Here is a 912,280-nt window from a genome sequence, read left to right on the forward strand (position 1 = left end):
TGGAGGCTGATTCTCCAGCTCCAACTGCAACGGGGTGTGTGTGTGTGTGTGTGTGTGTGTGTGTGTGTGTGTGAGAGAGAGAGAGAGAGAGAGAGAGAGAGAGAGAGAGAGAGAGAGAGAGAGACAGAGGGATGGGGTGGGGGGACAACGACGGACAGCGCAGGGCCTGGTCGTCCAGGTTTCTCGCATGTCCCTGCAGTCACACGGCCTTCTGCCGACACGCTCTTCCTTTGTGCAGTGCCAGGCTAATATATTAATAGGGCGGATCACCCAGATCCCTCGGGGAGCAGGGTGGGGGCTGCGGATGGGGAGAGGGGTGGAGGGAACCCACAAGCTCTGCATGGTGGCCCTTGGGCCATAGAGCTCCCCAGGCGAGGTACGGGGAAGCACACCGCGGTGGGGAAAGTTCATGTTGGGACACCAAAAGTAAATGTAAACCGCTGCAACAGGTTTTAGAAAAGGTGAACGGGTGCAGGAGCCCTGTGCTATAGGCTCAGATCGGCGGCCAGGCGCCCGGACACCGGCGTGGGCCGCGCGCCCCCCTCCCTCCCACCGCTGCCGGGAGCCCCATGGCGGTGAGTGGTGGCTCGAGCGATCCACAGGTGAAAAGTTCCCCACTGTGGGACGACAGATGCCCCTCCTAGAGGCGCACACCTTCAGGCTCGGCCTCAGCCAGCCACCTTCGATTCTGGGTCCCAGGGTTGAAAAGAGAGACTTCCAACCATCCCGGCTTGCTGCCCTCACCCCCAAAGGGCTTTCCGTCCCCCCCTCCCGTGTGTCCACCACACGTGGAAGGAAGCTCTGCGCTATTCCAGACCCCAGCCTGCACCCAAGGCCCCGAGGGTCCCTGCCCCTGGGTGCCAGCCTGCTGTCCGTCCAGGCCCGGCCTCCCGGGCCAAGTCCCCTCCCCGCCAGGCCCGCGGTTCCGCCCGCCAGACGGTGCCGGGCGCCCCGAGACATATGCTGCCCGCAGGCCGCGCGGCCCGACGTGGGGCTCACTGCCGAGGCGGTTCTCAGCCCATCAAAGCCCGGGCAGCCTTATGGGCCGCGAGGTGAACAACAATGCCCGGGCCCCTTCACTTCAAAAGCGGCGATCAGGGGCAAGGCTCCCCCAGAGAATTTTTTTCTCTCTCTCTTCAGCCTTTCATTTCTAGTTAAAAAAAAAGGCATCAGCAACTGCAGGGCCCGGGCGAGCCTAATGCCCTTTGATGGGGATTGAATTCATTATCTCCAATAACACAATTGTGCTTGGCCAACGAAAAGAGCAAAGCAGGGCTCCAGCCCGCCCGAGGGGCCCGGCCAGGCGGGGCGGGCCAGGCCAGCGAGCCGCGCTCCGAGGGCCCCGCACGGCGGCGCAGTCCCAGCCCGGGCGCCGGGGGCGTGGGCCGCAGCCAGGCCGCAGGAGCCGTGGCACCGCCCGCCGGGGCCGCGCGCGCGGAGGGGGTGGGGCGGCGCTGCGCTTCGATGTATTTCTCGTTCCCCCCGCGGCCGCCATCCCCCGAGGGCGGCCCCGCAGGCTGAGTGTTTACTCTGCTCCTTCCCGGGCTCCCGCTGCGAGGCGGTTCCCGGCGCTCGGGGCCGAAGGCGGCCCCGAGCCCCAGGCCCCGCGCACCGGGCGCTCTGCAGCCCTCAGCGCCCTCCCAGCTGAAGTCGCAGCCAGCACTGCTCAGGCTCCCGCGTGCACGTCCACGCCAGCTACGGCGGGACACCGCGTCCCGCATCCGGATGCAGACGTCCGGGCTCGGGCGCTGTGCACCGCCCCCAGGACACGGCCTGGACCTGCCTCCGGGTTGCACGGCCATCCCGCCGGTTCAAGCACCTCCAGCCCCAGCTTCTCTGCTTTCCTCAGTGCACGAAAGAGTGCAAGAAGGTTAGCACAGGCATGCGTTGTCACGTGTCTTGACCTCGGCGCGCGCGTGTGTGTGTGTGTGTGTGAGAGAGAGAGAGAGAGAGGGAGGGAGAGAGAGAGAGAGAGGTTTTTGAATTGATACACATACCACATACCAGTTCAGGTCATTACCGAGCTTCCTACACAACCCTAGTCTTCCCTTCACCCATTACCTGTGACAGTATTATTGCAGTTTTAGCTCAGATCAATAACAATAATAACTGAATCTAAAGGTTTTTTCCTAAAGGAGCGCACTTCTAAGAATGTTCCGTAGTGCCTGCAGATTGCTTGCTCCTCACTCATCAGTTATGACTATCCAGATCTTCAAGCAATCCACCTTTAAGAGAACTAGAGCCACTTCCCATGTTATAGGCGACGTCTGTATCTATCCATCTTTCCACCCATATTCACTCACACTCACCAGTGGACGTGAGGACTCAGAGGAGTCCAGAAGACCGTCCCATCTACAAGACAGTGCTCACAGCAAGGCAGCAATAAATTAAGTAATCTGCTGGGCTGGAGTAAACCAAGAAAAGTGTTTTGTAGTTAAGACTTTCAGTAGGCATTGTTCTCATAAGGAAAAATAAGAGATTTGATATTTAATTCCTTTCCATATAAAGTAGTGTCACCTTTACAAATTTATTCTCATGGAATTAGGACCACCCTTCAATTTTTACACCTCCACACCTGGAGGAAGGGAGAGAAAACGCCATTGTGGGAGTTAAGATCAGAGAAAGGTTTCAATTCCTTCTTCCCTTCTTTTTCTTTCCTTTTGTCTTATAGAGCAGCATCCGATATAGTTCACATTAAAACATGCATTTACTTCTGTGGTCTTTATGGTTTTCATTTACCTCAAAAATATGTAAAACATTTACCTTGGAGATACTCTGAGTGTCTAAAGACTACAGAATTTTTTCTTTTCGTGGCAGGAGATAGAGTCTTACATAGCTCAGCCTGGCCCCAAACTCATAGTCTTTGTGCCTCAGCCTCCTGACTGCTGGGATTACAGGTGTGTAACACCATGTCCAGCTGAACTTCTATTCTTTAGATGAGTTTTAAAGTCCAGATATTACAGGTTATCAAAAAAATGAGTGACTTCTGGACACTTGCCTGATTTTTATTAACTTTTTAAATGAGGTTTGAATCTTGGTGACAAGTTCATTTAGAGTGTAGTGACTTACTTCAGTCACCTTTCATAAAACATCTTTTGCAACATTAAGTGGAGGTTTAATTTTTGTTTTGAATTGTGGCACACATTTTCCACACCTGGTGCAACTGCTGTGCCTCCTTTACATATCCATTACACATGCGTAGAAATACTGGAGAGAGAAAGGCAGTGATTTCCATTTTACATACTAACACCTTGAAAAACAGTTGAATGTAATATGTATGATCAGAATAACTTATATGCAGGTATAGGTATAGCTTTGGGGAATTAATATTCATGATATTTTGAGGACTTCAGAATAACCACATTCTGGACTAAGTATAGAATCAGCCCTTGGTAGTTCAAAACTACCAAAAGAGCTTTAATTCTGACATATCCACCAGACCACAGAAGTTACAGGACAGTCCTGTGGTTTATCACATAAACAACTGGTCTAGTGCCAGAGCACACATATAGGGTTACATGACTTCAGGTGAGCCAGGCACCATATGATAGACGAAGTACTAAACAAAAGGTACTTCGATTTTCATGCTGATGTCTGGCATTGGAACAGAATTAGGAGGGAAAGAGATGTAAAGCATTTCAATAGACATGAGAATTCGCTATTAACTAAAGTGCAATCCCAAAACATGCTTTAGCCTTCAGATTCACTGAATCATGGGGCATTAGACTACAGTGACAGAAAAGACCCAGTGTGTCATCTAGCTCAATGAAGACTACTCCCTTCAGATTTTCCCAAACCAGATCCAGAATATATCTAAATGTCTAGAATGGAAGGAGTCTCATTTCTTGAGTTTATCTATGTATAAAAAGCTCTGTATTCATGGTGTAAAATATTTTGCCAATTGAATAGTTTTTTCTGATAATAAAGTAAAATTGTCTTGTATGTCAAGAATGCCTTTTGTTGTTGTTTTTGTTGTTGTTGGCAGTACTAAGGTTTGAACTCAGGGCCTTGAACTTAGGTAGGTGCTCTACCACTTGAGCCACACCCCAGCCCAAGTATGCTTCTTTGAGTATCTATTTTTATTTTCTCAAACTTATTTCAGACACCTGAAGGTTTGTCTTTCCAGCTGTTTATTTAGGCAATCTATATACACTCTCTTAGTTCTCACCTAAGACTGATCCAAATAAAGTGCCCCAGGTAGGAAAACAACCTTAACATGTATACGTGTTTTATTATTCTTTAAAAAGTTATACTTCACATTCTTTTGAATAATACCCTCATAAATAAGGCACTTCGTTCCAGGTGAGACATCACCCCAAAGCTGGTCATAGAGCCTTAAAAGGTAGAGATCTATTAAGAGTGATTTATACTAAGAAGTTATGGGACTTCAACTTCTAAAAATGTAGCAGATTCTTAAATAATAGGAAGCAAATGTAGAAGCCAGTTGGTGGGTTTGTTCATTTAGAAGAAACACTTTCTATGTGGAGAGATTTCAGAGTATTTGTTACTTGTGGCCCAAGTTTTATACTTGCCTTATTAGGAATATAATATGTAAGAGTGTTATACAGTAAGTAGTCCAAGGAAGTTCATTATAAAACTTCTTGAAGCAAGTAAAATGTCTACACTTCAATTCTAGAGATTCACAGCTGGAACTGGAAAGCTATATTTATGACTGAGAGTCTTAGAAAGGACTCTGGGCTCCCAGTACATGGAAGGATTCACCTACCCTCTGTATAATGACTGTCGTGCCATGCTATTCCAAAGACCAACCCCTCAGACTACACCTGGCTCTTAAGTTACGACACCGAATCAGGGAATTAGGAAGGAGATGCTTAATTCTCTTAACAAATAATTCACTATGGAAGTTATAGTCATAGCAAGAACAGGTTGTGAGTTAAGCTGGGAGAGGAAATGAGAGATATTGAGAAATGAACTTTGCTGCATTCCATTCGCATAATTCATCACATAAAATAGAGTAGGTGAAAGGTAAAATCAGAATTATAATCAAAATGAAAGGTTGTAAGGCCTCAGATGGTTCAAAGAGGAACATTAAGAAGTTGTATATCAGCATTACACTCTGTAAGTCCATTGAATATAAGATTGCAAACCTATTGGCATCCCTCATTTGCTGCTGAGTCCTGAGAGGGGCAAGCTCTACCAATTCTTAATTCATATGAAGTAACAACTGATAGTATTGAGTGCTATTGTATTCTCTATGTAGTGACTACTACTTTAAAAATGTTCAGTCTTCTTAAATAAAGGTCTGCTTTTTTTCAGGATTTGTATCACACATACATATATTTATTTTTAATTGTTTATACATTTATTCCTATGTGTATACACTGTTTGGGCCACACCACCCCTCCCCCACCTTCTCCCTCCCCCCCATATATTTTAAAATCTAGTAATTATTCCTAGGTGGTAAAGAATAAAGTGAGACTTTAAGCGTAAGCACAAATTGATTTTAACAGAGTAAAGCAGAGCCTTTACTCTTTTAATCATCCTTAGCAACAGGAAGAATGGTGTTTTAGTCAATGTTCAACCTGAAATATAAAAACTGCCGAACAAAGTCAGAGTCTTCTCGACTACTACCCTCAAGATTTTTCTAAAATTGGATTTTTCACAAGGGGTAATAAACAGTTATTAGTGTGATTCAACAAAAACTAAATAAATTATTTTTAACTCAGGAGAAACTTGTTTTCAAAAATAGTAGAATACAGAGATCACCAAGGAAATGTGAGGGACAAAACGATGAAAGAATCCAGCAAGGGGGATGTCTCCTAGCAGAAGCAGCAGAAGATGTTGGCTCAGGAGACCAAGGGAGTGAGAGATGGTACAGAGGCAAATTAGTGGGGGGAGAGATAGAGTGTGCAGAGGAAGGGCCAGGCGTGAAAAGATTTGGTGTAGTCATAGCAACGGGCTCAGCCTTGCTCCCCCTGAAGCCCATTCAGCTCTGAGCTGCCGGAACACGTTTTTAATTAAAGCGTATAAAAGTTGTTTTGTAAGGACTTCTCCTCATCCGATAGATTTCAAAATGGTTAATCAGGCTTCATCTCCTTTTGATGCTCACAAGAGCATGGCTACAGCATGCACAGAAAGTGCTGTGACTGCCACTGCCGCTGAGTGAGTTATCTCTATCACACCTAATGCCAGGAATGAGCAAGGCATTCAGTTCTTTAGATACACATAAACAGGCTTCAGGCGGGCAGGGATTCATGATGGTGGGTGCAAGTGTTCACTGTCTTTGCTTTGTATACCACAGAACCTTGGATGACTGTTGTCTCTCTTGATGTTCTATTTAGCTTCGGAAAATGGCAAGGTTTTTTTCCTCTGACAGATGCAGTCCAAAAGCCAAAATAAAAGTTACAAATTATTTGTATCAAACACTATTTAACCTAACATGGGTATTTCAATAAAAACATTTGTTTGTACCACTCATATAAAAAGATGGCAACACATTCCATTTTTAAAAAAAAGAGACTAAAAGAGCTCAATTCCAAATCCACTGTCAATTCATGATACACAGCATTTAATACTACAGATGACTTAACAGAAAACACACCTTTTGTGGATTCACGAAACAACTTCTTAGCTGACTTATGCCTTCTCCAGGCTTTTTCTTCTCCCTTTCTCTTAAACCTTGGAGGATGATCTTTTTTCTAACTTCACTGAGAGAAACGAAGGTGCAAACGAAGGTGCAGAGAAAAACCTTACCTATCAGCTTTTCATACAATTACTCTACATTCCAACTTGCCATTCCTATTTCTGTGCCAGTACATACCCCCCTCCATTGGATCCAGACGGAGAGGTCCTGCCTCCTCTCCAGGGCAAACATAATCCACCGAACAATTTTACCAAGCCTGGCATTAAATGAGGCCACTCTATAAGCCATGAAGGAGCGAGACAAAAATAAGATTATTTTGTAATTTTTTTTCTGTCCACAGATAAGAACAAGGTAATTGTAAAACACAAAAATAGCAAACAGTCCTCTACTGCTAACAGAATTATTGCTTCTTTGCAAATTTTACTTTCAGTTTTGTTCTAATAGTCATTTTTTAGTTATGAGTAATGAAGATACCCTTCCTAGAAATTCCCCTGATCCTGACAGCTTCCAGTTCAAAAGTTCTACTTTCTGAACCCTTCTGCCAAATTGCCTAACACAAGCCAGCCCTGTAATAACTCCTTTGTAGCCTTCTTTTAAGTGAGTGCACAGTTCCCCATGGTGTGTGGTCTCCCTTATTTGCAACAAGCAATAAATCCAACTAGCTCAAATACACATATGCACCTGATAGTTTTTGGCTAGAGTTTTTGACAGACTTGTCATTCCTTTGTTTCAGGCTTGAACAAACATAGTCAGCTGAAAGTTCATCTCTGTTTTCTAACAAAAACTCCCATCTTACTTCTATACCTGACTACAAGGTATTCCTTTAATATTCAACATATTTAAATTAAAACAACACATTTCCTTCAGCAACGAGGTACTCCTGCTAACTTCCACATATTTCTCATTCTCATAGTCATTCAGATTTTAAGTCATAATTGCCATTGATTCATCCCTCTTATTGCCCATACATCTGAAAATAATTAATGTACCCTATCAGTAATCTCACTTACACCACCTACAACCTCTCCTTCCTTCCTATTAAAAAGGTCACAATTTCAGTCCATATTACTGTCCACTGTCTGTTAAAACAGCCTACAGACTTTTTGGCAAATTCTTGTCTGTACACCACTTCTAGCCTAATATTCTGAATAGAAGCTTTTAGTGAATGCAGATAAATCCTATCCTCTTGAGACTTGAGTTTTCACAGGGGCAAAATTAGCAATTTCATGTGAATAAATAGCAGGAGTTTCCTCCAGTAGAAAAGAAAAATGCCATCTTAGGTCGTGTACACGGCACAGGGAAAGCAAAAATGCACCACCTCAGGATCTTGTTTCATGTGTTGGGTTGTTTAGAAACACGGAGAAAGTCAGGTGCATTTAGAAGATTTTGGATATTGATGAGAACTAAACAATGTCTTGCAAAGGATGGCTTAGGCTGGGGATAGTTGGGCACAGAATAAAACGTATCTGTTAAAATGGGAAGATATTATGGTTATTTCAAGCATGTGTGAGAGAATAGCATTATTTATTGCACGTATTTGTAGAGGACACAATGAGGGCCAGAGTGTAGAAATGAGAAGATTACAGATTACAGACTATATGAACACATTTGGTTGTGGAGTGAGTAGGTTATCTGAAGAAATAGTGAGCTTCTTAACACTGAATGCTTGGGTACAGACTAGACCATTTGAATGAGCGTTTTTCTCATGTTTGTGCTTTATTTACTTATGTATGATCATTTGACTTTCTGTTGTAGTGGAGGTTTGTTTTGAACAAAATGAGCTTTTTATTTCATGTATTCTTTTTTTTTCTTTTGGCAGCACCAGGATTTGAACTCAGGGCCTCAATCTTGCTAGGCAGGCACTCTTCCACTTGAGCCACTTTGCCAGCCCTTATTTCATGTATTCTATGGAAAACAGTCAATATTCATTTGTCTTATCTCACATATTTACCTCTCTCATTCCTTCCTCTACCATCATGATTCCCTCTGGGGTCCCTTTTCTGTCTCCTATCCACTTCCTCTAGTATTTCTTTTGTTAGAGTTCTGTAAGTGATGTTCTCTCACATTTTCCTGGGCATTTAATTCCATTTTTTTAAATTCACAAAATCTTAAAGATGTTATTTTATTGTTTTTAGTTTCTGTTTCTATGAGAAGTCAGCTGTCAGGATTATTCTTACTATTGTGACAGTAGTAAATCTTTTTAATGTGTCTCTTTTTTTTAAGTCTCTGGTAGTTTCAACGTCTGGGTCATCACTGGGTCTGTTTTTATTGACTATATTATCTTTTCACATGGAACTTTTTTCTTTCTTTTTAATCTCTCTCTTTTTTTTCAATGTCAGGTGTCGTATATAAAAAACAGTAGACTGCGGTAAATGTCTAAAATGTCGTCTTCTGTTAGGTTGTTAGTGTGGGATTTGGGCCAATTCAGTCAGCATTTGAGGTGAGCTGGTGTTTGTTATTTCCATAGTTGTCTTCAGTTGACAACAGACTAGAAATTCTTCCAGTGGTGGGATGGATTGCCATTTTGTGCTTAGTGTGAGGCCTGGAGGTTTTTACCCCTGCTCTTCCCTCAGATTTTAGGTTCTTTATGCTCTATGTTCTTCTCCCAACGTGTAACCTATTGTTAGATACAAGCCTCCTATTAAGCAACAGAAGTATTTCTCAGCTATCCTGCTCCCATTTCAGTCTTCAGCAAGTGCTGGGCACCTGAGCCTGCTCCAGTGGCAAATAGTTTCTGCTTCCTTGTCAGTGCAATGCAGTCTTAAGCACAGACAGGTTCCCTGTCCCTTTCTCCAAATTCTACCTTGTACTGAAGGGGTATCAGGTGTGAGATTTGTATTTTTGTATCTGTGTTTTTAAAGTAGTTTTACTGTGGCCTGTATGTGTTCTTTCTAGTTTTGTAGAGTCTCTTCTCCCTCTCCCTCCCTCCCGCTCTCTCTCTCTTTCTGTCTCTGTCTTCCCCCCACCCCCCTAGCATGTAGCCCAGACTAGCCTGGAAATCACTTGCTATTTAGTCCAGCTTGGCCTCTAACTCGTGACCCTCCTGCCTCTTCCTCCTCAATGCTGCCTGGGGAGTCTCTTTGTAGTGGCATGATATCTTCCATTAGTTTTGGAAAATTCATAAGCAATATCTCTTCAAACATTGGTGCTACCCCATATTTTTCTGATTTGGGACTCTAAGACACACACAGTAAACCTTACACCATAGCCACATGTCTTTTACTATATTTCACAGAGTTTCCATACTTTTTCTTTCTCTTCTTCCAATTCGATATGTTCCTCTGGCTTCTCTTTCAGTTTCTGAGTCTATTTTTCTGTTGGGTTTAATTTGCTACTAAAACTATTAAATCCCTAAAAAAATTTTTTTGAGACAGGGTCTCAGGCTGCTCAGCCTCCTGAGTGCTGGGATCACAGAAGTTTGTCACCATACCCACCTGGATTCATAATTTTTAATTCATTTATTCACTGGCATATTGGATTCTGAACTCAGGTTCTTGAACTTGCTAGGCAGGTGCTTTACCACTTTAATACTTGAGCCATGTCCCATGTTTTTATTTATTGCTTTATTTTCTAGATAGAGTCTTTGGTTTTTTCTTTTCTTTTCTTTTCTTTTCAGTACTAGGGTTTGGACTCCGGGCCTCACACTTGCTTGGCAGGCATTCCAGAGTCTCATTTTTATGCCACAGGTCAACTTGGATCTCAAGCCTCCAGTTTATGCTTCCGACATAGCTGAGATGACAGGCGAGCACCATGTCCAGCTTTTTATTCGTTGAAATGGAGTCTCAGTACTTTTTGCCTGTGATCCTCCCAATCTCCACCTTCTGAGTAAGATTACAGAAGCAATCCATCTTATTTTAGTTTATATTTTTCAGTTCTAGGATTCTCAATAACGTTTGTGTGTGATAACTACAATATCTGTATCACTTGTGTGTTTTTATTTTCTATTTTTTTCTTGATTTTTAGTTATTTAGCTTTTATTTCCTGGCATGCCTGTTTATTTTTAATTGAATGATAAACATTGACAATGGAAAAGAGTAGGGGCTCCAGCTGATATTGAACTGATAATCAAAAACATTCATAATGCAAAAGTGTAGATGTAACCTCCTTCAAGTGCTTAAGAGCTTTCTGGAAGAATTCTTGTCATTGACATTGTATAACTAGAATACAATTATTCACTGACACCTACAGAAAGAGATCCATTGCTACCATCAGCATGCAACTGTCTATGCAATATGAATGATATTGATTATTAAATCTCTTTAGAGTAGCAATTAAAAACAGGTTAGAAAGCAATTTCCTGGGGAAAGTATTCTATATTCACTGTTATGGTTTGAATATGAAATGTCTCCCTCAGTCTTATGTGTTGAATGCTTGGTCCCCAGCTGGTGGCACTATTTTGGGAGGTTGCAGAAACCTTTGAAGGTAGAGACCTGGCCTGAAGAATAGGTTCCAGGGGGCAAGACTTTGAAGGTGATCCCTGGTCCACTAGCCCTTGCTTTCTCTCTACTATGAGGTAAGCAGCCTCCTTCTCCACATGCTTGACTGCCATGGTGTTCTGCTCACACTCGCAGGGTTAACCAACTGTGTGCTGAACCCTCTGAAACTGTAAGCCAAAACAAATTATTTCCTCCTTTAAGTTGCTTTTCTCAGGTATTTGGTCAAAGCAATTTAAAGCTAATTAATATATCCACTGCCTCCATTTCTACATTCACCTCTTTGTTCAGTGAAATCTGGATTTTGTCTTTAATTTCAACAGAAATCATTCTGATTAAAGCCACCAAGGACTTTGTAATTGCCTTTCCCAATGGCACTTCTCTTATACACCATCTCCTCTGGTGATGTCTCCCAAAGGGCAAGATCCCCTTTCACCTGTTCTGCCAAAACATTCTGAGCCTCTCTCTATTTTGGTATTACTTATCGCACTGTATTATAATTATTTACAGCTATGTTATTCATTCTAGACTGTGATTTTTACAAAGTCAGAAACACTCTTACTCAACTTTTTATGCCTGGCATGAGGTAAGGTTTGGACTACTGCATTAGAAACAGCACCCCACATTATCTCTTTTAATCCTCTCTCCAAGATAGAGCTATAGAAAAAATACTGAAGACATCTATTACGAAAATAAAAGCTGTCCTCAGGACTTCTAAATCTAACCAGAATAAAACCATTTTCTCTGAGAGCATTGCATTTATATTTCCTTTTATTGTACACTGCTTGTATTTATAAATCACTAAATGATTAATATATAATTAAGGAAGGCTTATATGTTTTACAACTGGTCCTCTTATGCTCTAACCCTCACCCATTGTCATAGTTTATTAACCATATGTTCTTGTGGCTATCATATTGTGATTTCATTGAGTAAGGACTATATTGACTTAGGATTTTTAAGTGTTTCCTATGAGATTCTATGTAATGATACATAAGAACCAATTAAAATAACCATCTTATATGAACAAACTTATTTACAATTTTATCTAACATGGTATTGCCTGGTAACATAGCTCAAGGTTTCTTAATATTGCTAATGGTCAGTAAGGAAGCTCAGTATTTTATTATCCTAATTGTTTTGCCACACCCCTAAACCTTTAAAATCTAGTATGCAAGGGCTACTGTTGTCTACATTTTTATGAACACATGCATATTCTTTTTTTTTCTTTCTGTGCTGCTAGGGATTGAATCCAGGGCCTGGTGCATGCTAGGCAAGTGCCGTACCACTGAGCTATACAACCCCATGCTCCCACAAACTCTTGGTTTTTCTTTTAAATACAATTTTGCCAATAATTTAGGATTTGCTAACATTAATAAACATGGAAATTTGGAGTTATTTTTGGCTCTTTCTCTTCCTTTTGTTCCCTTGTTTCAGCTACTGCCAAACTTTCTTCCCACCATCTACAAAGTTCATAATTTTCTTCAATACTGTTTAACATCTGCCTTTTCAACATTATACTCAACTATCTTACCTCTCCCACTATCTTGTTCATCTATTATTTTAATAATTCCACTCCCGCAAAAGATATTTTTATTACTATCTTATGGTAGAACCACTAATAATACAAGCATTTGCATATGCCATGAAGATATTCACTCAAAATCATCCTTGGAAGAAACTGAGAGCAGCATTCAGTAAGGCAACAAAAGGTATAAAGCTGTTATCTGTTGGGAAACTTTGCATTAACTATGTCTCTAATGTAGTGCAAAATCCAAGAAAACGGAGAATGTAGAATCTAAGAGATAAAAGCAACTCATTATTGTCCTATATGAATATGCAGTTTTCATGAAGAAACTGGTACATATTATGCATTTAAATAACAAGGACAACATATAATCAAGTGCTAACAAGTGATAGAGATGAGTGTCAATGACTGTCATGAGAGTTGGGTTACAGTGGAACCAGTCAGGGCTGAGATGGGAAACAATGGTATTCTGACTTGAGATTACTTGTGATAAATGTCTTAAATGTATTAGCTTGTTATTCTATATTTAAAAAAATCCCTTTTTATCAATATAATTTCAGTATTACCAGTTAAATAAAATATACTATGAGATAATAAAGTATGTGATCAAAGGGTCCTGTAAATTTTTTCTTCCTTCCTTCCTTTCTTCCTTTTTTCTTTCATTCATTCTTTTCCTTTTTCCTAAAAAATGTTCAATTTAATAATATTGAAGCTAATTATTTTGAGAATTTAATATGCCTATATTTAAGTTCATGTTCTTTTTAAAGCATAAATTAATAGCTTATATTAGAATTTAGTTTGACTTTCCTTTAATGTGACAAAAGTTAAGAAAGTAAAATCATTTGAATAACTGAAGTTTGATGAAATGCAGAACTAGAGAAACTAATCATTTAAGCAATATTTTAAAAATGTCAAATATTTTCCTTTTGAAGTTTATAAGAAACTGCTATTATGTTGGGATAGCAGTAATGGAGGTTTTGCTTTGGCCTCTGAAAAGCAGTGCTGTAGTATTTATGGATTCTTAGATTCATAGGAAACATCACAAAGACTTTGAAAACAGACTGAAAAAAACCAAGAGGTCAAAATTATTCTTTCAAATAGTTCCTCACCATCACTCCTAATGTAAACTTTTCTTCTAATTATACTCTCCTTCTACTAAGGTGTAAACTGTAATATATAAAAATGCTTGCTAGAAAGGGAACCTTAGAAAAGATTTGCAGGAAATAAGTTTGGGGGAAATTAAATATTCTTTATAGTGTACCTTAAAATGACAAAATGAACACTGAAGATGTATTAATATAACTGGCTATGCATTTATGTAACTTTAAGGATATCAGAATTAATATATTACACAAAACTACTTGCTAAAGCAAATTATAGGTTGCCACAATTGTTTTAATAATTTAATAATTTTAACAATTATTTTAATAATTATTTTAATATACTCTTCTAAGATAAATTTTAAACTCAGGAAAGAAAGGCTTGGAATTGGGAGAGTTAAAAAAAATCTGAAGCAAAAGTAGCTCTCTTCAGATAAGGGGACAGAAGGGTGGAGCGGGGGAACAATACACTAACGTGCTTTTCTTTCACAGAGCTTGGTTCAAATTAAGGTTAAATTCCAAAGGAGGATGTGTTTTCCCCATATGGAGTCCTAAAGGACATGCCTTTGTTTCCATCTTCCCAGAGAAGATATATGTTAGCACAAACAAAGCATTTCATAATAAATTTAAGTTTTATAGAGTGACTAATGCCCTGTGGAGATAAGGCAGACTCGAAGTCACCTGTGCCTAATCCAGGCAGAAAAAATTATGCCAAGGGCACACTGACAAACTTTATTCCTTTGGAGACGATGGCAGCAACTTGATAGAGAGCAGAAAGGGTCTTAGTTTTTAAAGTCTCCTTGGAATGAGTCTCCCTTCCTCCTTGTGAACACAGTTTAGCACTTATGTACTTTGGAAGGACAAAGAGGTGAGGTAAGCCTGCCAAAATCTGAACCTGTTTCTGGGATCCTGTTAGTAGGTCAACTGTTATAAATGTAAGAGAAACTTCAAAGCAGTGATAGATACTAGAAATTTAGGAGTTGGCCTACAAATAACTGTACTAAAACACGAATATTGTTTCTTCTTTTAGTTCTCAGGTGAGGTGATGTGATGTTTAAAATGCCACAGAGTATCAAGATTACTCAATCAACCAGGCTTGGATGAGTGTTGTGAGTTGGAGGCAGAATGGTATGGAAAGAGGTAATTCTTTCCTGTTAGAAATATTCTAGTTAACAGAAAAACAGATCTTTAAGATTTTACTTGGAGTCTTGCTAGTAATAATAATTTACTAATCTATCATCCCTTTCCAAGAAAGACAAATAGTTCATCTATATAAATAGTACTTTATATTCCCTTTTATTTTTGTATTAGTATTTATTAACTAGAGGCCTAATTCAGCAAAATGTCCTTAATCAGCAAAGTGTCTCTAAATTTGTGGCTTTGTGAAGTCACTCACTGAACATACACAGCCCTTTTCCATGTGTAAATCTTATTGACTCCTAATGAAGGGGTCAAAATTAGTTCTGTGGCATGTGAAGAAGGAATTCCTTTCTGAGAGAGGTTAAGAAAAATGTATTTTCTTTAAGTATATCAAACACATTTGACTATACATTATATAATATTTATTTTTATATTTATAAATTCATTCTGATGAAAGATTTAGGAAATCTACTTAAAATTTAAATAAGATAGAATAGCAGTTTCCCCTCTTTCACACAAAAAAGGAGATAATGACATGGAATAAAAGTGATTTTAAGTTGCTTTTTGAGACTTTCGAAAAACCTTCTTTAGTTTATCAGTCTGCAGGTCACTCATACACAATTATGCTGCTCCAAGCTGTCTAAGATACTCCTTTCTTTAGAGTGACCAACTTCCTTCTTGGGCTCTGAACTAAGTTAAAAAATTAAATAAATGCCTTTCATTTTATTTTGTGGCCAGTGACTAGTAGAGGAGAACATCTCTGACTCTGAACTACTCAGCAAGGGTGATAAGGTTTCTCCTCTTCAGGTTATGTTAATACCAAACCCAAATTTAAAAAATTAATTAACTTTTTGGATAAGAACACCACAAGGGGGCAGGTGAATCCAGGCTAGGTCATAGGTGAAAGGGTCTCAATACAGAGGAATTCTGGTCAAAAGAGGGTGGAAGAGGAGGTAAGAATTAGAAACAACTCTAAACATAATATTCCTTTGTGAACATAAACATTCAATCTGGATCACCCATGTGAAATTTTATTTAAAATGTGCCAAAGACATTAATTACAATATATGAAGAACATAAATGAGAAAGCTACCAAAGCAATGTAATGGTCACATATTGAAAGTGCTTATTATGTTTAAGAAGGGAAATGAGATGGTTTTGCCAGAAGAGACTGACTATATGTGAGAAGAAATCCAAAATTACCATAGAGCAATGAAGGTATGTTTTAAAATAATATAATCAGATAGGCAAAGTGTCAAATAATTAAAAAGAAATATGAAAAGATACCTTTGTTTCAAGTTAGTCTTAATAATGAACAATTTTATAAGAGAAATATAAATTTAGAATAGAACATCCTAGTATATTTTCCCATACAAAAATTGAGAAATTAATTTCAGACATTTTAGGAAAGAAAAGCTTTTGCTGAAAAATGTTATTTGGAGAGTCATTTTGATTTTCATTAGAACTTAGATTTAGCCTACCAATATGAGGCAAAAACTGACATTTAAAAATCAGCCTCTTAAAAAGCAAAGTATTTTTAAGTTGACACCAGATAGTTGACCTGTAAGAATGTCAATGATAATATCTTCTATGGCCAATATGTATATATTCCTTCTATATAAAGTAGCTAGAATTAATTCCATTTGACAAAGCTGGAAATCATCATCAGCCTTTTATATCTCACTAAGAAAATATATTTAGTTATTTGATGCAGGTAGATAGTACATTATTTTACCTTTTATAGGTTAACAAAATGAAACGCACAATACAGTAGAGGTAAATAAAATACACAAGTCTTGTCTCTTACTGGTAGTTTTTATTTGTTCCTTATATCAATTAGAATCTTTAAAATGAACTTTTTGGTAGCTTCTCTTATTCATGATAAAGTTAACTTCTTATTTAGGCCTCTTCAATAACTTTCTTTAGTAACAATGTAGAAATCACTTCTTTCATTATAAATCTATTTATTGATGAAGTCATCTCATACTTAGATTGTAGGGCAAGCCGGTTTATAGAACAGGGAGCTCTAGGTTGAATACTTTTTCTGTCACACCATGAAATATCTAGGTTTTGTGGTACCCTAAGACTTAACACTAACCAAACTATTAACCCTATTTTTAAAGCAAAGCACTAGATTCAAATGTGAATGCCTGTTCTTATGTTACCTTACCAAAGGCTATTTCTCTCAAATTCACTCATTCTTTTCTGTGTGGATATAGGTGCATATGCACAGACCCACACATAAATAATATACATGCATCCACACAAACTCATCCACACATACATACATGATGCAGTCCTTTGGTGGTAACATTCCAGGGTACTTTCTCCTCTTGTCAGTGTGAATTAACCTTCACTTTCTTGTCTTCTTTACCCAGTAATTGCAGGGGCCTCATAGGTTTGCCACCAGAAGGACATGGAAGCAGGTTCTGCAATGCTTGAAATAATAATGCTTTGATTTGTCAATGTAAAAAGTTGAGTGGCTTTTAAAAGTTGACCAGTCCGGGGCTATTTGCACATAGTAGACATTCAATAAATATTTGTTGATTTGATTTATTCTAGGGTAAAGAACTGAGTAATAACTCTTTTTGTATTCACTAATGTGTTATGGTTGGGCCTGTGTACAAATGCATTTATGAGTAAATATTAATGGTCATGGTCACTGAAGATGTTTTAAAGAGAAAAAAATCTAAATCTAGAGGCTGTTAGGAATGGCAATGATTAGGAATATGTTTAATAAAATACTCTGGGTAGCTATAAAAGAATAGATGAAAGACATTTTAAATAAGGTCTCACTAAGAGCATTCTGATAAGCTACATGGTTTTTGAATCACTTAATCACATATTAAGGAGTTACTTTTAAAATTCACATACTAAGGCAAAGGAACTTTTTAAAAAAATTAAGATATTAGAAAATTTACTGAGCAATTATAAATCACATTTCTTTTTGTGTCTTCTCCCTTGCAAGGGTCACAAAAATGTTTATGAATGGTTTTACTGATAGTTTAGAGACCTTGAATATAGAGAATGAGAATTTCTCCCAAATCTCAAGCAATCTGTAACTTGTAAAGAGTTAAACTGTACACACCTATCATTCAAAAGAGCATATCTGATTTATTTCCTTTTCTAGATCACCAACAGTAAAAACTGTTTCTGAGCTTACAACATGTTAAATTTTGGCTCAAGGTGAATTTACAACAGCAAGGTTTATGATAAAATCTGTCAAAACATTAACCATGACAGTACAAGTTTCAGCTCTTAACAGCAGATAGAGAGGCAGTATGGCTGATGACGTGAAGAGTTTAGGGATGGATAGACTTGTACTTCCAGCTCTGAAAATGCCTGCAGATGACACATTATAAAGTTCTTCAGTGCCTCTTCCCATTTTACCCACATGTGACAAGAGAACTGAGTTTTAAAAATAGGTGGTTTCAAAGAGGTGAAACATTCCAGAATTAAAGATAAAATTCTAAGTAAAAAAATTATTAACCAAGAGAACTTTAGATATTCAAGACAAAAGCAAAGAATCTACAGCATTTTCACTTATCTGAAGAATTTTAAGAAAAATTAAGTGTGAACACAGCTAGTGTCTTAACCTTTTTGCTACATTAAGACAAATAGGATTCATTTGGCCATGTGCCAGTCTTTGCAAACCATTTATTAAGATAATTATAATTTTTCAACACAGTAAACAATGCTGGCATTTCTGATTTGCCACTCCTTGATAAGAAGCAGTATTTCCTAGAAAATTACAAACAAAACACTGTTATTGAAAGTGAATCACTCTGCTGGCAGTCAATCATGATCCAGATAGCTAACTTTCTAAGGTATATACTACAAACAGTTTCAGAAAAGGACATATGAGGTTGAGGAATGTAATTTGGTTAGAAACAGGGCAGATTTATGAGAAGAAAATCTTAAGGAACTTAAAAGGTTTTCATTGTGTTATGTCATGGCTATATAAGTAAAATGCAGTGAATAATCTTTGCTTCCATGTTTCAAAAAGCCTTTGGTGTAACTGACCTACTTATTGAAGAATGGTATGCATTTCCTAAGCTTTAGGATCTTCATTTAACAAGTGACGTGAAGAAAACTGGTGGAAACTGAAGTAGAAACAAAATAAAGTAACTATTAATTTTTGAAGTAGTGGCATGGAGGGTAATACACAATTTATTGTTTGCTCTCAAATACCTTCAGCTATGGCTCAGCTTTACAAAGAATAATATATAACTAGAAGGTTAAAACCTCAAGAAAATATATCAAAGTAATCAGAATTCAGAAAACTTTGAATTTTTAGGAAATTCAGGGAGTACTGAATTTTCAACTAAAATTTAAACGAGATGCAGCCAGCAACAGAAAGCATCCAAAAACATCACACTGGTTGACATGCGGCTACATTCTCTTCTTCTTGAATTTAGACAGACTTGGTTTCAGAAATCACTATTACTACTCTTGTTCAATAAAGATTTAATTGGCCTATTTGGTGGTCTGGAAAGTTTGTGTAAACTTTGTAGCCAAGAAAATAAAATCAGGTCTTTATCACAGGGCGAAATTTCAAACTTTTGATTGTATGCGATCACAATCTAACAGCTACACAAGAAATTCTGATTTGAGGAACCAAATTAAACCAAAAACCAAACAACCACAACAAAATCTCTCAGTAAGTTTTTACATGAAATTGAGTGTAGTTAAAAATACAGCGTCTGGCTTGGTAATATGCCAGGTGCTAGATAATTTACATAGTAGTATATCTTAATACTAGCAAAGGATATTCAATTTTGATTTTAATGTGATTTTTAAAGAACGGCATGACAAATGTTTGAAAATTGAAATAGTTTAGAAATTTAGGTTTCATCATTGAATAAGGATGATTATTCATCAAGTATTTACTGTGCAAAGAGATATGAACAAGAAATATCTCTGACTTTTAGAAGCTTGTATTCTAGTGGGAGATGGGACAGAAAAGAGAAAACTTAGTAAGTGACCTGCCATGGAGCTGTGGAAAGAGCCCCAAGGCCCTGGGAACACAGATAACTATAACCTGGCTGTGGGATGGGGGAAGGGAGTTAGGGAATTGCCTCCTATAGGAGGTGGCATGTGAGTGTTCTTGAAGGATGAACTGGATTTAAACAAGTGGTGTGAAGGTAGATTTGAGTAAAGGATTAAAAACAGCAAATGAATTAATAATGGAAATACAGGGTAGGAACTGAAATGGAGTATATGCTTAGAGCAAGCATAGGGTCTAATTTTTATTAATTTTCTTGCCATCTACCATAAAATAAAAATAATGTGGCATAGAACTTCTACATACGATTTAGGCAACTGGCTCTTAAAAATATCCACAATAACCCAATTTTTCTAAAATTTAAACCTAGTAATACCTACAATATTTAAACTTTCAGCCTATAATATGTTGTTTCAGTATTTATAACAGCAGAAAGTGATATTATTATTGAGACTTTAAATGAAAGAAAATGTCTGATTTCAAGTTTTTCTTCACTTCTATTTGACAAACAACACTGTATATTCACATTCCTTTATATAAAAGTATACAATTATCCTTTATAGTATCATCACATTTAAGCAAAGATGCATAAAGCAAGTGTAATTTTGCAAAGTGATAAGACTATGACATGATAATTAATCAGGAATTAGTGTACACATTTAAGTAAAGTGCAGTTCTTCAAAGCAACAACTCTGAGATGCTTTATGTCAGATTGTTGTTCCAAGGAATACCTGCATTTTCTTCCCCAGAATTATCTTTGGAACTAGCTTATGAGTTAGACGAGAATTTATCTTCTTTCAGTCACTTGGTTTTTAGATTCAAAGTAGTATGTTTAGAAGCAAAATGAAGCTTACAGATTTTTAAAACAGAACTTGTCCTTAGCAAGTCAATATGTACACAATCCATATGGGTCTGAGAGACATTCTTTGTGACATTATCAGGAGTATGTCCCTAAGCAACAAAAAACATTGGCATGGAAGAAAAGGGCCACAAGAGATAAAGTATGCATGACTGGTGCATCTGGCAGTTCTCACCTTTCAAATATATAGTTTTTGTTGCTGTACTTCAGAAAAGTTCTTATGTTTTAAAACAGATATATATTTTGAAGTTTCTGCTACAGTAGCTGTGATTTTTTTTAACATGAAAGCCACTACTTAATTTAAACTTTCTTAGGTACACCTTTGTTTGTTTCTTTATTTTTCATACATTTTATGAAGGTTATGCTTTACAGAGCAGTTGTATTAGGCAGGCAGAGCATCTAAGTGCATAAAGACATATAAATCATATAATTTTAATTATAAAATCAGGAATGTTGATTGGTGCTGTTTTCTAAGTCTTGCATTACTGGAGCCAGTGTTAAAAGTTCGTTAGCTAGAGCTTAACAACACAATGGCTGAAGGAATGGAGTTACCACACAAGTGTTTAAATTCCATGCTGGATCCCTAGCTACAACAGAGAAGAAAGTTCAAACAACAAAAACAGAGTTGCAAGGTCTGAACTTGTGTGTCACGGATACCTCTTACTCATCACCAGGCAGCTCTTATTCAGGGCAACCAGGCTCTCCCCAGCAACATGGCTAATTGAATAAGGATTCTGAACCTTTTGGCTGTAGATAAACCAAAGTGGCACATGGCTCATAACTCAAAACATTTCATTTTAGGCAGCTGTTAGTTTTGTTGTCTAGGCTAATTTGGATTATTCAATCATTTTCTCTTCTTTAATGAAAAACACCTATAGTTTCTGGTAGGGACAGAGCTGTAATTATGGTTGTTGGAAGATAAATTTTTTATCTGCTCATTTTTCTCATGTATACAAGTGATACTAAATTCAAAACATTAGTTGTACAATTCTTTCTCTTCTCTCTCTCAGTCTAATAACATTCAACCCTTACTATTTTGATTTATCTAACACCTCCTACAGTCGGGAACCGAAAGTGTTGGTAGAGAATGACAAACCTCTTTTTGAATGCTTCGATGTGTTGGTAGTCAAAAAGAATATTTAGAGGCCCAAATCTAAGTAAAAGTGAGAAGTCTCAGTAGTAAGAGATGCAAAAAGGGCAGAGTTTTTTAACTATGAAAGCATTTGCCTTATAATAAAGGTAAAATTGAGCTCTGGTTTTCATGGCTTTCTAATGATACAGGGGATAGGAGACAAAGCCCAAGAGCCATCCAAGAACAGAAATGCAGAATTCAGGTTATGAATGGAGGGCAAAAGAATATTTACCCTACACATTTTATAACCACAAGTCAGTATAGAATAAGTGTTTTATTTAAATATATATTGCAAAATAAGAAAGGGATTGAAAATATGAGATAGAAATAAAGACTTATAAAAATGACCAAGTATATTTGGGAATGAACAGAATATAACTTCCAGAAATGAAAACTACAATAACAGAAATTAAAAACTCGCTGGATTTCTGCTTTCAGACAGAATAGTTTGTAGTGGACCAATGCTTCTACCAATAACAACTAGAAAAGCTGGCTAAACTAAAAAAGTATTTGTTTAAAAGTATTGGAGAGGGACTTAAATAAAGATAATTAAAGGGACTAAGGTTCTAGAAAGGAGAGAAAACAGAGAGGAGAACTGGTTATTTGCAGCCCCTTTTCCCCCGGAGGCATTTGTTGGTTCTGGGTGGAGATGAGAGAACTGGTAATCTACTATAAGGGACAGAAACCTGAAGAGCTTTTGGCAGTCTTCTAGGGCTTAAGTGACAGAACTAGAGACTCACAGAGCTTGAGATGGATGCCTCATTTTCCCTTCAAAAAACCTGGTAAATTTTGAGCAGTCCTAAGTGGGAGATTAAAACAGCCAAAATGAGACTAATATCAGCACTGAAAGCCCTAGAGACCTAAGCCACAGGAAAAGAGGCAAGCCCACAGTAACAGAACCTTACTCAAACTGCAGCTCAGCTTCAGGTCAGCATAGTACTTGCCTGGACAAGGGTGACTAGCTTCTAATCTTCCCAGCAGAGTGAAGGATAGACCCTCTGATTATCATCTGGAAGTTCAGCATGTCTTACATTCAATCAAAAATTAATAGGCAAGAGGAAAAACAGGCAATAGAAACAGACTCACAGGTGATTCAGATGCTGAAGTACACAGACTTGGATTTTAAAGTAACTACTAGTATTTTCAAGAAAACTGAGGCAAAGGGAGAGTAAGTATACATAGAAAGATGAGCATTTCACCAGAAAACTGGAATGTACCAAAAAATCAATAGGAAGTTGTGGCTTTGAAAAAAATATGTAGTCTGAAATTAGGAATTCAATAGATGATTTCATACAAAAAGACAGTATCAGGGAAATAAAAGGCAGGTAGTTTTAAAAATTGAAAACTAATACACATAGAGTAAAAGCATAGAATGGAAAATGCCAAAGAAGGTGGAAGAAATATGTGGGAACTCAGTGAAAAGGTTAACATATATATAAATTTGGGGTCTCAGAGGGAAAGAGAATTAACTAACAATTTCCTAAAACTGACAAATGATATCAAGTCAGAGATTTAATTAGGTCTCTAAACTCAAGCAAGAAATTTATGAAGACGACCACATCTAGGCACAAAATAAAACTATCCAAAACAATGTAAATGAATAATATGTAAAAAGCAGTCAGGGAAAGACAAAGATGTTTCAGGAGAACAAGACTGTCAACTGATTGCCCAACCAGGAATATGGACGCTAGACACTAACAGAATGTATTAAAAAAGTTATAGGAAGATTTATACTTTTGGCTATGGTGGAGCAACAGGGACTAGATTTATTCAAACACCTTAAAAATTTGAAAAAAACCCCCACCAAACAAATAAAAAACAATGGCGAAATACATGAAATAATGTTTTTGGACTTTGAACAGGAAGCACAGTGCTCTGATAGAAGGGAAACAAGAAGTGAGTCCTACAATTGTCTGGGTTTATGGTCTGGAGAGTTCACAGTGCAGTGAAGGGAAGGGAGGAGGAACTGAAACAGAGGAAGACAGGGAGGGAAGGGGGTGAAGAGAGAGAGAGAGAGAGAGAGAGAGAGATGCAGAGCATCCAATGAGTTTTCCTCTGAGCATTGTTCAGCCCTTGTATCTGAGCAAAGTACCAATGTCAGGGTAAAACCCACCATAATGGAGTAGGCAGCACAGTGACATAAACACACATGGCTAGAAATAATTTCTGCTGTGACCACAGTAGAAACATAATAGATAATAGGACGTAAGTGTATTCAGAAGGGAACTGCCTTGACTGTGGGGGAAAAAAGCCTACCCTGGTCCTGCTTATCAAAGTTTGAAATAGCTTTAAAAGTATCAAACTGTTTCCAAGTGATGTAAATGTACCCCTGAGCAAAGCTCAAAACATGTTTAAAGGAATATAAAAATATCCATCACTCAATAAGATAAAACCCACAAAAACTGGTGTCTAATAAAAGTTACCTTGTGTGCAAAGCAAGAGCTATAACTTGTTGTAAGAGAAAAAAACATGAAAACAGACCTGGAAATTGAAGAGGTTATAGAATTAATAAATATGGGCTAAAAGGTATTATAACTGTGTTTTTATATTCTTGAAGATAATGTAAACTATGATACAAGCTAAGAAAAGTAATGAAAAAAGTTAAAAAGACCCATTTCTAACTTTTAGCACGGGGTGAGAATAACAGTACATCAGACACTGCAAAAGAAAGCAGAATTAAATTTGAAGACAAAGCAACAGAAGCTGTCCAAAAAGAAACACATAGAGAAAAAAAGGACTAAAAAAAAAAAAAAAAAAAAAGAAGAGGAATGAAGCACGAATGAGCCATGGAACAAGTTTAAGTGGGTTAATGTGCATCAAGTAGTTCCAAAGGGAGAAGAAAGAATTGGGGTACCAAAATACTGTGAAAAGTAATAGCTGAAATTTTTCTAGTTATAAAGAGACTACGGACTCACAGACCCATGAAGCTCAACAAATCATAAGTCCAGTAATATCCAGAAATCCATTCTATAACATCATTATCAAACTGGTTAAAATAAGTAACAACAGGGAAAAATTTAAAGCAGCTAAAGTATACATTATGTACAGAGAACAAGAATAAGAACGATAGCAATAACAAAGCAAGTCAGAGCTATTATAATCAGCAACACACTGAAAGAAAAAATACCCTGCCAACCTAAAATTCTATATCCAACCAATTATTTTTCCATAAAATGAAGGTAGAAAAGGACATTTTCAGTCACACAAAAGCTGGTAAGTAGGTGGAAGGAAATGATAACAGGTGGAAACTTGTGCACTGGCCATGGTAAACACAAGAGTAAATATAAAGTAATTTCTTATTTTTATTTTTGGTGGTTCTGGAGCTTGAACTCAGAGCCTTGTATTTCCTAGGCAAGTTCTCTACTACTTGAGGCACACCTCCAGGCCTTATTCTTATTTTTAAAAAATCACCTTAGGATAATTACTTAAAGTAAAAATAGTAACAATGTGGCCAAGTGCCATGGTATATGTCCATAATCCCAGCTACTCAGGAGGTGGAGATTAGGACACCAGCACGGGCATAACAGATAGTGAGATCCCATCTCAGCCAACAAGGTGGGCATAGTGGTGTGTACCTATGATCCCAGTTACTCAGCAAGGTAGGAGGGTCAAGATCTGAGGCTGGCCCTGGGCAAAAACTTGAGACCCTACCTGAAAAATAACTGGAGCAAAAAAGGGCAAAGGGTGTGGTTCCCGTGGTAAAACACCTACAGAGCAAGTGTGAAGTCCTGATTTCAAACCCAGTACCACCAAACCCCCACCAGCACTACCAGTGTGATCACTGCATACACGTGCAGAGTTAAAATGTATCATAAGGCCTGGATGAGACCACATAGCCTCATGGTTAAATAACAGCCTTTTCACACAATATTACAGTTTAGGTATTACCCATCTATAGGATCTTTGTCCCAAAGACTCCTACTGACCATCCCTGCCCCAGTCTTTTTTGTCTTGTGCCTAAGCTTTAAATTCTAAGTTCACCACATGGCCTGTCTATTCATGTCTTCACAATTCAACAATCAATCACAACAGAAGCAGCATTCTTACATTTCAGCTTTTGGTTCCAGCAAATGTCTACTACTTCCTCCAACATCAGTAAAGGTGTTTGTAGTAGATTTGAATTGATACATTGTTACTATTTATCATTATTACTGTTTAGTGGTACCCTGGGCTGAACGCAGGTCCTCATGCTCACTAGGCAGGGGCTCTCCCACTGGAGCCAGGACCCCAGCCCTCTGCATGTTGTTTATTTTTGAGACAGTGTCTTGCTTTATGCCAGGACTGGTCTGGATCATGATCCCCCAATTTATGTTTCCTGGAAGAGGTGGGATGACAGATGTGTGCTACTTTGCCCAACCACTGGTTGAGATGTGGTCTTGAGAACTTACTGCCATCCCCTTGAGTAGTTGGAGTTACAGACTTGAATCACCAAATCCAGGTATTAATTTTGTTTTTTTGAGACAAGATCTCACTATGTAGCCCAGGTTGGCTTGAAACTTAAGATCCTTTTGCCTCAGCTTCCTGAGTGCTGGGGAAACAGGCATGCACCCCATGCCCAGCTAACCTATTATTTTTTAATTAAAATAATTTCAACTCCTCTCTTAGGTTATTTCTATCCATGTTTACTAAAAACAATATCTCTCTTTAGTATTTCATTACTGTATGTTTATATCTAAATAGTTTTGAGAGGTTCCTAAGGTGCCTAACAAATTTGTTCACAGCAACTTTTATCTTTATTAAGAAAGTCATACATAGTTTGATGGGAACTTCATGTTTTTCCTCACTGCAGTATGTCTTGCAGTACATATCCAGTACAGTGTCTTCAGTATTTTACACTTAAAAATTTGATTAAGATTGATGTATGAGAATTGCATTAAAATGTGTAGGATTTGCAATAGAAAATTTTGTGACTAAAATGTAAATACATGTTTTAGCTATTTGAGTTTCTGCATTAATAAATAGAAAGCTAAGAAACTGATGGCTTCTAATGTTCTAGCATATTCTGAAATGATATTTAGAAAGCAATAAAATTAAAAGTAAGCATATTAAAACTTCTCCAAAGGAATAACAATAGCACACACTATTTTAACAATTCTCAAAAATACATGTTTATCATGTCAAGTTGTATTTATGAAATCTTACATAAAAAATAGTGTACCTTTATAAACTTAACCTGTTACAGTAAAGTACATAACAAAAAGTACAAAACCTTTTCAATAAAGGCTATTCTAGTTAAAAGGATTACAAAAAGTTTGGTAACTTGAGATGCTGTTCTGAGATCTATGCTACTAGTTCAAATGTGCAAGCTCCAACTTAACAAATGTTTAAAATATTTGAGTTTTTAAAACAGTGCCAAAATAAACCACATCTTTTCTAGAGATGACATATTTAGCTAAGCACAAGCAATATAAACCTTTCAACCATTTCATGTATTTGTTTAAAAGCCTTAGAAACCACGTGCATTTCCAATAAAACACAAAATGCTGAAATCACTGGAGCCTAGCACTTACAAATTGATTTTTCAAAAGGAAAACGTAATTTTGTGTGTGTCTGTGTGGGTATGCATGTCATACATGAATAGATAGGTTAGTTGTAGATAACAGTTACCAAGAACACAGTAAAATTTGTGAAAAATCTGCATTCTATACAAGCCATATGTGATAAAACAAAATGCATGTCATGACTATTTTATCATATAATGCCTTGTTAATTATGACCATTTGAAAATGGAAACTTTAAAAAATAATTAGGATCTTTAAAAATCCTACATATAAAATGCTTTTCTATGAAACTCTATTCAACATTACAGTACAAATCTTTAATATTCTAACTTTTTTGTGAAATCTACTAATTTTATGTGGGTAAGGTAATATACAAAGGACCAACTTTATCACTGAAAAAGCATATAAAATATTTATTTATAAAGTATTTAAACCATTTAATGCTTTGAAAATAATGTTTTATTTATAAAAGTAGAATTAAAATGATCATATATTAATAGGTAACTAATAACTCTGCTATAACTGCCTATCTGTTGCTTACAATCAACCACTTGGCTTGTAACTGGTTTTATGTCTAACATTTGCTTTGAGAGGCAGAGTCAGCCTTGAAGTTTAGACTACTACTTTATAAGGTTGCACGGCTAGATTTTACCATCAGGCCAAATTAAAAGTAGCTCGTAATAACTCAAGGTTAAGTTTTTGTGAGGGCTGGGGTGCAGCACCCTGCTACAGTGGCACTGCAGAGGTGGAAGAATGTGATGGTGTTTAAGCATGCAGTTTACAGTGTCGTACTTGGCAGATGAACTGCGTATAGTCTTCAGATTGTATGAATGTATATGAATTCATGTAAGTGTATAAAAGAAATGGCACAATAATAACAGAAATTACAAGGGTTAAAATCTTTACTACAAAATTTTTTCTTACAGAAAGCTTAGGAGATCTATAGTTGCATGGAGTGCAGTTATAAGACCTTAGTTGTAAGTCCTAGCCAGTTGTTGGAAGTTCCAAAATGCTCTGAGTCTGTTTCCTCATCTATAAAATGAATGAATGTAATAATAAATAATACTAATACTAAAATACATATAATCATCTTTATTATATGACCAGTATATAATTTATTACTATTACATGGTTATTGATAGGATAAAACAAAAAAAATATGTGAAAGGACTTTATAAATCATCAAGTGTTATAAGTATTAGTACTGTCTTTTCTGCTTTTTCTCTGAACTACTTAATTTTACAAGATGTGAATTCTTGTAAAATAATTAGACTTGTTGATATTTAAAGCAAACTCAAAAAACATTTCTGAGTAGAGGGGAAAACTTTTGAAGTTCCAGTATTTGTGGACATTTTTAAGTGTAAGAAATAAGACAATATTTAGCTGAGATACTTTGCATTTGTAATTCTGTAGACAACTCAACTTCAAAGGGATCAGATATTTTTGGGAGACTGCTCATACTGAATAATAGTGAATGCTGGAACTATTTTGGAAATTTCACTTTATAAGGTTATTTCTATAAAACTACTCAATAGTGAGTATAGGAATTGGTTGCTCTAATCTGGTCAATTAGGAAGAGATGTTTGGAAGTTGTAAAACGTCCTTACACTGAACTCTGTGTATTCTAAAAGTCCAGACAAAATAGCTCAAGAGAAGTTTGTCTGTTCTTCAAGACCAAAATGAAAATTCAACTTTATTTGTGATTTGTTTTAAGAGGATTTAGGAATGGACGATTTTTTGATAAGAACTGCTTCTCTTTACTTACCTTCACCTGCTGCATGGCTGAAAAGGTGCTGTTAGGTTTCAGTTAGAGCCCAGAGACAAGTCTATGCACAGTGAAAGTATTATAAATTTCTATGTTTATGGAGTCACTGGTGTATGAGAGGGAAATTCTCTTTAGGATTATAGAGCAATTCCAGCTAGCTTATTTTTAGCCCCTGTTGTCCCTTATTTTCTAATTCTCATAGTTTAAAATAATCGTAAGAGCAGACAACATGAGTAAATTCCAAATTTGAATGCAATGGGATGATTCTAATAGCCAGTTAATTTAATGGATACAGATTCAGTAAGGAAGAAATAATGTTTACTGGCATTATGGTTCTTTTTTCTGCCTATGGTAAAGCACCAAAAATTTTTCTGCAGAGTAAAAAACAAAAAAGGATGATCTCTAATGGCATATGAAAGAATGATACAATAAACTGCCCTCAATATACGTATCCTAAAAATAGTCAATGGTAGATAATTTAGTTCAATCTTAAAGATGAATTAAAAATTCATTAATTTAGAAAAATTAGTGAAATTTTTTTCACTAATTTCAATGTCTTCTTGTTTATTTCATCCTGTTTCAGGTATAGTCATTTCCTCTCATTTGTTCAATCTAAAAAATGATGACATTTTTCACACAGCCAAATACATATAATCTCACTTTTATTCACAACATCACAAGATTAGAAGTAACTGCTATGCTTTAGCTATTTTATGATAATTCTTAAGCAAAATAAAAAGTAATTAACTTGGACCAAATTGCAGGCTTATTTTATTCTGAGTCCACATAGTTGTACATTATAATTTATGGTATGTTATATATTGGATTCCCTTCTTCCACAATAAAAAATCAAAATAACCTAAAAAATGAAAATCAATAAGAATACTTAACATGTTTGGCGGCTTCTTGCCTTTTAGGATGTACACATGCCGGAACATGCTAATTTACTAGCTGAAAGTGTCCCAGCCTATTAGGCAGAAACTTGGCAATTTCTATAACTTAAGTGGTGCTTAGATAATTATCCACACTAAATATTAAAATAAATATTAAAATACTGACAATATTTGTTAGTATGCATTAGCAATTCTTTTAATTGAAAACAGTCTGCATTTTGAAGTACTAAACTCTTATTAAAGCAAATCATTCACTTAATTCATAGTGTCTATGCTAACATTCTTTAATAGTAACAAATATAACATACATGCATTACAGGAAGACTACACACTGTCAGTCTGATCTTCTCTCATCGGTTAAGAAATATACTCTATATTAGAAAATGCATTATTTGAAGTTTTGACCTAACACAATGGATTAAGGCTTAGACAATATTTACTTTGCTGCACTTTGATTCAGAACAGGCCATATGTGAAGACATGATCCTGACCAACTTTGCAATGTTTCTATAGTGGTATCCCAGTAAAACGATTTATATTTAAGATACTGAAATATAAAAGTTACAAAATAAACTGTAACCATATAGCTACCCATTGGCAAAAATCTGTATTTAATATATTTGGATGAATAACTCAAGTCAGCAGCAAAGTGGTTAAACATTTGTGATTTGATTTTATCTGGGTTTGGAATGTGGTTGGAGTGTCCCACTTCTAACAACTGTTTGCTAAGTTAAGGCTTTTAGTGTTTACACAGTGTTGAATGAAGCAGCCTGGTCACCAGATGTGATCGCTTCCCTCAGACTCTCATTTTTTTTTTTTCCAGTCAGATCACTGTCCTCATGGTTCCTGCTCCAACCTTCTTCCTCAGGACATCCACCAGCCTTTCTAACCTAAGTTGGGGGCAGGGGGAGAGGAAAGGGTAAAAAAAGAAAATGAAAAAGGTGCAATTATTGTCAGGATTGTTTTGGCTGAAAAAAGGACAGTATTTACCTGTGACCAAGTAGTCCTGATAGTCATGTTAAGAAACAAAGCATTACCGTGAGACACTTGTGCAGGGTGGTAAGAATTTGGGGTTGAAAAACAGCAACAACACAAACTTTAATTCAGATCCTTTACATAAATGTCAGAGATGTCGCACAAAATATATAGGATATACATTTCAATGTATTTACCTACTTGCATTAAGGTTGTATATGAACCATTTACTATGTAATGACAAGATGACACATTAAGTAAAGCAGTTTCACACTGATTCTCACCTAAGAGAAACATATTTTAATACAGAAGTACTAGCAATCTTACACTGTCACTTAGCTAAATAAGCAAAATACTGGTTGGTATACTGTACGACTCTTAGGCATGAAATTTCTTTCTTTTCCATAGACTCAGCTGATGAAAATAGGCATGAATAGGTAAGAAAATTTTCATGTCCCAGTAGTATGGAAATAATTTAAATATAAAAAAATGATTTGACAATAATATAGCCAGACTGTCTGTACTACATTAAAAAAAGTTTCTATTTCTGATTAGTACAGGCTAGCAATGACCTCTAAAGTCTTTTTAGTCAAAGAAAACCCCACCAATTACAGGGAAAACAGAGTCAAAAGTTCAGAAGTCCATTCTGCAGTGCTCTTAGGCTACTCTATGGGTGGGAGATCAATTCATGTGGATCAGTGAGTTTTGTTTAACAAAAGATGGTTGGATCAGACCATTAATTGGTTTTCTTTTTTTAATTTTCTTTACTGGAAGCATAAAACCTCAACCAAAAATCTCATTTGATACTATACAAAGACAAATCTTCATTATATGTGAAAATCATGCCCAGCAGTTTTCATATACACAATCTCCCCTCCACAAAGACTAGTGAGAGACAGAGTCTGGTTTGTCCCAGTTTGCCTCATTTATATGGATCCATGCATGAGGGTCTTTCACAAATAAACACAGCACCGAGCTAGACACTAAAGGAATGAGGGTGTTCTTAGTGCCATACACAATTGTTTAGACTACTTGACAGTTTCAGTAAGGAAAGGACAAATCAGCTACATACAAGTATGAAAACGAACTCAAGTTCTTGGATGATTCTGCATATAACAAGAATTCTGTTATAACAGAAAACAGGATTATGAAACAAAATATTTTAGCGTATGAAAACCTTCACTTTAAGAAATGCAGTACTGGAGGGGGGAAGGAGAATGGTGAGGGGGTGAATTCAAGTATGATATATAATAAGAACTTTTGTAAATGCTACAATGTACCTCCACCCAGCACAATTTAAAAAAAAGTAAAAAAAAGTGCAATAATAACCTTAGAGTAAAAAAGTAAATATTGCCTAATTTTGTTTCTACAAATGGGGTATAGATATCTGAGTCAGAAGACTCACGGGAAAATTCAATATATTCATAGATTGGTCTGGGTTAGTTGGACTTTCCTTAGTGGTAAAGACCAGCGCTATATTATATACTCAGAATATTGTGATTCATGGGCCTACCTAAACTTTGAGTTGTAGAGGAGGAAGGATGAAAATTTTAGTATGAATTATAAAGTTACACTGTAAGTTTATTGTTAAAATCTGATAGTAACTTGAATTAACTCTTTTTTTCCCCTGGTTCTGGGGATCAAACCCAGAGCCTGTGCATTCTACGCATGTACTATACCACTGAGCTACATCTCCAGTCCTTGAATTAACTCTTAAATGGTTCTCAGTGGAAATGTTAACAAGTAATAAATAACAGTTATTTGCATATATTGTTAAATGCAGGAAAATACTGTTTTCCAGTTTGTTAAATATATCCCTCCCCTACAAAATAATTTGCACTACTAACTAGTAAAGAAAAAACTTCCTCATAATATAAAAGTAGGTTCTATATCATGTAGTTATTATTATTACTAAAAATTCAGTCTCAGTGGAATACCGAATTACAGTCATGGATCTGTGTTGTATTACTTTTAGCTTCTCCTTTATAGATACAGGCTTGCCGTACATTAGGACATCTTTTAGTTTAGAACTCATATCTTGCTAAGGTGAAAGGCTAGGAGGAAATACTTACAAATCATGTTTTGCAATGTCTGCTCTATATTTCAACAATTACTAGGTCAACCATATTTTCAGTTTATCCAGGTTGAATAAATTATGAAAATTAGATCTCAGAAATGAGAAAAATGTCAATTACTTAGTTTTGTAAAAATTTACTGACTTCTGAAACACAATGAAGCACTTATTCCTTCCCATAAGGAATGGGATACACCTGCCAAACATAGTCCGTGCCAACAGAAAGGTAGGTATGTGTGTCTGTTGAAGCACCTTGCAGGATTTGCCTTGAGGCTATTCTTCACTGTCTAAATCAATAATGTTCTCCAACATTACTTAATGATATATTCACAAGGGACTCATGAGTTAGGAAAAGGGCCGGAACTAAGACTAGGATTTTCCCATTCTGAATATGAAGAAACTGAAGCACAGACAAGTAAGCTCTTTTACAAGGTTATAAGGTAAAAAATGACAAATCTAAACTTGGTTTACTTGTGATTAGTTTAGAGCTATTTCCATTAGTGTGTAGGTTACCAGACACCTACAGATTTAGGAGTACAGTTAACAGATTTCTGTCTTTATATAGTTTCATTAATTTTTTTTCTCTCAAATTCTTAGGTCAAATTGGAAAAAATATTTTATGGTGTTTTTAATTTGCTGTAATAGTAACAACACAGTGTAAGAAAGTAAATTCATGATATCACATACAGTTAGGGAATAGTAAACAGCTACAATCCATTATTTATACTAATATAATTTCTATTCAACTTGAAAACTAAATGGTAGCTATATTTAAGGTAAAAATCCTGTTTTCCTCAATTATCACTTTGATATTTTCTATGTAACTACACTATATATAATATTTTGAAACGACTAATTTTCCATCAAGTAAATAAACCATAAGAAAAATAAGCCATTTTTCCAAAGTGGCTTACTTCCATTTTTCACTCAATCTTGTGGTATATTTTGAAAGGTATGTAATACTTAATGAGTACTGTCTGTGTGACAGGAACGAAGAGAAGTCATTTACAGATTTATTTAAAAATTCATTGTAGGTGTTGGTGATGTAGTTCAGTGGCGGAGTGCTTGCTGAGCATTGACGAGGTCCTGGGTTCAATCCTTAGTACTTCAAAAAAAAAAGTCATTGTTAACACTGTGACAGATGTCATCTGTGATTAGATTAAAAAAAAAAAACAATGCAGACAGTGGGTTTTGGAGCTGGGAGGTGATGTTAGTTCTAACTTTATGTCTCAAATGTGCCATACTGCTTGAAAAGCACTAAGATCTTTAAAACTTTTTTTTCTGAATTTTTGAAGACTTGAATATGCTTATTAACTGGATACTTTTAGATATAAACACTTTTTTAAAATTTGTTTTTGGTGGGACTGGAGTTTGAACTCAGGGCTTTGTGCTTGCAAAGCAGGCATTTGAGGCATCTACCATTTGAGCCACACCTCCACTCCCTTAACTGAATACTTTTTATTGCAAAGGGGCAGAAATGAGTGAAAAAAAAAAGTGAATTTCTCACCATCATTTAAACTGTACCAAAGTAAACATCATACCACAGGTTCCACTTGTGAAAACAATTTTTCTATTTGTCAGTGTGAGAGCAGGGAAATTCTAACTGGCTAGATAACTTTCTCACCAGGAAAAGCATTCCTATCATATAGGCAATGAAGATGCTCCATCAAACATATTTAGCTCTCACCCCCCAGGGAGAAAGAATCAGGGAAATCTAAGAGAAATGGACAGAACCATCCTTCCAGCAGAGGAGAAAATGTCATTAAACATACTGCACTTAAAGTAGAAGGATAAAGAGATTTTAAACATGATTTTTTTCTCTACCACTATGACCTTTCTTCTGTTGGTCTTTTTAATGTTGATGTATTTTATCACCTTTTCTTTCCATTCTTCATACCTTCCTCAGGCGGTATTATTAGCTCCTTTGTTGCCACTTAAATGTTCATGTCTTCCAAATGCATACCCCTATCCCAAAATGCTCTTTTGAGTTTCAGACTCACATATCCAACTCCCTTCAAGACATCTCCTCTTATTTATACTAACATATGATACTTAGCATAGCTAAAACAAAACTTACTATTTTACCTCCCATGCATGTTTCTGAATTTCTTTTTCTTTTAATGAGAACATAAAATCACTTTGTTTTTCATAAATTTAAATCCTTGTGTGGTACAGCATCACATAGATTCTGTGTCCAATGGCCTTAGCAGGAAGGTTGCTTCAGAATTTAGCCCAAACCATGCCACTGTTTTGATGGTGTTACCTTTCCCCAGATTACTCTGGTTTTGTTTGGCTTGCTGCTGGGAGTCACTGCGTTGTTCTTGAGACCCAGCTCATAGCCAGCAAAAATTGCCTTGCATCATGGCCTTCCAGACAATTTGTCTTTTAGAATCCTGTTCTATGCAGGCTTCCACAGGCCCCAAGATAGTGGAAAGACTTTCTGAACTTCTTAATTTTTTTGGTGGTACTGGGGTTTGTGAATTTCTTATCTTAATTAATATTATTCACTCATTTACTCAACTTTTAGGCTGGAAAAATTTAGATAAACTTGCCATAATGCATTTTTTCACTTCAGCTTTGATCTATGAAAGCTTTGTGATGACACCAGTAAGGTAGACAGTGGCAAGCAGTGAAAGGTTCCAATTTACCTAGTGATATAATTTGTGTTTTAGAAGGATCACACTGGCAAGAATGTAAAGATAGGAAGGAGGCTTATCTTAGTCTGTAGGTAAGAAGACCTGATGGCCCCTTATCTAAAAATCCTGGACAGTATGATGTAAATGTACTTAATGCCAATTAACTGTGCACTTAAAATGGTTAAAATGGTAAATCTTATGTTATGAATATTTTCTTACAAAAAAAGACTTTAAGGCCCAAATTAGAGTTATAAAAATACAGATGAGAAAGGGATGGATTTGGAAAATATATAGGATATATGACCAAAAAGACCTAGGGACTTCTGAATGGGGAGAAATAAGTTAGAAAGGTTGACTCAGTGTGTCTGGTCTTCATAACTGCCCTAACCAAGACAATGGAGAGAAAACAGCAGATTTGTACTGGGGAGTATGTGTGTGTGAGGATGGGTTCAGAATCACACTTGCATATTTGAGGTGTTGGTGAGACATGTAAGTGGGGATGTTAAGTAGGTGCTTAGATATGAGAGTTTATGTTAAAGGGACGATTTTAGAAAGATCTTTGTTCAGTCAATGGTTGAGTAATTAGGAGCAAGGTAGGAAAGTAGATTTTTATATGATTAACTTCAATAAGTTATTGGCAAATGCTGTTATAAAAGTATCAACACAGGCATTAAACACCTGTTAAGCACCTAGTTTGGGAATGGAAGCAGAGGACAGTCTAGTCTGCAAAGGCATCCTGATATTGCTGAGTTAAATATTAAAGAATGAGAAGCAAATAATCACCTCATAAGGGGTGGGAGTGGACACAGGGAAAGGATGGAAATAGGCAGAGAAAATAATATGGAAGGCACAGAGGTAGAAAAACTTCTATGTATCAAGTTGTACCAATAGTATGGTTTCTCAGGACGATGAAGTAAGAGGCGTAGAGTGGAAGGAAATCAGACCAGACAGATGGATCATGACTAGGTCTTACCTTAGGTTATAATAGGAGCCACAGGAGTAGATAGAAATGGTTAGAGAGAAAACTAGAAAAGAAGGTGGGAAGAGGACAGAAACAAAATGAAACAAATATGTAAAAGAAAGAAACTGGCAAAAGAGTTTGAGGAGAAATAAAAGATGGACCAAGAATAGGTGCTGTCGCAGAATCCAAAGATGAGAACCTTTTTTCAGTGCAGTTTAATGGTTTTTCAGAAGTAGGATAAAACACAAGTGGATGTGAAGAAGTGAAGACTAAGGACAGGATGTTTTATAAGTGCTTGGCTAGAAAGTAAAGGCTGAGGGAGGTTTTTAAAAATGGAAGGCACAAATATATTTATGGATTATAGAAAAGGATACTTATGGAAAGAAACTAGTATAAAAGGGAGAAAGATAAGTAGGGTCTCAGAAGGTGGAGTCATAAGCATGATTTGTAGGATAATACTTGAAAATATGACTAGTCAACTTTTCCTGGGAGACTAAAAGGAAAGAGGTGGGATGAATCAGCTGTGCATGATTCTGTAGGTGTGGAGGAAAGAAATTGACAGGAATCATGCCTGCTGGATTTAATTTTCCCCATGATGTAGGAAACACAGATCTTTCCTGAAAGCAGGGAGGAAAAAGACTAGAGATTAGTGAGGATGTAATAGGATAGGAAAGGGAGATGATCAGGACTATGTAAAAGGACTGTTAAATGGGATTGATGACTCAGCTATAGTAAGAGATTACAATTTTATAGAAAACAATGACCATTATAGTAGTATATTTTATTTCCTCATCAGCTTTGTATATTGGGAGTAGAAATGGGGAGGGGTAATTACAGAAGTAATTCAGAGTTTATAACTTATTACGGCAAGTGGGCTGAGAAAGACAGGGTATAAGGAGAATGAGAGTCCTGGGGAGACTCCTGATTGTATAGATAAGAAGGCAAATCCATAAAGGACTGCTAGTCTAAGGGAAATGGAGGGAGCAATTGACTGGATGTTTTCAAATGTGCTGAGGCTAAAAAGCAAGAGAAGTTGGAATAAGACTCTCTGAGTATCAGAAAGGCAACTTTGATCTTAGGATCTTTCAGATGTAGGAAACTGCTGACAAAAAGATCCAGTAGGAGCATCTAAAATGGAGAAGCGGTAAAGGCCATTAGCATTTAGGAGACAGAAGAATAAGGAAGATTATTAGTGTGCTAAAGTTTCTTGCCATGAGTTGCAGAAGTTGAGATAGGGAGGCGGTTACTGAACCAGCTGCTTAAAATCCACATTAAATGAGTGGTATTGGTTAGGAGCTTAGTAGAAATCACTGAAGAAGAGGGATAGAGAGCAATAAAGCTGGATGGGTTAAACCTCAAAGGAGACAGGTTTTTTAGATGGATGCAGAAGGTATGTAGTTACTAACGAGGAGCCAGAAGAAGCCTTTCTTATATGTGGCATAAGAGAAAGGTTAGTGTCTAGTAGGCAGCTTGTAAAGAGATGTCCTTGGTCAGTTCAAGTTTCAGGTAAAAAATGGAAAGGAGGTTCCAAAGGTACACAGAAAAGGGCTGAGATCAGAGGGAAAAAACGAGGAGGGAAAGAGTGGGAGAAAAAGCATGGAACTATAATGGAAGAAGATAGATTACTGATGGAGCTTGTCCACATAGCTCTAGCTGAGTAGACAAAGTTAACAGATTCATGTAAGTATGTAAACACACATATTTATAAATATAAAAAGACATGGCCACATGAAGATGAATATACACATATATGCTCAAAAAAGTACATCTAAGAAATAAAGGAATATCAAATGAGAAAAAAACCATATTTGAGAAGAGAAAAGAAGACTTCAAAATTGAATCAGACTGGAGTGAGAAGGTGAAGGTAGAGGTGGATGAGAGGTAGGTTGAAAAATCATAGTAAATAAGTGGAAATGACAATTGACAGAAAGTGGAAGAATGAGGAGTAGAATACTAATTACATAGCCATAAAATTCTTTATTATAACAGAAAATCTTCCTTCTTGGATCTTTCACCATTGCTCTAAATAATTACACTATTGATTTTCTTTACTTTCTTTTTTTGGTGGTACTGGGATTTGAACTCAGGGTCTACCTTGAGCCACTCCTCCAGGCCTTTTCTGCTATGTGAGATAGGGTCTTGTGAACTATTTGCCTGGGCTGGCTTCGAACTGCAATCCTCCTGATCCTAAGTAGCTCCTCCTCCTAAGTAGTTAGGATTATAGGCATGAGCCACCAGTGCCTGGGTATTTCCTATATGAGGTACTGTCAAAATGTTAAAGGAGAGTTATCATGTCTTTACTATGTTTTATTTTTTCCAGACTAACACTTCTAGTCTTCAAATGGCTTTCTTTGTATATTAAAGTTAATAGCTCCCTCACCATTACTGGCTATTCTCTGTGTACACTCTCTAGCCTGCCTAGTATCTTTAAAACATTGAACCTTATATAATAATCTAGTTTGATCAGTACAAAAGAAATTGGAGCGTGTATCTTTGTGATCTGGACATTTACTTCTTCGTGCTGTTGTGTTTCACTACTGGCTTATACTGAATTTTGTGGGAAATGATTTACCCACTCTAACCTGCTTTGCCAGCAAAGCCTCTCCCTGTTTGGACATATACTACATGTATGTGTCTATGTAAGTTATATACAAAACACATATAAAGCATATATATTATATGTACATATATCTGGGGATTTTCAAGTTTCATTGTCCTATTTTCATACATGGGTACAAAGTACATTGACCATATTTACCCTCCCACTCACATTGGTATACGCTCCCCAACTGGACCTGTTTTATCTTCCTATGCTTCATTTATTTAAGGGTATATTAATTATTCAATGGGATTTTGCCATGGCTATTTTACACATGCATATATTGTATTTTAATCAGATTAACCTCCTCTATTACTACCCTATGTCCTCTGCTCCCCTATTAGTCAACTGCTTTTGGTACATTTCATTCTAGCATCTTTGTATACGGATATAATGTATTTTAATACTGTTCACTCTCTATCATTCTCTTGTCCTCTTCCACCTTCTTCTGGTTCATTGAATAGTCCCACTATCACAATCATGTTCACTATGTACAGAAGATCATATATGTATTTACCTATATATTTATCTTTTAGGTCTAGCTTTCTCATATGAGAGCAAACATGGGACCTTTGTCTTTATGAACCTGGCTTGCTTTGCTTAGCATGACGATCTCTAGTTCCATACATTTACTTGCAAACAACATAATTGTATTCTTCTTTACAGCTTAATAATCTTTCTATACCACAAACACTCAATGTGTTTGTTTACCACATTTTCTTAATCTATTCGTCAGGTGTGAGCATCTGAGCTGTTTCCATAGCTCAGCTATTATGAATAGTACTTCAACAAATATGGGTGTGCAAGTGTCTCTATTGTATTCTTTATTCCTTTATATCTATCTATATTCCTTCAGACATATGCCCAGGAGCAGTATTACTGGATTGCATGGTAGATTCATTTTTATTTTTTTTAAGGACTCTCCATGCTACTTTCCATAGCAGTTGTACTGATTTACATTCCTACCAACTGTGTATAAGGGTTCCTTCCCCCTGATCCTTGCCAGCATTCCTTGCTTGTTTTTGATGACAGCTATTCTGACTGGAGTGAGGTGAAATCTCAATGTAATTTTGATTTGCATTCCTTTATAGTCATGAGCATTTCTTCATGTGTTTATGGGTCATTTGCATCTCTTCTTTTGAGAACTGTCTGTTCAGTTCTTGCCCATTTAGTCAGTTGGTTGTTGATTCTTTGGGAGGTTAGTTTTTTGAGCTCCCTGTAGATGGTTATCAATCCCTTGTTTGATGTGTAAGTTGGCAAAGATTTTCTCCCATTGTATAGGCTGTTTCTTCAGTATAGTGACTGTCTCCTTTGCAGTAAGAAGATTTTTAGTTTGATGCAGTTACATTTGTCAATCTTTCCTCTTAATTGCTGATCCTCCAGTGGATGTTTACATGTTCCATTGTTTTCCCTATTCTTTCTGGAATCTAGCTTCAATCTTCTACGTGTGGATATCCAGGTTTTTTTTTTTTTTTGTTAGCACCATTTATTGAAGAGGCTTTTTTCCAATGTACAATTTTGGCTCCTTGTCAAAAAAACCCCATATGGCTGTAGCTGTATGGATTCATATCTGGGTCTTCTGTTCCACTGGTTTTCATGTCTGTTTTTGTGCTAGTACCATGCTGTTTATTACTATGGCTCTGTAGTATAGTTTGAAGTTAGGCATTGTGATACCTCCAGCATTGCTCTTTTGCTCAGGATTGCTTTGGCTATTCAAGGTCTTTTGTGCTTCCATATGAATTTAGGATTGATTAAAAAAAATCTCTATGAAGACTGTCATTTTGATAGGGATTGAACTGAATCTATAGATTGCTTTCAGTAGTATAGTCATTTTCACAGTATTGATTCTGCTGACCCATGAGCATGTGAGGTCATTCTATCTTCTAATGTCTTCTCTAACTTCTTTCTTCTGTGACTTAAAGTTTTCATCATGTACCTCTTTCCCTTCCTTTGTTAAATCTATTCCAAGGTTTTTTATTTTTGTCAATCCTATTGTGAATGACATTGTTTTCCTGATTTCTTCTTTAGTCTGCTCATTGTTGGTATACAGAAATACTACTGAGGGGGGTGGAGGAATGGGGGTAAGGGGTGAAGGGGTAGGGGGCAGGGGGGAGAGGTGGTCCAAACAATGTATACACATATGAATAAATATAAAAACAATAAAAAAGAAACACTACTGATTTTTATATATTGATTTTGTATTCTGCTACTTTGCTGAACATGTTTATGAAATCCAAGAGTTTGTCTAGTTTTTAGAATGTTTTAGGTATAAGATCTTATCATCTGCAGTAGGAATAATCTGACTTGTAATATTCTAACCTGTGTTGTCAGCAAAGCCAAATCAAATCCATCTTTTTTATGGACATATACTGTATATTTCATACACACACACACACACACACACACACACAGGTTTTTGTTGCTGTTGATATTTTGAGACAGGGTTTCATTATGTTGCCCAAGCTGTTCTCAAACTCACTATGAGGCATAGGCTGCCCCTGAACTCTTGATCCTCCTGCCTCGGCCACCTGAATACTGACATTACAAGCATGAACTGCCATGCTCAGCTACAATGAATATTTCTGTTATCAGTTATTTACTGCTGCATAATAAGTCACCCAAAAGTTAGTGGTTTGAAACAACAGCTACTTTACTTAACTATGGATATTTGGGCTTGACTCAGCTGGGCAGTTTGCCTGCTAGACTTGCCTGAAATCACTTGTATAGCTAGGTGATCATATGCCTGACACTTGGTTTGACTTCTGGCTAGGAATCTTCTTAATGTAGTATCTTATTGCTAGGTAAATTAGCTCAGATTAGTGTAGTGATTGTAAATTAGTAATAGAGAAATACTGGAATCAGTAAGACTTCTTAAGGCCTTCTTCAGAAGTTATAAAAGGTTACTTGTTTTCTGGTCAGAGTGAGCCATAGCCAGCCTAGATTCAAATGGTGGAGAAATAGATTTTTCATTTTGACAGAAGGAGCTGCCAAATATTTGTGGCCATTTATTCTATTACAGTACTGATCCTACATGTAAGTCTTTACCTTTATCCCTATCAGATTTTTTTTTTTGGTAAATACAGTCTATTTCTCCAATAATTAGTACCTTTTGGCATCCTGTATTTGCCTATTACTTCTTGAACTTTTGGAAGTCTACCTTTCATGCTTGTAACATAGGTATTGAGAAAAGCATTGAATAGGAAGGAATCAAGGAGAAAAAGGAAACCTTGTAGAGACAACCCTGCAGTATATAGCATGTACTACTATTCAATTAACCATGACTTCTCTGAACTATATAATTATTTTTGAATCTTGCCCACAGAGACATATTTTGAGACAGTTTTGTCAAACAATTCCTGAAATCAATATGTTATAATTCTATTATTTTTCATAATCTCTTAGCCATAGATGATACTCAGAAGATAGTTTAAAAAATTATTATGGTCCTTAAAATAATTTGGGGCCATATCTTTCCTATACCTCATGTCAAATGGTCGAAGTAACATTTATTTAGGCTAATCATGGAAAAGAAACACACAAATAAAAAAGTTTGTCTTTATTTCTCAAAGAGTAAATTCTAAACTAATTTGGAAATAATGATTAAAATGGAATTCTAATAGCAATAGAGAATGTGTGTGTGTGTGTGTGTGTGTGTGTGTGAAAGAGAAAGAAGAGAAGAAAAAACAAAGGAAGACAGAAACAAACACAGAAAAAGAGAAAGAAAGCCAACCCCCCACCAAACCCAGTGCTGGCAGAAATTTACCCCAATGATATATCTCTTACTTCCTAGCCAGGCATGACAGTACCTGCCTGTCATCCTAGCACTAGGAAGGCAGAGGCAGAAGGAATGTGAGTTCCAGATCAGTGTCAACTACAAAGAGAGACCCTTAATACATGTTGTAAGCTTTCTGATAATGCGATTAAGAAAAAAGTATATATGCATTTTATTATGGAAAAAAACTTTAATTCAAATCTGTGAATCTGTGATAGAGGAATCTCAAGTGTCAACTGACAGTTGTCAAACCACAGAGATTTAGGGATTTGTATTTTCTCTGAAATGATTCCATGGATGTGGACTTCTGTCTCTGTCTATACATAAGATTGTCACTATTTGTTATCAATTGCTATTATTGGTTTTATCAAAAAAGAGAAGAAAAACAAGGAAAAAGTTGGGAATGCAGCCAACAATATTTAAAGTATAATTATAATCTAATAATTACTCTGTTAGAGTTAGGGGTGTAGCTTAATGGTAGAGTGTTTGTTTAGGATGGACAAAGCTGTGGGTTTGATCCCTGGCACCATCCAAAGTTATACCACAACTTCCAAATTAATCAAATTTAATTCAATCCTTTCTCCCTGAGTTACTGGAATAAAAGATAAAAAGAACCAATATGGATAGGTTAATTTAGCTTATCAAATATGTAATTATATAAAGCATTACTATTCATTCATTCAGATATATTTGAGTACTGGAGTCTCTATTCCCATTTCCTGAATGGGGGACAGGAAATATTTCTCTCTTCCCCCCAGTCTTTTATCCTGTTTTACTAGATTTCTTTCCTAATAAACTTTAATATTATTTAAAAACAAATCTAATATTGAAGTACTTATTTTATGAATGGAATTTTAAAAAACAATTGTTCTACACAGGTTTTTATGGGTGTCAATTGCAGATATATGTCATATGAAGTCTTTTCAAAAATACAAAAAAAAATTTTGTTTTTGCAGTACTTGGGCTTGAACTCCTAGCCTGGGTCCACCCTGAGCCACTTTACCAGCCCTTTTTTGTAAAGGGGTTTTTTTGAGGCTGATCTCATGAGCTATTTGCCCCAGTTGGCTTCACATAGTGATCCCCCTGATCTCTGCTTCCTGAGTAGCTAGGATTACAGGTGTGAGCCACTGGTGCCCGGCTACAAAGTTTTTTAAAGATGGGAAATAACAGGAATTCTTAGCTATAGAAACTTATGATATATTTAGTTTCATATTATTCCTTTTTCATGTGGCTCTAAGATTTTAAATGTTGTGGACAAGAGAGTGTATTACATAGGAAAACAGCAGGAATAAGCTGTACTAAGACTCAAATTCCTGTATCATTTTGTTTACCATGCTTCATTTACCTTTGCTTTTAGGCTTACTGTAGTACTAAGAAATTGCTTTCATCTTGTTTAATAACAAAAATCAGGACTGTAAAATAGGTACAGTGTGTGTGTGGGGGGGTACTAGTGGGAGGAGGGAGGGTGAAGGAAGGAGATTAAGGTGACAGTATATGGTAGATGGACTTCATATACCTATATGAAATAGAACTAAGAAACCTCTTACAATTGCTTTAAGTGCGGTGGAGAGAAGGGTGAGGGGAGAGACAATGGGGCAATATAACTAATGTACAATATAAGTCTAATCAGAATTGTCACTATGAATCTCCCCTGTATAATAAATATATCTTAATAAAATTTATTTTAAAAATGATAACATATTGATTTGAAAAAAAGAAATTGATTTTACCTTGAAATTAAGCAAGCAACTTGGATTTATTTTTGAGATTAAATAGAACATAGGAAAAACTCAGTGTATGTATATTCAACTGTTCTTGTACTAGATATGACATTCCTTACTTAATGTCACTAATCCCCAAAGTAGATAAGGTACTGAAAAGTTGCCCATATTTTATCTGTAGACTATCATTTGCTATCTTTCATGTAAACATGGAAAATGAGGCTCACCAACCAACTGTAATATCAGTTACTATCTATTTAGATAAACAATAAACATAACTTTAGATATATAACTATTACAATGTGCAAGCTTTGCATCTTTTCCTTTTGTTTCACCTCACTTAAAAACTAGAACACAAAGGAGGATTAAAGGTCTATTTCCTTCTATATAGCACCCCTAAAGTTCATATCTTGAGTTTTGGATTTGGATTTTAAAATAGTAACTTCATGTAATTTTATCCAGGGCTTAATTAAGACTTTGAAAATTAGATGTCTAGATTGTCTACAGCAGTAGTATCACAGTTGATGATACCATTAAGAAAGTATTTAACAGAAGATAATGGAACTATTTTGCTTAAGTCTTTAACATCAGAAAATGACAGTTAATAGAATGAATTAAAACAACTGATAATTTTATTGGGCTCTTTCACTTTGGCTATCAGAGAATATTTAAATCATATGTATGATTCCCAGGAAAACTCAACACTAGTAACAAGCTCATGAACCAGGGTAGGGACAATGCGTACTTTGTTCATCATTGTATACTTGTTAACTAGTAGAACAGACTTTAAAAAATCAATAGGATAAGAAACCCAAAACATGAAAGTATTTGATGTCCCCACAGCAGAGGAACTGATACAGAAATCCTAAAGCGACAGAGGTTAATATGAGAAGGCGATCAGGAACTAGTGTAAAGGTCAGTTAGAGATGAATCAACTTGGGATGTAACACATTTGTACATGGAAGCAATGCTAGGAATCTCTCTGTATAGCTACCTTATCTCAACCAGCAAAAATGCTTTGTCTTTCTTATTATTGCTTATGTTTTCTCTTCAACAAAATTAGAGATAACGGCAGAATAGATTCTGCCTGGAAGCAAGAGGGGATGGGTTTGCGAGGGAGGGGGTGGGGGTAGGGGGAAGAAATGACCTAATGTATGCACATGTGAATAAATGAATAAAAAAAATCAATAGGACACAAAATAGGAGACGATTCACAAATAAGTATTTTACATACACATACACACATGATAAGAATAAGGAGTAATTTCATTTATCTTCTCAATTCTAAAGTAATGGATTGAATTTTTTTTTGTTATTGTGCTGGGTGGGGGCACATTGTGGCATTTACAAAAGTTCTTACAATATATCAAATATAACATACTGGGAATCACCCACTAAGTAGGTTTCAAGTATTAAAAAAAGTCAATTACTTATAAGGTGTGGTGGCACATGCCTGTAATCCTAGCACTTGGGAGGCTGAAGCAGAAGGATCACAAGTTTGAGGCCACTCTGGGCTGTATAGTAAGACCCTGTCTAAAGAAAGAAGACAGTCAATTACTCAATGTGAAGATTTGTACTAAATATTTTTGATTAGTCAAGGGCCTTTGCAGAAGACCATCAAATGACAGAATAGTTATCTGAAAAGAACAAAGTCCTCCCACTTTAAATGGAAAAAATTTGGAGGATGTTGTGGGAAAGATATTAGATGAAATTCCACCCTAAGTGACAGCAAAGTCAACGCTGGATTTTTTGTATTGGGAAGAATTTACCTAATATGATAACAATGAACTACTGATTCTGAAAGCCAGGAGAGAAGAGAGGGAAGAGCAGAGAGGAGAGAGAGGAGAAAGATGTAATGAATACACAAAGAAAAGAATTGCCATGGATGTGGACTGCTTTTCATCAAAAACAGGCAGGCAGGCTGGAGGCTTGGCTCAAGTGGCAGAGCACCTGCCTGGCAAGTGCAAGGCTCTGAGTTCAAATCCCAGTACTGCCAAAAAGTAAAAATAAATAAAGTAAAAGAATTACCACTCTCTGCCAAAAAAATTACATTACTCAGTTATCTCCCACTCTTTAACAAAAAAAAAATAAAGGAGAAATGATTTTGGGTTGATGGAGTGGCTTAATTGGTAGAGCGTCTGCCTAGCAAATGTGAAGCCCTGAGTTGAAGCCCTAGTACCACCAAAACAAAAGAAAACAAAAGGCAGGTATAAGACAGAATGTTGGAAAACCAAACTGCTATCCATTTAAAATATTTTAACTATTCCACCCCGAAATTTTTTGATTTCTAAGAATTAAAACAAGGTATGTTGGTGATATTTTTTAAAATGTTGGTGCCGGGGTTTGAACTCAGGGCCTACAGCATGCTGGGCTGGCACTTCACTTGAGTCATGCCCCAGCCCTTTTTTGCTTCAGTTATTTTTCAGGTAGGATCTCAAATTTTTGGTTGAGGTTGCCTGGACCACGGTCCTCCTACCTACACCTGCTGCATAGCTGGGATGATAGGGACATGCTATCATGCCCAGCTATTTGTTCATTTATTAATTATTTATTTTGGTAGTACTGGTGTTTGAACTCAGGACTTCATGATATCTTCTTAAGTTACTGAAGGTTCACAGAAAACTTCTATTGCTTTTAGCCTAAAATGGACTGTGTGTTGGTTGTATCACTTTTACTTAAAATATCACAATTTTATTATTTTCGGTGTCTCTTGTTAAAAATTAAGAGAGGTGAAATGGACACATGAATTAAACAGGGAATTCTCAAAGGAAGAGGTGCAAATGGCCAGTAAATACATGAAGAAGTGTTCAACTTTCCTGGTTATAAGGGATGCAAATCAAAACATTTAGATTTCATCTTATCCCAGTTAGAGTGGTTACATTCAAGGCACTATTCACAATAGCCAAGTTTTGGAAACAACCCAGATGTCCTACAACTGATGAACAGATCAAGAAAATGTGGTATATATACACAATGGAGTTCTACTCTGCCATAAGGAATAATGGCAATATTTGGTTTGAAGGTAAATGGATGCAACTGGAGGATATCATGTTAAGTGAAGTAAGCCAGGGTTAGAAAGACAAAGGACACATGTTTTCTCTCATACATGGAAGACAAACATATACACAAAAACAAACATGATCATATACAAACTCAGATGTACAAAGTGTTTGTAGTAGTGGAACTACATTATGGAATTCAGGGAAAGAGGGAAAGGAAAAAAGAATGATACAGCATTAATAATACTGTAAAACATAAGATCTGTAAAGGCAGAGGATATAAGGATGTGTATTGAAAGTGAGGGGTGGGAGGTAAAGGGGTAAAGAGTAAAGGAAGGGGTTGAACAGATCAAAGTATACCCACAGTGGGCATACACTGAGAAACCCCTTTGAACATCAACTTAAATATTAATAATGAAAGACATGACTGCAAAATAGGTACAATGTATGTATGTGGGGGTACTGGTGGGAGGGGGAGGGTGAATGTAGGAGATTAAGGTGAGGGTATATGGTTGATGGACTTTATATACCTATATGAAATAGACCAAAGAAACCTCTTGCAATTGCTTTAAGTGGGGTGGGGAGGGGGTTGAGGAGAGAGAAGATGGGGATGATGTAAATAATGAACAATATAAGTCTAATTGGAATAGTCACTATGAATCCCACCTGGTATATGAATACATCATAATAAAAATTTATAAAAAATTAAGAGACATAGTTGTTTCTTATATATTGCTTTTTAAACTGCTCAATTATATTGTCTTCAAAGTCTTTTTGCTATGGAGAACTTATTGATTTCAAGATAAGTGCACAGTAAATAGAAGTTTGAAGAACAACCTCATTCATGGTATTTTTAGGTAGTTACTGCTGCTTTCTGGCAGCTTAAAATTGTATGCTACTGGACTTCAGACATTTTATAGAGTCTTAAATTTTTTATATGAAGAGAGATTCTTCTTTCTAAAACATCAAAATTTAGTTAAGTAACATAACCATGAAAAGATAGACTGTTCTGAAATTTTTATGACTTATAACACAGAATATACTTTAAGTAAAATTGCCATTACAAAAAATATAAAAGGAAAAATGTTATTAAGGGCTATATAACAGAAGATGAAGAAGAATGGAACAGGTTTTTCATCTATCTAAAAAACAGTGTGTATTCCCTACATATGTGTGCTTTATAGACAAAGAATTCTGGATGAATAGAAAGAGAAGCATTTCTGACTGAATTTCATTTTTTCTGATTTTTGAGTTTTATATGCCACTTGGAAATGGAATTTCCATCATTTAACATCCATTCACTTCATAGTTAATACTTCTTGAATACCACAGATAACCTGAAATTAAATCAAATACATCTTTCTTTTATGTGTTAAAGTGTTAGAATTAAGGATTAAAGGGCTTTATTCTCAGTACCTAGAGTATTCACTGATAGTGACATAGGAACACATTAACTCTTTCAAATTGACAAGATACTATTTACTAAGTTGCATCAGAAATGACCATCTTTAATGAAATATATTCATGTTCAAATTTATTTACAAGGAGTAATTTACTTACAGAGATGGATTGTTTCATATTTCTTTGGATTTATAGCATTTGTACTGTCACTATTACAAATAGAAACTAGCTGAAATTGGTAGTAAAGATATAAAGCAGTATATATTTGATAATTTACAGAGTACTAGAAGATACTTTGTAAAACTAGTTAAAACTATTATTTTAATTGCCAGAGTAATTCCTGTTTAAGTGTGAAAGTACAAAAAGAATGGCCTCAAACTTGCCTCCTCATAAAATCCTTAATGACTTTCCAATAATCTACAAAGCATATTACAACAACACTATAACTTATTGTAGCTTTTTCTTAGATTTGTTTAGATTTGGGCAATATTCAGTGTTCTTTAAAGCAAAATAATTAGTGAAATTCTCTTTAAGCTGCTTTCAGCTGCTTATATCTGGACTTTTAAGTGTTCACACTGTAGGCTGGTTCAGATAATTCTTCCCAATCTGAATGACAGCAGCTCAGGAACCTTGATCTACTGTTTGCCCAGTAGAGGAGTTACATATATTGCCTTTTGAAGAGTGACACCTCAAACCGCAGCCTTGACATTTGGCCTATCTTTGAATAGCTTGAGATACGGCTCTTAAGAATAATCTTTATGATTCAGAATAACTTTGGACATTCTGACTGTTAGCACTAAACTCCACTGAAAGAGTTTAATTATGTGAGAAGTGGGGTTATATAATCTACATTGCTATCATTCTAGACAAACTTTCAAGGTATTTCTATTATTCCCAGAGAAGAAGCTATAGAAGCCTTTTCTTTCTTTGGCTGTTCAGTTTCTGGAAGCCAATTTTGATGAGTTTTATATCTGCCACCTGGCAGTACCGTCCTCAAACTCAATTTTTTTTCTTCATAAGAAGTTAGGGTTACACAAAAAGGAAATGAAGTTAGTTTTTAGCACTGAACTAAAGACATTTTATTAATGGCACTGTGTTTTCTGATCTCTTACATAGAAAACCTTAAAACACTGACTTCTTTACCCTTCACATCTATTTGGTCACCAGATCATATGTCCTCCGTAATGTTTCTTATGTGAATCTCATTCTTAATGCTACCAGCCCTCACCTTTCTATACTATTTTACCATGATCGCTTCTTAGTCAGTACTTTTATCTCTAACACCAACACGTTTTACTAATTTTCTAATGCTAAGGGACGTTCTGATGTTTCTCCAGTGCTATTTTCATCAAGTACTCACTTAAAAATTCTACAATGGCTTCTTATCCCCCTATCCAAATGCCTTTCCATACTTACTGTGAAGACTCTCAGAAATTTAGTAGAATTATCTGATGTCTTTCCACAGAATCTCTCTGCTTTGTGAGGCAGACCTCTGGATGTCTCCTCTCATATATCATATTCACACTTGGACCTCTGCCTCACTTATACTGCTTCTCTACTCTATTGCTCTCTCTTCTTTCTGTCTGCTGACTCACATCTGACACATTCTACAGGGCCAAGTTCACTTTCCTTGAAGCCTTCATTCTCCTGTGTAACTTGACTGATAATTCACAGGTAACTCAGTACCAGTCTATTCTATGAAATAATAAATGAGTGAGGCAGAAGATATAAATATAATACTAGCATTATATGCGGATACAAGATGCCAGAGCCTCCTGAACTCACTGATTTCACTTGTAGGAATTTGGGCCACTTTCATATATTTAGTACTACTATGTTCAATGCAGCAGTGTTTGGAAAAAAGAGAACTAAATACCAATCTATAAACTAGTGGGCAAAGGAAGTATGGCATGCTTTTAATGTATGTCACTGAATTTAGGACATTGCTAACACGTGAGTTCTTTTTTCTGTGGGAATGGGGTTTGAACTTGCTTCATGCTTGCAAAGCAGGCACTCTACTGTTTGAAACAAACCTCCAGTCCATTTTGCTCTGGTTATTTTGGAGATGACCAGGGCTGGCCTCAAAACTTGATCCTCCTGATCTCAGCCTCCCAAGTAGCTAGAATTACAGGCATGAATCACTGGCACTAGGCTATAACATGATTTCTTGATGAGTTTTATTTTTTTATATCTTCTAAAAACAGTAACAGAGATGAAAATAAAATCCAAATTTATTGCTTTTCTTTTTGCCCCACTGGTCTGTGTTTTCACTAAAATCTATGTTTCCAAAAAGTGACAAAATGTTTTTAATTTCATATAGCAAATAAGTCACACTAACAAAAATATCTTGTATTTATGCTTATCATGAAATGGTAAGAAAAGGTATTGCAAACTGTAAACAACTGGAAAAAGCTCATCTTACTCAATTTTTATGTTTTTACCAAAAAGTTTCAAAATGAGCAGTCCTTGTCATGTTATGTTCATATATCTAAAGATTTAAATCATTCACATCAACTTGTCAAAGTGCTGTCCACTATACTGACATGCTTACTGAGGGGATGACTCAGTTTATAAGCAAGCTACTAACTTCTTTATAAACTTTCTCTTACTGTACTCAGATGACTGCAGGCAGCTCTTCCATGGGACATGGACTCTGCCCTTTCCACTTCCAGTGTTCTGATCTGTTATCACCAGTGTCTTTGAAAGTTATAAAAAGACATTTGAAAAGTGCAGAAATCTTGAATAAAAATGTCCTCAGTACTTGTAACATAAGAAGAGAATCCAAATTAATTCTAGCTATTACTTTATGTATATATTATAGCCTTTATAATTTATTTTAGGTCATTCTTACCATAAAAAGTTCTTATGATAATGTACTTCATAATTAGAAACAAGATGAAATATTATCTACTTACTATAAATAACTTGAACTTCATTTCTCTTTTCTATATCCCCACAGGGGATATAGGGTATTTTAGTAAATAGCCTAATCATTTTTTTAATTTATAGAAACTTGTCTAACAATTCTAAGTATTCTTCAAAAATAACATTTCCATAAATTCGTGTCCTCTGTTAATAACTGCAGATATGTGCAAATATTTGGCTGTAAGCATGTTTACTGGAGCAGTACTTCAAAACAAGTAAATAATAACAATAATAAATTAGTTAATTATGGTACAACCATATAAGAGATTTAAAGCCATTTATACCATTAACTAAAAGATTACATATAATGCCAGAAATGTCATTTTTCATAGACATGGCATAGTAAATTAAATAATATAATTAGTTTATAAAGTTGTATAAAAACATTTTGTGAAAATGCCACATTGCTTAGCTATACTTTCAAATCTTTCTAAAATTAATGTGTATTAACTAAGATGTATTATAGCACTTCTATAAACGTCACAATGTACCCTCAGTATATCAATAATATAATAAAAAATAAAATTAATGTGTTTTGCTTTAGTAATTTGCAAAACATACATATTACAGATAAAATAAGCATTTTTCTACAATGTTTAGCCAATCACAAAAACATATTTAATGGACTAAAAGTATAGCTCAGTGGTAGAGCATTTGCTTAGCATGCATAAAACCCTGGGTTTGAAAAACCACAGCATCAAAAAAAAACCCCAAAACAAAACAAATAAAAAAGCCACACAAACAAAACACCCCTTCCAAAATTCCAGAGATATTTAATATTTCTCTCAATCAAGATAAATGTAGGTACTAATATAAGCAACAAGAATATTTAAAAGAGAAAAATTCAACCTCTTTTTTTCTTCTTTCTATTCTCATTTAATTTTTGTTGAACTCTCCACAGGTTTGTAGATTTTATGTGCCTAATAGAGAAAATGAGGCTTAAAAGTCACATGTGACTATAACATTTATATTAATAGATATACAATGTAGGTTTTATAATTTTACTACTTAATAGCTACAAATTTCCCAATAAATTAAGAGACATAAGGTAAACAAAGATGGGAGAACTACTTGCTTTTTTTTTAACATAATAAATCAAGGCCATACAATTTTCCTAATTAAGTACTTACACTATTTTTTTAAATTAATTGAACTGATAGAGACATTTCCTTTTCTAGTCAAGGCTATCTCAGGTGCCTTCCTTTAATCTCCACACCCAAATGAAGCCAATCTAGTATCTTAGGGTGAAGCCCTCTCATTGTGTTTTGATCCTGTTTGTTTTATCCTTGAAGGATATTTGCTTTGGAAGAGATTTATGGCTGAAGAATTATGGCTAAATAGCTTATTTGCTAAGACAAACCAATCTGAATTGGCACTAAAGCATGAAAACGATTATCTACTGGACTTCTAATCAACAAAAACAACTCCTTGGTTAAAGGAAAAAAAGCACACAAAGATCAAGTTTACCAACAATTCTAATGCTTTTAAAGGTAATTATAAATAATAAAAAATTTTAAATAATTTTAAATAATTTTTTCAACTGAAAAGATGGCAAGCTGCCTCAGTTATTATAAAATAACACAATTTAATAAATAGACACCTGTAAAAGAAAAAAATTCCCTGGAAAAATAACACAAGCAAAATAAAAAACAGGGAAAATTCTTACAATATATGTATATAATAAACACCTAAGTTTATTTACTAATTAAAGAATTTTTACAAATTAATAAAAACTGATTCATAGTCTAATATAACAATGGGAGGAGGATTCCAAGATGGCGGCTAGAGGGAGGAAGCAGAAAGCGTGCCTCCTAAACTAAAATCTTGGAGAGACACTGGAGATACACCTTACAGGAAAAACCACTGAGAAGAGGCAAAATTATGACTCCTCCACACCTTCATCCTGTGCAGAGCATCTCCACTTCACGTTAAACGGAGAAACCAGGAGGCCCCTGCACTGCCACCAGATGGCAGCGCCCAGACGGCTTGGGAAGATGCAACCCACAAGGTGAGCTAAGTGGCACGCGGTACTCCCACAGACAACCATGGGCCAGATCAGCACAGCCCCCTGGACAGACCGACCCCTGCCCAGGAAAAAAGAAAAAAAAAAACCTGAATAACAAGCAGTAACAACAAAAAAGACACATAGCAAAGAGGGAAGGGCACCCTGAGCGCTGATGAGGTGGGGAGGAGAAATCCCTCACATCAAGCCGGCTGGAGAAGGCAGGAGCAGTGGCACACCCCAGCAACCAGGAGTGGGAAAGCTTGTAAAAGTGGCAGTGGGAGGAAAACTCCACAGGAGGTGGGGAGACCCACTTCCCACATGAACTGTAAATAAACACGCAGGCCTGAGAAAGTTGGTGCAGTGTCACCTTCCCCAGGGTGCTTGGAAAGGGGAAAGCTTGAAGCAGTGGTGGTCGTGTCCAGGAGAACTCTAAGTAAACAAAGCCTGAGGGGCCAGGTGACTGTTAAGCTCACTCCTGATTTCTGCATAAATAAAGCCTCCAGCAACAGCAGACTGACAGCAGCAGGCAAGTGAGCCACAGCCTGAGATAGACATTCACAGAACCATCTCCAGACTCTTTTTTATTCTCTCTTCCTTTGATAAGACAACAACGGAACTACACCTGCATGCTGAAAAACTTACTGAAACTGTATTGCATTTGAACTTGGGACACTTTGTGGGGTTTTTTTTTGTGTGTGTTGTTTTGTTTTATTTTTTTTTGGTTTTTCTCCCCTTTGATGAGACAACGACAGAACTACTTCTGAGACACCATCTCCAGGATTGGAGGCTGAGGGACTAACACCAAAATTATTAAGACTGAAGCTTTATTGCATTTGAACTTGGAGATTTTTTTTCATTTATTAATTTTTAATTTTTTTCTTCAATCCTCTCTCTGTTTCTCTAATGTCTGTTCAGCTTACTGTTGATTAGTACACTATCTCTCCCTGTTTATATCTTTGAAACTTTTTTTTGTTTCTTTGTTTTGTTTTTTCTACTTGTTTATTTGTTTTTCCCTTTTTCTTTAACTTCTTTGCTTTCCATCTATCCTCACCCTTCCATTCTAAATATCATCATTGCTACTACTACAAGCTAGAAAATACTTAACTGCACACAGTACAGGGACAATAACAACACCAAGGGCAATGACGGGAAGACAGAAAAAACAGGGAAACCAGTTTCCCCACAGCAAAAAATTAGTACAGGAACCAGAGGGAAATGAAGAAAACAGATACTCAGATCCAGATTCCAACAAAATGAAGATAAATTATGCCAAAGAACCCAATGAAGCCCACAAAAATAATCTAAAAGAAGAAATACTACAGGTAATCAATGAAAATTTTATAGAGATGATACTGGATATGGTCAACCAAAATGTACAGGAGACACTCAAGAAATTCCAAGACAACAAAAATATAGAATTTGAAAAAGCACAAGAAGAAATACAAGAAACCATAGAAACACTGTATAAACACCAAAGTGAAACAAAGAACATGATTAATAAAGAGATAAATGAACTCAGGAAAAAAACAGACATTAAAGAGGAAATGACTCAGGATATGGAAAACCTCAGAAAAAAGAATGAAACAGAATTGCAAAACAAAATGGAAGGCCAATCCAGCAGAATAGAACAAACAGAAGACAGAATCTCAGAACTCGAAGATGAAATGGTAATTAAAGGAAAAGCAAAGAACTATTAGTTAAACAACTAAAGACCTGTGAAAAGAAAATGCAAGAAGTCACTGACTCCATCAAAAGACCAAACCTGAGAATTATGGGCATTGAAGGTTAAGAGGTGCAAGCAAAGGGAATGTGTAATATATTCAACAAAATAATAACATAAAATTTCCCAAATCTAGAGAAATCTATTCCCATACAGGTGCAAGGGGCCTCCAGAATATCAAACAGAGAAGACCAAAATAGATCTACCCAACGGCATAGTATCAATAAAACGACAAATACAGAGACCCGAGAAAGAATACTGAAGGCTGTAAGAGAGAAAAATCAAATAACATACAAAGGTAAACCCATCAAAATCACAAAAGATTTCTCAACAGAAACATTAAAAGCAAGAAGAGCTTGGGGTGAGATCTTTCGGGCACTGAATGAAAATAACTTCAACCCCAGGATACTCTACCCAGCAAAACTATCATTCAAAATAGATGGAGCAATAAAAGTCTTCCATGATGAGCAGAAACTAAAACAATATGTGACCACAAAGCTACCACTACAAAAGATTCTTCAAGGGATTCTGCACACAGAAAGTGAAACCCAACTTAACCATGAAAGGACAGGCAGCACCAAACTACAGGAAAAGAAAAAGCAAGAAAGTAGAGAGTAACCTCAACTTAGGTACACACAATCAAACCTTCAAACAACTAAGACAACTAAATGACAGGAATCACCACATACCTATCAATACTAACACTTAATGTTAATGGACTTAGTTCCCCCCATCAAAAGGCACCGTTCGATGAACTGGATTAAAAAGGAAGATCCAACAATTTTTTGCTTACAGGAGACCCATCTCACCGACAGTAATAAGCATAGGCTTAGGATGAAAGGCTGGAAGGTTTACCAAGACAATGGCCCCCGAAAACAGGCAGGAGTAGCAATACTTACCTCTGACAAAGTAGACTTCAAGATCAAACAATATAAAGAAGATCAAACAAGATAAAGAAGGACATTCCATAATAATAAAAGGGGAAATAGACCAAAAGGAAATAACAATTATTAACCTATATGTGCCCAATGTCAACGCATCCAATTTCATCAAACATACCCTGAAGGACCTAAAAGCATATATTAACTCTAACACAGTGATTGTGGGAGACTTTAACACCCCATTATCATCAATAGGTCATCCAAACAAAAAAATCAATAAAGAAATCCTAGATCTAAAATATACAACAGATCAAATGGACCTACTTGATGTCTACAGAACATTTCATCCAACTTCTACACAATATACATTCTTCTCAGCAGCCCATGGAACCTTCTCCAAAATAGATCATATTCTAGGGCACAAAGCAAGTCTCAGCAAATATAAGAAAGCAGAAATTATACCATGCATTCTATCTGATCACAATGCAATAAATGTAGAACTCAACACCAAAAGTAAAGACAAAAAACATGCAAACAGCTGGAAACTGAATAACTCATTACTTAATGAACAATGGGTCACTGATGAAATAAAAGAGGAAATTAAAAAGTTCCTGGAAGTCAATGAAAATGAAAACACAACCTACTGGAACCTATGGGACACAGCAAAGGCAGTCCTGAGAGGAAAGTTTATAGCCATGAGTGCATATATTAAACAGACTGAAAGATCCCAAATCAATGACCTAATGATACATCTCAAACTCCTAGAAAAACAAGAACAAGCAAATCCCAAAACAAATAGAAGGAGAGAAATAATAAAAATAAGAGCTGAAATCAATGAAATAGAAACCAAAAAAACCAAGCAAAGAATTAATGAAACAAATAGTTGGTTCTTCGAAAAAATAAACAAGATCGACAGACCCCCGGTAAACCAGACTAAAATTAGGAGAGAAAAAAACCCAAATTAGTAGAATCAGGAATGCAAAAGGGGAGATAACAACAAACACCATGGAAATCCAGGAAATCATCAGAGTCTACTTCGAGAACCTATATTCAAATGATTCAAAAAATCTTAAAGAAATGAACAGATTTCTAGATATATATGATCATCCAAAACTGAACCAAGAGGATACTAATAAACAGAATAGCTCTATACCACAAAATGAAATTGAAGCAGCAATCAAGAGTCTCCCCAAAAAGAAAAGTCCAGGACCTGATGGATTCTCTGCTGAATTCTTTCAGACCTTTAAAGAAGAGCTGACACCAAACCTCCTTAAACTGTTCCATGAAATAGAAAGGGAAGGAAAACTGCCTAATACATTTTATGAAGCCAGTATTACACTTATCCCAAAACCAGGCAAAGACACTTCCAAAAAGGAAAACTATAGGCCAATCTCCTTAATGAACATTGATGCAAAAATCCTCAATAAAATAATTGCAAACCAAATTCAACAACACATCAAAAAGATCATTCACCACAACCAAGGAGGCTTCATCCCAGGAATGCAGGGGTGGTTCAACATGTGAAAATCAACAAACGTAATAAACCACATTAACAGAAGCAAAGACAAAAACCATTTGATCATCTCAATAGATGCAGAAAAAGCCTTTGATAAGATCCAACACCATTTCATGATAAAAGCTCTAAGAAAACTAGGAATAGAAGGAAAGTTCCTCAACATTATAATAGCTATATATGACAAACCTACAGCCAGCATTATACTTAACGGAGAAAAATTAAAACCATTCCCTCTAAAATCAGGAACCAGACAAGGATGCCCACTATCTCCACTCCTATTCAACATAGTACTGGAATTCCTAGCCAGAGCAATTAGGCAAGAAGAAGGAATAAAAGGAATACAAATAGGTAAAGAAACTGTTAAAATATCCCTATTGGCAGATGACATGATCCTATATCTTAAAGACCCAAAAAACTCTACTCAAAAGCTTCTAGACACCATCAACAGCTATAGCAAGGTAGCAGGATATAAAATCAACATAGAAAAATCATTAGCATTTCTATACACTAACAATGAGCAAACTGAAAAAAGCATACTATATTAATAATCCTTAACTGTTCAGTTTCAAAGTTCAGAAAGCTCTGAAAACCAAAAGTATTTTAATATATTTGCTGCAAACTCAAACAGCAGCAAAATGTGATCTCATTTAGGATGATAATTCATATACCTTACCGCATGTGTTTGATTATGGGGTGCTTCTCTGGAACAGCTGAGGTGTTACACAGTAAAGAGAATATGCACAATATTTCCTCAATAAGATCTGGAAAATTCTGAAACATCTATAGCCCAAATGGATTTTAATGAAGGATGTGCATCTGAGTACATTCTGTGTTGCTATTTCTGTAGTATGGGAACAATAGTAAACATATGCCATAGCAAATCATGATTTTGGGAGGAGCTGAATCTGCAGTTGCAGACTATGCTCTGATAGGCACTGTGTAATAGGTCATCAGCACTCTTAGACAGATGATGCAACACTTCATGGAACATGTGTTCTCCACACGCAGAAAACACTTCCGACTCATCCAGCTCTGAGATAAGTATCTTTTGTGGTGTGTCCCCCCACACTACCACAGATTTCCCCTATATGACTTTTGTGTACTTGTCATTATCCTTAAGCTCAGTGATGGCAGATGCTGCTGCTTGGAATATTATTTACCAGTAATTCCCTGTGTCTACCTCAGAGCTTGGTGTATTAGTACCTCCTTGATTAAAATAGTAGCTGAGGGCTGGGGATGTAGCTCAGTGGTAAAGTGGTTGCCTAGCATGCATAAGACCCTGGGTTCAGTCCCTAGCACTGCAAAATAAACAAACAAACAAAGAAATAAATATTGAATTGGATGAAAGACATGTCCCAATTTTCTATGAGCCTTCAAATGGCTCAAGGTACCTACCAAAGGGCAGACAGTACTCTTAGGCAACGTCTACCCTTTCACTATTTAAATTTTTCTCTATTCCTACTTTACCAAAACATTTTAATGGCTACTCATTCATTGAAAGTTATTATGGCAATAATTTTGCTCATTTTATTTCAAATTATTTTTTGTAATCTCTCATGTTAATACTTCTTTTGTCTTTTAAAAATAAGCTTCAGTTTTTAAATAGTAGCATTTGATTACTTATACTTGAGTTTCTATTGCCACTGTATTTATAAAAGTACATTTATCATCAACAGCATCAACATCAGCAACAAACAGATCTGAAGTACCAATATAGTTACCACAGCCCAGCATACACTGAAATAATATTGACTGGTTTTCTACATTCACTACAGCAGAGTTTGTTTTCCCTCATTATTTTATTTTTCTTATTTTTACTAATAAAGCTGGCTTAAGTTTTGACTTAAACTGTCTGTACTCACTGTTATTTGAAAGAGGTAAAAATTAATTCTTTCTGCATTGTTTCTTACATTACCTAATGGCACCTTCAATCTTAAGATTCAAATATGTAAGGAAGAAGCTGGCCAGACTGACAGCACCACAGACAGATCCTGCTAACTGCTGTGTTCACAATCTATTGGTGTCTGAACACGCATAATACTTGGTACTTAATTTTGGCTCAAGCTGTGGTTTCTTTAGAAGTTTTGACCTACCATGACCTTTGGTTTCTTTAGACAGGATCTTGTAGATTATCAGAGGATTGTGATGGTATCCTAAGGTCAGATTGTGATTGTGCATTTGACCACAATTGTCATTGCTCATGAAGCAGTATGATTGATTAACTGAATGTCTTATACACCAATTTTCAGCTACCAAGGCCCAATAAAAGTAACAACTTTTTATAAACTTTGTGGGAGGCAGCTTCTGATGAGTCTCCCAATGATTTCTGCTTGGTAATCATATCATTGTGTAACCCCCTTCCCTCTGGTGTAGACTAGACCTAGTGACTCACTTCCAACGAACAAAAATGGTAAAAGGGATGGGATGCCATGTCTATAATTAGTTTATAAAAGACTGTGGCTCCATCCTGCTAGCTTATTCTCCTGCTTTTCTTTCTTTCTTTCTCTTTTTTTTTTTGCTTGTTCATTTTGATGAAACCAGCAGCCATTTTATGAGAGACCCACATAGCAAAGAACCGAAGGAGGCCTTGAGTACATGAGGAACTAAGGCCTTAGTCTAACAGCCTGTGAGAAGCTGAACTCTGACAACAGCCATGTGAGTCACATAGGAAGTACATCATCTTCATTCAGGCCTGAAATAACTGCTGCCTTTGGAGAGGCTCAAGAGACAGGGGACCTAGCTAAGATACACTGACCCTCTGAAGTAATGAATGTTGTTTTAAACTAAGTTGTGGGGTAATTTGTTATGCAACTAACATAAACATCAAAAAAATTATTTATCTTGAAACAAAACATAACACAAAGTTATGGTTTCAAATTGTATAATTGCATGGTTAAAATATATCTATTATATCTTTTATTACAATGTAAGTTCATGATTCGTAGAAAATATATATAACAAAGAAGATTCTTGGCACAAAATAAGTGACATATAAGTGTGAGCAATGAGTTGTAAAACACAAACTGATTCCTGGGACTATGATTCCATGAAAGTTCTGGATAAAAATGATGTACGGGAAGGAAAAGTATACTTACCTAAATAATGTTCTAAGGTCATGTCTCAGAGAAGAGAACTGTGGGCTATCTTCTGTTCATTAGAAATTTTTATAATAAATGCTATATAAATCCCAAATATTTTCTTAAATGGAATTATTAGGAATTCTGAAGGATTAGCTGTTATAAATCTAAGTTATTCCTTGAGACATCAGGATATCAAGAAGGGTATCCACTTCGATGTCTCACATACTCTTCAAATTCAATCTGTTACAAACAATGCTTCATTTGAATTTTGTTCCTCTAGTCTTCTCCACCTCAGTAGATCACGTTTCTATCAGATTATGCAAGCCAAATATCTGGGAATTCTCAATATCCTGCATCAATTTAGGAAGTCTTCCACTCACGTAGATATCATTTCATTACTCTCTCCATCTCCAATGACTCCATGAACCAACACAATTTCTCACTAGTGCTATTACTTCCCAGTGAGTCTGTTTCTACACTTGTTAAATCTTTTAAAAATGTACGCAAATATATGCTCCCTAATTAAAATCCATCAGCAACTTCCACTGCTTGTAAGATAAAGTTGAAAACTGGAAACTAACAAAAGCCTTCAGTAGGATTAATGGTTCCATAAGATCTGCTTATTGCTCCATCTTCCTTTTTGCTCAAGTATTTTCCAGGAAGCAAAGTTCTTTGCATTGGCTTTCACATGGAAGGTTTTACTCCTGACTAATTCCTATTTATACTACTGGTCCCAGCTTAGAAAACAAACCTTTTCCTCTTCCATAAATACAAACTGGATTTCCCTATATACTATTCTGTAACTCCTAGGAATTTTTTCTTATCACATCAAATATAATTTGTAATTCTACACGTATTTGTATGACTATTCAGTACTTACTCTTTCCTGAAAGACTGTTTCTTCATGAGTGCAAAGTACAGTCTGAGCTTGTTCACCAGTGCCCAACACAATCTAGATGTGTAGTAGATGTTTAAATATATTTATTGACTAAAGACATGAATAAAATTGATCAACAGCTTACTATTATAATTACAACTAGGGAAATATTTAAATCATGGCCTGAGAATATGCTGTCTTCTATCCATTAGGAACTTTCTCTTTCTCCTTCCACATTTAGAACAAAATACATTTGTTTTTGAGATCTGAAAAAAATCCTAATATTTACATATGGCATAGCTATTATAATTCATCTATTTATTTCCTTAGTCAACCCATCTGTAGTGATTTGTGTTTAGACTTTCACTTCACTGTAAGTAACTAGGACAGCTAGATCAACCAATTATAAATATAAGAAACCACTTTCTAGTAACCAAAGGAGTTATTTCTGAAAATAATAAAACCTACCAGAAAAATGATATTGAAGCTAAGCAAGTTGATATTTAGCTTTGGAAGTAGAGACTCATTAATGAATTAGGCAGTCAGATGAGTTAGTTATTGAAGACTTGCTCAAAAAATTCTAAAGAGTAATAAACTTGTTTATTAATCAGAAATTATTTTCAAGTGAAGAATGAGGCTGATGATGTACGTCAACAGAACACTTACCTAGCATGGTCCTACACTGCATTTCCAGCACTAGAAACAAAATCAAAACCAAAATACTATGGTTGATCCTTTAGGGCTGGGGATGTAGCTCAGTGGTAGAATATTTGCCTAGCATGAAAAAAGGTCCTGTGTTTTATCTCCACCACTGTCAAAAACCAAAAACACTATTTAAGAAGAGCAATGATCTGACTATTAAAGCAAGTTTTAATCTGATTAAAGCATAATATGTGTCTGAAATCCCAAGGCAAAACCCTCTTGGCTATCAACATACGCTTAAAAAAATGGACAGGAAGGTAAAACAAACAAGTCTTTTCTGGGAATGGGTACTAGTGGGAGGGCATAAGGAAAGGGTAAAGAAGAGTGAATATGATGGATGTATTTTGTATTCATGTATGCAAGTAGAATAATGAAACCTGTTGAAATTGTTCTAAGAAGGGGAAGTAGGGAATGAGGGAGAAGGATGGAAGGGTGAATCTAATTAAGATACATTGTAAGCACATATCTAAATGTCACTATGTATCCTCCCTGTACAACTATTACATCCTAATAAAAAAAAAATAAAGCAAGTCTTGGATGTATTCATCTTATTTTCTTCTAAACACACTTACTTAATTGGTGTAGAGTTTATTGTGTTTCATTTTTAAAATATTTAAAACTTTTGAAGATTTTTGCTATAGTAATACAATATAGAAAATATATGAAATCAATATAAATTCAATTACTAAGGATAAAAATGTTATTAACAGGTTCCATTTCCACTCCGTAAATAGGAAATAAGATTCACATCTATTAATTTACCACTAACCTGTAGCTCTTCAGAATAACTACTTAAAATGTATTCCTAGGCTATAAACATTTTCATTGTTTTACTATTCACTTATTAATTATGAGCAGTACTACAACCAATTTATATTACACAATAAATTATGTATTCTATGAAAGTCAAATGTTTTCAGAGTCAATATAATCACAACATACCTTTTTTGGACTCATGTGTTCACTTACAGTTTGCTTATAACTGCTTCATAGAGATGGAAGTTTGTATATTACAATATGGCTTTATTGATTTAGGTACAGAATACACTAAGCATTCTCAGTAAACTGGAAAAGTCAGCTCTGATGGTAGTATCATATAACAGCAAGTGGTAGAATATTTCAGAACAAAATGAAAATGTTGGCATGAGAAAGGCAAATGGTATAAACTGGACTAGCAAAGGCTGATATTTAATAAGTCCAGTAACACAGATTATTCAGTTTTAGAGCTGTATACTTTGTCCATGATTAGAAAAATATTTACTCAGTATTTTATGGTATACAGTCAACTATTAAACTTTCTTTAAAAATGTTTTTATCTGAAGATACATGAAGAAATCTTTAACATTTACTTAATATGTTATAGCACATACTAAATAAGCAAATGATTCTTTTAGTAACATATCCTGATTAAGTAAATTCACATAATTTAATTGACTTTCATATGTATTTCTGAACTTTTTGGTTAATAACAAAAATATTTTAAAATATGTATTTGGGTATTTTAAATAAACATTTTCAAGTAAAGTGATTGAAGTGTGCTAAAACTAACAAATAGGTTGTGCAAAACTATATAATTAAATTCTTTAATGATGATGAATACAAATTGATGGAGCATAACAATAAATCTGAAATTTACCTTAAGAGTCTCTCCACTGTATCTATAAGTTGTGTTTTGATCAAACTACTTACATTGCTTATTACATAGCTGTTAACTAAAAAAAATAAAGTTGAAAAGAGAAAATACTGGAATAAAACTATGTAATTTAGTTTTTCATATATTAAAGACTAATACACTCATGATTTGTAATTTGTGGGAATATTCTAGCAAAGGAGGCAGAAACTTTAAAAGTACAATGTTAAGAATTCAAAATATCTTCCAAGCAATTATTTAATGTCACAAAATACTGCTTAATTTTACTAAATTTCAATTTACTTTTTTATTTATATTCAGTCCTAAGTCTTATGCTATTATACTTATATGCTATTATAAAATTTAACAAGTTAGGCTTTCTTATACAGCTGAAGACAAACACCATGTGATAATATATATTATGAACACTGAAGATTGCATTTAAATAAAATTTATAATGCAACAAATGTAAATTAAATTTTTCTGATACCAATGCAAAAAAGTGTTTAAAACATTACCTAGAGAATACATATTTCTGTTAATGAGATTCAAAATAGGATGAGAAGTATTGGCATAATATTTCTAAGGTTTTTGATCATTTTAAACCCAGAAAAGTTTCAATTAATGATGGAAGAAGTGAATCACTGATTTTTATACTGCCAAATGAAATGCAGCAAGCTGGAATAACTGGTTAGTTTTATTAAGGTATCTTATTAAGATGGCTTATTAAGCTACTCACTATTGTTTTCACAGGGCTTTAGGTTGATACTAAACTTTAAAATGTAGGATTCTTTCCTTCCTAACTTTCATAAAAGTCATATATAATTAGCACTGAATGAAATTTTCTAATGTCAACATTTCAAATTTTGATTAACAGGGAATACAAATCAACCTTATTCAAGTTTAATTCAAAAGACTGGCAACATCCTTTGGGAGACTAGTAGAGATAATATATCAATGCAACTTCAAATTTCAGACTAAGCCATGGGCCTACAAAGTAAAAGTAATATTCAACTTATTAAGCTGGCTTGGTGACAGACATTTTCTCTACCCGATTTAAGTTGGATTCATAAAAACCATAAATTCTCAAATTGAAGTCCACATTTAGGGTTCAGGATATAATTAGGATCTTCATACATGTGTACATATATATAAACATATGTATATAAACATATGAAAGGTGATTGTAAGGAAGATAAAGCAATCATTGGCAAAAGTGGTGCAGGTACTGAACATAAAGAAATAGATAGTTTAGAACTAGCCTTCATGAAAGTCTTTTCCACATCTCTGTCAAAGTAAATATCTTCTAATTTAATATCCCCAAAGGCTTACAGGATGCTACAGATAACATTTTTATCTCTGTTCTGGTCATTTAGAAAGTCATTCAGCATCATCTGTGCTAGAGATTTTTGAACCAGTTTACATAAAGCCAAAATCACTCAAGGTAAAATCTTTATTGTTTCCCTCTTTTTTGTCACTGGCAGCAATCTAATGCACTGAGATAGCACTGTAGGGAGCGCTTTCCGTCTACTACAGGATATTCAGAGAGGATAGCAGGGTTGTAAAGGTCATAGGCATGTTGTGTATTTGGCCCACGCAGCCCTTGGTCAAAAATTAAAGGAGCATTTAGCCCAATTAGTAGAGCCATAGCTTCAACCCCACCTATATGTAGTTCTGGCGCTTCCCGTTATGGTCTGGCCAATACTAAATGTACCCAAGTGATGTTAGGGGCTCTGTAAAATATTTTACCTCTCTGTCAATTTATATGCATGAAGTTCAGTTTTTAAACAGGGAATGAATCATGTGCTTCTGTCAAAAGAAAACAGAGGTACTAGTCTTGAATTTAATTTTTTTAATGTAAGAATTTCATGCTTTGAACAAACAAAATTACTGAAAGTACCTGTGGCTTAAAAAAAAACTCTTCTAGGTTGGGGAATGTGGTCTTAAAATGTGACATGCACAAACTCTGCTTGAAAATAGCAAGACAAACATTCTCTGTTTCTGAGATTTATAAATCCTGAAGGCAGAGAAGAGTTAAGACAGTAACACTTGTTCTGGAATCTGGACTGTAAGTACAGGCCAGCAGTGACAAAAGTTACTGTAATGACTTGTGAGCACAAAGGCACTGGCGGGAAGCAGGCTTTTGGCATGGAGAACATGGCTAATCTGGGAGTTGTGAATAGGGTTCTAGGAACTGAGAGCTCTGGGTCACTTGATGGAGGATTATGCTCAGCAACACTGCCATGCTATAGAGGTGCATATGAGGAAGCTTGTTGCCGTCCTTCTTTGCAATTTATTTTTAAAGAATAAATGAAACATTTTGGCTGCCTTTTAAAATTTAAAATAGAAAGGAAGGATGGGGCAGGTCATTATTAGGTTACTTATATTTCAGTGTTACAAACTCAATTTATAAACTGACAAATTTATGGGATGAGAGTTCTTTTCCCTTTTTTTATTGGTTTTGTTTATGTGTACTCTGTTTTTTTTTCATATGTTTAATGAAGATAAGAAGATACAACCCAACTTTTTACATAGTATGACCAGCCAAAAAGAATATTTTACTTCAAGATCTTAAACATTCACCTTAAAAAACAACAAACAATATCATATGGAGGGAATAAGAACATTGGTTAGAAAGTTTTATAGCTGCTTTTCATGATGAACTATGACACGAGCCTTATAGATTGTAAAACAGAGATAGTTGGAGCTAATGTACAGAACTAAAATTTTAAATTTTATTTGTTGTTAAATTCTGTGAAGTTTCAGTTACCTAAAGCGAACACAAACAAAATAAGAAATGTAATGTTTCAGACTGCAAGGTAATATGTAACAGTGTTTGTAAGATACTCTTGTCTAACATTAACTAGTAGTATTTTGATTTATACAGTTGCAATATATTAAAATCATTTTAACACCAGCTGATGTAGACTAATAATATTAAGTTCAGATTTAAAGAATGACAGGGAAATGGTGCATATAACATCTTTTTGCAAGTACTGTAAGTTTTGTATGTTTCTAAAACAGTAATTTAACATTTGGATGCCAAAAAATGGGTTTTCTCAAAGTCTGTTTGCTAGTAATGAGCAAGCCTGGTAATACTGGTACAGAACATTAACCATAAACCTTATTGATGGTGAGGTGAGTAAAGTTTTAGAGAAATAAAATAGAAATTTAGGCAGTGGTAAGCTTTCTGGACAGCATATAATTAATATCTGACCTAATTATATAGTGTGGGAAGAACCACAATTGTTTAGATCCACATCACTGATTTCTACACATGAAACACCATTCCATAGAAATAACATTACAGGTAAACTACCAAGGCAAAACTCCACTGAACAATGAACATACTTAAACAATGAAGGACAGGAATGGAAAACAAGTCCTATTAAGGGGGGAGGGTAAACGAAAAGGGTAAAGGACAGTGAATATGGTTGATGTATTTTCTATAGACATAAGAAATGAAACACTAAAACCTGTTGAAGCCATTTTAAGAAGGGGGAGGGAGAAGAGGGAGAATAATGGAGGGGATGAATCAAACCAGGCACACTGTACAACTTGGAAGACCAAGATCAGGAGGATTACAGTTCCAGGCCAACCTGGGCAAAAAGTTTGTAAGTTCCCATGTCAATGCAAAAAAGAGCTGGGCATGGTGGCATATGTCACCTAAGCTGCATCAAGAAGTGTGGCCCAAACCAGTAGGGGAAAAAGTAAGAACCTAACCTAAAAAATAACCAGAGAATAAATTGCTGAGCTGTGTAGAACACCTGCCTAGGAAGTGTGAAGCCCTAAGTATTAACTTTAGAACCACCAAAAACAATTAATGAAAAACTGCACAATAAACATAACACCAAAATTTCAACTAAGGAAAGGATCAGTACCTGGTTGTCCAATATTAAGTCTTTAGCATAAACCTTTCTTTAAAAGATGAATTTTTATAAAAGGTTGAGTGGTTTGGCCTATCTGCTATCATTTACTTATGCATAGATACTTGAGTGAGAAAAAACCTCCAAAGTAAATTTTAATAATAAATCTCCAAGCAATATTCAAAGGCAAGTGACACCCAAAATCTCCATTTCTATGACCATTCTGATTTTTAAGCTCTTTAACTCCTTAGTATATGGTAAGGAAGTTTCCCCAAACTCTGTAGACTGGCTGCTTCTAGTGCCAAAGTAACTTCTTTTAACTAATTGTACATCTGATTGATGGCCTTTGCCTGAATTAATCATATTGAGAGTTATGAGGTTGTAATTTCTAATTCTATCATGTTATTTACACTTCATGTTACTTTATATTCTTCTGTACAAAAGAGTTTTCCCTCTCCATTTTTCTCTTTTTAGTATCTCTGTAGATACTAAGATGTTAAGAGTTCAATATTCTATAATTAAATACAGTTCTTTTTCTGATACACAAACTGTCCCAAATCTGGCCAGTGACAAACTTTTTAAGCTGATTCCTGTGTCTTCTTCCATGTGACTCCATATTTCAATATGATGTGTAGCACTTTCTTGCTTTCTGGCACAAAATGGTAACTACAGACTCATTTCCTACGTTCTCTACCCCACCAGGAGTTTGGGTACCTTTTAAAGAGCAGTGGTATGGAGAAACCAAAATCTGCATATCTTGTCTGTCTGTGGCTGTAAGGCCTTTTTAGTGGACAGAGCTAAAGAAAAATGTATTTTAAATCAGGAATCATAGTTACATTTTCAGGTCAAATTTAATATTAATGTTTCTTTTTCCTACTGCTATTAATTTTAAAGTGAAATCTTAGGCCCCAAAATAGTATTTATTGTTTATTGGCTCAGTCCAACAAAATACATAAAATAGTTTCAAAGTGTTGACACTAATAGTAGGTACCAATCACAAACAACACTGTGTAAAATTAAAGATTTCTTTGCATTTTCTTTTGCCCTTAGAATATACGCCATTAAGTGTGTGTAGAGTATGATGATCAAAAGATACTTCAATTAGTTATTTGCTCTCTACACATATCTTATCAATCTGATAGATACATTTCTGTATGTATTCACTTTTAGGTCTTGTTTTTTATCTTTTAAATTTAATTTTTTCTGCCATTATTTTCTATTAACATATTATAGTACTGGGGGGACACTGTCATTTATAAAAGTGTTTATATCTTAGTTCAATTCACCCTCTCCATCATTCTCCTTTACTCCCCCATTCTTAGAATAGACCCGTTGAAACTATTCTAAATTTAATTTCTGAATATGCTAAAACACTTACATGATACAAAAAGTTAAAAGTATTCAAAAAGGATTCACTAGAAAAGTTATATTATGCCCATGTTTTGAAGCAGAGCGAGAAATATATCAGCTCCATCTTCCAGATGAGGACAATGAAAAGAAGCACTATTTAATGATCTGTAAGTACCTAATGACAAGTAGGGGTCCTGTTAGTTGTTTCTACTCGATACTAAGTTGCCTTTCCTTTAACTTGCAATTCTACTCTATCAATTTATTATATGTTAGTGTAATTTGCTAAATAAAAGCATTAGAAATATAGACATAGTCATTATATTTACTTCACAAATAACAAAAATAAGAAAGGTATTACTGAGTTAAGTTCATATTTTAAGTTTATTTTGGATAAAGCTTCAGTTGTTTGGGTTTAGCTTAAGAATTTTACAGACTACCCCACTAAGTCTCATACTCATATTCTAAAAAATATGCCAGATTTTAATTTAAAGCAAGACTCAGCTATGTAAACACAAGTAAAAAGTTAAATACAGTAAATAATCTTTTAATATATCTATGATTATTAATTTCTAAAAATATTTGAAAATCACATGAAAAGTAGCAAAAATAAGATTTCAAGACTGGATTAAAGTTCAAAGGCTTCTTTTGCACTAAAATGTCTTTTTCCATACCCTGAAAAGGTAAGAAAAAGTTCTATTGCACGTACAAAATGTTTGGCCTAAATTTTAAATTAGATTGATTCATCATTGAGAATAGCAACCTACATTTACCTTATTAAGTGAGTTTCAAGAAAATAATACATACACTATAAATTCAGAGTCCTCAAAGAGAAGCAATGAAATCAATGAGCATAAATACAGACCTCAGTTTGGGTCTCTTTTTTCATAATGTAAAATGTTCACTATAAAGCATAATTTGTATGGTAAAGATGTCATTTATTTTTGAAGTTGAAAAATAACAAAAAGACTTTAGCCCCACATATAAGAGGTACTCTTTTTATCCTTTTCTGAGACACTGACCTGTACACTCATTTAAAAATGAACACCACATCTTTACGTTATTAAATCTTTGTTTTGATCTATTAGTATTCACCAAAGTGCCATTTTATAAAACCCCACACTGAATAGGCAAGGCTGGAGGTGACCATCTGCAGCTTTAGATTCTGTGTTTGAATTGATGAAAAGAGCTTTGTGTTTTCATTGCCAAGTTTGATTCTTCCAGTCATTAGGCATTCCCCTCAGATCGCATCAATGAAGCCGTACTCTCTTACACCCATGTGTTAAATTCTCTTCTCCTCATGGTTTCCTTTGCCAGCTCTACTCAAGAAAGACTACTGGGTCTTAGCCACATTCTTCTCACAGCTGTGTTAAAAAAGAGCATCAGAAAGTCTTCCTAAAACCCATATGTGTATCTGGTCAGTTCTCTGTCTCAGGGTCACCTCACATTGTGGTGTGATTATACAGAGATTCATTCTTGTTCTTGAACTGTGCTACTCCCATCATTCTGGGAAAGATTAGGCCTTCTGAGAATCAGCAGTGGAGAACGTGGAAGACTAATGGGAAATACACATAATTCAGCTCAGATGAAGATTAATTTAAGGACAATATTTTAAGATATTAAATGTTATTTGTTATTATTTTTTACCATTTCCTACATTGTTATATGGCAAACAGTAACATAAAGAGAAATAACATGCTTACATATGGTGTTAGGATACTGTTACATGTGGTAAAGCAAGCAATAAAATGATGATGATTTTCTATAAATTATTACAGTACAGTATAAATGCTAAAGGAAATAAAAATTAAAATTATAAAGTTCTGAAATACTGTTTACAATGTAATTTTTTGGAATTGTATTTTTTACTTCTAGTCAATCTTTCTATAGAAATGCCTGATAAATCAATCTACAATAGCATAACTGTTTCCTCCTTATACTATACTTAGGTTAAAAACTGATGGGAAAACTTCCTCTACTGAGTTGTTCACGAACATATAATAATATAAGGAAGAAGGATGCTACACTTCAGCTGTTACTGCACACAACATTTTTACAGATTTTGTTCTCTTTAAATGTAAGTGATCAAGACTGAAGTTTATGTATGGGTAATGCAGAATTTCACCATTACAGTGACACTGAAACTAGCAAAGGATTTTTTTCATTTTATACATTTACTGAGGACCAGGCATACATACGGACAAATCTCTGGCTTAGTAGAAAGAGGTGGCCAATCATGTGACAATTCTTAAGCCATTCTCAAGTAAGATGGATGAGTTCTAGCTTTACAAAAGTACCCACGAGTTGTATATCCTGTTAAGACTTAAACTTAAGAATGGGTTTGACTGGAGCTAAGAACAGAATCAAGGAAAACGACTTGTTAGATCATATATCGATTCTAAGGAACTTATATTTACATATAAACATATATGAGAAAATCACGCTGAGGTATTTTTTTACAGCCTATTAAGTGCTAGTTAAAATGTATTGTAAGTGGATTCTACAATTTACCTAAAATGACAAGAACTCTGACTTTAAATCACTGTAGTACTAGGAAATGGAAAAACAAAAGAGCTCATGTATTTTGTTTGGTCTTAAGCTGAAAGAATATGGATTCCTCATCTATTATGATCACCTGAAACTTGCTTATTTATTTTAGTAGGCAGACATGTATGTCAGTCAAACTCTAGTATACATATCTGCATGTAATTAGAAGATAGCTTTTGAAATGAAGAAGGAGATTGAATATGAGAAGTCAGGTTGCAATTTAATTTTTTAGTTCCTACTTTCATTCTTATTTTTATTTCTGTAGGATTAACTATAAAAGGAAACTATCTTATCAGAGAAAGTAAAGAATCTTAGATCTAGAGAGCTCCTTTTTTCATTTAGCCTGGATTCTTCACTTTCTACTCCACTGGAATCTCTCAAATTCTGGGTAAACTCCAATCCTAATAATCCTACATTAATCCTTGTTAGCCAGAAAGGAGTTAGCCAGACAGTTGAAAGTATGTTTCTTCTTCATGTCAAAAGTGAGACATTCCATGAAGATTAAGTTTTTATAAATAAATATATATAATTATATGTCAAACATGGTAGGTCTTTCTAGGTACAGTAAAAGAAGCCCTAAAGAAACCTACTTTAGTACTCAAATGAGAAAGGTGATCCATCATACAGATATAAAATGGAATTAGTAATTTTAATAATATATATATTTTTGACAGGGTACAAAAATCTGTATTTTATAAATTAAATATGTAATTGGGTAATTAAAAACATGTTTTTGATTCACAAATTCAAATATGAAATTCTTTAAAAGCAAATCATGTGTCCAAGAACAGAAATTAAGCATGTTTAGAAACTGTATATCTTACAATGATTGCTCTGGAGTCATCTAAGTCCATCTTCCATATGTCAATGACAATAAAGTTATATCTAATTAAATAGACTTAGAAGGCATCTCACAAAGCTCACTGGGGAGAGCATCTGAAGATAAACTATCATAGTAAATTAACAATTAGACCTAATATTTGCTGAGGTATATATCATAGTTCACAGAGCTTTTAAATCTCAAACACACATACACACAAAAACATTTTGAAGAACAATTTCCAGAAAAGTTTAAAGTCCTCCCACTTACTAATAGTACTAATGAATTGAAGTCAAACTTAAACATTCTTCTAAGTATTGGTTTGCACTTTATGCTGAATTGAGAATTTATGAAACTTATTATTTGATTTAACCTACAAGCATTTACAGTATCCATACATGTCTAATGTTGCCTTGGAATTAACTTGCAGTCCAACCAAGAATTTATAGGAAAAATATCACAGGTAAAGCTGACAAAGAAAATTTTATTGAAAAGAAATTTTTCTAAGACTAGAGACAAGGTTCAAGCCGTACAGCACCTACTTTGTGAGCATGAAGTCCTGTGTTCAAATCCCAATCCCAACAAAAATTAAAAAAAAAAAAAAAAAGAAAATTTTTCCAAAAAAAATTCACAGAGGCTTTTTATATTAAGCTATTTCAGAATATTTTAGTGTAAGTACTTTTCCTTATAGTTAAAATCAGATTCTGGAGCTACAGACAAAACTAAAAAGTCTAGTGAAGTCTTTTGATAAAATTAGTTGGCCTTTTTTTTTTTTAAATCAAACTGTGGAAATGTTCTGCTCCCCTTCCCAGCACCCAGAGTCATCTATCCTGTTTTATAATTCAACCTGCAAACAGATTAAGCAGCTGAGTTTGTGGAAAGTATGTTTGCTCTAGCTAAGAACCCTTGTGTGACACTATGGTGACTCCCTTGACACTTCCAAGGGAACTACAGACAACTCTGCCTATCAGCAGGGAAACCAGGCTGAGAATTCACAAATTCTTTGTAACATCAACTGCTTCACAGAGATCAGTATTTAGTTAAAAGGCAGGAAAGACTTTGTTAGCTTTGTATTTTTTTTGGTCAGTATCACTCAAAACATGCAGGATGCACTGTATTTCAAAAGGCAATTTATAACTCTAAAAAATCTATTAATTGAAAATTTATCATGATCTCTGATATTTTAATTACCCTATAAAAATGTAAATGAGCAGAAGTCACAAAATTTTTAAGTGATTGACTCATGATTTTTTTTTTTTTGGGAAGTATGAACAGAAAGTTCTGGAGTTGTTACATCTTTTTATGAAAATCTGTTTAAAAGTTGACTTTTCTTGGCATCTATTTGTTTGATTTATTCATTGTATAGTTATACTCTATGAGGAAGTTTGAAACATACACTATAAATCTGGCCCACAGTACAGATGATATGTGACAAGAATTATCTGAATATAAAAACCTATGTCTTTGAGAGATCTTCTTACCTTATAAGCATACTTGTCATTACTTTTATTTTAAGTAACTATGTACAGCTTAGACATGCTGAGTACAGCAAAATGTATTTCAAAAATCTTTGGGACTTTTGTTTCAGGTCACAAGAAGCATTCAAGTAGATGGAAAATAAGATACAGCGTAAGGCATTGTTGAGTTTTAAATCTCTTATGACGATAAAGATATCCATGTAATGGATTGACATGTCTGTTTTCTCTTTAATAAATGGGGATTAGAGATAGTCTTTGGAAAAACTATTAAAAGAAGTTTTTCCCACAAAGATTCTGTGTTGTTAACTTACTATTTAGTTCCCTGTACCTTCACACAGCACCTTGCTTCAAAACCAAATATGGGAAAAGGAACTAAAACTAAATCACACTGTGTTATTCTCCTTCCCAAAACATTTTAAACTTTAACTATATAAATTTAATAGAAGTTACTACAAGTACACAGTGCTTAACCCAAAGGACTGGATTTTCACTGGTGAGGTTTTAGGTTTTATGACAGGTGACATAAATTGAATAGCATTCATTGAGTTTTATTCAATAAATATTTGTAGACCAGCTAGTGGATGGTAATTCTGTACAACTTTTCTTTCCAGAAATACTCTTATATGTTAAAAAAATTTCAAAAAAATTAAACATTTTTATGACTGAATGAAAATAAAATATAACTTTTAGATTTTACAAATAGCAATAGTATATGCTCTCTCTCCACTATTACTGAAGATACCAGGTCTTAAATATAATTAAACTTTATAGAACTGGGTGGTTGGAATAAGGGTTAAAATCTGGTCATGAAATTCCAGTTTTCTAGAAAACAAGAAGATGTGGTGGTGCCAGTTAGAGGAGGTGGGCAGGACCAACCATAGTACCATCCTTTTATATAAAAATGGTAAGCTTTGGGTACTGGATTAGAAGAAAAGGTTTTTATCTATGGTCTAACACAGATTAGAGTACACCTGAACCTTTCCTGTATATTTCCAACCTGATGAGCCTTTATTCCATTATTATAATCAACATATGAAAAATTTAAAATTCATTTGTTCATAAGCATTTATGGATTACCTATGTAACAGCAGGCACTGTGGAATGTTTTGGGAGGAGATGGGGATATGAATATGAGTAAAATATTGTCAGTGTCTTGGGAAATTTGGGCATTGAGTAGAGTAGATAAAAAATAACCTACAAAATAGTTACAACACCTACATGATTAAAGGCTCTAATAAAGGTATGGATTAAATACTCTGAAAACAATAATGAAAAAGAAAATTAAAAAAGACAATTAACTGGAAGAAGCCAGATAAAGCTTCATTATATGGTAATGTTTGGGCTGGAATTTAGGGGGTAACAAAAGTTTTGTACCACAGACTAAATGACTGGAATAGCTGGGAAAAATGTGTAGTAGGGTCATGGGATGCTAGAATAATGGGATAAGGCCAGTGATAGCCCTCATGTCATGTTAAATTATTTATACTTTGATTTGTAGGGGATGAAGAACCCCTGAGTAATTTAAAACAGGAAAATAATATGATCTGATTTGTGTTTTAGAAAAATCAACTCTAGTGGCAGTATGGAAGATAAACTTAAGAGAACTAAAGGTTGGTAAGACTAGTTTTATGATCATTGTGATAGTCTAGATGAGAATGATGAGCTAAAGTAATCAATTAATTAATGAGAATGGGAAGGAGGGAGTCAGGTGACATGTAGGCAGTAGACAACAGAAACTGGTGCCAAAGACAATGTGAAAGATAAAACGTAAAAGAACAGGCACAGTGATGAAATTGCTCAAGTTCATAAATTGAGACAGAAAATAGAGGAGAATGGGGAGGACTTCAGTCTCAGGGGAGGGAAAAACAGTTTTGAGAATGAGACTGGATCTCAGGAGAGAGTTGAATATTAAGATAAAGCTATAAAAAGTTATTTGGCCAATTGGTAGTGATTGAAGCTTATGGAAATGGATGATATTTCTGGGAATTATATAGAGGTAATCTTTAGAGAAATCATTATTTAGAGATAGATTACAGTCATATTCATTGATGGCAACAGGGTAGAAATAGGCAGAACAAGCAGTAGAAGGAAAAGAAAATGGTGCTTTAGAACCCAAGAAAAGATGCCAAGAAGGAAGAGTGTATGGTATTAAATGATAGAGTTCAAATATTCTAAAAGTTGACTGCATTTATCATTGTAGTGCTTATCAACCTTAATCAGTTCTAAAACAATATGTAACCATATTCTTATGTCTTAACATCTATGTATTTCCTAGAGTTTATAATGTAAGCTCTCTGTCTCCTTCCTTATTTTGAAAAAAGAATGTTCATTAAACACTCAATAGGTAAGATATACCATGTAAAGTTTTACAACATATTTCCTACTTTCAAGGAACTCACAGTGTAGTAGGAAAGACACACAAACACGCAAATAAAAATGACTATATTCCGGCATGGCAAAAGGCTGTAAGATTGAACTAAGTGAGCATACTGTTGACTGAAAAAACGTCTAATAATACATATCCTTCCCTCCCCCATACTATGACAACACATAAAAGTGATTTTACTTTCTAGAAAGTTAGAGGTGACTTTGTAGAGAAGAAGCAATTAAAGTGTTCTTGCTATATTGATGATTATGATTATGCTAATACTAGAACTTTTAGAATGTTTGTAATAGTAACTGGCACTATACTAGGTATTTTACATACTATAAAGACCTCATAAGACCCCTGCCTGTGAAACCAGTATTACCGTCTGAGCTTACTTGAGAAGCTTCTCCCTATAGGGGGTAAGTAACTGGCCCCCAAATCTCACAAGTAATAAGAAGGAAAGCAGGACTTCAAATTCAGGACACTTTGGCTTGACTACTAGCCTGTTTTTCTATCCTCTATGCTGTACTGACTCTCATAGGATGAATAAAGTTCTCATGGGGAAGAAAGAGCAAAAGGCTCCAAGCCAAGGGTTCAACATTTACAAAAGCATTTAGTCTTGAAAAGGCAGTCCTTCTGAGGAATGAGGCAGTGCAGTATACAGGGAGATGACAAGAGGAGGAGGGAACATGCATGCATTGTTCTAAATTCATTGCATGTATTATTTCATCTAGTTGTTAGAACAACATTGAGGAAGGCATAGCATTGTCTACATTAGCACAGTGTTTTAAAATAAAATGTTACACCTACACATTTTGAATCCCAAACATGAGCTTTTAAACCACTATGTTATATTGCTGAAGATTTATGAGCATCTTTATTTTCATTGTGATTAAATATTACTTGTATAATAAAAATATGGTTAAAGAGGACATGGATTCAGGAGTTAGGGAATTACCTGTAATCTTAAAAAGAACAATTTCAGCATAAGAGTTAACCATAGTGGCAGAAATAGAGACTAAAAAATTAGAGATAGTGATTATAGATTCAATAAATTTGGTTGTGAAGGGAAGAGAAGAAATGTGAACCTTTTTACATTTTAAATTGCTTGGAGTACTGATATATTTTCAAAGGACTTTCCAAAATGTTTTCTAAAAATAGTAATTTCAGATTGTTTAGACAATAATAATACCATCTTACAAAGTGCTATTAGTTGGTTTCTTTTCAGGGGATAACCTTCTTCTTGAACCCATTAAAACAGACTGATGTCCACATTAATTGCAATGAAGATGCAATTTACCTAACTGATTGCAACTAAAAATGAACAGTGAACTGAATACGAAAAGGAAAGCCTGAAACATTTTATTGAGGTCATTTTGATAATCAGAACAAAATATTTAACTATGAAATTTAACATTTAACTTTTGTTAATGCCAGATGTTATGCTTAAATGCTGATCTATAAATCATTAAAAAGTTTACAAACAATGTATGCACGTGTGAATAAATAAACAAAAAAAATTAGTAAAAAAGTAAACATAAAAAAAAGTTTGATGTGTCTGTGGTTTGCTGTGCAAAATAAGGATTGTTTGTGCAAGAACATAAATTACTCAATTTAAAGCAGTATTTAAGATGATGGTATTTCTACTTCTTTGGGTACAAAAGTTATTTTACAAAGTGGTAATGCTAATTGATGAGTCTAAAAAGAAAAAAGAAAAAGTTGGCAACATTTCCAAAAATTGTTTTGAAAATGTAATTCCCTAGGAACACTGCTTTAGGGAATTATAGTCATTTATAGAAATGAAAGGATTGTGTGTAAAGAAGACTTTGAATTTTTAAATTGTTTGTAGAGTTGGAGGAAACACAGGGAAGTCATATCCTGACTGTCAAAAGTTACTGTGATTTACAATGAAATGAGAACCACCTATGTGTTCTAAGAACACACCATCAATGTACCTGGTGAATAACTAGATACAGTTGCAGACTGAATATAAAGCTAATCTTTAAATCTAGAAAATCTTACATAAATGAAAAGTTTCAAGTTACATTGGCAGTGAAGATTAATATGTGCAATTCCTAAACTGTTTCTAAAATGGTTTTGAGTACAGATTCACTTTACTTTGGACTATTAATTTGAATAAAACATCAGAGATGTTAGGGAAATGGTTGAGATGACTGATTTTCAAATAAGAAGTAGTAAAAAGTAAACGACCTTGAAGTAAGTACTACTTCGTACTGTAAAACCATAAAAAGTTCAAGGAAAAAGGTTTGTGTTGGAAGCTGAAGGGAATTAGGGATGTGAATGATGTAATATTGTTAACAATACATACTCCAGGTTAAAATGACTAGTTTTATTACACAAAAGTTTCCTCAGAAAATTTTGCCATTATGTTCAAGTTCCATAAAATAACAAGTGACTTCTTTGCCTGGTAAGTTGTTAACATTCTGCTAGCTGTTATAAGGACTGATTATGCAGCTTTATTTAAATTTAATAAAAATGCAAATAAAAATTCAAAATAAACAAATATAATTATGCGCTGTGAAAAGCTGCACTGACTACTTCAGAAGAACACCACAGAAAATTAATTTCACTATACTGGATGCTGTGCATCTAGAGGTCTCAGACTGCAAGGTCACAGATGATCTCAACTTCAGCAGGAGTCTAGTGAAGCTCAGTGAGTCCAGGTGGCAACTAGACTGCCTCTTCCTCTTGCAGATAGCTTTGTTTATTAATGTGGAAGTGTGGAGTGATTTAAATAGTATGGCCTCCATGAACTGATAAAGATCAGTTATCAAATACAAGTAGTTTGACCTAAATAAAAACAATTTCCAAGAAAATGATTTTTTGGCTCTAAACATGGATATGACATGCAATCTAAAAAAGTTCATTTGGGTCAGTCTACTTTTGTCTTAAACTATTATACATGATTGAACAATAAAATACATATTGCTCAGTTCCTCCAGAGACAGTGTTTTTTATTTTGTTATGTTTTTATGTTTTAAAAATTAATGCAAGATCATTTTACTTACTTCTGAACTTTTTCATTGGCCACTTGGGAGTCTTCCACAGCACGCTGAAGCTTCAATTCCATGTTTGCTTGCTCTGTCTGAGCTTGCTGCAGTTGGGTAGCCAGTTCTTCATTCTGCTGTTGAGTGATGGAAACAATGCTCTCTCTGTTTTTTAAAGCTTCTTCATAGGTACTAAGTGTATGGTTGAACTGATCCTTCAGGTTTTCTTCTTGAGATAATGATTTGTGTAAACTGAAAAAATATAAAAATAATGTAAATATAAATAATATAGACTGACTGATCAATGATCTAATTAATAGAAATTTCCACTTCAGAAGTTGATATAGAAATACTTTAATGGCTATATGAGAATAATTTTTCTATCACAATATTATAATTGATGACTATATGCCATAACACTGCTTCTATGATGAAAGCTACCCAGATGAATGATTATCTATGCTACCAAAGCAGATAGAAAGATGTTAATTTAATTATACGAGTGTAAATATTACAACCATTTTCTTTAAAAGGAATAGCAGAGAATTGGAAAATAAAGTATCTCAAGGTAAATAAAAGAATATAATAAGCTGACTGCAAAGAAGTAAGAGAATGGGCATCAGTTTAGGAGATCCAGGATCTATCTGCTAAGCACTTAATGAGAATGAATGAGGTTTGTGCAAATACTGGTCAGCCTTATACACAGAATCTTCTACTTGTCACAGTTGAGCAATACATGAAATTAAAATCACTTGTTAAATTGCACAGAAATGATATGTATTCATATATATATTTCTGTGGTCAAAGAATCTTAGGCAAAATATATCCACTCATTATGTCATACAAAGAAATAGCATATAAATTAAGACCAAATGAATGCAGAGGAAAAAATGCAGACAAATAGAATCCTAAAATGCTAAAGGTCAAATCTTTGATATGTCATTACACCTACCACCTGAGGTTATTTTGAAATGGCACCAAGCACCTCACTCAATTAAATAAAGACATTTTGAAAATATAAATATTTAATAAGGGAAATTTAAAATCCACATAGGAGTTCTTCTTTTTATTAAATAAAATCATTTCAGTATATGCATACAAAAGAAATGTTGATTGGAGACTTGAAGTACAACAACCTAACTATATAACATAGGTTGATAATGTGAAAGAAAGTAATATAATTTTTAAAGCTGCAAAAAGTGATCTTTAGCACTGACTTAATATCTAGTCTGATACTTTATTTAAAACTGTTCAGACTAAAGTGATTATAAATTTCTTCTTTTTAAGTTACCTGTAAGTAGGCCTTTATGGTGTTCTTACTTTGTAGTAGGTACCATACAGAATAAAATGGGCATGAAACAAGGTCAGTGAACATATCAAAAGAATTCATTTCAGGATTCAAAGTAGTCTGTAACAATAGAGACTGGTCAATTAGTTACTATATATAAAATTGGAATGATGATCAGGAGGACATGTGATTGGATCCTTCATTCTGAAGCTCAAAAAGCTATTCATTATTCAAAATGCACTGGAAATCTTCTAATGTTCACTTAGCCTTTCTTAAACAAGGGCAATTCCTGGAGTTACCTTTTCAAAAAGATAATATAAATAATGTCACTTAGTATCTGCAATAGCATCTCATAGCACTCAGAAAAAAAATCTTAAAAAATAACAAATTACATATTTAACTCACTAAATATGATAACCACCTTCTCGAGAAGGACTGACAATATTTCTTTTTATTGATGAAAAAATTGAAATAAAGAAAGGCAAGTAATTTTATTAATCCCATCCCTCCATCAGATCCAGAATTCGAACCCACAGTCTTCTTCCTCCTGGTTCTTGAACATTGCTCTCTATACTTGGCAACCTACAAAGCCCTGTACCATCTGGCCTTTCTACTGCCTCACCCCTCAGCTAGGCATTCAGATGCTTAAGCACAGCAAGCTTTTTCCTTCTCCAGGCATTGGTTTCATTGCCTTTGTCTTCATGCTTCTGACTGGCAAACTTCTACTTATTCATTAGTCTCAGCATAAGTATTGCTTTCTCAGAAAAATCTTTGTGAGTCTTCAAATTTAAATTTTTTATGTTTCCTCTGATCGTCTCTCTCACAGAACCTACTATTTTGTTCTTTAGGAATTAACAATAACTGTCAATTTTTCAATTTCATGTGGTTTATTTCCCACTGCCAACATATTAATAATTCATTATTAATTTTAAGGTCAATTTTAAACCATTATTAATTTTATGAGAACATATTCTTGAAGAACTTGAATAAATAAAAATGTTTATAATTCTAAGGAAATTTTCCTATGGAAATAAAGGTAAAGTAAGGAGAATATGTTTCCAGCCTATGTAAATCTATAACCACTGAAGCATATTCTTTGCTTTAGAGTTGTTGCTTTTCCCTCATAGTGATCATTCCTGAATTGACATGAGGGACTCACTGTTCTGCTTTCTTCAGGGAATCTATCACATTTAACTTCTTTCCAAAGTTATTTATATTCAGATGTACTTTTTAGCATAGCAGTAGCATTAGAACTTAATAGCACTTAAATAATACAACATACATTAAGTCATTATAAGAATAAATGATAATATAGCCAATAGTGTAGCTCATAAAATACTTACCTAGATGGAGACTATTTCTGTTTGCCATGAAGGTTATGAGGTACTATACATAAAGTTTCAAGTCATACTTTCAGGTTTTTAAAATTATATAATCTTAATGAATTTAATTTTTCTAATTTAGTATAGAAGACTTTAAAATATTTTTACCTAGTAATGTTTCATATTATTATATTTGTAACTCTTATCACATAAGACTGTACATTATATCTCCTATGCATTGACTCTAATGGAAGGTGAAGGTAGAAAATGACCTTCCATGATCACTACTCTATGTGTAACATATAACAGACTTCCTTTTTGTAGTGGTTTCTGTCTTAGTTTTAGTGTTTGTAATATTGTCTCATGTCCATGACCCTATTATTTTCTTGGTCCCTTGATTCTCTGTACTGCTCCAGCTTAAAATTCTGAGAACTGTCAGGTTTATGACCCATTTATACTGCAATTCACTTGTAGAGATTTATGTTCTTCCCAATTTGTCTGGTTACCTGCTTGTAATCTTTCTCTCTCAGTTATAATGTCACATATAGAATCAGTTCATTTTTGCCATTGGTACCTTTCCATTTATACCAAGTTCTGTTCCTACTTTTTTCTTGTTTCCTCACTCATCACAATGATCAGAGTCCTTACATGAGATCACTTTATTTGCCAACCTATAATATGTAGACTGTCTCTTGTTTATGTTCCATTTCTTTTACAGTAATTGCTCAGTCAATTGTGTGCTCTATATAAGCTGTTTATTTCAACTGGATAAATAGTTTTGGGTTAGAATTTAGAGGTGAGGTACCATAATACAGAATTAATCAGGAGCAATTCTGTCCCTTAGAATTACAATGTCTGCAGAAATTTTTGGTTGTCTCAACCAGAGAAATGGTATTATCACTTAGTGGGTAGTGGCCAGATAATCCTGTAATGCAGATGATAAGCAAATAAATAAATAAATAAATAAACTTTTCTATACAATAATAACGAACAAACTGAGAAAGAATATATGAAAACAATTCCATTTACACTAGCCTCAAAAAAATCAAATACCTAGGAGTAAACTTAACAAAGGATGTGAATGACCTCTACAAGGAGAACTACAAACCTCTGAAGAAAGAGACTGAGGAAGACTACAGAAGGTGGAGAGAATCTCCCATGCTCATGGATTGGTAGAATCAACATAGTAAAAATGGCTATACTACCAAAAGCAATCTACATGTTTAATGCAATTCCCATCAAAATCCCAATGAGATTCATCAAAGAGATTAGAAACTCTACCCTAAAAATCATTTGGAAACACAAGAGACCGTGAATAGCCAAGGCAATACTCAGCGAAAAGAACAATGCTGGAGGTATCACAATACCCGACTTGAAACTATATTACAAAGCAATAGCAACAAAAACAGCATGGTACTGGCACAAAAACGACATGAAGACCAGTGGAACAGAACAGTGGACCCAGATATGAATACACACAACTACACCCACCTTATTTTTGACAAAGGCACTAAAAATATATGATGGAGAAAAGACAGCCTCTTCAACAAAAGTTGTTGGGAAAAGTGGTTAACTATCTGCAAAAAACTGAAACTAGATCCATGTTTACCACCCTGTATTAGTATCAACTCAACATGGATCAGGACCTTAATATCAGACCCCAAACTCTAAAGTTGGTACAGGAAAGAGCAGGAAATACTTTGGAAGTAAAAGGTATGGCAAGGACTTCCTCAATAGAACCCCGGCAGCTCAGCAACTAAGAGAAAGTATAGACAAATGGAACTTCATAAAACTAAAAAGCTTCTGCACAACAAAAGAAATGATCTCTAAACTGAAGAGCGCACCCACAGAGTAGGAGAAAATATTTGCCAGCTATACATCAGACAAAGGACTGATAGCCAGAATATATAGGGAACTCAAAAAACTAAACTCTCCCCAAATTAATGACCAATAAAGAAATGGGCAACTGAACTAAACAGAACTTTCTCAAAAGAAGAAATTCAAATGGCCAAAAACACACATGAAAAAATACTCACCACCTCTAGCCATAAAGGAAATGCAAATCAAAACCAAAGATTCCACCTCACCCCTGTTAGAATAGCCATCATCAAAAACACTACCACCATCAAGTGTTGGTGAGGATGTGGGGAAAAAGGAACCCTTGTACACTGCTGGTGGGAATGCAAACTAGTACAACCGCTCTGGAAAAAAATTTGGAGGCTTCTTAAAAATCTAAACATAGATCTGCCATATGATACAGCAATCCCACTCCTGGGGATATACCCAAAGGAATGTGACACAGGTTACACCAGAGGCACTTGCACACCCATGTTTATTGCAGCGCTATTCACAATAGCCAAGTTATGGAAACAGCCAAGATGCCCCACTACTGATGAATGGATTAAGAAAATGTGGTATCTATACACAATGGAATTTTACTCAATCCATGAAGAATGAAATCTTATTATTTGCAAGTAAATGGATAGAACTGGAGAACATCATCCCAAACGAGGTTAGCCAGGCTCAGAAGACAAATAATGGTATGTTCTCCCTCATATGTAGACTTTAGAAAAGGGCAAATACAGCAAGGTGACTGGACTTTGGTCACATGATAAGGCAAGAGCACACAAGGGAGGTATGAAGATAGGTAAGAAACACAAAAAACATGATAGTATTTGATGTCCTCAATGCAAAGGAACTAATGTAGAAACTTTAAAGTGACAGAGGCCAATAGGAGAAGGGGATCAGGAACTAGAGAAAAGGTCAGTTTGAGAAGAATCAACTTAGAATATACCACATTTGTACATGGAAGCAATGCTAGCAATCTCCCTGTATAGCTATCCTTAGCTCAACTAGCAAAAATGCTTTGTCCTTCTTATTATTGTTTATATTCTCTCTTCAACAAAATTAGAGATAAGGGCAGAACAGTTTCTTCCTGGAAGTGAGGGGTTGGGGGAGAGAGGGAATGGGTGGGGGGAAAGGGAGGGGATGGGAGGTAGGGGAGAGAAATGACCAAACATTGTTTGTGCACATGAATAAATGAAAAAAAATAAATATCCAGTATAGTGTCAAGAATGCTGAACCTGGTATAGATGAAAAGATGTTAGACTGGACTTAGAAAACATAAAATTCAAATTGCAGTCTTGTTATTCACTCTATATGATCATGGGAAAATTTCTATTCCCAAATATTAACTTCCTCAACTCTGTAACAACAGTAAAAATCTCATGGACTTCAAATGAGTGAAATAGGTGATCTATGCGTATGACAATATTTAGCACAATACCTGGCCAAGAACAGGCATTCATACTTGTAAAGTTTTTAAAAGAAATGACTTATATCAAATTAACTTTGTACAAAATTTCACACAACACTCAGATATTTTATAAATACTTTGCTGAAAAACAGTTACTTCTTTCTACAGGTCTTTCATGAATTGGGAGAAGTAAACTAGTTTTCTCAACCTTTATTCACTTACTGATAACGTTCTTAAATCAGTCTTTTAAAAACAAGAGGCAGGTTTGGCTTGTTTGCCTGAATTGAAATAAATAAAGCCAAGTAAGTATGAAGGACAAAAAACATGTGCTACCTTTTCCAGAAGACAGTGTCAGCTTTTACTTCCTTGTTTACAGCATCAATTTATTTATTAAGGCCCTCTCAAGAAAATAATATTTGACTTCCATACTTATTTTTGAGGAAATTAACTATGCTCCAATAGGCCTTAATTCGAATGACATACAGGTAGAAGAAAATATGTTCAAAAAGGTTAAGAGTATAGAAGAAGAGATTTAATGAGAAAATCAGACAGTCTAGTGGTTCCAATGATTTGCTTCTTGTTTGTTGGAACTGATTTAATTTGAAGAAACAACCATTAAAATTATTTAAGAAAGAATAATAATTTCTTTGTTAAAAGTAAAACAAATTAAATTAAACCTGTTTTTAATAATTTTAACTAGATATATTGCTCAATATGTTTACTAGTATTTACTGAAAGCTTATGGATATTACACTAAGTAATATTAATATTAGTGTTTAGTAACACTAAGTGGTTACTAAACATTTGTTGAATTCACTGACTAGAAAAGAAACATAATGGTCTATACAACTAATTCCAAGTATTCATTTCAAAATATCTAACTATTAAATGTATAAGAGGTAAGGCCAGTTCCTGATTGTCCAAAAGTGGACTGTATACTTCAGGAATTTGGTGACTTGGGAATCAAAGCAGTAAAGAATTATGCTTACAAAGCCCTGTATATGCTACTTGCATAGATCATAAGGAACAAAGTCTATCATAAATTTTATCATAACTCATAAGTATGGTTTTATGGGTATCTCTATGGCCATAACTGGAAATAAAATGAAAAAAGTGTACTTTCACATTTAATAGAAGGGAGACTCTGCTTCTGAGAAGATAAACAGAAGATGTAATGAAAACTCATGGAAATTTTAGAACTAAAAAAAAAAAACCCTTAAATGAAAAGCCCAGAGGATGGGCATAAAAACAGAATCTAGAGAAAAAAGAGAAAATAATCACCAAATTGGAATATAGAAAAGTAAAAATGATTCAATATGAATAACAGACAATTATACTAAAAGAAGCCATAGCCTTAGGGACTAGAGTTCTATAATAAAATAATTAATATTCATTCATTAGGGTCAGAGAAATTGAATCAATAGTCAAAACATTAAATAAAAAAAAGAAAAAAAAAGGCTCAGATGATCTTCCCTGTTAATCTAGAAAATAGTTACTGAAAAAATACTATCAACTCTCTGCAATGGCTTCTAGGAAACAGAAGCAGATGAAATACCACCTAATGCAATCAGTGAGGCTGCAGCATAATGCACAGACACCCAAACTAGATAAAGACATGACAAGAAAACTTACAGTGCCATATCTTTCATGAACACAGATATAAAACCCTAAGTAAAATATTAGCAAATTAAACTTAATAAAATGTATAAAAATTATACACTGTGACAGAGGACTGACATTACCCAACTTCAAAACTTACTGTAAAACTACAATAATCGAGACAACACTGTACTGCAAAAGAATGGAAAAATAGATCAATTAAAGAGAATAAATAAGAAACAGATCCACATGAATATGATCAACTGATTTTTCACAAAGAAGCGAAGGCAATTTAACGTACAAAGGACAGTTTTCTTGTCAACAAATAGTGTTTTAACAATTGGATGTCAATACCAAACAAAAAAAAAGTGAATGTAGACAATACACTTAGCTGTTCACAAAAATTAGCTCAACATGGGTCATACAGCTAAAGAATAAAATTCAAAATTATACAAGTTCTGGAAGGTAACAGAAAAATCTAGATGCTCTTGGGTTTTGTAATGAGATTTTAGATAAAACACCAAAAACGTGACCCCTAAAAAAGCAGGTATGTTGGACAATTAAAAACTTCTTTGCTGCAAGAGACCTAAAAGACAAAAGGATTGGCATGTAAAATCATCAAAGAACTCTTGAAATTCAGCAACAAGAAAATAAACAACAACAAAAAAAACCCCTAACAATATGAATTTTGGGTGAGGATACAGAACTCTCATTCATTGGGAATGTAAAATTGTACAACCATTGCGGAAGAAAATTTGTCAGCTTCTTACAAAACTAAATAGGTTTACTATATGATGCAGCAATTGTGCTCTTAGGTATTTACCCAACAGAGTTGAAAAACCAATGTTAAAATAAAAACTTGTGTATGAATTATTATGATTATAGCTGCTTTATTTATGATTTTTCCAAACTGGAAGCAACCAAGATGCTTTTCAGTAGGTAAATGCGTAAAAACTATGGTACACATCCATACAAGTTTCTCTTATTTTGTTATTAAAAATGATCTATCAAGCTATGAACATACAGGGCACAATGCCTACTGTTCAGTGAAAAAAGCCAACATACTGATTCCAACTATATGATATGTAGAAAAGGCAAAACCACAGAGACAGTAAAAGATCAGTAGTTAGTGTAGTGAAACAATATACTGCAGTGGCAGAGAAATATTATACATTTTTCAAAATCCATAGAATTGTATGTATAACACTATAAGTGAACCTCAATGTCAACTATGAACTTTTGGTAATGATCATGTATTAACATGGTTTCATTAATTGCAACAAATGTACTATACCAATAATAGGTGTTGATAATGTGAAAAACTGTAGGGAAGGGGGACAGGGTACATGGGTCCCCCAGCCCTGCTCTGCTACATACAGTGAAGACTAGATCACCAAATTCAGCAGGAATCAAACCCAAGATGAGATATAAAGAAAAGTCAAATATGGTCAGTCTGGTATCCACATCCAGACTTGAATTAAGTTATGTCTATAATAATTTTTCAACAGTGATAAATCGAGGCACCTCCAAGGAGACTGAGCAGGTAGGGGAATGATTTGTAAAATTTATGTTTATTTTTAAATTATTGTGCTGGGTGGGAGGATATTGTGGCATTTAGAAAAAAAACTTATGGTTTTTAAAAAATGGTTTTAAATATGGCCAGGAATTGAGAAAAAAATTAAAGGACTGTAAGTGTCTTCAACTATTTGAAGAGGCAGTTTATGATGCTCTGTACTGCTCCAGAGGGTCACATATTCCAGGTAAGAGTGGGACTTAGTGATTAGACTTGCATAATATAATGTAGTATACGATGTTGGTGCCTTACCAAACATGAGATGCTTTCATTAGAGTAGTGTAATTACTAGGTTAAATTACCTCCACATAAGTGAGTTTTCTAAAGCACAGATGTTAATGTGCTGCTCCCTGGGTGAAAACTCTTTAAAGACTCCACATTTTCTAGGATAAAGTCTAAATTCCTTGAATATCATTTATGAAGTTCTGTATGTTTCTCTTTCCATCTCATTTTTCATTGTTCACCTATTTACCCATGAACTTCAATCAATAACTTTTACATCCCTAGAACACTGATCCTATCTCTCTTTATTTAACCCCCCTCTTATTTATCCTTTTAAATTTCATTTTACATTTGATTTTTCTCTAGAAATGTTAAGTTGGTGTCTAGGTAGGTGATCCTTTCATGTGGTTTCACATGGAATACATATGCACCAGGAAAAAGCATTTTTTTCACCATTTGATTGTAATCTACTATCTAGAAAGGTTCAAATAAATATTTGTGGAATGGATAATTACTGGTTCTTTCTACCTGGTCATGTGGTTCCTAATTTTTATGTTTTAATGGCTGATGAGAATCTTTGCAGTTTCTATGTGCCCTATAGAATTTAAGCTTATGGGTATTTAGTAACCAGTGTGGATTACAGGATAACAATGTTGACTGCTTTGTGAACACTAAGAATAATAAAAATTCTACCATTTAAAAAGGAAATGAAATATAGGCAAGTATGCCTAACATATTTCAATGAGTTAGGCTATCCTGGAGTGAGATTTTTAATGGATTCTCATTACTATAGTGTCATTGTAGATTTCAGTAGTTTTCCTGGAGTATTGTAAACAAGTGTTACTGAAGGCCCCCTGGTGGCTGAGTGAACATTTGCTTGTAGTGAAATAATTTTTGAAAGGGGTCAAACATCATTCAATAGATATTTATTGATTTATTGAGCAACTACACACACACATGCACAAACATGTAATGAGTGCAAAATATCTTCTTGGGATATAACAGTAACAGAAGCAGAAAAAAGTCTAATTTTGCAGTTTTTTCTTTGTGCTGGAGATAGAACCTAGGGCCTTGTGTATGCTAAGCCTGTGTCCTATGACTGTGCTACAACCCACAGTCCCTATGTTATAGAATTTTTTTTTGTTTTTGCTGATACTGGAATTGAAACTCAAGGCCTCATGCTTGCTAGGCAGGTGCTCTCTACCAACCCTTTTTTGTGTTGAGTACTTTTGAGATAGGGTCTCTTTTTTTCTTTATTTTTTTTGGCCTGAACTGGCTTACAACACAATCCTCCTGATCTCTGCATCCCGAGTAGCTAAGATTATAGGCGTGAACCACTGGCATATGGCCTGTTGTGTAAATTTGATTCACCATTTTATCTTTAGTACTTGGAATAATGTTTACTGAATATCTGTGAATTAATTAAATAGTATTTCTTAAGGCCTATATTCATTCTGAATAATTTTGTATTTTCTTATGTCTCCATGGCTTTCCTTTCTAGATGTGGTATTATATGGCAGCATGTACAGACAAGGAAAGAAGGTTGTGACATGATTCTGTTTTATTTCTCCAATTTTATAATCATTTCAGTATAATTTAGTAAAATCACTAAATATTAGAAAAGAATTTTAAAGCAGGTCTCTATAGTAGATAAATAGGTATGTTACCACAAATGGTTTTTATTGTAATTCTTTGATCATTTTGCCTATGGTAATCACAAAGAAATATTACTTACTCAGGATGGCCCCTAACCTTAGTAAACAACACAGGTGCTCTATGTACCTTATTTAAAAATCAACTTCTTGTTTCATTTTCCAGTAGTTTCCCTGTGCAACATGTGGAAATTGAGAACTTGACAAGGTGAACCCAAGTTTCTACCACAATGCTTCATCTACATGTTTTAGGGACTATAAAGATAAAGTAAGGTTATTGTTTCTTTTAGAGCTAAATTACTCAGTAAAGCATTCATTGAGGTCTCTTCAAAGGGGAACACTTGGTATATCAGCAGTTTGATAACACTAAAACATGCCATATAACACATTTATAAGCATCAGAATTCTTTAAAAAATGTAGCTAATAAGCAGGATGAATGTCATTTACTTTTACTTGGGTCTCCAGGAAATATTGTTTACTTTGCTTTAAAATTTATGTGAGTCATTTGGTTATATGCCTTTTTTAATTAGCTTGAAGGAAGCAATCACTGTGGAGAAAGCGGAAATCAATTCTGATCCGATATTGATAGCTACTGTGCTGTAAACTATGTGTCCTTTCTAATTAAATGTAAACATGTTCAGTTCTAAAGTCCAGCAGCAATGACAACAGTCACTAGGAAAGATTGCGTAAGTAGCGCTCAACTGATTTTCCTGGCCTTTATTTCTCTCAAAGTTGTGCTTGTGCAATCATTGGTAGGGTGAATGCTGGTTGTAACTGACTTTAGGCCATCTTCAGAGAAAAGATTTGACAAGAATATATAGTGCTCTGTAATACTTAAAGTTACTTATTAACTGTGTTCTTCTGATAGCTAATCAATGGGATTGCACAGAGTCAAATTTGGTGCACTAAACTGCTCCCTTGCCCAAAGCCAAGTCTTGGTAAATATTTAATGGCTGTAAAGGTGTTTTGCTAGTTATCAAACAGATATGTTAAAGGACTCTTAAAAGCAACTTTATCTTTCCTTCCCCTCCATAAATAATTTGCTCAGCAATATAGTATTTAGGTGTAAAAGCATTTGGATTATTTCATTTTATTGAGTATCTTGTTCAGAAAAAGAACAAATGAGAATTAACAAAATAAAGCTCATTGTAATCCATATTCTTTCACTTAAACATAGACAGGAAAAACAATAGCCCAACTTTTCTCCTTGGCAAAATGCCAACTTAAGGTATAAACCAACCCAGTCCCTTTCACTTTACTAAACACTACACTAGACTTGTTCAAAACCTGTTGTACAGCTGTTCTCATAAGGAAATGTTATAAAATCTCTATTGCAACAGAGTTACAACATACTCTGTAAAATCTGAAGACATTTGGATTTTTGATTTTTATTCAACATAGCAAAGGTTAAGTTTTACATATTTATCTTTTTAAGTATCCACTGAGATTTTGGTCCCTTGTTTACTTACTCCTGGTTAGGGAGAAAAATTAGAAGTTTCATTTTTTAAATAAGTAGAAATCTCTACAGACTTAAATCTTATTAGAATACTTAGTAATTATTCAGGTACTTTCTAGAAATGAGGATAATTTCTTTAAACTTGTGTTTATTTTATGCTTACAGATTTTAAGGAAGTTACCATATTTCTTTTTCATTCTTGCCCAAGTTTACATGTATTTCAGTGTAAAAATTTAATACGCTTATTAAATAGACTGACTGGAGATGAATTTTGATAGCACAAGTAGAAAAAGTCACAAATTAGTTTCCTAAGTGTTAAATAAGAGCTGGTGACTCATAATTTTGCTATACTGAACTAATGACCCTTCAAGATGCATCCTATATCAAAAGGATCAAAATTGAAAATAAAGTGGTAGAATAAAGAGTTAATTTTTCAGAATGAAAAAACTTTACAAATGTGCCAGATTTGAGTGCTAACACTGAATCTAGCAATACTTGGCTGATCTGTTTATTTTACTTTATGGTGGTCTGAAAGAAATGCTTATATTTTTGCCTGATGTAATTTGGTCTATGGCAGAGAAATAACTTCTTACTATCAATGACATACAAAGTTAATTTTAAAGATGTTACTGATGGTCTAAATGCTATATATTTTTCCTAACATTCTGCCAAAGGATCAGTTCATAATATTATATGCTTTGAAAGAGTAAGGCACTAGGCTCCAACTTTAAAAAGAGTTTCAATTTGTACCATGCTGATCTTAACATATGAAAGTTTAGAAAGATGGCATAGGATATAAATAATTTAAAACTGGTATTTCTGGCTTGCGTCTCTTAAAGACATGCGTATTCTGATTTTGATCTCCGAAATACAAAGGTATTTTCCTACTTCTCAAATTTTGTACAGGGACACGGGTCAAACCAGAACTAAAGGCAGGTCAGTAGGTACAGGTTTATGTCTTCAATCTAAAATGGCCACAAAAACATCACAATAATAAGTTGAAAATACGATGCTAGTTAATTCAGGTTGTACAAACAAGCAGTTACTTATATAAATGGAGTCTACTGCTGCTGAAATAGACGAGTACCTTAACAGGAAATTTTAAAGTTTTTTTCTGTCCATGATTCACAAGTGCACATATGTGCAAAGATAAACTCTAGCAACTATACTGCATTTCTCTATATCTAAGTATTTTCTGAAACCACGAAAAAATAACCCATTACCTGATTGTTGGGAGACCAAAGTGTGATATCCCACACTTGGGCCTGGTTGAGGACATGGTGGTTTTCATTCACTCAACAAATATTTACAGAGCATCTACTTTGTTCTAGACACTGTTCTAGGAGCTAGAGATAAAACAATGAATAACACAGATCAACATGGTCACCCCCTCACTGGACTTCCAGAACAGTTTATTTAGCTTTAGGAAAGACCTGTTGGTAGACACACCCCTTTCTGGACACCTCATGTACAGCCTTTGTCCAAAAGGCTCCTACATCTCATCAGGGTTTTTTTTCTCTCTTTAATGGATTTTTATTTTCTTTTATTATCAAATTATTGTTATACTGGGGTACACTGTGACAATTACAAAAGTTATTTCTAATCTGTTTGTATTCTATACTCTGTATCAAGGCTCCAAGATGTCAATTCTTTGATTTTTAAAACTAGTGATTTATTTCAAATTTCATGAGTTTTCTTCTTTTTATATTATCTGTATCTCTGAAATTAATGTCTTGTCAACAAAGTACATATTGCTATCATATGTCTTTCTTAGTATGTAAAGATATACCCAAATTTTATGCAAAAATTAGCTACAATTTTCAAGTACTGAATTATAAAAATTCCTTGAAGATTATCTGTAAAATAGGTTTTCATATGAGTGCTTATTTTCTGAAAGATTCTATATTTTTAGGAGAAAAAATATATGCACATATGAATAAATGAATTAAAAAAAGAAAAAAAATTATGTATAAAAATTTGAATGAACTGAAACTTTTGGTATTAAGGAAAGGTTATGAAGTCATAACATTACAATATGATTTAATTTAGTATTAGATTATAATTCAGATCAATATCTCTCCCTATCTTTTGACAATTACTGCTTATAAGAGGTTTATGCTTGGGAGTGACAAATACAACTTCTAAACAGAAGACTCTTGGTATCCATGAGTACATGATTATAAGGAGACCTCTTTTGAGGAGAAATCGTGAGTGCTCAGGATGCACAGAGTTCAGGATTCTAAAACTACTCAACTTTACCTAGACCAAATAAACAGTAGGCCTGAGCATCCATAAGTTGAAACTGCATGGAGTAGGCTACATTACTGTCATAAAAATGACTTGTTATTAGCCCAGTGCTGGTGGCTCATGTTTGTAATCCCAGCTACCCAGGAGGCAGAAATTAGGAGAATCATGTTTTGAAGCTAACCTGGGTGATTACCCTATTTTGAAAAACCTGTCAAAAAAATGGGCTGGCAGAGTGGCTCAAGCAGTAAGAGTGCCTGCCTAGCAATTGCAAGGCCCTGGGTTCAAACTCTAGTACTGCCAAAAAAAAAAAAAAAAAGATTGTTGTAAATCCTTATTTCGTGGTCTTTATCTCAAGTACTATAGATGCCCAGCTTCTGCTAAAAACATAGCACCGTTCAACAAATCTAAAATTTTCACTTTGTCATTTAAATCATGCATATTAACTTTTACCATGTGTTTTGGCCAACCATTTACTTTTTGGGTGGCAGATTTTCACAAAATTAAAGGTAGGGAAAAACTCAGCAGATCAGACAATTTTAGCATAATAATGGGACTTATCAATAAAAAGACATATTTGGTGTTTCTCTGCATCAAATGAGCTGCAGAATGGACACAGGAATTAAGATTCTAAAAAAATTACTGATTTTTCTGACCACATTTTTTCAAAACTGCCTGTAAAGAATCCATGAATAAAGTGGGCTTATAGTATATCTCTTTGAAGTAATAATCATAAAAACAAACAAACAAACCTAAAAGACATTTAAACTTAATTTAAATTTTACAGGGAAATTTCTATTGCCTTTATAATTTTTATCTACTTTTAGATTTAAATAGCAAACTAGAGGAAGATGGCATGTGGCTGAACTTACTGTAACAAAGAATGATAGGGCCATTTTAATAAGCAAAATTTTATTTCCTATATCTGAAAAATTAGGAGCTGTAATATGCTTGTTTTTCTTTACTAAGTTCTTATTATGGTTATGTTTTGAATTGCCCCACAATACAGCTATGAAGACAGTCCTAGACTATAATTTGCTCTTCACCCGGGAAATACACTATGGACAGGTATCATTTTAGCAACATTTATTTACGTTGTAGAATATGTGTATGATCTTGCTTAGAACTCAAGAAAATATCTCTTCTTTGAAAGATAGATTTAATATGGAAATAATATTCAATAAGGGAATTTAGATGGGGAAAAAACTGAAAACTGGTATAAATCTTATTTAATTCTTTTTTCCTGAAATGGGTGTGAGGTGTTCGTAAACAAAAAAAGTACTGATATTATCAGTAAGAAGAAACTTTCTTTTATATAACATTAATGAGGCAAGGAATCTACAAAAACGTTATCAGGAAGTTCTAGTTTTTGAAGCTGATTAAAACACAATGAACAATAGAATATTTTAATGAGAAAAATGACATAAATAAAATAAATTTAATTTGGTAAACATGTATTTATCAATTTGAGCTATTAAGGAGATTACTGACATCACAATGAAATAAATTTTCAATAAAAACACAGTTTTGATGAAGTAACACTGAAGTTCTAGAAGTACATGAACTTAAAAAATACCAATGTGTGTAATATACTAAACACATTAGTACTTATAAACAAGAGTATCCCTGCCTTGAGAAATTCAGCATGTAGTTGAGAAGACAGATAATCAGAATATAATTTGGAAGGAAACAAGCACATCTTACTTGACTGGTGACAGGAAAGAGAGAAAGAAAGCAGTTTTAGATGGAAGTTGTTGCTTTTGGCTAAATTTCTGAAATTCTGAGTGGGGATTCCTAGGAATATCAACTGGAAATGCCTAGAAGATAATTTGGATCAGTAAACCGAAAGCAGAGAGGAGAGGAGAGGAGAGGGAGAAGAGATGAGTTGGCAGGCATATCTGTATTTAGGAGTGATCAGCATAAAGGTGAGTGTTAAAACCAAAGGAGCTAATGGGGGGCAGTACAAGGAGAAGACTTATAGAATAATTATTATTAACTATGAAAAAATTGCTAAAAGAAAGCTACACTAGATACTGTCTTTTTTCTGGTTTTAAATGAAATAAGCCATCAGAAATATTTATCAACTACCTCCCATGTTCTCATTACTAAAAGAAGACTTATTCCCTGGTTAACACTTTGACAATACAGTCACATACTGCATAGCAATGCTTTATCAGTGAGATCACACAGATATGATGATGACTCCATGAGCTTATAAAGGAACTGAAAAACTCCTACTGCCAAGTGACCTTGTAGCCATCATAAAGTCACAGTACAATGCATTACTCACATGTTTCTCATGATCTGATGCAAGCATACATAAATGTATGGTACATATGTATGGTACATTACTAGACAAATGGCTATGTACTGGTTTATGTATTACTAGTCTATACTTTTTGTCATGATTTTTTATTTGTAATAAAAATGTTTCACTGTAAACCAGCATGTCATATTTCACTGGCAGCAGTCTTGTACATTTCATGTTCACTGCATCTCATGATTGCATCAATTGGCCACATCCAGTGACTGACCCATACTATCTAGGTTTGTGTAATTATACTCTACAATGGTCTCAAAATAATGAAATTGTTTAACAATGCCTTTCTCAGAAATTTACCCTGTCATCAAGAGATGTATGCCTGTACTTTTTCGTGTGGATTCATACCAAATGGTGCTTCTTCATACATAAGATGCTTCATAGGATGACAGATCCCACAATGCAACATGCACTTTATATAGTTCATTCTGTTTTCATCATAGGACACGTCTGTTAACTATCAGAATGAGCTGTGATTATGAAGAATATGAAGTTTGTAATTAAAACCTGGACTCTTCCATTTAATATTTCTGTGACTTTGGGCAAATTACCTATCTGAATTTTACCACTTGCAAGCAGTACTGCTTACTTCACACATTGTTATGAGTGTTATGAGGATCAACTTAGATTATAAATATAGAGACACTCTGTCAAAAGTAAAGCTTTATATGACTGTCATTTAATAGTACCATTATGTCTTCTGTGGTGGACTAACTAGATAGCATAGGAAGTGAGGATTGGAATATCCCCATCAAGACTGCAATGAAGACAGACCCCAAAGAAGGCCTAACCTGGCCACGCTAGCCTGTAATGCAGTTAGAGTAAGGGATATTGAGTCGTGAACATAGCTAAGGTCAGAGGGCATGTGAAGTCATGAGCAGAGACAATAGACAGATCACCAGGATCTGCTTTCATGAATAAGATCTTGATCCAGGGGCACCTGTATGACATATTGTGAAAATGCCTTATATTGCTTATTTTAGGTCATGACTAACTAGACCCATTTTGCAGATTCTGATAAATGGCTATTTGCAAACCTCTTCTGAGGCTGAGTTAGAGCTTGATAGTATCACTCTAAAAAGGACAGATTCCTTAAGTCACATTCTCATTTAAACAAACAAACAAACTAGGATTACAGTCTAAATGACAGACATCAAATCTTGAATTTTGAGGAAGGGAAAAGAAAATGAAGATACTATTGAATAGTGTGAACTAATGAGTAGTTGACTAAATAGCCTAGACAGTTTCAATAATTAAAAGATAATCTTGCACATGCTAAGAACACTTGATTGGGCTAGAATACCTTGGTTCTAATTACAGCTGTTTCATGTTACTTTGTCTAATCCCGTTTTACTTCTCTAGGTCTTTTTGTAAATGTGTAGGTAATAAAAAATGAAATCTATAATTTTGTGAGTGCCTTCCTTGGGCACTTATATACATTATATCTAATCTGTATAAAGGTTCACTTAAAATGGAAAAAAAAGGAGCTAAAGAGAGGATATAATTTATTCAGTCAAGCAAGTAAATGGTTGGGCCAGGGTACCTACCATCAAACACCTTCTTCCAAAGATGATGTCATTTCGTTTTTCAAAACATGATTTTTTTCAAGACTTTTTAGCCTTAAAATTTTTATAAGACCAATGTTTTATCAAGTAAAACAAGCCCAAGTACAAATTCTAAATTCTAGTATATACTATATAAAAGATTAGTTATGGGATCTTGAGAAAACCACTAAGCCTTTCCTTTTTTCATTTATTAACCATTTAAATGAAGATAATTCATGCTTAATAACTACCCAACAAGAAATATAAAATAAAAAATGATTATCCCTTTGATAAAGATGAGATAAAAGACATAAACAATAATATAATCGCCTATCACATGTCTAAGAAAGTTTTTGAAACCTAAAAGTTAAAAAAACATAGTTTTAATGCTATATGAATGAGTTAATAGTAAAGATCATTAGATGAGAATTGAAGGAAATTTCTTCCATTGGTAAATAAAATGTATATGCTAATATTTATTTTCCAATCCATTACTGCTACTTCTTAATACCACTGCCTGATTTCTGAAAGGCAATTCCTTAGAAGGCCATTTAACCAAGAATACCTCAGGACTAAGCTTAAGGAAGAGAGAATGAACATCCTGCTACTTGACACGAATCACATTAACTCAGAGAACCTAACAGATGGCTCTGGCATTACTCCTAAATGGAAGACAGTGAAATTAAAGAGCTTTAAAGTTAATGGGAGTTGCACAACTGAAACACTCTATGTCAACTTGATAATATGCCCCTAAGTTATTGTTCATGGATAGTGTCATTCCTCTGTTTAATCAAGAGATAAAGCATGTGCAGTAATTCTCTATTTTCACAATATTCTTTCTGACAATGAAGATAACAGCTATGAGAACAGTTTTTAGCTGGCTAAACCTGATGTACTGGTTTTGTTAATAAAAAGTTCATGACAATTAATGGAATGGATCTATTAAAGACAGTCTCCCAAAGTAGTACAGCTGCCACACCTACAAATGAACCCCTCATGACCTGTATTATTCATAAAGAACTGTAGTAACTTGTACTAAAACTTGTTATATACAAAATGTTCATACTAAATCAAAGTATTACTCAGAAGCTGGCAAGACAGTTCAGGTGAAGAATGCTTGATATGACTGCCTTTAATCAAGTTTTTCATTTGCTGTTTATGCTTATAATGATTTCTGTAATTCATGCTTTTCTATAATATTAGTAATTGAATATCTACATTTAAAATAGTTTAGGATAATTATAACTCTTGACTGAGTTACAGATTTCATAGGTTATCATTCTAACTGCATTGAAAAGAGAGACTGCTTAATAGTCATATCTCCTTCTTTTCATCTCAAGTCCTTATTGGTCAAGTGGCAGGCAAAGAAAATAGAAAAAAACCTGAAGCTTGGGAGGGGGTGCGGGCAGGGGGGAGAAATGACCCAAGCCTTGTATGCACATATGAATGATAAAACAATAAAAAAAAACCCTGAAGCTTCATAATGACTTGTTTGAACAACATAAATTGTTTTGACAATTATAAATTAGCAGAACATTTATTTCATATAGTTTCCCCCTTAAAATATTTTGTTTTATCCTTTGTTGGATGTCAACAATTCTTTTAAAATTTTCTTTCATTAAATACTTGTATGATTATAGTTAGTATGATCAACTCACTCTCATGTATAAGAATCAAGACCACACAGCAAAGCTCATTCTCTAAGAATGACAGACTTATAAAACGGTAGGTGAGTGTGTTGCCCATGAAGATATGGATAATTTTTGATGTATAATCTTTTCTAAAAGAAAAGATTGGAAGCTATCTTTCTATATTGGAAGCTAGCTTTCATTTAGAAATAAAGTTATTTAAAAAAATCTCAGAAATACCTACATAGAAGAAACAATGGCTTCAAAGTATTTATAAAACTATCTCAATAGCTGCTCTCCTAGCTACAAATGTTAGTTGAGCACCCACCCCACTGTGCAAGACCGTGGTAGAGACGACATAGAAGGTGAACAAGTAAAACAAACTGTTTACGAGTGCTGTGTCAAAAGAGTGCAGAGTACATGGCAATGTGTATGAAGTAGCTATTGATACCCTGGGGAAGAGATGTCAAGAAGAACTCCCATAGAACTTCATCTTGATGAATAAATGTGCCATAAACTTCAAATTTTTTACCAATAACTTGAGAAAACATATTGTATTCCTATTAAAAATATTATTATTATCGTTAGGCCGGTTACAGTGGTGTATGCCTATAATCTTAGATATATGGGAAGTAGACATCAGAAGGAACACAGTTCAAGGCCAGCCAGGGCAAAAGTTAGTGAGAACTCATCTCAACTAATAAAGCTCAGCACGGCGGTGTGTGCCTGTCATCCCAGCTATGCGGTAGGAATAAACAGGAGGATTGTGGTCTAGGCTGGCCCCTACAAAACCCCCTTGAGATCTTTATTTGAAAAAATAGAGCAAAAAGGGGTGGGGGCATGACTTATGTGGTGGCACCATTCTAGCAAGCTCAAGGTCCTGAGTTCAAACACTAGTAACCTCCCCCAAACCCTCCCCAAACGATACTATTACTTAATGAACTTTATACAGTTAAAAAGTCATTTTATTAAATTGTTAAGTGGATAAGGAAATTTTTTATATATCAGGGTACAAATCTTCTTAATAAGCTCACATACTGTAGAACGTTCACATTCAAATCAAATGTATGTGAAATGTACTTAAATGCCTAAGGAGTGGAAAAATATATGTATATACTTTGTTTTTAAAAGCAGTGGGTGATGGATAATATTTACTTTCCTTTTTGCCTTTTTATTGTTTTCGAATTTAAAAAGCTACAGAGTGCGGCCAGGCACAGTGGAAGCACATCTCTAATTCCACCTACTCCACAGGCAGAAGTAGAAAGAATGAGGTTCAAAGTGCTTGGGCAAATGTGTAAGGCCCTTTCTGAAAAACAAACAACAGCCAAAGGGGCTGGAGATGAGGCACAAGTGGCAGAGCACTTGCACGAGACCCTGAGACCAAACCCCAGTACTGCCAAAACAAGAAAACTGTGCACTAATAAATGTTAAGTTTTATGTTATACATATATTTTACTACAATTTAAAAAATGAAGGTGTAAGTTTTTACCAACTTGCGAAATAGGAAAGTCTCTCTAGAGCAGCTTCTTTTAACCAATATCTGTGATAAACATTTTGTATCTACAGACAATATGCCAGGAAATGACATGTTACTTGTAAACAACAATAAGGAAGTAGGTATGTTTTATAGTTATTCAAATAATGTTTTAAATACACTGGCAAAAAGGACTTGAAATAAAGTTGAGGAAATTTCTAAGACCATATATCAGAATTTAAGGATTTAGAAAATATAAAGAGAAATATTAACCAGTTCAGGAGGAACAATCTCTGGCAATTAGGAAATCAGGAAAAGGCACGAAGGTTAGAAAAGTATCAAATAATTTTAAGGAGCATCAGAGATGAAAGATGAGAATCTTAACCGAAAGCATCTATAAGTATAGACCACAACAAATGGAAGAAGATCGATTCCTAGATATCTTATGAGATTTTATAACACCCAGGTGAAAAAAAATTAATATCTCCCATAATAAAAGTCTGTAAATGAAGACTGGTTTGACCCCTTGTAGAATCAGTTAACTGGAAGCAGGAAAAGAGAAGAGTAATACTTTTAAAAATTTGAAAGGATGTAATATTCAAATTTGGATTTCAAGTTCAGGAAAGTTCTTTATTTAGAAGTTACTTGAAGAAGAAAGCAAGCAAGAAAGAAGACATGGAATCCCAGAAGCAGTGAAATCAACCCAGAAGAGAAATCCTAACTGTCAGTAGCCTAGACAGCAAGTGGCAGGTCTAGACTGTAGCAGGAGGACAGCATGGGAAAAGCTGAAATAATAAAACACTGATCCAAGAAAAAGAAAGGTAATTAGAAATTTCAGGCAGGAGGAAAAAATCTTATAGGAAAGTCATGGCTGAAGTAAGAAACAAATTCAAAATATGGTATGACTTTCAGTACTTGATGGCATATTAAAGAATCCTTTTGACTTGATCCAAAGAACATTTTTGTTTGGCACAGGACTGAAAAATTCAACTCAAAGGAAGACAACTACAATTCCAGAATACCACATTGCTGGCATAGTCAATAATGCTTTTTTTTTCATTTTAAAATCTATCATCAACCTGAATATAAAGCAATGAATAATTTAATACTAATTCCACTGAAGGACAAGGTGGAGAAAAGATGAAAATATAAAATTCAAATTATTTACTTTTATTCAATTTGTGATGATACTTTTGAGGACACTTGGAGACAACAAGAATTATTCACAAATCTTTATGTTTACTATTTCATTGTTTTCTGTAAGTCTACAATTTGTCAATGTTTATACTGATGAGTGATAACAATTTAAAATATGAGTGTGTGTGTATGCATGCCTTATTTAGTCAATTATGTGTAGATATCACTGCCAAAATATTTTTTCCATTTTTAATTACTAAAATCTATTGCAGAACCTATTAATAGGGGATTAAAAGTAAATTGAATAAGCTATTGATTGTTAGAATGTCTTTGACCTGGCAAAAATTGCAGCAACCTGTCTGTTCAAGTACCATGCATGGAATGTGAAAAATACTCCACAAGTGACAGAAGAAAGAATGTGATCTTGCTGCCATTCCCTTTTTTGTTGGTATAAACCAGAAATTATTTTAAGGTGGCTCTTGAGAGTGTCTACACAGTAAAGAATGAGCTAGAAAATTTGAAGAGTTATGTAAGAATAAGTACCTGAACACTTAAGCTTGAAGACATAAAGAAAAATGTCTACACGGACTCTGAATACAGTATATATTCAATTATAAGGAATTTGAGGGATGCAAAAACTGAGTGATCTCCATAAATGAGAGAATAAGGAGAATACTGGTTTTGAAGTTTAAGATTCTGTTGTGCTTTTAGTATAATTAACAGCATAAAGCATTTAGTTCACTAAGATCCCTTTACGAACTTTTTCTCATTTTGTGCACTCTCTTGCTGAACCCATCACTTTGATTTTAAAAGGCAACAGCATAGCAAATAATGGCAGTAACTTCCTTGTAAAGATTTTAAGACTATTTAAAATGTTAAGGAATAAAGTGAACTGTTGAGACGTGGAAAGGTCTATATTTTTGCTAGTTGTTAATAATTATTTATTGGCAAATCAAGCAATCTTTCATTAATGAGAAAAGTCAATAAATACAGTTTAGCAAGTAAAAAGAATTTGCCATATATTACAACCTATTTACAATAACGTCAATTAAAATGCATGTGATCTTCTGCCAGTGGCACCATAGGCATTTTATAAACGACCACAAAACCAGTTTTAAACTAAGCAGCATATAGAGGACAACCTGGCTCACATTTCTTGTTTCAGGTTATGTGCTGCCTTATGCAATGATACTTCTCTAGTTCTGTATCACCCCACACCTGCTGTGGCTGCTTTGGCTGTCTTGGAGAAATCTGTCCCTCCTAAAAGAAAGATTATCAGTTACTGATGAGTTATAAAGTACTATTTGTACTTAAGTGGAATTTTTTCTCTGGTGCAATAATTGAAATACTATTATGAAACAGTTTTGGATGATCAGACCTTTCTATTTGTCTTTAAGAGCATATGCAGTTTACAGCTCTGTAATGAAAGAGGTATTTGAAGGTACAGAACTTTGTTAAGGATTGTTTTATAAAACCAGCCATCAAGATTCCTAACTTTGGCTTCAGTCTTGCCTCTTCTGTGTCAATGGTCAAGTCATCTGACCTCTTTAGTTTATCTACGAACATTAATCACTGCCCATCTACCCATATGTTGAAAAGGTAGGTACCAATTTATTTAAGTTCTTTGAGCAAAATAAAGTCACATTATATCTATATTATTAAAAAACAGAGAGCTCACTGGAATTAAAGTATTAGAATGAACGAATAAGTCATGTTGACTCTAGCTGCCAGTGGGAGTAAAATGCAAATGAGCAGCATCAACAAATAGTATTGAATTATCCACAGGCACATATCATTGTTCTGTCTCTTTCTCTATTTAAGTTTAACATGTTATTATTCTTGTAGCTTGTAATACATATAAATGCAGTGACAAAAAGAAATATCTGGGAAACTGTTAAGCATTTCAGTGCCAGGAGAGAGCATTTGGAAGCTGTGATTGGAAAAGCTACCCAGACTGACACAGTAAAATTGAGGGAACTAGAATCTGTGTAGCTTATACCTTTTCAAAGCTAAAATATTGTACAGTCTCCTCAAAGTGTGATAGGCTTCCTTTACTAAGATTACAGTAAGAAACAAAGGCAGCTAGATTGCAGCCACATTTTCATATACAGATAATTATTCAGCATCTACTATCAGCCAGACAGCATTCTAGATACAGGAAACAAAAGTCAAATAAAAAGTTCCTGTCAGGAAATTTTCCAGAATGATGTAAGCTTAAAAAAAATATAGTTGTTCAACTGTCCTATTACTATGTCTTTAATAATAATCATTTCTTATGAATTTCCTTGTCTTCATGTTGAAAATAAATTGATCATACATATGAGGGACTTTCTATTATATTCACCAGTACTAGTGTCTTGATAGCTAAGACTTTAAAGAATTTACCTTGCAATCAGGTAATATAAATCTGTTTCTTTTAGGAAATTGTTATAGTAATTCTAAGTCATTTGCTTTTTTATATAAATTTTAGCATTAGCTTGTCAATATGTAGAATTAAGGCTGATGTAATTTTTGTTAGGACAATGTAGCATCTACAGATCACTTTGCAAAGAATTAATATCTTGGCAATACTGAGTCTTCCACTTACGAACACTATACTTTCCAGTTACTTAGGTCTTCCATCATTGCTTTCAGCAATTTTCTCTATTTTTCAGTTACAGTATTAAATTTGTCCTCAAATTTTTCATAATTTTGGATGTGACTTTTGTATCTTGTCTCTTTTTTATTAAGACACAATAGCAGTACATCTTCGTGGGATACATTATAGGAATTTGATACATGTATATCATGTATAATAATCAATTCATGGCAATACACATTTCTGGATGCAATTTTAAAGAAACTGAATTTTTAGATTTCATTTTCTAATTGTCCATTGCTAATAGATAAAAACACAACTGACTTTTGCATACTAACCTAATTCACATGTTCTAGTATTTTAAAAACATTTCTGATGATTGTCTATGTATATTATATTGTTCGTGAACAAAAGTGGCTTTATTTTTTACATTTCAATTTCCAGTTTATGAGTTCTTGTAGAACACTGAATTGAAGCGGAGAGGTGGAGATCAACATCCTTGCCTTGTTCCTATACAAGTCACTGAGGCAGTATTCATTAAATATAATAGCTGTCTTACCCTAGATATTCTTTTATCAGTCAAATTGAGTAAGTAGGAATTGAATTTTATCATGTGCATTTTTTGCTTCCATTTAAATGATTGTTTCTTCTCCCTTATTCTGTTAACATTATGAATTATGTTGATTTTCAAATGTAAAAGCATTGTCACTTGGTTATGATGCAGTATCCTTTTTACATATTATTGATTTGCTTTGTTAGTTTTTGCTGAGGGTTTGAGGCTATGTTCATGAGGGATATCAGCCTGTAGTTTTTGTTTCTTATTATGCCTGGTTTTTACATTAGATTACAATTTATGTCATCAGTCAAGCAGGGAAATAGTCCCTACTTTATTTTCTGAAAATGTTGTGGTTGATGAAATTCATCAAGATAACATCTGGCTCTGGAGTTTTTTTTGTAGAATGTTTTAAATTATGAATTCAACTTCTTTAATAGATACAATGCTGTTCAGAGTTTCTTTTTTATGTCAGCTATGGGGTTATTTCTAGATTCTCAATTGCATTCCGGTGATTTAGGCATCAATCCTTATGCTACTACCACACTCTTTTGATTACTGTATCTTTGTAGTAGGTTTTGAAAGCAGGAAGTGTGAGTTTGCCTACTTCATTTTCTTCAAGACTGTTTTGGCTAATCCTTTTAAGGTAGGATTAATTTGGAATTAGCTTTCAGGGTCTACAAAGAAATCAGCTGATGGGAATTGTGTTGAATCTGTAGATCAATCTAGAGAGTCTTACCATCTTATCTATACAATGCCTTTCGATTTGTGAATACAGATGGTTTTCATTTCTTTAATTTCTTTAACAATGTTTTTGTAGTTTCCAAAGTATAACTTTTACAATTCTTTTCTTATATGTATTCCAAAGTATTTTATTCTTTTGATGTTAATGGTAACTGTGGTTTTCTTGATTTCATTTTTAGATTGCTCATTGTGAGTATATAAAAATACAAGTGATTTTTGCATACTGATTTTTATCCTGCAAATTTATGAAACTTGTTTATTGAAGTATTGTTTAGAGAATTTCTTAGGACTTTCTACATATCTATCTATCTATATTTCTACATCTATATATCTAGAAACCATTTCAATCTGGAAATCTTGCCTCAGGGACCTAACTATGACCTCTGAACAATGTTAAATACAAGAGGCAAGAGTGGACATCTTGACCTTTGTGCTCATAAGTGGAAAACATCCAGCCTCTCATCACTAAGTGTGATGCTACCTGCAGATTTTTCACAAGTTGAGAAGGTTCCCCTCTTTTCCTAGTTTATTGAGTGTTTTGTTGGTAGAGTATTGGGTTTGTTTCTTCTGCATTTGTTGAGAAGAATATATGAGTTTCATTTTTATTCTATTTACATGATGCATGTGATGATCATTTTTTGTATTTTACATTATAAATCTTACAAATAAGTTGCCTAGATGGGCAACAATGTTACAAAGTACTTTCTTGGTTCAAAAATAGGTATTTGTCATACTGTTTTTGTTTTATCAGTTTTGTCTTTCATATGTTGATTTGTAACCTTTTCTCAGTTTCACAAGATTAATGATATCATATACAGCTAATAAAAAGGAAGATGTGAAGGGTGGAATGAATGATGAAGTTTCTATAAAATTTTGATTCCATATGTACATATAAGGTTCCTTCTCTCCCTCCTCCAAATATTAAAAGATGGAATAACTTGGAAAGTTCATGCAATGTTAATGACAATATGATGAGGATGCAATCAGCAGCATTAACTATGGAAAATTTAAAATACAAAAAACCTTTTTTTCATGAAGAATTGTAATAAAAAATAAAGAAGTAGGAGATATAAAAATAAATCTACCAATTACAATGTGTGGATTTTATCTAAACACTCATTAAAACAAACAAATTAATAAGATAGTATAACATTAGTGAGGATGACATTAAGAAATTATTGTTTAGTTATTTTAAGTGTGTTAATGGTATAGTGGCTATATTAAAATAAGAGTATTCCTCTTTTAAAGTTACATGCTGTTATAAATACACACCTATTTATAAATAAAATTACATAGTATACAGAATTTACTTAAAAGCAATGCCAGAGAATGGGGGTGTATACATGCGTGTGTAAATGGAATAGGACTGATAGTTAAGGGTTTGGGGGATAAGTGATAACATGTGGGGTTCATTCTGTTTTGGTATATGTTCAAAATTCTCATAACAAGCTTTCTTTTTCTTTTTTGTGATCTGAGGATGGAACCTAATGTAGTCTTGCACATGCTAGGCAGTGCTCTATACACTGAGCTATACCTTCAGACCCCCCCAGTTTTAAAAAATGTCATTTAAAAAAATGATTTTATTTTTATATAAATTACAAAAATATCTGAGTATAAGTTATAACACCAATGTGTTAAAGAATAAGTTCCAGATTCTCACAGCACCTCAGGAAATACAGAAATAAAATTAAGTGTACACATTGACATTAAAATTTTTACAAGTTTCTCTCAGTCCCACAATAATACAATATGGTCACAGCAACCTCTTCAGTCTTTCTTAAACTGTTCTTATAGGGTAGAATGCTCTTTTTTCCTTCTCTTCCTTTCTATCAGAATCCTATTCATTGACACCTTAGTTCCCAAATATTCTGTAAAATCTCTATTCCAGCCTACAATAATCTCTCTGCTCTGTGACTTTCTATGAAAATGTCCAATTAGTTCATTTAACAGAATATATTATGTGCTTAGAGTATATTTTCTCTTTTCACTTAATTATCATTTATTTGAGGGTGGAAATTGCATCTTTTCCTCTATATTTCATAGGAGCCTAGTGTCCTTTGTATAGTAGGCTCAGTAAATTCATGCAGTACTGAAATTGGCTATCTGGTTAATGATTACTTTAAAAGTCATTATTGTTATACGTTAGTGATTTTGCTACAGCACTGATAACACAACAAAGTAATACTATAACATACTAGCAAAATTAAAGTATTATGATTGTGTGGATAAAATTACTGTCAGGCACAGTATTTGCCTTTTGTAGCCTGACATATAATACTATAGCTTAAAGGTTCTTAAAAAATTCAGAAGTAGTCTATTTATAAATCCAGACATTGACTGCGGTTGTATTTTCTATAGTTTGGTGAACACAGACAAAAGACTTAAAATCCAAAGCAGATCAGATTCTTTTTATTGTCTTTAACATGGTCTCAGTGGTGTTTCTGTGCAAGAAACATATCAAGCATATCCAAATCAGGAAAATGCGATGAAGTACCAGTCAGGAGCATTTCTGATGGAGGGGGAGGTGTCTCATAGGCAGAGTAAAAGGCCCAGGTGTCAGATGAATGTAGCAATATTTATGCTTCTATCACTGGTCATGGTATGACCGAGGGTATGTTAATTCATCTCTCTGTGATTCACTTTTCCCATTTGTAAAAGGGATGATGAATGTCTCACAAGGATGTTGAAGGGATTAGAGAAGACAGTGTATTACCAAACTCCAAGATAGAAGAATGCTTGAATCAGAAATACAGCTTTATAAAATTACATCTGTATTATTTCCCAAAGTAAAAATTTTGACAGAAAACATTGGCAGAAATAGTGTATTTTGACTGTGTACTGTATGAAAACATGCTTTAATGCATTAGAAGTGATAAAAATTATTAAATTTATAACTCTTAATGGACTTCTTTCTTTTTTTTGTTTTTGGTGGTACTGGGGTTTGAATGCAGGACTTTGCACTTGACAGGCAGGTGCTCTACTGCTTGAGCATGCCTCCAGTTAGTCCTCAACAGATTTTTGAACATTAAAATATTACTGTGTGAATAAAAGACTCATGAAAATAAACTGCAAATAAAAAAGGCCCAAATTTAAGCTTGTCACGTAATTTTAACTGAATATTTTCTTAAATAAATATTTTCTCAAAAGTAAGAAAAAACAAACAAAAAAAACCACTCTTGATCCCGGAGAAAAATGGAATGATTCCATATTGCTGTTACAATATTACACTTAGATCCTAAAATACTTAAAAAAAAAACTCTGATAGGTATTAATAGGCTCTCAAGGAAAAGCTAATGATGACAATATAAACTCATGTAAGGATTATAATAACAATGGTTTACCTTTATTAAATATCTACCTCTGTACTCAGGCAATGTATATAGCACTGTACATGTACTGTTTCATTTGATTACTCTCAACAATGACATGAGGCAGGGATAATTACAATTCCTATTTTACAGGTCAGGAAATTGAGGATTTGAAAGGTTCATTACCTGTCAAAGGTTATTCACTAGGAAGACAGAATCTGCACCATCTGTTTTACTTTAATGTTAGCTTTGAATTAAAACATTATTCCATATGAAAACAATGACTGCAAAACAAAATTTTATAAATGAAAAAGATGAACAAAGACCCAATTGAAGCAGATGTAGAACTGTATGGTCTTCATTTTAGATTATAATTTAATTCAACAAAGTGTCCAACTTTCTAGAACAAATTCTCAATTCTTACCTTTTTGTGATACAATTGCTGTTTTAGAAATTTTAAAAATCATTTTCTAGCTCAGAACACCTAACAAAGCTTGATTTAATTAGACTTTCCATACATTAAAATAAAATAAAATTCTTATCTGATTAACAATGTCTAATAAAACTAACCTTAAAAAAATACCTAGGCTTTTGAACTTCCTGATTGTTTCACAGAGTAACTAAATATTGTTTATTTCTGATTCAATCAGAACCAGGAAGTTTTAGAAGACATTTGAAGAAATGACTAGAGCTATTGTAATAAAATATTAAAATAGTCATAAAAAGCCTTACAAACCTAGGAGGAATAAGATATAATGTATAATAATATCATTTAAAACTTAATAGAATAGAAGGTTAAACCATAATAAACTCAAAAGTTTCATGTTATTTTAGATTTGGAATATAAGTGCAGCACAATATTTTTATATGGATCTGAGCTTATAAAACAATTTGTTTTATTTTTAATTATGGGAAAAACATCCAATCAAGTCTATTTTGATCATGAAAAACTTTTATAACATCATCCTTAATTCTAGAGAACAACTATTTCATGATATAAAGAGTGAAAACTCTAGCAACCTCATATATAATTGAATCTGGAACATTTACACATTTAAATGCCTCACTGAAGGTAAACATTATCCTTTTGGGAGAGGTCCAGATAGAAGGGCCCCCTGGCAAAATAACAATATTAATTCCCGGATATATGACTGCACAACCAGTGCCACCCAGTCTTAAAAATACTGCTGGACCATCATCCTCATCCTCAGTCAATATTTACTAAGCTCTTTATGACAGCAGTGGCATTAGAAAGTTTATAGAAATCAAGAGTAGCTTAAAGATGTCAGTTTATAATATCTGGTACTATATGCTACCATTGCTAGTTACTGGCTTCACAAAATGTTGCTGAGCACAAGTCTCCATTTATTAGTTATAATTTCCATTTGCCAAATATTTTAATTAGTTAAGTCCAATAAAAATTTTAATGCATTTAATAATGTATCTTCTGTAAAATAAAGAAAAAATGAAGCATTTATAATTCAATATGCTAAAAATATAATTGTATATTTGAATACAAAATAATGTTTCAATAATCCTTAAGGGGATTAAGGAATAGAGACAACTTGGTAACTAGCAAGAAATACTTGGGCATGAAATCACTTAAGTGTGGTCTGTGGTAGAAGACAAAACTGACAGTCTAGGAAATTTTGCTCACAGATAGAGAAATCAAAGATTAACTATACAGGTGTCAACTGATACCTGTGGAAATATGAAAATGGTGAGTGAGGGTGCCAAGACCAAGGGAAGGACTGGACTTTTAATTAATAAAATATAAAATTTCTGATCTAATAGAAATAATGCTTATAAATGTCAAATACTACAATCTATAATTGGCAAATCCATTCTTATACTAACTCTGCAAAGGTCTTGCTAGGCACAGCCATTGATTGACAAAATATTTTTAAAATGCTTTCAAAAGAGAACGGTGAATCATTCTGTAGAATAACAAATAGCAGATGAGTGCTACACATGTTGGCATTCAGTCTTATTCTTATAACTTGCTATGTGGAATACGGCATAGAAAATAGTGAACAGTGATCATGTAAAAAAGTCTTTCTCCATACAATGTTATGCCTAGCGATTTAAAGTTTCCAAAACCATTCAAATACATCATCTCATTGATTTTCATTGTAAACCTGTCAGGTATTATCTCTGTTCATAAGTGAAGTGACTGCCATTCAGAAATTAAGTAACTTGCCATGTGTACTAGCTAGCGTCTATAATGCTAGCTACTTGGGAAACAGGAATCAGGAGGATTTTGGTTCCAGGTCAGTCTGGCGAAAAAGTTCATGAGGCCTCATCCCAACTAACATGCGGCAGTCATCTCAGCTAGCTGTAAAGCATAAATAGGAGGCTCACCATACAGGGTGACATGGGCATAAATGTAGGACTCTGTCAAAATAACCAAAGCAAAAAGGGCTGGAGGTGTGGCTCAAGTAGTAGAGGGCCTGCCTAGCAAGTGCAAGGCCCTCAGTTCAAGCAGCAATAGAGCAAAAAAAAAAAAAAAAGATTAAGTACTTACTAAGTGCCACATTTTATAGGTCAAGAGGAAGAAGGGAAAAACTTATAAATATATTCCAAAAAAACTGACATACAGCAAATGTAAACTGTAATTTTTTTGTTTATAGTCCTTGTTTTAATCTTTTCTTTTTGTATCCAGAGCCACAGATAAATATACATGGTAACTTGAATAGTAAAGGTGAAGCCAGTTGTGGATTAAGAAGGCTTTGAAAATAGGTACAATTTAATGACATAAGAAGACAGTTGTTGATACTGAACATTACCAAAAAATTGAATCTATCTTAAAGGGTAATAAATTCCATAAAATGTTAGAACTAGAGAAAAGCCTCTACTATCAAAATTATGTGAAACTAGTTTGGACCTTATCTATAATAAATTATTACATGGAAGTGTAATTCAAGTCTTCTTGAATTATTTTTTTTACCACTACTTTTGCAGTGTGGTACCATAATACAGCCCCACAGATGTGATAACATTTTTATATCACTGGATAGGCAGGTGGCACTACCAATTAAAACATAAAACTAATGAGGTTGGAATTGAATGTTCAACTAAACTCTCAATGAGGGATCTGCATTTAGAAAAATATTGCTTCATGACTACAGTTGGTGTGCTATAATCACTCATGACTGTCTTACCGATCCATAGTTCTCACTGACAAGCATACGATTCAACAAAAAACCATCAGCCCCACACAAAACAAACAACAACCAGATCGTAGTGAAAATCCTAATATTTCTAATTGGTAAAAATAGAATATATACAGAGAAATGTATATATGAGGAAAAAGATTCACACTACACAAAATTTATGAAAACAATTGCTACGATTTGAATATGTCCCTGAGTTCCTATGTTGGGAGTTTAATCCTCAATGGAACAGTACTGGGAAGTAGGACCTAATAAGAAGTGGTAAGTAAATCATGCCCTCATGAATGAATTAATGTACTTAAAACAGAGTGGGTTAATAATCACACGAGGCTACGAGGCTTTACATAAAAGCAAGCTCATCCCCCTCTTCTATGCTTGCTTTCACCCTCTTTTGCCCTTATGCCTTTTGCTATGGGATGATGCAGAAAGTAGGCCCTCACAAGACAAAGTGCCATGTTCTACTGTTATAAGCCAAATAAATTTCGAGTATACTTCAAAAGCCTCTGTTTTTAAGACTCTATGACTTTGAAATGTATGTTACAAACTCAGTAAATAGGCTTAATGTTTAGTCTACTTTTCACAAAAACATATAAGTATTATATTTTAATTATTGAAAATATTAGTACAATCATAGGGAACACATTATCTTAAAAATGTACTATAATTTATGCAATATTTTTGCTCTGAAATGTGAAATTTATCATGCTCTGAATGGTATTACAAACTCAAACATGCAATTACAAAAAACCCCCAGCAATCTAAAACATTTTAATTTCTATTATTATGATATGTATTAAATCCTATTCTACTAGCACGAAACAAGATGTAATTCTTATCTAAACATTTTAATTTGCACTTTAAGCAAAAGGACCTATAAGAAAGCAGCATAAAATCAGTAAACACTGAAACTTAGGCATTCCCTCCACTAGAAAAGAGTTTGTTATTATTGTGCCTCTTGAACTTAGGAATGTAGCACTACAGGTTTACAACAACAGGAAAAAAATCATTACCAAATATAAATCTAATAATCCCTACAAGTTAAGATTCTTCCCTGATGAAACTGTTTAGTTTTATACTGATGAAAGTTGTTGCAGATAGATTTAGCATTTGGCATGGCAATAGGAGGTACAAATACTTTACTAGTATTTTTATAATACATGAAATTTATTTTAAGCTTTCATATTGTTACTCCTCTCTTGCTGGCTCTTTGGTTTATGTAAAGGAGTTACCAGTTATAGTGGTAAGCTTAGTCTTCCTACTCATCTACCTCAATGACCCCTGCCTCTATCTTTGTCAAATAAAGGGTCAGCATTTCCTTTCCACATGAGTTTTGGAAAAAAATAATAAGGAAAATATACTTAACTAGTCATCTATCCTCCTCTGCTTTGGTTGTAGAAAGAGCCAAACTGATCTTCCTGGAGGTTTAACTTTCCTTATATTTTTCTGGAGTGACTATAACACAACCTTCTATGCATCTCACAGTGCACAGGCTTCTTCTCATTCATTCATATATACATATGTGGTGGTGATTATATATAAATATATATACACACACACACACACATATACATACAACTCTTTATTTCAACTTGTAGCTTTTATTTATCTATTTTTATGTCATTTTTTGTTTTGGCTTTACAGTGAGCACCTCAATATGTACCAGTATTTTAAGGACAATCTCTAAATTCATATTTAGTACTTTAGTTCATAAGTCTTTGGCCTTTTGTTTATTATGTCTACCACCTCTTCTCATTTTCACTATCACTGTTAAGAACTGAGTCTGTTTTGAGATCTTAAATACCAGTGTTCTTCTTTCTGACTATAATCTTATTCTTTCAGCACTTCAATTTTCTTTTTCCAATGACATTTACTCTATGATTGTCTCAAGATTTATGGTTTCTTGATTATTCCTTTTTTCCCTAAGTATACATATCCCTTCAACTTTATTTCCTGATCTATTTAGCTTAGACTATCATTTCAAGGTTGGTACCTTCAATCTCTCTGCTCTCCATCATTTTTGGTGTAAAAATTTGTAATCCTGTCATTTCATTTAATTTTTTTTGGCGATACTGGGGTTTGAACTCAGGTCCTACACCTTGAGCCACTTCACTAGCCCTTTTTTGTGCAGGGCTTTTTTGATATAGGGTCTTGGGAACTATTCACACAGGCTGTTATCAAACCTCGATCCTCCTGATCTCTGCTTCCTGCTAGGATTATAGGCATGAGACACTGGCACCCAGCTTATTTCATTATTTCTGTTGTTGTTGTTTGTACAGGGGTGTTTAAACTCAGGGGCTTTAGGAAAGTGCTCTACCACTTGACCTATGCCAATAGTTCAAGATTCATTTCAATCCTTCACCTTCTGTGATTCTATACAAAGACAATAGAATAGATTAGATTACATAACTATAATTTAGAACCCATGCAAATGTATGGCATCCATTCTCAGCACAGTCCTCAGGATTGCTTGGCTGGTTCTTTTTCTTGCCAGTATTCAGTTCTGTTATTTCCTTCAGTAGCTATTCTAACTGCCATTCCTGTCAAAGCCTTTTGATATATCATGTTCAGAAGCTCAGATTAACCCCGATTTTATAGACAAAATGAAAGTAATTGTGGTCTCAAGTGTGTTTATACTCACAGTTATTATTATCTCCTTCACTACTGTCTATGCTCACAATTTGGCCATCTTTCTGTTCAAGGTGAACTTTTCTACAGACATTCTAAACTCCATCTCTTCCAAACTCAGAATTCTATCCCATAACAATTCCATTGGTTCCTTCCAACTAGCCATCATACTCAAGAATTTTTAATTTTTCAAAAACAAAAAACAAAAATCAGCTTATTTTCTTTTCTTTTCATCTATCACCATCACTATCCTTCTTACTCATTTCTTCATGAACTTTCTAGTGTCTAAATTTCTGTTATTCTTTAACTCCTAATTACTCTTCAATTCATAGAAAACTGGTTTCTATATCTAATACTCTATTGAAACCACTTTTGTGGAAATCAGTAATGACAATCATATTCAAACACAAAGGATAATTTTAGCCCTATTTTGTTTAACCATTTAGAAATGCTTGGTTTTTTTTTTTGAAATTTCACTTCTTAGCTTTAATGACATAACATTATTTCCTTCACTTCACTGTATTCTTGTTTTTAAAAAGACACTGGTTGAGCACTAATAATAGCACTAACAATAATACTGTGATTAAGATCTTGTACATACTTTAACAAATCTCTGAAGAAGTTACTCTCACTTTGAAAACATAGAATGGGGATGGAAAAGTTCATTTATGTTAGGCCACACAAGTGGGTAGCTGTCTAACTGCAAATCCTAGTAGCTTTACTATATCATCAACCTTTTTAAATAAAAAAGTTGCACAAAATACTCGTGAAGTATATCTTTCATCCAATAATTGCTAACTCTATTTAGAAGATATATAACTCTAAGATTCATGTAAAGAAAAACAGGCCTTTGAGAAACATGATTTGGGCTGGGGATATAGCTCAGTGGTAAAGCTTTTGCCTAGCATCTACAAGGCTCTGGACTGGACCTCTAGCACCACAAAGCCAAACAAATATTTTAGCTAATTTTCAAAAATAATTCAGTAATCTTCTGCAATTCAGCAAAGAGAAAGGGCCTTAAGAAATTGTATCAAAGTTTATTTTTCAGGAAGTAATGTTAGTTCATGCAAGATCATCATATACCTCCTGGAATTCACTTCATCAACAGAGTTGCTTCCCTACCTCACAAGGAGAGCAAGAGAAATTTCATTAAAAACCTTCACATCAATGGAGTCAATCTACTATCTTTCACATTATAACATTCATGGTCAAGGCATAAATGCATACATCACACAGTGTTCATGATACTTAATAAAGGGTTAATATGTGGTTCTTTATTTTACCAAGAAGAGATGCTACTTCAATGTAGCTCACTGAAACATGTACATGAAACATCTGCTTTCGAACTTGGCTACACATGAGAGTTTCTAGGGAACTTTAAAACACACTGAAACTTGTAATTAGCCTGAGTTGGGTTGGGAATCAAGGTTTTCAGAGGCTTCTAGGATGATTCTAATGGTAGCTACAGTTGAGAATAGCTGGTGTAAAAGATGGAGAAAAGACAGTAATATTCACTTTACAGTAAAATAAAATGGGATGGTAAGGTGTATTCATTCACTGTAAGAGTTTCCTTACTTGAATACTCATCTGACTGTAATTATTGCAAAAGCAAAGATTTTCCTGTCCATGACCAACAAACGAACTTGATGTTTCATAACTATGTTAGTTTTCTAGACCTACTGTGACAAAGTACAGTAGGTGGCTTAAAACAACTAAAATTTAATGTCACATTGTTCTGGATACCAGAAGTCAGAAGTTGGGTGTCAGGTGGGCTATGGTCTCTCTGATGGCTATAAATAGGAATCCTTCCTTGCCTTTCCTGGTATGTAGGGTTTGCTGGAAATCTCTGGCATTCCTAGGCTTGTAGATACATCGCTTCAGTCACACAGCTCTCTGTGCATGTCTCAGTGTCCAGATTTCCCCTTTTTATAATGACACCAGTCTTAATGGATTAGAGCTCACCCTAATGACATTATTTTTACTTGACTGCCTCTGTTATGATCCTATTTCAAAATAAGGTTATGTTCTGAAGCTACTGGGGGTAGGAGGTCAGAATATTTTTGGGGGCAGCTGACATTAAATTCACAAAAATAACCAACTACTGAAGATGTCATTGCTCAAAAGCCGTTCTTAATTTGGGGAATGAAAAGAATATTTATTACAGTGTTTCCTACAATTATGAATATGAGCAATAAATCACAGCAGCAATATTAGTGGTTCTTCAGAGTTTGTACCCACAGAAACCAAAGGTTTTTCATGCCATATTTCAGCATTTACAGTTATCACAAAATACCATTCATAGACATTGCCAGCATGAAATTAGTTAATAGGTCTGCTGCTGGATCTAGTTATTTAATACATTAATAATGATTCATATATATAGTTGGATATGATATAGTACTACATAGTCCTTTCATAATTGTATTTCACTAAAACTGAGTGATTTAATTGCATTTTATACATTTAATATTATTCTGACTTATTTTCAGTACTGTGGATGCAACCAGGGCCTGTGTAGGCTAGGCTAGCACTCTACTACTGAGCTACATCCCCAGAAACAACTTTATTCTGAGATGAGGTCCTAATTTAAAAAATCTTTCAATAACCTACATCCTCTGTGGATTCTTACAGTTTGGACTTGAGGTGTTTAACTTTAGTAATCAAAATGTATATAGGGCATTGTGTATTAGTGAATATTTTTGATTTTTTTTAAACCACGATCCACTGTGAGAATACATAGTTTACATGTAACCCAATATTCCATCTTATCTCTCTATCCCATACACAACATAAACCTGAAACAAAAGTATTACAAAACAATTTTTATCCTTACTGCAGGGGTTCACTCCAACATTTTCTATACTATTTCTTTTTGTTTAAACGTGCCAGTTTTTTTCCTACTGAATTTATTTCAAAACTACTTCTGGAAAACAAACAAGTCTGTTAAAAATCCTTTAATGACATTTTTTTTAGCAACTTCTCAGAATTACTGCTACTCATGTACTATTTAAAAATACAGGGCTGGTGGAGTGGGTCAAGTGCTGAAGCACCAGCCTAGCAAGCACAGGTCTTGCGTTCAAACCCCAGTACCACCGGTAAAAAAAAAAAAAGACTTAAAAATATATATCACTGTAGAGATGGCATTTAAATGGGCAAATAGTTCAACAAGTTATCAGACTTCACTTAGACAACTAATAAAAAGTTACGTAAATTTAAGCTTTGCCAAATGTAGAAAAGACAAAAGGCAAAATAATGAATATTTTATGCATAAATCATTTTAAATCTATAAAAATGCTTCAAATGAACAATGTTTAACTTATTGAGGTATTTCCTTATTCAGTATTATAAAGGCAGGTAGAAATATCCCCCAAAGTAACAGTATTTAGTTAAATGAAAGCTAGAGAGAATTTTACCTGTAATAAACTCGTAGTGTTTGGATTTCTTCTTCCAGTTTTTTGTATTGTTCAACTGCAGTTTCTCTGGCTTGCTGCATTGATAACAACTTTGCCTGCAAGTAATTAATATTTAAAAAACTTCAATATTAATTTTGATATGTTAAGATACAGTATTGCAGTATGGATAGAAGTCTTGCATTTCTGGTAGTGTAAAAACTTATCCAAGTGTCAATCTCCCACAAAATAGTCTGTATATATAAAAAATAGAAATAGTAAAGACATGGACATATTAAATTTACCAACTTTGCTCATTACTAATCTTTAACCTTGTTTTATCTGTATTATCAGATATATATGCCCTTCTGCAATGTTTAACTTTATACATAGAACTCAGAATGTGGAACATGGGTTCAGAGCAATATCTGAGTGGAGATAAGCACAATGGTGATTCACATTCAAATTTAATGTGGCTCCACTCACTGCCCAAACATACTAGATTTTCTTTTAACTTTATTAATAGGAAAACTCAGAAAATTCTAAATATGTTGTCAAGCTATCTTTGATATTTAATGTTAAAAAATTACACAAGACTATAAACTGATTCTTACAGATATGCTTTAACCCTTTCAATTCCTTTTCTGCACAGAAAAAAAAATCTCTAAAAGGAGAGTGGCAGCAACTTGAATGTTAGAGAAATTTAATTCAAGGGATGTTATTCCTCCTATATTGTAGTATTAAAGTTTTGTTTTTTGTGGGACTGGGGTTTGAACATAGAACTTTGAGCTTGCTAAGTAGACATGCTACCACTTGAGCCACAGGTAGGATGATCATGATCTAAGGCTACGCTTGGGAAAACAAAAGACCCTATCTGAAAAACAACTTAAGCTAAAAGGGCTGGAAGCATGACTCAAAGTGGTAGAGCTCCTGCCTCCCAAGTGCAATACCCTGAGTCCAAATGCCAGTACCACCCATAAAAGAAATAAAAGCAGAAACATATATACATATATAAATGGTGTAACTTATAGTGTGTTGATACATCTATACATTGTGTAATGTTTAAATTAGTTTAAACATCTATTGAAAAATTGAAAACTGTCAATATATTTTTTTCTAGCTTTTTGAAATATATAGTTAATTACTATTATCTATAGTTTTTTTCCATAGGGTTCAAAGTAATAATTTTAAAATCATTTGCACTTCCCACCATCATTTCAATTGGATTTTAAGCAATGCCAAAAAGTTTTCAATGTAACTTTTAAGATATGGTACTAGTAAATCAGGTTTTGGTGTTCTTTATCCAAAGTTTAATTTGTATGAAAAAAATATCTTTCACTTTAAATGATGTTTGATAGATAACACAGAGCAAACTGTTGTCACAAACCTCACAAACTACATGAATGTCAATAATTTACAGTAATTGAATATTTGGAGGCAGTTTCAGAAGTCTGCTGCACGCATATGATTTCACTGGAGTTATCTTCTTGCATAAGAATGTAGTAAATAAGAAAAATAATAAAATCCTAATTTAGGAAAATTAATTAGTGTAATGAAATTGAACATTAGATAACGCGACTTTTCTTTAATAATGGAAATTACAAAACGTGCAGGAGTTTGGGTCTTTGCATGTAAGTCTAGGCACAAGATAATAATTTGCTCTCTATATCTGGTTACAAATTGTAACAGAGCTACTTTCTAATTAAATGGGAGATGTTTGGATGCTTGCTTTAACATGCTCTATTCCATAGTTATAAATAAAACATTCTAAAAATTTAGGAAAAAGCATTTAAAATAAAAAAGTGGTTGGTTCTTAATGTTAATGATTAACAGCCCTGCTAATTTTCACTGTACCATGAAGTATGATTGGACTGGTAACTTAGAAGGCACAGTTATCCACTATGCCTACTGGCAAGTTTAACAGAATCATGCAAAAAAAGGACATAAAGCATTCAACTTAAAACAAAAACAAACCAGATATTCTGTTGTATGTATTTAAAAAATACCAAATCCTGGACAGTAATAGAAAATAAGTACATGTAAATGCTAAATACCTTAGATAACTATTGAAAATTTTTTACCTGGTACTGTCAAGAATGAAAACAAAAAATCAAAAACAAACAAACAAACAAAAAGCCATGTCCCAGAGGCATGGCTTAAGCGGTAGAGTGCCTGCTTTGCAAGCACAAAGCCCTGAGTTCCACAAAACAAAACGAAACAAAAAACAAGCCATGTCCCTATAGGAAAATAAGAAAATGTAGATTTTTGTCTAGAAGTCTCTATAATGAAAATAGAATGACTTTCCTTAAATTCTCACGTTGGAGGAGGTAACAGTGAACATTTTACCTTCACTCCTACATTTACTTGGCAATGAAAATGCGGTATTGATTCGTAACAATTCATTCAATGTCTAATTTTCGGTCTTGGCCCATGACTGTGCTCAAAGATACTATAAAATTTCTGGCTTTACAGTCTCCTTATTTTATCAGATACATGCTTATCTGACCAGAATATCTTTTTCCTTTTGGGGGTGATACCCTTACCCTATGCCAGTAGGATTCAGACCTTGGAGCAAGGATAAACTTCATTCCATACAACCTCAGATATACGATCCAAGTTGTCCAATCAGAATATTCAATCCCACTAGCCCTATGTGAAAACTAAATCCTAATGATGTCACCTATCCTCCCTGATTTATATATCCCAGAAGATAGATCATACAGATCTATTTCTTAGACTTCCTGGCTAAATAATTCATTTGTATGTGTGTGTGGAGGGGGGGACTTGATCTAGTTTGAGTTGGATATTTGTTACATGTAGTGTAAAACCACTTCAATTTGAAGTGTTTGCTTCTATCCTATTTCTTATTCATTATTAATATGTAATTCCATCATGCTACAGGTAAAAAATAAATTTCACATAAGAAACATTAAGGAATGTAGCAAAGAAGATATTTTTCCTGTTTTTCTATTAAATTATTCCCAGGTTTTTGGCAATTGCTTTTTATAAAAACTGCATTCACTCATATGTGTATCTACTCATCCAACTAGATGCATCCATTATATAAAGCTCACTGTGAGGGAAAATGTAATGTAAAGTCTCCTACTACCAACCTTTAGTATACACCTTCCTTCCACTGAGATTACTAGTTACTTGTTTGTTGTAGGTTCTTCAAGAGATAGTCAAAGCACATATAAGCATATGTATTTGTAAATAAATATACCTACTTACCACATTAAAAAACTGATAACTTAATATTTTTGTTTCAGGTCAAAAAGTTCATGCCATCCCACAATCACACACACCAGTTGTATTCCCATCCTTTCCTTCCAACCCCAAAGTAAAACACTTCTATGACTTTGAGTTCATAATTTTCAAGAATTGTTATACTTTTACCATGGAGTTATATCCTTATGGATAATATATTTTATTGTTTGCATTGTTTTAAACTTTACATGATATTCTACATATTTCACAGACAACTGCTTTTGATCATTCATATTGATATATTCTTTTTTATAGCATTTATCCTCATACATGTATACTATGATTATAGATATATTTGGACTTGTTTTACATATTACTTCATGTTTTATGTTTAGCACTCATTTTGTTGCTTCTTTTTTTCTCTGACTTATGTTGGAATGAATATTCTATGTTTCTATACTATACTGTTTAGAGTGTCCTACTTTGAAGATTTTGAAGAACAGCTTAAAGTGTATGTTTTTAGTAGAGCCTACAATGAATCAAGGTTTCTACATCTAACCATGAATTTAGGTAAGCAGATTACATAAGTATAACACTTTTCCTACTTCTAGACACATTTTCAGGTAAATGTTATCACAGTAAAACATACATATAATATCATGTAAGTATATGCATGGGCTTTTAAGGGCAGGCTTATTGAGTTATAATTTAGTCAAAGTAAAACTCACTCATTTTAAATGTTTGATTCTGCAAATTTTGACAAATACTTATATAGCCATGTAACAGCCATCAGAATCAAGAAACAGAATATTCTCATTATCCTGAAATTTTCCATTGTGCACCACTGCAGTCACTCCCTTTATATCCAGCCCTTGGAAACCACTGATGTGATAGATTTGCTCTTTCCAGAATGGTATATAAATGAAATGCAGTCCTTGAGTGTGTATTCTTTTACTGAACATACTTTTGAGCTTCATCTACATTACTGCATATATCATACTACATGTTCTTTATTCCTTCCCATCACTAAGTAGGATAGTGTGGATGTCCTGGAACCTGAATATTCATTCATCAGTTGGTTTACCTAGTTCTTGGCATATATTAATAAAGTGGCTATAAGTATCTGCAAATAGGTCACTTTGTGGATGTCTGAATTTCTCTTGAGTAAGTATCTAGGAGTGAAATCATTGGATCCTATGGTGGGTGTATGTTTATATACTTTATAAAAAAATTCACTAAACTTGCTGCCTACATTGAATAGGCTTAAAGCATTTATACTTAATACCAATGCCATTTGCTTGAAATATATTACTAGAGTCTATCCTTAATAATTCCCATTATTCCTATTTTACAGGTTACAAAACAGGTTCATGGAGCTTTACTAGCTTATAAATATAAGAGAACTAATGACTGATGGAATTGGGATATAAATTCAGACCTGGTTGGTCCCAAAATACATATGTTTTTCCATTTACACCGGTGTACAACATTATGTAAGATATTTATACTTCTAGGTAAACAATGGAATGAAATCATCATTTGGTAACATAGTTACTGACAATAATGAAAGTCAACAGAATAATCAGAGTATGTTTTCCATCTTCAGTATTCTTTTAATATACCCAAAGTGATTGAAGAAAAGGTTGGTTGACCAATGTTAGGACAGTCTTCCAGTTAAGTGTTCCATTATATATCTATTTTGAGCAGTGTTATCTAAATAGGACAATCATTTGTACTGGTACTGTATTAAAAATGAACTACATCATTTCCTTACTGTTTTATCTATTAACTTACAATGACTGACAAAGGAAGGATCACACTGTTCACATCACTGAACACTACATTTATGGGTACTATGGATAAATCACTTTATCTTACTTTAAATCTTGTTATGTTTGGTTTAAATGTGTTTTTGATAGTTGTAGACTGATATTGTTAAGCCTTCCTTTGGTAACTCCAAGACCATTAAATGAAATCTGGTTTTTTTATAGAACAGAGGCAGTTGATCTAATGTGTGATAAATGCTAAATAAAGAAGCATACAGTACAAATTAAACCACAAAGTCAAACAATTTTAGACTTGGAAAGATCTCAGATGCAATACAGTCCCCTACTTTTATAGAGGAGGAAAGGAGGAAATTGTTGCTAATACAGCATGTCCAGGAAATCTTTTGGAAATTGTTCAAGCTAATTAGAAGTAAAGTTAGAACTAAAATACAGGTATCCATAAAATATTGCTTTTTCACCTTACAATACACATTTAATTTTTAATGCGTATGCTAATAATTTTAATAGGATTATTTTACAGAGTAGCCATAAACATATACAACTGAGCTATTATTATCAAACACATATAAAGATATCTAATTAGATAGCTGTAAACAAAGGTCTAATTAAACAGTTATTCAAACAGTATGACAATAACCATCCTAAGATTTTAGTTTTTAACCTTACAAGGAAATTAAGAACATAGTAGAAAATAAGTAACATGTTATCTTTCAAAAAGATACCTTGAAGATTAAAAGCTATTATCAAAATGATAAAAACAACAAGATTTCTATTATATTTCCCTTTCCTAAGAAAATCTGGTTTACTTACTACAGCGTATTAGCCACAATGTAATGTAAGACTGGAGCTTAGAGTACAAGTTCAAGCCATGTGTTAGTTTAGAGCAGGAGTGATTCTTTGGGGTTGTTATATTTTGTCATGTCAGGCTCTTCAGTTTATCAGACTAGAAATGAACAGGTTCTTCACTTAAAAGTAGCCATATGTGAACTGTCTAGCCACCCATGAATTAGTCTAACAGGAAAAAGGGAACACAAACACTGTAGAGGAAGTATAAATCAAAATATTTACAAGCAGAAACGATTCATGAGCAATGGGCAGTAGGCACTGCACCTAGCTATTGTTTGTGATGGGGTCTCATGAACTTCTTGCCTGGGCTGTCCTCAAACCATGATCTTCCCATTCTCAGCCTCCCAAGCAGCCAGGATTCAAGTGTGAGCCACAGGTGCTTAATCTTTTCCTTTAACCGAACTACCAGACTAGTCTTTACCATCAGAGTAGCTGTTTTTGAACTTTAAATCAATGGAGTAATACACTATGCATTCTTTCTACCTTTTATTTTTTGTTCAACCTTAAACTTGTGAGATTAATCCACACTGTTCTTTATAGTTATAGTTTGTTTTCTCTTGTTGTTTATAGTATACCATTGTATGAGTATTCCATAGTTTATCAATTCTACTGTGATGGAAATTTGGGTTGGTTGCCTTAAGTTGATTTTTAGATCCTTTCTTTATGCCAACAATCCCAACCTATCTTACATTACAGTTATTTACTACCTGGTAAGATGAAATTATGTAGTAGGCCTAAGGCATAAGTATACTTGTCCAATATTGTTTCATACTACATATTGTGGCATAGCAATTAAAATAGATTGATACTTCACATTTCCAAAGTCTTCTACAGACCATACATTGTTTCACTTGAGATGATAAGTGGTGGTACAATGAGATAATTAAAAGAGTGGTGTTTGGAGTTAAGCAAATGTGGGCTGAGCTGCCACTAAATAAGCTCTATGACTGACCAAGTTAGGACCTCAGTACTTCAGTTTTATCATTGGTAAAGTGGGATGATACTAACCCCTTACAACTTCCCATGTGATAAAGTCACATTAAAGTGAGCAAATATTTAAGCTACACAACAGACAGAGTTGAACCTCCAATGTGAAACTACAATAGAAGTAACCTATGTCTCTAAGGAATAGCGTTGTAAAGGTGAGAAAAGACTGGGCTTAGAGAGTAAGTTTAAGCCATGTGTTAGTTTAGAGCAGGAGTTATTGGGGGCTGGAAAATAAATATTTTAGGTTTGTGAGTCATACAGTTTCTGTTACAACCAGTCAACTACTGTTGCAGCAAGAAAGTAGCCACAGACAATATTTAAAAGAACAGATGTGGCTGTGTTCCAATGAAACTTTATTATAAAAGCAGGTAGCTGGTCCAAAGGCCATACTTTGCCAGCCATGGATCTAAAGTGTCAGAGGTTACAGATTTCCATAGTACCCAGGATGGCTGTTCACCTTTATAAGCTTTTAGTTAGTTGTCTGATACTTGAAAAAGTGAGGAATGGAAATACTGACATTTTCAATATACATGATCTATCTAAACATTTTTTTGAGGCAGTGGAACACAATATCTGAAAATCACACTGTTTTAGAGCACAGTCTTCGGTTAAATAATGGTAAGAAGGAAAAAAAGGAGTTAACAGTGGTTTTATGGTACCATGTGCTTGCATAGTAACATTGCATTGTGACAGGAAACTATCCAGTCAGGGAGGCATGTTTTTAACCGATTAAATATAATACAAAGCAAACAAACAAACTGAAAAAAACTTGTACTTTTAAATTGTAGTTTGCCTAATGTTAATATAGTTACAACAACATCCTTTTGATTAGTGTTTGCATGGCATCTTTTTTTAATATCCTTTAATTTCAATCTATTTTACATGCCTTAAACACTAGATATGACTTTTATAAACAGCACATATATTTTTTCTAGTCTAGCAGTATGCTTTTTAACTGGAACATGTGGTACTTTTACAATGAAAATCTCAATAAACTTGAGATTAACTATATAATCTTATTTGTGTGCTTCCTTTTTTCTATTATTTCCTTACTTTCCCTTTGTATAATCAGTATTGTCTACTGTCACTATGCTACTTCTTTTTGAAAATCACTGTTTTGAATAGTTTTTTTTATTATCATCAAAAAATCTAATACTCCTGTACAATGAGAGGAACCTAAAACCTTAAACTCTGCTTACTACCCTGCCAATTTATCTATTACTTGTCTTTTAAAATGTATTCTAATTCTTTTCATGCAGTTTTAAACCCCAAAGAACACATTACTTTGGGTCTGTGTTCATTTATATTTGCCACTTTTCTTTTGTGTCATTCTTTCCTGGTTGGGAAGGTTGTTCCGGAATCATGCTCCGTGTTTCTAAACAACAGCTCTGGAAGTTTCTTTAAATGTTTCCATTTCATGTTCATTCTTGAAGAATATTCATGATATGTATGGTTTTAGTTGAGCAGTTATATTCTTTTGGCACACTGAAAGTATTATCCCAGTATCTCATGACTTCCACTGTTCTGTTATGAGGTAATCTCCACATCTAATTTTTGCTTCTTTAAGAGTAGTCTAACTTTTTTCTTTGGTTGGCTACTTTTATGACTGTCTCTTTGATGTTAGAATTCCTTAACTTCATTGTGATGAGATTAGATTTAGTTTTATTTGTGGTGAACAGGCATCTTCTATCAGTTGTAGCAAAATTTCAGTCATTTTCTGTTTTTATAATTCTTTTCCTGGATTATCTGTATTCTGTCCTTTGGAAGCACAATCAAATGTTTGTTGGATCATCTTCCTTACTTTAAATCTCCTAATTTTTGTTTCATCTATCTATATTTGTGGTACTGTTCATAATTTTTCAGATATATTTTAATTTGTATGTCTTTCAGTTCCCTATTCTTCAACTGTGTATAACCTGATAATTGACCTCATATAGAGTGTTTTCCTCTAACCTATTTCTTTTCAGATTTCAGTAGTTCTTTTTTGGATTTGCCTGAAGTTTCCTAGAATACTCTTGTAATTATCCATTTGTTGTGATTCATACTCTTACTTAAATATGCAAGCATTCTATTTATAGCTATTTGACTTCTTTAAGGGTGATTATTTTTGTTTTATTAGATTTGTTGATTGTCATTCATGATAGTTTTTTTCCTCAGGTGTTTGACTAATCTTTAATTGTGAATTCATATTTTCTTGATCCTCAGGTGTTTGATTAATCTTTAATTGTGAATTTGTATTTTCTTGATAACAACCTTCGGAAATCCCACTGGACCAAATTAGGGTTTCCTTCCTCTAAAGAGGACTTGTGGCCTTGGGAGGCAAGTCCTTCCTCAAGTCCCTGGATTAATGTGGGAGTTAATGGCTGAGCTCCTTTAGTCTTGCTGCTGTCCAAGGATTAGTATCTCAAGTAAATATCTACAGTTTTTCTATAGATATTTGCTTACAGTACAACTTTGGCCTTTCTGTTTGCTTATTACTGGAAAGAGGGTTGCCTCTGCTTCCATTCCCATTTTTTTTTTTTTTGTGGCATTAGAGTTTGAACTCAGGGTCTCATGCTTGCTAGGCAGGTGCTCTACCACTTGAGCCATTCTCTTAACCTTCAATTCCCATTCTGTGGCAACATAAAATCTGCAGCAATTTCCTTCACTTTTTTTGTGAGTCTAAAAATGCATGAAAATTATGTTTCATACAGGACCTAGCAGTTAGCTATAGAAAGGGCTCTATAATATCTGCCTGTGACGCTGTAGGAAGCTGAAGCCTATACTTAAATTTAATACATATTATGCCATAGCAAATAGATAAAACTATAATTTGCTGTTTGGAATTCTTATGTTTGACACATTAACTTGGCTTATTTATTTTAATAATTCTTTGTGACTTGCTTTTAAGATTAAAAAGGATACAAGAGATTTCAGGTTAATGTTTCCAAGTCTTTCTCTGTTTAATGTAAAATTATAAAATATTGAAAATAAAATAAAATTTGGCTATAATCATCTTAACAATATTTTTCTCTTTAACACTGTTTTCTGGAAATACTGCAAGACAAAAATGTTGGTTGTATAAGAATTTTGATAAGATTATGAGTAGCATGAGGTAAACTTCCAGTATTACCACTTTTAAGCTGTGTTTTATTTAATAACATTCTTCCAGTCTTAAACAATGGTCTCTCATATTCTACCTTAAATAATACATAAGAGTGTGAACATTTAAACAGCTTAATGGTTAGAATTATTACAGCAGATAGCATGGCATGGTTGAGGATACTTATCACAAGCATTTACCACTGACCTCAATAACTGCTACATATTCGAAATTAGCATACAGTTATTCTGCTGTGCTGAGGATGGAATCCAAGGCCACATATATGTTAGGCGAGTACTTTACCACTGAGCTGTTATCATCATCCCCATACTCTCACATTTTATATATGTATGTAAATGTAATAACATAATTGAAAAATGTATGAAAGCAAAAACTGAAAAATTTCCCTCCACTGGCTTTGACAATGTGAATCCTTTAAAAAAAAAATCCATGGGGTGGGAAATCACTTATTAGGAAATCTAAACTTTTAAGGTTATAAATAACAACTGGTGGCAGAACCAGAATTAAGATCCAGAACTCTTGATTACCAGTATAGCAAATAATTATGGACTTATGTATTAACTACTTTGCCAACCTCTTCTGCAACTTCAACATGGCACTATATCCCATATGATGATTCCAGAGGTGATATCATTTACTCCAATTTTTTGTTCTTTTCCATTCACTTTCATTGCTGAAATCTATGTGTTTTTAAATTTAAATTTATCTTAACTGATACATAATCATAACATTCTACATATTAATGAGGTGATTATGTAATGTTTCAATGCACACATGTACATTGTGTGATGTTTAAATCAGGGTAAATATACATATCGTCCCAAACATTTGTCATTTCTTTATGGTGAAAACCACATTCTCTATTCTAGCCTTTAGAAATGGATAGTACATTATTGTTATTGACAGTCACCATATTCTGTAATAACTCACCACAATTTCTTGCTCCCATCCAACTGTAACTTAGTACTTATTGATGAACCTTTCCCATTTCTTGCTGGCCTCTGTTGACCAATATTCCACTCTCAATTTCTATGAGATCAATCTTTTTAGATTCCATATGAGTGAGATTATGAGGTCTTTCTGTGCCAGGCTTATTTCACATCACACAATGATATCTAGTTCCATGCATATTGTCACAAATGATAGAATTTCTTGTGTGAATAGCATTCTATTAAATATAAGTGTCATATTTTCTTTATTCATTAATTGGTTGATGGATGCTTCAATTCCTTACATTTCTCGGCTATTGTGAATAGCAATGCAAGGAAAAAAGGAACGCAGATGTCTCCTTCCCATGCGGATATCATTTCCTTTGGATGTATACCCAGTAGTAGGATTTCTGGTCAGATGGCAGTTCTACTTTTAATTTTTTGAGGAACTTCCACACTGTTTTCCAAAATGGTTGTACTAATTTATATTCCCACCAGGAGTGTGCTAGGTTACACTTTTCCAGTGGGGTAAGAAAGTATCTTATTGTGGCTTTTTATTTGCATTTCCCTGATGATTAGAGATGTTGAACATCTTTTATATAACTGTTGACCATTTGCATGTTTTCTTTTGAGAAATGACTACTGCCCATTTTAAACTCAGGTTGCTTTTTTTGCTACTGAGTTTTTGGAGTTCCCTATATATCATAAATATCATTTCTTTGTTGGATATATAGTTTGACTTGCATTTTTAGTGTCTGGTATAATTTATTTGTTATAAAATCTTTGTCTTAAACCATTCCTTTGTGCATTAATTCAGACTGTGGGGACTTATCTTTTACTTGTACCTTTTATGTTGAATGAGCTTTCTCTCATAAAATACCATGACAGCCTTAAAATTTGTAGCTAGTTAGGTATCAGATGTTTGGTCCCAGAGACTTCTTGATTATACTTCTGAAAGTCATTCTTAGTGAATGTATAAAACTATTGACTACCTCACTGGCTTCACTAATAATCTATTAATCATTTAATGAAATTTGCCTCTTTTAATGTCTAGAAAACAGACTAAAAATGGAGTATTTATGGTCTTCAGAAAATACCTATTAAATTACTGAATTTATGTCTACCACGCATCTGTTCTTGTGGTCATTTTTTACAAGGAAAAAAAGTACACGCAAAAGCACACTTAAGTATCAGCCAGAATGTGGGTTCTTAGGCTGGGAGTATAACTCAGTGATAGATTGAGTGCTTAGCTCTCTTTCCTTTCTCATGGCAAGATACATTCCTTCCACTAAGCTCTCTGGTACTACCTAAGAACATGAGCACACAGAGAAAATTGAAATCTTATTTAAGCTCAAGAAGCAAACATTTCCCAAAATGACAATACTTTCCTCCTTCACACTTGAGCTGTAAACATTTCTCTTCATGCCTGTGCCCTTCTATTTAGTTAGAATTTTAGCCAGCAGTTATTTGTTTATTTGTTCAGGATCATGTATTTTTTTCATTACATCAATAGTACACTTCCTTACCTGAACACCTGCTGAACTAAACTTGTCTTGCCAGCAAAAATTTTTGAAATTATGCAATCTGCAATTCAGTCCATAGCAAGCACTTGGGTAGAATTTCTTCTATACCTTTCAACATCAATTAAAGACCTGCCTGCATAGAAATACTGCCAACTGAAAAGTTAGTGAGCAAGTTTAATCAAGTGTACTTGACTATCATTTTAGGTTAGGACTTTTCAGATACTCATATTACATAAGTATCATAATCATTGTCTATCTAATTAAACAAACATTACTCTAAATTTTGTCATTGTGCTGATATGAAAATCAGTTTGGTTATGTCATCTCTAGTAAACATACATTTTGTTCACCTATCTATAGACTATAAAGAAAATAGAAGGCTATGAAAACAACTATAGAAAAAATTTAGCAATGAAGACTAGAAAAAGTATATTCTTAAAAGACAGGAAAGCATTTTAACCAATCATATATTACACATCAAATTTAAAAATAGGAGACAAATAGGCACATTTTTGACATGCACCCTTTAGTATGTAACTAGCAAGAACTGTAATTATAGAAAGCATAAATATAAATTTGTATAATCAAGGCTATATGTAATGCATTTTTACTGAACAAGTTCATAATTAAGAGTACTGAAATTATTCAAATAAAAGAAGTTAATTTATAAGTCTTTCCTTTTGAGAAATAGTTTATTTAGATGTCTCAAGTACAAGCCTATAAATTTCCTATTTATTCATTATAAAAATCAAGAAGTAATTAAAGCTATTTAATTAAAAACAACTTTTTAAAAAGACCAAATCACATTTAAAGAAAAAACAGAACAAGCAACAAGTTTTCTTAAATACTTAAAGCTGACATATAAGCATTAAAATAAGTACACCATTTTTTTTAAGAGATGACAATAGTTTTTAATGGAAGGAACAGGACTTTGTACACTGACTTAATTTATGTTAACCAACACATGCAATAATTTAAGCAAAAATTCAGTATATGAATGTGGAAATTATTTGGGAGTTATGCCTAAGCATGTGAAAAGCATAAGAAAAAAGAATTCCCTGTTTCCTTTTGGATGTTTCAGACAACACAGACTAGGGTACACTGCTGCGGATTTTAACTGTTGTATGGAACTCCTCAAAATGCTTTTGATCCATTTTATCTTGCAAGTTAGCAAAGAAATGTTGCAATAAGAAACACCAACAAAGATCTGAAAAAGTTAAGCTCTGGATTACCATATTGTGTTCTCCTGCCATTCAGTGCTTCATACAAAGGCAGTGGTGTTCAAAGTAAGAAAAAAAATGTGGGGGGAAAGAGAAAAAAAGAGAAACTGGCCTCAGAAAGTGAAAAGCACAAAGTAAATAATATTCTTCTACATCCCTTCTTTTCCACAGATTGGATGTTAAAAGAGTTGCAGCAATTAGGCTTTCATTAATTACCAGCTGTTGAAACAGATGTGTTGACTATCCTTATTAGTTAACAGCTGGGTGAGAAGAACAATTGATGCTCCCTAAAACCAACAGCCAGCTGTTCTGCAGTAATTATCTCCAATTAATAATACAGGTGATAACAGCAAAAAAGGTCCCATCCCTTTTTTCAATAACTTTGTTGGTTTCAATAACTATGGCTTTATCATTACTCAGTAATAGAGAATACATTTATTACAACAAGTACGGTCAATATATTAGAGTCACATAAAATCTATGGTAGTTTCCATTATGCAATTTCTGGAGAAGGAATCAGACAAGTGCTAAAAGTAGAAGCAGACATTCTGTAGGCTTTTATTTATCATATTTCAAATGTCACTGCCAACTTACTTCTCTAGTACTAACAATAATAGCTAAGCACTTAAGTTCTTTGAAAAAGAGAAGCATAACTAAAATCTGTTCTTTTTTGATTTCCAGGTGTTTTCACTGATCATGTTTTATATTCAGTTCACTGAAGCAATATATTTCCTCTTGGTATGCCTAAATATCAGTGTCTTGTTCCCTAGCTTTTATTTCCTAGGTGACTGGTAGAAGCAATTTTACCAAAACCAAGAATTTATCTCAGAGCAGTAAATAGTTCATGCACACAAAGGGATCAGCAAGACAAACAAGCAAGCAGGAAAACAATAAAGAAAAACGTTTTATTTTGTAGACACCATTTTATGATATATAATATTCAAGTTTCTAATTATGATATTAAGAAACATCACAAAACTAGCAAAATACATGTCTTAAAATTACTTTCACTATTTCCTATTTTTAAAAGTTCATATTAAAACTTCATTTACAAAAAATGTAAAACGAAGCCTTAAATAAGCCAGGCAAACCATCTCAGTCCTGTGGAGGAGGACTCTATAAGAATTTACAACCATATCTATTCACGAATTAGAGAACATTTTAAGACACTGCCTTACTGAAAACAAGGATTAGAGCTGGATGAATACACCCCTTTCACCAACCTTCCTCCTGTCTCTGTTGGGTCATCATAAGCAGCTTGTTCTTCCACCATTAAATAGAAAAGCCTACTGAGATCAGTTCTGAGTTGCCCCAGTTAGCATCAAGACAATTAATAGGGACAGAAACTTTAAATAACATGTAAATAAATTATTTCACCAGAAGAGGCTGCAATAAAACATGAACAAAGACAATTTTTCTAAAGCAATATTATCTATGTTGCCACTTGGGTAATATGGGTGTCTGATACAAAAAACTACTAGAAACCCATCACATTCTATGCAATTATAGATCCTGACGTTAAAATTTCAACATTTATATAATTTTACAACAAAAGAGAGAGATGTACATTATTTTGTAATTTTCAGGGAATTCCCTGATGTATGGAAGCTAACAAAATATGTAAACAGAAGAACAAACTGTTAGCTTTTGTGTCTGAAAATCTCTATTAGGCCATAGAATGAGTTTGCAATTTCCCAATTCTAAGATAGTAGTAGCAAGAACAAGCATCTTCTGCCCTGCTATCAGGCAGCCATTCTTTCCCTCCCCACTAGGCAGGAATACTGGAGAAGTACGCAACAGTAAGCAGCCATTCCTGCTTTTCTCTTCTCTGAGAAATAAACAGGATCTGGTTACTTTCCAACAGCCCACCACATCCCAAATAGGCATGGCTACTCCTGGAGCAAGAGGGCTGCCTTCTCATTATATCCCAGGTGACACAAGCAGAGAAGGTGAAAGTGAAACCTATTTTGAAGCCACGGTTTCTAAGTTCATTACAGTTTAAAAATAAGCCAGACGTTTGTGTCCTTTCTACTTTGCAGAAAACAAATACAGTGAACATCTGACTGCTGTACTCAAAATTATTCTAAATGCTGCTTTTTTTTTGAAATTTAAATTCAGAGCTGCTTTCAACAGATGTTATCCTTTTCATACCAATAAGCTGAGCAGTGGTTGGTGATGCCCACCTATCTTCTCAACTATGTGTGAGGCATAGGTAGGCATAGGTAGGAGGATCATGCATGATCCATGTTTTTGTCTCAGGCAAAAACATGAGACTTTAACCAAAAAATAGCTAAAGTAAAAAAGCACTGGGATATGCCACAATTGTAGAGCGACTGCCTAGCAAGCATGAGACTATGAGTTGAAACACCAGTAACTGCCCTCTAAAATAAAAAAAAAAATTAAAAACATTCATGTGTAATCATATTATATATCATAAAGATATGCTTTCATCTAAATTGATTCAGCATGCATACAAATCCCCATGAGTAGGAAAAGATATTCTTTTAACTGAAATTATCTTGGTTTTACTAAATCTCATATTTATTAATTCTAGTTTTAACTCAGTCCATACTTGAAATGTCTAATAAATATAGGAAACACTTTGAAAGCAAAAATAATATTAAAAAAAAAATCCTCCATCCATACCACATTTACTATAGTTTACTTGGAATAATTTAAAACTGTAGTTTTATGCCATCATTTGTGTCGTTCTTGTTGTATGTAATATACGTTGAATACCCCTTAACACACATAATTAAAATTAGCACTACTTTATATTTATCTATGCATTTTGAGATATGTTACTTCTACAGTTTGAGCGTCTCTCCAAAAGGTTCACATACTTAAAAGTGTGGTCCCCAGTATAACAATATTGAAGTGGTAGACCTTTAAGACATGCCTTTAAGGCACTATCTTTAGGAGGGATTAATGTAGTTCTCAAAAGATTAGATTAACTCCCATGAAGTAGCTTGTCATAAAGCATGGCCAACCTAGAAGTTAGTCCTTTCTGCATGAATCCAGTTCCTTTCCTGCTTTACTGCCATGTTGTAATATGTCCAGGAGTTCCTCACCAGATGCTGGTGTCATGGGCTGCTCAGACTATACAGACACCAGAATTGTGAGTGGAATAAATGTCTTTTATTTTTAAAATTTTCTATTTTTATTATAATTTTATTAAAGTGGTATAAATCCTAGAAGAGAAATCATTTTCATTGCATTTACATGTATGTATTTTTTTATCAGCCACTGTGATTCAGTATAATTTTTTCATTAGTTTCATTATATTATATATAATAATATATTTTTAAGGTGTTCTATTATGGAACACCTTAAAAAGCCATTGGTTTTTTTCACTGACTTAGTGTTATGCCATTTCACTAAACCCTTCTCTCTTTTTTAAAATATATTTTATCATTTTCACATTTACTCATGTATGTATACATTGGACCATCCCCTTTGCCTGCTTCCGGGCAGAACTTGTTCTGCCTTCCTGTTCTTGGATTTTGTTGAAGAGAAAACATAAGAGATAATAAGAAAGACAAAGCATTTTGCTACTTTGAAATAAAGATAGCTATACAGGCAGATTTTTCAATCTCTGTGATGAATGTCATTGGGATTTTGATGAGAATTGTGTTGAACATATAGATTGCTTTTGGTAGTATAGCCATTTTTACTGTGTTGATTCTGCCAATCCATGAGCATGGATTGTAGAAGAAGACACCTTCTGTAGTCTTCTTCAATAATTTGTACTTCTCCTTGAAGAGGTCATTTACACCCTTTCTAAGTTTATTCCTAGGTATTTGATATTTTTTTTGAGGCTATTGTAAATGGAATTTTTTCCCAATATCCTTTCTCAACTTTTTCATTGTTGGTGTATAGAAAGGCTACTGATTATTGTAAGATGGTTTTGTATTCTGCTACATTGTGAAGCTGTTTATGGTATCTAGGAGTTTTTGTATGTGGTTTTTTGGGTCTTTCTGGTATAGGACCATGTCATCTGCAAATAGGGATACTTTGACTATTTCTTTACATATGTGTATTTCTTTCATTTCTTCTTCTTGCCTTATTGCTCTGGCTAGGAACTCCAGGAGTATGCTGAATAGAAGTGGAGAGAGTGGACATCCTTGTCTCCTTCCTGACTTTAGTGGAAATGGATTCAGTTTCTCCCCATTAAATATGATGTTGGCTATAGGTTTCTCATATATAGCCTTTATAATGTTGAAGTACATTCCTTCTATTCCTAGTTTTCTTATAGCTTTTATCATGACATGGTGTTGAATCTTATCAAAGGCTTTTTCTGCATCTATTGAGATGATCACATAGTTTTTGTCTTTGCTTCTATTAATGTGCTAAATTACTTATATTGATTTTCATTTGTTGAACTATCCCTGCATCCCTGAGATGAAGCCAACTTGGTCAGGGTGAATGATCTTTCCGATATGTTGTTGGATTCAGTTTGCCATTATTTTACTGAGGATTTCTGCATCAATGTTCATTAAAGAGATTGGCCTGTAGTTCTCCTTTTTGGATGTGCCCTTGACTGGTTTTGGGATGAGTGTATTACTGGCTTCACAGAATGAGTTAGACAGTGTTCCTTCCTCTTCTATTTTGTGGGAAAGTTTAAGAAGCATTGATATTAGTTCTTCTTTAAAGGTCTGGGAGAATTCAGCAGATAATCCATCAGGACCAGGACTTTTCCTTTTTTGGGAGACTCTTTATTGCGCTTCAATTTCATTATGTGTTATAGAGCTGTTTAGGTAGTTAATATCCTCTTGGTTTAGTTTTAGATGGTCGTAAGTATCTAGCAATTTCTCCATTTCTTCAAGATTTTTCAATTTATTGGAATATAGGTTCTCAAAGAAGTCTCTGATGATTCCCTGGATTTCCTTGTTGTTTGTTGTGATCTCTTCCTTCTCATTTCTGATTTTATTGATTTGGGTTTTTTCCCTCCTCATTTAAGTCAGATTTGCCAGGGGTCTGTCAATCTGGTTTATTTTTTCAAAGAATCAACTTTTTTTTCCCCATTGACTCTTTGTATTTTTTTTTGGTCTCTATTTCATTAATTTTTGACCTATTTTTATTATTTCTCTCCTTCTGCTTGTTTTGGGTTTTGCTTGTTCTTGTTTTTCTAGGAGTCTGAGATGTAGCATTAGGTCATTGATATGACCTATCCTTTTAATATATGCACTCATGGCTATAAACTTTTCCCTTAGGACTGCCTTTGCTGTGTCCCATAGGTTCTGGTAGGTGGTGTATTCATTTTCGTTAACTTCCAGGAACTTTTTGATTTCCTCTCTTATTTCTTCTATGATCCACTGATCATTGACCAATGTATTATTCAGCCTCCAATTACTTGCATAGTTTCTGTTATTGTTTTTGTTTAGTTTCAATGCATTGTGATCAGATGGAATACAGGGGTTATTTCTATTTTATTATATTTGTTGAGGCTTGCTTTGTGCCCTAAGATATGATCTATTTTGGAGAAAGTTCCATGGGCTGCTGAGAAGAATGTATATTTGTGCTGTTATTGGACAAAATATTCTGTAGACATCAGCTAGGTCCATTTGATCTATGGTGTCATTTAGGTCTAGGATTTGTTGATTTTTGTTGTCTGGATGACCTATCTATTGGTGACGGGGGGGGGGTATTAAAGTGTCCAGCTATCAATGTACTGGGGTCTATGCGTGCTTTTAAATCATTTAGTGTATGTTTGATGAAACTGGGTGCACTGACATTGGGTGAATATAGGTTGATAATTGTTACATCCTTTTGATGTGTTGCCCCTTTATTAGAATGAAGTGTCCTCATTTGACCAATGTAAGTTTGAAGTATACTTAATCTGATGTAAGTATTGCTACTCCTGCCTGTTTTCAGGGGCCAATAGCTTGGTAAATCTTCTTCCACTCTTTCACCCTAAGACAGTGTTTATTTCTGTCAGTAAGATTGGTCTCTTGTACACAACAGATTGTTGGATCTTCCTCTTTAATCCAGTTTGCCAAACAGTGTCATTTGATGGGGAGTTGAGTCCACTGACATTCAGTGTCAATACTGGTGATTCCTGCCATTTGATTGTTTTTTGTTGTTTAAGGATTTGATTGTGTGCAGCCGAATCAATGTTATTTTCTGATTACTTGTCTTTTCTTCTCCTGTGGTTTGATACTTCTTGACCTTTTGTGGTTTTGTTTGCTTTCATTTTCTGTGTGTAGAATTCCTTGTGGAATCTTCTGTAGTGGTGGCTTGGTGGTCATATATTGTTTTAATTCTGTTTATCATGGAAGATTTTTATTGCTCTGTGAATTCTGAATGATAGTTTTGCTGGGTATAGCATCCTAGGGCTGAAATTATTTTTATTCAGTGCCCGAAATACCTCATTCCACACCCTTTTTTCTTTTAAGGTTTCTGTTGAGAGATCTATTATTTCAATGGGTTTACCTTTATACATTATTTGGTTTTTTCTCTCTTACAGCCTTCAATATTCTTTCTGTGTACTCTATGCTTGTTGTTTTAATGCTAATATGCTGTGGGGAGGTTCTATTTTGGTCAAGTCTGTTTGGTGTCTTGGAAGCTTCCCATACCTGAATGGGCAAAACTTTCTTGAGATTTGGGAATTTTTCTTTGATTATTTTATTGAATATATTACATACCCCTTTGGCATGCATCTATTCTCGTTCTTCAATGCCCATGAGTCTCAGGTTTGGTCTTTTTGATGGAGTCCCTGAGTTCTTGCATATTCCTTTCATAGCTCTTGAGTTGTTTGACTAAGATCGCCTCTGTTTTTTGTTCAATTTCTATTTTATCTTCAAGCACTGAGATTCTGTCTTCCACTTGTTGTAGTCTGCTGGAGTTGCCTTCCACTATGTTTTTTGATTGACTAAAGGGACTTTTTACTTCCAGGATTTCTATTTGATTCTTGTTTCTAAGATTTTTTCATATGTTTGTTCAATTCCTCTTATATTTTGTGTTGTCATCTTTAATTCATGTATCTCTCTTTTTATAGTGTCCTTTGAATAAACCTCTTTCCTTTATGAATTACCCAGCTTCAGATACTATGCAGCCCAACTCTCTTTCATTGATTGTTTTACAATGTCCTTCTCTCTTTGGACATATATTTCAATTTTCTTTTGGGTATAATTCTTCCCTAAGAATTTTTCCCAGAAAAGATAAATAGGTACTTTCTTATCTTCAATGTTAAAAACCAAAATTCTTATGTCTTTCTCCTGTATAAATGACATTTTGGCTAGATACAGAATCCTTGAATGGAAGTATTTTCCTGTGAAGTTTATAAACACAGTTGCCCTATTCTGCTTTCCATTGTTGCAGATGAGAATCTGATACTGATATGATGTTCTTTCTTTCTAAATAATCAACTTTATAACAAATGTTATAAAAGTATATTTCCTCTTTTTCATTACTATAAAGATATTTTACTTAGCTATGTCTATAAATTTAGCAAATTTATATGATTTTACATAAACAGACATGGAATTTAAAACATTCTACTCAGTCATTGCCATTGCCTTTCATAACTTGGTTTTTCAGTTCAAGTGAGTTTTCTTTTATTGTTTCTTTCCATATGGTTTCTCTTAATTTGCTTCTTTTGTTTCTAGACTTAGACCTGCTAATCACATATCAGGCTTTATTTGCCTCTTATCATTTCACTCCATTTCCTTGTATTGTTGTTTGTGTTTTTCCCTGTTGCTCTTCCAAATCACTAATTAGACTTTCAACCCCGACCATTCTCTCATTCAAACCACCTATTATATTTTGTCTACACAGTGGTCTGTGCTTGGCAACTCCATAAAAATATCTTTGATTCATCATATTTTTAATTTAAAAATTTGATTCTCTCAATAAAACAGGTTCAGCTAGAAAAATCAAATTCCCTAATTTGATACACATACATTAAGTCTATTTGTATAAGATGGTATAGGCATCCTTAGGATATTTGAAAACTGCAATATTTGGAATAGTGTTGAAGAGAAACTGCATAGTAAGTAGTTTTCTTCATTAGGAAGATTGGGAAGTTTCTATAGGGCACAATCATTAGACAGGACCTACTGGAACTTAGGTAATCAGGGCAAAAATAACATTAACTCCATTGCTTCCTACTCTATTATTATTCATTCATACGTTTAAAAGTTATTTTTGTTTTGCTTCTGTACAAGCAGAAAATCTTCCTTCTTTTAGATAACAATATTGACTCCATACAGAATTAGTACTGGAACCACAAAGTAATCACTGAACTTTATTATGCATGTTCTTTAGTGCCAGTCCCAGTATCTTAAATACCTACCATGTGTCCTATTATTCTTAAAAGTTAGCATCTTCTAAACTAAACTCATTTATCTCTACAAATTAAATCAACTTCTCAATGCTGATTTTCCCCAATACTCAGTCTTGGAAACTTAGTTATCTCAAACTTCTCCTTCATTTCTCATACCCAGTGAGTAAGCCACATCTTGCCACTTATCCCAAAAATGTCTCACCACAGAAATAGATATTTCCAATTTAATCCTACTATTGTTATTCAAGGAAGAACCAAGCTTCATTCCTGGGATATTTTAATAGCCTTCAAGTCAGTTTTTCCTGTCTTCTTAAGCCTACATAATTAATTCCATCAAAACCAGTGAGATTACCTTTTTGTAACTCATATTACCAAGTCATATACATTGCTACTCCTTGGAGTAAAACTCTACAGAGCGACTAATTTCCCTTTCACTAAGAGTACTCTGCTTTTTCAAAAGTTCAGACTACAATATCAGAGTTGTTTCTAACATCATATTTCCGGAAACCCCTCTATAGGATGTAAAAAGCCCCAGTCATTGGTAACAGGTACAGAAGTTGTTTGGGGTGGGGGGAGACATAAATCTATGTGGTGGTCCAAAACATGGAGATAAAAACAACACTAGTTTTAGTGCTGCTTTTTCCTCTTATTATTAGTGTTAGCAACCACAGACTGTGGTTCATAATAATGAATCTTCCACTGTGGAATCAATGCTAGTACATTGTAAATGTGAGAGTTAATAATCCATCTTTGACTTTCTCTGTGGTTAACTGTTGTGCTTGTATGAAATTACTACAGGTTTCATTTTTAACATCGTGAATATCACGACAATGCTATCTATAAGTCCAGATAATGAAAATTATAATGATGACAACACAAATGCCAGCATAACTCAGATACACCAAAAATGAAGATAAATGGAATGATACACACAACTGGTTTAAGGGCAATAAGTAGCCAAAACATAATATGCTATATGCTATGTAGGAAAAAAATTGGAATTGGGCATGCTGGAAAGGAGATGTGAAAACAAATGTGGAGACTAAATTTTACAAGTCTGCAATGAGATAGGCAAGTATTTCTAAATCAATAAAAGGTTCTCTTTCACCCCCCCAAAACGACAACAATAATAGTAGCTACTGATTTAGACGGGGCATACCACATAGAACAAACATTTTCATATAATTTACGTGATTATTTTATGAAACTGAATAAAATTTCAGTATCTTCACTTAGAGGTTGCAACTAAAATGTCTTATTGGATAAAGAAAAAAGGATTATTTTTTAGTTCTGGCAATGAGTCCAAGGTCTGTGCACCCTTGGCAAGCACTCTACCATTTCCAAAAGGAAATTTTGATAACAGGGATGCTGGTCCTGAACATGTAGAGCTGATTATGTCAACACTTAATAACGTCATAGTTTCTATACTATATTGTCATGTGTCAAATTATAGCAAGAAAAAATGTCCCCTTTACCAATTAAGTACTTGTATTTGAAAAATGGGGTTTCAGATTATCTTTCTGATTTCTACGAAGGTTTTAATAAAACTGCAAAAAGCATTAAAAAAAAAAGAAAACCTTGTTGATACCTTATCAAAATCCAAACTAACTGTTCTCATATCTAGATTTTTGGAAGAAAATGAAAACATAAGTTTTGGTAGTTTCCACTCAGGCTATGAACTTATTATAAAAAAAAAAAAGAAAAAATCTTACTGGCTAAATGTCTTGCCCACTTTGTACACAGTGCATTGAGAGGGGTGTAATTTGCTTACCTATGAATTCAGGTTTTAATAATGAAACTTTTTGGTCACTTTTCAATTTTTAAAAACATACAAAATTACTTAATGAGATCTTTTTACTTCATAGAGTTGAAGTTAGATAGCCTCTTTACACATATGCTTATGAAGGTTATCACTACTTCTGCCAAATAAGACATTAAAAGGTTGGCTTACCATAAAATTATTTTTCAAAGTATGGAACAAAAAAAGAATACCCTTTAATTTGGAAACACACTAAGAATAAAATATGCTTGTCACAAAATGTGCATAATAATCACTGATAAAGCCATAAGGAACCTAGGAAGGAGTTGTAGGTTGTAAAAACAAACAAACAAACAAACCCCCCCAAAAAACTTTTTTTTTTTTGGAAAATAAGACTAGCTTAGAACTCTAAAAAATGTTACCAGAAAAGTGTAGTATACTTATTTACAGGGGCTGCGGAAAAAAGTACCACAAATTTGGTCACTTAAAACAACAAGAATAGTATTCTCTTACATTTATGAAGGCCAGGGGAGAATAATAACTGCTGTCATAGTAGGTGCAGGAAAAAAATTCAAAGACTGACCCACAAATCAGCCTTTAATTGCACATGACAGCTGCAACCCGCTGTACAGCCAGCAAAGTGGGTCCAGCTCCGGTGAAACCCTCCTTGCCCATAGTGATTTTATTTTCTTTCTTCTTCTCTTTTTTTCTTTCTTTCTTTTCTCCTCCCTCCATCAAGCAGAAATAAAGCACCAATCAGAATCAAACTTTTGACATCCTGAACCCCTAACCCATGGAATGCTTCCCCAACTCATGTTACACTGAGAAAATTTGGAGCCATTTCTTACTGTTGCCATTGCCACTGCTGTTGCTGCCTCTGGCTCCAAACCTGCCTGTGCATCATTTACCAGAACAAACAGGTGAGCACCATGCACCACGTGGACCTCCCCCAGCCATCTTCCGGAACATGAACCAGTACAGGCCCTGGGCAGATTGATTCCCCCCACCCCAACAAAACTGAGTAACGCAGCAAACTGTAATTTAGCATGACAGCAGAAAGGGTGGGTGGAACACTGAAGGTGCACTGGAGAAAGGGCGAGGGGCAAGGAGTTAATCTCAGCATGAACTATTAGTAAACAAACACTGGAAAGGCACTGAAGACTGGTGGGGGAAAAGGGAATAAGCAACTCCCTGAAGTAGGGCAGGTAGTGGATCACGGAGATCATCTCCTGAGCCAGAGAGCAGCATCCACAACTGAACTGCCCCACCTTGCTGGGGTTGGAGCAGAACAAACAGCTGCAGATGAAGGGTAACACAACAATCAGCTGGGGAAATCAATAGTTCTGACCACCTTGCACGATCTGGCAAACCTACCTCACCTCACAATTTCAATTAAATTGGTAGACAGAAGAACAAAACACTACTCAAATGGCAATCACTTGGTGAGACCACATCAGAGCTTCTGTTTAAATGCCAATACCTGGACTGGATGCAAGAAAAGTAACTGTAGAACTTAAACTAAGACTGAAATTCTATTGTTCCTGAACCTGGTATTTTTTGTTTGTTTGTTTGTTTTGTTATTGTGGGTTTTCTATTTTTTATTTCTATTACTATTATCTTTTTTTTCTATACTATCAACTTTACCATCATCATCTTCTCATCCCTACTCTCACCCCCTTCATTCTCCCTGCTTCTCCTGTGCTAAAATCCATTGCTTTCCTTCCCAACAACTCGTTCTGCCCCTTCTTACCCACTCTCTACCTCTTCCCTCACCTTCCCCTCCCATTCTTTCCAACCTGTCACCAGTCTACCCCTCTCTCCTACACACGCATCACCTGCTGAACAACCTACTATACCAACTTTACACAGCCCCAACCCCCTGCAATCCCTGACAAAAGCACCCTATACTACAACAACAGAAATACATCCAAACACACACAAGGGCCATAAAACTCAGCAGCCCCTGAACTGCTTCCCCCACTCAACCACCCCACTTCCTGCCTCCCCTTTTAGTGCCACCCTATCCAATTCCCCAAACTTCTACAGCTAGCCTACCAAATGTTAACTTCCCTAACTCCCATTGCTTATAGATATTACCAATAACGGGTCTTCTCTATAATATATTAATTACTGGTCACGTATTGAACCTGTGAATTAGTTATTGCTAAATTACAACCAAACCAGGGACAGAAATAGCATACCATGACAGCCAGAAAACAAAAAATAAATCAAGAGAAAGAAAACAGGTGACTAAAACCACCAACTAGCCTATCAAGAACATAGTTGCACAGCACCAAGTGAAGCAATGGGCAGAAGAAGAAGGGATGGAAACCACTCTCCTAAAAAAATAATTTAATAAAGAATTCAGAGGGAATTGAAGAAAATGGACACCCAGTTCCTGACCCCAACAAAACAAAGATAAACAACACCAAAAAACCCAGCGATGCCCACAAAAACATCCTCAAAGAAGAAATCTTGCAAGTAATCACTGAGAATTTCATGGAGAAGATACTAGACACAGTTAACAAAAATGTACAAGATGCACTCAAGGAATTTCAAGATGCCAAAAATAAAGAATATGAATAGACACAGAAACAAATAAATGAACTCAGAGGAGCCCTATATAAACACCAAATTAAAACAGAGAATACTATGAATAAAGAGATAAATGAATTAAAGATGAAAAGGTTAGATCAAAAAGAATTAACCTAGAAGGTAACACCCCCACACAGGAAATCAATGTGAGTCAATGCCCTGTATAGCTATCCTTATCTCAACCAGCAAAAACCCTTGTTCCTTCCTATTATTGCTTGTGCTCTCTCTATAACAAAATTAGAAATAAGGGCAAAATAGTTTCTGCTGGGTATTGGGGGGGGAGAAAGAGGGGGCAGAGTGGGTGGTAAGGGAGGGGGTGGGGGCAGGGGGGAGAAATGAACCAAGCCTTGTATGCACATATGAATAATAAAAGAAAAATGAAAAAAAAAAAAAGAGGTCTCTGGGACGGCCTTGCACTGTGGATGAACATACACAAAGAGGATCATATGATGGGCCTTGTTTTTAAGCTTGCTTCTTTTAGTTAACATTACATTGTAGATCTCTCTCATTACTCATTCATTTTTTTTTCTCTTGCAAAGCCGGGGATCAAGCCCAGGACCTTTCAAGTGCTTTGCCACTGAGCTGCATCCTCAGCCCTCCCCATTCTTTTTAAGGGCCATATGATATTCCATTGAATGAACAGATTACATATTCTTTTGTCTCCTAGAAGTATCCTAAGAGAAAAAAGTTTCTGGCTGGTAATAAACATTTGAAACATGAAGAAAAAAAAAAAAAGAAAATATCAAAGAGGAAGTGACCCATGATATGGAAAACCTCAGAAAAAAGAATCAAACAGAAAGAAAAAACACAGTGGAAGGGCACTCCAGAAGACTAGAAAAAGTAGAAGACAGAATCTCAGAACTCAAAGATAAAATAGAAATTAAAGAAAAAAATGAACAACAGTTAGTCAAGCAACTCAAGACAATAGCCTCAAAAAAAAAATCAAATACCTAGGAGTAAACTTAACAAAGTATGTGAATGATCTCTACAAGGAGAACAACATACCTCTGAAGAAAGAAATCTAAGAAGACTACAGAAGGTGGAAAGATCTCCCATGCTCATGGATTGGTAGAATCAACACAGTAAAAAATGGCTATACTACCAAAAGCAACCTACATGTTCAATGCAATTCCCATCAAAATCCCAATGAAATTCATCACAGAGAATGAAAAATCAACCTTAAAGTTCATTTGGAAACACAAGACACCACGAATACCCAAGGCAATACTTAGCAAAAAGAGCAATGCTGGAGGTATCACAATACCTGACTTCAAACTACATTACAAAGCAATGGCAATAAAACCAGCATGGTACCGGCACAAAAACAGACATGAAGACCAGTGGAACAGAATAGAGGACCCAGCTATGAATTCACACAGCCATGCCCACCTTATTTTAGACAAAGGTGCTAAAAACATACGATAGAGAAAAGACAGCCTTTTCAATCAATATTGCTGGGAAAACTGGATATCTGCCTGCAGAAATCTGAAACTAGATCCATGTCTATCACCCTGTACTAGTATCAACTCAAAGTGGATTAAGGTCCTTAAAACAGACCTGAGACTCTGAAGTTAGTACAGGAAAGAGCAAGGAATATTCTGGAAGCAACAGGTATAGGCAAGGACTTCCTCAATAGAACTCCAGCAGCCCAGCACCTAAGAGACAGGACAAATGGGACTACATGAAATTAAAAAGCCTCTGCCCAATGAAAGAAATAGTCTCTAAACTGAAGAGACCACCACAGAGGGGGAAAAATATTCGCCAGCTATACATAAGACAAAGGACAGATAACCAGAATACACAGGGAACTCAAAAACTAAACTCCCCCCAAAAAACCAATGAACCAATAGAGAAGTGGGCAACTGAACTAAACAGAACTTCTTCAAAGGAAGAAATACAAATGGCCAAAAAACACATGAAAAACTGCTCACCACCCCTAGCCATAAAGGAAATGCAAATCAAAACTACACTAAAATTCCATCTCACTTATGTTAGAATAGCTATCACCAAAAACACCACCACCAACAAATGTTGGCGAGGATGCAGGGAAATGTAAGCTAGTACAACGACTATGGAAAACAATATGGAGGCTTCTTAAAAAAACTAAACATAGTTCTGTCATATGATCCTGCAATAACACTCCTAGGAATATACCCAAAGGAATGTGACTCAGGTTATTCCAAAATCACCAGCATAGCCATGTTTATTGCAGCACTATTCACGATAGCTAAGTTATGGAAATAGCCAGGATGCCCCACCACGGATGAATGATTAAGAAATGTGGTATTTACCATAAAGAACTGGGCAAGTGAACTAAACAGAACTTTCTCAAAAGAAGAAATTCGAATGGCCAAAAAACACATGAAAAAATGCTCACCATCCCTAGCAATAAAGGAACTGCAAATTAAAACCACACTAAGATTCCACCTCACCCCTGTTAGAATAGCCAAAATCAAGGTGTTGGCTTTGTTGGCACTTTTAGGAGCTCTAAGAGAAGAATTTGTCCCATGCCCCTCTCCTGGCTTCTGGTAGTTGCCACGTATCTTTGGGGATCCCTTGACTTTCAGAAACATCACTCCAACCTATGCCTTTGTGGTCACATGGATTTCTTCTGTGGGCTTTCTCTGTTTTCAAATGTCCCTATTCTTATACAAACTTTAGTCATTGGACTAAAGTTCAGCCTAATTCAATATAACCTCACTTTAACCTCATTACATTTGCCAACACCCAGTTTCCAAATATGGTCACTTCAGAGGTACCAAGGATTAGGATGTGAATATATCTTTTGGAGAGGACAGAATTCTACACATTATGGACAACCAAATTCAAGAGGACTTTCTCAATTTCTTTTGTAAATTAACTGATTTAGAATCCAACTTCAACTTCAGAAATTCAAATTACTTTTTTTGCTTACTTGATTCTACTGAAGGAAAAGCCTTCAGTAGAATTCAACATTCATTCATGATAAAATACTTTACCAAACTCATCATAGACAAGAACTTCCTTATTATAATAAAAGGTATCTACAAAAAACATATCTAACAACATACTTAAATGTGAAAGGCTTCATGATTTCCTTCAAAGATTGGGAACAATATCTATTAACCACTGTTATTTAACATAGTTAAGTAAGTTCCAGCTAGTGTAATAAGAAAGAAAAGGCATACAAATAGGAAAAGAAGACATTAAAATGTCTCTATTTGTAGATGACATGATTAACTATGTCAAAAATCATAAGCAATCTTTAAAAAAAAACTCTTAGAATAAATGAGTCCATCAAAGCTATAGGATACACAATGAAATATACCAAAATCAATGATATTTTTATATAGTAGCAATATACAACTAGAAATGAAAATTAAAAACAATGCCATTTATAATAATGCCCAAACATCAAAATCTTAGCTGTAAATATAGCAAAACAGGTACAAGATATGTACATTCAAAACTACAAAATACTAATCAAAGAAATTAAAAAAAAAAGGCCAGGAGCCTGTGGCTCGTGCCTATCAATCCTAGCTACTCAGGAGGCAGAGATCATGAGGATTGAGGTTCTAAGTCAGCCCAGGGAAATAGCTCCAGAGACACTATCTCGAAAATAACCAACACAAAAAATGGCTAGCGGAGTGGCTCAATTGGTAGAGTGCCTGTGTAGCAAGCAAGAGGCCCTGAGTTCAAACCTCGCACTGCCAAAAAAAAAATAATAAAAAAAATCTACATAATTGAGGAAACAGGCAGCAATACTCAACATGCCAAAGATGTTAAGTCCCCTATCAAAAACCCAGCAGATTGTTTTTGTTGATGTAGACAGGCTGATTTAAAAATTTATAAAGCAATAGCTAAAATCATTTTGAAAAGAAGAATAAAACTGGAACAATCACACTATCCAATTTTAAAACTCACTATAAAACTACAGTAATCAAGACTGTGTGGTATTGCAGATTATCTAGTCTAGAAATAGACCCATATGTTTAATTATTTTTTTCACAGAGGTACAAAAACAATTCAATGAAGGAAGTATAGTTTCTTAAACAAACAGTGTAACAGTCATTGGGCATACACATGCTAAAAATGAAAACAAAGCCACTTCAACAACAAAACCGCTTCAACTTAAACCCCATGTTACACAAAAACTTAACTTAAAGTGCATTAAGTTCTAAGTGCAAAATGTAAAATTACAAAACTTTTAGAAGTAGATATAAAAATGTCTTTTATAGGCATATGTCAAAGAATTTCAAAAGTATAATCCCTAAGACAAAAAGTTGATTTATTTAAATCTATCAAAAATAAAGTGTTTGCCTTGCAAAAGGCCCAATTTAAAAAATAACTAATAGAAGATATCCCCCTGATGAATTTCAATAGATGCAGAAAAAGCCTATGACAATAAAAGTGGGACTAGTAGGAATATAGAAGGAGAAAAAGTAGGAAAGGGCTAAGAAAAGATAATGGGGGGAGGGGAATATGGAATATGACCAAAGTACATTACATGCATGTTTAGCAATGTCATAGTGAAACTCCTTTATGCAATTAATGTACATAGCAGAATCAGCAAGAACAGAAGGAGAAAGGGAAGGAGGGAAAGAGAGAAAGAAAGAGAGAGAAGAAGGGATGGAAAGAGGGAGGGAGGAAGTAAGGGATAGGGGAGGGGAAGGAGAGGAGGAGTGAGAGGGAGAGGAAGGGACTGATTCAGTTCTTAACAGATGTACTTAATCAGATTCTTCAAGGAAAAACTTCAGAAATTGTATTTTTAAATAACTGTACAAGTAATTTTTGTACACAGCTGATCCATGGACTATCATTTGGGAACTACTGTCATAATAAATAAAATAGAATTGAGAGCAGTAGATGGAGTATCCTTAAAAGGAGTGGTGATAATTATATCCTCTGAGAATGGAGGAAAGAAAAAGAAGATGAGAGAAGTGATGAGAAGATGAGACTATGAGAAGTCCTAGGGTTAAGACCTCCAAAAGAACAGTGGAGGTCAGAAACTTCTGCCAAAGAGATGATGCTCAAAGAACTTGCAAAACTGACATTGAAAATAAATCCAAAGTCACTTCAATTGGCCAAACCATACAATTATTATTTTTTCATATCAAGTTAGATGGAATAGTGAAGAAGTGGTTGTAGTGCATGTATAGATAGGTTAAGAACCCCCAAATTTGAAATGCTTAGTATCATAAACATTTTGAATATTGGAACATTTTAGATTTTGAGATTAGGGATGACCAATTTATACCTTAAACTCACCTCAATAACACAATGTTGATAAGTTTGTGATGGGATTATAACTCAGACCACATTTGAATGTCTCCTATGCTGCACTTTCCCAAACTGGATAACAAGAAACTAATTAATTTATTAAGGAAAATAATTAATTTTGTTAATTAATTTATTAATTTTATTAAGGGACCCTTGACCTGTCAATGTCCCCGCTATACTTTTTCTATGAGATGTACAAATAATATTACACTATTAAAGACTTTGAGAAATCCTATAGAAGAAAAGAAACTTGCTTAATTTTGATTATTTAGATATATAAGTTTATTTTCAAAGACTATTTCTCAACACACCTATTAACATTCTCTTACAATGGCATTGCCAAGTTCGGAAATTGCAAAAAAATGCCATTTATCACATAATCCTTGGCCTACTTGATGCAAGATATTCAAATTAAAAAAAAATTCCAAGATTATACTAGTTCCCAAATATTCACAAATGAGTCACTTGGTAGAAAGACACATGTAACTAACTAAAAATCCTATCTTATGCAAGTGTTCTTTTAAAAAATTTTTTACTTTATTTTTTTACATTATTTGGATCACCTTCTCACCCCCTACCCCTGCTTCTAGGCAGAACCTGCCCAGCCCTCTTGTTCTACAATTTTGTTGAGAGAAAACATAAAAATAATAAGAAAAACATAATGTTTTTGCTAGTTTGAGATAAAGATAGCTATACAGAGAGATTCCTTGTGTTGTTTCCATGCATGTGTGTATTTCAACCCATATTGGTTCATCTCTACCAGACCTCTTCAATACTTCCTAGTCCGCTTCCTAAAGTGGCCTCTGCCAGTTTAAAATTACTATATTTGCTCCTCTACAGTGAGCACATCAACCACATTCAAGTTTTTGGTTTCCTTCCCTTTCCCTATTTCTCTCATGCGCAGTCTCCCCTTAGTGTGTGTGTGACCCATGTCCAATAATATTACTGCATTTGTTTTAGGTCTATCTTCTGCATATGAGGGAGAACATGTGATTTTTGGCCTTCTGAGAAGATGATGTTCTCCGGTTTCATCCATTTGCCTGCAAATGACAAAATTTCATTCTTCTTTGTGGCTGAAAAACATTGCATTGTGTATAAATAGCACATTTTCTTGATCCATTCATCGGTAGTGAGGCATCTTGGCTGTTTCCATAGCTTGGTTAGTGTGAACAGTGCTGCCATAAACATGGGTGTCCAGGTGCCTTTATAGTAATCTGAGGTACATTCCTTCAGGAATATCCCTAGGAGTGGTATTGCTGGATCATACAGCAGACTTATGTTTAGTTTTTTAAGAAGCTTCCACATTGTTTTCCATAGTGGTTGTACTAGCTTACATTCCCACCAGCAGTGTATGAGGGTTCCTTTTTCCCCTGCATCCTCACTAGCATTTGTTGTTGGTGTTCTTGATGGCAGCAATTCTAACAGGAGTGAGGTGGAATCTTAGTGTGGTTTTGATTTACATTTCCTTTATGGCTAGGAGTGGTGAGCATTTTTTCATGTGTTTTTTGGCCATTTGGATTTCTTCCTTTGAAGAAGTTCTCTTTAGTTCAGTTGCCCACTTCTTTTTTATTATTATTTTTATTTTTTTATTTACATGTGCATACATTATTTGGGTCATTTCTCCACCCTACCCCCCCATACCATCTCCCCCCCCACCACAGTTCCAGGCAGATCATGTTCTGCTTTTATCACTAGTTTTGTTGAAGAAAAGAGACAAGCCTAATAAGGAAGACAAAGTGTTTTTGCTAGTTGAGTTGAGAATAGCTATACAGAAATATTCCTAGCATTGCTTTCGTGTACACGTGTTATGTTGATTCATCTCTAATTGATCTTTACCCTGGTTACTGATCCCCTTCTCATGATAACCTCTGTTGCTTTAAGGTTTCTGTATTAGTTCCTCTGGAGTGGGGACATCAAATGCTTTCATGTTTTGGGTTTTCTTCCTATTTCTCTATCACCGAAATGTGCTCTCCCCTTATCATGTGATCTAAGTCCAACTACATTGCTGCATTTGCCCTAGATCTAAAGTCCACATATGAGGATGAACATATGATTTGTGGTCTTCTGAGCTTGGCTGACCTCACTCAGAATGATGTTCTACTGGTTCGTTGATTTTTTGGGGAGTTTAGTTTTTTGAGCTCCCTGTGTATTCTGGTTATCAGTCCTTTCTCTGATGTACAGCTGGTGAAAATTTTCTCCCATTCTATGGGTGGTCTCTTCAGTTTAGAGACCATTTTTTTTGTTATGCAGAAGCTTTTGAATTTCATGTAGTCCCATTTGTCCATCCTTTCTCTTAGTTGCTGACCTGCTGTGGTTCTACTGAGGAAGTCCTTGCCTATACCTATTGCTTCCAGAATATTCCCTGTTCTTTCCTATACTAACTTCAGAGTTTCTGATCTGGTATTAAGGTCCCTAATCCACTTTGAGTTGATACTAGTGCAGGGTGATAGACATGGATCTAGTTTCAGTTTTCTGCAGGCAGATAACCACTTTCCTCAGCAACAAAGACACTGTCTTTTCATAATCATATGTTTTTGGTATCTTTGTCAAAAATTAGGTGGGCACAGCTGCATGGTTTTATATCCGGGTCCTCTATTCTGTTCCACTGGTCTTCATATCTGTTTTTGTGCCAGTACCATCCTGTTTTTATTGTTATGGCTCTGTAGTATAGTTTGAAGTCAGGTATTGTGATACCTCCAGCATTGCTCTTTTTGCTTAGTATTGCCTTTGTTATTCAGTCTTTTGTGTTTCCAAATGAACTTTAGGGTAGATTTTTTAAATCTCTGCATTGAAAATCATTAGGATTTTGATGGGAATTGCATTGAACATGTAGATTGATTTTGGTAGTACAGCCATTTTAACCTGTTGATTCTACCAATCCATGAGCATGGGAGATCTTTCCACCTTCTTCAATCTCTTTCTTCAATAGTTTGTAGTTCTACTTGTAGAGGTCATTTATATCCTTTGTTAAGTTTATTCCAAGGTACATGATTTTTTTTTGAGGCTATTTTAAATGGAATTGTTTCCCTATATTCTTTCTCAATTTGTACATTGTTAGTGTACACATTGTTAGTGTATAGAAAGGTTACTGATTTTTCTAACTTGATTTTGGTTCAGTTTCATTTCTTCAATAGATTTTTGAGACTGCATATTTTTATACAGCCTAGACTGCCTGTAACTCTTGCTTCTATCTCAGCCTACCAACGGTGCTGGAATTACAGGCATGTGCAGTCACACCTGGATATACGTAGATTTTTAATGCATGTATAATAATGGTGGGCTAAGTATCATACATTTTGGATACCTGAAAAGTCATTGTTCTTTAAAGTGTAAGTTCATGGAACAAAATGAACACTAGGCTTCTAATTTATTATAAAGAGTTATGATAAAACTTCAACTATTATTGTAGATTTTGGCATAAAGTAGATATATCTTAATTTGTTTTCAATTAGTGTTGTACATAACAAACAGTAAAGAAAAAAGAGATGAGGGAAATTATACTATAGTTGTCTCTTTTTTGGCAGTGCACTCTTGGAGAAATAAAGTTGGCAGACGTCAGAAGCCTTATTTTACTGGAGTGGTGGTGACCTTACTTTGGGGCCTACACAGATCGGGAAGAATTTCTGACGTGTTTCAAGGTGATCTGGAATAAGCTTACCATGGCCAGAGGGAAGGATATGCAACCTTATATGTTAAAGAAAAAGGATAAAAAACTGCTATCAACATTGCTGTATTTTCTCACTTTTTATTTATTTAACAAACTGGTATGTGCTTGCATTCAAGCTATGAACAGTTAAAAAAAACATTCAAACTGATTATGTGTATGAGTGAATTCATATTCCTCAAAACATTATATCTCCCCCATATTTCTTAGATTTATTCTTCCATGACTAATGCCTTTTTTCAACTTCCACCCCATTTCTCTATTTACCTATGCAGTAAAACAACTAGAATGTTGTTTATATTATTTCAACTTCCTCACTACAGATTTGCTCTTTTGCTTACTCTCCCAAAGTATTTATTTTTCCATTGAAACTATACCTATTGAGGTCATCATAAACCTCCATGTGTCAAATAAAAAGTATTTTGTCATCATTTTCCTAAATGACTTGAAAGTTACCTTGGTTTCTGAGATACTCAATACTCCTGTTTCTTCATACTTCTTTGCTGGAGCTTCTCCTTCTATTCTTTCCTATTAGTTATAGCACCATTGCCTAATTAAAGCTAAATCATTCATTCTTTTTTTTTTCTCTTAAATTAGCATACATTGATAGTACAAGGGAGTTTCATTGTGATAATTATATAGGTGTTTACCCTCTACATTTATTTCCTTACTCTCCCTTCTTCCTTCTGCTCTTTTCAAACACATTGTCAGACTATCAATGAATCTAGATCAAAACCCACAGATTTTCATATAAATAATATAATTTAGCACAATTTGCAGACATATATTAAGCACAGACAAATATAATTGTGATTATCTTTAATAGTTGAAAAGATAATAGAAACTAAGTTCTGTTTTACTATATGACAGTATATGTTTTTCAGTCATATAAAGAAGACACAATCTCACAGTGAAAATCCAGTTTTGGTTTGTTTTTACCACTCTTGCTTAGCTCTCTGGTTGAAGAGTATCTCAAATTTCTTTTATAAAAACCATCCTTCCTCCAATCACAGCCTAATTTTAGGGGCAGACCTAGATGCTCTAACACAGCCAATATATTTCATTCCTTTGGACACAACAATTATTTTAGAGATATGTGAAGAAGCACATGATTCTTAGCAGTTCCATCCAAGTTAACAATACCCAATTCCAGGATTCTGTTTTGATTTTTGATAAATAACTTGTTCTTTCCTTCTTTCTTTCTAGATTTCAACTGTGAAGCTAGAAGGCTAAATCTCACAGAAGATTCCATAAGCATCAACTCTCCACATAACCAAAAATGAAGTCAATACATAGAAGAGAGCAAACAAATAGAACAAATAGAATAAAACAAAGCCTTCTGGGTCCTAACCAAGACTCTCATGAAGTTAAAAGATATATGTACTACTGACGCATACATGGGTGAATCTCAAATTTATTATGCTGAAAGAATCCAGACACAAAAGAGTTCATATTATATGACTCCAGTTTATATAGCATTTTAGAAAATGGAAAATAACTTATCCTGACCAAAAAACAAAACAAAACAAAACAAACAAACAAAAAATAGGTCAGTGGTTGCCTGGGGCTAAGGGTTTAAGGCACAGATAAACTGGAAAGCAGCACAAAAGATCTTGGTGTATGGTAGAAATGCTCTGCATGGACATAGTGCCTATGAAAATGTACTGAACTGTGTATCTTCAGTGGATCAAAATTATTCTATGTCCATTACATCTCAATAAAGTTGACAAACAACAATAGAACAATGAAAATGTACAACTGTTACATTCCAAAAACCATATAGATACCAAAATTTGTGGATACCCAAGTCTTGTATAAAGTGGTATAGCATTTGCACACTCTGTGCACAACCTTCTGTATGTTTTAAATCATGTCTGAATTACTTATAATACCTAATATAATGTATGGGTTATGTAAAAGAGCTATACTGTATTGTTCAGGGAATAATGACAAGAAAAAGTCTGTCCATGTTCAGCACAGATATGATCACTGCATGACTAACTGTATTTTTTATCTCTATTTGTTTGAATCTGTAGTTGTGGAACCCACCAATAGGAATGGCTAACTATAAATCTGGAAGTTAGCCCTATACTTGGTCTTTTCCATTCTGTGAAAATTAGTTTTCATATTTGCTTAAGCAATTTGGGGTGTGGTTTTCTGATCCTTGAAATAACAATACAATGTGATACAATTACATTAGATTTCCAAATTTACTATGGCAAACAGATGTGTTACTATTTGAAAGACAGTAAATATGACTGAAATATAAAGTCTTAGAGGCACTTACTGCCTCCGATTCATTTTTAAACACAAGTGTGATTCTTTAACAATAATGACTATTTCCAGTTTTATTTTCAATCCTTCCTGAGGATAGTTCAACAATAATCTTTATACTGTTATATTGTTTAGGAATTGTTACCTAATGTTTTTCCAAGTCTCTGATACTGTATTTATTTTATTAAAACTTCTATAAGAAAAAACATAATTAGCCAAGAAACATTAAACATTTTATAGCTTTAAGTAATATCTTTGGCTTTCTTCTTGGTTCAATTATTAATTTCCACCTCATTCTTACTTATTTACTTTTTTTCTTTTTCAGTGGAACTAGGGTTTGAACTCAGGGTCTCACACTTGCTAGGCAGGCGCTCTACCATTTGAACCAGTACGCAGTCCTTATTTTGTGCTGGGTATTTTTGAAATAGGGTCTGGAGAACTATTTTCCAGGGCTGGCTTCTAACCTTGATTCTCCTTGTCTCTGCTTCCCAAGTAGCTAGGATTATAGATGTGCGCCACCAGTACCCGGCTATTTATTTACTTTTTAGGGTACTTTTGGATGCTAAAGTTTTCCCATTTCCCCTTTAAAGTTACTTAGAAAAATATAGAGGAATACAAGTTATAAAAATACCCAAAACTTTTTAAAAAACCTACATTTTCAATATAAGACACAGCTTCAAGAATTAAAAAAAAAGTCTGTAACACATGCATAGAGCAGTACATCCTTTATAAATAGGGAAGTTGAAAATATGCTTGAGACAGATACACACATTAAACTTTTGTTAGGGAATTATAAAGCTTATAAAACACAATGAAATGAATATACATGCATTAGGCTGAAACTTAGGTCACAGATACATAGTACTACCTAGTGGGAATTATCACTAGGACAAAAATGACACACCCAATGAAAATACTATATCTGGTTTCATGGTGTAAGTTAAGCAATTTGAGTTTCTGGAAACAAATGTACTAACAGACCTACAAAATTCTTTTCTCCCTTTTACTTCCTCATTAGCAACCATGGAAAAGAATGAAAATGGAAGGTTTTAAATAAAGTTTTTATCTCAATAGTTTCAATTGACCAAAACAGTTATGATCCACATTAAACTACATAAAACAAACTATTATTACAATTCTGTTAATATGTTAGTTACTTACATAAATTATCCCATTTACTATAATTTGTGGCTTTTTCTGTTAAAGAAATCTTTATTTTTTTCTATGTGCTTTCATAGTTCAAAAACACAATTCTTAGTTATTTTCCTATCTTCTATATTATATACATTATTATAATATATATAATTCCTTTACAATACTGACTACACCTGAGTATTCTTCACCTAGATGGACACCTAGGTGAAGATTATTCAGTTTTTAATGAAATACTATTTTTGCAGCTTTTATGCAATGATAGTAATTGAATTTATAGTTTTATAACTAAATAGGTATAGTGTCTGGAAAAATGAGGTAACTATAATTTGTATTTCAAATCGATTGAAATGCAGGAATTAAGACTCAGATATATGGTTAGTTATCATGGGATATAAACCATATTATTAAAATACTATTTATCTTTCATGTTAGTAAAAGCAATTATTGCTTTACATTGTCTAGTACCTGAAATGGTGACTTGTACTGACTAACCCTTAACCAATTCAGTAACTTGATTCAGTGATTTCTCTGTTATCTAATATATTAACAACTATCAAAACTATTGTCTAAAGAATTAACAATTCTCTAAAGAAAATATGACCTAGAACAGGGATTCTTAACTTTGGGTTAATGGATAGATTGGGAAGGGAATAAATTTCCTGAAACTACATGCAAATTTCTGGATGTGTGTGTGTGTGTGGTTTTGTTTTTTCAGTGAGGCACAAATTTTGCATTGGCTACACAAAACAGTTTCAAATACATAAAATACTAGGAAACTTTCATTCCCCATATATGGAAAAATAAAGCTCAATCTCTTGTCAAAAGACAGAATTATTCCTTTTACACATCAATCAGGCTTGACAGTAACTGTACTATTATAGAAATGTCCTGCTACTCTACTCAGGATTTTTAATGTGGAAGAATGTACCACATAATATATGACATCAAACTGCATGTACTATAATGAAGAACTAGGTTTTGAAATAATTAAAGCAGGAAAAAAAAATCAAGGTTATTCAACTGAAATGTCATGGCTAAGAACATTTTAAATTGGGACTAATAAAGTTTTATATAATATGTAGGTGTCATGTGAATGGCATACAATAAAAAAGAAATGTATAAAATATTTATTTAGAAAAAAACACATGTGTACAATTGGAAATACTGACCAGCTAAGAAAGGACAGGTACGATGAAAAATCAACCAATTTTCAAGCCACTAAAGAAGACATAAATCTAAAGGGAAAGTTACATTTGTAGATTTATAAAAATGTTTTAAAAATTCCTACAGGAAAAAAAATCAGTATGTATAACAAGACTAAGAAATCCCTACTCATATTTAACAAAATGATAAAATATATGTTAGGCCAAATTTGTCCCATGCAATATTCTTTCCTTTCACCTCCAAAATGCATGTGAATTTTCATTTTTTTCACAAACTTCTTTCAATTATGAAAGGAAGTGAAAATTTCACAATGAAAATTAAAACTAAGTTTTTCATCCATTTTCTCTAGTTAGCAAAAAAATGGAGAAAAGATTGAGAAGATATCTAAAAAAATGTGAATGGCTATTTGTATAAATCGTGCATTAGATTACACAGGGATAAAACATATAAAACTAGAGAACTGAATGCTTGCAACAAAAACAGAAGTGAAAAGTTGTGTGTGTGAGTGTGTTTCTATACTATAAAAACCCAGCCAACCTGAAGGTCTGTGGCATTCTTAGGCCACTTTCAGGCAGATTCTGAAAAGCGGGAAAGTAAACACAGGTGTTTCAAAGCTAGAGCTGCTGTCATGGACAACCACAAACACCCTTAACTCTGATGTGGCAACGCCTCTTTCCCGCCCTCTGTTTTTTAAAGCAAGGCCTGAAAAGAAAATGTCAAATGTTTCACCTTTCAGCACCTCTGAATAAGTAAGAGCTTAAAGTATTGTTTCGCAAATCTCTAGCAAATAGATCATTTTTTCATTACTTTTAAATGTAGCCTATTAAATATTAATTACAAAAATAAAAAGAATTTCTTAAACAATTACACCACCCTCAACCACATACCACATCTTCTACCATATTTTACAGTAGTTTCTAAAAGCAAAATGTTTTATCTAACAATATTTACAAGCTTATTCTGCTATAAAATTTTCACAGAAAATATCTGATTTTTTCCTCCTGTGAGGTTTAACAGACAAATCAGTAATAAAAGGAATCTTAGGAAAATCCAGAGTTTTAATTAAAATATGTAATTTCCTTTTAGAAAACTACATCTGAGATAGATACCTAAGTTGGAGTACAAATCATCACTTGCAGAAAAATAGAAAACAGACAGTAAAATAATTTCCAAATTACTATAAAACACTGAACTCACATTCATAAATAGAATAAATTTTTTAACATTGAAAGACCACACTAATGAGTATAGTTATACAAAATGGCCTCCAAAAAATAAGGCATAAAATAAACTGGGAATTGATGAATTTCTACCCAGCTAGTGGATATAAAAGCTTGATTGTGAATCCTGTCATAATCAAGACACAGGTGCTGTTAAGAGAATGGCTAGGTACCTACAATTTATTTCCCAAACTAATCTAGGAGGTCAGTTTGAGAGCTTCAGTGCTATCCTCAGAATTCCTCAAATAATTCTTTTGTGCAATTCATTTAAGAATTAGTCATTGAAATCATATTTGTGTACTTGATTATTCATAATAAAATGATAGAACTTTCTCATTGGTCTAAGCTTCTAATAAAGAGAGACATCTGCCCTTTAACATGATAAAATAAAAACAGGAATAAAAGTCTGAGCAGCACTTTTTTCAATATCTACATTTAAAAAAGTTTCCTCAGCTATATTATAACTTTTTTATTACCTTTTTAAAAATGTGAAGAACTAACATGAGAGCAGCATGGTATTTGGCTAATGAGAGGCAATTAACTATAAATGAGGAAAAGCAAATAAACTTTTACTATCTTGTTCAGATCCACTCATGCAATGCTTCACCTCACATGTGAAGGACACTATGTAGCATTAACAGACAAAATAATAATGTTAAGTTGTGACATAAACCAACAAAGTAAAGAAACTTAGAATTAAGTTTGACAGTTCTTAACCGAGTCCACTGTACTTTGGTATTATAACACCCACATACCTTCAGACACAAAGGAGCAAGGAAAGGGCAGTGTGTCAGCCTTAGAAGTTAATTTCCTTGCTTTTGTTGGTTTATATTACCATCTAATATTACGTAAACAATCCGTTTCTAGGCAATTTATTTTTTCCTCTGCCATGATGAGCTAAGTTCATTTGTACACTAAATATCTTTCAGCATGTAAAAATCCAGTTTAACAGCAACAAAAGGAATGTTATTTAAAAATAAAATTTCTAAAAATATAAGGCATATAGCATTTACTTAATTGCAGTACTGCTATTACTTATATTTTATTAACTCTCAAAAGGTGATGGTGTAATTAACACAACTGAATTTATTAAAATTAAATGGTTTACCTTAGAATACTCTCAGTTTATTATTAATTTTTTCCTGATCTTTCTAAAAACAAAGTAACTACCTGAAAACGTATGAATCTAGACAAAAATAAAAATGAGATTAAAATAAGTTAGATCTCAGAAATTATTAGAATTAAGTAGATTTTTAAAAGCAGCACCTCGGAGTTCAAAACTGACCATCAAAAAATGGGGCAAAAATACAATGAACACATATACTTTTTTGGATCACTGTGATCACAAATTAATTTCATTATCTTCTTGTTCTAGTAAAAATGAATAGTCATTAGTGGTTAAAATGAATAATTTATGTAATAAAATTCAATTAAAATCGTCACTTTTAGGTAGGACAGAAATTTGACATAACTTGGGAATAAAGTATATAAAATGATTCTGAACTTAAAATAGCAAGTAGTAAAAGGAAGTGAAGGTATAACTAAATACCACAATTAACAAAAGAAACAGGATACTAGATTATATGGGAACACTTTCATGAAATATAAAACTACAGTGCATAACTTTGTGAAACTATTAAGGAAGTAGAAATAAAAGATAACACAAATGGCATTCAGATACAATTAGGGTTTGCAAGTTTCAATAACATTTTCTAAAAAAAGGCTACAAGTTATCAAAACTTCCATATATTTTCATTTGAAAATACATGGAATTGTATATATTTAAAAATATATTTAATATGAATAAACAACAGAAGAGCAAAATGTTGGCAATATGCTTTATGTATCTAATTTTAAATACTAAGCAACAAATAATAGAATCTTTAAAGATATGTCTACGAGTCAGAAGGCAAGATTGATTTTCTGAGATGCCTTTTTTGTTTCAGTTAAAATTAAAATCCATGCTGTCTAATCCTTGGAGTCAATTTGTAATTAAGGGGATTTGATGAGAGACCAGGCACTGAATTAATGATAAAATTTAATATCTGTTTTAATGTATCAACATAACAGAAAAACTAACCAACACTGAACAACACAATAAAGTCATTTTGTTATAGAAGTTAGATTATAGCTTTTTTAGTTTGCAAATGTTAGTGTTTTTGAAATAATTGTACATACTAAAGTCTGTAGATGCACTAAGAATTGTTGTCTGAAAGTCAGAACTCATGTCTAAAATACTAATAAAATAAGGAAGATTTGTTTGGTACTGAAAACTACATTGGTAACTATAGTTACTTGTGTTGAAAATCATATATGATTTTTAATGAACTCAACTACTTTCCATATCATGTCTTAGATTAGAAATTTTTAAATTAAGTAGCCAAAGTACATTAGTTGTATCTAAATCTAAATTTTTTAAATATGTTTTTGTATTGGAAGGCCATGGAAGGTTAGAGTTGCAGCTCAGTGGTAGAATGCTGGCCTAGCATTTATGAGGCAATGGATTCAGTTCTCGTACCACACACACAAAAATGTGATGTTTAAAAATCTACCAAATTAAATTTCATATTTTATTTTAGTCCATGATCTGGATTTTGCACTATATAAGACAATTTAATACACTACTATTTTCCAGGTTACTTTAGGGCACAACTATGAGTAGAATTTGGTTACTAGAAACAGCTAAAGCTGAAAGGGAGAAAAATTTCATTTGACCAGCATTCTCTATGTAACATCATCCAACTTACCCCTAAAATACCACAAAAGCACTAAAGAAAGATATAAAATGCACCAAAATACTGGATCAATCTCATATAGAAATCAAGTTGAAAGTTGAGCAGAATAAAATTTAAATCACAGTTGTGTCTTTTTAAAAGCAAAAACAAAAAAAAATCTATTAGTTTAAAAGCAGCCTGGGCAAATGTTTTCTTCCCTACTTTACTTTTCAAACACAACATCTATGTTGGACAAGTTTTAAAATTTAGAGTAAGATATTCTAATTCAGTAGTTTTTAGGCCAGATCCAGATTTATTATTTTGAAAATATTCCTTTGATGCTTCTAATACTTCCTTCTGACCAATACATATTAACTAACAACCAATCAACTGGATTTTTGCCAGGTTTTGCTTTAAAGCTATCCAAGATGCTGCTCTCAACAGTGCATCATGGATACCTGTTCTCCTACTAAAAGTTATAGGTCAAGAAAAAAGAAGGAGGCAATAGGGCAACAGCAGAGCTAAGGAGTAAACAAGTTATGAAAGAACTGTTGATGTAGGGAGGAAGTCCTGGGATTTCGACAGTTTCTCACATATTTCATTTATTTTCAGGTCAACACTCATTTTTCTATTAAAACAATTTCATTCTTTTTACAAGAAAATATATTTTATTTTAATATGTGTGTGCCTATCACCAGTAACTCCATTTGAAACGTATTTCTGGTTTAGCTCCTCCTTTAAGACCCCAAATAATTCAAAAGAACCTACGTAATTTAGGTTTGTTTAAGTGGGATTTCCATATTGTTGGACAATAATTCTGCTGGGGATAACTGTTTTCTGCATGTGGCCAATTTTCCAGGTAAAGTCCTTATAAAGATTCTCTCCCCAGGATAGGGATCCTCTGACTGAAAGCCAACAGCTGGCTTCCCTTGAACAGCGACTGAAGGCTTCTTGGGCCTCTGTCTCTTTTGCTCAGGGATGCTGAGCTTACAATGCCTTCTAAGTTTTACTTTGCTCAGGTGTAGTCATGCATATGTGTGGCTCTCTGAGCAACCAGCTTGTCTGCAGAGGGACATGTGAAGGCAGAAGTCACCATTCTCCAGACTGTGAAGGTAGCAGAAGGCAGGTCTCTGGGGATTAGACTTTTCTTCCTTAGCGAAGAAGCACTGTGACTTCCTATTCTGTGGATAACTCAAAATGATGGCTTGGTCGCATTGTGAATAGTAGATCTATGGTCTTTCAGAAACCACAGAGCAAGAATCTGGAGTAATCTAGTGGAGGCTTGCAAGTGTACAGGAGTTACTGAAATCAGTACTATTAAAACTGTGGCAACTCCATGGATAGAATAGCATTTATACTGATATGAAATTCCTTTCCTTCTTAGACACTCAGAAATGTTAAGAAACTATGTTCTGCAAAAATCTATTGTGAATGATTTTTTGTGATGCTTAGTCCTTTTTGTCTACCAGGGCTGCAAGAAGGAATACCTACTATTCTTCAATTCTGGGAAGGAAGAAGCCCATTCACACTCATTAGTAAATATCAGGGAAAATCTAAAATGTGATTGAGTTCAAATTTGTATCTCTAAGTCTCTAAGTACTGATTGTTGTCTTAAGCTTAAATATAAAATAGCCTAAAATAACCATCTACCATGGTAAAACGTAACCATCTTTTACGTTTAAACGTAAAAATGGCCCTCAAGATGTCTACAGCCATACCACCCTGAACAAGCCTGATCTTATCTGATCTTGGAAGCTAAAGCAAGATCAGGCCTGGTTAGTACTTGGATGGGAAATAATTTCATTGTTCAACCCAAATTCCTTTCCAGTTTAGAACAGAATTGGAGACAGGATATGTCGGTACTAACTAGGCACAGAATGTATAGTAATAAGGCTTAGGTGATATAGGAGACATAACAGGTCCCAAGACAGGCAGTCAAGGATGAAAAAAGGGTTACAAGATGTATCCAAAGCCAGTTCACATAATGATGTTTGCCTGGTATGCTAAAAATCCAGTCCCTAGTGAAATTTATACCTTCATTCTAGCATTTGTGAAAAAAAAAAAAAACAACCCAGCGTTCTATAAAATATATGAAACAGTTCCTGTAGGAATTTTGCAATGTAATTTTAATTTCCATCATTATTTATCACAATAAAATGCCAAATTCATAAAGCAATACTATGAAACTCAAAATTAGAAAAACATCATTAGTAACCAATGTTAAAAATTAAATGAAGTATCATGAGAATTATATTTGTGCTGTCATCAATGATCTCCAAAGAAGTTTCCTACCCTAACTATTACTTATGGCAGAGGTTATAGTTAACAATTCTTTCATCTGTACCTTATCAGCCATTATTGTCTTGATGAACTTGATGAATGTTCATGAGCTTTAATAATTTCAATATACTTAGAGCACATTTAACATAATCATTCATTTTAGAATCCATAACGAATCTTGTCATAGTGTTACCCAATTTGGCATGCAAAAACTGTAAACCTGGTTTAGCTGAGTCTTGCCTGTAAGAAAGATACTACTGAGAAAAAAAATTATTGTGTGGAAAACAAAACCTGGCATTGGAACAGACCTTTGTTAGGAATTAAGGCAAAACGTTTGTTTCTCTTGCTCATAAATATGTGTTGTGTGTGTTGTTTTTTTTTAATATATTGGTTCATTTCTCCACTCTTTTGTAACAGGCTGTTCAATAGCTTTACATTGCACCTGGATGTACACCTATCTCATGATTAGATTCAGCATTCAAAGCCGACTGGCTCACTCCCTTGCAGTTTCCTGATTGCAAATTATCAAAGGAGGATGTGATATATCCTTGTTTTAAAAACCAGACCATATGGTCACTAGCTAGGCTTGGGCTAGACAGCAATACATCAGATTTCTTATAGAAAGAGAATGATTGGGGAATGGGCAATAAAAATGTTTCTTCACTTGAAGATATAAGCATAAGGTACCTATGTCCTGAATAGGACTCCAACTGCCCAGAAAATATAAGCAGGAATTCACAAGTGGGATTGCACTAAATTAAAAAGCTTTTGTACATCAAAGAAAGCAATTACCAAAACAAAGAGACAACACATGGAATGGGAGAAAATCTTTGCAAGCTAGTCATGGATAAGGGATTAATATTCAGAACATAAAAGTGCTAAAAAATTAAATACAAATGAACAAATGATCCAATTAATAAATGGGAAAATGACTTAAGTAGGTAGTTCTCAAAGAAGAAACACAGATGGCCAATAAATACATGAACAAATGCTGAACATTCTTAGCCATAAAAGAAAGGCAAATTAAAACAACACTGAGATTCCATTTCACCCCAGTCAGAAGGGTTATCATCAAGAAAACAACAAATGCCCATGGCGATGTGAAGGGGAAAGGAACCCTTATCTACTGTTGGTGGTAATGTAAATTAGCCCAACTACTGTAGAAGTCAGTATGGAGGCTCATTAAAAAGTAAAAAAAAAGAACTACTTTAAAAATATGACCCAGATACACCACTCTTGGGCATATATTTGAAGAAGTGTAAGTCAACATACAACAGAGATTCTTGCACATGTTTATCAACAGTACTATTCACAACAGCCAAGCTATGTAATTAGCCTAGATGTCCAACAATCAATGAATGCATAAAGAAAATATGGTATATACACACAGTAGATTATTATTCAGCCATAAGGAAAAAAATTACGTCATTTACAAGAAAATGAATGGAACTGGAGATCATAATGTTAAGTGAGAAAAGCAAAGCCAAACTCAAAAAGTCAGATGTGTGGAATCTAGACCTGAAATTATTATGTTTTTGATGATGATGATGGTGGTGATGATGATGATGATGATGATAATAATAATGATATATGAGTGACTATCTGGCAGGGGGAACCAGTGGAAGAGGGGAGGTAGAAAGGAAGGGGTGTCAGGGGTAAACATGATCGAAGTACATTTTACATACTATATATACATATATATATAATATATACATATTGTGTGTATAAGATAGCATAATGAAACCTACTAAATACTACTTGAAAAAGGAGAGAAGGGGAGAAGGGAGAGAGGGGTTAAGAGAGTGCAACAGAGGGGGTGAATATAATCAAAATACATTTTACACATCTACAGAAATATCACAATGAAATCTTTTGTACAATTAATTTACACTAATAATAATAATAGTTTTTTTTTTAAAAAAAGGTTTTCTTGCAGCAGTGCTGGAGATCAAACCTTGTTCATGCTAACAAATGCTCTACCACTGAGCTACATCTCTGGCCCCCCAAATTTATTATACTCTCTATTCTTTAAAATAAGTCTCAGTGTTACATTTATATTATATTCTAAAATTCCTACTTTTACAAAATAATTGCACTCCTCAAAAATAGTTTACATTTTCCTGATGTAAATTTTGCATGTAACTGGAGACAAAGCTTCCACTGTCATCAATGAATGGAATCTACAACACCAAGACGAAAGCTGCTCTAAGTGCCAAGTTAAATGATCGCTTCTGATCAAAATTAACAATTGCAGCATTTGACTTGTGAACCATCACTGCATGAAATTTGATTTAATTCTCAATCCTGTGATAACACACTTTCTTAGTCATCTTCCTACTCTTCTCATTATTCCTTTTCAGTCTCCTTTGTGAACTACTTTCATACACAATTTAAATGTTCAGATTCACTATATCCTTTTTTCTTCTTTTTGGTGTTACTAGGGTTTGAACTCAGGGGACTCACACTGCTAGGCAGGTGCTCTACCACTTGAGCCACTCTGTAAGCCCTATATTGTGCTGTGTATTTTCAAGATAGGCTCTGGAGAACTATTTGCCTGGGTTGGTTTTGAACTGCAATTCAAAATTCCTCCTGAGTAGCTAGGATTACAGGTGTCAGCCACTAGTGCCTGGCTGGGATTCACTATTTCATCTTTTTACTTGTCTTCTTCTAAATCAGACCTCTAAGCGTTCCTATAAGATCAAGTATGAATATAATCTGTACAAGATCTGGTCCATTCTCTTCCTCTGTAGACTATTTACTGACTACTTCCCACTGTATAGTTACTTATGAACTGAGGGAAAATATGCATCCAAGAATACTTATCATGTTTTACTTATGATATTGAAAAGCCAGAAATGATTAAAGTTTTCTAAAACAAGGGATATACAAAGTTATGTTTTTGTATTATGGCCCTGAGATCTATAGTCAATAAAAGAATTGTGTACATCTGTATTTAGAGATCTGTATTCATGATATATTGTTAAGTTACTCCAGTTTTGTTTAAAATACATCCATAACAATACTGAGATTAAAGCCTGGAAATATGGACTTCAGTTGATACATATGCCAAAGTTTGAAACAGTCCTTGTGCCAAAGAGAATCTGATATTCTTGTTCAGGCCTGAGAAGAGCAGTCTCCAACCAAGTATATCTGGGCATAGAGGAAGGATGATTTCTTCCAAGAGAAAAATCAGCTCTGAAGAGCAAAATTTTTGCTGTGCAACATTACTATACTAGGTAAATGTAAAAAGAGAGTCAAGAAAGAAGAAGGAGGGAAGGAAGGGAGGAAGGAGGCACGTATCTATGAAAAAAGAACACATAAATTTTTGAAGCTTAAAGCAATGTAAAGAATATTATACAATGATGGAATGTACATATATAGCCCCAAAAGATGTGCCAGTCAAAAACAGCATAATCTTCAGGTTGACTTGCCTTTTGCTCTCCAAGTCCCATGAAGGCAGTAGAGAGGGAATCAGATGAATATTACATACACAGTGTGAAGAATGCTAAGCTTAAGGAATCTAATCTTTTATAAAATGCTACAAGCAAGCCTGTCAACTTTTGTCTCAAAGAGAGATATTATTTTTAATATATTAGACAGTAAACAAATCTATCTTCTGGTTTGAAGGGAAATATTATCTTTACCTTCAAGGCTATTCACTGAAAAAGGCCCTTTAAAACTTAGTTTTAAAGGTGTGTTAGTGCATCTACGAGACACGTGGGGACACACACACACAGAGAACTGTCTCTCAATATAATTAATTTAAAGGATTCTAGTTAGCATTAGCTTTATAAAAGCTAAAAAGTATCTAAGTGTGAATATTTCACTAAAGTATACCTTTCCTTACACTTTTGCTTATGATTTTGTATTATATATGCTTGTGTATTAACATCATGATATAAAATATAATTCATGCTGAGATGCATGAAAATACTTTACCACGTTGTCAGCTAGGAATATTTACTTATGATGATGTAAATACTAAACACTGAACTAACACAAAGGTGAGAATAATAAATCCTCTCCTTCATAGTAAGAAGTTAACTAAGTAAAAGTAAAATACCAAGAATTAGAAGAAGAGCTAAAAATGTTGAAAGTGATTTTGTCTGTGGAGTCGAAATCAGGAAAGGTAGACGAGGAAGCAGATTGTTTTCTTTCTTTCTTTTCTTTTTTTTAATTTCAAGACAGAATCATTCCTTTTGCGTTGTTTTGTTTTGTTTTAGTCAGGGTCCCACTAGGCAGTCTGGACTGGCCTTGAAGTAGAAATCCTCCTGTCTCTGTCTCGCAATTACTGGGATTACAGATGGGTGCCACTGATCAAAGCCTTCATTGGATTTTTTTATGTGTTGCTGAATAACTTGAATAAATTTTTTGTTTGCCAAATATGGTTCAATATGGCAAAATATTTACACAAAAATATTTTTCATAGCAGTATTCAAAAGAGTGCAAAAGTACAATCAAACTATTCAACTTTAAAGGTAGAATTAAAATTATGGTGTATTTATGCGTTGCAATTAATGTAGCATTTTAAGGGAATATGTGTTAGGGGTATTAAATCTTTTGGAGAATGCTTATGAATGAAAGGTTGCATGTGTGTTATTAAGTCACTCCACAGATACAGTAGCTAGCTGTTCAGTGACTATTATGCACTCAGACATACAGAAGGCCAGGGACAGCTTTCAGCTGGTATATATATATACATGTAACTATTCTGACTGGTCAGTATCTGACTTCTTGCATGTCAAATATTTTTAAACATCATCAGTAGATAAAGAAGAGTACAAAGTAAACAAAAATCACTGAGTTGGTACTAAAATATATATACATATATATACACATTATAAGAAGATGACAAGTATTTCATAAAATAAGCAGGAGAGATCACAGACAAAATGCTGATAGGGTATGGGCTGGGACACACAGTAGCTGGTAAGGTTAAGCTTTCTCTGGGAAGGTGGCATCTGAATAGATTTGAAGAAGATAAAAGTGAGCTTTGTGAATATCTAGGGGAAGTCCTTGGAAGTGGAAACAGGAAGCACAAAGCCCTGATATGAAAGCATGCCTTGTGTCTTTGAGGAACTGTAGTAAGGAGTGCACCTAAAGTCAAATATAACATCAGAGAAGTCAGATCATCTAACTTACATTTAATGGGATCATTGTGGGGGCTGTGCTGAGAATAAAGAAAATCAAGGATAGAAACAGGCAAGAGATGATACAACTTGAAAGACAGTAGCTGTGGAAGTGAGAAGTGGCTGAAGTTTTGATATGTACTAAAAGTAGAGTCAGGAGAATTTGTTTATAGATTGGATGTAGAATGTGAGAGAAGGAGGAATCAAGACTAACTTGAGAGATGTTGACCAAAACTACTTGTAGCATAAGAGGATGCTCTTTTCAGATATAATCTGCAAAATAAACAAGTTTGGAGGTAAGATAAGGAGTTTGTGTAGGAATGCAGCTTAGTAGTAGAGTGCTTGCCTAACATGTGCCAGGCCATGCACTATAAAAAAAAATCAGGAGTTTGGTTTTTGGCATATTAAGTTGGAGGTGATAGGCCACCTTTAACACAGCCTCCAATGGTCCTCGCTTCCAGGTATTCATGCCCTATGCAAGCACCTTCTCTTGAGTGTAAGCTGGACTTAGTGACTCATTTTTTTAAAATAGCTTTTTGTTTTGAAATAATTATAAATTGACATGAAGTTTTAAAAATGCACAGAGAGGTCGCATATACCTTTCACCTGACATTCCCCAACGGTTAACATCTGGCATAATAAAAAATGTGACACTATGCACAAAGTAGTTTATTACAGTATCTTTGGTTTACATGAACTGTGTGTGTGTCTAATTCTATGCATTTCATCACTTATAAGTTGATATAACCATCACTATTGAGGTTCAGAGCTATTCTATCACAAGGATTGCTTGTGTCACCCTTGAACCATGCCCTCAGCTCTTTTTACTTTTTTTTCTTTTTCTTTTTACTTTTGGTTTTCAGGTAGGGTTTCACTTTTCCTGGAGGCTGGCCTCAGACCAAGATCCTATGCCTCCAGTGGAGGAGTGACTACAGACATGTACTATCACATATAGCTTGTTTGTTGAAATGAGACAGCATGAGCTGTCTTTGAACCGTGATACTCCCAATCTCCTCTTCCTGAGGGCTGGGATTATAGACACGAGCCACTATGCCCAGTCAATAAGGACACAGTAAATGATAAATGTTAAGGTCAATTAGGATAGATTAAAAGTAACTTTCATTTTAAGAAACTTGCTGACTATATAATATGATTTTAAAAATATGTACACTCCAAGGGAATAGCAACATGAAAAAACTAAGATCTTTTATGCTCAAGAATTTTCTGATTTAGGGGAAACAATAAATAATCAATTAATATTAGAGACAGAATTTAAAATAAAGTAACAAAAGCAGAGGCCAGAAGAAATAAAGGAATATAACACACTTAGGAAACTCTAAGAAATAGGCAAGGTAATGCCTATGGTTTAGTAGGACTAGAGAGACAGTTACAAAAAGAAAAAAAAAAAAGGAGAAAAGGCAGTTTTGATAAAACTACAGTTTAAGCATGTTAAATTCCATGTTTAGAGGAGGCCTGGATTTTATTCCACAGGTGACAGGAAGCAAGTGAGGATTTTTATTCATATAACCATTCTTGCTCTTCATAGTTACTTTCATTTTGAAATATTAAAGGCATTGTTCTCTTATTCTCAGGATACTTAAAATGTTAAGAATGGGTAATGTTGTGAAGTCAGTGATTATACCTTTCCTTTGTAAATATGTGTTTTCTTACTGTCTGTTTTTAAGGGCATTTACTCTTTTTTATACTCCAGTGTTCTGCAAGTTTCTTTAAAAAAAAATATGATTGTAGTTCATTTGGGATTCCTAGATCTGAGGTTCCTGCCATTTGACAATTCTGGGAAAATTTTAGTCATAATTTCTTTTATCTTACCTTTTCCCCATTCCTGACATTATCTCTTCTGAAACTGAGTAGATGTACTTTAGATCTTTTTGATTTTGTGTCTTAACATCTCTTATATTTTCCATCTCTTTGTCTCTCTGGTTTCCATTTGCATACTTAATCCAAATCCATCTTCCAGCTTACTAATATTCTCTTAAAAACTGTGTGCAATTTGCTATTCTACCTATTTGCTAGGTTTAATTTAATTTAATTTTTAATTTCTATAAATTCAGTCTAGATTTTTCCAAATCCAGTTAATTTTTTTAAATTAGTTTCCTGGCTCTTGTTTCAAACTTCTTTTTCCTCAATGATATGGAACACACTTATATTATATTCTATGAATGATAATTAAAATAGCACAACTATTTGTTGAACTATGATTCTGCTGCCTTTCATTAAAACTGTCTTACTCTCTTATGTATTTTCTAATTTCTCTTTCTGTTAGCTCAGGGTCTTTGAAACTTTATCTATAGGACTTGTTAGAGACAAACTGTAAAGACAATTTGCTTTGTTCTATTGTCTGTGGACCTCTCCAGAGTAGGACCATTTAAATTAAATCCTCAGCTTTTTCGAACCTTACATGTAGCAAGAATTCAGGCTACCTGTGTGGTACTAAACCTGCCTGAAAGCTGGTGATAGGTAACAAATTCTCAGAAGATTTTTTCCCCCTCCACAGTCAAGAAAGTCAAGTTTCCTTGCTTCTTATTTTGTAAGCTTGTCTCTTATTCACTTAAACACTTAATGCTGAGGCCATTTAGAATACTGGCTTTAGGAGAAGATTTCTGCCTGACATCCATTGTTACAAATAGTCTTTATCATGTCCTGTAGACGTTAAAATGGAAGCTCAAATTCATCAAGATCTGACAAATTTACTCAGGGTAAAAGACAGCTGCAGTTAATAATTCGTTACCCACTTTTTTAAAACTTGCATTTTGTTTGGAGGACTTTGCAGATTCCTTATTTTCTTGCCATTTCAATATTACATTTTTATTCTTCAAATAAAAATTATAGTCATCCCTCTTCACTGTTTTTAGTCAGAAGAGTCAATTGAGATATCTAAATGTTCTTATACTTCTGAAAATGCAAGATTCAGTGAAAGTTTCTGACTAGAAAAATGTCATCTGTGTTCCAGAATAATAGCTGATGGCAGTGTGACAAGATTAGAGCTGAGCAAATGAGGACAGAAAAGCTAGTTAGGACCGTACTTTTATTGTCTAGATCATGGCTTTATATCTAGCAGATAAAAGTAAGAATACAACAGGGAAGAATGAACCTCAGCAAAACTGACAAGGCAGAGTACTGAACTGCTTTATGGCCGATAGTTTGAAAACGTACAAAAATTATGCCAATTAGTTTAGTCTACATGCCTAGGAAGATGGTACTACCATTAATTAGTAGATACTAATGAATCAACTGGCAATAAATAAAACATTAAAATTATTCAAAATATACGACTTTATTCTCTCACCATAAAAAGAACTCAGCTATGAGGTACTTAATGCTCTCCCCATAGCTCACTGACTAGGAGGCTCAGTGATGTCACACAGCTCCCCCTGGCACTTCCTCTAAGACTAGCTGCTACAGTTCTATCCAGCAGAGAAGCATTCAAGGTAATAAGGGAAGGAGTAATGGTGGCTGCTTCATCTACCTTTATATCAGGAAAACAAAAAATTTGAAGCAACACTCCTCCTTCTCCTACTTACCCCTGCTGTAGACTCCTTCTGTCTCACTGTTAAAAGAAAGGCTGTGAAAGTATTTAAATTTCCTGCTCAAAGGAATGCAAAGGAGAACATGACCAGAAATAAATGTTAAGTTGTACAATTAATGGTCTCCCACTGAGGTCCTGATTTCTTCCCAGGGAAAAGGCTTAAGAAGTCAAATTAGGCATTTGGTTTAAAATTCACTATATAAGGAGACACTAAGATACCAGAATGAAAGGTCAGACCTAACAGTAATTAGTACATATGTAATAGGGGATGTCACAGAAACATGAAATAGAGAAGAGAAAAGACTATAATAAAACAAACATGGTGCTGGTAGGGATATGGAACATGTAAACTCTCATTCATTACCGATGGGAATGCAAGATGGCACAGCCACTAAGACAAACAATTTGGCAGTTTTTTACAAAGCTAAACTTACTTTTACCACATGACATGGCAACTGCACTTCTTGATAAACTTTTGTTCACACAAAAACCTGCACACAGATGTTTACAGGAGTTTTAGTCATAATTGCCAAACTACTAAGTGACCAGTAAGTCCTTCAGTACAGAATGAATAAATACATGGTAATACATCTAAATAATGGAAAATTAGTTAGCACTAAAAAGAAATGAGTTATAGGCCCTCAAAAATATGGAAGAACGTTTTTGGTATACTATTAAGTGAAAGAAGCCAATAGGGAAAGACTATATATTGTATAACTGCAGAGAGAGGCAAAACAAGGAAAAGAATGGTGGTTGCCAGACGTGAGGGGTTTAGGAAGGATGAACAGGCAGAACATGGGATTTTTCAAATAGTGAAATTATTCTGTATGATACTATAATGATTACTTAATATTACATATTTAACAAAACCCTCTGAATGTGTAAAGAACAATTAAATCCTAAGGTAGACTGTAGACTTTTGGTTAATAATGATGTGTCAAGGTAGATTCACTAACTGTAGACAAATGTCTCACTCTGGTAACAGGATGTTGATATGAGGGAGGCTGTGATTATGTGGAGGCAGCAGATATATGGGATTCTCTACTTTCTGCTCAGTTTTGATGTGAACTAAAACTGCTCTAAAAAGTTTAATAAAAAAAGAATAAGAGCCCAATTATATAACCTATGAAAACTTCAGGAATAAGTAGAAAAAGAGGCTTCAGCAATCAAAAGGAAAAGAATCAGGAGAAAAATGATGAGGAAATAGCAATAAAGAATTATAGGAGAGTGTTTCAAGAGAGAGAGGCCAGTAAGATTGAAGGATGTTCTCCGTGGATCAACTGGGATGTTGAGTATCATAATGAACAATAAATATCACAGATTTATTGACTATCAGAGGTCACTTACAATCTAAGAATGGCTTTCAACAGAATTACACTGGAAAACTCTAATTGTAGGAGGTTAAAAATGTGTGATAAGGAAAATAAATTTAAAATATTAAGAAGGAAAAGAAGTATATATGAACTTTCTTACTAAGCTTAATGTCTATATATTTATGGCTGATTTAAATTTTTTTTGAAAACACTTAAGTCCAAAAATATGTTCTTCAAGAAACAATTTTTTTCTTTCTTTCTTTTTTTTTTTTTGGTAAACTGGGGTTTGAACTCAGTGCTTCATGCTTGCTATGCAGATATTCTTCCAATTGAGCCACACACCCCACCCTTTTTCGCTTTAATTTTTCAGATAGGTTCCTGTGCTTTTTGCAAGAGCTGTCTTCAAACAGCAGTCTTCCTACCTATATCTCCTGCACAGCTGGGATTATACTCACACATCACCACCACCCAGTTTTCTTGTTGAGATGGGGTCTGGCTAACTTTTTTTCTGGGCTCTCCTGCGACATGATTCTCCCAATCTCTATTGCCTGAGTAGCTAGAACTGCAGGCATTAGCCATGCACCTAGCCAAGAAACAAATTTCTTCATATTAAGTGGATGATTTAAGTGAGAAAATTAGTTGTTGTTGTTTTTTTAAGTCCCTCTCAGGGTATATACTACAGTTAGTATAATTTTATTCCTTACTCTGTAGGTATCACTGTGTTTTACTTGGGAAAACTGAAAATAGAAGAAAAAGTGCCATGGCTACACAATTCAGCTACTGTAATTCCTTGTTACATCAAAAAGAATGCTTATAAATAATCACCAAGAAACTAATCTTATGCTCTCCTTTAAAAAATAATTTAGAAAGAATTTTCTGATTGTTGAATAAATAAGGACATTAGTATTTGAATGACATGAGATTATTGGAAAGAATTTCCTTGTTTGGCAACTGTCGTAATCATTATTTTGGAAAGTTCTAAGTAATAAATGACCGTTAATTTTGATTTTCCCCCAGACACATGTCCACAACTATTTCTTTCAGAAATTTCAGTACAATTCAATGAAATAAGGCATAAAATATTCAACTCTTACCCTGCTAAAATTTAACTTCATTAATGATAGTAAAAAGGATACTATTTATGATAAAATATTAGAAACATATTGAGAGACTGAAGGCTCTTAAGGACAGTGACACTTTTTAAAAAATGCTCCAAAATTCATTTAATCACTAAATATTAAATCAGAAAAAAAGAGGCATATAAATGGGTTGTAAAAGATAAGCTGAATGTAGACATCTTATTCGCCAGATAGGGTAACAATAAACTTTCTATCCATAACTTACATGACAGCAAAAAGATACAAAACACTATAAATGTCACTAAAAATAACATTCCTATAAAGAATACTTTTAAAAATGTGATTTGGAATAAATAGTATTTTAAACCTAATTTTAATAATAAATTTAGGTTTCCTAAGGAAATGTTATGAAATAAGCAAAAAATGATTTAAAGTCAGTGTCATGCACAACAGACATTTAAAAAGAATTTAAGTGAATAAAGAGGCATAAGAGAGACTGAGTTGATAAGAGTTTTCAAAAATTAATTCTTCCTCCTCTGTTTAATCTATGATGAATTAAACTGGTTTTAGTTAACAAATGAAGTTACCATGGATTAAGAGACAACAGAAAATACGAGATTTTTATAGGAAAAGAGCAACTATAAAAGATTTTAATGTAGTATTTCTGTTAGGAATTAAGATGAGCTATATTTACATGTTACTTGAAATGTTATACTCTAAAGAGATTTATAAAATATAAATCTCTTTGTTTTTGTCTTGAACTTCCATTTTTCTTTGGATCTATTTATTTCCTTCTAATTTTAATAAGCTCTTAGAAATGTGTATCTTTTCCTTTCATAAGTAGTAGCCACCATTTAATTAAATTTAACATAAACACGTGATCAAAAATGCCAAGATAAAGACTGTACAACTCCCACATATTTATCAAACTAGCCCTGTTGTAAAAGGAAAAAGTTACCACATTGAGCACATGAAATCTGTCTCTTGACACTGATAATAAATCAGCATGCATTATAGAAGACACTGGTAAAACAATGTTTCCATTTTGCAAGTACACATTTTAAAAATTCTTACACTTAATTTTCACAAAATAGCCCATCCCTTGGGGGGTAATTAAAAATATTCATAGCAATCTGTAATTCTCTCTTACTTATCTTTCTGGTCTATCAATAAATTCAATAGAAAAGAAGAGAAAATGCATTCAACAGTTATAAAGTTACAAGTCTATCAATAAGAATTTCAAAATAGAGTTAAATACATTTTTAGGAAAATCTAACTTCTACCAAACCTCACACTTTCTGGATAGATTAATGTATTTTCCACATCAAAATGTTCCTCAAATTTGGGGGATGATTTTTTTTTCCAATTCTGGTTTAGAGTTTACGCTGTTATTACCATGATATTTCCCTATAACCTGCAACAAAAATGAATTTAATGCAATAAGATTCAATACAATTTTTTTGGTGCAAATCTTTTCTTAGTGTGCAATAAAAATAATGATGAATCTTTTGTCTGCCTTAGATGTTTTTCAAACTTATTAGTGAGAATGAAAGCACCTTGAGGGTAAAGACTATTGCTGTTGCACAGGTACAATAACAAAAACTGGGGCAAAGCAAAAGAGTGGAGATTCACATGCATTTTAAGAAAAAAATATAATTAGTAGAGACAAAATAATGTACTTCTTGGTGATTGCTGGATTGGCTCTACAATGACAGAATTTGTCATTGTTTCAAGTTCCAGAAGAATACATTACTTTTTTTTCCTCTTTTGCTGTAACACTGTAAATATTTCTTCAATTCTCAAACACATTCACATAACCTTCAATGAACGTCAGTTTTTTTGGTTACTAATATTTACAACTCATTTAAAAATATTATAATAAATACAATGCAAAGAAAAGGCCCATGATCTAATATTTTTTTCTTTTAGTGTGGTCATTTTTTATTAACTATTAAAGATAATAACTTAAAACAAAAAAGCAATGAATATGGACAAAGTGTTACTCATATACCACACTCAAAATTCAGAAAATATGCTGTTTTCACGTACACATACATGAAATAAAATAATACCATAGCAGAAGGGTGCTGTATCTGTGTTTAAAGAAGGGGTTGTTGGCAAACACCACAGCTCACTTCTGCTGAAATGTACACAACTGATATATGCAGCACAGAAAGCTGGCACCAAGGGCTTACAACCTTAATTTGCCTGCAAGAAGGAACGGAGATTTACCTTCAGAGCACGTTCTTGATTGTTTTCAGCAGTCAGATGTCTCATGTTGTTTGCTGAAGTCTGGTTCTGCTCTTTCAGATGATGAAGCTCCTGCTCTAGCCGTTTGCACTGCCACAGGGGAAGAATCCCATTAAGTAAAGGAGTTATAGCATTTTTTTAAACCAAGCCATATGAATTAATGTAAATAATACTACTGTATTCTCTAAAAGACAAGGGTTTCTTTTGCAACAAGAATGGTAAGTTAAAAGTAATGTTGAATACAAACAAAATAAATTATTTACAGTATACTTTGGTAACTCAATTAGAATTTTCAGTCAGTCTTATTAATTTAAATTTTATGTCATAAAAATACTTATTTTAATAAAATTAAGGTCAAGTGATATCCAAAATTATTTTCTTCACTAACAAAATAGTTCTGGTTAGATATGTTTGTTGAATAAAAGCATGCTTTTAAAATTCACACTGGATTCTTAAGAAACTAAGATATTCTATGATCAACTTTTGTTAATTTTTAAAAATAAAGATTATCAAAAATAAACTTTAAGAGATATTTCAAGTAATAGGTATCTGAAACATCTTACACAATAATTATTCATGTTATAAACTGTACAACTTACAAGTTATAAACTGTACACTGTAATTAGGAAAGTATGAAGTTACATGGGATACTGGTTAAAGGAATAAAATACTAAACATAAAAAAAAACCCACTCATTTATTTTTAAATTAGGATATTTAGGTAACAACCAATAACTACACTTATTGAAAATCTGGAAAAATTTCTTCCTAGATTATTTGACAAATGGTTAGTGAACATAATGAATAAAAAATCATGTGTTTTCATTATATAAGCAAGAGGCAACTACAATCCAAGTTGGTGTTTGCTAGCATTAATTTCTTCTGCCTCTGGTCTCTGTGACAGTATGTAGTCTGTATCAGTATTTCCTAATTTAGAGTGATATATAAATTCTTTTAAAACAAAGCCTTAACAGAATCCTGGAATTTATTTAGATTATACGATACTTATATACAAACGTAAACTTGAGTACATATACCTCATGTGTACAAAACAGTTACAAAACCAAAACATTTATAAATTAAAGTAAGCACACATTGAGACATTTCAAATCAATATTAATTTATCACTCAGTTCGGTTGAAGTAAATTCCACAAATATGACATAGCTCTGGCTGAATCAGTGACTGATACTTTTTTAGCCTTGTCCATTCCACTATGAGCTATGTGACAACTTAACTCATGTATCATATTTTTTTTAATTACATGAAAACTTTGTGGCATGTGTTATCTAACTTTTATTTGTAGGGGACATGTGACTTATAGTAAACTTGATCTCTGTACTTATTTTTTAGTTCATATCAAAATATTTAGTCACACAGTAAAGATAAAAATCATAAATAATGAAAGTGAGTAACACAGAACACTGTCACAATCTTGTAGAGATTTTCTCTATAAGAATTATCCTGCACATGTCCATTTCATTTTAATACAAAATTATTAAGTATAAAAATGGAATGATGAACTATGACCTATGAGAATTCAAAAGCAGAGTAGGTACTTGGAGAAAAATGTCTCATGGAACAGATAACAACAGTTTTGGATATATGATTTTGTAAGTTGAAACTGGAGATAAAAACCTATAAAAGAGAAGGAATGAAGATAGAGAGGAAGCAGAGTCAGGAGTTGTCTGACCACACTGAATTGACCCTAAAAATAGACATTTTTCCTACCTACATAGTACAAATATAAAAAATAATTCACTTACATTTGCTTAAGAATAAATGTTGAATTTATTTTCATTTCTTTGTTAGGTTTAAATTTAATATTGACCTGAGATTCAAACTTGGTGAAACAAACAACTTCTTTCAAGTGAATAAAAAATATATTCTTCACTTGATTATGTATTTGAAAGTTTAACACACTCCCCATGATGAAATATTCTTGAATAATTTTATACCCCAAAATAGGAATCACTGATAATGATAAGCACAGTAAAAATCCACAGACCACATACGAATTTGGGCACCAGTTTGACTTTCAACAATTTGAGTTAATAGAAAATATGAAAGAGACTGGCTATAGTGCCTCATGCCTGTAATCCTAACTATTTGGTAGGTGAAGACCAGAAGAATGGTAGTTCTAGGCCAGCCTAGGCAAAAAAGTTAGTGAGACCCCATCTCAACCAATAAGCTGGTACGGTACCATGTATTTGTGGTCCTAGCTGTGTAGGAGGCTGTAGGCAGGAGGATTGCAGTCTGAGACTAGCCCTGGGCAAAAACACAAGACTCTACTTAAAAAAATAACTTAAAAAAGCAAAAAAGGATGGGGGACATGACTCAAATAATAGAGTGCCTGCCTATAAAGCATGAGTCCCTTAGTTCAAACCCCAGTACCATGGGAAAAAAAAGAGAAAAGAAAAACATGGAAGAGTATATAATATGAGTAAACAATATATAATGGTCATATATAAAAAAGAACACTCAGGAAAAAGATGGGCAGAGTTTAAAAAGAATATTTCAAAAATCTACAAATGAAAACTATAGTCATTGAACTTATCTCAGTTCACTAACAATGCTTGCAATTCATATACACATTGAGTTGAAAATATGAGTGTACAAATTATAAAAGAAAAAGACAAGTCTTAGATCTAATATGACCAGTATGCGTTACCAAATGGGAGTGACGTAATATTGCAGGAGATCATAGCTATGACTTTTCCAGGTCTCATAATCAGGAATAGCATAAAGAAGGCAAAAATAAACCTACTTCTAGATATATTGTTGTGGAGCTGCAGAACATCAAAGTTAAACTTAAAAACAGAAGTTAAGGAACCACTGAGAAAGTAATTGCTATTAGACTAATAGTGACTTCACATTAGCAAGAATAGATGCCAGCCTATAATAGGATAACAACTTCAAAGTACCAAAGAAATAATGTTTACCATAACAGTTCTTTCCAGTGAAGATTAGAAAAGCTAAAAAAACATGTTTACAGGCAAAGACTATAAAAAGAACTCAAAAGGTGTATCTCTGAAAAAAGCAATTGAACCTAGGTAGAAAGCTCAGGTGATTTGATATCTACTAATTCTTCTTGGTAAACATTATCTTATGTAAACTGTGCCAGAGAATAAAATAGGAAAAATCCTTTTATGGGTCAAATCTAATCTTACTAACAAAACTAGAAAGGATAGCCCAAGGAATGAAAAATGCGTATCAGTCTCACATAGGAACATACCAGTGAACTGAAATAAATACCTGTAAATCAAATTAGAGAGTCTATTTTTTATATATACACATATACACAGACAAATAAGTATAACCAATATAATATATGTGATAATCAATTAGGGCTTCCCACACTAATGATATGATTGTACTACATTAGAAAACTGAAATACCATATTACCACATATGGAAAAAGCACATTTGTAATTTTACAGAAGGAGGTAGGACCTTTTAGAAAACTAGGGGTAAAACATAATATCCCTAGTGTCATTAGTATATCTATCAAATGTTTTTTATTAGTTATATGTTAGAATAATTTATTTTAGGTCAGGAACAGGAGTATAAGGATGACCACCAGTAAAAGGAAAAAAACTTTTTTGTGGTTATACTTTCCAAAGTATATATATTCAGCATCTGACTACTTCCCACTGCCTCCCATGTCACCATCCTACTCTGACCCACCTCATCTCTCCCCTGCAAAACCCAATAACCTTCCAACTAGACTTCCTGCTTCTGTCCTGACCCTCTTAATAGTCTATTCTTAATATAGCAGAAAGAGTTAACCAATATTAATGTAAGAGAAATCATGCTGCTTCTGTATTCAAAACCCTCCAACAACTTTCTATCATACTTACGGTCTTCTTGCCTCACCTACTAGAGGTCTATATCAAGTCTCTTAGTCCAGACTGCCGTATTTAAAGGAGGAGAGTGAGGAGAGGAACAAGTTAAATGACACTACAGACAGGTAATGGAAAAAACCTGAAAAACTTTACAAAACTAACTCAGTGTATCTAAAAATATGATACAACATTGGAGGGTAGGGAGGATAAACTAAAGGGGAATCTACTATAAGTTAAAAGTGCTACATGTATAAATTAAAAGTACTAATCTGTACCTAGTGATTCTTATTTAGATACAGCTCTGAAACAAAGAGGAAGCTGAAGAATTCAGAGGGTGACTGGAGAGTTGAGATTCTTGAAGGCAAGAGGCTGTGACAAGTCAAAGGCAAATATGAGTCTCAAATATGAGACTGGGAGCTGCAAGTCTTGTTCACTGGAAGAGTTCACAGAGCTGCTAGGGATTAAGAGCTGAACTCAAAATCTTAATATCAGCTTCTGGGTGCATTGATAGCATAAAATTCCAACAGTCAACATTCAGAATAATACACTTTTGACCTGAGCACCTAGAGTTATAAGTGAAGAAAGACTTTGAAAAACAGTCTTTGAGAGATTGGAGTCAAAAGATTGCTTTTCAGGGCATAGAGCCATAAGCTTCAGGTTTTGAAAGCCCAGAGCTTCTTCTCACCAGAGCACTTGAAAATATAAGCCTCTGGCTTTAAAAGCGTTATGATTCCATAACTTCTGGGTTGCCAATTCAGAGGTTGCTCCTTGTTTATTTGTGATTTCCATCCAAATGGAGCAAAAGGACCTTCATTCAGCTATTTTTTTAACAACATTATGATATTTATGACAATTAAACTGGCTGTTTCACAATATAAAATTGTTGTTATCTTTGGTGTGATGATACTGTGTTTAGATTTTTTAAGTTAATATATTTCAGAGATACACAATAAAAGTTATAGATGAAAAAGCTAAAGAGAAAAAAGATTATGTCTTGAATTTTCCTTAAAATAATAGGAAATGAAAGGGAATCATAAAAATTGGGGATGTGTGTTTGATACAGTGTCTCGCTATGGTATCCACTGGCTTTGATGACCTCATGATCCTGCTACCTCAGTTTACCTCGTGCAGGGATTCCAGGTGTGCACCACTATGTCTGGCTCCAGAATTTTAAAAACGTAGGTACATAATTGCCTGCTATAATGCAGGATGAAAATATTGTAGGAATTCATAATACTTAGCTCTGCAAGTTTACTGATAGGAAGGAAGACAGTAAGTTTGCCACTAATTCTACAATTCAAGTGAAAAAAACTTGTAAACATAAAAGTGATGATTTTTTTTTAAAGACAAAGTTACCCAGGGTGGATTTGAACTTGCAATTCTCTTGCCTCAGTCTCTCAAATGCTGATGTGCACCATCACGCCTGTCTGAAAGGATGAAATTTTATAACATGAATTTGGTAATTACTTACTTGAAGATATTTAATTCCCTCTTATTGACCATTATGAATTCTGAAGAATTATATCAAGCCAGTAATACATTGTTATGATTCTGTTCTCTTCACTTTCTGAAAGATTAACTTGCCTTCATTTTTTAACAAAAAGTTCTGCAATATTATGTAAGTTTTTAACAGCTGCTGTGGGTCACAAATCATCTTGTTCATATTACAATCAAATGACATCTCACTTGGATGGTATACAACTCTTTCTTTTGCAGACAAAAATAATATTAGACTCTTGCAGTCAAAACAGAGAGCAAACTTTGGTGCCAATGTGAATTATGTACTTTGATGTTTGGAAGCACTTAGGGTTGAATAAATAACTTTTAATACCCTTTCATTTAGAAAAATTGCTAAAAATCACTTCAATTTACATTTTACAATAATAAGAACAGAACTTTTCTCATGTTACAATAACTCAAAATAAAGAGTTCATAAATTCAAAAAGATGACATTTCTTCAAACCCTGGAAAAATATCAACAACTTCACTTAGATACTGGTAACAGGTTTACAAATAACAAAGATTTTTTTAAAGAAAACCAATAATTAGATAAATCTCTGAAACTACACTGCTGCAGCTTTTCTGGATGTAACTGTGTGTACATATATATAATACACAACATAACTATCTTATTCATTAAATATTCATTAACTATCCACTCAGCATTGTACAAGTCTCCACCAAGAACTATGCCAGGCAAAGACATGTTTCTACATATTCACAAACACACAATTTAACTACATATAAATATTCCTAACATACCATAAGAACATAAAATAGGAATTTAATAATAAGAGTAATTTATATTCTTATTTTAAGCTATTAAATTATTCAGGAATGATTAATTTAAAGAAACATTTAAATTGCAAAGTAAAAGGATTAGTAAAGATAAAATTAAGCATCTACCAAGATAAATACTTATTTTCTGTAGTACTATACTATTTAAATTGGTTATGTTAACTCTATTCATAAAAAGCTAATCATTTAAAAATGTGATTTGCATCAATTTCCAGAATATAAAAGTCACATACATATTAACGATAGTCAATCAACTCCTAGTAAGTATTAGTACTACTATGTATCAGGGCCTGTTCCATGCATTTTACATGTATTCAATCGATTAACCTTGATCTGGGTCCTAAAAGACAAGGAAATGGAAGCAAAGAGTAATAAATACCTTCTCAATAAACAAAACTAAGGAGAAGTAGAATTCAAATTCAGTCATTATAATTCAATTAATCAGCAAAATTCATAGTACACAGATGGAAATAATTAGAACAACAGAAAAAGTAAATTGTGATATTTTATTTATTACTGGGGGTACATTGTGACATTTACACAAAACTGCTTACATTGTATCTTAGTCAATGATGATATTTTACAACTGGAACTTTGAGCAACCATATAGATAGTTTTTCAAGCAAATACAAGGAAATAAATACTAAATACATAGGATGAACAGAACTAGCTAGTATACAGAATTATTGCCTTTTTGTTTTTTGCTGTACAGGTATTGAACCTAAGGCTTAATGGATGCTAAGCAAGTGCTCTACCACTTGAGCCATGCCCTAAGCCCTTTTGTTTGTATTTTGTTTTTGAGATTAGGGTCTCCTTAACTTTTGCCTGGACTGGCTTTAAACTTGAGATTCTCCTGTCTCCACCTCCCAAGAAACTGGGATTACAAGCATATACTATCATGCCTGGCTTAGAATTATAACCTTTAAGTTAGTTCACTTCTATTCAACAAAATCCCTCTGAATATATCTGTGAGAGCATTTCCGGAAATGACTAATGAAAGAGGGAAAGTCCATCATGAATGTAGGAGGTACCATTGCACGTACCCTGGGGACATGGAAGGAATAAAGGAGAAAAAAAAAAGCATGAACTCAGGCATTCTCTCTCTTTCTTCCTGGCACCATGATGTGAGCTACTTTGCTCGACTACATGGTCCCCATAGTGATGGACTGAAACCTTTGAAACCAGGACCCAAGAGAGGATCCAAGATAGCGACTAGAGTGCAGAAGGAGACAGCATGAGCTCCGTAAATCAAAAAACTTCCTGAGACACTTGAGCCACGCTTGGCAGAAAAAAAACACCAAGAAGAATAAAAACATCGACAATCTGAAACCATAGCCCATACAAAGCTTTTCCACAGCACATTACACTGAGAAAACAGGAAGTCTCCCGTGCTGCCAGACGCCAGCTCCAAACCTGCTTGGGAGACATCCAGCAGACCAACAGGTGAGCAAATAAGCGGCACACGGTAATCCCACAGCCACCCCTGGGATAAATCAACAAAGCCCCCTGGACAGACTGACCCCTGCCCCGCAAAACAAACAAACAAAAAACTGAATAATAAACAAGGAAATAAAAAGGAAAACTCAGCAGAGGGGGCGGGGTGCTCTGAGCACACTGGAGAAGGGGGGAGAGGCAAGGAGCTGATCTTCATGCAAACTTTCAGTAAACAAAGACTGGAAAGACAGAAGGGCTGACAGTGAGTGGGTGATAAGCTGCTGCCTGAAATAGGGCAGGTAGCAGTCCACAAAGCTCATCTGCTGAGCCAGTGAGCAACATCCAAAATCAAATGACATTGCAAAATCGAAAAATAATCAGCCAACCATCATAACACACTGACAGCAGGGAGCCAGCTGACAGATCTCTGACCTTGCCCCAGAGAAAGGGGGCAAGGCAAAAAAACAAGCCACCAAATAAACAAACACAATGAAAACTCAACTCCAAAGCAGGACGGCTAGTGGGCCACAGAGCTGATCTCCCAAACCTGAGGACAAGCCACACCTCACTGAGGGAGAACATAACTGAGCAGATACTGCTAAAAGACAGGAAAAAAAAAAAAAAAAAAAAAAACAGGCAAGTCTCCCCAACAACCTGCCAAGACTAAGACAGAGCTTCTGCTTAAATACCAACACCAGGATAGGATGCTGAAGGCATAACACCAGAACTACTAAGAATGAAATTCTATTGTTTCTGAACCTGGAATTTTTATATGTGTGTGTTCATTTGATTGCTTTGTTCCCTGATTCTTTGTCCACCACCACTCCCTATTGATTTCTTTCATTTTTGTCCCTTTCTTTGTTTTGTTAGTTTTACTACTGTAAGTTAGCTAATATTAAATTACACACAGAACAGGGCCAGAAACAGTACCAAGTGGAATGATAGGAAGACAAAAAAGGGATGGAAACCATTCTCCCCCCAAAAATAAATTAATACAAGATTCAGAGGGAAATGAAGAAAATGGATACCCAGTTCCAGACTCCAACAAAACAAAGATAAAAAATGCTAAGAAACCCAATGAAGCCCATAAGAACACCCGAAAGAAGAAATCCTGCAAGTAATCACTAAGAATTTCATGGAGATGTTGCTAGAAATGATCAACCAAAACATACAAGAAGCACTCAAGAAATTCCAAGACAACAAAAATAAAGAATATGGAAGACACAAAAACAAATAAATGAACTCATAGGGGCCCTAAATAAACACCAAAGTGAAACAGAGAACACCATAAATAAAGAAATAAATGAATTAAGGATGAATATTGACAATATTAAAGAGGAAGTGACCCATGATATGGAAATCCTCAGAAAAAAGAATGAAGCTGAAATACAAAACACAATGGAAGGCCACTCTAGCAGACAAGAACAAGCAGAAGACAGAATCTCAAAACTTAAAGATGAAATGGAAATTAAGGAAAAACTGAAGAACTATTATTCAAATCAACTCAAGACCTGGGAAAGGAATATTCAAGGACTCACTGAATCTATCAAAAGACCAAACCTGAGAATCATGGGCATTGAAGATGGAGAAGAGGTGCATGCAAAAGGAATTCATAATATATTCAACAAAATAATAAAAAAATTTCCCAAATCTAGAGAAAACTATGCCCATTCAGGTACAGGAAGCCTCCAGGACACCAAACAGACGAGACCAAATAGAACTACCCCATGACATATTATCATTAAAACAACAAGCACAGAGAAAGTTGTAAAGGAGAAAAAACAAATAACATACAAAGGAAAACCCACCAAAATCACAGCAGATTTCTCAAAGGAAACCTTAAAAGCAAGAAGCATGGAGTGAGGTATTCCAGGCCCTGAATGAAAATAACTTCAACCCTAGGATACTCTACCCAGCAAAAATATCATTCAAAACAGATGGAGCAATAAAAGTCTTCCATGATAAGCAGAAACTAAAACAATATATGACCACCAAGCCACAAATACAGCAGCTTCTTCAAGGAATTCTCCACACAGAAAGTGAAAGCAAACAAAGCCATGAGACAACAGGCAGTACCAAACCACAGGAGAAGAAAATAGAGAGTAACACTGATTCAGCTGCACACAATTAAACCCTTAAACAACAAAAACAACTAAATAACAGGAATCACCACATACCTATCAATACTAACACTGATTGTTAATGGAATTAATTCCCCCATCAAAAGACACCAATTGGCAAACTGGATTAAAAAAGGAAGATCCAACAATCTGTTGCTTATAAGAGACCCATCTCATTGGCAGAAACGAGCAATGGCTTAGGGTGAAAGGCTGGAAGAAGATTTACCAAGCCAATGGCTCCTGAAAACAGGCAGGAATAGCAATACTTATCTCAGATGAAGTACACTTCAAATTTACATTGATAAAAAGAGATAAAAAAGGACACGCCATACTAATAAAAGGGGAAATACATCAAAAGGAAATAACAATTATTACCCTACATGCACCCAACGTCAATACACCCAATTTCATCAAACATACTCTGAAGGACCTAAAAACATATATAGACTCCAACACACTGGTAACGGGTGACTTTAATACTCCCCTATCACCAACAGATAGGTCATCAAAATGAAAAATCAATAAAGAAATTCTAGAACTAAATCACAGCATAGATAAAATGAACTGACCTGATATCTACAGAATATTTCATCCAACATCTGTACAATATACATTCTTCCAGCAGCCCATGGAACCTTCACCAAAATTGATATCTTAGGGCACAAAGCAAGCCTCAGCAAATATAAGAAAATAAAAATAATCCCATGCATTCTAACTGATCACAATGCATTAAAACTATAATTCAACAACAAAAACAACAGTAAAAAACATGCAAACAACTGGAAGCTGAATAATACATTGCTCAATGATCAGTGGGTCACTGATGAAATAAAAGATGTAATTAAAAGGTTTATGGAAGTTAATGAAAATGAAAACATGACCTACTGGAACCTATGGGGCACAGCAAAGGCAGTCCTATGAGGAAGGTTTAAAGATATGAGTGCATAAATTAAAAGGACAGAAAGGTCTCAAATCAATGATCTAATACTATAGCTCAACCTCCTAGAAAAACAAGAACAAGCAAATCCCAAAATAAGCAAAAGGAGAGAAATAATAAAAATAAGGGCCAAAATTAATGAAATAGAAACAAAAAAATTCATACACAGAATCAGTGAAACAAAAAGCTGGTTGTTTGAAAAAATAAATGAGATTGACACACCCCTGGCAAACCTGACTAAAATGAAGAGAGAAAAAACCCAAATCAGTAAAATCAGAAATGCAAAAGGGGAGATAACAATAACACCAGACATGAAACAGACATGAAGACCAGTGTAACAGAACAGAGGATCCGGATATGAATTCACACAGCTATGTCCACCTTATTTTTGACAAATGCATCAAAAACATAGGATGGAGAAAAGACAGCCTCTTCAATTTTGATACAGCCCAATTTATCAATATTGTCTTTGACTGTCTGTGCTTTTGGTGTTGTATTTAAGCAATAATGAACAAATACAATGACATGAAAAATGTCCCTACATTTTCTTCTAAGAAATTTAGTTTCAGCTTATAGTTTTAATTTTTGATACATTTTTAAGCTACTTTTAATTAGCATATATCAATTGTACTAAGTAATGGGTTTCATTATATTTCCATACATGTATGTAGTGTACTTTGATCATATTCAACTCCACTGTTACCCTTTCTTATTCTCTGTCTTTCCTTCCTTTTTCTCCTTCCATGTCCTTAATAGTCCCCCTTCTTTTTTCTAAATTCTGCGTATGAGAAAAAAATATATAATTGTTTTTATGAGGTTGTCTTGTAAATATGATCTCTAGATCTATTCATTTTCCTGTAAATGACAAAATTTGTTCTTTTTAAAAATTCATTTATTTATATGTGCATACATTATTTGAGCCATGTTCTCCCCTTCCCCTGCCCCTCTTAGCTTCCAGACAGAACCTGTTCTGCCCTTTTCTTGAAATTTGTTGAAGAGAAGACATAAGCAATAATAAGAAAGAAATAGTGTTTTTGGTAGCTGAGATAATAGCTATACAGAGAGATTCCTAACAAAGCTTCCATACACAAGTGTATTACCACCCGAATTGATGCATCTCTGCCTGACCTCTTCACTACTTCCCACCTTCCCATATTGACCTCTGTCATTTTAAGGTTACTGTATTAGCTCCTCTGAAGTGGGGACATGAACTCCTTTAAAGTTTTGGGTTTCCTACCTATCCCCATTCCTCCTGTATGTGCTCTCCCCTTAGCATGTGACCCTAGTCCAAACAACACTGCAGCCTTTGCCCTAGATCTAAAGTCCACATATGAGGGAGAACAAACGATTTTTTGGTCTTCTGAGCCTGGCTAAACTCGCTTAGGATGATGTTCTCTAGTTCCATCCATTTACTTGCAAATGCTAAGATTTCATTCTTCTTCATGGCTGAATAAAATTCCATTGTGTATAAATACCATATTTTCTTGATCCATTTATCAGTAGTGGGGCATCTTGGCTGTTTCTATAACTTGGCTATTGTGAATAGCACTGCAATAAACATGGGTGTGCAGGTGCCTCTGGAGTAACCTGTGTCTCATTCCTTTGGGTATATCCCCAGGAGTGGGACTGCTGTATCATATGGCAGATCTATGTTTACATTTTTAAGAAGCCTCCAAACTTTTTTCCAGAGTGGTTGCACCAGTGTGCATACCACCAGTAGTGCACAAGGGTTCATTTTTCCCCACATCCTCACCAACACCTATTGTTGGTGGTGTTTTTGATGATGGCTATTCTAACAGGGGTGAGGTGGAATCTTAGTATGGTTTTGATTTGCATTTCCTTTGTGGCTAGAGATGGTGAGCATTTTTTCATGTGTTTTTTGGCCATGTGAATTTCTTCTTTTGAGAAAGTTCTGTTCAGTTCAGTTGCACATTTCTTTATTGGTTCATTTATTTTGGGAGAGTACTTTTTTGAGTTCCCTGTATATTCTGGTAATCAGTCCTTTGATGTACAGCTGGCAAATATTTTCTCCCACTCTGTGGGTGCTCTCCTCAGTTTAGAGACCATTTCTTTTGTTGTGCAGAAGCTTTTTAATGTAATGTAGTCCCATTTTTCCATCCTTTCTGGTAGTCTCTGAGCTGCTGGGGTTCCATTGTGGAAGTCATTGTCTATACCTATTAGTTTGAGAATGTTTCCTGCTCCATTCTGTACTAACTTCAGAGTTTTGGGTATGATATTTAGGTCCTTGATTCATTTTGAGTGGATACTAGTACAGGGTGACCAACATGGATCTAGTTTCAGTATCTAGCAGATGGATAACCACTTTTTCCGGCACAATTTGTTGAAGAGGGTGTCTTTTCTCCATCATATATTTTTGACGCCTGTGTCAAAAATAAGGTGGGCATAGTTGTGTGGATTCATATCCAGGCCTCTATTCTGGTGTTCATGTCTGTTTTTGTGCCAGTACCATGCTCTCTTTATTGCTATTGCTTTGTAATATAGTTTGAAGTCAGGTATTGTGATACCTCCAGCATTGCTCTTTTTGATGAGTATTGCCTTGGCTATTCACATTCTCTTGTGTTTTCAAATGAACTTTAAGGTAGATTCAATCTCTGTGATGAAGGTCATTGGGATTTTGATGGAAATTGCATTAAACACATAAAATGGCTTTTGGTAGTATAGCCATTTTTACTATGTTGATCTATCAACTCATGAGCACAGGAGACCTTTCCATCTTCTGTAGTCTTCCTCGATCTCTCTCTTCAGGGGTTTATAATTCTCCTTGTAGAGGTCATTCACATCCTTTGTTAAGTTTACTCCTAGCTATTTGATTTTTTTCAGGCTATCGAAAATGGAATTGTTTCCTTATATTCCTTCTCAGTTTGTTGTTGTTGTATAGAAAAGCTAATGGTTTTTGTAAGTTGATTTTGTATCTTGCCACCCTGTTATAGCTGTATCTAAGAGTTTTTGGGTAGAGTTTTTTGGAACTTTAAGGTATAGGATCATATTGTCTGCAAATAAGGCTATTTTGACAGTTTCTTTACCTATTTGTATTCATTTCTTCTTCTCGTCTAATTGCTCTGGCTAGGAATTCCAGTACTATGTTGAGTAGGAGTGGGGATAGTGGGCACCCTTGTCTCGATCCTGATTTTAGGGAAATGGTTTCAGTTTTTCACCATTAAGTATGATGTTGACTGTAGGTTTGTCATATATAGCCTTTACAATGTTGAGGTATATTCCTTCTATTCCTAGTTTTCTTAGAGCTTTTATCATGAAGTGATGTTGGATCTTGTTGAAGGCTTTTTCTGTATCTATTGAAACAATCAAGTGGTTTTCGTCCTTTCTTCTATTAATGTGCTGGTATTACATTTATAGATTTGCGTACGTTGAACCACCCCTGCATCATTGGGATGCAGCCAACATGGTCATAGTGTATGATCAAACCACAGGAGAAGAAAAGGCAAGAAAGTAAGAGAGTAACATTGATTCACCTGCACACAAACCCTTAAACAAAGACAACTAAATGGCAGGGATCACCATATATCTATCAATAATACTAACACTGAACATTAATGGACTTAATTTCCCCATCAAAAGACACCAATTGGTAAACTGGATTAAAAAGGAAGATCCAACAATCTGCTGCCTACAGGAGACCCACCTCATCAACAGAAATAAGCACTGGCTGAGAGTGAAAGGCTGGAAGAAAATTTACCAACCCAATGGTCCCCGAAAACAGGCAGGGGTAGTAATGCGTATCTCGGACAAAGTAGACTTCAAACTTACATTGATCAAACGAGATAAAGAAGGACACTCCATACTTATAAAAGGGGAAATACACCAAAAAGAAATAACAATTATCAACCTATATGCACCTAACTCAATGTACCCAATTTTATCAAACATACCCTGAAGTACCTAAAAACATAAATAAACTCCAACACAGTGGTAGTGGGAGACCTTGATGCCCCTGACCACTAATATATAAGTCATCCAAACAAAAAATTAATAAAGAAATCCTAGAACTAAATCACACCATATATCAAATGGACCTAGCTGATGTCTACAGAATATTTCATTCAAGTGCTGCACAATATACATTCCTCTCAGCACCTCATGGAACCTTCACCAAAATTGATCATATCTTAGGGTACAAAGCAAGCCTCAGCAAATATAAGAAAACAGAAATAATACCATGCATTCTATCTGACCACAATGCATTAAAACTAGAAATCAACAGTAAAAAACATGCAAACAATTGGAAGCTGAACAACACATTGCTCAATGATCAATGGGTCATTGATGAAATAAAAGAGGAAATTAAAAGGTTCCTAGAATTTAATGAAAATGAAAACACAACCTACAGGAACCTATGGGACACAGCAAAGGCGGTTCTAAGAGGAAAGTTTATAGCCATGACTGCATATATTAAAAGGTCAGAAAGATCTCAAATCAGTGATCTAATACTACACCTCAAACTCTTAGAAAAACAAGAACAAGCAAATCCCAAAACAAGCAGGAGGAGGGAAATAATTAAAATAAGGGCTGTAATCAATGAAATAGAAACAAACAAACAAAATACAAAGAATCAACAAAACAAAAAGCTGATTCTTTGAAAAATTAAATAAGATTGACACACCCCTGGCAAACCTGACTAAAATAAGGAGAGAAAAAAACCCAAATCAGTAAAATCAGAAATGCAAAAGGGGAGATATCAACATACACCAAGGAAATCATCAGAAACTACTTTGAGAGCCTATACTCTAATAAAGTTGAAAATCTTGATGAAACAGACAGATTTCTAGATACTTACAACCATCCAAAACTGAACCAAGAGGATATTAATCACATGAATAGACCTGTAACACAAAACAAAATTGTAGCAGCAATTAAGATTCTCCCAAAAAAAGAAAAGTGCAGGACCTGATGGATTCACATTGAATTCTATCAGACCTTTAAAGAAGAACTAATACCAACCCTCCTTAAACTGTTCCATGAAATAGAAAGGAAAGGAACACTGCCTAACTCATTTTATGAAGCCAGTTATTACATTTATCCCAAAACCAGACAAAGACACCTCCAAAAAGGGGAACTATAGGCCAATTTCCTTAATGAATATTGATGGAAAAATCCTCAATAAAATAATGGCAAACTGAATCCAACAACACAACTGCAGTAGTACTTCTAAACTACACATATGGAAACCCTGTGTATAAATAGCATAACCTGTGGCAAAGGACTGAACAGGAATTACTACAAAGATATCTGGTTCTTCCTTCATTGCTCCAAACATATACACCCAGTTTCCACTCATTAAGTAACATCTCCCACGAATCTAGCTGCTTCAAGTATCCAGAGTTAAATTCTTCTTTAGTGCAGCAAAACAGCAACTCTGAGATTTATCTCACTAACTCAGCATGATGACCTTCAGACCATCCCATAGTCACACACAGGAAACCTCTGTCTATTCTTGTGTAACCTGCTGTTTTTTTCAACTTTATAGTTGTTAGAGTAACGAATGGCAAGATTTTTACTAGTTGACTCTGCCATGTCAAGAAGCCTCTATTGCTTTTCAATAGTTTTCTTGACAGAAAACTGGTCAAGATAGTTTTCAATTGCTTAAAACTACTGAAAGGAAAAAAAGTTTTCCCCTTCAATTTCCTATAACTTTCAATGTAGTTCCCAGTATCTATAAAGTTGATAATTTTATGGAACAATAGTTAACAGGAAATACAATTATGTACAACAATTACTAAATATTTCCTTAGCAGTGGAACTTTTCTCCAAAGTTTATGCAAATTGAAAAATGGTAATAATCGTTGAATTCTGAGTAAGTTAAATTAATACTGATCTAGCACCTACTAAATGAGGTTAGAGACTAACAAAGTAGACAGCTATGAAATCACTTCTTGTGAATTTTAATTACAACACACTTATAAATGATTACTAGCGTTTGATCTGGTAATAATATGAGGAACTAAATGAGATAAAAATTTAATGTATCAAAGATGTCTACTCCGTTTTTAGTCTTCCAAATACAAGTAACATCTCTCATTACACAAAAGCCAGTTCAAACTAACTTGCACTTGTCTTATCAATTCCTCTCTCTCTTATCTCTCCTCCCTAGCATCCTGTTTTTCTGGCAGTATATTCTAACTGGATCCTGTATTCAAGTAGTAAAAGAAGGAAATGCAACAATAATAAATATAAAGAACTAAATCTAAACAGGTTGCAAAAAAAATTAAGGCGAGACAAAAACAAAAGTTACACCATCCTTTAATCCCATTATTTTAATGGTATTAATTTCATTTAATTTATTTAATTCCACAGATTCTCGGGACTTCAATCAGCTGGGGTGGCCATCAGGTCTGATAAGAAGAAAATGACAATTCAGATCAATGCTATTATGTATCACATTTAATGTATGACTTGTTAATTATATTAATAATTATAACTATATGGCTTCATAACAATACTTAAATTAAAATTAAATTTGAAATGTTTGTATGGGGGGATTACTAGGGAGATAATATGCTTGGGAGAGAGAGAAATAAGAGGAGGTAATAGAGGGGGTGAATACGATCAAAGTATATTATATGCATGCATGAAGATGTCACAATGAAACCCATGACTCTGTATAAGAATATTTTGGTAAAAAGAAACAAATATACTCGTATGAAATGTAGAAATATTGGGTTGGTATGTTTAAGATGGTTAATTATAATTTCTTTGGCATCTAAATGGATGAGATTATAATTAATAGTTGCAATTCCTTAACACTTTCTTTTAAAATTCAGTAAAAACTATAGAACTGTTCTGAATTTTTCATGTTTTATGAATTATATCAGAACAGTATTAAATTTCTGTAGTTTAATATGAATAATCAGAAAGTAATTAAAACATAGAATATTTTATAAATGACATTATTAAAGATAATTATAAATTTACCACAAAGTAAGGTCCGATCTAGCTTATTCATTTTCTATAATCTCTTCAGTGGTACAAAGCCATTAATTTCTGAGATGATGACTTTCCTTTTCTGGCTAATCCAACTAGTAGGATGTTGTTCCTTTTTACATAGTTGTAACCTTGCAATGCTGAACTCTGAAGTTAGCTGATGGTCAGGAAAACAAATTCTGTAAATAATGCCATTGCAATGAGTTGGTTCGTAAGTAAACTTCAACGGATTTTTCAAAATCCATAAATAAACAACATTATAACCTAAATGTTAAACTGGCAGTTATTGCACAAAAGGACAAAGATACTTCTTATACTATTTTAAAACACAAAGCAGAGTTCAGGAAATGGTCTTGGTGTCCCTTGGATGATAGCCATAGCTTAATAGTTTTAGTTCTTTTTCAGATATTCTATTTCTGGAATCACAGATACTTCCTCTTGGTTTACAAACTATTTGTTTGCCATTATCAATGTTGCAATCTCAGTAGAGATGCCAATTACTTAATTTTTACTTAATTATTTAATTCTTAATTCTCTTGTATAATGTGTGCCCAAACACTGTTAAATCCCAACAGAAGCCACTCTTACATCTAAGATTAGAAGAGGAGAAAAACTACAAGTTTTTATGACAAACCTAAGTATCAACAAATTGGATCTTATGTAGAAGTCATTCTCTTTAAGAGATAAGACTCAAATTATTTTTGCATATGTAAGTATGATAACTAGTGTTCCCATAAGATATCAGTAAGTACTTGTGGACTATGAAACTGTTATGAAAGTGTTGGAAATTTGGGGTAGTTCTTAAGATACTTCCGAGTTTTCTAAAGGCATCAATTATTCTTGAAATTGTTTTACTGATGTATGTATGGAAGGCCAAAAACATCATCCAAATCATTTGGTGGTGATCAACTAGTGAAATAGTTTACTATTCAACCCCTTAAAATCAACTCACTTAAATCTATAATTTTCCTGAGGCTTAGCACTTTACCTTTCTTTCCCTGCTTGTACTTTTGTCATCTCTGGCCATGAAAATTCCTTGATACTTTGCTGCTTTGGAAATGTCATTGTCAAAATAATTCTGTGTGTTCTCAGCTCAATAAAAGCTCTCTTGAAATCCTCTCTAGTAGAGTGTGCTCCTTCTTTCTCATAATGCAGGAAAACAGGACTTGCATTTTCCTGGTTTCTAATTACTCCTTCCAGTCTACCAATCAATTGTTTAACTTTTGTTTTTTGTGATAATCTATATTGCTCACATTTATCACTTCTGGATAGAAAAAGGGTGAATAAACATAATCAATGCAATGTATACATGTATGGAAATACCACAGTGAACCCCATTAATATATGTCAAAATCAAAATAAAACAAAAAATGTTTGTAAATTGTGTAGGAAGAGGCCATACTGATGGTAAATTGTAAGTCAAGTTTTAAGTCTAATTCTATTCCAGCACATGCTTTTTAATTTTAAATGTTGTTTTTCAGTAATTGTTTTACTTTTGAAGCTTCTGTTACACATTTAGACCAGCCATTCTCAAAGTAGGGGGCAGGAAGGGACTTGCAATGCTCTAGAACTGTTAACTACGTCATGAAGCTAGTCCTTAAACTCATAGTAAGCAATTAAATATTTTCTGGGGAATTTGATACAGCCATTTTGTGGCTGTTGAACCCAATAATAAAAAAATACATGCTTAGATTTTCTATGTCTATATTTATTTCATTTTTGGCAATTCATTTTTATAATATGCTACAAATGTGGTGGTCCACAACACATGGGAAAAATTTCTTTTTTTTTAAAACTGACCCTTCACCATACATAGTTTAAAAAGCACAGGTTTGGTGACTATTTCTCTATGATTTATGAATAACTAAAGCTGCTTTTCCACTTTATTAAAGAAAAATCCCTGTCAATATTCTAGACAATATTCTACACAGTAGCCTCACAATTTCTTGACCCATTTATTTTAACTAAATTTACCTTCAAACAATGTGCACAACGAGAATCTTGCTGTAGTTGTCTTTAATACTTTAGATCTAAAACTCTTCCTCTGGGATCACAACTTCCTCTTCTACCTTCTTAAACAGCTGGTTAGCAAGAGAGCAATGTTCATTAGTTTAAGATTCCTTCTTGTCTATGCTAGAGTAACTGTCTCACTATTCAGGCAATATTTCATAGGCACCTTCATTTTCTGTATACTAGAGATCCTTCTAATTTTCAACTCAGGGTAAACACATTACAATAGAAAATAAATGTTTATTTCAATTTTGCTCCGAGTTAAAGATTGCCTGAATTATTAATTCCATCTTTGAGTTAATCAATTTACTTATTTTAGCAGTACTGGAGCTCTGAACCCAGGGCCTTGTGGTTGCTAGCAGGCATTCTATCACTTGAGCCATATTCGTAGCCTTTTTGTCTGTTTGTTTGTTTGTTTTTCAGATGAGGTCTTGCATTTGCCTAGGCCTGGCTAGGGATCATGACCCTTCCACTTACATCTTTTGCATAGTTGGGATCACAGAAATGTACAAATCCCTGTTTTGTAGAGATGGGGGGGGTTTCACTAATATTTGCTTGGGTTGGCCTTGAACTGTGATCCTCCTGATTGCTACTTCCTGAGTCCCAGCATTATAGATAATAGATGTGTAACACCATGCCCAGTCTATTTATTGTCACCCACATTTTTTCCTCACATTCCACATTAGTTTTATTCACTATAATAATCAAAAACATGACCTTCCATACCCTAATTTCAACAAAGAAGGTATATTAAATGAGAAATAAAGGGCATTAAGCATGAACTTCTCTGAGATTTATCTTCATTCCATGTAAACACATCCATGCATTTACTGATTAATATTTCTGTACTTAAGTCCATTTCTCTTTGGTTTCTCAAAGTCTTTACTACATGCCACATGAAGGATTCTCCAAACCCCACCCGTATATATATTCTTTCATTTTCTGCTTGTCAGAATATTAGTCCCTTTTCTGTTGTTGTTGAATCACCAAGGTTATTTGAAGGATAATTTACATTTCAAGATGAAGTGCTCATTTGTAGTCACTGAATATGTGTCTCATGTCTTTGCTCAATTAAAGGTAAATACAGTAGTGGAAGATTTTAATAACCAAATGCAGAGTATGATCCATTCTGTGTACACCAGTCAACCTTTCCCCCAGCTATTCCTATAAGTTCATGAACACTGTGGATGGCAAGCTGCAGTCTATGCAGAGGCTCAGCATATGGATCACTACTTATCAAGGCTGCTCTGGTTACACTCACTGCTGAGTGCCCGATCTGCTAATAGCAGTGAACCAACACTGGTCTCTAACATGACAGAGTTCCCTGGTTGATGGACTGGGATAACAATAGCAGGTTGATGACCCTGTACCACTGGCAAGATGGAAGGGGTTATATAAGGTTCTTACTGGAACAGACACTTCCAGTGGACATGGGTTTGCTTACTCTGCATGTGCTTCTGCCAAAATATCTGTCTGTGAACTCACAGAATACCTTATCTACAACCATGGTATTCCACACAGTATTGCTTTTGATCAAGGAACTCACTGCATGGTAAATGATGTGTGGCAAATGATGTTGTGCTCAAAGAACTCTTTGATTTTACTATATTCCCCATCGTACTGGCTACTTGGGCTCCTAAAGACTATGAATTAACAGATAAGGAAGAAATTTACTGTACTGTCTAGGGTTATTGATCTTGACTACCCATGGGAAATGGGGTTGCCTCTATGCAATGCAGGCAAGGAAGAATATACCTGGGCTATAAGGGATTCCAAGTTATATATCACTGTGCATTTATAGCTATGAACACATCCCTTAAAACGAATGTAACATAAAGATGTACTGAGAAAAATGAGAGTAGAATAAAATATCAGATGTATATTAGAAGGGAGAGAAGAATGAAGAGGAGGCAAGAGGAAGAAGAAAAGAGCTTCGCTTTTCATGTCTGAAAGATAATTTGTGATTAGAAAGAACATAGATATAAAATATATGTCAACATATCAAAAGGATGAGGACAAATGGAATATTGGTATTTAAAGATTGTTACAATTTAAACCAGGCAGAACATTGTTAATGCTAAGTGTGTGATAAAGAAATTGATATATCACTCACTGAAAAACTAAAAATAGTTCAAATGTCAGTCTCCCTCCACTCCCATGATCTATAGATGCATCACAATCTCAATCACAATTTTACCAAGTTTTTATAGAAAATGAAAATCTGATTAAAATATTTATAGGAAAATGCAAATAACCTAGAATAATCAAAATATTAAAAAGACAAAACTGAAGGACTTTCAAAACCTGACAACAAAATTTATGATGATCAATGCAGTGTGATAGTGACGTTAACTATAGATAAATAAATTAGTAGAATAGAATAGTGTGTCCTATTCACAGACACACACTTACAGGGTCAAATAATTTTTTTTAAAAATCACAATCTATTTAAAAGGAAGAAATTATCTTTTCAACAAAGTGACAGAATTACTCAAAATTCATCTGTTAAAAAACAAACCTCTATCTTTATCTTACATCATATACAATATTTAACTCAAAATAAATCACAGACTAAAATTTTAAAAAATTTTTAATTTTTTTTATTATTGTGGTAATGGGGCTGCACTGTGACATTTACCAAAGTTCTTACACTGTACCATCATTTTCCTTTAGTTCCCTTTACCCCATTTCTTGTACAGTTTCAACAAGTCTAATTTTTCAATTTTCACACATGAGTACATAATATTTCTGCCATATTCACCCTCCTCCACCCTTTCCTTAAATCCACCTCCTTCCTATTGGTGCCAACCCCAGACAGAGTCTGTTTTATCTTCCTAGTCTCCATTTCAGAAAGACATGTTTGTTTGTGTAAGACAGCTATACAGGGTGTTTCATTGTGACATTTTCATATACATATGTACAATAACCTGAATTGGCCCATCCCCTCTATTTTTCAATTCAAGTGGATTAAGGACCTTAATATGAGACCTGAAACCATGAACCTAGTGCAGGAAAGAGCAGGGAATACACTGGAATTTAATAGGCACAGGCAATTAACTTCCTAAATAGAACTTAAATTGCTTAGCAACCATGAGAATGGATTGAAAAATGGGAGCACATGAAACTAAAAAGCTCTATACAACAAATGAAATGGTCACCAGATTGAAGAGGCAGCCCATAGAATGGGAGAAAATCTTTGTCAGCTATACATCTGATGAGGGATTAATAACCAGAATATACAGGAAGCTCAAAAATCAATGACCTGGCTGGTGGAGTAGCTGAAGTGGTAGACCACCTGCCCAGCAAATGTGAAGCCCTAAGTTCAAACCCTAGTACCACCAAAAACAAACAAAAAACCCCACAAAAATCAATGACCAAATGAAGAAATGGGCAAATGAACTGTACAGAGCTTTTTCAAAGGAAGAAATCCAAATAGCCAAACACACACACACAAAGAAATGCTCAATATCTCTGACCATAAAGGAAATGCAAATCAAAGCCATGTTAAGTTTTCACCTCACTCCTGTTAGAATGGCTACCATTAAGAACACACAATAACAAATGTTGGTGAGGATGTGAGAAAAATAGAAACCTCATACACTGTTAATAGGAAGGTAAATTCGTGCAGTCATTATGGAAAACAGTCATAGAAGTGCTGTATGATTCAGCAATACTATTCCTTCAGGATACACCAGAAGGGATGTGAGTCAGGTTACAATAAAAATACCTGCACTCCCATGTTTACTGCAGCATTATTCACAATAGCTAAGCTATGGAAACAGCCAAGATGCCCACTACTGAGGAATGGATTAGAAAAATGAGGTATTTATATAAAATGGAATTTTATTCAGTCATAAAGAAGAATGCAATATGAATAATAAAAGAAAAATGAAAAAAAAAAAGAAGAATGCAAATTTGTCATTTGCAGGTAAATGGATGGAACTGGAGAACATCATCTTAAGTGAAGTTAGGAAGGTTCAGAAGGCCAAAGGCCACAGGTCTTCTCTCGTATGTGGAATACAGACCCAATACAAATATAAGCAACATTATGAAAAACAGGTCACACTAAGGGGAGGTCACATACAAGAGACGAGGGTAAAAGAAGGAAGTTAAGTAGGTGAATATGGTTGATGTACCTTTCTACAGAAGAATGAATATAGAATTTTAAACTTGTTGAAATTGCCATAAGAAAGGGACTAAAGATAGAAGAAAAACAGAGAGATGAACCACTTCAGATTATTTTATATACATATATGTATATATATATACATATATATATGGAAATGTCATAAGGAAACTCCCTGTACAGCTATCTTAAACAAACAAAAATGTCATTTTTCTTCTTTTTGTTTTTACAAAATCAGAGATCAGGAGGGCAGAACAAGTCCTATCTGGTGTGTTGGTACCAGTGGGCGAGGGGAAGACATGGGGAAAGCATGTAAGAGGTGAATGTGGTACAAACACTGTGTACACATGTATGTAAATGGAAAAATGAGACTTTTAAAAACTATTCCAGGAATGGGGGGAGGGAGGATAAAGGAGAATGTAGGAGGGGATGAATTCACTATGATATATTTGACGTATTCTAAGAACTTTTGTAAATTTCATAATGTACTGTCAGCAGAACAAAAAAAAAAAGAACACAAACAGCAACAAATATTGGCAAAGATCTGAGGAAAAAGGAATCCTCGTACACTGCTGGTGGGAATGTAAATAATAAAACCACTATAGAGACAGTAGGAAAGCTCCTCAAAAAACTAAAAATAAAACTGCCATATGATACTCCTACGGATATACCCAGAGGAATCTAACTCAGGTTATAACAAAGGCACCTGCACACCCATGTTTATTACAGCATTGTTCATAACAGCCAAGTTACCGAAATAGTCAAGATGCCCAATACTGAGGAATGGATCAAGAAAATGTGGTATTTATACACAATGGAATTTTATTCAGCCAGAAAGAAGAATGAAATTTTGTCATTTGCAGGTAAATGGATGGAACTGGAGAACATTATCTTAGGTGAAGTTAGGCAGGTTCAGAAGGCCAAACACCTTCTTATATATGGAAAATAGGCCCAATACAAATAAAAGCAACATTATGAAAAACAGGACACATTAAGGGGAGGTCACTAATGGAGAGAGAAGGGAAAAGAAGGAATTTAAGGTGAATAAGGTTGATGTACTTTGTACATAACATGAATATAGAATTTTAAACTTGCTGAAATCACCATAAGAAGGGGACTGGAGAAAAAAATTAAGTTTGTAGAGAAAAACATGGGATAATATTTTTGCAATCTTTAATTTGTACTTTTTTTTCTTGGCGGTACTCAGGGCCTCACACTTGCTAGGCAGGCACTCTACCAACTGAGCCATCCCCGCAGCCCCTGCCTTTAACATTTTCAAGTGAGGAAAGGTTTCTGAAGAGACACGTTTAAAAATATGTTGGTTAGACTTCATCAATCTTTATAAACTTCTGTCCATCAAAATATAGTATTAAGAAAACAAGTAAGCAAGCATAAAATATATTTTTAATACATATATCTGACAACAGATTTCATACAGAATATATAATAAACTACAAATCAGTAACAAAAAGTCAACTCACCTGATTCGAAAATTGGCAAAAGATTTAAACAGGTATTTCAAAAAGGAAACTATATGAAGAGGAAACAAATAAGCACATGAAAATGTTCTTATCTTCATTACTCACAGGGAGATGCAAATTAAAAACAGAACAATACATGACTACTCATCTACTAAAATAGCTCCAATTAAAAACACTGACCAAACGTTGGTTAGTATGTAGAGTAAGCAGAATTTCAATAAATTGTTACTCAGTATAAAATGATACAGTCACTTCTGTAAAACTTCTGCTAAATTTGTTTTAAAAATAAATAATCCCTATTTTATGACTCAAGAAATTCTACTTCCAAGTGTTTAGCCAAGAGAATGGAAACTTTACTTATGGGAAGACCTGCACAAGAATTCTCATAGCTGTTTTAATAGATTAAAAACTGGGAAAATCCAAATGAGCATCAACAGGAGACGGAATAAGAAATGTGATATTATATAATTATTACTTATCAATAAAAAGAAACTGATATACATGGCATCATGAATATCATAAGTACTTTCTGAAATGGTATGATTCCATGTATAGGAATTTTAGAAAAAGTAAAACAAATGTGTAGTTTAAGATATCCGAGAAGTTGTTTGTGTGAGGCAGGGATGATTGATAGGAAGGGTCACAAATGAGAAAATCTTCCTACAGACATGTTCTAAATCTCATAGGGAAGTGGTGACACAGGGATACACATTATTGGTCAAACTCATGAAAATGCCAATTTAATACTTAATCACTTTTCTTGTGCAAATAGTTTGTCTGAAATCAAATCTGTGGGCAAATAAAAATAAAAAATAAATATTAACAGTGACAACATTTTGAATTTTCAGTGATAATTAAAACCAAAATAACAGAAATACTCGTGAAATCGTTTATATGCTTATAATTTATATACTGATCTAAAAAGCTTCTAGATAAAATATCATTTAAAGGTAAGATTATCATAATTTTACCATACTTGACTAAATAAAGTTAATGAGTATGTAACAGGAACTTTTTGAAGGAATTATAATACTGAAACAAACTACTAGTACCAATAAAAAACATTTTCCTCTGAATTTTTTTCCAGAGTTTGATATAAAATATTTAAATTAATTCCAGGAAGTGGTTTTGGAGTCTGATCTTTTGTGATCCTAGATCTTAGTATTATGATAAATGAGTCAAGTAGCAATTAAAAAGCCTGTATGCAAATGTACAAGCAGGGCCATGGAGGGATTCGTTTTCAGTGAAGGCCTTGATACATACTGTGTTGAGAATGCAAGTTTTAGGTTAGTGTCCTGACACTTTGCACTAAAGACCATTTCCTTGTTTGACAGATTTACATTCCTCCTGAAATATTTGTGGAAACATATGAAATATTTTTACTAGGTATTTGGTTAAATGTATTTCTGTTTTTAAAAATAAAATTTAGTGTAAATATGATCCACTAAGATGTTAACTGAAAAGTTTCCTCATGAAATCAGAGACACAGTGAAGAAGTACAACCAAAACAATTAGAATTTTGTGAGCAGATGACAATTTATGAACTATCAAGTGGTTTCCTAAGAATTCAACCAAATAGTTATTTTCATTACATGGGAGAAACTAAAGGGCTGCAAGAGTCATAGTTTACCCAATTTCATAAAATGAGCAATGGCTTTTAAGACCAGAATTCCATACTCCAGTATTTTTTGTAGTGTACTGCATTGTGTACACACAGTGGGTAGTCAAGTAGGACTGTCATGTGTATGAAGATATTGGTAAAAGATGGGCAGTTTGTTTACATCGAGTTACCAAATGGTGATTGGGTCAATTTGATTTATGTCTCACTTTGGTTTGTGTGCCTAAGGGCTGCTATAAAGACTCATCACAAGGAGAAAGACCATATTACTTTAACTTTAGTAAAATGCATCACATACCATTCATAATTCTTAGGCCCTAGATCACTTTTTATGTTTCAAATGCCTTCACTTTCAGTTTAATCACTTTATTTTTCTTGTGATGATTGTATCTCCAGTACTGTAAACATTTAATCTATTTTCTAGTTAATAAATGTAAATCTGTCATGGAAAAGAAAGAATCCAACCACAAAATTTTAGATCCCCTTACAAAAATCTCATCATTAGAATAAAGATGCTTTCATTCCGAAATGCTTATAATATAGATTCTCCAATACTTAGTGACTTCTACTAGTTGTCAGATATGTTCATAATGGGTTCATGGCTCAAATTCACATTTTTTGAAGTACTGTCCAACTTGCTAACAACCAGCTATCGGAAGAACACTTCCTGCTTTGCAAAGGCAGAATAGGTTCACGATTATCCTAAATGACAGCATTGAAAAAAACAGTATAATGTACTTAATAATCTATTATATTTTTTAAAAAGTGATTATAATGCTAGCAAATACAAATTTTTAGGGAAATAATTTTAGCTTCTGATATAGCAAGACTACAGGCTCAGCTTAGGAACGACATGCCGAAACGCATATTCATCATTTTACTGAGTAACCTGCAGAGATTCACACAGAGGCAGAGTAACAGAAAATCTAAATCTGCTTGAAAAAAATGAAGAAACTATTTTGAGGCATATAATGAGATATGGCATAACCAAAACTTCTGAAGTGCAGCTAAAGCAGTGTGTAAAGAAAAATTAATAGTTTTCATGAAAAGATCAATCATTTGGAAAATTCAATAATGCTAAATTGTTAATCTTCCTTTAACTCATCTTTGGAGTCTATTCAATTCCCATTAAACATTGCCAGATTTCTTTTTGGTGGGAAATAAGCTGAAAAGTGATGTGTTGTAGTTAAGGAAATATCAAAGAATAGTAACAAAGGTTGATTCTTACAATATCACAAATCAAGACTTACTATAATGCTATCACAAATGAAGACATACTAAATTGCAGGAATAAGAACCTATGTCAAGTAGAAGAGAGTCTAGAAGCAGACCCACAAATAACACAGTCATTTGAGTTACTACAAGGGCTCCATGGCAATTCACTGGGCGAATGTGTATTCACACAATTTTTAACACATATGGTACTGGGTCAACTGGGTATGCCTATGAAGAAAATGAAGTTCCTTGATCATATAAAAACTAATTTGAGACAGATCAAGATCTAAATGTGAAATTGTTAAGCATAGGCAGATAGCCAGGCATGAGTAGGAAAGAGAATAGAATCCACACCTGAGACATTCCTAATGTAACAAGCACCCTGGGCTTATGATTAACAAACAACCTCCTACAGGATATCTCCATATCAGGGCAACATGTGTATATGCTCTGGGCCATTTAGGTGGAGTTAGGGAAGGACCCAAGAATTCCTGCCAACAGATTTCCCTACACTATTACTAAGCAAAAGTCCCAGACAATGACAGCCTGGGGCAATCAGTCCCTATCTGAACTGCCTGCCTCACTTAAACAGGTGTACTATAGCTGTCCAGGCAATCAGACTCTCCCAAATTTTGCTTCATATCTCTTCAGAGGCATATTATCACTTTTAATAAAAGCCTCCTTCTTTTCACAATAAAAATCCCTTTCTCTACTGCATTTGCCTTTTTGTTTATTCTCCTTTTCACTGCTTCAAGGAAAGTGCTCTAATTTTAGATATTGAAATCATACATTCATTACTATGAGAATTGCAACAGCTTCTTAAGAAGGCTAAAAATGCACTTGTCATAAGGGGAAAATAATAAATTGGACATCATTCAAATTAAGAGCTTTTGGTTCAAAAGACAGCATTGAGAGTAAAAAAATATTAAGCCAACTGTACACATAGTAATTTCCAAATTATATAAATCAGTAAAAAAAAAGACAACAAATTTAGTAATGGGCAAATGCCTTGAACAGATACTTCACAAATACATCGAAATGATCTATAAACATATTAAAAGATTCTCAACATCATTAGTTATGAAGGAAATACAATTTAAAGTCACAATGCAATATGACTATACACACTACAATGACGGAAGTTAAAATACATAATTATACGAGGCATTCTCCCTTAAAATTGGAGTAAAAACTTTGGGAAAATGCTTAGCATTACCTGTAAACCCATTCTTCTCAGCTAATCTCCTTTGAATATGCCTACACACATATCCCAAAAGAAATGAATGCTTATGCGCACTAAAAGAAATACTGAAGAACATCCATAGATTCAAAACGGTAAAAACCTAATTTTCTGACATCCACTGAATGTTAGTAAATCACAGTGTATTTACAGGCAACAATAACACCACAATGAGAAAGGTAAATTACTGATAAATGTTTTCAGTGCTAGGAATGAATACAGGGCCTTGCATATGCTAGGCAAGCACTCTACCACTGAACTACATCCACCAGCCCTCGATTCTTTTGAGACAGGTCTCACTATGCAGCTCAGGCTGGCCTGGAACTTGCTATGTAGCCCAGGCTGCTGTCAAATTCAGTCCTCCTGCATTCACCTTGTGAGGGCTAGGATTACAAGTGTACATCACCATGCCAAGCTAATTATTGATAATTGTAACAATGTAGATTAACATATAGATGTGAAAGGATATATAAAATGATTCCCTTTATATAAAGCTTAAAATATACACAATGACCTAGGTTATAGAAGTAAGAAAAGTGAGTACCTTTTCTAAGGAATTCTGGCTGGAAGAGAAATCTTAAGAGCCTTCTGGAATAAGAAAATATTCTTCTAAAAATGTTTTTATTAGTATATGATAGTTATACAAGGGATTTTGTTGTGACAGTTCCAATATATACATATATTATACTTCGATTTGATTCATCCCTGCCATTATTCTCCCTCTTTCCCTACTCTTCTTAAAATGACCTTGACAGATTTCAATGTTCTATATTCATACATGTATAGAAATTACCTCAACCATATTCACCCTCTTCTGCTATTACTTCCCCTTAACGTGAATCTGTTTTACATTCCTGTCCTTCATTGTTTGTCTGTTCATTGTTCAGTGGGGCTTTGCCTTGGTACTTTACCTGCAAATATGTTGTATATTGTCTAATATATTGTCTCATCCATCCATTACTCTTCCTTACCCTTCTCCCCCATCCTGTATTGTTAGACATTTTTCAGTATATTTTGTTGTGTTTTGTTCCTACACAGATGCTATATATTTCAGTACTATTCATTCCATATTTTTTTTTCCTCTTCCCTTACTCTCCTGTAACAGTTTCACTTTTGGAAACATATTCTCTCTTGTTATATATATATATATGATTTGTATTTGGATCTGTCTTCTACACACTAAAGAAAACATGTGACCTTTGTCTTTCTGAGCCTGTCTTATTTCACTTAACATAATGTTCTCCAGTTCCATCCATTTACCTGTGAATGACAAAATTTCATTCTTTATGGTTGAACAATATGCCATTGAATATACACACCACATTCTCTACCATATGATCAGCAATACCTAGGAGTAGAAGTCTGGATACAACAGATGCTTGCACACCAATATTCATTGCAGCACTGTTCACAAGAGCCAAGCTATGGAAATAGCCTAAGTGCCCCACAACTGATAAATGGATTAAGAAATACTGGGGTTAGAACTCAGGACTTACACCTTAAGTCACTCGGGCAGTGCTTTTCTTTTGTGATGAGTTTTTTTCAAGATAGGGTCTTGTGAACTATTTGCTTGGATTAGCTTCAAACTGAGATCCTCCTGATCTCTGCCTCCTGCATAACTAGGATTGCAGGCATGAAGCACCAGTGCCTGGCAAGGAAATAAATATTCTTTATATTGCTGTGGGAGTTGCTTATGTGCATATATATATAAATTCATCAAATCCTTCACTTGACATTTTGTTTACTTTACTCCATTAAAAAAACACAAAGACAGCTTTTACTCTGTATCTACTTATCTCTATTTTTAATCCCTGCCTGCCCTTTAAAATTTTTTTTTTGTTCAGACCCTCACCATCTCTTGCCTGAATTATAATAAGTTCCCAGATGTTTTCCTTAGACTTGGATATCTACTACTCAATCTCGGTTTATCTTCCTCAAGAATACTACTTTCTGTATTACCAGGAAACTGAAACCTCAAAAAGTTTCACACTGTTAAGAGAATAAAGCCTAAGTTCCTCAGCATTTTATTCATTTAAACATCTCTAAATGGAATTTCAAATGACATTTTAAAATACAAGTTTTCTAAGAAGGCTGTTTGGAAATACATATCTATTTTTTTAAGTGTTTATATTCTTTGATTCAGCATTTATCCAGGGAATTTTCCCTGAGAAAAAGAAACATTGATGTACAGTAATCGGTCTCTCAAATGGCAGATGAATTTAACAAACCTTAACATAGTATAAAATTATGAGATGGCAAATTGTAAAATCTAAGTGAAAAACAGGTTACAAAGTAGTATGGTTGATATAATATGCATTGAAAACACTAATCTGTATATGATTGTTTCTAGGACGTAAGCATACAGGCAAATTCTTCTTTCCTTTTTATTGGCATACATTAATTATACAAAAGGGTTTCATTGTGATGTATTTATACATTCATATATTATGCTTTGATCAAATATACTCCCTTCTAACATTATTATTTTTTGGTGGTACCACAGTTTGAAATTGGGACCTTGTACTTGCAAGAGAGGCTCTCTACCACCTGAGCCACATCCCTTAGCTTTTTTTGCTATATTTATTTTTCAAATAGGTTGTCATGTTTATGCCGAGCCAATCTGCACCATGATCCTCATATTTACAATTCTCCTGTAGCTGGGAAGACAGGTACTTGACCACACACCCAGCTTTTAATTGGTTGAGGTGGGGTCCCACAGATGTTTTTGCCTGGCATGGTCTCGAACCTCATATGTACATTTGTGTGTATATGTTCTGCATATGAGAGAAAACACACAATAATTGTCTTTGAGAGTTTGGCTTATTTTACTTGACAAAATGATCTCAAGTTCAATCCATTTTCCTGCAAATGAATAATTTCATTCTTCTTTATGGCTGAATAATTCTCCACTGGGTACATATACCATATTTCTGTATCTATTTATCTGCTGATGGGCACTTAGGCTGGTTACTAAAGTTATCTAGACTCTCAAAAGTTTGTAAAAATTTTACAATAAAAACAGAAAAGTAATTATAATTGGTTAAATGGTAACAATACACTTCAGCAAGTTGGACAAAAACATTATATAGGCAAATAATCATATGATAGGAAAGCATATTAACAAATTAAATTGATGGGGGAAAATTAATAAAAATTTTATAGCCACCACAGTGAAGATTGTTAAACATGTTTCCTATTTGTTCTATAAAGTAAAGCTCTAAATGTTATGATTTATTTTCTTTTCAAGAATAAGCTTTTATAAAACTGCTAATAATTTAACACTCTTTCCTCACATCCTCCCCTCTCCCACTGGTAACAACACCCCCCAGACTGGACCTGTTTTGCCTTCCTGTTCCCCCTCCATTTTCGTTTGTAAAAAAAAAAAAAAAGGCAGGGGGGAAGGGAAAGCAGGTACTTATGAAAGAGAGATCACATGGCAACAGAGGAAGCAAGAAAAAGCTGAGGAAGCCAAACTTGGTTTGTAACAACATACTCTTGCAGTTAGTAATTAAGTACCAAGAAAGAATTCACTCACTCTCATAGGATGGCAATAATGTATTCCTGAGGGCTCTCCCTTTATAATCCAAACACTGCCCACTTAGCCCCACTTCCCAACAGTGCCAATTAAGGAATTAAACCTCAACATGAGAACTAGTGGGAACAAAGCATATTTAAACCATAGAAAGGTCCAAGCTTTCTGTTGCCAGGCCCTGCCCATCTATGCATGTTCTTGTAAATCCAAAATAGCCTAGAACTGGCCTAATTTTCTGAGAGCCCTAGGAAGAGATGATTTATTGCTACTCCCAATGAGATTAGCCCTCAAAGGTAAAAATCTCTAGCAACACTGGCTAGTTCTATGATTCTTTTCTTGGTTACTGATGTGTGACCTCAATCCATTTCTGCCTCAAAGCCTAGATGACATGACTTAGAAAATTACTGATAACAGAGATTATTTGAATATATTTAATTATCTGTCAAATATTCTGAGATTTATATGCATACCAGTAACTAGACATTAACAGAAGATGAATATAAGATACATTAAAATGTAGTCATAGATAAGATTCCTTAATTTAGTGGATAGTTTCTAAAAACTTAAAATTCTATGAACATCCTTGTATTTAAAATGCTAAATCCTAAATGTTTTGTTTGTATGGTACTATGGTTCAGTTATGGTTTGAGGAATTTGGTCTCTAGTGGAGCAGTATTGGGAGATGGAAGAACTGAGGCTGGAATAAAAGGTAGTTAGTTCAATGGGGGAACTGTCATCAAAATGGATTAGCATAGTTCCTGCAGGACCTTGGTTAGCTTCTGTGAGAGGTTGTTATGAAAAGAGCAAGACTGGTGCCTGAATCTCTCTAACTTCCTTTCTCACCATATGATCTTTTCCACATGTACTTCTACCATTGTGATGCCATCTGTCTACAGGTCCTCACCAGAGACTGAAAAGATGAGGCCACCCAATCTTGGACTTTCAACTTACAACAGTGAGGGCTAAATAGACTCATTTTGCTTGTAAGTATCCACCCTATAACAACAGAAGTAGGCTAGGACATTGGAATGATAAAGTGAATGATCTTAGAAAAGGATCAGAAGAGATGGAAGTTTCCAGCTTTACCCTTTAATTCTAGGTATTTTTCCAATATGAATAAAATATATAAGCATGAATTGGCCCAATAAATGATAGAAAGAAGGAAAGGGTTAGTTGATGGATAATTCCTTATCAAATAAATGCCAATTATAAGTCATTAATTCATAAAATGAAAGACTTTAAGGCTTTCAGTGCTCCATGGGAGAATTTGTTATAAATACAAGTATAAAATCTGAAAAAGATAAGAATTTAACCAGGCTATTTTAAGTAAATAAATGACTTTAACTTGATTTGAAAGATGGGAACATTATCCAATGGATCAAAATAAAAAAATTATCACTGAGTCTGATATTTTCAGTATGTATGTAGGAAGAGAGAAATTTTTCTGGATATAGTATTGTCAGGAAATAAGGTGAAATACTTTTGGTATTCTGTCCAAAGCACAAAGTCTCAGTTTCTCTTGAGAAAACTCTCAAATACACTGAAATTCAGAGATAAAATACAAAACATCTGAGCAATATCCTTAAAACTGTCAAGGTCATGGCTGGGGAAAAAAAGATGCACTAACAATTTCTCACAGACCAGAGGAGCCTGGATAGAATAACAAAGAACTAAACGTGGTAACATGAATTGGATCCTGCAGCAAAAGGAAGTCATTCATGAAAAACTGGTGAAATATGAATAACGTGGAGTTGAATTAATATTTATATACCAATGTTAGCTTCTGAATTTTAACAAACATACCACAGTAATATAACATGGCAAAAGTACAGGAGAATGAAATTAGGTGAAGAATATATAGGAACTCTCTGTATTGTACTATCTTTGGAACTTTTCTGCAACTCACAGATTATTTTTAAAAAACTAAGTTTAAAAAAAGTTTGGAAACTGGGAACAGGAAGACAAAACAGGTCCTGTCTAGGGGTTGGTACCAGTGGAAGGGGGAGAATATAAAAAAGGGTGCAGGAAGTTGAATATAGTGGAAATATTATGTACTCATGTATGAAAATGGAAAAATGAGGCATGCTGAAACTATTCCAGGAATGGGGGGAGGGAAGGATAAATGAGAATGATGGAGAGGGTGAATTCAACTATGATATATTATAAGAAAAATTCTAAATGTCACACTGCACCCCCAGCACAACAATAATATGATAATAAAAAATAAAAGAAGCCTGTCCTGGTAACAATAAATAAAAAAATAATCAAAGCAAAATGGATTGGAGTAAAGCACTTTGCAAGTGTGAAGTCCTGAGTTCAAGTCCCTGACAGAGCAAAAAAAAAAATCACCTATAATCCACCTTCCAAGAAGACAATATTAAATTTTGGTATATTCTAATATTTTTGCAAACTTGTGTTTTTCTTTCTTAACCAATTTTTTATGGTGGTACTGAGGTTTGAACTGAGGGCTTCATGCTTGCTGGGCAGGCACTGTACCACTTGAGCCACTCTGTCAGCCCTGTTTTACTTTTTAAAATAAATCATACTGTAAATGCTACTTTGTATCTGCCTTCCCTGATTAACAACAGATTGTAAACATTTCCCTGACATTAAAGACTAGTCTAAAAAACCCCAAAAATGTTTGGACTCAGAAGTACAAGACAGTAATTCAAAAGTTTACATATAGGATGATTAAAGCACAAAATAAAAATGAATATTTCTTGGGCCCAAGGATTTATAAATATGCAAATGCAAATTAATTCCTCAACAAGTGCTTTCCAATAATATATAATCATAAATATACTACAGTGGTAGATAATATCGATTTATTTCTAAAGAACTGTTAACAAATATTACTAAGCATTGATTTCTTTTTTCATTTATCATTTTTATACCATGAGAAGTAGTGTGGAAGCAGAAGAGGGAATGGGTAGCAGTCAATATTTAATCATGTTCTATGTGTTCATTTTTAGTTAACTTAAGATAATGAATGATAAAAATCTGATATTTGAGTTTATACTATAATTGTTTCCAAGCACGTATAGTTTTAAGCTATCTCTTCACCATTAAAATAAATTGTCTAAAATTGAATATGCTAGGAAGGGAACAAAAAGTTAAAAATGGGTGTTCATTTTTCTAGTTTAAGGATGTTTTCATTTTTAATCTGAAGATAAATGTCAGACTTCCACAACTGGATAGCACAGATTCATTTGTGGCAGATCAATGCTCTAGCCAAAAGTACGAAAGCCAGATTAAACACAACATTCATCTGTATACAGCCATCAGAGGGTATTGCTACAATAATGACTTGAGTTGCTAAAACCTGAAGAGAGGCTAACTGGAGAGGTGATTTAAGGCCTACAGACTTTTTTCTCTTTTCCCCTGAGCATTTTACAGATAGTGGGTATGGGAAAGGGGCTGAAAAATCAGGCTTGGATTAAGCGGAGCGTTCCTGCTGGAGTACAGAGAAACCTCTAAGCTCTTACAGTTATATAGGACTGACATGACAAAATTGAAGAAATAGTGGAATTTTCCAGTCTGTTATTTTTTTTTTATTGTTGTAGTGGGGGTACACTATGACAGTTTTCCAGCCTTACAATGTGAGGAACAAACACGAGAATACAGGATATACCAGGAGTAGGGCACTTATGACTACTCAGCTCTCAGTTTGGGAGGCCTAACCCAAAGTACATGGATTAATCACAAGTAGATCAAGACTTACCAAAACTTCCACCCAGCCTCCATGAAAAACATAGCATTGTGGACAATAAGAGAAATGAATGGGAAATGTTAGTAGGAGAGAAAAGAAACAATTAGTGAAGTGATAGGTAACCTTGACCAGGCTAGAAAAGATGTGAACTAGTACTGAGGCATATAGTAGAAAAAAAAAAAAAAAAGGCAGAGGGTATGGTGGAAATGCAGGTAGGCTGGTGGATAATGAAATGGTTGAAGAGATAATTAACTTCTCTTTTTGATTGGGATCAAGAGGTATGTCTAAAGTGACAAGAGAAGAGTTAAAAACAGTCATCCAGAGGTAAGAGTGAATAGACTAATGAAAGGCAAGATTGCTAGCCAACAATGAGGGCCTTCTTGAAGACAGTGGTCATGAATTTAAATTAAGTTCACTTGGCAAATTTTTGTGACTTTTGTCTGACATGTGAAGCTGTGGAACAGATAGGAAGATGAATTTAATAGACTCTGGTTTTACTCAGTGAGTGGGACAAAAGAGAACTGAAGTTATATTATATCAAAGCTGGTAATTATGGTGCCCTATGAAAATCTAAGCTAGATAAGAAATGAACATGAAGGATTTGAGGGATAGAAAAGACTTACCAAGATCCATACAAACAGGTGACAGTGGAGAAGAAAAATTGCTGGAATTAGAGTTCGAGAATAAATGAGCTAGAAAGATAGTAGGTAGAGGTCAGAACCAGATGCTTGAAATTGAGACTGGTAATGACCAAGAATAGGGTATGACCCTATTATAAGCAAATGACAGAAGAAGTTGCATGTCACAGACTGGTTATGGAGAAACTCTAGGAAATGAGAGGTAAGAATATTTAAAACATCATCTACAAAGACATTTAAACCACCAAGAATTATGACATGAGTAGCCTGAAGAAAGAAACAGTGAAACAGAGCCTTAAATATGAAACAAGGGATAAAACATGACTGCAACAACAATGTGTGGGGAGTATGCAGTCTGATTGTGTAGGCATTTAAGAAGAAAAATTAACAATGACCTAAAAGAGAGAATTAGCTTCCAGGACCAATGATTTGACTGGTATGGAAGAGCATAAAACTATCATATGAGAGGACTGTAGTGAAGCCAGTAGCTTCAGAGGGGAAATCAAGTTTGGGTTGGAGCAAGAAGATGTAAGCAATACTAAGAAAAGAATATATTAATAATCTGACCCACTTACCAACACTTACTAAGGGCACAAGGCATCAGGAATAAAAGAGTAATAAAGACATAGTCTCAGCTCTCATAAAACTGTAACTCCAGGAGGAAGTCTCATACAAAAGCGATTAAAGAATATAATTATATTAACATGTAATTAACATGTGTTAAAATGCTTTATTTTACTAGGCAATGACAAAACATTAACTTTTGTTTAAAAAGAAGATGCATGTTTTGAGAAGTGGTATAAAATATGCAAATACTTAACATACCAAATCAAGATGGCATTAATTATATGCAAAAGCTAATGTGAATTAAGAATATCTGGGTAAAATTCACCTTTTAATGGTTTAAAAAAAGGGGGAAATAGTAAGTATATGCTTTTCCAGACACATGCAGAGTTACCTGAGACACAGCAGCATCCCGTTCTTCTATCACTGCATTCATTTCTTCTGCAGTTATTCTCTTTTTACATTCCTTGGTCTTGTAGATTCTATCCACAATTATAGCTCCATTCTTCTGAATAGCTATCCCTGTGTCTGCATTGTTTATTCTGTTCAGTAATTCCTGTAATGTCTACCAACACCATTATATGTTAGTCAGACATGAGGTTTTAATATATTTTATTTAATATAGGGTTTTAATTAATAGGCACATGTGAATTGTAAATTGACTGAGTGAAGTTATTGAATTTTCATATTGCAGCAAAGATGTACATTATTAGTGTGTCAATTCTTCTTTTTCCCACATCTTAGTTCTTGAAACCCACTCAATTGAACTTAAGCCTCTAAGATATAAGACTGACATCAAGAAATCTCCTCAGAGAATGGCTTACCATGTCATTTTCTTCAGGGTTAATATTTTCTAGCCTAGAAAAAAGGGACACAGAAAGCCTGATCAGTAGCATTTCCTTAGTGCAGCAAAATGAGTTCGCTTTTTAAATCTTTAGAACCTCAAGTAATTTCATTCGACTAGTCTTTAGAGTCAACCATGACACTGAACATATTAAAGTGCCACCTGCACGACTCCATCTTTCAATAATGCTCTATATCTTCTGCACTGACTTCAGACTGTTAAGTTATTAATGTTTACTGCTATATATGACTACAAGGATCAATTGTTCATATGTGCTTAGATGAAGAAAGTTCCCCAGTGATAGAAGCACTCATTCTTATCATTATATTTATTTCTGGACTTTCAATTCTCATCAGAAACTGTATTTCCTCTCTTTTTTGGATGTCATCACAAGTAAAACAAGTATTTTTATTACAAAGTTTAGTTATGTGCCCTCAAAAGCAATGACAAATAATTACACTAAATTTGAACTGAAAATCTCTTGCTGCTACCTATCTGTTAAGACAAATATACTATACAGAAAGGCTGACCAAAAGTGGACCACATTTTATAGTTGAGTACTATTTTGTCTTTTGCATAATAAATGGAGTCATTCAATTTAAAGAACAAGTAAATTGTTTCCCCTCATAAATGCATTTTGTCTCATACAAGATTAACAGTGTTTCTTACAAAAAAAGGATAAACATGCTACAAAATTGTTGCACACTTCACAAGTGCATAAAATTTCTATACTTAGGAACAAAGTAGCAATTTTAAAACATAGCATCTTAATAGAAAAAATATAAATATATCAAGACTGCTTCTATACAAGCTTACCTACTATAAGAATAATAATTCTGAATTATATATAACAATGTTCCTTAAACTATTAATATCTGCTTAGATTCACATTTCAAGAAGAGTAAATAGCCTTATTTTTATATTTTTCATCCAAAATAAATCAAGTTTCCAAAGATACCTGTTTAACAATAGTTTGTTCTATAAGAACTGTGAAGACAACCACTTCTTTTTTACTAAACTGAAAAACATAGCAGAAAAGTATACAGTTCTTACACTTATTTATGGTCACAGTAAAAGTACTTGAAAAACAGCAGTAACATTTAACCATCAGTTTAAAAAGTAAGATTTTTAAGGTAGTCATATCTGGTGGGAAATATTTATCTTAAGTTTGTTTTTTCAGGTGAAATCAGACTATGAGCTGATAATGGTAGTTCCTCAATACAATCCAATCTAAATATTTAAAAAATCCCATAATTACTTTACTAAACTTGAAAACTGAAAATGTTAAGACACGTGATCTTTTAAAAAATGTAGTAACTAAGGTAATGTCTTCATTTTTAGTTTCAAAGAATTATATACAACCAAGAAGATATTATCAGTGTATCTAATTTGTATATTTCAAATAACTAGCCCAACAAAAAGTATATGGAATTTTTATGCAATATTTATAAGCTGTGTTTGTGCACTGCAATGTGAACAATTATGACTTTGAGGCAAGGGAGATGAAGAGTTCACATGTTTCAAATTAATACCTCTCAACAAGAAAGGATTGAGATAAATCGGAGAATAGGAGAGCAGAATAGGTCCTATGCTGGGAGGGTACCAGTGGGAGGGGAAGGTGGCGGAGAAAGGGTGTAGGAGGGTAAATACAGCAAATACTGTGCACACATGTATGTAAATGGAAAAATGAGACCTACTGAAACTATTCCAGGTATGGGGGGGAAAGGGAGGATCAAGGAGAATGATGGAAGGGATGAATTCAAGTATGATACAATTGACATAGTGTAAGAAATTTTATAAATGCCAAAATGTACCCCCAGCACAACAATTAAAAAAAAAGAAAAAGAGAAATAGACAATACCAGCATCGCAGGGGGAAAAAAAAAGGTTGAAATAATTGTATTCAGTCCAATATTAAAAATTCCTGTTACCAATTAAAAATTTTTAAGGCAAAACTAAATTTGCTCATCAAGGACTAAACAATATCCTAGGCCCATGAATTTAGTATTCAGACTTTAAATTATTTGTGTGATTGTCCCTAAAAATAAATAATGCAAGATTTGTCATTTGCTGATAAACAAATTTGAAGTATTTCTATTGAGTCTAGTGTGCTAGGTCTGACAGAACAGGAATAAACAAAATCAACCACTTAATGTTGGGATCTCAATCTGGCTTTATTAATATTCTACCTAATCAACATTAAAAAAAAGTTAAGATTTGAAAATTTGCAGATGCACATGTAACTTTCAATATAAACTCAAATTAGAAAGAGAAACAGCCAGTATTTATATTTTGCTATTTGTATTTTTTTAAGTCTTCATTTTTTTGTGTGTTGGGGTTGCAGTACTAGAGTTTGAACACAAGGCCTTGTGCTTGCTAGGTAGGTGCTCTAGCACTTGAGCCAAGCCCCTAGCCCTCATTAAAAGTCTTAAGATCAAGCCAGGCATGCTGCTATATGCCTGTAAGCCTAACACTCAGGAGGCTGAGGCAAAAAGATTGTGAGTTTGATGCCAATCTGGCTACAAGCCAGCCTCAGCTGTATAGCAAGACTGTATAATAATAAATTAAATAAAATACACAAATAAATAGTCTCGATGTATTTATCACACATGTCAAGGACTGATTATATATTTTATCTTGATTATATAGAGCAGTGATCATCAAATTTTTTCTGTAAAAGGCCAGATAATCAATATTTTTGGATTTGTCTGTTCTCTGCTACTAAACTTTGCCTTTGTAGTACAAAAGACAAACATATAAATGAATGGGTGTGGTTATGTTCTAATAAAACTTTATTAACAGATAAGTTAGATTTGCACCATAGATTTTTAGTTTTCTCATTACTGGTACAGAGTATTATTAAAAGAGACTACAACTTTGATTTTAATATTCTGTAAATGCCAAGATATGCATTTGACATAATTTTCCAATCTGATCATTCATAATCTTGCTAAAGATTAACAATTAACAAAAATTACACAAGGCCTTCAATTTTCTATATCAGGTGACTTTAGGTACAAAGGTTTACTAGTAGCATGTACTACATACAAAACCTTATTGGTTTAAATAAGGACTTAAAATAATGGTTGGTGTTACATGAAACACAGTTCACAATCTATGAATTATATCTCAATATATGGTTTACAATTAGACAAAAGATTTCAACCATTTGTGAATGCTAACTTATGCCTACTATAGTCTAAGGTGACATAGTCAGGATAATTAGCAAGAATTTTGCTGAAGTAAATGTTCATGGGCTCAAGTTTCAATTGATTTCCTATACCATGTAAATTCTGACTGACAACCTTGTACTCTAAGTGAAAAGACTCATGCATGAAATGTCACATTTCTTGATTTATCCCTCAATAAGTCAATCTCATCTTTTTTCCTTTCTGAAACTACAGTCATTCATCTTGCTTAACAGAAGCAAAATACTGACCTCACATGATAAAGAACTTGTGATCACCTAATCAGAAAATTCTGACTTATTTGCTTTTATTCTCATTTTTCAAACAGTGCCACACTTAATGTTTTTTTAAAACTAGCAAAATAATAAGAGACTGAAAAAAGATATCATAAGTTTGGATGTACATATGCAAACATATATTAGTATGTGTACAAAACGCATTTTAACTTCAATCCTTTTTACTTTCTTATCCTAGTTTTGGATAAAAGCCAAGAAAGAAAGAGGAAGAGAAAGAAAGACAGAAAGAAAAGAAAGAAGAAAGAAAGAAAGAAAGAAAGAAAGAAAGAAAGAAAGAAAGAAAGAAAGAAAGAAAGAAAGAAAGAAAGAAAGAAAGAAAGAAAGAAAGAAAGAAAGAAAGAAAGAAAGAAAGAAAGAAAGAAAGAAAGAAAGAAAGAAAGAAAGAAAGAAAGAAAGAAAGAAAGAAAGAAAGAAAGAAAGAAAGAAAGAAAGAAAGAAAGAAAGAAAGAAAGAAAGAAAGAAAGAAAGAAAGAAAGAAAGAAAGAAAGAAAGAAAGAAAGAAAGAAAGAAAGAAAGAAAGAAAGAAAGAAAGAAAGAAAGAAAGAAAGAAAGAAAGAAAGAAAGAAAGACCATTCAAGAGGTAAGGGGAGCAGAGAATGACAGAATAAAGCAGACAACTATAACACAGACACACAGTGTATCAAAAGTGGCAAAGGAGACAAGAGAAAAAAAAGACAGAAGGAATTTGAAGATCACAGGAAAGAAATAGGGAATAAAAGAAAGATGTGAAATAATTTACATAATTCTGTGCTATTTTCAATAGCTCCAAGTATCTTTTACTCAAGAAAAGCCTGGTTTTGAATTTGTTCTGTTATTAAGAATTTAGTACAAAATGCACTCTTTATGGTTCAGAAGCTATAGACCCAGTTGAGGAGAAAGGTCCCCAAAGTACCATCTGACACTATACTGTAGACTAGATGTGCTAGTCTTTTTTTTTTGCTGTTGTCTTTGCATGGCATGTATGGCCCTTCCTGACCCCCATCCAGCTGCATCTTTAGTCTATAACACAGTAGCAGGCCCATAACACAGTTAGAGGCCCTCTTATAAACTGTTTTAGGAACCAATAATTCTTCGTATCAATTACCATGGCTTTAAGCATTTGTGACATTATTTAGATGTTGTTTCAAATAAAATTTGGACAATTACACTGTATCTTCATTAGCTAGCACTGTACCTGACATATAGAATACAGTCAATAAATATTAAATGGATTAATGAACTAAAAGAAAAGGCTCAGGATTATTTTCTCTCATCCATTTCTTCCTTAACATTACTGTTACAAAGAACAAAAAGAATCTGTCTCAATGAATACTAATTTCAGCATACAGTAATAAAAACTGGAATAAAAATGTACAAATTAAAATAGATATGCAATGGAGGATAAAAATGGGAAGAAGGACAGGTTCTGTTTAGAGATATCAATTAAACAGCAACAAAAGTTAAGAGATTAATTTAACAGGGTTTCTGAGGAAGACGTCTGGCTTGGATATCTAAGTAGTGATTTATCACTGATCAGGATAGGCAATTAAGGGAGGATGAGGTTTTAAGAATGAATTGAGGGCTGGAGATATGGCTCAAGCAGTAGAGTGTTTACCTAGTAAGTGTGAGGTCCTCAGTTCAAACTCCAATGCCACCAAAACAAAGGGGGGAGTGTGGCTCAGTGGTAGAGCACATGCCTTTCTATCCTGATCACTGCAGAGAGGTGGGGGGGACAGAGAGACAATGATTGATATGGTTCATTTTGGATATGCTAACTTTAAGTTGCCTTGGTAAATCTGAGGTAGGTATGTCACTTGATTGACAAGTCAAGCAATGTCACTTGATTGACTCTGAACCTGTTTGCTGATGGTTTTCAGCTATCAAGTGACATCAGCAGTTTTGTCAACAAAACTGAAGTAACTTGTGAATTTACTGTTGTTCAATACATTCAACATTATGGATGAGAAAAAAAATAAAAGTTGTGTCCTGGCAAACACACTGTCATACTGTTAATAGACAAAGAACCTAGAACATGAACTGGAAGAAAGTATTTATAAACCACATATTTGATAAAGGATTTATATCCAGAATATAATGAACTCATTTAAACAATAACAAATGCAAATTAAAAACTTCTGTCAAACATCTGACCAGATATTCAGATGGCAAATAAACATGAAAAGATGCTCAATAAAATTTGCCATCAATTTAAATTAAAAGACTGATTCCTCCTCTACACACCTACTAGAATGGCTAACATTCAAAATGAGAAAGAAAGCAGAAGAAAACAAAAGCAATGGTTCCATATTCTAGCAAGGATGAACTGCAACAGAAACTCTGATTCCTTGCTGGTGAGTATCCAGAATGGTACAGTTACTTCAGAAGACAGTTTGGCAGTTGCTTATTAAGCTAACAAAGATTTAACATAGGACTCAGCAATCATGCTATTATGTTTACTCAACCAATTTGAAAACATTATGTCCAGACAGAAACCTGTATAAAAATGCTTACTGCGGCTTTATCCAAAATTGCCAAAATAGGCCACAATGAAGATATCCTTTACATAAGTAAAGAGATAAGGAGCCGGGTGCTGGTGGCTCATGCCTGCAATCCTGGCTACTCAGGAGCAGAGATCAGGGAGATTGTGGTTCAAAGCCAGTCCAGGAAAATAGTTCGTGAAACCCTATCTCAAATAAACCCTTCACAAAAACAGGCTGGTGGAGTGACTAAATGTATAGGCCCTAAGTTCAAACCTCAGTACCTCAAAAAAAAAAAAAAAAAAGAGAGAGAGAGAGAGAGAGAGAGAGAGATAAGGAAATTGTGATACATCCACACAATGGAATACTATTCAACAAGAGAACAATGTATTAATTCATATATCAACATGAATGAATTCTGATAATACAGACCAGACTGAAAAGCCTACATATTACATGATTCCAGTCATAGGAAAAGGAAAAACTACTAAGAGCAGAAAATAAGTCTGTGAATATCACAGGTTTTGGGAAGGAGTCTATTTGACTGGAGATATTTAAGTGGCATGACACCATGCATTTATCAAAACCTATAAATTTTTATAGCACAGAGTGAACTTTAATATATGCAAATAAAAAGAGAATAAATCAGGTCACAGTATCCTAAGATGGAATGCAGGTCATGTTAAAAGAGCCTGACTATATTACAAAAATATAACACAACCTTGCTTAACGTTTGGAAGCTGAAAGACTAAAGGAAATATATACAGTATACTCTCATTATTAAAGTTGTTTCTTATGGGGCATGGGTTAATGATTCTAAAAGAGATATAATATATACTGGAGTTGAACATTTAAATAAATTGATTGCATTTTATGGCATCCAGGTTTGTTATTGTTGGGAGGGATAAATTATAGATGAACAAGAGGAAAAGGCTAGACTGAATAGTGTCAAACCAGATTAGAATTAAGAACATCAGTATAAACTCATGTTTAGCTTAATACAGACAGAGACATATGCATGCAAATAAATAGAGATATCTGTGTATACATCAGTTAGTAATAAGGGACTGAGAGGGACTAGAAGTAGTCATGCTGAAGCAACAATGGACACATCTGTCATCAAGAACTTAGTTTCTAATACCTTTTTCTATGAAAAGGAACTAGAGTTTCTCAGAGAAATGGCTGATTCTAGGGGTAGGGTACATCCCTACAGTGCCCTGTAGAAGATGACCCTGGAGCATTTAAGTGCTACAGAGTAAGAAAACATTCAAAATTAAAAGAATGGTGCCATGTCAAAGGCATATAGAAGTTAACCTGAAAGAGCTTCCAATAGCCAAGGCTGAACAACTAGATGACAATATAATATAGTATTAGATTATAATCGAAAGCACTAAATGAATGTCCATGATCCATACTGACATAAATGACTGATTAAGTATGAAAAGAGACAAATGTCATATATAAAGAATATAAATAACTTATGTAGATATTCTTTTGGAGGAAGTTATGTTAACTTCCATTACTATAATACCTAAAATAATTAAATTATAAAGCAACTGCCAAACTATCTTCTACAGTAACTGAACCATTTTGGATACATATTAGTTTTGGGGGTTTTAGTCCACGAGAAGTTGGTTCATTGCTTTGGGCCTGGGTAAGGCAGCATATCATGGCAGAGCAAAGCAATTTTACTTCATTGCCAGGATAAACTGAGAGAGAAAAAGGCCAGGATCCTTCAAGGGTAAGTTCCAACAGTAACTCAAAAACTACCCATTAAGCCCCACCTCTTGAACAGCACCAGTCTGGGGAAAACCCCTTCAATACAAGGGCCTTTTGGGGAAGATTCCAGGTCCAATCTATATCAGAGGTAGAAATCAACAATTTGCAAATCTCACTTGAGAATGGGCTGCACTTAGTAATTTTCTTCCAAAAAATAAAGTATGAAAAAAATTAGAGGTAACCTCATACTGAACCCTAAACCTTGGCCAAGTGATCAAGGTTAATGTCATTACTGCTAAGTCATGATGGCAAAATATAACCTTAAAATAATGTTGATGGTAATGACATTTACTTTCGTGGCCTTCATCCTCAAAACCCATAACCTAGACTAATCATGAGAAAAATTCAGAAAGGTACAAACTGGAACATTCTTCAAAATACCTGCCTAGTATGCCTAAAAATTATCAAGGTTATCAAAAACAAGGAAAATCTCAAAAAATACCACAGGCCAGAGTAGGCAAAGGAGATATGACAACTAAATATAAACAAACTTTTTTTTTTTCTTAAAGAGACTTTAAGAAAATATTAGTGAAATATAAATAAAGTGTGGAGTTTAGTTAATAATTAAGTAACAATGTTGAATTTTCTCCTGTGACAAATGTACCATAGTTATATAAGATGTTAACAATAAAGGAAAGTGGTTGAGGTTTAAACCTCAACCTGTCTTCACAAATTTTCTTGAAATCTAAATGATTTTAACATAAAGTTAGTTTCTAAAAAATTGGCAGTCCAAGTAAAGATGTATATTTAAGTCTGAATACAAATTTATCCCATCATCTAACCACACAGAAAATAAAAATTAACCAAACAAAAAAAGGAAGTAAGATGCCATGAACCTTTTAAAAGTAGGAAGGCAGTAGAAAGTAGAGATGATGATGATTTTGGCTAAATTCTCTTAACTCTTACTTTTACCTAAGAAAATGGGTACTGGGAAGAAATAATGAGTAGACTAGCTACCCCAGGAAAAAAAGTAAAGAAAATCCTTCCTGGGTAGAAGCCTGTATTATTGAAAAATCTGTAAAAAAAAAGCAAATATCATCACAGCTGGCCAATTTTTAGTACAATGGTAAAACAAACAAAAGCCAACAAAGTAATATCCCATTGAATAAGGATATACACAAGACCAGACAGCATCAACTCTCAGTTCACAACATCAAACAAAATCCTGTAAGTAGAAGACAGAACCTCCAACAAAGGGGCAGAAAACCCAGAGAGGGCTTCCTAACCTCTATCTTCACCCTACTGCCCAAGGGATACAAATAAAGTTTCCAATAGAACAATACTTAGCCAACAAACTACAGTTCAGAGATGGCAAATAGGTCTCAAATAGGAAGAAATAGTTATCAAGGAAAACACAACGATATCATATTAGAACAAAGAGAAGTTCTTGACAGAATTGTTTGTTTTTAAATGTAAGAAAGATGAAAAAATTACATGCAGCTATAAACACATTACAAATTCAACACAAAGCACATCAGGCTACAAAAACAAGATCATAATAAAAGAGAAAATATAAACCAAGGTGCTATGGTTTGAATGTCCAACCCCTCCAAAACTCACAGCAAAATTTAATTGCCACTAGTAGTAAGAGGTAAGACATTTGGGAGGCAATTAAGCCAATAGAGCTCTACCTGCATTAGGCTTAATGCCATCACAAAAGAGTGAGTCCAAGCCCTTCTGCCTTTCTGCTTTCTACCATGTAATGTGTCAGCCAGACCCTGCTAGATGCTGGTACTTTGATTTTGTATTTCCTAGCCTCTAGAACTATAACCCAATACATTTCTATTCATTATAAATTACTCAGTCTCAGTTATTCTGTTATAGCAGCACAGACTAACACATAAGGAAATGAAAGAAAAAATTTTTACTATTCCTTTGCATTTAAGAAAAATACATTCATTCAGTAAAACAAAGTTTAAAGAGAAGATAATGAAACAAAGAGTGAAATAAAATGGGAAAAATCTAGTTGAAAATGAAATTCAGTCATCTGTGAATTTCCCACAATAAAAAAAAATACCATTTATGATCAAAGTTCTAATGACTACTTGATCGATTTTTTAACTTTATTAATTTTTAAAAAAATTTTATTATATTATTGTTGTACTGGGGGCACACTGTTACATTTACAAAAGTGCTTAAAATATGTCTTAGTTAAATTTACCCTTTCCATCATTCTCCTTTATCCCCCCTACCTGTGTTCTTAGAGTAGTTTCAACAGGTCTCCTTTTTCCACTTTCATACATGTTTACATAATATTTACACCATATTCACCCTCCTACATCCTTTTCTTACTATTTGGTCTTTTAAAATTTAAATTAATTTAACTTAAGTTTAACTTTTAAGCTTAAATCTGTAAAGGTATGACAGGGGGCACTTTGTCTATAGAAATTAATACAACTTTTACAAGTATTTTAAAAGTAGTGTTAGTAAAGAAAAAGAAAAATGAAGTTTAAGTGTTTATTTCATAGCTAAGAGTCAAATGATACTGCTTAACTGCCATATTGAATAAAAAATTTTAGATGATTTAATACCTTAATTAAGCCATAGCTTCTTTTCCTATAACAGAAGTATCATTAGGAATTAATATTTCTTTTTAAAACACTTTAAATTGCATAAAGTAATGCCATTATTGTACTTCCATACATGCATATAGTATGCATGAGTATTTGGTCATACTCATTCCTCTGATTGTCCTTTCTTATTCCCACTCCCCACATTTTCTCTTTCATATGCCTAACAGACCCTCCTCTCCTTCTCCCCCATTAGGGGAATGGATATTTCTCAGTGAGAAAACATTCCACTACTCAAAATTTTTTTGAGGTTCACCTTAACTATTACTCTTAAACTCAAGACATGTTTGCGATGAGCAAGGTACCTTTCCATACTTACTAAGTCATTTAGCCCTCATAACAACTTTTATACAGTGGGCCATTTTTTTTCCATTTTGTATATCAATAACTGAGTAAGTCCCAGAGATTCTTGAGGAATTTTCCCATAGATATACCGCTAGGATGCAGCACAGTGAGATTTAAGGGTACATTACGGGGTCCAGAATCCAAGCCCTTCACTTCTATGCTACTCTCTCAAATAAAATAGCACATAACAAGTGACTTGATTTTCATAAAGAATTCTATAGACACATCCATTCAACCACTATCTTTCTAGAATATATAAAATATTTGAAACAGTGTTTCTTTATTAAGATGGCCAACAAGTATTTGAACAAATGCTCAACATCACTAACAATCAAAGAAATGCAAGGGAAACCCACAATGAGATATCTCACCCCAGTCAAAACAGCTATTATGAAAAGAGAAAAAATAACTGCTGGTGAGGATGTAAAATAAGGGGAATTCTTACAGTGTGTGGTGGGAATGTAAATTAAGAGATCCACCATGAAGGACAGTATGGAGGTACCTCAAAACAAACCTAGAAAACGATCCAGTATAAGATCCAACTATCCCACTTTTGAGTATATATACAAAGGAAATATTATTAACATATCAAAGAGATACTTGCATTTCCATGTCTATTGCAGCACTATTCACAATAGCCAAGATACGGAATCAACTAAGGTATCTATTAGCAGAAGAATAGATAAAGAAAATATGGTATATTTCTACATTGGAATCTTTTTCAACCTGTATCAGTCAGTTTTCTGTCACTGTGACAAAATACCAGAAACCATGAAATTTTAAGGAAGAAAAGCTTATTAGGGGCTCACAGTTTCAGAGGTTTTAATATAAAGTCATTTGGCACAATTTATTTTGGGCTTGTGATAAGGCACTACATCATGGCCGGGAGCACAACACAGAATAAACTGCTCACCTATGGTAACTGGGAGGCAAAAACAGAGAGAGGAAGGAACTGGGATCTCAACAGTCTCTGCAAGACATGCCCCTAGTGGCCTAACTTCTTCCAAATAGGCCCACCTTTGAAAGTCTTAGCATCTTCCAACATTGCCACAGGTTGAAGGACAATGAAAATCCAAACTATAGCACAGCCAAAAAAAAAAAAAAAGGACTGAAATTCTGCCATTTGAACTGGAGGCTATCATTTTAAGTGAAATAAGCTAGGCACCAAAAGACAAATACCACATATTCTTTCTCATATGTTTATAAAGTTAATGTTAAAGACAGAGTAAAAAAGTAATTACTAGAGGCTAAGAAGGTTGGTAGGGATTTGGGCAGAGGTAAAGGAAATTTGGGTAACAGGTACCAAATAGTTAGGAAGAATAAGTTCCAGTGTTCTACACTACAGTAGGATGATTATAGTTCACAATAACATATTACATACTACAAGAGAGAAACTTGAAGGCTCCACCATAAGGAAATGGTAAGGAGGCCAGGTGTGGCAGCACATGGCTATAATTCCAGTTACTCTGAAGGAAGAGATTGGAAAGACTGCAGTTTGAGGCCAGCCTGGGAAAAAGTTAGTGAGACTCCCATGTCAAACAATAAGCCAGTTGCGGTGTTTCACACCTGCAATTCTGTGTAATTATAGGTAGGAAGATTGAGATCTGAAGCCCTGGGGAAAAAGCAGAAGACCCTATAGGAAAAATATCTATATTAAAAAAAAGGACTTGGGACACAGTTCAAGTGATAGAGTGCTTTTGTAAATGCTACAATGTACCCCTACCCAGCACAACAATAAACACACACACACACACACACACACACACACAAAATGGTAGAGTGCACACTTAGCAAGCACAAGGCCCCAAGTTCAAACTGTAGTGCCACCAAAAAAAAAAAGGTAAAGAGAGGAAAATGCTAATTATCCTGATTTGACTAGTATACACTGGATATAGGCACTGAATTATCATAATTTACCCTATAATACATATAATTATTATGTGATACCTGAAAAGAAAAAATAAAAAGCGGTTATTTTGGAATAAGGAGTATGGAATTTAGTGAACCTATTTTTATTTGTATTTTTCAATGAATTTAATGCTTTAGAATGCATCTCTATCAATGTTCAGCAAATGAAGCCATTAATGTAAACACAAAAACAGATTATAGGATCTAATCTCAACTTTAACACTGTTGCTATTTGTTATTTGTGGTTTTTGTCTCCATGTTTTAGGTATATTTTACTCTGGCCCTCCACAGGGCTTAGCACAATTCTGGGCAAAGCAAAGATGCTATAACTATATTGACTGATCATCATTAAACATTAAATTCTACACTGTGTCTAACTTTATAGAGATAAAGATATTTCTAGAAGCATTTCCCTAGGACTGGCATGATTTGTACCACCTGGCAGAATCTCAGGTTCCACTCCAGATTTATTGAAGCAGAATCTGCATTCCAACATGATCCTCCAAGAGACTGGTTTGCACATTAAAATTTGAGAAATACTTATTTCTAAGACATTGTTTTTCTAAGTGTGCTTGATTATTGACCTATTAAAATTGCCTGGTTGTCAAAAATGTAGACTATTAAGACTCCACTCTATTCCAAGTGTCACTAAAGTTTAAGAGCCAAAGCCAAAAGAATGAGAAAAAGTACTGAACAACAGGAGCAGGAATATTAAACAGAGGGCAATGAAAGAGCTGAAATAAATCAAGAAAGTAGCAATAAGGAAGAGAGGCGATAATCAGAAAGAAAAAGAGTAACCTGGGAACATGGAGTAAGGACATTAGCAACTGAATACTGACAGTAATGTACATTTCTTTTGCTTTCTTTCTTTTTAAAAAAATTGATTATAATCTCTGACAGGAAAACAATCGGACTTAGAAAAAGATTGAGGGATATGCAATGTCCTCACACAACAATAAGATTCAGTAACATTTTTGACTATGTGCCCACCACACAAGCATGCAGTTTATAAATGTTCCTGACATCACATGTAATTTTGAATATGTACATACACTTTTAGAGACATTTCCATATGCTTGACTCGTGCAATTGCTTCATCTCTCTCTTCAATGGCTAGTCGCAGTCTAGACATAACAGCTTCATCACGTTCTTTCTGTGCAAAATAGACTTCTTCAACCAGAGCTACCAAAACAGACAACCCATAATCACTCATAGAAAGGAAAGGAGAAATGCATACATTTAGCAAAAATGAAAGTAAAAAATAGTTGCTATTTTAAGGAACCTTCATTTATTTAATTGAATTAGTTTCAGGAACCTAAGAAAACATTTTAATAGATATTGCAAAACTGAGATGCCATTTCACATACATAAAAGGAGAAAAAGCTAAAAGGTCTAACAACAAATCTTGTGTGTTTATAAAAAAAGAAAACTCATATATTCTGTAGATATACATATGTATTTCTATAGCCCTAAGAATGCTTATTAAAGTTGAATATAAGTACTCTAATCTAGCAAATCCCCACTTTGGTATGTAGTCTAGAGGAATTCTTGCCCATGTACAAAAAAAAAGAAAACAAAAAATACTGCAGTATTGCTTATAGTAACAAAAACTTAGAAATAACCCAAATGTCCATCCACATGAGCAGGAATAAATAAATTACTATGCATTCAGAATGGAATACTGCAGGCATTTAAAATGCAGTAATTATGGACAGACAAACCTCAGAAATGAAACATTAACAAAAATAGCAAGTTGTAAAATGAAACAACTCTACCTGCTAATTATGCAGACACATAATTTTATTATTTTTTAGTAAAAATAATAAAAGAAGATGGAAATGATAAGCACCAAATTGAGGACAGTAGCAACCTCAGTGAAATGGTCCAGGGTAGAAGAGGGAATGGATCAGGGTAGAAATGTGATGGTTTAGCATTGCACATTTATAAACAGCAGGAGGCAACACTGATAGAGATTATTGCACAAATGATGTCACTTAGATTTTTAAAACTATTATGGGGAGCTTTGATGCTACTGAAGTTGCCCTTTCTTAAGCATAATTTCTATTGTTAGTATACTAGAGACTTAATTTTTAAAACACCACTGCAATGTTAGACAAAAGAGTCTCAAATACCTAGATTACTGAATTAAATTTTACTTATACTACCAAACCACAAAATAAATTTTTAAAATGTCTGTGAAATATTTTTTTAGTTTATAAAACAGTGGGTCATACCCAAGCTTGCTATAAGTTAACATACAAGTAATTAAGATAGTTATCATTCTACTACTTAAATTGTAAGTAAGTGGAAAAGAAACAAATCCTGAAAATGAATCAACTATTTTTTCTGTGATAGAACATGAAAGAACATAAATTTATTATGTTATGGAAAAACAAAAACCAAAACCACTTCTAAGAAGCTGAGCTAAAGGAAGAGAAGTATATGCATTCATTCATTTACTAAGTATTTATCAAATTTCTGTCAGTCATCCATCTTGTTTTAAGATCTATGAACACAATAGCCTAATAGTTCCTTACCACCCTGAGTATACATTCTATTTCAGGGAGACAGATAGAGAAAAATAGGCAGAAAATGATGACAGGCAGGTAGGTAGATAGGTAGGTAGACAGATAGATAGATAGGTAGATAGATAAAGACAGACAGATATGTACATACATGGAAAGAACAAACAGTAGTAAAGGCTTTGAAAAATAAGGCTGCATGAGAGAACAGAGCACAACTTATCTGCTATGGAAGAAAGCTATTTTTCAGAAAGCAGTGAGAAAAGCCCTATTTAAATAAATGACATATTAGCTGGGTATGGTGGAGCACAGCTGTAATTCCAGCTATATGGGAGATGGAGAATTAGGAAGATCATAGTTTGAGGTCAGCCCAGGCAAAAAAATTAGTGAGACCCCACCTCAACCAACAAGCCAGGCATGGTGGTACTCACCAGCTAGTGGGAAGTATGAGTAAGAGGATCAGCACCTGATACAGGTACCAAAGATAGAGGACCCTATCCAAAAAATCATTAAATATACAAAAGTGGGCTGGGGCATAGTTATTGTGGTACAGTGCCTGCCTAGCAACCCCAGTATGACCAAAGAAATAAATAATAAAAATTTTATAAATGATACTTCAACACATTCAAATAAGGAGAAGGTATATACATGTCTGCATATACACTCCCACACTACACACACAAACATAGAAAAGCTCCCCCCTACACAGAGATAGATATTCATACATAGACAGAAAGACAGACAGACAGATAGATAGATGATTGATATATGAAAGAAAGAAAGAAAACTAGAATTAACAAGAGAATTAACAATGCAAGGAGGGTCTTGGAAATATTTGCAGAACAACAGTAAGGCCAATGTGGGCTGAAGCACAGTAAGAGAGAGAGGGAGTCCTGAGAGATGCTACTGGGCCTTATAAGTCATAGAAAGTATTTTAGATATTGCCTAAGCATGATGGTAGTTATTAGATGGTTTTGAACAAGTAAATTAAAGCATCATATTTGTGTTTCAGAAGGAGTGTTCTGTCTTGTAGATGAGAAATAGTTGGGCAAAAGTGGAAAAAAAGAAAGCTATGGCAGATCACTAAATAAGAATTCACATCAATGGCTCCCATAAATGATCCATCTATGGAATCTTTTAACTACCTAAAAATAAGCACATATGGCAACCTAGAATATGGTTATTATACTAGCGGACTTCCAACAGTAGGAACAATTTGATCTGTGTTTTAGAGGGAAACTCTCACAGGTTTCAATACACATTGCACAAAGGTGAATGATGGAGGGGGTGAATTCAACTATGATATATATTGTAAGAACGTTTGTAAATGTCACAATGTACACCCAGTATAATAATACAATAAAAAAAGAAAAAATACTGATTGCAGGTATAAATGGGGGAATGGGTTATACATTTCCCTTAACTATTATTATAACAGTCTGGATAAAGAATAACAAAATCCAGAGCAAAGGCAATGGCAACGAAATGAAAAAGAGAAAAAGGGGCTCAATTCATAACAAAGAAAAAGACAGTAGAACCTTAGCATTAGTAAGCATGTATGCACTAAAACACAGAGAGAGAAACCAAAATGAAAACAGCTCAACTAAGTCATTCCTCAGCCTATCAATAGTGTAATCTTCATGATGTTTTGGGATAAATAAGTGATAAACATGGGATAAACGTGAGTCTAAGGAAAAAAAGAGTTTTTGCCTGACATTCAGGGAAAATCTGATCTAGAATTCAGTTCTAGTTCTGGGTAAGGTAGGGTAAACATATACTAAACACTGTCTCCAATAAGCACACTTATAAAATCTGGGCATATGGCACAGCAATTTGGCCAAGAAAGACTAAACAGAATTCAAATTCACACTGAAATGGTCATGAGTAATTCATTTAACTTTCCTCTGATACTCCCTGGCATGACTGCAACTCAGAAGACAGCACTATGGTATAAAAAAAGATTCTGGAAAAACTATAGTTCTGGGTAGAAGAAAACCCAAGAGTTCAGAAACAATGCAGGGAGGTGATCTATTATTTTTATTTTCTCTATTTCTTGTGTGTGTGTGTGGTAGTGGGATTTGAACTCAGGGCCTCACACTTGATAGGCAGGTTCTCTACTGCTTAAGCCATGCCACCCCTTCTCTATTTCTGAATGCTTCAGCTACCACACACTCTCACAAGGCTGGCATTATCCACAGTGAAATCAGCTGGAGAGGCAAAAGTACAGGAGTCAAATTTCTAAGGGAAGAGAATATACTTATCCTCCACGTGGTGGGTTTCAGGGAGGATGCTAAACCATTTTTCTCTCTGTCCTCTGGACACTGTGAAGCAATCACAAAAGTCAGAGGTTTGTACCCAAAGGATAGGAAAGAGGAACCATAAAAATGCAGATACTAAAAGGGGAAATATGGAGAGAGGAAGTATCTTAGGAAAGAAACATCATAAATGCTATTCAGGAAACTGCCATGCACACACATGATTCCAATCTTTATTAGCATACCAAAGATCTTGAGAATAAATGAATAAAACTCCACCCAGACTCTAGACTGACCATGGGCAGAGAACTCAAAGGGCAAGTTTGAACTAACATTGATGACAGCTCACAGAAGGTAAGCTAAACCTAACCAGGTCGATTGTGTGCTAAAACATCAATAGAATGTAAATAAGACCCGGGGTCTTTTAAGGTAATATATTTTCAATATTAGGATAGTTCCTAATATTGGATAGGATAGGTCCAGGATAAAATAAAAATTTACTTGAAATTAAAAAAAAAAACTAACAACAACAATAAAAACCTCCACTTGCATAAGAAAAAGAGGTGCTTACAAGAAGGATGCCAAAGGACAGAACTATATGACAAAGACTGAAAATGACACTAAAGTAGGTTCAAATAACACAAAAGAAGGTAGGAAAGAGAGAACTAAGGGACTAAAAACTAAGGAATCAAAAGGAAAACAAATAATAAACTGGTCATCCTAATTCTAGACATATCAAGCCACCAAGTAAAGACAGAGATTATCAGATTGAATTGGAAAAGACAAATAAGTATATATGAAGATCATTTAAAATATGATATAGGTAGATTAAAAATAAAAAAGATAAGGAAAGATACACTATGTAAACATAAATAAATATAAAGCAGGTATGGCTAAATTAATTTCAGAAAAAGTACACTTTAGAACCAAAACAATTACCAGGGATAATGTGAGGGATCATAACTGATAAAAGACCCAGCTCATCAAAAAGATAAAAATTCTAAATGTGAATGAATACATATAAAGCAAAACCTGACAGATCTAAAAGAAGCAAGAAAAATACATAATTATAGCTGGAAACTTCAACACATGATCTCATAGAGATAGTAGACAAATCAGCAAAAAAAAAGAAAAAAAAAAGAGCTAAATGACATTTATAAAACACTTCACCCAGAAACAGTAGAATACACATTCTTTTCATGTACAAATGGAACATTCACCAAAACACCCCAAATTTTTCTTTTCATGGACAAATGGAACATTCATCAAAACACCCCAAATTTTGGGCAGTAAATTAAATCTCAAAAATTTAAAAGAATGAAAATCATAGAAGGAATGTTTTCTAACCATATTAGAATTTAAGTAGTAATCAAAAGCAAAAGGATAACAAGTCTTCAAACAGTTGGATATTAAGGAACACATTTCTAACGAACCCGTGGATCAAACAGGAAGAAGTCTCAGAAATTAGAAAACATTTTGATCTGAAAAAAGTGAAAATGTAGCATATCGAAATCCGTGTAAAGTAGGAAAGCATTGATGAGAAAGAAATTTACACCACTAAATACATCTGATAGAGGGAAGATCTCAAATGATCATCCAGATTCACAGATGAAGAAGCTAGAAGGTAGGCAAAGATAACTATAATGTTCAAAATTATTAATAATTCATAAAACATTAAAAAATGTAATAAAGGAGCAATACATTAAAAATGAGCAAAAGTAGATACACAGATGGTAAATAAACACAAGAGAAAGTGCTCATATTTTTAGTCTTTACAGAAATACAAGTCACAATTACAATGAGACAACCAACACATTACCTACTTCAATGGCTACCAAGTGTTGACAAGAATATAGAATAACTCAACTCTCATACACTGAAACCACAGTGGGTAAAAAGTTTGGTATTTCACTTATATTTACCAAGAGAAATGAAGGCATATGTTCAAATAAAACTAAGAAAATATGCATGACATCTTTATTTACAGTAATAATAATCCAGAAAAAAACTGAATTTCTAATAGCAGTTGATGGATAAACTATATGACAGATTTTGTCTGAGGTACTTGATACATAAAATCAAATGTTTTTAATCACTAGTGAAGGTAAGTTTAAGTAGGAAATTGTTATGAACAGTTTTTGGAAGAACCAGCACTTTTTTGGCACAAGAGTTATACTTTTCTTTCTTTTAAAGGTATCATTAATTACTGCTATGTATCTGACTATGGTTATACAATTCTGCTAGCATATATCAATTCACCATGTCGTTAGCTATGTTCCCTTTTAATTCTATACAATCTCCTTCCAGGAAGGACAATCACAGCAGCTTAGAAAAAATAATATAATACATCTTGTATGGAATGGAAAGCAGTATGTTGTTCAGAAGAGTGAGGGTTTTTTTTATTATTATCATTATTGTGCTGGGTAGGGGTACACTGTAGCATTTACAAAGGTTCTAACAATGTATCGAATATATCATATTTGAATTCACTCCACTGCTGTCTGTCATCCCCCCTCCCCTGATTCCTGGAATAGTTTCAACAGGAATCATTTTTGTATTTACATACATGTGTATACAAGAGTGTGGGTTTTGATTAAGATCCAAGGTATTAAAATTCGGCAAACTTGTATTTGTAAATTTCATAAATTATTCTAGTTGTAGCTCAGGCATATGAAGTAGACCACTTATACTAGTTATGGGAACTTCAGTTACACAATTTACAAAAGTTCTTAGCCAAATAAATAAGACAGCGTTACATGGTTCTGCAATAAATATTAGTTCCATTCCACTGTTATTGTCCACTCTCTCAACCCACACACTCACAATGTGGTTAATTCCCACACACATTAGTAATGTGATTTTTCATTAATTTGGACCGTAAATATAAAAACACAATTTCATTCTCCTTTTGTTAACATTTTTCATTGGCAGGTAAAAATTGTACATAGTGAAAGAAAAATTACTCAGAATTCATTATATATTGCATATTGCACATCATAACATAATGGTTTATACAAAACATGATACTCTAAGATGCTTTAAAATATTTACACTATAAAATACTTGTAATTTGGAAGAAATATAGGATATAAAATAGTGATAGAATTACAGATCAACATGTATATATCATCCTAAATAGTCTGGCATATTGATAGCATAAATTGCTAATTACTAAATTTTAAATGCCAACAGATTTCCTATTCTTTCTATAAAGTGTGACCAGATCTGTTTGTTTGTTTGTTTGCTTGTTTGAGAAAGTCTCACTATGTAGCTAAGGCTAGCCATGAACTTTTGATTCTCCTGCCTCAGCCTCCAGTGTGCTGGGATTACAGGCACGTGCCATCACGTCAGGCTTAAGTGTGACCAGATCTTTATAATGACATTTAATACATGTTGTATTTCACTTTACATACAATTGCACCTGATGAAAGGGAAAAGGCTAGTTGTATCTAGGCCATTCATAGTCTAGTTATCTATATGCTTAAATGTAAATATGCTTTATATGAAGCGATTGCTTAGTCTTCTGTGATCAAGAAAAAATAGTTTTGTAATGCTATTTAAAATCCAAACGTGTATGTGCATTTAAGGAGATTTATCATTTAAGTACTGAAGGTTAAATTTCAAAATGCCTGAAAACACACACATATAACCACATATAAAATCTGGTTATATGATTATAAAAAATGTTTTTCAAAATTAAGGCATTACTGGATGATAATTTTAAACACCGATTAGGCTATATGTGAAATTTTTGGCTATGAAAATCTTGATTCTTTCTAGAATTCTGTACTTTTAAAGGATCAATATACAACTCTCAAACATTTTTAGTAAAGAAAACTTAATTGTAAACACTGAGCTTTTCCAAGGTAGATGACTATTACAAAGTTCACTAGAAAATCAATATAGCATTTTAGTTGGAATTTGCTCATTAAACACCCACAGCTCTAATGCAAATTATGATGGAATGAATAAAGCAAATACGCATGCTTCTTTCTTTTTATTAAATGTAAAATCTACTGTTAATTGCATCTCGTATGTCATACAAACTTTTCTCCTTAACTATTAAATAGAAGCTTTAACAAAAGTCATTAGAGATTCTCTTTCTTTGACTTGAATAAATTTCAATATTTGTTCAGTAAAGGTTCACAGCAGTTAAATTACATTAACAAATATTATTAGCTACTATGTAAGCCAACCAAGTAAAATACTTATATTGTAGGTAAAACAAATCATTGGCTGTTTACAATAATATTTGGATATCTCCATTTTTAAACAAGGTTATCAAATATCCTATAATTCTTAGTCAAATGAGAAAGATTCAGAGAGGATCATCCTCACCCCCCCACACCAAATACTCAAATTTGTTTAGTAAGCTAATTGTTTTCTAATATGTGCAAGAGTAAATATGAAGAAGCTGAACCATACCAAGTATGAGTTTATTGAGTCAAGGCAGAGTACATATTTTCTTAATAGAACCCAAGTCTATTGACAAACCCATATTCCACACTTTTCAAACTACTTTTGAAATACAGTAGGAGTGAGACAGTATATTGAAAAACATTCTAGTTTAAACAATGGATCATGATTCTCTAACATAATTTGAAGGATAGACATTTCTCAGGAAGAAGAATCTGGTTGTTAACATCCTCCCGGTAGTTACATAAATATAAAAGGTCAAATTAAAGAAATGGAAAAAGAAATAATCAGAATCTTAAATTTCAAATAATCACTGAATACAGTTAATGTTCCCAAATTCTAAGCATCACATAAAATGCAGACAAAAGTTTTGCAAAAGACTGGTCTTAACAAAAGAATTCTCAGAATCTATGAGTATCTACCATTACAGTTTCACATGGAGAATAATCACTTTGGGGAGATTTATAATGTTAAATGTATTCCTTACAAATAGGATAATAATTAGTGTTTTATGAAATTATCACATGTATAATCAAAGCCACAAATATTACACTGAGTCTTTTAATATATTTAAAATTACAGTTTAACTTTCATTGCATAAATTTCTCATTTAAAAATCTAAAATAGATGGTAAAAAATGTCTGGCATGCATAGAAAATTAACTAAACCTACTCACAATGGTGAATTCACCCTATTATTCCAGAATTCATGTTACAAAACTAATTGTTATCCTTTTCTAAAACTGGATTTTTGAACATTTTATACAATTATCTTTTTTGGTTAAAAAGCAATCCAGGCTCATGTAAAAATTTGGAGAAGACAGAAATGTTTAACTTAGTTTTCTAACTTTCTATGTATAAATAAAATAAACAATGTGTTCCTGTATCTTTCAATACTCTTCAAAAATATAAAATAGTGCATAGAATTTTATCATTTGGATTTATCATATTTTGCTCAACAAAGATACTCTTAATATGAAATTTTATACTGCCCCCACCTATTTGCTATCTAAATAACACTGTAATGAACATAGATAGCTAATAATTTAAGAAAATTCCTGAAACGATTTCAGTATGTTAAGTCAGCTTTTTAAATTCTTTGTATGCTGTCAATTTCTCATTGGTAAAAAAAGAAACACCAAAAAAAAAAAAAAAAGGAAAGAAAATGTACGTATATCGGTAAACAAGCATTGTATACAGTAATGGATATAGTAATTCCAGTAAAATTAAATTTTGTTGTTTAAAGGGTTGTACAAATCACAAAATCATGTAGAATAATCTTTGTATAAGGTTGACTTTGTAAATTTCTATACAACCTTTTTTCTTACATAAACACATATTGCCAAATTATGTGCCTATGAAAATATAAGAAAATGGAACAACAAAAAATTTTCCTTTGCAAAGTTGGTACTAATTTATACTTAGCAGCAGTATAGACATTAAAAATTAATTAGAAAATTATATAAAATAGTATGTTTAAGTAGCTAAACTTTATATAAAACATGAACATTTTAACAAAACCCTCAGCTGTTATATGCATTTACATATATATACATAACTCAAACATAGTAAGGACACTTTCTAAAATATGTTCTATAAAAATCTTCAAAGATTTAATATATTGATATAACTGTTGTTTCAATATGAAAAAGATAAGTTTATCCTTAAAGCATAAATCATAATCAATAATCTTATGCCCTTTTGACATGTAATTTTGACAAGTATTTTTCTTATTTACTACACAGGCTACATTAAAATTTCAATAGATGTCAATATGAAAATTCTTTGAAATGTAACCTCTATGTAAACTTTTCCTAACAGCATTTCCTCTTTAGAATCTTTAATTAAACATGTGAAAAAAGCTTAATATCACATTCTAAAGTTTTCTTGCTATTTTTATCATTTAAATACACTAAATACATATGTTCTTAATGCTTGGTATCATGCTAAATTCTACTATGCCATATCTAGAAAAGCATTTGAGTGAATTCATTGTCCACTCAACTTTAGTGTTTTCAGAAAAAATGAACATGAAGAGAGGTTATAAAATTGGTCATACTCTACCCATACATGCTTATCTTTTAATGTATGGATTTTTAATGCTCCATTATAATTAAATACTGTTAAGGCATTCATGTACTTGATAAAAGCCTATAATGTTTAATTGATGTTCATTATAATATTCTCAGGAAAATGGCATTTCTGTACTCCTGGTGTGTAGAACTAAGTCACTCTTGTCCTTTCCTTGTCTTTTTGAGACAGAGTTTCACTATGCAACTGATGCTAGCCTTTAACCCTCAATACTCTTGCCTCAGGTACCTGAATATTGATGTTTTCCTTAATCATTAAATGGTGGACATCACTTGAGATATGTTATTATAGTAACAAATAATGTTTTTGGTGGTGTGCTGAGGACCAAAACCAGGGCCTCACACATGCTAGGGAAGTGCTATAACCACAGAGTTACATCCCCTGCTGAACAAACTTTTTATAAGAAAAAAAAGGTAAACATTTTCTACTATACAACTTTTCAACATTAGTTAGCTGGGGTATCTCGATAAATATGCTATAATAGTAGATTGCATACATATACTTTTAACATTTTCATTTTAACTTGAATAGAAAAACTTCAGTTATAAGTTTCAGGGATTGTACAATTACAATTAAATTCCTCTACTCCTCACCAAAACAAATCTGTGTGCTCTATAATAAGAAGAGATTAGCAATATTTCCTTTTATATACAAAACAGTCTAAATTTGGGAGCACAGAATGGAATCTATGTTTAAGGAGAAAAGGTAGCTTAAAGTTTGCATCATCAATACAAGTAAGCTAAGCAAATTAAGTAACTACTGAATTACATGTTAAGATGCAATCAGATAGATGGATGATAGATTAGATAGAAAGACTGGTAGATAGATAATCAGACAGATGGACAGACTTACTTTTAAACACAAGACTTAGGAACTAAGGAGTTCTTTTGGCTAAAACCCAATATTGGCTTTATTTCAGTTTAATTGGAAGAGGATCTCAAATTCATCTTCTCCATGAGATATCAGGAACCTGGATTTCTCTTTGTACCAAAGGTTAATAAGAAATGTGTCTGCAAAAGTCAAACAGCATTAAATACCAAAAACTGATTATTATTCTACAGGAGTTGTTCTGTCATTCATAATCTCTCCATGCTCCTACCTTCCACAGCTAATCTTTAATGGATGACATGCAAGAAAGAAAAATAACTAACACATAAAGCTGAGCCTTTAACGTGAGCTTTTAAGAAACAGAAAAATAAGGTTTTTAAAGAAATATAAATATTTCAAACACCACAAAAATAACTTATAAGAAAAACTATTTAAATAAATATCCTTATGTAAAATTTAAACAGCATCTGTGTACTATATACGCAATAGAAAAATAAAAATTAAAGAGAATAAATAGTAGAACAATGCTCACAGAAATTGCTTAGGAAAAAGGAGAGGTTTAATTGAACAAGCTGTTTTTAAGTTATAAAAATATCACTGGCGTAAGAGCAAATTAATGGATATAAATAAGACCACAGAATATCATCTCTTATTGTTAAACTCAGTTTAATTTTAAAAATTTTGAAATGTTTATAGTTAATTACTTTTTTTAATTAAGAACCAATAAAGTACAAATATTCAATGTTTCTACTATTTCTCTTAAAATATCTTCTTGTATTTAAAGTTATACAATTTTCAAACAATATTATTCATGTATATAATTTTAATAAGTCCAAACACAGAAAAAGTCCTAAACAATGAACAATGAAATAAATTTTCCCAATGCTAATACACAGGAAGGAATAAGACAATTCATCTTTTCGTAAGACTAAATAAGACCTACTTACTATACATTTTTTCCCTTTTTCTTTTCTTATGTAGGTATTTTTTTTGAGACAGGGTTTCTGTATAATCCTGACAGGCTTCAAACTCAAGATCCTCCCACCTTGAGATCCTCCAGAGTCCTGAGACTACAGGTGTAGGATACTATGCCCAGCTTCATACAGAGATTTTTTTTTTCACAATTTCAAACTTTCTAAACAAGGCTAAGTGTGAAAATCAGGAAAAATGAAAAACTGCGGCAATCAAAATAGTCAATAAAAAAAGCTTTGCAAACTACTTTAAAAAAGAAATATATTTGAATTCTTTGTGAAACAAAACCATATATAACTATAGGGTAATTATCTGTATAATTAGTTTGGGATAGTTACTGATACAAATCTGTTAGAAATGCTTTGACTGTTTCTTGAGAAAACAAGTATTATCATAATTTCCATTTATAAAGTAACTTTATAAGTATGCTTAAATACTTATAAGCATTATCTAATTTAAATATCAATGCCACCTATAACAGGTTAACAATGGTTAGTAAGGCTGGGATTACACAAACAGTAAAAAGATTAGGCAAAGGTCAGAATCTAAAGTCTAAGCATTTAACTACTACCTATACATGGATGTGGTAGTTCTATGCATTATGCATGCTATGCATTATGATTATGAAGTGATTACAAGCAAAAAAGAAATGCTTGAAACCCCAAATCCCTTATTATTTTTTGCTGATGTATATCCAGTGTCTAATACATACATTGTCTAATTTATTACAGTCTTCAATAAATATTTATTGTTTGACTGGTAAAGAAGTTCACATTGCTCCTATCAATGATGATGATGATAGCCATGAGGAAAATGAAAACAATAGTGAAGTATGAAAAGGAGGAGAAGGTGAAAGGGTCAACTTTCTGAGATTTTATTATGACAGAGGACACAACTAAATTTTAAATACTCACAAATTCACATAAAATGAAAATATTCTCATTATTTAAAAACCAACAGGAAAAAATAGCAAAGAAACTTGAGACTAAATAACACTCCACAGGAAGATTTACCACACATATACAAGTCCAAATCTTCCCTCTTCCATTTCTTTTATTTTGGAATCACATTTTAGTAAGATGTGCTACTGCTATCAAATATGTATTTCCAGTTTTTCATTTATTTCCCCTTGAAAATTGTTAACACTAAGCAATCAATTTTTAATTAAAAATTCTGTTTAGAATAAAATGTCTTTTCATTACTCTGGCTATAGTGACATTATCCAAAATTTAAGAATTTTATGAAGTTAAAGTAATAATTTATAATATTGAAGCTACAACACATCAGGTTACACAGCAGATGCTTTTATACATTATTTCTAACGGCCCCGAAAAAAATCTGGTAGATTAGTTAATATTCACATTTTACATGGGAAAAAGTAAATCCAGAGAGGCTACATAACTTGCCCAAAGATATTTAATGTGTATTAGTGTTTAAAACTGTGATTTGAACCTAGGTTAATCTGACTCCCAGTCTCTCAGTCTTCCCAACTGCTTAAACTCCCCACAGAGAATGGGGCATATTTTGTTTTACGTGGATTTAATTGTACCAGATTCTTATTATTAAAAATTATACAACCAGCTGAGGAGACTAAATTTTATGAAGACATAAAAATAAATACTGGGTATCTGAATGACTAGAAAATTAGCAGGGATAAAATGGTAAGATTGGATCATAGTCATCATATGGTTTTCATAAAACTTTGGTTTATAGTCTTTATGTCTCGAATCTATCGCAGGAATTATCTTAAGATTAGAGTGCAAGTCATTCTTTTTTACAAATCATATCCTTTAAAAATAATGATTCCTTTTGCTAAAAGTAAAGTGAATTTACTACATGTTCACTGTAGAAAATCTGAAAAAGGCAGAAACTGTTCACTGAAACACTGATAGCTCCATTTAAAGACTTCCATAACTGGCCTCTCATTTTAATTAAAATATATGTATTAAACAAAATGATATCATAAGTACAGTTTTATTACTGCTTTTCTCAATTGGGTTATAAAGGGTTTTGCAAAAAGCTTTTTCACAAAGTTTTTAATTATTACACAGTGGTATAGCATAAATGCATCATAATTTATTTAATAATTCCCATTTTAAGCTATTTTTAATGCGCTTGCTATCATAACTAATACTATATGCAAATCTTTATATTTTACTCTAGGGAAATGTCTACATGAGAAAATATTCCTCATATTTTAACATTTCATTTTGAAAATCTACAACATACTTTTTTGGTACTACTTGATATTTTCAACAATGAGTTCAGATGTTTTTATAAGTATTTCTTTTATCATAGAATAATTTGATTTTTAAAACATTAACATGTTGCTTATATACATTACATTTATATACATGTACATACTCATAACATGATTTACTAAATACACTTATTTTGTTTATAAAGATAAGAAGTGATAGAAACAAACCATACATTATTTGTTCTTTCATGTCACAAGGAATGAGGAATTTATGACATGTAGTCATAGTCCTATACTACCCCTCTTTCTATTAAGATACTAACATGATTGATTTTGTTGTTGTTGTTGTTTTGCTTTTTGACTGCACTTGATAATGACCATATAGAAAATAAGCTTATTGAAGACTGTGCATAAAATGAGAAATTATACAAAGTTCAAGAGTCCACCAAGGGACTAAGGTTTTTATACTTTCAAACCCATGGATCCTTAAGCGATTCATAATTTTTACAATTTTGACACTATAATAATAATCTTTAATGTTACAAGTAAAATATCTAAAGTCCTTATAAAATAAGATAGAAGTAAAATATTTAAAACTAAAGATATATTTTGAAAATTAATACTTTGAAAAATCTTCGGAAGACTTTCATGTTATGTCACTTTTTTGACTAGATATTTGGGTATAATCTCTTAATTAAATTGCTTTGTTTCAAGGGAACTATATAGCACAGTTATTTTCATCTATTTAGGTAACTATTAAATATAATAAATATCTTTAAACATTTAACATTTAGTAAAGTAATTTTGTTACTATTGAGAAATACATAATAGTATGATAATCAAATTGTTTCCATTCAATACACACATGATTAGAATTCTTTAACCAAACAGAATCCTTAAGTAGATACCAATAAGTAAATACTTGAGATATGTTAATTGTATTATATAATAATACACTTAATGAGTCCCTCAAGAGATAAACAGGCTATGCAGATACATGAAATCATGATTCTCTGTAAGTTGTAATGGACCAAACTTAGTCAATTACTTCTGTAAGACATATGGAAAGTTAAATTATTATGCATACACCTCAAAACAAATGTACTTCTTATAATACTGTCCTAGAAATTAATATATATTTGATTTTTTAAAAAGTCGGAAAAAAATCTAAATTGTTCCAAACTTTTTATTTGCATTATTTATTTTTAACATATTATTAATTTTTCTTAAAATACATTACTCTCATATCTCCCTACTGAAAAAGGGACAAAAACTTCATGGTAGTTTTTCATTAACAGGAAAGCAACCATTGATATTCAGCTGGAGTATTTATTTATGGCCATCTTTCATAGTGATGTTTACTTCTACTTTCCACAGTAACATTTTGAAGACAGGCAATTCTAGTTAATTATAACTCTGACCTAAAATGCCCCTTTTTATATATGTAACCAGGTTAGGTGGCCCATAAAGCAGAATTATAACCTCAAATTAATAATAAATTATTTTAAAAATCATTCTGGTTTATATAAAAAAGCTAAGGAAGTAATCTCTAAATGCTTCTGAATGCTAATGTTTATTATTTGTGAAATTTCTCTTTCCTTAGCACAGGAAAACAATGTGAGGAACAGAGCTACAGTGGCATATATAGATGGAGATTACAGAACTGAGTATCGTGTAATCAGATCTATAACATCATAAACATGTTAGAAATTTTTCTCTTTTCAAAGACCTGACAGTAAAGATAGATCCTAAATTACATTTAAGGCAGTCATTTATAACATTACACTATGGCAACCTTTACCTTTAATCTCAGGGAAAACATTATCTCTGCCATCATCTACATCATCAGATATTAACTTATTAGTTGCATTAAACAGATTTTTGAATCAGATGTAGGTTTCCATTGGCAATGAATATATGACTATCTTCATCAAAGCAGAAGTATTTCCTTTCCACAAGCTAAAACAATAAGTGGTATTTGAACTGCTGGTTGAAAGGTAGAGGCACTGGTAATCATTATTTCCCCTTGTTTGTTCAGGCCCTTCCAACAAAACAAACAACCTTTTTGTGATTGGATTGACATGGTGTTAACAATGCATTTAATGCCCAAATCAGTATGAATACAGGTAAAGCTCTCACTAATACCAGTACCAGGATGTTAAAGCCACCTATTTTCTAGCAGCCAAAAAAAAAGAGGAAAACCTCTCCTCCTTTGGCAAATAAGGCAGTATGCTAGGATTCACCAAGACACATCATCTAATAATCTTCTTTTTGATTCTTCAGGCTGCATGCTAACACTCATCTACTATACCTGCTGTCTTTTCAGCAATTTTAGCTTCTGTTGCTTTTTCTTGAAGTTCCAGCACAAGCTTTAATTTTCTATGTTCTTTATCTTCTTTAGTCAGTTTTTCTTGAAGCTAAAACACATGGGAAAAAATGTATCCTTGCATGATAAATGTCTTCTACAGATATAATTAATTACAAAGTAAAATTTTGTTTATATAATATTACAGCTATCTGCCTAATGACATTAACTCCAGGGGAAAAAATTAAGGTTGTAAGATATTTTATAAGATTATGATTACCTAAAATGATATGGAAATTATAAAATATTCTAATACACACTTCACTTATGTGCATGCATGTAGACAAATAAAGAGAAAAAACATTATTATTAAGAATAACTACTACAAAATAATGTTATCCATTCCATCGTCTTAAGGCAAAAGATTTAGAAGAGCTCTACTACTGGAAATATAATGGACAGCACAGTTTTAGTTTGTCTTAGTAATTTCAACATTTTGAAGCAAAATTAAGATAATAATCTTAATATCTGGTATAAATCCCCCTTTGTGAAAGCTGTCTCATCATATCCCATTTGAATTGGCATTGCCAACTGACTTATAATTGGCATATAATAACTATTAAATCAAAGTACAGAAAATATTGCATGCTCATACAGAATCCTTCAAAATATTATTTTTTTAAATTCTTCCCTAGGCTTCTAGGCTTTTGTCATTTATGTTGTTTTCCTTAAGACATAATCAACATTCTTAACATCAGGCTTTAGTTTCATTAGGTCAAACAATGAGAATATTAAAATCAGAAAAGTATGTAAAGTTTAAAATAAAGAAGTTATAGAAAATGATCATTATTTAATAATGCTCAGAGGAATGTAACTATTGAATAAGAGTCAGAAAAGATAAAACATGATTTGAAAAATTTGAGTGGATAAAACACAACAGTGTAAGGTAACACAAGTTAAATGACAATTATCACTTGCTACTTTAATGTTTAATTACATATATTATGGAAGTAAAATATAAGGCAAAGATGTAATTTTTTAAAAAAAGATTAAGAAAGCAACATGAAACCAGTGCACACAATTTCTCATACTCTGCAATGCTGAAGTCAAGTTATATTACAGTAAAATCTGAATGAGTAATTTTTTGTTAGGGGGTTCCTACATAAGGTACCCAAGGTTTATGCAAAAGAAAGTGGTATTGCAGATCAACAGAGGGAGGAAACTAAAAAATCATCTCATCCATCACCTAATTATACTCTGATGGTAAGGTAATGCAGAAACACAAAGCTACTGTTGAGAGGTGACAGTCTGCAATACAATCGACTAGTGAAGGGCAACAAGAAAATTTTGCAAGCCAACAGCTAAAAGTGTAATATGCAGTGATTAGACTTTCTAGATTATACCTTTTTATTGCTTGTTTTGAGAATATTCAATTCTTTTACAAGAAATGCTATTGTTGTCTCTTCAGAATCTGAAGTGACTTGATGAGGAATCATATATTCATAATTCAAATCGTTCTTTCTACATTCCATAATGCTGTAATAAAGAAAATTATTAAGTAGTGTATATATATATAGATAGTCAAATATATGTAGTAAAATATATATGACTTTATACAGGAACTAAATTTATACTTCAAATAAAAGAGACAAATTTAATCTTAATAACAAATATGTACCTGATTTAAAATTTCTATGTTATACACAATTGAGAAACTACTATGGATAAAAGAAGAAACATACAGAGTTCACAGAGATGTGAAACTATCAACTGAGAAAATTAAATTTATGGAAAACATTTAGTAACATCTAAGAGACTCATGGTTCGGTATACTTGATAAAAGAATTCAGATTTTAGAACTACAAATATTAATTCAATTTGTATTTCTGGTTAAGATTCTATTATACTTCTTGCTTTTGTGAAAATTAGAACAATAATCATATAATTTTTCAATTTGATTGAAAAGTATATTTTCAATATCAGATTCAAAACATTAGAGTAACAGCCCATTCCCATAATATTTAAGCTTAAGCATAATGAAATTATTTTGAATTTGCTATGCAATTTGAGAATAGTATCAATTTGTTAAGCAAGTAGTATAAAAGAAGGGACGAAGAGATGGGTTGTTTTTTGAAGGTGTTCATTCACGTATATGCGTAGGTACATCCAGGCATCACTAACAGCTTCAGCAGTGAGTGGTGGGGCAGAGTACATTTGCTACTTAGCAGGAATCCCCTGCTGCAACTTTGCTACAGATCTTATCATCTAGCTTTAGTCCAAGCTTTACCACTAATTTTCCCCATTTAGTCATAAAAGTGTTTATCACTTCCTCATTCATCCTTGCCTCAGCCTCTTAAAAGATATCCCAAATCAAACCTTGGTAAGACTCTGATGCTGAAGGGAAAGAAATGACCAGTATAGTATCTACTTCACTATGTGTTAATATTCATTAATATAACTCTGAATAATTTGCAAGTAAATAGAAACAGCAATTTCTTTTTTTCTTTTTAGTTATTTTTCAGGTAGGCTCTTGCATTTTTGCCCATGACAGCCTGGACCACAATCCTCCTAACTATGCCTCCCATCTAACTGAGATTATAGGCTTGTACCACTGTGCCCAACTTACTTATTGAGACGGAGGTCTTACTGATGTTTTGCCTGGGCTAGTCTCAAACCACAATCCTCCCAATTTCTGCCTCTACAACCAGAAGAAATAGCATTTTTCCTTTGGTGTACTGGGGTTTAAACTCAGGGCCTTGTACTTGCTAAGCATGCACTCTAATTCTTGAGTCATGCACCCAGTTAAGAAATAGCAATTTCTATGAAAAACTGTTAAAATAGCATTTTAGAAAATATAATTTTTGTCTATTCTGAAAATATGATAGTCATTACATTTTTAATCTAACAATATCTTCATAGCACATGACTAATTATTAAATACCTTAATGTCACAGGTAACAGCCACAGGTATCACAAATTCAAACCTCTGCCTGAGATAGTAAGTGAGATGGTAAATGCTGCAGAATATAAAACAGTAAGGAAAGCAAAAAGAAAAGTACAGGGCAACTCCAAAACTATTCAAATTCACTTAAATGAAGTGCTTGCAATAACCAAAACATATTTTTATGCTTAATATGTTCTAGAGATACCAGGTTTTGTCTTTGAGGAATAATATCTCATTTATATCAATTTAAAAGTTATTTTCATATCCATAACGAAAAGTCACAGAAAATAACACTGAACAAGGAATAAAACCTCACTGCCTTCCTATAAAACTCACCTTGTGTTTTTTCTCTTGGCTATCCAGATATATTTTTATCAATATTGTGAAAACAACAGAAAACCCTTACAGATTCCCCAAATTCTCATGCTACTGACATGTCAAATTTATCCCACACAAAAAGAAGGAAAGAGAGGAAGGGGAAGAGGAAGAGGAGAAGGGAGAGAACAAAGTCCTTTCAGCTCTTACTTTCTGGACATAAGGCTGACAGAGCACTCACCTGCATTTTTCAGATGTCTCATTATCTGGGTAAGGACTGATGACTGATGACTGATGAAAATTCCTTGATCTCTGCCCTAGCACTTCAGTGTCCTTAAATGTGACCGTATGTTCTAATTCATTGGATTTCTGATGCATACTTCCCTCTGAATTCATAGTCAGTTGCTCATCTGACTGTGTATTTTTATTTCTTCCTGTGGTCTCTTGTTCAAGGTAAATGTCAGCTATATCTGTAATTAAACAAACAACACATGATATACAAAATGACAAAGCTACATATTAAGTCATTGAACCGAATGAATATTTTTATGGAATACAAATACCCTCATGGCTTTAAATGCACATTAGTGTAATTCTGCCTGTAATTGATTTAAGCACATAAGGTATAATGTTTGCCATCCATATTTCCACTTGCAAGATCAGAAGACATTTAAAGGTAATGGTTCACAACTTTGGCTCATGTTGGAATAACCCGAACTTTTAAATATCTGAACTCTAAATCACATTCTGTACTAACTGGATTAAAACCCCAGGGAGTAGGACCTAATTCCTATTTTTTAAGCTCCCAAGATACACTCAATGTTGAGACCACTGGTTTAAATGTATTATTTTCTAGATATCTCAAAACAAGATACAGTAGTTAATGATTACAGTGAACTGATTATGTGCACAAAACACTGGTATCTGACTGCCTGGGTTAAAATCAAAGCTTTATTTTAAGTTCAACAGTTATTTAATCCATTTATGCCTCAGTTTCCTATTTGTAAAATGAAAATATAATAGCACTTATTTGAATTGTTGTGATATCTGAGTACTAAAGTACGTGGCCTAATGTTTGACAGAACAACAAACATTAGTTGTTATTTTGGAATCATAATATTAAAATTGATATGAGTATATATTAGGAAATATATTTATATGCCTCGTTATCTCACAAAAAATATTTTAAGCTGAAACTAGTAATACTTCAAAGAAATAATGTATATTTAATGGAATAGTATAGTTTTGGGGAAGAATCACACACACATACATTACTCGTGGAAGACAAATTCTGTCAGTAATAAATCAGGTCAACAGACACAAATATTGACACTTGCACTTGATTAATTCCAGCAGAAATACTTCTTTAGCTTTAAGAAGCAGATAAACGTCATCTGAATTTTAGTGATTCCGTCTCTAATCTGTCAAATTTAAAATCATTTTGAGGCATAAGAGAATAATGTTAGAATAAAAAGAAAATAAGGATGCTTATAAACTTTTGCAAAGTATTCATTTAAAGTCTTTGCTTGTATTAAATACAGCTAGTTGTAAACTTCAAGTATCGACATTATTCTTATTAGTAACTGAAAGTTATGCCATAAATCATTTGGTTTTGGGAAAATTATCTTGATTTCACTTTATTTAAAGGAATTAGAAGAGAAAAATGTGTTATCATTGCTACATACTTTGAGATAGCTATAACATTTCAACATTATATTCTGTTGAAACTTGAACAATTTTAGGAATCTGGTATCTGAACATAACTTTTTGATTTATGATATCTTGAAACTCTTGGTTTGCTTTAGATAGATGTTCATTCACCATCCTTCTTTTCTGAATAAGCTGTTATTAGACTGGAATTCTCAAAACAATCTGAATGGGGAAATTTTATAAATGAACACTAAGGAAACCCTTTTATATCACTAGCAAACCATGATTTCTAATACTAACATATATCTTTTAAGAAATTAAAATAAAAAGAATTATAAATAGACATTGAAAGCATTATCAAAATAAAAACTGCCTCCAGGGACATATCATAAAAAACCATTAGGGCCTACACTAGTCTCCAGTTTATGAGGTAAAAAGACTCTTTAAAGGGAAACAGAATGAACCATAAGCACTATCAGCTATAAAAGTCCATAGATCTCCATGACAACACCACACCAACTGCTTAAGTTCTGACTCTTTGACCTATTTGAGATCAAATTTACCACTATCTACAGCTTGTCCCATTTTTTTTTACCTCTATATTTTTAGGTCTAGTTCAGTATCTTTCTCCTTTCAGCATTTTATTCCTAACCTTCTGATGTTTACTAAATCCCTGATATCTATACTTGTTATCTGCCTACCAGTGTCATAGCTCTCTTTCTTCAGGTTTAACCTAATGTCAAATTTTGTGACAGCTGAACACTTGGTAAGTCATGGGTATTTCTTTTCAACTGTCTTCACCAAACACTTGAACAGATGTGAAAGGTTCCCAATAACAGGACTATTTATTGTTTCCTACTGAATCCTAGAAATTATAACTCTTTGAAGTATTATTAAAATAAACTCATCAGTTTCTGACATATTGCTGGATTATGATTCTAAAATGTTTTCAAACGTTAAAATTTTAAATGCTTAACATTTTAAAGGAACCCATATTGTGTGATTTGGCTCTATATTTAGATATTTCTAATTTTGTTCAATAGTAAAAGTTTTTAGATTCCTTTTGGGTAGGGCACTACTGGGGTTTGAACTCAGGGCCTTGGGCTTGCTAGGCAGGTGCTCTGCCACTTGTGCCATTCCTAATTCAAACTATTCATCACATTTGGAGTTGCTTCTGCAAATGAGACTATTCATAATTTTCCACCAAGAATTTAATTTTACCTTAGAGTAAACAAAACTGATTTATAAAATATTTCTGTCTGCCTGTATTTTTTTAACCAACTACTATGGCAAATATGATTTCGTCAAATTATTTTTCAATCCTGGAAAGACATTCAATGTTCTTCCAATTTTCCATACCACATTATCCTTTATCAGTATTCAGTCATTTGTATGGAAAGTTTGAGCTTTATAATTAATACTGATCACTCATGGAAACCCTACAGAATGATATGCTCTATGATAGGGTACTAGGCCAACAATGTGAGTAAGAAACAGAGGCTTCCATCAAGGACGCTATAGTATAATGACTGTGGCAAACTGATGTAATGATCTGAATGCAATGTATCAAGGACTAGGCAGTGGCTATAGAACACATAATGTCTGTGCTTAACTGAAAACTGCAGGAAGGCTTTACAAAAGTACTTGCTCCAAGAAGAAGTAGAGATATAAAAAGTAATGAACTGCTAATAGGCTAAGTTAGGTGGATTAAAGAAAAAGCTGGCAGACTATAAGAATAAGAACAGAGTAAGAATATAAATGAGTATAAGGGGAAGGAATAGATTTAGGAAATAGAAAGAAATGTTTCTTTACTGAAATGATAAAAAGTAATAGTGAAAATTTCTAAAATGAGTAAGGACAAACTTCAAGATGTGGTGCATCTGGAAATGAGCTGACAAAAATGACTGATGGTGAAGGTATTTGGAGAAAAGGAAATCAAGGGGTCACTTTTGAAGTCACCAAGCTCATCCAGAAAAATTACAAAAAATGGAGATGAGAAACGGGAGCCAAACACAAAGGTCTTTAATGACTACTGAAGCATGCTAAAGAAGACAGAGACAGATGAAAAAAACAAAAACTTAGAGTAAGACTTTCTTTCTTTTTACTTTTAAAATAATGTATTTTATTTAAAAAAAGTTACAGAAGACAGTACAAAGGATTCCTACATACCCTTCATTCAGATTTCTCCAAAGATTAACATTTTACCACACAAGCTTTATTATACCTACCTATCTACATACACACACACATTTCTTTCCCTAAAACATTTGAGAGTAAGTTGCAGCATAATGAGCTTTGATTTTTTAAGATATATTTTAAGATACTTCTCTAGCATCTTGCATCTTAACCAATTTTTCTTTATCTTATTCAAAGCCAAACTTAAATATAATATTTGAATTAGTACCTTTTTCAACTAAGAGTATAACAGCAACTACCATTGTCTTTATTTTATGTAACTCTCCAGACCAGAAGATAGATCTTGATGAAGTCACACTGTGATGACACGAATAAAAACTTTTGCTGAGCTTGTTTGTATTGCCTCATCAATTTGTAAAGAACTGCATACAGAAATATGAACACATAAGCCAATAAAAATGCCACAAAAAGTGAAATTATGGGACTATTTTGAACTCTAGTCAATTGAAAACAAGTATGTTAAATAAAAAGACATGTCCACTTCTGATCCAAATTCTTTTCTCTTCAGATAAAAACTTAAAACTAAAACCATTCTATTGATTCCTCTCTCTGTCTTATATGTTTTAAAATACAAACTTTCTTTAGCAATCCGTCTTGGTGTTCAATCAATGTCACTGTTAACTGCTCTTTCATTACTAACTGAACTAATATTATTTAAATTTATTTCTCCATATGGGTTTATAGAATATATTAATCTTTTTCATAATTCATATGTCTATGAAGTCTTTTTTCAGATTTAAACATCAGGAAAAAAATCTATGACTATTATCAAATTTGCTCTCGTGAGCACACTTTTATTTGTGTGTACTCTAAGAATCTGACCACGTTGAATGTAATATATTTTCCAAATTTTCCTTTTACTATCTAACGTTATCACTGCCATGTAAATTTACCCTGCAACTATTTGAAAATGATGACCTGGGTGGCTATTAAATAGTATTCCTCTAAAATGCCATCTACAGCTCTGCCTCGAGATAGTTCAAGCATCTGAGAAAACTGATGAAGTGTTTTTGGAATGTGAACATATGTTGTGGACTAGATGCATTATATGCTTTGAAGATGCTCTATCTCCATAGTGACTTTCATACTGTTTTCAATGGACCATTTTCATCATCTGAAGAATTCTTGTTTTACTTCTAGAGATGTCAGTATTGCTAAGTCTCAGTGCTAGTGTTTATAAACCCTGAATTGCTTAGTCTAGAAAAATAACAGTACTATGCCATTTCCTATCCCAGAAAAGAAAGCTTAGAGATCCCCTTTGAGTACAATTCTCCAATTACATATGAATGTATAATATACTCAGTTAAATTGATGCTACCCAAGAAATCATGACTCACAGCTAAAAATCACTTATTTCATGACTACTTTACAAAAGTGAGGAGGTGGCTAAAATCAAATAGGAATTCTTAGAGGCTGGGAAATTCTGTTCTGCCTGACTTTGTAAATAGTTTGTGACAACTGGTATCTGTGTAAACGGATTTGATGGTCCCCTGGGGGAGGGGGTCAATACTGTTTACAGAGCTGTTTCTTCAGAGTGGTTGAGTTAGAATTGTCTCTAGGGATTCTACCAGGTTACTCAAAACAGCAACATCCGAGCTACCTGACAGCTCAGGGACATAAAAAAACAAGGGAACAGAAGTAATGTGGACAAATACATTCAAATAAATGGATCTTTTCCTCTTGAAATAAAATGATTTTATATGTAAAATCAACCATAATGGAGGCATTTATTGGAGTGCTTTTTGACACTTGCTAGCGCAACTGATAACCACTTCTTTAAATTCTGACTTTTGAGGGGAGACGGGAAGAGGAAAGGTATTACTTATGCCTTAGCCTGATTTTATAAATATAAAAAGAAAAAATCTTTGTATTTATAGATTTTCTTTCCAATGTTGTCTATCACTACATTTTTTGCTATTGGATTATAAATGTGATGTAACGACAGACTGACTATAATAGTTCCACATTTGTAAACTAAAGATGTCTTTTTTCAATAATTAAGGAGTCTTTAAAACTGAACATTAGTTTCAAAATAACCAGAACATCAACTAGTGGCTCCTAATGAATTCTACCAATTCTTTTTTTTTTTTATTAATTCTTTAAGTAATTTAAACGTAGGTTTTAGAAAGCGCATTGAAAGTTTGGCATGTTATAGTGGTCCCACCTAATATGAATATGTACACGAGAAAAGTTGATTATCCAAGTGGTCTAATTACCACAACACTGATGTATTTAGACTTTCCAAACAGAACCAGAGTCAGCATAGAGATTCTAAAGACAAAGACTGTAGAATCTAATTCTGACTCTGTGGTATACTATAGTGACTTTTAGCAAATTATTTAACCTTTCATCAACCAGCCTACCAGGAAAAAGTAAGAAATAATAGTAGACACTACAAAAGGTTGTTGTTATGAGGACTAAGTTATTTGAATTAAAGAAATCATATGGAAAAGTATCAGTAGAGAACAAACATTCAGTAACTGTTAGATATTACCTTTAAGTATGCTTCATTAACAGTTTCTCTATTTTGATTTCCCCACCTTTCCATGAGATAAGCATCTCCATCTTGGAATCATAGTCAAATTTTTAACTTAAATTTGGATTTTTAATTAATTTCTCTTAAACATTAAGAATAAAAGATACTTATTGTCCTGGTGTTACTCTAGCTTTCATATTAAATTTTTTCTACATTTCCTGAATAAATGTGTTTGATGGTCTGTGGTCAGAATATACCTAGTGCAGCTAAAATCAATATAGTTAGCCTATTCAACATTATTATATACTTATTATTTTCTTTAGGGAATGTTAGCAACTACGTGGAAAAATGCTTTCAGAAACTGTATAATCTTTCAAAATCTCTATAATACTTTATTATAACCATCCATAAGACATGCATTATTATTCATTCATAAGACATGGAATTAATAAATAAAAGAATAAATAAAATATTATTTAATCAATGAGAAACAAACACAAAGAAGAAATATCTAAGAAGATTAAAAGTTTTAATTAATACATAATGGTTTAATGCAGTTCATGATAAACTGAAGAAGTAAAATTACTTTGAGATTTAAAAATCCAGACATAAGGAAAGTTCCCAGAAGAAAATTCAATCTTACGTACAAAGAAAATTAATACTATATGTCTACGAATTCATTGTTGTGATAGGAAAATGGAAATTTTAAACAACAGTTCTGTAACAATTTCAGTACTCATTGTATTATCACACAATATTAATTACAGTAAGGATCATAGAAAGTAGATTATAGACTGATACTTTACAGAATCTAATTTAGTTGACACAGGAAATTAGGTAACTTTTGGACCTTAGTCTTAAGAAATGCAAACATGAATACTATACACTAATTCTTTCAGGATTTTATTTGAATTTTGGCTTCAACAGTCACAGCATAACCAAAACTGTAATTTCCCTTCAATTTATCTACATACTTACTGCCCTTCACGTAGGGTTTAAACCTGCCAACAAACTTTTAGGTTGTCTCTACATATGGCAAAATGAAAATATAAGAGTATCTTTTTGTTTTGCCTATTTTTTAATCTCACCATCAAGTTAATAACCAACCTGTTGTGGTTATAGCCACTATAGAAAATGAATTACACAGATGTGGGTTCTACAGCTTATGGTCTTCTCATCTATGTTTGTCTCCCTTTATAGGATGTAAGCAGTCTGTTATACTCATCTTCCGAAAATATACAGAGCAATATATGTTTTTTATTCATTAAAATGAATCAATGAAAGGAAATACTGATATAGACAACTGTCTCAAAGATACATGGAGACCAAACAAGCATTAAGAATGAGGACTTGCTGGGTATGGGGGTACATGCCTGCAATCCAAGTACTTGGAAGGCAGAAGCAGGAAGATTGTGAGTTTGAGGCCAGCCTGGGTTATACAAAAAGTTCCAGGCTAGCCTAGGCTACATAGTGAGGTGCTATCTCAAAAAACAAACACAAAAGAAAGAAAAGAAAAATTAATACTTAATATTTTAACACTTATCAAGCACCAATATGATGCCAGATGCTGAATAGGTTATAAAAGTAAATAAAAAGCATCCTTGCTCTCAGGGGAGATGGTAAAGAGTCAGGCAGACAGACAGTACGAAGAAATACACAAAAGGTTGGTGGCAGAATGGCGATGGTCTCAGTGATACTCTCAATCATGCAGATCAGCAGCATCCAAAGATAAACTATGCAAGCTACTTATATAATTTAAATTTTTCTAATAAGCACACAAAGAAATAAGAACCAATCAATATTAACATCATAAATGTTACCATTTCAATATACAATATAAAAATGATTTTAAGAAATTTAACTTTTTTTATACTACACATTACACATCTACCTTTGGACTGGTCACATTGTAGTGCTGGAGAGCTATGTGTGGCCAGAACCTATGGTATTGGAAAGCACAGTGATAGGTTCTTATGTAGTTCTACTAATACATATGGTACTATATTGAGGGGAAGTGAAAACATTTGTTGGAAAGGGCCTAGATGTAGCTATAAGATAAAGCCAGAAAAAAAATCATCAATCTTCCAGTATAACCTAACTGATTCATTTGAACATTAGGGTTAAACAATCAAAATAAATGATATCCTTTATAACCCTATACATGGTTGTCTATCTAGCTAAATATACATATTAAAAAGAAGTGTTGAGGTTTTTTATCTTTGATTATGATCATCCAATGACTTAGTATACCACATTTCAAATTATCCATTGCCTATTCATGGATATTACTGGAATTTTACTTCATTATGAAAAAAGCTATTTAAAGTGATAGTACACCAATTTTTAAAAAACGTTTTTGGTTGTTTAACCAAGTCTGGAATCGTCATGAATATATCAATACTTAATCTGTAGAAGAAAAGTTTAGATTTCTGTGTAAGAGCTATTTAATATATATATAACCATTTGTGAAATTCTATGATATTTAAGCTTCTTATTTCAACATCCTTTACCTTATGAAGGCAATGAACACAGTTAAATAGTGCAATTACTTATAACTATATCATAAATTAAGGCTTTATAAAATTTATATCACCCTATTGAAAATATTAAGTGTTATTTAGGCTATAATGATTACAAAAACTATCTTAAAACATGATTACCTAAAGTAACAGCTAATCTTCATTGTTTTACTTTTCCTTTTTTCATGAGTTATTTGACCATATTTTAAATATTTTTAGCCTTTCTCAATTGTTCTTATAAGAAAAATTCCTGAGGAAACAAAAAAGATATGAATGAACTGTGTAAGTCTAAAATTTCCATAACTGCAAGTAAATTAAGTTTAATAATTATATTTTAAGATGAATACACACTGTAAATTCAATAATTTCATAAATGACTTATGGAAGACAAATTTCACAATAATAAGTACAAAGAGAAAAATACAGATTTTCTTTATATGCTTTTGATTTTGTTTAAGAATGCCTTTAAATTCAGAGAATAAAATAGAAGACTCATCAGTCAGATACTAATAGGGAATCACTGAAACATAATGTTAGTTCTAATAGATGGATGATTGTATTTGGTCTTTTGAAACTTTGAAGTATAGGTAAGTCTTGATCACACAAATTAATAAATCCTAAAGCTGGAGTTAACAATAACCATTACACCCAAATTCTGCAGCTTAGCCCAGCCAATTTTTCAAAAGGTCAGGTTGTGAACTGGAGAAGATCAGGGAGGTCCACCGCATAGCTTTGTTGCCAGGCATCTCTCGTCTGGATTGTTGCAGGCATTTATTAGTATTCGTCAGCAGACTCAACAAAGCAAACAAGAAATTCAAGCACGAATAATAAAATGAAATGCTGCTATATAACCCTTTGTCATTCAGCAAATATGGGACTTTTTAGCTACATTGTTCCTAAACCTGGGTTACTACTTTAATTTTTCTTCACAGTGCTGATTGAATGAGTATGCATGTGTGTTAAATGCAGAGCTCCCCTAACAACTGCAGGACTGCCATTTAATCTGTTGGTAGATGGACCATTTCCTGTGGGAACCCTGGCTATGATTTCCAGATCCACCAAATAAATCTCAGATTAAGATTCCAAATGAAACCTGCCTTTGGCAGATAAAAAATGTCAAGATGGATATAAACAGTAAAATTATAAATTATCTAGGTGTTGCATGACAAACCAATGCTCAATTTTTTTGTTGACATGTACCCAGATATCAAAACTATATGAGACATTCATCAAATGTCACACTTTCATAATATTGGAGGCATCATTAAAACTGTTTGACTAAGGACCTCAAAGTGTTTAAGCAGTAGCTCAAAAGTATATTTGTGCAAAGTAGAAGAATAAATTTACATATCAGCAGCAGCTCATAAGGGATGGGTAAATATTCTGTTTATCTCTCATTGTAATTCAGGTTACTTTAAATACAAGGTTTTAGGAAATCATTACACTCTATATGGCGTCATTACATAACTTTTTATGCAATGACATGTTTTATTCAAATTCACCATTTCTCCAAAAAAACAAAAAGCATACACACACACACACACAAACACAGACACACAGACACACACACACACACACACACACACACACACACACACACACACACACACACACACACAAGGTAGGAATAGTACTTCATTAATCAGTTGTAATTACTGAACTAGTACTTTGTTAGTCAGTTACACTATAGCATCCTCAGCCCCTGGGTTAGAGTTGGCATTTTAAACTTTTTTAAAAAAAGCATTAAATACTTCAGACATAAATGTCTTAGAAGAGTAAATTTGTTTTCTGATAGCACGTTCATTTCAAACGATTTGTGGGAGGGGCAGACATTTTAAAAAGAAAAAAGCTAATGAAGGGCCAAAATAGAACATGTTAGAAAGCAAATGGCCTTTTAAAAATGCAGAGGAAGTGTCTGGTGCTAGTTTCTACTGCATTCTCAGGAGATCAATGACTGAGTTTTTAATTACTTCTATTTTTTTGACTTTGCTCTTGTTACCTGAACTAATGTAGTCTGTCCTAGTCTTAAACTCTTTGTTGATTATAAAATGTAGGCAATGAAAGTTTCTGAATGGAAACAGTGACATTTTGCTAAAGTTTTTTTTTCAACTCTTAAAAACAATTATGACTCAAAATTTTGCAACATTTGGCCTTCCTAAAAATTTTGAAATCATCTATTTAAAACAGATTTCTTTCAAATTATAATTTCTTTACACTTATAATAATCTGGGGAAATGATGCAGAATACTCTATACTCTGTATTCCAAATTTTAGAGATTGTATATAAGCCTGACACCTTGAGGACTACATATCTGTTCTGTCTTTCCTATCAAAGTTTGTTCCTCCAATACTAGTTGTTGGTTCAAGGAAACGAATTCTGAATAAATTCTACATATTTCTTTTAATTTTCCAAGGTAGGGGAGGAAATTAAATAATGAAGAAAACAGTAATACCATATGCTTAACTTGATTATACTGTTATACTAAAAATTTCAAATTAATGAACATTATTAAATTAGTCAACTGTATTAATTTCAAAGTACATCAAATTCCCTTAGGTATACACAGAAAAATTGTATTAAAAGGAGGAATTAATTTTAAAAACACAACATTAGAAAAGCAAAAATTTACACATGTATTTTCTATGCAACAAACACAATTTTATCACTATGAACTGTTGTTAACTTTTATCCAGTAGTGTCCTAAATTTAAAGTACTAAAACTTAAGTGAAAATTAGAAGCAATCAAAAATAAACATGAAATCCAAACTATGAATTTTAACCTTCCAGTACAATTTTACCATTTGGCAAAGGACTATCACTTTCACCTAAAAGCTACCGATTGTGTGTGTGTGTGTGTGTGTGTGTGTGTGTGTATGTGAGATTGTGTGTGTGTGTGTGTGTATGGTTTTGGGAATTGAATCCAAGACCTCACACACATTGATTATTTTCTGTACCACTGAGCTGTATCTCCAGATCCCTTAGAATATTTTTAATTCAATCATTTAAATCACAAAATAATCGACTTAACCAATTTCAGATTTTTAAGGCCTACCTTGTTCTATTTTTCCATACTCCCCAAAACAAGCAGACACAAAGAAAATTATCTAAACTCTCCTCAAAAGACAATAATGTCCTACATGATAGAAACCAAGCCACTAAAAGTTGGAAATATTTGGTGAACTCTTCCAAAAATGGTTTATGCTACCACTATAGATTTACTTATAACCAAAAAATAGCAAGTAAAAAGTAAAAGGTACACTAAAAATATTTTAATGTACTAAAATATGTAACTTTGCCATATAAGAGATATGTTTCTAAAAGTATTTTGAGTACCTTCAAATCCAGGAAGTCACATCATTCTTACTCTATGGAAACCAGAACCAACTCTGCAAGTAGCCCTAAATTCAGTCTATACACCAATGTAACCTGATCTCCTAAATCAACAAATTCGAATGCACACTCAACACTTTATAGTAATCATACTAACAGGATGGCAACAGTGATTTTAAATGAACTAAAATTCTAACTTGTAGAAAACTAAAGATCCAATATTAAGATCTGTGTTGCAAATACTTCCAGGAAGTATTCTTGAATGAAACTCCATAACCAAATGAAGATTTTCGTTGAAGAGCACAGACTCTTAAGGAAAGAGAATTTAAAGAAAAGCAAAAATCTTTTGACAAATTCAGGTAGTATTTTCTATTAAAAATTCATATTTTCATGGCCACAGATAAATTTGAAAGAGTCTGTATATTTTAAAAATAAGAGTTGATACTTCCTTGAACCAAAATAAATACATAAATAAATAAAGTCAAAAGAGACCTCAAAGAGAGAATCATACCAATAGAATTGAAATGGGGGAAGATGAGGTCTATTAAAAGAGAAATTTACTGTTTTCCATGCTCAATCTTATCATTTCTATAAAATGGAAGATCAAAAATGTATTAAGAATTTCACATGAAGAGTTGTAGCCTGAGCTGATTTAAAATGCTCTTTCAATTTAGGAAAGGAAGGAAGGAAGAGAGAAGGGAAGGAGGGAGGGAGGGAAGGGCGGAGAAAGGAAGATTTTTACTGTCTCACAAACATTTCCCTTAATAAGAATTTATGGGTAGGTTCATGGATTGTAACAAATGTACCACAGTGATACAGGTTATTGATAGCGAGGTAGGTTATATTTATGTGGCGGCAGGGGTTAAATGGGAACACTATCTCTCTATTTTTCTGTGACACTAAAACTGTTCTAAAAATCATCAATTAAAATACTGCCAAAAATAATATGAAAATGTATGACTTAAGCTCAGCAACGTGAAGTATTCATATCAGAAATTACAAGTGTCATAGTTCATAACAAATGTTATAAATAGCTAGAAACTAAGTTGCCTTCATATATTTTTGAATGTTATTCCATTTTCCTACTGAGGTCAAGAGTAGTAACAGAATCATTCACAGGAAGCTTAAAAAATAAAGAAGCCCACAGTCTTATTAAAATAAATGTTAAAATAAATTATTTTCTTTATAAAAGAGTACAAGCTGCACCATGATTCTAAGAGTAGTCTCAGTATTTCCTTAGGAAACAAATCAATCCTGTTGGCCAGCTGCCAGGATCCTACCAGCACTCTCAAATATTTTGGTCATGTGTGAGATGCTACTAGCACTCTATTAAACTAGGTCCTATGAAGCTAAATAGTAAATTTAATCAGATTTCAGGCATGTTCTTTTTATAATCCCTCTAATGCATAAGAAAAATTTTAAAATACAATCTTAAATTCACACTTGCGAAAATTAAAAGACTATATAAAGTATTCTGTGCTGTCACTAGCCTGAAGGTTTTTATTGCAATTGGAATTTTGATGGAGGTAAAATTAGACTTTAACATGAATGAGTATTATTAATTCTATATTATATTGTATCCAATATGCAAAGGTAAGCTCTATCTCTTTGAAACAGCACGTTTCTAATGATATTCTGATATATTTGAAAACTTTAATAACCAAATAAAATTCTGTTATTTATATCCCATAACAACTACTTAACAGGTATACCTACCACCACTAAGAGGAATAAAAAGAATACCCACCACTATTTATATAATGGATCTTGTAAAATGTTAGTGACCTTTTTTAAACCATCTGAAACCATGCTTGCCATTGCATTAGTGAAAATAATTACTCTCGTATGGGAAATACATGTGAAGTACTTACTAAATAAATTCATTTCCTGTTTCAGACACTGTGGCAGTTCTTTACATATATCAAACCTTATGTTCACAAAAGTCCTAAAGGAATTATCTTTTAATTTCCACAACAAGAAAACTTGGGCTTGCCAGAGTTATGGAAACTTGTACCCAAGTCCAGGTGGGCAGTAAATGGAAGATAGGAAATTTGGAACTTATGCCTATCTAACTCTAAAACCTGTGATATTTCTAGCACAGCAATTTACTGAAATTACTAATATGCACTGGCTTTGTAGTGCAATTTACCTTCTGCAACATAGGCAATAATGTAAAAACATTAATTATTAGGTATATTACTTATTTAGGAAAAATATATACTTATTAGGACACCAGTTATTAAATATAATTTAAATCCTATAATTATTAGTCATGTAGACACATTTGAAACTGAATTTCAAGAAGCAAGTAATCATAATGTCTGGGGAATAATATTTTTTTCTACCAGCTAACTTGACAGTAGAAATGGATGTTTACTCCAATTAACTTACCATTTCTTTCTTCCCTGCCTTAAACAGAGAATAGTTATATTTTAGTCATAATGATCAATGGCATTAAAGGCAGCATAGATATATATTTTTCTATAGCATTTCTTTAGTTGTCTACTCATAAAATGTCTACATATCATGCAAAAATTTTAATTCCATTACAGAAAAACAGATGGTCAAAGGAAAAAAAGAATATATACCTTGCAAACAGAAAGATGAACGAATCAAAATAAAAGAAGTGAATTGGTGGCACAATCTACTTGGCACAATTTGTGCCAAGCACAAATAAACAGCATTTTAATTCAACAAGAAGATAATAAATCACAAGTAATCTTTTACTAAGTTTTACTTATTTTACAGAAAAAATTTGGTTGTTTCATAGAAAAGAATCACGACTGAAAAAGAACAATCATGGCTGTAAAGATAACTGCTAGTGTAATTCTAAAATAAAGAGATGACAGTTGCATTTTATTTAAACTTGCCAAGGTAAGATTTTTGAAAAAATGTGCTAGCCTCCAATAAAATGCAACATGTAAAAATTCTATTAAACAGTTCTAGAAGTGGTTTTCCACTTTGTTTCCTATGAGTACAAAGATGGCTGATTTAGAATCATGCTCACTAAGTTCATGCAAGCTTGAAGGAAAATTAGTTAAATATATATAATCCATATCTAAATTTAGAGAATACGTAAGTGCAAATAACTCTGTGTATCAAATACATGCTAAAATGATTGTCAAAATTAATAAATCTTGAAGTAATATTGAAGTAATTCATTAAATTAAAAGGTTTTTATCTAAATCTTCAAGCTGTGTGTTTCTATTTCTTACTCTCAATTAGTAAGAAGTATTTAAAAGATACCAGACTTAATATTTAATTTTGGTAGGCACAGTAACCTTTTTTAACCTTTCTTAGGGAACACTGACCCCTAAAGGTTCTAAATTTAAATAAGTTTTACAAATTTCTAAATTTAACTGGACCAAGCCTTCAGTTTAACATATATTATTGTAAGTATGTATACTTATGATAGACTTTTTATTCATACATAACAAATACACTACTTACAAAGGATTGTTGTACTATAAAACCACTAGACCATGCTTCTGTTAATACAATCCATCAAAAGTAATATAAGAAATATTCAGGAATTTATAACACTATTTCAAATAATTATTTATTAAGAGACCTCTGACAGAACTTAATGCCCTTTTTCTTACATAGCTGAATAATTAAGTATAATTGTTCTTGTACTAGGAACCCCAGCAGACACTGAAATCTGCAGGTGTTCCATGCCCTTAAACAAAATGGTGTATAATTTGCATATAACCTACTCACAAAACTTCCAAATACTTATAATGCATAATATCATTTACATACTTGCTATACAGCATTGTTTAGGGAATAACTATAAGAAAAAAGTCTATACATGTTCAGTACAAACACATTTTTTCCCAAATGTTTTACAGGTTTGGTTGGCTGAATTCTTAGATATGGAATGTACAGATATAAAGGGCCAATTGTAAATGCTAAAGAGCCTAAGCAATCAATCATACAATAACCTTCTTTCTGTGGTTGACTTTAAATAACCATAAACTCCTCTGATTATGATATTTCATGTTACTTCTTAAAAAGACAGATAAAAGAGAGTCCTTAAAAATATAAAGTTTTCACAAAAAAGGCAAAACACCATTTAATTCTTAAGAGGCCAGAATATGGTACCAATGCTTATGTGTCAATACACAGTCATACTATGTTGTTTCTATCAACTTAAAATAGAATACATTCATTCAGGGTTGTGTTTTAACTATTGAAAGAAATTTGGATACATTTTCTAAGACGTTTATAATGATAACAAAAAATGTAAATGATTGTATGTTACATTAACTGCTGCCTTATCAACTCTTTTGACTTGAAATATCTCAACAATTTTTATAATAAATTCAGGAAAAGAATGGCCACTTCAGCACTCCTTATAATGAAATTTAAGATAACACGAAGGCATAATGATATAATAAATTTTTTTATTGGTGTAATTACTTTTAAATATAGTAAAATAATATTAAATAACTATTCACAAGAAAAGACTATGAACATTTGTGTCAGATAGAACTTTGAAGCAATTTGTTTTGAAATAAATTCCATGAATCTTGCTATCAAGACGACTGTGTAAGAGTTTACTGTTGAAACATATCAGTTATCACAACACCTCAAAAGATACAATTACCTATTTAAATTTATTTCTTCATAATGTTTAGTAATATTTTCTTATAAAAGAAATGTATCACTTCTATTTCTAATGATAAAAATTCCCATAAAAATGTGAAGATTCTTAATTATGTTTCGGTCCCATCTGCGGTGGTCTGTGCCTCTTACAAACTATCAAGGTATCTGTGTTTTCAAGTCTAAAACCTTCCTTTCCATAAGTATCCCAGAGCTTTAGTGGCTCCTTCCTTGACATCCTTCTGGGTTATTGTTCACTTCTGAAAAGTACTTTCTCCATAGACTCTGTCTCTTTAGCTATATTAAAAATAATTCCCTTGGTTCCTTAAAAATCCTTTGGTCTCTAATTTGAAGAATATCACTTTCACAGCAATGTACCTGTGAATAATGAGCATAAACAACAGGCACATCATTATTGGCTTACTTTTCTTATTTTGTACATAAATTGAGTAGAATGCCTTTGAACTCTTCAAAAGAAGGTTGCTTATTTACTTGAATAAAAATGGCTATAGTGAATTAGTTCCCGGCTTCACTACTTTCTTATCACAAACTTGAATGTATGTGTGAACCAAAAGTCAGTGCCACATAGTCCATGCACTAAAACTATTAACCTTATATTTAAAAACCTACTCAGATATTATGTACTACTGCTTTAACCACAATTCAGTCAGTTTTCTGGATCCTAAACTCATAAAAAGCAGCCCAGAGTCCCAGAAGGGAAATTACTAGTGCTAGCATAAACAGAAAGTCTGTATCTATGGAAATCAGAAATAAATGCAAAAGTCAGAATAAAAAGTATTCATAAAGTATGGCATCTTTCTATACCTCAAATAAATATGTAATTATTAACTTATTTAATATAATGATTATAGACCAGTACTTCAAAATAGCTTTTAACCTTCTTTTAAAAAAAAAAGTAACAATGTACTTGATAAATACTGAAAAAGTGCCTTTGGGGAGAAAGGAAGCCAGGAGAGGGAGATTGTACAGTAGCTTAGTAAGAATCCTATTTTTCAAGTGATAAAATTGAGAGGAAACTTTTAAAAAGTATATAAAGGTGTAAGCCTTCAACTATATCCTTTCCCAAAGATTCCACATTTTCAATATTTTACTGTAACATATCTTAAATCCTCTCTACTGGTCCCATACTGAGCAATACAGTGTTTTCTCTTGCACACATTCTCTTTCTTCTTTCAGGCCATCTCTGTCTCTGTCTTTAGGCTGCCTTTCAAACTGTATTTCTGTCTCTGACTCTGGGCTTCTCAGGCTGTGTCCCTCTGTGTAAGCATACCTGTATCTTTGCTGTCCCTCCCTGTGTCTCTTTCTGTCCCACAAAGTCTTTGTCTCCATCTGTACATCTCTGCATATTTGTCTCTGCAACTCTGACTCTCTGGCTCCCTCTGACTCTGTCCCTGAATGAGTGTCTCCCAGTGTGTTTCATGGTGTGCATGTGTTTCAGTATCTCTGTGTTTCTCTCTCTCGTTCTGTGTATGTTTCTGTCTCTTCCACTTGGGATGTCTTTTGTCTTCTCTTCTCTGTGTTTCTATGTGCCTCTGCCTGTGCCACTGTCTCTCTTGGTGTGTCTATTTTTCCTATGTCTCTGCCTCACTGTGCACCTCTGCCTCCTTCTCACTATGTTTCACTCTGGTATCTTTCTTTTTCTACGAGTCCCTATGTATTTCTTTCTGTGTGCCTCCATGTGTGTCTGTGTCTTTGTATATGAGTGTCTGGACCTCTGTATGTCTCCCTTTCCAGGTTTCTTTGTTTCTCTAAGTGTACCTATGTAAATCTTTCTCTAAGTGTACCTCTGTGTGTGTCTCTCTCAATCATTCTCTCAGCCATCTGGGTTTTTTTTGTATATAGAATTTGCTTCTTTTCCTTTTCCTTCCTCTATCTTTTTCTGTTTCTTTCTCTGTGTGCACATTATGTTACTCTTTTTCGCTCACTTTATTTCTCTATCTACCTCTATATCTTTGTGTCTCTTCTGTAATAGATGTATCTCCGTGTGATTCTCCTTTGTGTGTGCGTGTGTTACGCATGTGTGCACGCACTTGTCTGTTTCTAACATATTAGTTAGAACAAACATACTTCATTCAGTGCCTTGAACTGCCACAACACCTGGGGCTTGGTATTAATACCTTAAAAGTCCTTACCTTTTGACCAGTCCTCCATTTGTACTTCTGTTCTTATTTGCTCTGGCAATGTCTCTGGATTTTGCTCCACGATTGAAGCTAAAATAAAGGCGAGTCAAGACAAATAAACTTAAAACAATACATCAGAATGCACCTAAATTCTTTGTTTCACAGAGAATTTACAGGATAATGGTTTTCTAAAACACTTATAACAGAATAATTAACTATGTTATTTCAAGAGTTGAGATTAAATTTTTTTTTCAGAAAAATGTTTTCTTCGCAGGTAAATTTTTATAAACTTTTAGACATTTTTGCTTCTGTGGTTACAGAACATTTAATTTACCTAACTTAAATCTTCTCCAACTATAACCCACACATGTAAGAAAATTTCTCTATGTTATAAATTTTATACCCAAACTTCAAATATATTGACTTGAATTTACTATGTATGTATGCATATAAATATTTTAGCATAAATAAAAGCAATTTAAGATTGCTATTCTAATTTTTAAGATAACATAAAGCCATCATTAACTTATAGAATTACTGGTATTTCTCTCTTGCATTTGTTTTAATGGTAAATATAGTAAGAGCTATGCAAGTTTTCTTTTTTTTGGAATGGCTTTTAAGGAGAATAAAATTAGATTTACCTCACAGCTAGAACCCTGAGTTCTTTCAAAAGTCCTCAAATAAAGCTGTAGTAAGCTTCTCCTTTTCCAATTTTCTCTAAATATGTTGATCTGGAGTTGGCAATCTTTTTCTAAGTTCCTCATTTACTTTTGGATTAGCTGAAAATATAGGAAGTTATTAATATCAAAGAAATATGTTCCAGTCAATGAAGCCATTTCCCTACATATTGCCCAAAAAGGTTAATAATAATTGCAGTATTTTAATAAGAGATTCATATAGCAAGACATGTAGAAAATACATTCTTTAATAACCTCTGGAGTATTTTAAAACATGTCTTATAGGCCTTAATGTGCTTAGTAATATACTATTTAAAACCATAATTTTATCCCTCTGCAATATACAGTCACTCTTCCTCATCATTTACCCAGCTAATGAATGCCAGCAATTAGTAAAATGTAATCCCATTGCACAATCATTTTAATGCTTTTAGCACTCAGAAAAGTAAACACCAAATTAATACTGCTCAAGCCATATCAGATCCTAGTTGGAAGCAAGCAATTATAGTTCAGCTCCTCAGGTGTAATTAAATGATTGGAATGATTTAGTTCCATAAATGCAAGTTAATTCATAAGCAAGCAACAAATATACTGGGAGTAATTACAAGAAACATTGACAGTCTAAGCAGGGCAAATTCTTTTATTAGCCTCATGCAGTAAAATGCTGCCCTCTCCTGGGCATATAAGTGAATACCTTAGAGCCTAACAATCCCACAACAAAAACCAACTTTGAAAAAACCTCTAGACAAAATAGCAATAAGTAACATATCAACTTGATTTTATTCTTCATATCACAAGCCTAATGTATGATTTATTATGTGTTAATTTACATATACCTACACAATTAAATAAAGCTCTGAATCAGGATCACAAATAGACCTCTGAGTCAGGGTCCCAAATATACTAGGCGATTCCTAAACTTTAAGTGAAACCAAATAATGCTCATATAACAGACTGTGAGTTAAACTTCTAGTACCCAACTAGATTGCCAGTTAACACTTATGATCTCTCAATGGTAAGACCTAGCTGGACCATTACATATAATAACTGGGCTATGCTTCCAAAAGTAAGATTTGAATGAAAAATGTAAAATGACAGAGTACTTTACATAGACTCCTAAAATTGTTTTTTAATAAATGTCAATAATAACAACAAAAGTTTAAGCGCTGGTATATCTGCCATTATAAGAATATTTTAAAACATAAAGAGTAACAAGCACCTCACAAAATTAAAATGTGTATTGTTCTCAAGGAATTCCCAACTCTTAACTTTCTTAAGCTAATATTCAGCATGAGTTTACCTGTGTACTATTCAGATGGTCCTTAACTTTTCATAATAAATTTCCAAAAGGTTGTTATATTTTTAAGTTATGCTACAATCAATGTTTGTGTTTAAAACATGCATTTGTGACACAAGTCCTAATCAGTATTATCCCTCTATCCTTCTGTAGAACATGTTCTTCAAGAAAGTACTACAATTTGCACAACAAATGTTTACTTCTTCAATAAATGTAATGGCACTTGGAAAACATAATGCTTAACACTATACCAGTACCTTTTGGGTCAGAGAAAGCATTAAATTAATAGCTTCCTAATTTGATTTCAAAGGCATTAAAATAACCATATGCTAAGTCATATCGTGTTTAAACTATAAAAATAAAATATATCAAAATATATAAAACTCCTGTCACTAAGTTTAAAATGTACAGCACATTTCCTTTGCCCTTGATGTCAGTCTTATTTTTCAATTCATATCTTGTACACTGTAAGTTAATTGCTTTTGGAAAGTACTTATTATTCATGTAAAAATTAATGTGCCAATGTATTTAAATCCTCTTAAATGACCATTCATGCATCTTTCTTCAAGTACCACTGAAATCTGTCAAAAGGCATCAATGCAAAATGATCTTAAAGAAAGTTCTAATAGAGATTTTTTTCTAACACAAGATTTTCATATTCACCAACTTTAGTTAAAATCCATTAATTTTTTAAGCTACTTTTAATAAATTCACCAAGTAAAATTTTTAGGCTCCATAGTCTGTCATTTGTGTTCCAGCTGACATTATGAATATTAATAACAGTGTTATCCTGATTAAATAGGCTTCATATGAAATCCCTGTGAATCCTATAGCTCAGACATCTCATTTTTCCAACTCTTTATGAATTTGGATTCAGACATTAAACTGGAAAAATCTTAAAACACAGATTTAATGGCACATTTGCATATTCTTAAGCAAAAAATTAGATGTTTTAGTGACCTAAGCAATTAAAACATATATCTGCATATTATACTAAGTGTACATTTCTGTAAATAAGCAACATATTTTACTCTTCTATCCTCTTTAGGACAAAGGCTTAAGGCTAATAAAATACTGATTCTTGTCTTTACCTTATGGATTTGATATCAAGAATTTACTTTCAGTAAAAAATAAATTCATATAAAACTAATAGGATGATTTTATATTAGACAATCAAATAAGCTGGGCTTCCTAATTAAAATGTTAACTTATTACAGATAAAGCAAGTTAACTGCTTTATTACTACTAATCTATACTAGGTAAGTATGATATATTTGATATATTATAAGAACTTTTGTAAATGTCATAATGCACCCAGCACAATAAAAAAAAGAAGCAAAATCAATTTTTAGCTAGAATTTATAAATATGGTAAAGGTCAGCTGTTTTAAAAAATTAAAATAAAAGCCAACATTGTATAACATATTAGCATCTGTTACATTAAAATCTTCTCTATCACATAATCTAACCTCAATACTCCAAGTTATTTTTAATTCTCAAAGGAACAGAATTATATTATGCAGAATAAGATAAAACTAAATAAGCAAGCTGAATAACCATTTCTCTCTCTAGGTATATGGAAATCTCAAAATATATGACAAAGTTTCCTATATTTACTCATTAAAAAGTGTAGACTGAAAAAATTTAAACAAATATCTCTGTGTTCTCAAATGTGACTTCACTCTCCTTATTTACTCAGCATTGAAACACTTCATGAAAATAAAATTTATTCTTTGACCAGACTAAAATGTCTAATTTGCTTTAAAAAATCTTAAGTAATTCTGACACTTAGCCTTTAAAATTAAATAATGACATTTCATAGAGAAGCATTTAAAAATGGGATTTTTATTCCCCAATGTAACAGCACCCAGGATTTTTTAAAGCTTATCTTAAATATGAGATGAAGTTCCTGGAAGCTGGCAAAAGAAGACGAAGTTCAGAAAGCCTAAGGGATAGCAACATAGCTATTAAAATTGAAAATGTACATGGTATTTGACCCTACAGTTCCAAAAGTGAAAACAGTTATAAAATATTAAAATGTATTTTTGTAACATAATAGTCACTTAAGTAGTACTGGTTTTAAGAGCAAATACTTATGTTTCAGTCATACTGGACTTCTGTTGCTCAAACACACCAAACATATTCTGGCCTCAAAGCTTTTACACTTGTTATTCCCTATGCCTAAAAGTCTCTTTGGACCTAAACTATTTTTCTCATCATTCAGTCCTGGTTCAGAAGTTATCTGGCACAGGCATCTTATCTAAAGCAAAAGAAATTATTCTCTCGTCTCAGCTGCACCACTGCCTTCATGAACCTGATTTTGTTTAGGTTTTATTTCCTTGTTTTGGACATTTCTCAGACGAGTCTGTACATGAAAGTTATATGTAAACACAACCCTTGATTTTCTCCTTCATCTCCCTATCTTTAGAAGGCTGTATGGCATAAAGTAAGTCATCAGTATATATTTGACAAACACATTAGTAGATGGACAGATAGAGGGCCAGATGATAGCTAGAACAGTACTAACATAAATGCCCATCAACAGAGAACTAGCCAAATAATATGTGGCCCAACCATATAGTAAACCTATTTGGTTTATACTATAAATGGAAAAGATACATGTTCTACGTATGGAAGCTTCTTTCAACAAATATTTGTTAAACAGCTATATTCTAGCTGTTTAGAACATACTCTAGCTCTAGGAATTTGATGTCAATGATGAATAAGACAAATAGATTTCCTATACAGACATATTCTTAGTCAAAAATGTGGATGCAAAACACAATTTTAAAACAAAACAAGTGTAAAATTATACTTACATTTGCATATATGCTTGGATAGGTACAGTATTTTTTCCAGATGGATAGATAGGAACCTATTCCTAGTAAATTATTCTGAAGAAAGGACCTTAGAGCTAGGGTGGGGAGATTGAGTGAAGAAAAGAAACATTTGTCTTTCACTTTCTAACTATATGTGTAATTTTTTTTTTGCTATGTGCCAGTATTATTTTAATTTATTAATTTAATGCTTATAAATAACTTTGGAGCTTAGTCGGAAACCTTAGGACTTTACAATTGAGAGATCCAACATGAATAGAAAGAAAGTGATCTTTAATGACTTTTAAAATCTTGAAGAAAGTATTATTGTCTAATTTGCCATTTATAATATGTGGTTCTTACTGCTTGCTTTCTTGAGCTAGAATGAGAAGCTCAAAATAAATCAACACATCTGGCAAGAAGTTTTTGGAAGAGATAAGCACAAAATGTATAGAATCTCTGAGAATTCAACAAATATTTCTGGAAATCCCATTTCTTAATTCAATTAAGGGCTATTTAAAATAATCTCAAAGTTTAAGGGTGTGAAGTTTAAAAAATTCATAATGGAAATATTTGTCCTATGTTATGACTATTTGTATCTGTTACAGATAATTCCTCTTTGATACACTACTTTAGTGATCAAGAAATTACTATCAAAAAGACTATTTCCCATCACTGAAAGTTATAGCAATGGAAAATTTATGTGTCAATTTAACAAGGTCAGCTATTTGATCATGTACCAATCTAAGTGGGTCCTGAAGGTGTGTCTGGATAAGAATAATATTTGAATCAGCAGATTGGGACTTCTTTGCCTAATGTGAATGGACCATGCAGTCAGTTGAGGGTCTGAAGAGAACAAAAAGTCTAGCCTCTAGAAAGGGAGAGGGAGCTTCTGCCTGACTGCCTAAGGCTGGGACATCAGTTCTTTCTGCCTTCAGACTGAAATTTCAGTTTTGTCAGAGCTTAAGACTGTTAGTCTTCAGACTGGAACCACATCACCAGCTCTGCTGGTTCTCAGATCTTAAGACTTAGAATAAAATTTATCATCAGCTTTCCATGGTCACCAGCTTACTGGCTGCAGATCTTGGGATTTGCCAACCTCCATAATTGCACAAGCCAATTTATTTCAATAAATTATGTGTGCGTGTGTGCACATATGCACGCACATGTAGAAAACCCTAACTAATTGTCATGGAAGGACATCAAATTAAGAAATAAATAAGTATGGTATTTCAAATATATGTATAATTTCCACATTTTCAAACTTTGCCTGATAAAACAATATGCCATTTTAAATATTGCAATAGCCTTCACTGCAAGTTGCAAATTACACTTGAGAATGGATATAAAGTGGCACAGCTTATTGGTTAAAAAAATAGGCAAATTTTTAAAACTAGTATTATTTTCAGAAGGCTAATCATATATTAGTATTTTATAAAATATCTTGAAACGTTTTGCCCTAAGCCAAACTAAACTAAATCACTTAATCTAGCACAGACAGAATATAAAAACAAAATTAGCTTATAGAATAGTTTCTCCAGGGAACAAATAGCCTGTTTTCTTAAGATTCATGCGGGTGCCAAGTTCTGATGCAATGACTACTCTTGCACACAAAGGCATACATTTTCACACAACCAAACAGAAGTTCTTGGCAAATCAAAGGTAAAAAGAAAAAGTATCAGAGCAAGTTAAATCAATCTATAGTGACAACTGTTAAGAGCAGCCACTTGAAATCAAATAAAACAATAATTACTAGAAAATGTCTTTCTAAAATAAAGTAAAAATAATTATGTAAAGTCCTTAGTTGATCATATATCATAATGTTAATAAGATTTTCTCTACAAATAAAATTCATTTAATACTTTTCTGTAGTTTAACAATAATACTAACAAAGAGAGACAGTAGGCACAATTATAGGTACAGGTTAATAACAACAGTTAAACTAAGTTTTGAAACCGTAGTAACAATTTCATAACTAATACAATGTTACCCATTCAATTTGCCAAAATTACTATGCCAATTTATTGCCAAAGGACAATAAAAACTGTCATATTAAGGATAATTTCTGTATCGTAGAATACAATTATTAGAAACAAGTCTTTAAAGATAGTAAATAAATGTTAGGCTTGTAGCTTAAATTTCTTGTCCAATATCAAGACAGTTACAGCCATTACCATTCATTTTTTTTTCTTTGTCTTTTAAAAAATTTATTTATTTATTTGTGCAGTACTGGGACTTCAACTCAGGGCTTACACATAAAGGTACTCCACCAGCCCCTTTTTTTGTAATGGGATTTTTCTTTTTTTAATTAATTAATTTATTTATTTATTTTTAGTTTTTATTTTTTTATTATTCACATGTGCATACAATGCTTGGGTCATTTCTCCCCCCTGCCCCTACCCCCTCCCTTACCACCCACTCCACCCCCTCCCTCTCCTCCCCACTCCCTTGATACCCGACAGAAACTATTTTGCCCTTATCTCTAATTTTGTTGAAGAGAGTTATGAAAAACTAAAAAGCTCATGTAATTTCCTGAGTCAGTCTTTTTTTTTAATTGCTGTTTTGCTGGGGGTACATTGTGACATTTACAAAAGTTCTTAAAATATATCATAGTTGAATTCACCATCTCCATCATTCTTCTTTATCTCTCCTCCGATCCCCCATTCGTAGAATAGTTTTAACGGTCTCAGTTTTCCATTTACATACATGCACACACAATATTTGCACCATATTCACTTTCCTACACCCTTTCCTCACATCTTCCCCCTTCCACTGGTACCAACCCAATAGACAGGACCTGTTCTGCCCTCCTGTTCTCTGATCTTGTAGGGGAAAATAATGACATTTTGTTTGTTTAAGGTAGCTATACAGGGAGTTTCCTTGTGACATTTCCATGTATATATGTATTATAACCTGAATTGGTTTATCTCCTCTACTTTTCCTCTCTCTACCTTAGTCCCCTTCTTATGGTGATTTCAACAGGTTTAAAAATTCTGTATTTATACTTGTATAGGAAGTACATCAACCATATTCACCTTAACTTCCTTCTTTTATCTTCCCTTTCTTGTGAGTGACCTTCCCCTTAGTGTGACCTGTTTTTCATACTATTGCTTGTTTTTGCATTAGCAATACCGTTTTCATTAACTAAAAGTATTTAAGAATATGATCCTAAAATAGATATCTCTTAGTTAATTTTGAATAAAAGTGTATTATGAAAAAGATAAATCTAAGAGGTCAAATTACAGAATTTCTCTTGAAAAACTACTTTTATTCTTCATGCAACTAAAACTTATGAGAGAATTTCAACTATAAGTTATATGTACATATACTGTCTTTTTTAACCACACTGTAAAGAGTTTCTGAGTATCTAAAAGTATATTTTCAATTAAAACTGTTTCAGAAGATGCATTTAAAAAAAAGCTATCTCAAAGTGGAAAACTGACTGAGTTTTAAATACAACCTACAAAATTAATAGCAATATAATTGGATAACATTCCAAGCAAAGTACTAAATAAATTAACCAATGTATGCTATTCTAAAAAGACATTTTCCAAAAGACATTGGTGATTTTTCATTTTAAAAAAGAATGTTACATCTTTCAAGAAAACTGTATCTCTATAGTATGTATATTTATATAATATAATCATGATTACTGCAAAATAACTATACGAAAAACTTGGTATCTTACAATATTAATTCTATAAAAATATTTATTAACTGTAAATAAAAGGAAAAATAAAAACCACAAATATTAAAACTACTCCAATAATAATCAAACACATTCCTCCTGATGGGTATGTCATTAATACATATTATCCCAGGCATGAGGGGGTTAGGGGAGAAAGGAGCAGGATTCATAGTATAGTCAGAACATGGGGATGTAGATAAAACAGGATTAGTCAGATGAATCCTAAGGAAAAATGTTGAAGCTGGATAATGGGTATGTAGATGTTTTCTATTTTAGTAGATGTTTGCAGTCTCCCATAACAAAATTTTTGTGTATATATAAAAGCGAATATGCCAAATTTACTTTCAAGCAAAATTCATTGAATAATTCTTCCATAGAACCAACCATGAACATTCCATTTTATTATTTTATTACTTTTTATATTAGATTATCAGCACAATATTTCACACCTGACATATATATATACACACTATACCCTGCAATAAATATTGTATAATAACATTCATGAACATGTACATATATACCCGACAAGAATTTCACACCAAATGTCATTAAGGGAAAAGTCTGCAAACTTGATTTTAGCATGCAGGAAGTGAAAAGAAAATATTATCAAGTTAAGGGTATGGATTATATTTAGATACTGTGGAATAAATCCCTGACCTTATAGTTAAAAATTTCTTTAAGTTAAGAAATTGTTAAAGTTGTTACCCATACTAGTGCATATGGGAAATAGGGCAGGTACGTTCTGTCACCTTTAGCAAACATTTTCCTCACCAAGTTACTCAGAGGCCATCTGCTACACCCTGAAGCAACATCCTAGTTAGTTATTGATATTGACTTGCAATGTAAGTAATCAGGCTTATCACCTGTGGAAGTCATAACTACATGAACCTGAAATATGTCCTAATTTTACTTTAAATTAGATGTATTTCATTGCAGATGTGATCCATTTATGGAATAGTCATAAATGCTCTTATACTATACAATAGTTTTTTTAATTAATAAAGCTGGTGGTTTTCATAAAATAATCAGAAACAAAAATTTAAAACCCTTTCACCATTTAATAGGCATTAAGTCTCTACACAAACCAATGAATTTAGGTAACTTTCATAATTTATTACAATGTTTAAAATAATTTAAAACATACTACATACATATAAACATAATATTAAAATATTGATGAAAATAACTTCATACCAGTGAAAGAAATGAACATGCCCGTAATCTTTCACCAAGGTGAAATGATATTTATGAGTCAGAGCCTATATTTGATTCTTTTTTACTCTATTTAAGAGACTACAAATATAAATCCCATTGTGGTTGAAATAATTAAGCACCTGGTAGAATGTCCCCTGGCACTTATTTGAAACCTTTAAATGCTGACTAAAATATTTTTAAGTATATTTTTTTAAACAGGCAAGTTCAAAAGGAAAAAAGGGAAATGTTCGTATGTCAAAATGAAGCTGTAACAAGTTAAGTGGGTGGGACATAAGCCAGGTAGTCCATGAGAATAGTGAAATCAAACAGAGCTCAACTACACCGACTCTCCCCTTCTTTAAATAGCAATTAGTTATCTCCAGCCACATGCACAATGTCTTGGTCTGATGGAATTCATTTGTCAAGTTAGGTGCAAAAGTTAACTATCTAAAATCAAAACCAAAACCTTTTCCATGGTAAAGCAAAGAATCTAATTCTTGTGCTTAAGCCAATCAACTAATGTAAATCTAGTCAGCAGCCTTAGAATCATGTAGTGCAGCCAAAAGTTACATGTTCAACACAATTCCCATCAAAATTCCAATGATATTCACCACAGAGATCGAAAAATCTACCCTAAAATTCATTTGGAAACACAAAAGACTGTGAATAGCCAAGGCAATACTCATTAAAAAGAGCAATACTGGAGGTATCACAATACCTGACTTCAAACTATACTACAGAGCCATAGCAATAAAAACAGCACAGTACTGGCACAAAAACAGACATGTAAACCAGTGGAACAGAACAAAGGACCCAGATATGAATCCACACAGCTATGACCACCTTACTTTTGACAAAGGCACCAAAAACATACAATGGAAAATAGACAGCATCTTCAACAAATGTTGCTGGGAAAAGTGGTTTCTACATGCAGAAAACTGAAACTAGATCCATGCTTATCACCCTGTACTAGTATCAACTCAAAATGGATCAAAGACCTTAATATCAGATCTGAAACTCTGAAGCTAGAACAGAAAAGAGCAGGGAATACTCTGGAAGCAATAGATACAAGCAAGGACTTCCTCAATAGAACCCCAGCAGCTCAGAAACCAAGAGAAAGGATGGACAAATGGGACTATATGAAATTAAAAAGCTTCTGCACAAGAAAAGAAATGGTCTCTAAACTGAAGTGACCACCCACAGAGTGGGAGAAAATACTTGCTAGCTATATATCAAAGGACTGATAACCACAATATACAGGGAGCTCAAAAAACTAAACTCCCCCCAAATCAATAAAAAAAAATGGGCAACTGAACTAAACAAAACCTTTTCTAAGGAAGCAGTCCAAAAAACACATGAAAAAATGCTAACCATCTCTGGCCATAAGGGAAATGCAAATCAAAACCACACTAAGATTCCACCTCACCCCTGTTAGAATAGCTATCATCAAAAACACCACCAACAACAAATGTTAGTGAGGATGTGGGGAAAAAGGAACCCTCATACACTGCTGGTGGGAATGAAAGCTAGTATAACCACTGTGGTAAACAATATGGAGACTTCCTTAAAAACTAAACAGATCTGCCATATGATCCAGCAATCCCACTCCTAGGGTTATAACCAAAGGAATTTGACACAGGTTACTCCAAAGGCACCTGCACACCCATGTTTATTGTAACACTGTTCATAATAGCCAAGTTATAGAAACAGCTAAGATGCCCCACTATTGATGAATGGATTAAGAAAATGTGGTATTTATACACAATGGAATTTTACTCAGCCATGAAGAAGAATGAAATCATATCATTCACAAGTAAATGGATGGAACTGGAGAACATCATCTTAAGCGAAGTTAGCCAGGCTCAGAAAACCAAAAATCACATGTTCTCTCTCATATGCGGACTTTAGATCTAAAACAAATGCAGTAATATTATTAGACATGGGTCACACACTAAGGGGAGGACACATACAGGAGGAATAGGGAAAAGTAGGAAACCCAAAACTTGAAAGTGTTTGATGAGCCCACTGCAGTGTTAATATAGTAATCTGAAAATGACAGAGGTCAATATGGCAAGGTGACCGGGAAGTAGTGAAGCGGTCTGGTAGAGATGAATCAATTCAGGTTGTAATACACTTGTGCATGGAAGCAATGCTAGGACTCTCTCTGTATAGCTATCCTTATCTCAACTAGCAAAAACGCTTTATCTTTCATATTATTGCTTACTGTCTTCTCTTCAACAAAACTGGAGAAGAGGGGGGTGAGGGGGAGGAGGGGGCGGGAGACAAGGGGGAGAAATGGCCCAAACAATGTATGCACATATGAATAAATGAATTAAAAAAAAGTCATGAGCTAAACTTCTTTAACAAGATATTTCTTTTGAAAATAAGCTCATAACCAAAAAAAACTATACAACATATGGAATATATGGAATGAATATGGAGAACTAGAACAGGAAGTTTTAAAAAGTGGGGATTCATACTTATACAACTAGAGATAGCAAAACAATCTGAAATCAACCTTCAAAATATGTATAAATTTTAAATTGCAAAATAAATAATGCATTACAACTCATTAAATAAGACCGAGTGCTTACTAAATAAACATATAGATCTTTAAAAAGAATAAGTAAAAATCAGAGATCAGAAATATGGTCACTGAAGTCAAAATTCAATAATGAAATTAAAATTAGACTAGAGGACAATGCAACAGAGAATTAATATTTTGAAAGCAGAAATGAAGAGATTTCCTAAATGTAATGTAAAGAGTAAAAGTAAAGGAGATGGAAAATACAAAACAGAAAAGACACGAAAGAAAGTGAAAGCTCTAAAATATGTCTCAAGAATTAAAGAAGGAGAGAACAAAAAAAGGGAGAAGTAAAATAACTGCAGTTAGTATAGAAAATGTGTCCTTGGAAAAGAGTAACTGGATAAGAGAAGCAGCATTGTTTAATTCATATGGAGATATTTTCTCTGCATCATATTTTGGCAAGTTCTTTCACTTTCCTCAAACTGCCTGAAGTTATGGCACATCTATATTGTTTTGTTAGCTGCAAACCACAAAGTCATGCACATAATAATCTTCACAGTATCAAGGAACATTCAAGAATTATAAACATGCTGATCATTATCCTCTGTTTCATCCACCTTTAGATGACAGCACAGAAAAGTGCATGTTAATATCCAGAATACCACTTCTTCAGTTTTCACAGTTCAGCATTACCACTTGCACACGTCTCAAAACTGGTTTCTAAAATATGGTGCTTATTTGCAATCCCATCTACTAAGGAGGCAGAGGTAGGAGAATCATGGTCTGAGGCCAACCACAGCAAAAGTTCCAGACCCTATCTGAAAAATAACTAAAGAAAAAAGGGCTGGGGGTGGGACTATAGTGGTGGAGTGCTTGCCTAGCAAGTGTGAGGCCCTGAGACCAGCAAGCAACTGAGGCCAATAGGAAAAGGAGACCAGGAACTAGAGAAAAGGTTAGATTAAAAAGAATTAACCTAGAAGGTAACACCCACGCACAGGAAATCAATGTGAGTCAATGCCCTGTATAGCTATCCTTATCTCAACCAGCAAAACCCCTTGTTCCTTCCTATTATTGCTTATACTCTCTCTACAACAAAATTAGAGATAAGGGCAAAATAGTTTCTGCTGGGTATTGAGGGGGGGGAGCGGGAGGGGGTGGAGTGGGTGGTAAGGGAGGGGGTGGGGGCAGGGGGGAGAAATAAACCAAGCCTTGTATGCACATATGAATAATAAAAGAAAAATGAAAAAAAAAAAAGTTTCATTGAATGAATAATAAAGTGTGAATAATAAAAAAAAAAATAAAATCCAATATTGAAAAAAAAAAGTATTAGAAGTTATTTATCGTGTATTTAAATTAAAGTTGTGGAGAGGATAAAAAAATAAATAAAATAAAATATCAAAATAACTTGGGAATGTGGCTCAAGTGATACAGTGCCTGCCTAGTAAGCAAAAAACCCTGAGTTCAAACCCCAGTACCACTAAAAAAAATAATAAAAATAAATAAATAAATAAAATATCAAATAAATGGCAGAATGAAAAGCCATACTTAGAGAATAAGAGCATATAATACAATGTATAGTCTTTGTTCTCACTAGCTAAGAACACATGATAGCATTCAAAGCATTGAAAAAATATGTATTAGTAATGTTCTACAAAGTGTTTCTTTATATATAAGACAGAGATAAGTAGGACTCAAAAAAGCCACCTCAGCAGGACACTAGTGGCTCATATCTGTAATCCTAGCTACTCAGGAGGCAGAAATCAGAAACATAGTGGTTGCAAGCCAGCCCTGGCAAATAGTTTGTGAAACCCCATCTCAACAGAGGATGGCATCCATGCCAGCCTGGGCAAAAAGCAAGACCACATCTCCAAAAGTAACTAGAGCAGCCTGGCTCAAGGGGTTCATGGCCTGCATACCAAGCATGAAACCCTGAGTTCAAACTCCAGTATTGTCAAAAAAGGGAGAGCAAGAAAACTCCAACAGCAATTTGTTCAAGAAAGATGAGGCTGAGAAGAGAGTCAAATGAATCAATACACACAGAGAACACTAACTAAGGAAATAAAAGATTATGACAATCTGTGCATGGGAGAAGGCAAGAGAAAATAATCAAAATATACTAAATGCATCAAATGTAAATAGCATGTATATGATCATAATAATAACAACACTACATATTTCTCACAATATAACCACAGTTTAGGGAAGAGAGTTCTGGGGATATAGGTAAGTGGTAAAGTACTGTGTATGGCCCTGGGTTTGATACCTAGCACTGGGGTGAGGGGATTGATAATTCTTTATGCTGGCCAGGATGGTGAAGCAACATGACTACCAGTACATGGGAAGATGAGGCAGGAAGATAGAGAGTTCCTGGCCAGCCTGATCTACATAGTGAGTTCCAAGCCAGCCTGGGTTACATAGTGAGATCCTGCCTCATGGGGGGAAAAAAGGCAAAAATTGAAAGTGAACATGTGTACAACACATGTGTACTAGTAGTAGGGTATAGTAGTAAGGTAATCAAAGAGTTATATTTTTATAGTAGTTACTCAGATTGGCTCTCCCAACTTTCAACTTGCATTCTTCCTATATGGAAGATGTAAACAGAGAAAAAGTCAATTTCCCAGGCTCTTTGTAGCTCATGTTCTGGTGCAAAATAGGTTGAGCTAAGTAGATGACCTCCAGCAAGATGCAGAAGGAGAAAGGTCATCAACCTGCCCTCAGCATGCAATGTAGACAGACAGGAGTATTTCCTGCTAGCATTGCATATCTAGTATGAGCCGTTTAAATATGATATGTACCTGTGGTGACTGAGCACTGTTAGCAAAACACCTTTTTCTTATTTTTAAAAACATTTTTACTAGCGAATATTAGTCATACAGGGGGTTTCACTGGAACATTTCCATATATGCCAACAATGTACCTTGGTTAGATTCATCCCCACCATGATTCTCCCTCATCACTTTCTCCCCTACTTAAAATGATTAAAGGTTTAAATACTCCTTTTTTTATTTTTTGGTGGCACTGGGGTTTGAACTCAGGGACTCACACTTGGTTGGCAAGCACTCTACTACTTGAGCCACTCCACCAGCCCTAAATACTCCTTTTTTATACAAGCATATGAAGTACACCAATAATATTCACCTTCCTTTACCCTCGGCAATCCCCCTCCCACTAGTATCCATCCCCTAATAGGACCTATTTTACATTCTTGTACTTCATTGTTTAAGTGTATATTCATTGTTCAGTGGGGTTTTACAGTGGTATTTCACCTGTGAATATATTATTCTTTAATCAGATCAACCCACTCTATTACTCTTCCATACTATTTCTCCCATACCCTCTATTATTCAACATATTATTCAGTATCAGTGCATTTTGTTATACCTTCTTCCTACACAAATGCAATGTATTTCAATATTATTTAGTGATCATACTAATTTACCTTGCCACCAACATTATAAGGCTTTTTTCCCCACATTCTCACCAGTATCTGCTGTTTGTGTTCTTGAGGATAGGTATTCTGACTGGAGTGAGGTGAAATCTTAGTGTAGTTTTGATTTGCATTTAATTTAAGGCCAGGGATACTGGGCATTTCATCATGTATCCACTTGTACTTCTTTCTTTGAAAAATGTCTTTTCAGTTTGTTTGCCCATTTCTTCATTGAGTCGTTGATTCTCTGAGAGTTTAGCTTTTTGCACTCCCTCTGAATTCTGATTATTAATTGTCAGATGTATTGCTGGCAAGATTTTCTCCCATTCTGTGGGCTGCCTCTTCTATCTGGTGACTATTTCCTTTGCTATGCAGAAGCCTTTTAGTTTCATGCAGTCCCATTTATCAATACTTTCTCTTAACTGCTGAGTTACTGGAGTTCTATTCAGGAAGTTATTGCCAATGCCTATATGTTCCAGTGTTTTTCCTATTCCTTCCTGTAATATTTCAAAGTTTCAGGTCTTATATTAAGATCTTTGATTCACTCTGAATTGATATTAGTATAGGGTCAAAGACAGAGATCTAGTTTCAGTCTTCAATATGCAGATATCCAATGTTCCCAGCACTATTTGTTGAAGAGGCTATCTTTTCGTATGTTTTGGGCTCCGTAGCTATGTGGATTCATGTTTAGGTCTTCTACTTGTTTCATTGGTTTTTGAGTCTGTTTCTATGCCAGTACCATGCTGTTTTTAATTACTAAGACTCTGTAGTATAGTTTGAACTCAGATATTGTGATACCTCTAGTGAGCAACACCATTCTGTTCACTTGATTGTAATAAAAATACTATGCCTTAGCTGGGTGCCAGTGGTTTATTCCTGTAATCCTAGCTACTCAGGAAGCAGAGATCAGGAGGATCACGGTTTGTAGCCAGCCCAGGCAAATAGTTTGCAAGACTCTATCTTGAAAAACCCCTTCACAAAAAAATTCTTTTTTAAACAAGGGGCTGGTATTAGAATGTCTACAATTTAAAAAAAAATCCTTACAATACCAACTGTTGGCAGGGATGTGGAGCAAAAGCAACTCTGGTAACACTGCTAGCTGTGATGTAATTTGATTTAACTACTTTGTAAAAACTGACATTATCTAATAGGCTTGAAGCTAATGCATTTTCTATGATCCAGCAATCCACTTATAGATATAAACCCAATAGAAATGTGTATATATATTCTTTAAAAGACATGTACAAGGGTGTTAATTTTTTGACAGTACTGGGATTTTTAACTCAAGGCTTCTAGGCAGGCACTCTACCTGCTTGAGCCATGCTTCTAGCCCCAAGAGTGTTCTCAGAAACATTTTAATACCCCTTAAACTGCAATAATCAAAAATGGTGACCAGCAGTAGAAAAGATAAAAATGTGAGATAGTCACATAATAGAATAGTATATAGCAACAAAAATTGATTAATTATATCTACATGCAGCAGCACAAATGAGTAAACCTTATGAACATAATATTAATGAAAATAAACCAAGTATAAAATATTACATAATCTATGACTCCATGTATATAAAGTTGAAAAACAGACAAAACTAAATTATACTATTTGAGATTCATACATAGGTCATAGGACTATAAAGAAAAGCAAGGACATGATTAACACAAAATTCAGGATATTAAATACTTCTTGGAAGAGGAAAGGTAGAAATGATCAGAAAAGGACACATAAGGGTGATTTTTTTATATTGTTCAATTTTTACTGTAGGAATTTCACAGATATAAGAAAAACTGGAAGAATAGTACAATTAACTGTCATTAACCCTGCAGTTAGATATAACTTTCACCAGTATTTTGGCATTTTACTTTTTCTCCTTCTCTCTTCCTGTCTCTCTCTCTCTCATTTATTCTTCTTCCAAAGACATCAATCCTATCAGATTAGGACTCTACCCTATGACCTCCAAATATAGTCACATTGGGGGTTATGGCTTCAAACATATGAATTTGGGGGGACACTTAGTTCATAACAGTATTTCATTCCTATGTGTGGCTGAATATATATCACATTTCATTTATGTATTCATCAGATGATGGACATCTGAGTTGTTTCCACCTTTTGTCTATTATGAACAATGCTGCTACAAACAGTTATGTCCAAGTTTTTACATGTACATATGTGTTCATTTCTCTTGGTGAGATATATATATAAAAGTTGAATTTCTGGGCCATGTGGTAATTTTATGTTCAACTATTAGTGGAACTGTCAGATGACTTTCCAAAGTGGCTGTACTACCTTTTTAAATATTTTTATTAATATATGATAGTTATACAGGGAGTTTCATTGTGACATTTCCATAAGTACATATATTATAACCCAGTTTGGTTCATCCCATCCATTATTCTCCCTCCTACTCCATTTCCCTTCTTCAAAATAACTTTAACAGGTTTCAGTGTTCCATATGCATACATGTATAGAAAGTACATCTACAATATTCATCCTCCTTTACTCTCTTCATTTGCCCTCCCCTTCCTACTTTTGCCCTCCCTCCCTTTAACGTAACCTCTTTTACATTCCTGTCCTTCATTGTTTAGGAGTCTATTTGTTTTCAGTGGGGATTTTTGCCTTGATATTTTAACTGTAAATTTATTGTGCTTAAATCAGTTTATCCGCCTCCACTGTTCTTCCTCTTCCCTTTCCCCTACCCTGTACTGTTCAACAGTTTCCAGTGTGTTTCACTGTGTCTTGTTCTTACACAGATGTAATATATTTCAGTATTATTCATTCTCTATCATTCTTTTCATCTTTCTCTCCTCCCTTAGTCTCCTCTAACAGTCCCACTTTTGGAAACATGTCCTGTATATATTCGTATGTATATATGATAATGCTTGTATTTTTATTGTATCTGTCTTCCACATGAGTGAAAACATGTGACCTTTGGCTTTCTGGACCTGGCTAACTTCACTTAAGATAATGTTTTTCAGTTCAATCCATTTACCTGCAAATGACAAAATTTCATTCTTTATTGCTGAATAAAATTCCATTGTATGTAATTTTAAAAAAATAAAAATAAATAAAAAAGGGGCTGGTGGAGTGCTTCGTGGCTCGAGGTGTACACCCTGAATTCAAATTCTGTACTGAAAAAAAAATATTATGCCCTGAACCATGGAATGGAGATGGTCCCTGATTTCTGTCCTAGCACTTAGAATAAATTTATACTTTTTAAAAATTCCCTATAGAAAGGCCCTTTCAGCTTGAAGTACCTAGAAATTTTTTTTAAATTTTCTGTCCCATAGCATGACTGATATATCTTCTATAGCAGGAAGTCAGTGAAGTATAATAAAACCATACAGGGGAGAAATCAAGAAGCAGCAACAAGCCAGGCATGGTAACACATTTGTAACTCAGGCAGGTGGACAGTGAATTCAAGGCCAGCCTGGGCTACACAGTGAAACTCTGTTTCAAAAAACTGAACAAAATAAAACAAGAAGAAGCAACATATGCATACTATACTGAAATATGGAAGCATATTTCAAAAGAGGACTTTGTAACAAGAATCTTTAAGGAATAGGCAAATAAGACATTCTATAGCTAGATAATGGTGATGGTTGTTCAACAATATGAGTGTACTTAATGTTACTATACTGCGTATACAAAAAGGTTAAAAATGGTAAACTTTAAGTTATATATATTTTACTCTAACAAAAAATTTTGGACAAAAGAATTTTACTGGTTCACATCAATATATGACAGTTGCATAAGTGAAAGTGTACTAAGAACTAGATATGAACAGAATAACAGTTCAACAAAACCCAAAATTTAGATAGTAATCATGACTCTTTCTATCATCACTTTCTTTTCAGCTGCTTGGATAAAATAATTCCTAACATTTAACTTAATCCAACCTATGAAAGGTTCAAATTTTATTTGCACACTATAATCCTATTCACAATATAGAAATAAAACCAAATTTGAGTAAACACAGTAATATTTTCCTATCTATACTTGGAATTCAACTACAATTATTATTTTTACTTTTAAAATCAATATTGAGATATAGTTTACATGTAAATATGCATTCATTTTGACTATATTTGGTGCATTTGGAAAACTGTCTGATAGTGCCTTTATAATAAATCTACCCCACCACCAAACCCAGACAACTAATCTATATTCTTTTACTACTTAATTAGATGCCACATTTAAGAGTTCCATGTGAATGGACTTATATAGTATATACTTGTGCAGCTCCTGGCAGAACACCTACTAGTGACTTTTTCGTGCCCAACCACAGGCATTTACAAAGGCTTTGCCTGGCAGACCTTGTAAGAGGAAGTTGCCCTTTCCAAGCACACTGTGCCTACCCAATACATGGTAGTTTCTAAAGGAGGTTGCAGCCAAGGTTTCAGTCATTCCTGGCTAGCCATGCTCTTATGCACTGCTGTGCTTTCATTTGAAACTCTCTTCTTCTGAGCTTTGGCTAAGACCTTCCTCAGGAGTTTCTGCATCGACCTCCTTAACCTCTTTAACCGTGTTAGGTGGGCAGACAGGGGTGGGAAGGAGTACCTTGTAAATATTTTTCTCCATGCTGACTTAGTAAACAGCACTCTTCCATTCTTAGCACCTCTCCATTTCCCTCTCTGCCTCCCTACCCTTTGGAGCTCCCTAGTTAATAATATGATCTGATTCAGATGCATCCTTTCATGGGAGAAACAGAACTTGGGGTTTCTCCAGTTTAGCCCTTTGCTTTTATTGTCATAGTAAGTAAAGTCTTGACTGATAAATTCATTTTGGCTTATCTTTGTAATTGGCTACTCTGCCATCTGGCAGAGCAGCTCTCCAGCTCAACTGAGCCCATAACAGTACTCTTTTGTATCTGAACTCTTGTTCAGCATGAAGTTTCTGATATTCACTCATGCTGTTTTTAAAAGGGTAGTTTCTTCCTTCCTGTTACTCAAGAATATTCCACTGTATTGTATACATATACTACATCCACTTTATACGTTCACCTATTAATAGATATTTGGCTTGTTTCCAGTTGTTGGCTATTATGAATAAGGCAGCAATGAGCTATGTATGGTACCAGCCTTTTTGAAGACATTTGTTCTCAATTGTCTTAGATAAATATCCAGGAGGAATTACTGGATCATATTAATTTTATAAGAAAACAACCAAATTGTTTCCTTTACACACCTACCAGACATATATGAGAGTGCTAGATAATTCACATCTTCACTAACATTCCACATAGTCTTTTCAGTTTTGGTCATTTGCTTGTATATGTGGTTGTATCTCACTGCAATTGTAATCTGCATAACCTGAATATGATATACAGTTATGTCACTTAATGATGGGCAGACATCCTGAGAAATGCATCATTTAGGCAATTTTTTCATGCGTGAGCACTATAAAGTGTATTTACATAAACCTACATGGTACAGTTACTACCTACTTACAGGTATGTGTGTGTATATAAATATATATATAATGTATGTGTATAAAAAATGTAATAGCCTATTTCTCCAAAGGCCATGACAAACAAATACCACAATACCCCTTCCAAAAGTGAGACAGATAAAAAAGAAGGAGTAACAGGCCCCATGTCCAAAACCCAAGAAGGAAAAGACTAAATCTTCAACTCCAGAATAATCTTTCATTCCACGTGTCAAGGTTGGGTTGGGCCCCCATGGTCATTGGCAACCCTGTCTCTGTGGCTTTGTTAGGCTGAATCCAAGCAGCAGCAATCACAGGCTGGAGAGTTTCCTGCCTACAGTTCATCGAAATAGGCATCGCAAACTGGTAGCTCTACAGTTTTGGGGTCTTGTAGCTAGCAAAGACTCTTTATGGTGGCCTCCTTCCCAGAGTTTTTCTAAGGACTTTCCTGATGGGGACTCTCCCAGAAGCTCAGCCTCTGACCTCATATCTCAGTTCAGCATTTCCCTTACAGGCACTGTTCAGTAGTTCCTTCCCTGCGCAAGTCTGCCAGGACCCCTAGGATGTTTGCAACATCCTTGGAACTCTAGGTGGAGGAAGTCACGCTCCACAGTTCTCGCATTCTGCAAGCCTATAGAATTAGCTACAAGGACACTTCCAAGGCTGACCTGAACCGAACCTGGGTCCAGTTGAGTTCCGTTAGGGCAGCCAATGGAGGCTGGGCTAGAATGTGAGTAGCAGAGTTTCAAGGTATCTCCTCCTGTTAAGGGTGCTCTTGGCCAATCCCCCAGGCCATTCTGTACCTCAAGAGATCTCGACTTATGATAGAAGGGGCAACTTTGCATAGCTCTAAAATGCTTTCAGGTCACTCACCCACTGTCTTAAGGAATAAAACCTAACTACCTTCTAGCCATTCTAATCTCTTTAGCAAATGGTCACTTGGCCACACCATGAGTTTTCTCTTCTAAAACAACACATCTTTTGAATCTTTACGTGACCAGGCTTTAAACTTTCTAAATCTTTTCCATCTGCTTTTTTAATTAAAACATCCATCTTTAGGTTATTTCTTTCCTCTTGCATCTCAACATATGTGTTTGAAAGCAGCCATGTAACAGCCTGATTGCTTTGCTGTTTAGAAATTTCTTCCATCAGATATCCTGGCTCATTGCTCTTAAGTTTGCATTCCATAAATGACACATGACACACACAATTCCACCAAGTGTTTTTTTTTTTTTTTTGTGGTGATGTGGATCAAACCCAGGGCCCCACATGTTGGGCAAGGACTCCACCAAGTTCTTTACAACTGTAATGACAAGGATAGTCTTTTCTCTTCCCCTCTAGGCCCTACCTCTTAATGGTCCACCACCTCTTAATAATGCCACAGGCTGGGGAACCAAACCTTCCTTTAGCACATGGGCCTTTGGGGGACATTCTAGATACAAAATATAGTACTCATGTAACATAAAAATTGGCTAATAAAACCTAATTATAAATTAAGGTCTGGCCCAATCTATGAAACTTTTAGGAATGTTGTAACCAGAGATACCAGGGATATCTATAATCTCTGAAAGGTAATGTAGTATTCTTCACTGACCTCTCCCTAAAGTTGAAGGCCTAGTGAGACTATCTGGATTTTGGCAAAGTTACATCTTCTACCTAAGGATACTACTAAATCTATTAAAATAAACTCAAGGCAAAGAAATCTGAATTTGAGCAGGGCTATAAGCCAAAACAATCAACAAAAGATTTAAAAAAGATCATCTCCTAGTCACACATTTAAGTCCCAGAGTCTAGGACATTTTGGCCTCAATGCTCAAATTATTTTAGAAATATGCTTACTGCTGATACATGAAGGAGGATGGGAATTTGGGGCAGAAATCAATTACTACACATCAGCAGATTCTCAGGACTATACCAGCAAAGATATGAAAGCTGCCTAATGTAAATGTTAATACAGCCCTGTTTAAAACACTAAAACTAAGTTGTATTGGGTTTTGGTAGAAAATGCACCTATCATGAAAAATCACCAAAGAATTCTGACATAAAAAATTATGCCCTGAGAGCTATCAAAGAATCATTCAAATAAGGAAAATGTGGCTGCTATAGTTCAGACATGTTTCGCATTCATGTATAGGAAGCTTAGTCCCCACTGTGGTGATGTGGGAGCTGATGGGACCTTTTAAGGGTGGGGCCTAGTGGAAGAGATCTTTAAGTTCTTAAGGGTGCTACCCTAGGAAGGGAATGCTCATCTCCTGGAATGAGTTATTGAAAGAGTAAGCCTGGTCCCTGCCCTCTTTTTCTGGTTTCTTGTTTGAGGATGTGATTTTTCATTCTTGCTTGTACTCCTAACACTGCAGTGCCATTTGCCATGAAAATATACAGTCAAGACTCTCAGCCAGAGCCAGCACTAGGCTGTTTGCACTTGCAGCCTCTACAAATGTGAGCTAAATTAACATCCTTTCTTTATAAGTACTCAGTATCAGGTATTTCACTACAGTAACAATAAACAGACTTATATAGACACTCAGCAGAGATCACTTACAATATACAAACGTCATATGCAAGAGTGCACTGGAGGGGTAAGTACAGGAGTTTATTATAAACAGGTCAGTCCACTATCTTGGAAGTCAGTGATAGAAATGCTCCATCAGGCCCAGCATGATGTTGCAAGCCTGTAATACCAGCACTCAGGAGGCTAAAGCATATGAATTATGATGCCCATCTGGGCTACCTACCCTTCTTCAAAAAAATAAGAAGAGAAATGCCCCTGACCCTGGGACTTCCCAGTATGGACTGCTGTATGATGTGAATCCTTTGACTCTACCAATCAAGACAAAACAGGATACCTGATTTAACAACAGGTGCTCCCTAATTATACTGAAGCACTGAAGCCAACTTGACAAAAGCCATTTGTGTCCCTTTCTAACTCTAAAATGAGTGGTACCACACTTTTAGCTAGAAATCAACCATGGTGAGGGTATTTATATAAAAAAAAAAATGCTACAAATAAGGGCTTTTCTCCCCTTTATGCCAGAGTCAAATTTTTACCATTCAGCAACATGCCACTGCCTACTTGAGGGTTGCGATGTTTTTGAAAATAATCACCCATACATAAGCTGCAGGCAAAATGGGGTAGCAGGTATTGAAAGAAAATCTGCACAATGGGCCTTTGAGAAAAGATTAACAGGTTTTGGATAATCTGGCAAAAAGGCTTTAGATGATTAGGCAATAAAAAGCACAGAGATCCTATGAAAATTTAGTTTAAAAAACAAAAGTGTTGGCTCAGTGGAAGGCTAAGATTCTGAGTCAACCCTTCTTCAACTTCCAGAATTAACTTCTTGAGTTAATGAAATGAGACTAGTGTGTTGCTCAAGCAATACAAAGTTATGACAAATGACATGAAACGTGCAAATGCATTGCATAAGTCTTATTAAAAGTCAAAGGGGGAAACATCAGCAAAAAAATGGTAGACTAGAAAACTCCAAGCTCTTGTTACTCCAGAGAATTATTTAAAAATGAAATTGTCTGAATGAACTTTGCTAGAAACCTAGAAAATAAAGGTTTTGAGCCAATGAGGAAATAATCAAGAAAAATTCATTTTTAAAATGATTGGGAAATTTTAAAGTGTTTTTTACTTGCTCTTCTCCCATTCTCGCCCCAAAGCACTGATGGTCTTGTTCTGAAAGCAATTCATCTCCCTCTAACTATAGGAAACAAAGTGCACTTGATTCGAAAATTACTGTCCACATCTAGCTTAACCTGTCTTGGTGACATGTGAACATATCAAATACAAACGCATGACATTTCTCTGTCTGTTACCCAACTCAGAGATCAGGAGGGAAAGTTACACTTCCATAAAAACTGCAGGGTAACAATTGGTCCACTGAGGCCCAGGGCAAAAAGTAATGGGTAAAGAATGGAGACACAGGCTAACCATTTAAAGGCCAGAAGAGAATCTTGAGGAAGACTCTGGAAAATTAACACATGAAAACCACCAATTATACTGGGGAAACTAGAAAGCCACCACAAACCAGGGCAGGAAGCAGGCTCAGAAAAGACTGAAAAGACCTTAACCTTTTCACTGCAGACTGATTCTAAGGCTCAGAGCAAGCCTGGCTAAGAGCTGAAAGAGGGTCCCAGCTCAGAAGCACTCTATATTAAAGACTGGATGAGCCACTGGCATTCAAGAAAACGTCTGTGAAAACATTAGCTAAATATAGGCTAAATGAAGAGACTTCAGCAATCACAAACAAGAAACAGTATACAAAGATAATATGAAAAAGTCTTAATAAAAGACATACTACTATAGCTTTCAATAGAAAAAAAATTGGACAAAGGACTTGAATGGCCATTTCAGTGAAGAAGATATGCAAATGGCCAACAGACACATAAAAAAAACAAAAAGGTTCCAGGGCTGGAGGCACTGCTCAAGCAATAGAGCGCCTGCTTTGCAAGCATAAAGTCCTGAGTTCAAACCCCAGTCACACCATAAAAACAAAACAAGAAAAAGTCCACCAGTTTTTGCCAAGTGCCTGTGGCTCATGCCAATAATCCTATCAATTTGGGAGACAGAGAGCAGGACTACTGCGGTTCAAGGCCAGCCTGGGCAAATAGTTCTTAATACCCTCTCTCAAAAATGCCCAACGTATTCCTAGCCAGAGAAATTAGGCAAGAATAAGAAATAAAAGGAATACAAATAGGTAAAGAAACTGTCAAAATATCCTTTTTGCAAACGATATGATCCTACACCTTAAAGACCTAAAAAAACTCTACTCAAAAACTCCTATACACCATAAACAGCTACAGCAAGGTGGCAGGATACAAAATCAACTTACAAAAATCTTTAGCTTTTCTATACACCAACAATGAACAAACTGAGAATAAGTACATGGAAACAATTCCATTTACAATAGCCTCAAAAAAAACCAAATACCTAGGAGTAAATTTAACAAAGGATGTGAATGACCTCTACAAGGAGAACTACAAACCCCTGAAGAAAGAGATCAAGGAAGACTACAGAAGGTGGAGAGATCTCCTGTGCTCATGGATTAGTACAATCAACATAGTAAAAATGGCTATACTACCAAAAGCAATCTACATGTTTAATGAAATTCCCGTCAAAATCCCAATAACATTCATCAGAGAGATGGAAAAATCTACCCTAAAGTTCATTTGGAAACACAAGAGAATGCGCATAGCCAATACTCAGCAAAAAGAGCAATGCTGGAGTTATCACAATACCTGACTTCAAACTGTATTACAAAGCAATAGCAACAAAAACATCATGGTACTGGCACAAAAACAGACATGAAGACCAGTGGAACAGAATAGAGGATCCAGATATGAATCCACACAGCTATGCCACCTTATTTTTGACAAAGGCACCAAAAACATACGATGGAGAAAAGACAGCCCTCTTCAACAAATTTTGCTGGGAAAAGTGGTTATCCGTCTGCAAAAAACTGAAACTAGATCCATGTTTATCACCCTGTACTAGTATTAACTCAAAATGGATCAAGGACCTTAATATCAGACCTGAAACTCTGAAGTTAGTACAAGAAAAAGCAGGGAATAATCTGGAAGTAACAGGTATAGGCAAGGACTTCCTCAATAGAACCCCAGCAGCTCAGCAATTAAGAGAAAGGATGGACAAATGGGACTTCATAAAATTAAAAAGCTTCTGCACAACAAAAGAAATGATCTCTAAACTGAAGTGACCACCCACAGAGTGGTAGAAAATATTTGCCAGTTATACATCAGACAAAGGACTGATAACCAGAATCTACAGAGAACTTAATCTAAACTCTCCCAAAATCAATGAGCCAATAAAGAAAGGGGCAACTGAACTAAACAGAACTTTCTCAAATGGCCAAAAAAACACATGAAAAAATAATCACCATCTCTAGCCATAAAAGAAATGCAAATCAGAAATGCAAAAAAGATTCCACCTCAACCCTGTTAGAACAGCCATCATCAAAAACACCACCACCAACAGGTGTTGGCAAGGATGTGGGGAAAAAGGAACCATCATACACTGCTGGTGGGAATGCAAGCTAGTGCAATCATTCTGGAAAAAAATATGGTGGCTTCTTAAAATTCTAAACATAGATCTGCCATGTGATCCAGCAATCCCACTCCTGGGGATATACCCAAAGGAATGTGACACAGGTTACTCCAGAGGCACCTGCATACCCATGTTTATTGCAGTGCTATTCACAATAGCCAAGTTATGGAAACTGCCAAGATGCCCCACTACTGACAAATGGATAAAGAAAATGTAGTATTTATACACAATGGAATTTTACTCAGCCATGAAGAAGAATGAAATCTTATCATTCGCAAGTAAATGAATGGAACTGGAGAACATCATTCTGAGTGAGGTTAGCCAGGCTCAGAAGACCAAAAATCATATGTTCTCCCTCATATGTGGACTTTAGATCTAGGGCAAATACAGCAATGTTTTAGGATTTGGGTCACATGCTAAGGGGAGAGCACATTCGGGAGGTATGGGGATAGGTAGGAAACCCAAAACAGGAAAGTGTTTGATGTCCCCACTGCAGAGGATCTAAAAGAGAAACCTTAAAGCGACAGAGGTCAATACGGGAAGGGGGTCAGGAACTAGTGAAAAGGTCAGGTGGAGATGAATCAACTTGGCTTATAACACATTTGTACATGGAAGTAATGCTAGGAATCTCTCTGTATAGCTATCGTTATCTCAACGCCTAAAAACGCTTTGTCTTTCTTATTACTGCTTATGTCTTCTCTTCAACAAAATTAGAGATAAGGGCAGAACAGGTTCTGCCTAGAAGCTAGGGGGGGTTGGAGGGAGAGGGAGAGGGCAGGGGGGAGGAATAGCCCAAACAACGTATGTACATGTGAATAAATGAATAAAAAAATATTTTTAAATGCCCTACACAAAAAAGAGCTGATGGCATGGCTCAAGTGGTAGAGTGCCTGCCAGCAAGCATGATGTTCTGAGTTCAAATACCAGGATTGCCAAAAAAAAAAAAAAATGCTCAACATCACTAGCTATAAGAGAAACACAAGTCAAAACTACAATGAGATATTATTCCTTTATCAAAAAATTGAAAATACCAAGAATTGGCAAGGATGTGGAATAATGGTACCCTGTGTACTGCTGATAGGAATGACACAAAAGGACAAATGAATACTTCCACTTATATGAAGTATTTAGAATGAGAAAATTAGTAGAGACATAAAACAGAATAGAGATTAGAAGGGGCTTGAGAGGAGAGAGAATGGGAAGTTGTTGCTTAATGAGCATAATTTCTGTTTGGGATAATGAAAACCTCTAGAAGTCAATAGTGGTGATGGCATCATAACACTTTGCATATCTTTAATGCCACTAAACTGTTCACTTAAAATTGTTAGCAGTAACATTAATATTATATTTTAAGAATAGGACCTTATCTGTGATTAATAAAGTCTTTTAACTGTAACACACACAACTAAATAGGAGTGTCTTAAAAATGGCCTCAGACTTATGACTACCAAATTGTGTTCAAAGATGTCCCCCAACAATGAAGCAAACATATAAGGCAAACAAACAGTGACACCTATTGAAAACTGTGGGAACCACTAGTTCAAGGAGATTTATTATTATTATTATTTTATTTTATTACTTTTGCATTTACTTACATGTGTATACATTATTTGGGCCACCTTCCCCCACCCCCGCCATCTCCAGGCAGAACTTGTTCCACCCTCTTGTTCTTCAAGGAGATTTACTATTAAAACACAGGTCAAGACATTCTTTTCAATGAGGTCTTAACTTTACATATCTGTTTTTAGTTGGTACTTTTAAAACTGTTTTCAGTGGTTACTGGGATAAAAAGCGTACTGAGCAAAATCACTAAGGGACAAAAAAAGAAGGGTAGCTTAGAAGAAGCAAAAAAAAAAAATTAGAAAGAGCAGGAATAGGAACTCTACAGCACTGCTTTAAAAGTCAGCACGGAGAAGACGGCTGATTGGAGGGTGTAGCATGCTTCCCTCCACAAGAAACACCCAAAACAATGTAAGCAACAGCTATGTCACCGCAGTGTTTGAAGCAAAGCACCAAAGAATAGAGACAGTGAGGGACATTGTCACAGGGCAAGGATATATACAATGGTCATATAAAGAAGAAAACTATTTGCACACGACATGATCCTATACCTTAAAGACCCAAAAAACTACTCAGAAGCTTCTAGACATCATCAATAGCTATAGTAAGGTAGCAGGATATAAAATCAACATAGAAAAATCATTAGCATTTCTATACACTAACAATGAGCAAACGGAAAAAGAATGTATGAAAACAATTCCATTTACAATAGCCTCAAACAAAATCAAATACCTAGGTGTAAACCTAACAAAAGATGTGAAAGACCTCTACAAGGAAAACTATACACTTCTGAAGAAAGAGATTGAGGAAGACTATAGAAAGTGGAGAGATCTCCCACGCTCATGGATTGGTAGAATCAACATAGTAAAAATGTCTATACTCCCCAAAGTAATCTACAGGTTTAATGCAATTCCCATCAAAATTCCAATGACATTCATTAAAGAGATTGAAAAATCTACTGTTAAATTTATACGGAAACACAAGAGGCCACGAATAACCAAGGCAATACTCAGTCAAAAGATCAATGCAGGAGGTATCACAATACCTGACTTCAAACTATATTACAAAGCAATAACAATAAAAACAGCATGGTACTGGCACAAAAACAGACATGAAGACCAGTGGAACAGAATAGAGGATCCAGATATGAAGCCACACAACTATGAGCAACTTATCTTTGACAAAGGAGCTAAAAATATGTGATGGAGAAATAGCAGCCTCTTCAACAAAAACTGCTGGGAAAACTGGTTAGCAGTCTGCAAAAAACTGAAACTAGATCCATGTATATCACCCTATACCAAGATTAACTCAAAATGGATCAAGGATCTTAATATCAGACCCCAAACTCTTAAGTTGATACAGGAAAGAGTAGGAAATACTCTGGAGTTAGTAGGTATACGTAAGAACTTTCTCAATGAAACCCCAGCAGCACAGCAACTAAGAGATAGCATAGATAAATGGGACCTCATAAAGCTAAAAAGCTTCTGTTCATCAAAAGAAATGGTCTCTAAACTGAATAGAACACCCATAGAGTGGGAGAAAATATTTGCCAACTATACATCAGACAAAGGCCTGATAACCAGAATATATAGGGAACTTAAAAAACTAAATTCTCCCAAAACTAATGAACCAATAAAGAAATGGGCAAGGGAACTAAACAGAACTTTCTCAAAAGAAGAAATTCAAATGGCCAGAAAAACACATGAAAAAATGCTCACCATCTCTAGCAATAAAGGAAATGCAAATTAAAACCATGCTAAGATTCCACCTTACCCCTGTTAGAATAGCCATCATCAGCAACAACACCAACAACAGGTGTTGGCGAGGATGCGGGGAAAAAGGAACCCTCTTACACCGTTGGTGGGAATGTAGACTAGTACAACCACTCTGGAAAAATATTTAGAGGCTACTTAAAAAGCTAGACATCGATCTACCATTTGATCCAGCAATACCACTCTTGGGGATATACCCAAAAGACTGTTACTCCAGAGGCACCTGCACACCCATGTTTATTGTGACACTATTCACAATAGCCAAGTTATAGAAACAGCCAAGATGCCCCACCACTGACGAATGGATTAAGAAAATGTGGTATCTATACACAATGGAATTCTATGCAGCCATGAAGAAGAACGAAATGTTATCATTCGCTGGTAAATGGATGGAATTGGAGAACATCATTCTGAGTGAGGTTAGCCTGGCCCAAAAGACCAAAAATCGTATGTTCTCCCTCATATGTGGACATTAGATCAAGGGTAAACACAACAAGGGGATTGGACTATGAGCACATGATAAAAGCGAGAGCACACAAGTGAGGGGTGAGGATAAGACACCTAAAAAATTAACTAGCATTTGTTGCCCTCAACTCAGAGAAACTAAAGCAGATACCTTAAAAGCAACTGAGGCCAATAGGAAAAGGGCAACAGGTACTAGAGAAAAGGTTAGATCAAAAAGAATTAACCTAGAAGGTAACACCCACGCACAGGAAATCAATGTGAGTCAATGCCCTGTATAGCTATCCTTATCTCAACTAGCAAAAACCCTGTTCCTTCCTATTATTGCTTATACTCTCTCCACAACAAAATTAGAAATAAGGGCAAAATAGTTTCTGCTGGGTATTGAGGGGGGGGAGAGGGAGGTGGAGTAGGTGGTAAGGGATGGGGTGGGGGCAGGGGGGAGAAATGACCCAAGCCTTGTATGCACATATGAATAATAAAAGAAAAAGGAAAAAAAAAAAGAAGAAAACTAAGCTCATCGCATCTGTGTCTAAGCACACAGCATCTACTTTCCTAACTCTAGATATCAACCCTGAACCAAGAAAGACTTCAGTAGGAAAGAATAAGCAGGAGGTCCCTCAGAAGTCCCCACACATACCGTGGACACCTCAAGTGTTTGCTGTTGGAGAAGCCTGCAACCCTCCCTGTCCCTGAGCCTAGCTTGGGTAGCTATGACATGACATACCACATGTTCTTGCCCTAAGGAGTCTATGCTGTACCCACAATACTGCTATACAGCACCACCATGTTGAGACTCTACCCACCCAGGGTACTGTGAAGCAGCCTGGCAGTTGCCCCCAGCAGTTAAGCTGGCATAGCCATGCAAAAGAATCCTGTTGTCTCACTGATGCTCTCTTAGCTCTGGAATTTACTTAAGCAGCACAGTGAGTGGGCCCACAGGGACCCCAGAAAACAGTAAAACAACCTGCCTACCCTCCCACTGCCCTGGAAGCAGCCAATCAGACTCAGCCACTCTTGGTCCTAAGAAGTAGCAAAGCAGTTCATCCTAAGCAGCTCCAGAAACCCCCATGATATGGCTGGGTAACCTGTTCAGCCTCTTGTGGACCTAAGGTGCAGCCAAGCATCCTATCTCACAAGTTCAGGCCACTGATGCCCCAAAAAGCAGGTAGGTGTCCTCCCTGCTTCCAGCTGGGAAGTCCATTCAAAGAAGGTCACTATCCAGAAACCCCATAAAATCACCTACACAGCCCACGTACATTGACAGACACCCTGTCTGAGCCACAGATGCAGCCTGGCTCCAATGAGGCCCTCATGTATCCTGAAAGGTGCCCAGCTCAACTACCAGCATTGTAACTGACCCCACTGGTATGTGACTCTGAGACTGACAGTCACCTCACCTGCTTGGACCCACTAGAATGACCTATTACTGAGCAACCCATGGAAACTCACTAGTGCCCTACACTCATAAGCAGGAACAGCAATTTTGCCCTAACTAAAAGAGCTATGTCCTAGTTGGTGCAGTTGGTGATGCAATACCACAACCCTGGCAGCTGTGGCCACTAACACTCCTGCAGATATCACTGATGCTGTCACAACTAAGGAAGCTACACAGACACTATATAAAAACACCCACCTGAAACTAAAGTCAATGCAGCCTATCCAACCAACATACTACGCCACATTTCCAGGAGTGAGGTATTCTGGGCACTGAATGAAAATAACTTCAACAATAGGATACTCTACCCAGGAAAACTATCATTCAAAATAGATGGAGAAATAAAAGTCTTCCATGATAAGCAGAAACTAAAACAATATATGACCACCAAGCCATCACTACAAAAGTCTTCAAGGAATTCTGCACACAGAGAGTGAAAGCAAACAAAACCATGAAAGGACAGGCAGTAACAAACCACATGAGAAGAAAAGACAAGAAAAGTAGAGTAACATTGATTCAGCTGCACACAATCAAAGGAAGATTCAACAATCTGCTGCACATAATCAAAGCAGATCCAACAATCTGCTACCTACTAGAGACCCATCTCACCGACAGAAACAAGCACTGGCTGAGAGCGAAAAACTAGAAGAAGATCTACCAAGCCAATGCCTCCCGAAAATAGGCAGAGGTAGCAATACTTATCTCAGACAAAGTAGACTTCAAAATTACATTGATCAAATGAGATAAAGGACATTTCATAATAATAAAAGGGGAAATACACCAAAAGGAAATAACAATTATCAACTTATATGCATCCAATGTCAATGCACTCAATTTCATCAAACATACTCTGAAGGACCTAAAAACATATATAGACTCCAACACATGGGTAGCATGAGAATTTAATACCTTCCTTTCACCAATAGATAGGTCATCAAAACGAAAAATCAATAAAGAAATGCTAGAATCACACCACAGATCAAATGGACCGAGCTGATGTCTACAGAATATTTCATCCAACATTTATACAATATACATTCTTCTCAGCAGCCCATGGAACCTTCACCAAAATTGATCATATCTTAGGGCACAAAGAAAGCCACAGCAAATATAAGAAAGTAAAAATAATCCCACACAGTCTACCTGATCACAATGCATTAAAACTAGAACTCAACAACAAAAACAATAGCAAAAAACATGTAAACAACTGGAAGCTGAACACATTGTTCAATGATCAATGGGTCACTGACGAAATAAAAGAGGAAATTAAAAAGTTCCTGGAAGTTAATGAAAATGAAAACATGACCTACAGGAACCTATGGGAAACAGCAAAGGCAGTCCTAAGAGGAAAGTTTATAGCCATGAGTGCATATATTAAAAGGACAGAAAGATCTCAAATCAATGACCTAATGCTACATCTCAAACTCCTAGAAAAATAAGAACAAGCAAATCCCAAAACAAGCAGGAGAGAAATAATTAAAGTAAGAGTTGAAATCAATGAAATAGAAACAAAAGAAAAAAACATACAAGGAATCAATGAAACAAAAAGCTTGTTCTTTGAAAAAATAAATGAGATTGACAAACCCCTGACAAACCTGACTAAAATGAGTAGAGAAAAAACCCTAATCAGTAAAATCAGAAATGTAAAAGGAGAGACAACAACAAATACCACAGACATCCAGGAAATCATCTGAGACTACTTTGAGAACCTATATTCTAATAAATTTGAAAATCTTGAAGAAATGGAAGGTTTCCAGATACTTAGATCATCCAAAGCTGAACCAAGAGGATATTAATCACTTGAATAGATCTATAACACAAAATGAAATTGAAGCAGCAATAAAGAGTTTCCCAAAAAAGAAAAGTCCAGGACCTGATGATTCTCAGCTGAATTCTATCAGACCTTTAAAGAACTAATACCAACCCTCCCAAAACTGTGCCATGAAACAGAAAGGGAAGGAACACTGCTTAACTCATTTTATGAAGTCAATATTACTCTCATCCCAAAACCAGACAAAGACAACTCCAAAAAGGAGAACTACAGGCCAATTTCCTTAGTGAACATCCAATGCAAAAGTCCTCAATAAAATAATGGCAAACCAAATCCAACAACACATCAGAAAGACCATTCACCACGACCAATCAGGCTTCATCCCAGGGACACAGGGGTGGTTCAGGTGTATTAATGTGTAATACAGCACATTAATAGAAGCAAAGACAAAAACCACTGGATCATCTCAATAGATGAGGAAAAAGCCTTCAATAAGATCCAACACCACTTCATGATAAAAGCACTAAGAAAACTAGGAATAGAAGGAATGTACCTCAACACTGTAAAGGCTATATATGACAAACCTACAGCCAACATCATATTTAACAGTGAAAAACTGAAACCATTTCCCCTAAAATCAGGAACGAGAGAAGGGTGCTCACTATCCCCACTCCTATTCAACATAGTACTGGAATTCCTACCCAGAGCAATTAGACAAGAAGTTGAAATAAAAGGAATACAAATAGGTAAAGAAACTGTCAAAATATCCCTATTTGCAGATGATATAATACTATACCTTAACGACCCAAAAAAACTCAACCCCAAAACTCCTAGACACCATAAACACCTATAGCAAGGTGGCAGGATACAAAATCAACTTACAAAAACCATTAGCTTTTCTATACACCAACAACAAACAAACTGAGAAGGAATATATGGAAACAATTCCATTTACAGTAGCCTCAAAAAAAATCAAATACCTAGGAGTAAACTTAACAAAGGATGTGAATGACCTCTACAAGGAGAACTAAAAATCCCTGAAGAAAGAGATTGAGGAGGACTACAGAAGATAGAAAGATCTCCCATGCTCATGGATTAGTAGAATCAACATAGTATAAATGGCTATACTACCAAAAGCAAGTTACATGTTCAGCACAATACCCATCAAAATCCCAATGATATTCATCACAGAGATGGAAAAATCTACCCTAAAGCTCATTTGGAAACACAAGAGAATGCGAATAGCCAAGGCAATACTCATCAAAAAGAGCAATGCTAGAGATATCACAATACCTGACTTCAAACTATATTACAAAGCAACAGCAATAAAAACAGACATGAAGACCAGTGGAACAGAACAGAGGAACCAGACATGAATTCACACAACTCTACTCACCTTATTTTTGACAAAGGTGCCAAAAACATACCATGGAGAAAAGACAGCCTCTTCAACAAATGTTGCTGGGAAAAGTGGTTATCTGTCTGCAAGAAACTGAAACTAGATCCATGTTTATCACTGGAGGTATGGGGATAGGTAGAAAACACAAAACATGAAAGCTTTTGATGTCCCCACTCCAGATGAACTAATACAGAAACCTTAAAGTGACAGAGGTCAACAGGAGAAGGGGATCAGGAACCAGTGTAAAGAACAGTTAGAGAGGAATAAACTTGGGTTGTAACACATTTGTACATGGAAGCAATGCTAGGAATCTCTCTGTATAGATACCCTTAACTCAACTAGCAAAAACGCTTTGTTTTTCTTATTATGCTTATGTCTTCTATTCAACAAATTTAGAGGTAAGGGCAGAACACGTTCTGTCTGGAAGAAAGGGAGTGAGGAGGAGAAGGTGGGGAGAGGAGGATGGAAAAATGACCCAAACAATGTATGTACATGGGAATAAATGAATTAAAAAAACACAGAGAAAGATTTCAAATAATCAAAAACCTAAAGATGTAACTCAAGGAACTAGAAAAGCAAAACCAAATAAAACCCAAAGTAAACAGAGGGAAAGAAATAACAAAGATTGTGCAGAAATAAACAAAACAGAGATTTAAAATAGAAAATATTAAGGAAGCAAAGACTTGGGGGTGTTAAAATTGATAATTAAAATTGACAAACCTTAAACCAGATTAACCAAAAAAGGAAAAGAAAAGAGAAGATCTAAATAAATAAAATCAGAGATGCAAAAATTACAATTCAAACCACAGAACAATCAATATGCTGGAAAGTTTAGAAGAAATTGATAAATTTCTGGACACACAGAAGCCTACAAACTGAACCTTAAAAACACAAAAAACCTGAACAGGCTAATAATAAGTAAAGAGGCTGGATCAGTAGTAAAAAGTCTCCCAAGAAAGAAAAGCCCAAACCAGATGACTTCACTTCTGAATCTTACCAAACCCTTAAAGAAAGTACTGAAAATTCATCTACAACTAATTCCACAGAATTTCAAGGGAGGGAACTCTTCCAAACTCATTCTATGAAGCCAGCATTACCCTGATTCCAAAACCAGACAAAGACATAACAAAAAGAAAAAAAGCTATAGGCCAGTATCCCTAATAAAATACACACAAAAATTCTCAACAAAATACTAACAAACTGAATTCAATGGCATGCCAGAGAGATTATACATAACAAGCAAGTAAGACTCAGAGAAATGCAAGGCTGGTTCAACATAAACCAATTGATAAATGTAATACATCACAAACAAAATGAAAGACAAAAATCATTGTTATCTCAACAGATGCAGAAATAGCATTTGATAAAAATTCAACATCTCTTCACAGTGAAAAATCATCAAAAAACTAGGTATAGAAGGAACATATCTCAACAAAATAAAGGCAATAAATGACAAACCCACAGCCAACATCATATTAAATGGGGAAAATGTGCAGTTCTTTCCTCTGAGATCAGAAATAACTTCCAATGATACATATACAGTTAGCACAATTACAGCTGACAAAAACCAATTGTATATTTCAAAATAGTAGCAGAAAGAAGGGTTTTGAATGCTACCACCCCAAACAAATGATAAATTTCTAAGGGGATGATACATGTGCCAATGATCTTCTCATTACACATTTATATACATATTTGTGTATCAAAATGCCACATTGTAACATAAGCAATATGCAATAATGATGTATCAATTAAAAAGAAAAATGTATTTCAACAAGTGGACCAAATCATACTTCATCACACTTCTACCAATACCCCAGATACCTACAGATGAATAGTGATTGGAATGGAATCCTATTGTATACTAGGCTTTGCTTATACTTTGGCTGTGGGAATTCAATTAATGTTTTGGCATACAGAATCACTTATTAGTTTGATCCACGTGGATATACTTCCTCTGATTATCTATGTACAAAAAATTGGCAAGGAAATAAAGCATTACATGGACATAACACTTTCTTTACTTCTCTCCAGGTCATGGTCTCATTGAAAATTGGAATGGGCAATTAAGACATTTGTTACTCAAAATAGTAGAGATCAGGACACTAAAAACCAATTCAATTTGGTCAATGTTCTAAGTTTAAATATGACAGGAAATAAAGAGAGGAGGCTCTCCTGTACAGGTTTCCAGCAATGAGGTATACAATTCACAACTTTCATATACTTTTCTTTCATTTTTCCAGACCTAGTTGTGCAAGGATCAGGATAACAGTGATCCTGCCAACAAAGGCATGACACATTTTGTCACTCAATTTGACTATACATATTGCTAAGGTAACTTTGGAGTGGCTCACAATTCCATCCCATGTAGCTAAGCTGACACCAACTGTAATTGCTGTTTCATCACCAAATCAGATCCAGTCCTATAATTCTCTACCTGTCAAATCATGTAAAGCTTTTCTGGGCATAACAAAACCAGAGGTCCTGGGAATGCTGGTGAACGGCCCACTTTATGGATAAGTGGTGTGGCCAATTCAAAGCATCCCACTGGAGGAGAGAAATTAAACACTAAGTTGAGTAATAATAAATGGGAACAAACATAAATTGTGGTCAATTTGGGAGCAGAGAAATAGGCTGCATCACAAAAAAGAATGCTAATTACCTTTTTCCATAAGAACTTCTCAGAGCAGGAGTGTAACAATGAATCTAGGTGAAAACAACTGACTTACTTTCACTAGAATGTGAAAAATGGTGCTGATTTATGAGAAACATCAGAAAATTCAACCTAGGTGATTTGGAGAAAAGATGTTAAAGAACATCTTTTATAACTCAGTCAAATGGCAGTAGATCAGACTGTCATTTAAGTCACTTTTTTTTTTTGGTTATGTTTATCACATTAGTTCTTGGAATTTTGGTATACTGTGTTGCTGCTAATAAAGATCACTCTTCCACTCCTGAGAAAATTACTAGGATATGTAGTCAAAAATACTATTGCAGCTTAGTCATCATGTAAAAGGTCTTTGTTCCCTTGGTTCTAAGAAGCATGAATGGAAATGGGATGCTATCATTTATCAGATTAGGGAAGTCTCTAAGAGTGAATATGATACAATACAGTGGATACATATCACTCATGGATTCACCCCTGAATTCAGAAAGGGGATACACAGACTAAACTTTATTTGAAAGTGAAATACACCTAAATAACTATACATTTGGGTGATTACATTATATTTAAATTACACTCATACCCCAAATACCCAATGCCAACAATTGTTGTGCCTATATCAACTATCACAAAGTATCTAAGGAAACTTTGGGATGGGTTGGGAATACTAAAACAAATCCAAATGGTATTGAAGCAGCATTTCAACGTCATAATGAAATATAACTATTATCCTAAATGGAAACACTACAGGGTGCTTTCTTCTGGAAGACTGGTCAAGACTGGCAATTAGTTTAGAAACATGAAGCTACATACAAATGAAGCTAAAGTGAAGAAACAATATATACATCAGTTACAACTGGAGAAGGCTTACACCCTTACTCAGGAAGAACTACAGAATATTTTAATCATGGTACAATTTAGCAGTTTAAAACTGACTATGAGACTTTAATCCTTCTGACATAGTATGATATTAACAGTAGAAATATAGGTTCACTACTATAATTACATGAAAATCAAATTTATTTGAACTACATACTCAGAAAATATTTTCAGCAGGGCATGGTGCCTCAAGCCTATAATCCTAGCTACTCAAGAGGTAGAAAGCAGGAGGATTGTAATTGGAGGCCATCCTGGGAGACCCCCCATCTCAGCCAATGGTTGGGCATGGTAATGCGCACCTCTTATCCCCTGCTATAGCAGGGAAGCACAAATAGGAGGATAGTGAGTAGTGCAGGCTGGCCTGAGAATAAAGTGAGATGTTCTGTCAAAAATATCCAAAACAAAAAGGGCTGGCTGAATCCACCTAGACAGGATAAGGCCCCGAGTTCAACCTCCAGTAATACCAAAACAAAACAAACAAAAAAAATTGTCAGGTTGATTTAAAGGCCTTAACTAACATGACTTTTAAGGAAAATGGATCAAAAAGAAAGTAAAATGTGAAAGTAAATGCCTCTATAAATACATACAAAAAAGGTACAAGTATCTGTTGATAAAGCAGGAAAAGGAATACAATAGTAAGAATACATCAAAAGACTTGTGCAAATATAGTTGCAATTAACATATCTTGAAGAGGAAATCCCATTTCCCCTTGCTTGGCTCAAGTCCTAGTGATCACTGGGATAGTAATATGTTCTCCTTTTATATAAAATATTGCAGAACATACTGTAAGACAATGAGAAATTTGTGGCAAGGAGATACTGGTAAGGGACAGGTAGTATATGATGAAGAAAAAAGTTAAGCTGATCTATAACTCAGTTCCTCCCTCCTAAGGGATGCCTAAGGTAATTCTGCTCCTACCAGAAATCTTCATAAACCCTGACCTATGGAATTTATCAGTTGAATGTTGACTTTAGTTTATAAGCAACTTCTTTTAAATGTTTTATTTCTTGCTCTATATTTATTCATGATATATCATTGTATATTATAAAACAGTACAAATTAGGAAAAGCATAATCCCTACAACAAACCATTACATATTCACTAACGAAAATGAGTTCATGAACGATTATGTAATTCGGCAATTAGTACTTTAAATGTCATACTATGGCATCAAATATATATATATGTATACATATGTAATTATATATACATAAATATAGATTTATATATATGTATACATATATATTTGTCGAACGGTGTTTTAGTGATATCTCAGGGATATCTGATTAAGATCTGAAAATGGGATAGCAATACATTATTACTTTCCCATTTAATACAATAGAACACAGGCTTATCAGAAAATCTACGATTTAACCTACTTTTGGAATCAGATTGGATGTTCATAATGAACATTACCGCATTTATTAAGCCCTAAGAAAAATGTAGTATCTCCTCCTCTTTATAGAACACTTGTATGTTTATCTTTACATCTATATTTATAATATCTATTCTATGGATAGATTATGTATATATTATATCTACCTATACCTATTCTAAATGTTAAAATTACAAAGTTTCTTATAACGTAAGGGCTAGAAATGATTTCAAAAGTTAAACTATAGGAAGATAAAGCAATTTCCTTCAAAGTCAAAGAACAAACAGTGTCAAATTTATAACTCTTGACTATAAATTCAGTCCTCCTAGTACCATGTCATACTCACCAACATGTAATATTGATCAGCATACTTTTCCTGTAAAGGGACAGGAATTAAGTATTTTAGGCTTTATGAACCATATAGTCTTTTGCAATTATTCACTTACATCACTGTAGCAAGCAAATAGCCATAAACAATGCATGAATACAAGGACATGGCTGTGTTAGAATAAAATTTTATTAGAGAAACAGGCATGAGGCCAGATTTGGTCAAATGAGCCATAATTTTCCAACTCCTAATTTAAACACTTGACTCAAAGACACTAGAAAAAAGTGACTCTTGGTAAAGTAACATAGTATGAAAATAAAGATGACTGTCTACATTATAACCCTCCTAGGAAAGTATTATGAACCATGAGACAATAAAATGTTTTCATGCTTAAGATATTTATTAAATGATAATATTTATCAACTTATTATTTAAAAGGGGCCTTCATTTAACAGTATGACTACATCAAATATCTTCTCAGTGTTTACTATACACTAGGAAATGTAGGATGTTTAGACATATTTTAAGTCACTAACTAAATTAAGTAGATTGGTAAGTAATAACACAAAGATACGTACAAGAAAAATGAACAAAATATAAGAACAAATATGTAGAATGTCTATATATTTTTTAAACTATGCTTAAATATTGATATTTGGATGTATGTTTATATAAATTAATACATAGCTATGGGTCTGGTAAAACACCCAACTTACTTTCAACAGTGGTTAGTACAGAAAAAAACAGGATTGAAAAAAGAGCAAAATGGGTAACATTTAATTTGTTACAAATCTGGGTAGCTCACTATAGATATATTATTTTCTATGCTTTTCTGGATTGACACATTTCATAACACAAAATAACTGCTATTAATGGTGGTGCATAAATGCAAATTCATCAGCAGAAAATTACAATTATTAAGTTGCAAAAGACGAAATGAACTTTCCTTAGGTGCCTGAAGTTCAGTGGGAAACATGTCTGATGACACTTACCCCTTCCCCTCATTTCGTAACTCCATGTGAAGCATCAGAGGGGGAGAGGGCTAGAATTAATAATGCTAAAAAGAAAATATACCACAAACTGGTGATACACAACTACATGTTCATGAGACAAGCTAAAATTGGTTTGTTTTTGTTTAAAAAGAAAGAGTATAATCTTCAATGAAAATAGCTTAGAGAAATTGGTAACTGATAGTTGCTATATCTGATAATCAGTTATTACAAATAAAAACTTTTCTAGAATGTTCCCACAGTAAGCTTTCTGTTACTTTGAGTATGTTAAATTCTTTCCAATTTATTACAAAAATGATCCAAATCATGAGAAAACTGAAATACTGCCAATTAAAAGAAGCCAATCTGAAAAGGCTATGTACTACAACCATATGGCATTCTGGAAACAGGAACCTAGTGACAATAAAGAGATTACCTGCTGCCATAGCTGGGGGGGTAGAAGCATAAATAGGGGAAGTACAGGGGAATTTTTAGGGCAGTGAAACTCTTCTCTACGACATTATAATGATAGATGCCTGCCATTACATACTTGCCAAAATCCATACAATGTGCAACACCAAGAATGAACCCCAATGTAAACTATGGATTTTGTTAATAATAATGTACTAGTATCGGATCAGAATTATAACAGTAATGGATGATATTAACAGGAAATTCGGATGGGGGTTGACAGACTCTGTACTTTCCACTCAATTTTTCTATGAACTTAAAACTGCTTGTCAAAAAAAGGTCAATTGATTATTTTAAAAAGGATATAGTTCTAAACAAAAGTAGCAAAATTTTTAAAAAAGATTTAGAAGAGAACATGATACAAAAGTAGCAAAATTTTTAAAAAAGATTTAGAAGTGACATCAACTCTCCATACAAGAATGAATATAGAATTTTTAAACCTGGTGAAGCCACCATAAAAAAAAAGGACTGAGGTAGGAAGAAGAAAACTGGAGGAGATGAACCAATTCAGGCATGTATATGTATATACACACACACACACACATATACATATATATATGTATTATATATACATATATAATGTATATATACATTATATATGTATATATATAAGGAAATTCCCTGTGTAGCTATTTAAACAATCTTTTTTTTTTACTTACACAATCAGAGAACAGGGGAGCAAGATAGGTCCTGCTTGGGGCGGGGTGGGGGGGGGAGGTGGTACCAGTGGGAAAGGGGAGAAGGTAGGGAAAGGGAATGGGAGAGTGAATATAGTGCAAGTACTGTGTATACATGTATGTAAATGGAAAAATGATACCTGTTGAAAATATTCCAAGAATGGTGGGAGGGGGATAAAGGAGAACGATGGAAGGGATCAATTCAAGTATGATATATTTGATATACTGTAAGAATATTTGTAAATGCCACAATGTATCCTCACCCAGCACAACAATAAGAAAAAAGGGGAAAAAAAAGAAGTGACATCAACAGCATGGTTCATATATGAAAAAAATGATAAATGGGCCTTATTATAATTAAACGGTTCCATTGTACCAAAGAAACACTTAGATAATTAAGAGAAGTTTCAAACAGTGAGAAAAGATTTGCAAATTATATATCTGACAAAGTACTTGTACCCAGAATATATAAAGAACTATTAAAACTTTACAATAGGCTTCCCACAGGAGAGGGACACATTAGAAGCATCTTTTGTCTTGACTCTGTGAATGAGATGAGTCAAATAACAGAGAAAAGACTATATTCTGAAGGGAGAAAGAGAGGCAAAGAAAGCATCAAGAATCATAAAAGATGTGCCAGGACAGCAGAAAAGCACAGAGAATCAAGGGCAACAGAGAAAAACATGAAACAGTTACAAACCCGACCCCATCCCTGGATCCGCAGGAAATGGGGTGGAAGGCTAAGATGCAATTGCAAGGTAAGCCAGACAGCCTTGCCAACAGCCAGCAATTCTAGCTGCAGGATAAACCCTTAAGTTAAACACAGAGCTTTGGTGAGACAGTGACTGCTCTGGTGTGGAAGGCTAACCTTGGTGAAGAAATACATTCTGTTGTTCCCCTTGTCTGAGAGAGCTATAGCAAAGAACCATTTTGAGAGGGGGCCTATTGAAAATGAGCAACTATGGGGCTTGAGAGCAAGAAATAATCATGGCTCAGGGAGTCTTGAAACACCTGCCACAGTGTCTGGGTTGGAGATAGCCATGAGACGTGCTTGAGAAGAGTGACAGGGTCTGATGTAGACCCACAGAGAAATTTAAGAGGCAGAGAGCTATGACTGTGAAGAGTACAATGGTGGGAGACCCGCCATCCTCAGCAAGAAGTGAGGTTCACTGCTTGAGGTTGGAGCAGAAACCTGAGGCTGTGGCTGGTGCAGTTTTCAGCTTTAAGTCCTGCCTTCAGGCTACCAGTGTTAGCTGGGAGGCAAGAATGAGAACTCCCAGCAAAGGCCTTGGAATCACATGATGCCCACAGCTGATCCACCATACAAGTGGGCAAACTTCTGGGCAGGGTCTGAAAGCACTGAGACCCACCTCTGGGAACTACATCTCCATGTGTGTTTGCTACCAAGCAGGTCTGAGGGACCCAAGCCCAGGCCTTCCAAATCATGAGATTTCTACAGCTTCCTCCCCTGCACATAGAGATAAACTGCAGTGGAGTCTAAAAGCATTGAGAAGTGTCTCCAGGCATTACATCACAGAGTCTGTTGGCTGCCAAATGGGACTGTGCACTCCAAATCACATGACTTCTACAGCATCTTCCCATACACAGGGAGAGAAAATGCTGGGCGGGATATAAAAGAATTGAGAAAAGCAGGCAGAGTGCCTTGGTTCCTCAGTTCTCCCCCTGCCAGTGTAAAACTCAGGACTCTGTTTACTCCCCCAACTCTCCAATGTATTTGGGGGTCAGCCCTAAACTTGGATATTTGCTGTCCCCAGGGACAAAAACTGGGAGTATATGGAACAAGTGGAAACCTACCTGGTTCACAGACTATAAAGATTCCCGAAGCCAGCAGCCACTCCCCGTATTCAAAGAGAAGCTTCTATAGTGAAAGCAGCATAAAAGCAGAAAACCAACTCTTCTACAGGAGACTTCAGCTAGTTTTCCTCACTCTAAGGGCCCAGTGCCCTCAACATGTGGGTGAATGCTTGGCTACTGAGCCATATCCAGTCCAGTGGTGAGAAACAGCATCTCAACCCTGCCACTACATTGTCCTGCCTTCTCTTGGCCTCAGATGTGCAAATTCTAATGCAGAGACATGAGAAATATGAAAAACAAGGCAACATGATTCCTCTAAAACGCAACAACTCAATAGCAAACACTAATGATAATGAAGTGGATGAAATCTCAAGGAATTTTTTTTAATTATTATAAGAATGATCACTGAAATTAAAAAGGACACAAATACCAGAATTAACTCAAAAAACACTCAAAGAGCTGGATGAAATAAAGAAGCCAATGTTGAACAAGAGAGAGAAATGCAACAAAGATATAGAAATTCTAAAAAAATGAAATTGAAATTCTGGAAATGAAAAGGTCAGTAAGTCAAAAGAAAATCACAGTTGAAAGATTCATCCGAACACTAGAACAAACTGAAGACCTAATATTAGGGCTTGAAGACAAAGTAGATTTATTAGAACATATAGATAAAGATAAAGAAAAAACCAAGTTCAAGGGCAGCCCCAGCAAAATGTTAGCAAAACCCCTACCTCAACCAACAAGCTAGGTTGGGTGGAGCTATCCCAGCTATCCAGGAGGATGTAGGTAGTGGGATCAGTCTGAGACTGGCCCCAGGCAAAAACATGAGATCCTACTTGAAAAAAATCACTGAAGCAAAAAGGGCTGAGGGTACAGATCAAGTTGTATAGCATCTGCCTATCGAGTGTAAGGTCCTAATTTCAAACTCCAGTACCACCGAAACAAACAAATAAAATAAAACTATGATTTGTAGGCACAGATAATGAAGAAAAGGTGCAAGCTAAAGGCATGGAAAAATATGCAATGAAGTAATAACAGAATACATCCCAAATCTTGATAAGGAGGTGACATTCCCATACTGAAGGCTTTTAGGACTCCAAACAGAAAAATCACCTCCCTACATTGTTATTATAGTTAAACATTATGCAAGAACAAGGACAAAATATTGTAAGCTGCAAGAAAGAAGAACCAAGTCACCTACAAAGACAAACCCATTAGAATAAGAGATTTCTAAATAGAAACTTGAAGAGCAAGGAGGTCAGGAATGATATATTTCAAGAAAATAATTGCCAACCTAGATTATTATATGCAAAGTTTTCCTTCATTACTGGAAAAATTAAAACTATCCATGATAAACAAAAACTGAAGCATTCATGACCACTAAACCAAAGTTGCAGAACATATCACAGGAATCTTACACATAGAAAAGAAAGAAAACTGCAACTGTGAAACACAGAAAAGAATATAACTCACTAAATGCGTAGATGAATGAATGAGGAGAATGGAAAAAGCAAACACTACAAAAACAACAAAGTGGCAGGAATTACTATATACCTTTCAATAATAACTCTGAATGTTAATGGTCATAATTCCACAATCTAAAGAGATGGAAGACTGGATTAAAAAATAAGACCCAACCATTTGCTCCCTACAAGAAACATACCTCACTGGTGGAGACAAACAGAGGCTTAAAATAAAAGGATAGAAAAACATTTTCCGAGCAAATGGAGCCTGAAAGCAAGCAGGAGTAACTATACTCCTATCTGACAAAGCAAACTCCAAACCAAAATTAGAAAGGACCAAGAAGGTCACTTCACATTGAAAAAGGGATCAATCCATTAGGAGAATAGAGCAATTATAAACATGTGCTAAACACGGACATACTGAATTTCATAAACTGGACATAAAAGAACAGAGAGACCCCAGCACAATAATAGTAGGTGACTTTAATACACCACTCTCACTAACAGATAGGTTATCCAGGCAAAGAATCAACAAGGAAACTTCAAAACTAAGTGACACTATACATCAAATGAACTTAACAAACATCTACAGAACAGTTCACTCAAAAGCTGAAGAATACACATTCTTCTCAGAAGCCCATGGTACTTTCTTCAAAATAGATCACATTTAAGGATATAAAGCAAGTCAACAAATACTAGAAAACTGAAACATCTTTCTGTATTTTTATCAGACCACAAAAGAGTAAAACTATAACTCAATAATGAGAAACTTCAGAAAACATTCAAACACATGGAGACTGAACAATTCATTTTTGAATGTTTAGTGGGTCAGAGAAATGACCAGCGGAAATCAAAAAATTTCTAGAATTAAATGAAAATGAAGACACAACTTGCTAGAGCCTTTAGAATATAGCAAAGGCAGTGCTGAGAGGAAAGTTTATAGCTATGAGTGCCTATGTTAAAAAATCAGAGATCTCAAAAAAACAACCCAACGGTGAACCTCAAGGTCTTAGAAAAACAGTAACAAGCCAAATCCAAAAGCAGTAGATGGAAAGAAATAATAAATATTGAGCAGAAATTAATGGAAACTAAAAGAAAAAGGCAAAGAATGAATGACACGAAAATATGATGCTTTGTAAAGATACACAAGATTGACAAACCCTTACCAAAATAACCAAAAGAAAGACAGGACCCAAGTTAATAAAATTAGAGATGAGAAAGAAGAGATCACAACAAATAACAATGGAATTTAGGAGATCATCAGGGAATACTTTGAAAATTTACATTCTAATAAACTGGAAAATCAGAAGAAATTTATAAATGCCAAAACTGAACCATGAGAATATAAACCACCTAGACAGATCTATAACAAGCAATTAAATTGAAGGAGTAAAAGAGAGCCTCCGAACAAAGAAAAGTTCAGGGCTATACAGATCACTGCTGAATTCTACCAGACCTTCAAGGAAGAAATACCACCAGTGCTTCTCAAACCATTCCAAAAATAGAAAGGAAAGGAACTGTGTCAAACTCAACCGATGGAGCCAGTACTAACCTGATTGCAAAACCAGATAAGGACACAAACACACAAAAAGAAAATTATAGACTCCTTTCCTTGATGACTGTAAATGTAAAAATTCTCAATAAAATACCTGCAAACCAAATTTGACAATACATTTAAAAGATCAAATACCATGATAAAGTTGGTTTCATTTCAGGGATACAAGGATGGTTCAACACATACAAATCAATAACTGTAATACAGCAAATATACAAAATACAGGAGAAAAAAATCACCTGATCATCTCAATAGATGAAGAAAAAGTCTTTGAAATTCCTTTCTTTATGATAAAAGGCATGAAGAAAATAGGAATAGAAGAAACATACCTCAACATATTATGGACTATGCTATAAATGATAAACCTATAGTCAATATCACATTAAATGGGAAAAAAACTGAAATCATTGTCTCAAAGTTAGGAACAAGACAAGGGTGATCATTCTCTCGACCCCCTATTTGATATAGTGCTTGAATTCTTACCCAGGACAGTAATACAAGAAAAAGCACTAAAAGCAATACAAATAGGAAATGAAGGAGTCAAATTATCCCTATTTGCAGATGAGATGATTCTATAAAGACCCTGAAGACTCCAACAAAAAACTCTTACATCTGATTAAAAAAGAAAACTTTTAGCTAAATAGCAGAATACAAAATCAGCTTACAAAAATCAGTAGCTTTTCCATGTACCGCCAACAAACAGGTTGAGAAGGAAATCAGGAAATACCATTCACAACAGCCTCAAAAAAATTAAGTAATTAGGAATAAACCTAACAAATAAGGTTAAAGATCTTTACAATGAAAATCACAAAACCTTGAAGAAAGAAATTAAAGAACACATTAGAAAATGAAAAGAATTCCAATGTTCATGGGTCAGCAGCATTAATATTGTGAAAATGACTATACTGCCAAAAGCAATCTGTAAATTCAATGCAATTCCCATCAAAATCTCAATGGTATTTTTCACAGAAAAATCAATCCTAAGATTCATATGGAAGCACAAAAGACCCCAAATAGCCAAAGCAATCCTGAACAAAAAGAGCAATGCTAGAGTGACAGCAATGCTATCATAGTATCTGACTTCAAATAATACTACAGAGCCTTAGTAACAAAACAGCATGGAACTAACACAAAAAACAGACATGTAGATCAATGAAATAGAACAGAAGATCCATACATAAGCCCATGTAGCTTCAGCTACTTGATTTTTGACAAAGGTGCCAAAGCATACATTGGAGAAAAGACAGCTTCTTCAACAAATGGTGCTGGCAAAAACGGATGTCCATATGTAGAAGACTGAAACTAGACTCTTATCTTTCATCTTGTACAAAAAAATAATTCAAGATGGATCAAAGATATAAATGTAAGATAATGAAACTCTGAAATTACTAGAGAAATACATAAGGAAAACCTTTGAAGATATAGGAATAAGTAATGCCTTTCAGAATAGGACTTTAATAGCTCAGGAAATAAGAACAAGAATTGACAAACAGGATTGCATCAAATTAAAATGTTTCTGCACTGCAAAGAAAACAATTATCAGAATCAAAAGACAACCTACGGAATGGGAGAAAAATCTCTGTCAGCTATTCATTGGGTAAAAAATTAATATTTAGAATGTATAAAGAGCTCAAAAAATTAAAACACCACAGGAACAATCCAATTAATAAATGAGAAACTGAATTGAATTGACAGTTCTCAATAAAAGATGGTCAATAAATACATGAAGAAATGTTCAAAATCCTTAACCATAATGGAAATGCAAATCAAAACAATACTGACAGTCTATCTTACCCAGTCAGAATGGCAATCATCAAGTAAGCAAACAACAACAAATGCTAGAGTGGATGTGAGAAGGGGTAAACCCTTATATACTTTTGGTAAATGAGGACAGTCACCTTGGAAATTAGTATGGACACTCTTCAAAAAAGCTAATATAGAACTACCTGGTATGACCTGCTATACCACTTCTGGGCATATATCTGAAGGAATGTAAGTCAGCATACAATAGACACACCTGCACACCCATGTTTATAGTAGCACTATTCACCATAGCTAAATTATGGAATCAGCCTAGGTGACTGTCAACCGCTAATGGATTTTTTAAAAATATTCAGTTTCATAAAGAAGAATAAAATTATATCCTTTGCCAGAAAATGAATGGTACTGTAGATTATCATGTTAAGAGAAATATGCCAGACTGAGAAAGAAAAATACTGCATGTTCTCTCTCATATGGGGAATCTACATTGCTAAAAAAGAAATAAATGACACAAGTGTAAAATGGGGACTATTTAAGGGTGGGCACCAGCAGAAGGGGAAGGACAAAAGAAGGGGAAGGCAGATGAATGTGACTGAAGTACTTCATAAACACACATGAAAATAGAAAAAAGCCCATCAAAACTGATTTTTTTTTTTTTTTGCTAGTTGAGTAAACACCCATTTTTATTTTGCTTTGTGAGGCAGAAGACCAGACATTGGGAGTGAGGGGAACAGTAGAAACATTGGCTTGAGGTTAGAGGGAATGAGTTTACCTTCTAATGTGGGTAGGTCAAAAAAGCTGTTCAAAGACAAGTAGGAGGCTCGCCAAGCTGTTCTGACTTCGAAAACTATGGCTCTATATCTGCCAATCTTGAAGATTTCTTTGGCAGTACTTAGGTGCAGGGGAGAAGTAAAGTAACTAATCAGTCATTTGAAAATAATTCAAAACTGTTTTAAAAGGGGAGGTTGTAAAGATAAGAAAGAGTAATAGGGGTGGTGAATTTGACCAAAGGTGGTGAATTTATATTAAAACAAACCCTTCTGTACAATTAATGTATGCTAACTAAAAAACAAAAACATTGACAATAAAAAAATAAAAACAAAGTGCTTGAAATAAGCAGCTCACTAAAAAGATATAAGCATGGCAAATAAGTTTAAGCAAAGATGTTCAACCTAATAAACCACTAGAAAAATGCTAACTAAAACCATGATTAGACACTGCTATATACAACTGAATGACTGAAATAAAAAACAAAAAACCTGGGAGTATAGTTCATTGGTAGAGTGCATGTTTAGCCTGCATACGGCCCTAGGTCTGATCCCAAAATATACAAAAAATTAAAACTGAATTGAAAATTTAAAAATACAAGTAATATCAAGTGATGATGAGGGTCAAGAACAGAATTTTCAGACACTGTGTGGGGGAATACAAAATAGTATAGTCAGTCTGGAAAGTGCTTTAGCAATTTCTTATAAGACCAAAAGTACACTTAGTATATAACATAACAGTCTGAGCACTGGGTATTTACCTAGAAATGAAAACTTAGGTCTACACAAAAATCTGTAGACAAAAACTTCAAACAACTCTATTGTTCTTCAATGCATGAATGACTAAACAAACTGTGGCACATACATACACTGGCATACTACTAAGCAATAAAAAACAAAAAATAAAATATTAAGCTCAGTGAAAGAAACCAGTATCAAAAACCTACACACTTAGATTCTATTTATATGACCTTATAGGTATGATACAGCTACACCAGTAGACTACTGTGCTTGATAGGGAATGTGGGTAGAAGGAGAATGTGACTATAAAGGACAGCACTAGAGAATTATTTGGAGTGACAGAATTGCTCTGTAACCTGACGGTAGTGGTATCTATACAAATCTTCAGTTGTGTTAAAATTCATAGAAATATACACCAAAGTTCATAGCAATATTAATCAAAATATCAAATTTCACAAAGCAAAATTTGTGAAATGCAGCTTAAGTATTACTTGGAAGAATATTTATATCCTTAAATACATATATTAGAAAGGGGGAGAGAGAAAATTAATAAGTATCTATCCATCACAAGAAATTGAGACAAAAGTAAAATAAACCCAAAGAAATAAGAAGAAATAAAGAGAAGAAATTAGCCACACAAGGTGGTTTACACCTGTGATCCTTATTACTCAGGAGGTAGAGATAAGCATAGTGGTTCAAGGTCAGCCTGGCAAAAAGTTTGGGAGACCTCATCTCAACCAATGGCTAGGCACAGTAACACACACCTGTTTCTTAGCTACATAAGAAAGCACAACCAGGAGGACAGTGGTACAGGCCAGCCCCAATATAAAGCAAGACCCTATCTCAAAAATAACCAACACGAAAAAAGGCTGATGGAGTGAGTGACTCAAGTGGTAGAGCATCTACCTAGCAAGCACAAAGTGCTGAGTCACAGCCAAAAATCCTCTAGGAATGGTGAAACATTAAAAAATGTACCTTTGATACTAGAACAAATCAAGAGTCTTGGTTATTTATACTTCATTTCACTATTTATACTAAACATCTTTATTATTAGAACAAAGCAAATCCCCTGGGCAGAAAATAATACAGCTTCACTGAGAGAGATAAAAGAAAACCTAAATAAATGGAGACATTTACCATGGTCATGGACTAGAAAACTCAAAATTGTAAAAGTGTCAGTTCTGTTCAAACTAAATGCAGGTAAACCAGTTAGGACTCAGGATCAGAGGAAGTGGGTGAAAGAATCTATTAGAGCTACTAAAACATCACTGGAAAAAATAGAAATGCAATGCTAGCTAACTAAGATTTCCATATGTCACCCTTTATCAAATGGAAATGCAAAAAACATTCTTCAACCATATCTACTACATATGTAGTTGCACTCAGGCAAAATGCAGAAAAATGCATAGTGCTTATATTATCTAATTTTGAAACACATGACTGTAATTTCCAAGAACTACTGATTCCATAGTGAAAACAGGAACTACAGAAAACTAAAACATGTTTTTAAAAATATTTTTCAGAAATGTCCTCAAATAGTGAGAGATGATTAAGATTTAAAATTGTTTATTTATAATGGTTTTAGGAACATATAATCAGTCTCCCCTTCACCACCACCAGTAATAAATATATGACTGTTATTTACAGATGTAAAGAAGTTACCCATTTGTCTGAACAACTCTACCAATACAGATCTTTATCAGCTCACTTGTCACAGTGCATATTAATTATCTGCTTATCTATCCCTCCAAGCTAAATAGTCTGATTATCTTGAAGGAGGCTTATACCTCTTATTGGTGTGCCTGACTAACATTACTCAAGAAATGTGTGTTGAACTAACAAAAATCTCATTTTAAAGATAAGGCTCTTAGAAAGGTTAATTGACCAGGTTATAATCTCACTACTACTAAATAGAAAAGCCATTGATTCATTCATTTATTCAGCAAATATTTGTTGTTCTAGGTCCTCAATTCTAAGAATAAAATCTAGACCTTCTGACTCCTAGTGCAGCATTCTTTCTATAAAAGTATAAAATATGAAACTGCTCTAACAGGATTACAGTGAGGAAGAAGAAACTTCTATTGGAGAGAAACTCACTACTAAACCAAAACTTCCTACCTTGCATATCTACAACAAGGTGATCCCATGCTACTTATATCTAAAGAGGCCAGAGAACCTAAGGGACAAATTTCCAAAGCTTTAGTTAAAAAAAAAAAAAAAATCAACAACAAATCCTAAAACCTGAAATAACAAAGATTAAAAACCATTATATTTATTCAAATTCAAGACAGAAAGATTTGTTAGCTTATATCTCTGGTAATAAAGTTATAGTTTTATTTTCTTCTATTTAAACACATAGAACATTTTATATAATTTATTTAGATTAAAGCACCTTTTATACACAATTTACACAATTCTGAACACTTTCTGTCCCATTCTCAAGTATAAAATCTTTCTAGTTTTTATAGCTTTCTCAGTCACATCTAATTTGATAGTTTGTTTTTGTCTTTGTTTTAGCAATCTACATTTACTGAGTATTCCAAAACATTCATCTTAGTTTTCATAGGAAGAAGCTATTTGACATGACATCTCCCTTAGCTTATTTCAATTGAATTAATTTATATAATTATGATCACAGATGCTACTAGTATAAACAAGTTTAGTAACAAACACCAGAACCAACACCTAGTGAGTATATAAACCAACTAAACTGGTAGATGCAGAAGTGTCTACAAGGGATCAATGTATTAGACTGAGTATTAAGCTTACTCTAAGCATTTTCAGTATGATTATACCAAAAAGAATGTAGAATTTCAGTTATTCTGGCAAACTATTGCGTGGAAGCTGTCTACTATAACTTCAACTATTTAGGGATAATTGTTTATATTTTTGGTAATTAAAGTACTAACTGAAAGTATAAAGAACAACGAATTGAAACTTATCAGTTCTACAAAATAATGAATTAACTGTACATATTCGCCACAAGTGGACTGGTAAATAACACTTTACATATAAGGGATAAAATTATATCTTATCCATAGTCATAAACAAATAAGTTGATTATTTAGTTGTATTAACATATTAGTTTACTTCAGTTTGATCTTAGTATTATCTCAGGTATATGCAATAACTTTAGTATACAGCCCCATCTAGTGGAGACATGATTAACATTTCCAAAGGTTATGTTTTAGCCCTTCTTACCCATTTTGCTAAACAACAAAACTGACTTTCAAAAAGCTAACTTTTCATTCATAAGAGGGCATCACTCACATGTCCCCTAATCGATATTCTGCCCAAAATTTTTCATTTGATAAGTGATTATTTCTGAATACTTGAGATTTCCTCAACATCTTACAAATTTTTCTGTAAGAAAGCAAACAGTAAAAGCTGATTTTTTTTCAAAGAAAACTCTCTAAGTGCTCACACTTTGAATTCGAAGGTAGGGAAAAAACACACAAGTCACTCCACAAAGATACAAATATGGTGCAATAAATTGCAAGTAGATGACAATGTAAAATCTCCAAAGTTCATTGCTGGGCTGGGGTGTAGCTCAAGTGGTAAAGCATCTAGCAAGCATCAGGCCCTGAGTTCAAATCCTCGTACTGCCAAAAAAAAAAAATCATTGTTTCATAATAACAAATAGCTAGGGAGACATACAGAAACATAACAGTGTTTCTAAATGTTTTAGTGACCTTTCCTCAATAATAAATAACATGTTTTGATACACACATTGTGGAATGGCTAAATAGAATTAGCTAACAAATGCATTAGCTTACCTTTTTTTTCCTGGTAAAAACCTTAAGGTCTATCTACTCTCAGCAATTTTCAAAAATATAATACATTGTTATTAACTATAGCTATAAGGTTGTACAATAGACTTCTTGAACTTATTCCTCCTAGCTGTAATTCTGTATACTTTGACCAGTATCTCAACAGTATGCCCCTCCAGTCCCCTAGCTCCTGGTAATCACCATTCACTGCTCTACTATGTTCCACTTCTTTTAGATTCCACATATAAGTGAGACCATGGGATATCTGTCTTTCTGCTACAAGTAGTAGTTTTAAACTGATGTAAACAAACTTCAAATCAAACAATTTTTTTGAATTATAATACAAAGTATGTAAATTTAACTCAACAAAACCCCACTAAAATCAACTACTACCATAAAGAGGTATACAATCAGTAGTAACAGTAACAGAGTTTTTCCTCTTAATAGTTTTAGTTCCACATCTTGGCATAAACTCGATATAAAATTTAATTATATTTTTGTGTTGATTTATTTTCATTAATGTTAGTCTACTACTCTATGACATTAATTCATATGAATAAGCTCTTAATACATCAATCTTTCTATGTATTTTACTTTCATCAGTTTTACCCTTTCCCTCAACCCCTATTATTCAACAACTCTCAGTGTGTTTCATTATGCCTTCTTCCTAAATACATTAATCTTTCAATAATGTTTATGACTCTAACAATGTATTCATTCATATCCAGTGTCCCCATCAACACTGACTAAATGAGTTCCTCAGAGAAGTAAAAACTAATTGGTGTTGGACTGGAGATGTGGCTCAAGCAGTAGAGTGCCTGCTTTGTAAGTGTGAGGTCCTGAATTCAAATCCCCGTTCCAGCACAAAAAGAAAGAAAAGAAAAACTAAAGTCTATGATACCTGAGACACTAAATCTCAAGCTCGTTCCATCCATTTTTCTGAAAATACACAAACTTTTTGTTTTAGACCCTGGATATATCTTTGTTCTATTCCCCCACCATTTCCAAATCCCAGATAGAAGAAGAGACGGTAGATAGTGACTTCACTGGTTAAATGAAAAAATAAATTACATTGAAACAAATTCAAAGAACTAAACACATTAAAAGGACTGTAAAATGTGAGTTGTTTACCTTCTTGGAAGAAATGTACTATTTCATATGATTAGCAGGCTGTGTCTAAGAAGTAGGAAAAGTCAAGAAAACAGATTCTCAGAGAACTGTAAGATAATAAATCTGTGTTGTTCCAAACCACCAAATTTGAGGTTATTTCTTACACCTGTTATAGCAGTGGTGGGAAACTAAGACCTATGCCTTGTGAATTTTCTATTTCTCATGCCACTGCATAATATCCAAAGCACTTCAGGCTTCTCTTATAGAACACATTTTAAATAGTGATGGCATGATAGTCATGGATTAACTGAAATTCAAAATTCTTGTTTTATCAGGGGCCTGCCAAAATTCCTACTGCTATTCTTCCTAGAAGGGTTATTCCTCATACAACCCAGAGAGTCCTAACCCACCAAGGTGTGTTAGTTGAACTTTTTAAACAACTTTCCTTCACTCAGTCACTTCTCTAACTGGTTTAAAGATGGTTCCTACAGAATCATAAAATGAGTATTTGGATAAAGATGCTGTCATTCATTAACTCTGTTGCCTCTGGCAAATCACTTATTTTTCCTGTTTTAGGAAATCAAGGAATTAAAATTCTAGATTTCACAAACTAGTAAAATTGTAAGAGGTGCTTAACTGCTTTGCTAAAAAGCATTTGAGCCTATGAATTAACTAAAAACAGGAGAAAAGTTTGGCATCTGTCTGCATTTTGTACCTGTTGTCCTTTGCTCTGAGCCATTCTCTCCTGCAGCCATCTTGGAATCAAGGAAGGGCAGGAATGATTGATAACATCTTTCTAACAAGGGACTGAAACTACCCCTTAGGAACAAAGGAGTCTTGCAGAACAGACCACCCCTCCAAATAATGATGAGACAGCACCGTGGAGTAATCATGTCATGGAACCAGATTGCTTCCCTCAAGTGATGACAGCAATAACAACCTCTCTCAAACCCTGGAAGAAGAGGACCAAGATAATGGTCAACCAGGCCCCACTCAACCACTAGAACACACCTGTGACTGGAACACACCTTTCGTTCCCTGCCCCTAATTCTTTGTCTACTTGAAGCTAAAGCTCATGTCTATACCCTGAAGATGGCTAATGAGAGTGCTTACTTTGCCTGTTCTCAAGACATGTAATAAATTTCCTTTCTCTGCCCTTCATCATTATTGCCTCTTATTTGGCATAGAAGGGTGAGTGGACAGATCTGGCACGTTGAAGCCCAGGTCTTTGGGGTTGTAGTCCAAAACTCTGGTTTCAAAATCTCTAAGACAAAAAAGTACTGCCAGGTGTTTATTTTACAAAGCAAAGACTTAAAAAAAAAAAAATAGAAGCAGCCACCATCTATAATCTCAAGTCCTTAAAAACACAGACACTTTAACTGTATAACTTCAAAAAGACTAGCCCCTTAAACTGAATAAATTTAAGTTTGTATAAAACAACAAAAAGCCAGAAGGATTCTGGGAAAACTGTGGTAGAGGCAGCAGTTTTTGAAACTCCCCATACATTTCCAGAGCAACAAGGATGGCAGTATCAAATCCACAAGCAGAATTTTCTACAAACTTAGGTAAACATCAGAAGACCACACTTACAACACAAGACAGGGAAACAACAGCAAACAAAATGGTATCTGAGAGTCACAGGAACCCTCCCCCCAAATTAGTATGTATGCTTTCAGTAGGCTACAAGTGTAAGGGTCTTCAATAAAGTCTGAAGGGAGGGATAGAGCAATCTGAGTCTAATGAAATCTCAAAATGGGACAGGTTCTTAAAAGCTGCTTTCCTTAAAAACAAAATGACAACAACAACAACAAAAGACTCTTGACTTGGGCCTACAAAATGTCCAAAGGTAACTAAAAGCAGGCTCCCTTCTTCCATTTTCTATCTGTGTCCTTTGCTCTGAGTCTCTCTCCCAGTAATCACCTTGGAATCCAGGAAGAACATCTTTACCAGGGATACTACCCCCAAGGAAAGGAACATCAGAGCCTCTGCAGGACAGATCACCAGCCCGCCAGGTAGCAATGACTCTCTTATAGTGACAAGACCGTATCAGACCAATCTTGAAATTAGAGCAACCAAACCACCTGGGAATACCACCTGGGACCACAGGAGTGTACCTTGGATAGGAGTTCAAGTAGGACTGTTTAATAATTATGCATACTTCTGTCCCCCTGCCCCCAATTCCTTCTCTATTTAAACCTAAAGTACAGATCTGTACTGGAAAAGATGGGCTGAATGCTCAGCTTGTCTCTTCCCAAGGCAGGTACTTGTCACATTAATTTAATCTTTTTCTGCCCTTCACCATTACTGGGCTCTTAATCTTGTGTATTGGGGCTAGTGTCTGGAACAGACAAGTGGAACCCCTATATTTGGGCTTGCAGCCTAAAACTCTTGCTACAAAAACACTTAGAAGTTTCTGGTCTACTGTGCAAAAACTAGATGCAGAAACTGGAAATAGAATTCAAATCCAATAGTAAAGCAATAGCTTTTCTTTTTAAGGAAAAAAGAAAGTCCAAGTAAAAGCTGGGAAAAGGGGAATGGGATGGAAGGTGTTACAGCCAAGCGACTGGCCATTAAAAAAGAAAGAAAGAAAAATTCTCAAAAACACTTTACTATTAATTATTTAAAAATCTTTCAACAAGTCATTTGGAGGATTTTAAAGGACTTAAAAATCTTATTTCTTTAAAACCACTTACATTCTCACTAGACTTCAAATGCAGTTGAATTTATGATTTTGTACTTCCCTTTCCTAACTCCATTTACACCCATGTGTCCTGGAATGGATTCTTCCCACCAGACACAAAGAATCTAGAAGTCTTCTGATCATAGACTGCACCAGCGCCATTAACAATAAGACTCACTATTATTTTAATGGTTATGCTCCCTAGCATTCTCTTCCCTACTCCCAACCTAGCTAAAGGACTAATTGCTTTTCAACAATGGCTAGTTCAATTAGTTCTTAAATAAAAAATAATAACTGGACGGCAATAGCACGACTTGTTTAAGCATTACAAGGAAGTTTTTGCAGTTTTTAAAAATGCTACTAATATTAAATGTGGCATATGTTAAAGAGCAGTCTAAATTTTTATCCACTAATCACTACATAGCAGTCTTTCGAATTTCATAAAGTACTTCCTAAAATTAAAAACATATTTTAAAAGAAAATCTATTCCAAAAAACTTCAGTTAAAACAATAATTTTTCCACTTTTAAGGTATGCTTACATAAGACCATGAGCTTCCAAAACCAATCAATTAGTAATCATATGATGAAACACTTTTAAATGAGATTGCAATTCTAATTGGTTGACAAATAAGACATAGGCATTGAAAGAGATGAAGATTTTAATTTAAAATAAGATGAAAATTAATCAGCTGTATGAAGTAAAAGACAATACAAATTAAATCCTAAATCCAGAGCTCCTTACTAGTAAAGAATCACAAAAACTCTGGCAGCACATTTTTGTACATGAAGTTCCTAAGCTATAATTCACTTACCCAAATGAGTTAGAATAATCTTGCCCACTGTGCCAGTTCATGCCACTGAATAAAATGTTCTACTTTGGAATATAATAAGCTATAACACAGTATCTGCAGCTCCCATGCTGGCAATAAGCTGTTTGACATAAATTAAGGAAGTGGCTTCAATTTACATTAAATTTAAAAGATAATAAAGTATTAAAGTATTAATTAGTTTCAAGACGTGTTGCTTAAAGAAGTCTGTCATACTTCAGAAAATAATTCATTAAAAAGGAATTTAAATGTGTACATTTTGTTTAGATTATATACATATATAAGTATATGGTTAAGACAATGCAAAGCAACATTTCAGCACTCAAATGAAAACAAGGTCTGCAAAAAATTACCAATCAAATTCTATCCAAGAAAACAATGTAAAAATTTTTCCAGCTATGTGATGAATATTTACATCCTTGTACCTTGTGCCTTAACATAGAAGTATATGATCTTAGGTCACACCTGATAAGACAATGTTTTCTCTGTTACTTAAATTCAGTAACAGAATGCACACAAAATGAAAATGTCCATAAATTATTCTTTCCTAATTATATATTATTTAGGATAATAAAGCACAGTAAAAAAAAAAGCTAAGCATGCTAATATTAATCAAACAACTCAAGTGTAGCTGTATTAATACCAAAGTAAAAAAGAATATTGCCCAAACTACAGTGTATGTTATAGGATTTATTTCACTAACAAGACACAAGCAATCTATAATGCAAAAGCTCTTAAACAAGGGAGCTTCAAATGCTTCTGATAAAAACTGATGAAAGGAGAAATAAACAAGTCCACAATCATACCCCTCTCAGTAAGCAGGAAAATAAATAAGTATTCAGAAAAATCACAGGTTATAGAAAACTCAATATTATCAATGAGAGGAACAAACTTTAGGCTCATCTGAACTCTCCACTCAAGTGGGCCTCGGTCTTTAAGGCTTCTATGTTTACCTTTGCATAGCCCTATTTTAACTAAAAGAATTTTGCAAGTCAGTTTAGACAGAATTATTGTCAATATGTGATCATCCTGGCTTCCCTTCAGCAAGTGGGTTTTACCAGAATCCCCCCTTATTCTGATGTTATTTCCATCCACTGACCTCCACCTTGTCCCTACCTACAAGCAAATTCCTACTTGTCCCTGCTTTATTTGGAATTGAGCCCAATTCCTTTTTGCCTATTGCAATAGTTTCTGGACAAAATCTGTTACCACTTTTAACTATTGTCCAGTTGACTTTAACACTGTTATTTGCTTCAATCTAAAAATGTCCTCTGAAAGCTCAGGTGTTAAGGGCTTGGTTGCCAGCTGACAGGTTTTTTCATGATGAGATCATGAGGGCTCTAATTTCACCAAAGGCTTTACTCATTCAGAGCTGAACAGACTATTAGGAGGTGGGAACTGGAGGGGGAGGGGCACGCCTTTGAAGGGTCTATGTTGTCCCTGGACCTTTCCTCTCTGTCTCTCTGCTTTCCAGCCGCAATATGGTGAACCGCTCTACTCCATCATATCTTCTATACCATGATATTCTATTATGCTTCAGGCCCAAAGCAACAGAACCAGCAGATCATGAACTGAAACCATGGACCAAAATAAATCTTTCCTCTTTTAAGTTGTTTTACTCAGGTATTTTGTCATAATGACAAAAAATTGACTCAACATAAACATCAACCAACTTGACCTAGTTAACATTTATAGAAAATGTCACATTACAGTGGCAGGGTGTACCCAGCACATTTATCAAGATAGAACCTATCCTGATCCGTCAAACAGACCTCAACACATTTATAAAAACTGAAATAGGGGCTAGGCATGGTGGCATACCTGTAATCCCAGCTACTTGGGAGATGGAGATTGGGAGTATCAGAGTTTGAAGCCAGGCCAGGCAAAAGATATTGAGACTCCCTCTGAACAAAACAAGCTGTGCATAGTGGTACATATTTATAATCACAGTTACGTGGGAGACATAGGTAGGAAGAACCCTACCAAGTCCAGCTCCTGGCAAAAAATGTGATGCCCTACCAAGAAAATAACTAAAGCAAAAAAGGACTGGAAGGACTGGAGGTGTGGCTCAAGCAGTAAAACATTTGCTTTACAAGTGCAAAGCCCTGACATCAAATCCCAGTACCACAAAAAAGTTGGGGGGAGGGCACTCTGGCTTAAATATTAGCATACCTGCCTAGCAAGCACAAGGCCTGTGTTCAACTCCAGTACCACCCAACAAAAGTGAAAAAAAAAACTGAAATAATAAAGTATGTTATCTTACCACAAAAGAAATAAAAGAGAAATCAGTAAAAATCTGGAAAATCCCTGAATAACATTAAATAACCTATGTTTCAAAAGGAAGTTAAAAGGATCTTAAAATATTTTGTGCTAAATAAAAATAGAAATATATCAAAATTTATGAGATGTAACTAGCTCAGTTCTTCAAGAATGGAAATCTATAGCACTAAGTACATACACTAAAAAAGGAGGAAGGCCTCTCATCAATACCTAAGCCCTCACCTTAAATTAAATTAAAACAAAGCAAGTAGAAGGAAGGAAATGGTAAGGAGCAAAAGCCAATGAAATTAAGAACACAAAATCAACATTTAAAAAAATCAGTGAAGGCAGGTGCCTGGTGGCTCACATCTGTAATCCTAGCTGCTTGGGAGGCCTAGCTACTTGGGAGGCTGAGATTGGGAGGACTATGGTTCCATGCCAGCCCAGGCAAATAGTTCTGGAGACCCCCATCTACAAACCAACCAGAGCAAAATGGGCTGGAGGTATGGCTCAAGAGGTAGAGCGCCTGCTTTGTAAGCACAAAGCCCTGAGTTCAAAACCCAATTCCACAAAAATTAATTAAGTATAAAGATAAGCGGAAATTAAACTTCTTGCCAGACTGATCATGATACAAAATAATGGAGAAAACAATTCTCAGTATCAGGAAAAGGAATAGGATATCAAAAAATCCTACTTGCATTTAAAAAGATAAAAAGGGAATACTATGTAGTCTCGCCTCATCCAAGAGAGATACATTCTAAGACCATTAGTACTGAACCTTATATATGTTTTATCCTATAAAACTTATTTAAAAATTAAACACACTCAATCCTCAGCACCAACAAAACCAAAATAAAACAAATTTAGGCACAGTAACAGTTTAATAATAATAGCTAATTATAAAATAGAATAATTGTAACAACATGCTATTGTAAGTTATTTAAAACACAAATTTTTTATTTTTGAAATTTTCCAGTTAATATTTTCTAATTGCAACTATTTTGGTAACTAAAACTGCCCAAGTGAAACTGCAGATAAAGGGGGTAGGGGGATAGTGTATTAATTACAAACAACTTTACACCTGTAACTTTGATAATGTGAATGAAAAGGAAATATTCCTTGAAAAAACACAATCTACCAATACCAGCTCAATGAGACAGAAAGCCAGAACAGTTCTATATCTATTAATGAAATTGGATTCATAATTTAGAAAGTCTTCCAACAAAGAAAACTGCAGGCTCAGGGATTACAAAATTTCTTAAATCACCTTTATTTCCTTTTTTGCAGGCTTCTAATCTGGTCAGATTGCTCTCCAGACCTGCCATAGAGCTGACTGTCCTTGTAGGACATCATTTCACTCTTTTCCTGAGCTGTATGTACTATTTCTTATATTTCAGGTCTTGTTTTCCCTTCTTTATTTTGGAGAAGCATAATTTCAAGAAATTTCTGAGCTTTTCTTGGTCTAAAACATGTCTTTTTTCTGCCTCCAACCTTCACTAATTATTGACTGACTTGTCATAGGTTTGAGGGTTGAAAAGTCTTGTCCTTCAAAACTTTGAAATCATTGTAAATAATACTGTGTTTCAGAAATCAATACTGCTGTCAAAAAGACTGACATTGGCATTTAATTTTTTGGTAGTCTGCTTTTTTATTTTCTCTCTGAAAACTTTAGGATTATTTTTTTTCCATCCTCGGTGTTATCAACTTTCACAAATATGTGCCAGTGGGCACGCTATTTTAACTGAGCACTCTGAGGAAGAGAAACAGAATACTGCATACCTGGTTTTTAGTGAAGATTGTTTTAGTTAGGATACTTCAAATGAATTTGTGCCACACATACATACAGGTTTCGTTTTTTGTAAGTAGACATAAACAAATTTCAATAATCATTCAATTAAAAAAATTTTGATGGTAGTTACAAAGATGCTCAGTTTTCAATTGTTCAGTAAACTGTCCATGTGTGTTTTATATTCCTTTCTTCACACATAGTGTTTTTCAAATTAAGTCTTAAAAAGTTAATTGGTCTTTATCATTTATTTACCTACTCATTTATTTTTCTGGTTTTTCAAAACTTGTTTCACAGTAGCAAAATCCTCAATATAAAACTATAAAGATGGGAAGTTGGTATGCTTCAAAAGGAAACAAAAAAACATGATTCAGGATTAAGAGGTCCAGTAAAATGAACCTTGTTATACTCCAGTAGCTTCCAAAATTTATAAATCCAGGCAGTTTGAAAATAATTCTCAAAGTAATATTTATACATAATCAAATCATCTAATGCAGAAATGTAAATTAATGGCAAGAGTATACTCCTGCCTGTACATATCCAAACAATGTAAATTAACAATACTTTCAATGCCAACAATAATCAGGACCAGAGGTGCTCTTACCAACTGCCAAAAGCAGGTCTATCTAGAAGGCTGAGATTGGGGAGGATTGCAGTTTGAGGCCAGTCTGGGCCCCACTCAGCCAATAGCTGGGTGTGGTGGTACACACCTGTCATCCTAAGCTATGCAAGAGGCTGAGATCAGGAGAATCCCAGTTCAAGGCCAAGCTGGGAAAAAAGTTTGCAAGATTCCCATCTCAAGGGGAAAAAGCTGGGCATGGTGGTGTGTTTCTTCATCCCAGTGACAGCAAAATAACCAGAGCAAAAAGAGCTGGAAGTGGTAGAGCACCTACCTTGTGAGCAGAAGCCCTGAGTTCAAACTCCAGTACTGCCAAAAAGAAACCCCTAACAAACTATAACCAAAAATAAGTAGGATATACAGTTAAATCATCAAATTTAATATGTCATGATTTAAAAAATGGTGTAGTCTCAAACATATTTAAAGTAAGACAAGCTGGGTGCAGTGGCACATGCCTGTCTTCCCAGCTGCTAAGGGAAGATGAGAGGGAAGCTATCCTGAGCCCATTAGTTCAAGGCCAGCCTGGGTAAAATTGTGAAAACCAGTCTCGTAAAAAAAATAAAATAAGACTAAAGTGATACAAAGAGACTAAAAACTTCTTTGAAACTTCAGGATAAATTATTTCTTGTATTAAAATATTTCTGAAATTATTAAGAGTAGAACATTAGTTATCTATTGCTGGCTAATACATTATCTCATCCAGAATTTCAATGCAAGAAAAGCTTAAGGACCATAATCCATTGGTGGTAGAAGGCGGATCCTATCTTAAATCTGTGCTGCTTAACAATCAAAGAAGACTGAAAAAATTCATTATCAAAGAAGTGCCAAAGATAGAGATTACCCCCAAACTTTTCATTAAGTATTATCATATATTTAAATACATACTAAACTCACTTCTATGAAACAACTAAAAACAGAAAAAAGTCAATGTATTCAAGGAAAAATTGTGGCGGTACTAAGTAAAAGACAGGAAGTCCACAGTAAGAGAAGAACAAATGGACAACCAAGCAAGGTATTTAAGAAAAAAAAGGACCTTCATCCTGGCAGCAGTGTCACAATTGAGCTTCAGGGCACAAACCACTAGCTACTGTTCTCATATCATAAATATACTTAATCAGGTAGATTAAAATTCAGTCAAGCCATCTCAAGACGAAAAGCTCAAAAGGTAGTATCTCAGAGTATTGCAAAAAAGCATATTATACTTTTTTACTCAGTGTTCAAAGTTGTCTGAATGCCATCCTTTCCTTTCTGAGCCCTTTACAAAACATAAAACAAAACATGTAACTCCTTTCCTTCCTAACTTCTCTTTTGTTCTTCAATTTTAAAGGTTTAGAAGAAAGCAGAAGCAATAAGAACGGTTCAGAAAAGTCTCAAGTGGGTCTCTATTTAGTCATTAGGTAAAACTGGTTAAAAGCAAAGAAGGTATGCTTACAGATTTGAAACACAACCCCGTAAACACTACCATACACACTGCTTAATACTACTATGTTTCTCTCCTTCTCCAATATATCCCATCTCAGTTATTGATTTCACCGCCAATCAATGAGCAAAAGATTGAAGGGCCATTTTTCAACGCTGGGGGGGGCGGGGGGTCAGAAAACTATGGCCCAGAGCCCAAACACAGGTCTATGCTAAAATAATTACTTTGGAGGCCACTGGACTGTGTTGGCTTCAGTACTTTGGGTTCCTATGTAAGTAAACTCAAACCCAACTCCATGTAAACAGTAAAATGAAACTTAAACTTAACCAATCATAAACTGCCAACTAATCTCTTAACTAAAGGCTTCACCAATTAGAAGCCACCGACTCTCCTTTAACTTAGGGGAGTTTAACCAATCAAATATTTTCACTTGCCTTAATTCCTCCAACACCTTATGAAAAATTTCCCCTTATGCACCATTTCTGAAGTGCTTGTGGTCTTACGTTACCCCACTCACAAATTTCTGAATGCTCAAACTGTAAAATTTTAATGTATCTAAATTTAAATTTAATAACCTTGTACAGCCTTGTGAGTTAAGAATGGTTTTCAAATTTTTTAAAGGGTTGAAAACGAAGGAAGGGAGGAAGGTAGGATGGAAAAGGAGGAGAAAAAAAAAAGAAGAATTAATATGTAACAGAGGCTATTTTCTTCAGCCTGAGAAACCTAAAATAAACTGGTAGACCCAGCTTTGCACAGTACTGTCTTAAGTGAAACTGTATGGGTGGACTACCTGTATTTACCATCTGGCCCTTTACAGAAATAGAGGATATGCAAATGGCCAATAGATAATATGCAGAGGTGTTCAACAGCACTAACCATTAAGCAAACCCCCAATGTGATATCATTATATACCCACTGGAATGGCTAAAATGAAAGAAACAATGTGAAGTAATATTAGCATTTGAAGCACACAGTTCTCATACACTGCTAGTGGGAGTGTAAATTAACACAACCATTTTGAAACATTTTTGTTAGTGTATACCAAATATACACCTGCACAGCCTATAACACAGCTATCTCATTAATAGGTACACCCAATAGAAATGTATTCATAAACTCACCAAAATCCTTTAAAATGTTCACAGCAACCCTATTAGTAACACTTACAATACTTATAAAAATATTCATGGTGGCCCCATTTGTAACAGCCAAACACCAGGTGTAGTATCCACAGCATAAGAAAGACCTACTGCTTCATAACTCACATAAACCTAACGAATACTGAGCTAACGCCAGACACAATGACTGTATAGTGTATTATTCTTTTAATATAAAGCCAATAGTTGGAGAAACTCTAACAATGTTCGTTGGGATAACGTTAGGTTGTTACCACTGGGAAGGGGACACAAAGCGGGGCTTGTGGGATTCAAGTACCACAATGGGTTTTTTTTGGTGTTGTTGATCTAGGTACTAAACACATGGATATGAACACTATATGAAAATTCAATGGGTTTTAACGTGATTCAGGCATGTTTCTGTACTTCTACTACACTTTTAAAATCAGCACACGAAGATTTCTGTAAACTCTACGCCTTTGAAGGAGATTATGTACATCTCCTATTCGTTTTTCTGATCTGTCATGGTTACCACTCTCCTTCCTAGTACCTCACGTAGAAAAGTCAGCTTTGTTTCAATTTTATTCGTATACTGTTGCAATGCTTATGTAACTATCACTTTAGGCTACTTCCATCCACGATCCCAAGAAGAAACTCTGCAAAACTGCTACCTTCTGATAGTACTTAAAGTTACCTGGGGAAGAAGAAAATCTTGAAATGTAGTTTGTTTGACCATTTGTTTGGGGATACTTTTTGTCTACTATCCCTGGGATTCAGTCTACATAAAACGCTCAAAGGAGCCTTCGAAAGGCCTGTTCCTGTGGGAAGTGCCTTCTATCTTGTTTATCCAATGCCTTTCCCCGCAGAGCACGAAGTTCTCACAAGTACTGCCGGGTGGTGTCCCTCTTCCAGCCGGAGAACGGTGGCCCCGGGACACTGTGAGCCAAGAGTTCCAACAATTTCTTTCCGCAGCGTGGCTGGCTCGGCGCTCTTTGGAGACCGTGCGTTTTTGCTCTCGTTTACAAGGACAGAACTAGAAGACGCGAATGGCCTCCCCCGAGCTCACGGTGGACCAGGGGCTGAAGCACGGCTGGCCTCTCCCTCCCCACCGCCGGGACATCGCGGGAAACCAACGTGCAGCTGCTAAACTTTTCTAACAGTTAACAGGGGAAGATGCCGACATCAAGCCCAGCAAGAGCGGTCACCTGAGGACACCAGGACGCTGACCTCCGAGTGTCCCCTCACTCCTGGCCCCGTGGGACCTGCATTCATTGGTGCAGATGCCACACGGCCCCTCCGCTTCTCCAAGGGGGCTGCGGCCCGAAGTCCCGAGCCTGGTTATGTGCCCGTTCTACCGTACCCTCCCGCCACCCAACCCTCCCGCGCGACCGTTTACCTGAGGAGAGGCTCCCGGCACCGCCCCGGGGAGCCGATTCTGCGCGCTCGCCGGGAGTTTCTGAGGCCCAAAGCTTCGCCACCGCGTCAGCCAATCGCTGCGCGCGCGGAGCCCTGGTGCGCGCACCCCAAAAGACCCAGAGGGCGGGGGCGGGGCTGGGGGCGGGGCTGGGGGCGGGGCGAGAGAGTGACTGGAGGAGCCCGCCGCACGCCTTGCGCGAGGGCCCAAGGGGGAAGCCGAGGAGGCGCTCACCGGGCATGCGCAAGCCGCGCCGGGGGTCGCGGGGCGGGGCGTCCCGGCGAGCCGGAGTGTTTGGAGAGACGGGGGAGGAGCTAGGAGAGGAAAGGGGTGGGCAGTGTGGTTGGGGAGACCTGGACCACGCGTGCGTCAGGGAAGAGCGAAGTGTTGTCGGGAGAAGAGCTGTGGTTTTAGGAGGGAGAAGGAATGATCAGCCTTAGTGTTGCGAGCCTTCTCGAAACGAGGTGCAAGTGCGGTTGGAGGCGAGAGGCGGCGTGGGACGAGGGCGCGGAGAAAAGGAGCCGGCTCCGTGTCGCCCAGTGGTGATCCCTGGATCCCGGCCAAAGAAGGGTTCTGACTGAAGTCTTAGAGCTGGTGACCTCTGACCTAAGTACCGGAAGGAGAGCTGGATTTTTATGTGATGTGTGAATCATCGAAGGCAAAATGTTGAGCCTTCCAGAATTTAAAAAAAGAAAAACTCAATTCGTACACTAAGCTATGAAAGAGAAATAGAAAAGCCAGAGGTATTTTTAATTGTACGATCAGAGTAAAATGGAATTTTATCAGGACTGGGATAATTGTAATTCAAATGTGGTTTTCTTGTTCTACCGATCAGTATTGCTTCTGTGTGTGTGTCTCCCTGTCCCCCTTTTTTCCTTTCCTCCTTTCTTTTTCCCCTTCATGAAAAGTTGCATGTACATTAGTTGGAATAAAATAGGTTACGTTTTTCACAAATTTTTGGTTATTTCTGTGGTAATGAATGGGCACTGCTCTGAAGATGTTTGTTAGATTCGGCCTTGAAATGCACTTTTTGCTTTGCATCATTCAGGGTTGAATCAGACACTTCTGCTTGTAAAAAATGCCTTGAAAATATAGGAGACAAGCTGAGTATGGTAGTGGTGGTGAAGCCTGGACTCAGCATTTGGGAGGCTAAGACAAGAGGATTGCTTTGGGTACATAGCTAGACCCTGTTTCAAAAAATTATGTGTGGATATAAAATTTTCATCATGAAAAGAGAAGGTGTACAGTTTGTCAGAGTAGTCACAACCAATCAGGAAGGGCACTCCAATTGGGAAGAGTGCCTTAATCAAGTTATGTTGAGAAAGTTGCTTTTTTTGGTCTTACAAGAAATAAAGGGGGATAGTGACTACAATATTAAGAAAATTGAAACCAAATAATAAATTAGTAGTGTAAGTTTAAAGAAAGCAGTATTTTTCGCTGGGTTAAGATTCATTTTTCCTCACTTTTTAAAGTCCATTGTTAGTTCTTAACATCTTTAGGGTAGAGATGCCTTTGTTTTCTGTTTTTCTTCTCTTTTTTTCATAGCATGAGTTGAAATGTTAGCTGTAATTATGTTTCCAGTTTACCTGAGGTAACTAGTTAATGCTTTTTCCCTAAACTTTTCATACCGCAGTAGCTTAATTTTGCCCCTTTTCCCCTCCACTGCCATCACCACCACCCACACCTGTACATTTCTTCATTCTTCGTTCTCTTCATTCTCCATCCTAACAGTTGCCTGATAAATGATTTTGGGGGAGAGGAATTAGGACATGAAGTCAGAATCAGGAATATCTAGAGGAGCTGATGTCTGTAAGAGATAACCTTTAAGTATGGATAGGAGTTAGCAAGGTGAGAGATAGGAGTGGAGGTGCAGAGAAAATGGAATTCTTTGTAGAGGAATCAATACAGATACTGCAAGTAACTGCAAGCAGTTTAGTATTGCCACAATATAGAATACAAGATGAAAAATAGTGGGAAATAAAGTTGGAGAGATTATGACGGGACTTTTTTCATTTCACTTAAGTTTCTTGGCCTTGATTCTAGATTCAATAGGAATTGAAGTGGGAATGATGTGATCAGACGAGCTTTAGGTCAACTCAGTCCATCAGCTTGGAAAATATATTTCAAAATCAAAATTCCCAAGGTAGCAAAACTAATTCAGAATGAAAATGATTAAAAAAGTGAATTAGATGAAAAATGATGGACTGTAGACATAAAAATTGCAGAACTTAGTAAGTAGTCCAGAAATAGGGAGTTGATGATATTAGAAGAATGAGTGAATAATTTTTGGATAGAACAAGTTTTAGTTGCTTGGTGAATAAGAGGAGCTTTCCAGCAGTCAGATGTATAATTCACATGCAAGGAAGTACTCTGGACTGGACTGGGAATAAAGACATGAATGTAACAAAGTGATGGTTAATGCGACTATTAAAATGTTCAAATTAAGTTCCACAACATTCTTATCCATCATATCCTTTTATAAAGACTCCAGTTTTATTGTTGGTGACAACTCTAGCTCTCAAGGAAGAGTAAATACCCTGCTCCCCATCTCAAAATTGGTCTTATCCCTTCTTAATGCTGGTGTTCTTTGCTAGTGACTGAACTGTAGGTGGTGTATAATCTAGTTCTGCTAATGACATGCACTATAATGGAATGTCAAGTGGAGGACTGCCTTTCCAAAATAAACAGCCTCATGAAGAGAAGGCTTTTGCTGCTGCTCTTCCATTTGTGATGCTGGAGTGAAACCATAACACGTGAAGTCATCAGTCATCAATATGGAAGGTAAAGAACCACGGTACTGAGAAAGGTGCCTTGAAGAGAAAGGAAAAGAGTTGGCTGTTAATGTCTTGGACTGCCTATCTCTAACTTCTTGTATAGGAGATTAAAAACAAAAACCTTATTGTTTAGCCTCTTATAGTTAGATTTTCTATCATTTGGAATTAATATCATTCTTAACAAATACCAATAGGCAAGTCGCTGTAAGCCAGAGACTTTCATCCCTTGTTGATTTATAAATATTGATGCCCAGTGCCCTCTGTTCTCAGCTTCTGAGTCACTTGGTCTGGAATAATTACTGGGCATTGGTGTTTTTTAAAAGTTCTCCAGATGCTTACACAGAAGGGCTTCAGGGAGGTTGATTGTTTTGTTTTATTGTTGTTGTCATTTAAGATATTAGAGCATATTTGTGTGTGGATAAGCCTCATCCAATAGAAAGCTAGAAACTGCCTTTCATATTATCAATTATGGTTAGGGGAAATTGATAACCAAACTTGTGGGAAGGAGAGGTTTTTTCATTATTTGTTGAGGTGACATTTGCATAACATAAAAATTATCTACTTTAAAATGGGCCAGAAGAGGTGGCCTATTAATCCACCCTGCAGTCTCAGCTAGTCAGCAGGTTGAGGTGGGAGGATTGAGTTCAAGGCCAGTCCTGGTAAAAAGTCGGTGACACCACCATCTCAACCAGTAAGCTGGGAATGGTGGTATGTACTGTAATCTCAGTAGTGAGGGAGGTTGTAGATAGGAAGATCTCAGTCTGAGGTGGCCCCGGAGCCCCCTAACCAAAAAAATAAAACAAAAAAGACCTGAAGGACATGGCTCAAGAAGTAGAGCACCTGCCTAACAAGCACAAGGCCCTGAGTTCAAATCCCAGTACCACCAAAAAAAAAATCAGTAGCACTTAGTACTTTCACAATGTTCTCTTCCTTGTTTTAAAACATTTTCATCATCCTTCTGTAGATTGTCATAATCAAAATGAAGTCATTTGTGTCAGACTCTACCCAAATAGAGAAATAAAGCCAGAAGTTTATGAAGGAGGTCCTTCAGGTACACATGCCTAAGACAAACCATATTTCAAAGAGTCGCTGAAGGGCTCTTATGCACACAGCCTGTAATAATGTTTCCTAAGGACTTTCCAAACTGCAGGAGTCACAGGAAAGTTAGCAGGATGTACAAGGGACACTTGCTTGTACACTGTCTCCACTACTGACCTATTTGTTTCAAAACAAACTAACATGTACTTCTCTCTTTTGCCTCTACAAGTTTACCCTTACCTCATATACTCTTGACACATCATGGGATGGTCATCCCAGATTATAAACTTTCTGATTACTACTGAGTAAACTCATCATCTTTGGAGATTCTCTTATTGTTCAGGTTGATAGGCTAAAGAGAAACCTGTATTCATTAAATGGTTACTCTGCAATTCACCCTCCTCCTCCACCCACTTCCTGACAACCACCATGCTGCTTTCTGTTTGTTTGTTTTGTGGTGCGAGGGATTGAACTCTGGCCCTCAGTTTGCTAGGCAAGCACTCTATCACTGAGTCATGCCCCCAGTCCTTTTGTTTTTAGGTTTTGGTTTTTTTTTTTTCAGGAAGGGAATTGTGATTTTTGCTGGGTGGGCCTCAATCTCTATTCTCCTACCTCCACTTCCCTAGTAACTGGGATTGCAGCATGCACTACCACACTTGGCTTGCTTTCTGTCTTGAAGGATTTACCTATGTGGATATTTCATTTAAATGGAATTATACAGTATGTGATCTTTTATGTCTGGATGGGATAGATATTTTATAGTAGTAAGTAGTTTTATTTTTTCTACTACAAGAAGAGGAAAATCCAAGAATGTGGACACACACAGAGAAAGATTGTGATGATTTAGAGGTAAGAAGATGAGGGAATGCCATTTGATTTCTTCCTAGAGATTGAATATGAAAGGGACAAACTTAATGAATGAGGCCAAGTGTTAAATGAATGGAGGTAATAGTGTAGAGAAATTTGAAGTTTTTAAATGGTAATCTCATAGAGTGGTAAGTGAATTTATTAAGCAAATGTATAGATTTGCCTGGTAATTTGAAGTTTTTAGTAATTATATGAGATATAATTATCTCTAGCAGTGCTTATAGCTCCTACTGTAGGCACAAGGGGGATAACTAGGTTTCAACAGAATTGTGGAGTTTTAAATGAAAGCAATCAAAGGAATTTAGAGAATTTTATGAGATTGGTTATAATGATGGACCTTAGATTCTATAGCTACATTAAAGAGGAAAGTGAGTCATATAGGTATTGAGAACTATTGGGGCTCATGTATTTGAAAATGATGAAACTGTATGTTAAGATAAGAGGTGATGGTTAAAGTTGGAATGTTTAAAATCAATATTCTGGAGATGATGCTGCTAGCTGGTATACGTAAGGAAGTCAAGAAGAAAGGTAAGATCGTTGAAGATGAGAGGTCACAGCTTTATATCTTTTTGTTGTTGTTGTTCTGGGGATAAAACCTAGGGCCTCACACATGCTACACAAGCATTCTAACAGTTGAGCCATGCCCCCAAACCCTGAAACAGCCTAAGGGAAATTACCAAGTATATTGGTGATTAGAAGTCCCAGAAAAAGATAGATAGAGGCAAAGATTTCAGTAAAATATGGCCAAGTCTCCCCAAATTTGATAAAAGACATGAATCTTCTTATAACTGTCCCCCCCACCCCATTAAAGCCCTAACACCAATATGACTGTTGAGAAGGGAGCCTTTAAGTAGGTAAACAAGGTTAAATATGATAAGGATGGGACTCTAATTCAATAGGCTTGGTGTCTTTATTAGCAGAGGGAGTGACATCAGTCTCCCCCCCACCCCAACCCCCACTATGTCTCTCTTTGCATACACTGAGAAAAGGGCATGGGAGTACATGATGAGAAAATGGCCTCCTGTAAGCCAGGAAGAGAAGCCTTACTAGAAACCAACTGCAGACACCTTCATCTTGAACTAATTTCTTCTAGACCTATTGGGGAAAGCTATTTCAGACAAAGAAAGCCCACTTGCTAATGTTTGTTCAAAGACTTGAAGGAAGTAAAGAAGCAAAATCATAGGAATGTCTAGGAAAAACATTCCTAGCATGGGGAAAAACATACAAAAGATAGGGGTGCTCAAAAAAATGTCAAGCAACCTAGTGTGACAACAGTAGGGTAAAGAGAAAAGTGTTAGATGAGTCAGGAAAAGTAACCAGGGGTCAAATCATATAGGATATTGTAAGTTCATGGTTAGGATTTTGGATTCTGTTTTAAGAGTTATAGGAAGCCATTAGGTGGCTTAGAACAAATGAGTAATAGCATCTGAAAGATGCTTTGAAAGGACCATTCTGGCTACTGTAGCCACAGTATTCATTCAATTTGCAGGAAATGTGCCAGACACCCATGCCTAGATCACCAAAGCCAAATTAGGAGATATCTGGCCATGCCACCCAATTCTTCCCCTAAGGAACTTGGTAACTTGAGCAAGCCCTTCAATCTCTTCATACTTCATTCTCTCCAACTGTCAAATAAGGAATTTATTAAAGTCTCTTCCAGGTTTGTCATTCTATGATTCCACAAAGTTAAGTAGACTTTATTATTATATTGGTTCTTTTACTTAAATCAGGGGTTTTCAATCTAGGGCGATTTTGCACTTTGGGACACACTTGGCAATTCCTGGAGACATTTTTCGTTGTTGCACTGGGGAGGGAATTGCACTTGGCATCTACTGAACAAAGGCCAAAGGTGATGGTAAATAGGTAACAATGCAGAGGACCGCCAACCTCAACAGTGCTGTTGTTGAGAAACCCTGACTTAAAAAACAAAAAATTCACACATTTACATATACACATTTTAAGGCACTGAAATTAGTATTTCCTGACTTTAAAGCCTATATATAGGGTTCCTTGTCCACCTAGTTTGATCACTAGTTTTTTGATTATCAAAGCCAAGGAAGCTACAGGCTATTTACTGTGAATAATTTTGAATCTTAATTATTTTTTTAGGTGTAGAAAAGCTAAAATTGAAAATAGATTATAAAAACAACATAGTTAAGTCCCAGGCATGGTGGTACATGTCTGTAATCCAGGTACTGGGGAGGCTGAGGCAGAGGAGGATTGCGAGTTTGAGACCAGCCTGGGGTATAGGGAGAGACCCTGTCTCCAAACCAAACCAAACCAAAAACACACATAGTCAGAGATGCAGAAACAGGTTTCATGTTATGTATACATATATTCAAATAACACCTCATTGTGCTTTTGGGCAAGTTGCTTAACACCTATGCCAATTCCTTTCAATGAGACTCTGTCATGGGGAAATTATGAATGAAATAATGGGTTATAAATTGCTTAGCTCAATGCCTGGCATAAGGTAAACATTTAATGAGTATATTACAATTTGCTGGGCAGGCTGAATATGACCTGAAATTTGCTGATTGCTCTTTACTAGACCTTTTCAGGTTCATTCTGATCTGATGTGGACTAACAAAATTAATATCCATCTGACAAACTTTAAAGATTGGGTATAGATTAGTTCTGAGTGAAGGCCTGGGGATCCACACTTAAGACAAAAGTGCAAGGATTTCTGCATGTTTACTGCCTTAGAGGTCTTCTGAATTCCTAGACTCCCATTTATGTCCCAAATAACTATGTCCCATAACTGTCACATCAATGACCTCTACGTACTGTTTCTAGATACTCACATAAAGTATTAGTTTCCTCATTTATTGCTACTTTGGATCTGGAATATCCCCCAAAGGTACATGGTCCCAGCTTGGTGATATCGGGAGGTGTGGCCAATTGGAAGTTTTCAGGTTGTTGGGAATATGCCTTGGAAGGGAATTGTAGGATCTGTGTCTCTTCCACTCACTTTTTTGCTTCCTTAAGGTGAATCATGAAAACCTTGAGGCAAACAGCTTTGTTCTGCCATGATGTGCTGCCTCACCACAGGCCCCAAAGCAATAGAGCCAATCATAGACTGAACCTCCAAAACTATGAGCTAAAATAAGCCTTTTCGTTTAAAGTTGATTATAGTATCTCTTTTGTTAGGGTAACAGAGAGCTGACTAATACATTAACAACTTCATTTACACAATCTAGTAGAGTCCCTTGGAATTTAGAAATGCTGTTAAGTGATCAGATTATCTAATACATAGATCCTAAAATCTCTCTTATACAAACATGATATCTTGCTATTGTAAATTATAAGATTTGAGCAGTGATACTCAAGACCTACAAATTTTAAGCACATACTCTTTTCAATACTTGTTCATAAGAATATCATAGAAGAACAGGTCTTTTGAATAATTCAAAAGTTTAATATTTTCCACTGGTTAAGAGTTCAGTAGTTTGTCCCCAATTTCTCACTGTATTCCAGGGACAGGCTCCATTTTTACCAAATTCTGTATTTGTTTACAGAGAATTTTGATACCTAAAAATAAATAAATGAAAAAGACTCAAGCTATAATTGTTATCTATCTTTCCAAGAAAGGTATTTTAAAAATACGATTCTAGTCATAATACAGTGAATACCATGATATTATACTACAGTTTGTAGTTAGACACTAAGATAAACTTTACACTTAAGGAAAGCAAAGTATTTCAGAATGGGCAAATACTGTCATTTTAAGTACAGTTTTCATTTTTCAACTTTTCTAATCATGGCAGACACTGCTGGTTGTTTCCATAACAATTGCCCCTTCTTCCATAACCTCCCACCTGCCCCCAACACATTTCTACCCAGTAAAATATATTTTCCAACTTCCCTTATTCCTAGGTGTAGTTCTTATGGCCATGTTCTGGCCAATGAGGTTTGGGTAATTTCCAGGGCTTTATCTTTTCTTCTTCTTTGGACTGGAGCTTTATTTGTGGTTTACCATTGGGTTATTTTACAACGGGGAAATAAATTTCCATCTTGTTTAAGTCATTATTATCTTGGACTTGTATAGTAGCTGATACAATATAAAAATTTTATTCCACAAATACATTGAAAAAATTGTCAGATATTTAAGTTCAGGTGGCATTTTAAGGTTCCTGAAAGTTTAGTTTTCAATCACTTTGCTAACTGATAGATAAATCAATAATTTAATTATGTAATTCTTTTTCTTTTTGGCAGGATGAGGATTTGAACTTAAGGCTTTGCACTTGCTAGGCGGGCACTCTACTGCTTAAGCAACACCTCCAGCTTTTTCTGGTTATTTTTGGAGACAGGGGTCTCCCTTTTTGCCCAGGCTGGGCTGGACTGCAATCCTCTGGCCTGGATTGCTTCCTGCCATCACTGGGATAACAGGCACCACCACACCCAATTTTTTCCCACTGAGATGGGGTTACTGACTACTTTTTTACCCTGGGCAGTCTGGAAACATGATCCTCCCAATGTCAGCCTCCAGGTAGTTTGGGATGACAGCAGCCTGTCACTGTACCCACCTATTGGCTGAGATGGTGGCTCACTAAATCTTTGCCCCAGATGGCCTCAAACCACAAATTCTCTCAATCCTTAACAGCTAGGATTACAGGTGTGACAGGTGTGAGCCACAGGCGCCTAATTTTGCAATTCTTAATCAAGATCATTTAAATTGGTAATTTTTAAACTATAAGCTTGATACTTTTAACAGTTTTGCTCTTACTATTAGTATACTGCAGCATTATTTAAAATACAATAGATGGACTGGGTTGGTGGTTCACGCTTATAATCCCAGCTATGCAGGAGGCTAAGATACATCGGGAGGTCCACAGTTCTGGCCAACCCCAGGCAAAAAGTCTGAGACCCCATTCCAATAGAGAAAAGCTGGGCATGATGGTACATGCCTGTCATCCTAGTGAAGGCGGGAAGTTTAAATAGGAGGATTGAAGTCAAGGCTGGTCTGGACAAAAAGCAAGAATCTACCTCCAAGATTACTACAGCAAAAAGGGCTGGCAACCTGGTTGAAGTGGTACAGCACCTGCTTTGCAAATGCAAAGCCCTGAGTTCAAACCTCAGTACCCCCAAAAATAATTTTTAAAAATATAGACTGAACAATGTGATGAATGGAGCCTAGAGAATCTGAAATAGTAGGTCAAATAAACTTTACCAGTTTCCCAGTGCTAAATGTTCCAGCATTCCAATAATAACCGTGGGCAAATTCAGCTGCAGATAAAAGATCCAATAATCAGACCTCTTAGCACAATGGTACTTGTTGACTGCACTGGCCCTTGCAGTTTCCCAAACTCTAGAATGTTGTTATGCTGCCTTATCTCCTCAAATATCCTAAAATTATAGGGCTGGATTACATGTGACATTAGGCCTTGCTTCTTTTACTCAAAGAAATTTGTTCTATTCCAGAGAGGTTAAAAAGAGGAAGTTGTTTTTTATTTTTTTTCCCCTAAGTCAATGAGATTACAAACCTGCCCTTATCTTTGAAGGATAAGATCTTCAAATATTCATGGAAATAATGACATCAATAAGCTACCTCTAAATCTTGACTTGAAAATACTATTGCATTTCCTGAAGTAATCTAGAAAAGACAAATATTTACTTACATTTCTGGATGGTATATCTCCTCCATTAGATTACATAGTCTATGAGTGAGGGGTATTTATTGTTAATATTACTAACACCTTAGTAAGTTCTCAATTAATGTGTGTAGAATTTGGTTGAGTATGTGCCTTGGGATTTAATAGTTCATGACCATTTCTTTAGAGTTAAAAATTCTATCATATACAAAAAATATTTTCAAACTTATCAAGTTTAACAAATATGACACTTTGCTTCTGCATATCTTATCACATGAGCAAGTGCCCCTAATTCCTCAAACCACTTCAAATAATTTGCCAGTCATGTATCACCAACTTTTAATGGCTTAGCCAAAGAAATATAAATACAAAACCAAATTATTTTATTTGTACATTAAACTGGAAATACATACTATGTTAAATTTCTCATATCCAAGTTTTTGAATTTCAACAGTTGCAATTTATACAGCACAAAATATATTTAGTATTAAATACCATGCCTTAGAAATAATGAGAATAGGGATCCAAAACCTCCCCATGCTCCCTTTTTACTCTTTATCATCTCTGGCCTGTTAAGGGTGTGGTGGGTCAAAATTCATAATCTTATGTGGCAGGTATTTCTGTAAAATTTCACAATCTTGTCTCTCCTACATAGCAATGTGCAATTTGTGGTTTAAAAACAGGTATGTTACTATTTTTGTTTTGCTAACTATCCTCAGGTTGCATGAGAAACTAAACATTTAATAGGGAGAAAACACTAAAAGGTTGTTAATATTCCTCTACTATTTATGTGTCGCTCACAAACTTTAATGCCCATAATAAGTAACAGAACTGGTTAAAAATACAGGTTCCTAGGTGCCACCCCAAAGATTCTCATTTAGTAAGTCAGGGTGGGATCCATGAATTTGACTTTCTAATAAATTCACAAATTGTGCTGGGTTTCAGGGCATAGAAGACTTATTCGTAAACAGTCATCTATCATTTTCTTTTCTTTTTTTTTTTTAGCTCAATGGTGAGTGAACTGTAAATAGGATCTGCAGCTGTGACTCGGTGGCACAGAGTCCAGTCTCAGGATACCCAGCTCCAAGGCAGGTATTCCTTCCTCGTCCTGTCTTTGGAAGTGCAGTGAGTGCAGCCTGCCAGGAGGCCAAGGGTCGCCCGGCCGTGCTTGGCCGCTCCCCCCGCCTTATCAAAGGCGGCTCGTCCAGCTTGACGACCTTCAGGAGGCTCTAGATAGGGCGCCAATCTAGGAGACCCAGCACAGCGCCTCCGAGCCCGGAGCCCACGGGCGACACCACCCGAAGCGGTCGCCTCGCGGCGCGCCAGTGCCGAACCGCCACTCGGGCCAGTCGCGGACGTGCGGCCCAGAAGCCACCCGGCCCGAGGCCCGGCCAGGCGCTGTCCCCACCCGACGCTGCGCGGGCGCGTCCGGCGGCTCGCTCGCTCGCTCTTGCCCACTCCCTCGGCTGCGGCTGCCCACCATGTCCAAGGCCGACCGAGGCTTACTGCGCGAGGCTTCTCAGCAGGTCGTGGCCGGAGGTTCCGCTGGTAAGGTCGCTCGCTCCGCCGGAGGGCCCCGAAAACGTCTCTCAGGCGGACCCCCAACCCAAGTTCCGCCCTTTCTCAAACCCGCTCGCTCTCGGGGCAGCGCCTCGGCCCCGGCAGCGCAAGAGCGAAGGAGAGCTGGGGCCGGCGGCGGCCTGGTGCCCCTGGTAAAGTCGCCGCGGCGCTCGCGCCGGCCGCTCTCGGGTTCCTGACCTTCTCTGTTCCTAGCCCAAAAAGCATGGGCGGTGCACCGAGACTTGCCACTTCGAGGAATCTTTTTTACTTGCTGGAATGTTACACTTGAAAGTGATCCAGTTCTGTCTTAGGTTTGCTATCAGTTTTATAGACGCTTCCAAGCTAACGTGGATCTTACCCAGATTCTGCCTCGGTCTTGGAAGTACTGTGTCTGTACCCCACAAGGGGTACATTGTGCCATAAGTAGACATATTAAAATTAAATGCATATGTTAATACATATAAACACCTTTGATATAATGGGCTCACATTAATTTATGGAGAGTTATGCTGTCGGGTAAAAAAAAAAAAACCTTTAGGGAGAAATTCATTATAACCAGTCTTGGAAATAGTTAAGTGTGGCTGGAAAAAGTTACTGGCCATTAAATTATGTAATGTGAGTGGATTTGAAAGACATTTTAAAATATAAGTTGGTTGAAATTTTAATTTTACTGTGATGCATTTTTATTATAAGTATATAATTTAGCATAGTTAGCTTATAAATTATTTTATTAACATAGTTATTCTTTTAATAAATTATATTATGGTAACACTAATGACTACAAGACGTCCAATGTTTAACTTTGACTAAAGAAACTTATTTTCGAACAAATTTTGATTTTTTATAAGGGATTACTACAAATTATTACTAGTTGTCACCAACTACTTGCATCTCAGGGGTACTACAAGCAGCCAGATGTGTCACTAAACTTACCATCTGTACACATTCCTAAAGATGATGTTTCATTAATATGACAATTGAGACATTCATTTCGTACACATAATTAGGCAATGACCATCCATTATTATAATGTCAGCAACCCCACTGCCAACTTTTTTTTTTTTGTTTCCCAGTAGTGGGAATTAACTGCACCCATTTATTTACAATGTTTGGTGGAATTCCACAAGTCCAAGGCTCTCCTAGCCATACCTGACACACTTGATTCTCAGTCTATGTCACTGATCAAAGAAAACTCTTGTGGCCCAGCGGAAAGGAAAACAACTTGATTAACATCCTTTGCTGTGTCCAATGGCTCATTAGCATCTGCGTATTCGTTTAGATGATCATAATCTGTATTAGGCACAGCCAAACTCAAACTATGTTAAAAGTGGATCAGACTCTAATCCTTACATCGTTTTGTTGGATAAGTATTTGGCTTAGATATAATATATGATTCCATCATATAGTCTTATTAATATAAATAGAAATTAATTGAATTAATTAATATGAATGAAAATTATGACATTTATAAGATAAATTTGAAGTACTTGATTTACATAGTTTGTACTATGAAGTTATTGAAAAATGATGAGAGTATACTTTCATCATGTTGAAAAGAGTCACATTTTCATCTACTTGGCTGAAAGCATTTCCATAAACCTTTATATTTCAGCAACAGTAATAAAGTGGTATAATACTATTACATATACTAGTCTGAGGACCAGAAAGAAATAAATATACAAGAGAGGTAGAATTTTAATAAAAAGAAGATGCATTTAATCTCTTGCACTACAGTTTTGATTACTGATACTATCATTTCTCTGTGTGTATTATATGATCTTCTGATTGTAAAGGTCAAAAATACCTTCTAAGGGACTGTTCTCTTAAGAGAAAAAAATAAAAAAACTAGGGAAGTTTATTCTAGAAATACCAGAATGTCTCATGGAATTCAAGGTCTGGTCACATTCCTGGAACCAACTGGAATTGGGCTGGAGCACTGGGGAGAACTCTGGAAGTGAACTCTCCATCTTACTTATTTTCTTTGTCAAGTGGTCAAACATCCCCAAGGCAGCATGGTAGTGACTAACAATAGGACCACAAGTATTCTGCAACTGTTGGGATGACTTGCCATACTTCCACTGATTAGTCTGGTAATGGGTAAACATGCCCAAATGCATTCAGACAGTTTGTTACATACACAGACAGCAAAAATAAGTCATCATGCTGTCATTTCCCTGTGTTTCTAGTAACTAATGCAACACTGAACTGAAGAGGCACAATGATAAACTCTGTGGGACCAGCACCTCTGTTGCTGAGGAACTACCTGTAAACCCCAGCCAAGCAGTTTTATAGATTTATGTTGAAGTTTGCAGTTGTAACCTGGGGAAGGGGCTGAGGTCGAAAGTCTTGTGTTCAATTGAAACTAAGGAGATGGATAACAAATGGATTTGTAGCATCCTTCCATTGGACAGGGAGAAAAAAAACAGCCTCTTAGCAGCTCACCAGGTGGCTTATCTTCCTTTTCACTAACAGAAATCACAGGGCATTCTGTCATGCCTTAGGTAGACCATTGTTGAGCCTTGCCTAGCTGGCTTATAGAGATGTACAAGATTGTCAGTGTGTCAAACCTCCCAAATAGAGCTATTTCCCTGTGTTTTACTGGTGTTCTGATCAGTCTTGTTTTTCACAGTTAACTGCTATTTTCAGTTCTTAAATCCATGTGGCAGAACCTAGTCACCAACAGCTTCTGAGTATACATGTTCTTGACTAGCTTTCCTTGGAAACTGTGAGAGACTGACTTGCTTTTTTCAATTTTAGTCCAAAATCCTAGGGAAAGATTCAACCCAGTAAATCTTTCAGCGGCCCTACCTCTACACCAGTCAATTATAGACAACCTCCATGTAGATGGGTGTGACAGGTGGAGGGGGATCTCGGGAGATCTAGAAAAACTAGGTACATCATGAAAGAGCAACAATGTGTCTGTCTTTTATTACAAGATAGTTTGTAGTGTTTGCATTTAAAAGACAAAAGTTATTAGTGCCTGATAGTTGCTTGGACAATGCATATCTAAAGCCTAGTCTTGACTTTGTAGCTATGGTTATTAAATGCAGATCTTGCTACCAATCGCAATTTGTCTTATATGATAAAGGATGTGCTCAGGACAAGTCGACATGCACTGGACTTTTATAGAGCAGCATTCCAGTGCCCCTCAAATGGTCATTTTCCCCAAACTCTCATTAGGACTTTTGCACCCAAACCTCAGAACCTCCCAGAGTTTCTGATAAAGTCCCTTTGGCTACCAAGGCCTGTGAAGCTTCCTTGTAAGTACACCTCTAATTCCTGTTCATACTGAATTCCCTTCCACAGCAGCAACTCTAAGGCACTCCTCCTATCTCCCAGAATCTTACTCATATTTCTCTAAGTCTGCAAGGCCCACCCAGAATGCCTCCTAGAGCTTATTCTAGCAGGATACTGACTTATTTTCTCTAATTTCCAGACTTCAGAGGCCCACCCTACTCCCTGGTATCTTGGAAAAATACACCCCACCACATCTTCAACAATTACTTTGTTTTACTTAGTGCATCTCCTTAGAGTCCATTGCTTTCAGTGAAATTATTTTAGTCTCTGTTCTTAGCTTCTAGTAATAGCATAAAATTCAGGTGAGAGAGTCGTAGAAGCCAATGATGAGAGCTTTAGGAAAATCAGCAAGGCTCAACACTGTAGAAGGGGTAAGGATGAAGATAAGAAGAGGTAACTCTTGCTTCTCAAAGTGCAGTCCATGGATGAGCTGCAAGAAGTATGGTGACACCTTGAAGTTTGTTAAAATTGTAGGCTCTCGTGTCTCACTCCAGACCTACCACATCAGAACCTGTATTTTAGGAAGACCACAGATCATTGGTTTATACTTTGAAGTAGTAGAGCATCTGCCTAGCAATCTTGAGGCACTGAGCTCAAACCCTAGTACCGTCAAAAAAATGTATATTTATTTATATATTCCTCAAGGTCTTCTAACACAGTATTTCTAAAACTTAAAAGTATAAGTTTAAAACTTACATTTTACTCTACTGCTTGAACCACTCCACCAGCCCATTAGAAGACCTTTGAGCAAAAAGGTCCTACAACGCAGGAAAGTTAAAGCCAGATTGCAGGGGGTTGCAAGTAAAATTTTTCTTGGCTTACACTGCTGATCAAAGAGAGAAAATGAATTCTGTACTCCTTACTGTCTGCCCACAATTTGGTTTTCAGGTTCATTTTCCACCGTTGTACACATTCCATTCATCCTCTGCCAAATAGGTCTGCTCACCATTCTTGAATGATGCTTGTACCTTTCCACCTTTATTCTCAATGTCTTCCCCTTATTTTCTCTGTCTATTGGAATCTTATGTATTTTCCAAGGCCCAGCTTGAAAATAATTTTCTGCATGTTTCCTAGATGGACTCTACAGCTTCATTTAGCTTTAAAATTCTCATTAGCACATGAATGATGTAAATTATATAACCAGCTAACATTTACTGAGTAAATCTTAAATACCAGAACCAGTTCTAAGCTTCACATGTATTAACACTTTTAATCTTCTCCAAAATTTCACAAGGTAAGCACTATTCCAATCCCCATTTACAGATAAAGAAACTGATGCATGGAGAGAATAATTAGCAGACTAGAACAGTTGTGCAAGCCTGCAACCATTTCTTTAGGGAATGAGAGATAGGAGATGGCCTGAATGTTAGTGCTATTGCTAGATGATTTTAGAAGTTGGAGATACCAAGTCTCTCATTTCTTCTGTAGCTCTTATTAGTTTACATTCCTCTTTTTATCTACAAATACAGTTGTTACCATCTTTCCCGTAAGTAGTATTGTGCTCATCTGCAGTTGTTTTAGTGCTCATGCCATCCATGACTTCCATATACAGTTGGGTAGACTTTGGAGTGAAAAAGGGCTCTGGCCACAGGAGCAAATAGGAGCCGAAATCTAGCCTGTACTCCATGATTTATATATCCTAAAGCAGAGATATGTCCACTTGAAGGAAGGGTCACCTTTTTTTTTTTCTGTTGCTTACAAAGATACTGTATGGATTAGCAGCAAACAACTACAAAATCCCTCTACACTTGTTACATCTCTCATGATCCCTGTCCTCAGAACCCCCGGGTCCCATATCATTACTCCGTCGGCAAATATCAGGGCTCTAGAAGTCTCCTCTGTCATTCAGAGGGTTGGATCTTACTTGGAGCCGGGAGCATGGATGCACCTCAGACCTCTCCCCATCTGCCTCCCACATTCTCCCTAGTGACCCGTCTGTGCCTTTCCACATGTTCCCAAAACCAACGCGGTTGTTCTAATTTCAGTGTTGTGCAAGAGCCTTTCAGGCCCACTCAGATGGCTGTTTACCCCAAACTCTCACAGGACTTCTGTACTCAACCTTAAAATCTCCCAGGGGCTCTGACAAAGTCCACCTTTTCCTCCAGAAGATCCTGATCTCACCAGGGCCTGTCAGACTTCCTCATGAGGGTTACCACTAGGCCATGACACATGAAATCCTCAAAGTGGCACATTTAGGGCCCTCTTCCTGCATCCCAGAATCTTACTCATGTCTCCTCAAGTCAGTCCCTCAGCATGCTGATGGGACACTGAATCATTCTGGAAGCCAGTTTTCCAGTTTTTGTGCTAACCATAGTTCAAGTACCTTGAGAAGTACTCATTAATGACCTTCAACAAATGAATAGAGAGTGAAATGAGAGATCTTTTTGGGGGAAGAGAAACCTGGAATTCATGAATATACTTCTCAGAGATAATTTACTGTGAGCATATGCAAATTGTTACTTTTTTCTAAGAGGGAGAGAGTACAAGGCTTTCAGCCAAAAAAGGACTTTTTAAAAAAAAGATACAGAATATTTTCCAATCTTCATTTTTTAAAGTTCCTTATCTTTTATATCTTATTGCTTCATTTTCATAATATTTCTAGCTTTTCATACCCTCATAGTTAAAATATAATTAAAAGAGGTGCCTTAATACTCCATATGTGTACTAGAAGTCCTCAGGATTTTAATTTGTACTAGGTAATAAAAGAGCTGATGCACCAGGGGGTAATCAAGGTTAAATTTTTGATCAAGGAAATTTCTTTTTTCAGAATGGGTGCAAAGGAGACACATATGTGATTTGGATAAATGGCACCTTTGGAAATTCGGGCTTTGGGAAACCGTAATTGTTTGATAATAAATAGCAGGTTGTAGTGAAACAGGTGAGCCATTATGACACATCAAAGGGAGGCTGGAACCCATTATCTGGGTAATTAGGGAAGAAAAAAAATCCCCCTTATTTCAACCACATAGGAGGAAGCAACTCTGTTGCTCAAATTAATTATAAAATACCTTTAAGGGATATGTTTTAATTAAAATGTAGTCTTGTCTCTCTTTAAGAAAATCTAGTCTTCAAAAATAGGAGTTTAAGAACAAATAAGAGTTGTATGACTATATTTCAGCGAATTTTTCATTTTACTCTCCTCTGAAAGATGTTTTAAAAGTGTAAGTACTCTTAGTATGTGGTACATGATTCAATTAACTTGAAACACAAAACAACTTTTTCCCAATGTTTTAGGAGCAGGCTGTTAAACCCCTCCCCCATCCTGACTACATGATCTCAGAGTTTTGAGAGCCTTGTGTTTTGGAGGGTGACACAGTAGGGGGTTGAGAAATGTCCATGACTATATTAATGAGTGAATATAAAAAACCAAACCACAGAATATTATTCTTAGGCTCCTACTCTGAAGGTAGATATATTCAGGGCTTCTAATCATTAACAATTGATGCTTGCAGCAACACTTTGAGCAATATTTTGTTGCAACCATTTAGTAAATGAAGTGGAAAAAATATCTTCAGGTCAAAAATCTCTGTCAATTTCTGGGTGAAAGGCACAGGGTAGTCATTTTATTTATGTATTGTCTTTCATTCCAGGACCCCAAACCCAAGAGAGATGTGTCATGAATCATTTTCAGACACCTTTATGGTTTAAGTAGGTGGTATCTTCAAAACGTTAATGGATGAAAGAAATGAGATTATGGAGCTTCTGTAGGATTTTCATAATTGTTCTGGATCTAAACTTTCTTTTGTTGTTGGCAATGCTGCGTATTGAACCTGGGGCCTTGCACATGCTAGGCAAGTACTCTACCACTGAGCTATGCTCCCAGTTCCTAAAATGATTTTTCTTTATCAGTTTCCTTTCATCTTGTGTTCATTCTTACATTGTTAGATATAAATTGGCAAACTATTTCCCAGTGATTAGAATATTTTAATTATTATAGTTGTGTCAGTTATTCCCACATTTTGATGTGATCATGGTTTATACATGGTAAATATTCTATTAGATCTGCATATTTTGATGATAATCTATCATCTTGTACTAACTTACTAGGACTGCCAGAACATTGTCCTACAAACTGGGTTGTTTAAACAACAGAAATTTTTTCTTTCACCGTTCTGGAGGCCAGAAGTCAAAAATCTAGGTGTCATCAAAGCAGGTTCCTTCTGCATGTACTGAGGAGGAATCTGTTCCATTCCTCTCCTCTCTTGGTTTTTTGGAGCTATGACTGGTCCTTGGTATTTCTTGGCTCATAAATATAGCTCTCCAGTATCTGCATACATCATCACATGTGTTCTATTCTTATCAATCTCTTTCTTCATGTCCAAATTTCCCTCTTATAAAGACACCAATCATTGTATTAGGGCCCACTCTAATCAAGTAGGACCTCATTCACAAGCACCAGGGGTTAGGATATGAACATATCTTTTGAGGGGACACAATTTTATCCAAAACCAGCATTCTGTTCTATTTTTAACTTATAATATATTTCTCAAACTCATCTTCCATATTTCAAGCTTTAATCTTATGTTCCTTCTTCTTTTCATTGTCAATCTTTCTGAATAGTTTCTCATTTGGTTTTCAACCTGCTATAATTGGCATATCTGTATTTACCTTTTTGACTGAAACTGTTACCTGCTGGGTTTTGTTCCCAATTTTATCTAATATTTGTGGACTTCTACATCTCTTGCTGATTTTTCTCTTTAAAGTTGTCCCTGTGGGTGCTTTCCAGCTCTCTTGTTCTTATTGCACCACTCTTTTACAGTCTCCTTTGCTGGCCTCTTTTTCCCTTTCCTAGAAATAGATATTCTATAAGCTTATGTTCTCTGCTATATGTACTCTGTTATCTCCCTGAAGAAGCCCATTTACTGTCTGGCTTCAGTATTATCTTTTTGTGGGTGACTCCTGGTTCTATATCTTCAACTTCTTGTGCCCTGCAGACTCACATAGCTAATGTATATGGTAGAAATAACATGGAATTAATAGTCATGTGGACTGTAATGATTTTTCAAAGGCAGTTCAGAAGTGTATTTTGAAACTAATATCACAGTTGTACTCATCCCTATTTCAAGTCCAGTCTTTCTCATTCACTCCTTGTCATCCTAAGAAGTCATAAATGAACTTTATTGGGTGTTTGTTTAGGTTGGACAGATACTAATTATCATAGTCAATAAATATGGGTAAGATAAATAAGAATTGATAAGATAATCTTTTTTGATTGCTAACATTTATTGAATGTTTATTATGTACAAAACACTTTGCTTAAATCATCTACATTAGTTTGTGATTTCTTGAAAATGAGAAAAGTGAAGCTTAGAGAAAGCAAATAATTTCCTCAAGGCCAGTGACAGAGCATGGGACTCAAACTGTTCTCTTTGCTGTCAAAACTTCAGCTCTCAGCCACCACTCCTTAGTGTGCAGAGAAGGAAATCAGGTAAGCAGTCCCACACAGACTACAGCTTTCATAGGGCTTCTCTGATTCAGTTAAATATTCTGAGCTGCTTTGTGAACTTGAGTATTTTAATGAACAAACAGAGCCCACACTTGGTACAACAGACCATTTCTTGTTTTTACAAGAAATGCCAGTCATAGCTCAAGGATGGCATTCTTCATATTACTCAGCAAGAGGCTTGGTCAGCATCAACAAGGCCTCTGTCATTCCCTACATGAAGTTGATTAGGAATGACCGAAGCCTTAACTCTCATTTATTATTAATGGAACCCTTACACAACCAAGTAAACCACTGGAGTAACTCTCTGGTGTGAGAGCAACCCCAGAGAGAACAAGAGGAGCCTATCTGTGAAAAAGGAGAGAATCTTATGTTGCATGAAATAGTTATATCTTGAGCCTTTTCCTTTCAATCAATCTGGTCAAGTCAGGTTAGATGCAAGGGTGGATTTAGTTAAATGTCTGTGAAAACTAGAATGGACTATTTACTATAGGGAGAAGATGTAACTTCTTTTTCTTTAGAGAAAGATGAGATTCATATATGTTTCAATAGTATTGTATGACACCTAAAGTGGAATTGTGCACCAAAGGAGTTTTACAAAATGAGGCAGGTGGCAGGAGAAAAAAGGCACATATGAATGTACTAATATTTCTTGAAAACCAATATTTATGGATCACCAAGAATGCAAAATCAGATTAATACAATTGTGGAAAACATTGTTTTTTTATTTTGTTGCTGTGGTGACTGTTATTATCATTATCATTTTGGAGAGTAATTGTAAAGACAAAGAACTTTGGAATGAATTTGCAAGATCCCTCCAGAGACTTGAGAATGAGCAGGATTACTTTGGAATGTCCTTCAAGAGCCTTTCTTTGATTGGCTAGTATTTCACAGTAGTGGACATTCACATAAAATCCAGACTCACCAAGCTCTCCTTATGCAGACCTATAGATGGCACTGTCTCCCTATAATTTTGGTGTTTTTCTTTTAAAAAGAAAGATAAAGCTCTCTGCAGCTAGATCTAGAAGTGTGTTAACTTCTAATTAGATTCCACCATTACAAACCATTTGAAACAGATGCCTTCAGGTGCATGGGATAGATTGTAGAAGAATCTATAGTTGAGAAATTTAGAAGACTGCACTATCAAAATTAAATTTTCCTTTTAGTTATTCTCAACTGTGTATGAAAAATAGGTTTATATATGTTAGTAATAAAGATAGATGAAAGAAACTATTTCTGTTTGCTATACTATTTATTTTCTCTGTAGTGGTCTTGCTTAGAATTTAAAATACATTCCTGGATCAAATGAAAATTATAGATAAACTTGGCGTAAGTATATTAATCTTAGGGATTACCAGAAACTCCAAGATTCCATGATTTGGTTTCTTAGAATTGTTAGGGTAGAGTATGTATTATTGTAGCAGTAAATTATAAACTTCTGTGAGCAAGTACTCCAATGTCAAATACATAGTTGTTTTTCTTTATGTAACTGAGGCAGCTACTCAAAATTCCATCTCTTGTTTTAATTTAGTGTCCTTTAACCTAAGAAAGTGGAGAAATGTATAAATAATATATTATCCTTAACGTGAAGCTCTAAGTAGGAAAAAAATATTCTTTAGATTGATACATCTGTGTTGTGGATTTAGTTTGTTAACCACAAGATGGCAGTATAACGTTCCCATGTCTTCAAATACAGTTTTTAGTTACATGATTACTACATTAAACTATTTTTTTAAATATATACAAATATATATATATATATATATATATATATATATAAAATACTTATGGAACTGGAATTTGAACTTAGGGCTTCATGCTTGCAAACAGGTACTCTACCACTTGAGCCACATTTCCAGTCTAGTACTTTCTCTTTTAATCAGAAATGTGTATAGCTAAGGAATTTTAGGACAGCTATGAGGAGGAGAAGTATTAATAAAAGTTCTTAATATAAGTAGGCAGAACAGGACCTGCCTGGAACTGAGGGGGGGAAGGGGGAAGAGGGTGGGGGAGGGGAGCAGGGGAGAGAAATGACCCAAACAATGTATGCACATGTGAATAAAAGAATAAAAAATAAATAAATAAATGAAGTACCCAGCCTTGGGTATTTTGTTAAAGTAGAAAAAGCTGCGTTCCGGTGGCTCACAACTGTAATCCTAGCTACTCAGGAGGCAGAGATCATAGGATCACAGTTCAAAGCCAGCCTGGGCAGAGTTCGCAACAAGTCCCTATCTCGGAAAAAAAAAAAATCACAGAAAAGGGCTAGTGGAGTGGCTCAAGGTGTAAGCCCTGAGTTCAAGCCCCAGTATGCAGAAAAAAAAGAGTAGAGAAGGCTAGTTAGTGATTTTTTTTTAGATTGAGCAGTTTTTAGCTGCATTATGAAAATATGTGTATACTTCAAAGTTAAAATAGGAATGTGATGGTATCAAAGTGGTCAGGCATATCAGGAATTTTCCTTTAAAGAACAATATAGTTTCTTTGTGTTTGTCTTATAAACCTCAAGAAGTGATATGATGGAGATTAGAAGTGTAACAAAGAGAATGGAAAGGAGGCAAAAGTAAAGGTACTGGCATCTAAGTTTAAAAAATAAAAGCAGTGGTAACAATAATGTCTACATGATTCTTGTTGGACTTATATCTTCTGAAGTTAGGAAACAGCTCATCTGTCTACTCAATAGTGGGTATTTAAATAGCTATTATCTAGTATTATACGTACTTAAAATATTTTCATTGGTATGCTTACATATTATGTAGCATTATGTTTCACTGCAAGGATGCTTTTCACAATTATTTTAGGGTTTTTTTTTTAATTCTACTGTGATTAATTTTAAAAACTGCACTGCAAAGAGTCTTGTGAAGAGAGATCTCCTTTTAGGTAGAGACCATGCCTTGTTTGTTTTGTGTTACCAGGCCTAATCTAGTGTTTAGACTATAGCAGTCACTCAAAAAATATATTTTTATTAACATAGCATTTTCCATTAAACAGTAAAGTTCCATTGAGACCTATTTTGTTGGTATACCCTGCCTAACCAGATGTAAAGGTGGCAAGTGTAAAGTGAATACTTTCTGATTTAGAAGCCAACTGTATCATAGTGATACCACTTGTCTTGCTGACAGTGCAGGGAAACATTCCTTGCAGGAGCCATAGTTTCTCAGAGCATCACTAACAACAAAACTTTTGTTTTTGACCTAAAGTATATCTAAATAAAAATGATACAACACTAACCAGTATGACTATATCTAACGTATAATCAGTATAAGACATGCAGTTGCTGCTTATGTGAGAAACTATATACTAAGTATGTTTTTTATTTTAAACTTAAAGAGGAAGTCTTTTGCTTTCCATTCTTTACATAGGTTAGAAATGAATTACACCATTGTATAAAACCATATTTTTAAAGAGATGAGGTCTTGCTATATTGCTCAGGCTAGCCTTGAACTCCTGGGCTCAAGCAATTCTGCCTTCTGAGTAGCTGGAATTATAGGACTATACCGCCCCACTCAGCTCTGTAAAGTCATATTTGTGGATATTTTGAATCTTTTAGAAAGGAGTCACAGTTACTTTGTTAAAAAGAACATATAAGAAATAGTTACCTGTGTGAGAATAAGTATAGTTTCATGTAGGGCCCTATACGTGTAGGTCATGTTCCAAAAATCCGTAATTTTAGATAAGTAGTTTGAAGTCAGGGTGTACTTTCCCTGGAATATGTTACTGAAATTCATCCTTTAATAAAAAGCCTGCACTAAATATGAAATCCACAAATAGGAGTTCTTAACTCTGGAGCATTTAAGATTCCTGTGCCCAAACATAGGGTTCTTTGGCCTTTGTTAGCTTCCCTGTGCTTTTTTTTTTTCTTCTTGGTGGTACCAGGATTTGAATATGGGGGCCTTAAGATTGATGGGCACATACTTTATGCCTTGAGCCATGTGCTAACTCTTCCTGGGCACTTTAAAAGCTCTAAGTGGTGAGCAATGGGACTCCTTGTTTGTATGTGGAAAAAGCATAGTGGCTTCTTCCCTGCAATGAAATAAAAAGGTGTCAACAGCCAAGAAGGACAGGGTACCAGGCAGGACCAGCAGGCTGTGTAGTGGGACCTCACATACACAGAATTCATAAATTTAAGCTTTTAACAATTATTTCAAATATGGCTAGGCATAAAGTCATGGGTCATTGCCAATTGTATGGGTTGAAAGCATTGCTGTATGAAATGTAGGCATTTAAAATAAACTACATTATAATCACACAGTGAGTTGGCATTTCTTTACTTTTTAATATATTGAGAATCTCAAAAAAATAAGAGTACTGGGTCTCTTTCCACATATGTGAGGCCCTGATCCCAAGGGTCAAGGGGGAGTGAGTATTAAAGCCTCTGACCCTAGTGGTTCCTGGAACAGACTTTTGCAGTGAGTGATGGATAGATAGATTGATGGTGAATAGTCAGAAAGCAGAGATGAACCAAAGAGGAAGTACAAACCAGAGATTTAGGCATAGGAAGCAAGGTCAGAGAAAATGGAGCAGCAGGGGTCATTAGGAGGTACAGGTTGCTAGCATTCGACTAGTTCTAGATTGGCAAATACCTGCATTTTTATTATGGTTTATGGTTTGTATGAATATATGTACCCTTGCTTTGAATAGACATGAAAAAGTCACACTTTTAGTATCTATTTTACTAACATTAAATTGCTGAGAAAATAACCACATAATAAAATTTTGATTTAATTAAATAAAAATATCCCATTTTTTCTGTTTTATTGATCTCAAATACTGGCATGTTTCAATGTAAGAATGCATAATACTAATTGTTAAATAAATCATTTAAGATAATGATATATACTAAAATATACTCTTATTTCTATCAGTAGACTCTAAGTTCTCTGAAGGTATGAATTTTGCTCTATTTGATACCAGCCTATATTCCTAGCGCCTAAAACAACCCAGAACAGAATAGGTGCTCAGTAAGCATTTGTCAAGTGAACAGATGAATGAATAAATGTCAAGTTTATTTTAGTTTTTATTTATCTTGGATTTAATTATTTGATTAATGTTTTAATGGTAATTAAGTTATTGATTTAATGATTTATAGTTAATCAATTAAAATTCTAAATCTTTTATCAGTTTAATAGAAACCTTTTTTCCTAAATGATCTGGGACAGTTTCCTCTATGCCCAATGTCATTGGTGGTGAGAATCATGCCACTTACCTGCCACCAACTTCAAACATTGCCCCAGGAACCATACATTTTCTTCCTACTAGCTGAAAAGGAAGACAAAGCAAATCCAAGGGGCCCCAGTTTTGCTGCTCTCAGTAGAAGTCAATCACGGAGGGCCTTTAATTCTAGGTACTATTGGTCCCACTGGTTCTTTAGCCCTTCATAATTGTCTTCCTAGACCTTGACTGGGTATGAATGTAGACCTGCTTCTTCCTGTTACCTGGCTCCCCAGGAATGGTTACAGGAATCATAGAGTATCTTATTCTTAAGTTGGTTACTGTTTGGAATTAGGCCACAGTGTTTTTCCCGTCAATCCTATTTGTCTCACACTTCCTCAGAAATCCCTGAGCCAATCCCCATGTGCATCAGTCACTTGGTAGTAGACTTCTTCAATGGCGTCATAGCAACCTAATCTTAGTTTTCCCCTTTTGGTATATTAAGTTCCTACTGTGGTGTCCCAAACAGTTGTTTAACCCATTCATGTACATATGTGTGTGTGTGTATGTACTTATGTGTGTATATATACATACTTAAGTATTATGTAACTATTATTAAAATAGTTACATAGTTGAGTATACTGTAAGAGCTGAGCAAGGACATAAGTACAACCCAGGTGAACAAAGACAAAACAAAGGGACCCCATCAAGAGACATCCGTGTGTTAGTGAACTTTCCCTTTCAAGGAGAACAGGGGTAAAGCAGGGAGGCAGTGTCCCGATGCCTGGTGTCCAGTCCCAGCTTTGTCCCTTAGTAGCTGTTGCTTTGAGCAGGCACCTTAACAATTCTGTGCTTCATCCATAAAGTAGAGCTACAGTGCTGTCTACTTCATAAGATTGTTGGAAGGATCCAGTGAGTTGATACATGTAAAGTGTTTAGAATTGCACCTAACATTTAGTGGGTACTCTGTATTAGTTTTTACTAGCGGAAAAGAAAAATATACAAGAATCTAAGTATCTTTCAAAGTTTTAAAAAATGTTCACAATGCTCACATTATATGAATACATGCATCTATTAACTATAGTTCTGAATTTATGACATAAGCTGTAGTTTTCTGTTTAGCTTCTAGAAACTTAATCTTATTTTACTTAACTCTAGAATTTTGTTTTTTTCCTCACACTGTATATCACTGTATATCATCTTTTTCACTAGATGAAGTGGTCTTTTAATTCCCAAAATGGAGTCATTAGGTTGATTCTGGAGACTTCCTTTCCAAATCCCATAGTAGGCCAACATGAGTGGTTCTTTAAAATTTTTATTTTCAACTGACCCATAATAATCGTATATGTTTAGGGGGTAAGGAGTGATACCTAATTCTTATTTTAGTAGGCAGCCTATCAAATGATTTGGGTCACTTCCATCCTTTACAACCTACTTTTTTTTTTTTTAACAAGGAAGGGAACTTATATGTTTGTAGATATTCTATTATATTCATCATTTGTAATAACTTTTGAGGTTTTAATATTGGATGTAATTACTTGGAGTAGGTTTTATCAATCATTATTAATCAAGATAAGAAAGACCTTATCTTCAATGTAAATTATTTCCATATCCACCCCCCAAAGATAGAAACTACCTGATTGACAATTATTGATTTATAGATTAGCTAGGATCTGTCTGTTCCATTATAACTAAAGTTTATAATTAGCTGAGTCTTCTTTTCTCATTAGTTTTCTATTTCTTTTCTAGTTGCTCAATTCCATGTATCAGTACTCTCAGTCAGGGTCTGTCCTGGGTTTCCTACCAACTCCTTCCATGCTTTTCTGACTCTTATACATAGCTGACTAATGTGACTTTTTAAATCCTTGATGTTATTATAGGAAAATAGTAGCTAAATTGATAAACTTGGCTAACTGTACTTTGTTTCAAGAGGATGATGCATTAAATATTTACATTAAATTAATCCATTTGGTAGGCCTCAAATTTAACTATACTAGGAAAATCAGGAAAGAGATGTTTTGAGCTAACTTCAAAATAGACTGGTTCTGAATACTTCATTGCCCTATATATTGGAGAAAGTACAACAGGTGTCTTTCAGAGGCAGCCCCTCTCCCCCGCACCAAGCATGGGGTCCATGCTGCTAATACATATGGAGTTATCAGATGCTTTTTCTACTTTCATCCTGATTTCTCACAAACAAACACAGTGCATGCACACAACCTCATGCCCATACATGCACACACTCAAGCAGAAAAACAAACACATTAAAATACTTTCTACCTGGGCCTTATGCAGCTGTCCTGTGATTTACACACTGACATTATTATTATATACTGTAACTGTAAGCTGATTTTCAAAAGTATTTTTTAAATTAGTTCTCCCCAATGTCCATGAATTCATTCAAAAAACATTTCTTGAGTGTTGTGTGTATGCCAGGCCCCGTGATAACAGTTTGTGTGGCTGTTCTGATTTAACCATGCAGAGTGTGTAGCCCAGAAAGCGTGGTAACATTTAGCTGAGCCTGTTTGCCAGAAGGCAGGTGCTTAGTTCTCCAAGCTTCACTAAAATTTGATATTTTGCTTTCGTAAGCTGGTTAGAAGCATTGCATGAAAAGACTGCCAACTCTTGTCCCTTTTTGTCCAAACGTTTTTAACTTGCAAAGGAATCTCAATGTGTAAAACTTTCCATTATAAGGCCACCTGTAAACTTAAAACAGTCAAACTGTTTTTTCAGCTGCCTGCAGCTCTGTTTCTCAACTGACTAAAACTGACAGATAAAGATGGCTTTCCCCTGAGATGGACTGTTTTGTTTGTGGTTATTATGTCACTACCAGGAGGGACAGCTCCCCTGATCCACAGGGAATGCAGAGATGCCATTTACAAATACAATCATATGCTGACTAGCAACTAAAAAAAAATAATAGTTAAATAATGATTTCATTGTTCGTTTCTGTGTCCATGACAACTGGGAGATATGCAGCTAGATCCAGACACTGCCTGTGAGCATTCCTTGCCTCAGATACTACTAGTTTGAGAAAATTTACAATTCATTTGTGACAATTGAGCTAAGGAGAAAAATGTACATTTCCAAAGTTTGTTTTAGTGGTTTTAGATCCCTGAAAAGTGATTCTTTTTTTTATCACTTCTTTTATTCACAAGCATAATGACTTACCTCTTTGAAATTCTGCTCTGGCATAGTCTCTGCTTGATGATAGCCAGTGACATGGAGTTATCATCCTGGAAATGGACTGAGCTGCTTGGGTTCTGTCTCAGCCAATTAACACTGGTAAGACCTCAGGCGAGTTTCTTAATCCTTCTAATCTTCGTATCCTCATTCATAAGTTAGGAGAGGTAAATCTTTCAATAACATTATTGTGAGTTAGATGAGACAATGCCACAAAGTGGGTAGCCCACTGTTTGGCCCAAGCATGCACACCATGAATTGGTGGTTTGGCCATCTCCCCAACAAGACTCCCAGAGAGGTGTTCTCAGCCTGGATTACACTTTAGAGTCACTGGGGTAGTTAAAAAGATCCCAAAGCTACGGCCACTCCCCAGAACAACTAAATCAGAGTCTCTTGGGGACTCAACAGTTTTAAAACTGTTCCAGGTGATTCTAATGTGCAACCAAGATTGAGAAATGCTGCCCCTGAGGGTGGGGCCTATGTCCTGTCAAAGTGCCAGAAAACATACACACACACACACACACACACACACACACACACACACACACACACACGAACGAAAAGAAAAACTTACTAAAGTGAGTATTTTGAACAAATTAAAAAGTCAATACAATCTAGAAAACATAAAAAGTGACACATAGTACCTTGTGTATTTTGTTTCAGATATGTTGAGTAACTGAATAGAGAAAAGCCAAAAGGGAAAACTTTATGTCAACAGCATGATAGAGTAAATCTACTAGAAAAGAAATAAGAAATTACAAAGTAGATGCGAGGTAATTTTTGTATGTGTGAGGTAAAGTTTGTACAGTGGAAACTATACAAAAGCAAAATTATTTTTATATTTAATTTTTAAAGAAAGATTGAGTTAAATGAAAGAAATAACCATTAAGAAAATTCTGTGCTATTTTAACACAAATATGAGTCAAATACAAACTGTGCTCACTTAGGTCATATCCATGCTTGCTTAAATTTTAGGGGAAAATGCCGGCAACATGCAAAAACATGTATTATTTATTCTGACCCAGAATCTTTAGGGAACTATTACAGTATTAAACATTTTGGAAGGGAAAGTCTAAAATCCAGAATAAACTCAATTGTATATTATTAGATAAGAAAGGCTGAGTTTCTTCATGATAATTCAAAGATGTTAATTATTAAGTTCCTAGGATCTTATAAGGTTTTTAAAAATAACACCAAAGTTAACTTTTCTAAAGGAATTACTTAGCCATCAGTTCTTTAACTGTATATTCAAAAGAGATTTCCTTTCTATTTTAACATACCACAGGATATTTATAAGCATGTTACTTTAGTTTTAAAGAATAGTTTTAAAATAAATAATTTCAAACCCCAGTATTACAAAAGATTAAACAAATTATCTAACATTCAGTATTTGCTTCTCTGCATGTAGGATTTTGAAATAGCTATATTGTTGGTAGGCATCACCATTATACTTGTGTACTAGTGCTAGTTTTATAGTTCTTTTTTGTTTGTTTGTTTATACTTTTTAAAATCAGGATATATTCATTATACAGGGTGGGGGGATTCATCATGACAATTCTGATTAGGCTTATATTGTACACTAGCTACATCCCTCTCAACCTGCGCCCCCCCACTCCAAGCAATTGCAAGAGGTTTCTTTGTTCTATTTCATATAGGTATATGAAGTCCATCCACCATATACCCTCCCCTAATCTCCTTCATTCACTCTTCCCCTCTCACTAGTACCCCTCCACACACACACTTACAGTTCCTTTTGTACATATGCTCTCATTAACTTTTCCCAGTATCTCCATGAAGGTGTAGGTGAAGAACAAGCTTCATTTTATATGTGGGAAATTAAGGCCATTTGCTAGTAGGCAGTTCAAGAAGACCAGGGTGAAAACTCTTGGGTTTTAATCCTGAAGTCCTTTTCATTAACTGATTCATGCAATTATCAAGCATTTTCAAGCCACAAACATGTGTTGGAAGCAATTTTGTTGATGAATGTCCAACGTGAGTGAGTCACAGTCCCTTAATAGAGTTCCACTTATGCTAGAAATGCATTTTAAAGTTCATTACCAGTATCAACCAAAGAAAAACACACAATTTGAAACTGCCATGGCCAAAGTCAGCAACTTCACAGTATAAGCCAAATGAAGAAATGAACTGAGGTGGTGCAGAAAGCCATCACTACCACCTTCAAGGGTTGTATTTTGTGATGGCCAACCAGGTGGAAGATGGACCTGGACGCTAACATCCCTTGCAGCTGAATTCTCTGGGGATTTCTGCAGCACTTGGGGAATACCATGGTGTTTTTCTAAGAATATATTACTCAGTGATACTCTATTTTCTTTTTCTCCAGGTTTTCAACTGCTCATGTTCATTTTAGTTTTGGTAGAAACTTTTTAAATGATTAAGCATTTTGGTTATTTTTAATGCTAACCCAGTATTTAGCTGGGTTCTGAAGTAATCCTGGTGTTAAATTTTTATGTACTCATATTTACTAGACACATATAAAATTCTACAGTAAGGTGTAAAGTTTGAGTTTAATTAATCTCCTTTAAAATACAATCCACTCTTTGCTGATTGTAAAGTCTTGGAGTAAATTTAGTGCCTTAATTGTCTTTTGTAACTAGCTATTTTTATTTTATTTTAAAGCATAAAACGAGTCAATTAAATGGATAGAACTATTTTACTCTTGTTGAGGATTCATGATTGCCATAAAGGAAAGTTTAAAAAAAGAATATTATTTGTTTTTTAGTCACTGAATGGAAATATTCTTTTTTGAGCTTTTTATGATTGACAATATATGCTGAGATAAAGAAATTAATGTTTGTGAACAAAAATTCATGATAAAATGTTGAACAGTTAAATATAAATATTGTTAAACAGCAAATAAATGAAATATATCCTTCACTCTTGTATGAAACTATTTTAACTTAATGTCAATAAAGTTTAAATTAGTTCAGACTTTTCTTATTAGAATAAATGTTTCCTTTTAAAATGCATGATAATCACAATCAAGACAAAATTTGTCCTGTTATTTATTTTCAAAATGATTGTACATGTTTAGCAGACTTTTGATTTAAATCCCCAGTGATGTATTGGAGACAGATGTTTAGATGACCTCATGTTTAAAGTAATGTTATATTTGGACACAAGATTAAATTTTGCTTAAAATCTTTCCCTATAAGCTAAACTATGTGGTAGTATACAAAAACTAATCAATGATTTGCAGTGGATTAATGCAATTCCTGTATTTTAAGAAAATTTTCTATCTCTTATGGATTTCACATAATACAAAAGGGCTGATTATGAAACAGCTGTTTACAAATGAAAATATTGTTTTTGGCTGGCCAGCTAAATGGGAAACAGATTTGAAAAGTTCCAAGAATTTGAATGCAAATTTACCATATCATTTATGCTGAACCAAAGAACATTGGTGAAAGACTGCAACATTGTTTACAAAAAAATTCAGTTGAGGACTGGTTTGTAGGATATAACTTAAACATGGAAAGTAGTGTTTCATTTTTCAAAACTAATTTTTCTTTATGAGAATCAATATGTAACTATAGGTCATATATTCCAGTGGTTTTTAGGAAGCTCATAAAGAATATTTCATTGAAGAGACATTAGCAGATGAAGCAACTAGAAATGTATAGGCAACTGAATGGAGTGAAATAGATAAAATATAAAAGGTAAAGATAATAAGTTAATGTATGTGAACAACTATGCTTAAGGCAGAGCTTTTTATGTATTGGCATATTTTGATTTCTATCAGCAGCTAGGATGCTATGTAGTGAAAATGACATTGCTAAGGAGAATTTAATTTAATGATACTGGGGTTTAAACTCAGAGCCTTATACTTACTAGTCAGGTGCTCTACCACTTGAGCCATACCCCAGCCCAGAAAATTTAATTTTTTTTAAAAAAAACATGGTTTACGATGAAAACCTTCATATTTTCTCTTAATTTTGTTAGGACTATTTTGGAAATTGGTTTACATAAAAATAAATGACTTAAAGGCTTAAAGTTGTAAGTTTTGAACTTTGCTTTTTTAAATGTCAAATTGCATTACTTAAGATAGTTCATGAATTAAAATGTCTAGAAATATTGTTTGTTTTTCTCTTCCTTTGTCTCTCCAATTGTCTTTCTCCTTGTCTCAGTTTTCTAAAAATAGGATCATGTTTCTTCAGTAGTTTTTTTTTTTTTTCCTAAATCACCTGGGAAAATAAGTGCCTTTTGTGGAATGGGACATTACATCTAGATCTGTTCTTACCACTTAATATCCTAAGTGGTTGTTCAAGAAAGAAACAGGTGGAATGCATGAAAAATATTTTACAATACAAGTTATGGGATCAAACGAAAGAAAAAGAAATCTAGGAATGTAAGAACATTGGTGAAAGGACTTTTAAATGGAATGTAAGTATTTTATTAATATTGATGAATGTGTCCTTAATGGATAATCCAGCTTTCGCATATTTTAATTTCTTCTACCTATTTTTGGGTGCCAGTAGTTAATTAATACCTGCAAAACTAGTTCATTAACATACAGACATGTTAAATGGTAGTAGACTATAAATTTAAAGAAGAGATGATGCCTTATGGCTCTTTTAATGACATATATCTTTCACTTTTGAGAATAGGAAAGATAATTTCCATTTCTTAGATTAGGCAGACTGCATGGCTTATTCCACACCGCTACACTCCTTCTGGCTTGACTCCTGATAATATAATGACGAATAAAAATCAGGCAGCTGCCACAAATGAGGTGCTTTTGAGAGCTGTTGAAGAACATTTTCTCTTTTAGTTTACATTTCATTCTAATATACTTACATATGTCTTATAAACAGTGAAAAACTTTAAGAAAATCAGCCAATGTCTCTGCTTCTAACAAGCTACTAAAGTTGATATTTTTGCCAATTGGGTAAAATTAAATTTTAAAATGAAATGCAGTTGACACTGATGAAGAAAAAAAAATACTTAAACATAAACCTACTATTTTAAAACATACCAGTGTTTGTGTTTAAAAATTGTGTCATGCCACTTTCACCAAATGTACAATGTCATTTAGTCACTATTACACACATAAAGAGTAGCTTCACTCCCATAAAAATTCCTTTGTTCTTATTCCCTTCTCCCTTTTCCCCTTTCTGCACTTGCCCTGATTATAGTTCTGTCTTTTCCAGAATATCATACAGAAGGAATCATAGAATGTGTAGCCTTCCTCAGGCTGGCTGCTTTCACCAAACAGGGTACGTTTAAGGTTCTCTATCTTTTCATGGCTCAATAACTTATTTCTTCTTATCACTGAATATTACTCCATTGTATGGGATAAACAACAATTTGATTATTCACCAACCTATTGAAGGACATCTGGTTGCTTCTAAGTTTTTACAATATGAGTAAAACTGACATAAACATTTGTGTGCAGGATTTTGTTTTCAACTCAGTTGGATAGATAGCTAGGAGTATGATTATTGAAAGACTGTTGAAAGAACCCAAGTGTTACAATATCTCTGGTATTTAGAAATATCCACATATTCAGTTAATAGTAGGAGAGGAAGTTATTTCCTGGATTCACATAGCTGAATTTGGAAAAATAAATATTTGCTGTCTGGTTCTTCCTTTGTTTGTAATCATACGTAGGCACAAAAGGCTATTAAATTCAAGCTTTTTCACTGCTTTTTACTTTTGATGAGGTTTCAAGGTGAGGTAAACATCATTTGGTAAGATCATTACAATTGGATTAAGTGCAGTGGTACATGCCTGTAATCCTAGCTATGTGGGAGGCAAAGATAAGAGGATCACAGTTCAAGGCCAGCCCTGGCAAAAAAGCTAGCCCTTATCTCAAATAATACCTGAACATGACAGGACATGTCTGTAATCTCAGTTACCCAGAGGCAAAGGTAGGAGAATGGCTGTCTGCCCCAGGCAAAGGCATGAGACCCTATCTGAAAAATAACTAAAACAAAAAAGGATGGGGGTATGGCTCAAGTGATAGAGGTCCTAAGGTCAATTCCCAGTACTACCCCCCCAAAAAAATCGTTGTAATTAATATTTGAGAATGGGTTATTTTAAAAGGCAGAGAACTTAGCCTATGGTAAGATGACTGCTCAGTGTGGTCAGGAGGTTGAAGTGTCTCTGTAGGTTATTGAAAGTTTGTTTACTTTTAAGTTGCTTACAGTAGAATTTATTTCTGTTCTACGTATCATTCAAAACCTTTGATTAAGCTGGGCACATTGTTGCATGCCTGTAATCCCAGCACTCAGGAGGCTGAGGCAGGAAGATTGCAAGTTTAAAGCTAGTCTGGGCCACACAGTGGGTTCCAAATCAGTCTGGAATGCATAGTGAGAAAAAAAATGGAAAAGAAAAAGATAAAACTCCTTTGAACTTTTGATTAGATGTATATCCTTTTTGACCCCATGAACAACCAAGAAATTTATAAACTAAGACATATCATTAATACAGACATTAAAGATGTATCAGTTACTGAACTCACTATATAAGTGATAATAGGAAGAGTTATTGCCATTATAATACTATATTATAGTACTTAACATTTACTGAGGTACCATTCCAAGATAAGAGCAGAACCAGCTTTTGTGGGACCTGTTAACAATTTAATCTTATAAATAAAGAAACTGAGGAAGTTAAATAACTATTGCAAATGTTGTCAGCAGTAGGAATCAAACCCAGAGAGTCTGGCTTCAGAGACCTGGTGCAAAATCATAAAAACCTGACATCTAACAAAATTATTAAACTATATGCAGGGAAAAAGGTAAGTGTGCATGCTTGTTCAATCAATGGTGAGGTCACCATAGGATTCAAACTTAGAGAAGACTTTTTATGTGGAATGGAAGTGACCCAATAAAAATGACATTGTGTAAATTTGCCGAGGGATAAAAGTGTAGGAATTATAGAAACAACATAGATAATTAAGCTTGCTTGTGAAAAATCCCTTTCAAGGGAATTTATCTGTTAACTCCCTGTCTTTAGGCATGTTTTTCTGGAACATTCAGTTTTCAAGTCCAGAACATGCAATCTAATGAAATTGTTAGTACACTACAGTGGGAAAAGTCCCAAATATTAGGACACTTGGTCTCTAACAATAGTTCTGCCTTTGAGGACCTTGGGATAATTATTTTGCCTGATGTTTCTCCTAATTCTGGAATGATTTAAAATGTTTTTCTCATAAACTGGAGTTAAGTTTACTATGAAAGAACCCATCACAGGGAATAATTCTTCCTAATTTCTCTAGTATTGGCCAGGGACCCTCAATCTTCAAACCTTCCAAATACAAAAGTACTGTTTACTTCAGTTTTTATTTTATTTTGTGCATCCCTCATGAAAACTGTCAACAACCTCTTTTTCTCCATTTTGAACACCACTATTTTAGTTTCATATGGTTTTTGACTAGAAGACTGCAATGGTTCCTTAGCTTCCTGGGTCATACTTCTCAGTTCTTCAATTGACAAACATTGAGTACATTGAGTGTCTGCTTAGTTTGGGCACAAGAAGACAATATAGAATAAGGAGGCCCTGGAAATCGGAGAAGCCCATCAGTCATATGAGACCCAGAAGAATAGCCCAGGAGTGATTTTTCTGAGGAAGTCAAGATTGTATTGGGTACTGAAGGTTGAGTACCCAGAGAGTTCCTCTCTGATTGAGGAAGAATGTTCTAGGCAGAGGACATAGCACTTGCAGTGGTTTGGAAACATGAATGCTTATGATTAACTCATAGAAGGATGAGAAGTTTATTGTGACTGAAACCCACAGCCTGAAGGATTTGGGGGGCAGGGAATGGTGAGAGATAAAATTGTAGAAGAGGTAGGTATAGGTGACTCTTTTATGCTACTTTTTTGCATTCATCCTATAGGCAACAGGGAACCATGAAAGGTGTTTCAAAATAAAATAGATTTTATTTAGGAAAATAAATCAGTGGTGTTGCAGAGGCCAAATTAGCATTAAAAGGACTAGTTATTTTCAGAAGGGTTGGTAAAGAGCTAGAATAGTCACAATGTGAAAGAAAGAGGGGTGGATTTGAAAAAGGAGTAGTTGGGTTTGGTGGTAGATTGGATTTGGGAAGTTGAGAAAGAGTCTGCAGGTAGAGACTGGGTGAAGCTTATATCTGTTATTATTCATCATGATATGGAATATCAGAAGACAGACTAGAGGATAATGAGCTAAGTTTTGTGTATCAGTCTGTGGCTAGAAGAATGATGGATTGTCCATGAACTTTTGATAATCACCAAAAGATTTATCAGCTAGTGATTCTCATAGTATGCGTCTCTGTGTCTGTAATGTGGTGGGTGTATGTCTATATATCAAGATCACCTGAGAGGATTTTAAAACTTCATCCTGGCCATGCATGGTGGCTCACACCTGTAATCCTAGCTACTCAGGAGGCTGATATTGGGAGCATCACAGCTTGAGGCCAGTCTGAGCAAAAAGTTCTCAAGACCCCATCTCAAAACTAATAAAATTGGATTTGGTGGTACGTGCCAGTCTTCCCAGCTACATTGGAAGTGTCAATAAGAGGATCATGTTCCAGGCCAGCCTGGGCATAGAAGTAAGATCCTATTCCAAAAATAACTAAAGCAAAAAAGGTTTGGGGCATGGCTCAAGTAGTAGAGTGCCTGCCTAGCAAATGTAAGGCCCAGAGTTCAAATCCCAGTACTGCTAAAAACAAAACAACAAAAAACACCCCAAAACTGAAACAAAAGCCCTCTACATGAGGTACTTAAACAGGGCTCCACAACCCTCTTGAGCATCACAGTTGTCCACAGCACCTGTTACAGAGAGAACCTTGACTGTAGGCCCTCCTCAAACTCATCTGGCATAAGGCCACTCAATAACAAGCCCATCTTAGAATTCTCTTACTGGGGCATTCCACTATTTCCCCTGGGATGTATCCTCTTTTGATGCAGCAAGTTAGTAAACCTGATTTTGTTGACAAAAAAATATTCATAGCTATTACAGAAGACAGAAGAGCATATTTAGTACCCTGAAAAACTTCAGCACAAGTGGAAGAGGAGGAGGAGACATTACAGGAGTCTGTTATTTAAGGCTTCCACCCTTACATTTATACCTTCTACCCATGTGTCCTCTCCAGACTTTTCTGTGAGTGTAGTTGTTAAGACAGAACAAGGTTGTCTGGCTTTGAATCCCAGTTCCTTCACTTATTAACAAGTAACATGATCATGTTCTACTTCTTGCAGCATAGGACTAATGAAAGTACTGACTTCAGTGTGTTGCTGTGAGGGTTACATGAGTTAATACAATGTGTCTGCTGCATAATGAGCTTTAAATTATTTCTGTGTGTTGAAAGTAAAAACATTGGCAGCCATATTAAATCACTAAAACATAGTATCCCTCGTGTCTCTATCACTCAGAATGAGGAAGAGAGTATAATAGAGTGTAAGAGCTATTTATACTCTTCATTATAAAAACTATTCTTATAATAAAGAATATAAGCTATTCTTAGCTCTTATAATGAAGAAATTATTACTCTTCTCACCCCAGAAAAATCACAGAACTGAGTTGCTGAGAGAAATAGGTAGCTACAGTCAGGATGAATGATGCTGGTTTTCCTAAGCCTAAGTAGAGACTCTAAAACAACACGAATTCTTTTCAAGTAGAAACTGCCCATGACTTTGGGAAGCACAGATCTAACCTGATCTCACTGTATGACCCTTTACTTCTGGCCAACCATATCAATTCTCCCTAAGAACTGGACCTTTCTGCTCATTCTCATATTTTTCTTTTTGAGATTCTCCTCACCTGAAATAACTTTGTGATAGGCTGTCAACCTAAGTCCTAATCTGAGCAGTGATGAATCCTTGTCTGCAGATTAGAATTATCTAGAGAGTTAGAAAAGAAATCCCAAGGACCAGGTCATGTCCCATGTTAATTAAATCTGAATCTCAGGGTAGAACTCAAGCATCAGTGCTTCTGCCCCTCCTCAGATGATTTACAAATTGCTCTAAACTAGCTATCAATTCTTGGAGAGTCTCTTCAATTAAAATAACCCAGACAGTCATTCTCCATTTAGAATTCATGATCTTAGTATGAATGGTACTATTTATACTTGTTGATGTATAGCTTATGGAAGAAGGCTGTAACTCATTTTTACCTCAGAGTACATCTCTTGCAGCCCTGGCCACTGCAGATAGTACCATGCATCTATCTAGGCTCCCCTGTGTGGCTGCTGGCTGACAGCTGCATTGGTTAGTATCAAATAGTTAAGCATAAAACATCTTGTTTAGTATTAAGCAATAGCTTGGACTAATGCCACATCAAAATGTTCACAAAAGGACCTCATAAGAAGAAATGTCACCACAACAACATGTGTCTGACTCAATGACATGCCCTAGTGTTACAGTAAACAAATTCCTTTTTTGTTGCTTCTTTCATAGAAACCCACAAAGATTCTGAGGTTAGTCTCTCTGACTCTCTGTTGGGGGTGGTGGTGTTTAACTTCTTTATATTTAAAGTTTTCAGTGTAACATATATACATAAAGTTGCTTAATTATTCAAAGTGTGCAATCTTGAGTAGCCATCACTCCAGTCAAGAAACAATAATACCAACAACTTAACAGCCTCCCTTCTTCCTCCTTCCTATCATCACCTTCTCCCTCCCCAATTGGAGGGCATTTAACTTTGGCTTTTTTTTGTTGTTGTTTATTTATTTTTTTGTTCATTTATCCACATGTGCGTACATTGTTTGAGTAATTTCTCCACCCTGCCCTCCTCCCCCCTTCCCCCCTCCCCCCCTCAGTTTCAGGCAGGTCCTGTTCTGCCCTTATCACTGATTTTGTTGAAGAAAAGACATATGTATAATAAGAAAGACAAAGCATTTTTGCTTGTTGAGATAAGGATAGCTATACAGAAAGATTCCTACTATTGCTTTCATGTACCCATGTGTTACGACCCATGTTGATTCAACTCTAACTCAATGATCTTTACATTGGTTCCTGATCCCCTGCTCATAATAACTTGTCATTTTAAGGTTTCTGTGTTAGTTCCTCTGGAGTGGGGACATCAAACACTTTCATGTTTTGGGTTTTCTGCCTATTCCTGTATCTCCCGTATGTGCTCTCCCCTTTTCTTGTGATCCAAGCCCAACCACATTGCTGCATTTGCCCTAGATCTAAAGTTCCCATATGAGGGAGAACATACAATTTTTGGTCTTCTGAGCTTGGTTGACCTTGCTCAGAATGATGTTCTCCAGTTCTATCCATTTACCTGCAAATGATAAGATTTCATTTTTCTTCATGGCTGAGTAAAATTCCATTGTGTACTGGCTTTTTCTTTTTAGTGGCCATGTCCTCTCTAACTTCTTTTTCAATGAGGTATATTTTACTTGCCCATTAGAAAAATACTTTTCACAATTTGGCCATAGCCAGCAACTCTTTTTCTATGGTTATTTCCCCCATCTGTTTAGAATTCATGTACACATTGCATTGTTGCCTCATCTAATCAAGTAAGGGAATGTCTCAAGAGTATGTGCTCCAAAAACTACTTAATTTTCTGAAGTACTCTCTGCCAGGGGCTTAATTAGAAACCACCAAATCTCTCTCAGGGACCTATTTCTCAGAGTCATGCAGTGCATGTAGGCCGTTAGGAATTTTTAAAAATAATTTTTTTTTTGCTTAGGTTAGAGTTCCTGCCATATTTGTATCCATAGTAATATACTTTTATTGTTTTATTTATATTTTTGTTTTTATCACCAACATGTTCCATATGCTTATTATAATTAGAAAAGTTAAGAACAGTCAGGATAGATGTAATTTACATGTCGACACAGAGCAAACATGTCTTTCAACCATCTTCAAGGTTGTATGTCATGATATGACTCTGCTCATTGCTTTCTCAGAGTGGGGACAATCTGGCACAAACTGAATCTAGGCTGAAATCTCACCCTTATTTTTATTCTCTGTCATTCTTATAAGATACTATGGATACTGAGTTCTTTTTGTGTGTGTGTGTGGGACTGGGTTTGAACTCAGGGCTTCATATTTGCAAAGCAGTCACTCTACCTCGGTCCATTTTTTGCTCTGGTTGTTTTGGGGACAAGGTCTCACAAACTGTTTGCCTGGGCTGGCACCAAAATCATGATCCTTCTGATCTCAGCCTCCCAAGTAGGTAGGATTACAAGTATGTTCCTTTTAAAAGTGTTTAAAAAGCTTTTAAATGATGTCAAAGGCATTGGTATTAAGAAAAACACCAATTATTAAAATAATTCTCAAGTGGATTTGGAGTCTTTAATTCAGGCAAAATATAAATAACATAGAATAATCATAATAGATTAGGAAAATATAAATCAAACTAAAATAAGCAGTATAAATATATTTGAGGAATATATTGTGAGAACTTTAGAACTCTATAATACAATTTCAAAAGACTGCAACCCTATTTTTGAGGGCTATAGTTACCTTATGGACTAGTGACTGGCTGACTTCTTGGCAGACTATTTTGATCACTGCTACTAAAAAATTATTTAGCATAGTGTTTCTATCTCAATGAAAGGATATGAGACCTGGGGAAATTCACAGCTTTCCTCTATCCAGGGTCAACCCTTTTATCATCTTGAGTGCTTATTATGGTTGTTTGCAAAGTGCAGGTTTACTGCTGGTGTGAAATATGGTCCATAGTGACTTAGGAATAATCCTAAAACAGGCACTGGGTAACTGCTAAAGGGGGAACATCATGTTTTCCATTTTCTCACCCCAACCATGTTCTAACACAGACAAATGAAACTGCACAAGATAACTCTTGCCAACAGAAAGGTCAGGCTAATAGTATCTCCAAACTAGATGTTGACCTGCCACTGTGCCTAGTAAAGCACCAGTTCAGTTTCTCTAGGTGTAAATCCAAGAAAGTGATATTTATGAGACTGTGAAGTACAGCTATTATTCTGTGAGTGTTATGAGGTCAGTGTTGGATGAAAAGTTGAAAGTTTCTTTAAATAGAAGTAGTGATCATATATATCTTATCCTTCTAAACCAGTACTTTCCAATAGATCTGTCTGCATTCATGGAATAGCATGTATCGGTCCTATCCAATACAGTAGCTGCTAGCCACACAACGCTGTTGGGTACTTGCAGTGTGGCCAGCGGTTCAGGAAATAAAAATTTAATTTGATTTAATTTTACTTATTTTCCATAGCCATCTGTGACTAGTGGTTACTGTGGATAACATCATTTAGATTATGCCTTATGCTAACCAAGAAATAATCCATAAAATGTAGAATGATGGACCATATTAACTTGAATATTGAGTTTGGAGTTGGCAAAGTCCATTGTATTAACACATCAAAAATATAATTCAACATAACTCATGCTTCAATTCCATATAGAAAATTCTTGCTACATAAAATTTTTTGACCTAAAACACAGCAAAGTATTATGTCACAAGAGACGAGAAGGCCAGAATCAATGTGTTGACACGACTAGTTCTTTCTGAAGGCACCAAGGGAGAATTTGTTTCATGCCCTTTTCCTGGAAATTTCTAGGAAGCCTGAGCATTTCTTAGCCTAAACAACATAATATTATTTGTTAAACTATTTTAGTATGGGCGTTTCTTAAAGATAAATGCCAATTAACTTAAAAGTTGAAAAATAGGCAGCTCTTTTTATAGGGATGTCTGCACTTAATACACAATAACTAGGAAAATTAGCTTCTAATTGTCTAAATATAGCTTATAACAACTCTTCTCAGATTACTGGTTGAATTCTTAGGTCTCTTTTCTTAGAATTACATTCTCAGTGCTTCTGGGCTGACAGCAAAATATTTGTCCTCCTTTCGTCCTTGTGTTTTTAATAGTCTCTTCTCCTTACAACAGCTGAATATAGCTTTTCCTGAGTGTCAATGTATCTGATCCATACCTAATTAATTCCACCACCATCCAGAACTGGAATAAGAACTTATGTTGGCTGAAGTCCACTTCTGGCTTCCTGACCAGATTTTAGTTTTGAGGTTTCCTATGTCAGTTTGTACTATTTGAGATAAGATGGTTGAAAGTAGCAGTCAGCCAGAGAACTGGTCTTTGTGCTCTTGAAGTCTTACTGTGAATTTGACCAAGGAAGGTACTGGGTTTGACATTTATATAAGTAAAGAAAAAAAAATTGAGACCCATTCTGACCCTGTGTATATAGTTAGTAATTGTCTCATATTCTTTCAACCTTTTGTAATTGAGGGTGGAAAAAAAAAGCACTGTAAGTCCAAAGACAAAGATCTGAATGCAGAAGAGGTAAAAATTGAGAGGGAGTTGGGAACGTCTGTGCAGCATTGAGTTAAAACAAAATAAATCTTCAGTCAAATGGTATCTGCATGTGAGTATTCATCTTCTCTGTAGAGGCAGCTGATGAGTGGAGATTGGTGATATTTGGAGTGAGACTTTCCCCTGCTAGAATCTTGATACTGCCACGACATGGCTGTGTGATCGCAGACATATTTCTCAAGCTCTTTCAGCCTCAGTTTCCCTGTTACTAAAACAAGGATAAAAAGGCCCACTTTTTAGTGTTGATACAATAATGTTTGTGACATGCCTGAGGCCGAGTTGTAACTCAATATCTGATAGTTATTTTTATTTATCCTGCCTAACCTAGGACTATATTAGTATAACAAGTTCTTCCTCTAACACTTTTTGTTTTTGTTTTTTTTTCTTTTGTCTTTTACCTGAGTGGGACCCAGTGTTCTCAGAAGCAGGTTAGTGATTGACAAGCAGTATCTCCATAATATTTGTGTTTGTATACAGGTTTTTAGTGGTTTCCAGTAGAGCCTGGCTATTTTATGTCAAGTAAGATCAGTGTCACTACCCTCTTTTCAAAAACAGGCCTGTAGCAAATAGACAATTCATTAACCTCAAGCAAAACCTCTTGTTGAAAAACTCTACAAAAATGAACCATTGATGGTCACAGGTTTTATACATAAGGGAGGACGACAATGTCCTTATAAGCTCCTTGAAAGCAAGGATATGATTACCTAATGTCTTGAACATCTGTCTGTGTCCTGTTTCTAGCAGCCACTTTGTAAATGCTTGTTAAATTAAATCAGATTGACATGTTCATGAAAACTTTTTGCTATAATTTAACATAGTAAGTATGTGGAAATCAGTGTGAAGACAGTAGTCCCTTATTTTTGTGGTTCACTGTATTTGTTATGTAATTTTGCCAAAAATATAAAATAGTATATGTATACATTCTTCCTTTTTATAAATTATTTTCTCTGTCTCAAAAACTTGTAATGTGAAATGGATAGTTGCAATGGTAATCTGGTATCACAAACAGAAAATGAAGGCTAAATAATGTGTTTTTAATTAAGTAAATTGCACAAAAGAATTTCCTCTTTTAATTTATATGTATAATGATGGGGCATTGGTACTGACCAAATTCCATTTCAGTGAGTCTGGTAAAGTACCAATGTTGTCAAGCCTTGACTAATGTTTTTTATAATGCTACATCGTGAATCTAATGTTAGTGAGTGCCCGTTCTGTGACAATTGGGACAACTAATGCTCATTCCAGTCCTTGTTAATGAAAATGTTATTTAACTCCTGGTTGTGGCATATACGTAGCACATGTTCAGGGGGGCAAGCTATAAGCCAGGCCACAGTGGAACAGGGCCTTGACTTATGATTAAAATTAAAAAGTGGAGCTGGGCAAATAGTTCACAAGACCTCATTTCCAAAACAACCAGAGCAAAATGGACTAGAGAATTGGCTCAAGCAGTAGAGCTCCTGAGTTGCAAGCATGAAGCCCTGAGTTCAAATCCCAGTCCTATCCCCCCCAAAATTAAAAAGTGGGCAGTATTTTTACCCTACATTGTGTGCAGAATAAAAGGAAAATGTTGGGACCACATCTTCATATATAAGCCATATCTTTGGAAATTACTCTGCCATTCAATAGTCAGATTATAAATGTTCCTAACTTATTTGAGAACAAAAGGAAATTAGTTCTATTTTTGCAGTGCTGAGAATTGAAGCCAGGGCCTTGTGCATGGTAGGCAAATGCTCTGCTACTTGAGCTACACCCTAGCTCTTTTGAATATTCTTACGTTTGTTTTTGACACAGAGTCTCATGGCTACTTTTGTCGGGGCTGGCCTTGAGCTCATGATCCTCCTTCTTCCGCCTTTGTGTAGCTAAGACCGAGAAAGGGAATGTTTCTTTTGACACTTGTTCAATACAATGGAATTTCAGCACCATATTTTGACAACTTCTTAAAAGTAACTGAAATACTGTGCATCTCAGTTGACTCCTTCTTGCTCACTGTGCTAGACCATAAACACATAATGAATGTTTAATGGGGTCATTGATTTGGATTCTTTTGAAATAGAAAGGTAAGAGATTTCTAATCACTGGAATCATCCATTGAAAGCTAGCTCCTCGTCCATTCTCATTCAAATAGTTCAGTACTATTTCAGTACTTTCTGGTTGCCAGAAAGTGCTAGATGTTCCTTGTCTTCTGGACCCAATTATTATTTGTAAATTAATAGTTAACATTGGATGGCTGATTTTCTGTCTGTTAATGTAATTGCAATTGCTTTAAAAAAAATTGCAAACTTACCATGAAGTGGATTGCAGTAGTTACCCTCACTTATCTTTCTGAAGAAATAACACAACTTGAAAATCTAACATTGTGTAAAAACAAGGAAGTTAGAGAATTTCAGGTCTACTGTATTTATTTTTTTACCTGGTTTCCTTTTGTCTTTTTTAGACTCTTATTTGAATTCCAAATCTTAGAATTTAGGCACAGAAGGGACTTAGGAATTATCTAGTCTGTCTCATTTTAGAGTGGTCCAAGAGTAAATAGTTTTCAGAAATTACACACCTACCTAATAGCAGATCAGAGACTAGAGATTTTAGATTCTGGACCCTCAAAGAAGAATATTTTCACAGCTGTTTTTGTTGACCTAAGTATCATTCTAATCTGTATGTGACTTTCTAGTATTTATACATTCACAAATGCCATTTATTTTCTTATCAAATAAGTCCTTAAAAAAGTAAATTGTCTCCTGAATTTTACACATGTAGAAACTGAATTGTAACTTGCCAAGGTCACATAGCTTTTTAGAAGGATAACAAGGACTAGACCCTTGGTGGCCTGACTTCTACCTGAACTCCCTGTTGAGTGGCCAACCATTTAGATCCCAATTGCAATTTATCCTAATTTGCATACAGATGACACTTCCAACCCTAGAATCTTACTGATATTTTCAGCCATGGAAATCAAATCCTCAAGCTTAAGAAGAAAATCATTACAGCAAAACAACATGCTCAGGATAGGGTTTTGTCTCTCCTATAGGTCAATTGTAGTACATTGGGGAAATCTGCTTGGTGGTATATATGCTTTTTGATGTAACCATAAGTATGAATCTCAGGCCTGCAGTCTCTAAACTAACTGTTGTATTTACAGGACTCTTGACTGATGTCCTGGGACAAAGGAAATATTAAACAGAATATTCTGTTTACTATTCAAGATCCTATATCAGTGCCCTCTGAAGGAAAAAGAAAATAAGAAGGAAGTGACTTAAAAAGGGTATTATTTTACCTTTATTTAAAAACCAATCTAATTGAATTTGGAAAATACAGAAAACCATAATGAAGAAAATTAAAGTCACTCTTAATTCCACCACCCAGTGATAATCAGGGCTATTTTGATATATTTCCTTACAGCCTTTAATTTGTGTGTTTATAGCTATATTCATAGGATTGTCATAACACCGTTTACAAAATTTCATATTTTATATTGTAAGGATATTTATGTCATTTAAAATTATGACTATAAATACCATTTGATTTATTTTTTCCTTTTTTACATTTACTTACATGTGTACACACTGTTTGTGCCACCTCCCCCTCATCCTCCCCAACCCCCCACTTCTAGGCAGAACCTGTTCTACCCTCTTCTCTGATTTTGTTGAAGAGAAAACATAAGAGATAATAAGAAAGACATATCGTTTTTGTTAGTTTGGGATAAAGATAGTTATACAGAGAGAGTCCTAGCATTACTTCCATGCACTTGTATATTGCAACCCATATTGTTTCATTTCTACCAGACCTCTTCGCTGCTTCCTGGTCTCCTTCCTGTAGTGGCCTCTGCCAATTTAAGGTTACTTTATTTGCTTCTCAACAGGAAATACATCAACCACATTCAAGTTTTAGGTTTCCTTTTCTTTCCCTATTCCTCCCATGCATGTTCTCCCCTTAGTGTATGACCCATGTCCAGTAATATTACTGCATTTGTTTTGGGTCTATAATCCACATATGAGGGAGAACATGTGATTTTTGACCTTCTGAGCCTGGCTAACTTTACTTAAGATGATGTTCTCTAGTTCCATCCATTTACTTGCAAATGACAAAATTTCATTCTTTGTGGCTGAGTAACATTCTATTGTGTATAAATAACACATTTTCTTGATCCATTCATCAGTTGTGGGGCATCTTGGCTGTTTACATAACTTGGCTACTGTGAATAGTGCTGCAATAAACATGGGTGTGCAGGTGCTTTTGTAATAACTTGAGTTGAATTCCTTCAGGTATATCTCTAGGAGTGGGATTGTTGGATCATATGGCAGATCTATGTTGTTTTTTAAGGAGCCTCTGTAATGTTTTCTGAAGTAGTTGTACTAGCTTACATTCCCACCAAGAGTGTATGAGGGTTCCTTTTTCCCCACATTGTCACCAGTATTTGTTGTTGGTGGTGTTCTTGATGATAGCCATTCTAACAGGGGTGAGATGGAATCTTAGTGTGGTTTTGATCTGCGTTTCCTTTATGGCCAGGGACAGTGAGCATTTTTTTCATGTGTTTTTTGGCCATTTGGATTTCTTCCCTAGAAAAAGTCCTGTTTAGTTCAGTTGCTCACTTCTTTATTGGTTCATTGATTTTTGGAGAGTTTAGTTTTTTGAGCTCTCTGTATATTCTGGTTATCAGTCCTTTGTCTGTTGTATAGCTAGCAGATATTTTCTCCCACTCTGCGTGTGGTCTCTTCAATTTAGAGACCATTTCTTTTGTTGTGCAGAAGCTTTTTAATTTCATGTAGTCCCATTTATCCATCCTTTTCTCTTAGTTGCTGGGCTGCTGGAGTTCTACTGAGGAAGTCCTTGACTATCCCTATTGTTTCCATGGTATTCCCTGCTCTTTTGTGTAACTACAAGGTTTTGGGTCTGATATTAAGGTCCTTGATCCATTTTGAGTTGATACTAGTACAGGGTGACAGGTATGGATCTAGTTTCAGTTTTCTGCAGGCAGATAGCCACTTTTCCCAGCACCTCTTAGCCACAGCAATAAGGCAAGAAGAGGAAATAAAAGGAATACAAATAGGTAAAGAAACAGTCAAAATATCCTTATTTGCAGATGACATGATCCTATACCTCAAAGATCAAAAAAAAAACTCCACCCAAAAACATCTAGACACCATAACAAGTTCAGCAATGTAGCAGGATACAAAATCAACCTACAAAAAATCAGTAGTCTTTGTATACACCAACAATGAATAAATTGAGAAAGAATACAGGAAAACAATTCCATTTACAATAGACTCAAAAAAAATTAAATACCTAGGAGTAAACTTGACAAAGGACGTAAATGACCTCTTAAGGAGAACTACAAACCACTGAAGAAAGAAATTGAGGAAGACTACAGAAGATGGAAAGATCTCCTGTGCCCATAGATTGGCAGAATCAACATAGTAAAAATGGCTATACGACCAAAAGCAAGTTACATGTTCAACACAATACCCATCAAAATTTCAATGGCAATCATGACAGAGATTAAAAAAATCTACCCTAAAATTCATTTGGAGACATAGAAGACTGCGAATAGCCAAGGGAATACTCAGCAAAAAGAGCGATACTGGAGGTACCACAATACCCAACAGAGCCATGGCAATAAAAACAGCATGGTACTGGCACAAAAACAGACATGAAGACCAGTGGAACAGAATAGAGGACCTGGATATGAATCCACACAGCTTTGCCAACAAAGGTACTAAAAACATGATGGAGATAAATGCCATTTTAAATGAAGTTTTCCTATAGCTTATTTAATCAAACTACTGTTGTTGAGCTATATTGTTGTTCTTTCCAGTTTTTTACTATTAAATAGGAAGATGTGGGAACTCAGAGGGGGCACTGGTAGGGCAATAGCATAGGTGACATTTTTTGTAGTGTTTTTGCACTCTTGTTTAAAAAATTGTTTCATAACAAGGAAAGTCACATTCTTTATTTTCTGTAGACCTGAACGTTCTTTTCTTGTCAGTTATAGGTTCTTGTTTTCATTTAGTTGTTGATTACCGAAATTGAGAAATTGGAAGAACATTACTCCTAAGTAGGCTCACCAAACCTGGCTGCATTTCAATATCACTTCTTTCTACCCTCTCCCACCCCGCGTCCTTTGATTAAATCAGTCCAAGAAATCACTTAGAGCATTTTTGTAATATCTTGCAGTATTTTCTTTTTCCTATGCTGAAGTTTTTGGATACTAAAGTGCTTTAGCAAACAACCAATTTGCATGTTAACATTCTCATAATAATGTATATTTTCCCCTGTCTGTGACTATAGAGCCTAAAAATTCCTAAGGTCATGTTTCATCCCCAAATTATTCTCTAAAGAAAGAAATGTCTATTTGATATTAGATTCTAAACATGAAGACAGTAGCAAATTGTTATTGGGTGTATAGACATATATATATGTATATATATGTATGTGTATATATACATATAAACACAAATTATTTTACAAAAGAGGAATTTTTGGTCATTTTTGAGATTAGTGATACTTTAATTTTTGGAGTTTTGGAAGATACATTCTTGGTTAAAAGTGGACAAGATACTGAGTGAAACATTGGGAGCACTGTTTGCAATCTGGGAAAAGGAAAGGAGGATGTGCTCCCTCTTTGGTGAAATCTTCCCTAATACACACAAATGGAAGCAAATTTCCTTTTTTTGTGGAACCTAAACTTTTGTGGGATTCATATGTTGTAGTAATAATATACTGTATCATGTCATTTCTTTACCTGTCTACATTCAAAGCTTCTACATGAAGCTACTTTAATCAGAACAGCTTCCTACAGTACTGCAATGTGCAATGGGGTCACACCTGTGGAGATGTGTACAGTGTATGTGAATCTGTCTACATCCCTCACAAAGTAATCAGCACCATGACAAAAGAAACTAATTGGATTATGGCCATTTTTGTATGCTCAGCATTTAGCACAGAGCCTTGCTTATGCTAGCTGTTTATTATTTTCTTTTGAATGAATAAAGAAAGTAATATGCTATCGTCAAGCCACATTCCTTTCTGCTCTTCTGACCATTTCAGTAGTTGTTTCCCCAAAGAATTTAGTATGAAAGTCCACTTCTCAACCACCAACGAGTGCTTTTTTTCTTTTAATCAGCTATCCAATGGTGCTAAATGCTGAGCATTTAAAGCAGCATTTTTAAAAGTGGGTTTTGTAGAATACTAGTTTTTACTAGATGCATTTAGAAAAGAGTTTTTCTAGTTCAGGGAGCAAAGCAGGCAACATTTTGCTGTTGGAGATTAGCTGGAGCGAGCTTTTTCTCGCTCCTGTTACTACTGAACCTAACTGGGTCTAACTGGTGGTGATGGGAGATGCAGAAAGGACAAAGGATAGACACACAGACATGCAGAAAGCTGGAGCCAGGTGTGTTGGGTGCTCAGATAGAGACACACAACAGCCTCATTGCTTTTTTTCTCTATTATTCTCATTTACTCTGCTTCTTTTCTCTATCGTTATTCTTTAAGACCTTACTCTTTTACAGTTCTTTAAAAGCTTGCTTCTAAAGTCTTTTTTCTTTCTATTCTTTAAAGCCTCACTTCTAAAGTCTTCTTTTCTGTTTCCTTAGACTTGCTTTGTCCCATGTTTTTGCTTAGCTTTTTTTTAGCTTAGCTTTTCTAAAGCCTATGTATAAAGTTCTCCGTGCAGACTTGCACTGTCCCATGTTCTCTCTTTAGCTTTCTTAAAGTCTCAGCCCTTAGACTTGCAGACAAACAACAGTGACAGTCCCTTTGCAAGCTGCCAGCCAATTCTGTCATCCCCTCTTTAGCAATTCCTCTTTAGCAATTCTCCTTCAGCAATTCTTTTCTCTTCAGCAATTCATTTTCCCCCTTCAGCAAGCCTCCCTCCAGCAATTTCCCTTCAGCCAAAAACCCCCATCAAAAAAATCTCCCCCATCCAAAAAGCCTCATCCTCCTTCAGTGAGTCTTTTATACCCAGTGGTAAACAAGGAGGTGGAGCCATGGTTCTCAGGGAGGGGCATGACATTGTAACAGGAGAAACCTGCGTTAAACAACTTAGGAAAAGCAAATGAGCTCTATCTCACCTTCTAGCTCTCTTCTGTGGCTGGGGCTGTGCCAAATCTCAGCCTACAGATTACTTGACATAAACATCTTAGGAAAAGCACCTGCTCTGCATCTTACTCTCACCCTATTCTGCAGCAGGGGCTGTTCTGAACTCAGACTGCAGAATATTGAGTACAACTGTGCTTATGTCCTCATTTAAACTTCAATTTTCTCACCTGTAAAATGATTTAATGATAATATTTACCTCTAAAGACTATTGTGAATATTAAATAAGCTACTACATTGCCCAGAGTATGGTACTTGCTATATACTCAATTGAGGTTTGTTAATATTAGTTTTGATTGCTCTTTAATGAACACTTTGGAAACAGTGAGCCACAGATGAGAGTATTAGAGTGTGTTATGGGCCTTGGTCTAGACTTTCTCAGTGATTTCATGAGTGATTAAGTGATGAATTCTCAAGCCAGATAATTGTACCCTCTGCTTTGCTTCTGTAGCACTATCTTCTTTTCTTGTATTTTTGTTGTCCACACATTGTTTCCTTCAGATGTCTTTCTTCCCTGTTTCTGATGGGAAGATCTTAAGAAGGATATCGATGAAACTCAAGATATTTAAAAAGGATAACAAAGATGTTGAAGGGCCTGGAAGCTATTCTCATGGGAGGTATTTATTTTGGAAAATAGAACATATTAAGGATTACAACATGAAAAAAGTTTAGATTTCAATGTAACTCTAGAATGTATAATTAGGATCTATGGGTAGGAGTTACAAAGGGGTCCAACATAAGGAAGGGCTTATTAACAATTAGAAGAATTCAATATTAAAAAAGAATGATTTCTCTTCAACTGAGAGGCTCTTCAAGATGTGAGGAAGGAACTTGAACACCTAATAGCACAAGGTATCATCTAATTGTTCTGGAGATAATCACAATGGTTAAGTTTCTTTGGAAATAAAAGTGTAAGATAGAATATGATAAGAGGGATACAGAGAGACAATTGTCAGTAGAGAAAAGTTTACTTGTGTTTCTGAGCATTAGAAGGCCCTTGGTAAAGGGCATAGCTTGTTTAGTGGCTCTTTAAAGAAAGGATTGGAGCATGAGATGAGATGGGGGCCTAAGGAAAGGAGTTTATTTCTCCTCTCATAAATCCCTCTAATCATGGTATTTAACAAAATCAGCACCTTTTGTTTAAAATAAATTACATACTGATTTCCATATATTGATAACTTATTATGTGCTTCTCTCATTCTTTGCATTTCCTTCCTTTCACTTGTATTGACATGTCATTTTATTCCCACCCCATAGGTCAATGAGATTAGGAACACTAAATTATTTGAGCATATGTTCACATAATTTCAGAGGAAAAATTATGCCATAAAATTAGGGTTGCTCTTTTCAATGATTTTCATGAACCACATCTTGGAATAAATGGCATTGCTAAGCTTTTTGACCAACACTAGTAGTCTGGAATTCTGAAGGTTAAAGGGTGCCATTCCTCAGGTCACTCAAGGTTAAAAGGCCCTATCTAAAATACATTTTGCAAAAAAAAAAAAATGGTTATTTGTCCCATTTGTTAGCTTCAGACTGACCTCACTTAGTGGGTGACCTCAGTTCTATAGCACCCACACAGCTCTTCTAAGTTTTTGTCATATAAGAGAAAATAATAGAAGGATATGGCTGATAGTGTTTATACCAATTAGAACATTTTCATTCTTCAAGGTGCAGAATATATGTTTTCTACTGTTTTATACATGAGAAACATCTGTGTAGTGTCCTCTCATCACTGGGCCTGCCAGTGAGAATGCTGCCACTAATACCAAGGAGGCACAAATTGAAACACTCCAGCTCTCAGAGTTTTTCCTTAACCAACATTTTCCCCACAATCGAGTGACATGCCTGTTAATGAAGCTTTAGGATTGGCAGAGAGAGTGCAGTGTTCAATGTCCTTTTATCCAAGGGACCAGGAGAAGCAGTTAGATTTGTGCTTCCTGGGTCCTTCATCCATCCTCTGCCCTGCGGTTTGGCAGCAGTGTGTATTGTTGTTTCTTTCTAGGCGAAAAGGACTTAAAGTTGGGCCTGTTTTCTCAGAGAACCAAAGGCAGTTTTGATGAACATGAAGTAAGCCTCCTTTGGTCATTTAAGAACATGTCATTTTTGCCTTTTACAACACAATTTATAATAACTTTCAAGACAGATTTTTTTGAATGACATTAATTGCATGTAAAATATATGCTTCTTATTAAAAGGTCTACACCAAAATGTTTACAACAGTCTGATTAAACTTGGAGGTGGTGGGTGAGGAGATAATTTGCTCCAGTAACTTTTATATGAAGATTGCTAGCTATTAGAGGAAGGGGGAAGCTTCTCTTAAGCTTGATTTCATTTCATAGTTTACTTAAAGAAAAACTGTCTTGAAGTTTTGAATTATTAAATTTAGAAAGTATAAAAACATTATCATATTATTATGTTTTGTGGTTAGATTTTAATACAATTCTTATGACTTGTATGAAATGTGTTCTTTTGATAGATTCTCAGAAATGCTTCTTTCATATTTTCTATTTCTGAAGTGCAATGCTGAGTCTTCTTCTACCACTCATGGTTTTAGAGCACTGGCTGCTTTATGATTATGCCTTTGGTAAGAGTGCCCACACTCTGATTTACTCCCTTGACTCAAAAGCCCTTCTTAAATTTGAAACCCACCTTATGGATGTGGGTTTTTTGTGTATTACCAGGGAAAAAGAGCTTGTCTGTTAATGAGTAATAGCTCCAATAGCTAACATGAGAATAACATCAGGTGTTCCTTTTAGGATTTACTCATAGATTTTTCTATACTAGAGGGAGAAAAGGTGTTTTTCTATACTAGAGGGAGAAAAGGTACTAGATCCAGTGCACCTCAGTTGAACCTCTGATTCTCTCAGACTACAGTAATACAGTAGTAATAATTTGTTCAGTTTTGGAGGAGAGATTACAAATTAACATGTTTGTTCTTTGGCAAAAGTATAAATTACCTGAAAGTATAGTAATAAAATAAATCTGGTAATTTAACATATTTCTATTAGCTAAATATATATTTTACAATTATCAAGATTGTGTTGCATTTTATAAATGGGTTTTGCCCTTTAAGTCTTATAAAGGTCACACTTAAATAGAATCATGCCCTGTATGATGTTCCAATCAATGGAGCAGGTATATGGCAGTACTTATAAGATTATAATGGAGATGAACAATTCCTATTACCCAATGACACATAGCTGTCCTAATATTAAACACATTACTCACATGTTTGTGATGATGCTAGTATAAACAAACTTACTGCACATATATACATGTGTATGTATGTGTGTGTATATATATATATATATATGGCATATTACATACAGTACATAATACTTGACAATAAACCACTATGTTACTGGTTTATGTATTTACTATACTATACTTTTATTGTTATTTTCCACTGCACTTATTCTACTTATAAGAAGAGGTTTACTATAAAACAGTATGCAATGTTATGCCAGCAGCAGCCTCATATATCTCCTATTTACCACATCGCTTGGTTGTACCAAGTGCCACTTACAGTGATTGACCTGTACCATAGTGTGCAAGTACACGCTATGATGATCACAAGCAAAATCACCTAAAAACACAATTTTCAGAATTTATCTCAGTCATTAAGCAACCTAAGGTTGTGATTCCCCCAAGAAGCACTTTCCCCCTCAACCTCTTACTCTACTTCTTACTCTCTATCCCCTCACTTTGATAGCGGCCCCTCTTTGCTACAATGGTTTCACCTCTTCTACAAAATCCTACCCTCAGGAAAGGAACTAAGACCAGGGTAATCATTAATATATCAAGACAGAAGGGGAAGTTTTTAATAATTATTCTAGGGCAAGAGGCATAAACTGGCACTGTCTAGGAACTTACTGCCACTTAGGTTGAGAACAATGCACAATTAGATCCATGTAGCAGACAATGCATTACAAATTTACCTTTCTGTGAGTGATTTGCACTGTAGTAGTGTTGCAAGCTTTAAATTGAAAAAAAATGCACTCTAATAGTAGGTTTTCAGAAATCAGTTATAAGGGAAGGGAAATCATTAGAGCAGGGAATGCATATAAAAGTCCTAAAATAAAGTTGTTTTAATGACTTACTCTGCCTAAATTTAGTGCTGACTGTGTGTACTGTCTTAGTAGTTGTCTCAATCCTTAAATATCCTCAAAATCAGAAAAGTAAATTGGACTATTAATAAGAGGATGAACAAGTCAGCTGCATATTTTGCCTTTTGGGAGGGGGATATCACATACAAATTAGTCATATTGTAGTTTAAAAATATTTGTTAATTTAATAAAGCTAGGGTAGATACACTACTTTAGTGGTTGGATCTTCCTTCCAAAATGACAAACATATACAAATATGTGTTTGGTGAGTTTTACGTATCTAGTAACCACTTCTTTTTGTTTTGTTATCCTGTATTTGTATCTTGAGATTGCCTCTTGTATTTCTGCATTTTGGATGGAGATGGCAGTATTGAGCCTTGGCTCTGACTTAACATCACTATTTGAAGGAGCTTAAAATTCTTCCTAGAGAAGAATCGTTTTAGCTAAGCTCAGTTCATCTCCTGGGATTTTGCTTTGTGCTCTTCCCTTCCCCCTTTATATACCCCTGTGGAGAATGAAAGACAGTCTAATATATGTTATAAGAAATCTGTTATACAAGGATGCTATTAAATTACTCTCATTTCTACACATCTGAGAATGCCAACTTAAAGGACATATAGAAAAAACCTTCTAAAATAAAATGAGGGCCAACTCTAAAATGCAGAAGTATGTTTACGATGTGCTTATTTTCCTAAGGCTTTGACAGGAAGAATTAACTTTACGTTCCCAGCACACGAAACACTTTACTGAGCCACATCGTATGGTAAATAAACTCGTCTCTGTGAATAAATTGCACCATTTCTGTTTTTTTTTTTTTAGGGCAATAGACTACTGCTAAGAAAATGACTTTTTTCCAGGGCTAATTCCCTGCAAAAAGTTTAGATGATGAGAAGAATTACTGACTTAGTTTCCACACATATCCACTGTTTTGCCTGCATTCCAAATTTCAAAAGGATGATTCATATACTTTTTAACTCTACGTTGAAAAATAAAATGAGAAACAGTGCTCTTTGTCAATATTAAAAGTAATTAAGCCATGCATTTTTTAGGCTATAAACTACGGGAAGAATAGAATGCTACCACATAAAGTTGTAGTAAGTTGTTTTTAAAAGTATAAGCCATGATTAGCAAACTAAGCTACTGTGTCAAAGGATCTGAATCCGGCAGTTGGAATGGCACCCAGTTCTGCAAGTTATGCTTTGAAAAGCTGTCCTGCCGTGCTTAAAATAGGCCAAAGAAATATTTTAACACGTGAGATTATGTGGTTTTCTTTGAAATCTGGGCAATTAAATCACATACAAAAAGATGTATAATTATTTAGTTTGATTATCATAGATAGTGGAGTTTTCTCTTGTACCTGAACTTTTATATGTTTAAAATTATTGTTGAAACATTATGTGATGAATAATTTATGGATTTAACTAAGTCAGCAAACCTATTTGGTTTCCGTCATAAGTGAAGGACCCAACAACAACATCTTCATTTCATATTGTTCCTATAAATTTAATGACATTATTTTTTTTTAACCAAAAGGAAATTTCTTCTCAGCTGGATTCTTTCACTGTAGGTTTTAATCGCAAATTCTGAAAATGAGAACATAGCTATTACTTTTTATTAAAAAGATATGTTCTGGTTAGTTTGGAAAGGTCTAACTAGTAAGGGCTTCCAACTGCATGTCCAAAAACTGAAAATGTAATGCTGAAGTTACAGGAAGTAACATATGCCTTTTAGTACCAGTGCATCTTAAGTGTTGTAAGATGTCCATAGGGGGACCCTATAGGCATTGTAATGTCGTTCTAACTGCTTCTCTCAAAACCCCAATTAAGAGTAAGCTAATTAAAAGTAGCTACCTTGGGTGGGACATAGGTCTGGATGTTGAGTACCAAGTTCCACCTGAGAGACAGACAGAAGTGAGAGGATGTTGTAATGTATGTTAGGTGCCATGATAATTAAAACATGGTGTCTTATAAATAATGTGTGCTCCCTTAATATTTGCTTACTGACTTAAGTTTTATGAGTATCCTTGCTCAACAATATTTAGCATTTTGAAAGCTTCTCTTTTAAAAGTCTTTTCAAATTTTTGTATCCTTTATATGTTCCCCTGAACAAGTTCTATATTACATAAATAAATCTTACGTGAATTTCTTTTAAAATTTATTTGTAGTACATACATTATTTATATTTTGATTCTTTTTTATTAGTGTATATTAATTGTTAAAGGAGGTTTTGTTGTGAACTTGCTAGACAGGCTCTTTACCACTTGAGCCATGCCCCCAATTTTGAGTTAGTTATTTTCAGATAGGGTGTCATGTTTTTGCTCAGGGCAGGCCTGGACCACAACCCTCCTATTTGTGACCTCCTGTGCAGTTGAATGACAGGTATACCACACTTCCACCTTGTTGGTTGAGTTGGGGTTTCCCTAATTTTTTGTCTGGGCCTCCAACTGCAGTCCTCCTGATCTCTACCTCTTGAATAGCTGGAATTGTAGGCATGAACCATTGCACCCGACTGATTTTTTTTTTTTTTTTTTTTTTTTTTGGTGGCATTGAAGTCAGGGTCTCACGCTTGCTAGGCAGGCACTCTTATCCCTTGAGCCACTCCACCAACCCTTTTTTTTTAATGGGTTTTTTTTTCAAGATAGGGTCTTGTGAACTATTTTCTCAGGGCTGGCTTCGAACTACAATCCTCCTGACCTCAGCCTTCTGAGGAACTGGGATTATAGGTGTGAGCCACTGGGTGCCCAGCTCTGATACTTCTTAATGTACTTTTTAAGATAATGAAACACTTAAATCTTTTAAGTACTTTAGCCAAAGTGGTGAATAATACAATTACAGTATCTGCAACATACATTAGTTTTTAGCTCAATTAAAATGAAAATTTATACTAATATAGAATGAAGCAATTAATTCAACTTAATGTTTCAGACATGCTTTAGTTGTCTTACCAGTACTTTATCTTCCAGACATCTTAGAGGCTGAATGCTGTTATCAGCAGAATCTCCTTAGCTCTTTTCTCATCTGCTTACAGAGACCAATATCAGTCAAATACACTCTCCTAACTCTAGATAGATTTCTAGGAGGAATAGCTACTGTTAAGAACATGCATTGCACTTGAATTTATTAGTGTTTCTGCACAAAGTAAATAAACTCTGAGGAGAGTCCTTGAATTCTTGGGGTTATGCAATAATGAGATTTTTTTTTAAGTAGCATATTTTCTGCCTTTCCTATCAATCTTTTCTGGGCCTTCCATGTACGGGCAGGCTTCATGTGCTTTCACCGTTCATGTGTGATCCTTACTGAAAACAAATTCCACTTGATGTGTACTCATTCAAAGGTTCATCAGTCTTCTACAAACTAGTGGTATGTAAGAGAACTGACAAAGGCCCGGTCCTGTTTTTAATACTCTGTAGCATCAATTCTTGGCAAACTTCAGTAGGACCTTGGCAGGATTGCCCTCCCAGACCTGGGCTTCATTATGGTGTATAAAGAGCCACCTCTCTTAGCCAGACTCATCGGGATTTAGCCCCAGGGAAAAGACGCCAGAGAGTCTAGGACACTTGGTCTTAAAGACACTCTCCTTGATTGAGTGGTCAGGAAATACGTATTAGCCAAAGTCTTGATGATATGCTGGTATCTGGCCATTCCACATTTGGAGCAGGACGTTTTTCTGGATAGCAGTGCCACTATTTCAGTCTCCTTGGAGCCAAAGCAATTGTTGAGTTCAAATGAAGTACCTATTGTGCCTTGGTATACACCTAAGAGGACTAACGTGACACAATTTTACTTAAATTTTCATAGCATACTATAGAAACTTGATGTGTATACAAGAAGAAAACATCAAAATACATCTTTAAAAAATAAGAATGAAAACCAACAGTGCCCTTCCGTGAAATGGCATTAAGTTGACCTATCCTTCCTCACAGTGCTTCCTTCTGTATGCTGCTAATTAGAGTGAAACTCTATGACATATGGATAATGTAAAATCAAACAGATTGTTTATTCACTCTTAAAAATAGCATGTTTTATTAGAACAACCTCTGAGGACCATTAAAGAAAATGATTTAAGTATTTTGCAGCAACAAATAATAGTCTAGTAAAATTGGATTTTTTTTACCTTCAAAGTTTCTAATATACTTGGTCTATTTAGAAAACAAACACATTTAATTGTTTCCATCTCTTAAATATGTCTAGTGAATTCAGTTTCTAGTTGCTATACAAATAAATTGGTCCTAGTTGCTTTGCTTTCTTTCAGACATCATTTCAAATTAGGGATTAATGTGGTTTGAACATTTTGCCAGAATAGTCATCATGCTTTTTTTTTTTTGTCTGAGGGTGGTTGATTACATCTTTCTTTTCCAGCTTACAAATGCCAGTACATTTAGAAGAATGCAAACCCAACCCTGAGACCATTTGTCATCACACATTGATTGTAACTCTATGTTTTATTATGGTACATAGACAGAAAAGCAAACAAAGATTGGAGGAAAAATGGAATGTCAGGACATGCAATACATTTTTGTTGTGTCACCATTTTTAACCTATTTTTGCACCATTTTACTGTTTAATTATCTGGATTATTTAAATGGACTCAAAAATAGCCTTCAAATATCTTAGTAGCAAATATACAAGAAGAGTAAAATATATTGAATTAAAGAGAAATTTAGTAATATTTCAAAGAATAAATTTTTATAATTGCATATGGTATTTTCCATATAAATAGAGAAAATGCTCTGGGGAAAGAGAACAATCTCAAACATAAAATATAGTTGCTTTGTGCTTACTTATATGCTGCATACTCAAGTCTGTACATGCCCAGCTTGTGTACATAGTCTTTATAATCTACTCTATCACTCTATTTTATTAATATGAGGAATGAAATTAAGAGTAAAGAGACTAGAATTATTTCATATTTAATCAACTCCATGCCAAATCCATCTGCTAAACAAAATATCCAGGTGGAAATGTTTGTGTGATAACAAAAAAAGTATAATTTTAAGCTCCATGTAATAGGAAACTAGCTGGCCGTCACAGCTAGTATGTGACTTGTAGTGAATAGTTTCAGACTCCTGCTGAAGTTTCTTTTGGACTTTTGAAATACGACCTACCTAAAATGTGTGTGGAAACCCTCAGAATCACTTTATGAAGCTTTCTTAGTGTGACCTGACACTCTAAAAATTGAGCGAGAGTTAAGTCTCCCCAGGGATTTTAACTCTTGTAACATACAGGAGGAGCACATGAAGACAATACATAATGAATGTTGTCTCTTTGCATCTAATCCTTTTTGTTTTGTTTTGTTTTCCCTATATTTAGTTATTAATCAGGTAGAAAAAAAAACTTACATTCATTAGTATGTAATCTAGGCTCCTTTCTAAGCTTTCTTTAGTGTACCAAAGAGACCCTGAAATATCAGTGACTCAGAAAAGGAAGAAAGTATATTGGAGTTTCTTTCCTAACATCAAGGAATCCACATTACTTCTCTGCCTTGTCTAGCATATGACTCCCATCTGCATAATAAAAGTTGAATTATCACCACTATGTCCTCATTCTAGCCTGAGTTTCATAAAGGGGGGAAAGCAGCTTCCATAATGTGGATGTAGCTTGAAGTAGCTTGCATAACTTTCTTTCATATTCCATTGGCTGGAGCTTTATCATATGACCATACCTAGGTGCAAAGGACTATGGGAAGTATAGATTGGGAACAGATAATTATGTATTCAGCTAATAGTGAAAGGCAATGGGGGGAACTGCTAAAAGGAAGGAGAATAAATATTGGAGGACAATTTGTGGTCTTTGCTAAAGCACTATAATTAAAATTTCTGGTTTTCTTTCCTTTCTCTCTCCTTTTCTCTTCTTTATCTTTTTTTCTTTCTTCTCTTTGCTTATAGCCTTTGTGAACCTGTAAGTGTAATTTGGCTCTCCTTAGAGAATGAACTGGTATGCATAAGAAATATGACTTTTATTGTAATGACTTTAATCATTTTAAATTGATTCTATTATTTGACTCTGGCTTCTCAAGCCAGAAGTGAGCAATAGCAAAATAAAAGGGATTCTCTAAAACAAGGCTCCACTAGCCAGAAGATAAAACCAGTGAGTTGGGGCCATCAGTTCCTTACCCTTTATCATTCTATTAAACTGTTGTCCTGAACCTCAGATAGCTCACTATTGGCTTTTATGAACTAACATCTACTTTATTTATTCTCTTTCATCCACCTGAAATCACAGACGTGATCTTAGAGATTCTAAAGCTTAGTGGTTTGCAATCTGGACTGGGCAGCAGGGAGTGATACTTGGGTTTTCTGCCATCTTTTTCAACTAGAGCAGGTCCCTTTATCAGTTTTACAGTTGGGTTCATTAGCATATTTTGTTGAAAAAAAGATTCTCATCCCAGGACAAGTTAAAAAACTTTTAATTGAATTCAGTGTCCTTATTTTATATGAAACCACTAAGCCTTAAAGAGAAGATATAATTTTTCAAAGGTTTCAGAGTCAGAATCATGCCTTATTCTTGGGTTAGATTTTCTTCCACTATACTCTGCATTAACCTGCACCACAACATTCTTCTATCAGTGAGTTTTTGTTGTTAATGTTAAAAAAATAAGCAGTTTTTTTCTTTTTCGGAACTATATAGTAAAATTTGGCATAAAATAGGACACCAGACAAATTCTTCTTATAGTTTATAGTCTCTTTAAAATCAAATAACATGTAAGATAAGTGCTGGATCAAGCAGGCTTTTCCTTTATTGTGATGAATTATGATTATAGTGTCTATCATTGATAAACAGTTTTGTGAGTGAAGGATTTTCATTGTTATGTATTTAACTGACTATGGGCACAATATATAACTGAATTATGGTGCTGGGGAAGTTGTGTGAATGAAGTTGTACCTGTCTCCATACAAGGAGACAACCCTCTAGAGAGAAAAGGGTTGATAATGGCCCCATAATCCTCTCTACTGAGCTCTTCAATCCTAGTAGGTAGTGCCTTTGTTATATCTTTACATGTACTCGTGTCTATACATGCCATGATTTTTTTCTTCCAAGAAATCAGAGATGATGAAGATGGTTTGCTTCTTGGAAAAGCCTGTGTATGCCCTGTTTCAAGTGGATATGCTGAATAATCAAGAATAGAATGTTACCTGTTTTCTGTAAGTCCATTAGGTTGTTTTGGTAAATGTGAAAGTTACCTTCATCCTGTAGTTTGGTAACTTGTTTGCATTTAATAATGAAACAAGTGCTCTAGGGACTAGTTTTCTGGCTAACTAATGCCTTTGCAAACCAATGTAACCTCTTAACATAAAGCATAAGTAATAAAAGTTCAGAGGAAATGAGCTGTTGGATTCCCTAGAGTATGATTAGAAAGTCTGAAGTAGTGTTCACAAACTATTGTTTTACAGCGATTATACTTTTTTTTTCACAAGTATGAAAATGTTTTTCATAGAAAGCACAGGTCAACTTAAAGTCAGAAGCTCTGGTCTTGGATACTGCAATGTTATAAAGAATAACCATAAATATTTTAATAGTAAATATTTTACTTTTATTATCCATAGTTAAGCCGTTGTTTGGGTTTTGGCATGCAATCTCAAATAATGTTAAAAATTTTACATTTCTGTGAGAAACATAACACAAACATTACTCATTTAATAGTTTTTATTTTCCTTCATAAAGACCTTAGGCTGTCCATAGAAAATAATTAGTCAATCATTTGACAGCTTCGAAATGTAAATAAACAAAAGCTGCAAAAGACCAAAGATATACATAATCTTTTCTATTGTTTCACATCTGAGATGTCTCAGGAACCATTACAAAATCCAGGCTTATAAAATTCAAGCGGCTCACTTGTTCTTTGGTAGTTAATGAGAAGAAGAGCTAACACTGGCACTCAGGTCACCTGACCACACACATTATTTACTTTCACAGCCACTGTCTATGATATATAAAGATAAAAAGAGATTTCAAAAAGCTGAAATTGCATTTATATATCTTGGCTTTGTATTTCACTTTCATGACTAACAGATCAAATTTCACTGGAGTGAGAAATGAAGGCAGTGCTACAAATCTGACACTTTATGTTTTTATATACCCAAAAGATTTCTCCCTGTCTTCCTTGTTTCTTTCTTCCTTTCCCTTACCCCCTTCCCTTCTTACTTTCCTTCCCTTCCCTTTCTCTTTCCCTTCCCTCCTTTCCTCCCTCCCTCTCTTCCTTCCATCCATCCATCCTTCCTTCTTTCCTTTCTTCCATTTTTTTCCAGGTATAATTATTCACACTATCATAATCTCTATTCTTGTCTCAGTCTGAAGCATTTATTAAGCTCCTCCATTCACATGATATATTGCTGCATGGTTAGCAAAGCTATGAATTTCATGGGGATCAGCTTATTGAAAGAACCCACTTTATGGAAGGGAACTATGACCCAAAATACGATTTTTTCAAAGTGCAACAAAATTTAAGACAATAAAGAAACAATACATTTAGTTTTCTTCCCTTATTTTTGATCACAGATGAGTACATGTAGTGAGATAAAAGAGAGTAAAGAAAGGGAAAGGTTGTAATAAAATTGCTAACACCCTCATTCCCAAAATGTAGGTGATTTTTCATGAATTTCAATTCATTACTACAGTAGCAAGCTCTCAATGTACTTTTTCCTTTGTAAAACAAATCTGTAACTTTTCTTTCTAATGAATTACTTATAAGTACTAGCCCTTTTAACTGTATTTTTTAATAAGAAGAGTTTATTCTTTTTATTCTGCTCATTTTTCTTGCTTAAGTGGAAATAATGAGTCAGCCATGAATGGATGTTATTTAAAGAAATTAACAAAGCTTCCTTTTCAAGTTCCTTGACAGAGTTTCTGGTTCAGTAATAATGGTTAATAGTATCTTAATGATTTGTTTGTACTCTATGCTGACACCAAGATTTCTATCATAAATGTTTGTTTTGGAGGAACAAAAAAAGAATTGGGTACTCATGGGTAATGAATCCGTTAGCAAATGTAAAGCGTCCACCTTCATACACTGCACATGATGGGAGCATTACCTATACAACTATCTGACATTGGTAACATTTCAAAAATACCTTATATTTGCATTCTTACATATAATACCACAATACATCTTGTGATGCAGAAAGAGGATGAATATTACAATACTCATTTTATAGACAGGGAACTTACAGACAGCAAAGCTTAAAAACCATGCCCGTGGTAGAATAGGGACTAAAAGGTTGATTCTACAATTTATTGCCCAAACATGGAGACCATTGAGAATGACAATGGACACTACTAATAATTACACTGGGACCATTAAGTATAAACTGAAACTGTCCCAGTTGAGTTCTGATTTCACTTATACTAGGACCTGCAACTGATTCTCGTGTATTTCTACTTCTCTGTGGTTGTCAGACTTCCCTTGTGTTCTTGCCAAGAACATACAAATACTTGCAGTCGTCATAGAACAGGGAATGGCTGACCTTGAATCTTGGAACCTTTTTTTTTTTTTTAGCTGTGAGCTCTTGGGCAAGTTACTTAACCTCTTTGTGCTCCAGGTTCTAGTGAATAGGGATGATGATGGTGGTAGAGGTGGTTATAATGATGTTGATGATACTATATTAGAGGACTGTTATATGGATTGGATGAATAAAATGTTTGAAATAGTGCCTCATACTTAGTAGGTGTAATATGTACTTGGTTAATAAAATAAGAATATTTGCTATTATTACTGATTTTTTATATAGGAACAGTTTCACTTCAAGAATACTTTTCTGAATCACTTCTTAGAATATTGCATATATGTGGTATGTTTTGAATGACTGTATCTGCAGTTATTAATGCCTGTGCCAATGTGAGTGTGTGACACAATCTTCATAGTAACTTAATGATTTGTTTGTAAATAATATATGGCATTATTAGCATGTAATGATAAGGAAACATTAGCAAACTAATTCTCCTTGGAACATTTTGGTTATGTGATGAAATGATAAACTTTATAAAAATCTACCATTTTCTAAATTTTACTACAAGGATTCTGTTAATTGTATTCTGCTAATGGAATTTTTTTTCTTTATGATAATCTCTGCTCCAATTGACTCAATTTCTTCATTTTAATAATTCAGGTATCTGTTTTCTTCTTTCAGAATGAATAGCCTTGATTTAATCCCACACTGACCATCTTTCTCTTTTAAAATCAGAAATAAAAATTTAAAATTCAATGTAAGATGGGAAGACATAGAAAGGCATTTCCTCAGCAATTAATTTGTTTTATGGTGATTTGTCCCTGAGAAAAAAGGCCCTCATCTCCAGCCCTATCTGGATTCTTTGGCCTTCTGACTTCTATGAAGGATTATTAGCACTTTTGGCAACAAAAGCACTAGCCAGGCTTCATCGTACTTAAGTACCTGATGATTTTTATATCCAGAACTCCAAGACGTTCATTATTTGTTTTAATTCGGTATGTGGGCATTCCAAATCCAACTCTTGTGCTTCAGAGTTTGTCTTCACTTTCTGTTATTTGCCTCATGTCTGTATCCTTGGCATTGTTACCTACCTGCCTCAGCCTTCAGATAAAAGCTTTTGCTTTGATTGAGGTGCTAAGCTCCACGTCTGCCGTCTGTTCATTTTGGCTCATTTCATCCCTGGCTTTTATCTGGTATTATAATATTATGTTACAGGCTAAATGTCTAAAATGTAGGTGTGCCAATGTTTATAATAGGTCGAAGGGGCATCTCTGAAAATGCCATAGATCATAAGTTACCTGACTGAAGCTGACTCTTTTATTCTTTTTCTTTTTTGGCAGTACTGGAGTTTGAACTCAGGGCTTTGAGATAATATGTATATTATCTCTACATATAAAAGAACATTATTTTATAGAATAGTCATCTATATATCATCTCTCTATATATATCTATATATATATGTAAAATCTATCATCTCTCTCTCTCTCTCTCTCTCTCTCTCTCTCTATATATATATATATATATATATATATATGTATATATTACATATCCTGAGCTAGGCCACCACCCACCTATGTAATCTTGAACAAGATAAATAACTTCTCTAAAACTTACTTTCCTTGACTGTAAAAGGAGGGCCAAAAGTGCTCTCTTTATTTCTTTTGTGTGCACATTCTATGATATAGTACGTATAAAACCCTTATCACAGCTGCCTGGCACATGGCATAAGTTAAGTTTGTGCTATGAGCCACAGTAATAGAAACATACAACTATCTTCATATTATTTTGATGAGAAAATTAATGCTTGCCAATAGCCAAGCTATGGAAACAGTCAAGATGCCCCACTACTGATGAATGGATCAAGAAAATGTGATATTTATATACAATGAAATTTTATTCAGCCATAAAGAAGAATGAAATTTTGTCATTTGCAGGAAAGTGGATGGAAGTGGAGAATATCATCTTAAGTGAAGTTATCCAGGTTCAGAAAGCCAAAGGCCTCATGTTTTCTCTCATCTGTGGAATATAGATCTAATACAAATACAAGCAATATTATGAAAACCAGGTCACACTAAGGGGAAATACAAACAAGAGAGGAAGGGTAAAAGAAGGAAGTTAAGTAGGTGAATGTGATTGATGCACTTCCAATACAAAAATGGGTATAGAATTTTTAAACCTGTTGAAATCTTATATGAAGGGTATTAAGGCAGAAATGAGAAAAATAGAGGAGGTGAACCAGTTTGGTTTATAATACATATATGCATGGAAAAGTCACAAGGAAACTCCCTGTGGAGCTACCTAAAACTGACAAGCAAGCAAAAATGTCTTTTTTTTTTTTTTTTTTATCAAAAACAGCAAACAAGAGGGCAGACAGGTCCTGTCTGGGTGGTTGGTACCAGTGGAAGGGGGAGGATTTGGGGAAAAGGTGTAGGAAGGTGAATGTAGTGCACATGCTGTGTACATGCATTTACCTGTATGCAAATGGGAAAATGAGACATGTTGAAACTATTTCAGGAATCGGGGAGGGGGTATAAAGGAGAATAATGGAGGGGTGAATTCAAGTATGATCTATTTGGCACATTGTAAGAACTTTTGTAAATGCCACAATGTACCCTCAGCACAACAATAAAAAAAGAAAGTAATGGTTGCCAATGGAATAGCTTTTAGTAAAAACCATATATATATGTAAAATATATATATAAATAAAAAATATATAAAATAAATTCTACATTGCTTTAAGCCTTTGCTCTTGATTTATGTACCTGTTTATTAAGCTGCTATAATAAAACACCTCAGAATAAGTAATTTGTGGACCATAGAAATTTATTGCTCCCAGTTATGGAATCTGAAAAGACTATAATCAAGGCACCATCAGATTCAGTGTCTGGAGAGGGTTTGCTCTGTCTGTGCCTTATAGCTGGCACCTTCTTGTTGCATCCTCAAATGGGGAAAGTGACAAACAAGCTCCCTTTGGCCTCCTTTGTAAGGGCACTAATCCCATTCATGAGGACTCCACCCTCGTGACTTAATCACCTCCCCAAAGCCCCCACCTCTTACTTAATACTTTTACACTGGGATTGGGATTCAATGTGTGAATTTTGGGGCACACAAATATTCAAGCCACTACCAAAATAAGTGTTAATTTGAGTGGATATTTTCTAACTATAAAGTGACCATTTAACATTTTAAAAGTCAACATATATTTCTAATTAGAATAACATGTTACTGTTCTGACTTGATAGCATAATTAAACTATTTCAGAACCCTTTTTGGTACCTGTTTCTAGGTGGAGGGAAGTTTTGCATGGGGTGTTGATCTGTAACCTTTATGATGGCCTACCTTGACTGCAGGGAGAGCGTTCAATGAAGTAGAAAGTCAGAAGTGGTCCTTCTTTCTGCATAGGTGCTATCTCTCATCTAAGCCAAATGTCAAGCTTTTAAATTGATAGAAGTAACAGATTAGGGTTAGGATTAGTTCTGGCCTCCCTTGTAAAAGATATGAGTGGGTGATAAATATCTTGAGAATCTGGCAAACAGTAATCTTGTTAAGTGCTTTACAATGGAATGAGTGACATGATGGCCAATGTTGTACTCACACCTCTTCACATAATCTTTCCAGATAGCAGAACGCAGGTCTTACTTCTTGGATTAGAAGCTATGATTCAGGTATTCAATGGACAGTGACAAATTCCTATCTTCCAAATAATAATTTTTTGCTTTTTATTAAACCAAATTTAGTGATCAAAATGTGAATAATAATTTGATACCCAGCTCATATCAACAACTCACAAAAAATTGGAGTTTGATTTGAAGTGAGAAAGGAGATAGGATACATTTCTGGCCATCTTTCCATTGTGAGATTTGGGCTTTGATGTAGTGATATTAATTAGAATTAAGATCCTGGTTGATTGACTAGACAGCAAAAAGATGATTTGAGATTTAAGTAGGAGACAAAGAACACAGTAGAAAGAACATGGATCTTGGAATGATTTGAGCACCAGCTCTGCCTCCTGTGAGCTCTGTGATGTTGGGCAAGTGGCTTGGTTTCCCTGAGCCTTAATTTCTTCATTGCCTAAATATAGAAAAATGATACCTGGTTGTTGAGTTAAATGAAGTGACATTTATACAAAGCTTGAAACATTCCAAAACCAAAACCAGACCATGCTTTGGATATTGCTTAAATCCCTGATAGAAGCTCCTGCGGTATTTAGAATCCCTCAGTAGGTTAAGAGACCAGAACTGGTTTGGAAGCCAAGAACCAGAAACCTCAGCTGCACATAGTTTAGTGTAATTCCTCTAAATCCCCTACTCTTTGGGGAGAGGAGGAGATATACATATCCCTTCTTTGCCTCTTTCTTTCCTTTTTATTGACAGTGAGGGCGGGATAAAATATCTATTGCTTCTAGTATACTCTTTGCACCTTAAACATGAATTCCAAACAACCTGGATCCTCTGTATCACTTGGAAGATCCTTCAGTTTCTTTGACTGCTAGTTGTAAATACTGGTGGAATTAATATGTGAATTTATGTATTACTAAACTGTTGTTGAGAATAATTATGTTTTGAGAATACTCTATAGCTCTTCTGGAGGATGATCTAATGATTAAAAGTGTGGCATCCAGTTATTTGATCCATTTTCCATTTTGTAGGTGGACAAAGTACCACCATCCTTAATAGGAATAACAGGAATAACAATGTCACATCCTAGGAGGTAAAAGAGCACAGTTTCTTAGGGAACTGGGGAAATTCCTAGAAGAAAAAAACTACACATTAATTGCATTTTAAAACACTCTTTAAGCAAATGAAATTCCCAAGTCTTAGCTGTGTAATTCATACGTATTATGAAGTTATATTATTTTCCAATAATTTTGTTCAACCACGTGCCACATAATATTTTGATCAATAACAGACTGTAAGAGGGTTCCTTTTTCCCCGCATCCTCGCCAACACCTGTTGTTGGTGGTGTTGCTGATGATGGCTGTTCTAACAGGGGTGAGGTGGAATCTTAGTGTGGTTTTAATTTGCATTTCCTTTATTGCTAGAGATGGTGAGCATTTTTTCATGTGTTTTCTGGCCATTTGAATTTCTTCTTTTGAGAAAGTTCTGTTTAGTTCCCTTGCCCATTTCTTTATTGGTTCATTAGTTTTGGGAGAATTTAGTTTTTTAAGTTCCCTGTATATTCTGGTTATCAGTCCTTTGTCTGATGTATAATTGGCAAATATTTTCTCCCACTCTGTGGGTGTTCTCTTCAGTTTAGAGACCATTTCTTTTGATGAACAGAAGCTTTTTAGTTTTATGAGGTCCCATTTATCTATGCTATCTCTTAGTTTCTGTGCTGCTGGGGTTTCATTGAGAAAGTTCTTACCTATACCTACTAACTCCAGAGTATTTCCTACTCTTTCTTGTATCAACTTAAGAGTTTGGGGTCTGATATTAAGATCCTTGATCCATTTTGAGTTAATCTTGGTATAGGGTGATAGACATGGATCTAGTTTCAGTTTTTTGCAGACTGCTAACCAGTTTTCCCAGCAGTTTTTGTTGAAGAGGCTGCTATTTCTCCATCGTATATTTTTAGCTCCTTTGTCAAAGATAAGTTGCTCATAGTTGTGTGGCTTCATATCTGGATCCTCTATTCTGTTCCACTGGTCTTCATGTCTGTTTTTGTGCCAGTACCATGCTGTTTTTATTGTTATTGCTTTGTAATATAGTTTGAAGTCAGGTATTGTAATACCTCCTGCATTGTTCTTTTGACTGAGTATTGCCTTGGCTATTCGTGGCCTCTTGTTTTTCCATATAAATTTAACAGTAGATTTTTCAATCTCTTTGATGAATGTCATTGGAATTTTGATGGGAACCCCTCTTACACTGTTGGTGGGAATGTAGACTAGTACAACCACTCTGGAAAAAAATTTGGAGGCTACTTAAAAAGCTGGACATCGATCTACCATTTGATCCAGCAATACCACTCTTGGGGATATACCCAAAAGACTGTTACTCCAGAGGCACCTGCACATCCATGTTTATTGCGGCACTATTCACAATAGCCAAGTTATGGAAACAGCCAAGATGCCCCACCACTGACGAATGGATTAAGAAAATGTGGTATCTATACACAATGGAATTTTATGCAGCCATGAAGAAGAACGAAATGTTATCATTCGCTGGTAAATGGATGGAATTGGAGAACATCATTCTGAGTGAGGTTAGCCTGGCTCAAAAAACCAAAAATCGTATGTTCTCCCTCATATGTGGACATTAGATCAAGGGCAAACACAACAATGGGATTGGACTATGAGCACATGATAAAAGTGAGAGCACACAAGGGAGGGGTGAGGATAGGTAAGACACCTAAAAAACTAGCTAGCATTTGTTGCCCTTAATGCAGAGAAACTAAAGCAGATACCTTAAAGCAACTGAGGCCAATAGGAAAAGGGGACCAGGTACTAGAGAAAAGGTTAGATCAAAAAGAATTAACCTAGAAGGTAACACCCACGCACAGGAAATCAATGTGAGTCAATGCCCTGTATAGCTATCTTTATCTCAACCAGCAAAACCCCTTGTTCCTTCCTATTATTGCTTATACTCTCTCTACAACAAAATTAGAGATAAGGGCAAAATAGTTTCTGCTGGGTATTGAGGGGGGAGCGGGAGGGGGTGGAGTGGGTGGTAAGGGAGGGGGTGGGGGCAGGGGGGAGAAATAAACCAAGCCTTGTATGCACATATGAATAAAAAAAAAAAAAATAACAGACTGTGTGAAGGTTGGTGGTCCTATGAGATACTAATGGAGCCAAAAAAGTCTTATGCTTGTTTGCATTGTGTTTGTAACAATGCTGTTTTGTGACAATGCTGGTGTAAACAAACTACTGTGTTGCCAGTTTTGGAAAGGTATAGTCATAAAAATATAGCATGTAAATGGTGAAAATGTTAGAAGTAGAAAAGAAGAGTTATATTGTGTTGGGAAAAATTACAGGAGTTACTTTTTGTTAATTAATATTATGTTTCATATAAAAACTATACCTGTTTGCCCTAGACATTTTTAGATCAGACATTGCAATTCACCGTAAAAACCTTTTACAAAGATTTGTGTCAAAGTCATATTAGACCATTTATTTAATTTCTTAGTTTATGGTTACTAATTACATTGGTCACTGAAAGAAGTACATTTGGCTGGTAGTACAGAGAAAGACATCAATCATTAATGTTTATTAAACCGTACATTTTGGACAGTATTCTAAGTTTACATATAATGCCTACAATATAGTGTCATATAGCCCCCCAATCACCCAATAATAGCTACTATTATTTTTCTCATTCCCTTCATGTGGAAGGTGAGGTTCAGTAAATTCCCCAAAGTCAAATGGGATGACTCCAGAGTCCATTTACTTGACTCCTATATCATGCTGCCTGCATCTACACCCATATTCCACTGATCCTTCCTCCAAAGAGAATATTTAGATGTAGTTCCTAGGAAGTGGAGAGATAGGCTCTCAGCCTGCATGGTGCTGAGTGTAAGAGGTAATCTGTTTGTTTCAATCTGCCACATCCCCAGAGCCCAGAATGATTAATGAGCCAGAGAATGACATTGTTATTTCAGCCATAAGCAAGTGATGGTCAGTTTCACATATACGTATTAAACATCTACTCTGGGCTGGGCTTTGGGAAGATAAAGATGAATAAGACACATACCCTGAACTCAAGAGCTCACAGTCTATCAGGAAAATGGACTTGGAAAATATAATTATGTTGTAGTGTGGTAGGTGTGACAAAGGAGAATGTAAAAGACAGCAAAGAGGGAAACCTTCAGAGAGGAGGTGAAATTCGCACTGGGATAAACAGAGATGGCCAGGGTGCCAAAGGTGGCAGGACCTGCCAGCATAACTTCCAGTTGGTGTACCACCTGTTGTGTTTTGTTTATTTGGTTTTGTTTATTTTTGCAGTACTTGGGTTTGAGCTCCGGGTTTATACTTGTTAAGCAGATGCTCTACTACTTGAGCCATACCTCCAACCCCTGTCATTTATTTTTAAATTTAACGTATAGAGTGGAGTGCAATATTTGGAGTTAATAGCACTTAGGTTTTTATCAATATGTGATTGCAGGCAATTCATTTAATCTCTCAGAGCTTTGGTTCTGAATCTGGAAAAAGTTATGCTTATCTCATTCAATGTGAAAATTAAAGAGGATACATACGAAGTTCCCAGTAAAGAGCCTAGTATCATTGGTGCAGAGACCTAACACTTTTATTATGTAACTAAAAGAAAGTAAAGTGTATTTTTTACCTAAGATGGGAAATGTCTTGACAAGGTCTACCAAATAAATGAGGACTAAAAAGAGGAAGGAAGAACTGTTCTACTGCTGTTCAAATTCCATTTTTAGCTACTAAACTGAGACTGGTAAGAATAAAAGCCCGTAAAAAGACTCATGAGGATTATTGAGATACAAGTGACTGTTATACCTGAATATTTTGATGTGTTAAGTGTAAATTTCTCAGAAGCATATGGATTAAATTTTCTTGTGACAATTCACAGTTTAAATGTTAAGTGGAAAGGGACCTGAGACAGGGCCCTACATAGTTAGGAACTCTGATGGTTGCCCCAGGAGGGTTTTAGGTAGACCCACAAAGGAAAGGCTGAGAAATGATCCCTGGGGAAAGCAGGAGAAGGAGCAGTGAAAGGATATTATATACTACACCCCCCACACACACGCTCTGGGGAATTCCAAATTATTTCAAATCAACTCCAAAGGTTTTAAAAAATGTTTAAGTCCTATAGATCAATTAAGTCATCACTAGAAAATAGTTATCATCTTTTCTTCATGTAAATGATACAATTCAGAAGGACTCTTCCTGTTAAAGGAGATAATATCCTGGAAAACCAAACTTGGAAAGAAATCATGGCCAAGTTCTCTTATTTTATATAAACTTGCAGACTTGCAGCCCAGGGAAGCAAAACACCTCCCATAACGTTCCCCATGTGAATTAATGGTAGGTCTGGGACTAGAAACCAGGTCTTCTAAAGAATTTCATACTCAAGGAAATTACTTGACTTGGTCAAGGTTCCACCCTGAGTGAACTGGGAAGTGATAGGATTTCAGCCAAGGTTTGTCCAACTCCAAAGGCCACAACTTTTTATGGGTCCACATGCTGCTTTAAAATTAATTAAGCATTCCATTTACAAAGGTAACATGTTCATGCTAAGTTATGACAATAGAGAAATTAAATGAAAACTGAGCTTCCATTTCAGCAATCCTACCCCACCCACAAAATCCCTCCATTCCTGTTCCTTGGAGTAAATACTGTGACAAGTTTTTGTATATACTTCCAGATATGTAGGTATCTGGGTGTATAAGATATCCCAGTTATATCTTATGTTATCTTACTTTACTGACCAATGACATTTGTATATATTTTTATGTGCAGCATGCTGTTTTGAACAATGTATACATTGTAGAATGGCCGATTTGAGTCAATTAATATCTTATATCTCTGTAAGATATCGGGTATCTTATGCAAATTTGGGGGGTATATTTTTTCTAAACTTGGAAAAAAGTATAAATTTACAGAAAAGTTGTGAGAATAAAGAACCTTTTACCTAAGTACATTGCTGTTGATAATTTGCATCATTTTCCTTGTTATTTATTCTCTATATCCATTTATCCATACATTTATCATCTATCCACCAATCCATCCATCCATTCATCTAGCGGTTGATATTAGTTTTATCTGAAGCATTTGAGAGAAACTTGCAAACATTGTGACCCTTAACCTCTAAATATTTCAGAGTGCGTTTCCTAAGAATAAGGATAATCATAATTACAACATAGTTGTCAACCTTAATAAAATTTCAATAAATCTGTCATTGAGACAATACTTTTGTAAGATTGAACCATGATTTACTTTATATTCCCACACTAGTACCAGTTATAGTTTATTTATTTATTTATTTTATTTTTTTGTCAGTACTGGGGTTTGAACTCAGGGCCTCTCACTTGCTAGGCAGGCACTCTACCACTTGAGCCATGCCTCCAGCCCTCCAGTTATAGTTTAGAATGATGTATTTCTTTTAGTTGTTATGTCTCATTAGTCCTTGTTAATCTGGAATAATTTTTCAACCTTTATTATTTTCAAGATTGACAGTTTTGAAGAATTTGATAGAATGTTTCTAATGTTGAGTGTGTCTGAAGCTTCCTCATGGTTAGCTACATTCTTGGGTAGAATACTGCATATATAAATGATGTTGTGTTTAAAGACATCACAGCAATGGCACACGTGCTTTTATATGCCTCATTTGTGATTCTGATTTTGATCACCTGGCCAAGGTGTTGTTCATGTATATATAACCCTTTTTTTTTCAATGCCATTTTCACTTTGTTCTTACTGAATAATATAGTTATTTCAATTCAATAAAATTTATTGAATATATACATGCCAAACACTATTCTAGGTCCTGGTGATATAACAGTGATCAAAATAGACACAATTCTTACTCTCTTGGAGCTCATATTCTCTTATTATTACTTATTTATTTTAATTGGCTAATGAAACGTGTATGTTTTCTATGTATGAGCATGCAGTTTTAAACAATGTATACATTGTAGAATGGCCAATTTGAGTTAATTAATGTGTACATCACTTCACATACTTACCATTGTTTTGTGGTGGAAATGCACCAAATTCCCTCTCTTAGCAATTTTCAAGACTATATCACCACTATTAACTATACAGTCACCATGTGATGCATTGTTCTTTTCATCTAACTGAAATTGTGGATCTTTTGACCAACATCTTCCCAATCCCCTTTATATTCTATTTTAGATGTACCTTTGTGTTCCCATATGTAGACCTACTTCATTTTTTCAAAACCTGGTTATTAGTCTCTGACTTGATTGTATCTGTTACTATAGTTCATTCAGCCAGTCACTACTGCCAATATTTAGCTTATTTTTACCTTTGTTTTGGTTATTACCATTAGCTTTTCATTGCTATAACAAATACCTGAGATAGTTAAGTTCTAACTTCAAACTATATTGCAAAGCAATAACAATAAAAACAACATGGTACTGGCACAAAAACAGACATGAAGACCAGTGGAACAGAATAGGGGACCTGGATATGAAGCCACACAACTATAACCAACTTGTCTTTGACAAAGGCGCTAAAAATATTCGATGGAGAAAAGACAGCCTCTTCAACAAAAACTGCTGGGAAAATGGTTAGCAGTCTGCAAAAAACTGAAACTAGATCCATGTATCTCACCCTATACCAATATTAACTCAAAATGGATCAAGGATCTTAATATCAGACCACAAACTCTAAAGTTGGAACAGGAAAGAGTAGGAAATACTCTGGAGTTAGTAGGTACAGGTAAGAACTTTCTCAATGGAACCCCAGCAGCACAGCAACTAAGAGATAGCATAGATAAATGGGACTTCATAAAACTAAAAAGCTTCTGCTCAACAAAAGAAATGGTCTCTAAACTGAAGAGAACACCCACAGAGCGGGAGAAAATATTTGCCAGCTACACATCAGACAAAGGACTGATAACCAGAATATATAGGGAACTTAAAAAAAACTAAGTTCTCCCAAAGTTAATGAACCAATAAAGAAATGGACAAGTGAATTAAACAGAACTTTCTCAAAAGAAGAAATTCAACTGGCCAAAAAGTACATGAAAAAGGTATTTTCTTTGGCTCATGGTTTCAGAGCTTCCAGTCCACCATCAATTGGTCCTGCTGCTTTGGACCTGTGGTGAGGCAGCACAGGTGGGAGTGTGTGCTAGAGCAAAGCGTTCACCTTGTGGTCAGGAATGAAAGAGAAAACAGAAACTGTGGGTCCAACAGCCCCAGTGACCTGAAACTTCCCACTAGGCACCATCTCTAAAAGTGTCTACTTCCTCCCAAAAAAGCATCATGCAAAGGACTAAGCCTTTTAGCACATGGGCATTTGGGAAACATTTGAGATCTATAGCACTGACCATGCTGCAAAAAGCATCCTGCAAGGTGATATATTCATCTAGATGCATATGTGCCTATATATGTGATTGCATATAGTTATGTATTATGTGTGAGTTAGATATGTATAAATGTGTGTGCAAACTTGTTTATCTGTAGGATAATTCCTAGAAGAGAAATGTGTGGGTCAAATATATTTGGTCTTACATTCTGATGGATGCTTCCAAATTTTCCTCTAAGTTTTGCTTCCAGTAAAGTATTGGAGTGCTTGTACCTTGCCATTCATACAAACTAATCATTATCTACTGCTTTGATTTTTCCATATGAAAGATATTGTCTTAGCTGGGTGGTAATGAAATCCATTTCTTCCAAGTCTTGTGTGCTTTTTTTCTCTCTTTTCTTTTTTTGAGAAAGTCTCCCTGTATACACAAGGCTGTCCTGGAACTCACTATGTGGCATCAAACTTGTGATCCTTCTGCCTCAGCTTCCCACTTGCTGCGATTACAGGCATGTACCACCATGCCTGCTGCCTTTTGTTTTGATTATTGCTGTGCTAATAGTCTTATCCTCAAGAGACCTGCCTCTTGTCAGCAGAGAGGCTGATCACAGGGTAACTACCTAGATCTTTGGGAAACTTGCCTAATTCTTGATTGAAATCTGTCACAGAAAAAAAACCTTTAAAATCTAAATTGCACAGCTGACCTTATTGCTATAAGGATGTTTTCTATGGATTACAGATATTTTAGCAGGAAGCTAGTGGCATAGCATAGCCACAGAAAAATAACTGAAAACAGAACGTATTTTCAGGCATGATACTTTTATGTTATTTGCTATATGTTCTGAGCAATGAGATCAAATAGAGTCTTCAAAATTACTTGAATATCACAAACATTTCTGAAATTTTTATAAGTTAATGAGAAAATATGTGTTCATTCAAGATGATCTTAGAATTATTTAAAAGTTGTAGCAAGTTGGCTTCTTAAGGTTATTGTGGAAGTTTTAAAAATTATTATTTTTGTTGTATGAATATATGGGATACAGTGTGATAATTTGATACATGTATACAACATAAAATTACCTAATGAGGGTAGTTAGTATTTCCATCACCTTAAACAGTAAAAACATTTTTGATTGACACATAATAATTGTATATGTCATTGGAGTACAGTGTGATATTTCAATATACGTGTACAATGTGTACACGTGATTAAAACAGGATAATTAATGTTTATATTTTTATCATTATTTTATGTTTGGAGTCTTTGAGCTCATCAAATATAAGTTTATGGGGGGAGTAGAATTCTGCCACCTTAGAAGAGAAATTTATATTAAATGCTTATTTGTTAAAAACATTAATGTTTCTATTTGCTCCTGATCCCTTCACCATCTCCCCCCCTTTTTTTTCCTGTAAGTCTCTGCTCCATTCATCCCCCAAGAAAGAAGTGTACATATTTTAAAGAGGAAGCCTCTTTCTTGTGCCCATAATGGGCTAATTGCCAAAGCGGTTGGCCACCTGTGGGAGTAATTAGTCACTTGTCAGTCGTTCTGAGGTTACTCAATTGGAATTGCAATTTATTGTACATACAGCTTGCATCCACAAATAATTATGGCTGTTAAAATCATCCATAGAACGAGGAAGCAGTGGGCAAAGGCTTTACAACACTGGCATATGGCTTCACATTTGTGAATGAAGTTTGAGTAACATTAAGTGCTATTCATTATGCTAATCCAGAGAAATTGGAGTTAAGGATACTGATTAAAAAGTATTCCTAAATTATTCTACATTGTGGGGTGAGCAGGAAACACAATCATGTTATCTTCATAATTTTACTTGATAAACTAAAAATATTAACATTTTGTTCTTCTATGGTACAGATGTTTGTAATGTAAAGTTAATCACTTTCTAGTTAAGGTAATAGTGATTCACTTTTTTTTTTTTTGGTGGGACTGGCATTTGAACTCAGGGTTTCATACTTGCAAAGCAGGCACTCTACCACTTGAGCCACGCCTACAGTCAAGTTAAGATAATTGTGATGAGAACTTTGTTCTCATATGTGGGCAGCAATGTTATAGCAGCCATCTTGGTTAACCCTTCTGTGGTTACTGTGGCACATTGTTTTTCATTTCATCCATAAAAGGCATTCCCCATTTGATTAATTGAACTTAATATACTGATCAATGTCTGCAATATGTCAGTCATGATGCCAGGAAGTAAAGAGCTTTTAAAAAGAGGACCAAAAGATAATCTGTGGAATTTATCCTCTCTCTCTCTCTCTCTCTCTCAGTGTGTATGTGTGTGTGTGTGTGTGTGTGTGTGTTAGGAACAGGAGTATAACTAGCAAGTAAATACATTAGGATTATCTTGGAACAAGAAATACAGAACTTCACCCAAGTTGCTTTAAGCAATAAAGGGTATTTATTAGCTATTGAAAATTCTTTTTAAAAATAGGGCAAATTAGCTATTGAAATTAAAAAAAAAAACTAGGGCAAAATAAATGTGAGACTTTTTCCAATAGCTCAACAATATCACCAAGGACCCAGTTTTTTTTACATTTTGCTTCTTGGCTGTCTATAGGGCCTGCTTCATCCTAAGGCTGGATCCCATCATGGCTATTGCAGAGAAGGGTCATTTTTCCTGAAGTGCTCATATGTCATTAGCTGAGACTGGGTCACATACTCTTCCCCAAAGGAATCACTGTGCTAAAGGAATGGCATTCACAAATACCTTAAAAACCAATGGCCCACTTCTAGAAACAACATGGGTGGGACATGTGACAGCTCTGTTGGTAGGGGGAGGGAGGGGATGAACAGCAGGAACAACTACCTGCCACATCAAATAGCAGTAATCAAAATGCTTCCATAAGGTTAGAGACATAGTACCATGTGGAGTGGGCTTCTTGTGAATTCATAGTATTTCTACAATAGTTGTAAGGGCCATTGAAGTTCATTTTTCTAGGATACTAAAGAAAAGGAACATAAGTGAAGGGCTGTATAGCTTATCATGTTACTAGGAAATCTGTGGCCATGTACCTTATCAGTTAGCTTGTGAAGGCTTTGCTTGACTTCCAGAATATGACCTTTACTTCACTAAGAGAAATAACTCAGAGAACTTCAGTGGGCAATGTGAGAATAGAAAATAGGTATGAATACATATATGTATACAGTTGATCTTCATTATTCACAGATTTCATATTTGTGAACTCATTTACTTGCTAAAATTTATTTATAATGACAAAATCAATACTTGGGGGTGTTTCTTGGTTATTTGTAGACATGTACAGAATGATAAAAGTTTTGAATCATCTGATGTTGAACAAGATAGTTCTTTGTTGTCTTGTTTCAGTTCTCATACTGAAAAGTGTCCTTTTCACAAATTCTGTGGTGCCACATTTTATGCTTTTTTTGTTCATATTTCACTGTTTAAAATGCTGAAGCTGGGTATCAGTGGCTCACACATATAATCTAAGCTACTCAGAGATCAGGAGGATTGAAGTTAGAGGCCAGCCCAGGCAAATAGTTTGAGAGACCCTATCTCCAAAAACCCAACACAAAAAAGGGCTGGTGGAGTGGTTCAAGTGGTAGGGTGCTTACCTAAAAAGTATGAGGCCCTGGGTTCAAATCCCAGTACTGCCAAAAAAGAAAATAAATAAAATAAAATGGTGCATGGTAGTGCTGAAGTACTGTCTAGTGTTTCTAAACACAAGAAGAATGTGATGCACTTTATAAGAAAAAATGTGCATAAGATGTATATGTATCGTATGTGTATAAGATGCCTCATTCAGGTATGAGTTAGAGCACTGTTGGTTGCAAGTTCAATGTTACTGAAGCAACAATATATGTTAAGTAAGGTGTTTTTACTCCATAACACACATTAAAAAAATTATGTATGATCAACTGATGAAAATGTTGTGACCAGAGCCTCAAAGGAACTTAACCTTCTATGTCCCTTAGGAGCAGAGGGTTCAGTATAGGTTAATTCAGTGTTCACAGTAACTTTATAGAACGTAACTACTGAAAATAATGAGAATCAGCTACATATGTGACTGCATTTAAACAGTGAAGAAAATATTATCTTGGTTCGATATCAAGACAAGGATTTAACCACAGAGCTCTAGGATAAAGTGTAAGCAATTTGTTTTTATTGACCTTAGTTAAAAAGAAAGAGTTCAGTATTTTTTAAGTAGTATGTTTCAGGGGACATACCTAATCTATTGGAAAGCCATCTTTCTTTCTACTAGGACCCTACTAACTACATCTTCTGTAGCTTCTCTGAGGCTTCAGCTAAATTTTCCAAACTAACTAAGAACAGCCTCATAGGATGCAGTGAAAATAACACATGTTGAAATCTACACTCTTGTCACAGACCACATCGTTACCTTCCTGTCCCTTATTACCCCCAAACCAAACAAAGCAAAACCTTGAGGTGCAACAGGAGAGCAGAAGAGTCGAGACCCACTGACTGAATCCTGGTGATGAGTGTGAGGCGGGGCGGTGTCCTTGGCATGCAGGGGTCTGCCTGCATCATTCCATTTGACTTTTGCCTCCTTCAAGCTTGGGGCTGTGTTGCTAGCAGCAAGTATGCTGACTGAAAACTGTCACAACAGCGATCATTGCAATCCGGGAGTTGAGTTTGACTGGAACATATGTCTTCAATTTTAATAGCTCAGCTTCCCAGATGCCCTAAAGGAGAATATTGCCTGAGAAGGAGCTTTTCATGTAAGAATAATTTGTGTTAAGTAGCTCAGTGATCTGTTTGTTAGGTTAGAGCTGACAGTTTGTTTATATTTCTAAAGGGGTATGATGAATGGGGGAGAAGTTGATGCTAATTAGCCTAAATTGTTCCTAAGAATGTAGAGGGCTTTGCCAGTTTCATTGTTTCTGTTTCTTTGCACATTTTAAATAATTGAATGGAGCTCAGACCATTCATCATAATTTCAGGCAAGATGGAAATAAATGAATTTAGCACAGGTCCACATGTGTGATGGAAGATGTCACTTTAAAGGGCAATTAGATAAGACATCAACTTGGGGCTAATGCAGACTACTCTAATCTATTTACATAAAAATATCAAACATGAACGTTTTCATTTACTCCATTAATTTTCTCTGTCATCATAGGAGAATATATCTTTTCTTTTTGAAAACCTACTTCATTAAAGTAGTAGTGCTGTGATATCAAATTTGAGCCCTTGGCTTCTGGACGAAAGAGCTGTGGCTATACTCTCTAAGAAAGCCTTCTCCGCTTCCCTGATGCCATCAAATGGCTCAAAGGAACTCGTTTGAGGATGGGCTCAGCACTTGGCCAGGTGAACAGTGACAAAGGAAGCAAACCAACATTTTTGAAAGCTGGAATTCATATATTAATGTGAATTTCACAGTAAGCTAATATACCAGTGGTGCATATTTGAGTATTTCTCAAGAGTTTTCCTTTATTTATTTCCTATATATGTAGGGATTACATACACAGTAACACAGTACTAAACCTAGTATGTACCTTCTGAGTTGACCAGGCACTTCCTGTAGGTACTTAGGTGAATGTGAATGGATTAGTTCATGAGAAGGTAGAAAAATATGTGTTTTGTGAACATTTATATTGAACGTTAAAGTAAAAAAATTGAAATTAAATTTAGAAAGTCTATGTTTTCTCAACTTTTAAATTCTCATTGGAGGACATTCTTTTTTAATTTATGCACATAAAATACCACAGGAAGAGATGGTATAAATTTGTGGACTGTGGAGAATGAGTGAACATTTTTGAATCAGGATCTTTAAAAGGGGTGAAATTTGAGTATGATTAAGTTAGGAAAAAGCCTCGCTTACAGCGGAAGTTAGAGACTCTGTATACATTATGGGCATGTCATGGCTTTTAAAAAGTTATGTTAGACTTCTATACAAATTGTGAAGGAATTTGTATAACCCCAAACAAAATTCTGTGTGGTTCTGAACTTTTCCTAAGTAGGGAAGAGAGGGATGGAGAGAGAAAGGAGAGAGGGGAGAGGAGAGAGGAGAGAGGAGAAAGAGAAGAAAGGAGAGAGGGAGGGAGGAGAGAAATGAGAGAAAAGAGGGGGAAAGAGGAGAGAGGAGGAAAGACGGAGGAAGAGAGAGAGGAGAGAGAGAGAGATTGAGAGAGAATATGCTGGTTGGTATTCTGACCAGTGGGCTGGTCTTACTCTGCCTGAGTATTTTTTTGGTAACTAATTTTCTTGAAAGGAAATGATCCTATGGCCTATGCAAGCTACATTTGTGCATATATGCTCTATAATTGACATTTATTAAAGAGACCTTCAGTTTGATGGATGACTGTCAGAGCTGTGCCTGCTGACTTTGAGGAGAGCTGATTTTGCTCGAGTTTTGTTACATCAACTCATTAGAACTCTGCATTGCTTCAAATCACTCCTTGTTTACTTTCCTATAATTAAGATTTTTGAACAATTGATTTTCACAGACTTGGCAGGGGCCCACTCTTCACTTGGAGACTTAGCCTGACAGAAAAATATGCAACAGAATAAATATTCACAGTAAGAACCTGTGAGTATTAAAACCAAGGTTTTTGTAGTTTTTCAATTAGCCGTCCAGTTAATTAACTGCTTACAAATATAAAGTAGTTTATTAATTATCTTTATATCATTATCCTCCTTGCTACTTTCTTTAAAAAGTCTATAAAAGAACTTTTGTTCTACAGAAGCAACAGCTGCAGAAATATTTTCAAATGAGAGTTTTTAAAATTAGAGCCTGTGTGTATTGTGTTATATTAGCAATAATGAAAGAAAATAATTAGGAAAATGGAAGGCTGTCTGAATCTAAAGATACATTTTTAAGAAATAATGTACACTACATATGTATTTAAATATTTGTAAATAACAAATAGATTACAATTGTGTTTTTCATTTTATTTTTATTGTATTTATTTATTTTTCTTCTTTTTTATTGTTGTGCTGAGTGTGGGTACATTGTAGCATTCACAAAAGTTCTTACAATGCATAAAATATATCATATTTGAATTCACTCCCTCCATCCCTCTCCTTTACCCACCCCCCCATTCCTGAGATAGTTTCAATAGGTATCATTTTTGCATTTACAGACATGTGTACACAGTATTTGCACTATATTCAACTTCTTACTCTCTTTCCCTTCCACCTCCCCCCTACTGGTACTGACTTGTATTTTTCATTGTATAATAGGAAAATCTCAAAACCAATGGTGGCACATTTAAAGTTAAAAGTGGTATTTTGCTTTCCTTTTTAAACCCCAAAGAAAATATCGAGGAATATGGCAAAAATGAGATCTCCTTTTCCTATACGCATTGATGGGTGAATCACATTTCCTGTCCATCTTAAAGTGCCTCTCATTCACAGCCTGGAGAAACACCACATGGTGATCATTTATTTCTTCAAATGTTTTTAAGTTTACCGTATCAAAAAATAAACCTTGAGGGGAAAGGACACACTTTTACAGAAAGTAAACATGGTTAGAGAGTGTTTGTACCAAGATAAAGGACTCTCCATGGTTGTCTCTTTTCTGGCTTGTTGTAACTAGCTGCTGAGCTGATTTTCTGTGAGGTTTATTTACCAAAGATGGTAGCTTGGTGAGTAAATGCATTCATTAGGTCATTCCAACATTAGGATGAGTGACAAAGGAAAATAAAATAAAGAATGAATGAAGAGCAGAAAAGAAATGACATCTATTTTTATGAAAATGAATACTGTCCTGGGTGATAATTTGCAGTTAGAGTTCTATGTAATGAGTTCTTGAAGTAATTTTATAGGTCATGTTATTGCAGATTAATACTAGGTCTGTGGACTATCCTTCACACAAGGAAAAGGAAAAGGAAACTCAGTTGGTTTCAGGTTACAGATAATTCAAGAGTTCTTACTCTCTAAAAAGAACTTGAGTTGGCTGAACAATATTTGACTTCCTTGCCAGTGAAGACAATCTTTTAAGTTTAGTGACGAAATTGATTCATTCGTATTTCATTCAGATGATGGAAAATACAACTAATTGGCTTCTTCTTTGGTTCATGGTCTTCAGTAGTGTATTGAAAGTTATTATTAGATTAAAAAAATGAATTCACAGGTCAGAACTTCTTTTATTGTGGAGGAAGCTGGCAGTCATCAAAAAGGCCATTAAAAATCAGTTTAGTGAAGAAATATGTGACTGCTTAAGAAAAGCGTCTAGTCTAAGCTTAGCAGGGGGGCCATGGACCCCTTTATTTTCTCCTGAGTCACAACAGTATAAGAAAATAATCCTGCATCTGTTAGGCTCCTGCAAAAATTTTCCCTTCAGAAAGTCATTAATTTGGTCATGCAAATAAAACATAATTATACATGGAGAGCCTGAAGCTAAAATAGTCTTCCCATTAATTTTATATTAAAATGTGTGAGATTATATCTTTTTATTTTTAACTGATAAAAATAGGGATAAGTAAGACTTTAATTTCAAATGACCTTTTCCTTTCATCCTAAAAACAATTGCTAAAACTTTTTTGACAGTATTCTATACAAGTACTGTTGTAAGAACTCTACATGGATTAACTCATTAATCATCAAAATCTCTTGATGTGTGTATATTATTATCTGCATTTTAAAGGAGAAAAAACCTGCGATATAGTGAGGATAAGTGACCTGGCCAAGATCAAATAACTCGTGAGTGGTAGGTTGGATATTTGAATATAGACATTCTGACTCTTCTCTGAAGATTTTTATATAGGTTGAATGTCTATATTCAGGGCTCTACAATGCAGCCTTTAGCTTGGTTGAGTAGTTGAGGATTCATACACAAACATATAAATTCATTGAGTGTATCATTCAGAAGACTCTTTGGAATGATTTTCCAAAGAATATGTCATGTTGAGAAGCAATTTATAGAATTAATATTATATTAACATACCTATACATGCATTAATTCTCTTTTACCTTAACTTTCATATCCCAGCATACAACTACAAAAGAGTTGAGGGTTAACAGTGTGCTCAAGTTTATGCTATGTGTGATTATCACATATCAGAGGAATGGATTGACCTATGGCAACATGACTGCTTACCCAAACAGTTGTAACCAAGTTCTGCCTTGTTTTAAAAAAAAACAACCATTATTTTGCCAACGAGATAAAGCAACACCAATATAAAATCTATGCCCCAAGGAGTAGTTTCTATAAAAATTTGTCAAGCTTTCAAAAGTAAGTATTTTGAAATCTGTTTTACAAACTCCAGCAATATTTAGGTTCAATAAAGGAGGCTGGTTTTTGTTCACTAGACTGGAATAATGGTTTCTGGAATAATCTAAGCCTTAGGAAAATTACGTGGGTTTTTTGGTTTTTTTTTTTTTTTTTTTTGTAACTTTAAGAAAGGGGCATCGCAAAGTGAAGTGAATTATAGCTCATAAAGCTTACTGAAGATAATGCAAAGATACAAAATGTCACATGTATATTTTTTATCTTAAATTCAAAGGGATTTCAATTGTCCTGACATCTTTAAAGTTTCTAGCAGAATACAGTGCCTGTATACAGGAGGTACTCTGATGAAGAGGAGAATGAGAATCAATGTGTTCATTTCATTGTAAAAACAAAAAAATCCCAAAAATAGTTCATAAAGATAAAATCACATAAATTTTTAAGCAAAGAAATATAACTAGTAGGTATAACTTTTAGTGTTCAGTGAGATTAAATTTAATCAATTTAAAAATTGACTAAATATTTACTGTGCATTGAGAATACAAGGGTGAACAAGACAAATAACTGTAATGAACCAACATTCTAGTGAAGCTGACAGCAATGAACAAACAAATAATATGACAGAACTCAGAGTTCTGAAGAGCCAGGCACAGTGGCTCAAGCCTGTGATCTACTTGGGAGACAGAGATGGGAAGGAACAAGGTTTCAGGCCAGCTTAGGCAAAAAAGTTTGCAAGACTCCATCACAATCAATGGCTGGGCACAATAGTACACACCTATCATTCTCAGCTACAGAAGGAGGCACAAATAGGGAGATCATAGTCTAGACAAGCCCTAAATCAAGAACCTATCTCAAAATTAACTAAAGCAAAAAAAAAACTGGAGGTGTGGCTCAAGTGGTAGAGCACCTCCCTTGCAAACGTGAGGTCCTGAGTTCAACCCCCAGTGTAGTGAAGAGGGAAAAAATTGTGAATAAAATAGAGGGGGTAAAGCAATAGACAGTGGGGCAGAAAGTGAGTTCATTTAGGGCTATGGAGTAGTGTTTATTCTAAGTAGAGTAGTTAGGAAAACTTTTCTAAGGTGCTAATATCTAAGGAAAAATCTCAATAAATAGGAGCATCAATGGCATTTCTAGTATATTTGACTCCTGGGTAAATAATTTTTAACATCTCACTCCTCTTCAAGAAAAAATATTTTTATTTTTAAAATGTTTCCTTTCTTTCTTTTTTTTTGTGGTTCTGGGGATTAAACTCAGGGCCTTCACTTTGAGCCATTCCATCAGCCCTTTCTTATGAAGGTTTTTTTTTTTTTTTTGAGATAGAGTCTTGCGGAACTATTTGTTGGGGCTGGCTTCAAACTGAGATCCTCTGGATCTCTGCCTCCTGAGTAGCTAGAATTACAGGCGTGAGCCACTGGTGCCCAGTTAATTTTTTTTAATGTTTTTAAAATTATTTTTGTACTGAGGGTACATTGTGACATTTACAAAATTTCTACAAAATATCATAGTTGAACTCATCTCCTCCATCATTCTTCTTTATCTCCCCTCCCCTATTCCTGGAATAGTTTCAACAGTTCTCATTTTTTTCATTTACAAAAGAATAATAATGGGCAAGAAAAAATGAAAAGAGAATTTGTTGAACTTCATATTATGTTATCATGCTAGTTATAAAATTACTTTTAGGATAAAAATTAAAAAGGGAAAAGTAATAGACTTTTAAAATTATATCATTATATTTTTTATTAAGTGGGTTAAAAGAACACTTACATGGCTTGCAGTTTGCACTGTTTCACTGTTTTAGATCTCTTCTCTCATACACAACATACATACATGAACTTTAAGATATACCATTTATTCATGTGTCATTCAATTCACTATTAAAGTGTACGATTCAATGGTTTTAGTATATTTACAGAGTTGTGCAGTTATTATCACAATCATTGTTGGAATATTTTTCACCACCCTCAGAAGAAAGCCCATATCTTTTAGCAATCACCTCTGATTCCTCCATTCTGCTCTTTCCTCCCCAGACCTCAGAAATCACTTATTACTTTCTGTATCAATAAATTCACTTATTTTTGACATTTCACATATGTATATATGGTGATTTGTGACTGCCTTCTTTGGATTACCATAATGTTTTCCATGTTCATTTATGTTGTAACATGTACCAGGACTTCATTTTTTATTGCTCAATAATATTCTGTCATATGAATCTACTATCTTTTATTTATCCATTCATCCTGTGATGGATATCTGGGTTGTTTCCACTTTTTGGCTATTATAAATGTTTGTGTACAAGTTTTTGTGTGGGCATATGTTTCATACCTTTGGGGCATATACATAAAAGTGGGATTTCTAAATGAATGGCAGCTCTGTGTTCAACCTTTTCAGGAAGGCTCTGGGTGGTTGCATCCCTGTTATTCCCAACAGCAGTGCGTGAAGACTGCTACTTCTCCATACCCTTGGCAACAGTTCCTTATCATATTCATCCCAATACGTATGAAGCGGCAGTTCACCATGATTTTTGTTTGCATTTCTCTGATGGCTGATGATGTTAAGCCTGTTTTCGTTTTCTTTTTGGCCATTTATATCTTTTCATTCCTCATTTTAATTGTTATTTGTTCTTTTGGTTTTGAGTTATGAATTCTTCATATATTCTAGTAAAAGTCCCTTATCAGTTACATAATTTGTAAATGTTTTCTCATGTTCTATGGGTTGTCATTTCATTTTCTTTTCTGGTGTCCTTTGATGAAGTCCAATGTCCTCATTGTTGTTGTTGCTATTGGTGTCTTATCTAAGAAACCATGGCCTAATCCCAAGGTCATAGATTTATCCCTGTGTTTTAAACTCTTACATTTAGGTCTTTCCTCCATTTTGAGTTGATGTGAGTTAAGGGTCTAGCTGTCTTCTTTTTTGCATTTGGATATCTAATTGGTCAAATACCAGGTGTTGAAGAGATTGTTTTTCTTCCATTGAATTGTTTTGGCCCCTTTGTCAAAAATTAATGTGTATTTGGAGGTTCAAATCTATTCATTGACCTTTGACTGCCTTATGCCAGAACTACACTGTCTTAATTGCTTTGCAGTAAGTTTTGAATTAAGAAGTGTGAATCCTCCCACTTAGTACTTTTTGTCTATTCTGGCTTCCTTGAATTTCCTGTTTTAAATCTTGAATACAAATAAAATTCTAAGAAGTCACATAGAATGACAGAACTGACATAACTCAAGTTTTGTTTCTTCATCTTTATAAGGACTGTGCCTGTGCCACCCCAGTTTATTTTGAATCTGTTGTTTGAATCAGGGATATGTAGTAACACAAGGATTGGAAACACAAACTGTATCAAAAACCATGTATACTTACTTGAATCTACTAGGAACTTAGTTTTAAAATAAATGCAAGTATTTATGACTGTCTCTTGCGGGCCAACTATATAAGCGAGAATTCTCCAAATTAACTTCTATGTGGAATATAATGTTTATTAGAGAACAAGAAACAAAACATTTTTGGGTGGAGCAATGTTTTATCACTAACAATGTTTAATATTCCTGGTGCATAGTAATAAATACAAGTACATATTTAGTTTTACTACTGTTTTAAAATTCTCTACTGACAATACATCTCAAAATTGCCTGCATGCAGGGTGAATGCCCCTACCAGCCCGTCCTTAGGATGACACCAGGAGGAGCAAATCATCTGAGGAAGAGTTTCCCAAGACAAGGGAGCAGAAATGTTAAACCCTTGCATCACAAGTGAGCTTGAGATTTTTTAAGGAAGAGAGGTCATGATTGTAGTTGGAGCGGAGAAGTGGAGGTTTGAAGAGATTAGCAGCAAGGGCAGCTAGGACCACTATATGATCTGGGGTCCAACCAGCGGCACTATTTAGAGTATAAGAGATCACTGATAATAATTATGTCATGACCACAGACTTAATGGGACTGTCCCAGGAGAATTAGAATGAATAGGACGTAGACTTAAGTACCCACAGAATCTAAAAAAGACAATAGTGATAAGGACTAAAAAATATTAAATGCAAGCAAGCAATAATTTGGTACAGCACCATTAGCAATTCGTGAATTAGGTAGACTGAGTAGTATGTATAGTGTAGTGGTTTAGAGAAGTACTTATCAAACTTCAGCATACATTAGAATCACATGGTAGGCTTGGTAAAACACCAAGTGTGTGGGGAGGCTGGAATCCACTTCCCCAAATTATAATTCAATTGCTTTTTCATTTCTGACAAGCTCCCAGGTGTGGCTGATGCTACTAGACCATGGAGGACTGACTGCAAGGAGCATGGGCTTAGGCTTCAGAGAATGGACTCTCAATTCAGGGTTGGCTTAAATTTTCAACTTCTTGGGTGCTAACTGTGTAACTATGGACAATTAAATATAGTAGTCTCTCTTTTATCCATAGTTTTGCTTTCCAAAGTTTCAGTTACACCTTGTTAACTGCATTTCCACATTATTATTTATCTTGTCTATAAGAAAAAGATGATATTTACACAAATTTTATTAAAATATATTGTTATAATTGTTCAACTTTATTATCTTATCTCCTAATCTCTTACTGTGTCAAATTTATAAATCAAAATTTATCATAAGTATGTAGGTATAGGAAAAACATAGTGTATATAGAGCTTGTTGCTCTCCATGGTTTAAGGTATCCACTGGGGATCTGGAATGTATCCCTGATGGATAAGAGGGTTCTACTATATCCTTTCCACATCTCTTCTTCTCATTAGGTAAAATGGGGTTTGTAATCATTGCCTTATATAAACATTATAAAGGGTCAATGAGTTAAAACAGTTGCAATTGTGCCTAGCATTACTATAAGTGGCAAATATGTATTATTATTATTAAAAAGAAGAAATTAAGGTCATACTCATTAGATTCGATAAAGCTGTCTTAGATAAACATGTTTCAGATATTGTATTATCAATCAGTACTAGTCGTGCAAGCTATAACTACATATCTTAGAATGACAAATCAACACCTTGCAAATAGTAGACTGTTAGTATTTGATTGGATAAATAATTTGTGAACTCACTTAATAGTACAGTGTATATGGAAAGGGTTGATTCCTGTCCCACTTTACTTCTTTATTCTACTGGCATTCCTTACATGCCGATGTTCAACATTAATTAGAGCATAAGAAAATTCTGTCTCTTGGCTATGAATGATTTTATTTATTAAGCCAGTTGGGATACATTTAAATTTAAAATTGATGAGGTAGTTACATTGAGAGTTACCTGATATTTGACTGTAATTAACTTTAGACTTAATAATACTGCATACTGTAATGTTAAATAGAGGTGTAGTTATAGAAATATCTACCTCAAAAATTAGTTTTGTTTACTTTTCTGTACTGAATTATACCTGTGTTGAATGCAAAATTATAAAATGCCCCTTATTTATAATTACTGAAGCAACACTTAAAAAAATCCCTAGCTGGGCACAGTGACCAATGCCTGTAATCCCAGTACTTAAGAGGCAGAGATCAGGAGGATCACAGCTCCAGGACAACCCAGGGAAAACGTAAGTGAGACCCCATCTCAATAAATAAACTGGGTGATGCAAGCCTGTTATCCCAGTGTGTGGGACATCATCTCAGGTATGTATGAGGCATGGGTAGGAGAATATGGTCTGAGGCAGGCCCTGGGAAAGATGTGAGACCCTATTTAGTAAAAACTAAAGCAAAAAGGGCTGAGAGCATGACTCCAGTGGTAGAGTGTCTGCCTAGTAAGGACAAGGCCCTTAAATTCAAACCCTGGTATCACCAAACAAGACAGAACAAAATAAAACTCAAAGCACCCTAATAGGAAAGAAAATAGACCACATTAACATGAGGAAAGACTAACAGTGGGGTCTGAGCATATCAGAGCAGAGTCATTTCTATTTTGTGCAGTGGCCATCTTATTTCCATGTGATAAAGTAAGTACCTGAGGGTGAGTAGGAAGGGAACTAACATTTTTTAATAACTGCTATGGGTTAGGCATTCTACAATGTGCTAGGAAAGTTAGATATTCTAATTAATTCAGTGCTAATAACCATCCTGTGAAATAGGTGGTATTACTCCCTTTTCATTTCAGAGGACAGAAGTTTTTAAGAGACAAATGGAGAAATATGTGAAACCAAGTTTCTGGTCCAGGTGACCCTACAAAGCCTACTTTCTTTTTACTCCTCTTTGTGGCAAGAGTGCTTCAATAGATTAGATAGTTGCTATACCTGATCTACTGAACATTGGAGTTTTGCAACACAGTACTCTTTAAAGTACTGGTTGTTTACCCTTATGGTGGGGCATTGCAAACCAGGGGAGAAGGAGAAGGGGGTCAGTGAAAATGATTGAAGCACTCTATACACATATATGAAAATAGACTAATGAAACCCATTACAAATTGTTTTAAAAGGGAGTGGGGATAAGAAAAATAATAGAGGGGATGATTTTGATCAAAGTACATTATATGCATGTATTGAAATATCACAATGAAACCCCTCTGTACAATTAATAAATGCTAATAAAAAAGGAGAGGGAATATTGTATAGCATGTTGCTAGAAAAGTATCCAAATTCAATATTCAAAGTGTAGTTTCTGCTGAATTCATATTGCTTTTGCACTGTCATAAATTTTAAAAATTGTAAGTCAAACCATAGTAAGTGAGGGACCATCAATATATGGTTTTCCAGAAACATGACAGAATCAGTATATTTTATGGTTTCCTAGCTTGTTACTAAGACAGCTCAAGTACTGAATAGATTCTAGTGTTGTACTTGAATATGATAATTCTTGCTGAACCATTACGTTTATTGAGGGTTAATCTAGTTCAGCCTAGGATTTTTCTTTTCATATATTATAGTTTCTAATACTGAGATTTGTAAGTGTCAATAGCTGAAAAGCTAAAGACTGAAAATATTTTAAATCCAGATTGTTGTAAGCCATGATGCCTTTTGGCTTAATAATATAGTCTCTCCTCTTTGTTAGTGGGTCTTAAGCATAAATTAGTCAATGAGAAATTTGTGCTTGAGAGACAAGGACCATTTGCAGATGGGCGTATTTTTGTGGAGCAACACATGTTAAGTGGATGGAGTGCTAATCATTTGGTGAGACTTCTGCAGGCGGCATGCCTTTTGTTTGGATCATGTCTTGAGACCCAGTTTTGCCACTGTCAAGTCATTTTTCATGATGTAGCACTAACATTGTATCTTCTGTCAGTCATAACTATCTCAAGAGGTCATGTCTGATATTGCATCTAGTATCAGAGGGTTAAAATAGGCCATTTTCAAGCTTTTCCTAAGATAACATTGCAATGTCTGTACAAAACTACAGTTCTTCTCATGCTCCCAAATAAAGTTGAAAAGAGTTCACAAAAGCACTTCACTGGCAACATCATGAAGGTCTTAGAGTGTAATGATTGCCTTCAAGGTAATAATTGCCTTCAAAATTAGACTCAGGGGATGGTAGACTGTATCTCCAGCTTACTAGTATCTTGAATAACCCCCTACTTCTTTTTAAACTAGGTTCTAGGAACCAGGAGAATAGCCAGGCAATAGACAACTATTTAATGACTTCATTTTTTAATTATACCCTCAACTTTTAGATTAGCTTAAGGAAAGTTTGTCATTGAACTTGGAAGTTGACCCTGCCACCCTCCTGTTAACCTGGAAGATTTGGGGTCAGTGATTCTCATAAATTCTGTGAAATGTCTTGACTATGGAGCACCCTGAATGTTAGTTTTTCTCTGGGTTGGCTTGCACTTCTTCTGTGCTGAATAAATCAGTCACTGATAAGTATACAACAGATTGTGTGGCCTGTTTTGGTTGGGAAGAAAGAAATTTGTTCAATTAGTAGTAATTAAATACCAGTCAAATGCCAGATGATATGTAGTAGTTGTCAAGACAAACATGGTCCCTGCCCTCATTTTGACTGCTGGGTAGCTTATAAATAATGAAAAATTATTTCTTACATTTCTCAAGGCTGGGATGTCAAAGACCAAGGAACTGACAGATTTAGTGTCTAATGGAGGTGGTCCAATTTCTGGCTCATAGATGGCTCCTTCTTGATGTGTCTTCACATGCTGAAAAGGGTTAGCTAGTTCTCTGTGTTCTGTTATAAGGGTATTAATCCCATCCATGAGGGCTCCACCCCTCTGAAATAATCATCTCCCAATAGCCCCACTTTCTACTACCATCATCTTGGTGATTAGGTTTCAATATATGAATTTTGGGAGGATAAACACATTCAGATTCATAGCACTATGAATCTTATTGGATTGGGGGATATATGGCAAGTTCTGATTGAAAGTTTGGTGAGTTCCAAGAAATGAAAATTACCCAGCATCCATGGTAGGGAAAGTGAGACCTCAGTATTGGGGAAGTAGACATGGGATAGATGTAAGTTCTTAAGATGTTTAAATTTGATTATAAGGCTGATGAGAAATTCTAAAGAGTTTTAAGCCAGAGTGTCCTGATCACATGATTTATATTTTATGAGGATCACTCTGACACGGATAATTCCAAGTGTTGAGTAGAAGGAAAATAGTTCAGATGGGAGAATGATTAGTGGTTAGGATGTTATTTCAGTAAAATTTGTCAGTGATAATGTGAACTAGTGTTTCAGTGGAAAGGGAGACAAATGAATATTAAAGTGATATTGAGAAAGCAGATTGATAGAACTTGGTCATTAATTAGATGAGACAGAGGCATTAAAGAGATCTCTGGAATAATGATTTTAGATACATGGATAGACACTGAAGGCAAGAGGCCTGGGGGAAAGCTTGTGTTGGGAAGAGAGAGGTAGGGAAGAAGTGAGTCCAAAGGTCAGCATATCTGTGCTGGATATATATATATACATATATATATATATATATATTATATGAGACTGACCACTAGGTGGGTGTTAATTAAAGCTCTGCAAGTCCATAGAATGATAACAACAAAAACAAACAAAAAACAGGGGCTGTGACTAAGTCCCAGAGGAGCACTGGCATTTAAAATATCTTGGCAGTGATGATTGAAAGATAATATTAGATGAAAATTGTTTTGAAGGAAAAAAGGAAGGCAGATTTGGTGTCTAATGGAGGTGGTCCAATTTCTGGCTCATAGGTGGCTCCTTCTTGATATGTCCTTACACGCTGGAGCCTGAGAACTGCTTTTTCTTTTCCAGAATAGATTGACATTAAACTTCTACCTCAAGTGCAGTTACACAAATTCCAAATCATGTGGTTAGATTGATTATTGAACACAAACAATTATTAAACATGCAATAAGAAAAATGGAGAATAAAGAAAGCCAAAGCATCAAATTATCCATGGCTAAAACTTATTTTAATGCAGTGCACAATCAAAGCAACCATAAAAGGCAGTATTGCCAACGTTCAGAGTTGGCCAAAGAAGGATCTTGCTTCCTTTTCCTCTTTATATGCCGACTTCTGATATCTTTTAATTTTTAAAATTATTTGGAGATAAGGATCTTTGTGTTTTCTCTCCCATCTTGATCTCACAGGTGTGTGGCAGAAACCAAACATAATGGCTCCCAACTTGCTCTCTTTTAACTGCTCATAAAGGACCTTTGACTAAACGGCAAAGCCACTCTTTCATTTCATGTGGACAAATTTATGCCCACAAAATCTTGATTTTTGGTGCGATTGCAGTGGAGCTCCCCCTCCTTCTTAGACACATGGTGGACCTCTTTCTTATCCTGACATATCATCCAACTTTGTTTCTGTTTTCCCCTCTGGGGAAGATAATGTGGTTTACATTCTTTTAGAAGTCTTGGACATCAAGAATTTTGAGGTCAGCCCAACTGGGGAAGTGAAGGAAAGAATGTCAGCTAACCCAGCAGTGAAACCTCAGGAGTGTGCTCCTTCAAGGGCATTTTCTCCCTGTTTTTCTTTTTTTCCCTTTTGTATATTAACCACAAATAATCCATGGGCTTTAAATCAGTCTCACAAGAAGCCACCAACAAATGTTTAAAGCATCTCAACAAGGTTTCCAAAACAGTGCTGAATAATTTTGTGTTTGAATGACCAATATATCATCTTTCTTTTTTTTAACACATTGTCTCTCATTAATGTGAAACTAACAGAAATCTCAAATTTTAGAAATCAAGAAATGTAGCAGAAGGAATGGCTGTATTTTTCTGAGGCAACTTATTTTAAATGAAATAAATAAAGTGATCAGTCAGACATGTCAAGGAATGAGAAACTTACCCTATAAAGAAATTGGATGTTGGCTCACAGCTCTCACTGAGTTTTGGGCAATATCTTTATTTTAAAATTGTAAAAAACATTTCTAAAATGTCTGTGGATTTAAGCTCTTCTGATTTGAAAAAGGAGGAAAGCAAAAGCCCCATGGAATAGATTAACATCGAGGATATTGTTACCAGCAGATTTTAGCACCCCGTCTTTCATCAAAACCTGGGATTATACTGACTATTATAGTAATACTCTCATTTAGACTTGGACAAAACTCACAAACATACTCAACTACATATGTGAAAGTTCCTTTTATTCTTTAGGAAATATTTTTATAGTATCCATCTAAGATTGTTAATGACATAAATAATTCAGTATAAGATGGTATAAGAATGACAGAAGGTTTGAGTATTTTAATGGAAGGGTCTGCCCCTTACATATCTCACCTTTCTTTTGAGGAAGCTTTCCATGTTCTATGTCACATGTTCCAAAATTCCTTTGCTATACATACCATAGAGATTTTCATATGGTCATTGATTGTGTTTGGGCATATAACTTAGTGTGAAGATTGTCAAATAAAGGAATAGACAAAGGGAAAGCAAAGTAGTTCAGTTAAATTCCAGAGAAGTTTATAATGTTGAAAAGTTAAGTAAAAGCAGATGTTGTAAAGTTTAAAAAATCAAGACATTATTTTCCTGTTTCCATTGAATTTTTTAAAAAACATATTATAAATAAGCTTTGAAGCAATACAAAATCCTCTGTTTGTTTTGCTGATAGCATCTTTTGTAAAGAAAAATACTTAATCGATGCTTGTTCAAGTTTTAGACTAAATGATATCAATGTAGTGAAAGAACTGACTATATCTATCTGCTAGTAAATACAATGCTACAGTGCTGAAATTACTTACCATGTCTGAGTCACTTAGGTATCCATTTAATTAGATCTTTGGGGTTTAATGTTAAACAGCTCAAATATTTGAAGCTATCAGAATATAAAAGTGAAAGTATTTCACTCTTCACATACTTTGCACTTAATCTGATATTTCATGGAGACTGTTTTCATCTGTAATAGAAATAACTTGCTTTATTAGTCTTTTTTTTATTAGTTATTCTGAAGAGAATGGCTGAGGAATTTGAAAATAAGGATATCCATGCTTAACCATTGCCCATTCCCTATTAAGAAGTCATACAATGTGGTCTCTAGATATGAAGGCTTTTTCAAATGAACTGTCATTCTTTAGTTTGGATTCTAAATCTTAACGCCAAAAGAGCTCAAGGGAGATGTTATTGCTGGAGCAAGGTGTTTGCTAGCAATACAAACACTTGTTCCAGGACAAGTGCGCATCCTTACGTGCTCCCGATGGCCCTCATCATGTGGAGTTGCTGAATGTCTTCCAGCCATTAGGGAATGTCCCAGGCTTAAAACTGTATCTCCGCTGAGGATATTTTCAGGGTCTAAGCCAATTCTGGAAATGACTGGCTGCTAAAATGTGGAACAAAGAAAATCAGTTAATATCAATGACATAAACCATCATCTGTCTATTATTACATTCATTCAGCTGGATCACATATGACTTAATAATCAAATTACCACCCTATATATCTTCATCTGTACAACCATTTGAATGCCATGTGGACATGGAAAAAAAAAGAAAATCTTGGATGTCATCTTTTTATTTTTTTCTTTAAAATACATCTTTTTTTCAGTATACATAAGTAAAACTGCATGTAAAAATTAGAAAAGTGTATAATACAAAAAGCTACTGCCCTCAATGCATCCCTGCACATATACTGTTTACAGTTTAGTGTGTATCAATTACTTAACTGTAAGTGGAATTATTATTAGTAACACTGTACTAATACAATTAGGGCCTTTTAAAAGTAATTGAAGTGAAAATTTGTCTGAATCTATTAATATAACATGTCAAGCTTGGATAAAATTTAAATAGGAAAAAATGCAATTTATTTTTCTTTTTTCACATTTTTATTTACACACATTAATTGTACAATGTGGGGGATTTCTTTGTGCTATTTCCATATATTCACATAATATATTTTGATCATACCTATCTCCTTTATTACTTTTTCTTATCTCCCTCTCCCTACCCCTTCTTTTCATGGTTTCTGCAATTTTTAAAATGTATTTCATTACGACCTTTTCATGTGGGCACACAGTGTACTTTGATCATATTCTCCCCTACTTTCCCTCTCTTCTCCCCCACCTCTTGCTGGGTCCCCTCGCAATGGTCCCTCATTGATAAGACATCCTTGAAACAGTTTCCAATAAAAACCAAAGCAAGAAGAAATATGACAAAAAAGCCTTTCAAAAAGTATCAACCAGAGAAAGAAAGAGGGAATATATTTAGAGAAAAGGGGAAATGTTAAGTGGTTTGGTAGGAATCTCTAGTAGATGGCACACTGCAAATGCACAGTTGAGAGGTTAATGGAAGAACCATAGAGAAAGCTGGGCAGGATTAAGGAACCAACAAAAGAGAATGCAGCACCATGGACTGGTAACAATGAGAAATCATTATCACCCTTGGCTGAAGTCAGTGTAGAAGAGTGCCTTTTAGGAGATATGGTCTTAATGAGAAGTACAAAGCTCAAAACCATTTCTAGAGAGGTGGGAGCAGGAGAAATATGCAACCCTTTCTCTCCTCTGCTTTTGAATTCTTGTGGACGCGTCCCTTTGGCTGAACACAACTAGAAAGCCAAAGGTCAATGTGAGTACAGCTGATAAACTCCTTAGGAACCAGTCTTTTGGGAATAAGGCCAGGCTAAAAGGAGAAGAGTGGATCTGGAGGGACAAATAAAAAATGTTTAGCATAAACATTTGGTGATTTCTAATTTTCACCAAGAGAGGGCTGTCCTATTTTCATTGAATGGAATAAGTTGTCTGTTATAAAATGTAAAAATATTCATTTCAACCCTAGAAGAGTACCAACTCATTAAAAAGAGACTTTTTTGTTGTGGTACAAAAAAGTTTTTCTTTGTATCACATTTGAGTTGTTTTATTGTTGGCAATGCAATAGAAAGAATTAAACATATTTGTCTATGTTTATGAAGTCGTATGCATGGAGTAGGAGCTCTTTTCTTCCCTATCTTCTCAAGTAGGGTACTATCTGATTGACTTGGACAGAAATAAATGTCATTCCTGGGGAAGGAGAGACTAGTTCTAGAGAGCATTGGTGAGATTCATTTCTAGGCCTCTTTTTAGAGATTTCTGAAGAATTTGTATCTCAAATGCACAAAATAATTTTATTTCATGTAGAAGAAAGACAGAAGGCTTTTTGAACACTATAGATATGTGCAAAGAGTACTGGAATCTGGAGAGATTATTAAATTATTAAGTTCCATGGTCAATCAAAGAGCAATAGAATCACAGGAGGCCAGCCTAGATCTGTCCAACTAAGACAGACCAGCACTTTCTCTTAAACTGATGCCAGAGTGCCTGTGACAGAGTAATTATAATATAAAATTATAATAATATAATATAAAAGAGCTTGTTGGCATCGGGAATAACATAGAAGAGAGCCTGTATAGCAGGAGCAGTCTGAAATAGATGAATCTAGGGACCAAGCTCGTGTGATACCTTTTTCCAGGGCCAGGTTGTCACATAAGTGTGTGTGATTTTCATTATTATTATCATTACTTTGGGCTTTTTAAAGGTGTATATTTTATGGTGGTTGGGTTATCTGCACATGCACATTGTGGCTGAAAGGACTACTTCATAACCAATGGTTCTTTTAAGACTGCTAGACTATTTCCTGATTTCTTATTATAAGGGATGTCTTTAGGAATTGTTCCTCTTAAGATTCTTGTTGTTTAGTTTATGGTCCATTAAAGGCCTTATCTCAAATAAGATGCTGCTGAGTCTGGGATCTGATTGAGTGTGGGATGCTACATGATATAATTTCCCAACATTTACTAATTTGAGGCTGCTTTTAGGAGGGCCTGAGGATATATGGAAATGGGTACCTGGATGATGCTGTCAGAATTTGAGAATCATGTCATGAGAATGAAAACACTATATTTCACAAACTTTAGATACATTCCCCCTGAGATTTTAACATTTCTAAAATCAGCTTGTATTTACCAGTCATTGTAGCCTTACAACTAATTGGTAGTATTTTTCTTTTTTATAAAACAGTAGTGCACTTGATGACATCTTAGAGTTGATAAAATACAGAGTACTTTAAAAAAAATTGAACCCTGAAAAGGCATTTATAAATATAATTCAGGTATTTCTCTAGTCTGTTGTAATTAATCAAAATGTATCACTAGAACTAGAATATAACTCAAGGAAGTTGTAAAATACTAATTGCGTTCTGACCTGAATATGTACAAAATACATTTTTTTCTTAATTTTCAACTAGAATTGATTTATAATGATTACCAACAATACTGTGTTAAGAAAAATATTTTGAAGCTACATTCTGGCTCTGAACTGGTTCCATTTACAAGATGTTTAATGGATAAGGAGATCTAAAATGGCTGCAAGTTAGCCAAGCATTTGTCTTCTTTCCTGTAAAGTAATCAAAGAGGAATTGTCTCCATTGCATTCATACAAAAAGTAATTGGAAATTAACAATCAATAACTTTACCCAGCACTGCCCAGATCTCTGAAAATGGTATCTCGTAGACATAGTTGTCTGTTAATAACATGAATGTACTCTATTCTATAGTAAGATTAATTTAGCATGTTTTTCCATTGTCATCAATCTATGTGAACATCTTTCTATGATTTTAGACTTGCCAAGAAACCTTCTGAGTTAACTTTCGAGGGGATTTATACCTTTGAAAATATGTTGGATGTTTTATGGATGCATAATCTCTTTGGAATTAAATACAAATGGACAAATATCCTAGTGTCTTTCTCTTCTCTTTTTTGTATAGTCACTGTACTTTACTTTGCCTTGCAAATTTATTTGAAAATTCTGCTTCCAAAGAAACCCAATATTTCAGGACCTTGTGTGAAGAAGTATCACCCTGAAGGAACTGATGTGGCAGTTGTTCCCATGAGGAAGGCAGCCCTGGACTAAAAGGAGGCGGACCTGACAGAGGCAGCTTGCCTCTCACCTCTTTGCCCCATCTTCACTGACAAGCACCATTTCACCCAAAGCCCTCCTTGATTTTGGTGTATGTGGTGATTCCACAAGTATCTTAATCATTTCCAGGCTTGCTTAGAAATTGTTTTAGAATAAACAATCTCTCTTTGTACTTCATTATGCCCTGTACCAGGAACATAGTGTGCGTTCTGGTCAGCAACCCTCAATGAAGACATGATTAAAGGAAAGTCCAGAGAAAGTTAACTATCACTAGCAGAAGAATAGGCTTCTGTACTGATTAATTAGCTTAAGTTGGTGAATTAATTTATTAATTTTTTTTCTGAGTGCAGCATAAAAAGAGGAGGGTTCTATTTGCAAAGGAAGAAGACCGAGAAAAGGGATGGGAATAAAATCTAGAAAGTTATGAAAATTATGCTTTCTTATTTATTAAATTCAATTATACTAGGACTCAGGGCACTCTTAGAAGCTTAAATGAGGTCTACAATGAATAGAAACTTGTGGAATGCATTATCCTAGGATGTGGTACAGACTGAAATCATAAAGGGATTTATTAAGAGTGTAGATAAGCTCATGGATAACAGGTTGAGGAGAAAATGACATTTTGGGGCATGTCCACAACACTTGAAGGAGATCAGCTCCTATGTTCCATCTTATGTTTCTTGATTTGCCCATCTAAAGAAGGTAAAGGAATAAAGGAATATGAGTAGGATATGTTTCAGAGTCTGATTGCCAAATTATTAAGTAAACTGGAGCCACTGAATTATCTGGGTTCCAAAAAGTATGTCAGTACAATAACTGCCTGAGCATTAGGGCACTGCTATGGAGAGACTCTGTGAACAGTTTACCTTTTACACAGGAGCATCTGATCTTTGTTATCAGAGGAGCAAACAGTAATGTGTGCATGTGAAACATGGCAGAATTAGGGATCACATAGCCTTCTCTTTCATAGACCACCATGTTGGTTGTGTCAAGCCTTTTTTGTGCAGAGAACCAGGGTTTTGTCTGCAAATTAATGTGTAATAAATGAGACCCAGCCATATATATAAAAAGCGAAATAAAAGTTTCCTTTAAGTTATATCCTTTTAAAATGTTCTTGGAAAAGGGCCCCTATTCTTTTATTTAAAACAAAACTGCAAATGTGGTAGAAATATTTTTGTAGTAATTTTTTTTACAAATAAATTTTATTGGCATTCTTTGTTGTCTCTCCCAGTATGAATTAGTTCCTTGCATAATTTACTTCTGTTTTCAAGGAAGACAGCTGAAACTAATTTAAATTAAAACAGCCCTCAGCAGCTCTCTTAGGATGCATGTGGTACTGTTTCTCACCTCCTATCTTCACTGATGATAATATTTTCTTTTCTTTCACCAACATGCTGGCATGTTTTTAAAGGCCATCCTCACATGTGTTCATGAGCACATATTTGTACACACACAAGGGATAGAGACATAGAAAAATTATGAAGGCACAATCTATTACTGCCACAGATGTGCTGCAATAAATCACAACCAAGCTATGCTCTCAGCATTTTGTCTTATGACATAGTGGGTGCAAATAGGTGCTCTTGAAAACCATACCCCTAAATCTGAAAAAGAATGAATTAATGTGATCATATATTTTAATATCATAAATATTAAAAGATATCTGAAAAATTTTAAGAAGAAAAATTGCTTTATTTAACTTATAATATTTTGGGAGTCTCAAGAACTAGAAGAAAATGTGAGATTTTTACTTACAGATCTCTTTCTGCCATATTATTTCTTTATGACCTTCCTTATGTATGTTGTACATGTTAGGTATTAATAGAAGTCATTGCCTCCACTTGAGCGCAACTTTTGTAATTGAACAGGTAAATTACACTGAATTACCAGCATCTGGCAGTATCTTGAAACCTAAAGTTTAAATCCATTGACACAATTAAATCACATCGAAATTTTGTATCATGTAACCATGTGATACAATGACAGAAAATGTATTATTATCAGAGAATGCAAACAAAATTGAGATAGAAAACATATTTAATTCCTTCTGAAAATATTCATTTAATGAAAATCTGTAAGTAAACTTATCATACCTTAAATCATTGTAGTGATTTTACAATATAAGAAAACTTCATTGTACATTATTTTATGTGACCCACAAAGAACTCTGTGTGAATTATCACTCTTTCTCTCTCTCTCTCTCACACGTCTCTTCATTGGCCTTCATTTTCCAGGCTTCTCCCTGCTCCTTTTATTTACCCTCCTTACAATCCTTCCATGGCTCCCATCATTTGTATGTTCTTGTTCTTAATGTGATGACTTAGGAACTCCTTATTTTCCTGTGCCCGTTCCTGTTCAAGCCCAGGGGATGATAAACTGCTTCTGTAAAGGACCAGGTAAATATTTTAGTTGTCATGGGCTCTCCATCTCTGTCACAGCTACTCATTTCTATTCATCTCTGTTGTAGAATGAAAGCAGCCATAGCTAGTACATAAATAAGCACAACTGTATTCCAAGAAGATTTTCTTTTTTTCTCTTTCTCTTTTTTTATTAGGATGTATTCATTGTACAGGGGGCATTCATTGTGACAATTCCAAATAGGTTTATATTGTACATTGGTTAAATCACTCCCACTTTCTCTCCCCCTCAACTCCCTCCCTGCCCCACCTAAAACAATTGCAAGAAATTTCTTTGTTCTATTTTGCATAAGTATATGAAGTCCTTCAACCATATAACCTCACCTTAATCTCCTTCAATCACTTCTCTCCCACTACATACACTGTACCTATTTTATAGTCCTGTCTTTCATTATTAATATATACATATATTTATTTATTTGCAGTACCAGAGCTTGAAATCAGGTGTACACCTTGAGCCACTCCACTAGCCCTTTTTTGTGTTAGGTATTTTTGAGATAGGGGCCTGGGCTGGCTTCGACCATGATCCTCCTGATCTCTGCCTCCTGAGTAGCTAGGATTACAGGTGTGAGCCACAAGTGCTGGTCTTGTTATTAATATTTAAGTCAATGTTCAAAGGGGTTTCTCAATGTATCCCCACTGTGAGTATACTTTACATTGTTCCGTTCAACCACTTTCATGGCTGTCCTTTACCCCTTTACCTCTCAACCCCCATTTTTCAACAGCTTTCAATACATATTGGTACATCTTCTACCTTCAAAATGTTGTGTTTTGCTATATTGTTTATGCTCTATCATTCCCTTTTTCCTTTCCCTCCTTCCCTGAGTTCCATAGAGTAGTTACACTATTACAAATATGTTCTACATAAGAATTGGTATATGATCATGGGTTTTTTTTGTGTATATGTTTATCTTTTGGATCTACCTTCCATGTGGCCTTTGTCTTTCAAAGCTAGCTTACTTCATTTACCATGATATCCTCCAATTGCATCCATTTACCTTCAGACCACCTGGTATCATTCTTCCTTATGGCTAAGTAGAACTCCATTTTGTATGTATATCACATTTTCTTGATCCATTCATCAGGTGTAGGGCATCTGGGTTGTTTCCAGAGCTTGGCTATTGTGAATAGTGCTTCAATGAACATTGGTGTACAGGTGTTTCTATTCCTTTGGGTAGATGCCCAGAAGCAGTATCACTGGATCATATGGCAGTTCTATCTTTTGCTTTTTTGAGGAATCTCCATATTGCTTTCCATAACAGTTATACTAATTTGCATTCCCACTAACAGTGAATAAGGATTTCTGTTTCACCACATCCTTGCCTGCATTTGTTGTTGTTATTGCTCTTGAATATGGCCATTTTAACAGGGATGAGATGAAACCTAAGTAGAGTTTTGATTTGCATCTCTTTTATGGTCAGGGAAGTTGAACACTTCTTCATGTATTTACTGGCCATTTGTTCCTCTTCTTTTGTGAATTCCCTGTTTAATTCATGTGCCCATTTCTTCACTGAGATGTTGCTTCTTTGGGGGTTGAGGTTTTTGAGTTTCCTATAGATTCTGGATATTAATCTCTTATCCTAATCCCTTATCAGATGAATAACTGGCAAAGATTTTTCTCCCATTCTGTGAGCTCTCTCTTGAGTCTAATGACAATTTCTTTTGCTGTGCATAAGCTTTTTAGTTTGATACAGTCCCATTTGTTCATTGTTTCTCTTAGATGTCTTCCCTTTCGAGTTCTGCTTAGGAAGTCGTTCTCTATGCCTAACTGTTTCAGTTTATTTTTCACTACTTTCTGTAGCTGTTTCAAAGTTTTAGGCCTTATATTAAGGTCTTTGATCCACTTTGAGTTGATTTTGGTACAGGGTAAGAAATAGGGATCTAGTCTGTCTTCTGCATGTGGATATCCAGTTTTCCCAGCAGCATTTGTTAAGGAGGATGTCTTTTCTCCATCGTGTGTTTTGGGCTCCTTTGTTGAAGATCAGCTGGCTGTAGCTACGTGGGTTTATGTCTGGGTCTTCTGTTGTAATACATTGGTCTTCATGTCTGTTTTTGTACCAATACCATGGTGTTTTTATTTTTGTGGCTCTGTAGTTTAGTTTGAAGCCAGGTATTATGTTACCTCCAGCATTGGACTTTCACTCAGAATGGCTCTGGCTATTTGAGGTCTTTTGTGTTTCCTTATGTATTTTAGGATTGATTTTTCAATCTCTGTGAAATTTTGATAGGGAGTGCATTGATCATGTAGACTGCTTTTGGTAGTATTGGCATTTTCACAATGTTGATTCTACCAATCAATGAGCATAGGAGATCTTTCCATCTTCTGATGTCTTCTTTGATTTCTGTCTTCAGTGGTTTATAGTTTTCATTGAAAAGGTTTTTGGTTTCCTTTGTTAAGTTTACTCCAAAGTACTTTAATAGTTTTAAGTCTGTTCATTGTTAGTATAAAGGAAGGCTACTGCCTTTTGTATATTAATTTTGCAACCTGCTACTTTGCCAAAAGAATTTATGATTTCAAATAGTTTTTGGACAGTTTTCAGGGTCTTTTAGCTATATGATCATATCACCTGCAAGTAGGGATAGTTTAACTTCTTCCTTCTCTCTTTGAATCACCTTTATTTTATTCCTTGATCTTGTTTTACTGCTTAATAACATTTTCTTTACATGAACAAGTGGTTAGCCAGGTTTGGTTGGCAAGTCATAGAATTTTCACCCCTAGTTTTAAAATGCAATCCCTTAGAATGTGGGAAGAAAATATCAGAAATTCTATTTACATTTTGTTTTGAATTTTTATTTTTTGTTTATAATTTATAAAATAAATAATACATTCATAAATAAGTATACACATTTAAAACAAATGCCCAATATGATTTTTCTCTGATAGTTTTTATATTCGGCTAAGAGACTGATTTTCTGCTTTATCAAAACCACATCTAAACTACTGGCAATCTTCTGAACACACCAGACTCTTTCCTGCCCCCCCTGCTTTTCTTCATGGTGTCCTCTCATTTACTTGGTGCTCCAATTTCTCATATCTCAGATCTTCTATTTGGAATCATTGCCCTTCTTGAAGTATATCCTTTTCAATTCCTTACTCAGTATCTGATGGTAGAACCATCTCTATTTGCATCTTTATAATAAAAATGCTTTTTCTGCATGTGGAAATCTAAGTTGCCAGTTATATTTTTCTGTATACATTGAGTATATAATTCCCCTGTCTTTTGACTTTTGCTGTTGTTTTGTGAGGTCAGCTGTCAAATTGATCCTTTTTAGGAAGTAATTTGTCCTTTTTCCTCAGCCTGCTTTCACTCTGTCTTTTGGTGTATTGCAGTTTTACTGTGACATAACCACAGGTTGATTTTATTTGTCTATTTAAGATTCATTGTGATTCATGAATTTGTGATTAGTATCTTTATTCAGTTCTAAAATCTCATTAATCATTTCTTCATATTTCGTCCCTGTTCCTGTTGTGTTATTTTTCTCTTCTTCTAGAACCTTAATTAGTATATATTAACCCTCACTCTTCAGCCCATGTATCCTAATCTTTCTTTAATATTTCCATTTTTTCACGCTGTGCTGCAATCTGAATAATTTCTTCTGCCCTACTTTCTACTGTACTAATTTTTCCCTCATTTATCTCTAGATTGCTGATGAATCCATCCATAAGATCTTTTTCTCTTTACCTTTTTCTTAGGAAATACTGATCATTTCAAAACTTCTAGGCAAGTTGTGAAAATGAAAACAGAACAAAGAACATTTCTAAACCTTTTATCAAGATACGTGTATAATCAATACTTTACTCCATTTGTTTTATTATTTGTTCTCTGCCTTGTTACACTTATATAGATATGTATATAATGAAACAAATCATTTATCAATAAGGTACATACATCATGTCCCTGTATTCCTGGGTAAGTTTATTTCATGTAACTATAAAATACATTATTAGTATTTTTACATGGTAAATTTTAATTAGATATTTAAAAAGCATATAAAGATTTCATATAGTCTGCTGACATACACTATGCTTTCTCAAGGGACTCAGTCAGGCCCTGATAGCACTTCCTTAACTTCCTCCAGCACCATGTCCTGGTGCAGTCAGGTATTGCATCCACTCGTTATGTCTCTTAAACCTCTTCTAATCTGGAACATTTCTTCATCCTTTCTTTGTCTTTCATGGTATTTACATTTTGGAAGAGAATAGCCCCTTTCTTGCCTTTTAAACATAGACTGTTCCTAATTGGGAGTCTGTGTGATGTTCTCTAGGATTAGATCCATATTTCACAAGAAGACTTATTGGTGATATCTTTCTCAGGGTATCATATCTGGAGGTGTTGATATTTCTATCAATCAGCTAAGTCATCAGGCTTTTCCATTATGTCATTATTTTCCCTCTCTCTTGCAACCAACAAACAGCTTGTGGGGTAACACTTTAAGATCACATGTGCCTGCCTAGTGAGCGTGAGGCCCTGAGCTCAAACCCAGTCCCACCAAAAAAAATATATATATATATTTTTTTCCTTCTCCTTATAAAAATCTCCCATTAAGTTTAGCATTCAATGATAATTCTTATCTGATCTAATCTTTACCACAATTGTTGCAAAAACCATTCATTTTAAATTAGTTTTAATGTTCTCTCTCTCTCAGTAGTACTGGGGCTTGAAATCAGGACCTTGTGCTTGCTAGGCAAACACACTTGAACCATACTCCAAGCCCTTTTGGTTTAGGTATTTGTCAGATAGGGTCTTGTGCTTTTTTCCCAGTGCTGGCCTCTGACTGGGATCCTCCTGTCTATGCATCCCAACATATCTGGGACTGCAAACTTGTTTGTTAAGATAGGGTCTCATTTTTCCAGGCTGGCCTTGAACCTAAAATCGTGCTGATCTCTGCCGTCTGTGTAGCTGAGATAACACACATGGACCACTGTGTCTGGCCTTTGTTTTTCAATTCTAAAAGATCTGTTCAATTCTTTTGCAATCAGCTAGGGCATATTTTGATTGTGTCCTTTCCTTTTAGATTTTATCCCATTTTTCATTGTACCTTTAAGTATAGTAAGCATAATTTTAAAAATATGTCTAATAATTCGATATCTGAGGTCTTTGAAGGTCTGTTTCTGCATGTTACTGTTTTGCTGGGTTTTGTCATGATACCTTTTTTTTTTCAGTTACATAATTTGGTGTCTGAAGATTTTCTCAAGGTCCACCCTATTGTTACAACTTCTCAGGAAACTATAACCTGGACATCAATAAATAAATTTCCTTAGAGTGCCATGGGATTGGGAATGAGATGGAGTGAGTTAACTTCTAATTCACCCTTTCTTTCAGGGGATATCCCCTTCCTTAAAGAAATTATTTATTGTACAGAAGTCTTTTATTTGTCTTCCCACTTTGCAGTACCTGAGCTTTGATTTCTGCTTCTTCTTGCCCTCAGAGATCTATGAATAACTCAAACTTATCTAATTGACAAATTCCACAGCAAAAGCATCTCAGGGTTCAGCTAACTTCTCTGAGCTACTATTTCACTTAGATCTGAACCTGGTTACTACATACTTCCTTGTCAGTTTTTTAATAGATTTAAGGGGTTTTTTTGGCAGTACTGGGGTAAAAACTCAGAACCTCATGCTTGGTAGGCAGACACTCTCCCTGAGCCATGATCTGGGCCCAATTTTAAGATGTTTTTATACCTTTTCCAATATAAGTTTCAGTGGGATGGCTGGTCTGAATAACTTAGGCTACCATATTTCTCCATACTGTAATCTCCACATTCAGTGTTTTACTCTACCTGTTCTGCCTCTCAGATATCTCTAGCTTTCAAACCTCATTTCAAATACCACCTCTTACATAAAGTCTTATCTGAACAAATACCTTTTTAAAGGTGCAACAAATTGTTCTCTTACTCCAATTGGTCCAAATATATATATGTTTGGGAATTCACAATTCACAAATGTTAAAGATCTAGGCTAGGGAGGATGATTTAGAGAGAAGGCAGAGTTGAACAAACACCACAACTAGAAGAGGTTGATGGTGAGTGTATTATTTAGGGTTCTTCAGAGAGACAGACCAATTACAAATCTATCTGTATTCACAGATGTAGGAGAGGGGCTTCATTAGAGGAATTGGCTCACATAATTATGGAGGCTGTCAAGTCTCATGACAGGCTGTCTACAAGCTAGGAGCCCTGAGATACCAGTAATTTGGCTCAGTACAGGTCTGAAAGCCTCAGAACCAAGGAAGTTGATGGTATAAGTCTTAATTCAAGGCCAAGAACCTGAGAATCTGGGGGACCGTTGGTGTAAGTTCCACAGGACAGTTGTTGGAGAGCCTGGCATTTTGATTTCCAAGGGCAAGAGAAGGATGTCCCAATTCTGTGAGGGACAGTACCATATGCCAGTACCATGCTGTTTTTATTGTAATGGCTCTGCAATAGAGCTTTGAAGTCAGGAATTGTGATAGCTCCAGCATTGGACTTTTTGCTCAGAATTGCTTTAGCTATTTGAGGTCTTTTGTGTTTCCATGTATATTTTAGGATTGATTTTTTTCAATCTCTGTGAAGAATGCCATTGGAATTTTGATAAGGATTGTATTGAACATGTAGATTGCTTTTGGTAGTATAGCCACTTTCGCAATGTTAAGTCTGCCAATCCATGAGCATGGGAGATCTTTCCATCTTCTTATGCCTTCTTTGATTTGTCTCTTTAGTGATTTATAGTTTTCATTGAAAAGATCTTTGGTTTTCTTTGTTAAATTTATTCCTAGGTATTTTGAGGCTATTATAAATGAGGTTGTTTCCCTGATTTCTTTCTCAGTCTGTTCATTGTTGGTGTATAGAAAAGCTACTGATTTTTTTGTATATTGATTTTGTATTCTGTTACTTTGCTGAAGGTATTTATGATGTCTAAGAGTTTTTGGGTGGAGTTTTTTTTTTGGGGGGTCTTTTACATGTAAGATCATGTCATCTGCAAAGAGGGATAATTTGACTTCTTCCTTTACTATTTGAATTCATCTTATTTCTTCTTCCTGACTTATTTCAATGACTATGAATTCCAAAACAATGTTGAATAAAAAGGAGGAGAATGAACACCCTTGTCTTATTCCTGACTTTGCGGGAAATGGTTTCATTTTCCCCCTATTTATTATGATATTTTCTATAGGTTTGCTATGTATAGCCTTTATTATGTTGAGGAATTATCTCTATTCCTTTTAAGAAAGGCTATTGTATTTTGTCAAAAGCTTTTTCTGCATCTATTAAGATGATCATGTGCTTTTTGTCCTTGCATCTGTTTATATGCTTTATTGTATCTATTGATTTCTGTATCTTGAACCATCCCTGCGTCCCTGGAATGAAACTGCCTTGATCATGGCATATGATCTTTTTGATATGTTATTGAGTTTGGCTTGCCAGCATTTTTAGTGAGAATTTTTTGCATCTATGTTTATTAACAAGGTTGGAGTATAATTCTCTTTTTGTTGTTGCTGTGTCCTTGTTCAGTTTTGGGATGAGTATAATGCTGGCCTCATAGAATGAGTAAGGTAGTGTTCTTTCCTTTTATATTTCATGGAAAAGTTTGAGGGGTGTTGGTATTAGTTCTTCTTTAAAGGTTTGGTAGAATTCAGCAGTGAATCTATCATGTCCTGGAATTTTCTTTTTTGGGAGACTCTGTTGCTGCTTCAATTTCATTACTTGTTATAGATCTATTTAGGTGATTCATATTCTCTTGGTTCAATTTTGGTTGGTCATATGTGCCTAGAAATTTATTCATTTCTTCTCGAATTGCCAATTTATTTGAAAATAGATTTTCAAACTATTCCCTAATGTTCCTCTGGATTTTATTAGTATTTGTTGTCGTATCCCCTTTTTCATTTCTAATTTTATTAATTTAGTTCTTTTCCTTAGGGGTTGTTTTGTTTTGTTTTACAATCTTTGCTTTGCAAACATCCGAGAGGAGATGATATCATTTTCTGGCCTTGGGCATTTAGAGATTAGAGTCTGTGAATGGCACAACCAGAGTTACCACCCATCCACGATGCTGCAGCTTAGGCCTTCTCTTCTCCAGACTCTTTTGAGAGAACACAGGTCTACATAGCATCACTTTCTTATAGTAGGTAAAGTACCATGGGGATATGGTGTCATTTTCCTTTCCTGACTTCCGATGCCTATAGAATTTGGTTTAAATCAACACATTGGTGAAAGTTATACCAATTGGATTTGTTTAATCCATATGTAGTTAAAATGAAAGAATCATCAAAACAAAGTATTTTATTACTTCTGTTCTGTTTACAGGTTCTTTTCAGTGTTTTATTTAGACTGTCACAGCTACTCTGCACATAGCAGAACCTATCAGGGGATTACTGTATGTGGGGTTTCTACAGGGGGGCCATGTTGCTCTGACCATTTTCCCATGGGAAGCTCTGCCAACCCTTCCAGTGCCCTGTTGCTTGAAGTCTAGTTTTGGAGGTGGCCTCCCCTTAGGCAATCATTCCGAAGAGCCTTTCAAGAACCTGAAATGTTGCCATTGGAGCGTTTCCCAGAAGGAAATTGAACCACAATTTTTTGAAGTTCAGGGAACTCTCTACCAGGAGTATGTCATGTGTCTAGACATATTCTGATGTGTTTTTCATTACAATAATGCAATAACGTGGGCTGCACCAAATGATAGGGTAAATTCATTAAGATTGTTTTCTTGTCCATTTCTCTTACAACACTCAGTGAAAAGGACACTGTGAACTATGAGCTACCTGCATGTGTGGTATCTGCCTTCTTTATTTCCTTTCCTTTCTAATCTCTTTGAACTTGGTTAATTTTTTTCTTTCTGTATCATTTACTTCACTTTTTTCTAAATACAAAAGTAAGAGTTTATCAAGTCTACCATATTGCTCAGTTGATTAGAGAGGGGAAGAGAAATCATCCTAGGCTGACTAATAGAGAACCAGGGAATTACAAATAAATCAGCAGTTGCATAAGTAAAAGAATGAAGTTTAACTAAGGAAATTGGGGCCTTTGCTGCCACGAAGAAAATAAATGAGACAATGTAGAGTCATTATAAGAAGGCTGGGTGGTCTACAAGAAAGAGAGCATATTGTGCAAACTGACACATGAAGAATCAGCCTGAATGTTGTTTCTTGGGACCTGTTGCTATTCGTGGTGTCATAGCAAAGTGTGCATTATTCGTGGAACACTTGAGCCCTCGCAGACAAGGAAGGCTCTGAAATATAGGAGGGCTTAACCTCCTAGTCTCTGAGGTCTGCTTCCTATTTAGAATGGAAAGTTCAGGGACCCTAAGAATCTCCCTGGAATCACAGCTGGACTGCCCGTGCCCCAGCAGGGATCAGAGCACACCTGCAGGGAGAAGCTTTCTTTTCTAACCACCTGCATTGACTTCCTTCATTCATTCATGGTGAGCACTGTGGTTCCAGGGATAACCATCTTATTTCCCACTACCAACTTCATTTTACAGCAAGAGTAGTTAGGACAGTGCTAGTGGACCAAAACAAATAAAAATGAAAAAAGAGTCTCCTGGCTCAAGCTGCACTGTGTGACTTGGATTTCTTGTACCATTATCTTAGCCCATTGACCTTCCTGGCTTCTGTGCTCGCTTTTGCATTTACTTTCAGGATCCCCATGCTTCTCTCCACCTTGTCCATCTTCCTGAATTCTAATCTGCTTTTATTTCTGACCACAAGCAACCATATTTGCCGGTGTAATTGTTTCCCATTTTCTAAATGTTGGGGAACTTGGAGCCTTGATTCTGAGGTTGTAGCTGTGGGTCATGAGCCAATTCTGATGTCAGTTATGTCTTGTTTGGCATGTGTAAGCTGTATTTGCATTGTGCTTTTTAAAAAATGGAAACAATTACTAGTATTTTAAAAATTGGAAGAATAAGCTAAGAAACAGTATGTCATAGTAACATAGGGAAGAGTAACATCACATTGTAACTTACCACTATATAATAGTCAATAGTGCAGACTCTGGAATATGACTCTTTGGAGACATATATATATATATATATATATATATATATAGTAGTTTGTTTTGGAGGTAATGAACTCAGGGCCTTATACCTGGTGAGCAGGTGCTCTAGTACTTGAGCCACACCCTCAGCCCTTTTTGATTTAGGCATTTTTTCTAGTAGTGTCTTGTGTTTTTGCCTGGGGCCAGCCTTAGACCACTATACTCCTACCTATGGCACTCATGTAGCTGGGATTACAGGTGTGTGCCACCACACCCAACTTGGACATATAATCTTCCTGCCCCACTGTCCTTGGGCAAGTTACTTAATTTATGGCTCAGTTTACTCATCTGTAAAAAAGTGATGATAATTATAATATGTATTTCATAAGATTTCTATAAGGGTTAAGGTTTAACACTTATAAAGTGCCTGGCACAATAAGCATTCTATAAATGCTGGCTATTACCATTACTTGAATGTCTGCTATGTGGTAGGCTCTTGTGTTAGATATAAACATAAATAAGGTATGATCCTTACTCTGAATAGGCTCATGGTTCAATATATGAAAACACGCTTAAATAATTCTAATGTAGTATGAGTACAGTCATAGATACATTCAAGTTAAAATAGCCAAGAATGGAGGAACTCCTACATTGGGGAGGTCATGAAAGACTCTGTAGAGATTTATAACCTTCCTAGAGGGAAGAATTTTATGGAGAGGAAAGGGGTTACCACCAGAACATATACCATTCGTCACTTATCTGATCCAATTCTATAAGGCTAAGCAAGGGTCTAAGGAGCAGATCAACCATAGTGTCAGTCTGTACATTCCTCGGGGTGGAAATGGAATGGTGTCTCAGACCAACAATCAACTTCTGCAAAATTTTACTGTAAATGTTACAGGCCCTTCCAAAGATCTTGCTGTGGCCTTCAACCCTAAAATCCTAAAGTTCATTCACTAGTTCAAATATTGTAACAATACATATCAGAGCAGCATCTTTCCAGATTGGATAATGCTCCTTCTTACCAGTTTTAAAACGGAAGCATGTACACTAAAGCTGAAAAAGGCCTTTGACATCATTTGGTCCAATCCCTTCATCTTATAGCTGGGAACATTAAAACCCATGGAGGAAAAGTAACCTTTATAAAATAATCAGTTACCACATCTGACAGATCTGGACCCAAAGAAATATTGAGATGGGTGATTTTATTGTTTCATATTGTCAGAAGTAACATAAAACAAAGATTTTCCTTAGAGATCTTGTTCTAACAGTTTTGTACACAATTTTAAATGAGTTGCATCTTTACCAATGAAATCTAGGAGTGAGGATCCTTCCAATGGTAGAATAGCTACTTTAAGAGCTTTTTTAGGTAGTATGTATTGTGTTTTTAATCACTAAATTTTGAGAATTTCATAAATATTTCCTGAATTGATTTTAGCAGATTTGGTTGAATTGTGTGCATATTTTAGTAAGCATAGAGAATAATTTGCCAATGATATACTTCATGCATTTTTCAAGTTATGACTTAAAGTTTTGGTTGAATAGACTGAGATTTACTGTGATTCAAGTCTGGGAAAGTGCTGGCAATTGGACCTCATGAACAAACTCCAAATTCAAAATTGCATGGATCTCATCACTGGTGTATGGGTAGAAAGCTGTTCCTGTGACAAATAAAAAATGCAAGCCCTTTTGGACACTGTGAGGTGTGGTTGAAGGTTCATCTGTGCAATATTTGTAGGATTCTAGATGTTAATCCATTAAGGTGTTAGTGTTCTCTTCTAAATAGGTGTATATTGCTAAAATGGAAAGGTACTCAAAATGCCAAAAGGAGGTAAGATAGAGCTAAAAATCCAGGAATTAAATATTGCTTGCATGAAAACTCAAGTTAACATAGCAAAATAAAAAGTAACAACATTGTAATTTATCTGTAGAGAGAATAAGATTGGTGTGCTTCCAATTATACATAAATATTCACTAAAGTCAGTTAAGACTGTAAACCTCTTATTTTTAAAGAATTGCTGTATTTCATCTTACCACTGCTGAATGTCTGTTGATTTAACTTGGAGAATTTATGATTTTCAGATCCAGCAACTTTTTGGCTAAGGAAGCTAGAAAAATCAAAGGAAATGGTGAAAATCCTCTATTTATAATAATTCATCCTTTTTGTAGCTAAGCTAACAAAAAATTCCCTGTTTAAATTTATCATAAAATTGGTTAGCCAGAGAGAAAAATAATATATAAATGACAAGAAATTTGGGACCCACCTGGAACACAGCTTTAGGTTCCAACTGTCATTTTATCACAGATGAAAGCAAAACAAAATTGTTTTAAAGAAAAAAATGAGCTGGGGTAAGGAATGTCAAGACTGCAAAAACTAAAAATAGTGAACCTGTGACTAAGGAGAAGTTATTCCAGCCATGTATGCATATTTGGAATTTCTAAATCTAAGAGAAAAAAAATGGGATTGCATTCCTTTAGATACAATGGCACAAATTTAAAGAAAAGAGAATTTACATTAGCTCTCAAATAAAAATAATTAAACATTTGTGAAATCTTTCCTAAAATGCTCTTTGACTTTCTCTTGAGATGAAGTTATAAAAACATACTTCAGTTCTCAGTGTGTGCTAATTTATTTAATGCTTCTAGGGAAGGGAATAAAATAATTTTGAAGGGTTTCTAGTCTTGATGGATCCAAGGTTAAAATCAACACCATGACCAGATAAAGATTTTCGGAAGTTTGTATGGGAGAAAGAAAAGCCTGGATGGTTTGGAAAGGTGCGATGGATGTGGATGAATGCTTTCCCCTCGTATGTGAAAATAAATTATCTTTCAGTGTTGCCTTGGCTGCAGACTCCAAGTCTGTGTGTAGTTGGAGGTCAGTGCACAGCAGGGTGGCCAGAATGGAAGGAAGAAATCTGAGGCGGACCATCATGTGTGGACATAGTGAAAAAGGGTGGAAGTCATTTCATAGAGCTGGAGCACCCATAAATCATGGAAATGTATGCTTGTGTCATTTTAGGGATATATCAACATAAGGTTTACTATTTGATGGAATTTACAATACTTGTGAAATTTCAGTGTCTTCACTTAGGCTGTTACCTAATCTTTTAAAGACCAAAATGAAATGAGAATTTTTTGTCTCCAATTTATGATTCTCAGTGATCATTTACAGGTCTGGTGCCTTTATGGGGATGGATGAAAGACTAGGTTCAGCTAGAACTGTCACCTAGGGAGCTTACAGCTTGCCTCTCTAGCAGAGAAGTTGGACTTCTGTATATGATAGCTCAGGTCTACCAGGAAGAATGTTTTAAGAGACACGGGTTGAAGAAAGCTGCAATTCTTCCAAGTCATAGAAGTTCTAAGGTATCACTTCTGCTGCATTCTTTGGTGAAGCAAGCTATCATATCAAGCCTACATTCAAGGGAAAAGAAATGAGATTCCACTTTTTCATGGAAGAAGTAGTGAAGTTGTGGTCACATATAATCTGCTTCTGTCACAAACTATTTACATTTCTATTATGTGCAAAATACAGTTATCTTCTTCCCAGTCCCTACCACAGAAGTCTCACCTGCTCAAAGTCATTATTTAAATCAGTTCCAGATGTGAGTGAAATTCTTTGGGTGTGATTTTTCAGGTGTAACATCCCATAGCACAGTTCTTTTCAATCTGAAGGAATAAAAATTAGAAACACGTTTATCTGTCATTCTCACCCCCATATACCTAATATACAGTCTTATTGACAAAGTATGAGAAATACACAGTAGGCACTCCCAGTCACAGAAGGATAAAAGAAAAGACACATAGACAATGTGACAATATATTAATTCCTAATTCCAGGTTGGTAGGTGTCACCAGTTCTTTTCCATTCTCTGGAAATGTTTCCCTGGGATCTTAGCCTTGCCCTTTGGGCTCTTGTTTTCACACTCTGAGTCATTCTTCCTTTAGCAACCTTCCCAATCAACTTCCTACCAGTAGAAGTTTGGGAATCAAATACCTCTTTTCCTTTGGGTTGTCATTTTGACTTTTGATTCAAACTGATATAATTTCTTTAACAACTTTGTGGGCTTCCTGTGTATCAAATTATAACCTAATTTTGTTAGATAAAAGTCTCATCTACATTTCACTCCTAGAACATGTTACCTCAACTTTGAGCTGAATGTATGAGTGCTGTGGACAATGACAAAATGTGTAAGAAGCCTGTTATCTAGTTGAAAGGGTATACCATTAAGAATCTTGAGACCTGCTTTTCTAGATCTAAGAGACACATCTGTGTGATTCTTAAATGCTCTTTTAGGTAAATTCTTTTTGGTTTTGAAGATCTCATTCATGGGTTTTGAAGCCACACTTGTTTTTGACAATTATTTTCATGTTTTATTTTTTTCTTTTGACTCTTTTTAAAAACCATTTTTATTAGTATATGATAGTTATACAGGGGGTTTCATTGTGACATCTCCATATATACACATATTATACCACAGTTTGATTCATCCCCTTCATTATTCTCCCTTCTACCCCATTCCCTTTCTTAAAATAACTTCAACAGGTTTCAATGTTCCATATTCATACATGTATAGAAAGTACATCAACCATATTCACCCTCTTTTACTCTCTTCATATACCTCCCCCACAAGTTCCCTCCCCTAACATGACCTGTTTTACATTCCTATTCCTCACTATTTAAGTGTTTGTTTATTATTCAATGGGGATTTTGCTGGGAATTGAACTTGGGGCCTTGTGCTTGCTAAGCAAGTGGTCTACCACTTGGGCCATGTCCCCAGACCATTTGCTTTAATTTGTTTTTCAGAGAGGGTCTTGCACTTTTGCTGGGATGGCCTTGGACAGAGATCCTCCTACCTCTGCCTCCTAAGCAGCTGGGACTACATCCTGGAGCCTCTCTTGAAATACTTACTCTGGAACTGTGCTTTGCTTATAGGGTTATGGATTTGATCTTTGCCCCAGAGATATTTATAACTTTGAGAATATTTTTCTGAGGGAGAGTGGAGATGAGAAACAGTTTTTTATAAACTGAGAAAGCCTGAGATCTTTTTATTTTCTCTAAATTTTGCTTAAAAAAAAAGCCCCCAAAACCTGACCAGTGCCTTTTCTAGTTAATTTATCTTCTATTTTCCAAATTACTGTAGACCACTTCCTTGTCAGACTTTCCACCACTATATTAGGGCCCTCCTTTTTTTCCAGACTCCATTAGAATCTTCCCCTTTGTCCTTCAAGTCCTCACCAACAATCTTCCCAAAGCCCTTCAGCTGTCACTTCCAGGCTCCTTGGGGTGCTTCTAATTTCTGCCCACTTCCCAGTTCCAAAGCCAATGACACATGGTTTAGGATTTTATTACTACTGAACTCTATTTCCAGGTTCAAAATTTTGTTCTAGGTTTCTATTTATACACAGTACTTTAAATGCAGTGGCTTATTACAAGGGAGCATTTTATTATATCACATGTCTTTTGTAAGTCAGGAATTTGGACCAGGCTCAGCTGCGTGAGTGTTTTGCGCCATATGACATTAACTGTAATCACCTGATGGTATTCAGTTGTAGACAAGCTGGCTTGAGAGATCCAAGATGGCTTTCCTCACATGTACGATGACCTGGTGAGTGTAGCTGAAAGGCTAGACCCAGCTGGAACTACCAACTAGAACTATCTAATAAGGGTAGTTCAGGTTTCCCAGAGAGGATTCCAAGAGAAACAAATGGAAGTTGTAAAGCTAATTATGACTTGGCCCTTGAAGTTACTTTAGTCCAGTGGTAGACTGTTGCCTAGCATGCGCGAGGCACTGGATTTGACTCCCTTCCTCTAGTACCACACACTCAAAAAATGTTACTTTTAGTCATCCTCAGCAATATCAAACAATCCTATATCAAGGGGAATAGAAATAGATTTCACTTCTCAAGAGGAAGAATAGCAAAAAATCTGTGGTTGTTTTTACGCTACCACACTTACCATGCTACTGTGACTTTTATTTTAAAGTGTCATCGTCAATTCATGGATTTAAATATACTGATGTGCTTCAATAGATTGCAGCTATTATTTTTTACTGATGTTTAAATTATCTTACTTTGCCTTTTCAGTTGACTTTTGAATCCTTTGACATGATCCTGATAAGCATTTGATACCTGGTTATATGATAAAATGCTTTGAACTTGATCTTACACATTTAGTCCCTAAACTTAGAGCCAATCATTTATCTAAAATATCCTGGTATCTTTTAGTGGGAAATAGCATTTGAAGGCCATTAATTGAATGCTTTCACTAAAGTGATTATGAAAGTGGTTCAGAAAATTATTTTTGCTGTATTTTACTCATTTTCTCAATAAAAAAGTACTTTACTGCAGCTACATTGACAAAGTATAGAGCCATTGCAAACCATTAACCCTTTCCCCTTAACCTTCCTTTTTCACACTATTTGGTCTTGGTTCTAAAAAAAAAAAAAACTGTGTTCAATGCTCATCACCAGTTGATGTCTCTCTTGTCATTTTCATTGTGTGAAACTCATTCTCTAATAGATTTCTCTGCAAGAGTGCATGGAAACAATAGTTCCTCAATTCTTAGTGTCAATAACAGCATGCTGATGGCTTTAATAATGGAGTCATCTTAGACTTTGTACAAAATCCTTGACTTTCATTTCCTTCCCTTGAATATCGTGAATATGTTTCTCTGTTTTCATAGCACATAAAGCATTGCTATTAAAAAGCCTAACAATTTAGTTTTGCTTTCATTATAAGTCACTCAGACTTTTGCTTTCTATCTCAGCATTAAATAGACACACATATTGAGCTGCAGTTTATTCCATGTGGTTAAAAACCACATATTGAAGTCTGTTTAGATTATATAGGAGAAAAATAATTTCAACAAAATTATGTTCATGTTCAGAAGTGCTTTATTAAATATATACATTTATTAATGGTTTTACCAATTGGTTTTAGAAGTTTGACTGACAAATTGTCTCAGTTGAATACTTAATTTAAAACAGCACAAAAATAAACATGCAAAAATCAAAACTCTTTTTTAAAAAAAGACAAGATATTTAACATTTGAAAGGGTCATCTAAAACATTTGTTCCAAAATCTGTATGTCATTAAGTTTTCATGCCCCTCCTCTGAAGAGTTGTAGCCAGTGTGACACAGTTTTAAAATGCTCTTCAGTTTGTTTTGATCCACAGTCAGGTCTGGAACCACTAAAGTTCTAGATTTTTAATGTTCTATAACTTTATCTCTATATCAAGTTAATATGATAGAAAATTCACATTCCTAAATCACATTTCTTTAGTTCTTCATTTAAATTCTTTAACAGAATTGTACTTTAATGCTGTGCATTTAGCTTTTCTCATATTGAGAGAAATTTACTCTTTGAATGTGCTGGTAATAATTTTGTTTGATTCAAATAATAAATAATAAATAATTTTATTTGACTCAAATAATGGCTTTAACTTAACATTCAAATGTGAATGGTGTAAAGCAAACCTTCCTTTCGTTCTGCATTTCCCACTGTGTTCTGGGACCATTCAGAACCTGTTCTATGTGCTGGTGGGCTGGTCTCTGGACTGCTCAGTAAGCTTCCTTGCCCTCTGGCAACTGGTGGGAGCCCCTAGTGGGAGACCAGGCAGGTGGAAGGAGAATAAATGTGTCCGCCGTCTCCTTCCCCACCTGGTCACAGTGGTTTGATTGTGTCTGTTGGACAAAGACCATAGCTCCTATCAGGCAGCCTTTTTTCTCTGACTGTCCTCACAGGATTCTAGTCTTCTCTTGTCCTCTCAGGTTCAGAGTTGAGAACTGTTTGGCTTATCTCAGGGTTCTGAAGTATAGATGCTCCTTAATTTATAGTTGGGATGTAACCTGATAAACCCATCTTAAGTTGAAAAATGCCATTGGTTGAAAATACATTTAATATAATTCACTTACCAAACCTCACAACTTAGTCTAGACTACCACATATGTGTTCAGAACACTTATAGTAGCTTCTAGTTAGTAAAAAAAAAAATCTAACACAAGTCTACTTTTTAGTAAAGTGTTGACTATCATCTCATGTAACTTTTTTGGATACCTGTATCCACAAATTGGTGACAACTGAGGATACTGTAGTCTTGATTGTTCCCTGTTGTGATTGTGTGTCTGACTAGAGCTGAGCCTCACCTGCACATGTCCAGCAAATTTACAGAGTATTGTACTGCATATTGTTAGTGTGAGAAAAGATCAAAACTCAAAATTTGAAGTATGGTTTTATATAGAATGCATATGGCTTTTACACCAATGTAAAGTCAAAAAATCAAGTCGAACCAATGTAAGTCATAGACAACCCATTTTTGGTTTCCTGCCCCATATTTGTAAATAGTTCTTTTATTAAATTATTCTCCAAAGCCAAGTTGTGCCATCTTCTTCTTACCTATTCTGACTAAAAAAATCAGCTGAGCATATCAAAGGAGGTCAGCCTATGAAACTAAACTATTCTTAAAGGAAAAGCCTTTTATAAATATTGGGCTATTTTCTGGTATTGTCTTGTAGCTGGAAAATGAGTTCTGTCTTCTTCCATTGAGGCCAGTGAATTCACCAGTCATCTTTCCTTTGTAGCTTCCCAAATCAGCCACACTATTCAGGCTCATGAATTATCATGTATGGTATTCCTCCTTTCCCATCTTCCTCTGGTGGTCTTTGAGATTAAGGGCCCTGCAGTAGTTGTGCAGGTATTTATTTTAGACTATATTTATAGAGTACCTAAATTTGTAGGATGGGAATAAATCAGTGAACAACAGATGAAGTACTTTTCCTCATGAAGCTTCTATGCTACTGGAAAGCCTAGATATTAAAAGAAGTAAGTACATACATACAAGGTAATTTAAAATAGTGTTAAGGCTACTGAAAAAAGATAACAGTAATGTAAATTGACAAAGATTATCTGGAGCGTAAGAGAGAGTTATTTTAGGTAAAGAAGCCTGAAGACTATTCTTCCCTTTTGTCTGAAATAATAAGGTCCATATAGTTTGAAAACCAGGCACAAAGGTAGACAGCTTGATTTTTTTTGTTGTTAGAAAAACTAAAGTGATCATTTCCCTTATGCCCAGAGAGTTGGGCACTCAAACTTTTCACTTGTAGGTGCTGAAGGCTAATATTTTTGTACGAAAGTACCTTGGATCTGAGAAGTACTCAGCTGCCACTCCAAAGTTTTGCATTGTTGAGAATTAGCAAGGAACAGATGGCTTTGGGTTGCATGCTAAATACTTCCCTTAATGTATATAAGAGAACAACTTAGCAGAGGGAAGATTTATTTTGTCTCATCATTTCATAGGGTTCAGTCCAGGGTTGCTTGGCCTATGCACTTGGGCAGAACATCATGGTGGCAGGAGTGAGTGGCACAGAGGAGCTTCACCTCATAGTGGGCATGAAGCAGAGAGTGAGACAGAGACAAGGGACCAGGTATAACTTCAAAGGCACACTTCCAGTGACCTACTTCCTCCAACTAGGCTCCAACCCTAGAGTTTGCAGAACCTCCTCAAATAGTGCTACTACCTGGGGACCAGCATTCAACATATGAGCCTGTGGAGAACACTTTATATTCGAACAATCACAGGTTGCAAGATGTGGGGGATGGGCCAGATTTGCCGGCTACTTTTACCTAAATGAATGAATTCTAATAGCGCTCCCTGTGCATCTAAGACTCAAAACAACATTAGAACATGTGGTACTGGGTACTGTTTTGCTATATTAGAAAAAGGTATCCCCAAAGGCTGATGAATTTATATATACAGATGAGTACACATGAAAGGTGACTGCTTTCTTATGAAAATCGATCTTTTACTACCACATAAAGCATTAGATGCAAAATGCCATGTATGGCATACACTATGATATAAACAGCCCCGTGCCACATAACAACAACATTTTGGTCAGCATATACGTTGGGGGTCCTAGAGGATTATATTCCTTAACGATGTTGTAGCTGTATTAGTAGGTGTATGTACACTTTATGTTTACACAAAGACACCTAATGATGCATGTCCAATAAAGTAATCCCATCATAAAGCAATGCATATTGTGTGTGTGTGTGTGTGTGTGTGTGTGTGTGTGTGAGTGAGTGTATGTGCGCCCGCACACATGTATTGCCCCTCCAGTATCGGGACATAATTTTTGAAAAACTTCATTTAAGACACATTTCTACACTAATATTATAAATCATTTTGAACAAACTTCACACTATAGGAAAAATAATCCTGCCTACCAGCTCTTAGAAACAGTCATTGCCTTTGTTACTTCATTTGACAGCCAATTCATGTTGCTGTCATAGATGTATGACAATTATGTCAGTGCAGTGTTTTGGGTTTTTTTTATTTTTGCTGTATTGAACCCAGAGCCTCCCACATGCTAGGCAAGCATTCTTCCATTTAAGCCACATCCCCAGACCAATACTTTAAAATTTTTTTGGATGTCCTGGGGTTTGAATTCAGGGTCTTTCACTTGCTAGGCAGGAGCTCTACCACTTGAGCAAGTCTGACAGTCCTTTCTTGCTTTAGTTATTTTTAGGACAGGTTTTCGTGTTTTTGCCCAGGGCTTGTCTCAGACTGTAATCCTTCTGCCTATGTCTCCCACCTAGCCGGGATTATAGAAATGTGCTACCACTTCGAACTTATTTGTTGAAATCGGGGAAGTCTCACTCATGTTTTGCCCAGGCTGACCTTGAACCATGATCCTCCTGATCTCCACCTCCTGAGTAGATGGGATTATAGCTGTACATCACCACAGCAGATCTATTGCAGTGTTTTAAACTTTTATGAAGGGAATGATACCATGTACTGTGTTTACAGCCACACACATATGTATTACAGTCTATGCTGTACTGTCCAGTCTAGCTACATGTGGGCATTGGGCATGTGATTTGTTGCTCATCCAAATCCAAATTGAGCTGTGCCCTAAGGATAAGAACCACACCAGATTTTGAAGATTTTTGAATAAAAACTCCCTAAAATGTCCAATTAATAACTTTTATAGATTACTTGTTGAAGTGATAATATTTTGGGTACATTTGGCTTAATGAAATGTATTATTAAAATAAAATTAACCTTTCTGACTTTTTTAATATGGGTATTAGAAAATTAGAAACGATATAATCACAGCTTCTTGTGATGATTGCAGTTTGAGGCCAGCACAGGCAAAAGTTAATGAGACCCTATCTTAAAAAATAAACTAGGTGTAGTCTCACATACCTGTGGTACCAGCTACTTGGGAAGTAGACAGGAGGATCACCATCCAAGGTTGTTCTGGGCAAAAGCATAAGAACCTGTCTGTAAAACAAACTTAAAAAGCAAAAGGATTAGTGCACGACTCAAATGGTAGAGGGCTTGCCTAGAAAGTGCAAGGCTCTGAGTTCAACCTGCAGTATCACCAAAAACATTAGAAATTACCTGCATGGCTCACATTTGTGGCTTTTACTGTATGTGTATTATGTATCAGTCTAAAGTATATTCCTTTTAATTATTTTAATAGTTCTTTGTTATGTAATAACATACATCTGTGATAGTTCTCAATCTTTTTCGTTCATGATTTTCTTTTTGTATGACTCATTGACTTGACTTACTCAGTTAGTATACATTGAAACATTGAAATTTCAAGAACATTTCACAAGTTATGTTATGAAATTAAAAATAAATAAGTAAAAATTACCTTAACCCTAACCCTGTAGTTTCTTATTTAAAAGGTTTTGGGTTGGAGGAGGAGAAGTTGGGTCAGCAAATCTATTATAAATATAAATAAAAACGAACTTCCCACAAGCAAGTCAGGGTAGATAATAACTAGTTTATGTCTAGAATGTGGCACTTTTTGAGTTCATCCAACTGCGGTAAAATTAGGTTTGGCTGCTCTAGTTATTGGTCTGTGTGGCTAAATCCAACAAGCTCCCAGCCTGTGAAACTTTGAGTGCCCACCATGTACTAGCTCCCTTGGTGTGCTCAAGAACTGTGACAGACATGCTCCCCACTTTCACACATGAGGAAGCCAAGACTTGAGAGTATTTAGGCAAAACCATTCAATCATCTGAATAAAGTTTTGGACCTTTCTGCAAAGATGTACAGCATAGGTGCTTCCCAGCTTTTGGATGTCATAGTCCCGTGACGTCTCTGTAGTTATAGGCAAGCTGCATTTTTTAGTCTGATGTCTAGTTTAGATGTGGTTCTGAGGTGCAAAGGTGTACTTTTCACTTCAAAACCAGTCACAAGTAGAGGTTTAGTACTGCCTCTCCCCTTCCTCCCATCTCACAGCTTTCCTTTGGTAGCCATTGACTGAGATGCATAAGCCAGTTCAGGATGACGATAGTCTCCTACCTATGTGTTACTAGAAAGTGGTGGTTAGGATAGGGAAAGGGACATGGCCACTGCGAGAAGTGTGTGTTTGCATGGTCCGCCTTAATCTTGCAAAATCTAAATGTGTTACTGTTCTAGTGGATTCTAAGGAGATGGCATTTTTCCTTGACTTCCTCTCAGATATTATGTTGAAGGAGGAATGGGAAGTAGTGGTCTTTTTAAAACAAGCCTAAATAGGTACATCAGCACTGTAAGCAGTAGAAGAACTTTGTGAATGAGTTTGGAAAGAGTTTTTAAAAAATACTTTTTGTCTGAAATATATTCTTTTTGTGGTGGATTTCACATTTTTTCCAAAAAATATGATCAAACATATATATACATATTTATATGCATACACACATATTCCTTTAAGGAGTGGTATAAATTAATTGTATGAATCCAACACCCATAGTTCTGTGCTATTAATATATTTTATTGTTTTCCCTGATCCAACCTGATAATGATCATTTGGAGTCTAGGAGTCTGGCATGGAGTGGACAATACATTACAAACCTCATCTACTTTGCATGAAATTGAAGAAAGTTCTGCTTTCTGTCACTGCATATAGATATCAATAACACACTGTTGTTTTCTAAGAGCAAACCATATCAAAAGCACCAAGATTGCATTTTGGTTTTTAATCAATGTGAACTTCTTTATTGCCCCATTTCAGAACTGCTGGGACTGATTTAATAGTTCTTGTTATGTTGCATATTTTCTGTTTCTGGAATGATTGTGCTATCTGATAAATAATTACTCAGCCTTCACTCATTTATTTTTGCATTGCCATCTGGTTTGGTGAGACCCAGGGCCTCCTGCGTTTGCCTCTTAGCAAAGTTCCAGCAATGGACCATGGTCTGCTCTTTGCCACATTGCAACTTTAGGCCATGTTTTTCTTATGGCTCCCATACTTCCAGCTTTCTTCTAGTTTCACAGCAGTTGATTTGTATCAGCTATCTCTGTGTTAGTGCATAAAATGTACACTGCAAGTTATGTCTTTATTACCCTGGACAAAGGGTTTTATTTCGTTGTTCTAAAGATCTGCACTTGACACCCAGGCCTCATTTCCTCTAGCCTGGAGTATCCTCTCCTAAATCCCATGTGAATTGATTTCCAGATATGTTTGAGGTTAATGCAACCCCAATGGTGTTTCCTTAGCCTCAGTGTCTCTCCAAACCCTTTGACTTATTGTGACTTTCAAAGGTTTTTGAAGTCTTGGAAGAAGACGCTAGTTAAATTATTTCATAGTTCCCATGTGAGAGATTTCTTTGTGATTAGTGCAGCTCAGTAGTTGCTTAGAGGCCTTTCAACTGTAATGTCTTAAAACAAACTAGATAGAGAAAAAAGCCAAATGTTCTGGATATCATTGTTCTTTTTGTTCCTATTTAAGACAGACCTGAAGGAGCTTTGGAGAGTAGCAACCAGGGGCTTTGAGTGAAGCAGAAAGAGTTCAACATTTGCAACTGCATTCAACAACCTGCTGTATTGTTTTTTTGTTTCTGCTGAGACCTAAAACTCCCCTTCTTCTGTACAATCTGATGATAGAGCTTCTAATTGGTGAGGGAGAAAAAAACAAAGGCAGAGCACAATCATGAATGTATCCATTCTTTCAGATATCAGTCCAATATCTCCATCATGGAGACTTGATCCAAGAATGCTCTGCAACAGGTTTTACTTCACAAATGGTTATCTCTTGTTGATGTTCACTGCCAAGTGGCAGTAACAGAAAGTTGAGAATTTGGACAGTAGTATAATTAAAATGATTATAAGGAGTAATACTTAATGAAACTTTCAAATCCTTTTTTATTCTAAATAACAATGCAGCATGGTGAAGGGCAAAACTCTGGTGCCAGCCATGAAGAAGAACAAAATGTTATCATTCGCTGGTAAATGGATAGAATTGGAGAACATCATTCTGAGTGAGGTTAGCCTGGCCCAAAAGACCAAAAATTGTATGTTCTCCCTCATATGTGGACATTAGAGCAAGGGCAAACACAACAAGGGGATTGGACTTTGAGCACATGATAAAAGCGAGAGCACACAAGGGAGGGGTGAGGATAGGTAAGACACCTAAAAAATTAGTTAGCATTTGTTGCCCTTAATGCAGAGAAACTAAAGCAGATACCTTAAAAGCAACTGAGGCCAATAGGAAAAGGGGACCAGGAACTAGAGAAAAGGTGAGATCAAAAAGAATTAACCTAGAAGGTAACACACATGCACAGAAAATTAATGTGAGTCAACTCCCTGTATAGCTATCCTTATCTCAACCAGCAAAAACCCTTGTTCCTTCCTATTATGGCTTATACTCTCTCTACAACAAAATTAGAAATAAGGGCAAAATAGTTTCTCCTGGGTATTGAGAGGGTAGGGGGGAGAGGCAGGGGGCGGAGTGGGTAGTAAGGGAGAGGGTGGGGGCAGGGGGGCAGAAATGACCCAAGCCTTGTATGCACATATGAATAATAAAAAAACAAAAAACAAAAAACAAAAAAACTCTGGTGCCAGACTGCTGGTGTTGGAGTTCGAGTCACCATAACTAGCTGTGTGACTTGGGGCTAGTTATTCAACTTCTTTGTGATTTTGCTGGCTCATTTGCAAAATAAGCATCATAATATACCTCACTAGTAGAGTGTTTGTGAGAATTAAATTAATTACGTAAAGCATGTAGAACAGATCCTGGAAGATAGTAATCCTCCAGTAAGGTGGTACCTATTGTTCCTAAGTATTGAAACTAAAAACACTGGTAATAAACTGTCAACATGGCCGGGTGCATTGGCATATACCTGCAGTCCTAGCTACTCAGAAGGCTGAGGTGAGGGTCACTTGAGCCCAGGAGTTTGAGGTCAGTCTGCACATTATAGCAAGACCTGGTCTCAAAAAAAGCTAAAGTTATGCTGAGTGTGGTGACCAAGTGGGAGGTGAAGATAGGAGAGAATAGTGGTCTAAGGCTAGCCAGGGTAAAAAGCTAGCAAGACCCTATCTCAAAAAATAAACTCAATGTGGTGGTCCATGCCTATAATCTCAGCTACTCTGGAGGCAGAGGTAGGAAGATCACTTTCAGAGACAGGCCTGGGCAAAAGTGCAAGACTAAAACACCAATGGCTTAAAAACTTACTAAAACACCAATGGCTGGGGGAATGGCTCAAGTAGGAGAGCACTTGCCTTGCAAGTGCAAGTTCCTGAGTTCAAACCCCAGTATTGTCAAAAAAAAAGAAAGAAAGAAAATAATAAAGTATTTCCAAGTACCAGGAAACAGCATAATCCCCATAATTGCTCCATCCTCCAGAGGGGAAAGTTCATTTCTCAGATTCTCTGGAGTGGAGAAATTGTGAGTTCAAAATCCCCAGAGTGAGTCGATCACACAGTCAGATAGAGAACCCAGGTTTCCTAATTTCCTAATTCTTAGTCAGGTGATAGCCCATGGTCAGGATGAATGATGCCGAACAATGGCTTGACTGTTCAGAGCCTGACCTTCCAGGTCCAAATGGAGACTCCAAAACAAACAAACATGAGTTCTTGTTTTTGTTACCCTGGGGTGGAAACTGCTGGAGACTTTGGGGAATTCAGCTCATTACTTTCAATCTCTTCATGTCTCAGGCTTTCTTGCAGTTGAGTTCCTGTCATGACTTTGTGGTTCTCGGGAAAACCCACCCTTCACTTTCCAATCCTGAAATACTAGTGGAGATTTTTTCTTCCCCCAGCAGTTTGTCTTTTCATTCTACTATATATGCTCTCACAGACATGGGCGTAATGGACTTTAAAGAAGATAATTACAGGGACATCCTGGGCTCCCTCGATTCTATCATAATAATACCCAGAAACACCCCTCCTTCCTAACTGTGGTCATTTAAAATGTACTCGTATGACAACACATACGTTATAGTCTCTAGAAACCCCCAGTGTGGAGAGTTGACTGTTTAGCTTCTCTTCTCTCCATAACTGAATACTTAGAAATGCTGGTAAAGTTTAGAATCACATAACTTCAGATTTCAAGAGTCTTTTAGTATCTCACAGAAAGCACTTTAGAAGGAGTGCGCTGTGGGGCAAGGTGAGTGTGGAGCAAGACTGCCTCCCCTTTTCAGCTCTCCCCAACGGAAAACTTTTTAAATATTTCAGATGTGTTGGTCATCTCTGTAAAATCTATTCTGAAAAAAAGAAAAGGTTTTACAGTTTGAATAATGCTTGAGAAACACTGATCAAGAGCAATTTTTCTTATTTCACCCAGGAGGAAATGAATGATGATTAAATAATCTTTAGGTTTAGGAGTTTTGCTATAAATCTAAAATTCGAAAAAGTTGGAAATCCCTTCTTAGGTCAAGACAGGTTAGAAGAACATTCTCATCACGTAGTTTCAAATTTTGCTAGTTCTTTTTTTTCACAAGTCTCAAGTCTTCCTTAGTTTTTTACTTTAGGAAAGGTCAATACTGTACTTTAGAATTCAAGTTTATAAACTAACAGGAATGATTAATCACTTTATACAACACCAGAGTTACTGTAAACATTGAGTGGTACATTCAAAATCGATATTATTTCTAAAATCTGCTTGCTTTCATATCATCTTTTAGGATTTCTTTTACGTTTTATATTAAAGTATTTTTATTTTTTGAGACACAGTCTCACGACATAGCTCAAGCTGGCCTGGAATTTGTTACATAGCTTAGGCTGTTTGGAACTTACAACCTCCTGCCTCAACCTCCCAAATGCTAGGATTATAGGTTTGTGTCTCCACGTCTACCAGCTTTCACCTTTTATATTTTGGGAAACTAAGTTTATAAGGGCATTTCAAAATAGAAAGAGCAACACATTTATAGTTACAAGCTATTGTTAAATATCAAAATGTGAAAATTGCCCTTAATCTGTAGCTTGTTTCTTTGTACACTTTTATTCATTGCTTTTTTTTTTTTTTTTGCTTGAGTGTCTATTATGCACTCAACTTTGTTTTTTAGGTTGAGGATTTAACAAAAAGCAAAGCACAGTCCCTGTCCTCGGGATGCTTGTAGTCTAGAAGGGAAGATAGGCAAGTGACTATAAAATAAAAATGAAGAGAAGTAAATGCTGAAATCTGTGTGAGGACAGGGACCTTCTAGAACACATTCAAAAGATACTGTCTTCTACCTTTATGGGGTAGAGGTAAGTCAGGGGATCTTTGTAAAAGAAGTAATATGCTGAAATGGGACATGAAATATGGTGGAAATATTCTGTACACATGTATGTAAATGGAAAAATGAGACATGCTGAAAATATTCCAGGAATGGGGGAGAGGGCATAAAGGAGAATGATGGAAGGGGTGAGTTCAACAATGATATACTCTGAGAACTATTGTAAATATCACATTTTACTCCCAGTACAACAATAATAAAAAAGAAATAAATGAGTAAGCAAAGGCAATAGGGAGCTGCAGGTCCATATTAAAGAGAACAAATGGTACATGCAAAGGCCCACAGGTGACAAGGAGAAAGGCACACTGGGAACTACAGGTAGCTCTGTATGGTTGAAGTTCAGACTGGAATGTGGGAGGATGCTCAGGAGTTAGGACTTATCCTGGGGAGTCCTATAAGAACTTAAGCAGGAAGTTTTGTTTACATTTTCAGTTTTATAAGATCACTGGCTGTGACACAAGGGCTGGATTACAGAAGGGAACAGCTGGACAGCTTGTTGTGCATTTGTGTGGGGGAAGTAGAGCCTAATGACAAGTGGAGAGGGAAAGGGTAAGAACTAGATGCATTAAGAAGGTGGAAGCAACAGAACTTAAGTTGTATCTGTAGTGGGGAGAGGAATTGTGACGCCCCAGCGTTCTGGCTTGGGGCACTAGTGGCTGGTGTAGTAGTTTCTTGAAATAATTGGAATGGAAGTGTTTGGAAGATGGAGTGATATTGTCATCCCCAAATTTATCAAATTTGGATTTACATGGGTTAAACAAATGGAGATGACTCAGAAGGAGTTCAATATATTCTAAAAAAGATAAAACCTGGTGGTACAGAGTTGGTAGGTTCTGGCATACTAGAAGAAAATTTAATTTGTAGAAGACATGACAGCTTAGGAGCATGGATCTATTGTTATAAAAAATTCACATGAGTCTTGGTTTTCACATGGATGTATTTTTCCAAAGAATGTGTAAACCACACTTTTGTAAACCGATTTTTTAAAGTTTATTGAAAAGATTAATATGTCAATGAATCTTTCTAATCCAATTAATACCCTCCTAATTTATCTTCTTTAGAAATACTTTGTACATAAATTTTCTTAAATCAACCAATATCTCAACATTAATTCTATAAAGAATCCGAAAATGTGCCTGGACCCCAACTACATTGTTTTCTATTTTAAAAGAGAAAAAAGAGACTGGGAGGGGAGTAGAAGAAATTTCTTTGCAAATTGCTAGACATTTTTTGGTAAACTAAGTTTGTTGCTTTTATTTCATTTATAAGGTTCTCCACTTAGAAAAAAAATTGGAGGGTGTTTTGGAAACAATAGTTTGATATCAAATATAAGAATTTTTCCCCTCAACATAACTTAATATTTTTGCTGTTTTTGGAAATCAAAATAGACAGTTTCCTATGTCCGAAACTCAGCTTCCAGCTAGCCATGTGGCAGTGGAAGTACAAAACTTCACATTCTGCACTCTGTATGCTCGCCAGCTTCAAAAACATATCAACAAGCTAAGAGTATCAAATTCACATGTCTGTTTTTCTATGGCAAGCAAAGGTTACCCCTTAATGTATTATGGGAAGAGATCATGAAGAAAAGAAGTTACACAGGAAGCACTTTCTCTAGGAGAAATTGCTTATATCTTAGCTTCTCCACTTGATGTGGTAAAAAAAAAAAAATGAGGATGGATTCACTGACATTTTCCTGATCTCTTTACAGTCATTTATCTAAAGTTAATCTAGTTTAAACACAGAATAATATTTACAGTCTTTAGATTTAATTTGGATTAGGGAGGTTTTCCTAGTTTTGTGGGGGTGCTGCTGAGAGAAATTTAAGCAAAAGTGTATCCAATTTGTCACCTGCCAAATTCTCCATGGTGTACAAAAATGGTAAAATTGATGCTTACTGTCTTGCTTGCATGTTTATTTACTATATATTTAAACCCACTGTTGGAGTTAACTGTCACAGATTCTACCAAAGTCACATATTACTAGATTTGGAAAACTGGAAATGCCTTCCTCTTTACATACTTACTTCAGAAAATTCTGTAACTAGCAATTGTTCCTACTGAACAGAAATAGATCAACTCTATGTGCTGTTGATAAATCATGACCACTTCTAGACCAATTATTCTAGCATTTTTATAACTCACATGACTCAATTTTACAGACAGCTAAGTAGAGCACCAGATTGACCATATTCTCAATTGGCAAATATGCAGAGAATGAATTAGTTTTGAGCCTCTGCTCTGTTGGAAGCACTGAGTTATTAAAAGTTTAAGGCACCCCTCCCCATCTTCCTTCAAGAATCTGCAAATTAAATGGAAACAATAAATAATGTGATAAGGCACATGACCGAATTTTTCTCCTACAAAGACAGTATTTCTAATAACTGCATTTGACCCTTTTGTTCTGATTCATTCTCTATCTTCTTCCTCTTGCAAACCTGTAACTATGAGGAAAAATCTGTCTTTTTTCTTCAAAGTCTTATATAGTCTGCATTTGTATTTTTATACATCTGACTTTTGGACTTCTCCCTCTGAATGCCCATACAGGTTTCAACTTAAATGGCTAAAATTTTGTTTTCACTTTTTAATCAGTTTTCCATGGCCTAAGTTGTTCAGGCCCTAAATAGAGTGATCTTCTTGACTCTCTCCTATGTCTTACCCACATAATTAACCACCACATACTTAAGAGTTCTATTTCCTCTATCACTTTTTTTCTGGCTCGTCCACTTCCCACAGTTTAGACATTTGTCATTTGAGCATAAGCCTCTACCTCGTCTCATCTAAGCTAGGTTGAAGGTATCTTCATTGATCTTCCTATCTCTGGTCTTGCCTCTTCGTCTTCATTCTACGCTGTAAAAAAGTGAATTTAATTATGTCATTCCATTGCTGTTAGGTGCCTTCAATAAGTCTAAAGATATAAACTTCTTACTTAGCATAAGAGGTTCTTCTCATGATCTTTATCTCTCCCATAGCATCCATTAAGACCTACTTGTGGCTCTTTATCCTCATCCTATAATTTCACTTTGCACTCCAAAACCCACCTCAAGCATTAGTTGCTCTGAGGCCTTCCTGAGCCTCAAGCTTGATTTATATGGTCTTCGATGAGATTCTAAAAGCTACCTCCCCTATAGCATAAACTACATCATAATCATAAAACCTGTCTCTGCACAGATAAGATTCCAGATGATATCCTTGAGGTTTGACTGTTACTGACTGTATGTTCCAGTGTCTAACACAGTACCTATCACATGGAAGATGCTCATGAAATGCCTCTCAAATAGACACATCCATACAATGGTGGACTCCTCAGTAATAAAAGTAAACTTACCAGTGGTACATATAGCAACATGGATGAACTTTAAAATAATTATGCTGGGAGACAAAAAGTATATTTTATATGATTCCACTTATGTAATATTCAAGAAAATAAAAATTAACTTATAGTGACAAAAAAGCAGATCGGCAGTTGCCTCTGGAGAGGGAAGGATAACAAAGGGGGATGAAGATACTTTCAGGGGTGACGAATGCACTCATTAGTATGTTGAATTGTGGTAACAGTGCCCTGAAAGTGTACAAATGTCAAAAAATTTAAATATATACTATTTATTGAAGATCAGTTTTATCTCAGTTAAAAATAACACTTACAAGACAGAGGAATGGTTATGTCAATATATGCCTTTAAATTTTTTTGGGACCCACTCTCAGGCAAAGATGCAGAATCTTATCTGTTGATAGCCATTTTTTTTTTAATTTTGTCAATGGAATCCCACAATATGCTTGGGCTGATGGTCTTCACTAGCCATCTTACCAGCCTTGCTCCTTACTTGAATCTTAGCAACTATTCCCTGCTCCTATGGCAGTGTCAGATTTAATCATTTGGGGTACTGGAAATAGCTAAAATTTTGATCATGTGATTTTTAGTTATATTTTAGCAGAAGCACAAAAGCAGCTGTGAAGTGTATACCTCTTTTCCATGGGCAAGGGTGATGGAGCATGTGAAATATAAGTGATGCTAGGAGACCTAGGCCAGGGTTGAGAGCACAGGGCTCCTGGTATCTGTGAATCTTGGGACACAGGAATCTCTGTACTAAGAAAATACTCTACAAGTTCCTTACTAAGAAAATCACCCTAAACAATTTACATGTACCTATTACATGGGCTGTAAAAACAGACAGTATAATTTTAAGGCCAAGGAGAAGACTGTCTTCTCTCGCTCCTTACACATAAAACATTCTCCCTACTCCCTGAGTATTCTCCAAATTCCTCTCTAAGGAGATAGAGATTTTGATTCCATGATAGGAAATGAGGATTAAAATGGAAAAGTCTTAAAAGAGTGAATATATTTAAGGTAATTTCAGTGAAAGTATAAATAATATTACTTTTTGCTATTTTTATTGGAGGAGTTAGAAATTAAGGAGGCACATAAACACCTGAGCTTGGGAAAGGGGAGAGGGTGGTCACAAATGCTGAGGGTGAGGCTACAGAAAAAAAGACAGAATTTTCACATGTTATAATCTTGCCAGCTTTGTCATTCTTCATTTTTGTACTGTCAAATGTGAGGCGAGTATACTCTAAATTACTTCAGAAATGCTGAGTCCTGTGGATATGACTAATATGCCTAGATGAGAATAAAGGATAGTGCATGGTCATTTAATATGTGCTTAATTAATCAAAGAGGAAGGCCAGACTTCAGTCAGGCAGCCATATCCCTTCGTCTTTCTTCACACAATATTGTGAGCACTGAACTGAGGAATCTGACAACATTTAAAAAAGTACTTAGAGTGTGATTCTTTCATACCCACAAGGAGCTTTAAGTTTAAATAAGGACAAAAGGATTATGCAAGTGAAAGAACAAAAGAACAGGAGGAGAGCAATCATCAGGGGAAAAAACATAAGAACATCTGCAGAATATAGAAACATTTTCCTAACTAATTTTTCCTGTCAGTGTGCAAATGGGATTCTTGAAGTTTTTTGCTTGAGCAGAGCCATATGGGGTTAGTTTAGAAGATGATTCCTGGAAGTGTTTTGAAGGAGAATGGGACATGATTTGACACTGATGATCTGTGAAGACTTTGGGCTGAGGAAATGTAGAAGTACAAGCAAGAGACTGTAAAATGCTCCTGAAATGTGAAACATGTTAAGAATCAGATACTGGTGAAAAGTAACTAGAAATGTTCTGGGAAAGAAAGGGTCAGAGCATAAGCAAGAAAAAAAAAAAAGGAGAAATCAGCAAAATCATCACTGGAGTTTCGTGAAAAAATTTGTTAAGCAATAGGAAAAAAAGAAAAGCATATAAATGCATAAAAAGGAAGAGAGAGAGAGAGAGAGAGAGAGAGAAAGACGGAACTGTACCCTTGACTGATAAATTGTCAGACAGACAATGACTACTTCCAAAGAGGAAGCAACCCTGGCAATTTTAGGAATTCTCACAGAGGACTGAAACTCTGAATCAACTTAACTGCTTTTTTTGAACGACTGGTAATTAATAGCATAACTAAGATCATGGTGACTGTTCCAAGAAACTCAGTATTGGATAATAAAGGCTATCCTCTGAAAAAATTAAAGACCACTACAATGCAAGAATAACCAAAACTTAGAGTGTCTACCAAAGAAGGAGACTTGGAAGAGAATGTTTATCAGTCTAAAGAACAAGATGACTCATCTCTTAGTAAAATGTGAACATTTTAAGATAACTTTGTTTCATCAAAAATTCCCCACCCCCAAGCAACGTCCCCACCTCCCACCACCACTACCTCTGCTTTACTTGGGATTGTCTTTGGCTTTCAATCTGTCATGAAATAAGCACCAAGGGCACATTGTAAAATAATTTGATGTTCATATATGGAGAGAGAAAACATTTCCTAAATCTTTTTTCCAGGCCACCTGTAAAACCAGTGACAGGGTGAGCTAAGTAAACAGGAAAGTCAGCATCCTCTGCTTCAGAAACCAAACACACAAGGACCAATTCTCTGGGTAGATAGGTCAGTCATGATCCACATCAGAACATCTGCTTTTCTCAGCCTTTCCTCTCCCTCCATATATAAAGTCCTTGACTTTATTCATGTGCAAAAAGTTCCCCTTATTAAATAATGGAAAGGTAGAAATTTAGCAGATTTGGGTGAAGTGAGCTTCAAAATTTTTGGAAAGTGTGGGAATGGGTAGAAAAAAACCCATTATATGTACTGATTAAGGAGCATGGAAAGGAATACATTACAAAGGGTTAGGCATTTTAGGGTGCTTTTAAACTCAGAAAATATCCTGTCTTGTTGTTAAATTTTGGGTATGTGTGTTAATGAAGTGAACAGAGCAGGTGACTTTTAAAACTGCCTGCTGAAAGGAAGGTAGAACTCGCCATATCGTGTGTGGGAAGAATTGTGATTAGCCTCTGGATTTCACTTCGTATTCTTGATCTGCAGTTAATTTTTGACTATAGTACAACCTTGGCAGAAGAATCTAACTTGCTAAAAGTGCTCCAAAAAGAAAAAAATCTGGCATTTCCTGTTGGTTGGAAGCTGTTCGGCTTTCTGCATTAGTATTTAATGTTATCATTGGCCAAGCACCTTTGCTGGGTAGAAAAATACTGGTGCAAATTTTACTGGCAAGGTGGGAGTAAAAGCCATAAAAATTCTCAATTTCCCTTTTAAAAACTTAACTCATTTGTCCAAGAGGAATGAGTACAGAAGGATAAGAGATTTTAAACTTCCCGTACATCTGGGTACAGGAGTGTATTTTGACTCCAAGCACAATAAAACAACCTTACTTGCTGGTGGTATATGACATAATGACCCAAATATGTTTTTAAAAAATCATTTATTGCTGTACATAAACAGCAAAGTTAGCGCAAGGGATGATAAAATAACAAGGGTAATTCTTCCTTTAGCTGGGAACCATTGGCGGCCCATTAGGATTCCAGATGTAGCTGTGTGTGCTTTTCCATTTGTTTTCCAATGTCTAGTGCTTATGCCCTTGGTACCTTGATGGTGCTTGTCAGGCATGTTGGCTTTTCAGCTTGAGGTCTTCCTTGGAGAAACACACTGATCAGGCTCTGGACTATAAAGCACACTATTGTCTTGGGCCCAGTTTGTTGAGAATATGAGGCCCAGGGCAGCCGTCTGCCAAAGGTCAAACACCAGCTTGACCCAGGTTCCTCAAATCAACACTGACCTCCTCAGACCAGAGACACTTCAACTCCTCTTGCAGAAAAAAGTTTTATATTTTTATCACTCTGTAATAACAGAGCTTGTTGTTTTTTAAGAGTATGAATGAACTCAAATGCATTTTGATAAGCTATCTGTGATGGTCACTGTCATGAAAACTGGTTGGCAGAACCAGAACTTTACAAATATAAAGTTTAATTCCAATGTTTTGGACATTGTCAAAAGGCACAAAATTCCGTGTTTTCTCAGTCCAAAAGACAGTCTAAGAAGCAGTAGTGGAGGACATAACTGTACTGTATAGATAGAATCATTGTATTTTAGGCAGAGGAGGAAAGCAGCTAAAAATAGGACCATGGCTAATTTAGCAAGCACCCTGACTGCCAAAAATGCATGTCTGAAATCAGGTGGGTGTTTCTTTTATGAGTCACTTAGCCAAATGTAAAATTTATAGCCCAGTCTTGTGCAGACTTTAGCAAAGATTCAGAGCATCCGTTTATTACAGGGCTACTATTAAAGATGCTTAAAATTCCCCAGCTTTACACTCCTCACCCCAGGGGTCTAGCATTAGCTAGTTATGATTGGGTCTGGCCCAAATGCTCCTATTAGGCAGGGACTTAAGTATTCAACAATGCAGTTAGGCCTCTTCTGTGGAGTTGAATGCTCTTCCTCATGGGGTGCTCAACTCCTCCTGTGTCTAACCATAGCAACTTCCCTTTGTTTCTTACCACTTTTCACCTGTGCTCCGGCTTAGCAAATCAAGGGAAATAATGCTTTAAAAAGCAAACAAAATAAATAGCAGATGGTTGAATGTACTCTGGGATGAATAAATTATGGCTGAGGAGGAGAAAAGTGAGCCTGTGGATGCACACGGGTGTATTTGTCGATGACATACAGAATGCTCAGCATGCTGACCTCAACATGTACCAGGCCTACCACCATTAATCATTCCACATAATCCAATCCAGAAATTTAACAAGCTCAAGGGATCAGTGGCCCCTTGGAGTGGGATTGGAAACTGAGAAAGTGAATGAGAGGCAAAATACAAAATGCAAAGGTCACTCCACATTAAGATGACAGTGGCTTCTAAGTGGCAAGAAACCTGAGTGATTTTGGATGGACTTTATCCATAGAATCAGACAGGTAGGTAGATTACAATCATCTGAAGAGCATCATCCTCTACAGTACATTCATTCTTTCTAATGAATACTAAAATAATTATCCCCCAGGATAACATTGTGCCATTTGGGGAACCTTTCTAAATTGCTAAGTGGAACACAAACACTCAATCTCTTAGAAATCAAATGGTTTATCAAACCCATCACCAAGATAAGTCATAGAATATCTGTGACACTGAGTTCCTTTTAGACACTTGGAAATTAAATGTACTTTATTAAGAAAACATTTAATACGAAAAAATTGGCATTCTCCCAATCTTATCCATCCATGATCCCTTCTTCCCAGTCAAGTGTATCTCTTATCCCCTAGACTAAGGGAATTAAAGCATATTTATATCCATATAAATGGATATATCCATCAATATCCTCTGATTTGTTCCAACAAAAAAGAATATCAGACCAGGCATGGTAGCTTGTGCCTGTAATCCCAGCTACTTGGAATATGGAAATTAGAAGGATTGTGGTTTGAGGCCAGCTTGGTCAAAAAATTAGAAAGACTGCATCTCAATCAGTAAGCTGGGTGTGGTGGTGTGTGCCTGTCATCCTAGCAAAAGAGGAAGCTGTATGTAGGAAGATCATGATTTAGGCAGGTCCCAGGCAAAAATAATAGTCTGAATAGTAAAAAGGGCTGGGGGATGTGGCTCAAGTGGTACAGCATCTACGTAGCAAGCATGAGACCCTGAGTTCAAACCCAACTACCACCAATATCAACATTGGGGGGAGTTGAAAAATACAGGTAGATAAATAATAAATCTAATTTCTTATAGACCCAATGACTGATTTTAATTAGGTGTGCATGGTTTGCTGCAGGTCCTGGGGTTATGGGCATCAAGGTAAGAATAGCTACTGGGTAGATTTTATGCCAGTTATTACACAAAAGATGGCTATCCTTTTTCCTTACTGCCTAAATGAGCTCTCAGAGAATCTTTTCCTTCAGTTTCCTTAGACAATTTTATATTAAGATGAAGACTTGAGGTGGGGATAACTCAAATATATATCAACAGATGAATGAGTCTTTTAAAATGCGGTATAAATTTATGCTGAAATGTTGTTCAGTCTTAAAAATGAAAAAAAAAATCCTGTCACTAGCTACAACATGAATGAACTTTGAGGACATTGTGCTAAGTGAAATAAATCAGTCACTAAAACACAAATATTATATAATACTATTTACATGAGGTTTCTAAAGTATTAACATTTATAGAAACAGAAAGAAGAATGATGATTGCTGGGGGCTGAAGGTGAAATAGATGGCGAGCTGTTGTTTAATGGGTATAGAGTTTAAGAACTGCAAGATGAAAAACTTCTGCAGAATGATTGTACAACAATGTGAATGTACTTAACAATACCTAACTGTAGACTTACATATGGTTGTGAAGATGAACTTCATGTGATGTGTGTTGTTGTTTCATAAAGACGAAAGCCTTTGGTTGCATTCTCCTTTATCTATTTGGTGTTGGTATACACTGGAACTTGGGAAATATTTAAGTTTTCCCAATAGATAGTGCATGGATTGTTTTTTAAAATTAACTTTTTTATTATGAAAAATTTCATCTTGTATAACTAATTCCCTCATCTTTTTCTTTTTTTGGAATATTATAAAACAAAGAATAGATTTATTATTATTTTAGGGGGTGGTACTAGGGCTTGAACTCAGGGCTTCATGCTTGCTAGGCAGGCACTCCACCACTTGAGTCATACCTCCAGCCTACTTGTAATTATGGCCTAATCACTTATTTTTTTTTAAGAAACCAGCATGCTTTGTTTAAATATCTTGTCCCATAAATGTAGTATTTGTAATTTGGATATCATACTAATATACATTAATTTCTTCAAATATAACATGCAGAGAGCTATATGGGAAAGAAAATGGGAATTCCTAGTCCAATAACAGGAATGGGAATATTGAATGGGAATGAGTAAACCCTGGTGACTGAATTTGGTACTGCTGTGGAAATGCTAAAGAAAAGAGGTCTGAAATGTTTAAATTTGGAAATTAGAGGTCCAATGTGAAGTGAAATCTCTTCTGCATTGTGACTGTCTTACCAACCCTGCTCAGAAAAGAATGAGCTAGTCTGGGCTTGTCTACTTAACAGTTGTGCTCTCTGGGGTTGTGGGGGGCGGTCCCTTCATCTTTCAGGACCTGAATATTCTCAGGTACTGTATAAAATGATGGCTTTGTAAAGGATAGTTGTTAAGTTCTTTCTCAATTCAAGAATTCTATGATTTGAGAGTAGGAGTGAATATTTTACTGCAAAAGTTTCTGATAGATTAAGATCATAGCTGAATGTACTCTAGTAAAGGCCCTAGTTTTGATATGGTTGCCACCATTCACAGGATATGAAAGTTGAGACATGGTTTCATATCCTTTCCAAGACCAAGTGAAGAAGTACCTGTGTTAGTCAGCTTTCCAACACTGTGACAAAATACCTGAGATAATCAACTTAAAAGAAGGAAAAGGGTTTTTTGGGGGCTCAGGATTTCAGAGACTTCACTCCAGGATCACTTGGTTTGTCATTTGAGCCTGCAGCAGGGCAGATATCATGGTGGGGAATGTGTGGTGGAGTAAAGTTACTTGCTTTCTGAGGATCTGGAAGCAAAAAGACAGCTAAAAGAGGGCCACGGTCTTACTATCCCCTTCAAAGAATGTTCCTTCAATGCCTAACTTCCTTCTACTATGTCCTACCTTCTAAAGGTCCCACAATCTCCCAATAGTGCCACAGGCTGGGAACCAAGCCTTTAACACATAAGCCTGTGGGGTGACATCCCAACTCTAAATTATAGCAGTACCTGTGATAGAAAATCAACTGTAAGTTATTGTAGAACACTTGCCTAAAGAGCCTTGTCAGGTCTTCTATTCAAGTTTTATAGAATTGATATGATTAACAGTATTTTATACTCTGTATCCATCTTATATTCTAAAACTTTAAAACCTGGCATGAAAATAATATTTAACAAAATAATTTGTACTAAGAAGTTATTTGGTTACTTTGTGCTAAAGAGTATGTTTTCTTACAAGAGGAATAAGGGGAAAGGAAAAAATGTTCGGAAAATATGCTTTGAAATGGTTGACTGCAAGGGTGTAAACTGTGTGATTGTAATAAACACTGTTCAACTCCAAGAACAAATATTCCTCAGAATAGTGTGTGTATTCCATCTATCTATCCTCATCTTTTCCTCTTGTCTCCATACAGAGTGTCATGCCATTCCTTAACAAGCATGTACAGAAAGGCTTGCTGCCTTAAAAAGCTTGGAGTTGTTGGAAAGTAGCCCTATGTTAGGGTCTTGGGAAAACACAATGGAGATGCCAATGTTTAGAAATTGCCATCTCTTGCCTTCTCAGGATAAAAGTGAATGATTGAGGAAATGAAGTAGAAAGTGCCCTTTTGGCTGGATTGTGCCTTCTGCCAGAGAGCTCCCTGATTGAATGAATTCTTCAAAACCACGTTGGAAGGGATTCCCAAACTCAGGCATCCATGCTGAATGTTGGAGGGTTGATTCTGACCACTTTGGACCATCTCATGTGAAAAGAAGTGCTAAAATTTTGAGACTTAAAACCAACTTCAGAAAATCCATGACCTTGACCTATGTTCAACCTAATGACAGGAAGTCCTCTGTCACAGCAGTCACCTTGAGTCTCCTTTCTGAAGCTGAGCACAAGATCAAAAACATAATCTCCTAAACAAATAATGAATTGTTGATGTTTTCTTAGATGCTACCAGTCTTATCTCTGGTATTCCATCAAGAAGAGATAAGGATACTAGCATATACAATATTTTATGGGACAAGTCCAGAAAAATAGAAAGTATACATATATGAAACAAGGCATTTTCAGTGTGGATTTGGAAAATATTTATTCTCAAGATGGGACTCATAAAGTTGTGACAACTAAATAATTATTCAAGGAGTGAGTTCCCAAGTGGAGGAATAACAGAAATAAGTGAGCTAGAGAGAAATCAAAGACTCCAAAGAAGCATTTCAGACTAAAGTAAGCAATTTTCAGGGAGGGATTTTCATTTCAGCATAGGAAATCTATCTGTATTCCTTCTACACTTCTGGTGGAGACATGTCTACAGAGAATGGAATAGTTTGACTGTCCAATATTTTGACTCAGTAATTAAAGATGCTCTGTTTAAGTGTCTCTGATTTTGTCCAAATTTCTATGTAAGTATGAGTTAGACATTTGCCTATTATTCACAAAGACTTTTGAGTAACAACTTACTGCAGGCTTTGTGTTTCTTGAAAGGAAAATACTGACTATGCAGAGTATTAGAACCATTCCTGTCTTACCAGTCAGCAGACATCTAAGAATGTAGATTGGCTTCATGTGCCCTATCATTTTTAAGAATCTTGGTTATTAGACTTTTGTTAACTGTTTGAAAGGAAAAAAATTAAACCTTTCTTTTAACTATTGCTTTTCATTGAGTTCCTCTCTAATCTTTAAATAAACTATACACTGTTGATCTAGTTCCCCAGGACAGTTTATGAATGGAAACCCCAATCATGATATATTCTCCTATTTAAGAAATATTGGCCCCAAAGAAAGATTGTAATACATTAATGTTTTGGAGATATAAAACATGTAAGTCTGTTGTTTTTTGTTATTCCGATATGTTGGCAAGCACTAGATGGAATAACTGGCAAGGACTAGTGAGAAATACTATTTAGATTTAGGAAAGCTACAAAACCATATCCCCCTGGAAAGGTAAATATGTCACACTGTGTGACCAGCAATAATAACTATAAGAAGAACATCTGAGACTTTCCCCCTGGACTTTAAACCACCTCAAAATGTTAATTTTCTGATGCAATCTTCTCTCTTTCTCATTGGGAACTGAGTTGAATAGACCCAAATGAATTAAAACACTCTAAAGATGTCACCATTGAAGATTATTGTTCTATAATTTGAGAATTTGTTAGTGTTACAAAATCATTTAATGTTGTTGTTTATTTATACATTAAAGCATTCATCCAATGATGTACCAGAGGTTGACTTAAAAATTACCAGCCACAGAAAGAGGCCAAGACATTTAGTTTTTGTTTCCTTCGGGAATTTAATGTCCTGCATCAGATACTATATTTAGGATTTTTATTATTTAAAAATGATTCCTGGAGTATCATTTTTATAAATCCATCGCTAACCTACCTTTGATTTGTCCTTTGTTATCATAGGCAAGCTGAAACAAACAAAGCGTTTAAATAAAAAGAGAAATGGCATAAATCATGGTGATAGGAGAAGGAAGTACAAATGGCTACAAATAGGAAATAGAATTTGAAATAACTTGAGCAATTTATTTTATTCTAAATAATGTTAAACACAGAAATCTATTTCTCAATAATAATCTTTTGCTTTTTTTTTTGCTCTGTTTTTCTTCTTAGCTATTACTGATATGCAGAAGTTTAATTTTAAAAATTATGCTTTTAAAATAGACTTCTTTGGGGGGAGAGGCTCAAGAAGTACCTATTTATTTGTTGCTCTTCATAAAAACATCTTTATACAAAAGGACTTATCTTTACAGTTTGGGAGAATTGTGATACATCACTTCAATAAAACTTGAAAAACTTAGTATTTTAAAGTTAAAATATTAAAATATTTTCTCAGGATAGATACTAAAGATTATTACTATAATGTAATTATGAATTGTGTAATTATGTCTTGGAAGATTTAATCAATTGGTATTTGAAAAGGTTTATAGGTAAAGTTTTTAGAAGATTACGTTTCTGGAATTTTTTATACAGTGGAATTTCTGATGCTACAGTAAATTAAAAAGTTGGATGATTTTCATGTGATATCTTATTTCACTAATACAGAACAACCTTGAGCCACACTAGAGCAATAATTACTTAACCTAAATCAGAGACCAAGCCAGGCCAAACAGCTGTTTTCATTTTGTTAGGAGATCCATTTGATTTACTCTTTTAGTCAGCTTTCATTACTGTAGAAGACAAAACTTCACTTGAGTTTTTAACCCTGAATTCTCTGCCTTGTTTGCTGCCTGCTATAAAATTGCATGGTTGAGCTGCCACAGCCGCTGAGCACGCTCCAGAGCTACTGTAGTATTGTGGGAGGTTCCCCTGAAGCTCAGAGAAGAGGAGCCTCCCTGCACAGAAATAAAATCTGGGTTCTTCCCACTGCCTTTACAAACAACAAACAAACAAACAAAAAGCAAAAAACCCAGCAAAACTCATCATCAGGATTCTAAGAATAGTCTTTTGGGACTGATGCCTGATTTGAGTTACTATAGAAGCAGAAACAGTCATTTAACAGTTGTCATCAGCTGTATTATTGCTCAACCAACTTGGACACTGGGGAAATGAATGTTAGAGACTCAGAGATAAAAAACTGAATCGAAACAGGAGTTACTGGGAGGTGGATACAGATGTATTAGCTACCAAGTCATTACTTCTAAATTTATCTTACCTGTTACAATGTGTCCTCATTTAAAATCTGAGTCTAGTCCCCCCTAGAATAGGTAGAAATGGGTGCACCAATATTCTGTGGTTTATTATGTGACTCTTGTAATTCCATAAATATGCTGTCATGTCTTCCTTTGATGAAAATAAAATGAAACAATATTTGGACTTTGTGGTAAAGGCAACTTAAACCATTTCGTAAGATTGCTGTCACTTGGAGAAAATATTCTTAGAATTATTGGCACAAATAAAATCTGTTTTTCTCTTTCCTCAAAGCAACTGTATGTACTCCTTAAATAAATAGATTAGCATAAGTGGAAAAAATATACAAGGACAACTATAGTCGTGTATCACATAAAACAACATTTCTAAAAGCAGTTCATGAGATCATATTGCCTTGTGATCTTGTAGCTGTGTTACTTTGTGCAACTAGATTCCATAATGTTCACTGAATGATGAAATCACCTAATGACTCAGTTTTCAGAACATATCCTACTCAATAAATGATGCACAACTGTTAGAAATTCGTAACAAACTCACATATTTCTGCCATATCATATACTGGCATTTCTTCACCACATCTCTTCCAGGTTTTTTACAGATTTCCATGTGAAGAGGAATTTCATAGTCAAGTAAATCTTATAAACAGTTTTTTAGAGTGTCAAATACATGGTAATGTGTTATAAATCCAGCAGAAGAGAAACATTTTACCTAGTTTAATCCACTGTTTCCGAAACTTGAGTATGGGATCCTTTTTAATTCTTTCACATGATTCCACAGTACCTCAAGAAAACAGTTATACTTTGGTACTGGTTTGGATAATCTAATCTCATAGCTTCTTCAAATGTGAAATAAATGCCTTTACTGAAGAATAATTATTTTTATAAGATTCCAAGAACTATAGTGATATCTGTCTTTTTCTAGTCAATTCACAATAATGCTGGAGAAAGAGTATTATAGGAAATAATTGAGAGTTAATGATATGAATAGAACCAAAGTTTTTCCTAAGATGTAACAGTATCAGCACAGAGAGCTAAGATTTAACACTAAAGCAGCATTTTCTATGCAGCAGTCCACAGAGAGAGACCCAGGTGAAGATCATGTCTTTATTTAGGATGTCTAGTCTTTGGGAAGAAAACTAGGATCATCTAGGTGCTTTTCTGTACCTAAAATATAGTGGATTTATGGGAGTATATCTGGGTTATCTCCTGACACTAAAATTAAATTGTACATAATTGAGAGCATTGTCTAGAATTTTTTCCCTCTGCTATGGATTCTGGTATTGTCATCTCATTTTATCCATACCGATCTGAGTTTACGTACTAATCTCTTTATTTCCTTTTATTTCTTTCTTATTTTTTAAAAGATGTATTAATAAGAGATGCTGAAATTGCATCTGCAACAAGCAAATCAAGGATGTCTGTGGCTGAAAAAAATCTCTATGTCTGAAGTTCACCTTCTTCACAGTCAATTTAATAAAACATGACTAATGTTTGATAACAAGTTTGTCCTACAAGAATGAGGAGGAAGTCCATAGAGAGAAGGTCTCTTTAATTTTAAGGAATGTGAACTGTAGTCTTTTTCTTGGCACAGCTGTGTGGTATATGTATATCTTTATATTTTTCATGATAAACTAATATAAATTGTTCACTTGGGGTGGAAACAGACATTTCAGTCTTGCAGGTGGCTGAATCTGAGAGAAAACATTAATTTGCAGCTATGTTAACTGCATTTACTAATGGCAGAGCAGAAGCAATGCCTCTGATGGCAAACATTAGACCATAACTACCATCCTCACCATCAGCATCCATAGGCCAAGACAATAATCACAATGTCTTTACATTGTATAGTACTCCAGAGTTTCAAAACTATGTCCATTTATGTTACCTCATGTTCTTCTCTTAAAAACTCAGGAATCAGATAAAGGTATAATTATGATTTCTATTCTAGAAATGAGCAAAGTGAGATTTGGAAGGGTTAATGGCTTGCTCAATGCCCCACAGTTCATGAATGGTGAAACTAAGACTCAGACTAGGATTGTGCTTATATCCAGATTCTTTTCTTCTTCTTTCTCCTGTTAAAACTGTGAAGTTTTAACTCTGTCTGATCATAAGTTTTCATTGAACATTTTGTTTATCTAATACTATATTTTAAAAAATTCACCCCCTTTTAAGCCTTTAAAGAATAAAAGACCCTATATAGATATTTGACTGTTAATTTTAAATATAGTTGTGCTAGTCAATATAATTTTTTGTTATTCACAACTTATAAATTTAAAAAGCTAAATATTGTGTTTTTTCATGAAACAATAAAAAATTTTCTCCCATTTCTGAAATTAATTATAGAGCTACAGTGAAGTATGATTAAAAGTCAAGTATTTCAAATTTAATCTGTGGCTTAGGTGTTTAAATAACTGCTTTTCCTACTTAGTTAGACCAAGTACAGATGAACCAGAATAGGAACAATATCAACAAACACGTATATAATAAACAATAAAGTTGTTGGTCCACTTAAAAAGCAACATTATTTTCTTCCTTTGATAATCTTTAAATTCAATAAGAATTTGTCTTCATCCCAAAGGACAAACACATTGAGAAACCCAACTTGCTTTTTTTCTAGAAGGTCATACAGACTTCATTTAGCAAAACCTTGTGCTAAAAGTTGAACTTAGTTGTGAAACCTGCGACTTTGTTGTATGAAGAAAATGCCAGTGACTCCCTATAGTGGTGTGTGTTCTTTCAAATGTGGATTTAGTCATGGGTTTCAGAGTCATCAGTGCACTGCCTATTTGGAACCAATGGCACTACCAGCAGACAGTTGATAGGGATTAGGGTGTAATATTTTTCCTGAGCATTGTAAGAGGTATAGGGTATGTGCAGCCATCAATACAAAATGGATGACTCAGTTATAGAATGCAGCACAGGACAGAATACAGTGCCTTACAGAGGTCAGATTTCCATTATCAAAGGCAAGCATTGCAATAAAATGATGAATTAGTTCAGTAAGACAAAATTTTGCTTACTCACTTTGTCCAAATTAGCACATTTTTTGTCCTCAGTGACCTGGATAATTACTTCATTTCACTGCTGTCCTCTGTTTATGGAAGCTTGGCCTTAGCCAGCAATTAACATGGCCTGAATCACAATTTGTCAGTCCAATCCAATTTGGCAAATCAATTTATGGAACACCTAGCACCTGTTAAGTACTAGAGAGCAATTTGAAATTCAGAGATGAATAAATCATGCTCCCTTGTCTCTCGGGAATTCACAGACTAAGTGGACAGGGAGGAAACAAATTTATTCAACCACAGTAATCTACTGTGGTAAGTGGGGGGCAGGGCAGGGTGGTGTGTGAGAAGTGCACACAAGAGAAGTATATCAGAAGTCAATTGTTTGAAATCAGTGTAAGCAGGAGTAAAGAGTATTAGGGAAGGAATTTTTGGAGTTAAGCATTCATCATTTACATTTGAGATTGTGAATTGTGGGTAAGGAGGGAATTTGAAGCTCTTAGATACAAAGACCAACATAGTTTTAGAAGAAAATTTAAGTTTCTACTGAATCGTACATGGAGAAAAGGGAATCCAATGACTTTAAATCTCTTTGCCATTGCTAAGGTAAGTTGGTGCTCTTTCTAACAGAGGAAGTAGCTATGAACTCTTGACCAAAGGTGCAAGGAAATTGGATATTTTAAACACTGACTTTTTTTTTAAGAAGGTCCCTCTTGAACTTTAGCGATAGAGCACCAATTTAAAACAAACACACCATTCTTAAAAACTAAATGGGTGCTCAGTTGTGCCCTAAGGCTTTTTCTTTCATTTAAAAGTTCAATCTGAAGTTTTCTGGCAGCATGAAGGAGCCCCAACATAATATATGCTCGGGAAAATGTTGACTTTTTGAATGTGTGGAATAAAGACTGACAGTGAGATCCCTTCCAGAAAACCAACTGCAACAAAGATTGTTATAGAATGTCACTCCATATTTCACCAGAGAAGCAAAACTAATCTGGAGGTGTGTTTGGTCTGCGAACAGTGGCAGAGTTTGAGGGTTGATATGGTGGCCTGGAGAAGACAATGGAACCACTAAGAAATTACCCAAAATTGGTAATCATGTCTGCATCAAGGGTTCCATTAGATTGACTTCTAAAACATCCTTTTGTTTAATAATTGTGTGATAGTATTTTTATAATAGGAGGGAAATGTTAACTAGCAATTCAAAACACTGTGTACATTGTGTAGCAGAAGTGATTTTTTGTTCTGTCATTGCTTTACAGACAATGATGTAAGTTTCAGAATACTTGAGCATAGTCAAAGGTTGTTTCCTGAGATCACAGAACTGAGTAAAGGCAAGTATCTTAGATTCCAGACTTCATTAGCTCACTATTGGAGTAATAGTTTTAGGAGGATTAATCAGAAAGGGGTGCATATGGGGAAGAGCTGGGAAAAACCCAAAGCAAAAATGAAATAGCTATAATCTAGGGTGAAAATGATGAGACTTCACACTAGGATGATGGTAGTAGAAATGAAAAAATTAAATATATGAGAGAACTAAAGGGAAGGATGAACAAGAGTAGATAACAACTGAATAAGGTATATGAAGGAGTTGGAATGCCAGTTACAGAAATGGACAAAAGGAAAAAATAATTTATGGGAAAAAGGAAGACAATGAAGTATAGGTTTTGGACCAATTGGGGCAAATTTTGCTAAGAAGTTGAGAGTGATAACAATAAAAAAATAGTCTATTAAATTTAACTGACCGAATCTTATACAGACTTGACCCTCAGAAACCATTTGGTTTAGTTGCCTAAACCAAATTGCCTTCCTAAACTAAACTAAACTTCCTAAACTAGTTGCCTTCCTTTTTTCTGTTCTTCTCACTGTTATCCTATTTCTTCAGCAACTGGAGCAACTTAAGTATAGTGTTGTATTCTTATGAGTTATATTGAAACCCACATTATGTTGGATTTTTTAATAATGGGAATATGAAAATCAATATCCTAATGTGATCAGTGTATAAAATTATTCTTATTATGAAACAAGTTTTTATATAATTATGCTCTGCATCCTACTTGTAATTTTTAACATTATTTTGAATGTGACAAAAAATAGTGTAATTTATTTCAAATTTACAGAGAACTTTTCCTTTTTTGAGTAAAAAGGCATGTGAAGCCTTGTAAGGAAAAAAACACTCCCCATGAGGCATCTAATTCTCAGAAGTTTATTTTAGAAATAATGCCCCATGCACCTTTGTTCTGCACTTCACTCCATTTTTTCAAGGTGCTGTAGTTCATTTACAGTTTTATCTCCAAGGAAGCATTAGTCCACCTCACTTTATATTTCGGTTACAATCTGTTGTGCCTGTTAGAATCCCTTGGGAATGTTCTCCTGGGAGGAGACTCTTTTGTGTGTATTTTTTCAATTCTGCTATTTCTGAACCTTCCATGCTGTATACCGAGGCACAATGATTATTGGGGAAAGTTAACAAAAACACGAGTTGTGTTAGACGCTCTTTTCCTGGAACTTACTGTAGTACTGAACTCTCCTTCCTCCCCCCTACTTCTGACCCCACCAATTTGCAAGTTGTCCCAGCCTAGCTCATGCAGGGATTTAAAATCTGTTAGAGAGCTCAGCCTGTTGATTTACAGAGCTGAAGTCTGCACAGAGGAATCATCTGTAATGGGATTCTTTGCTCCCTGGAGAGATATTACATAGCAGAGCTGTAAATTACTGAAGAAACTGAGGAGGGGAAGAGGAGGGAGAGAGTGTGCTCTGTAAAAATGGGGTATACTATGGAACAGAGCACTTGTCTCCTAACTTTTTATCTTCCACCATAAAATTAAGTGGCCACCTTGAGAAAAAGAAGTGTGGATATTTAAGAAGTATAGTGTGCTGTATTATTGTTCCATATACTTGGCATAAAATTTTTGTTGTTTTTGTTTAGTTCACCAGTTGTCTCTAAGTACCTTGTCCACCCCCCACCCCCCAGACTTTTTTTTTTTAAGTCATTAGTTTTCTTCACATCTATATGACACTGTTTCTCAAGATATGATTTGCAGCCAGGAGTCATCACAACCAGCCCTTTGCCCTCTCTGTATTACCCTGAATTAAACTACAATGCTGGCTTGATTACAGTAATGCACAAGGTGTAGTAATATAAAGTTCTGAGTGAAAATGTCCTAAATACATTGCCAGCACAGGGAGACTAGCCAACAGAGAAATAGATGACCTCAGGAAACGTCTGGCTTAACAAACGTATATCTTTAAATTGGAAATCTAATTATTTGCCTTAGATTTGCACTGCTGGGAACCTAATGCAAGACCATGTTAAATAAACTTATTATTTCCGTTTTTCATTTAACCTGTGGGTTATAGTATGACCAATCTGTTTTATATCCTCAATCAACAGATGATTGTATTTGGTAATAATTTATCAAGAATAAAAATCTGTTTTTGAAACTAATCACCTCATGTTAGGTCTGCCCTTTTTCAAAACCACCATCTGATATTCATTTTGTCTGCAAGACAAACATACTGATGAAAATGCATATACCCCAGGATACAGCCAGTGGAATGAAGCATTTCCACTCTTTGTATATATTTAGAACATTTTCTGTTTTCCCAACAGATGGACCAAATTTTAGTATTAAAGAAAAAATCAATTTTACATAGTACAAACAAATTGAACAAGTACATTGTGTTTTTCTGATTACTCTGTAGCAGAATGTCCACTGGAATTTGGGGTCAAATCAGGTCATATCTAAGCTTTGTGATTCGAAAAAAGTGACTTTCATATTTAGTAGGGTCTTTTTTTCCTTCAAAGGAAAGGATAAATCTCTAAATGGGAGATACTAAGTTTCATGTATTTTCCAAGACTTCTAAAACCTTTTTCAATTTAATGAGTTTAGTTTATATTCTACTATCTTGTAATGTTTTTCTATAAATCCAGAAACCTTAGTAAGGAAAGTTTACCAAAGTGGTACATGAACTATAATCCTCAATTTTTTCTTTTATTGTTAAAGACAAATGATTAGGCTCCTGTTCCTATAAACTAGCTATATTGACTTTTATCTAAAATAGTTTTGGCACCAGTTACTTTGGAAAATTAGCTGACATTCTCAAAACAACATTTCAAAAAAAAAAGCATAGGGTTAGAAATGTAGCTCATTTAGAATTTATTAGAGTACTTACCTAACATGTGCAAGACCCTGAGTTTAGTCCCTAGCAGGGGGATGAGGGGGGAGAAGAAGAGTGTAACTTTTAAATTTATTTTAATTTAAACTAAATGTTTATCTTTACATGCTTTTTTCTTATATATTCAACTTAAATTAAAAATTATACTTATTTCATCTTATGTTTTAGATTGATCTTGCATATCTTTATGTTATTAATGAGGACAGTTGGAGGTATGAATTGTCTTTTAGAAGAGAATCTCTAGCCTTATCTCCTTTTATTCCATCTATTTCATAACTGTGGTGTTTCATTCTCATTCTTTTAAACTTGCTGTGGCTCCCCAGTGTTTAAGGGAAAGAAAAGCCTCCTTAGTCCTTCAGTGTCTGGTCTTACAGATCTTTCCAGCCTTAATGTCTCCCTCTAGCCTCAATGGGTCTCCCTCCTTCTTTGCTTTCCTCCTCAGATCTCAAATACCTCCCAGTCTTCTAGATTGTAGCATCTGCTTTTGTCCAGCTAGCACATTCCTTTAAGGTCAGGACTTTCAAGGTTATAGTCTAAGTGGGCTTTCCCACTCTTCAAGCATCACTTACAGATCCTACTGCCAACTCCTCATTATGTGTATTCTGCAAATCCCATCCAGAGCACTGGAAAGGCAGATGACAGACAAGTAAACAAACTACTTCACCTTGTATGAAGGTATAGGAAAGCAATGAGAGTAGAGTTGAAGGCGACAAGAAAGAAAAGTGGGAATAAGCTACTTAATGGTAAATGAGAGTCTTGCTGAAAAAAGTGACATTTAAGTAGAGGCTGAAAATATGAGAAAAAGCTAGTCATGAAAGTCATTCAGGCAGAGAGGCACAAACAAAGCTTTGAGAAGACAAAGATACTGGTGCATTTGAGCAGATGGGAAGAGGCCACTTGGCTAAAGTATAGAAATCAAGGTGACGATGGATGGCATGAGATGAAGGTGGAGAGCTAGATGGAACAGATTAGATAGGAATTGGCAATTCAAAGGCTAGGAAGCAAAGACATGTCATGAATATTTTACTGCCAGAAGACAATTTCTCTTGGTACTGTGTTAAAAAAGATTGGAACTGAGCAAGAATCTTAGGGAAACCATCAGATGATATTGCAGAGGAATGTGGGGGAAACACTTTCACACAGTAGATCCTGGGAAATATCCACCTATCTTCAGAGTGTTTTCTAATCATTGTATCTATTAGACAGTTTTTTTGAAACCAATTGAGTAAAATTTTTGACAGTATTATTATTGCTGTCCCAAAAATAATGTCCTTGTCTGGAGAGGTAGTCAGAGCTGGGATTATGTAGGTAGTGTAGGCCTAGGAAAGGAGTGTAGACTTTTTCTCCTTTATTGTTGTGCTGGTGGGGATACATTGTGACATTTACAAGGGTTCTTACAATGTATCAACTAATCATACTTGAATTCACCCCTTCCTTTATCCCTCCTCCCCACCCCCATTCATGGAACAGTTTCAACTTTTTGCATTTACTTACATCTGTTCACATTTTTTGGCAACATCTTCACTCTCCTACCTCCTTTACCTGCCACCTCCCCACTCCCACTGGTGCGAACCCTCCCTCTCTTGGCCAGGACCTGTTCTCTTATTTTGCAGGAGAGTAAAGATAAAAAGAAAAACATGGCATTTTTTCTAGTGAGATAAAGAAAGCTACACAGGGAATTTCCTGTATAAATGCCACCTGTACCATAATTTAATCAACAATTTCAGTATATGGCCATTATTCTGCATATCATCATAGAGATTTACAAGTATTTCTGAAGAATAGGTTACAAAAAGTACAAATGCTGGATCAAAAGGTATGTACATTTCAGGTAGAAACTGCCACCTTGAGAGGGGCTACACCATTAAACGTATATTAGAATGCCAGTTTCTCTAACTCTGGGTTCCATCTGAAAGGTGAGGCTGTTATCTCAGTGTTACTTTACTTCACCTTCCCTGATAAATAATGTTGATCACCTTTTTGTTTGCCGCCCATTCTATTTTTGTCTGTGAGAATGAGATATAAAATGATTCTAGAAATGAAGAAGCAAAAAAAAAAAAAAATATTTGGCTACTTATAAGAAAGAAAATAAGACATAATAAGAATGGATGGAAATCAATAGGAAAGATTGAAGAAAATAAATGGAGGCCTAATTACTATTTATTTGTTATTGGATGACATGAGAATTTCAAAATGGTTGACGGAAAGAATGGTAAATATATTACAAAAATCACTAGCTACTTATTTGAATAAAAATAGAACATTTGCAAAATACTGGAAGTAGTTTCTGGAAAGCACTTTAGAACTCAATGACTTAATGTCTATTTTAGTTACCCATATATTAAACAGATCTGCAAATGCTCAAGAACCTTTGAGGATGAAACTAGGAAAAGCTGATGAAGTATTTTCTCTTTGGAGCACCCTGTGTACTTCACAGAGTAGCTGCACTTCACAGGCTGATACAAACAGTAATAGCAAACCCAGTAAGAGGTCACTCACAACCATGCATATCCTGTTCTATTAATAAAGGAAATGTAGACTAGAACACTGGGGATTAGACACAACCAATTTTCCAAAATGCCATTGAGTTGATCTTTATCTGTAAAGCCAACACAGATATACAAAGAGTTAAAATGAGCCCCTGCCTCTCAGATTTCAGTGGGATAAAGCCTGGCGTTTCATTTCACACCCATTAAACAGCAGTTCTCAATGGAAATAAGTCTTTTTAATAACTTGTATTTGTTGAAGCTATGACTTTCAATTACTACTCCAACGATTATGATTCTTGTATTATGAATATATTTGAATTAGAAAACAATTTAACTTTGGTTTAACTGTACTCAAAATTGTACATCCCACTGTTATCTGCCCCCGCCCTCCATCCAGCTTCAAGAAGTCTGATATTTTGCTCTCAGGGTTGTAAGTTCACAGTGGTTGGACCAAGTTGGCATGTCCCCAAAGCACAGTGGCAATCTTTGGAGACTATTTATGATCAAATCAGTTTTGTCATTCTGACAGTGAGAATGACATGTTAAACATAGCCTGGCACTGTGAATTCTTTGTGGTGACCCTTCTAACTTCAATAGTTAGTTGTTTTGCACTGAATATCCTAAGTGGTTGGGCTGTTAAGAAAATTGAGTCTTTAAGCCAAATAACTATGATTGAAGTTGGGGAATTTGGCTACAGCACACATGCATTCTTCTGAAAACATAATAAATGTATTGAATGATGTCATCATGAAATGAGTCAGAATTTGACTAAAATTTATCAAACTCTAGAAGATACTAAATTTCTTTCTGCTAATGCCTTAAACCTAAGATTCACTTTTCTATGACAATTGACAGTTATTTACTGCTTTTTACATGTACAGTTTATACTATTTGTGGGCATGTTTTTACTCAGACATGTAGTTTAGCTTCTAATTTCATTAAGTGTTATTTTTTTTTCTATTCATAGGTTTATTTCAAGCTTGATAAAATATGTGAGTTACATATAAAAATGACTCAAATGATACATTAAGATAATGTAAGAATGGACTAGAGGTATGGCTCAAGTGGAAGAGTGCCTGCTTTGCAAGTGTGAAGCCCTGAGTTCAAACCCCAGTCCCACCAAAAAAAAAAAAAAAAAAAAAAAAAAAAAGATAATGTAAGAATGACATTTGATAGCAGCGGCCTTGAAACTTTATTCCCAACGATGTCACTGTTCTCACTATGCCATGTGACTTCAGTGACTGTGTACAATAACAGACCTTTGGGTTTAACATCCTCGATTGTGCTCTCCAGACGTGCACCTAAGGCCTGACTAATTTGTACTAGGTTATGTTAATGGCACACAGTTCAATGGAGGAAATTTTTTGGAAAATGTTCATTGAGTATCTACTGTGTTTTAAGTGTTATTCTATTTGTTTTCACATGTATCGACTTATTAAATTTTCCAACAATTCCATTATGGATGTATTTGTGTTTTCCCAGTTTTCAGACAAGGAAATTGAGGCTAAAAAAGGCAGAATGTCCAAGGCCACAGGTAATAAATAAAGGCAGAGTATAATTTAAACCAGATGTTTTGACTCTAAGTTGAGTTTTCTCAACACTATTTCTCACCACATTTCCAATGCTTATGCCATCTCGATACAGAATTATTTGAGTTCCCGAGGCACTTTCCCTGCCCCTGTCAAAGTTTCTTAACTTTTTAAAGCCCACAAAGCTAAGATATATTTCTGGAGTTCTGACTCTCCTTATTACCTATAATGTGGATTTACACGTGGTTTTGTCTGTCCTATCCAGTGCTATGAGCATTAATTCCTGACGTAGTTGAACCACTAGGTAATGTCAAGGTATTAGTCCATCTATAGCATTCCTTGAGAATTCTATGGTTAGGCTATTGCTTTTAATGAAAAACAAATGTTGCTTGGAGGTCAAATGAATCGAGAATTTTCATTATATTTAGACGACACACACTAGTTCAAGTGTTACCAGTGATGGTAAAACAACATTTAGGGACATATAGAAATAACCTTCTTTTCCTTTTTCTCTTCCTCTGATCTGCCTGAATTCAGATTTTTTTTTCTCACAAAACCAAGTTACACTAGTTCTGCATTCTTTGGATATAAGGAAATATGTTAAACTTGTCAGTGAGGAAAATGAATAGGCTCTGGGAAGCTGATGGAGTAGTATTAAGAATAAAGGTACTTTTGACAAAGTGGCAGAATACAAAATCCACATACAAAAATCAGCAGCTTTTCTATATATGAAAAACAAACAGGCTGAGAAAGAAATCATGAAAATAATCCCATTCACAACAGCCTCAAAAAACTTAATATCTAGGAAAAAGATCTAACTAAGGAGGTAAAAGACCTCTACAATGAAAACTATAAAACACTGAAGAAAGAAACTGAAGAAGAAACCAGTAGTGGAAAGACCTTCCATGTTTATGGATCAATATAATTAATATTGTGAAAATAACTACTGCAGATTCAATGCAATACTCATTAAAAATTCTAATGGCATTTTCAAAATAGAAATAGACAATCAACCCTAAAACCCATATGTGCTCACAAAAGATCCAGAACAGTCAAAGCAATTCTGAACAAAAAGAGCAATGCTGGAGGCCTTACAATACCTGACTTCAAATTATACTACAGAGCTATAGTAACAAAAACAGTGTGGTATTTGCATAAAAACAGACCAATGGAATAGAACAGAAGATCCAGAAATAAGCCCATCTGATTGCTACAGCCATCTGATTTTCAACAAAGGTATGAAAATCTATGTTGGAGAAAAGACAGCTTCTTCAACAAATGGTCTTAGGAAACTGCATATCCACATGCAGATGACTGAAACTCGATCCCTATCTTTCACCTTGTACAAAAATAATTCAAAATGGATCAAAGATCTAAATGTAAGTTCAGAACTTTGAAACTATTACACGGTAGGAAGATTACAAATTAGAGCCAGTCTGGGCTACATGGCGAAACTCTATCACACACACACAAAAAAAATCAGTGCCAGAGGAGTTCCTTTCTATTGATGTGATTCCACTACCGTCGGAAACTATGTGAGCTTTAGGGCTAGGACTCCCCCTTTGTCAGATTGTATATGCACAAAGCAGTGTCGAGATTATTTTTATATTTAACCTGTAAATTTTTCACGCAAATCTGGATAAAGATAGATGAGGCAAATGTCCAAAGTTCTGTTCAGAATGAAATTCTTGCTGTGGGGTAAAGAATACTTGCAGCAATATTTGGAGCAATGAGAAGGTTGGCAAATTTGTTGGATAGTATTTATTAGCTAAGTGTACTTTGTCTTTTGAGAACTGTCTGTTCAATTCATTTGTCCGTTTATTATTTGTATTGTTCTTTTTGAGTCTCATTTTTGGAGCTTTTTATATAATCTAGATATTAATCCTTTATCTGATGAATATCTGGCAAAGAGTTTCTCCCATTCTATAGGTTGTCTCTTGATTCTGGTAATTTTTTCTTTTGGTGTGGGGAAACTTTTTAAGCTTTTTAATTTGATGCAATCCCTTTTGTCGATTCTTGCTCTTAGTTCTGGAGCAATTGGAGTCCAGAACTTCCAACACTCAGTTTCAGGCAGTATAGTCCTTTTGACCTGATACTACTTAAGGGTGGTGAATGAGAAATGATGGTGAAGATTTGGTTAGCAATTGTATAGACAAATTATTTACAAATATCAGAAGAATTATTTACAAATTATCAGAAGTAAATGAAGAATCCTTGAGATGGCAGATGTTCTAAATTAAATTTTTTCTTTTGCTATTATGATTTTGTTGACAGGATGAATGCATAAATTTTAAAAATCAATAATTTCTTCCTAAAGCATGCTTGTAAAATCAGGATAAATGAGCAAGTTGTGTTTTTGTTTTATTTTTTCTTACCTAGAGAAGTAGACTGCTTGGCAAGTTATTCTGAATGGTCTGAAAGTTCTAGCCAAAATAAGTCTCAGGTCATCAGAGACTGTTAACCAAGGTTTTTCATAATTAGTTTTTGAAAGCACAACACATAGTTTGACCAAGCTAATGGAAGGCCAATTCTTGCAATAACTATCTGTCATCTCATGGGAGTCCTTATCTCATTTTTTAGCACATTTTTTGTTTTGTCCATTATCCATTCTTCTGATCTCTAAATTATTCTCTGGTAAGTGTGAAGATTGGAAAGGTTCCACTTGGGCAGAGTAAAGAGTAACCTTAGCAAGTCTTACCAGTTTCCCTGGATGCATAATACTATTTCTGCTGAATTTCTGTGATTCTAAATCTCTATCACTTGTCAGACCTGAGATTAATTTAGTGTGGCTTTTTTTTTTAAAGGGGGAACTACCACAAAACAGATATAGTCTTTGTAGAATAATCCCAATTTTAGAAACATTAAAATGTTGGTGAAAATAGGACTTAAGGAAATTAAGGTGTTTGTCTGAGGTTCTAGAGTAGCATTTTAGAGATTAACTATTTATAAACTTGAGCAAAATGAAATTTTGGAGGCCCTAGGTTTTGCTCAGCCAGTATAGCAGACACCTGAATGACTGCACTAGAAAATCCCTTCTTATCAATCTAGTTTTGCACAACTTTATCAAATCTTTTCACAGAGACCTTCTTTTAGCAAGTTGTCTAACAATCATAGTATCTATGTTGATATATATGTAATATTTTAAGATTATGCTATAATACAAAGAAAAGAAAATGAGACTGTTATACTTAAAGTGCTGAAACTAATATGTAACATTTTATTGAATATTTGAAAATGCTATAAAAGGTTTAGAAAAAGGGACAAATGACCACTGTCTATCATTAATGATATATGACAATGGGAAGAGCCCACTCTTCATACAAGTGGCAGGATATTCATGTGTCCATATTTAAAAATACACATATTTATTTGAAAATCTTACATTATATTTCACATAGTAATGTTAATTTCTTCTTCAAACGTTGGAATAGTTGGTGGGCTGGTGTAAGAACACCATAAATTTACCATTACCTCCCAAATTATTTAACAGAGAACTTTTTTACTGTTTACCCAACAACTGGATAATGGGCTTTATTCTTGAAGAAGAAAAAGGTTAAAAAAAAAAAGAAAAAAAGAAAAAGAAACACATTCTGGGGACACAATGGCAACCTGCTTTGTTGTACATGCATAGGCAAAGGCACATGCTGTCTGTGTCATGCTATAGGTCTTTTCATTTTCTGTGTAATGCACTATAATTCCACATGCACTGATTTTGTATGTAGAGCTTTCAAAAATCTTAACTTTGAATCACATCCTGTGTGTGCATATGTATGTACATGAAAAGTATACAATATATTGATTCATAAGGGGATGTAGATTGTAAAATGTACATGAAACAAATTTAATCCATAAGTGGGGCATTTAAAAAGTAAAATGTGTGGTAACAGGGTAAGTGAACTCAATTCTTAACAGATGTATGTTATGTTTCATAGTTTATAACAAATGTCTCTTTAAAGACTTTTGTGTATCACTATACTATCTGATTGTGGCTATTTAATAAAGTATAATGTCCAAATATTGACATAGTTTTTAGAGAATAAATAAGGGAAAGCAAATAAAATACCACATTGGCTATGTATGGGAACTAAGAACCTGAGAGGAGGTAACGACTGAAGTGCTGCTTGAACTTTGTGTGGATGGACCTCAAAATAAGTGAACCCCAGGGACTGGGTGGTCTGACTTTTGTTGTCTCCAGTATTCTTTCTTTTGTGGTGTGTCTGTGTGTTTGTTTACCCGTGACACAAATGTAGGGAGAATAGCTGGCCACCTCGAAGGAGTAGTTTGGAAGGTAGAGTTCTAGAGAGCAGGGCCCTTAGTGATGGTGACTCCAGTAAAGTACAGATCACCAGGAGCCCTGCTTCCCATTGAATGGTTGGTGAAGACCCAAAGCAGAGATCTAAGGAGATGGGTATGGAATCATAATGAATTCCCTGACCAAGATTATCTTTGTCTTCCTGCTTCTCTTAGAGGGACAAACTGTGTTTTAATCTTAGGAAGAGATACAGCGTAACCCCTATGAGACTGGGCTTTGAGTCAGCGAACCTGGCCTGAGCCCTACTGTGCCCAGTACCAGTTTCTCTATGGCAAGTGTCCCTGAAGAAGCTGGAGCCTAAAAGGTGGGGGCATGGTGGGAGGATGCATCTCCAAGAGGTACTGCAGCTCCCCATATTCTAAAAGACCCCTCAATAGTCTAATGGGTGCTCACACCAGATGCAGGAATGGGTCAGAGAATAGCTGCAACAGTTCTGGATTTTGTTTTGCTCAGAGGTGTTTACCTGATCATTAGCTGTTTGGTGGCACAGAAAACGCTCAATCCATCCATCTTCCTGCCTAGTGGCTGTTTCAGTTACCACACAAATGATATATTTTCTATGAGTTAACACATAACCATGGCCCAGGTGCTTTAAAATGCAGCCCTAACATGAAAGGCTTCTGTTAACTCTGCAGCCATTTTTATTTCTGTCTGAGACAGGTTTTAGGTGAGCAGATAAAACACTCTTGACATCTTTAATACCCTTTACAAATACCTTTTATAAATAATAGTTGTCAGTCAATAGTTTTTTTTTCCTATGCACTGAAATTCTATTTCAAAATAGAATTTGGTGGGTGGCTGCAGGTTGATTTGGAAAAATAAAAAATGCTTATTTACTTGCTTTACCATCAAATGCCTCTTTCAATATTTTGCCACTTTGAAAATGTTGTCATATTGCCCCAGAGAACATGTGGCACCAATGAGCTAATCATAGTCAAAGAAAATATTGATTCTAAAAGTCATTTGTAGCAATACTTGTCTATGGGCATTATGCTTGCAGGAGGACAAATTATTAAAACTTAAACACTCTTAAATTGGCTTTTGGTGGGAGTGGTGCATAAAGCAAAGAAACATATGGCCTGGATGTTAGGCGGTGATTTGTAATATTTTGGAGGGTGCATTTTATTGAAGAGTGATATGCCTTGGTAAGTACATGTCTTAACTGAGTGTGGTGGCTCACACCTGTAATCCTAGCAACTCAGGAAGTGGAAGTAGAGAGGATCAATTGTGGTCAACAGTAACCCAGGCAAAAACTACCTACTCCCCAAAACAAAACAAAACAACAAAAAGCCATGAGACCCTGAAATACAACTACAGCAAAAAAGGATATAGTTCCAAGTGGCAGAAGCCTTCAGTTCAAACTTCAATACCACCACCAAAAAAATAAAAGGTACATATCTCAAGTGTACAGTTTGATGATTTTTTTACCAATGGCACATGCCCGTGTGAGTAGTGTTTAGACCAAGAAACAAACAACACCAACAGTAAATTCACACCAGTCTCAGAGAGTGTGGTAAAGAGCCATGGTCGAGCACAATGGCTCTGGGCACTGAAGTCCCCATCACCCTAACCGGAACTGAGTTTTCTGAAGCTCACACATCGTACCCTGAAATTTTCAGATGGCATTTTTTGCTCCATGTCTTGCATTGAGGTTCCTTCTGTCACTTTAACCCTTCACAGTGCTTCATGATGTGCCTTGAACGTAACAAATATCAATAAGTATTTTCTTAATGAACAATGAAATACATAAGAATATGTCATTTACTATTTATACTACATCTACTTTCCAAAGAACCAGAAATAACTTGCAGGAAAAAGTATGTGGCCTTTACATGTTCTGAGGGAATTGAGATTAGAAGCTTAAAACATTTAAGTAATGCCTCTGGATAAAATTTTTTTTGCAGTTTAATGGAAAGTGGAAATATGTTGAGTGATATGATTTCCCTTTTCTAAAACTGAAAATAAATAAATTGAAATTATTTGTGCATATGTCTGCCTCCCCACTGGCCAGGCAGCTCTCCGTGAGTAGACACTATGATTCATTTAAGTTTATATTCCCAGGGGCCATCGTAGTGCTCAGTGCATACACACAAATGAGGAAAAGAAGTGAAATGAAGTGAATGAAGAGCAAAAGGAAAAAAGGAGAGAAGGAAAAAAATAAAAACAAAGTGGCTTATGTCTGTAATTGTAGCTACTTGGGGGGATCATGGTTTGAGGCCAACCTGAGCAAATAGTTTGTGAGACTCCATCTCCAAAACAACTAGAGCAAAATGGACTGGAGGTGTGGCTCAAGTGGTAGAATGCCTGCTTTGCAGATGCAAAGCCCTGAGTTCAAATCCCAGTCTCACCGAACAACAACAAAAAAGAAAATACATTTTTGAGAACTGTCATGAAAAATAAAAGTATTAGAATAATGGATATGTGTTCACTGCAGCTATACAAGTGAACTGAATGTGGGTCAGAGCCAGACTGGGTGCTTGGGTCTAAACTCTGACTTCTGATCTGTGCCCTAAGCAAGTTACTTAAATTCTCTGGGCACCAAGCTCTTCATCTGTAACATTGGTTAATAACACTGGCTCTTAAGGATCACATGAAATAATGCATTTAAGAGGCAGATGTCAGTAATTCACTCATTCAGTACATTTTTATCAGGGGCTACAATGAACCAGGACTATTCTGTGTACTTAAGCTACAGACTTCAGAAAAACTATCTCTAGTTTCATGGAGTTTGCATTCTAGGGGAGGATAGAGGAAGATAATCAATAAACAGCCATATTAAATCAGAGAGTGGCAAGTGCTATGAAAAAATAAGGCAAAATAAAAGATGTAGTGATTCATTGTGGTGGTGAGGCTGCTCTTCTTTACAGGGTGGTTAGAGATAGTGATGGAGCGGGATCTGAGTGCGAGGGAATGGAGTATGTGTCCAGATGAAGAGTGTGCAGTGGAGAAGCAGTGAGTGCAAGACTCTACAGTGTGGAGGGTGCCCAGATATAATGGAGGACAGAGGACTAGAAGGGGGCCACTGGAGTCTAATCACAGTCACATGGAAAGCCATTGGAAGATTTCGAGCACAGGAGTAATGGAACCTGATATATAATTGTAAGGGATAATTCTGACTATTCTGCCGGGACATAGTAGCAGGGTGTGAGAGGAAACAGAACATCTAGAGCTATTGAAATAGTCCAAACGAGAGATGGTGGTGACTTGGACTAGGTAATAGCAGAGGAGATAGCAAGAAGAGACTAGAATTGGGGTACTTAGAAATGTACAGTTGTTTCAGTTTGCTCATTGATTGGATGATGGTGTGAGAGAAAGGGTCAAGGTTTGGGACTCAAGAAACTAGATCCATCGGAGTTGTCATTGACTAAGATGAATTTGTTAAGGGTGGGAGGAGAGATCCAATATCGTAATTTGAGTATGTTAAGTTTCTTCATTTATTCATGCAATGTTTATCAATCTACTATTTACTGATTTAGAACAGGTAACGTTTTAGACTTTTGGGATTGGTCATGTGGGGGAAATGACAAAGTTTCTGCCCTTGTAAAATTTTCATTCGAGTGGAAGAAGACATATAATAGATAGTAAGTACTATGCAAGTATTATAAATAACTACCTAGTGAATTTGTAATCACTGGCTCACTCCCTCTTGTGAGCTCTCTGAAAGTTTTGAAACACCACCTTTCCGGCTGTCTCTGGTGGTATTTCTTTCTTTCCAATTTGTGTGCTTTCTCCTTAGATTTGATATTACAAATAGATTCTATTTTTTTTAACTTTACTTTTTAAGGGCAGTTTTAGGTTCATGGTAAAATTGAGAGGAAGGTAGAGAGGTTAGCCTTTCCACATATGAATAGCCTTCCTCAATGTCAACATTCCGCCACAGAGATAGACTTGTGCCAATTGATGGAGCTGTGCTGACACATCGTGATGTTAACAAAGTCCTTAGTTAACATTAGGGTTCACTCTTGGTGCTGGAGATTCTGTGGCTTTGGAAAAATGTAAAATGACATGTATTCATCATTATAGTATGATGCAGAGATTTTCACTGCCTTAAAAATCCTCTGTGCTGTGCCTGTTCAACCCTCCCCCAAACCCAACCTCCGGGAAACACTGATGTGTTTATTGTCTCCATAGTTTGCCTTTTCAGGAATGCTATATAATTGGAATCATATATTTTTACACAGCCTTTCCACATTGCCTTCTTTCACTTCATGCCTTTTTGTGGCTTGATAGCTCCTTTCTGTTTAACACTGAATAATATTCCATTGTCTAGATGGACCACAGTTTATTTATCCATTCACCTCCTGAAGGACATCTTAGCTGGCTCTAATTTGGCAATTATGAATAAAGTTGCTATAAAGAACATGTGCACTTTTTTGTGTTTTCAAATTCTTCGTGTTTCTAAGTCCTTTGGGCAAATACCAAAGAGAAAGATTGCAAGATTATGTAGTAAGAGTATGCTTAGTTTTGGAAGGAGGCACCAAATTGCCTTCCAAAGTAGCTGAACCATTTTGTCCTCCCAACAGCAATAAATGAGTGTCTGTTTGCCTTACTTTCTTGTCAGCACTTGATATTGCCAGTGTTCTGGATTTTGGCCATTTTAACATGTGTGTAGTGGAATATCATTATTGTTTTCACCTGCACTTCTCTTATGACATGACATGGAGCATCTTTTTATGGGGTTATTTGCCATCTGCATCTTCTTTGGTGAGGTACCTGTTAAGAACTTTGAAGTTTGAACTCAGCACCTTGTGCTTGCTAGTCAAATATTCTACTACTTGAGCTACCTGAGCCCTTTTTGGTTTAGCTGTTTTTCAGATAGGGTTTTGTACTTCCCCCCACACCCCCGCCATACCACCAGACTAGATCATGACCTTCCTCCCTGTTTCTCCTGTATAGGTAGGATTCCAGATATGAACCTCCATGCCAGGCACATGTATAGAAATGGGGTTCTCGCTAACGTTATTTTTGCCCCAGCTGGCCAAAAACCACAATTCTACCTCCCAAGTAGCCGGAATTACAGAGGTGAACCAACATGCCTGGCCTTGGGGCATTTTTTAATTAGATTGTTTTCTTATTGTTGAGTTATATGAGTGCTTTGTATATTTCAAATCATAGGTTTTTTTTAATGTCAAATGTGAATAGGTCAGACAACTTTACACCCTCCTCATTTGGACATTCACAACACTTATGATCATCTTGAAGGTTCTGAGAAGTCTCACAGTAAGAAAATCTCTGTTCTCCTAATATGCCCAACACTAATTTTACCAAAAACTAGAAGCTTACTAATATTCTGCAGAACTAATATTGCAGGCAGACATCATCTTTTCAAGAAATTCAGAGAAACAAGTTCTACTATTGGAGCTGGCTTTGTACAACCATGGCGTGGAGACGAACCTCTCTGCTGCTTAGAGTTCTCATTTGTAAAATGTCAATAATAACAGGCTCTGCTAAGGTTATTTCATGCTTCACTCAGTATCTCTGCTACACTTAGAGACGAAACAGATGAAAGCACTTTACAAAAGTTTAAATAATATAATTTCAAATCTTACTTCTTATGTCTCTTCAATCAATGCTTCCCATCTCATGCATATTCTGAAGTAATATTTATTCTTAACCCACATAGTAATTTTATTGCCACACTTAGTTTCCCCTCACCAACTGCCTAATTTGTGCTGGTTATCCACAGCCAAGTGTAAAGTATCTCCTCCTACAGGAAGTCATTCTCAATCCTGCCTCCTCTCTTCTCTGGCTTTGCTCTCTGAGACACTGGGTGAGAAAGTGCCTCTTCCAGGAGAGTGCTTAGCGAGGGCATAGGCCACTGTCTTCAGTGCATGACTCACAGCAGGAGCTCAATTAATATGGAGCTGAATCCTAGATTGTTCCATTTCTATGAATTACATCATCCTGTTTTCAATTTTTGTGCCCACAATATTGGGGTGAGGGAGAAACTTCTTTCATCACAAATGTGTTTACCATCAGAGTTCCCACAACATAATCCTTCACTGACTTTGCTTTGGTTCCAGTTCTGAGAACAAATTGTCCTGTGGTTCAGGGCACTGCCTGCTTCCCTACCGAGATTTGGGCTCTCTTGTCTCTTGTTCCTTCCTTTTCCTTAGTGAAGTCAAACACTGATCAGTAAAAGTAGGTAAAACGCCAAGGTTTCCCTCTTTCTCTTTTCTTTTGACTTGATTGCTCTTCATTTTGAATGTCTTTGGTATTTTTCCCCTCATTTCATTTGCTCTGTGCATTCCTGTTTGAAGACACATTGAAGAGATAGGACCACTTCCATGAGTTTTCAGAAAATGCTAATTGCTAAAGATAAGGAATAGTAGGAGAGACAGTAGAGTATAATGACTGAAAGCATTGGAGACATGGGTTGGAAACCAGGTTCTGCCAAACCTAGCTGACTGTAGACAAGTTACTTAACATCTTGAAACTAGTTTAGGGCAGGTTGAGTATCCCTTATTCAAGATGCTAGGGACCAGAGTGTTTTAGATTCCAGAATTATTATTATTATTTTTTGGTTTTGGAATGTTTGCATATGTACAATGAGATACATTGGGAGTGGAATCTAAATATAAACAGGAAATTCATTCATTGCATATATACCTTACAGACATAACCTGAAAGTAATTGTATTCAATACTGTTTGTGCTCCCATGAATTGAGTGCAGTTTGTCTCTTGAGGTCAGGTGTGAACTTTCCCACATGTAAAGTCATATCAGCATTCAAAAAGTGTCAGATTTCAGGGCATTTCCGATTTTAGATTAGAGATAGTTAGCCTGCAGTAGTATTTGTATCATAGAGTTATTGCGTAAAGTAAGTAGCTGGCCTATAGTAAGTAATAAAAATAATTAGCTATGTTGTTATGAAATTGTTCTTTGGAAGGAATGAAGGAGTAGGGAAGATATGAGTTAAGAAAGTTGTCTCCAGAGAGGAGAAATTTATGTTTCAAAATCTTGGACCTGTCAATTTTCCAAGAACACAGTGTCCACAATATAATTATACAAGTGATGCCTAATGATTGATGGAGAGGAGAGTTTTGTTAGCTAAGCAGATCGTGGACCTGTACAGGCAAGATGCTAGATGAGTCTTCAACATGGATATTGTGAAAGTTGAGATAAAATACAGTTCACCTGTTAAAGGCTTTGAAGGAAGGTATAACTGAATTTTGCATGTCACATGGTGACAGCAGCAATAAGGAAGAGAGTATCATATACTGTACTTTTGTCTCTCTAATAGTGGGTATGAACCTTGAGTGAAGAGAAGTAGACCTATGGCTTGTAGTATTATGTTGGGCATGAAATAATTGTTCAATATTTATTGATTTTATTTGTTCCTTCTCTTGTGTGTGTGGTTTTAGGGATCAAACCCAGAGCCTCACACATGCTAGGCAAATATTCTACCACTGAGCTGTTTCCCCAGTCTTGTAGATTATTTTAACAACTACAGATTCCTCTAAGAATGGTGTAGCACCCAATAGTGACAAGTAGAAATTCCAAATCACTATCTGTTGAAGGTATCAAGCTTTCTTTTGCTTCTCGATCCTTCAGGAAATGTAAGTTTAAGAAATACCTACTTTAGAACCAGGCATGGTGGTATATGCTTGTAGTTCCAGCACTGTGGAGCTGAGCCTCTGGAGTTTGAGGCTAGCCTGAGCACATAGTGAGTTCTAGGCCAGTTTAAGCTACATAAAAAGACCCTGTCTTAGAAGAAGAAAAAGGAAAAGAAGGAGGAAGAGGAATTAGACTCTATTTAAATATACCTTATGCTTTGCAAATTATATTTTTACTAGAAGGGTTGATCATCTAATATGATTTTTTTTTCTACAAATGGTCAATGGCAAAAGGAAAAGAATATGGTTTTGGTAACCTGGGATTCAAACATTACTCTTTATTTTAAAAACAAACCCAAATAAACCACACTTTATTCACTGTAACCACTGTGTCAGACATTGTGCAAGATGTCTTACATGTCCTACACTTAGTCTTCACAACAGTCCTGCAGAGCAGACGCCGCCTTCATTTTACAGATGGAGAAATAGAGGCTTGGGGTGGCTAAATGATTTGTCCAAAGTTGCTTCAGCTAAAATTCTTTGTCAGTAACAAAGTTATTGTCCTCTGAATTGTGACTTACCTGCAGCAGTGCTCACAAGGCCATACTTGACTGATCCGAGATGCAAATAAAGTGCTAACTGTATGTTGTGGATTGCTTTCCTGAAGATTTTTCCAAGTGCTTAGAGTCTCTGTACAGTTTTCGTAGAAATCCAGCATGTTTGAGACAGGGTTGTCAGCACATAAAAAATAAAAAAAGGAGTTGTGGCACAATTTGTCGTGGCTAGTGTGGGCCTCACACAAAAGCATCCTATGCCTCTATTAGCACTCCTGTCCCGGGCAAAGCCAGAGTCTCAAAATCTTACATGTTATGACCAAGTTTTTCTGTAGGATTTCACTCAACAAATAAGAGACTCTTAATACTATTGTATATTTGGATCTAGTTTACTTGTGGCCTAAGTCCTTTTTTAAACTCAAAAAGACAAATGTGTTCTCTCCACATCTAAACCTTTGTGGTGACAGATTGCTTGAATAAAGAGAAAAATCTGAAACATAGGTTTTCAAACTTCATTCTTGACTTACGATATAGGAGACATCATCTTATTCCTACTTGTTTCAAATTGTAAAAAATAAAATGAATTTAGAGGAAAACTTATTGTATATTATCAAAGATGAATTAAGAGCAGGCACACTGTTACCTAGTATACCAACACATTACTCAAAAGGTAGTTTTTAGGGATGAATTGCTCATGGTGTGACCACAAATGGTACAATGATAGCAACAGATGATCGCCACAGGGCATCCCTACCTTCTGGCTTTTTGGTGAACAAGGTTCAGATCTGGTGGTCCACCTCTCCCCCACAGTGCTCAGTTTATACCTAAATTAGGTAAATATTTAAGTAACATCAGTTTGAAGGAGCCAGATTCTTTTCTTGCCTGACATATCTGTGGAAATCCATTGTTTGAGTCATACTTGTGCACTGTCGAAGGGAATATATTAAACTGACATAAGTTAATTGATTAATTTGACTTTGTAGAAATGAAGAATCTAACGACTTGGCTCTTTATAACAACAAACTCTGAAAGGCAATGCTATGGTTTGTGGTTTGAGTGTGTTCCCCAGGGTTCATGTGTTGGAAGCTTGATCCTTAGTGTGGTAATGTTGAGAGATGGTAGAACGTTTAAGAGGTGGAGCCTGGCAAAAATTAGGTAAGTCACGGGGGACATTGCTCTTGGAAGGTATATAATGTAGTTCTTATACACACCTCAATTAGTTTGTGTGAAAGAGGGCCGTTATAAAAGAGCAAGAGTGTTCTCTTTCCTGTCTTGCCCTGTGGCCTCTTGTTTATGCACACATTTCTCCCATTATGCCTTTTGCCATGATGTAATGCATTCAAGGCAGCCTCCCCAGAATTGAACAAATGTCATCACTATGCCCTGGACCTTCAAAACTGCGAGATAAATAAATCTTTTTTTTCCTTATTAAGGTACCCAGAATCTGATACTTTGCTACAGCAATGAAAAATGGACTAATGCAGGCGGCATTGCATAGACAAGAAAATAGGATGAATAGTCAAAGACTCAGGTTCCAATCTAGATCTTGTTCCTCACCAGCTGTGGAGATCTGAACTACATTTGAACATTCTAGCAGTTTTATTCTTTACTTCAGTTTCTTTACCTTACCTGTAATGCCTTCACAAATCCTAATGGCACTACTGTCAGTTCCTTTGGAAAAACATGAAAAGATATACACTTTCAGATAACATACAGTGACAAAAATGTATTATAATGTTGTAAAAACTCACAGACCTCACTAAAGCATATGTTTTTGATGAATTCAAAATGTTTTATTGCTAAAAGAAGTCTCAGAGAGTAGTATACAGAGTCCAATTTGCTGAGTACACTGAGGCCTGGAGAGGTTGCTAAAAGCCACACAGCTTTCCATGAGAGTTAAAATAGCCACCTGTTTGGGAAACTCCTTCCACCCCAAAATAATTGCACTTGGAATTGCAAACAGGAGCAGAAGGAGGAAGTTTGAGTCTTTTCCTCTAGGTAGCTCTTTAGTTATTTTTCACTCCTTTTCTTCAAATTCAAAAATGAAAGAACGCATTTGTAAATTTTCTGCCTGATTTTTGCTTTAATGTTTATTTTGGGTAAAATGTTATAATCACAACTCTAATTCTCACTACATAATTTTTCCCAATGGTCTTGGCTCAAAACTCATACTGCTTTCCGAACCTAGTGTATACTATTTGTTGCAAAAAGGGGGAACTTCAAAACTGAACAGAAAAGTAGCTTGACTCCATGAAAGTAATTTTGAAAGGGCAGAGTAAAACTCAGTGTGATTTCTACCTACTTAATCACAGCCAGTTTTGATGCTCAAAGAAGTTAATTTTAGGAGGAGAATACTGAAATGCCTCCTATTCAGGGTCTTCCAAATAAACATCAAATTGACATTAGATGTTCAAGGATTTTACTAGAAGAAACCAAGGCCAGCTGGGCACCGGTGGCTCATATCTGTAATCCTAGCTACTCAGGAGGCAGAGATCAGGAGGATTGAAGTTCAAAGCCTGGTCAGGCAAAATGTTCATGAGACTCTATTTCAGAAAAAAAAACAAAAATCACTAAAACATGCTGATGGAGTGGCTCAAGGTGTAGGCCCTCAGCTCAAGCCCCAGTACTGCAAAACCACCACCCCCACAAAAAAAAAACAAAAAACAAAAAAACAAAGACCAACCTCATAGGTGAGCTACCTATGCAGTTGTACAGGGCTCTGTAGCCAGAGGAGTTATTTGTTTAATTCTCTGTGTTATTAACTCTTTATGTATCCCTCAAATACATGTTGAATCCTTACCCCCAAAGTAAGGGCATCAAGAGGTAAGGCCTTGGGGAAATAATTTAGGTCATGAGGGTTTAGCCCTCATGAATGGAATTGGTGCTCTCTATAAGAAGAGACAAGAGAGCTTGCTCTTGCTCTTACTTTCCACCCTGTGAAAATATAAAGAGAAGACAGTGATCTGAAGACTAGGAAATGGGTCCTCACCAGATCCCTGATCTACCAGCATCTTGACCTTGGACTTTCCAACCTCTGAAATTGTGAGAAGTGTTTAAGCCATCCTGTCTATGGTATTTTGCTATAGCAGCCCGACTAAAACACTTTGCTATTGCTTTCCTGAGATTCTTAAAAATTTTCAAACAAGGGGCCCCACATTTTTAATTTGTACTCAAATTTCATAGCTGGATTAAAGACAAGAGGGAGGAAACATTGGATGGACGCATCCTCTACCATAGCAAAATCTATGTTGACAGGGCCATTACAGAGTCCTGAAGCCAAAAGTGACAAAAGAGCCTGGTGTCTTCCAGGACCCTGTCTGCCTCAGTATCACTGCACATGGGAGGCACCATCACTGCATAGACATCAAGCTGGAACTTCAGACCAGCACCGCAGTCCTAGATCAGTTACACTCCCGATCAATGGAGTTCTTCCAGGCACAATCTCAAGAGTCCACACAATGTCCCCTGTAGCCCTCCTTCAGGAATTGCCCAGTTAATGTAAGTATCTGTACTAGTTTCCTATTGCTGCTGCAACAAATTACCACAAACTTAGTTTTTTAAAACAAAACAAATGTGCATCTTATTGTTCTGTAGAACAGAATTCCAACATGGGTCTTACTGGGCCAACTCAAGGTGTCACCAGGGCCACTACCTTCATTTCTGGTAGCTTTAAGAAAATGCTGCATTGTCTTTTCTACCTCCTGTAGGCTTCTTGAATTCCACAGGAGCTCGCCTCCTTGGTTCACATGCAAGGTCTCAGCATTGCATCTTTTTGTGCCTTTATTCTATAGTCAGGGCTTCCCTGAATCACAGCTGGGAAATGTTCTGATTTTAAAGGAGCTATAGGATTAGATTGGGCCCACCTGGATAATCCAAGTTAATCTTCCCATTTCAAAAACCTGAATTTAATCGCATCTGCAGAATTTCTTTTGTCATGCAAAGAAATATATTGATAGGTTTCAGGGATTAGTATGCACATTTTTAGGGGCCATTATTCTGCCTACCATACCATTTTTTTCTCTCCAAACTAGCTTTCTTTCCCAAGTCTTTTGTTGTTATTGTTCCTACAAGGGAGTATTTTGATTTGTTTTTGAGATCAGTAAGGTAATGAAAGAGGTAGTATTTTTAAACCTTTGTAGTGGGCATAAATTATATTGATGTCAAATGAATGGATGAGTGGATGGACAGATGGATGCATGGATGGATGGATAGATGGATGCAATGATGAATGAATGAATGGAGCATTCTGTTTCCCCTCAAACTGAATCATAGAACACAGAAAGGAATAATTACAAATCCATTAATTGTGAATGTGTGTATGTGTGTGTGTGTGTGCCTATTTTCATTCTAACATAGTACCTCTTAAACCCTGGACCTCCTTTAGAATCACCTGGGGAGTTTTAAAAAGTCTTCATATCTGAGCATTCCACATATCAATTAAATTAGAATTTCTGAGGCAAGGGCCCATTGGTGTTTTTAAAAGGCTTCCAGGTAATTCTAATATCTAGGGTTATAATGTTTTATGAGCATTAAGCCACATGACTTACGATTTTCACTTGGGCAGTGGCAAGTGAAAATCTTTTAACATTAGAATTTTCTATAGTAGATGGCCTTTGTGTTGAATAGCTTTGATTTGCAAAATCTTAATAGACTGTTGAAAAGCATAGTTTCATGTATCAGTGACAACCCACTGTAAAAGACTTAAGGGTACCAACAATTCATTTGCATTTTTAGAATAAAAGAAAAATTATCATTTTAGTCGTATTTTCTCTGAAAACTGTGAATACTAAATACTGTGAAAAGTTTTCACAGTATTGGCATTAGAAAGAAGATAACTAACAAATTAAGCAGATATTAAAATTGCACAAAGTAGAAAAATAATTCAAAAATGGAAAATTTAGGATAAACATGTATGTAAAATCCACAATTGTAACTAAGAAATTGTGCAATAGGGATAGTTTTTCTAGTATTAAATTTCTATGATCCTAAGATTTGCCAGTTGTTATTTTAAATTGGATAAAACAACACACTTCAACATACTTTGGTAAGCATAATGGGACATCATAAAAATAATCCCAAAAGAAGACTCAGCCAGACCTGCAAGGGTTTCATTTCAGACGAACTTGAGGGGCTATTTGACCCACCATCGGGAAAAACAGAAAGAGAACTTCAGTTATTTGCTTATTTAATGATTTTAAAAGACATAATTATTTCTATTAAATTATTGCGGTAGAGGAAGAACAGAAATATGAGACCTAGTGAAAATTAAGAAGGGGAAATAAAGGCAATGGTAACTCTTGAAAATTTCAAGAGCTAAGTAATGTTGAAAGCAAGGACCATGTTGCTTTTGTTTATTGCTGGGCACTGGGCAGGAGGTTCCATGGCCTGTGTTCCTGAGGTGGTTTTGGGTTCAATGGACCGGACTTTCACTAGATTCTGGGACTGCAAAGGGTTGATCTAGACAGATGAGTGACATTGCTGGTGTCTGTGCTTATTCTCAGTCAATGGTAAGTTCATCTAATAACTCAGGCTTCCACTTTGACTGTTGTAGAATGGATTTAGTCCCTTGCTAGAGTGCATAAAGCTGCCTAGAGAGACAACAGTCAAGAGGGTTCCACTGGAGACAGAATGTTGAGACTTGTTCTTTTATTCTCTTAAGTGAACATGAGGAAATAAAAACCCATTTTTCTAGCTATTTTATTGAATACACTTTACAAACTTCCAAATTCCTAAATAAGTACCAGTGAAAGGGAAATGCCTGATTACTTGTTCTCTCCATTCTCCAAAGAAATCAATTTCTTTCCTTTTCTGTATCGTTTGTCTTTGCCCTCCTCTTCTGAAGAGAATAAACACAACAGAATGCTAAGTCATGGGTTCACCTTCAAGACATTATGCATTTCCTTTTTGATTAGCATATATTAGTTACAGGGGGTTCATTGTGACATTTACACATGTACTTACAATATATCTTAATTAGATTCACCCCCTCCATTATTCTCCTTCATCCCTCTCCTCCCTTTCCAGAACAATTTTAACAGGCTGCATGTTCCATTTACATATATACACTTGTACCATGTGCACCATTTCCTTTTCTAGACTTCTTTCCAAACTGTGAAGCAGATAGCATAACAACTAGCTTTGAGAAAGATGTCCCCGTCCAACCACAATGGCTGGCCACTTAAGTTTTATTAACTAATTACTAATTTATTAATCAGTCATCACTGAGACAAGCCAGTTGTTAGAAGGTAAAGTGTCTTTTTTGCAGAGAACTTATTACTCCTTGGGTTACTAAATTGTTAGTAGCTCACCTGTCAGTATGTATAAATGAAAAACAAATGCTCTTTGGTTTGCCAATGCAGTGCAAAAACTCTCATCTCCTTCCAGTAAATGGAATAGTGTCCTTTTAGACTTAATTTGTTCTTGCAATCCTTATCGAGCATAATCATTTTCTGAGTTTGTGACAAACATAGATGAAAGATCAAGAGGCCACAGTTAGAGGAAGTATTCCTTTCCCTCTTTATAAATTTAGCCTGAATTACAGTTTTCTGGGGATCTTTTTTTTTTTCTTTACACACAGGGGGCTGTATTTGTCCCACGTTAGTTAACATTTATGATGAAAACAAGGATAAAATGTATTGTCTGGAAGTGAGCACATCAGTCCCTCCTACCAATTTGTCTGTTGTGCTTTGGTACAACCTCAATCAAAATGGAGTTAATCAAGAATGACCTCATAGGGTCACTAACTCCAAAATTAATTCTGCTTTTAATGATATATGTCTCTAATTTATACCTAAAAAGTGTGGACCACCTGTGTTGTTGACTGGTTGTGATCATCTGGAGACCTAAGGGATTTATATCAAGAGAAAACCCAGACATGCAGGATGCATGTTTCTTTAAAGTGACGCTATAAAAATTATTTTCTCAATTAAATCTACGTGATTCACTTTTTATTTTTAAAGCCACAAAACTTGTGGGTTTGAGATGATTGAATATATGTTTGTGATTTGTTTTCACTAGTCTCTTTCCTTATTACCCTTCTCCAGTGACACCATTCATGTAGCTAGCATAACCACAAATCTTAAAGCACATTTCATAGACAGGGCCATATTTGGCACTGGGCTATAGCTTGCAGTAATACAATTTTATAGAAAAATAGCAGTATTAATTAGATATATTCTGGTGAGCTGGAGGTACATGTTTTGATTATTGTCTAAAGCCAAACAGGAAAATGTAAAAGCAATAATAAATATGTTCTCTCCTATTCCAGTATACTAGCTTAGGCAAAATTTTGGCTGGAAAAGCATAAGTGAGTAATTAGATAATTGCTGCCTTGATTGAGCTTAATAGGAAACATTTCAATTAGGCTAAACCTACACAGAAAGGAAGTGGGTTTTTTACAAAGGGAAACATTCCTTGTCATGCAACTGTCAGCTTGTGCCCACACTAAGAGATGGGATTAAGTGGATCTGTGCAAAGGAAACAAAAAAGAAATGATTGCTGTAATTAGACCTATACTTAAAACATTGTGTCTTCTGATAGAGTTTCTTGATGATTCTAGTGTTGATAACGTAGCCCCTATAAATGTCTTGCCTGTAACAAATTACTACTTTAAATCTATGGCAATACAAGTTCCTGGGGGAAAAAAGTCCTGATTTTCTCCTACTACAAAAACTAACATTCTAGAATTTCAGTCCTATTCTCCAAGCCACCTGCACACTAACAAATAATCAGAAAAGCCATTTGGGGCTAGTTTGCATGGTTAATAATTTCTCTTTAGCATACCTGGAGAATGTGTATCCAGTGCTGACTCAGGACCTGAGCCAGATGTGAAAAAGGCTCCTTTCTCAAAATAAGTGTCCAGGGGACAGTGCTATTCTTAATGTACTGAGGGTTGATGTGGTGGTATGACCCATCTGACCTGTCAAATTAGGGGTTTTATCTCTCTAAAGAGTACATAGCTCCACCCACAGCTTGTTGTGCTCTTGGGTTTAATCTAATTACCCTTGCCATTTCATGGCCCCCAACACGTGGCAAGGGCCCAGCCCAAGGCCTCACAACTCTAGACAATAAATCATTAATGTTGTTTTGATATTGCTTGCCACTGGATAGACACCAAATTACTGTGTCACATTGTTAGGAACGTGTTACGGTGCCCGTTGTCATTAGGATCTTGTGATGACAAACCTAAATCTCATTTAAGATACCCCAAGTAAGGCGTTGATGTTACTGAAGTAGTCTAAGAAGCAGTTGATTCCTTCTGTCTGTGCTGGGTGGGTATCCTGGAAGCAGCATGAAAGGCCAAAGTCAGATGATGGCAAAACTGAAGAAACTGTTAACTTCACTGTCTCCATGGTGGTTAAAGGAAATAGACTTTAGAATCACATGAGTCTGGTTTTAAATTTAGGCTCTGTCACTAGCTCTGTGACCTTGGACAAGATCCTTGTTTCCTTGTCTGCAAAATGGGAATAATAATATTAATAATAATTAATTAGTAATATTACCCCCTCCCCGGGTTGCAGCCTGGAATTTATAAAAATACTTGCAAGACTTTTGCATCATTATACACTAAAAAAATTTGTGGCTCCTATTATTACTAGTGGGCAGTCATTCTCTCAAGAGTGAACAGGGCTGAAGAAATGCATTCTGAAGTCAAAAGTAGCATCCATATGTAGTAGCATCTCCAGCCAGCAGAAAACCCATATATATATATATATATATTTTTTTTTTTTTCCTTTGGTGGTACTGGGGTTTGTACTCAGGGCCTCATGCTTGCTAGACACTTGAGCCACTCAGCCAGCCCTGTTTAGTGTTGGGTATTTTTGAGATAGGGTCTCAAAAACTATTTGCCCAGGCCAGCCTCAAACCACCATCCTCCTGAGTAGCTAGGATTATAGAAGTGAGACACCAGCAAGCCCATAAGTTTTAAATGTCGAGGGTCAGGGCCATTTCTTGTCTGCTTCAGTTTGGAGAATGTAGAGCCCAGTGTGCAGCAGGAGGCTCCAAAACCAAGATGAGCTGGTCCCCATTAACTCAGCTGGTCCTCCTAGTCTGCTGACTATTGTTCAGCAATCTGACAGGTGGACGGTCTCCCACCACGGTCCACAGCTTTGTTACAGAAAGCAGCAATCATGGGCTCAATACCCAGGTGAAGCAGTCAGGGGTGTGATGTTCTTTCAGTGCTAGTGACTAAAAATACTCCGCTTGACTATTTACATTATTAGAACGTTAACATAAAACAGGCTTCAGACATATGTAACTTTTTACAAGTCTATTTGAAGGGAAAACTGTAAGTTGGTCAATAGAATGATTTGCACTGATTTGTTTTCCAGTACAATGAAACAAGAACTCCAAGTCTACTGATCATAAAATTAAAGAGCATGGGACATGGCTGATTTTAGATTCTCAAAATTAGATAAATAATTTATAGTTTTTATAGTAGCCATGGTAATGAAATTTTCTTTGGGGGATAATTTATAAGCATTTCATTTCCATATACAGAATTATTTTTCTTCTCTCTCTTGCTCTCTTTAAAACCAGCGTGGCAGGTTGAACTAAAGAGAATTTTAGACTCTCATTTAGTCTGAAAAATCTTAATTCGTTTTTCTTCCTTTGGGGAAGTGGCCTAATCAATGAATATTTGGAAGAAGACCCACGGAGTAGCTCAATGAGGAGAGCTAGTGAGGAGTGCTGTTGGGGGCTGGGAGGGCTTGTGCAGCTTGACAGGGCTTGCTTCTTGGGAAGTTTCATGTCCATTGTCCCCTTATGATCAGTTTTCCGTTCCAGCTTGGAATCTCAAGTGGCAGATCCCACTCTTGTGGCAAGACTTAGGTGTTGAGTGTGTCCTAAAGGGCAGAAATGCTTGTCTTTTTCTATTATACTCTTTCAGATGTGGTTCTGCATTCAGTACAGTATCTTTCTCCAAAACCCCTTTTACTGAGAGTTCTGCTTTATGACAGCAACTTGACTTGCTGCCAGAGAAGCCAGAGAAGCTGGAAATGAAGGAGATTTAAGGTAAATATCAATGGTGATTTTTTTTTTCTCATTTTCATTCTCTCTCTCTCTCTCCTCTTTTTTCTCCTCCCCTCCCCCTCTTCCTCGCCATCTTCCTCTCCCTCTCTGTCAGAACATTATATGTTCATATCCTAACTTGTCCCAATAGAGAGTCAATTACAAACACTTGGCCATAAATCCAATCCAAGAAAAATACTGAGAGAAGGAACTGCAGCACTAGATACTAAGGGTCTTTAGAATTGCTATAAATGTTCAGAACATGTCAGCTCTGAACCCAGGGCGATATTTTAGGATGCAGTGCTTCCCAGCATGGCCTCAAATGAATAAAAATGGACCAGGCATTTTTCTAAGGTTAGGCATTTTTTTCTGAAATCTTTTATTATTAAAAATTGTTGTAGTTAAGACTTCATAAATAGTACGATTAAACATTCGTTAACAAGATGTCCGCAGTCAAAATTAAATGGTAAAAGAATGGTTTGGTTAATTTCTTTCCTCACCCAAAATCTTCAACATCATCATACCACCACTATTATAAGCCATTTTCAACATTCACAATCCCTCACCCTCAATATTTAAAAAAGAAATACATTAAGGTAGGAGAATTGTCCCAAAGTATAATAATTACACTTATAAATTAAAAAGAATTTTAGAGGCAACCTCTCCTGGAGGAGCTTTTCCTCACCATCTACACCAGAATAGCTCAGAGGACTGTGTGTACTATAGAGAAGAAACAAAGCCTGCATTGCAGCAGCACAAACTTACTCCTTGGGGGAGAGCAAGTAGCAAGGCAAGCTTTTTTTTTTTTTTCTTTTTTTGCCTTTCATCCAGGTAAGAATTCAGATCTTATTTCTTTCTCTTGCATATACATACAATATGTACATACAATATGATAATTTGAAAATAAAGCAGTAAAGACTCCTTGATGAATGGCAGTAACTGCTTTCAAAAATAATTTTTGTTTTCTATGAGACATTTATCTACAAAGCCTCTGGAAGACATTCTGGCAATCTGCTACAATTCTAGATTTTTGTCTTGTTATAACCAAACTATATGATATTTAGCAAGTAATTGAAATTCTTTAGGCCTTAGTTGCACATAAAGCAAGAGTGTTTAATTAAAGGTTTCGATGACCAATTCCAGCTTGTGCATTCCAGAATCTATGAACCAAGTTATGCATTAAACCTCAACTTTGGCAGCAAATCAGAACCAGCTAGGGAGCTTTTAAAAAAATCCAGACATTTGAGCCCCATCCTATAGAGATTCTAATTCAGTGGGTCTGGGTGGAGATTTTAAAAACCTTTAAAAAATAGATGTACAGTCAGAAGTGAGATCCACTGTAATGAATAGTTAACTCCTTGCCAGGCACCACTGTGTCCCTATAGATAGAGCATTCTGATCACAGTTCAGCCATACTGAAATAGTTCTTATGAAACATTCCCATTTGGACTTCCATATCCTGAATGATCCCCAAGTGAGGCTGGTCCTTTGAAGGCCCTGTACTTTCATGTTGTCAGATTATAAACATGCAAGCATCCAATGTATCAACTCAGCAGTCAGATGGGTGATTGTTGAAGAAGCCTATGCTGGTTTATCCAATATGTGAAGTAGTCTTAAGGGTAGAGATTCAAAATTTATAAGAAGGACTAATTAGGGGATAAGGAAGTATCAGGCACTTTTACATTTAACCCTGGCAACAAGGTAGGCATCAATATTCCATTTTAGAGGTAAGGAAGATAAGTCCCAATGAGGTTTACCTCTCGTGTGCAAGGTTACACTGGTAATAGATGGTGGGGAAGGGACAGGTGACTAACTGCAGAGACCATGCTTTTTGTTCAAGTTCATGTTATCATGGGGAAGGGAAGAAAAGGCCATTCTGCATAGGTACGTGGCTATACTTGAGAACGCTCAACCCATATGAAATAACTATGGTAAGGACATGAAGAGACAGGCTCTCTTAGACCCAACTGGATGTAGCATAAACTGATACTATTTTGGGGGAGGGATCAACTTAGTAGAATATACCAGGAATCTTAATTATGTTCATATCCTTTGACCTGGTAAATCTACTTCTAGGACTCTTTCCTGAGGAAATAATCATCACTGGGAGTAAACAATGATAAACAAAAGTATTCTTTAGAGCATTATACATAGTAGGGAAAATATGGTAAAAACCTATTTAGTGAAGGTGAATAGTTCACACACTTAATTTAAGTACATCCATGTGATTAAATATGAAGTATCAAAAATAATGCCTACGAAGAGCTTTTAATGAGGTGAAGAAATATTAATGATATGTTGTGTGAAAGAGATACGAAACTATATGGTGTGATCTCAATTATGAAAATAAAGGATGTAAGCATTAAAAACACCAAAAAGTTAATAGTAGTTATATCCTCGGTAGTAGGATTATAAATAATGTTTATTTTCTTCATTCCTTTCATACATTTAAAAATTTTTACAAAGTGATAGAATATTATTTCATAGGTAGAAAAAACATTAAAGTATTCTTATTTTAAAATACTTATAGAATTGGGTTAGAGGAAGAAGATTGGACAGAAATAAATCGGGATAGTAAAATAGAGACCTGAATTCTAAATAAATGTAAGCAAGCCCTCCCAAATACCATTTACTTTGGTAGAAACCCTTCCTGGCTGTTTGGTCTTTCTTTACCCCATGTGTCAAATTAGGCACCTGTGTCAAAAGAATGTTAATATCCTCTTTATCTTTAAGAGTTAAAAAAGACTTACTCTTATCACAACTTTGGTATAAATAATCCCTACTTTTTGGAAGAATAAAATCAGAAGTGCTGCACAGTAATTTCTCTAGTCTCACATTTTCCCTTTCTCTGAGATAGTAACCAGCCTGTAGCAGATTCTTACGATGTTTCAAGGGCATTAATAGTTTGGTAACATAGGTAAAGGTAAGTACAGAGAAGCACATAGACACATAAAGACAAAATATGGTAGATATTATATTTTAAGGGCTCTAATGTTTAATACAAATGAATCTGAATAAGTGATAAGCATAACTTTAAAAAGCATTTCTGGGATTGCAAGGAGCCAAGGGCAAAAACAAAGAACACCAAAGCATACAAAATAAGCAAAAAACAAAAGAACACCTCACCCTAAAAATAATCCTTCCTTTGAACCCCAGAGAACTGAAATTGGGAAGGTCAGCAGTAAATGATGAGATCAGGAGATTTAGACTAAGGCTTGCTGTAACATGAGATTGCTAACCTAAGAATCCTGGATTAACTAGGATACTCTGTAGGGGAGCTAATATGGTCTCACGTTGATGGTGAATTAGGCTCTTTGTAGAAGGACACACAAATCCTTTCTATAGGATAACAACATCACTATAGGCCTTTGGGATTCTTGCAGATTAAGTCCAATTAAATATAAGTTCATAAGAATCAGCTGAGCAGCCAAGTGGGGTAGAAGTGCAACAGGGTCAGGACACTAGTTACATAAAGGAGAACTGAGCAAATATGTGAGTGGACTTAGGATAATGGGAAAGAAATTTCTTCCTTTTAGAAAAGAAAGTTACTAATATGAAAAGGAAGAAGACAGAATGTACCTATGACATTGAATGAAATCGCAGGTTTTAATGCAAACTTATGGATAGATAAATAATAGGTAGATAAGTGTATGTGTGTGTGTGTGTGTGTGTGTGTGTGTGTGTGTAAGTGTATATTTTGTTGCTTTGTCCATTGTTGCATTGAGACTACTTGAGTGATTTCATTAGTAGAGGCCTAATATCTAGGTCTTGGTTTCTAAATACCATTCTCCACGAAAGGAACAAGGGCTCCTTGAAGAAATGGCTGATTTCAGAGTTCAGGCAGGGACAGTATATGCATGTAATATCTTATATTCTATAGTATGACCATACTCAAGGAATGACGCAAACATGTGAAAAAGAGCTGTAAAACAATTTGGAGGCTCTTGTTGGCCAAATATGGACCAATTTCAGCATTAAAACAAATCATGGTATTTATGTGTTAAAGCACATTGAATAAAATGGGAATTTATGAGTTCATGAATAAATGAATAAGTGCGTGAAGATAAAAGATGGTTCTTTCTTGAGTATAATGCTATTAAATTTAGAAGAAATAATTAAAAATTGTGACAACCATTAAGTAATAATTAATTCAGTTAAGAAATATCAAGTTGACCTCATGTGTTTGTTGCCCAGAGATAGCAAGGTAAGTTTTAGAATCTGAATCTAATCATAAGAAACATCATAGAAACCCAAATTATGATGCATTCTACAAACTTACAGGTCTATAATCTTTTAAAAATTATAAGATCAAGGAGGGCCTGAGGAACTATTTGAGACTAAAGGAGACTAACTAGGCATAAGAACTAAGTGCCTCGTGTAATTCTATCTTGGATTCCTGGTTATAGTATATAACTGGGACACTGAGAAACTCAGGGAGTCTGGTTGGAGGAATTCATTATACTATTATAGTTGAGCTATTGTAATTGTTCTTGTCCTCTAAGTTCGAATTTCAAAATAAACCTCTGTAAAAAGTCACATAATTTTTGAAAATCATCAATAAAGAGTGAGTCAGTGGAAATAAAAGTGCAAAAGAATTAAACCTACAAAGGTTTCAGATATTTGAGAAAGATAAAGAAGTTAAATACTGTTATAAAATTTTTAAAGAAATAAAAGGATGGAATTTTAAAAAGGCAGAATGTACTTTCAAAATCACAAGGCCAGTTAGGAAAAAAAACAAAACTAAACTAAATTACACTGTGAAATGACCAAAAGGTTGAGGTTAGAAACTCAATGCATAAGCCAAACAGAAAACCAATGAGTTGAAATGAATATTGGTGAACTAGAATATTGACCTAAAGATATTCCCAGAATCTTCTCAAAGAGACGAAGAAGATTAGAAATAAAATGGAGAAGAGACATGTGGAGTGCACTGCCAAGGCCTACTCTACATCTGATGGAATATTTACAGGTTATAATAAGGAGAACAGAGGAGTGCAATGTTTAAAAAAATAGCTGATGTGCAAAATTGATTAAATATGTAACTGCAAATAGACAGCACCACCCTAAGTCAAGCAGTCTACAGATTGAGGGGTCTACAGGCCACTGTCATGTTGGCAGTGCTGCTTAGCAAGTCACTCAAAAGTTAGAGCCATTTAGAGGGACAAAAGTCAGGGGTCTGAGGTTAAGATGGTGCTCCCCAAGGTAAGAGTCTCTTTCCATGAACAACCTTGGAGGACCTGGGTTTGATCTTCTTGATGGAGCCCAGCTTGCTCTGTAAGGAAATGGAGTCATTTCCACTAAAAAGTCCCAAATAGTATAGCCAAATATGGTTCCTTTTAGCATTTAGGGACATTTATCCATAGGGGATAGAATATTCATCACTTGGCTGTGTAGCTGTTAAAATGCTTGGGAATTCTACGGAGAATCCAGGAAAGAAATTTAATTATAAAATGTGACAATCCTCCCTCTTTCTGAGCATTCGATTTCATACTTTTCCTGTCTTTCAAACAATGTCATAAGCAGCTTAACACGATATCATTGTCATTACAACTCTTTGTTTACAACGTTGTCACTTAAATAGTCTTACTGAGGCAAATGAAAGGAAAGTCATAGATTATCCAGAGTCTGGGGTTGCTCGGAGTGTAGTACTGTAAATATTGGTAACGTAATCCTATCAGGAGAGGGGATTTACTCCTACATATTAGCGCCTACAGTAATGTCTAGCATACAATGCGCACTCACACATATTTGTGAAATAAACTAATCAAAAGTGTAGCAGCAGACTACGGTTTCTTCTGCTCATATCAAATGTTAGGCTAAAGATAAGGGAAAGAAAGGAGTAGTGCTATCATAGTGAACTCAGAAAAATGTCTACTCACTGAAAATGCTCTCCATTAATCTATGATTTCTAGAAAGCCTTTCTACCATTTCAGAGTCTTGTATTCAAGACTCACATGAAGAGAAAAATCACTTTTCCTTTTAAAAATGTTATAGGCATTTCAGTCTAGACATAGTTAATAGCAAACAAAAGATGATCAAATATTTATTTTGGAGCAGAGTTCATTCATACTTTATGATAGCTATTTGCTTATTTTAAGAAAAATTCAAAGGGATTTATTCCTTAACTTAGGCTTGAAAAATAGCACAAATAAGTATGTTCCTCTAAATAAGGAGCATATTATGTAGTAAGGTCTAGCTAAGTTTTAAAAATTAGTCTATTGGTAATGTGTACTGAACTCTTCCATGATTAAGAGTTGTATTATTCAAACATTCCTGTGCTTATTTTTTTATTTTTTGATAGTATTGGGGTTTGAACTTGGGACCTCTTGCTTGTCCTGTGCCTATTTTAAAATTTTGCTCTTTGTTTCATGTGTGCAAGTTCAATAGGATAAAAATAAGGTTACCATTTTGTAATATTTTCCTATTTTTATACACTGTGGTTTTATTCACTAAGAAGTATTCACAGTAAGAATGAGACTATGTAATAATAGGCAGTGAATAATTTTAATTTTTAAGTGAGTCATACTTTCTGTCATGGTATATTTTGAAACAACTTCTTCTTGGCATAAATTCTTCAAAAGTGAATTTAAAAGATTCTAAAATCGGTTCTGAAATTCAGTCTGGTGCTGGAATTTTACTGTTCCCTATAAGTAATAACATCATGTTGCTAATAATGGAAATTATCTATGTTTCACAAGAACTTTCTAGAATATTTGACTGTGTAGGATCACTATCATCCTACTCCAAAAGGCAAAAAAAAAAAAGTTGCTGGGCTGCTGTTGAAAACTCAGAGTGTTGTTTGCGTGATGCTGAAACAATCATTCGGTACAGTAAAATGGCAAGAAGTGAATTCAGTTAACATGTCAGGTTACACAGCTGTGATGTAACGAGTGGAGTGAATGCTCAGTTCAATGGATGTTTTTTGACAGTCGTCATTGCACAGACCCAGCCTACAAATACTGGAAGGTAAAGAACAACCTGTTCTGAGACAGTCTCATCCTGCAAGCTGCAAAAAAGTCCATGGCCATAGGGCTTTCCCTTGATCCAACATACATTCAGAGTGTACACTGTCTCTACCATCCAGGATTGCATAGGGGATAATATAATTCTTATAACTTTTATAGGAAATCTTATTGTTTAATTGATAATTAGGCTCCAGGAGCAAGTTAGGAGCCTGTTGCCTTTAATTGAAGTCTGTATGGTCTTAGGGCTGCTGAATCCTAGCTGTGCAGATCATTTGCCCTATACAGATACCTCTTCTCTCCACAGAAAGCCAGAAACTAACAAGAGTGCCACATTTAATTTATATAAAAAAGTTTTTAAATTGAGTTTTGAGAGTCTGGGCTGGTCTTCTCAATTCATTATTTATTTAGCCAATTAAAAGTTGTTAAGCTTCAGACAATGTAAGCAAATTTTACATTTTAAAAAATTTGTTTATTTTATCTCACGGTCCTCTAGATTAATTTTTACTGATATTCTGACTCACTTGATTTTCAGTGTAGTACTATAAATGTGAAAGCTGAAAACCTCACCCTCCTTTGTCTGAGTGGTACCTTGAAGGACCAGGTACTTGGCAAACACTGATTTGCACGTAACAGTGTAATGGTGCCTAACCTGCTAGAGCGTATTGTTGTCTTACATTAGCTGTCTTTTAAAGTCTAAAAATAGCTGTCGGATAGAAGTGACCACAGTAAGTTAGTTAACAAGGCACCTATCTAGCAATGTGCCTGATTTACTGCCAGCGAATGGCGTAGGTACTGGGATCACCTGACTCCACTAGGAAAGGACATTTACTTCCAATCTAGTATGAGAATAACCAAGACTGAATAGGAAATGATGTGCAATATCATTTCCCATCTCCTAAGTCAAATAATTGTAGTATTCCAGAACATTCTGGATGTACGTGGATATTATATTTTGCTGTTTTACATTATATTAGATTTTATCCTCTACTTTGATGAACATCACCATAAAATAGAAATTAAACATACATTTATGTCATCCATCAAAATTGGCTTCTTAGAATTGTTGTTAACAGTTCCACCACTGCTCAAAATATTTTTGTTTTACCCTCAGAGCTAATTTGAGTCACAAAGGAAAATAACTATCACACACATAGCACTTTAAACAAACGATATTCAAATTGGTCATGTATTGTCAACGGTTTCCTCCAAATGACATTTCAATGTTTACAAAGCTCAAATTAATTCCAAAAAGAAAAGCTTTGTGACCACTGAGGAGTATATGGGGGAAAAAAGGGAACTAAAAGGGAAACAGTGGACGTGGAAGGGAGAGGTGTGTGTGACGATCCTCCAAGGATATATTCAAAAGAGGAATTCCAAAAGTGCCAAAGAGAGGAGCTAATGATATGTGTTTGTCTATAAAAGACCATAGTGCTAAAGGAGACAAAATCTTTTTTCATTTTGAAGATTAAGTAATATGTTAATTCTTTCTCTTTTGAGGAATGGCATGTAATATAAACACTAGTGTCTTATACTGCTACATAATTGATCGGATCGAAGAAACCTAACTTTATTGCAACACCCTACTTGCATTAGAACAGATAGAAAATTATTATGTTGTGCCTTTTCCTCCTCGTGCTGTCTTGCTTTAAGAGAGGGGAGATATCACCAACCGTTCTGCTTCCCCAAGAGTTTAGGAGAGGGCTTAGACAGTCATTCCAAAGCTCAAGGTCCCCACCAGTGTTTGTGCTTTTTTTTTTTAAGGGAGAGTGTGTATTATTTCTGGTAGTTTTATAATATAGAGGGCATTTTCAGTAAGATCTCTCTTGAAAATCCTTTTTTAAAAAATTCAAACACTGAAGCATTTATTAGGCATGAGGTCACTAGTGAGATCAGAAAAATAAATTGAAAGAAGATGAAATTGAATTAAATTAGAAAAACAAATTAGTGTCTGAAAGCAAATAAAGGTCATATAAACATTTTCTTCTCCAGAATTGAAAGATTCTGTGTTTCCTGAATAACATTTATTCCCAAATTCATGAATTCTAACTGAGATTACTTGGGCCACTGAGGTGATGTGATGATTAACCAGTGGAAATGGGGCCCAAGGCCTTGGAACCAGCAGAGTGGCAGAAAGAGGTGACTAGTGCTTTTCATGCAGGACTCTCAAAGCAAGTAGGATGGCAGGTGTGGCCACAAAAAGAAAGGGAAGCCTGCCTGAAGCGCAAATCCTAAATGACACGTGGCTCCTTCTGAAGCCTAGTTTCTGCTGTCCCACCTGGTGGCTGGCAAGTGACTCAGCATTTCCAAGAATCCTGACTTGCATCAGCTGTGCCCTAGGGGTGAGGTCCTCCTGGAGCTCAGGGTGGCAGGAGAGGTGAGATGCAAGTCCTCTCACCATCTCCTGACCCCGTGTTGCACAGGCACTTTGCGTTGGATTTTCTTCATCTACAAGCCACAGCTTGTTTTTAAGGAACCGCTAATCATTTAATTTCAGTGATGCCTAAAATGTGGGCTAAACAGAATCAAATGAGATGTCATAGGCAACAACAAAGAAAAGTCTGAGAAGTGAATGTGGAACTCTGAGCCTAATGAGATATTTGACATAGGTTAGGGTTTACCCACTGAAATTACTCAGGGGGAGCATTGTGACCACCTCCTACCTGATGTTGACTTTATATGTTCTCATCTGACGTGCACACGTGAGGGGCTCCCACCACTTGTTGGAGACCTACCTGCCTACAATCACTTCTTGGGCTTGTTGCATGTTTCTCCTTCCCTATGCTGCGTGATTGGTGGTCTGCTGTACATTGTGCAGATGTTTCTCCTGTGCTATTTCATGATTATTTTTCAAGTGGCCTCTTAGTCAAGGGATGGCAGGTCAGCACATGGAAACATCTGCTCTTAACATTTTTCTAAGCAAACAGCAGATGGCATTGCTGCTGTCCTTTTGATCTGGAGCAAAAATTCCCAAGGCTGAGGTGTTGGTTTACATTGACACTGCCTGGCAAGAGACTGCCTGAGGGTTTGCCTCCCCCAACAGTAGCACTGCTTACAGATGTTTTCTCTGCAACTCTCATGTTTAGTTTGTTTCTTACTGTGACTCTACTTCTGCCGGACATCATGAACTTTGATTCTTACCCCCTGTGATTGTTATGTGGTCACCTCACTGATATCAACCAAGGTCGTCAGGTTGGCGTCCATTTGTCACCTGCTGGAGCTATGGCTATTGTTGCCATAGAGAATATGCTAGAACTATCTGTCTGAGTCACCTCAGGATTTGGACACTGGATATGTGCATTTCCCAGACCAAAGAAGACTGTTTGGGAAATAGCTGAACCACCAAGATTTTTCTAGGTGTTTCCTCAGCCAAACAAGATATCTTAAAATTGCATTTTAGCTGTTAGACTTAGAAAATTTTTAATGCATGTACTCTTTTAAATTTGTACTCACTGAACAATGGTTCTCTTTATAAACAATGAAAATATGCAAAAATCTTTATTCTTTAACTTGATTTTCTAGACAGAGCATAGGAAGAAAAATTATCTCCCTTACATTTTTCCTTGGCTTATATTGGATTTCCAATGACTGTTTCATTATAGCATAACCTTTAGTCATCTGCTGTGCTTCTACCTTCTCTTTTATAGATATTTCATCTTTGATAGTGTTAGTCAAATCTTTATATGTGTCTTTCCTTCTGCCTATTCTTGAATATCCTGTCTGGAGTTCCAGAAGCTTCCATTTCCTCACTGGTGAAATGGGGATAATTACAGTATTTTCCTTATAGGATTGTTGTAAGGATTAAATGAGATAATGTGTACTTGGCAAGTGCTTTGAAAATGGCAGTCATCATCACCATCATCACCATTGCATCATTCCTAGGTCAGAAAGTCAGAGGACCTAACTTGATTATTTCCTGGTTGAAATGTTAGGTATTATTATTACTTCTCCTTTCTTACTCTAGAGCCAAATATTACTGCCTTTTATTATATACTTGTTTTTCCATTTGTTTGTTTTGTTTGTTTCTTCTTGAGATAGGGTCTTGCCATATAGTCCAGACTGACGTCCAAATCATCATTGTTTGCCTCAGCCTCCTGGGTGGTGGGATTACAGACATTCACCCACACACCCATTCTACTCAGTCTTTTTGTTTCACGTATTCAAGATCTGTACTGAGAACTATATTCAGATACTGCCCTTGAATTTTTGAAATTTTTTTTGTTGTTTTATTTGACATATATATTATAGCTTTTTGGCTCAAAAAAAAAAAAAACCCTCCAGGTTCATAGCTGAATGTTAACATGGTATAGTACTTATCACATATAAAGATTTCTAGTCTTTGCCTTCATTTGCAAAAGAAAAACAATGTGGCCTCATTTTTAAAACTGCACAGAGAGATTGAAATACATTTCAGCATACCTCAGGATGTCCTGTGCCTTTCCATATATTCCCAATTTGCTCAGTTTGTCCTCAGAGTTCCACCTCTTTAATCAGTCTATGATGATTTAAAAATGGCAGGCATGTGTGCATACAGGATTACTTGTTGCATATCAAATGGCCAAGCTACTATAGTTCTGTTCAATTTAAGTTTTATACAGCTATTGCTGTTTATTTATAGTTTTTGCAAAATTAGACTTAAAGGATCCAACTTTCTAGGATTTGCAAGTTTTCATAGCAAAGTACTTAGAGGCTCAGAAAATACAAGCTTTCAGAATGTTTGTTAGCCACTCAAAGTGACTAGGAAAAAAGAAATATGTCACTACTATTTTCTAAGGCAAGTTCTCAAATCAAGATTTGTCAAAATGAAGGTCTTTGTACATGCCACCCTTTCAGAATTACACTAACAAACAAAAAGGGAGGTGTAAAGGAGATGTACAAGAGAAAGTGTGACTCATATTTCTAACAAGAAAAGGCAGTCACCAGCTGTATGTGGAAACAATGCTGGAGCTCGTCTGTTAACATCTAAGTCATTCTAAAAGTTGGGATTACCAAGAGTCAGTAAACCTTAAGTACTGATGATTAGTTTATGTAACACTGGAAAAGCAAACCCCTTCCATCTTTCAAATATTTCTGGGGAGCCCATCTCAGTATCCTTTTATTTCACTTCCATCATTTCTTTTGGAGTTAGTTGAATCCTTTTCTTAAAATGTTCTTTCTTTTTCCTTCTCTGTGGCCTTAGGCACTAAAATGAACAGAGTTATACTGAATAATCTAATCTACTATTAGCTAACTTCTTTCTAAATTTAGCACCACACTCGACAGAATCCTTACAGGTTTTGATTGGAAAATTGAACTTGTCCTACTTACTTCTCCTTCTGCACCAATCAGGCTCCGGATCTCCATCCTTTAAATGAACACTCTTGTGCTTGTTTTCCTCTCCTTTCCCCTGGGAGATTGTAGCTCACATCTCTATTTTCTTCTTCCCTTAGATCCTCAAAACTCATTTTATGATCTAATTGGGTTCACTTAATTGTGTGCTATAACTTATTGTACTTCAGGTTTAATTTTCCTAGTGAAAACGTTTCTTTTTATTAGTTATTGAATATTTTCTAAATCAACAAATTTTAAATTTTAAACTCTAGGAGACTAGCTTCAAAATGGGCCCTCATCTCTCTCCTAAATCCAAATATTGTCTTTCTCACCTTCTGTAGAACACCTTTACATTGGTGTCTCTCTAACACAATAAACCACTCACATCCCCATTTCTGGTCATGGAACCATTTAGTCATCCTAGCACAAAACTTCGGTTTTGTTCCACAATTAATTGGACACCACATACCATGAGTCACCCATGCAATGTTTCTCACATTCACTTGGTCATGTTCACGGCATGGCATGCCTCACCAGTTCTCTCATCCTTCATGTTCTGCACACTGTAGTCCATCTCCCACCATGACCACCCCTGCCTGACAAGTACACCACCAGTTTCCTTGCTTCCTGCCACTTCTCATCTGTCTTACATATGGCTGCTGGAATTTTTTTTTTTTCTGAAATGTAGCTCTACTAGTTGTTCATTTCTGTCCCAAACCTTTAGAACTTCTCTTCTGTCTGCAGAATAAGTTTGACTCTGCTTCGTGATTATGATCTTCCCTAGTAGAGCTCCTATTTAAGTCTTTCTTCCTTCCCCTCCATACCACCCTCCATACCCCAGGTACTCCAGGCATTTTTTTTTTTTTGATTTTTCTGATTTTGCTGTGTCCTTAGGTCCTCTCTTTTGCTTTTCTTCATGTTCCTTTTGCTTTGAGCTCTCTAAACCTTCCTCTGGAGTCACTATTGCCAGTACACTGGTCACTCTTCTTGCCACACTAAAATACCACATCTCCATAAAGCCATCTTTGAATATGCTACCTTGTCCCCAAAGCCTGCTGGTCAGTCTTCACTGTTTTGATCCTTTTTGCTGGTCTGCTAACCAATGCTTTCCCTTACAGATTGTTGTGTTTGCTTTTCTCTTTCTGGTTGGAATTTAAGATCCATAATGTTTAGGATCATTGTCTTAATTATTTTGTATTCTGTATGGTACCAGCAAACTGTTTATATATGCTTGGTACTTGATCAATATGTAAATATTGAAATACATGTATTTCAAAAGTACACACAGTTTAAAAATAATCTTTTTAGAACAACGACCATAGCCACCAATTCTTTACTTTTCAATAGTACAATACTCAGGATCTCCCATTCCCCAGAAGTATACTTTGAGGAAGAAAGTAAAAACTAATTCCTCAGAAGCCTGTTATTGCCACTTTTGCTCTAATGAAATGCTGAAGACACTCAGAAAGTTCATCAGTTTGCATCACCTGGTGAGTTTCCATATTTACCTGAACCTTAAAAAATCTTAGCTGGGCATGGTGTACAAGCTAATCCCAGGATTCGAGAGGCTGATGCAGGAAGATCTTAGAGTCTGCCTGAGTTACATAGAGAGATCCTGTCTCAAGACAAAACAACAAATAAAGAAATCTTAAAGAGCTTTATCTCCTTTGCTAAGAAGTCTTTGTGTCCCTATGGGCAGGAAAAAATTACATACATTCAATGTGTGAATGCTTGAATGTATAGATGAATATATAAATACAGACTGTATAAATGCAGAGATGCTGGAAATTTTAATAGGAGCTCTTTTTCTTCTTACTTGCTCCCTTCCTCTTTCCCTTCCTTTCTCCTTCTCCCTCTCTCTCTCTCTCTCTCTCTCAGTCTCTCTCTCTCTTTCTTCTTTCTGTTGTTCTGCTGGAAATTGAAATCAGGGTCTTGGGTATATTAAGGAAACACTGTACCAATAAATTATATCCTTGGCCTCAGAATTTCTTTCAAGTTCTTGTCAAAAAGTAAAAAATTAGTAAGAGTACTAACCTATAGTAATTTAGTACCTTTTCTTATTTTTGGAACAGCATAAGGATACCTAAGTGAAAATATTAGGTTGAGCCATATGAAACTGAAGACAATTGTATTTGAATAACTACAATTTCAAATGGCACAATCTATGTAAGTATGGAATGAGGACAGTCCTGAAGTTCAGAACTTTGTGCTAAGGATCTATATCTGTATGGTTCTTTCTTCACCCTAAACTGGCTGGTTATTCTATCTTTGACTCAGCCTATGGGGACAGAGTGCTAATTAGTAATGCTATTCCTTAGTCATTACTGGTAATTATTGTCTTAATTCCCTTTGGTTATTGGTACATATTAGTACATAATTAGTTAATTAGTTGGGTTTATTATACTAGCAATTAAAATATAAAATTAATTTGCTATTTCCTTTACTTCGAAGTGTTCTAAAGGTATGTACATGCATGACATTGCTCTGATTTAGTGACTTTCATGTGTGTCTTAGTGAAGTATGCTCTTAGACTCATCCATTCATCCACTACCAGTGTTTTCTGAGCACCTATTATGGGCATGCTATCTTGGACAAACATAAAGTTCTAGATCTCAAGGAGAGAAGATATGAAAAGTGCCTGGCCTATGAACTTTGCTGAACTCATGGTCACTGTGAAAATCGTTATGGTGGTGATCATAATCTTGATAGCTAGTTATCTTTTATGAGTCTCTTTATTATTTAAAAAATCATTAATACACCATTTTTCCCCCTGAAATTTTCATGACTCATTTACAGAAAATGAGTACACTGGAAAAAAAATTACTTCATTAAGTGACAAATTCATAATAATTTATTTGTATCTTTGTTCAAGGTAATCAGAGACAATAGAACCTAAAGTCTTGCCTCTCTCCCCCACCTTTGCCCTTCTCCTTCCTTAAGGCCCAAAGGTGCCTGTGAGGCATTTCACTCAGGAAAGCAAAACTCAAAATCTGTGCCACCAAAGCCCTCCCACTTTTATCCTGGCTTGGGGTGGAAGCGCTGAAGTGAGTGACCAAGGGTTTCTTGGTCCTAATACTCAGCTCAGTTGACAGAAATAAAAGCCACAGTGTGACTTCAGGCATCTGTGTGTCAGGTAGACTGGAAAAAAAATTACTTCATTAAGTGACAAATTCATAAGAATTTATTTGTATCTTTGTTCAAGGTAATCAGAGACAATAGAACCTAAAGTCTTGCCTCTCTCCCCCACCTTTGCCCTTCTTCTTCCTTAAGGCCCAAAGGTGCCTGTGAGGCATTTCACTCAGGAAAGCAAAACTCAAAATCTGTGCCACCAAAGCCCTCCCACTTTTATCCTGGCTTGGGGTGGAAGCGCTGAAGTGAGTGACCAAGGGTTTCTTGGTCCTAATACTCAGCTCAGTTGACAGAAATAAAAGCCACAGTGTGACTTCAGGCATCTGTGTGTCAGGTAGACTGTGGACTGTGGTCACAGACTCATTCCATGAAGGTGTTCCACAGTCCACAGAGGGACCAGGCTAAGTAAATCTATCCTGGAAAGAGCAGCTCAGCTCACAGTCTGGCAGTCTGGAACCCATTGGGCGTCAAAGACAATATATTTATTTATATCATTAATTTGTGTCTTTGGTGCATGGGCATAATATTTCCTAATTTTATTGGAATTAAAAAATTATTCACAAGAAGAAAAGACTGAACTTTGCAATATATTTTCTTAGTTTCCACAGTACTTATTTCTGACACCATTCTTTGATTTTTGTTTTTTGTTGTTGTTTCTGGAATTTCATGATTAAAAAATTTAAAGTCTGAATGAACTTAAAGGCTTTTGGTCTTACTGGTCTTATTAATTCTGCCTTATTGAGAAGCATTGACTCCTTGGCTGCATTATCTTGGGAACAGGCTGCATTTCACTGTATTTTCTTTGATATGTATATAGTAAAATACCAGACCTTAAAATACAAATCCCTTGCTGGGCTTCTTCTCCCTGGGAAAGAATACACTTTATGGCCAGATGGAATGGCATCATGTCTCACTGTTGGGGTAGCTCGGAAAAGACAACATCACCGAACACTTTCCATTCTCATATGGGCAGCCTCCTTAGTTTAGTCAGGTGCTGTAACTTGGACCCAACACTGAGCTGCAGCTCAGGAGACAAAACAGTTGGAAAACTTGGAGAAAGGCTCTAAGGGTCAGTGAAATTTACTGTGGGCAGCTGCTCCTTCAAAGTCACTCTCTGTGCAGAAGCCTATTAAGAAGTAGTAGGTTACGTTCCCGCCGTTTCCCCCAGCATGATGGATGATGCTCTGAAAAGAGAAAAGACTTCCTGTTCCATGGAGGTAGCTTTCCTCTAGGCTGCCTTGCCGTCTTTCTCAGGCTCTCTCCATTCCGTTTCTAGCCATTGAATTCACTGCTCCACTACATGTAATAATAACCTGGGCTTGTCAGGAATGACTGACTGTGACTCGCCAGTGACTGCTTGTCAATCAGCAGGACCTCCCACTCTCAGAACACAGGTTTAGCTGTGCTGTTGGTCCATGGGAAAAGGGCTATGGGGAAAAAGAATCCCATCGCATATGAACTAATAACAGGAGAAGTGGCTTTAGAGTGTGCTAGACCGTATTTTTGCCTTCTGAAACATTTTCGCTTTACTTCATGTTAAGTAATTATTCCTCACTGGTCCTCTGGCCCTGGTGTTTGCCAAGCTCCCTCCTACACATGCTGGTGTTCCCCTCAGCTATGCATACTGTTCCCTCATTGCTTTGCTTGAGCTACTCAACTTCTCATTCTCAGTTTAGAGAGGTGTCCTCCAGCCTTCTTGCTTAGGTTAAGAGTTCTCTGGACTCAAGGTTCTTATAGGAAAATGTCTCTTCCTTTGGGGCATTTGTTTGGGTGACCATTTGAGGAGTGTCTTTTTCATGTTGTATGTTATTGAGGATGATTCTCTCTCTCTCTCTATCTCTTTCTCTCTCTCTCTCTCTCTCTCTCTCTCTCTCTCTCTGTCTCTCCCTCCCTCAGTACTGCAGTACACAATGCCTGTCCTCCTTGACTCAAGTGCAGTCTCCACAAGCGCAGGGCCAATGGCTGTCAGTTCTCACTATGGTGCCTGCAGTACCTACCACTTGATGCTCATCTGTGTTATCGCTAGATACCATTGACGTTTAGCTTGTACATCATTAGGAAGGAAAAACTCGTTACTACAGATCCTTTTCACATGCATAGAGATACGATGATAATAGTATTAGGCACCTTTTAAAAGCAAAGCTGAGTTGCTTGCTTGGTAACAAGCATCATGTGCTTAGCATCCCCTCCCTTTGTGTGGGGAAAGGTTATGCATAATTAACAGACACCAAAAAACTCAGCATTTTCAGATCATATACATAGTTCAAATAAAGTTCTTCCTTATTGACCCAATTTAGCAATGGTTACCCAGTGTTAGTGTAAGCTTAAGGCAGTCCCTTGGTGCTATATAGAGATGACTAATGTAGACAAGATTCTGCCCTTCTGAGGCTTATCATCTAAATAGAGATATTCCACGAAGACCAGAGAAGAAAGTGTTCACTTGTGGAAAAGTCTATATTTCTCTCCTTCTAGGGGTCAGGTCTATGGAATCATGAAGGATTAAAATGTAACCGATCTACAATTGGTGGCTTATATAACCCAGAAAGCTTTCTCTACCACTCAGGAGAGAAAATCAAGTTTTCTTACAAGATTTAAAGTTGTGGTAGATACATTTTGTTGATTGTTACATTAAATTGAACAAAGAAGTTAATTATTTAGTGAAGTAAAAAGTCACATGTGAGTTTCCCTTGCTGTCTTGACATTCATAGGTTTTTCATTCACTGTGGAAGGAGCAGTCAAGGAGGGAGGAAGACAAGAGATGCAGCAGCTCTGGTCCCTCCAACTCCCAACCAGAAAGGCTCCATGTAGAAACATTGGTTTTAGAATCTCCTCTCATGAATCTCCAGTGTCTGTGATCCTCCACTTTCTTATGTTCTAGGCAGTTCTTATCCCAAACCCAAAGCATACTCACAAATTGTCTTCAAATGGTTAGGGCTCTCTTATAGACTATGATTTATTTTTTAATATCTTGGTCATAATTTAATGAAAATCTATTGGGATGAGAGAGAAGTTAAGAAGCCCAGGAAAAATGTTTCTGGCCAACTGTACTCCAAGAAATACTGGAATTGATCCAGAATATTCTACTTTTATTTCTAGTAGGAATGAATAGAAATGCTGTAGTTCTTACTTGGAAAGCATATCTATATATAGTTTGTGTGTATTTATATGCTGAAAACAAAATGATACTCAAGCATCGGAATGTTAGGAATTACAAAATTCTCTGAAAATATCACTGTTCCATGAGATCTTTGTCTCTCATTAAAAATTAAGAAATTTTAATGTTTACTGAAAATCCTTAAGAAAAATCTGAATTTTAAAAAATTATTCATTTATTCACATGTGCATACATTGTTTCGGTCAGTTCTCCCCCTTCCCCCTCCCCCACTCTCTCTCCCCTTCCCCCCCTCACTTCCAGGCAGATCCTGTTCTGCCCTTATCACTAATTTTTTTGAAGAAAAGACATAAGCATAATAAGGAAGACAAAGCATTTTTGCTAGTTGAGTTAAGTATAGCTATACAGAAATATTTCTAGCATTGCTTTCTTGTACACATGTGTTATGATCCATGTTGATTCATCTCGAACTGATCTTTACACTGGTTACTGATCCCCTTCTCATGTTAACCTCTGTTGCCTTAAGGTTTCTGTATTAGCTCCTCTGGAGTGGAGACATCAAACACTTTCATGTTTTGGGTTTTCTACCTATTCCTATATCTCCCATATGTGCTCTCCCCTTGTCATGTGATCCAAGTCCAACCACATTGCTGCATTTGCCCTAGATCTAAAGTCCACATATGAGGGAGAACATATGATTTTTGGTCTTCTGAGCCAGGCTAACCTTGCTCAGAATGATGTTCTCTAGTTCCATCCATTTACTTGTGAATGATAAGATTTCATTCTTCTTCATGGCTGAGTAAAATTCCATTGGGTACAAGTACCACATTTTCTTGATCCATTCATCAGTAGTGGGGCATCTTGGTTGTTTCCATAACTTGGCTATTGTGAATAGCACTGCAATAAAAATGGGTGTGCAGGTGCTAAAATAAGGGCTGAAAACATCTGCATCATGAACTCTCATTAAAAGGAAACATAAGACATAACCTAAGCCTTTACATTTAGTGGTGTGGAAATAATGTACAAAAACTATGGAATTGCAAATTTATCATGTTTATGTGGAAAGAGTCACTGTTATAATATGAAATATGATGCCCTTTGATTAAAGCATAGCTGTATTCCATAAATCAGTGCAAAAGGAGATAATTTTTAATTTGTCTTCAGTTTGATCAATTCTGGAAATTCTAAGAGGGAAGCAAAGCTAACAGATATTTGTGAAAAGAACCAAGTGAGCATATCTGCTAGGCAATGTCCTTTGCAATTACCCTTAAGTTACTACAAACCTTTAAAACTGAGCGTGGAGTAGATAATTGAAAGACAAAGTCAGAGCTCAAGTAGAACCATTTCTGCAGATATCTTAGAAAAGTCTATTTATATAAAAACCCGCATGGAAAGGAGGGGAAAGTAAGCTAATAAAACAAGTCAGAACCACATTGATATACTTCCAAATGATATGTTCGTGTTGGATAGTGTATCTTCTTGAAATGCACAACTAAATTACAGTTCTGGGTAGTCACACTAACTGGCATTATGTGATTATACTACAGGCATGGATTCTAATTATGTTTATAGTCACTTTCGCCTAATACCTAGATGTATTGTTTGAGTGTTGACAGGGTACCAATAATGTTACTTTGTCCTTTAACTGCACATCTCACAAGAGGATCTTTCAGAGCTTTACTCACATTAATGTGTTATTCCCAGGATAACTGAAGAAACTGCTTCCCATGGATATAAGTAAGTTGTTCAAAGGCTGCATATGGGTCTCTAATGTTGCTACAAAGCCTGCTACAAATTCCAGGGCTTGAGCATTCCACCCTAGAGATTAACACTTGAAGGAGGCACTCTGTGATGGCTCTCACCAGAGAATGCTCACATGTATCACAGTAAATTAAAAACTTGTGAACAACCATGAGAGATGCACTTTGCAGATAAAGGAAAAGTTTACTGAGCAAATGAAGAAACACAAATACAGAGAGCAATGGTTAACCTGCTGTGTAAAAATGTTGCCAAGTGTTTCACCTGTGTTGACTAATGCCCAATGTGATGACTGAGTTGACAAGATTTATAATGACTCACAAATTAGGATAAATGTACTTAGAAATATTTTTGGCATTTGGCTTCGTAATTAGCATGTATAAGAAAGTAATAAAATTATATTCATTAAAATATGTTTACCCATGGATTCAGACTGGGAAATTTCATATATATGCAAAAGAAGTTTTGAAAAATGAAGGCATTAAGCATTTCAAAAAAAAGGTTTCAAAGGAGAAGGGAAAATATTGTGAAACTGTGAAGGCAGCAAAGTAGTAGAGAGTCTTTCACCAAGCATTCTGAACATGCATCAATTTCAGTAGACAACTTTCTTCACAAGCAATACAGAGTTCTAGTTATTTCTTTGGATTGTGCAAGGTAACAAGGGGTCACCTGCATGCTCCTGGTACTCCTTAAACAGGTTTGTGAGGTCAGAGCAGGCCTGGCCTGAATCTGAGTAAGGGTAGGTGCATTTCATTGCATGAACCTGTGGCAGTTCATTTTGCAGGCATGGTATGGGTGTAGAACTCATTTCCTACTAGCAAAGCATCAAAACTTGCCTCCCACCAAGAGGGTTCACAATACCAGGTAGAGAAGCCTCTATGGTCATGGATGCTGAATGGTCTGTTTTGCTCTAAACCTCATGTATGGTCTTGTAACTCTTTGTGCTAAAGGCTGATAGAGCTATTGTGGTTCCTACATGATTAATCTATTATTTTTAAAATATAAAATGTCCCATTACTCTATCAGCCATAAATTCCTTCTTTGCTAACATGCTATTCAGAATCACCATAATCTGGGAAGAGCCATTTTATACCCTCTGTTCACATGATCTAAGCAGCATTTTTGCATGGCTTTGGGGAATAGAACAGGAAAAGGGGGGACATTTTAAAAATAGAACAAGCTTAATGGCTTTTTCACTTATTGTTTCTTTAACCTCTTTAAAATACTATGGGGGGATATGTACTAAGCTTTTGTGGAAAGGGAGGACTATTTTGTAACCAAAAGAAAGTGGAAAATATTTCTGGAACATTTTGACTTTCTTTCAACCTCTTTAATGACTCAAAAAATATGGAATAATAAGACAAAAACTCAAAAGTTGCCAACTCAGGTCTCACAATAACTTTCCTGGCAAAAAACTAAAGTTACTGCTATTCATATTAATAGTTCTACCCCACTACCAAAAAGAAAATTTCTGACCTGTTCCAACCAACATATCTATGACTTTTACCTCCAATTCTAGAAATCAAGGAAAGTACTGAAATGATAAATTATCAAAAATGAATTTCATTGTTTGGCATGTGTGACCCTTAAAGACACTGCTATTCCTAAGAGATAACAAAGCCAATGGTTACATGGAATTTTATTGTCTCTAATCAAATAAGGAAATAATTTCTAGATAACTTCCTACATAAAACACACTGTTTACTACCCTTACATTTATGTGCTTGATACTTCAACAACAGATTTAAATGTGATGCTGTTTGATTGTGTTTTTCAAACCTTATGCATGGAGTCTACTAGACAGGAAGAAGCATGTCAAAAATAATAAATAGCTCATATTTGAGGAAAATGATTTTGTGGCAGACTAGAGAGAGAAAGGATGGGTGATAGGAAAGAGTGGAAGCAGTGAGTCATTTTGGAAGCCACTACAATTGTCCAGATAACAAATGGGGAGCACTCAGACTGGGCTATGGAATGGAGTCATAATACTTCCAAGAGATGGCATGGAACTGCCTGGACTGGAACTCTAATTCCCCTTTCATTCTTGATTCTATGAGAAATTAGGCAGGCGGTACTGTGTCAGTCCTGGAGATAGCTTTCACATATCCTGTAACTCCTTGTAGAACCCTGAAATTTAGAGTAGATGTTCAAGGAATACTTCTTACCTTCCCAACACTAGAGAAGGGATATGCCTCTATTTCTGGGGTGGCATTCATTGCAAAGGGCATTTGTGAGACAATTTCATAACTCTGAAAGGACCTATATTTCCTTTGATCTTCCTCAAAATAGACCATAGCTTTGGGTATCAATTGGAGATCCCAGATGTCCACTACTTCTCACTACCAATAGAACATGGATAGTGGGAAAGGCAAGGTCCTCAGACCTGAGTGACAAGACTGAGGCTGAAGACAGTACAGGAGCCAGTACCAGGCCTGGAGCCAAAATGACAAGTTATTCTTGGGATCATGTCCTTTTAAAAGCTGTTCTAGTTCCTGTATAATAAAGATCTCCTTCTCAGCAAAGTCTCAGAGCAGTTCAAAAGTGTGGTCCTTGGATGTCCTAGAGGAGGCTTGCTAAAGCCACAGATACCTAGTTCTCTTACACTGGTGACAGCATTCTTGCTATCAGAATTCCATACAAGCATTTGGTGTTTGTGTTCTATACTGTGTGAACTTCCCTTTTTCTGATGATTGGCAAAAAACAGACATTACATCTCGTGAGCATGGCTCTATGCATGGGTGGTTGGAGAGTGGACTCACCATGTCTGCTTAGATAGCTGTTCCCATGGATTTTCATGCTTGTTTTGGCTATGACTATGCTCGGTGCTGCTGAGCTGGACCATGCGTATAACTGCAGTTCACAGATTTACATTTCTCATTCTAGAGGGACTTGCTGTAAAAGTACAGGCCAGAGAAGAAGTCAGGGAATAATAAGAAGGAAACCTTTGGGAGGAATGAGTGTGAGAATGGAGAGAAGGAGAGGACGTAGCAGTTTGGGGTAAGAAGGATACACTACAAAAGAGAAGAGAATGGCTCCAGCAAAGAGACTGCAATAGGAAATTTATATGAAAAGGCATTCAAGAAATATAAAGAATTGTTAAATAAAATTCTTACTGTGATTTGAACAATTTAGTATTTCTTCTACCTATCTCAATCTAATCTCTCTGCTGTGTCTTTCTATCCCTTACCACTAGCCTCAAATACAGAAATAGAGTGTGCAGTTTTTTAAAGGGAAATCTCTCAATTCTGGCTTATTCTCAATTGCTATCCTAGATATTCTAGGATAAAGGTGTATCCATGGACCTTTCCACTATAGGCTATTGTGGATTTTATACCTCATCTCATTTGATACCCAGAAAAGTCCTACATAGAAGCAGAGAGTACATTGGATGGGTGAGAAATCTAACAGCCGTAAAACTGATCTGCTGTACATTATATGATCAGCAAATGTCAGAGAAAGACAATGATCCCTTTCTTCTGTCTCCAAGTTCAGTAATCTTTATTCCAATGGCCTGTTTCACTTATCTTAATGTTCCAGAGGAAAAGAGATATTCAGATTACTTATTGGTCACTGATTATACTATTACTGAATAAGTACAGAAACATCCATCATGTGTTAGTCTGTTTACTGGAAATTAACAGAGGAACGGTGGTCTAAACTGAATCTAGATTCAGGAAATTCAAAGATCTGAAGATGAATTGAGCAAAAAATTGTGTTGCCCATCCTTGTTTACATGCTTTTCTATATGTGTCTTAAACTACTTGGTAACTTGGGAAAATACCCTTCCTTCCCCATTTCTTTGGCTTTATGATGAGCCTACCCATTTCAAGAGTCCTTAACTCTGACAAACATGGGAAGACCAAGCATGCTTATGTTTAGAGACCTTATATCTCAGGTTGTAAAGGAAGGTGAAGCATCACTCCTCCATCTGTGGTCAGCGGGGCTCACAGGGGATTGGAATATTTAAAGGTGCTTCTCAGATTTTGAGTTTAGGAATGGAAGAGGGGAGAGTGTCCTGATGTAAATGAATATAATCAGATAGAAAGGGTTGAAGGTCCAGCAGTAAAATCAATCAACTCATCAAGTCAAATCAATCAATCCCATCATGGGATTCCTAGAAGAGGGGAAAGAAGGGGAGTTGAGGGTAGCAGAGAAGGAGGCAGCGAATCAGCTGCCCTTGGTCTGCATACCATGGAAGAATGGGGCACCTTTAGGAAAATGTAGGTCAACAACACCTACTAAATATAAAAGTGGCCTTGGATTCATGCCACATACTCTGGACTCATGAGACATTTTTGACTGATAGTCAAAGCAACTTCAAGAAGCATATGACAGTTTTTTCTTCATTCCATGTTCATGTAAACATTGAACAACTGAAAGACTGAGATAGAAGCTTGCAGGCTCAATTTGGAGAGTCTAGCAAGACAGGTCTGTTTAAGCAAACAGATCTGAAGAAGTGTGTTAATCTACCAAGAAACTGAAGACAGTTTTGAAAACTGGTCTTACTTTCAGAGGCTCTCTTCAAGCAGGTTTGACTCTGTCCACTCTGGTCTGACTCATCCATTTGTCTGCCCCCATGTAAGCTTTTGATGACCAAGTGACCTTTCTCAGAGTTCTTCCCTATTCTGGCTCCTTTGCACATGAGTATGTTGAGTATGTCTGTACACACATATGTGAACCAATGTTATATGAAAGAAGATTGCCAGTCTCCCCGATATGGGACCTCAACACTTGATGCCAAGGCTAGTTTCTGCAAGGAATAGTTAATAACTTTCAGTATCTCTGGGATTTCAGGAGGCTTGCTTCTAAGATAGTACCTGGTGTTCATTGCATAAAGGACCATTATAAAACACACACTTAGCAGGAAGACTTCCAAAGAGTTTAATCTTTGAGATTCCTAAAAAAACAATTTCCAAGTGGTTTGTTCAGACTCACCTTACATTTTAATTTTATATGAAATAAACACCTATTTCATGGGACAAAACATGGATGGATTGACATTTGCCAGAGCTCTAGTTTTCTATTTTCCTGAGTGAGTATTGTCTGTCTTAGGAAGGCCCAGGGAGTTGCGCATGGTTTTTTGTTGGTGTGCTGTATGGCACACAGGCAGTTAGAAGATAAGATGATGGAGGTAGTGGTAGGCTTCTTGGTGGTGTGGTTGCTTATCCAAACACAATTAGAAAGGGCCTAGTTGACATAAAACTGTTGCTAATCATTTGTATGATAAAGGCTAATGACTGAATTAAGATAAATGGACCTTAAAAGAAATTTTGGAAGATATTCTTCCTTTATTCCCTGCTAATGAGAAATCCATGCATGTCCTATGTTATATTTATTCAAGTTAATCAACATTATGTTCAACCAGTTCCAATAAAAAGATTAGAGGTTTGCTTAGTGTTGCCCAGGAGAAAAAAAATTATAATTATGAAATATAAGCAAAATAATACATAAATGAATATCATTATAAGGACAAGTTCTATATAGTAGAACCATCTTTGTGATCTGGCCAGAAGTCTATACAATGCTAACTGTTAAGTAGGCATAATGAAACATGTTGAAGAAGGAGAAATCATTTAGCAGGCACTTTTCTTCTTATCAGAAATATTGCTGTTTCAATGCTGCATTGATACAAACAATTGCATTTGAAGTTCTAATCAGAGTTAAGTTTTGTTTAGGCAATGTGATTTCTCAGTTTTGGAAATTTTGTATCATTTTAGTTGTGGTTTACAAAAGATGGTTTTTAACTTGGTGCTTATCTGAGAAGGGGGCTCTAAGGCCACCAAACTATGAAGCAGAAAGAACCTATAGAGATCACCACTTATGTCAGTCATACATGAGGAAATTAAAATCCAGAGCGGTAGAATCCTTTATCCAAGGTTACACAGCACACTAATGAATGGCTTATGATGGAACTCAAGGTTCTAGCTGTGTGGTCAGCATATTTCTCCCCTAGCATCAGTTTTGAACCCTTTCCCTAAACATCTGAGTGAATTTTGAGGGAGGCACTTTTTTGTCTATTAGGGTTCCTTAGGATCTGCAGTGCTCCTACCTGTGTCTCTGCATCTTTCGTCCAGGTATGAGGGGAAAACAAGAAGTGAGAGGAGAAAGGAAGTGAGAGGGATAATGACCAAGGAGCCTGTGTCTCTAAAGTATTGGGTTTTTATTTTGTGACTCACAAAGTTCCCCTCATGGCCACTTCAAAGAGAGGAGCCAAAAATGCTGTGGACAACAGACATCATCATTTGAATTTTCATTCTGTCTTTCAGTGTGGCACTAATGAGAAATACAAATTTGAATAAAAATTGTGGTTTCACTTCTGTTTGTGTGGCTATAGATAGATGAACTGGAGGGTGCCTAAGAATGTTAGCCTTTTTTGCATTGGTTGTACATATGGTTTATATCGCTATGGCCAACTCTCGTGACATATGTAAAAATTAAGGTGTTTATTCTAAAAAATAACTATTAGTTGATGAAAATATTTAGCATAAACATTTCATAAAACCAAAGTTCAGGGATTTTTTTTTTAATATTTTTCCTTCAGCTTGAATGGCTGTTTCTAATACGTCACTAATTCTTCTGGGACCCTTAGAGGAATTCATAAGTATTGATTACAATGGTTTCAGGTTCCACATATCTAAAAATGAATATAATTTCTCTTCATCTACATAAAGTAGATATGTGGTAAATATTCTGTCTTTTAAAAGAATAAATAAATGTATTAATGAGTGAATGCTAGGGAGCTGAGAGTGGCTGATTGAACTAACAGAAATTGGGCTAGTTTTAAGAAAACACATTCAGCAACATTAGCCTGATGTTATTTGGTAGACACAGTAAGGTACAGTATGCATTACCAACCTCATTAAGTTCCAAATAAAACTCTATACTTTACACCATTTCTACAAGAGGTTTTTATTAGATTTCCTTAACTGGTGTCATATTTTTTTGGCCAGGGCATTTTTAACCAGCTACACATAAATAAAGTTCTATTTTGTCACCATGTCATAGTAAAATAAACTGCTTGTACTATGCATCTCTGCCAAAGCCAGAGCAGACGGAGAGAGGATATAAATGTGTCAGTATTCGGGGAGAGAAAACACATAAATGCACATGGCGACTCTCTTAACTCCAAGGCTCAGCATGATGCTAATTCATTTGGGTGACATTTAGAAAGCTACGCCCAGCATAAATAATACGTATATAGTGGGGGTATCTCTGACAGACACAAAGCTGAAAAAAATGGCCTGAAAGAATGCACATCAGATTTTACAGGTGCTCAGAACATTAATGTACAGTGATGGATGACCTTTGTGCTGAAGGTTGACCTAATGTTGAATGGAATGCTTTGTTTATATCTGGTACCAAGTTTATTGACCAGCACCAAAGGGTAGGACCAAGTCAGGATTTGAACAGTCTCTACTTTTTCCTTTTTTGTGGAAACTGTTTTCTATGCTCCTCCCCTGCCCCCACCCCAGGCAATAATCCTTAAGTTGTTTCACAGATATCATTCCACAAGATGGATTATTCTCTCAAAAAGAAAAAATTTAGGTCTAAGTATTCAGTACCAGACGTGAAAGTTTTGATGGGTAAATATGAAAAATTAAGCAGAGAAGGTTTTTGTTAGCCACATTTATCATACATCTTTAATCTTGGTTTGTCATCTCTAATGTTTCTGCAGTTAAAATTCTTATGATTAATGATGAGTTGCTACTAAGAAAGTCTGTAGATGAAAATCACAAAATACAGAAATATAAGAGAACAACAAAATAACCAGGCCATCTAAACAATGGCATAGTCTTATCCCCATAGTGTGCTCTCCAGTGTGAGTAAAGACACTCAGAATAAAAAATGGGGAAAATGTTTAGTGTCAATCCAAAAGATAATTTTCTTTCATTGTTATGTGTGAAATTACCAGTATACAAAAGTAATCCCTTTGGGAAATTTTTTCAAGTACTTAATATAAATTATTTCTTTAATAATGTTAGTCACCATACTTAATTATTACAACCTCTTGAGCAATGTTGTGCATTCTTCTTTTTTGGTGGTTATACTTTTCAAGTTAATTTAACCATGTCCTTTTTAGTCACTTTTAGTTTGTTTGCTGATCTGTTCAATCTGTCATTTGTTCATTTACTGAATGAGGATTTATCAAATGCCTACATGGTGACAGGTTTTGAGGACACAGGTGGATCAAAGAACTTTCATATGTTCTTTAAAAATACTAGGATAGATAAAGCAGGTGCAAAAATGCCCTGAGCATAAAGCAGAAAATGATCCAGGACTTAGAAAGTCTCATATAGAGTAAGGAGATATAGATGTAGAAGAAATAGTTCTAACAAGAGAACACTGGTCAAACATCCTGGAAGTGGCATTATCTGATCTGGGCTTTAAAGGATGCCTAGAATTTATACCTTCAGAGAACAGGAGAAAGTAAAGGAAAGCCATTGCAGGCACAAGGAAGATGAAGAAAAGCACAAAAGAAAGGAAGGAAATGAGAAATGAATACTTAAAAATCTACTCTCCCAGAGATTTTCAAAATACAAAGAATTGTTTGCTATAATTGTTATGCTATACAATAACTCTCCTGAACTATTTAAAAACACTATATTTTGCACAATAAATATAGTTTTGTTAATTAAAAAAGTAAAATAAAATAATTTTAATTACAACTTTTTAAAGGAGAAAATAATAGTAAATATGTTGGATCCAGGTCAACTAGGACCTTGACAGGTCAAGCTAAAGATTTCAAGCCTTAATCTATAGTCAGAGAGGGGAAATGGAAAGTCTTTCTTTAGCAGAAACACTCTTACTCAGAAGTGTGCTAAGGGAGAGCTCTGTAGGATGGGGTGGAGGACAAAGAGAACATAGGTGAAGTGGTTCAGATGAGAGGGAGAGAATTCCTGTATAAAAGACGGAGAAGTAGGGAACATGAGGCAGAACTCACATCAGCAAATTGAAAACATTTTTACTGGGGATGGTGCATCACAATAGACCTTCAGGTTTCAGCTGAGAGACTGGTAGAGCTAACAAAAACAGGAACAGGTTTAGAAGGGATAGAATGATGACACGCTTCTGGATACCAGAATGATAGCCTGGTTCTACAGAATCGTGTTGTGTTCACCTTTGTATCCCCAGTGTCTTACAGTCTAGAAGCCAAATAAAATTGGAATATCATTGAAAATACTAAATATCTCATGTGATGATGTCCAGTAGATAGTTGGAAAGACAAACAATTCACTGTCTTTTCTCTTCAGTGTATATACTTAACCATGTATTAAATACTGAATTAATTCTATTTCTTAATCATAAAATAGTTAAAATCCATAAATGGTGAATAAATAATTTTGAATACATTCTTCTATTATTGTGATAATTTCCAAAGTGATACATTCTTTCCAATGAATGATAAACACAGTACAGGCTTCGTATTCCTTGATTATAATGCCTGGCACCTGAAGCATTGCATATTTCAGGTTTTTTTCAAACTTTGGAATATTTGCATAAACATAATGAGACATCTTGGGGGTAGGACCTAAGTCTAAACCCAAAGCTTATGTTTCTTATACACCTTATATATACACCCTGAAGGTAACTTTTTATAAGAAAATTCAGGTGTGGAATTTTCCACTTGTGTCGTGTTGATGCTCAAAAAGTCTCAGATTTTGGAGCATTTCAGATTTTGGATTTTTTGTTAGGATTGTTCAACCCATATTGGAAATATATGCTCTTATGCCAAGAAAAATTTTATGTTGAAGAGCTTTGTGCCAAAATTAGTTTTTGCCAGTAAAGAACACCAAATTTTAGGCCAATTGTTCAACTTATAAAGTAAAGAAAATTATCTAAAAGTTTTAACCTATGCTATTTTTGTCACATGTTGAATATAAATTTTCATTAGGCAAGAATTCACAGTTTTTTAAATTTGGAGCTAAACTTTTACAACTTATTTTGTTCTCTTGGTTTTCCTCTGTATTTCATCTTTCTGACTATGTACACTTTAAGATTATGACTCAAGTTTATCAGTTATTTATGCCATCTTTGTGGTTATAAACAATGTGAAGTGTTGAGTTACAAAAGAAAAATATTAAAAAATCTTTGTGATGTAGCCTAGCTTTCCATTTACACAAAGTAGCCTCAAATAATCCCGTTGTATTTATATGAAATTCAAAAGTTGATGACTAAGAAATGTCTTAAAGTTCAAGCACATTGTTGATTAGTAATAGCTTATAGAACATCTTGTTATCATTAACTAAATATTTTCTGACATTCAACCCTTGATAACCAAAAACAGTGTTTAGACATGGACCATAACACAGGCAACTGATACTTCAAAACTAAATAGGTAGAGGCCAAAGTAGAATAGCGAAATGATAAAAATCAAATTCCACAACACCACTGAAGGATCCAGAGAACAGTGGGTAGCCACAGTTTAATGACAGCTGAGTAACCAAATCTAAATGCTCTGTAAATACCCAGTCATTTGAGGGAAGTCTTAAATATCCCATTCTTCATACCTGAAACATGACAACGTGGGGACTAAGTCCAGAGGACAAAAGGTCTGGTCTTTTTGCCCAAGGCCACACGCCTGTGGGCAAGGACCTTGTATTTGTTGTTGTGATGTTAAGCAATCATTGGGTTTTTTTTGTTGTCATTGTTTTGTTTTGTTTTTATCCTTAATTATTGGAGCACACAATTCCTAAGAATTTTCCATTTGAGCTCCATGGATCCAAAAAATGGTGGGGCATTTTTAGATCTAGACTTCTTTGATCAGCAATTTGCTTCTAATCATGATGTCTCTTCTGTTTTCTCAGGATGAAAATCCTGCTGTTTTTTTTAGATGAACATTTGCAGAAATTTATCCACAGAAAATATAGTCATAGAGCTATGAAACACAGAAACCTTTAGGAATGAAGAACAATAGATGACCTCTTCCCCTCCACAAATTGAGACTATTTCCTGCTTAATGTCTTCACTGTTTAGAACAAAAAGGAAGAAAATTGTTTTTTCCACTGTGATCCAGTTGCAGTGAATTCATTGTACCCGAAGTAAGACTACCTGAGGTGTGGGCAAAAATGAAGCCTCTGCAGGAATTCTCTCTCTAGCTTGTGATTTTGTGGGGCTCCAGAATATAGTCTTCGCTGCTGAGATCTCTGGATTGTGTAATAGTCTGTATCGGAAGCTCTGAATTGATTATGTGTTTTTTGTATGTGGAATCATGCTATGTGCTAAGGGTAGCTCAAGATCGATCTCTTAACCATGTACTTACTTCCTTTCTTGTAAACGTCAGGCTTATGCAGCCCTTCATTTCCACAGTAGGAAAAACAGGTTAACCTATGAGTGTGTTAGTTGTGCCTGAGTTTCAATGAAACATTTCTTCATTCCTTCACAAATTTATTCACTTGCAAAAGATTTCCAGAATCTGTTGTGTTAGGTGATAAAGCCAGAGATGAAATAAGGTAATCCCTGTCATTGTCTAGGGAGGACATGCAGAAATGAACAACTATGTGGTGCAATATGGCTGCTTCTACAATAGAACTAGTAGGAGCAGGATTTTGAGAACAGAGAGAAAGTGATCTTGATGGAGTAGGATTAAGGAAAGATTTTACAATGTAAATCAGTGATTCCAAAATTTTGTTTCCCAAATCCATGCCTATCTGTGCTGGAGTGTTTCCTGGTTTGTGCAAAATAAGAAAAATAAAGAATACATACTGTGTTTGTATTTACATTCCTTTTTTATCTCTGCTTTTCGTGTAAGCTGGTGATTGAAAAAAGTAATTTTTTTCCGGGTCTGAAGGGCATAAAGACCCCCTTTGTATCTGAGAAATGATTCTTGTTATATTTATCATTCTATAAATGATACTGCTGGATTAATCACTTTGGGTTGATAGCTGGATGAATTGTTTTGGACAACACAAAAGGTCTCACATGAATTTATGTCTTAGTTTTATTTTTGGTCCTTACTGAATGAAATGAATCTTCGTGTGGAAAAAAAAAAGAAATGTCATTGTTAGGATCCTGTCCTTTCTACTTCATGCTATTAAAAATTCCCCTTCTTTCATTAAGTAATGGTGAGATAGATGATGATAATTTAAGTTTTTTTCTTGTTTTTCCTCAAAATGTTTAAAATGTTAAAAATGTTTACATAAAATGACTTCATTGAGCAGACAGCTTTGTGGGTAAGGAAAGCCCTGTTTTTTTTTTTTTAATCAGCTTTAGCACCATGGTGGTATAGTTGGAAGGTTCTGAGTGTTGCTTCATAAGAAGACTGACTTTGAGACACAGAATATGGCAACAATTCTGAGACAGTGTTGTCAAAAAAGTAGTAGAGATGATACAACTGACCAGCATTCTTCAAATTCTGTTAGTTATTTTTCATAAATCTTAGTTTTCACTAAGATCTTTATTGCTTAATGAACAGAATTAGTGATTGCTTAAAACAGGCTATTTGCATAGGTCACAGTTTGTCTTTTTGTAATGACAGGAGAGAAGTCAAACTCAAACTATTGCTACTTTTGTGTGATTTTGAAGAAGTGTGTGGCCTGGTCACTGAAACCTTGTGTCTGAGTCAGAGAAGGTGTGGTAGATGGGGTTGGTTTCAGATTGTCTCCATTTCTGGAAATTCAAGGAGCAGAGAGGGTGATCACAGCGTGGTTTTTGTAGCCAGAGCTGAGAAAATCAAAGAAATATAGCCTTGGATGTGCACTCCTGCAGAGCAGTTATAGGGTGGGTGAGAAAGTAGGGAAAATGTATTCCTTACTGCATCGTGACAAGGGTGGGGAACTCAGACTTGGATTCCTAGATTTCCAGCTTTCTCTAGAAAGTGGGAGAAAGGCAAGCGGTTCAAATTGGTCTATTTGTTCAGGTAAGGATTTTACAAAACAATTTGAGTATCCTCCGTAAAGAAAAAGTAAGTTGGAGGGTTAGGGTATAGGGGAAGGAGCTGCTTATCCTAAATCAAAAAATTGATTAGTCTAATATCAGAAAGTTATTAAGTGTTTCCCATACTGACTTTGATCTAGCAGGCAAACCTTTCATGGCCAGGGACTGTATCTCTTGGCCATTTGCACACCTAAAACCTGGTAGGAACCTTGATTTCATCTGCTAGTGCTGCTATAACACATTCCACAGACTGTGTGGCTTAAACAACAGAAATTTATTTTCTCCTGGTTCTGGATGCTGGAAATCCAAGATCAAGGTCCTGGCAGAATTGGGATCTCTATATCTGGCTTGCAGATGGACACCTTCTTTTTGTGTCCTCATATGGCCTTCAGAGAGAGAAAGAGCTGAGGTGTTTCTTCCTCTTCCTATAAGGACAGCAGTTTTATCAGATTATAGTCATATGCTATTCCCTCATTTAATCTTAATTACCTCCTTAAAGGCCTTAGGTACAAATATAGTCATATTGGAGATTGGAGCTTCAGCATATGAATTTTGGTGAGGAGGGGTGAAACACAACTCAGTCTCTAGCAAACTAGTTAAAGTTTACTGGATAAATGACTAAATAAAACAATTCATATGGTTCAGCAAGAATATGAAGGTGAAAGGTGTTACGTGAGTTTATAAAAGTATCTTACAATAAATTCCACAGTTCAGAGTTTCCTCAAATATGTTCTAGGAATACCAATTTTTCAAGACAGTCTGTGATAACAGAATTTATATTGCTTAAGTAGATTTGGCGATCTGCACACACTTGTAGAGTGAGATTATACATTAGCTTATCAAAGTTTCTAAGATGTACTTCAGAAAAGAAAGCTCAGTAACTCAGAGTTTCCTTCCACATCATAGAGATGGAATGGATTTGGAACCCTCTCCCAACACTTGTTTTTGTTTTTTAAATAACCCTATTGTTGTCTATCTGCGTCATTGGGAAATGCTTCAGCCCACGTTGAAGGTTAATCTTCTCAGAGTCGGGTGAGGAACAATTAGTTTATTCTGCTTTCCATTTAGCGTCTCATTTTGACTCAACTCTAGACACTCAGAAAATAAGAATCAAGAAGTAGGCATTCCTGTATAAACCTAAATTAAATATGGTGGTAACAATAAAAAGTGGAAGGTTTTCTACTAAGAAAGAAACCTTATCCCCTAGATATGCAAATGACTATAGAAATGGCATGAGGAAAGGTGGGGCTGAGTTAAAAAAGGGAAAGTACCATACCATAATAATCTTCAGTTCCATCCATGTTGTCACAAGTGGCAGAATTTTAGTCTTTCTTACGGCTGAGTATTTCATTGCGAATCAGTACCACATTTCCTAAAGCTTGTCAGCCATTGAAGGATGTTTAGGAATCAATTTACAAACTTTCTCACTTCCTAAATAACTTATGACATGAATTCAAAACCTTCATTGAGATATATAAGATTTTTACAGTCCATAAAAGGTGTTTTGGGATAGGTTTCCATTACCAAATCCAAGAGGAGAATGAAAAAATTTGCTTAGATGACTGTAAGTCAAGATGAGAAGTCCTTATATCTCAAAGGATGAGTAAGGGTTTGAAACTGCACAAAGGAAAGTACTTCTGAATGTAGTAATTGACACAAGTCACTATCCCTCCTTCATGGTACTCTCACAGAAGGAAAACTGGACCCATAGCCAGACCCTGGCCTGTAAGAGAATCCAAGGCAACTTATGAACTAACTCAGAGCCCATCACCAGATTTACCTAAGGCTCACTTTTCTTGTCTGTCAAGTGCAGGGTGTAGGACAAAATGGCTTATATGTTCTCAATCGGTTTTCACATTCTGTGACTTTATCTTTTAGTCCAACTCTTGTCCAGGAGAAATAGAATGCAAACCACATTTCTAAGTTTAAATTTTTGAGTAGCCACATTGAAAAAAGTAGGAACAGGTGAAATTAGTTTTAACAAAACATTTCATTTAACATAATCAATTTATAATATTAACATGACATGTAATCATTTAAAATATGAATGTGGTGCTCTTCATCTTGTTTTTAGTAGTCAGTCTTTGAAATTGGTGTGTATTTTACACCTCCAAAGCATGTCAGTTCAGACTAGCCACATTTCAGGTTCACAATTGCTGCTTGTGGCTAGTGCCTGACATTTTTGGAAGCATAACTTACACCCAGAGCATTAAAAAGCCACACTTTCCAATATTATATAATATCGTGAAGTAACCTTACTCTGCTTTTCAATGTTGGTTGTTTTCTGATGTTTTACTAAATGTGTAGTTACTTCCATTATCTTCAAAAGCAGGTTTTAATTAAACGATTATCAGTTTTTTCCAACCTCTTCTCTGTTTATCACTACAGAATAGTTTACTTTGAATGGAAACTTGTCAGTTATGCCAAACTATCTGTGATGGATTTGTGACAAGCATATCTGAATCTACCTGTATACTAATGTAGCATCTGAACTCAGGCTACCAGCCCTATCTAGGGAATTAGGTAAATCTGTATGCTAACTACCAAAATAGTTATCTTTTCTTACTTACATGATCTCAGCTAATTAGGGCTGCAGATTTTAAAAACTGGAGACTTTGACTTTTATACATATTCTGAAGCCTAGGTATGTCAAACACGAGACAGTACTTCCAGTTGTGTTTGTAGTTGAATGCATGTGCAATATAGATTTGAAGTAAAAATTACCCACTTGGAACTAGGACTTCTAAATTGATATGTTCAAACTTCCTTCAGAGCTAAAGTCCTTCTTATTAATACTGTATATTTTCTGTGATCTTCTAAAATATTCATACTCGGAATAATGATAATCCCTTTTTGGAGGAAAAAGAAATCTCTAATTACCAACCCAACATTTCTCGAGAAGCTCACTATTTCCACGCACATGTCATTTAGAATAGAATCATGCCTAGAATGTGTTTGGGGTGCAGTGTACTTCTAAGACATAAAAACAATCCCTTCTAAGAGGAGAAATGAATATCAGGTTACTAAATCAATAAAACCTGAGATGCCTTTGCTATATATGTTCAGATATATATCATTTAATATAAAGTACCTTCTAAAACGTGTTTTGAATGTCACAGTGGAGAGGGAAAATATATGCAGCTGACCAAAACTCTCTGGTTTTAGTGGCACAAAAGTAAATCAAACCTAAAATATCATTAGAGGTGTGTGTCTGTGTATGAGAGAGACCATTTTGTAACAGTCTGTGTCATGCTTTCAGAGCAGACATGGTAAATCATAGGCTGAGGACCACCACTGTGTTTGTTGAGCAAAAAAATCAAGGTTTTATTTGCTGGATAATAAATGATTGCAGAGCTGGGAAGGAGTCAGATGTTTGAGATCAACCAAAGACAAATTATCTTTGAGCCCAGTCCTTTTAATTCACCTGTACACATCCCATATTATTACTCAGGTGCTAAGCAGAAATGCTTTTTGTCTTCAAGGCTGAAAGAACCTTTAGTTTAAATTATGAACCGTCTCTGGTTTTCTTTTAAAAAGTAAAATAAATGCTGTAGTGGTTACTAGTTGTAAAAAGTTGTTAAAATACACAAGTTCTGCCCCATTTCCAGTGAAATGCTGTGACTTAAGAATGCCTGTTTATTGTTACTTGGTGTGCAGTTGAACTATGCAGGTATGTGTAATTAGATTCTCTTTCTCATTCCTTTATGCATTTCTTTATCACTTATAGGCTGCTTCAAAAGACTAGAGTTGAAACTGCCAAAGACCAAAGTACTAAATAACTTTTAGAAACTTTTGCTGTCATATGATGTGGAGTGAGGAGAGTTTGAGGGTGTAGAATAAAGGAAATTCTCAGCATTTTTTTTAAAAAGAACTTACTACTAAAGAGAAATAGTTTCCAAAGTTGCACTGCTGTAAGACCAACTAAAAATGTAATATTGTGCAAATGAACACATATAAAATATTAAAACCTGGTGTGAGCACAGGTTGGTTTGCATTAATAACTCACTTCCATTGTCTGTCAAATTAAATTTCATGACCAGGCCATAACATGCTGATAGCCTGGAGGTACTGTTAAGATTACAAGGGTGACCATCTTTTGTTGGACTGGTAGGCTGAACAGTTGTTGAGGAAAACTGACTGTCACTTGGATTTTAATTAATTGGCCAGCTGAAATTGTGATGACACATTTGAAATAATGATTTATGGAAGAAAAGTTTTACCTATCCTGTATTTAGCAGGCCTGTTTCTTAATTCTAATTATGCCAGACAGGCGATATTTTATAAAATAGAAGTTTAAGGGAGTGCCTGTTTATGTCATTGCAAGATTTAAAAACATGAAGAATAAGCTTTTGTTGGAATTACTTTTGCTCTTGTTTACCTGTGGAGGTATATATTTGTTGGTAAACCTTAAGACCTAAAAATAATAATACAGGTCAGGGGAAAGAAAGGGGCTTGTTTAGTTTTGGGTTTTTGGTTGTCCTAAGAAAATTGGCTGATATGAATCCTCCTAGAGAAATGGAGAAACAAGTGTTATTTGATGTGTTCTTAGCAAACCAGTGGTGTTATGAATAGGCCAAAATGGTGCTAAAGCATAATATAGTTCAGTTTGAAAATTAGAATTGACTCACTCAATAAAAACAAACCCTGACAAGAGAACCAGATGTAGGCAATAGATCTAACTTTAAGACGCCAGACTTGGTTCTGTGTTTTGTTGGTTTGGTTTTTGAAGTAATGCTCATTGTACTGAGTAAAAGGACAAGAGGTGGGCTGTGAGAAAAGAGGAAACATGGAAATTACCTTTGCTAATGAGGCCCTGTGTATGTTCTGTGGGCTTAGAAATACTTTACAAGTGTACACTGTTTTGTATGTATTAAAATAGAACAGTCATAATCACTTGTTCATACTTGGAGCACCACCCTTCCCAGTCAGAAGACTGTAGGACAGCTGTTTCCTTAGGCTGTCTGCCTAAAGTGGAAAGATGTCTTGTCACCATGTGCAAAGTTTCCTTATGCCAGTTTGTTCCTCTCCCCACAGTGGTTTACCAAAGTCTTGACCATCTCTCAAGGCCTAACTGCCCCCTTCACAAAGTCTTTGCTGACACTACCTCTCTTCAACTCCCACCTCAGGCTCATAGCAGCCTTTCCTTCATCTGGACTTCCATAACAAACTCTCTAAGTCAATGGTGACAATCATTTTTTCCTGCTGCTTGCCACATGTGTTTCCTCTCTTACTCATGGCATGTTCTGGTTCTGGTTTGTCCTTGCCCCAGAGCCCCTGGTCTAGGGCCCACATGTGGACAGATGCCAGGACATAATCGTGACAACTGGTCCATCAGAGATAGAACCTCCCCTCTCCCCAGCCTTTACCTCTAGTTACTCTTCAGCAAAGTCACCTGTAAAAGTACAGAGGTCAACACTGGACAGTGGCTTTATGACACAACTGTAGTAACATTAGATCAGAATTTTAGTTTATGAGAACTTGGGATTTCAGAGGTAGTTGGAGTATCCTTTGAAAGAAACCTTTTATTACCAGTAGGTTAGGACCAATGTGTTTCCTTCCCCCCCGCTTTTATCACTCCTCTTAGAGACTTAGTGGTGACAATTTCATATTTACCATATTTTTTACTACATTTTTTCCAATTGGTTCATCAAACTCATTTAGGGAGACAAGTGATAAGAAGTTTCTTAGCTAGGTTTTTGAATGCAGAGTGATTGCTAACTGGGTGGTGTACAACTCACATCCTGTTTCTGTTCTTCAAGAAACATTGTGACCAGACTTCTTAGTATTCCCTGGCCTCGTGCTGTGGAAGCTACACACAGCCAGGGGCCGTACCTCTGGGTGGCTCTCTGGCATTTCCATGAACCAAGCTTACAAGAAGCAGTATGCTACATGTTGCAGTAGGAAGGGACCCAGAGGGTCAGAAACAGCCCTCCAATAACTCATGTAGAGTAGTTTATTTGTGTGCTCTGAAATGAACTTCTAGGTGTTGGAAGCATGTTATTAGACAAATCCAACCATATTAACTAAAACATTATTTTTTAAAATTTGCATTCATAAGGTATATAGGATACAGCATAGGCACCTGATTGGTGTGAGATATCAGGTTAATATGACAGGATAAAAACAGACCATTCCACAATGAAAGAAGATGAAAAAAAGTTATTAATGGGAATGACATGTATATAAAGCTTGTCCAACATGTATTAACTAAAAACCAAGCCAACTATCTAAAACAGTGTGACCACTTGGCAAAGTAAAGCAGAACTAGTACAAATGAAGGGACACCTGTAGCTTAATAACCTAAGCCAGTGTTCTACAGAAAACCTGACTCCTCACTTGCCACATGGTAAGTCTTGGTTTGACCGTGGTGTGATTGACCGTTCTGTGTCTCCCTCATAAAATAAGTACTAATTATTCCAGGAATACCAAGAAGTAGAGATTGACATAGTCCTTAAAACACTAATGGGGACAGTGAACTGAAGTCCATATCCATTGCCACATAATAAAATCCTTTCTTTAGGAAACCATAGATTTTCACAATTAGAGGAGACTGTAGAGCTTATTTGATGGACCTAATTGATGTATGTAACTCCACCTTGTTTTGCTCACATCAAACTGTAGACTGGTTGTCTTCTAAGACAGAAACTGTTCATAAAAATCACACCTTTCCCCAGTCTCAAAGAATGGGGGTGGGTCGGAATGGGGCTTAGATATAAATTTGCCCTCCTACTAAAAAAATGGCATGAAGGGAAAGTAACTATATCTCTGCATGTAATATTTGGTCATTTGAAAAGTCCAGATTTAGTGCTAATGTAAGTAGTGTTTGGTGACTTATGTCCCCAACACACAGAACTTCAAACAGCCTAACACTTGATTTCATAAAAATTCTTTGCTTGATAGAGAATAGACTAGTGTGACCAAGTTTGGCAGAACATATCAAGGGAAAAGAAAGTTGCACAATCCTTATATTTACTAGGTTATATTTTTTTCACCACAGCTGGTCTTATTCCTCTCCACTTCCACCCTTCCAAATTCTCTTTCTGTCCTTGCAGAAAATTAAAATCATAACATTTGGTTGTATAGTTAGGATGAATTACACCAGATATTTCCTATTTGCCTTCTTTTCAAATATGTGTGATAGAAAGCATAGATTAAAATAATTAAAATGTGTTCTTTTCCCAGTAAGCCACTCGAGAACCCAGAGGGACAACTGTCCTACCACTTTCCTCCACTAGGTGCCAGCACGGCTCTGCTTCCTGCTCTGTTGTTTTCTGAAGACTTTTTTTCAGCTAATCCTCCAGCTTCCTTAATAGCGTGTACTGTGCCATATATGGCGCTTTTTGTTTGTTTGTTTATTTTGCTCTGGGAATTTTCACTGAATTTAACCAAAAAGATTCACATTAGACTGATTTTTAATCGCTGGGAATTTGTTTCGAAAGCAATTCCAGGTACTCTACAGATGAGTTTAAGTCATTACAAATAACATTTTTTGTGTGTTCAAACTCTTATAAATTCGGTTTCAACTGTAAAAAAAAAAATGAATAGTAGTTAAAACAATTAAAATTTGAACACTTGCATAATATAATAAATTTAAAGTGTTGCTGGTATATTTCCAAAGTAGTAAGGACAAAAATTTTATCCATTTTGTTATCTTAGGATTAGCTTTTAAAATCAATACAGTTACTTCTCCTTCAGTATTGTGGATGTAATTTGATGTAGCCTTTGTTTTCCTTACTCTCATTACATGTTTTAAATTTATTTGGAGAAATTCTTATGCATTTCGCAGTGAAGATAATACTGCCATATTTCCACTCAGTCTTACTTATTATAACAGCCTATGTATGTAGTAACCTCTAAAATGATACATTTAAGTATTTATTATCTACAATCACAGAATTCCTTATTTTTAACTCATTTCTTGAAATCAAAATGAAAATTTCAATAATTAACAAATAGTATTTTAACTATTATTGAAGAGGAGCATGTAAAATTATTCTGTGATCAAAAGTATAATTATGCTTAATTTTGTGTATTCTAAACTACATAGGAAAACAATATAAATATCCCATGCCATAATTAAATATGTACAGGAGATCTTCTTCCTAGAAAAATGCCACCAAAATGCAAAGTAATGTGATAAAAGTATTTATTTAAATGGTGGGACCTATGGTTAGTTGAAAATGTATTTCAAATTTATATAAATATAATTTGAATTTATTTGATGTAGTTGTCTTGATAATGTAACAGTCACTCTGTTGCCCCACTCATTCCTATTTTTTAAAATGTCAAATATTTGTCAAAATATTCTCTGTACAATTTTGTGCAATTTGAAAATGAAGAAAGCCAAAAATCTTGACTTCTTAAAGTGTATATTTAGGCTAGTGGGATAGCTTGATTTCTAAAAATATGAGGTGATTTCTTTCCTGTGTTTTATGGGATATTTTGGATACGGCATTGATCTTGCTGGTCACATATGTTATAGGAAAGAACTACATGTCCCCAGAGTTTGGTTTGATGCTACTTAGTGTCAGTATTCAGAGTAAAGCTTGAATTATTCAAATCTCAAAAACTTCCTGAACCTGTGTAGGTAAAATATATACCGCATAAGTCTATTACTTCTATTCTGATCGTTTCTTTTAATCTGGAGACGTGTTTTTGTGTTTTAAAAAAAGAAAAAGGAAAGCAATGAAGTGCTGTTTAATCTGAAACAGAGGTTTTTAAGTTGAGTCTCAGAAGCAAGATCAAATGACCTATCCAGTCATTCTATATCTGTAATTCCTTCACAGTACTTTTCTTGAGTTTCTTAGATCAGTCCAAATCCTGATTGGAATACTGCATTCTGGACTTTGTCCTTTCTCAGTATCGGACAATCATAGTATGGTCAGGGTTCTAGCCAACTTCAAAGATGGTCATCTGTAAGTTTGAAATTCTTTGTTGTTGTGGAGTTCAATAAAAAGATTTCAGTGTTGAATTCAACCCAGACCACAGAACGATTAAATTCATTGTTTTTGATATGTTGCATGGTAAGGTATTGTGTAATCGAGTTGCTCGCAACTTTGCAATTTATTTTCTTTTAAAAAATGGCCAGACTATTAACTATATATGGCAATTAAAGGAAAGAACACGGAACATCCTGGCAACACATCACTTTTTTCTGTGTTTGATTTAGGCGTCTGTAAAAGGACACCACTCATGCCTTCAGAGTTAAAATGCTGTCATTTCCACCATAAACCCCTATTTTTAGGAGTTTGGGTTTAAAACTCAAGCATTAAAAAAAGTCCCAACCTACACTCAAAGTAGTAAGTTTCTTTTTTTAATCTCAGAGAAAATTTTACTAAGGACTTTGTAGTTTCATTCCTTTTAATTTGGAAGAAAACAATGAAAAATGTCAATGATTTCAAAGTCATTTTTTGTTCTTTTTCAACTCTGAAGTAGTTTAGTTGTGTGGAAAAATAATATTTTAATGTGTTAATTCAAAGGGACTGCTGGTAGTAGTTTAAAAAATTGATCAAATTCAAGCCTAATCATGAAGCTTTTCTAAGAAGCATTTCATAGGATATATTTTAAACCTTCAAGTTAAATTCCCACTCTACAAAAAGTGGGTTTGGTATACTGTGTGAGCACCTTATGGTAATGAAGATCTCTTTAGAGAGTGTGAGGTAGAGGAGAATTGTGAGTGCAAAAAATATATGCAAAATAAATAGAAACTAAATCTTATTGCTTACAATTTACATTCTCAGTGACTAAATTTGTGCATATTTCCTATTTGTACAGTTTAGATTTCACTCAAGTGTGGTTAATGATGCTGACTTTTAAAGTTTCATATGTCTTCTGAACCCATTTTATTTCCTTTTTATGAGCTTTATAAAACATAAGTGAAACTATATGTGTATGATTTATATGTACACATATACATATGTGTGTGTGTGAATATGAAATAGTCTCCTCAGCAAAGAAACTATTGGTCTTTCTGACATAAAACGCATTAAAAGGTAAAAGACTTCTTCATGTAGGACAAGGGGCAGATTGTTGGGAAGGCGAGAGAAAGGTGCACCTGACTACCTGGGTTCTGAGAGAGTTGACAAAGTCGCAGGTAACCCAGAGAGGATTTGCCAAAAAGACTTAGGTGGACAACAAGATGATTATAGGTAAAAGAAAGAGGGACATAAATCATGTTTACTTGACAGAGTCATTTAACAAAAATGCTGTCTTAACAAGCAGTGCATGTGAATATATTCAATCATATCACAGCCAAACGTCTCACAAAAGGAAATATGCATGATAGAGAACTCCTATTTACATTTTACCCCTCTGGTTCCAACTTATTTGATTAGGAAAAAATAAACTGCCATCCCCCCTACTTTTTAAAAATAGGCAAACATGACTTTCTTGTGTTTTTCCATGAATGAGCCTGACCACAAATTTAGGTTTACTAAAAATTGTTACAAATTAGCTGGGAAACAAAGAATTTGCAACAAAACCTCACTTTTAAGCAGACCTGTTATGTGAAATTCCAACTGTATACCAGAGATATGTTTGAGGTGATTTTATTGATTACAAGCACTCGTAATTTTAACCAATGCATTATTTTAATGGATCTAAAATATAATTTAGTTCACACAACTTCAGAAATATAAACTGAGATCACTCAACAAAAGTAAGCCCAGGAATGCAAGGGAATAAAAGACTATATTACAAGTAGATCCCTTTCAATGGCACAATGAGAAAAACAGATTCCCAAACTGTTTTTTTAAAATAATTTTATGTTTTACTCTTCACATATACCTATATATACTACCCTGAATTGACTATTCTCCATCAGGTTTCTGTTTGGAAGCTTATGAGATGAACTAAAATTCTTTGTGATTGATTCTATTTGGTGATTAAATGAATAAAATAACCAGATGTGATCTTGATGATCAAACTGGATTGTCTGTGCAGTGACCCAGTTGATTGTCTGGCCATTGTTTGTTATTATGTACTGAAAAAACAAAACCAATCAAGCAAGCAGAAGAAAGCCTATTTGATTCTGCACGTAGACTAAGTTCAATGGGATGCAGACTTAGAAAGAGGGCAACACATGATCCCATCCCAACGTGGTGCTGTGCCCATGCTGCACAGAGCTCGACAGTGTCAGCAGTGCTTTCTCCTCACACACAGTCAAGGTGGGCTTGCCCTTGTGAGGAACTCTGCCATCAGGCAACAAGTAAAGGCCACCAAATCAGAGTCCTAGATCAGTAGATTCCTGCAAGATCTTGGATGAAGCCTGGGCACAATTGGCTCTGTTCCCAGGGGAGTCGATTTGCTGCCATGCATGGGTCTCCTTAAATTAAAATCAAACTGTTGCCATGAGAAGTCTTTTCTAAGAAACGTGAAGAAAGAATTCAACACTATATATCTGTATGTGGCTTAACAGCATGCTTTCAAAGGGTATATGTAAGAAAACAATCTAAATCACAGAAGCACTCAGGCCATGTTTCAGCATTTTTCTGAGCACCCAAAGGGAAAAAAATAGACCAAACATTATACTAAGTCCTTGTATGAAAAGAATGATAAAGTGTTCCTCTCTCTAGAAAATGCCTGAAGTAACAGGTTGATTTAAAAAGTGAACGCATTTAGTTAGCCTATATTGTTTATCATATATGTTTGTTCTTTTATTCCTCTGCTGAGTATTAGAGATACAATCATTAAAACAACAACAAAAATGGAAACAAAACAAGCAAGCAAAAACCCTTTTCCTCTGTGCCATGAGTTTTTTAGCGTTTTATATTCTTTCTTGCCTCATGTTCTTTGCATTTGCTGTCTCTGCTTGGATTGCTTTTCCACTCCATGACCAAGACTTTCCCATTTGCACATACTATTCTATCTACAGGACTGTCCCTGCTCTGTCCTGTTTTTCTATACATTTTTGGTTTGTATATTTCCTTCACAATTCAAAATTATGTTGACATGATTCACTCTTGTTTCTACTCCTCCACTGTGGTACTTCCTCTATCTTGAGCAAGGCCAGGCACACAGTAGGTTTTGAAAGAGACTCAGATGAGTGAGTGCTCATGTACTCATGGACAGCAGGCAACAAGGAAACCAATGCCACTCCCTGCTATGCTGCTCCATCCTGGCCATTGAATTTTGAATATGGTTAAGCATTAGCATTTTTATTTTCCCTTCGCTTTCTTTCTTTAGGTATTCCCAATTCAGTCTGGTGCCTTTCAGAAGGAAAAGGTTTGTTAGGAACACCCATTTACTCCTAAATAACCCAAGCAAGAATAGCAGTGCTAGGGGCTCCTCATTAACAATCTAGGAGCCCAAGGCAGTGTAGAGCAATATGGAGCAATGTTCCTTCAGCATCACTGACTTCTTAGTAAGACCTAACAGTCACAGCAGTGCAAATGCAGGGTTTTGTTCAGCAACAGGCTTTCAATCAACCAACCAAAGAAAACTTAGCAGCGCCCTGAAAATGAGGAAAATATTTAGCAAACCCTCTAGCCTTAGTTTTTCTTCTACTCTTTGGAGCTGAAATGTAATGTCTATCTGTCCTTGTTATGCCACAGAAAAGAAAGAGTTCTGGCTACCTCCAGCTATGCTTTTATAAAATGGGGAAGGGGGAAGAGAACAGTGTGCTTTGATCTCCCCCTGAAGAGGCATTGGTTGTGCTTCTTAACAAAAATCAAACTTTAAAAATCTAGGATTTCAAATTCAGAAATTACATGATTTTCCTCTGAGTAAGCAGGACAAAATAAAATTCATTTAAAAGTTAACATAATGAAACAAACTAAAAAAAGTCTAATTATATACCTATTGTATACCTATATTATTATTCTTGACATTCCTGCTGGTTACAATGAAAATAAATCTTACTTAAGTCACATGTGCTTTGAACAGAACTGTGGATAAAATCCCAAGAAAGGGGATCCCAGAGAACTTTTGGGAGATTTTCATTTGTTGGAAGAGGTTATGGTCTGTGATTTAGTTCTAGCTTTACACTGTCAACATTTCTATCACACATCAGCTGCCAAACATGAAAAGTTGTTAGCAGCTTTGAAAGCAGAGTGGTAGTAATCATTTAAGGGGCTTATCTAACTGTCTTGGGCAACACAGAAACTGAGAAAAGGCAAACAGTACGAACAGTGGCCAGGTAGGGAAATGGAGAGGTGATGGAGGGGGGATTGTGAAAAGCATTCCAGTCTGTTTGGTTCCCTCAGAAGGCCTAATGAGATAATAGCTCATCCAGTCAAGCCCAATCCTTACATTCAGGAAGTGCCACACAGGTAAATGCAGAAATTATTTGAAGAGGGATCATGTTGGGTGCGGACTGTTTGTGATACAACTTGGAAGAAATGCAGATGTGAGTTTCTTTAGCTTGGCTAGGATTGATTTCCCGTGATGGGGCTCTCTCTACTTCTGTGATTGTTGGCCTGAGGTTTGCAAAACTGATAGGACTGATAGATAAAAACCCGGTACCAGTAGCAGGAGGAAATGTGGAATAACATAGCCTGGAGTAAGTATTCCATCATTTAGAAACAAACTTTTCTTCTTTGACAGTCAAATCACTTGAACTTTACTCTAAATCTGTAGGAATCCACAAGGTGGTACTTTTTAATAGAGAATGCATATACACTTGTCCTTTCACAAGAAATCTTTAAAATATTTTACCTTATAGACACTTGTAATTTAAAAAATGAAAGTGAGTGAAATAAATCTGTGAGCATGCATACATTTTTGGGAGGTAGAATTCAGAATTATATACAAACAACATTCATCGTGATTATAATTGAGAGGTGCCTACTCTGCCCTCCAGACTCTTTTGCTAGATTTAAAAAAGGTGTTTTATTCTATTTCAAATATGCTATAGTGTGACATATTCAAGAATATAGCAATGAGGAAGACTTGGAGTTACTTGGTCAGTGTTAAAACAATGATAATAATGAGATAATGTTGATCTGATCCACTAAAAATAATCATGATAGATGTAGACATCAGCCGGTTTCCATATGCACCTGTTTGGTTTTACATAATAACTTAGATCCCAGTGCACTCAACTTCCATACAGAGCACCCAGACCTCTCAAATCAAGCTCTGGGTTGGTCCCATGCCTGCCATACTGTGCTCCATGCCAGGATCTCCACTGAAATGGAAACAGGTAAGAGATGAAGACATTCAATTATGACTCAAAATTATTCTGCTAGGAGATTTCTTGTGGAATGTGAAGGGGCTTATATATATATATATATATATATATATATATATATATATATAGGGAAACATTCTGGATATTGTGTGGGCAGTTAGGAAATCTATACCAGTTTAGGACTTAAGGATCCTAAATAGTAGGAGGTAGCAGCAGCAAAATATGAAATTTAGACTAGTTGGAGAGACTTCTGGGATCAGTAGAATTATCTTCCCCATTTAAACTATGCTAATAGGATTACTGAGACTTTCTTTCAGTTGTCCGGTGACAACCCTCAGAAGAAAGGAGGCACCACAATGTGTTAGTTATTGTTTTTTCTTCTTGCTTTTTTCTGTACCCTTCCTCTCTCTCTTTCTTCCTTTCCTCGCTCACTCCCTTTCCTTCCTAACTTCCTTCTTTTCTTCTTTCCTTCCTTTCTTCCCTCTCTCCCTCCATTTATTCCTTCCTCTTTTCTCTTACTGTCTTTCCTTCTTTTAGTGGTGGAGGTAATAATGGAAGGTTCTTTGAAGGGTCTTGTGGAACGAAGCACATAAAAATGAAAAAGCAAGGCAAGTAAGATGGAAGCTGTATATGGAAAACAGTACGTACTTAAGAAATTTAATGTCTCTTGAATAATGGCTTGGGACTGAAAGACACCAGGCACATAAAAAGTTTCAAAAAATTTAACCCCTGTACTGTGTGTATATGTGTGTGTAAAATACAATTCAAGAGCAGGAGTGAGAATTTTAACAACTATGTTTTATAAACTAAAACTAGACTTCTACCACATTCTTTTCACCCCATAAGTACGAGAGAATTGGAAGTTAAGTGGAAATGACATAGGAACTAGGATATTAATTTCAATCAGTGGTTGGTGCCTGGTGATTTATAACTTTAATAAAAGTGAAGACTTAATTCCCAAGAGATGATATACTTTTAATTTTTTTAATCTCCCAAAATAAAATGGATACAGATTAGGTATAAGGAAGAGTCTGATTCTAAGTAATTTAAAACCTTGGAATGTATTGCTGAGAAAGTTGTGTAACTTAATAGAATTTGTGGGTTTGCTTATGCTTCAGTACTTTAATTACAGAGATTCATCTTTGGAAAGAGAGTCATTCATCTTTCAGAACAAAGGTATGTGAGGTTCCTGGATTATTATCCATTGTAAAAGGTGTCTGCTTTGCTTAAGACTCAGGTACAGTTCTCTACTCAAGTCCTAAATGATTACTAATTATGAAATTCCACTTGTTATCCAATAAACCTCTTTTTTTAAGGGAGGAAAGATTAAATTTGCTTACACTTCAGAGATTTCTGTCCATAGACCTTGGCTTCCATGATTCTGGGCCCATGGTGAGGCAGAACATTTTAGGGGTAGCAACATGTGGAGGAGGAGGTTCTCCACCTCATAGCAGTCAGGAAGCAGAATGAAGCGGTATCAGAAGGGATCAGGACAAAATACAGCCCCCAAGAACATACTCCAACCATGCTCCTTCCAATCAGGCCCCAGCTTCTGCCATCCATGTAAACCTCTTTAAAACAATTTGGTTTAAATCAAATATGGATTATAGACCATATTTTGGAACTTAAAAAAATCTAGTTAAAATTGGTATTGTTCTAACTAATCCTTTTCCTTTGTCCACTCCAAATGGAAGCTAGTTTTAAGCAACTGAGGCCAATAGGAGAAGGGGACCAGGAACTAGAGAAAAGGTTAGTTCAAGAAGAATTAACTTAGAGGGTAACACACATGTATAGGAAATTAATGTGAGTCAACTCCCTGTATAGCTATCTTTATCTCAACCAGCAAAAACCCTTGTTCCTTCCTATTATTGCTTATACTCTCTCTTCAACAAAATTAGAGATAAGGACAAAATAGTTTCTGCCGGGTAGCGAGGGAGTAGGGGGGAAGAGGGAGGAGGCGGGGGGGGGGTAAAGAAGGAGGTGGGGGAAAGGGGGAGAAATGACCCAAACATTATATGCACATATGAATAAAATAAAAATTAAAAAAAAAAAGAAATCTTTCCTGAAAATTTGCATTCAACTTTTAGCCATGCTTAATATCAGCACCTTATGGTACTGCGTTCTTGGGAGCCAAAAATCTCCTTATACATCTCCTTTTAAAACTAAAAGAAGAATTTTAAGATGAAAAAGGAGACTCCTCTCTGCTCTCTTTTATACTATTATGCACAGCACAGATACAGCAAGAAAAATAAAGACTATGATGTTGGTGGGAGTGGAGTTCCCTAGTAGGAAGTTTTCCATCCTGGGACTTGTGGAGGGGACTAAATGGTTTCCTTATTGTTCTAACTCAGCTTACCTATGGGTCTATTGAGGTTGGTGGAAATTTATTAGTGTAGCTCTTCTCTTTGGTGCTTAGTCTCTGCTCTAGCTTTTAAGAATCTTAGCACTAAAAACTTCCTAAGAAATTTTCCTCTTTGAGGGGCTGGATCATTCTTAACAGAATAATTTGAAAACAACTTGAGTAAAGGTTTTGGCCACAAACAAATGAGCTTCATCACAGTCGGCCTCTCAAAGTTACAAAATGGTTCTGCTATTGAAGCTGGCACCCATCTGATACCTTGGTGGTAGAAATATCTCGTTCTAACACCAGAGGGCTATTGTCATAAGCTTTAGGGATGGAAGGAAACTAGGAGTTTTCTTCTGAAAACTACAAGTAATGGAGACTCACTTTAAAACCAAGACTGGAGCCAGGCGTGGCGGTACATACCTAAAATCCCAGCCCTTGGGAGGTGAAGGGAAAAGGATCATGAGTTTAAAGCCAGCCTGCACTACATAGAGCAAGACCATGTTTCAAAAATAAATAAATAAATGTAAACAAACCAATACCAGTTGACCCAGGTGGAATTCATGCTGATTTCCCTCTTGCACTTAATTCAACTTTGTAGACAAAAGCTAGACATCTTATAAATTCTGTCCTGTGTGAAGAGCTATCTTCCAATGATGCAATGTTTTAGGTTCTAGCTAGATCTGATTAGGGGTGTGTCTTCATTTTAGTTATTCAGCTTCCTTGCTTTCATCTTGGGATTTAAACTTCCATTAGAATAACTCCAGTCGGCTTTGACTTTAACATGACTTTATGTAATGCTACCAAACAATAATACCTAATATTTGCTTAGTACTTTTTAAAAAGCTCAGAGTAATTAATATGCTTTTACTTATTTAATCCTTATAATGTCCTGTGAGGTATATTAGAAGTAGGCCTTATGATCTTCATGTTATATTTAAAGAAATGGAGTCACAAAATAGGGAACTTGTAAATGATCTGTAAGTTTCAAGTACACTCATGATGATTTCTCAGTTTTCCTGCCTCCCCTTCTCTGGGGACCTTGTTGCCTCACTGTATACTATAAATACATTATACACTGTATAGTTTTACTATTCTCAGGTCCATCAAGTTTAATGGGATAGCCTGGCAAGGTTCCTGGAGCAGGATCATGTACATGATAAATATTTCTTTATAAGATGTTATATTTTGGATTAAATATGGTTTGCAGCTTTAAAATATAACAAAAAGGAGCATGTCTCATTTAATTTTGTTTCACCTAATATGGTACCTGGCATGTAGTAGGCACTCAATAAATATTTTTAAACAAATGAAAACACCTCATTTAAAAATAACATGATAAAGAACAGAAGATCATTAAGACAAATAAAAGGAAGTACTACTTCACTCAGCCAGAAGTGCTTAAATAGGACATCCTACCTCTACCATAAATCCTTTGGTTCTTGTTGAGGATCAGCCACTGACCTGGGTAGAATGTAGTTCCAACCAAGTGCTCTGACTTATGGGGAACCATTGATCGTTGGAACTGAAAGGACCATTTGAAATCATTTAAGCTTTCTCCCGTTTTGATTTTTTTTTTTTTTTAGTAGAGGAGGAAATTGAGATTGTATTTCATCTTGCTTTTAGGAAACAGAAATTACCACACAGACAAATTTACTTTTGGATTGCTTTATTAAATTATCTGGGAGGTATATTTTTTTTCTTATTTAAACGGAAGAATTTGCAAGATTGAGGAGCAGAAAGTTTTAATGACTCTTTGAGATTGCACTGTGAATCCATGGCATAATCTAAAAGGGTTCTATTTCATAGCAAAAGACACCAGGGACACAATCAGCTCTCTTAAAACATCATGTGCCTTGTGTTGTGAAATGTCTCTAACTCAAATACATCATGAAATTCTCAGAATCTTTGAAAATTGGTTAAACTATACTTTAATTTGGTACCACCACCCATGTAAGTACCTAGAGTAAAGTCTGAGCACCTTCCTGGTTGACCCTCCCTTATTTCAGTCAGTTACTAAATTCTGTTGATTCTGTCTTTTGAATGTACCTGTATTTACTGTGTTGGACTCCTAACTGTTCTCTGCTTCCTGTCCCTCATTTAGTCATTTCTCTATACTTCAGCTTTCTAACATGTAACCCCAAAGATGTTTCTTTTTTGCTGAAAATCTTTTCGTGGCTCCCCATTACACAATGAAGAATAATGCCCCTCTCAGAGTTTGCAAAGCCCTCTGTCTTCTGCCTTCCAGCCAATAACACTGCCTTCATGTTCTGTTCGTCTCTCTACACTCTAAAGCAATAACCACTGGGATCTGTTTATGCATCCTGAACCATATCCATTTCTTGCTCACTTCTATACCTTTGAAAAAGCTTTTGCCAGGACGTTCTGTTTTTAACTCCACCTGGCAAGCTATCCCCACCCTTGTCAAGGTTCAGATCAGAATGAGTGACTCTAAGAAGCTTCTCATTCACCTCTAATTTGAATTGTATGATCCTCCTCTGAGAAATATTTCCCAATTTATTTTTGGGAGTGATACTTATAAATTGATTTTTCATTGCATAAATGCAAATATCTGGCTTTCAACAATTCACTTATTCCTTCAAGGTGTGAGCCTAATAAGTGTCAGGCGTAATTTCAGCCTCCCTTACTTTAAGTAGAGCGCAGAAGAAAAATAACTCAAGTACACTGAACTCATAAGTGGAAAAACACATGAGTCTGTGGGAACCTAGAAAAGAGGTGTGAAAATTAGATGGACCAGTTCAGCAAGGCCTTACTAGAAGCTGAATTTTGAAGAATGAGTAAGAGTTAAGTAGATGAAGAAGCAGAAAGATGAGTATTGTAAACAAAATAAAAAGTGTCAGGGCAAGCAGTACTGAGGTTTGAAGGTCATCGCTCAGGTAGTTACAAGAAGTTTGGTGTCATTAGTTGGACATGTGAGGAGGAGGGTGGTGGGGGGAAAGACTTAAAAGGTTGGTAGTTACAAGACCCTGAAGACCCTCAACTGCTAAACTGAGGAATTTGAATTTCATTGCAACAGTTATTGAGAGCCATCGAAAGATTTTATGTAGACAGGTGAGAAACTTGAATTTGACTGTGAAAAGATTATTATGGTAGTGGGGTAAAGAATAGATGTGGGTTGAGCCATACATGAAAGAGTAGGGTTTGAGGCTGAGGGTAGATGGTCTAAAGAAAGGGATCCTACTTGTGGAGTTTAAGCAAGAAGTTAAAATTTTGATATAAGGCAGTGGGCATATGAATGAGGAGGAGTGGATAGAATGAAGAGGTATTAAGAAAGTAGACTATGGAGAGCTTGGTTGTTGATTACATGAAAGGGGAGAGTTTAACATGACTCTCAGTTTATTAGTTTTAGCAACTTGTAGTATACTGAACATTAATTAAGTGCCTACCCTCTATGATTCTAAAATTTTATTGGTTTTGAAAATGTTCAGCAGCTAGGTATGGTTGCACAGCTATAATCCCAGGCCTCAGGAGACTGAAGCAGAGGGATTATGAGTTTGAGGCCAACTTGGTCTATATAGTGAAAGTATGTCTCCAAAAGTCAAAAAACAACCAACCAACAGACCAAAAATCAACAATAGAATAATGTTAACTACTATTCTGAAAACCTGACTCATGTTGATTTTTTGTTCTTTAGAACACCAGAACCTAGTGGCTTAAGCTAGCAATTTATTAACATGCTTTCTGGGTTAGGGGTTGGTAGGCAAGGTGTTCTCACTTGGAATTCCTCATACAGCACAGCTAGATGAAGTTGAGGATAGATCCATCCAAAGACGAGTCACATGTCTAGTGCCAGGCATTGAAGGTTGAGCATTTCTCTCTCAGATTGACTTCTTCATGTGATTATCTTGAGCTTCTCAAAATAGTTTTGATTCTTACATTATAGTAGGAATCACTATAATCACTTCTAGTCCAGAAGTGAGTGTTCTAAGAGACCAGGTGGAAGATAGCAGGCTTCTTCTAACCTACTCCTGAAAGTCATACCATACCATAGTCTACCAATCAAAACAGTTATCAGTTAGCCCAGATTAAGAGAACAAAAGAACAGACCCCAGGTCTCAAAGGAGGAATAGCTGTACATACAGGGAAAGAAAGAACTGATGGTGGTCACTGTAGAGACAAACTATTCTAGCTTCTCGCCACAGTTCTTTTTAAGTTAGTCAGTGTGATATTCACCTTTTTCTCTTAAATATCCTTCCACATTCTCATGGAAAGAAAATGACAGATCACTTTTTATTTTTAAAATGCAGGATATTTTCTAATGTTTGGAAATATTTACACAATGTTTATCCTATTTAATATTATAGACAAGCTGCCATGTAATTCCTATCACTTTTCCAAAATCACACACAAAATCTTTTTTTTAACCTAATATTCTCTTAATTGGAAACAGACTTACCTTTTAAGAAGAAAAAACATAATTTCAATGTTTACTTTTCCCATTCTTCTCCAAGTCAGGAATAGCCAATGAACTAAAGCAATGAAAAACATATTAAAACATTATTAATCCCACTAAAGGATCTCTATGAAAGGCTCTGTTAAAAACTACTTAAGATGAGAACCTAAATTTCTACCTTTTTGTTAGGAACAAAAGTTCCATGGGCTGTGAATGGGATATTCCAGTATTCATTCAACAAATATTTATTACATAGCACCCTATCCTAGGTATCATGCAAGGTAGAGTAGTTTTACTCTTTTCTAGCAGTCTCAGTATATACTCTCTTGCTTAGAGTGGGTTTTTTCCCCAGTTCATTCCTTATAGACACCTTACATGGTGTGAGTTACTAAATGACTAATATTTGAATTTTCTGTAAAACACAATTAAACTATTTAGCTGTCTCTTTTCTATCTAAGGAGTTCTCTGCAATTGTTTTACGGTGACTCGATGTTTTCAAAAAGAAGTGCTCCAAAATAATGAATGCAAAATTTCCATTTTGTATGTGCAGTTATTTCAAACAAGTCTGCCATTATGCAGAATGAGGGAATTCATTCTTCAGCTACCTTTAAGTGCTGTTGATATTTATAGTGTTAGTTTTTCCTGCAAATAAACTCCTCAAACAACTAGGCAAACTGTTCACATTTCTCCAGGATGAATTTTAACCAGGAAAGTGGGGTGCATTATAGGAAGAGGATTTTCTTTGCAGGGATTTTATTCTGATTGAATAACCAGATGGAGAGTCACGGATTTGAAAATGTTTAGCTGAGCACTTCTGCATTCTCTACTGGGTTCCACAGTTGGATGCCAAATAAAAATCACAATTTAAGCTATTATGAATTAATGAGAGTCTACAATACACATACCTATTTATTCCAACCCTGACCTAAGTGTGCATGCATAGGGCACAACTACATCAGAGGACAGGCATAGATCTAGAATGTACAGCATTAGCCTACCATTAGTTAACCATAGGAAAGTTATTTTAAAGCAAAAAACAAAAACAACCTACTTATGAGCTTAATCCTGCCATAAAAAATTGATTGAAATCTGGAAAAACCCAAATAAATAGCAATAAAATTAACCACATTTTATTTAAAGGCAAAACTATCACTGTAAATGTTTCTGGCACCAGTCGTTAAGTACATTAGGCACCTGTTTATTTTTCACATGTGACGATTATAAATTCTTATGTTGTGACTATTGACAGACAAGTGAATTATTTTGAGTCGTTTTAAAGATAAGGGTATTAACTCAATGTTGTCATAATGAGCTAGACAATATTGGGGGAAGGGTAGACGGAGAACCTCTTCCTGGAAAGATTGGATGCTTTAAGAAGTTACCATGAATCCTAGTAGGCATCACTATTTTAGGCCAAGTATGGTTGGCTCACATCTATAATTCCAGCTATTCAGGAAGCAGATGTGGGAGGATCATGGTTCAAGATAAACCCAGGCAAAAAATTAGCAAGACCCCCATCTCAGCAAATAAGCTCAACATGGTAGTCTCAGCTATATGGGTAAGAGGATGGTGATCCAGGTCAGCCCTGGCAGAATATGAGATCTGACCTGAAAAACAACTAAAAATCAAAAAGAGCTGGGGTGAGTGTGTGTGGCTCAAGTGGTAGAACACCTGCGTAGCAAGTGTAAGGTCCTGAGTTCAAAACCCAGTAATGCCAAAAAAAAAAAAAAAGAATCACTATTTTAGGGCCCTGCTAGCATTGCTTCAGTTGTATGCTGGGTATCAAGCATTTCTAATGATGCTGGTTCATCCACAGTAAAGGGACTAGGAAGATGCTCTCCTTCCACCCAAGTAGTTGCTTACACTTTATTGCTGAGGCTACTAGCTTGTGACTTCAGACACCATGAGGCAGATGTTTAACTATTTCATATTTTAGGGCCATGGACAAATTGGATTTAAGTCAGTGTTGTTTCTTATTCCCATTAGGCGAGTGCAATGTGGATATAATGAGTTTACTTTAAAAGATAAAGATTTTCCCACCTAAACCTTATACTGGGCTTGCTCTCCCTGGTAGTAGAGTTGCCTTTTTCCTGGTCTTCTAGCTAGAGTTAGCATCAGAAATGATATGGAACAAAATAAGGGTGCAGTCAGAATTTTCAAAAGCATGATAACTTCTGCAGACTCCCTTGGGAAATGCTTAGCCCTGCTGCAAAAACGTCCTTAGTGCTTCCCAAGAAAAAAAAAAAAAGAGGAGAAAAGTCCTTGTGTTCCTTTACCTTTTAATCTTTAGCGTACCTATCATAGACATGAACTTGCAGGAGAAAATAAGTAAATAGGTTTGAGTTATCTTTTGTTTGAAACAACAAAAGATTTATTGAAAATAAATCAAATTTGTCCTAATGACTAAAATATAGTCTGGTGAATTCAGTAATTTGAATTTGACTTGTTTTTTATTGTGAGTAGCATCAATACAGCCTAGGAAATTCCTCTACTTTGCCAAAATAAAGAAGTGGTTATTATATCTTCAAATGAAGTGGAAATAGATGTAAATGCCCTTGTTAGTTTAGTTGGAAACACAGCAGATAGTTTTTATAATTATTTTGCTACAGGGGCAGCATAAAAAGATTAAGAAACTATTCCAAAATATTTAGTTTATAAGTGCCAATGTGGTTAAATACTCAAACTACTATAGGAGCCAGAGGTCTAAACAATAATCTACAAATCCATCGAGTTAGTCCTAATCCAAACGCTCTTTCAGGTACTAATTTTAGTGAATTTTGATCACCAGTGTTGCCCTTCAGTTTTTCCTTTTACCTTAACTCCTGGCTTTGTTATTTGACTTTTTGTGTGTGTGTGTGTAGGACTTGCAAAGCAGGCCCACTGCCACTTGAGCCACACCTCCAGTACATTTTGCTCTGGTTATTTTGGAGATGGGGTCTCTCAAACTATTTGCCAGAGTTAGCCTCAAACTTCGATCTTCCTGATCTCAGCCTCCAAGTAGCTAGGATTACAGGCGTGAGACACCAGAACCCAGCTTGTTTGGCATTTTAAGACATGTCACTCTATGTAGATTATTGTGACATACCCCCTCTATACCCATCACCTCTCTGATTTCTTTACTTCTCTTTTTCCTAGGGTCTCCTTCCTCTGCTCTTCCTCAATACCTTTCTTTGAATGCATCATATATTTTTCTTTTATAATTAATTTTTTTCCTATCAAAGAAATTGTTGTGTATCCCTTAGTTAAATTTTGACGCTTTGTGCTTTTATTAGCATTCAGCTAAAAATATTTTCAGATTTCTGCTTTGTGACTTGAGTCATTTTGGACTATGTTTTTAAATTTCCAAATATTTAGGGATTTCCCCAGACACCTGTCCATTATTGATTTTAGTTTAATTCCATTATGGTCAGAGAAGACACTCTGTCTGATTTTTTCACAGTTCCATCAGATTTATTAAGGCCAGTTTTATGACCCATCATATGTCTAATTTGGTAAGTACTTCTACTTCAGGCAAAATGAAAAGAATGTGTATTCTGCAACTGTTGAGTAGAAGGTTTTATAAATGCCAATATGGTCAAGTTGACTGATGATGTTCAAGTCTTCTACATCAATTAACAACTGCATTTATGAATTTGTCTGTTTATGCTTTCAGTTCTGTCAGGTATTGCTTCATGTATTTGAAACTTTGTTGTTAGATGTATACACATTTAGGATTGTTGTGGGGCTTTTTACTGACTTTCCTCTCTTACCCTGGTAAAATCTCTGTGTATATATCTCTCTGCCTCTGTCTGCCTCTGTTTCTGTCCCCCTTCTCTTTTACTGAGGACTTATTTCAGGGCCTCACACATGCTAGACGGACACTATACCACTGAGTTATACCCTCAACTTATAAAAATGTCTTTTATTTCTGATAACATACTTTGTTCTGAAGTCTACATTGCCTGAAATTAAACCATTTCTTTTTTATAATTAATGTTTGTACAGTATATATTTTTGTTCTTTTAACCTGTGTTTTTAATCTTTAAAGTGAGGGTTTTTGTAGACAGCATATAATTGATCTTACTTTTTAATTTAAATGAAAAATCTCTGCCATGTAATTGCAATATTTAAACCTTTTACTTTTAATGTAATTATGGATATGGTTGAGTTAATTACTATTTTTTCAGACTGTTTTCTTTTTGTTCTACCTTTATTTGTTCTCTTACCCCTTTCTTCTTTTATTCTTTTGACTGAATTTTTTGCTATTACATTTTTATTATCCATTAGTTATATGTTTTTCTTTGTTTTCTACATTCTGGCTTTTTTGTGTGATGCTGGAGATCAAACCAGAAGCCTTGCAAGTGCTAGGCAAGTGTTCTGCCACTCAGCTACATCCCCAGTCCTTTCCACTAAGTGTTAGTCTACATTGTACCACATCCCCCTTATACTGATGAACCTTACCACAGATTATTTCCATTTTCACATCCCATTCTTTGTACTGTTGCTGTTACGTACATTCCTTCTACATAACCCCCATTAAAGCAGTGTTACTATTTTTGCTTTAAGCAGTCTATTATTTAAATAAGTTGAAAAATTCTTCTACGTGTATCCATACATTTATCATTTCTGATATTCTACATTTCCTTGTTTGGATACAAATTTCCATCTGGTATCATTTTCCTTCTGCATGTAGGACTTCTTTTCATAAGAGTGCTGGCAATGAATGCTCTCAGTTCTTGTCAGAAAAGTCTTTATTTTTGTTTTTAAAGATATTTTTCTCCTGATATAAAAACCTAGGTTGGCGTTTTTTTTCTGTACCCTATTTAAAGATGTTTGTTTATTACTTTTTGGTTTAAAATTTCTGAGAAGTGTGCTGTTATATTTTTTACCTTGTTCTATGCATGCTCTCTTGGTTTCTGTGGGTTTTTTGGGGGGGAAATTTTTGTGGTACTGGGGTTTGAACTCAAGGCCTCATACTTCCTAGGCAGGCACTCTACCAATTGAGCCATACCCCTAGCCCATGTTTTATTTTGTCAGTAACTACATTCAAGATTTTTCTCTTCATCATTGCTTTACAACTATTTGGAGTATGATTTTCCTTGTAGTGGTCCTTTGTTTTTATTCTGCTTCAGATTTTGGGGGGCTTTTTCAATGTATGATTTATAGTTTTCCCTTCAATCTTTGGTCACATTTAATATAGCTATTTTAAATCCCTTTTCTGCTAGTTTGATAATCTCTGTCATCTCTAGGTCTATTTCTGTGGACTGATTTTCTCCTGGGTATGACTATGTTTTCTAGCATCTTTATGGTTTTTGATAGGATGCTGGACATTGTAAATGTTACCCTGCTGAGTGTTGGGATTTCACTGTCTTCCTTTAAAAAAAAAATCTTAGTTTGTTTTTCAGGCAGTTAAGGTACTTTGGATCATCTTGTATTCTTTCCGAACTTGTTTTTAAGTATTTTAGGGAGAGTCAAGAGTTAGTTTGATTCTGTTATAGAGGTATGGCCTTCTGCAGTCTGTACTGAATTAGGTCTGCATGTTCAGTTAGGTCTCTTTGCACATGAACATCTTGTGCTCCAGCTTTGAGTGACCTTTGGAAATCATTTAGCTCCAGTTCCCTCAGCGATCTTTTGCCTGGTCTTGTGGAATTTTATTCTACATATGTGCAAAACTCCAAGAGACCTCCATGGAGATTTCTGAAGCTCCTTTCTGCATGGCTGCCTCCTTTCTGTTATTCTGTCCTCCAAGTTAGAGCCACCTTGGCCTTCCAAAGCTTTAATCTCTGTCTCCTCAATTCAACGGAGCTACTGGGCTCTGGCTAGGTTGTCCCTTCTGCACTGTTGTCTAGAAATTGTTTCCAGAAGGAACACAGGGGTGATCAGAGAGATGACTTCATGTGTTTCCTTTCTCTTAGGGACTATAGTCCTGTACTGCTGGGTATTAATTTTATCTAGCTCTTTAGTTGTTTGTAGTAGGACAGCAAATTCAGCTATTTATGGTGGGATGACAAGTTATCACAGAACTGAAGGTTTCCATACTATAGTTTTTTAAAATATTGTATGCATACAGAAAAGTGCACACATTTTTAATGTTCAGCCTAAGAAATTTTCATAAAGTGAATACACCACGTAAGCCAGAACACAGTCAACACTTCAAAAGTCCCTTCTTATCTCTTAGAGTCATAAATTCCTCCCACTATTGTAACCACTATCCAATATTTACTACTCTAGATTAATTTTGCCTTCTTGTGGACTTCATTGAAATGAAATCATACAACATGCTCTTAGAGATCTCTTTTTAAATTCAATACTAGATTTGTAAGACTCATCCATTTTGCTTACGTTTGTAGTTCATTCATTTTCATTGCAGTATAATATTACAATGTAAGCTAATTTATTTTACTTCTATAGTTGAAGATGTTCATGATACAGTTGTGAACCTTTTTATACATGTCTTTTCACCAAAAGATCTCTTTCTGTTACTCATACTCCTAAAAACTATTGCTGTGTCATGATATATGTGTAAATCCAGGGATGGCACGTCCTTGCCAATTTTCCAAAGAAGCTTTGCCAGATTCAGTCCAGCAATAGGTGAGAGTTTCAGTTGCTCCACATTTTCCATGATGCTTGGTAATGTGTGTGTGTGTGTGTGTTTGTGTGTGTGTTTACTTTAGCTCTTCTGGTGAATCATGATATTGCATTGTAGGTTTGATAATAGCTAACAAATTTGAGAATCTTTTTTTTGCTTGTATGAAATAACTATTGTCTTCTGCCCTTTTTCCCCTCTACTGTTTTCTTACTGATTTTTAAGAGTTATTTACATGTTCTAAATAGGAGTCCTTTGTGCATATATGTGTTACAATCCTCTTCTCCTTTCCTGTGACTTTCATTTTTACTCTTTTAATTGATCTTTTGCTGAAAAACATTTTTTAAATTAATGTAAGTTAATTTAGCATTATCTATCTATCATCTATGTATCTATGTGTCTGCCTATGTATCTGTCTATCTGTGTATCTATCTATGTATCTATCTATCTATTATTTATCTATTTATTTAGACAGGGTCTTGTTGTATAGCCCAGGCTGGTCTGGAATTCCCTATGTAGCTCAGGTTGGCCTTGAACTCATAATCTTCCTACTCCAGCTTTCTGAATGCTGGAATTACAGTGTGTGCCACCATTTCTGGCTTTCATTTTCTCCTATATAATAGCCCTTTCTGTGACCTAATTAATAAATCTTTGTCTATCACAAGTTTATAGTGACAGTTTCCTATAGTTTTTTAAAAGAAAGCTTTGATGTTCTACTTTTGATGTTTTCCTGTACAGTTCATCTGGACTTGAATTTTATATATGCTGTGATATAGTAGACATGACTCATTTTTTTTTCCCTTTGTGGATAACTGATTGTCCCAGTAGTATTTACTGAATAAGACTTCCATTCCCAAATGCCCTTCAGTGTATATTAGCTAAAACTCATGTGACCCAATATGCAAAGATTCATTTGTGGATGTTTAAATCTCATTCCATTGGTATATGTGTTTATCTTTGCATCAATGTCACATTTTCTTATAGTTTTGATGTCTTGCTGTGTGATAGTGCAAGTTCTAACATTGTTTCTTTTATTAAGATCACCTTAGCACTTCCTGCCTTCTTCATTTCCATGTAAATTTTAGTATTAACATGTCAAGTCGCATAAACACACTTTTCTTTTTATTTTTGCATCTCTGGGCCCCATTATATATAGAAAATACTGAATATATATATGCTGATTGAACAGATGAAGTATTATAGTCTTCAATGGAAAAGTCGTAGGTACTAAAATTATTTCCTTTGAGTAAGACACAGAATATGACTGGCTGACAGTTGTGTAGCAATGGGGTCAATTCATGATCAGTCCAGGACAAGGTCCACTGAACTACAATTTCTAGCTTTTATGTATATTAGGAAAAGAAGCTTCTCAACAATCTTACAGGATGATTCAAGCTTTCAGAATGCTGGGAACTAAAAATTCATAAGTTGATTGTGAAGCACAAATCAATAATTATCAGTATAATTTGTTTTCCTAGTACATAGTATATAACCCATATTTACTGACCAAATAAATGATGAGCAAGTTAACTATAACTAATTTTAGAATTTCTTATGGATTTAGTGACATCAGTGCTACAGCTTTTCCTATAAGATCTATGGAATTGCTAGGGCTTCTCCTTTTCTGTTTTTGTAATTTTTGTTCATTGCTGTTATCTATAGAATACCAATTGCACATATTGAGATAAAAATAATAATTTTTCATTCATGGTGGCGTCACTGTATGAAACACGTTGTCTTGCCTCTGCTGCAGTGCTTCCCACAAGGAGGCTTAATGGAGGTCTGTGCTTAGGGAGGGCCAATACTTTAAAGACACATGGTACCCTCTCGCCATGTGGCGTCCCCTTAAGTAATATTTATATGAGTTTGTTTATAGGCTCTGTCAGGATGGCTGTCCTGATTATAAAGAATATTTAACTTATTATGTTTTGAAAATGATAGAAATATTTAAGCTGACTTGAATCTACATATTTAAAAACATGACCACAATTTTGCCACCTATGTGCACAAAATTTTGAAAGGGGCCTGTTTTAGAACTCTAAATTTTCTATGAAAATAGAACTGTAACTGATGCCAACAATTATCTTACCTGAATCCTTAGTATTTTCATGCACGTGTCTTTCTGATAGGATAAATATTTTGTTTAAGAGAACGTTTTCCTGACGTGTGAAATTTGGAAAAAAAAATCCCTAAAATTAACACAGTATCTGGGAGAAATGTTAAAATTCAATACAGCATGACTTCAAAACTTGCTTCTTCAGCTATGTCTTGTGTTCTTATGTTTATTTGACTGATTTCCAGAGTTAAAATTAGCAATCAGAAAGAAAAGTTTAGAGAACTAATAAAACAAAATATCTTCAGGACATCTATACAAAATAAGAGCCTTCACGGAAGTAATTTCACTTACAAAGAATGAAATTCATTGGCAAGATTTTTACCTTCATCATTATTTCTTTTTTGTCTTTAAGTAAGTTATATCATAATGTGGTCTGTGGTCTTTAGTAAGAAAACATTGTGATTGCAAATCAAGTGAGTATATAACTCTGATTCAACCAAAATTCCTACTCTCTGAATATTATGCCTCCTGAATAATAACCAAAAATGGGCCCTTAGATATTTCAAGTCTCTAGATGATAGACAAGATTGATAGGTATCTTGGATATATCAAGTCTTTGAGCTGATAAATATCTATGTCTATCCCTCATTACAGAGAGGTAAATATACACTTAAATACAATACCTATAGACACAGTACTTATCTATAGGTATATTCTCTATACATAGAATATATAGGAGAAATTTAAATTTTTCAGAAGATAGAGAAATTGCTTTGGGAATAGGAAGTGTGCTATTATGGAATTCTGACTCTAGAGTAACGTACTGTCCCTATGACAACTTGTTATACCCCTTAACAGTGTTCCTAAAAAGGTTAAAATGCACTTAAAATTAATTCAATGATCTGGCTTAGGAATTTAAACCCAAAAGGTGACTCTATAAACCAATCATGTTCAAACATGGACAACGAAACCTAATGAAGACAACCTGACAAGCAAGTCCATGATTTCTAACATAGAAATAGCTGTTTAAGTTTCATTGTGAAATGGCTTAAACTATTATATCTAGTGCTTTAGTGGATTTGGTAAAGAAATTTTGATTTAGAAGGATTGGAGAGAACTTTAGCATGGAAGTTTTGAGAATGATAAATTCATCTAATCTATTTATTCAAAGTTAACATTTCTAAAAGTAGAAAGGATATGAAATTGCAATTTTGGTCTCTGGTCGGACCCTACCTCTTTTACTGTCCATTTCCCTCTGTTTTAGTTACTATTTAGTTCTCGCTGATCACATAAAACCTTTTTTTCAGAGGAGGGTTGTTAAAAAGAAAGACAGAGAAAGAAAAATTTATGTGTCTTACACTTAAAAGGATTTTTGGGCTTTTTCTTTTACAGCTTTTCCCTTTTTTTGCCCCATTTGGGTTTTTTGTGAATGTTTTTCATTAGTTATTTTTAAAGGTAATAAAGATGTGTGACAAAGTTATAGTTTCTGCATTTTTTTCTGTTTTTATAGTTGCAGTGGTTTCTGGTCATCTACGATGAGAAAATATGTAAAATTGAAGGTGAATTCTAAAAATGGCTCTAGATTCACAGGATCATTGTGAACAGTTTGTCCTCATCCTTAGTGAAATCCCTTTAAGTCCCTCTCTGCTGGGCTGCCTCATTCTGCAATTCTGAAAACAATTTTGATTCAAGTCCAGCCAATTCCCTAGATCCAGGTTGGGAGTCTGTAGCAAATTCCATTTTTTCAGGAAGGATTTAAATCAACTGGAGGATGATATCTTTTCAATAAGCTATTTAGGAAACTGAGGATGTTTGGGAAATGCTTATTTATCACTTTAAATTTGACATTATGAGGAAAGCCAGGGCATCCCACAAATGGTCCCTTGATCATTGTGAAGACGTGATTTTGGGGTGGGTGATGAGGGGGTTTGACTCTTTAGCAGGGCCATTTGTGGACATCTGGAGCTTAAAGTATGTATAACATCTGCTATACTGATGTTTCACTTTTTTGCAATGTTTTCAGCTCAATCTCTATAGTAAATCTTATATATAAGAAAGCAAGTCTGAGCTTAGGAACTTATAAGGCTATCCGTTTTATATTCCTTTGTAGAGAGTGTACGTCTGTGTCACAGAACTACATAAGGAGTCTTTATCTCTTCCCTGAGGCCAAGTGCTTTGAACGCTGTTAGTACTCATACACAAAAAAGTGATGCTAAATCACATACCTACTGTCTGGAAACTCTTACAGTCACAGAATGGCAAAAAGTAGTAATAGGGTTATGATGTCAGTTTCAGCTTTTCAGGTGGGAACATTTAACATGTCCTTAGTCAGGTTGTAATAGATTGAAAACAAAATCTGCATCTCCTGAAATGTCATCTGTATCTGTAAATATGTTTCATCTTTTTTCCTAATAGTAAAATATACATGTAAGCATCCTCTTGGCTTTTTTATGATTTGCATTATGTTTTTTAGGGTCTTAGTTTTCTTCTTGAGAAAAAAATATTTCAATAAAGTTTGATTAGGGACATTCAAACCACCGATGCCAATCATTTGGCTTTATATTTTCTGACCCACTGGTATATCTTTGAATCCAAGAATTAAATAATGCTTTATTCATTTGTATTTACCTGCTCAGTACTATTATGCATTGTGATGGATGCTGAGGACAGAAATTTGGGCAGCACACGAATTCCGTTTGTGAGGAGCTCACAGTTTGGTAGGGGAAGTCACAAATCTGTACCAGTGCCAGGATGATATTCAGAAGACAGACAAGAAGCACAGAGTGTTCTAACTCCTAATGACCAGAGTCAGGCAGGACCTGCAGTAGTTTTTCTAAGGTTGGAAAGCATGAGGCCCACTGAGGAGAAAAAGGATAGGGCTGGGCATGAAGGCCTGAATGGAGTTTGGGTAAGTCCTTATCTTATGGTGGCTGACAACTGCTGAAATAATAAAACAGCAACAGAAATCACACATGAACAATGGAGAAACTTGAATCAGAAAAAGCCACAGTTGAAGATATTCTTCAAATCCTGGCAAAAAAAATAACAAAAGTTTGACATTTGATCAGGACAGGAGAAATAGAAAGAAGGAAAGAGATTTGAGTGAAATCAAGGAGTTAGAACACTCCCAGTAGTTAGAAACTGCTTGAATATGAGTACTAAGGGTGTCTAGGATGAAATCCAAGTTCTGACTTGAATTATTGCATGCAGAATGTATTGGTAGAGCCTAAAGGAGGACATTAATGGTAGGAGTAGGAAGAGAGATGAGAATTCTTTTCAGATGGAGATTTGGGTGCCTGGGAACATCCAGGTAGAGCTGGATCTAGGAAACCATTCCAAAGCTGAGTCTAGGGCTTCCAGAGATCAGATCTATAGCTTTGGCAGTCAGCAGTGCAATGGCAGTAGTGAGGGAATTCCCTGATGATTGCTGTTTTTCTGCCAGGATCTGTGCCCATTCTTTCAAAATCAATTGAGCTTTAATTTATGTTAAGCAAAATCTAAATGGCAAACAATTAGATAACATCTTTTTATGTGTTTTAGGCTATCCAGCTAGCATAGTTACATTCATATAGTTGTTAAATAGTGAATTTGAATGAAGCTCCGATCAAAACTGTGTTGGAAATATATTGTATTTTGTTTGTTTTGTGCTATAACCATAGGAATAGCTTTGAAATAAACACATAAAAGTATGCAAAATAGTGATACTTATTTCCCTAATGGTGAGGAATAAAATCAATTAATTTTTTTAGAGGACAATGGGTAAATAGCCCAAATGAGAAGTGATATTCTTAAGAGACAACATCTGAGCTCTTTTCTATGTCATTTGATTATCCCCAGGATGCTTTTAGCCTTGGCAGAGGTCACTTGTATTGATGACAGTCTAGATCTATAAATCTCTGTTCTTTTCTCTATGAGTTTTTCTCATATTGCTGAGAATCTAGGAAACCCTTTAATCAGTCACTGCTACTGTTGTTTTTAATCTGAAAATCATTTTTTCTCCTTTATTTTCTCAACTACTGCTGAAGATTTTGCACATTTCTTTTTTATCTTCATAGTATTTTCCCAGAAATCCTAGTGGATCCCCTTCTGATCTAGGAAAGTTTGAGGTACACAGACAGCAATGTCCCTCCAGTGTGTGACTTGTGATCAACTTGACTTTGACAAATTATTTAGAGATGCTGATTAGGTTACATGGGGTTATGACCTTCCAGGCCTTTGCTGATTTGTCATGTGCTGATTGGTCATTTTTCAAGGTCAGTAGGCAGGGGGCAGTGCTAAGAGAAGCTATTACCTAGTCTGTAACTTGGCCTGAGACAAAACGTTGACCTCTTGTCATTAAGGGGACATGGGGCAGATCCCTGCCAAAGCTAATGCCTGAAAGTGTGATGATACCTAGGATGTCACAGCTGGAACCTCAATAGCTATTCAATTAAAGTCAGATGTTCTACCAGAGGAGGGGATGTGGTATGCATCACAACAAGCTAAAGGGCATGATCTTTTCACTGGAAAGGGACAGAGTTTTTTACTCCTATGGCTATATGGCTCTTAGAGGAGTTTGTTCCCTGAAAATATGAACAGTATGATTTTCTGGTTCCATTATGGATTGTGCTTGATGGACTTTGTGTGATTAACTTATCTTTTGGTTACAGAACTGTCTCCAGCATCTTCTCATCCAACCTCTATCACCTTTTTTGCTGTGCTTCAGCTGTAATTAAGTTTTGAAAGAGAAGAGAGAATGTAGGAGTTTGCTCTTGTTAAAGACAGGTTAATTCTAGACATGGCTTTACATGTTGACATTTCCCAGTTAGCTCCCAGCTCATAGTAGAATTCTGTTGAAACTGTGCCGTGATATACTGCCAGCAAGTGGGAGTGGTGAAAAATACTAGGAAGACTAGTGACGGCTAAAATAACACAAAATAGTACTGCTGTCATCACCTGCTCTGACAACACAGACCTTACCAAAAGTGCAACAAGAAGACCCTACACGTTAGATAATATTTTTCAGGAGAAATAGTAAGCTTGCATCATTCTGATCATTTTTAAGGTGAAAGAATACTGTGCTTTTTTTTTAAGGAAACTAAATCTACTTGTATTAAACAAGCTGGCCCCAGATGGTTTACTTACCCCCTTTATTTATTTGTATTTAAAATGCTTTGTCTCTACTATTCCTTTCAGTTTGAAATCAACTTTCAGTTTCTTTCCTTCAGGGAGAAGACAACATTTAGTACTTTAAAGTAGTTGCTTTGTGTAATAGCCAAATTTTAGGGAAATATAAATTAAAACCATTTGCTGTGATTAAATCTGAAACTAACAAATACCTCCATGCATGCAACATAACTACTTTTTTCTACTGACATGAGTATTTAGTACAAGATACCCTATTCGTAAAATGTTTGTACTTGGCTCATCATAAAAGGTGTTTTCTTTTTTTCCCCCCCTCTCTGAAAAATACCAATTAGCCCTGATTATGTGTTGTCACTCACTTTATGTTCTTTTTCCAATGCAAAGAAAAAATAAACAAAACACAGAAGTTGGTCTTAAATATCAAAGATCAAAACAGATGAAGAAAAAAATCCATTTCCCTACGTACTCTCAGAAATTAAAATACAAATTCTCCTAAGGCAGCACTGCTTTATGTAATGTTGCTGGGAAGCAGAGGCAGCCTGTCTATATTAATCAGCCTTTCCTGCAGCTTCCCTGGGCAATCAGCCCCTGCACGGCAGCTGCACAGGCTTATCTTCCAGTGATTTCTGTCACTGGGAAGCACTGGAAAACGTTTCACCAGCCTGAGTGTTCCAGATGCAGCCTATCCTGTCTCCTGAAGCAATGACAAAATCATTTATTAATTTTCATTGTGATGATTAAAACCAGTCAGGTATAAGTAAATCTGGGTGGAAATTAAATACGTATTTATTTTAAGCTGGAAGATTTCCTTAAAGTCTTCTGGATTTTCAGAAAGTTTATATTCGTATGTTCTTCTTCAACGTCTGCTGATTTCACTGTATTTAGCATTTAGCTGTTAGGGGAGATTCAAGTTGGAAAAGTCACTTGTTAAGGGAAATAATAATGGCAGTCATATTATTAGTATCATATGATTTAGCAATATGTTGCATAATCACGTGTTATAGAATTCTTATATTTCTTTTTAAAATTTTTTTTTGGTAGTACTGCTGTTTTGAACCCAGTGCCTTGTGTTCTACCATTTGAGCCATGCCATCAATGCTTATCACTTTAGATTGTTTTGAGATAGGTCTTGCACCTTTGCCCAGACTTCAGTCTTCCTACCTATGCCTCTAGTGTAGCTGAGATTAAAACATGCATCACCATGCACACCTTGTTTTTTCATATAGGATCTCACTAACGTGTTGCCTGAATTGGTGTCAAATTGCTGTGCTCCCATCTCTGTCTCTCAAGTAGCTTGGATTATAGACACAAGCCACTGCACCCAGTCGTAATTCTATTTCTTGAAGTCTTTTGATACTTCCTAAAATGTTCCCCAACACTTTATTGTGATAATTCCGAATAGCCTGAGTTACCTGATTCTGAGTTTCTTTGTCTGTGCAAGGCATACTGATGTGGTGCTTTTCATTCATGTCTAAATATTTAACTTCATATTTAAAATAATATTTAATATTTGCTGTAATTAGTTTACTTTGATGACAATTACATGACCCATAAAAAGGTTCCTTTGATGACATATGTGTTATCATAGGTTATGACATCACGTCCTGAGACTAACCCCTGCTTTTCTACTAACGGTAGAAAAGTGGCAAGCATCCATCCAAGCAACCATTCTTTTTCACAACTCAGTTCGGTCATCACTACTTCTCCCTCTACCTTAAGGAATTTTTTCTTCCCAAGATAAATTTGGATTTTAACTATCTAATAATATATAGGCTTAGACTTTAGCCTTCATGTTAGGAATTTTCCATTCTTTTAATGCAATGTTCCAATCCATACTTATGTATGTTAAAAGCTTTCAGAAACAGCAAAGGAAAATGATTTCAGAATAAGGAAAATGTGAGGTTTTCTACTGCTACCTCTCAATAGAAAGAATAAACTTTCAAGTTGGCGGTCACTGGGGAGAGGAAACAGAAAGGTTGGAAGAGGCCTCCCTCTAATCAGGAATTTTTTTCTTTTACCAAGATGCTATAACAGCATAGGTAAAAAATGTTCTTGTTCCTAGGTACTCACAGTCCAGCCTGGGGAAGAATAGGGAGATAGGAGAATAAAAATTAGACTTTAGTATGAAATGTGATATGAAAGATGGCAGCTAACTTGACTGGAATGGTCCAGGTTTACTCAGTTGCTGAAGGAGAAGAGAATTGAGCTAAGAATAGACTTTAGCCTAGCAGAAGCTTAAATTCTTCTCAGTCTAATATATGGACAAACTTTGACCTATATAAAAGAATTTGATTCATTAAACAATTTATGTTATGATCACGTATTAATTTTTAAATGATCTGTAGATTTTTCTTAAACTATAGGCTTTATCAATTCAAATTGAAACTAAGAATAGGCACTTTGGAATATCTTTCTATGAGACTAGTTATTCAGTAATGCCCGCAGTCAGAATCAGGACCGTAACTGCTGTAATCCACGAGGATTTGTTTGACACCTGCTGTTCATATGGCAGAAAGTGGGGAGAGCATGAACTCTCACATTAGAACAACTTGGGTTTGGAGTTAGGCTCTGCCACTTATCAGCTGTGACCTCGGGCACAGTTCCTGGTACATCTTCATTCCTGTACAACGTGTGGTTGTAAGAAACAAATGTATGTTGCATGGTTATTAGGACATAGTATTTGTGCAACAAATGTTAACTATTTGTGGAGTGATTGAATAAGTGAGTGGATGCCATTATCATAAATTCTTAGCAGAATTAGTGAAAAAGATCTAATCTTTTCTATAAATTGGTTCTTATGGCAAAATGGAATTTTCTTAGCCATGGATAGGTAGTTTGTTAGTTTTAATCTTTAGGATATATATTGGATTTAAGGTACAAAGTTATAACAGTAAGTATACCTAGTATGCCCCACAGAGAAGACATTTAATATAGATTTAAAACAATAAGTAGTTACAAGTATATAACAAATAAATGCTGAATAAATTATGTTCCTTTTTACAATTATTTGGGAAGACTACTTTAGCTTAGGACAGGAAGTGGTTAAGAGCAGGACTTTGGGACCAAACTGATTGAGTTTTCTTTTTTCTTTTAACTTTTACTGGTGTATAACAAATCACCCCAACACTTAGTAGCTTAAAATGACAGCCAGTTCTCATTGTTATGATTCTGTGATTTTCCTGGACTCATGTGACCATTCTTTTGCTGGTCTCAGTTGGAGTGTTTCCTGAACAGTCAGAGGGTAGCTGGGCTGCAGTGGCTGAAATGACTTACTCGTATGGCTGACAATTGGTGCTGACCATTACCTAAAACTGGGGTGCCCAAGTGGTTTTCCATGAGACTACCACATGACTTAAGCTTCTCAGCACATGGCTGTGTCCCAAAAAGAAGTGTACTCAGAGGGCAAACACCAATGTGCCAGTGGCTTAGCAAGCGTCTGCCTATATAACATATGGTAATGTCACATTGTCCAAACCAAGTCATGTGGCCAAGCCTGGAGTCAATGAAGAAGGGTACTCCACCAGGACAGGAAAACTGAGAGATGTGGTTGATTGGGGATCACCAAGGTAGCACTCTACAAAGTTGGATACCAACTCTGCTTTTTAATATCTTAGTCAATTTGGACAAGTTACTTCTCCTAATAAAATAAGGAAAACATTAGTACTGTCTCCAGAGTATTACTGTGACTCTTGCTAAGTCAGCAATGACTTAATGAATTAATACACATAGAATATGTCCAACAGCTGTTGGTATATAAGAGCATATACTGAAGTAATCCAATCTTAGTAGAGGTAGTACTAATAGTAGTTAGTAGCTGTATCAGTAATTCTTAGAATAATATAAGAACTATCACCTTAGGAATGGGATACCCATGCTTCATGTAACTGCTAAGCTTTTAAAAAATCTATGATAGGATGAGTCTCAGAAAACTAATAAGGGAGATTCTGTTTCTTTTTGTTTCCTTTTGATCATATTTTAAAAACTACTAAAATTTTCTTCAGAGTTCAAGGGAATAAAAAGTATACAATGAAAGGTATAATTCATTTAAAGAAGCAAATCAGAACTTACAAAATGCAATAGAAGGATCTGTGATTTAAAGAATTAATTTAAAGGGGTTTTCCTAATTCAGTAAAAAATTTTACAGATCATTAACTACTTGATGGAGCTGTTCAATGAAGAAATGACTGTAATTCCAAAATAAGCCACTAATGAATGCTCTCTTAGCACTTTCATGATACATTAGGAGAGTGCCACAAATAGAGGCTAGGAAATGATTAATATCTGTAGAGATAACTCCTGGGATCAAAAACATCTACCCCATCCTCCCAGGTAATAACCTAAGAATTATTTCTCAATTCCTACATTGACTTCTTAATATTTTTCTGGCTAATTTTTTTCTACCCATCCTCCCCACTCCTTCCCACTTCAGGCACTAATATTTCTTTTGGAAGTTAATTTTGTAAACGCCTCCCAACAGGGCTCACAACTCTCTGCACACTAATTCTGCTGCCAGAGTGCTCTCTATGACAACACTGATGAGGGCTACCATACCATCTCTCATCTCCCAGCACTTTGATAACCGCCATTTTCATGCCTGTAAAGTCCAGACTGTTCAATGTGACCCTCAAAATCCTCTATACCTTGATCTTCATGGACAGTAAGTAGTAGAGATTGTTAAATGCAAGAGTTTTTCCATGGGCACCCATCATAGACTGTTTATGGAGAAATGTCTGTCAGGTTACTGAAATAAGAAATATCTGTGACCTCTATACTTGCTTTGCTTCCTAGTTCTTAATGACTACTTCAGTTGCAGTAAGTAAAATCTCAGTTAATTTATTAGGTCTGTTTCCCAAATAAGAGAATTTGGGAGTCCAATACACCTAAATAAATGAGAGTAGCATTTACAGACTTCGACTCTGCATGATTGCAAGTTTTTGAGTAGAGAAGCAATGGCTCCCTCCAGAAATGATCTGACAAGAATAGTGAAAACTAGTGATAAAGGAAGTAAGTGAAAGGCAGTTTCCTAAAATGGTATTGTCAGTCTTTGTATTTACCTAGGAGAGTTTGTATTATGCTTCCACTTTGTTTCTTTGTTTCATGGTATGATTAGTTGTAGGTGGTTGTTGATGGCTTCCCGGACATAGGAGGGGCACTGAACAGTTGTTTGATAATAAATTTCCAAGAGAAACACTTGTGGATTTTTTGACTACTGTGTTCTTGTTAATTTCTTTGATGACATTCTTAGTTTATACGATCTCTGTCACCAGAGGGTTTCTTTTTTTTTTTTGCTTTTGCATTCATTCTACTTTGTCTGATATTGTGTCCTGAGTGGGGAAAAATAAATTTGGAATACTACTTTCTGTGTGACAATGTGTCCTAAAAGTGGGGTGGGGAGTAGGGAGAGAATCCCAAGGGTTTGCTTGCTCAGAGTGAGCTGGTGAGTGTTGAATCTGTGAGCTTGAGGTTTTTATTTAAAAGGCTTATAACCAGATTAATATTCCTTGCTATCAAATTCAGGAAGGAATAGGAAACTGATTTAAAAACAAATCAACCATGTCAAGGTATTAGTGTTCATTGAGGTTTTGTCCTGGGCCATCTTTACCTCTGACTTTTAGACAGGTCCTGGATTGTCTCATCCCCTCCCACAGTGGCCATCCACACGTGTGGCTCCCCAGTGAATGTAATGCCTGGAAGCCTCCTTGTAGTGAGTGTACCTATGACTGGGTCCATTGATGTCTCCTTAACCCTGTTCTTTGGTGTATGGCACCACCATCCACCTTCTCAAACCTCAAGTAGCCATCCTTTCTACTTCATTCTTTCCACCACTTCCAAAACATCCCTCAAGTCTTTCAGTTTCCCTACCACCCTCCTTTCTGGGCCATGGCAACTCTTTTTTTTTTTTATTAATAGCATATAATATTTGTACAGGAGGGCTACATTGTGATACATATGTGCTAACAATATATCTTTTTGTGTGTGTGGTATGTAGTTTGAACTCAGGACCTACACCCTGAGTCACTCCACCAGCTCTTTTTTGTGATGGGTGTATTTGAGACAGGGTCTCATGAAGCATTTGCCCAACTGGCTTCTAACCACAATCTTCCTGATCTCTGCCTCCTGAGTAGCTAGGGTTATAGGCGTGAGCCACCTGCGCCCAATTCGATATATCATAATTAGATTCACTCCCTCTGTCATTCTCCCTCATCCCCCTCCCTCCCTTCTTAAAGCAATATAAACAGATTTTATTGTTCTATTTTCATACATGAATATAAAATATAATTACGTATTCATCCCCTTCACTCCTTCCTTGTGCTCTCTCCCTTCTCCCTGGTACTCAAGCACCCATGGATAGGACCTGTTTTACCTCCCTGTTCTTCATTTTTTTAAGTGTATATTGATAGTTTAAGGGGGTTCCCACCATGGCAACTCTTGCCTGGATTATCCAACAGTGTCTTCCTTGTCACTCCTGCCTACAGATATACCTTTACCCCATCCCAATTCACCCTTCTCACTGCAATTTGAGGCTAAAAGGCTGAGAAATGGATTGTGTTGGTTACTCCCCTCCGAATAGCTGGGGTTATAGAAATGCACCATCATGCCTGGGGGGGTCTCTAACTTTTTGCCTGGGCTGTCTTTCAACTGCGATTCTCCCAGTCTCTGCTTCCTATAAAGCTGGGATTACAGGCCTGAGCCATCAGCTCAACTACCCAGCATATTTTTTATTTAGCCTTTGATGTATTAGCTGTTCAGGAGTAAATTTTCCAATTTTCCTCCTGTTATTGATACTTAGCTTCATAATCTCTTAATAGTATTGTAATGGCGATTAAATTTCAAAGGGAACTTTGAAGAGGACAAAACATTCAAATATAGCATATCTGAAGTGGTATCATCCAATCTGACCTGCTTCTGTATTTACCACTCTTTGTTCTTTTCAGAAACTGAAACCATTTTAAAAAATGCCACTTTGGGTTATTTAAAATTACACACCACAGGCTCAAGAGAATCTTATAGAATCCCCAAACATTTTAAACAGTCTTCTTAATATTCTTATAGATAGCCAAGATGACAACTTTGTGTTGGTTCATTCTGATAGGTTTCTTAAAAAGAACTAAGCACGCCAAAAACCTATGCTTTTTACTCTTTTTGTTTTATACTCCCTCATTAAGATTTTAACAGTTGGTTTGATGGTTACCTTGCAAACTGTTTGCTTTGTAAAGTCAAACCTATTTTTAAATGTTATTGACATTCTATCTGTTTATATATTGTACCTCCCAGTGCATTATAAAGACTCCTAAAACATAGGCCCTGGTTGATTTTTAGTGTCCTCCAGAGAGCCTCAATCACTGTTAATAGGCAGTTAATAAATGATACTTTGCAATTTCCATGGCATTCTTTAAGATATGACTCCTCGATTTCCTCACACAAGTCTGTGAAGTAGGCATGTTCTCTATGAGCCTCTCTCTAATGAAGACAAAGTGGACACTGGAGTCTGGTGGGCGCCATACTAGGCCTCTAGTAAGTAAAGTGACAGGCAGAGATGGGAGCTGTCCAATCGCATAGGGGATTATTGAGCATGGGGTGGGTGTTCTTTTTCTACACTGCAGATGTATTTTTAAGGGCCATTGTAGACTCTGACTGCCATTTTCCTGGTGCTGATAGAAGTTAAACGATTTGCCAGAGGCAGACCATCAAGTGACGGTCAGTCATCTCAGCTGTCTGCAAATGCACACACCATGCCACTTTACTGCTTTGGCCCCAGTGTGTGGTCAAAATGTTTCTCCTGATTTGAGCATAAATCTAATGGGATTCTTTCAGATAATAGGTTTTGAGGGAATTTTATTTTCTTTATACATGGATTTTTTTGTTTTTTTTTAAATGAACATATATTTCTTTTGAAATTAGAAAATATTACTGATTGTTCTACTTGAGTGGTTTAGATGTAAATAACTTTAAAAACAGGAACAATGTTAATCTTTTAAAAAATTCCAAATGGATACTGTAAGAGTATTCGTACTTCATTTTCTTTCAAATCGTCTCAGAATAAGTATTGACTTTCACCTCCCAAATGTTATCTTTTATGATCTGATGACCTACCTTTACCTCTCTATAACAAACCAATTTATTTTCAATGTGAGCAAAGACCACTGCTTTATAATGGAAACCCGGAGTCAGTCCTTCATATCTCAGGTAACTTTGCTTTCACTGTATTTCTTTTCTGTATCATTTCCTTTTTCTTAAGCCACACCCTGAACATTCCTCCCTTTCTTCCATTTGTCTATAACTGGAGACATATCCAATTCTCAGGTTTGGCGACAGCTCAGGACCAAGGGACAAGGTCACAAAGATTATAGACTGTTGAATGTGTGACAAGGCGGCCCATAAAGAATCTGGTCAGATGTCCTTCATTTGCCTTTAATTAACTACAGCTGCTTTTTATGTTTCGAGCTGATCTTTGATCTGCTTTCCCCTTCAGACCTCTGTGCACAAGGTAGTTAAAAACAAACTAGGAGGCCAGTTTTAAAGACAAAAAAAAAAAAAAAAGAAAAAGAAAATTCCCTCGGGGGTAATCAAGTGACAGTCAAAGCAGCCATAAGCTGTTAGCTTTATTCATCAGAGAACTTTAAACATGTCAAGAAATAGAATAACGTCCCTGCTGTTAGATCAGCCTCAACAATGAAGATTACAACAGCTTTGGGACACATGAGTGGGCAAACTTCTTGTGAAAACAGGTTTATTGAGGAGCTCTTTACTACAGTGGCACCGAACCTAGCTTATACAGTTTCATAGCGGGAATATTGGTTCAATATGCAGTGAGAAAGATGGTTTTCTGAGAATGGCATATTTACAGTGCAGCCTTGCTCTAACCCAAATGGCTCCTGCAATTATGTTTAGAAAAACTTCCTACAGTCCATTGTGTAGACAGCCTCTATCACACCACAGAGCTTTCTGTAAATTTTAGTTTGTATAATTCTTGAAATCTTTCATAGGTCCAGATAATTGCTTTAGTCTTCTTTTGCATCAAAATTCTAATGCAATGTCACCAATTTTTTCTTAAAAAATAGAATGTATATTGGAGTAAATACTCTTGGGGTAGAGCTTAAGAACTATCTCAGTGAGGTGTGGTAGCTCACACCTGTAATCCTAGCTACTCAGGAGGTGAAGATCAAGAGGATGGTGGTTCAAGGCCAGCCTAAGCAAAAAGTTCCTGAGACTCCCATCTCAACCAATGGCTGGGTGCAGTGGTTCATGCCTGTCATCCCAGCTATGCAGGGAAGCACCTAGAAGAGGATCATGAGCCAGGCCAGCCTGGCCACAAAGTCAGACCCAGACTTCAGAATAACCAGAGCAAAAAGGGCTGAGGGTGCAGCTCAAGTGGTAGAGCACCTGGTCAGTAGGCCTGAGACCATGAGTTCAAAGCCAAGTACCAACCAAAAAAAAGGACAAAACCATTTTAGAAGACAATCCATTCTAATCATATCTAAATGGGTTTTCCCCCATCTTTTTTTCTTCTTTATTGTAATCCACAGCAGCCTTAGTAATAGAAGGGAGTACTCAGTAACAAAAGAGAAAGTTTGATGTCAAAGTTAGATGGACAAGAACTTCCCAAATACTTAATTACTCACTAATGCATTTTCAGTATTCATTGTGCTCTTCCTTCTCATAAATCCAAAGGTGGAAAAAAAGTCAAAGTTATAAAATCTCTCAAACCTATGAAATTTAAAAGAGACAAAAACGATTTCATATTTCACAATTTTCTTATCTTTAAAAGTGACAGTTTTGCTCAAGACAAAAGTTGGATGCCATCCGAGTTGCTGATTCATTTCAGATTCTCCCAAGTGATATATGAGCAATCCATTTATCCTTCCATCCCTGTTCACTAGTGCAAGGTCAAATTAGGAATCAAGGCCAGGACTTCCCAGGCGCTGAGCCAACAGCATTTCCCTAATTGCAGCTACCGTCTCTTTTTTGGGTTTTATAATCTTGCTGTAGATCTTCCCATTTGTTGTTTCTGCTAGAGGAATTCACTAATAGAAGAAGCACTGTATGTGGGAAATACAGAGTTTGTCTTTAATTGCCTGAATGTTTATTCTAACTATTCTTTATATTCAATTTGACAGAATTTCCTAAGATCACAAAAAGGGAGGGAAATGACACATTATTTTATACATTTTCAAAGGAAAGTGACTGTCCTTAGCTGATTTAAGATGAACTATTGTTAAAGCAGAGAAGCAAGAGAGCCAGATTCCCTGGAGAGGAGGATATATGTTCCTCTGCTCAGATCCAGCCAGTTTTTGCCCTGGAGGAGGGAGACTCAAAAAAGCCAGATATTTCAATTTTCAAATAAACTAGAAATCTGAATTTTTAAAATGTGAAAACTCCTGGTTTTTAAATGTTGACAACCAATTCGTTAAAAAAACACTATAAAAACTGAATAAATACATCTGTGGATCATTTTCTAGATACAGTGCCTCAATCTAATTTTCATTGTTACTACTTGGGCAAGCTATGACATAGCTCTCAAAAAGAAGACAGATGATTTTAGTTCTTGAGGATGACACGGTATAACAGATATATTCACACAAGGTGAAAAAGCAATGGCAGCAAAACTAGCAATAGTAAGTGTATAGCGAGCTTTCTTCATTCTTCATACACAGTGTTGTATGCATCAAATAAAATGAGAAACCTGTCGTACTTAAAAATGAGCAGATGCCAAACAAAAATAACTTACAGAAGACATAGAGTTAATCATATTTTCATGTGGAAAATTCCAATACTCACAAGTATTTCCCTTTAAAAGAAGTACAAAACTTCTAATGAATTATGTAAGCCCCATGTGAAGTATATAAACTTGGAGTCCATGGAACTGGAATAATGTTTGTTATATGCACAATGCATAGAAGATTAATCTGTACATAGCTGATACTTGAAATAGACACAAAGCCTCAAGTGAACATTCTAAATGTAGAACTTGAATTTTTAAATTATTTTACTGGTATTTAGGAAAACCTAAGATACATAATAATTCTACGTATTTGCAGGGTACAGTGTGATATTTCAGCATATGTATATAATGTGCAATGATCAAACCATCATGTCATTTATCATTTCTTTGTGTTGGAAACATTCAAAATCCTCTTCTGTTTTGAAATATACAATAAAATATTGTTAATGATACTCACCCTACTGTGCTATAAACACTTGAACTTAATTTGCATGGCCAACCTATCACTATCTCTTCTCTTTCATCTCTTTCCAGCTTCTAGTAACCACTATTTTAAGAAGTAAGAATTTTTTGCCTCTCTATATTCTTAGGAGCCATTTATACTTAAATTTATTTAGATTTAAAAGCAGGATTTCATTTTAAGAATCCAGTTGAAGTACAGAAAACTCTCTTTTGTCATTTGTAGGTATAATTTTCCATTAACTGGTACTTCTAGGACTAAAATAGAATAGAAGCTGATATTTTATGGTATGACCTCTTAAAAGAAGCCAAGATTATAAAAATGTGTGGTCTAATTGGTTTTAGATTTTATAAATATTTTATAAACTTCTGTTTATTTTAAACAGTTTATTATTAATGCTTATGAAATTAATTTCAACAATATATCTCTCTAATCTTTCCAGATAATTGTTCATTATAGTTCATATTAGTTCAAAATGCAGCATTTTATTGCCTTTATCTCACATAACTATGAGATTACTTATCTTGTATAATTTAACTACTGCTTGGAAGGTTTGTCAGTCTTTTCGTTATGTTTTTTCTGTTTATTTAATTTCTTCTACTATTCATTTGGATTCTTTAAAAAGACTGTCTCAGCCTCAACTTTTTCTGGTGACTAATGTGTCTTTGTCTCATCACAGATCTATTTCTAAATCTTACAAATTAATATGTTTCCTTATCATTCTCTTTCTCCTTTCTTCCTGCCCCAGTGGTCCATGCCTCCTAAGTTCTCCTTGGATTTTCATCTCATGACCTCATGCCTTGGATTTTCTTTTTCTATGAGGCAATGTTTGCGCACAGATGTTCTGTAATGTATAGCATATATTGGCTTGCAAATGGAAATTTCACTTCTGTAAAGTGGTTTGGGATATACTTTTATGCAAGATGTTATGCCAAATGAATTGTGGATTGTATCATGCAGCCAAAGTTCCCTCTGTTTGCCCTTCCAGGACACAGTTCACAGTTTTAATAATCACATGATGCCCTATTACAATGGCTTCCACGGTTACTATGTAAATCTTGGAAGCAGAGATTATGTTTTCCCTATTTCTGCACACCTTTCCTAATTTGAAAAATACTTTAAAATACAAGTTTGGGCGATCTAGCCTTATCCACAAGTTAACATAACATCTTATAGAGTATATATGTGTTTAAAACTTAAGTCACTTCACTTCCTTTCCAAGTTTGCTAATCTCACAGGAATGTAGAATAACCAAGCTATAAACTAGAGCCTCGAATAGGAAAATGTTTTTTAAGATACAGTGCAGCTAATTATTCCCAGCACCATTATCATTGTGTTATTAGTGGTATAGAAAGGCAGTTTTAGAGTAAGAAGCACAAGAGTGTTATTTAAATATTCTAAACACAGTCTTATTACTTTCCAAAAATAATAAGAAATAAGAAATGTTGCATGGAGATTTTAAACTCTGAACTTCTCTATTGTCTCCAATCCAGGGACACACATGTGACTAAAGATCTTCCAATCAGATGTCCCCTCCTGTTGGCCACAGTGATTGGCCAGGGATTCACATGTGACTAAAATGAGGCCAATTAAAGCCCTACCAAAGATTTTTTTGCTAAAGCCAGCAAAGAAGAGCTCTATTTGCATCTCACATGGTAAAGATGATGGATGAATTGGGAGCACTGAGAAGCAGTATACTTCTCTGTGTCAGGACAGCTCTGTCAGAGAAGTGAATAGAGAGACAAGCATAGACAAGCAGGTGAGGGAAGGGGAGAGAAAGGTCTTGGAGCCAAGCATCTCTGCCATTTCCGTCATTTCAATTATGAGCCAACAAATTCCTCTTTTGTGTTTTAGCTGATTTGTGTTGAATTTTGTCTCAAACAACCAAAAGAATCCTGACAAATTATTTTTCTTGGAATTGACTACCAGAATGAATAAGAAAGCATTGTTTCTCTCACACAAATTCCTTACTTCTCACTAGTAAGGTAAAAAAAAAAAAACAAAACAGTTATGTGTTCACTCTGGAAAATACCATTTTAAAGCACTTTTGAAGAATCTCTTCCAAGTCATGTGAAATAAATACTGAATAAGTTGAGCTCTTCAATGGAAGAAACAGTATTATTTTATTTTTTATAATGTCATTTTAATGATTGTATCATGTTTCAACTTGAGTCATATCTTCCACATCGAGTTTAAGTCTAATGTCTGAGACTTCATTTTGCATGGCTAGAGCTCTCAAACCCATTCCAAGGCAAGAGAGGCCTGAAGTGAAGCTTGAGTGAACTCAGATCCTCCTGGGGCTAGACTCAGCAATTTCATGATGGTACCTTCCCCTTTTGGGCAGGAGGGAGTAACCTGAATTTAGTTCAGAAAGGGTGCCATTTTGTTTACTCACATTCAGGAAAAGGTTGAAGTCCCATTTAATATATGATTTTGGTTATTTTTAATTTCTCTTCATTTATAGGACAGTACGAGTGTTTTGAGAACCTATTTCCAGAATTGTATTTTCTGGTGACAAACTGTTATTTTATTAAAAATTAACAGATAAAATTACATGTACCTGTCACATACAACATGATGTTTTAAAGTACATATTCATTGTGGAATTGTCTAGATCTAGCTAATTGATATATCCATTATCTATTAACTAACATTTGTGAGTGAAGAACACTTTATAACAACTCACAGCATTTTTCAAGAATGCAGTATATTGTTAACCTCAGTCACCATCTTGTACAACAGATCTCCCAAACTTATCTTCCCATCCAATAAAAACCATATCCTTTGATCAGCATCTCCCCAATCTCTCTCTTCCTCAACCTCTCAACTTTTATGAGATCAACTTTTTAGATTCCACATATAAGAGAAATAATGCAGTATTTATCTTTCTGTGCCTGGCTAATTTCAAACATAATGTCCTTTGGTGCATCCATTGTCACATCTGTCAAGAGTTTCTTTTTTTTAATGACTGAACTATATTCTATTGTGTACAGTCATATGCTGTATAATGATGCTTTAGTTAACAAAGCATATTGGTCATAATGTCATAGTGTAACACATTGTTCATCTTTGTGTTGATGCTGGTACAAACAAACCTAGGAGACAGCAGAGCAACCACTGGAACAAATACTGCCAATTGCATAAAAGCATACATATGTAATTATGTATAGTACATAGTACTTGATAATAAATTTTACTGACTGTATATTTACTATATTATACTTTTATCATTATTTTAGATTACAATTCTTACTCATTGAAGAAAGTTTACTATAAAGTAGTATGCCATGTTATGCTGGCAGAGCCTCATACATCTCATGCATCATTTTCACTTGTACTTGACTTAATCTTGAGTTGTTTTGTTCAATATGGCTCTAGGAGCAATAGCTATATCATGTAAAACCGTATATCCTAGGTTTGTAGTAAGCTGTACCACAAACATTTGTGTAGGCACACACTCTATGATCACACTATGACAAAAGTGCTCAGCAATGTGTTTCTCATACAGGAACTATCATTAAGTAACCCATGGACATCTACATACCTTTACCTGTTCGTCCATTGATGGACACTTAGACTGATTTTATATCCTGGCTATTGCAACTAATGCTTCAATAAACATGGAAGTTCAAATCTTTTTGACATAATGATTTTATGTTCATTGATATATAGTATCCAGTCGTGTGATTGCTGGATCATTTGATAGTTATGTTTTTAGTTTTTAGAGAAGCCTCCGTATTGTTTTCCATAATGACTGCACCAACTTATATTACTGCCAACAGTGTTTAAGGATTCTCTTTTCTCCACATCTCTGCCAACGTTTGCTATTGCTTGCCTGATAAAATCTGGATACATAATGTAGTCAGCAACTGTGTCAAGGCACTAGTTCATCAGGATAATGCTTAGCTGTTGCATCAAAGAGACACAACATGGTAGCTTAAAAAAGAAAAGTTTATTTCTCTGTCATATAGGCAGTCTCAATAGTAATGGTACATAAGCTCTGCTGCTCCTGGTCATTGTGGGACACAGTTTGCTTTCAGTGGTTGCTCCACCATTTCCTAGGGTATTCTTGTCTGTGAAGTAACTAGAATTACTGCCACATAGAAGTTCCAATCAGTGGAAAGGAGACATTGGGTATGGAAGAGCTATGTTCATAGTCTTAAGCTCTCTGCCTCTCACACTCCATGACTTAGAACTTAGTCACATGACTACATGCAAGAGATCTGGGAAATGCCATCATGAAGAGACACCATGGAACTTGTAAGAAAGAGGAAATATTTTGGTGGTGCTTTATATCATTCTCAGTATAATAGATAGTCCTTTAGTTTCTGCCATTATTTCATATGTTGTTTATATATACGTTAGTGTATATACTTTAGTGTATAAAAGAAAAATGGAGAATCCAATCTTTGCAGTGTCAAAGTAGCTCCTGAAGAAATATAGTTATAACAGAAACATTGCTCTTCACATTTTGCTCTATAAAATAAAAAATGTGGCAGTTAAATCTATCCCTAGAGTGAATACAGAACTCACACTTCTATGAAGTCATTAGCTGAGTATAAATCTCAAAAATAAATATTAATGAACTCTTTTTAGGTGTGACAATGCCCTTGTTAACATTACATTTATTCATCTATTTTCAGGCCTCACGGGCACCCTGTAGAATTCCAGAATAGATTGTCAGAGTTTTAATCTTCATTCATCAAGAGATTCTTTCAGTGAGGACACATTTTAAGTTGCTTGACAGAAAGTTTGGGCTGTCTTTCCTAGAAAAGATGATTAAGTTCTTTAAAATATGTGTTTCATTAATTACTGTCTCAGAGTGAATATGGCATGTATCCATTTATTTTATCCATTTAGTTACTTTTGAAAGTTCCAAGTCTTTCAAAGTGGTTTTCTTTTTATTCTTAGGAAAATCACTGCTCTTTGCAGACCTGTGTTTGCTGGTGTAATTGTTTCACTCAGTGTTTTGAATTTTCAGCATTTCTGTATTACTATATTAACTTCTTTAGGTGTACAGATTCTGGTCATTATAGATTCTTAGTTAAATAGGTGTCAAAATATAAAGTTAAGGGAACATTGAAGATCAAATACAAACACAGAGAGTTAAGGAAATGATGAGTGTGTCTGTACATGTTGTGGTTTTCTTCATATACTTGGTGTTGGTAAATTACAGGATCAAGGTTTTTCTCAATCAGCATTTTTATTTAAGATATAGATGATGTACCATACTTTGTGATACAGAGAAGAAGCCAAGCTTGAATAGTTATTATATATTAATAAAAATGGGACTTGGTAGTTGTCTAAACATTAACTGCATATTTTATCTTTCCACTATCTCTCTCTCTCTTTCTCTCTCTCTACTACCCTGACTCTAATAGAACCACCAAGCTACTGCTTATCATCATGTACTTATGCCCCCTCTTGCTCTCAGTTCCTTCTTTCCTGTTTAAGTTTCATGGTCAACTACTGTGATCTTTCCCAGGTGAACACTTCTTCCTTTGGCCTTTTCATCTTCCTCATATTCATTTGGAAAAAACTTATCCTGGTTAAATCCTGCTGTTGACTCTATGCCTACACCCATACTGCTGAAAGTACATACTGCTGAAAGAAATGGCTCTTTAACTGAATTGCCATTGGCTCAAATGCACCCCATGGTACCCAGTGTGTTCCTGGCCCTTCCTGTCTCTCACTCCCACTGAGGACTAGTTCCTAACTTCTCCCTGTTCTCACCAGCATATCATCCTTTTCTTTTTCCTCATCCTTTTCTTCCTATTCCCTGTGAAAACTGGAGCAAGGAGAAGAGAACCATCATCTGGAACTGTACTGAAAGAACTATGCACACAATAGGAACTCAGAAAAAGATTTATTGAATGAAAACTCTCCTGGACATGTATTTGTCCATCATTTAGGCACATTTCCTGTGGTGGCAAAAAAGCTTCCCACAATGCTTGTTAGAATAAAGGATGTAGGCACATATTTCCAAGTGAACTAGTAACTTAAGAATAGAAATTAAAATCAAGTACTGGTTTCTATTTAGATAATGTTTCCGGTCAGTAATATATCTGCTGTTACTACAACTAAATATTTGTGTTATAAAAATCTGTCTGCCTTCATGCTTACAGAAAATCTTATACTTTAGCAGCCAGATATTGCTCTTCAGCTAGGACTTATTTTGCTTGAATGGTAGTTTCATTTTTGGAAGTTTGTCATATGGAAATAAAAATTTAAATAAGTTAATCAACACTCTGTAGAAATCCTGTGTGATTGAACTATATCACAACCTATATAAGTACCTGAAACTGTCAACTTTCTCCTCCCTGCTCCTGGTGATCCTTGGTAAAAATGTGGTGTGTGGAATTGACTCAGTAGGTTGAACTTTATGGCAACCTGGCATGGAGGCTGGTGTGAAATAGCAGTTCAAAAGTAAGAACTTGGGTAGTAGTGGTTCCAAGTCATTCAAAAATAAGAGTTAACACCTAAAGGCAAGTATTATAGCAGTGTTATTAGTGAAATGCAGAACATTTTGGTTATAAATTAATAAAAAGCAATGATGGCAAGTGTTCTTAAAGCCAGAAGTCATTTATACTATCAAGATGAGTATGATTGCAAGAACTAATGCCAGGTAGAATGGGGGAAAAGGTATTGTCATTTCATTTTGCTTTTTCTTTGGTAGAAATTGGTGTCAGGTCATATAGAAATGAAAGAACTGACTACCTGTGACCTATGCACCTGAATTCTTCATTTAGAGAGATGTTGTATATCTGGTGTCTGTTTCTGCACATCTGTTGAATGACTTTGTCACATTTCCTCTTCCTCTTCCTTCCTATAAGGTGCTTAAGGCCTAGGAAAGTGGAAAGGGAAAGAAGCTATTTCTCTGAGAAAGAGAAGACTTGCTGTTACTGTTGAAAATATCTGATCAAGATAATAGGCTTCTCTGTATAACAGAGTGGCAAGTCACAAGCATGGTTGGGTAACTTGGAGGGTTGTTTGTTGAGTTAGCATGTTGGTTTTCCTGAATATCAATTCACAGGGATTTTTTTTAATTCTAGTGTAGGACCACAATTTTTATTAAATTATGGTAAACAGAGAATCTAAGCTAAAAATTAATGTTACAGAAACTTTGGGAATTTGTACAGCAATACTAAAGAGTTATTGGAAATTTAGAAAAAACAAACAACCCTCCATATATAATAATTTTAAAGCTATCTGAACCTAGACTAGAACAGGATTTAGGGTTAGATTTGGGCAGGGGTTTGCTGGTAAATATTTAGCAATCAGCTCTCAGGATGGCAAACAAGCAAAAACCTATGTTGCAGCTGGGTATGGTGGTACATTCCTGTAATCCCAGCTAAACAGAAGGCATAGGTAGGAGGACTAAAGTTCAAGACCAGCTTGGGCAAAAATTTGAGACCCTACCTGAAAAATACCTAAATCAAAACAGGTGGGAGCATGGCTCAAGTTGCAGTGTGCTTGTGTAGCAAAAAGGACACCCTGAATTCAACTCTCAGTACCACCAAAAAAACAAACAAAAACCCTTGGTTTGTAAACCCTCCTCCTGGCTGATGTCAGGCTACCAGCACAATGCCACTGAACACAAAGCCAGAAGAGAAACTGAGGACTGGCCCAAGAGGGCCTGTTTCAGCACATTGTGGAGGGTTATTATGGAGAGACAAGTTCTGTTCCTGGCTCTTGTGACAAATTGAGAGCACCTCAAAATATATTTATCCTTGTGGTTGGTGAGGAAGCAGAAAGCAAACAGAGTGCCCAGAACTGGGCAAGCCTTCAGTGGGACTGACACAGAAGTCATCATCCTCTGTGAGCTGCCTTCTCCCCACTGCCACAAGCCCTCATCCTCCTCTAGCTCCCCTTCTGGATTTTGATGGGCTTCCAGTGCTGAAATGGCGGTCAGCTCAAACATTGTTTTCACTTTTGATGAACAAAGTGCAATATGAGCTTTTTCTGAATTAATAGACATATTATTACATGCATCCATACATGTCCTTATGCAATATGTGAATATACATTCATTCCAGATCTTTGATATTTATTTGATATTCTGTGAAACAAGTGGTGCTTCTATTTTTTCTTTCATTCGCATTTCCTTCTCTTGAGAGACCTTTTTATGCCCTTCTCGAAGCACTTTCCCATCTGTCAATTATTCCACAGATTATTTTTCCCTTGGCGTTTCTCCTTCCATTGCTGACCTTGTTAAGGATCCACACAGAGCAACTAGCTGTCCATAAAGGATCAGTACACCTGAAAGCGGGTCTCCATGTACACCCAGGTGTACATGGAGCTTGTGTGGGGTCTTAGAGTTAAATAACAGAAAAGAAAAAAAAGAAAATAATATCTTCTATTGAGTTAAAATATGAAACAATTTGTGAAGCTGAAATTAGGTACAAATTAATAGAAAACCTTATGTCACATTTTCATTAGTTTAATAATTTCCAACCTGTTTTTGCCTTTAAATGAGATTTATTTTTAAAGTCTCTCAATTTAAAATTCTGCCTCAAGTTTTCTCCTTCTCTTGAATGTGTTCCATTTAGCGTGGTTCCTACAGGACAATGTGTGCATGTGTTTTACTTCTGAAATATATTTCCTTAAATTCTTAAGTCATTTGACAGTAAGTTGTGATCACAAGGAGTATGCGATGGGGGAGTTATTGCTTTCCCTGGAAATATGTGCCAGTAGCCACTCGTTAGTGTTAGTTTGGTTTTTTGGGGTTTTTTTCTTTTTAAGAATAAATGGTAATGGTAAACTTAAAAGAATATATTTGCTTCAAGTTTCTCAAGAAAGGGGGGCTGTGGCTTGCTCAAACAGATAACTTCTAATAAAATCATTCAAACCTGCCAAATACATTGCCTATTTGGCCTATTCAGTGTGCATAATGTTAATTTACTGTGCCACAATGACAGTGCACCTTAGCTGTTATTAGGGAAAAGCATAATATATTTGATTTCCCTTTATTAGTCTCACATTGCTTATAATTCAGTGAGGCTACCACATTCTCTGGGCAGGCTATCAAATGGGATGTTGTAATGATTTCCTTGACTAGTAGAGTCGATGAAAAAACACCAGATCTGTCTGTAGCTGTTCTCCTTTTGAATTTGAAATTTGCACAGCATGAAATCGTTCCTCTGTTATTCTCTTTTAAAAACTAAAAATATTCCTTTATATTTTAAAGAGTGGACAATGCCACACAGAATCAGTTAAATAAATGGTTTTTAAAAAGCGTGAATATAAGAAAATCAAAGAGAGGTCTTGGATTTAATTTTGAGATGCCAAGCAGGGGCTATAGTAGATTTTGGCCTGATTTAAAAAAAAAGATGGTTTAACTTGAACCTAACATCTTAAGTATGCTTGAATGCCTTAGTTTTCTGTACTGCTTTGCAGTTCATGGAGATGTTGAGGATGTTTTCTGCTTTGTAAAATGTTGCTTACCAAAGTTATCTTTGGAATAATTCATCTTACTTAGAAAATATGATCTCAGAACCTGTTAGTAGTAATTTTAGCAAGATATATATGTATCTCAAAGTGATCTACAGATTCAATGCTATCCCTACCAAAATTCCAATGTTTCTTTGAGGAGAAATAGAATAAGCAATCTTAAAATTCATATAGAGTCATAAAAGACCCAACATAGCCAAAGTAATCTGAAGCAAAAAAGAAAAGCTAAAGACATCACACTTTAGCAGACTTTGAAAGCTATTAAAAACTGTAATAACCAAAACAGCATGGTACTGGTGTAAAAGCAGAAACATAGACCAATGGAACATGATTGACAGCCCAGAAATAAATTCACATATTTATAATCAATTTATTTTCGATGTATGCCAAAAATGCACAATGGAGATAGGATAGTCTCTCCAATAAATGGTGCTGGAACAACTGCATATCCACATGCAGAAGAATGAAATTGGACCTTATCTCACAACAGATAGAAAAATTAATCAAGGTAGACTGAAGCCTTAAATGTAAGACCTACAATTATAAAAGTACCAGAAGAAAACATAAGAGAAAAGCCCCATAACATTGATCTAGGCAAAATTGTCTTGGGTATAACTCCAAAAACACCACCAAGATGAACAAAAATAAATAAAAATGGTAGTATATCAAAATAAAATTTCCTGTGAAATAAGAGAAACAACAGAGTAAAGAGACAACACACAGATTGGGTGAAAAATATTTGTAAACTATACATCTGATAAGGGTCTAATATCCAAAATGTGTAAAGAGTGTAGCTTAATAGCAAGAAAACAAATATCTGATTAAAAATGGGCAAAGTACCTTCCTCAAAAGACGGTATACCAATAGGTAACAATTATATGAAAATATGCTGAATATCACTAATTATCAGGAAAATGCAGTCAAAATAATAGAATAATTCTTATCAAAAAGACAAAAAGTAAATTCTGACAAGAATGCTAAGGGGAACTTTTACATACTGTTGGTAGGAATGGAAATTAATATAGCCATTATGAAAAACAATATAGAATAAAATAAAAATAGAATTATCCTATGATCCGGCAAGTACACATATGAGTATATATATCCAAAGAAACTGAAGTCAGCTTGTCCAAGAGGCATCTGCACTTCTGTGTTCAATGAAGCAATCTAAGCATCCATCAACAGATGAACAATTAAAGAAAATATGAGATACATACGAACACACACAATGGATACTATTAAGTCTTTAAAAAGAAAGTCTTTTCATTTGTGACTACATGGATGTACCTGGAGGACATTGTGCTAAGTGAAATAAGCCAGGCACAGAAAAACAAATACTGCATGATCTCACTTCTAGGTGATATGAAACCAGTAGAAGTAGAGAGTAGAATGGTGGTTTTCAGAGGTTGGGGAGTAGAGTGAGTAGGGAAAGGGAAGATGTTGATCAAAGTTACAAAGTTGCATGTAGACAGGAAGAATAAGCTTTAGTGATCTATTGCATGTAATTAATAATGAATTGTGTATTTCAAAATAGCTTAAGGATTAGATTTTAAATGTTTGTACCACAAGAAAGTTTGGTAAGTATGCAAGATGACAGATACATTAACTGGCTTGAGTTAATCATTCTAGAGTACAGTCACAATGTCACTTTGTACCCCATAGACAATTATTTATCTATTAAAAATAAAATGGATGTGTTTCATTATTATTCACTCCCTATCACTCTTATTTTCCCACTTCCCATAGTCTCTTCAAGACACAACAAAATGCACTGAAAACTGTTGAACAATATAGGGTGGGGGAGACAGGGTAAGGAAAAGTAATAGAGGGGGTTGGACTGATTAAAGTACAATATATTTACAGGTGAATACCAAGACAAAGGACCACTGAGCAATGAACAGACACATAAACGATGACAGACAGGAACGTTAAGGGGAGAGTCATAGAGGGAGGAGAGGGTAAAAGAAGAGGATAAAGGAGGCTGAATATGGCTGCAGTACCTTTTACACATGCATGAATATGGAACATTGACATCCCACTGGAATCTGTTGAAGACATTTTAAGAAGGGAGTGGGAGAAGAGGGAGAATAATGGAACAAATGAACTAAACCAGGGTACAATATATGTATGTGTGGAAATGTCACAACGAAACTCCATATATTATAAGTGTCATATATTAATAAGAATACTTAAAAAATAAGATAAAGTTCTCTTCAGACCTTAAAAATAAAACAGAATTTTAAAAGTAAGTAGTAACAGTTTAAAACATTATGGTGAAATTCTTTGGATGGAGTGAGTTTTCCTTCTGTACACTAAATTCTTAAAACTTCATGCTCCACATACAACTAAAAGGTAATACCATCATTGTAGCATCATTATATAATTCAGTTTCTTTCTCAGCAGATATTTATTGAGCAACTCCTAGGTATGTGTTGTGGAGACATGAACGTATATTTCTGTATATTGCCAGCCAGTGTAGTATGGTAAATGCTATTCTTGACACATGTAGTAAATTATAATAGAATTATAAGGTAACATGATATAACTGATACATACAATGAAATTATAGAAAAAGGAATAGTGAATTTACTGAGTAAAATTGAGTTAGAGTAAATTTAGAATACTCTGTGCTCAAATAATGTATCTTAGACAGATAAGTCTATATTAAAATCATGTATTATTAAAATCAAGACCTTAACTAAAGGATCGCTCAATGCTGTCCTTTAATTAGCTATGGTCAAGGCTACTTTGGAGCACACAGTTGGTTTTCTGCATCCCTTCATCCTACAGCTAAAACAGGCACAGGAGTGCATTGCAACACTGTTCCGGGGGAAGGCGGAGGTGGAGTGGGAAGGAAGGCCAAGGATGCCCAGGGTTCTGAGTTTCTGTACTTAGGATTCTATTTGAAGTTAGTGGCGGATGTGTATGTTCCACAGTCTATCAGCCCAACGACAAGGTGGTGATGTGCTTGTCATTGTCCCTTTTCTGTTTTGTAAAGGGATGGGTAAAATAATGAGTTTCCTGCTTTACGTTGTAAACATTTGAAATTTCTATAATGTAAAAGGACAGTCCCATCCTTTCTGGAGAGTGATGACTTTGATGTGGTTTCCTACTTCTAGCTCTGAGGAAAAATGGTATCACTGAGTTATGAGACATCTGCCAGTGGTTGTTGGCAAAGTAGATGAAAACAGTATGAACTGCTTTCTGGTAATATGTACATGTGTGCATGTATGTATACATCCTAATATTTCTAATATATATATATATATGTATTTCTTTACCTCAAAGAAATCAGCCTTGTGACCCAGGACAAGAAATCCAAAACACAAAGACTACCCAGGCCATAGATTAATTAAGATTTTAATTAAAAACTTAAAAATATTTAATGACATTTTCTGTTATTACTTTTTTTGATAACTATAATTTTGGATATAAGTAGAACTCACATAAGACTAGAATTGATGCAGAACATAAATAACATTTCAAAGAATAAGTGGCAACACTAATTCAAGGACCTGAGCCATGGTTGTATGCATGTTGCTATTTCCTGTTTGATATCTTCCCTTTACATGTTATGCCTTCCCCAATGTGTCACTGTCTGTGTTGAGCTTTGAACTTCCTTAACCTTTCAGGCACCCTTGATGCTGTATCAGACAGCACCGAGCACAATACCATGCATGCACTCAGCTCTCAACAATCATTTGTTAGTCTGCTAGTTACTGACTGCTTGCCTTCTTACATTTATACAGCAGCTGAACATCTGGACAGATAACCAACAATATAGCAATTCTGTATTCAAGTACTTCCTATAGTTTATTTAGTATTATTTTTATGATTATTTCTCTGTCTTTATCTGCTTATTTGAAATAAATGCAGAATAAATAGCTGTCAGTTCAGTTTATCTAGAGGATTAGCTAACATAGTGGCATATGCAGAAACCCTAATTGGCATTAATTTATTTATTCAACAAATATTTATTGAGCTTACGAGTGCCAGCCATTGAGCAAAGTGTTGGGGATGAGAAGATAAACAAGGAAGATGGAGTCTCTGCTCTGTGGAGTTTTCAGACAAAAACAGTCAATTTCAGTGTCATAAGCCAGGTTCAGGGTTCTGTGGGAACACATCAAAGGGTTCCTGTGTCAGATAGAAATAGGTCAGCTACATGTAGCAGAAAACCTAAAGAAGTTATTTAATTTTTCTCCAAAATGAATGTCTGAAGGTAAACAGACAAAAACTCTACAGTGTCAGGGACTACTTCTATCTTATTACTGCACAGTGTGTGCTCTGCGTGGCCAGTATTCCCAAAGTCACCTCGTTGTCCCAGATGGCTTCTTCGACCACATGTCCACATGTGGCTAACAAGAAGGAGGAAAAAGGAAGAGAAGGGTAGGCTTCTTGCCTGTTTTTCACATATTGCTCAATCTACATTTGCTTATGTCCCTTTGGCCAGAACTCAGTCACCTGGTAACACCACGCAGCAGGGGAAACTAGGAAATGCATTATCTTATTCCAGGTGGCCAGGAAGAAGAGGGGATAATACTTGAGAACAACTAGCAGATTTTGCCCCAAGATTTCTGGAAAAATTGTTACCTATATGGAGAGCGAAAGGTAAGATTCTCAGAAATACATACCAGTGTGTCCTTACAGGAGGAAAACATTCTAGAGAAAAAGAACATCCCAAAGAATTGAACAGTGAGAAAAAACGGTTTTTTCACCAATCATGATTAATCATTGCATGACAGTTTGTACTTTTTTTTTTTTTAAGAAAAGAGGTGTGGCTCAGGTTATATCACAGGGAAGGGAATGGGGCTAATATTCACATAGGATTGTGGTCGAAAGGGCCAGAGACCCTCTCAGAAAAGATGGAGGTTATAAGAAGGGTTTGCAGCAATATTGGCTCTGGTGAAGGCGTGTTCTTGAGACATTCACAGAAGGGTGCATTCATTCAGGGGATATCCCAAGTTGTAGATTCAGAGGCTAGCCCATGTCTTTCAACACCTCTGGTAGAGTCACATTCCAGTCTCATTTGCATTGTAAATAGTCATGTTTATTAAAATGCGACAAATCTGTAGAAATATTGAAAACATTTATAATATGTTAGATTTACATTATCAGTCTGCTTTGGTCCTCCCTTAATTTTTATGTTCAGCCTTATAAAATTAGTCTTTTGTCTACTTGAAACACATCTAACAGCAAGTCTTGTTTGCACGTTATTGTAATAAGTCAGCGGTTAACACAAATAAAAACAGCAAGTGGAACATTTTTAACTACCTTAAATACAACGTTATTTGGGAAAATATGTATTTTTATGTTTTTCTAATTATTTTAATACTGAGCTTGCATTAAGTTTTGATTCAGTTTTTTACCCACAAAATGAATGAAAGAATCAAATAGTCCAACACATTTGAAAATAAGCATACCTCAGGCTGAGTGTGGTGGTGCACACCTGCAATCCCAGATATTTGGGAGGTGGAGGCAGGGAATCACAAGTTTGAAGCTATCCTGGGAAAAGGTAGCAACACCCTGTCTCAAAAATAGATAGAATAAATAAAATAAGTAGAATAAAATAAAAAGTGGTTCAAGTGGTAGGTCCTGGGTTTAATACCCAGCATTGCAATATACATTTGTGTGTATGTGTGTCTATAACATTTTATGTCTAAAGTCTGGTTTTAGGAAAGTATCTGGTAGAAAAGCATGGTAATTCAGTTTCTTAAGCATTTTTTCACATTCTTCCTCAAATACTATGAAGTTCTAACTTTTCTCCAAGAAAAGTGTTCTATGATTGATGGCTGGCAATATGATTTTTATGTTAAATAGAGTATTAAACCATTTGATTTGGGGTTCATCTGTAACTGGTGAGTTTAACAAATGCCAGAAAGATGAGAACAAAACTTGTAGGTCTTATTTTTCTGGAGATCAATGTGTCTTGAATGGGCAATTAGGATAGATTAAATGGATCCACATTTAACTGTGATCACAATCGAACCTCCATTACATTTCCAACACATAAGTCCTACCCGCTTATGATGTATTTTGTCGTTAGCTTGAATTCTACAAATGGCCTCTTCTGATTAAAATTAATGGTGAATAGTCACAGACATTGTGGACTAAGCATGTTGTATTTGACAAATTTAAGCCACACTTCCTTGTTGTCCAAGTCACAACGGAGCAGCTATTTTCATGGATGGGCTTTGACTCACACTTAGAGGTGCGTGAAACACCAGGAAGTCTATGCTGTGCTAAAACCTGGTGCTTTCACTGGTAAACTGGTGTCCAGAGGGGAAAGGGTAGGCAGCCTTGCTCTGTGCTTGTGCGCGAGGAAAGGTGACTGAGAGTAGCAGGAGGATTGTAGGGGCAGATGACTGGACCCTTGGTGGAGCACATCAGCAAAGGTTAATATTGACCCTCTGCTTAAAATCCCTTGAAAGGTCTACACTAGTGTAGTACACTAAATGTGAACTACACTAGGAACAACAACAGAAATCCAAGGAGCTCTTTAAAAAAATGTCTTAATTAGCTCCTCATGGGCTAAGAGATGGAAATTATGTGAACATGAACTTGACCTCACTCTTCCAGCCTCATATCTTGCCATGTCCACCTCCAAGCCCATGCTGCCATCATGCTCAAGCGTGTCTTTCCTCTCTCCTTATGTTTTTGTGCCATGTCTTTCCTCTGTGCCTCATGTTCATGCTGTCTTCTTTCTGCTTGAAATATTCCACCCCTTACCAACACCAGGCTAGGCCAGGGGCCTCTCTATGATATGCTCCAATAAACTGAGCCCCTCCCCTTCTCCCATACATTATTGTTTGTTCTTGTGTATCTGTTGTCCTCACTAGACTCTGTCCTCAACACTAAACATTTAGAGAACAGCCAGTGAGTTTGTCAAATGAATAAATGAAAGCTTTGAAGAATATGAGAAGTTAGAAAATAACCCAAATAACTATAAATCAACAATGACCTGCTCTACAAGAAAGTAGAACAATTGTACAGATAGGAAAATAGGTTTATATGAATGTGAAAATTTCCAACTTAAGGCAGTTGTTTTAATAAGTGCTTTGGATTGTGGATTCTCTTGGTGAACTTTCTGAGACATATACCAACTAGTGTTATTTGATATTTAATATTTCACTTCTCTAACATCAAGTGAGCAAGAGAAATGTGTACTTGCTTTGACAAGCTGATTCTGATGTCTTATTCACAGAAGCTCACTTAACTGATGTCTGCTACAGTACTATAATGTCTATAAGGAAGAATGCTATTTTACAAATTGAGTTTCCAAGTTACATTTTGTTTATTGGATTAGGCTTTATCCTTTTGTGATTAATACAAGAAAGCTTAAATCTGAATTACAAGTTTTGTATATATATATACATATGTATATATACATATATGAATTCAATTCATGAACAAAAACAACAAAATAAACAGAATATTAGACCTCAAGTTTATTCTGACTATTTAACCTTTCCCTTTACACCCATGGGTAACTGACCATTCCTTGGTGATACTAGGACAAGAATTCTGGTCACCTGATTCTTACTTGCAGGTGAATGTGAGTTCTCAAACAAGGAGAAATGTATGGAGACCTTATAGGTTGCAAAGAGGAGATGTACCCTTGCTATCTTGAGTAATAGGGCTTATTAATAAAGTTGAAACAGTGGCCCAAAAGCCTGGCCATTTGCTGCTTCTCCCCTGTGCTTTTCTCTTCCTGTTTCTAAGCAATAGGGCTCTAACTGGGTCAGCGACTTGGGAAGCCTTTGGAATAGACACTAATGGGGGGCAACCATTATATATGATTTTGCAACCCATTACAGTCACCTGTAGGAAAAATCTCCCAAAGTTCCAGTGACCCTTTGGATAGGTTACAGGTCCTTGAGCTCTCTGGGCCTGACCATTGTGGGAAATAAAAGACATTAATGTAGGATGGGGAAGATGACCTAAATCACAGCCAAATTCCAGTTGAGTTAGTTTGCAAGTGGGGGTAAATGTTCCTCCTATAATAAACTACCCACAAATACCATTGTGTAACCTTTGGGAAAATCATTGGATCACTATCAACTTGAGTTTGTTTATTTCGAAGTACTGCTGGCAATGATACTCACCCTTCCCAGTGGTTGTGCACGTCAGTGGTAATGTATGTTTAGTAACCATTGCTATGTAGGACTGTGGTTATTATTGTTACCAGAATATTATTATCAGCTACTACAATTAACATTACAGCTATTAGTACATAAATTTATTTAAATTACCGCTATTGTCAGATGCTTGCGTTTGTAATTGAGTAGTTTTCTCTGCTCAGTGAGATAACAAGGGAGAGGACTTTACAATTGATTTGCCAAAAGCCACAAAAGTTCTCATGCGTGTAATGGTTACGATCAAGGACTTGGTGGGAATTAAGACTATTTTCTAGATGTGACATCTTAAACAAGTTATTTAATCTTGCGTGCCTCAACTATCTCATCTATAAAATGGAAACAGTATGTCCTATTGCATAGATTTCTTGTGAGGATGAAATGAAATAGTCTAAACACTGCTTGGAACAATGTGTAGCACATAATGAGCAATTAAGTTTTCTGTATTAAGCTGTTAATATATTAGATTCTCATATTACCTTGTCAGATAAGAACCATAATTATTTTTATTTCATGAATACTAGAACTAAGACTTATGATTTGCTGTGTTAGTGGTAAGGGAACTCAAAACCCTCTCTCAAGCTGGGAACCTTTGGCTCACACCTGTAGTCCTAGCTACCCAGGAGGCAGTGATTGGGAGAATCTTGGCTCACAGCCAGCAGGGGTAACTAGTTCTTGAGATCCTATCTCAAAAATACTCAACACAAAAAAAGGGCTGGTGGAGTGGCTCAAGTTGTAGAGCACCTGCTTAGCAAACGAGGTACTGAGTTCAAACCCCAGTACCCTCCCAAAAGAAACCATGTCTTTCTTATTTCCTTCCTTTTTTAATTTCCTCTCTTCCTTCTACATATACTTATCTATTGGGCTTGATTGGAATACAAAAAATCCTGCTTAGTTAATTGGAATTTAGTCCAATTCCTTTTCTTTTCCCACCTCCCTACCAAAGCAACTGTAAGAAATTGCTCACTCACATATCTTACTCCCATCGAAATAAAATCATATATTTTTGCCTTTTGTGACTAGCCTATTACTATTAGCTGTCAGGACCAAAGTTCCAAATTCCTCATTTCAGTCTTCATCTTTGAGAAATCAGTAGGGTGAGGGAAATGAGAAGCAGTGTTTACATAAGTGTTTATTGGACTTTTCTTTATCATCTTTCAGGTCTTATAGAAATTTGCCTGATGCACCCCCTTGATGTGGTGAAAACCAGGTAAGGTTCTGCATGAACAAGTTTTATTGACTTTGGCTGATATCCAAATTAAGATCTGTCAGAACACTAAATGCTAGAACTTGTCCCAGGCTGGTAGCTTCTCCCTATAATGACAATTATATTTGCTTTTTAAAGAAAGTTTTATTTGACAGATAAAATGTGAATAGTGAAAAACATTTCTGAGTAGAGGTCATCAGAAGGTATGCAATATTTTATTGCCATCATGACAGTCATAAGGTATGATTTGTGGTTCTACTGGCAAACAAGGTAAATTTATCAAAATGATGTAAAAACTAAACTTTATCCAGTGAATTATGATAGCAAATTTTCATTTGGCATTGCATATAACAGATTGCTTTTTAATAGTCAGCATTTTGATGTAAGACTTGCTTCTTAAAGTTGCTTACAGAATTTATTCCTACAACTCTGTGCCAATACAAAATGTGGTATTTCCAGGAAAATGCATTTGCTCTTAAAAGGAGATCCAAATCAGTGCAATGTATTGAATCTATTTACCAAGAGCAAAAACAAGAATAACAAAAGCTTTGAAATTTAATGTGATGTAGAACACTTAAAAAAATTAACCTATGGATGAATTACTGAACTCCCTATTTTTAAAAATTGGAAGTTCTTTGTAATGAAATATTCTATTTTTTTGCATCGTATAAAACGCAAGAGCAACATGCCTAAGTTGGACTCTAAGATCAAACCATGCTATGCAACATTGATAGTTGAACAAATCATTACTACCTCCTTTAGGAAACACTTGATGAGTGAGACTGGTCATTGGATGAACATGCTGTTTAGTCCACCTAAAGAGGCTGCAGAATCCTAAACTGATTGCTGAATGCAGGAAAAAATAACTGTAATAGGCAAATAATGCCACATTTCCAATAAAGGTAAGGGAGATGGGAGTTCAGCCTCTGACAATACAAAGCTGCTATAACAAAACACCATAGATTTGGTGGCTTAAGTAACAGACAATTATTTCCCATGGTTTTGGAAGTTGCAAAGTCCAAAATCAAGGTAGGGGCCAGGTGGGTTCTTAATGAGGGCCGTGTTCCTGGCTTGCAGACAGCCTCACTGTACCCTCATGTGGTGGAGACAAAGCTGTTTTCCCTTCCTGTTCTTATAATGTCCACTGATTCCATCATAGAGGCTCCACCCTCATGACTTCACCTAAACCTAATCATCTCCCAAAGGTCCACTTCCAAACGCCCATTTTGGGGATTTAGGCTTCACTATATGCATTTGGGAGGGAAACAAACATTCAATCTATAACAACTTCGGTCCCCAAACCAAAATAGAGAAAGAGGAAAATCACAAATTATATTCAAATTCAAGACATGTGTACTCCTTACACATCTTTTTAAAGGCTTCAGAAACAGCAAAACTCTCTAGCCTTCCTTTCTTAGATTCCATGTTAACTTTTCATTGAAAAGACAGAATATTGTTGCTAGTCTCTGAGGAATACATTGTCTTTTTCATTTAAGGGTGATTTCCTAAATTTATAGAATGTTTAAATGATCATAGAGAATAAATAAGAATGATTTAAACAAGACATGCTATTAAAATTATGGCCACTCACTCATTCACCCAATCCTTCATTCATCCAATCAACAAACATTAAGTAGCTAGTGTGTAGGTCCCAGGCTAGCTCTACCCTTAGAGAGCTCACAACCCGAGGAGCTATGCCATTTCACTGGACTGGAATTGAATTGTATATTTGAATGGGTGGAATCATATATTTCTTCTAATAGATGTGCCAAGTAACTGGGACTTTGAATATTCTTCATTATATAACTGTTTTCACTAAAATGCTATTCATTAATTGGAATTGGTCATATACTCTTGCCTATCTTGAAAGGGGAGGAATAAAATAATCCTCCCAGGTACCCTGGAGAGAGAGGGGAACTGGATTCTACATGGTATTCGACCTGCATAGCAATAGAAAGTAAACAGAATAAATGCCCCAATCATAGAGTAAACTCTAAGCACAAAATTGTGCATCTGCCTTTGCAACAGAAGTAGAATAAGCAGGATGGATGGGGCACTAACACAGAATTGACAGTGAATGACAGGCGCTGACTAAAATGCTAGAATCACTTCACTTTTGTATTCTATAGGAGATGACTACATTTTTTAAAGTGTAATGATGGACTTTTTTGGTAAAGTCTTTTGAGGACTACAAATCACAAAGTGAACAACTACACAGTGATCTGTGAATCTTGTGAATACATCTCACCCGTGCATGAAAGCTTTATCACAGTTATTCATTTATCATATTTATCCCTCTCAAAATGTTGTAAGTTATAATGTTTTTCTTAAGGTTACTATGCCTTTATTTCAAATTATATTATGTGTTAGTCCTTCAAGATGAACTTTTTTGGGGGAAAAAGAGTACTGGAGTTTTGAACTCAGGGCCTCAAACTTGCTAGGCAAGCACCCTACCACTTGAGCCATGCCTCCATTCCTTTTGGCTTTAGTCATTTTTCAAATACAGCCTCATGCCTTTTGTCCAGATGGCCAAGGACTTCAGTGCTCCTATCTCTACCTCCCAAGAAGCTGAGAAGATGAACTATAAAATGCCAAATTCTTGGCACTTTGTCTACTCAGACTCTGGTGGCATTATTCTAGGCTATTTTTTTTTTTTTTGCCAATTAAAAAAAGCCTCCAAAACATTTGCTTTTAACATGCCTTTTCACCCAAAAATGTGGCTACGTTTTCCTCCTGAGGACGTTTCCTCATTCATATATGTACTAATTTGGTAGAAGGGACAAGACAGCACCTTAGCATCTCTTTCATCAGGGCACTAATCCCATTCATGAGTGTTCACACTCATAACCTAATCTGCTCCCAAAAGCTGCACTTCCTAACACCGTCACCTTACAGGTTAGGATTTCAACATGGATTTTAGAAGGACACATAAAAGCATAACAATGAAAGACTCAGCTCATGGAAGCCATTTAGGTTGACAGAAGCCCCATTTTCATAAATGCTTTCCCGATCCTTGTGGCAGCAAGTATAGAGCTGAAGGGTCTAATACTGGCAATTATAGTCCTGACTAAAAGTGTCATTTCCTCCCCAACCTATGGTTAAGAACTAGTCACTTGACCACACCTGGTCAACCAGAAAGAGAAGTGTAATCCTCTTGGGCTGGCCTGAAAGAGGGGACCTGGGTGTGAGCATGCCACAGGCATGTCTGATCTAAACCTTATAATCATAAACATCATTCCCTCATGCCCACAAGCTCCCATTCCAGATATAAAGACCCTTGACTGTTACCTGTTCCTTTGGGAATTCATTTCCATATTTCTAAATCTTATGCCTGTACTGACTGCATAGGTTTGGATAGTACCTGCTGTCCTAACTCATGTCCTTCCTAGAACCGCACAGTTACCTTATTTGGAATTAGGGTCTCTGCAAATGTAATTGGTTAATATTAGTTATACTAAAATGGGGTAGATCCTCAATCCAATATGACTTATATCCCTATAAGAATAAAAACTTTAAAAAAAAATCATGGAGTGAAGACAGCCAGATTATGCTGAAGGCAAAGATTGAAATTACACAGCTGTAAGCTAAGACACACCAAGAATTGCTGGAAATTCTTGTTCCATTGAGGAATGGAACAGATCAGGATGCCAATAAAGCATGTTTTCTTATTTATTAATTTTAAATGTTATTTGTAATATTTATAATTATACCTTGTATCCACTTCCCCTCCTTTTATCTATCCTATTATTCATCAATAATCAACTGTTTCATTATTTTGATTATGAAAACGTTGTTCACTACTGAACAAGGTGGTGTTCAGTGCTTTGTTTTCCTGGAGTTAATTATTGCCTCTTATTTTCATTCTTCAGTCCTTTAGAAGATTATTGCTAATTGTTATGTCCTCTCAAAAGCTTCTACAGGTTCCTTTTTTCTACAGTTTTTCACATTTTCAGACTACTAGCAAATGACATGGTGGGGCTTATTGAAGATGGGTTTTGTACAATGAGCTGACTTTTCTGGTGTCCCTCTCTTCAGGTTTTTAGGGAATAGCTTCCTCTGCTCTGCTACGGCCATCCTCCCTCCATTCCCGTCTTAAGAAAATGTGTTGATATTGCACATCTATGGCTATTTCCTGCCCTAGCCTCTTTGACCTTATGAGTTTATACTTATTTATAGTTATGATTCTATTACTAGCTGTATTAGTCAGGGCCCAACCAGGAGAATACACCCACTCCAAGTATTTGAAACAATGGAAATTTAATGCAAGGAATTAGTTACACAGATGATAGAACTGCCGAGGAACCAACAGAAGTATATGTGGCAACCCAGTGATTAGTCATCGCACCACCACCCAGATTGGCTTGACAAAGGAGGAGTTGGTATTGTCAGCCCTGATAACCCTGATGAGAAGTTAGAACCATGGTGAGTCTGTCTAGCTTCAAAGGAGACCCAGCCACTGCCAGATCCTCTGACTGAGGCAATGAAGGATGTGGAAAAACCTTGTTTCTCCCTTCTCCCTACCTTCAATCTGTTGCACATCAGTACTCCTACTTGCTGAACCCATGGAAGCTGGGAGGCCCGTCCTTGCAGAGCTTAGTGCCTCCATGTTAGAGCAGAGCAGAACAAGGGAAAAATGAGAACTGGATTTGAAGACAAACAGAACCAGAACTGCTGTGCTGTCACTTTAGTAAGCTGTGAAGAAAGAACTAAAATAAGCATGCATTTCCAATCCAGCTTGTGGAAACAGAAACTCATGTTGTATTTTAAGAAATGATTCAAAATTATAATTGATAAACCTCTAAGGGAAAAGATTTCAGGCACTGTGACACTTGGTTATATAGGAAACAGCTTATTCTGCTCAATGTAAATGTAGGCCCAAGGACAGATCTTACATGAGCAGAGGCCAGTCACATGACAACTGGCTCATTCTAAGTGTCCTCACCTAGATTTAGCAGAGTATATTTGACTAAGATGCTGAATATGCGGCAGTTTCATAAAATCAAGGTCCTTTGAGATTCTCCCTGAATAATTTGTTTTACCATTTTGTTTATACACAAACAGAACTTTGTGCGTAATTATGAGTGGGCCTCCCCATTAAGAACCCATGGCTACAAATGATAAAAATGATGCCATTCACTTGTACAACTAGGAGGGTCAAAGGGTAGGTTTTGGCTTCATATTCTTCTGGTGTTCAAGTAAAGTAATCAGAACATTCTTTCTCTTTCCCTCTCTCCCTTCAGGTTTCCTTTTCCCATATAGGCTTCATTTTTGGCAGCTTCCCTCACTTGGCACCAAGTAGTCCCAGCAGTTTCCAGATTATGTGGTCTTTAGTGTTTGTTTGTGTAGTGGTTAATAGCCTTGGCTCTAGAGTGAAATTGCCTGAGTTCAAATCCTGACTCCTTTACTCATTACTGTGTGACATCACTAAGTTACTTAACTTGCCTGAGCTTCATTTTCTTCATCTCTAAATGGAAATAAGAATGGTATCCACATTATTGTGAGAGATAAATGAGCATTACATACATATACATGCATACGTGAAAGCATAGCGCTTAATCCTGGATGGGCAAAGGAAACAAGAATACAAGGACAAATGGAGTTTTTAAGGTAGCCAGGGAAACATGAGGGAGTATACAAAGTGTGGGAGAAGGGAAATGTTTAATATTTAGTCAAGCAGTTTCAAGTTTCTGGGCCGGAAGATGTGTGTTATATGAGCAGTACATTTAAATCCTTTCTCAGAAGGTGTTTGCAAGCTGAGAGTCCTTCTGGGTCTGGGGACAGGCGAGCATTGGTTTAGTATGTGTTCCTGTTGATGTCATTCCACACATCATTTTAGTGCTGTGTGCTGACATTATTAAGGTATTCCCTATGGCCAGCAGAGTATCTGGCCTCCATAAGGTACCCTGTGGATGCTATTGAATAAACGAGTATTTGTTAACAATCAGAAATAATAACCCTTTCCGTTCTGTGACAAAACTGCATTGTCTAGAAAGTAGGCAGATGTGTTATCTTCATTAAAAAGTAGAAGATTTCATGGAAGAGATGGAAGTACATTATATGCATTATGGAAATATTACAATGAAGCCCCTTTGTACAATTAAGATACACTAATTTCAGAAAAAAAAAAAGACCATAATTTCCCAGGACAACCTGGATAGCTATTTATTCTCACCACATCCTTTCATAAGGCTTCTTTTTCCACAGTATTAGCTATTTTGGAGTATGGGCTAGAGAGTTGACAAGAAAGGCGAAGATCTCTTACTGTGATCGTTCTGATGCCAGTCTTTCTACCTTTCCTATTTGGATAGCCCTAAGGAAAGAATGGAGCATCCCAATCCACCTGTGGTGTAAATAACCAGGCATGTCCTTTGACTGAGAGTCAGATAGAGAGGCAGGCCTTTGAGGGCATTGCCGACCCATAGAAAGTAGGGAATGGAAGATGTCATGGAAGAGGTAGGAAGTATGAATCTGTTGAAATAAAAAAAGGAGACATTACTTGATGGGATGGTGGGCAAAAACATTTCAAGCCTGTGGCAGAGTCTCAGAGGCTAGAATGGGGTGAGAAGATTTCCTTTGGGTGTGCCCAGATGAGAAGGAGGATTGAGCCAGGAGAGGGATCACACACAACAAGATCTGAGACAGAAAGCAAAATGATGACTTCACAAGAACAGTGCTGGCCAGTACAGATGAAATGCATGACATGCATAATTTTGTTTTCTAGGAGCCACACTTAAAGAAAAAAAAACAAGTAAGATAAATACTATATCTTATATAAAACTCATATTATCTAAAGTATTGTCATAATAACATGTTAACCAGTATAAAAATTGAGTAGTTCCCATCCTTTTTTCTTCATGCCAGGTCTTTGAAATTTGGTGCCTGTCTTACACTTAGATCACATCTCAAGATTGACTAGACTGCCACATTTCAAAGGCTACATAGGGCTAGTGGCTTCCGGATTAAACAGCACAGGCATAGAGTGCAGTAGGATCAGAAAAGGCTTTTAGGGAAGAAGGTGTCCAGTGGTTCCTTTGTAGGGTCCAAGATAGGGGAAGGTGGTATTATTACATATGCCTTTGTAGTTTTATACCTGTGTGGAGAAAATAGGATTCAAAAGCCACAGGGAATTGTGGGAGTCACAGTCTGAGGGAGTTGCAGCTTACATCTCTTTCACATTTTCATTCTCAGGGAGGAAAATGAATCACTGTACTTCAGAAAGAATTACTGAGATTCATTCTGTTTCGCCCTAAGACATTCTTCATCATTTTTGTTGTTTCATATTTAAATTGGGCATAAATCAGGTGCAAATGAATTATGTAAGGGCTGATCTTTTAAAAGAACTAGTTGTCAAAGAACTACACATTTTCTTGTGGGTGCTGGGAAGGTGAGCCTATAGCTCTTATGAGCCTACTATAGTTACAGATTGGTCAGGAGTGGACAGGCCAGTACATATCTTGGCTTTCATCCTTCCTCCCATCAGGACTTAACTTGCACAGAGGTCTTCTCATACTTCTCTCAAAACATATTAATCACTGTGTGAATTCTGACGACTCAACATGTGTTGTTATGTATACACATATGGGCTTTACTCTGGTGGTTGAGATTGACTTTCATACTCCGTCAGTGGATCCCAAACCCCAGGCCTACTGAATCAGAAACTGTAGGGGTGGGTCCTACCAATATTTATGATCAACAACCTCTAGGTGATTCTTAGGCTACAGGCCCAAACTGGCCACTCAGTCAGCCCATGAGAACTATTGCTGGATAATCTATAGGCAGATCTGTAAAAAGTCATGTAAAGAATGCCTTAAAAAAAGTGTTAACTGTCTCATTAACCTGTGGTTGTCATTTAGGTCATTTATGTAAACTGTGTTGTTAGCAAGCAATGACAGTGGAAAGTAAAAAGCTTGTCTTGAAGAACTTATTTTGTGACTTGCAAGAGTCATATGGGAATATATTATCTAGATCCAGAAACATCACAATTTATCCTACTGAGTGGGGTCACAGTGGCAAAAATCAATACCTGGGGATGGGAGAGAAGCTAACGTTAGTTGCTCCAGAGGCAGCTAACTGACTCTGATGGGTAAAAATGATTTAGAAGCAGAAGCCCATCACAAACTTTGTTAAAAAGAGAAATCTGAGGATGGGTTATGATGAGAGGCAGCTTTGTGGAGAGCCCAGCAGAGTGAGGAACTGAAGCCTGAGAAGCATCCACAGCCCCCTTTTACCAGGGAGGAGGGGAAAACAGCAGTGAACTTTAAAATGAACATTTAATGTAGAAGTTGGAGAGGGGGCGTTGAACAGCCATTAGGGCCAACAGAACAGTGGGATGGAAACAAGGAATGAAGAATGTTTTTCCCCAATAGATTTTTTTTCTTTTTTTTGAAAAAGAATCCATTTTAAATGAGGAGAAAATATTAGGAAGAGGTTAGGATAGGGTATCCAGTGGAGCCAGTAGGGCCAATAGGATTAAAAAAAATAGCAGAGCGGCTGGGAGGATTATTTCCACGTGTTAGTGATTTGGCAGTGGTATAAAACATTAAGATCACATTCAGGGTTAGACCATGGTTATGGCTGATTTCTCAGTATAGATAGAAGTTAAGGATGAGACCACTGTCATGGTTTGTTCCTAACCATGGATAGAATATGTCTGAAGTGAAGCAAGCAAGAAGAAGAACCACATTTGTATAAACTGTGTTTTTTTATTGGGACTCTGTCATATTGTTAAATCAATCCACAACCACATGTAAAGCTATGGAATGGTAACCATGTCCTCAAATACATTGTGAGTGTCACTTGAACTTTGCTTTTGAAGCCATGTGACCATAGCATGGTGCTATAGTTTGCATCTGGAATGCCCCCCAAGGCTGATGTGTTGAAGGCTTGATTCCCAGCTGGCGATGCTACTGTTGGTGGATGGGTTAGAAATGTTAGGAGATGGAGCTTATTGTAGGAAGTACCCTTCGAAGGGCATATTTTGTCCCCTGCCTCCATCCCCTTCTCTTCCCGGCCACCATGAGAGGTGTAACTTTACTCCAGTACATGCTCCCTGCCATGATGTTCTACCTTGTCTTGGGCCCAAAGTGATGGGATCAAACAAACACTAACACTTCTGAAGCCACGCACTGAAATTTTTCCTTCTTTAAGTTGTGTTGTTCCCAGGTATTTTGTCACAGTGATGAAAAGCTGAGTTTCTCTGGGGTTGGCTTTATTTCACTGAAATATCTCTTTGTAGTTACTGAACCAGAGCAAGAAAGTACCAAGTGGTGGGAGCCTTACAACTTTATTAATGATGCCAGTCTTTTCCATGCAGTCATCAGTAAAGATTTTATTTGTCAACATAATCAAATCAAAAAGGTGCACAAGATGGGTAACATGTTTGGAAGAGATAAAGGTGCCAGTTAGCTATGCTCTGCATGGCACATCGTAGGGTTGCTGTGACTACATGTTAAGTGAACATGTTTAAAGTGCCATTTGCTCCCACCCAAATGCTTTATTCTAAGTATAGCTCATCATTGTCTGTAGCTGCATGACAAACTTTAAAAGAGCACATTTGTGCACTGACTATAGAGTCCAAGCTTGACCCTACACTAAAGAAGACAGTCCTGTTCCGTGCACTGTTACAGAATGCTGCACGTCCACATTCTAGGTGTGTATATCTTTCATGAAGAAATCAGACGGTTTGGGGATGATAGACAGGATCCCCATGCAGAGACATTAATATGACTTCTGGGACTTTTACTTCGATAGTGTTCTTCCTCTCTTTGGGATAGCCATTGTTGTAGCCAAACTCTGGAAGGTTCAGAAGGGTCTACAGGAGAAAGTCTTGCCCCTCCGCAGCCCTTACATTTTGGTGGTTTTCCCACTGAACTCCATGCACACTGGTATTTGCTACTACTGGACAATATGATTTCTCCAGTGGGCAAATAATGAAGAGGAAGTGATAAAGTGCACACTGAAAGACCTGACAATTGCACAGAGGGAAAAAATCCTTGCCTTTTTTATTCATTAAATTTTATTAGATTATATTCATTGTACAAGGGGCATTCATTGTGACAATTCCAAATAGGCTTGTATTGTACATTGGTTAATCATCCCAACTGTCTCTCCCCCTCAGCCCCCTTCCTGTCCCACTTAAAACAATTGCAAGAGGTTTCTTTGCTCTATTTCATATAGGTATATGAAGTCTGTCAACCGTATTCCCTCACCTCAATCTCCTTCGTTCACCCTCCCCCATCCCACAATTACCCTCCCCACTGTACCTATTTTACAGTCCTGTCTTTTGTTATTAATATCTAAGTTGATGTTCAAAGGGATTTCTCAATGTATCCCTGCTGTGAATATACTTAGAGGTTGAACAAACCAAACCCTTGCTTTGAAAAAAAAAAAAAGGAATCAATGGCTCACGCCTGTGATCCTAGCTACTCAGAAGGCAGAGATCAGGAGGATCATGGCTTAATGCCAGCCGAGCAAATAGTTGGTGAGATCCTGTCTCAAAAGGGCTGGTGGAGTGGCTCAAGGTAAAGGCCCTGAGTTCAAGTACCAGTACCGCAAAAAAAAAAAAAAAAAAGAAAGAAAAGTCAGCCAGTTCTCCACACATAAAGTAACAAATTTATGTTAAATCAACTGTAACTCACTTTATAATCTTGAAATATTTCTAAATTTATTTATTTATTATAAATGGAATTCCTTTAAAATCATGCCCCAGGGGAACATGCTATTTTTATGATTCACATTGTGTAACCTTTGTAAAGTGTTCAGTATCTTCATAATTTGTGTTTTAGCTAAGTTTTTAAAAATAAAGATTGAGTGACTATTTAGAGCACAGTAGGTATTATGCCTCAACTAATTAATTGGCCATAGAAGATTCTCCCTTAGCTAATAACAAAAAGTATGTTCTGTTTTGATTTTTTTTTTCTGCTCAATTGTGAAGCCTTCTCCTTCTGTAATGATCCCAGCCAGAGAATAAGAAAGAAGAGAGACAATGCGTTCTTCATTCCTGTCTGCTTCTGCAGACTTTTTTTTTTAAGCTGAAAGGTAAATAATTCTTAAATGGCTTTCCTATGCCTGCCATGGGAAAGTGAGTTACTTCTAACATGAGCATCAGCATGAAGACCATTTCTTGTGCTTCCCCACCCCCAGTCTCCCTCAGGGTTTTGCCCCACTGCTGTGAAAATTTAAACAATTTCATTAATCTGCCTATTTAGCCAATGTGGATGACAAGTTCTCCTATAATGAGATATCTTGCTTAAGCCATAACTTAGATTCAGGTTTGGAGTTGTAATGTAATACAAGTTAATATAAGAATAAAAACTAGGTATTATTTTGAATTAAAAATAAATAGGCTATGTTTCTAAGTATTTGTGATGTGACCAAAAACTTTTCTCAGAAAATCTTCCCTTTTAAGGGCTAGTGTTTTGGGGGAGAATTTGGAACTAATTACCATGTGTACTAATACCATGTGTATTTTCAGTCTATTCGAGGGCTATCTGCCCTTGATTTAATTTCCAGGACTAAAGAAAAAAAAGGTAAAACATAGGTTCACACCATCTATTTTTCTATTACAGTTATTTTAATTTAAATGACTTCTAGTTAAACTCTAAATGATCTGTCATCAGTTAAAACAAAACTATCCTATCAGAGTGCTTGTTCCTCAGCTGCTCCCACAAAGAGCAGGTATCTGTCCAAAAGGTAGAAATGTTCCTTAAGTCATGGGAGGAAGGAGGATGAAAGGAGGAGGTGAAGGGGAGATGAGTACAATCGAAGTACTTTATATGCATGCATGAAAATAGAATAATGAAACTCATAAAAGATTGTTTTTAAAAGGGAGGGGAAGGGAGAATAAGAGAGTAATAGAGGGGATGAATTTGATCACAGTACATTCTATGCATGTATGGAACTATCACAGTGAAACCCCTTTGTACAACTAATATATGCTAATAAAAAAAATCATGTGCCATGGAGAAAACACATTAGATACAGACTTGGGCTCCTCCTGTGATGTGTGTGAGAAAAACTGACAGCTTTGAGAAAGAGGCTATTTGAAATGAGAAAGTGCTAGCTACCAGCTGAACTTGACCCACAGGCCACATGTCTAGGAAAGCTGCAATCAATGGGAATGGAGCCTCATGAAGTCCAAAACTGTGGGTATTCTAGCACAGCTGAAACCTCTGGTTATCATGGATACTCTAGAAGATTTTTATGAAGCCAGAATAAGAAAACATAAATTGTTTTTAACAAATACAAATTTGAGGCTAATAATCTAACTGTGAACCTTGACAAAAAAAGCAACAATGCTAAAAAAAAATGTTTAGCATTCTTGGAAAACTGATTAATTCTCAGAATATTCTTGTTGAAATAGCTAAAATAGCCTGTATGGCTTTTGCTTTGCAGTCAGGGCACAGCTGAGATTCAGTTTTGACATAATGAAGAAGTTTGCAAGATGATAAATAGAGCTGGATACAACTTACATACTCTGAGCCAAGTTCCTACAGGATAAAATTTTCCCATTTGGGGGTCATTGAATATTTTCTCTAGTGAAAGTTGTGTGAGTGCCTAATAGGTTACATACTTCCCTAATACAGGGGAAAAAGCTTGAAATTAAACTGAATATCATCAAAATTTAATAATCAAAGTTTATCTGGAATATTCATTTTTCTTATGAAAAAAACAACAACCCATTGTAGTAAATGTCTCATTATTAAACCTAATTCAGTATTGTATTTAGCAAAAATAGGCTTTAGAATTTAAGTGATCTGTTTTTGTGTTGTTTTAAATGATCAAAAGTAGTAAGTATTCATTGGTATTTTTTAAAAAGTTGAATTGGTTAGAATTCTGACCCATTTTCTTCAGGAAGGACAGATTAGCAGGCCTGATCCCTTTGTGGACAAGCTGTCAGTGTCCGGAGGAATGTGTGCACATGCATCAACCACAGAGGTCACAGGTCACTTGGAAAGGTATGCATAATGAATGCAGGAGATCAGCATTCTAGGTTGACCTTGGGACTCCAGCCATGTGAGTCAAGGGAAGTGCTCTGGGACTTGCCTCCTCACCTGAAAATTGAGGGTGTTCCCTGACCTGACCTTGGAGACTTCTTCCAATTGAATAGCTGTTTCCCAAGCTATATTTCCATTGTTTATAAAAATAAAGTGACTTTTGAACATATCCAGCAGTGGGATTTCTCTATTCTTAACTCACTGAGCTCTCTCCTGTCTTGGGACCTGTGCACTTAGTGTCTCTTCTCTTCCTGGAATGACTTCTCAGCCTTCATACCTCATCTCAGCTGTCATCTCCTCAGAGAGCCTTCTCTGGCTGCCTCTTCTCCAGTGGCCTCCTGTCTGTCTCTCTTTCTCATTACCTTATTTCTCTTTGTGATAGTTTTCCAATCTCATCCAGTTTATGTTTTGTGCACGTTAACTGTCCACGTCTGCTGGAATTCAGGCTTTCTGAAGGCAAGGGGCCTTCTTTCTCTTTTTCATTAACGCACGTGTGAAGAGTCACCAAGAGTGTTTACGCCCAAAGTAGATGCTCAGTAAGCACTTGGTGAATGGATAACTCCATGAATGCAGTTGAAAAATGGACGTGGCATTATATTTTCCAAATTATATATTTGGAAAAAACATAAACAACACACACACAAAAGTCCTGGTTTTGTTCTGATCATGAGGTGGGCTTCATACATGGTCAATTTACAGATTTTATGGCTATTTCTTTGGCTATATAACCTGGGCATTTTAGACAGCATAAGTTGTGTTTTCTTCATAATTGTACATGATAGTTTTATGTTCACTGTGCACCGACTGCTTCTTTATTAACCCTAATACTACGAAAGTGCCTTCTGGACCCAGGATAACCAAGTCTTTCTCAGTTCTGGCCGTTCTTCTGCACTGACGTCCAAGCCTCTTTCATCTAGTCCAGTGTATGAATGACCTCTCACCCCTTAGACTGGAAGGAAGAGACCACTGTGCTACATGATGCTTGGGTTGGTAGACATAATACTAGGACAAGTGGGCTTCTTGAGGCCAACCTGGATGCCCCTGAAGGAAATGATTTAGTACACACACTATGGTATTTTTACTTGTATAACTCATGAGGCTAGTTATTTGTTTGTCTTAATGAATGCCAGCTGGAGTGGGAAGTTTGTTGTTTTCCTGAAATTAGCTCGTTTGTTAATTCAGTAGATTGTCCTCTTATTGAATTAAAAGTTGTAGAAATCTCTTTGTATCAGAATTTGTTAAATATTGTAAGATTCTTGCCTTAAAAAAAAAAAGCCAATTAGTAGAGTACTAGTGTCAAGCTGGAGGGATCCAGCCTCATTTTGAAACTAATAATGTATGACTTCCAAAATATACTTTCTAGGCTTTTCTTCTGGAATCTGAGAAAGAGAGAGAGGAGAGAGTTATTAAGAAAAACTTAACCTTTACTTCTGAAGAGATAATCTTGGAATGACTTTTGGATATTTACTGATGTCTGATCCTCGAGAGCCTTTCTATTTTCTTGACACACAGTGAAAACTTAAATAAATTATTTATTTGATTTCGTTTTAGTACTGAATCAGGGAAAACGTTAGATTAAATAGGAAGAGAAAGAAAAAGAAAGGAGAGAGAGAGAGAGAGAGAGAGAGAAAGAAAGAAAGAAAGAAAGAGAAAGAAAAAGAATCCTGAAATTTATCCTCAGGTTGAGGAACTGGACAAGAGCCGTTGTTTTATGTTTTGATTTCCCAGAGTGTGAGAAAACTGTCCCTGTCCAGATGCTTGCCAAGTTCTGAGAGAACATTTAAGAGTGTTTCTTGGGTAGCACTGGGAGATAGTCCGGGTCTTGTATGCGGGTGTTCCAGGTCTAAAACTGTAGCAGGGGAATGGGAGAAAAGAAGGAAGCTTTCCCAAATCAAACATAACTCTCAGGAAATGAGCCAGAACACCTGTGAGAGGTCGGGGGTCAGAAAATACAAACTCAGGGTTCAATATTTTGATCTCAATTCACAATAGAAAATGGTCCTAGATAGCGAATAGACAAAAATCTGGAATCCTATAGAGGAGTTAGGAATTAAGGATGCTGTCATTCTAAAACTTTTTTCTCCCATGACTCTATGATGTTTCAAAAAATATTTTCAGAATTGACATGGAAACTTTCTGGTGGTCTCTTGTTGCTTAAGCATCAGGTTGAGAAGTTATTTATCTCTTTCTCTTAACTCCCAGAGGTTCACTTCTGGAAACCTCTGAGCTGGATTCCTTGGCCAGGACTTACAAGACTCTGAGGGTGCGGGCGGAGGTGGTCCAGCAGTCAGGGATGAGGAAACATCACAATCCTGAATTCACTTCTAGGAAGAGAAAAGAGGTTTTGCAAAAGTTGCTTCATGGGACCTCCTAGGGAAATAGAGGGTGTTTTTCCATCTCATTTCCCAGCTCAAAGTTCTCTGAAATCAGCTTGATTTTTGCCAGGTGTCAAATTATGACCTTCCTTGTCAACCAGAAATGACTAATGACTAGCCTAATGACTACGCAAAGTTTGAAACTCACACTCACATCTTAACTTGCTGGCTATGTTGTGTTTATATATAAATTGTGAAAAAAAAAATTCTTCCTCCCAAGCCAATGAAAACAAAGTTTTAGAGTCTTAATTGCAATGTTCGCTCGCAGTTGCTGACCCTGTAGGTGTCAAAGGAGAAACAAAATGGAGCTGGGGCCAACCCATCTTCAGGCCTCTGGCTGGCCAGCCTAGCAATGACGCTGGTGCCCCTCTCCTGGGGAGAGTCAAGTGATGTCAGCACCACTGGGCGGGCCAATATTTGACCCTTTATATTTGGTTTTCCTCTTTCTGCCATTTCCTGGGAAGCAGGAAGGCTAAGATCTCTGATATTCCTTTTCATCCCTCCAGGTAAAGTAAACTTTTATTGAATGGTGGTTACTGGTGATTTACTGATAGATGGTAATGCTCAAAAAAGCCTCCTCATTGTTTTCTTTGCATCTCGTGAAAAAGGAGCAAGGTCTCAGCAAGTTTCGTCCGTATTTATGCCTGACCCCCAATGTGTGCCTTGAGAGCTCATAAAATCAAATGTGCCTCTCATCTGTGCAGTCAGTAATGGGAGCTGGAGCCTCTCTCTGCAAGGTCACCTGTTTAAATAGAGACTCCCGTGGTGCTGCCTGAAAGGTGTTTCCATCCGAAGGCTGCTTGCTTGCTCCCTTCCTGTCCTTTAGGAAGTAGCTTCCAGTGTTGGTCCAGTCCTTCCGTGAGCCTTCATGCTGCCAAGATCTATTCCAGTTGCTCATGAGAAATGCTGCAGACCCAACCCTGACAGACCCAGACCCCAGACCTAAGCTGTAGTATGTTTGAGATTTTATGAAGAGTTTCCTTTAAAATAAAAACAGAACTCTATTCTATTTGACTACTGGAGTGTGTTATATAGTCATCAAACAGTGCTAAATGTAAAAAGACTTCCCTGGAAATATGAGGGCTATTAAAGTCATTGTGTAAAAAGACACCAAGAGTTGTTGATAGGAATTAAATGTCCTTTTACACCAGCAGCAAGCTTCCTGGACAATGCCGTGGACAAGCCTCCAAAAAGTACATGGCAAGAAAGCTAGTCAAATACTCATAGCAATCAGGTAAATATGGCCCTCATTTGTTCTTTCCCTTTAGTGCCACGTTTTCTTTATAGGACATACTTCCAATCTCTTTCCTTACCCTGTATCCCTCAAGCAAGCCTGAATCCAGCCTCATTCAGGTTCTAGCAGAATTCACTTAATGAATAGCCTTGTATACTATAGTGGCAATGTGGCAGGGTGTGGGACTTCAGGGACTTTCAGGCATCACTCACCCAAGCCGCTGGCATTGTCCTAGGCAGTGGCTCCCTTTCTATTTCCCAGTTTAGGGAGGGAGTAGTAAGTGGGAGATAACAGCACTTCTGGGTTTATTAGCTTTAGCATTTCAGTGAGATTGTCACCCTACCCACCACAACCAGAACTAGCAGTCCCTACCCCCCCCCCACTTACAAACCATGTCTGAACATCCAGGACTTAAGCTGAGATCCAGATCACAACTGGCCTGACTGCTTCAGAATCAAAGAATGAAGTCAGGGTAGAAACAATATACAGAAAGACAAGCTCAAGAGAGGGAGAGCAAACAAAGCTGGCAGTTCCTGGTTAGGGTCATAGAGCTCTTACTTCCTTTACCGACCAACAATAAACAGAGTCAATCACCAATCAGTAAACATTCCTTACTACACTAGTGGGGATTTGTGTTCAAAGACACTAGATTGGATACCGACTTGTCTGCCCTGCTTTTTCCTTCCGCCAACTTAATGGGGCTCCTAAAGAAGCCTCTTTCTTTGTAAGGTTAGCTAGAGTTTCTCGATCTTGGCTCTATTGACACTTTGGGCTGGATAATTCTTTGTTTCCGAGCTCTGTCTTGGGAATTCTAGAATGTTTTCCCAGACTCCATGGTCTCTACTCAGTAACTGCAAGTCACACCTTCCTTCCAGTATAACAACCAAAAACAGTTCTGCACGTTGCCAAATACCCACTGGAAGACAAAACCGCCCTCTCCTCCTGCTGAGAGCACTGGGTTAAGCAGAGTAAATTAAGCCATCAGTCTTTTGTATAAGAGACATAAATATTGATATGTTACAAATGTCACAAATCCCAGAAAATGACATCACTAGGAGACAGTGCTGTGTTTAGGGAGTTGCTCCACAGGTAAGGAGGCCTGTGATCCTCAAAGCATGTGTGAGAATCACCTAGAGCACTGGTTAAAATTCAAATTGCTAGGCTCCATCCCAGAGTTAGTTAGTCAACCTGGGGCGGAAGCCAATAATTTGCGTTTCTGACAAGGTGGTGCTGATAGTGGTTCTGAAAACACTGCACTGGACCTTTCAAGATTGGTATTTGACCTACCAATGGTGATAGAGCTACTGATGAAGCAGTTGCATTGTTTTAAACCTTCTCACTCCCATCTTTAATTTTTTGTGTTCCCATTTTCCTCTTTGTTACTCACAATCTAGTGTCATTTTGCCTCTTTTTCTCAGAATACATCTGACAGTGCCTTCCCCATTTGACTTACTCTTCTTTGAAGGTGGCCCAAACTTTTCCCACTCTTTGGTCCCACTCAAATGTTGTATTTAGCTATTTGCTCCTGGGCCCATTTCCTGCTCCAAACTGTAGGGTCCTATATACTGCAGGTCTCTTAGCAAGTACTTGTCTGAACTGTACAAACAACATCCATGGTTCCACTTTGTCAATGAACTCAATTCCAGACTCTTTGGAATGATGTATAAGGCCTTTCACATAGGATCCCAAGTTGCCTTTTCCAGAATCCACCATATCCACTGGCTCTGATGTACTTTCGTTTTAACCATGGCTAACCACCATTTGTTACTTCCCAAACACAACTTGTCTATGTGCACAATAGTAACAAAAAACATTAGCAATGACCTTGTCCAGCATTCACTATGTGCTATGCACAGTTCTTAGTTACACTGTTTATGTTAACTCTCCCAACAAGCCCATGGAGGAAGCATAATTATCATCTCCATTTTATAGATAAGGAAACTGAAACTTAGAAAGAGTTGAAGCAGTGAGAAAGTTGAAACTCAGAATTCAAGCCATACCATTTATGTTTGCTGAGATTACTCTTACCCAGCCAACTTCTTTGGGGGAAATTCTCTCATCCTTCAAGACCCAACTCAACTACAACCACTACTGTGAATCCTTGTCTTCATCTTAATGGGAAATTAGCCACTCTGACAGTAGATAAAACTCTATATGCATCTGTATATAATATGTGTGTTTCGTGTCATAATGTTACATTTTTATGGTCCGTTCTGTTAAAATGTGAGATCGTGTAGCATTTACGTGTACTCCTAGCATCTAGTACTGTGCCTGGTATCAAATAGGTATTATGTAGGTGCTAAGTGAATGAATAAGTGAATGAAGGAATGATATACCCTAACTTTATTGGCTTATATGTATCTAGGCCACATCAATCTACTAATTGTCAAACCTGAGTTGAAATGAACACTTCTGGTTTCTATAGTTTAAAAGATTTTCACCCTACCTCCTTTTGTATGAGATGGGGAAAAAGTAACAGACTGTATGGACTGTGTTCTCCAATCCAAGTGGAACAAAAGCATTAGATGCACAATGCAGCAGTGTTTGTTGGAAGTCTCAGAGGACATCTAAGACCTCTGAATAAATAGGGTGTTGGCTGATGAAAGTCCCAGGGGTCAGACCATTAAAAAGCTGTGGCATTTGTCACTGGTCCAACAGAACCAAGAATAGCCAAGTTGGAGCAACTGCAGCCCTCAAAGCACATTTTTCTGTGTAACCAACTATTTAGTAGAGTGAGTGCAGGTTTGCATGTCCAAATGGGGGAGGAAAGTGCTTCTCAGGTCTGAAAGTCAGTCAGGCCACACATAGGAGCCGGGTACTGGTGACCTGGGCTGGGGGCAAGAGTCCTGGGAGGTGAGGGAATCAAGCAGTGCTGGGGCTGCTAGGCATCTTAGGAAATGATTCCCAAACATTAGAAATGAATACTCTGACACAAAAACAGCATGTCATGGAAATACCTTAGGTAGGAGGGCTAAGTATCCCTAAAAAGTCAATAAACTGAAGTAGTGTGATGCCGTGCTGACCAGTGTTCAGACAGTCTGCTGTAAAATGCTTTACTTGCATACAACATTCACTCAGAGAGCTTCTCAGTGTTTGCAACTTTGCAGTTGTCCTTGGGGGACACTAATGGAAGCAGAGCCCTGCCAAAACATTTATCTAGGATTTGTGATTCCTACCTTATCACTACACACTTCAAATGCACAATTTAATTAGCTCACTTCCTCCTTGGACAATTGTTGTTTTGGCTTTAGTGCCAATTCCTTAGTAATATTCTATTTTATTTTGGTTACTGAAGCAATCTTATAGTATAAGTATTTTGGAACCACTCCTGGTTTTCACAATAAGAATGCCACAATTTATTACCAAGGATATATGTTTTAGCAGATTTACGGTTTTCCTATTTTAGTGCAGGGAAGCAATCTGATCATATTTCATGTTTATGATATTTATTATATTCAAATTTAGTATATTTGGTTTCCATGTAAAATTTTAGGGAGTGTTTCCTGTGTGGTTTTAAAAGATATATTTAAATATATCCAAATATATTTAATATACATAAATATATAAAAATATAAATATATAAAGGCCTGAATATGGTTAACTGTGTGTTTGTCTTGGAAATATTGGAGTAACAATTTTCTTATCCAAAATTTCATGTGTTCTGCATAATATAAGATGGTGGAATACCGTGACTATACTTGAAGCACACACAAAAGAAGACAATAGGAATTTATAATTTCATGTGAAGTTGTGCTTCAAATTTTTGTAACTTTCAGAATTTTGTGAAAATTATGTATTCCATGTAATATGTGAATTTTTGGTCACTTAAATGAGTTACGTTCAATTACATAAGGCTAGGAGCTGTAATTACACTTTCAGCTGTAATAACTACACAATGCACAGGAATTACACTGGCATTTTAATATGCTGTCACTTTAAGATATAACACGAAGTGTGAACAGAGCACAGGACATTTTATGCAGGTGTGTCTAATTGTTAGTTGTTGGGTTTTTTTTTTTTCTCTATATAGTAGTGGTATAGTTAAGAAAGGTGTATAGACTCCAGGAAGAGTGTTTAGAGGCTGAAGTAAATAAACCAGGTTGACTTTTGTTGACGGGTGGGAACTGATTAGACTTTGTTGTTATTTTTTGTATATATAAGTGGGTTTGCATTTGCTGTGTCTTTTTCTTGTTAGAACTTTTCTGCTCCATGCAATAGAAGAAAGAATACGTAGCATCTTATTTGGATCAGCAATGCATGTGTTTGCAGTACTTTTGGCTTTGAGTTAAAGTCTGCAACTGTAAAAATAATCATAGAGTTGGCAGGGAGGGAGTTAGATCTACTTTAATATTTAAAAAAATATGTAACAGTGTTTTCACTAACTCATCCCAATGTTTAATATGCTTGGTATCTTTCCAAAGTACCATGTTCATTATTTAGGAATTAGAGGAACATCCTTAAAGTAGCTGGTCGGTCCTAGGAAAAGATGTTTTTGGATGTGGTCGTCATGTTGGCAAGGGAGCAAACAAACATCAGTATATAAGAAAGCAGCCCTTCATAGGGTTCTGGGAATTAGCAACTCCAAGAAGACTCTTAATTTCTCATTTGGACAATTTACATTAAAATGTAAGTATTGTTTTAAATAGAAGACACAATATAATAGCTAAATAGATATTATACCATTGGGAATAATATTCCAAGGTTTTTCTAGTCCACATTTTGACATAGGTTATTAATTTATTTCATAAGCAGCCATATTCAACTGTTTAATTCTCCTGACACCTAGATATAGTATTTTGCTATCCAGAACATAATATTATTCATAAAAATAGTGTGCCTTAGCCCAAGCTAACAGGTGTCCCCGCTCCTTAAAATGACAAGGGTTAGAGCTATGAATAGTCCAAGGTGACTTGCTTTCTGGGTTCTTAAATCCTTGCTGCCTGATTATAGAAACTCATGGGTATCAACTTGTTACCCAGGCTCTAGTTAAGGTAAAGGAATTCTGATCAATTTGCTCAGAATTGTCTCCAGCTGTGCAGGTTTCCGTCCTTGGTTGAACAGAAGCTAACCAAACTCTCCCTTAATTGCTTGCCTCTTTTTCTTCAGCCACTGAAATTAGGTGTGATTGGGCCCTAACAAATCATGTGACACATATGGCTCCCAGATTATTGTATATCCTTTATTTTGTGAATAGTAAAGAGCACATTTAATAAACTATTAATGACTCCAGCATCCAAAGCTTGTCCATAATAAGAATATTTTCATTTAAATAGAGATATCAAGCAATTCTCTACGCACAGCATATGCCCTACTTTAAAGTCTTAAATTGTATCTCTTATTGAAAGAGGGTTGTAGAGTGTCATAATCATTAATTGCCAGTCTCACTACTAACATTTGTGGTAAAGGAGAAGAGTAGGTGGAAAACAGGGCTCTGTGTCACCAGCCATGGTCCCTGTGTGTACTTTCTGTAGTATGCATTAAGTCCGAAATTCTACTAGTGAGTGAAAGAGTCCCATGGAGCATAATCAAGATCAAAATATTGCTTCCTAAATAGATGCTGACTCTTTGCTCTTCTCTTTGACTGCATGGTGCTAAAATTCATTCGGAGACTTTAGTTGGGCTTATATGCCCTGTGTTAAGCTCTGTGAGATGCCTGGAGAGTACAGGTAATGCAGAGAAAGTAAAATGTTATAATAAGCAATGAACTATCAGTTTTCCAGAATACTTACAAGGTACCCTAGTGAACATTATTTTGAGAGATTAGAAGAAAAGGTAGTGAAATCTGAAGTCTGATTAAGTAATTTTCTGGGATGATACTTCTTTTCCCCCCTATAAGACTCGGGATCTTTCCTTTTTCTTGCCTTGCCTCCTGAAGCTGCCAGCTGAAGTCGGAAAGGATTTAGCTTTAAAGCAAGACAGACCTCGGTTTGAATACAGACTCCTCACTTATGCACAGTACGACATGATTACTGACCTGATCTTCAATTTCGTTCATCTGTAAAGTGGAGGTCGTGACATCCATCTCTTGGCATCCTTGTGTCTCACGCTGTGATAAGTATAAAGTGCTGTGTAGTTTCTGTCAGTCAGGCATTGGTAGCAGTCATTAATCCTATGCAAATATGGTCAGGTGTGATTGGAAGCATACATGAGTACCCTGTGTTCTTTCTCATTTGGGGAGTCTATTAGGATAACGTTCAGGCTCCTTGGTCCTCCTTCACACAGCTGTCATGATCTGGTCCCTGTGTTCTTCTTGCTCTTCCTCCCCTGCCACTCTTCCTGAACTCTGTGCCCCCAATACTCCTCTCTTGTTTTCTCTCTGCCTGTGCTGTGTTGGTTCCTCTGCCTAGAACACTGTCCTCTATCCATCTTAGTCCTCCCCCGTCCAGCTCACTCTTCCTCCTTCAGGTTTTCTTTCATCCATCACTTCCTCTGGGAGGCCTTCTCCCACCTGTTCCTACCTACCCCCTCCCCCATTTTCCCTCATCGCAGCACTTCACACACAAATGATTTGCCAACTACCTGTTCCATTTCCTGTATCCATGCAGGACTGAAAGCTCTGTGTCTGTAGAGCTGTCCCTTACTGGCTCAATCCCCTGCCTAAAAATAAAGAGTTGAATTAATGAGTGGATTAATTGGCCAGTAATTGATGTAACTAGAAGTAAATAATTTTTTTAAAGTCTATAAGTCCCCAACTCTGAAAAATTAACCAAGCAGTACAATAGATGCTAGTGGGTTCATTTCAGTTCTGTCATGAGATTTAGCAGGAAGTAAGCTCTGGATAACTGATTTTCAAGGTTCATCAAAGATCTATTTAGACTATCCAAAATGTCAGCATAGGCCAAAGCTTTAAAGATACCATTCCTCCTTGGTTCTGGTGGCTTACGCCTATAATCCAGCTACTCAGAAGGTTGAGATTGGGAGGATCTCAGCTCCTGGTCAAAAAGTTCTTGAGACCTCATTTCACCAGAGAAAACTGAGCGTGGTGGCACACATCTGTCATCCCAGACACACAAGGATGCACAAAAAGAATGATTGTGGTCCAAAAAAACAAGACTATGTCTCCAAAATAACCAGAGCAAAAGAGCTGCAGGTATGACCCAAGTGGTAGGGTGACTGCCCAGCAAACATGAAGTCCTGAGTTCAAACCCCAGTCCTGCCAATAAATAAGTAAATAAATAAAATACCATTCCTGTCTTGTTTTGCTTTGTATTACTTAAGAGTTCTTCTTTTCTTTCCCTGTTTTGCTTTTGTTTCTGGCAGTAATAACAATAAATCTCAGCACACTCAAGTCACACCTCCAGTCCTTTGCTTTTAATTTGTTTTTCAGATAGGATCAGGTTGCTAACTTTGCCTGGGCCAGTCTCAAACCACAATCTTCCTACCTCTGCCCTCCAAGATTTGGGATTACAGATGTGTACCACCACACCCAGGTTACTTATTGAGATGGGTCTTGCTGACATTTTGTCCAGACAGTCCTTGAACCATGATCCTCCCTACTCCTACCTCCTAAGTAGCTGGGATTACAGATATGCACCACCCAGCTCAGCCTCACTTAGAGTTATTATCTGATTGTTGAGTGCAAGATGGGTGATCCAAAAATGTTTATTTCATTGAATTGATATAAAAAGGATCTAGGTTCTTATTTCTCCCTGTAGAGTGGTATTGATAAAATAATTTATGTCAACTGCAGTTAGATTGTTTTGAATTTTTTTTCTCAGCCTAGTGGTGATAGTTTTTACTTATTCTGAAACATAAATATGTAACCCCTTTTCATCACAGTTATTTCCTTAAGCTCAAATTTGTTGAATCCACATGTCATTTCACAAATGTGCAATTCATTCCCCGGCTGTCCAAAAGAGTCATACATTAGAAATAAAAGTATTTATTATGGCAGTGTTTCATAAAATTATTCCCCAAAGTCCTCTCTATATCAAATGAAAGAGGAGCAAATACAGTCCGGCAGAGGGACAGAGGAGCTATAGTCACAGCAAACTTAAATTCCCATTTTTATTTTTAGATTTCATTATTATGTTGCATTGCATTTCATATGATATCACTTTTGTATTTATCCGAACACCTCTGAATATATTAGGACCTTCAAGAATATTCACCCTGTTGGTTTTACAGCTTTGCAAACCCTTTGCACTTCTTAGTTGGAAGATGCAGAATTAGGGGACTATTGTGGAGAGTTTATTATGAACCATATGGGCCTCCACTAACAAAGAAAGGAGATGAAAAGTCAGATTTTATTTGGCTACAAAAATGAGCCCTCAAAAATCCTCAACTCAGACCAAAAACAGGAATTGTGGCACAGGAGATCCATGAGACTCCAGACAGCCTGATTCATTTCAGTCCCAACATTTCTTAATCTCTTCATAAGTCAAAAAGAAGTGAGATTCTGCTTGAAACTACCCTCCCCTCATCAACTCTTCCGGAAAGCCATTACCAAAATAAGAAATGCAATTTCAATATACAACTGAATTTCTTAGGCACAGGACTGGTATTGATTCCATTCACAAATATCTTTTGTAAGAAAGAGAAATCTGTTGACCATTTAGGGATAAGAATGGCTTTACTGCATTTCTACCAAGAGGAGATGGGACTCTTTTCTGGGCCAAATTCCTTTGAGGGGAATTACATTCCACCAACCTAAACAGTGTGAGGAGTTCTGTGGAGATTCTGCATCCTCCCTCTCATTCTGTCCCCCTTGCCGAGCGCTGCTGACAGCTGTTGGGCAGCTGAGGCAATTCACCTCCAAAGTTGCATAATTTAGAAAGTGTTTTGGGATCCATTCAGTTGAAAGGTTGTTAATTATGATGATTTATAGCACTGGAAACAAATCTGGACCTTGACAGTACGGAGAATATACTTAATGTATAGTTCTTTTGCTTGTCCCTTTAGAAAGTCCCTGAGTACAAGAAAAAAAAAATCTCGTTATGCCTTATGAATAAGGTACAGAGTTGTCTAAAACAGAATGTCATTGGCCTTTTGAGTTAGGGCATGGAGACTGATGGATAATATTTAGCAGTACCTTGTTGTGATCTCAATTTATGGTGCTTTTCTCCACCTGGTCTTCCAGGTCGGACAGCTGGACTCTTCATCTCCCTCATTGTACATCACTGGTCATCACACCACTTGGAGTCTCCCAAATCTGCCTTCCCACTCCTGCTGCTCTTACCTCAGGTCAGGCTTCATCACCTCTTCCCTGGAGCTTGCCTTACACTGTTAGTTCATATTCAAACCCAACCCACAGATTGTTGCCAGAGTTCTCTGCTGAAAACAAGAAATGAAACAAAGCAGAAAGCTGACTATTGTGCTTATCCATGCCTAAAAATGTCCAGGTCTGTTTGCAAGGCCACAGACAGGCCCATTTACAGCTCTACTTTTTACCTCATAGCTATCTCCCACCAGGCACCCTTGCTGCTGCCACAGTAGCCTTCCCACATTTCTCCAAATACCATGCCCTTCTCAAATTCAGGGAGCCTTTGAAAATAGAATCCACCTTCTAGAGGGTCCTCTCTCACCTTCGGTACCTGGCAAACACTTCCTTATTTTTTAGCACTCCTCAAACTCACCTTCTCTGCCCAGTTCTCCTAGGCTGAATAGGTGATCATGGCATTTATCACAGCATGTAACATTCTTCTGTTTTCTCTACTAGACTGCAATTTACAAAAGCAGGACTAGGCTTTACTCATTTTGACTTCCTCAGCAGACAAAGTCAGTAAAATAAATGAACCAAGAACTGTTAGGGACTGTAACTACCAAATAACATGGTTTTAGGATAAGACATTGCAGAGTACATAAAGCAACTGGCAATGGAGTATTTTAATTAAATTACAAAATTTATCTGAAAAGGGTAATTCTGAACTTATTAATTCATTCTTCATCAATGCATCTGCTCATTTACTACCTGATATTATGTCATATAGATTTAAATTCCTAACCAAAACTCTTAGGGAAAGATATGTTTCACAATGCAGAAACTTTTGTATTCCTTGAAAGTAATATAGCACATTTACTTATAATGCATATTATGAAAAAACTCCAATGGGGGGGCAGCATCCCATAATCAAACACAATAAGTCTGCTACTAGATATAAAAACACTCGCAATGAGTGTAATAAAGACTACAGGTAGCCTCATCACTTCAGGTAAGGTTTTGCTAGCAAATGAATTTGCCACAAACTTACAGGAAAATCATGATTTGGGGACTTGGGTATTTTTTGGGCATTTGGAATAGGTTAAGCATTTTGAAAAGGGATCAGGTCCTGTATATATCTTTGCCCATTTATCTATTGTTCATGTAAACTCTGTGGGGTGCAGACTTGGTGCATCACCAATACGAGACCCGTGTCTGACTTCTCATGTGTGCTCAGTAAGTTTTGATGAACGGATGGACGGGTGGATGGATTGGACGGGTGGATACATTCATCAAAAGTGGCTCGCTATAGAGACAATATGAATAATAGAGACTCTCAAGTCTTCCTAAGCATTATTTTTTCTCAGATTATAACTCTTTTGAGTAAGGGATTTTGTTCTGATCACATCCTGCATTCTGATAATTTATACAGTGAGTGCCGTCTGCACATCAGGAATTATAAATTCCTTTCACAACTGGAAAGTCGCAGCTTGAGTTTTTGAGAAAATTAAAATTCCTTCTAGAAAGTTCACTAAGTTGCAAGGCAGAGCAATGTGGTCTGGGGTTTTAAAGGTAAACATTATCAGTCACTCTTCACTGGAGCCCTGGGTATAAAGAAGCAAATAAATAACCTAATCACCATGTTTTAGAAATATATTGCCTTACACTTCAGTTTACTATCCATATCCAGGGCTGAACTATAAACTTTTATTTCCCTCAAACAAACCCCCAAACATTTATCGCATTAAAAATGAATCATCTGTTATACTCCAACCATAAACTGAATAATAAACAGAGGCAGGAATTATGATCTCTGGAAAACTGGAGAAGCGCTGTTGTGCGATCCCAATATCCCGCCCCATAAATCTTCAAATTCATATTTAAGTTGAATTCCCAGACTTGCCTGTCAAGAGAATATCTTAAATCCTATCTAACTATTTTACAAGAATAGGTAGAAGCCAATAGCAAGTCCTATTTGTTGAAAGAGGAATTTAGGGGCAAATATGACAATTTGGCCATCAATTGGGTCTCATTTTGTAGAAATTTTATTTGAAATAGCTCAGTTTGAAGCTTCCTGAATATGGAAAAGTTCTGTGCATTCCTGAAAGTCCCACTGCCTCATACACAGCTTGGCACATTTTAGACCGCTGCTGTGTGGAAGCAAGAACTTTTTTGGAAAGTACCTAAGTCCATGTACTAGGTTACTGGGACATAATTTATTTAAATGAATGTCAGGGATGTTAAGTGAGCATTCATTTGCATGGAAATAACATTTGTTATTTGTCTGGGTCCTATTTGGTTTTTTTGCAGGTACTCTGAAAAGAATAATGTACTTTTGTTTCCAAAACTTCATCTACTCCTATGTTGTTATTCTAAACAATTAGAACAGCCATTTTAGAATTAATAAAAGACACATCTATGCTTGATTCTCTGAGAGAATTTTCTGAATCTTCCAGGGTCAGTTTTACTTGGATTGTCAGCTTACCTTGTGTGTGTAGGCTCCTAGAAAGATAGAGAAGCTGCTTTGCAGCCTAGCTTTATACCATGTTCCATGCTTACAAGAGGTCAACTCTGACATGGTGTTGAAAGAAAGTTCCTTTTGCAGATAATTAATGAAATGCAACACAAAGCATGCCATCACCTAATAAAAATATCAGCTTGTGAGAAATGTTTACTGCCCTTTTCGAAAACTTCCCCTTGGATTTGGGCATATGGAATATTAGATTTCAAGTATAACTCTGACTTCCCATGAAGCTTGAGAGTTCTTGCTGCGTTCCAGCTAAAGGAAAGATTCTGTAAGGAAACTATTAGCCCTTGGCCAGTCTCTCAGGCTCATGATTCAAAATGACCAGCATTCATTAAACTTTATTACTGAGCTGCATGAAGTTTCTTTGGACTAGAAGACGGCGTGACCCTCTGTCCAGATTTTCAAATGGTGCTGAAGCTTTTCATTAACCTGGAAGCCTTCTATTTACATGGTTCACAGCCTGGTCTCAGCTCAATTGGAGGTAACAAAGGGTGTCAGGGCAGGAGGGCAGTGGGGGTCCCACTCCCCTAAGGCTTGCATCTGACTGATCAGGTCAACCTTTTACCTCCTGCCTCATTAGGTAAAATAAAATGGAAATGATTGTGCAAGGGTCCTGATTCAGATTCATCATTGTCTTTTCCTCACACCTCCTCTGCATAACACAGCTTTATGTGGTCTTGGTTGATCGGGTTCTCCCCATGTGTGCTGCTGGCATTTCTGGTGCCACTTATACCTAGCTTCTAGCAAGGCCTATGTGGAAGGGAATAGCGAATGAGGCTGAGCCTGAGTGTTACTTGGAGCAAGAGCAGATTTCAGACAATTTTATCCTTATTTCTCTAAATACAGGCGAGCTGTAAATTAAGTAGGACACATTCTTAAGGTGTAACAAGAAAATGCAAACTGATTAAAATGTGACTAACCTGACCAATGCTGTGTTAGCATGCTGATTTCTTTAGTACCAGAGAACATTAAAATCTGTATCACACAAAATGGGATAGGCTGACATCATGTGCCACCTAAGGTGAACTACTGAAAAAGACAGAGCATCACTTATGTAGTATTCTTATCAAAATGTTTATCTTGAATCTGAAGAATGGTAAGGAACCAACCAGTCTAATTCAAATTGTGGGGTATTCTTCAAACAATTGATCTTTATTCTCCAAAAATGTCAGTCTTAAAAGACAAAAAGAAGTCAGGTGCATTTTGTGGAGTAAGTGGTACTAATCCACAAATTAGGACATGACGACTGATTGTAATACAGATGCAAAAAGCAAACTATAAAGAAACTTATTGGGACAAATCTAAATGTAGACTGAATATTAGATGATATTATTGTGGTAATGGTAAATTTCATATTGAAATGATAGCATAATAAACATAGCCTTTGGCTCTGTTGGAGAATGAGACTCATACTGAAGTATTTAGGGATGTAGTGTCATATTGTCTTCAACTTAATAAGTGATTCAGGAAAATATTCTTATGCTACATATCTATATCTATTGATACATACACACGTAATGAAAGACAAGCAGAAAGAAAAAGTGTGTGGCAAAATGTTAAAAATTGGTGACTTCAAATGAGTTTTACAAATGAGATTTATAACATTTAGCTCATGGGATGGTCTTAATAACTAAATAAAAGTGATGTAGGTAAGATGCATAGTACCCTGACTAGTTCAGTGAATGGGAGCTGCTGCTACTGCTAGCTGTGTTAATAGCAAAATCCTAATAAGCCTTTTCCTTAGGCCAGTCATGGGTTTCAATCATAGAACATCATACTTGGCTATAGATGTTTTAACTAAGAATTTGTTTGGTTTTTGGTGATACTGCAGTTTGAACTCAAGGCCCTGTCCTTGCTAGGCAGACACACTCTACCACTTGAGCCACACCTCCATCCCTTTTTGCTGTGGTTATTTTTGGAGATAGGGTCTAGCTTTTAGCCTGGAATGACAGGGGTGCATCTCGTTATTGGTTGATATGGGGTCTCATGAATGTTTTGCTCAGGCTGGCTTTTAGCTGTGAGACACTGATATTTTTTAAATCCTTATGTGCTACATATAACAGACAAGCTAAGGCTTGTTGGTAGCATGATTACAACTCAGGAAACCCAAAGCTAATTGCGTTGATTCTTTATAAAAAGAAAGAAGGAAATTTAATTTACTGAAACCTCCTAAGGCGAATAGTTAGCATTTATTTAGTGCCTGCTTCATGTCAAACATATTGCCATCTATATTTTCATTTTGTTCTCAAATACTCCCTATTTTTACGCTCAGGGCTGGTAAGTGCTGTCCTTGGTTACACAACGATGTGGTGGAGCCAGCGTCCAACCCAGAAATACAAATGTCAACGCCACTGCTCTTTGTCCTTTCTACCTTCTTTCTGGCTCCTCGGCTATCAGATCTATGGAAAAGTATTCACTTAACAATTTTTTGGAAGTCACAGTTTGTTGAAAATGAGGAAAATTTTGAGTGTTACATAATTATATTTTACAATATTCAATGAGAAAACTCAGATGGCAACCTTGTGTTGTTCAAAGCCTAATCTAAGGAACTTGATGTTATCAAGCCATTTGAAGGAGGATATGTTTTTAAGAAAGTTTATACAAGTAAAATCTATCCAGAACAAACTGATTCTTCTGCTGTCATCAGTGAGTCTAGTAAGGAATTTTCTCAGAGTACCCATTTGGAGAACTTATTTTTTTAAAATGATGTTGGGAACACTGAGACTTTTGGTAGATAAAAGATAATTACAAGTAGGGATAGTGTAACAGTTATTTTGCTTTAGAAACAATTTTATTCCCAAGGATAAGGACAAATATATTTGCAATTGAAACAAGCTCTTTATTTTCTTATTCATTGGAAAAGTCTCTTCTTGCTAATCACATTGAAAGCTTAATTCTAACAGTTTTTCCCCAGTGGTATCTTTGGTAATAATTTGATAATAATGATGCTGCACTTGTTCTTACTTTTAACAAAAAGTTTTGCTTTTATTCTTGACTGTGAGCTCAGTTCTCCTCTGAGCTATGACAATGAAGTCCATAAAGAATGTTCTTGTAGAGTTAGCTCTAGGAGCCCCACTTTCCCTCTGGAAGGCTACTTTTGTGTTGCTGCTATGGGAGAGTTGAGGGCCTGAGTCATTTCTTTCCCCTCATGTCACAGTCCTTTTCTCACTAGCTTTTGATCATCTCCCAGAAGTGACCTGGGTCCCTCTGAATCTCCAAAGCACACTTCTTCTATTTTGGAACCTCTTCTGCCCATTGCATTTGTCATCATTTGGCTGGGTTTAATGGCAGATGGGAAAATGAGTTTCAGATAGGTGAAATTAACTTTTCAGAGCAAAAAAAGTGTTATTTAGTGGATAGCCTAGTATTGCAGTGTGGCCTTTTATTAAATTGAACTATCAGAAAGTTAATTTAGTATTTAACTTCTAAAGATGATTTGCTGGCCAAAATAAAGTCCACATAAAGGTTCTTTGTGTTCCCAGTTCTTGATTCCTAGAAGCAATATTTGCCTCATAGTAGATAATGTTTTTTAATTCACCCTACATATACAAATGCAAATGCTATTTGTTTCTGAATTTTGGTTGAGAGATGAGTTAATTGTGTTAATACTAGGAGGATTTGTAATACAATTTGTCAATATAATTTCAGTGAGAGCCTCTCATGGTTGACTATAAATGTATTTTAATTAAGGTTTAATAACCTTCATATGGAAAATGGTAAATAATTATAAGTAAGTGATCTTGGATAAACTTCCAGTGACTCCTTTAAAAGAAACATCAAATAAAAATATAGTAAATATAGTATTTATCGTAATTATGTAGATTAAAGAACTTCATTCAGCTGAGTGCTTTTGGCAGCTGTAGAATGCACACTCCACCTCAAGTGGAGTGTTGAACAAGGTAATGATACAAACCTTGTAACAACTTGAACTTTCCATTAAGAGGCTAGTGGATGTACTGGTTGGCATAATTAACCAATTAAAATCCATTAAAAGGGAAAGATGTGTTTCTTCTGGCAACTACTAAGAAATAAATAAGACTTCCCACTCCACACTCTGTAGTAAGCATCATTGTTTCACATTACTATGAACAGGAATATTGGCTAATGTGCCAGATATTTCCCTGATAATATAGCTTAGGCTTTTAGGCAAAGCAATGTAAATTGCTTCTCACAATGATCTTTTTCCATCTTCCAGTCTGTCTGAAAACTACTTTTTTCCTCTGTCTAAAATTGATGTTCTGTAGACCAGACCATCTTTCTAGGGCGTCAGACTTGTGTTATCACATCCTATTCTGCATACCTCAGCCATATTACCTCAAGTAGGCTGCAGCTTGGCACAAAGAGACCAGGCAGCCATGTTCTGTAAGACTATTTTATGGTCCTGTTTTATTTCACAAAAGATACACAAGGTGGCCACCCAAAGACAAAGCAGGTGCAATGTAGCTCTGTGTGGCTTCCCAAAGACCCCAATAGGGCTATGCAGCTGCCAGAACTGGTGTTTGAGAAGGTATTGCTATACTGTACTATATATAGCTCTTTAATAATTTGTATTTATTTCACTCTTCCAGAAGGGGGGAAATCTTTAGACATCTGGGCTTCTTTGATCTCCAGCTGAATGCCACATCAGCAAGCCCATATCCTCACCTAGAGAAAAAAAGCTGAGTGAAGGCTCTGTCAGCTGTGAGCACTTGACCTACCATTGCCCCCTGCCATCCCATTTCCTTACATTCTACCTCATGACTCTGACTTAATTCCCTACATTACTGAACTGGGTGTTTCTGGTACCAGATTCAGGACCATGGTCATAAAACCACTTGCCAACATCAGCCTTCCACAGGAAAAGCCAAAGCTGACCTGTCTGTAATCTCTTCCATTGACTCTAGGGTGTTGACATGGTTTCTGGAGCCCATCTGCAGGCCAGGCTGCCCTGGAGTGGGGTGGCAGAGAGAGTAGTAAATGATTACAGGATTGAAGAGTTTGCTTGCCAGAAGAATTAGAGGAACAGACAGCAACAAGTCCAAGTTTAAGATTGTGATAGTGGATACTCTTCCAGTGTGACAAGGCCAAATGTTAGCTATATGGAATGATAGTGTGGATAGCAATCTCTGGAGCTGGAAGAATGAAGGAGATGCAAATTCTGGGTGTTCACGCTAGCACATGCTCTCTGATCCCAAGGAAGGTGAGCCCGGCTTACTTTAGCTCTTGCTACCACTAAGTAGCTTATATCATACACTGGACATGGTCCCATGACCCTCAAGGACTCTAAAACCTGTTCCCAATTGCATCATTGACTTTGAATCTCAAGGTTCCCAGTGTTCTCACTGCATATCCTCTCAGTTCCCACACCAACCTCAGTCTTCTCTCCAGGCTATCCATAAGCAGGGTGGTGACTGAAAACTCACCCTTTCATGTCAGATGTGAAACTTTCCCTCTTCTTCGTCTTCTACGTCTTCCCTCCTCTATGTGTGATTCAGCTTTTCAGAGCTGTCACCCTTCAAGTCACTCTCCGAGTTCTTGGGTCCGTTCTTGCTTTCACATGATTCTCACTCAACCACTCCAATCACGCATAGTCCAGCACCGTGTTCTCTGATGCCCTGCTACTTGGTAGAACCTCTGATTAATTCTTTTTAAGGCCTCACTTCACTCCTCTCAGCAACAGCTCTGGGCTGCCTCCCACTCCCTGGGCCTCCAGTCACACACCACCTGTCACTTGCTTTCTTCTGCCTTTTCTCATCTTTCTTTATTCTCTCTCTTTTGAAAAACATTTATTTTACTGTCACTTTTTTTTTTTTAAAGACAGGAGCTGCTATGTGGCCTTAAATTCACAATCCTCCTGCCTCAGCATCCCAAGTGCTGGGATTATAGAAGTGCATTACCACACCTGGCTCCTTTCTTTATTCTCTAAAAAGAATCTTTAGATCATTTTTCTAAAATGAGTCCTTCCTAATCCTACTTCTTTAGGACTTGCTTTATCTCTTCTTTCTTTTACTTAAATTTCCCCATCTGACCTGTTTACTTCCCTCTGACTACAATATGCTTCTCTCTTACATCCTCTAAAATAAACATAAAAAATTTGTATTAATTCCTCCCATTGTTGTCCTATCTCATCTTTTCTTAACTACCATAATTTTTTTGGGGGCGGTGGTTCTGGGGCTTGAGCTCAGGGCCTATACCTTAAGCTACTCCACCAGCCCTATTTTTGTGAAAAGTTTTTCAAGATAGGATCTCGTGAACTATTTGCTGAGGCTGACTTGGAACCGCAATCCTCCTAATCTCTGCCTCTTGATTAACTACATAATTTTTTTATGTAAAGAACTCCATTTGCTGCCTGTATCCATTTTCTCTGCCACCTGCTCAATTCCTTACCCAGGCACCTCTACCGTTCTACTAAAACTGTCATCTCCAACATGAACCAGAGGTGAAAGCTCAGCTCCTTCCTTCTTCACTACTCAGTCTTCCACATTAGTTTTCAACACACTTGTGCTTGAGAACTACAGACTCTTAGTCTAGTAGTTACATGAAATACAACAACATTATTTTGGGCCTAATTCTACAACTTTCAACTTAACAAATAAGAATGTGAATTTACAGTTATCTACTCTTCAGAAGACCGTATTTTGAACAGAGGCACGCTGCCATAAGACAACTACATTGTGCTTTCCTGTAAGAGTCATGGTGTGAACCAACTTGAGTTGTAGCTAATGCCAACGAAGTCCCACATTTCCCCCACCTGCTGCTTATTAACAGGTTACAGAAACAGCAGCTCTCTCTTAGCAGCAGTTGGTCCATTCAATAACAGACCGTTTCTTAACAAGAACACTCCTAATTTATACTAAACATTCTGGGATGATAAAGTCCTGGATAACAGGAGCCACATCTTCTGCATTTCCGTCAGATTGCCTTTGCTCCAGCCACTATACAGTGGAATCAAGATAAAGTCAAATGTAAAGACCCCTGAGATTCCATTTGGAGAACAGTCTCTGGCTGTCTACTCTGTGGAAATATATGGTCAGACTGTGGAGGAATCCAAAAATAGGTGTAGCTGAACTCCTGCCCTCAGGGAGCTTACACTCCAGTAGTCAAGTGTGGGAGATCATAACTGAAGGCAGACAATGATGATTGCCATTCAGACGAGGGAGGGCCCATCCCACAGGAAAGATTCCACGCTAAGCCCAAGCAGGAGAAGCTGGTCCTCTGAGAATTAAGACTGAGGAAAAGCTAGCAGATTTGACATCTGTGAACATACCTGTTATTTAGGAAAAGCTCCATTGAGAAAAACATTTTTATCTGAAATATCCAAAATCTCTCTGGACACGTTACATTTGAAAAAATGCTACATCATTATATTGTAGATCCCTGTGAGTTTGTAAAAAAAAAAAAAAAAAAAAGAATTGTGTGTTTTCTGGAGAGTTCTTTTTCTGTGGGCTAAATGTTCGTGTTAAGGCTTCTTACCTCTTGGCATTGTGTCCACTTAGAGGCTTTATGACCAAAGAGCGGTTTCTGCAGGGAGGCAGCAGCCCTGTGGAGATAAAATGCCTTGTGTTTCCCAGCAGGAGGTCTAGCTCTCCCAGACTAGTTTAATAGCCATTCATGCTCTGAGAAGATCTTATCTCCTGTCCCATTGGTTTGGGGTCACTTGCTGGCTCACATTATATTGAAATGTGGGCAGGGAGCGGGAGTAATTTGTTAATGTCAGGTAGGATGAACTTAGTTAGAAAGGGAAGTGCACCCGCTTTATAATAACACAAGTGTTTCCTCGCTAATCCCTTGGCAGGTTCATTATCTTTGCAGCCCCAGGCAATGGTTAGCCTATCATGAAAGTGAAATTTAACCCTCAGCATGAAATTAATCCTCAAAGACTTATGTCTGCTCAGTCTAGAAATAATACATTCTAAGTGATTTTATAATCCCTGACTCTCTTTATGCATAGGTGCTAAATTGTTATCGAGATGTTATAGAGCATGCTAGGAAATTGATTTTTGTTTACTTAAGAAAACTGTTATTATGAATCTATAAGAACAAAGAGTCTGATTTCCCAGTTCAAGTTCACGGTTGCAAAGCTGATCTGGATGACTGTTTTTAAGCATTAATAGGGTGATCATACTCATGTTTGTGCTGTGTTTTACCTACTATATATAGGAAAAGTGTGGTTTTCTTTAATGCCACTTGTGAAAAAGGCTCTTTCGTTCAGCTCATTGACATTTGACATAGGAAAACCGGGAAATTCCATGAGAAGGCCAAACAAGAGTGAATGGTTCCTTGTAGAGACAGGGAACCTTTAGCATGGGTTTAAGAATAAAAGGAAGCAAGGCTGTGTTCTTTTTCCTGTTTCATAAGACAGGGCTTTATTCTTAGCCGTTTCTTATACCTTTCTTTCCAAGGTGTATGGGCAGTTTAGAGAGGGAGAAGGGAGGAGAGGTTAGGATTGAGGAGAGGGTGGAAGGGAGCCAATATTTACTGAGAAAAAAAATACTGAACATTTTACACACATTATTTTATTTAATCCTCACTGCAAATGGCAAAGTATCACTTTTCCAGATAAAGAAACAGAAAGATGTAAATTTCCTGTCTAATTTCATGCAGTGTGTAAGTGGCATAGTCAGGATTTGAGCTCAGGATTGGAACTCCAAATCATTTCCTATTTCCATAGTATCCCAGAACACGATCCTGAGTAAAGGTAAAAGATGTGAAAAATCAATGAAACCTTCCCTGATTGAAATTCAATTATTTTTCTCCCAAAATACAAGAGGATGCTTACAATGAACCTAAGTGCAGTTTAGAATATTGTTTCTCTGTGTATATGATGACTTATTTTTATTATATTCTCAGCTTGCTGCTAGTTCCTTGTACTGCACTATCACAAAATTCATCCATACCTTCATTCATAGCACTTCAATAGATGAATGTGTGATAAATGAGCAAAAGGCTCAACAGATATGTGTGGAGGGGTGGGGGGGAATAGGTGTATGCTAAAATGTATAGAATTTTGTATTTCTAGACATTTCAAAGAAATGGAGGATCTCCCGAGTTTGGAAAAAATATATCTGATTTTCTAATTTGACCCAGAAAATGCACATTTCTTAGCAGTCTAATGCATACAATGCTAAATGATTTTTAGTAGAAAAAGCTGGTCTTTTAAAAGAAGCATGGCTTATCCCTGTGTGTGACCTTATCTTGCACAATCCCTTCCAAATTTGTGTTCCAGATTTTGGCTCTTTCCTGCCTGATCTACTTTACTTCTATTTATTTTTTTATTTTTACTATTGCTTTTTGTTGGTTGATATAGCCTGTCACTCTACTGTGAGAGGAAATTAAATTGGTCTGACATGATTTTCTCTTTACAGAGCCAGGTTTGGTGGAAGCCAATACCCTTTCTAAATGTAAATCAACTATTTGATCCTTTATTCTAATTTCTGTCTAATACTTAGGTACTTCTTTTTGACTTTACGTACACTGTTTCTCTAAATTTCTAGAACATTCCTCCTAAGCTTTCAAAAATTGTAAATTTGGTTCTTAGAAGAAATTTATCAGCCATTACTGATCTATACCAAACTCTCATGCAGTAACTTCCCATGAAACACCTTGCTCGCTTTTCCAGAAGCACCCCCCTTCCTGGCACCACATGTTAACTGTTTCAAATAAGTTTTCTCCATTTAACCCCATCTAGTCTCCAATCCATCAACTCAGCTTGTATATACTATCTGCTTTAAGTGTTTATTTATTTTCTCTCTGTATGTGTACAAAATTTATTTTAATAGTAGTAGTATTTACTTTGAACTCCCTTCTCATCACCTCTGACTTTTGAACTTCCTTAGGTAACCAAATTTTGGTCTTCTTAATGCCTGGTACAGTTTGCTATGCCCTGTATAGATGGACTGAATGGCTAACTTTAATGAACTTATACAAAAATTTCACATTTTAATAAAATGAGCATCTTTTCTAATTTTAAATGAAATGATTCAAAAGTGTTGATAAATGAAAATTTGTTTTAGTGAAATGAAAACAGATTCTAGCATAATGTTCCTTATTGTTTAGTCACACACATACACAAAAAAGAGGTGGAATCCACTTTGTTTTCTGAGATTCATTTAGTCATGGTAAAGAGTGCCCCAAGATGTCCCTTTGAAGTGATGATTTTCACAAGGGTACAAACAGTCATTTATAGTGTTTAAAAAAATAATCTTAAAAAGGCATAAAGCTGCAAACAGGCAGTAAAAATTTGTTGCAAAGTAGATTCTTTTGAGTCCCCAAGAATGTTTAACTGTTGGCATTTGTTTATAATTTTGTTTGTTTTCCTAAAATTACTTCCAAATTGTCAGTCTCCAGAAAAGCATGAAAAGGTGTAATAATCACACTTCAGATCCATTAAGTTAATACAGAATATTATGGAAAATTGTTTTAACTCTTGAAAATCCCTCTCTAACTATAAAAGTACAAATGAGTTTGTCCCTGCTGTTTTAGCCAGGCCTGTGAGCCTCAAAGCAATAGCTATTTATACGAAAATTCCAGACATAGCAGTGCTACCGCGATCCATACGACCCAAACTTTCTAGTTTTTGTCTCTTGTCCTGTCTGAAGGAGAACAAAGAGGCATGAAATTTATATTGGAAGATCACAGTTGTTGCTATGACTCATTATAATCAAGATATGTGTATCATTTTATAGAGTCATTGGGTCAATTTGGAAGAACAAAGCAATTTTTACTCCCCACTGCACTCTGGTGATTTTTAGTCACTATCCTCATAAACAGCTCCAACAGTGTCCTGAGAAACTGGCTATTTTGGTGTTCTGCGAGGGATTTGGTTTTCTTTAAGAATATGCTGAGAAGCCCTTATGTTTAGAAGTCTCTATTTCATTTTTATCAAACTAACAAAGACATAGGCATGGAAATGACTTTGAGCATATCTATGCATTGATCTTTCTTGAATTTTATGCTTGGAACAGACTACTCTGCTATCTTCGGCTGTGACTCAAATAGCTTGAAGGAAAAGAATGTTGTGTATTTAAGAGTCTTTTCAATGTTCCTAATTTGATTTGGAATTTAATTTAGTAGATTACACTTTAGATTTCTCAGAATACATTTTGCTGGCCTTATAGGCACTATACCTTCATTCTAAGAGTTGACACATCTCATAAAAGACTGAGGAACACCAAAGTAGTCATTTTGATCTTTTCAGTTCAAAGCTGCTATAATAAAATTATCTTGTTGTACAGCTTTATTCTATTTAAGCCTATATAAATAACTGAAGTAGTGAGGGATCATGCAATTAGTAACACTCAGTTTATATGAGGAGAATTTAATTTTGAAATTCAGAGTTGGATTTTGAATAGTTTCTTAACTATTCAAAATTCATTTCTACTCTAAGTACTAGAGATGCTTCTCCATACACTCTGAGAGTTGAGGTACATTACTATGCATAAAAACTATCATGTTTAGTCTTAAATACTAGCTTTTTTTTTTGATACAGTAATCTTTTTTTTCTTTATTTTCCAAAATGTCAATAAGGAGTATATAATACTTCTATAATAGGTTTAAAATGATATTTTTTGAAATTCTTATTTTTATTGTATTTTATTTTTTTTTATTATTGTTGTACTGGGTGGAAGTACATTGGAGTATTTACAAAGGTTCTTACAATTTGATTTCCAGTAGAAATATAATGTGAGTTAGACACATAATTTTAAATTTGCTAGTAGCCGCATTAAACATCGCTTATTATGACATCTAATAACATGCTATGGTTAAAGTGAAATGCAATCTTAGCAAAACAATGAAGTTATGCTCTAATGAAAAAATATTTTATCCTTCTTTAGTTCTCAAATTTAAATCTAAATTAACTAGAATAAAATAAACTTATTCCCTCAGTGGCACTAGTCACCTTTGAACTGCTCAGTAGGCACTAGGGCCAGTGAGTGCCTTGTTGGACAGTAGAGTTTTAAGCCTTTTGGAGTTTTATACAAAGCTCTAGTGCTATTTTAATAGTCTTTTTGTATGTGTTCATTGCTTAGAAAAAAACATGATAGAATGAAGATAAATTTATTTCTGTAGATCTACCAGAAACCTGCATATAAAATGCTTTTCTGCTGGACTGATTTTTTACTTGAATCTAACTGGCTTTAACTGTGCATGTGTGTGCTAGGAGGTTTGGTAGGGTGGTGGGACAGAGGGGAAAACCAGAGCCATTTAGTCATCCTGTGACTTTTAAAAACACATAACCCTCTTCTACTTTGAATTCCATCACGGAGTCCTGCTAACTCTAAGCTTTTGTATAGATTCCATGTCATGAATTGAAGATATATATTTGGCTGTGCTGTCAACTTTGGACAAAAGTTCTTAATTGACCAATGTGGAATTGGCATTTTACATAACTTAACAGCAATATTGACCTAGACATACTAAACTTAATTTTTTCCATTTATACAGGAGTAGCACACTGCATTAAATATGTAAGGGCTTGTCTATGTGAGTTTGATTACAAAAACTAATAAAGAATTTCCTAAATAATAAACTAAGAACATATTAACTTAGAAAAATAAGTATCTTGCTGTTTCAGTCTTACATAAAGCCTGAAACTTTAAAACTAAGTTGAGTGAAAATATCTATTTTCTCTCAATTTGTCTTTTCCCAGGGGAGGAAAATGAATGTGCTCTAGTTCCCCAGCCACCCATGTGTGAGGCACTGTTCCCACTGAATGAAAGCAGTAGGACATATAGAGTAAAAATAATTTCTCATTCAGTAGGGTGTTTATGTAACATATTTTGCTGGGAACTAATGGCAATACAAAGAATGTGAATGATCTAAAAAAACTGTGGAAGAGAAAGTTGTGACTGGATGTTGGAATACAAATACTACATGGAATGTTCAATGACTTAGGGTGGTACAGAGATACCTCCTTCTCCCTAAGAAATGGTGTTGAAAACACATGATTCTGTGATTAGTTCTACTTTTTCTCCTATGTATTTATGAACACTTCCATTTTCAAATGTAAACAGTTGGATTCTAAATGGTATTGCACTGAGAATATACACTATTCACAGTGCACATTCTATAAAAAGCCACAATCAGCTCTCTCCGTGGTGAAGCCATCCGCAAGAGAAAACATGCAACAGCTGACAACAACAAGCATATAGCTGGAAGAGTGAAATGAAGAGGGGGAAGTTTTTCCAGAAAATATGAAGATATCTCATTTGAAGACCTCTTTTAAGGTGCCTGTAAACTTTCTCTTCCTGCCTCTGTTGAATGGATGGGCTTGACAGCCATGTTTGCCCTCTAACTCTAAATACTGGACTTGCTAAACGAACCAGTTTTAGAAAACTGGCCTACGGACAACCTTGAGAGAATACTAACTATGATATGGTTTTGCAGTTCAAGAATCAACAAGAAACAGATGGCACTCTTAAGTTAGGGTAATTTGAAGAGGGTTTAAATAGGGATTAATTACAAAGATATGGACAGGGTATAAGGAAGCCACAAGGAATAACTCAGGATCCTGGGACTACCAGCCCAGGAGGTAAAGCTGTCACTACTTCTAAGTTTGAAGGCTTGTATGAAGGGAAAGATGACTAAAACTTCAAAGAGGAAAGCCATAAAGGGAGGACCCCTTGATAGGAGCACTGTATTTCTATTGACAGATACAGCTAGGCTGAGTAAGTCTCTCAGGAACCAGCCAGATGAATAAATGTCCCAACCTCATTTTCCTCTCTCTCTGCTGTCACCTGCCAAGGTTCTTCACTGACCAAATCCAACTGGAAGGCAGATAACATAGGAGTCCTGTAGAGTCGTCAATTCAAATTACCTCTCAGGACAAGGAACAGGGTACAAAAGAGTACAGAGTGGATCTGGAGGAACTGAGAAAACATATTTGGCACTCGTCAAAAGAGGAAGTGGTAGGCATTTGGTTTGTATCATATTATACCAATTCGGTGTATGAAGGAATGGGAAGCATGACTTACTGGAAGGAACCAGTCTGTAAAGAGGACATCTAGAGAGTACAGTGTTGGTCCCTGTATCAGCTGAAGTGAACCTACTATAGTAAAAAACAAACCCCTGAAATTCAGTGACTTAACCCAATGCTAGTGTAGTCATTGCATAATAACCCAATGCAGGTGCCTGGATGGTAGGAGATCTTCTTTGGTATGTGACTCAGAGATCCAAACTCCTTCCTTCTTGGGGCTCTGCACCTACTAGAGGTTTAGAGTCCTCTGTTTCCCACTTTCAGGTGACATGGTCTTGATAGAAGATGTATCTTGTAAGGAATATCTTGTGGGTGGAACAGCAAGACATGCCCCTTGCTCACTTATTAACAACCTAGAGCCATTGCAGTCCATTGAGCTCCATGGAGACAGTGCTAGGGCAAGTGAGAGCCAGACCTGCACTGAGCCACTCTGTGCCTTGCTGAGGCAGCACAATCAATCATGGGCAAAGGAGATCCTAAGATGCAAGAGGAAAAGTGTCATCATATACACAGTCTGTGTACAAACTTGCTGGGAGGAGAACAAGAAGCACCCAACGCTCAGTAAGTTTCTCGGTTCTCTAAAAAATGCTCAGAAACATGGAAGACCATGCTGCTTAAGAGAAAGGGGAAATGGAAAGCATAGCAAAGGCAGACAAGGTTTGCTATGAAAGGGAAATGAAAACCTATGTCTCTCCTAAAGGGAAAACAAAAAAGTTCAAGGATCACAGCATACCTAAGAGGCCTCATTTATCCTTCTTCTTGTTCTGCTCTAAGTATCATCCACGAATCAAAGGAGAACATCCCAGTCTATTCATTAGTGATGATGCAAAGAAACTGACAGAGATGCAGACACACCGGTGCAGATGAAAGCAGCCATATCTGAAAAGAAGGCTGCTGCGCTGAAGGAAAAAATACAGAAAGGACACTGTTGCTATCAAAGGAAAACTTGACTTCTGAACTGAAAGGAGCAAGAAGGAAGAGGAAGATGATGAATAGGTTGGTTGTAGTGTAGCTTTTTTCTTGTCTATGAAGCATTTAGGGGCTGAGAATGGTGGCTCATGCCTGTAATCCCAGGCAAAGACAGAAGGAGGCCAGCCCAGACAAAATTAGTGTGAGACCCTATCTGAAAAACAAACTAAAAACAAAAGGAACTAGGGGTTATGGGTCCAGTGGTAGAGTGAGTAAGGTCCTGAATTCGTCCTCAATACTGGGGATGGGGAAGCATTCAATTGCTCTGTACACAACTCTCTCTTTGTTAAAAAAATTTGGAATGTAAGGCTGTGTATAATTTGTTTTTAAACTGTACACTGACTTTTTTTATAGTTAAAACAATTCTGAATGTGTCTTAGCCCTGTCCTGGTGGCATTTTCAGTCGCCACTACCCTTGTGTGCTACAGGATGGAGATGTGAATGGCAGATTGTGCATACGTTCTTGTTGGTGTGCAGCACGAATGAGTTCCACATGGAAGGGTAATTTCCCAATCTTCAATGTCTCTCCTACAGATTATGCCAAATAATTGTTCCACTAACTGAATACCACTCTGTAATTAAAAAAAAAAAAATTTCAGCTGGGCTCTGGTGGCTCACACCTGTAATCCTAGCTATTCAGGAGGCGAAGATCAGGAGGATCTTGGTTCAAAGCCAGCCTGGGCAAATAGCTTTCCAGACCCTATCTCGAAAACCCTTCACAAAAATAAGGCTGGTGGAGTGGCTGAAGGTGAAGGCCCTGAGTTCAAACCCCAGCACCACACACACAAAAAAATTCAACTGCTTTATGGACATTTTGAATGCTTCTAAGTAAATACAATTTTTTTAATTAGCAAAAAAAAAAAAGAAGAAAGAAAGAAAAATCTAGAAGTGACACACATTGCTTCTGCCTGTAGTCCATAGAAAGGACTGGTTATGTGACTTAGTCACACACACCTTAAGGCACAGGGAGCTGGAGATGTGTCCTCTGGATGGGTAATTGTCTTCCAGCATTGCTCCACATAGTCAAAAGGGAGCAAGAAGTTTTAGTGTACAACTAATCATGTCTGCCGTGGTCCCTGAAAGATTTTCACATTATGGTCCCAGTTTCCAGAGAGGACATCACTATACCTCCTTGTCACACACTGTCTCACACCTACTTGTCACACTCCTCCAATATGAATGACTTTGAGACATGTCAGTTTAGCAATGGACATGGCACTTAAGAAAGTGACAGTTTAGACCTGTCATTTAAAAAATGAAGTCGCAATATAACAAAAAATATCATTTGCTTATGTTATGCCTTCAAATTTCTAGAAGGTTTAAATTTGGGATTCAAAATATTTTTTCAATATCTTATTTGAATCTAAAAGTATGTTATTGCCAATTGTATACTTATCAAACTGTGCTAAAATTTTTCTTAAAAACTCCTTCAGAAAAAGCCAGGTGTGGTGGCTCACACCTATAATCTCAGCTACTTGGGAAGTAGAGGTTGGGAGGATTGTGATTTGAGGCCAGCCAAGACAAAAAGTTAATGAGACGCCCTTTTCAACAAAAAAGCCAAGCATGGTGGCACAAGTCTATAATCCTAGCTATGAGAGAGACATAGCAGGAAGATCAAGGTCCTAATTCTGCCTGGGCAAAAAAATGCAAGATCCTATCTGAAAAGTAATTAAAACAAAAAGGGCTGCAGGGCATAGCAGAAGTGGTGGAGCACCTGACTAGCAAGCAGAAGGCCCTGAGTTCAAAATCCAGTAGCACCAAGAATACCACTTTTAGAAATTGCACAATCTTTTTTTACATTTGTTTGAAAAAAATTATATAAATTTATCATGCAAAAAATGTTATTTTTATAGTTTTTAAATTCTCATGGTAGCTGAAACTCCACCTGACACAGTGGTACTAACAGAAAAATATTTATTCAAACCAATCTTTATTGAAGAAAGTTCTCTTGGTATCACATATTTAGAGCTGTGAGTGTCATGACTTCATTATCCAAAATACTCATTTCTTCCCTTGCTTTATTTCAAAAGTTGTCCACACTCAAGAGAATGTAAAAAAAAAAACAAAAAAACTCCAAAAAAACAAGGAATATCTGCCAACTATCCTATAAATTATATCAAGATTTTTTAAAAGAGATTTCAAAGTATGGACTTGCAGCTGTCCCATGACTTCTGCCAGAATTTGACCTAACACTTATGAGTAAGAGTAGGCTTAGCAGTTCTAAAAGCATTTGCACTGGGAAGCAGAATCTTTTGTGGTGGTTTTTTCCTTTTTCCTTTTTTCATTCTCCCTCTCTGTCCTCCTAGCAGAAGGAATAGTGCAAAACCACCAGAGCCAACAGAAAACCACAGTGATTTGGTCTGGATTCTGAAAATACAGGTTTTTCAACAGACATGTTCCAATTTTTCTCAAATTGTTAAACTAAACATACATCTGTGAGAATCTAAGTAACAGACACTCACCACATAGTCCATAATGCAGAAGTGAACAAAACACACACACACACACACACACACACACCATGGAAAGACATGTTGTTGAAGAAAGGAACAGAAACAGAATTCACAACAGAACAAACAGAACAGAGAGGAACTGCTAAGGCTAGAGTTCTTGTGCCCTGTGTCTTCATCTTTATCCTCATCTTCATCATCAGATCAGTTGTAAAGTAGTTCTTGCTCAGCCTCCAGAAACAGCAGGACACTTTTCTAAGCCTTCAGAATAGAGGGATCCAGAAGGGGCAGGAGCACACAGCAGCAGGGCCTCTTCCTACAAGGAGGACAGACTGCCCACCTGAGGTACATTACCTTCTCTGTTGACAGAGAAGGCTAGAGGAAAATGGAGTGTAGCTGGCTCTTCCCTCCTCTCAGGACTGCTCATTCTGAGGGAGAGTTCAAACTCAGTCAGAGTCCACTTATCTTTCTGGCACAGAACTGAGAAACAACACACACAGAAGTGAACTCTGAACAGTCAAAATAGATGACGCATAGGTCAAGCACTAACGCTCATGGACTTCACTCATTGTATGGTCCCCTAAGGCCCTCACTAGGCGTCATGACCAAGTTGGGGGTCTCTGGTCCTTAGCCCACTACTGATTTTAATAAGTGGTGAGTTACAGCACATAGGCAGAATGCAAGAAATAAAGAACGGGAAAAGGAAGGGGGCCAGGAGAGTGGCTTAGAGGCATGATGTGAGAGAAACAAGCCATTTGCTAGCCCTGCTAAGGGCAGAGACAGAATGTACTACACCCAAGAAGCAAAGAACCAGAAAAGCACCGTGTGACCTTTAGTATAGGGACTGTCCTTTCCCGACCTGGCCAAACCAGAAGAGATCACCCTGTAAGAGCACAGGAGAGTAATTCTCCTTCCAGAGGACCCCACACCAAGCCAGGCACGGTGGGGCCTGTCTAAATTCCAGCACTGCACTTGGAAAGGTGATACAGGAGGGTCATAAGTTCCAGGCCAGCCTGGACGACGTAGCAAGATCTTATCTCAACAAACAACAAAAACAAACAAACAAAACAAAACAAAATCGCCTCGCTGACCCTGAAAATGATGTGTGGGTTGATTTTACTATTATACTGTTCCAATAGACAAGCAAGAATACCAGGACTGTAGGAAGACTTGCCTGCTATTAATGAGTTAATGCTACACATTTGTCCCCTGCTGGAATGCAAGCTTCTGTGGGGTCAACGTCTTAGTTAAGTAGAGTTTAACACTTGGATGCCTAGTACAGAGTAGGCAACTCAGTGAATTTTAGTTGGCTTGAACTCTGTAAATTTCACTATTTAGGAGCAGTTTTTGATCTTTTATACTCTATAACAAGGTGTTACTTGTGAAGAAAGAGAATGAAACTCAAGTTTACATCTAATCTCCCCACCTAGGTTTTATGACCATTAGTTGACTGAGAGTCAGGGAAGTTTCCTTGCACGCAAGCAGAACTCATCCCAGTAAAAGTCTGAAAGAGGAGATTAAAAACCCTTACACTCAATGCTTGTTTCTCATTCAGGTCCTCTTGCAGATGAATGAATGTCTTACGTTTAACATTTAGCATTTTAGGGAACCTAGGTTACTCAAGATGGTCAATTATCTACCCTTTAATTTGTAAAACAGAGAGTTATTTTTAAAGGTAGTTTTGCTTTTGGTTTTTTGTCTTTTATTAAACATTTGGTTAATTTGTGAGCATAGTTTCTTACAAGTTATATGAACAGGTTAGACCTGCCCCTAGGTGGAATTAATTCATGCATTTCTTCTCTTGCTAGTGCTCTAAGTCATTTTCAAATCATTTTTAACATGCTATTTTATTATAATGGTGAAACTGCACCCTCCACAGGGGTTCTTTTGAGCATGGGTTCATAACATAAGAATATCCGTTATTAAAATAATTCAGTTGAGAGAAAGAGAGGATAGGAGACAATGAAAGAGAGAAAAAAGAGGGAACATTAGAGTTCATTAGTTCATGTTGGCGTAGACAGTGTTCTCCAGGCACACAGTAGGCACTTAAACACCTGGAGATAAATGAGCCCGTGGAATAAAAGTTAGATAAATAGAAAGATCTTTTGTTGTTGTTGTTGCCTAGGAGGCATTGAGGCAGTTGTCTCTAAAGTGGGGGCTGAAAGGCATCACATCTGTCTTTGCTCTTCAAATATAACTGTATCTAAGTCCTCCCATAGAGATGTTAATTGCAGCTCCCCCACAAAGTTCCATCCACAGGCAACACCCTTGACAAGGGAGGAATCAGAGTAAATGAAAACTGGCACTCCCCAACACAGTTAATTGAAAGCTGATTTTTTTTTTCTTAAGGTTCCCAAGCTGAGCATCAGTTGGGTGATGCACAAGTAACATTGCTCTCTTTTCACTAATGAAAAACTTGGGCTCAGAGAAGCAATGAATTTATAGGACAACTCAGAGACTCAAGGGAAACCTATTGTCTCTAGTCTGATGCTTTCTAACTCCACACAGATACATTCTCTTTCTTTTATCTTCCAAGGGAATATAACTGCACAGATATCAGGAAAGTGAAATTAAATGATACTCCGAGATGAGACTATATATGGCAAAATTGTCTCCAAGTTAAAAATGATATAGAAGTAAATATTGTGATTACCGTTTCTTCATCACTTTTGAGTCCTACCCACCTGTGATGTGCTTTTGAAAACCATCTTCCTTTGGAACTGATAACAATTGATATAGATCCTGGTGACCTTTAAGGTCAATCTTGATATAAAAATAAAAACTTCCTTGAAATTTTCCTTCACTATGATAAGCATATTTTCTTCCTTAATAGCCATTCTTCCTTTATCATCTCCACTCTTCAAATTTCTTTCTAGTATAAGCATTTATGCTTGTGATTGCAAAGAAACCACTCACCCTTTTAATCTTTCTTTCTTTGATATTATTGATACACATCCTTATCAGTGCTAAATAAACCATACAAAATGCACATTTGATCCATTAAAATGAAATGGAATAGTCTACAGGATGTCCAGACACTCCATATTTTGTGACATTCTTTCTTGCTGGGACGCTGGATTATGGTCTCTGGAGCATAATTAGTTTCTGCGAAGTGGCTTGATTCCCAGAGCCAGCAAGCGGTTTCTGGCAGATTTGACCATGTTTGAATTCCCTGCTCTGGAAAACTTTTACGGAGGCTAGAAACCAAGAACTTCAGCCTCATCCTGAACAGTGAACCGAAGTTCCACAGGTAAGAATGGTGGTTCTTTGTCACTAGGCAGTAGGTGCCACTGGTAAGAACTGGAAACACTTGTGCACACAAGGAGCTAGGTGGGGAAGATCAAAGAGAGAAAGAGCAGAGCTAACTTTGGAAGGGAGCGAAATTTTAAAAACTGATTATTTTAGGGATATGAGGAAGCTATGAAATTTGTTGTGACTATGATGATTTGAATATTTTATTGCTGACATTGATGCAGCCCTCTCTATTCTCATTACCTTGATAGTAGGTTTTAGTTCTAACCTTCAACCGATCTTTCCCTCATTTCCCAAGTGTGAATTTGTTTCGTACTTGGGAAATTAACCACTATCATGGCTGGAAGAATATAGGTTGGTGCATGTGGGTATGGGGTCATTTTCTGGCATTAAATATGAACTATGGTTAAATATATATGTATGTATGTATGCATATATGTATATGCAAAGAGTGGCAGTACTATAACCTGATGTTAAGCATAGGTTTGTGACATGACATGCATCTTACAAAGAAAAATGATTGCAAGTCATGCTAGTCAAGCTTTTGTTCAAACCTGTTGGTCTCAATCAGCTTATGCTTGAAGCATTTTAATTATACAGCTCTGTTCATTAGACTATTTTATTTCTTGTGGTCTAACATTATTAGATTAAGGTTGTAATCTCTAATAATCATTTGCTTCTGCATCGTTAACTTGCATGTTGTCATGAAAATAAATTTTAGAATTGTATTGTCAGTGTTCTTAGTTATTACCCCTTAAGTAATGTAAACAACTGGAAGAACCTGTACCAAATGGTAGAATAAACTTTCTTATCACAATTCATTTTGGGATGTCAAACTTTACACAGATTCTAAGTACTGGAAACACCATAGGTCTTGTAATGATGTAAGATGAACAAAGCTACATCTATTTCCACACTAATGAGAGACAGTAAATGTTTATTGTAACAAAACGTGCAATTGGCAAATGATGAACCATTTACAGGATACTTTAAGTGTAGTGTTAAAGTGTAAATTGTAAAAGGTACAGCAGCAAAATATCAGCCTTTAAATCTCCTTGGCTTGTGAAAAGAACTATAATTAGATGTGTCTAGGATCTTAGGGAAATTACTTAAAATACAATCAAGTTATCTGGGTTGATCTGATATTTCAAAGAGGTAATATTTTTGAAGCTCTGTTTAAAAATGTGTTCAAAGTTATATGGCATAGGTTTTCCTTGCATTTGTGGTTTAGCCAAGATGTTGTCACCTTATCTGTAGTAATTATCTAGGCTGACTGAGCACTCCAGGTTACATATTTCTTCAAATTATAAACTGTTTTTATAATAACATAGACAAATTTATTGGTCTCGTTTACAATATCATAAATGCTAAGCCAACTCCCAGCCCAGCCCACTTCCACCTAGTAAAGACAAGCAGAATTTAAACAGGCAGAAGAACGTCTTAATTTTTGCTAGTTACAGGTTTCTATTTCTTATGCTTTTACTTATGACTAAGCAACAATCAGAGAGATAATCGTTCTTTCCTTGAGTATTTAGAATAATTTGATAAAGAGCCAAATATGTATGAACATAACTTTTAAAATTCATTTGGCAACCACTGCTTGGGCAGAGCCAAACACCACAACCCTGGTGGATGTGCTAGCATTATTTTAGTGTTAATTGATGCCAGGCCTGTACTGTGAACCCAGCAAGCAGAGGCAATGCTTAAATCACAGGTGAACCAAGCTCCTAGACTCTCTAGTCAGCATGAGTAGCCTACTGTGTTTTAGAGTTAATTGCAAACATCTCCCTGCTCCCTAATTGTTTCTTCTCAACCCCCAAAAAAGACCTCTTACCCTTGCCCCTCTGCAGATGGAAATCTCTATAAATGTTAAGACAGAAATGTATATCTCAAGCCATAAACCATGTCCTTCCAATACGATTAGAGGCCTCTGGAGCTTTATCAGTTTTATTATATTTAATTGGAAGTAAACCAAAATATTCACAGCTAACTTTTCACAAAAGTTAACATCCACAGTTACCAAGTACTCATAAGTGGAACAATAAAGCTATAGACATAGAGGAATGTTAGAAGAACATTTTCCCCCAGAACTTGGGAAAGAATAGTATCTTCAAAACTAGCAGCTGCATTTCCCCATGACCTGGCCTGGTCTTTCTCAGGGATGACGAATGTGGAGTTGTCGTTTCTATAGAAAAACAGCATTTCTTCTGTCAGAAGATGATTTTTTCAGAGCATAGGACACAAATATAACATGACAGGCATTTTTCTAATGCTGGACTTCCTGGGTTCTTTTCCCAAAGTTGGTGAGGTAGGTGTATCCACCTAAATTTCAAAATCATAGGCATGCCTTTTCGTGTTTGATCTGACTTTGACCATGCTCATCTAATGAATGAGAAAGCAAACATACTCTCTAAGAGCAACATCTTATTTCAGTAAGATAGGCTAATTACAGTGAATTAAAATCTTTATTTAATCTTCCTTTTAATGTGTTTTATAATTGCAAACCTTTGGTCTGTTAATCTCTGATTCATTATTGGGCTTCTTAAGTGTTTATTAAGGAGCACATTAGTAATTACTAATAATCTTTGTTCATAACACATTTACAAAGATCTCTGCAGGGAGTTCCATTAGGCTCATCACCACTTAAGAGGGTACACTTTTATTAGCAGTCTCCCACTCCTATAACATACGGAAATTGGGGGATTAATAAAATAAAATGAAATGTCTTTTTCTCTCTTATGGTTAAGAAACTCAAGTAGTTACTCTATGTTGCTCTTTCTCCAAAATCAAATCATCCTCCAAGTCTGTTGTTCCATTTTACCACAGAGGAGAAAGGCAGAAGGTGATTAAATTACACATCTCACCAGTTTACACTATGAATCAGTGGCAATGGTGGAATTATAATTGGTGGCTCCCAGTCTATGTCCACAAGTGCCTCACCTCCTTTAACGCAAAGATGGGATAAATATGTAGCCTAATACATTGAGGTGGCCTATAATGTCACTGAAAGCGAAAAAGAAAGTGCCTCTTCTAGCTGTCTTTGTGGTAAGGAGCCCCTGCAACCCCACCCTAAAGAAAAAACACTCCTTGCCACCTTCTTTTGGATAAGTGAGATCCCTTCAACAGAAGACAAGCTTTGACAGACAATACATCAAAGTATAAGTGACAATAAGGATAAATAGTTGATGAAAGCAGGGTTGAATGGGGAAAAGTAGAAGAGAGCACAAGAAATGTTGAACTAGAAAATAACCTCGAGGCAGACAATGCCAGAAATAAACTTCACCTGTTGAACTGACTTGTTTAGGATAGGTGGCATTGTCTAACAGGTGGTTCTCAACTGTGTTTGTCCCTCAAATCTGCATCCGTTCCTTGCCTCAAATGCACAGCAAGTCACCAAATGATCTGATTAAAAGACAGAGTGTTGCTATGCAAATATTGCTTAAGAGCAAATCCCAGGACTTTCCCCAATCAACTCTTTGCAATTAGTTGCATATTCATTTAAACACATGAATATATGTATATATGTATATATATATATGTTTATACATACACACACACATACACACATATAGTTCCTTTGGAACTAAAGACACTGCATAAATTTATTTGACATTTTGGAATTTTCAAGTTCTTTCATCCTAAAACTTTAAAGGCAACAAAGTCATGCTATTTCTTACAGACATCTTTCTTACGGCATGACTTTAGAAGTACTCAGACAAGCTGAGGTGAGATATCTGTGTTGAGAATCAGCAACAGACAAATTTAAAATGGGTCTCCCTGAGCACCCATTTGAGTGAGTGGGAAATGCTGCAGTCATGACTCTTAATAGATCTACAGAAACATGGTCTAGTGAGTGAAACTTTTTTTTAATTTTAAAAAATACATTTGTGCATTTGTTTGTGAGTATGGAGAAGTCCTTCCTGGCTCTGTTGGTTACCACAGTAACTTGCATAGTATTTATGTCATGGTGAATGCTAGAACCTGTCGACCCCCCCCCCATTTCTTAGGTACAGTCCCGTGCTGGCAGGCATGTCTGAGGACACTGTGTAGCCCAGGGCTTGAGCCACACTCCTTTCCTTGTGTTTGATTCTGACCGCATATCAGGCACCAAATATCTCAAGTGTTACTCCATTGTCCAGTTCGTCTGTTTGGCAACAACTTTTCTTTCTAATAAAAGAAGTTACTCAGATGGAATTTCCAGATGTGACCAAGCTGCTTTTATTAGGACAATGGAAAGGCCCATGATTTTCTAAATACAATCAAGAGTAGTGTGACTTTGCCTCTGAAGTTTACAAAGCGTTGGATTGCTCAACTGGGAAATCGTCTCCCTAAGCAGAGAGAATGTGTTAGCACAGAATGCAGCTTGGAGAACACTGATGCAAAGCTTCAGTTTCGGAGAGAAGCCTTTTAAGTTGCAGAAATGTAATGGAAAGGAAGAAGGAAATTACTGTTTTACATGATTGACCAAAATGCACTATAATTATATCAACTTGAAACAAATTCCTTAGAAGGACTGATAACTCTGTGATCAGAATTAGTCATGTGTAGTGAAACTGAATACCACATATACTTTCTCTGCAAAGTGTGGACACACCATGTGTGAGATGCACAACAGAAGATAGCAGTGCACTTGCCTTGGCCTGTTTCATGGGCCCTCCAGCTACTCTAGCAGAGTTGGGAATGGTCAGGAGGTTTTACTGAGGCATTGGTACTTACCAATCCCTGCCTCTCCTTTTTGCATTGCTCATGCAGTGCAGTTTGTGGACTGTTCTCATGTTGTTCTCTTGACATTGCCTCTCCTGTTCACAATGAACACAGCATCACTCATCAGGCACTTAACTTCTATATGAAACACTCCTAAAGGATCCCACTGACCATCCGTTTTTATATTAGGATATATTCATTGTATAGGGGGATTCATTGTGACAATTCCAAATATATTTATAATGTACACTGGTTAGATTACTCCTACCATTTCTCCCCCTCAACCCCTTCCCCATCCTGCTTAAAGCAATTGCAAGAGGTTTCATTGTTGAATTTTGCATAAGTATATGAAGTCCATATCCCTCACCTTAATCTCCTTTGTTCATCATCCCCCCTCCCACTAGTATCTCTCCACTCACTATACCTATATTACAGTCCTGTCTTTCATTATTAACTTCTAAGTCAATGTTCAAAGGCTGATCATCCTTCTTGTCTCCTCTAAAATGGGTGGACAAAGTTTAAGGAAGATTGCTAGCCCTTCTTCCCTCCAGTGTCTCTGCAAAGTACAATTTTTGGTCAGCTTCAGCCCACCCATAGATAAATCATCTCCAATATGAGTGATACTAGTGTTAGTAAAACTCATTGACTGGCATCTGAGATTCCTCAACACTATTCTTAAACTTTATTCCTTGCATAGGTATTATCTCTTTACACATCTCCTTTACCTTCTGAAAGACAGTGCTGCTGTCTTATTTCTTTGTAATCCTCCAAACAGTGGAGTATTTAATACATGGTAGTACTCGAAAACTCATATTAACTGAATGAGTAATGGATTGCACATGTTATTTGTTGAACTCTGGAAAAGGAAAGAAATTACAAGTAGGGAGTGAAGTGCCTAGATTTCAATAGCCAGGGTAGGTATTCATGTTTGCCCAAGCCTGGGTAACTTGCAGGTGTCTTAGACAAAGCTAACCCCAGCAGTAAAAGAGGGGTAAAGGTAGATTTTCTAGGCATTTGGGATCTGCTGCTTTGGTTCATCTACTGACATTTTTACAGTCCTGTCTAGGAGCATGGCACACAAGTGTGAGATGGCCATCCAGAGATAGCTGAAGTGCTCACCTCAGGAACAGAGAAAGGTCAAATGCTCTATATTAGGCTTTGACTTTGTCTCCTAAGTACCTCCCCTAATGGGCTCAGGTCACCATCAACCCTGAGCAACCAACCTTGTTCTGCAAGCTGTGTTATAGCATCTTCCTGGAGGAAGCCTGGGACAGGGTGAGAAGGAAAGGTCTTTTTCCTTTCTTCACCATTAGAAAGGACAGCTTTCCCTCACTGGCCTTCATTCCATTCCCCACCTGGAATGCTTCCTCCTATCTGTTCTTTTTCCTTTTTAAATCCAGAAGGAGCAGCTCAAATCCCTTTCTTTTCCAGATACCCTCCCTGATCCTCCAGTACACCTGGACAACATGGTGTCTGTGCTACTTGACATTTCAAATGTTTTCTCTTATGTTATTAATTTTTTCTTTTATTTCCTTTTGAGAGTGGATATAATGCCTTGGATTTTTATATAGCCTATAGTATCATACATCATACAGCACACATTAAGAAAATATTTAACAGTTTGGGGGGAAGCGGGGGGGGGGGAAGAAATGACCCAAACAACGTATGCACATGTGAATAAATGAATAAAAAAAGAAAATATTTGATAATTTGGAAGAGAAGCATCTAGAAAGGAATTTGACTGATGAATCTAATGAAAGATTATTATAAATATTATGAAGAACAACTATGCACATGTAATACTTTTATGATATATAAAACTATTTGAAATAATTTTCCTAAAAGAACAATTAGAGAACAGTCTTGAGTTTCCAAACTACACATGAAAAAGTATTTCATACTCATCACTAAATATAGGTTACAAATATGCAAATGCGGAGATGGAGATGCTTATTTGAACTGGAACCAAAGTCATATCATGAAAATTGTTGTGTGCATTCCAGAGTTATTTGTGGAAAACCTGTGTGTAGCTCTCCCATTGTATTATTTTCTCTGTAAATTAATTAATTTGTACCCAAAGGATCAAGTTATCTGTATGCAGTCGTCCTGCATGGTATATCTACCTGACCATCAAATCTTGTTCTTGTAGACAGAACCTCTTACTGAGTCTTCCAGGGCAGTGGTATATACACACCAAATGCACCTCTGGATCCAAAACATTTTATATGATCTAGCTGTACTGGTCCATGGTCTTCTGATTAGCTCTGTACAGTTTCAGAGTGTAGTTCTTGTTCAGAAACTAACCTTCTAAATTGGTCTTACCAATACAGGTGTAAATTTGACTCCTAAAAAAAAACAGAGTATACAGAATACTTAAGACATTTTAAAGTTTGACAATAGTAGATTGTGGAGTATTGGTGAATGCAGTGAACACGATAAATGCATCAACAAAACTTTATTAAAGAGAAAAAAAGACTACACATCATGTGCATCCCTGTTGTTATATTTCTGTTGCTTTCATTCGTATTCTGGCATCATTCTCTCTCACCCGAACAATTGCATTACTTTCATAATTCTTCTTTACTCCCTACTCCCATTCTAGTCCGTGCAATCAGTTAGTAAATATTTATCTAGGGATTAAATTTGCCAAGAACTCCGCAGATGACTCAACTCTGACATCTCTGGACAGATACTGTCTTGCCCCAAAACATTTAACAACTCTTCACTTTATAAAACTGACTATAATTGTAGCTTTGCTTTCCATCTTATAATACAGTCATACCATTCATTTGCCCAAGTGCTTCAAGCAAAGCAATATATTAACTCTTCTGTACGATGTGCATCAGTTTCATCATAATTCCCTGGGGCCTACAACCACAAAGCACTTTATTGCTTTTTATGATTTCATTAGCATAGAACAGTTGCACGGGAGACATTGTGATATTTGCATATGTGTTTAAACTATGTCTTAGTTCTATTTACCTTCTCCATCATTCTCTCGCTTCCCTCTCCTCCCCTTCTTAGAACAATTTCAATAAGTTTCATTCTTCTGGCTTCATATATGGATACAAAATACATCCATCATAGTTACTCTCATTCCCCCTTTCCTTGTGCCTACCCTCTCCCATTGATACCCACCCTCAGAAAAGATTTATTTCCTGTACTAACTGCAAAGTGTTGGCTCTGACATTAAGGTCCTTAATCCACTTTGAGTTGATACTAGTACAGGGTAATAGGCATGGGTCTAGTTTCAGTTTTCTGCAGGCAGAGAGCCACTTTTCCCAGCAGCATTTGTTGAAGAGGCTGTCTTTTCTCCATCATATGTTTTTGGCAGCTTTGTCAAAAATTAGGTGGACGTAGCTGTGTGGGTCCTCTATTTTGTTCCACTGGTCTTTATATCTGTTTTTGTGTCAGAACCATGCTGTTTTTATTGCTGTAACTCTGTAGTATAGTTTGAAGTCAGGTATTGTGATACCTCTAACATTGATTGAACAACTATTATATAGAGAGAACTGTGATTTTGCAAAGACCTCATTTCCTCATGAAGTGATTATAATAAGTTGTATAGTAATAAATCCCAATATACAATCCCAGCTCTTGCTCCAGTTGCAACCACCACAAATTCACAATCAGAACCCAAGTGAGACCATATTAGCTGCTTTATTTTTAGCCTCTATATTGAATGACCATCAAGCAACACTAATAAAGGTAAGAACTAGAGGTAGGTATTTGTTTCATAAGCATCTTCAGTTCTTAATTATACATTAAATAACATATAATATCTGTTATGCTTTCCACAAAAGAAAAAAAATATAAATTCCCCTGGGTGTATCTGCCTAGCTAAGAAACAGATGAAAGAAGTCTTTTGCTTTTATATTCTATTAAAATACAAAGAAATATACTTTTAGAAGCTTATGTCACACAAATAAAACAATAAAATCTATAGTAACGACCACAGTATTTTAGATCAATATGAAAAGGCTGAGTTTCCAAGACTGAAAAGTCAGAAAAACCCGTTGGCAAAAATCCTTAACTTAGATATTTTTTGTTTGATTTTATTTCTAGGTTCCAGATTCAGAGATGTGCAACTGATCCAAATAGTTATAAAAGCTTAGGAGACAGCTTTCGGATGATTTTCCGAACAGAAGGGTATGTATTATTTTTCATATATAGAGTCTTATGTTAATGTAAAACATTTTAATGTATTTCTACTTAACATGGTTTCTCAAGTTCAATGGTTTATTTTCCTAGTCTTATTAAGGAAAATATGTTTAGAAGTGTGCCTTCCTACTTTGTTATGTTTTTCTTCATATGATTAAAAGCCGAATACATGTACAGTGGAAACCACCAAAAAAGGATTTTAATAACCAGTTTGATGTCTAGAGGACATTTTCTAATGTATACCATTAAGACTTGTGAACATTCTCATAATTTAGGCTAACTAAACATAATAGTTTTTTTTTTATTTTCGGTAATGTAATGCCCCAAATGTAGTCCTTATTTGCACAATGGTTGAAGAATATGCAATCAAGTCAGATCTATGTCAAAAATTGATGCATCATCTCTGTATGAAGATAGCAGAATAAAATGCACAGAAAGCTGTTGAATAGGACAGCAGGGTGACAGAGAAAGAGTAAGGAATGGGGGAGTAATTTGATTAAAGTACAATATATGCAGGTGTGAATCACCTTGGCTAACCCCCCTTGAACAATTAATACACACTTTAAAAAATGAAGGACAGGAAGGTAAAACAGGTTCTGTGTGGGGATGTGTACCAGTGGGAAGGGGGAGTGTAAACAGAGACGGTGAAGGAAAGTAAACATGGTTGATGTACTTTGTATGCATGTATGAAAATAGAACACTGAAACCTGCTGAAATTGTTCTATAAGGGGGGGGGCGGAGGAAAGATGAAGGAAAATGATGAAGGGGTGAATCTAATTAAGACACATTGTAAGCACATATGTAATGTCAAAATGAAAACCCCAGTACAACTCATATATGCTAATGAGAGTGTTTTCATAAATTGATGCACCAAGTTCATTATCATATCTACTAGATTATCAGATAAATTTTGTTTACGCAAGCTAAAATTTTTCTGATGTATAGATTCAAATGCAGTATAATTTCTAAATTATATTTTATAATATTAAATGTAATATATTTGTTTTTTGAAATTATTTTTATTAAAGATTGGTTAAAATAATACTTATTCAAAATTTTAACAGTAATGATAATAACTAGTATATATCTAGTCTCCATTATACACTAAGAATTCTCCTTACAACTCTGTAAAGTAGGTTCCATTCCAGTTGGATAGATAAAGAAACAAAGACTTAGATATGATAGAAATGTTCACTTATCTGGTAAGTGGTGGAGTTATGGCTTGAAATCCAGGTGTGGTTGGGCAAAGCCCATGCTGTTAACCATGGTAGCTCACTGCTTCCCTGACCAGATCAAGCTATAAATACTCATCTACAAATCACTTATTTCACTTAAACCGATGTCACGGACACCTTCCCATGCCAGTGTGTTCTTTTTAACAATAGCATGATTGATGACTTACTTATCTATATGGTGCAATTTATTAAGTTAATCTGTTTGGTGAATTTTTATGTTGTTTCCACATTTTTGTTATTATAAATAACAATACAATATTCTTACACTATCTTTCCTCATTTGTGTATGTGTATTTCTGTTTTTATATGTTATATTTATATTTTAAAATATATTTTATAGTTGCATGTTTACATATAGTTTATAAATTGCTAGCTATGGGGTTATAGTATCAAATTCTATGCACATTTTATGTTATAGATGCTGACAAATTAATTTCTTAAAAGTATGTGCTGACTGGCTGAGAGTGAAAGGCTGGAAGAAGATTTACCAAGTCAGTGGTCCCCGAAAACAGGCAGGGGTAGCAATACTTATTTTGGACAAAGTAGACTTCAAATTTACTTTGATCAAATGAGATAAAGAAGGACACTCCAACTAATAAAAGGGGAAATACACCAAAAGGAAATAACAATTATCAACCTATATGCACCCAATTTCACCAATCATACTGAAGGGCCTAAAAGCATATATAGACCCCAACACAGTGGTAGTGGGAGACTTTAATACCTCCCTATCACCAATAGATAGGTCATCCAAACAAAAATCAATAAAGAAATCATAGAACTAAACCACTCCATAGATCAAATGGACTTAGTTGATGTCTACAGAATATTTCATACAACTTTTGCACAATATACATTCTTCTCAGCAGCCCATGGAACCTTTTCCAAAATTGATCATATTTTAGGGCACAAAGCAAGCCTCAGCAAATATAAGAAAACAGAAATAATTCCATGCATTCTGCCTGACCACAATGCATTAAAACTAGAAATCAACAACAAAAACAGCAGTAAAAATCACACAAACAATTGGAAGCTGAACAACACATTACTCAACAATGAATGGGTAGCTAATGAAATAAAAGGGGAAATTAAAAGGTCCTTGGAAGTTAATGAAAATGAAAACATGACCTACTGGAACCTATGGGACACGGCAAAGGCATCCTAAGAGGAAAGTTAATAGCCATGAGTGCATATATCAAAAAGAAAGAAAGATCTCAAATCAATGACCTAACACTACAGCTGAAACTCCTAGAAAAACAAGAACAAACAAACCCCAAAACAAGCAGAAGGAAAGAAATTAATTAAGAAATTAATTAATTAAGATAAGGGCTGAAATCAATGAAATAGAAACAAAAAAAAAACTATACAAAGAATCAATGAAACAAAAAGCTGGTTCTTTGAAAAAATAAATAAGATTGACAGACCCCTGGCAAACCTAACAAAATGAGGAGAGAAAAAACCCAAATCAGTAAAATTAGAAATTCAAAAGGAGAGATAACAACAAACACCACAGAAATCCAGGAAATCATCAGAGACTACTTTGAGAGGCTATACTTTAATAAATTTGAAAATTTTGAAGAAATGGGCAGATTTCTAGAAACTTACAACCATCCAAAACTGAACCAAGAGGATATTAATCACCTGAATAGATCTATAACACAAAAAGAAATTGAAGCTGCCATCAAGAGCCTCCCCCACAAAAAAAAGTCCAGGACCTGACAGATTCACTGCTGAATTCTGTCAGACATTTAAAGAACTAATACCAACCCTCCTTAAACTGTTCCAAGAAATAGAACGGGAAGGAATACTGCCTAACTCATTTTATGAAGCCAATATTACTCTCATCCCAAAACCAGGCAAAGACACCTCCAAAAAGGAGAACTACAGGCCAATTTCCTTAATGAATATCGATGCAAAAATCCTCAATAAAATAATGGCAAACCGAATCCAACAACACATGAGAAAGATCATTCACCACGACCAAGTTGGCTTCATCCCAGGGATGCAGGGGTGGTTCAACATACACAAATCTATAAATGTAATACAGCACATCAATAGAAGCAAAGACAAAAACCACTTGATCATCTCAATAGATGCAGAAAAAGTCTTCGAAAAGATCCAACACAACTTCATGATAAAAGCTCTAAGAAAACTAGGAATAGAAAAAATGTACCTCAACATTGTAAAGGCTACATATGACAAACCTACAGCCAACATCATACTTAAAGGTGAAAAACTGAAACCATTCCCTCTAAAATCAGGAATGAGACAAGGATCCCCACTCTCCCCACTCCTATTCAACATAGTACTAGAATTTCTACCAGAGCAATTAGGCAAAAAGAAGAAATAAAAGGAATACAAATAGGTAAAGAAACTGTCAAAATATCCTTATTTGCAGATGATATGATCCTATACCTTAAAGACCCAAAAAACTCTACCCAAAAACTCTTAAGACACGTTAAACAGCTATAGTAAGGTAGCAAGATACAAAATCAGCCTACAAAAATCATTAGCTTTTCTATACACCAACAATGAACAAACTGAGAAGGAACACATGGAAACAATTCCATTCACAATAGCCTCAAAAAAAAAATCAAATACCTAGGAGTAAATTTAACAAAGGATGTGAATTAACTGTACAAGGAGAATCACAAACTCCTGAAGAAAGAGATCGAAGAAGACTACAGAAGATGGAAAGACCTCCTGTGCTCAGGGATCAGCAGAATCAACATAGTAAAAATGGCTATCTACTGAAAGCAATCTACATGTTTAATGAAATTCCCATCAAAATCCCAATAACATTCATCACAGAGATTGAAAAATCTACCCTAAAGTTCATTTGGAAACACAAGAGACCACGAATAGCCAAGGCAATACTCAGCAAAAAGAGCAATGCTGGAGGTATCACAATACCTGACTTCAAACTATATTACAAAGCAGTAGCAATAAAAACAGCATGGTACTGGCACAAAAACAGACATGAAGACCAGTGGAACAGAATAGAGGACCCAGATATGAACCTATACAACTATACTCACCTCATTTTTGACAAAGGTGCCAAAAATATACGATGGAGAAAAGACAGCTTCTTCAACAAATGTTGCTGGGAAAAGTGGTTATCCATCAGCAAGAAACTGAAACTAGATCCATGTCTATCACCCTGTACTACTATCAACTCAAAATGAATCAACGACCTAAATATCAGGCCTGAAACTCTGAAGTTACTACAGGAAGGAGCAGGAAACACTCTGGAACAAATAGGTATAGGCAAAGACATCCTCAGTAGAACCCCAGCAGCCCAGCAACTAAGAGAAAAGATGAATAAATGGGACTTCATAAAATTAAAAAGCTTCTGCACAACAAAAGAAATGGTCTGTAAACTGAAAAGACCACCCACAGAGTGGGAGAAAATATTTACCAGCTATATATCAGACAAGGGACTGATAACCAGAATATACAGGGAACTTAAGGAACTAAACTCTACTAAAAATCAATGAACCAATTAAGAAATGGGCAACTGAACTAAGGAGAACTTTTTCAAAAGAAGAAATTCAAATGGCCAAAAAATGCTTGAAAAAATGCTCACCATCTCTGGCCATAGAGGAAATGCAAATCAAAACCACACTAAGATTCCACCTCACCCCTGTTAGAATAGCCATCATCCAAAACACCACCACCACCAAGTGCTGGTGAGGATGTGGGAAAAAGGAATCCTCATACACTGCTGGTGGGAATGTAAGCTGGTGCAACCACTCTGAAAAACAATTAGGAGAGTTCTTAAAAATCTAAACATAGACCTGCCATATGATCCAGCAATCCTACTCCTGGGGATATACTCAAAAGAATGCAACACAGATTATTCCATAGGCACCTGCACACCCATGTTTATTGCAGCACTATTCACAATAGCCAAGTTATGGAAACAACCAAGATGCCCCATTACTGATGAATGGATCAAGAAAATGTGGTACTTGTACACAATGGAATTTTACTCAGCCATGAAGAAAAATGAAATCTTATCATTTGCAGGTAAATGGATGGAACTGAAGAACATCATTCTGAGCGAGGTCAGCCAGGCTCAGAAGACCAAAAATCGTATGTTCTCCCACATATGCAGACTTTAGATCTAGGGCAAATGCAGCAATGTTGTTGGCCTTGGATCACAAGAAAAGGGGAAAGCACATACGGGTGATATGGGGATAGGTAGAAAACCCAAAACATGAAAGCATTTGATGTTCCCACTCCATAGGAACTTATACAGAAACCTTAAAAGGACAGGTTATCACTAGCAGGGGATCAGGAACCAATGGAAAGATCAGTTAGAGTTGAATCAACATGGGTCGTAACACATGTACACGAGAGCAATAGTAGGAATCTCTCTGTATAGCTATCCTTAACTCAACTAGCAAAAACGCTTTGTCTTTCTTATTATGCTTATGTCTTTTCTTTAACAAAATCAGTCACAAGGGCAGAACAGGACCTGCCTGAAACTGAGGAGGGGAGGGGGGAAGGGTGGGGGAGGGGGGCAGGGTGGAGAATTGACCCAAACAATGTATGCACATGTGAACAAATGAACAACAAAAAAAAAAAGTATGTGCTGATTTTATATGCTCAATATTTGAAAGTTCCCATTTCTCCACACCCTTTCAAACATGAGAGGATATCAATACTTATTTGGGCTACATGTCACTGTTGTGTATCTCCTGTTTACCATTTTCTAAGTGAAAAATAAAGCTGTCCTAATTGTATTGCTTTGATTGTTACTGGCATTGAACATATTTTTTTTTTGTATCATTAGGTGTCATGAATTTTGTTTTTGCTTTTACACATTTCTCCTAGGTTAGTGTTTTTTTTAACTGATTTGTCAGAGCTTACTTAGCACAGTATTTATTATACACATGAATTCTTTGACTGTTAGATAAGTTGCAAACATTTTTCCTAATTGTCATTTATCTTACAACTATAGTGTCCTAACCATTTAGAAGTTTGTGAATTTTGAAGATTGTGGTTTTGTGATCCTACCTATCTTCCCTTTTAGCTAAGAATGTCACACTAAACAAGCAACAGACATACATCCTGTAACTCCAAGACTATGAACATTTTCTTCTGGTATTTTTTGCATTTGCATCTTTAATTCACCCGAGAATTTTTTAAATGTTCAGTGTGGTATATAGGAACCAAATTCTATTTCAAAATGGCTAGTCGATTGTCCAAATACCACTTATTGAGAGAGCCACCCTTTACTCTCTAATTGGAAATGCTAACTTTTTCAAATATTAAACCTCTGCTTACACGTCATTTTGCTCTTCTGTTCTGTTTCTTTATTTCCTTTTCTGCTTTATAACCCTATCTATTCTCTTTGCCAGTATCACACTGTTTTAATTATTTTATCTTTAGACAATTTGGGGAATTGTGAAAATGTGCCCTGTGATATAAAGTTCAAATTCCTTTCACAGTATGCAGAGCCCCTCCTGTCATGGCCCTCCCTTCTTCTCTAGGCTCACTCTTATACTCACATGCCTGATAGGAGAAGCAAATGGTTTGCTATCTTCTGGTCTCCCACATCCTTGTCACTTTTGTATGTTCTTCTCTATTACTGGAGGACCTGAACCCCTAACCCACCCAAAAAACCCTCTTCATTCAAAATATGACCTCAAGCTTCACTGTCCCTGTCTTTACTACCTGCTCAATTGTGTTTCCTTTCCTTTCTTTCTCTCTGTCTCCTTCTCTTTCTCTTCCTTCCTATCTATCATCTATCTGTCTGTCTATCTATATATCTATCATCAAGTTAAAGTTAAAGAAATCTATTCAATAAAATGTTGCTTTCCAGTGAAACAGTCATGTCAACATTGCCAAGTTCTGTAAACCATAGCAGATATCTTTGAATTGAATGTGGGCATTCCTTAGCCAGCCTCTTCATTTCATGTGTGTTTTAGGAAAATATTGATGTTTCTGCCTTGATATCAAATAATATAACAAACACACAGTATGTGTGGTCCTTGCATAGTAAAATTGCCTTTTCCTGTACCGTACATATAATTGCTTCTATAGCAAATTAACATTTTTCTGCAGTGTCTGTAGATCTGGACAAGCAGTTAGCCAAAGGCTAACTCTAGTCTTAGAAATGGAAATATTTGTAAAAATACAAAAGAAAAAGCTGCCTGTTAATTTTGATACACAGCAAGAACTTTTCATAGCCCTAGGTTAAACAAAGACAAATAACAAGGAAAGAGAAAAGAAAACCTTTTAATACATGCTGTGTTGGTTTTTTTCCTTAGTAGAAGCAGATCCTTTTGATTTTGCTATTTAGTTTTTAGAGCATGTTATGTTTTGGGGGAAGTTTTTCTTACTCAAGTACATAGAAGCCTATTTGCTCTGTGACTGCAAAGAGGATACCACCAGTCAACTTGACTGTTGGCTGCTCTCCTAGTTTTTCCTATACCATCCAAGTTAAAATGCTTGAAAGCTAGTCCTTTTCTATTATTCAGAAACACTAAAATCTGTTAATACTACTTGAATCTGTACCAATCTCCCATGTCCTATCAGAGAGCGAAGTGATACTCACCACCATTCTTAAAGGTGCAATTTCCTACCTCTCTGCCCCCAAGAGACAGTTGTTGAACCACATGGGTCCAAATCATTTCATTGCTTCTAAGATTCACTTTTTTCTTAAAAGCACAAGTTGTTCTTTTATTAAAAACATGGTTTTTTCAGTCCAGTCTTCTAGAGGTGAGATTAAGTTTTGTTTTTAAATCTTTCTAATTGTGGATAGAGATTTCTACTCTATGGAATTATCATACTTGGCTTTTATCTAGTGTAATAGTAGAAGTCATAGGGAAGGAATTTGTCAATGTTGCTGTTGAGAGCACCTCCATTGTCACCATGATTCTTCATCTTTTTCAGGCTTGACAAATATAAACTAATCAATTGGTCTATCTACTATAATGAAGTGAGTCTGTAAGACATAAAGATACAGCTTACTTGAGTGGGAGTAAAGCCAGTACACGTCACTCTATAAGCCCACCAGGCAGACAGTGGCTGGTCTTGCTGTTTACTATGTATTCATGCATCAGCCTCACTTTCCTTTGCTGCTGAGCATTTTAAGTAAGTTTTTCTAGTCTCTCTTTTACTTGTCATTCCTTTAACAAGAGTGATTGATACCTGGCAGGGGAGATACCATGATCACAAAGGTGGTTTTCCCAGAGCAAGTTTCATCCATTGCACTCCGGATGTGCTGCCCCATGATTTCCCCAAGTGTGGGAAACTTGACTGCATAATTTGTGTGTGTGGGGGAGGAAGTAGGTGGTACTAGGTTTGTGCTCTCCCAGATTAAAAAAAAAAAATTAACTGAGATTTTCATAGAGGGGTAAGGGGATTATAAATGATAATGTAAAACCAGAACAGTCTCCCATCCCCCGCCCCTACTCTTCTTCTATTTCAAGAACTCTAGTGGCCATTCTTCCTAATATAAGGAGAAAGAAGTCAACAGAACTTATGGCATCCTGGGAGCAAAGGTGAAGAAGGGCAGAACTAATTCCTTCAGTGTATCACGCACCCTGCTAGAATTTGCTCGTGTGTTACTCTCATCACAGTACCGTTCTCAATGCAGTACATCATTATTATGGTCATACTTTTGATGAGGTCACCAAATATCAGAGACGTTAAATAACAAGCCCAACATCACACAAGTATTAGTGTCATAACGATGAGTTTTCCGTTATACTACATTCCCTTTCACTAAAGATCAAATTTTGTTATTTATTCATTGGAAATAGTGGCCATAAACTTATGATTTTTAAATAGATAGTCATCTATTGAAAATCATCTTTGGTATTTCAGCCTTCAAATAACACAGCAATTTAAAAAAGCTTTTGTCTCTTCCTTGTGAAGAATGAAAGTTCTGAAAGACCAGTATATGTTCAGTCAACCAAATCTTGGTAATTTTAATATAGCACCACAAACCTCTGGCAACTCAGAAATCTTAAATCGATCCCTTGCAGTTAGCTGCAGGAGTCCATGGTTTTTAGCCAGTCTACTCTCATCCTGTAACTTCCTTAGCTCTTCTTATGAGAACAATTCTTAGGGAATGGTTTGCTCAAGGCAAATAACTAGGAAACAACTAGGTCAGATTAAACTTAGTTGCAAATGAGAAACACGTTGATTGCTGGTGCCTTCAGAAATACGGGATTCTTCAGAAAGCATTGCTGTAGAAAATATGTGGTTGTGTTTTGGGGGGAGCGTTTGAACTGTGTTTTGTTTCACGATTTGTTTTCTGTAACCACTGATGCTGCCCCAAGTATCATCTTACAATCAGACCACTTGGTGATTATAATATTTTCTAGTTAAATGACATTTAAGGCCTCATTTTATGAGCTCCAGCATAATTGGCTAATTTGGTAAACTCCAGATGTGTGAGATAATGTGCCACTCATTTAAGTGCCTTTCAGACAGCATAAATGGCACAGCCCCAGGAGGTAAAATCACTCCCTCTTGTTTTCATTAAGAAGGGGAGTGCGTGGCTTGTGACACAGGAAGTGGGATGTCTACCACTCTAAATCAACAACTTGGTAAGATTTGGACATTTTCTTTTTATTGATGGACTCACTCCAAGACCTTTAGCTAAAGTGTCTTAGTGGGTCTATTTTTTAAAAAGCGGTTTCCCTAATCTACCATGGTTGGCTGGTTTTAAAGTACCCTCAGAAAACAGAAAGACCTGCCCCTGTGGAAAATGCCCTGAGTAAAGTGGCCTCTGCAAAGTGTCCCTCACCCTCGTATGGAAGTAAGGGGAAGTATTGGGGCTGAAGAGATCAGAGAGGAGCTAACTCATCTCACAGTCAGGAATTGTAGTATTTCAGTAATTGGTATCCTTACTGCCTAAAGCAAGTTCCAGCTTCACAAGGTCCAATGGTTGTTGCTGATGATTTTTTTTTTTTCTTGAGTAACAGAAACTCATGCCCCTGATATTGCCAAGCTGGAGTGGGGTGGGTGGTTCTTGGCATCATGATTTCCTGATTCTAGAGCTGGTTCCTCTTATCTGAGTTCCAGGTCCAGTGAAGTTCACATTTAGCTGAGGCGTCACTTAAACTGGATCTGTGACCCTGCCCTCTGATAATCTGCAGCATAGATCGTCAGATTTGCGAGCTTGGTTTACCCAAGTGATAAGCTGGTTTTGGTGGATGCCAGAAGGTACTATGTGACTTCTGGGATGAGTGTTCTGGTACTTCATTGCTTTCTCTCTTCTCCATTTTATTTTACTGAAGAATGCCTTCCTGGCACTACGGAGCCCCTCAAGCACATCCTTGGTCTCATGGGATGACCATGAGCAGAGCATAAAGGCCCAGCTCCTCTTGTTCCCATACTGCAGAGTTCAACCCTGACCTGCCTGCACTTCCTAATGATGTTACAAGTTCACTCTTCACCTAAGGGGGGGAAAAAAAGTAACAGAGGTTAGAATTTGGAGAACAAACTATATCAACTTTATCAGCAAGTCTTATGAGTGACGGGCCCAGGTCCAGAATATGACATCTGTACTGTCAAGGCGTTTTCTTCCTCCAAATCTCCTGGTTTAGAAAGCGAGGCAAGAGATGCTCAATTCAAGCATGGAGATGATATATCATTATTATTCTTGAGTGATGTGTGCTCCTTTGAAAACTGGTTTATTTATGCTTTTGTAGGTTATACCCTGAAATTTTCAGTCATACAATATATGTACAGTCATCCCTTGGTATCCCCAGGGGATTGATTCTAGGACCCTCAGAGGACACCAGAATTCTCAGATGCTCAGGTCCCTCAGTATTTGCATATAACACTTTCAAACACTTTAAATTATCCCACAATTGCCATACCTAACACAATGTAAATAGTTATTCTGTACAGTTTAGGGAAGAATGGCAAAAAGAAAATCTACCTATATTTAGTACAGATACAATTTTAAAAAAGAACATGTTTTTGATCCATGGTTAGTTGAATCCCTGAACATGGAACCAGTGAATACAGACTGCCAACCGTGAACTCTGTTTACAGAAAGCTTTAAACTTGGGTTATATGGCTAACAACTTTGAACTTGGGTTGCTTAGCAATTCAAGGTTGCAAATGAAAGGATAAAGGGCAAGGAGAAGGAATACCAAAGAAGACTAGGCAGTGCCTTATTTTAATATTAAAAACAAATGTCATCGAACCATTGGTACATGATTTGGCTCCTATATCTTGCTAGATCAACTGACACCACTGCTAAGGAACATTGCCGATGACCTCAGTTGCACTGGGTGGTAAAGAGGAGTCTCTGTCCCTGTCCTTACAAACACGAGGCCAATCTATGATGAATTTCCAGAGTGCTCAGAGAGCAGAGTCCTGTGCTTCTGCCTCCCAGAGCTCTGTTTCCTATTCTAAATCAGAGGTCTTTTGTTCTGCCCACGGAGTGACCTTTAAAATGGTGTCAGCCTCTAGATCTCCCTGCTGTCATCACCACAGACTGCAAGCTGACAGTCACACCCTGACGCCCCCAGCCTCACACTAACAATACTTTCTGACTTAACGACTGGTCTTTGGCAAGGACTTGACTGTTGTTGCCACAGAGTAAGTGAAAACGTTTGCAGTGATGTCAGCCCGTCATCAAGACCTGATTAAGACACCAACACAACCTAGCTCAGCTCAGCACGGTGCTGACAAGAAGGAAAGGAGGGCCAGGTGTCTGGGGGAAGGAGTTGCCTATCTGGAAGGTTGGTGTCTCAACTCAGAGCCTGAGAGATGTTCCTTAGAAATATTTTCACTTATTCTGAGTTTCTGATGGGCTAGGATTATAGTCATCTGGGATGGGGGCAGATTCTTTTGCCAAAACCAAAATCTTCTTTTTTTTTTTTTAATGATTGTTAGTCTGAACATTTTCAGATGTGAATCAGAAAGAAAATCTCATGAAAGCACTCTTCTACTTGAGCCTGAGTCTCTTGTAGAAAATAACTTAGGTGTGATTTGGCATGGACAGGGCTAACTGAGTTAGTATTTTATCTCTATCATTGACTTCAGGCATTTTGGGCTGGCCTCATGACTTAGCTGGACTTTTCATCCAGATCTTCTAGAGAGGTGATTTGAAGCTGACTCAGACACTATTATTATAACAATGATTGTATTTAGAACCATGCTTGGTCTCTTTACTGTATGAAACTTGTCCACATGTATTACTGCACTTGATACTCATGAGAAGAGTAGGAGGTAGGAAGGTGGACGTGCAATTCTAATTTTCTGGATCGGAAACTGGTAAGAAATGTTCCAGAACTAATCCAGCATTCCCCAGCTGGCCTTTGGGGCTGGGATGCATCCAAGGTCTCCTGCCAGCTTTATCACGCTGCCTACTCTGCTGGTAACTTAAGACTGCTGCTGCTAATAACAGAAGCAGCACCTCAGACTTATACTGTCCTTCCATGTGTTCAAAGCATTGTCACGTAGTTCATCTCTAATGGCTGGATAACATCTAGGGGAAATAGGCTAGAAGAAAGTTTCTGATCTACACACAGGCAAAGTTCAGCAGAAAGGAGTGGAGTGAGAGTCCCAGGATAATAGGTTAGATCCTGAGATCAGCACTCAAAAACGCAAAGGTTTATTTGTTTATTTATTTGTGTATTTTTATCTTTGTTTGTTTTTTATACTATGGTTTGAACTCTTTGTACACTATGGAGTGTTCTACCACTTGAGCCATGATCCCAACTCTTTTTGCTTTAGTTATTTTTCAGTAAGTCTCCTACTGCATGGCTGGAGTTGGCCTTGGATTGTGATTTCCCTACCTCTGACTCTGGAATAACTGGGATTACGTGCATGTGCCACCATGTATGGCTTATTTATAGAGATGGTATCTCCCTGACTTTTTTGCCTGGTCTGGCCTCAAACCATGATCCTCTCATCTCTACCTTCTGTGTACCGGGAATTACAGGCTAATTTTTTTTAAAGAAAGAAATGGAAAGGGTCTCCTAGCCAATGAAATTGGACCACAAATGTATTTTGAGGTACAGTATCACCATCCCATGAGACCAAGATAGAGACACACAATCCTTAGCAGAGACAGAGCCATTGCAGAGGGGATACCAGCCATGGGTTGAAGTTAAAAAAAAAAAACTCACTGCATAAACTTAATTCAGTCACTTGACATGTTGGTGTTTTCACCTAACTCAACAACCATATTGAGTAATAGCCAGGAAACTCTCATGAAACATGAGATAAGGCATTTAATCAAAGCTCCTTGGATGGATAGTCAGATGCGGGTGAAAATTACCATATGATTGCAATGCATGATGAAATACATGGTTACTTATACCCAGAGCAGATGCCAGTCAGATGTCATACACGGTGGCTTTGTTTTCCTGCTGATAAACACTGTGTTTGTGATTCTCCTTACTGGCCACAGAAAACTCACAGGAAAAATGAAGACCTGGGACCAGGAACTGATGTCATTGCAATCTGTAATGACACAAAGGAGATGAAGTGTGAGATGAGTTTGGGAAACTCTTACAGAGAGGTTTGAAGTTTGTGTGAAATGAATGAGTTATGCAATGCCTTTACATAAAACCCTTCCTATTACAGAAGAATCAAAAACCAGAATGAGAGTATGAGACATGCACGAGTGTCATTACCATTTTGTGTCTTTTATGTTTTCCACGAGCAAGTCAACATGCATTTCAAAATTCAAACAATAAAATTTCCAGAAGTTGATGACTATTTATAATGAACCAAAATTAAAAGAATGTTACAATATAATCCATTAAGCACTAGGCCGATTGTTACCCAGAGATCTGGCTCACATGTAAAATAAAATATGTGCTAGATTATTAGAATGTTTCTTAACTATCTGTACACTCCTTAATCCCCAGCACCTGGCTCTGTCTACAGCCCATATTATTTTCAGACTGTTCTCTCAGAGGCCACCATGGGCCTCCTATCTTTTCTCCTAGAATTTGAGATACTGATGATTATAACATGTACTTTTATTTTATTGGAAAGAGAAGATACTAGCAATTAAGATCCTTATAATGATTTGACAATAGATGTGGATGCTGAGTGAAAAGGAAAAATTTTGAATGACTCTCTAGTTTTTGGTGTCAATGACTGGTGATGACCAAATTAAGTCATTTTCATATTCAGAAAATTTTGATAATTTCTCATTGATCCATGTGATAGGCAGCTACTAAAATGGTCACAAGTGTCCCTGCATCCTTGTATTGGTGACCTTGTATAATCCTCTCCCTTTGGGCATGAGCTGAGCTTATTAACTTTCCCAATGAAGATCATCTGGCAGAAGTTATGAAATGGCACTTTTGAGATTAGAACATGGAGGGCTGTGACTTCTACATTGAGGCTGACTCTTACTCTTCTTTCTGTCTTTGATTCTTGGTTTTCCAAGAGTCAAAGCCCATGACAAAGCCCATGTGGCAGGAACTAAGGGTGGTTGAGGCCACCAGCCAGTGATGAACTGAAGCCCTCAGCCCATCAATAATTGGGAGGCATTGAATCCTGCCCACAACCATGTGAGTGAACTTGGGAGTAAATTCCTCCACACGCCCTCAGACAAGCCAGCTTGCACCATGACTGTCACCTTATGAGTGACCTTGAGTCAGAGGCACCTACCTAAGCTATGATTAGATTTCTTACAGAAATTGTTTAATGATAACATTTTGCAGTTAAAGTTTGGGGAAATTGGTTACACAGAACTTCTTCACTAGTACAATATATAAAAACAAATCTCAAATGCTTAACATGATATGTTTGTGAGCCTCCATATCTGGTTTGAATCTTTCAAGTTTTATTTTACCCAGCAGCACACATGCACCTTAGGTTTTAACTCTTCTGAATGACTGTAAATCCCAAATCAGTTTTTCTGTGCTTTTTCTCATGTATGTTCATTAGCCAAAAATACCCTGTCCCTTTTTATCCCCCTATGGAAATTTTGGTCATCTATAAATACCCATCTCATATGTTACCTTCTTTTAGATACCTTCTCTCGCCATCAAAAGTAGAAATAATTTCCTTCATCTGTTCTTATATAGTATTTTGTTTTTCTTTGACAACATTTATTTTTTGAGTTAAAGAAATCTGGATTAGAATTCCACTTAAAAGTTTTGGGAACTTGAACAAATTTCTTAACCTCATTATACTTCAGCTTCCTCACTTCAAAATGGAGATATTAATACTACTTTGTTGCCAGCACTCAGCTTGTACATGGTATGCAAATGTACACACAACAATTGTTAACTTGATTTATTTTTAGTACCTTATATTGTAGCTAATTATTTGTAACTATTCGTGATTATTTAAATATGTAGAACTATAATGAAGTCACACAGTTCTTTGTATATATTTAGTACCCAATTTGCATTTATTGAATTTAACCGAATGATTACTGGTTTCATATAATTGTACATATACATTCTGGCCACATTCATACAGAAAATGGAGTCAAATCAGAACAAATGCCAAATTATTACTCCATGGTGTCATTAAGACCAAGATTCTGAACATGAAATATTGTCTCCAGAAGAGCAAAAACTTTGTAACAATCTCAGAAAGACAGTAAAATTATTTTAATGACATGCAGGTATCTTTGGGTGAAGGACTGGACTTGGGCATGTAGTTTTTAAATTTAGGGTACTTATAATTGGCATGTGATGCCGGGTGTTATTGGGGGATCTGGTTGGGTTAACTAGAAAGAATGAGGAAGATCCAAGGGAAGTGCAATGTATTGCCATTGCTTAGGATGTACCTTGTCTTCACTACTGTTCTCCTTACAACACTTCCTGCTAGGGCTTAATAAGAAAAAGGACAAAATGGTCAATAAAAAGGAGGAGTAGAGTAAAAGCAAAAGAACATTTAGAATAAAATAAGAGGCAGATCAAGAGTTAGCATGTTAAAAAAAATTAAACTTTTGGTTTCAGCCATGATAAAGTAGATTGTATCAGAACAACCCTCCTGGTGAAAACAGCATAAAGCTAAGACAAAATACACAAAACTACTGTTTGAAAGCATTAAAGAGCTACCAAAGCAGACAGACATATGAAGGGCTACAAGACCAGAGGAAAGAAAGCCTACAAAGTTAGCTGTACATTTGCCTAAGTTTTCACTCAAGGTCTTTACTAAGCCTGATGGGAAGGCTGTCAGTGGGAAAAAAGACCAAAAAACCAAATATCGAAAGTGCATAACAAATAATTCAAATCTTAGAATCATCAGAGACTTTTTATGTTATTTTACTATGATAAACCATACATAACTTAAAATTTACCATTGTAGCCATTTTTAAAGCAGATAGTTGGATGGCACTAAGAGTACTTGCACTCTTATGCAACTCTCACCGCCATTCATCTCCAGAACTTTTTCATCTTGCCAATGGAATGGTACTCATTAAATAATAATTCCTACTCTATCCTGCATTCTACTTTCTATCTCTGTGAGTTTGACTACTCCAGGTACCTCATATTATTGGAATCACACAATAATTGTCATTTGATGAGTGCTTCACTTATTTTACCTAACAATGTATTCAGGTTCATCCATGTTGTAGCATGCATCAGAATTTCCTTCCCATTGTGTGTATACGCCACATTTTGTTCATATGAAAGTATCAGTGGACAACTGTGTTGTTTCTGCCTTTTGTCTACAATGCTGCTAAGAACACAGAGTTCAAATATCTGTTCAAGTCCCTGCTCTCAGTTCTTTTGGATGTATATGTGGGAGTAGAATGGCCAGATAGTATGTTAATTCTATGTTTAACGGATGGGCTCTTTTTTTTTTAAGAACTATAATAAGTATGTTGAAGAACATAGAAGAGAAGGCGGGAAATTTTAGCAGAGGTGTGAAATCTGCAAAAAACAAAATAAAAAACAAAAATAGTCTCAAATGGAAATCCTGAAAATACTGAAACTTAAAATAAGTATTTTCATCTTACATGCTATATTATCATCACGCAACATGGTAATCATTTTATAGTACCTTAAATATCAGAGACTTTGCTTTATCCTGCCAGTGTGCATTAATAATTATGCAGACTTGTAATTAGTTGATTGAGTGGTTATAGGAATAGTAATAATACATATATTTTGGTGAGAGAAATCATAATGTTTTAAAATATTAACTTTAAGACACTAAAACTGTATGAATAACATCAGATGCTGGGCACTTTGCTAGGTGTTTTACGTACATTAACTCATGTAGGTCTCACAAGAATCCTATTAGCGAGGAACCATAATTTCCCCATTGTTTTGATAATCCAACCAAGGTCAGAATTTTCTATTCCTCCTAGTTTGCAGGAATTTGAACCCAGGTAAGCTTGGTCCACATCTTTATTTACCTCTACATTATTTTAAAAGATATACTTTAAAATACATACATTATTCTTTGGTTAAGTGGCTAGTTGCCATTTTTAGAAAATAAATGGAAAGTTGATAAACTGAATTGTTTAGTGACATCTCCTAGGGCACTAAACACTTCTTGTAATGTGACCTTCAAATGCTACTTCAAGACCATACTTAATATATTTTGGCATGGGCTTGGTTATGCATGTTTGACACACAAGAAACAGCATTATGGTGAACAGAATGTCCCAGCTTTCTCCTTAAACTCCAAATTGCTCAGGGCCACATGACATAAACCATGGTTTAAATCTAGCCCTCTCAATTTCCTCCTTTCATGTTTGTGGATATCATTCTCAGGATGCTGACATTTTGCGTTTCCTACACCCCTGTCTTAACTCCTTCCTCTACCCCATCACCTGTCTTAAATGCTTAATGTTTTTGCTGCCTGTCATCAGAACATGATGGTTCTTGATGGCAGATATCTCCAGTAATGGGGTATTCCTTGGGGAAATCCTTTTTCTTTCAGCCTTGGCAGGGAAGATCCGACATTTATTACATAGAACAAAGAGCATATTCATCAGGACCTTAAGATTTCCAATATATTTGCCTTCATCTCTCTTTTCCTCAAACTCTTTGTTCACCCAGGTCACATTTCTAATTGCCCCACATCTAATTTTGAACTCTTACTTTGGATCATCTAATATGAAAGGATTTTTCTTTTCTTTTCCTTTCCTTTCTTTCCCTCCTCCCTTCCTTCCCTCCTTCCTTCCTTTCTTCAGCTCCTTTATGATATTCTACAATCATATTATTAAACATTCCTTAATTTTTCTGGTGTGAGATCCAATGTCCTAAAGTTTACAAAGCTTTCTGAATGGCAAATGACATTATTCCAGCTAAAACAGCTATCTACACCTTTCTGATAATTATGTCATTTTCCTTACCAGCCTCATAATAATACTTACAACAGAAGCAGATAGTATTTAATGGCTGCCCATGTGTCCACAGTCCTCTGCTAGGCAGCATGTGGATACATGAAAAAGATATAACTTTGACCTTTTAAGTGTTTAATTCTCCAATAAAATGACTATGTGAGCAAAAATAATTATTTCAGCTACATGATTCTATTAGTTTTTTTGAAAAAAAAAAAAAACCCTTCTGAAAGCAACTGCAAAAATGAAAGAGATTCAACCAGTTGGAAAACACATTTGCATTTTCAACACCTTTGTATCTCTTCACACCTCTTATATAACCATTCTCAATTACAAGGGAATAAAACACCTACCAAAACAAGAAAGGGACTTTCCAAACAGAAGGAAACTATTCTCATAGGAAATAAAAATCTTCAAAGTGTCCCTTTCATTGAACTTGTTTCTCTCCCTATGACAAATGGACACATCAGACACAAAATTTAATTCAGACACACTAATGTAAGGGTCTGGCTCACTTGAATAGGAGAGGTTACAGGATTCCATTAAGGAGACACTGAGGTGCTAACAACACATTGACTACCTTATATTACATGATATTGAACTTCTAATCTCCAATAACTATTTGGACCATCATTTATTTAGGATTTCAACAACCTCCTATTAAACTCTGCTGTGTGAGTCCATTGGACATTTCTTTTTCTGTGTGTTTGTTTTAATTTAAGAGCCTGGATGCATATTGACCATTCTTTGACAGCAACAAAAAAAAAAAAAAAAAAAAAAAAAAACCCACCAGGAGTGTATCTGTTTATTGAGGACTGACAGCTTTATAGCTAACATAAAAATAATCTAATGTTTATTGGGGTAAATGTTTGGACTGAGGATTAAGTGAAACTACTGAGTAGAGAAAGCCTTTTCATCCTATTGAGACTTTTCAAATAAGGTTTGAGATCTACTGCATAAAAATTGTTTGTGTTGATTTCCTTAATGCTCTTCCCTTAATTCGTCCCTCTACTCATTCTCTTCTACTTTACTCTCTAAGTTATGTTTTACAACATGGGTTTTGAAGTAAGTAAAATAAAAAGAGAGGTGCTGCTGTTCAGAAACTCATTGCTTTGGAGTTTACATGGGCCACATAGACTTTTGAGATAAAAGTAAGAAATATCCTAAACTACACTGCTCATCATATAAACTTTTTTCTACTGTTTCATATACCTTACACATAATAACCACCCTTGAATTTTGTTGTTGTTGTTTTGTGTTTTAGTCACTGCTAGAAGTAAGAAGCAGAACTTGTTTTAAACTGTTCTAAAACTGGTTTTTATCCCCTAGGGAGTATTTTTTCCTGTTTTGCCTTTATCCAAGTATCAAAAACATTAGACTATTATTTTTATTCTTAATGAGACACTTGAAAGACCTTAAAAATGAGCTTTTATTTGTATGAGTGGAAGTATTACTCATTGAGAAATAAGCTATTAGATTAAATTGTTAATTGAGATATTATTAGATTATCAATGCTTGACTTTCATCTTTACTTTGATGTTATACTTACCACTAATACCTCTTATCTTAACATCTTTCCTTCAAAAAATGAAGAATTTTATACTCATCTAACACATTCTAGCAATATTCAGTTCAGCTCTTACTACATCTCCCTTTGCCACCCTTGCCCACCTCCAACCCCTCTCCTCATTCTATTTTCCATTGAGTAAAATATATGGCAGAAAAAAATGTAGGCAACTTGCTAAAAGGTCACTAAGAAATGGCTGTGGAGGAAACCAGGTTTCCTAGCTGAGACCAGCACCCAGAGGCAGTTAAATGAAGTGTTTTGGCTCTTTTCCTTCGAAAACACTATCTCCTGAAAAGGCTGATGTGTGAACATTCAGATAGCTCAGATTCCCATTTCACTACTGGAACTAAATGTCCCCATAGCAATAGGTCAACTTTGTGAAAGAATGCTGTGTATCCACACACAAACAGACCAAGGAGAGTCTGGAAATGTCAGAATCTCATAGCAGCTAAGCGGTTTTCCCAAGGCACTTTATGTCAGGTGTGCACTCACTGTAGGCAGCGGTGAGCTATTCAGGATTCCATCACACCCATCTGGGTGGCCCTGGAACCTGACAGAAGTCCTGAATCACAGAATTTGTTTGATGAGCTAAACTATATTATAGTGTTTAGCTCTGTTTAAGGATAGATCTGGTCCTTTAAAAGAAAGAAGGAAAAGAAAACAAAGTTTTATCATGTTTGTTCACTAAGTGGAACAAGTGATTTGTTCTTTGATAGATTAAATTTATTCTGGAATCCTTTCTGCATCATGTCCTGAGGTAGTAATATTTGCCTGCATTTTAGTTTGTGGTGCCTTCATGCTAGTCAGGTGACAATTGTGAGATTTTCATTTTCTCCCCCAAAACATCAACTTACTGACTTCTCAAAAGCTAACTGTCTTAGAAACTTGTGCCCTTCTCCATTCGGGAGGGAAGATCTCTCATCCCTCATTTAGACACCATGGTTAGCACACTTCCCAGACTGTGGTGCTTTGGAGTGGCTCCTTGTCATTTAGATTATAGTTGTTCTGAGGGCTTACGTATCTGTGCTGTGCTGCATCTAAGTTTTGCACCTCTCTCTGACCCAAGCTAGTCTGCACCAACTGCCCCTACCCCTCAGGCACAGCTCATGGAACTGTCGTGGTTCTCAGTGTCATTCTGTATCTTTTCTTCTCTTCTGTATTGGTGATAGGAATTTTGACCTGGCAAACTGTGGGATCCTGTCCGTCATCCTAAGGACTGATGGTCTTCAGTAGGACATGTCAGCCACAGGCTGCAATACTTTATAGCTCCACACTGTCCATCCAGCTCAGATCCACACTGGTTCCAGTTTCCACAGTGTGGAGCCTCCATGATTAGAAATCTTAGCGGTTACAAAGAACTTCTTGTGAATTCATTCTTTCTTTAAAACCAAACACAAAACACTCTCAGTGGAAGTGATTGACATATTATTTTACATTTTCTCTGAGATGTCTGGACATTTGTTAGAATCTGTTAGGCAAGCAGAATTACCATGCAGGTATGTGACACTCTCACTTCAAGAAGCTGGGTTTCACAAGTTGGTTCAAAAAGAATTAGGTAGTGTGATCAAACTCCATGTCGAGTGACATGTTACTCAAGACAGATTGATTTGCTTGTAACTTAAAACCGACTAAATGAGGCACTTTATTTATGAACCGTAAGACTTTAATAAGAAATTCAAAATCATTTTAAAGTTATATACCATTCAGCAGGATTTAAAAATCATTCTAATTTTGTTTTTTAAAAAGTGGTTCTTCCAAAACACCCATAACAAAAAAAAAAGCTGAAAAACACTGTATCTTTAAGGTTATTATAATAGCGACCATCATATTAGGTAGTCCTGGAAATTCCCTCATTTCCCCTTGATTCACAAAGTCATATTGAAGAAAGTTTTCACTAGAATGGTCTAGTGGCCCCAAGTAATTAACGCATAGTGTATGGTTAAAAATGTAGTCTATCTGTACATTCATGCTACAAGTAAAATTTGAACTATTTGAAATTTATGAGATTTTTATATTTTTGGTTTTTTAATCAATTTCTACATGCACTGAGCCTTTACCATAAGCAAGTCTTTTTTATTCCTTGGACCAGTCTTATTTTATTAGGATATTTACATACATCATCAGTAAACAGCTCTACAATTAAATTTTTGATTTATTACGTAATTATATTTTCCAATCCTGTTTCAGTGTGAAACAGCATAGTAGATAGTGCTGAATGTAAGTTAAAAGACTCATCACAATTCATTTATTAAACTTTATTAAAAGTGAGGATTAATTTAGCTCCTTTTGTTTTTGAGGAAATAAAAACACTCTTGGGGAGAAATGACAAAGTGGACATGACTAATTAGGAGACACCTCCTTACACATTTCTAGTCCCCTGTTAAAACCCGGTGCACCTGCCTGTGACTGAAACTTGCCTGCGTGGTGTTTTACCTACACTAGCCTTCCTCACAGAACTTTTTTATTTTTTTACACATTTGTCTTAATACTTGCTGATTGACAACTTCATCTCTATTAACTGTTTACTTTCTTTTGAGGTTGCACCATGTCCACTTTCCAAGTCTGTGTTCTTTCCATAGCCTAATAAAATAAATGCACTTCGTGAACTATTTTGATTTGCTTCTTCTTGCCAAGTTTCTTTCTGTTTCTTTACTGATCTCCACAATGAGTACTTTACTCCAGGTCTCTTGAAGGTGTGTGTGAGTGAAGTTCCATTGTATACTTAGAACCAAGCCAAAACTTGCCATTTGAAAGATAAAGCCAGAATAAAGGCTATATGTCAATACAGAGAAAAAGACAGGCTGCAGTTCTTTTTTTCCATGTTTGGTGTTTATAGTTATTTCTATGGAAACCGCACGTGGATTTCTGAGGATTGAATTTGACCCTGGGGATGTACACAAGTAACTTTGAAAACATTTGGTCCATTAACTTTGGGTTCATCATACACTTACGCTTGTCCTTCTCCTTAACTCCTAACTGCAAATAGGATGACGGACGAGTAGAAGGTCCTCACAGTAGCATGCTGCTGGGGGGAAGGGGTGTTGGTCTCTTTGAGGAGAGGTGGGGGTGGGTGAAGTGAAGGATTACGAGGTAAAGAATTGTACGTTGTCTTCCTCATCCTCGCTGCTGCTCAGAAGTGTGAATGGGGCTCTTCCGTTTATTCAGTTAAGAATAAACAAAATTTTTGTTCCTGACTTTGCCAGGAACAAAGCAACTTGCTTATCTGTCCTTTTTATCCCCATTACCCCTACATTCTACCTCGATTTTTTTTTAATAAATAGCCAATTGGGACATGTCAAATTACATGGGAAGTCTGTTGCATTTCCACCCAGTACAGAGAAGTGATCAGATCACAACGCCTTGCTCATATTTCACCTGATTGTAGCTACACATGTGTGCATATGTGTATGCTTAAAAATGGCATTTTAATTTTACTCAGAGAAAAATGTAATGCTAACGTAAGATGCCATTTCAGAAAGTAAGGAGGGCCCTAGAGAAACAAAATCATGAAAAAATAAGAACCAGAGGGAATAGCATCAGGAACAGAACTCAGGAGCTTTTCAGATGTGAGGTGTAAGATGTGGAAGAATCTATGCTAATCCTAAAAATATTTTTCCTTGACAGAACTCTTCATGGTGCTGAGCACCTGGGTCCTTTTTCAGAAAGCAAGATATCAAATTTAATCCTATAAATTGTTTTCAACTATTTTAATGAGGCAGGAAATATTATATTGAAAAAAACTGGAAGTAGTAAATGTTTTTATGCTGATGAATTAAAGACCAAAATTCACAGTGTATACATGCAAAGTAAGTTTTTGCTACATAAAGGTACCCACTTCATGTGTCCGATTCTAGATTTTTCAGGGAATCATTAGTGTCTTTTCAATTGCTTACACTTTGTACATTTCACAGTTTATTAACAACTCGACTGAAAACCAGTTTTTCTATTTATTTAATACTTGGGCTAACATTTGATGGGGGATGACTATGTTCCAGCTCTTGACTGAAGGTTTTCAATTATCCATGTGGTCTGCCTCCCGTTCACAGGAATCATTAGGAAGTGACTGTGTAGAATACAGATGCACTCTTCAAAAAAATGCGGCTAGAAACATGAATTTTACAGGCCTCTGTGAAATGTCTTCAAAAGGACGGTGTTTGGGTGGAGATTTCAAATATGAAACCTCAGATATGCATCGCTTCCCTCTCTCTCTCCTTTCTCTCTTCCTATCTCTGTCTCTCCCTCCCACCCCTCTCTTCTAAAATGTAAAATGTTACCCTATTTTCTCCTCCTTAGGACTAGTGTGGACTCATCACATGAGATACTGGCATAATTTCAAATGCTTTAGTCACATGGTTCTGGGGGAATAGTTGATGACTTACTATGCTTCAGAGTATTTTTGAAAAAGTGAGACCACGTATCCAGTTACCCTAAATTTTTCTTCATACTATCATTTAAAAAGACAAAATGTAATTGCTTTTTAGAACTTTTTATTGAAGTACAGTATAACACAGAAAAGTACACATTGGTGTACAATTCTGTGATTTTTCACAAGCTAGATAACCTTGTATGCAGCACTCAGACAAGACATAGAATATCTGCAGCCCCCAAAAGCCTCCAGGTGCCTCCACCCAATAACTGTGTGCCCTCCCCCCACCAAAGGTAAGGGTCATCACCATGTTGACTCTTTAATTTTCAAATACCCCATGGTTTTCTCCCCAGGTTTATTGGCTGAATTTTGTGGGAGAGCAAAGGGGGGTGGTTAATCCCCTATAGCTGACTTCTTTGCATTGTAGGATTTTCCTAGCCGTTAATTATTAACTTTTCCTTAAAATAAAACTTCCATTGTGTAGGGAGAAAAACTCCATGAGCACAGTACATGTGATATAAATCACTTTTATGTCTGTGAAACAGCTGAGTTTACATTTTTATTACATTGTTTGAAAAAGTATCTTTTCATCTGGAAAGAATCAGTTTAAAATGTGATTGTCAACACACAAAAAAAAACAGTTTTCTGTTTAAAATGGCTGCCAGTGGAGCTAAGAACTATAATTAAGCCAGACTTTTCTTCATAGACACTAGTTACTAAAACCTACACGTTTTCGCTGAGATTTGCGAAAGAAATTTCTTTACTTTAAAAGCAGGTAAGGTGTTTTTGTTTGGATAGAGGAAGTAAATAACTAACAAATAAGAATATTATTGTAAAATATGATTTGGTGGTGTGGTTTAAGTTAAATTTAAGTAATATATGCATTTTTAAAGTGTTGCCTAACTTGTATACTTCAGTTTGAAAAAGATGTTTACTTATTAGCTAATTAGCAACTTATAGCATAATTTTCTCTCCAAAAGGTTTTAAATTTCAGTCTGAGAAGATCCTTCTAGAAATATACTATGGTTCAATTAGATTAACCATTCTATAAGAGGTATAAATGCGTTTGAAATCCTGTAGCCGTTTGCTTATGTTCACTAATTTCTTGCTATTTACTTTGAAATAATAAAAAAAAGGAAGGACAGGTCCTTTGGTGGTATTTCTTGCTGCATTTAATTTTGAACTCTATTATTAAATGAAAATTGATATGTACCATGTTCCTTTTATTACTGAAATGCACTGGAAGATGTAATAGAGATTTTGACTATATACACATATCCCTTCTTTCCAACACACGGATGCCATGATCTATGGATCTCTGCTTTTTTTTTTTTTTTTTTTTTTCAAAACATAGTGCAATGATCACTGTGCATGTAGTAACCAACTTTTCATCTTAACCCAGATTTTTAAAATCCCACTATTTTATGACTTTTCTAGTAGACAACTTATTTAGGCTCAAGAGTGCCACTTTTTTTTTTGTCATAGTCTTTTAAAAATAAAATTCTCCATAATCCATAATTCAGTGAACTATAAAAATTGTTTAAATATGAGCAAAACAGTATTTAGGTATTTGTCCAATATAGGTTCAGGTGCAAAAGAATTTTGTGAATTCAGTGCCAAATCCATAATTATTTCTATATGCTAAAGCAGAGTGAACTCCATTCAGCATTTTACCTTCTATGAGCAGATGTGGCAGAACTTTGAAGGATGAAGGAGAGGTATAGATGATTTACAGATTTAAGTGGGGTAAATTACCAAACTTCAAAAGTTAGTATTAAAAATAATTGAATTTTTTGCACAGATCTCAAACTTTGGTGATGACAATTTATTTTGGTTTAGACATTTCCTTTCAGCTGGCTAGTAATTACTATTTTGCTTATTACCTTTGAATGATCACTAGACTTGTAGCCTAGGATGCCACTGCACTTCAGAAAAGAAACTTAGCAAAAACATTTTTAGATGCTGGGACCAATGTGCATTTATGTCTAAACTTAGTCAAATTAGAATTCATGGTGAAAGCTCATACCCAGTACTTTAAACACACCTTTTTCTCTTTTTTATAAACTATCTGTTTAGCTGTAGTAATATTATTCACGAAAAAATGAATATATAATTAATGACTCAACCACAGTAAAAGATGAATTGTTTTAAGAGCAATGTGAAATATTTTCATGCTTCATTTTTCATGTATTATTATCGTTTCTATATTTTTCTTAAACACTTTATTTTTATCTTTCCCTGTCTACAAATGTGTTCATGTGGAATGACAGTTACAGGCTACAGTGAATGCTGCCTATTTTCTTAAAGGGCATTTGTAGAATTGAATTTTCAGGAGAGAAAAGTGCTAAGAAAATGAAACAATAATCACCACTTTAAATACATAAAACTACCAACAGTTTTCTTAAGAAAGAATGGCATATTCTTCCTCACTCTCATCCTTTTCTTCCCCAAAGATATCTACTTTTGTTCTCTTTAAAAAAAAAAAAATCTGTGAAATACTTTAAGGAAAACCAGATTTTCTATAGCAGAACTTCAAACACCAAATGACTCCTATTACTCATTTCATTGCATTTATTTATGAGAAATTATCATAGTAATTTCAATTAATAACATTAACTTGAAATAATTCAGCTACCTATAAAGTTTTTTATTTCCGTCATAAAATTAATATTTTATTTCTGTCATAAAGTTAATATTTGTATTACTGTATTTATCAGCCCATAAATGAAATTAAGTAGACATTAACATGTAGTCAAATATTAATACATCATTGAAACAAAATTCATGTACAAAAGCAACAAGGAAACATTAGGTAAGTATTTCTTTTCCTGAGAAATCTGTGAATATTTTATTTGGCTTAAGACAGTAAAATATGAGCAAAACCAAATACACAAAATTCCTGTTTTCACCTGGAATTTATAAATTTGACAAGTCCTTTAAGTCCTAAACCCTGATTGTTGGAAAAGTGATCTTTTCTAGGTAAGTAAAATAACCAAGGAGAAAGCATGACTTACTTTTCCTGGAGGGCCAAACCAGTAAGACAAGTTTAGCTCTCTGAACTATGAGGTCTCTTAGGAAAGGAGAAGAAAGATAGGTGACAGCAAAGCACATACTTTCAGTATCCATAGAATCCAAAGATCTCCATCAGAACATTAAACATATTCACAGACACATTCCTTCGTTGGCTGTGAAATCAAAAATGCAGATAGATGCTAAATATCTTAGAGCATTACGAGAGAATGTGTGGAGACGTTTTGTTTGTCAACCATACAGATCTGGGATGCCTGTCCTCAGTTGCTGTGGTCGTCCACGATTATAGGTAGCCTGGTGCCTGGGTTCAGATGATCCACAAAGGGGGTGGGCTGTGAGGTGGCGTTCCAGCCACCTGCCTCGGTGGCTCAGCCTTCCATGACCGCCACTCTTTGTTGAGAATTGCTGGCGGTGGCAGCAGTTTGCAGCTTCAGATAAGGCCCGCCGTTCTCAGGTAATGCCCCCATCAGAGCCCTGATGACAGACTGCGGAGTGCAAGTTTTTTCAGGTGCTCTGTTTGCTCAGTAATCCTTCAGTGCCAATCTCCTCCAAAGAGTTCTCGGGACCCATCGGTAATGGACATCGGCCATTAAGCCCGTAATATTTGTCATCTATCAGGTTACTGCTTTGTTACTCCCAAGTGATGAATGGATGCTGTTATGCGTTAAGAAAATAAACCAGTGCTATAAATATGTCCAGACTTATAAGAGCAGCCGCTTTATTTCTTCCATTTCTTGGGAAATAAACGCAGAATATTCCTGAAATGCTTGGCTTTTCCTTTCCCAGTACAGAGAGCAATGTGCTTTAAGTTAGTGTTTGCAGTTGCTTAGAGTCCACATCAAACAAATTACTCTCAGAGTGTCTAGAACATGTTTCACCGTGGTTTGATACAGCTAAATTTATGCCTTGCACAAGCATTCTGATTAAAACAGGCAGGTTTGCAAAGAACTCTTCGCAGAAAACATGCCTTGCATGAAAAGAACACAAACAGGGAGTTTAGGTGTTAAAAACTGCGAACACCAAAGCATACTCCATCTAGTCCTACGTGTCTGTATCACAGGAAGAAGTAAAAAGTTTTAAACACTTCTTGTTATGTTTCAGTAAAAAGGCTTTTATTAAATGGTATTATACTTAATATTATTTTGTGCACATTTGCATCTGTTTTGTTAACCTGTTTATACAATTATTTGCAATAATATTCTATATAGTACAAAATTCTGTTTATTATAAAATGGACCTCTTTTGATTTTTTTCTGAATTCATGTCAATTTCTACATTAATTTTAGAAGTTCTTTAAGAAAGTTTGCCCTTTTTGAAAATACCCAGACATTAAATTCTAAAACTGAATGTAAAGTTTTAAAATTTTTTGAATTTTCATTTATTGTTTTTGTTGTTCTTTTTCAAAATGCCATGGGTCTTTTTTTTTAAAACAAAGAAAAATTAATGGTAACAGTCCTGAGATAAAATAATAAATGAGAATTTCAGCCAGGATTCAAATAAATGATTGCTCCCCCATCCCACCATAGTTTCCATGGCCTTTCTGGATCATCTGAGTAGAATACATTTCAAAGACCAATTCTCTGACTCTATCTCAATGGCCTCTGTGTTTTCCACCTATGCACTGCTTCTGCCATTATTAGAATGCAAAATTCCTTCAAGTACCTGAGAGCAGGTACCTCGAATTATGTGTGAATCCAGCTCATCCAAGGCCACTGAATGAAAATGGAAGAGCACCATCCCAGCTCCTACTCCAGCGCCATAACTTTCCTTCTCAAGCTTGTTGATGTTGCTTCTGCAACCCCCAAGCAAGAAAAATCTTATGGAGGACAGTGGCTGTGTGTGTTTATTTTATTACCATGGGCTCATAATTGCAGAGAGGTGAGGGCCTCACCTCCATCAGCTCTAATTGCTGTAAGGCCTATGGGCTTCTACTGAGGCCACAACATGGCCGAGAATATTTCCTGTACAGAGGCTGGGGCCTGGGGTGCAGGGCAACATGCCAAACTCTTTCAACATTTCCCCACGCCACCCCCCCATTTTATGCCACTTTTCCCTCCTTTTCTAGATGGTCTTTAGAAAGCATTTTAAACTTTCAGGAATACCTAACCCAATGAAGGGAGCAGGTAATTGCACAGAACTTGCGTGCGCCAAGAGAAAAGAAGTAGAATCATCTCAGGACTTGGAGGAAGAATTTTACAAAGAGATTGTTGAGTGAGGCTTAAAATTTCAATGAATTTAGGCTCTAACTGTAAACGATGTCCCTGGATATTTCAACGCAAATTAGGAATAAGCTAGAATTCATTTGGTGGTGAATCTCTTGATTAATTTTCATATGGAGCCATTTTAGTTGGGTTGTTCTAAATGGACCTGTCCTAATGGAGATATATTGCAGAATATCTTTTTATAGTAAGGTATCTATAGAAAAGAAAGTCACCTCTGGTTTGCTCAGCATTTAGATTGAAGTATTCAAATGTAATTTTTTAAAGCCAGTATATCAATTGTATTTGAAGAACTATATAGTGTCTTGAAACGTGCCAAACAGCAGGGAACAGGAATAACCTTTAACGAGTGCCTACTCTGATGCTGGGTCCTTTACACACATTACATTATGTGATCTTCACAACAACCTTTGCGGTAGCTTTTATTGTCCCCATTTTATAGGTAGAAACCAAGGTGCCCGAGGTTCCACAGCTAATAAATAAATCCAGCAGTGTCTGATTCCAGAGCCTATGCTCCTCTGTACACCAGGGTGCCTCCCAACAATCAAACTCATGGTCAGGGTCTTAAATGACTAAACATATCACATTTGCCCCAGGGAAATGATGTTTCACATTTTTTTCCTATCAAAATGCCTCACTTTTCAAAGTGCAATTTCAGTATCTGTTTCCAGCTAGACTCAGGCCACATAATCTGTACTTGTAAGAGTCCCCCAACTTCACCACAGTAGGACTTTGTAATATAAACATGCATTATAGAAATGAGAGCTCAGACATCCATTTTCCACAGGTGTTACCTGTGCGTGTCTGATCTTGCACCCTCATTATTCTTTTTGCAGGGTGACTCCATCTGGTCCCCTGGATGTGCTTTCATCAAAAGAATGCTTTAATATGGGACCTGAGCATACAAAGACAACCAGCTTCACATTGAAAGAAAATTATTCAGGAAGCTGACACACTGATCTATATAACCTGCTCTTCATATTGTCATTTTAAACCACAGCACAATAGTAATACTAATAATAATTTGTATTTCAGTAGCACCTTTTGGTAAGAAGCTCAAATAGCTTTATGGCTATTGTTTCAATAATCCTCTCACCATCCCTCTGGGGTAGGTGAGGGGAAACATATACCTCTTCACCTTTCACACACACGAAGTCATCCACAAGGAGTTTGCTGGCAGAGGGATGTATCAGACTGCTAAATGCATGTTGATGAATACAAAAAATACGGTTTTTGTTTGCTAGTTGTTTTGGCTTGATTGGGTTTTGTTGTCAAACCCAACACCCAAATAGAATCAGAACTCCATGGGCAAGAACAAAGCAACCCAAGAGCTTGTGCATTACTTGATTAATTCGTAAACGTTCACCTTCACACCTTCAGGTCTCAAATGAATTTTCCTGAACTGATCCTATAGGAAGATTGACTGCATTCTTGAGCCAAGTTTGTTCCCATAAGGGTATAGAAATATACTAAGATATTGTGGGCCCATCTTCTCCTGGCTATCACCCTTTCTCAGAGCTCCTGAGGCCAAAAAATTAGTCTAATAACTGATTAATCTATCTTTTTATATGAGAATTGGGAATTTTAAGGATAGATGTCATTAACAGGGCATCCACAAAAATTCTTTTTATATCCACCAATCACATTGTCTCTTCTTCCTACATAAACTATTTTTTTAAACTGCCAAATATGTGTAGTATGCTAAGCAAATATAACCCAGGAGCCTGTCTTCCTTATGTATAAAATTTAATCATGTTGGTGGACTCATGGAGCAAGACAGCAGCGTGTAGCACGTGATCAACACTCAATCAATGTTTTCATTTCCACCTTTCCTCCACTCTAGTACAGGGAAGACAGACACAATGACAAACCAGTCTAGTTTGCTCTTTTGTTTTTGCTACTCTTGCTCTTGCCTTTAGAAGTTATCTGGCTGGGCTTTGCTAAGGGTTGTGCTCTAAACTGGGAACATCTGAGGTTACCACTCATAACTGGAGTTACTTACAGTCCTGCTCTCTCAAACACTGAAAGACATTATACTTGGCCTTAAGGTTGACAGTGCCAGGGATGACTATAATCACAGCACTTGGAAGGCTTAGGCAGAAGGATCATGAGTTTGAGGGCAGCCTCAGTTATAGCCTGAGATCCTGTCTCTGAAAGAAAAAAAAAAAATAGCAAAAGACTGACAGGAAAAGGTAGGTCAGCTCTGTAAAGGATAGCGTGCTACTTAGGAGAGCTCTTGGACCACTCTTAAAAAGAACCATTGCCACAGAAGAGCTGAATTTCAAAACCCTAAAACACTGTTTCTTGTGCACATAGTCAATGGAGATCAAATGTTTTTACTGAATTGTATGCTTGAAAATGCCCCACCCATGGTGTAATGTGAAGATTAATCTGCCATTAAGAACTCATTGATAGTGCCCAGGCTGTGTTTAAAACTGATAAAATTTATCAATGTTTGGCTTAACAGCCTGGATAATCATTTTGTTAATGTAGAGAGACTTTCAACAAAAATGTGAAAAGAACTCCAAGCACTTAAACTTTCTTTCACATTTTGATTCATTTTTAGAAAATGATTCATCCCAGAAATACAACTGTTTGGACAGTATGCCTCACTGACTGAAGGCCCTAGGGGTGAGAAGTAGAGTATAGAACACAAAATGTAATTCCTGATTTACATTAATTCACACTTACTCTGGGAAAATATCATCAGCAAGGTGGCAGAATAGAAGATTTCTGCCATTCTGCCTGGTTCAATGAACCAATTCTGATAACCACTCACAGACAAGAGTATTTGGGGAGAATTCGAGTTCAGTGGAAAAGTTCCAGCATACCAGGAGACCAGTATATCTAAGAATAGACACATTGGGGAGGGTAAGAACAATTTATTCTACCTGTATTACCCCTTTCCCAAAGTGGCTCAGCTCCATGTCAAGAAAGACACCTCTCAGCCCAACTCTTCCAATGAGGGAAAATGAGAGTATAATGAGTAAGAGACTGGCTCCCAATCTGTGTAGGATTCTGCCCAGGATCCCCACCTCTTTCTTGCCTCCCACCCCAGGATACTGAAGTTATCAACATGGCTGAGTGGGAGGCTGGGAGCAGGAAAAGACTAAACTTACAGTAATCAAGGTTTAAAACTTAATAAACTGCTACTACTAACTGCTTCATGGACTCAATCAAGAGGCCTTCCCATGATCTAGTTGGGATGCCTTGTCTCTTAATCCCCCCCCCACACAGAACTGACCCACTGGTGTTTCTAGCATTCTGCATGCCCCAATTCCCCACCCTCCTCTCTGGTTCCCCACATAAACACCTCCCCAGATGAGTATGAGCCTTTGCAGTTGACTCAAAAGCATATGCAGTCAACTGGCTCAACTTTGCTGATCGGATGAAGGCTCAGAAACTTGTGCATTTCAGGGTACCACCCTAGGGAAAACTATGGGGGTTCTTTCAGCACTTAGCATAACTTTGTAGAATTGAGAGAAGACATGCAATCTTAAGAATCCTCCTCCAGGGGGAAATGAGACATGGAGTGCTTACATCCATGGAGAAAGTTGGAGGGTCTCAAAATCCCTGGATAGGCTGACTGGTGAAGGTGTTTCTCTTCTGAAGCCAGTCAGTTAAAGCTGGAGAAGGTGAATACTTCTTCAAATGCAAAGAAAGTAACATATGACTTCAATATGAAAAACGTGGAAATATGACACTACTAAAGGAACATAATAAATTTTCAGTAACTGAACCCAAGGAAATGGAGATATATGAATTGTTTGACAAGAATTTGAAATCATTGTCTTAAATAAACTCAGCAACCTACAAGACAATATAGATAACTTAATAAAGTCAAGAAAAGTACACATGAAAAAATTAAATTCAAAAATGAAATCATTTTTTAAAAAAACAGGAATTGGAGCCAAAGAAAATAATGAATGCAATGAAAGTACCATAGACTTTCAACAACAGACTTTTATCAAGCAAAAGAGAGATTCTGTGAATTCAAACACAAGTTATTTGAAATTGCCCACACTGAAAAAGCAAAAAGGAAAAAATAACAAGGAAGAATGAAGAAAGCTCATGGGATTTATGGAACACCATCTAGAGAATATACGGAATTACAAAAGGAAAAAGGAGAAAGAAATGGGTGAAAGATTATTTAAAGAAACATTGCTAAAATCTTCCCAAATTTTGAAAGATATGTAGAATCTAGGTAAATGAGGCTCAGAGGTCTCCCAAAATATTCAACTCAAAGAGGACTTCACTAAGACACATTATAATCAAATTGTCAAATATCAAAGACAAAATTTTGAAAGCAGCAATAGAAAAGAGATTAACCAACACAAGGGAATCTCCATTAGAGGATAGAGTGAAATGATATGTTCGAAGTACTAAGAGAAAAGAAAAAACATTCAACCAAGAATATTTTACCAAGCAAATCTGTTTTTCAGAAATGAAGAAATAAAGACCCCCCTAAACAAAAGTTAAGAGAATTCACCACCACCAAACCTTCCTTATAAGTGTTAAAGGAAGTTCTTCTAGCTGAAATGAAAGGACACTAATTAGTAACAGGAAAGTTAAAAATTCACTGGTAAAGGTAAGTATGAAGTCAAATCCAGAATGCTCTAATCCTGTAATGAAAAAATGTATGTCATTTTTGCCTCTAGTGTAGAGTGGAGGTGTGGCTCAAGCAGTAGAGCACCTACTTTGCAGTCATGAAGCCCTGAGTTCAAACTCCAGTCCTACCAAAAACAAAACAAAAACAATCCTATGCTTTAAGGATACAGTAGGCTGAAAGTAAAGGGACAAAAAAGATAATCATTAAATGGAAACCAAATGGGAGTAAGAGGAGCTATATTTCAAACAGGTAAAATAGATATTAAGTGAAAAACTCTAACAAGAGACAAAGGTCACTATGGAATTATAAGGGGATCAAGAAGATATAACAGACATATAAAGAACAATCTGTCCAAGAGCAGCTGAGTACACATTCTTCTCAAGTACACACAAAATACTTTCTAGAATATATCATACATTAGGCCATAAAATATGTCCTAACAAATTTAAGAAAACTGAAACATAGTAGACCTTTGGTTTCTGAGGTATATGGTTCCAAGGAGATTGTCATTGAGGAAAATCCACAAATGCTCAGGTTGCATAGAGTTGAATATTGTACTGCAGATGCTTGATTCATTTTCATAAAAATACCACCTAACTCTCACTGAACATGCTGCCTTTCAACTTATCTAAGATTTATACTTTGTCACTTAAATTAAGCACATTAACTTTTATCTTGCTTTAGGGGCATCATTTGCTTTGGGGGAAACATATTTTCACAAAATTAAAGGCAGGTGAGCACTCAGCAGATTACACTACGATTTAAACACAACTGATGATAATGTAGGACTAACAGAGAGCTTCTTCACATCAACCAAAGTATAACATACACACAGGAATTTAAATTTTTTTGTTCTTGAGATTTCTGTGGATATTTTAAATTTATTATTATTTTTGACCTCGCTTCATCAAAATCATCTATAGTAAATCTGCAAATAAGGTGGCTTTACTGTAGTATCAAGAATCTTTTCTAACCGTGATGTTATGAAACTAGGGGAAAATTAGAAAACTTACTCCTGAACAACCAATGGATCCAAGGGTAAATCAAAAAAATATCTTAAGGTGCCAGGCACACCTGTTATCCCAGCTTTTTGGAAGACTAAGTAGGAAGAAAGTATTCTGAGGGTGGCCCAGGCAAACAGCTTGAGACCCTACTTAGAAAAATAACTAAAAGAAAAATGACTGGAGGTGTGGCTCAAGTGGTAAACCCCAGTACTGCCAAAGAAAAAGAAATCTTGAGATAAACAAATAAAAAATCTTGCGATCAACAGCAAAACACAGATACTGGAGCTATGGGATGCAGCAAAGGCAGTTCTAAGAGGGAAGCTTGTGATGATAAATACCTTCAGTAAGAAAAAGTAAACACCTCAAGTAAACAATCTAGCTTTCTACCTTAAGTAACTACACAAAAGAGAATGAACAAAGTCCAAAGTCAGTAGAAAGGAGGAAATAACAAATATCAGAGCAGAAATAAATGAAACTGAGATGAGAAGAACAGTTGAGAAGATCAATGCAACTAAGAATTAGTTTTTTAGAAAGATAAAATTGATAAGCCTTTAGTTATACTAAGTAAAAAAAGAGATATGACTCTAATAAATAGAATAACAAGTGAAAGATGAGACATGACAGCTGATTCTAAAGAAATATAGCGATACCAAAAGTTAAACAAGGAGACTACCAGGAAAGAATATTACAGGCCAATGTCCTGATAAGCATAGATACACAAATCCTCAACAAAATATCAGCAAACTAAATTCAACCACATTAAGGGGGATTTATTTCTGAGATGTGAAATGGTTTAACATACATGAGTCAATAAATATGATATACCACATTTACTGAATGAGGGGTAAAATCATCTCAATAAATGCAGAAAAATATTTGACAAAATTCAACAATTATCATTATTTTTTAAAGTCTATAAATTAGATATAGAAAGAATGTGCTTCAACATAATGAAGGCCATAGATGACATGCCCACAGCCAACCTCACACTCAATTGTGAAGAGGTGAAACCTTTTCCTCTAAGATCAGGAACAGACTAGAATATCCACATCACCACTTCTATTCAATACAGGCCTGGAAGTTCTAGCCAGAGAAACTAGGCAAGAAAATGAATTTAAAATCCTATAAATCAAAAAGAAAGAAGTAAAATTGTCTGCGTTTGCATATGACGTCATCTAATACACAGAATACTCTATAAACACCACAAAAAACTCTTAGAACTAGTAATCACAATATGAAGATAGCTTGTGTATTGGAAGGATGATTAGTTGATTATATTGTACAGGTTTGTTTCTGGCTCTCTGTTCCATTAATCGCTGTCTGTTTTTGTGCCCTAACTTTGTGATATAATTGACATCAGAAAATGTGATGCCTCCAGCTCTGTTCTTTCTCAAGATTGGCTTAGCTGTTTGGGTCTTTTGTGTCCCAGCTGAAACCTTTTCCTCTAAGATCAGGAACAGACCAGAATATCTACATCACCACTTTTATAGCCTCTTCAATAAATGAATGCTGTGGGAAGGACTGGATATCCACATACAAAAGAATGACATTGAATCCTTATCTTAATATTTTAGGGAGACAGGGAAATACTAGGGTTTGAACCTGGGGCTTTGTGCTGCTAGGCAGGCACTCTGTCACTTGAGCCACGCCCTCAGGAGGATCCTTATCTTACACCATACAACAAAAACCAACTCAAAATGGATTGAAAACTAAATTTGAGACTGAAACTATAAAACTCCAAGAAAATAAGGGAAAAGCTCTTTGACCTTGTTCTTGGCAATGATTTTATTTTTGGATATGGTACCAAAGCACAGGCAAAATTTTAAAGTTTCTGCACAGTGAAGGAAACAATCAACAACATGGAAAGGCAAAACATGGAATGGGAGAGAATATTTGCAAACCATATACCCAATAAGGGATTGATATCCAAAATATATGAGGAACTCAGAAAACTCAGCTTCACAAAAGCCCAAAAGAACTCAACAGACATTTTCCCAAAAGACATACCCAGGGGCCAACAGGTATCTATAAAGGTGTTCAACCTCAGTAATCCTTGGAGAAACCAAATCAAAACCACAATGAGATGTCACCTCATTGGCTATTATCAAAAAAGCCAAAAGACAGCAGGTGTTGATGAGGAAATGGGAAAAAAGGAAACCCTCACACAACATTGTTGAGAAAGTAAATTGATATAATTATCACGAAAAAATATATAAAAAATTTGAAGTCCCAATTATCTATGAATTCCTCCTCTGGGGTATATATCCAAAGGAAAGGAAATCAACTCCAGGAGAGATATCTGTGTCTCATGCTCATTGCAACATCATTCACAAAAGCCAAAATTACATGTGTATGTAAGTATGTATGTAACTTAGTATACATGTACTTAAATGCACATGGAATGTTATCTAGCCTTAGAAAAAGAATGTTGCCATTTCTGGCAACATGGATGAACCTAGAGGACTAGCAAAGGCTAAGTGAAACAAGTCAGACTCAAAAAGACACTCTCTGATCTATGTGGTATATAAAAAAGTCAATACTCACAAAGATGAAATGCTACTTATTGATGCTGAAGTATGGGGGAGATGGGGAAATATTGGTCAACAGGCATAAATTTTAAGTTATAAGGTGAAAAGTTCAGGAAACCTAATGTATACTGCAGTAACTATAATTATTAATAATGTAATATATACTTGAAATTTGTTGAGAGTAGACAGTAAGTCTTCTTGCCACAAGAAAACAGCAAACTGTGTGAAGTGATGGATATTTTAATTAACTTGATTGCATGTGTATTCAAACACATATGCATGTGCATATTTCAAATAGTCACATTGCGTAACTTAAAAATAAACAATTTTTATTTGTCAATCATACCTGAATAAACCTGGGGGGAGGGAATTCCCCCTGACTCCTTTTACAATTTAGAGATAATTCTGTTCACTCTTGGGCCTCCATTCTAATTAATAAAATAGGAGTCTTGACAAGACTGTTCCACCTCCCTGGTTTGAATAAATCTTTATTGAATCTGGTCTTCCTCTGAACAGTTAGAGCTCATTATTTTCAGTAACAAAGTGATGGTGAACTGATGTCCTCATCACCCACCACCTCAAATTTAAGTCCATGCCCAACTTAACTTAATATGATTGAGTACAATGGAAAATGTTCCAGGCACTAAAATAATGTTTTGTGTCATTCCAGAGTTAAGAAAGTTACCTAGTCAGTTAGTTTCTCCAGCTATTGTTACCAGACACACATATAGGCAATGTGATCATGGAGTGTAATTCTAATATGTGAGGGAAAGATGGCTGGGCATTGCTCCTGCTGCTAGTTAGACTCTTTTATGCTAATGCAAAGGTTTTTAATGACTGATTCTTCTGCGAGAGCATTCTTAAATGCAGGTATGTACCTTTAGAAGGTGTCCAAAAGCCCTGGGCATGCCTTCATTAGGAAATGTAGTAGAATCATGTGAAGCCAATAGAAATGGTGGTGGGTACTGTGAATGCTACTATTGTTGACAATAGTTTAGACAGAAAAATAAAAACATAACTAACAATTAGATGCTGTTGCATTAAAATCAGGTTCTGTGTAGAGCAGCATGGGCTGAAACAGATGACTCTCTGATGTGTGCTTTTTGGTGTAGATCCTGGAGCTATCATTCATGTACTTATTTCACTTAAAAGATTTTGGTAGAACTGCAAGTTTTCTAGGAAGCATGTTAGATATATATTTTGGTATTTGGGTTAGTCCACAGGTTGGGTTTAGCATACCATCCTAGAAAGGAGGGATCACTGATGGTTTTGCCCCTGCTTCATTGGTCCTCGGAGCAGGCTCTTCCAATCTTAATCCCTTAATCCACCAACCCCCACTAAATTCTGATTCTTCTTGTGGAACATTCTTCCAATTCTTCTCTGCCTCTCCACGCCTACTGTTACCTCATAGTTCTTTATCTAGCCTGTCTTTTATCTTTCCTTCTCTTCCTATTCCTTCTTCTTCCTCTTCTCCTTCCTCACCTTGATGCCTCTGCATCTCTGCCTCCACTCCTTTATCTTTTCCACCTGTCCTGAGTATCCTTTTTCCTCATCTGCTTATACAATCTCACTCATACCTGAACAGAGTCTTGCCAAGTGACTTTTGTCCTCACTAACCTTACTACATACCATAACTTTTCAGTTATAGTCACCAGGGTTAGAGAACAAGGAGTGAGATACAGAGTACGGACAGCCCAGCCTCATTATCAGTGTTCAGAGAACAGTTTTAGGATTCATAAATCCCTGTAGAGTTGTGAAGCTATTAGCCAATTTTTTTGTGTGTATATGTTTTTTCTGGGGAGAGTCCCTATATTTCATCAAATACTTTGTGGGGTAGGGCAGTACTGGTGTTTGAATTCAGTGCTATACACTTGCTAGGCAAGCACTCTACTGCTTAAGCCACACCTCCAGCCCTTTGTGCTCTCCTTATTTTGGAGATAGGGACTTGCTTTTTACCCAGGCTGACCTGGACCATGATCCTCTTAATCTCAGCTTCCCATGTAGCTTGGGATGACAGATGTGTGCCACTGTGCCCACCTATTTGTTAAGATGGGGATCTCACAAACTCCCTGCCAGGGCTGGCATAGAACCATGATCCTCCTTATCTCTGTCTCCCAAGTAGCTAGGAGTATAGGCCTAAACCACCAGTGACTGACTTCACTAGATTCTTGAAAGAGTCCTTAGAGAAAGGTTAGAATCTCACTGTCAGAAGATGTAAAGGAATGTTAGAGTGCAGCTCTTTCTGTTAGTGCTATTGGAAGGTTAATAAGAGCTACTAACCATACATAGAACAACTGAATAGGATTTCAGCTTAGTACAGGTGCTGGAGGGTGGAGAGGAACAGCTTGATGAAGGAACATCAGAAGGAAGAAATTGTAGGATGGGGAGGTGGAGGTGACAGGAATGCAGCAATATAGTGAAAAAGAAATGAATCAGTTATAAAACCCTTAGGGCTTCTACTGGAGTGATGAGAGAGATGGTAGCCTATGAAAGCAGAGAAAGCTTATGGGAGAAAGCAGTGATGGACTGAGTTGGAGGAAGAAAGGAGGCATCAATGTGGACATGCCCCTGGGTCATCAAAAGCACAGAACTAGAAATTAAGGGAGGAATTTTGGCATTGGCCACACAGTCTTGTTTTGGGGGTTGTTTTAGTTGTTTCCCTAATACTAATTTTTAAGGACTTATAGGACAGATACTTCTGTTTTTCTTGTGGTCAGGTATTGGGCTCAGGTAATCAAGTTTAACCATGGATCTGCTGCTGTGTTTATATAACCCAAAGACATGTTATTCTCTCTAAGCCTCCATTTTTCTTAAATCCTTCATTTCTCCAAAATGGGGAGGGGGGTACTTATCAGATCACTGTGAACACCAAATTGCACAGTATATGTATATTAGTCTGCTCAGGCTGCCCAGACAAATTGCAACACCCTGGGGGCTACACAACAAAAATGAATTTTCTAACTCTCTGGAGGCCTGAAGTCCAAGATTAGAATGTCAGCCTGGCCTCTCTTCCTAGTTTGCAGACAGATGTTTTCTTCATGTTTCCCCACATGGCCTTTCCTCTGTGCACTCTCTCTAGTCTCTCTTCCTCCTCTTATAAAGACATGAATTGAATTGCGACCCCACCCTTATGACCTGCTCCAAAGGTATTTGCTATCTTCAAATATCACTCTGGAGGCTTTGCGGGGGACACAAATATTCAATTCATAACAGTATAAAAATCTTAGCACAATTTCTAGCATGAAATGTTTTTAAAAATGCAGTTCCCTTACCGCCTCCTATTAATTCATTCAACAATGTTTTAATAAGCAACTCCTTTGTATCTGGCATTAAATTCTGGGAGAAGTGTTAAGGAGCTGAGTCTTAACAAAATAGTAGAAGCAGCCAAGCAAGAAGGAAGAGAAAAGTGATCTAGACAGAGGGACCACCATGTACAAAAATGTGGTGTGTGATAGAATGCAGTATGTTCCAGGACAGGAAGGGATCTGATGGGTCTGGATGATCGGGTGTTGTGGAGGGGTAGGAGGTCACTGAAGGTTGGGGGAGAGATGGGAGACAGATGATTGAAACAGCTCACACTCTGGTGCTGAAAGCCCTGGAACCACTGAGCAATTGAAGGCAGGAGAATAACATATTTCAGATTTATAAACTCAAAATCCCACTTCTTACATTCAAATCCCAGCTCCATCATTGGTCTTTGGGACCCAGGCAAGTTACTTGATTGGTTGGGGTTTTATTTTCTCATCTGTTTAAATGGTGATAACAGATTAAAATACCTGCCTCAGAGGGCTGCTGTGATGTGTTAAAATTGGTTGATTTGTGTCAAGCATTAAGTGTCTGGTATATTTGATGTGCTCTAAAATGATATCTGTTATTATTCTTCTAATATGATCACTCTGGCAACAGAAGGAAGGATCTGAAGTGGAAAGAGACCTACAAGAACAGTTCCTTGTAACTTCCACATGAAAGAGCGTGACCTTTCCCTGCACTATGCACACATGTGCAAGCCTCCTCTCTGTTCTCAACCTGCAAGCTCACTCCTACCTCATATCTTTGCACTTCCTGTTTCTTTTGCTCATAATGTCCTTTCTTCAAACTCTTTCCTGGTCTAGCTTCTTATCATTCAGTCTTAAGCTCAAACATAACTTTTTGGAGAGATACTACCTAATCACCCTGACTAAGATTTGCCCTCTTCCTGGTCATTCTCTAATACACTAGTCTGTTTTGCATCCTTTATAGAAGTCATCACTGTGTGAAATGTTCTTTTGCATCTATGTGTTCAATTTTCTGTTTCTTAACTAGAGTGTTAGCTACCTGTGTATCTAGTAGACATAAAACAGACCTGTGCGTGATAGTGCTCAATAAATGTTTCCAGAGTGAATGAATGAGTGAACACTTAAAGTAAAAAGATAGACAAGAGAAGGAATTAATGTATGTTGAGTATCCACTGAGTATTTGATATACTTTCCATGTGATAGCTCACTTTTATCTCAGTGCAAAACACTGTAGGTTGATGGTGTTTTAGTAATACAGAGGAAGAAACTAAATCTCAGAGAAACTTGTAAGTGTTGGTGTTTCTTCACACCATCCTCTTGTGACTGCAGCATTGTAGGGGAGGGGAGGAGATATTAGATGTGAAATCTATAAGGAGATGGAATCAAAATGCCTTGGACAATGAGAACAGGGGCCAATGGAAAAGCTTGGAGTTTATGTCAAGAAGAAGGGAAGGAAGTCCGTTGAATGAACCTTGAAGGAAGAATCAGAGAGATAGGAGGTAGCCAACACACAGTGTCACAGTTAAGGCAGGGGACAGAGTGGAGTGAGAATAGACTTTTTTTTCCCCTTTCACAGCACTGGAGTTTAAACTCAGGCCTCATGCTTGCTAGGCAGGTGCTCTTAACTGCTTGAACCTCTCCATCAGCCCTTTTTTGGTAAGAGGGTCTTGCAAACTGTTTGCCTGGGCTGGCTTTGAACCACAATCCTCCCGATCTCTGCTTCGTGAGTAGCTAGGATCACAGGTATGAGACACCTGCACTCAGCTTGAGAATAGACTCTTATAGAAAGGAATTTTTAAAAATGTAATTACTGAGTGTGGTAGCATGAACCTGTAATCCCAGTACTTGAGAGCAGGAGGAGTACTTGAGGCAGAAGGATCACGAGTTTGAGGCCAGGCTCGGCTACATGGCAAGTACCAGACCAATTTGAGGTACATCATGAAACCCTGTCTTCAAAAAACAAAACAGAAACCAAAAAATGAGAGCACTGGTAAGTAGAGAAGTTTTCGAAACATGGGATGTATTACATCCCCAGGGCTACTAAAACAAATTACCACAGATTACGAGGCTTAATACATAGAATTCTATTTTCTCAGAGTTCTGGAGGAAGAAATCCTTAATCATGATGCCTTCAGAGTTATTTCCTCCTGGTGCACTCTCCTGGCTTCTGGTGGCTGCTAGTAATCCTGTCAGTCTTTGGCATGTGGCACCATAACTTGTGTCTGTCTCCATCTTCAAATGGACTTCTCTGTGTGTCTTGTCATTTTCTCTGTTTTATAAGAATACCCATTGTTGGATTTAGGGCCTACTCTTATCCAGGATAATTTAATCTTGAGATCCTTAATTGTATCTTAATTATAACTTATTTCCAAATAAGATCATATGAATGGGTATTAGAGATTAGGAGTTGGACTTATCTTTTTAGGGCCATTATTCAACCCAGTACAGAAGTCCGTTTCTTTTAAGATGAGAGACATTAAGCTAGGCTTTAGGTGAGAATGAATATAATTTCCAGATTTAAAAGGGCATAATCTGGGTAATGGTGAAAGAGAAATACACTCTAACAGAGGGCAATATCTCTAACTCTCTGGGAAGATAAATAGATTTGGAGGTAAGGAGTTGGATGTTAACAGATATCTTCCCTGGTAAGTTCTATTATTCTGTGAAATAGAAGGCAATATTATCTGCTAATAGTGAACAGGCAATTTGAGAAAGCAGTGGCATGAAGGTTAGAAATAGTACCTGTAAGAATGGATGAGACAAAACAAGAAATCATAGCAGGATTGTCAAGAGTCACTGAGCTTCCATCTGACATTGGGTACCATACCCTGCGGTGGTTCAATCTTCAGATCATGTGGTAATCCCCAGTGGTGGTGGGGACAAAGAAAGAGATGAATGAAAGTTTTAAGAACTGATGGGTTGAGTGTGATTGCAAAAAAATAAAAGGAAAAATATACAAGAATAAGAAGAGAACACCCAAAAGAAGCTCCAGTAGGGCCTAGATGGGTAGAAGAGATAGAAGGAGCAAGTCCATATAAGATTGAAGCCCTGGCCCCAAATATGACAGTATTTGGAGGTGGAGATTTGGTGAGGTAACAGGATTTTCTTTTTAATTGGATTGGCATTTGAACTCAGGATTTCATGCTTACAAAGCAGGCACTCTATCACTCCAGCCACACCTTGAGTCCCAAATGAGGTTGAAAGACAGGTATTATCAACATAGAGAAAGGACAAGTCATGGCAGAAAAAGTGAGATGGTCGCACTTAGTGTCCCCAAGCGTCTCAATTCCAAGTGATGCCATGTCCAAGCATTAGAAACATGTTGCTAAATTGAAATGGTGGTAAATGACTTTGAAATTAACACATCAAGGAAATATTAATCTTGGGTGTTTGATGGGGTAAAGTACGATGACTGCTGTTGTTGGGTGCTGAATGGAAAAACTTAAATCCTCACTAACTGTAGACAACCTGCATAAAGGTAATCCACGTCCCTGAACAATAGGAGAAAGTAGAGTGAATATCCTTCTGCTTGCAGACAGGCAAGAATATTTATTATTGTCTCCACATTTATGAAATATAAGAGGTTTTCTCTTGTGGGATAGTAGGGAGGATGGCTATGATCTAAGCATGATATGTGCATGTGTGGAAATGTCACAGCAAAACACATTGACTTCCATAATTAATATGTGTTAATTTTTAAAAAAGAGAGCAAAAGAAAAGAAAACACTGTAAGTGATCATATCAAGTAAGGAGGATGAGAATAACAATCAGGAGAGCTTCATAGAGGCACTGTTATTTGAGATAGGCCTTCAAAGACAAACAGGATTTAAAGAAAAAAATGGGAGACTGGATTTTACACCCACCCATTCTTTCAAACCTTACTCTCCATGTCTATGCAATGTTCTCATCCTTGCTCTACAGACTCCCCTCCTCTGGGCAGCCCAACACTGAAGCCAGTATTTCTTTTCTAGAGCTTGGGCTGACTGTTTTTGGTTTGTGAAACCCTGTTCAGTGAAGGGAGACATATTAACCCAAGATGTCCATCAGATGGACATTTACTATAACTCATGTTTGTTCATTACATAAAGCATCATTGAATACTTTCAAACCACCACCTTGTTACAATTCCTTTTTCTACACTGTTATGTGGGTGTGGATATGTGCATGTGTATTTGTGTGTGTGTGATGTAATGGTTACGAACAGGTACTTGCGAGTCAGAAAGAGGTGGTTGGATAAGTTACTTAATTTTTCTAAGCCTCAGTCTCCTCATCTCTAACCAGTGGACACTATTAGAACTTTCCACATGGGAATTAAATGAAAACACACCAGTGGTGAGCATTTGGTAAGCACCCAAAAAATACTGCTATTCTGTTTTCTATTAGTATACTGCTTTTGTCAACGCAAGAATTTGAATTCCTTTAGGACAAGGACCATTTATTTTTCTTCTTTTATAACTTGTTCAGAACATATTTATAGATATCAAATAAATACTTGATAGATGCATGTTGCTTTGACTTTTAAACTTTTGAACATATTCCCTATGAGACTGATGAAATCTGAGGATAAGCCAAGTCAGAGTCTTTTTCCATCACATAATCTGTTTTTAACTTGTAGATTCTGTGCCCTTTAGGGTCTTCCCAGTTGAAAATTAGTCGACATGGCCTTTGGTGATGTGGGTGCCTCAAACGTGAGCCTTGTATCACTGCAGTATCTGGTGGGACTAACTCATCACTCACAGTTGAGAAGACACAGACATTCCACTTGTTGTTAGCCACCCACTGACTGGTAGCTGATTTTTTGTTGTTGTTGTTCTCAAAAATCTATCATCATGTATGCAACCAGGCAAAGTATTTTAAGTTTATTTTGAAAGAACATGAAATCCCTCAAGAATGCTGGTAAATGTGAGATATTTTTTTCTTTACTATAGTACCTCAGCAGTAAAGAGATCTTTAACAAGATTTTTCTCCTGAATAATGTTCAGCAACTACAATTTCTTAATTCATAATATCCATTTCTCATCATGCCAATGCATAGTGGAAACAAGAGACTCTCATGTAGACAATATGTACGTTAATTTTAAATATATTTTTCTTTTATTTTACTGTGCTTCGAATTGCAGCAAGGAAGATGTAGTTAACCATCATTACCATTTCCAACAGCAACCTGGGTTTCTCACCCCAAATTATGTAACACTGAACTGCCAGAGAACTATGCAGGAGACTCTTGGTATTCACAGACTTAACACTCTAGGTTTTGAATAGTTGCAATCAACCATGAAGGTTTGTGATGTGTTAATTGGCAGTTTTGCTGAGGTTCAAATTTGAATCGTATGTACTTTGAAGCTTGTGTTAGAGCGTGATCTAAGAGCTAGTGCATTGGCCTAGCCAGCCACCCAGCATCCCTCTCCACTCGGATTTTTGTTGTGGTTGTTACTATTGTTCTCTCCTCCAGATAGGCAGTAACTCAGGGAGATTAAAAACTTGGTTTCCATGAAAAATAAAAATGGTCATCGTCTGAAAGATAAAACGTGGGTAAATCTTTCAAAAACATGTTCTTGGTTTTGGGAAAATGAAAGGCTGTCCAAACATGTGTGTCTCAAAATAATGTTGAAAGAGCCAGAAGCCTATGTAAATATCTCCATAGTCACAGATTTGGAGAATTTTTTCGAGTCTCAGGATTTATGCCTTGGTAATATCAAGGCTTTCCAGACGTGTACTACAGAGGATCTGGATGAGCTTTTAAAATAGTAGAAATTTTCCCTGGCATTGCTTCTTCTTCAGTTGAAATATGTCTGCTGAGCATCACCCTACAAGAGGTATCTCTTTCCCTTCTCATGGGGGCTCTTAGGAGTTCACTTTCCCCTGAAGATGCTGATATGGCTCCTGAGCACTGTGTTGTAGCCAAGCAATAACTATGAAGTGGCATGTTCTAGGAATATAAAATCTTAAGGAAGGATTGGCAAGGTTTCCCGTTGCTTGTCCCTGAGGAAGACGGTGTTTCCCCACATACACACCCCCAATGCTGCTGTAAGTTCAGACCTCTGCTCATCATTCATCAGCACTTATCAGACAGAGGAGAGGCCAGTGGACCCAAACACCACACCATATGTGACAATGTGTTATCTGGTACGTGACAAAACAAGAAAATAGTTTTTCATAAAGTTTACATGTATTCAACTTAAAGAACTATTCTTTATTAATATTTTTAGGTTAATGCACCTTTTTCAATTAAACAATGAAGATAGTAAATAATAATTTTGTTCTTTATCCTTCTCTTTTGGTAAGTTTAAAAGTTAGATACTTTGTCTAATTTTTTTTTAATTTTTCTTATTTGGGAAGTTCAATATATTATATATGGTTTTAAGGCTATAGAGAGAGAATGTATACATTTTAGCAAGGGAAAAATCTCTTAGAGAGCTCAAGTTTGTCCTTATAGTCAGGAATAGATACAGTATGGCCTCTGGGATTTTTACACAAAAGCATGTGAGTCTTCTGGTCACCCCTCAATCCATCTTGACTATGGCCCTGGTGTTTCATTGCCACCCAATGTATTGGACCAGCTGTGTTTACATATCTCAAGCCATTCAGAGTAAGTGATCTTTGTTCTGATAACAACGGAGGGAGGTGTACTTTGCATTCATAAGCACCATTAAAAAAATTCTTTCTTGGCTATCATCCAAAAAGACAATTGCAAAAAAAAAAAAGATTGAGTCAGTGATTTATGTTAATGTCTTTTTAGTTACAGTATCTGTGTTTTTGTAGGATGCAAGCAGTACTTGATGAATGCTCCAGTTTAAAAAATTAAAGGAAGTATTAGTTAATTATTCTTTTAAAATCATATTAAAGATTTAAATATAGCAGCCAGGCCAAGGACCAAATGGACTGTCAGATAACAAAACTTAAGCTAAGTCAAGAGATTCCTCTTGAAAACCTACCTTTTCACTTGTTTATTCCAGTGGAATGTTGACGTATCAGTTACTGTACCTTGGAATCGATGCAGCATCCTCGATCTGATCCCTAGAAAGGGTCTTTACATTTAGACTTCCTTGATAAGAAAGAGAAGCAGACCAGTATTACATTTAAGCATAAGGTGAACATAGAATAAAAGTTAAATAACATCTAAATAAAACAGATTTGCAGAAAGTCAAGAAGACTCCAAGAGTAATAGAATATATGGCCCACAAAATTTTCAAGCTGCACACACTTTTCAGACCAGTCATACACACAACATAATTGCATATGGCAAAACTAAATACAGGCAGCCTCCAAAGCTACCTATGCTCCAAGTAAATGTAACTCAAGTAAGAAAGACATAAGTCAAATCTGATTTCCCCAAAGAAACAGTTATAATAGGAGATTATATGCCTCACCAAAAGCCTGATGCCTAACATTTTATAAAAATCACCACAAATCATAAATAATCAACAGTAAATGCTATGTATGTATAGTGTAATGCTTTCTGAAAGAGACATAAACCAAGCAGGAAAATCTGTCAGGGCCGTCTTAAGACAAGCTCTGCCTAACCTACAGTCTGGTGACTGTAAAGATGGATTCTAGACAACTTTTGAAAGGTGTGTGGCCACTGATTTTAAAGACATTAAAGTCTCTGCCCTGATGGGTATTGTGGATTTTCCTTTTTCACACAAGTTTCCATCCTAGGCTCTGTGAGGAAGAAATAATGGTTCATGCCAAACAGGTGTAAGAGTGAGAAATCTGAAAAGAAATGTAAAAATAGAAGTGCCACATGAGGTTTTTCATTTTCTCAGAGAAGTCTTCAGTTTTCTTGTCATTACATTTATTTTTTTAGGAAAAATATGGATCTAGATATTTTTAAAAGAATCTTAAGCAACTAAAGAAAGTTTAAAAATCCTAACAAATCATTGGGAGAAGAAAAATATAAACACGGGTCACATTAATGTAAATTGCCATCCTTATTAAGAATTCAGAGAATACAGAAACAAATAATATACAGAGTGCTTTCTTCTTCTTAGAATTTTTAAGAATGTATCTCTAATAATCTCTAGAACTTTATTTTTAATCCTATTCCAGTGTTGATAGATGAAAATTTCTTAAATTCTGAATGACCTCCAAAATGGATTCAATTTTTTTCTTTTTCCTTTTTTCGTTAGCATATACTAATTGTGCATAGTAAGGGGTTTCATTATGACATTTCTATACATGCAGATAAAGTATTTTATTTATATTCACTTTCCCTTATTCTTCCACATTCCAGGTGGCCTCTCTCTTACTTTCATGGCCTTCCTCCCTCTGCCAAATTTTACATGTGAGAAAAAGCATGTGAGACTGGCTTATTTTGCCTACCATGATGATCTCTAGTTCCATCTATGTACTTACAAGTGACATTATTTCATTCTTTTTATGGCTAAGTAAAGCTCTATTGTCTGTATATACAGCATTTTCTTTATACTTCCAACTGCTGATGATCACCTACTAACTCCATATTTGCCTATTGTGTTTATTGCCACAATAAACATGTATAAGTAGGCTCCTCTATAGTAAGCTGACTTTGATTCTTCTAGATATATTCCCAGAAGTGGTATGGCTGGATCATATGGAAGTTCTATTTTTAATTTTTTGAGGAGCCTCCATACTGATTACTGGATCTAAAGACATAGAAAGATCCCCAACACAGTAATAGTATGTGGCTTCAATACCCCACTCTCAGAAATAGGTAGGTCATCAAAACAAAATAATTGACAAACATTAGAGTTAAGCAACACTATAGATCAAATGGACTTCACAGGCATCTATAGAATATTCCACCCAATAGCTGCTGTACACATTTCTTTCAGCAGGCCATGGTACTTTCTCCAAAATAGATCATATTTTAGGGCATAAAGTAAGTCTTAACAAATACAAGAAAATTGAAATAACTTATATTTTATTAGATCACAATGAAATAAACTAGAAATCAACAAAAAAGACACTATAGGAATACCTAAGCACATGGGGATTAACAGTACATTTTTGAATGATCAAAGAAGTGGGGGAAATTAAGAAATTCCTAGAATCAAAGGAAAATAAAAACACAACCTATGGGAGAAAATAAAAATTGTTCTAAGAGGGAAGTTTATAGATTCAACCAACTCATTATGAAAGAATCCATGATTCTTCATTTTTCTTTGAATATAATTAAATCTTACGCTTACAGAGCTCAGTAATTTTTTCTAAATATAAAAGATAAGAGGAAAGCTTATAGCTATAAGTGCCTACATTAAAAAAATCAGAGAGCTCTCTGATGCACCTCAAGGCCTTAGAAAAACAAGCCAAATTAGTAGAAGGAAAGAAATAATAAAGATGATCTGAGCTAAACATAATGAAATGGAAACTAAAAGGATACAGTGGAACAAAGAGTTGATTCTTTGAAAGGATAAAACAAGACTGGCAAACTCTTAGCCAAAATAACCAAAAGAAAGAGAAGACACAAATTAATAAAGTTAGAGACAAAAAAGCTGATATTTCAACAGATACCAATGAAATTCAGAGGATCATCAGGGAGTACTTTGAAAATTTATATTCCAATAAGTTAGACAATCTAAATGGATAAATTTCTAGACACATCACCTACCAAAACTGAACCAAAAGATATTTTAAAAAACATAAAACAGATTGATCATAAAGAATGAGATTGAGAGAATGATATAAAACATCAGTTAAATAGCCTTCCTATTGTCACAGAACCTGGAGAGATTTGAACATAGGTGTGTCTGAAACAGTTTCAGTCAATTGAAAGCAATCTGTGGCAGTTTCTCCTGCCTGAGGGATTATGGCTATTGTAGGGTTACTGCAGCCACAATGAGAAGTCCTGGGTAAGTCAAAAGCAACAGTAAAGTCAGAATAAGAGAGAGAGAAATGTTGTGAAACTTTAATAATTAAAATTTCATAATTAAAAATAAAATTATTGGTAGTCAAACTCAAGTCATTGTCAACTTAATGATTCAGGTTTTCTCTTTGTTGCTTTAAAGCCACTTATAAGAAATGGCACAGTTGTTCCTCACCTTGTTCATTTTGATACTGACTCTGATGTTAAGGTGCATCTCTCTTGTGTGCTTGTTCTCAGACTGCACCTGGCTCCCTTCCATCACCCTCTCTTGGTCAACAATTTAGGCTTGGACTTGGGCCCTTGGTTTTCTTCTATTTATACCCTGAAGCCCAATTGTACTGAAGCCATTAAGTAAAGACAATTGCCAGTGGCTGATTCCAAGGCCACAGAAAAGTGAAGAGCCAATTGGAAAGGTACAGATTCTTAGAGTAGAGAGTTGCATGCAGCTACATGTGTTTCCATGCTTCAAAATTCAATGAAACAGTGCCACAGGAGTCAGCCCAGATGTGAGTCAGGATTACAATAGCCCAGTCTCAGCAGTGTCTGCAGCACCAGATGTCCAGTAAAAAAGGGTTAAAGGTTCAGATCTGAAGCCTGTTTTGCCACCTTCTTGGTGAGAGGATCCTTTGTGATTACCTCATTATTCATCACCTTCCAGCAGATACCATCAGGCTTGATTTGCTGGGCTAGAAATCCATTTGGGTGTCATGTGTCAGCTAAACAGGCTTAGTTACAATAGAGCCTGATTAGTTTTCACCTTGGCCTCATAAAATGTGGCATATGTATTAGCATAATGGATTAGGAGGAAAAGAACATTCACTACAAGCAGTGAATGAGTGCAGTCCTGGGATATACACATTTGATCTTTGGTATATTTGACTCACTCCAACTTTTCAAGATTTGAAGGCTTATTTCTCCCTGAAATAACTACTTTCAGATTCTTCCTTTCTACCTTTATGCTGACTTTAGCAAGTACCACACAGAATTTAGAGACTTGGTCTTCCTAGCTCTCTCTTAGGAAAATAATAATGCCCAAGTCTATTACAGCTCTAAGAGGGGAGTCTTGTGGATATAGGCCTTAAGTGGAATGTGTGCTGCCATCCTGGGAAGTCAGAACAAAGTCAGAATAAAGAGTCAGACCTCATCCTCGTGGATTTATGTGGGGTGCACAGAGCTAGAAGTGTTCTCTGGCAAGAATACAGTGCAGTAGCATTGGTATTTTCAATATGAAATTCATTTTGCCAAGCACTGTGAGAAATACTAGGTAGCTTTAAAAAAAATTCCCTGATGTAGGAGTATTAAGTGCACCAAAACATTAACTACCATAAGAATTACCAAATACATAATAAATAAAATTAGAAAAAAAAGCTGGGAGTAAGACAAAAAAACATGAGATGTTTGACAAACATCTTTAATTAAAATGCCTGATGCTATGCCATAGTTGTGTCACTTAGAGCAATATAAATGGCAATTATGTGGCTCCAGACATAAATGTCATCACACAGCGTTATTTTGTACACACTAGCTATGCGGGAGCCTAAATAAGATGTTGGGTACCACATATTGTACTGAATTCATGTGCGTTATTTCATGTAATCTTCATGCCAGTTTTATGAGATAAATAAATTCAGTCTGTATATCATATAACTTGTCCAGAAAGTAAACGGCAGAGTTTAGAGTCAGTTTCTGGTTGGCATGACTCCAAAGTCCTTTCCACCATGCCATACTGCCTCGTTAGCCCTGAAATGTGAGTTGATGTATGGACAAACCAGAGCAAGCAATAGGAATAAGAAAGCATGGCACATATTCAGGAAACAGACCACAGTCTACTCTCTGTAGGAGCTTGTGGTAGGAGATAAACTAGAAAGAAAATTTGGTCAAAAAGAGAAGGTCATGGAACCCTGAGTGAGAGTGGACATGTCCTTGGGGTGGCAATGGGTAGCCATCAAAGATATTTGAGCAAAATTGAGCTGTAGAAGAAGCATTAGTCTGACAAAAATGTACAATTTAGGCTAGTATTTTTCTACCTTTTTTTTATCACAGCCCGCAGTAAAAAATACATTTTTGATTACAACTTGGTACAAGCATATTTAAGACATATTTTTTTGTATTTCATGTATTTCTGCTCTTTATTATTTTCTCTTTTTTCTTTCTCCTTTTATTTTATTGTTTTTACATTTACTTACATGTGTATACATTGTTTGTACCACCTCCCCCACACCTCCCAACTCCCTGTTTTAATTGAAACAAAAATTACACAAGGTATTGCCTTTGCTATATGCAAAATATTGATATTTTCCGTTGTTTTATTCTATTCTATCTGTTTGATTTTTAAATTGACTTTCAAAACTTGCTGATCAGCAAAAACATAGTGAGGAAAATACAGGTTTAGGTCATAGTTGGGAGAGAGGGAACAAGGTGGGCCAACCAACTATTGCCTATTGCAGAAGTGTAGAACCAGAGAAATGAGAGGGATGTATAAAAAAAGATATCTCAGAAAAGAATGATTTGGCAATTCAAATATTCTAGGGCTGATGACCACTAACAGAAGTTGGAGACAGATGGAGAAACTAGCTTGATATGGGAAGAGTTTGATTTGGGACATGGTGCTTTCTAGTAAGGCAGTTTTAGATTCCAAAATGTGTCTGCAAGGTTGTCAAGGGTCAGAAACGATAGCCCAGGACTGTTGTTCATAACTATAGGCCCAAGCCTGTGAGCATTGCCGTCTGTATGGAGTGGTGCTTGCTGCTGAAGAGGGGAAAGAATGTTCAAATGAGAGGAGGGAAAATTCTGGGGACAGATCCATTTGAGCACATACCTTCAAGGTAGCAATGAGAAGGACACAAAGGAGGAGACAGAAAAAACAATAACCCAAGAGAAAAATCAAGATGATACAGTGTGTAAGTTTCTTTTTCCTGATTTAAATTTTACTCCTCTTCAAATATAATCTGAATTTTCCCAGACCACAACAAAATGGAAACAAACAGTAAGCAATGATAGACAATGCTGGCTTCTGTTCTCCAGCGCCCGTCAGCTGAATCATTGGTACTTGTACTTTTCCTTCAGCACTCTGGTTTCAGTCATCTTCTACTGTATAGCAATCTGCCCCCAAAATATTGGTGCTTCAAATGGCTATGTTTTTGTTTAGCCCTTTGTGGTCCGGGAATTCTGGAAACTTGCCGAGGTACTTCCTCTCTGCTCTACACGGTCAGCCGGGACAGTCACAGCTAGATGTTCATTTCTGAGATGTTTCCTTTACTCGCATGTCTAGTAAAGTAGTTCTTGGCATTTCACTCTCTCCATATGTGATCTCACTATCCAGGGGCTCTTTATAGCCTAGGTCTCTTAGAACATGGCAGCCTCAGCATAGAACCTGGCAGCTCAGGACACCAAGAACAACCATTTCAAAATTTAGTAAGTAGAAGTTTCCAGTTGCATAAAGTCAGATACCAGAAATGGGCCCAACCTCCCTTCAGCCAACAGAATGGTAGAAGTAGTCGCAGAGCCTACCTGTATTTAAAATGATCAAACATGGGCCTTCCTGTCCTCTCAACTAGTCCTGGAAATCTTCACAAAGGGTCTCACTTAAAAGCAAGATGACCAGTAATCTCACATCCCATCATACTCTTCCTTCACATTCAGGTTTCCTGTGCAGAAGGGCTCCTGAAACCCACAAAGCTGGGGAAGGTGCCTATTAGGGTCTGCCACCAAAATAATGCTTTAGGGACACTATCTCTGTCTCCCGTTGCTGTGAAAGCTGTGGTTGCTGCATCCCCATCTGGTGGAGTGTATGAACTATTGGAGCTCTGAATCCATCAGGAGGTTATCCATTCTCTCTCTCTCTCTCTCTCTCTCTCTCTCTCTCTCTCTCTGTGTGTGTGTGTGTGTGTGTGTGTGTGTGTGTGTGTGTGTATGTGTTGGACATGAGTATGGAATCTTTTTTATGACTATTACTTTGGTCTCCATGCAGTGCAGCTCGTATCTCATGAAAATTGCATATGAAAACCATTCCTCTTGTACTGACTTTTTCTTCATTGTTTAACTATTAGCAGGACAATTTCAATTGAGGCTGTGCTGGAGGAACAATCTCAAGGAAAGGCAGCACTCTGACCTGGGGCTGTGGCATTGTTACCACATTAAGTGAATGTTCCTAACTAGCTCCTGCCTTAGATGAAATTTATCTTTGGCAGCCTAAACAGTGTCTATGGTAATGGACATGATGGCGTTCTCTGGTCTACTCAATGTGCTCCAATGTGTCTGATTCCTACATGAGCACCATTCTAATCAAGCAGGGACCCCAGTATTCTATCAAAAATCTATTTAAAGCCCCTCCTTCAAATCCCTGAGGTGGTGCATGACAAGCATGTCTTGTCCACAACAAGAAGCTCCAGGCGCTTCCTGCTCTTACCTCCAGGAATTGAGTGAACCCTGGTATCTCTAGCACCATCTCAGCACACTTAGCAACACTCAATAAATATTTGATACATGGATAAAAGAGAACGAGTGAACAAAACAGCAAATGAATATCCTAAGTCATCCAAGAGAAAAACTCAGGCCTGGGCCTCTGTAGTACTAGTTAAATCCTACCCCAGAATAAGCACATCCATTTTTCATTTGTTCTCTGGGAGTCTACATTGAATATAATTTAAATAGCATGTTTCACTTGTTTTATAAAATTATAGTGCTACTTTTTGAAATTCCAAGACTTAATCTCTTTGCTTTGAATGGTTTAAGGTACGCTCTTTAAGCTACAGGAAGATAATTATGACATGATGTTCACCTTCTTAGAGTATTTGTAAGTTCATGTATCACATAACTACCAGGCTCTATACAATTTAGGTAATGGGTTTATCTTTACTAAATTGTCTGAGTAAGTATTAATTCAAGTAAGGATAAATTCAAGACAATGACACATTCTTAAAGTTTACTTTGTGCTACAGAAATATCATAGTACTTCCACTTTCTGAGAGCTTACTAGGCGTCAGACACAGATGTAAGTTCTTTACTAACATTATCTCAATTAATCCCCATAACAACTCAAGGAGACAGCTGTAACATACTATCCCATTTCACACACAGAAAACCAAAAACTCAGAGAGACCCATATCCAAAGGCTAAATAGCTATTCAGAGTCGCTGGAATCTGAGATAGAATCCAATTCAGATTTAAAGGCTTGATAACCACTGTGTTAGTAAGCTTTCTGTCACCATCACAAAAAGCCTGAAATAATCAACTTAAAAAAAGGTAAGGTTCATTTTGGCTCATGGTTTCAGAGGTCCATGGTCACTTGGCTCTGTGGCTTTGAGGCTGTGGCATAGCCACACAGTATCATGGCAGAAGCACATTTACCTCATGTCCACTTCCCAGGGGAAGTGAAAGAGAGAGAAAGGAAGAAGCATGGGATCCAAATCCCCTTCCAGGGTACCTCCAGTGACCTAACTTCCTCCACCTTGGCTCCACCTGTTAAAAGTTCCACCACCTCCCAACAGCCAAATAAACAGACTAGGGGCCACACTTCCAATACATGAACATTTGTGGAGACATTCACAATCCAAACTATAGCAACCACATTGCACTAGAACTGATGATAGTTTTATTTTCAAATTGATATTAATCTGCAACATTCAAGGAAGTAGGAGCTTCCTAAATACCCCATGATTCTGGTGTTGCACATTTTATTTCAAATTCTTGATATCTGTGTGACTTTGAGCGAGTCTCACAGCAGCTGTCTTTCTCAGGGCTCAAACAGCTTCCACTGGGGCTGTACCCAGAGAAGAACGTCCCTGGAAGCCACCACTCTGATCTGACTGACCTTCCCTTCCCTCTGCCAACAGTGTGACTAAGCTCAGACTCCTTATGTGAAAAATGGGGTTAGGACATACTACCTCAAAATTATGAGAATTAATTAAATAATAAGTATAAAGCAATAATAGCACCTAGTATGAATTGTTATTGGTGGGATCATTATTCTTGTTGACATAAAAGTTTTTGGAATATGTGACAGATAGCTTTTGTGTTGCCAGAAGAGGAGAGAGCACCTCACTTCTGTAAGAGGTCTAACCAGCAATGCTGGAGTTGCTTTCACTAAATTTATCATGGCATGCTCCTTATCTACATATGTACATATAGTTAGGCAAAGCAGGTCCTGTCTGGGGGGCTGGTACCAGTAGGAGGGGGAAGGATGTGGTGAAAGGGTGTATGAGGGTGAATATGGTGCAAATACTGTGTATGTAAATGGAAAAATAAGACCTGTTCAAATTATTCCAGGAGAGGTGATAAAGGCAAATGATGGAGGAGGTGAATTCAAGTATGATATATTTGGTATATTGTAAGAACTTTTGTAAATGCCACAATGTACCCCCAGCCAGCACAACAATTAAAAAAAAAACTTTAAAAAATAAAATCCATTTGTAATCCCTCATGGCTACCTATATTTTGAAAGATTTCAAAAGAATAAAAATGAACAGATGTGAGCTCCACATTTTCTCCTCTCTCATTTTACCCCACTGTTAAGCAATAATATAAACAGAAATCTGGCAGCAAGAAGGGGAAAAAAAAGAGCAAAAACTAAGATTAAACCCAGATCTTTTCTAAACAAGATGAATAATTGGCTCCTAATTACCAGAGTTCACTATGTGCTCAAGTCATCCAATCTGTTGTGCATCCATTTGTATATCTTTGTACTTGGTTTAATAATTTGATCTAACTTCTCTAAATGCCATCATAGTCCACATTTTTGTATATCTTTTATATACTACTCCATTCTAATTCTTAAGTTGCTCCTCTGCAAATATATCCTAATATCAGGGGACCAGAAAAAAATGATTCATAATGTGACTCTTATCCAACTTACTGTGTGGCCTCTGAAAGCTCCGTGAAGATTATCGGTTTGTTACTGTAGCTACTCATTGCCCTTCATGGTCTTCTATAAAAATTTGTGGAGATTAACTGACTTTCCTTGATGGTTGCAGATCATTTAGATATACTCCTTAGCAGTCTGTGCAACACCACTGAGTCAGCTTTAAAATGAACCAACTGCATGAAGAGAGAAGGTAGCAAATGTTTCCTGGTTTGCATCTTTCGAGGGAGAGGAGCAGAGTCGCAGCCCCTTCAAGGAAGTTGCTTGAAGAGAAGGCTCACGTGAAGGACATATCTGGCACAGAGCAGGACACTAATGTGATATGTGCTCAAGAGAACAAAAAAAAAGAATGTGAGTAGCAAAGTCACACCCCACCGCTGGCTGTGCCAATGCAAGCAAGTGGAAAATGCTTAGGGCTTCTGTTTGGATGCACAAACTGAATGGTAGTGTGGTAGGTATAACCTTTCAGGAGCTAATGGTGAGGGCAAGAGCTGAGCTTCTCAAAGGCCCAAGACGAAAGGGAAGAGGAACATCTCTGCCGCTGTATTTAAAGAAAGGCTTCCAACCCTTGTCTAGACATCCAGTTGGTTTTCAAGGAGCAGAGTCTACAGCCTCTAAGAATCTACCAAGCAACTCTGGCAAGAATGAAAAATAATAATGAAGCAGGGAGTTAGCTAGAAGGTGAAAACATCTTTCAAAAAACATGTGGAAGGTGGTGTTTTACTACCAGAAGTCTCTGACTAAGCCATTCACTTAAGAACAGAAAAATTGGGGGTGTTTAGATAAACTCTGGGTGAGCCAGTGTAGCTGGCAGAACCTTCCTTGTGACAGAGGGCGTGGTGCTTAGCTTGGTGTTTCTTTTTTTTTTTTCTCCCACTAAATTGGAGAGATCTTGGTTGGTAGGGATCAAGCTTCTCCTTGATTATATAATGCAACTTTAAAAAATATTTGTAGTGACTTTTTCTCCAAAGCATTCCATCTATGAGGTCTTTCCCTTTTCGTTCTTCCCTTTTTCATTTTTCCCTTAGCTGCATAAATAAGCAGTGTGATTATTGTTTAGTCATTTAGTTATTCCTAATGAAATGTGACCTGAGTTGGCTTTGCTGTGGTCTGTGATGATACAGAAAGAAGGAGAAGCTTGGAGTCTATATCACAAGGGGAGGCTGTCCTTGCTGCTTCTGGAATTGTATTGTCTACATATACCTTCAGGGCATATCCTACCAGCAAATCCTCACTAAGCTGCCAGGGAACTGCCAGATTCTTTACTCTCTTACCCAGAGAAAAAACATGCACGGGGGAGATGTACTCTGAGTTCATTTCTTGAGATAACATAAGAAAAAATAGGGACCTACAAGTTTACTTTTATAACCACTTCAGTCTTTGTCACCTAGAGATGACAGCTATATGCTACAAGAAATCTCACAGCACAAAGCATTTTCTACCTGTATTAACTGAATTTTTCTGTGATTCCAGCCTTTCCCCTTTGGGGATGTGGTTTTCTCCTCTGAAAAAACATAAATGAGGTCATCTCAGGCCAAATGGCTTGAAAGAATATGAGACCTAGACAACCCGGGTTGTCTCAGCAATGCAAAACATAGTTATTCTGCTGGATAGCTTGTAAAACAGAGACTCTGAAGACAAGAATAAGCATTTCTGCATTAGCACAACAAAATATCTCTCAAAAGAACTTTGAAACAGAGATATTCACAAAGGAAATATGTCTCCATTTTTTGAAAGGAAATTAGGTACACATTTAAGATTGCTCTTCTCAGAGTCAGATGGCAACTTTACTACAACACAAAAGAGGCTGAGAGTAGGAAAAGCGCCCACTCAAAAGAGCACATTCAGAGGAGAAAGAAAACATTTCTGAAGGGATGTGTAAGGCGGGCCTGCTGGGGCAGGTTTGCACTCAAAGAGTTTTTTGCAGGGTTTAAAAAAAAATAATCCTGTAGGAGTTGTTCATCGAGGCTGTCAGGTCACTGAAGAAGTGCTGAACCCCAGTTCTCTCCCAGTACAGGTGGTGCCTGGGACACAGGATGCCACCTCAGAGCCCAGACTAAGCACAAGACTAATAACAAATACACCCATGTGTCTCGGTTTGCTTGCTCAAACCCTCCTGTGACACGGATAACGCACACTTCAGAAGTGAAGCTAAACCAGCCCTTGGTGAAACTCATCCTTTCCTTTTTTTTTTTTTTTTAACATTAATGAATGTCTTTATTTTTTTTTCATTTTTCTTTTATTATTCATATGTGCATACTAGGCTTGGTTCATTTCTCCCCCCTGCCCCCAACTCATCCTTTCTTGATGGAATTTGAGCTTGATTGGTAACCTGGATTCTTCCACTCCAGATAGAGATACTATCTTCAGGAGGTCCTGAAGTTTCACCAAAAATGAAAGAATTGGGTTCCCTCACTGGTTCTCAGTAGGCATCCACTTCTCACATCAGGTTTCCACATATTTAAGTGACTTTGGATATTGGAAAAGTGCTGTTTTCTCAGCTAAAAAATGGAGAAGGGAATTATTGCTGTCTTCCCCTCAATCTTGGCTAACCAAACCCAAGTTGATGGATTTCATGGTACAAACCTAGAGCCTCTTTTTCATTTTGACCTGGCTAACCAAGTAGGAAGAAAACTTGTCTTTCTGCTTGAGCAGTTTTTCCTTCAACCCAAAATCCTCTCCAGTACCTCCTTACATGCCCAGAGAGCTGACATAATTGGCTGCGTTGGAGACATCTGAAATATAAACATGAGAAATGCTACGCCCCTCTTCTGGGTCGTGCCCTGTGCCCAGAGCAAGACTGCCAGGGCCAAATGCTCAGGTTAATCTTGACAGGACCTGCCTGCCTGGGGGTGTGGCTTACAACACAAAGATAGCTACTCTCACAGAGGGCTACCTGAAGCCCTAAGCAGCAACGTAAAAACTCACACAGGTAATCATGTCATGCCCTGAATTCACTTCTTCAGCAAAAAAAACACAGAGAGGAATTGGGCGTAAAGCCAAGATGAGTTACCAGGCTAGCCTCCCCTTCATTCAAGCTATCTGGGTGAGATCTGATCTTCCAAGATAAGAACTTATGTTGGCTGAGGAGCCATGGTCTGTTTTCAGCTCTCTGGGGCCCTGAGGTTCTTGCTTTCATGGCTGCACGCTCACTTTTCTGCTGCTTAATGGAAAAGGCAAAGCCTATCCATTAAGTTTTCCATCCTACCCTCTTGCATAGGACCCAGCCCTGCTTTCTAGAGGGTGTATCTTATGCTTTGTGGGTGACAAATGTTTCAGTCATTTCACCACTGGTGTGACTCTCTCAGAGAGATGAGCAAGAACCTTTGGGTGGCAAAACATTTTGCTTTAGCTCACAAACCAGAAATTCCAGCAAGTGTAAGTGGTAACTTCAGCATCAAAATGTATACAGGGGCTGGGAATGTCAGTCAGTGTTAGAACATGTGTTTAGCATGCACTGGGTCCTGGGTTCCACTCCCAGACTGGAGAGAAAAAATATATCTACATATATGAATGATATGTAATATAAATGTAGATGATGGGCGGTGACCTATAATCCCGGCTACTCAGGAGACAAAGTTTAGGAGGACTGAAGTTAATGGGACCCCCCCCAAAAAAATGAAACACATAAAAAAAATGTGGTATGATGGCATATGCCTGTAATCCTAGCTACACAGGAGGCATAGGTAGGAGAATCATGGTCCAAGGCTAGTCCCAGGCAAAAACACAAGACCCAATACAAAAAATAGGTAAAGTAAAAAGGACTGGAGGTGTGGCTCAAGTGGTAAAGCTTGGGGACCTGAGTTTAAAGCCTAGTACCACCAAAAATATATTTAATTATATATATATATAATTATTATACATATCTATATCTATCTATCTATCTATCTATCTATCTATCTATCTATCTATATAATGCCAGTCTACTTCTGAAAGTCAAGCCATCGAATTTCCTCAGTTAGCAAAATCTAGACACCATCAGCATGTCTCTAAATGTTGACAGTGGTTTTTGTTTTGGTTTGCTTTAAAGTAATACCTTCATTCCAGACATTAACAGACACCCACAAAAAAGAATGAAGTAGATGTTTAATGGCTAACATGGCTGATGTCAAAGATGTTAAGTATTAAAGGCAAGTTAGGGACCAAAATATATAGTCTGGATTCTCTTACATTAAAAATTAGCTATATGTTTATATGTTTGATATAAATAGGATGTTTTAAAACCTCCAGGAGAAAATTAGTGATCAAAGTGTCACCCACCATCAGTACAGAAATTCAGAATATTTAGAAATGTCATAGCAATTTAACATCGCCACAGCATCCAAGTGTATCATGCAGTCTGCTGAACTTGGAATGTTTTTTGGTGGTACTGGGATTTGATCTCAGGACCTTGAGCACTTGCTAGACAGGTGTTCTGCCACTTGAGCCACACCAGCAGCCATTTGGGGTTGGGCTGTTTTTGAGATAGAGTCTTGCATTTATGCCCTGGGCCAGCCCGGGTCATGGTCCTCCTGTTTAACCTCCTCACATAGCGGTGATAGTAGGTACAGCCCACCATGCCTAGCTTCTATTGGTTGAGATGAATCTTGAGAACTTTTTTCCCTTGATTTGCTCAAATTAAAATCCTCCCCATCCCCACCTCCAGAGTAGCTAGGATTACAGATGTGAGCCATGATGCCTGGTCTGAACTTGGAATTTAAAAAAAAAAAGTGAACTTAAATGTTTAAGATTGCTTTTTTGTGATTACTGTAGCAATTCATTTTGATTGTATTTTACAAAAGTGTTAGTCCATAACAATTGGAAACAAGAAAAATGACACCTTTGTCACAAAATATTTAGGAACTTTATGTATTGCGACCACGAGTGAAAAAAACCAATTTATACTTCTACTTCACAATTTCCATCCAATATATTGCTTGAATTTTTACCTTTAATGTGTTGCCTTTATGATTAAACATTTGGAAATTTAGTCCAAAGAAAATGCCAGGTTAATTATTTTATCTACCATAATCTTCCTTGACTCATTTATCCTAAAGTCTCAGTTCACAGCATCTTTTGAGACTTCCTCATGCTCAGAAACTACCCAACCTTCAAAAAAGAAGCACTGATTTGGGAAGAAAGCCAAAGGGTACCAAGAGAAATGGGCAGGCAATAAGTAACCAATCAGAAAAGACTGACACATTTTGCAAAAAAAAGAAAAAGAAATGTTTTCTGCATCCTTGAGCACAGCTGGAGTGAGAGCCTCTCTCACAGATGAGAACGCTAGGCTCAAGTCTCATTAAACTCTCCTCACTGGATTACAGACTCCGAGCCTCTGGGGAGCCTTACGAACCACGTAATGTTTCTCGCTTTGCATCTTCAATTATGCATCTTTGATTTAGCTGACAGATGTGAAGCAGTGCGCGTAGCCAGGCAATCCCCTGGTGACCACACGTGTAGAGGAAGGCTGCAGAGCACCGTCTTCCAGCTCCATCTGGCTTCCAATCACTCTGAACCTTTCTTCTCCATCCACCTTCCCTCCAATGCTGCCGGCCCTCCTCCACCCAGGCCCTGGCCTGGAATGCATGGACACACCCACTCCTAGTCAAGTCCCCCCTTCCTCTTGGAGGGACTCCTAAAGCAAATGGGAATGGTGTGCAGATCAGAGGGACCACCTCCTTTATTATGGGATGGCACCACCCCAGCATTCCATCAAGCTTTTCAGTGTAAAAGTTGGGCCAAATTCTGGCTCTTCCCCAAGACATGGTCGCCAAGACCCTATAGAGAAACATCTGGCTGGACGGTTTGAAGTGCTTGGCTCAGCCCTGCTCAGGAAATCCACTTCCAGCCGTGCGTTCCAGGCTCTCATTTGACATTCTGGTGGATGGAGATGCTGCTGGGCTTCCAGGGGGAGGGAGAGAGCTCTGAGGCCTTCACTGGGAGCATCAGGTGGTAATCCATGGCAGGTGTGTGTTGACAAGCAAGAAGTGACCACCATAGGGCACTGGCAAACATGGAGGGGGAAACTGCCACGGATGTGAGTGTGTGTGTGTGTGTGTGTGTGTATATGTATGGCTCACAGAATTGTTCTATGTGCACAATGCTTACTTTCTGAATAGCGTTATGGTAGGTGGTGACTGTGAATTCTTGTCAGGTGTCACACCATTGCTTTCTTCAATGAATAGGAAACCTCTGTGCCTTTGGTTTCCATGTCAGACCTTTTAAAACTGTGGTCAGGTGGCAGATTTATCGCAATTTGTCATTGTTTAATGGGGGGATGGGGTATTTTGAACTATGGTTTTTCAAGGAATTCTGTTTTATTTCGTTTTTCTCTAGCATTATAGATCAGAGTTTATATTTAAATTTGCAAGTCTTATTCCCCTACACTATTTCCTCACCATTAACAGTTTTAATCATAAATAGAAATTTTAATGGTAGTTGTCATGATTATTAAGTGTATATTGGTATATTCCTCATATGCTACATATTCTGCTATTGGTGATAAAGAAAAAGTAAATTTCTACAGTATTTCTTGACTGTGGAGGAAGACATAAAAAGAGAAAGTATATAAATTAATGCTTTTTCTTTTTTAAATTAAACTTTTTCTTCCACTAATCTTTTCTCTCTTTTCCCCCTCTTTTTGGCACTGTTTTTCATTTCACATTCTCATGCCATCACTTCACATTACTCTGTAAATTCTTTTAAATGCCCACTATGTGGGGTGGCCCAGGGGACAGACCCCCAGGCTTCTTGATCAGAGAGACTGGGTTTCAGTTCCATCTCACTTACTTAACTACGTGGAGGTAGTAAGTTACTTAGTCTCCAAGAATCTTTGTTTCCACATCTGTAAATTAAAATGAAATAAGATTAAGTTGCATATTAAGCAACTTTTATCTAATTTCATCTCCCTCTCTTTCTCTTCTTTTTTTTTAAATTTTTTTTAAAAAAAATTCATGGTACTGGGGTTTGAACTCAGGGCCTTGTACTTGCCAGGTAGGCTGTCTACCACTTGAGCCACTCCTTTCAGCTCTTCTTCTTTTCTTTAAGATACTTGGCATATAGTTGTCTGGTCTGCTTCTTTCTTTCTTTTTTTTTTTTTATCACAACCTATGGAAGTAGAAGTTTGTAGGTTTCCATTCTGAAGGTCAGAGGCTGCGACAGAACCAGTTCAAAGGCTACAAGTAGAAGAATTCTCTCCTGGGGGAGGATCAACCTTTTCTCGTCTTTGGGCCTTTGACTGATTACATGATGCCCACTCATATTATGGAGGGCCATCTGATTTATTCACTCTACTGATTTAAATATTAATCTTATCCAAAAATGCTCTCACAGAAACATCCAACATAATGTTGAACCAACTATTTGGATACTCAGTGGCCCAGTCAAGAAGACATACAAAACTAGCCTAACAAGTAGAAACAGGTGAAAGTCATCTGAAAATGTGTTTGGGCTCAAAGCAAAATGGTCTCTCTGACTGGTAGAGAACCATCCAGGATTGGATGGACTCCCTGAAAAGTCTAGGATTCCAGCATCCACAGGACCCTGATCAGAAGCCAATAACAATTTATTGGGAACATGTAGAGAGAAATCAATGTTCAGAAGAGAGGACTAGAGGCTTTTCCTAGTCTGGAGGTGCTGGGAATCTATAACTTTGTATTCAGCAGTTTGGCTTTGCTTCCAGTGTGTCTTTGCAAATGATTTGGCTTTAGATTTGCAACATCTTCACAGGCCTACAATGCATTAAGTTCCATTTAGGGAGAGCAATGAATCTAAAGCGCATGAACTATTTTTCGGACACCCCAAGAAACTGCTGGAAATCAGGGTTTATCTATTCTCCTTGCATGAAAAGCAAACCAAAAACTAATATTACCACCACCTGGGATTCTCTCAAGATGTGATTTCAGGGCTGGCAGAATGACTCAAGTGGCAGAGTGTCTGCCAAGCAAGCATGAGGCCTAAGTTCAAACCCCAGTGCTGCCAAAAAAAAAAAAAAATAGAAAAAGAAAAGGAAAAAGATGTAGTAATTTGTTCCTAAGACTCATCATTTAAAAAAATTTCTCTCCCCTTCCAATTAATTGTACCTCTTCTAAACACAAACCTGCCTAGCTCAGCAGGGATCTCCAGTGAGGACTTCCCTAGAGACTGGAGCAGAGTTTGTCATCTATAGAAACCAGTTACCTTCATGATTTATTTTCCTTATAACTTTTATACTTTCTGATATCAGTTTTTAAAGTTGTATTAAAATATATCAAACATAAAATTTACCATTTCATGCTTCAGTGACATCAAATACATTCACATTTGTTGTGCAACCATTATACCATCTACCTCCAGAGCTTTTTCATGTTTGCAAACTGAAATTCAGTACCCCTCCACCCCAACCCTTATCAATCTCCATTCTACTTTCCGTATGTATGACTTCAACTACTCTAGGTACCTCATGTAAGTGGAATCACACAATATTTACTCTTTTGTCTCTGGCTTATTTCACTTGGCATGGTATTTAAAAATCCATCCATGTTGTAGCATGTGTCAGAACTTTCTCTCTTTTAAAAACTGAATAGCATCCCATTTTGTTATTGGCTTGTTTTTACCTTTTGGCTATTATAAATAATGCTGTTGTGAACATGGATATAGAAACTGAGTCATACAGTATATAACAATGCTTTGATCAATCACAGATGGACCACGTATATGACAGTAGTCTCAGGAGATTATAATGGAGCTGAAAAATTCCTATCACCTAGTGACGCTGTAGCCATTGTAAGGTTATCACCTTACAATGTGATGCAGCAGTGCATCACTAGTGTGCTTTTAGTGGTGTGGGGATAAACAAGTCAACTGTGCTGCCAGTTGTATAAAAGTATAACACATATAATTATGTTCAGCACAGAGTACTTGATAATGAAAATAAATGACTATGTCACTGGCTTGTGTATTTGCTATACTATTTTTTATCATTATTGTAGAGTGTACTCTTAGTCATGAGAAAAGTTTATTATGAAACAGTATGCAATGCCACATGGGCAGCAGCTTCATAGAATTTCGTATTTAATCCACGTGTCTCTTGATTCCCTCAAAAGCTCACATGAAGGCATTGACCTATACTATCTTGGTCTGTGTAAGAACATTCTACGATGTGAGCACAACAATCAAAATACCTAAGTGACATATGATAATATCTGTTAAAGTCTTTGCTCCCCATTCATTAGGGTAGATGTATACCCAGAAGTGGAATTGATGGAGCTCATGGCTAAGCTATGGCTAATTTTTTGAGGAACCACCATAGGTTTTTCCACAGCAGTGGCATCATTTTACATATCCAAAATTAATGCACAAGGGCTCCAGTTTCCCAGCATCCTTTTCAGTACTTGTTATTTCTAATTTTTGTTTGCTTGTTTTTTAATAGCCATCTTAATAGACATGAAGTGGAATACCAGTGTGGTTTTCATTTGCATTTCTCTGATGATTATTAGTGTTGAGCTGGCATCATTTTGTTAATTTGTTTGTTGCTGTTCACCGTCTGGTTCCTCCAAATCATAGTTTTGTGAACATGGGAATGTGTCAGACTTGTTTACATCTTAACTTAACTCAGAGAGCTTTGCCTGCCACATAATAGATACTCAACTATTGTTCAAGGAATGAATGAGTAAATTTACTGGAGAAAGAAAATTCAAATTCCAAAGATGGAATCCAAATTAATCTTTAGGCATTCAATTGTTGCCTGAGAAAATAATTGTACGAGAAAAATAGACTCGTGCCTTTCCTGTCACATAAACAAACTATATGTTTGTTTAATAAAATGCTATGGCTGGCTCTCTCTATCTTCTGTACTTGACAACTAATAAAACTGAAGCATGTTTGCTATTTTAATGACTAAATTAGATATACTGCTGATGATTTGTACTATACATACAGTAGGGGCTCAATAAATACCTGCTGACAAACAAGTGAATGATCCTGGAAACAGTAATGAAAAGTACAGATTATATGTGAGACGTGGAAGACACTGGAGCAGAAGATCCCCAGAATGTTACTGTCTTTTGTGAGAAGTGCAAGCATTAGGTTAGTGGCTAACTCATAGTCTTTACTCTTCAGCTAAGTGTAAGCACTTTAGAAGCTAAATCTTTTGTCAGATTCCCTGTGCTGTTGCTTCTGTATGTATCAGTCACCTGCAGAACACCACAGAAGCTTGACCTCTTTGTTGGTTCATTCTATAAAGCATAAGGGAAGGTTTTTCCCACATTCTTCAGCTCCCAGGGCTATAGGTGTAGTCCTGCTCACTTTTACAGCAGGGGCTACTTCCTGTCATACCTGTTCTGCAAAGCCAACACAGTTAGCAGAATGAGAGTAACATCATCTCATTGAAATTTTGTTCAAGTGTTTAAACAGAAAGCATGCTTTATGCCAACCAAGATTTCTACTAGTTTGATAGACAGAGGTGTCTATTTTGAGAAGATATAGACAAAAAAAATGATCAGTTTTGGGCATCTCAGTCTTGTTCTTAAATAAACAGAAGAGGAAACCAAGTAGCCCTCAGAGCAACAAAGCCCTCCCCACAGCAGTTTTAGGGGATGCAAGGTGCTTTTGCATTCGGCAATGGTGCCTGGTAAAAACATTTGTAGCTTTCTGGCTTCAGAGGCCATGTAAGGGGCACAAAGCCTGCTGCAGCCAGCAGTTTTGCCCCACTACCACCAAAGTGATCGTACTAAAGACAAAAATCAAGGAAAATGGGGGGATCTCATGAAGTTCCTGGGAGAATTACCTGCAAGGATATGGAGTTCTTAGATCTCCTTACTGCACTCTCTTCATTAACGGCATTTTTGTGAACTCTAGAAGGTACCAAAGGAACCAGAAAGAATTGACATTTGGTAGGAAAGTGAAAGAAATTGAAAAATTGGAGAAGAGGGCAGAACAGGTTCTGCCTGGAAAAGAAGACAGTTTGGGGAGGAGGGAGGGAGCAGGGGAGGGGCAGGGGGAAGAAATGGCCCAAACAATGTATGCACATATGAATAAAAATAGAATAGTATAAAAATGCCAAATATAATTTTCTATTCACACACCATTAGCCTGGATCAGTGGGAATATAATAAACAACCTTTTATTCAACAAATATTTACTGAGCATCTATTTATGTGTCAGGTACTGTATTTATCCTTGGGAGACATTAGTAAATAACACAGACAAAAATCCCTGCCCTATCCTCATGTTGCTGACAGCCTAGTAGGAACAACAGAGAGTTGTTTGTGTTGTCCTGCTTCTAGGTTTTTGGTGAAGTGGTCTCGCTATGTCCCAGGCTGGCCTCAAACTCACAATTCTCCTGTCTCAGCTTCTCAAATGCTGAGATTCACATGTGTACCACCAGGTCTGGCGGAAAGACTAGGTTCTATAAAGATAAATAAATCAGGCAGAAAAAAGATGTAGCACTCAGGTGAGGGTGTTGTGATTTTCAACAGAAGAGAGGGTAGATCAAGCCTCATGGAAAAGAGAACATTTGTGTAAAGACACAAAGAAGGCAAGCAGTGAGCCACAGGAGAGGACCCAGACAAGATGAATCAGCAGGTGGAAAGGCACTAGAGTGGGGTGGGAGGATGGGAGGTGGGGGATGGGAGGTATTCCTATCCAAGGGAGGCTGGAGGACCAGTGAGGCTGGAGGGGAATAAACCAAGGAAAGAGGAGTAGCAGTGAGGGGAAGATAGAACACAGAAGGATAGGAGCAGAGTGCCTGGGCCTCTTGCAGGGGTTTTGTTTTGGCTCTAAGGAGAAGACACTGGGAGATCTATTGCAGAGGAATGACATGATCCACTTTTTATTCTAATGGGACCCATTCTGGGATGACTTTGAGAACAGACTGTATGGAAACCAGTGAGGATCCTATTGTACTGATTCAGGTGAAGTACGGTCAGCGCTTGAACTAGAGCAATAGAGAGGAGCAAAAGAAAGAACTGAGGTAGGAGTGCAAAGTTTCTGGCCTAATAATGGAAAGATGAAATTACCACTAACTGATCTGGGGTATATTGTGGGTGGAACAAGTTTGTGGAAGGAAAATCCATACTTCATTTTGAATATGCTAATTGTGTGGTATCTATTAGATATCCAAGTGGATGGATGAGCTGGAAATGTATGATATACATGTGGTGGTAAGGTCATGGAACTGGGTGAAATCACCAGAGAGAGAGATAAGTCCAGAAACTAAGTCTTCAGCATCATTTTTCAAGTGTTTTGAATTCTGTTTTATAAATTAAGTAGTGGTTTTCTAGGACATTGAGGGAGTTAGGTAGGGAAACAGTTAACCTTAATTATTTATCAATAATGTGATATGAAGTAAACACTTTATCAAAGTCATCTGGAATAGTATATACATCCCGAAATCCATAGAAAGCACATAGCTTTGACTCATTAAATCCAGAAAGCTCAATGACTATCCATTTAACTTGTGCATTAGTCAGATAAATATGAACTCAAGCACTTATAAAACTGATACAGAGGACTGTGAATGGCAAAAGGAATTACAAACCTTGGCTCAGCTGTTTCTCTGTTCAAAAAACATCATTTTAGCTCCTCCCAGAAGCCAATCAGAGCCCTGTCAGGGGCCTTCATCCAGCCAAGACACACAGTCAAAGAAAAAGTCACCAGAGCCAGGAGGAAGAACGCAGTTTCCCAGAGAAGTCAAAGCAAGTCTTCAAGAGTTGAGGTTTTGGAGTCAAAGAGACCTGTGCTGTTATCCCAACACCACCATTTACTAGCCGTTTGGCTAGGAGGAAGGCTACTTCATTTTTGTGAGTTTCCTCATCCTTTTCTGTAAAAAGAAGATACTGGTATTATGTCATGTAAAACTTGAATGGGATGATAATTATAAAGCATTTCTGGTGATTGCTATTTTTGCTTCTAAGATTTCCCTCAATACTTTCAATTCCACTAGCAATGCAAGATGTTACAATAATTTTCCTTTCAAGTCTATTAATGAATTTAAAGTCTACTAAATCAGATTGTAATTTGTAACCCACAAAATGTACTTGGTTATTTGGCGGCTTCATAAGTGTTGAGTTGCATTAATTTTTTTGTTTTGCATTTAATTTTTATACCACTAAAGGACACAAATTAAGAAATTGATTTTGGGGTAGACTATAATGGATGGCCACAAAAAGTTAATACACTTCCAAATGTGACCTATACTTCAGAAGTAAACAGCCCAAACATGTGTTAATTGGTTGTAGCAGGATTCCATAACAGGGTGTGAATTCCTTAGGCACTGAGTCACACACCTAGGTAAAATTCCATTTGTGAAGGCTATCTCTGAATTCTGAGACTTTCTTCCCCAGCAACAGTCAAACACTATACAGCCCTGTAGTGAGGTCAAGCTATTGAATCAGGCAACTCATTCACCTCCATAAGTAGGTGTATAGAGACCTGGCATCAACAATTTCTCTACTGCTTTAGAATTAATTTGCTCACCTTGTACACCAAGAATTTTCCATGCAGGGTGAACAGCTAACACATTGTTGAGCCAAAGTCAAGACCAAGTTCATATTGCCTTTATTGACAAGTAACCTCAAATTAATACTAAATGCCAGAGAGGAGACTGATAAAGAACAGGAATGGCCATTGTCCCTCAAGAAGATTATTATATGAATTAAATATGGTAAATTATGTAAATAATACCTATTCTATCCAGTTAAAAATATACAAGTCACCTGTGTATATGGATCTACATATGTATATAAATATTCAGCTGTATGAGTGTATGCAGACTTTTATATTTTTATATATACATTTAATGTAATACCATTCAAGTGCTACTATGTTTAGTTCTTTTCCTCATAGGTGCCATCCACATAAGGGAAAGGCTGCCCTTAAATGATTCTTATTTCCTAATGGAAATGTGTTCATCTTTATGAACAAAAATAAGCTGCTGTCACTGAAAAGTAATACACTTACCATGTCGTTGGTTATAAAAGTAAGTCACTTATAGATTAATGGGGCAATTAACACTCACATTTTACCAACGTTTTTTACCACTTTGGTTGCTTCTCAAATGTCTTTTTCACTTCTTTGCTTTTAGCATTTTCCACCAGAGTTCTGGCTCTTATATCACGCTAATGCCTTCCGTGGGCTGAACTGAGCAGTACATTTAGTGAGTCAAGAACTCTGCCAGCTTTCCAGGGAACGGAGCCATAGACCTACCTCCTAAATGATGCTGACAGCTAAACTGATCTTTTTTGTATCTTAGAAAATCAAACTTGCTGTTTTATTTTAGACTCATCAATAAAGTTTAACTGTTGTGGTAAAGATTCAATTACAAATTGAAGATTCAATTTAAAATGTGTGTTAAGGAAAACTTTAAAGAATCCCTCATACAGCATATCATGAAAGTGGTATGGCTTAGAGTAACAAACCTATCTAAGGACCATATGCAGAAACTTAATTAATTCTCAGTAATGAATAATAAAAACTGTATTGCTTGTGTCTGAAGACCTGATATAAGTGGAGTAGGGAAAACTTTCGTTAGTTTTATGTTAGTGTTTGCTAAAACTTTTATGTTGTGCTTTCTTGAAGTTAATTTGCTGCTTTTTAGAAAAAGAATCTGTTATTTACCCTTTCTGAGATGTTTTTCCTCTTTTTTGAAAGATGCACAGTTTCCCTCTGTCTTTTGATTAAATGAAAATGACCACAAATGCCTGCAATTTTGTGAACTTCAGATTGCAGATTCTACATAATTCAAATAACAGAGCCATGCAACTCACTCTTTCATTTGGATTCTGTGGACTGCTGAGACTTGTGGAGTGCAAATGATGTCAGAATTATGCCCTAAAGGTGTAGTATTGGCCAGAATTATGCCCTGGGATGTGTGATCCATCTAGCAATGGAAATCGTGCACTTGTAACTCAGGACTGAGTGCAACCCTCTTTGTTTTAATTATAAAACCACAACATGTGGGTAAGAAACTTGGATTCGACAGCAGCGAGAGAAAGAGGATATTGTATGCCTTCAATCAGTTCTGTATTAGGAGATTCTTAAAGGGAAAATTATGTAAAAGAAAGAAGGAAAAAGAAAACAACAAACTAGCAAGGTCCCTATTTCAATATAATTTGGAGAAAATGACTGATCTGGGTTGGTTGTGTTGCCAGAAGAGATGACTCAAGGCTTCCAAACAAGAAATGGAAATCAGGAGGATGCCTGAAGCTTGAAAGAAGAACAAATTGTGAAGAAGTGATTGACGGTAAGGCTTCAAAATCAACTGTCCCAAAGATGAGTTTGGATGGTTGCCCAGAACAGAACTGAATGGTGATGTTCATTTAAGTCCTGACTGTTGAAACAAAATAAAATGTAGTAATTGTGCTCTGTTAGGTATACAAACGTGTTAATGCTTCCAATTTCCCCAACTGGGGATCTGGTGTCACTTTCCCTGTCGCTCTTACTTCATGCATCACTGGTGAGTATTATTGCAGCTCTGGATGTGTCTTGAATGCCAGGTTTTTGGCAAAGCAGTAGGATACAGGTGAAAGCATCCTTCTCATGGCTTTTTCACCTTGGAAGTTATTTCTATAATTGACAGTTTCGGCCTCATATAATGTATGTCTCTATCTTGGCTTTCCCGTTGTGATGGTTCCTGTACTTGGCTTATGAGTTGGCAGTTTGGGTTCCAAAACACTTCCCCTCTGACCACCAGGAAAAGCCTTAGTTTCCATGGGCAGGAGATTTGTACATTGATCTTTTCCCTTATTAGAAGGGAATATATTTTATTCAGTATTTCCTCATATTTCTATTGTCTTATGAATTTATCAGCTGAGCTTGATGATAACCTTTCTGATAGACAACAGAGTTTGACTTTCTCTAAAGGTCTGTTGTGAAGCAGCTATATTGTTTATCTTTCTCACTGGGAGCACAAAGAAAATATTCTACATTGCTGCTCCGAATGCCAAAACCTACTGAATAGCCTAGCAACTCAGGAAATTTCCTAGCCTGCTTGCAGAAGTAGTCCACCTCTACAGTAGAAATGATTTCCAAGCAAATGTTTTCTATATACTAAGTTAGAAAAATAAGAGCAAAACCAACAAAGGATGACTCAGAGAGAAAAACGGAAGGGCAGAACAACACGTGATTTTTCCATTCCTTTTTATTTCTTCACCTGAGTCAGATTTTGAGAATGTTAAACCCACCCCTGTTTACCCACTGTTTACCACAAAGCCTTTGGATTGTAGTAGCTAAAACAAGTAGCTTTTTTTTCATTCATCCAAATGAAATAAAGGTGTTGTCAGGAACACAATATTTAATTAAAGATCTGTCTGGAACTCTGGTCTCTTGGTGTCTATAATTTTGACCTTAAAACAAGGATACCTAAACTGGATCTTACTAATGAAAGACAGCAGAAAGATGTCTTCTAGCATTTAACTTGCCATACATGGACCACTGAGACTGGACACAAGCCGAAAGTCACAGGAAGTTCCATATTTGCTTGTTGCCACACAATCAGCCTCTTTGCAATCGTTGCTCTATGACCTTGTAGCCACCCATATGTTAAATGGTTTCACACTTTAAAATGAAGGTGGGGAAATGAGGGATAAAATTATTTTGTGGGGCTTGGCACAAATCTGTATTTCAAATAAGCTATGTGTGAGTTGTGTCTCCGAGAAGAACGCGTGCAATGTAGTTTTTGATCTTCATTTTATAGACATACCTAAATACTACAAGGCCTGTTTTGATTACACAATCAAAAACAAATGTGATCCAATATTATAGTACTCTTTGTCTACCAGGTTTGTGGACAACAACTCTTATTAGTATATATACCATCATGATCTAATGGTTTTGGAGACCTGGAACCTCATACTCATGTTTACTGTATAACTTTGGTCTGCTAACATCTCCATCTGTGGTTTGGGACTTTCTCCCAGGTAATCACACTAATGGGATAAGACTGTACCATGTGATGGGCCCCTTAAGAGAAACAATCTACAACCACTTTTACACGGTCCGTCCAATCTTCTCTTCCTTAATGTTTTCTTAACATTTAACAATCATCTTCAATTTGATTATGGTTTAAGAATCACAATTTAAGACTTTTTCAGAAACGAGTTAGGTATTAATGGCTACTTATACCAGAATGCTTTTAGTTGTAGGTTAACAGAAGACATTATTAAAAGCAGCTGAAATAATCAACGTTTACTTTTAATTTTGCATAATCAGAAATATGGAGGTAGGATGTCAGGATGTCAGTAACCCAGTAACGTCATCAAGATTCAGGTCCTTTGCATCCTTCTATTCTGCTGTCCTTAGCTTGTGATGTCTCACTTGACTGCCATGAATAGGCATCTTATGAAATAAGGACCACATCCTCTACAGAGGGACTTTAATTCTCAGTACCTTTTTTTCTTAGACTAGAAATCCAAGACTTCCAGTACAGTCTTCACTGGTCCCACTAGGTTTGGATCATATGCCCCTGGCCAACCCACTCACTAGCAAGGAATGAGGATTACCATGACTGTCTTGAACAATCCTGCTTCTGCACATGGGATAGAGAAGGAATGTCCTCCCTGAGCGTAGGGAACGGTGAACACCTGACCTCTGAGGAACAGGAAAGTGAGAGGGTGGATTTGTTCAGTCAGTAAACAATAGTTTTCCCCACTGACATTGTGGATAATAACAATTTTGTTTTAATATGTAATGTTAATGTTTCAGTGCTTTATCATATTGCTGAAGGATTAATTTTCCTTCTCTTACAATGACAGAATTATCCTGGCATGCTTCTTAAAGCAAAAATTTTTCTTAGGGATAAAAATGTTTATCCTAAGGCCTGTTTTATTTTCTTATTCTTGTACAACTAGAAAATATTTAATTAACAATCCAAAAGCTTTCACAAAAATGATCTCGTTTATCTTAGACCAATGCTATCAGTTATACACTTAGTGTTTGATAATACTTTACAACACAATTGAATGGAAATTGGAGTAAAGATCTGACTTTAAATCGCCATTTCTGCTTTTTTTTTGAAATAAGAAATAATAAGATATTGTTGCAACATAAATAACTTTTCAATGTTTTTCAATTTAAAAGTAAAAACTTTTAAATGTTTTTACTAAATAACTTTTCAAATGTTTTGTTTCAGGCCGGAGCTATAGCTCAGTGATAGAGCTCTTGCCTAGCATGTGTAAAGTCCTGGATTTGACCCCTAGCATTGAAAAAAAGTAGCTTTTCAAGCAAAAATTCCATATAGTATAGCCCAATAGTCAGGCCATGAACTGTGACAGGGCAAAAGAACTTGAGTAAGTCATTGTACTCCATTTGGCAATGATGTGACAGAGTAGATTTCACCTATAAAATAAAAGAAAAATAAAGATGCCTATTTCAAAGTATGAGTATGAAAGTTCACTGAGATTATTGTGTGTACACATATCTACATGTGCCTCTTTAATGCAGAGTAGCTAGTAGATATGGAGCATTCATCAGATTTTGACTATTTTTACTTCTAAGAATATCAATGAAAGTCCATAAAACTCCAAGTTCATATTTTCCCACATCAGACAGTTAAAATCAAACTCATCCCTTTTAAAAGTAACACTTTAAGGAACAAACTATGAGGGCTACCATATACTTCATACTGCACTTCATAAGAAGTCTTTCAGTGACTCTTGTGCCTCTTCTAAAGATTTCTCCAGTTAGCTTGACGTGGGTCAAAACTTATAAGCCAAGTGGTGCCTTATGCTACATAAACATTTAGAATCCCATTGTCTGTTAATCCAGCAAGTAGACCAAAGGCAGCAATCTGTTTCTCGAGAAGTAAGCAGCATGGAGTATGTTAAGACATGTGTCACCAATCTCTTCACTTCTTTGATAGTTGTCCTAAAAAGCTATATGCTCTTATAGCAAACCCAAATTACATGAAGGCAGAATGAACAGTGTGTGTGAATAATAGGAATCAGTCTCTTGGCAGAAAAAAGTGCCTTCTTCATAAAACATGATCATTTCCTTTGTTTTCTTAACCTGTCTGTCATATTTCCCACAAGGAAAACTTTCAATAGCTATCTAAACCAGTCAGAGAAATAGGTTGTCAGGTCGAGGCCTTGTTCACATTTCCCCTATATTTATGTAATATGTAATAGTTATGTATGTAAGTAAATTAAAAAATTCCGTCCTGTGAGAAGACATGGCCTGGATGTCCTGCAATAGCACTTTGGCTATGGGAACCATGAGGTTTACTTTCTGGATCTAGGACTCTGAGGTGTAAGTATTTTATCCAACATACACTTATTTAAGTAAAAAAGAGAATTTATTGAAAATTTTACTGCTCATCTCATAGAATTAAAGGCAGAGGTAATTAACAATATTCAAGAGAGTCCAGATGTAACTAAGCACCAGAGTTACAGACACAGCACCAGAACTCTCTTGATTCTGTGTCTCTTTGAATAGTGACTTCCTTCTTTTTTTTAAATCATTGCAGATTGACTTTTTTCCAAATGGCAGAAAACATGACTGCCATTGACATGTTAGCTTTATGTCTGAGAGCTTTAATCACACAGAGCAAGACTGACCTTTTCAGTACCCTTTCCAAAACCCTGGAGAAAAGCTCTGATGGGTCTAGCTTGAATCAGAGTGAGACAAAGTAGAATGCCATTTGGACCCATTTGAGTAAGATACTCAATCAACCCCTGTCTCCGAGCTGTGTCATTCTGTACTAATATGTTGGTTCCAGTGGTTTAAATAGCTGGATGTGGCCATTGTCTGCAGAGGCAGTGCTGGCTTGACTATTCCATACTTGACTCCAATTGCGTGAATATACTGTGAAAACAATGAGAGGAAGTAGATGGTTCTAGCCTCTCATTTGCCTATGGTCCCTCAGAATTTTCAGTTAAAACTGTTCATTTACTGTTAAAATGCTCAGACATGGGGGAGTACACATGAAAGAAGGTTAACAGAGAAAGGAGAAGGAGAGCCCATCAATGAAGCATCGCCAACTTATGAAGCAGAGTCCTCTGGACCTCCCAGCTCTTTCACATTAAATCCTTATGCTTCTTCCAGCTGCTTTTCTCTTCCCTCCTGCCTTACACCGCTTTTTAATATTTTCTCCCATCACTTTTAAAATGAAGTCCTTTTGTGTTGCTTATAAGACTTAGCTCTCCTTTGGAGAAACAGTGTTATATTTGAGGCAAAACTATGAATTAAGGCAGAGTGTTCCTTCAGAAAAGCACTTTCCAAGGCCTTCTTGTTCTTTTCTTAAATAGCAGAATCTAAATAGACAAAGCTTGAGAACCATCAAGTCCACCCATTGCTGTACACATCCTTTCCCTGACATTGATACCCAGTGGTTGTCCAGGCTGTTCTGACACATGCCAAATTGGAGCTAACTACTTTTCAGCAGAGCTCATTCTATCTTTAAACAGTTTTGACTTTAGAAGTACTCCTCCCAGTAAGCTCCAACTGGCCAAAAATCTGTCTTTCTTTGTTGCTTCCACCTGTTGGTCCCAGTTCTATCACCTGGAGACAAACAGAAAAATCTAATATCTTTCCTTCATGCTTGCCTTTCAAGAGCTCCATCATGTTCTTTCTATAACTGTTCTCTATCATATTGGATTTCAAGTCTTTCTGGTAACCTGCACACTCTGTTTTAAAGCTCTACCTGCTTAAGTGTTCCTCTTAATTATTTTGTCCATAACCAGGCATAATCTTCCAGATGTGAAAACATCAGCACAGAAAGAGCAAAACTAAGAAAACTCTTTCATTATAGACACAGAACTTCTATTCAACAAAATCACATTTATCTTTTGGGAAGCTCAAACCCATGCTAAGCCACTCTCTTGCTGAAAATTAAGTAATAACTAATTTACAATGATGAAAAGGATTTAACTTTTGCATGTATCTTCAGGAAATAAGTGTGGATGTGAGAACTTGAGGCACCAGAAGTTAAAATGGAGGGGGTAGGGCAATTCATGAATTCTCATAGCTCTTCAAATCATGACTGTTTTACTTCCAGTCATCATACTAACACGATCCCATTAAGTCAAATAGAGTGAACAAAGTAATCCCATAGCAGAGGATCATTTGATTCCTTTCTTCCTCCTTTGATTAACATATACTTAACAATTTTTTGTTGTATGCACAAAAACAAGGACTCTGTGCCAAAGGGCACACTACCTTTAAGGAGTTGACAATTTAGAAGCTACAGGAATCCCTTGCTCCCTTCACTGAAGTGAACTGCTTAGGGTAGTGAATTGTGGAAGAGTGAGAGTCACTATTTTGGGTTGAGTGGCACAGTAGTCTAGTCAAAATAAACTCTTAACTATTTGCTCCAGAAGCACAGGGAAAAGCAGACCCTATTCAAGAGAGTTGGGGTGAAGCTTGAGGGATCAATCAGAGAAATTTCTGCCCCATGTTAACTGACCATCCTAACAGAGAGACATATTGAACCTTGCCCTTATCTGTAGCCAGTTTTTGAAATCAGTTTTGAATTAGGAAAACTGATTACCTCAGAAAATAATGCAGAATGTTCTCCTCTATTTATATATTTGCAAGTTTAAAATGAAGGCATTACATATATATATATATAGAGAGAGAGAGAGAGAGAGAGTTGCAAGAGAAAGAGAAAGAAAGAAAGAAAGAAGGAAGGAAGGAAAAAAGGAAAGAAAGAAAGAAAGAATCCCTATAGTTGGCCTTCCCTGACTTTTTTCCATTGAAGAAGTTAAATAATTTTGACTAATTCAGAACAGGTCTGGGATCCATGGCACCACAGACACAGAGCTTGTTAGTAAAGCTAAAATTGAAGATTTTATCACTTTGCTAGCTTAAAAAGATCCAGTCTAGTGACTTCAGGTATAACTCAATCCTCATTTGGTTACCAGATTGAGGAAATGGGAGATTATAGATTGCTTGAACTGAGAAAATAAGTTTGAGATGAGTTTGAGTTAGAGTGACAAGGGTCATCTTCACCTGTAAGGGACAACTCATGGTCACGGTTAGCAGTGCACTAAGAGATCCCAGACTCAGTATCACATAGCCATCTTCTGAATATCATAACGCTAACAATATCAAATCCATATGCTCACTTTAGAGTGAGAACAAAGAAAACTTCCCGGTTGGTGTGCCACACCGAGTAACTGGGAATACTTTAGGATTAGTTGCTTTATCCCTAAACAAAAGAAAAGGCTGGCAGAGTGGCTCAAGTGGTAAAAGCACCTGCTGCCTAGCAAGTGTGAGGCCCTGAGTTCAGACCCTAGTGCCGCAAAAAAGAAAAAAAAAGTGTTTCCTAATTCACTTACTTACATAAAATCTTTTTATTTCTCCACCAGGCTGTTTGGTTTTTACAAGGGAATTCTGCCACCCATCTTAGCTGAAACACCAAAAAGAGCAGTGAAGGTAAGCATGGTATGCCTTCCCACCAAGTGAAACATCTCAAGATAAACCAGAGGACACTAATGTGACTGAATATAAAACATTAACAATTTTAATGCATAAATTACAACATCATTTTAATTTTATAATTAGACTTAGTCACTCTCTTAAACATGTATATGGGTTCGTAGGTTTTTTCAGGTAAAAGTACTCTAATAGAGGAAATCAAATACACAAAAACAAAAACACATCAGTGAATGAAATTCGTGTAATCAAACTACAGAAGCCACAAAATGGCTTGGACATTTTCTCAAAGCAATTCAGAAATATTCCTTTGGAGTAATAATTATTAAGGAAAAATGATTCCTTCCTGAATCATTCTCATTTTATTAAGCACACTATATTTCTTTGTATATGATTCTTACATAACATTTATTTGGCATGGCAATTTTATTTTCCCCCTTAGTCTCCTCTATTAAAATTCTCTACTCTGGTGCTTATAAAACCATTATTTCTATCACACTGATTTCTACTTCTTTAACCACATGACTGTGGAAATTTATGTATACTTGCTCGTTCAGTATCCGGACAGAAATAGGAGTGTGCCAGAGCCTCCGGTGATAGAAGAACTCTACACACACTTTTTTTTTTATTGTTCTCTCAACAAAAATCCTGATTGAAGTGACTCTGACTGGCTTTGTATCCCTGCCCCACTGACATAACCAAATATGGCTTTTCTTTCAATGAAATAGCATAAACTTAGACTAAAAGACTTCCTTTCAAACTTTTTTATTTATTTTAATGAAATAAAGCTTTGTTCACATACATTACTCAATTTACACTCCTAATATTCCTAAAAGGCAATAAAGAACCACTTAAATAGTTTTATTGAGTTAAGTCAAGGGGGCGACTGGATTCAAAATTATGATGAAATAATCAACTTATATACACAAACATCTAACTTTTACATTATGTCAAAATAGTAATTTAATAGAATTTAATTCAGGTCTTAAATGCAAAAAACAAAGGTTCAAAACATACTTTCTCTATAAATTTGTCCTCTTTGTTGCTGTAGTTTTGTGATTTTATATTATTACTTCAACACGAATTTCAATATAATAATTTGAATTGCAGTAGAGAATCTGGAAAAAGTTCACCAAAGTACACAAAAGGGCTGAATTGAATTATGAAATGGCTTCACTTGATAAAAGATTGCCCAAGTAAACAAACAGAGCTGAGTTCCTGTTCAAAAGGAAAGTCACTTCGTCTCCATGGAATAATATGTTCGTTTGTTCAGTGTTTTATATATACAAATAAAGTAAATTATAATTAGAGTTTTTCTAGGAATATTTTTCCTTAGTACTATATATTGGAGACAATTTAAACTTTAAGAGGATTAAGGTTTATCAACTTTGAACAATCTTTTACAGAAAAAGAGAAGTTGAGCTTTACAAAACTGTTTGTCTCTACTTAAAAAAAAAAAAAAAGCAAAATAAAGTGGTGCTCCTTGCCAGAACAATGGTTAACAGATGAACTTTTGGGCAACTGGATATGGTATGGTGTATGTGCCCCAGACGTCTTGTTTCAAGTAGATTTTACCTTAAAATTATTGAAACATATGGTAAGTATGTTGGCTTTTTTAAGTATAACTTGGAGTTGAGTGTATCTTTGCCAGATGGATAGCACTGGTTTTCAGCACAGTTTGTGAAAACATTTCATTTTATGGATATTTATCTTAGGATTTGTGAGGAAAGCAATCACCTGATTGTAACAATTTCATACACCATAAACTGCTTCATTGTATGTCATCAAAGTTTACCTCGGAGTAAAAATTCAGAGACTCTTGTGTGTACACATGTGTGTGTGTATGTGTTCCCTGGTACAGACACTTCAGTTATGATTGTTATCATAATCAGAAACAGCTATTTTGTGTTCATCTGTATTTTATTCTTTGAATAAGATTCATCATTAAAATAAGACCCACTGGTGCTAAATAAATGAGCCCTTTCAAAAAATGAAGACAGAATTAGTATTAGAGTTAGCAAAAGGAAACCAAGACCTCTGAAAGAAACCAACTAGTCCCTGAAAAATAGGGGGCTCCAAGTTCTGGATCCCACGGTCTGGTGTTAAGCTTCACAGGTTCAGAAATACCATTTTCTATGTTCATATTTTCAAATACTGCTTTACTGACCAAACTCATGAGAGATTATATTTGCAAAAGCTATTTGTTTACTACTGTATACACATACCTATTATGGTGTCTACACATAGTTGATGTTCAGTTGAAAAATGAAACGGATATAGAGAGAAAAGAAAGAAAATTTATAGAAAAAGTAATACATATTACATAAATATGTATTACATAATATATATATTACAGAATATAGATTCTGCTTCCTCAAATTCCCTTCCTACATTTACTATTTAGAGTATCTTGAGAGCCAAGGCTTCCACTTCCTGTCAAGATGGAGCAATAAGGACCAAATTTACTCTCTTACTTGAAACAACAATGAACAAAACATATGAGATAATTTTTAAGACCGTAGACACCAGAAAATGAAGTACAGTACTACCTGATAGGGGAAAACAAACCAGATGAACCCTGTGATTGCTCTAGCTTACTGACTTAAGAGTATTCCCAGGCCCTGAGTATGCTGGGGAAATAAAGGCAGAACCCAGTGAACTTCCTGAGTCAAGAAGTTACTGAGAGGCTAGGAAAAGCAAGGTAGCTAGAGCTCACAGGACAGAGTACCAAGGAAAAGCAAGCTTCGTGGAAAGAGAGCTCCTAAGGTCTGAAGAAGGACCCTGTTGTAAACATTCAGTGAAGTACTGTCCAGTGCAGGCCTGTGAGGAAGCTGCAAAGGCCCAGGAATGAACCATCCAGCAGAATAAACAAAGTGAAAAAGACTGGAAATGTGGCTCAAGTGGTAGAGCTCCTGAGTTCAAATCCCAGGCCCACCAAAAAAAGAAAAGAACCATCCAACAGGGTTAGAGGCACACTTCTTGGCAATAACACAGGACTAGGAACAGGGCCTTTACCCATCAACCAACCTGGAAAGACTCAACACTCACAGGGTGTTGGGAGGAGGGCTCAGAAGGGTCTTGCCTCAGGGGTAGGTAAGAATTAGCCCTAGATTGTGCACTCCTCAGGTCCCACTTGTTAAAAGCAAGATTCAAGTGCTTCTATATAACTTAACTGCATCCTCCCAGAATAGAATATCCAGAGTGTCAGGTTGATCATCACTCTGCTTAATGACCATGGTTTGAAAATAAAGTGAAAAGTAAAGAACTAGTTCTACCAGGCAAGGTATACAAATGTCCCCTGCCCTACCATAATGTGACACTTCTCCAAGGATCACATAGACCATAAATCCAGCCTGATTACCAATTTCTGGATTCCAGCACAAGTTATATAGAAATTAATTTGGGTTCCAGATTACCTTGATTGAGTATGAATGGTTTCAAAACTTCTTAGCTGTGATTTGCATGACTTTGGAGGAAACTTTTTGCTGAGCTTTTCTCTGTGATACTAGGGATTGAATCCAGGGCTCATACTTGCTAGGCAAGCACTCTACTATTTTAGCCATGCCCCTAGCCCCTGACCTTTTGAATTTCATCCTTAGAATGTAGCTTCACATCTTAAATAATAGGACACTTTAATCAATCGATGTATGAACTAATATTGTGATTAAGAAATTATTAAGAAATACCAATGAAAGCCATTAAGGAGTAGTGTTGTATGGAAAGGAATTAAAATAACAGCTAGTCAATTTGTTCCTAAGAGTATCTTGCAAGCATGAAGCTCTGAGTTCAAACTCCAGTCTCTCTCTCTAGGAGACAGAGAGAGAGAGAGAGAGAGAGTATAATGCTCTTTAAGCCTTAAACATAGGAAACATCTAATAAATATTTGTTAATATATGGATGAATGAATGTTTTTAATAAATATTGGTTTCAAATTACAATAAAGACTTTTATATTATTTTACTATTATTAAAAACCCATTTAAAAATATTTTTAGCTTTCCTTTTCTTGAGATACTGTTTTATTTTATATTCAGTCAATGAGGTTTTGGTTGGAAAGGTACAAATTAAAATAAGATTTTTGTTTTGAGCCCTGTTTACTTATTTAAATATATCATAATGTACTGTTTATTCCTTTTTGATTTGGTACACCAGTAATTTATCACTGTGTAAGGCTCCTTTATTCCCAGGAACCTGAATCATTTTTTCCTAGCCATTTACTCAAAGCTTTCAGAAAGATTGCTAGAAATAATTTGGGTTTAAAAAATGATTTTAGAAGTAGGGAAACAAAAAACAAAAGCCTAGAATTGCCCCAAGGTGTAGACTTGGAAATCCCTGTGATAATTGCTGAGTGCATGTCCCTAGACTTTTCTCTTGACTCCATTTTGGTCTTTAACCCTTGTAATGACCAGAAGATAAAAAATAAAACAAAGACAAATACTGAACAGATGCATCTTCATCCTGGAAGTTACTAAGACAGTGGAGATTTCTATGAAGTCCATCATCATCCAGAATTTCCCTTAACCCAATCCCTTAGACTGGAGTCCCTAAAGCAGTATTTCCAAAATGTGGGTCATGATCCATGGGCCATGAAATCAACTTAGTGGATATAATGGGCTGTGACCAGAAAAAAAATTTTAAAGAAATAGACCAGAAAAAATACAGTCATTATACAGAAAGAGTAAATATTGTTTTATATCCTTGTTTTATTTCATTTATGAATGCAAGACCACATGCTTATGCAATGTGTGTTTGATAAATATTTTATGTAGATTTTGGTCACAAAAGTTTGAAATCTTCTGTCTTGAGGAATTCTAGGACTTCCAGATTCTTCATGACCATCTCAGGTGTGATGGAAGGCAAGAAGACCTCATCCCCAGTAGCAAGGAAGCCCCAGGACAGAAACTCATTTCCCAAACCACTAACAAGCAGAGCAGAGCAGGGACTAAGTATAGTATAGGGGTAAGAGCAGACACAGGCTTTAGAGTTGGACTTAGGAAGAATCTCAGTCCCTTACTCCCATGTATCATGAGACTTATGCATATACTCTAGCCTCTTATCTAGTGATATTACCATATAGATTCAATGCAGAAGCACATGCAAAGGTCATAACCTATTTCCTGGACCACAGTATATTCTCATGAGTGGTACATTATCCTTTGATAATCTAAGTAAAGACATGGAAAGGAAACTGAAACCAAAATTTTTCAGAAGTCTCCTATGTGCCAGGCATGTCAGGGAATCTTACTTAAATTCCCTTATTTAATGACAATGCTAATGGATAAGTTCTGTGTTGATGAGGGTTAGACAGGTTAAGCAACTTGCTCATGCTTGCACAATTAAATGGCATAGCCAGGACCCAGATTCAGGACTGTGAACTTCAAAATTCTAACAAGGTGACTATCAAAGCCTAGAGATGATGGCAATCATAAAACAGAAGAAAAGTAAATTGTCTCTAAACCCAAGACTAACACTTTTCCTTCTATGATAATTGGTCTCCACTGCATTTCTCATCATGATAGTAATGGTACCTGCTGAGTACTATGTTAACACTGTCCACTAGAGTGTGGCATCAAGAAACAGGGGTTTGTGCTTTGTTTACTGGATTCCTACTGCCTAGAATGGAAGGAATCTAATAAAATTTTACTAGATGACTAATTGCGTGAATTCTTGTTCTAGAGAAGTACAAATTCATGGTTGATCTAAAGGACCGTGGCACAAAAGTAGTTCTTAGGTCTTTTAAAAGAATCAAAATCCATCTGGTGTTATGATTCTTTGGCTATCCAAAGGCTCCCTAGACCATATCTATAAGGAACCATCTCCTTCTAACAACAGAGCACTACTGGCCCCCAAAACTATGTTTTTTTCTTGACCATTTTATTGGGTTATAAAGTAATAGAGTAAAAAATGTTTGGTTTCCCATACTATTTCTTGGATCCTGAGAAGCAGACCTACCAGATCCTAAGAGTACCCCTTATCAGTGATGTTGGCAGTTACCCAACTGACTACCCAGGAGTAGAACATCCTGTCTAAGCAGAGTTGTTTCCCAAAATATAGAAAGAGAGGAGAGGAAAATACACGTTATGAAGTAATTAATTCAACTTGCCTCCATTGAAACTTGTTTGCAGAAAGAATTAAATATCATCTCTGAAGAAATTAATATCTTAATGATCATGATCATAAGAATCACATCTTCTTGCTTTGTTTAGATTTTAAAGGAAGGAATGAGTAGCTGTCTCCATTTGGGTTGAGGACAGTCTTGCTTTAAGGCATGAATGGACTAGATAACCTTGTTGGACCTTTCCCTGGTTTGTCATGGCACTTTTTTTTCAGTACTAGGGATTGAACTCAGGCCTCATGCTGTCATGCCATCTTCATAATCACTTAATGTTTAATAATTCCATGGAGCAGTCAGGAGGCACAGCAATAGAAATGCAAGTTAAGACTGAGAAATAGATGTCTTTTACAAGTGTGTTAGAAAATTGGGTACTCACTGGGAAAGCTGTTCATAGAGAAAACATAGGAGGCCAAAGATTTCGCCTATAATTTTGAATCACTGCCATAAAAAAAGAAGTCTATTGATGTCTGGGGAAACTGAAAATGGTCATGGTAAATGGAAGTTGTATGGTTCATTTATTGCTATAAAGGATTCCATCAGCTCTTCTGTAGGTGATTATAACTGCATTTGAAAAATGTGAATGTTAAAATAAGATCCAATGGCAACTACCCGAGACAGTATTAAAATCTGTTAGATGGTTTATCATTTTTATAAATGCTGGTAGATATGATGATTTTAAATAAAGAAATTTTAGTCAATTAAGAGGCTTGTGCAGGAAATTATTATAAATCTCTGGGCTTGGTTTTATTTCACAGTTTTTCACCTTTGAGCAGTACAAGAAATTGCTAGGATATATGTCACTGTCACCAGCACTGGTAAGTGAGAGTATTTATTATACTTAAGTATGTGTGTTATTTCATAAAGCAAAATCTAGAAACAAAAAACCTTTTGATTCTCTCAGCCCAGCTACTAAAATATGAATTTGAGTTATTCTATGTTCCGCTACTTGTTGAAAGCCATCTTCCTAATAACTCACAATTTGGCCATTTTATAGCTCCCGGTGATGAATTTATGATAATAACAATAAGTTTGGAAAAGCCTATATGAGATATGGTCAAGAATATAAATAAAGAGTGCATTTATCAAAGACTCTTTTAAAGCAAAATGTGTATGTATTTACATCCACACTGCACATATCTATTTATGTGAAAGTCAATGTGCCTGAGATTGCTTTCTAGCAGGTCACTTTTCCAGCTGTTGCTCAAGCTATAATAAATATAGGACTTCAAGTCACAAAATCACTCTGTGGTCAGGCACAGACTGAGGGACCTTTTACAGGAATGACTATAAACAACTTGGCCAGGGAGAATAGTGATCTTGCAATGACACAGCTCAACTATTACACAAAACTCACTTAGCGATTTGGACATTTCCCTATGCCACTTCTCTTCTTCTTGGTGACTTTATAACTCTTCATAAAGCAAGTTAGATTATATTGGTCAAATGTGTGTGCCCCAAGAGCCTCAGAGAAAGAGAAAATGCACTCACTTCTCCCTCCAAATCTGCAAAGGAAAACAAAACAAAGGACATTGTTGCTCCAATTGCCAGTGGACCTTCCAGTCCCTGGGGAAATTCCCATTTGCCTGCTGAAATGTACCTCAAAACTCAACTGATATAATAATATTCTGAACATCAACTCTTTCATTATAGATGTTCCTCAATTCATGATGGAGCCAAGCCCCATAAGTTCACCATAAATTTAAAACATAGTAAGTCATAAATGCATTTAACCTACCGATATTATAACTTAGCAACACGGTACGCTGTAGAGTATAGGTGGTTTACCCTCCTGGTGGCACAGCTAACTAAGAGTTTTGGTCTACTGCCAGGATCCAGCATCAGGAGATAGTATGGTACGCATGTTGCTAGCCTGGGAAAAGATTGAAATTCAAAATTTGTAGTATGGAATTTGTTTCATTTTTGGCACTATCATAAAGTTGGAAATTGTAGGTTGAACCAATGTGTATCAGGCACCATCTGTACTTCACTTGTAAAGGTTTATTTCAGAGTATAAATTCTAGCAAACACACCATCCAAGAAGAAATATTTGTTATTGTTTCTTAAATCATATATGTCCTCTTTCTATACAGAATCTGTTAAGAAAGAAATACCTTTTGTTATGACAAAGAAATCTCTGTCTAGCTTCCTGACTAAACAGGGTGACTGTGAGGCACACGTCCCAGAAAGGAGCAATCATACTACGAATCTCAAAATTACATTAAGATTTTGCTTTTAATCCCTCAATGTCTTCCCTAAATGTCATTCTTAACCTTGAAACATCTTGGCAAAAAGAGTATTAAATACTTCCTAGTAAAAGACAATAAATATGGTTTCCAGAGGGCCAGCTGGCTGTTCTTGAGTTGAGCGTTGGAACCATGTGAGAGACTGCAGGTCTTTTGGTCTTGAGAGTGGAAACAGAAAAGCACTTGGCCACTCCAGTTTCAGTAACTGAAAGCATGCACACTGTATATGGTTCTCTTCTTGAACTCATTTATTCCAGTTTCTTTCTTGATACACTGTGGCACTTAGCCATTAAATATACCCTGGTACTCACGTGAAAAGCCCAGGAGACTGCAAACCCCCACAGTAAAGGCAGGTCTCTGCAGCAATCTAGGTAACATGATCTGCTGATATCTGATCAATTCTTATGACAAGGGACTGCTGAACACTAGTTCTGACAGCACATGTAGCTGAGCTTTATAGAAGAACAAAAAAGTGAATTACTTGGAAGATTGCATATATATAGTACGTAATAAAAACCTGAACATCTGGATTTTAGCTTTCCCAGTCAGAAGAGTTTGGGAAGCGTATTTTTTTTTCTTCCACTTTTGGCTTCCATGATGGAAGTCTGAGATAAATGAATAAAATATTTGGTCAGTTACCCTATACAAATTATGCTTGAAATTATAATGAAGTGGGATAAAAGGAAAACATTAGTTATTCCTTCTCCCTGAGAATCTGTATGCATCCATTCTTCCTCTCTTTGTATGTGCAATAAGAACACTGGTGTTTGTAAAGCACTCTCAAAGAGCTTTCACAAGTATTTTGACTTTTATAATAAATTTATGAGGTAGAGAAATTAGATGTTATCATCCACATTTTTCAGATGAAAAAACTGTGGCTTGCAAAAGGTTCTGTGATTCATTCACAGTCTCAGTAGCACATACAGTGCCTCTGCACAGGTGCATGAAAAGGCTACCTCTCCAGGGCTCTAGCTTAGCAAGAGGGTGCAGAGTGGATTTCAACCTACACATGCCCTTGGCTGACCACCTTTGTGTACAAACTCCTGTACAGGGCAGTTCTTGTCACATGGCCACTAAGTGGCAGAACCAGGACCTAAACCCACCCCTCCCAGATCTGGATTCTGCCTTATTCCTTCCCCACAATCTCTCCTCTGAGGTCACTCAACATTCCTTCCTCCTTTCTCTCTTTTTGAACATATTAGAGACCATTAATAAGTCTTGTCTCTCCTTTACTCTTCCTTAGAAGATGTTTCTGGTTATAATGCATTTTCTCCTGGAATTAGAAGTTCAGCAGCAAAGAATTACTTTTTTTCCAGCATCTGTTTTGGAGGCCGAAGGCTTTACTTCAATTTGTTTTTTTGCTTTTGTAGAGCTGGGGGCATGGCTTAAGTGGTAGAACATCTGCCTAGCAAGTATGAGACCCTGAGTTCAAACCCCAGTACCACAAAAGAGAGAAAAAGATTCTGCTTTGTGTGTATGGTTTAATTTTTGTGGCTATTTCTTATGTAGATTTTCTGGAAAACCCTCAGGCATTCTACTTAGAAGAAAAATCCATAAAATTGTTCTTTCCTATTGCTGAAATTCTTAACAGATAGCAAGTGAGAACCTGACATGTAGTCTTTTTTTTGCTGGGGGGGTGCAGTACTGGGGATTGAATTTAGGGTCTCATACTTGCTATGCTAATGCTCTATCACTTGAGCCATGCCCAAGTCTTTTTGCTTTTTTTATTTTTTGTAAATCTTTTCCATGTTTTAATTAGTGCATATTAATTGTACAGTGGGAGGAGGTCGTTGTGATATTTCCATAATGCATATACAGTATTTTGATCATACCCTCCTCCCACCCTTATCTTTCTTGCAATTTAAAGAAAAGAGGTTTTATATACAGTATTTTGATCATACCCTCCTCCCACCCTTATCTTTCTTGCAATTTAAAGAAAAGAGGTTTTATTATAACCTTTTCATACTAGTTTGTTTTTCTGATAGGATTTGGTGCTTTTGCCTGGGCCAGCCTCAGATCATGATCCCCCTGCCACTGCCTCTTGAGTAACTGGAATTACAGGTGTGAACCACCACACCTGACCTGGTCATAAAGCAATCTTTTGATAAATGTTCAAGATTTTAGTTGAGCCCTTCAAGACAACCTAACCATTTCTGATCTCACCTTTTATTCCTCAGAGTTTAGTCCAGAAAAATTGGGTGGTCACCTATAAAAAATTTTATTAATTAATAATTTTGAATAGTGACTACAGGAATAGAACCATAGATTTGAGAGTTTCCAGTTATACTGTTACCTGAAATTTAGCTTTTTATAAACATTTTTTGTGGTACTGTGGTTTAAACTCAGGGCCTCACTTGAGCCACTCTGCTAGTCCATGTTTTTATAAACATTTTATTTGTGGTTCTGCTCCTTGAATTTCTTTATGTGTAATGACAATAAATGAGTGTCAGCAGATGTTTAAAAATGAGGCTATACTTTTGCAATTCAAACCCTCTTGTGTTAGATATGCAAATAGATGTTCTAGGGTCCACCTTCGATCAGTAAGACAACCTTGCCTTTTGTTAAAGGAAAAAGTCATTGCTGATGAGGCTTTGACATTTTATTTTGAAATTGTTAGGATGTGGTTTGTGGCTTCTGTAATTTTTCCTCCATGAATTGTCAGCATCTAATCAAGAATTAAGGCTGTTTAGTAATGGTATCTGCACTTACGGAGGTTTCTGCATTCTCATCGTAACATTCAGCTGCACAGTGTGATGAACAGTGAGCTTAACCCGTACACGTGATTGCTTGTTTTAAAGTATTGATTGATCTAATTTTTCTAGACATTTGCCATTGCTGGATTGGGATCCGGACTAACAGAAGCCATCGTGGTTAACCCTTTTGAGGTAGTAAAAGTTGGCTTGCAAGCCAATCGGAACACATTCGCAGAGGTAACCATTTAATATTTTCCTACTGTTAAGGGAATAATAACCATTATTTCTAATACACATTAACATTATGTACCCAGTCCTTACCCACTCGTTAAGGTCAAAGTAAATTATTGTTAAGAACAGGCATACAAAAAAGTCAAGCATTTTCCACAAGGAAAGAGCTAACAAAAAAAGCATTAAGATCTGATAGACAAACATAGGTTTATACACCTTTTTTTAGAGTTTTAATGTAATCCATAATGACTTATTTTGAAATGTTTTCTGATTTTTGGCAAAACGTCTCTTTCACATGTCACTCTAAGATTTTTGCTATAAGCTATAGCAAAACCACTGAAGTGATAATATTATTTTGCTTTTTTAAAAAATGAGGTCATTTTTGAAAAATTACTTCACTCCTTTCCCCACTCTACTCACCATCCACCCCAAAAGATTCTGATAATCTGTCAAAGCAGTCCTTTGGTTAAGTGTGAAAGAGCGAGTTACTAAGCCTATATAGACGTCACCACATGGACAATGATGGGTCTTGACATTTAATCATTGATACACGGTGTTCCATGTAGATAACTTCCCCGGGTGTGTGCTGCCTTCACATCCCTCTAGCTGCCTAATAATTCTCTTTAAGCTGCCATGTCCAACTGCTCTCATTTTATTCTTTGGAATGCCAAGCAGAAGGTAAGGGGAAAACAAGAGAACTGGTACTACAGTTCCTTTCTGAGGATTTTACTTTAATTCCAAAACTGGGTAGCATGTGGTATAAATTGATTTGGAGTATCTGCTGACCTGAATTTTTCTGTAGAAAAAGTTGTCCTGCCTACTACTTAAGCAGCTGCTAATGGGTGGAGACCCCCTCACCCCCAGCCCACTTCCTGTCTGCTGATACTGACTGAGAGCTTCCTGACAGCTTCTTGGACAGGGGTAAGGGGAAGCAGGGGGCCTTACTCACCTGAAGCTGCCAAGACCTGAAGTGGGAAAGGTTGGGGAAGGGTTGGGTGTCTATACCAGATGGTACCTACTCAGATGAAGTCAATCTAAATTCAGGGAGAATTTTTTTAAGTTTCAAATGGTTGTTTCAACCTCAGAAAGGCTTGAAAATCTCTGTATAGCCCTACTTTTTATTTATGTTCTGCTAGCTTTTCTGTTCTTTCTTGATTGAAGGGAAAAGATGGTGAGAAACAGGGAGAAAAGAAATGAGGGAAAAATGCTTTTCAAATGACCTATCACTATGAGCATTTAAAATAGTTCCCATGGAATCTATCCAGGGAAAACTGGAAAATTCCCAGCTAAAAGAAAACTTTGGAGATCACCATCCAATGCCTCATTTTACTCTGGCCAGATTATCGTGGAGTGGCATTGGGCAGGGTGGTTGGAGAATAAGCAGGCTGCCTTCAGATGAAATTTTTCATCTGGGCAGCATGTGACCACAGGAAAGCAAATGGGACAGAGCACCAAGGAACACTCATAGGAATGAAAACAGTGAGCGTTTCCACAGTACCTATACTCTTGCCTAATGTTCTTTGTCTCTCTCCTGCCCCCAAGGAGGTTCCACACTGACCCAAGTAAGAGTCACAACTGTTGCATGTGCTAGCACCTTGTCTAGAGCATGAAAAAACACCATTCCAGTCCAACACAAGAACTAGCTGTGTGTGTACTGTTCCCAGTCCATTTCTACAAGTGCAGTCTGTGTAGTTTATGTATTTCAGTCATTTTTTTAACTGCTGGGATAGGAGTTTGTACAGGATCATTTCTTTTGCCAAATCCATTGAACTGGACATTGTCAGATAATTGCATAAAATAAAATCTATTAGACACATTATAAAATATTTTAATATTATTTTGACTAATCACAAAGTAGTGATCACATAAATCATACACATCAGCATTTATTCTCAGCAGCTATCAGAACTGAAGTTTTGTTTTGAAATGGTACTTTACTGGCATTAAAAATCAAATTGGAAAAGCAACTACCACTAAGTATCCACCCAGCATAAAGTAATGGGAATATGCCTATTGCAAGAAAAGAAAAGAAAAATTCTGAGGGAAGGAGATAACATGACCACAATAGAAATTTTAGATCTAGTGTTTAAAAATAACCACTGGATATTTTGCTGCTGTTTTATAGGTCTTTTGTCTTGGACCCATGTTTTATCCAACAAGGGAATACCTCTTGTTAATCTGTACCTGTGTTGGTTTAATTCAAATATTAGGTGCACTTACTCAAGTATTTGTATGTCCAAGAATAATTATTGTTTCCTTCACTCTGAGGCTTTGTAGATTGTCAAGTAAGAAAGAAAGGTAGAGAGGAAGAGGAAGAAGAAGAGAAAAAGGAAGAAAGCCATTAATTTAATATCAATTGTACTTAATGCACTCTTTTAATAAAAAAAAGCTAGATTTCTGTTTATACATGCATGTAAAGGCACAAAGAATAACCTACATTTAGAGCAGTACTGGTTGAATAGAACATGAGCCTTGTTTTCTAGTAGCTAGGTTAAAAAAAAGTAAAGAGAAACAGGTGAAATTAGTTTAACAGCATATTTTACTTTACCCAATTTATCCAAAATATTTTTCTCTAAGACTTTATCTCTCTAGATGTATTTCAGAATTTTAGAAAACTAGCAGAAAAATTGAAAAAAGGTCCGTAGATTTCTCATGAGTCCCTTGCCACTATGCATGCATGGCCTTCCTCTTTACAGACACCCCCCCACCAGAGTAGGGCACTTGTCACAATTGATGAACCCACATTGACACATCATAACCAATAAAAGTCTGTACTTTACAGCAGGATTCACTCTTGGTGTTATGCATTCTACAGGTTTGTACAAATTTGTGATATGTATTCACCAGTAAAATATCATACAGAATGGTTTCACTGCTCTAAAAATCTTCTGTGCACTGTATAATCATCCCTTCCCCCCACTTCCTCTTAATCCCTGGCACCTTCTGACCTTTTTTACTGTCTCTATGATTTTCATTTCAACATGTAATCAATATAAAAACTATATATTTTTCTATACTAATATTTTAAATCTGGTGTGTTTTTATACTTGTATCAACAAGGATGCTCAACTAGGCTATTTCAAGTGCTCAATAACCATGTATGGGTTGGGACTCCCCTATGAGACAACTCAGGGCTAAGGAACTCATACTGTACTTCTAACTGTAGTTATCTCTAAGGAGGAGACTGGAATGGGGGAGGGGAAGGTAAGGTTTTAAGGAAAGTGCTTTGGGTAGTTGAATGTTTTAACATGAAATCTATTTATGTGTTATCTATGAACACTTACTCTAGGCAAGTGCTCTACCACTGGTTTACATCACTACCCATGAACCCTTACTTTAAATAGTAATACCTACTCATTGCAGGAAATCTAAAACATATATAGAAGAGTATTTTTCAGTATATAGCCCAGAAGAAATGCTTCTAATGGCTCTGCTATGGTCAAGTCCCACCTTCAGGGAACTTCTTGTCAACTGACAGGGTGGAAATGACTTGCTAGCCCACTTTGGGACGCAACCATGCATAATTCAGGTTCCATGACTTCATTCAAAGCAAAAGGAACCCCCAATTTTTCCTGTTCTCTAATTTCAAACAAAGTTTAAGCCTTGTGAACAAATAATTGAAGAATATAGGTAATAAGAGCTGTCTAAAACAGGAAGACAGTAGGAGAAAGGACAAAGCAACCCAAGGTTTGAGAAGAGACACACACAAGCTGCCATTGTGCTTTTTGCCATTTCCTAGCAAGGTGGCCTTGAACAAGGTCCTTGCAGTGCTTTCATTTGATTGACAGTAGTGGTGGTCAGTCCATCTTCATTATAACAAAGCATTTCTGTGTAGTACTTAGAAGCAAAAGCCCTGAACAAACATCTCAGTTATTGACCATGTGATGGTCTCAAATTTCCTACCCTAACTATACCCAGTTTCCTTTTTCATTAGAGAAGAATAATAGTAACATCCATGTCAAATGGTGTAGTGAGGCTAAATGTGTGTATGTGTGTAAATCTGTCAATACAGTCTGGTGTGGAGTAATAGTTTAGTAAATGTTAGTAGTTATTATAGTGTGTTTCTGTTGGGAATTTTAATGCAAATGTTTTAACAGAGACTTGCAAATGGTAGGCACTCAACCAATAATCACTGTTTCTAAAGGTAGATTGATTTTATAGACCCTTGAGTAGAGATGGATGTATCTTGAATTGGTCCCCAATTAATATTGACTGGTCACAGTTGCCTCCACTGGTGGGAACAAAAGCAGCTTACAGAGTAGTAGTCAGTCCTCTCTCTGTCTGCTAGAGATTATTCTCAGAGGCCAGTACCATCCTTTCAGCTTGAATTTTTATTTTATTTCTTATTGTGTTTAACTGGTATGTAATTGTACAGATTTAGGATTATATTGTAATGTTTATATGTGTATATATATGCATAAATACATTTTACAATTATTCAAGCAGGGCATTTAGTCTATCCCTGATCTCATACATTTTTCACATATTTATGGTAAGATCATTCAAAATCCTCTCCTAATTATTTTGAAATATTGAATTCAATATTGTTAACTATAGTCACCCTACTGTGCAATAGAATACTCAGAACATATTCATCCTATCTAACTATGGTATGGAGGTTCCTCAAAAAATTAGAAGTAGAACTATCAATTGAGTCAGCAATTCCACTATTGGGTATAGATCCAAAGGAAATAAAATCAGTATTTCAAACAGATATCTCTACTCCCATGTTAATTGCAGCCTTATTCATAATAGCCATGATATGGAATCAACCTAAGTGTTCATCAACTAATGAATGAAACAATGTAATTATATATATTTACATGTATATAATGGAATACTATTCAATCATAAAAAAGAGTGAAATCCTATAATTTGTGGCAATATGGTTGAACCTAAAGGACATTATGCTACATGAAATAATCCAGGCACAGAAAGCCAAACACCACATTACCTTTCTCATACTCGAATCTAAAGAAAAGTGGTTACCACAGGCTGAGGAGTGTAAGGAAAGAGGGAAAGTGGGATTGTTGGTGAGCCTGGATTATTTTTATCAATGCTTAAGGACTGGCACACTGTTTATAGGACTATCAACAAGGTCTTTAAATTCAAATGCAGGCCCACTATCATAAACAGTAGTAGCTGGCTGTTGGCTGTAAATATAGCAGCAAAAGTTAGAGGTGAAGTTAAAAACTTCACCACTTGGGAAAAATTTTGTTATCATTAAGATATTCTATAAATAGTTATATAGCATTAACATGGATTCCTAGCCAAGTATTCTTAGCCATGCCCACATGGAAGGTTATGAACTGCTCTCATTTTCAACTTTTCTAGTCAATTGCAGCTACTAATTGTGGTGGACTATAAATGTGTGGGTTGCATGCAGAATGGCCAGGTGACTTGTCAGCACCTTTAAGAAAGGCAGAGTGGGTTCTCCCTAGAGCTTATTTTGCTAGAAAATAACTCCAGTCCTGCCAATTGTGAACTTTTCAGGCAGCACATCTAAGTTCAGCCTCTCTACCATCATGTCTTGGATATGAAACACCATGGAGTCCACCCCAGGTTATATTGAAATTTCCTATTTCTTCAGCCTGAGGTGGTGAGTCAATGTGATCTTTCAACCATGAAATTTCCCAAGAGCTGACCACAGTAGAAAGGAGCTCGGCATTGGAAGACAGCCTAAGACCACAGCAGTTGGTATTACCCTTACTATTCCACTTAGCCTCCTCTAGGCAGTGGTAGGTGATAAAGATGAACCCATGGATAGCCATAGTCCTGGCTGCATGAAACATGGTCTAGAAGGAGGTGTGGGATGTGGGTAGACTTCTCCTTGGCCATGTTCGGAAGGCATCTCTGGCAGAGGGCCAGAAGGGGACCCTCTGAAGCATGAGGTCCTGGGCAACGACCTGCTAGCTAAGGTCCAAGTGCAGTACTGTCTGAGAGCAGAGACTCCTTCTGTTATGTTCTTGGCAGCTGAGTGGAGGGAACTCCCATCCTGGAGCCCCCCAGTACAATGCCTGTCAGGCCTCCTCAGGCATGGCAGGTACTGTCTTCTCTGTGGTCTAGGTTAATTCTCCAGCCAGTAACAAGTATATTACCCACAAAATGTGCTTCCCACTCAACCTAGCCATAAACTACTCCAAAAATGTAAAGAAAATTGTGGTGACTTTGGTTCTTGGTACTGTCCTCATCTCCTTTCAAATTACATATACAATATGTCAGTAGTGTGCTTGTCATGCCTCCACTTTTTTAATTGCCATATATCAGTTAAAGACTATGATCCCTGCCAAACTTCCTCCAATTCCAATCCAGAACCTTGGCCAACATCTTAAAATTCACAGGAAGTAAAGAAAACCGGTCTCTAATTTAAATATGCTTGCCATTCTGTGGGGAGAAAAGTAATCACAACTTTGTCATGCTCTGGTTTGGTTCAGTGGATGTAAAAACATGTTCAGATAAAATCAAGATAGACCCACATTTCCCCCCGTCCTTCAAACTAAACCCAAGCAAAGACTTATTCTGGTTTGTAATCTCTTTGGTTTAGGACTAAGCTTACCTAAGGATTTCTCTATTGAAGATGGTTTACACGTTCAGTCTTGCCAAAAGTGTGACTTTGTAGCTTATTATCCTTATAGGATCTTTCTCCTTTCTAAAGGGATGCATTGTTTTTTATCAATCTATATATTTATAAGAACTAGAAGCCCCTATCAATTTGCTAAGCCAAGTGTGTTTCACCAGCATGCTCTCTGCTAGCCTGGAAAATGTGAATTTCTCCCCAAGAGCAAAATCTTGTATGAATTGTTTCCCAGTTTTCCTCTCCACTTTGAAATCTACTTCAAAGTTATTATTTGGCTAAAGGGTTATTTTCCTTCCCAAGAGATCTATAGGATTTGCCTCTGATGTGTGGCTGGGACACAGGTTTTCCTTCTACTCTGTCATTTCTGTCTACATTGCACATGAACATAATCATTCTCACCTCCAAATAGTAAACTAAACCTTTACAAAATTGCAAAAGCCTGTTTTCCTTCTATTTAGTCTTTAAAGATGTTCAACCCAGAAAGGAATAATTAGTCCTCTACCAACTTGCTCTATAATTGTAATTTTAAGGATTTGATAAGCAGATAGTAAATGGTTAATTGATGGTAAAATCTCCAAGGATAGGAATTTTTTTAAAAATCAGTTCAGGTTTTGCTTCTGGTTTTAGATAACACCACTAAATATAGTTCTGTACACTTTATCCTGGGAGCTTAATAATCTAATGGGGACCAATTAGATTATACATGATACCAACAAAGCTTAGTGTCTACTTTCTGCATAGACAACCAACAAATGCTTAACTAAACTTAATTGTATTATGTGTAGTCAACATAAAGTAAGTAGAAGGGCTATATCTTGTGATCATCTCTTTGAAGAAAGAAAGTGAGAAGCTGAGTTCTATAGAGGCTCTATTTACATGTAGTATGAGACGCCAGCTTTAAGAGTATGTCAACATTTATGATGATGTACTTAGTTAAGTTCACATTTTTCCTGCATTACCATGTGAAACACTGCCTGGCAACTGTTCAGTACCTAAATTGTCTCTTTCCAGTCTATGATGCTTGTGGGCAGAAAAGAGAATTACACATATGAATCCATTCCTATAGTTATCTTTCAGTAATACCTACAGGAGCAGCCAACTTGACTCTCTATTATCATTTACAGAAAATAGACTTCAGTCTTCTGTTCAACTGTGCCAGGAACCCTAGATTTTTGCTTTTTAGAATCAAGACTTTGAAGTAATGATAATAGCTACCATTTACAGAACATTGACCATACGCCAGAATCTGCAAAATGCCTCACGTGTTTTTCCCTTTATTAGATTTTTAAAAAAACTTCTTATATAATTTCACAAATTACTAAAGTAATATACACTTTTTCACAAATCAAATAATATAGAATTTTATGAAAAAGAGATAATTAGGGACTTCTGCCAATACTTCCCTTTAATCTCATCCCGCTGGTCACCATATGAATCCTTCCATTTTCCCCAATGCTCTCACTCATTTGATATTTCAAATCCTCCCATTATCTCTATAAGGCTGGTGACTTTATCCCCATTTTATAAGCAGGGAAGTAAAAACCAATGATGTTAGTAGTTATAAGGAATTACAACATGGAAGTCTCTTTCTCATCAACCATATTGCTTTCATTGGGATTAAGAAACCTTGATGTTTGAGAAGTTCAAGGGAAAATCAAAAGAAAGTTTCTGGAACCATAAGGAAGCAAAGGCTCCTTCCTTATTGCCATTCTCCTTTCAACAGCATCACCTTCTCCTTCCTGCTCCTCCAATAATGCAGGGACACAGTAGTGTCAGTGTCCCTTCAACTAGGGGGCCCTATCCTCCTTCAGGGTGATTTTTGGGCAGCAATTTAGTGTTGGCCTAGCTTTATGACTCAACATCTGGGAGAGTTTGTTGACAACAAATTATTCTCAATTCACAGATTGCTTAAAAACAGACCTGGTTATCCAAAGTAAACTCTAGATCAATATAATTATATTTGGGATTATGTTTCTGTTCATAAACATTCCCTATTAGAAAAAACTATCATGGTGAATTAATGAACTATCGAAGGTCAAAAAAAAAGCATAAATGGAGACTTTGAAGCCTTATTCCTCTCCTTTCACTTACATTTTATTCTCAAATAAAAAGATTTTCTTTTTCAAATTTATGAAAATGCTTCAAGACCTCATTTGAGTAATGAAAAGTATAGGTGATTTTCTATCTCCTGAACAGCCAGCATATTTTCCTGTATGAATGTAGCAACTGGGTCTCCCTTTAACAAAGCAGTATTTTTCTGAAGGTCCACACGTGGACACTCAATCCATTGTGTAAAGGTCTCATCTGGTTTGCTTTCCAGCCACGTGATGAAATCCAGTGCAACACCCTTCTCCCTTGGCTCTAAAATGCATCAAAATTCACCTTGCATAGGAAGTAGATAAAGGAACGCATGTGGAGCGTGCTGTCCTTTGACATGGTGTGCCTAGAGCTCGTCTTTGCCCTTAGAGATGGAGGAAATCCAGACACATCCCAATAGCCTATGCTATTGGCCACACTTTGAGAGCTATTTACCCAGGGAACAATGCCTGCTGCCTAAAACCTCTGTCTGTGATCTCATAAGCTAATCAGAGCCAGCTATGATCAGTAGTTGGATGGAAAGACTCCAGAAAAAATAGCTCAGTCTGTCATAAGTCATCTCAGTGATTTGTTGGTAGTACCTGACTCTCACTCAGAGTAAGGAGTCAGTGCCCCAGAGTGGTGCCTGGGAGCATTGTTTAGGCAAAGAATCTTTTCTTTTTCTCACATCTTTTTATTTATTAACAAATTTTGTGTATGTTTGAGATTTACAACATGTTATTGAATATATAGAGGTAGTAAAATGGCTACTGTAGTGTCACAGATTTACATATCTATGTAACTATTTCACATAGTTGCTTTTTTGTGTCACAAGGAGATTAATAAATCTCCTAATACAATTTTATTAACTGTGGTGCTGGACATAGATCTGTAGACAGTTTCATCCTACATATCTGCTACTGTGTATCTTTTGACCTCCTTCTCTCATATCTTCCCTCATCCCCCCTGTCCTGGTAACAATGGCTTTATTCTCTTTATATTTGACTTTTTTTTTTAAGATTTCATATATAAGTGAGATCATGCAGTATTTTTCTTTCTGAGTTCGGTTTATTTCACATAGGATCTTCTCTTTTAATTAAGCCTCTTGAAGACTTTTTAAACAGAAGTTTGACTATATTCCATAAGTATGGTGGAATATTCTCATGGATGCACACAAAACTTATCAGAATATTGCTCCAAATAAAAGCTAAAGCAAGAAATATTTGTTGGGTTTCCAGAATGAGCACAGTACCATGCTAGACATTTAGCTAAGTAAGTGACACCTATAGGCATTCGAAATATACATGATTGAGCATGGAGTTTCTAACAATAGCATTTGGCAATAGCTGAAATCAGACTTAAAGAAGACTCTGAATCTTTTCAAATTACTTCAAGAATTTCAAATGGACACACTGCTAGCAGGTCCTAGTCAACTGAAGATTTCTATAAACCAAGATTGACAGCAATAAGATATCACAGTATTAGCTACACCCCAATCCATTTACAGTTCTGTATAGTCAGAGAAAGGCACATCTAGGAAAGTCAGAATGCAACTTGGCCTACAATTGGTAACTAAATATGAAAATTGGAGTGAATCTAAATATAACAAGGAAACTGAACTGATAGGTTACCTGCTGGGTTGGATAATATTGGAATCATTTGGCTGGTGATGCTAATCGGTCACCATTTTGTTTTGAAATGGAAGCCCAGTAATCAAATAAGTTTAGTAAAATTTCATGTGTTTATAGAGATCTAGTCAAAATAATTCTATATTTTCCTATTTAAGCATCCTAGTGGAAGTCATGTTTTGCCTTTCTAATTGAATATTTGCTTGTATGTTTGTGATACAACATTTCTGAATGAAGGAAAAAAAAACACTATCATACTTCTGATTTCTGTAGGTATTAGAGTTCCTGTTTGTCTCTATGTTATCCCAAGGCCCCAATTTGTCAAAAAAAAAAAATATGTTTGTACTATTGTGTATCTGTTACCTGAATCAGTAGAATTATCAAACTCTGAAAATCTTATCACCTATGGATAAAAAGAAAAACACTGGTTTAGATGAAGAATTCTGATGAAAGCCATTCATCAGCAACTCTAGGAAAATTGCTTAGCTATCTTTGGCTTCTTCACACACATACTCCCGCCAACCCAAAATGAGGATATACAGTACCTGCTACCTACCTTACAGGGTTGTTGTGAGAAGCAATCCAATCTGTTAGAATGGCTGAAGATAACATCACCAGCTTAAGAGTCCACGAGTCTCAGTTTGAGCTCTGGCACTACCACTTACTCTGTTATCTTCAACAAGTAACTTAACTTTTAAGCCTTAGTTTCTTCATCTGTCAAATGGGGATAATGATAATACTTATCTCATACACTCATTGAAAGGATTATATAATAAAATATATGTAAAGCACCAGGCATCTAAGAAAAGAGTAAGATTGGTGAGCACTTGTTGTGTTCCAGGTATCTGATAACATGGAAGAAAGTGTTCATAGGCTAGAGAGCCACGTAGTAAAAGCCAAACCTGTGAGCTTCACCATTCCCAATCTCCACTCCCATGTGGCCTTGCTTCCTGTGGGCCAAGCAGAGAGTTCTTACCAAGGATGCTAATTTTGAGGGATAGGGAAGAGGCCAATTTACATGATCTACTGCTCTAGAGGAGCTCATTCTGGGGTAAGGCACTATGCCTGGAAGGAGAGCTGAGGCTCAGGAGTTGGACTTGGTTGGGGCTCAGAGGAAGCAGGGCTGTTATCTTGCATTGTGTATACACTTTGGAAGAACTTCATCACAAGAGTCCAGGACTCTGAGCCAGAGGAATGAGAAGGAAGAAGCTCCTTACCCATGTCCTTCCCCTCCCTCAAGTCAGCTCCACCTTTTGATTGCTACTGCCTTCAACTAACAAAGAAATTATATATTATTTTATTATTACAACTATTCTTAAAATTCTCAGCATAATTGCCATTGTTATTAACAAATAAGTGAAGTGGAAATAAATCAGAGAGGATAAAATGCTTGCCATATTTAGCAAGTAGTATGGCCGAGGCTCAAACCTAGAGCTGTCTGTCTCCAAGCTCCTGTTTCCAATTACTATGTTGCTCTCTGACTTAATTATTGACAACTAGAGCTCATATTCAACAAAGCATGAGTTTAAAACCCATGAGTCACACTTTCTTGTACCCACCCAGCACCCACGCCAGTGAAAATCAGAGAATAACAATCAGTACATGCCATATGAATATTTGTTGACTCTAAGACCTCTTTTCAAGATGATGAGAAAGATGCTATCCAAATCCATTTAGCTTACTCATGCCAATTCTGTTAGTTTAACAAACTATGATTTTTAAATAATAGAAGCCTATCTAGCCATTTTTTGAGGAAGCCACTGAGATCTGCACTTTCCCAAGTGCCAGTGGTTCCTCCATTTCTTTAGAGCCCTGATGGCCTCTGTCCCTCCTGCTCACAGGACATGATATGAGTGAGGACAGAAAGAAAGCTTAGGTTAAGGTGCATGGAGCACCTGCATTGCTGGGTCTGGGCCTGGGCAGCCTCACCTCACACTGTTCTTCCCGGCCCCAGGAAAGCTGTCTTCTTTTCTTCCCTTGCCTCTAGGCTGCCTTCCTCAGAGCAACAAAGTAAGGCCTAGACAGTTTCCTCGGTCCTTCTGGGATCTTTCCAACTGATATGAGCTTGTGCTCACTCTTGAAACCTAAAATTAATAACATAGGTTGATAATCCACATGGAAACACAAATGAAAATGTGCCATGTTGTAGAACTGAGTGAACTTTAACCTTGTGAGAATTTCTTCATTATTATTTCAAGATACATTCTCACATGGTATTTTTACATTACAAAGAAAGGTTTTCTTAAGATTAATGTAATTCAGGGTTGGAGGTGTGGCTCAAGTAATAGGAGCAGCTGACTAGCAAGTACAAAGCCCTGAGTTCAAAGTCCCATACTGCCAAAAAAATAGAGTAATATAAGTTATTGTAATTAATCCTCTGAAATAAAAAGATGAAGTTGAGTATAGAATTATAGCTAATTGGAGTTTTTAAATCAGTTATCAGTAAAAACTGTAGGATTTATTATAGAAGCAAGTTAATTTAAATGTACTATGTTAATTGCGTAACTCTAGCAAGTTGGATGAAAAGCCTTCATTGGATTTGCTCTTTTCTGTCCTGCTAATGTAGCCTGAATTGCACATGATAAGAAAACACCTTGAGTCTGAAAACACATCAGATTGCTGTGACCTCACCAGCAGCCTGCTCCAGTAAAATACCAAACAAATGTCACATCAGTGCTTGCCTCATGGGAAAAAAAAAATTAAACACTGAATATTTTCCCATATTTACTATTCAGTCAGAATATGAAAGGGAAAGATATCTTTTGTGTTCTGTTTCCAAAAAGAAGCAATCTAAAAAAAGAAAAAAACCTATGTGCATGTTTGTAATTGTATTAAATGAATTGTAAACCTTGGAGCAAACTGCACGGAGCCTTTTCTGAAGGCAGCAGCCAGTTGCATTCTAGGTATTCCAGCTTTGGGTAATCAATCAGAGGGCTAGAAAAGAATAAATTAAATGCAACCTGGTAGTCCCACACCATTGATGGATAAAGTATCACATGTATGTGATAAATTATCCACCACAGCAAGTGATAAATTATCCACCTTTTTGAGGACATATATAATTGACAATTATTTACCAAGGGTCAGTTTCTAACCTAGCACTGGTTTGCATCATTGAGGCAATGGAATTGAGATAATTTCAACATTAGCTTTAGAAAAAAAGTAGTTAGAAAATTAAATATTCTGGATTCAGGAGCCAAATATAAATTCCTTTTGGATGATGCATAGTAATGGATTACTAATTTATCTATATGGCTAATCCCCTCCATTCCAATGGATAATCCAGAATTGGATGTAGTTATTTACATGTTGAAAGTGGTAATGATTATTACATGACATTAGTTTCACTAATTCCACCAAAGATGTTTTTCCTTTGCCAAAAGTCTTCCCTATAAAGCCTGTTGTTATGCATGCAATTTTGTTTGCTTTCTGGGTTTTCTAATTTTAAAAAGCACAGATCTAGGCATGATTATTCATGTTTGGGAAAATAGTTCCCAGTAATTCTGGCTTAAAGAGAAGCTAGTATGGTAATTTACTCTAGTCTACAGTCCCAAAGATGATCTTTCTGGCTTTGCTTCTCTCTCCCGCAGCAACCATCCACTTTGGGTTACGCCAGACAAATTATTAAGAAGGAAGGCCTGGGACTCAGGGGCCTCAACAAAGGACTTACAGCAACTTTGGGACGTCATGGAGCTTTCAACATGGTTTATTTTGGCTTCTACCACAATGTCAAAAACATTATTCCTGTCAATAAGGTAGATATTTAATAGATCAAAATCCTGGGGGGAGTCTTATCAATAATAATAGCTTCCTTTGAAGGGTGTTTATCATGGTCCAGGCACTTTACAGAACAGTTACAACCACTGTCTAATTTGATCATCATGCCAGTCTTATGTATTGAGTGTTTTCAGCTCTCTTTTGAATCTAGAAATTGAGGCTTAGGAAGATCAGGTACATTGGCCAGGATTGCACAGTAAATAGTAAAACAGAGGCTTAAATCCAGGTCTGATGCAAAAATTTATCTTCCTGAAGAATATACCATTACATATGAATGCTTGCCATTCAGTATATCCATGACCTAATATAATATCATTTGTTTGTGGTAAGACCACAATTTCTAGAAGCTATATTATTAGCCAATTTTTACCTCACTCACATCACTTTCTCAACAAAGATGAAATTTTCATATTCTAAATAGATTTTGAGTTCATGAAATAAAATGTCAGCCTAAATTTTAAATTTTGTATAGATATTAATTTTTAAATTATACAAGTTAGTTAAGGTAAGTAATAAATCAAGTCTTCTAGGATCATCTTCTTTTGATGCAGGGGGTGAATTTAACTATGATATATTGTAAGAAATTTTGCAAATGTCACAGTGTACCTCCAGTACATCAATAATATGATAATAAAAAATCAGGACTCTATATCTCTTCTTTGAAATATGAGTGACTAAGAGGAAAATTTATAGCTATCGGTGCCTGCATTAAAAAATCAGAGAGGGTTGGGTGCCGGTGGCTCATGCCTATAATCCTATCTACTCAGGAGGCGATGAGATCAGGAAGATCATGGTTCATAGCTAGCCTGGGCAAATAATTCATGAGACCCTATCTGGAAAATAGCTGACACAAAACAGGGCTGGTAGAGTGGCTCATGCCTAGCAAGCATGAGGCCCTAAGTTTAAACCCCAGTACCTATCAAAAAAAAAAAATCAGAGAGGACTTAAATACAATGCCTTAGAAAAACAAGAATGACTAAAAATTAATAGATGAAAAAAAATCCTAAAGATCAAGGTGGGGAATAAATGAAACGGAGACTAAAAGAACAGTACAAATAATCAATGAAGCGAAGAGTTAATTCCTTGAAAAGATAGATAAGATCGACAAACCCTTAGGGAAATCAATAAAATTAGAAAGGAAAATGGGGGATATTCCAACAGATACCAAAGAAATCTAAAGGATCATTAAGGAATATTTTGAAAACTTTTATTCCAATAAATTGGAAAATCTAGAAGAAATGGATAAATTTCTAAACACATATAACCTACCAGAATTGAATATAAACAAAGAACATATAAACAATTTAAACTGATCTATAATGAGCATCAAGATTGAAGCAGCAATAAAGACTCTACCAATAAAGAAAAGCCCATGACCAGACAGAGTCACTGCTAGATTCTAACAAACCTTTCAGGAAGAGCTTTCAGTATTCCTCAAACTATTCCATAAAATTGAAAGGGAAGGAATGCTACCAAACTGATTCTATAAAGCCAGTATTACCCTAATAGCCAAACCAGATGATGACACAACAAACAAAAACAGAAAAGACCAATTTCCTTCACTAATATTTTTTGTATCCAAAATTTCTCAATAAAATACAGTTTGTAATTCAATGCCACATAGAAAAACTCGTATACCATAATCAAGTTGGTTTCATTCTAGGGATACAAGAATGGTTCAACATATATAAATCAATAAAGTTAATACAGCACATAAATAGAATCAGGGACAAAAATCACATGATCTTCTCAATATATGCAGAAAAGCCTTTGACAAAATTCAACATATCTTCATGATAAAAGAAATTAGGAATAGAAGGAACATATCTTAACATTAAAAAGTCTATACATGACAAACCTATAACCAGCATTGTACTTAATGGGAGGAAAACTGAAAAGTATTTCGTCTAAAAGCAAGAATGAGACAAGGGTGTCTACCCTTTCCACTCTAATTCAATATAGTACTTGAATTCTTAGACAGAACAATAAGACAAGGGAAAGAAACAAAGAGGTACAAATAGGAGAGGAAGAAGTTGAATTGTCCCTATTTGAAAATGATTTCATCCCATACTTATAAGACCTTAAAGACTCCACCAAAAAAATAAATAAGTAAACAACTCTTAGATCTGATAAGCACTTTTAAGAAAATAGCATGCTATAAAATCAATACACAAAAATCAGTAGCTTGGGCAGGTGGAGAGGCTCAAATGGTAGAGTGCCTGCCTAACTGAGTTCAAACTCTAATACTGCAAAAAAAAAAAGAAGAAAGAAAAATCAGTAGCTTTTCAATATACCAATACTAAACATGCTGAGAAAGAAAATAGGAAAACATTTCTTCTCAAAAAAAAAAAAAAGCCTCAAAAGATAAATAAATAAAATACCTAGGAATAGACCAAACCAAGAAAGTGAAGGATATCTACAAAGAAAATTATAAAACACTGAAGAAAGAAATTGAAGAGGACACTAGAAGATGAAAAGACTTCCCATGTTCATGGATTTGCAGAATTAATATAAAGTGCCCATATGACCAAAGGTGATCTACAGATTCAATGCAATCTCCACCAAAATTAGTATGACCTTCTTCACAGAAACAGAATCCTAAAATCATGTGGAAGCACAAAAGACCCCAAATTTCAAAGCAATCCTGAGCAAAAAGAACAATGCTCAAGGTACCAAAATCTCTGACTTCAAATTATACCACAGAGTCACAAAAACAGACATGTACCTAATGGAATAGAATGGAGAAGTCAGAAATTAACCCATGCAGCAGCAGGCATCAGATTCTCAACAAAGGAGCCACAAACATACCTTGCACTAAAGACCACCTCTTCAACAAATGGTGCTGGGAAAACTGGATATCCACATGTAGAAGACTGAGACTAGATCTTTATCTCTCATCCTGTATAAAAATCAATTCAAAATGGATTAAAGACCTTAATGTTAAACCTGAAACTTTTAACCTACTATGGGAAAACACTTGAAGATACAGGCGGAGGCGATGACTTTCTGAATGGGACTCTGTTATATCTCAGGAGAAAATAGGAAGAATTGAAAAATGGGATTACATCAAATTTAAAAGTTTCTGTATAGTAAAAGAAACAACAGAATCAAAAGACAGCCTAAAAAATGGGAGAAGATATTTGCCAGATAGTAATCTGACAAGGGATAAATATTCAGAATATGTAAAAATCTCAAAAAATTAAGCATCAAAAGAATAAATAGTCCTATGAACAAGTGGGCAAATGGATTAAACAAGCACTTCCTAAAAGAAGTACAAATGTCCCACAAATACATGAAAAAATGTTCATTGTCCTTAGCTATCAAGGAAATGCATGTCAAACTACACTGAGATTCCATCTCACCCCAATCAGAAAGGCTACCATTGAAAAAACAAACAACAAATGATGTCAAAAATGCAGGGGGAAAAAAGAACTCACATACACTGCTGATGGGAATGTAAATTAGCACAGCCACTATGGAAATTAGTATAGAGGTTCCTCAAAAAACTGAAAATGGAACTGCCACATGATCTTCCTCTACCACTCCTGGGCAGGAATCCAAAGCAATGTAAGTCATCATACAATTGAGACACTGCATTCCCATGTTTATTGTGGCATTATTCACAATAGCCAAATTATGGAATCAAATGTCCTTCAGCCGATGAATAGATAAAGAAAATGTAGTATATATAGACAATGGAGTATTTTTCAGCTATAAAGAAGAATGAAATTCTATCATTTGCAGGAAAATGGATGGAATTGGAGCTCACCATGTTAAGCAAGATAAACCTGACTCAGGAAGACAAATATATCACAGGCTTTCTCTCATATGCAGAATCTAGCTCTGGAAAACAAAAACAAAGACATGAATGTAAATGAGGACTATGGGAGGGAAACGACAGTAGGGGAAGGGCACAAGAAAGGGTATAGTGGTGAATATGATCAAAGCATATTGTATGCATGTATGAAAATGTCAGAATGAAGCCCATTATTTTGTACAATAAATAAAAATGAAGTGTTAAAACTCAGTGGGTAAAAAAAAAAAGAAAAAGAAATACGTATATCCCTCCCAGCGTATCAACAGTTGCACTGGTTCCTACCATTCTCCATTCCCATTTATTTTTTTAAGACATGCAAGAATGTAAGTTTTTTACTTTTCTTTTACTTTCAAAGATTAAAACAGTGTCTGGTGCATATTAGACCCTTGGTAAATGCATATTAAATAAATTGGAAGAAGGAAGAGAGGGAGGGATGAAGAGATGAATTTTTTATTCTTTTTACTAGATACTAAAAGAATATGTTAGCATTTGGAGAGTTACTCATTAGCTGATACTAGGAAGCTGGAAGAGAGCTTCTGGCTGAACGACTTAGAGCTAGAGTGGGCCAGACCATAATCAAACAGAATTCTGGCGGGGGGGGGCAGAATTAGGCATTCAAGGCCATATGTAACATAATAGGGTCTTTATATTCAGAAAGCAAAATGGTTGTTTTTGGAAATAATTCTAAAAATGCAGGCTTCACATTGCCAAGGTAAGTTTCCCCAAGTTACCTCAGTAGATTGCCAGAACAGACACGTTTACTGGCAATACCTAAAATCCTGGTGACGTCAACAGTGTAGACAAGATGCCACTGTGCAGGAAGTCTCTATAGAATAGAGCAGAAAGGGTGTGGAGTGAATGGTCCTTCCCATGGTTCATTATGTCCAGTATCCATCCAATGTTTTCTAATTATATTCAATGAAACACCAGCCAGCATTTTTCCAAATGATTTTTCTGTTACCATTTCCCACATCTAGATTGTACTAGCAAATAAATGCTTTGTTTATTAATCAGGACACTGAAGATTACCTAAGTATCTTCCAAATCTTTAAATAAGAGATACATTTGTTCAGTAGAGTTTTAGAATATATTTGAAGCAAAGTCTTACTCCAGAGTGCAGTCTGTCCTCAAATTTGCTATGTAGCTCATGATGGCTTTAAACTTTTGATCCTCCTGCCTCAGCCTCCTGAGTTAGGATTAACTTTGTAGATTGTGTTATAAATCTCATCAAGGTGAGAACTCAAGACTAGAACAGTTGACTCTCACCCCCACCCCCAAAAGTAGCACATATTAAGGAGGTTAGTGAAATACTGTTTGTAGTTATTTTTAAAAGTGAAAACTGAATAAATTCCAATGTAATCCTTTCTGTGCAGTAGTTTCACACTAATGGAGAAAGTCAAAACTTCTTACATATTTGACTATGAACAATTTTAAATCATAAACCCCTTTGACAGTGCTGGATTGTACCATACTGCCTCAGAGTTTCATATCTAAGCTTTAGTTTCCAAGCTAAAAGAACCAATTTCTTCTCATTTCATGATCTGGGAAGTTGGGTCCCTTTGTCTGAAAGGTGCAAGGAATTCTGTGCATGAAATTTAGGCTCAGCAGGTCTGAATGATACTCTACCACGTGTCAGGCACAATAATGAGAAGCCAACTCAGAGCTTGCAAGGCAATGGAGATAACAAGCAAAAGCAAGAAAACAAACAAACAAACGTAAGTTAAGGAGAAATACCCCCAATTTAAACCTGGTGGCGAGGAAAGGCTTCCCTAAGAAAGTGATACTTGGAGCTAAAGAGTAAGTTAGCATTAGCGGTGACATATGCACAAGCATTCCAGACATAAGGCACATCTAGTACAAAGTCTCTAAATAGAGAGAAGGTTAATTGCCCCAAATAAAGTGAAACACAGTCCATGTGACAAATGCAAAAGAGTGAGGGCAGGAACCCAGCTGTCAGGATAGAGACTATTGGACATGATAGGGCATACTGAGGATTCTTTATCTTAAAAAAAGCACCAATTTCTTAGTACAGTTTCTGTTACTAAAACAATATCTGAGACTTGGTAATAAGAAAGGTTTACTTAGCCCACAGTTCTGGAGGCTGGGAATTTCAAGATCAGGTAGCCACATGTAGTGAGGACCTCATGTTACACACCAGCATGGAGGAAAAAAGGAAGCTCATGTGGAAGAGGAGAGGAGGAAGGGGGCCAGGCAAGCCCTCATAACAATCTATCTCAGTTTCTGACACACTAAATTATTTACTTTCAGGGTGGAGACCCCATGACTCAAACACCTCTTAAAGTCCCTACCACCTCTCAATAGACAGACAATTAAATTTCAAAATGAGTTCTAGTAAGGACAAACCACCTCCAAACCATAACAACTGGGAAGCTGACGAAAGATTTTAAGCAAATTACCTAATCCTTCTGGTTACAGTGTGGAGAATGGATGGAGTGGCAGTGGTGAGGAAAAGGCAGATTATAAATGTGAAAATTACTTCAATATGAAATTGTGGGGTCTTGTATTGAAGTGCTATGGTGGAGACAAGGAGAAGTGGACAGATCTGAAGTATATTCAGAAAGCAGAGTCCATAAGATATAGTGATGGAGTATATATGCATGATGAAAAAACATGTTGAGAGGGTAGGGATGACGCCTAGATTTTTTTGGCTTAACAACTGAAAGGATAATGACACCATTATCTACAAGGGAAAAAAACAGTGAAAGAGAAGCAGAATGATAGGAGAATAAGGGGCACGGTCTCATAAGTGTGAGTTTAACTGCATTGGGACTGCCAAGACACTGATTCAGTTGGTTGGATGCGGGATTTGGAAATAGAGTCTTAAAAGTCATCTGTTAACCTCTGAGAGGAGAAAGCCCATACCTTGAAGGTTCAATGACCTTGAGTCAATCTCTTCATTGCTCTGAACTTCAGGGTTTTTGTCTATAAATTGAAAAACTGTGATTGCTCTTTCCATTTGACAAAGTTGTTTGAGGATAAAAATAAATAGTGTTATGAATGTTAAGGCCCCATGAAAGTGTTAAATGTGGTAGTGCTAATGACAACCATGGGGGAAGCAGGAGAGGCGTTGAGGAGGGGGAGTGGAAGTATTTAGGATGTAGAATTTCATGAGGAATTTTTCCCTAGAACTATTCTTTTTGCACTTAAATGAACACTATGTTTTTCTTGTCTAGAACAAAGTCATTGATTTTATGTGTTCTGTAATCTAAGCTTGATTCAAAACTGGGAAACCAGTATTCTTTAAGTTTAAACCATAATAAATCAATCCTTTGTGAAGGGGAAGGTATGATAATCATTGAAACACGTTGAAGAACGTCATCAAGTTGTTATAAACCATGATGAGGAGGTGGCGCTCCCTGAAGGCACTGTTCCATTTCTGCTGTAGGCTTTGTCTGGCCATTCACTTTGGACAGTTTGTTTACTGGGTTATTGTTTCAATTCCCTCACCCAGCAATTGTTCATTCTCTTGTTCCAAGGGAATTTGAGATTTCATCAACTCTGACTGGCATGAGATAATTCTAGATTTTTCTTTAATTTAATCTTTTTAATCCATAAATGTCTTGTAATATTTTCCATCTTCAAAGTATTTTATTTTGAAAGAAACTGTTTACAATGATTATCTACGTGGATTGAAAATTAGGAGTTGTGCTTGTGCATATGTGGATGAGTATGTGTGTATGTGTCAGAGAGAGAGAGAAAGAGAAAGAGAGAGAGAGAAAGAGAGAGAGAAGGAGACAGAAAAGAAAGAGAGGGCGAGAGAGGGAGATTGAGCAGGAGAGAGCAAGTAGTAATGGAGCTACAGTTTTTTATATGCTATTCTGAACTGTTGGAAAGTTTTACATTTAGTATGTATTGATTATATAATAGGAAATAAATCAGTGGTCACTTTTGTAGATTTTACTCAATTCTAAGGTTATGTCTACAGAAGTAAAGTAGGAAGTTGAAACAATAAACCTAGAAAACTCAGGTCAGATATCCACACAAAGTTTTTTCATCAGCTCTTCAGAATTGTGATCTCTGGCAGATACATTTTTCAAGTATTATTTTCCTGACTTTCTATGCCATTTCACTATTAAAACTTCATGATTTTGCCTGATCACAAATAACTGTCATTTTCAGATAAAGAAACTGGGAAGTTAAAGCTCAAAGGTGAAGGTTACTGAAGTGATTCATCTGAGACCTCACAGCAGGGGGGTAGGAGGAGAATCGCACAGCAGCATGAAATGGTCTAACTCTGCACTGTACCTACCTAAATTTTGTCAAATACAAATTATCGCTTAAAAATAGTTACCAAAATTTAAATAAGTGAAATAGCTGGAATGTGCAGATAGTATAACCAGATTCTGCCTCATTCAGACCTGCAACCTCATCCTCTCTTTTCTCATCCTTACTCTATAATCTGTAGAAACAGAATTATAAGACATGGTCCTGGAAGAAGTGGACATTACTAATTTGAAAATGAAGACCTGGGTAATATTCTTTCAGATTCAGTTTGGAAGCTCACTATTCCTATTGCATAGTGAGTACATGGCTACAATAGAGATAAAAACTGCTTTGGATATTAACTGAAATTCATTTAATGAAGGCATTCATTTATAGGTTAGAGAAAATAGAATAGAATGTCAGTATAAAGAATAATTGTTTTTTTCCCAGAAGGAAGCCATCACTTCTCATGGTAAAGCCTACTAGAAACAGATATTAATTAACTTAAATACTGACATCTTTTTCATATATCCATGGGAGTAAGCTTTCCTTGCAAAAACAATTTTTTTCATCCCCATTCCACATTGGGAATATTCAGAGCATATTATTTGTGATGTTGACACTCAAATAAGAATCATAAGATTAAAACATTACATGTTTTAATAACTTTGTCTTCTAGTTCCATATTTACTTTTTTTCTTATGCTTCCATAAATAAAATAATAGTAGACATTGCTGTCTAAAGCTAATTGCTGTCAACAGTATTAAACTGTGCTTTCAGTTTGCATCTTAACTAAGGATGTTTGCACGTTGTTATGCCAAAAACAATAGGGTTTTTGTGTTGAATTTTTCCATGATATAAATTACATGTGTGGGTCAGAAACATTTTTAAAGAGAACAGTTTTTCATATGTTCAATCTTTCTTACTCCATAAACCATTTAGACCTGTCCCTGTGGTCATTTTTCTACAGACAGCATTAAGCCAAGCAAATTTTATTTTCTTCCAAGGTAATATTCATAGAAGATTGCCTTTCAGAAATCAAATGCTTTTCTTTTTGTTTTTGGTTTCTAATATTTTCTTTGTTTTGTAAATTCTGTACAAAGTCTGAGGGTGGTGCCAGACACACTTCAGTTTATCAGAAGAAATGTGGAAATATGTTACTTTCATGATTGAGAGCTATATCCTTCCCTAAGGTATATACTGAGCTAAATGAAAAATTGCACCTTTGGGTTCAACTGGAAAACTTAGACAGAGATTTTTGTATTTTGGAAAGAAGAATCTCACTAGAATTAGATCATAGTAGGATTAAATTTATGACCATTTATTTTTCTGATTCTCTCCTACTCAATCATTAGTCTTACTGATCATCCAGTAATGGGAAAGGCAAAGGCATTAAAGTTTCATTAAGAACAACTTCTCTTTCTAGTAACCACTGGGGGGAAACTACAAATATATATTTTCTACAAAATTCCAGGATATGTGACAAGATTCTGTGGTAAAAAGAGTATTTTTCATGGCAGTTTTCACAGACTCCCTGGGGTATGTGTGTTGGGGGAAGGGGTATGAAGGAGGGCAAAGAGGAGGGGGACCGGGGTTCAGACACTTTGTTAAATAAACTTCAAGCAAAAGTTTCCAGTCAAGTACCACCCAAGTGGATGGAAATGAGATACAAGTAGCTTCAGATTTTCAGTGAATCCACTCTGTTCAAGTAATCATGGTACATCCCCCATGTACTGGAATCATCTTACTAAGCATCAGCACTGCCTTGCCTTAGTGGGGTTTATAGTCTAGTAGAGGAGAAACCCAATAAACCAATCACTACTCAAGGGACTGAATTTTCCCAATGTAGTAAATCCCATGAAGACAGGTATCAAGCTGTGAGAATGTATAACCAAGAACCCAAATCTCAACCCACAGTGGTGTAGGGTGAGAATGTAGGAATGGCCTTCTTTCAGAAACAGTGTGTAGGGTGGGTCTCAAGATGAGGAATAACCAGGCCTAGGTGAAGAGGATGAGTGGAATAGACAGAACAGGATATCTGACTGTCCTAGAGTAGAAGGAGACTGGGGTACTTGGGAGAAGATAAAGAATGAAGGTGCCTGGATATGGAGAACCAGAGAGAAGGCAAAGTGCAGAAGTCAGCTTCGCCAGAAAATTTTAGACATTTAATTCTAAGGCAGTTTACTTGCCTTAAATGGTTTTACTGAGGGGGATAATGAATAAACATGTTACGTAAGTGGAACTAAATGGCATGGGAACGTTTTAGGTGCAGAGGTGCAGAAGAAGAATCTCATGAAATAGACTTGATTCAAAGGCGTCAGCTTGATCATCTGTCTACCTCCATATCCAGGCATCTCAGTGGGCCTCTGACTTAGAATTTTGTTTTCAGGACTATGTTTGTTGGTTTTCCTGGGCCAGTGTATTTATTGAGGGAAGGAATAGACAAAGCACACAAAAACAGAAAAGTCCTACAGGGTTCCCAAAGAAATGTACAAATACTTTCCTTTATTTTGTAAGATAATACTCAAAGACCTAATTAGCTTTCAGAGGGTATTATCTAACTTGTGACTATATGGGTTCATATTATATATATAACATATCACACATGTGAAATATATATGAAATAATCAAGTGATCAGTGTTATGTTTAAATCATAAACCATTTTGACATTTTATAATTTGAGCTAAGTGGCTAAGACTTTGAAAATTATTTTACATCTAAGAACACTTTAGAGAACAGATAGCTTAGGGGTGGGGAAAGGAATTTTCATAGCTATTTTCTGAATGGCTACATTTAGATGCAGGCTTTTAACATGACTTTGATTTCATTCCAAAGCCCAGAGCCCTGCAAGGATAGGATCTTGGGAATACTCCACATTCCTTAAAGAATGCTTATCAATTAAACCATCTCATTTTAGTTTAGTGACCTTTAGTGGAGTGAGGAGCTAGCATTTCCCCAAATTATCTCACATGAAGAGAAAACAAACACTATAATAGATTCTTCCGATAACTGTAAAGTGGAAACAACTGTACTTTTTAATTAAGCTTCAATAGAAGATATTTTCACTGAGGACAAAATAGCACGATACCATGACATCAGAGAAAAAATGTTTTTGTCAATGTTTAGGAACAAAACAACAAAACAGTCAAGATTAGAAAGAATGAAAAGTGTATGCTGAAAACTAACTGCTCCTAGCTGACCTGGACCCATTAAAGCTAGCAATATCTAAAATGCAAATTTCCTCTCTAAAAAGAAAAAAACCAAAAGCAGTTCACCTCACTCAGGCCACCTCCTTGTTCAGTTACCAGGAGGCAACTATGATTTCAACACACCACATCATTTTCATGCCCACCCTTGCCAGCTGCGGGCAAAGCAATGATGAGCAGCTATTATTTGCCTTGTGGTAGATACCAGGTGCTTAACCAGTGTGTGCATGTGTCCCCTTTGTAATTTGCTTCTGCAACCTTCATTCTTTGTTTATTATGTCTTTATAAAGAAGAGTTAAAACATTTATTAAACACCTATGATGTGTTAGGCCCAGTATATACACAAAGATGAATGTGACATGGTACCACTCTGCTCTTTAAGAGGTTCTAAAGAAATTTCCAGAGTCTAGTGCCCATCTCCACTAGCTCTTGTCAAAGACTGGAGCCCCGAGAATATGACACCACAGCTGCTGCTCTGAGTCATTGTGCTGTACTTCTTTAAATATATGGATACTCCAGTCTTTGGATTTTTCTTTCTTCTCATTGTACCCACAGTTCTTCATATACTTCCAATGACATGGTTCTATGTGTGGTCGGTCTCTTCTCTCTATAGGTGCATCAGATTTGTCAGTGTTTGAGCTAAACACAGGACAATAGTTGACCAATTCAGAGTACATTAGGAGGAAGAACGTACGTTGCCTTACATCGAGATGTTGGCATGTATAAATCTTTTTTGGGGAGGGGGTGGTACTGGGGTTTGAACTCAGGTCTTTGTGCTTGCTAGGCAGGCACTGTACCACTTGAGCCACGCTCCAGCCTTTGTTTGCTCTGGTTATTTTAGAGAGGGTCTTACTTTTGTCCAAAGATATGTGACTGTCCTGAAGTAGAAGACGATTTAAGAGCTTGGGAGAAGATAAGGACTGAAGGTGCCTATTTACACTTCTCACCATAGCAGATGACAGGCGTAACACCACGTCCAGTTTTTTTCTATTGATATGAGTTCTCACAAACTATTTGCCTGGAGCTGGCCTCCAACCATGATCCTCCCAATCTCAGCCTCCCAAGCAGCTAGGATTACAGGCCTGAGTCACAGGCACCCAACTTATATAAATCTTTATGGTCAGTTAAAAACCTCAGATTACATGAAGTCAATTCTTCCTCATCTTAAACATGTGCAATTGATTAAATTAAGAATTTTATAAAGCCCGTGGTGGTAATTTTAATGTCAAATCCTTCCTCTGTCACCCTGGCTTCCTCTCCCAACCTGTGTCATCAGCAGATCCAATGCACAGGCCCTTCCCATCTTCACCCAGGTTCATCTGGTCCCTCCTCAGACTGCTGAATGGACACATCTTTCACAGAAGAACCATTTTGCTTATCCAAGTAAGAATCTCCAACTATACTCGCATGCATCTTCCATTCAGTGTCTTATTAACTCCATGTTTTCCTAATCAGTACAACATCAGAGACTTTTTTCAAGTTGTTCCCCGAAATCAAGTTGTGCCAGGCTGGTTCAAGAGAAAATGAAGTGTTCAAAAGTTTATTACTAAAGTAGATTTTCTGCAGTTTCTGCCTTTTGCTTGAAGCCTTGAGAAAGGAAGGACTGCATTGCAACCACTCCTTCAAGTATTAGTAGTAATGTGCTACAAAGGGTATGGAATGAGCTAAAGTACAAAAATGAGAGCTACAAAAAAATACTTTTTGTGATATCCCCAAATCATGTGACTCTTCGTAGGACTATCCTAATTTGATGGGGTACCAAAAGAAATGAGGAGATGGCCATTACAGGTGCAGAGAAAGTATGATTTGTGCTGACAAGGGTGGAAAGTGTCTCAGACTAGGCTTTAATATTTATATTGATGCTGAATTCCCCCAAATGAAAAGACCCATGGCTGAACTCATCTTATCTTTGCCTTTTGTAGAGCAGCAGGCTTACTGCTCTGTCTTCCTCACCACCCCCAGTCCTCACTAGCTAACAAATCCTGCTCTCGTAACTTCCTTTCTTCTGGCACATCTTTGTGTGGAATGTCTTCTCAAAGATGCCAGACCTTAATCACAAAAGCCTATGGGATGGGCAGTGGTTCTTTGTTTATCAAGCTAACAGCCAGCTGGCCAGTCACTAAGCCAGGCATCAGAGCCTATGTCGGGGAAGGTAAAAGGGGAGGTATATGCCTCTGTCGATCAAGATATCTTGCCTCTGTGCATATTAACTCCTGAAATGCCATTGTCAAAATTGCTGATGCTGTCTTTAGCTGTTGCCTATATATTTTGGATTAGATGGTTAAACCAGTTATAAAGATGTACTGTGTTGATTATTAACTGTTTTGAGTTATAGATCACATTTCTGAAAACTTGTTTCTTCAGTCGAAATTTCAATTTTATTAGTGTCTCTTGTTAAGTCATGAAGGATCTACAAATGATATGTTCTATCAAGGGAACTCATTGATCTCCCCGAAGAGAGTTGGTTAAACACACAGCCATTCTTCAGTTCTGCACTCCCAGAGATCAAGGTGTGATAGAAACAGCCAGAGAATTCTAGTAAGAGAAACTGGTATTAATTTCCAGTTCTGCACTTAGTATTTAGCAATGAATTTTTGACAAGTTATGCCATCTTTCTGTCTGTGTTCTCATTTGTGTAAAGGAATGTTAACTCCAGACTTAAAGTGTTTACAGGAGGATTAAACAACCAAAAAGTACTCCATAAGGGCTGGGAGCATAGCTCAGATGTAGAGCACTCGCCTATCATGCATATGACCCTTGGTTCAATACCTGGCACCACATAAAAAGTTCCCTATGAATATTGCACTTCATATTGCTGTCACAGAACACATGTAGAATTTGTTATATTTTAGGATTCTCAACTCTAGTTTAGTTATGTCATATATTTTATGACAAAAATCTAAAAATATTTAGAGAAAAAGATTGGTAGGAGAAATAATACATACTCCTTATAAATATTTTAAAGGAACTGTGTTTTTGAAGTATAAGGAAAAGAAAACTATTACAATAATGGTTTTTGAGTCCTGGTAAATTATATTGAGAATGGTGATAGTTACCTGCCTTGCAATTGCACAAAGAATTAGGGTAAAAAGGTTTAGGCTTATGGGTGAAGAATGTCCGTTAAAGTAGAGGGGAGGTTCCCTGATTCTTGGTTGGTGACAGTTGGAACAAATTAGGGAGTAACTTGGACATTTTTAATAACAATAGATTTTTCATTACCATGACTATCTGTTCTTAATTTAGGTGTGATCTATTCTGAATATTTGATGAAAGCTAGGTGACAGTCCTTCTTCATTCCTGTCTTATGATTCTGGGATTTTATTTTCTACCACTTAAATCTTCTCTTGGTCTGAGAGCTGGTCCCCTGTGATGTTGAATTAGGGTACAGTCCTGAGAGACAAGTGCGTATGTTTTTAATTATAGTAGTTGGTGTGACAATTTCAGGTCTTCCCACTGCCTTGGCTTCTTCATTTCTAAGTAATAGAATCTTGGGTCTCTTTAGACTCATCTCTTTGTGAGTTAGGGAATTTCCATAAGACTCAGGAAACTCATCTGCAAGAATGTTGTGAGGCATACAGAAAATACTTTGTTCAGTGCCTAGCACATAGTGAGTGTCTTATCATTCTCATCATCTCCTTACTCCAGTTTTTTAAATAAACTGATGAAATGCAAAATGTCACTTCAGGTAGTGTGACTCTTAAACCAGGGAACTAAGACTGGGAGTGTGGCTCAACTGGTAGAGGCCCTGACTACCAAGTGCAAGGTCCTGAGTTCAAACCCCAAAATCTCCAAAAAGAAGCCAAGAAACTAGCCATTCAGCTAGTGACTGCAATAATGAGATGTCTTCACTGACTTTCTTTTTCTTTATTATTATTTTTCTTTTATTATTCATATGTGCATACAAGGCTTGGGTCACTTCTCCCCCCTGCCCCCACACCCTCCCTTACCACCCACTCCACCCCCTCCCTCTCCCCCCTACCCCCTCAATACCCAGCAGAAACTATTTTGCCCTTATTTCTAATTTTGTTGTAGAGAGAGTATAAGCAATAAAAGGAAGGAACAAGGGTTTTTGCTGGTTGAAATAAGGATAGCTATACAGGGCATTGACTCACATTGATTTCCTGTGCGTGGGTGTTACCTTCTAGGTTAATTCTTTTTAATCTAACCTTTTCTCTAGTTCCTGGCGCCCTTTTCCTATTGGCCTCAGTTGCTTTTAAGGTATCTGCTTTAGTTTCTCTGCGTTAAGGGCAACAAATGCTAGCTAGTTTTTTAGGTGTCTTACCTATCCTCACCCCTCCCTTGTATGCTCTCGCTTTTATCATGTGCTCAAAGTCCAATCCCATTGTTGTGTTTGCCCTTGATCTAATGTCCACATATGAGGGAGAACATACGATTTTTTGGTCTTTTGGGACAGGCTAACCTCACTCAGAATGTTCTCCAATTTCATCCATTTACCAGCGAATGATAACATTTCGTTCTTCTTCATGGCTGCATAAAATTCCATTGTGTAGAGATACCACATTTTCTTAATCCATTCGTCAGTGGTGGGGCATCTTGGCTGTTTCCATAACTTGGCTATTGTGAATAGTGCCGCAATAAACATAGGTGTGCAGGTGCCTCTGTAATAACCTGTGTCACAGTCTTTTGGGTATATCTCCAAGAGTGGGATTGCTGGATCAAATGGTAGATCGATGTCCAGCTTTTTAAGTAGCCTCCAAATTTTTTTCCAGAGTGGTTGTACTAGTTTACATTCCCACCAACAGTGTAAGAGGGTTCCTTTTTCCCTGCATCCTCGCCAACACCTATTGTTGGTGGTGTTGCTGATGATGGCTATTCTAACAGGGGTGAGGTGGAATCTTAGCGTGGTTTTAATTTGCATTTCCTTTATTGCTAGAGATGGTGAGCATTTTTTCATGTGTTTTTTGGCCATTTGAATTTCTTCTTTTGAGAAAGTTCTGTTTAGTTCACTTGCCCATTTCTTTATTAGTTCATTAGCTTTGGGAGAATTTAGTTTTTTAAGTTCCCTATATATTCTGGTTATCAGTCCTTTGTCTGATGTATAGTTGGCAAATATTTTCTCCCACTCTGTAGGTGTTCTCTTCAGTTTAGAGACCATTTCTTTTGATGAACAGAAGCTTTTTAGTATTATGAGGTCCCACTTATCTATGCTATCTCTTAGTTGCTGTGCTGCTGGGGTTTCGTTTAAACTTCTTACCTATACCTACTAATTCCAGAGTATTTCCTACTCTTTCCTGTATCAACTTAAGAGTTTGGGGTCTGATATTAAGATCCTTGATCCATTTTGAGTTAATCTTGGTATAGGGTGATATACATGGATCTAGTTTCAGTTTTTTGCAGACTGCTAACCAGTTTTCCCAGCAGTTTTTGTTGAAGAGGCTGCTATTTCTCCGTTGTATATTTTTAGCTCCTTTGTCAAAGACAAGTTAGTTATAGTTTTGTGGCTTCATATCTGGGTCCTCTATTCTGTTCCACTGGTCTTCATGTCTGTTTTTGTACCAGTACCATGCTGTTTTTATTGTTATTGCTTTGTAATATAGTTTGAAGTCAAGTATTGTGATACCTCCTGCATTGTTCTTTTGACTGAGTATTCCCTTGGCTATTCGTGGCTTCCTGTGTTTCTGTATAAATTTCACGGTAGATATTTTGATCTCTTTAATGAATGTCATTGGAATTTTGATGGGAATTACATTAAACATGTAGATTACTTTTGGGAGGATAGACATTTTTACTATGTTGATTCTACCAGTCCATGAGCATGGGAGATCTTTCCACTTTCTATAGTCTTCCTCAGTTTCTTTCTTCAGATTTGTATAGTTTTCCTTGTAGAGGTCTTTTGCATCTTTCATCGATGATCCATTCTTCATTAAGTAATGAGTTATTTAGTTTCCAGCTGTTTACATATTTTTTGTCTTTACTTTTGTTGTTGAGTTCTACTTTTACTGCATTGTGATCAGATAGTATGCACAGTATAATTTCTATTTTCTTACATTTGCTGAGACTTGCTTTGTGCCCTAGGATATGATCTATTTTGGAGACGGTTCCATGGGCTGCTGAGAAGAATGTATATTGTGTAGAAGTTGGATGAAATGTTCTGTAGACATCAACTAGGTCCATTTGATCTATTGCATATTTTAGATCTTGGATTTCTTTATTGATTTTTTGTTTGGATGACCTATCCATTGATGATAATGGGGTGTTAAATTCTCCCACAACCACTGTGTTGGCGTTTATATATGCTTTTAGGTTTTTCAGGGTATGTTTGATGAAATTGGGTGCGTTGACATTGGGTGCATATGGGTTGATAATTATTATTTCCTTTTGGTCTATTTCCCTTTTTATTAGTATGGAATGTCCTTCTTTATCTCGTTTGATCAATGTAGGTTTGAAGTCTACTTTGTCAGAGATAAGTATTGCTACTCCTGCCTGTTTTCGGGGAACATTGGCTTGGTAAATCTTCTTCCAGCCTTTCATCCTAACCCTGTGCTTATTTCTGTCAGTGAGATGGGTCTCCTGTAAGCAACAAATTGTTGGATCTTCCTTTTTATTCCATTTCGTCAAGCGGTGCCTTTTGATGGGTGAATTAAGTCCATTAACATTAAGTGTTAGTACTGATAGGTATGTGGTGATTCCTGTCATTTCGTTGTCTTAGTTGTTTGAAGGTTTGATTGTGTGTACCTAAGTTGAGGTTAGTCTCTACTGTCTTGCTTTTTCTTTTCCTGTGGTTTGGTGCTGCCTGTCTTTTCATGGTTAAGTTGGGTTTCACTTTCTGTGTGCAGAATCCCTTGAAGAATCTTTTGTAGTGTTGGCTTTGTGGTCACATATTGTTTTAGTTTCTGCTTATCATGGAAGACTTTTATTGCTCCATCTATTTTGAATGATAGTTTTGCTGGGTACAGTATCCTGGGATTGAAGTTGTTTTCATTCAGTGCCCGGAAGATCTCACCCCACGCTCTTCTTGCTTTTAATGTTTCTGTTGAGAAGTCTGCTGTGATTTTGATGGGTTTACCTTTGTATGTTATTTGTTTTTTCTCTCTTACAGCCTTCAATATTCTTTCCCTAGTTTCTGAACTTGTTGTTTTAATGATGATATGTCGTGGGGTAGTTCTATTTTGATCTGGTCTGTTTGGTGTCCTGGAGGCCTCTTGCATCTGTATGGGTATATCTTTCTCTAGATTTGGGAAATTTTCTGTTATTATTTTGTTAAATATATTACGCATTCCCTTCGCTTGCACCTCTTCTCCTTCTTCGATGCCCATGATTCTCAAGTTTGGTCTTTTGATGGAGTCGGTGAGGTCTTGCATTTTCTTTTCACAGGTCTTGAGTTGTTTAATTAGTAGTTCTTCAGTTTTTCCTTTAATTACCATTTCATCTTCAAGTTCTGAGATTCTGTCTTTGTTTGTTCTATTCTGCTGGATTGGCCTTCCATTTTGTTTTGCAGTTCTGTTTCGTTCTTTTTTCTGAGGTTTTCCATATCCTGGCTGTTTTCCTCTTTAATGTTGTCTATTTTTGTCCTGAGTTCATTTATCTGTTTATTCATCGTGTTCTCTTTTTCACTTTGGTGCTTATACAGTGCTTCTATGGTTTCCTTTATTTCTTCTTTTGTTTTTTCAAATTCTCTATTTTTGTTGTCTTGGAATTTCTTGAGTGTCTCCTGTACATTTTGGTTGACCCTATCCAGTATCATCGCTATAAAATTCTCATTTAGTACCTGTAGTATGTCTTCTTTTAAATTATTCTTGTGGGCTTCATTGGGTCCTTTGGCATAGTTTATCTTCATTTTGTTGGAGTCTGGATCTGAGTACCTGTTTTCTTCATTCCCCTCTGGTTCCTGTACTAATTTTTTGCTGTGGGGAAACTGGTTTCCCTGTTTTTTCTGTCTTCCCGTCATTGTCGTTGGTGTTGTCACTGTCCCTGTACTGTGTGCAATTAAGTATTTTCTAGCTTGTAATAATAACAATGGTAATATTTAGAATGGAAGGGTGAGCTGAGATGGAAAGCAAGAAGTTAAAGAAATGGGAAAAACAAATACACAGACTGGAGGGAGAAAACAGAACAAGGTGACAGACAAGAAGATTTCAAAGGTATAAACAGGGAGCTTTAGTGTACTAATTGACAGTAAGCTGAACAGACATTAGAGAGACAGAGAGAGGATTGAAAATCAAAACAAAAAAAATAAAGGTAAGAATAAAAATAAAAAATAAGTAAATGAAAGAAAAATCTATTTATAAAAATGTATTAAAATAAAATGAAAAAATAGAAAAATTTTTAAAAAACCAAAAAACCTCCAAGTTCAAATGCAATGAAGTCTCAGTCTCCAATCCTGTAAATGGTGCCTCAGATGTTGTTCTGTAGTTGTATCATCAAAGGGGACGCATAAAGAAGAACAGAACTACACACACATGCACAAGAAAAACCTCACCAAGTGTCCCAAGTTCAAATGCAATACAGTTTCAGTAAGTTTTTCAGCTTGCAGGTGTAATTTGGTTGTTCTCTCATCAAAGATAAGGAGACAAAGAAAAAAAAAAGAGTCTGGAGACAGTTCTGAGAATGGTTTCTGCAACTGTGGCTTGCCTGCCTGCTGCTGTCAGCCTGCTGTTGCTGGAGGTGTTATTTATGCAGATCTCTGGGGTGAGCTTAGTACTCACTTGGCCCTGCAGGCTTTGTTTGCTCAGAGTTCTCCTGTGCGGGAGCCTCCGCTACAGGCTTTCCCCTTTCCAAGCACTGGGAAAGGTGACACTGCACCCACATTGTCAGGCCTGCATGTTTATTTACAGTTCATGTGGGAGGTGGGTCTTCCCTCCTCTCCTGTGCAGTTCTCCTCCCTCCTCCACTCTCACAAGCTTTCCCGCTCCTGGTTCCTGGGCGTGTGCCCCTGCTCCCACCAGAGGCTCTCTGGCCCGCCCGGGTTGTTTATTTACAGTCACGGGAAGGATTCCTTTCCCCCAATCTTCAGTGCTCAGTGCGCCCCACCCTCTTTCCCATGTGTCTTTATTGTTCTTATTGCTTATTACTCAGTTTCTCTTTTTTCCCGGGTGGAGGTCAGTCTGTCCAGGGGGCTATGCTGCTCTGGCCCAGGCTTGTCTGTGGGGGTACCGTGGTACCGTGAAGCTCACCTGGTCCGCGTCTTCCCAAGCTGTCTGGGCGCCGGCGACTGGCAGCCTGGGGGCCCTCCTGGTTTCTCCATTTAACATGACGTGGAGATTCTCTGCGCCGGCTGGAGGTGTGGAGGGGTCAAAGTTTTGCCTTTTCTCGGTGATTATGCCTGCAAAGTGTGTCTCCAGCGTCTCTCCAAGATTTCACGATAGGAGGCTCACTTTCTGCTTCCTCCCTCTAGCCGCCATCTTGGATTCTCCCTTCACTGACTTTCTGATCAACCCTGGAACTAAGCTTTTAAGAGGCAGAGTCTAGATACTGTGGCACAGGACTTTGATAGGGTGATCACAGTAGTGGTATCCTCCTCCCCACCCTGTGTTTCTTTCTGCACTTTGTTCATACCCCACATTCATACTGATCCCATTGCACTAGGGTGGTTGAATATACACCCATCCCCAACTCCCTCTCTGGATTATTTACCTTCATACCCAACTTTAGCACTAGTATAGGACCAGGCCCCAATAAATTTTTGTTGGATAAATAACAAATGAGTGGTGGATGAGAGGCAATATGACATAATGGTTAGAAGCATAGGCTCAGATTCAGAAGATTCCTGGGCTCAAATCTAGGCTCCATCTCTCACCAGCAACTGGGATCTTGTACAACTGACATGTCCTTATCTGTAAAATGGTTTTGTGTAACAGGGCTTGTTATATATGTGTTTTGTACATGTATTTTGCATACAACATTAGTCTTAACAGCAATAGCATTGTTTCTCACTAATGGCACAGCAAATATTTCATTGTTACTGTTTAGTTTTGCTATTTGGTTTACTATTATTTATTGTTATCATTATTGGCAGAAATGTTGGGTGATTCACTGGTAATCAATACAGAAATAACCCACTCAAATTCCAAGATAAGTTTTGCCTAAACCCTGTCACCTCACTGGTGCATGTACTTGCTTTTGGATTGAGTTGGAGGTAGAAGAGACTGATTACAGTTAACTGCAATTCCTTTAGTTCTGCTTCCACTAATGAAGAGCTTCTTAGGACCAATAATGAAGATAAATGTTAGAGAATATAGTCCAAGGATGAAAAGAGGAAAAATTATAAACTTCGGTTAAGCAGTGATTCTGACTTTGGCATCTATCAGAATAACTTGGAGGAGTTGTCTAAACAGATTGCTGGACTCCATCTCCATATTCAATAGGTCTGAGGTGGAACCCTAATTTTTATTTATTTGTTTATTGTTTCTTGAGATAGAATCTTGCTATGCAGTCCAGGCTAGCCTCAAATTCACTACATAGTCCAGGCTGGCCTCAGACTTGTGATCCTCTTCCCTCAGCCTCCCTCATTTTGATTCCTAATAAATTCCAACATGGTGCTGATAATGGTGGCCCAGGAGTACACTTTGACAGCCTCTGACTTCATAGAATGGTTACAGAATTTGTAATGGTGTCCCAGAGCAGAAGTTTGTGTGATCTTTCTACTAACATCAATTACATGATAACTCTATGTGAAAATTGAGGCTTCCTGTTTTTAGCCCCAGTGTTTTAAAACCTGCACTGCCCTTCTCTTACTTTATAAATTTATTAGTAGATAAATAGTCTCATGGAGTTTTTTTAGGTTTTTACAAGCCTGATAAAATCTATAGACATTCTCTCTAGAACTGCTCATATACACAAATACAGAGGCATCGCTTAAAATTTTAGGAATTTTTTTTTAACATCTCCCCCACTATTCCACCCATTGGTTCTTAAGAGTATCAGAAGAAAAGCCTAAGTTTTGAGTTCACCTGGATGTGACAAAAAAATCTGTCCTTATGGTTAACCTTTTAATTAGATTATTTATAAAATAAAAATAATAGTTCTTACCTCAAATATTGTAAAGATTAACTGATATGATGCATAGGCATTTGCACTTAACATTATGTGGCACAAAAATACTTAGAAGTTTGATGTTATTGAGGTTGTTATCTCTTGTTGGAGTAAGGTGCTTGTGGGAAGGAAGAAGTTAAGTAGGTATGCTGGGAACATAAGGTCTTAAGCAGCAGAGCAGTTGCCCTGGATGCTGCCCAGAGGCTTCAAAGGCAAGTGAAGGATTACTGGGGGTGTGGGATGAAGCTATACCTCCACTTTGACTCTGCTCATGAACCAGACCAGTCCCACTCAGCTTGGTTTTCCTTACCTGTAGCGCCTTGGCCTCAGCATGCCCACTGGCCGTCTGTCTCCACACCCACATACTCCAGAGCTCAATGGAATGAGTTTCTATATTGCTTACTTTCTCCTCTGCTCCAGTCTCCTAAGTGATTATTTCATGGTTGAAACAGTAAAAATAAATTGCCTAATGGCTCTTCACACACACACACACACACACACACACACACACACACACACACACCTCCACTTGCCTGTTAGATAATGACAAGATACCATGCAAACTCTCTGTACCTTGAAGTTTAACCCTCAGAATCATTGGCCATCTCGCAGTGATGGCCACCACTTTGACAGTCTGGAAGAAAAATCTCTAAATAAGTAATAAATAATTACACCACCCAAAGACTATGGTTGGAGCCTTCTCTTCCACATCATTATCACTATAGGCTGGTCTTCTAGTATCTCAGGCTGACAAGAAGATTGTCCACTGGGGCAGTTTGGATGGGCTTAGCAGTTTTGGTACTGGGGTCTGTTTCTGCACAGCTAGTGAGAGTTGTCTCCCTCTATTGCCATGAGAACAGCTTTCAAGGGAAGAGAGTACCTACCAGAATGCCAAGTTGGGGTGTGATGTGCTGGGTAGTCTCTGTGTGGTGGCTCTTTGGCCACAACCATGAATGGGGCTCTCGTCTCTCCATGTAGACTCCATACATTTTGTTCCCTTCTCCCAGTCTTCTCCAAGATTATGCCTCTCCTCCAGGACTTCCCTCTCTATTATCAAGATCTTAATTTGAAACCAAAATACTAAATATGACAATTGTCTCTCTCATTGTAGCCCAGCTACAGTGATTCTCATTCTTTTTGAAGTAAGTGAAGTGAATGGTTCCACTTACCAGTGGAAAGGTTGGGAGATATAAAAAATGAAGAACCCAAAGAATAATATTTTTAAGGCCTTACTCTTGGCCAGTTGTATGTTTTTGCTAAACTCTGGTGACAGCTTGCCTTGTCATGCTATTCTCTGCAAGTTACTAAGCAGTGGAGTTTGGTTCTATGACCTAAGTGTCTCAATTTACTCTCCTGAAATACTCTACTTTCCAAATGCCTGTGCCTTGTCATGCCCCCATGTTAATTCCTACTGATAGAAAGAAAAATAAGTTCCAATAGGTTCATTTCCAGGCTAGAAGACTCTGAGTCTTTATAAAGAATAATTAAGGCTTAAGTCTGACTCTTGTCATTTCTACAAAAATAAAATAAGCAAGTGCATTGATATGACAATCTACCAATACTTATTTAGCACCTTCTGTCCACTATAAAATATACAATGTAAAGAGATGTGACATAGGCTTCTATGCTATGTGGGCTCTCAGTTCAACAGGGAAGATAGACACATGCAAAAATAGCCAAAACAAAAGGGACCATAGCAAAGGTAATGGATGTGATTACATCTCAGAAGTAATGGAGAAGGAAAACCACTTCAAATGGGTATCCATAAATTTCTTGGGCAAGGGGGATTTAAGCTGGACCTTAAAGGAGGAGTGAGATTTCCATAGGCAAATATGATGAAGAAAGACATTCTCAGCTGTGGGAAGAATTTGAAGAAAGGCAAAGTGTTGGGGAGGTGCTTGGTATATTAACCAGTATAACTATAATATGGATTGGAGGTGAGGAGGTAGCATTTGAGGTTAGAAAGGTTAAAATCATACCACAGGAAAGAAACTAAAGACCTTATCTGTACATGTAGCTGGGAAATATTGAGAATCTTTGAATAGGAAGATACCAGAAGAAGATCTGTTTTATTAAAAAGGAGAGCCCTGGTGCCTCTATGAAGGATAAACCATAGAAGGCAGGAAGGAAACAAGACCTAGCAAAGGTAATGGGAACCTGAACTAAAGCAAAAGAAGAGAGGATATTGAAGAGAGACATTTGAGAGTACATTCCCTCAGGATGGCTGGTGACATGTAGTAAAGAAAGGAGAGGTGAGCAGAAAGAGGGCTCTCCGTGGCTTATCCAGCCCCTACCTTGGATGCTGGCCAAAGCAGCCTATGGGGTCAGAGGAAGCGATTAAACATGGGCTTAGAAACCAGGTGGTGTAGGATACCTTTTTGACCATCCCACAAGAACTTTTTCCTCTCTAGAATGCCCCCAGGGATAGCAGCTGACCATCAGTGAACACCAAAGTCAAATTATATTCAGGCCTGCCTAGCAAGCATGAAGCCCTGAGTTTAAAACCCAACACCACCAAGCAAACAAAACAACAAAAGCAAAAGCAAAAACACTTGCAGAAACCTTCCCGAGAGGAAAAAAACTCATCTGGAATGTTGAGGTGGGCCTCAGGTGGTGCCCAGGCATCTGTATTTAAAAAGCTGCCAGGTGATTCTGAAGTCAGCTGGATTTGGAAAGTACCATGGGATCTTACTGTGATGCTTTGAACATATCGAAATAACACTTTGACACTCATGATAATGAACACTATGCAGGCTTGGAGAATTTAGGTGTGGGTCTTCAACAGTGTCTCAAGCACAGTGACTTTCACTGGGGGTCTTAGCTTACCCTCTATGCCCAAACATGATCCTTGGCAATACAACAGGAGATGGGAGAAGCCAAATGCTTGGGGGTCCCTGAACGTCACAGCAGGACAGCATGCATTCAAATTATCATTTTTCACATTCATCCTTAATAGAAAAAGAGTTCAGCTGTGTCACAGGGGTACTGTGAGAGCATCTTTTTAATGGATGCTTTGTGTCTTTAGAAAACAGGCTATGTAACTATACTGTCCATTTTCTATCATGCTTGTACCAACACTCACGGCACACTTACTTTTTATTGTCACTTTTGTCTCTCAGAAGAATGATGCAGTATACAGGTGAGGTAGGTGCTAAAAATTCCCCTTACACACTGAGCTCTGAGGGATTCAATGACTCATCCAAGGTCAGACAACTTGATCAGAGTGCTGAATTTGCCCTCTTGCTGAGCTCCAGTTCTGCTTCTGTGCCATAATGGAGAAGGGCAACATAAAGGCATTTTTCTCTCCTTGTAAAAGAGAAAAAAAACGGGGGCAGGAGAATTATTTAAACACACCTCACTCATACTGCAATCGCTACATTGTTTTTCCTGTAGAAATACCCTGTTGGTTTTTAAATCCCTTTAAACCTCCCTGGCACCTGTATGGCCCAGATCCAAGAATTATTACCAAATCCCTTGCTTTTTATATTTTTTGCCTCATAGGAGTTTCTGTGATGGTAACTGACTCCTGGTTTAGTTGAGAATTTCCGAGCCTCCAGAAATTTTCTTCTTCTGTAGAAGCTAGAAGCATGTGGTGCTCAGACCTGAATTTCTTCTTTTTTGCTTTGAACACACACTTTAGTTCTGCTAGATGAAATAGAATCGAGGCACAATCCTGTATTGTCCCTCTATGACGTGATGATACCATGCTTCTGAAGCACTAACCAAAAGACAGAAGAAGGATAGGTGGGGGGTCAGAGTTAGCAGCTCATAAGATGTGATAGGACTGCTCTGTAGGGCAAGAACTGGGACTGCAAATATAATGAGAACTTCCCAGCAAATTCATTATATGAAATGTAATGTGAGCTCACTAGGCACAAAAATAGGCTGGAGGAAAGTGACTTCCACATAAGACCTAATTAAATACTTTGATGTCCAAGAACAGAGCAGGGAGGGGTAGAAAATCAAATCAGACCAGTGTGAAGAGCCTAAAATCAAATGCAAAGAAGAAATATTCACCTCCATCTCTCTCTCTCTCTTTTTCTTCTTCTGCCATGAAGGAAGAATAAGATTCAGGAACAATGGGCTGTAAATTCTTCAGCCAATTAGTCCAGTGACTTACTACTGTTTATAATGCACAGAATGTCACAGGCTGTTTTGCAGCCGCCCCAAGTGGGTTTGTTAATAACAGGAAGCTAGCACTTCTCAGTACAGTGGATCAGCTACACGTGAAAATAAATGCAAAAAACCTGGAGGGGAATAGCAACAGACCGAGAGTAGCCTTGATTTAATTTAACATTTGGGGGTCCACACACAAATGAGCATTTTAGTAGGCTTCATGGTGGAAGTTGCTGTCATTTGTAAAATATTCTGGCCAATTAGCTAATAGTGTGCTTGGATTTCTCCTGTTTTGATACAGTAATACTAAGTACATTGTGAAGCCCAATTATACAAATCATCCCCATATGCCATACCAGTCTTTCTTTATGAACTGTGTTTATAAATCCTGTGTGAGGAAATGTGTACTTCAGCAATTTAGACCATGTGTAAAAACATAGCCAATGGGATTGTCAAGAAAACAAGTTCCAGCCTAGGAAATCCTAATGTGTTCCGCTGGAATAACAGGAGGGTGCCAGGGAGCGCAGTGCTCTGCTTACATATATATTGCTTTATACTGTTTAACCAATTAGGGTCTTCCATTTCCCCTTCTGTTACTTTATTCTTCTTTTCTTTTAGGATCCAACCTTGGAGTTTTTGAGAAAATTTGGGATTGGTTTTCTCTCAGGGACAATGGCCTCAGTCATTAACATCCCTTTTGATGTTGCCAAAAGTAGGATTCAAGGGCCTCAGCCAGTTCCTGGAGAGATCAAGTACAGAACCTGTTTTAAAACAATGGCAACAGTCTATCAGGAAGAAGGGTAACACATTCTTACTTTAATAAACATGCAAGGCTCGAGTACTGTTAAAACCATATTGTGCTTCTATTTTGATGAGAACCAGTAAGCTCCTGAGTTGGGTGTGTGTCTAAGGAGCTCCGTGGACTATACGACAAACTTCACAAGGCCACACATTAATGAGATGCTGGCAAAAAGTTCTTATGCCATCAAGATCACGCCATGAGCATGATCACACAATACACGGCATGTCTGCCTTAGAATGCTAAGATTAACGTTCTATCTGGCCGTTTGCATAATATGCTATTGTATATTATATACAATATAATATACATTATATATTCATATATGGGCAGGAAAATATTTGTCTTCTAATTGTAAATCTAATCAAAATGTCACCTAGTTATATTTCTCCTGGGAGAATTAAATATGAGAATTCTGAAAAACTAGGGTTTTGGTTTTTTTTTCTAATTTAAAGTTTGTGCCTTCTGTTTTTATTTTTCCCTAGGCCTTAGTTTCTATCTCTCCCCCCTCCCCACTTCACCAATAACTTATTCTCAAGTAAACAAGTAATACTTTATTAGTTTGATCTAAACTGCATCCTATTTCCTAATGTGAAGACTAAGTTTGTGGTCTTTTAAATTCAATTACAAAAGTCATTTTGCCCATATATACAGCTGTCTTGAAAGCAAAAACCACCTCGCTGATGAAAGTCATGTTTCTGATTGGATAAGATGAACAGAGCCTGGATAATAAAGAATTGATTAACTCTTTCCCCTCATCCAGTTTGCTGCAGTGAATACTGAGCCAGTAACTGTCAGGTTGGGGGTGGGTGTAATTTCAAATAGTCCCTTTTTAAATGTTAAGCCAGTCTTTCAATAAAGCTGAGGTCCAGCTCCATTTATTTTCACAATAAGAATGTTGTTCTTTTCCTTTTGATTCTAGGATTTTGGCTTTGTACAAAGGCCTACTTCCCAAGATCATGAGACTTGGACCAGGTAATGATGCTTTCATTATTTATATCCTTCCTTCTTTCTTTATTGATCTAGCTTCTCTTCTTTTGTTATTTGTGTCTATTAGCAACACAATAAAAGTTTACCACACCGAGAGAGATGGAATCCTTGAGGATATAAAGTTGTCTATGAGTATTGAAGGCATCCATTAGAATTGCTCTACCTTTGTTTATAAACACTGTTTATGACCTTGTTAGAGGCTGGTGGAAGCCAAAACTCAGCTTAAGTCAATAGGAAAGAGTCTACAATTCTTGAAGTCTGAGTGAGCTCTGAGGTGTACATACACAGTGCCTTCTGGCTGAAGTGGAGGATTGTTCATTGAAGGATCAGCCTGATAAAACTTGTCCTTGGGCTCCCGGTAAAATCATGCTCCTGCCTCAACTTCATTTCAAACAGATAAAAGGAGGAAAACAGGCCTCTATGAAAAGCAAACCTCTCCTCTTCATAGTCACTTCTGGGGAGTGGTGATACTGTTGCTGGGCACTCACTTGTCCTAGCCTCTGTCAGCTTGACCATACAGGGCCCTGGCTCAGGACCTTCCCTGAAGATGCCAGCCCACAAAAACCCAGCTGCCATTCCACAGGGAAAGTCGGCTGTCTCTATGTAAATAGATAAGAAAATAACCACTGCAGACTCCACTGCCTGGGCAAACAGTCCTGGGTGAGTAAGTATGGAGGTATGTTTTAGAGCATACACATTTTTTTAACCAGGTCACACACCCTTACTTAGACATCCTCGTACTCTAGAACCTTCTCTCTTCTTATACTTTCTCCCTTTACCATCCCTCCCTGTAAAGGTCAACATCCTTCTGCACTCACACACATACACATTTACCTTTAGATACTAACCTAATAAATTGACATTTCTATGCCAGTTTTGGAGTGATTTTTACTTTTTTTGGCCATACTGGGGTTTGAACTCAGGGCCTCACACTTGCTAAATCGGCCCTCTATTGCTTGAGCCACTCCACCAGCCCTTAAACTGACTCTGTCCAGCTTAAAGAACAATATCTATACATTGAAGCTGGTGAAAGTTCAGACTTTCATATATTTAGAAAATACTCCCACAATTCCCATCCTAAGTTTCCCAATCTTTGTAGGTATTTAAACATAGATTTTGCTTCATATTTGAGATCCAGACCTACCTTCTGTTAACCATTGACTTGTACGTAAAAACTAACCCAATAATAAAGAACACTGGGAATTTTGTGCATTTCTGCAAGTTCTGTAGGTGGTGTGGTGTTTTTCCTTCACCACATAGTAAAATCCTGCTAGTAGACCTAATATTACAGAAATTCACAGGCCATCCCTAAACCAGCTTTATTGGAAGGGGATGAACCAATGACGAATAACCCCAAGTTTTGTTAGAGGCTTGCAAATGTTTGGTAGGTTTTGAAATGTTTTAGCATGAGAGGGGCCTGAGTTTCTGGTGGTAGTAAACCCAATGAAAAGGGTTGTTGTGAAGTTACTGTCCAGCCTACACAAAATTGTGAAAAATGGATAATTTCATTCAAGGACCTGGCCTCCACTTCATTTCAAATGTGCAAGTCCCAGCAACCTCGAAGGGAGGAGGTAGAGAGAAAGGTAAGACTTTTGAGTGAAGGCCATTCAGAATTTAAGAACATTTTTTAAAAGGGATAGTAAGAAGAAAAGAAAGATGACCCTGATTCTTCATCCTTCATTCTGGAGAAACATCCCATCTTATTTCTATAACAACCTTAGCAGCTGCATGTGTCTAACAATCAGATACCTCCCCCAAAGAATCTTGAAGTCTGTGGTTTAAACTCCAAATCTCACTAGGCTGAAAACTAACCCAATTCTGTATATTTTTGCCTAACATTGTGACCAGTTAATAAGAGTAAACAAAGCAATCACATATATATTAACAACTCTCTCTAATGCATCTATTTTTGTTTGCCAGAGTTCGAGGAGGGCTATAGCAGCTGAGAGGGATCTAATAGGATATCTTCATGGGTTAAAAATGAAAATTACAGGCAGATAATTATCTTTGGTATATGGTTGCACAAACATGTGCAGACTGCAGATTTAAAAAAAAAAAAACAGCATACGACAATGTGTGCAAAATAACTAAGATCCAAATCTAGTTCCATTTCTTTCCATCAGAAGTCAATCTTCTACTTATGCAGCCAAGTCTTCTCGTCCACATTTTGAGTTTGAAATAATTTTTACACAAATGTAAAAGAATAAGTAGAGCTAATTCTAAGTTACAGGACACATGTTATTTGCTGCACTAGAAAGCACACAAAATGATTCATACAAAAATGCTTTTGCCAATTTACATGGTATTCAGCAGCCTCAGTGCTTAGTTTCCTGAGCTATATTCCTGTTGTTGTGTTTCACAGCAAACCTTTTTTCAGCCAATTATATAACTCTTCTCTTCCAAGACAAATGGTGGTCTCATGTCACCCAACTCCACTACCACATTTTCAAGTTCAAATCTATATACATCTGAGGCAGATAAATGATAAATGGAATGGTTAGCTCCCAAACTCCTTTTGTTAAGATTTTGCAATACAGATTTTTAAAATATTCAGAAGCTATTTTTCACATTACAATCTAGTTTGAAAGCCATAAGAAAAAGAAGGGAAAAAAAGCTCATCCATTAAGCGCCATCTTCTTGAATGCAACTAAGACAGTATCAGTTATGGACTGAAAAAGATAAATTCTTTGCCTACATATGAAGAATCTGAAGGTTTCTGTTCACAGAAAAGCCACATGCCCTTACATGACTAAATATGTCTATATTTATTTACTTTTAAAAATTAAAAGTGCCTGAAAAAGAATCTGATGAGAAATGTTGAAAGTCACAGAAACTCATGGGGAAAAAATGTATTTGGAGACTCAATATGGTCTTGATTTTACCCTGAGAATTTTCCACAATAGCTTCATATCTATGTATCACACTCCAGAACTGATGTTTCCAAGCCCAATAGGCTCCCTGGAACTCCACAGAACCCGAGGGAAAGAAAATGTTATTTCACAGGACTTGATATATATAAAAAACAAAAACCCAACTCTTTTCTTTTAGGTGGTGCAGTGATGCTGCTGGTATATGAATACACCTATCTGTGGCTGCAGGAAAACTGGTGATTGCCATGGAAGTGTTTTCCCCTTGAGAAATGGAGACTTACTCTGCAACCCCATCGAGAGTAGTGACTTCTATCAGTTAAGCTAGGCCTACAGTTATGAAGGGAAAACAGCTTGTTCAAGAACAAAGCCTGTTTTGATACCTTAGAACTTATCTTTAGACAACTTGAGATGGTAGTTTGGGCTATACACATAAAATTGTGAAAAGAAAAATGTGAAGCAATGAGGTATGTAAGTTCAATATTACAAATAGGATAGAAATCAGATATATTTCCTAAAAGCCCTACAAGCTTTATCACTTAGGTTCTTCTTATACTGCTTCAAAATGTAAATTCATGGAAATGATAACTTTTTTCTAACAGGTCTAGAAATGCTTAAATTCTTGAAAATAAATTACTCTGAGGCTAGTTCCTTAAAAATTATTCAAAGAAAGACTGGGTTTAAAAAGAGAGAGAGATAAGCCAAAATCTAATAGTTTTTATGAGGAATTAGTTTTCTGTAAATATTTTAAAATATTATTTTTAGTTCTTTCAAAGTACATTAAAATGGCCTTTTAAGAACATTCAGTTTTGTGAGTGTGGTGTTATAATGTAAGTCTGTTGGATTTCTTGAGTAATAATATACATTTCAATTCTGTTTTCCTAAATCTACTTTATATTCACATGATTGTTTAAGCAGGTATTTTCAAATCATGCTATTTGAAGTCTTTTATTACAAATAAAATTCATCATGTATTAAACTACTTTCTTTTGCATATTTCACTTTGAAAACAAATTCTGTTGTTGAAATATTTGCATGTTAAGTCACAAATAGGAAGCACTCCTTGGGCCCATTTTTGCTTTGCACAAAATTCTTACATATAGCATTCTTAATAAGAATGTGTAGAGTGAAACTACCTTTCCATGTTATTAGTTTTAAGTGACAGCTTCAGGTGTGAAGTTTGCTGTCTACAATATTAAAATATGTATGGTGAGGGAAAAAATGTTTCAAAATAGAAGTACATTCTTAGCATTTCCAAGGATTCCTGTACTAACATGCACTCTAAAAAACATCACTTTGGTCTTGATATAACTGAAGTTGATTTTATATCTGCATCCTGAAAATGATGCTACTTTATAAGTCAGCATCAACAAAAATATCTGCATGTTCTAGAAGATACCTGTTATTAACTACTAGTGTCGTGTATTTCTACTATGGGGTTATTTCACTGAAGTATTTTGAAAATAAAAAGTAAAGATAACATGGTAATTATTTGTTTTTATTAATTTAGAGCATTTAAAGTATAAAAATAAAAGGCTTTTTGACATTCTGTATATACATACACAGCCTTCTGTTGTACATCCTTTCCGATATAATTTTTAATTTATATTTCAGCCCAATAGTCAATTAAGTGGATCATTAAAAACAGAAAACCAAGAGATATAAGAACATGTCTGTGTTGCACAACTGCATTCTATCCTTACAGGTAACACTCTAGCATCCTGTGATAGAGAGCACAGAGGCCATAAAATTGAACCTTTAACCTCTCTGTGCAGATGAGATGGAAAAAGATTTCTGAAGAATGCATTTGCCAATTTAAAAACAACACTTTACCCTCTAAGAAACAGAGGAAATATGTTAACATTAACCAATAATGTTAATAATGTTTAAAATTCAAACAGTCCCATTCCATTTTCCTTCTCATAATTTTAAAAATGTCTTCAAATCACAATTTGCTTTGTATAGCCAATTGTATTTTGGTCTTCTGTTGTCTTTCCATGTGAGTTTGCTGTTGCTAAGAAAAGATCTAGGAAGAAAAATGAAAAGGAAAAAGAAAACTTTGATACCATTAATATTAGATTTTTTAAACACAAGAACCAGACAGAATTATAAATAACAATAAGAGATTTCTTAATTTAGATAAAGAAAATAACATTACTAGTTGTGGTTCCATATGAACAATTGATATTTTTTAACTCCCCTAACAGCCACCTAAAAACATTTGGTAAAGAATAATTCTGTACCTATGTCAGTTTTTCTGGATGGCAGGCTTCCCTCTATGGTATGGTTTTAAAGTCTCCATCAAACTATGGGGTTGGGTCTTCGTTCCATTTGGTTTATAGTCTATTTTCTCACCAGACTGGGAACTCCAGATGTTAATGGGAGTTTTACTAGATCAAAGGAAGACTATGGCCCTGAGAGTTCATCTGCTCCTTCTGCTTATTCTTCTCCTGAAGTTATAATCCTCTGTTTGTAGCACTGAATTTCAGTTGCTTTAGAAATAAATGCAGTTCAAAGCTCTCTATAAGATATCTGCTGCTTGAAAAAAAAACTGTTCCTCAAACATAACTTGTGTGTCAGAAATCTGCTTACTGTTTATACCCTAGTAATTCAAAAAACTAGCTGATGTAGCCATCTGAGTTTTAATGAAGCTATGAAACCTGTGTGGAGGAAGTGGATTGCCATATACACTGTACACAGCACAGGTACAAAAAATCAAATCATCCAACGAATGTGTCTGCAACCCATGTCTAGTGAGGTGCCCATTTAGTTATTGCACAGAATTAACCCACAATATATTAACTTTCCAAAAGATTACTTGTACCAATGTTCTGAAAATGTATTTTTAAGCCCATATTGCCAAGCAGGAAAAACTTCCTAAACAAAAGGGACAAGAACTGTAGAGTTTTACCCAAGAAAACTGATTGTTTTAAAATACAACACATAATCACACACACACACACACACACACACACACACACACACACACACACCCCACAGCTCTCTTATTAACATTAAAGTGAAAAATAAGTTGGTCTAGAAAGATTTATCAATTAATCTGTCATGGAATTCCAGAAATGAATAAAGGAAATTTGCTAAAATTAAATAGCATTTGTATTTCTAATACCAACACCAATTTATCTACACGTGAAACATGCTTCTGTACAATAATGTAAACTTCACAGCAAGCCATTGTTACATTCATTAGAGCAGAATTTTCCATTTTCTTTAAGTTACAACATCATTTTGGGCTGAGACTGATGAACACACAGGTAAGCCAACAATAACAGTACAATTTAGTTTCACAGTGGTTTTTTTAACGTAAAGTTCATTTTAAGTGTCTTTACAAAAACATTTCACATTAAACTTGTTTCTAAGTGACTTCCTTTAGAGCCTTCTTGTCCAGATATTTTCTACCCTCTTGTCTTTATATGCTTAGCATGTGTGTTGTCTGATTAGGATACAAAATGGAGACTGGCTTGTTTTATCTTTTTTTTTTTTTTGAGTCCTCTGCTGTAGAAAGAAAGTGTCCTTCATGAGATGCTGAAGCCTTCACTGCTCGCACAAAATTTGAGGGCAAGTCCAGGTCCAGAAGCCCAAGCAGCCCACCACCAGAGACAAAAACGTTGCCAGAAAGTCACCTTTACAAAAAAGAGAAAGAAAAAAATAGAGAGGAGGTAGGGTTGGGAAAGAGGGTATATCATGGAATGAAGATGCATCCAGAGTCCATATTTACAAACTAAAGAAAATATAAACATTATTGTATTTGGAACCAAGTCAAAACACCAGGAGGAGCTAAGTTCAAACAATGCTTGGATTCTACTCATAATAGGTCACCTCTTAAAAATAAACAAAAGATCACTCAAACAAGTCAATTATTGATTGGTTTCTTAATGATGAATTAAGGCTTACGTGGTTACTTTATTTGATTAGAGGGTGTAGCATAACTTTTTTTCTGCATGTGTTTTCCTTTATTGATTTTGTAAAATCTCAACAATTGCACGTTTCAAAAGTTCAGGTTGATTTAGAATAAATATACATGTGTGGTTTTACCAAAGACTAGTTTAAAAAGTTCCTTAAGCCCTTTGAGGGGTTAAAACAGTGTGTGGGCAACACAAATGTCTCATTCAATCCTTAACGTTGCTTTTGTTTTTAAATCCTAAAATTATGTTGGGTTTCCTACAAGAAAGAAGTTATGGCAAGAAATATTTTCAGTGTCATCAGCACAAAGGATGAGAGTCCATGAAGCCAGCTCTTGAGGCAGGAGGGGTGGAAGGCAGGAGGGGTGGGATGTGAAATCTGGGAAGTGGGGGAGGTTGTGCTGAGAGGGGAGACCCCCAAGTGAAGCTGCTGGAGACCGAAGTTCCCATCAGAGTGCAGAAGCGGTGACAGAATGACTACCTTCTCTGGCTGCCTGCATTCCCTTGAAAGCCAGGGACGCGGGAATGTCACAGTTGTGGGGGGACAATGGGGTGCCGCCGGCATGTTGCCACCCATGTCCAGTAACATAACCAGAAGGAGCAGCGCTGTAGGTCATATAAGGTGACACTTGGGCTGGGGTAGGGTAAGGAGCCATGCTGGATGCTGACACAAAACTGCTCACAGCTGGGAGACCATTTGGTGCCTGAAAGAGTAGAAAATAATGACATTACATAGTCAACATCTCACAGAGTTTACATCTCACTGTACATTCTGAATAAGTCTGAATAAATTACCCATATTCTGACTATTTTCTGATATTTTCTCTCCCCCTTCTCCTCTCTTCCTCCTTTTCTTCTCCTTCTTCCTTCTTCCTCCTCTTCCTCCTCCTTCTTCTTCTTCTCTTTCTTTCTCTTTCTCTCTCTCTCCCCCCGCCCCTCTCCTTTCTCTTTCTCTCTCTATTTGTTATTACCTTACTTTGAGGTGTTCATAGTCTTGCTACTTAAATAGTCTTAGAATCTGTTCGGCTTTGTACAATTTTATACTTGGGTTTTATTTGGCTCTGTTGTTGAAGCTTTGTGACAGGCCTGGTTGGTGTAGCTTTCATTTCCAGCAAAGGGCATAGAGGGTGGGTTGTTGTGTTAAAAACTCAAAATGAACAAGACTTTTATTAAACAAAACATGGGCCATATTTTAAGATGTCATGTTGGAAATACCTGTTGGACAAAGGACATGTAAATTCAGGCACTTCATCTGGCAAGGGGTTCTGTTTTTGTTATATTGAAATGAAGATTTCACATATTTTTTCCAGAGCAGTTTTATCAGAAAGAAAATTGTCTATCCAAATATGAAAAGAACTGCATATGCGTGGTTTTGAAATTGGAAAATTTGCTTGCAAAATTTTTGAGCTCTATGATGTGAGGTTTTTTAAAGCCAAATGGACAAATGTCTTGAAATGAATTTAATGTAAAATATTTGTTTGCAAACAAAATGCAACAGCCCTGGCAGGCAAACCTGCCTAGAAACCAGTGTTCTCTTGGCATCTGATAAATTATTGTTGGTATCGTTACCATTAACAACACTCAAAACACCCTGATTTCTAATCCTGCTTTGGCATGAATACTCGGCACCCTTCTTCAACTGGCTTAATTTTCCCCCCCTCAATTTCTATGCTATTTAAAGATAAAGAGAAAAAAATCCTGTTTCCTGGTACTGACACGAACAGACTAACACATCAAGATATTTCCTAGTGAGAAAATAATGTAAATACTAGAATTGTGTTAGAAAACCCGATTTAATCCTTAGAGTTCAGTAAATCAGATATATGTTAGATAGTCTGTCCGATTCAATTATAACAAAAGATAGGGGATTTTTCTTTCTTTCTTTTTTGACACTAGGAATTGAACCCAGGGCTTTGCGTATGCTAAATGTGCACTCTACCACTGAGTTGCACCACTACCACCACCCCGAAATTGTTTTCTAATTTAGTTCATTTAGTTCTTATTTTTACTTTCACATCTATGAAAATGCAATAGTGGGAGTGTCTCACAAACTATTTTCTCAATGTAAAGTAGGGATATATACATACAGTAGAATATATACATGGGTGTGATTTGGCATTAGCTATGAATTTCTGACAAAATAAGGTTACAGCTATGTCTTTGGTCGGTAAGAACACACAGCCTCTGTTTGTCAATTGTCAAAAGAAACTAAAACTTCTTGAGTATCTCTTCTGTCAGGCACCAAGAAATATCCAACATATATAACTCATTATAAACTGTTAGGTTTATCACAAGTATTACGTGTTAATGTATAAATTTTTTTTCTTGAGATAGGGTCTCACTATGTTGCCTAGGCTGAACTCAAACTCACTATCTCCTTGCCTCTACCTCTAAAGTGCTAGGTTTGTAGGTGTGCCCCCACTACACCAAGTGAAATTATAATGTGTTTCAAGAGACCCCAAGAATGATGCTGCACTTGCAGCATAATTAACAAAGAAACTATTGCATATCACTGTTGAATAAAAATGAAATCTTATCCTCTTTTTATCCTCAAGGATATAGAGGAAGGGATTTATCATTTGCCCCAAGCCAATTGGTAAGTTGATAGGTATGTATTCATTCAAAGAACTCATGGCACCTATCTGAAGCAAGATCTTCCATAGCATATCATACTATTTTTCTGGGCAGGTAGAAGATGGACACAATTTAATCTCAAACTGGAGCATCTTTTAAGATAACACCTAGTAAAAGATTCTTTCCTGTTCTAGAATCCAGTTCTCATTGTTAGATCCTCATTTGTTTCTTCTTTAAAAAAAAAAAAAAAAAAAAAAAACCTTTTCTAGTCATCTCACCATTTAGATTTCTGCTTTTGGTATATTTCATGATGTATATAAAATATTAGTGTTGTCAACATGCATTTAATTTCTGAAAAATGACATATGGAAAAGTTGGAGCTGTGTTAATATTCTCTTATTAGACTGATGGAAGGAATCAAATATATGTTTTAATTTTCTCGGGGGGATTTAATAAAAATTGTCTTTAAAAAATCCTTTTCTCCACTTTCTGAGACTGGCTAATTATATCTCAAAGGAGACACATTTTAAGACTCTCAGGAGATGATTATCTAGATAGTTACCAAATTGCAGAGAAAAACTCTAACATTGTAAAAGATTACAGTTCTGATCACTTTAATTCAGAATATCCCCAATAATGTATGAGAAGTTACTTTAGAATAGAATCATTCCAATACACTTATAGAAAGGTGTTCACGTCTGTTATTTAGCCTCTTCCTGGAGTTCATTGGTATTCAATCCTATTGATGCCAATGTGAACGCAGAAAAATGAAATAAGAATATTAAGGTCTGCGGGTACAGCTCAGTGGTAGAACACATTTAGCATTTGTAAAGCCCTAGGTTCGATCTTCAAAATTTGATAATTTCAAAAACTTGACTCAACATTTTACAAGTCATACTGTTAAAAGATTTAATAGTCATGACAAAATGATTTAACTAGCAGAGAATATGTTGCTGAGTTCTATATTCCATCACAGTTAAATATTTCCTACCCAGTCTTGCTTCTTTGTGTTTTATCTATCATCTAAAATTACAGTTCTGTAAAATTCTTGCTTTGTCATCTTTCCTTTCTCTCCTTATACCTTTGGCCTAGGATTTACTGGTTTGGGTTTGGGGGCTTTTTTTTTTATATGCCTCTTATTTAGGGCCTTAGCTATTCTGTTGCTGTGCATGTAATTCCCTTACGTGGACACACTTCTTTGGCCCAGAGATATTCTCCCTGGAATACAGCCCTCAGAAACCAGGTTAGATTGAACTGTCATTTAGCTAATTCTCCTGAAACTCAGGGGGAGACAAAACACTGGATTTTATGCCTTCCCTTCAGGTGCCTTGGTACTCCATGATTCTACTCATATATTAAGTATAAAAAATTTTAGTAATTTTTCCATATTTGCTCATTTTCTCATATTTTAAGTACCAAACTTGTTTTCTGTTATTATATGTATATTAAATATTTCAAAGTTCCCTAAAACTCAGAATATCTCCTTAGTGTCAATTTATTGATGCAATCCCTCTCTGTACTGCAGAAAGAAAGAAAGAGTAGAAAGAAAGCTCAGAGAGAGGTGATTTCACCTTACAGAAAAAGTCAAGGAGAGACTAAAGTATTTATTTAAAAAAGAAAAAACAATAGGAATCTTTAACCTTAATACTAAAAAAGCTTTCTGGTTTTTCCTTGGATTAAATAATGACCTAGACTGGAGAAGTTTTATCTTAAGTTTTCATTTTAATTTTGATGTTCCAATTTAGAAAAAGAGCATTAAACAAGAGGGAACAAATGTGCTTCAAAATGTACCTGTCCCCAGCCACCTTCACTAATCATTCATTCTAGTGACTCAATAAACATCAAATTTCTCACTATTAATTTTGAAACATGACATCAGTAAAAGAAATAAATCTCTGTTGGGTAAAGTAATTGTTATTTATGAAGCAATCACTGAAAGAGTAAAATTTTCCACTGCAAAGGAAAACGACAGGTAGCATTGATGTTTGTTTATTCTTTCCAGTAAAAGAGTACATGACTTAAACTCTCCAAATCTGTTTAATGTTTTTAGTGAAGGGCATGTAATTAATCTGAAAAGCTAGTTAGGCTGAGTAGAGACTACCAAATGTACACCATAAATATAGTGGGAGCAAACATGCTAAATTACTCTATTTAATTGGATTGTAAATATGATTTATAAATCAACCCACATATGGAATCCCCAGGGAAGAGTAAACAAATTTTCCAAACAAAACCTCAGCAATGGGCAAGTAATGGAAATCTCATTTTTGAAAATGACTTTACATAAATATTTCATAAATAAAACTTCAACCCATCAACCCCTTTTTCATGCAGATCTTTCATGAAAGCCATGAGAATTCTTTCCTCTTAAAAAAATTGTGCAAAGGTCCTTCTTATAGTAAATTACCTTCTACCTAATTTTGAAAATGAGATTTAATAATATCAAGCCAAACAGATCAAATTGCATACCCCAGAGAAAGTAAGTTGTTTTCTTTGTTAAGTATTTTTAAGGAAAGACAGCTTTTTATCCCACTGATATTAAAGGAAATGATCTAAAAGGAATATTTAAGATGTGATATAGTTTTGGTTAAAGGGATCACAAGAAGAATAGAAGTATGGGTTTTCATTTCACTTGTTCTAAAATGTTATTTTTAAAAAGTAGACTTGCCAGTTTAAAAAAAAAAACTTTAGAGAATATGTTGAAAAGCTTAATTGACAGAGGGCTAGATTACAAACTGTTTGAGGGCAGGGACTTGCCTTAATCATCTTGTATCCCCACAAAATGGGATGCATCATAGGCATTTCATAAACTTAAGTTACCATAGGTTTGAGAGAAAAGATGTGATACTTTTGTTTTAAGAACAAAATAAAAAGTTAAGCACCCTTTATCACAGAACAAGCATTACCCTTTAAGTAAGCAAAATGAATAAAGCTGTTAGAAAAAGTAAATAAAAGTTGTAACCTAGCCATTTCATTATTTGATTTATGGTTGCTCTATTTATTCCTCCTCCTTCTAGAAAATGGAATTGCATTATTATCTAAACACTTGTGACTGGAGGGAAAAAACTGGTATGACAACTGTCTGGCAACTAGAGATTATACACTACCTTTCAAATTCTGGGAAATGTCTCCTCAACTTTTCCTCTCTTGAAGAAAATGCAAAGAACAGTGCCAGACCCTCCACCCGCAGCCTGTCATCCACTCATCAGATCTACCGGGTCTTTCTTTCTAATAAAATAAGTTTACCTGGGCTTCATGAGAAAGTAGACTTAGCCACAAATAAATTGTGCTTCACCTACAATTTCAATCTAGGTATCACAAAAAGTTTCAAATCTGAAAATAAACAAGGTTTTTTCTCTTCTGTGAAATTATTTTCTTCTGACTGTTCTTCCCTACTTAATTCATTCTGTAATGACCTAGTAAAACAAATCTGATAAAATGAAATGACAATTATAAATATGATTTCAACATTCATCCAAAAGGATCTTGATTATGTTTAATTATCACATTGTAGCTCTAAATATCTCTAGGTGATGTCTCTAGTATTTAATATTTTCTAAATTGTGTTTCTAAAATGTTATTAAAATTGATGTAGCCTTGTTATTTTTAAAGTTTTATTTTACATTTAATTGAAAAATAATAGTTGTACATATTTATGAGATGCAGTGTGATATTTCTATACATGTGTATACATTGTGCCATGGTCAAATCATTTAGCACAGCAATCACCTCAAACATTCATCATTTTCTTGTGATGAGAACATTCAGGATCCTCTCTTCTAGCTATTTTGAACTAGAATTTTTAAATTATCTTTCCTTGTAATTTTATATGACAGATTTTACTATTATATAATAAGTTTGTTTTAAAATACCAATGGCTAAAAGTTAATGACCCCAAGAATGTTTTTTATAATAGATAACATGAATTTCAAAAACTAATGGCATTTGCCTAAGATTTCACTCTCTTTAAAATTGCAAATTATTTAAGAAAAGTTAACTTTGCTATGAAGAAAATTCAGCACAACTTCATTTCTACCTTCATGAGAACAGTACGTCCACAAAAATAGACACTTTTTAGGATAATGCATTAGAAAATTATATTCAGGATTCTGACATAGTATCTTTATTTCAAACACAATTTACAAGTGAATGCTTTATGAAAATTTCAGACTAAGATATATCTTTAACTTCAACTCTTTTTCACAACTTATTTAATTCTGAACTATTTTTAGTTCAAGTATTTATGTTCTCTATTCCTGACATATCAATTTGTAACTGTTATATTAAAATTACTAAGTTAACATATGGAAACCCAAAATGAAGACACTGAAAACATAATTATACTACTCAGATTACTTGAGAGTACCAGACAATGTAATTTTTTTCTGAGAAAGTATGCTTATTGTAGAAAGGTTTTCAAGAAATACATATTTATTTATAAACTGTTTGAACAAAATGAGGTATTGATTCACTACGTAAAAGGGCAGACATATTCCAACCTCTATGTTTCTCTATTTGATGTTCTTTTTTTCCATTTGATTGCATTCCATAGAGGTTTTATGCTTTCAACAGAAGAAAACCAGCCATTAGAAACCAGAGAACATTGCTGCCATTCAGAATGAGATATTAAGGATTTCTTGCCCAATATTAAATACAGGTGAAGAAAGGCTAAAATAAATGAGTATTCTGTTCTTAGAATTGGACAATAAAGACTTCTGAAAGGCATTAAAACATTAAAATAATATTGTTAAAAATATCAACTATAGTGCAATTAATGTACAAGACAGATTTGAATATTCTAAACTAATTTCAAAAACAAAAGCTTATGCATATCGAAGATAGTTCTAATTATTATGAATCAGGCATCTTTCTTTGCAGTTTAAGCTGAAAATAGAGATTCTAGATTATGGTAATCAATAACATCAATAATCAGTTGCCAGTTCAGCCCTTTGGTAATTTCACAGGTGTCTTCTGAGAAGCTATTGCTCTAAGCTTTATCATTCGAGAACCTTAGTTTCCTCCTTTATATTAAAAAATGAAACTGATATCACATAATATCTCACTATTTAATAACAACTATAAATGCCCTGAAAGTTGTAGGGGCAACTATGTTACAGCTTTGCGAAAGACCTTCAAGTTTTATTAATTATACAGAGAGGAAAATGATACCTGAGTTTATGCTTTGATTGATAACATTTTAAAAAATGACTTCTAAAATTAAAGCTGCCTTTTGACTACTGGCAAGAGAAATGCAAATTTCTTCATTTTTGCATTTTGTCAGAAAGTATTAATATATAATTTTACCCTCAATATCTGAAGAAAACTGATCAAAAATTGACAACCTGTTTATGTGCCTACTTAACATATCTTTAGCATTTAAGTACCATTTTGATAATAGAATAACTACTGATTCATATTGTGCTTAGAAACTTTTCAGGTTTTTGAAATTTTGCATCATTTGAATTATCTAAATACATGGCATTGCAGAATAGCATATCACAATTAAGAATTTTTCAGATATTAGCTTGATACAAAAATCTTTTCATTCTGGAAAAAGATTTGTTCTCCTAAGTATTTAGATCGATATTTTATTATTTGGCCACTTATTTCTTTAAATTACTTGTTTTTATAAAACTGATAACTTAATGATTTAAAATTCAGTGAATAAAATTAATCAATTTTCAATGTTCAGAATAGAGTATCTGAAGCCATGTTTAATTTTCTATTTTAAATAGTTTAGTTTGAAGTGTATTAGAAATTAACTACTTCTAAACAAGCTTCAATGCCAGATACATTAATTCAAGAGAGTAAAAATGAAAATAACTATAAAGGTGTGTCTTATACAAACTGGGTTCATCAACTACATGTGGGAATTAGAGACTATTTTTCAGCTGTATACTTCGCAATGTTATTCCAAGAAATGATGACCTAATAATAAGCACTGAGCACCTATTAAATGCTTGTTACTATGCTCAGCGCTTTATATACGTTCTATTGTTTGTAACGAAATGCCTCGCCACTTTTTTTTACTATGGGCTCTCTAAACAAAGCATATTATCATAAATATTGCTTACTTTAAAATATCTCTAACTGCCACTTATAACCACAGGTAACAGTTAATGAATGCTTACTATGTGCCATATGGTTACATCGTCTCACTGAATCTTTTGTAACACCTTTTGAGGTTGGGCTATTGTATCCTTATTTTGAAGATGAAGAAATGGAAGCTCTAAAAATAAAGCAGCCAAAAGATTGGAGCTCCTAACCATTGTAGGTACTGCCTCTCTCTGTGAATTGCGAATTACAATTACAAGTTATAAAAGAAAATGACAAACTTGCTTAGAATATCCTATTGGCATTTTTTACAGCAGAAACAGTAAGAAAAATGACTATTTTCTGTGATATTCGCCACAGGATACGTACTAATCCTCATTTTAATTCTACTTGAACAAAACTAAGGACGGAAACGGAAGTGGAAATAGAGTTTGTGAGAGAAAATAACAACTAAGTTTTTCCCCCAACGAATAATAATAATAAGTTCATCTTAATTTTAAAAGCTGATTTGACAAAACATTAAAAGTTTTAAGACTTCAAAAAAAAGAAAAAAGAAAAAAAAACTACGTGTTTTAAGGCTTTGGAATTGGAGTTTGGAGTTACAAACTTACCCAAGTAGGAAAACCTTATGCTGCCTTAAAGGCCGGTTTTTGAGAGGTTTGAAGTCTTGACTCTAGCATAGTAGGGATGAACTTAGACTCAGACTCGGGCTTTTATTGTCACGGTTGTTTAGCTTTTCTCAGGAAGAAAAAACAACAAAACACGAGTGTTTTAAATTTCCTTTTGGAGAGTAGGGGGAAGGATAGAAGGAAAGAAAAATTAAGCGGTTACAGCCAGTCCGTATAATTGGAGGTTTTCCCACTAACCTCTCCAGGGAGATAGCGAGGTGACCTTTAATCGGGAACTGGTAACTTGACTAAGGTCATTTGTTGCTCCTCCCGGCATTACCGCGGGTCCAGCCTCTCTTGCCCCTGGAGCCACCGCAGGGGAACTGTCCGAGGGCGAGGCGCGGTGGCCAGGGTCCCACAGGGTCCCTCAGGGTCCCTCAGGGCCGCGCGACCTGGGGCGTGCGAGGCCGCGGCGCTGCGCTGAGAAGCCGAGTCGGCGAGGCCCCTTCTTTGGTGACCTCCAGCCCCGCCGGGGGTAGCGGACAGGCCTGCGGGCGCTCCGGAGGCCAAACCGGCCTGGAGGCGCTTCCCAGGGTCGCGCCCGGCGAGCCACCATCCCGGAGGCCGCGGCCCTTGGCAGGGTGGAGGCCTCACTCCGCCTTCCAAGGCCCGAGCCCCCGTTCAGTCCGGATCCAGCCGCAACGGGTCGCCCGGCTGGGCTTCTGTCCGTCAAAGCTCAGAAAAGGCCCTGCGTCCTCCAACTCCCACGCCCCCGCCGCCACGCGGCCCACCTGGCCAAGCCCTCGCCTCCTCACCTGGCCGTACTTGGCTTCCTGCTCCAACGCTCCCTTCTCCAGCCCGTTCACCGCGTGCGGGCCGGTGGCGGGGAAGTTGTTGCGGCCCAAGCTGCTCCACTCCTCCACCTTGGGGCTGTGGTAGGGGGAGCTGTCGCTCACTCCTGCGAAGGAGGACAAGATGTCAGGCTGAGGCACTAACCCGCGCGCCCCCCTCCTGAGACGCGACCCGAACCCGTGACCACTAAGCTCTGGGGCTAAAACCTCCGGTGGGCCCCCTGCGCTAGGCCTCCCAGGAACGCTGAGCCCAGCTGCTGCCTCGTCTGCTGTCAGCCTAGGGCCTGCTGAAGGTTTTCTCGCTTGAGAGTAGGCCTCTGAGTTGTTTCACTCATGCCTGCAGGAAGATTTTTTTTTTTTTCTTCGTTTTCAACTGGCCTTTGATTTCCCTCTGCCCTTGGTAACTCAGGGAAACAAGTGAAAGAAACCCGATAATTTCTCCAAATTGAAGAAAGAACCCGTGAGGTTGGATGCCCCATTCTCTCTTTCTCCAGTACTAACACAGGACCGACTGGAGCGAGAGTGATAAAATCCTGGTAATGGAGCAGGCTGAAAAACGAGAGAGAAGCGTCCAGATCCAAAGGTGTATCCAGAAACAGGCTCACTGCTCTGTGGGGATCTGGTACTTATGTCAATAGACAGAACAAAAGACCTGCAAAGTCCTTTACAAACAAATAACTAAATGATGCCCACAATACACATGCAAAGTATCTGTACATAGACTTCCACCTTCTGTGTGCATGAAACTACCCTGCATGCTATCTCTATGCATTAAATATGGAAGGTTATGTGCACATTATTTTTTTTAATCCTGTAACTGCTATTGTAAATACCATAAGTGCCAGTCAAGTGGCAGAGTCATAGAGATGGGGCTTTTTCAAGTATAAGGCAGAAAAAATGAAATAAGAGGTTAAGAAAATGAAAGTAGAATTCAGTGTTAAGGAAAGGAGTAAAGTCATAACTTACCCTTTCTGTTCTTGAAGGAAGCACAAAGAAAATTATATAGTGTAAGGTAATTACCACAATACCTATAGTTGTGCATGTTGAATCACTGGCAACTTTAAGTGACCAAGTATAATTTTAAAGAGGAAATATTTGAAGACTGAAAACGATATATTTTTGTTTCTGGGTTGTACGGGTGGAAGTTTGACAACGCATCTATATCTTGATTTTAAACACTTCTTCTGACACAGGGCTTCAAATGGGTGGTTGTTTTGCAGGAATTATCTTTTCATATTCACAAAATTTTCAGAAACCAGGTTGTTTAAAGCTGACATCCAGAATCAACAGCAATACCTACAATGAAGAGTTGCTCCTCTCCATAATCCAATACTTTCCTAACTGACATTTGGTCTGATTGTAGGGTCCCTAGGGAAGAAAAGTTTTCTTTTCAGCTCTATCAATCTTTTTGCACTATGCCTACCCCTTCCAAAGAAATAGTTGTGTTCCCATTTTTGCACCAGGAAGTTGTGTTTTAGTCCAGAACTGCCTGACTCTCTTTGCCTTCCCAGACAAAAGCAGTCGGTGGGCACAAGCCTTAAGTTATCTTAAGAAATTGAGATCCCCCTGTGAGCCCCCATTTTGCTGATCTCACACTTTCCCATGAACAGGGGCTTCCTTTAAATGTCAGTGAGGTCAGTTTATCCTATAAATCAAGGGCGAACTCTCTCCAACTAAAGCTCCAACTAGCTCCAAATAAGACAAAACTGAGCTCTTGTAAATTCAGTCAGAAAACAAGAAGATGAGAAATCAGGGCTCTGCTTTAATTACTTAAAAAGGTAATTGTGCCAATGTGCTGGCAACTGCAAAAGGCAGGAAATAATTAAAGGAACGATTTCCCTCTATGCTATTTAATTTTTCCTCTGTACTTTTTAAACTTTATACTGAAAATTTCAAAAGATAGGCTCTCTCTAACTCTGCATTATTTAAGTTCTGCTCCTAAAGCAGTTTGATTTTCTTTTCTCCCTACCAAGGCAGAAGCTAACGCCTTTTTAATTTATTTTTTAACAACACAGTAAAAAGAAAACAAACTCAGGTCTCCTGCGGAAGGCTGACCGGGTAGGAGGGCTCGGAGAATCATTCTGACCATGCTCAGAAAAGACGCTCGGGACACGGCAAGGTCAGGGGTGAGAAAGGAAAGCAACAGTGGAGTGGCACCGCTGAAAACCTGCAGGAACTAGGTAGGAGTCCACTCGCGTTCCCAGGACCAGAGGACCCCAGAAAAAGCAGAGAAGCCAAAAGAACAGTAGAAAGGACAACATGGAATCACCATGCATTTTGTCTTAATCATTGCAGTGGTAGTAATGGGAGGTGGGGGGGGCAGAGAGAGAGAGAGAGAGACGGAATGAGCTATATACAAGTTACTAGTAGTAACCAGGACCTCCGTTTCCGAGGAAAATGAAGTGAAGCATAAGAATGAAACCAATTAGGTGACATTTGAACTTCCTGCCTGAGCAAATTTGGCCTGATTGCCAGAATCCGAGAAGAATACTACAATTTCCACATCGTGCGGGACTTCCAACTGCCGCATCTGATCCCCAAGCAAATCGCGGACAGCGGCATCTGCAGCCGGCAGCCCCAAGCCGGCTCGGGCCTCCCGGGCTGCGCCCCAAGTCAGCCGGGCGGCGCTCTCCAAGTGAGCAAGCCGGGCTGCGGTTACCGCGCCGCGAGAGGCGGGGGAGGGTGGAAAATGCGAACCATGTGTTGGAGATGGGGGGATGTTATGGGTCTGGTAGTTTGAGATGAGGCAGAAGACTGTGTGTGGCAAGGAAACAAGGGGCATGAGTTTCAAGTTAATGAGATCAGGACACCCCATGGGAAGACTACTGAAGTTTCCAAAAGAAAGGCCTCAGGTGGTGGGATAGACACCGGCCAGAGGCTACAGACACTGGGATCCCCGCGGGAGGTGCGGGAACAGGCTTTGCACACCTTCCCGCCCGGTCTCTGGACCCTTACCTTGGTCGGTGATGGAGCGGATGCCCAGGATGTCGGTGACAGAGTGCGAGGAGGGCCAGGTGCGCGGCATGGCCACTGAACCCGGGATGGCGGGCACACCAGGTGGCGTGGGCACCTTGGCGGCCGCCGCGGTGATGGGACTAGGGTACGAATAGATGTGGTTGTAGGGCAGCGCAGGCTGCGGCGCCGGCTGGTGCTGCTTGTATGAGTCGTAATGCCCCTGCTGGGCCAAGTTGCCGATCTTGTTGCGCAGAATGCGGCTGATGGAACTCACCGAGGGCACGTTGTACTTGTCGCACACGCCGTCCGCCAGCAGGCGGTCCCGGATCTCCCAGGCGAAGATGCCTGGGTCCCTCTGCTTGTAGGTTCTGATGTGCTTCACCACGGTGGGGGTAGTGACCCGGGGCTTGCTGCCCCCGATGGCTCCTGGCAAGATCGAGCCCGTCTCATTGTAGCGCGCCAGGATCTTGCTGACGCAGCCGTGCGAGACTCTTAGCTGGCGGCTGATGTCACAGGGTCGGATGCCCAGTTGGGCTAGTTCCACGATGCGAAGCCGGATGGCGTTGGGAAGCGGCCTTCCGTTCACGAACACTCCTCCCAGCTGGTTCACCTCCCCGAAGGCTGGCTCTGCAAAAGGAACACATAGCGCGCGGGGACGCGCGCCCGCTGCTTGGGACCGCCGCCTGCCACTCGGCCTCCGAAAGCGTCCGGGGGCAGGGCTAACGTACCCGCCCCTGACTAACGACTGGGGCTGTCCCCAAAATATACAGTCCCGGAACACTGCCGAACGTCCCCAAACAAGCTGTGGTCGGACCCCCTCCCTCATTCTTGCCCGGCGGGCGACGGCTACTAACAAGTGGTGCGGCGCTGGGCCGCTCCGAAAGTTCAAAAGACTCCGAAGCAGGCGGGGAAATCGGTCTTGACGCCTGAACGCGCCCCTCCTCGCCTGCTTGGCACTAAAATCCTTGGGCCGCTGCTCCCCAGCACCGTCTCATCCCCAGCGCCGCTCCCGGAGACCCGCGGGATTAGACAACGTCTAGGGGAAGCTAGAGATTTTTTTTTTTTCTGTTCTCTTTGCGTGAGTGAAACAAAACTTGAAATGCCACTGGAGTTTGCGGGGCTCGCTGATGCCTCGGCTCCCTTCTCTTAAAAATCAGAAAATGGCATCAACAGCAACCCAGTAGCCAGCGATCAGATTGAACTGCTGTGCGCCGCTGACCCTTAGCGTGTTCCTACAACTTGTAGGAACACGAGCAAAGTCAATAAGGAGAGTGTGAGCGCTCAGTGGCGCGCGCCCTCGCTCTCCCTCCCTCCCTCCCTCGCCCGCTCGCTCCCTCCCTCCCTTCTCGGTTCTGACAGCGTCCCCCGCCGCCACTCACCCATTGCTCCGAGCAGCACACCAACCGGGCCCCAGTTCCGCACTCCCAGAAAGAAACTTTTCTCACGGTCTTACTGACCCGGCCTGTCGCTGCTCCGGGTGGCTGGTGCCTCAGCTTCTCCCCGGGAGGAGGCGACAAGAGTGCAAAAGGAAGGAGTAAAAGGAAGTCTGTGCCCCGATGAAAGAGACTTGAGTTCTGCATTTCAATCTAAGCAGCAACGTGGGCTGGGCTGAGCAAGGCCGGGCGGCTCCGTCTATCACTCATTAAGGACACACCCCCAAAGAGGCGGGCCCGAGGGCAAACTGCGTGGTGATTGGTGCGAGCCGGTGAGTGACACCGCAGTCCGGGAAACTCCTTCCGCTGTCTTTTGCAGGCTGGCTCCGCACCTGGGTGACTAAAAATAATGAATATGGGTATTTGACATCTTCCCAGGGGCGGCACAAACAGACAACAATATCAGGCTGGTAAAAGTGATGAATAAGCGAATAAAAGCGTTTGGTCTGAATATGAGTAACTCTAAGTGGGGAGGTGACCAAGGAGACCTCTTTGGCGAAGCGATGGATTTCTCCGAGTTGAAGTTAATACTGTAGGTGGGAGGCAGGGGCCACTGTTTACCCGGGCGGGGAGGATGAAGCTGTCTTAGAATTACCTGTCATACTGGTCTTTAAGGGCTGTCAGAAGGGAAGCTCTGTGACCCACCAATTCTACTTCTTTCAGCCCACTCCAGGTGGCGGGAGCGTAGGTGTAAGAAGGGAGGTTGGTTAGACAGACCAGGAGGTTGCGGTGAGACCGATCTCGAGGTGTTAAAGACAAAGAGAACCGTCCGCGGGTCCCAATGATTAGTCCAGGAGCGCAGGGCCAGCCCTCAGTCACACAGGTTCCAGGCAAGAAGCGCAACGTGAGCGGAGAATTTAATCACACGCGGCCAAAGAGAGCGCAGAACCCCAGTCTACCGACAGCTGGTAAGTGGAGAGCTCATCTTAGAGGCCAGCCCTCCGCCGCGCTTAGCCAAAGCGCAGGGCCCTGGGTCCTCATTGCCAAAGTTTGCCAGTGAGCCAGCGCAAAAGAGTTTTGTTTAAAGATGAAAGAGACCTACATGTTAATTCCCATAAGTTCAGTTTAGCTATCAGAAGCCCTACGGTTCTGCCTACTTCTGAATCGTCACTTTCTTTCACCATAAGTCTAATCTAAAGCGTACAGTACTCTTTCTGGTTGCCAAATTTATTTATATTTGAGGCAAAGGTTATAAAAAAATGAACAAAATAATAAACAAGACAAGGAACATTTTAATGAATTTGGGATTTTATAGTACTTCGCAAAGAGGATAATACTACTACTGGACAGTAACAACATTCCTTCTTGTGCACACAGGATTTGGGCTGATGTGTGTAGCTCAGGTCTAAACACCAGGAAACTGAATGGACCCAGTTCGCTGGCCAGTAAGTAAGTGGAGAAACTAATGACCAGTGATGCGTCTTGAAATGAACATTGGTCTCCAAATACCCACGCTTCTGTGGCGGGGATACACTCTGAATTCAAATTTACTTAGAGTGTGAGAGATCTCAAAGATAAAGAAGAGTTCAAACACCTTTAATTCTTTATACTCAGGGATCTTGTGAAAAGCTTCACAACTAGAAATAGTTGAATTTGACTCTTTTTGTTTGTTGGTTTCAAATGTTTAGGATCTTCTCAAAGTTTTACTTGAGAGTGATTTCACCCTACTCCGATACCCAGTGCCTGTTGTGTGACACAGCCTGGCACTTTACAACAAAGAGGTCCTGTGGGAATCCGAGATTTCAGAAGCTGCATCTCCTTCTAAGGGCTCTGGTGTAAGTTAACAGACTTCACGATATCTGAGCGCAAAGGAATGAATATGTTCTGCAACTTCATCAGGCACCGTCCCTCCCCCCCACCAGCACACGCAAGTAAGTAGCGACCTCTGAGCTGACTCTTTGCCCGACTTCAGTGCGCCCAGTGAGCGTTTCCCACATTTCTAGGCTGCTCTGCAGCCTTCGGATTGGCAAGACCTGGTGTCCTGCTGAGGGTCTAACAGCACCAGCCCAGGGTGATCCATAGCTATGTGGACTTCACTAGCAGTTAACTCCTTCTGCTGCCAAACTTCTCTCTCCTGGCGCACGTCCGCTGCCATCTCTCGGTTTCCACCTGCTGGACTTGGCTGTTGGTCGCGTGTGGCCTTAGCTGCTGTGAACAATCCAGGCACGCTCAGGCAGCATCTCACAAAGCATAGGTCCCCGCCTTAAGACGCCCCTCGGGCTTACTTCACACCTGTGATTGTGGGTACTGAGCCCTCTTGGCTCAGTGCATTCTTAAGAGCCCTGGAAGAATCAATCTAGAAGCGTTTTGGGCCACTAAGCATCCGCAGCAAGCCCACGCTCAAGGAAGAAGAAAGGCGCTGAAGCTGCAGGAGCAGAGAAGGGCTCAAGGGAAAGAGTTAGTACTGAACCCTCCCTGAGCGTACATTGACTATAGGGGCGAGGTAGCCAGCCAGCAGCCGAGCCGCGCGGGGGAGACCACTGATGGAGGGGAGGAAGGAGAAGAGGAGAAGGGAAGAGAAGAGAGGAGAGGAGAGGAGGGCAGAGGAGACTTGAGGAGAGGAGAGGAGAGGAAGAGGAGTTCAAGAAAGAGCAAGGGTCGCTTGGGGTCAGCGCCCTCTGGTTACTGCTCGCTCTGGACCCAGAGATCACACAGGGCTTGGAAGAGTCTGGACTAAAAGAAATTTAAGACCAAAACCAAAACATAACCAGTAAGGCCTGCAGCTGCCCAGAGAAGCCAAAACCTTTCCCTAGGCTCTGTCAAAGTCCTCCTCCAAGGGGCGACCCCTTCCCTAGGTAAATATTTACTCAGTGAGATACTGAAAGCTGGCGGGCCAGAGGGTGTGAAGGAGGAGGTTACAGCGAGTGTGGGGAATCCACGCGCTCGGCACAGGTCGGCCACGGATATACATCCGCCAGCGAGGAGCAGGACCAGAACTCCAGGGTTGGGTGGCCCGCGGCTTGGGGTTTGCGTGGCTTTAGACCGCAGCTCTTCTCCTCCACTGGACTCCACCCTATCCCGGAAGACTCAGGCCAAAAGCTGGGAAGTCTCCATAAATCCGTCAGTGGTCCCACAGTCATGGGCCGTCACCTGTGGCGCGCCCCTCCCGGTATAACGGGATCTGAGGACAGATACGGAGAATGGCCCTGCAAATGACACTCGAGGGCTGCCAAGGTTGGAAGGAAGCACTACAGATTGTGAGGGGCACGGGGAAATCTCCCTTGATTCCCAATCTGTCTGGAGGCCAGCTGCTCCTTATGTGCAGGTCCGTGGTGATTGCGGATGCCAGAGTGGGGCGAGGGGGAGGCGTGTGTGTGTGTGTGTGTGTGTGTGTGTGTGTGTGTGTGCGCGCGCGCGCGGGAGAGTTTTCAGTCGCACTTACAATGAGCAGAGCTGGTAGTGGAGAATGGGAGTTGATTGCCCCCTGCTAGGAACAGACTGGATCTCCAGTGAGGCCCTGATGATGTGCCCGCCCCTAGACCCCTGAAGAGTTTCGAAGCACAAGGGGCCGCCTGAGTCAGAGCTCCCGGATAGGGATTTTCAGAGTACAGTTAGTTCTCCCAGCAGTCTAAGGGAAAATGCTAGGCAAATAGACGTGGAGTCGATTCCCGCACCAGAAAGCCACTACCAGGGTGAGTGGAGTTTGCGCGCTGTGTAGACAGAAAAAGAGGCCCGGCTTCTGCAGACCTGGGCCCACTATTGAGGCCTGGTCTCACAGCGTCAACGGCGACTCCTCCGCCCACTGCGCCTCCAGCAAGTGCCAGAGCAAGTGGCAGCCGGAAGCGCGCTGGTGCCCAAGATCATAAAGGGTCCGCCTTGGACTGCTTCGCCGCAAGGATATGCCCAAGATGCCGCGGGCAAGGACGGCGTCTAAAGCAAATGACTTTGGGGGACTGGGAAGGGAGACAGCCCACAGGAGGTCCTCACCCTTAGACAGGCCAAGGATGAGATAAGGGAAGCGCGGAAGGCGCCCACACACTGACCTGCGGGCCGGGACTTGGCGAGGCTGCCCAAGGAGAAGCCGCAGGGACCCCCCAGAGGAACAGAGCACGGCCCGAAGATGATGCTCGCACAGTCGCCCCGCGACCGCCTTAGCCTTCCAACCGAACTTCACAGTTCAAGAGCTTTTCCACCACTCCTTAAGATTGCTCGGGGGGCAGCAGGCAGGCGGGTCGACTAGAGCTGGGACATTCCTCCCCGCGTCCTGCAGGTCAGACTGTGGCCAGTCCCGAGAGCTGCGGGCTGTGGGAGCGGCCCCGCCGGCTGCGAACGCTCATCGCCGGCTTCTCCTTCCGAGGGCAGGGGAGGGGCCTGTTGCGGCCTGAAACCCGCTTTTAATTCTCCGCCTGCCTGTTTCCGATCACCCGGGGTTGGTTTTTCTGTTTGCTCACTCCTTCTATTACAATAAAAACAATCGACATTTCTTTTCAGTTTCCCCATATTAGCGTCACTCGGTAATTGTTCTCCACCTCCTCCCCCCTCCCGCGTTGAAGGCGAGCGGGATTGCTGATATTCTCTCCCTGGAAGGTTTCCGAGTATATAAGCAAATCTTCCCTAAAGACTTTAAAGTAAAAATAAATAACAGCCCGGGAAATTGCTGTGACCCTAGCATCACTTTCTGAACGCAAATTACACCCATTTTTCAGTTTTCAACAGCGGAATTGCTTTCAGAAGGACTCGCTGAGCTTCATGTGATACGGTTACGTTTGTTTATTAAATCCGCAAATGAAAGGGAACATATTTTTTGTGCAAGGGGCAAAACTCGTGACTGCGGAACAGCAAGTGCGAGGAAGGATCAGATCCCGACTGGGGGGACAGAGGCAGAGAGGCATTCTGAGGGAAGGCCAGGCTGGCCTTCTAGCCAGGGTTGCAGCGTTAGTTGATGTCGCGCTGCTAGGTGAGATGGACAATCACTGTGCAGCCCTGAGCTCCGTGCGCAGGAGCGTTGCAGCTGCGTGTGGGAAAAGCAGCTCTGCGGGTCCTTGGAGCACAGCTGTTTGAGACCCTGCCCTCAGGCATCTCTAAGAAGGCAGTGAGGCCGCTTCCTTATGAAAACCGGATTGGCCTAAAGGCTGTCTGGAAAAGATAACCGCGAACCAGGCCGCGCCTCTAAGTCCTATTTTCGGGACTCAGCATTTGTGAAGCCTGTGGGAGTGGGATTACCGTAGTTCAGGTTATGCTTAATGCAGCTGTACGGCGAGGTCAGGGCTCGCTGCAAGCTGCGAGGCCCTGCTTGGCCTGCTGTCCTCTGGTCAAGACGTGGCCACAGCCCGCTGTACCCGAGCTTTGGCTAGGCCTGAACTGATGGTGGAGGGGACAAAGGGCGCCACACTGATTTTGGGCCCACAAGACAGAGGAGTTATCGTGACAGGCGCTAGCGGTTTTGGTCATGTTTGACTCAAGAATGGCTCACTGCGCGTCCCCGCAGGGAATGACATGATGCCCGTGAGAGTCCCACGCCCGTGAATCCTCGCGCCTAGACCATGGCCACTGGTGGCTGCAAGGTGGAGACATAATTTACAGCCTATCTATCGCATTCTCTGGGCTCAATCACCTAGCAGCCCCACGCCGACAAGAATGGAGAACCGTGCTGCGTTGTCCTTGCTGTTCCCCCAATACAGAAAACAAGGACAGAAGGTCAGAGTGACAGTCACGGAAAGTTTGCCGCAATCTTGGGAGTCCGCAGACAGCGTTCTCCCTGCCGAGGCACCTCATCACAGCGCCACCTACAGGCGTCGGATGAGATTGCGCACGGACAATAATTTGCCATCACTAGGAAAGGCTTTGAGAACCCGATCTTCCTTAACCGGAAATTTTTAGTTCTTCCTTTCAGTTTCTCCTACACTTTCAACTCTCCACTGGATTCCAAACCCAATACCAAGCTCCATCATGTTCCGAGGAAAACCCAGGCATCAGTCTTTTCATAATTCACCAGAAAATCCACCTTCCACGCTCTACTTTGCTGGATCTCTCACGGTCCCTAGGGACCACTGAGAGTTTCTGGTTGTAAGTTGTCCCTGCACTAGGGTGAGAAAGCCGGAGACTGTAAAGAGGCTGTGCTATGGGAAGGGAAGAGAGTGATAGATCCATTCTTGGCCAGCAAACACTCACAAGTACCTTACAAAGGAGGTATTACTAATCATCCCCATTTTACAACAGATAAAGTATAGATTTACCTTAAATAAGAGCACACAACACACTTAAATGCAATTATGCTGTTAATTAGGCAGGGGTGTGTCTGAACCCCACCATCACTTTTACTGTCCTTGCTCTCTTCGTTTTCCTACTCTTGCAGGAGCCGCTGGTGCTGAACCCCCAAAAGAAGCCTCCATACCGCAAGTGTATGCATAGAAAGTGAACTCTTCTACCCCTCTCCACATCTTAGAAAAGATCAACCCACCGAAGGCCAAACCCAGAGATTGTCAAAGAAGAACTGCAACCTAGGACTCCTCACTACAGGCACAGCTAACCAGGAGAGGCCGGGAACTAAGGTAAGACTCCTGCTGCTTCCACTGTCCCTTCATGGCCTGGGCTATGCCATGCATGGATACCCAGTTACAGGGACCAAGGTGGTGCAGCAACTCTCCATCTCCCAACCCCAGGAGCGCCCAGCCTGACAGCAAGGAGAAGGCCAAAGCTGGATCGGGAAGAGTTCCGCTCTTCACTGTAGTTTTCCGACTGCCAGGACTTGCCATAAGTTTCCGGTGCGCTGTCAGCTATCAACCCAACTCCCCTGGGGGTGGGGGGGTATCACTTTTGCTTTTTCTGGGGATTTGTTCTGGTGTGTGCCTGTGTGTGTTTCTTTTAAAGACCACTATAGTGGGGATAAAACCAGGAGGTGTAATAAAATTAGAACCCATAATTAACACGCTAGCTGGGCCCAAGTGACTGGGAAGCGCACGTGGTGGAGTCGGCTGTGCTCGCTCCATGGAGTCTAAGCTACAGTCGCGTTTTCTTTCTTTCGCGGTGCCTGGCAGAATCCATTTCAACTTCTTTCTCCTTTCGTTTCCCTGGATCTAACGAAGAAATAAATTAATTCATTTAAAAAAATTATGATAAAGAGATTTTTGTGAACCTTGAGAGAAGTAGTAGCCAAGAGAAGAGAGCCTCGAGATTGTCAGGAAAGGGGTCACCTTTACTGATTTAGGAAACTTGTTCTAGCTGCAACCCCCGCGGAATTCTTTCTGCGTTGTCCCTTGAGTAATAAGTCTGGGGTTAGTGGGGATGCTTCCCGGTTGGACCTGGGAGGACCTGGACTGCAAAATTCCAACCTGGTGTTTTCAGGTTTCCAGGGAAACTTCTCTCCAGACTAGAATCTCACCGACCCTATCTTGGTCTGGATCACCAGAGCTCAGCCTTTCCACTAGAGTGAGTTCCTGCAAACCTCCCAAGACAGGTCCTCAGCTTCTGGCACACAGTGCTCCAAGGTCCTTGGAGACCCGGCAGGCTCAGGTAGGCCTCTCTGCCTGAACTGTTTTGCTCAAAGAAGTCCCCTTAACGAGTCCAGGGAGTGACCTCTCCTCTTCCTTCTGGCAGCATAGTGTGCTGACTGTCTAAAAACTCTACCGGAGACCAGAGAAAGAGCCAGCCTCCCACTTCCCTTGCAGGCCTGGTGTTGGCACGCTTCGGGTCTGAGCCAGGGGAAGACAAGTAGAACCACCTCTGCATGACAGGACTGGAGGGCAGCTATCTGGAAATTACGGAGGTACCCAACAGTGTGATTTTAATGTATACCCAGAAGCTCAAGGAAGAATGTAACGATGAAATAAATAGAACCTCTCAAAAATGTCTAACTCTTTAAAAGTCAAAAAGTATAAAACATCATGTTCCTGCAGAGTAAGCAAATTTTGACACCAGGTGTATTTTTTCAGGAGAGGAGAGGAAAGAGAGAGGAGAGAGAGAGAGATGTTGGTGCCTTTTTATGATTCACTTTTCATCAATAAAATGTTGCAAAATTAACACAAATTAGCCCAAATCCTTTATTTACTTCTTTATTTCAGTGCTAGGTATCAAACCCAGGGCCTCACACCTGGTAGACAAACACTCTACTCCCTGCATAGTTAGCCCAAATTCTTTTTTTGGTGAAAAACCTAGCAAATAATGTTGATTTTATCTTTGCAAGACACACACAAAAATATTTTTTAAAAAGGTTGTTTATACAGTGAAGAATCCTCACATATGAAAACTCCCCACACATTTTAAAATGTGTGAAGAGATATTTAAATGTATCTTCGTCACATAATTTTTTTTCAGAGCATTTAACAAAAGCAGCATAATTAGGAAGAATGGACTTAGTAGACAAAAAAATGAGACAGACATTTCTAGAGGGGAGAATTCAGGAAAGTAAAAAAGGGCTTAAGACAGCACTAACATCTCTTTATGTTTGTTCCAATTCTCACAGTTCTGTCTCAAGAGTTTTTACATATTAAAGTGTTATTGTTGGGTTCTGTTGCTGCTCCATACCCAACCTGTGAGTTTAATGGCTACAGGGGGGAGAAGGGGGATTGTAACAACTAGAGATTAGCACCAGAAATGCTGGGCCTGTGTTCTATGTATGATGCAGCTGTACCAGAGCTGCCATTCTTGACAGACTCCCAGGGTAGATACAGAGGATTGGGGGAAGAACATAGGCTCAATTTCCTGCACTATCAAGACTCCAACCCAAGACAGGGGCTGATGGGTTAGCCACTATTTAGAAGGATAGAAAGCCAAGGTCATAGCCACCAGGACTTTTAAAAAGCCCCCTAGCACCTTCTTGCAGGACCAGAGGTGTGAATCTGATGTGCTGGCAAGCTGACAACACAAATTCCCTTAGCAGTTTTTATTGCCAAAGCTATTCTGATCTAATTCCTTTGGGATTGCCTTCTGCCCCAACACATGGTTCTGTTCTTGGAGACACCCTTTTCACTAGGGGGAGAAATAATGATCCCATTACTCGAGGTTTAAAAAAAAAAAACCTTTCTAATGCCATTTTAAGGCTAAAAATGTAAAATCCTGAAAATCAGGAAATAGAAAAGTCGAATACTTTCAGACAGGTTAAATCACCCTCCCTTACCGTGCTGTGTAATGCACGGTATATTTACAAGGTTCCTTAGCAAGGCCATTCCAACAACCAGGCACTGCCATTGCCATTGCCACTGCTGTGTTTAAAGGGAAAACATGTAGTGCTACTTGGCTAGGCAGATCTTCCTTTGCTGTTTGAATGTCTCACACCAACAGAGTTCATCTACTTGCTAGATGAAAGTACTGCACTGTATGTATTTGTAAATGAGTTTGAAGCTTAAGGAAAGCAAGTTACAGGTAACAAAAAACAAACTCAAAGCAAGATGAAAACACCCAAATATTTGCATACTTCTTAAATCTTCCAGTTACTAAATCCAAAAAGAGCTTTATCGTTCAAAATCAGTTCTATACATTTCTTAACTCTGACACAAAATGAATTCCTCAAATGATAACTGATGTGAGTAGATATATTTTCTTTATCACTTTCTCAATTTTTGTTTTAGAACTGAATATGTAGACCCATATGTATGTAGACCCATAGTTTTCCCAAGAGAAGAGTATATAGTAGAAGACATGTTATTTAGGTTCTGCACTGGAAATTCAGACATGGCTAAGTTATCTAAGGATTATGACCTTCCTCCAGAAGTCCCCCTCAATATCCTCTTTTAATTCAAGAGCAGCCCCCAAAATGCACAAGTTATCCTCAGGAATCAGATTTGTCTGTAACATTTATTTGAGAAACAAAATTAGTTTAAGACCTGTTGTTTCTCCCATGACAAAGGAGACAAAAATAACATGATCAGAAAACTCAGGGTTAACTCTGTAGATCTGTGTGTAAGATGAGCCGTGGCTTCTGGCCACAACATGCACATGATATGTGTGTTTCATCATGGAACTGCAAGCGCACATGAGGGTTTTTTGGGATAAAAGTATTAGGTGAAGAGGAGGCATCATTATTTCTATTAGAGCAAATTAGTCTCATTGAGGAAAGCATACCCTTAGGGTAAAATATACATTGAATTCTGTAGAAGGAATGAATATCATACACTTGGATGACACTACATAAAAGCTGCATTTTTCTCGTCTTATGGGAAAGTTTCTTGTGTCAATAAAAATGATGAAGGCAAAGTTATGCAGTCTGTACATGTCATCAGGACTCGAAGCATAAACTGGGATTTCATAACTCTATCATCCAGCTGTCCAAAAATCTACAAACAAATGTATTTGTAAGGCATCCTGAAGACATACTCCTCATCTTATCATTAAACCTTAATTAAGTAGATCACTCAGGAAAGCAAATGTGGATGTAACTTTGAAGGAGTACTTACTGTCTCTCTCATGAACATTTTCTATCATTTTTGTGAACATTTTCTAATGTCTCTGAATAGAATGTAAGAAAATGAAGTGTATGTGCAGTCCTTTATAATTTTTATACATAAAAACCACTTCAGAAATCCAGTTAAGTGGATCCATGCCTTCTCCATACACTTATAAAAGGGCAGTTAAAAAAAAGTGAATCAAAACGGATGCTTCTTTGATAACCAAGCCTTCCTGTCAAATATAGCACTTAGGTAGAGTTAAATGGAGATATTGGCTATCTATTAATTAGTGAAAATTAACACAGATTGTCTGAAGAGTCTTTCTTGGGTAAAGAACAACTATTCTGGGAAGAATGATGAAGTGGGAAGAAGGAAGCATTTTTTGTCACAGGTTAAAATAGACATTTTATTCCTTTATGTAATCCCCTCCAAGCACTAGAAAAAACAAAAAGAATGCTGAGATTAATAGCAGAAGGATATGAGCACTACAAATTAAGTTCACTGTTGTTATTGCTAAAACACATATTCACAATATATTTGTATATTTATATGTGCGTGTCAACAAATAAGTTTAATCAGCTTGATTACAAAGACAATGTCAACTTGTCTCTGCAGTTAATACTATAGGAGATTTCAGAAATGTCCTAGGCTCAAAGGACTGAATTTAAGCCCCTTCCTCATTTTTTGGTGCTAGGAGGAGACCTCATGCAATACTATGCAAGTGCTCTACTATTGACCTACAACCCTCAGCCCTGTGTTTGCTTTTTAAATCTGATAAAGATAACTTAGCTTATGGGCTTCTTTGCAAGTCCACAGGCTTTCTTCCTTGTCTTTCCTGGAAGTCAGTACTAACTTGGGAAAACAGAATCTTTCTCTTGATTCAAGGCAGCATTTTTACTTATGAACCTGGGAATATAAAACGGTAGCACAAATGACTACAACCCTTGCCTACCAATTTGGGGAAGGCACAGACACCAGGAGAGTTTGCTTTTTCTCGTACTTTGTCCTCTACTTCTCTCTTTCCTTAGTGTTATCTCTACAGTTTTCTCTGAAATACTGTCTTTCTCTCTAAACACACACACACACACACACACACACACACACACACCCGCTACACTGTAGAGGAAAGCATTTTACATAAGATTTTGATTTCTAAATGTTCTTTTCTAGTTAAAATTCCATGAAATCCCCAAAATATTTTAAGGCATACCAGGAAACTAAGCATAACATTACCAAGATGAGTTCCAATGAGGTCATAAAGCAGTTAGCTTTCTTCATTTAGATTCCTAAACCACCATAAATGCATATCTGCCTGGATCTATCTTGGAGCTTATATTTTAAACAATCCGTGAAAAGTATATCCAGACCTTTACATGTGTTTGGAGAAATTAGCACGCAGCTAACACAAGGTCAATCTTGTCATCTGTACTTGCTCACAAAACCTTTTGTCCTAAATGCAGAGAGACTAACCTTAGTTGTACAGCATTAAGGGAACATGGGCTTCAGCAAATCCAAAGTGGAGCATAAGGAGATGAGAAGCTACTCAAAGTTATCAGGGTTCTGGGTCTAGTTTTCTGACCCATGATTTAAGCCCACATGTACAGTTAGTTGTACCATAAACAATGATGTTTTCCACAGAGCCTAGCATAGTTTATCTTCTTCATGATTCTTAGAACATCAATTTGAGTTCTTTTTTTACAGTATAATTATGAGAACTGATCTCAGCTAAGGCAGCTGACTTCTTTTAAAATCATGATTGTGTATGGGGGTGTTGCTGATTATTCATCTGATCTCTCAATACTTCTAAACACCAATTGAATATTTTAAAACAATTTGATCTTCAGATCATATGACAAAAAAATAGAAGTTTACTTCTTAGATTTCTAATGCACAGCTCAGGGAGCAAATATCTTTAACAACTCTTTGGACTCTGTAGTTCACAAATTCTTTGGATTCATAGTTCGCAAGTCTTCCAAAAAGGAACAACTGCATCCAAATTTGAATCAGATTATGTGCTAGAAATAGGTAGTTGGACCTAAATCATAGCCATTATTTCTTCTCTACAATCATATTTACAAGAAAGAATAGAATGTGAATTTCACATTTGCAGACATGAAGGACAGAATGTCAAATTGCAGTTCGTGGGTCCTCAATAATGAGCTGCTGTGTTTAACCTCCTCAACTTCTTTTCTCCACTTATAGGAGGGAACAAAATAAAATGTTTTGTGGAAGTTTATATTGAAATGAGGTCAGGTAAACTAATGACTGCTTGGTATTTTATGACAAGGTTTATAACCTTGGAGTTGCCATAACTTTCAAACGATCATCAATAAAGTTTTATTGCGAAAGGGTCGCCATGTGTCTGAATGCTTTTGCACATAGTAAAGGCATGCTGCCCCATTGGCTTAGCTCACTAGTCCCTTTTCACCCCAGCCATAAAGTCCTCTTCTTTTTTATTGAAGGTTGAAAAGTCTTCGGGTTGGTTCTCCTCCCAGGTTGACAATGCAGGAGAAACATGGAAATTACTTATTCATGATTAAGTGATCATATATAATCAAATTTTCAAGAATGTTTATGAGATTTATAACTTTAGATTTTATTAATTTTTTAAATTTCATTGTATCGTTTTTACATTTTCTTATAGGTGTATACATTATTTGGGCCACCTCTTCCCCCCCCCAATATTTAGATTTTAAATGGATTCTTCTAATAAAATAAATGACAGTCTGGGAAGGTGTCTGACAATAGTTTCCTGAAGAAACACGTTTGAATGCTAGACAACCTGTATGGGTACACCCCAGAGAGCTGCCGTTAAATAGTTACGCGCTTAGGGACAGATAACGGTCTCAAAGACAACAAACTATAGGGCTCTGAGTTGATCAGCAGATCTTAACGATTTAGGAGGCCTCGCATTGTATACTAACCTGAATTTTTCTACCGAGGAAAGCGGCTGGGGCCCTGATTTGTTGGATTACCTCCTAACACATTTCCAGAAAAGCCCTGAGGCAAGAACTCCAAGGACTTCACAGAATAAACTCTCAGCGACAGGTTCGAGTCCGGATATGCCAGGGCTTCCTTCTCCACTGCCAAATACTATATGGAAATGAAGAAGCCAAGAATAATGTCCTGAGATTTGGACGAAGAGACCAGTAGTGACAGATTGTCAAGACGAAGCTGCTGCTTTATGCGCCCTTCAGACAAGCACTCTCCATGAGAGCGTTGTGACTGGGAGCAGGGGGCAGGGAGTGATTTCAGAGTGGCTGGAGGGGACGAAGAGGGAGCACGAAAACTGGAAAATCCCACCTCGGGACCTAAGTGTGAGAGCCTGCCCCAGAGGCAGCCAGGCCCCCCAGGTAGGAAGTCCTGCTACTCCACATTTTTCTGTGCCGGTGTGGGTGCCGCCACCCTTTCACCACATGCAATTTGCAGGGCTGCACTCCGGGAAGGGACTGATGAATACCGCCCCCTTCCGGACCTCCCGGACCTCCAGAAACTCTCCAGAGCGCGGAATCTGCTCCTTCCAACGCTCGGCTTTCAGCACGCTGAGCCGTCGCCCACTGCACTCCCCTTTCTTCCGAATCCGGATCCGGTTCCTGACACCGATCTGCGGAGCTAAGAGCGCTCTACAGCCCTGGCGGAAAGCTGGTTGCAGCCGCGTCCTCCCCGGCCCCGCGCGCCCAGCCGGCTTAGGCTTAGCGGGCCCCACCGCTGAGATCGCCGCAAGAGGGAACCCCCGCAGACCTCCAGGTCCTACGCAGGCTTTGAATCCCTAACGAATTCGGACCCAGCAGTCCTCTTATTAAGCTTGGTGGACAAGCGGAGCGGAGTTGAGGATGCGCAAGGCAGAGGGATACCGGGGGAGAACTGACTCCCATCTCACCCCTCATTTCCCACAGGTCACCAGCCGAGTCCCCACCCTGGCCATTCCAAATGAGGCCCAACAAACAGCGCGGGTGTCACTGCGAGAGTGAGCCTAGCTGGAGCGCGCGCAGGTGCGCGGTTGGCAAGGTGGGCGCCAGATTCCACGCACCAGATCCCACGCGCCACGCCAAAGCACCCAGCGCTGGGAAGCAGAGCTGTGGAAGTCTAGGCCGCTGTGGGCGGGACGGTGGGGTGGGGAGGGGGTCGCTTTCTTCACCTGTGATTTTCGCTGAGGACCGGTAGCCGCCGTGCCAGGACGGGCTGTGGCGCCATCTCCCGAGGAAACCTGGCAGGAGTGCGGCTCCCCAGATGTCCTGCTTGAGGCTCCTGCGACAGCACTTAATAACAACGCTCCGAAATGCTAAATTATCTAAATGGTAGCGTACTAAGCCAATGGCCGTGCCCTTCCCAAGTGCAGAGAGGCAGACCCCACTTTGCGTGATGAGCTCTGTACACGCTGTCCCTGATCCCCCTCGTGAAGAAGGAGCAGGGCCTAGTATCATCTCCCAACTGCGCTCTCTGTTTCTGGGGATCTTGGATCCTCTTCACCCCTCAAGTCTTCATCAAGACATAGGTGTTGTGTCCTCCACTGACCCCACTCAGGCTCCAGGAGTTGGAACCAGTCATCTGGAAAGAGCCCTCTGTGTCCCCAACTTGAGCAGAACCAGACTGCCTGGTTCACTCCCTCCCTAGAGATGTACCCAGTCTCTCTATCTCTATATCACCACTGCAAGGGAGGAAAGCTTTTCCTATTCAGTTATACCAACAAAGTTAGAACAAAACCCCAGTATCCTCAGAATTATAGAAAGAACAGTTTTCAGACCTAGGTTCCTGACATTTCCCCCTCCAGTGACACCCCATTCTTGAGTCCCTTTCTCTGGCTTCATCCTTGCCTCACTTTGAGAACTGGAACCTCTCTGTTAGTGAGCACTGTTCATCTGAATGGAACAATTGCAGGACAGGAGGTCATTTCTTCCTATACAATGATAGTACTCTAAGCCCACTTTATTAAAATCAGCTAAAGATGGCTGTGAAAGGAGAATCTCAAGATGAAATGCAGGAGCTAGAACCTTCTATCTGGTCATCTTTGGCAAACTATGTGGGTTATGTTCTTGCTGTAACTATTCTGGTCTCTTATTAATTTTGGTCCGAGGAACCATAGCTGCCTCCTATACTTTGGATCTTAAATGTCTCCAGAAGGTACATGTTGGAGGCTTGGACCCCAGCTTGGTGCTATTAAGAGTCATGAAAGACTTTAAGAAGTAGATCCTATTGGGAGATTGTAGGTCATTGGAGGTGTACCCTTTAGGGGGATCGTAAGATCCAGGTCTCTTCCATTTTCTCCCTCTTTTGTGTCCCCATCATAAGTGAGCAGGTCTGCTCCACCATGGGATCCCCACCATGATGTGTTGCCTTGCCACAGGGCCAAAAGCAGCAGGGCTGACCATGGGCCAGAAGCTCCAAAGCTGTGAGCCAAATATGTCTTTCTCTTCATAGGTTGACTACCTCAGGTATTTGTTAAAGTAACAAAGAAGAAAGGCATAGCCTCATAAGAAAGCTGGTAAGATTCTGCCCTCACCTTTCAGGTCTCTCTAGGCAAAGACAAATTTTCTTTTTGTTCTTATCTTGGGTATCCTCGAATGCAGTTATCCTCTTTGGAAGTCAAGGAGAGGGAGGTTGCAAGGGGAGTAGATTCCTCAGCCAGGTCAAAAATGTAGCTTTCAAGTTTCTGAATCCAGCTCATTGAGGACCTACCTCTTATCTGGATGATTCACCTTACATGGTGTGGCCTTTCCTTATAGCTTCAGTAAGATACTAATATCAAACAACAGTGAACTGTCCAGCCATAGAGAAAGAAATACTCATAAATAGTGGGTTCCTCATTGTGGTTCCTTCCATTTTGGAAAGTATAAGCATTCCTTCATTCTAGCCCCCTCTCCCCCCAAGGCTTCATCCCTTTAACCTTTCTCTGCCACTGTGTCTGGAGGCCTTGTTTCCTGCTTGTAAATGGAAGCCACAAACCACTAGCTCTTGCAAGGTCAATAAATTTAATTTCCCTTTTTGATAAGACTGCTAGAATGAAGGAGTGCTCATGTGTTATTTGCACATTTTGCAGTTTTGTACAACATGCTTACACATCTCATTTCTTTTATTAATCTTGGTAAGCTTCGATGGTCTGTATACAAGAGATTTTTGAGACATAGAAAAAGAGTGGTTTTTGCCCAAAGTGAAAGGTACAAGAATTGGTATAGCTATAGACTTATATTTCAGTAAGGCACTTGACAAAATCTTTTATGGTAACCTTGAGGTTGATGCAGCCTAGGTGGTATAATGAATCGAATGGCTCATTCATTCACCATTTAAATAAAGGTTTTCTTTTAAGTATAATCTATGTGTTAGGACCTGGCCTTCGTACCAAAGATACAAAAATAGAAAAGCCATTGCCTTTAGGGAGCTCAGAGTTAAGTGAGGGAAGAGATCTGTAGATATATAATAGCAGTGAGGTAATAAGACAATGTTGTAATGAGTTTAGACACAAAATGCTTTGGTGCAAAAGAGCACCAAAGGGTGTTTTTCAGTCTGATGAGAGTTATTGGTATGCTGTTACATTTGTAGGAAAACATGACATGAGGAAAGATAAGAAATTTGAAAAAAGATACAATCAGTATATAAAAATACCTTAATAGGCCAGAATAATTGACAAAGAAGAATACTAATCGATATACAGATAAATGTAAAATACTACACTCAGATACAAAATTGCACCAATGTGTGAAAATACTGCCCAGGACAATAGCTTAGGTAAACTCAAAGCCTACAGGTGATGCAAGCTCAACACAAGCCTACAATATCAATGTTCTCAATTTGTGCTAATAGAATTGAGGTATCCAGCATTAGGGTGATTGTTCTTCTCCACTGGAATGGAAACATCTCATTTTTCCCTCTATATGTTCATATTCACAGAGAGGTTGACAATGGGAGTATATGTGCAAAAGGAGGACACAAAAATGGCAAAAGTCCCTGAACTACATCATAGGAATGGTTTATGGATCTGGAATTGTTGATAGAGACTAGAAGACTCAGACAGTATGGCATAGCTCTTCTCAAATATTTAAAGGAGTTTCATGTAGAAAAGATGTTGAATTTATTTTATCAGAGGAGTACAGCAAAAGTTTTCTCAGTTTATAATCTAGAGACTGATGGGAGGCAAATAATTCTCTATGAGTTTGGTTATCCTTTCCTGGTGGATACTAAATACCATGAATGCAAAGGCCAACATCTGTCAACCTCAATGCCTTGCTCATAGAAGGCAATCAATAAAATTTTGATGTAGGAATGAGTCAATGAATTATTCCAAAGGACAGATTTGAGACCTAAGTGCAAAAGTGTATAGTTGGGTGACAAGTGAAGTCAATTAATTTGTCTATTAAATTAGGATCATTGATGTAAATAAAGATATGCAATTCAGAATTTAATTTCAGCCATCTTTCACCTGCTTGACAGGAACTTTTTCATGTCCTTAAACTTTTTTTCCTGAAAGGTTCTTAGGTCTTAGTGGTCCTTGGGTATCATTCTAGTTCCATGATAACTGGAGAATACACCATATATAGGTTCTTCCTGAGAATGAGAGGAGCATAGGAAAGGCTAGATCAGATCTTATTTGATTTTGGTTGAGCTATAGACCTGTTATGTGATGAACCCAAGAGTATCTCTAGGTCATGTAGGTAAAAGGTTAACTAGGTTTGGCTTTGCTTTTTGCTACTTCAGTAGGTTTCAAGATTTTTCAAAGGTACCACTGGTGTGTTGTACCAATAAACCTTAGTTGTGGAACCATAGAACCGCTGAGTAGCCCTAGGGTCATGGAGAGCCCAACCTCTAAACCACTGACCTACTTTACCCCAGAAGTAGTGGACACATGCCTTGACCAAATTGTAACATAAAATTAAACTTGGGTGGAATGACTTTCAGCTCTTACCAAACCTTAAACTGTTGATCTTTTACTCACAATTATACTTCTCTACTTACTGTCTGCCTATCTTTATTTAGAGTTTTAGCAAGTAGCATCTCCCTTAAGTTAGATATACTGCAGCTGGTCAGCAGACGTTGGAGGTTCTGGTTCTGAGATCTCATGCAGATAGATGAGAAATGATGGGGAATGCCACTCACATTCCAAGGGATGCCAACACTGACCTTTAGATCCTCACTTAATTTTTCCATCCTACTTGCACCACCAGATTCAAGATGGCAGCCAGCAGGAGGCTGATGAAGAAGCTTGAAGAAGTCCACAAATGTGAAAAGAAATCTTCTGTAACATCCAGGTTAATGAAGCTAATGTGTTGACTTGTCCAAGGCTTATAGTTCACATCCCTCCACATAGTAAGAGGGCCTTCAGGATTGATATGAACTTTCCAGCAGAGTACTCATTCTCATCGCCAGAGATCACATTTAAAAAAAAAATCTATCAGTTGAACATCGATGAAAAGATCAGAGCTGTCTGTGTGCTAGGAATTAGTGCTGAGAACTGAGAACCAAAACCAACCAAGTAATCCAGTCCCTCATAACACTGGTGAAGGATTCTCTCCTTGAGCAACCTATCTGGGCAGACCAAGCTGAAGAATACTCTAAGAACTGTCAAAAATTCTACAGGAATGCAGAAGTGTTTGCAAAGAAATATGGGGAAAAGCTACTTGTGGACTAAAATCTGCTGTGAATGATTCTAGCAAGTTTGAACAGAGACCCCCCCAGCAGTGCAATCAGACACTCCTCCAGCAGGACTCTGGAAAACTGACACATGCCACAGCCTAGTATTTACTTGTGGTAGTTATTAAATTTCTCCAGTTTTCTTAATCAAAAGTGGTCTATGTAACCTGTAAAGAAAGGATTAAAATTTTCATATGTTCTAGTTTCTGTTTTCATTGTTTTAAAAATCACTGCTGCAGTCTACTTCAAAAGAATGGTTTCTTTTCTCATTTAAATTTACCCTAATCTTCAAGTTACATTTAGTTCAAAAGGTTAAAAAATAAAATAAAATAAAAGCTGTGGTTCCCCTTTCTCCCCTGCCCTTGCAACTTCCACTTTCTTTCATTCAATTTATTTTTTACACATTCATTTCCACAGACCAAAGGCCCAGTCTCTTCTGAAGGAGAAGAAGCACCTTTGGCGGCTTTCCTTGTCCCCTGTCACACTGTCTGATAGGAGCTGGTTCACACTCTCCTGACACAGGTTTATAACATTCTTTAAAAAAGTTACAAAACAAGAAAACATCTACACTCCTCTCACCTCTGACCCTTCTTCCTCCCCGCCCCCCCCCCAAAAAAAGCCATGTAAAAGGAGGTCTAGCCTTTGTATAAAAATCTGGCTAATGTTTCCACAGTAAAGTGGATTGAATGGGCAAAACCCATTGTCTGTGAGACTGAAGTGTGACTAAACTGTGGCCTGGCCTGGCCTGTGTAGGGAAACCCTGCAGTGCCAAGTCTGTGGCAACCCTGGAGGGAAGCTCTGCCAGCTAAGGATGTTGTGTGCTTGTGTGATGAATTTCCTGCCAGAAAAGCTTCTGAGGCCAAAGGTCTGCAGCCCCGTTAGAAGGTCTGCTGGTTATCACAAGCAAGGCAATGCCAGAATATCTTTTTGAAGTTCCAAGCTCTCTGACACCGAGCTCCAGTAAGCCTTCCAACTCTTCAGCATGGCAGTTCCACCACACCTTTCCCTTGCACTGACCCCTTTGCAGGATTGGAATTTGTGAGACTTGGTTTGTAGCTGGCACCTGTTGGGGTCACTCAGGTCCTTGCTGGCCCCTTCCTTCTAAGCAGCTGCCAATCCAGCCTAGGAACAAGATGGCCTTCCCTCTCCCTTTGGACTCATAGCCTTTAGAGAGTCAAGCTGCACTTGAAGCTTGCTCAATAATATCCTTTCAATGTGTTTTATGTTGTCTTGATTGCTTTTTTTTTTTTAGAAATAAAAATTGACCTTAGAATTTAAAAAATTGTCACTATACCAATGAAGAATGCCAGATATCAGTTCCTTTTTTGCCTCTTCCCTAAAGCAGTAACATTCTCTTTTTATGGAAGATCTCAAAACACTTGTATATTACCATTAGATGTGAGGAAGAGAAAAGAAAGACATCATTATATCATTATTCCCATTTTACAAATCAAAATGACTTTGAGATTTAATTTCACTCAGTCAGAATGACTATCTTCAAGAACACAAACAACAACAAATGCTGGAGAGGATGTGGGGAGAACCCCTGTACACTGTTGGTAGGAATGTAAATTAGTGTAGTCACCATGGAAATCAGCATGGAGGTTCTGCAAAATACTAAAAATATAAACACCATATGATATAGCCCTACAATTCTAGGCCATATAGCTGAAGGACTGTAAGTCAGGATGCAACAGAGACATCTGCACAACCCTGTTTATTGTAGCCATGTTTAATAATAGCTAATCTATGGAATTAGCTTAGGTTTCCTTCAACCAATAAATGGATAAAGAAAATGTGGTAGATATACACAATGGGATATGATTCAACTGTAAAGAAGAATGAAATTATTTCATTTGGAAGAAAATGGATGGAACTTGAGATCATCATGTTAAGCAAAATAAACCAGGTTTGGAAAAACTTGCATGTGGAATCTAGACTTAACATTGTGTGCGTGTGTGTGTACATGTGTGCTATAAAACACCTATGTAGCAATGTAATTCTGGATCTGCATGGAAGGGACAAAGAGGAGGATGGAGAGGGTAAGAGAATGTGGGGGCTGGATAATATTGAAATACATTGTGTCCTTGTATGAAGATGGTATAATGAGACCCACCAAAAACTGTTTAAAATGGGGGAATGGGGAAAAGAAAGATGAATAGAGGCAGTTAATCTGATCACAGTACAATACATGTATGTGTGAAAAATATGTTGTACTCTTGTACAATTAACATATTAAAAATTGGGAGAAATTTATTGAGCCAGTTGTTAAACTTAGCCATCATCAACAACTAAATTATGTAAATTTATAATTAAATTAGCTTTTTTAAAAAAACAAAAGTAATATTCAAACATTAGTTATTATATTTTACTATTGTCTTTGTTTTTGAGGTGATTTATGCATCTTGTATACTTGAAATACTATATAAAAACTTAGACTAATAAGATGGTGTGTTACCATGTGTCCCTTTCCAGTTCCATCTTCATGACAGCACACTGCTAACTTTAAATTTGTTGTAGCATAGTATTTACACTACAAAATTTGGCAGTTGCTCCAAACAGGGCTCCCCCCTCAGCACTTACACACACAGAGTCAGTTGTTAAACATTAACCAGCATATGGTGGCAGAGACTTGAAGGCCCAACACCATTAAGCATTGAACCTGAAGAACTCAAGGAGAGATGAAAGTGAAAAACATTTTAAATTATGGTTAAGAAATGTAGTGTCTGCTTCATTTGAATAGTGGCTTGGTCACTCATTCTCTATTTAAAAAAACTCATGTGATAACTCAGCAATTTAGCTCTGGCTGTACTGGATAGACACCAGGCAAGGCAAAAGTTAAATTCATGTAGTTAAAAAAATTAATTAGACAGGCAACAGTTTCCTGGCTAGGACTCCCAATAGCTCAGGAAACAAAGATTGACAAATGGTATTATATCAAATTATAAAACTTCTGCAAGATAAGGAAATAATCAATAGAGGGAAGAGACAGCCTATAGATGGGAAAAAAATCTTTACCAGCTATTCATCTGACACAGGACGAATATCCAGAATACATAAAGAACTCAAAAAACTTAATGACAAAAAATAAGTAATCCAATCAAAAAAGCAGTAAATGTTCTGAATGCACACTTCTCAAAAGGAGTACAAATGACCAATAAACACATGAAAAAGTGCTCAACATCTTTAGCCATTAGGGAAATGCAAACCAAAACATCACTGAAATTCTATCTCATTCCAATTAGAATGGGTATCAAAGAAATAAAACAAAACAAAAATAACAATTGTTGGGTAGGATGTGGAGAAACAGGAACCCTTATACACTGTTGGTGTAACTATAAATTAGACTAGCCACTGTGGAACACAGTACAGTCCTCAAAAAACTAAAAAATGGAACATGGTCCACCAGTACATTCTTGGGTATATAGTGGGAACGAAGTTGTTAAAAGTAGAGATACCTGCACACCTGTGTTTATTGAGCACTATTTACAGTAGTGAAGATGTGGAATCAACTGAGGTGTCTGTCAACAGATGAATGTGTAAGGAAAATATAATACACATTCACACAATAGTATTATTCAGTTATAAAGAAGAATGAAATCCTGTCATTTGCAGAAAAATGGATGGACTTGGAGGACATCATGTTAAGTGAAATAAGTCAGAAACAGAAACACAAGTATCAAGTTTTCTCTCATATGCAGAAACTTAAACAAAAAGATATGACTTGAAAGTAGAAGACAAACTATCAGGGACTAGGGAGGGGGAAGGGAGAGTGGGGGAAGGGAAATGACAGAGGATAGAAAAGAGAGTAGACATAATCAATACATGATATATGGGTATATGGAAACGTTGCAATATGAAGCCCATTAATTTATATATGTTAATTTAAAAAAGGAATAAAAGCCTGTTCCAACTTACAAGATAGAAAAGACCCCTGGATTAGTTAATATAATGGATAGATTCATTACATGTATATAATCAATTTTGCCATGGCAGTAGTTGCACAACCTCTACAAAATCCTAAAATAGGTATATTTTAGCAATATTAGTAGCAAAAACTTAAAGTTCTATCTGGAGCTCTGAGTAGCATAATTCCTTAGCGAGTACTATAGCTTAGTTTCTTAAAAGTGAAGAAAGGACCACCAGAAAATGTGACTGTGTCTATTTAACCATTGATTCCATACGTATGGTCATCCTTTCTCCTCTCTGCAGAGTATAAGTGGGCAGACAGACGAATGACATCCAAGGGCTTACAACGCATGGGAAGAAACAGCCCTGCGAAAAACTACTTACATCTAATGCAATGAAAAATGCAAAACTTGAGAACAGTAAAGAATGAAATTATTATTTTGAAGAGACAAATAATATACAATGTAGTTATAAGAGAGGATATAGGAAGATATGATTAATTATGGTGGGTTAAAAATCAAAGGCCTCTGCACATTATTCTAAGGATGATTGCATGTTTGAGTATTTGATGGTCCAAATTATTATGGTAGAGTCCGATAGCTGTTCATAAGGGAAGGGTCAGATATTGTGCACATGTGTGTGTTCTTACCATTTATGTATGGTTTTGCTTTGCTATACTGAAAAAAAGGACGAAACTATGCACAATATAATGTATCTTGTCTTTAAGTGGTTATTTAGCATGTGTGACTCATCATAAATGTTCTGGACTCAGTATTTAGGAGATAGCTGAATTCAGGTCTGGATTTTGTTATTAATTAATTTGGAGGCATTTTCCCCATCTGGATCATTTGTAAGATGTGGGGTTTATAATAAGTGACCCATGAGGACTGTTGGTGTTCTCATGCCCTGAGATTACCTTGCAAGAAAGATGAGGAAAATGGAAAACTTGCCCTGAGAGGTATTTTTATCTTGTAAGGTCCCAAGACTTGACTTACCCATGTTGAGAATGGAGGTAAAGATGGAGATGTTACAGATCAGATTATTCATGCACCAGCAAATCTTTCTCAGATCTATAAGGATGCATCTGAATGGCACTACGAGTGATGCTACAGGGGAATCCCAGAATTTACTTTCTTGTGATTACATGTTGTAATTGCAGAGGACAACGATGTGGGAGAGTTTCTCTGGAGTTCAGGATTTGGAAGATCTGTCTTCCCCATCACTTTCTCATTTAAAATACCTATTTTTACTTAGGCCTAAATTTTCTTAAAATTCTGTATTCATTCTCACCTTCTCTGTTCTTTTCTATTTCCCAACCATCTAGCACACACCTCTTAGGATTTATTGTGTGTTTCTGCACCCAGGTATATGATTTTGCTAACACAAATTTCCAGAGAAGCAAACATTTGTATGGATAACATAAACAGTTATAGATTCTTTTTGTGATATTTTTCCTGTCTTTTTCCACCATGTGGAACTCTCATTGGTTTCTAAGAGTTATAAATATACCCTTGTTCTTTGTGTCTTTTGTGAATACCTGAGAAAGAACTGTTTCAAGAAAACATACCTTTAACATCTTTGGCATTGGAAATGCTTAGGGGTCAGAGTCAAGTGTGGATGCACATGTGCAGTTCACATTGTGAGTTGAGAGGGGGGCCTCTTGCTATGTCTCACAGGCCTTTCAGAACTAGTCTTATTTTCTGTGACAGAGGATACCTTAAGGTTTCAATCAGCTATTTGTCAGCAATAGCACACAAGATGTTAAAATCCATCTTAATTTGGGAGTATTGTTATGATCCAAGAAGTAAATGTGCTGTCTTGACCTCAGATATTCATGCATCTTCCATGGTGAGGCTAAGAAATTAAAAACACAAGGTGTGCACATGATGTCTGAGTCCATCTAAACACAGGGTAAACTTGGAAAGACTCCCATCTGTGTCACTCAATAGCATTAGTTAACCAGGTTACTCATCTATGTAGCTTCTGTATTTCTGAGAGTAAGATATTGATGGAGAGGAGGAAAAACTACTGGGAAGACTCAGTGTGTTGATCTTTAACACAGGAGGATGGAATCCAAGATCAAGGCAAAGGAAACAGAAACTAGAGCTCACAAAGCAAATTCTCAGGGGGAATTTTATACCCTTTATTATTACAAAGGCAGTACATGTGGTAGCAAATTAGAAGATAAAGACAAACATATTTAACAAATTAAAGCATATTTCTACCAACAAGAAAAATACTGATAAGTTGTAATGTGTATTTTTCCAGATTCTTCCTCTCTCTCTCTCTCTCTCTCTCTCTCTCTCGCTCTCTCTGTGTGTGTGTGCATATGTTTGCTAAATGAGGTCACACTGGACTTACTTTTTTAGTCAATAATCCCCACCTTTCCACATTAGGGTGCTTTCAGTGTTCATCCCATGAAACAACTAGATTAATTCAAATTTCCCAGTGGCCCTAAAATTCCATTCACAGGATTGGGCCCAGGCAGCTGGTTGTGTAGCCTATGTCTTGATTTAATGCTAGCACAGACTACCACAGACTCATTGAAAAGACAGAACCACTACCCCTTGCAGACTGTTGCACCTTCTGAGAATATTTGACTGTTTTCTCAAGATGTTGTTTAATCTGTTCTAACACTTCTACCTTTTCTAAACTGAAGCCTGACTTATGATTTGAAGGTTTGGAGTTAGAAACAAAATATCTGAAAATTTTGTGAAGATCAAGTAATGATGACTACCATTAAAAATGATGTGCAGAAGTAGTTTGTGCCAAGAAGCAGGGGAGAAAGAGCACAATAAGGGACCATGGAAGTCGGACCTGAAAGACATAGCTATAGTCACATGAGAGGGAGCCTTTTGGGAGTCACAAGAAATCACTGGGAGGCACTATGTGAGATCCGAGTTCCTCCATGAGAAAATGAAGAATAATGACCATTACAATATGGGGATACATACAAATGTGGTCTCAATTATATCCACAGACTGCTAACATTTGGGTTACACCTGGAAAGACATTCGGTTTATAAATCTATAAGGATAATGCATGCACATAGTTTTAAAAATCACACTGTTTAGAGATTTGTAAAATAAGAAGTAAATCCTCCCTTTTCCTAATTCACTGTCTCCCTCTCTATGTTGCTAATAGTTTCTGCTTCTGATTATTTCATAACAATTAATGTAACTTTAAAAATGTAATAATGATTCTGTTTCTTAATTTTGTCAAATTCAGACATTACCCACTGGCCTATAGTCACAAAATGTGAGGAATTTGGAACTTGAATGGCTTCATTTTTCTTCTGATTAATTCCTATTTTAATTACATTAGTATTTACAGTAAACCATAATTTAGTCTTCTGTCCCTTATCTATTGATTGACTATATAAATTAAAAACCTATGTGAAACATTCATAAAATTATTATTACATGAATACAAACCTCTCTAGAAATAAACAGTATGATTGAACCTGCATTTGAAGAAAATGAAATCCTTAGCCTTGAACATTTTGTCATTTGAACAACAATGGTCCCTTTTTAAAGGAATGCATTTGATTTTCTTTTTTACTTGTATAAATATTTCTGGGTCAAATCAGGAAGCTGAAGCTTCTTCTTTCTTGGCTCATTTTTGGATTTTGCTGGGTTACTTCACAAGTAATTTTTTTCTTATTGCCATGTAGTTTCCAAACTTACTGAATTCTTATGTGTCTTCAAGTGCCTTCTTCAGCTCTCATGTTTGAAATTTGGCTAGTTATAGAAAACTAGGCTCAAAAATCACTTCTCTCCACAACATAGGAAACACTGTTCCATGACTTCCAGAGCCCCATGCTGCTGCTGTGCAAGCCTGTGGCTTCTCCATGACTGCCAGAGTGGGAGGGCTTTCCTCTGGGATGGATGTCTTCAGGGTGACCCACTGCTGGATGTCTCTGCCTTCTTCCCCTGAGCTATTGAGGAGGCTGAGATTTAGCTTACACTTGGTGTTGCTTTTCTTGGCTCCTAGGTCTGTCACCAGTGGTCCTCCCACACACATTTCCTATGTCCTAGAAAGGCAAAATCTGCCTCACTAGTTATTCTATTTATAGTAAAAGGGGAAGCCCCATCCATCCCAGTCATTCCAAACACTTCCTTTACTTTCAGGCTAATCTGTAAACTCAGTTACCCTTGTCTATGAGACTCCTATGCAAAGGTCAACCTTTACCTCTAGAGTCTGGGCTCCTGTCATCTCTGCTGTCACTTCTGCACCTACCAGATGCCCTTTCAATTGATCTCTGGCTTACTGATGACTTTTAGTCTTACTTTTCACTGCTGTAATGGTTTGAATTTAAACTCTAATCTTTTAAAATAATTTCAAACAGACTTTTGGAGATGGTGGCAGATGCATGCAGAAATATGACATCATTAACTGAAAAAGTACAAAGCACAGAGAAATATTAGAACTATCATGCAGTTAAGTCTTAACACTGGTTATACTAGATAGTAGGAAAATAGTTATGCTTACTAATTTTTTTACAGTAAGTATAGTTCATTCTTATAATTGTAAAGAAAACAAGGTATATGTATGTGTCAGGTGTTTGTGTGCAAGTACATGTTTTTTAAAGAAAGAAATGATGGCTCCGTTGTGTGCAAATGGAAAGCAATGATGTAAAGCTAATCAGAAATAGAGGTTTTCAGTTGGTTCTGTAATTGTGCTATTCTTCCTTACCATATAGTGCAATGCAAACCATTTACATGCTCATTCACTTTACTTGACCTCCTCAGTAAAATTAAATCAAGAATACAGAACATTTACTGAGCACTTACTATGTGCAAGGTGATGCAATGCAACCTAACAGGGCAGTACCAGCTGAGGGCTGACCTCAAGAGAGGATATAGCAAAAGACCAGCTCTGAGTTGAATTCATCCAACAGGGGTGAGTCTGCTTTGTACTAGAGAGTCCCCAAGAGACTGGGTAAGTTCTGGGCCTCCTTCCAGGTGTTCTAATCTCTGAAACTATAAATGTCATGTCACCCATTTAATCGGATTCTAAAAGGGCTTCTTGGCAGAACAATATGGGAACTACTGTGGCAGATCAACTACAAAGACAAAACAGTTTATTGGTTCAGGCTTCAGAAGAAACACTAGATGAAACCAAAATTTGCTGTAAGAAATATGTGATAAATCTAGTATTACTTAAAAGCTTCTAAAGCAATGGCAAATAATGATAATAATAAGTTGCATACCTCTTCCACGTGCACAACTTCTGCCTTGTGACTTCAAAGCAAGCTCCTCTAGTCCAGGGGGAGACGTGCTGCCTGCAGAGGAGATATTTATGGGGCTGTTATGGCGCCTAGGATGTTCCTATTATACTCACCATTTGAATCTCCAGATTTCCAGGACTGTAGAAAACAGAAGACTTGAGGTATTTATTTTTAAAGAGGGTTTGCTTTTTCCTACAACATAAATGATCAGGTTTACATTGCAGACATTAATTTTGAACTCAAGTCATTAATTCTATGTATATTGTGCTTCATCCACAGACAGAACTGGAAAAGTCCTTCAGAAAGCCTTAGGTGAAGTAAAGAACTGGTAGCTTGTGGCTAATTTAATAAATGTCACCAGATAAAGAATATCATGTAAGGTTTACATGATGGGGTTTAACAGAATGAGTGAAATACAATAATCTGGCATGGTTCAGAGGGTTGTCCCTTTGGTGTTGATTTATTCTTAAAGACATCAAATCATTCATTTGTGGAAGTGTTTGATTTCCTTTACCTGCTTCCACCCACTTACCCTCCTCCAGCTCAACTTTGAAATCACACAAAAGCCAGAGACAGGGTCAGAAGCCTCCAACTCTCCTCAATCACTCTCTTCCAGTATAGCATCTATGAATTTAATGAAATTTGTCACAAGGAAAGTATGTAGAAACTCTCTTTCCTATGTTCTGTGTTGCCTATGTTCTTTCCCATCCTAAAGTAAATTCATATAATTAGAAAAATGTTTCCCCTTTGAAGAGTTTTGTAACCTGTTTTGTATATCTCAGGAAATAAAAAAATTGAGTAATGCTTGTTTTTAAAGATATGGCGATATGGCTCTAAGATATATCTATATATGCATACTTTTTGTTGAGGACTTCACATTTTTTCTTTTGTCATGTAACTTATCACTGTCTTTATTTAGTATTTTGTTTTATAGCAGTCCCAGACATTAAGTCATTTCATTCATATATATTCTAAAAATACAGGACATTTCTTACAAAATCATACCGGTATTATCATACCTAACAAAACTATCTGTATTTCCTTGGTTTCATCCAAAACTCAGACAACATTTGAATTTCCATGATTATCTAAAAATATCTGTTACAAGTCATTGTTTAAGCCAAAATTCACATTTTATGGTTGTTAGATTTCTGAAGAAGACTGGTGGAGTGGCTCAAGTGATGGAGAGCCTGCTAGCAAGTGTGAGGCCCCGAGTTCAAATCCCAGTACTGCAAAAAAATTTCTGAAGTATTATTAATATTCCTGCTTCCCCTCCCTTCTTCAGGCCAGTGACTTATTGAAGATAAAATATCAATTGTCCAGTAATCTATCTTGCAGTAGTTTATAATCTAACAGATTTAAAATAGAGGTACCTAATCATACTTCTTAAGAGAATCCTTTGAAGCAGTTAGAACCTGTACTAGCACAACCTTAATGACGGAAAAACACAGGAGCAAAGATGTAGAGTGATTTGCCTAAGAAGGCATAAAACAGAATCTTCATCCTAATTTGTTATCTAGCTATCTTTATACTAAACTTTTTTGACTCTTTTCTTATGTATCAAAACACAAGTGTGGTAGAATGTTGTAAATACATGTGATTTCAAAAAGTGGGCTTGCCTATTTCATTGTGCAAATAATTTTTAATAAAGTTTATTATACATTCCCAGGGAACAAAATCAGGATTGTCTAGTTCACCATAATATTTCTAGTTCCGGGCAGAGCCTGGCATACTTTAGTGCTTAAAGAATATTTGTTGAATGGATGAATGAATGATTATGTATTATATTTCACCAAAGTGAGACAAAGACTTGAGTTTGAATAGCCTCTCACCTTTTACAAATCTCCTGTGTATAGCCTCTCATTGATCATGCAACAACCACATAAGACAAATACTGTAATCCCCATTTAACAGACAAGGAAACAAGATGGAAAGCATTACTCAAGCATGTGTTAGGCATAAATAAAAGTGAGACTAGGTCCCAGGGTGTTCTCATTTCATCAACTGTCTAACTCTTTACACAACTTCACCCATTCTGTTAGGGCAGACATGCCTGGTACTTTACAACTTGCAAAGCTTCTTAGATCATTTGGTCTCTTCAGTAACTATTCAAAGCAAGAGGGATTGTTTCTATTTTAAAGATGGAGAAAGTAGGCTCAAGTCACATGACTACTAAGATGAAAAGGCTAACTGAACCCAAGATTTTATAACTTTAAATACAGTTTAGTTTCTACTACACAACTGGTGATATCCCTGCCTTCTCTGTCCCCTGCCTCATTCCACTCTTTAGACATAACACTACATCTTTTCTTCCTCCTTAAGCATATTCACATCCATCTTCTTGTTTGTATCACTCCAAGTTCTTTCCTGTTGTTGCCTCCCTTACTTACTACCTCACTTGATGCTGAAGCAGAGGTTTCTCCTTCATATAACTAATTCTACGTTCAGAAGTAGATGAAGCCCAACAGATGCTGTTGATGGCTGGGCACTTAATTAGTCTGAATTTTGAATGCTCCTTGTTTCTAACAGGAATTTGGAAATAAGTGAACTAAGTATTTGTTATTTGTCTGGCATAAATTATTATGCAACTAAATTAAGTAGCTGTTTCAGAGGCTGACATAAAATAATTTATATTTCTAAAACTGAGTAAGAGGGAAAAAAAACAGCATTAGTAAATGGTTGGGGAAGAAGCAATGGTTTAGATGTTAACAGGATGATGAAAATCTGGCCATTTGGGTCACTTTGAGCCCACATATACATGCACACTCCTTCTAATTTTCCTTACAATAAAACAAACTTCATCAGCTATTTAAATTCTTTCTTGATTAGATATATGAACATCTTCAATTTGATCCTGAACTCAGTTCTCAATGATATGAGAATGTAGGGTTTGGGGTGTCTACCCGCACTGCATCTTTGGAAAATTACTTTGAAACATTTAGAAGGTTTGCATTGGAGGATTGGCTGGTGGGAGCATTTTTTATTATGCACGTTCTTTTATGGGTTGTGGCCAGATATTTTCAATGTGCTATTATCCTAGGTTTTATAGAGTTCTTGGACCCTGTGGATATAAACATCTGGGAATAAATGGCTGAATGTGAGCAATGCTATATGCTATTTGCCTGGGAAGAAATACATTTGTGTTGCATTTAAAATATAATGAATTATCCACAAGGGAAGTAATGACTTAATAAGTATACAACTACACATAAGGCAAATAAAAGAGACTTTTTGAAATCCCTTCTATTTTCTGAATATAAGTGTTTCATTGTGCTTTATCTACCTGCATATGATCAGATCACACAGATTGTTGTCTTCACAAATGGCCAGGTCTATGGTTGGAGCCTTGGCATTGGAGATTAATTAACAAGTGAAGGAAAAGATCATGTCACTTAAGCACTTTCAAGGGTTAAGCTGAGATGGAAAATGAAATTAGAATTCATGGCACCCACTTTTGGAGGGGAGAAAAATCATTATGTCTGTGATGAATTCTTCTTTTGAAAGTCTTCCTAATTCTAGTCTTTCTCAGATCTTAGTAGTATGATTAAACAACTAAAACTTTCTTTAGTACTGAGCCCTTTTCCTCTTTTAGTCTTATTTTCTTTCTATTTTTCTATCTTCTTTCCTTCCTCCTTTTCTCAAACTCTCTGTGGGAATCTTTGACACATCAAAGCATGAGAGAATTAAAAACACCATCAACCATGTCCTTGAATATTCTACCAGTGTGGTTTCCTGCTCTGCTTAATCAGTTTCCCTTCCATTCCTATTTTGATTTGAGTATGGAAAATACTCCTTTTTTTTTATCTCTGCAGGTAGGCTAATCTCTCTGACCATAGCATTACTCACTGTCCAGAGAATAATGTTCCTCATATTTACACCTTGCCTAGGATAGCTTTCTGAGATCTCATGAGGCTAGAGCTGGAAGAAAGAGCTACTCTTATCTTTGGCGGATGCAGTTCTTATGGGGAGCTGTCATCAAATAATAGATCCCAGAGTAACAGAAGAAGCTCAGATACTAATGGGGGAATTGAGACTTTGTTATATACAGCTTTGATTTTGCTCTTCCAATTGAAATTAATCCAAGCTGAGGAAAGCAAGGGGTGACTGAGGGAAGAGAACAGAGGGAAATGGAGAGAGAGAAAAAGAGGACAAGAACACATGTGCATGTTCAAAACCCTAATAGGATTGGGTGAGAGCCATTGAATACCTGGTCCACTGCAATTGTAAAGTCTGCTTTCACCATCAGGAGTGGGGTTTGGCATCTGGAAGTGATTTCATTCTGTGATTACCTTTGGACTGCAATGCTTGTTGGTTCTTTACTAACAAGCAAGTGCCGACTGAGAGCCAGCCTTTCATGCTAACAAGCAAACAAGCAGATTTCAAAACCAGAGGCAAGAGGTGGTTATGAAGTGGATCAGAATTCTGCGACTTCTCAGGGAGAAAGAGGTTAGGAGGGAGGGGGTGAAAAGTGGCTTTGTCCTCCTAAGTCCCTTTTTAAAGCACATGGAACATCAACAATTATTCCATAGATCATTCGTCCATCCATGAATCTCCTAGCACAAATGCAACAAACACTGCCTCAGGCAAGTTGCAAAAGACTCAACTCTGCTCAAATCCAAAATAAAGCATAAGAAAGCAAAGAATCTTCCCTCTAATCCCAGTGAGAAGACCTGAGACCATACTCCCCTTCTCTATGTGGACTCTCTCAGAATAGCCAAGGGTGCCCATGTAGCCTTTGTCTATTCATATTCCAAAAAAAAAAAACATCCATTCAAAATGTGGGAAGGTTTTAAAAGATGAACTCTGAAAGGTCAGGCTTACTTTTCCCATTCTAGAATGTTTTATTCCCTGTAAACTTTCTTGATAACTTATTTTAAGAAGACTTACTTTGATGGAAGTCAACTACAAGCAACAGGTCTCCAAAAATTTGGCTATAATTTACACACATTGGTTCCATAAAAAACTGCCCATTACTTTTTAGCATTGGGTGGTTATTAGGAATCCTATGGGGAGACAATCTAGGCTTTAAGAGCAGAAGATTTGAAAGGAAATACATTAGATTAAAGAATAATAATTAAGCAATAATGATAGGCACCAAGATTTCTTTAGCATATGTAATGTGCCAGAACAATACTAAGTCTTCATGTATGTAATTACTTGTATTTAATCCCACTCAAACCTAGTGATATGAATTCTGTTATTACCCCTAGTTTATAGATGAGAAGTAGAGCTCTATGGAAGCTTTTTTGCCTAGTGTCACATAGTTAGTAAAAGACAGATCAGAGCTCATACCCAGGGGACAGGAGAATGAGAAAATTTGCTGCTTGTCTGTTCTATGGTCTCTCTTCAATAAACTGTCACATGACTCAACTTTCCCCAGATTTATATGTAAGGTGTATTTATATGTAAGGTGTAGTTATGCTCAGGAGGTGTGTGTAACTACATCAATGTTTGACTTTCTAGGAAGATGGCTGCTACCAGACAACTGTGTGTATTCACAGATTATTTGAAGAGGTGAACCAGAGTTCTGTCTGGAGTGACACAAATATTACATAGCTGCTTATGCTCCTGTGGTCAGTGAATAACAAGACTGGATTAAAACTTCCAAAGATCCCTGTCTCCTGGCATTCAAGCCCTGTGGAATCCCTTTTCATCAAATGTGGAATGGACTGAGTGACTTGCTTATGATGAAAAAAAGATGGCAATCAATAGGATGTCACTACTGAGACGAGAATACAAAAAGACTGGTTTGCTATGAAGAAAAGTTGCTGCTGTACTGTGAACTTTCCTATGGCAAGAACCACATGGCAAGGAATGATGCCTCTGGTCAACAGCCAGCAAGGACTTGAGGCCTGGCACAAACAGCTGGGAAAGTCAGTTTGGAAACAAACCCTTCCTCAGTCAAACTTTGAGATGACTGCAGTCCTGGCTGGCACTTTGTGAGTGACCTTAAGTTGAGGGCACCCAGCTGTGTTGCACCAGGATTTCTGACAATGAGAAGCTAAAGTTCAGTTTTTTAATTCACTGAGTTGCAGGGTAGGTTTTTACATACCATAGATAATATGCTTCTAGTGAGGAAAAGAGGTTAAAATCTTCGCTTGATGGATAATCTCAGGGATAGCTGACTCTGGCTCAAGGAGTTGGGCAAAACACATTTTCTTCCAGTTATTTCCAGTCACTAGAACCCAATAGTTGGGAAATTTTGTAGAGGGCCAGGGGTGCAGCTCAGTGGTACCATGCTTGCCTAGCATGTATGAGGTTCTAGGTTTGAGCCCCAGCATTGCATATATATACAATACACATGCCAAATGTATGTGTACACACACACACACACACACACAAATAGAGAGACATTCAAATTTGGGACTTAACTTGAAAAATGATTAGATCTAGCTACAATGGGCCTACATTCTTGTAAAGTAACCACTGGCTAAATTTTGTCGTGTCCATTATTTTGCCTTCCTTTTACTCTCTGAGCCCCAACCCTCAGCTGCCTTTCCACTGCTCCTTTTACCCGTTATATCACTGCCCTGTCCTGCCAGCATTTCTGCTCATGACTCTTCACTAGCTTCACATCTTGATCCCACTCTTGAACCCATGATGGGAGAGAAAAGGGTGTGCCAAGTGCACAATGCCAAGATTATTTTTTTTAGTGGGTAGAGTGAAGGGAGGGATAGAGGTGGAGAACACATGTTTGTCACTATTACATGTAGAACTGCTATTTTCAAAGAAGCCAGGAAGAAAAAGTATAGATTCTTACTCTGTTCCTACAAAACCTATTACAGTGATTGCAAAGCTTGGGTCACAGAGCCTGTGCTGAAGCCAGAGAAGGACATTTGGGGACTCCTGTGCCCAAAGTCAACACTGTTAAAGCCCTGAGAGCTGCTGTGGTGCTACAGGGAGCCTGGGGAGAGCAGTCAGAGAGCATTGGCTCTGCACAGTGTCATGGCTCGACTCTGTTTTCAGAAGGAAACCAGGAATGAGCTGATGGGTTTGCTCTGGCAACAAGATGCAGCACTGACTTAGAAAAGGAAGAGCAGGGTTTATTATGATTGACTAAAGCCCTTAATTGCCACTTTGGATAGAGCTTAGCTTTTAAATTCATATTCTGTAGCCAAGGGGCCTTTCTTTATACAAAAGCACCGCAGCTAATTAGTGGCTGGGCATCTTGTAAGAAATGGCTATTTGCTTTATTTTTAGTAAAAGCGTCTTGGAACTTTCCTGACTTCTGCCTACTTTCAGTTCTCTTGGATACCAGAGGATGTTAACAGGGATGAATTTTGTTCACTGCCAGTTGGCCTTTGCCAGGGACCTGTTTTGTCTCTGGGTGAGAAAGAGCATGGTTTCTCACACTTTCCAGTCTGCCCCACACTTTCCAGTAGTAGTCCCACTACTGTGACAAGAACCACATTCCAATGATGGACCACTTGGTTCCACTCCAGACATGGTAGACTTCAGAGCTTTTCCTTCTAGGGAATGGATGCCAAGATAAGCATGGAGAGATACATTTGCCCAGTGACAAGAGGCTGGAGGTGGAGGAAAGGCCCTAATGTACACAGCCACTCGCTGGAAGTCTTCCCTTTATCCCCACTCTCATTCACCCTTCTGTGGACTACTGGGGTCGTTGTGTGACCACATCAACCACCCCCATGGCCCACTGGCTCTCTTTTGGGCAGGCATAGGTAGTATAGCAGCAGGAGACTGGTAGCAGTGGTTTGCATTTCCTGGCTCCTACCCAATGGAGTTGCAGCACCTGATAAGAGATCGTCTTCAGCACTGGGGATGTAGTTCAGTGGTAGAACACAGCATGTGCCAGCTCCTGGGCTTGATTCTCAGGAGAGAAAGAGAGAGAGAGAGCCAAAAGTTCTATCTCAGAGCAGGAAATACTCAGTACACTCCCAAATGCAGACAGCATTTGGTAAAACCCAAAATCCATTCATAATAGAAACTTTCTTTTTTATTAGCATACACTAATGGTAGAGGGAGTTGCATTGTGATAACGTCAGAGATGCATGCAGTGTACTTTGAACAAGTTCATTCCTCTCATAATAGAAACTTTCAACAGCTAGCAATAGAAGAAAATGTTCTTTTTTTTTCCTCTTTTTTTATTGCTGTGCTGGGTGGGGGTACATTGTGACATTTATAAAAGTTCTTACAATATATCAAATATATCATACTCTAGTTCAGTTCCCCCACCATTCTCTTTTTTCCCCCTTCCCCCAATTCCTGGAACAGTTTCAACAGGTATCATTTTTCCATTTACATACATGTGTACACAGTATTTGCACTATATTCACCCTCCCACACTCTTTCCCCACCTTCTCCCCACCTCCCACTGTTACCAACCCCCTTTCCAGGCAGGACTTGTTGTGACCTCCTGTTCTCTGATTTTGTAAAAGAAAAAAAAATGACACTTTTGTTTGTTTAAAATAGCTACACAGGGAGTATCTTTGTGGCATTTCTATGAATATGTGTATCATAACCTGAATTGTTTCATCACCTTTATTTTTCTACCTTAGTCCCCTAGAAGGAAACTTTCAAAGGACATCTACAAAAGCCTACAATTAAGGATAGATAAGAACAGTGCAAGATCCTTAATCATCACATTTCATGGTGAAAGACTGAATGAAAACAAGGCCATTCTGTCTCGTCAAGATTATACTAGTAATACTGGCTGGAGGCTTGTCTCAAGTCATTAGAGCTCCTGCTTCACAAGTGCAATAGCCCTAAATTCAAGCCCCAATACCACCAAATAAAGTAAATAAAAAGATTATACTTGTGGTCCTAGCCAGTGCAATAAGGCAAGAAAATAAATGAGTGATATAGCTTGAAAAGAAAGAAGTAAAATTATCTCTATTAGCAGATGGTATGATTATCTATATATAAAATTCCAAGGAGTTATAACAATTACTGTGAGTTTAGCAAGGGCACAGGATATGAATTTAGTATTAAAAATAAAATTTTTTGAGTGGTACTGGTGTTTGAACTCAGATGCTCTACCACTTGAGCCACTCCACCAGCCCCCCAAAACAAATTATATTTATATACTATCAATGAACAATTAGAAATTAGAGTAAAACATCACTTACGATGGCATCAAAGTGAAATAGAGATAAACTTAGGAAGTTATGTACAATGTACAAGACCTATACATTGTTTATGGTGAGAAAATCAGAGATCAGAATAGAGTGATGTGCTGTGTGCAAGGTACTGTGCTTGTGAACTAGAACTCTCCATATTGTCCAGATATCTGCTCTGCTCCTGGGAAATGACCAATCTGTGAATCATGTTTTGTTTTGTTTTGCTTTGTTTTATTTTCTTCTGCTCAACTACACCTTACTAAACTTTTAAAAAGAAAATATTGATTCTTCTCTAAATTGATGCATAGCAGGCAAATACTCAGAGCAATTTTATTTACAAAAGTCACAACTGTCATCAACTGGTGAGTGAGTAAACAAACTGTGGCACATTCACTGTAATTTTGTTTATAACTAATTTGTGTTCAATGAAGGACTTAAGGCAACTTATAAAAATAGGTACAAATGAAAAGCAAAAATTAAATGTATGCAATCTGTAAGAAGGAAATGGGTAGAAAAGAGTAATACTAATACCAAGAAATGCATATTCTAAAGGTCTTGATAGTTGGGGCGAGTCAAAAGTTTGGGTTTGAAGTTTTTTGGTAATTCAGTGTAAAGAAAAAGTTACACTAAGCTTCAAGGCTCACACTCTCCACAAGTAAGCTGAGTCCTAAGGAGAAGCCCACCTCTCCCTTATACCCAAGAAACCTCTGCAGGGGGAACAGTCATGAAGCAGATGGCTTCTCACCCACAGCCCCTTAAATTCACAGCAGTCTCTCATAAAATCCTGCAGTGTAGGCCAAGGCATGAATCCACACTTCTACAAAAAGCGGGAGACCCACACGGTGTAGTATAATCCTTAGGTGAAAATTTAAGGTATCTTAGAAGAATGAATAGCTGCCTGTCCTTTTAAGCCTTACTTTTTGGAACTGGGTTTTGATTGGTGTCAGAAAACAAAGCTCAAAACTGCAATTGCTGGCACAGTTTGAGCAGTGAATACTTTGAATTATTAAGTTATAAAAGTACAATCACTGGGCTTAGTGTAGGTTTAGATCTTCTGGACGCTAAGGAGTCTTACCAAAACCCACCTCTGCACGAGGGTGGGATGAGAGACACTCTTGGGCAGCACCAGAAAAACTCCTAGGAAACAGTCCTGGGGCCTCTGACACACTGAGGAACAGGTCTCTGGGACCCAAATTTCTAAACTATAGCATAAGACCATAATGATTTTAGCCTGGAAAGTTTTCAGAGCATGTGTTAGCAATCACCCACCATAGGCACTGAAAAAAATCTCAATAAAATACACATAGCATTTCTAATTTTAAGCAGCATAGATTCAGGTCAAACACTTCAAGATGAATTAGTTGCAAAACATATTCTCAGATAGTGGAATGATTTGATCAGTAGTAAGGAAGTATTGGATATAAGCCCCATGAAACATGGAACACATCTGCCAAGGATGATGAATTTGGTTTAGCACAGTTGATCTTTTCTTCTGGCAACATTTAGATAGCAGGGTCATTTTTTTAAAGTCACTTCTAGGATATGCCAGAAAAGTCTCTGAAAAGAGTTGAGTTGTATCATCTTGAGAGGGGCTGAGCCCAAGAGGGCTTCCTAGTAGGATAAAGAGACCCCAACAGGAAGCAGAATTTGAAAACTCAGAATTGAAAGGAAAGCTGGCAAGCAAATTTAAGTGGAAGAGACATCACTCAAGTCATGATCTCCATCAGTGACTGGTTTCTAAAGAATCCATAAATTCCTTGTAAGAGAAAGAATCAGTATTTGCAATCTACAAGCCACATGGTACCAATGTCCTACTACAACTATACCAGTTGTAGTGGATGTTGTCATGTGCTTCCCAGACCTTCCTTTCTGGACTGAGGCACTCACTTTCCAACTCTGCCAGGAATTGTTCTTGGCAGGTTATGCTATACCCCTCCTCCCCTAGGAGGTAGCCTGAATCCAACTTCTTTTAGAAGCAGTGCCGGATCCCCGCAGTATTCCTGAGAAGCCATCTCAGCTTCAGAGGTCCATGGAGTGACTGAGACTTCACTGCAGTCTCCCATCTCCCAATGCTCAGTCTGATGTCTTTTATTCCCTTGCCATGTGTTCCAAAGAACACTCCCTACAGAACACTCCTGTACCCAAATCTCTACTGTAGTCTGTTTCCCCTGGACCCACATACAACACCAGTCAGGTAAGGCTCCTCCTGACCCCTGCTTCTTCCTTCCTTCTCCTTCAGCTTGTGGAGCCATGAACACTGGCTACTGAGGAGCAGAGGTGGAATGAGAAGCTGTAAAAAGTCAGCCATAATTCTCTTTCTCACTGCTGACATGAGTGAAAGGAGATGCCTTAATTAGGTAAGTTTTGGTAGTTTGTGATTATTGAGTCCGACTTTTTAATCATTAAAAGCAACTGAGAAAACTATTGAACTGCTGCAAATTTCATGCATGGTCAGGGAGAAGTGGGCACCACATAGGAGGTCTCAACATAAAAGGGAGGGGTGACAAAGAGAATTATATACCCTCCCTGGCTCAGCTCATCCAATGAACTAGTGAGAGAGACACTCCCCAAACATCTGGGTGAGGATGAAGAAGAGAGGAATGATTGTGATATTGTGAGAATTCTGCAGAGCCTTAAAATAGAGGAAGACGTGAGTGAAATTCTCCTGGCACAGATCTGTGTCAGATAAGTGCCGATGGTGGGTGTTTTCTGTTCTTTGGACATTGGCTGGAAGTGCCTTGTGATCCTGACGTGGGTTTTTTGTTTGTTTGTTTGTTTGTTTTTACTTATTTTATGACCATTCATTTCGTAGACCAACAGCATATAACCCTAGTTTTGGTGATGTTCACTTTGAGAACTGGAGGAGAACAAATGCAGCAGCATGACTCATGGGAAGTAACCACAGAGCGACTTAATTTTAACCTCCTCTCTTCCTTCATGACCACCCACACAGTGGGGCTACCTGTTCCACTGCATCAATGTTCAGACAGGTGTAGTGATTTTTCTGATCATGCAGTCAGTTTAAGCCACAAAACATGATCTCAATTCAGTAATTAAAAGACTTATCTCTTGATTTGAAGTCAGAAAAAGGGAAGCCCTTTGCCCAGCTTGGGCCTAATTGGTGAATAACCTGCACGTAGAGAGGCGGGGGGCTTCTTCCCTTTCTCCTCACCCAGGGCTTCTGTTCACCTCTATCTACTTACCTGCATAGGTACTTCTAAAATTTTTCTTTTCTGTTTGCTTTTTAATGTGATGGGGATCAAATTCAGGGCCTTGTGTATTCTAGGCAAACACTCTACCAAGGAGCTATGCTCCTGGCCCCTTTCTTCCTGTCCTCCTCCCCTCTACTTCCTTCTTCTCCTCCTCCTCCTCCTTCTTCCTTCCATGTCTCTTTTGTCTTCTTTAATCTGTAACTGTTTCTCAGTTTTCCTTTATCTTTCCTGGTATTGACATTTTTATTAAAACCTGTAACATAAATTTTATCCTCTCAAATTTTTAAGTTTAATACAGTATTGTTAACCATAAGTGGGGCAAGGTTGTAGAGCAGACTAGCCCTGGGCCACCACCATTCTCCTCTCAGCTTCTGTGAGTTTAAGTTTTTAAAAAATCTCATAACTAGAATCATGCAGGGACCGACTTGCTTTACTTAGTGTAATGTCATCAAGATTCATTCACCTGAGGGCATATGACAGGATTTCCTCCTTTCTGTGGGTAGATAATATTCTATCGTATGCATATGCCACATTTTCTTTATTCATTCATCCATTTATCTAGGTTGTTTCTACCTCTTGACTATTTTGAGTACTGCAATGAACGTGGGAGTACTGATTTCACTTTGAGATCCTAATTTTGATTCTTTGAGATAAATAATCAGAAATAGGATTGCTGGTTAATATTGTAATTTTATTTTTAATTATTTGAGGAATTTCTACACTGATCTAAAATGGCACATCTGTATCATTTTATATTTCCAACAACATTGTGCAAGGGTTCCAATTTCTCTATATCCTTGACAACACCTGGTAGTTTTTGGTTTTATGATAATGGCTATCCCAACAGGTGTGAGGTAATGTCTCATTGTACATTTCCCTGATGATTAATGGTGTTGACCATCTTCACATACACCTGTTGGCCACTTGAATGTCTTTGTTTTGTTTTGTTTGTTTTTAGAAATGCCTGTTCAAGTCCTTTGCCCAATTTTAAATTGGGCAAATTTAAATAATTGGGTACTTTTTTCTTCTGTTATTGAGTTCCCTATATATTTTTGGATGTTACTAATTTTTAATATTTTTGTTTAGAATAGTTTTACATATACAGAAACATAAAGATGGAACAAAGAGTTCACATATATCCCATAACTTTCCCCCATTAACATCTTACATTAATAAACTAACCCATATTTTTACACGTAATTATAAATATTTCTGTACATAACCATTTGTATTGAGCTAAACATAAATTTATGCTGATGGTGCCAACTCCAATCCATTCCTGTACCAATCAGTCTGGACTCCTCGCCTTGCTTCTCTGTAACCTACTACTCCACAGTAAGAAACCTGGCTTCCTCCGGTGGGTGCTTTTGTAGGTTTTGGGAGGCTCCCTTCCAATTGTTGGGGATCTCTCCCTTATGATTCCTTTAGCAAAGGCTCATGATTTACTGGCTGGTAACCAACTCCTTCCTCAGCCCTAGGTTTTTGGACATCAGGAGCCGGTCCCAATGAGGTCTGGATAAGTCTCCAGGAAACTCTCTAGCTGGCTCTCCTGTGTATGGCTGCAGCTGGCCTGCAGGAAACTCACATAGATGAGACTGAACAGACCCAGAGAGTGCTGGGCATCCAACACAGCTACCTCTCCTTTCCTCTCTTGTCTAAGTGGGTACCTAGCCTATCTCTTACCCTTTTGTTCTTACATATAGGAGTCAGATTAGCTGTCTAAATGATCTCTTAAGATGGCCATCTCTCCTGATTTGAAAAGAAAGGAGAAATATTTTCCCCTCCTTCTCTTTGGGGAAACAGTGATCTAAGCACACAAATAGCTCTCAACAAAGGTCAAAACAAATACTTAACAGTTTCATGTATCATAAGTAGTGAGGGGCAAACAACTGGAGAAGTATTTACGCTGTAACAACTTAGTAGTTGTTTGAAAGAAATCACATGTTAATTTATAGAAAAGATAATGTTTCTACTTCATTCTTAAGTAACCAACAAGTAGTAAGTATGTGTACTATTGGACATACACAACTTCTCAAACTGAATTCAATAGAATGCTGCCACTCTTGTTTCCTACTCTACTCTGATTTTCATGTGACACTTGGTTTTCATTACAGCAATCACTGTATAGCAATTAACTTGGCAAAGATATGATGTCAACAACAGAAATGTGATGGGATATAATGTAAAAGTACATAATCTTGAGCTGGTAGTTCTTACCCTGTCTGATAGATGCAGAGTATCTCTGATTCCTCAGAACTTTAAAATACCCCACAGTGAGTTTGTGAATTTGATATAGTGTCCAGTGCAGTACATATTTTGTGCATCATGGTCCTAGACTTGAGGGAAACTGATTTTAAAGCACAGGCAAAAGAGGCATCGTTCTGTCAGATGAAACTCTGGGAAGGAAGGCCACTTAAGAATGCTGACATCTCTCAAAAATACAATAGTACAGATCCTGGTACAGAGGATAAAGGGAAGTTCACAAACAAACAGGTACAAATGATAAGCAGTATGCGTGTTGAGGGGGTGGACAAAATATTAAGAGCAAACTTAAGAGTGTATTGCAGATGGGCAATGTCAGATGTGGAAGAGCTGATATGCACAATGAGACTAGTCTGACAAAAAGTACTCCAGACAGTTACAAGGGAATTTTAGAGCAAGAAAGAGATCAAAGCATAGGTAAATCCAATATTGGGGCTGTTGTATGATTAGTGGAGATCATAAAGAAATTATAACTATTGATTGTTTCTGTTTTCTTTCTCAAAGAAAACCATGTTCAGAATTTTAAAAAAATTAACTTACATGAATGCATATACCAGTCATTAGAGTCTGGTTGTGCTGAAGTTACAAACATCTTCAAGAAAGCAGTGACTTAAGCAGCAAAGGTTTAATTCTCACTCATGAGAAGTCCTTTGACAAGTCCCAATGATTCTCCAGTCAGCTCTCTGTCATGTGGTGGTTCAGCAGTCCAGGCTGTTTTGATCATGCAACCTTGCCACAGTAACATGTTCTTCCATGCAGGAGAAGAGGGCCATAGAAAATCTCACACAACTCAAAAATATTTCCAAGAAAAAGTGATGTTCTGGGCTGGTGGAGAGGCTCAAGTGGTAGAGCACCTGCCTAGCAAGCATAAAGCCCTAAGTTCAAACTCCAGTACCACCAAAAAAAATAAAAATAAAAAAAGTGATTTTCTTCACTTCCTCTTACATTTCATTGGCCAAAATAAGTTACAGGGTCATTTGATTTTGAGGAGCCAGAAGGGGAAATCCTCTTGAACATTTGGAAAAAGAAGACCTGGAAATATCAACAAGCTTCAGTAACATCTGCCTAAAGTATCTCTATCTCTATCTGCTCTGTCAATTCTGCTATAAACCTCCATTTCCTGACACGTGGAGGAAGTTTCCAGGACATGGAATAGGACAGAGGGTTTTAATTCCACTCTTTAAAATTTCTGAGTGGACAAACAGTGCTCTGAAACACCCCTCCAGTGTACTCTTTGGAAGTCAACTTGGTCTAAGTGTTTAGAATGAAAGATATCTTTGGACCAGGCCAGAGAGAAGTGGTAAGACTGGTGGTGGGGGATGGGGGAGTTAGGGCTTAACAGCAGAGCACATCGCTAGCATCAGAGAGCAAGTCACAGAGAACAGACTAAATTATTTCCTGATCTCTGTTCCCTGGGAATTTAAGGAAACAGAGGCATGGTGGTGCATGCCTGCAATCCTGGCATTTGGAAGCCCGGGACAAGAGAATCATGAGTTCAAGACCAGCCTAGTCATAGGGAGACACTGTGTCAAAACAAACAAACAAGCAGAAACTCCAAAAAGAAGCAACTACATTGTGAGGTTGACCCAGTAGCTGCTCTATGGGCAAGTAAATAAACCAGATTCATGATCAGACTCTTTAGAGCTATAACAAACACTAATAGTGCCTTTAGATTAACCACTGAAAGTTCTTTTATGACTATGAACAGTGAAAAGCATTTGCATCAATGCAAATCTGTCTCTAACGTTCATTCATTTCCTTATGTGCTAGTGCCTAAAGAACTTTGTATAGTTCCCACTGTACAAAGTGGGACTAAGTTTGAAGACCCTGACTTCAAACTCTGCAGGGGCCTGAGTTCTAGAATGGATCAGACTTGAATGTGGCTGTAGATAGGTGGGGAGGGTTCTGGGGACTCCCTTCTAGCAGTAACCCTGAAGGACTGTTGATTATCTCTAGGGATCTTTTAACTGGTGAGTAGTATTAGATATTGATAAATCAATATCAGCACCTTTAATTTTTGGCATAAAATTTTTTTCATTTTTATTAGGATATATTTGATCTACAGAAGAATTCATTGTGACAATTCTGAATAGGCTTACATTATACATTGGTTTGATCACCTCCACCATCTCTCCCTCGATCCCACCTCCTCACCCCTTAAACCAAGTGCAAGAGGTTTCATTGTTCTATTTTCTGGCAAAAATTTTGAAATATATCACTGATTTTTTTAATCAACATCAGAATAAAAATCCCAACTGAAATGTAATGTTTTTGCTTTAAACAGTGATTTTGTCCGTTTTAACAAAAATACAGCTGGCAAAAGACATTGTTTCCATAAACTGCCCTTTATGTATAAGTTCACCAAGCAGCAGATTGGATAGATCAAAGATCAGCTATTCCACTTAAAAAGAATGAAATCCTGGGCTGGAAATGTAGCTCAGTGGTAGAACATTTGTTTGGCATGCACAAGACCTTGGGTTCAATCCCTAGAAGGAAGAAAGAGAGAAGGAAAGAAAGAAGAGATAACATGGTAGGTTTATAACAATTTATCACACATCATATATCTCAAAATAAGTTGAAGAGAGATTTCAAAGAAACTTGAAGGTTCCCAACACAAAGAAATGCTAATTACCCGGATTTAACCATTGTACATGTGTACATGTGTCAAACTGTCACACTGCACCCCATAAATATATACATGTATTATATATTAATAAAAATTTTTAAAGAAAAAGTATTGGCTATCGGTCTGATATAATTTGAGACTGAAGCATAATTCCAAAAGAGAAGGAAGTTGTGGCCCCTCTGTGGGCCTGGCTTTGAGCTTCCACTCAGCAGTCCAGTTCTTTGGCAGGCTTGTGACAAAGCTCCGATTCTGTCCATACACATTTCCTGGAAGTGACACAAGAAAAGTGGCTAGGATTATTTTTTATAAGCATTGGCTCCAGAAATTAGAACAGATAATCCTCCCCAATACCACTGCACAACTCACACTGAGGAGCCACATTTATGGCACAGAGACTCCTTTAGAAAAAATTGGCCCTTCTTCCACATACATGGTGTGGGTTTAATTTCCAAAAGCCAAAGCCATAAGCAGGAAGAATTGAGGTGGAAAAGACTATAGTATAAACAGTTGAACTGAACTAAATTGTGTTAGAAGATGTGTATGGAACAAGGATGGAAAAAATGAATAATATGTTACAGAAAAACCATTGTCCGTGGACATTAGGGAGCTGCCAGGCTCCAAGCCTCAAAACAAGGAAGTCTCTCATTTGAGAGATTTTTATATGAAATCCATGCAGATTTCAGGCAGAGCTCTAGAGGGCAGCAAAGATGCATTTTCTTTATGAAGCTCACGTTCATAAATGCAGAGTACATATATATATATAGATATATAGATTTGATACTTTGCCATTCTTTTGACTGATGTCTGGGTTCAAATAGAGTTGAAATTACTTATAGAAACAGAATTTTAGGGTTTAGAAGGCTTGTTATGTTGTCAAAAATGTTCAGTCTTCTGGTTTTATGTAAGACGAAAAGACCCTGAGGGGGTTAAGTGATTTTTTTCTAAGGTCATCCAATTAGACAGTGGTAGTCTTAACTGTCTCTATTAGCTCCTCACACACACACACCTGGACATGCTCTTTCACGTTTAGTCAAGGTTTTGGAAACAGCCAATGATTTTTTCCACTCTCAAATTGCCCAGTCATTATGGGGACTTGAGTTCAGACATGTATTCATGTCCTATGAAAAAGGACTGATTGGCACTGGTAAACCTGAAGCTGGTGGTTTTTGAGCACCGCAATTAAACTTGGTCAGTGAGATTTCTACAAAGAGGCAGATTAATTTAAATTTCCTCAGCCAATACTTCCAGTCTTTGGACTCTAGGTGGCGATAAAGGACCTTGTTTTGTTTCTAGGCCTGCAGCCTCTGGACAAACCATTCAATGGAATACCTGATTACTGAGGTTCTTCTTGACCCTAGGTGGGCTAATAGCATTTTCTTCCAGCTAGGCTAATGATCAAGGCCTGGGTGCTCACTGCTCAGATGCTATAATTATTTTCACTATAATCCTCTGACAATGACTGTTATTTAACAGGTTTTACTCTCTGTTATGTCATATGTTTGGCAGGGTCACATCTAGAGAGAAAAGCATTTTCATTGATTTTTAAACTTCACAGCATTCATTTAGCTGCTGCACCTCCTCTTCCCTGAGCCACTTCTGCCTCTTCTCCACTCTCCCCAGCTCAGACACACTCTGACTCTGCCTCCCACCAGCTCCCCGCCCAGTGGGATTGACTTTAAACGGGCACAAAGCACTGCCCTGAAAGAAAAAAGGGATTCCGAGTGTGGTCTGGTAAGTTGGGAAGAGAGAGGGTGGCACTTCACACATTTGGTTTCCAAACGACACCGATAGAGTAAGATGATAGAGTAGCTCAAGAGAAGGTCCAGGAGATGATCCAAGAAAGAACAGGAGTTGTGGAAATACGGAATTCAGAATGCATGAGCACACTCCCAATTTACTAGATCACAGTCCGTGGAGGTGGGCCCTGGAATTCAGCTTCGAGTTCCTAAACAGTCTGTGCTGTGAACCACAGCTGCAAAGAAGCTGAAGATCTTTTAAGATCAGTCATGGTGCCACCTCCCTCACCGCCTCTGATTTACTGGTCTGGTACTTGATGCTCACTGCTGAACAAGGAGCCTTAGAGTTTATGCATAAATGCACTACCCCATCTCCCACATCCCATTCTTCCCTTGTCTTCCCCTTGCTAAAACCTGACCCTATAGCACCTGTGGACATGTGGCTGGGAAGATGATAGGGCATGCAATGGAAAGACATGACCTTTGGAGGTTTTTTTCCGGTAACTTTCTCCCTTTCTTACCCCACTCTAAAATTTTAAAATAAGATTTTAAACTTCATAATCTACAAATACATTCTCATTGCAGAAACTCAGATTTTATAAAGGACATTAAAGCTTGCTTGAACTTCTCCATCCACCTTTCCTCCCAAATAGGATTGTGCTATACTGGATGCTGTTTTGAAGCATGCTTTCATGATGAAATGTCAGGTTTTAGGAATCTTCTCCTATGAGTACATTTAGAGCCACACCATTCTTTTGAACTGCTGAAGACTAGACTTTTCTCCAGCACTATAAGTTCTCAAAAAACTGTACATATAATTTTGTGTGTTTTTTTTTATTTCACAGTATGCTGTGAATGTTTTCTCATTTCCTTGTACAGTCTTCAAAAACATAATTTTTATAATTGCATAGTACACTAGCATATAAGAATAAATTTAACTAAATAATTGATATAATAATTCTATAAATCTTGGATAGTTAGATTGTTGCCAATTTTTTATAATTATCCCTTTTTCATAATGAACTCAATGCCTCCTTCCACTTACCATTCCCACGGCACCCTTACTTCGGGATGATAACCAAAAACTTGAGGTTCTTGCAAAGCAGTTGATGGGGTAAAAGTTGTTTTACAATTTTCTTTCACCTCAGACACAGCAGATTTCAGTATTTGTCAGGGTAGATGAGTGTTGAATTTTAACTTTGTAAATTTCTGCTGAAACTCCACTCTCTTCAGCCAAATAGCTGAAGCAAAATGAAGGTATCTTTCCAGAACTGTTTACTGTGAGCAGGTGAGCATTTCACAATTAGAAGGGAAGTTTGCAATCAGTTTCTTTAATGGAAAAGGTGCTCTTATAGAATTAATCCATGCATGGTTCAGGGGAAGTCAGACTCTTGGTAATTGATTGGATTAAAGGGGCTCCTTAAAATCAGAGCTGCTTGGGCACTCATCGCCTCTGCTGGGTGATTGACAGAGGTCTTCAAACTATCATCCTTCATAGAAGGTACTTGGCACAGAATTGTTGAGATTTCAGAGCCCTCTGGATTAGAATCAATTAAAACTATAAATAGAAATGTGCTATTATTTTCTCTAACATGATGGCCTAACATCTTTGCCTGGCTCCTGTGTCTTGTTTACAAACAGGCTGACTGTATCTAAAGGAGCACAGCTAGCACGGGAGGAATAGGGAAAGCTAAGGAAAACTAAAATTTGAATGTGGTTGATGTACTCACTGTAGAGGAGTGAATATAGAAATCTTAAACTGACAGAGGCCACTGTGAGAAGGGGACTAGCAAGTAGTGAAGAGTTCTGGTAGAGATGAGCCAATGTGGGTTATAATACACAAGCGCATGGAAGCAACACTAGGAATCTCCCTGTATAGCTGTCTTTATCTCAAGCTAGCAAAAATGCTATGTCTTTCTTAATATCTCTTATGTTTTCTCTTCAACAAAATTGGACAACAAGACGGCAGAAGCGGGAGCGTGGGTGGGGGAGGTAGCACAAACAATGTATACACATGTGAGTAAATGTAAAAACGATAAAATTAAAAAGGGGGGCACAGCTAAATGCAAATGCTAGAAGTAATAGTCACAGAAGGATACAGGGAGGATGTGGGAAGGATGCAATGGGCTTTAAGTGAAACATGAACTTGAGTCTTTCTTTTACCCTCCTAAAAATATGTGAGCAAAAAACATAGTCTCTGCCCTTGATGTTAATCAAACATCCCTACACTACAACAACATTGAAAACCTAATAGAAGGCTTTTACAGGCAAAATAAAATGCAACAGTGACTAAAGGTAGGTGCAGATTAAAATAACACTAAGAAGGAAAAGAATAGTGTTCTTATTTGCCACAGGAAAAAGTAATCTAGATACTCCAACTAGTTCAATGTTTCTCCTAGAAATTCAATGCTCTTTGACTCAGAAGCATTTAGAGAGTTTGGTGTTTGATTTAGGTTATAGGGTTTTTTAACATCGGCTATCTTTGGGAGTGTGATTAGAGGGACAGGCATCTTAATTAAGAGGAAACCCATCTGTCTGTGTTTCTTTGTCTCTATCTCTGTCCACTTAGCCTCACTCCTGTCACTAGATTCACCTGGACCAAGGAGAGAGAAAAAATTGGACTTTGGACACTGGATTTATGTAACACATCACTCATGCATCTTTGATTCTCCTAACTTCCTCTGTAAGGTGGGAACAGAGAGGAAAGTGAGGCTGTAAAGGGTGAATGGCTTACTGGCCACCCAGCAAGAACACAGCAAAGCCAGGATTAGGGCACAGGGCTTTCTGAATTCTGTAGTACTCTTTCTTTTCTCTTTACCTTTCTTTTACATTTTGGGCCAAAAGCTTTCTCTGTTTTTCTGGTTAAAAGCATTTCTTTCACTTTTTTTAAACCACAAGTCAAAAACCTACCCTTTGGCCATGTCCTGAGTGGAACTTTGTTTTCAATCATTCACTTCTGACTCCACAGGGTGATAAGACACTGGGTCTCCAGGGAATTTGTGCTGGGAGCCTAAGGGTGAAAGGTCATCCCCCTGTCCAGCCCCTGTTCTTCCTTTGCTGAGTTGTCAAGCAACCTCTCAACCACTGATCAATCAACCTCTGACCACTGACTGCCTACCATGTGGCTAGCTGATTCTGTCAAAATAAGACTTCTTTCCAACCCATCTGCCTTCCCCACCATCTGCATATCTTTCCCACCCAATCTCTCTCTGTCATATTTGTTTCCTTTCTGCTCACTGAGCCTCACAGTTGTGCTCCTTCTAACCTCAGGAAGTATTCGTTCCCTTTCTGCTCATGTGGAAGTTTCTATGAATTCCCACTCAGCACCTCATGCACCACAGTCAATTATCCATAAATGTGGATTTTTTTTTTGTATATGAGATAAGTAATGGGATGAATCGATGGATAAAAGCCAGGAGGAAGCTTGGAAGTCATCTGATTGAAATAATTCATTTTTACACATAAAGAAATATAAAAGAAGAAAGGCTTTTCTTTTTTTTTACAAATAAAGAAACAGACAAAAAGAGGTTAAGTGTCTACTCTTTATTGCATATTAGTGACACAAATATTATTAACCAGATTTTTCTGACATCTAATGTGTTCTTTTTCTCTCCCATGAAGCCAACCAGCTTCTATTCATTACAGCTCTTTTTTAGGCTATTTGTATAATTCTATTCATTTTTAATCTTATAGAGTAATACCTTTTTTGTTTAATTAAGAATTCCCAGGGCTGGCAAAGTGGCTGAAGTGGTAGAATGTCTGCCTAGCAAACATAAAGCCTTGAGTTCGACTCCTAGTATCATCAAAAAGTCATATATTATGTCTCAAATTTATTAATTTATAGTAATAACACAGCTCGTATACTGTTTCCCTAAATATTAAAGTAATGTGTGCTCAATATATAAAATTTGGGAAGTAAAGGAACCTATAAAGAAACAAAATTATGCAGTCTCCCCAGAGGCAATCACATTTTAGTATATTTCCTTCTTGTTTTCATGTGCTTTTCGCATTGTTCAAATGGTGCTGCTTCTAGGATTTTATATTCTAGAGGTTTTTTTAACATTATACATTAAACTTCTACTGTGTCATTATGAATTCATTGTCCATGTGATATAAATAGCTTCCTAGATAGTCTATCATTTAATGGTAACAATGATTTTAAGCATTGCCTACAAACAGGACTTTGAGATTGCTTCCATTTTTCTACTCTTTTAAAAGCAATACTGCTCTGAAATTTATGCATATATTTCTGTACTGTTCTGTTTTTTTGCTTGGAAAAACTCCTAGAAGTGAATGGCTTAAAAGTTGTTTACATTTCTAGGGGCCTTGATACATACATCTTGCCCATTTGCTTTCCAGGAAGTCAATGCCAACCGACACATCTATGACAAGCTTCATAAGGTATTTTTAAGGTATTTAAATACCATCTTAAGGTATTCTTTTAAGAAAGAAAACCCAGTATCTCATTTTTATCAATTCAGTCTTTTTTTAAATTTTTTATTTTATTCATATGTGCATACATTGTTTGGGTCATTTCTCCCCCCTTCCCCTCGCCCCCTCTCTTACCCGCCCCCACTCCCTCTCTTACCCTCTCTTACCTCTCACTACCAGGCAGAAACTCTTCTGCCCTTATCTCTAATTTTGTTGAAGAGAGAGTATAAGCAATAATAGGAAGGACCAAGGGTTTTTGCTAGTTGAGATAAGAATAGCTATACAGGGAGTTGACTCGCATTGGTTTCCTGTACATGTGTGTTACCTTCTAAGTTAATTCTTCTTGAACTAACCTTTTCTCTAGTTCCTGGGCCCCTTCTCCCATTGTCCTCAGTTGCCTTAAAGTATCTACTTTAGTTTCTCTGCATTGAGGGCAACAAGTGCTATCTAGTTTTTTGGGTGTCTTACCTATCCTCACCCCTCCCTTGTGTGCTCTCACTTTATCATGTGATCAAAGTCCAATTCCCTTGTTGTGTTTGTCCTTGATCTAATGTCCACATATGAGGGAGAACATACGATTTTTGGTCTTTTGGGCCAGGCTAACCTCACTCAGAATGATGCTCTCCAATTCCATCCATTTACAAGCGAATGATAACATTTCGTTCTTCTTCATGGCTGTATAAAATTCCACTGTGTGTAAATACCACATCTTCTTAATCCATTCATCAATGGTGGGGCATCTTGGCTGTTTCCATAACTTGGCTATTGTGAATAGTGCTGCAATAAACATGGGTGTGCAGGTGCCTCTGGAGTAACCTGTGTCACAGTCTTTTGGGTATATCCCCAAGAGTGGTATTGCTGGATCAAATGGTAGATCAATGTCTAGCTTTTTAAGTAGCCTCCAAATTTTTTTCCAGAGTGGTTGTACTAGCTTACATTCCCACCAGCAGTGTAAGAGGGTTCCTTTTTCCCCCGAATCCTCACCAACACCTGCTGTTAGTGGTGTTGCTGATGATGGCTATTCTAACAGTCAATTCAGTCTTGACTGGCCCATGGTCAAAAATGGTTGCTGACAAACACCAGTTCTAGTTAAAACTGCAAACACACCCTACAGCCTCTCTGCCCTGTTTCTTTAGATTGCTGATATTCCCTAGGGATTGACATGTCCTTATCACATAGCACCACCATGGTAAATATGCAGCATTTTTCGTTTGCTTTCTGACTACATAGATATTACTGTGTGAAGACCTACTAAGTGGGCCTTGTGCTAGACACAGGAGATAAAAGGCAGAGTTCCTAGCCTCAAGCTGCTCTCGGTAGAGAGGGAAAGAGCTAAGAATGTCAGTGGTGAGTCCAGGTGCCTAGCACTGCTGGGAATGTCCGGGTAAGTGTGGTGTGCGGGGAACCAGATTAGCACACTGAGTTGGGCCTCGGGAGGCACAGATAACATGTTGACTTTGTCCTCAAGGTGAAGAGTCTGTAGACAGAGACCTGAGGCAACAATGCTCTACAACAGAAGATTATCCTGGAGCTAACCACATGCTCTACTAAGTCATCTCAGAGACAAGTGGCCCTGGAAAAGCCACTGAAGTTACCTGTGTCTACCGAGGCGGCCTGCTTCAGAGCTGTGAAGAATAATAGAGATAACACACGTAAAGTGCTTGGGAAAGTGCTTCGTACATCCTAGGAGTTCCACAGATGTTAGATATTGTTCTCATAATCATAAATGATATCATTACAGCTGAAGCACTGAGCTCATAGAAGGAAGTGGAGGAAGATGTGTGATTGCTCGAAGCAGAGGCAGTTCATAGAGATCCTCTACAACATACATTACCCCTGCATCTGTAAGTCCCTTAGAGGTAAGTTTGGAGTTCTGGAGTTAACTGTCTAGAGGCAGGAGGCTGAGCTGATAATCTTTTCAAATTCCTTCCAGCTCTGAGACTTGATTCCTTCTTGAGACCAAGCAAACTCAGTCATAGTCTTGGGCACACACAGTGTTTAATAACATAATTCCTTCCATTTAGCTTCGTGTCAATAACCAAGGAGAGGGATCTTCCCTGTTCTCTGGAATTTTCAGCTGTTAACACTCATCCAGTGAGAATAATTCCTTTAATAATATTAGACTACTTAGTTAGGAAATATAGAGTCAGGGGAGTGTCAAAAGGCCTTCAACTGCCCCCTCCAAGAAAAAATAATCTGGGAATTTTAACTACTGGAGAGCTTGGTTTTACTGTAAGTGAATCTAAAACCAGATGAACTGATTTTGTCCAAACAGTAGTAAATCTGCTTATTTTCTCTCAGTGTGGAGACAACCACAGTTCAGCTGTTAGCATCCATGGGTAGTCCCCATTTTCCCCATTTAGGTTCATCTCTGACAGTGTCAACCCAGACACTGTTCCCTGTACCCTGCCATTCCTACCTCTGCTTCAATCTGTCTGCCCCCACCCACCTTCACCCTCCTCAGCTATACAAAGCTTCTGTGAAGGCAAAAATAATGCCTCTGGAGTCATATTTGTTCTCTCCTTGGGCAGTCAGGCTGGGAAATGAGGGAGAGCACTGTGGGTAGAGCAGCATCCATCTTGGTTTGCACCACTCATCCTGGCCTAATTATAGTAGCACCTTCTTCCCTCTCAAAAACATCCATTTGGATAATAAATTATATGCAAAACCTATGACTGCATGCATACTAATTAAGCCTAGGTCACTTTTCATTATTGACTGTGGAGACACTGTCACAACATACAGCATCTGGTGATTTTCTGTACTTGTCACAACTTTCCATGTAAGGGCTCTGGGATCTGAACCTCAGTTTTTACATTTGTAAAATGAAAATAATAATTATCTTACAGGTAATAATGAACTAAAACAAGAGAAAGAGTGACTTTTATATTCTAAAAACTGCAAAACATCATGCAAATGTCAACTTCTGGGACTTAGCATAGCAATTGTCACGTGGTAGTTAGGGAAGCCACAAATGCTAGTTGATTAAATGAGCAGATAAATAAACCAGTAAGTATAAGTTAGCATTCCTCTGTAGGAAAATGATTGATTCTACTAGAAATTAAGTACCATATTTAGCAACCAAAACTTTGATGTATCTGTAGATGAAATTTCAAAATAAACCTCTCCCATAAACTTGTTATGAGGACAAGGGAAGAAATAAATAAGTGAGAAAGATTAGGGCCAGTGGTAAATGCAGCTAAAGCAAGGCTAAAACTGACACAGGAAGTGAGGCCTCATAGGCTAGCCCTTTCTGTCTCCCCAGAACTGGCAGGTGACAAGGAGGTGCAGGATCTGTTTTTACCAGTGTTATAGTAAAGGTCATAACCTTTTGGCATCTCTGAGCCAGGATACTGATTCAAGCTGGATTTCTTGATTCTTGTTTCACATGGGGCCGTTTAAGACCCAAGGATGTTCATAGTTATGCCAGTGTGGAAATCTATCTGCCTGGTCCACTTTTATGACTTAACTGGTTCCAAGCTAGTAGGTGTCATAAAATGCTAACTTATCTTTTTCCTGGTTGAAAAAGGAAAATGCAATCAGAAAAGAAAGTATTAAAGTGAGCTTGTTTTCAGAGTGTATGATTTTGGAATCATAGAAATCTGACTTCCACATTAGATTTGATTTTCAATAGGTAGCAGAAAGAGAGAGAGAGAGAGAGAGAGAGATTCTGATGGAGATGCAGGAATTTCAACTCAATTGCACTAAATACCAATTCCACATATTTCTCCTAACACTGTAATTAGCCCTTGGAACAGTCATTTTGGCATTTTGTGGCATCTGAGCCTCACATAAATGATAAACTTTATGGTGCTTTCACTGAGGGTTAAAATGTTGGGTGTGAGCAAAGTGTGACTTTTGTTTTAGGAACAAACATTTTAACTAGGAAAAATTAAAGCTCACCCCGAATGTCAGCTGGGTCAATTTCCCATTTGCATATGCTAATAAGATGTAGCCCAACCTGAATGCCAAGGATTGGGACTGGATGAAGTCTTAGAGTTCCATGGGCACTGTAGGTGATACAGGACTAGAGAAGAGGAAGACCTTTTACTCAATAAGCTTGCTGTCTGGCTGAGCTGACGGGACACATACATAAGAAGGCAAGAAGACAGGTAGCGTCGTGGGATAGAAATGACAACCATTCGACTGCTCTCAGAAAGGTGACATGATAAAGGCAGAGAAGCAAAACCTTGCCCAAATAAGCAGAGAGCGAATGCAGCACTTTTGGCCCATGACGGATGCAGAGGATTTCAGTACTTCTTTCCTACTTGATCGGTGTCATTAGAGAACTCGTGGTGTAAGGCTCCTACCCTGCACGTCACCTGAGTTCTGATTAAGTCATTCAAATGTCTGGTCTTGTTTACAGAAGTCCATAACCAGCTCCCCTGTGCCTGTGCTCAGGCTCTAGGGCTTGTTTTCTCTTTTCTGAACCACTGTGGTGCTCTGAATTCTTCTGCTTTCATTTTGTAGGGAGCCCATTGTTAAGGGCCTTTTATGAAATGACGCATTCTGCTCCTTCCTGATCAGTGTGGGTCTCCAAGCTCTTAACCTAGTCACATGACCAGTGTGTCCTCCTGGGAACCACTAGACACTTAGTAGAGGTGCAGCAACATGGCAAAACCAGCAGAGCTGAAGCAGCACCGAAAGCATTCCTGGACAGGCCTGGGAGCACTAGACAGTCAAGAAAATGGGAGCATGGAGCCAGGCACCACATGGTCTCTTCCAAGGGTATGGGCTTTAGATCCTACTAAAGTTTCAGTATTTTCATCTATAAAATGGGAATACCATAAAATGTAGCTTCCAGGGTTATAAGGTCTAAATAAGTTTCCTTTTATAAAATGTTTATCAGTGTGCTTGGAATACAGTAGTTTCTTTCCTAGAAGCATGGAAATAATGGCATAAAAGAGACAATGATTGACCCCCCCACCCCGAAACTCAACAGAGAGCTACAGAGAGGAAGATTTAGTTGATCTGGGAGACTCATTCCATTCACAATTAATGAGACAGTAACAGCAATGAACTCCTTAAAGAGAAGCATTAATACCAAGGAAAGATCATGGAGTTTGTCTCATCAAAAATAATGAAAGACCAGGCACCGGTGGCTCATGCTTATAACCCTGGCTACTTAGGAGGTTGAGCTCCTGAGAATCACACTTTGAGACCAACTTGGGCGAAAAGTTTACAAGACCCTATTGCAATCAATATCTGGGTGGCGGCTGGTGCCTGTTATCCCAGTTATGTGATAGGCTGAAGTCAGGATTGAGGTTCCAGGCCAGCCTGGGGAAAAAAGTTCATGAGACACCCTCTCAACAGGAAAGAAGCTCAGCATGGTGGATCATGGCTCTGCCAGCCTTGGCAAAATGCAAGACCTTATCTCAAAAATAACCAGAGAAAAAAGGGCTGGAGGAGTGGCTCAAATGGGAGAGCAGCTGTCTAGTAAGTGTGAAACTGTGAGTTCAAACCCCAGTAGTGACCCCCCAAAAAGCAAAAATAAACAAAACAGTGGAAGGGTGAGGTGTCCTGATTAAATGGATAGTCTGGTCAAGAGTTCTTGTCTCATCGTCTTCATGTAATGGAAAAGAATAAATTGTTCTTGACTATGCTATAGAATAGCACAAGATATGTCATATGTGAGTTCTCAACTTTTTTCAAATAATATAATATTCTGTCTATCATGCTAAAACCATGCAATTTTAATTACTTTTGGGAGAAGGGTGAGTCAAACAACATTTCAGGATCCTTAACTCAGAGACATGACTTTACATGTGCGTTCTCACTGTACATAGTGGGTTGAATTGTATTCAAATCCTAGCCTTGAGTATCTGTGAGTATGACCTTATTTGAAAACAGAGTTTGTTATAGTTTGGTCTGAAATGCTCCCCAAATGTAAAGGCTTGGTCCTCAGAGAGGTGCAGAACCTTTAAGAGGTAGAGCCAAGTGGAGGCTCTCTAGATCATTGGAGATATGGTCTTGAAAGAGATACTGGGATCCCAGCCCCTTCCTCTTCTTTCTCTTTGCTTCCCAGCTCAGCAGTTTGCTGAGCTGCCTCACCATAGGCCCAAAAGCAGCAGAGCCAACTAGTTGTGAACTGGGACCTCCAAAACTGTGAGCCAAAATAAACACCTTCTTTCGGTAAGTTGAGTATCTCAAGTATTGATAACAGAAAGCTTATTAACACAAGGGTTTTGCAGAAGTACTTAGTTAAGATGAAGTCTTACTAGAATAGGTGGTAAATCCAATGGATTGTGTTCATCTGAGAAGAGGAGAAATCACACAGATGTAGATGGAAGGAGGCCATGTGACAATGGAGATAGAGACTGGAATGATGGTAAGAAACACCAACAATTGCCAGCAATCACCAGAACTAGGAAAAATCAAGAAAGGTTCTTCCATAGAGCCTCTGGGGGGTGCAGAGCCCTGCCGACATCTAGAGTTCAGACTTCTAGCCACCAGAACTGAAGAGAACCAATTTCTATTGTTTTAAGCCACTAAAGTTGTGGTATTGGTTGTGGTAGCCCTAGGAAACTGTATACCAGGTAATACTCGATTGGAAGTTTTGATGTCCACATTTTATTGCTTGTTTTCATAAAAATAGAATAGTCATACTTTAAGAAAAGAATGTTCCCTTGCACAGTTGGTAGTATACTCATTTAGTAATGCTACACTTCAAAAAATAACGATATATTATTGAAAAATTATGTGTACCTGAAATTACAGAACATAAAATTGTATGTGAGTTAGCCTGCAAGAATTCACTATTAAACACCGATGTTTAGTGAAAACAGTTGTAAGAAAATTCATCATCTTTGTGTAGAGAACCCAGAGTAAGAGTAGTAGAGAACTATGACTTTTTTTTACTCAGTCAGCCACCTGTACCTTAAAACTTTTGCTCTTTTCTTATTAAATTAGTAGTTATTTGGACCTGTTAGAATCACCAAAATTACAAATCATTTTGAATAAAATGCTCTTTTTTTTCTGTACCATAGAAACTTAACATAAAACTCGAAGCATGGGAAAGTTCGGGTTGCTATTTATTTACAGTCTTTATCAAGCAAATAATATTCATATTTTGAATTATGCAAATAAGCATTTACATGATAAATCATAATTGCTCTCAGACAGCTGTTTATAATTGGGTAAATGAGACACACTTTTAAATTGTCTAAATACATACTTACCCATGTTTACATATTTATACACTAGACTGTAACTATTCTGAATCAGCTGTTATCATCCATTGTGTCTTACACCGACCAAGGGGAGAAAACTTTTGAGTTCAAATGGTAAAATTCCATTGGACTCGCTCTGGGATCAGAAGGATTACCATTGCTTTTAGAAGGGTGACCTGTCTCCACTGTCCCTTGCCTGTGTTATTCCACAATACCTCAAGCAGGCAATGCTTTTATACCAATTCAGCTAGGTAGGAAATTAATCCAGGCTCATATTCTTATCTTGTTTTGTTGTTGATGACAACAAAAGACCATAGTTTCTTCTAATTAAATGTCTTTACAACTAAAAAACCCTTTTTGTTTTATATTTAGCAATTTATTCCTGTGCCAATCCAAAAAAATCAACAAATATTTGAACACAGAAGAAATACAGAGAAAGGTCCCTGTCCTAGAGAGGGCTATAATCTAATTAGGAAGATGGGATTAGCACATTTTAAATATTTGGGGAACAATTAAGAAGAAATGGTTTTGACTATAAGAGCTAAAGGAGCATAGAAAACAAAAGAAGGGGGTAGGACATGTGGCCTGGGATTTTAGGACAGACTCTGGGAGCTAGCTTATATCTTGCCTAGAGGACAGGCAAAGTGAAGAATGCAAAACCCTTTTTCTCACTGCATTCACACAAAGCCTTCTAGGGAAATCCAAGATGTGACTGGAGTGACAGCACTGTTCTCTCTTCTAAATTTTTCCCGGTAAGCAAAGAATTCTAACTTATTTCTCCTTTTAATGGTAATTTATTTCTAAAGCAGACTGCGTTTGACTGTTTCTGCTTCTTTCTAAGCTAATACATGTATCTCCAATTGATTTGATTCTGCTTTTATATGGTGTTTCGTATGTGCTAAAGACAGAGGACTTTACTAGAAGATGTTCTGGCTGAATTTAGAGGGTTCAAATGCTACTTCAGGGCTTCACGCACTAGAAGAAATGAATCCTGAAGCACAGAGATTCTGTAGGGGGAAAAAACCTGAAGCAGCTATAGCAGCTCCCAGAAATGAAAACATCAGGACTATGGAAACTCTCTTCTTCTATTAAGCACGAGAGCCTGTGCATTGCTAGCAGACGTGAGAGCCAGAGGAGTGAGTAAGCCTGAGGCTAAAATTCTGAGCCTGGAAGGCTTGGGTAATGCAGCCAAGTTTAAGAAAATCTCTTCTAGAAGAAGAGCTACTTCAAGAGTAAAGGCAGAGAGTACTGAAGTAGAAAGAACCATAGATTAGAGACATAAGGGCCCCTTGAAATGTTGGCTACGTCACCAGCCTCTCTCTCTCTCTACCTCAGTTTCTTCTTCTGGGAAGAATGGATTGAGCTAAAGTTCTTTTCAGTTCTGTGACCAATGATTCTAAACTTATCAGGACAGCTCTGGATTACATGAGTGTACAACTCAGTTTTTCCATATGCATCCTACTTCCCCAACATGCATTAGGGTTAATAGCAGCAAGTGCCATCATTTTTTTTCTACTTAGGTTTTTTTTTCTTTTATTTATATATGCATACAATGTTTGGGTCATTTCTCCCCCCTTTCCCCTGCCCCTGCCTTACCCCCCGCCCCCTCCTTCTCCCCCCCACCTCCTCACTACCCAGCAGAAACTATTTTGCCCTTATCTCTAATTTTGTTGAAGAGAGAGTATAAGCAATAATAAGAAGGAACAAGGGTGTTTGCTAGTTGAGATATCTCAATAGATGCAGAAAAATCCTTTGATAAGATCCAACACCATTTCATGATAAAGGCTCTAAGAAAACTAGGAATAGAAGGAAAGTACCTCAACATTATAAAAGCTATATATGACAAACCTACAGCCAGCATTATACTTAATGGAGAAAAACTGAAACCTTTCCCTCTAAAATCAGGAACCAAACAAGGATGCCCACTATCTCTACTCCTATTCAACATAGTACTGGAATTCCTAGCCAGAGCAATTAGGCAAGAAGAAGGAATAAAAGGAATACAAATAGGTAAAGAAACTGTCAAAATATCCCTATTTGCAGACGACATGATCCTATACCTTAAAGACCCAAAAAACTCTACTCAGAAGCTTCTAGACATCATCAATAGCTATAGCAAGGTAGCAGGATATAAAATCAACATAGAAAAATCATTAGCATTTCTATACACTAACAATGAGCAAACAGAAAAAGAATGTATGAAAACAATTCCATTTACAATAGCCTCAAACAAAATCAAATACCTAGGTGTAAACCTAACAAAAGATGTGAAAGACCTCCACAAGGAAAACTATACACTTCTGAAATGCCATCATTAATTGAGTACCTACTAGCCATGGGTAAGCACTGTGCCTAGCACTTTACACAAAAATAGCTCATTAATTCTCAGAATGCCTGTACGGACTATTATTCCAATTTATATGTAAAGAAAATGCACCTTGAAGATATTGTAAAACGACCCAGATCATTCAGGTGTTGAGAGAATCAGACTTTAAATGGAGATTTGGTTCTGTCTGTGATCCCAGAATGTGGTGCATGTTAGAAGAAAAGTCAGGTTGCTTCTCCTGGACCATTCTTAACACCTGACTTAATAAGCCTCAGTACTAGCACAGTGCCTCATGCTCATGAGCTACTTACTATATGTTTGCGTGTTACATTTTCCCCAAACTTCTGCCTCATGAGAGGCCTGCAAGCCTGTGATAATAAAGCCATGTGGGTGTGTGGTCTTGTGGTGGGGACAATGAGGCTGTATATTTGTGTGATGCTATGACTCTAGGCTAGTTACTGTTCAGTCATTCTCGTTAACAGCCTTCAAGATCCACCAGGAATGTGACAGCTGGCCACAGCAGCCAGCACTCAGACCTAGTGATATTTTGGTTGTACTTGGAAGAAGAATATTGGCTGTGGTAGACGCAGCACAGCATGGAGCAGGAATGAGACAATTTTTGTTCCTCCCTGATCAGGACTCTGGGTGGCTGGCCTGGCCAGCCCCAGACTCCAGGTTTCTGTCAGTCTCCAGAATTGGCTCAAATCACCTTGGGTGGTCCCTCCTAAGCCCATTGTGCACGTGTGGCTTTCTGCCTATTGACATAGGGGATGTGCCCCACCTTCCCTTTGTTCATCCTCCATTTAAGACACATTTGTTCTCACTGGCTTTTAACTGATTTTCAATCTATGTTCATTGCTAGGGAGATTTAACTTTTTAAAAACTGCACCTTCTAAAAGGTTCTCATATCACCCAATTAGCATTGTAAAAAACTAAGCTGTTTGGAAACAAATATAACTTAGCCCGTATGAAATTACACTCTGGCTGGTCACTGAAATGCTTTAAAAAAAAAAATCACAACAGAATTACTAGCTATTAGCCTCTGTTCCCTACATAGACTAAAATATGCAGGCCTGAGGTCCCTTAATTGGCATCTAAGCAAAACCACAAAGCCCTTTCTCCTCTGAGGAGAAATGCGTCTCTGAGTTTGCAGTAGTTCAGAAATGACAAAACCAACTCCCACCTTCCAGCTAATAAAGCCAGGCTTTGGGTGATCACCAAAGTGAGACAGGAACTCACTCTCTTACTATCTCCTCCCTCAGATTAGGTTAGAGACACCAGCAGGTCCCCAGGCTCCCACCCCAGGGTACCACTCAGAGATGCTCTTGTGATCAATCAGCTGATGGGAGAATCAGGATATCACCCTGACTTCTCTAGGATTTGAATAATAGAAAATCCCAATAACAGAAATAACAGTATGAGAAAAGTACATTGTGATTCATGAAAAGAGATAGTTATATACTTTTTCCAGTGGCTCTATACAATAAATAATTAGCATGATAATTCATGGAACCTAAGTTGCTTTTATTTTATTCTTATTATAGAAGAAACTAGAAGGTCAAATTCACAGGGAAGGGCCTGCTGCATTCTGGCAGCTGAGCTTTCACCAATATAAGATCATTTCGATAACAAGTAAGAAAGATAATGTTTAACTTTAGGCATAGTTACTACATGTTTGGCTTTCTCCCTCTAAATTCGTTTTACAGTTCAATCATTTTGCTTAAAAAAAAATCACCTCCCAGAGGTATAAGGCAAGTTTTTAAAAGAAAGAAATATCTGACTTCATCTACTCACCTCAACTATGTACCAATGGTTAAGATAACCACAACAGTAACACAGTAAAAAACAGAATTCCTGACACAGGCATTTTTGCCATAGTTTTATATAGCTCAGAAAGTCCTATCTGATAGAGTTAGAATTAAAAAGGAACAGTTTTGAAAGCATGGATATTTACAGAAAATATCAACTACTAAGTAAACGGCCTGATAATCCTAAAGAAAAATACACTCTACTCTTATTCTTTCTTTCTTTTTTTCCTTCACTCTGAAAGGCACGTGAGCTCTCATGGGATCACCAACACTAGAAGTTGGAAATGACTAAAATGAGAACAGCTGTTCTTTAGCAGAAAAAAATCTCTTCTGGATTAAACAAAATATAGTAGAGTGACCCTCCAGAGATAACTTGTCAGCAATTTTCTGTTGCTATCACATAACTGAACATGACTTTCAACAGGATCAATGAATATGTTCTCATTTCTCTTCTACATGTAATCACACTGCTAATATTTTGTAGTTTTTAACTTTAAAAAGGAGAAAGTTTAATTTTCTTTTTAAGTAACCCAAAGAAGTAACTACAATCCAATGTGTGGCCATCTATTCTTTTCTCATCCTACAAATCACCCAAACATACACATACTTCTAGTAACCAAGCAAAGAACAGACTTTGGGGTTTTTTTAAATTGTCATATTATTGTACTGGGGGTACATTGTGATATTTACAAAAGTTCTTACAATATATCACACTTATATTCACTGCCTCCATCATGTTCCTTTATCTACCTCTCCCCCCATTCCTGGAATAGTTTCAACAGGTCTCATTTTTCTATTTTATACATGAGTACATAAATTCACCCTCCTTTACCCTTTCCTTATGTCTTTCCACTGGTACCGACCCCCAAACTGGCTTTTGGTTATGTATCCAAAACGTGTTCATCTGATGCCACAGCCATCCAGGAATGCATCAGTTCATGTAAACCATGGACAGAGGAAAGCTGGAAACAGGCTTGCTGGGAAAATCCCCGGGGAGTAATTTGGGGCTCTTTATAAATTAAATGAGAGTTTGACATGCAGGTGGAATAAAAAAAAAAATCTAATGAATAGTTGGTGATATGCTCTCTTGTTTCCTTGGGGTCATGTGACAAAGCAAAATGCTGTGTTTTAAGGATAAGCCAATGATAATTTAGAATGGTGCCTGTTGATTAAAAAAACAAACAAAAAACTATGTTCAATAGATGAAGCTGTGGGACTTTTGTTTTTTTGTTGTTGCTGTTCAGTTAATTAAAGGTCACGCCCAATTCAGAAAATATAAACACATATTAAAGATGAATTTCTTATCTCAGGGACAATGAAGTGATCATTTAAAAAAGTCATCTATAAAAAGTATAGCTTTACCATGCATAAGCTGTATTAAACACATAGCACATGTATTTTAGCATCAGAGAGGCTATCCTTGGACCAAGTCATTTCTTAGCTGTTTCTTAAATTGAATAAGTCCAATTTATGAGTTTTTAGATCAAGGCAAGAACAGAACAAAAACAGAACAATAAATTTCCCAAGAGGTTCTAACCACCCTTCTTCATCCCCATGTGAGATAAAGCTAAACCTAAAGAGGTTCAGTGTTTAGCTTTGTCATTTATATATCTGCCTGATGGCTCCAGAGGAAGTTTCCATGGTAAGCTCTCCGTGCACAAGAAGCAGGGTGAGTGGAATGTCTCCTTCCAATGAGGAACTTTTCACTGACAGTGATAAAGGCCAAGAACCTCCTTCACACAAATGGTTGAAAAACAGAGCACGAAGGACATTTTTATTTTGTTTTGTTTCCTTTCTGTGGTATGCGACTGCAGTGCAAATACCCATTTAATCAAGAACACACAGACAGCCACCTTTGCTGGATAAGGGATTTCCAGAGGCTGTAGTAAACAGATACAGCTCTTTTACTTTTGCTGTAGGAAATTCCTGCAGGTTCTCATTTCGTGCATGCTTCTATTCGTACTGTCTTCTCTTGAAAGAGGAAAAAGATTTTTCAAAGGAAAATATATAAGTAAACTAAATACTAAAACTTGAATTACTTTAAAAACTGAAATTTATCTACTATTGTTGTTTTTAGAAATATAAAGACTTTAGAAAAAATACCAAACCCTCAGTCAACTGGTGTGTTCCATTCATGCTGTTTTCTTTTGAGTTGGTAAGATTTAACCCATAGCTGTAAGCTAGTACCTACTCTTTTTCGCTTTCACTTTTAAATCATTCGTTTCTGACACCCTCTGTTAAATAAACTCTTCTTTAGGTCCTCTCTATTCTGTCAACTAATTGATTCAATTCTAGGGATATTACAGTCTATTTACCTTCAAGACTACCCTTAAGCTTTGCTTCTCCTGGATAATCTATCCTGAATCAGGATGAGAGAATGAGTGCACACTGAACACGTTCTCAAATGTATAAAATATAAAGTGATATTTTTATTACTACTGTTATCATCATCATCATCATCCCTGATTTAAAGGAATTGAATGTTTGATTCTTTAGTCTGTGAGAGACTGACTTTGCCAAATAGTAACAAATTATTCTCCAGAATGATTGGTATTTAAACAGTTATGAAATAAGAGAGAAATAATATCTCACATCAACAATATATAACAAATTTCCAAAGTTGATTTAAAATACACTAAAGATAATTTTTAAAGCTCCATTCTAATGCATGGGTAGGTTTTTGTTTTTTTTTAAATAATGGCTTGAACTGAGATGCTGGTGTTGATTTTAAGCATGCACTCCAAGCAGGCCAGTGGGAGGTACTGGGCAGTGTCGTTAAATGTGTTCCTGGGGCCAGTCTGGCTTGTTAGGGACTGTATATAACATTGAGTTTGACTTAGTACCTGGACCTTTATTACAAAAAATCCAATAAGGATTCTGTGTTTTAGGAACTATATCGTATTAGTCAAGCAAAAGGTAGAAATTAGTACCTTAAAAAAAAAAAAGACAAAAATAAGAATTTCAGCTCTGGGACACTAGAGTCCCCCAAGTTGTATAATTATCTTTATTATGATAATTTATATATCATGCCAACACAGACACTTTTATTATATCACTGGAAAGCATGGGAAGTACCACAAATAGTTAATAAACTAATAAGCTAGTTAAAAATTAAAAACATGTTGGCTCTTTAAGAAAAGGAAAGTATGGATATTTAAATCCTTTTTTTATTTACAGAACTGTTTTGCCCTCTATATATTTTTTCATGTACAAACTACACTTAAACCACTAGTTAAGCATATGAGGAAAGAAAAACTTTCCCCCTAGAGATCAGGAACAATAGCAACAAAGTCAATGAAAAATCAGTAATTTGAGAGACTTGAGATAGGAGAGCTCAAATCTTGTCATTTAGCATAAAACAATAAAATCTATAGCTCATTTCAAGACAGACTGAATTCCCAGCCAGAAAGTAATTGCTGTTCCTTGTCTTTGAGTATATATCATCAGCACAGCTAAGAAAGAATTGCAGCCAGGCCCTGACCACCACCAAGCAATTGATTATTAGCCATTAAAAGAGAAATATTTACTTATTCATGGCAACTAGTTTTCAGAAGAAAAAGCAAAGAGGTCTGATTTTAAATGCTGCTTTTTCTTCCTGTCCTATGACAGAAGATCATCTACTTCTTGGAAGTGCCAAAAGCCCATTTTTATTTTCCTTTCCCTGTTTTAACCAGAATACTGGTAAAGAGGTGAGAGCAGTTGCTATGAAGCAAAGAAAAATGTCCTGGCAGTTGAGGGCCCTCCATCCATCAAGGGGAATTTGCAATGTTGCCTCTTCAGTACTGTATAGATTTGCAGGATTTTGTGAAACACTTAACCAAAATGGAAGGATTTAAAAACAGAATGCAAGATATAGACACAATCTATTTCTTTTTATTTTTTCAAAAATCAAGATGCTTAACTTTTATTTTAGAATTTCTTAGTCTTAAATTCTTAAGCACACAGCTGTGATGATCATCTGGATAAGACTTTTGGAAGAATGCTTGGTGAAAACAGCTTAAATATATTCACCACATCACAGATTCCTAAAGATTAAAAACTCTTTATTGTCTTGAGATGTACTACACCCAATTACAGGGAAGCAAATAGTTATTTAATTAAGTAATAATATTCACAAACTCTGTCCAGTTGCAAAATAAGGTCAAGTGTGTGGAACACCAAATGACATTTCAAAATCTGTAAAGAATATCCAGTGAGATGTTTAATTGTGATGTAAATTGTAACTAGAGGTGATTCATTTTTCTACTCACTCAATATTAAAATAAATTTTTACTTTCAAGTTTTTGAGTTCTATTGACATGAAGAGACCAAGACAGCCCCTTTCTCTAAAAATTCTGGCTCTCCACTTCCTCTCTTTCATTTCCTCAGAAGGCACAGTTATATGGAACAGCCTCCTGGAGTTCTCAGGCTCCAACTCTTGCAGAGAATTTAGGTAAAGCCCAGAACAGAAATGGGAAAGATGGTTGGGCTATGGTGGTGGTGCTTAAGGTTCTAGAAAGAGGGAATCCAAGACCAAGCAGGGAAGTTTCGGTGCTTTGTAGAGCCCAGAGGTACAGGGTTTCTGTGGAACAGCTACATCCACAATGGGGCCCAGGAACACTGTTCCCAAGCCTAGGAATGTGAAGCTAGAAGTAGTATTTGGAGTCTATTCTAGACCCAAGTTCTCCCCAAGGCATAACTGCTAGATGGGGAATGTATCCCTGCTTTGGGAGCCACACACTAAGAGTAAGAACAAATATTTGATGCTGAAGAGCTCTTAAGAACTGAAGAGTGCCATTTACTTATTTCTACACATCGGTGTGGTCTTAGGATGTTAAATAGATTAAAAGGCTAAGAGAGGTCAGTCACTCCAGAATAAGTTTCAAAAGAGCCTTCTCCTGATGTGGTTCTCTTTCCAAAATTGTTATCTGCCTCACCCTACTTCTGTGGAAGGTCCTTGGCAAACTCAAAAGATGACACGTCCTCTCCCAGAACATCCTGGACAAACTGGAATCAGAGTCCTGGGGACTAGAAGGGAAGAAAGGCATGGAGAAAGGAGACAAAAGGTCCGCTGTAAAATGTCGCAATGAAGATAGGTTCGGAAAAATTCCGGAGGAATGGGATCCTATTGCCAAATCTGTTCAGTTTCAGATGAGGGGTGGGGGCGAGTGTTCACAGTAATGAAGTGATTAGAAGGAGCTAGGGGCAGAGCTAAGATGCAAACCGATTTTCAGGTCTGAACTTCTCCACCGCCCCCTGCCCACCTCTGGCTCCTGCCCCAGTCTTGTCTGCTGAGGACAGCCCAGTCATTTCAATTTAATCTTATTTTAAAAGAAATAACTAATAAATCTATTGCCAGAGCCTCAGCAAGACGGCCAGCAGAGTCGATCGTGTTCCCAATCCCATTGAACCGCATTGAAAACCATGACAACACCGGACAAGCTCCGATTTATCCCGGCGAGCTAAAGCGCATTGTGTGCAAGCGTCAATCACGCATTATTCCCGGACTGAACAAATGCAAAATCTTGACTGGAACAAATGCTTCCAACAGGTCCGGGGCTTCGAGCTCCATTTCCCTTTTGTCCGCCGCCTAGCAGTTGGGCTGTATTGGGGTAGCCTCGGCCTGACCACCCAGCGCGCAGCGCAGCCCGGGGCAACTCCGGCACGCTTGGTAGGGAGGTTGGGGAGGGCCGGCAGGCTGGGCGGAGCCCGGCCATCACGTCCCAGTTAGGTTCGAATTCAGCCCCTATGGAGCCAGTATTTCGGGTACAGCCACCAAACGCAGTGCTCATCCCTAAAATTTAAAAACCATACCCAAACCACTAGCTGCAGGGAGAGAGGCCTCCGCCACAGAGCAACTGAACTCTAGACAGAAGTGTTCCAGGCAAAGAATGTTTTCACCTTGCCGGCTCCATGCGCATCCTACATAGATCATTTTCTTGTGGGGCCGTGGGAATTACAAGATCCTGAAGAAACCCCTGGCCAGCTGTACTTTCTGCTGGGCGGACCTCGTGTTAATTCCGCCAATCAGCCCATTCTGGTATCAGGACTGGCAACTTTGCTGAGGTGTGCAGGGAGGGCAGGCCACCTGCCCGCTGTGGCGATGGCCCAGCCCAGGCACCTGGACTGATGTTGAGGCTATGGGGCACAGATGACGCCACACGGTCTAGCCATGCCAAGGAAGCCTCAAAGCCTTTGTAGGCTGCCCTAAGAAACACTACCAATCATGGGTCCTAGGATCGGGTCTGGGTCCAGCTTTGCGGTACTCAGCTACAAAGCCGGGTCCCAGAGACCAGTAGCCAGGCGCGGGTGGGCACTTCAGTACTGAGTAGCTTGGCCATATACTGTCTCCGTTTTGGCGGCCTGGGGAGACAGGCAAGGATCTGGGACTTTCTGTACTCCTCCAGCTCTTTCCTAGCAAGCACCCCTGAGGTTGTGAAAAGTTGGAGGTGTGGAGATTCTCTCAGTGGTCTTCCAAACCCTACTCCCAGATGCTGGCAAGACCTGGCCTCTCTCTGCTCCTTTCTAGAACTTCTCGCCCTGCATCTTTAGAGGGGTCCTACCAAAACGGAGAAAGGGAGCGCGCCAGAATTTAACTCAGCTTTGTAAATCACTTTCTAGATAATTGCGGGAAGCTTCTACTTCAGCAAACACCCTCGAGGAATAAAGCAAACAGGGAATAAATTCCTGCGTGCTCATAAACCCACCCCTGCTGTCCCCATCCTTCCCGGTGCTTCTGCCGGGCCAGGCCCGGTGTCAGCCCAGGAGGAGGACAAAGTTGGGTCTTGGTCAGGAGGGTGGTGGACACTGCTCGCCACCCAAGACGTTATTCACTGGTAACAATCCCCATTATCTGTTCCCACTTTGGGCTAATCAGACAATCGCTAAAGCCGAGGGCTGCTTCCTGCTGTCTCTGGGAGGTAACGGGGCGCAGAGGGGCGGGGGACTGGGCGGGACGGGGGCGGAGGTGGCACCTTCCGGGCTCCTCCGGGCTTTGGTCCAGCACTCATTCAGGTACTTAACACCCTGGAGCCCCGGACTTCGGTTTTCAAAGCGTACCGGGTGGGAAGAGCTGTATATATAAACAGGGATTCCGTTGTAAATACGCTAATATCCCCCGTGGCCAGCGCATGGCGAGCGCCTCCCAGGTCCATCCCTAGGAGCGGCGTCCTCTGCCGCCCCTCAGTTCCCAGTCTGCCCTGCCCCCTCCTTCTTCCCCTCCTTGGCCATGGCCACCTCTGGACGCCTCGGCTTCACCGTGCGCAGCCTACTGAATTTACCCGAGCAGGACGCGCAGCCCCGGGCGAGGCTGGAGGCAGAGCCACGCGTCCCACAGGTCGATCCTTGCGCCGCCTGGCTGCAGTCGGAGCGCAGCCACTACCCCTGTGAGTGATCCAAGGACTGCGGAGGCGGCGGCGGCGGCGGCGGTGGCGGCGGTGGTGGTGGTGGTGGTAGAGGGAGAGCAGATCCCAGGGCCCGGCCCCTGCAGGCTGGAGAGTCTTCAAATCCCTATGCCATAAGTCAGGGTCCGCACATGCTGAGAGCAGAACCCTGCTTCTAGCACTAGTGCAGGGGATTTGGTTTCAGTGTTTGGAGAGTCCTAAGGGTCGGGATATTTAAATATTTAAAACCCCTTCCTTATATGCCCCTGTTCAGGGCTTCGAAAACTTTGACATACCGTAGCACAGTAGACCTGGAGGTGGCCCTTGGTGGCCCAGCTTGGGTAAATTGGTTTACTAGCGCAGCTAGAGGGGTTATTTTTAAGAGGGCACAGGATCGGTTTCTTTGGGGAGTGATCTTCTAGACCTGATGATTACTGTAGTGAGATAAATGAGGTCACTGAATTTGGAGAGGTGGGAGCCCAGATGTGAACCCACAAGAGGAAATTGCCTGGCTCTGATAGCTTCGTGCAGGTAGGGTCGCCCTCCGGCAGGCGGCTTGGGAGCTTGCGGGACAAGGGTCCAAACACTCGGAGGAACTGGCATGTTACTAGGCAGTGTCTCCTTTTCCGTTCCCAGCTTCGGACGAGAGCAGCCTGGAGACAAGCCCGCCAGACTCGTCGCAGCTGGCGTCTGTTCGGCCCGCGTCTCCCGGCTCGGATGGCGAGAAGAGGAAGAAGCGGCGGGTTCTGTTTTCCAAAGTGCAGACACTGGAGTTGGAGCGGCGCTTCCGGCAGCAGCGCTACCTGTCGGCACCTGAGCGAGAACAGCTGGCGCGCCTGCTGCGCCTCACGCCCACGCAGGTCAAGATCTGGTTCCAAAACCATCGCTACAAGCTGAAGCGCGCGCGCGTGCCGGGGACCGCGGAGTCGCCGGACCCCGCAGCCTCTGCTGAGCTGCGCGCGGCGCAGGGGTTGATGCGCCGCTTCGTGGTCCCGGTGCTGGTGCACGACGGACCATCGAATAGACGCAGCTGTGAAGCAGACACCGCGGTGGCTCAGGACAAATACAGCGCTTCTCCGAGCGCCGCCTGCCCTCTGCCCGGCTATACTGCCTTCGGGCCCGCCTCGGCGCTCGGCCTCTTCCCGGCCTACCAGCACTTAGCGCCCCCCGCCCTGGTCTCCTGGAACTGGTGAGGCGACCGCAGGGAACCTGGGGCTACCCCGGACTTTGGTGCCCGCTTATCCACAGTAGGGCATAACCCAAAGACCTGGATCGCTCTGGGGTGCTCCCCCCAACTACAGACCCCACCTCTTGGGTCTCCTGGCCCGCTTTAACCAGCCTTCAGGAAAGCACACGCAGGCGACTTTCACCGAGATCTCCCCTTTCCCTCTTCCCTCGATCGCGAACCCCAGAGTTAGATTTTATTGCTTGAGCCTTATGTGTGTATTTTAAAATAGCGATTTGTATGAGAGGCAACTTATTTTTAAAAGAAATAGAGTACTTTTTTTTTCTTTTTGTGGTGTGAGAATAAAATGTGTAGGATTGGGTCCCCTGCGCTCCTACCGGGAACATAAGTTGCAGCCATGCTCCCCGGAGTGCAGTCCACTAAGTTAAGGCTCACCGGGGTCGGGCTGAAGGGCAGATCTCAGTCCAACAGACTTTAGGAAGGTAAGGGGGTGGAGGGGAGGAAGCGGAGGCAATCCTGAAGACCAGGTCAACAAGTGGTGGCTCTGGCCCCAGAGTGATGTTCATGGTTCTCTGGACTCCGGAAGCTCCTGGCATTTTAAACACCAAAAGCCAATCCTATCGGCCACTAAGAGGCGAGGCGTAAGGATCTTCTTTGGCGACATGCTGGCCAGATAGAGTCCTGAGAGCTTGGCGGTTTGTGTCCAGGGTGCAGCGGCTGGGACCCGAAGATGGACCCCATAGTTACGACAGCGACTACTTCACTTTGCTTTGAGTTCTCGCCTGAATGGGACGGGATGGGTTCGGTGGCGAAGAAATCAAAAAGTGGTGGAAACAGCTGGCGCTGGGCACCCCTCAAGGCGACCCTGGGGACACTCATCCTACTGCGGAGGGAGGATCGTGGGGCGGGAGAGCCTTGGTAGCCTGAAGTTGGGGTGGGATCAACTACAGTGCTTTATCGCGCGCTCTCGCAGTGCACACCCTAGGCTGGGGGCTTAGTGTTCACTCCCTGGGTTTACAGTGGGCCCTTCACTTTGGGTATCTACCGCTGAAGGGCCTCCAGTGCAGGCAAGTCAATATCTTGGAGCAGCAACTACTAAATTGTTCCCCCGCACCCACTGCAGAGAGCTGCGCCTGAGCAGAGCAGTTAACAGTGTCAGGTCAAGGAAAGGGAAATAAGGACTCAAAATAAGATCTGCGAAGAGTGGACACTGGGCCTGTTAGGGGCCCAGGCTTTCTCCTCCAAAGAAGAGAAAAGGGCGTAGGCAGTGTGATCACCTGGGATTTTGGAGGGTGGGGAGAGGGCGACAGAGGGGGAAGGGAGTGTTTGGGTCTCAGCTGCCGGCCACCTTGCCTTCCATATGGATGTGGTTATCTTAGAAGAATCTCCATCCTTAAACCTCCTTTTGTCTTGGGAATTGAAAGGGCATTGTCAGGCCTGAAAAGGACCTAGACAAAATCCGTGCTGTTTTGATTCAGGACTCTGTTTAATCAGTCCCTGGTGACAATGTAGTGGGTGTTAGGCTGGACAATAGTATCTTTTTAAACCTTGTGGCCTTCAGGAAGACAAAGGGCTTGAATTTTATGGGCTTACAACTTCAATTAGAACAGTGCCAGTGTGCATGGGAGATTATCAAATTTGTATCATAAAACCCCTTTCTAATAAATGATTATGGGGGGTGGGAGGGCTGCACATTGTAAAATATAGATTGAACTTGCCAGGGGCTTCCCAGTTAGCCCTGGCAGAGCAGATGGAGAAGAAAAGGAGGAAAGGATTTCTGTAGAAGGCCTGGGTTGGGACTTGCAGCTGTGGTCAGTTGGCTGGGTGCTTACCTCTCCCATGATCTCCCTTCATGAATGGGGGTAATGTTTAATGCCATTGGTGGTGATAAGGACCTCCTAGATGTCCTTGAGGAGAAAGTTAAAAAGAAAGCACTGCCTGTTCAGTCGCACACCTTTTCTTTTCCTAGCACTCCAGAGAAAGTAGATCTTTGTGCAAAGTGGAGAGAACCTACAAAATGTGAGACCCACAGGACTGAGGGATGCGAAGTAGGGAGAGACTGTCTTAGCCTGAAGGCTTTTTGGGAAAGTATGTCCTCAGTCAAATTCATCATGGTCCTAAATGGTGAGCCAGAGATCCCAGCAAAAGGTTGAAGTCACAGCAAGATACCTACCAAGTGAGCCAGCTGTGCCCTGGGAAGGAGAAGAAATGGCAGTTTCCAGTGACAGCAGTGCTGGGAGCTATAATGTATAAACTGTTAGCCTTTTCCTTTAGGTTGGGAAGGTCCTTTCTTTAGAGAGGAAAACCCACAGGGGAGAGCATGAGATGCACTCCATTGCACCAATCCATTTTAGAGACCCAGGCTGTCATATTTTTTCCTGTTCACATCTGTGATAATCTGGAAAAGATTAATGTCAATGTCCTTAGTGACCTAAAAGGTCAGTTCCTCTGGGGTCCTACAAAAGCTGAAGCCTCTTTACTGGCAGCTGCAAAACCAGTTAGGTTCACCCTTCCCCAGAAGGAAATATTTCCATCCTGTCACCCATCATCCACATCACAAGACAGATTCACACTCAGAAAACTTCTATCGAAAATTACTGTTCCAGGCATTTTTCTAGTTCCAGGCACTTTCATAGTTGATCTCACAGAAACCATGCACACTGTATAGATCCAGTACGCCTCCTGTTTTATAGATAAGAAACTGAGGCTTAATGGATGGGAGCAAGTGACTTGCCCAAAGTCGTTTTACATCTCAGAGAATGTTACCATGTCCTTACCTTAACTTACATTAGCCACCCTTCTAGCTGCCCTTAAGGAGGACTATGTCACCTTAATGTGGAGGAATTTGAGGACATGCCCAAAGCACTCTAGGCAGTTCAGGACCACTTTTCAGAGGCACACACTTAACTGATATTTCCTGCATACCAGGCTGTATTCTAAATTCTTTTCTATATACTAACACGTTCAAACCTCACAATAAATCCAAGAGATAGTACTACTGCCCCACTTTATAAATGAGGAAACCAAAGGTCAAAGAGGTTATAAGTAACTAGGGTCATACAGCTAGTAAATTATAGGCTTTGAACTCAAGCAGTCTCGCTCTAGATCTTACACCTTCAACCACGAGATGTAATGATTTCCCACTCTTTATGTCCTATTGCTCTCAGTTGACAGTTACTGTTACTTTTCTTATCAATGCCTCTCTAAAGACATGTTTTTTAGAAACTTTTTGTTTCTGTCTCTGTTCCTTCTACCTTACCCTATTTACCAAATTTCCAGCTTTGGGACACAGCCTCTGTGTTTCCCCTAGATCTGTTTGTGTACATTCTTGTTCAACTGTCAGTGAAATACAGCCCTTGTCTGCAGGTCACAATATTCTCCTGTGACTATTATTCCACCGTTCTTCTTCCAGAAAAACATCTGCTGCTGCAGTTTTGACACCAATTGTCCACTCAGTGTTCAGTAGAGGAGCTGCTGTCTCTGATAAGCTCTTTTAAGCTTTTCCACACCCCCAGTTCCACATCCCTGTGGAATTTTATGACTTTGGCTTTCCTAGCCCTTTCCCCAGTCATCTTTCTCCTTTCTAGGTCTCCAGTTTTATCTTTATTATTAAATATCATCCTCTTCACATTTTCTCTCTCTCTTCTTCCATTGTAAACATTTTTACTTCATCTCACTTAAGTCTCTTGCAGGTGGAGATTGCAATTTTCACTTCAATTTTCTTTCCTCATTGTTTAGAGGATCTTACATCTTAGCACATCTCTTATCTGACCAATTTAGCACTTTAGTATCTTAGATAATGTGCTACTGATGGGTTAGAGAGAAGTTATTTGAACCCAGGTTAACCTGTACCTTCCCTTTTAACAATGGTGTTTAGATGCTTTTTATCCTCTTGCTTTGTTGACACAATTGATTTGCCTCTTCCTTCTCTTCCTCTCTCTCTCTCTCTCTCTCTCTCTCTCTCTCTCTCTCTCTCATGCACACACACACATGCATACATGGACACACTTTACTACCTTTAAAACATTTTTTACTTCTAAACGAGATTTATAAGCAGAATGGTTACTGACTTGGCATGGTTGAATATTTTTTTAATCATGTTAGCTATTCTGAGTGTTTCAGCTAACCAGCCAAGGTAGGTTATCTGTAAATTTGAACAGACAGTCAAAGGAGTTTTAGAACGCTGAGAAAGCACTGTCCCTGTCTTAGGGTGTGACAGTTTCTATGAATGTGATTGTATCATTTAGTACTCAACATCTGCATGAGAAATTGTATCCCTCCAGGTCACTTACCTAGCTTCCAAACCATGCTGAGAGTGGGGATTTGCTAAATGGTTCCTTAATTATTTTTGGAAATCCAATTTTTCACTTATTCACTTCTTTCTGCACCCCCTCCACACACAGAGCAATAGCTAAAGGCATTTGATATTCTACTTTCTCCTTTGTACTTACCACCATGTTACTCAGTCTGTACGTTCTCCAAAGAATTAAACAACATTTCCTTCAATACTGAGCTACAGAATGGTGATCTACATTTAGAGAAAGATCAGGAAGAAGGAGTTCTTCTACCCCAATTCCTTTCCTCATCTACCTCAAAATTTCAAGTACAGGAGTTCTCATTGTTTTTTTTTTGGGTAGGACTAGAATTTGAACTCAGGCCTTCATACTTGCAAAGCAGGCACTCTACTGCTTGAACCATACCTCAGGTCCATTTTGCTCTGGTTATTTTGGAGATGGGGGTCTCACCAGCTATTTGCCTAGGCTGGCCTTGAACCACAATCCTCCCTATCTCAGCCTCCCAAGTAGCTAAGATTAAAGGTGTGAGCCACTGACACCTAATAGGGGAATTCTCATTTTTTCCAGTCATACCCAGCAGAGAAGTTTTAATATTTATCCAAGAAAATAACTATCTCAAATTAGAAGTAGAAATTCACTTTGTCTTCAATAACCTGCCCTAGGGTTTCTAGGTCTTCACTGGAGGTCCTGTAATTTCAAAACCTGCTGCAGTTTCACCTAGAGCATGACCAAAGGAACATCTGAGGGAACTTTGGTCATGCTTCACTTCCTCCTATATTCTGACTGGGTGGTCCTTCATGAGTCAACAGGTTTTCAAATGCTGTTTCCCAGCTAAAAGCTCTGAACTGGACTGTTTCTCTTTTCTTCTCCTAATACCAACTGCTCTGTCACTCGTTCTCCTCCCCCCACTCCCTCCTGGGGGCTAGATAGGATATTTGGAGGACTTCACTAGGAAGGGGAATGGAGGCTGTTTGCAAATGAAACTGGAGACAAAAGTGTCAAAAAAAAAAAAAAATCCATGAAAAGGGCCCTGAGTCTCTCACCTAAGAAGTCTTCCTATACCTTTCCTCCTTCAGCTTTGCAGTAATTCTTCCAGTCTTAAAGAAGTTAGCGGCTTAGGTTCAAATGACCTCTGGGGAGGTAAATTCTCAATTGAAGGCATTCCTGAATCATCATAACCTCTCCGGGTCTGATACTGTCACGTAAGCATTAGTACAAATACAACAAAATTGAGGTACAGAATAAGAGACACAAAATGCCAGGAAAAAAAGAAAGCAACCTCACATGGTAAGAAAGAACCAACAGCTCTTTACAGAACTGTTTTTACTGTCTAATTACACTGATGGATTCAATGATCTGTCTGACAAGTGTTCAGTGTGCTCCTAATTCCCCACCAGGAATATTTCATATTTAACTCAGGTTAAGATACAAGGTAGGGTAGATTTTCTTATTGCTCATATTTGTAGATGAAACATTATCTTAAATAAGGCCAATCATTTGATTGCAGAGAGAACTGTCAAAATAAAATAGAGCTCCCGGAATTTTGTTGTTCAAGAGAAAGTACAAGAACCCTTCCTGCCCTTGTAGAACTTGTTGCTGATTGAGAATGGTACTCTCAAATAACGTCATGCGTGCCTAACGACTAAACGGCCTAAATCCACAACTACATTTAAATTACATAATTATACAAAAATGTATATAACACACATGTGAGTGGGTGTGAAGATTCTGGAAATGTATTTGTTTTCTTAAAGAGAAAGAAGAATTATAGTTTATAATCCTACTTGTCAGGTCTGCATCAGATGGATATTTTGTTTTTCTCATTCTGAAAATGATATATTTTCTTCATAAGACAATATGGAAAGCATAAAAATATGTAAATAAGCTATGTTCCTAAATCTAGATGTTTTCATAGTGACATTTGGTTTCTTATTAATAGAATACTAGTGTAATGAATAGGAAACTCAGGTCAGCTATGAAGGTGTGGACAGGAAATCTCATTTGTACCATTGTAAATCTAACAACAAAAAGAAATGATTGAGATCATATTAGCTTGGCAAGAACAATTCCCCCTTTTATTCTTCAGGTTCCTTTTCTCTGTAGCATCCGATATTTCCTACCTATCAAGAGTTACCGTGAACCAAAACAATGGTTCTGCCATTAACAAGGTGAAAACCAAACTAGGAAGGACAAAAGGATATAGATAGAAGCAGCTGGCTGTTTGGTTCTTCCTTCGCAGGACTCATGAGTTTGAACAGGACTATAAAGTTCCAGGGAAGCTCTAATTCACTAGCTGCTAGCAAATCGTGGACTTCTGAAACTTTGACAACCCAAAGCCCATGTGTGTGAAGCCTGAGCACATAGGTAAATGATTAAGTGTCAGCTTCTCTTAGAATGTTTTTTTTTTCCTTTGGTACCTCTGAAAAACACCATCACAGTTGTTTGTGTAGCATTAACTTTTTCTCATTATCATATGATACCTCAGCCAATGGATTTATAGACCAAGACTGTGATGGGAGGCTGAGGAAGATGTCTAAGCTTAGGAACCTAGGTTGAGGAGATATTTGGGCTCCAAGGAAGGGTGAAAACTCTACCTTTTTAGTAACTAATGATGCCTTAGGACAACAGGAGCATAAATAACTTCTCTGATTTTCCATTCAGAAGCTATAAAGGACAAGAAAGCAATTTGTGCAAAGATGTGACAATAACTCATCTTTTATGCAGCAAGGGAAGTGAGCAACAAAATGAAAAGGCATCCTACAGAATGAGAGAAAATATCCACATGTTATGTATGTGCCTACAAGTCAGTATCCTAAATATAAGAAATTCACACATCTGAATAGCACCCCCCCAAAAAAAAACCAAAGCAAACAAACAAACCCTACAAATAACTCAATTAAAAATGCAACTTGGATTGACATTTCTCAAAAAATATACACATATGGTCAGCAGATATATGAAAAAGTACTCAACATTACTATCATTAGAGAAGAACAAGTCAAAACCTCAATGAAAGACCATCTCATGCCCATGAGCATGGCTATTCCTAAAAAAAGACAAGCAATAAGGGTTTGTAGGGATGTAGAGAAGAGGAAATTGTACACTGTTGGTAGGAATGTAAATTAATGCACCCATAATGGAAAATAGTATGGAGTTTCTCAAAACTTAAAATTAGAACTGCTTTATGATCCAGTAATCCTTTTTCTGGGTATATATACCCAGAGAAAGCAGAATCAGTATCTTTAAGAGATATCTGCACACCCAAGTTTATTGCAGTACTATTCATAACAGCTAATTTCCACTTAGATGAAAATAACTTGTGTCCACAAATGGATGAATGAATAAATAAAATGTGATACACAGAGGAATATTATTCAGCCACAAAAAGAAAGAAATCCTACTATGTGAGACAACACATGGATGACCCTGGATGGCATCATGGGCTTTTTTGTGGGGTGGAGGTTAAATTCTTTTTATTATTGTTGTACTGGGGATACATTGTGACATTTACCAAAGTTCTTATAATGTATCATAGTTGAATTCAAGCCTTCCTTCATTCTCCTTTATCTCTCCTCCTTCCATTCCTGGATTACTTTCAGCAGGTCTCATTTTTCCATTTACATACATAAGTACATAATATTTCCACAATATTCACCTCCTACATCATTTCCTTAGTCCTTCCACTGGTACCAATCCCCCAGCTAGGACTTGCTTTGCCTTCCTGTTCTCTGTTTTTGAAAAACATTTTTCTTTGTTTAAGATAGCTATACAGGGTGTTTCATTGAGACATTTCCATGTATACATGTATTATAACCCAAATTGGTTTATCTTCTCTATTTTTCTCCTTTCAACCTTAGTCCCCTTCTTATGGTGACTTCAACAGGTTTAAAAATTCTATATTCATCAGTATTATTATTATTGTTGTTGTTGTACTGGGGGTACATTGTGACATTTACAAAAGTTCTTACAATATTTCATAGTTGAATTTACCGCTCCATCATTCTCCTTTATTCCCTCTTCCCCATTCCTGGAATAGTTTCAACAGGTCTCATTTTTTCACTTACATACATACATTCCATTGACACCATATTCACCCCCATATACCCTCTCCCTATATCCTCCCTCCTCCCACTGGTACCAACCCCCCATACAGAACCTGTTCTGCCCTACCATTCTCCATTTTTATTTTTTTTAATGACATTTTTGCTTGTTTAAGATAACTATACATTGGTTTCCTTGTGACATCTCCATGTATATATGTATTATTACCTGAATTGATTCACCTCTATTTTTCTCTTTTCTACCTTAGTCCTCTTCTTATGGTGGTTTTGACAGGTTTAAAAACTATTCATTCTAGTATAGGAAGTACATCAACCAAATTCACCTTCTTAACTTCCTTCTTTTACCCTCCCCCTCTCATATGTGACCTCCTCTATCATGACCTGTTTTTCATAATATTACTTGTATTTGTATTAGGTCTGTATTCACATAGAAGAGAAAATATGCAGCCTTTGGCTCTCTGAACCTGGCTAACTTCATTTAAGATGATGTTCTCCAGTTCCATCCATTTACCCGTCAAAGGTAAAGTCTCATTCTTCTTTATGGCCTAAAAAAATCCCATTGTATATAAATACCACAATTTCTTAATCCATTCATCAGTTGTAGAGCATCTTGGCTGTTTCTGTAGCTTGGCTATTGTGAATAATGCTGCAATAAACATAGGTGTGCAGTTACCTTTGTTGTAACCTGACTTACATTCCTTCAGGTATATACTTAAGAGTGGTATTGCTGGGTCATATGGCAGGTCTATTTTTAGTTTTTTGAGGAGCCTCCATACTGTTTTCCACAGTAGTTGTACTAGCTTATATTCCCACCAACAGTGATGAGGGTTCCTTTTCCCCCACATCTTCAACATTTGTTGTTTGCAATCTTAATGATAGCCATTCTAATAGGAGTGAGGTGGAATATTAACATGATTTTGATTTGCATTTCTTTAACGGCCAGGGATGTTGAGCATTTCTTCATGTGTTTTTTTTTTTTTTTTTTTGGTCATTTAGACTTCTTCCTTTGAAAAAGCTCTGTTCAGTTCATTTGCCTGTTTCTTCATTGGATGATTGATTTTTGGGGAGTTCAGTTTTTTGAGCTTGCTGTATGTTCTGGTTATTAATCCCTTGTCAGATGTATAGATGGCAAAGATTTTCTCCCATTCTGTGGACAGCCTCTTCAATCTGGTGACCATTTCTTTTGTTGTATAGAAACTTTGTGATTTCATGTAGTCTCATTTGTCAATCCTTTCTCTTACTGGCCAAGCCATTTGAGTTTTATTTAGGAAGCCATTGCTTATGCCTATTAGTTCCAGTGTATTCACTGCTCTTTCCTGCACTAGCTTCAAATTTTCAGGTCTTATATTAAGGTCCTTAATCCACTTTAAGTTGGTACTTGTACAGGGCGAAAGACATGGATCTAGTTTCAGTTTTCTGCAGGCAGATATCCAGTTTTCCCAGCAACATTTGTTGAAGAGGCTGTTTTTTCCTCCCTCACATATTTTGGGTTCATTTTTCAAAAATAGGTTGGTGTAGCTGCATGGATTCACATCTGGGTCTTCTATTCTGTTCCACTGGTCTCATTTTTTGTGCCAGTTCCACACTGTTTTTATTGCTATGACTCTGTAGTATAGTTTGAAGTCAGTATTGTGATACCTCCAACATTGCTCTTTTTGCTCAGTATTGCCTTGGCTATACAAGGTCTTTTGCTGAATGGCACTATGTTAACAAATGAAATAAGTCAGATGGAGAAGGGCAAATGTTATATGATTTTTTTTTAAGATGTAGAATCCAAGAAAGTTAACTTCATAGAAATGGAGTAGAATGGTGGTTACCAGGGCTAGGAGGTAGGAGAAATGGTGAAATGTTGTTCAAATGGAACAAACTTCCAGTTAAAATGAATAATTTCTGAGTATCTAAGGTATAGCATGGGTAGTGATGGGTGTGTTCATTAATTTAATTGTGGTAATCATTAAACAATATATGTATTTAGACATCACATTGTATATCTCAAATATATACAATTTTTATTTGTCAATTAAATTTTCTTTTAAAAATAGCTTATCATTATATATAATGAAGATAAAAGTCAGAATATCTATCAAAATCTGAGTTAGTTTTTTATTCTTTCAATTGACTCTTAATCCTATGAACCCTATCTATGGTTGCTTTGACCAAGATGTACTTCCCCATAATCTCATAGTTCTGGTTCAAAACTTTCCTTCAGAAGCTAGGGGTGTAGCTTTACAGTACAGAATATACCCAGCATACAAGAGGCCTGGACTTCAATCTCCAGCACCAAGAGCCAAAAGACTTTCTCTGCTTCTGGGATATCTTCACCAAGACCTCTTCTACTTTTACATTTCCTTCCTTTTTTCATTGTCTCTCCCTCATTCCCTTTTCTTTTCTTCTTTTTTTGCAGGTGGTGGTGAGACTGGGTTTGAACTCAGGGCTTCCTGATTGCAAAGCAGATACTCTACTGCTTGAGCCACATCTTCTGTTCATTCTGTTCTGCTTATTTTGGAGATGGGGGTGTCATTAAGTATGTGCCTCAAGGCTTGATCCTCCTGATTTCAGCCTCCCAAGTGCTAGGATTACAGGGTACATCATTACATCTGGCTATTTCCACATTTCTTTACACTTTAAAACTTGGAACCCTCAGACCACCTCAGCTACTATGCTTTCATCAACTAGCTATCACATTCCTTCCTTGGAACTTTGTTGACTGTTTTGTTAGGAACAAAACAGTCTACAAATCACTGAATTTTACCTTCTTTAAATGATTTCAGTTTCAAAACTCCTACTTTGTCTATATATCATTTGTGAAATTACTTTTAACTTCAGACCTTTGTCGTTTATCTAGAGATATTACCATCTGTTGAATATGGTTAATATGAATATTAGATACATGGATAATGTCTGTTAGTTGACATTGAATAACAACAGTCCTTCCTCTTCCATCCCTCACAGAATGTACTTGGATGTTTTTACATACATTCCATGTAACATTCAGTTTATTTACTTTATTAGATCACTCACCTGGAAATAAACTTTGCAACAAAACACAATCCCAACAAGTTAGTGGCTGAACTATGGATGTTTGTTATTTATATTATATGTCCCTGCAGCCCTGATCCACCTTGTTTTTATTCTGGTACCCAGGCAGAAGGATCAATCCTCTGACAGGACATTTTGGTCTATGGCCGAGGGGAAAGGGAATATAGCAAAAACATGAGTTAACTGCTAAACTTCTGAATCAAAATTTCTCACATTTAATTTACTAAATCAGAGAACTGCTGGCTGAGACACTGAAAATGATGCTGTCCTCAGCATACTGGTGAGGGCTTAAATTCTCCTCTCACTGTGTTCATCCCAATACTTCCAGCTACTTCAGAACTCCTGAGATTTTACTCTTCCAAAAGGCTCAGGAAGCAGAGAATTTCCATTTCATGTTAAATGGAGAAACCAGGAGGGCCCCTGGGCCACCAGTCACCCACACCCAGATGGCTTGGGAAGACAAGGTGAGCTTCGTGGTACTGCGGTACTCCCACAGACAACCCTGGGCCAGAACAGCAAAGCCCCCTGGACAGACTGACCTCCACCCAGGAAAAAAGAGAAACTGAGTAATAAGCAATAAGAATAAAGACACGTTGTAAAGAGGGTGGGGCGCCTTGAGCACTGAAGAGTGGGGGAGGGGACCCCTTCCCGGAACTGTAAATAAACAAGCCCGGCCTGGCTGGAGAGGCTCCCGCAGGAGGGGAGGCACATGCCCAGCACGGAAAGCTTGCGAGAGTGGCAGAGAGAGGAAAACTCCACAGGAGAGGGGGGAAGTCCCACTTCCCACGTGAGCTGTAAACAAACATGCAGGCCTGAGAAAGTGGGTGCAGTGTCACCTCCCCCAGTGTGCTTGGAAAGGGAAAAGCTTGTAGCAGCTGCTCACACACAGGAGAACTCTGAGCAAACAAAGCCTGCAGGGGCCAGGTGAGTGCTAAGCTTGCCCCTGAGATCTGCATAAACTGGCTGACAGCAGCAGGCAGGCAAGCCACAGCCGCAGATACCATTCACAGAACTGTCTCCAGACTCTTTTTTTCTCTCTCCTTACCTTTGAAGAGAAAACAACTGAACTACACCTGCATGCTGAAAAACTTACTGAAACTGTATTGCATTTGAACTTGGGACACTTTGTGGGTTATTTTTTTAATTTTTTTTTTTTTTTGCAGTTTTGTTCTACTTTATGCGTCCCCTTTGATGAGACAACTACAGAACAACATCTGAGGCACCATCTCCAAGATTGGAGGCTGAGACGGACACCAAAATTATTAAGACTGGAACTTCATTGCATTTGAACTTGGAGGGTTTTTTTAAATTTTCTATTTTTCATATTGTTTTATTTTATTTTATATATATATTCTTTCATTTACTAATTTTTTATTTTTATTCTTATCATTATTCTTTTTATTTTTTATTTTCAATCCTCTCTCTGTGTCTCTAATGCCTTTTCAGCTTGCTGTCAATTAGTACACTAATGCTCCATTTATATCTTTCAGATTTTTTGTTTGATTCTTTGCTTTGTTTTTTCCTACTTGTCTGTTTTTCCCTTTTTCTTTAACTTCTTTGCTTTCCATCTCTTCTCACCCTTCCATTCTAAATATTACCATTGTTATTATTACAAGCTAGCAAATACTTAATTGCACACAGTACAGGGACAATAACAACACCAAGGGCAATGACGGGAAGACAGAAAAAACAAGGAAACCAGTTTCCCCACAGCAAAAAATTAGTACAGGAACCAGAGGGAAATGAAGAAAACAAATACTCAGATCCAGACTCCAACAAAATGAAGATAAACTATGCCAAAGAACCCAATGAAGCCCACAAGAATAATTTAAAAGAAGACATACTACAGGTACTCAATGAGAATTTTATAGAGATGATACTGGATATAGTCAACCAAAATGTACAGGAGACACTCAAGAAATTCCAAGACAACAAAAATAGAGAATTTGAAAAAGCAAAAGGAGAAATAAAGGAAACCACACAAGCACTGTATAAACACCAAAGTGAAACAGAGAACATGATTAATAACCAGATAAATGAACTCAGGACAAAAATAGACAACATTAAAGAGGAAACAACCCAGGATATGGAAAACCTCAGAAAAAAGAACGAAACAGAACTGCAAAACAAAATGGAAGGCCAATCCAGCAGAATAGAACAAAGAGAAGACAGAATCTCAGAACTTGAAGATGAAATGGTAATTAAAGGAAAAACCAAAGAATAATTAATTAAACAACTCAAGACCTGTGAAAAGAAAATGCAAGAACTCACCAACTCCATCAAAAGACCAAACTTGAGAATCATGGGCATCGAAGAAGGAGAAGAGGTGCAAGCAAAGGGAATGCATAATATATTCAACAAAATAATGATAGAAAATTTCCCAAATCTAGAGAAAACTATTCCCATACAGATGCAAGAGGCCTCCAGGACACCAAACAGACCAGATCAAAATAGAACTACCCCACGACATATCATCATTAAAACAACAAGTTCAGAAACTAGGGAAAAAATATTGAAGGCTGTAAGAGAGAAAAAACAAATAACATACAAAGGTAAACCCATCAAAATCACAGCAGACTTCTCAACAGAAACATTAAAAGCAAGAAGAGCGTGGGGTGAGATCTTCCGGGCACTGAATGAAAATAACTTCAATCCCAGGATACTGTACCCAGCAAAACTATCATTCAAAATAGATGGAGCAATAAAAGTCTTCCATGATAAGCAGAAACTAAAAC

At 36.4% G+C, this 912,280-nt stretch overlaps 4 protein-coding genes, 2 long non-coding RNA genes and 2 pseudogenes across 26 annotated transcripts; 6 read left to right on the top strand and 2 right to left on the bottom strand.

The window, feature by feature from the left end:
* Positions 1–16,502: 16,502 nt before the first annotated feature.
* Mipol1 (mirror-image polydactyly 1) lies at positions 16,503–337,238 on the bottom strand. Of its 14 annotated transcripts, none has more exons than XM_074068123.1 (13): positions 337,103–337,238; positions 269,756–269,893; positions 269,127–269,204; positions 250,438–250,666; positions 248,341–248,473; positions 246,944–247,049; positions 230,402–230,531; positions 216,789–216,822; positions 216,359–216,529; positions 178,225–178,332; positions 118,979–119,073; positions 79,890–80,120; positions 16,503–17,242 (listed from the first exon to the last, which is right to left on the bottom strand). In XM_074068123.1, exons 3-13 carry the CDS (start codon positions 269,143–269,145, stop codon positions 17,176–17,178), a joined length of 1,323 nt encoding a protein of 440 aa, XP_073924224.1. In that variant the 5' UTR covers positions 269,146–269,204; positions 269,756–269,893; positions 337,103–337,238; the 3' UTR covers positions 16,503–17,175. The 14 variants fall into 14 exon arrangements, with proteins under 14 accessions (XP_073924224.1, XP_073924221.1, XP_073924223.1 ...); XM_074068120.1 differs by lacking the exon at positions 16,503–17,242 and adding an exon at positions 28,380–30,850; XM_074068122.1 differs by lacking the exons at positions 16,503–17,242; positions 337,103–337,238 and adding exons at positions 28,380–30,850; positions 336,401–337,070.
* Positions 337,239–340,522: 3,284 nt separating this feature from the next.
* Positions 340,523–809,454, top strand: Slc25a21 (solute carrier family 25 member 21). Of its 7 annotated transcripts, none has more exons than XM_074068136.1 (10): positions 341,294–341,781; positions 348,396–348,938; positions 614,200–614,248; positions 671,910–671,993; positions 752,058–752,124; positions 758,994–759,053; positions 763,304–763,411; positions 804,438–804,619; positions 805,541–805,593; positions 807,123–808,650. In XM_074068136.1, exons 2-10 carry the CDS (start codon positions 348,872–348,874, stop codon positions 807,206–807,208), a joined length of 756 nt encoding a protein of 251 aa, XP_073924237.1. In that variant the 5' UTR covers positions 341,294–341,781; positions 348,396–348,871; the 3' UTR covers positions 807,209–808,650. The 7 variants fall into 7 exon arrangements, with proteins under 7 accessions (XP_073924238.1, XP_073924237.1, XP_073924236.1 ...); XM_074068135.1 differs by lacking the exon at positions 758,994–759,053 and adding an exon at positions 777,277–777,441 and having other exon boundaries at positions 341,299–341,781; XM_074068138.1 differs by lacking the exon at positions 804,438–804,619 and adding an exon at positions 777,277–777,441 and having other exon boundaries at positions 341,394–341,781; positions 807,123–807,198.
* LOC141421594 (uncharacterized) lies at positions 359,711–404,268 on the top strand. The gene is made up of 2 exons (XR_012446182.1): positions 359,711–370,419; positions 371,187–404,268. It is a non-coding gene; the product is annotated as an uncharacterized lncRNA (long non-coding RNA).
* On the top strand, positions 680,394–680,567 carry LOC141421932 (U1 spliceosomal RNA; annotated as a pseudogene).
* Positions 809,455–809,965: 511 nt separating the features above from the next.
* Positions 809,966–827,029, bottom strand: Pax9 (paired box 9). Of its 2 annotated transcripts, XM_020181487.2 has the most exons (4): positions 826,817–827,029; positions 825,438–826,064; positions 822,447–822,589; positions 809,966–813,099 (listed from the first exon to the last, which is right to left on the bottom strand). In XM_020181487.2, exons 1-4 carry the CDS (start codon positions 826,818–826,820, stop codon positions 812,845–812,847), a joined length of 1,029 nt encoding a protein of 342 aa, XP_020037076.1. In that variant the 5' UTR covers positions 826,821–827,029; the 3' UTR covers positions 809,966–812,844. The 2 variants fall into 2 exon arrangements, with proteins under 2 accessions (XP_020037076.1, XP_073924234.1); XM_074068133.1 differs by lacking the exon at positions 826,817–827,029 and having other exon boundaries at positions 825,438–826,275.
* Positions 827,030–827,323: 294 nt separating this feature from the next.
* Positions 827,324–834,783, top strand: LOC141421294 (uncharacterized). The gene is made up of 5 exons (XR_012445902.1): positions 827,324–827,778; positions 828,499–828,741; positions 833,166–833,361; positions 834,155–834,322; positions 834,407–834,783. It is a non-coding gene; the product is annotated as an uncharacterized lncRNA (long non-coding RNA).
* Positions 834,784–845,355: 10,572 nt separating this feature from the next.
* Positions 845,356–845,812, top strand: LOC109697706 (ubiquitin-conjugating enzyme E2 L3 pseudogene; annotated as a pseudogene).
* A 50,998-nt stretch (positions 845,813–896,810) lies between these two features.
* Nkx2-8 (NK2 homeobox 8) lies at positions 896,811–898,157 on the top strand. The gene is made up of 2 exons (XM_020181536.1): positions 896,811–896,967; positions 897,601–898,157. The coding sequence occupies exons 1-2, from the start codon at positions 896,811–896,813 to the stop codon at positions 898,155–898,157; spliced, it is 714 nt and encodes a 237-aa protein (XP_020037125.1).
* Positions 898,158–912,280: the final 14,123 nt, after the last annotated feature.

This window comes from Castor canadensis, chromosome 3 (assembly GCF_047511655.1).
Source record: "Castor canadensis chromosome 3, mCasCan1.hap1v2, whole genome shotgun sequence".
Lineage (NCBI taxonomy): Eukaryota > Metazoa > Chordata > Mammalia > Rodentia > Castoridae > Castor > Castor canadensis.

Bases quoted from the DNA above. Each gene is read 5' to 3' on its own strand.
- Nkx2-8 (XM_020181536.1), top strand. From the start codon at position 896,811: ATGGCCACCTCTGGACGCCTCGGCTTCACCGTGCGCAGCCTACTGAAT. The intron at 896,968-897,600 runs GTGAGTGATCCA...TTCCGTTCCCAG, and splicing joins GGAGCGCAGCCACTACCCCT to CTTCGGACGAGAGCAGCCTG.
- Mipol1 (XM_074068123.1), bottom strand. The intron at 80,121-118,978 runs GTAAAATTCTCT...ATATTTTTTCAG, and splicing joins ACACTACGAGTTTATTACAG to TTTACACAAATCATTATCTC. The intron at 17,243-79,889 runs GTAAGTAAAATG...TATTATTTCAAG, and splicing joins GCCAATGAAAAAGTTCAGAA to CATTGCAGAACCTGCTTCCA.
- Slc25a21 (XM_074068134.1), top strand. From the start codon at position 348,872: ATGTCCAAGGCCGACCGAGGCTTACTGCGCGAGGCTTCTCAGCAGGTC. The intron at 348,939-614,199 runs GTAAGGTCGCTC...ATCATCTTTCAG, and splicing joins CGTGGCCGGAGGTTCCGCTG to GTCTTATAGAAATTTGCCTG. The intron at 777,442-804,437 runs GTAGATATTTAA...CTTTTCTTTTAG, and splicing joins ACATTATTCCTGTCAATAAG to GATCCAACCTTGGAGTTTTT.
- Pax9 (XM_074068133.1), bottom strand. From the start codon at position 826,263: ATGAGGGAGGGGGTCCGACCACAGCTTGTTTGGGGACGTTCGGCAGTG. The intron at 822,590-825,437 runs GTAAGGGTCCAG...CCTCCTTCGCAG, and splicing joins CCGCTCCATCACCGACCAAG to GAGTGAGCGACAGCTCCCCC. The intron at 813,100-822,446 runs GTGAGGAGGCGA...CTACTCTTTCAG, and splicing joins AGGAAGCCAAGTACGGCCAG to GCACCAAATGGTCTCCCAGC.